This window comes from Bombus bifarius, unplaced genomic scaffold, assembly GCF_011952205.1.
Source record: "Bombus bifarius isolate JDL3187 unplaced genomic scaffold, Bbif_JDL3187 scf7180000008163, whole genome shotgun sequence".
NCBI classification, from domain to species: Eukaryota; Metazoa; Arthropoda; class Insecta; order Hymenoptera; family Apidae; genus Bombus; species Bombus bifarius.
The window spans coordinates 899,359-1,894,525 of NW_022884485.1; the positions used below are offsets into that span (position 1 = coordinate 899,359).

At 40.0% G+C, this 995,167-nt stretch overlaps 26 protein-coding genes and 2 long non-coding RNA genes across 92 annotated transcripts; 13 read left to right on the forward strand and 15 right to left on the reverse strand.

Moving 5' to 3' along the window:
* Window positions 1-4,189: 4,189 nt before the first annotated feature.
* Window positions 4,190-6,085, reverse strand: LOC117208876. The gene is made up of 2 exons (XR_004487786.1): window positions 5,743-6,085; window positions 4,190-4,443 (listed from the first exon to the last, which is right to left on the reverse strand). It is a non-coding gene; the product is annotated as an uncharacterized LOC117208876 (long non-coding RNA).
* Window positions 6,086-6,200: 115 nt separating this feature from the next.
* LOC117208882 lies at window positions 6,201-117,310 on the forward strand. Its single transcript, XM_033450382.1, has 12 exons — window positions 6,201-6,265; window positions 6,968-7,086; window positions 110,770-110,918; window positions 111,081-111,139; window positions 111,576-111,717; window positions 112,004-112,168; window positions 112,338-112,478; window positions 115,695-115,844; window positions 116,434-116,492; window positions 116,572-116,713; window positions 116,840-117,004; window positions 117,071-117,310. Exons 2-12 carry the CDS (start codon window positions 7,062-7,064, stop codon window positions 117,212-117,214), a joined length of 1,341 nt encoding a protein of 446 aa, XP_033306273.1. The 5' UTR covers window positions 6,201-6,265; window positions 6,968-7,061; the 3' UTR covers window positions 117,215-117,310.
* LOC117208868 (acid sphingomyelinase-like phosphodiesterase 3a) lies at window positions 33,941-83,757 on the reverse strand. Of its 4 annotated transcripts, none has more exons than XM_033450329.1 (10): window positions 83,080-83,678; window positions 59,772-59,845; window positions 57,992-58,060; window positions 56,863-57,019; window positions 52,552-52,757; window positions 51,324-51,520; window positions 38,778-38,958; window positions 37,055-37,164; window positions 36,283-36,458; window positions 33,941-35,265 (listed from the first exon to the last, which is right to left on the reverse strand). In XM_033450329.1, exons 2-10 carry the CDS (start codon window positions 59,827-59,829, stop codon window positions 35,013-35,015), a joined length of 1,407 nt encoding a protein of 468 aa, XP_033306220.1. In that variant the 5' UTR covers window positions 59,830-59,845; window positions 83,080-83,678; the 3' UTR covers window positions 33,941-35,012. The 4 variants fall into 4 exon arrangements, with proteins under 4 accessions (XP_033306220.1, XP_033306221.1, XP_033306219.1 ...); XM_033450328.1 differs by having other exon boundaries at window positions 35,013-35,265; window positions 83,620-83,757; XM_033450327.1 differs by having other exon boundaries at window positions 35,013-35,265; window positions 83,537-83,658.
* LOC117208872 (glutathione S-transferase 1-1-like) lies at window positions 99,360-103,416 on the forward strand. 6 transcript variants are annotated; one of them, XM_033450339.1, is made up of 7 exons: window positions 99,360-100,064; window positions 100,864-101,028; window positions 101,101-101,301; window positions 101,713-101,771; window positions 101,828-101,969; window positions 102,043-102,210; window positions 103,121-103,416. In XM_033450339.1, the coding sequence occupies exons 3-7, from the start codon at window positions 101,161-101,163 to the stop codon at window positions 103,274-103,276; spliced, it is 666 nt and encodes a 221-aa protein (XP_033306230.1). In that variant the 5' UTR covers window positions 99,360-100,064; window positions 100,864-101,028; window positions 101,101-101,160; the 3' UTR covers window positions 103,277-103,416. The 6 variants fall into 6 exon arrangements, with proteins under 6 accessions (XP_033306230.1, XP_033306232.1, XP_033306234.1 ...); XM_033450341.1 differs by having other exon boundaries at window positions 100,864-101,009; XM_033450343.1 differs by having other exon boundaries at window positions 99,360-99,942.
* A 79-nt stretch (window positions 117,311-117,389) lies between the features above and the next one.
* On the reverse strand, window positions 117,390-118,936 carry LOC117208871 (pyridoxal phosphate homeostasis protein). Of its 2 annotated transcripts, none has more exons than XM_033450336.1 (4): window positions 118,771-118,936; window positions 118,269-118,629; window positions 117,750-117,991; window positions 117,390-117,669 (listed from the first exon to the last, which is right to left on the reverse strand). In XM_033450336.1, the coding sequence occupies exons 1-4, from the start codon at window positions 118,840-118,842 to the stop codon at window positions 117,568-117,570; spliced, it is 777 nt and encodes a 258-aa protein (XP_033306227.1). In that variant the 5' UTR covers window positions 118,843-118,936; the 3' UTR covers window positions 117,390-117,567. The 2 variants fall into 2 exon arrangements, with proteins under 2 accessions (XP_033306227.1, XP_033306228.1); XM_033450337.1 differs by having other exon boundaries at window positions 117,390-117,673; window positions 118,771-118,932.
* A 691-nt stretch (window positions 118,937-119,627) lies between these two features.
* Window positions 119,628-120,936, forward strand: LOC117208873 (NADH-ubiquinone oxidoreductase subunit 8). The gene is made up of 4 exons (XM_033450345.1): window positions 119,628-119,738; window positions 119,903-120,146; window positions 120,224-120,416; window positions 120,703-120,936. The coding sequence occupies exons 1-4, from the start codon at window positions 119,711-119,713 to the stop codon at window positions 120,832-120,834; spliced, it is 597 nt and encodes a 198-aa protein (XP_033306236.1). The 5' UTR covers window positions 119,628-119,710; the 3' UTR covers window positions 120,835-120,936.
* A 2,722-nt stretch (window positions 120,937-123,658) lies between these two features.
* On the reverse strand, window positions 123,659-128,212 carry LOC117208869 (vacuole membrane protein 1-like). 2 transcript variants are annotated; one of them, XM_033450332.1, is made up of 6 exons: window positions 127,955-128,131; window positions 126,463-126,680; window positions 125,185-125,529; window positions 124,563-125,072; window positions 124,048-124,317; window positions 123,659-123,983 (listed from the first exon to the last, which is right to left on the reverse strand). In XM_033450332.1, exons 2-6 carry the CDS (start codon window positions 126,463-126,465, stop codon window positions 123,852-123,854), a joined length of 1,260 nt encoding a protein of 419 aa, XP_033306223.1. In that variant the 5' UTR covers window positions 126,466-126,680; window positions 127,955-128,131; the 3' UTR covers window positions 123,659-123,851. The 2 variants fall into 2 exon arrangements, with proteins under 2 accessions (XP_033306223.1, XP_033306224.1); XM_033450333.1 differs by lacking the exon at window positions 126,463-126,680 and having other exon boundaries at window positions 127,955-128,212.
* Window positions 128,184-131,078, forward strand: LOC117208870 (very-long-chain (3R)-3-hydroxyacyl-CoA dehydratase). Of its 2 annotated transcripts, none has more exons than XM_033450334.1 (6): window positions 128,184-128,269; window positions 128,973-129,073; window positions 129,141-129,257; window positions 129,953-130,187; window positions 130,276-130,380; window positions 130,467-131,078. In XM_033450334.1, exons 2-6 carry the CDS (start codon window positions 128,990-128,992, stop codon window positions 131,030-131,032), a joined length of 1,107 nt encoding a protein of 368 aa, XP_033306225.1. In that variant the 5' UTR covers window positions 128,184-128,269; window positions 128,973-128,989; the 3' UTR covers window positions 131,033-131,078. The 2 variants fall into 2 exon arrangements, with proteins under 2 accessions (XP_033306225.1, XP_033306226.1); XM_033450335.1 differs by having other exon boundaries at window positions 128,973-129,052.
* On the forward strand, window positions 130,077-133,305 carry LOC117208874 (putative peptidyl-tRNA hydrolase PTRHD1). Of its 6 annotated transcripts, none has more exons than XM_033450352.1 (3): window positions 130,077-130,187; window positions 132,698-132,884; window positions 133,048-133,305. In XM_033450352.1, the coding sequence occupies exons 2-3, from the start codon at window positions 132,699-132,701 to the stop codon at window positions 133,219-133,221; spliced, it is 360 nt and encodes a 119-aa protein (XP_033306243.1). In that variant the 5' UTR covers window positions 130,077-130,187; window position 132,698; the 3' UTR covers window positions 133,222-133,305. The 6 variants fall into 6 exon arrangements, with proteins under 6 accessions (XP_033306243.1, XP_033306242.1, XP_033306238.1 ...); XM_033450351.1 differs by lacking the exon at window positions 130,077-130,187 and adding an exon at window positions 131,541-131,708; XM_033450347.1 differs by lacking the exon at window positions 130,077-130,187 and adding an exon at window positions 131,761-131,832.
* Window positions 133,306-133,491: 186 nt separating this feature from the next.
* Window positions 133,492-254,526, reverse strand: LOC117208866 (collagen alpha chain CG42342). Of its 19 annotated transcripts, none has more exons than XM_033450302.1 (26): window positions 253,124-254,525; window positions 168,712-168,791; window positions 167,649-167,684; window positions 166,679-166,714; window positions 163,787-163,858; window positions 161,730-161,804; window positions 160,653-160,706; window positions 156,989-157,168; window positions 154,705-154,810; window positions 150,937-151,025; window positions 146,731-146,857; window positions 146,097-146,185; window positions 145,551-145,640; window positions 145,418-145,462; window positions 145,035-145,061; window positions 144,876-144,911; window positions 144,637-144,741; window positions 144,264-144,308; window positions 143,292-143,354; window positions 139,114-139,140; window positions 138,874-138,927; window positions 138,561-138,587; window positions 137,575-137,610; window positions 136,402-136,536; window positions 135,688-135,956; window positions 133,492-134,874 (listed from the first exon to the last, which is right to left on the reverse strand). In XM_033450302.1, the coding sequence occupies exons 1-25, from the start codon at window positions 253,482-253,484 to the stop codon at window positions 135,831-135,833; spliced, it is 2,121 nt and encodes a 706-aa protein (XP_033306193.1). In that variant the 5' UTR covers window positions 253,485-254,525; the 3' UTR covers window positions 133,492-134,874; window positions 135,688-135,830. The 19 variants fall into 19 exon arrangements, with proteins under 19 accessions (XP_033306193.1, XP_033306192.1, XP_033306191.1 ...); XM_033450301.1 differs by having other exon boundaries at window positions 135,688-135,953; window positions 161,730-161,816; XM_033450300.1 differs by having other exon boundaries at window positions 161,730-161,816.
* Window positions 254,527-258,619: 4,093 nt separating this feature from the next.
* Window positions 258,620-260,890, reverse strand: LOC117208893. Its single transcript, XM_033450398.1, has 2 exons — window positions 260,323-260,890; window positions 258,620-259,212 (listed from the first exon to the last, which is right to left on the reverse strand). The coding sequence occupies exons 1-2, from the start codon at window positions 260,565-260,567 to the stop codon at window positions 259,056-259,058; spliced, it is 402 nt and encodes a 133-aa protein (XP_033306289.1). The 5' UTR covers window positions 260,568-260,890; the 3' UTR covers window positions 258,620-259,055.
* A 13,944-nt stretch (window positions 260,891-274,834) lies between these two features.
* LOC117208883 lies at window positions 274,835-276,716 on the reverse strand. The gene is made up of 3 exons (XM_033450383.1): window positions 276,678-276,716; window positions 275,918-276,228; window positions 274,835-275,372 (listed from the first exon to the last, which is right to left on the reverse strand). The coding sequence occupies exons 1-3, from the start codon at window positions 276,714-276,716 to the stop codon at window positions 274,880-274,882; spliced, it is 843 nt and encodes a 280-aa protein (XP_033306274.1). The 3' UTR covers window positions 274,835-274,879.
* A 1,036-nt stretch (window positions 276,717-277,752) lies between these two features.
* On the forward strand, window positions 277,753-281,374 carry LOC117208891 (DNA replication licensing factor Mcm6). Its single transcript, XM_033450396.1, has 11 exons — window positions 277,753-277,932; window positions 278,015-278,158; window positions 278,244-278,508; window positions 278,583-278,785; window positions 278,885-279,086; window positions 279,204-279,734; window positions 279,817-280,122; window positions 280,195-280,528; window positions 280,631-280,744; window positions 280,809-280,948; window positions 281,035-281,374. The coding sequence occupies exons 1-11, from the start codon at window positions 277,841-277,843 to the stop codon at window positions 281,128-281,130; spliced, it is 2,427 nt and encodes an 808-aa protein (XP_033306287.1). The 5' UTR covers window positions 277,753-277,840; the 3' UTR covers window positions 281,131-281,374.
* Window positions 281,375-281,842: 468 nt separating this feature from the next.
* On the forward strand, window positions 281,843-288,048 carry LOC117208892 (urea transporter 1-like). Its single transcript, XM_033450397.1, has 10 exons — window positions 281,843-282,035; window positions 282,260-282,382; window positions 282,611-282,730; window positions 283,131-283,282; window positions 283,755-283,902; window positions 285,578-285,661; window positions 285,911-286,058; window positions 286,192-286,373; window positions 286,568-286,729; window positions 287,389-288,048. Exons 1-10 carry the CDS (start codon window positions 281,997-281,999, stop codon window positions 287,455-287,457), a joined length of 1,227 nt encoding a protein of 408 aa, XP_033306288.1. The 5' UTR covers window positions 281,843-281,996; the 3' UTR covers window positions 287,458-288,048.
* A 5,877-nt stretch (window positions 288,049-293,925) lies between these two features.
* Window positions 293,926-308,834, forward strand: LOC117208859 (lateral signaling target protein 2 homolog). Its single transcript, XM_033450288.1, has 4 exons — window positions 293,926-295,162; window positions 296,698-296,959; window positions 299,714-300,021; window positions 308,666-308,834. Exons 1-4 carry the CDS (start codon window positions 294,781-294,783, stop codon window positions 308,740-308,742), a joined length of 1,029 nt encoding a protein of 342 aa, XP_033306179.1. The 5' UTR covers window positions 293,926-294,780; the 3' UTR covers window positions 308,743-308,834.
* A 6,950-nt stretch (window positions 308,835-315,784) lies between these two features.
* LOC117208858 (facilitated trehalose transporter Tret1-like) lies at window positions 315,785-320,167 on the reverse strand. Its single transcript, XM_033450287.1, has 3 exons — window positions 320,085-320,167; window positions 319,768-319,843; window positions 315,785-319,236 (listed from the first exon to the last, which is right to left on the reverse strand). The coding sequence occupies exons 2-3, from the start codon at window positions 319,817-319,819 to the stop codon at window positions 317,858-317,860; spliced, it is 1,431 nt and encodes a 476-aa protein (XP_033306178.1). The 5' UTR covers window positions 319,820-319,843; window positions 320,085-320,167; the 3' UTR covers window positions 315,785-317,857.
* LOC117208865 lies at window positions 319,134-321,410 on the forward strand. Its single transcript, XR_004487784.1, has 3 exons — window positions 319,134-319,268; window positions 320,087-320,349; window positions 320,664-321,410. It is a non-coding gene; the product is annotated as an uncharacterized LOC117208865 (long non-coding RNA).
* Window positions 321,411-322,474: 1,064 nt separating this feature from the next.
* On the forward strand, window positions 322,475-325,055 carry LOC117208863 (tetraspanin-13). 2 transcript variants are annotated; one of them, XR_004487783.1, is made up of 8 exons: window positions 322,476-322,607; window positions 322,698-322,823; window positions 323,261-323,428; window positions 323,557-323,655; window positions 323,725-323,847; window positions 323,918-324,046; window positions 324,211-324,338; window positions 324,530-325,055. XR_004487783.1 is itself a non-coding variant. In XM_033450294.1 (7 exons), exons 2-7 carry the CDS (start codon window positions 322,764-322,766, stop codon window positions 324,599-324,601), a joined length of 651 nt encoding a protein of 216 aa, XP_033306185.1. In that variant the 5' UTR covers window positions 322,475-322,607; window positions 322,698-322,763; the 3' UTR covers window positions 324,602-325,055. The 2 variants fall into 2 exon arrangements, 1 of the variants encoding a protein (XP_033306185.1); XM_033450294.1 differs by lacking the exon at window positions 324,211-324,338 and having other exon boundaries at window positions 322,475-322,607.
* Window positions 325,056-327,010: 1,955 nt separating this feature from the next.
* Window positions 327,011-329,769, forward strand: LOC117208862 (cyclin-dependent kinase 2-like). The gene is made up of 5 exons (XM_033450293.1): window positions 327,011-327,362; window positions 328,542-328,737; window positions 328,810-329,082; window positions 329,229-329,432; window positions 329,511-329,769. The coding sequence occupies exons 1-5, from the start codon at window positions 327,247-327,249 to the stop codon at window positions 329,619-329,621; spliced, it is 900 nt and encodes a 299-aa protein (XP_033306184.1). The 5' UTR covers window positions 327,011-327,246; the 3' UTR covers window positions 329,622-329,769.
* A 151-nt stretch (window positions 329,770-329,920) lies between these two features.
* Window positions 329,921-332,140, reverse strand: LOC117208860 (proteoglycan 4-like). The gene is made up of 2 exons (XM_033450289.1): window positions 331,545-332,140; window positions 329,921-331,343 (listed from the first exon to the last, which is right to left on the reverse strand). Exon 2 carries the CDS (start codon window positions 331,335-331,337, stop codon window positions 330,345-330,347), a length of 993 nt encoding a protein of 330 aa, XP_033306180.1. The 5' UTR covers window positions 331,338-331,343; window positions 331,545-332,140; the 3' UTR covers window positions 329,921-330,344.
* An 80-nt stretch (window positions 332,141-332,220) lies between these two features.
* LOC117208855 (microtubule-associated protein tau) lies at window positions 332,221-364,594 on the reverse strand. Of its 5 annotated transcripts, none has more exons than XM_033450282.1 (10): window positions 351,953-352,112; window positions 344,471-344,620; window positions 340,159-342,616; window positions 339,872-339,918; window positions 339,679-339,784; window positions 339,258-339,466; window positions 338,898-339,083; window positions 337,811-337,855; window positions 337,056-337,217; window positions 332,221-336,090 (listed from the first exon to the last, which is right to left on the reverse strand). In XM_033450282.1, exons 2-10 carry the CDS (start codon window positions 344,531-344,533, stop codon window positions 336,010-336,012), a joined length of 3,357 nt encoding a protein of 1,118 aa, XP_033306173.1. In that variant the 5' UTR covers window positions 344,534-344,620; window positions 351,953-352,112; the 3' UTR covers window positions 332,221-336,009. The 5 variants fall into 5 exon arrangements, 4 of the variants coding, with proteins under 4 accessions (XP_033306173.1, XP_033306170.1, XP_033306171.1 ...); XM_033450279.1 differs by having other exon boundaries at window positions 339,610-339,784; window positions 351,953-352,110; XM_033450280.1 differs by lacking the exons at window positions 344,471-344,620; window positions 351,953-352,112 and adding an exon at window positions 364,264-364,594 and having other exon boundaries at window positions 339,610-339,784.
* Window positions 364,595-365,175: 581 nt separating this feature from the next.
* Window positions 365,176-369,442, reverse strand: LOC117208864 (myosin light chain alkali). 4 transcript variants are annotated; one of them, XM_033450296.1, is made up of 6 exons: window positions 369,214-369,442; window positions 368,845-368,872; window positions 367,564-367,872; window positions 367,241-367,327; window positions 366,789-366,856; window positions 365,183-365,836 (listed from the first exon to the last, which is right to left on the reverse strand). In XM_033450296.1, the coding sequence occupies exons 1-5, from the start codon at window positions 369,214-369,216 to the stop codon at window positions 366,825-366,827; spliced, it is 459 nt and encodes a 152-aa protein (XP_033306187.1). In that variant the 5' UTR covers window positions 369,217-369,442; the 3' UTR covers window positions 365,183-365,836; window positions 366,789-366,824. The 4 variants fall into 4 exon arrangements, with proteins under 4 accessions (XP_033306189.1, XP_033306188.1, XP_033306187.1 ...); XM_033450298.1 differs by lacking the exons at window positions 368,845-368,872; window positions 369,214-369,442 and adding an exon at window positions 368,150-368,286 and having other exon boundaries at window positions 365,176-365,836; XM_033450295.1 differs by lacking the exon at window positions 366,789-366,856.
* On the reverse strand, window positions 369,214-371,911 carry LOC117208861. Its single transcript, XM_033450290.1, has 3 exons — window positions 371,154-371,911; window positions 370,731-370,942; window positions 369,214-370,625 (listed from the first exon to the last, which is right to left on the reverse strand). Exons 1-3 carry the CDS (start codon window positions 371,239-371,241, stop codon window positions 369,942-369,944), a joined length of 984 nt encoding a protein of 327 aa, XP_033306181.1. The 5' UTR covers window positions 371,242-371,911; the 3' UTR covers window positions 369,214-369,941.
* Window positions 371,906-375,004, forward strand: LOC117208856. The gene has a single exon (XM_033450284.1). The coding sequence runs from the start codon at window positions 371,947-371,949 to the stop codon at window positions 374,812-374,814; it is 2,868 nt and encodes a 955-aa protein (XP_033306175.1). The 5' UTR covers window positions 371,906-371,946; the 3' UTR covers window positions 374,815-375,004.
* A 324-nt stretch (window positions 375,005-375,328) lies between these two features.
* On the forward strand, window positions 375,329-399,525 carry LOC117208854 (protein unc-80 homolog). 3 transcript variants are annotated; one of them, XM_033450278.1, is made up of 51 exons: window positions 375,329-375,649; window positions 375,745-375,829; window positions 375,948-376,050; window positions 376,393-376,441; window positions 377,637-377,663; window positions 378,402-378,422; window positions 378,577-378,722; window positions 378,815-378,962; window positions 379,031-379,262; window positions 379,412-379,497; window positions 379,560-379,643; window positions 379,716-379,766; window positions 379,909-380,039; window positions 380,119-380,373; window positions 380,439-380,614; window positions 380,684-380,847; window positions 380,918-381,060; window positions 383,552-383,681; window positions 383,823-384,014; window positions 384,109-384,250; window positions 384,350-384,724; window positions 385,001-385,448; window positions 385,538-385,661; window positions 385,724-385,916; window positions 386,008-386,149; window positions 386,313-386,422; window positions 386,497-386,687; window positions 386,816-387,031; window positions 387,115-387,250; window positions 387,333-387,602; window positions 387,676-387,930; window positions 388,018-388,507; window positions 388,581-389,199; window positions 389,290-389,470; window positions 389,572-389,750; window positions 389,854-390,102; window positions 390,163-390,436; window positions 390,519-390,826; window positions 390,934-391,359; window positions 391,425-391,643; window positions 391,723-391,868; window positions 391,940-392,267; window positions 392,487-392,807; window positions 393,049-393,283; window positions 393,346-393,555; window positions 393,640-393,990; window positions 394,061-394,276; window positions 394,396-394,479; window positions 396,439-396,561; window positions 398,002-398,150; window positions 398,372-399,525. In XM_033450278.1, exons 3-51 carry the CDS (start codon window positions 375,965-375,967, stop codon window positions 398,960-398,962), a joined length of 10,422 nt encoding a protein of 3,473 aa, XP_033306169.1. In that variant the 5' UTR covers window positions 375,329-375,649; window positions 375,745-375,829; window positions 375,948-375,964; the 3' UTR covers window positions 398,963-399,525. The 3 variants fall into 3 exon arrangements, with proteins under 3 accessions (XP_033306169.1, XP_033306167.1, XP_033306168.1); XM_033450276.1 differs by lacking the exons at window positions 375,329-375,649; window positions 375,745-375,829 and adding an exon at window positions 382,310-382,339 and having other exon boundaries at window positions 375,965-376,050; window positions 398,372-398,962; XM_033450277.1 differs by lacking the exons at window positions 375,329-375,649; window positions 375,745-375,829 and adding an exon at window positions 382,310-382,339 and having other exon boundaries at window positions 375,965-376,050; window positions 384,350-384,703; window positions 398,372-398,962.
* A 180-nt stretch (window positions 399,526-399,705) lies between these two features.
* Window positions 399,706-402,379, reverse strand: LOC117208857 (carboxypeptidase Q-like). 2 transcript variants are annotated; one of them, XM_033450285.1, is made up of 7 exons: window positions 402,131-402,379; window positions 401,359-401,744; window positions 401,127-401,277; window positions 400,795-401,044; window positions 400,486-400,726; window positions 400,175-400,357; window positions 399,706-400,073 (listed from the first exon to the last, which is right to left on the reverse strand). In XM_033450285.1, exons 1-7 carry the CDS (start codon window positions 402,362-402,364, stop codon window positions 399,821-399,823), a joined length of 1,698 nt encoding a protein of 565 aa, XP_033306176.1. In that variant the 5' UTR covers window positions 402,365-402,379; the 3' UTR covers window positions 399,706-399,820. The 2 variants fall into 2 exon arrangements, with proteins under 2 accessions (XP_033306176.1, XP_033306177.1); XM_033450286.1 differs by having other exon boundaries at window positions 399,714-400,073; window positions 402,126-402,208.
* A 17,471-nt stretch (window positions 402,380-419,850) lies between these two features.
* Window positions 419,851-955,847, reverse strand: LOC117208878 (CUGBP Elav-like family member 4). 20 transcript variants are annotated; one of them, XM_033450372.1, is made up of 15 exons: window positions 954,437-955,847; window positions 905,423-905,505; window positions 799,095-799,240; window positions 485,341-485,389; window positions 479,479-479,550; window positions 476,039-476,164; window positions 447,663-447,742; window positions 436,016-436,159; window positions 435,485-435,617; window positions 433,462-433,629; window positions 432,681-432,782; window positions 429,042-429,119; window positions 424,008-424,166; window positions 422,058-422,242; window positions 419,851-421,806 (listed from the first exon to the last, which is right to left on the reverse strand). In XM_033450372.1, exons 6-14 carry the CDS (start codon window positions 476,142-476,144, stop codon window positions 422,115-422,117), a joined length of 1,098 nt encoding a protein of 365 aa, XP_033306263.1. In that variant the 5' UTR covers window positions 476,145-476,164; window positions 479,479-479,550; window positions 485,341-485,389; window positions 799,095-799,240; window positions 905,423-905,505; window positions 954,437-955,847; the 3' UTR covers window positions 419,851-421,806; window positions 422,058-422,114. The 20 variants fall into 20 exon arrangements, with proteins under 20 accessions (XP_033306263.1, XP_033306257.1, XP_033306259.1 ...); XM_033450366.1 differs by lacking the exon at window positions 479,479-479,550; XM_033450368.1 differs by lacking the exons at window positions 479,479-479,550; window positions 799,095-799,240.
* Window positions 808,260-810,929, reverse strand: LOC117208879 (protein yellow-like). Its single transcript, XM_033450378.1, has 3 exons — window positions 810,438-810,929; window positions 809,148-809,554; window positions 808,260-808,904 (listed from the first exon to the last, which is right to left on the reverse strand). Exons 1-3 carry the CDS (start codon window positions 810,783-810,785, stop codon window positions 808,421-808,423), a joined length of 1,239 nt encoding a protein of 412 aa, XP_033306269.1. The 5' UTR covers window positions 810,786-810,929; the 3' UTR covers window positions 808,260-808,420.
* Window positions 955,848-995,167: the final 39,320 nt, after the last annotated feature.

Genomic DNA, 995,167 nt, shown 5'->3' on the forward strand with positions numbered 1-995,167 from the left:
GCCACTTTGTTCCGTAGACGACCGATTCGGCCTGGATCGAAGTAATTAAGCGAAACAATTCAAAATCGCGACGCGATCCTGCATTGACGAAGATGATATATTTCACGGAGTGGCACAAACTGAAACAGGCGAGCGCGTAAAACCACGAGTGATATGGAAATACGAGCTACGCGAAGGGAAGGTTAAAAATGTGTACGTACCAAAAATTAGAAATTAGAATGTACAGACGTCATTGTGTTATTTACATGACAGACATAAACATTAGCACAATGACAGCGATGCTATTGGTGGCGATGGTTGAGAACGAAGAATTGAATGAAACTAAACAATACGGGTACAAATAAAAACTTCCGTTTTTGAAATAACTCTATGTAACTGGTGAGACGACGTGCTAAAACGAATGTACTTTTAATATGCTCGAACAAAAATGACATGGATAAAGAGATAGAATTAATTAAAAAATATATGTCACGAGCTTTCCTTAACATTACCATATAAAATACAATTTCGGACATGGAAACGGTACCATCAAAAGTATTTCAGATACCTTCTGAATAAAATATGTCAATTTATTTCCATTGCACATTACATTCATATATAATTTTACGGATTTAATTATTTAAATATAGTCTGCATATGTTGCACGAAATGGAGCTAAAATTACTTTAATATCACATTCGACGTTTTGAAATATTTATGATTTAACTTGAAATATTTATATCCGTTAGTCCATCGAGATTATTGAATTTCAATGTACGTAGAAATTTAATTAACACTTCTTTCATTATCGTTCGCTCTACGCTAAGCAACAATATTTTTATTATTCATTCATTAGTGAATGGTGCAAAATAGTAAAGCAAACTGAAGACTATAGTAATCTGTTTTAATATAATATTAGATATTATAATATCATTTGTTACCTCATTCTTTGAGTAATTGTTGATCAACAACAGCAAATACACGTTTTAAAATGTTTTTAACTATTTTCACATATCTATCAAAAAATTCATCTATTCTATCTATTTGTCTATCGAGAAATAGTTAGTGAGAGCATAAAATTAATAACCAAGGCAAATAACTAAAACAAGGGTATAGAGGTGAAACAGGGATAATAACAGAGATAACTTGAACGGTGCTGTATATGATATTCTATAAGCGCTATTCACCCGTCTTCTCTTTAATCAGGATGTCAAACATCGATAAGTATGATTCACGCACGAATGTTCAAGAATAGTGCTCCGTGTTTCAAATAGTTGCTCGAAAGCTATTGAATCAGGTAAAGTGGATTGGAATTGTCTCTATGGTTTTTTTTATAGATTCATTATCCGTTGGAACTCAACCCTCCTCTTTCAGGTATTCACATCATTGAATCTTACTCCTCATTTAATGGGATACTTCTATTACCCTATCCCACTTGTTATCCACCTTATTTCAATCGCCAGATTCCTATAAATTCGCTTTGGATCTTTAGATAGCTATTGATTTTTCTTTTATGTATTCACTATTAGCAATTATCTCACTATGTTTAATTATGTTTAACGTGGCGTTACAATATCATTTTTATCCAAGTAAAATAACACTTTTTGCGAAAGTTTTCTATTTCGATAAATCTCATTTTCAGATATAGCCGTTCTTAAAATATATTCAGGAACGTCATTCAAAACCTTGAAAAACTTACACTCTTGACTTACTCTACATAAATTCCATCATATTTTCACAGAATTTCACTTTTTATCAACCAATGTGATGATTAGCCGTTTGTTAATTTCGAGCTCCAAACAGCGGCGGATTTGTTCTCTTACGCGGATTTAGTCGTTCTATTTATTCTACAGACCTGAGCCGAGATTAGAACACGATAATCCTTCGTTTGGATTATTTCTGAGAATTGGCACTGTGACAGAGTCAATATTACAACTCCTTATTAATCGATATTAACGAGGCATAACTACATTTAGTTATAAGAGATAATTTATTACATAGGATAATGGAAATCATTCAACAAAATCAGATTTGTAGTTGAATAATATATCTCGATAAAGTAGAGAAATAAATCAGTATTAATTGTATATCAAAAAGGAATAAAATGCAAACGGATCATTGTGTCGCATTTTCATTAGAAATATTTTATGTAACTACTTTTTAGACATCTTTCTTAAAGTGGCTCTATTCATTAAAAATACATTATGTATAATGATTCCAAATATAATAGGATAGTAAATAAACACGTAGGTTAAAAAGAATACTTGTGTTGAGTTATTAGCTGAAGGCTGCTTTTTGTTTAAATAGCGAAATCAATTTACAGATCACTTTGGTTTTGACGTAACAAAGTTCCTTCAACGTCGGTTCAGTCACTGTATGTTCGCATAGTTTCACAGGTAAAGCGGTCGATACCGGAACATTTCCTGGTCTGATATCAGTATGTCTGGACGCTGACCAACAATTGGTATATGCACTTCCGAATTCAATTGGACATAGGTATGAGAATGTAAGATGCCTGCGGGGTCAAGAAATTATCCCGTTTACTTGAAGATCTACAGGCAGAGGACCAAACGCAAATGACGAGACGTCAAATGTAGTTGAAATAAGATCAATTATTATCTATTTTTAATCGTTGAACAAAAAGAACTTTTAAGAATAAGGTATATTTGAATCAATTTCACATTAGTTTTCTATACATACTAGTTTTCTTAATTATCTCTTTTCTAATAATAAATCAAATATATTCTGAATATTATATCTGAAAATACCACACGTACAATTTTAATCATAAAACTTTATTAAAGTAAAATTACGATAAATGCTAGTACATCCATGAAAGCAAAATTTATTAAAATATAAGGCAAAAAAATATAAAGAGAGGAAAGAAAGTAACGGTTATTGAGAAAGTTACACTAAAACTTAATTTCGTCGTCGACCTAATTTCTTCTTAAAATATTTTCCCGCTATGTTGTCAGACCATCTACACGCTTGATGAACTAAAGTTACCAATACACCTTTTTGTTTTCTTCTCTTCGTCATTTCGTGGTTTCTTTTTATAGAATTATCGAGAACTTCAGAAAGTTAAAACAACTTTTCATGCTCTTTCAATAAGTAGAGTATGAGTATTATATTAAATTTAATATCAAGTTTCCTTATGAATTCCTAATAGAAATAGAGTTTTTAACAAGTACATACTATACATCTACCTTGAATTATTTTTCAATGCCTCGAAGAATCTTCGGCGGATCTAAAGTTGTTGGTATACTCAAAATTTTTATATTACTTTCGATAGCTGTAAATAGTTGCAATAATAAATCATATTTCATACGACAACAAAACAGAAAACAACTGCACCTAATTAATTTAACATGTAGCGCACCGATAACATCGTCACATCGTGTCGCTTCATCTCGCATAATCGGTCTTACAACTCGATAGATTTGTTCAGAACTGCGATCTCTCAGTACAGCGAACTACTTGTATAACACAGTTATCATGTATAATAATATATAGTTATCACTAAATGGATAAGTGGGTATTGATACATCAGCGTTACCTCGTTAGATGTAGGATTTCTAACAGAAAAATGTGTATTTTTAATAATATTAAAATCGATACCTTATTTTGTAATTAAGTAATCTAATTTATAGTAATTAAGTAATAATTCTTTTAAACATTTAATAACCTCATTAATAATAATCAAATCGCTTTATGCATCGTCATCAATCATCACAGGTAATGTTTTAGTCGTCATAAGTTTTTTTTTCTCTGAAGTAATATTAGTTCCTTTGTATCCATACAATTGTATCAACCTCTCCATCATATTTGTTATCTCATATCACTACGAGTAATTATAGTTGTAATTAAAATTACGAAGTACGCCTTCGTCATAAGAAAAGAAGATCAGAACATCTAGCTAAAAACGTAACTCGAAACACTTGCACGCAAGGACAAGTGCGAGCTTACCGTCGAAGCACGCGAGCTTTACTTCTCTAATAAAACACGACAAATTAAAACCATAGCCTGTACAAGACTTTCCTATGTAATATATTGTAACAGCACAACGCATTTCTTATATAAAATTTAAACAAATAAAAAACTTTCGAATCGAGAATTCATTAATCACTGTATTACTATGTATATTCAGGTTTACATATTAGGTGCAACCAATTCTTTTTTTCTCCCCATTTCCTTTTCACCAGTATTCGCATTTTCAACGAGAGAGTGACGCGCTGTCGAAACGGAAGCTAGAAATGTTGGCAGGCTTGAAGTTTCGTTGGGTACAGACAGCAGCACTGCCGTTGTCTGGGCAATGCAAATTCGAGGTATACCAACCTGCGCGTGAAAGAGAACGAGCGACGTAATGCCCTCGAGGCGGTGCTGGTCCCCGTGCTTCTATTTATCTTTCGAGCTTGGAACGATAGGCGCGACATGCCGCTGGATTATGAGCCATTCGGTGGTTATCTGAAAATTTAAAGAGTACCTGAATGAAGTCATGCCATAGTACATGCTTTCTTTATGAGGGAACTTTTCATTATGACGGGGAGTGGATGAGGTTAGGAAGGAAAGAAAAAGAAGCACCGGACCCACGTTCATTGTATTCATTAAATAAAGTCCCGCTTGTCTACGTCTTTTGATCGGAAATCGAGCGGAACGAGAGAAAATGTACGGCGAGAAACCAGCATGGAATACTGTCGATAACTGCGAGAAAACTTTCATTGCTATATAGAGGAAATAATGAATTGGAGAAATGAATTGAAGAAATAAATTTTGAGGGAAGTACATGACATTTGTATTCTGTGACTGTTAACTACTAGAATCGTAGATGATCGAATTGCTCGTCTTTTTTATATCAGAATGTTTTATATTTTGTTTGTTGTATTTTATTAAAATATAAAGATAAGAACGAAAGTTACAATACGAATCGAGTTGATTAATATGATACAATATGATCTTTTGAACATGGTATTCTATGTTCGTTACGCATAATTACTATTTTAACACTCTATTCTTATTCAAAAAGATATTCCAACGTTAAAATTATTGAAATTCTGCTATTCTGCTTATTGCTCAAAATAAATAAAGCGTAACGAACCAATTTTGATAAACGTTAACATTATATAGCATTCTAAAATACGTAGGGGTTGGCTTTTTGTTTAAATAGTAGAATGTATCGCAAATAAAATAAAATTTACTATTACCTAAACATTACACCCAAATAAATGTGGAAATTCGTACATATGTACATATTGCATATTTTGCGAAAATTCTCATTTACACGATGTAATATAATATCGCGGATAAAAGCATCGAGAAGAGCAGTAGAAAAAAAGGCAGTTAATTTTTTAAAAAATTAACAAATACATGAAAAAAGTGTAAAGTATCTCATAAAAATTCTGTTGGCAAAATGTCTAAGTGATGATAAATATTAGCATATAATATTTAGATTATTTTGATAACTTGATAACTTTGATAAGGCGTACATTTGAATATAGAGTAATTCTAGACAAAATGTGGCCTAATTCTCATATTTGTAGAAAGTTAAACACGATTATTTATAATTTCTTGTTACCGACTATCCTAAATCTTCATTTAACAAAACACATACTTGATTATTTTATAGGTTATATTAAAAAAGAATGCTATATGATGTTTACATTAATATTACTTATATATTAAATGAAAATTAAATGCTATAAAGTTCCAATATGATTTCTACCTATTAATTATGTTTATTTAACCTAATTAAATTACGACACTTACCTATATCAAATTTCTATGCTTAGATATTCACGTTTCAACTGCATAAATTTCGTCAGACTAAATTATACATATTACCTCATGTGTGTTTACTTTCAACGTTCATCTCACGTTTCAGTCCGACCTATCGTTTCTTTATTAGGTATAGAATATGCTTCCTACTGACAACATATATATCCTTGAGCACAGTTTATTTACTCTTGGCTTGCCGGTGAGCCCCCCCACTTCTTGCAAATCGAAGTTCGTTGGTAAATCGCGGCGCGGGGTGTCATTCTAGTGTGGATAATCGAAGCGATTAGATGTGTGTCCGTGTATCTTTACGATTAGTGCCGATCTTTCTACTACGTAGTATGTACTTTCATAATCACTCTTTCACCCCATAAATACACTAGTGTTAACTTCGTTTAATTAACGTACGTTTTCTTTGCACGTACTTCGAGGTATTACAGGAACGCCATGAAACTCAAACGGACGCCATAATTGATGATGAATCCGATACCTTTTATGGATATTTGGATTATGGATGGTAATATTTAATTTATTTTAAAATAATAGAAAGCATAGTTGAATAAGATATTGAAATACTTTTTACATTTTGCTACATACGTATGTCGCGAATTTCCAGTAATAATGCTGTTAGTCACTTTTTTCAATAATCACAGACACGTTCTGCGCATTGCATTTTTTTGGTATTGCGCAGCTGTGTTTAACCGACGAAGAAAGCACGCCATATTTTATTATTTCGAAGTACATGTCTCTCTGTACATCTCTAATGACGAGACATTCAGAGCAAAATTTTTACAAATCAATTATATTACGGAATATTCATAGGCATTTCGCGATATTAAGAAATATTTTACTGTCCATAATAATATTTAAGTATATTAATTAAATAAAAAGATATTTAACTTGGTTTAGATGTCATTAAAGTCATTTCTAAGTTTTTATTTTTTATATCAGAATTCCAATTTTTATAGTAACTAGTCTTTATGAGAATTTCAGTTCTTCTTATTGTCAAGTTCGAAGAGTTTTAATTCTCATCGTCCTAAATTTTTTAAACAATCAACAGTATGATGTTAAGAACAAATTATAATATTTAACATGTTCTGTTAAAGTCTTTACTCCTCTTTCTTCGTTTAATCGACGTCAATCTTTTGTTATTTCACACATTTTAAAGAATTAATAATGTCTTTATGGACAAATCGTAATATTCTATACTTTGTTACAGATTTCTTCCAGTCTTCGTCTCTTGCAATGGGATTCGGTGATTCCTATTTACTGACGGTCTTCATAATGACTTCTCCTGAACCACAACAACATCGATGATAACGTTCTTGGCGTTTAATGGTGAGTCGCATGCATTTTTGTTCTTTTGGTCACTCAATCATGTCTCGTAGGATGGAAGGTCCGAATCGACACGGGTGGCTGGCTGTATTACATAGAATTTTTGGCGAGCATAGTGCACGTCTCGTTGTGATTGATCCCGAGTTCAATTTTATCCGTCCAAGGATATCAAATTTCACGTGCAAGAAAACACCTCGCGACAGGCAAATCTCGCTACTTCTTTGTTCTCAAAGAATATGTTTTGATGAAGGGATTGCCTGAGAATATTTCTATTAAATATTTCATTTGAAATCAATTATTATTCGTTCAATTTCATATTATTTTCATTGGATTTTATCCTCTTTTTCAGTAAGTACATTTATTCTTGACTTTCTTTACTTAAGTATTTTTTATTCAAGAGTTTGTTTTAGTCATTAATTTATAAAACTATTATAGCAAAGTAAAAAATAGAATCACCAAAAGAGAAGTGAAATGAGGAAATGGTACATCTAGGAATGACCCGTTATAACATAGATATGTTAAACATCTTTTAGGATTTTCGGGTTTAAGGCTTATCATGCTCATTACGAGGATTTCATTCAAGTAGTCATATTGTTCGCGTGCTCGGCAATTTGTCATAAAAGCGAGCAACTACAAATGGTTTTCTATTCTCTGGATCATTCACAGTTTGAGATGTCAATCTTGTTACTACTTTGTTACTATGCTCATTTTTAGTATTAGTAGTAGTAATAGTAATACGTAGTTCTTGGTCGATGTATGCGTTGAAACATCTAATTCTAGTATGCAAATTGCAAGAGTAACTAATCACGTTTACCGTGTTTGAAATTAGTGTTGCGAAAAAATGTCATGGGACATACTTCATGCATTATTTATTTACAAAATAACCTTATTAAAATTAAAGACCTTATTTAATCTTAAATCGAGTATCTTGTGTAGTAATTCTTTTATTATCAAATTATACATCAAATCGCCCTGTATCTTAGCCGTTTCGTTTTATCGATAAAATACAAAAGAATGTACTTGAATATCAAACGTGATATAACGATGTAGTAAGAGGAGCGAACAAGTCGAGACAGAGGGAGTCAGGGTGTTACATCATTGTAAGGTAACAAGACTTTTAAGAGCTGCTCGAGCACAGTTTCGAGTGCAATTTAAATCTCAAGGCTGGAGAAAAATTATTCTCTACATGCTTGAGCCAGTGTGTCGAAGAAGATTCAAGAGATTTGTCATTCTACGCGAAAATAGAGCATTCGTAGCCAAAGTAGTACGAGGTGTCGCGATCGAGTTGATGTAACAGTTTCCTACGCGGAACGCATGAAAACTTCTGTGAGATTTCTTATGCTGGAAATGCGCGTTGTCCGAACTAAAAGGGATGATCTTCGACCTTTTCCCTCGCTTCCATTTTCTTTCTCTCTTTCGTTTTCTGTCTGTTCTTTAGAGAGGTCCACGATAAATGAGATTACGACTTGTCGTTTCACGGGCGTTATCGGAACGCGGAAAACGATGCTTCCGTACAAGGAGTACTAGGAATAGAGGACGTCGTCGAAGCTTAATCCAAACTCGATTTCCAACGAGTGGAGAATCGGTCGGCGATCGATCGTGGAGAACAAGCCCCCATAACAGTCTAGGGGACCATCGCATCGTTTAAATCGCAAACGGGGCTACGATAATTGAAAATCGAGCGGCGGTCGTTCCGTTTTCTAGCCTCAGCGACCAACCTCCAGTATTCGTTTTCCTTCGAAAAAACTTGGAGGAACAGAAAGTTTTCGATCGAAACTGAAGGTTGTCGCGCGCAATGCGTCCAAGCAACGTGCGACTCAGGCGCGGTTTGTCGCCGCACGGTCGAGCTATTTGCAGCTAGGGACGTTGCGTTTTTGTTTGTTCGAAAGCTCGTTCTCCGGTCGATCGTTTGGATTGGCCGCGTTCGACGACCGCATAAATTCGTAGATTCGAGCGCGCTGCTTCACGTGGACCAGCGATTTACAAGACATATGGTCGGTTGTTAGCTTCCTAACGAGGGTTTAAGCTCCAGCTGAGCGATGCCACTCGTTAACGCCGCCTGCTACGGCTGTACACTTACTTTCTAGATCCCTATGCAACGGCCGCGCCATCATTTTTGTCCGCGTCCTCTGGCATTGATCGCCATCAATGAAATTACCCTCTTGTTTCGTTTTTGTCTTCGACTAAATGTGCCGCTCCGGTACGCTGGCATTATCTCGAAAGCGCTTCGAAATTCACGAAGAACCGTAACTACTCTATCCTTAGAGTACCGGTACGCTGCCGCGCGTGAAAAGCTCGTTGGTACGCTTAACGGAGAGGAGAATGAAGGTTCGTGGCTCGAGAGACAAAGTGCCTCGAGCTGATCGCTCTGTAGACGTATCGTGGTTTGCAAGATCAGGACGCTGTAGTAATGGACAAAAATCTACAGACCTTCTTGCTGACGAGATTGTTACGGAGTGAAAATGGCGGTCCGTGGTTGCGCAGCTTTGCTCACTGGTAAATGCTAACAGAAAGGAAGTTTTTAGAAACACTTTGTGCCATGGCTCGCGGTTTGATGGTTAGAAGCAAATTGCGAGAAGGATTGAGAGCCTCGGCTTTGCGGACCTACTCTTTCCACATTATTTTTTTAACCAATGCATTCGAGTCAATTGCTAGAAATATTGATAGCGTTTGAAACTATGAGTTAATATCGTTAATATGTTGGATAGTATCGTAGCACGTATATACGTTCGACACATTTGAACAAGAACATTTTATTGGCGATCTAGTCTAACGGAATCCGTGTGAAATCGATAAGTTTATAAACAGGTTGGAGAAATTTAACTGTGTAAAAAGGCAACTGTGTAAAAACATGAAATTCTCAGGATTTTAGAAGCTTACAGTTTTAAAACATTCCTCTTATATAAGAGAGTTGCATTTACATTGCATGCTTTAAATGAAAATTCCATGTCAACAAGAGAATGTATGATACTTTTCATTATAAATAATACGTGCTTAAAAAGGAGCGAAATATAGGACAACGAAATAAATATTTTTAGAACGTACAAAAGCGTTACTGTTTACTTTTAGTTCTCCGACGAAAATCAATTAAACTCATTTATATATTAATTTTCAGGTTATGCAAACAATAATGTTCTAAATTATTTATATACCATATGGAATACCTCGGTTCTTATCCTCCTTAAAGTTCAATAATAATACTAGAAAAGCAATAAAATATTGACGACTAATTTTATCTTATTTAGGGAAATTTATTGTCTAAAAATGACATTCGTCTAAATTTCAAGCTCCATTAGACAAATAGTTTTGGTGAACGAATCGTTTCACTAAACGTAAAAGCTCCACAAAGAGTGTTGAGGCCAAACGTGTATTTCGAAATATAAACTTTCCCCTGACAACTTTAATTTAAATTCAGGAATTTATCGTTATATCATTTACGTTCAAAATGCAATGAAACGCAATTTGTGATTTTTATTTAAAATAAATCAAATAGAGTAAGAAACTTGTTCATATAAATAACAGGCATCAGTGCGAATTAAGTTGGATATGTAGGAATTAAATAGAACAAAAAGTTCGAAAAATTTAAAATTATCACTTCTTCCGAGTAATTGAAACCATTAAAAAATACCTGCGATATTTTTAACTTTAACATGCCAGAAATACGTAATTTTCTTTGCCATAGTATCTTCTTTGGTCATACTCTAGAATTAATATAAAAAAAAAAATTGAGATAGTTCTCACGGAAGAAATGTTAAAAAGCAGAAATAATTTTTGCTTTTCAAGTTTCGTCATTCGTCAGCCATTCGTTAGGGAAAAGGGGGAATAATTAAAGAGCGAAGTTTTCATTACTGAATCTTAGGCACAGCAGCATAGATGTTTCAGCCCGTTTGCAAAACAGAATTTTCCCAGCGTCGTGTCGGGATTACGGTGGACTAAGATTTTTCAAACATGTAACGCGAGAAAACTTTACGTTGTCTCACGCGTTTTATTTCCATTCGCGCCGCGTTACGCAGCTTTTGTGAACGTTCCGTTTCGGGCTTGGTCAAAAGTTTCCCCGGCGTTCCCTTTTCGAATAATTCTGTATCTAGCGGGCAGATTTCCCGACAGTGAGGTCCTTTCGAGCAACGACGGTCGATGTCGGTCATAAAAAAGAACGGTTGCCTTTAATGCCACTACGTTCCCTAACGAGACAACTAAACGCGTACACGCTTATGTGCGATTCGCAAAAAGAATGATGGAAAAAAAGAATTGCGCTTCATGGCCCGCTAAAGTTCTACGCGAACTTTCGAACTTTCTTTTTGGATTAATCCTGGGGCTCGCCGCTTTTTATTACAAGCGACTACTTGTTTAAATTTACCTTTAGCTCTAACGCCGCGGAAATTTCGTTAATTATGAAGATCGCTTGTCAAAAGGCTGCTCGTATCCCTGATTTCATTATTATGAGCGAGCTGAGCTATCTTGAGAAGGTGGAACAGGAACGAAGTTAAAACGAATAGTGTAATTTTATTTCAATGGATCTCTCTGTTTGTGAAACAGACAAGTTGAATTTGCACTGCTTATAGAAATTGTTTAAACCCCAGTAGAAATTATATCGTAACGCATATAACTTACGCTGTAATGTACTTTTCTAAATGTAAAACATGCAAAGTATATTTGTCGACGACGACACGATACTTTTAAGCGTTACCCTTCTTTATCATGTCACAAATACTAAATATGTACAAATATACTAAACTTTATGATTCTGACTTAATATCGAAGCCAATTACTAAAGTGATTATACCTACTTAATAAGATCAAGATTTTTATCTTAATCAGTTCTTCTTCAATTATGAAAAACACAACATACGACGTCGTATAACAATAGCATATATTTATAATAGAAAAACATTTGTCAGATATTCTGCTCGAATTATTAGAACGTGTTATTATTAAGGTATTTATGTAATGGAATACGCTCTATCGTATATACGATAGTTACCGATACATAACGAATTGCTGATAGTACAGTAAAGATATGACATATCGATGTTTTTTCTATTAGCACCCAATTAATTGTATCAGATCATTTATATAACTGAAAAAATTAGGGGACTGTTCGAATCACACAAACCTGAAGCAACTTCCTCGATGTAAAACCCAAACTCTAATTAAATGATCGATGTATCCGACAGGTCAAACAGTTAAGTAGCATAAAAAATGATACAGCGTCACGATGCTTCTCATTGTGGCTCTTTCGACCCATTCCATTCCGTGATGTTATCTTCTTAAAGCGTCTGGAAACGCGAGATTTAATCAACCAGTCGACGCGTCTTGATAAGAATAATGGAAATAATTAATTAGAGAGCAGTAAAGGGAGTGCAAGGATTTCAGGCGCGCTTGTTATCGAGATCGTTTAAAAAAACGCGCCTTTTACTGCGTTTCATCGTTTCATGCCGACGAATTATATACGCGTGTACATAAAAGAGCTTGCCATGCGACCATTCCTTACTTTTTATCCAGATTAACGCCGACGCAAAAGGTGCCAGTCAGATTCGCGGTTTCAATTAAGCAAATGAGAATGCAGTGAATTACTGTAGTTTTTCATCGGCTGTCAACCGTTCGAACCAGCCGATTCGATTCAACCAGCCTGATTGCTCGAGAATTAACGTTTGCTTAAATCTCGCAATTGGTCGCAGTCTCTTCGTATTTCTTCGTCGCTCTTCCTCTCTTCCGACTTCATTCCCTTGAGTCGAAGTCGATCAAGAAACATTGGATTCGAATTGTGATCGAACTCACGTCTAAAGCATTGTCTGAAATAGTTCTTGATATGGTATCGACATCGGTATGCGATAAAGATTGATCGCCAGATATCGGCGACGAGTAGACCGACTATTTCCACAGTGCTGACATAAATCGGCAGCGACGACGTGAGAAGAACGCGTCTAGATCCGACGTAAATCCGAGGTGCTTTATCGTTATTCACGTATTGTACTGAAATGAGCACGGAAACATCTCAGAGGACTGAAACAGGAACTTTCTTCCTTGCTTTATGGATTTATTAAGTAGCTATTAAGTATTCGTTGGTTGGCCGTTCACCCGAATTCGGTAAAATTTGACGAAAACATGATCGAAGGTTGCCTCAAACCTACCGATGAACCATAATGTAATTAAAAGTTCTTCTGGCCTAGCCTTAAACTATTCTTATATTCTATATAAATAATCACAACATAATCTCGGTAAATCAGTAAATATAAACCCTTAAATCTCTTACATTTGTGTATATATATTTGTAAGTATATGATAGAGGAACTAAATAATAATATAGCCGTATATTTTGGGTATGCTTGATTAAAGTTGCAAGATTTATTCCAAAATTGAAAGATGAATCCAACTACTCCAATCTAGAAACGTTTTGGAAGTAGCGGAGAATTGCGTTAAAAATAAATACACTATACGTTCGTCGAATGGCTGTTCAAAATAAAGTGTAACATGATTCAAGTCTGTCGTAATTGACTGCAGCTGCAGTTTGAAACGAAACAACGAACAATTTCATTTACATCTGCTCTCCTTCAATTTCGCCGGTCCACTTTTCATCGACAGATTGTTCGCATTCTGTCAATTTACTTTTAGCGTATGGTATTCGGTCTAATGATCCGCCGCGATAATAGCTTTGCCGCGTATTTCCAATTGTTTCGCTAAGATGAAATGGTGTGGCGTGGGGCAGAGGCGAGAGAAAAGGCAAGAAGACGAATGCGAACATATGCGAACCAACGAAAGAGGGAGAGAAATAGAGGATAGGACAAACGACAGAGGAAGAAATGGTAAAAAGTGAGGGACGAGAAAGGGTTTCGCGACTACTGCGAATCGACAACGGAGAAACGACGTGGTACGGTTGCCTATCAGCCGCGCGATGCTCGCCATCAACGCGACACTGATTTATCATGCCTTGACGTACGACGTAGACGGATCGAGGACGTCGCAGGATAAAACGAATCGTCGCAATTGGCGGTGGCAGGCCGTGAGTTGTCGCTCTACAGCGTCACTTGTTTTCGCCGCCCGTTATTTCGCCCGAGGGACAAATAAAACTTGGTTAATAAATAAATGCATAAATATAGCGGCTGGTTAACAATTTGCTTCGTTGCTATTCGCCGCCATCTAGTCGGTCTCGTTTCTTGCATTCCGAATGAGCGACATCAGCTTTAGGGTTGGGTTTTAGGAAAGAAAAAATAAAAAGATAGGAAGACGCACTTGAGATAAAACATTGCGTCTCTGTGAAGATCTTTGCGAAATCAACGATTAGTTGTTTAACAAAATCGAACGTTCTTAGAGTATGATTTTGTAATGTTCTATTTCGAAGAAAAATGTTTAAGCCAGAACAATGCCAAAGATATATGCAGGAATTATCGATATAGATAACCATTTTTAAGTAACAATTACCCGTTATGCAATTTTATTTCATTTTCACGTCGAATCGGTTATACGATTAAATTCGTACTCTGAATGCTTCTATTTGACGCCTGATGAATAATTAATAAAACCACTGACTATTTTTTTATTCGTTTCCTGCGGCTTTCTTCTTCTATTGCGCTTTTTACTAAACTCTTCTTTAAGATAGAAGGTGGTTATGAATTTTGTAACTGATGGACGGAAGTTTATAATTAATTTAAAGATTCTTGTGGTCTCCCGAAGATTATAATAAGAAATTTATTTGATCCGTGATGTAAATATTCATTCGGCTTACCTCATGAGCGATATCTTATCGTTCTTATTATTTTGCTTATTACTACTCTTATTCCAAGCTTTATTAACTTAACTCGACGTATTCGTTAGGAATTCTTCGATCAGGAATTTTTCACGAAAGTATTATTCACGTTTTAAGATTCTCTGTATTACGTAGAAAAGATTTTATACCCAGCCTAAAAGCTTAATCGGGTTACAACTCAAGAATCCCAACTAAAATTAGTTGAAATTTTGCATCTACTTTTGAAGCTTATACTAAGGAATAAAGAACCATTTTTTAAAATTGTGTTCTGAAAGAGCGGTTATCTTCGCCGAAAAGTGAAAATCTTCTCATAAAATTGATATTTTTCTACGTTATATGCAAGTATCTCTTGATATCTTCGTTAATTCGCAATAATCGTTTCTCGAGGCTAATCTCGAAGGAAAATTTATTTGTGCAATTATATTTGTTCAGTTGTATATAACCTTCCTCGTTGATATATTCTTTCGTCTTTGAATTTAGCAAAGAGGTTATTTGTCATAAGCCAATCCTTATTTTATAATTCCCGATATAGAACGATCCGTTCCTTCTGCAATCGTTACACCGATTGACGGCTAACGTTTAAAGCTTGCCAGGATTTCCATGTTTGAACAGGATAAGTAACCCGGTAACTAGCAGCCAACGCCAGAACGAGAAGAAAACAGATGGTGCTGTGTTGAAATAGCTTTCATTACCTGTGCAGAGTTTGGATTCGTAGCACGTTTAGTTACGAACGTTCGTTCGTATTTTCTGCGCAGTAGCGATCTTTAATTTGCCTCACGATCATTCAGATTTTTGTTTTCATAATGGCAACCGTTTCGTACGTACAATTTTCAAGATATTAGTTAACATGCCGAATCACATCGAATTGGAATAATTTCTGAATAATTGAAAGAAACGCGAGAATTAAAATGTGTGGTATTTATTTAACAAATGTTCAATTTTTTCATTGCACAAGAGAATCTTTGTTAATTAACTTTCTAAACTTTAAGTTTACGATATATTTGCTTATAAATTGACGTCTGAATTTTTTAAACAATTTTCAACCGCAATTTGCAAAACGAATCCAACGAAACCTTCCTTTCTCACACGAACAAATGGCAGGAACAAATTGCAATCATACATCTTAAAATCTCGCGTCACGAATCACGGGTGATAAAACGAATCGGCGAGATCATCGCTGCAAGCGTTCGTAGCCACGGCGCGTCCAGAACAAACCGGGCGGAACAGACGAACGAGCCTTTTTACTTTATAACTCGCCCCTCCTGTAACGGTCCACATTAAAAGCGAAATATTACGACAACCGAAATCCTTTTGCTACCGGTATGGCTATTTCCTCGCAGCCACTTATTTCATATCTTAATCTAAATGGTCATTGAGAAATAGAAAGTCACGAAAGCAACCTTATACTGATACTAATATATTGATGAATATTGGTTTCATGCGAATTGGTTTATTAGCGTGTTGAATTAGGCGAATTTTATATATTTCGTCCTGGAGCATCAATATATTAAAATATACTAAACCGTAACGTTTAATTCTTGCAAAATATCATGTTCCATTTGTGCACTTTTTCTCTCACAGCGTTATCTAACAATGGGCGAACCACAATTCGTAAATTCAAAAAATTATGAAACTGGAAATATGTGCAGAATGTATAGGTGTATATTACGCAATTATTTTTTGCTACTCAAATACACCCGAAGCGGATGAATTTTGTGTTATAACTCGGAAACTGTAAGAGATAGAAAAAAAGTTTTCAGACAAAAGTTAGTTCTTTTAATTAGGAATATATCGTTTGGTAAAGAATTTTTTAAAGTCAATCTTATCGCGAGTTATAAGGCAAAATCGGAAAATAGCCGAATTTTCGCTCTTCGAGTGAATTCAGGCAGCGAAAGAATATTATGTACCATATACGTATTCCCAAAGTTCCATAATGTTATTTTTAATTTGCGGCCTGGAAATCTTCCCTTGTAAATCATTCATATCATTGGAAACTTTTTAGTTCGTGAAATTTGTTTTATTTTAATAATTCTGAAAAATCTAGATTTGGTTTCTTTATATCGTTTGAGTGGCTAGTAAAATTTCAACAAAACAACTTTGCGTTAAATCTACAGCATGTAAATTAAGAATATCGAAGAATTTATTTGTTTCCAAAAATTTCATTTATTTACTTGTGCATGTTATAATGCATTTTAATACCTGAATCTCTTTTACGACGTAAAGTATTTAGTTCAAGCATATCAAGTTGCTCATACGATGTGCGGCGACATACGGATTAAACACTCAAAGGGTTAAAAGCTTGCTTTAACGTGAAACCGATATTTTGTCACGTACTTCCACCAAATATTCGTGTAAATTTATATGTGTATATATATATATATGAACAAATGTATTTTTTCGCATAAATGAATTATGTTCATGTAAATGATAATGTTCCGTGCTACCATTTTAACGGAAAAATACAGATCGAAGGACAATGCGTGTTTATGTTTAATTTTCATATCAGCTAGCCAATTTTCACAGTGTTTTTACGAGCTTTCCAGTTAAAATTGATTCACTGTAAAAATAATGAATGTATAAGTAGAGCGTGGCTTCGGTTTACCATTTAAAAAGCCGTGGTCAATAAAATTAAATTAGTTCCATTTTTCTAACATCGCTAGATTGCATAAACATTAAAAAATTAAAATACCTCGTACTTTAAAGTAAATACTTTATATTTTGTGTTATTGCAGACCGTACGCAGGTAGTAAATTAATAGTAAAAAAAGATAATGAAATTGGCAGGCATGTTCTCCTCAACTGTACAAGTACAACTCTAACAAGCTTGCAGCATTATCGTCGATACACTTAGCGCGCAAACCTGTAAACGATCACTTTAAATTCAATTTGCGTAGATGAGAAGTGAATTGACAATATTGATTTATCGATTAATATCGGTTGCTAATGTTACAAAGATTAATCGAAGGTGCATTAAATTGACCGAGGTTGATCGAAGTTCTCTTTTATCGCACGAGATTGATCAGTCTTTTCATGTCCAATTTACGTCCACGGTCTATGCAGACCAACCAAAATTACAATCAATCGCGCGATTGTTTATACAACTTAACTTACAAATCGACAACTAGAAACTTTTTTTCATTTGGACTCGTATAAGTTGAATTGATTGCTTCGAATCTCGTTTGAGTTATTACAGTAGAAACTATTTGCATACGTAACTAGAACCATCTCAGGATATGCCAATCTCTTCAAATTGCAGTAGAATAGGAACTAAGAAACGATTCTCATTCCACTGAAGATTTACGCGCACAGCATGTATGGCATACATATAGTAGATGTCGGATAATATTCATCGGGGCTGATTTATCATGGCTGTCGACGTAAATCGATCGCGGAGAGACGCCAGCTGACAACGACGATGGCAAAACGGATCGTCGAAATTGTGAAAGTCGGAGGCGAAGTCTGAACCACCGGCGTGTTGTCGCATCTTCCCGGAAAGAAATAAGGGTTGACGTACGTGCCAGGCTGGATTCGCAAACAGTTGTCCCGTTCCCGCCTCGTCTTCCGGAACACGTGGGTTTCGCGAGGGAAAGGAAAGGAGAATTCGTGGGCGAAGGAATAGGATAGAGGAAAAGGCACTTTGTTTTTCTCGCGGCTCGTTCTGCCGAGTGTCAGAGAATTCCGCGTAACGTTTGTCATGGAAACAGACGTAAAATGTATGCGACTGTTGTTCCCTGAGCGACCCCCTAGCCAGTTCCTCGAGGAAGTTCTTTAGTCATTTCCCCTCGAGGGTCGAAGAAGTCTCGGGGGCGGTCGCGTTCTCGAGGTAAACGGCGTCGTAATGCGGCCCAGTCCCCTCCCTCGTGTCTCACTGCTAAAATATTAACTCCATTACCGAATGACGCCGCGCCGTTCCTCCTTCGACCGAAATCGCTCGCCATTTCTCGCGAGGCAAAAACGATCTACGGTCCAAGTTGCACGTTTCAAGAGGGTTGAGCAGGTCGAGAGGGTCGAGAGACACTTCTGCGTTTGGAGGTTCGCGCCGCCGAACGCGTTGCGGCTACCTTCCGCTTTCCACGATCTTTTCTTGTTGTCTGTTCTCGAACGCTCTCCACTCTTCCAGGCTCTTTTTCTCGCTCTTCTTTTTCTTCACGGCGAGCAGACTCTCGCGTCGATACGTTTGTCGACGTGTCGACCGGATTCATGAGACCACCTTCCACCCTGCTCGGCGACTTTTCATTGTGAAAGCGAAATGCTGTCGCACCGCCGAGGCTTTATCTCCAAAAGAAAGAGCTGGTCGATACAAAGGGGAGCACTTTACCGATTAGCGACACTCTTGCGCTATCGTTGATGTTCGAGATACTCGGGGAAGGAGATTCTTGAGAAGCCGGGATTTTCGGAATTTTCAGTTCGCCTCTGTACGACCGATCGAATCGCATTTGGACAATTGAAAGCGCGCTACCGACTCGAGTGGATTTTAATCGGTCGTGACTCAGATTCGGGACGTAGCTGAAAGTGCGTCGTTTCTGGGTCAACGAGCTACCTGTCGCGAGACTCGGCCTCCAATGAAGTCAGGCGAAATGGTAACTTTGATAATCCGAACTAATTAAAGCGGGCAAACGTTTGAACAGTCGAAACGCCGCACAAGAGCTCAACGACTAATTGAAATCGTCAGGGACGTTTGTAAAATTCTTGCTGCATTCGGAGGCAAGATTCGGGCGGCTCGACATTTTTCCATCGCTCGCAACGTTACTTTCTGGACCAGTGCGTCGTACCTTGTGTTAATTAAAGCTAAAAGTACGTTTGGATCGTTCGTGCGCGAGCCTGTATTAACGATTATTTAATTAAGAAATTGAATTGTTGAAACGATGCCCAAGTCCTTTTTTTTCAAAAGCAGTTTTTATATGCTCCGTTCATGTATCCGTTTATGTACGAAAAATTCTATCGCCAAGAGCAAACTTACAATTTATTTTGCGCGTATAATCGAAAAGAGAAGGACCGTTTAACATTAATTATATTAATTGCGCCTACATATATAAATTATAATTCATTGTACTTATGTAATGGTCGTAATTAATTATGTTTAATGGAAATTGTATAGCAATACCAAGCACTCACTACGCAAGGAAAAATACCACTAATTTTATATTGTCTGACTTTCACCGCCACAATAGCCAAACGATAATTGATGACGTAGTGAAAACAAAGGCTATTCAGTAGAAATAGTCGACGAATGCGAGCTACGGCTATAGCACCAGTTATAGCGGCTGAAGTTGACGATCGCCTGTACCATGAATCAACTATACCTAGTACCAAAAGAATCAAAGAATTCGCTTAAATTTCAATATTTTAATACTCGAATAATGCGAAGTATCTGTACCCATTTCGCAATGAATAACATCCGCATGACGATGCATAAATGGAATACGAATAAAACGCAAGATGCAGGTTTTAAGCCATTGTATAAATTGAATATTCAGCAAAAATATTACTGTACTCTTCATGGATGTTCTTGATGCTCGATCCAATTAGTAGGTACATCCTAATCTCTTCTCCATTAGTACATTAACCGAGATATAGGAATCCTTTCAGCATCGAAGTATGATAAGTTTTAGAAGGTACTCAAAGCGGATTATCTGGATAATTCGAGAACGCCTATGATACGATATAATGTGATGGTCCTAGTTTATCGGATATTCGATGAAGAATCGTGCTTGCGAAATTAAAGAAGGCATTTTTAACGGTCACATAACGCGCATAACAGTAACGATAAATTTTAATTATCTGATAGTTTATTGCCACATTGTCTTTGCGTAATGGCGTAAAATAGCATAGAAGAGCCGTACACGCCAAGACAAATAATGCTCCCGATATCGGTTAATAATTCGAACAGCCGAATAAAAAGAAAATATCTGTGCATAAAGACCGATCCCCCTAATAAACGAGAGTTTATATATTTCCTGCGTTTATGCTCCATTATTTATCGGTAATAATTCGAATCAGACCATCGATTTTACTCTCCCATCATTATTCACGAAACGAACGAAATGGCCCATTCATATATCCAATCCCTCTTTCGTCTATGCGCATTGTTCCTATTCTTTCTATGTGATTTTTCATCCCAGAAGTAGAACTAATTCAACTAAATTAACGAGACTAATTGTTTACTCTAACTACGCAACTGGATGAAAATATTCGTTTACCATCTTCTTTTTCGTCGAATTAAAGACAGCTGAGGGTACCGATGTTTCTTAGCGTATCAAGGATTACTTTTTCTATTATTTTTAAAGTTTCGTATATCTGATGAAATTTCAATTTTATGGAATAACCTGCACATTCGGTATTTTCAGTGAAACATTGAAAGGTAGATTGTTTTACTAACGGTATATTTTGTCACTGTTGTTGGTGATTTTATTTTTTCTATATTTTCTTAACTGGATATCATGGAGTTGACGTTTTCACAAATAAATAAATTTCTACAAACAAGTAAATATCGAGCATTGTTTGTCTCTGCGTATATTAATACAAGATTGCTACAAGATTCCATAAAAATATATAATTTCGTACTAACTGAATTTAAATTCAATTTTCTGTATCCAAAATTTAAATCATCAAAATAGATAATATTTTAAATATTTCACAAATAAATATCGCGCGAGTTATGTTTTATGATTGAATAAAAATGATGTATCTGATCTATTGCATAAAACTGTATGCTATTTCGTAGGGGAAGATATTTAAAAATACGGTACGTTACTCTATAGCATTCGTTGTTAAACGTGGATTACAAACTTTGGAAACTTTGTTCCTCGTTACTGGACTTTCTCATTCTTGCTGGTAACGTTCGCTTTTAAAGATATTGCTTTTTCACCCGCAATAGTGATTGAAGTATAATAAACTGGCAAGATAGCAAGCGCCGTGTCCCTAATAAGTATGCAATCCCTAGATCCTAGTCTCTAGCAAAGTTTTGTTTATCAAAGTTGTGAGGTGCATATAGTAGACTAGGTGGAAACTATACTGCCGGAAATCTGTTCAACAACAAACATTTCGTATGTCCTTTTAATAAACTTTATAACAGGCACCCGAGAGCATAATGTTTGTTTGTTGAGCATACTCGTTTAATTCGTTGATATTTATTTCAATATTAAAAATACTACCGCTACGATCGATCATCATAGCCCGTCAAGTCCAAAGAACCTTCTTTATCTTGTCTGTTTATCGTATATTAACTTATAAGACTAAGCTTTATCGTGTCATAATATGGCACGACAGTTCCACTAAACGATCAATTCATCCTGTGTCTTTCTATCTGTAATTTCGTAATTAAATTACATTTCTTCGAAAATAATCAACGTGACCACGTATTCTTAAAGGACAGTGTATCATTTGCCCCCATGTCTATCGTTGAAAACGACTACGCAAAATGTAAAAGATCAATATCAACAACGCAATTGTCGTTAACACGAAGCTATTACGAAGTTGTGCCGGTTAGCGGAACGTAATTCACGCGTCACCGCGTCCAGCTAGGTTCTTCAATAATTTCGTGGGCCTTCACGCATTCGGTCGGTCGGCGAGGTCGACGCGAAACCCGTCGCTTAATATTTATCGCTGCTAACGCAATTACGTCGCGTTCCATTTAGCATCGAGCCAATCTAATTTCCACTCGAAATAGTTCATTACAGCCTGTCGCATTGAGCACTTTAAACCCTTGATCTGTCTCTAGGTGAATCGGTGCGTCAGGAATAAGGGAGCGGCTTTGTCAACGTAATAACTAATGTAATCAAACCGTAGCGATTCTGCGCAAAGATTATATCGGTAATCGTAGTTGGATCAAACCAGCCAACGCGAGATCAACGGCATTTTGTCCCAATGAAATAATAAAACGATCTCTATCTGCAGATTACGTTGAGGATTTCGGGATTTCAGGCTGTTTACTCCAATACGATTTACGATAAAGTATGATCTATTGATATTGGTATGCTAGTTTATAACGAGCGAATGGATCTTTTTAATCTGTTTGCGTATAAGTATCAATGGCCAAAAATCGATAAATTCTGTTACTTTTATTTACAGATCACGTTAAAAATCGTGATTCGAGCGAGAACTAAGTGATTTCTGATGCAAAGCCAAAGTAAAATTTTAGTAATCACAATTTAGTATAAGAATATCTGACTAAATAATAATACGCAGTAGCAAATATACGAAATAGATTTAACGTGGAAGATATTGTCAGAAAAATCGGCTATTTGCAAACTTAAAAATTATATTAAAAATCATATTATCGCATTTTTCGTCTCAATGCAATACTATTTTCGCATTTTATCATCCGGCGAAATAGAAATTCTGAACATCGCTAAAACGACAATATAACGGTTTTCTGAATGGAGAATGCTTTCATATCGATGATTAAAGGCTGCCAATTAAAACACGTCAATTAAAACAGAAACTATAACGTTGGCAGACAAAGCTAGATCGCATCCTGCATATATCTTTTGTAATGGGAGGGTAAATTTACGGAGATCGTGTTTTTTCTAATATCACCTTGCTCAATCAACGCGTCGTTATTTGTTTTGAACAATTATTCAGGGAAAACTTGTTTTGCAAATTTCTTTTATCTCTTGGTTATTACAAAATACATTTAGGATACGATGAGAATACGCAAAGAAATTGATTTAAAAGGGATATGGTTACATGGTGACAAATATCTTGATTGGATAATGGAGCCTACCGTTGAAAAGTTGAAAAAAGTATAGAAAAACCTTTTATCGAACGAAACTGAAAAAGTTAGCGAACAAGACAGGAGAATAAAAGAGAACGGGACAAGTGGTAACTGTGATAAAATTGATCTAATGGAGTGGCTCTACATCAGCGGAAACAATAATACAGACGACCATGCTGTGCGCATTTTACACGAAATGAAACAGCAAACGAATAGTAGTTCGATGGTTTATGCCACTAGAAGAATTTAGGTCTACCTCGTTACTTACTAACATTGAAAAATTTAGGTAATTCAGCAGCTGAAGAGACATAGAAGCCATAAAAACTGTAGACAAACTTTCAATTTTCTTGGTTACTATTGAGAAAAATGAACTTCTATAATGCTACTTCAATGTACTTGTTGTGTTATTGGTCCATTGTTCGGTCCATAAGATGGAATTTGTCGATTATTTGACCATTACGCCTCTTCCTCCATCGCACGATACTAAATATTATAATTCCCGTTGATAGATTTGAAAACTCCTCAGGCATCGGCATATGTGGTTGAATTAAAAAAATTAATAGATACAATTTCAAAGGTGTTGTCAAAATAATGGACAAAAGTGCCTATTCTTTAAAACGACAGTATTTAATATTTCAAGAACAAATTCAATTTCAACTGGGCAAATGAAACCATTATAACTTGAGCTAAACCATAATAAAATATCGGGAAACAGAGGAAAACGGAAGGTGGCGCGCAAAAAAAAGGAGAGAATACCATTAATAAACAACGAATCGAGGAAAACCCATAACGGGAGAAATCGTTCCGGTGGCTCGCGTGCAACTGCTGATAAAGGAGTTTCGCAGGAGAACGAAGCGCGAAGGAAGGCCGCGAATTAATCGCTGGATCGTGTGTCGACTTCCAGCGGAGGATATTCGTTCCGCGGGCAACAAGGTAAACCAGAGAACCGGCTAAAATATCCGGTGCAATATTTAGATTACAAGCCTGATCCGGCAGGGAACTTTTCATTCGACTGACATAACGCATTAACCAGAGCGAATCAACGCTGAAAATTAGTCTCTGTCTACTTGACGAAAGACCACGAGTTTCTGTTTCATTTTAAAGTTCGTGCGATTGCCTTTTGATTTGTTGCAAGTTCGCTGATTAACGTTTATCGTTAATCCATATAACATAAATTTTCGGCGTGAAAAGCTACATTCTCACGATTTTTATTCGCTGTTTATGCTCTAATAGGGGAGAGGCGCTGTGAAATCTTAATGTAAAATCTGACACTATCGATGAGTTTATAATATATATTTATCGAATGCTAGTTCCATTAATTTTCTACTAATGGACCTATGTTTTAAATACCTATACTGATATCGTTAGAAATGGACGTTATAGAAAATTTTTCTTTTCATAGAATCTCTGTTCTTCGTATAATAATAGTATCTTTTAATAGAAAGAACCATCTGCTATTACCAGATATCCTGTTCGAATGAAAGAATATTCGAATAGTGCAACGTTATAATATTAAAGTATATATGTATTTGGATAATGGATAACGAATTTTGATGCCGGATGCTTTATTTTATTTCCATCCAAGGAAATCAGCTGGTGGCACCTTCGTCACGAGTAAAATAAGAAACGATGCCGTGACAGGTTCAACTGACGAAGCAACGACCTTCTTTCGTTGGACAAGCCGCCGTCTGGGCCGCCTCCACGGACTAATTTAAAACGCGGCAGGAAAATGGTTTTCTTACTACCGTGGCGGCTCATTCGAGCACGACCGTGTTTCAATTAGAAGAATAGTTCTGGCAAACGCTGTATCCCGTGATCGTAACTGACATGGCTGTTATTAAATGGTAAGGTGAATTTGTATTCGCTGATTTTTGCATTTTACCGTGATGTGACAAGGTAACGTGATAGTTAAGATGGTAATGTAAGGTGGTATGATCATGTAAACTAAATTTTTACTGGAAGAAACAAATTTTATGCTAAATGTTCCTTTCTTATTTATTTATAACGTCGAACAAACATTGGGAAAATGCTTGTGGTAGCAAGGACGTTGAAAAAAATAATACGAATAGCGGAAAAGATTAATTTGCAGAGTAATATTAACTATTTGGTGGAATGTGACAGGAATAGTAAGGTTTGATCGCAAACACATCGCTTTGAAGAGTTAAGCATCCCGAGCAGGTTAGCCGACTTCGACATGCACAAACGCCCTTCTATACAGCTCTATGCGTACGTACATACATACATATGTACATACGTATATACGTACACGCATGTTTGCACGGGTATGTAATACACGTGTCACCGTGGTACGTCATACGTGCTACTTTATCAAACGGGTATACAGGCGGTCGATAGACCGTACGAGCGTTAACGCGATAACCCGATAACCCGATGCTCTCCTTCGCTCTAGGATCAAGTGGTGTCCCAAGATCAGCCGACATTTCGTTCTGATTAGACAGCAAGGGTATTTGTGCAAATTTACGTTATTATAAATGCGACTAAACGAATAGAACCTACGCGGAGATTTGTTTCGTCCACTAAATATTTATAGACTTCCGATATTTATGTAATGGAAAAATACACGCACGATCTTTGGAACGTGACAACGAATGAAAATTTCAAGTAACTAAAAAAAAAGCTGGATGCTGGATTTTTCCCGGGTTTTACCCAAATGCTCGATAGCTGGGTATTATAAAACGCATCTGTCGCCTGAATTTGCTGACCTTCTGGCCTTTAAAATGGCCTTCGTCTTAACACTGATTAAGCATTTTTTACTTCCCTCGGTGAATACTTGAGCTACCAGGCCCTATGTCTTTTTTATCGTAGCCTGTATAAAGAAATGGAATATGTACAGTGGTTAAAAAAATCCCTATTTCCCAATGAAGCATTTTTATAACAAAATCTATACGTTTCATATTCATATTATTAAATTTTTGCAATTATTTGAAAGTATAATGCTAGGTGACACGAAATGTAGTTGACTACCACTGACTGATTAGTATATAAATCCTATAATAAATACAATGATGTACAAGCAGCTACCGTAGGTCGAAGAAGAAGACGAAATGGGTAAACGACACGATACTCTATTTTTCTATTATATAATTGTTACCATTCTTTCGTCTAGCATATTTATGAAGGCAACGTATGACATCCGAGTTATAAGTACTGCATGCAATTTGTGTACATATATCACCTATACTAATCTACAGAACAGTGTAAGTCTCTACACATAAAGATTTATACCTTCTACACCTGTACTTTTCGCATGATCTATGCTAAACTGTGTAAATAATTATACGACCGGCATATTGTATTACTAGCGCCGTCTATTTTCTTCCTCGAAGAATCATGATATGGAGAGATCGAACGTGAGAAACTCGTGTGATTTGAATTTTCGATTTTATACGATATTCTTCATTGAGTTCGTTAATTGAACGAACGACTAGAATGGATTATTAGCGAATTCGTCGATATTATTGTCTTCGTTGACACCCAAGTATTAGAATTTCCCTGATAATTAATTTATCTAATTGCAAACTTTCTTTATAGAGAAAGAGAAAGTGCAAGAAATATACATAATTCTTAGTAAATGTTGTCGAGAAATTTCGCATGCATGCATAGCGAATTCGACGAAAATTTGTTCCATAATGTCGGTTTATTCATCGCTCTGTTCATTACCGTCTTTTCATACTTTCTACGAGTTAGTTGGCGCAAAAAAGTTTAATTTTACCAGCAAGACCCTTGTTTTCACAGCTGGAATGAATGTGAAACGGAATCGCAGTGATCTTGTATTAGCAGAGAAAATATTAAATTCGTAACAAGTTTGGCGAAATAAAAATTCCAGAATAACTGCTGTATGAGAAATCTCGTCAAGATATAAAGAATTAACAAATATTTCTGTACATTCTTTTCTTATGATAATACAATTTTCTAACATGCGTTGATTTTTAAGCAAGACGAACATAGGATTGTTAGAATGAATCTTACGTCTTCTTTTAAATATACAAAACAATCCAAATATAGAAATTTGCATTTCGTGGTATTTTAATTAAGCTTTTGTTCAACATTGCTATTTTAAACACACGTAGAACGGGACTAATTGATGCAGTTAGTTAATGTTAATTAAAAGTAATTCGTGTTTAGAAAACAGAATGATATATGCTTTCAAGTATTTCAACATTGGCCATCATTTATTTGTAACATACATGGATCTGTCGCGGGTTAATTAGATTTGTTCGGATGTTGTAGGTTAATTTGATAACGTTTAATTTCGCTGACCGCGCTTCGCGAATGTCTATTTTTATTTTGCAATACAAAACAGTTTTACTTCAGTACTCTCGACAATGTGCAAAATTACTTTGAGTTTATCGCACATTGCAGGAAATCTATTTCATATTAAATTATACTCTTGTTTTACTGCAAATTGGACTCATTGCTTTTATTACATCCTTCGTTCGTAAAATATACGTTTCATCGCTATTTTTAGGAAAATATACAAATAACTTTTATTCTTCTCTACTACGTATGTACATAGTATGGTCATATTTTTCATCGCGACACTATCTTGCAGCGAATTCAGTCAAAACAATAGAGAAACTAATATTAATCAGAAATTATTGCATGTATTTTAAACTGCGCGTACATAATAACATTTTTAATCGAGGTATGCAGAAGTTCCAGTTCTTTCAGATATCTGCCTTGCCACGTGTGTTAGCATTGTGCCGAGCGGCGGCACTTTTAATATCGACAAGTCGCCGACGAAGGGATATAGGAGGCACACGCTTTCCGTGACAAAGAAATGGCAGCCTGTAAAAAGTTCGTCCAACAAAGCGCGAAATGACATCAAGTATCTGTGTTCCACGTCGCTTTGACCATCCTACGTTGCTAGTGTATGCTTCAATGACGCGTGTCGAGCGTATAGTCGGCTGAGCTTTACATTGCCGTTAGCCTCTGTAACATACATTCCCGTATGCGCGTGCGTACATATCACAACGTGAAAGCCATTTGTCTGTACATCTATCAAATGTGCGTGTACACCCTCGAGTTTACGTATGTTACCTGTTTCAAGATCTGGTTAGGTTTGTGTCATCTATGAGTAACATAAAACCTATACCGATGCAAATATTGTTTAGATTATCTAAGAAAAGGTCTTTGATATTCCAGATATATAAGAAAATGGATTTACGTATTATCGATCGAAAATATGCTTGTACGATAGTTAGCTTGAGTCGTAAAAAGATCGAAATGTTCGTAACACAAATCGTGAAATAGCGTTATACTTTAAAAGTGTCTTGATGAATTTCTTACAGATGAGATACTAACGAACAACATCTTTTTGTTCGGTTACCCGAAACGTCTAAAAAATTCCGGTATTCGTTAAAAGAACGTATATTTTTACTTTATAATGCTTTCTTTATTTCGATCGTAAGAGGAATTATCGAAATAAATCACATTGCTAAGCTGAAAGGCGAAACATTCTTGTAGAATACGACTCAGTTAAAGGTATCCGAAGGAGATATAGAATTTCTAGATTCTTCAAAATAAATATATATTCCTTTCTATGAATTCATATAACTCGCGTACTACATATATCACAATATGGAAACAACTTGTCAGTATAGTTGAAAATGCGTACAGACTCGCTCGTGAGCACATACGGATGGCCAACTTTAGAATACAATTGCGTTCGCATGGCTAAAGCGGATTTGTATAAGCTCTCCAATATTTTACCATGTACATACCACGTTGGTTGGCGTTAGACAGGAAAAGTCATTGGGTGTTCCAGTTGACACGTTAAAACGCGTCTACGTGTTATACAGTATAGTGCATAAATTAAATATTTCCAAATATTTCAAACTTCTGAATAAGGACGCAAAGGAAATTACACGAACTAAATAAGTATAATAGGTAATGAGTTGTAGAAAGAAATACAGCGAGATATAGCAAGAAATATGCCCTTTTATCGCAACTGTAGTGCCGTAATAGTAGGAATGAAATATAATAATAATAACGTGATTGAGATATAACGGAAAAATATGATATGCACATTATCGATCTTCCAACGAAACGTCGTTTCGTCGGATTCTAAATACATTTCATTTTCGCAGTATCAAATTTTTATCGTCGTACGAAATTTAATACCGTATACTTGATCCTAATTAATTCGTACGTAATACTAGTACGCTTAACGTAAATGCTATAAATGGTGTACAAGTATTTTTTGTAGTCGCTGCACCTTTCCCCGTTTCTCCTTCATTTTGCAACGCCTATTTATACAGGCTAAGGCTGACGACAACCTTGCAACCCTTATCCAGCGTATTCGTATTATGCAGGCACCTACTCGCGAATTGAACACGACAGCATTTTCCTTCGCAGTGATGGCGTAAAAAACGAGGTTCACGCCGGACGTATTTGCAACGTAATTGTCAGAATGTGCTCCAGAGTCGTGCTTTTGTGCGTTGGATTGATCGATGACGCCAATGACTTTCCTGGTTGCTCGCGTTTCGCGCTGCATTATGTCGCACTAAGTTATGAGGAACGCGTGGCGTCGTACAGCTCGGGCCTTTGGTGTGTGACGGGGCTTCATCGTCAGATGCGCACGTACATTGGTGCATGCACGTTCTCGTTTACGCGGATATTGTCACGCACTCGTGCGGGAACACGTATTCAATTGTCGGGGCAACATTGTTCTGTATACACGGTGTGTAATGAAAAACATTCGTGTAAAACGCACGCTGTCGTCGCCAATAACTTGAACGTAGCCCTCGTTATTTCGCAACACAATGTTTGATAAGAAAGAAAGCACAGAAAAAGTGGAAAAAAAGAGGGAAAAGAAGGGGCCGGTTCTTTCTTCCATTGTAGACTATTAGGGAGACGATCGCGTGACAAACGCGAGACACTTTATATCGAACGGAATACCGCCTATTATCGTTGATCCTCGTTTGAATTGCAAGGAGCACCGGTGAAAAGTCGAATGCGAACGGACGTCTAAAGAGAGTTCGCGTTCATGCGAACCCAGAATTAGGCCACTGTTTAAAACCTCCGTTTGCAAGGAAATCATGCCTTCTTATTTCGTGCTCGTTCAGTAAACGAGAGAATTTCATTACTTTTGGGAGTTGACGTTTGCGATGTTACCTGAACGAGAATGCGTAATTATAATGTATATATTATCTAAAAATTCAAGATGTTAGAAATAATCGTCTCGCTGATTGGTATCCCATTCGTACGTACCTTGATTACTAATGTTTATGCATAATACGTATACGAAACGAACTGCACGTAACGGCAAACGTTCGCAGGGTAAAAAATTATTCTCATTGCAAGCACCAGCGATTTATACCCGTATATCGTATAAACGAACTCCATTTACTCGAACATGTCGTTCATGCGACGTATCCTCGCTTTCCTATCGTTTCGGTCAATTTCGTGCGAGTCACGAGAGTTCGCGAAGGTCGATAGCGATTCGTAAATTTTCATGTCGCGCAATAACAAACGGAGCATCGAAAAATATTAAAATGACGACGACAGAGTGAAATCACGGAAAAGAGTTTACGTCGATAGGAATTTTATTGCCGTGCCATACAGGCCTCGTATCAGTGTCTCGAGAGAAGTTCTATAAGCTCGAGTCGCGCGTTCATGAAATCACTTTGCGACAGGCGTAGAAGCAACGACTGCCACAATATCGTTTGTTATAATGCACGTGGAATATAGGAAACGCAGTGAAAAACGAGTTTGTGTTGAATAGATAACGAAAATCTCGTCGATTCGCTCATCGTTTGGCAGTTTGCTCGCATTTATTACTGATCATTCATCTCTGCTACTTCAAGCTCCGACATCTTACGTTACAATATGTAAAATATATTGCGTCTATTTTCATTGTTAGTTATTCCTTAGTATATAAAATTTAATTTAAACAAAATAATGGTTTATTAGTTTCTTCTGGTGCACTGAATGAAGAACATTCATCCGTTGCAGTACCACTGGCACTAGTTTTACAATCTGTTCCATACCAATCGATACCGTGAGACTATCGTGAAGTTACACGTGATTATATTGCCTACCTCGATACTACCTATAATTAGAAACGATTCTGTTCATTTAGTACGCACTTTTTAAATACATATCTTCATTTGGTACATACTTCCTTCCCATAACACGCCATTGTGTCCAAGCTTTTTACGTTACAGTAACGTCAATAAAGTGGGGGAAAGTGCATAAGCTGCAGAACTTAGCCCGAACAACGTTGGACTAACTACTATCTCGCTCCATTTCCTCTTCTTTCATTCCACATTTACTGTACCCTATTGTTTACCTTAAAGACAAAAGCTGGAAAGCTGTTTAAAACGTGTCTGAAAGTAGACAAAACATGCAGTAGACTCCATAAAAAAAAAAAGAAAAAAAAGGGAAAGGATGTCGTTCGCAACTAGCAACGACCGACCACCTGATTCTGGATAGGCTGTAGCGAACAAAAACCTTAATTTAAGACCCCTTTTACTCATCCACTCCGCCGCTTGTTAGACGGTCGGAGAATATTAATTTACCTGGTGGGTACAGGACCGTTCTAAACGAGTCGCCGCGAAGCAACAGTCCGAGAATCTTCGTCCTTGCCGGTTTGATACGGTTTCGCGACAGGAAACCCTGGGTCTCGTTACGTCACGTCGGTGCAATTCTCGACATTTTCCTCTGAATGTCCGTTTCGTGTTAATGAACGACTTATCTTCATATTTGCTGTCACCACGTGCACGAACCGGAGCTCGTTTACGGAAGTTGGCTAGCTACTCACCAACTATAGTAACTGCGGAATTAATTGAGATCTCGCTATCCTATCTTGTTATCCCGGTAAATTGTGAATTTCTACTAACCCCGCGCATTGGTGTAGCTTATTTAAGAACGTGCCTCGAAGCATGCGGAAATAAAGGTAAAGAAAACGAAGAAACGACAAAGAAAATTATGCGTTCGCCTGGAACACTGTGAACAGGAAGCAAACGCACATTCAGTCACAGAATAAAAAGATGATAAAGAAACTAGTAACTATTAATTGCATGAATCTGCTCGTTCGTGCTGGTCCTGGATTTTCATTAAATTACATTGTCCAACGTTGTTTCCCTTTTGATCGCATGTCGAGATTGCACGCTCGCGCTCACAGTTCACCAGGCTGATACCATTATTGTTTATTACCACTCGTAACGCTGTATTCGAAAACTCTGTCGACGGCGAAACGACCACTAGTGGAAATTAACTGGCCTTGAATATGCAAAGATCGTAAATTCGTCCTCCTTGAAACTCCTTGAAAAATCGTTCCGGGTTCATTGATAAGGGTGATATAGCGGTGTTTTGTCTCTAAATTTCTAACTGATCTAAATTATTCTGGAAATAGCGTTTTTCAACTTGTTTCGCTAATGGTTTCTTGTAACGTAGCAAATTATCGTGTTATTCTTTTCCTTTCCTTGGTGGATATGTTAGTTGGCTGCAATTTTCATAACTTTATCGATGTATGGACAGCTAATTAGACCGAACGTTTATTTTAATATTCAGCAAAACTGGCAAGATCGATATTTCAGTTTGCTTGGTAGAATGCGTTGTGGCAGTAATATTTCCTCTTGAACAACCTATTCTTCGATACACGCAATTTCTAGAAAACGTAAATATTGAAAATAAAGATAAATATGTGATGGATATTACGAAGCAACGAGAAACTACGAATAAATGTAAAAGCTGTAGAAGATGTAGAAAATATTGACGATGTGGAACTTAAAATTTTTATGATACTAAAACAAATGATTTTAGGAATGTAATTAATTCTGCGCCGAATGAAATAGATACGAAGAAAAATGGCTTTCCTGAAAAATATCATGACGTTTAATGATTCGTAAAACGCAATACGGCAGAGATAAGAAAGTTCGTTAATAAGAAAGTCAGAAAACAAGGATCGATACTTCCAGATTGGTCCTTCGTTTTTTCCGGGCTATCAGATCGCATTACATTCTCGTAGAAAATGAACAATAGCAAATCATCTGAAGATGGCAGCAGCTCGAAGATGGAGTCAGCTAGTCGTTATTTTTATCGTTATTTATAGTACAATAATAACTGGATCTGACTTTTAGGATATTTTTCCTGTCCATTGTGGTTGAAAAAACTGTATCGAAATGTAGCCAACATCCGAATAAAAATAAAAGTTACAACAAATGGAATTGCTACGGTTTTGTTATATGCAGATATATATAGTACATCACTAGAGTACATGTAGCATATTTCACGTAGTAATCTTCTGATTGTTTCGCGTAAAAAAGTATTTATTCCTTTAAAGTCATTCCAGTCTAACGATAAGAACGTCGGATCATCGTCGTAACGGGAAAGGATTAACGGGATCATGTTTGGATTAAAATAACTCATAACTAGTAGTTACAAATCCATGACTCGTTTATTAAGAAATACTGTATTGTTCCGACAATCGCGAAATGGTGGTACGATACGATAATGGTTCTCGGAGTTAAGAACGTTTCGACGCAGTCGTCCCGGGGTCACCGACGTCCCTCCCGCTGACGGTGGATTCGAGTCGTGCGACATCACCGAATAACGAACGGTTTCACGAGATCGATCGTGTGTTTCATGCATCGCGTAAATTCGTCGTTCTCCGTTACGTGGATCGTTCTTTGTGTTCCGCGGCTGATTTTAGGCGCGCGCCGCGCCCTAATAAATACGATTCTCTCGTGTTAAAACAACGCACACAAACGTTTAAGAGAAGCAAGTACAACATCAAGGTTTCATCGATTTCTTTCATTTGCTTTCGTTTGAACCATGTTTATATTTCAGGGTTACCCTGTCGATCATCTCCCTCTCTCGTCTCGCGGTTACATCAGGTCGAGCCACTCGCCACTACCGAGCAAATGCCAATCATGCCATGAAATTTCGTAGACCGAGTAATTAAACGATCGCTCAAACTGCGAAGAAGCAGTCGTTGGAGGCGATCATCATCCCGTCGTTCGGCATACATAGAAAATACTGTGTTTGGATGGGAACGCTCGCTTCGAGCCTACGAACGAATCCCCGCGGAACGCGCGACGTGATATCGCTGTGGCGTTGAGAAGTCCCATTTTCCCGTGACGTCCAAACCCCTTCGCGTGATACGACAGAGAGAAGACGTGGACAAAGAGACAGACATCGAGGCAGACACAGAGACAAAGTGAATCACTCGCTGCGGTACATACCGACGCTCCCTTCCCTTCTCTATCCGGCTGCTCCCTTCGTGAGCAAACATCGCGACAACGGAACGAGACATCGTCAACTGCGGTGGCAGTGTGAGATTGGCTCGAAGATTTTCTGCCGCTTAAACAAGATCCGAGTTCGACCGGTCGCGCGCGATGATCGCCGACGCAAATGTCATCGGCGCATCAGGAAGAGCAGGGAGCTGAGCTTTTGGTCGCTTTTGTAACGCAGTCGTCTTTCGCCAGGCCGTTGGGATTCCAACCTACCGATTCCTCAGTAGCTGCGCACAAACCAACAGGACGAGCAGGTGCAGCGAGAGGTAGAGTCGCGGCGTGGATGGACCGGTGGAAGCGAGTGCGTACGCATACGAGGAGTAGCATTGCCTGTAGTTTTCTGGGTTCAGCCGGGTGACCGTGCAGTAATGATGGAGAGCGCAAGCTCCGTTCAGCGGTCCTCCGCAGCCCCAAATCTGCTCCACTTCCCGCGGCAACGAGACCGTGTTGGCCGCGTAGTATCTATGGGAATATAAGCGGCCGCGTGCGCGGAAAGATAATCAGCCGTGGAGCTGGCTAGGCTCTGCGAGACGCAAGCCACCGTATCGGGACAGTCATTAGCATCGTAATGACGCGATTGCGTTGAAAAGGGTAGACAGTTATCAGCGTCAAGCGGCTCGAGGAATTATCGTGCCGGATAATTGCTCGAGAAATATGGAAATTATTAATGCAGCAACGGGTTCGGCGCGTATACGTCGCGACTAGCTCGTGCAATCGCCGCATCGGATCGCGTAAATGTTTCCGCGCAGTGTCGAGCACATTGCCACATTGATCCCCGGGTACAGGTGCTGCGTGGTCGCGCAACTTTGTCACGAACAACCTACGTCAGTCATCCGTTAACAGCACCTCCCCGGTGGGAGAGTTTTCAAGGTCTTTCGCGCGATATCGCCCATTTCACGCGATTACGATAGCAGGGATGAGCACGAGACGCCTTGAAAGCGAAATTAAAGCGAATTTAAATTACGAAGTTTCTCGTGAAATTGAATGTTGTTGCAAACTTTCAAAGAATCTAGCGAGCTTCGTTAAACTGCGAATTGCATCGTTTTAAATGTGAAAATCGTTGCTTTCGATCGTACTCGATGTTCTATTTCAATGATAGGTGATATATAAAATACTTGGAATATAAAACTAAAAGTAGGCAAAAAAAAGAACAATATAAACGTGTCTACTATTTTTGAATCGCGCCAACGTTGCTCTATTTTTTTACAAGGTATAGTTCAAACTCAAAGTGCAGAGTTTAATTACGAATCGCGTACCATGCAGCAGCAGAGGAACGCGAAAAAACCGAGAAATGCCAAAGTGGAAATACATCAAAGTAACGTTCCACATTTTCGTACGAAATACTCGAGCCCGAAGGAATAAACGGAACGAAAGGGAGGTTGTAATCCGGATGATCAATGATCCCTGTCCACGATACGATCGCGGTCACGTATTCTGCTAGACAGATGGAAAAATTTGTCGGTCGAACCGTTTACGTACCTGACGAAAGCATAATCATTGAATTGCGTGAATCGGTCAGCCAGGTCGTGAAGAGTGATCGCTGTAATTTCCTGAAGTTCATAGTACTCGAGCAGAGAGTACTCGGCCAACCAGTTTGCCGTCCCGGCTGAATTCGCGTCCGGCAGATTAAGATAGTACTGCGTATAATCCAGCACCTGAATACGACGGAACAGAAGAGAAGATGGGTCGACGAATCCTATACAGGCTGTTAGAAAAGAAAAAGGCAAAAGACAAAAAGATACTTAAAGGCCTTATGGTACTTACTCACTCAGGAAAGTAAGACAACGTCCAAGCGTATTTTTATCGTTTATATAATCGAAGTACGTGCAATAGAAGTAGAAAAGTTTTCTCTGATAGCATTTTTCGTTTCGCGTTGGCGAGGGTTCGGTCGATCAGCATCGACTAAAATTTTCTTCCTATAAACGGTGTTCTACCTTATGTTGATTTACGATCCATAAACGTGAGCTTTGTATAGAAATGGAAGAAAGACGATATTGAACATTTACAAATACGACGATTTGTACCGATCTTCAAGCGTTAATAAGAGTTGTTTTTACAAGGAAAGGATTGGCTTTATAGTCTCTGTTGATCAGACATCTTTCACTTTACTCACCATAAGCTCTTTAAGTATCGGCCCCTTTTTCCAAACATCTTGTACGCTCTACATTTCTTTCGATCGAAAAATCGCGTAAATAGAAATCGTTCGGTCAGAGACTACGAACGTCACGTAACACAGAACATTTTTACCTACCTGACCAGTGGCAGTTTCGAATTTGTACAATCTTAAACCTGGATTATTCGGCCCTCCAGGCGTGCTCGGCGATATACTGGGTGCCATCATTATCCATGACACCGGCAGACCTAGCGGCACAAACGTCGTCAGGGTAAAATCAATTATTCTTTGAATTCTTTCCGCGTGTCGCAATGTGTATACATATTTGTGGCCGAACGAGTAGGACGTTAACGTAAGTGAACGTAAAAGAGATAGGAACGTTTTTAAAAGCGCGCCAAACTCGCTGGCGTGACCGATAAAGCGGACTGTAAAACGGCTGAAAAGTATCCTGGCTATCGAACGACACACGCGGGGAATTTATTGATTATCGTTCGCGGCCTCGGTCGTTTCGATGAAGGAACGCTCTGAAAAATATGAGTAGAACGTGACCGAATGGACCTATACAGCGTCGTAAAATTGAACCACCCTGCGTTTACAGTCACTTCACCGACAAAAATGCACAGGCGTTTATTCGATCGTGAAAATTATTTTCGAAAATCTAAGATATTTTAAATTCGTCAGGAAAAACGTTGATATTACTGTTATTATTTATAATCATACACGTTTATACGTTTCGTGGATATTGCAGAAATCGGTAAACTACGGTGAGAATAATATAAATCAAGCAAAAGATACAACGCGATAATCAACGTAATCGTAAATTAATCACGAAAATGTAAACAAATTAATACGCTTCAAATGTTGATATGCTTCGACAACGCGTCAAAAAAGTTTTAAGTTATTTCCAGAAATCGAAGCAAAAATTCCGAGATATCGAAATCAGTAGTACAATACGAATGTAAAAGAACTTTTGCGTACAATTATATATATATATATAAATAGTGGGAAGATTAACAAAGAACGTTTTGCTTTAACGTATATACGATCGTTAATCTCAGGATAACAAAATAAATTGCTCGTTTAAGCTTTCGTTGGATTACGGGCGATCGACATCTACATTATCAGTATATCAGGCAAACTACATAGGAATAATTACCTGCTCGAAGCTTAATGCATTTTATAGATTTTACTGTCAAGCCGCATCCGTGACGGAGTTTGTAATAAAGCACCGACGGCACGCGTTTTTCATCATTCCTTTATGGTTGAACTGGGACGCGTTCAAACTTAGCCAATACGTGTTGGATCGTTAGGAAAGTCAAACCGCTATTGAATCGCCAACAAAGACGCGCTTCAGCCCGCAAACGACAAAAGCGAAATACGATAAAGCCAAAGTCAGCGTGACAAAAGGGAACGAAAGGATCAAAATCACGAATACAGCATCAACGGTATTCACGAGCGTAGCGTTTTGCGAACGGCGTAGCGAAACAATCGCGATAAAGACGCGGTAAAAGAACGAACGTCGATTTTACTTCCATTTCGATGCATTGAACGTTAAATGTTTTCACGCGCGAAGAAAAAAAGGAAGAAAATCCGAGTTGTTAAGTTCGAAGCACGAAGAAGAAAGATAGGCCGGATCAGAAATGTAGCGTGAAGCAAATGTAAGATACGGCGCTGCGCGCACGAAACTGAAAAAGAAAGAGGAACAGCCACTTGGTGAACCGCGTATCGTAAAAGGTTGAACAGGGTTTTGAGTGCGATACGATGCCTGCGCATCGATCCGACCACCTCGGTTGATTCACCGCGTTCAACCGCCACGCTTGTTGGTATTGCCAACAAGAAGGGACAAGACGTATACACGTACCGGTATCGCTATAGACCACGCGAAAAGTGTCCGAGTGCCAGTGACCGAAGAACTGACCGCGAATGATGTCCGAGTACAACCGGATCAGCTGGAGATATTTGGTATTGTGACGTTCGCTCAACATCGCCGCACCGCTCTCACGATCGTCCACCCCTGGTGGTGTGTGACCTACGATGTATACCTAGAAACATTATACAAAATATCGGTTTAATTCGGTTGTTCGAACGAATCTGATCTTTCGTTTGTCGATCGATCATTCTCATCGATGTTACCCGTGTTGTGTCCTTTCGTATTGTTAGACAAATTCCAAAATTTGAGGAAACTACAAAAGAATCATTGTCGACGCGCGTCATTTGAATTTTATGCCAAAGCTGTTTTAAAAACACCAAACTTTTTAGTAATTAACGAAAGAAAAAACTTCTTCTTGGGTGAAACTAAAGTTACGGAGACGTAAAACGTTCGACGACCACAGCAGGATTAACGCTATAAGACGAGATTTTTGACGGAATACGAAAAATGTGTCGCGTTAGAGCTGTACCCCGTCAAAATTAATAGAATAGAAGGCGATCTCGCCGTCGCCCGCGGTTAGAGGGCTGAACGTAATGTACAGACTTAATTCGCAAGTTTTCCCTGTGGGGATTGTCACGTGACTGCATCTCGATTAAGTAGGCGCGTTGAGCAGCAAGAAGTGTTTCGTGGAATCACTCTCGCAGTAACTGCTCGTAATGAGCAACTCTCTCGTTAGCGTTAGTAAACTGAATTCCGTAAGCATTATCCACGTGGCGTGGAATCAACGCAAGATACGAATCGTTGGCGTGAGTTACCGTGAAATACCTAATCGAGCACGTTCGCCAAGTTAAACGCAGTCTACGCTGATACTGTACCGCAGCTTCTATGTTTAAAGCTTATAAACTGGCTGCTTCCGCTCGATTCCACGCAATGTGAGCGAAATAAAGTATAATAGCGAGAGGGTAAGTAGATGGAAAGTATACTGCGTGTAATACTTTCAAGTTTCATATTACTTGTTATTAACGTCAAGGAGACATTTGTACATAAATTTGTATATTAGGAGAAAAAGTATCTTTTGTCTTACAACTTTCTTCCTCGTACATTATTTTGAATTGATATTCATTGCATTCTAGTATTTTCGTCAGAACCAAAACGGATCATTTTCGTGAATATATCGTTGTATTTCCCTACTTGAGTATTGATACAATTCAAATAAGAGCTATCTGCGGAGAATCGAATCGACCAGTCATAAATGTACCACTTTTAAATTCGGCTGCCTCGGCTTTTCGCCTTAATTGGTATGTAAAATGCGATGCAAATGAACGATGCGACATCGTTGCGATTTCGCTTCGGTAACGCCGTGCGATTCGGCAGGTTTATATTTCTAATAACGCGATGCATACAATCATGCGAGAATGGGATCGCACGCTTTATTTTTTACAAATTTTTTACTTGTTTTTTATGAGAACTTGCCAATGAAAACCTTCGTTGTTAGTTAAATTACGTCGACGATGCCAGAATATCCTTTTATGGCACAAATGTATCGTGAATTTTCGATAATTCATTGAATTTCGATAATTCGACCAATTATAAATGAACTGACGCGGAACATTCCGCTGTTTCTCTTGCAGCGCCTAGCTAATTTTCTTGCGCTAGGACAAATTCACGCGCTAATTCATACGCGGTGTAAAATTTCCATGTCAAGGAACGAAGCCAGAAGCGATAATCTCACGAAGCAAGAATGCGAGAAACGAAGGGCCGGAAAATAGAGAGCGAAAGACGGAAGAAGTAGTCGGACGACGCGTAAAAACCAAACGAAAAGAACCCGTAGGACAAACAAAGGCGACGAGAGATCGGGTTAGAGCAACGACAAGAACTGGTAAAATTGTAACGGTGAAACCGACGGTATGAGTTAAGGAATAAAAACCGTCTGTGCGAAATGATGAAAATAACGACGGTTAAGAGGTGAAGGTGAAGAGGCAACAAAGGAGAGAGAACGTTCTCGTGCAAAAAAATGACGTCACTGGCCAACGGATGATACGTAGCAGAGAAAAAGCGGCAAGGAATCAAAGAATACAAGAAAAGGGAAAGGTACGCAGAGACCGTGAAAAATAGAAGAAAACGTTCGCTAGCGGAAGAACAGAAGCCAGTGTCACTCGGAAGAAAGAAAAGAGAGAAGGTAGGATGGCGCAGCGTCGTCGGGTGGATAAAGAAAAGCTCGTTAAGCTGATAAGAGAAAAAAAGCGGGGGAAAAAGTCCTTTTCCATTCGCACGGAGATTCCTTCTGAACGAATTGCACCGCTGGGAAAAAGTAGATTTCTTTAAACGGTGAATACCGTCGATCGGGCACCGGGGAACGAAACTTTGCCCGCCGAAAGAGATAAGTGTTACGCGGTTCGGTAGGCACGAACGACCCACTCTTCCCAGACATTACGAGCCCGTATATTCTGCTTCCTTCGTATCGCGAAACACCTCTCTGCTTGTCGATTGATTACTTCTCGTATAGTCTCGTTACGCGCTGCACACGCCCTCGATATTGCATAAATCCTGAGAAACCTACGGCTGTCTTCCCAGTTAGCCAACCATCCACCGTTCTGAATTTTCGCGGAGACTGCCAGTTTGTCGCGTCAGTGACTCGTGATTTCCGGCATATCTCTCCGCTTTCCCGCCGCGCTCCGATATTTAATATTCGCCGTTTCAATTTCCAGAATATTTCTCCTGGCCCGAGAGAGAATCTTCACGTGCTTTATTGTGCCAAGCTATGCAAATTATTAGTCTCGATACAGTATCGTTAGAAATTTCGACGTTATTTGTTCCGCACTAAATATTTTCTTCAATTTCTGTTTAAATGCTTCTTCGTTGCTTTCACCTAGATCGAACAAGCATTTCGATTATCTGTAATATACTGCAACACGAGATTGAGATTCTAGGCATAGCGGAAAATTCATATCGAGATATTAACAATATCAAATTCGTGTTCATGAATTTTGGATACTTGATCAAATTGGCGGCGCATGTACGTAGCGAAGTTCTTACACGGTCGAAACTTTCTCGGTTTATACTACCGGTATAATTAAGCAAAAGCGGTTATATAAACATAACTCATTTAAAGCTTTATTCGAAAGTTATGATAAAAATAAGAAATACAGAGAGAACGGTACTTTTGCCTCGAATATCGCCTCTGATTTTACGCCATTGGACTTTTATGTGCGTGTAACTTCAAAAAAGAAAGACACATCGAACAGATATTATTGCGTGCGATACGTGTAATACGAACTGATACAAAGAATTTACTGGTTCACCGAGATGAAACGAAATTATTATATTGTATATGTTGTATATATATGTTTCGTTGTACAAACTACAAACTGCAGAATCTTTCATATTTTTTAATAAAGCATATACGTTTCTGCGCTTTGTTCGATAAGTAAGCTACATATAAACAGCGACTATTGCGTTTCTTGCAAACACCAAGAACATACTTATAAAGCGAGGAACGCGTACAGTTTCATAAAAAAATTCCATGCAACTCGTAAGTAACACGGAGAAATTTGAACGCGAGCGAAATGCGAAGCGAATACGTCTAAACATCCATCGCGGGTCACAATACGTCGTTTCTTGCCTTTCGATCAATCCGTAGGGAAGAAACCGTGTAGCGACTACATCGGTACACGGTACTCGTACAGCTTCTCTTTGAAAAAGGACTGTCGTCTCTGTTCGAATACATTCGTGCACGGCCCCGTTCGTACACGTCAGATTGATGGGTACACGGCTTGTATATTAAAAGAAGCCCGAAAAAAATCTGATTTGCAACGTGAAATTGAACTATTTCGCGCGCGATACAGAGAATCGGTACACGTGTATATTACGTGTGGCTTCTCTGACATTCAACAGAGGCAAAAGGGAGCTGGCCTGTCGCTTCGCGCGAATTCGTGTATCGACAAAATCGCTCGTTTTTTTTCCATTTCTTGTTTTTTCGTTTCTCGTTCACGATGTATCGGGAAATTAATCCGTTGCGAATGTCGGCTGTTCTTATTCCCGGACGTGTCACACGGAAGCAGTGCGGCACGGCAGGCAATGAATTTCACTTCAGAAAAGAACTGCACGGTTCCGGGAGAACTTAACGCCAACTTCCGAGTCTTATCGTTGGCTGACAGAGTTTCCAAACTTCTTGGTGAATTTCGAATAGGCGGCGAAACTTTCTGTTCTTTCGTACAATTGATGAACGCGTTCTTTTGTTCCAAAATCGTCTTATACTTTGGACACTTTATTTACAAAACTGGATCGATCGTACACCGAAGTTTAGGAGCAATTTAAGAAATAAATTTTTACCGATGTTCCCAAGTTGGTCGTAGCTGTGAGCTACTTTTTGTATTTATATACGACGCTTGTAACGCTTTCGTATCATACGAAATATCGTTAGAAAAACGTGTAAAAAAAACTGAACTCGCAGCAAGATGGATCTTGATGGCGTAATGATCAATGCCAGTGACAGAAGAAAAGCGAGGCTGAGTGCCTACCTTTGTATGGTTTGCGCACGTAGAGTTCGCGTCACAATCCAAATGGGACGTAGTATGCTTTCAAAGAATCTGCATATGATGGTAAGCAAGATTTTACGTAGTCGTGTTTCGTATACGTTCGTTGCATTCGCTTGCACACGAACGACACGCTTGGAGACGAAAGAGTGCTCGACATTTTACAAATACGCATGGTGTTCAAGTGTTACACTTTCAGGAAGAAGCTGTTCTATCTTTGCCAGACTGCATTTCTGTTACGGGTTATCACGTAGACCAGCTTCGTGCGATACTCGAATTTCTCTGCTCAGCTTTCATTCTAGCTTAGTGATTATGACGCAACATTTGTTCCATTTATCCGAAAATAATTTATCCACGAAGAAAACTCAGTATTTTCTTGTTAGAAGTAAATATAGAGCGTCTACAGATGACTATCGTTTTGAATAATTGCTAAAGTATCGCCAACGGTATGAAAAAGATGTAAATGCGTTTTGTCTTTCTGTTTTATTCATAGAGCACGACAATGTGATAAAATATTCTCCTGTCGAATGCAAAGACTTATTTTCTTTTATTTATACCTGTTCGAAGAAAATCGTTTTTCACGTTGAGCTAAAATATTTTTTAACGGATAGCAACAAACAGAATAAATCCTATATACAAAACATATTTTTTTTTTTTTTTGTATATAGAAAATACGAAAACGGTAGCTCTCGTGTTATAACAACAATTTAACGGTCCGTCGCCTCTAGAGGAACGAAAAACAATCTTATCCAATTTTGTTTTGTCCATTGCAATTCGATATGTCCATCGAGTGTGCACCAACGAACGTATACAAAAAGTATTGGTACTCCGAGGTTGAATTTAATTTCTCGCGGCTAGCAATAAACGTAGCCGCGCTATCTGGCAGAAAAACAGGCTCACATATAAATTTTTTCCCTAGTGTGCCGGTGAATCTCGGTCGAACGTTGATTTCCAGCTGAAAAGTGCATCGTCGATAGGCACAAAAATCACCGTGCTATTCACGGTTCGGTCGTCGATAAATCGGATAGGGTAACAATGGTGTCGTTGATTGGTCAGTTTCATCCGCTGACGTGTCTAAACGGCTCGTAATTTGTAATCGTATTATCGGTCATCGATCGATCTTCGACATGAGCTTGCGACGATCGTTCTTGCCAATCTGCCGTACGAACGTTTCATATGATCCCCTTACGAACGTTCTGCACAGGATAAAGAGAGAGAGAGAGAGAGAGAGAGAAAGAACAAAGACAGGCAGCTATAGAATAGGGGAACGAGCGTTGAAAAGGAGATGGAGGAAGGATTATATCTGGCTAGGGCAAATCAGATTTCTATCTTCCGTTCAGCCGACTACACACGGTCCAGCAGGATTTTTCAGAAAACTGCACGTAGAATCTCTGGAGATATCGCGCTTGAGTGATACTTTACAAGGGGTTGAGGAAGATTTACGACGGCCACGGCATTGGCTACGTATCCTAAATTAGTAAACCAACACGTAGCTGATTTTAGTTTTAAATTATTATTGCTAACCCAGGATCGTTTATTTTCCGCGGTTTCCTCATACGCTAACGAGATCGATAAAGCATTAAGTGGTTCCAGCCTGATAACTCGTTTGCGCTTGATATCGGCTTGCAGACTTGTTCGAGCTTTTATCGAAGTTCTATCGTAGTTAGTCCGTTTCACTGGAAATATCAGTAACGCATTTTTGCACCCTTAAATTCTCTATAAATGAAAAATTCAATCGTGTTCTTATTAGTACGTTGCGTTTTCCCGTCTGTCTAAAATTCCATGCTTTAATTATTTTGCATCTTTCGTGACTACGGTAGGATCGCGGTAGGAACATTTTTTATAAAAATCTATAGAATATCCTCTGTACTTGAACGTGATCGAGAGATCAATAGGATCGGCACGCAACAATTTAGGTATACGAGTATATAGATCCTGGTTCCGTGTATGGAATTCAAAGTCCTACCATAATTTATCACCGCTGGTAACATTCAGCCAGCTTGAAGGATTCTCCTCGTTCTAAACGGCCGGAGGCTCGTAATCGATAACCGATATCTGGAGGCAGCGCGTCATCCGACACCGATATCGCGGCAATTGTAGCGCGTATCCGGCGAGATCGTAATGCAAAGAGCCCACCGGCCGAATGGTAATTGGCCGTGGAATAAATTCGCGGTCGATCTCATTCCGGCCACCAAACTCATAAAGTTCTCTTCCTCGTCGTTCTCCTAGCCGAAAGGGAACATAGGGGTGGGGCAACGCTGGAATTCTTTTCATCGCGGCCGATATGAAATAGACGTTTGTTCCGGATAAAGATCGAACTCGCAGCAGGGGCCGATGGAAACTCGTTTATTGGGCCGAAGAGTAAATTTTCGGGGAAAGAGTTCGGGTTTGATCGACGAGACACATTGCCCGGCCATCTTTCTCCTGCGGAATTCGCTCCACCCTATCGCAGATTCCCATGAAACGATGAAATCATGTGCTTTTGTTCGAAGTATGTTTCTTCGAACGTTAATCGAGAGAAAAATGGAAGAGCAGCTTTTGCTGGTGCAATTCTTTAAAAACGGTATTATACTGGCATCAGATTGAATTTTCATTAATTAGATCGATAAGCGATATTTTCGTATTTCTTTGGTTTCCGAGCATAAAAATAGTATGTACAGATTTTGGGCAAAATCAAAATGTGCTTTATTGTCAACCTGCAATTTATGCTTGATCTTAAATATACGAGGTATCGGGTGTCACGATACTTTCTTATTTTTCCTCGCGTTTGACAGTTTTCGGTTAAAGCGCATACACTTTATATTTAGTAGTATCCCATTTGCCTGTTAAAATATACATCTGGAAATAAATGAATTTTATGCGAAACAAATTTTCCTGCTTTTGGATTTAATAATCCAATACTTGTCTTTGTAATATTTTCTGACCGAATGTCTTTTAGGAATAACTGCATCGAACGAAAAGGGTAGGGAAACGCAAAAAGATAAAATCAATGAAGAATCGGCGATTTATGATGGTTGGTCAGAATTAGAGTTCTATATTAGTGAGATCCATAGTTGAAAATAAAGAATTAAGAGTAAGAGCCATCTTGGAGCTAAATTATATCTTTATTATCAAATATAGTAACTAGTGTCTCATTCGAGGTTCACGTACTAAACGGCCTATATTTAACCCAGGCTTCCTACAATACGAGGGAGATTTTGCTGCTTGGTATATGGACAATATTTTTACCTATCGTACGACAGTCAATAAGAAAGGAAATTTATATCTTCATATCTGATACTTTTAGAGGAAACAATTTGTAATGTGCACTGTAAGTCTTCCAGTTTTGGTGTGTGTGTGTGTGAAAGTCGTTTCTAAAGACGCGAAACACCGCGAATTGCGGCTATAACCGACTTTTTGCTAAAGATAAATCGATTCGTGATATTTCTGCGCCGCTAGTACGATTACGAGGGTCTTAAACCTGATTCGTTTACAAAGTTCGACGCCAACTTAAGCAGTTGCGGCCTGTTGGTCTGTGCCACTTTTTTATACCATTTTCCCGTAACTTGTAAGCGTAGATATTAAATATCGATCTACCTTCCGCCTGTAGTATATAGCATGTTTAAAGAAGCACAACATCATTGGAAGATAAAGTTCGACGAGTACAATAACTTGGTGGAAGTAATAGTATTTTACAAAATTACTAATAAATTGCAAGCGCAAGATGTAAAATCTCGAGCGTATTAGATAAATTTGGAACAGTTCTTTTTCTTTTTATTATGACTGTAATACTCGCCTCGGTCTTGTGCAAGAAGTATTTTAAAATATGAAAGAATATTAACTTAACGCATCAAAAGAAGCAATTGGGAACAAAGGATATTGCGAAACATGAATTGGAAAATATTACGTAAAAGCTGGTTACTGAAAAGCTTTAAAAATTGTTTCTCTGAAATATTGGACGCGAATCTTAAATTTGCAATATTCGATATCGACGGAATAAAACTACATGTAAAAGAATTTAACAATATTTAATAAACTTCAAAATAGACGATCGTTATATCGATAGAAAAAAGTTCGTAACTTTTATACCTTAATTTCCGCATCTCTGTTCCTTTAGTAAAGAAAGAGTCTGTTTGGTCTGTAAATACAAACAACTTTATTCATCGTGCTTATCCTCATCCGCTTGTTTATCGTGATTGAACTTATTGATTGGTATTATTTATACGTATGTATATAGAAGAGTCAACGCGTTGATCGCATTACGAAAGAAATACAATTCGTAATCCTAGAACAATATTTTCAAAACATAAACTTATCGACGTACGTACACGAGACCTAACGCGTAATAACGAAATAAAAATAAACATACTACCGTTTAATTATACTCGACAACGTACATATTTCAAAATGAACAATACTGTTAGATAGCTGTCTAAAAATACGTAACTAGCGCCGTAACTAAAGGCATTAATCGTAAAAGTTTGTGACAACTATATCTTGGATTTTTGCGTGAAATAAACAAACTAATATATACAATATTAATAGGAAAAAAACATTCAAACGTATTTTCCGATACGAACGTAAAAGGTCGATAAATCGATATCAACCGTTTCGTTACTTTTTAAATTTAATTACTTCATTACTACCACCGTTCTACTATTATACATCTGCCACTTAACTCTTCCAATTACCATGTAAGAAGTACATTTTTGCAACTATGTAAAAAAGGTTTTATTCGAAAAGAATTGTCACGTCTACTCGTATCGATAGGATAGCGCTAAATCGGTTTAAAACAGCTGAAACATTGTACACGGGAAATGCTATCGCTTGATACCAATTACATGTAATATTAATGTATCTCGTATCGTTAAATTTCACATATTATATCACCTACTATTTACCAAGTTATATGTTTGTACTTTTCGTTCTCTCGCTCTCTCTTTCTCTCTCTATGGCTGTGAATTATTATCATCGTAATTCCCTAAAAAGATAACCATTCTATAAAATTCATCTGTAAGCGCGGTTTATACCGTTGTCTTCGAAAATTTCATACCGTGCATGCAGACGGTATCCCGCGATGGAATGATCATCGAGCTGTCGAACAATATCGAATATTAATATTTCCTGCGAAACTTCATATCCCCACACGGAGAAGGCGGATTCAACGGTCGCTTTCAGGCTATAAAGCTTTGGGTCGGAAGTTCTGTTATTGACTGATAGCCTGTCATCCCGATAACTGCGTCCCGTGTAAATAATTTATCGCGACGGGAACCAAAATGGAGGAAACGAAGCGGCATCAGCATTGATACTGCGCGGCGCCGCACGATTTTCATCCTCGGGAATTGACGTTTCGTCAATAAACTTCCTTTACCGCCACTTGGACGAACCTTCCCTGATTCTCTTCTTCCATTTCTCTCTCTTTTTCTCTCTCGCTATCTGTTCATCCGTCTGCCTTCCTCTCGTCTGCTCGTCGATTTAAACTATGCAGGGTTTGTTTTACGAGCGTGCACAATCCATCGTACATATGTCTCGCTTGATCCTTTAATTATCGAACTTGTCGTGCCACGAAACAAGTATCGTTCTATTATACAAGATAAATATACGCAATGGCTCACGCAAGTATTCGAAGAAACTTGCTACATTGTATTACGCGAAACATTTTGAAATCTCATTAGCGCCGTAGCGAAATTGATTTTTACGAAAATGTAATCGCGACGATACGGAATCTGAATTCACGACAAATTTCCTCCGGCATTAAACGTGTCATTTCCCCGGTATGTTAAATGTGTCGACTCTTTTGCCAAATACTCCTTCGGATTAGTTAATTAATTGAATCGTTAAGGAAGTTTCTTCAACGATTCGTCGAAGGATTCTCATAGATAATAATTATACAGACCTTCTTTACATCTTACAAAGTTGGACTCACTTGTACTTGGTACTACACATCGAACTGAATCTCTCGCTGTAATACTGTAACGTTCGTCGCAAGCAGCTTGTTTCTGAACAAAGACTATTGTATTCCTGCCATAAAAGCACATTTCCCTTCGAGTGCCATTCTTCGAAAAGAAATTTCTTCGCACTCGAGCAAATCTTCTTAAGGGCAACTTCCTTCTGGATCAATGTTGATTATGAAATTTCCTTGCCTTCTTCCTTCGTACCATTTCATATCGTTCTTTGAGAGAAGCTATTACGTCTAGATGACAACGGTAAACTTTTAATTGCATTTTCTTCGAAGCAGTCATTTCGATGAGAGCTGTGGAAAACTGCACTTGAAAAATATTGACTGCTTAATGATGAATCGTATAATGAATTACAATTGCTATTGCTCCGACGTTTACTCTCAGAACGATCAAATAGCAGGCCCTGCAGGAGAAAAGCGGGTCGTTAAAACGGGAAAACCGAACAAACAAAGGAGCTGGCCGAGCAATTCTCCGGACGATGTTATTCTCACTTTCTTGTTCATGCTCCTTCTTTGTTTGATCAGGGATCTCGCTCGTAACGGTGCCGTGAATGCATTACGTCGAATTGATAGAGAGCATGAACATTCGTATAAATGTTCTGCGTGGAAAGGGTAACGCGGTTGTTCGACGTACTATGTACAAATTATTCGAAATATGCGCATTATACGAAACTTTTTGAAATTTCGTTATCATTATAACGGGACACGGTGATTATGAATCACGGTGATTATAGCAGTAAAATGTAAAACGGATCTGGAAACGTATATCAAAGTTACAAGAGACTTGTTGCGAATATACATTTCGTGAAAAATTAATATACAACGTGAATAATAATCGAAAACGTATAATTAGCGTAACCGATGGTCTCGTTAGATACTATGGCTTATTAATACAAAGAATAGTCGACTGTTTCAAATTTTACGAATATAATCACTATGATTCGTAATCATCGTGTCCCATTGTATGATAAATGTAATGGCAAAAAAAATTGTATCACGAGGTATCGTCACTTTCTGCAGACGCTTTTATACGGTGATATTTCTTGGAACAAATTTTTTACAATTTAAATATAAATGCTGAAGAAATGATAAAGAAGTTCGTGAAATGTAAGTACGTAAAGTGGCAGATACGTTTCAAAGAAGTACAAATATATATAGAGAGTATGTCAAGAAAGTCATAAAGAAATATCATCTCTTCGCAACCGCAATAAAGATGATAATCTTCACATATTCGTGCTTCAAAGAACTCACGGTAGTGAGACTTCATGAAAGTCTCTCAAGTATCCAATATGTTTTTCCTTTTTCGAAAGAATAAAGATACGACAGAGAAAAATAGGGTTTTAATTTTCTAAAAGAATTAGTCGATCGAATCTGTGTTTGTCGACAAAATTTATACAACTTGTTGAAAAGCGAGAGGAACAGCCTGGAGGAAATGTCGACGAAGGATGGGATTTGATACGCAATCTCTCGTCCGGCTATATAACCTTGCCATAGCGGGGATAAACAAAAGTTTGCGAAGCTGCTGACTTTAATAACGTTACGTATCTTAAAACTCAGTGGAATATTGTTCCGACGCAAAAATAATAAGAACTTCAGGATACTGGAAACGATATCGCGATAACGACATGTTATGAGTTCAGTTTAATAATATCATCGGTGAATCGTACGAAAACCTCGAATAAGAGTCGATAGTGCATTGCGATCAAAGTCGAAGTAGCAGCAAAGTATGGTTGCAAATATCTCGTCGAAAAGCGACGTGGTGTTAGATATCTGAAACTTATGCGTAGAGTGCAGATTCGCTTGCGTTTATGGGAAATTTGGAGATGTAAAAACAGACAAAATGTAGAAATTTTTACGATACGCGATAGATAAAACAATTTCCTATCTAAATTTCATTGTTTTTAATTATATTCATAAAAATATGAGAATTCGCACAGATATCCGCGCTCTACCTGTGGAACAGCGTAACTTAAAAACCGCTTTCTTCGAAACGTGCTGCTAAATGCGCGCAAGACCTTCGCCTACTGCCGGTTTCCATTCAATTATAGAAGAAATGTGTCTTACCGTTTCCTTCTTCCTCCGCGCGGTCTCGAGAGTCATCTGGAACCAGGACCATTGATCGAAAGGATCCTGCGTGTTGTCGATCGTACTACTTCCGGAGCGATGTAGCATACGATTGTCAGCCGTGTTCAACCACAAATTCGTATTGAGGAAAATGATTCGATACTTTTCCGAGCGCTGCTCTATCGTGTAATATCCGGCTGTAACAAGTGTACGAAATAGTCGGATGCGTTTAAGCTGCCAGTTTATGCGGAGTACGCTCGCTTTTTTTTTTCTTTTTCGCGATCTTCTTTCGCAATTCGCTCGGACGGCGGATGTTATTGGACTTTTATTGAAACGGCACGACGGCAACAGGAAGCGGTAGGTAGAAGGGAGAATTGTTCGGGGAAGAAATTTTTGTTTGCTCGAGCGCTGCGCTTGAATTTTATTCGTTCGTGTGTTCGTAAAGATTGAAGTGGGTATACGTTCGTGGAAATGGCGGCTGATTGAAGCCAACGCGGGATGCTCGTATTGTATTGGGTGAGAAGTATCGAAGTGGTATTGATTTTTTCGCATAAATAATGGATCTGAAAAGGGTTGTACGGGCTATTAAAGCGACTACTCTGTAAAGGAGGTTGTTGGTGGGATAAAAATCTGTTATATCGTTAGGTGGAAGTTGTTGTTAATCGTATGTCGTTTGAATTAGGTTTTGTTCAATTCCGAATGGTAAAGAAGGAAAGGAGGAGCAAAAGGCTTATGAGTATAGCGTGTGTTGACATTCTTTGAATAGAGAAGCTGAAAAAATAAATAAACGAAAGTGAATAAAAATTGAATAAATTTGAAAGATGCTGTGCGAAGCATAAATTAAGACAAAGCGTCGTATATGAAATAGTCCTGTCCATAAAACAGAAATAAGAGAGAAACGAAGCTTTGTAACTGTATAATCGATTTAAAGTACACTCGTATCAATATTTTTTCTCTTTTGCCACGACTTGGATTCGGAATAGAAAACAGCAAATAATGGAAAAAGAAAACAGTCGTCTTTTATCGATATTACTAAAACAATTTCTCTATATGAAACATAGGTATTCTCGAGAGATTCGGACTCAAGAGTACGTCCGCTTGCTTTAATCCGATTTCCGAGCCGTTCGCCATTGCAAAACGCTTTCACATAGAGAAATATCTTCCAGTATAACGATAGAAGCCAAAGAGAAGAGTCAAGGCAGGGAAAAAGGAAAACACTTGTTCGTACCAGTTTTAAAGGTATCCAGAGCTTCCTGCGGCAACCAATGCTGCCAGATCTCGGCGAGTTGTGAGAAGTTCACCCCGATGTCGTCGTGTCCGAGCGCCGGAAACACAAACTGTTCCTTAAACGTGCGAGACAACAGATCGGTCAAATTCCGCAAACACTGCAGACGAAGCTCGGCGCTCATGCCAGTAGTGCGCGTCAGCGCGTCACTGCAACAAGTAGTTACAGGCTCGTTAGTGTAAGTACGTTAGAGTACGTAACATATGGCTGACCAGCGTCTGTCAGAATTATTACGATTTCCCTGGCAAATACGAAGAAACGTTGCTTCGCGTAATGCGAATAAATTCAAGCGGGATGCTGTAGTTCAGCATCTCAACGGTTTCAGCTTCAAGTCGATACAAGAAGAACGAGACTGACTGAGAATGACTGTTTTTTATTATAGTATGTAAGTCATAGACTACTAAAAGGCATATTGGCCATTTTGCATACAGATTTTTACAATCAGGAAAGTATACCTGTTCTCAATCGATTCGTATCTGTCTTTTGATCTAAATTGTTAACCTTTTACTGGGGAATATTTTCTTGCGTATGTAGGAATAACTATATTCACATGACGAAATATTTCGTCATACCCGGTTAGGGGATTAAGGGGAACTTTTATCGTTATTGCTACTAATGAATAAATTAATTCTATCATAAAATTAGCACATGACAGATGTTTTCAAAAGAGACGGTATCGGTATTACGTATGTACAGCATAGTTCGAAACAGAAAATAGAATGTTCGTCGAAGCGTTAAAAATTAGACGCGATAAACCCAGGAAAGTATGTAGCTTAAGAAACGATGGACGTTAAGTATACACACGTATGGCTTCCACTTAGTACTTGGCACACGCTTGGTAACACGTTTTAGCTCTGATTTATCGAAAGGCCTTAAAAGAATTATTACAGACAGATCCCCATAGAAAATGAAGTCTTTCTCTTTAATAACGTGTCTCGCAAAGATTTCACTTAATTCTGACTTTGCATTGAAATATCGTATCATAAGAACTCGTTAAATAAGAAATTACAGTTATCATTTTACATTTCTCCCTTCCTTTCCTTTCCCTTCCTTTCTTCCCGGTGGTGGAGAGAAAAATATCTTGATGTCAAAGCGTCAAGGTTTCCAAATGAATGAAAATTTTCAACCTGTTCGTATCTAGACGTGCAAAGAAACTTTTATAAAACCGTATGCATTTTTAAATGGCGAATTTAATTAAGAACTTGGAAAATCGAATGATACAAGTCGAGAAGTATGAACAGAGGATTCGTATCTAGACAAGTACGTAGTTAAAAATGGTTTGTATATACTACGTACACGTGTTGTTGGAACTTAATGAGAAAGCTGCGGAACTTCGTACCACCCTTTACCAGAACGCCATTACAAAAATTGCTGCAATTAGATTCTCTTAGAGACTGGATTTTTTCCCTGGGAGCGAAGATTTTCTTCATTAATTTTTATTTGATTCCAGAATATTACATTGTCTGGACCCGCTGCTGCTGTTAGGAGTTGTATCTTCCGGCTGTGCATGTGCGCGATCTTTATAATTTCAGAGTAATATAATTCCTATATGTAGGAACCAATTTAAATCGAAGGAATGCCGCTATAAGAGCTACATTTTACACGGAAAACCTTGATTTCAACATTTGCGTTATTTATCAGCATTCTTTGAGAAAATTTAATTAATCGTCAAAATCTTTTCAATCTCTTGCGTAATCCTGTATATTTCATTTTTGTTTCGCGGGCGAACGTACGACAGATGCAAACTGTAATCCAATATATCGAGCAATTTTAGATTCGTAATAATGTGGTCGGAGGTAGTTTAAGATGAAGCATTAAAGTACATTGAAAGACTGAAAACAGAACGCTATAAACGGAGGAACGGGAATAGAGAAATTGTAGATTTCGCGTGTGACTCTGACTCTTGCTGAGTAATCTGGGTTGTTCGTGAGAGTGTGTGATATCAACTTTGTATTGTGAATTGATGGTGAAATACGATATCAGTCACGTAAAGTCGGAACAACCAAAACCTCGAAATCGAGTTGCAGCGCAAACTTACATGAGTTAGCATTTGGATTTCTTGTTCGATAACTCGTTGTATCGTTACATAAATATTTTTGACGCGTTAAATATTCTTTTTCGTCGATAATGTAGAAGTTTCTTTGATAAAAGAGCTGAGATAATAATTGCTACGTCGACGTAATTAGCATAATTTTGTTTTTCGATAAAATGTTATGTCTGAAAAGGTGACTGCTAAAAGAAAAACATTTTTTCTCGTACTACTAATTATTTCAAATTAATATACGTAGAATTTTTAATTTATAAATGCATAGAAAAAAAATCCGCCCCCCCCCCCCCCGAGAAAAACGGAAACAAAACTTAAGAGAGATAAAGCAATGTTCTTCAGCATCGACAATTCAGAAATTGGGAAATCGTAGAATCAACATCGGAGAAGTTGTTTTCATTCTAAATCGTTTTTAGAAGAGTTTACAACCGGTTTATAAACTCTTTTTCCGTAAAAAAGAAAGTTAAATGAATGTGAGAGTGAGTAACTATCCTAACGAATAAAATGTGTTTTCTCCGTATTTACTTCTCTATCTTCCCTATTGTGAGAGAAACAAACTTTCTTAGTTACCTGATAATTGGTTAGAAGTATAACGCATACATGTATACACATGGAACTGCTGAACTTTCGTGCATGTTATGCATGCTGGATAATGTGGTTGCACAGTACTATGCGTATAAGTTTGTTTTACAATAGGATTACAGCTCAAACACTATATGTGCATATATATCTGTACCTGCGTAGAAATACTTAAGAATTAATGGAATTGTTACGTTTTTACAAACTGTGTAACATCTGCTCAAAGCAAATAAAATAATATTCCAGGAATTGTATTATTTCAAATCGTATTATAGATACACACGATTTAAAATTTCAATGGAAGAAAATTAAAGCGTAACCGTCAAGAGAGAAACCGTGAGAAAGTGTAATTAAACACAACTCCCGCTTCTATAATTTCTTTCCGATAATAAGCTAAAGAAATTACAAGTGCAATTGGCTGGGATAATAAACTTATATCGATACTAATGAATGTTCATTAGATTTCGCAAATCAGAAGGGAATTATCAATTTGTTCGATAATTTATTCATAAGTGCATTAACATTCGCGATTCGGTTGTATGTAAATAAATCGATCAAACTCTATTAAACTAGCGATTGTACGGTTTAATTTATACGGAGCACGCAGCCACTGTGTTGCGTCCAACAAACACAAATCTTTATAGTCCACTACATTCTTGTTCCTCCAGTTTGCGAATTATCAATTATCAGATTAGTTTACGAAACTGCGTGTTAAAGGCTAATCAGTTTTCGTTGATTCATCGGCCAATTTACTAATAGCCATCAGAACATTCGTGCGATACCGATTCGTCATCCAATCGAATGCTCGTTAATTTCATCCTCGATTTCTATTTCCGTCCGTTGTTGACACGTTGAATATTCGTCGTTTATTATTTTCGTAGTTACCCAGTAATTAGAATTTCACGTCACATTATCTGGGCATTCGTTTTTATTAATTTCTTACTCCATGAAAATCGAATTGTCGCGTTAAGCTTGTTGCTCCGATGATAGCGATACGCCGATCAATCGGTTGAGCATTCCGCCAATCCTACATCATATCGCTAATAATAAGAATACTAAAGTGAGCAGCGTTAGCGTAGTATTTTTTATTGTCAACCCAACTCTATATAACTTTTGACTTGAACCGCGAACGAAGTTGTAGAATGAAAGTTCTGACAGTGTCGAGATTCGCGCTGCATAAGCTAATTTTTCAACAAGTCAGACACCGAATTTAATCTGTCCATCGAGAAACGCGATATTTCGAACCACAAACTGAGCAATTTTAAGTCGGTTATCAGCACTTCGGAAGCTTTTCATTTCAAAAAAATACTATATAATTTCGTTACTCCTTTGCTCGTTCGTTTAGTTGTTTGTACGAGCAACGTCGAAAGTTCTTCGACGATAAGAGATATGCGTGTAATAGCTGTAAAAGATATTAGCACATACCCTTGCAATATCGACATATATTCTATACCATATATCGATATATCCTTATTAAACCTTTGTAGTCATACGATAAGTATCTGTTATTGAGCGATACAAAATTGAATGTACTTGTACCTATTTAATTAGTATGTAAATGCAATAGATGTAAATACGATGGCATGTCAATACTATTCATAGTCATTCGTAGTACAAATTTGTAAACTTACCCCGTCCAAAGAACGAACTTGATTCCTTCGCCGCGATTGGATGTCATTGCCATCGCTGCTGATTCTACCAGGGCCCAGGGCGAATCGCAGCCGTAGTCACCGAATTCTCCGGGGGTTTTCCGACCGCTGTTCACACCGTTCTTCGTGTTCCAGCACGCTGAAAGCAGGGACCTGGCTAAGCTGAAGAGGAAACAAGAAGACAAAAAAAAAAAAAAAAAAAAGACAAAGAAAAACAGAAATGAGGAAACGAACACGTGGGAACATAGTGCTCGTATTAAGGGAGCAGCGCAGCGGACGCTCGTGTATTGCCACGCTAACGTCCAAATGACACGGAGTCGGCCCCAGCTCGTGCTTGGTATGGGACGCAATTTCAGGTAGCGTTATTTCATGCAAACCTCGTGCCAACCAAACACGCCAGGTACTTTAAAACGATCGGTAAATAGCGACGGGAACAGGAGGAAAATATAGGCACGGGTAGCAAGGGGTGAAAGCTGAATATATTCTGTTCCTGAAATGTTTGACTAAACTTTAGGGGCGTACTGTGCAAAGGTTACATCGCCGAAGGGAAAAATTTTATCGAATATTTTGCGACAGAGCTTGGGGAAAAAAGATTTCGTTTCTTCGGATTTGATTAACAGTCGGTGCCGTGATATTTAGTCTTTTCAATGCCAATTATAATGGAACGACTGCTCTTTTACGAAATTTTATGCGAAAGATATAAATAATATCGAATCGATTGCCAAAGCGAATGAGATTGAAAACGAAGGGCAAGATTTCGAAGCCAAAACATAGGTTAATATGAAACATAAAGTTTCTTTATTATATTTTCGTGTTATATACATCTACTTGTTTCATATACACGTATTACAGTAGCGTAATCGAAAAAAAAACGTATTATAATTTCGTGTATGAACTGTTATCTCTGTTTACTATTTTATCGATCCAGGCGATCATGATGTTTGTCAAGTTTTGTCGGTAGGTGTATGTATATTTGTATATTATGTCGATTGTGTGTATCTTTGCATCTTTGAATTTCGCACAGATGCATAAAAAATCGCTGTCTCGCGACAACGATAAGGAGAAGGCAAAGACATATAACATACGTACAAAATAAAACGAAGTTACTTACCGTTTGCCGCGTTTGCTTGGGTGGAGTACCTCGGATCATAGTGGATGTCAGTGATGTGCCAGAAATACCCTAGAAGCAGAGAGAACGAGGTCGTCGCGCCTTCTGCGTTTCAGCTTCTATTTGCATCTCGTTCCGTTGCATTTTCATTCATCGTTTCTCCCCTACCGTTTCCGCGAATCAACGTAACGTCACGACGAGACAAGGATGCAAAACTGCGAGGTTGATGCCTTCGAAAACGCGAAGCACGGTTTCGAACGAATTCGATCGTCATCGGTAAACGGATTCGTATTTTCCAGCGCGACGAATCAAATCGAGACGAATCGAATCGCCGAACATAAGACGGATTGTTTTAAATTAGTCGCGCAATCCGTTTTCTCACGAAGTGCGGCTAGTTTGCAAAGTAATTAGACTCGACGATCGATTCAACGGGTAGATTGAATTTATCAAACCAACACACGCAATCTCGATGGCTGTTGTTGTTGAATCTCGAGCGTTTTAAATTAGGATGAATTAATATTTTGACCAGAATCGTTTAATTAGGATCGATCAAGAATTTTAAAGCACCGAAACGTAACAATATCGTGCAAAACTTTCCTGTCGGATAGGTCTTTCGCTGTGCGTTTCAAAAACGATATCTACACAATTTTTAAGTAATATTGCACATAAGAGTAAACAGGACAGGATGGCGTAACAAATAAATTGCATACAGGATTGTTAAACTACCGTGCTGAAAAATTTCTAGTCAGTTCAGTTTGCGAAAGAAATCCGTACCTTCATTCTATCTATATTCCGATCTAAATCTATCTTCTGTATTCCATCTTCTGTTTTAAATCTATATATTCCGTACTATTCCAGTTCTAACGTGATTATTAACAAGACTTCGGAGCTATATTTTTACGATCGATAATAAAATATTTATTTTTGCATTTCAGTTTCAATAATATCTTTATCTATTCACTATGCGCTGTACTACTATGTTTGTAGCCGCACAATTGCATAAAAATATGTACATAAACAGAGTGCAGAAATTTAACACCATTTAATTCTGTCCTGAAAGATGTTTTTCAACCGTTTAAAAGAAAAATGAGTATAAACCGTTCTGCGTAGGCCATTAAAACGCTTCTAATACGAAGTAATAACGCGGCGTTATATCCAGGTGTTAAAGTTGCTGTTAATTATTTCAAATCATATTTATAGGTTTAATAGCAAGTACAAAATGACTATACATTGTAAAGAAATAAATTCCATTTCAAATGTAATTTTTCATTTGAATGATCCAACGAAAATTTTTGTTTCACGAGTAAAATACTGCCAATGAGAAACTTTGGAAATTGAAATACTTTGCAAGTAATCATACTTATATCGGCATTCAAAGTAACCTTAGTTGAAACAGAATACCTTAGGGAAGATAAAGGAAAGGAAATTTCACGTGAATTGGGTCAAGGAATTTTCGTGAACTCGATAACTTTGTTATAACATTTTCGTTAGTGGTCGTACGTTACGTCAGCTTGTTAACTTCGTCCATAATTAACCGTAACAAGGGGGAGGACGTTAATGTACGACTGTCGAATAAATTCTGTCTCGATCGCGCTCAAAGAACGCCGACCCATATTCGACGTGGAAAGTTTCACTCGTTTTAATAATTCAGCCAGTCGGCAACATGGTTGTATGCAACGAGAAATAACGCGTACAATTCAAACGCGCGTTACGTAGAATTGAGGTTGGATCTCCGCGGTACGGTAGCAAACACAGTCGTCTATATACGTATGCATACATTTACCTATTTTTCCTTGCACCGCGCATAGCCACGAGAGCAGCATCAGATAGTCACGAATCATCTTTCCAGCTTTTGATCTGTAATCAAGTAAATCAGTCGCTTAAAAAGTTGGTCAAAGTCGATTCAGCGCCAAATCTACCATTAGCCCATACCAGAGCCCTGGGGAACGATTCGCGACATCGGTAATCTCATTGTCATCGAAATTTACTAGTTCAAAATTAACATAATTTTATGGGTAAGTTGGAATAAAACCCTGGCGGCCTTATGAAATTTCATGAATCCGGCAACTCGGATCCGTTCGGTGCTAGGAACAACGGCTGGCCTCGATTTTAATCTGAAATTTAATTTCGACGGTCGTTGACAACGATGTGTCTTGTAAAAGAGCCGTGGAGTAAACGTGCATCATAAAACACTTTACAAGCCTCTTTCGACTGCAGCGAGAGATCTCGGAAAAACGTCGACAAACCAATAACCGCTGCTCGTGGATCGTTTGACGACATAACAAAGAGCTGACGCAATACTTGAAGCGCATAAATACGCAACGTTTGGGACGACGGCACGCGTCGATGGAAGCGAACGTTGCGAACGAGCTTTAGACTCGTTAGCGCTAGATTTGCTTGGTAGAGAAAATGCTTCTTCCTTTTCTAAAGTAACACAAGATTATTTCCCGAAACACTACGAACGTTCGTGAATTTTTCTGCAATTTGATATGAAATTTCTATATTAAAAGCTATTTTTATGTTTTTCTAAGAATATTTCTATTGAGCTGATTTTCAGAGGTTGCAGGGTATTATCCGTATAGAAGTATAGTTGTTCCGTCAGAGAACTACCAAACCATTTTCTACTTGTATAATTCTAATACTGAACCAACGATTCGAACTAATTTTTATGCTACCAATACCTTCGTATACGTGTATGTAAAAATATCGATAAGCAGTTCGCCAAACACGTAAATCACAAATCTTAAATCAAATAGTAAAATAACGTTCCAAAAAGACTTTTCATAATTAATACCACATTTAAAAGGTATGAAGGCACTCTTTGATCGAACGATCTTCTATCGCTTTTAGTTTCAAGACCCTTACATAAAATATAAGACAAAAATCGAACTCAATTAAACTCGGTATCCGCCTTTCCCACGGCAGTAAAGTAGTTCAATTAGATATATTCTTGATACAAAGCATTATCGCGGAGTTAGGTTAATTATTCAAAGAATACTTGATGCGAAAGGTAAGTCTTTCGAGTTCATAACTCGATGCTCGTCAATATTTAACGTCTTGATGAATACTTCAACCGACGGAAAAGTTAAACGCTCGCTCGTACCTTCTTTTACTCGCTGCTAGAAACCATGAGTATGGTTTCTGGCGGTGCAAACACAACAAAATCGACGAGCTTTCGTGACAGCGCGCGGTACCGCTTTTCTATTTCAAATTTTCACTCTCGATGGATTCCAACGTTAAAGTCGAGATAATCGACTACGATCATCTACGTTTACCTAACCTGGCTCGCTACAATTTCTAGCTGGTAAACTCGATTAATACATTTTCAACAGTAACCCCACACCCCGGAACTTTTTCTTAAATCATTAAAAAACAAATTATTACATTATCGACGTACGTCTAGGTCTTAACGAACGTAGACACAAGTATAGACAAAATCTGTATTTTTAAGGAATACGTTTGATAAATATAAGTTACGATCTCGCTTTGGCTCTTTTATAACTATGAACTCATATACCTGCAGGGCTTTTTATATTCAGATGAGACGCTCGTCACGAGGTAAGGGTCGATATGTAGATGTAGGTCATCTTATTCGATAATACGAAGAAATTACAGAAAAATGATCTCGGTGACATGTGGTTAATAAATGAATATGGATACAAAGATAAATCGTTATTTTTGCGAACTAAACTTAGATTCGTAGATACTTGTTTCTTTGACATTTCCTCATAGCAAATTATTACGCTGTTTACTCGTTTTTTTTTTTTTGTTCTACTTTTCCCCCTATGATGTCGTTTATATGTCACAAAATATATACGATATTTCTTTCAAGAAATTAAGTCATTTTTGTTTTTATGAAAAATATCACACATATAAAATGTTGGGATAGATATGCTATTACGCCGACTATAAAATCATTGTTTCTTCTTTCATCTTTTTTCTCTATACCTACTGTTTAGCAGAAAACGCTGGTTAGTGACATATTTTGCATAAATAATAAACGTTGTGTCACCTGAACTAAAAATTATAATCAATGATGGAAAAAGTATTTCGCTCGCCTGCAGCCTAAGTAGGTTGATTAACTTTACTCATGAAATTAACTCATTAGCTCCTGTCACGAGGTGTTCCATAAATTTCTAGATGCTCTTGTTTGCACGTTCTGATAAGCGTTCCCGACGTTATATAATTTTGAACATTAAAACACTTCTTTTAATCTATAATTTTTCTGCTCATACTATGAACCACCCTATTAATAATACATTATGGATTATTCATAATGATCAAACAGATGACATTTGCGTTTTGCACGCTTTAAGTAATATCGAAAGTATTGAAATTTTGCGAAAAATGTTAGATTCATAATTCGTTCAGAAACATACCTCGTAAATTATAATTAACCATTAATATCGATATCGCGTTATCAATTCATAGCCGACTTACACTTTACATTTAAAGAAATATTAATAATCTCAAACGAGTAAAGTGAGGAAAAAGTCGCAGTTATAAGAACTTTGGACCTATTATAGCCGCTAATAATGGAGCACCATTAATAATAATTATTGCTAGGAATTTGTAACTGTATCGCGCGTCTAAAGAACGAGGCAATATCACCGAAGCTTCTTTCAAAAATATGGTTACACGTCACATACTGCTTTAATTCGGACAGATTATAAAATGGTAGTTCGATACTGGGGGGGGGGTCTTTCGACCCTTTAGAAACGAGTCACGAACCGTTCGAAAATTTGTAGCGAATAACGTGAAACGATCGCCAGAATACTCTCGTCGCGTACCGCGTCGTAATGCTGCTTCATTTGCGAAGTCATTCAGAAACGGTGATCCCTTAATTGTTTCGAACGTCGTATTTACACGTGTTCTCTTTGCGAAACTCGAAAGTAAACTCGACGATCACGCGTATTCCTCGAATCGAATTGCTTAGCAGGTTTAATTGCCTCAAACAGTCCGCAAACTTCCACAACGCGTAAAGTACTTACGTACGGATTTAATCCCGGTCCCAACGCCGTACAATAGGGGTCGCGTATCGACGTATTTCGAATCACAATTTCTTCGACGTTCGACCGTACTTTTTACAGATTGTGTCGGTGCTATTGACGCAGCGAATCTTGGAAAGTAGAAACGACGAAACGGATTTAATTACGCCCTGGGGAGCGTCATTATCCTATGGTTTCGTGACTATCTGTACTCTTGTAGCCAAACGTTAAGCAATGATTCGATATCAGGCACGCATCACGAGCAATTAATACTCGGTTCGTTCGTTCATGCTTATTCGTTGGAACCTTTTTAATGAAATTGCTGAAATTTTCCCGGTGAAGGTAATACGAATCATGGCCACGTTCGGATATATTTCAATTACGCGACACACGAGTTGTAACAGCTGTTAAACTTTTCTCTGTGTTTCTCTGGGTCTTAATTTTAATTTTTCACTTTATTTATTTTTCATCGAATTTGTTATTTTCACGGACAGTCAGAGTGCGTACATTGGTGCACACACGGCCGAATAGCCGTTAAATGTGAAATATTGTACGTTGAGTAATTTATTTAAGCGTTGAACGCCACGTCCTCCGTTTATTGGGTGACGTTTTTTCATCTAAATAGGCAGGTCGTTACGAATAATTCGCTAAAGTTTCCGTATTAATTCAATAGTAGCAAGAGTATTTAACGGTAATAACGCGTAAAAGCGTAGGTATACCAACGGTTACGAACAATATAATATGCAGAGTGTCCCACGCAAGTAGGACGAGCTCTATAGCTCTGAAATGATAGACGATGGAAGAAATTTTCACAGCGGGTAGTACATGGTACGTAACGTGTAAGTGGTTTATAAACCGTCTATTAAAATATTCGATACAGTTAAGTATTAAAAAGTTAACGTAAGGGGTGTATCGACCAGGATCATACGTGGCGCCGGAATACTTTCGTTAAAAAGAAATTATCGGTCGAAAATGCGGGCATTAGTGCGAGCGCATTAACGTTAAATACGCACTTTTGCTGAAATTTTATGACATCCCGAACACGAGACCGAAATTCGAGCAATCGTGTACCTAGATGACGCATGATCTGCGATAGACGGTTGCACGAACCTGCCCACCTTAACGAGGTAATCGAGCAGAAATGAAAAATTGCGACCCGGTCAAGTGGATGTGCAGGCGGTAGCCAGCGTTTTTTGTTTAATCTCGTCCGTGGTATGATTTGATGGCCGCCGACCTCGTCGAAATGGATTTTAATACGATCAAGAATAAAAGGAAACGCGTATGATGAAAAAATTTCAATTCAGAGGTGGATTTTCATTGACACTTGATTACCGAAAATGAGATGTGCCTGTTGATACAGCTAAAAATTATTCTATTTTTTAAATTTATTTCACGTTCTTTTTCCTTCGTTCTCGTGCATTTAATTTTACAAAATCGGGGTTAAAATATCTTAATTTAAATTAAATGCAGATACTTGATATTTCCGATATTTTTTTAATTAGTAATTAATAACATTCGATTAATATTTTTAATTAATCGTTTTTAAGCATAAGTACCTTACTACGATCTCCTAAAATATAAAATGGTGCATCTGCTGGTGTACAACAAGTATATAGCTCAATTTAAAAAATAGGGGTAAAGTTAACATCTTTAAAGCGTCTCCACTTCTAGAGCAGTCACATGCACCACTCGAAACCATTTTAATTCTGCCTAATGAAATTTTCGTTTATCTTCTACCGTTTGAACGCTACGGCTTGACCCACTTACCCGAGACACCTGTATATATCATAAATATCAAGAAACGTATAACAAATTTTAAGGGTATAACTCTAATGATATATATTTGAATATCTTTTACGAGCGTAAGGAGAGATTAAATATTTCGAACAGCGTCGAATATTTAGTAATCTTGTCTTATACTTCTCGTTGAACGACTGGAAGGATGGTTATAAATAATTTTGAAGATCGATCATCCGGATGATACGAACGTTGTAACTTCCAAGATTTACGTAACTCGCGCAATAACCGTTCTCGCGTGTTTTTATAAATTTTCCCTGGCGAAAGGAAAATGCTAAGTTATAACGATAAAGACTAATCGACGACGGCACAAGTAGGGATTAAGTCTTAATATACAGTGTCGGGCAAGATTAAACAGAAAATTAAAGCTGCGCAAGTTGCAAAGGGTGATACGAAGCGTGTTTTTTCATTTTGTCTCTAGAGCGTAAAGGCTTGTATCGTCTAAATCTCGATTACGAAGTAAAGCAATGAAAGCGTGCGGCAGTTACTTACATCTTCATGCACTGGCATAAAGGGTTGAAAGCATCGTAAACAGCTTGTGTTGTAACAATATTTTTCTATCGCTTTTACAATTTCGCAAAATGTTGCTCGGTATAGTAAAATTTTCTACCGTAACTCGAGCTTTTTCAACCTAAATCGTATCGACGATGCAATATGACTTATGGTACATGACTACATATATTTAGCGTAGTAAGGAGTAAATCTCCATGTAACTTTTAGACGGTGCATAATTTAAAACATTCAAGCTATTCGCGTTAATAAGAACCCCGGAAGTATGGAGATTTATTTTCCTTAAAAATTCTAAGTTACATCTTTCAATTAAACTTCTTCTGTTAATTAAAAATTTCATTTAGGATTTTTAACTTAATTAAGAGTTTCCTTTGGAATTTATAAGATGAGTATTCATTTTCCTTTTAGAACCGGTATAAAGTTTTCTCCTATATAAAACTGTAATTTTTTTTGTGTCACAAACAAGTAGGCTATATCGTTTAATCTTACGCGACGATTGAAAAATCGGCAGATTGTAACAGAAGGGCAGAAGAGAGTGGTTGGAGCGGATATGATAGATCGAGATACAGTTTTTAGCAACCAGGTAATTGATATAACTTGTCAAAGCAATTTCCGTGAATTGTGCGACAACAATTTCTATCGTCGGTAAAAACTGGTGTAATTCGTGTCGCGTCGAATCGATTGCGTTATAATTATATAGACGGTGTATACTGGTAAACGTACGTCTGACGTTGAACTGCGAATCGAGGAGTCATTAGCGAGTCATCTTATGGAAAATAATCGTCCTTCTTATCGCTCAGTTAACCGGAATGAAATGTCTACCGAACGACCTCGTATCACGGGTGAAGGGGTAATTATTGATGCTTTTCTCGCCGATGTCGCGATGATATATAACATGTATATATACTACACAGAAAATAGAGTTGGTGCAAGCCTGCAGCTGACAAAGCGTCGTTCTTGTTATTCACAATTAAGGGAAATGAATCAGGTACAGTCAGCCGCGAAAGTCTACGTGTACATCATCTACCGAATTTTGTGCATCTGACTCAGCACGTTAAGGTTTCTAATAATAAGAAAGACGTTATAAAGCATTGGGAATTTGAGCAAAACGTGAGAAACAAATTTGGATGTAGAGACAAATTTGAGCAAAGCCCAATAAATTACCCTTAATCTCCTGTTAACCTCTTACAAGTTGACCTTCTTTCTTAGTTCTTGTAATCCTCTTACCAAATTAGCAAGTCAATCACCTTGCTTCCTCGGTCAATCTTTCACCATCAAACTGTTGTAAATCATTCCGCAACAGGCACTAATTATCTGCTTATAAGTCGAACTTTGAATTCGACAGTTCTTTCGGTGCAATCGGCGAATACGAAATATTACAATTTCGCTTTGGACGTCAATCCGAATGCCTGAATGTCGTAATTGCCGATGGGTTAATAACGTATTTCCGGTAATACACGATTTCTCCTTGATCAAGAACGCGCGTCGAGAACGATTATTTATCGGAATGTCGGCCATCGTCGCTGCAGAGAACGAAGCTCTCTCTCTCTCTCTCTCTCTCTGTCTCTCTCTATCATCTATCTATTTACCTATCTATCTATCTATCTATCTATCTCTATCTCTATCTCTATCTCTCCCTTTCCCTATCTTTCCCATTCTCTCCTCTGTCTCTGTCTGGTAATCCTTTGGTCGTGGGCACCGTGAATCGGCAGAGGATCACCGGTATTCGTGTAAACGGAAAAGCAGAGAAATTCCCGCTGGCCCGCAGCCGTGGCCCGAAATCGAGCTTTTAAACCGATACTTTTATCCAGCGATAGTGGCGTAGAACGAATCTCGAATCTCGCTGGTAATCGCGGTGATGCGGTTTCAATGCGGGGCGAATCGGGCGAAGGGAGAGGAACAACGCCGACCGTCATTTGCGCCCGTTTCACGAAATTTCGGCCGACCCTATACTCCGGCGGCTGGAGTCGTCGGTAAATTTGTTCGATGTTGTTTGCGTTCCGTTCGCCAAGAGAGAGGGATTGTTGAAAGTGCGGTAGGTTAAAAGCGTTGTTTGATATTTAGGACTTTGTTGGCCTCGGACGAAACCGCACGGTAAATATGCCACGCGAAAGGGAAGGCATAGAAAACACGGGGCGAATATTCGAAAGAATTGCAAAATGATACGAACGTAAAATACAAAATATTTCTTGTCAACTGTTGATCGACGTAAATTGCGAAAAACACGTGCGAGCACTACGTATACGTGTGTATATATAGTGGATATAGAAAGTATCGGCAAGTACTTTCATCAGATTTCAAATTTCATTTTCATAAATGATGCGAAATTTACGGAGCCATACGAAAGTACCGCTAAATAATACTTAAACTCTCGATTTCGGTATAAAATCCAAATTGTCCTGTAAATATCAATCGTACGATTCTCCACAAATTATGTAATCGTAACTTTATACGTGATTCGATAGAAAGCTGTTCGATAATTGCGCGCTCGACAAACGGCTACACTAAACACAATCGCATTTTCCACTCGCATGTCCACTCGATCGAGCCACCTTGTCACCACTCGAAAAACGTGCCACTTCCGTTACTCGTTCGAGCCGATTTGAAAAAGCAATTCAAGCAGCCGATCTCGCGCCCGTGTCCACATTCAACGATAGATCGCGTGTTTTATCTGTCGCACAGTTGCTCAACTGAGATGACAAAAGAGCAGGGTGTATAGAAACGGGGGCGGAGATAAACGCGTCAAAAATTTCTTGCTCGTTTATGCGGAGATCGCGTGTCGTCGTATTGCGCGGCTTAAACGCAGCCTGTCACGTGAGAGTCTCTCGAAAGCACTCGGTAGCACGCTTTAAATCTGGCAAAAATCGAGGGTGAGTCGGTTTTCTCGCCTCTGCAGCCGCCCTCTAAACAACGACTATCGTCGGCTCACGTGACAATTTCTTAACTCGCCGCCGCGTACGCCAAGTTTTACTACCGGTCTCAGCCTGGCTGTCTCCCTTTTGCGCTTTACGACCGCCACTTTGCGCGCCCGCCCTCCCTCGCCATCCTAAAACTCTCTATCCTTCTCTCTTTCTCGGTTCGCCAACCCCTCGATCCAGCGTCTTTTATGCGCCATTGGCTTACGTGCCTCCCAAGTTTATCGGTAATTGACCTTTGCACCCTGCTCGAGAAACCGCATCGGCACGCGGTTCATTTGCAACCGCTCACCGTGATACGCTGAAAACGTGGAAATTTTACCGATACTGGCAAGAAGATGAGCACGGATAAATCGTGATTTATACAGGACGATCGATCGGTCGAAAGAACGATCGTAGTACGTTTTAGTCAAAGTTAAGTGGACGGTAAAGTACGGTTTACGGTCCTTGTCGATCGTGCGAATACACATAGATGGAAGAAAACGTAATAGCGAACTTAAACAACGAAACGCGTCAAATATGTTTTACGTTATCGTTATCCGATATCTCTATTCGATTATTCGTGCTAGGTATGTTAAGCTGCCTTTTTATACCGTCGACTCTGATTCATCATTATCATAGTCTATCACATTCCGCTTATAAAACAATTTATCCGCGTGAAATCCACTCGACACGAATCAAAAATATCAGATTAATTCCTCCCGAGTTCCAAGCGAACCCACCTCGAGGTAATCTCTGAAATCTTTCTTTATCAAAATTTTATCAATTTCCATCGCGACTGTTCGCGATTCTATTTAACCGCGAAGAAGCATTGCCGCGGGCAATGAGATCTTTCCATTCGTGCGAGCTTTCGTTTTCTCCCTTAAAACCCGGTTGCTTCATCCTTTGGTTCGTTTTTCAGGCGCAACCATCTGTATTTTCTGGCGAGGAATTCTTACGCTAGCCGCGTGGTTCTTATCGACGTTATGACTTTCATGCTCGTTAAGTTGGCCCGTCGCCAATCAGAGACACACGTATAGAACGCGCCGGTGGGCTTTGTGCGGGTAAACGGAAGTCGTCAGAAACTTCCAGTTGGCACTGAGCAGCCGAATATCGTGCATGCAATTACTCGCCGCGCAAACGACAACAGGCAACTTCGCGCGTACAAGTTGTTGTCGTCGTGGTAGTTTCACGGTACGTTGCCTTCGAAAACATTCGGCGACGGAATCGAAAATCATGGCGAGAGCGTAAAGTACGAAGGGAGACGTTATAGAACTGAAGTTAAAAATTACTGGCTCGTATACCAATGTAATATTGGTTGTAACGAAGACACAAATAGAATAAAACTTTTATTATACGACTGCGTTTTATGATTTTGCATCTTTCTTGTTCCGTCACACCTACCGCTGCCAGTGGTGCATTAATATCAAGAACAAAAAATCGATTACGTGGCAGTTACACCAGGTTTGTGAATTCTTACGTGCATAATACAACAAGGTCATAAAGTCGTTTAATATTTAATTCGTAATTTAATTCGACGTAATCTTCGATAAAATGGCCGTGAACTAACATCTTATAATAGTAAATCTGAAAATAGTATTGCAATAAAAACTATGTAATATTTAACTAGAATATATCTTTATTTCTACAGAAGAATATATTTACTTGTAAAATAACTTTACTTTATCAATGTATTCGTTAATCGGATTAATAAGAAAATAATGTAGAGAGATAATGTTTGTTATAGGTACCTACTACAGGCATTCTGTTTTTTTTTCTTCTTTTTTTTTTTTGCTGTTCCTTTCTACGTTCAATTAAGCAAAATATACGACTCGTATCAATTGCGTGACTTAACTTAATACAGAATGGGTAGCAGTTCGTGACAGGAATAAAAGAAAGGTGATTTCACAATGGCAAATCGGAAGTGCGGAACAAAGCTATTTCATGCAAGATTTTATTCTTGAGACAAATTCCCTTTTATAATTGTGACTCGTTCATTTCTGTTGATAAACACTGGCGAAACTGAAACTAAAAATAGTGTAATTTCTCTTTGTACACCCTGCTCGTTGTAAATGCACGCTGGAGATCGAAAATATCAAATTGTAGCGTTATTATTAAAAGGAGTAATCACGTGTAAGTCGATCGTGTTTATCGTTTGCTTCTAATCGTTCATTGTAATTCAAACTCTTGATTCTTCTGCCAATATTGTTACAACTACGCTGTGCATGTCGATTCTACTAGTTAAATGTTTGTTTTATAATAAATTTGAGAAATGCAGAGGCTTTGCAAGAATTAGAGAGAGAGAGAAGTTACGAAAATTTGAAACGTTTATATGAAGTTAATGAAAAGTAAAGCGTTGTGCTAACAACGTACACTGCACCAGGTTGATCTATAGTATGTGGTGTAACTGTTAACGTATCTACAAGAGACTGTCAAGCTACAACGTAGTAAATTAAAATTAAGCGTTCAGGAACATGAACTTAGATTCAAACTTGTTACATAATTTTGTATAAACATACCGAAACAAAGTAGCTGCGATTTGTTTTAAACGAAGAAATAGCAATTATTTAACTGCGAGAAAAACACTGATTAAGAAACGAGATAAAGGACAAAAATCGGTGTTACCATCGTCCGCTATTGCAACTTTCAACAACTTCGTTTTATCGAGATAGTGTTACCGATTAATCAAAGACATCGTGAAATTATTCGTACGAATACGTTCTGACGACAAAGCTACCTAAACAAATGACGCGGTTCTCGTCGGAGATGTTCAACTTGAAAATGATACTAACACGACGCGCGAATAAGTCACGACAGGTCGTGCAATTGTCTCATAGGGTCGTGGTAGATCTGAGAAAAATGGAAGAAGAAAAAGAAAAGGAGAAGGATAATAGAGGAGATGCGCTCGATTCGAAAGAATCATGATTAGAACACGGATTTGGTGCACCATTTTACAGCGAAATACCAGCAAACGAGTTGGAAGGAGGAGCTGCAAGCAGGCCGAAGAATTTCCTGCGCCGCATTCTAACACGCCAGAATCTCTATCTATACTGCTTCCTTTTAATGTTACTCGACCGCTAACGCGCGGCTAAAAGTGTGCAATCGAGGCCATAGTTCAAACGGAAACGAATCTCGTTCGATTCCTAACACCTGTATTCTTTTTCGCCCCCTTACATTCCACGTTTCTTTCTTTTCCCTCCTGTTCCTTCTCTTTGTTCTTCGGTCTTTTCTTTCGATCTAGCCGTTTCGTTTTTGAAAATTTCCGCAGCGGGTAATCGTATTCAGCGATTTCCTCGATGTATTCAACGGATGAAATCTTCGAGCAGGACATTGTCGCGAATTGCAGAGCGATCCGATTGAATCGAATTCCGGAATGGTAGAAGTTCCACAACACGATTTCTTCCGACGCGATGCCCGCAACGCAAGATGCAAGAATATAGTTAATTTTTTTTAGGAATTTGCCATTTGTCAGATATCGACCCACGATCGAACTGTATCGAAAGTAATAACAGTTACCCGGGTTTTGTATGGAAATGGGTTAAGTACCAGACATATAGAAAAAAACGTTCGTTGCTTATTACACGAATCCTGTAATAATTTGTGTTAGTAAAGGAATTTGTCAAGATGAACCGATGAGAGGTGAAATTATAAATTATAAAAGTAGGAATTTGGCAACAGGAGTTTATAATAAACCATTGAGCTTTTACAGCCCATTAAAGTCATTAGCAAAACAAATTATCACATACACATAAAACAATTGATCTACAGCTACTTTGTTCGTACTTAAAATTATATTCTTCGATCGTGCAAAAATAGATAGACGACCTTATAGTCCTTTAATTTTTGAAATCTCGACATCTATAAATATTCCCAAGCTATTTTCGAGAATGACGATGCAGTGCCAATGCTCGAACTGCGACCACTGGTAATCATATTCCGAGAAGAGATAAAACGTTGCAACACAACGTATATCAAAATCGATATGCACGATGTATCAAAATTTTATGAAAATCGATAATGCCTAAGTATTGGTAATTCCATCCAGCAACGCAACACCTCCTATCATAAATCAGCTCCTTGACCACTCGACGACTTATCGATATGTCATCCTCGTTTTAAAAACCTGTCAACCGATCACAGTTTCCCTTTCCAGTATCTTCGAAAACAGATTTATACTTTTCCAGTATCCTACCAATCGCTACTTCGTATACTCGTAATTTGTTCGCTCGTTTTCTCGTCGTGTATCGTGGAAATTTTCATAAACCAAGAGTTCGTACATTTTCCACCGTATCGCAGAAACGTTACGTAACTACGATTATATCGATACGGTAATTACAACGATACACCGGGCCAAGCTCTTCCACGATTTCGAGTCAAAGATTTTTTGCTTCTTATAATGATCCTGCAAATACGAGTAAAAAAGCACGAATTTGTGGTATGTAAATATCGATCGGTTAACGACACTGCGATAACCAAGAGACGAAAAAGAAGCGCAGGAGCGTAAGCGACGGAATCGTCATGGCAGATCGTTATCACGTATAGACCATGAATTAGAAAAAAAACGCATTAGCATTGCTGGTATCGTGTCAAAGCATTAAAGAGGCTAACTGCCGTCTCGTGGAATATCAGGGAAATATCGCCTGCTTGGAAAATTTATTTCACAGTCATTTCGCGTCATTTTACTAGCTTTATTACCGCTCAAGCAATACTGTAACAAGAATTTCATGATACGAACGAAATATCCATGTGATATTTTTCAAAATCAAAACGTTTCGGTCGAAGGCGTATTACTTTTACGATTAGGGGGGAAACTTAATTAGTCTTTTAAAGCCTGTCTTCCGCTGAATAGCAATTGACGTGTCACACTCTTAGCACTGACCAATGCACGAACGCACATAGTACCTTTGAAGAATCTTTGAAAGACCTTTCAAGGATCTCACAGAGCGTAGTCGACGGTTTTAAGAGACGCGCCTGAAAATTCATGACCTTTCAGGATTAAACAGTGCACTTCGCCGTTTATTAAAATTTCTACGAAGATACACGTGCAAAAACAGGCAGGCAAAGCACAAGTATAAAAGACCAAAGTAACTAAGGTAGAGAAATTGTGGAATAATTTTCCAAAATTAAATTGAAATATATATAAAATCGTGTGTTATTAAAGTTCAGAAGCTTTCAGAATATTTTGATGAAAAACTTTAAATTTAGAATTCCTGCGTTTCGAGCATTACACTTTGTATTAATTTTACCTCGAACATTTATTATCAGCTAGGCGCCATAGCAAAAAGTAGGAATGATACGATAAGGGATAGGAATGATAAAATAAAATTTTTGAATAAAAGAAAAGGTTAATAATAGTCGCTAAGGATTCAGAGAAGTATGGAACAGGATTTCTCTCCGTCGTAATATATTTAAATCAACGAATGAACGTTCGAAACGAATGAAATAGGAAGAAACTAGTTTGAAAGGTCGAAGGTGAAAGAATCTAAAAGAGAATAATACTGAAATTTTTATTTAAAGTAAAAGAACGAAACAATTCTTCCTCGAAACTTTTTAATATAAGTTCGTGAGACTATCCTAAAGGACATGTGTATCGATAACCTTTTTTTATTGTCATGCAATATAAAAGTATATTGTATCAAGTAAGTCCTGTAATAAAGTAAGAATAAATTCTCCGAGTCTAAATTTGATCATTTAGACTAACTTTTGGAATATTCATTTCGCATAGAATATTTTATACAGAGAATAGATTTCTGGTGTCTGGCGAGTGTTTTAAATAATATACTCGTTTACGACACACGAACATACGAACGTTTAGCCGCAATTTGTTTACTTCATCGTTTTTACTAAAATACGTGGTAAACGATTCGTTTCAATTCGATGAATAATTTTCTACGTCCTTAAGAATAGCTTTCGTTTCGACGTTATTAAAATGGTATGGTAACTGCTTGATTTCATTGCATGCATTATTGATTCAACGATTTGTCGTAGATAAATCTGCTCGCTGCAAAAAATTAGCTTACGTATTTTTAATGATAACGTGTATCTAATCAAAATCGCACTTGCCTTCTATTACATTATGTAGAACAACAATCCCATATATTATTCGCATATCTATGCACGTCGACGTGAAGAAGAAAGTTGTTTATTAACGTGGAAAGATACATGTTTAAAATAATTTTAAAAATGCTTGCAACCCTGAATATGCTTTATTTCGATAACAAGTACAGTTGAATTTGACAACCATAAATTATATAAATAATTTCTCATTTGATATTATAATACCGACATACCGTAATTTTTTTTGCAACAGAACATCTTTCTTTAGTCAATTTGTTCATTGAATTCGAAAACATTTATCGAAGCACTTTCTTCGCTGGAAATTTACGAATTTATACAACTGACGATCGAACGTTACGGATAAAACCAAGAAACCAACTGGCACACGAAATCTCTTCTCCTTGTCCAAAAGCGAAGACACAAGAGCGAAAACGCGTTTCAGCAAATACTAGTGCAAGGCAACTAACAATCGCTGGCAAGTCAAATAAGCGATCGAGTTCAGCAAATATTGCACGCCGTAATATTTGAACAGCGTGACGCATAGGTGCGTCCCATCCAAGATAACGCGATCAGCGTTAACGGAAGCTCGTCAAAGTGCACGAGCATACACGTTAGACGAAGCAGCGTTTAATCCGAACCGATTCATAATTGATAAGCTGTTTAGAATTTCTTCGTAAGCAGTAATTTCACGTAGCCGACCTTTGTTGGTTTATGGCAGGCAGAGATATCATGGCCCCTGATGGTGTGCTTCATTGCAGCGGTTATCGGTTGCACGCCAAGTTTATACGCGCGGATTGCAGGCGCGTCATCGGTGACAATCTATCATAATGTCATCGCATTGCAAGACAAAGCCGCTCGCATCTCTGCCGACACTTTAAAATACAACAGCCGAAAGTCAGAAACGTATATACGTTGACACCTTTCTATTAAATGAATATAGAACACAAAAGAGTATGTTTTATGAAACTGAAAAAAAAAAAATCGAGTGAAATAGAATGTCGAATGCAGTTGGACGTAGGATCACAAAGGGTTAATGGTTGTAAAGATTTATCTCTGGTTGGTGTGAATTGGTATAACTCATGTTGTTCCCTATAACGTGAAAGGTGCCTCTCTTGGTGCATGAAAATCGACTGTATTTTGAAAAAATAGAAAAAAAATTGTATTTTTTCAAAAAATAAAAAATACACGGTGAATGATTTGAAAAACTATTTCATGGAAAAAAATCCGTTGAGACGGCTGAAGATAGATTGCTATTAAATCTGTTGGAAGTAAATTGCTATTAACGTTCTAAAGCACGAATCTCTTCTATTAAACTGACACATATACATACTTATGCATGAATATTCCATATACACGTACATAAATGATATCAAGGTCCAATGATACTAACAGCATAGCCAAGGTATGTAAAAGGTAATGCAGGTTTAGGTAATACATATACATGTTAATGCGATATTCGTAACAAGTGTATCACCTAGTAAATCGTCCTAGCGTTGATTCACGAGAATCAAAGTTCGACGTCACTCTTTCCATCTCCGTAGCATTTAGTTACTTTCGAGCGTTATCGTTACACGAACGATTATACATGTATTTCTTCTATCTTGCGTTATTTTGATAAAAATCTTTACTGAAAAGTAGCTTCCTCTATTCAGCAATGGTGCGATTAAACAAACGATGCACAGCTTTCTACTAATATTCGTTGATTCAAGATATCTGTGATTAATACGAGATGTATTTTACCAGGCGGAAAGTTTTGATCGTTCAACAAGCGTTAATTTCTGATTCGTGCACGTACTAACTTGGCCGTTTCGCACTTGCGTTTCTTTTTACCAGTGAATTTATTCCTCGAACGTGGCCTGCTTTAGCGACAGATGTATACTGGAGACTTACGTGACCGTCTACGGCTTCTACGTTGATTGTGCGCGCCAGCTCGATAATTAATGGTTACTTTTAAGACGTTCTAAAACGCGTCAAAAAGCCGCCGAGATATTCCCTATGATTTACGATGTGCAAAATGTAGCCGCTGCTAGGAGTTCGTTCCGTGACGTGCGTGTCTTCGACTCTCATTTGCATGCGTCTATGTATTCACACGTATGTACGTATATGCCAAGATCACCTGGCTACGCGAAGCTCGAGGTATTTCGTGAAACGCTGCGAAAGCTCACATTTGTAGAGTGGAAGAGGAAGCATCGAAGAAAATGGCTAAGACAGAAGACGTTGAAATTGAGAGATCGTTGATTCTTCTATCGGAAGAATAGTGGTAAAAGCGGAAATAGTGGTTCTGAAGAAAAGCGTGGTTGTAAAGCCTGTTCTAGCAGTTTCGAATGCGAGAAACGTAAAGTTCATAGATCTAAACGCGAAATAAATACGGTTTATAAATTATTTCATGTAATTACAGGAACGAAAATTATCGTATCCGTGGACCATTTCGAAGACGATGTAATTAATGTTATTCTGCAAAATCGAAAGAATGATACTAGTTAAATAGTTACTTTTTGAGCAACTGTCTTAATAGACCTTCGTACACTGTGTAAAATTACGTTAGAACTACCTGCCATGAAAATGTATGACCATATTTTACAACTATCCACGGACACGTAGAAATGCAGAGAACATAATTTACACAATTTCATCTTGACATTTCCCTCTATTTGTAACTGTTTCAAAGGTCTCGCTCGTGGGAAAATGTATCGCTTCGACAAATAACGAACTATGGCTTTGTTTCGTGATGTCATTGGAAAGAAATTCTCGATTCGACAGTTTATAATCGAAGAGCGCTTTCGACGCTGTGGAAATGTATTAGTCGAAAGACGAATAATTCACGTACGAATCGTAACGGTGATTATTCTTCTTCCCCTTGTCCTTACTTTAGAGACGTTTCAACCCCCTCTATTCAAAAGTATTCGCCCTCTCGTAATCCGGATCGCCAGATGTCTTTTCACCTTTTAGGTTAGCAGCAATAATTATTGTACCTTTATGTCTCATTAAATCTATGTCTTTTCTCTTAAATCACTCGCCTGCTTGCTCGCTCGTAATTACGCTTCCCTCTAATCATTCTTTCGGATTCCCCTTCCACCACCGCGCCTCTCTTTTCTTCTCTTCTCTTCTCTTCTCTCCTCTCCTCTTCTTTTCTCTTCTCTTCTCTTCTCGCGTTATTCAGTCTGCTCTCCGCAAACAATTGTTTTTTTCATTTATTGCATGATACGACGATCCATTATTTTGAACCCCTATCTTGAATTTGAACAATAAATTAGACGATCTACTCAACATTTACATTTGCTCATTCGTTGCATACCCAAACGTATATCTTTGTCACTTTGACTAGCTCGTTTTTAATTAACAACATCTCTCGCGGATTTATCGCTAATGCGACACGAACCTTTCGAATCACACTCCAAGTTATATAGTTCTGAGCAACGAAAGTAACCCTCACTTTTTTCCTAATGGAATGATGTTTCTTCTTCTATTGAAATTTATTGCGCACGCTGGGAGAATTCCACCGAGTACCTTTTAAAGGGAAATAAACCTGACCCTTATTGCTTTGAGCATTAGGATCCTGAACAAGATTTGAAATATACGTTACACGCGCTCTTTGATATCGAGCAAGTTTCCTGCGGCAACGCTAATTCACTTCAACTAATTTATCGCAGTTTATCGAATTAAGGATATCCAATTTATTTAGATTTTGATAAATTTCATACGTTTCTAATTACCCTTCTCGTACTAGTTGAAATACTATTAAATATTCCGTTAATTATAAAATAAAAGATCATTTTACACCTCGTAACACGTCGAGTACTTGTTTGTTACGAAATATCGTTTCGTTGTTCCCCTTTTCCCAACTTTTAAAAACTTCGTCGGCACAAATTTACGTTAAACAAGTCATATTATATTCATATTATACGCGTTCCTTTTTTTATTCTTTGTTATCAAATCAAGGTAGTTACCGTTTATCGTTCGGAAATTTATCGTAATTTGCTTTTATATTTTCTCATTTTTTGATAAAATCGTCCGATTCGCCACACGTGACAACATTTTGCTTCTATCAGGCATTTTCCAAATATACATATACCGAGCATTATCACACGATTGTTTAAATCATTTCTGCAAACTCGTTTGGCTATAAGAGTTTCTTACATCGCACCGTGAATTTTCGAAGCTTTACATTTCCAAGCGATGCGTTTCGGAACGAAATCTTCCGGCAGAGAAACCAATTCGCTGGCTCGTTCCGAGCGATTCGGGTGAAGATACATAACGTGTGTATGCGTGTGTATTCGGTATATACGTGTATATTCTGGCGGACAAGAACGTCTAATGATAAATTTCGTCGGAAATAAGATCTTCGTCGGAAAGGGCATTAGCTAAACAGTGACAATTCTCACTAGGCAGGTGGAACCAGGCAATGAGCCGAGTATTTCGGTACAAACGGTTTAATTATCTTGCTGTCTTAGGTCCCGATTTAACGCGATGAAATTATATAGTAAAGGGAATTTAACTGAACGTAATTCGCCGACGGAACGAGAATTGCACGTGACACACTGGCACGTGCACACACGTAGCCGCAATTGTGCCGGAAATCTAGCAAAACAGACTCGTTATCGATCCTCCTGATCAAAATTTGCCAGGGAGCGCTGAGTTTCCTCGTAAATATTTACGATCACTTTCCTCGGCAAACAACAAACAAATTCGCGAAGATGATCGGAACGCACTGGCTCTTACGCTTGAAAACCACCACTTTCCCAGATGGCCGAATTTAATGGATCGCTTGTCACGCGCGCTATTTTACGTTCCACTTTCTTTCTTTTTCTATTCGAGTTTAAAACAAGGTTTTCAGGCACACGTATTAGACTATGTAAATACCATCAGGAACTTACATGCCAGCGCACGTACGCAATTCAAACATGTCAGCGGTAAGTGTGAAGACCCGTTCGTCACGAACTACAAGAGAGCATCAAGAATCGGTGGAAAATTCGCTCGTGTAAATCACTTTCGCTCGTGTTACGTGCAAATTAGACTCGCCCGCGGCCGCGAAGATAAGAGCGCTAGCAAAGTAATCAGGAAAATAGTTGCCGCAAAGTTGCTTCCAAGTTATCGCGCGATTATATGGATTTTTTAAGCACTTCTGCCGCGATTACAGGACTCTGAGGTACGACCGATCGTTCATTCGCCTACTTTCCCCTTGGAAGATAGGAAAAACGCAGAAAGAAAATGGAACGATTAATGGCAAGCTTATCTTTCACGATAGACGAGATGACATAAATATCAAGATCTAACGTTGTATTGAATCAGAACGCCGAAAGAAAAAAGAGGCGAGACCGTAGCATCAAGATACAACTATAATCTTTTAAGATGAATCTTTCCATATTTAGAATTCCGTAGAGGTATGTTTCTTCGATTTTTCGACGATGCAAGTTTAAGAGCTCCTTCGTTCGCCGTCGCTTATCGACGAATTTTTAACGTTATAGACACAAAGGGGTATTATCCACGAGCTATCGGAAAATTAATCAAGGATCAAAGAACTTAGAATCTCAAACAGCAGCAACGCGGAGATAGTTGGGATATTTATCGCGATGAAAGTGACGAATAACTGAGATTTCGAAACAGCTAGCATACAATGCTTTTAGCGACGTAAGTTCCTCTTATAGGATTTGATATCTTAGAAGGAGAAAAAGCTGCTTTTACGCGACATTTATTATTCTTTGAACGATGGATCGAAACAGCTTCTACTAATAACAATAACTAACAACGTTCCAAAACTATCTTTGATTAAATTAATACGACGATTAATACGAAGATTGAAATACTCCAATATGCATTTAGCTAGGAAGCTTTACGATAGTTACTTGACGATATTCGAATATTGAACGTAAACATCAGGTTAATCAACTTGATAGATCTTTATGCACAGAAGTTGTATACTATGATATTCATAGGAGCGAATGAACGACAAGCCAGTAAATAATTAGTTTTCGAACAATCTTTTCATTTCTCCTAGGATTTACAAAAACAATTATATTTCTGCGTAAACACTTATATTCGTCCATCCTGTGCATAATTAATTTATCGTGAAACACAATTAAAACTATGTAAAAACGATATATACTTAAAAGGCGTTTAAAATGCAAAATATAAAATGCATTGGCCGTTTCATCAAGATATGCACAATTAATGCATACACCGTGAAAAAATCGTTTTGTCCCGTCCATTTTTAATATATACGATTCATACTAGCGCAAGTACACGAGCATGCAATCGTATAAGTTTTATTTCGCGGAAAACTGACAAACTTCCTCTCTTATAAATTTCATACGAAAACAGACAGTAGCGGGGCTCGAACGAATGAACGAAAGACTACACCAAAATGCTGACGCACACACATATACGTACATATGTTGCTGTATATGCATATACACAAATACATATCGTATATTCCGATAGGGTCTCGTGACTGTCTCTCTTCTTACACCATTTTGTGTCGATCCGTCGATAAAAAATTTAGATTTCACGCGATCCTGGTTGACCAACGGTAAAAAACGAAATCGTCGCATTGCATCCAATGTCGCACGACTTAAAGCGTAGTTACGGTGGATACGTATCCGAATTAGCGTCCTGACGAATTCAATACGTCGATGTAATCAAATACGTATGCAAAATATATATATGTATGTATATAGTGGCCCAAAAAGGTATTCAAACGCGTTTAGAAACTTTTCACGTATAAATTATACAAACGATTTTGAAATCTCGTCGATTATCGTAGTCGAAGTATATTGGTAAAAGTCGAAACGCATTTGAAAATATATAGAGATTCGTTGAAAGTGTACGTCTCGCAAAGATCATCAAAGTATTTGGACAGTCGATTCAGCGAGACCATTTGTTGCACTAACTGTATGTTTCGGGCTACCATTCATGCTGTATATTTTTTCTACTAAACGTACATTCCCTTTTAGCGTCTTCTAACTTGTATCTTTTGCGTATATTTTCAAACTCGTTTCAAATTTTACTACTATAATCACGGCGTTTGTATCTCATCACCATGAAAGTGAGCCACTGTAGATTTCTATAAGCGTATGCATCGCGGTTTCCGGAGTTTTCATTCGTCGGAACGGCATCCACTGGAACCACGACTTAACGTCACATGCCAAAGGCAACCATCCTCTGTCAAATATACATATAACATCGACGATGTTCAAGCGACGAGAAACGTATTACAAGGGAATTAAACTCATCGACCGACGCGTTTTCGCCAGCCAGCAAATCAGGTTTATGACGCGTAATATCGTTACGTCGAATCGTAGGATTCCGTACGCAACGTCTGCCGGATAACTCGAGTATTCGTTTTCGGTCGTTCTCCCCTTTCCTTGGCCCTCGCCATTCGCTTGCATACGGAAGGAGAAGGGATACGAAAGAGAAAAGGTGAGGCGAGCAAAACCGTAATATCCGAAGGAAAATTTGTTCGCCGAAATGAAATTATCCAGCGACGATCTTGCATTATACTCGCGGTCGTACGTGCTCGGCATAACGCGTCGAGCTGCTACGTCCCTTTAATACGTGGAATACGTATCGAACGATCGTATCGTAACTTCCGTTCTCGAATCGACGAAATACCTTGGCCAAATTGCCTGGGATTCGATTTTACCATTTTTTTTTACAGCGTACAAATTGATTCGTCCCTGTAACACGACGCGCGATGGTGAGCTTCGCTCCGATGATATGTAAGAATAATTGGTTACTCGATACAGCGTCGATCAAGTCGAAAGACAAATAGAGAACGTTGAAAGTCGAAGACAAGCGCGAGCATTAAGCTTATTTCGATCGAATGCAAATAGCACAGAACGCGATATAGAAGGGCGCATAATTAAACGATGCCGTGCTCCTCGGCCGACATGGACTTTCTCGAACACAACGTCCACCAATGAAATATGGAAGAAATGGAATTAACGAGAAAAAGTTCGACGCGACGCGATACCGGTTTAATTAAGATGATGACGTAAACATTGTGCACGCGGAGCTATATTTTAACGCATCCCGTATTCTGACTCGTTGGAAACGTTCTCGTTTCTCTTTTTTCTCTGCCTATCTCTTGGAACAACTATCGACTCGCGGCATCCTCTTCGATTAATCGCTGCCTTCTATCCGAAGAGCAGATACAGGCGTGATTTTGAAACGTATTTGAGATAGATAATGCGAAAATCGTTCCGCGAGATGAATAATTCGACTATCGTATGAAACTCATTTGCGGTTTACTTATTCCTCGATGGAACGCACAGAAGTTAAATTCTCTTCGAGCTCAGCCATGCGTTAAACATTTTCTGACCGCACGAAGAGATCCTGAGATTCTAATCGTTGGTCGTTCACCAAGAACCAGAGATTCGCAAGTTCCAACTTTGCCATTACCACGAGCGTTAGTAAAGTATTCGTTTAAGCAACGCGATTTGACGGTTTTTCCTTTTGACTTCTGCCTTTATCTCTGTTAAGAAACTAAAAAGAAGTAAAAAAAAAAAAAGTATAATAGAAAGAAGAAAATGAGCGAAGCACGTTAAAAATATTTTACACACTGATATTTTTCTCCCCCGAGACGGAGGCTTAGAGTTAATTGGCTCCGGGAGAAGCGAAATTTGAAATTGCAATATCCTGCACCGCGATACAGAAGCTGCCGGCTCATTTCCATCCGTTGTCCACAAAATCCCGCATAGAGGTTCACCGTGTATACGGCTCATCGGTCGACGGAAATACGGAACCCAAAACTCGCGTATTATATTCCGAGAGCCGCGACAAAGGCAACGACGATTTCAGAACGGTGGTGCACAAAATCGGACATAGAACAGATGCAATCAGCACTTACATGTTCGTCGGGCTGCTATGTAAAAGCGTGGCAAAAAAAAGTGTCAATCGTGGTGGGTCATATCGGGACGCACACCCATACGCGCACGTTTCTCGATCCCTCGATGCTTCTTTTACTCGGAAAAGATACGATCTGTTAGGGAAGGATATAAAGTTCGATTCAATGGAATCCTTTGAATCGTTCCGACTGATACGTTCCTCTACCGTTTGATCACGAACAACTACCGATCCACACTTCCTGGATCATTCTTTCACGTACGAATACGATAAGATTTCTTCTCCGTCTTCTTGGTTTGAAAACGCGCCACCTCGAGGCAGCCGGTTGCTTCGCGGTCACGCGACCAATTCGTCCGTTGTTACTTATTCACAGAGCTTAATATGCATTTAATAACGAAGACATCACGATGCTAGATCACAACGAAAATCGACTTAGTTAGGCGATCACCTTCGAAACCTACCGATCGACACAGCTGTTTTTAACGTGGGAGCGCGCGTTTACGGGAACGAAAAGAATGACAAGTTCCGCGAGCACGAAACGTACCGGAGGTTCGGCGAACCGTGTGCGGCCCGCACCCTCGCACGAGACGTACTCGGTTTGTCCTCGAGCAGGTAGGATGCTAACACCGACGCCGGCGCTGCCACCGCTGCCACCACCGCTGCCACCACTGCCCGCCGGGGGTCGAGGATGGCTCCGGCTTCGCGACTGCGCCCTTTCGCCTCTCTTCAACCCATTACGGTTCTCACCCGTTCGCGCGCACAGTCATAAACACACGTACACGGAAAGACCTTATCATACAGAGGCGCACGGTGTACGACGTAAGACCAACACGTTGCCACTCGCGCGCTCGTACTCGCCCTATAATAACGTTTCCTCCTTTGTATGGGTGCGTTAGTTCTTCCTCGCAACCCGCCTCGTCCATCCTGGCCTTCGTTTCATCCCCCATGGCCTCGTGCCGCGTCGCATCCCCCTTAGCCGCAACACGTAGCCGAGCCAGCTACTCGGCCTGCCTCCGTCTACACCCCGCGATACATCATCGTATCGCTTTATGTCTCGCGTAACGTTTTATTAACCAGAAATCAAGCACGCGAACCTTCTTTCGCGCTTGATCCTGCCAAACCTCCTGTTCTCCCAATTTTCCAGTTACCGGTATATCTTCTTCCTCGATGATCCCGGACCAAAGAGACAAATTGTTTGCAATCGATGTAAATCTGGCGATGTGTTTCATCCCGTCAGCTACTGCCGATGCGAACAGTTGACGTCGTAATCTTTAACTACCTCCTGCGAAGAGGAGAGGGAGACGGAATAACGATCACGGACGTTATGGTTAATCCCTTCCGTACGATCGTCCACTATAGCCGATAGCCGCCAAAAGCACGCATGCAGCCTAGCGTCTGTCATCTTTGGATGACTGTTCGTGTCCAATGCTATTTATTTGCTCCAGGCGGTTCGTTGTAAGTAGCCGGTCGACTCTTGTATAATTTCTCCCGGTCACAAGCGAAGATCTCCAACCCACAGGTTCAAAAGATTACGAAGCTTTGGCGAAAGGTAGAGTATATATAGATATATGCGTTACGTAACTTTTTTTGCTTCCCAAATTCGCTCTAAGAGGATGCTTCTGGATATCATCTGGCTAATTTCCTATCTTGCGTTATAACCGCAAGCCGTAGAAGATAGAAAGAAAGCTTTCAAAGAAAAGTTGCCTTTAAATATAAAAAAGGTTACTTTTAATTAGAACTACAATTTGGTAATGTTGCCAAAATTTACCAACGTTACGGCAAGTTGTAACACACGATCGGAAAATAGCCGAATTCTATATAATAACCGGATTTTCAAGGATCGATTTCAGTCCCCTAGAGCGAATTTGAGGAACAAAAAAATTTCCTGCTACATGGCTGAATATGCTCTGCATATCCCCAAAGTTTCATAATTTTCTGAATTTGTGGATCGGCGATCGTCTTCCTTTGTCAGTTTGAATAAGTATGGCGGTTGACGTCGAGTGACGCTACGCGGTGAACGATCGTCGTACCGAAAAGGTTAAAAAATCAAAGTGCGCCACATACTCCGACCAACGCTAGTTGTCAAACTTCGTTTCGTCGAACTGGGTCCAAACAACGAGTTTTCGAAAAATCAGTTTAACCGGCGCGAATAATTGACTTTTCAGGGACATAACACGACACGAACAATCGCGTGTCCCCGTCGCTAAAGCTGGAAGCAGGAAATGGGTGGCCGACCACGTGCTTGTCGATTCACAAGATCGCGGAAGAAACGTGATTAATTTGCGAGATAGTTATTCTATTGCTTATTAATAGCGAAACGAGATCGTCCTGGTTATTGTTGTTTGAAAATGAGAATTGGACGGAGCCCGATACAAGGAGCAGGTATTTCTCGATTGCCTTCGTCGATTGTGCTATCGTTTCCTCGTCGCGTAATTGATATCGCGAACGTGGAAGCCAAAATCTGTAGAAGTAAATCGTGAAATTGGGTTTAAATTGTTTCGAATGAATCGAGATACGGCGGTATTATAGAGAATGTCGAGGAATTATCGGGATGTTGCGAGGACGCTTGCAGAATGATTAACGTGTTTAAGAAAATAATCGAGTTTGCGTGTTTGAATATTTTTGTTATTCGATGAAATTTTCCACATTTGTATTACGTGCTATCCTTTTGTCCGCCAGTATAGAATGGCATTGCATTTCGACAAAGAAGGTTTCATTGTACATGTAGTTGCTCGAATTATTGCGCATTAATTATGCCACTTTGAGTCTCGATAGATTTTGAGAAAATGTAATTTAGATATTTAATACTTTCCGATGCCATTTTCACGACCTGAATTATCACGTTGAACGCGTTGTCACGCTGTATACCGTTAAGTGTGCATGACGCAATGCGCGTAGAAAATTGTACAAACAAGCAATCTAGGAGAATCGTTTCTCAATTGTTCTTAAAATTTTACGGAGCTTTTGCAATATTGGGCGCTTTAATAATGGAGGAGTATACATCTAAGAGGATTTGCCTGGAAACGGTATAGCCCGATGTACGGTGAACCAACAAAGAATAGAAAAAAGTTTCAACGCCTTAAGAGCTGCTTTTAAGCTGCGTATAATTTTATTAATTTACAAGCGAATCGACTAAATAATTTTCTACGTTCCTTTTTCGTTTTCAAGTTCTTCGTTTCTCTCTCTCTCCCTCTCTCCAAGTGATTAATTCAAGCATGTACATTTTGACTAGTACGAAGTGATTATTTAAATACGTGCATTTTTTACACAACGACGAACATACGAAAAAATTGATTTCTTTCTTTTTAATCATTCGCTGAAAAGAAATTCGAAGAAGATAAGAGGCGGAACAATAATCATAGTCACAATTTTTTGTAATTGGACACTTGAACGATATTTAAATACACGGCATAAAGATTCATACGGAAATTCGTACATTATCGAACGTTACTTAATCGTTGTAACAGAAATTCTATGATTTTGTTTTCTTGCAAAGAGAAATGCAAACGATAGCGCACCACGAGTAGAACCAAAAAATGAAAACTCGCGAATGAAAACTAGTACGTATTTACATACAAGCGCGAACAGCGTCGAATCGATCTAATCGCAATCGAATTTCGTCGCTGGCAGAATTTCAATAACGCCCTATGAGGTTGGCCTGAAAATACGAACCGGAGATTCCGCTTAATACGACGCGATAAAATCTCGCCCGTTACTTCGCTTGCCTAAATAACAAATTTCCTTCGGTTTATAAAATGTTTTTCTCTCGGTAACGAATTACAGTGGCTGTTAGTCTTAATGCACGGAAGTGAAAAGACACGCGCTCCGTGGCGAAGTCGCTCGCGCGAACAGCCGCGCAATCGCGCGGTTACGTTGCACCGGCAAGCGAGAGAGTGGCGTCGACTGGCTCGGAAAATAAATGTCGGGGCGTATGATCGTACGCGACTGTTAGTACTATAACTGTCTGTTAGTTATGTACCCAGGACGATTCCACGGACGAGTTTAGACGGCCGCTGGAACCGCTTTTCTAAAATATGAACATATGAGATATGAAACGGAAAGGAACGCGAAGCGTTGTTCGGAGTCCGAAGGAATTTTCCCGAGTGAGATTCGAATTCATCGAGCGAGGCGAATCTTCTCGAAACGAGAATCCACGAGGGACGAGTTTTCGCGACGCGAGATGGCGCTCTTTCAAATTGTTTTCCGTCCGAAACCGAATACGACATGTCACGGTGAACGTCGCGCGAATTCCTGACAGAGCTGCGGCGAAGGCGAGCTGAATCGATCCCTTAACGAGAGCTCCGGTTGTCCATGCAGAAATCAAAGTCACTTGGCACGGCGGGTTCAGAGGAATTTCATTTGCCAGATTCTAGCAACGCGACGAACCTTCTCGACCGACTAATTCGCGCGACGCTCTAGATACGGGCTAGAACTTTGTAACACGGACGAGCCACGTTTTACCTGCTCGCTATCGATTCTTGCCGTCGCGTCGTAACTGGCGTAACCGGTGTATCCAGCCAGGCGATACGAAAACGGATACGATCTACTTGATGAAATGCTTTCGTGCAATCCGTTCGACGATGTCAAACTCCAGACTTTCCTTCCTTTTTCAGATTTTTTCCACGTTACGTGCCACGATAATTCAAAGTTACTCGGCTTTGTAAACCGGCGTTGTGTTTATCGGCAAACGTAACCATGCATATAATATACCTAATACTTATATACTTATTTATACCTCGTATAATTATATACTAATTTACCGTTGAACTCTGATACTCTTGCATACCTCGTCCATTGACAATCTTCGTAACTTTATCAATGACTTTAGCAATTAATTTCAAAGGATGTTTCTTACATCTTCTACATTTGCACGATAAGGATCGACTTTTCTAGACAGAAATACCACCCTAAGACCAAATTGTGGCAACTAATCACGCAGGTATTATTTCAGAGATCGCTCTGCTGTCATCCGATTCTAATGAGAACGGTGAACGATAAGAACGAATCACGTTGAATCTTATTCGGATAACGATCAATGTCTTTGTCATTGACCCTCAGAAATTCGTTTCAAATCGATCAAATGCTCTTTTCACTGCCGCTCTTTAAAATCTCATTGTACAGGAATAACGAGAATCGCAAACAAGAGTTCCAGCAATGTGATTAAGAGGATCTAAAACCTTGAGTTTCCTTCTTCGACTTTTAAAAATTAGCCGAGTAATCGTAGGACGATTGTGTTGAACGTGCTTTACCGTAGCTTCGTGTAACGTATGTTGAAAACGCTAGAAATCTTAGCCAATGGCGCACAACCAGGAAAGGGAGATGGATTATAAAATTTAAGCATTCTCCTAGATCGAGGCGCCAGTATTTAAGCTGGTCAAAATCGGTCGCCGGTCCCCAGCGACAGATTTGCTCGTATGATTTACACGTGGCTGGCGCACTTGGTCGACATGTGCATATACCATATACCTTGCGAAGAGGAAGGAAGAATCGATCTCGCAGTGATATAGATAAATTAACGACGATACCGTATATCTTGACGCCGGTAATTCCCCGGACGATCGACGTAACAGCTTCTGAACCTGAGTGCACGTGTTCGTCACTCGTTATCCGGCACAGTTGCCCACGAAAATACACCAACATCGTTAAGAAGCAGAGTAAGCAGAGGGTACGCTAGTTTTGAGAATGTGTAGATGAGATTACAAGTATATTCCTGTTTAAATTAGAATATAGATACGTATAATTTTTCTCGTATAAATCAATTTCTTGGATTATTCTACGTTTAAAAATAAACCATTCATTTAGCGATATTTAAAGATGTACGTAGTCGGTGGTTTGTTTGTTATTTTGGTCTTAAATTCTTAGACATAAATAGACGATTATACCGTTCTAAATTTCTTTATCGAATAATTTATTTTCCTGATTTTAAGCTACTCGATAGGTCTATCTTGTTTCGTTCAGCCTCTGAAAACTGCTTCCTCTTATTTGGTAATGCTCTCGCGATTAACAATACCATCGTAGTAATATTATTTGTATGATTATAAAACAAGGTAATTACTAGTGTTAAACACTTTCCAATAGTAATATCAATTTACATGAGATTATGTAAAATCGTCGATTATGTAACTCGTTTATCGAGTTCATCCCGTGACGTGACTGTTCGATAGGATTAACATCTCGTGCTTACTTCTACTATATATCTTGATATATGTGCTTGTTCTTGACTATACCGGAAACTTCTGCGAAATCCCCTACAAATTGCACAGAGATAAAAGTCTGTAGCGATACTTTGCTTATCCCAAGGAATAAGTTAGAATTTAAAAATTAGGTATGACACGATAAATTCGCTCGATTATCCTTCATTTGTACTGCTTTGTTGCTCTTTTATGAAACAACAGATTAAGGAGACAAAAGCGAAACGCGCAATTTCCCTTAAGTAATAAACTCATCCACCATATTCATCAGTAGACGCAAACACCTTTTTCAAGGTATTCCTGCCAAATCACCGTGACAGTTACAAGCACGCTTGGTTGCTCTGGGAGGCTGATAACGCCGCGTTGGAATCATTAGCAGTCAACGTTTTTAGAAAAAGAAAATTTCAATAACACGGAACGACCAGGCGAGTTCAGTTCCGCGATCAACGTGCTCCTCCGTCGAAATTATTCCAGCCGCGGGCAACGTCGAAATCGCATTCAACTGTTTGTAGATCGTAACTTAATAAGCGTAAGAATATTTCCTTTCTCTTGACTTATTTCGATCTTTGCTCCTGTATGCCATTAAAAATCCGCCGATAACAAACCTGTGCAAGATAAAAATTTCGTCCGTGATTTCGTAGAGGAAAACATGAAAATGGTCCGCCATTGGAGAGGGTTAATATGCCAAAATCTTTATTTATTCCGCAGACGGTTGCCGATCGTTCGCTAAATCGGCTGCTCTATCGAAGGTCTCGTTATTTATGCGATTATTATTACGCCAGGCGAATACTGGCGGTGGTTAGGTGCCGAGAGTGATGTGTAGCCCTGCGTGTTCGACATCGGAGCCGATAGGGCGGGACTGAAAATTCCGAGGACGTGCTAGGAACGTCGTCCCTCTCGGAGCAATTGTCCAGTTCCCTGTTAGAACTTGACACACCGCTCACGTATAATCTTCCCAGGTTAGCCGATTCCTCGTCAGTGGAAATTGCGAATACACGCACAAAACGCGCGTGCAAATACTCGATCCATAGACGCATCGGCACGTATTTGCTGGGCGTTTTGTAGTACCGTTTCTCCGCATTGCGCCTCGACATCCGACATAATTGCTAGCGTCGGTGGAGAGTAGACCATTGGCTGGAATTAATACCGATTCACAGCAGTCGCATTCGTACGAACAAACGAACGAACGAACGAACAGACGTGCCGCGGCTAGGACCGATAGTTTGTCGAACCAGCGAGCTTCCCTCGCGGCGTTTAAGAGCGCCTAGCATTGAGCCGTAACCGCTTGATATAACTAGCGATCAGCGAATGCTAATAACTATGCTATAGACGACGCAGATAGGGATAATCGGAGGAGCAACTAAGATGATTACTGCTTATTGTTGTATTACGAGATAACTCCTAATGAATCGCCATTACGCGACAAACACGCAATGATCGTATCGTATGCTTAGTGTCGAATCTGTGTTCGGCTCGCTCTTGTTGAAATGGATGAATTTATGGAGCGATGTTGGCCCGGAATACGTATATAAAACGTGTTGGAAAGCGACGATCAGTTTGTTTCGTAAGAGGAAAAGAAAGGTAAAAAGAGCAACGATCCAACTGAAAACTGGTGCATTGTTCCGTCTTATTTCCTTGTGCTGTTTTTAACGAATGTCAACAATTGATTTATCGTAAGAGACGGTGATTTTTATTATTCGTAGTTTATCCTATGTATATGGATTCCCTTTAATCCCTTTAATCCCTTTAATCCTTTAGTCCGTCGTGATATAAACAATACCTTATAATACCGTAATATAATAATACAAAACCGTAACACGCCGTTAGACTCAAATAGAACAACACTCATCGGGTTGATTTTAAAGCTTACCTAGCCTTTCTTTCGAAGAAAGGAAGATTAATCCCGAACGCTTTGTTATTGTCCGTCGTAAGTTCTTTTTATCTCAAACTAATGAAATGACATCGTTAGTTTGCACTACCTCTAAAACTGCCGTTGACAATATAATATATTATTCCTTGCTTTCCTCTTATCATATATCTCAAGAGCAATCAATAGTTACGGAGGATCAATCGTAAATTAAAAAGGAGGATATGTACTTGAAAGGAACGGCAATGAAATTAAAACAGTTTATTCTTCGTTTAAAACTGCGATCGAAAGTTGCGAGGCTTAATTCGATTAAAATCAAATTCGAATAACGAATTTGAATAATTAAAACCTTTTTTATCGTCATTTTTTCAGAAGAATGCTTCTTTTTACAGGAACTCGACGATTGTATCGAACCATTTGGAAAATTGAGTCGATGGAAATTTTTTCGATATATATCGCGAGAACGGAGTGGCAAAGATTTATGGACAGCAAATGTCTAGAGGGGAAATGGGAGATGAAGCGGTTGCAAAGACTTTGAAATAGATGTATCGTTATATTTTTCCAAAGTAGTAGATCGCTCCAAAACATAATCGTTTCTTATACAAACTAAGAAGCGTTTTAAAAGCGCATCGCTTACTCGCGTATTTTCATTTAATATACTAAGAAAGTTCTGGCGTATAAAATAGTTTAATCGTTTAGTTTTCATCGCAAAGCCAAGTCTAGTTTCTAGGTTATCAGGCTGAAATAAATAAATACACGCGTGCGTACAATTGCTTGGCCTTCGCATATTATATATTCTACCGTTTTATATTCTACCGAATATAATCAAACCATCAGTGATACAATTTGAATGACAGCGGAAGAAAATGCCAAAACGTACCTATTCTCCGTACGTACCTAAACTTAAGTTTATGGTAATTTAAAAATAATAAAAATCCACGAGGCTACTTCTTCTCATAGCTCCCGCTGAAATACAAAGCATTACGTCTTCCCTGTTATTTAATTAAGAAGCATCCCGACATTAGTTCACTAACTTTACCTCAATGTCTAGATATTAATCAAGAATAGTCGTTTAAAAGTTTATCGTTTCTACCTTGCCGTAAGAAAAGTTGTTCAAACTCTTCGTTTACATTCTTTCCCTTCAATAATTTCAATTTACCTGTACAATTTGCACGTTTAATCGACGAATAAGTTGGACCGTACGATCGTAAGGTTCGAATCAATTTCACTTTCTTTATATTCGAAGAAACTCATTTCGATTAATATGTGTAACCACACGGTACGCGATATAACGTAGAAAACGTTAAGTAACGTGCGAAACTATGTAAAATATCGAAAGTGGAGTACTCGTGTAAATAATTCTTGCAGCAAATTTATAGCAAAAGATCTCGCGAGTGTAAGATCTCTTACGCTTCTCTCGTATCTCTTTAATTCTCTCTATAAAAATACGAAACTGAAGATACGTAATAAGAATCTGCAGTGTAGTCGTCAGTTACGCGTAATTGCGTTGTTCGTCGCTATTTTCCTTATCTACAAATTTATATTAGATGTTCAGCGCATGAAAGCTGTTCGTAATCGGCGAACTTCGAAACTCGCGTCGGCAATACTCTTGCATGACATAGCCGGTTCAAAGACTTTTCGGCCGCGGTCGTGGATCAAAGTAGCGCGCCAAGTGAACTTTCAAAGGCTTATGAAATTCCAGCAGTCGCTTTTATACGCGAATCGTTGCGCGGTCGCGGATGGTAACGAGCGAATCCGTAAGTTTTTTTCTTTCTAATTAACGACACGGAAAACGTGGTCGCGCGGCCTTTTCAGTCGCGAACCGTTTTCCCGTTGAAGCCGTGTGTAATCTCGCAACCGAGCGTCGAAGGAAACAAAGAAAAACCAAGAATTTTACGTTTGTAAAGGAGGAAAAAACGGGAAACCAGTCGATCGACGAATTGTACGTTGATCAATAGTCAGCGACTATTCTCTCGCGGTAATGATATCTATTCGTTTCGTAAAAAGAGTAACGAATGTTTGATCTGTCGAGGATCGAGCTATACGAGTTAACCAAAATGGAACGTTAACCTCGAATAAGGGCCTAAAGCACATTTGTAACTGTAAGTTTCGCGAGAAAGGTTGGGAAAAGTTTTTAAGTCACGTTATATTTGACAAACTGAATGCGCTTAACGAACGACTATAAAACCATACTCTACCGCTAACTCGATTTTGACTAAAATGTGTTATACGATTCCTGAATTTAAGCGCTCGAATCAAGAAATAGATACAGAATGTCGTTAAATCAATTATATAAAGTCGATGGCGATGATCTAACGAAATATTCAGACAGAGTACCGCTTCCGTTTTAATCGAAACGTATAGGATGTCGTAGCTATAGGATTTTGCATGTTACTCTGTTAATTATCCACGCAATTCGAGGATTTGATTCGCAACTGCTTTGCATTTCTTCCAGCTACCTAGTTTACATATGTCGTGATGCGGGTTTGATGAAGCGGAGGCTTAAAATTCCAGCAGGCCCGTCACACCGGATATGGAATAACAAGCGTATCTCGTAACAGCCAATTCCCTCGACAGCGGAGCTCAAGAAAGCAGACGGAAACTAACGCGTTACCTGCAAGACAGTTCGTAACTCTGTGGAACTCGTTGAAACTCGTAATATCTTTGCTACTTCTCCACTGACAACGAAGAGAACAGATTGGAGATGTATAGAAAGAGAACGGAGCTATCTTCCGCTGGCTGCTTTCGTTCCTATACATCTTCCTAGTTGACGTCATTGTCGACGTCCTGGACTCGGCATAGCCGTGCTGATGGTCGCTGTTAGTCAACGAAAGCCTTTGATCCTTTACCTCCTACCGCTTCCCTTTCGAACAGCGTACATGCGAACACCGAAATGTTGCGCCACTTTTATCTCATCGATTTTGATTTCATTAACCCGGAAACCTCTACCAATATCGCGAACATCGAGACACAGATTTCTGTTCCGAAACTTATCGATCAACGGAGCCAGAGCAGCGTGCAAATCTTATTAAGGATCGAGAGACTCTGAAGGAATTTTAGCACGCCACGAGGAAAAGCAGCTGATTCGGATTAAGTTTCGACCGATGGAAATGCGTGGAAAGAGACAGAGAAAAGAGGAACTAACATGGTTGTATAATCGGCGGCCGGCTGGTTTAAAATTTATCACTTTTGGCTGGAGGCCGTGCTCGTAAAATACATCTGGCCTTAACGGGATATCGATGAAAGCGATCGGCGTGTGTTTTCGTGAACGGCGGGCGACCACCACGTATAAACCAGCCCCTCCCCCTCCTGCGATGTGTAATAAAGTGGATCAATTAAGGCGGGCAACGATGGAAATTTAGATGTTAATTAACCCACGGTCTAGAATATGGATGGTGTTTGAATGTAGCGATGGATTAATTTCGCCGAAACGTTTACCCCCGCTTAAGCGGAAAAGCAAGAATTGTTGGCGAAGCTGTGCCACTAATTAGATGAAAAAATATCGCGCGTAACCGCTGGTTTCGTCGTAGAAAATGCATTTCGGTTCTTGTTGATAAATATAACGTGGAATTAAATGACACGGTCTCGCTTTAATATCCTTTAATTGATATTAAAAAGTCCAACAGGCTTTCGTTTCCGTTTGTTTTAGCATTGTGCCATTTACATGTAACCCAAATGAAGGTAAAATTAAACGGTTCGGTAATTGCTAGCGATATGCGTTGTAATATTTACTGGCATCTGACATCTTCGTGCACGTACAAACGGTTTGACGATGATCGTGTCAATAATTAGACAAGTTTCTACCATTAAAGCTATTTAATCGCTGCAATAATTCACGACTCAGGCAGCAATATCTATGTTTGTTCGAGCGAATATAACGCGATATAAACATTCCGTTGCCAATGTGTGAAGCAACGCGTTTGTTGTTCAGAATGCACCGTACAATTAAATTGATACTCGTACGAAGTACGTTAACGATCATCGTTAAATATTTATCTAACTTTAATCCCACTTTGTGAATTCACTTGCACGTCGTAGTAAAGAACGCGGAAATAATTTTTTTTTTTTTCAAAATACCAAAGCAATAAATTGAAAAACTAGCATGCGCAACATCATCGCTTTTTTCTGTGGCTTCTGAACGGCTCGATTATCGGCAAGCCATATTTCAGTTCGTAGGCAGTTCGCCGTTCACAATTTCCTGAAAAGTACTTTACCTTTCTTAATGGTGTGTACATACACGTACATACATACATGTATGTAATAATAATGGTGCTCGTGCGTCGTGCTACTGGAGACACGTCGAATGAAAGACGCGGCTGAATTTGTACCGCGCATCGTCTGATTTAACTCCATTTAGTCTGTCAATCATTCGGAGAAATGTATATTAGCAGGCTCTGAAGCGTGTCGTTTCAACAACGGCGACTAAACGATCTTCGATGGTATGCAGTTCCAAGCGTCATAAAAATTAAACCAGGCTTTCCATCGAAGTCGTCGAATTATTCATAACCTACCGAACAAAGCTATTTCTACAAATGAAATATTCACGGGGACTATACAGGATTCTCAGTGAAATCCAACTACCAATGGTATCTACTCAGGCTTCGGTAACGTTACGAAGTAACGCTAATACCCTTGCATACGGACAAGTCGTTGGTGAAAAAATAAATCTGCAAATATTGGGTTCGTTGGGGAAAGAAAGCAGTCGCCTGAGCCGCGGACAATCGACTATTGACAATGGTCCAGGCGATGGCGAATTTCGCGACCTACGGCACAAACGCAACGTTCCAACGTTACTAACCATCGATTGTCCGTATCCCGAGCGAGAGAAGCAACGAACAAACGTGGGAGAGACGCACAGCGAGAAATACAGAGAATGGGAAATTAACGAAGCTAGAAAAGAGGGAGACGGATCGGGTCGGCTCGACTCGGGTAATCGCAGGGCGAGCGTCAGAGTGGGAACGAGGACTGAAACGAAAGGGCTAGGCTATCTCGGCTAGATGCCGCATTTCCATGACGGCGTCGATGAGCCGAGAACGATCGCGGCTATTCCATTTTCCATTCGAGTGGATCCGCTCGCTTAATCGATAGTTACAGCGCAGACACGCCCGGCGCTAGCTGCGATAACTCGGTCAGCGTAAGCACGAGACTCGACCAGGTCAGCGAGCCAGATGCAAACTCATTTCGCGACGTTATCGACGGTCGGCCAGACGCGATAGCGGTTATCAGTACCGTTTCGTGAGATTTAACGAGACACGCGGAAAGTTCGCGCGGAACCGGAGGAATCGCGCGAGTCGTGCACCCCGAAATTATAAAAGGGTGCATGCTGTCTCTGTCTTTCTGTTATCTCGCGAGTACAACCTCCAAAACAAACGCGTGGAATTCGATTTTAAGATTAACGGTGATATGCTCGCGACGATCTTGATAATCGGTAGGATCACGTCGATCCGTGGTCAAGTACAGTAATTAAAGGATTAATCGTACCAGCGGTAGGTATCAGATCCGCGCCGTGCTCACGGCATTATCGTTCGTCCCACTTCCGCTTCGTTACACCTCCAACGGATCGAACCCCGTAGCATTTGTCAACCATATGAATAGCAACGCGTAAATAATTTACACGGTCGAACGATTGATGTATATTACAGCTGATTCGATGTGTCGTGCTCTAAGGACGGACTCGCTCAGGTGGTCGACGAGGATCAGCCAGGGGACAGATGGAATTTCTTTCGCGTGAATTTCATAAAAGCATACACGTACGAATAGTTACGACGACCATTGCGATGAAAGCATTCGGAACGTCTTCGAGTTTTCAGAAATTGGTTAAACTTTGACAATTAAATAGGACATAAATTATGCGATGATTGAACGCGGAGCAAAAATAAATCGCTTGATATTTGTTTCGCGCTGTTCCACAGAAACGGAGACATTTTTCTGTGGATGAAATAGCATAAATTGCGGAAGTTGTTTGAATTTGCGGAATTGCGAGATACGTCGATATTTTTATTGTTCGATCGAGAACGATACCGTTTAAAGATAGAGATGGCAAAATATTTAAAAGATTGGATTAAAAGGTGAGGAATTTCAGAAACAACGTCAGTTTGGAATTATTCGAGAATATTAAAGATTATCTCTCAACGCATATGTAGAGTGTAAATGGTTTGGTAGCTCTACATACAGTAGCGGTAGTGAAATTTATCGAGCTAATTTCGGCTAAATAGCCATTTCACTAACTCGCAACGCACAAAAATCAATGTTGCTACGATTAAACTCGGCCGATTAAACCCCTGTTTTCAACGTGAACTTTTAATTCCTTGGTACAGGATTAATCGCCAAACTTAAAAATCATTTTATCTAATTCAAGAAAAATAATATTTTGCATAAAAATACGTATTACGTTCGTCGATAATTTTTGTAAATCAGATGCTTGATATTTCTGTTATACTCTATTTGCACGTTTTGCTTGCGGAAGATGTAAAAAATATACGACACAGAATAAAGAATTGCTGGATGGAACAACGTATTAAGCCAATGGCTACGATTAGCGATCGGTTGACTGTAACAAACGAACGCGAATAGTTTTCAAATAGCAACGAAATAACGAGACGAGTAGATTGGTAACGAGAAATGAACTGAAAACGATCGAGCTTGGTACGTTCGATCGTATAACCGGTTAACTTACTAAAGTTATTGTAATCATCTATATATTTGATACCTGTCAACATATATTCGCATATTTTCGCAACGATGCTTTCTCGCATCTGCCATTTATAAATTTCGTTCGTGCATTGTACATTGAACACTGAACACAACGAATAATCAAACCGTGCACGTAGCATTTTAAAATTCGATAACTGTAAAGCAAAATAAAGGTCGTGAATTTTGATTATCGAATTGAAAATTAATAGCGGTAAATATTGGAATTTCTTACCAACGAATAACATAATGGGATCTGGTATAATAGGATACAAGATATCGTTCCGAATTATAATTACGATAAATGAATCAGAGTGTAAACGAAATTCTTCGCGTATCCTCGCGTTAGAAATTCTTATCCTTATAATAGGAATATGATGCCTCCGTGGTGGAAATGTTCGATTTTTAAGGGTTAGAACGACTGTATACTTAAAAATTCGAAAATATTCGTCCTCGTACGAATTCTATGAAAATTCATCGTAGTACATGTAAAATCCGCTGCTCGTTCTAATTTACAGCTCAATTAAGTTCGATCTGTTAAAAAGAAACCGAAAAATTGATTATCAATTAACATAATGGATGCAAATTGATCGTTGTTTCCACTGGTAGAAAATATCGTGAGTTTCGCTAACGTGAATGGACGTGGTCTTTATTTACGGTTGAGCATCGGTTGATAATCGTTTAAATGGCGATTAAACGAAAACTCGTCGCCGGGGTTGTACGCGAATAAATTGAACGAGGGCGCGGCCGCACGCGGACGCATTCATTCGCGACCAAATTACATGCTCGTTCGCCGAATAATCGATGTTTCTAGTTGTCCATGACATCGTTAAAACGACACGTTTTGCTGATGCTCCGACGGAGAAATAATTGGCGCGCGAGAACAGTCCACGTTCAGCCGTATGAATTTATGAACAACCTAGCGGAGCGTTACAATGGCGCGCGGTTATTCTTACGCGCAGTCGCGATGTATTTTCGCAGCCAATTAAAATTATATCGCAGTAACAAGTCACATGTAACTGTCCGGTAAAATGAGATCGCACCCCGGCCTCCCAGGTGACGACGATAATGAAGGAAAATTTATTGAGATGAACGAGCGCGAACGTTCGCGGGAACACCGCGACAATCCCGCGTACGGCGTGCTTCCAGCTTGATAACCAGTATCCTTTTAACAGTTATCTATCGCGAAGTTTCTCGAACACGACGGAGCCACGATGATATCAAGCCTTAATTCTTCTTCCTTCTTCTTCGTTCGCCTTTTCCTCCTCCCGCGAAATACGATTATCGACGGCCAAAAAGAAATTTATCTACGACAATGGATTATTACTGGCGGTTTTCAGCCAGTGTACCGTACAAATTTTGGAAACGTGGAATATTTGACGACTTAGTTAGAGGCACCGATCGCTTTTCCTTTAAATCGTCAAATGGAAACAAAAATAATCGTCCGATGCGAATACCCTGTATCGAAAGACTAGACGACTACAAATTACAAAAAACGATCAGAAACCTATATATTCGTTCGTGTCCTGTCGCAAAACTATCCATAAGTCCGCGAAATTCGTTCGACGAACACGCGCCACTGAAACAAATGGTGTGTCTACGCCTGCTAATTAAAGCCATTGAAAAGGGCATCGTTGCTATAAATAATATCCAGTCGAAAGCTCTATATATAAAACGATAGAACGATTCGCTGCAAACATTTGCCTACGATTTGTTACGCTGCAACCCGTTCATCGTAAAACATCGTGGCTGTTTTGGATTTCAATCGTAACCGCCTGCAGCCTGCAACGAAACGTTGTTCGTGGATTAATACGATTTTCCCTGTCGTGGCCGTCAACATTGGTCGACAACGTGCACCAGTAACCATAGTCGTACCTGCACCTGTATCCGTACCTACCCGGTGCTCGTATCCATATCCGTGCCAGCACCCATACCAGCTTTCACAATCGCCTCCGCATCCGCCAACCTATCACGAAGCGACGCGATTACTTTTCAGTTTCAATCGCGACCACCCGAGGCTTGTTTTCATATCGATCGCTACCGATGCAGCCTTCGAACGCGTCCAGCAATATCGTCGTTACACTTTGACGCTTATGTTTGGCGTTACGACATCACTATGGTAACTTGATGTACCGTTCGACGTTATGTGTTTGCTTTTGCTTCGTTGGACGTATTCGAGTTCTATTCGCGAAACCTACGGATTTCCTGCGGTGTAGCCGGTTAATCGGCGAGAAACCTGCGGTACGTTATTTCGCAGTCAGTTACTCGAATGATCGATTAGGAAATCGTTAACATATGCACGCGTACGCGTATGTGAAACAGTGTAGGTTCTAAGGTGGTTCGTCACTCGAAAATTGTTAAAAACGTGTCGTCCAAATGAAAGGAAATAAGAACAAAGGAAAGTATTCTGTCACTTTGCGATTAATGCCGATTAACGTTGCGTTTAGCAATATCGTACGATGTGAATTAGTACGAAGGGAAAAAGTAAATTCCTTACGTCGAGCTTCTCTTATTTCAGAGTGATCTTCCTTGCGCTATTTTGAATACGCTATTTTGAAATAAAATATCGTATCGTTTGATCGATGCTTGACGTATAATATTTTACTCTGTGTATTGTTTTTCTTAATTTTATCACACGAAGGATTCGAAAATACCTCATAAATCGAAGATAATGTACAAAAAGTTGTCTGAAAATGTAATCTAAATTCTCGAAATTCTCGAGTCATGAGACACGTACTTTCACAAACTCAACCCGATTCGCATTTCAGATTCTCGCACATCTCCATCTACCTGATATCTTACATCAGTTATCAGAAGAAACGTGTAGAAAGAATATTTAAAGAATATTTAACTTACAAATAACTATAACGATATATTTTGTCGAATCTTTCACCAAATAAATTTAGTAATTTAATATATTACGCACGCGAACATAGTAATTAATAATTTCGCATCGTATTTCCAGTAAATTCGTAACGATAAAATAATAAGAAATAATAACAGTTCGTCTATCGTTTTAAAACGCCATTTGTCCTGCCAGTCTCTCGTTTACATGATCGAGTTATACTCTGAGCGACCGTACTCTTCGAGAAAGATTTCCATAAAAATCCGCACGATCTGGTCAATACCCTTCCAATCCATAGGATCTGAGATACGGTAATCATGTGAATTTGTATGCGAGCCGAGGTACATGTGGATGCAAAATGTAAAGATTCGAAAGATTCTTTATGTTGGATCTACTGTATAAAAATCTCGTTTGCGCGCAATGACATTTCAGAAGCAAAAGAAAGAAGAGAAAACCACGTTGACACGAAAAAGGTAAAGGAAGATCGAAAAGATGCCAATTGATTTATACGGCCTTGTGTATAGTCCGCCATGTCGGTCAGTTCTACTACTGGCAAAAGCGATTGGAGTCCACTTGAACCTGAAAACGGTTTCCCCCATGGACGGAGAACATATGAAGCCTGATTTCCTAAAGGTCCGTTTGATTTTGTAATCATATAACGGTAGAATATTTTTGGGAAAGATTTCTCGCGAAATATATTAAAAATTGATGATTTACTATAACAAAAACGTAAATAATAGTTATATTCGAAGCGCTGCATCTATTTAGAACAAATAGAACAAATTGAAAATGTCTTACGGTTTCTGTCATAAAATTAAAGGAAAAACGTATGTAGTATTAATAATATGCGTAACTAAATCATGATTGACACCTAAATACTAATAATAGTAAGCTGATTTTATTTAATCGAAGAGTCGTCTATATAATGTTATGTACTTCGATAGGATTTGCATTCCCATCTTATCGATGAAACAAAGACGTTCGTTTTAATAATGCATGGCTTTCTTATTCGCCGTGTATTTACACAATTATTACGCTTTTTAGCTAAATCCTCAGCACGTGATACCGACGATAGACGATAACGGATTCATTCTGTGCGAAAGGTATGCAACGATTATTTATCATCCGCGTGAATTCGTTCGTAATGTCGTGCTTACAGTCGGCCAATTATGGGATATTTGGCGAGCAAGTACGCCAAAAATGACTCTTTATACCCAAAAGATCCGAAAAAGAGAGGCATGGTGGACCAAATGCTATACTTTGACGCCGGCTCGCTTCACGAGAACATGATTAAATGCTACGTACGTATACTCTCTAATATTTTTATTGCCGTAATTATTCGTATCATATATATATTACATCGTAAAATATTAGTATCCAGTAGCGTTACATGGAGCACACTCCCTGAACGAGGAAGACGTACAAGCCGTAGAAAAATCATGCGAATTGTTGAACACGTATCTGGAGAATAGAGAGTTCGTTGCCGGTGATACTCTTACCATCGCTGATTTTGCCATCCATACGACTATTTGCATTTTGTTGGTAAGTGTGTAGGCATCCGAAAAAGCATCACGTAATCGAATAATCGATTTACGTAATGAAAAATAGAATTAGATATATAGCGTGTATATCGATAGTGGGGAAATGAAAACAAAAATGAAATTTGATATTTAAGTAACTGGCGAAAGAAAACCACGACCCCTTACCGATTGCTTTCTGGAGCAATAGCGAATTTCTACGTTGTAGAAAATGTACAAGTAACAAGTAAAGCAAAGAAAAAAAATGTCTCGACAAAAGAGACTCGCAGGGTTGAAAGTGACTCTTTGACATCAAACGGTTCGTTTCACGTTAATTGACGTTGAAGTTAGGATAAAAAGCAGCAAAAAAAGAAACATAATGCACTCTGTCACACGAGCTTTGATCGTTTAACAATACATCGAACTTTATCTTGATTCCCATTAAGCCGCTATAACAGAAAGTAGGTTATTCCGAGATTACGCTAAATTACAAATCTCATTGTAATTTATAACTTAGCGACAATTATAGGTAACGAAATATGTATAAATAACTTGAAAAGAATAGTTTTACTATTTACATTTTAATATTCAACGAAAACGTATGCTTCTTTGTGTAATGTAACTTTCAATTCCGTTAAATGATATTACGTGCCAATAATGTTTTCATTCGACAGAGTAGCGATTCTGTTTCAGTTAATAAATTCCGTCCGTTTTCATTTTCTTGCTCCGTCTAACTAGTCTGTAAAAAATATCGTAACTATCATTTTACGGAACGTTATTCTCGCTCGCTTTTAAACGTCTGCTCATAGAAATGGAAGTAGAAACGCGTTATATCGTAAACGTAGCTGGAACCGTACTAACAGTATACGGTCGATATTATAAAAAGGTTGAAAGATGAAATATCATCAACAGGGTGTAATATATTTTGTTGACAGTGCTTCGACTTCGATATTGGTCGATACGACAATGTGGCTGCCTGGTACAATCGTTGCAAGCAACTCCTGGATAAATTCGGTTTCGAGGATGTGCACGCCCCTGGGACAAAAATGTTTACCGAATTGTATCAGGCGAATTTAGGAAAATCTAGTTAACTCCGTGGTTGTAGAATACAATGATAGAACCGTGAACTCGATGCTCGTATACCGATGATCGAGATTAGACATGAAACCTATTCCATCGTTTCGTAAATCATCGTTTCGTTTAACGAGAACCTTGTCTCGTTAAGAATAATTTTCACCAAAAAAAGGTATTAAAATCATCGATTATTTATTATAGCTTAAATTGAAAGACAAATATAATTAAGTAACGAGTATATCGATAAAATACAACGGTTATTTTCCAATCCTCCCTTTCTTCTTATAACTTATAATAAGCTATTAGAACTATAAACAAATTTGTTTGCGCCACACCAATTATTTTATATCTATCAATTACTATAAATACGTACAATAACGATAATTAAGATATATTACCGATAAATCAAACGCTACAATTTCATGATATCTATATCGTACAACGTAGCGAACGTTTCACCTGGTTGCCTTATATCATCTTTAACGCGCAACATCCATCAGTTATCGATTATCTCGTAACATATTATTCGCGTGCTTGTCATAACCTTTCCGAAATTTATTTATCTACTTGTCTGCAGCCTGATTTCAACGAACTATACTCTATCAGATTCTATGATTAGCACGTGGAGTTGGAACTACGATTCGTCTTCGACAATCCGGAAATCCACGTGGAATCGAGACTCGTCTTCTGCAATTAGATAAACATTTCTACTGACGTTTGTGGTATCGATCTTTCGATGACAACACGATATTCGCGCGTCGTTTATAAAGACACTCCTCGCGACGACTGACTCGGTTAGATAGTTTGTAATTATAGCGATGTGCTGTTGAAAAGTACATAGTTAAATTTGCCTTGCGTGTTCTGGTACTTCTCCCAATACCTTTATATCTATTCCGATTATTTGTCGCAAATCAACCGACTGAAGTTTCCAGCACGGCAGCTAGAGAGTTTCGGTTCATTTCAACGGCTTTCGTTTCGTAGTAGAATCCGTTTATCGATCACGTCCAAATATTGTTTTCGGTGAAACACACGGTTCGATTAGGTAGACACTCGACGCGAAATTTAATCGACTCGTAGTGAAGGATCACTCGTCCTATGAAACGTACATCTACGCTACTGATTGCAACCGAACTGAATTCGCGAGTAAAGTTTACCGAATAAGCTGAATATTCATTTTAGAGAAACTTAGAAATTCTTTTCCTTTGAAATCACTCGTACAAATACGTATATCAAATATATAAACAACAAATTAAACGTATACACCAGTGATACGATAAGAGAAAATCACCCGTACAACAAGCCTATTTTCATTTACTGTTGAGTAATGTCGAATAATTGCAATGACTTTGTGTTTTTTATCCAATATTTACATACATCAACCTTGAAGCTCGCGAATGATTTGTTGATTGATGGTTTAGTCACCAGCGCTTAGAAGTAACGCTAACAGTGAGAATGCACTTCTTTCCTCTTCTTTCTTTTCGGGAAATATTGACCGATGGATAATATGTTCAAATATTTTCCAGAATTTCCGTGACATAATGTAGTAATTTTTGCAGAATTAAGCGAATAGAGGGAACGTGGATAAATCAATCGGAAAAGATAAAAACCAAATTATCCGAATCCCTTGAAAATCAAAGAGAGGTTCTATCGTCGTCTATTTTTTCATCTCTCTTTTTTTCCCCATCCACTGATTGTTTCGTCCTCGTTCGACTTCCGTACGCGATGTTTTTCACAGAGGCATGCGTTCGCCGGTCGTGCGTGAGACTACGTGCCAAGAATTACGCAACACGGACAATAATTTTGCTGGACGATACAACCATGATGCGGCAGAAACTGCGGAATCCCGGACCGAGTATGCCGGCTGAAAAACCCGTTGCGCTTCCGTTCCCGGAATTCCTGTTCGACGGTCCACGGCATTCTCCTGTTCCTGAATTTAATTAACTCACGGTCCATTTCGCGAATGCGGCCGCGCGGATCGCCCTCGAGGAATCATTGAAGGGAAGATAATGTTTTTACCGGCGAAATTGAGAACGCCTCGGAAGAAACTCGCGCCGCGCGCCGCACAGAAAATGAACCGCCTCCCAACGCAGTTCTGCTCTCTTCAGATACGGCTTTCTCCGCGCTTTTTGATCCGCCGTTATTGTTATTTCAGATTTTTAATTCGATCGATAGATCGATTGGCAAAGTTTCTCGCAACGGGCGGACATTTCTTTCTCGTATGTTTTTCGTCGATGGTTTAGGACGCTACACAAGGATCGTATAAGTATAATATATCGTATGGCGTATACATTAGCATAGAGATACTGCACGGCGAATTAAAAATTATAGAAAAATAATCGAATGTTTATATAACGTATAAATATACACAATTTTCTTCGAAAGGAAGCTTTATTCTGCAAAATTTTATTCTTTTCGATTCGTTTTATTTACGACGAATAACAATTTGCTCGATATTTCGTTCATACGGTGTTATTTAATGCGAAAATATTGCCGCACCTAACATAGTCGTGTTATATAGGAAAAGTTTGCAAAGTATTTTAATAACGATTCATTCTTGCTTTCGAAAGGGAAGCAAATATTTAAGAAATTACAAATGCATAGTTGCTCAACTTAATTTCACTCTATTAAGTGAAAAATCGAATTTTCATTATTTCCTTGACAACGTTAAAGCCTGCCTTCGTATTTAATTTAATCATACTGTTACGTAACAAGCGAATAATGAAATAATAACTGTGAAAGAATTAACGTTAATTGACAAAGAAAACTTTCGTTTATTAAATAGCATAGTTTATTAAATGACAATACCTAAAATAAAATTAATTTTCAATTCTAAAAGGATGTTCGATGTTGTAATACCGTGAATCATCAGATAATAGTCGATTCATCCTCCCAATAATTAAACCAGATAGTGCAATATACTTAAATTCGTGGTAGTTTTTACTGGTTCGATGAAAAAAAAAATACCAAAACCGCTAAATAATTTCAATGTCAAATACCATATACCGGCATCACTCACTTTTTCAAAAGCGGAACAGATTTCATTCTGGAAACCTATTAACCGAGGACCGTACTACAATGGAAAAGCAGTGACGCTACGATACAATTGAACGTCGTAATTACAAATTTCTATTAAATATTTTCAACAACACGGAATATTCAGAAGCAAATTGAAACATTTTTATGCATCTCGTATGAAACAGGAAAGCGTTTGATCAAATATATTTATACAAGCAAATTAACTTGCGGAAATTGTAGATAGTAAAATCACTTTTGCTGTATAAATAAAGCAAAGTCAACGATCGCGATAAATTATTTTTACTTCTAAATATCTGAAAGTATCCGCGTTTTTTAATTGCTTTCAATATTGTTTCAACGTGAAAAATCACTAACAACGTTGTACAGTCGGCCGTTTATATGCGAATTGTTAACTAAAAATTTGATAATTCAATCGGTCAATTTCGGTCGATCGTTCAATATCGAATACAGCATATTCAATTTATCGTGGTGATATTGTTTGAAACAGGCTTGAAATTGCACGCGAAGCTTACGAATCTTTCGGAGGAAATTTTCCGTACGGCTCGATCTACGTGGATGAATTCAATTCTGCCGCGCTATTCGTAATTAATCCGCGTCTTCCAAAAGAGCGTTCCGCATTCCCGGTATGGCCGTAACCACAAATGATTAGAGCTACATTTCCGGTGGCGTGGACGTGCGCGGCGACGTTAAATCGAAGGATTTGCGGTCTTCTTGGATCTCGGTATTTCCACGATGCATGCATCGCGAGAATCAGGTAGGTAACGAAGGAAAAGTGGGTCAACCAGTTTACAAGCTCGTGATCGATTCTCCTAGCCCGTGACCACGCTCTGCCATTGTATTGTGTATCGAACTATTTTCTCAAAAACGAAGCAATCAATTTGTCGCATTGAGAATGTGCTCCAATCGTCTGCGAGCTTCGCGGAACCCATTACGTACTGAAACGAATGAAATATTTATTTACACGCGCAAGATATTTAATGACACTTAAATATTAAATATTATATATAAAATATATTAGAGGATTCGTTAGAGCGAATTCATTGTCAGCAACGACAAAATGTACATAGCGTTAATTTTATGTAACACGACTGTAATTTCCTGTCTATTTTTAAACAAACCATTTGCAAGTCTACGATTATATTCTTGTTTGTTACATTAAATATCGTTGTCAATGACATGACACGAGCTAACTAATCTATATTTAATCGTAATAATTACCCTGCAAAACCTGATAACATGTACCTACGTAACACCTATATGTATCAACTCTATCGTTAGAAAAACACTTCTAACGTTTGAGAATATTATAGAACAAAGTATTTTTCTGTATAGAATGCTACGGCATAATAATACAGGATTTTAGATTCCTCGTTATAAAGGCTTGTAAAATGAAATTCATTAACGGTATATTATGTTGTATTTATATAATATATTTCTATTTATATCTCTATATTTACGTATATTTTGTAGTATCGAATTCAAATACTTGAAAATGTTATGTATTAAAAATTTGTCTTTTTCTCTGAACATCTATTAGGTTGTCCTAAAAGTTGCTTTCGTTTTAGAAGAAAATAATAGATGCACAACATTTTTTGTTTTAATGAAAACGAAACGTGCCCTACGATAGCCAGAAGACGGTCGACGACATTTGATAGATTAGGTTTCACGTTTGTGTCGACGTAACCAGATAAAGCAGCCAGATAAAGCAGATTTGCAGATAGCGAAAGACATTTTTGGGACAACCTAATATAATCGGTTTACTTTAGGTTTAGTTATTTCTTTATTTTTGAAACCTTCGAGTTTGCATTCAAGGCTGAACAGAAGTACTTTCACCTCGAGCGACCAGTTTAATTTATTTGAAATACATTTGAAATACTCCTGAGGAATATTTCTCATTATGTTTCGCAAAATAAAGTCGAACAGCATGATAGAATTTTAAAAAGCTAAGTTTATTACGGAAGAAGGATTTGATTCGTAAAATAATCCTTTACGTTACATGGGATTGCATCGTTGCATTAGGCAGAGAAATACTAGATTATTTCAAAGTCATCCGGTGTATGAATAAGAGCAAATGAAACAATAGTTACATCACCAAGTAAAATGACATTACATTTTATATCCCTGTTTATCCTTAAAATGAAACCGAAAATGTATTCTGTAAGCAAATGTAACAATTCGTGCAATATCAAAAAACTTTTAATAATAAATCAATATCACATTAATCATAAAAGTTTATGGATAAAAGTTACATATTTTTCTTGATAATTTAATTCTTGATAATTAATTCTTGGCAACACATTCTATTCAATATGCTAGTTTCAGGATTATTATTATTTTGTCACGATGAGATGAGAATATTTTTATCTATTTTATAATCGCCCAACTTCTTCAAACGCTTTCTAAATAAATTTTCTCAAATACTTCGAACAGCTTCTAACAGTGTATCGTTTATTTCGGTCTGTCCGGTACATACTAAATTCTAACGAAATCTAACGATCTGAAAGTGCGACAAATATCGAAGAGGAAAAGCAAAGGAGGTGATACCTCCATACTCGTAACAAGTTGAAACCGGTTGAGCCTGCGCAGCGCTCTCTTATTCGCTACTTGAAAAGGAGGACATATGGTAGATACGCTGGCATTTATAAAGAGACTGGAGAGCTAACTCCTTTAGATAGCTCGCAGTTATCTGGTAGTATACCATTGGAAAACTCGTATTTGAATTTACTTTACTCGTCTTCGTTTATCTGCCACATATCATCCTTGTTTTCGTCGTCCGAAGATCCGACTATAACCGGTACGAAGTTTCATGGACAGTGCTTTCAGTTTTTGATTTAACGTTGATCTTAATTGTCAATTGTGTTTTTGCCGAATAAAGTAGAATCCCATTGTTGTACAGCTATTGCTTGAGAGTGAAGTTCGATATGTCATTTTGCTACACGATTATCGATTTGGTGCATGGTGGAGATAACCAGACAAGGAGTGTTTACTTCAAGTGTGCCTGTAGTCCTTTAAAACTGTGAACGAATAATACAGAGAAAATATTTAATCTTGTAACGATAAAAAGTTGATCCATAACGCAACTTGTTTGGCGCAACAGGCATGCCATATATGCTTGGCTGTTTTTAAGTTAATAGATCCAATGTTTTTAAACGTAACGTATTAATAAGTTAAACCAATGTATTACATTACATTTTTCACGCTATATTAATATATTTCTGTACACTAATTTATATATATTATATATATAGCAAACGTAACTTTGTAGTTATATAAAGGTATAGATTTTTTAGAAAATACTGGCACATTTGAATAAACATCGATATAAAAATTACTTGCGACTGTATCGAATAAATATAAAGTGATATAGTTACTAGGCTTTTTTATATTAACTAGTGTATAGCAGTAAGGAGTTCATTGAAGACGCGATGAACCGGCTATTGCATGATGGAAAGTTATTTAGTATTTCCGCTGACCTAAATAACTATCATGCGTAACTCTGAGATAGAAAGAAACTTCGTGGGACGGTACAGAGGCAAAGGAATTATTAATCTCAGTGGCCTCCACCATTTTCGGCCAATACGGTGTTTAACTTTGAGATTGTATCGAGTTGTGCGAAAAACAACTAATCGGCATTCCTTCGGGGAACTTCCTTCTATCTCCGCACTGTACTCTTTTCCCCTCTTAATCGTTACGATCTCAATACTGAGTCATGCCATTGTTACGTGCACAAATACGTGGATACACGTATACACGTAACTTTCCATCTATGTACGATATACAGCATGTCCAATTTATCTCGAACCGCTGAAATATCTCGAAAAAAACACGATGATACAAAAAAATATTTCAGAAAAAAATTGCACAGCGTTGAGGGGGACATACTATGCTCTTGTGTATTTAATCTTGCGATAACCTTGAGAGTGGCATTACAATTTTATTACGTATTCTTGTAGCTGACGTTTGTAGCAAACGTTTTCAAAATACCATAAACCCGTATCGTTCGCGCGATCCGTTATCGAGATACGAACTTTAAAATCCGATGTGTCGCCGGCATTAGCGTTATCCGATGTGCACCATAGAGAGATGTCAAGGTTATCGTAAGGTCAAGTACACGAGAGTGTACTATATCCTCCACGATATCGAGCAGTATTTTTCTGAAACGTTTTTTCGTATGATTCGTGTTCACTGTATATTATATCTATATTCAATGTATCTATAAATCGTATCGTTAAAACTTTTCTTCTGTCGCACGTCTGTTGAATAGTCGAAACGATCACATATTTCCTTATTTAAATTAACGCATAATCATTTCGCAATAAGTAAATAAATTTATTTCTAGTTTTAATATTATAGTATAATTTTATAATTGTTTAAGTAATAACCAGTCTAAATTTTATTTCTATTTTTAATTCTACACGTCAGTCCGAATCGAAGTCAGCGAGTTTCTTAAATGACGCATTACATACCGTTACAGAAATCAAAATGCCAATTGATTTTTATCAACTTCCTGGAAGCGCTCCGTGCCGTGCCGCTGCATTGGCGGCTGCCGCGCTTGGTATCGAAATGAATTTTAAGGAAGTTGCTTTAATGAACGGAGATAACTTAAAACCAGAATATTTGAAGGTACGTGTAATTGATATAAGCTAAACATAACTCTATTACACTTGTATCGAATTCTATTAAAGCAAGAAATTAATATCTTGTATCGAATACTCGAATATTTTATTACATTTATATTTACTTTTAATATTTTTGGTAATATATTTGATGTCTCCTTATGTACAGATGAACCCACAGCACACGATACCTACAATCGATGATAATGGTTTCTACTTGTGGGAAAGGTGAAATTGATTGATACATTATATTATGAATACTTCTTTAATTTCAAAGAATCTCGTTCTTTTTTCTCAATACGATGATCTACCGTTTGTATGCTATTATATAAGTATACCTGCACCTAAATACCCATACGATTACAGTGCGTATGATCAGGCGAAAATTATTCAGATAACAGACTGGCAGGAATTTAATAAATTGATCATTAACTAACATTTCGTTCCAAGAAATAGAATCCTATTATCGCTCTAACGCTATTTTGTAATTCTGTTGCGATTGCGTCTTTCCTTTCGGTAGATTTGCACTTTCTGTCTTACAAGTCTGTGTTACAGTTTTCATGTATAGAGTATTCCAGTAATCTAATACGAGCGAGCAATTAGAATAATTAACAAGATCAGGAATAAAAACGTATAGACGTTATGTACATTCTTTTTCTTTCAGTCGGGCTATTATGACATACCTGGTGAATCAATATGGTAAGAATGACTCCTTATATCCAAAGGATCCGAAGAAACGCGCGGTCGTTGACCAAAGGTTGTATTTCGACGCCTGCACTCTGTATAAATCTTTCGCAGACTATTACGTAAGTTTAAAGCCATTTAGTGACTTTTTATGGCGCATTGAAAGGAATTTCTATGTTACATGATGTTGCTAGATTTTTTTAAATAAAAAACTAACTTAATAGATTCTCACATATTTCATTATGCGTGGTATTCGTAAATAATTTCTTTTATTCTTATAAAAGTAGACAATTTAGGTGATATATACATGATTTTCTCGTCGAATCGTTTAAAACCGCTATTTAATCTTTTATTTTAGAACGTGTATGAAGCGAATAATTAATTAGCGATCTTAACATTTTTCATTAGTATCCTATAATCTTCGCCAAAGCCCCTAAAGATCAAGCGAAATACGAAGCTATTGGCACAGCCATGTCTTTCCTTAATACATTCCTCGAAGGACAAGACTACGTGGCAGGAGAGAACATGACTCTTGCTGACCTGTCCATTGTGGCCACCGTGTCCACGATAGAGGTAATTTCCTTGAAAATATTATCTTATCAAAATATATGTTATGTTACATTGATAATAATATGACAGTAACGCCACTATCAAGAGACTTAGAAAAAAAGTCATAAAAAAGAGTTTTAGAGAACTCTTTTATATAAAGTCACATTTATTCGTTACATCATTTTAACAACAGGCCATGGACTACAATCTCAGCAAATACAAAAATGTGACCAAATGGTATGCAAAGATCAAGTCGGAAGCTCCAAAATACGAGGAGTACAACAACGCAGGCGTAAAGGCATTCAAGGATTTGGTGCATAACATGACGAAAAAGTGAAAAGCGAAACGCAATAACAATATTCGAAACCATGATTTCTTTTATGTGAATTCTATATGAATAAATTTTTTATCGTTCCCTTTTACAGAGAGGAATTCTGCTTACGTATAATTAAAGAGTCTAAATGATACATATATAATTGCCTTATATGTACTGTTATTGTTTTATATTTTGCAAAGGTTCTATTTATTATTATTAATACCGTCAAAAAATGTCTCGACATTATCAATTACGTCAACTCCAACTTCGCTCAATTTTCAGAAGCGCTTCACACGAGATCATCGTCCACCCAACTAATTTAATTGTCAGATCGGTAATTAACGTAAACGTAAATAAGAATGTTGGGCCGAAGTCACGCAGCCTTTCGTTACGACTGAAATTTTTCTTAGAACTCGTTCATTTTCTCGACACCATTCGAAAACAATTTGTACGTGGCGTTACTCGTTCATCGTCGAAAGCAATCAACCAATGACACCAGCATGGCATCATCAGCAGTCAACGTGTTACAAATGGAAACTTTACCAGTGAATAAGCACCAGCCAATATTCGATTGTTTTAACGAATATTATTTCACACATGAATATTTTCCTTCAGCGTATTTACAAGCGAGAAATCGAATTCGTTAATGCTCGTTCACACTCGTTCATGCTCGCAATACTGGCCACGTTTGTTCGTTCATGTTCGTTCATGCTTGTCCGCGTTGTTCGTCAAGTGTAGATCCGGCTCAGAATGCTCGTAAATGCTATTGCGGAGTCGTTATAGCAGCACATCGACGCGTATACACTATCGAACCTATTTTTCTCCTGAAATTCTAAAAATTGGCAAACATTAAGTTCCAAAAATATTAATACATTGCATATTCATATCGCCATATGTGTATACTGAATTTTACATAGTTTCATGTTAGTTTTCGTACGAATTGAGGTAACCAACAACATCGTTACGTATCTAATTCTGTTTAATTTGATTGTCTCCTACGGTGACGTTGTTTTAATATAGAAACGAACGAAAGAAATAATTCTACATGAAGAATGAAATAAAAAATATATCGCAAATTTTGAGAACTAAAAACACGTTGTAATAGTCGTCAGCTTGACGTTCACATACGGTGAAAAAGAACTGTTTCGAACCCATTTAAGGTAAAATTACCATTACCACGCACGATACAGTAAATAGTGGAATCAGCATCAAATACGTATTAATGAACCCTGTAATTATAGTAGCCACTTGCTGTTCGCAGTGCGACCAATTTACTTCAGCAATGACCATCCTTTTGATTCGATGTTCATTTGCTAATTATCCTCGACCTCGGTTTCACGTACGTTTTAATTACACTGCAATGATCGGTAAAACACTTTCATCGATAGTTGCTTTTCTTTTTGCTATAACCAAACGGGAAAGATCTTTTCGTTTCCACGAGGAAACTTTGAGTCCTATCGTAAAACATCCCCTAATGAATAAAATAAAAATATCATTAAACAAGAATAAATACTTTTAATAGTTTTAGAAGGAAATGATATTTACATAAAAGTGTGATCATTTGTGATTGCTTCTAAGTTAAAACAATTTATTTAAATATGTATTACGCGGTCGTTGAATCCGCATTAATTTTAACTGAACCAGGGATTTTTATACAAATTTATATTTTTACGAACACAAGTAAAGAAATAGAACTTAAATAGAGACTCGTTTTGCTTATTAAAGATTATAACGAGTACTTTACTTTGCGTATTTCCGATATTTTATATAATTTTACGTATTAAACATATTCTATACACTTCTGTCTCTTTAACGAATACTTTTAGTGTGTAGATACTTTCTACAGCCATTACATACATGTACATACATATATTATTATATGTATATGTACATCGAATGAGTCAGCGCACAAGCTCTACTCACAATCAATTCACCTGTACGAATAAGATAAAGCATATTCATACCTTTCCTACCGTTCACAAGGAACGATCGCACTAATATTTCTCGAGACAGTGATAATAATTATTAAAAAGGAATTTGATACCACACGCCAGTTGTAAAATTATTACTATTACGAAAAGGTAGCAGTTATTTCTTTGCATGTTCGTGATCGTGTTCACTGCTTCGTATACCGATTATAAAGGGCACCAAGATTTATTGATAAATTAAAATTTGTTTATTTGTTAGATTTATTTCTAAATTAAGAAACTCTCGACAAGTAAGAAGTATGATTTTGAATTTATCGTATACATATGCCCAATTCTCGTTGTTAGACAGTTCAATGAGTCGCCTTCTTTACGTTGTTTGTACGTACGCTTGAACTGTTTCGCGTGTATCGATTGCTTGTTAATGGCGCACGCACGTAGCAGTACTTTACTACACATGTAGTTCCAGATCACGTATATATAGGTTCGTCGTATGAAAAATAGTTCTCTATCGATTACATCGATTGAAAACAAAACTGTGGCAATACGCTTCAATCGGCCAAGAGATGAAACCCTTACTTGCCGCGCGCTTCCGCGCGTGTTGCGCTTTGGAAACGGTTCCCATCGAATTTCAGTTCGGCAATCTCGCCATCGCTCGTTCCATTCGTCGTAAGAGCAAACGAATTCTTTCCTCTTTCCAATTTTTTATCGCTCTTTTCTGTTTTGTTTCTCTTTTATACCTTTTTTCGATGCAAATTCTCGATCTTTATTGGACTTCAACTAAAACCGAATATTCATGGTGCAAACATTGGAAAATCTCACAATAACTCTTGGCATTGTTCAACAATGACGAAAAGAATGTGCCATAGGACGTATTAAATGCGAAGTAAGGTACACAGGATAGTTCTGTAACTTTCGTATGTGTGTATATTGATTTAGTTAGCGATATTGATTCTATCGAAAATCGTTGTGAACGAAACCGGCGCCGCTGAAAAAAGGGGGCGTGTAATGGAATATTTCAATACTTTTCACTGACGGTCTCGAAAGTTTTAAAGTTGCAACGAAATATTTTTTCGATAACGTTGAAACGATACTTCGCTAGCATGTGATACGCGGCAAATGTTTAATTGCATTGAGCGGCAATTCGCAAGCTACACGTGTGTTTAAAATGTTCAACCAGTTAATTATTGTTAATGATTTCTATCTATCCTTTGCGAGGAATTATATTATACTTTCAGTCATACTGCGTGCTACCATCGTGAATTTTAATTACATTGTAACTGATGTTGAAATATATTCTTTTAGTTAACAAGCAATCATGTCAGTGGATCTGTATTACACGCCAATGAGTTCACCCTGCAGAGCGGTTCTCTTGACTGCCGAGGCCATTGGTATTACTTTAAATTTAATAGAAATCAATTTATTTGAAGGCGAACATCTAAAGCCAGAATTTGAACAGGTCAGCGTGCTTAAATATGTCTTGTGTTATCTATTCTTTACGAAGTTTACTATATTGCATATTATTGTAACATTTCGTCTCTTCTAGTTCACCCTCGGAAATGTACTGTTCATAATTTAGATAAATTTTCATATTTTCGGAGCAAATAACATATCTATATTGGTATATTTCCATGAAGTTAATCCATAACATAAAGAAATACGTTTTATACATTCAATTGGCAATCGATTGTGATAGCATGTCGAATGTGGTCAACATAAAACCGCAAAAGGTTAAAAATCTTAAATAAATATCAAGAGTCATTTACGTAATAATGTCAATTGAAATATTATTATTATCAATACACTATATTACACGGACCTATCAAATTAATAATGTACGGTCAACGAAACATTATACGCTTCCTCGATTATACAGCATTCGCAACAGTTAACTGAAAGTAATTAATTAGAGGACTACGTTTATTCTGTTTTATTTCGTTCTTCGATATTTCGCTATTCGTTTTATTCGATACCTACACAGTATGTGTTAAAATGAAATTTTACAGTAATGCGTAAAATAACATATGGCGATTATATTCCTATTATAGCTGAATCCACAGAAAACTGTCCCGTTTCTTGTAGACGGCGATTACAAACTATCTGAAAGGTTTGTAATTAATTAATACGCAATGTGTATCATTTTCGTTTCTTATCATCCTTTAATCTCTTTCAATAAACGATTGCAGTCGAGCCATCATGTCATATTTAGTTGATCAATATGGTAAAAACATTCGTCTAAATCCGCAAACACCGGCTGGTCGAGCATTGGTCAATCATCGATTACATTTTGATATTGGTACCTTGTATAGGGGCATGAAAAATTATTATGTAAGTTATTCAAAATTAAACCACTTTTATATCTTTCTTGTGTTTTCTTCCTTTTTGAAATAGGAGAAGTAAGGTGAGAATATAAAATAAATGATTATATCCTGAAACCGAACGAACTTGTTACAGTATCCAGTTGTGTTTAGAGGGGCAAATTACAATCCAGAATATTACAAGGTACTCGAAGGCGCGTTTGATGTCCTCGATAAATTTCTAAATGGGCAAGATTACGTCGCTGGACGCAATTTGACCATCGCCGATCTCGCATTGGCAGCCACTGTATCAACATCGGAGGTATACATACATCATGAGAAAAAGGGAACGTTAATTGGAGATTTAAATGATGGTTACTGATCGTAGGTTTTCGGTTTCGAGGTGGAGAAATACGTGAATGTTGCTAAATGGATGGAGAGAATAAAATCATCCGCGCCAGGTTATCGTAAAGCCAATGGTGAAGGATTAGAAATAATGAAAAAATTGGCCGATAATGCAAAAAAAGAGTAATCTATGCCACTATTGATATATTGGCATGTTATTTGTTAAATTTAGTAAAATTGTAGAAAGTAGAAAGTAATAAAGTAAGCCTTCCTTAGAAATACATTGAGACTTTATGATCACTCTGTATTTATCCATTTAAGGAGAGAAATAATCATTTAAGGACTTTACGATATCGTCCAACTCTTTATACATATTTTATCTATCTATCGATACATATATGAGAAGTATTTTATCTAACTTTATTACTTGAAATTATTAAAATTTTTCCAAAATGTTTCCTACAACAGTAGTATATTACTGTAGAGACCGACCAACCTACACATCATAAATTATATTTATAACGATATTATACAATATATTTATACAAATATTATACAAAAAATATGTATTTCATTAGGTATCCTTTTTCGCTCTTTCCCCAAATATAGCAGTACCAACTCTAATATTAGTACTTCCCAACTCTACCTGCATAAAGATAATATCATATTTTAATACGTGTCTGACATTTTTAAGAAAGTATAACAATTTCTAATAAAATTACCGCATGTTCATAATCATTTGACATTCCCATTGATAACTCTATCTTATTTAAGTCAATACCCAATTCTTTTGAAACTTTTTCTCTACATTCTTTCAGACACAAAAAATCAGGATTTGGTCCTTTAGCGAGATCATGTCCAAACGTGCCTATTGTCATAAGACCTACAAATTCTAAACTTGTACAGTTATCAATAATATGCTGAACAAGAGTACAAACATCTGTGATTTCGCAACCACTCTTTTCTGAAAATGTAAATTTATAATATATTTAACTTACTAAATTATAAAATCAGAATAATCCTAATAACTAGAAGCCAAGACATAGTTTACATTTATTTGAACTTTCTTATTTGAAGATGAAACAAAAATTTTGCATGAATTTCATATTTTTAAGGTCGTATAAATATTATGTTAGGAAGATTGAATATAATAAAACATGCAATATTTTTGTTCATAATATTTTCATATAGAAATATACACAATAATCGTAACCAATTACTAGAATTACAATATGTAATACCTTGTTCGTTGCTAGTATTCACCTGTACCATTACTTTTAATTTCAAATTTTCATGTACTCTAATTTTAGACCAAGACGTATTTAATGCTGATGCAAGTTTTTCATTATCTATTGTTTCAATAATATACAAATTTGGAGTAGTTAATAATTTGTTTATTTTATTACGTTGAAGATGGCCAATAAAATGCCAACGTATATCTGTACATGTTTCTAAAATACTTGAGTGATTTCCTTTTTCAACTAATTCATTGACATAATTTTCTCCAAAATGTCTTTGACCAGCTTTATACGCATCCACAATTAATTCAACTGATTTCAATTTACTCACAGCTACTAAACGTGGCTCAAAATACTTGTATTCCTGTGAAAAGGAGGTTAAATATACAAATTATTACTATTAAAACATGTCTCTAGTGTTTTATGTTTATATTTTTATTTAATCTATTTACATAATTCCAAAATAATTATCATTATATAAATTTATATAATATTTATAACATACGGGTAGCCTTCTAGCAGAAGCAGCAATAATTTTATCTTGCACTACTTTTAAATTCGTTACCAATTCGGCCATTTTGACTACTTTTTAATCTTTTTTTTATAACATTTTTTATCACTACGAATAAATTAAGATGATATTATACTATTATATAATACTTAAATAATACTTTATCTATGGTTTTTAATACATATAATAAATATGTATTACACATTTTATTTAAAAGAACTGTTCCGACTAAGATAAAACAAATTTGTTATTAAATTACTGTGTGTAGCATTATAAGAAACCATAATCAGTGTTATAATCCATATTCAACGTTACAGGTTAAACTGCAGCGGTAATTATATGTTATGACAGCAAGAAAATTTAAAAAACAATTAATAAAAGTAATATAACGATATGACTTTTCCCTTTGTTTCTATTTATATTCTAAAATGGAACACAATATATTTGACAATTAAGGCAAACCTATAAATTCTACATAAATTTATCAATAAATGAAATGTATTGTTCACTTCTTCCTCTAAGGAACAATAGAAATATTTTAATTAATTGTTTTTAATACTGAAAATTAATAGACCAGATTTTAGTGAACGTTATTACGTAACCTAGATGCCGCTGATATGTGGGAAAAGTTTGTATATTAGATTTATATAAGCTGATGTAAATAGGTATAGTTATACCCATTGTCTATTATAAAGTTACTTATTATATTTATACGACCGTGCACTAACTATAGTATATACATACATATGTGTATATGTATACTATAGTTTTATACGAATACATGAAGTTCAATTTTCAATGCGAAGAAAATTATTCTTAGTTCGCGCATAGCTAGAACCAGATTGTATCTGTATAGTATATATCATATATATATATATAGTATATCGTGAGAAGAGTGATTGCACGAAGTGAAAGCAATTATTGAAATTTCAACATGACATTCTTGAAAACTATACAACCAGGTAAATTTAACAAAACTATTTTCTGTTTCCTAATACGATTTAATTGATTAAAGAATCAATTAAATCGTTTCTATTAAATGTAATATACAAATATCATATAACCTATAAAATTATTATTTTGTCTTAATTACACATTTGATTTTATGAAAGTATGCTTTTTACAGGTTTAAAATTATTTCAAACTTCCACGAAAATCTTAAATGTACCTGTACGAACTAAATATTATTTTATTTCCCCGGAGAAGTCAAAGTTTGTTGATAATGTAACAAACAGATCAATGTTTCTAGAAATCATGCGTGGTATTGGAATTACACTTTCTAACTTCTTTAGTGAACCTGCAACAATAAACTATCCTTTTGAAAAGGGTCCCTTAAGTCCAAGATTCAGAGGTGAACATGCATTAAGAAGGTATTGGTATAAAGCTTTTTATATCAAGAGTACATAAAATTTGTACTGAAGAAAATGTAATAAATTTATTCTAATAGATATCCTTCAGGTGAAGAAAGATGTATTGCATGCAAATTATGTGAAGCAATTTGTCCAGCACAAGCAATCACTATTGAAGCAGAGGAAAGAGCAGATGGATCCCGCCGTACAACAAGATATGACATAGACATGACAAAATGTATATATTGTGGATTCTGTCAAGAAGCTTGTCCAGTGGATGCAATCGTGGAGGTAACGATTAATACATAAGTATATATATTAGTGCTTGTTTAAATTCAAATAGAGCTATTTTGTCTAAATTCAAATAATCCAGCCTTACCATTACTTAGTGTAATTTAAATTTCAGTATCAATTTAATATAATCCAAATCTAATGCAAAGAGAATAAATAGACATAGTAAGAGTAATATATTAATTTCTAAGTGTCAATATCTATCATAAAATGTAAACAATTCTATGTAGATATACGGTAATACCTATTACATAAGATTTATATTTACCATATGAATTATTTTTAGGGTCCAAACTTTGAATTTTCAACAGAAACACATGAAGAGTTATTGTACAACAAAGAAAAGTTGCTGAGTAACGGAGACAGGTGGGAATCAGAAATTGCTAGTAATATTTATGCGGATCATTTGTATCGCTAAATAAATTGTAAAATTTAATGAAATATAGTAATAATTAGTAGTAATAATAGAAGATGTCTATTATGTGTGAGCTATTTTATCAATAAAATGCTCGCTATATATGTATATATATATATCGGATATATATATATCGGAGAAGCAGGGGGGATAGGGTTGTCGGTGTTTGAGGAGTCTTCATTGAAGGTAGCCATCGTTGCGGTGTAACGAAGATACGATTTATTGACACAGGTATGAATAACACAGGTTTGACAATCTATCACGGCGGTGAGACGTTCGCGACACTAGTGACAGTGATCTCAGGTTCAATAACGAATCCGCGGTTAACGGGATGACAGATAGGCGTTCTCGCTGAATCTAAGTCTGACTCGTAAACGATAATTGCTGAGCGTGAAGACGTTACTCTTTAGTCGACGGGAGCGCGTCAAAGAATGCGCGTCCCGTCCCGATGATTCCACAGAGGAAAAACTATGCTGGGGTGTGTCTAAGGACACGAGATCATCGGATTCGTCGAGGAAAGCCTTCGTTTAGGAAGTAAGGGAAATTGACGTTGCTGCTAATTGGTCAATCTCCATATCGGTGGTTAGAAAAAGATGCTAGCCGCCCTCGAGGGAAAGTTGCTAGTGGGAGACGCCGTTCGTTAAAAAATATGTCTCCCCTATCTTCCCATAGCTGGGACAAAGACTGTTTGTCTGTTTGAAGGACTTTAGTTAACTAAACCTTAAGATTTATTACGGGCCCTCGGGCTAGCCGAACATGTACTGCGGAGACGCATCGACATCTGGCAATCATCTTACTCGAAGAATAGGGTCTGCGTGTGGCGAGCCACGGGACAGAAACCGTTGGAATGTTTACTGTCGCGTGTCGCCACGAATATTTCTTTTAAGGAGAGCTATAGAATTATTCCATATGTTTGTTGGGCAAAGCGTTCATCCCTTGACCGCGGCTACGTTGGGCGACAGACTGTCGCCTCGAGCCAAAGCTCACCGTCACTAATCTCGAACAATTACAATCGGATTGAATAACTACAATAGTTTAGTTACAGTTATAGTAGACTTTAGATTGCAATGTTGCGGGGCTATCCGAAGGTTCCGGTGTCCTTTCATCTCCGACATATATATATCTTACATATTGTTAATTTTATTGCAAAAGAAGTAGTAATAATGAGACACTACTGATGCTACTTTTCCTTAGCATATACTTACCATATAAATGAATTTAATATCTGCGTTTTTTCCTTTCTATATATTGGTCACGTTACTTCATTTAAATCAATAAGAAATGAAATATTTATGTAAATAAATCACGTTATAAAATCACATGAATATCAATTATATTTGATGTTAATGAACAATGACTTAAAATATTATAATTTTCCATGTCTTCATATAAATTTTACACATTAAGTATCTCATTACTAATGAAAATTTTGCATATTATTACCTGTTCTTTTTATTAGTTTCTATACGTTTATTATTTACAAACATGTTTTAATCATTTTTAATATGTTTTTGTATTTATAATATTCTGTTTCCCCCTAAAAAATATCTTGAATAATCTTCCTACAGTAGTAATATAAATTACAAACTGTTATTCATATACATATATATATTCAGAATAAAAATGTATAACTCTACACTCATTATTTATAAAGGTATGGTTCTCATAACATTAAATTTTTAGTTTATCACATGAATGAAAAAATACCAACTAGTTAAAAATACAATTTGTACTTATCTCTCCGAAAATATCACAAAATATTTTGAAATCATTCAGTTTTATTTAAGTTTTATTAAAATATAATAAAAATATATTAATGAAATATGTAGGATATGAAAATAAATTATTTTATCAATACTTTCCAAATAGAAAAAATTCAATGTAAATAAAAAATTTTCTTCGACAGCAATTTTAACTCTTTTAAGACTAAAAACATTGTATCTTTCATTTATATTTTTCTTATTCTCAAAATATTTTTAAATTACAAGTAATATTACATTCATTCCATAAATATAAATGCATTACAATGAAAAGTGAAAATGTCATAAAAAATGAGTGACAATATATAGTTAAAATATAAATCAATATCGGATCTATCGAAAAAACTGAGTAATTTCTATGAAATCACGAAAAATCACTACTATTTATTCACAAACCACCGATGGATATGAACTTTTTAGATCTGTTCTGCAATCATATGTATTATTAACTATATGTATATATTTCTGACTTTATGGTTGGAAAGCTAATCATAAGATTAGCTTTTTGTAACTTTAGTATAAAAAACCAATAATTGAAAGCTCTTTTTTTGGTACTTAAACATAATTTATACCACTTATCTACTCAATTATGATAGATAGTACTGAAAGATGCTAATAAGAGAATGTATTTGTCAACTAAGAATATTTAAAATAATTATATTTAAATGTTTATAGGAAGAATGCATATCTCAAACAGTTTTATACTACATTGGAACTGATTAGAATCCTAAATCATTTACATTATTGAGTATAATATTATTAACATCATAAATCCTAGGAAGAGTTCTGATATTATAAATTATGACTGTAATAGTGAAAGTAAAATGCTCATAATATGTATCATACGTAATATGCCCATAATTTATACTACATAATGTATGAAAATCCCCCCTAAGATATACATATGTGTATGTATATTGTTAAATACATACACACATACATGTGTAATATAGATATATGTGTGTGTATGTCAAAAATGTTTTGTAATATATATACATATATACATATATATTACGAAACATTTTTGACGTTTAGAAGCATCCTAGAAAATTAGAATTAAAAAAATTAAATTTATATACTTCATCCTTCACGATTTATTCATATTGCAAAAGAGAAATTGTGCACTTAAAAATTCGGCCACAATATTATTATTATTATTTTTAGTACCTTAATTATACTGCACTTTAATAGCAACTTTATCTGTACGTAGTTTTTTAATTGATTTTATGTTTACATTGTATATCCTATATTCAATAACTTTTAATCAGTACATTCTTTAGTTCGTTTACGATGATAATTCCTTGCTAACGCATGAATAATTGTTACTAAAAAGTAACATATCATCAACATTACAAATTTATCAAATAACCATGAAATTGTTGTTGCTCCATCCTGAAAACAAAATAAATATTTAGAAATGTGTAAATACATTGCTCACAATAAATTAAGATCATACCATCGACGTTTTATCATGCAATTTTTCTTTCTGTTGAATAAGATACTTTTTCAATGGCTCTTGAAATTTCGAACCAATAAATGGTACAATTGCCAGCAGTTTTATGAATTTATCTAAAAGTTCTTCATTGAAAGCTATAATTACTGCAAGTTGTTGAATATGCATTTTTATAATCGCCTTTCCTATAAGTGTAGCTCCAAAAAATGTCCAAAATGGAATTAAGTAATGACCACATGTCAAGCCAGCAAGATCAAACAATGGATTGGGGATCTAAAAAAGATTTTTGTGTAAAAAATATATTGTAAATGTTTAATTTAATTTTAATAAAATTCGAAGATTATATAAAAATATTTTCTAAAAATATATAAAAATAAAACTTTTCCAATATAATAATAATAATAATAATAATAATAATAATATTATTATTATAATTATAATATAATTTTCTAATATAATAATAATATTTCTATATAAATAAAATTAATCTTTAATATTTAGAAAATAATTTAACTTACTGAAGCACAGGCAAGAATTCCCCAGAATCCAGCTTTTTGCACAAAATGTTTCATAATTAGCTTTAGTCGAATTAATAATGAAACATTTTCTCCATTTTCTAAAGCTTCTAAAGCTTCTAATTCTTTTAAATCTTCTTGATCAAATTCTTCATTTCTATTATTTTGTCTGCTAGTTCGAGCTGCCCTAGCCATAAAATATGGTGGTAGTTCACCAAGTGCAGTACCAGCACCCCAAAGCATAGCTTCTATGCGTACTTTTCTCATGATATTTAATATTCCTGCTGTCCACATTGGATCAATTGTTGTTGGACATATTATTTGATCAGGATATGGTGGTTCAGGAAAATTGAGAGCGCCACATTCATATGCAGCCATTGTGACAGCTGCTATATGTGGTCCTAGATACAGTACAAAAGTGTGTAAACCTGTACCAAGACCTACACTGGAAAGGACACCTAAACCTATCCAATATAACCACCAAATTATTTTTGTCTCCCATGCTTTCAATATCTGAAAATGTACAAATATTTGATGACTTTAAATATTAAGAAAAACAAAGATGAAAGACTAATATGCAAAATTTTTGTATAATAATTTACTATACTTTAATCATAGAACTTACCTGTTGATGTGGACCAGAAATTCTACTCAATATCAGAAATAATGTAATTATTGATACTATGCTCCATACTGTCTTTTTGTAATGCAATGCCTTTCTCCCTAAGCTAAATATATTATTAAAAAGTTCTCGGAAAAAATAATTCAATGTGGTAATTGGATGCTGCCACAAAGTTAAATGTTCAGAATCTAAATATAATTCATTGTCCAAATTATTTAAATCTCCTGAAAATGGTGCAGATGATTTTTTCTCTTCTACATTTTGTTGAGCACCATTAACAGGTGCCGAATCCTTCACACGTCGAATGGCAGTGGTATTTTCCAACATGATACTTCCTAACTGATTATTCTGCAAAGATAATAAAACAGATCATAAATAAATTTATGATTATTTAATAAATAAAGCATTACAAAATATGTAATATATTAGAAATGAATAAAATATTATAGTCATGTCACACATATTGTCATATATGTTACACAATTTAAAGCAGCAAAAAATTAAAAAATATCACAAATTTGTTATTACTGTGTTCAACAATTTATTCCCAATACTTCGTTTTAAAAATATGAATGGAATATTATAAAATTAAATTAATGGCATTGATTACTGTAATATAATAATTTTAATAATATATGCTAAAATATTATATTACTTCATACTGATACTGATATTGAATATTAATAAAATCATTAAAAACTCATTGAAGCAATATTAATGTTATAGTTAAGTATACAAAATGATCAGTAATAAAATATTTAGCCACCATGAGTTTCACATGCAATATAAAAAAGGAATATATTATATATGAAGATTTTTTAAAATTACAAATAGGAAAATACTTATGTAATGCAAAAATGTAATGTTAAATTATTAAGACATTAAAAAATGATATAAAAAAATGATAATTCCAAACACTTCATATTAACAAGATTAAATTAGTTTGCAGCCATGTACAAAGTGTTTAATATAAAATCTTTACTTTATTGATAAAGACATTATACGTAATATCTTTATCATATTATAAAATTGAACACTACTTTCATGCTGTTTCATTTCTGGTAGGTTAGTGTTAAATTATTTACTCTTACTATTATTGTAGTTTCATTAAGTTATTTATTCTCATTAATTTTTCAAAATATTTATGACACATAATGTTAATGTAACTAGTATTAGATTAATGAATTTATGAATCAATAATTACACGTAACTAAATATGTTTTAATATTTGTATAATAATAAACAGCATACAATTATTTGTAGAATGGATACATTCTATACCATATTTGCGCTGTTCCCTGAAATGTGCAGATGGTGTTTTAACGAGCCATTAAATGATTTCTGCTAATTCGTAAAACTGGCTTCACTGTAGTAGAATTCATTGAGTTTCTGCTACCCGTATGAAAATAGTGTCTTCAAAATTCTGTATAATACTGGTAACAGCTACATTCGAAATAGTGCTCATCTTTGAATCTATTTTCCATCATGTCATCATCAAGCTGCATTAGTTGTATTATTAACTAATTACTGTTATAATCATAAAGGAATAAAAATATTCTAATAATTATTTTCTATTAATACTGATTACCAATAAGAAACATTAATTTCCAAATAATACAAATAAAACAATGACAAATATAATTTATTGAATTAAGATATGAATTACTTTTACAATCTGTATCATATTATATAATAAAAACTTTAAAAAGAAATTTTACATAAGAGATTAACAAAATTATATAATTTTAACAGATAAAACTATAAGTGGACAATTAAACAATCTGATTTTGTTTTCTTTCAAAAAATTGAACATTATTTAACAGTATTTATTGAAACATTTTAAATATAAATACAGATATAACTTTATGTACATTGATTTGCATATACATAAAACTATTAAATACACAAAATTATTGTTTAAATTATTATAAAAATTGTTTGGAAGTAAAGTTTTTGGTGAACAATTTAAGTACAAACGGTTGTTTCTAATATATTTAATTTTTATATAATCTGCATGGTAATACAGGTACAAATATTCACTATAATTCATTGTTGATTTTAATTTCTTTAAATGTGTGCCATAAATCAGAAATATACTGCAATATACAAAATAACATATACAAATATTCCATTAAAGTTAAATTTAAAATAAATAGATATATATGTATAAATTTACTTACTGTGCTGACAAATACTTTAAAACTCACATGATTTAAAACAGAAATATTATTACATATTTTCTAATAATTTACTTTTAATTGTAATTAAAAAACACTGTGATTTTCAATAACTATATAAAATAAAATAGTTATTAATCTATCCTGAACATTAAAGATGGTTTTATGAATTTCTCACTATTATTTATATTTCAAATATTTAATTTCACTAATCTAACATATGTATTCGCGAGTTAATTTAACCTGCAATTTTTTATCTTATACATTTTGTACACGATTAGTATTACATGTATAAGATTCTAATTACTAATTGGGATTAATTATTGATGTTTTATCTAAATAACACTTAAAACTGCATATTATGTTGTCTGAAATTGCGAAAATTTATGCTACTATACAGAAATCGCACGTGAAACTAAGCCACGAAAACATAATTTGAATGCTGGAAATTTATTTCATATTTTAATGTTTCTCAAAGAAATACGTACAGAATATTTTATCAAAATGTGTTTTCAAAATACAATATTTCTTTTTATGAAATATCGAACATGATATAATATAATACAATCTGATAACATAAAATGTAATTGAATTACCTTTTAACCTTAAAATACGAATATGGCTAAGTGCTGGATCAATCGAAAATGTTTTTTTTCAAATCATTATGAAACACACATTTGAGTAAAAAATAAAGTGCCTGGTGATATCTGAAGTGATCGATAATTAGCATATGCACTTAAAAAAAACAATGTTTTTATTCAACTTAATTAATTAAACTGTCAACTCGACAGTAACACATTTATATTTATATACATATATATGAACCCACAACACTTCCTATATGTATATTGTATAAGTGCAAGTACGCGCAAGTCTCCATGTATAAAAGTGCCTAATCATTAGTCTTTTAGGTAATACAATTCCTCTATATAATCATCGCCTTATATTGAATACCTCGCATATCTTACACTGACATAATTCTAAATTATTACTTGCTAACACAATAAACATTGACCAATCAGCGTTTTTGTAAATAAGTATTGACACTTTAATTATACTTCACATGAATGATTTTAAAATACAAGACATGTCTCTTGCCTTTTCCTTCTTCATATTTTATTTTAATGAAATAAACAACATGATATATAAATATGAAATTTCTAATAGCTATAAAAATAAACTAGAGTTATAAGCACGTGGTTCAAGATCTAATATTTTTAAATTTAGTGATTTTTATCAGATTCATGTTTTGTAACTTTATTTAATTATTAAATTACGTAGCATATTCAACAGTAGATATGTTGGTATCATATTATGAACTTAATTGTTAATGGCTGATATGTGCAGTTCTTACATTTTCGTGTAATCAAAGTCAAATGATAAATCAGACATTATTAACTGTAATGTTGACAGTGGCGTTCGTTGGAGTACGAAATTTTGTGTTTACATCGAATAACTGATAAATTTTTATTTACAATGTTAAAATACAATATATATAATAATGAAAATTATTTAAAAAATAAAACGATACATCTTTTACTAACTTAGAACGAAATATGTACTTTCAATATCGATCTGTTATAACAATAAGCCGGATAAAATTAACATTTATAGAAATATAAAATGAAAAAATGGCAGATATTTTAACTCCATTTGTATATTGGGCTCAAACAGAGCAACAAATTACATTAAAGGTAGACTTGACTGATACTTGGGTATGTAATTTCTAATATATAAATTTTATTGTTTATCAGCTTATATATATCAAATTATATTTTGTAGCATGTTAAAGTTCACATGAATGAGAACAAATTAAGGGTTACTGTTTATGGACAAGGCGCGAGAGGTCTTAATGAATATGGATTTAGCTTGGATTTACATTCATCTATTAATGTTGAGGTAACTTATATTGTTCAAATAAATTTTATAATTATGATTTATTACATAGACACATATTTGTGTTTTTAATGGATAAATGTGAGTAAGCTTGCAATTTATATTCACATTTTTTTTATAATCTTAAATGATAAGTAAGATACATTGTCATTTATAGGTAAATTATTTTTAGCATGCTTCAATAAGTTTTACTAAATTTCTTAAGCTAAGATTTTTTACGCATTATAACTCAATAACAAAATAAATAATATGAAATGTATAGTTGTTAGAAAAGATCCCTGTTTTTTTGTAACAATTGTAGCAATAATATTTTACTTTATCTTATGGAGTAACTTGGGGTTAGGATGGCAAGGCTAAAAGTGACAGAGCTATCTATAATGATTTCCAACTACTTATAATAGAATAATGATAATGTATAATATTTTACACGGATCAGTATGCTATGAAGTTCGGAATCCATGTAAAATCCATACATCACGACAGTGTGAATCCAATATTATATTTTATTTCACTCGTCATGTATAATAATGCATTGTCTTTTAATATGTAATATAAAAATAATATGGAAATATTTATAATACCATTTGCTTTATGGCATATCATCATTTCTAAAATTTGTATATCTTTAATTTTTAGTAAGAAGATAACATGTTCTATATTACAAGTACAAATAATAAAAGTAAAATTGTTTATTATAGGAAAGTAATTACAAAGTAACAGCTCGACAAGTTGATTTTACATTGGGTAAAAAGTGTCCTGCTTGGTGGCCAAGATTAACTAGTCAACCACAAAAGCCATCATGGCTGAAAATCGATTTTGATAAATGGACAAGCGAAGATTTAGATGATAACGAAGATGAAAGACGAGATGTATGCAGTGATTATCCCGACATGTACGATAAACTTCATGAAGAAGAGTTTGGTTATAGAAAAGGTATACTTTATTAAAAAATGTTTTAATATACATAATAATTGAAATACATTTCAATATTAATAATATTTTACAATTATTCATTGCGCAGAAGATTTCAAAAAAGTGTATCTAATTATCTATAACCTTTGTCAATTTGTTGGTTTTATCTATATTCTAACTGTAATGGGAATTACGTATTCGCGAGATGGACCAGGTTAGTAACTGTATGATATATTTAAAATTAGTTAAATATAATAATACCTAAATTGATTTTTTTAATTAGTAAATTTCTAATTGTAGCATCTATGAAAGAAACTTATGTAGCTGTTGGGAATGCAATGAAATTTATACAACTTATACAATTTTTAGAAGTTATGCATTCATTATTTGGTTACACTAAGAGTAGTACATTTGTAACATTTGTACAAGTGGGAGGCAGAGCATTTATTTTATTTATTATGATCGAGGCTGAACCACGTATGCAAACGAAACCAGTTGTCTTTTATCTTTTCCTTGTATGGAGTATAGTAGAAGTATTTAGGTATCCTTATTATCTCACGCAATTACTTAAAATCGAGATTTCATTTTTAACATGGCTAAGATATACAATATGGATGCCTTTATATCCATTAGGCTTCCTTTGTGAAGGGATTATAATATTAAGAAATATCCCATATTTTGAAGAGACGCAGAAGTTTACTGTTTCTTTACCAAATTCTTGGAATTTTGCATTTCATTTTCCATCGTTTTTAAAGATATATTTACTCATATTCTGTTTACCCTTTATGTACATGCTGATGTCTCGCATGAACCAAATACGTTATAAAAAGTTAGGCAAATCTAGGTTGAAAAAAAAGTATGCGTGATGTAAAACAAGATAAGATAAAGAAATTAAAGTATTAGAAAATTTCATCAATGGTTTAATTATTACAAGTACAATTTATCCCTAGAAGTAGAATGAAATGATTAAACAAAAGAAAAAAAGCTATCTTTACTGTAAATATATTTATTTTAAACATACGATATATAACCATGTTGAAGAGATTTTACATGCAATATTTAGAAAATACATTAAAGAGAACATTTTAGTCTCTTTGTATTTATAAATACAAAGCTAATATGAGTAGATCTTATGTATAAGTATGATTTTGTAATTATAAATAAATCAAGTATTACTAAACAAATTTTATTTTTATTTATATCTATTTTAATATCTTCATCTCCTTGTAATGTTTCAGATTTATAACAAATATTTTGTATAGTTTCATATTATTTGTCATATTACGTTTTATTTTTATGTGATTGTTTCAAATATATTGCTAGTTATATTTTAACGCCTGTAATATATGAAATATTAGTTAGAAGTGTGATAGTGAGCAATTTGATCAGTATCTTCGATTTTTTCGAACTTTAATATGTTATAAAATGTTATTTAAGTAAGCAGAATATCACAAGAGATGTGTCGCAAAACTAAATCTAAATCTAACCTCAATCCAGGAAAAACACTAGAAAATTTGCGATTCTCCTGCTAGAGTTAAACCGGTAATGTTGTCGATTAAAGGTGTCTTTAATTTTAGTGATCTTAAAATGTCATAAAACTCAACATTTTGAACAACTTTTATCTGTACATATAACCTGCGCTCGACCTTACCTTTTAATATATGGGATTAGTAGCAATATTAATTCGGCCGCCAGCATTTCGTTGCTTAATCAAAGTAATGCACAAAACTTTCTGACAGAAATTTTTATTAAGTTTTCAAAATAGTACATGATGAATCTTTTCGTAATTATGAATAATCATTATTTTAAATATTATATAAATTCTTCTTTTTAAGTAGAAACTCTTTTCTTTAATCATGTTATTGTCATGTATAAAATAATGAGTATAACCAGCTATAAGTAATATCAAATTGGTGAGAATGTCCAACTATGTAATTAACATGACCATGATATAATTAAATGTTTATTTTTTAAATGTTTACTTTACAACTTAAAAAGTAGAGATGATAGAGTTTTTTTAAACCTTTACTTACAGATAGATTGCAGCAATTTCTAACGAATCAATGACAACAAAAATTTGTCAAATATACAAAAGTTATTATATTCTATATAAATGAATTATGTTTTGAATGTCGTAACATATTATACACAGTATTTACGTATGATTAATTTGTCTTTAATAACAACAATTTATATAAATAATACATCTGATTTAAACTACAATGCCAAAAGAATATTACAATGATATTTGTGTTTTACTTTTGAATATTACAATACTAAACAGACATAATGTCAATAGATAAATACTTCAAAAGTACTTCCTATTGTTTTCTTATTTATATGAATTATATATATTTTTGGCACTTACTATGTAAGGATTGTAAATGACATTAAATTTAATATATAGAAAATTAAGAGTTTTATCAACGAATGTTTAAAGTTTAATAATTTAGCTTGATCAGCCTTACAATAGCCCTTGCATATTCTATAATTTAAAATTAAATTAAATTAAACGTCTTTTGCATTACTAGGATGAGCGTGCTAGTTCAATATGTGGTGGTACGAGGAGATCTTCTGGAGACAATGAAGTGGCCCATCGGCGCAGTTATAGCTCAAGCATGCCATGCGTGTACTGCTGTTACTCATCTTTTTTATAATGACAATTACACACAAGCCTACCTTGCCAATTTAGATGCTATGCACAAAGTTGTCTTGGAAGTAAGTATATCCAGGAACTATATATATCATAGGTATTAAACGTCAATTCGAATGTATTATTGTGCATAACTATTGTGTATACAGTTTTTAAAACAGCGAAGGAGTATGGTGACATTTATAGTATACTCGTACATGGATATATTTATATGTATATAAATGTTAGATTCCAGATGAGACCAGTTTAAACAATTTATGTTTAACATTGACAAATGAGAACATTGATCATAAGATCTGGATTGAACAGCCTGATAATATTCCAACGTGTTTGGCAACAAAACCTTACCCAAAGGATAAAGTAAAATCATATTTCAAGAAATATAAGTTACTTAAATTGTAAAAGGATACAATTTTCATTATACAGCTACATTATCCTCTTTTATATTGTACATCAATTGTAATAAAACTAAATAGTAATATAAAATAAAATAGTATTAAATATAGTACTATATATTTTAAGGAATAGTCAGTATCAAGTTTTAGTACCTCAAACATTGTCATTTGCAATGCTATAAAACGAATTGAACTCTGCTTAGGAATATGTCAAGAAAAATCTAGTAATATGTTTCATATTGTATTAAAAAGATAACAAGTCGATCTTATGCCCTTGTGAATCTCTTTTTGCTTTATTTTTTTATATATATAACAATAAATAGGAATTATTTCCAATTCGGGATTTACTATACGCCAATATGAAAACGATAGATATATACTTATTCTTTATTTAACAATACCTGACAGTATTGACAATGTGTACACGTTACTCCTTTGCTTTACAGTTGATATTATTACTAATCTAGATGAAAATTATGTCGAGATATGCATTATTAACTGATATTTGTATAAAAATCTTCCCTTGCGATCGCGCAGAAATGTGCACTTTTTTTATTAGACGTACCGAAGGCAATAAAATGGCATAGGTACGCATATATGTATTGTGCACATAAATGACACATACTGGGAAAAGAAATTTTCAACCGTTCCTCGTTAAAATAATCATATGGCATTAGTTTTTCGATAAAAATAAAATTCCAAGTTTCGTAGTTGAACTTATTATACAAATTTTGATTAAGCGAGAAAACTAGATCTGGCGAGAATAATATAATTTAAATTAAAAAAAATCTTAGAAACATAGTAATGTATAATAAAGGTAATAATTAATAGCAGCTATATAAATACATAATATTATAATTATGCTTAAATGCATTTGGTTGCATTTTAGCAAGCAAATAAATAAACAGAAAAATAACATTGACTGAAATTTACGTGAATATACGTTCAATTCATCTTCAGCTAAAGAAGGTAGAGCAAAATGATTAATGTTTTCAACTTTTTACATCTTGTGCTTCCACGAGATATGTCCACATAAAAAACACGCAGAGAGAAAAATTATTTCTTCGCATAGAGTGCAACGTATTTTAGCAAAGAAAACACGTTGACAATAATGTTAATAGACCAATAAAATTGTTTATTGTTTTAGAACTTTGCTATCGCTATATTACGTTGTGCAAACGATATTTGGATAATTCGGTCATTAATTTTACTCTCCTTAGAAATAAAGTAATTTATAAATTACTGATGTTTACGTTTACATTATAAACAAATTGTCGATAAAATTATGATGTCGTTCTAACCGCATTTTCGGTAGTAAGCTCTAAATATTTATGTACACGCACTATTTGCGGACGCTAAACACTGTAAGTACACTTATTTACAACACCCGATGGCAAGAAGATTATTTCGGCATACATGTATTTTATATGCCAAAAAAGAAAAAAAAATATATATATGTAAAAAAATATATATATTTCTTTTTCTTAAATACATAGCTCGATTTTCTTCGCGTTAAACTGGATGAATTGTATTTTTACGATGGAGTATACACAGAGGTCTTTGAAAATATGTACTATCTTCTTTTAAAATACTTGTATCACTGCCCCTCTTCTTTTTCGGCTTCCTCTTCTAGCCAATCATGAAGAATATTCCTTCTTCTCTGAAAAAACGAGGCGAAAGGGAATCTGTTGTAAATATTTGTAGAAATATTTTGTAAAGCTTAAAGCAAATACGATAGATTTGTATACATTCAAAGATGAAGAAGATGATCGCTTTGAAATATACAAAGTAGGTACGATGCTTATACGTACAGGTCTCTATCTATTCGAAACGAATCGATTTTTCATTGTTTATGCATTTCATTAATCATCAATTACGATTACAAATTACGTTATCGTGCCGATAAGCAAAGCAAACGAGAATGTAAGCGGATAATTTTACAAAGAAGCAGTCTGGAACGTTGCTTTTGACGTTAATCTACATATTTTGCGTTCTTCGTTCTAATTAGAAAAAAGAAAAAAGAAAAAAGAAAAAAAATGCAGCTACAAGCAAGTCTTTGAACGTGTTAAAGTGTTATTAATTTCTTGATCGTCACCTTGAAGCTTCAAGTACAAAGAAGTGGCAAGAAAGTCGAATTGGAAATTAATTTTTACGACTGTAAATATATCTTCTATCTCTTAGTACTTTTTTGATATATTATATACGTATCATTTGTTACTCTATCTTTCTTGGACAGGAAAGCAAAATAACCGTAAGCATTGACATGAAACTTTAAGCAAGACTATTGCCACGGACTTCTACTTAATCAACATACAGGTAATATGTAAGTAAGTAATACAATAAAAGTACGAAAATGTAAGGAGGAGCAGAGTTACAAGACTTCTTTCTAAATCATTTTTGTTATTTAGGAGCGTGGTGTTTTGCTGATTATGCATGCATACAACGTTAGTATAACTACGGGACTTGCAATTACCAGGACCACGTTAGTTTGGGAGAGCAAGGTGAGACGAGTGATGAGGGCGATGGCGGTGGTGGTTTTGGTGGTTGTAGTGGTGATGGTAGTGGTAGTAGTTGTGGTAGTTGTTGGTAGTGATTAGGGCAGCGCACAACGAGCAATTATTGCTCGGCTAGATTTGCGTTCGGATCCGTATACTCCTCGTAGTCCTCTTCTGGTTCTTCGTAATCCGTCTCTGAAGTTTCAGGACCTTCGACAGCTGGTATCGAGGTGCTAGTGATGTCCTGCTAAGCATATACGAGAATCCAAGCGTTCGTTCTACCTACTTCTAATTCTTTACAATTCCCTTTCTGACCATTCGTTTCCATTTCACTCGTTACAGCTTTCTTCTTTTCGCATTATTCTTCTCGATACAAAGATTTTTTTAAAGAATAGGAACGACCTTATCGACTAAATCGCTACATACGTATATAGGAAATTTAATTAATATTATGTTTATAAGAATACATTTGTATATATAAAAAATATTCTGCCACGGTGAAGTATGCCAATTTATTATTAATTAATATCTTTTAAAGACGAAACGTCTCGAGTATTGTGGGAATATCTGATCAATTATAAAGACAAAGGGGGAGAGAAAACGTGAGAAAGAACGTAACAGGAAGTCGTCTATTTCGGACTTGTTCAAGCCGACAAAAGTTAATTGAAATGAATAGGGAAAATGTGAGATACCTGGGGTGGTCTCCAACCGCATCCTGCTAACGGAAGTCCGTCGGCTCCTAATGGACATGGAGCATCTAGCCCGGGTACACCCTGATCTCCTTTGTTGCCTTTGTCGCCTTTCCTACCGCGTTTCCCTGGCGGTCCCTGTATTCATACGTAAAAATGTTTCAACGTCTAAATGGCGAACAGGTAGATATTTTCGCGAACGTGCAAAAAAGGCCAGGCACACAAAAAGAATCTCTTTATGCATAGTAAAATATTCGATTGATTGTGCAGAATACGCAATTGAGCATTAACGTCCATGAAAAAGGCATCGAGAATATTCTCTATCTTAAACTCGAGACCGCGTACTTTCGATCGTTTCGACTGTTCTTTTCGTTGGAATGTACTAATTTTTCGTTTCAACATCATACCCTTAATTGCAACTAGATTTCTAAAAAAAAAAAAAATTTATTGACTATCAGCGAGTTTATATACGCGCTTTCACTATACGCTGGTGGCAGCATATGCACGTAGTATATGTACATGTATGTACGTACGTATCACTGAAGAAAAGAACGTGACATTACGTTTTCATACGAACATTTATCTCGCGAATTCGATGATCTTTTTTCAAGGGTTGCGACATGTTACAGGACATGTAGAAAAGTACAATACGAAGATACCAGAGTGCAGAAATACAAATATGTGTTTCTGTTACATGCGTTATGCATAAACACTGTACTGTGTTAAACCATCCCTAAATTCGGTATTCGAATTTCATATAATTTCTAATTAGAGATTAATTATTCTTTATGCTAAATACATTTCAGATAAAACAAGTCAGTGAATGTTAAATTGGTGCACTTCTTTGGCATAACTTCCGAATGACGACACATTTGGATTTAGTAATATTAAATATCATAATACTACTAATGATAATTAATTAGTCTTAGTAATGAAATGGTAGTACACGTTTATGACAATGATATTGCTGATAACGATGATAATGACAATACAGTAAATATGAATGAAATATTAATAATGAATTTCCGAATAAAAAATTTTTAGATCTGGAACGAGGAATTATTCGTCCGTCAGACATTGTATCGTTAAACGTTTATGAGCTTTGTTCGCTCGCCAAACTACGAATTTCCTTGCCCATTTATTTAAAACTGATAGTCGAATTTCATCAATACTCACAGATTCGCCTTTAGCACCTTTCTCTCCCTTCGGTCCCTGGAATTGGTACGTCAAAGAATTTATTCGTTAAGTGACGGTCGTGCCTCTCTTCGTTTCTTTTCTACATGCACGATACGTATTGTGGAAAAGAACTTTTTCAATATTATACATTTCTATGCGAAACTTGCTTTCAAAGGCATAACATGTGTCTACGATCACAAATGCGTGAACTAGTGAAAGAAGCAAGCGATATAAGCTACAATATTAGCCCGTTTTATTTTTCGGTTAGTTTATGCTCTCGGTTTGTACACTCTTTGAGAATCTAATTATCAAAATAGAGAGGATTGTGCGCTTCTCCCTCTCTTCGAGATTCAATTTTACAACCAGTTACTTTCGAGTGGATTCTCGATATTCTTTAATCGTAGGTATTTCTAGGAATTCTAACATTTCTGACGATCTTACGCATAATTTTCTTTTTCTTTCATTCTAGATCTGAAAAATAAATTGATAATTATAGTTGTAATAAACTTGATAGTTTAACATTAGCAACGATGCTTCAACAAGGCTGGAACTGTCGAAAGATATACTATTTCAAAAAATATACTATTTGGCTCTTCGACAAACAATTTTCCGACTCTTAACTCGACGTTTTATATCCATTATTTTCTGACATTCTGCTTCTCTAAATTGCTTTAACCGACAGGAACCAAAAGAAACGATTTGCGATCTTAAAGCGAAATATTTGAGAGTAAATAAGCAAGTACTATATAAAATAGAAGGAATATTTGCAATAATGAAGAAATCGTGCAAACTATCGTCGGTGTAAAGAGGGAGAAAGGCGCAAAACTTAATCTCAGCCCCCTCCTTTTTCGTGCAAAAGAAGTAAAGAGACGAATTTTGGGGCAGTCCCCGGGGTAGATCAGGCAGATGTATCGTCGTTACCCCGGGCTGGTTAGACTGTGTCGCAGTCACACCGAGGGGCGAGCGATAATCGAATGCCACTGTACCTCCGCGCCAGGAATTCCATCGGTACCCTGGGGATAAACAGAATGTGTCGTTGGTGTCTCGACGACGGTGTAATCGAGTTTCAGCAGGATGAAATATCGTTCGGTACGGTTAAATGGTTAGATCGACACAGTATGATTCGTATTGAATATCGAATGGTTTCTCCAAGCGAAAGCAATTTTTGAAATTGTTAAAAAATTAGTAGAAATACTATTTGAAATTCTAAAATTCTAAGATTTCTAAGGAAGTAGTTTTATTTCGACGAGTCGAGGTTGGTCATTGGTTTAAATTAGAATAAAATAGAACGATACTTACAGGTAGGCCAGGATCCCCTCTTTCTCCCTTTGTGCCTGGTTCTCCTTGTGCACCCTGTAAGTACGAAGAACCATAACGGATACTATGATCTGTACGGACACGTTGAAACAATACCGTTAAGTTTGCAACTGGCTTAATCTATGCCTGAATGATGAAATCGTAGTGCGAGCGTAGTGATCGAGGATCCAAAAATCATAAATATAATGTATGGTTAAACGGGTCTCCCCGAGGATTGCTCACCTTCATGCCGTCTAATCCTGGTGGCCCCTGAAAGGCAGAGGAAACCTTGTCAAATTCATCGAAGTCACCTGATAATTGATATCGAATATGCCGATTCAAATGTAATTTATTATTAAGAAATTTTATTAAGACGCCCTTTGCCCCGTCATTCGCAGCAATATTGCACCTTGCCAAACTCTCCGGAAATGTTTGAATTTTAATCCTAAGTAGAGTATATTTGTGTATGTATGTTGATATCCTTATCGGTTAGTTTTTAACAAAGTTATCAGAAAGAATATTTTTTTGTCTCGATCTTCTGCAAATAATTGGTAGCTGATTTTTTTCTTCTTAAAGCTTAATGTTTGAAATAATCTTAATACGTTCAAAACATTTTTGCCTATTTCAGTAAAGTAATATCACTGTATTATTTATTTACATTATTTTATTGTTTCCCTCGATGTGAGATAAGATATTCTACGAAATGTGACGCGCATAAACACTTCCTAATAAACGTATCGATACGACGTACAACAGATGGAACATGATCTGGAATTAGTTTTAATAAATATGTTTATCCTAAAAAATTGTTCAACCGATATTTAACGATAAAGAGCAAAAATTTGGTTATTCGAGAGCGAGGCAAGAGTACAATCGATGGGCGTGTTAGGCAAAGGAAAAGATAAAGAAGGAGCTCAATTGAATTCAAGAAAAACAGAAAAATAAAAAACCAGCGGTATTCACATTGATATGCCAATTATGTCTTAAAACACCTTCGCTATGACGTATTACGAGATGGCATAACGATCCAACAATTACGTTACCGTCGTGGTTGCAGCAAATTAACACGTGTTAATTTTTCTCTTACGAGATCATGATCTTTTTTCTTTTCTTTTCATCAAAAAAAAAAAAAAAAAAAAAAAAATTGTACATATATACTCGCGATCAGAAGAAAGAAGGGAAAAAGAAACAAAAGAAGTGTAAAAAGTGACAAAAGTAGTTTGTACAATGATCGTCGGATCGCAGCCAGAGCAAAATGCAAAGCGGTAATTTCACTACAAGGTGTGAGAAGCGTTAAATTTCGAAAGGGCATCGTATAGAAGCAAAGGACACAGGCACATGCACATTCTGTTTATTAATTGGGACAATGTAAAACAAAATTGTTAGAGTCAAGTATTCTTATACGCAAATACGCCGTCGTATTCTTCTTCTATAATTTTCTTTTGTTAATTACCAAGGCGCGCCGCTTTACAATACACACATACGCACGCACGAAATGTTATGTGCTTTCCCCCGCATACCTTTATACTCGTTATGTCATGCATATGTAGATATATGTGTACGCACACTTGTACACGTGTACATATACACATGTATGTACATACGCATGCATACACATGTCGTATACACACACACATACTTCTCGATCAGTTACTTTTTCTCTGAAATTGTGTGCATATGCACGTGTATGGATCGTTCACTATAATGGGCGCACATTCACACATGTATCATTATATCATATGCTTAATTCGCGCATTAGCGTTACCGTTAAAGTGCTTTCACGATACGAGAGCTTCATATTTTTACTCATTCCGTTTATCTTATTAAAAATCTACTCGCATTAATCTCTATATATTTCGATTAGGATATGCACAGCAAAAACGGTAGCTAGTACACGCTTTCTAATTCGAGGCCAGCAAAATATTCTTTACCACATTGATAAATCCCATTTCTACAATATCGATATTATTCTACATTGTACAACTTTCTGGTATCTTTTTATTCAATTGTATCAACGTTATAGGTAACTAGGATCACAAATAAGGATGCTCGTTTACACGTATTTTCAAATCGTTAAGTACATCGTAAGTCATTGTAAGTATCTTTCTCACTCTGTACTATTTCGTTTCTTAGGCCTTTATCATTTGTGTCTACCAATCTATATTTTGCATGTCTTTAAGTCATAAAGTTCTTTCGTGTTGCTCGAATTTATTAGCATTCGCAATTGTTTTGCATTTGTCTAAGACGTCAATTAACTCCCCGTATATTGTAGGTAATGGTAATTAATAAAAATTTACGTCGGGTTATTTGTAAGTAAACATACCATGCACTATATTGTTAAAAATTTGGCAAAATTAGGATTATTAATGACGGAACACGTATAGATGTTAAAAATATTCGATGTAACAACGCGTTATAAAAAAATAAAGCTAGAAAAATTAGTGTAAATTTAGTACATTTAAAAAATGGCACTTTTAAAAAATAATTTGGAGCGGTAGAAGTTGTAGGAAAAAATCTAGATTTATGCAATGTAACAAATTTACCATAATACGTATTTCTGATATATTAAAAATAACAAACATGTTAAAAAATATACACTTCGTGATTATACATGTAACACCGATTCCAGTGGAATATAAATTATACTATGTTTTTGATTATCGAAATATAAAATTTATGTCTCTTATTCCCCAGATGATACAACTATGTATTTCGATCGCATCGAGATAAGTATGGAAGTACAACGAAATAGAACGGTCGTAATAAATAGTTCTCTTATTATCACGTATAAAAAATATAATATGCTTTCGTTAAGTACAAATTAATACCTTAATAATTAAGAAAAGAAACGAAAAATAGGATAGAAAAAATCGTAGAAGGCCGACTATGAACGTATTTCACAACGAATAAATAGAACTACCGAATGAAGAAATAATGAAAACAATGAAATAATGTTACGGAAGTACAAAGAAGAAATAGAAAAAATATACCCGAGCGAAATGTACCTAAATTTAATCGAACTATCGATAAGCGTTCAACAAATTTTCGTAGTGTTCTTCGATAGCTTGTAGAGTGTAATGTTTTATACACAGTAATCTATTATCTTAATCTATAGTTTAATTTAAAAATATTTTAAGGCAAAATTTGCTTAGCTTTCGTACCGTGTTACCACGTTATAACGCTAAAGCTTCGTTATTTCGAACTTAACATTTTTCCTTCGGTGTATGCGCACACACGTCATACACAAACATACACACACGTGCGCGCGCGCACGCACACACATACGCACACATAAATGGTTGTAGAGATAAACATATAGAGTATGTTAAAAAGGACGGATGGTAGTGCGATCATCCGCTAAGTATTACGTTGGATAAATAAAAACGTATAGCACCGACGTAATGCGTATCTGTACTTCGATATCGAGAAAAAGAAAAAAAAGTAAAAGGAAAGCATCGAATAATTTACTCGTACACATCGAATATCTATGGAAGACGCTTTGTTTCTCCCGAAACTTCACTCTTGTCACACATCGACACGAAAAATCCATAAATCGAAATTATCAATTATCCTCTATCAAGTAAATTATCTTTTTTTTTTTCATATTTTACGTCCGCTACACTTTGCACACGTGAATGTACCCACTATGTAATACAAGTACAGTCACCTTATTTATTACCACCGCACACGTAAGACACGATTCGTTACGTTCTTTGTTTTGCTCGAATAACGATCAATTGTAGTAAAATCCTTTCTCCTTTACCCATTTGATACGGGTTACTATGTTTGAGAGCATGATATATCACAACGGTGCCCGCAACCTTTTTGCAACGGACGGTCCTTTAAGCTCCCTACCATTATTCATCGTTGAGGGATATCGTTAGTAGTAGATTCTGATCGATAACAAGCCGATGAAGCTACTAAAATCCACCGAGCCAATACTCGGAGACATTCTTTTGTTTTTAATAACGACTCGAAAGCGATTTACTAACATTTATCCTCGCGATTACACTTTATCCAATAAATGCTAACGATATGACTTGTAACATTGAAAACTTCCGACAACTTGTTAATCCGAGAAGAGATCCTTTCGAGGTATATATGTACTCGTATCGCCTATGGTTATCTCGTTGTCCCTCGAGTCGCTTTCTATCATTTTTCTTTTCTTTTCTTTTCTTTTATATGTATCTTGAACGACGACGATGATCGAACCGTGATCGTTCGTTTTATGTAGAGGAAACGACACGGAAGGCAACATACTCGAGAGGCAATCAAAGGATCTCGCTGAGGACGCGAAGAAGTACGACATCTTGCCGAATGAGCGACAATCGATTACACTGGTCGTTAGTGAATGCCTAGTAATGATTCAGCAGCGAGGCCAAATAACGATGACGTTAGGAGCGAGAGGTCCGCGTTCTTACCATGGCACCAGGTTTCCCGGCATCCCCGGGTTTTCCGGATTCTCCTCTCAGTCCCATGGGGCCCTGTAAAAAGACAAACACTTCGATCAGTGATTCGATTACAATACGATCGTCGAAGCATATACAATGACGATGAATTTGTCAATGGATCGTGTATATATGCTGCTTCGCTTCCCTCTTTTTTTTCTTCCTATATATGGCGCACATTTTTCCCCGTTTCGTTTTCTCGTATCTGTACTTTTATTCTAGTAATAAGTAGTTATTGCATTATCCTTGTAAATCGAGTATGGGTTGCTCGGAAGTTTCGTAGCGTTTTTCATAGTCGATACATTTTGTTGCGTGTATTTGTTACGAACATCTGTGATTCTATCTTCTACGAGGTAATTTCTAGCGTTTTACTGTTAAATACAGCAATTGAGAACAACGGTATCGGACAAGAGATCGTTTCTCAACGAGAAAACGTTAGGCTTCGTGTATCGAGGAAGAGCAAGCAATATGTTCAAATGTACAGTACAGCTCCATCCTTTTCATTCGACAGACGCAACATCGTTTTATTTGCTCCGATCTTTACGAATCTTTACGAAACTTTGCGAAACTGTAACGCTAAAAAATTGAATGGACTTATCGTTAAGAAACTATTTAAAAAAAATTAATCGCCGCAAAAGATAGAAAGTTCTTTTTGAGAAGCTAGCTAATAAATGATAAAAAATCACCGAAAGAAACGATGCGTCGTTTAATAAAATGCTAATTCCATACGTTTTATATTTCGTTACGCACTTTCCAAACAACCCAGTATCAAGATCTATTTTTCTTTCAAGCTAATACCTTTTCTTAATACCTTAAGATTAAGAAAATTTTTAATTCGTCGATGGATTTCCGCCTTATGCGTTCGATCGGCTCTATTTCTGGTATTTTATCGCGTTTTATAACCTACCTAACCTACGAACCTAATCTTGAGAGGAAAATACGTACGGGTAGTCCCATTGGACCAGGATCTCCTTTGGCACCCTTCTCTCCCTGTAATGTAAAAAAGAACGACCCGGTGAAAATAGGTCTATTGTACGTCGTAACGATTCGTTTCTCGCCCTCGTTCATATTATAAGTTAAATACATCGATATCTCAATTATTTTATGAAAAGAACAAACACAGAATCAAACAGTGCCGTGTAGCATTTTCTAAAGGCTTTCGTCGTTTCGATCGTGTACGTAATAAAATTTGACACTGATCGTGATTTTAACGAACATCGTAAAAATACGTATCATAGGCACTTTAACTTTCTTGTTTCACGAAATTATCTTAATGGAATGATTCTTTGTTGTTTTTTAGTATACAATGATTACTGACAGGATCGCCCTTTGCACCATCGTGTCCTCGGTCGCCTTTTATGCCAGGTGGACCTTGAAGCCCAGGAGTACCAGCTGGACCAGGTGGACCCGGCGGTCCCATTATCTGCAAACACAATTAATTATCTAATTTCACGAACGTAGTTCAAAGTCTAAGGTAAAGTATTAAACACGGCAATATGTTTCCAGCGCGACAAGACGTTGAATAGAATGAAAATTTCAAATAGTACATTTACTCACCACTTCGCCGGCATTCACTTCGAAAGTACCGTCTCCCTGTAATAAAGCGAACGGGTATAACGTAAATATTCTTTTACGATGCTTCATCGATAATTTCGAATAGCGATGGTATCGGATAACAAGCATACTACGAACGAATATGAACGAAAATGGACGTACCTGCCTTCGCCTGAGTTTCTTGTATTTCTGTCAATGGAAGCCCCATGTCGTGTCATGAAAAGAAATAGATTTTATCATGAAATTGCTGAATACCTGCCGTTAAAATACCGTATACTATGCTCCGGCCTTTGATTTCAAAGCAATTGACACGGCGAGTACGATATACTTGTCATAGACGTCGAAATCAAAGATCCAGAATTACTCGCAGTGAAAATTGATGGATATTCAACAGCCCTCACGTTCGACGAACGCTATTCTATGAAAAGAATCAATTATATCTCATCTTCGCTATTGAACGAAAATATAATGCGAAGAGATTTGATACGAGAGGGTTTTGATCGTCCATCTGTTGCGTGCAAAATATTATCGAAAGATTCACTCACCGATTCACCTTTCTCTCCTTTTTCACCTTTCAACCCTGGATAACCCTGTTTAAAGAGGACACGCGTTATACGTTTATTCACTGGAATTCGTACTCGATAATTTAACAAATGACACGTTGAATGATTTACATACCGGTGGACCAGGCAAACCTGGTGGTCCCATAAGTCCTGGAGGTCCGATGTCTCCGTAGTCACCTTTCTCACCTTTCGGTCCAGAAATACCCTGTACAAATATTTAATACTGACGACGAATGTACGTAACGTTCGTATAAATTTGATCCCTCCAAGACCCAGTAATCTGTCTAGTGTAAATTTATGAAGAGAGAAAGAGAGAGAGAGAGAGAATTTATTATTCACGATATTCGTAATAAAGATAGCTTTCAATTTTGAAAGAGACTTTATAGAAAAACCTACGTAAATTAATAGAATGTAAAAATCGTTCCTTTCGTGTGCGTGTACGAAAGTTATATGTTAGTAAGTGCCATATACGATGAAAATCCTATCGGTAGTGAATATGTTTATCGTCGCTATAAAATTTGTATAAATCTGCGAAGAAACTGTGAAGAAATTGTGCGAGATCAATTTTGTTAGATCAATTAGAGAACTTTATTGTTGCACTACGAAGTGGCATGATAAATTAATTTTTTTGACTACAGCTTTACTTGTACGATTTACTTACTGGCAATCCTGGAGGACCCTGAATACCAGTTTCCCCATCCGTTCCGTTGAGTCCAGGTAGACCAGGTAGTCCTTGTTCTCCCTTTGGTCCTGAAATTACGAGTTTTTACTAGTACAAATAAATAACGATTATTATTTATGTCGACTCAGTTCGTTTACATAATCGGTTCCTATAGACCAACTGGTTCGTCGATTAGCATCAGCATTTTATTTTATTTCACTCACACATATACACACGTAATATTCTCACTCATTTATATTACGCGAACGAATGAACAAGCAAGTTATTTTCAAAATTTGAGAACTCTTTTCAGGATAAGATAGATAGCATTGACAAAAGAATATGTAAAGATTTTTGATCGCATCGGGATGATAAAGTCTTTGCTTAAGGTGGAAAGAGAAACTGATATGGTTTCTAAGAGCGTAGAATAGACAGCCCACATCCACGCATAGACAGTTTACGATATAGTCTATGATAGTCTATGATATACAGGATACGAATAGAAGATCCATTAGATTGGAAGAAATGCCAAAGAAAACGCTTTGTCGCTGGTAGCAGTCAGGAGAAAAGATATCGTTTATTTTCATCCGTCTTTTTCTTGAATTTCGCAGAGGAATGGCTCTTGGAAATCTACCTGGTGAGCCCGTGTCTCCCTTGGTGCCTTTTTCGCCTCGGTAACCCCGTTCTCCGGGTTCACCCTTTGGACCCGGTAGACCGGGTGGGCCTCTCATCAATGCCACACCGCTTTCACCCTTGAAACCCTATAATGTAACACTGTAAGGTCAGGTCCAACCAGGTCCTCCATCTTTATCTAATCTTTGTTTGAAAATTCCTTTTTTTTTTTACGGCGAAGCGTTAATCGGTTCCATTTTCAGGTGAGGATGGGGTGTCGGGAGAGGAATATTGGTTTTATCGGAAATTATCTATGATCTTTGTGATCGATCTTGGCACGGATCTCGTAGTCTCTGTCATATTAAGCAGATAATTTGGAAATCTATGCCAGAAGAATTTAGAAACCGCTGACGATTGTGCCAAAGTCGCTCGAGTAGGATTTTCTATTACGATTAACACACGAAATCTAGACACACTAACGTTTAATCGAAAACACAAAAATGTTCTACGGGTATCGCATGCAATCGACTACGATGGGAACGCTTGTTAGTGGGATCAAATTTAGTAGAAACTGGAAGCTATTAGAATTTATTTTCTTCCTCGTTTCCTCTCAGCAGCGTGTACGAAATATTGCTCCGTAATCTTTTATCGTATTTGCTTTCGAAACATTTTGAAAAGATTCTGATATACCTATCAATATACAGCATTCTACGGCATTTTATTAAGTCACATGTTTGAAACTTTTTTCGATAGAAAATAAGAATCCAGAGGGAAGATATTTAAGGGAGTGAAATTTTGTCAACGATCCAGTTTGTTTACAGGGGGGAGAGTGGTATATTAAGTGGATTTAATAAAATAAGACGTCGATCGTACAACGGCTGATAGAAAATAGGGAAGTTACGAATGAACGAGAAGATCAATACATTGACTAACAAAAATATGTATCTATATATAAAAGACATCGGTAGTACATGTGAATTAGCTGCGTATGACACGATGTAGTTTTAATGACGTATCGATAGTAAAGCTATATAGTAGTTTTTTAGGGGCTGTTTGATACTTACGCGACAATCGCAGGCTTGCATCGATCACCGGTCGATAAAGTTGCGAGAGCCTCAAAGCCGGGGGTAGTAGTATTAGTTATTAGTGATTTGAACCGACACACAGGGAAGAAGTAGTGTGGTGTTACTTGCTACATTAAACACAAATTAGTTACACAAGCTACGTACACTACGCCAAAGACTACTGACTAAAGATTAAAGCGATTAGTCTCTCTTCTTTCTTTCTCACTCATTCACTCTCTCTCTCTCTCTCTCTCTCTCTTCCTCTCTAACTCACCCTTCCTTTTTTCCTTACCCTTGCCCAATCTCTCATTCTTTCGCTCTGACTAAAATTTCGCAACTGTTATTAGTACATAGATGGACGTTTGTTAGCTAAACAAGTTGACTTTGCAACGTAGGAACTAAATAGAGGCATTATATAGAGCGCTGCAAACTTACTAGAGACCGTTCTTCTTTTTCTCTTGCAAGCTAACGCAAATAAAATCCTCGACAAGTGATATCACTGTCGTATGAAGAAGTTCGGTGCTTAAGGAAATTCAAAGTAAGACGGTCCAGCTCGAAACAAAAGTGGCTCGATTCTCTTTACGATTCTCGAGTAGTATCCATTCGTTCCAGACCACCAATAAAGTTACGATTTAGCAGAAATTTGGAAATTTTCTTTCTGGAAAGCTCGACGATATCTATCTTTTCTGTATACTTTCGCGAGTCTCTTGAAGCGCCTTGTTTGTATCCACGATCGTATACAGTATGACCTGTTTGCGTTATCAGTTCCTAGTGTTTCTCTTGGAAATGGCAAATTTGCGAGAAAAATAGAAACAACAATGTTTATTATTAGTAATAGATTTTCAAATTTCTCCTAGTTTTTTTCATGGCGTGTGGATGTTTTAAAACCGATAGCTATACGATTTTATCGTATTGTATGAAATTGAATATTGAGACGAGTTAAACAACCTGTAACATGTAATACCATATTCGATATCACTGAAATATGAAAATGAAAGAGTTTTCTGCAGCTTTTATTGAATTTGACAATAGAATCTCCAATGATATCCGATAAATGTAGCGTTATAAAATTTTCCAAGTATTTGCTTAATTTTTATATTTCAATGATACGGTTATAGAACTCGTCTCGATAGTCGCTTTCTCTCATATAACGTAACAAAAATTATATCCCTCGCTTTAAATAACATATCGAAGCCGTGGTATTGCATATACGAAAAATAGGAAATCTCTGTTTCTTTCTATATTTCCCACAAATTTGTCACGTATGAGAAAAACAGTGGTAACTAATAGCGCGAACACCCTGTATGCTAGAAATCCCGATTGCATCTCGTTTGTTAGGATATTCGCAGTATAAACGACGGAGTACACAGTGATTTTATTGGCGTTGCACTCGACCGCGAACTGGCTGACTTAATTAACGATTCAAAACGAACGAGGATTCGTGTCGCGAAACAACGACGAACATTGCTTTCTACAATTCTCTTTGTTTGCTCGATCGTTGTTCGAGAACCGATCACTTTGATAAATATACGAGCATACTTACGGTTTAAACCTTAAAATAAGAATACGTTAAAACACAGGGATGAAGTCGAGTAAAATCTTTTTTAAGCCGTGGTTAGAGATTATTTAGTGCGCAGGTGTGTAATTTCGTCGCATCCATCAGAAGAGAACTTAGTTTTCGTCCTTACTGCGAGGAAGACACCCTTAACAACCGCGCGTCTCTTCTGCGACATAAATGTAGCGGCTCCAAAAGTCGAAATAACGTATCGAGCAATGTCTCGACGTATCATGTCCCGCGTACGTGTTATTTGCTGCCACCAACGTTTCTCTTTTCTCTCGGCAACTGGACAGTCACCAGTTTTCTCGCGATATCTGTTTTAGTTACGTATCAACTTTATAACGACGACATCAGGACTACATGAGAGAAGGTCCTTTTTGCATTAAGGCAAGACATAATGATTTAAATTTAAGTTATACATACTTATTTTTTTTCAGAATATTTTCCCTGAAGAAGATACCTTTTTCTTTGTAAAAAAAAAAAAAAAACTCTAGAACGATCCACTTTACTTTCAAAGTAGAATGTTTACTATTTCAAAAAAGAAGATAAGATATTTTAGCCATCGAAAGAAAATACTTTCATCTTTTTATCTAACTAAATAAGGTCTTTTATTTTCGTAACATTCACAAGGGATTCCATGACCGTTGAAAGGTTTGCAAAGCATTCTTTTGTTCGCCTAATCTTTCAGAATTTTTCTACTCTCGCATTTGTCAAATCTGCCTTAGGTACAAGAAGAACGTTATCCATCCATCATCGTCGGGACGACAATGCAATTTAACGGCTACTTGTTTCAGTTTATTAAATGAAAAGAGGCAGGTGATCGTATTGTGCCATACGTGTTGCATGCTCGCATGCGTGCGTGATAAGATCATGCATGTGCTTTCTCGTGATTTCCATGCAGGTGTCTTAAAAGCGTGAATAACCGTCACGTCATTCCAAGGGTGGCATAACGACGTTTCAAATCTTGATCTCGAGCTTTACATCAATTTCAATTTCAATTCCGGAATTTAGACGTTAAAAGACACTCGACGAAAAAAGTTCTTCCCTTGGACGGTAGATTTTCTTAAATAAAGAAATAAAACACGAGCCGAGTATTTTGATAAAACTGTTAGGCGAGAGAACCAACGATTTCTCAGAAATGAAAGGGGAGAAGTTGAAACAAAAATCGACAAGTCTATCATAATGGATATTGAGAAATAGAAAATTCTAAAATTCATTCGATTCTTGTTGAACGATGACGGTTAAGCTGTATATCGACTACCAGAACGTTCAGTGTCTCGTTCCAAGATATTAACGAAACGTTCACCCAGAAATGTCATGCATCTGCTTGCCCGTAAGAAGCTATAATATGCTTTAGTCGTGCATTACATATTATAGAAGAATTTCTAATTTAAAAAGAATCTCTGGGAGAGGTAGTTGAATATGGATGTTGAAGATGGAATAACGGGATCGTGGACGTACGAGCTATACATCAGGAGGATGTTCTTTCGTTCCAGAGTTTCGATGGAAAAGTTGGTCGATTCGATGATCGGTTATTAAGGAGGGAATGGTTTGTACGGTCGATTTGGTCGGTGGTCGTTCGCTGGAGGACCTCGCTGAAGCTTACCCTCTTCCCTTGCTTTCCCCGGGCACCCTTCTCTCCCGGCAGACCGGGTGGTCCCGTCGGACCCAGCTCCCCCTTCTCGCCCTGGGGCCCTGTGTGCGTGTACATCACGTGCATAAAATAAAACATGACATTCGTTCGTTCGCACACGCACTCTCGTTTTCGCGCAAAAATCATGCATAGTCGCGGCACTCTTTTTCTCCCGAAAACGACCCTTCCACGGGGATTCTTTACGTATTTCTCTAGACTAAACGTTTAACCTGAATGTCCATATTCGATAAATTTAAGTGACAGATAGCGATAAATTTAACCTTTACGCCGCGATATTTGATTATATTATCGATTCGCTGGAAGAGGAGTGACATATGTCAAAAATCGCATTTATTTCGCGCGATGAGAGCGTTCCCTTTAAACCCGATACTTTGAAAAATATTTGGAAAAATCGAGTGCATAGTATGCATCGTAAAGGTTAATTTCAATCTATAGTATGTGCGTGTAAACTTAATGACATATATGTAGAGACGCTTAGAGCGATTGATATCGTCGTGTGCGAAGTAAATAAGTAGATAAGTATGTTGTATGTGATTGATTTACGTACCGTTAAAACCTCCGTATACAAGAGTGAGTAGAGGATATCGTTATATATTTTAATAAAGAAACGTGTTATATGATATGTGAATAAAAATGGTTTATTACTTATACCTAATACTAGTAATTGCTCCTTCGCGAAAGTATTTCTTAAAGTAGGATCATAGAGAGAGAAAAATGTTCTATAATGCATTCACTGACGTTGCAAAATTATTTGAAAAATTACAGAAAATTGCATGAGAGAAAATTTCGTGTTAAAGAAGGAAGAACAAAAATGAGTGGTTTTGCAATTTCTACTACAGCGTTCTAAAAATTAAAAGGTGTACCGTGATCCTGTGCTTGCTATATGTAAAGATTTGAATTTCATTGCCAAATATAAATAGTTGGTTATTGCATTATTATCATTACTTTTATCACTGCGTTAATTTAACACGTTTCATCCCGGGAATAAAATTTAGATACGATGAAAAAGTTACGTTAGAACATTTCATTCGAAAAAGATCACTTGCGCTATATTAAGACCATACACATCGATATTTTGACCTTTTCTTGCACGTATTTTACAATTAAACAGTATTTTCTTTAAATTTTCCTTAAAAAGCAAGTTAGAAGTTAAAAAACCCGGAACGCTACGCTTGGAACCTTAAATACATTTCGTTTCTAATTAACTGACATTACTCGCGCGTTCAAAGAAAGAATCTTCGCGAAACGACATATTAAATTTCAACGTTTAAACCGAATTTTCCTAAAGTACGCATTTTTTTACATTTTACAATTCATATTTTATAGCTTTTCTTTCGTGGGTATTTTACGATTCACGTTTTATAGCTTTTCCTTTGTAGATATCGACCGCTACAAATTGGGCGCACTTCCAACTGAAAAGTGTTTGTCTGAATTGCGATTTTCCTCTGATAATAATAAAGCCGATAATCGACATTTAGAAAAGAAGACGAAAATATTTCAATAGTTTGAACCCCCGTCGCAGAAAATATAGAATATAAAATATTAAAAATATCGTTTGTGTAAGAATAATGACGTGCGAAATTAAATTCCACTTGGACATTTCAAAGTAACCTAAATTAATAAAAATCAATAATTTATATGTATACCTATGTAAGAATAAAAATGTATCCTATTTCCATCGAATATCGTAGCGTACACGAATAACGATGAATTCGTTAGCTGGCAAGCAAGTTAACGACATTAAGGAAATTTTTTAATCGAACTTTCTCAATCAAAGAATTATATGTAATAAATATTTTAAAGTGGATACCGAGAATATGATATCGATACTAGCGCGTCCTGTTGCGATATTGAATTAGTGATAAGTCCGAGACGTGATCAATTTACTGACTTGCGTCCACAGCAGTTCCTTTACCCACGTAAACGAAGATTAAAAGTTATATTAAATCGATCGATGAAAGATAAAATTATCTGCTTCCGTTTTATAAAAAATAATTCGTAATTTCCTAAACAATTATTCGTCTTATGCCAAAATAAAATCTCTACTCTGTATTCATCGTTATTGTCTACAACGACTTAAATCCGTTAATCCTATTACTAATGGATACGTATATCACGAATGAAGATTTGGTCGCTGATATCCCAATGTACACGTGGACTTGGATAACAGTTACATCTCTAATGCCATTAACTGTACTACATTCCGATCGATTGAGATCCAATGGAAGCACACCTTAATGCGAATCAATTCGAGTGCAAGAAGATAGAACCTTACGGTGGTTAAATCAACGAAATCTGTTCACATGCGGTTGATATATATGTAATCATTCGTATGAAACGTGTTTCTTCGTTCGCTTACTAATGTTTCTTTTATCGCTTGTCTAGCGCCAATCGATGTAACGTTACAGTAAAACGTGCTAAAACGCTGATATAATCAAAGCTGGCGCTAGGCAATGTAGTAATTCCTAAGCCGAATTATCTTTCGATGTCTCCTGTTCCCTGGTAATTTTGTTTTTATCGTACATTAAATACCGAATTAAATTTACATCGAATGTTTACTCTTTTTACGAATATTAATATTTTCTTGATTCTTCTTTTTCATTTTCTAATACGTTTACTACCCAATCGACGATGATAATTGTTTAATAGCTAATATGTATTGCAAGTTTAATAGAATTAGGTGAATACTAGGAGCACAGAGATAGACTAGCTTCTAGTTGCTATAGAATTGTTTGTGAATGGAATAATGCGTATCATGTTTTCACTGTGAATACTGGGATATTCATTTCGCGATGTATTAGGTTATCCCGTAAAATATTACATATCACAGATTACTATTAAAACGAGAAAAATAATGGAAATATCATAAATAAAACGAAAATCTACTATGTGGTTTGAAAAAGTTAGAAAATATCAGTAATATTTTTTGGAACATCCTAACAAAGGTACCTTGGTAGCACATGAACATAATGCAACTAAATACGAACATGTTTTTTTCTCTTATGTATATACAGGGTGTCTGTTTCAATTAACGTATATTAATACATATCATTGAAAATATGACTAGTATTAAGAAAATCTTCATACAAAACTGCTCTGTTTCAAAAGAGATATCTTTTTAGTAAACACCAATTTCTTTTCTAATAAAAATGCCAGCGGATTTCATCGTTTTGTTTTCTTAATAATACCATATATGGTATTAATGGTTCATGGACATTAAGGGGTAATTCCTACAATGCTATTCAGCTACTTCAGCTGTTCTATTCTCAACCGCGTACATTCCTCCGACTATTTTAAACGAGACATATATTTTAGTAGAGGATATAAACATGGTGAATAATATTCATACAAGTACGAGTGCTATAGCTAATCTTTTTTTCTAATCTTCGCGATGATTAAAATTGAAAGTAAAGGTAATCATTTTCTCGAAAACGTGTTTTCACACCTGATGATTGTAACCCAGAGGGTAGGGTTGGGATCTAACATGTAGAGCGTGCGTCTGTGCGAAACATTTTCACCATTCTATCTCCGTTTACCACTGAAATCGATCTTGCGTTTCATGAAATTTTGTACACACCCTCTATATATATGATGTGGATGTAAGAACCTTAGACAACATAACTCAAATCGCTTTATGTGGTCGTAACACGTTGCTTTAATATATTATGCGCGCGGCTATCAGTCTTGAGAGAATTTAAATTATACCGCGTATATACTTACCAGGTGGTCCTGGTGGACCGGGGGGTCCTTCGAATACTCCAGTTGGAAACGGTTCCCCGTTTAAGGATGTTGTTACAACTCGATCCCCTCTCTCGCCCTTGTCACCCTGCGAAGAATAATGTTTCTTCAATTAATGGACGTCGTAGAATAAGATTAAGGAGTATGACAGGGCATTGATATTTATCATTCGCATCATCCTTTCAGTTTCGAAACTACTTGCTATGATTTTTAGAAGAGAGATACAGAATAGATTTAGATACGGTAGTACTTTACACAAAGATACCTTTAAGACCTTTAATAAGAATGAGAGTATGTAATACGTTAGATACAGAAGTAGCTTAATTTTAATATTTTAGAGGAAATTGAGATGGATACTGTGTTAAATCAATAACGTTAACTACATAACTGTGACATATTTGAGACAAGCTTAAAGCTTTATATGCATTCCAATTGCGTTGTTACAAAGGTTAAAAGAAATTGCTTAAGCACACCAATGAAACTAATTATTTATCGTGTTATTTATTATTTATTGTACTTTTACAAAAAGGTGATTTATAATTGGATGCTGCGTGCGATGTAAAACTGCAATATTTTAAATATTATTTCTTAGCACCATAATGGAAAGGACGCATATAGAAAACCAATTTTAATTAATTTCGCACACGTTTGAAAAATAAAAAAGGAATTAATTTCGTACGGTACACGATCCTGATTTTGTTTCCAATAAATTACCATTGACAGGAGTTAGATGTATTTGGCTAATTATGTTGCTTGTTGCTTCATTCGTGGCGTCGTTTGATGATATTATGGCATACATGTATATATTAGACAGTATAACAGCACTTTAAAGACACACGGAGTACGTGCTAATTAGTTTAAATGTAACATTATACTGCAGCAACCTTCACTGTTATCCTTTGCAAGTTCAACTTTATAAATTTTGCAAGTAGGTACACATTTTCTCAAAATTTGCTTAACTTTTAATGAATATTGTACGCGACTATTGTACATCAAACAATAAGTTTTCTTTATAGAAGCAGCTTAACGAGTACTTTAACGAGCGGATACAAAGAATGTTAATATTTCATGTGCACGCGATGCTTTAATACTTTGATATTTTACGACGTAAAATTTGCAATTCACTAGTTTTCCCTTTGGGTCTATACACTAATTACCGATGTAAGCTTATAACGATACGGATACCTCTCTCGCGTGGACACAAATACCTATTATCAGACAAATTAAGTGCTAAAATACCTATATACAAATATATGTGCTATGTGTATATATTTGATGACGAATTGGCGACGTAATTTCCGCTCTCGTAAGATCTGCCGAATAAAACTGAAGTTTCCAGAAGAGGTTCGAGTAAAGGGATTTTAAGATGCTCCCAACCGTCTGCCATTGTAAAATGAAACTTCTACGATTGCAGCCAATTAGGTCAATAAGAACAATCAAAGGAAAGCGTCCTAGCTAAAGATAGTACGAGAGACTATAGGGGGTCAGTGCATCTGTCTCTTTTCCTTCTATTTATTTGCTCTTCTCTCTGTCTGCATTGGAAGCTTCGCTTTTGCTCCATATAGCTATATGATGCTCATAGTCGAAGACTTTAGTAAGCTTAAAAAGTTTCAGAAAACGTAATTTTCAAATATTTAATTTGTTCTATTCTTCGTGATCGCGGGTCCACGTATAATACTACCGATTGACGTAGCAATACTCGAAAAATCGTTCGCTATGACGATAATTGGAACACAGCTAGGACAACGAACAGTCTTTGCGGCAACGATGCAGCTATTCGTGGTGCAATACGCAGAATTGCGAACGCGACATATTTTGTGTACACCATAGTGAAAATTTAAATTTGTTTTCACCCTATAATACACACGCGTGTTGTCACATCGGTGCACACGTCAGGCCTATCATTCTGTTCGCCTCGGTTTATTCGTCATTTTATCAGTTTTCATATGAAAAATAATTATCAAGATCGAGATATGCGCTTCCTACAAAGTTAGAAAAGTACACTAGGCATATTAGATGCAATTAACGAAACATAATATTTTATGACACAAAATATAATAGCATAGGTCTCTCAGACGTGACGTGTGTTTCGTAGAGTTAAAAAGGTATCGAATCAATTTACACGACTACCGATAACCCTGCGTTACCAGAACGATACCGAGTTTCCTAGCTTGAGCAACGTTTTTCGTTCTGAGATATCTAAGTGAATGCATATAGAAGTGATCGAATCCTGGGAGAATAACCCGAGTGTCGGTATCTGTGTTACCTTAGGACCTGGAAGTCCCGGCGTACCAGGCGGACCAATTGGTCCAGTCGATCCTGATGCTCCTTTTTCACCCGGTGGCCCAACGTCACCCGGAGATCCTTGCCTGCCTTCGTGCCCAGGAAGACCTTCGGCTCCCGGAGGACCGGGTGGCCCCGGTGGTCCAGGTTCGCCTGGCTCTCCCTGTTACGTTCCAAGAGTGTTACGTCGTTACCGCTTTCTTCCGGCGAGAGCCCTCGACAAGAGTGTCTCTCGGTACTCGTCGGCTTGTGCCACAGACGGAGAAGGAACAGGAAAGGAACATCGGAGAAAAATGTCTGGTGGTGAATATACAAAGAGGCAGACAGTAGAAGAAAAAGAAAGAGAGAGAGAGAGAGAGGAGAAGACGGCAGATAGAGAAAAAAGACAAACGGGAGGAACAGGATCGTGGACAGAGAGACAGAGAGACAGAGAGACAGAGAGAAAGAGAGAGAGAGAAAGAGAAAGCGCGTGGAGAAAACTGTGCGTGTATTATATCGTATACCTTTAATTTATATTTTCGAATTTATGCTCGGAAGTTACAAGATATAAAATACCCTTGAGATACGAAGGTAATTATCGGCAACCCCCGTGGCTTGTAATATCGGGTCAATAAAGATATTTCGGCGTACGTATAATGGTACAGAGTCAATATAACGGAGGATTGTATTTGTAAGGAAGATTCGCTTTGAAGTATCGAAGTGGAGGTTCAACTTGTAAGATCAAAAATTGCTAACTATACGATATACGCATACTTGGATATGGTATTTTAATGTCCATTTTATGTGCAGTATTAAAATCATGACTAAGTAATGTACGTAAGTAATAAAAGATCGTACGACAAAGAGTTCAGCATTAACTTACGATATAGTGAGAATCTCGACAGCGAACTATTATTGAATCTTCAATTAGTGCAAAGAAAAAGAGCATTAGGTACTATTTTGATACGAATGCTATGATGTACATAGAAAATGATATATTTAAATGGTTGCTTAATAAGAAAAAAAGATGTCGAAATGGGTGACGTTTAAGCTTCTTAGAGCACACTTTGCAAGCGAGAAATACCTTTATGACGTAAGGAGCAGTATCTTCCTCAAAGATAAACTCATCAAAACTTATTGAAACTTTCACTCCGCGCGACATATTTGCAGATAAATGCTGTTCAAAGTAAAGCTTATACCAATGATTCGATAAGATGGCAGAAGAAGAATTCTTTTACTTTAAACCCGTTTAATTTATCCCTTCCTCTGTTTGAAGATTTTTCTAAAGCTGGCCGTATTGAAAAAATGGCATATATATTTATATATCATTCGTAAAATTCAATTACGTTCCACGCATAGTTTTAGGTTCCGAGAGCATCATGCATAAGTCAGGTAATATCAAACGAAAACAGATGCAAGTAAACTTATGTACTAAAATTCGGTGAAAGTTTCTAAAGAATATCTTTGTTTCCATTTGGTATTGATACATCGAATGTAGCATAAGCACTAAACGGTCTTTAAATTCGTATCGTAAACGATATACAGAAATACGAGAAAGCTAATATAATCTATTTTAATAATTCTAACTATGTGCATAAGTAGTGTACATCTTCTTTGAATTAGTATATAATATACGTATATATACAAAATATTAAAGATTCGTCTTAGATCGTAATTGATTCTACCATAAGATGAATCTTATAATTTTAACTTATTATCGTCATACGTTTTAATCGCAAACTAAATTCCAATTGCAACTGTTCATAAATTAAATTACTTTACGCGTAAGTCCGGCCGCTTACTTTTGAACGTTGGTGTACCTACGTACACACATGTATTGTATACACACGCATTCATACATATACCTATGCAGACGATTTGATACATTCATCTAATGAAATATATGGCGTACACGTTGTACTACATTCTTAAAAACTTACGGTCGTAATAAAATTCATAAAACAGGAAAAAAAAGAACATGCAATACACGCACGTGCGCGCACTTTCGTTCGTACAAGTGCGTTGTTGAATTTGCGTGACATATTGGAGGTAAAATGACATGCAGAGAGAACAGGACCGTGTTTTCTTCTTTACAATTCGATTCAATTCTTCGTTACAATTTCCTATTTCTATACATGTATATAGGCTACGTTTATGGTAGTACAACCACTCATGGAGAATCGAGTGAGTCTACGTGCAAAAATGGATCGAAAATACGCAATAAAATCTTTTAGCGAAAAATTTCATTTTCTGAAAAATTAAATTTATAAATTACTCAGGTATGCACGTGTGCACCTGATATGTACATATGTACATTAAAAGAAGAGATTTAAGCAGGCATGCGTACCGGAAAGATGTTCGAACTCGATCAATTTCCCGATTCTTTTTCCATTCGATTTCATTTTTACATATGTAGAAACAAAATATTCTTGGTTGTATCACTCATTTCAAGGCACCCTACACGACTCATATGTATCAAGATGGTTGGAAATTTTTGTGCACATTTTATTTGGTTTACCCTTGAAAATCGTTTTAATTGCATTTCTATAATCGTTCTTATTTTATCACTATATTTGTGTTAAAAATGCAGCGTCGTATTAACGTTTGACTCTGTTAACCCTCTCACGATTACGAATTATTGCGCTTCCATTGCTATCGTAGTTCGCTTCTGTTACTTCTAATTTTTAGCTTCATGCTTGAAACAAATTTTCCAATTAAAAAGTGATCCAGCTAATCGGTTAACTCCGCTTGTAACAATATTGAATTTTGAAATGTTCAAAAAATGTTTAATATGTTAACGTTAATGCATTAAAATTTGTCTACCGTATTATTCGTTTATGAATTGGAACTGTTCTCAGCGGCAAAACGCAAAATATCCCAATATCAAAAAGTAAGAACCACTCACTTATGTAATACAAGCAGTTCAACATTTATTTCGCTACTTCATTAACAATAATCTTAAAATGCGCACGCATCTGTTATGTAACTGGTAACATAAAAGGATAATTTCAAGTAATCGTAATATAATATTCGATGAAAGTTTGCAATGAAAAACAACAGATCTATTGTACTTTTGTTATTACTTACTCTCGTCGCAATCCAGCTAGCGAATGATTCTAAATTAAATTCTTAGCAAATGTATACGATAAAAGTATTTCCTACACGGCCCTGAGGAAGAAGGTATAAAAGAATGAAACTTGGTATGTAAGTTTTAAAATAAGAAGGTGCAAAGTAAATTGTATGTCTTTGTAAGACGAACGATCATAAAGGAAAATTTTAATACGTTTCATCCGCCTTTAAAGGTACTGCTCTCAAAACTTCCTTTACGTACGTTATTGTTCGATTCACCAGGCAAACGAGGTTCCTATGTAAAAATAAAGTATTCGAAGCAAAGTTGCTTTCTTGCGTTGTTCGTTTCGATGCTTCTTGAATTTTATATTTAAGCAAAATCTTCTCTACCTTTTTCTCTATGTCGAATGTACAGAGCGCAACAGATCGTATTCGTTCTTCCGCGAGAACGATATATTTGTTAATTGAGCACATTGGCAAGCTGAAGAAATGTATGGAGAATTTGTTGCGTGAAAAATACGAAATCGAATGCCTGGAGAATCGATGACAAGAAAAGGACAAGGAAGGGGGAGGGGCTCCCAAAGAGCAGGCGCACTTACTTTCAGTTGTATGATGGTCTGCGCTGAGATATTATGCCCTTGCTCCTGAAGTCCCTAGAAGTAGGTCAACACTACGGGTAAAAACCAAATCGCTACCAGACGAAAACATAGGGGTAACGGGGGTGAGTAGGAAAACCTAAAATGGATTTTTTGGGATATCTCGTTTTCTCATTGCTCTTCCGTATCCAAGACATGCCCAGAGATATACCTAAATACTGTAACTTAAAGTAAATACCATTACCAACCAAAAACCAAATACGACAAAATGCGAGGATCGCTCTTTCAAGTGGAAGAATAAGCGCTTCGATATAAAGCGATGAAATGTATCGAGAAACGAAATACGATTTCGCGACGCACCAAATGGAAAAAGTTGTTTGTTGTATTTCGCGACCTAAATATAAAAGTATATATTTTCCGATATTAAAATTCTGCAAACTTTGCGTATGCCAATAATTCCGTGACACATCGTATATTGCTCAAGCATTTTCTACTTTGCTCGGTGAGAGCTATAAATCGCTAAAATCTCAGGCTCTTTTCTTCATCAACCAGCGTCAAGTAACATACAGCAATCTCCGAGTAACAGCAAAACCCCATTCTTACGTTCGAAACAACTTCTCCCTTGGTGGTATGTATATCTGTACGCTGTACTACCGAAGTAGTAATTCAAGAAAAAGAAACAAACGGAAGAAGAAACAGACGCGAAACGAGGCGCTTTTCTTCCACGTAAAAGTGTCGTCGTCGCACTTTAAACCAACGAGTGAACGCTACACCGAAAGCACCGCACGAGGCAACGACTAGAAATAGGATTGCGTCTAGGAGCGAGGACAGAAAATTCGACGGAGATAGATTTCAAACGTGGCGACGAAGTACAAGGTCTGGTAAGAAGGTAGGTTCGTGGACACGGTGAGATGGGTCGAGGACGATGGAGCGAACATGGAGGAGAACGGTAGATGGAACAGTGAGAAAGAGGCAGAGAAGAAGAAACAGAAGAGGTTACAAGAAGCGGGAGTAGCGACGACGAGAAGAGATTTCTGAACCGCAACACGAGCCGTGTTGCCTTCCGAAGAGGCCGGTTACCTTCAGAGCGACGATTTCCGCATAGCCAAGCGTCCCGCCGCGGAGCGTCGTCACCGACCTCTTTAACCCTAATCCCTGTGCATTGACCCGTAGGCGGAAAGATGGTTTATATTGTTAATCTGTATCATCGAAGATCGATACGTTGACGAGAAAAAAAAAAAAAAAGAAAGAAAGTGTACGTCACAGCTCGCGCCACGGAGCCATCGAGAGTCCTCTTTAACGATCTTCCGAATCGGGACGTTAACGACTTTCTAACGAGTATTTCTTTTAGTCATCGATATCGATTCATTTTTTAACAGATCGTTCACTATAACTGCATTATATTTTTTCTTGTCTTTCGCTGCACTACACGCGGGTATGGTTCGATAATCCGACATTTTTGGTAATCCGCTATTGACGAAGTCCCGAGTCTGTCGGATTAACGAAACTCTCCTGTACGTGGTTATGTAATTTAAAAGTTACGAGGCGTTAGAGAAAGAGAGAGAGAGAGAGAGTAAACGACTGCTGGATTTTAGTTTTAATAGATCATGGGAGAAAAATAATCGCTTTGTATGCAAATAGTAATTTTGTGGGTAAATACATATGTAGGTTTTAACTTTCCTGTAATCAATTTCAGCTCTCTGTACTCGCGTCCTCGATTAAGATCCTTGATTCGCACTTTTCATTGTTTATCGAATATCGAAATAAAAAATCCAATAAAGAGCATCGAAACACATTGCGTGGACTCTTGATCGCAACGTGGCAAATTATCAGCGAGAATCGATACGAGTCGTATTCGGCACTTTGAATCGAGAACGTAGGCTTCGGGTCTTTGATCCTCTCGTTCCTTAATCGTACAATTATAGAATTACAAATCAATCTTATTTGCAAACGATTCTTACATATTTCCAAATCTAATCATTTATTTGTACTTGTCACATGATAGACAGAGAAATTACAGACATATTATATCTGTGGTAGTTAAATAATTTGGGAATGAAAGGGTTAGATATATAAACGTATGCCTGTATATTATGCCAGTACCGGCTGCTAAACATTACCAAATGCCAATTATAGTTAAGAACGAAGCCGTTGTTCTCGATCGTCGAGCTAACGAGAAACATCGAGATTCACTGTCCACAAGTTTATGTAACATTTCTGGCGGAAATTACCTTGATGTACGAGTACGTGTAAAACGTTGTTCCAATCGAAAAATATGCTTTCAAAAACATTATTTTTGCGAGGTCATTCTACTTGAAATTTAATTAACAATTAAAGAAAGTACACGTAAGGAACGTCGTAAAACAGTCCGCTAATACAGAAACAAGATTCGATGGATTTAATTGTATCGTTCGCGATAAGAAACGTATGCCGTAATTTTTATGTTGTCTTGATTTTTTCTCGAGTTCGACTCTGCAGAATACCGGAACGAAATAAGAAACGCGAACTTCTATTATCCGGCCATTTTGCTAATTAAATACTGTGCCTTTCGCTCATTCGTTATGGATGAGACTTCGTTATTCCCGACGTAATACAAACTCACATTAATCAGAAATAGCGAAAGCAGGAACAGTGAGAATTGAGAATCTTGTTTCGTCCTAGTGGAGAATGAACATTCCCTATTTCTCGCTATTTAATATGGACATTCGTAAAAAGAACATCGGACACAACACAACAACAAATATCTCTTTATAAAAGCAACGCAATCTGTGTCGTATGTAATCAACGATACTACAAGTCACCAACAGAAATAAACGAATATTTTCCGATTGAAACATGTCTCTTTTAGTATGCATATCACGAGGTGTGTAAATAAATTGTGCAGTCTCTGTCGAGAAAAATACATCGTTTACCCTTCGAATCGTTTCGATCCAAGCTCCGCGTATTCCTCTCATTTTCTTGCGTTAGAACTGTTACCGGTAGAAAATTTTCACGAGATTGGTTTCTAAAGAACGGGAAACGGGTAAGGAAGATCGAAAAAGAAACGATGTACTTTCGCGTTACACGTACGTCGTTTACTAGCTGCGTAATGCGCTCTCGTGCTGTTTCTCTAGACTCTAGATAACGTAGCTAGATACCTTTACTGCGGAAAAGACGTCAAAGCCCGGACTTCCCAGTTCGCCTTTCTGTCCTTTTTCTCCGGGTCGTCCCTGAAAACGAAACATACCACGTTGTATTTGATGGAAAAATAACGTTGTGCCATAGCGAGACTGGAAACAAAACCATCGTCCGTTTCCACGAGTTTCGAAAACGTTTGTTTCGAATTTAGCCAACTGACTTTTATATCGTACCACCGTGAACACTCGAACGCTGTTTCTTCGCGAAACCACCAGCATTCGTTCGTGGTTGATTTCGTTGTTAGGCGAATTATTTATTCTCAAAATAACGTATAATAGCGTAAAAAATATCCAATCGGGTAAATTCTACAGGTTTCTTTATTCGTCGTAACGAATCATCGTTTGAAATTCAGCTCACAAATGTATTTGGCTGCGGACTTTTACACGTCATTCTGCGTTGTTTTTTCACTTAAATACGTTTAATTGTTTCACTGATAGCGAAATTGCATATAATTGCTTTTATGCCAGTTATTTTTTTAGGAAGAAAATGCGGCGTAATATTTTAATGGCTTTGACATTTTTTAAGCTCTGGTTTACGATATATTTGCATATAAATCGTAAATTTAACGTATGAAGCTTGTCGCGTGAAACGGGTTAATTAAGAGTTCCCATTTAATTGGCCTTTTGTGCAAAAAAATGTTACTTTCACACCGTGAAATTTGAATTGTGGAGATCCGTACTTCAATTAGAAGAGCGTATTCACGTAATTCATAATAGCGTGATCTACTTTCCTTCGAGTTTCTTAAGCTCCATGTTATTATTTATTAACATAAACGAACGCGTAAAACTAATTAAAGTACTCAAATAATATTTATCACGTTTGAGGAAGTTTGTCGATTAAAAGGTAAATCAGGCTAAAGAAAGAATAAAAGCACCAGCACCGAGTATCACGACTAAAAGTTTTTTAGCGGTATCCACTGCCGTAGTGGTCGCGGAGGTAACTTCTAATAATATTAACCCACTATTTTATGGTTTCTTCAAACAATTGCTTCGTATTCTAGATTTGAGGAAATCGATCGACTCCGACTGTCTAAAGAAACAGACCGCGTGGCGAACTAAAATGACGTATATCCAAAGCCCACTTTAAGAAGTTTAAGTTTAAGAAACCGATATCGATGAAACTCGAAGTAACATTTCGCTTCTTGGCAACAACTGCAATTTAAGAGATATCACTGTCAGGTATTCCGAATAAAATTTCGGATAATCGTTGATTCACTGCGATGCATTAAGAATGCTTTCGGATGGAACGCGACCGGGCAGCATCGTACGTAAGAGACCAGTTCTCGCGTGTAAGCCGATCGAAATTCTTTCAACCAGACCACCATCGACAGAACAAATATCGCGTGATATTTGCAATGCACTCATACCCTCGTATCTTCCATCCTCGTTTTCCTCTTTTCCTATCTATGCGTGCCTGTACATCCGTTCGTATTACCCGCCTACCAATTCACGTTTCACTCGTTTCGTTTGCTCTACGACAAAATGCACGTATAACACGTGTTTCGTACTGTTTTTGGAACGAGATGTTTCAAGTATTTACGATTACATGCCACGTATACGTCACGTTTCGAGAAACAACGATACTCTAACGATATTCTTACTATTAACTATTAACCCAAAAGTCTGTCTTTGATTCGATGAAATTTCTATTGGTTTTTTCATCGAACGAACATAGCAGAAAGTTTACTAGCAAATACATTTCAATTCAGAATTTAAAATCTACATTTTTTAATAACAAAAAAAAAACCGGTTTCCTTTCCCTATCAATTACGAAAATATCTTTGGCAGTATTTTAATTTAGAACTTCAGTTATTGGAATTCGTTTTACACGCGTATACGAATTAACGTATTCGCGAATAATCTTTCAACGCAGTACATTTTTCTCCTGTTTACGTTCCACGTATCAAACCGATTATTTGTTTTTCCGAAATTCCAGTGCGACCAGTTTAGTACACGTTTCAACATATTTGTAATTGCGAGCAACGTCGTTCCTCCTTTTTCTCGAATGCAAATTCGTTCCGTAACTGAATTTTAATATTATCAATCAACTCCGATATTCCAACAATTCTGCCCGAATGCATCATTTATTTCCTCCTGTCGTTGTTCTTAAAAATACACTTCCTGAAATAACGTCCGTGTAAACGATTTGGATTAGAAGATGCACGTTACACCTTGTAGGTACAACGCTCTCGTATCAAGTTGCCATTCGCGTTAGAATTCGAGTCGGGAATAATTTATTCGTCCGTACACATATTTGTATTGAATCAGCCAACAATAAACAGCGCGATTTAATCTGCAATTATATCTGCAACGTGTACAATTAACACAGAGTGCGTTACTCCTACTACCAATTATTGGCTATTAACGTCTCTTAGTTTAACCACCGATAATTCTACTATCTTCTTTTTCCATGTATAATCTATTATCTCGCTAACTGTAAATTCACCTACTCGAAGATATGCTAGGTACATAATTATCACGTTATCGAACTGTAATTTTCTCCATAGCGAAGAAAAAACGTATTTACAGAGTCTATGTTCTTATATAGGATCCAATTAAGGAAAATACAAATATCGTATCTGCAATTCATTAACACTTATCGTATTATCCGATTTGAACAAAATAATGTTTGATTGATATTTAAACGCATAAGGATGAATTAATATTTGTACAGTAACGTCGAACACTTTTGCATATCGTACGTATTATTTTATATATTTTTGCATGTACTCGTGTATATATATACACTCTGTATCCTACTGCTCTTAAGTTATGTTAATTAGGTCAAACCCAATAAAAAAATCATCTACTGCAAAAGCTACACTAAAATAAGTAGGTTATTCGTGCACTTACCGGCTCACCTTTTGGTCCATCTAACCCAATAGGTCCCTGAAAGAACACGCTAGTAAGTTTGAATAGTCGATCGAACGGCGAAGAAAGATGAAAAATCAAAAGGCTGCTGGCACCTTTCGAAAAATAAAATCATTCCTTGCGATATAATGTACGTATGCGAGCATACGACAGATAGAAGGAACATCGAGTGTTGTAGAACATCGAAATGCTTTCAGATACGACGTTTATTTTACGACACCTAGGATTCCATATATCTATTAAAATTATATTATACCAGCACATTTCGATGTGCTTCTATAGGGATAGTGGACGTAATTTCAATTCACAAATACAATAATTTTGTAATTCTCATTTAGAAGATACAGGAAACCACGCGTTTTATGGTTCCTTTATCATCGTATTCGTATCCACGTCGACGATACACGTCGTCACTTTTCACATAACAAACTGACATTCCAAAAATCGCGTACCTCTGTAATTTTTTTTTTTTTTTTTTTTTTGGTTTACTTCAAACAAACTGCTATTTTTTCACACAGAACTTTTACTTCAGTCGACGTTACGGCGAAACGTCATATCTGAAAGCAAATGTCAAACTTCAATTTCACGATCAGTATATGTATGGGCGTAAAAAATTGAGACTGTGGAGAAAAGTGTAAAAAAGGGTATTGCTCAAAAATTTAGGAAAAAAGCGCAAATTTAACGAACAAAAGATCACAGAGACGAGAGAGTGAGAGAGAGAAAGAGAGAGAGAGAGAGAGAGAGAGAGAGAGAGATAAACAAAAAGGCTACATGAAACACATTAATTCAAAATATGATTTAGTTGGTGTTACGTGCATACGTGAAAGACGGTAAATGGAGTATACAAAAGGCGACACGAAAGAGAGAGAAAGAGCGAAAGAGAAAAAGAAAAAAAAAGAAAGCAGACAGACAAAGTGATAGAAGAATGGAAAGAAAATAAAAAATAATATACCGGAAAACCGTTCTTGCCCGGCGTCCCGGCCACACCCTGTAAGAAGGGGTATAAAAAATTAAAAACTCGTTTACAGGGGACAAGGGTTAAGTGCTCTCGCGTTCATGCAAAAAGCAATTTATTCCGCTGACCAATCGTGTCCGCGGTTATCGTGATGTACATAATGTTAAGGGCCATACTACACCGATAATTATTCCAACCAATTAGATATTCTCATGGCGGCCAACTACCACACGAGTATGTACTTTGGTTATCAAAACTTCGGCCGATCGCGGGTCAACTTCGGTGACACGCTTGCTATACCGGTCTTTCGTGCAACGATCAATAACTTCATCCACACGATGAAACATAACACTTCGAGTGAATTTCGTTTAAACTGATTTTTCTCCATTACTCCAACGATCCTCGACGTTATCCGCTAATAAATAGTTCCAGCAATTTAAAAAAAAACAGAAACAACCTTCTTGCTTTCCAAACCAATATATCTTCTCACTCGTGGACTAATCGTTCTTTTTTTGGATCTTTAATCTTCGGCTAATCTTTTTTCCCTATCGATACAACGACCACTCTCTTAACGAGTAGTAAAATATTGGCGAAATATATCTCTGTCACGTGCTGCATATTTATTCAAAGTGCAAAAAATTGGAAATAAAAATTCCGTCGCAGCGAGAATATTTTTCTAAACGATTGCCCGCTGACAAAAATAACCGCCAAATATTTGACGATCTTGACGAAAAGCGACATTCATTGTCCAACTTTTTTAACTTTATGGCGTTCAAAACCTTAATATAATTAAACGTCGAGTGTCGCGTTCCTTTGTAACAGGAATGAAGGATGCGTACGTTCGTCGAAAAATACTTTCGTACATACAGTGTGTGCCAGCAGTTATGAATTCGAGGAGACTACGAATATGTATCGTTAGCAAACTACGTCATGCTTTTCCGCTGCACTCTAAAAACACGCACACTCCACGTGCGATCACGACGGGTGCGCTACGGGAAAATAAGGACAAAAAAAAAAAGGGGGGGGGGATTGAAGCGAACGGAGGAACGGATCTACTCACCTGCGGGCCTGGTTCCCCGGGGTCACCTTTTTTCCCTTTTTTCCCCCTTTTTCCAGGAGGACCTGGCTCACCGGGAGGACCTATAACAGGAACAAACAATAAATCGATACCTCGCGACGCACTTGAACGAAAAAGCAGCAGGGCGAGGACAGGAGGGTAGAAATGAGTTTTCGGCGCTGCGAGCGAAACGTGGTCCCGTGAAAGACCCGACAACGACGGCGACCACGTTAACGACGGCCACGCAAAGACCCAAAGGGGGATAAAAAGGCAGGCCGTCTCTCTTCCCGATCGAACTCGAAACGAAGTTACTTGCCCGCTCCACGTCCCGCGTTAAGGATATTTTCGAAAATTCTCGTCAACGTGTCGTACACGGTTATGCAACACGCAATCAATCGATCCTCGGGGCTACGTGCGCAATTTCGACGAACGTTTTAGGTTTCTGTCGCTGCGTCTGTCGGGTAATAAGGTTTTCCGTAACCGCATTCCCGTGTAAAGCGTTCCATAATGCGCGATAGATACAGTGTCGCTGAGAAATTGTATCTACCGGATTTCCATCGTTTTTCCATTATGGTACGGAAATCGTTTTCTTTTCGTTACTTCCCTCGCCGTTTACCTCGCTACTTTGTTACTTCAATAAATAGTTCTTTTATTTTACAATACGAAAAACTTTAAGCACTGATTACGGATAAAACTACGACGAGTTAAAATAGCGAAAATCCAACATTCTTCGCAATTATCGATGCGATTGAATCTCAAAACGGTGAAACGGGAAAAGGGCGAGAGACGTGGTCGATCGGGAATTCAACTTTTATTTATCTTCTCTATTAGGAGAACGTCGTACGCGTTATCCTAATTTCCGACAGGAAGCAGGGAACGTTCTCTCGTGGAATAATCGAATCCACGTATATTCTCGGACTGCTTCCACTAGTTCGGACATTTGCTCAAAGTCGGAACGTTTTGCTCTTCTTTCGTTCGTCGATTTGCACGTGATGGGCGATGATATTCCGAACACGACCACCAAGAAAACGAAACGGAACGAACGCAACGGGGTTGGGCACGAGAACAAAAACAAAAGGGGGAGAATAGGGTGGAGGTTGGAATGAACGATATTAGTCGGGCGTGAACTAACTTTTCGTGAAGTTTTTTACAATCCAGGACACGAATATAAATCTCCACGCCAGCTGACGAGAACCAGAGATGAAATAAGAAACGTGCTAACAAGGAAAGTTCGAGGGTCGATATCGGCAGATATTGAGGAAACTTGAAAATAATTCCCCGGCGAGGTCGAGATCTACGAAAAAAGACTCGCCAAACATTTTCTGCTAGCAACACAGTTTTATCGCGCTCTGTAAATATAGCGTATAAATAGATTTTAAGGAAAAAGCACAGTAACGACGTTGATCCGAGTCATATGTCGAGTTGTGATTCGTAGGAAGCCGATAAATTTTGCAAAGAACCGCTGGTTTTTTTGAAACAGTAGTTATCATATCACGACATTTTAGAGATTTTTATATTATCGAACGAAAGAATTGTTTTTATTAGTTTTCGATGATCGTGGTATTGAAATGGTAAATTATGTAAGTGGCAAAGAATAAAGTGCGGCTTTTGTAGTGTGAAAGAACGTAAATTCTAGCTATCATTTATTCTCCCTCTAAATCTGTAGAGGTTGCGACCGTCGAGAGTCAATAGCATTCGAATGATAAATGCCGCAAATAAAAAAATTAAGAGAAACGCGATTTGCAGTTCTATCGGAAATCTTCGTTTCTGACACATACGCCGTTTACCATTTCAACCCTTTAATTAATATCTACGCGTCGCGTTGGTACGAAATCACTCTCTAATCCCAGTTAAGCTGGCTAAAAAACAGCCGTGTATCATAGCTGCTACGTTCGCTCGGATTTATTTCTCACCAGCAGCTGTTCGTGCTTTTATCATCGTTATTCCCGACAAGTACAACCTTTAAGTATTTCCTTCTTTCCCCTCTCTCTCTCTCTCTGAAAAAAAAAGAAGAAAAAAAGAGACAAGAACAAGAAAAAGGAAGAAGTAAAAAGAGAAAAGAAAATAAAGGCAAAAGAAGAAGTTAAAAAGGGAGATGATATGTCGGCGCGCGGAACACATCCACCTATCATAGGATTATCATCAACGCAGAGAGGGCAATGAAGACATCTGTTTCATACTCTCTGCTATTACGAACATGGTAGAGCAACGGGAGAAATAAGAAGACCGCGAAAGCGCAAGACGACAGGGATTTTAAGCTAGGGAATAGCAGAGGGTGGAACAAGGACAAAAAGATGGAGTAAGTAGCTTGTGACGCAGATGACACAACTAAGAGAGTCAAGGCAATCCGATCGCTGTACTCGAAGAGAAATGAACTAAGCCAAACTAATTGAAAGAGGTTAAAAAAGAAGAATATAAAAGGTCCAATCGTATATCAACTATTTTTCTTCCTTTTCTCTATATATGCCGTTCGCGATGGTTGCTCTCATTCCCTTTCTCAAACGTTCCTTTACCTATGTATCTCGGCTCTGGCTAGTTCTTGATGTAGCCAGAAGTTTTCTTCTCCTTAGAGTTCTCGTCAAACCACAAATGACGAGCAGAAGCACAAAGTGTACTCTCCGTGAATTCCGGCAAGTAACGAGGAAAGTTGTAGGAAAAAGGGGAACAGTCAAGGGGAACAGCCTTGATCGTTCTTCTCCTCTATGTACATATATGTCGGAGATGAAAAGAACACCGGAGCCTTTGGAATTTTGGATAACCCCGCAACATTGTAACCTAGAGTCTACTATAGCTGTAATCAAACAATTGTAGTTATTCAACCCGATTGTAATTATTCGAGAATTGTGATAGTGAGCTTGGGCTCGAGGCGACAGTCAGTCGCCGAACGTAGCCGCGGTCACGGGATGAACGTTTTGCCTAACAAGGTATGGAGTAATTCTATAGCTCTCCTTAAAAGAAATATTCGTGGCGACACGCGACAGTAAACATTCCAACGGTTTCTGTCCCGTGGCTCGCCACACGCAGACCCTATTCTTCGAGTAAGATGATTGCCAGATGTCGATGCGTCTCCGCAGTACATGTTCGGCTAGCCCGAGGGCCCGTAATAAATCTTAAGGTTTAGTTAACTAAAGTCCTTCAAACAGACAAACAGTCTTTGTCCCAGCTACGGGAAGATAGGGGAGACATATTTTTTAACGAACGGCGTCTCCCACTAGCAACTTTCCCTCGAGGGCGGCTAACATCCTTTTCTAACCACCGATATAGAGATTGACCAATTAGCAGCAACACCAATTTCCCTTACTTTCTGAACGAAGGCTTTTCTCGACGAATCCGATGATCTCGTGTCCTTAGACACACCCCATTATAGTTTTCCTCTGTGGCATCATCGAGAGAGGAAAGGCATTCTCGCTCGCGATCTCATCGATCAAGGAGTAACGCCTTCGCGATCAGTGATTATTTTCAGACTTAGACTTTGTGTGAACGTTCTGTCGTCATCCCGTTGGCCGCGGATTCGTTATTGAGCCCGAGAACATCGTCACTAGCGTCGCGAGTGCCGAACCGCTGTGATCAACTGTTAAGACTGTAATAATTCTATCATTGCAATAAACTACGCCTGTGTGTACTGTATCAATGGCTAATCCTCGAGAAGATTCATTTGACGCCCGCAACCCCATTCCCAGTGAAGATCCGACATATATGTATGTATGTATATTAGTAGTATTCCGAGTTTCTCCGTTCGCCGTGTGCTCGCTTTTGTGCGACTACTATTTCCGGTTTAAAGATCGTGCTTTACGAAGAAGACGGATCGGTCTCCGCGGTGCAAGTGGGACGAGTAGTATGTCCGGAGCGGTAGTCCGAGTCTACGGGGGATACTAGAAGGAAAAACATAGGTGGGTTAAGTGAGTCGGAGGAGGACGAAAAGGAGGAAGAAACCTTGTAGTCTAGACGCGACGAAAATACTCGTCCCGCTTGGAGGTGTGCAATAAAACTGCGCTTTGCACCTCCGTTTTGCTCGGCTGGGACGGTTGTTCCCGTAGGAACGTTTCTCGCGGTAGGGGAACTCGGCCGACCCCTCGGTGAAAGTCTTTCGCGCGAATAAGAACGAGATTAACGCGACGCTTTGGCAACGTTCCGAGGGCAAGGGACTAAGGCGAGCAGGCAGTCGCTCCACCAACTTAACGACACTTCGTTTTCGTTTACAGAATAGCTTCAGGCGACCGGAAAATGAGCGACCGATACAAAGAACCTTTTACGGCCAGATATCCGACCATGCTTTTGGGAAACGAACGGTCTGGCATATTGATCGTTACTCACTTACCACGAAATTAGCCTTATTTCCTTATTACTCGTCTCGCGGGCTCGCCAATCTCTTCTACGACTGGCTACCGCCTTTACGTTTCAGACTCAAGTTTCGCGTGTAACCAAAGCGTCTTCTCTAATATGTCTGATATTTCCGATACGAAATTCAACTAGTAACGGTTATCTTATTTGTTGTTTACTAACTAGATGAAATCTACTATTAAGTATCGTATCTTAAGTCGTACGAACACCTCGAGAAACAGCATCCTCTCGCTTTCCCTCTCGTATTTGTTTTCGCATTAAGTGGTTTTTCACATTTCAGAGAACAACGGTATTTTTAAATGTAAAGCTTGCAGTTCAATTTTCAAAATACAAAAAGGTAATCCACAACACGGATGATCCGATTTCGGCGAATTGAGATTCTGCTACAGTGCATTCTATAACTCTAACGAGTATTCGATGCGAAATTGAATAGAAATGTTTATTTCATAAAGTAACGTTGTTCGAGTTTCTAAAGCGTTATAGCTCGTTCTATGCACGATTATAATTAAAAGAACGTGGTTTATGAAATAATTTCCTCGTTAGCGATATTATATTCTATGGCTTAATTTAATGCAGTACTTTCACTTGTACGTCGCGATAGATTTTTTTTACTTTTTCGTTTTTTAGCTCTCAAGTGGCATCTTGGCGCTTTGAAAATTTGTAAAATTTGTACAACAACCAAAGGTGTTCCGTTGAAAAGAAAAAAAATGACAAATGTTTGTAAATTTATTTATAGAGTATACGCGAGTATAAACATTCGTCTCTGTGGTTAAATTTACGACTTTGACGAGAGTTTATCGCAGAATTGTGTTTTTGCACTAAAATAGTGTAATATTCGTTTTACCATGGAGAAAGAAAAGTTGGAAAAATCTATAGAGCAAACAGAATCGTATTTCACGTTTGCTTCAAAATTGTCCCGGAAGTGCAACTGCCGTTTTTCATTGGACGAATCGATAGTCTAGCATTTTTGTTTAATATATCGTCAGTCGAATATTCGTTGTCTAATTGCAGTTTTACGCGTCCGCGTTCATTGAAATTTGATAAATATCGTACTTTATTAAACTACCTGCGAAATATACGAGAGTTTTATATATTACCTTTTATTCACTTCCAATATGTTTAATTAAAATTATACTACTCGTCAAATTGCAAAACTGTAATTCATTCCTGAAATTCTTGTAATTGATCATTTTAACGGTGATAATACATCCTCAATGAACGTGCAATATTTATCGGATACTCATTGAATACTTACAATATAACTAAGTGATTAATGGCTAAATCGATTGGATATTCATAAAATGGCTAAATGATTAACGATTAACCCGATTAATATTTGAGAGAGAGAGAGAGAGAGAGGGAGAGAGAGAGAGGAGAGAATATTTGAGAATATTTAAAAATATATAGAAAGTGTTTTGTGCGTACTGTTATTTATTTTGTGGACACCGTATGAATTTCCAAGCGTTTATAAATACGTATAATGATAGTACACAACGTGTATTAATATTTGGAAGCAAACAGGTTTTTCTATTAATGTTTAACTTCACAGTAGAAATTTTTCATTGCAACGAAATTTTATTTAACGCTCGAGTAAACCAACTCCTGTCGATCGAATCAACTTATTTGAACGTGAATTTCTATTACATAAACTTCGATTACATACAATATGAACTATCTGTCTCTCGACGAACGACAAGAAAAATACAGTTCTACCAAACCTACAATTTTCTTCGACGAAAGATTTTATCGCCCCTTACCATCTTGTCACCAATTTGTCTCGTTCGATGATTCCAAACTATCAACGAATCTCTTGTCCAGCACTCGTATATATACCTTGCCTTACATGAATGAAAACAGGACGAAATTGAGAATCACTGAAGCCGATAGTCCGAGAGGCAAACGGAGTGCACGAAAGCAAACGGAGGGGTGGCAGAAGGTAAGACGGGGCAAAGGAAAGCGGAGCAGAAGGCAAGGTAGAAGCTGAGGACCTCACATGTTGCGGCCGCGGGCCAGTACGGTTATACCAGGCCCAGCTCCGATTCCCGCCCCGGTAGTTTCCCATGATTGAGATACGTAATCGGTATTCCCTGACGTATCTTCCATGCTCACCGTTCTCAACGGTGTTTCACGCTCCCGCACAGAGACGATGCTCCTTTCTTTCCCTTCCTGTCACTGTCTCTCTCTCTCTCTCTCTCTCTCCCTTCTTTTCAATTCCCGTTCGTTCGTGCACGCACGCTTGCTGCCAGTCCCTTTCTCTAAATCACGCTTGCGTTCTGACACGAATATGCCTACGAAGGAAGGGAACCACCGGTTATGGAAGGACGTAAGCGATTCGCAAGCCTTTTCGAGATCGTGTCGATACCTTTCAATTTCGAACTTGCCGAGCGTTCTTTAAATAATTAGTCGGGCGGATTTAATGCATATTTTTATTTGGTAGGCATGTTCGTGACGGTGCATGACGCTGGAGTTAAGTTAGTGAACTGTTAGAATTAACCGCGAGATGGATTCGAATGTCAGTGTGCTGAAGCTGTATTTGATAAATGAGAGGCGAGTCTAAGTATATATCGTTGTAAACACATGTACGAGTTGAGCTTGATGAAGTTACGTTAAATTAATCATTGATCCGTTAACGCGTGAAATAAAAATCGTAGGTATAGCGCGGTAACTTTTGTCTGACAAAGGGTAAAATTTTGAATTTCGTTCGACGATCGAACAATTAGGTTCTGATCGTTTCTTTTTTTTATAAATGTCCTAATACACGTAAGGATGTCTATTGTCGGATAAAGTACCAACTGTGTGGAAATACACATTGCCTTGAAATTCACTGTAATTCTGATCGTTTCTCGAATTTCATTACGAAGAAGAAGGTAGCAACTTCCCGTAAGATCCAATAAAATCGGTAATACTTAAATCCTCCTCTTCCTTTTGACCCAATAAAGCGCAATCGACTTCGATCCTTCTTTAACCCTTTCAGCTCCAAGTTCTTTTTAGTCCAGGACCGAAACCACTCTGAATCGAGTACTTACACGCTTTCCCACTTCCGATACGTATTATATCGATCGTGTATCAAATTCTTACGCTCGGACGTCTCTGGAAATGTTAAAAATTCAAATCGTTTGGAAAGTTTCATCGTAGCGCGACGGCTGTATTTAGGAATCTCAAAGGCCAAACGCTTTGGAGCATTTCGATGTCGGTGTCACGAGATATTTGAAACACGGGATGATTCTATTTCATCGTGTACATAAGTGTGTAAGAAAGCATGGAATGCCTATTCGTTATGCGCCGCTTCCGAACTAACAACTTTCCAGGCCTCGCGGGAGAAAGTTTGATTAGGAATTTCAGAGATACAGAGACCTGACGTGCATCAGCATGATTATATTCGTATTCTCATTGTATAGTTATCAACGTAATTATACTTGGAAATTTTCGCATAGAGCTTCTTTAATATCGAGAGTTTGACCTACCGGTAAGAGCCAGTGTATTTAAGAGATACTTGTTAAAACACCTATTAAAAGTATCAAGTCGCATAAATGTATGCGTGCGTAACAGTGATCGAGAGCTTCTCCGAATTTTACAAGTCTAAATTTGAAGGATATAGGAAACTTTTACTCGCAAAAGTACACAGAGCATGAAACTAAAGCCACGAAACTTTTGTCCGCGCCTAATACTTTGATACCCGAGTCGATCTACGCGTATATCGAATCCCAGTTCAACTTGATTCCTTCTTTTTTCCAAGCTACTTGTACACCTTTACATAACGCGCGACAAGAAAGTTGCAGATAGGCGCGCCATCGCGTACTCGGTATCACCTGCTGCTACCGCTTCTCTGGCACGGACGTCCGCCGTATAATATGTCCATTAAGCGGTTTATCGAAGGAAGATATAAGAACACTTGGGGAACAGGCACTCGGTTTCTGACATTCTACGGGACGAGTTTTAATACGCGTGCGTGTGTGGTCCGCGATTCGATTTCCAGCAGGGCCGTGGTGGCGGGTCGGCTTTATCGAGGCGGGACGAATCGCAGTAGCGTAGGCAATTCACTCGAGCGACGCACCGCGTCGCGGTAAGAGGGAATTAACGAACTCCCGGAGGACCAGCCTGTATGTGACGATAATATCGCCGACCGGTACGTGGCCGAATGTATCATTCTGATAACGACCAACTCGCAATTACAGACAAATAATGCGCGTTCTCTGTTCTATCCTGGCTATCGTATAATTGCCAATACCGCCGTCACGAAGTTGCATCGCGTTTCGTTCGTTTCAGACCTCGCTAGATAAACGCAACGCGAGCATTCGTTGCCTCGTTCGACTATTTCATTGTTTATTAGAATATTCTGATATCTTTGGATAGGATCGATAATTTGCCGAACCAATTCCATCTACGTTTTTGATAACGCGCCATACAGGGTTCTTGAATCGTTGGTAGGAATTTCGTGGCGTATAGTTTCCACACAGGAAGCAACGAAATAAAACTGTTCGAGGATTATGAAAGTGCAAGTCGAAAAGTTTTATTACCCGTGGAATCAATACTGCAGAATGCTAAACAACTCGAATACCTACGCGCGCGCCTTTCGTCTGGCTCTAAAGCCTGCATAATCTGCACTTTGTAGCCACACGAGTGAATGCAGCTATGAATAACCCCTTCGAACAGACAACCGCAAAGAATCGTCCAGTTGATCTTTGGAAGAAACGCTCGTCCGATCGATTCAGAGATACGCGGTCTTCCCGCTCTTTTCTTTTCTCTGTCTTTATCGTGATATGATATGATACGATGATATAATGTACGCTACTGTGTACCGTAATACGTTAAGAATTTCTTTCGTATTCTCTAATTTATCGTATCGTCTGATCTTAGTCGACCTCGTTTGGATCTCGTCACTTCCATTTAAAAATCTTAAGCCAGGATAGTGGTTGTCAGACTATATTTCAGAATCACTCTGTAAAGTTTCAAGGCAAAATCCAGGATAAGTTGCGCAGACTGGTGGTACGCGGTATCTTCGATTAATTCACGTAGAACGAACATTATAAGCCGTAACTTATAATCCGTGGGACAGAATCCAGGGCCTTCTGGTCCGATTCTAAGCCTGAGCTTGATTCGCTCAGCGGGAGGTCTCTAGGAGTATAGCGGGACCGCACGCGGCGAAGGGAAACGAGGCACAATAAGCAGCCACGCAGCTACGATCTCTTTTCTTTCCCTCTTCCTTGTCCCGTTCCTCTTCCTTCCACTGTCTTCCTCGTATTTGCTTTGTCTCCCTCTTCGATATGTCGTGCAGCCGTAACTCAAAACTCTGTACTGGCTACGTAGAAATGGTAATTGCATGCGCAGAAAATTATCTCTCGGCTCTTCCGAGATTACCTGATCGAACGATTCTAGGAATTTAGTAGAAAATTCACGATATTATAAAACAGGAGAATAAGTTTTGAGAGAACTGGTTTTCTCAGAAAATTTGCTATTTAAATTGTTATAACGTTAAATGGCAATTCATCGGTTGGCTGGAAAATTTATTCCATTACACCTTTTATCATATCTTACTTTGCATTCTGAATTTCTAATTCGCGTAATTTTGTTTTTTTTTGCAACGTTCATCGATCAAAGACTCGTCGGACATTGTTTAATTCTGCTAAACGGGTTTCAACCGTGATTCCGTGTGGCAGAGTCAAGGAGTTAATAATTTGTAGGAAAGAGAATAATACGTATATTGGAAATTGCTCGATTGAAATTGAAAGTTCTGTACGCGCGTTTAATCCGCTTAGAGGCAATCGATCGCGCAGACTTAATTAATTTTAGAAATACTGTTCGTACTTTACCGCTTGAATTTGCCTGAAATTCCTCTCGAGAACAAATTTGTATATATAATTAATCCCCGTACAACAGGGGTACTCGCTCCTACAACACGGATTCGCTCTAACACCGTTCGAGAATCGAGAAGCGTTCTTAGATGTGCATACTCGATTTTCTGAAATTTTTCATTCGCGTTTAGTTCGTAGAATGTTTGTGCCTTTGTACTCTTTGTACTCGAAAGCTTCTTCGCTGTAGGGAAGTAGCAACTCGAAGGGTCTTTTATATTTTTTACAACATGAATTAACGAAGCTCCAAGGATGAGGTAGATTTTATCTTGTTTAACGGTGTTTAGCGATGACGAAGAAAACAATTACGTAATATTAATATACAGTGATGAATCGTTAATTATTTTAATAAACATATTTCTCTTAGTTGTGAAAAGAGATATAGTATAGGGACTTTTCTTAACTGTGGCAGCGCAATTTTTTCTACTAATTCTTCGTTTCGTATGAGACGGCGTTTTGTCGGGACATGACTATCGTGTTGTACGGCGGATATACCCGTATATTATTCTCAAAGTTGCGAGAAACAAAATTTTGAAGTTTTTTAGAACTGAATGTAATATAAGTAGCTGCGTATCGCGTTGCCCAAAGTATTCTCCAGATATAAGAAGTCTGTGAACGGTTGTTCAAATATTCCGGCGACTTTATTCGTTCTTCTTTCGTCTTCTTGTTTACCGGAGACCAAGAGAATGCAAGAGAATCACGTAGGCGCCCTGAGGTTCGCCCACGTGTTTCACGAGATTCTGCGGGCCATTGCAATCTTTTCTTTTCTCTTTATTTTTACGAGATTTACACTCGCGACAAACGACGATGGGCTCGTTGTCACACGGATTCTGCGTTACTCGGATGTTGGATTACACGTGCGTTTACGTTCAGTCGCGATTAAGTTACATCGCGGCAGAAATGTTCCAACTCGAGCAAGCAAATTCGACGACAAGGGATGAATGTTGCGTCTCGATAAGTCGATTATACGGTATACACGGTACGCAACGAACGAGTATGTACCTCGTATAAAAGCTATTTGAAAGCGGTCTAACTTAACGTAAAAGTTTCGTAAAAATTTATTTAGACTTTTGAACAAAGGAACTTCCAGTGGTGGAAATAGTTTTACCGTAGTGAGAACAAAATTGATGTTTCATCTTTTACAAGTTATCGCAACACGTAGAAAATCCCAGTTAGATTAAATTAAGCCGATCCTGAAATATCGTGAATTTCGAAGATACAGAAGATCTCGAAAATCCCGAATATTCTTATGTCGCGAGATATTTTTGGGCCCTCGATTCTAACCCACGAGCAAAGAAAAAAATTTTAAACTCGCCATTTTTGGATTCTCGTACACCCTTGATACTTGTATGTATGTACTCATGCATTATGCATTACACGTGACAGAGATTTTTCATATAAATTGTGATTCTCGGTTCTTTTACTATGCCAATAAAATAAAACAAAGCATATAAAATACAGGGCGGACAAGCCTTTAATCTCCGTCTCGTTTTTGGAATTCGAAACGAATTTAGTATGTAGATGTATCGGATTCAATCCATTTTTTGCAAATTTATCGTTTATTCTCTATACCCAAGATTTATGTCGTCGACCTGTCGGTATTTTGGTATAACTTCAATACTACTCTATACAACGTATTCTGCGAAGCTTCAAATCATTTCAAGCCACGCCAGGTTTTCATCGCGAGATCTTCGATAACGTATTGAGAAACCGAAGTCTCCTTAATCGCGAGAAAGATTATGAAGTGGACGAAGCTTTTCACAGGACTTAATCAAATTTGTTACGTCCCGCCCATCTATTTTAACTTCGTTCAACTCTCTCTCTCTCTATATATATAAGAGAAAAGAAAAAAAAACAGAATCTACACGTCAATTAAAAGTTTCAGATCAAAGTACAACAAACGAACCGATTTTATAACATAGAATTTATAGAACGCCGATGTAACAACTAACAACCACAAAACATTAATTACAAGTACAAAATACGCGTTTGCTATCGCGATTGATCAAGAACGGTGCAAACTGGAAAACACGGTTTCGTTTAGTTGGGTAAAAAAATCCAGAATATTTGTCATTTAGAAGCTTCAGGCATAGAGTATAACGAGCGAAATGATAAATTTAGGTATTACTGGGTGTCGAGGGTTGAAAAATATTAGCGAAAGGAAGAAATGGAACGCGCCGGTTCCGAGAACGGCTGGCATTGTTCGGCGTTCCGGCATGTTCACGCTCTTAATCCTTTGGATTTCTTCTGAACGACATTGAACCCAATTAGACGCATCCATCCGAGCACGCGCGCACCATGTGGAAACTAGGCATCGAGTCGTTCCGTTTAACCGGAACACGATGCTTTCGTTCTTCGAACCGGGGGCAGGGGGGTTGTTTGTGACGACCTGCAGATAAAAGAGCTCACGGTTATAGCGATAATACCGAGAGCGAGAGAAACCAGCCAGTTCGTAGGTGGGAGGTATGAATGATACGGGGTGTGAAGTTACACGTCGACGAGGAGGGACGAGCTCGCGAGGAATGGTCGAGGGAACGTCGTACGGCGAGAGGAAGAGGCATAGAGAGAACGGGAAGGAGAGATAAGGAGAGGGAAAAGGAGAGCGAGAAGCGAACAGATAGGAGAAAGGTGGAGAGACTATTTATGCGTCTGAGTCGAGTTTGGTCTCGGGTTCTCGACTTGCGAGGAGGATGGACGAGTGGATAGGTAGATACGTTTATTAAGCAAAAGGAAACAAAAAAAGAAGAAGAAGAAAAGAAAAGAGAAGAAAAGGGAACACGCATAATGGTAGATTGTAAAAGATGGTGGAGGAGAGAAAAGAGAAGGTAGAGGCAACGCAAGGAACAGACAAAGTAAAGAATCGAAGGGTAGCTGGTAATGGTGAGAGTTATTCGTGCAAATTATTATTCGTTTCGTTAGACGGATAATATTTCCATCGTTATTCCTGAATTCTTCTTTATTTACGGTTATTAAATTTCTCTGGTTCATTGTACCGTCATTGTTTGCGCTTTATGCCTGGTCGTTTAGACGGTTAACAATCGAGCCTGTTACTTACGGTAGTAAGTTATCGCGTATTTCTCCTGCAGTTGTTATTTCATCGCTCAACAAGTAGGAAATTGTATCGTATAATAACGGTGTCGTATTATAATGTTCTGTGAATCGTCGGACATTAATAAAGTGGCCATTGAAAATGTTCCGTCGATACTCGTTCACTTTCTACAGAGAATAATAACGCGCATAACGAGATTTTGGTCGATTCTGATTTATATCTGAAACGTGGCAAGGAAAACGATGGAAAATTGAATTCGGGAGTAGATATCGAAATCCGAAGCTTTTGTCTTCCAGTTTTCTTTAAACTCCATTTATTTATTCTTCCACCTGATTTCGATATTTTATAATAATTCTTTTCTTCCAAATGTGAAAAATAAATCGCTTTTCTCAGATCGTTTCCATTTATACATACGTAGGATTCGACGTTTTCGAAGTTTCATCCACGATAGAGCGGACTCCCTGTACGTATATTACGCAAAGACTAACAGCGATGCTATAACACGTACAAATGCGTTCCACGGACGAAACGCGTTATAGCTTTCTAAAATATAGGCTCTAGCTCCCTACGAAACGGCTAACATAGATTTCCCGCCTCTACGAAAGTTGGATAAAGTTGACAGTTTCTGGTCGTTCCCATTCTCTGACAGTTCTCTTCTTCCTTTTAACACGTGCGTGAAAGGTGAATTGACGAAGAACCGGTTAATGGACAGGATCCTATGGTGTCTATACTTGGCTGCGTGGCTGTTGAGAAATCACAGGAGAACGACACCGTACATCCGCACCTTCGCCATAGTTACTACCTCGCTGAGTCTGTTTGTTCGCATCTAACTGTGATATTAAAGAGGAAGTTTCCTCGCGTCGTCGATACCCAGTTACCACGAAAAGAAAGAATATCTCATAAAATGGTTTAACTGGTTAAAACAATTAGTCAAAAAATATAGAGCATCCATCGTTCTCTGATACCTCTGCTTTACTTTTCACTCTTTTGCATTATATTAGATGTAACTGCTTTCAAGGTACGATATCTGAGAGAAAAACCCTTCGAACTTCTATCCTTGTCGTAATTGCAGAAACTCGCAGGTTTTCACTTTATGATTTCCTGTGTCAAGTAAGAATAGAGCAGCAAAGTCCACTGAAATCTATTTACCTAAAACGACATATTTAAACACAGCGTGCACGACAAAATCGTCGAATCGGTTTGCCTTTGGCCACGGTTCGCACGTGGAAGTTTTAATCGTGAAAATTGGCGTTCGCGTTAAATAGAAATCGGCGCAGAAACGAGGAATGACGTGGGAATAGCAAATCAGTGGTCAAAACGTTTTCCTTTGAGCAGTTGCCTGAATCGCTATGCCGCTATGCCTATTCATCATACCGTAAGTGACCTGTGGATTTGCTATGCGGGATATTGCCGGAAACCGGACCCAAGGGTTGCAACTCGGTTAAAGCGACTGACTGCACGTCTAGTGTCACGCTGTCGGTTATGACACGTTGTTAGGAAAATTTCTGTCAACAGTCTGTATTACTCTAGCTCTGGGCAACTGGAACATGCTGCTTCGTGGCAAAGCTTATTGCTACGTATTTCTCAAACGATGGACGTTAAATAATTTATTACGTCAATCGAGTTTATTACACGACAGTTGTTCCATAATTAAGAATTAACAAAATTCTTTATGGATTTCTATTGAATGAATTTATCGCCTGTTCGCAATGTAATTATCCAAGTATCGCATCGAATGGAAAGAAAATATTCTGTTTCGGTGAAATTAATAGTAGAACGATGGATGACCGAAGTATAGAACTTGTATCAAAGAAAATAAAATGAAAGATATATTAATTATGTAATAAAATGAATTAAAAAATTTCTAAATATTAAAAATTAGTCACTTTTAATATTTCAGTAGGCACTGCGTTAATTATCTGGTCTTTAAGCTATAAAGAGACACGACAGAGCAAGACAACGCTGGTGGAGGACGAGAAGCAAGCGGAGGCGTCAAAATACCCAGAGAATTTAAATACAAAACGCTGTGACACCCTGAACAGTCATAATGCTGTGTGCGGCCGTCCCCTCGATGACGTTCGTTCGTCTCGCATGGTAAAACTGTCAAAGTTGCATGGTTAGCCGGGGAATCGAAGAAGGAGAGGGAGCGGGTTGTGCGTAGCGTAGGATAGGGTGAGTAGGGTAGAATGAACGCGTTAAAAATATGTTAACAGAAAATTCACACGGTATTCCTGGCCAGGCGCCATCAGGCCGATACGTATCCATTTTGTTCTATCCCGGTGACGTTCTCTCGAAAACAGTCCAATACGAAAAGCAAGGTTCGTTCAGTGAGTCACGATACTTCGTCTACGAACGCACCGTACGGCGGAAAAATCGAGCAACTGGTAAAATATCGCGGGGAAACATTCATTATAGGAATGCGATTGAAAAAGCGAGAAAAAGCAGAATCGAATAATTTCAGTCTGAGTAATTTGATCGGAACTATTTTTCAGCTCTTTTCCGTTGTTGTTATTTCGAGCTACGCACGTTTAGATAAATGGAAATGTTTAAATGTTGCCTGCGTGTCTCGAATATTTCATTGCTCTATGTTATGTTTTATTATTTGATTCGAAATGTTTTATATCATCGTCGGCGATAGTAATTAATTCCGATTGAGAAATTTTTGAATAGATCCGTTTAGCAGGTTTACGCGATTACGGTCGTGTTATTTATATTTTGAGAATTTCTGTTATACCGTATAAATATCTAATAAAATAGGAGACTGATATTCGTTTCTGTAATACCATCTCGTAAGACAGATTGTACGTAATAAATTACTAGTATCGTATGATTAAATTATGCAGAGATAGATATAATTGGTTTCAAGGACAACAAAGATAAATGATCGAAATAACTGTAGAATTCCTGTTGAAGTGATCGTAAAGTTTCGGATCTACTCAACTAGTGTTCGAATCTATCCGAAACTCGTTTCTTTCTCAGGTCTAGCAAAGAGTTTGGATCTATCTCGTACACGTTCGATTCTACTTGAAAGTATCTCTCTTTTTTTTTCGAAATATTCATAGATAGTTTAGAATTTAGTGGGTCGTTGTTCGTATGTACTTGCGAGATGTTCGTGCCCATCGCTAGTAAAGACATAACCATAAAGGCCAAGGAAGTTTGAACACTTGGATGCAGACATCTTTATAACACCCAAGTGTCGAGCAGCCGTAAGAGCTATAAGAAATTTTCACGTACAACCATGAGGAAACCGACAGTCGAGTTCTCCTGTCAGCTGAACTTGTCAATCCACTTCCTCCTCCGTTTACTACCATCTCCGCGCCTGCAAGCACGCTCCAAACCGAACATTTTGTACATCGTTGGCGTATAAAATTCTCGAATTCACAGATCGAACCAGAACTACCATTCGAGTAATATCGGATAACAGAATCAAATAAACCTTCCGATCTTATTCCCAAGGAAATTTTCGATACTTTTCTGTATGTATATCGCGTCATTTAGTTATCCAAAAAGTCGATGGCTGAGACAATTTAATTTAAAACAACTGTCGAAAATGTTTTGCGATTTTTAAACGACTGCGACAAGATATTATGGTGCAACAACCTGATACGAAATTACTTTAGTCTTATATATTTAAACGAACCGAAACCTATTGGAATAATCTGTTTTTTACCTAATTTCTAAACAAAATTAAATCACGATATTACAGAAGAAAAAAAAAAGAGAACAGAGTGACATTCGTAGGAGCGAAATATCGACAGAAAAAAAAACAGTAAGAGAAATGACAAAAAAGAACAACGTGTCCTCACACGTAGCCTTTGTACGCGCGTGCCATTTCGATGTGCTAACCGCTAGCCTTGTTCGTCAGCTTGATTGCCTCCGTTTGCTCGGTCGGTTAAAACGAAGTTTTAAAGACGAGCTGAATAATGCAGGAAGGGAAGCGAAGCAAAAGAGGGAACGAGACCGAGGTATCCGCAGCTGCTACGCTGGATGAACCACTCTATACCGATATTACGCGAATGGATTGATATGTAAACATTTGCGAATGCTATTACACGCGATTAGACACTACGAAATGAGGGGCGAACGCTTTCTTTTGTGCAAACGTACGCGCCCCGGCTGAATCGAGCGCGCCACACGCGCTCTCCTATTTAAATGTCGGAAAACGAGGTGCGTCATTGTACATCGTATACAGTACTGGATAAAACTATACCAGTTTTAGCTCGGTACGAATCTTTGTGCTCGATTTAATCGACAATTCGGTAACTGAGAAAATTGCACCACATTTGCAGAAATATTCGTCATTCAATAGAAAAGATAAAAAATGGTTTCTTCGACGTATGTTAACCTGAAATTGTAATTTTGCCCCGTACTTTACATTCATTGAAATCTGGATGCCTCCATTTCTACTGTCTGAAAGGAATTCGGTTGAAAAGATCACTCGAATGCGCTGCTAATTCATGCGATTTTTTTTAAAACGTTATCGGTATATTCTTTCTGTTTCGGATGCAAGCAGAATATCGTACAAGGGACTGAAATACTACGTGATTTATAGAACGAACGATGCAATCGAAGCTACAAAAGTGTAAATAATAATTTCTTTTAACTCGGTATTTCCAATCTTAATTCCTGTCCTCACAAAACAGAATTGGCGTTACCTTCCCAGATTTTTCCCTCATTTTCACGTTTATATCGCGATCCATTTTCCACACCTTTTACACCTCTCTCTCTCTCTCTCTCTCTCTTTCTCTTATGTCATAAACAAAAAAACAGAAAAAAGGGGTCGAAGGAAAAGACGAGGAGAAAGGAATAACAGAACTTTCTCGGCTATCCGATAGAAACAAACGGCCTTCACGGATGAATGTTTCTCATCCATTGGCATTGGTCAACGGGACGGTCGAAAACACCGTGTTAACCGACTCGTATTTATCATGTCGACAATTCACCGGTTATGTATTTCCACGAAATTAGTACGGTCGTCCGTTTCCGAAATTCCGCGAGTGCTTCCACAGAAGTTCGCGCTCGCAATTAGACAAGCGCCGGGCGAAACGCCACCCTCGAACACGACCCACCCCTCCATCTCCCCTTCTCCCCACCACCCCGAGTTATGCTGATTGCTGCTTGCCACGGGGCAAGTTACAGGTTTCGAAATAATTTTGTGGAAACGATAAAATGTCTGCGGAGAAGCAAACGTGGGAATCAGCGTCGCTTTGTGAGCTTCGGTTGAATTTCGGAGCTTGCTAGTCGTGTGCAATTTTATTGCGTTACAAGACCACAGGACGGGATTGCGCCGCGTTCAGCCACGCCGTGGTCTACGTACGTAGGTGCACAGGGTGTCACCAACGCCGATGGTAAATGCAATTGTACCGCCATACGTTCTACACACACACACACACACACACACACACTTGCCGACACATCGAGCATCGTTTTTATAATCCATCCGTAGATACGAACGTTTGTGCAGCGATTCACGATATTTCATAACGAGTAAACAAACGTCAATCTCTTCCGGTTCTGTTGAAAGTTTCACTGGTATATGTACCGGCAGAATCTTGCTTATCGAACTTTCGAATTCCGTTCGTCTATAATCGAACGTAATTGTTCGCTTGAAATTTCCATGCTCTTATTATTATTATATTACGTTTATTTCTTTTACACGGACGTTCCGCGGGTGAATAACGATCAAATTCATTTCGACGTCTCGTTTAAAGCTATTAATATCGTAATCGCATTTCGATCATTAACTCGGTGATTTCCACCTCTCGTTGAATTTATTATTTCGTCATTAGCGTGTTGTAATTTGACAAATGTAAATAAAATTGTATTATCGATATTAACTTCCGTTTTTCTTGCTTTGTAAATCCTTTGTGAGTTTCTAGTAAATTCTGTGAACCGTCACGAATTTTAGGAATACACGCGTCGAGTTTCAAAGGTATAAAGATTTTTTTATTCGGTTTCGGAGAATAACAAGTTAATTTTTTTCGATAAAGATTTTTAGTCGCGATATCCATGCGATATCCATACGATATACCGCGCGACATGAATTAAAACAAAAAGTTCTTGTTTTTTTTAACTGCACGACAGGATTCGCAAAACAACTGTTACGAAAATTTGACAAACTTTCCATGACGCGTATATGCAACCTTGTGAAAAAGTATCAAATCGCATCGCTTTTTCTTTTAGACAAATTTTACGTTGAATATACGCTGCAACGTGCAGCAACACAGGGCATATGTAAAGTTCAATTTATTAATTCATTAATAACGGTATAGGTTTTTCGAGATATTTATAATCAAGCAAATGTGTTGATATTTTTGAACGAGGCTGTGTGCAGAGACGCATGTGTAGATGCAGCAACCTAACTCTGAATTAGAATATCGTGCGATAATTTAGCGAACCATAGAATTTCCAAAATGCTAACGGCTGACAGAATATCAGCCACGTGATTTTCGACGGGCACTCGCGAAACCTAATTAAGCTGTCGTGAATGGCCACCATCGATCTCGCTCGAAAATCCAATTACATCTGCATCTCCTCTGGTGCAGTACAGTCGTCTCAATGAGTAGGCAAAATCTCTGAATTGCTCATCGACCTGCATTAATCGGTAAATTAATTGTACGTCGATTACGATGAAATTCTTTCGGTGCAGACACAAGCTTTATCGAAGTTGATCCTCGAATCTAATCTCGTTATTGTTGCATTTATTTGCATCCTTTAATTGGGAAAATACCAACATAAAAATAAATAAAATGAAATAAAAGGAATAAGAGACGCCGTTCGATCATGTAAAAGCGAAGCGACGTATTTTTAATTTAAAAGAACCACTAGCGAACTTTGCTGTTTTACTTTAATTTTATACTTTCGGTATTCTTAGTTTTTGTATAGCTTCTATGCTTTCTTTCATGCCACGAACATGTGATATTTTTTGTTATTTTTTGTTATTTTTTAAAATAGCAGGAACGAGAAGGGTCGAACTTGAAAATCAAACGAAAGAAAATAAGAGAAGAGGGAGGCAGCTAGGTATGTATATTTAGAATATCGAGTATTTTTCGATACGAAGATATCTTAAGCGTGTTCCAGAAATAAGACTCGATTAGTTATTAAAAAAAAAAAAAAGAAAGAAAAAAATAGAAATAGACTTTCAGCGTTTTGAAGTAAAACTTTAGGATAAAATTGAGACGAGAAATCACTATCGATAATGATTCTTACATATTTTCTTCGGTATTAAGAAGTTTGTCGACGATGAAAAAGGACAGCGATTGCTGTGTGCAAGGTGGACAATGATTTTATCGAAAATAAATGATTTGATTTATTGCTTGACCGTTCTCTTTCATCGACACGTGTAGCTTTTCACGGTTCACCGTCGTTCAACGTACACCAATATGTCAACGAAACGATTCGAAAAACGAGAATTCTAACAAGAATACGATTAATATTCCAGGTTGAACAAACTGCACTGAAAATTACGCGATGAAATGGCTCGAGTATGATAAAACGAACGATGTAAGTGACGAGGAAATTATTTGAAGGATTAAAGGGATTTCTAATGAAAGGACCAATTAAGAGGATGATGTAAATATGTGCCATATTCATATACGCGAACACATTTATAGCGGTAGAGGTGATACTCGAATGGTACGAACAGTAACAAGAAAACTAATTTAATTTCGTTCCTGTGACACTAGCGAATTTTTTTTTTACGAAACCGTGGAATTTTTTTATGGAATTTCCTCTGTCCATTTATACACGTTTGGCGCTTTAAACGAATTTAGAGCGAAATAAATCGGTACTCGTCGACATAAAGCAAATTTCGAACGCCGGAAAACGATTTATTTAGCCGGAATTACTTAGAACGAAATAGTTGTGACGATCGAAGATTTATAATTTATATGTTATCATGATTTCGTACGATATTCATGCACGTAATTTCGGTATGATCTATATCGTGATACGTTTTGGGGCTCTTGTATATCGATATTTGCTTGCGTGAAATCAAATTTTCGCTACATATGCTCAACGCAACGAGCTGTAAACTGGCGTTTGAACGGAACTATGACCGCGATTTTATGATTGATAAGCGTATCGACGTTTATCGGTGTTACCTAACGTATCTTTTGAGAGACAGCTGCTAGAAAATATACCGTTTAAGCTGTTGAAAATGTAATACAGTATACCGCTTAGTATCCGTAATTTACCTTGGAATATTCAATACCGTTACAGTATAGATAGAATCTTCGCATTGATATTAGAAGAATAGGATATTTCGAGCGGTTTATTTAGATTTCTAGGTCGTCAATCTCTTGGACGTAATAATTTCTTTATCTTAAATGTCGGAGAATAATAACGATCATCGTATCGCTTTATCTTTTGATATTAAGCAAAGTGAATTCGATTAAATCAAAATCGAGCTCTCGAGCTTGTTTGCGCAAGCGGTAAATTTTCGCCAACAATATATTCATTCGAGGAGCAAAAATTTATATCTGCAATGCCGATAAATTTCTGATAAATTTCCATGGAAAATGTCGCGAAATTCGGTTTAATTCCAAATATGTACGCTGATTTTCTACAAGACTGGAAACGTTCGAATAAGCTTGACATTAAACGTGCATAAATTACATCATTGGTAATGCACTCGAACGTATTCGTCAAGCCTATGATTCACGTTCCAGAGCTAACGGAGTCATCCTTTCGTTAAGCGCCACGTGAAACGATCCAACGATATACATTTTCTATCCTTTTCTTCTGGTCCTCGGATTATAGGATTACATCCTCCTTTTCACAGCAACGATTCACGATTGAAAGAAGTATAACAGAATCGGACGCGTGGTTTCGCATTATGTATACAGGGTGGTCCGTCTCATATACGCACATCGAATATATAACGTGAGTTACGTATTGCACGAACAACTGATACGATGATAAAAGTTGCGTTCCTTTTTGGAGTAACCTATGTATACGGTAACTGTACACAAGATGTCTTAAAAATATCACAAGTATCGTACAAACGTAGATTCTATCCTCGGTGCTTACATAATTACGTCATCTTAAAACATTTGAAAGATCGTCTCACATCGGACCTGAAATTGTCCTCTACCGGCAATAAAATTTTAATCTGTTACCGCTACGCGAGTATACCAGTAGAAAATCCAAATTTATACCACGTATTCTATTCGATATCACTTTCGAAATGATTCCTCGAGGTTTTTCACGCCCGTTCTAGACGCTTCGCGTAACAATTTTCTATCGTAACGTGCAATTTAGAAATAATTCAGGATGCGCACATTGGCGCGGAACATCCTGTACAGCAGAGAAGGGATTTCAGCGCATCCAGAGGTCCTTTTCAAAGCGCATAAGTAATGCAGGTATGCGGCATACACCGGCTCGCGCCTACGTCGAACGCGCGCGCGATCATGCTGAGCCAGCCAGCCCGATTATTCGCTCAAGTTTATGAACGCGTGAGCATAATAGAGCAATTATCCCTGATAGGATATGCAGGTAGCAACGGACGACTCGTTCTGTCCTGGCTGCGTGCATGGAAACGCGTAGTCCATTCGAAACGTTTATTTTACAGCCAAGCTTAATTTAATGGTAGGAGATATATACGGGTTTCTTGTCGCGATATTATATTCCTGGCGTCCCACGTTCGACGAGAATTCGCCCTTCTCGTCTGCATCCAAACTCGATTCACGTCCAACGCATCGTCATCGACTACATTGCCATCAGTGTCACCGACTATGGAGGAAAATGGTCGGAAGAGCAGTTGTGGTTTCAACCTTCCACGGCTTCGAGAGCGTCTCGAGAATATCATTGACTCGATCAATTTTATATATCGCTGTTTGGTGTAGGTTGCGAGTGATTTGCGCGCTTTTTGAACGTGACAAATTACCGAAAAATCTTGAATTTTTCAAAACTTGAATAAGCAAGTCGATTACATTTCATTAATCTCTCTTCGTGGCACGATTTTTCGGTAAATAAAATTCTTAAATGACGATTTTCGAAGGCTCGTCGACGCGTTAAATATCCAGAGATAACTCGAGGCGCAAGTAATTAAAATCAGTAGAACGAGACGCTACGTATCAGTAGTTACAGACAGTAAAAGTCAAACATACCTCTATACTTCACGAGCACGTTTGTTCAATCGAAGCACGTAAGGGCCAACTCGATCGACAAAAATTCAGGATAGGACAACATTTAATGGATGGTATTGGTTTGTCAAAACTCAAGAGAAACGATATTTTCTATGCATCGATACAATATGTATTCGATCTGCGATGTACCGAGGCTTTTCTATCCTCTCTTTTTACTACATATTTCGCATCTCTTTACTCCGTATATCCTATCCGCTTTAAGAATTTTTGACTCTTTCGTCGAGCGTGGTTTTCACGTTCTTTTACTTGTACGTTACAGAATTTCATCCTTCTTCGGAGCGGATCCGGAGGTTACCATTAACTAGACCCTGTACCGGATACAGCAAGCATCGAGCATTTCCCGGAAATCCTTTCACACGCCTGACGAAAGGACCGGTTGAAATTTTCTATAGCCCGCTTGAGCGCTTTACATTCATCGTCAACAGAATTTTTGCAGCACCTCGTTCGCAAAAGTGGCCATCGTTAATGGCGAACTAGGCAAAATCAATACGCTCGTTTTAAACCGACCATCGTAATCTACCTTTTTACGGTAATCGATCGTAATCGCGGATTCGAGTTAAGACAAGCGTACGATGATAATTTCGTAATTATTTTTATAAAAATATTTCCTCTCGAATTTAATACGATACCGTGGTAGAGAGAAACGCGGTTAATTTCTACTCTCTTCGTTATACAAATTACGTAATCTTTATCAATCGCGTTATAGCCGCCGCAACCTGGTTCAAGCATTGGGAAAAATTTCGTCCAAAACGTCGTCCTACATCCAGAATGGCCCACATAATGAGAAAATAGTGAGGCCGTTTTATACGCGAGGGCTGATCGAAAATGTGGAATATAACGTTTTGTAACTTGACGCTTTTGTTTTCGAGAAAATTGAGTTTGAAACTAGTTAGAGGAAACGGGGGCCACGTAATTAAGTTTCGATTGTGCGCAGTTCCTTTGAAGACGATTTATTACTTCTGAAGGAAGCGAATAAAAATGGAAACGGCAATAAATCCGCGACGTATTGCAAAGTTTTACAGGTAAAAACGCCCTTTAATAACAGCACTGTAGTCAGTTCGGTGAAACAGCTCGCATTCGTTTCTATTGTTACTACTCTGACACCGTGACACGATGCTCCATAAATTCTCCGTTCAGTGCAGTATTCCAGGCACCATACACAGGCGCGCACACTTCCACTATCATATACGTTATCGTTTAGTTTTATATTACAATTTTCGCATGCAAGAAGCTTCAACGTTGCTCCTTTCTCCGCTACGGTCTCATCATTCAGCAGCAGCAGCTCTTCCTTTTGTTCCGCTTTATCAGCTCTGTCTTTCTTCACTGCAGTCGTTTCCAAAAAACGTGTGCGTTGCTCGTTATTTGGGTCTATTCTTCTTATGTATGCGAAACTCTATATATAGTGGGTCTATTCTTTATAAGGAAATAAGTTGAAAGAGTAACGAGTGGAACAAAACCTTATAGAAAGATGTTTTCGGGGAGAAACGCGAAGTAACTAATACCTTCCTACTAACGGAAGTAAAATACAGTTTTTGATATTTTTGTATTATATCTTCTCTTGCGTTCATACGCGTAAATAAGAATTTCGAAAGCTTGAAAATTCGTAACAAAGTTCTTCGGATAAATACGAACGTCGGTACATCGTTTCATCGTATTTTACTTGCTCTTCTAGAAAGAATGCACTCGCGCCGCTTTTCTATACAGCCGAATTTCTTTTTCTCAGAATTAAACAAAACTGGAAATTTCGGTGGGTTAAGGAATTCATCCGTAAAGAATTCATCCGTGGTCTAACGTTTCTACGATGCAGAAAGGATAATGGAAACTTGGGGAGTAAAGTTGAAAATATCGAACGACGAAGACAGACGGAGAATTTCGTGGCTGTACGGCGTCGTTTTATTGTCCCGATTCTCCGGAGCAATATTTCGCAGAGCAATCTGCTGCGAAACAGATTTCGTCGCGTAAGGAGTTAAATAATGTCTTTCGAGTAGACGCCATCATTTATTCGGAAAACCAAGGGACCGGGAGCATCTCGAAAGCTCGAGTTTGCAAAGAACCAACGATTCGTTCATCCTCCTTTTCTCCGTCTTTCCACCCTTCTCTCTAGTTCGCGTCATTTTACTAGGCCGTCGCCTTTGATCTGCTTAAGTATGTCCGTTTATGTACTTAGCTTATTTCTTTGCCCATCTACAGCATGTACACAACGATGCGCCAAGGAGTTCGTCGAAGCTCGACTTGACTTTTTACTTGGCTACGCTCATTAACGTATTCGCGTGCATTATGTAAATTCATCGTGCCTCGTTGTCCTAGAAATTACACGTTGCAACTGAAAGGTAAGGATTACCTGATTTAAGCCAAGATTATGGTACAATGCTGTGTAAACCGGCAATTATGCAAGTAATACTTTCCACTCGACGAAGTAGCATCAACGTTACAGTGGTATATATGGTCCAAGTACGCGTGTCATGGATAGCACACGACATAAGACAAACAGTCTGAAATAGCATTTTAATTCGACAAGATGTGAAACGTTTACAAGCGATAGACAAACATAATGCGAAACGACGGTGATAACTTTTTCACGTTTTATTCTAGCGTTATGCTATTCCAAGTACCTGCGAATAAGAAACACAAAGGCATAGAAAACATTTTTTGGCTGAAACAAACCGGTACACCTTCAGGCGGAATATTCTGAATGTTTAAAATTGATAAAGACATAACACGCGCGCGAGACGAACAAAACGTGGCGACGCGTCGACAGGTAGAAATTCCGCGCGTCTTGCCAGAGTAGAATCGTTGTTACACTGTTCTAGGAAAACGACAGCATATTATACGAATAGCGGAACGGTTGCTGCATTTCCGTGCGCGACAGCTGCTACATATTCGCGAACGTTTCTCGGTTCTCGTAACGTTTGCCGGCAATACTAACGATGAGTTTTGTCTGGGTACGGAGAAACGCAGAATTCGGGACAGTTATCACGACGACGTTGATAGATCGCGCGTATGCTATTTTGACGTGCAGCGCACACTGTCACCCTGGAATGTTATTCTCCGTTTTATGATTTCATAGAACATTGAAAAGCAAATAGAACGTGCTCTGAATTTCCCTCGGACCGTACCATATTTGATATCGATATTTCCAGGCAATAGCGACAGTCGTTATCAAGGCGTTTCACGGCAGAAGTTCGTTGACAACCGTTTTAAATTTCGAATTATACGTTCCATTAGCGCGATATTCAAGTTACAAAGAGCTTTTTTAAACGACGAGGAGCACGTTTCTGGATTAGAATTGTAGGAAAGTATCGTGGAAACCGTAGTTCATGTACGAGTTTACACGCTTTCCGCAAGACACGCAAGAGCAAGGCAAAGATGATACTTTGAAAATAATCTCGTTAGATGTCGAAGAGACCGAAGATCGAAGAGATCGACGTCGTTCAAAATATCAGCTCATTTCCCAACATAGAAATGTATCTAGTAAATAACTGTTCAACGTCAAATCTACTATAAAAAGCAACGTAAAAGATCGTAAAGTTGGGTAGTAAAACTCGGCAAACAGTAACCCTTAAACTTTCTAAAGTACATTAAACCGTGTAGAAGCTATAAAAAAATACCTGTACGTCATTTTTTACCCTTTGGTATTCGACACGTTAAATTTATTATTATATGCAGGTACTCGAACTTGATCTCAAGAAATTAATTTTTAAATGTAAAATTTGACCGGCAAAATATTGTGTTTATCGTGTTCGTTGTAAAGAGAAGTTGTAAATTTAAACAGAGAGAAGGAGAAAGGAAGAAAACGTAGGACGAGAAACAAGTGGAGTTTGAAATTTTAATATTTTCATGTATACAAGAAATGAGAATAACGCAGGATATGCGCATAGCATCGTTCCTCTGTCTTTCGGAAAATGTTACGTCGCTTCTCTTCGCGCTTTTCCGCGACGTATTTCCCGTGGTACAGCGTCACGTGATTCTTATCATATTTTCCTCTTTCATGGTGCAGGAAAAACCATCAAACGGAGGCATATAAATAACCATTCCTTCGCCGGCGGCAGCCTTTTAGCGCAAGCTCGTCTTTTCTTCCCTTTAACTTTCCTTTTTCCCCGATGTTGGCGCGGCTAAAACCGTATCGCTATCTAGAGAAACAGATTCCACGTCGAAAAACGTTCAGCTGAAGCAAGCAGTCTCGGTGCAACCTATACCGAGAATATGGAACAAATTTATTCGATGGTACGTTAGAGCCGCGTTGTCGAAATTCCAAGCTGGATTCAGAACAAATATACGATCGTAAATTCTGAATAAGAAATGACAGATTGAGTAGGACAAATTTTAATCGTTTGATTAATAGAGAAGATATAATATATACACGTTGCTAATGACGTTAGTGGCCGTCGTAATTCAACTGCGATTAAGGTTATACTTTCTAACGAAATTCACAAATCGCAAATAGAAATTTTGCATTTGCAGTTAGCGGATTATGCACGATTAAATTATCGTTACGCGACTCAACGTATACAAAATTTGCATACTATATTTGCATAGGATTGACAGATTTTTCGCTTAGCTTATCATGGCGGGTGCATCACGAGGTTTAGATGAAAATTTCAAATGTCAAACAAATTGTATTTGAAACATAGTGCCGATAGGACAGGGTTTAAACGGCTGTCACGGGCACCTGTATTGGATGGGACTTAATTCACCCATCCAAAGTAAACTTCGCGGATTCAATTCACTTAGGTAAGGAAAACAAGTTGGACTCGACTCACTTAGCGGAGAGATAAATGGACGGTCTTGGAACTCAATCTATCGACGTCTATTTGAACGGTAACGCACGTAAATCTTTGCCTGACAGATTGACGGCGATGACGAGGCCATTTCTGATTCGTATGAATATTTCATTTTTACGTCTCTCGCGTTGTATCTGTGTAATTATTTTACCGTGTATATGTACACGGTACTAAAGAAAAAGCATCTAGAAGCATAGAGTCTCGTAATATCTACCAGGAAGAATAAAAAATGTGTAATCAACATCGACTTAAAAATCATTACTTTAGACGAGAGAATTCTCTAAAATTTCTACCAAGAATATAATTTTTTATCTCGTCAGGAATAAAGGAGGTAGAACACTTAATGAGCTTAATTTGCTTGTTCGTACTAAATAACGTAGTTAAGTTATAACAGCGAGTGTGCGAAGAAAGACGGAAATATTCGAAAAATATACATACGGTAGTCCGTAATTTACACACGAGAATAAAACGATCGGAAGAAAGACATACCAGATACCTCTTGTTATTTAGCTGCAAACAAAATTGGAAATCCATAAATCTGTTTTACCCGCGAACGAATCTATCTGTTTTTATTTTCATTTAACACCTATACAGTTAGAACGCCGATCCTTTTTTATTTTCTGCTAAATACACAGTTACGTAAAACGAAATATGCAAATATTACAAGTAAACCCGAATGTTTTTCGAACGTTCTCTCTTTTATTATGCGAAAATTCCACTATAAAACGCTTTTGTTCTCTTAGTAGTTCAAATAACGCGTTCTACCGCACTCGCGGACACCACTATCGAGCTTAAACTTTGTTCCATCGATCATTTCGCGCGTGATTCGTTTTATAAAATATTCTGCTATCCCGAAGCGCCTCCAATCTATAACTCGTCCCATTTGCGTGGGACAGCCTGTATTCGCCATGTCCCACGTTGTCGAACCATACGGCTCGGTCAAGAGCATCTTTATCCAGATACTATGCGAGCGGAACATTCCAATAGCCTGCGTCTGCTTCAATGGCGGTCGAGTCATGGCACGATTCAATGAAAAAAAGAAAGAAAGAAAGAAAAACGATGGTGATCATTACTCCTACCGTGTGTGCAATCGCATGAATCCGGTGGATGTTTGAAAAGGAAGAACGCGATGGAACGGAGAGGGTACCGGTTCGCGTGTTGCCTGGAGAACCGTACGAAGGTGACTTTTGCTCCTCTCTATCGCTGTCACGGGCGACAGATCGCAGTGGTCGCGGAATCGCGAACAGTAAATCGCAAAGCCAGCCGGGAACGTGTATTTTAGAGTTTACGATCGTTGGACAGCCGAACGGTGCTTCCCCACGGCGCCGAGAGTGTCAGAGTCAGGCCAATAAAACGGGCCGAACGGAGCACGTAGGTGTGTATAACGGATGGCCGTTGGGCGCGAGCAGATTTGTTTGACACCGTGCTGCGGCAGCACCTAATAAAAGATGCTAATATATCCCGTCGTGTCGCCAAACGAGAATCGAACGAGGACCTAGCCTCGCCAGGGCGGAAGCCGATCGGATGGTTGGTTAGGCCGTTCTTTGGTAGCCGCTACGATTTAAAGAACGATGGGAGACGACGATATATCGACGGAATTAAAGCGTTGACCGTTCGTTACGGACAAGAACATTTTTCCATCTGTAGACTCAATGCCAGTGATACGGGATTCGGGCATGGTTCGGTTACAACATCGACGGTATACTGTAGAAAGCAAATCGCGTGAAAATTATAGCATTTCGTTCGCCGTTTCGACTAAAGTCAACCTGAAATGAGAGCCCCGTTGATCTTTGAAGAAAAATCGACAACCAATCCACCGATCGTAAGATTCGTTCGTCTCGAAAATTGTCGATCCTGAATTCTTAAGCGGAGAATCGAGCGATCAGAAAAGGAATTGTTGGCAAGTTTCAGTTGTGAAACTACCGCCAGCTGATTGGCGCTATGAATTATGAATTAGCCATTTATTTGCTAATCGAATCGAAGCGAGCATTGCGCGAAGTAACAAAAGGAACTTACAAAGTCGCGAGAAAGTCTATGTTGTACGCTACCGTTCGATCGTTCTGGTCGAATAAATCGTTCCAGGGCTAATTAAATCGCACGCTATAACTGTGTTACACGTTTAATGGTAACGGAGTATATTGCTGTGCTGCGAATTACCGGGACTAAAGGCATTGGAAAATTGGACCGACAAAGCCAAATTGCAAGGCTAATATGGAGTTCCACCGAAAAAATGCACGTATAAACGTTTCATTGACGCTTGGGAATTGACGGTTATAGTTTAACTGATAATTCGATATCGTTCAATTTCCTACCCAACGAGAGAGACTATATTTATTCGCAAATTACGTAGAATATCGTCTAGGCAAAGAAAGAAAGCGAAAAAAGGAAATTAATTGTTTAAATCGCTGAAAAATTATCGAACGGTGCCTTGAAAAGAATTTCTACCGCGAAAAATAGCACAAAGCACGCGTTATTTCAAATTAATTAATATTTCCCGTGCTAATTACTAATTACGGAATTAATTCTTCCACAGCGTAGCCTGAGAGAGATTCGACAAAAGCGTGAAATACGCTGCTGCACCGTATTTTTTTTCTTCCACCGTATCATACGTAACGTAATTACTAAAATTTACTTCGCACGAACAGTTGAAATTACATGTATCTTAAATGTAAAATGTTTGAATATTACAAAATTAATATTCTTTAGCTTTTACCTCCTGTATCGCGCTTTCAAAGAGTCAACGATACGTTTCAAGAATAACGACAGTTTTCGCGATTAAGCTAAGAACGTACAGACAACGTTTCCTATCCCAGACTATATGACTATTAACATCTCGATTTTAAGCGCAATTACCAATCGATGGAAGAAACATTGCGCAGAAAATATTCGATAAAAAAACCAAGTCCGTAAAGATAGTTTGCCTGATTTTCCTTACATTTAGGCGCGATCTTCCCGAACGAGTCGATTTAAACGAATATAAATGGAAGAAGAAGCGGGTTTCGTTCCGCGCCGTGTGCCAAAACCGATGTAGCTCGGCGTGGCGCGGTGTAGTGGCGCGAACGAAAGGGTGGACGAGCTGGAAAGGATATTGCACGCCTTTATTCGGTGTATGATGTATGCATCTAGATAGGCGCGAGGGGATTAGGCGAGTGCGACACTGTACGAACACACTGTTAGCCCGGTAGATAGGGGTTGGGAGAGAGTGCGGGTCCATGGCTCATGGACGACCAGGATTATCTTGATTCCACGTTACGAGCTCGCGCGCATACCCTGAATCACGCGGTCCCCGTCTGCCAACCCTACGAACGTCGCGTTACATTGAAATCCCGCAAAGTCACTTAACGTCGAACGTCGCGGTTTAAAGTCGAGAACGTCGCCGGAAACTGGCCAATAAATTCTGACGATAAGCGCCGCCGGGAGCGACCCTATCGCCGAGTATATGCAAAGGAAACCTCTGTCGCGTACCATCGAGTTTCTAACTCGCGGCCAGTCTCCCCGGTGGGACCCGATAGCTCTGTTCCGCTCTATTCGCTTCTTTTCTCTTTCTCTTCTCTTCGTACGTGCCTCCTGTTCTCCAGCACGCTACTGCGTCTCGGTACCGGGCATCAAGAAATTTCTTGAGACACGCGTTGGATTCGAATGCGAATTAACGGCTGGGAATTACACGATTTGCTCGTTGCATCTTTCTCGAAATTACCGTTCAGCGAGCATGTGCCGTGGAATACTCGGGAGCGAGTGTATAGATAGCGAAAATTTGAATCGCTTTAAACGTGACACCCATGCTTAATTTCGTGAAAGATAAGCCTTGTATCTCGAATCTTTCAAATTCGACGAGTCTCCAAAGTCTCGAAGGTAAAAGTCGTTGAAAACTTTCGTTTCGAATCGCCTGGAAATTAAGATCCAAACGCCCATGACTTTGTATAATATTCGTTAGGCGACTAGGCCTCGTGTATTGTCTCCGATCAGCTTGTATCGTCGTAATTGCGTTTTAAATTTTAAATCAGCGTGCCTGGAAACAATATCGCGTATAATGCTAGATAATCCGAAGATGAAGAGTTAAATCGCTGTTGTCACGATCTCGTCTTATAAACAATTGCGACACAATCGCGATACGTGCTTTGGATCGTCATCTTGTTTGAATAACAAATCATTTCTCCGCGGCCTATTTTCAAAATCTCTTTTTTCTGTAGTTTTCATAGCTTCCTAAAGCGCATTCGTTCCCGATTACTTTAAATTTTTGAATTGATTAAGATAAATTTCGGTATTATATTACACTCTGCAATTATTTTTTAATTAAATGTACATATTGCTAGAAATATCGCTAAGAAGAAGCGAAGGAAAACCTTTGAAATATGCAGAGTATTTCGAGACGAATGTAAAGTAGCTCGGAGAGATTTTGTAGAAGATCGATCTAAATAAAAAATGCTGTATGAACGCAACTATCCTATACTCTCTTAGTAAGCGCCGTGCTTGGCGAGATATAATAGTTTAGATTTTCCGTAGTTACGGTAAAACCATAACTTTGATATTAACACGATCATTTATCGATAATAATTTCTTTGGCCGTATGCAAAGAATGGAAAGGCAACGTACACAAGTTAAACAAGTATTATATCTTGATTGCTTCGCAATCTCAACTATTAACGGCAATTAACGCAAGCATTATTGCAGCGGTTTAGAAAGCGTGCAATTAGTAGCCGTGAAAACGTTTAATTAAAGTTGCACTGTCATTTGTACCGAGCAACGTGAATATTAATGATAATACGGAGTTAAACGAGAACAAATCTCAATTCTTCCGGCGCGTGATCTTTGTTCCCAGTTACCGTATTCTTTCGACGAACCTTTTCTTTGTTCTAAATTACTTAAAAATCCGATTTTACTTTCTAACAGTTTTCGTAACGATCTTATAATTTAATGTTATTTGTTCGATGGAATACGAGCTTTGTCGTAAGTTTCAAATTTATATCGCCGCGTATTTTACGACTAAATCGCTGTACCGAAACTTCTCTAGCGGAAATGCAAAAATATCAGCATTTATAGCAGCTAGATTAATTAATTTCGCCCATGGAAACTTCTTAGGTTCTCTATACTATCTAATCGAGGAACGTACGATCGATCAATTAACAAAGTTTTAATCGAAATTCTCTCGCATAGGTGAGTTAAGAATACACACGCATTTGTATTGGCTGATCGACGCCAACTTCTGTGCCATTGTTTTACGATACAAACGAGACTGATTGCAAGCTGGCCGTAATAGACGTACGTGCATAAAATTACCAACACCGTGCAGTTTCACCGTGACTGGCGTATAAAAGACAGCTATAGGCTAAATGCAAAGAACTGTAAATTACGAACACGTGCTCGCGCGAGGAACACCGATAGAATGTATACGTGAAAAATCATTGACCGTTGATTTAAACCACCGTATCGTATAGCGCGAATTTCGCCTTTCTCCTCGTCTCGTTTCTTATCATTTCAACTTTATGACTTTACTCGCCCCGCTATTAATTCTCATCCACGTATGGATAATAATTCACAATTTCTCAGTTTACCAATTTCACTCTGAGCGCCTAACGAGTTATAAACATTATTCAATCGTGACTCTGAGCTCTCACTTTCCGGGGGTTCGACGCTTCGGTTCGACGCTTTGAGGAGAACGTTCAAGGAATATTCACGATCGCGCCACTTTCGGATAGATTACTTTATTTCAGGCTAATTTCTATCCTATATATTACGTCATAAATTTCATTGAAATTAAAACGGCGTACCCCAAGTAACTCGGGTTACTTACGAGTCAGCTGTGTAACTAACGATATTAATCGTTCAAAACGAACACTGAAACTTGTTGTTTAACGGTATTTTAGCTATTTAGAAGCAAGTTTCCTTCTTTCGGTCGAATAAAATGATAATTTACGATCTAAAGAAAAGAAGTTGAAATAATATTACCACTGAGGGATAAACGCAACCCGTGTGAAAGAACTTAAATAATAGCAACAATAACAATGACAGCTGATTCCTAGAATCGCCAAAGGGAAAATTATTTAATATCCTTTTCCACGGTTTCAATTATTAATTTCTCTTCAAACTATTTTCATCAGCCATTCTCTCTGAACCGTTCAACTTGAGAAATTTTCAGTTTATCAAAGTGAAATTGCCCTGGGCATATCGGTTTCTCATGGTGCCGAATTAATTCAGTCGGAATTATGATTGCGATCCCCGACAGTTCGTCGCGACACCAGACCCGTTTGCTTAATTAGATAAATAAATTTCAATTGTGCCTCACGCTCGATGCTCTTTCGAACGTTTCGTTTCCCTTCGCCAACCTTTTGCTACACCAACGTTACATATACATACGTATGTTCGATTTAAACTGGATATGGTTTGAAATTTTGTATAAAATTTCATCGGAAATTACATTTAAATTCTATTTCAACGGTATAAAATAGCCGAAGTTCCTAGAGGAAAAAGCACTGAGAAAATTTGTGACAATTCTTCTATAAATTTGACGTTTATCACCTCGTTGCACTCTGTTTCCGTCTTGCTACTTCTGCGGAACTCGCAGTTCTCTCCACACAACCATTACTCACACTAGGGATTCTTGTGCACATACTTGCGCAAGACCATACAGTCAATAGCGATATTTTATGCTATTTTTGACATTGGAAGTATTAAAGAGATACAAATGTAATTTATACTTAGAATAATTTACCAACGAATAGCTTACGAATAGCTTGCCATCTAAATTTAATACATATCTTTTTAGTACGTATTATCTATTTATAATGTATACGTATACATTTCGAAATGGGTTTTCCTTTTACCTGCGAACGTAATATAATAACAGTACACTGCGTAGAAAATAATACTTTTTATCGTTTGAGAAATATCGATACCGTGCAGAAACGATACGTAGAAAAATATCTTAACGACGTGACAGCGAATTACAAAATTTTAAATGCTACGAACCGATGATACTGTGAAGTATACATATACTGTGTTTGAATTTATAACACGCTAGTTAGCTTCTTTAAGAAGCCTAGTGAATAATCGGATACCTAATATAAACAGTTGGAAAGAGTTAGCCTAAGTCAATATGCAGAAGCAATGGAGGAGAAACGGCCTTGGCCGGTCGATACATTTGACCTGTGCTTTTGTAGCATTCGAGTCTTACTCGATAGCGAAAGATAACTAATTTACAAGCATTCCGACAACGCTAGATTGACGGCGATTTGGATAAAAGAGTTCGGTTTTGGCGGTTGGTATAATAAAGTTGAAAGTTGTAACGAAGTTCTTTAAAGTCGAGAAAGTCTTTGACTTTATTGGAAGTTCAGAGAGAATTCTCAAAGTCTAGCAAGAGAAATTCCTTCTAGAGAGATGAGTAAAAAAGTTTTTCTTTAAAGACTAGCAAGAAAATTCTTCCTTTTTTTTAATCATCCCGCCTCTACGCTTTTTGTTACCTTGTGAAGTTTGAAATTTTCTCGACGTCTATTGTCATGCATTGTCCAATCAAAAGACTTTGCAAATTTTAGTAGCGTCATGAAAATTCTGTTCGGTCATCTGCGTTCTTCAACGCGCACGTGTCAGTCTATGGGACTTAAAAGACCCATTAGTCTTCTAAACGTCCATGGGTGCTCGCGTGCACGTTCAGATTTTAACGCGAGGAACAAGATCACGATACGCGAATTGCTAACGAGCACGAAACATCGAGAGCTTAGAAATATTAATAAACTAATTTATCGAATAAAATGGTATCGGATACCGGTATTCAGTAGCGGAAAACGAAAGAAAAGTTCATGCCACGATTGATTGTTATTTTCAATATCTATACGCATATATCGACTTCTCCTTGCGTAGATATCGGATAGACGCGTTTACTGTGAAATTTCGTCCTCGAAAGTTTTAATTATTCCAGAGACATATCGGAGTCTAGTTGAGCGAGTTACCTCGCCGATATCGTAGCTTCGCGAGTGGCACGTGCTACCCTGACAAAGTTTCACGCGGTAGTTTGCGTTTGCCCGAGTAGATACAATATCGCAGGGTAAATGCACAATTTTATCGGCATCGGAGAAGGTTATTCGGCGAACCAAGATTCCTCGGTTATCTCTTTCCATTCGAGGAATTCTCTTCCAAGGTTTCTTATGAGAAACCATTAGTTAGTCGTTGAGAGCAATTACGCGAATCATTTCGCTGTACTCGAATCGATTCACGATTATACATAGTCGAGCTAGAACCGTCTGTTCCGTATTTTAAAACAGAGTGATTCTATTATACTGAAGTACTGAAAAGTCTGCCAGTAGACCGTTATCGTTTTGTTTAGTGGAACTAATTTTCAGAGACAAGATATGCTTGGAATTTAACGCGTTAACCAGCACGGGATAGCGATCATCGCAAAACAAGTTGATAATGTAAATATCGAAGATAAAAAGCTCCAGTTACCGCTGTAGGTTGTTGTTGGTACGTTATATCCCAGTATCTCGATTCTCTCTGTTTCTTACCTAAACAAACAAAAGAGAATAGACGATATAGTAAGCAATTTCTCGAAAATAACGAAATCTACATGCTAAGCGAACGTTTGTACCAAGTAAGACTGACGGTTCTTAATCAGGACATTTTCCATTCAACTTTTTGTTTTATCTCGCGTAGTTAAAAATTCAAGACGAAGAATAATCTTTGCGTAGGATATTGGGAGACAGCGACAAAGATACTAGAGATATGGAAAAATGTTAAAGGCTAATAATCGAGAGTAGAGCGTCGTCCCTTCCAGCGAACGGATATGCATAATTCTTCGGTTAAATCTCGACGATAGGACTTACACTTCCCGCGCTTATTCGTGGCAGGTGGTTGTGAATAATTGCGGAGAAGTAGATACACGGATATACGTTCAATATGTACATTCATCTGGTATTGTCGAGAGCTGTCGCATAGACAGTTCGTAGTTGAGAATCTTTGGCCCGTAGCCAATCGTATTCTTGGGAACTCCGCGTGCTTCTGAATAATATATGATCGATAGAAAGCCAGGTAACACCGCGAATCGAATGGTAGTATTTATACGAGTGAAAAACATGTCGAACTAATATAAAATTCGTTCTTTGCACAACTGGTAATTCGTCCGTTATTTCAGTATAATAGCCGTATACTGTAACCATGCCATTCATTCTTTTCCACTTTGTATGCATGCTTTGTAAGTATATAAGTAGAAGGAGACAAGCATTATCGTCGCGTGAAACACCGGGACAAAGGGAATATGTTTTGCACGTAGTTATACCTTTAAGGTCTGTACACTTGTAATAACATTTGTACGTATGGCTTTAAGTTGGCAAAGAAAGCTATTCAGAAGCGTTCTTTATAGTTTATCTGCTTAAAAGACTATAATATATGTATCTCTCGAGAAAAGCGTGTACTACTTCTTTGGGCACGTATCTCTGCGAAAATATAATTTAAAATACTTAAAGCTTTTAAAGTCAGTTGAATTATCCATCCGTTTCGCCGAAGAATATAATTGCTGCGACGTTTACTGGCATTTTCATGAATCATCTTCTTCCATAATCGGACTAATATCATTAGCGAAATTTAGTAACAAATCCGATAAACAAAAGTAAGACTTTATAAGCCACTTTTACAAAGTACAGGCTGCGACTTTTTAAATTATCAGAGCACATTCGTATTCTACAATTCTACAATTCTATTCGTATTCGCAACTTGAACTTTTCGCCACGCCACATTTTATATTCGTAATGTTTTGCCACAGGTGTTTGTCGAATAACCCCACGTTTCGCGTTTAAGTTGTAACGCCGACAATACGTGGTCGCGGTCACGGTTGCTGCGAAACGATCCAAAAACGTTCGTTCGTATGCACCGTTCGCGACCAATGACGCACAAAAGCGAATATCACAGTTCAGAGATACGCGTTCCTGATTTCCCTGCCTGATTTTCTCTCCATCTATCTTCTATCGCTACTTCGTTTTATTTTAATCCTCCTCGAGGATTTTTCTCCATCACGTTTCTAAGTAAGCTTGAAAAATTGTGGTAACTGCAGTCGAACGATAGTGTGGGTAGCCGCGGTTCGTGGCTTTCATACAAGATGGTTCCATAAAAATACACATTTGAACGAATCTTAATTCTCTTCATTGGCTTCGTCCAATTTTGATAAGTGTTTCCTCCTCGTTTTTATTTTACTTTGATGAAACTTAAATAAAATTGTCATACAACGAGAAAGGAATGAAAAGCGAGGAGCCTCGGTGAAAGAATACATTAAAAATGTACGATTACTAGATATGGCCACTTCACTCGGTTCGGTTCGTCTATGAATATTTTGAAAAAAAAGCCTCGTACTTTCGAGTGGATTGGAATCTAAGCAAGACAGATTCAAACCTCCGTGTGTTCCGCAGAAGAGAGAAGGGAAATCGGTACTTTCGAGTAGAAGCTGGTCGAGTACGTTTGAAACTTTACGAGTACTTTGACAGATATTCTCCATTTATTTAAATAATTTTCTTCCGTTCGTGTTTCTTTGGCTGCACATTCCTCTACTCGCTTTTATCTCACCATTTTCCTCTTTTTTTTTTTGTTATGCAGATTTACTGTCTTTCGGTTACGCTTTACACGAGCAAATAGAAAGCGGTCCCGAGTTACTTGGAATTTCTTAACATAGCGAGAGATCGGATTTTCCAGCAACAAACTTTGATTTAAAGAAATTCTCTGGTGTCTGACGTATTCCATAGGAAGCACAGCGTCTGGAGCGAAGAAATTTGCGGTCGGTCGTCGACACGGGGTAAAACCAGCCATTTGCATGCGCCCCTTGTACTCCACAGTTTATAACTCTCCGAGAGGGTTAACGACGAACATGACGATAGCATTAAGCCTTCGAAAACCGAGCAACGATTTTTGCCTCGTAAAGAAACGCCTGCGAATTGTAAATCTTCGTGCCTGATATTTTGCGTAATTAACGTTTCGGGCGAATTTAATATTTTTCCGCCCACGATGGATGCAAGAACTATCCGCGAATTAATCTCCGGGATATCTACAGAGTGGTTGGTAACTGGTGGTACAAGCGGAAAGGGGGTGATTCTACGCGAAAGAAGAAGTCGAAAATGTAGAATAAAAATTTGTTGTTTAATTTTTCCATCGAGACAACGATCTACAGTGAGATTCGTTAGAACGTACCGCACGCGTATCGAACGAAAATTCAAAGTCGATTTTCTCGAAAACAAAGCCTCGAACGAACAATTTTTATTCTACATTTCCGACTTCTTTTTTCGCGTAGAATCACCCCCTTTCCGCTTGTACCACCAGTTACCAACCACCCTGTATATGATATAGTTATCGATCGACCAGGTCTAAATACGGTGGCGAGCAAAGAAAGCTTAAATAATCATAATTTTACAAAACATAATTGTATTTAACCAGAACAGCGAATAAGTAGAATATATCCACGCTCCAGAATATCTAACTACAACATGGTGAAGAGTACCGGTTACAAGTGTCGCTAATATGTGAAGTTACATAAACAAATTACTTATTTTATTCGCTACTGCATATCAAATTGAATATTGCTCGTCTCGTACGAACATTTCCACCACATTTCGAAACATTTCGAATTTCTTAACGCACGTGATACCGCGAGCATGAAGGTGTTTCGACATTCGTCTCAACATGTTGATATGTAGAATGGGTATGAATATCTAGCGGAGTAAGGATTAAAGCTATCGTTTCAAAGAGCACTAAACATAAAGAACGTTGGTTGCACAGTGCAATTAAAGAGAATTCCCGTACCCATTTTGCACTCGTACCTTGATGTAACGACGACTAGTCGGCTTAAGTTAATTTTCCGTGAATCGTTACGCGGAGCTTAGCTTTAAATACCGACAGTCGCAAGTGGAGAAAAAAGAAAAAAAGGAAAATAAACAACTTTAAAATTCTGATTTATGCTTGTCGCTGCGTAAATACAAGTATAAAAGGAGAGAAGGTTTTGATGGTATTTGAGCAATACGTTTCACTTATTTTGTAATGCTTTAATCCCCTGGTTGGCTCAAACGTACCTTTCTACGGATATTCCGTATACGCTTATGTATTTTTTTTTTTTTACTATCGTTTAAACCATTTCGCTTTAGCCTTGGAGCTAATGAATCGAAAGAGCCTGAAAGGACGCGGAAAATATTCTTTGCGTTAGCTATGAGCGACCCCCTCCTTTCCTCTTATTTAATTTTACATTTATCATTTCGTTTACTCCATGAGAAATTTAAGCCACGTCCTCGGATATCCTACAATGGTTTCGGAGAAGATAGCTTGTAACGCTTCGTTCGACCAAAGCTATAGAATCACATATAGAAACGATGAACGACAATCGAATAACACGAAAGAAAGATTCAGCTACCTCCGACAGCGTGGCCACTTTCTTCGGGAGAATGGAACTTCCATGAAACACAGTGATAAAATACGGCCATTATCCTATACAATCTGCCGTAAAAGCAGCTATAATCGTGACACCATGTTTCAAATTATTTATTCTTGGTTCACGCGTTGCCGAATCATATTTTTTCGAAAGCGGATAAGAAGAGGTCGTAGATAGTGATTTACGATGACATTTATTCCTTTAAGGTAGATAGAGTAAGCGAGAGTAGAGAAAAAGGAAAAGCAGGAGAAGAAAGGAGAGAGAGGGGCGTATGTCGAGCGAGGCGCAAAGTCAAGAACACTCGAGCGTTCCAGGATTCGCGCCATTCCTCGTGGAAGCTGGTGCACTGATCGAGCGAAAGTAATTCCGGCGTGGTTTGCACGGTGCACCGCAGGCACAGCATTGCACGGCAAATGGAGTAGGCAATTCATTAGGACGGGTCGCGTTCTTAGAATTCTGACTTGGTCGCTCGTTATCCTGCCGTTCGCCGTGATAAAGACGTCACAGACGTCTTAAGCCACAATACGATTCGTCTCCCTTTCGCGTTTCCGGTTCGATTCAGGCCAATGGAAATGACTTTCGACCGACCGCCTATCTTTACCTCTTCTTTACCTTTTCTTTCTAACGCGTCCGAATAATAATGATTCCCAGTCGGAAGAACTTTCATCTACCATCGGCAAAAACATTCGCTGCCTGGTTATAATTGCCTGGATCATCAAAATGCGGTATCTTTTTGATTGACTCGAAACATGGAAGAATTTTAACCCTTACACAGATTAATATTGGTAGAAATAATACAAGCCATAACAATTCTCAGTTAATTTTACATTTAAATTGATTAGGGCAAGGTTTAATCGGAGCGACTTTTTTTTAGGAGAGAATTTCCATAGTCCTAAAAATTCTGAATTCAACCTTCGAGGAGTGTTCTGACCATATAACGGTAAAAAATGATCGAAGAAAGTTCTATCGAGATCCTCTATAAACTTGCAAAGTCAGAAAACGATAGGAAAAATCGAGCCTTTCGAGTTATGGAAGTTTCCCTGTTAGTAAAATATCGGTAAATTCGGTCGCAAACGAAAAAATTTGAGAAACGTTTAATCCAATTGAAAGCTTGGCCATGTTTGAGACGCTCTCAAACATGAAACAGTTCGTATTTAACGAGCGAGAACTAGAAACCGACATAACACGCGTATCATCTTGTTTTCCTTTATTTTTCTCGGAGTTACTTTGCATTTTAACGAGGGAAAGATTTCAGTGGCGAACGCCTCGCCACAGGTGAGACACGAAACAAGACGACGAAACGTAATTTTGCGAGAAACTGAGAGGAATTCCAACTCCTCCGTTTGCTTTTCCTTTTTCCGCGCAAATATAAACAGGGTTTTAGCAGTTTTTTTCGATTCAACCGTTTCCCTGGCAGCTCGGTCGCTTTCCCTGCGCTCGTTGAAATACCGCAAAATGTTCAAAGATACCGAACAATAGAATGCAATTTCTACATCCATCGTTTTATTATGTTATCCGTATTTTCTTCCTTTTTATATACAGGGTGGTGGTTGGTAACTGGTGGTACAAGCGGGAAGGGGGTGATTCTACGCGAAAAAAGAAGTCGAAAATATAGAATAAAAATTTTAAAAAAATTTTTTTATTTTTAAAAATTTTTTTTTATTTTTTTAAATTTTTTTAAAAATCTACAGTGAGATCCGTTATAACGAGACGCGATAAAGTGCAGGCGCACCGAGCGAAAATTCAAAGTCGATTTTCTCGAAAACAAAGCCTCGAACGGAAAACTTTTATTCTATATTTTCGACTTCTTTTTTCGCGTAGAATCACCCCCTTCTCGCTTGTACCACCAGTTACCAACCACCCTGTATATATAGAAAAGTGTAACATCAGTTGTTCGGGATTTTAGATTTTAAGGGTATGCAAACGCTAATCGACGGAACAAAAATAAAAAATTAATGCTTTGTACATACAGAAAGTAAGGCATAAGCTGTGAATAATAATGGAAACTTTTGTCAGATCCTCCACGATCTTTCTACAACTCTCATTGTACTTCATATCGGATCGCATATCGGTAATCGCTGTCTCGTTCTTTGTCCTCAATTAAGATGGAAATTACGCAGTTTAATTAATCCGATAATCGATAGTCGTGTTTGACGCGTGCACAAAAGAGCACTATGTGCGTATGGAGTTAAATACATAATCACGTGCGATAACGTATATACGACGTACACGATATACACGATACATAGGAAATTACATAGGAAGCGCTTTTGCGTGTCAATTTTTCCGCCAAGGTCTTTCCGGGATGGAAATCCGTACGTTAGCACGCTTCGATCGATTCCTGCGATCGAGGAATTTAATAGGGGAAACAATTTTGAATGTAAAACGTAACGATTTTACGGATATACGTAAAAGAAAACAAGCAAAGAAGCTTGTTAGTAATTTCAGTAAAAGTGTTCGATAAAATCCTTTGGCATTTCGATATAGCGAAACTATAGTTTTAATCACGAGACGATAAGATACGATCTGGAGTAGCGAAGTGGAAATACAAACATTATAATACAGCGACAACCAGTTAATGCAGTGTTAAAATCAACATAATGGGTTTGGGAATCGAGTGTCCGGCCTGTGTCGAAAGGTACGCATTATCCTACACAATTTACCTTGCAATTCATTGGAAGTAAAATCATTCACAAGCTTGTTTCTCGTGGATCGTTGGACGAGGAAACACGATAATCGGTCGTTGGGCGCCTACGTGGGATCATCGATAATACTTCGACACACGAAGGAAGGGAAGAGCTTGGTTTCTCGGTTCGTTGACTTCCGCCTTGTACTTTCTTTCTCCTCTTTCCTTTTTCTTCTTCCTTTCCGTTCCTTTTCCTTTTTTCTTTCTTCTCTTTCTTTCTTTTCTCTTTTTTTTTTTATTTTATCTTGCTGATACGAGAGCCGTTTAAAAGGTCTCTGAAAACGTTGTTCGTGGTATCGGCAGACGTTCGAGGTTTGCTTTTGTTTGCGAGAAAATATCGTATCAAGGCGTACAGCTACGTAATGGTAACTGAAAGCGCGTGGGAGACGCGATGTTTGACCCGCTACGATCCTGTATCACGTTCCGATAAAAAGAACACGCGTTATCGGCAGGTACGTCGGCATAACTAACGTACCTTCCACCAGCGAAACTTGGTAAACTCCGACGTGTCGAGTGAGTCTGGAATTCGATATTCGGCAAGGACGCTCGTACGATTCCTGTTTATTATACGACGGTTATTCGACGCTTACGCAGCCTTCGGTATTATGTACATCCTTTGTTCCACGGTGGTTGAGTTCGCGTAACGCAGCTGCGTGATATAAATTGTGTTCCGCAATTTTAATCGAACAAAGCCGGTCTTGTAAGAAAATGTGTTGTTACGATATACAGGATATTAAAAGTTTCAGCGGTGGAAATTCGGAAACATCGAATTGTTCGGAACGTTCACGGCTTTTTTCATAGTCTATGTAACTCTGTTACGTATCTGAACAACAACCTTTCTACCCGTCGAACAAGAGGAACGTCTGGTATTAAACCGCAGTCTACGGTGGTCGCGGCAGTTGATTCCGAACTCGAGTCTCGCACTTCTGGGAATTACCTCTTTGCGGTTCGACAATATTCCAGGATAGTTTCGTCGGACGATAGTCAGATATGTATTTGGATGGTACGGGGCAGGCCGGTCGCGAAGGATCAGCGAAGGGAGGAACAAGGCAAGTACTCTCGAAAGCCACGACTACTACCTTTTCGGACCGTCTACGAGCCTTTGCCACCCTGTCTCGCATCGCGAGGTGTCACTCTCGCGCGGACAGACGGATGACGAAGCGGCACGCTGACACGACAGCCACCGCAACGACGTAGCATTTCGAGGTACTTTCTGCACGAGAAATTTCACAAACGAAACCAATTTCCCGTGGTCGGTGCTTTTCATTCTCCCTCCGATATACGGTAGACGCGACGGTTCTCGATATTCGGTATTCTCCGGCCACCCCTCAACCCTGATTCCCGGCATTCATGACAGGCGTATTACCACGACGATCCTCCCACGAACTTACTGGAAACCGACGTTCATAGAATCGGCATTCAAGCAGGCAAATGAAGCTAAGGAAAGAAGATCCGATTTGCTCAAAGAGCTGATTGCCGCGGTAAGCCTTGATTTTCACTGATTCGCGGTTTGCTTCGCCGAAGCTTTCCTTCAACGACGAAGGTGATTTCGCGTAAATCATCGATATCGTAAAAAATTCGACGGGGAGGCAGGTTTTACGACGGGAAATTTAAGCTCAACGAGGGGAAGGTTAAGATGGGCGTTTCTCCACGTGGCAGGACGATATCGAATGTCATCGAGTTTCCAGCGCTTGTAATATGGATGGCTTTTAAACGTAACACTGGGCTACTGTACAGGATGTTCCATAGAAAGTTTTGTTTGGCTACGTAGACGAGTCTATCAGGTAGCTGTCGTAGAACAGCAAACCAAAGTTGAAATTTCTAAAGACTTAGTAAACCTATCATCCTAATAAATTAGGTACATGGAACTACCTTCGACCTTCTACCAACCGTGACATCATACCTGAGGCGGAAGGCCCGAGGTGAAGTCTACGAGACTTTTCAAGTTACAGGTGATTTACGCATAAATATAGAATAATAACTAATAATAAATAAATAATAATAATAGTAATAAACGTAACAAAGTAGCAGGCTCGCTGGTCAATTTCATCGTCAAAAGTTATTACGGACAATATCTTACGACGCTACTTGCTGGCTGATCTGCTGATTGATTTTTTAACAATACAAAGCTGCGATATCATTCTTTACAGATTTTTCACTTTACGTTTCAAGGGCTAAAGAGGTGTTATGTTGCGAAAGAATTTTAGTGATTACGCAGTTTAGAGAATTCTTTCAATATCTCTAACAAACTCCATCGCACACGTGTCAGCGAGTTATCGTTTCGAACAAGCTTTGTAAGTCTATTTGCATGAACGCGTGTATCGTAGTACCGTCATAAAGTAGACAAAATACTACGAATAAAGTGGTTATAAACAGGATAGGAAAGAATAAGAAAGACAGGATCAGAAAAGAATCAGCGGAGTTTCCGAGATCTCACCTCGGCGGTAGAGGGTTAACTTATTTACAACGCCGTTTTGTCCTTCCTCGCAGCCGGCAAAAATCCCTAGAGCTTGCGAAAGGATTGAGAATAGAAGAAAGCTGTTATATAAAAACATTTACCAAAGTTGCAACAGTTTTTTAGTCATTAGTTGACAATTTATAGTTCCTAATGCTTAGTTTTTTGAGGTAGAATAAGCAAGGTAGTGCAATAGAATAGAGCGGAAAAAAGGGGAGGTAGACACATAAGAAGAGAATTAGACGTAAGAGATGTAAAACCGAAAGTTCGTCCAAAGCCGAAAGGCACGGACTAAACAATAATAAATAAATAAATAAATATAAAAAATTGACAAACATGCTTTTCTTTCGGGGAAAAATAGCCTTTTGAAAAAAATCCTGTACCAAGAAAAATCTATCACCGTGATTGTATCGGGGATCTCGAGGAATTCCGCGAAAAGTAGGAAAAGACCTCTGATCCGGAGAGTTCGAAGGGGTATTCACCCTGCTTCCCAATCGTATTTAAGCATCGGCTAAAACGATCCTGTGACTTCGATCAGTGGTTGAAAATAGCGGGGAAGGTAGATGGTACGTCCCGATTCCACGTGACAGGTAGGACAGCCGGAGATTTTGAACGTGGGAGAGAATCGTTTTTATCGAAATTCAGAAACGTACACGCGGTTCGACGGTGCGGTTTAAAAGCGTTGGTCGGTAATAGGTATACATCGAGGGGCTCAAGACGGAGGTCGGCGCGAATCGATATATCGACACGGGCCATTTTTCCCTCCTCTATAAATAGCCGAACGATGGACACTAGGTTCCTAGATTACGTATACATATAGTCGAGACTCGTATATGCCCGGATGGAATAGATTAGAACGTAACCAACTGGTGCCTGATTTACGATTTACGATCGCAACCACCGCTTCCCACGCGTCGGCTTCGATACATCGCTATTTAAACTTTATTCACGTACATGCGCGTCGATGCTCACGCGTCGTCTAGCATCGCGTAATCCGCGAACAATCGAAGGGCGCATTACATCGCATCGGCTTGATTCGTACATTGCCTGCCTGTCCTGCAAAGATTCCCGTGCTGCGACGCGGTGCGGTGATTCGATTCCCTTCCTGCGGCGCGCTTATCGCCACAAGGATACGCGTTCAATACCGTTTTCACCAGGCATTCGTCATTGTTACACCGCTCGTGTTTGCGCATTGAAAGCGTGTCGAGACGCGTACTACCGATCATAAGTATCCGCACGCTTTGATCCATTTGTAGTTAACGGTATTCGAATTTGATCAAAGTGTACAAATTAATGGCGAATCGGGCTGTGGCTGCGGTACACGCGTGTTTTGATCAGTCGTCGAATTCTTGACTGGCGGAACGTTCGAATATCGACATGCTTTCGTAAGAATCTACAGTAGCTACGAAGATATTGTGGTACATATGCTCATTTTTCAATGAAGCATTTTTTATCACGTTCTATATATATATATATATAACATCGGTAGATGCTGCTTCTAGACGTGTTTATCGAATCGACAGCCTATAAATTTAAATTCCCTATTAAAAGGCACGGTATTACGGTAGGATTGCGTTTATGCGATCCAAATGTTAGCGTCTGGTTGAATAAGCTTCTACCGGTTGAATCTACTTGTTTGCCATACGATAACCACACGACACCCCAAACTTTTATCAAGTCCAACTCAAGTACTTATTTCGTAGAATCTCGGAGAAACACGAGGCTTCTTAAAATCATTTCCTAGAATTTTTAATTAACTAATATCGTGCGATGCGCAGTCTTTGAAAAAGTGGCGGCTTGTTTAAAGTGTAAATGACATTTTGTAACGGCTAAGTACGTGGAGGCAACCTTTGAACGCAATACCTTGCAAAAGCCGCAGGTACACGCGTGTAAACTGTGTAGAAAAGAAGGGGCATTCGCAATAACGTTACTGCGCCGAGCTTAAAGGGTTCTCCTTTTCACACGCAAACGAGTTAACCATTACGTCGCAAGGCATTTCCTAGTCGTCTGACAATATTTCCGTGTATTTCTCTGATACACGTATATAACGTACTCCGCAAGGGAGGCTTTCAAACCTATATATACTCTCGACTACGTGTATCAGGAGAACTTGTCCTTTTCTTCCCTGAAACTGTACGTAGATTATGTTAAACACGTTGAACGTTAAGAGGTAATTTTTCTTCGAACTTTATTGAAAATCCGTATATCATCCAAATACCTAAGATCGAGATCGATGTTTACTTGGAAATACAAAGAGGAAATACGAAACGAGAAAGTCTTTGTAAACGACTTTCCATGCTTTACGGGGTTTTCGTTTAAAGATCGTATCGGTTTTATCTTCCGTGCACAGAGAATTACGGAGAAAAAAAGAAACAACGATAAATATATGTTTATCGATATTGCGAACATAATTTATTCATATACCGGTCCTTTATCTTTTCGAGTTGTTGGATTTATTTTAAATACATACACATAATCGTTATGTCGTATGTACGTGCCTTTGTCAGAACTGAAATTTAATTAAAATTGCAGAACTGCCCGGTATTAATTTTTAAATTCGTGTTTAATGGAGTTTCCGCTTAAAGAACGAATCAGTTATCAGGTTAAATTAATTTGTCCCCGATATTAAATTATATAACATGAGATAGTAGGTATTATAATACACGTAGGTATTACGATAAAAATGAATAAAATAAAAATAAATAAAATGAAATGAAAATAGAACATATGTATATATTACTAGACTTTAGGGCACCAGTAAACGTATTATACGAATATTGTAAACTTTGTCCAAAATTACGATAAAAATGAAATAAAATAGAATAAAAATAAATAAAATGAAATAAAAATAGAACATATGTATATATTACTAGACTCTAGGGTGCCAGTAAACGTATTATACGAATATTGTAAACTTTGTCCAAAATATCATCAAAATTTTATCAACACACGCTTTACGCTAAACCAGACAACGTGCAGTTACATTGTGTATTACTTCGACTCGATACGTGTGTTATACACGCTACATTGCTACATAATGTAATGTAAACGGCGTTACTGGATCATTAACGACGCGACGTTGGCCGAGAGATTGCCTCAATTGGATCGTCCGTAATTCGCGTTCAAAATAGCTTTACTCCTGCCGGATTTACGCGTCGTCATGTAGATGTGATTTTATCCAAAAAGGAAGAACACGGATAGGTAGCTCTACGCATCCTTGCGTATGTCGAATGGGACGGAACGACAGAAAGCGGAAGGCAATTTTTGTCTCGCAAAAATTGGCAGAAAGCTTGACTTTGATTTCAAGGATAATTAATTTTTCAAATTCCACGAAATTGTTTGCACAGATACGGAAACTTTTTACGAATATATTACGTGTATTGACTATGTACGAAAAGACTTAGTATTCTAGTTATTCTAGTATTCTAGTAGACTAGTATTCTAGTTAGTATTCTAAGAAATTTCGAAATGTTTTCTTTAAACCACGTTACATCTTTTTACACAGTACCACCTGCTTCTCGTTTATACCGTGAATTACGCTTTGCCTTGCGTACTCGCGATGCCAGCAGATTAAGAGGTTTATATTTGATTATTTATTTAATCTGCTTATCGGGAGATCAGAAACGTTCCAGACATAATCCTATTGGATGCGATCCTTGTTTCCAACAAACACTTAGAAAGATGAATAAAGGCATCGTTTAGCGTCGTGCAAACACGATATTTAAACGAAACTGCCCTGTAATCGATAAAATCACCACGCCTATTCTTTAACCCGTTACTTTTCCTCTTTCACCTCGCCATGATCCTTGAATCCAATCGCGTTCTACTTTGAAAAAATTTCTTGGTTTTGAAAAAGAGCGTAAAGACACGACCCAATTGCACACCTTTCCTCTCTATATCAATTTTACACCCTGAACTTTTTATTTTCTCGTGAACTCTTGATCTTTTTAAAGAAACGAGAACAAACTTCCGTGACAAGATTTAACTTTGTCCTTCTTTATATAGAAAAGCGGCCGTAACTGTTAATTTAGCTAAAAATTTCGTTCGAAAGAGGAATTAACAGGGGAATTAGCGTAGCGTAATTCCGAGCGAATCGATCATCGGATGCTTCTACGTATACATAATATATTATGTATATGTACGAGTATATATACACGTATAGATATGCGTCGTTGAGGACAACCTACTTGAAGACCCAAACTCATTTCAGGAATAACGTTCGCATTATTCAGGCTTGATAGGAACGATAGGCTACGTTCGTCCGTAATAGGTATCCCGAGTAATCCTGTGTCTCCTGAGAGGGGTACCTACTGTGACCTAGGGAAATTGAGGTTACCCAGTGGACCGTATCGAGGCGAATCAACCCGAGAATCCAGTACGTTGCATTGTAGCTATAATACTTCGCTTTAAGGGCGAATGGATATCGCACGATGTCGAACGAAACGTATCGAACCGATCCGTGGAGACCCAAAGAAAAAAAAGAAGAAAACATTTCAATAAAATTTGTCTAGGTCAAGAAAGTAACGAAATTATTTCTAAAACGACCGGAGGTTGAAGCTTCCGGTTTAATGCTAGAAGGAACAACAAGGTCGAAATGATCTTTTAAAGGTATGTCCCATATTTTATAGCTTTGATCGGAATCTTTTTTCCAAAGAACCCGTACACCTTTCTCCATCGACGTTCTCAACATTTTTCCGTATTTAAGATAACAGTAGATACGTTTCATGCGTTATTTTTAATATACGGAAAATATCGTTTTAGCGTAATCCAAGCGGAAATTCTGGCAGTATTAAATAAATAATATATAGATATATATTTCATATATATAACTATATAAGATATAAGAATATTACGGAGAAGGGACGCAGTGCACATATCGAATGTAGAACTCGCGATTTATTCAGAATGTTACGCGGTATTAAGTAAAATGCTATTCAGCGTATTATGGAAACGGAAAATGCGTCTGTGAGAAAAAAGCTAGCGACATAAAATACTAACGGACCTGCTTTAATTTTACCGCTTTTTAGTAAAATGTTTGACACGAAATTGCGGAAAATCACGAATTTAACCATCGAAGTATTCTCTCTCGTTTTCGGAACGATCTAATAATGTTTTTCGAAAATTCTGCTCTTCGTTAAATTCAAATTTAAACGATTCGAGCCAGACAGGCAAATTATACATGTGACATGGCATCAAAAAGTGAAATTGCAGTAAATTAATAGTCACTGGTAACGATGCTTTCGCATTTGTTTTGGATTTAATAGCTATTAGCATGTCGTGCATATTTACTGAACATGGGATTATGAACAGATATTAAACGCGATAGTTGAATGTTGGTTCGGTTTACGAAAATGCGTACTGCCTAGGTATTTTCGTATAAAATAATATGCATGTAACGTTGGTATCGATGCGATCTATATATTGACTTTAACCCGATAACTGGATCGTCTCTCGATCAGAAATTCCTTTTGGGCAGAGAAATAAAGATCAATAAAGACGGATCGATTCGTTTCGCTCTTTGCGACATTTATGGAATTTTCATTCTATTTCAGCTTCAGTTCTATTTTTAAAACAAAAGTAACGACATGTTTGAAAAGCCGGGGATCATTGTGCAAAGAAATTATTAAATCTAAAATAATAGCATCTCGTGTAGCTCGTTCTTCGTAATTAACGAATTAATTGCCAAGCTAGAGACTCCCTTTCCCTATCAGATTTTGATATCGCATATCTTCGTCTGTATCGCTTTTAATTATTCCTCGTTTTCCCTTTCAAAGAGGATGAAGATATCCTAGAGCAGAAAAACCTTAAATTAAACTCGACAAGCGAAATGTTAAAACCGTCCTAATTCCGTTAGGACAAGTAGATATCATTTACTTTGAAACCGAAAACAGTTATGATCTTCGTAGAAAACGTCGATTCGTAAAGTATCGGATAGAAATAACAAATACGAGTACTAAATATATATAGATATATGTATAAATCGTGGTATCCGTCTACGCTTCGTAGATGTATTTTTCATCGATATCTCTTTGCTTTGAATATGGCAGAATATGACGGAATAAAATACAGTCGCTTTGAAATTTTATAACGCTGGTATCGACACATCTTTATTCGACAGTCGAGTTAAACGCTAGAGAATAAGAATATTATTTCGAAAAAAAAGTGGAAGTTTACGTAGTATTTCGATTTTTCATATATCGTAGATTTTCACAAACGAATCTCAGGTAGGTATGTAGAGCCAGTGAAAATAACAACAGGGATTCGTACAAACATACATATATCTACGCATTTGTTATCGTTTCGTTTTTAAAATACAAAGATACGACGTTGTTTACGATTGACAAATTGTATGGAAAATCAAATCGAAACGAACGATCGTAACTTGTCAAAGCGGAAAAAGCGTTCTCGTGCAACTTTTATGCAATTGGGCGATCCGTTCGATAAATATTCGAAGAGAAAATCGTTATGTTGCTCGTAGATGCAGGTTAAACCCGTTTTTAACATTACGATAGACATTTTCGATTCTTTTCGCCGAATTATATCGTAAATACGATCTAGCGTCAATTGTTCCTATACAAATTGAAACAAGTGAAACGACGCGTACGTACGTTCGTACGTGTAAGAAACACGTATACGTATAATATAGGAACTTGGACAAGACGGTAGTGAGAAGCATAACCAGCTTGGTCGTAATAAATTCCAGCGAAACATATCGAGTTGGTATAATTCCCTGGCCGATGTCACAGCGATAAGACGACATTGCGAGGGCAACTAACTCGTCGAGACAGAGGCGAGCGAAGGAATCGCGACAACATCGAAAGAGGATTCTTCGGTGTGCATGGTCCTCGACCTGTCTCTCCCACCTACCCGAAGGAAAACCAGAATCTGTCGGCTGTAACGTCGCGAACAAGAGGAAGAAGAATGGAAGACCGTGGGCAAGAGGAAGATCGTAAAAACGAAAAGGCAGCTGAATGCAAGTCGGACGACTGAAAATCGTGAACGAATCACGCTGGTGGCGAAGGGATTCTTTCCAGCGCCTTGCCAGAAAACGTTGATTCTCCGCCGAATTCCGTTTCTCGTCTCGAGGATCCTCGAAATCGTCGCCGAGCCGCACGACTGCACAACAACCAACGACGAGGAATATTCTGCCAGCTGGAAACACACTGTAAACCGTATCTTTTTTCATCCACGTAGTTCCCTTCTTTCTTCCTCTTTGTATTTCGCGCTTTCCATCCAACCCAACCTTTGCTTCGTATCCGTCGAACTCTTCGAATTGATTAAACGCAAATTGAATTTCCATGCTTAATCCAGTTTCGCTCTTTTCATCGTCTGGTCGTTACGCCGGACCGTATAAAGCTTGTATAAAAATATTATAAAGTCAAATTTCTGACCATTAAACAGCGAATGGTATCGAATCGGCGGAGTTGAAAAAGTTCCAGAAAGCCAGGTAGCCAGTTGATAAATTTTGCATAAATTTTATGCATAATACGGTTGTATCAAATCGGAGCCACAGTTGTAATACATAGGCAAGAAGCGAGTCTATCTTTTATTCATTCGATGCCAACGCAATTTCTCAATTATATTTAAATGTAACCACGTACGAGAGCGATGTATCGATAAATCGTTAAAGTTCCTTTAAAAAACGAAGATTCTGCCAACGATCGACACTTTACCTGCTACTTCTCTGTGATTTAATTTTACACGTCGAAACGTACGGTTCGACGAACGAGAGAGGACGAAAACGCGAAACATAACGGTGTAGCTATCCACGGAAGCAGAGAATCGTCCGTCCTTACGCGCGTGTATATATAACGGAAGATACACTAAATAGAGTTAACGTTATAAAATAATGGAATATCGTGACGAAGCTGGCCGATTTTTGAGAAACGATAACCGATGGGTTTTGGCAACGACGGTCGATCATCTTCCTTCTCGACGAAGGTACGTGCGAAACGGAGATTTAGGTTAGCCCTTTTAGCAGTAGGGTGCGACCACGCCGCGACGAAATTATACGGTGCAGCCCGATCCTTCGCGTAATACCACGTTATTATGTCGGGATTATTATTATAGACTGGCTATTAGCCGCTTAATCCGATCGAACGCTTTGTAACGCATTCTAGGCCGCGTCCGCGGTTAATGCTACGATCCTCCTGTGTGTATGCAATACTGGCGGCACCACGGCTCACCACGCGTATCGCTATTTATTCGATCGATGTTGCCCGCTCCTCCATCATACGAAACGCAACATAATCGCGCACACGTGTCTCTAATTTGGCATTCGTTTCGGAAGTTTGAAATCAAATTGTTCGCGCTGCGAGATGAAACGCAACGACTCCGATGAATTATCTTCGCGATGAGCGTGCAAATCGTGGAATTAACACTGATTTATACACCGCTGGCCAAAAGTATCCGGGTGCTCGATTGATTTGTAGTAACGCCGCGTAAGCGTTGCCAGTCCCAGTAAATTACCGTTCATAAGTACTCGCGCGATGCTCGATTCCCGAAGCTGCCAACATTAACGACGAATTAGTCGTTAGAACTGGCACTTATTGCTTTTTTATGGAATCAGCAGATTATACATTGGAATTAGTTACTAAGGAACGAACGTATATATTCGCTTTTTAAACAACAAACGTCAGAAATTTTGTCTCTCGGTTTAGTCAAACCTTTATAATTTGACTGCTAATTGAAAAATTAAAAAATCCGAATGCGAAATGCTTGCCAAGTAGCGAAATAGTTTTATAAGTTTTACCTTTGTCTAAGTAAAAAACCGTCTCGTTACGATCTCGCGTTTGGATAATATAGACCGACCTTTATTCACGTGGAAACGAACAAGATTTCCAGGCATGAAAACGCTTGTAGCGCTTTCCCGGCAAAAGCCACGTACAAAACCACGAAAAATATGTAAATAGGGTAGGGTGTTGCGTTTAATCTAAATATATTTGAAACGGGGAACGCGAACAGATACGCTAGAAAGTTTCTGCAAGGAAGAAATACATTGTTCCTATGGAATACTTAACGACACCTACGCTTCTTTGCGCATCTCGAAGAAGATGATGCTTGAAGAACATTCCCCAAGACGACGTTTATCGCCGTTTATTTATCGCTCGATACTGCTTACCAGTCGCGTTCACCCACCATCTTATTATTTAAGCGTGCATACTTACGCCTACATCTTTAGCGTTCGCGGTTTCTTTTTCGATGGCGGAAAGTGCAGCCACGAGAACGTGAGCGTTTCCTTCGTTCTCCCACGGAGGTTATTCATTTTTCTTCCATCATGTAAATCAACTATCCGCGATCGTATTCCATATTAGTTGTCGATAATTTTTCTTACGACGAGAGCTAGTCGTTGGAAGCAAATACAAAGTATAGAATTCTAAAAATTTATAAAATAAGTTCGATGTTTCGACGCTTCAATTGCGTTATACCGCAATTCTCCTGTTTGATCGTACAACCACATTAAAATCAGCAAGTCAACAAAAATGTACGTACCTTTGTTCTATGAAACTTTGGATCGTCCTTAACCATTTTAAAGACACGGTTCCAGTTTCATGGTGCTGTCTATGGAATTTCAAGGCTTAAATTACGATTTCCATCAATCTGTAGCCTATATATATATAGCCGTATGGACCAAGATGTAGGTAACCGTAGAAAATTGATCGTTTGTTTGACGATGTATCGTGTTTCTTCTAATCCGGCTAAGGGAACGCGCTTTGTAGCGACTTCATCGAAAATGTCGTTACCTTGTCCTTAATCGTTGAAAGAAATGCGTTCGGAATACTTGGTGAGGCAGTCGGAGGATTGGAACTACGATGATTATAGTCGTATACCTGACGAGAGATCTTCCAGCCTAAAGCGCTCCAAGATAGAGAGATTACCGGAGAGTGGGTAGGGATTATTCTGGGAAGAACTGCTTCTAAAAGCTGTTACAAATTACTGGGTCAAGAAGCGTGGAATCAAAAGGGCGCATTAACAATCAGACGCGGTAAAATAAAACCTCGAAAACTACAGCGAGATAATCGGTACGAGTTTCGACTTTCACGAGCATACGAATGTCATAAATTAACGTTCTTATAACGAATCTCGATTGATGGCATAAATCGGAATATAAAAGTTGGAATATTTCGGTCAACAGAGGTTGAAATATCGATAAAGCCTTGAAAAACGAGAGATCTTCTCTTTAATAAGAATTGTCCTTGTTCTCGACAATTTTATGCTAAATTTGTTTTATCGAGTTAATGATGCGTTATAAGCGATCGTCGATATTCGTAGAAACATCAAAGACGAAGAGAACATTGTAAAAGGAAAAATACGAGTATTTGATCTATCGATGTAAAAAGGAAACAGCGATATTCTAAAAGGCCAATTTCGATGCTATGGACGATCTTCCAGAGGAATTTGCCGTCTGAAACGAAATATTCTGAGGTTTTATGCGGGCAGAAATTGACAAAATTTCCAGATTACTTGGTAATCCGAGCTGTAAGAATCGATAACAGCTAAAAATGATCGACAATCGTATCGACCTATAACTTAAAACGATATCGATCGAGGATTACACGTTCCGGAAGTTAAAAATTTAAAAAGACATTACGCCTGCTTGATATAACGTGGAAGTAAAACGAAATTAAGCGATAAAAGATCTATTTGGTTTGGTTCACGATCAAGGTATACGAACGAGTGGCAACTACGAAGGACATTGCCTTTCGCTGGCGTCATTTCCACGAAATTGCTTCGTTCCACGAGCAACAGAGAGCTATTCGGTTCTATTCGCCTGTTTTCAACGTCTCGTTAAAACTGCCGCGGCAATCTACGCCGACAGAGTCTCGTTTTAATCGGCAGAGTCCGTTTCATAGGTTCATAAAGCAGAGAAAAGTTAAACGTGGCTGGTGCAAGAAGTTGGTTCTGCTCGTAGAGGAGAAGCGATCGAATCGATTGGACGCGGTACAGAACACGTTGTCTGTGCACCAACGAGATATATCTCGATCGAAATGAATTCCTTCCGCAGCGTGGCATGGCTGACTCGCCGGTAGTCTCGTCGAGGCGAAAAATCACTTAGCCGAAGATCTTATCGCCTCGGCACTCGGCGCTCATCGATGAAACGCCGTTCGGAGTTCGTCTGGCACGGATTCGCTTCTTTTCCGAACGATAAGAATCCGATTTCCACCAGCCGTACCTAGAAAAGACACGATGCCTTCCTTCCTGCGGGAGAAAACCCTTATCGAATCCTCGATAAAATGCCGCAAGCTTCCTCCTTCTCAGCTCGTCCAACTTGAATCGGGTCGCGTCTCTGAGAAACATTCCTCGAATTTTCCCTCTTTCGATTACGCTCAACTAGCGAACGAACCCTCTTTGAATTGGAATTTTTCCACAGAATCGCTCCAAGTCTTAACACTTGCTCCATTTTTCTTCTCTTCTTCTTTTAATAGCTCTAACTGTTCGGGTTAACGTGCATTTTCTTCTTTCCTCTTATCGTTCTAACCCTTTTCACCACAATTTTGTTGTACAATTTTTCCGCGATATCTGTTTTACGATAATGTTGCGCAGCGAACACCATCTTTTTGCCAATGTAAATATTATAAACACGAACATCTCTAAAACAGTAGTCGATCTACAGCAAACTGGTTATTTGCCGCGATCGTTGGGGAACAAACGCTTTTTAGCGCTAGTGCGTACATCGTCAAAGTTAAACGAGATAATAGGTTGTTCTGTTTCTACGGAAATACCTTGTACAATAACACCCTCTTTCATTTTCATTTTTTCCTGTCTTCTATTCGCTTAATCAGAATTAATGTTAAATGATTTCAATTTCACCGTACGACCCACGCATAAAGCAGAAATCTAACGAGACTGTAACGAGTCTCGTTATGCTTTGAAACACTGGCCGCGCGAGCATCTGTGTATTGTTGGGTTAAATTTGAAGCGATAAAGTACTAAATATTCGTTAATGTTACATATACAGCTCTATTCATCATGCACGAAACGCAGCCGTAAATAAAGTCGACGATTACGCTAAATTATAGTCTCTTGCTCGCAAGTTTCCGTACGTAACGGGTTAAAACGAGAACGTTATTCCCTGGATTGTTTTACTATTTTTCGCCGGTCACGGTACAAGTTTTACGCTCTTTTCTCTGCGAAAGCTTCGAAATTCCTTCACAAGCGGAATTTCTAAAGTTGGAAACTGGCGCCGATAGGCATGTCTACTCTTCGAACGAGAACGTTACATTTAAAAATGTCACCTACTTACGTTTCTTTATTCGTCGAATTTCTAATATTTTTTTTCTATTTCCTCCGTTCCATAGAGAACATTTTGTTCCGCGAATTCAAGAAATTGGAGCTTCGAGTTATTTCGCTATTGTAAAACGAAGTTACGTGGCTGTAGGTCGTAAGGTTGTTTTATAAAATTTAAAGAAAATTTGTCTCGTTAATTTAATTTAACGTTGTCCTCGTTTCGAAACGAGACTCTCGTACAGAAACACCATAATATCGTGCAAAGGATAAAAATGTGTGCCGTGTTTGGTAGCTGGATGGCAGCCACGAGACGAAGGTGTCTCAGTTCGCTCCTCCTTTCCATTCACGAGGCTGTGTGTTTGTCGAGTAGTAGTTTGCCTCGTGCACAGGTAAACTGACGAGAGTCAGGAAGGAGGCGGATGCTGCCATCTTGGCTCGTTAGATACGGACGCATACCTACCCGTTTCAAGATGACACGGGTGGGGCCCTGACCAAACCAAGCCTCAAAATTAGGCGCCAGTGTTGTACACGGGCGCACCCTTGCTCTCCGAGGGTCTTCGTATTACCACGTTGCGGTCTACCGTATGGAAACTCGATACTCGTATATAATAAATGGGCAAGCCATTTCGAAAAGGATGTATATAATTCGGTGACGCGTCCTTAAAATACTTCAAAGCAATTTAATCGCGCAATTTCTAGCCGTTCCCTTTTGTATGTTAACTTTCTCACAAAAACTATCCACGCATTTGCGGTATATCATCGTCGCTCCACCATGAAATATTCGAGTTCTGCAAAATTGATCGTTAACTCCGCTTTGCTCTATGCTGCGTTGCATTTATGAATGCATTGTCTCTAGACGAATAGACCCTAAACAATCTTGTTTGTACAATTATTCGTTAAAATATAATCGGTTTGACAAACGATGGCTCGAAATGCAATGTAATATTTCAATATTTGTGGCGATTGGTAAAACCTAAAATGTTCGAACGAAATTATGGTAAATTCCGCTTCGGAAATTCGATAGAATTAAGTGTGGTCAATTTAAAACTCATTCGTAGACTCAGCGTTATTTGTTAAAGTGAAAAATTGAATTTATCCCACCGATAGAATCTCTTACATCGCGCGAAATACTAAAAAATTGTTCCTTCTTTTCTATTTTCCTTTTATTATTATTATTATTACTTTTTTTCGAAGAACTTTAACTCTATGCGTACGTAGTAAATTTGAATAATGACATCGTGAGATTTAATATATGAAATGTACAGCGCCATTCGGCTTAACCGAGCCCCTTTCGTATTGTACTGCAAAGGGGTTAAACACACGTTTAAAATGTAAAAGTGCGACATTAGAGAGGAGAATTAGAAATGAACGATACCGCATGCATAAAAAATGATGTTTAACGTTGATATAAATTTTCTTCGTAGTTCTCCAAGCTTATTGTCTTTCCTACCTACAACGTTAATCTTTCGTTAAGGATGATTTGAATTCTCCATTTATAACCCTCGTGAATGTAAAGTGGCGATAGAGCGAGTAAAAGAAGGCAAAACGAATAAACGAAAGAGGAAACGGTCAGTTTTTCACGATCATCGAGATTATAATTATTAATAGTTTAGTAAAATCGAAAAACGACGAAAGCCAGCGGCCAAGTTTGTTCCACGCTTTTCCTTCGATCGTTAGACGTCCTCCGAAAGGAAACCGCACCCAATCGTGAGAGAAAGTCCAAAACGCCTACACGCTGGTGACTAAATTATCGATCGTGTTAAAGTTTTTTACTTCATCGAGATTGATCGTCCTCGTTTAGAATCGCCCGATGAAAATATCAAAATAAAATTGTATATAATGGAAAATATACGATAGGAATGTGTATCGTGTATGACTAAAGACAGAACGAATGATGTCCGATATTCTATTCTTCGCATCCGTCTTATAGCTCTCTGAAAATCTCTACCATTTCCTTGTTTTCTAACCACTGTTCGATAGACGGCGATTTTACGGCGTATCGTTCGAAATTGTTCGATGCAGGAATATTTTCTACACTCGCGGTATATGCTCGTAAAGGCTTGTAAAATTTACGCGAAAAGCCTTTACTAAACAAACGCAGCTACCGAACGTAGTTTCCTGCGCTTATCTCACTGTTTCGTGCATCACTGTTTCATCGAATGCCTGGGTAGAAATCGATGCTCGAGAACGGCTAGAACAAACCGATATAAAGGAAACGTATCGACGGAACAGCGATATTCGGATTGTAATTTAAAAGCGAGCACATACGGACGATGATCGCATGCCGTTCCATCGACATTTTCCCGCAGTCTAGGAGATTTGAACGCCCAGTTTTTCGTGTCTTCCATGGCGTTCGCTCGGGCGAACGTTAGCGCGGACGAGCGCGTAGAGAAGAACCGGTCTCGGGCGACGGCGAGCATGTCGCGCTCGTTTGGTGCTCGTTGGGTTGCTCGTAACGTCGAGGAATGCGAAATGTAATTATAGAAGTCTTGCGCCGGAGGGGTCAATCCCCAATTGAACTCCAATTCACAACGAGCTCACCGGCTGTGCGTCGTGTAAAAGACGCCAATTCGACGATACCCAGCTCGACGACGTCCGTCCGTTCGCCAAACTGAATTTGGTCAAGTTTAACACCGTCGAGAACGTTCTTACTCTCCTTTGGATCCTCCCCGTGAACGCCGTTTGCGAACTACCCGTTCGTTATGTACCTATGCAGCTCCTGTAAATATGTACAAGATGCTACCAGCTGTAAAACGACGGCCAACTTGTCGGCAGACTCCATCTAGGCAACATCGTAATAGCCGAAAATCGACGCTTTGAACGTTAAACATCTTTGACCCGACTAACGCGAGTTTAGTGAAGTTTAACGTTGAAATGGAGTTCTTCGTAGCTTCCAGACAAGACGTACTTTCGGATATATGTACATATATAGATGCACATGTATATATATACTTGACATAGGTGTGTGTATGTGTGTAGTATATCAAGGTGATTGCAAAAGTCTATGTTATATCGGATCTGCGGTAGTGCTCGAATAGAAGCCAAGTTTCCACGGAATGCGAAGTCAATTTATCCTTTGTGTGTCGTCCTGCTACTGGCGATCTACTGTCCCTTTTAAGGTTATACGTCGTTTCTGCTGGATAAATTCCACTTGGACATGTAGGAATAAAGAAACCTATCTTTCCGCCACGATCTACGATATCGCTTATAGTTATTACAAAACGTCGATACGCGTTGATCGAATAATTTACATTTAAAATATAACTTACACGTGTATTTATTGTTTTAATAAAGAATCTTTTTTCGCAATGCGACACCTGCTCGGACATGACACGCGAATTAGAAAGACTTCGTAATAATTCGTATAATCTGCATGTTTTATAGTATAGAAATAGACTTTATACAAAAGCTGGTCGGTAACATAGGTACGTGTACAGCACGCATAATGAAAATCCGATCAGCACTGAATACGTTAACTCGATAGTTTGCGTCTCCTTATTAAATCATTATCAGATTTCGATATCACAACGATATTCACAGCTACGTCGATGCGAATGTGTACGTATGCATCTTTTACAGTGGGTTTATCTGTATGCAATTGACTAATAATCACGCTATTAGCTTAATCATGGCTAGACAGGAAGTCTCATTATCAATCGCATCTTCTTGTTAATATTGATCGAGTAACTTCTTCTCCTCCCTTGATATACGGTTCGGCGTGTAATTTATGATTCGAACGGCAAGAATGCGATGCTGTACGATCAAATAAATAAAAAATAAATGATACAGTTTTTCTGTTCGAAGCTGCGTTTTCGATTCGACCGCAAAATATAACGATTACCAACTAAAAAATGAGTGGAAATGCAAAACAAAATCCAAGCGAAAACGGTCGTTAAACAAATTCGCGATAGCCGTTTGTATTTTTATTTTCGGTTCGTACGTAATATTTTACGCAATAAACGAATCGTCGCGAGTGTTTCGCAGGCAGACATCTCGAGTGACAGACTGTACGTAGTCTAACTGAACTTACGTAGTTGGTCTATATATAGGGGCGTTTGAAATGGAAGTAGAATTTCTGGAAAGCGACAAGTTGCGCCACATCTTCCGTCTCTCCCATCACTTTGAAACGACATAACTTAAATTAAGATTTAACAGGGTGAATAGCAACCCTCGAGATGCGCTTCAACGCTTCTTAGCGAACGTTTACTTAAACGAAGAAGAGTTTGCATTGGTTTATGCGTGAAACATAAGTTTAATGGACAGAACGAATTTTGGGACGTTAACGTTTTCTAGCAAAGTAATCTTTCGCTGGTTTTAAAACACTTTTCCCGAACACACATTTTTTAATCGCTTGCTTCGAGCATATAATACGAAGAAATAATTTAAAAGCTCCGAATATTAATAATGAATTTTCCGAGTAATTGGATCTAGATATTTTGCGAAGCTTGTTACACAGGCTTTCACGAACTTTCATAATTTCGTCTACGAAAGAGGTTAATAGTTTTTTTTATCGACTTAACGATTTGTATCTTTTGTGCCTCGTTCGACAGAGTACCAGTAACAAGAGAGAAATATTTATTTATCGGGATATTCCATAACCTTCCAACGGCAGACGAGCTTCACGCGTGGACGATAAGATTTTACAGGCGAAGCATCGTAAAAGCAACATTAGGAAAAATACTGCTGTGTATTTCGGTGTATGATTGGAAGACAAATAATTTATAACAATAGTCGTAAACCAGACGCGAACTAAATCGACGATGACGCGACGAGAAATCGTGTCTTTGCCTCTGAAGGATTAAAAGTAATTTTTCGAACGATAATTCTCGAATTGATATTCCACTAATTGTAAATAACTGCGGTAGCTCGCGTCGCTACATAAAAGATTCGAAAATATAATTCCTTGTGGTCAGATGATTTAAAGGCTGTATCCTCAGATCCTTAGCCGAATGCACTGATTAAATGGCGACGATGCAATTTATCCTGCTTGTCACCCTCTTCTAGATGCAAGCTGGGCAGTAGAACGCTGCTTATGAGGTATTGGCTAAAGCTGTAGGTACTCGTGATAGTTTCGTTCGAGCGCAACAATCTTTAGAGCAACTACTATAGACGTCGAGTAAGAGAGTATGGCAAGATAAAATTGATCCTCGAATTATATCTCGGGTAAAGGCGATTAAAGGCGATTAAAGGCGATTAAAGGCGATTTAAGAAAGGAGATCTACTAAATTCTTTCTTATATATTGTATATATTTTATTGTTTACTAGGTATTTCACTATTGTTATAATAAATTTATCGAGCGTTATAAGTCTCGAAGTATTCAACTTGTTTATGCGATACTTTATATATTTAATCACTATACGGCGACATATTCGCTACAATTTGTCCATTCACCGCTAATCCATATATGCATCTGTTCGAGTTATATTATCAAATATTTTTTAGAATCTTCGAATACGCCATCGGAACGATTTCGTATATCAACGATAGGTATCACTCGCTGAAATGAAAGTGAAAAAGTATTTGATTCAACGTTCGGTCTTTCACTTCGCGGAAACCATTTTCAGATTGAAGAGATTAGACAAATCTTCGTAAAGACGATACACGTGTTTTAATCAAACAAAGAGAAAGATGGGAACTTTGTTTTTTCTTGAGAAAATATCATCTTGATCGCATATTTTTCATCGTTTCTGGGCCATGAAAGAGGAAAACGAATGGTGAAAGAAGAAGCGGTGAGGTTCGGTGTCTCCGAAGCTTGTCTTCGATCTTCTCCGGCTTTGTTAGGGCCCATTATCCTTCTATCGGCGACAGATGTGCCATAATTCGAAGGACAGCGTCAGCTCGTTGATTAAATATGACAAGGTATGTGTATTCAGAAAGCGGGATAACCCGCGTCTCGTCGGACGGATTTAATCACCATATTAAATTCAATTTCCAAAAGCCTGCCACGGTTAATCCGTTTATACGGTTTCGCGTGGAGCATCTGTGTCTAGCGAAGATGCACGTGTGTCTCGAAGAGAAGTATCGTGCGCGATGTACAGACAAGGTGAACCTGGTGGATGGAAGAAACGTTGGAGTCTTACGGACGATCGATAGTCAACCTGGATCTTGGCACGATAGAGTCGAGGTGGATGGTTCCGAAATAAAGTGTCGGCAATATAAGCTATCCTGGGTGGAGGCGGGCTTAAGCCTGGGAGCTTAGCTTGCGAATGATCTTCCGCGTATACCTTATCTCGCATCGATATACGTGCACGCACACCTACGCATTCCTTTCATATGCCTATGAGAGTCGGAAATTTCTCCTCAACCACTTTTCTTGATAGAGTTTGCCGTTAGGCGAGATTCGTCAAGTGGTCAGAAGCAACTGCTATATCTTAGAATTTAGATACCGTCCGGACGCCGATATTCGGATATCGTAGTTGGCGAAAACAATATAACGTAATCGTAAAATATCCTGTTAGTAAATGGACGTGGATGTTACGTACCAATTTCATATATATTTCTATAACTCGAACTAGAATTATATGCAACAAAAGACCAAATTTACCTCGTCTATTAAATATTAGCGGTAGCGAGTGCCATGCTTTGAATATTTAACAATTTTTTGCATATTTCTCAACACAAATTTTCTACAAATGCATCAATATCCGATATCCACTTCCTGACAATCTTTTTTATTTAAGAGCTGCCTGTGTCTTGTTTTTCTTAACGCGATTCGAACATCCGTCGATGGTTGAAATGGTCCTTCGTTTTATAAGACACGCACGATGCAAATACAGCAACGGTATAGCAACGATCAAGAGCAATTAACACACTCTGTCTTCCTCGCTTCCTACACGTTTAGTCAGGAAACTTAACGACAAATCAGCAATGTCGCAAATGGCGAAGTTTGAAATTCGACCAAGGAAACCTCTAATTGGGGATGAAGGATCTTGATTATCCCGAACGAACTGACGATAACTAGGTAAAATCACGCACTAGAAGCGAACGAGGGAAACGAGAAAATTGCTTTCCTATAAATTCGACGAGAAAATGCGCGATCGAGAAAAATCAGGTTTCACGGGGAATATAAATCCGTTTTATCTTGTTTCAACATCTTTCATACGGCTTATCTATGAGCGAAAGTAGGGAAAGCACGGAGAATGGATAATAGAACGATGTTTGTGGTTGCTTTTTTAAAATTAGGGAAATAAGAAGGGATATCGTACGTCGAACTAACGGAGAAGACTGTGAAAAAGTCTCACCACGACCATACGATATCTGCAAGTGCGATAAAAGAACTATAAAATTATTCCCGGAATTTTCCTTCGTAGCGATCTCACCGAGTCGGTGTCTATTATAATATAACGAATTCATAGTATATGCGATATAAATGTCCAGGTTTTTTGTACTTTCTCCCGTCGTTATCTCGCACAAAGTATAAATATTGACCCTGCTTCTTTAATTTGAATCAAAACACACGTACAACAATTCGTTATTATTATCGCCTTTACGCGACAGCTAACTAATAATTTATTTTATACGTTCGTAACGTATGATTCTTGCCTTTTTGTACATCAAAATATAATAACGTGTATTGTATACATATCTACAGGCTATTACGTAAAATATAAAGGGAACGAAATGTTCATTTTGTGATTACATCGCTCTTTCGCCAAACCATACATTGAGAAACCAACGACAAAATTCTATCAGAATTCTACAGAATTTATATGTAGTTCGCGATTCGTGCATACGCGAGAAAAATAACAGACACCTATGGTGATCAAGCGAATAACAGAACTCGTATACATTCTAGACACCATATATTTCGTATCTCTACGAAAAGTAGTAATCTCGGTGGTTTTGTATGTTCGACGAGAGAGGGTAGCGATGAGAATCCGCTGGTGGCACATAAGTATTGGTAACGTTTCCTCTTCCTCTTTTCAACTAACTCCGATTTCATTCCTTCCTTCCTTCCTTCCTTCCTTCCTTCCTTCCTTCCCTCCCTCCTACCTTACTTCTTTCCTATCTCGCGACGCATTTATTTCCCTCGTAACGTGCCTCGACACTTGGACAGATCGTTGTTAGTAAAACTATAGGTGAATACGTTTCGTTCTCGTTTCACGAAAAAATACGTTTCGTTCGTTTGATCGTGTTCGCTTGCCAGACGTCTGATCTGACGCTCAGGAATGGCAATATAGCACGTTGTTACGTCGACCTTCGTGATTCTCACGGAATTCACTTAAATTAAATCCTACAGTCTACAGCGTGGAAATGCGGTACGCGTCGAGTGGAAAGTGCGAGATTAAAACACGCTATAGTACAACGAAAAACGTAGTTACCCAAGTTTACAACGCACAGAGAAAAATACCTTGCAAACAACGGTCAATTTCGGTGGGTAAATTTAATAAATTAAAATACTCGATGCTAACCTTGTTCGAAGTACTTCATATTTATACTTACGTATCTACCTTTTTGCGGAGGCCCGTGATATTATTCTGGAAAATTACTATCGAAAATCTGTGACGATCTAATGCATAGATATACAGTTTTTAAGGAAACTTTCCTCCGACTCTTTGAGTCAATTTTCAACCAACGTTTACTCGTTGACGTGCTCTCTTCTCATCAAATATCGATAACATCATTCACGATGCTTCATTCGATCGAACATCGCGTTAATTACGCTTGTCTACTTTAAACTTCGAATGCTTCGTATATTTTACACGTGTGAAAAGAACCTGACAACCGCATGCTACGCGACTTTGTTCGAACGAGTACACCATAGAGACTCGATGGCCATCGTTTTGTCGTCGATTTATCATCAAGGTGGCGTTTTGCATCCGACAAAGCCGTATCTGGCGTATTAATTGGAAAATTGCTTGCAGTTCGCGCGTTCACCCTTCTGACCCTTTGAATCTTCACGAATCGAGCGTTGTATCGATGTTCAACGAGAAGAAAAAATTCATTAATGTTTACTCTGTGAATTACACCGCCCTGGGGAGAGGATCCTCGAGAGGTTTGTTTCAGTTGCGACTGAATAACGAGTGTCGCAACTTCACTTCGCCCGATTCACCCTTTTGCCGGTGTTTCCATCGAGAAACAGCGAGTTTCCTCCCTCTGCTACGTAATGTATGGAACGTCAGGTCCGTCGTTACGTCGCGAGAGGTCATTAGCAAAGTTAAGTGAGGAAAAGTTTGCGACGTCTTCGTGTTGGGGTATCGTGATGCGGCCACCTATTGCGTTCCAAAGGATTCATGGCCCGTGTAAACCAACTTTCCGTGACACGTGATATAACTTGAAAAATCGGAAACAGGGGATTTTGAGGAATCACGGTGATTGCCTCGACGCGCTACAAACTAGGTGTTTGCAGGCTTTCACGATGTTTGCGACATAAGCGACATAACGGGGATTCACGAAGTAAAAGTTGCGAGTGGTGATTTACGAAGTAAAATTTTAGAGTATAGGAAACCGAAGCAATGGGATGCGTTTAAGACGCAATAACGTTATTTATATGGATAAAAGCTTGTTCTTTGGCGAAGTGTTTCTATTATTACGCGAAGCTTCTTCCCTGCCAGTTACGACTCTTCTCGTCAAAAGCACTTTCATTCGTCGCTCTTCGTGACACAATGTCGATTCGAAAAGCTGATGAAATGGAAGATTACAGACTTCTTGACGCGTAACAACACAGGTAACCACGTAGAAGCAACTCGTTGCGCGAGCTTCGAGCGTGTAACTTTTTGCTCTTTGCCTCTCTTTTTATTTCTAACGCGTTCGATCGTGATACGTGGATGGCACGTGGAAGAGGATCTGATAGCAGTTATCTTACAGGCACGATACACGCAGCAATTCATGCGCGTGCACATGTACTCGTCAACGAGAAAGCGAGAAGGTATGCATTGGCATGACGACGAAGCACGAATCACGGCGCAGCAGCGATGTGGGAGCGGTGGCGAGTCCACCGATGGTAACACGACCGAGCTTTGACGAAACGAACGTGGATAAGTAATATATCATGTATACGTCGATCGGATTAACGGCAGATCTATGCGCCAAGAACAGGTTAACGAGCTGCAGAGAGCTCGGCGAAAGTTGAGATTATCAGGCTGATTCGGGGAACAATGACGCGATGGAAAATAATGGTTGCTTCGTAATTAATTATTTTTAATCCCTTGCTCGACTAAATAAAACGGTATCTATCTTTCGTGAATTATTACGTCGTTTCGCAAGTTCCGTCGCCTACGATCTAAAGCCCGGACCACGAGCATTTACGACGATTCGTGAATTTTATAAAGGAACTGAAACGTAGAAATAACTACTAACCAAAGGCGAATAGAAAATCGATGCAATGGTAAGAGAATAAACGTGCAAAAACGCTGGGAAATGAGAGCAACGGGAGAAAGAAGCACGTGTAAGGATACAACGAGCGGAACGTGCGAAAAAGTAAATTACGAAAGGGAATGGCTGGGAAAAAGAAGAGAAAATTAAGCAGGTGTGAGACAAAGAGCGCGAATGAAAAACCAAAAAGGAAAAAAACGACGGAACAAAAACAGAGCAGGACAAAGATAATTCGAAGGAAGAAAAAGACGCAGGGTATTAGAAGGAGAGGGTGGAAAAAGAAGCAGGGACGAGAAGCGATCAGCAGATACGAGACAAGCGACAAGGCGGCACCTCAATGTCGACGACGATTGCCGGTGAATGACGAGCATCATTAGTTCGTCGACGTTGTCAATGGATTCATTGCTGCCCATTACGACGTCAAATCCTCTTGTACGATAATCTAGCGATAATGAGAGCTCGTTAAAGACGAACGGAATAACGGGGCGTGTACCGGTGTCGCCGGGGGATCGATGCCTCGTACACGTGGCACACTCTGCCTTTTCTATTTCTCTTCCCTTCTAATTTTCTTTTTTCTCCATCTCCGTCCCTCGCCCTGCGCCACCATCTCGTCACTCGTTTAGACCATTTATACCAGCCGTTTTCTCTATTTTCGTTTCTTCTTTTACGACGATCTTTAATTCGCCTCCCACGATACAGGCTGAGTCGCAGCGATCTGCAAGAAATCGTCGAAGGCGGAAAACCTTTGTGTTTTTCTTTGTCATCGTTGGCAGCCGCACCGTTTCGCGATTATTAATCGGCGAGGTTCTGGCCGGAAACGCACACCTATATTTCTACATAAGTAAGCGACGATATCGAATATTTGTTCGTTGTTTTGAAAACCTAAACTCTGTTCGTTTCGCGTTTTCGCAGTTTAACTCGCGCGTTGATATCGAATTAACACGGATGGGTGAGAAGTTAATATCACGAGAAGATAGTTGAATTTGTAAATTTTTCCATCGAAAATAACAAATGAAATTTCCATATATGAACAGAGATAATTCGCTCTGTTCGGAGATAATAAATAAACGAAGCATTTCACATTTATCGCAAAGCGTCGAATTGACACAAGGGACTGATGAGGGTTAAAGCGGTTTCCGTGCAGTCGCTGCCCTATTTTGCGACTCGAGTACGCTTCGATGATACGTCGGTGTAAATTTTAATTTAAATTATTTTAACGAAACGTTTTCTTGCCATTGCACGTATTCCTACGTTCGAATTTTTAACGAACACGTACGATAGACATATGGAAATACGTAGATTAACGAGCGGAAGTACAAGCGTTAGGAGACGGAAAGTCGCGATAAAAACGTAACGGCAAATGAAAATTGAAAACAATTTTGTCCCGATATAATCGTGGTGCTTTGCTCTGCTCTTGCACGTATACTCGGCAAATTCTCTTCTAAAGATTCGCGATAATTGGATGCCGCTTTAAGCGTAAATGGAAGTACATAAAGGGTGGTCGCCAGCGAATGCGAGTACGTGGAAAATGAGGTTTACTTGTGTGCTCATGTAGATACGAATCGACAGGCTGTTGGAAAGGCTGCTAGAAAGGCTGTACGATGCCTTTCGACCTCTTCTGGTTCACACGTCGTTACTTCACTCCCTTTATTCACAATTTATTCTCGCGTGTAATCGAAGGTAGAGTTTTTTTTCCTTCTTTCTTCCATTCTTTCTTTTTCCCTTTCTCGTTTATTCGATTTCGTTGTTAGCTAAACGTATTAAATCGAGAGACAACGGTTAATGGTTTGCCGGAGATGAGGGAATGCTTAAACAGTAAAGTCCTTTGTCTTTATTCCCGTAGAAAGGAAATGAGCGACGAGCTCGAGCGTTTAAAAACACGCTCAGACATCGTCATCGATTCGAAGATAACAGAGAACCAAGAGTTTTAATGGTCCCAACGGCTCACCCTACTTTATGGTTTACGCAACTTTCGTGTCACCTTCTTTCTTTCTTCTCTCTTTCGTATGTACATTTTTCCTTTTCCCTTTCCCGCGACCTTTATCCCTCGCGACTTACTAATTTATTTTTTTACCAGCCTTCCGAACCGACGAAAAAACGGCTGACTAATACGGTCGATGTAATTTCAGAAAGCATCGTTGACGGATATAATTGGTAACATATGTTTAATTGGAGACGCTAACGATGTTTGACACGAGGAATGTTCTCTTTTACCGAAGGGATATATCGTTGGTTATTTTACCACGAATTTTTTGTACTACGTTGAATAGCGCGTTCGGTATAAATTAAATTTTCAAGCTTCGAATTTCCACTGATTGAAAATGTCGATATTATAAATTCGATTGCTTAATGCCCAAATTTCAACGTTTGACGATATTTGACGTTATTCCTTCGGGACAGCTGAAACGAATAGCAAACGATAATACAAAAATTTAATTATCCGATCCAACGTACGTTCCAGAGAGAACGACTTTATCTCGACAAACGCGATAAAGATGGAAATTCACAAGTACACAGTATGTATCTGCTTTGACAAAAGGTACTACTAGTCGTCTACTATCGGCCAGCTCACGCAGAATTCTGTACAACTGGCCTTTTTACGAGCTTATTCGCAACATCGCGAAGCACGACGAATAGTGTGTACTCGTTTGTGGAAACGGCCTTCGTTCATCGATTTTGCTCGACAAACGGTGGCAACAAAGAAATTCGATTGTCTAGATCGATGGTCCGATGTAAAAACAAAAAATCTCCATTGCGCACACGCACGGTTCGTTCGTAGAACGTGGTTTATAGTCGAACGACTTCGAACGAAAGCATAGCAAGTATAGTTTTCGCCGAAGCTACGAGAAGGTTGGCGCCACTCGAATCTCGGAGAACATTCAGTCCCGCAACGAACCAAGGTATCTACGGTTTCGTAAAGTGAATTACCCCCGTTAGTTGGTACTGGGTTAGAGATAGTTTTGTCGCTTGGACTATCGAGCGTTCGAGATTAAACGCGTTTCGCTGCAATTAATCACGTTAAGCTCATCTCCTGTTGGCGTGAAAATGCATTTTCCACACGGGATCTGTCCACGGTCTTCACTGGCTGTTTTTCACTGCAGATTGACGAATCGTCGGGAAACTTGTTCGAATAATAAATATATCACGTTCACGGATCGTATTCCCCTATTGTTTACGATACATTGAATTCTTCGGATATAAATCATCGACGGGGAATGGGATCGATATATAAATCTTGCAAATATGCATTTCACAGCTCGGTAATATTCAGTGGACTCGTATATTTTCCAATATTTCATCGTTTGCAAGCGGTATATCTATGTTCGTATAATATCGTCCCTTTGACGCGAATATGTTAGAAAGGGAACCGACGCTGAGGATGTTTCTTCATATCTAAGATATCGATTGCCTCTACAAATAGCTCTTCCTATAGATCCTTCTTTTGTTATCTTGCTGATGTAATCGAATCGAATAGACGAACATTTATATCTATCTGAAACGTTAAATCGAGAATCTATTTCATTATGGATAGACTCGACTGCTTTGCATCGTGTGAAAAGTAGGTTATTAGCTATTGAAATCGCTGGGTCGCGGCTATTAAAAATACCTGTTTTTACCTCAAAATTGATACTTTCTTCAAAAATTTCACTCTAAATTATAGGCACTCTGGAGTTTAAATTAACCCTCTGTTTAATGGTCGCTTAATTCGTTTTTATTCTCGACACATCGATCATGAAACTTTTCGATGATAATCGTTAACAATGCGAAACGAATCAGTGTTGTAGCGACTCTCATTTTTACAGGCTGCTCCAATGATCGCTGCTAACTCTTCCTTCGCAAAGGATTCTTTGCGTTACTATTTGCACGATCGTGGCGAACAGCATTCGTCTCTTTGCTTTTTCTTTTTCTATCGCGTCTGTAGAATCGCTTTCCAATTAACGTTTGTGTTATAGGAAAAGTAACGTTAAACGGGGCAAACTTTCCCTTTCACGAAGTTAATTTGTCTTTCATTTACGCAAATGTCGATAAACGTAGAAAATGCATAGTGTACGCGCGAGGAGAGAAATTCTACGCGCAATGCGGTTCACGTAGGCAAAGAATGTTCATTCGTGCATCGAGTGACGATTATGAGTTCAGGTTATTTGTTATTTGCATAATATCATCGATCTACTCGTGGGAGTAACACGCTACGTACTACGAAGTAGATCTAATTCTACTTTAAAATAGAGTGCATTGAATATAGATGTACACCCTCGTACATCGTTTAATAATTGAGTTCTTAAGCGATAGTACGGTCTCCCGTTCTTTCTAAATTTCATATATTTTATATAACATCGCGTCTTCGCTATCGCGGTGATTTACTACCACAAGATAATCAGTATTGCTGCTACTGCTCAGAATTTACAACCGTGTAATTTACCTTTTCTACGTTATGTACGGTCAGGTAACAATTCCGAAAGACTTATACGTATTCGTGATAATCTTTTCGTTTCGTACACAGCTTTTCCATTGTTCCAGCGTAAAAAGGCATATATGTATATAAGAAATACATACTTTTTCATAAACAAGTGTCGGATATTTATCCGCAAGTAACAAAGACATTCGAGTATCTACAAGGAAATATCTTTGTACGCGAGAAATCGAGATTACGTTAAAAGAATAGACGCGCGACTAGAAAAGAGCAGCCACGTACTCATAATAAAGATAAACGCGACAATTTTATCGAAAAGTATCACGAGAATTAACGAGAAAGCTCATCGAGCCGGTAATAATATCACTTTGTTTGACGATATTCGTATTCGGTAATCAGCGCCGACTGTAGAGTGAAACCGGCAAACGAGTTTCCTTTGGCTACTAGAACCGATGTTATATAAATGCGTCTACGTATACGCGTGTACGTGGGCAATTCAAGCATTCCGACATGGCTACATCTCTCCGTTCCTTCGCGTCAAGGCATTTTACTCGGCGACTGGAGTAGAATCGTGTTCCGCGAACAATGACCGCAGTCAGATGAGTCGGTAAACGATCGAAGGTGAAATATCATGAAACAAGTTTCACCCGCTATACGCTTATTTTCGCAAAAAATCACCCGAAATGTGTATATATTGTTTTATACGATTATATGCGACCGTAACGTATAGTGTACCTAGTCTGTTCAAATACATTAAGTGGCAAGCGATGAAATACTGTCGTATAACGCGCGTTATACGAAATATTACAAAACACTGTTTGCATCGTAATGCAACGAGGTTGTCGTGGCTATAATTGTCGGTCAAATTTCGTACAAATACGATCCAAACGGAACGAAAAGATGGTTCCTTTCGTTGAAAGTATGTTCCCTCGACATTAATACAACGGCAGGGGTGGTCGACTAATAAAGGAATAGACGTGTTTTGAGATACGCTACTCTTCTAGGAAATAGACGATATGCGCGTGGATATTTTTGTCCGAGAGGAGTTATTCCGTTATCGCTACGTGTCTGAACGCATAACATAAACCGAGCATCGCGCGTTACTTCATTTGACTATAAGATTTTCTCTGTTCGTTAGATACATCATCGGCGGAGGTTTCGTACTTTCTCTGCTTTTCGTCGAGATCATTTCGAGAATACCGCAAACGAAATTATTAGCTTGGTCCATCCATCAACTTCCAGGGATATACAAACGTTCGTTCGCGGTTCTCCAGTCTCGTGGCACATATTTATATCCACGGACAGAAATACCATCTTGGAATGCACATGCTAAACAGAAGATCACGCACACACTTCGACACACTTCTTGACGTTCTGTCGAGGCAATAACAGGGTTTCACGGCAAGCGAGTAACAGTCAAGTCGAATGGCAATTGATCGCGTGTAACCATAGAAACGATCTCTCGTTATTGAAGATCGACGACGTGGACGGATTTGAACGGTCCATTACACGTCAGAGCTTGTCAGTATGTAGCAGCGTGAGATGCATCGCCGTGCATCGTCGCTATCTGCCGTGGAGAAACTGTTATGCCTTGAGGATCGCATCGCGGCCAGACACACCGACTAGATACGTCTTGCCTAGACTCTACTGGCTAAAGGCTACGGAAACGCGGTCAACGGGAAATATTTCTCCTTTTTATGACAAAGGTTATCCGTATTAAGGTTCATTTGTATTATCAGTTCGGAAGTGGAACGGTAACGGAACGGTTCCGTTCGGCAAAGACGTTTATTCGACCGTTCAGGAGACGCATCGATCGAGTTCGCAACTTGCAAAGCGTCGATGTTACTTACGTAGTTGTATACTTATACAACGTATAACGAATTTCGTTTCTTTTCGATACCGCGGGATCGTGAAATTCACGAGACTCGGCGTATTCAGGCATTTCGAGAAACGTCGATTCAACGATTTCACATCGTCCTGAAAGAGAGCGAGCGAACGGGAGTAGGAAAGGGTGCCACGGTATGTATGTTTTTACGGAACACCGAGCGTACACAGCGACTTTCGATTCGCACGTACTTAGATCGGAAATTATTCCCACCAAACGTGTAAAGCTATATTTCCGTTCCGAAAGGAAACCCCGACGCATAAATCAGATCTCGTTCCCATTCGTCTCTTTGTAATCAGCGCACGCGTGTAACCAACTCGTTATATTCGTAACCAATAATCTATTCGTTATTCACGAGAATGATAATATATTAAAGTTTTATCGGAATCGGAAATTGTTTCCGAACGTTGTAATTAAAATCGTAGATATTCAGTTTGTTAACAGCCGTTAAAAGGCGAGTTGCTCGTTCGAACGTCTCGGTCAACGTTATTTAATAACGCGTAATATCTTTCGCATTAACGAGTGCGGTTGGATAAAGTTTAAGAATTTCAGAATCATTATCGGAATGTTAACCCTTCCGTCTTCGATTACGTTGCTGGCACGTTGTGTATTTCCCATGCGAAAATGTGGCAGCACGTGCCATAGACACGTTAGTCGATGCCAAGAAATTTTATTTATTCATTTTATACAAATATTTCGATTTGGGGATTCTGGAAAAATTTACATCTTACGACGCGTGGCGATGAATTGTCGGTATCTCGATCAACGTTGACGATAAATGTTATTTTATTCGTAATGGAATTACAATAATGAGATTAAAGGATGCCATTAAGTCGCACCGATACACGCTTTTTTTTATTTATTAACACGGTTCTATTCCATATCTCGGAAGAATACGGTCTTCTTAGCTATTTATTGATAAAAAAGGAAATTCATTTGCCTAATGAGTTGATCTCAGAAATAATTAATAGAATCTTATCTCTACGAAAGTTTACGAGTAATAAAATCGTAATAGCGATATAATTTATGCCAAGCGATTCAAAAGTGTTGGAATCAAAGCGATAGGTATATGAATGAAGACTATTACAATTAGTCTTATCTAGGATATTATTATTCTATTGTACGCAGTACAATAATCAGTAGCAGATATTATTCGAACTTTGCATTTGCCACCAATATTCATAAACATACCCGATAAATTATTGTCCAAACATACATTTCATAATGCCCTGTCGAATTCGCTTTGAAATGAGTAATAAAATGGCGATAATAGAAATATATAGCATCGTTACAATGTTATTGAAATAATCATAAATAATAATTCATAAAATCAGGCGCCTTTCGTATGAGAAATTGTTTCGCATTTGTAATAGAGAAATATCGTTATAGCGTAAATATTTCATCCTGGAATTACCAAACTTTGGATGTCCTATTTTTACAATTATCGAAAAAATGCAGTTGACAATCCCTGTTGACAAAATTGATATTAACTATTACCATACGTATCTATTTGTTCCGTCTATAAAATTTTAGTTGTAATCGTTTACGATAAATCTTGGTATACATTAAACGTTGATAACGACTGACGAAGGCTTTCGGAAATAAATAAATAAATAAACGATCGAATAACGAAATAAGCCTAAGATCGAAGGACTAAATAAGACGCGATTGTTAATTGGAACATGATTAAGCGGAACGCGGGCTATTACTCTTTCGATTAAACAGCGAAAGTTAGTCAACCATCTCGACCTGATCGAAGCGTTGATCTTGGATGTGGATTAGTTTGCACTGGTCTCAAATTCGTTATCGGGGAATCGCGAGCACTTGTCCGTCGAAACGTGATTCATTCGACAATTTCGGTACACGCGGTACACGTGCCCGTACATTACCCTGCGCGATGTATGTACCGTGCCCTCGCACACGAATCCCGATGCATTCGAATTCAATCAGACGGGAAATAGCTCCGTGGCCCTCGCCTTCGTCCTCTCCTCGTTCGATCGCGTTCGAATTTTGCCAACGATTCATCTCTAATTATGCGGTGTGCCGTGTGCTTGCTCCATATCTCTCTCTCTCTCTCTCTCTCTCTCTTTCTTTCTCTTTCCCTTTCTCTGTTCGTCGATCGAGCGCCGTATCATTCGATACACGTTCCCGATTCGAACTCTGACGGTGATCCGAATGTGCAGATCCGATATGTGTTTCGTAAAAAGTCTCCTGCTGCCCGCTCGAATCCGTAGCACCGCACCGCGCGCCGCGCTGCGCCGGTCACACCTTCATTAACATACACACCGTAATTCCGGCGATTGATCCGACAAGAAAAGAGTTGTCGGCATGCTTGTACCTTTTAATCCGTTTTGATATACCGTCGCTCGAACGTAATTAATCGTCAGTTCCGTGTATATAGCAAGAAATAGCTGACATTAAGGATAATTTAAAACGAACTATACTCTATTACCACGATGAAATAGCAAGATCAAGAGCTTTTTACACGCTACGTGACGACCAGACAATAACAAGTAGGCGAAATAAGATTCAGAAGACATAGCGATATAGATACGTGACTAGAGGGGACTAAATGTGCCACTTTTACGTCATATCTGAGAAAAGGAGAGAAACGAAACATCGTATCTTTGGATTTTATTTCGCGAATCGCGAATATTTATTGCGTTCCATCTAACCGTGCTGTCTTCTCCTTTCGCGGCAGAAGCGAACCACGTACTTCCATTAGTAATCGTGCATCAAACGAAGAAAATACCGCAGATTGGTCGACCGTCGTAAATACACACGAATAAGCCGTATCGACTAATTAAACAACGTTTAAGCGAGCGGAAGGCAGACGGATAAGCATAGAAACGTAACGACCGCTTACGATTCATGCAAATTCAACCACTTCCGAGTTAAGCATTTCCGCCACTGCCGCATCGACAGTTTGTGCCGTTTCCCTTTTTCTCACATATAGAGAGAAACGAAAAAGAAATTTTCTTCTTTCGAAATCCTTTCGCTTCGACTTAACTTTTTGTACTTTACCCTCCTCTCTTTATATCCCCTTCCGCTTTTCTCTTACACGATTTCCTGCTTTTTTTTGTTTGTATTCTCCGCTGACTTCTATTTTCGTCTTCGTTTACGTTTCCACTATTTGGCTTATTACTTCCAGCCCTTAGCTTAAAGTGCGGTCTCGCATGGTCCACCATTTCCTCAGCACTTTTACCGTCGTTTTATTTTTCTATTTCCCGCCACTTTCCGTTCACCCTCGAACGCCAGTATATATTCGTTAAAATTCGTTCAAAGGGTGCGAAGGAAAACACACTAAATGCACGTTACATCGCACAGCGGTCAACCTCAAACTAACCGAGCGCAGAGGCAGTACCAGCTACAAAGCTTCTGGTCTATTTAGCTCTTAACTCTTAACCCTTGCGAACACTTCGACCCGAAAGGGAATCGTCTCGAATAACATCCAAGTTAACCGAAGATCCCATTGATCAACCCAACTTGTCGATACGCGTCGTAATAGAATCTATTGTTCCATTATCCGGTATTCAAAACGACGAGGAACTGCGCATTCTTGCCAACTGAAAACCCAGATCTATAATGTATCCTAATCTTACGCGATGCTAGGTTGATAATTCCTATTGAAATCGTGATTGGTTTGAAACGATCGAACTTACAAAAAATTACATAATTCCTTCGAATTATGTGATTCGTGTCGGTGAATCGAAAGTCAAACTATAATAAGCTCGTTTATGAACATGGCGAGATTCGAATAGACACGATCCGAACAACATTAGTTAAGATAAAAATTGTAAATTTTATGTAAATCCGTGTTTTTCTAAATACGATTAAACTAACGGAATCTAATACCTAAGAATTCAACTTGTTCATATCTTTTGATATTTTGGATATCTTTCTCCGCGTTTAAATTTCCTCTTGTCTATGCATGTCTCTTGTCTTGAATCGCAGCTACCAATTTTATTTTAACTTCGTTAAAATTTTTAATTCGTCGTTTAAAAACGTAATACGGGAAGAAATGGGGAAATATCCGTGCAGCATAAACGACTTCAATGAGAAAAGATTTCGAGAAGTCGTGAGAAACAAGGGCAGCCATTCTTTTGTATATAAGCTGGCTGTAAGTTTCGCCGCTGGTAAGAGAGGTCCTTCAGCATAAACTTCTAGTCTAGGCAGCTGCACGGTTGACGCACGTGCAGCAAACGTAAATCGCACCTTCTTCCGAGAACTTTCGAAGTCAACGTCGTCGGTAGAAAATGCAACATTCAATTTGTTACAGCTTCTCCGCCCTGTTCTGTTCTGTCCTTTTCCCTGCTATTTCTATACGAAGCGTGAAGTTTCGCTTAAAAGTTCCGGAAGGTCCGTTCCGCAACTATATTAGAATATAAATTTTTGTGACGCATTTGTCAGAAGCGAATATATCGATACGACGAATCATTCTTTCCTTAGTTCTCTTTCATGTTGCACGGTGAATATTGTCCAACATTCTTTCAAATACGACGAAATGGTTTGAAGAATTGTAACAAAATGTTGTAATAGTTTTGACGCGCGAAGCATTCGGAAAAATCTCTTCTGTGAAAGAATTAACGGTAGATCGTAAACCTGATTCGTTCGAGGGGAACCATAATCCTGGCGTTTATCTAGGCAACTAGAAAATCCCATGAATTCCAAGGATTCATTTAAAGAACAAATTTAAAGAAGCAAACAAATGGTCTTGAATTAGGCAAGACAAGCGGGTCTTTACATCGATTTCGAAGGGAAGAGAAGGCGTTTCCTCGATAAAAACTTTACAACGGCCATCAATTTTCCAAGACAGCGAGAAACGGACTGTGCTTTTACCCTTACACAAATAGTAATTCGCCTCGCATTAAATCAAAAGCGTCTACCTAGCAGTTAAGCAACGATATTACGAGTTTCTTCTGTAATTCGACGATTTTTCCTAGTTCTTCTTAATACAATCGGAGATAGAACGTATAACGTATGATATTTAATGACTTCTAGGTTGAACGCACGTTGTTTTTTTGACTATTTATCTATACGTAACTTTTGTATCTCTTTTTTTTTACCTTTTTTTCGTCTGTAGCAAGACGAAGATAAAGGTAATGATTACTTGCGGCGAAACAACATAATAGATAATTCGTAAAATTTTTTATGACCGAAGTTTTCTTCGCGCGAAGAAACGCCCTAAAAATCATACCATTACAATCAGCGGTTCTCTGAAAATAGATTCTTGAAGAACGTCTGGCTTTCAACCTCTAACACCGAGCAGTCTCTCGAGATCTATTTAGAAAACAAAATCCTAACTCGAGACATCGAGCTTTCCCCTTCCAACCGAAAATTTGCCAATTATTATCGTACACGCGATAATAGATTTATCGATACAGTATCTGCTTTCGACCTGACCGGTTTTATTGTAGCTCGACAGGTTGGAAATCGGGGCAAGGATCGAAAATCATCCGTCAAAAGAGCAAAGAAGAGTCGAAGTTCACAGTGTAACGCCACGTAGCTTCAAAGATACTTGGTTGGCAGAATGTTATAGGAAAAGGGAGCGTATATACAAGAGGGGGGAGGGGGGAATAGATATGCCATATTCTACGAGGGAGGGAAAGATTTATGATGCTCGTGCGTCAGCTCGCACATCTCAATTTCGGGATGCCGCGAGTCAGGAGCCACGGCGCTCCCTTTGTTGCTACCAGAGACGACCATGGAGGACGAAACGATAAGAAAGAGGCTGGCACAAAGAGGAAAAAAAAAGAAGCTTGGAGATAGGGATCGGATTGGGCAAGAAGACAGGGAAAACGGTGCGTTCCTTTCGCCCGTCTTTCGGTATTGTCTGCTATTTTCAGGGGTCGAGAACCCCTTCAATTATGACCAAGTATTTTAATTAACAGGTATTAAATCCTGACTATCACGTTCAGATTTCCTCGTTCTTGATAATATTACGTTCATTTTTTTATTGTCTAATAACGCGAACACTGTTGATTAAATCTTATCTATATCCTATGCTACACGAGTCTAGTAGAAACAAAACTAATTAACTCCACTTTTCATTGGTATCTTAATTTCATAACGTAAGTTGATAATATCGATATTCAATTCTCAAAAAACGATCTACTTCCGTATGTCCTTTCGTTGCAAAAGGGTAACATAAATGACACAAATTCTGGAGTAAATCTAGAAAACAACGTTAGTAACATCTTCACTTTTCTCTGCTTTTCAATTTGCGGGATTGATAAAAGTATATAGCTTCCGAACGGTTTATAGAATTAACTATTGCGTACAATTTGCATTTACGGTAGAATTTTAGTTATTCGAACTAATAAGCATAATCGTAAGAATTTTTGAAATACGATATTTCTGAAAATTGGTAAGACCGTTACGAACCTTTCAAATTATTCGCTATATATTTTCTATTACTACGATTACGTAGGTAATTAAACGCAGAAATTAGAGGCGTTCCAACGAAACAGAGTCGATTTCTGATAGGAAGTGCCGCTCATAACCGACGTTCGTAACTTTATAATTTAGTCTGGATACCGTAATTCCGTGGCCACTGTGTCAAAGTTATATTTATCGGTGGTAAACTCCCTTTCCGAGTTCGATAGTTTCATGGCAACTCTCCATTCTCGAGTTGAATCCGTCCTAAGTAAATTCTTCCTTTACACACCTACCCCGCGGTTTCTCTCGTTTCAAATTCATTCGCCGGAAAGCAACCGTTGTCTCCATTCCCAGGAAGAAACAATGTTCCTTCCGCGCGATGTTGTCTATGTTTGCAGAATCGGCCAAAAAAAAAAAAAAAAAAAATAACGTTCATGAATATTCAAAATGTGGAGGATCGAACTGGATAGATAACAAGCGTTTGATGCTTCGCAAGATATTAAAACGGTCGCATCCAGTCTTCGTTTTCGAATATTCAACGACATATGCGATATTTTCCATACGCCGGTAAGCAAAAGCATTTAATCACCAGCTTCACTTTGATAAGGGAAATTTATTACGCTCCGACGCTATTTTTTAATTTTGACTAAATCCATAATGAAAAATTCGGAGAAAAAGAACACAGAGAAACGAAGAAAGGTAGAATTGTAAATTAATGGACGGATGAATTGCAGACACAGGGCTACATTTTATGTATCCCGATGAAGAGTCGGCAGACATTCCTAGTAACTTTTGGTTACTTCTAATTATTTCTCTATCTAATCATTTCGAATACGGCAATACAATTTTGAACGTTATTCCCATAAGCCAAATTGGCATTATTTCCAAATGCCAAAAGAAAGAAAGAAAGAAAGAAAGAATATATATATAAGTTCCGGTTGTAGAGAATTAAAAGCATGAAATCTTTGTTAGAACAAATTTCAACGTTGTCCGTTCATTTGAGAATTGGAGAAAATTATCGTCGCTTACTGATGTCACTACACATCGGCAGTTCGATGGCGGATGCAGAGAGCGTTGCTCGATCTTTGATAATGGCCATTAATCAATCGGCGAACGTGAGACGAATCGTCGTATCGCTTCGCGATCTCGTGCTCGCAGAAAGAATGCCGACTGGCGAAAACGGGGAGCGCCGTGGCGTCGTCGCATACTTCTCGAAGTGTACATTGACATTTCGTTGATGTTCGATCGACGCGACGGCATCAAACCTTTGTACGATTTATCCGAAGAAGATGTACGTATCTTGACGTACGCCTGCGAAAACGGCTACCGTGTAGTGTGAAATGCATACAACTCGTTTTATCTCTCTGCATTCCATTGACGTTGTTGTCACAATATTGATAATGTATACTAAGTGAAATTGTTGATTGATAATGTTTTCACGCGATAAAGAATAAAAAAGAGGAGAAGACTAACGCGTCTAAATAAATTCATAGTCATTTATACCTATTTTCTTCTTTTTCTTTTTCCTTTTTTTGGGGGGGAGGGGGAAAGAATAATCCTAAAATAATCCTATTTTCAAATAAATTGGGAGAAAATTCAGCAAACAACGACGATAGTTAGCTACGGACGTGATAGAAAAATCAACGAATCAGCTTTAAAACCAAAACGAATCTTCGATTTTCGATTTTGCATCGTGTAATAGCGACCAGGGTAACAGAATGCTAAACTTGGTTGTGCATTAACGCTAGAATTTCGGGAATTTCATTCTACATAATACCCCGCTGGCGGTTGTTTCGATCGTGGTACGACTTTTTTCTATTTTGTGCATGGTTTTAGCAAATATTGTTCGTTTTACGATTAATTAATTAGGCAAGGTAAGAAAATTACAATTTTCGAGAAAAAGAAACTTCAAAGGATGCTCGTTGCCGTTAACGCATACTTCTCTATAGGGTGTCGTTATTCGCAAACTGGCCAGACAATTGATACAAATGCGCGGTAGCAAGTTGATATCTTTTCTGCGGATATGCAAAGTTTAAATTGCGAAGGCGCAAATTCATTCGAACGATCCCCTCTCCATATAGAGTGCAAAGAGTGATCTCGGAAAAAAGACGCTCTGTCGAGCATTCTCCAAGATCGAAATACTCAAGAGATCGCAGATCCTTTGTCCGAGAGAGCCGAAGTTGCTCCATCCCAAGACAAAGCTGGGTCTTCTCTTTCCTTTTTTACACGCGTATATATTTCCTTCCGTGCTCTTCCCTCTTTCAACACATGCACATAGTTGACTATAGGTGCACGAATACAGACATACGTGTATATACGTATACGCGATGACAATCCAACGAGATCTCGGTACGACCGCTAGCCTGGGCTTTGTACTTACTTACGTACCACGCGTGCCTTTTTCTCGCGTCAAAGACCGGGAAAAGACGCGCGGAAGAAGATAAATGAATACCAGAAAAATGCCGCATAATCAAGGAGTTCCGTTCGGTGAAAGCAGTCAACGAAATCGCCAACCACCCTCGCTTGGAGAAGTTTGAACAACATGGAGTACAAGGGAAACAAATATTAACCCTGCGGAGATAGCAACCAATCCGATAGATGCGTGCAAAATCCTTTTGGGAATGTGTATTCTTAAATGACGCTGATGCATCGTAAAGTTTATTGACAAAGAGCATCCTGTTCAAAAAATAGCTCACGAAACAAGGAAAGAATTTCTATTATTTGGATAAAAATACATTATCGCGATGCTACGAATAATACAATTGATTGTGACGACAAGAAGTATTAACATAGTTCTATTTCATTATTGCAATGTTAAAAGAGACAAGCACATTAGAAGCACATTAACAGAAAAAGAATCGCGAATGGAACGGTCCTTGACGGAACAAGGACGAGTCGACGATTAATCGGTTAACGGAGAAAATAGTAGAAAAACGAAAGTGGATCTATCCGTGTTGTTCGAGACAATCTCAAAATATTTCTAAAAACGTCTGCAAGATATTATTATGCCTCGAACGCAACTGTATCACGTGTGACGAATGTTATGACCGTTTCCACAACAAATACATCAAGCGAGCATTCTGAATAGTTCGTGTTAAACACAACTTTTTACTGTTATCATTTTCTCGCAACGTATATATTTATCGTACTCCGTGTGTTACAAAGGTATATTTATAATTTGCTTAATTATTATAAATCGCAGCTATTTCAACTACACGGTAATGCCCCATAACTTGCAAGTTACACAACTGTATATCTATAAAACTTATTTTACCTATTTATCATTGTTTCGCTGTATTTTATTGGTATATTTTTCCGATTGCCAACTAATCTATCTATAGCAATCGTTAGTTTAGTTTCGAATTAAAATAAAACATAATTAATTTAATATCCATGTCCGAAATATCTCAGACACTGCGATTGGATAAGAAATTGTTAGACTGCGACGACCTCCGCAGGATTAAACAGAATGGAACCGCGTTCGCGGCTAAGAACACTTACCTGGTGGACAATTGCACTCGGAAACGTCTCGTTTGATCCGAAAAACGTTCGACTGGAACGCTGGCCGATGCACCTCCAACTGTTCCTGAATTTCTCTCTTGAGCCTCTGAATAAGAACGTCCGGCATTTCTTGAATTTGACAACGAGCCTCCAAATTGGCGATCCGCGATTCCAATCCTATTTCCCTGTACACGAGTAGACTGGACACAGCCAAGCTGGTAATACAGAGGGCGCACATTGCCCAATTGAGTATCGCACCCCCCGTCGTTCGACACGAATCCTTACGGAATTTCCATGGCATCGATGTCTCGAGGGAGCTCTTTCTCGGCGACGGCCAGTCGGTCGCCGTGTCGGACTCCATGTTGTACACAGGATCGACACACGTTCGCTTCTATTCGTGCACGCAGCGCGTTAAGCGCGCGTCATAACCCACCCGACGATCGTCGATACGTCCTGACACGACAATCACGGACAAACGCGATAGAACGTAGAAACCACGCGAGTCTTACAGACTGTGCGGCGTCATCGTCCATCTGGAATGCATCTCGTGCGCCCACTTGCCGTTATTGCTTACCTCTCTTTCTTAGCGATCGTTCTTTCTTCTTCTATCTTCAACGAGCACGCGTTCTCCTATACTCTACCTCTCTCTATCTTTCTCTCCCTTTCGCTATATAGCTTGAACGAACGTGTTCGTTTCGCTCTTTCACCTTTTTATCCGACCCTCTCTCCTCGGAGTAATCGACGTTCCTGTGTTTGACCACACACAGACGTTGGTAAACAACAAAACGGTCCCACCAACCAGAACCGAGTGTTCCGCTAAACCGCGCGCTCGTTTTAAATGTTCGAACAAGAAATGACAGCGTCCCCCTACCGGTCGACTCGAGTCAATCACGCTGCTATCTAACTACGCGCCAGTTTGTTCCTTCGGTAACCTTTCTATCTTGCTGTCGGAACGTCTTGTCCTTCCTGTTGCCGCTGCCACTGCAAATGGAGCATCTCCCGGCGCTGTCGCATCGCGATTTCTCCGGCTTGCGCACTTTCCACACTCTCCGTTAATTTCGGAATTAGATAAATCAGCGAGGAAACACTCGATAACCTCGATCACCGGTTTTCGCCACTCGGACCGTACCTTCTCGTGTGGCACACGCTTACGCTAGGTTCGAACTGGAAAAAGCAGCGCCAACGGTGCAACTACAACTACCGTTGAAACAACGAAGAATCCCGATTTCTACAAAACATCGAGTCAAATCTAACGACCTATCGTTCACGCGGATATCGTCGACGAAACGGAAACACTGTGCCGTGACAACGAAGTTCGATTTATTGAGCAAATGAAAAGTCCCGAAATACCGCGAATGCGAAGCTCACAGCGTGGCATTCGCAGTACGACTGGATGTGGTGGGGCGACGCTCTGCCGAGGGCCGAGGGTTCGTCGCTTCGGAGACATTCGTGCACTCTCGGCCGTCTTCGAGCCTCGACTCATCCACCGGCTGCCGGACGCGTGGAGGACGATCGCTCGACCTAACGTCCACTTCCATTCGCACTGATTCGACCCTGCTTCCCTTGCCCTTCCATTTACCCCTCCGATACGCCCCTTCACCATTCCACTGGATTTCGCCAGAGGATTTAACTTTTTGTTTTTCCTTCTATCTGTTAACCGTTCGAATCGCACGGCTATCACCGTGTGCAAAATTGTACCAACTTATTTTAAATTCAACCCTTTCGTTCCTCTATATACGAGGACCAAGTTAACGGTACACGGCCTGACAAAAAGTTGATCGAGTGTGAAAATCTCTATCTTTTCGAATTGCTATTCGAACCAACCTCGATTACCTCGATTATTTCATCGCGATTAAAACTATATGATTGCATAATTTTGCAGTACTGATTTTGGTTTGTTTTTTTGAAATTATTTACACTGGAACACACAAAATATATTTGTTTGATTCTATGAATATTCTGTAAATATTGAGATACTATATTTAGATACTTTTAATAAATTAATAATATCGTAATAATCTAAATTTCTTTGTCGTCTTATTCCTTCGAATTCGAACTGTGTTTAAAAAATACATATTTGCTTACGTAATTTACGTGTTCGAAGGGTCAATCTATTTTTGATCGAAAGATTAAACCAATTAAACCGATATCGAATCACGAATTTGAAGTAGAATGGGATTGGAACGAAACGAATCGTAACAAAGCAGTTATATTAGGAAATATCGATCGACGAATCGATCGTTTCCCTTGAAACACATCCCCTGTGTGTATACGTGACGGATACGTACAATCGACCCCTTGCTACCGTCCAATCGCTAGCACAGGAAGCGATTATAGACTACATCCTGGAACGTACGTTCGGCGTGTTCGCCCTCTGCGCGTATACTAAATCGAATGCTGTAGCAACCTGCTAATCGTATAACTAATAAGCGGACAAATCGTCGATACACGATGAGAAACCATTATGACAAGACAAATACGATTGATGTTTCATAGAACTGCCGTTCATCTGTCGAAACGCTCTTTGCAACGCGTATCGTTTCTTACTAGCAATTTAGAAACAGGAAATATCGGAAGTTAAATACCACGAGATACTCGATATCGCGTTAAATTTATTATCGTTAGTGAATAATAATAAAAACTTCAGTATCGTGAAAGTTTGAAGACACGAATGAAAGGGAATTGATTTTTGAATTCAAAAATATGCACCAGCCGTGTGCATCGTAAGTATGTCATTTCCCATTTATCCTTATATCCCAATTTTAAGAATGAGTAGTCGAAGCATTTCGAGATAAAGCATAAAATATCAAATTACGAAGAACAGGTAGAAAGCACTATATTGGGCAGTGTTCTCTTCACCGAAGTCCTAGCACGATTTCTCCAAATATGTAATACTACCTTCACTGAAATCATCTAGACATACTTACATTCCATTAACGTTATCAAGACAACATGAGTTAAACATTCGAAAAAAGAAAAAATGTAGTGCCTAAAATATACCGCAACCGATCGTCTCTGTAAAGTATACGTCGCATTCCACTCCGTTGACGTCCTGAATTTAATCGAGGCCCTTTCGACTGTACGGTTATGCTATATCTGTATAGTTTCTCGTTTTCTTGTTCAAAGACAGTACTAATCAGTGAAAACCATTCGGAACACACACAACGATGAAGATATGTCTATCTTTGGTGTCTCGCCAGTTTCTACACAGGACTTTTTAGTCCTGAATATCCGATGTTTTTCTTATCTCGCAGACTGAAGGACTAGGCTCAAGTGCATTCATTATGACTCGAAGCCATCTTTTAATGTCTACCGTGTTGATACATAAAATTCCATGTTATTTTATAAGTCCTATTTGTTGAAGTTTTTTCAAACGTCAAATTATATTAGCCGATAATTTCGAGCATCAATTTTAGCCAAATATACTCGAAATTGTTAAGCGTATATCTCTATAAGATGCACTATTATGCTACGTAATAAGAATTTCATTAGAGATACTTGCGAGAACTTTGATTTAAAAAGAAGCTGTTTGACGTGATAAAATTAAAGAGAAGCGTCTTCTTAAAAGAAAAGTCGCTCCGACATAATCGTAGACGTGTAGTAATTTTGTACATCGATCGAAGGATTCTTTATAAAAAAGAACCCGGGCACGATATAAGGGTACTTGTCCCATCTGAGACTAGTTTTGAATTGACAATGGACCACGTTGAGAGCCTCTGAGAACTGCAAACCATGGTTCGAGGGGTGAACTTCTAGCGTGCGTCGTGATTAAAAAGTCATCGCGGCCGATGCCCTCTTCACGGCACGTTGGTCATCGTTGGGGTGCGGTACGAGGCGCATTATGTCGCGTTTCCGCCAGGAAGCAGGCGCAGTCGGGACGACAGCCTGCACCTCGTTTCCGTGCACTCTGAGAGAACGTGCCTTGCGGACACTCTGGATAAGGATAAAACTACGTAACAAGAACGCGTGCGAGTAGGACGTCACGATGGAACGATAGCTGAACGGAGGACGGAGAAAAGAGGATAAAGAGAAACCAGGAGAGAAAACGTCGGAGGAGGTGGAGGCGACGGGTACCTACGGACACGTTCGCGACACTAAAGCAGACTCTCATTTCGGGGACGAATCCGAAGCTACCCCCGCAAATGTGTCTGCACGTGCGAGAGGGTGAGTGAGCCACACGGTGTAAAGGGGCGGGGGGCCAGTCAATGTGTAGTTTGTATTCCGCTCGGCAGAAAATACTCGTTCGTTACAATGTATACGTACGGACGCACTCGCCGAAACTCGTCCTTGTCGTCGTCGTCCACGTCCTCGACCTTATCTTCCTTCTACTTGTATCCATCTCTTTATATTCATAACGATACTTTCACGCGAAAAGTACCGATGCGATGCTATGTATTAATTCGCCTCTCATCTAAGATCTTGACATATATTCCGATGCTGTTGTTATTTGGATAATTGGAGATCTCGTATATTCGACGACTACATAATTGGATCGGTGTTTTCTTTTTAGAAAGTAAACGAATACGTTTTATTCTTTGTACAATATGTAACGGAGTACTTACTCCTTTAGTTTCCAGCGTAAATTTGTGAATCATTTTTTTTACGAATACTTTTACGTTATATAGACGTAATTATCGAAATGGCTTTAACAAAAATTTTAGTTTCTTTATTGTTTCGGCCTATGGAATCTTACGATAGATAGATACGATGTTTCTTAGTTAAACATTTTACAATCCGCATTGAAGTTTGTCGCAATACGACAGTATATTTTAAAAAGCGTTTCCATCTTTGACTGAAGAAATCGTAAAAGAAGAGAGGTCCCCGGGTCACACAGATAGTAAAAAAGCGTCGGTGAGGAACGAAGGAGGAAATGGAGCCCGGAACGCTTCATTTAATTTTATGACAGCCTCGAAGCTGATCGCTATATCGTCATGGACGAACACGCATTATCGGATCCACCCAACTTTATTGGTACTCGTTCAAGGTAAACGCAATATCGTATTTGATATCCCGGTTTTCAACGACTCGCTGACCTAGCAGTAGTTTCGCTAATAGTCGTAATAAAAGAGTAAGGAAATCGAATAAGTAGGAAGAAAAGACAGAAAAATGAAAGAATTATAGGCTGGAGGGAATAATTTGATTGTTTATTTTCGTGCGAACGATTTAGCGAAGCGATGCGGCTAATGTTGGGGTGACAAGACAAGTGGATACTTCCCTCTCTGTACGATCGGTCGGATGAAGAGGCAATGAGGGGTCTCGTGATCATTATTGACTAGATAAGGAGCGTGTACTCACTAACTTGGGTCCTAGTCGGACAGTCGAACAGAGAAAAGGTGAGATTTATCTAAACAGGTAGGAAGGTAAAGGTTTTTCTTTAGAACAAATTCTTTGAAATCTTCCCTTCTATAGTTAGTTGCGAGGCAAATTATCCGTTCCGATGATTAATAGCAAATTTGACATTCGAATATATAGAACGTTTGTTGAATTTTCTACATAGATGCTTAGGAATTCCTAAGCACGAATCGTAGAAATACTATACGCCTCTGGGTTATCGAAATTTTCTAATGCGAACGGAATAAGTTAAATAAATACGTAGCACAGTTCTCGAACGGCAAATCTCACGCAAAGAACTCAAACTGGTCACGTCGAAGTAGCGTTTTATTTAGGTCAAGTATCGTCTACAGGCACTAAGCAGTCTCTTTCGTAAACCTTCGTAAGATATCGTGTTTCGTCTACGATCAGGCACCATAATCGACCATAATACCATGCCATATCGAATCAAGCCATGTTCTGAAGCAATAATAATCACGTCGAGAATTTCATTCGCCATGCGCGAGCATATGTATAAATCAGTAGCGTACTTGAAAGAACGATTAAATCCAGAACCACCGTCTCGAGAATCACGTTCGTTCAATAGGAAGCAGCTTCTTGGTCATTGGCGAGCAGCGTTCAATCCTTCATTAGACACATCTCGATAGTCAGAGATTATGATTACGATCAACAAAGCCGTCATGAGTAGCATAATATCGCAGCCTCCTCGAAGAGTACAACCGCGAGAGTCCGGATATCGTTGGGACAAGGTCTTTGTACTGTAATCGCAGGAAGACGATAATCGACGTAAATACCGCAAATCGTCGACAATCGGCGAGGGTAGTTTTCTAAGCCCACACGGGATCATGGGATCTACCTAAATCGTGATTCGCAATGGCATACCACGCGAAGAATTCGCAAAATTACTGTCGCGTATTTAGTTCCAGTTCTCGGTCAATAAAACAACATCGAACTTTTCATTGTTAACCAAGTACATATATCGCGATTTTCAAAACTAACTTACTTGCAAACAGCATCTAGTGCAAAAGAAAGTCTTCTCGTACTTTCAACTTATTTTTACTCCGAGGATTATCCCATGTACATTTGTAGCATAATATACGAAATGGGACAGCTACACTCCATACATAAAACCCACTGAATCTTGTTAAACTTACAAATAGGAAAAGTAAAACACATTTTTCCAAACGTTTTCTTTTAAATGGCGTGCGTTCGCTTCCCGTCACTTTCCTGCTTAAAGCAGGATTACGTATGGTCGTTCATATCCGTCTGCGTAATATACACAATGCCGCTTTCGTTGTTTGTTATCAAGAATAAGGGATCAGTGTTTCCCGCTGACGAAAATGCTGGGGTAGAGTTAGCGCTGTTAGTCACCGGCTCGTGTTACTGTACACCATTTCTACGCAAACCGTATCGATACCTAAAATACCTTCTTCATTTCGAACAACCGCGACCATACGATCATTGCCAAAGTATACGAAGCAATTTTTTAAATTCCTCGTCGGATGGGACAATTATTTGATTCGTCGTTTATATAATTTATAAATACCGTATCTACTATCTCTTTTACGCAAAACAATTTATTCGCACTGGTAATCTGTAATTTGCGATTTGAAGAATTTCATTAATAATACCAATTCAAGGAAGAAGCGAAACGTACTTTCTCTAAAAACTAATCTATGCAAAAAACGAAAGAAATATATTATGTGTAGAAGGTAACTAGATTTTAAATGGTAAACGCAACGAAGCGTGGTGTCAATTACTTAACGACCCTGACCGTGATCACCCCCGATTCGACGCGAATACCTCGTTGATATTTAAGTGATTAGCGCGTGACTTTCTTTAGAAACTCTTTCGACCGGCATACTGACCAATACGTAGACATCGATATGCCGCCTTTCAGCATCGCCGCAATGCTATTAACTGGGAGCTGCTCTCGCAATCTCTGATGTAGCTGGTACCGCTGTTGCTGCCACGCCGAGAAGCACGATGCTTTAAGTGGGTGGTACAGACGGCTCCGTGCGAGTACTTTGTACGAGCGAGCCGGAATTGGTTTAAGCCCATTATATGTGTACGTGTACGTGCACCAAGAGACGTTAAAGAGCCCCCCGTTCATAGTTTCTATGAAGCTTTCGAACCTGATCTACTTTTCTACCTGAAAATACTTTCGGTAACAAGGACGTACAAGTGGCGAAGATTAAAGAGATTAAAAATCGAGGAACAGGGGCTAGCGTGGAGCGAATGAAATTGAGCTATGACAATACAAATGCTTAGCGTAATGTACCATTATTGCGACTTTGATATCTAAATTATTAGCGTAAATGTACGCCATAACAGCTAAAGTGATACGATCGTCACTGAATAAAGCATCATGAGATACGATGTTAATATTTGTCGCGTTGGCCATGAGTTGCAATAGCCGAATATTAAATTGATAGGCTAATTCGCAACGAATCTAGGTAGATGCATATTACAATACGATATATGTCATCTGCTATAATGTGTGTATTATCTCATGCCCATAATATCATTTCACGAAGATATTCGGAAAGAATGAAAGATATAAAACGCGTGTTCCTCGTATTTGGAATTTTAATGTCTAAAAGTCGTATAAGTAGGTGGGACGAGGAGTTCGTTGATTCGAATAGGAAAATTCGATGCATTTGGAAATCTAATCACGTGGTACCACGGTGAGCTGCACCCTCGCAATGTTCAATCTACGTTGTTCATTACCGGAGGGATTACAAATCCAAAGTGCGTGTACATGAGACTACATGAGGCACGTGTACCGGCAAGTAGGTGCGCGTTCCCAAAGTCAAGAGTGGTGGAAGCCAATGTCGCATTATCGTATGGAAGACAGTGCATAAAGTGAAGCAAGAGCGTTCGTCAACGGTGCAATATACATGGTCGAACGAACAGTGTACACGATCAATGAAACCTATGGTTACGCGTGGGATCACGTATGTTGTCCCGTCGTGCTACAACCAGAAAGCAAAGGGGGAAAGGGTGACGACGTTTACTGGTCGCATCGAATTACAAGTCCCTTAGGTAATGGTGCGTACGTTATTCAATACCCAGTACTCGGCATTCTATGTGTGCGGCAACATAAAGAATGGAATTTCTTCGCGTGATAAAGCGTTTATGCAATTATGAAATCGATGGTATACTCGGAAAGATTATCGTTGCTCGGCTCTGTTCGCTCGTCCGTGATTTCGTATTATCGAAAGGAGAAGCGTCTCCGAACCGTGGAAATCGAGACTTAATATAGTACGAAAGAAGAATTTGTATGCTAAAATCATTTGGAAGATTTGAATATTTCTATGTAGATGGTATGCAAACAGAATCGAGTACTTAAAAAACATGCGTTTGTATTAAAATGAATGGAAATGACTTTACTAACACAGATTCGTTACGTCGAAATGAATGATGGCTTTCTACAATAAACTTTATACAGAGTATTCTACAGGTTTTCACGTAAACTTTGTTATTCAAGTTTGGAATTATAAATAATGTGGAAATAAACACGAAATAAGAGTTATCCAAAAGATTTGTTGAAAGATTGTGATAAAAATATGGAACAGGAGAGAGATGGCAGTGATTTTAATCAGAATACATAATAAAATAAGTAAATAATATTTATAATATTAATATAGAAAAAAGTACAGAAAAGGAGAAATAAATTTATTACCTTTAAGATCTTATATCGATAGAGATATCCACGTACATACAGTGCTATTTAATTTTATTCGATATATCAACCTGTTGTTGTAATTTACTTTATGTACATGTAATTGGATAAATCAAAAGGAAACACACCTATTTACTTTTGATTTGACTGTATTAAACAGTAAAATATTTCATATTTTTGTTACGATTTTTTAATAATTATATGTTTATGTGACGTTTCATTTATTTTTATTAATTACTTCTACGCTTTATTTCTCCGTTTATCGTTCTATGATAGAATATCAATTTCAAAAAAGTAATATTTAAAAATGTTTATCGAAATACGATCGTGCCTGAAATATTATATATATTTCAATACTTTTATTAAATACATTCGGTGAAATATTTATCGCGGCATTAATTTTGTTTTTTTCTTCTCGTTTATACGTAATAATAGCTTGAATTTTTATTTCATTGCCTATTAAAGGAGGATGTTGCCCGAATATTTTAGCAAAATTTCCGAGATTGAAGAATGTTCGGTTTCTGACGCGTGTAAGTAAGTATGTATTTGACCCTCCTACGCGGAAGGCATAAATGTGTCGGCAGAACATTACGCCAGAAGATTGGAAGTACGGGTGGTTTCATCTTTCGCGATAAAGCATAAATCACTGAAGCTGGGCGATGCGAGTAGTACACGATCCAATTAGTTGGATAAAGGAAAAGCGAAAATAAGAACTTACGATGTGATCAGAGGAAAGAAAATTTATATTATATCAGGGAATTATAAACGATAGTAATAACTGTTTATGTAATGGTTCGCCGAGAATCCTTTATGAAATACCGTTAAATTATAATCTAAGATGCAGGCAACGCACACGGACCAGTATCACGATGTACATATTTGTTTGATACACAAATATTCGTATCATGAGTATGGTTCCATTTATAGAAGTGGTAATATCTTTTTGCGGTAATAAAATATTGACTTACCTTTAAATACACATCAAATATTAAACTTGTACGGTAATAGTAATGGCAGTAGTAGTAGCACAATATTTACACGAGAAGTTGTCGTTTTCTACAACCTCGAAATATTCCTGTTCTCGGATTTGAAACTGTTTACGTTTTGATAAAATGAATAAAATGCATATCGTTATAAAAAAAAAAGACGTATTGAAGAGCAGGTTTATAGAAAATGTTCATTTGAGATGTTCATACGCATAATCGAACGATAGAACCGAATATTACATACGATAATTAGCTCTTGCAAGATTTGTAAATTGCTTTTTAAATATATTTCGAACTTTTATCCGAGGTTACATAATGACAAAGAACAGTTTAGTTTGGCTAATGAAACCCGTGTTAAACACAAGGATATGTGTTGTAAACCGTCTAAGGGATAAAAGACAGAAAAACTAATTCATAGTGAAAAGGGTTGAAGCAGGCATCCGTGTTTCAGCAGCAGCCAGGACGGGATATACTTAACCTTGCCGCGGCGTATTCAGGAATTGAATTTCCACATGAGACTGCGATGCATCATGCGGTTGACGGTGTTTCAGGCAACCCACGCGTCAATGAGAACGTCGACGCGGCCTCGCAGACGGAAATTACCAACGAGGAAATTCTTAGTTTCGAAGCGAGAATATCAACCGTATAACGGAAGATTTTTATTCGTTTAAACGGCGGCACTATTCCGTTGGCCAAGCGAAAAAGAATTTCAGGTCGGCGAATATGTAGGAGCACCACGGTCGAATCGTTACCGTGACACGACGAAATTGTATTCCAACGTCGACCTGAATTAACTTCCCCTCAAGTCCCAGTACTTCGTTGGGATAATTGCTCGGGCTATTAAGAAGTCAGCGACAATTACGTCGATCCAGCGGTACTGCAAACCCGAGCAAGCTCTGTCCGGACGCCTAACGTTGCATTAGCATAATTAAATCGTGAGCACCGTGATTGGCCATTGTAAAACTGTTCTTCTTTTCCTTTTTCGCCGACGAACTCGTTACAGTCGATATAATTCAGTGTACAGTTAAACTGTAATCCCTATCGAGCTTGTGGCCCTGAACGCTAAATTCAAGGTTGAAAGAATGTCGAGGATATTGGAGCATCCGCAATACTACGATTTTATCAGTTGAAAGTAACGATTATGATAATTATAGACACACATGACGTCCAATAACTACCATTCGAGAGATACTCGACGATCTCGTTATCTTGTACGTTCATGATCAAAAATAGTATCAGAAAGTATTATGATATTTCAAGATTTACTCTATACAAAATGGATCGATATGAACCGCCGGCTGAAACGATCTATCATTATTTATTCATTTGATCGAATTAATAGAAAGACACGAGTTCGAATGGAAGAACATTTTTACATGTAAAATTTGAAAAAAGGAGTTCGTTTGAAATGGACAAGGCGATGCACACCCTCGACTGAAATATCTAGATCGTCAGAATGTTATTTGCAGTAACAGCAGAGGGTATTGATTAACATTTACGACAAGCAAAGACGGATTTACAAGTCTTTCGGGTTAGGTTTATTTTCAACCCACGCTACGTCGATTTCCCAATGAATAAGAGGTCACGAAACCTTTCCGCCCCGCAAAATGTATAACGGCCGCTTTAGAATCGTAGAAGCTTTCTTCTCGAAGCTCGTATAAAGTCGCGATTCCCGGCACGTATCCCTTCGGAGAGTTCGCGTCGAGCTTGTAAAGTCCTAATGACGACAGTCGACTGTCAAAAGGAAAAAAGAAGAAAAAAAGTATCGGATTCACCAGGGGAAGACTTTAGTAAAGCCGAACGAGTTTCGCATAATTCTTCAACAATGCGTCATTCGTGGGAATAAAATTTTTACCGGCAGGAAATTTCAATTCGATATCTACCCTTCCATAAAGTGCAAAATACGTAACACACAACCAAAATTGAAGTCGGAGTAAATAATAAATGCTTTTACGCTTTTAACAGCTTTCAAACTCAACTTCAAAAAAGTTACATTAATACCCCGATAATTCGTAAACTTCGATAATAAAGTTACAACAATTTTATTAATATTAAATACCTTTCGCGATAGAAACGTTCCCCCATTTCTTCATTTTTCTTTCTCTCTAGTATCGTTTCTAACGATTAAATATTGGACAAAATTTATGGCATGTTATCTGCGCGCTAACTACAAAGTTTGGGAAAACGACATTTCACATGTACCACCCTAATGTAACTTTACCTCGCAAGTATATACTGCTATATCGCTAAAGCTCTGCTTCCCATTCCATACATTTTCGCTCCAGCACTGTACTTATTACAGTTTTTAACGAACGTTAATCCAATTGTACGATATTACAACTTTCGAAAGTGTTAAAAGGTTTAAAATTTACGGGAATAGAATCAATGCTAATACTCGACGTTTTCCTTGGGAAATATTTCTAACTCTTTTATTTATTTTATCTCTTTCATACATACATACGATGTATATCTTATTATAACTGAAGGATTAAATGAATTTTCCCCCTTTACCTCTGCGTCGTAGGATCTTCTTTTAGAAGCTTTTTTTTAAATTAAAAAAAAAAGCTAACCAATTTCTTACAAACAAATTTCGCTTCCTGATTCGTTTCACGATCAAGCCGAAATTCTAAAATAGAAATTATAGAATCAAAATCATCGTATTTAATACCGAGAAAAAGATCAATAGGCTTTGTATAGAACTCTAATGAAGCAATCAAGATCATCGTTTCATTCGTTTCTTGCAATCACTTTCAATTGTGTTCTGCATTTCGGCCAGGAAGTCTTGCTTTTGTAAGTATACGTCTTCATCACGCATCCAAGATTATACATATGTATGTACGCGCGGGGAATCCCCCTCTAAAAGTGACGAACAATGCCGATGCTGCCATTAAAATGCCGGCAAAAGCAGTGGAAGACCTTTTGTGCAAAATCAAATTTTCTGCATACGATCTGTATGATTTTACAATGCACTGTTCGATAACTTTGCATTGTGAATGTACAGTTGTTTGCTTTCGAAATTACGAAATAAAGCGAATAGCACCGAATATCGACGTTCGAATAAAAATACAAACTTTTATTATATTTTTTAAATTCTCTGCAACGTTGTGCGAATCATAGACTATACATTTGACTTAATCGTAAAATTTTATGCTGTTCGATAAATTTTGTTAAGAGTTAAGAATTCCGTGCCCTGTTTAAACATGCTAATTAAAGACATTAAAAATAAAAAGGTACGAAAGCATTTATAAATTTAAATCAAATTCTTTACCCACCTCTTGATAAAACATATATCTAGTTATTTATAATTTACAACGATACAGTTTCTCTATGCTTAAATAAATGCGAAACATTATGAAATAATCTTTTCCGTGTGTACCAACGTACAGAGGAATATCGAATTTTCGTAGATGAAAGGAATTTCGAGAAGATAAACCGAAAAAACGTTGGCGGCTATGAACGGTTCGATCAAATGCCATCGATTACATAAAAAAGGATACAGGAACGAAGGGACAGATAGATATGTAGCGTGGTAAAAGAGAGAGAGAAGGAACTGTTCGGCTCCCTCTGGAGAATTCGAGCAGAAGATCTCGTTAGATGGGTTTTGCCTCGTCCCTGTCGGCCAGAGTTTCGCGAATGAAACGAAATGGCGCAAATTTTCGCGAGAGTGCACGTACTACCATAGGAGAGTCTCCGGTAAACTGGCCAGCCAAGTACCACGCACTGGATACGTCGTAGTCTGGCTTGAAAATGACAATACACGTCCCCCTTTCGGTTTAATTAAAGGCGTGTTTCGCCCGAAATGCAGCTATTCCTGCACGCTTCGACCCATACTCCCTTGGTAGGTATCCTTCTATTCGTTTCACGGCCATCCTACTACGGCACACGTCTCTATACGGCCACGCGAAACGTACGTTGCTTAATGGAGCGCCGCGTCTGCCACCCTGTAATGGCACGACACTTTGCACTTGCGCCACTGGGACGCTAAATAGCGCTATCGCCGAGGGTAGAGGTCCGCTAGCCAAATAGCTAGGTTGGTATAGTTGGTTAAAGGGAAGGACTGACCTGTCAGACGAATATCAAGTTAACTGTCTGTGTACGCCTATGTTACGGCTATTCATGCACGAATGTTATGAGTATTTCATTTTACCTTCCATCCGGCAATAACAGACTGTCGAATCCTAAATGAATCGATCGTTAGTCTCAAATTTAAGTCAATTCCAATACGAAAATTGCAAGATGATTGCCTTCTTACTTCGATTGATTACGCGACTAGGTATTGGAGGTAGAAAGATATTTTATTTGAACATTTTCACGCAAATAAAATTAAATTGTTTGTATCAGCCTAGGAGAAAAATACGTACTAATCGAAGTGGAGCAATTTTTTCCAATATGGTAGTCAGTTGATCAATTTCGACGAAACAGGCGTTGTTTAATTTCGTAGCGGAGAAAGATTGAATTAAACACCTCTGGTTAAATTAAATGTTTGAAGCGTTCCGCAGTTGAGCAATAAAAACTGTGGACCAAGCATCTGTGGATGTATTTACTCTGACGTTCGTTGTGAAAATAACGCATATAGGGAACAAATATCGTATTAGTAAATTACTATCTCGTGGAAACATAATACATCTAACGACGATAATTTATTTCTGAAATATCTTTCATTTCGATGCAAAGTTCTATCGCACGTACTACGATAAGAATCACGAAATAGGTAATTTCTGGAAATTACCTTTCTAAAATTGAATTACGAATTCTTTCAGACGATAGAGCAAAATGCGACAAATTCCAGCGACATTTTTGCATAAAGGCGCGAAAAGTAAGAGACTAGAGAAGAAAGTGAAAAGAACGAAAGAATACGGACTGTAAGGCAAGGAAGCAGCTGAAGGCCGAGAGGGAAAGAGAGAGGCACGAACCACTTGGCTTCATTCAAAGGGGGAATCACTGCCGCCGAGTCTGTGGGATACGGTGATGAGGTTATTCCGTCCTCCTTCCCTCAGGAAATGACGTCACATCTCGACGTAATAAACACAAATATAAGTGGTTCCTGTGCTGTGTTCCGACGGCAAAATAACGTAGGCCGACATGATCGAATCGCGTACGTCGGAAGAGGAAATTTGGAGAGGGTGTCGGCGCTCTTGGTGCTTCCACGAATAAATTAGCGACGACGTTTGCCTTCCAGCGTTCCAGCGCCTTCCCTACAAAGCCATAACATCGCGATCGATCGATGTCGTCTCCTCGCATTCGATTGATAAGAACATCGTGCTTACGTGTTGGCACGCAAAACGATTATATCCGAGTTTATGCACCTTTGAGTCTAGAATTCCAACGCCCTTGTCGAAATTAACTCGCGAAATTCGAATAACGATGCGACGAAGTAATTGCGTTAATAACACACGTATCGTAATTGAAATTACATCAATTTCTCGAGTGTAAGCTTCCATTCGTTGCAGCTAGGTACCCGTGAAAAACAACATGGCTCAAATTTATGGCTGTAATAAAAATTTAATCTATCAACCCAATGAGAAAACTATTAAGGATCTGAGACAGATTAAACCGAAGTAATTTGACGGTGCTCGAGGAACAAACGCGAACTAGGATTTCAAACAGAAGAAAGAATTAACGAGGGCATTTGTTTCGCGGATTTTGTGAGAACGCGATAAGTGACCAGCATACGATTGTCGACGACAATTTTCAACGCGAGCCTCGTAGAAACTCGTTTACGACGGCATGCAGCTCCTTGGACCGCGAGACATCTTAAGAATCGTAGCCCGATTTCACGCGAGAACAATGCCGGGGCCACTTTCTTCCACTCGGTCTCTCTTTCTCTATTAAGTCGGCTCCGTGAAAACGCAGACTAATTTCTCGTCTCGCCCCGCGTCACGACGTTTCTGAAGAGTCCACGGCGGAGTGGCCCGCAACCGGGAGGGTTACGAGTCAGAAGGTTGAAGAGGCATTCGTACAAAGAGCAAAGGAGTGTGCAACAATTATAAACACCGTGGCAATTACGGTGGCATGGGTGCGTGCACTTCCTTCCAGGTCTTTCTCGCTCTCTTCCCTCCATTCTCGTCTTTCTCTCGAATTGCGCCAACCGCGGAAGAAACCGGTGCCTCTTCACCGCAACCGCACCACCCCAGCTGCTTTCACTGTACCACCTTTTACTCGCTTGTAATTGAGCTAGAATCATACAACGAAGAGAAGGAACTCGGCTAGAAACGAGTGGCTACTCGAACGCGTCACGTGTGCGATCTCGAGATGCTTTTCATTCTCCATTGCCAACTGCTTCGCGATTTCCAACCGTAGAATACCGAAAGTGCCATCGTCATACGTCATATGTAAAACGGTCTCATTTCCTTATATGTGAAATTTAAGTTGACATACGAGAAACAATATAGCTTCGTGCTGTAGAAAAATACGTGTTACGTAGAGTTTAGAAAATATTACGTGATGATTTTTAATTATTTTTAACAACTTTTCGTTAATTCGCTTGCAATATTTTGTTTACTACGTAGGAACGTATACCTCATAACTATTTTATGTTTAGGAATTTTCCATACATCGTTATGGTCCGTCAAAAACCTGAAGAGTTTAACACGTCCATTCACGTTCCTGTTGTTAGTGATCCAACAAAGTATTTTGAATAACATTTTTTTTTTTGCAGATGAAACAATATCTTTTCTCTGCGCGAATGCGTTTACTGACATTTTGAAGCTGACATGGATCGCCGGATAGAGACAGATCACCGGATGCGGATAATCGTGTTCTGCGTTGATATGGAAGTTAATGGACAAGCCCGGGAAAACAAAACGCGCGACACCAAAAACAAATCGACGCTCGCTCCCCTGAGCTTCGTGAATCAAAGAGTATCGATGTTAACCAATCAAAATTTCAATGGATACTATTTTTCCCACCAAATGATATCGGCTCAGGTGCCTGTACGTTGATTGAAACTATTCATTCATGAATCGCGTCAAGTGTCTCGAATATTTGAGAACATTTCTTTTCATGACAAGAAGCGCCAAAGAAAGTACTTGGTATTTATTGTATTTTACAGTGGATTAATATCGATGTATATTTCTTCGTTATTCGTTTAAATTGTTTCTCTATATTGTTTACGAAATATAACGTGACATATCGGGGACCAAGAAATTGCGTCACATTACATTCGCAAGATTGATTATTTATTCGTATAACAATATAATAGTATTATTATATTACATAAATCATGTTGTTACGCTATTACTACCGTCGATTACTGTATCGACTACTAATGGTGTTCGTTTGCAAAGCAACACTGGTTAATTATGTCAATTAATATGAAATTCTAGTCAATAGATAATATTGTAATACATATAACGATTGTTTACGCTAAACATTGCTCGTGTGTAAACTTTCCTAAACCGAAGGAATAGATATTATTACACGATATTACATATAATATCGAACAATAAATTGATACGATTTACAAATTTATCAAAGTTTAAAGATTTGCTTGAAAGCACGCGTTAAGGTTTTAGTCAAGTCGTTCGAGTAGATACCAACATATCAACGGATTCAGTTTCAGCGATGAACAATATGACATTAAGTAGATTCGCTTTGTACAAATGCTCGTAAATCTTGAAAACGTCACGATATCGCGACTTCCGTTCAATCAGTAGTATGTTTACGAGCGTAGTCGCAGGATACTAGAATGCGCGACGCCTACGATACAGGATAATCCAGTACCTAAGACGTAAAACCTGTTTTCGAACGAATCATTTAACATTTAACTGTAGACATAGAAATCACCAGCTAGTTCAAAGCAAAGCAACTAATTGCAACGTGTGTTTCTACCATTTTCCATCTACCGATTTCCACCATCAAAACCTAGGACTATATATCTTACTGTGATACTTGGCTGGACATAATCAAATATTACAATAAATACTTCTACACTTTTTAAATTTATATCAGGATTCCAATTAATTTGTACAGATATGCATCGTAATTACTAAATCAGTCTAATTAATATTAGAGTACTCCATACACGAGCGAGAAGTAATAAATCATTTCGATAATTTCAAAAATATTCTATCTATAATTGTATACTTAATGTTTGGCAGAGAAAGCTAGATGTTTGATTCATGCCAGATTTTCATCTCTTTACTTCCTTCGGAAAATGTGATTCGTTTGAACAAATTCTGACCAATGTCCGTTTAAAATTACACGGAGAAAGTGTAGAAAATGAAAATATTGACAGAGCCTTAGTGGCAGAAAAAGGTTTGTGGATTCCGGGTCGTTCTTATTCCCAAATGGGTTTCCTTCGACGTTTGTCGGATGAAAGGATTCTGTAGTGCGTAGTAATTTTTTGTACTTATTTTACCTGCAGGAAATTTTGGAAGCAAACAGTTCTCGAATGACATAGATATTTTTCTCCAAAATATTTAAATCAAATTCAACTTATCCACAGTGGTCCTATATTTTAGAAAAAGTATCTGATCAACAAAAATTTGAAGATTCCACTCTAAATAATATTTTATGTCTTACAACTAATATTGCGATATTTTTCATTTAGCTTTCCGTGAAACTTATACCTAAAGATAATGCTTAAAAAATAAACTGCCGGAATGGAAGCCTTTGACAGTAGTAACGCAATTTTTAAAATTAGACCGAAAGGTTGTCAAAGAAAAGAAAATAAAAACAAGTAAAAAAATGTATCGATAGCGTAGCATGAAACATGAAAGAAGATAGCGTTTAATAATATCGTTCTTTGCCATCTCGCGTTCCGCTGCAAAACATCGCGTTAATGCGGTCTCCTCTTTTTCCGAGCCTCCATCTTGCGCCTTCATCTCGTTTTCTTCCTACCCCGTCACGGAGAAAAGATCTCAACGTATTTCTCATATTTTATTCCTACAAGCTCGCTGCTTTTTATTGCGGTTCGACTGAACTGCGGTTCATGTTAGACCGAGCACCCCGCAGTTTCAGCCGTGCTTGCCAACCTTTGAAGGGTCTCGAAAAAATTCCAAAGATTACCAGAACGGAAAGAAATGCAAAGAAATTCGCGCATCACGACTGAAAATAATGACGAACAAGCCATTTCGTTTGTCCTACATTCTGATGTAGTTGCTCTTGCGAATAAAAGAAAAGAGCAGGGGAAAAGAGAAAGAACGAGGGAAAATTTGGACCGTGTACGATATTTGCCAAAACGCAAAAGATTACCTGTTTTTCCCCTGTTATCCTACGCAAACGTAAATTCCGACATTTCCGCCGAGCCCGTAAATCCACGTTTTTCTTTAGCATCGGTGTAATATTTCTTTTGAAATCTCCGTACAACTCTCGCACAATACGCAATATGCGATACGAGAAAGTTCATCGAGTCTACTCGTTCTATACAAAACGCTTCCCTTTGAAATTGTAAAGGGAAAATAGCGAAGAGAAGGAATAAAAAGGTTGGAAATTCGAACAATGCGAAAATGAAATAAAAAGGACAAGATAAAGTAACAATATTATCTCGTTCGTCGCGATGCTACTGTAGAATTAACCAGACGATTCGCAAAAGTATTTAAATAGTTTTGTGATCTGTGCAAAATCTGTACTTGCGCTAAATGTCTCGTAGCTTCTACGTACATTTTTAGGTTTGTTTCAAAATTTTCCGATATAATAATAACAACGATGGCCGAATGCCACTGAAATTTCAAAATGTTTCAATACTTTCATGACCTTGTCTAATCTTCCATTCTCGAATATCACACCTGTCATAAAGAAAGCTAATTTCGCCCGAAAAATTTGTCACGTTTTTACACGAAGCAAGAGGAATAAGTAATTATTTACGTGTGACACTCTATCGATATTAAAAATGTGTATATTTCGCTCGATATTAAAAATGCGAAACGAATACGTATAAACAACTTATTTAAAAGCGCGAACTTGGAAGGATCAAAAAGGAGAACGTATTGGCTCGAACATATCGGCTAATTATAAGAGTCTCCAAGTACCTGGATGCTCTATTAGTAAAGCTATTACTGCCAACCGATCTCCTTTGGTAAAGCTCGAAGAAGCTAATGGAAACTGCCATCCTGAAAATACAATTTTCAGACAATCTGGTTTCCTAGCGGACGGACGGCAATCAAGCACCACTTAAGCCCTCGTCGTTCGTTTTATGATCCCGCAACAAGTATACCGAAGATAGGAAAATTAAACGATCTCTGAAAATGTCCGTAACTGCAATGTTTATGATGTATTTATTTATACGCACCCCGATTCAAATTCCTCAATGTGTATATACTCGCGAGAACCGTGGTCAGAATGCGATAGAGATCGATGTGCTTAGTAAAATATCTTTTTCGCGGAAAATGATCCATTAAAATATATATGATACGTAATAATTTTATAGATGTGTAAATCTCTCGTTATTAGAGTTATTATAATTTTATAATAAATCTCCGACTTGTTTACAAGTGCAAATCCTATATACGTAAAGGTACGCTTGATATTATGGAGAAATTCAAATAGGGTTTCGATTGATTGAATTTTAAATTGCGATGTTAATAGAATTTAATCGAATATTCGATTTAATAATTATTTACTTTAAAGAAACATTTCGTTCGATAAATCTTATTTAAATACGTATTCCGCTGAGCATTAATACGAGTTTTAGACATTTTAAACAGGTAAAAATTATATCAGATGTAATAAGCTGCGTTAATATTTGGAAACACACGGATTTTCTATTAAAATTTTACTTTCCAAATTATATATTTCCTCTCTTATACCATGTTTCCTCCGATCTTCTCATGTAATGATCGTCGTAAAATTTTTGTCGATCGAACGACAAGTTCTTACTCGAAGTAACATGGGGTGCACGAGACCAAAAAGGTTTATTAGCATGTACCTATCTGATGGACGTATTCCGAACAAGAGCAATAGTGGTCTAGACTGGTACATGGCTTTCATCAATGAAATCAAGTTAGTAGTATCTAGAGAGGTTTCCGGAGAGACAGGAAGGTGTAATGAGAGTAGTTTAGTGCTTAATCGGGGTTTCTCGAGCGGCTTCTCGAACTACTCCAATTAACTTCGCGCCAAGCCCGATTGCCGCTAGATTCAAGGGTAAATCCGCATGATATTGATTAAATTTAGAATGAGCTATGAAGGAAGTGCTCTAAAGTTTTCTTTAATACCGGTATCCGAAGTGTCGTTTGGATAATTAATCAGCGTGATATCAACGAAGGGCGAACTTCGCGACTTCGATTTAGTTCAACTTGGTGTCTGTGGTTTAAGCGGTATCAATGAATGAAAGCAGATTAATTCAAGTAAAATTGAATCTATGAATTGAAAATTATACCGAGTTGGGCAATGTGCGGTATTTGCGATTAAACGTGCCGTTAACGACGTGTAAACTATTAATTAACTTCACTGCCGTTTATATGTACATTACCGGACTCCGCTGCCGAGCGAAAGTTATTTCCAATGCCGAATATGAAGGTAACGAATAAATCAAAATTATTTATTAGGTAGTTCCTATTCAGATTTTCAGATAAAAGATTCTCGATAAAGAATTTTTTATTCCGATAATATTTCCATGCTTATCGACATTTTTCGTTTTTTCCGCATTCGTTCTCCATAATTCCACTATCTCTTCTTCATATTTCTTTTCCGCTTTCGAACAATTCTCGCGCGTTCCTATGTCACACAAGTACTAACAATAAAACGTCTACGAGATGATCTAAAGGTCCAACAGGTAAGAATTTTTCCTAAGCGAGAGGAAAATGTTTATCTGCATTATCTTCGAGCGTAGGTGGGCAGCTCTTCGCGTTCCAACTTATAACTACCAAAAGGTTTGTTGTTGTGTATATTGTTTACGGCCATGTGCGCGTACACGCGAGGGTTTCGTGCTCCGGACACGTATCGCCCGTATCGAGACAGGACAAGGGCTAAAACAGGATTGGGCGGTGGATGTAGCTGGCTGTTGTAACCATCGTCGTTCAGAACCCCGCTCAGGAAGTGATCGAGGGTTTTGATGGCCGTCGTTATGTCTTGCGAATTACGATGGGGATTCGTTGTCTGAGCCTTCCCACGATAGGGCAATCCTGCATGATCCGAATCGTCCGTTAAGTACTCGTCGAGTTTTTCTACAACTTGATACGACGATCGCCGTGGAACGTGCGGATGATATTCGACCTCGGCCAGCAGCCTTGTTCCGTTGCTTGACCTCGATGATTTACCTGCCCTCGTTATCGCTTTTGTTCCAGAACTTCCCTCTTCGTTCGTTGATCTTAAAATGCAAATATTCGACGCGTTATCGAGGGTCGACATAGGGCGTATCTCGATTATCACCAGTGATTTATGATAATATCAACCCCTTGCGTTCTAATATCGAGTTACACTCGTGGCGCGGCTTATGGTCCTAATTTAACAGTGACAGGTTCTATTCGTGACAGAATCCGCTTTCAACTGTAATTTTCCCTTCGATTCCTCGATTCCGTAAAAATCACGAAATACAAATTATTAATTGTACAAACGTTCGTTTGACCTCCTGCGTAGATATCCACGTGAATTTTAAATATCCGTTTCATTTCTACAGATTATCATTTTAATTATCATTTTATCTATCTTTTCCTTGTAATTACCTAGTAGAAAGCGAACAAACGAAAACTAAATGAACCACGATCGAATATTAAACAAACGAGAACGTCTCTCCGACAATTTCGATATTGCAAATAATTACGAACGAGTCTAACGAAAGGAATAGCAAGTTTATTATAACGGTAGAACACTAGATACGCTTTTAAATTGTACACTTCAAAAGTGTATTCTTACCTTTGCTTATCATTGATTGATTTCATCGTCTGATCTTTGAATGGTAACTTGAGATCGATCAATAGAGGTTTCAGGTATGAATACCCAGCCTGTATTTGTCTTTCGGTAAAACCTCTACCTGGAGCCCCGACATCTTCTAACCCATTGTCCAAAGCTTGTTTGGCGAAAACAACATGTTGAGAAAGTTTTGGAAACACAACGTTCGTACTTGGAAGATAACTAAAGGCTGGTGGCTGTAAATTTGTTACTGGTTGGATATCCCGAGATACTTCTGTTGTCAATGCACCACTGGTTGAACAGGCAAGCGTTACCTGAATTCAACAGTTTTCATTCAATTATTATCATGCCACTTTTTACGTCTCTACATTTTTCGAAATAGTACCGTCACCGTGTTCGTGTTTGAATAGCGAATTAAACCGATGAAAGTTAATGTTTGTCGCAACTTTAATGTTATCGTTTAAAAATTACATTTTGTCAGGCGCGTTTTAGAAACAAACATAAAATATAAATCTATTTAATATAAAAAGTAAATGAAATATTAGTAGGCAATTAATTCACTTATTCCGAACTTGACGTGTATATTACGTTTGTAACTGTTATCAAGTTAATTAAATATCAATTTCTAACCTATCGTTTCGGTATTGATTTTATTGTATATAAACGATCTGATCCGATGATCTTCCTCGAGACGTGAACGATATTAAAGTTACATAAAGTTTTACCAAATTGAAAGAGTATGAAAAAAAGAGTACAATTTTACCAAGTAAAAAGCAAGAATATCTGCGACACTGACTAACATTCTGGAGGGTTTTTGAAGGAACTAAAACGGCTGTACGCACTGAGAGTGCTTTTTATATCCTACAGCACCACCTGCCTTAAGAGCGAAGTCTTGTCCGTCGCAGGAAATGTATACACCGTGTAAGTACGTATCTATTTACATACTAAAAGATTTTTCGACTTTCTCCTCTTTTTTTATGTGGTGAAATCTCTAATTGCCCTTCATTACGATTCTGCACGCGATCTTTTGAATCATGCCCAGCCATTGTGTGTATATACAATATCAGACAATATTTTTTGTGAGAGATATTACATATATATGCAAAGGTGGATACATATATATCCACTACTGGTGGATACATCGACATCTGAGAAATCCTAGGTATTACAAATTTTATACCTTTACACTATATTTTTGTTGTACAGAATTCTTTTTTCTCAATAAGGTATACGTACTACGTACAGAGTATCAAAAAGTAATGAATGATATGTTCTATTCATTCTTATTGTATATGATGTAACGTTATTATATCATACCTTTAATTAAAGATATTTTTTCGGTATTACAAAGAATATTCAGTTTTTTCATTATTTATACAGTGACAACAGAACAAAATATTATTTGTCATTACAGTCATAATGCGTAAAAATAATAATAACATAACGACATTATAATAGAACGAAAAAGATGAAAGAAACCTGAAGATACTCGTTAAGCGATGTAGGAGCACAGAGTATAGGAACATTGTTTATTCTCATGGTATCATAGAGGGCGCTGTATGACGGTTCCAACTCTTCGTGTCGGTAATTTTGCTAGGGAAAATTCTAAAAATCGAAGGGAGTCATGGCAGTAATAGGTATTTTATTCGTTAACTTTGGCAATTTTGTATCTGTTCATTATCAGAAATATATAATTAAGATTAGAATAATATTCTTTATATATTAATATATTGGACATGTGAACATTGTACAAAAGAATAAAATTTATTTTCGTTTATTTTTATATTTCTTATTGCACGCAAGGGATGCCAATTTTGAAAACGCGCCTAAACTTAATTCCCGCCAAGCTGTTCTCGCGCGTTGTTTCATTACTGAACGCCGCGCCAAAATATTGTTGTGATAAGTAATTATTAATTATTTCGAAGAATGGATGTGGGAGATACGCAAAATATTCGCTCACGTGTACCTGATGAAGTTGGGATCAAATGTCAAAAGCTGTTCCAGGACTTTTTAGAAGAGTAAAATTTTTACATTTCATTTAAAGACAGTCGATACCTCAAACTTGTCTTTTAAATCATATTTTCTTATTTTATTAATTAGCTTTAAGGAACATGGAACTGTAAAATACCTTGAACCAGCCAAAGAACTTGTAAGTCCAGAACATAGTACGTTAGAAGTGACTTTTGACGATGTGGATGAATATAATCAAGTGTTGTCAACAACCATTGTTGAAGAATATTTTAGGTGAGATATTTTAGCATGTTCTTTTTGTCACGACACTAGTTTAATCGTTTGTTTTTATTTAATAAATTGTAATCTTTTGTTATAGAGTTTATCCATACCTATGCCAAGCAGTCTGTAATTATGTCAAGGATGTTGCAGATTTGAGGAAGGAAAAGGAATGTTATGTGAGTTTTGTGGAAGTTCCGATACGACAAAAATTAAGAGAACTAAATGCCTCGAAACTTGGTACATTAATACGTATATCTGGTCAAGTAATAAGAACACATCCTGTTCATCCAGAGTTGGTGCTAGGTACATTTCTTTGTATGGACTGTAATGCTGTAATAAAAAATGTAGAACAACAATTTAAGGTATAATGCAGATGACCTCATTGATATGAATATGTTTGTAATGAAATTATTGCAATTTGGGTAATTATTTACAGTTCTGCAATCCAACAATTTGTCATAATCCAGTATGTAATAATAGGAGGCGTTTCCTGCTAGACGTAGATAATTCCATATTTGTTGATTTCCAAAAAATCAGAGTACAAGAGACACAAGCAGAACTTCCTAGAGGCTGCATTCCACGCTCGCTTGAAGTTATTTTACGAGCAGAAGCTGTAGAAACTATTCAACCTGGTGACAGGTATTTTATTACATACCTATATAATATTATATTAAAATTAGTTATATAGCTTCGTTCACTTTTTCTAAGTTCTAATAAATCTTATTTGTACATTTCTAGGTACGACTTTACAGGAACTATGATAGTAGTACCGGATGTATCGGTTCTTTCACTTAGTGGTGCAAAAGCTGATCTTAAAGCAGCACGTCGAAAACCTACTGAACAAGGAGAAGGAATAACAGGATTGAAAGCTCTAGGAACACGTGAATTAACGTATAAAACAGCATTTCTAGCTTGCAGTGTTACTCCAACAAGTTTTAGGGTATAACAAATTAGTTACATATTGTGCCATGTGTACATATACATGTACATTACATATAATAATATAGTAATGCGTATATATATGTACAAATATTTTATATGATTAATATTTTTCTAGTTTGGTGGTACCGAAACAAATATGGAAGAAATTTCTCAAGAAATGATGAAAAAGCGAATGTCAGAAGCAGAATGGAATCGTATATATGAAATGAGTCGTGATAAAAATCTATATGAAAATCTTGTACAAAGTTTATTTTCCGCTATACACGGTAACGATGAAGTTAAAAAAGGAATTACTCTAATGTTGTTTGGTGGTGTGCCCAAAACAACGTTAGAGGGTACCTCGTTACGAGGAGATATAAACTGTTGTCTTGTTGGTGATCCTAGTACAGCGAAATCTCAATTTCTAAAAAGCGTTGCTGACATCACACCAAGATCGATTTACACTTCGGGAAAGGCGTCTTCCGCAGCTGGATTAACTGCTGCTGTAGTAAGAGACGAAGAGTCGCCTGATTTTGTTATTGAAGCTGGTGCTTTGATGCTTGCTGATCAAGGTATTTGTTGTATCGATGAATTTGATAAAATGGATATTAGGGACCAAGTGGCTATACACGAAGCCATGGAGCAACAAACTATTTCACTAGCTAAGGTTTGTTGATGTCGAATGATAATTGATATTAAACTTTTCTAGTATATGCATATTAGCATTAATAAAATATATATATTTTTAGGCTGGTGTAAGAGCAACTTTGAATGCCCGAACATCGATATTAGCGGCAGCAAATCCCGTTGGTGGACGGTATGATAGGAAAAAGTCATTACAACAAAATGTTCAATTAACGGCTCCAATTATGTCCAGATTTGACTTATTCTTTATTATAGTTGATGAATGCAATGAAATTGTTGATAATGCAATCGCTAAAAGAATTATTGATTTACATTGCGATAATTGGCAAGGTTTTGATACAGTATATTCGCAATCAGAGATCGCTAGATATATTAATTTTGCCAAACATTTTAAACCTATGTTAAATCAGGTATTGTTATACCGTTTTAAATATAAATTCATTATTTGAATTATTTGGATTAATTTCCTTTCTCAATTTTAGGAAGCGGCGGAATCTTTAGTTGATAGTTACACTACGCTTAGACAAAAAACTGGTGGTGGCTCCGGCAAATGGAGAGTTACCGTTAGAAAATTAGAAAGCCTTATTAGATTATCAGAAGCCATGGCTAAATTAGAATGCTCAGATGAAGTTACTATAAAACATGTTTCGGAAGCAAAACGTTTATTAAGTAAAAGTATCGTTACCGTAGAACAACCGGATATAGATTTAGAAAAAGCCGAAGATGATGGAATGGATGTCGATATGAACGATGCTCCACCTATCATGGAGGCTCTCAACGCATTGGATCACGATACGGAAGCAGAAACTCCTACACGTAAATTATATCACTTATATACACTAAAATGTCTATGTGAATGTCTATGTGTAGTAGTTAGTCTTATACATCCGTCTTTTTTTCTTTACATTATATTTATAGAACACAAGAAGAAACTAACAATGTCCTTTGAAGAGTATAAAAATTTATCTAATATGTTAGTGTTGTACATGAGAAATGAAGAAACTCGTGCTGAAAGTGAAACTGTTGCTACAGGTATATTGTGTCTGAAATTATTATTTATATAAATATTTATTTTCTAATTTTCTCTATTCTGCAGGGGACACTAAAGGTGGATTAAGGAAATCGGAACTGGTGGCATGGTATCTTGATCAAATACAGGATCAAATAGATTCAGAAGAAGAGTTGTTGGAAAGAAAAAATTTTATTGAAAAGATTATTGATAGGTTAACATATCATGTACGTAAAAAAGTAGTTATTTAAAATTATTCGAATTTTATTATTAATGATTCATTTTTTAATTTCTTTTGTTGATTGTATTTCAGGATCAAATTATAATACCTTTAACCACAAGGGATGAAAAAGACGAAGAAAATGATCCTTTGCTTGTTGTACATCCTAATTATATTATTGATGCTTAAACTTTTTTAATACAAAAGTATTGTTAAGAACTAATTATGCAACTGTTGATAAAGTAATGGTAAATAGAGGTAAACATTGGAATTTATTTCCACATGTGAATAATACAATTTATTTCACATTGTGGATGGTACAAGATTAAAGCATTTTTATGAAAATATTTTTTACTTATTTCATGCAATCAAATCAAAATGTACCTCTACTTGCCTTAATTCATTGAAAATACCAGATTTTACAATTCAAAATCGAAAACACGCACCATTATATTTTTTTAAATATTTTAAATTAAAAATAAATATTTATATTAATATACAGTGTACTTGTTCCATTGACTGTTTATTTAACTACTACTAAAATTATTACATTATTAACAGTTTAACATAAATACGTTAATAAGGTAGCGCTAACCGTGTTAATTGTTATGTAGATTGCTATGTTAATTATGTACTCCACATGCTCTTATAAAGTAACATTCGTTTGAAGTAAAGATACATGAAAGCAATGTTTAAAACGAGTAAACACGTGGAAGTAAGAAAAAAGTAACAAGGAAAGTTCAACAATATTTTGTACTTAAAAATAATTTTGAATTGATATCTTTATTTCAATGATTAATACTCACTTATTAATTAATACTAATACATATTAATTTATAATGTGGAATAAATAGTTCTTTTAGAAATTTGAAACATTCACGATCTCGTATCACACAATTTTCGTAGAAGAAATATCAAACATCGAATGACACACAGATGCACATTGCTCTTTATCATCGACATATCTCACAAATGGTGGGGGAATTTGCACAGTGTGGTTAAAAGGATATACTTTTAAAATGGAATTGTAGTGTTTTACGTGAGTCTATCATAGAATGAGCGCGAGAGAACGATTAAAAGGATCTACGCGCCATGTGAGTACTGAAAGATAAATAAAAATATATGAGTATGAGATATTTTTCGTATGTCATAAAGTGTGAATTAATCATAAAACTAGATGAAATCAGAATTAAGCACTAGGTGTATTTCAAGTATCATATTTTATCATATTTTAGTATTGGGTATATACATATGTAGCACCTAAAATAAAAATTTTTTTTGTATTAACATGACATTTCTCAATATAATTCATATATAGGACTATTCTCGGGCCGTTTTTACTGGAACATTCACCGAGTGGCAAGAATTTTTGTTAGAAAAGGAAAGCGTTTTTTGGAGCATAGTACGCTTATTTGATTATTTATTACGAGGTTTCAGTCAAGTAAGCGGCTAATATATCTTTTATAAATAATGTATAGATAACGAAAATGTTCATAGATACAAATTTATTTATTATGCTATGTTATTTTTAGTTAACATTAGTTATTTAAAATCTTAGATTTATAAATATAAGGATCGTCTACAAGATTTTCAAAACGATATGCACATACACAAATTGATATTTAAATCGATCGAAAGATACTCATATTCAGCTTATATAAATTTACAGGTTGTATTTGCAAATAATCCAATTAGTGGATTATTGATAACGATTTCTTTAGGAGTTAATGCACCAGGTACGTTACTCCTCTCAGCAATCACTGGTTCCCTAGGTCTTCTATTATCTGTGGTACGTAATTGTTACATCAAACATTTAAAAAATGATATTTTGTTAATTATTTTTTACTTCGAAAACTTAGAACTATGTACTTCCTACGTATTCATTAAATATATGCCAATATATATATATATCCTTAGTATATATTTGACGCGAATAAATAATGCCTAATTGCATTGTTGATTTACGTGACGTATGAATCGATTATTCATGCTTCTGTAATTATTATTCGTTTGATCATCCCATGGTACCGTGTTGTTTCACAAAAAGTAAACAAAATGACTGCAATGCGGAATTTTTTGCGAGGATTAATACGATCGCGTCGCGACACCATTTGCGGAGCTTTTTCGTTGATACGCTATGTGAGAAAATTCGCACATTACGTTTTGAAAAGCATATATTTCATTCGCAGCTGATACGAGATTCACAGGAAAATATCGCAAATGGGTTAACAGTGTTCAATCCATTATTAGTTGGCGCGATATCGTCTAGTTTAATACCAAATATCTATGGACCATTCGATGGTTTCAGTCTACTACTGATTATTCTGGGAACGATCTTTAGGCAAGTTTCAATAAATTGACGAATGTCTGCTTATAAGTTTACTTTTTATTATAAAACGTTTGCTGTAACGCGCAGTATTAGCATTTTAGTAATTCTTACGAATATAAGATAACTTTATGTTGAGTTTTATGATATCGTTGTAAATGTAAAGTGACGAGTGTGACGCATGAAGTATTCAAACAAAGCTCGACAGTCAATTCTTTTATGATTTTTAGAGAATCATTTATTTTTCACCTGATAATAGAGTAGAATGATATGTAAAATTTTCGATACAATTTCAAATCTTACAGATTTACTTAAATTTAATATTAAAAAAAGAAGTTCATTTAATCTTTTAAATAGATGTTACTTTACCATTACAAAAATATTCAACAGTATATTATATTACAACGTAGATTAAATTTAAACAACTGTGATAATTATAGAACGCTTTTAGCTAATTTTATTGGTAATTAACGATTAATGTTTACAGCGTTTACTTGACCCGCTCTTTCAAAAACAATAAGTTACCATTCATAGCATGGCCGTTTAATCTGGCTGAATTTGCGTTGCTCTTGGTCCTTTATGCCAAAGACAATGGACTTGATACGTCGGAGGAACTGCAACCAGTTACGAGAATGGTAATAGATTTTGTTGTGAGCATTCAATTTTCGTATTGTTGCGGAATACGATTCTTTAAATATTGCATAGACAAACACTCGGTTTTTCGGTACCAGTAGTCCAGATTTTTAGAGACTTTAAAAGTTCTGTTAATATCATCGTAATATAATCGTTAATCGTTAATATAATCGTAAACTTTTATTTATTTGCTATAAATTTGTGTTCTTATATTAAAAGTCATAAAATTATTATTTATCGTAGATGTAAGATTTATGGTACACAACACATATCGACAAAAACATATAACCAATTCAAAAATATTCTTTTTCATAGTAAATCCAAGGTTATCATGAATTCTTGAAACAGAATCATGTAATTTTTTCCCATTTTACGATCTAATTGTTTATTAGATCTCATGATATGACTTATAATGTTAAATGTGAACTTACTCTCTATTTTGTTTCGAGTGCTGAACTGGAGACGTTCTTCTATTTATGTTCTATGTAAAAAGTATGAAAACTATCTGTCGTAAAGATATCGTTTGATAACGCAGCGTGCTCGCAAGTTTATGAAGATTTATGTATTTTGATACGCACGCCTACACGTACACTGCTACGAAATTTTTGTCATTATGCCACGTAGTGCCGTATATACGTATATTACACATTCATCAGCGATATCTGAATGTAACATTAAAATCTTCTTAACATATTTACGTTCCAAAAAGCAACAAGTTAAGCTAATGAAACGATACCTCGAAATACTTCAATTTTGCCTATTAACACTTTCGAAGTTATTAATATTTGTAGAAAATATTCAATCGTTTATATGTTTCACGTTTATACGTTTATACGTGTTATGTGTTTTATTCCATGTAATACCCTTGACTACGTGATCGCATTTTTGATTAAAGTTTCATAGAATCGGTACAATCGGTTTTTATCGTTATATCACATCAACGCGAACAGTAGCGAGTAACATTTGAGTGTTACATAATCGATCGATGACAGATGAAAGCGATAATTTCAAGTTTAGTTATGCCAGCAACGTTGTCCAACTTAAGTTGCGATGCTAAAAGCCTCTTCCACTCCGCTAGTCGTCGTGTGGCACGCACACGATCAATACAAACTTCTTACCTATTGTTGTTTGTCTCTAGAGCGAGATAGGAAAAGATGAAAATCATCTCAGATTCGTCGATCGTTTTCTTTAGACGAATATCGCATTAAATTTGTATTTCTTCGTCATTTTAGTAAAATTTTAGTAAAATATATAGAGGAAGTAAAAAATTTACGTAATGTAAGATTACATGTGCATATAAGCTACATAAACTACGAGGACCAAAGACAACATCGAGTTGCAAATACAAAAGTTTGAATGATTTAGAGGGTATAATCAACTTAACGGATTACGAATGGAGAAAACTTATTTCCTAGCTTATTATTGTCACGCGTTCTTCTTTTAGATATGGAATGAAATAAATTCGTCATAGAAGGGAGTTCTATCGATTTTTTATTCAAAGATATTTTTGTCCTGAGTTTTCTTTCGGCCGTGGATATCAATGGACGAACTAGCCCAGTTTTGAGCACAGGGTTATATGTACTCGAACAAAGATATCGCGTATACGTATACGTGTTATATGTGTCGCGAGTACATACACGATCAGTTGTTTATACAGTACATTCTTATTGTTTCCAGGACAATGCAACAAGTGATGCGACGACAGGCAATATCAGTTTCATCGGAGAAAATGCGACAGGGATACACATTGACTGGGGGATGGTAAAGTTTGCTCCACTTTTCACAATTCAATCATGTGTCACATCGTTGAAAGTATTAGACATTTTCGGATACTCGAATATCTTGGGATCCTAAGCAACATCTTGCATTATTTTGTTTCGTTAAACTGTATCATGAATGTTTTAAATGCCATAATACATTATATAGTTATCGATATCATTAACTGTAAGAAAGACATTTTTTTAACGAAATTGGGTCAATTTGTTTGTGTGCATCCTGTACATTTTTCAGATGTTTCATGGCGTTGTAGTGTCAGCGTCGCAGGTGTTAGCAGTTGAAAGCGTTATTATGGGTGCTGTGGTTTATTTAGCTTGTCTACTTTGTTCTCCGATAACGGCTGGCTTTGCTTTTTTGGGTGCACTCATCGGTTCATTGGCGGGTATTATACTATTTTTGTGTATGAACCTTGAATTTATCGAGCGTGAGATCGAGTCAACGTAGCTTGCAAATGTTATTGAGACAAAGATATTAGTATTTTCTATTTTTCTGTCATAGTTTCTTGTTATTCGTAGGTTTAATGCTTGGGATACAAATCGATGAAATTTATGCCGGCTTGTGGGGTTACAACACTTTTCTGACGGGAGCTTCGTTAGGAACTTTATTTGCGTTTAGCGGACAAACAGCTGTAGCTGTGATCGTAGCGATCGTATACACCGTGATCGTGCAGTATGGCGTATTGTTCTTCTTTAGAGATGTAATTAAATTAATATTTTTATTTTTTACGAAATAGATTTCTGTCCCTGTTAATCAATATCTTAAAAAGACGATATCAATCGTAGTGAAATCTGAGTTTTAAAAGATAAAGGTTTGAGCGAATCTAACATGTTATATGTATATGTATACATAACTTAAGAATCAAAACGAAGAATTAAATAATTTTATGTACAGCTGAAATTGCCGATACTGTCGCTACCGTTCATTCTGGTGGCTTCTTTGTTTCTGCAATTAAGGAACGACTCAGAAGATAAAACTTTTCTGCAACCTCCGCCTATTTCTGCCCCACAGGAACAACGTCGGGATTATCTTGCCAACCAACAGCTTATTCAGCAAGTATGAATTTGTATTATTTTCTTCCTTTTCACTTGAAAAAATTGTATTTGCTTAATAATATTTCGATGTTTTGCAATTTACTTTCATGGGCGTTATTTTTCTGTAAAATCCATGTGCCTGCGTTTGATACAGAGTCCATAAAAAAAATTTTAATATCATAGTTACGGAATTTTTTTAGCACTTGGAACTTTTAGAAACAAAGAACACGTCCATTGTTATTTCTAATATATTTCATATACTAGAATACAATTGATTATAGTGGGAGAAAGTTTGATATGCGTTATGATGAGACTATCGTCATGGGAACTCTAGAAATCGATTTCTGCTCTAGCCGAGGTTAACCTGCTTTTATACGATTCCAAGGAGTCGCATATGGTGAATGTGGTTTCGTTATACAAAGGTTATCGGCAAAAGCACTCGGCGACACGCTCGCCTTTTACTTTATTTGAAAGCCGGAAAGAATAATCCTTGCCAGTATAAATAAAGTACCGATAAAAACAAAAGTAAATGATTTTGTAGTTCGCGTATTTATTTATTTATATATTGCACTTTCTATTTCAACTAAAATATCGGATTAGAAAGTTATACAGTTAGCAGAAAAAATAAAGTACCGTGTATTCTTTTAGGTTTTAACGTATTGTTTTTTTCTTTTCTTGTAGATAAATGACGCAGGAAATATCGGAGACGGTGCTAAAGATCGAAAAAATATATCAACACTTGACGTTTAATGATAAAATAAGCATAATGCGATATTTTTATTTGCACGGTTCATACGAAAGTTTTATAGAAATTTGAATTCAATGTCCTATATCTGCTTTCACTCGCTATTTCTTCTCTCATAAGAAATACATTGGATTGCTACAACGAATTTTTAACGAAAGCATTCAAGAATCTACAAGTCGATCAATAAAATTACTTGGCTGCTTTTTTTAGCTTACGACGTGGAGCCCGTGTCGTAAATTCGACGGAGAATTTTCATTTGTCCTGCATAACGACTACTGCGTCTGTTCTTTTATCGCGTTAACTACGTACTTTATGTATATAAGACATTCGAATTTGTGACACGATTCCTTAGAAAATATGAAAAAAATACTTTCAAGTTTTCTCTTGTATATGATGAATCGATAACAATTTTCACGAATAGAGACCAAGTGCGAAGATACGAATAGAGAAACAACGTGACGCTGCTTCATTAAACATAAATTTTGCGAATATCTTCTTTCTTTCCTTATGAATCTATCGAGGATAGACCGCAGTCAAAAGAATTTTGACTCGTCGCAATAATTTTGTAAATATTTTAATTCCAATAATAAAATATCTATAATGCTGGGTGCTACTAACTATGAACATTTATATTTTAATTATTCTTCTAATATTTCAATATGCTACGGAAAGAACAAAGAGCGTAGATATATGATATTCGACAGTGTCCTACAACTTCTACCACTCTATTTCTACATCTAACAATCCTGGCATAATCTCATCCTGTGTTTTAGTGCTTTTCATCGACGCTACTATTGTAATATACGATAGTTGTTTCATACTTTGTAATATATGTAACTACATACATATTCATGTAATTTGCAAGCAGGAATATATCGAATATTTCGTAAAGGTGAATATTTACAGAACAACGTTATTTCCTTTTAATATATTACGTTGCAAGGGGTATCTGTTTGTTCATGCAAGATTGATTTTCCAGAGAACGGAGTAACTTGGAGGATATTGGAAAAGTATGCATGATGCTGCGCATTGAGAGTTGTTGATATCTTAGCTGTATTAAAATTTGTGAAGACAACGTCAAACTTTCTCTCATTTGTCATAATTGTGTGTACGTATACTCATTTTCAGTTTAATGTATCGCATAGCATAAGATATTCTTCCTCGAAGAAAACGTTCTTTTTCTTTCTAATTTGCTCGTACATGTAGCGAAACTTACTTGTTATAATTTTAAATCTACATATATTTCGCTTTGAGCAGGCAGACATTACCTTTTAATGATATCGCCTGAAACAATAAACTTCAAGGCTTGGGACTTGTTATGACTTACTGGTAAAATAGTATCGTACAAAAAAGAATGTTCTTTGCAGGTTGCCGTAAAACTCTGTTTAACAATTTTCTTGAGAATTATCGTACATATTTTTTACTTTAAAACGTACCTTAGAAAATTGTCTTGAAACTTTTCTCCAAGTAACGTCAGAGCAAGAGAAATGGTCTTTTAATTTCAAAATGATTCTTTTTTATTTCGATTAGTCTACATTCCATCGATACGAGGCAACAGGTAGGAATCGTATGAAGTTCTCATTTAACTTGCAGAGGTCTAGAGTAGCGTTACATTTCTATCTCTCTGCAGTATTTCGATTTTGCCACTTTTTGTAAAAATTGATCTGACAGATAGACACAATTTTACATTATATAACTCTTCCTTTCACGAAGGATGAAAATTATGTCTTCCAATAACGCGCTACCAAATTTTCACGTTTTACTCGTAACATTACTTTATACATATACGTTTTTCTGTTTTTCGATAAGGGCATAATTCACAAACACGACCCTGTCCTAGATTCTATTTTGTCGTTAAATTATTTCCACGATGGTTTTCTTGATAAATGTCTATTCTTTACTCATTCCGAATTTGTGTTCTCGAAATGTCATTTTGAGACGTAGAAATACAATTTCTGGTTGAATAATACATATATTTCATGTCACATGCGCCATCGATGACCGTCGCGACGCTAGTCGCTAGATTCAAACTCTCATTAGGCAAATATTACTGTTCGATCAATTCGATATGTTACTCCGCAGTAGCGTTACAAATTAGCGTTAAAAATTTACATAGTTCTTCATAGTAATATGGATATTTGTATTTTTGTAATATGTATGTATGTACTTTTTGGTTCTTTAAATACTTTTTTAAGAAAAAACTCGATTAGCTCGTATTCTTTCGTATAATTTGTAAACTGCAAGACTGGAATTTTAAGTTTCTGCAATGCTGCGATTAAGGTAGTAATTTCTTTCTCATAGCTTCTTGCATGACTTCGTAACGCAGAAGCAACGTTATTTGTATTTTCATAAATCAAGGTAAATTGACCCTACGACCTTATTGCGCAAATGTGTCTTAGCTATTACCATGCTGCAAAGTAGATAATTCGTAAATTATGAAAGTAGAATTAAGTATCATTAAAAGTTAGAGGTATCGGGTTGTTGCTTATATTACGAAGTAGCGTTTTTACCAGACATTACGAAATTGTAAGGATATATTATCCGACCCTTTCTAATATCAAAGCTTTCTTCCCAATTGCTGAATTTCAGACAAACAGAAGACAGAATAGAAATTAGTTCTTAAATTATATCGGACAAATTGACATTCCTCGAAGATAGAATGTTTTGATATTGACTGCATTCAAATATCGAAAAATTCATTTTCACACGTTCGTTTACGCGTGCATAAAACAAATAACGCGAGATATTAAATATCTAAATATATATCGAATAGTTATATCACTAACTTCTATTAATATTCACTCGACATAACGTCGTTTCTTTTATATTCCTTTCATTATTCACAGCGTACGAGTTTCGTGATGTGGTTAGGTATAAAGTTTATATCACGGGTTACTGCGTCTGGAGAACGCTAGGATTAAGTTATAAATAACGAAGTCGAGGAAAATCTTGGGATTCTTCGGCATGGCGGCAACGATAGAGAAGATGGCTTCTCTCGTAAAGAGTAAAACCCACGATTCTACCTACATTTTTAAATTTTGATCAGGATTGAGTCGGCACTATCTAAGAAGGTATTTAATCCCTTACGTGACCAGCCTGTAACTGTTACAGGGAAAATGACAAAATAACTGGAAGAGAAAATTCCGAGGTCAAATTTCTTGCTTCCTTTATACATGTATTTTGTAAATTCCTTAATAATTTTGTAAACTGATGTACACAATAGACTTTTATCGGAATCTACGAGATTAATAAATAACCGGAATTCATACCACTATAGTTCACGTTCAGACAAGTGGATTCAATCGGCAGAAGTTCATTTAATCGGACATTAGCTAAAATTTCATTTCAATAAATGGAGTTCCATTGTGCACGCAGATATCGGTATGTCGTATCTCATCAAAAATATGTTAATGCAGTAGAGCCGTTTATCGAAACATCGATTAAGGAAACGACAGATTATCGGAACATCAATAGATACAAAATTTGAAGACGACTCTTTGTAAGAAAAATAGGGAAAGAAGAATAGAATTTATCGCATTATTGTTCAAGATTTCTTGTCTTTCTTTAAGCATACACGATTAGTTCGGACAATCAAGATTCCACCGTGTACTTTCCTAATCGAAAATATCAAACGAGTACTAGGAATTTCCAAAGGTTTTCACAATGCTCTAATAATTTTTCCAGTTCGTCCCGTTTTCGTCAAGCGTTCTAATACTCGTACGAAGACCAGTTTTAAAGGAAGAAAGATACGCACGATGCGATATCGCTACGATTACAGATACATAAGCAAAGGTGACCGCACTATGGGCAAAAAGGGAGGTCGTCGGAGCCACGGACGCCACTGCTGGCGGCGAAGGAAAGGGATGGCTGGTGGTGGAAGTGGCAAGCGTCGGTATAGGAAGGGGTAGGGCTGAACGCATCCCTGCCAGACCGGCCACCTGCCTACCAACCCTGTCTGCTCCACGACGCTTCCCAGTATTCGAGCGATCGCTAGAACTCGCGCACGCAATTCCTTCGGCCGGGGATGTGCGTAGATCGCGCCATCGCATCGACACACATCGTACTACGGAACTACGTGCGACCTAACGTAGTGGCAACGTGCTCGAGGTGACGTGCCGTGTCTCTGTAACCGTGTCCGTGTCCGTTTTCGTGCTCTTTGCCCCCGTGTTCGGTACACGCCACCCCCAAAATTTCCACCCAACTACGATACAGGACCGCGAGAAGTCACTGTCGCCGTCGTACGTCGCCTGTTCGTAACGCCACCGCTTACCCGAGCTATGGATCCGCCGGAAGTCACTGTGCTGGTATCCTACGAGTGCCCCTAAAGGACACGATCCTTGTGCAATCGCGACGGATGTCGGAGATGCTACGAATTCTCAACTTCCTCGTCAGCAGGCCTTTTAACTTCGTATCGCAGGTTTCCACTGAAATCTTTCAGCTTCGATTTCGGTTTATGCGACACGATGCGACGTTTCCCATTTCTTTTTGCTATTTAATCACGCCGTCTTATTTGGAAGAGATGCCGGATGGAAGTTTGGATGATTCGAGGGGAGACTCGAAATCGCCAAGTTCGTAGAAGGTCAAAGATATAGGTTGTATCGTACTTGAAAATTACAATTCGAGGTGCATGTTGGGTATTTCGAGGATGATTAATGACCTTGTCGAAGTAGACTCCGTATAAACGGTATTTGTGGTCGTTTACATGAGAAAGCACGTTAACGTTTACCGGCTTTAATAGGTCAAACGAGGTGCCGTGCACTCTTTGCGCTTGACTTTCGCAGGCAACGATGCTCGTTTCGATTCGCCGTCAGCGTTTCTCTTCTTAAAGATATTACCAACGATGCGGAAATTTGCAACTTTCGACGAGTCGATCGTTGCACGTTAAAGAATTGCAATCGCTCGTTGTATGAGAAGAGTCGTTAGAGGCATTGCAGAAGATACGAAGATTTTCAACTTTCATCAAGTCGATCGTTACACGATGAGGAATTTTTATCGTTCATTGTATCGGAAGACTCGTTAAGGACGTTATAGATAGTACGAAAATTTGCCACTCTCGTCAAATCGATTATAGTAAGATAAGAAATTTTGGTCGTTCGTTATACCGGAAGACTTATCAAAGATACCGAAAGCTCTGCGAAAATCCGCAATTTTCTTCGGATCTGTTATTAAACGATTTCACGGAGATCTCGATCGGATAGAAAGAAAATCACTTTATTGGAATTACGTGTTTTGCCGCGTCTCGATCGACTTAGAAAGTATTTTTTAACCTAATCAAACTTTCGATGCAAGCATCAACCAACAAGAAACTAGTAATCAAAGCTTGCAGGATAAAGGGAGAAACACGTGCTAATCGCATTAACGAACTTCGCTAATACAGAAGTGACTGTTTACACGTACCTCGACGTTCAACCCCTGATCCTATTAAGCCGAGAAATAAAATCGTTTTCTCGTGATTTTGTCGTCTCTTCGACTGCGGTTAACGAAACCAACGAACCAAGTACTATTTGTTCGAACGATGCGATACGGTGCGAATTAGACTGGTAACGAGTGAACGTGGATAATTACCGTATTATCGAATGAATTTTTATCGTAGATTTCACAGTGATAATTCAGAGTGATAGCCTCCCTCGATCTTTGCTTCTTGACATCCGCCCCCTTCTCCTCTCCCAGTTTCGACAACATACTTGACACAAACACGGGCCACCGGTGTTTCACAGCGAACGCTGCCTGACATGGCTACGTGTTTCGACCAATCTTCGTTTCGCGCTTCACAAAGGAACGAGGTCATTAGGTACGCGAGAAACCAGGAAGGGTCGAGGGAAGTTGGTCACGCGAGAATAAGCTGCCGCAGCACTTTTGTCGGGGCCTTTCTTTTATTTCGGAAGGATGTCACCACGGTCAATCCTTCGTAGTTGGATATTTCTATCGAGTCGACGCTCTCCGAACTGTACGATCGATCGAGATCGCTCGCCAATTTCTTTCAATGGGTAGCTGTTATGCGAACGATCGAGTGGAACGTTTATATTGGAGTCAACGGTTTCGAAGCCATAGGAGAATGGACGTTTTAATGCGATTGAAACGGTTGACAATCCGATCTATCGCTTCTGGTCACTCGTAAACCGATTGCAACGGTACTAATTCTGGTAAATCGTCACCTACGATGGAGGCAGAAATCGAATTCGGGGAGCGAATTCTACAGAACTGCACTCGCCAAATTGAATACGAACTCGTCAACTTGTTAAAGAGTACAATTTTTTTGATAACTGTTGTTAGATAATGTGCACCGACGGTGAATCGTCGATCGATTAAACCAAAGGTAGAAGTTGGTCGAAGTAAGAGAAAGGGAAAGCGCTTATTAAGGGATCGTCCGGCATATTTTTTATTCGTGCTTAAAAAGATCCTTAAACGGAGATCGAGTTCGAGGTAATAGATCGAGCTGCTGTTCAAATTCCTACGACGAAACGAAATACACCGCGTCAAAATACAGAGGGAAGCGTAAACTAAAAGATAAGAATAATTTCGATCCCGACGTAACGACCTTCTTTTTTAATTAAACGAGTCGCTTATCTCATTCCCACGCGATGGTTGAAATTTTAATGTACAAGATAGAAGAATACGAAAAGAAAGTTTTTCACGGTTGCTCGCTTCCAATTGGGGCAATTAGGTTTCTCGAAAACGAACGGTCACGAAAAATGAAGTTAACCCGATGAAACAAAGGTTATTCCGCCAAAAAGGAAACGAAAAATTATCTTTATATTTATGGAAGACTTACACGGACGTCATTCGTGTTAATGGGAAGCTACTCTAGCGAATGCTACTTGGGCGAAGAAAAAGAAGAAGAAGAAGAAGAAAATAAGAAGCAGAAGGAAATACGAATAAAGACCGTATTATTAATGGTCTAATGACTTCTCCGGTGAACCCCATTGATCGTGGATCATTACGGAATTACAAGGCACGAAACGTGCAAGATTCGTGTTTTCTTTCTTCCGAGAGCTATCAGATGTGACGTTAAATCGACAAGTATAATTTGCGTGGGAAATTGCGAAACGTCCTCGTTTGGTCGACGCGTTTCCTTAGATACGAAGGATGAAAGCGAAGCTGCGGAATAGAGAAAGATAATCAGCTTCATGTTGTCCCGATTTATACGAGAGCTTTCAGTGGATAGTGTCGTGGAAGAAAGAGGAAAGAAGAAGGTGGGGTCGAACTCTAGCGTGTCGGTTTTGTGACCGTTTGCTCAGCGGGCTTTGGAAAAGTCCCGCGACGGTTCCTATTACAAAGTGGTCACCATCGAGGGTGGTGAACGTAATGTGACAACTGTAGGTGAAGAGATGACGGTGACTCCGTCGACTTCCGATGTCGCTGACAAGGCAGTCTCGACGGACGATGGTGGCAGTGGAATGGAGGTGGCACGTCTCGAAGCCGTCCTCGCTGCTCTGGTGGAAACGAAGGTGGAGGCGATTAAAGCTTCCTCGGCTTTGAGCAAGCGTTCCGGTAGCGCACCGGCTAGTCCTCGTCGGCTTAGACTGACTTCAACATCGACTGCCTCCTCTTCGCTGAATCACCAACATCGAAGAAAGGGTCATCATCATCATCATCATCATCACCATCACCATCATCACCACCATCATCATCGTAAGAGGCACGATTCCGCTCCGTGCAACGACTTCATTGGAGACGCTACGGAACATCACGAACATAATGTCCATCACGGTAAGTATCGTTAATTTCGTACAATATCTTCCTATCCTTTTAAGCTTCAATATTTTTTAAAAACGTGTATGTACCTAGGTACACTAATATACATAGATAACAGTATATATAATAGTCTGGAGTATACACGATTTAAAATATTTAGTTGTGGCTGAAGCCATTTTTCGCGTTATTTTACATTCGCGTTATTCTTCTTGGTACTCTACCGGTTGGATAAGCGATTCTGTAGTAACTCCGTAGGGGATTACCTAAAAGCTGGCACCATCTTCGCAGCTTCGAAAAAATCTAAATTTTCTCCTCGTTAGATGATAGGACAAACCCTTAAAAATAAGACGAAAGAGGTCGTGTTAGCTGGATCGTAGTAATAACCAAGTTATACTATTTAAAGCAAAAGTTTTCACAGCTTTAATGTTCCGATGATAGTGTTTGACTTTCACTTCGTTCGAGTCCTCTTTATCCCTTTCGAACAACGCGATACCCATAAAGGACGCGTTTATTCGAAGGCTAAATTGTCTTTTAAGCTCTTCCCAGAGAATGCTACGTGATTTCTGAAACTTCCTGAATGCGTAACGTTTAACATACCCGAAGCGTCTGCGCGAAATATATTCTTACGGATAGCTATAATTCTTTCAAAATTTACGTTGATTTTTCAATATATGGCATACGAAAATTGAACTATATCGCAGAGAAAAAAGCTAAATTCACGAAAGTAGCATCAATTTCGATGCTGTCAAGATGGCCTAACCCCTCGACGAGAGTACCCTGTTTCTTTATGAGATTTCGGAGCATGAAAAAGTGCGAAAGCGAATGAGACGGAGGTCTAATGACCCGGGATCGACCCACACTCGACCGATCATAAATCTAAAAAGTTATTAAGGGCATCCGACGAATCAGCTTCCGATAGAAATTAAAACATTCGTAGTTTCCATCAGATTTTCATGAAATTATTATCGATCGATTAGGGGGACTCTTTCGACGAAAATGTTTTCAAACACGAATTCGTGCGAGATATATTCAGTCACGAGTATAAAGTCCAATCATTCTCGATCTTTACAAGTGAAAATCTCTACACAATGACGATGCACCTTTCTTATTAATTTTTTATTATAATAATTATTCCTGTACGATGTATCCTTATGTGTATAATTCATGATAAACATAGTAAGATCGTGTTTAGGCTTCTCGATATTTTGTATCCGAATGCATGTTCTTTGCACCTTTAATGCCTTTGTGTCTAAGATTAACGCCGTGTTATTGTAAAAATAAATCTTACTCTATGTAGAGTGCGTCGATGCAATTTATATTTTGACGTAGGGTTAGCTTACGTCAAAGAATGGTTCGTATAAGATTACGGCGTGAATCGATAAATACATACGTTACGCTGTAATGAAAGTGTTCGTTCATAAAATTTACCAGAACGTTTCGTCCGAACCCACCGTTTTAACTTTGTGAATCGTATCTTAAAAATCTGCATTTATTTTGTGTATATCAAAGTGTCAGAGATGATAAAACATGACGTATATGTATCGTTGCAGGTAAAACGAGGCGACGAGCATCGGAAAGTCCACGACGTCCGAGGAAAAAGCGCAAACACTCGAAAAGCCCGAATATTCTTCACGGCGTAGTACAGGACGTCCAAACGGGTCTTGATTCGCGTTTAGAACTTTTTGGAATGGACGGTGATCAGGATCTTGCATTGATAAACTTCGAGAGAACTCGAGAAACTCTCAGCGATTCCTGCGAATACTCGCAGTTGCACCGAAGTGCCTCCTACTTTCCCCAAAGTACAGCTCAATTGTAAGTGTAGTCAATGATATAACGTTAAACACCTAAATTTCGAATAGATTATGTTCAACCCGCTGATCAAAGAATATGAGTTAACTCGTTACACGGAATAAAAAGTAATCGATTTTGAAAATTATATCGATAGCGCGTCTACTTAACTCTGCCACGTGCTCTGGGTCATTTTACATTTTTTTTGGTTTAATCGTATCTGTCGCAAACTTCTCGCGCAGTTTCGCGTTACGGGTTCCTTATTTCTGTCTACGGGTACGAGTATCATCTCCTTGAAGATTGCAATTTCGTGCGCTGACGAAGGGACATTCGTAGGCGTGTTCGGGAAGAAAGGAACTCGATTTTCCTGTAAGTGCAATATACTGCGAAACTGGGTCATCTCGGTGCGTAGTTGCACGTCGTTGCTCTATTCGTTAGATGTTCATCCAATACGGTTTCATACTAGAATCGCTTGGCGAACAAAGCGTATTCGACCGTGTAATGAAACTCGGATTGACGGTGACATTTGTTAGGGAAAAAGATCAAGGAGAAACGTCATTGTGCCTCTATACACGCGGAGCTTTTTTTTTCATCGGTCTGTCTCGATAAGTGTTTTCAGACTGTTCGCAAGACAAGTAATACGTAAAGTTACATATTTATAGCGACGTAATATCTGAAAATATCGATTTAAAAGTCTCTGTTGCTTAAATATTTTTTTTAGCGAATATTTTTCTCAGTGAATATTTTAAGCTTCTAAAGTTTCGATTCCTGTTTTATTTAGCACCCTGTGTGTATCTTGTTCGCTTATATCTTTTGCATCCTTTCAAAGTAATTGCTCGAGGAAACTACATACGTAATATATATGTATACGTATAATACGGGGTTGGAGTATCGGAACGGTCTGACCTATCGTTGGGTCACACTACTTACAAGCAGATTTAAAACTTATACGGAAATTACGCGTTCTTACGAGTCCAAGCGATACAGGTATTCCGCGTTGTTTCTACGTGTATAGTTGGCATGAGATCGACGAGATTTCCTTTGTTCGACGTAATGATGTGGTTCCCTCAAGCTGCTGTACACTGAAGCACTTCCATCCATATTTTTATCATGATTCTTCCAATTACGACTTTGCTCTTCCAAGACTTCTTGATTTTCCTTACGATTTAATGCCTATTTTCTGTAGGCATTACTATTTACGTTGATTCGAATTAAACGAATGACAGCGAATTTTACTCGTTCGATAAACAGACAAGTGATTTGTACACATTTATTGTAATCTTAGAATACAAACGTTTCATACGTTTAACAAGTAACATGTTCACATTGGAAAAATATAAGGCTTTCTATAACACGTATGTGCGATTGCTAGACATACACATTTTTCTTTATTCAATCTCAATTTAGAAAGTAATGCTTGAAAAATGCGGCATGACCTATATTGCGAATGCGTCAGCTGGATGTTTTATCAAGCATCTTTGTCTGACACATTTCTGGATCGAGCTACTTGTACGAAAGTCGAGACATCTTTAATTATGGATTAATCCGTTAAAGTTTAAAACGATATTGCCACAAATTTTACACGTTCATCGATTTCTGAATCTCTTAACGCGGAAAAACGCTTGGTAGACTATTTAGTTCATTTCGCAAAAAGAATTAAATTCGATTAATTTAGAAAAATCATCAATTTATCTTCTATCTAATATATTCTTTAGAAATGTATAATTCTCCAAACAGTCGTAAAGTCACACAGTTTTCTTATATGTATTTTATATTATACTCTTCGTTTGTATGTTTTTATTCTGACGTGGTGTAAAAGAAAAGTTGCGAAATGCATCGTATAACGTTGATAATCGCATAATCGCGGAATAAAATGTAGCGTGGTTACAAGATTTCCTCTTTACATGTACTCCATTACATTTAACACCACTGCCTATTAAAAGAATTACGCCTTACAAGTATTTTCACATTATACCTCGTGCAAAGAGCATACACGTAAGTCATACAGAAGTATAGAAGAAAATACATACCTTACACAAATTTTACGCCATACGAAAGCATCTAAAAATATAAAAACATGGAAACAGTGTTTTAACGAAGTAAATGAGTATAGGATATTTCATCTCGTAGTAAAAAGGTTTCCTCGAATATTTTAATGTACGTTTACAAGCAAGTAGAATTTTGTACCTTCTCTCATTCTCCTAGTATGTCGTTGTAAACATGGATTCTAAAGCTAAATTGCGATATTCAGCAATTAACGAAACTTTCTCATCTGTATCTGTCAAACGCATCTGTTTCGGGAAACATTAAATATTCGTTTTTGTTTCGTGATTCCGAAATCTTCTATGTACATTAGGATATTGTTACTTGTCTTCTAAAATCGTATCGTGGACGATCAATCAAAATGGTAAACCCAGCGCGGGAGAACTATCCGACGTCATTACAGTTTCGCATCGGTAACGCAGTGTGTAATTTGATGGGTTTATATTCCTAACGATGCATACGAATGAGCGTGTAATTGTATGCAGTTCTTCGTTAGAAACGATTGGCTAAACGTTTATGGTATTTGAACGTAACGCTATGTTGGTCCTTACGATTTTACATCGAACGATTTTTTAAAGGAATTCGCTCTGTAGTAAATGAAATCTAAGCTTTCAATTACAAAGTTAAGCCTTAAATGTCATTAGATCATAAGTAGACGTACATTAAAGTATCAAACATATATCCGGAGGATGCACATAGCGAAAAGTAACAATTCGTCTTATTCTATTCTTGCAGAAAGATCCACTACGACGACGACGATTATGTGGCGTTGAACATAGCGGACGAGCTGGAAGAAGAGGAGATCTTGAGCGGTACCGAAAAGATCGAGGCACCTCGGGCGAAATATCATCGGCCCCGCAGAAAGAAGAAACGGAAACGACGTAAAGTTATCAATACGGGTCCTCAAGAAGAACTCGTTGACCCCGAAGAACTTCCACCACGCGCTCGTTGGACGATCGTTGCGACAGCCTGCCTCCTTCTTACAATGTCTTTACTCTTAGTGGGAGTTACGCTCAGAATGGCACCAATCATCGACGATATGGGTATGTCGTTAGTTTAACTATTTAAAAAATTATGCACAAGAATTTATATTCGATGAAATCATCATACAGGAGAAAATACAATTGCATCGTTGGAAATATTAAAATCGCATTATGATTAATGTAAAGTTGTTATATATCTTAGAATCAATACCGTTTAACTGGTGGATTGAAAATCATTCTGTAAAAACGATTAATAGTTACACGTTAATCTTAATCTTGCATTAAAATGCAACGTGTCATAATACGTTATACGAGAGACATTTCGACGTTTAATGTCGATTCGTAATATAATATCAGAAGGAGATTTAGAATTTAGGTATTCAGGACACGCCTCCGGAGAAGGTTCTTTGAATTAACGATAAAATATGCAAGCAATCCCAAGAGAGGTAACCTCTAGTTAGAATCATAGCGTGTTAATGTTTCATCGTATCAATAACTTTCCTTGTCTTCCCAAGCAACGGATACAACCCTATTTGTTTGCTGTCTGATTATATTCGAAGCTAGAAAGAAAATCTCATCGAAAATACAATTATTATTGTAGTATTGTTAGAATATAGGCCAAAGGAAACAATCAGGTACATACCGACGAAATATCTTTTTTCACCTCGAAGTACGTTATTATTTTTCAGTAATAATTATCGATGATAAAATATCGATAATCCAAGTACACTCCTTATTTTTCAAGCATTCGTTCCCATTGATATTTTTCTGTATACTTACGAGCAAACGCGTCAGATTCAGCAAATAGAGTAGCTTACCAAATTCTTATCGAAGAAGGATTCGACGTTCTTTTAAACGTCATTCGGAAATTGTGCGTGTTCTAGTCGCATGCTGTCAAAAAGAAAAGAAACGAAGATCGGCTGATTTTAAAGCAACTACACGATACTACAAACAACCTAGTTTGTCTTGCGAAAACGGCTGCCGCAACCTTTGACCAATTAACCAGCGGAATTGTGTAGCAGTGGATAGTACTCCTGGAACAATATTCAGCGCGAAAAAGCACTTTTACCACGAATTCGCGTACACAGGAAAATACGCGCACATACAGAAAATTACACGTACATACATCGGACAGAATGCAGTGTGAAAACTCGAGGGCGCTCCGCGCCTCTAAATTAAAGGCGCACGTCTGCGAATTCTCCAGTCAGTCGTCGGATTTCCGTGGAGGAACCACCACGAGGATTTCATTTTCGCGATTTAACGTTCAACGTTCTCGGCCTCTCGTTCCGTTCACGGTAATCACCGAAGTTTCGAAGCGCCGATACCCGCTACATCCATGTTGGAGCACCAGTTGACTAGTGTTTCCTTCCAAGTAATGCGAGTACCTTCTTTCGAACAAACAGCTTCGCTTATGTCGATGTTCTATTTTCGATCGACGAAAGTTTCCTATGGTCACGTGTAGTTTATCGAAGGTTTTACATTTGCAATAGTCAGTACGTCGGATCTGTTAAAAATGTAAAAAATTAGTCGCTTATTATAGGCACCTTGTATAGTTTGACGCGTTAAAGTGATATTTAAATTAGAATATTCATCGGCTGTGAATCGATAGAGAATTGATAAAGTCCAGAGGTACGTAATTAACGATCGAAGTTGGAGAGGCGTGGAAGCTACTACGTAAAAATTTCTTTTTGTTTGCATTTGCTTTGTTCGATGTACAGGCGTTGAGAATGTGTTTGAGATGCTCGAGTCGTTGCAAAAATCGATCATTTTTTTTTTTTAATATTATTTCGTTTCTTCTTTCGAAGATAATTTAACAAAAATTGATTTATTCGTTAGACACTAGTATATCTTTTTCATTCGTTGTTTCATCGTTAATTTGCATCTTCAGAAGCAAAGGAGATAATTGTAAGTGTTCGAAGTAAGTGTTACTCATTGGTAGTCGCTTGTACGATTATATACATTATACAGATGTATATAGACAATCGTTTAAGTTGGCATTTAGAAAAATAAGAAATGGAGAAAGGATCGATATAGAGACTTTGTCTCAACTTTTACGCTTTCATTTATTTCTTTTGTTCTTCTACGCGGATAAAGTTGACCATTTAATTCTGTAAATATAATAATCAGAAATCTCCTAAGGATAAAAGAAAAGTTGAAAGAAGACTCTGGGAAAAATATACAGAATGCTTACATATTTAGTTATTTATATGTATTTTATATGTTTAGTTATTTAAGTGTAAAACTTGAACTGCAACTTATACGTCGTTTAATATTACGATAAATTATCAGACGCGAATGATGATAGAGATAGCTTTCAAAAAATAAATTTTAAAGGAAAACATATAATTCTCATCGGGTTTAAATATTTCCTTGATTTAAAATATTTGAAAATACTTTGAATATTTTTCAATTACATAGGAAATTGCTAACCGATCTCACAGCGATAAAATCTCGAGGTATAATTTGAAAAAAGAAGAAATAGAAAGGTCTGTGCCAAGTATGATACGAAAACAACTATAAAATACGGTTTGCTTACTTTTCAGATCGATCGCGAGGCACAGGTTGCACCTGCGAAAGCATTCGCATAACGTTTCTCGCACACGATTCGACACTTTTCCGCGATATGTTTACACGATTATGCACTCTTCTAGAATCAGGTCAAGCCTGTAGATGTCTGACTTCTGCATCGTTCGATTTTGATGTACGTCATTAAAAGAGCGTATATAACTGGGATTACCATTGCCGAGCTTTCCACGGATGCCTCTGTTTTCCCCAAGTCCAATAGGATCGCGTATACCGAGCTTCTTCTTCAATTTCTCAAATGTTCGACATCACCTCCGTCGACGCATACCGCACGCCAGAAATGTATATCGTGCCATTCGTGCGGCGAATTTACTGCTTCGACGAAAGCGTACCGATGTTCCCAGTGCAATCTTAAGAATAGTCTATTCGAAGGCTGACGGCTTTATACTCTCTGTCGTTTTTCTTCTCTAACAGGCGATCAAGTATTTTTCCACGTTACCATTGCATCTAATTATCGTTATATAAATTTTTCTATAATTTTATTTTCTTCTTTTAGCTTTTCCTTTAACGAACGATCTTATTGTCCCCACTGTATTTTGTTCTTTTCATATAATATACAAGTACAAACTTTCATATAACATTGTTCATTCAGAAACGATGCATTTAACTCGTGCAATGTTCATAATTCAACTACTTATAGTTTAAATCTAGAAGATTACCAAGGGATTTAAATACGCAATCTCGCCTGATCTGCTCAAGTAAAAGGATCGTAAAAGTCAGTCTAGTCAGGGCTAACTTTGGCCGGCAGGACCTTTTGAAGGTTTACTACATGCTGACAGACTATAGGAAAAGAATAGTATCAAATCGCTACTAGAAAATGAGAAGGAAACTATTATTCTTATCAAGACTGGTATAACTGATGCGAATTAAAATTATTCGAAACTATTAAAATTATTAAAGTTCTCTGGAGACATTTCACGCGTATTGCACGATCCATTATCGATCACGCGACACGAAGAAAGAAATTTTTCAATCTTATCTTTTAAAGGAGATAGATCGTGCCTTGAAAATCGTATTCGACTTTTCTATTTGGTTGTAGAAAATATATTTAAGCGCTTCTCGGTATTAACAACGAAGTCGTTGCATTTCCGGTTGTATTTCATGCGGTTATATCACCTGTTACGCTTGTCGCTCGGTTGTCCCCGTTTCTCCAACATTGTTGACATTATTATGCGAATGTCCTTACAACAGCGAGAGCTGCTATACGCTAATATTGGTAACGAGTACACGAGTACTATCGATTATCAATATCTGACGCTCTACAATAAGAGGAATCACAGAGCAATATGCTAACTGGGAAGAGATTTCGGATTCTTCCTAGCGATGCGATCCGCGTTCCTCTCGACAGAAATTTTCCTGGCAAACATCTACGGGCGTTCCGTCTGTGATAAATGTCACCAAGTCGCCTATCAACTTCCATTCGATAGTAAGTGATATAACGCGGAATCGCCAAATTTTCAAAGTAAATTACGGTTCTACTTTTTATTGAATTCATTTTGCCCTTTAGAAACTAACTTGGTTAAATTTAACAGCTTTCAAAAGAGATTAGAGGCAGCGTTTCCACTGCGACGGTACCTTAAAGAAAGCGAAAGAAATCTGGTAATAACGTTAGTCCTATTCGTGATCGTATTTCTTTGATCGTGTAAGATATGATTTACGTAAGAGAAATTATCCGTCTTTTTTTTTTGTCAAAATTCCGAAGTTTCCATCTTTCGCTTTTGGAATCGGAGAACGACGAAAGAGAATGGGTTAGTACGTGAGAAAGTTCAAAACCGAGGGAACGAATCAATTAAAGCCAGTTTCCTCTGCTGGCCATCAATTTCCCAAGTGAAACGTGCGACTAATGTAGTAGGCTAGACAATCTACATTAAGGCAATTTAATTTTGTAATACGCCGTTATTGTTACTCGATCGATATCGTTAAATCAATTTTTAATTTATCTTAATAAAAGGACGTATATTTCTTAATTTATATTTACAACAAATAAAAACCGTATATAGATATATCGGTGCTCAAGAGGCGAGTTAATTATGGAACAGCATATTCTTAAAAATAGCGCATTAACTTTCCACCTTTCAAAGTTCTTCATTTAACACTATTTAAAATTTTTCATCTTCCTGTAAATAGCTCGGTATAAAAATTGTTGGAAAATTACGTACATGGTAATTTGCGAAATTTTAATTCCTTTTTAAAAATTCAAATACAAAATTATGAAAATTTATTAGGTAAAAAGCGGTAAATCTAAGATTCGGTGGTACATTTTTCTTTTATCAACTTTTCTTTTTGGCGAAGTAAAATACCGTTCCGCAGATATAAATAACGAGGGAAAATGTGTAACAAAAATTTGATTTCATAGCTTACGTGCCTTTTATGGGAACGAATTCGTATTTACATAGCATTTCGGTATTCGTAAGAAAATTCTACGCCAATTATGGAAATATTACTTATTAATAATTCTATACAAATTTAAATTAAGTTGTATTTAATTCAGGCAAACTATAACAAAGTAAAAAAATAAACGACAAAAAGGACAAAAATAATTTACCACGCGACCAGAAATTTGATTGTATCGTAGCGCAGTAAAATATGGTTACTGCAATCTTTCTAGATTTTCTTCCTCATCGCACGAATATTCAAATAATTCAAACTCTGACGGTAGGCGTGGATTTTCTAAATATTTGGCCGAGTATGTTTATCGACATGTCCGTGCTACCCATATACGTATGAGCGAGTTAACAGGCACAAGCACATAAACGCAACCGTATGCAACACAAGGGTTGAGGGGAGGAAAGAGACATGGAAAGCGGATAGGTGGCCTGCTAGATCCGCCGCTAAAAATACACGTCGCAATAAACTCAAGGGTGACGTCCACTATATAGATACGACGTATTTAGCTGTCCTTAGTTATACTTTCATTCTTCTTCTTTCGAGTTGCCGTTTAAAAGAAACTTTCTTTTTACGCCAAAGCTAAATCTCGTATCCGAGTCGCAAAAGTCTTCGTAAAGGTAAATCCGCAGGAATTCCTTCATAGGTTCTGTGTTATGTCGAAATCGCTTTAGATTATTTTATAAGGCGTATTATACGTTACTCGCAAGTAGAATAGCTTCCGAAGTATATACAAACAGTTAATCAACGTTTAAAGAAAAATTTTCAAACGTTTAATATATTAATATACACAAGATATATCGTTATACCTATAAGGTTTTAGTTAATCACGACAATACGCTATTCTGACATTTAACAAACGAATAATCGATTAGCTGCGTTATAAATGTCAATTAAATTCAGAACGTAATACACGAAGCTAGGCTAGGTAAATGGATAACTTCCCAAGTATTACATAGTTTGTTGACATAGCGTATCTGGACTCTGTAGTGCGTCAGTATAGGTATAGATCACGAGCAATTAATAACAGTAACTGGAATTGTTTTCTAAGTTCAAGATTTAAACGGGCAGAATATACGTGGAAAATATGACATTGTAGCATATTTTTCAACTACAGCTATTTTATACGTTTCGATATGTCGTATATCCAAAGGATGTATATATTTTTTCGATCTTATATAGGATTTCATTCGTTACAAATTGCGTATTAAAACGTGCTCTCTGATTGGATGTGCATATGTTACCGTAGTAAAAACGTAGTAGAAACTTTCAAAGGAACAATGTTAAAGCATCCCAGTGAACGACTCTAATGAAGCTCATTTAGAATTAATGGTTGGGAAAGTAGTTTGAGATGCTCCAGGTCAAACTTCGCCTCGTTTGTCCCACTGGAATGTTTACAGGTCCCAAAACTGTTCGCTGAAGATGCATAGAGTTTATTTAAACGCACCGCGTCATTGGAAAAATGTGAGTTTGAGTACAAGATTAGTATCGTATATGTATATTTTTTTACGATTTTTATTCGCAGACAAAATGCACGTGTTATCCTCTAAAATCTTTTAAATTATTTTCTTAAGGAAATTACTAGATCGTAAAATTAAAGATCATTCGATGAAATTTAAGATTTGTAATTTTCAGTAACATTGAAACGAGCAAACGTAACTCGAAGTCTATGAGAGAATGTCTCTGACAAATCTTAGTTCCACAAATTACACGAGTTTGCATTTCATCATTGAAATAGTACAATGCCATTTCCACGTTCCTTCGACAATTCTGTACTAATGGCTAAATATGTAATCGTTAAAACGGAAAATTAATTAAAATGGAAAATGATAATTAGATGCTAAATCATCCGACAATCGTATGCTAAATTCTATATCGAAATTTTGATTAATATCTCAAACATACTTGTGAATTTTCGAAAAATGTGTTAACATTTTCGATTTCACAAATCCTCGCAGCTTTTTAATAAATTTATTATACCATTACTGTAACGAAGTAGCAATGCACGAAGTAGTCGAGTAGGATAACAGTCGACAAACAAGATACAGGTAATAGAACTTTTGTTTCGTCCACTTTTTCCCGCGTATCGAGCAACACGTTGGTAGCTTAACATCCACACCTCCAGCTTCGATATCGCCTTCAGTTTTTTCTAGAAAATTTGTGAATTTTTAAGTTCGATACGTTTAAAACGCACAAGTTCAGGATTCAATATAAAAATACGATCTATAACGATACGGCGAATAATGTGATTACGAACGAAAGTATGATCTGTCGAGCAATTGCGAAATTGTTGGAATTTATTGAATAAGTAAAATTATGTGAAATTGACGTTGACAGATACAACGAATAACATCGAGAAAGCAATTGTAACAGTATGTCGACTCGATTGATGAAATCTACGCAAGAAAACGAACGAAATCGTCGATTATCCGGCTCGTCTTCCGATCGAATAATCTCCTATGCGGACGATACGTCGATCGAGATCTCTCACGAACCACCCCCAGATTACTACCAGCGAACAGATAATTGCCACATGTTATGTCCTTCGGAAGATCGTACTTCCTTTTATCCACGAAACTCCGATACAATCGGCTTCCAGCTGGACGAACATTCGGCCTTTTATTTGTCGAGCCCTGACGACGACCAGCGACCGAATGTTTCCTGCCGCTCAAAAACCGGTAACTTGAAACAGACCAGAAACAATTCTGAACTCGATCAACGTTCCAGTCGTCGTTCCAGCGTACAATCGAGTCGCTCGAGGACAAACAGCTGCAGCAGGCCAACACCGTTAGGTAGGAGACAATTGGGTCATCAGACTCTTCGATCGATGAGAAACGCACATAGTTCGTTATCGTTCGCGTCTAGTGACGTAACGTGACGATTTCGGCTTCGATTAATTTCATTGGCTGATTAATCGATAGGATTGCTTCATACCGGAAAGAATTTCGGCTAAAACCAAATTGTTTTATCATTGTCGCACGCCAATCCATTTTTCAATTTGCACGCCTATAAAAAATTGATCGGTGAACGATAAGCTGACAGAATCGGGTGTACTTTAAATACCGGATAGGCTATCTATTTCCTTTTCTTTAAATTTCACGAAATATTTCAATGAAACAAACTATATCGAGAAATTAAATTAAAAGTAGCAAACGAAAACGTAATGACACAAAAAATCCTCAGGCAATGGTAGAAGAGGTAGCTCAAGTAGAAGAACGAAACCACGAAGAGGGAGCAGCGCTCGTAGAAAGGATTCTGTCCGACCCCTAAAAACGGAAGCGAAGGATACGCAGAAAGTCCTAGAAGATGCTGAAACTTTAGAGCAGACAAGGCGCCATCGAAGAATCGCTATGATCATCCTGGGAACATTTATTTTCTTTTTGGCGGCTTCCGTTCTCGTGGTGGTGGTTACATTAACTCACAGCACATTCTTGAGTCCGGCTACGGGCTCCAAGGAACTTGCTGAGCATCGAGCTCAGACGTAAACTATCATTTTCAGATACTATCCACTAAAATAGTTTGAAAGGAATTGCACTTTTTCGAAGCTACTGCATACGTTTGATATTGCAACGATAACAAATTCATACAGATTTTCCTTTGATGCAACTATCGCGCTATCGATTAATACAATCAGCTATAACAGTATTGATTCTCTGATAATTCGCATACGAATAGGTCAATGCAAATAATGCCAATTACAAATCGGTTAACGATACACTTTCCTAATTGGTTTCAGTGCGCAGAGAGAACGAGGAACTGTTGAATTCTCTGAACAGAGTTTTCGTGACCGAAAACTCGACAATGCCTCTCTAAAGAAGACGTTCTAAGGCAAAAGAATGGCTTGTTTTGATGCGCCTTTCGAAGAAGTTTGGCAAGACGACAGAAGAAAAAGAGAGCGGAAGAAGCGGAAAAGTATCGCGAGGAAAAGCTTAACTTCCAAGTGCCAGGATCGGAGGTCGTTTCTCAAAAGCAGGCAAAGTTTTATTACGATTCCATTTTACCCGAAACATCTTAGATATAGCGGGAAACAGGTCGAATTTAATTTGTCAATGTCGACGCGGCACGAGGCCAATTTTTCGACTCGACCGATAAAATACGAATTTCCAACTATCCGTACAATCGGATAGAGTCCTATAATTTTAACCTCGTTGTTTCGAACGTACGTCCATCTCTCTTTTTCATTCAATTATATAATTTGGAGGACATTCTCGGAAAGAGTCAAGTATAGGTATAATCGCGTCGAGAATGAAAAAAGCGTATTAAAGAAAATGACGAAAATCTGAAAAAAAAATTTACTCGCGATCATCGTACATACATACGTCGCCTTTGTTAGCTCGTTATTGTTATTGGCGCGGTAAATGGATGACCGTGTGAGCCTTGTTACGATGTATGAAACTGCGCTGTACGTTCTTTCAATGCACGAAAATTTTATTCGAAATAACAAATGTAATCCGACTCGTTTTGCGGAATAGATTTCGTATACCGACAACGAAAAGAGACGTTTAAAAGACGTTCGTGAAACTCGATTTAAATTCCTTGTTGGAAAAAGAAATCAAAATATCGGCATTTCTAGCGTTGTTCTATGGATACGTGTAAATGACAGTTTGTTACAGATTTCCCTTTACGTTTATTCTTATTTCGTTTCAAGGTATTACATTAGTGAACGAAGTTAGATAATATTATTTTCTTTTTTTTAGTTGTATAACACTAGATTAAAATCTATTTCAATCGTGATTTACTAGCTTTAAGTGTTATATAGTAATTCACATGAAATTATTAATGATTAAGGAATAAAATTATGGATTTATCTATCCCTTTTTTTAAATCGTTAGTCTTTCGATCGTGCAAATTTATTTTCGCGTAGGACTGCAATGTATTTTTAGAATTTTCATTGTAAAAGTCTTCCACTTTAGAGGAAATTAACGTGACAAATAGTTGTTAAGGAGAGAAACTGCTCGGTTCCTTTTTCCCAAGGAATGTACTCATGAATGACAGATCTTTCGAATTAAATATTTATTACGAAGCATTGATCGTTAGAAAAGTAGCCAGAGTAATCGTTGTTGTCAATTGTTTGTAAAATACAAGCTGTCGGATGTTTGGAGAAAGGGCGTTCATTAAAGAATTGTATTATCTTAATATCGCTTTAAGGGGAATTTAAACGAGATTTAGTTAACAAGAATATTATGGCGATTAAAAAATTTCTCTGCTCGACAGCATTCTCGTATTCAAAACTTATTAATTTTAACGATCAGAGAATGGTCTTCTTTGCAAAACGATTAAACGAATATAATTATTTGTTCTCCTACGCACTTATATATTTTACCGTACGTATATGCACACAGAGTTAATTTCTATAAAAAAATTCTATGAAATAATCGCGACAATTTTCTTGTTAATATATGCAATTCACCCTTGGATAATAGTATTATATCGTGGTAGATGTAATTATCGCACGCATAATTGAAATCGTGCAAAATAATGCAAATATAATGTCCGAGATGACAAATTTATCGATGATTATAATGTTTGATTTTGATTGTTTGTCCATAAGACGCATATCAAGATCGGCTGCGTACCAATGAAACAATAGCTTTATCGCAACTATATTATTCGAGGAAATCTTATGCATGTCACATTTCTTATCGTCATTCGAGATTTAGTCGCAGTCAAAGGACGAATTTGATCATTGGCAAGCATCGTTTAACTACGATATAAGCCGGTAGTTTCTGAGACCTCGCCTTTTAGAAATAATAATTTAACAAGTAAAACGTAACTCTGAATTTTGCCAAAAAGATATCGTAAATCGTGAAAGGAACGTTCGACACGATGTAACGATTAATTGATTAATTGTCGAAACGATGGATTGAAACGATGTCGTACGAGAATTCGATTTAAGAGGAATTAATTGATAATTGACGTGATGCATTACTATTTTTCTCGATCGAAGCAAATCGATCTTTCACGAATTCAACTCGTGCGAAATACGACACGTGTGTGATTCCGCTCAATCCGAACAAGTCGAAATAAAAGTTACTTTTCTAGTGTATACGCAATTAATTCGCATTGTACGTATACACCATCACTATTGATTAAAAATTGAAAATAATATCAATGAAAAAAAACATATATATATATCGATACGTGTAATTTGTTACACGAAGAATAAAACGATATCGAAATAATCGTGTCGAAATATGAACGAACCGTAAAAGATAATGTTTACTAGGTTATAATTCATACGTACTTTGTAATATCGAATAATACGCGTTATTAGAGATTAACGATATATGTTATATGAATATTTAGTTTAGCATAAAATATTAGCAATCACACTGTGAAATGATATTTAAGCATAATTCGATAAATGAATTGTTTTATCCATCGATACTCGACCAATTTCTATCTTGTCAATTCTTGTCTTTTACGCCGAATTATCAATTTTGCTAATATACTATTTCTCTTATTATTCTAAAGGCAGCCGTCCTCAGGAAATGTTGCTCTTCTCAGGAGACGGAAAGGTCGAACAGGCAAGCTTATGTCGCGAGATTCTTCGAAATTAAAGATCATATTCAGAGAATCATTTGTTCATAGAATATTTCATTACGTTATTAAATTGAGAAAAAATTTTACGTAATAGCTCTGTAAGTCTTTTCTCCACTGTAAGCTTTTTGTTCCTTATGAGATCATTTTATCACTTCTTTCGATTGTCAGTAGCAGAGCCTTTCAAACTAATAGTCAATTCTTCATCATCGATTCTTTAAATGTATTTGTTAAGATCGATTCGATATTATTTTCATGGTCGTAAAGGCACTCTCTGAATATGCATCCCAGCGCATTCTATCGAAATTGTTGAATAGATAAGTTAAATTTTTAAAGTATAGCACTCTTTAAAGAAATGTTGTATAGAAAACAATGGCCGATTATCGAGGTATTATCGAAGCTTTCGAAAATGTATTTGCGTCGCACAATCCATCATCGATCCTGCTCGTCGATATTTTCCAATATCTCGTAGGGCTAGGTGATTGTATCTCGAAAAACAAGGGATTATCGACCTCGTAAGATGATTTTTTATCTTCTCTTCTTTACGTGAAAATCGAAAATTCAATCGTGACGAGTACAATTCTCGACGACCCGTTGCACTTTGTTAGACGACGAGTAAAACGTTGTTACGAACAGCGAGTGTAATCATCGGTACTTACGCTAGCTACGTGTAGAGTTACAACTGTAATCGTAGATCGTTCGTACATTCTGGCCGGCATTGTCGAGACAATTTCGCGGTCAATATGTTTAGTAGGCCATCGCTATAGATATTTATCGTGCGTATTTTCTAAAAAAAAATATAAGACCCGTTTTTCTACTTGAAATCCATCTGGATATTTTCGCTATTACGAATAAACAACAAACGTTAAGTTATTGATTTCTGACACAGAACACGGTTTAACATCAAAGAGCAAGAAGAGGATGAATGCAGTACTTCTTGGAAAAGTGATCGTCAAGGGATCTAATTACGACCAACTAATCGGAGCGAGGTGCTATAGGCAGACTAGGTCTAGCAATCTTATGGATTTTAAACATCACGAAACGTTCTCTACCGAGCGATACGTCGTGGTGTGTAAAAAATTGATTGCTACAGCCTATGCTCTGTCGTAGCGATCTTGCACGACGTGTGTCGCAATTTCACATATATACCTATAAAATATGCTAGTTGTATAGACGAATTGAACATATTACGTTGTGTATCGCACGTGTAATACTGGTCGTTGGTAGAATATTCACAATAGACTTCGTGGCGGTTCGTGTACGCTCGCCACTAGAGGAACTCGCATCAAACCAATTTTCGAAACTATGCCTTTCATACAGCAAGTATGTCCTCTTATGTAATCTCCACCATCCAGCTATTCAAAAATTTAAAGCTCGCTGAATGGCAAGTTTTATTCCGACGAGTTCGCTAGGAGACGCTAAAGTTTAGCCTAAACGCATCTTCCTAATTCTTTCTCATTCGTTCGTCCTTTTTTCTTTCTCTGTTTCTCTATTTTCTGTTGCGTCTTATATTTGGACGACAGTTTTGTGTCCATAAAAAATTCATCGGAATCTCAAAGAATTGTTGTTCGAGCGAAGAATACCGCTTGTAGCGAAAAGGAAGAAACGTGACGAGGAAAAATGTGATCACTTATGCCAGAGGTACTGTGTACAGTATAAATACAATATTATACGCAGACGCATAACGAATGATTTTCATTTCTCTAACAAACGAGTATAAAGTTTCGATTACAATGATGTTACTTGCTTTTTCTCTTTACGTTGTTTATTCTAACAATATTTCTACAATTTATCGAACGTTAGTTATAATTTCATTTCATACGTTAAATGTTTCATTCGTTATGGTTGAATATTTACAACGTCGTCTTTTACTTTAGTATTTTATAGGCAATATTTTTAATATCACCGTCAACAGACTTTTTCCAACCGAGAGAGAAAGTATTTAGCATTGCATAGCTTGTGATATGCAACGTGTACGTGTGTGTGCGTCTGTATATACGTGGGAATGGTTCGAGTATAAAAAATCCTCCTAACGTTCTCGGTTGAAGAGAAACGCAGAGACGCAGATCAAACAATTTGGCCTAACGCGAAAAGTTTCTGCCGTTAGTTTCATCTTTTGACGAGTGTGAATCTGTAATTGAGAGGAGCGATGATGTGGTCTTGACTCACGATACGTATACAGGGTGTTAAAAAAATGAAAATCTGGAACTTTAGCAGCTCGGTAAAATTGTTAAACGGCGCTTAATAACATAGAACTTAAAATCAATGCGTGCATACCCTCAAACATTCTTGACTTCTTCTATATACGTATGCCTTTTATTTATTGTTGCAACTTTTTTATCTCTTTACAGAAAATTTATTGATCTGATACCTTGAGTCGACGAAACATCGTTTATCTTTCTTGGTTTTGGCTTTAAAATTTTTTATAACACCCTGTATATTCTCAATGCGATAATCTAGACTAGCGTGTTGTCGACACGGTGACGTAGGAGCGCTAGTCGTTAGTAGCGTGCACAACATTTACATAAATTACCATTTCAGTAAGTTCAAATTTCTATCGGAAGTAATAAGCATCTCGATCTTTAGATTTCGTTTATATCAAATTAAGCGGCGAAGAGATAAAACTGAGAAACGAAAAAACATTGAAAATTAGTAAATTAATATTGCAGGTTTAAGTATCGTTAACTAAATAAAACGTATATTTCTTTAATCAATCCTGGGAAAGGATCCTCGCTCGCTCTGGTCTCTATTCAGTTCTGTATCTCGAAGAGATTCGGGGCACATTGGAAATACGTATTACGTAAAATAAATTTACAAACGTTTATAGTCCCATTAGGCTCTGAAAACAATGATATCTTATTGTTTTTGTAATAATAATAATATAATAATAATCAGTAATGTTGCACACATACAGTTAAATAATATGGTAATAATATAATATTGTAATATAGTAGTAATATACATACTGTAATGAAAGAAACGATAATTGCTAGGAAAAGGTAACTGCTAGGGAAAAAATGTTTAGTTTTATATGTCCAGATAATCCTGTTCCTACGTCGCCAAGAAGTTCACAAATGTAAAGCCAAGTACCATTATAACAGTATGTAAGATAATTGCGATGAACTTTCGAGCCAGCAGTCTAGTCTGTATGGAGATAACGTGTGTGCCAAAATGGAAAAAAAGTCATTATTGTATCGAAATAAAATTGTATAAAGCGTCACTTTTTCCTTCGACAATCAAAACGCAGTGTATGTTGTATCGCGTGCATATTTTTGTGCAATAAATAAGAACATATGCCAATTTATCGCTCAGAATGCTTTACATATGTCGTATTGAAAAAAAAAAAAAAAAAGAAGTAAAGAAAAGGAAAAGAAAGAGAGATCTCCGCATTGTGAATGTGATGCAGGAACTGTTTCTGGTATTTCTAAATTGCGAAGTGATTAATTTTTCAGGTTCCATTGGCCCCGCTGTTTCTCTTGTCTTCTTGCCTTTCTCTAAAGCTAGAAAAATGATAAAAAATAGCGTAAAATGCAGTGGTTCCTTTATCATCCGTTATAGAAATTGAAATATAAACCGTTTCCGTTCTTTCATTTCCTTAAGATAAAATTTCGACATATTTTAGGTGTGCGATTATCCGAATTTTAATCTTTAATATGATCAGTTTTTCGTTTCTTCGAAATTTTGCACTCCACGACTCGCTGTAAAACGATAAAAATGTTTATTTAGGAGGTAAGTAACCAGCATCGAGTATCACAAGATCGTATTGAAAATATAGAAATCTAATTACCGTATGTCAGCGCATTTTTCAATAAAATATTGATCGGAAAATGGGTTTCGAAGTTTTAACAATAACGAAACGAATTGTACGATCTAATACGATAAATCTGAATTTCTTCGTTGCGATCGCACGCAACAAGCGGTTATTTTATTCAAAGAGATAACACTTTATTAAACATTTCTATCCACGACAAGAAACGAGTACGTATTTAATACAACAGGCATAAGCAGAAGGATTTATCTTAGGAAATCGTAATAATAATCTCGACAATGAGACGTGTATCATATTGACGATGTTGTAAGATGTTAATGGATGAAATATTAAGATTTATGTTTCTATATTGTAATAACATTTATGTATAATGGTTATTATAATGCAAAAAATATACATACTAGTTGTCCACGTTTGCATTCTCACTATGTTTCGTTATTTCCAAAATCCAATTTGTATCTAAATACTCGTGCGGTGTTTCGATACACCGTATCATCCATATTTATGTTTAGGAACGAACGAATTTGTAAATAAAAGAATTCTCAATTTTCTTTCAATCAATAACATTTATTGTCAACGTAAATTGCAAACTTCTACATTGTAGAAATCTGTAAGAAATACATTTTAAGTTCAAGTCTTGCACCCTGCCTTAAAGGGACTTGTAGAGAGTCGTGCAATTGCGTGAACATAACATTTTAGAATAAGAGTAAAACCATTTTACAATAAGTACATTGTGCTTCATGATATTACATAAATTCACTACATATGCTATCGACAAGTGGATAAAAAATCGACGTAACAGATGATAATATCGATTCGATCATACGGTTACTTTATGATAAAACCACGTGTTTCATATGCAATGTTCGTTGTCTGCCATTAGCGACGTTAATAATAAGAAATATTTAATTATAATCGGGCCGATTATATTCTGCGCCGAAGCTATTCTTATAGTAATATGTTTCACCCTGCCTAAAAGGGATAAATAAAGTTAGTCATGCTACGGTGCTCACCTAAATCCATCTTGCATCAGGGCCATTGGTGCGCGAAATTCTTAATACTCGCGATAATATTCGCGACGCGCTTTGATAACATATTTAATCGTATTATTATTCTTGCACCCTGCCTGAAAGGGATAAAAGATGGTTCTAATCACCAAACTAATCACAAGGAACATTTCAGAATCTTTGTATTTAATCCGTGGACTACTCTGCCACTTAAAAAGAATTGTTTCTCGTATAGATGAAAATCGATTAAATTAAAGTCGTATTTTTATTAAAATTGCGTTATAGTCGTATGGATTAAACCAATAGTTCAACTAAAAGCAAGCTACTTCGCGTTTCGTTTCTATATATTTTGATAATCCACGGATTGAATAATTTCATAAGAATTTGATAATTTCGTTATTTCTAAATCTGTCATCGTAATAAATCAGTTCAGTATTTTACCATAATGTGACGTCGTTTGGCGATAAATAAATATGCGCTTCACGATTAATTAAAATCTATCAGTCTCAACGTTTAACCCTGCCTAAAAGGGAAAGAAGATGGTCATGCGAGTGTGCTCTTTTCACAATTGGGGCCCTAAGTAACGCGCACTCATAATACGACATGATTTCTGGAAATTTTTACCAACAAATTTCCAGAAATGATGTGTAACAAATATTCGCATTTGTCCTCCGTTAAAATTGCTTCGGTTACTATTAGTACCGATTAAGAATTCATCGTACGTTTCTCGCGAATAATCGAAATAATCGATCGATATTCACATAAGTGGATAAGTAACTATAATAAACGGTCGACAAATATTCGCATAAATCTGGTTTAAATCACGTTATCTCTTTTTCATTACTTATTTTCGGGATAACGTACGATTTCTGTGTAAATGTTTGACTAACAAAATGAGATATATGGAGTACTTATGTTTGTTTCTACTAGCGTAGATGATTTTTTAAATGAATTCACCAAGAACGTGCACTGTCTTCGCTGATCAACGATGAAATCTTAATCGAAAACCTTTTTAACGATCTTGTTATTTCGACCGAAGCAAAAAGATCCTTCATGTGGAATATAAGGGCCCTCGCTTAAAAAGATAAAATCTTACACCCTACATTATTGTTTAAAAAAATACAAAGAATATGTCGTTTTTCGGAAAATTTCACTTCTTGGTATTAGAAACAATAAGTTAAATTACCTCTTGGATTGAAATTTGACGAACGGCAAATTTGACATTTCTCGAGCTTAAAAAGAAATTAATTTCAGTCTAACGCCAAATATACTTAATACATGTATGTGTCATATAGATTTCAGAAAATACGAGGAAGACATACTTAAAAAAAAAAGCTGTTCAAAGATTTTCAATATTTTCACTGAAACGATGGTTCTTTGTTCGTTCCGAATATTTTTCCATACGTTTCGAAAATTCAATAATATTTCAATTTCGTAAAGTTGGTATTATTTTCACTCTTCGTTTTCCTCGGCATCGACCTCGCCCTTTCATTAACCTTTAAAGGATTATATTACGATAAATCGAATGCCAATTGATCCTATTAATCACGTGAAATTTACCCGGTTAACTTATCAATACGAATCGAAACCATCGTTTCATCATTCACCTAATTTAAGCTAGTGTATTAACGTGGATCTTTCGATTATTTTTTCCGCACTTCTGTTGCTTTTTCTTTTTACAATTTAATTCCTCCTGTATCTCTAACAACGATTTTCCTTTAGTTTCTGGGACCATAAACAGTATAAAAACAATACCAAGGAAACAGCTGACCGCGAACCAACCGAAAGAGGTGTAAACACCGCAAGAATCGGAAATGACTTGGTACATTTTTGAAACAAAGAACGCCAATAAAGATGCCCACATATTTGCTATAGATACGGCAGCTCCCTTTACGTTAGTCGGAAAAAGTTCTCCTAGCATCATGTAGGACAATGGATTCAAACCTAATGCGATAATGAGCTCGTAAAATATAACAGAGGCATGAAGAACCCAACCAAAACCGGTCATATTCGCTAACACGTAGTGTTTTAGCAGATAAAACGTTCCGGTGACTGTTAAGGACAATCCACCGAGTAAAGTAGTGACAAGAAGCAGTGGCCTTCTACCTAATCTGTCTACTAAAGCTGCCGCACCGATACCGGCTATCAACTGAAGAACGCTTAGAACGATCACCGCTATCCCAGCGGATAAATCTGTATCAGCCTCCTCGAGAATTTCTTGAGTATACGATTCTATAGCGGCTAGACCACTGAATTGCAGAACTAGCTGGAGGCCGAAACTGATTACAACAGCTCTTCTATTACCTGGGGTGTTGAACAGATCCCAAATGTTTCCTTTATCGCTGAGATCTCGCAATACGGTCTTTTGCATTTGTTCTATATCTTCTTCTAACTGATCTTCCGTCGCGTATCTCTTAAGACACTTCAAATTATACGTCGCTTTATCTTCGCGATTTCTCATCAACAAATAATAAGGAGATTCTGGCATCCAACTAAACGTCAGGAAAAAGATTATGGGGATTACAGCGCAGCTGTAAGCTAGACACTCGTACGACACGAATGGGCCGATCGCGTGAGCGTATAATTCACCAAATGTTACCATTAACTTTATCAAAGATCCCAGAGATCCTCTGATCTCCTTATCAGCGATTTCACCGATGTACATAGGACAAACGACGTAAGCCACGCCAAGCCCTATGCCGCCGATGAATCTCGAAACGTAGAGGACGTAAGGGCACCAGGCTACGATGATTAAAATCCAACTAATAGTCAATGGTATTCCTGCAAGCAGGAGGCACACTTTACGACCCAGTCGATCAACGATGAAAGCTGCGATAATATTGCCAGGTATCGAGCCGAGAAGAACGAACGAAGCGATCCACGAGGCATCGTCCGACGTTATTGGCATATAGGACTCTGAAGACTTTAATTTTGGTAGAATCGGTGATGTCCAGCCTATATGGGAACCGGAAGTTGCCATAGATAAGGTGGCTGTACCAGGGAAAAAATGAAAATAGAATAAGGTAAATAATCATAGCGGTTAATAGCTTAATCGATTAATAAATGAAAATAGAGATATATTTAACTATGGAATCTATATTCTGATCTTGTTCTGTTATCGTACCTATTTTTGTGAGTCGAAAATAGTTCTGCAATTTATGTATGCATTTGAGAAATGTTTTGTAATTAATATTTCGTCGGTTGAAAAAAGCCACGAGCAAATATTACAATATATTATTTTTTGTTTACCAACTTTATAATTAACGACGTTTGTCGTATCTCTTAAAATTAATGTTTATTAAAATTAAAAATCTAATTTATTAAATTGCATAAAATGATACGTTTACATATGCCAGCACTTCATTAATTACACTTAATGATCAACGTAATGTCACCGGTATACCATTAATATTAAAACCTTGTTGGTTAGTGTAATCATTATAACAGCAACACATGGTTATTATTAGATAAATGTTAAGATGAAAAACTGAATTTCTTCTTTTGCTAACGGTTTGTAATTACCTGTAATCGCTGCTAAATATTGCGGCCACCACTTAATGCGCGATTTGTTCATCTTTCTTATTTCTTCTTTTACGGACTGTAATATTTCACGAAGTTAGTACATATAGTTGAATTAAATATTATAAATTATAGAATTTATAAAAAAAAAAAAAAAAAATACGGTCATTCCCATTTCATCCGATAAAATAATTTTTCATCTAATGGAAATATTTTCCTAAATTATCGATAAGAAATGTCAGTCAAATTAGATTATAGGGAACGGAAAATATTCATTAAATTCTGATGAACGATTAATAAGTATTTATTGCGATATTTACAGAGATAACGATGAAACACGACGATGCCACCAGGAAGAACGACGGTTTCTTGTTCTTCGTACCTCTTTCTAAGACATTGTGGACAGAATGGGAGTTTAATCACGATGTACTACACTTTATATGTCGGTTTATCAGTTTCCCCTGTTATCACAATCGAATCTTATGCAGACCCCTCCTTGCGACTAGTGAAACCTATTGATATTTTCGAGACACGGAAATAAAAAGGAAGAAAGCTTCAGAAGAGGAAAAGAGAGAATTTGAGGAGGTATAAGCTCGAAGTATTTATAGCTTCGGTATTTATTTCTTCGCTTATTTACTTTTTTAAATCAAACGGCCTATTAGAGATTTGCTTAACTATTTATTGAAAGTTATTAGTACAGATTTTACAAAATTTATCGAAAGACTTAAATATTAAATATGTAAAGAATTTCTTTTAATATAATTATTTGAAAAAATCGCCATATACTCGCGAATATGTTAATTTTTATACAAGAGTATCGATTAATGCGACTGCTGAATATATGTATACTTCCCCTTCTTCAAAACGCAAATGAAATATCAGTATATTTTTCTCAACAGTGCTAAAATACAGGCACCGTTGAAAAGTACTAGAGTGAAATGAAATGTTAAAATACACAGTGTTCTACTTTAAGCATCGACCGTCCTGACGTTCCACTGACTTTCATTGCATTGATGAAACTACACCATCGTACACACAGCACTTTCAGAGTATGAAATTTTAATAATACCATTTCTGTGAGAAGTAGCCGTCCATTTATAGACACAAATAGTCCATTTATAGATTATAAACTTATTATGCTTACTAAATTGTGTAATTGAGAACACGATATAATGTTATATTATTAGCAATATTAGAGAAAGAAGAAACAAAGATATTAGAGAACACAGAAATCTAGAAATTACAATGTAAACTGTACTTACTGTCGAATACAAGCATCAAGATTGCAAATATAAAGATCAAACAAGACTGATAACGAATCTAGTAATTATGAAACATTCATAGTTTACATGTTCAATGTATTAAAAATAGCCGAGACATAGCAGCTATCTGTTAGACAGGATTACGTACTATCAGAGTACTTCGTTTACAAAATATTTATCGAAAAGATGGGAACAATATGAAATATACAAAAGTGAAAGGTTATAGTAAGGAAATAGAGTAAGTAAATTATATAGTTTCTTAGAATATCTAAATTCGTATTTCATTATGGTATCTCTTATTGGAGGAACAAAAAGCAGAGAAATGCCATTAAAAATTAAATTCGCACGAGTTATTTGAAGAAGCTGAGTCATTGTAAAAAAAAACGAAGGTTGCTGTGCAAAAAATAAGAACAGAATCCAAGTATTTCCTCTTTAAAAATCGCAAAGATGATTTCTAATTGTTTTGACAGACGTCGTCCAAATCTTGTCGAACAGTTTTACGAGAGTACGATTTTCATGATGAAATTCTTCATAAGATACCATATATCAGCAAAAGTAAAATACACAAAGTAAATTTTACACGATTGAAACGATCTATACGTTACTCAAGATAATATGAATCGAAACAAACTAATATTTTATAACGAATACAAATTAAGTACTTAAAAGAAATAAGTCATTTTTCGTTGTCGGTTAATACACTCTTAAAATTATTGTTACAATTTTTTATTAGTTCATTATATTGTACATATAATTTATTACATTGTGTATTAACAATACAATTGTTTTTTAAATAGTTCCAATTATATCTTATAAATATGCGATCGTACCATTTTATTCATTTCGAAATTTGAAAGCACGACAAACAAACGACAAACGTGTTTCATTGTGATGTTTAAAATTTATGATACTGAACGTTCGAGCGGTAATAACTCAAATATCTTTCAAATATTTTATAAAAGTCTTATGTATAACGAGCAAATAAACATACATATGTATGTTATCTCTGACGTTTAATTTGAATTCCGTGTGAAGAATACTTAATCTTTGCGCATGATATCGTGATACATTTATGGTGGCTATATTTTTGTGTCATGGAAACGAACTACTCTTTAGAAACATAAAGAACATTCTACGTCGAATTTCATCTTACCTTAGCAACTACAAAACGTAGTTATTCGATAAGAACAAACACATTCGTATAAATTATTAAGCATTCTAATTTAAAGCCTATCAAAGTTTTATCAATTTATATTTATTGCAAAAAATTACTTTCATTTTTTCAATATACATTTTAGAATTACATATCACTCGAGCCTTAAAATTATGAAAACGTAACTCATTCTGTCGTATTCTGTACCTTTTTATTTTGTATAAATCTACTAGTACAGATTAATATATATTATTGTGTATTTATAAAAAAATATGTGTGATGAATGTGTTTATCAGGCGCGAAGAATCTGTTTCTGAAATTTCGCGCCCGACGCTGCGACATCGAGAGATCGAACTCGTTCCAATGTATTCGAGCCGTTGCAGTGCTAGCAGTCGTAAATTGTCTGTCTTCAGCGAAAGGGTAGTGAGGTATTTTTTCATTGTACCAGTTAACTCACATGCGATTTTCTTATTAATCCATGGTATTAACAATAAAGTATTCAAATTCTTCAAATACAGTGATTCAACGACTCAACGAATCCTCACGGGTGACTACACCAAAGGGAACAAAGGCCGTATACGAAGATGTGCGGTGGTTTTACGTGCTCTAAAAATGCTTTGACGGCTTTAAACATCCTTTATATCGTAAGCAGAATTTCCGGAAACAAGTTTACGTACACCACCGAACTTTTGAACAAATACATTTTGTTTCAATCGTATTTTACTTTCAGCCACGGATATTTTATCAAATTCTATAATATGCGAGCTATGAAATAATATTTTAGTTGCTATCATTATGAGAAAATTGCCATGTATTGCTGATTAAACAAATATAGTAAAATTTTATAGAGAGCACTTCTATATGGAAAATTAGATATTTTAATATCATTATATGCACATAGCAACACCCAATCATTTTAATAATTAATGTAACTGCAAAAAATGTGATAATAATCATAATAAATGCATACACAGAATGTTAAAAATTATGAATTTACATGATATTAAATTCTGACATTTAAATGTTTTCCAACACATTTTTTAATTTTACAAATTCTGAAAAGTATATCTTGATATTTTAGGTTGTTGCATTTATTTTAATTGGTGTAGCTGTTTATGGAAGAGCTTCTGCATTAGTCACAAACCTTCCTATAATTGGAGGTATTTTAGCATGTGGTGTTATTTTGATTCTAATTTCTATACTTGGACTGATCGGTGCTGTTAAACATCACCAAGTTCTATTATTCTTTGTATCCTTTTATAGATTTACAATATGTAAGTAATATCATACTTGTTGGTATTATCATATATATTTATGTATGTAAAAAACATTTTGTACATAATATTCTTATTATAATCCTTAATAACATCCTTATAGTACATGCTTATCTTATTTCTACTGTTCTTAATCCAATTCAGTATCGCGTGTGCTTGCCTTGCTGTTAATACCAAACAACAAGAACAATTAGCAGAACAGGTAATATTAATATTTTATATATATCATTATTCTTGATAGTAGGAAAAATATTTAGTTTATTAATTTTAGGGTTGGAAGCACGCAAATGAATTAATAGATAAGGTTCAAGAAACTTTCAAATGCTGTGGTTTCAATGGCACTGAAATCGCATATATGAATAATTCAGATCCATTTATTGAATCTTGCAAAATTGTAAGTATAATTTAACACGCAACAAATAAATTTAATTTTAATAACATATAATAATGTTTTAATCGTTTAGAAATATTGTTGCCAATATCCTACAAATACTGATTGTGAATGTCCATCTTGTATGCAAAAATTACAATCTACGATTGATTATGCCTTTAAATTATGTGGCAGCATAGGATTGTTCTTCAGTTTTACAGAGGTAAGAATTTATGAATTATTTTATATACCATATGTATTTGATATGTGTTCACTTAAAAAATGCAATGTTAAGTGCTTAAAAGCATTACATTTGTTCAATTGTTTCACTCTGTTAGAGATAACAGTGATTTACTTAGTAAGCGTTAACCTGTGAACCCATTGCAGTTTGTTGGTGTTTGGTTGACCGTGCGATACAGGAATCAGAAAGATCCACGAGCTAATCCTAGCGCTTTTCTCTAGTCTAACACCATCGCCATGTCCTCTGTCACCTCATATGATCCTCCTAATAGATGGTGGGTGGTTCCATATTGTGATTTTCTATTTTATATATCAATTTTTAAGAGAATATTTTTTATCAGCCACATTTTATGTATAACATACCATCATGTCGCATTTATGTAATTCAATATATGTACTAGTCTTACTAAATTTGAAAATTAATTTGATTGGTTTGTGGTGTAAACCATGTACATTTAATTTCCAGGTGATTGCAGCTTTCTTGGCAAAACGTTACAGAAATCAACTATATCAACATTCAAAAGCTGTTTTTCCTTAATATACTTTTTTTTTCAACATACTTTATATCATTTAAATATAAATATTTTTCCAAACTAAAACTAGATTCTAATAAGTAATAGGTGAATGAGTTGTAATCAAAGTCTTGATCGCTTTGATTTGCATTTGGAAATATTAGGTTATTTAATAGCCAAGATATAATTCTTATTTCATAGTACAAATACCATCTTGCATATAATACTTGCATATAATTCTTGAGAAACTGTTGGTATTTCACTGCAGTTTATAACGCTCAACAGGGAAAAAACGAAACAGCACAAATGAAACAGTTATAGATTTTTAGAACGGATAGATAACTAATAATAGTTAAAATGTGTGCTCTAGTCATCCATTTAGAACAATCGTACTAAGCCTCAATGCGCCTTGTAGTTTAATATTTAGATACGTTTGTGCAAGCTCGTTTCCATAAAACTTTGTTTATTTATGCAGCATAATTTATAATATGATTCACTAATTCTCATCATCAAATTTTTATTTTCTGTCAACAAAGCTTTTAAAAGAAATGATTTCAGGTATGTTCTAGAAAACGTATATCCTTTTATGTTATATCTATATAATATTTTATATATACATAAATTCTTCTAATTTAGTAGAAACTTTTTCTATTTTGATTTCCAATAATATCTTTGTAATATCCATAAATATTTTTCAAAATTATATTTTTGCATTCGCAATGCAATATACATTCGCAAATTATTTAATTTGTGAAGTTTTCAAAATAAATATTTCTTTCTTAAACTAATCAGACAAATTTAGATCAAATTATTTTTTATCAAAATATGATGAAAGAATACATTCATTGTGTATTATGAAGTATTAATAGTTAATATTTCGCTAATGAATCAAACATTAATCCTACAATAAAGTATAACATGATAATTAATAGAATTAATAGAATTCTTTTAATCTTGAGATATTATCATAATACTGCCGTATGTACAATAATGGTTTCAAAATCACTTTATTACCAATCTTTAATTTATAATCTGCTTCCTCTAATTTTTATACTTACTTCTTTCATTATAAAGATGTATTAAACTGTATTCCTAAATCTTATGTATAATGTGTTTAAAAAATATTGCAATTAAAGCTTTTGAATTATTCTACCTAAAGATAAAGTATCATTATTTTAACAAATTATACTTAGAAGCTTAAAATGTTCAATGTTTACGTGAATTTATTTAATTTTATAATTAATTCAAATTTTAAATAAAAAAGCAATCATAATTATCTATTATACTTGGAATGTTAATTATACATTGCATTATACAATAAATATCTTATTAAAATAAATGCTTAGATTGTGCATATTCACATTTGATTTGCTTTGTGCAAGTAATAACATTTTTTTAATTTAAATAAGAAATGCATGAATTTTTTTAAGTAGTAAATTGAATTATTTAAAAAATTTAGGAACAATTTAGTGAAAAGAATTATGCAGTGAAGATTTAATAAAAAAATTATCCTAACATTCCAATTATTATATTCTTTTATTTTTATATAAATTAATAATTGTAATTATGAATTAATTATAATGTATACTTAACATTCGTCATATAATTTTTCTATGTGTAGAATATCATATTATAGAGTATAAATGAACATATATATCTCAAAATAAATAATATATGCAATGATATAATTCATATATGTAATTATTTCGAAAGCGAAAACGCAATTCGCATGATATGTTTTCAAATTTCGTTAGAAATCCCAAGATGATTTATAGCAAAAGCACAGATTGATAAGAGCATGAATTAAAGATATAGACACATACATATTTTACTATCTTAAGTTTTTCTATATATTAATTATGATTATTATGGTTATTTATTATATTAATTATGTTTAAAACTACAAAAACATTAATTAAATACATTTCTTTCGAAGAAAGGTATATTTACGTTAGTATTAATATGAATATGATATAAAAATAAAGTAAACGATGTAGGATATTAAGATATGTAGAAGAACATTAATTTAACACTAATTTAACATTACTTTTAAGTGTTTCGTTCGATTTAAATATTTTTTAATCGGTGGGAATATTTACAAACGTAACAAATTATATGCTGCGATTAATTTCGACGAGTTTTAATTATCACAGTTCTGGTACTGATTAGTTATTGTTATTATTCCATCTTGTAATGTTCTTTCTTTAAATAAATATATATATAACTTGCAAATAAAATTGTCTACGGTCAATGATTATTTTAGTTACATTTTATTGGAATGTTTAGTAAATATATTTAATCATAATTATGTTCTATATAATTAAGCAATTAAATGAATTAAACTGAACTAAATTGGCATATTATTACGTTCGTATACCTGTTACATTAGCGATTATTTAATAAAGCGATCAATCGTGTAATTCTATCGATTCCTTGAATCGATTGTTCTAAATTTTAATAAAAATGGCTACTTTGAAGCACGCATGTCAAGTGGGTTATTGGTGTTGATAAACAAAGAATTTTAATAAAACGGCTACTAAAAAGTTTCGTTGTTGTCTGTCGACTTTTATCGATATAAAATTTCGAAAAATATCGGAACGGTGTTAAAAAATCGGCAATTACGACGGAGTGTCAAAACAGTAGTGACAACGTCGAACGTGACGTTGAGGTTATGGACAACTTCGTCAAGATTGAAAAAATAGGGGAAGGGACCTATGGGGTGGTTTATAAAGCCAAAGATAAGTTAACTGGAAAGCTGGTGGCACTTAAAAAAATTCGTCTTGAGACGTACGTCGATTGTAATATTTATATATAAAAATCTGGAATCCTTAATTTAATGTATACCTTTGCCGGGTGTTGTATTGTTAGCATACTACATTAACCGCAAAATGGACATATAATACTTTTAATAACAATTTAAGTTACTAGAATCTGCACGATATATATTTCGAAATCTATTAAATTATTTATAGAGTCTATGTTTTTAATCTAGGCGGATACCCACTGGTATTATTTTTTCTTTGTCAGTATAGAATAACTAGTATATAACTAATAAATATTCCTATTTCATACTTGTAGCAAAATAATTTTTCAATCAATTTTTTTATTGAATAGTCAATGTATATATTACTTGTATATATGTCGAATAAATATACATCTAATATTTATAAAAGAAAACAATTATTTTAATTACTAATATTATACGGATTGGTTGTCTTGTAATAAGGAAATAGTACTGTTTTGCTTTTTCAGTGTTCTGGATATTATATACTTTAAATATATATTCGAATGATCTGGTACCTTAGGTAATAGATTATACTATATAACCCAAAAATTGTTATTGAATTGAAATCATATGTTTCTTCAGAATGAAGATATATTTTTGTAGAATTAATAGTTTGTTTATCCTGCACACATTTAAGTAATATGCACGTATCTATGGTTACAGAATTATTGTTATGCAATCATTCTTATTTAACTATATAAATAACTTCTGGAGATAGTGAAATAAAATACCATATTGGTTAAGCTTTTGCTTATATGCATTGCTAACACATCTGCTAACTTACACATTGGGGTCAGCTGAATCTGCAGGGGCCACGTTACACTAAATTTTCGTAGCACCACATTATTCAGCTTGTCCCATTGTGTCATGCTCAGCTGGTTTTTAATTTTAGACCTTTTAATTTGTTTACCATATACTTAAATGGGATTTTCTTCTGTGTATTTGTTTTCCAATGATACCTATTTTTATAGAAATTTATAATTTTATACTAATTACACAATTTACATACTGCACTTATTATTTAGATTTATTGAAACTCACTTACACATCTTTATTAATTGCTTTATGTGTAAATAAATGTATTTATTATAATTTTTTGAAGGAAAAGGATAATTCAATATTATAATCTATCATTGGTGATCAATATATGTAACTAATAATGTAACGTTAATTTACATCAGGGAAAGCGAGGGTGTCCCATCCACTGCTATTCGGGAAATATCATTATTAAGAGAACTTACACATCCAAATATTGTTCAATTATTTGATGTGGTAGATGGTGACAATCATCTTTATCTTGTTTTTGAATTTTTACAACAAGATTTAAAAAAGTTATTAGATTCTGTGAAAGGAGGATTAGATCAAGCTCTCGTCAAGGTATTGCGCAAAAAAATTACAGTTGAAAATAAATGCATGCATTGTTCAAAGACAGGTCTCTTATGTTTACAGAGTTATTTGTTTCAATTATTGAAAGCAATTTCCTTCTGCCATCTTCATTGCATTTTACATAGAGATCTAAAACCACAGAATCTGTTGATAGATCGGGAAGGCCACATAAAATTAGCAGATTTTGGATTAGCCAGAACATTTGGTGTTCCAGTTCGAACATATACTCATGAAATAGTAACCCTTTGGTATCGAGCACCAGAAATACTTTTAGGAACTAAATTGTATTCCAATGCAGTAGATGTTTGGAGTCTAGGTTGTATATTTGCAGAAATGGTAATGATAGTTCTAATAATATAATAATTCTGTATAAAAGAGAAGTGTCATTTATTTAACCGTTCCGACCGAACATCGGCACGCCGCGCCGTCGGAAGACTTAATAATGAGTTTACTTTTTCAAAACAGTTGCATTATTCTTGCAGGCAACTAGAAGAGCTTTATTCCCAGGCGATTCAGAAATAGATCAACTTTTCAGGATATTCCGTACATTAGGTACACCTGATGAGAATATTTGGCCAGGAGTATCACAGTTACGTGATTACACATCAATGTTTCCAAGGTGGGAACCTCGACCTCTAGACGAAGTTGTACCTTCCTTTGATTCTGATGCCAAAGATTTACTTTTGGTAAGACTCGCTTTGATAAGAACTAAAAATAAATATTCAATCTTCTTATGTTAGTTTTAATATTACATATTTTAACAGAAACTTTTGACTTATGACCCTAATCAGAGGATAACAGCAAAAAAAGGATTGAGCCATCCTTATTTTACTGGAGTTACATTAGTTCCACCACCACTGCCAAAGAAAACTTGATCTAGATATATTATTTCCTAAGTTACTATGTGTTTTGTAATTCTTCATACAATGTAAAACTGCCAATAATATAATTGTTAAAATTATATATTTTTGGAATCTTATATTAAGCTGTATTTTTAATTCCGATATATTGAACGCGTTTTTTTTTTAACAAAGATATATATTTTGATTTGTACATTAAAAATCATTTATACATACTTTATTATGTCTACGTTACTTTAAAAATTGTTATACCTTTAATTATTATTATTCTTCATAACAATACATATATTCTTGATAATATATAAATATTTTTTATTCGTATTATAATCTGTAAAATTTTATTTACGACATTAAGTGCTGTAAATATTACATTTCTCGATCTTCTTCAAAGGATCCACCACTTTTGTAATAAAAGATGTGACATTAAAATAGGACTGTTTTTATTAGAAAGAAGTACGTAGAATTAGAAATATGTACTTCAAGCTTTCCCTTTTACTTCATCACTTTCGCTTTCCCACTATCTTCTTACAATAATTTATATTACAACTACTTAAAAGAGTTCTGCATCAAAATAATATAAAATCATTAATCGAAAAGCGCATATTTATTGACTTAATATTTCGTTCATATCGATTGGTTTGCTAGGTTCAATGTACGCAAGCAATCATTCATAGTTCGAGGAAACTTCTTCTCCTGAAAGATCTCGATAACAAATAAATTTACTGATTTAACACTGATTTAATGTGTAACACGTTCTGTTAATTTCGGTAAACTAATTTTAGTATTAATTTCAGAAACTATAGCAGTTTCTTGTGGCGTAGGAGAGGGTGCCAATTTCGGAAGCCGTAATTCTTTTGGCGATACTTTTCTAGACGTATGAGAGGAAGATTTGTCTGGACTCTTTAATCGAAGACTGTTAGGAGGACGCGGAGAATTAGGAGATTTCATTGCTTTATCTTCTAGACCTTTCACCGAAGTACCGCTGGAAGGACGCGGGGAAATAATAGATTCCATTGCTCTGTCTTCTGGCGATTTTAAGGAAGAACTACTAGGAGGGCGCGGAGAAGTAACAGATTTCATTGCTCTGTCTTCTGTAGATTTCAACGAAGAACTACTAGGACGTGGCGAAGTAGGAGATTTCATTGCTCTGTCTTCTGCAGATTTTAACGAAGAACTACTAGGAGGGCGAGGGGAAGTAGGTGATTTCACTGCTCTGTCTTCTGAAGATTTCAACGAAGAACTACTAGGAGGACGCGGGTAATTAGGTGATTTCGCTATATTTTCTTCTGAGCTCTTCGGACGAGAGCTAGAAGGACGCGAAGAAACCGATGATTTTACTGTCTTCTCTTCGGAAATTTTTAGTTCAGAATGATTAAGAGTACGCGGGGAAATAGGCAATTTCGCTGTACTATTTCCCGGACTCTTTAACTGAGGATTATTAAGAGAATCTAAATTTATGGGAGATCTCGCCGTTCTGCTTTTTATTACGTTTTTATCTTCTGAACTTGAATTCTGTTTGTTCCCATCTTCTACCTCTATAGTTTCAAGAGGCGATGAACTTTTCCTTGGTTGTACTGTTTCAGGAGATTTAGCCAGACTATTTCTTACTGCTTTAGGAGTTACCATAGAAGATGGTGATGGTAGCTTTTGCGCCTTTGTTGGAGTACTTGGTGGTGGTTGTGGTGAATCATCTTTTGCCTGTTCAGTAGATAAATTGATCTCTTCAACCATATTATCCTGAAAACCAGATTAACGTGTAAGTTGACATATTAAAAATATTTGCACTGTAAATTGAATTTAACTATATTTAGCGTAATTATTAAGAATTTTGATAAAAGTGTCAAATTTATAATTAAAAAAGGTAACATCCGACTAAATCGCATATTCCATAAATTTGATGTAATTCATCATTGAAGTGTTACTTATGTGCAGACTGACCTTAATTTATAAATGCGGTGATTAGCAGCGATGCTTCTGTGTCCACCAAGTATTACATGTGAGGGTGAACTACACGCTGTGCTTATTGTTATCCATATAAGAAAATTCACCGAAGTAACTCATTAAATATTTAAATAGTCGAGAAATTAAAGCTAAAGAAAATCATTTCTATCTACTTAATATTTTAGTATTAGCATTTGTGTATGCCATTAACTACACCTGTGCTTTTATAAATTACGCTGCATGTGCTACAAATTATTACTGATTATTAAGAACAAAAAAATGTGATAATACAATTGTGCGCATAAACTTATTTCGGTAGGTTCTCTATTTTTCTGTTTTTATTCTATAGAAAAATTTAAAACATTAAATGGATATTCTCATACCATGTATGAAATGGACGTTGTTTTTTTTATAAAGAAATTATACGTGTAAGCAACATTTTAAGCTCCTAATGATAACAATTTTATATTGCATTCTGCGAATACTTTCTCCTTAAACGTTATTAAATTTACTTTCATTATTTTCTGTTAAAACATTTACTTAGAATATAGGTGTATATCTACAGGTGACAATATAGTTGTAATCCCATAAAGCACAAAAAATTACCCGATTCTATGTAACCAACTAATCGCAGTTTTAACCTTTTGAGGGTTTAATAAAAATGCTGGGAATATAAATTTAAAAACAAAAATATTATTATAATGGCTCTCTTGTTATGTCTGACAATATGTCGAATACTCGTTATACAATAATATTCGTATGAAGTGTGATTATTCGTAACGATTACGGCAACTTATTATTATGTATCTAATTTTTGTGAATCATCGGATAATTAATCAAGTTGAAATATGTACTAATCAGTATATGGAAGCAATAAAGTATAAATAATACTTGATATATACCTTTTTAGCATAGATTGTATGAATTTTTCAAAAGTCGTATGATTGAGAGAGAAAGAGAGAGAGAGAGAGAGAGAGAGAGAGAGAGAGACATTTCTCTGAAATTATTTGCGATATTTCAGTTATTTTGCTTTTCCCATCGACGTTTTACTTTATTATTGATTCTGATTTTTCAACTGACTGTAGATCAGTCGTAGAATCTAAGTATTTATTCTGATGTATACAACAAATAGAGATAGTTTACGTATCTACAGTAACGATTACGAATTTATCGTATTCTATCATTTAAATACAATATGAAACGTATTCGATGCAACCGCGTGAAATATTTTTTTTCTCACTCGATGCATCGAATATGATTGCTCATTGTATACCATTCTAATATCATTTGTATTTCTTGTGTTCGACTTTTCAACGGGGTTCCTCTACCGATCTACGTAGAGATGACAGCAACTTATTCCACGGGATAAGTTTCTTCAGAACCCGGCAATTCCCAATAAATCGACGCTCGACGTCGTAAACCTCATCCATTAGAGATCCATATCTTCGAACTCTGTTCTTAATATGCATCGTTTGAATTTACCGCGAGAAAGCTGCTCATAAATTCAAGCACAAATTGGGTGAGTCATAATTGCTTCACACTAAACTCTTTCTTCTTTCGCTAGAATCGAGCATACGATTTATATACACGAGATGTGAATGCCGCAGAATAGTTTTCTCTAACGGATAAATTTCCGATAGATAAAATGTAAATTCGGTAATGGAAAAATCGTACTTGATTTAACTCTTGAACATCAAGATGAGAGCAAAGTAAGTGGATTACATGGCGCGTAAAACGATTTAAGTCTTATAGCGTGCTGCTAAGCAATAAATCTATACATGTATCGATAAATAGAAAGAAAAATTATTGAAAAGTTTGATACTCATAAACTTCCTTAGCCTTAATAACGAATGTTACGGTAAAATTGATTTCCGTTTGATATTTCAAGAGTTAAAACAAATTGATTCGGTTTAATAAGCGATGGTTAATGAAAAATGCTAGAAACTATTCAAATACATTATACAGAGTGTATCACAGAAAGTGTTACGAGATAATTCCTCTAAAATTACTACGATTAACAAGAAAATTTGTTCTACGTATATTTGTTATGGAATCTTTTGGATGGCAAAGAGAGACTTTCCGTGTTAAATTACGCAAAATATAGAACGATGTTTCATCCCAAATAAAATCTACTTGGAAATACAAACACTGTACATTATTTCATTAAAAAAGAAAGTGTAGAGTCCTCTTTTTAACTCGCTAAATGAACAATTAAATAATTTAATTAACAAATCCTAGAGAAAATATTTTTTTCTTGTTTTCTTTAATAGTTTTAAAGGAAACAACTCGTAATACTTTATCCTATACACCTGATATAGATATATCATGTACAGAGTGCATACAGGAATCTCATTTTTATGATAAAAATGCATTGTCCAAATACACAAAGAATATATCAAAAACTTGACGCAGAATGTGTATATATTTATGTGTATATTCTAAACTTAGTAGTTATAATCATTCAATGAACGTCGTACACTCCGTACATGTTTTCAACAGGTGGTGATGCACAAAGAAAACAAAGTTTTTAATTACTATTATTTTCTTCTTTCGTATCATCTTATGACAACGTGCAATTAATATCACCACTTCGAATTAATCGATGTTTCTTCGGTATGTCAGTACGTAGGGATAAAATTGATAATCAGTGCATCACCGCATTTTGTCCTGGTACTTCAATTATTTTATATATAGAGCACGTATCCGTTTTCTTGAATCCGGGAGTAGGCGAGTTTACGTAAACCTTTAATATTAGATTACATTTATAGCGTTTAATTATAGTTCCTATGTGACAATATAATTACAGCGTTTTTCATTTATCTATTATTTCATCCTTACCATTTCATTCGCAATATTCTTCCTTTTTATGTTATCACCACCGATATCGAATTTTATATCTTTTTACGTAGGCTGAGATTAATTTTATCGCGAAGCTTGCCTTTATTCGAACTTTAAACATTTTTTCTATGATATTAGTTAATTTTAGCGGGTTATCAACTGCTGCATTTTCTACTTTCCTCTCGTTTTTCTTTCACTTTTTTTTTTTCTACCGCAATTTCGAAATCGAATATATCGCATAACCGTATTTATTTACGGATACTAATGTTAATCGAATTATATGTACGTTACACAGATTGATGAACGCACCATAAAAAAGCTAAAATAGAATTCAATTAATCGTATAAGTAGCTCTATATGACTTAGCATTAGGATTATGGTTAAAATTATTTATTAATCAACGTTATATTTTGCTTTTCGTTACCATAGCACATCCAAAGCCTTGTTTAGTACGACAGTTAGCTATTTACACTATAGCCGGAAAATTCGCGTTTCCTTATTCCAGTAGGTTTAACAAAAGTACACCTACTCTCGGTCTCGTCAATTACGATATCGATCAATTCGAACAATGAGTCTGACATTATGCGATCGTAAAATTGTTCTAATTGCCGTGCTAGTGTGAAACCGTGTTCCAAGTGACTACGAAAAATGAGAATTCATTCGTTTAATTAAACTTAAACGTATCGCGTTACCGCATTTCCTTTTCAGATCGGAAAAATGCCTTTAGAAACGTTCGCGTCTTAAAATGGTTCTTATCGCAATGTATAAGCATAGTATTTTGCGCTCTTATCGTCGTAGGTATCGTCGTATCCGTGCAAATCTCAAATAAGGGAAGCATCGTGTCCTTTGTTCGAGTATCTCCTTATATGTAATATGTAAGTTTACGATGAAATCGAAGTATCTGCGTATTTATAAAAATTCGAAGAATCAGGCGTGATAATTGGTAAGCTGTTTCGATGTGTTGGACAATTACGCTACGACAAGTATTACAATGATGTACGATTAATGTAATTTGTGTTCGGTCGTATGAAAAGTTTGGAAAACACATTTTTTCAATCTGAAAAAGTGTCGCAAATTATCCGAAGTGATTTCGTGGATAAATGCGTTAACAGAGTGGGGGAAATCATTTTGCCGGTGATCGTAGTGTTATACGCCAGACACGTATACACATCGTATACGTTATCGATCGTGTAAGAGCACATAGCGACGAGGAAAAATACCCCTTTGCCTTTTGCGCTAGTTTTCATCGATTAAACGCCAGAACTCCGTGCGAAAAACTCTGTCCCCGTATGGCACGTAAAAATGTCTCCCAGTCGTCGTTCACTCCAGACGATCGTGATGTTAAGCGCGATGTGAAATAGAGCCGGATCTGTCGTTAATCTTAAATCTTTTATTAATCGATTGAAAATCATATACGATACGCTTGCGAGAGCGTTACGATGAAATGAATTCGCACGACTATATGTATATGTTGCTTCTTCGTTTCTACGCGCAACGTTTCCACTTCATCGAACAACGGGTCAATACTGGCCGTTCGATTCGATGATCGAGGAGGGAGGATTACGGATGATTAATCAGACGCAAGTGACAAGGAAATCGGGTCTAGCGGTTGAGTTTTCGTGATCTAGCATTCCTGGTTGAGGTTCTCGTCCGATGTAGGCAGACCGTTCTTGCCGGCGGCGACCGTGCCAGGGGGCACAGGGCTCTGCGGGCACAACACATAGGATTAAGGTGGCCCATTAACCTCCGCGTTACAACCTTGCTAGCTCGTTCTAATCTGGGTCACGTTAAACCTTTGAAGCAGCGCACATTTTTCTCTTTGTACCAACTGTTATGTATTTACCACCGATTTATCATAAATCATTCACGAACTATACGTACGTACGTGACACGCGTAATATGTATTAAGGGTGTGGAGCAATGTCATCGTGATACGACGTATTGTAAACAGCGTAATCGTTTATGTCAATGAGTAATTTTATCACGTATATTTTTGCAAGAAATTCGCCTGTATAAAATAATATACCTACATAGACGCAATTGAAAATGTGCTTCAAAGGATTAAGCAACCATTACATCTTTTTATTATACAAGTTTTAGATATTTAAACTTTCTTCAGTTTCATCGGCTTAATTACGTTAGTTTTTTCTAACGCGTAATCTCGCAAAATTTAACAGATCGTAGTTCACAAAGGAAGAAAAACGTGTTGCTTCAAAATTATTTCGCAACGTAGTATGAAATTGTTCCATGAAGTACAAATGTCGTATATAAATAACCGGAATTTACTCATTTGTATTTGTTGTCATCGTAAAAATGTTAGAAATGTAAAGTAGAACTTGAAAGAAAGAAACTAGCGAATGTTATTTTGGTAATAATCCTTTGTCATAAAGTGTAAAATCATAAATGTTGGATAAAAAATTGCTGAGAAGCATGCAACGCGTGTTGTCAAGCTTTTTTCGTGACAAATGGTGCAAACGAACGTGACACGACAAAGAATCTCGAGAAAAAAGATGTAAGATTCCGAAATGTTATAAAACCGAGAAAGTTCCTCCCAAAATTTATCGAACTAATCTGTTTGATGATTTCAATCTTTGAATATAAAAATCATAACTGCCACATTTCGCTTGAAACAGGATAATTATTCTCGAGATTTTGTAAGATAAAACGTACCTGGGATCCACTGCCACAGAGGCTTTCAGGATTAGTTCCCGATTGTCGAAGATAATCCCTATCGTTGAAAATTTTCTTGTCACCGCCACCTGGCTTATGCTTCACGTTATCCAAGGAACCAACTTTACTCTCAGCTTTGATGTCAATTTTTTGAGTTTGGATCTGAAAGTAACATTAGAAGAACCTTGGTTATTCTTTAATGCTTATTTATCGTAGGAAACGATGAATAAATGACAATGTAGATTTTGAAATTAGAATTTTAATTATTCGTCGATAACCTAATTAATTAGATATATAAAAAACGTATAAACATATCCGTGTTTAGAAGATTTAAAGAAAAATCGAACTTATAAATTTATCTTGAATTTATGTTCCATTCTCGTTGAAGCCTCTCCGTATCGTGCTCTCTAAACTAACGATTTGATTTCTGCAACGAACATTTATACTAATCTCAAAACATGCAGAAACATGCTTTAATCCCTTTAGATTGAATTTACTTACTGCTAAAAAAAGAAAGTTTAAATTTGACAGACTTGCTTCGTATATTTCGACGATACACAAAAGCGACAAATATTAGTTAAAAACGGCGAATCATTAGTTGTCAGTCGAATCAAATTAGTTACTCCCTTTTACAATTTTGCGATTTACAGTCCAGATTATGGATGTGGGTTTCGTTTTGATATCGATGCGATGAGTAGCTACCTCTGGAGAGGATAACTAACATATCATGTCGTGAAATTATTTGATATACTTACGTCGTTATTCGAATCCTGAGGCGTCTTAGGTGGTGTTGCCGATGACTGAATACCAACAAACAATAATGACTTGTTAATAACGATGGGTGACAATACATGCGACAACAAAAGGAAAGTCGTACGCTAGAGCAGAGGTTGAAGTGTTTTTCTTTTTCTTCTTTTTTGTTTTTCTTTTTTGCTAATCAGACAGTCCCAAAGAATCCGCATTTGAAAAAGATACTTTATTGTGATATTCAAGATTTCTTTGCATCAAGATAAACGAACAAATTAACAAAGGCATAGCGCGTAAAGTACCTACGTTCAATAATTATCTCGACCAGTCGAACGCGTAATTTTGTACGACGAAGAGTAATTTACGAAACAAAAGGTATCTCTGAGCCTGTCCTCAAGAAGGAAAGAACTTATAACAAGAAATAATTTTTCTTGATGCTAGAATTCTCGCTTTCTGTAACTTTTGAAAACACTAATTTTTTTAAGTAATGTAAAATGTACAATGTAAATGCAAGTCTACATTAACATTCTCTACATGCAACGACTCAATCAGAATCGAGATAAATAATTTTCCAGTCGAAATCAATCTGCCGCTCTCGCGACATGATCCAAATGAATAGCTATGATACTGTTTTATTACGAATAGACAAATGTCGAAGTAAAATGCAAACATTTAGTTAGAAAAATGATTCGTCACTACGATAACACCAAACGCTACAAACGGGTAATGTCAAGCGAAGTACATGATAACCATTGGCTTGAAAATTTGGAAATGTACACATAAATTTTCAAATACATCCGTTTCTATAATAGCTTCCATTAATTAGTTACGAATATGAGAGAAAACACAAACGTATGTTTCTTAATAAATTATGATTATATAGTACAACATAAACTCATGGAACAACTGGAGTGGGACAATTTTAGGTATTAAACGAATGACTATGGAGACATACAGACATGTTAATCGAATTACAAACTCGCTAAAATAAGTTTTAAACGAAAATAAAAGATTCGCTGAAGAATTTACGAGTATCTGTGCTTCTAAGAGTAGTCGTCATTCCTAAGGAAATATATTTCAAACTGAAATTCTTACTTTAACGCTACCACCGCCAGGAATGTGTTTGGCATTGTCCTTGGAGCCAACTTTTGGTTTTGCTTTATCTTTGAAGTCGAGCTTCACTGTTTCTATTTTCTTGTCACCACCACCAGGTTTGTACGTTGCATTTTCCAATGAACCGACTTTCGGTTTCGCATTCCATTGAAGTTTCATCTGAGCGATCTATCAAGGAATAGTTAAACGATAATAATTTTTCAATGAAAATACAGAAAAAAGGGAGGAATATATTTTAGACTAAGGGATTATAAACCATGCCATGTGCAGATTTTTTTTATAGATAATTATTCGTAATTACGACGCTAGGAAGATTTCCAAAAAAAATGTAAAGCGATTAACCTTTTTATCGCCACCACTGGGTGTGTATTTCTCGTTCTTCGCGGCAATTTTCGGCTGCGCCTTGCTAAAGTCCAGCTTCCTATTCTCTATCTTCACCTTTCCGCCACCTGGTTTGTAACTTGCATTTTCCAACGAGCCGATCTTCGATCGTACCGTTTTTAAGTTCGGAGAGGGCGCCGATCCCACTTGAATTTTGTTCATAGGCAGTTCTATAGGATTCAACGCATATTATTAACACGCGTTCTTTGGAAAAATGGGCCAATTCGTTAGATAAAAATTAAAACAAAAATACTCGACGCAAAGCTTATCGAGCTTGTTATAAAATTTAGGCAAAAATTTCGATAATACTTACTTTTCTTCTCTTGACCGGCTGTCGACGAAGGAGTTTCTGGAGTTCGTGGTAACGATTTGACGGACTTACTTGGCGATTTTACAGGTGACCCAGCTGTCGGCCCTTTGTCAGCATCTTTCGATTTAGAGGGTGACTTTTTCGTCGGTGAATCCCCAACTCCGTTTGTGGTTGGTTCCTGCGCAACATTATTACGTTATTTTACTATCGATTCGATAATTTGTGAAACGTACAAAAGCACATGTGTTGAATGAAAATTATTTACCGTGCTGGATTGAGCCGACTCGTTGGTTACGCTGCCGTTTTCAACCTCTGTAAAAATAAATATAAACACAGTTTCTTTTTGTCGTTACATTAAGAAAAACAAAAAAGAAAAAACACATAACAGTATCGTGATATTTGTGAAGCAAAATCTCAGTAGAATGTCTCGATTTCAGCGTTTATCTACGATAAACATGGCAAAGAACGAAGCTCCGCGTTTTCAAGTCGAATTCTTTAATACCTTTATTCTCGCTATTTTCTCCCGAAATTTTCTTAAACGTAAATAAAAACCTGGTGTCGTTGAAGACTTCTTTTCTTTTCGTTTGGCTGGTGTCGGTGCGCGTTGAACTTTAGGCGATTTAACTGATTTCGGCAAACTTTTCGAGTCCGGTGTCGTTTCGTCATCAGCCTTTTTCTGCTCCGTTTTTTCCTTCTCTTCTAATTCCTCGTTCTCAATAGGTGATTTCAGCGATTTCGGGCACTTTGGAGATTTCGGTGATTTCGGCGATTTTGGAGACACAGGCGAGTGAGGACTTTGGGATGGCGAAGATTTTATCGACAGTGATCGTTGTTCTCCATTGTCGAAACCTTTCACTCCTTCTTCGGGAGACTTTAAGAGAGACAGTGCCGGTTCTGCAATCTTTTCTCCATCCTCCGATGGTACTGAAAATTCTTGTGTCTCGCTTGCTTCTTTTTCGGAAGCAGCAGGACTCACGGCAACTCTTTTCGCGTTCGTTTCCGAAGAATCTCGAAGATTATCGGACTTGGAATCTTTTAAAACGTCTTCCGTACTTGATTCTTCGGTTACATTCGTCGATTTAGCCGGGGACTTTGAAGATGGATCTCTTAATTCTTTCTCCTTCGGAGAATGACTAAGATCCGCTAATTTTTCTTCCTCGGCTGATTTTTCAGGTTTCGACACTTCAGTGGGTTCTGGCTCGTCCTTGATCCGATCTGCTTTCGTCGGTGCTCTTAAATGTGATTCTTGTTTGCTTTTAACTTCTCCCGTTTCCTTTAGCAGATCTACGTCTGATTTAGTTTCCGATGCAGACACAGTGTCGTGTTGCTCCCCAGTTTGCTCCATTTCCTTTTCATTTTGATTTATTTCTGCCGGGATAGTCGCACGTGAATTGACTTGCGACATGGGCGGTGGATTTTTCAGTTCTTGATCGCTTTGTTTCTGTTTTGTATCCGTTGGTATATCCTCATGCAATTGTTCCAGAGATTTGGACGTTTCGTCATGTTCCAGTTCCTTTTGACTTTCGCTCGCTTCTAAGGGTGTACTTGACCGGGATTTACTCGGTGATGCGGATGGTTTCAGATTTTGTTGATTCTGATCATGGCTGGTTTTTGCCGGAGATTTATCTGTCGACTTAGACAGGATTTGCATTTGTTGATTGTTATCCTCATCCGATTTCGTTGGTGCTGTCGCACGTAACTTTTCTGAAGTTGTCGACGACAGGTTTAAATCTTGCTCGTTTTGTCCTGATTTAGCTTCTTCCGACTGCTTGGGAGATTGTTCAGGTGCAAGAGATACATCGATATTATCCGATTTCTCAATTTTACTTTCTATACCTGGTTTGGTCACATTCCCCTTATTCGTGTTCTCTTTCTGCGTTTGATCTTCGACTAATTTCTTCTCCGGTTCGTCTAGTTGATTACCAACCTTATCTACTTCCTGTTTGTCTAACGATTTTGTCTGCGCTTCTTCGCCCGGTTTCGTGGACAACCTGTTATCGCTTTCCACCGTGTTGGAATCTTTAACAGGTATTTTGTCAAGGTTCACAGCAACTTCTTTAATTTGCTGACCAACTCCCTCCGCAGTCGCGTTGAATTTATTGTCCACTTTTCCATTTATCGTAGCGATTTCTGGCCTTTTCACCGACTGAACGTCACTCTTTGGTACGTTAGACTCAATTAAAACTTCTTGACCGGTAACGTTTCCGTTAGCACGTGGCGATTTTCCGTCCACTACAACATCATCGTCGTCATCGTTTTCCGCATTTTCTCGAAATTCGGTTTTCTCCTTCGGAACAGGCTTTTCAAACTGCTGCAATTTCTTCGAGTTATCGACATCTGCCATTTTGTCGACTATTATTCGCGGAAGTGATGGCTTCTTATCTTCTCTTTTGACAGCTAAATTCTGTCGAGATATGTTCAGCAATGATTCATTTCGTTGCAATGGTTTTTGTGCGATTTCTTGCGATCGTGCGAGAATGTCAGGATTCCGTCCTTGTTGAGGTGCGTTTGGGTGTTCTGGCCTTTGTTGATATGGTCCGTTCGGATGCTCTGGCCTCGATTGCTGAGGTCCGTTCGGATGCTGCGGCCTTGATAGATGAGGTCCGTTCAGATGCTCTGCTCTTGGATGTTGAGGTCGTTGTACGTTGCCTTGGAACCTTTGCGCTTGATAATTTCCAGGATGCGGCGGTCTGGGTCCCAGTTGCGAACGTTGCACGGACGACGGTGGAAAACGCGGATTTAGGACGATAGGTGGATGTTGACCTTGTTGCGGTGGCTTCTGAGGAAACGAACCTCCCGGTGATCTCGGAGATCCGTACGGTCTGACTTGGACGAACTGAGCCGGATTCGTTTGTCCGACTGGAGACCGATTATCAAAACGAATTTGCTGTAGCTGTCCACTCGGTCGTGGTTGTCCTACGGCACCATTATTTACAGGCTGCCTTGGTAATCCAGGTGGACCTTGCGGTCTCGCCCGATAGACAGATGGCAATGGCGGGTTTGATTTCACCTACGAAATAATAATTTTACTCGCGACAATTCGCGGTCGCCGCAGATCGCAAGAACAAATTTCCAAGTGACGTTTTAACGGTACTCGACAGAGATTCGTAAAATTGTTGTACAAACAGAACGACGTAATTAATAACAGTCGTGTTCTTTGCTTTGACATTGAAATATTTTAGATGTATGTAATTAACCCTTTGACTATTCTTAGCGCTTAAAAGCGCTTAATAAATCTGCGCTTGTGATACTGTAGGCACCTATAGGCGTTGCGAAAATTTAGTCGACCGTGATTCCAGCAAATCTCATTTGAACCAGATGTAAGCGAATGCTAATTCAACTACCGCTAATTACATATTCCGTTAGTTAGATATTATCTAAATATGTTTATTTCACAGTCTTTGTTTCGTATATCCTTAAGATGTAAAATTGAGATAATAAAAAGGTGAGAAAAACTACATGTAAACATGAAATGATTCATGTTCGGATTCTATGGAAACAAGTGATCTTGAATAAATGAGAATATGAATGAATCAATGATATTGGTTTAATGTACTGGAATTCAGTGTCTTAATTATTTCAACACACATTCTCAGAAATACACGCCTATCGAAAAATGTCGCCGTTCTCGATGTAAATTGCCACTGAATTCCTATCGTATGGTACGGCTGGTACGTCTCAAAGTCTCCCATAGTCAAAGGGTTAATATTTCCTAATTCCGTGATAATATCTAACGAGTGATTGTTCTTTTAGTAATTTGCAACGTCTTAACTAATAGCGACGTTCCTTTTATTCTCAGTAATTCTTACTACGAATGTTTGTACCAGACTTCGATAACGATCGATTCGAGCTGTTCAAAAACGATACCGACGAATAGTAGAAACATGCATGGAAAATCTTGATAATCGATACTGGCCCTGAGCCCATCGATCAGCCTGTAATATAAAACGGAGACGTTTTGAAGATTCGTATTTACCGTACCTGCCACCGTTCGACTTTCTCTACTCGTTATGGGATTAAGCCACGAATGATTATAGTATACCATCGACATCTATTGCAATTCACCGAGGCATTTTAGATTGGCGTGACCTACAGCAGTAGCTTCCCTTTGGAACGCCAGGCTGTTTACCCTCGTTTCTTCATGGAATTCATCAACGTTGAAAAACGTTCGGGAAGCTCGTTGAAACTGTTTGTACGAACGTGTCGTAAACACGAAACTTTCGACGCGATGCAAAGTAGACAACACTTTTATTCAATGATGGAATATCATCGCCGATAAAATGTATCTTTACTAGTTTGAAAATTGGCAGTGTAATGTCACGAGTATCGGTATAAGGTGCTCCTCCTATCTATGATTCGCTTTTCATTTCTTATGCCGTTATCAAATATTTCTACCGGATTATTAAACAAACACAGCTATTACTTGACAGTCTTTCGATGTCACAAATATCAGTTATTCGCTGTAGATATTTAATTACGATTGCAAGTCATTAATGTTTCTCTTTCGATTAAAATGAGCCGACACGTTATATAACTTTGTTTCTTACCTATGCGCTACTTTGAAATAACAGTTGATGCTCTAAAATGAGTAAAATGTAGTTTTCAATCAGATATCACGTTAATAGATACAATTAAATAATCGATATGCAACTTAAAACTCTCATTGATAATTCGAAGCTATTGAAAGAAATAGAACTTTTTAAAAATATTGAAACAAGAAGTTCTTCTAATCTTGTATAGTCAGTGTTTCTAATTGCTGGAGGAACGTTTAAAATTTTTGCGTGATTAGTAGTCTCACGAAACATAGTACATTAACGAAAGTACGTGAAAAGTGCTTGAACGTTTTTGTAAAATTGTAGCTTACCGCATTTAGTTCGCGATCCGAAGGAGATTCGGACGCGGTTCCTGCAGTTTGTTGCGAATCCATTTTTCAGTTCGTTCATACGCGATTAACGTTTAAACTCGCGTCGATTGGACGATCTTGTCACCCCTGACAAGATATTTCTCCATAAACCTGTTACGTATCAACGGGTAGTCTTCATCAAAGATTACATCAAAGAGATAATACAACTCTACGTAAGTGCTGATATTCCCAACCAAGTCTACGTTGTGTCTAATGAATCGTACTGAATGAGAAAGACGGTTGTCGTGATGCGTGAATCATCGCAATTAAATACATATGATGCTCGACGAAGCTTGTTTAATGAAACCATTACTAGCGAACTACTTTGATGGTTTTAATAATTACGTTCGGCATCTTTTCAAAATCCTGCAAGAGTAATATTCGCTTTTTCCACATTCTCGCTTGACGTTCAAACATGGAAACACAACTGTACACTTCGATCACTTTCGTTCGAAAATGTTAACGCGTAACATATAGCTTTGATGTAGCAGTGTATCAACGTTCAGTGTGTTAACATTTTGGAAGATGTCTATACATTCGACATATTCACGAGAGATGTGCCAGACAGATACAGAAGAGTATATACATTTGTACGATTCTTACGCGTATGACGACAGATTGAAAGATGAAATTGTTCAAAGTTCAAACTACTAGTTCCTGTGGATAATCCAACGACAATCAGGGATGCAATTTGCTCGATATTGTTATTTCTACCTGTTTTGATAGCTACATATGATGCGTGCAACAGTTATACCGTTCACTTAGAATTTACAACACTCTATGACCGTGCCTAAAAGTACTGCTATTTGCCAACGACAAGTAACGTGAATATAGCATTGTAGTCAGTGTCAATTTGCTTTCAGCGCATTTTATTAGTGCCTCTATAATTATTGTGGATTCGTACGTGTATGTGTGCTAGGTTAGAAATGGTCTCGATTTTCTGATCCTTTGCTTGTAACTTCTACTAATGAAAACTAATGCGATACAGTTGAATGGTACTTTCATGGAATGGAATTATTTCCGGATTTTTACCTCGCGTCATACCTACGTACAAACTCCATAAACACATACATAGAAAACTAGTATTTACTACTAATTACGAAAAAGAAAACGTTTTTAACGCCAAAAAGTAATTAACTGCTGGCAGGCGTGAAGGTTCATTAGGAAAGAACAAGAAAGGGAGGAAAAAGAAGATGGAGAAAGTTTCAGGGGTGTAGAGCCTAGAGGATGGAACGCACGCAACCATTCTAACTGTAGAACACAGGAGGATCGCATTTCTACGTATAATAGTGGCAATGGTTAACCTTGGTAAATACATTGCTGTAGGTATCACGAAACCATGGCAGCTTCGTGCGAAAGACCAATATAATTGAGGTATTCCCACAACGCATTCACGATTTGACTGATTACGACGTTAGAGTATTTTCTTTGAGAACATAGGTATGCCTCGTATATCAAAACGTCCAAGTCTTTACTAACTTTATCGCACATGCAAATCTATCATATCGAAACACATAAAGAGCAACGATCGTGTACTTATGATTTGATCAAATTTTGAAATTAAGTTGTTTTCTATCACGCAAATTTTTGCCTCGCGATTTAATGTAAATGAGCTATATTTTTACCAAGTCTTCGTCATCGATTACAACTGAATTTCTTCGTCACCAATTACAACCGAATTTCTTCGTCACCAATTACAACCGAATTTCTTCGCCAACTCAAGCCAGACGTTTTTTCTGGCTTTGATATAACGTCTGCGTTTGATTAAAATACGAGGTCAATGTATTATAGTCGTTCATATATAATTAATACGATCTGTAACCTTCTAGTAACCTTCAGACGTATTTATCAGTCGAGGCATCTACTACTTTCCTCTTTTTTACCCCTTCAATGTACTCACGAAAATATCGCCCACGATTCTCTTACACCCTTCTAGTGTACACGACCTTCCTAAGAATTTTCCGAATCTATACGGGCCAGAATTTCGTGCGAACTCGATTTCAGTGAACACGTGATTCAGCTACTATCTGATGGTCAGGAATAACTACACCTTTCGAAATCGACTCGTTTAACCCCTTCTTGTGATTTATGGGATAAGCTTTTTGACCGAGAACAGCCTTGTAGCTTGTTTGCTCATTTACTCCTTTGTTCAGTTGCTGCGCTCCCCTTTCGGTAAATTTGTTTCGAATAGAATTTATTCGAGCAGCGTTACTTAATAGTTACACGTTGCATACTATTTAAATGGAATCAGGAACCTTTCAATTTGATCAGACGCCGCTAGACGTCAAATTAATTTGACCGTTGAACCTCGTTTCCACAAGATGACCGGGGAATCATTTTGGAAGATAATTGCTGCTATATCAAAGTCTTTCGTTCTGATTTTCTAGGGAGACCGAGAAACAGGTCATATACAGCGTGTCTGTACTACTCGGCAAGTGCCCATTCCTGAAGTTATTGATCCGACCCGGCGAGCGTGTTCGAGTCTACCGTTTATATGCACACGGATGCACATCGTGTAATACGGTTAAGTTAACTTGCTAATGAGTGCACGCGTCATAAAAAAAAGCTTGCGACACTTCTGTGACGAATGTCACGCGGGCTATTACCGGATTCGAGTCATCTTACGTGAATATAGCACGGAGAATGTCTCGCCACGCCATTTTCCGATCGACATCAGGACTTAACCCTGAACTACTGTCCGTCGGGTTACCCTGATTCCTGTTAACGACTGCCACTAATGTATCTCGATATATAAATAAAATTACGGCACGTTTTTGTTAAATTCAACATTAAATTAACAGATTCGCATTTTTGGTAATCTGGCTCGATTATCATATTCCGTAAGAGAGGTGTTTTAATAATTATGAACGTGTATCTTTTTAAAAATATTTTTATTTAATACCGTTTTTTAAAATACAAATATCTCCATTTTTTTCGATATCTCCAAAGATTCCAATTTCTTCGAATTTTTTCAAATTTTTATACTATTTTTGCCATATCGTTAGGAATAATTGCTCGTAATATGTCTTTCGTAAGATTTTCTAGCGTAAAATTTTCCGGAACGTTTCTATTTAGTTTGGTAACTTTGGATCTCTGGAATACTGGAAGGTAGCTACGCGTTTCTCAGGCTTTGATCAAGGCGTGGGTGGTAACTATATCTGATGCGATGCTCGAGGAATAAGAATTTGTCACAGGTCTAGATAACTAAACCTATTAGGACAATTTGTTGGTCACGGGGAAATCCAAATTTTCGTTTCTGAAATTCCTTTTTGCAATGGTTTTCAGACTCAATAGTTGCATCACATCTAAACATTTGTAATGGTCTGAGAATAAATTCAAGGATATGGAAATTCTATTTCTTAGAAATTAAAAACTGCGTGAATCATTCGGCGAGGAAACGTCACGCATGTGACGGACTAATTTATTTAACGCTTATGACAGTTAACACGCATGCATGCTAATTTTTATTGTTTTCAATTGCAAGGATCGATACGGAGTCTAACGCAAACATCATTCTAACGAACTGCATCCAGGTCAACGAATGAATATAACACGTTAAAACTTTTAGTCGTGTTACAGCGTATAGCAACAAAGAAGATACTTAAACCCTATTACCGTTGACATGTGTGAGTATGACGAAACTAGATCCTTCAGTGGGGGCTATGTAAATTGAGCTATCAAGAAATGCATGACACAATAAACATAAACGGTTTATGAAACTTGTAATTATATTCAAACTGTTTCCAATTAACTACTTAGGCATTATAATCCTATTCGTTCGAAAAGTAGTTTAGTTTTTCAGTAAAATTTATTATTAAAATATATCGAATAAAACGTGTCACAATTGTTTATGGATGAAAAAGATACGTGTTTCGTCATCTTCTAACATCGTTTGCTTTATTCGCAGCTCTGAAACACACTGTACTACCATAATGCCAATTCTTTTAATTTTTGGTCTCTCGTTTTCGTTTTCTTCACACGTGAATTATAAAAATACATTCCACGAACGTAATCACTTCTTTCGAATAAAATTTCCTAAAACTAACGTATTAAGCTGTTTTCAAAATAACAGCAAACTTTATTTTTTTTTTTTTACGAAAATACACTACGTACAGGGTACAATACATTATAGCACATAAATAACCCTAGTGAAGCTCGAAATATAAATTTACTACTGTTCTTGGTAGTCTGAGAGAAAATGGCTCGTAATACAATACTTCACGCCTATCGTGTATTTCGTGGTTTTACGCCCTGGAAATTCTATCTATAAGGTGTAGACAAAGTGTTCTATATGCTTTTCCTTATTAATAATTGTGATACTTTATGTAGCAGCTATCAACATCGATCAGGACTCGAATTCTACGTCTCCTGTGGATCCTGCCACAACAACGTCAAAGGCCACTATCGATGATAACTTTAAACCTCTATTTTCTGCTACACGTTTCTTGCGTGCGTTTCGGATATTTACGAGTTTTGTTACGGACAAAATGAAAAGACAGATTGGGGGTAACGACTGATAACAACAGCGAGGCAGCGCATGTACAATGTATAAGTGACGTCGTTTTATCTTATAGCAGCATCTTTGAGTCACCTGCAGCGTCGATGTGCAATTGTCACGTGGGCGTAGTTATCGAGAACGCATCAACGCTTCCTGGATGCTAACCTATTTACAAGCGCAGCACCGCCAGTTCTACGCCAATAAGATTTCCTGTTGATAGAACTGAAACGTTTGTAAAAATCGCACTGGCAACGACGGTTTGCATTTTAATTAAAGAAAAAATGCGGGGAAGATATATTACTTCGTACTTCGAATCAGATCGTTTCCGGATAACACGAAGAACGTGACTATGGAGAATTATATACAGGGTGGTTGGTAACTGGTGGTACAAGCGGAGAGGGGGTGATTCTACGCGAAAAAAGAAGTAGAAAATATAGAATAAAAATTTTTTTTTTATTTTTTATTTTTTTTATTTTTTTATTTTTTTATGATCGAGATAACGATCTACAGTGAGATCCGTTATAACGTACCGCACGCGTACCGAGCGAAAATTCAAAGTCGATTTTCTCGAAAACAAAACCTCAAACGAAAAATGTTTATTCTATATTTCCTACTTCTTTTTTCGCGTAGAATCACCCCCTCTCCGCTTGTACCATCAGTTACCAATCACCCTGTATACATACTATTTTTGCAATATTCCTATACATACTTTGATCGACTGATTCTACAATGGTTTACAATGCAAAAAAGTGTATTTATACGTTTGGATAAAATTAGAAAAGAACGAGGGAATAGAGAAGAAGAATCCATGTACATAGCAACAACGCTAAAAACAGATCTGTGTTCGAATCGATTTACAAATCGAAATTAGAAACATCTTCAGGACTTAAAAAAATATTATGGCAATGAAATTGTAGATCACAATTTGATATCGAATAATATAATACAGATTACCGTTAAACATAAGTGACAAGTACTTTACTTGCAGACGTTGCTATCGCTAGAGAACGAAGAAATATGTTTTCCTCCAACAATTTTGTATCTGAACTTATGAGAAGTAAATATTTTTGGTGATATTGTAGACGTATGTATAAAATTTCGAACTTTTATTCCGAATCAATTCGAATTAAACGATAGTGTTAACTTACGCCTATCGAACAAAGGGGAATTTCACAAAGGTTCCAGCACTTAACGATTTGGGACGTCGTATTCGCGACGCTAACGTAAAATATCCTCGATTTTCGAAAGTCACTGTAGAAAATTGAGAATAAAAGAGATTTAAATGCCAACAGAATGCCTGGTATAGTCGATATAATCACCAATTGATGACCGACACTTCGAATTCCCGGATCACGTACAGATACAATTCTCCAAACGATTTCCACGACATCGTCCCACGGCTATCCAGCAAATTCTTAATGGAAACGAATCAGAAATACGCATTTTGTTCGTACTTTGAAGAACGCGCAAATTTTATACAGAAATTCTTTCATCCTTTTAATATAGCGAAGTGTTAAAATTCTATCACAAGGGAAGAATATGTCAAGTCCATTTTTATCGATTTTCTAATTTCCATGTTTCTTGGTAGCTAAAAAGAAGCATTTCGATACATACATAAAGTTTGCATCTATCTATATAATTTTATATAAGATTAAGAGAATAACTAATGCAAAGATGATTAATTTGTTTGTTCAAAAGAGGGTGAGAAAGCTAATGTAAAGGTGATTAATTTGATCGATTTGAAAAAAAATGTATACCTGATCACAAAACCATCGATGTGATATCGATTAAGATTATCAAACTTTAAAATTTCTCTGCTGCGAAAAATGGAAAATATGACTCATCGTGTTTTTCCCGTGTAGTCATCAAGTATCTCGTTATTACATTTAACATAACATTCAATACGCTATATTGCTATTCATTTTTCTATTGTCCTTTCGCTACTGCTAAACAATGAATCAAATAAAAATTATGATGCTAAGGATATTAAGAATTTTATGTACTTCAGCAATAATGTCGAGATGAAAGGAAACAAACGAGTTTAACGTACGTAATAAAATAGAATGTCACGTTGAAAGTCTTCGGATTAGATAATTGTCATAACGAACGTGGACGAAGAGTGCACTTCTAAGTGTGTAACTAGGTATTGTGCAAGTATTATATACGTCTATGGATGTTTGCTTCCAATTACTATTGCGGGTGATTGCACTAATAATTTGAATCGGTGTACTGAAACCATTTAAAAACAAATTATCGAGTTACTCGCGCTATAAATTGCATAAGCATTAGCTGAAATGTAGTCAATGATTACTATCTACAGTATCTCTAAGTATCTACTTCTACAAAATTATTCGGCAATATTTTATAGAAAAAAGAGCAGTTAAAATATACGTTCGATAATTTAATATTCCACGTCATACGATATTCTTTGAAAATGTTGAGCCGCTCGAAGCTTCGTTATGTGAGAAGCAAGACGTTATCACGTTTTATTTCATCGGACTAAGAAAAATTTGAAACGTCAGATCTTATTTACAGGACTCGCACGACGAAAAGTTGCACATTTCTTAAAAGCGAATTTTTCCTGAAACTTTGACTCGTCAAAGACGAACAGAGATAAAGGATGACGAAAAAATCAGTCGAAAATCCTTCGCCAATTAATCTACTGCGAATACAGGTCACAGATCCTAGACCCTTGCGTGAAACGACACCGAGTAAAATTGAAATCACGTCGCACGGAATGTCATTCGTGCTTAATTCTGATATCCGTGTTTAAATAATTCCGAACTGTTCCTACAAGATATCAGGAAAAGAAAAAAAGACACTGTTCTTTCTAGCACCTTCGATCTTTCTGGTAACGACGTAAAAGGGGGTCCACGATCCTTGGAATCCAAGACTCGCGAACCGAACGAAGGTGCTACTCGCGTTTGGATAACAATTTCTCTTACCTGATTTGAAAATCTATGCTGACCCACGATAGCAATTGCGAACGCGATCTCCAGGTTGTTCGTCGATCAGTGTCTCACGAGAAACTAGCTCGTTTAAAGACCTGGAAGTCCTTCCTCGGTAAGGTACGTTCGTTCGTCGTTCCACGTCCGTCCGTTTGTCCTGGCGTGCTCTGCTCCTGCGCCTCACGCCCAACCACCCGACGAGACCACCTAACCAACTCACTCGATAACCCACCCATACACATACGACTTCGTTGAGCTTTTACGAAACAATCTATCGATAAATTATGTAGCACCAGTCCTCCTTTTTTCCGCACGCAATGGCTACCAAACTTTCCCTTCCACTATGCTTTTTGTCAGCGCGTCCAATGGAACGAGTTGTTGCCTGGGAAATGCCGACGCTTTCGACGTCTCGCGGAGGAATTTCGTTTCACGAATATCGATGAACAATTGCATAAAAGATGCAACTGTTATCGACGATTAATTCGTAGCCAGACGAGGACGTGCGATAAAAAGAACGAACTCTTGCGATAATTATGTAATCGAGAATGTCGTTGCGATTGTGTGGTTGATCAGCTAAAAACCGATAAGTTTATAGAGTTTTAGCATCTTCGACAAAATCTGAAGCTTATCACGACTAACTGACAAAAGCTTTAATCCTTCTACGCGTCTTCTCTTTGTCTTATAACAATATCTTAACAGCATGGTCTCAAAAAGAAAATGAAAGATGGTTAAACACGTCTGTCGCTTTCATTCTGATTACCGTGACTTTTCCCGTTCGTTAAGAGCAAATATACATTTATCTTGCAAGCAGGAAAGGATCGAACGCTGGTTGCGCGAATAAAGCGTGGCGCACCCTTTACTACCCAGCCACTTTAATTCCACTGTTATTACGTTGGTGCGGTCGACATCCCAGTTAGTGCGATATATTTCAAATTTCCAAGTAATTCCCGGTAACATGCAAAAATTTGTCAATCTCTTCCGACATCCGCGGGAATGCTTTACACATACAAGGATAAATATTTCAAAGATTGATTGGGATAGAAAGTGTAAAACGATTGATGCTATGAATCTCGTGTATTTCGAAAAATTTCTTCTATAAAGATATAACGTTCGTTTTATTCGTAATTATAAAATATCATAAAAAATATAAAATGCGAGGAGGAATTTTTTATACCGCAAAGTCGGTAATAAAACTTATCTATGTATCCATAATTCAGTTCTGGTAACTTAATAAAATGTTATCTGCTCGTTGATAAATATCATTTATGTCACGGGAACAGTTTCCAACGTTCAGAGTTTCAATATCTTTATTGATTAATTGCTGGTTTGACTAAGTCACTCGTTGATGCTCTCGAGTTATTTCGCGCCTCATCATCAATTACATATTATCGTTAGTGGTGTACAGATTCAGCCAAACTTCTTCTTCAATGAAACGGTTGTTTCATTCATTTCAAATCCCTCGGTGTTACGCTCCAAGCGATGATATTATCGACAAATAGCAAGCAAACTAATATACGTAGTGGCGTCATGAAGGCGCCGTGTTTCATTGCAGAAACGTCATAAAAACAGAGTCAATGATATATAATTTTAAGACGTTACATACGTGACGATACTGTCTTTTTGAAGGGACTCTCTTGGGTTCATGGTTACTAAACGTTTCTAGTTGCTGGAGATTTCGCTTCACTTTTTGCTCTGGCATAAACTTTTACCTCGTCTCTTACCTGAAATAAAACAAAGAACTGTTAATTGAGTATCGATGTAAGTTGATTTTTTTAAATTATATGAGTTTTGCTATCATCGAATTTGTTTTCCTAATGTATTAAAATATATGTCACTTCATCTTTCAGCTTATACATTTTCCAAGAAATATCATGACAATTTTATTAATTATTTTAGAGTTATAATTACGCAATACATGCCAGGTAAACATTTATACCGATATATTTATATTGATATGATAAAATCAATATTTTAGGTAAAATAATTTTCAAAGAAAAATAAAAGCCGTATATTTCGCGTTGCACGAACAAAAACAGTTTATTCGTGCGACTAGTACGATACATGTATTACATATGTACGCATGTGTTAGTCTCGCGACAGGTTAAGATTTCTGTTGAATACCATTTTTGTCACAAATTGCTCGAGGCATTAAATAGTTTTAGTGTCTTCTAACTGCGTTCGACACGTACAGCTTTTACCTTCGGTGGTTTGCTGGTTTACTTTCGACCTCGCAAAATCTTATAGCATTTGTTTATGAACAAAATATATATAATTGATAGAATTTCAGATTATTTGTAAATTATATTTTGTATGTATGATCCATTTTATATATACTTCTAATAAAATTTTTATAAATGACTTAGTTTATAATTAATTTGAGCTTAATATATAACTAATTTTCTATAAGAGGTTCATAGCGATGATAAATATTTTATTGCGCACGATCTATTGTAGACCTACTTTCTATTTATTTCATATTTTATTCGTTTATTTTTATTACGAATACATGAAATTATATCATCAGTCGCTATTTGTACGGACAAAACCACGAATGGACTCGTTCATCACAAAATCGATACTAGTCGTTACAACCATCTTCCGGTAAGAATGTTCGTGTCCAAAAGTTTTGATAACTTTCTTAATTATTCAAAATCACGTACCGACGGGGATAATACCGATCGTAGATTTAATTTTCTAACACTATATGTATTTTTTAAGAATTTCCAACTTATATCTTTACGCGGGCATTTTAAAAGCAGCGTAGATTTATCATATTTCGATTCAAAATTCAGTCTTTCGTTTAATACATATTTTAATCTACGTTTAGCGTAGATTTTTTTGTACAATATAATTTGAAGCTGTGAACGTAATCGCGACAATAGATTTCATTCTGAATGTATTTCATGTATACGTAACCTTTTTCATGGGAAATTCGTCCAATTAATACACTACAAGCTTTTAATTAATATAAATTACATCGTCAAGTAAGAAAACAATAAAGGATTACTGGCTTTGATTTACGGATGAATAAGGACTGGAAAGAAATTTTATTCATAAGGTGTATTGCCCCTCGTAGTCGTGCGTCTAATCGAAGATTACTAATCCACAACGACGGAAGCCTTGCAAAGGCCCCCTTGGAATCGAGCCACGTACCAGAGTTCTCTCTTATCGTTAAGAATCGATAGTTTAGCTCATCCTCTGGCTCTCGTGTATTCCTTATTGATATTCATTACCTGGTAAGGTAAGACACCTTGCAAAAATAGTATCTTGCTGCTTAAGTTGAAACATTAAAGATCTTCAGGTATGTTGAATGAGATCTAAATAATAGTTATAATTTATTAAAAATTTTAAGGAAATCGTAAACGAAAACTACCTTTGAATATTAGTACGAGATATTTTTGTAAGCGTGTCGCATCAATTTGTACATGGGTGTCGATCTTCGTCAGTTAACGCATCGAAACCGCGGACAAATATGCGAGTACACGAAGAAACGCGCACGAGTCGTGACATTTATGTAACCTTACGGCTTTACAACTCGTCCCGGATGAACGCCTTCCCAAAATACAACCCATTGGTTCATCAAAGGAGACAATGTGCCATTAGGCTCTGGGTACCAAGATGAACGGAAGATGTCGAACGGAAATGAACATCGGAAGACGCTGATATCATGCAAAGTAATACGTCAGAATCCTAATCATCGATTAAAGTCGACTGAAATATCGTCCTTTCTAATTACTTATTTGGATCTTCTTTTTTTTATATCACGTAAAAAAATACTCTATTCCATACGTCATTAATTCTATTGACACCGTACTGAATATGTTCGTCAATGCATGACTCTTTGAAAAGTTTGACGCGTCGTAAGAATAACAAGGCTTGCGTTCAACAGATTTCTCTCTTCGCATTTTTGCCGTGCTTATCTTAATCCAGTATAACGAGTGGAAGTGAACTTTGCTTTCCTCGTTACAAAAGTATTTGCACGTGTACGGTATTGGATAAAAATGAGGAATTGCCCGATTTAGATATAGATAAGTGGTACATCGAGTTTAAAAATTCGTTTCGAGTTTCGTGTAGTTGCATGAGACAGTTTGTATACCACGTCAGTTACATTAAAGACACGATATCTATGAGGATTAGTCAGAGAAAAAAGTAAAGGTGACACTAATGCTATTCTTAGAGCGTGTATTGTAGACTGATACTTGTTTAAAGTGGTTAGATTTGACGATCTTACGTACAAACACGCCTACGCAACACGCGGATGCACACGACGCTACGCATTCTCTCTTTTTCTCTTTCCGTCTTTTATCCCCTCTTCATCATGAGAGTTATCTACATTTAGATACCCAGCGTTGGTCGATTCACGACACTTAAAAGTTATCTTTGCTAATTACGTAGGTAGCCTAAATTCCACCGATCTAATGCCTTTTGAATTGTATCTTCCACTTAAACGCCACGGTCCAATAGAGTTTGTCGAGCATCGTGTATTTAAAATGCTCAACTTGTTACTAACGCGCAAATGTAAGAACATTAGCCAATAATGTTACATAATTGGAACGTATACAAAAAACAAAAAAAAAAAAATTAAAACGCGACGAACCGAAGTAAAATAAACGAAGTAAACTTTACTTTCCTATTCGAAGAAGCTTCAGTTGCAGTCAAAATTGAAAACTGAAACAGCAAAAGATTGAAACTATTCGAAAGAACTTCATCGAGTCGTTGGAGAATTTCATTTGTTCAATCAGCGAAAGATCTTTTTTACCTATGATCTTCTTTTTACTGGATGCCAATGATGCAACCAGTTTTTGGTCATTAAACGACAGATAATTCTACGTCTGAGACAACGATTTGGTCCATTAGCCGTACGTCGTACAATTACCGGTAAGACGATATAGCATATTGGCGATCTTACTCCAACAATCAGTTACGCCTCGACATCGAGAACTATAATGATAATTGACAAGGGTGTGCCCATCAATCGTATGAAGTAACTTAAAGAGGATCGGTTATCTTATTAAGATATTAACGGTGTCGCGTAAACGATGTTACAAGTAATTAAATCGCTTTCGACACCGCGAATGGAATTATTTATAACGATTTTCCAAATGTTCGCATTTCTCCTCATTTAAGGATCGAATAAACATTTATAACAAAGTACGACTTGCTTATTTCTAATCAGAATCCGTAGTTTCCTGTCTACAATTTTTTCCATCGTCTGTTTTTTTTTCTTCTATTGTTGGTTTACGATCCTTTTAGGCTTTAGGGACATATGTAAATTTGTGCTTTTTCTCCTATTGTTCGCGTCACCAGCTGCGTCACTCGTTAGCTGGCACTTATTAATTCTTTTTGCTTTTTCGCCTTTCGCTTCCAACTAGTAGAACCGTACCTATATTTCGCGACTTGAATATTCTTACTAATGTATCACTTCGGTAAACAGAAATACTAAAACAAAGCGAGTCTATTAATACCTTTTTGAACTAATGTATTAGTTATTTATTTATTTTTATACTATACGTATCATTATTAAAATTAATAATAATGATATTGATTATTAAAACTAATTGCATTCAGATATGTATCGATGCGATCAAATAAACGTAAGTTAACTGACTTGTGAATGTTCAACCGAATTGTGGCTGGGAGCATGATGGAAAACAGACTAATTTGAGAAACGAATAAGCGACAGTAGCTAAACAAATTTGTGATATTCGTCTTGTTACAATTTAATTTATAAAAGTATTTTCTTTGTAAGTATTTCCGTATACATATACAGTTTATAAGATAAATAACAATGTTTGCAGAGATTTTTATAGAACAACGATACACGGACAATCTGTATCCAAGTACGATTATTCTTTATGAAAGTGGAGAAATCCTAAACGTTTAAAGAAAATGCTTCCATCCTAGTGGGGCTTGGATGCTGTGCGACGTCGCGTCGTTTTATTATCGATTCTCCTGTCTGGCGCTCGTACAAACCCTCTCTTCTGCTTCTCCCCCTCTTTCGCCACAACCCCTCGCCCTTTACTTTGCCTTTGTACGAGTACGCGCAGCCCCTTCCTGCTTTACGCGAGACACGGGAAGGGTACATTCGCTCGAATGTGATATAAGTTTGTTCTCGGTTGAAAGAAATATCAATAACCCACTTTCATTAACTTCTTTTATGCACTAACGCTGAAACGTTCTATTGTTTTAGTACAAATTGTAAAAAAATTATCAATGTTTAATTCTTGATAGTAAAAGACATTATTTTATTGCTTTTCCAAGAATGCAGGGAAACCTAAACTACGTCGGTCCGAACAGATAGCCGAAAATAAAATAAAAATATAAGAATGGTAGTAGTAGGAATAGATTCCCGTAAACTATGATTTTTTTAAAGCTACCAAAGAATTCGAGAAAAAAAATAGCATCTAGATAAATGGGACGTCTAGAAGCAAGGTAGATCTGCTATTTTTACATTTATATTTAGAAAACCGTACCGTTCGTTTTATTATTATCTAATTGGGATTATATTCTGCACAACAATCCGCTATAACAATAAAATACATATAAATTTTTCCGTGCTCGCGAATATGTTTCACGAGAATCTAAAATTTTCGATAATTATGACGTTAAAGGTCATCCACTTTTTAAGTATGTTATATAAAATTATGCATACGTCTGCTTCGTGTTAAGGAACTCGGACAATCATAGATTCATTCGTGAATAATCCTGGTCATTCTCGAGATGTGACATCATCGATTATCATATGCAAAGTTAGTCCACCTCACATGTCATTTTAGAACTTCAACGATGAGAATTATACGTTAATGACCATACGCGAGCAAAGGACTTAAATTCATAAATTACTCGTGATGTGGGACAGACGAAGAATAATTGGCAATTTACTTCCAATAAAATGAATTGTTTACCGCTTACAAAGAAATATCGTCTTTATTAATCCGACGCTTTCGATAAAATGCTAATCACAAAACATTTATCCAGTGAATTGTGTTACCAAAAAAAAAAAAAAAAGAAACGAAAAAAGGTAAACATACTGTATAACAGCTTTAAAATTTTAGCCGAATGTGAGTTAAATCTAGAATTCATTTCTTTATTACTTGTCAACACAAGTACTTACTGATTTACTGTATACTGTCGTATTTACTGATAACACTTATCTTTATGTAACACTTATAACAATTATGTACATAGAGAATAAAATATACTTAAAATAAATTTATCTACAAAGGAGACAGTAAACGTTGAATATAATATATAAACTTAATTTCAATACAACTGAGGAAAACTCACTCGTGTTATGTTATGGGCTGATAATTAAGCTATAATATCACTGAATCGAAAGGCGACTTTAAAACAATCGTGGCGCCTGTTCTCCTTGGCGATCGAAAGATAAACAAACCTATTTCTTCCATCACGGTCCACTCGGTGCACATCAAACGAGTATTTATTCTTAACTGGTTTATCAATATTGCGCGACAAAACCGATTGCGTTGCGTGATACGATTATAAAGCTGACGTAATCACCGGTATGTCAGAATCGAGGCGTTATTGGTATGCGGTTGTTGCACAGGACAAGTAAAAACGACATGTCAGGTGCACGGGTGTGGATACGTATGTATCTTTGAATTCGCGGCCCCCATTGGTTACGGGTTTAATCGTTTCGAGGACATGTTTACAGCTCGCAGTGTAGCCTTTAACGGAAAGCGGAACAAATCGGTGAAGGGGCGCCTGTCCGAATGCGGCTTCGACACGATGAATTGATACCAAACACGCCGTCCACACTTTCGTTTAAGGAAATCCGTGTCCACTTGCATCGTCTGGCTTATGTAGATTAAGTGCGTTGCACTTTTAGACACGAGATCGACGCGGAGATAAGTGTTACGAGATGTTCGCGCGAACGCAACGTCCTGTGACCAAAAACGCGATACGTGTTACGCTCGATTCATTGTGGCGGGTGTCATCGAACTCGGTCTTGCACAATAATTTGTCAATAATATCGGTGAATTGGCAAGTAACGAGTTAGAGTAGGAAATATACATATCTCTATCGCTTTCCCTCATTTGCCAAATTCTAAGGAAATTTTACTTTTTAGGTTGCATTACCAATTTGGTGAGAGATTGCAGAAAAAGCGCAGAATGCTAATGTTACAAACGAACCCCACCAAGTCAAACGAAATGCTGCTGTCTATTCATGTTACCATATAACGATGTTAATTGGCGTGTTGCAAACCTGATACTTGTTAATCCGATACGGGTTTTCGTCAGAAGTCGATAAGGATATACGTATGGTTCCAGAAGAAAAATATTTTGAACAGTGTCGAAAATTTGTTAAAAAATTTCTTTCGTAGCTTAAATACATAGCTGAGTTCGAATTTCAAAGAAATATCGATCATTGGTCGATTTTACGGATAAACTACCTAAGAATTTAATGAATCGAGAAAAGATGTGATCAAGGCCATAGTGCAGCGTGCTGCGAGAGACACATAGGTATCGCAAATTATTACATAATGGTGAGTTGGCGTAACCACTGTTTCTAAGAATAGATATGATTCTAATGTGGAATTTAAATTTCGCAAAATTGTCGAAACTTCTATATACATTTTTAAATTTAATTCAAACCTTTGCAACGTAATCGCGATAATCGCGTAGCGACGATGCCAATGAAACTTCACCGTGTTTCGTATACCACGCGACTCTTCGATAAATAGCGAAACGAATTATTGGGAATTATAGCGAATTTCCGGTACGCTTTAACGCTTGTTATCATCCAAGGAAAAGGTAACAAAGGGACAAATTTAATATTGCACTCAAATCATCGGAGCGTGGCTCATTAGAGTTCGCCTCGACATGCCTTTAGCTTATACGACCCTCCATAGGAAGGAAGCCCCTCCAAAGCTTTGGAAGTGGGTAGATAATCACGGATGCTGTGTAGGTGCGTCTTGAACGAGACGGGGTCGAGGGCTTCTCCCATTTTTCCTAGTATTCATCGTCGGTAGATTCAAAGAACTTTGCCGGTCAGTGAACTCTACTCTCAATGGATCGTCCATTGACTTTCAATAAATCTAAACGATAGGTCACGGAGAAATTGCTCTCGTTAATAAGTTAAACGCGGCTAATCACGTGCAAACACGATGAAATTACACGAAATTGCAGGTGGTTGCGTTTTACCAGGAGAGTTTGGTCAATATTTCGTGCGGGACACTATGTACTATACACTATATACTATACAATAAAGTAGTTAGTCCGATATTTTCATCGGCAACTTGTACAGTTTCGTAATTCGATATACCTGTGCCTATATCTCGCCGAGATCAAGGGTAACAAACAACGAGGATGCAATTGATTTTTATTGGCCCTTGTAAAGTTTTTTCTCCTTTCCTATTTTCTAAAATACTTTAAAGGTTGCAACCTATGGAAACCGAGGTTTCTGCGTCAAAAATATCGCGCGGAGTATTCGGCGAATCCAATGCTAAAACGGAATGTCTTTTTAAGAGTAACACATAAATTGTTATTAAAGACAAGCAAAAGGCTGATGTTACATTATTTTTTTTTATTATTTCTGGTTCTTTGATTAATAGACCATTAAGTTTCATCGTTTCGCGCGTGTATCTTTAAGAGGATAGGTTTGAGTCTGTATCTGCGTTGCGAAAAATCCTGCTTTTTTCCCAAGAAAGAAATTTTTTGTATAGTATTTATCGCAAACTTGATATTATTGTTTTTATATGAAATCAAAGCTGCTTGGAATGGATGAAATTTCAGTCGTTATTTAACGACTTGTTGGTCGAGATTAATAAAGTGTGAACTTTGTTGTTTGCTCGCACAGTTAGCTCTACTTAATGACTAAAGACTTAAAAGTTGTATATGCAAGAACATATTGTTGTCAGATTACTGGGATACGTGCGGGTGGTATCGTCTGATACGTCTTCTAGAGCATTTAAATCTGGAGGAAACCATTGTTGCAATATCGAAAATGCAAGAAATTGTCGATTATGCATTCCAGAGATTGATGTTTATGAGAACAATTTGCTTTAAGAATTGCAGACTTTATTCCATTTCATTACTGAAGCAAAGTTGTATTCTTCGTACATTTGTAATACATTTCTGAAGCATGTTAATTAAGAAAAAGATGACTAGGATCGATACGGATAATATTCTTGCATAAACATTCGACACTGGAGAGTACGATGCAAATCGTTCTAATAATTACGATGCACGGCAGGGCGTAAAGCGGGACATGGGTAACGAGAAGGACCTTGGCCCCCTACTCGTGTAACGATAAGCATTCGTGTAACGATAGGTACTCGCGTATTAGTCATGCGCGTAAAACCTAACAAACCATTCATTTTAGTCTGATCGTTTGTAGAGGTTTATTCGAGAAAATGTATATATCCGTATCTATTATTTGTAAGAAACTGCGCGCTAAGAGCGCAAAAAATTGTCTAAACGCTTGTTAAGAAGTTCTTTTTTTTCCTTTAGAAGTTTATGACAATAGAAGACTATGACGATAATGTTGATATATTCGTGAAAAATAATCGGGTTGTTGGAAGTATAACGGGCGTGTGAACGTTTTGTACACAGACATTGGAAATAACAGCCGGGATAACCGTAGGACTCTCTTCGTATTGCAAGTTCTCCGGAAGTGTGGCACAAATTGCGGATGCCAGTCCGACCAAAGTGTTACTCCATTTGAACACCAAGAGAGGGTCATTCGATTAAGGTTTCAAGCTGATCATCGAAGGTGAGCCCGGTTAATTCCACAATTATACACCCACGAAACATCGTTATTTCATTGACGTTCGGCAATTTCCTAATTGACACACGATATAGCCTTCCTCTGAGTGGATTTTTTCGCCCTGTTGATGGCGGTGATGCAACGATGCCTAAATTAGTAATTTGCAATAGTCACAGTCACGACAATTTCCCGAATTAACTTAGCGAGTTGAATGGCAATGTGACATTCGCGTGATGTACGTTCATTTCAAGATCCATTAAGAGAACTTCACGATGACAAACTTTTCGTTTCTCATTACCAATTTTCTATGTAGATATTAATAATGCTTCGCGATGAGCGTTCCATTGTTACTTCGAATCTAACACGAAGATTTACCTCGATACGCGACTTTAAACTCCCGTTATATGATTTTTAAAACATTTGCATTCTGAAATAATGTGCCGAAAGATTTCCCCTTGTTGCCTGTTTCCTCTTAAAGCGACTTCGCATAGACTTCGCACAGACTTTGCACAACGAACAACAATGGTAGACCACGATTATCTTGATTCGCGTAAATCGAGCACAAGATGTGGAATTAATTATGCATGGGCGCCTGACAACACGCTGCATTAAATTAATCAGCATCTAAAAGACTTCCCAGTCTTACGATTCAATATTATGTGCCGGGTTTTCTCATCGCTTTGAGTCTAATGCCCCCGGACACCGAGGCCACTGTACAGTCTTCAACAGTAAACATGTGCATGTTGGAGTGTCTCTTAATTCTGCGATTAGTATTACAGATATAGTTGGTAGATACAACGCTATGTGTAGATATAATCGAGAAAATCAACGATGCCTTTTATAGGATTTTTAATAAAACGAAACATCAAATTTTATTAAACCGAGAGAAAAGATAACCTGCCCATCCTAATCCATGCTGTTATATTAATCACAGCCAAACATTTTGTTTTAATATTACAGACTTTATCATAACAAGCGTTTATTATCTTTTAACCAATAGATATGTTATATTATCATTGCCTTTGGATTTATCTAAATCTCAGTTATTATCTTTGTTACAGAAATTCCTTAGAATCTTTTTTGCATTTGGATACGTTTCAATAATTAACCGAGTATATTTTCGGCACTTCAACACGATCGACCAATCCGGCGAATTATACCATAAACCAATAATAATCGTGTGTCATTCTATAACAAAAAGAATTCCGGGGTAAACATGTCCGCCGCAACCCGTTTCCCTTTATCGTTCAAATCCCTTGAAATAATCCATAAACGCACACCCCTAACCAATGAAAAACAAACATACCTTTTAACATAAAATAGATGAACCATATTCTTGAATGGTTTCCTTCTCGGATAAATCGAATCTTTTAACAATAGTAGCAGTAATACTAACGAATATGTGTATGATGAATCAGGTTAAAAATATTATGGAAGAGAATGTGATTTTCTGACAGTGTATATATTCAACAAGATGGCGAAACTGATGTTCCGCCAATGATCTTCATCGTGTTCCGGCGTTCGAGCTGGCTCATGAAAATAGCGTTACATAGAGAATCGCGCGCATAATGAACACCAACCTGTTCGCTGCATGACGTCGTCATTCTGTTGCAAGTTGCTGGCGGTGTCGTCGTTGTTCGAATTCACTTGTACATCCGTCATCTTCTCGGTCAACGATACTGAGGGTCGTTCTCTTTAGGGTTAGGCGAGAATTCTTGGTATTCGCAGTGGTCGACTTCCACGCACTGCTCGTCACGCCGTAATACGCGCGAAACAACGAGAGGAGATGCGCGATTCAATGAGATACGATGAAAGTTGAGGAACGCGCGACACTTGCGACGCGTTTGAACTGACTGGCTCGACCGCCGGCCTTCCGGGATCACCCGAAGGCCCCACGCCTCACCATCGGAAATCGCCGAGCGTTTACGAACCTCTTGCCGTTCGTACGATTCTCAGGTGCTCCGTGTCGCGTAGCGAACAGACAGCGAATGCGTTTCGAGTATCACCCTTCCGCCAAATAGACCGCCACCCCTCGTTTTCTCGCCACCGAAAACGATGTTTATCATTCATGGTTCGATTCAGTTAACAAATTATCGATTCAATTTTTAAATTGTTCGTCGTATGGTTAAAAGTGTATAGAAACTTGAAATTTACAGTTTCTCCGTTCCCTCAAATTTGTCTTTGTTCAAAATCAATGTTATATTTTAACTAAAAGGATAGTAGTAGAAATAAGTAGTAGACTAAAATTATCATAGATATTTTTAGATGATTATGAAAGTTATTATAAACATTTTCAAATAGGTAGGATGTAGAGCACGTGGTAGGAATTGTTGGACTAAGTTCATGAAATTTTCCGAATAAAATAAAATTATACCAGTACTAGATAGAATGACTTGCTGACTGCCAATTTGATGATTTTTCAATCATAATCAGACGATAATCCGATAATTTAATGATATCATAGATCTATAATTTATATAAAAACATAGACGTTTTGGATTTGTACAAAACATGTTTTTATGATTTTATTTACATTATAATTATATCATCCGAACGTGTGAAAATATAACGTAGATGTACAAATCGGCAAATACTTTTCAAACTTCCCTGGAAGACTGTCAACGGCGTGAAACTTTTCACACTCCTCGTTCTACGAAGGGCATAATTCATTAAATTAATACGATAAGAAGTAAAATAACACCGATCTCTTCACTCGGTTTGTTTCAGCGTTAGTATGCATATATTAAGATATTATACATCGTTCTTATTATAAATACATATACCTTATACAACGTTACATTCAACCAAATCAAACAGACGTGATTGGTATTTCATATCATCTTTCCCTTTGATGAATTTATTTTATATTAAAAGGTTTTATTTTATCCTGTTCTTTCTTTTCATTTTTTACAAAAGATCCTAATGACGATAAGAGCGATTCGAATTGTATTTCGCCGTTCTGTGCAGAATTATGAGAAGCGTGGAGCGCCTAAGCGCCAGGAGATTTTTTAACAGGGGATGAGTAAGACGATAAGTATGAAGAATGAACATGTTCCTCGTTGACGCGAAGTTCACCGAAGGATGAATACCGCATAATGGTTGCCGCGTTGCCACTTCATTCGCTGTCTTTCTCGCACAATCTACGAAGGAACGCTAGAAACAAAACAATCGATATTAACATCTTATTCTAAAGAAAATACGGATCTGGTGTACCGCTATGTCAATCAAACTTGGTGCCGAATACACATATATGAGCCATTTAAAATATACAATAAATATTAGAATAATTTCATGTGCAAACATAATTTCATGATGCCACAGAAAATGCTATATCGCATTTTGTAATTTTTGTGTCAATTTTCCAAGCTCGAAATGTCCTGTGGGCACGTAAAATTTCCCGGATATATTGCGATGATTTATATATACACTTGTGAATCTCTCGTTGTTCATTAATATTAATAGAAAGCTTCTGTAACTTAAATAACAAATGAACGCCTTCATTGATAGAAGTAGCGTAGATAATTAATAACAGAGTTAATGTTGTCGAAACGAAACGGCATGATTGAAACAGTGCTTTCTTTTGATGCAGAGAAATCCGTGACACAAATAAATATCAAACGTCTGGATCGTTCTATGTATATCTAATTTGCCTAAAATGTACATCTATCTGTGCATATCTAATGTTTTAGACACATAAGATAGTATAAAATAGTATGACAAATTACAGTACGATAGTCAAATATAGTTTGAAACCGTCTTCTTGTCGTCTTGTAATCGACGAGAACTCGAGGAAACGATTAAGGTTGAGCATCGTTTTCTGAAATCCACGCCAACGACACTACCGAGTGTCTTGAGTCACGGATCTCGTGCATGAATACATCTTAAGCTTTTGTACGTGTTGCTGTACGAGAAGCAGGTTATCGATTTCAGCATCCCTGCCACGTAGATTCGTTGCGTCCTATAAAATGTGACATGTGCGTAGTCAAATAGGAGGCAGAAAATTGTGTTAATACATAGGTGAAAAGAGGCAAAGAAGAAACGAAAGAATAAGGAGGAAAGACAGAAAACTCATGGAGATGCACGTTACGCTACAGGGTGTACTTACGAAAGGCGAAATTTGTGATATTGACGTCTGGTTTGTTTACAATAGCACCATCATCTTCTTCAAGAATGCTGCAGAACACAAAACACGTGGAAATGTTAAACGGTAGGGAAAACAAGAAACGGGGCCCGAACGATCGTTCGATTCCTCTGACTTCCTGGACATTTTGGGCAGCTATATAAAAATACTCTACAGGACTAAGCTACTGAACACTGTACAATGGGAAAATACTAAGGGGACAATCTTTTTTTTAAATTTTCTACTGTAATATCAACGTCTACTGGTAGAACGAACCGTTAAACAAACGCATATTTTATTGTTCGCTGCTGCTCTTCTTTAATCTAGCGATGCTCTATATTAATGTAACTCACTGATGCAGCTCGTATAAAACACGCTTCTTTTCAACTTCTATTTCGCGAGATGCATATATTTCATTGTGACGAATCGATACTTACGATCATAGGGGATGAAACCTTCATCATCTTCTGGGTCCATACAATCCTTCAGTACTTCCTCTACTTCCGCGTCGGTTAATTTCTCACCTAAAAGATTATACAAAATAGAATTGTGCGTTAAAAGATAAATCTGAAGTTACTCTCTTTGTGTTTGTTAAAGATGTTAAGCGGCCGGAAAAGCGGTAAAATACTTTGAAACTTCTATTCGTGTTACTAACTTCCTTGATATCGTTAAAAATATACAGATTTTAAACTATTTTTATACGCCTACGAGTAATATTTTCTCTAGTCGACGATGATGAAATATAGGATGATTATAATACCGAGCGCAAGCAGTGTGTGTGAAAGTTCAGCAGCCATCATAGTTCCATTTTCCTGTTTATCGTATAGTTTCAAACATTCGAGAAAATCTTCGTAGCATCCCTGATCCTTGTCCTTTTTGCACTGGCTGTAGATCGGCAAGAATTCGTCGAGCTTCAGCAACTTCTCGCCTTTCTTTTTCGTTCCTCCAAGCTTTTCTATGCTGGCGTTTGTAGGATTCAGGTTGAGGGCCCGAAGTACGTCACCAAGGTTGACGGCATCGAGAGTCATCGAGCCATCCGCATCGTAAATGGAAAAGGCAAATTCTGCCTCTGTTTGATAAAGAAAGGAAACAAAGAAAATCATATTACGTATCGCTCATGATCGTTCTTCCGAGTGTCCATTTTAAAATTTGTTTCGATGGATTATAGGACCTTTTGATATTTAAAGAGTGATAGGTAGGTTTACTTGACAGGCGGTAGTTATTGGAAAAAAATATTTTGCTTCGTGATTAAAAAAATGTCAATGTCGATTTTAAATTAAGAACGCAGGTATATGCTAAGTGAAATCTGGGTTAATATCAGCTGAAGCGTGGCTGTTCGTGCGTACCTGGTTCAAAAATATTGTTCTATTTTGAGACTGAGCGGCTCCCACCCAGCGACCGATTCAAGAACCTACTGGTGGAAGTAGTAGTGGGTCAGATTACCCCCGCCGAGCCATATAAGAACACGGTACTAACTATTTTTGAAATGGCGCTTCCCGTTCGGGGTGATTACACCTCCGTTTTACCGAATACTAACGATTACGTAACATTTTTCACGCGGTACATCGAGTTACCGTCTTACTACTTACATTTAGAACCGTATCGTGAATGCCAAACATAATTACGGAATAATTCAAACGAATTTTAAACGTGCCGTTTCCCTTGCAGCCATAAGTTTAACGCGCTTTAAATATAATATATATCGTGGTGAGAAATCGATTATCGCGTAACTTGTTTAACGAGGAATATCATGTTCTTCGATCTACGACAATATTTTATATTCTTGGAAATACCGCGTCATAAACACATTTTTCTTCGATCTTTAAATTACCCTTCGCAGAGAATTTCCCTCACTTTTTCCTGTGTTTCCTCACACATAAAATTACTCGCGATATTCACTAGATAGTTCACTGTTAATTTAAAATGTATCTTATAGTTGGTTGTATTTGCTATTCCTTAAAATCCTGCCTATTATTTCTATTGCACAGGTAATTTCAAACACGTACACAAAAACCAAGTATTTTCCATATGTTTTACTCACTTTCGACGTCCTTTGCACTGAGGTCTGCCTGTAATGCAAAAGAGATATCATTAAATATTCACAAGTTATCACGCAATACTATTTATTATCGTTATTATTTATAAAAATGATATCGAAATACAAAACATTTTAATGGGAAATCTATCGATATAAAATACATCGTAGCAAAGTTTCTCTTAAAGGAATTCTCAGTAACGACATAACTAAATTATTAAATAATTAAAAACATATATCCTTTAAAAGTGTCAAAAGAAACTTAGAAGAATACCAAGAAAGAGTGGAAACTAAATTAAACTAAATTAAACGATGGATTTATGGATAAAATTTTCGTCGTATATCGAAAATTGGTAGAGAAAATCAAGAGCTTACCATTGTAACGTGTCTGGTACTGCTAGATGTTAATCGAACGGAGCGTGAACCAGAAGTGGTATCGGGTGTTACCAAATTTATTTATTTTATTTCTGTAGATGGCGCAGTGATCACGCGAATTACAAGGAGAACCAGCTCGAAAAGCTCGGTTCGGACGAAGAGGGTATTGGCAACGCTGCGGTCCAAAAACAGTTCGAGAGACAACGCGGTTTAGAAGCTGTGCTTCCTTGTTACGATAAATGGTTTTCGGTGATACCGTTCGTATGTCATGGCTGCCAGATCTGCAACGCAGAGTACATGCGACAAACAAAAATACACGCTGGACGGCCTTCGATCTCGTATACCCATCGCGCCCTTGATATCGCCGATCTTCGCCTTTTACGTCAAGCAATCGTCCGATAAATCAAAGATACACGTGATTACCAAAAAAGTTACTGTATTGTATAAAATTTTTAAGATACATCTTTTCCTCCGCGGTGTTCCTAGGAACGCGTGGAATTTATTTCACGTCTCGTATAACTTCGTAAGAGCTTGGCGTACGTAGACTATACCGGACGCGTGGCCAGCTGATGGCTAAACTAGGGAGTTATTTTTATCAACTCGACGCGAACAACCAGCGCATTTCTCTCTTAAAAACTAGGTTTACAAGTGGATATTTAGATGTTGTACATCCGATCGTTCCATAACTCCGTCGAGGAAAGAATTTGAACGTCGAGCCGACGTTTGACTCATTTCTTCCGACGGCCAAAAATGGTTCGCAATAATTTCCGTGTTCTACTTAAAATACCCTTTCTCTTCCGCTCTTCCGATTGTGTTTCATTGTGAGTCATTTTCTTCGTTTTACTGGACGTTTTATCTTCCAACGAACGACCTTCCTCCTGATCAGATAGGGCCGAGGACGCAATTTCCTCGATTGTTACGTCCTCCAATGAGGCATTCTTCGTGAAAGGCGTTGATGATGCGACGAACGAAGATGTAATTTCTTCGTACGCAAAATCACATACGTTGCTCCTAACGTCGTTATCGGGTACATAATCGATGTTATTCTGATCAGAATCATCGATACTTTCGATGCTTCTTATAAACTGTTCTTCCGTTTCCTCCCAAACCTCGATCTTTTCTTTGCTAACAGTTTCCGATACATCTTCTTTCCTTTGCTCGGATTCTTCCATTTTCGTTTCAAGTTCCTCGATCATTTGGTAAAGTAAATTGATAGATACTCTAGTCGCTTCGTTCGAGTTTTCAAGTTCCTTCTCCAGACGAGTGCACGTTGGATCTGTTGTGGTTTCGATAACAGCATCGTGCACTATTTGATGCACATCACCCTGACCCTGAGTCGTGTGCATTTCCACAAAATTGGTCGGCTCTGCAGCGTGTGAAACATTTTCGATGTTGCGTACTACGTGTTTTACCTGTTTAATGAATTGAACGTTAGAAAGAACCACTTAGAGAATAATTATTTTCTTATCGCCAACCCCAGAATTATTCGCACTTTTCACAATGCTATTTCCATTTACCTGTTTTTCTAATTTGGATATGTGATAGGGCACGGAAGTAGAATCTCCGATTTGCAGATTACGTAAACCAAGCACCATCTTTTCTATTAATTCTGTGGTTTCCGGTTCGTTGCGATCTACGCTCAAACGATCTTGTATTTGCAGCATTGTTCGTGTGATCTGCGATTGATTGCCAGCAGACTCTTGTTGATGATCCAGCATTTGTAATTTTTCTGACAACATTATTGTTCAATAATTTCGATTTGTTAACATTAATTCCGCTAATAATGAAAATAATGAGCTACAAGTTAAACACGTTTATTCTAGCACGAAAAGGAAAGCAATTACCGAAACGTAATATGCAACATTTCGCATATCGTATCTATATATAGGATAAAATAAGATTTAATCAAATAATGCCTGTATAAGATGATAACTGCTTACGATCATTTGTATCAACCACGTCAAAAGCTTCCAACATTATCTTGTCGATTAAACTTCTTGCAAAGGCTTCGACCATAATTTGAGGCATTATCAACTCGACAGAGAACTGAAATCGTAGCTGTCGGAAATGATCGTCAGATTTTCTATACGCATGGCAAATATGTATGCACTTGAATTTTGCTAGGTGCGGTGTACGTTTATTTTTATTTTTAAAATTTACTCTATTTGTTTAGCAGTTTATTTGGTAAATCGATTAATAATAAGTTCAAACATGAATCAAGTACGAAATTTGTATAGGGTTACCGACACCCTAAAGTGAACTTATGAAATGTTTGCACGTGTTCCGGAAAATGTCAGAAGACGTTGAACGTTTATTTTCAGTTTGGCACCAAAAAAGCAAGGTGTTGCCCGCTTAATTTATAGAATGATCTTTTTTTTATTAAGTATTTCATTAAATTAAATGTATAAGTCAATATTAATAATCTATCAATAGACTTGATCTTTAAAATTTTAAAACCCTGTTTGTATTACGATAGAATTGCCGATGTAACCTCAACTTCGAACTGAATCGGATTAAAGTACTAAAAAATAAATAAACACTCGCTTATCAAACGTTTTAAAGGAAAATTCGTACATATTACTCGAATCTTCGTCAAATTTGCATGCAATGAATGTCATAAAATGGATTGTATTATTAACTATAACGTAAAAAGGATATACCGATTTTTTACGAGTCAAAGTAGCGATAAGAGCACAACCCGCTAGTATCGAAAAACGAACGTGTCCATAAAAGATGGATCAAAATAAGTACATAGAAGTACGAATCTTCGAACCTGTTGCGGAAACTCCAACTTTCGACGCTGCTCACAAATATTCCATAAAAACTCTGAGCACAATTCACGAATGCGATAGTTTAAAGGTTACCCATTCGTACGTTCAAAATAATAATTCGTACATGCAAAGGAACGTTCCATATTCCACGAACTTGAAGTCAAACATCAGAAGCTTTCCATCTTCCAAACAAAGGGTAGATTCGTTTAGAAACGCGGACAGACCATTCGATATCGATTTGCTCTTAAGATATTACGCGTGTAATTCCGATATGGAGAAATCGATAAACAAAGTTTTTGGCAAAATGAATGATCAGGTTTGCAAAGACATAGATCGTGTTGGCCCGTTAATCGAATTGGGTGCTATCTACAAAATTTGCAACTCGTTGGAAGAATCGTCTCCTAAAAATTCTTTATCATCCATGTCTCGATTTCGCGATATCATAGTCAAGCTACAATCTTTGATACGCCGATGTAGCAACGAAACGTTGGGAGAAATTCTGTCGAACGATCCGTCGATGAAAATCTGCGAACATTGCGGAGTGATAAGCTGCACTAAACCAGCAAATATTTCTGTCGAATCGCGAACATCACCACCTAACACCTCCTACTTTTTAAGTACGCAAATGTTTTCAGACGTAACCAGCAGTGGCGACGATGACCCGAGAACCTATCGACAAATAAGGAGAATTAATCCCAAAAAGGAACAAAGGACGAAACGCGTTGAAAAATATAGCAGTATGCAAAAGAATGAAAATCGTTCGACTTGCAAAGAGCAAGTAGATAATGGAAAAATTTATGGCTCGAGGGAGGTAAATCTAACTGTGAAACGGGAAAATAATTTCCACATAAATGCTCCTCAACGCATCGAAACTATGGTAGCTGAACGCGAACACGATAACACGATTCAAGAGACACGTTCTGTTCGTAACGCGATAAACACTAGAATATTAGAAACAAGTAAAACGGAGTTACCCGATCGCGTTAAAAATTCGCAAATGGAAAAGCCATCGGCTATCAAAAAAATCGTTAAGGCAACGACTAGAAATCAACTACAAGCGGAAGCTAACTGTAACTTCGAGGAAAAAGATAAAATTAAAAACGATCTCACTGTCGATTTTACAAATAATTCTTTGCACGGTAGATATTTCAATCCCGTAGACTATAAAGAAAAGTCCGTACCGAGAAATAAACTGGACGATTGGCAAACGTCGGACAAAGATCAGCTAAATTTCAACGAGTGTAATGAGAAGGTTTTAAGAGACATTCTGTATGAACATCCGAAATCCCGTATTGATGACTCGGTATCGCAAAATTATACATCTTTAAATAGCAGACAAAGCACAGAGAGTAAACAGAACCAACCAAACAACGTCATGAACGACATAACTTCGTCTGCTAATGAAGTGACGTACTTGGCACGAGAGTGTCCCGAATCAATAGAGGGAAGGAAGAAAGAATTGGTTTCGCAATTAGATGAGAGAACGTACGTACATTCTAGACAACCTATCAATAGACGCAGTTTCGTTCTACACAATGCACGGAATTACGATCCGTGCTTAAATTCAGAATTTTTAATACTCGACAAATTGATGGCATCGAATATGATCGAAAGAAATAGCGAGAAAAGCCCAAGAATCTCCTGCATCGATTCTCAAAAGCATTTGAAACATCCCAAACGCGTCGATCCTATTAGAAATATGAAACAATTTAGAAGTCTAACGTGTTTAATAGAAGATGATTCGTTAGAAAATTGTATTACAGCATCTCGTATGTTGGTACAGGCTAATGAAAGTAATACTACAGTTGTTAGTTCCTCGTCTGCCGAGAACATGATACGTGAATGGGTAAAAGTTCCCCAAAGTGCTAATTGTATTCAAGATGAAACGTATAAAAACTCGGATACTTCGAAACCTTCCACGATTGTGTTAAACGTAGAACCTCGTGCATTCTGGGCTAATGAAAAATCAATTTACTGTACAGAGACGTCTATCGATGGACAACGTAATCCAGAAGATTATAATGCGAAGAAAACGTACAAATCGTCGTCGAAGAATAAAACCAAACACCATCATTCGGATAAACGGACTATATCAAATATAATCAGTGGTAGTTTCAAGCTGTGGAATAGTAGAGACTCGATAAAAGATAAAATAAATACATCGAAACATATTGACATACACGGAAACGAGAAACGTCTTAGGAAGCACTTATTCGATTCCTTTAAAAGTCTTAAGTCCATAAAATCCATGAAATCCAAAGAGTTACGTGGAAGTACTAAATCTTCGGGTTCTTTTGGAAATAGTTTATTTCCTAATATCCCTCCAAGTATTACCCGGCGAATCATTTACGACGAATCATCGTTAAAAAATCTGATACACGACGATAGAAGGTACGCAAACAATACAAAGGACATATTGTTGCTTTATCGGAAAGTTCTCGAAAGTACAGAAGAGATGGATTGGCAAAGCTTTCAACGATTCGTCGAAGACTTACATCCCAACAAAAAAAATCTTTGGCGCGATATTTGCAAAGTCATTAACAGTAAAGTGAAAAGAATAACCGACGAAGACGACGGCAGTGCGGAAATATGTATAGAGATCACCTCCACTCCCTTCGAAGAGGCGAAGCACGAAAGAAGAAAGTGCAGCAACGAGATCGTGTTCGAGATGGACATAACACTCGCAGACGTCGAGAGGTGTCTCAGTAGGAGGCAGCTACTATCCACGGAGAAAGAGCAGCTTGACACCCTTAAGAGAGCCAGTGAAGTTATTAAAGTTCGAAATGATGACGTTTGTGATATTGAAGTAGCCTCTAATCAAGCTGAATAAGCAGTCTTGCATGCTTTCAATTTCGCTTCTACGTAATCCGATTACCATCTCCTTCGCAGTTCCCTCTCGCCATTTCTTTCGTACTTCATTTTTGTTCTTTTTTGCATACAATTTCCGTAACTCTACTTTTTATAAATTTCCGCCAAACTCTTGACATTGCTGAATAAAATTTGACATATAAGAAATTAAACGACTCGCGTGCTCTATTTTCTTAGCATTAGAGCCCCTAAAATTCGAAGAAACAGTAATGTTTCAAGATGCATAATGCTTGTAGCAGACTGGTACGAAGTTGGTTTTAGGTGTAGCGTACCGAATAAGCTAGATCGGTTGATCCCAAAGTGAAAGATTTGGTTGATGCAAGGTGGGCTAGGTGGGTAAATGGGTTGGTAGGGGAACCGTGTGGAAAGGGTGGGTCGCCCCTGGTAAAGTAGGGGTGGTCCAGCAAGCAGATTCCTGGGCTGATCGATGGAACGACCGGCGCATTGGATTTTCCAAGAGTAGCGCGCGCATTCTCATCCTTTCCAACAGCATTACATCCACCGTGTCTTTCAGTTACTCACGATCCTGCCGTGGTGGTGCATCCACCTTTCGGTGAGTGCATACCTGCTAACGAGAGAATGATGCAACTGTGTCACTAGGCCGTATGGCACGTGATCCTGTCCTTGCACGGTGCTGCTCTTCTTTATATCCGTGGCGACGTCCAATGATCGCGACGTATCGGGAATGCACTTCTTGAATTTTCGAGAAAACGTGCGTAGTGCGTGATCTACTTCTTCCACGAAATTGTTCTCGTTCTCGTTCGATTTCACCTCCCCCGTTGCTCTCGACCGCAAACGTAAGTAGGTATCTACGTAGCAACGTTCCACGTCCAAATGGATGAAAAATAGATCGTTGAGATATTCAGAGAGAAATTGATTTATGGGATGACAGGGTGAGCCTAAGTGTGTTTATCGTAACACAAAAAGACCGGCTGATGTCGCTAGGAAGTGAACGGAAGGATATTTGCTATTGTCAGGTGAGACACGTGGTGTTCAGATCCTATGATAGATTGATTACTCTCTATCGAATACCCGTTAGATTTCTTTTTCCTTCCTTTGCTTCTCTGTGTAACGTAAGTGTTCAAATGATTTTAGACGTTTTCACTGAAAGCATGCATAAACGTCGGTCCGTCGATGGGAATGTACAGGAACAGGCTTTGCCCATTCCAGTTCAGATGTTCCTTTGGCGACAATTGAGGTACAATATTCTTCTACGCAAATCGATCTAATTTATCGATGATGAATTTACTTTCGTTCGAAGGAAATTAATAAATCTCAATAGCGCTAACAACGATGTCCAATATTTCTTGGAAAAGATACGTAGCTAAAATGCGTTTTGACAAGTCAGAAGCTTTAACGAGCAACGCATCGTTTAAATTATTGCGTAGCACGTAAAGATTATGTAAAGACGTAGAGTATTATGCAGATCGTATATTCATATTTGTGCCAGAGTTGTTAATTTTTGTCATTCATTCGCAACGTATATTACACTATATCATATATTTAATAAATACAATATACTATAATTTGCATATTACAGGCCGTTCATACGTGCGAAACTTGGCAAGCTTCACGAAGCATCTTGCACGGTAAAAATTCATACCTTCATTTTTATACATGTCCTTTCTATAAATGAGGTTGTTGAAGAAAGCAAACGATATAAACGGGTATATATGTGCCAGCGAATGTGTGTGTGCGCGTTTGTGTGTGCGTGCGCGCGCGCGTATGTACGTGTGTGTGTATGCATGTGTGTATAAAATGAACATTACAAAAGAATTACGATGTTTACGAATTTTGTTTGCGAACTAATTTTAAAGCAAGAAATTCCAAGAAATTTTATACGATTCATACGATTACAATGTCTTAGGACGTGAGACACGATGTTTCTGACATATTCGTCCACAGATTCGAATGAAAGAACTTTCAAATTGTAGATATGCTTCTGCTCCATTACCAAAGGGGGAAACGAAACATTGTTTTATTCGAATTTTTGCTTTCGTGATTGTCCTCGATAAATTTGTTGTGCTTTTTGTTAGAGGTTTGCCTTATGTGTACGGAGAAGGTGAAAATTTAATAAATTTGAATTCTTTTTTCTTAATTCCAATGCAATTTTGCAAATACAAAGTTAATATAAAGGTTAGTATGTTTCTAAAGTCGTGCAAATCAGAGTTCAGACAGTCAGAATATACGTTCTATGAGATTACCATTACAAATTTATCCCGATAATAAATATATGAATAATAATATATTCAAACGAATGAAATCGCTTTTTATATCCGACTCGTTATACAGAAATTTTTAACTTGAGATTAATAATAAAAGGAGAATTTTTTACATGAATATTCATTATATTAATAAAACTTTTAGTTTCACTGTCTTTATCATGCATCTCTTTGCAATTTAAAATATTTATAATCAAATGCAAGAATTACAGGCGAAATAAATAAACTCGTACCAACTTGCTGCGAAATATTTTAAACGGAGAAATAATTATTAACTGTAATCTGAATAACTAATTTGCGCTATGTTGCCCAAAAGATTTTATACAAGCTTTTTTGCACTCATGGAATCCGAAGCTTTGATATTATAGATTAAATAAATAATTACAAAGAAAAAATATATAAATATGAAATTGATGTCATGGAAGAATATCGCAGGATTTCATGCTGTGCAAAATCCTTATCAACCATATCCTGTCAGCCTTTTGTTTTCCAATACCTACCCGACTACCTGCACTAACAATGTAACCTCCTCCACGCTGCCGCCTCCACGTGTCACCTGCAGTTCTGTCAACACGCGCCAGGCCATCATGTAAGTTCGCTAAGCCTGATACCTGCCTGCTCCCATGTTTGCCAACCTATTTGTGCAATTATGTACTCTCTAATTATTCTGGTTCAATTACTAAAGAGAATTCACTATTTATAAAAACTATACTATCTATTTATTCCTTTATTGCATGTCTCTTTACTATAAATACGAATGTTTGCTTTATTTGCAGTATCAAACAGCTTTTTCAATATTTAATCCAATTATCTCTGTTATACATTGTTGCGTACATTATTTTCTAGCTCAACTTCAAACTATATCTTGTATATATTGTGATATTACCTTCCTTACGCCTGCAGTTACTATCAAAACCAAGTGGACGTAGTCTCAAATTAATAAACTAATTGGTACATTGTAAGCTGATACGCTTCGTTATTTTTGCCAAGGCGTTTTGATATGAAAATTGTAATATCGATTGTCGTGAAATTTTTATATTTTCTCAATAACACGCGTTCAGTGATGAGTAGTGGGTTTGTATAGTAGAAAAGATACCTCTCTTGGGGAACTGTAAGCACTGACTTTTCTGAATGACACACGTATAATTTTGTTACTTATGCGATGCAATGACGTATAATTTTTAATTCGCATCATCTACCTTGCTTGTTGTATTCTTTTCGTCTTATTCGTTCTTCTCATTGTTTTACGACTTTTCAAACTATTTTGCAATGTGTTCAGAGGAATAAGCTATTAATCATGATCGTGTGTTTCTTAATGCATATGTAGGAGACCAAGGAAGCTTGTACGGTTGGTATAAGAAGTATTTCACTATAATACTTTCCATTGTAGATATTAAATTTTGCCTCTTCTTAAATATCGTTTTATTACGTCTTCCGTAATTTAATTACTCGATGTGCAAACCATCAAGTTTTCTAAACGACTTTTAAATGATCGTTGATAGTCTCTGGAGAAGGTGTTAGTTCAGAATCTTCACAATGATTTAACACCCTCTTTGAGCCTGATACTGGGCACTGTGCCACGATGGCGTTTGATCCAAACCGCTCTTCCCTACATTCTCCATGCCACGGCCAATCTCTTGCACAATAGGTGAGTCGCCCACCTTTATGCTTCCCTTTTCAACAATTTTATCTAGCTTTTGCAATTCCATTTTACGAGAATCGTTTTGATTAATCATAAAGGAAGGATTTTCAAACCCTTGGAGCCATGGAAACAACTCTTCTTTACATTCTGCATTGGATACTTCTCGACGCTGCCGAAGAATGTGCCGAGACAGATGCCGACCCAGGAAATCCCTTTTACTATTTATTTTCTATACCTACCATGAGCGTAAGTGATTTGCATCGAACGAAAGAAAATAATAATGTAATAGTTTCTCATATTTTTTCTTCTTACAGCTGTTCGTCTATCTTTTTGCGCCGCTGTGTAATCATCTGAAAGATATTGACTTTAAAGCAAATTTACGTTTGGAAAATGGTTTGAAAATATGGTCGGCTATGTACGAATGTCGTCATCCAGATACACCTTGCTTCACTACTCACTGTCGAATTAAACCACAGGCTTTATGGAGTCGTTCTTTCAAGTATTACAAGCAACATCAAATGTCAGATGATGTGTTTGTCGGAGGAAGTGAGTGAATCTATTTTATAGTATTTCGCATGGCACGATACATAACAATATATATTATAATATATATTACAATAATAATGTATATAATATATATATATTATTGAGTAACATAATATTCTGTAATATATATTATTGAAAATATTTCTTAGACGTGGAAAGTCCACCGAGTCAATCTGTTAGTGCGTTTTCTGATCAAAGTGCAGACAAGTCTTCGACGAAACAGTCGAACGATGATGTAAGTATAAAACATTGCTTTAGAATCACAATTATGATAATTATGATTTGTATTATTTCCAGAACATTTGGGTATCGTCGCCAAAGGACACTGTTTTTCCAGAAACAATCCCCGAGGAGAGCTCTGGTACCGAGGATGAGCACGTAGTGAGTATCTAGAATAAGCAGCTTCCTCTTAATTCCACTTTGATCGATAAAATAATAGAATGAACGTATCAGGTGATCTTCAGATTACCGTCCCTCAGCGAATCGGAAAAAGCACTAGACGGGGTAAGGATGATTTCGAATTCTATTATTTCGGCAAAATGCTAATTATTCGGACGCGCTGATATTAGTCCTCTGGCATTGAAAATTTATAGTAGTAACGATGTCAATATACACGAAATACACGACTCGTGCATTATTATTTCAGGGAGAAGCCAGTATCTTTCATGTAGCTATGGGCAGGGCAACTGGTTTCTCAAAGTTAACGATAGAACAGGTCACAGCAATTTCGACATTGGATACTTGCAGACAATACCAGGAGAGATCGACGATCGCAGGGTTAGACAATTTTTATAAATAGGTTCATTATCATTGAAGCTTCACTATGGTATGACGTAATAGAGGATTCATTTTTTAGAGATACGGAGAAAGAAAAAGAGGATCAGCCTCATAAAACGGAAAAAGAAGCGCAAGACACGTCGAAAATGAAAGGTTCTGTGGAGCAACGAGGTCCTACCGATTCAAGTGGTGTAGGGTTGACAAGTAGTTGTGCTGCTATCGATGGAGACGTTCGAGCCGCTACTTTCCTCGATGTAGCTGTGCTTAGGTGCCTTTTTGTTCCTCAATGGCAGGAAGAAGGTGTATATTGGGCTCTACAATTTTTATACTATAGGTAATTATTTACCGAAGCGCTTTGCATATTTAGAATTACATTATATAAAAAAATTGTCTATACAGATTACGTATGATGAACGAAGAAACATCGGTACAACAGATGCCACGACGCCGTAGTAATTCTTTACCAATACCTAAGATAGAAGTGTCGATTTATCAAAGTCCGGAAAGTAAAAAGAAAGATGTATCGAAGGATTTTATGGAAGTACCAGAAGTTCGAGACGTCACCTTGTTAACTGGTACATGGAAATATTTCTTAGCTTTCTTCTGAAACTTCGAACCTTGTGCTTCTGTTTCACCTATCACAGGTCACGATGGTGATACAAGTCATACAAGACGAGCCAGCGAGAAATCAAAGAAAAGAATGAAAATGGCTGACCTCAAAGCATTTGTCGAAACAAAATTGTTATCGAAATCTGAAAAAGCGCTTGAAAAAATTGGTCAAGATGATTCGAAAATACTGTTCGATCAGGTAACAAATTAAACAAAATTCTCAACCATGGACTACCTAAGACAATAATAGCAATCAATCTTATTTCCAGGACAGCCATAGAAGCCTCGACACGGGGGATGATAATTTAACAAGACCTACTTCGACAGCGTCGAAAATCTTTGAAGCGAAGGACATTGATCGTATGAAACATCCAACGAATTTAATAAAAGGAAAAAGCATGCCAAGTTTAAGGTACGCAGTACGGGTTGCAAGTAAAACTAAACATATATCGAAATATTCAGTTTTACAAAAACTTCTTCTCCTTGACTATAAGTTTTTCTACTTGTTCATTCGTACTCGCATACACCGATATTCAATTTCGTATTTTATACCATAATATTGCAGTTTCAAATTTCTTACGAATCTTCGTCTCAGCATTTTTAATTAATTTCAACTTTCTACCTAGTAATTTATACGTATGTGCGTACGTATGAACTTTTAGTTACGTTGTCAGTAATTTAAGCAATCAGATTCAACAACTATTTTATGCTACAAGGAACAAGCGTTTCTTAGATAAATAATTGTTCTCTTTGAACGTAGATTATAATCAGTGTTGGGTAGCATATCGTGTACGTATTGACTTCTAATATCAATTCTACACGAAAATGGCATCTATCTTTTAACTAGTTGCTAAAAGTTCACTGTCTAGACACATTTTACTTATCTATCATATATTTCTCGGACTCGTAGATCTACAGTAGAAGCGTCAATTTATCGATATAGATATTGATATTTTAGATAGATGCCAGATTTATTTTTTTATTTACAATAGTTTTTAGTACTTGTAGGCGAAGTAACGTATTACGCTCATTTTCATTATTTCTTGCAATTATTACTAGCACGAACATAAATCATAATAGAATTAGAACAAATTAGCAGTTTATTAATTTTATATTTATTATTATTGTCGATATAGGTATTATTGTTATATAATATTTCATCTTCCAAGCGTACTTTGAAATTTAATTTTCAGGCATCTCTTTTTCTAATTTCTAATAAGATTTTCGATTAAAATATTTCCTTAGAAAGTTGTAAATGCATCCTTTTTTAACTCGTATTTCAGCAGCTATTTCAAGCTATAGATTTCAGAAAGAAAAGTTCATTTTTTACCCAACACTGACAATTATTTTTCAGCTGTACCTAAATTCTTATAGATAATCCCAAAACTATGTTATTCTAATGAATACGCAGATTCTTCATGATGGTGGAAATCGAAAAATCATTATGCAGAAATTATCAAAAGATTCAGTTCAAAATAAGACTTTACGAAACCTCGATTTTTACCCTTATAAAGAGTTTGCCTACTTTCATTCGTAACACAGTTTTGTTCATTCTGCATAATTTGATAAGTCCTTGGTTAAAACTTATGCGTAATGTGTTTCTCTGTGTGTCTCTCTCTTCTCTCTCTCGTTCGCCTTTTCACCCCTGAACTCGTACTCAGCTGCTTGATTAACGAGCTGACCGCGGGAGGGTAAGTCATCAACGTCACTCGGAGGAAGTTCCGTACTGCAGCTCGGTTTACACGCTTCTTTTACGAGCTTCCTGCTTCCGGTAGGGCGCACAATTATCCTTTAAACACACACCACGCCCTAGCCGCCTCGGCACGTTAGCCAGAAACAACGGATACCGTAAACACGCCGTTCCTCGCGCTTATTTTTCAAACTTATCCCTCACAAGGACCAACAATTACGATATTAAGAATCGCAAATCGATCGTATGTCTTACGCCCATTTACTGGCTGCAATTTACTACGATACTTGATTGCTAGCCACGTTTAAAACATTAATGTCGGTATACATAAGTTTTAGCGTGGAAGTTTACAATATGAGTAGGTGTACAGGTCGTACATTTTAAGCGCGTTTCAATCGAATATATTCCAATTACATTAATGTGTAAAATAATCGACGCTTTGTACAACAATTCGTTCGAAATCGCCTTTATCTGTTTTATAACTTTTTTAATTGCATGACTAAAGAACAATACATCGTTCACGATCTTTTTACTCTTGAGTTTGTAGTCCTATTTTGTTTTATACGCGTAGAATTTTGCCAAAACTTTGTTCACTGATCACAGAATATTCTACATACGACGTTCACTACTGAATCTAGAATAGGTTCATCAGTGGCTTAGATTTTTTGAACTACGTTCTATTTGCTACTAGAAATTGTGCAAGTGTATACGTTTCGGACCATATAATATAGCTGAAGATTCAATTTGTGATACAACCGGCAAGAAGATATATACATATACATTTCCAACATATATCGTTAATACGATTTTCTATGAAACTAAATTTTAACCAAAAAACTTGTATTTCGTACCTTCAAATTTTTATTTCGAAGAAGTCATTCTTCTCTCCTGCTGTATCACGAGTCCCCCATTGCACATTGTACACGAAGGTACGATCTTTCCCTTGGCAAATTACTCCATATTCTTCGATCACATATATTTAAGTCACAAAAGTATTCAATTTCACAATATCAAGATCGGGAAAACGTACACAGTAAAATATGGTTAAGGAACACATCGAGCATGCAACGTGGAATGGCAAACGCACTGAAGTAGATAAGAACCTTAGAGGTCAGACCGTAGTGCTTGGCTAGGACTCACAGTGTCCGATGGCATGGAGAGAGTTGATAGAAATATCTGCTATGTCCGGTTTCTGACGAGTCGTATTTTGTAGGTACGTCGGTGATACTCGTATCGAGAGGAAACAAAGTCGATTTTATAGTCAATCGTACACCGCACCGAACCCTATCATCACTGTCACAGAACACACGCCTACTCCATCCCCAGATTACATGAAGCGACAGGTAAGAAACATTATAGCTTACGCTAAATTTGTATACTTATAGCGATCGCAAGTAAGGCTTTCTTATTACTATTATTTCATTGTTTCTGTAGTTTGTACCAAATTGCAATTATAATGGATATTATTACGGTGTCCTTTATAGGGTTCAATCGATAGTCAATTAGATGCTATCAGTATGCACGGTAGCCGTTTAGATTTTGAAAGGAAACCCAGTCTTACACGGTCGCAGACAGATTCTAATATTACTTACGCCAGCGACGAAATACCGGAAGCACCTGGCTCCTGTTGTTACATCACCAAAGAAGGCGATATCGATCTGCAAGTCGTTTTAAAAGTTGGTACTGTTTTACTACAACAGCACAGTTTTGCTTTTATCTGATGTATTTTGCAAGGATTACTTAGTAATCGCATTTTTAATTTTTTACCAGGCCGTACACTCGGTCGCCTTGAGGGATGGCAATTGTTGCACCTTACGAGTGTGTGAAAATATATTAAATTTAGTGGAGCTTTTAATAGATATGGGAGTGATGAAGCAGTGTCTTCGCGACGAAATTACGGGTAGCATAGCTGGTGAATACAAAATGTCTCGTAGTGTACATACATTGCATTTACATAAGCCTTTTTACAATCTTTTATATTATTTCATTTTTTTATCGAATACTTTGCCAGAATCTGCAACGGCAGGCGAAAAAACGGAAAGCGGAAAAAAGAAAGATTCCCCCGAGAACGAGCAAGAATACCGACAAGATCTTTCGGAGGAGTCCAAATTTTCATCTCACAATCTTTTGATGAACTGTGTGATCAGAGTACTGAAGCATTTAGGCTGTCCGCACGGCTGCTCGGACAGAATACGCGGACCGCAGACGGATTTCTGTCGATCTCAGGGACAAACGATTCTCAGCAAATTGCATCGAGCCAGTTCGAAGCAATTTTCTCGGTTCCTGAGAACAATGGTGCGGGAACAACCGATATCGGAGATTTTGGAATTCTTTCATGCATTCGTTGGATTCTGCTTGGATCCAAGTTCGTTATTATCTCCACTTAGTGAGTAAATCGAGAGGAACGAACAATGGCACGGTGCACGCTTACGATATTTCATTCCGTTGCAGAAATGCTTAATAAAATGCCGATTATAATTGGTGCGAAGCTCCAAATTAATTTTCAAACGCAATTAAAAAAGATTCGTCGCGTCCTCGATGTTGCAATATTTTTGCAATATTTTATATACGCATTGTATTGATTATTTTGTTACTCTTGATTTTCAATATTAGCAAGAATTGAACTTGATAGAAGAGACTCAGGATGTTTTGTGGTTGGTAGATCAGAAACGAGGATGCAGCAAATCACCAGAAATCGGCTCGCAAGGAGGATACGCGACGAATTTTGGTGCTAATTTTATGGGAACTACCGGAGCTGGTGGTGGTACTGGTAATTCCTCTGCGACTGCCGCTACCGGTACCGTAGCTGCAACAACTACCGGAACTGCAGCAGGATCGTACGGGCTTAGTAGTCACGGTGCTCGTGGCATAGAAAGCCACATTTTCAATTATGTTTTCAAAGCCCTAGTTACGCGATTCATAAAATCGATAAAGGAGCTGAAGTCGCAAGAAAACGTAAGTTTGTACTGCGATCTTCGGCAATTTATGTCATACGTTAAAGAAGTCCATGGAGGTGCTTTTCGCCGTGTCGCTCTAAGTGGAATCTTAGACTCTGCCGATCGACCTAACAAGCGATGTAACAGCAATGTTCAAACTACCCGTGTTATTAGGTAAAGAAAGATGCAAATATATTTTCTAAAGCACGCGGAAAGAGATGAAATGTAGAGAGTACAAAATGAAAATGCGTAAACACTTTCAGGCATATACATCAATCTGATTTGGAGGAACACGCAGATATCGGCGGGGATACCTGTTACACCGTGGACGATAGAGGTACCAGGAAATTTCTTTTCAAAAAACGGAGTACGTCTTCAACTTGTGCAGTATGTACATCGAATTACATATATTATTATATTATCACTGATTCTTCATTTTGATAATGTAGTTTACATTCATGCAGAGTCTTCTTGAAACGGAACTAAGCGAAGAGAATGCGAAGATTAGTCAAAGTCCTCTGGGAAATTTGAGGAAAAAGCATCACATACTTACTCCACGACAAAGTGAACGTAATTTAGGAATAGAATCGTTAAGTTCTGGGAAAATTCGAAAATCTACTCGCTTTCAAATCGGTGGCATAGGTAGAAATTATTAAAGTTTCCAATTTCCACTAATCATAAAGCAATAAAAACTGACCGTGTACAAAATTATTACGAGCATATAAAATTTCAGTCAATTGGTTTCGAAGGGAATATGGTAGAACTGATTCTACTGATAGCCACGAAAGTAGCGAATCTCCAACAGACGGTAATTTCGTTAGGCAATCCAGTTTTCATTATGGCCATCATCGTAGTGGATCTAGGTCGGGACGTGGGTGAGTCCGTTTCCACAAAGAACTACAAACTCGATTAGATTCGAAAATTTCTTTCTACGTACATACGTATGAAAGTTATTAAATTTTATTTTACCTCTTAGTATTAGCTTTTAACATAAAATGTTAGGGTTTCATTGTAATTACAAACATTCTATTTGCATAGCGTTGGCCTAACTTTGCAAAAAGCAAAACGTCGAATGGAAGATCAGTTGAATAAAATCGGTTTCGGAAAGAGTAAGAAAAAGGAAAGTCTAGAAGAGGTACCAGGAAGCTGTAAGTGATCGATTGTTCCGTAATTTTCTGTCGTGTTTTTAAATTTACCTAAAATACGATTGTACTGCAAATAGATTTCAGCAGAAGGAATTCTATGGAATTTGGCGAAGCTTCTAGGGAATCTGAATTCGTAGTGTTGAAAGAGAGAAGGCTGGTACCCCGTAACGCCGTCTACGATGGAATGCTAAGATTCTCATTCTTATTGGAGACATGCCAACCGGGTTCGGTTCCTGATCACTATCTTATGGCGGCAATCTTAGATCTTGTAAAAATATTTTATTTTTTACAATATTAAATCATTCTCAAACTTCAATCGTCGAAGAAATCGCTCATCTTTTATATATTCGAAGTGATTAACATTAAGGAAATCGCCATATATGTATTTTTCTGTAGCCTTATGCCCCGGTGGTCGCACGAGCTTCTTTGTTATTGGAATGTGCCCATTTTGTTCATCAATGTAACAAAGGGCAATGGCCAACCTGGATGAAAGTGAATTCTCCTCTGTTTCGTCCATCGGTTCCCATTAATAATCGAAATGCATCTACAGTGCTGTCGAAAATTCACATATTGCAACGTACTGCTGGAAAATTATTTTATCAATGGGCAGAGGTACCTGATAAGTATTGATATTCACACAGAAGAAACAAATCTTTGTGAAGAAGAATACATTCGATAATACGCGTGTTTAACAGGCTCTTGGGACAAGATTAGAAGAATTACTGCTGGAAGATAAGCAAAACGCCGATCAAATGATCGCAATCGTATCTGATGAAAATAAACAAAGAGATTTAATTATCGAAGACGAGGAGGAAGATTTCCTCGACGAAGGTAATTGTATACATAATCTTAAGATACAATTGCAAAAGAATTAACTTGGATAAGTAAGGAGAGATGTTCATCGTTGTTTCAGCTAGCATAAATGGCTATGGATCTCAATGTCCAATGGCGTTACGCCTTGCAGCCTGTATTCTACTTCTGGAAGTGACAGCGTTTCTAAGAGAAACTTATCAAACTTTGCCAAAATTTAATAAACTTCTAACAAAAGAACGACCACCACCTTGGGAAAGAATGTACAGCAGAGAGGCAAATCGACGATGGAGCATGGCACTTTCTTCGATGGGTCATTCCCAAACGTCGGCTCAAAGTCTTCAATCGATCGTAGGTGATCGTGAAGTAGCTCGTAAGTATAACAAAATCCTGTCTTATTTATGCCTCGTTCCCTTTAATTTAACTCCTCCGAATTATATTTTAAGCGGAACGCAAGATCAGTTTCGTGCTTTACGAACCTGATAACGAGTCAGAAGGTAGTAGTAAATCGACTGTTACTATCCAAGGAGAGGATTTTCAAGGTACTGAGAAAGACAAGGCCAAACGAGTGCAGCCACCTCAAAGTCGACCGTTTCTCCTTCGTCGTGGGACGGCGGAAAATGCAACTGGTTCGTTTAAAAAGCGAAGTTTGAAACTCAGACGTGGTACCAAAGAAGGCAAAGATACGGAATGCGAGGCTTGTGAGTATACTCTGAAAATATGTTCCCCAATCCCTATAAATCCGGGTGTGTTCGATAAAAATATTAATATTACCGTATCTTCGTTAGATACGGTAAAACGGGCAGATTCGATACAGTCGAAGAGAAAAGTGAGTTCACTGTCAGATAAAAGCGACACCTCCGAGCCTGGTTTCGGAGGTGAAGTCAGCGGAGAAGAATCTCCGGGAATTCCCGTCGACGAACAACTACCGGAGAGTCCCAGCGACAGCAACGAAACGGACGAGACGAATAAAAATTTCCCGTGGATGAAAGTCTTGATACAGTTCACCAATTCGTTCAACTTTTACTGCTCTCATCAGAACTTTTGTCATCCGTATTGCCACCGGCGTCAAATGCGAGCGTGTAGCAGATTGATGAAGTCCATAAGGAAAATTTATGGAGAAGAATTTGGGATCCTCAATGGTACAGGAATGTTTGACTTTGACACTGATAAAAAGGAAGCGAGTAAAAAGGAGAAACGCAGCCGGAAGGTTTCGGAACAAGCGAGTACTCAAGTGTCGCCTGTGCGTAGAAAGGATAGCGTAGGGAAAAAATACAAGTAATTCTTATGCTATTTTCTATACAGAAATATAATTAAACATAAAATCCAAGTGTTTCTATTTCTTAAATAGGATCGAGAAGAACATGGATGGATCTCAGTCGGGTAGACTGGCTCAACGAGATTCGTCGAAGGATTTGGCTGACCAAGATTCAGAGAAAGGGAAAGAATCTTCGAAAAAGCGTGCAGACCCTGATAGAGAAAATTCACCGATTCTGAAATATTTAAGAACTCAAGTGAAGGACATATTTCATGCACCGCTAGCTACTTTGGTGAAAGGTGCGGTAGTAATGACCGAGGAATTATTCGTGGACGTTCTACCCGTTGCGTGGGAACTTTTGTTAGAATCGAACCAAGAAGTCGCAGCGTCCGCCGCGTCGCTTTTCATAGTCGGGGCTGTACGAGCTCCTAACCAAGCCAGCGAATTGATGCACCATGGTCTTCAACATAGTAGCACGAGCGTACGAATAAACGCGATACTAAGGTTTCAAGTGTTATGGAAGCTACGGTATCAAGTTTGGCCACGTATGGAAGAAAACGCTCACCTCACGTTCAAGGTTCCTCCACCTGGCATAGAGTTCACGTTACCCTCGCCAAAAATCGGTATCGAGTCATTGCCCGTCGTGGATCCACCTTGGATGCCACAAGTAAAAACAAAGGTGGAGGAAGTGACTATTAACCAGGAACATCATGTAAGCCTGAAATAAGCGTTGAAATTGTAGAACACCTTAGAATTAGAATTTTCAGTAGATTAAGTAGAATTTACTACAACTATTACTTAGAGGTCCCTGGTGACGGCAACGAAAACTCGTAAGAAGCAACAAACTGAACTCATAAAAAGGGCTTTGCAGGCACAAGACGACAAGAAACGCGAAGAAAGGGAAAACTTTTTGATCACTACCATACCGATTACCGTGCAAGCAGCATACGAGCCCAGCCCTGTTGGGGATGATCATGACGAAGGTAATGCCAAGTGCTTTCTCTAACCCTCGAAACTCGGTCAATGCGATAAACGATCGCGCTGAATTCCCGTCTCTACATTTAAAAATCTCGTGTCTCTGTAGGAAATGTTGGGGACGAAGATGGTGGTGAAACTATACAAAGAAACACGTCTCATCATGGCCAATCTGCACCTTCGTTATTCCCTTCTTCCTTATGCTCTGCAATCGTACAAATAATTCATCTACTTGACGATGCCGCCGTTTCGGACGATGGAAGCGCTGTTTACGAAGTCGCATATCAAGTAAGCAGTTCACCATTCGATTAGTCGTACAAATATTTGTACATATCGTCGACAAATATTTTTAATCAAAAACTATGGGATGGTGTTTTTAATTTTACTATAGGTAATCTGGAATTGTTTGGTAGAAGATAGTGCGCTATTCTTGCGTTACGTTTTGGAACGTCTAACCAGAGAGAAGCAGGAATTGATGTTTAAAATCTTGCGACATCTTATTCGGTTTGTGCCGAAGCTCCCTCAACAGGCTGCTTTTGCTTTGTACAATTACATCATTGGATATGTTATGTTTTACGTACGTTCTCCGCACGAAGAAGGACAAAAATTGATCGGAACAGCACTTTCCATTCTATGGATGGTAAGTAAATTTAAATTAAAATTCGAATCGAGGAGCTCTGAGAACGTTTGTTCTTTACAGGTTGTGCACAGCGTCCACGGAATAATGTTCAAAGATTTGAAGCAAATATTACGGAAGGAACAATGCGATGCTTCGATCTTGTTAACCGCGAACGTCCCATCTGCAAAAAGAATCGTAGTTCACGGTCCTCAAGATCCAGACGCAGGAGGAATTCCCTCGCAGTTTCCGGTGCAGGAAGACACGCAATTTTGCCAGATACTGCAAGAATCTTTAGACTTTTTTAGTATCGAGGAATCGAAACAACGAGAGTATTTCCTTGTTGACTACAAAACACGTTTGTACTAATCACATCTTTCTATAATTCTAGCTCGCGATTTACGATTATTTTCGTCACGCGATTACGATTTGCGTTCCAGATCAAATTCGCAATCCGTCATCGTACGTTCGAGATTACTATTTCTTTAAAGGTAGATCGCAATTTTCGGAAATCGAGTTGGTTCACATGAAACCGGAGGACGCATTCAACGCTTTGCAGCGTCAAGAACTTGTTCACAAGTTCGTCGAAATTGGCAAAGTCTTGTTAACGTGGGCAATCTTGAAAAATGTCGACATGGTAGTCCAAAGAGTGGTCTTTCTTCACGAAGAACTAATGAAGCTACCTTCTTTCCCAAGAAGAGCACTGGAGGCGGATTTGGACTTGTACAAAGGCGGTGAGATCGGCAGAGTAAGTGAACTTCTATTCTACTACATTCAATGATACAGTCTGTATGTACAATGTACGTGTGTATATCGTGGGAGAATTATATGAATTATAATTATTTCTTTCGTCAGGAGCTTCTTGGTCTAGACGTGATGCACAAATTTATGTGGGTGAAGCTGATTGCCAGGATGTTCGAAGCGATGGCAGGAAATTTTGCTTATTCAGGGGATATTCATCTGTTTCTAAACGTATTAAACGGTGCATTGATTCTGCACAGCGAAGATTCCTGTATTTTGCGTTACGTCATAGCTACGTACATCAACGCCGCGCATAATTTCAAGAATATCTTTTCAACGAATGGCTATTTGCTAATTATGCCAACGTTGTTGCAATTGTATTCGACTCATCAGACGAACAAATTGGTGACAACTACCGTAGAGTACGCTGTTAAACAGTTTTATCTCATGAATCGAAAGCCGTTCATTCTTCAAATGTTTGGGAGCGTTTCCACCATACTGGACACGGATGAGACCAGCATCCATGGAGAAGCGCACAAGGTATGTCAGTTACAATCGTATAATATGGCCATTATATTTGTCTAACTTTCAACAATTGTTTAAAGGTTCCCTCGGCGTGTCTATTTAATTTATTATTGAGTCTGGAAACTCCATCGCCGGATCCTTTGCACATAGATGAATTGGTTAAAGAAGAAAAGCCTCTAAAAGCTATCGATTTTTGTTATCACGATGAGAACGAAATGGTTACCGTATTAGATTGCATATCTCTTTGCGTGATGGTAATAGCTTACGCTCCTGATTCCGTGAGGGGTCAACAAATGCTGGTGAGGCAAATTTAACTAGCTGTATTTAAAAATTATATGTTCTGTAAATATCCACGATTAACCTTCTCTAATTTAACAGACCATATTGGAAGCGATACTGCCTTGTTACGTTCAACAGATACAATCTCCGACTTACAACAAAGAAGGAAAAACCGAGAAAGAAATAATACATCAGTTGGCCATAGCTGTGAAGACCTTGGTGAATAATTCCGAAGCACTCACAAAGTAAACATCGATTTTCGATCAAAAGTTTTAGTTTTTAAGTACACGTATATCGATGCATCGAATTTTTTCAGATATTACAACGGACCGCAAAAGTCGAGCCCTGAGCACAAGGGTTCTAGTCAAAGAAATTACGGCAAGGGTCCGTATTCGCCTGGTTTTGACTTCGAAGATGAAAGTCAGTCTATCAAGTATATAGAACATTCTAGAGTGCGAATCTTCTACGATCGAGACAACGACGATGCCGAAAATTGTCATAAAAATGAGTTTCGAGGACCACGCGATATGCTATTGAACATGGTAGGAGACTTTGTAGCTCGTTGCTCGGCTCGTTTGGTAGAATTGAACAAGAAATCTCAGGATGGCAAGACGATCGAATTGTTGGACTCCAAATGCCATATAGTAAGTATTTCGTTCTCGCTTCTACGTTTTACCAATGTTCTATGCGTACACTATTTTCTCATAGAATAAAAATCCAGCCTTTTAACTAAAATCTTCGTTAATTAGTCTTTCAGCTATTTGGTAACTTATTTATTCCATCTCTGTAGAATTTTTCATGTTTGTTATTAACATAAGAACCGTATGGCAAAATGAAATTGTAATGTAATGGTTCGTTAATAGCGATTAGCGGACATTGCGCATAGCCTGTTAAAAATATCTCCATACGATGCGACTACGATGGGTTGTCTCGGCTTGAGAAGATACATGAACGATATTTTACCTTCGACCGATTGGTCCAGTGACGATATGAGGCCTGCACTGACAAATATTTTAAGAAGACTGGACAAAACGTTTAGCAAAATACATAAAAAAGCTTCGATAAGGGGAAGCACCGATTGGGCTGCAGCGAGCAATATTTTGAAAGGAGTTTACGAAACATTGGCCAAATGTCCTTACATCGCCCATTTCGCATATTTAAAGGCATTACTAACCACTTGTCAGGTATCGTAATTATTTTTATCGTACATCTTTGTAAATATATTAAAAATAAATTCTAAGTCGAATATTTATCACAACTCAAAGTGGATAATTGAAGTGTAGTTTATTTACATATTTAAGTGATTATTACTTAATGAAGTGATTTATGCCTTACGAACTTAGGTACTGAAGAATTAATAATAGTAGCGCAGCAATAATAAGGCGTTTGACGTTTTATTAATTAGAAGCTTTAATTTATCTACAGTCGTTGATCATTGGAGATACCCCGTCGGAGTATATATCAGCTTCCTCAGCCGCTTTTATGAGTAAAATACCTCCGCAACATTTTTGCTCGACGGTGCTTCGACTGATAGCACTCTACGTTATATCTCTTGGAGAAGGATACCTACACGCTATGTTTGCAACTCAGACTCGAATCGAAAACGTGCTTCTTAATTTATTAATACCGTTGTTTCTACGCGTGGGAACTGGAAGAAAAGGTAACATTTCGGCAAAACTGTCGAAAATGCTAGAGACCGGAAAAGATATTGTTATGTTTCAGACGTACCAAAGCTGAGACAGTCGGATATAAATTTTGCTTTAACCGCGGTATTAAATACTTTATGGCCACCTACCACGAAGACTGTGCCAATAACTTCACAAAATATAAAGACAACGACAGACATGAGAACGGGTAGTTTAACGTTTGTAGCGAGAGATTCAAAGACTTTAACTAAAACGTCGTTAACGTTGTATCAAATTGCCTTTCTAGGTAAGCGATCGAATAATTTTCCAGTAACTTTTATACCAAACATCTGCGATAGTTATTTTATCTATATTCTTCGCTTTCTTGTAGCCTTAAAAATAATGACGATATGCTTCGAAACGGAACTGAAAACCGAATGGCCAAAAATTTTACGCACAATGCGTTTGTTGAACAAACGAAACGAGGCTTCCACTTATCTCTGGAACTTTATAGAATTCGTAGTAACTCATCGAACCGCTTTGTACATTCAAATGCTACCGTTCATCGTTCACAAGATCGGTCAAGCACCCATTTCAGAGCACGAGAGAAATATGCAGACCACCATACGAGCAAAGATTAGCGGCGATACTAAAACGGTACCAAAGTCACGTGGTACTCTACTGGCTGATCTTATACACGAATTGAAGAACTTGAAAGAAGAAATAGAAGATCGGAAATTTGGTTGGTAGGACAAATTACGCGATACGGTCGGATCACTTTGATTCGTTGTCAATAGAAGACTGGTTTATAGACGAAATACAACCAGAACCGAAGAAGAGTGTCCCGGACATGCATACTGCGACCGAAGGGCAATCTCGCACACAGAGACTATCGTTGATCGATCTTTTAACCGGGGATCTTGGAACCAGGGGTCACATGAATCATCAGACAAATTCAAGCGGTACCATTAAAACAACGCAACCGAGTCAAGTATCGGCGCCACCAAATGGTATACAAACTGCACGTGGTACGTTTTTATCACTTGTCACATCGTAAATTCGTTCGATAGAACTTCGCAAAGAGTTTTAACAAATTTTCAGTGGCGGTGGAATTAACGTTGATATTTCCATTTTATTGATATTTCAGGATCAAGTACAAGCGGAGGTTCCTCCACCCTCCGTGAAGCTTGCGAAGGTATCGCCGAGCAGCAAGGGGAACAACTACCAACAGGTATTTCGTTTCTTCCGAAATTGTTAATATCAGTCCCGAATTTTAAATATTAACGGTGCGACTGCAAGCCTCTCATAAATGTTTCGCTGTTTTTCTAAGCGATTAAGAGACGTTTACCACAGTTGGATCGAGCCATTGTCTATAGGGCACTGCGAGGAAATTTGCAAAGCTCTTGTGACACCTTGTTCTTTTTGCTTCGTAAATAACGATGCATCGTTTCGTTTCGTTCCCTGATAGCGAGGCTTGCGACGAAGCGTCTAAATATTTTTCCCCTTTTTCGAATGCAAATTCTTTTGTTTCGAAGTCTAAATCTTATTACGTGTAACCACTGAACTCGATTTCCATCGCTCACACTTTTAATGTTCCATTTTCCATCGTTCGGGCCTCCCTGTTTGGTCTTATATTGATCATTGCGTTGCTTCCATTGCTAGCTAGGGGACGGAGGTAAGCGGATTCTAATAGTAAATTCTGCTACAGTCTATGATAAACGTCCTGCTGGTGTGTTTCCCCTATCACGCTTCTCCATATCTCGTAATTTCATCTAATCTTGCTCACTTTTTCTCCTCTTCTATATTCCTTTTGATCATATCTGTTGCTAACTATCTTTGTATTATTTCCGTGAACAGAGATTCGATCAAATTATGTGTACGATTGTAATTCGATTTGTGTACGTATGCACGTTAAAAAAGTTTATTCCTCGATGTACATTTCTGTGTACGCTAGCGGACAAAGCGTTATCGAATTTCTCGTCTTCCCTTTGAAAGCAAGGTTTGAACTTGTTTACCGTGTGAATTCATCCTTGTAACATATAACGAACAAGTAATCGTAAAATGGCACTACTTTAATCCATTAATCGGAATGAGTATATACACATACATGTATAGTACATATTTCGTTTAGCGTGTATCCCATATATTTCGTACATCTTGTTTTTCATGTACTTTATGTGACGATATGTTCTATATAACATATAAAGATCGATCGACGGAAAAGTTGAGGGTGATGTCCGAGCCTTATAGGTATAAGATTCGATCATTGCCCGCTACTATTCATACCGAGTCAGCAAACAATTTGACGAGCTTGATTTCATGAAACCTTAATCGGGGGAAGAGTATTTATTATGAAAAATAGAAAAATCTCATTTTCACGGTATGTTCCATTAGATTATTCTATTATTACTGCTATTTTCCCTTTCATGTTTCTGTACACAGCCGTAATAAATAAGTATATATGTATATATATACTTATACATATACATATAGCAGTAATTAGACAATGGTAATGTCCAACAGTTGGTATCCTATTCATTGTTGCATAGTTGTATTTCATTAAAACGTAGTTGCTTCGACTTTCTCGTTTGCTTTCCTCTCCTTACCCGATCACACGATCTATCTGTAATTCGAATCTAATTCTTTCACTACAAGCTGACACAGTCGATTTGTTTATCAAATGAAAGAATGCTAATAATTCGCGTTTGCGTGGGCGTGTACGTACGCTTGAACACTTTATACAACCTTCATGTTTCTCCATCGATACTGTATTTTTCATTTTTTTTTTTTTTTTTTTTTTTTTGCTCAATAAGAGTCTTGCTTACATAAACGTTTAAACACAATTTCTCACAGGTCTTCCATAATCGAAGCAACCTCGTCAAGAGTCAGGGAGAAAACACGACTACTTACATAGTACATTATACTGTTTCATATTTAACCGTTTCGTTTCAGATTCCCCGCTGATTAATTCTGTTATACAGATATCCTATTTTTCAAAACTCGTAATTTTCCATTAAATTGAAATAATTGAGCCGTGAAAGTAGACTATACTTTCCGTACGTTGTATAACGCACAATATTGAATATTAATGCTTTAGTAGAATTGAAATGATAACAATAAAACTGTCACCTGGTATGTCTCATTTGTCGTCTTTCCCTTCATTCTCGACGTTAAATGTGGCATGTTTCAGATAAATCCCAACCATCTTCTACTAGCGATGAACGTAACCATGTAAAGCCTCATCCTATATTAACTCATCAAAAGGCGCCAAAACTGCGCTTTCTCTCCTCCGTAGAGTTTAGGCACTCATCAGGTAAATTTCGAGCCTGTATTATAAATAAATAAGTTATAGTTACGACAGATCACGATATTACCGATTTCGTGAAAATAGCATTAGCGATTTACACGAAAATGTAAATAATAATTATAGAAATTAATATGTCTACTAAATTGATATGTGTTATACAGATAGAAACATTTATGAATCCGAATATTACGATATCTAAATTATCGGATAATGGATGTTTATAATAAAGCTGCATTACAATGTTTAACAAACGCTAAAAGAAATTCGGACATTGAGATTTTCAATAGAATTTCTATAGATCAATCTGTACATACATACATGTATGTATGTATACATATATTTGCAACGTAGAAGTATAGAGATAACAGGTCAAATCGAAGTTTAACAACTTTTTGTTCCAATTTTTTATATTTTATCGAATATGCATATTGATCTAACCGAAACGTAGAATATAGTATGATGAAGGGGTCACCATTAGAAAAGATTCAAGATAATCCATTTCATTCGTTTCATTTATCTTTGTAAATACAACAAAATCTTCCGATGATATAAATCATTAGCATGTTTAATTATTTTCTATTATATCTTATCGTATATCATACTTCGCTTCATTATCATTTGCACGGTATTTTTATCAGCTAATACAAATAATACAAAAACACGTACCCTTCTGCCATACCTATGTTAATCATATTTATCGTATTTAGCGATACTAGATACACTTTTAGTAACAAGATAAAGTAATTAAAGTAACCATTGTGAAAAGTACACTCTATACATACAATATTGTACACTCTCTATATCTCTATATTGCCCCTCTCTTTTCTTGTTTGATTCCTTTCTTTGCACATACATACAATTGCCAGATGCTCGCTCTTCTACAGTCCTTCCAAGCTTACTTGTTTCAAATTATAGCGAACAAAACGTACTACAACATAAATATGCATATACAAATCAGTTACATGACTAAGCTTCTAATTGTAAAAGTACTACAGAAAAGAAAAGAATATTACTTCCTTTATCGGATATGGTTATGAGCATGACTTTCAATAAATTCACTGAATATTTCATTCCTTTTAAAGCGCCTTTAAAACAGAATGTATAGTGTACAGTGTACATATGTAATGCGATGCTAAAACTCTATTCTTATATTATATGAATACATTATACGTATCAAAGACAAATACGCGAAATGCGATTAGGATTTAATATTATTCGTATTTCGATCTATAAATTAGATAAAAAAAGGAATAATCGCTTAATAAATATTTATTCATGGTAGAGATAGTGCGATGTTAAGACAATTACATTTCACGAAACGTAATTGTTATTTGAAAAACGCTTCGGGTTACAATTTGTAGTTATGGAAGAGCAGCATGGATAGATTGTAGAATAGAGAGTAGAATTTTATGCGCAAAGAGAATTAATCGCGTGTTATTTTAATAGGGGAAACCGTGACGAGCCAACTCAGCCCAACCAGTCCAAACGAGGACAGTTCAGGCGAATCCCGCCCAGACAAACCTCGATTACAACGCTCTATGGGTCAAAGCAAGAAGACTTTTCGATTGCGAAAGAGTCGAAGAAGTCACGTAGAAGTAATAATATGTATACAGCTGTAGAAATATCAGATATTACTGACAGTGTTAAACGATATTACGTTTAATTCGATAATCGTAACGATTCGAACGGTTTAAGAATTTTAAGCACATCTTATTTGCTTTTAGATACTTTTATTTGTACCGTTGATGATACAGTTGAGTTAATTTAAATATTTTAGGCACGATCCTCACACAATGATTTGGAATTTAATTTTCAGACAGTGCAAGCGAAATCAGAACAAAGTAATAACGTATCACAACCAACGACCCAGTCATCGATACTAACACCACCGATTCCAGTGATGGAACCGTCGAGCTTCAGCATCCCCTCCGATTCGTCGTCGATCCGTTCAAGAAGAAGTTCGTCTATCCGACAATCGGACTGCGAAAAGGGCAGTAATTTGCTGAGCGATCAGCAGCAAATGCATTCTAACCTTCACCATCACCTATACCATCACCATCATCATCACCATCACCTTCACCTTCAAACATCAGATGCTTCATGGGACGAAGATACATCCAGTACGTCCGGTTATCGTGAGTCGTACAGTATGCAATTGGTGTCACTAGAAAGCAGCAACAATAACACTCGTCCAATTCAAGCACCGCCTTTAGCATCGCCAGATTTGAACGACATGCCCTCGACTAGTAGCACTACGACTCACATTTTCGAGGGAAGCTCGCCAGATTGCTCTATCAACGGAAGCGGAGGAGAGAAAACTGCATTGTTGACAGCTAGTCAAAGAACAACCTCTCAACATTCTCTGTTGATGGTTTTCCCGAATCAAGACGAAGATACGTTGATCTAAGGCAATTAACGAATATAGTCGATGTATACCATGACGAGACTGATTAAAGCGTCAATAACCTCTAATTGCTAACGGGAAGTCTCGCAGTACATATCCATGTGCTAGTATTATTTGCCACTTGAATCGTTCTTTCAATTTCGATTTAATATACGATACCTTTCTTTTCCAATATGTTTAGGTGTTAATAGGAAGAGAGTACTATTTTCCGTATAAGAATAAGCGCGAATGGCACGTACCGTCGATTACCGTCAACAAAAAATTGCGTTAGCAATTAAAGGTTTAGTCGAACACGACAATGTAGAGAATTTTCGTAACGTAGAACGACTGAGAATTAAGAAACTGATCTAATACGGTGTTCAGAGTTTTCAATAATGTTCTCCGTTGACCGGAAAGACCAATTAAAAATACATATGTTGAGAGCCTAGCCTCGTGGTCACGGAATATGTACTTTGTAATACTTCGACGAGCGTAGCGAAATTACGACCACGTGGATGATTAGGCCTAAATATTTGTATGTCACGACTCTGTAAAAAACGAACATTTGAAATAAAAATACTTTAAGAGAATCACAATGAATTTTCTCTCCGTTCTTATTACAATCCTGAATATTATCCACCTTGATCTTAATCTCCAGACTGTGATCTGTAATTCGTCGCTTTGTCGATTCGCTAATATTATTAATTTCTCGATTATCATACAAAAGGAATCAGTATAGAGAGTCGCTAAACAAAATTATTCGTTCGATATTTTCAAAAATATTCCTTTAATGTTCCATTTTCGTAAAAATTCATATATATAGATTCTAACATTAACGTTTTCGAATAATCGACATCGATATTAATAATACGAATAATATCGTCATTTGTGACGTGGAAGATCGACGCTAAGCTCCGCAAGTACATAAGATAATGCTGCAAATAGGGCTGTTCCCTTATCAAGAGCTTCCGGATCTTCAACCAACATAGTATCCGCATTCGTATGATGGTAATAAAAGTATTGTTCGTCTTGAGTCCAAAGAGAACCTCCTGGTACTCCTGCATCTACCCAAGAAGCGATATCAGGGCCGTCGCAGGGACTACGAAGCTTCATATCTCCCATGATAGAGAACAGCCTAAAAATAAAAAATAAAAAAAAATTAGAAACGTCGAACAAATGAAAATTAAGCAATTATCCTTGCTAGCGTTCTTATTTAATTTTCTTTTGCAAACTAACTTCATGATTCTTTCTAGGATGCACACAACTTCTTCGGTTCCGGTAACTTCAAAACCTAATGGCTTGAACGTGCCCATATCCGATTCCAGCACGAACTGTAAATTCTTCTCTTCGCTTTTATGACTTTTGATATAATGATTACCTCCTATGATTCCAAGTTCTTCAGCCGTCCACATGATCATTCTATAGTCGTAATGAATTTCACGTTAAGCCAAGTTACATAAATTTAAACGTAATTTAATTGTATAATTTAAATTTCCACTAAGTACTTCTTGTTTTTTAACTAAAACGTTATTCCCCAAAATGTTCACCTTACTGTTCGTCGTGGTTTATAATTAAGGTGTTTCAATAATTTTAATGCTTGCCACGAAATAAATGCACCACCGCCATCGTCCATTGCGCCCTGACCAACGTCCCAACTGTCGATGTGACCAGATATAACTACAACTTTCTCCGGTGCCTTGGAACCTTTCAATTCAGCTATTACATTTCGTGATACTTTGTTCGGCAAATTTTTCGCCTGCATTTTTAAATTTATTTCTAAAACTGCACCTAAAAGATAAATAAATCGTTAATATCCTCGATGGTAACAGAAAAAGTCTACATGACGCCATGTCTACCTCTATCAGACATCCTTCTCAACAAGCTGGCATCTTCAACCGTGATACAAGCTACCGGAATTTTAGTCACATTCTCGCCGTACGTTTGCATACCCGTATGTGGGGAATACAAAGAATATGGTGTAACGGATCTAATTAAAGCAGCAACAGCACCATGTTTCGATGCTTCTGTTGCTCCTTCGTCTCGATACTTTACCGTTTTATCATACGAAACATATTTCTCATTAAATACAACGATCTTTCCTCGGACCTAAACCGACCGAGAAAATGGTACAAATTATTTAAACGAAATAAAGCATAATTGTTCTTTGGAAATTCTGTAATATATTCACCTCGTGCTTTCTTTCTTCAAGTTCTTTGAAACTGTTCACGACGATAGCCTTTGCGGTTATTCCTTCGGGTGGAGTCCCAACACTGTAACCTAATCCCAGAAGAGCAATATCTTTGCGTCTTGGCTTTAAAAGCGTCGCTGATTCCTTTCCTCTGGGAAATAAATAAATATTTCAGCAATGTACATTTTAATATTTAGCAGGTAAGAAAGAAACGCTCATTGACAAGTGTTACCTGACCCAATGTGGCACACTAACGGATTCACCGTGTACATTATCTAAACCAAACTCCAAAGATTTATTTAACACATAATCAATGGAACGCTCTAGCACCGCAGTACCAGTAAATCTCGGACCAAATGTGTCAACGAAGTAAGCTAATTCATCCCAAGTCGTTCCTTTGAACGATCCGTATAAAGTCTCATTTATTATAGCATGAACAAAGGGTTCGTACGAGTCTATCTCTTGTATAAGGCTCTGCGGCAGGTTACACGTATTAACGCTGTTTGTTTCATCACTCTCCAGTGCTATCGCAAATTGTAGTCGGAAGAGCCATGCGATTATTAAAAATTTGATGGATAAAAACATGTTGTTGAACAGGATAAATCCTTCTAGTTTCCTCTGAAAATATTTCGTTTCTCGGCATTAGCAATGTTAGTTTCATTCTAGATCTTAAAATTTACTTTCACAATGTTAATTAGATTAGAAAAATAATTAAATTGTTAACAAATATACTTATTCGATAAGAAATACGCTTGGTTAATGGTGTACGAAATGAATTTCTATTGAATACTTTATCAATTTACTAATTTATCTGTTGTGATAAGAGTATCTTATGCACATCGATTACCGTTCAATCATAATTTATATATCAGATAACTAATTTATTAATACGATTAGATCTACGTCTGTCTTGAATATAAAAAAGAAGGCAGAGTTTAAAAAGATGTGTTTACAATATTTTTTAAACATTAAATTATAAGAATAAAATCACGACTATACCTTACTTTTGTATTTTCTTCAAAGCAAATAAAACAAAACCAGACAGGTTTAAGTATATATGCGCATAGTTGCAATAATACAGGATCTCGTCGCAAGAATCGCCTGTCAACTAACGTCTCATCGGTTTGACTCAAATATATATAGACGTACAGAATACGAGTAGAGGGGAATCGGAAACTGGAGAAGAATGGAGGAGAAGGACTCTGCTTATCTTCAGAAGATTTATCTATAGTATACATTACGGACTATAGTTCACGGTTTATGCGATTGTGGTATACATACAGCAAAAGTATTTAGACGCTAGATCTTAGAGTCAAGAATCCATATATATCCATATATATCCGTATATAATCCATATATATATATATATTTCTAGAATAGATATATTTTTATAATCTTTATGATTATCTTACCATAAAATCGGTCTACACTGTAATTCAGTTATTAAAGATTCGATATCAAAATAGTCCTTCATATTCATCGTTACATACTATCTATTTACCGCTTGGACTTGAGTATCTATTAGAATATTAAACATAATAATGTAAAACCAGCCGCCATTCTGCCGTTTAGAGTCGCCGCGTTGTCGCACGGCGCTCTCTATATGATCACAGGCTTACTCTCCCGCATCGTCTCTTGAAATATGTCAACTTTAACGTGTGATTAGTTTTATAATATTAATTATACATACTATGCAATAATAGCACTGTATTTTACCTCATATATCTCATGCTATATACCACTTGAAGTAACAAAAGAGGATCATTTTACACCTGCAGATTATATCGACTTTGGTAGTTACGTTGATTATAGTTCTCAAAGTCTCCGTTCTAAATTGCAGAGGGCACAAGAAAACAGATTTTCTCCGAAATTGATAACTTTAATTTCTATATGTGATCATAGGCGAGATAGAGACACAAACGAGATCACAATTCTGATAGAGGCACCATTGTTTGTGGTATAGGATAAGCTTAATATTTATGCATGCATTTTCATCATTATGCTTCATTATGGCTGTATACGGTTTACCGTTTACAGATGATACTAAAAATGGTTTAAATACCCCAATTATGCAGAGAAATGCATTTTGTACATCGTTTATGTTAAATTATTCTGCTAACGTAGTATCACCACAGAGTATCGTCTGTGATATCACATAAAGTTTGTACATATTCACTGCACGAATATCACCATTGACTAAGAACAGGATAGACATGACATTAAATAGAATTTTGTGTCTCAGGTTATGAAATACCAACCTACCAAGAATCAGAGTGTTTCTTACGCCCTCTGTACGGCTATAGAATAGACGTGACGTTTCTGGCACCGGCCTAGCGACGTCTTGTTGTTTTACCGACATAACTACCAAGAACTTTTGTACCTATCGGTGCTCCGTGTTTGATACCCGAGGCACAGACGAACGTATAGCAATCGTATTATTACTCATTGTCACAAAATATCGACTCGTCGATATACAAAGTCAATGGAGAGAGTTTGTTTTTTCACCGTTTTTGTATCATTTCCAACTTTACCGACTTAGGATAGGGTACAGTAGACGGTCTCGTCGTAGTCTCCATTCGTCAAAGGGGATAAAATCTTTGTGCACTCGAAACATTTTCCAAACTTGTGGCAACTGATTTTGATTTATTCTATTCTCTAAAAAAATCGTTCATATGGTACTCATTTTAAAGCGATGGAAGAAGTAAGAGAATCTGATGGAACTTTATATTCGATACAACTCTAGATTTACAGAAAATAGGACATATTCTATAGATAATTTTATTTAGATAGATAATATGGTTAAACTGGATTTTTTGCAACGATTGGAAGCGTTCTCAAAAGCATTTGGATTTCTATGACTATTATTCTCAAAAATGTATCTTACAAAAACTTTTCCGAATATAGTTTTTTCTTATTTTTGCGGCATATATTGTATCATGCTTGAGGAATACATGCAACGATAAAATAAAAGAGACCTTCGTTTATTAATAGGAAATAATGTTTATTATACAGTGTACATATTTATTAACTTCATTTATTTTATTTCTGTTATAAATTTTATATTAATAATTATATTATGCTTTGCCGAGCGACGAATGCCTTGATCAGTGTGCGCTTAATCTATAACAATCTCCGTAAAAAGTATAGAAACTTCTGCTTTTTATTTTGTTCGTTTGTTTGTTTTCGATTCGTTCCCACCCTTAATCCCTCGTTCCAACACCGATTCTTCCCCCCAACATTGATTACCGTGAGTTTATACCACCAAAGAGTATCGCCAAAATATGTTGCGCTGAAAACGGCATAATCGTTCGGCATATACAAATAATAGTACTGTCGAAGTTAAAGTAATTGGCGGGTTATTTATTTTTCTTTTGTTCACTTTTTCCGGTTTCGCCATTTCCTGGGAAATGGCGCGCCGCCGCCCTCGCGCCGTTTGTGGCCGCGTGATCATTTTTTTTCTCAAAATTTTCTTCCCTTGAAATACTTCACCCTAGGATTAGTATCTGTTATCAATTATTTTTATAATATGCGTAATAATATAAATAATGTTGTTAATATAGCTATAATGATTACCGTTTCTTTAATGGTAAACTATCTGAATGGTACATTTTTTCTGCTAATGGCCATGTCCGTTATAGCTAATTATGTAGTCTGTATGCGAGCTTCAAATGGGATAAGGTACGTCGTACACAGAACTTTTCGGCTCGGCGTAGTTTTTTTTTTTTTTCTTGTTGTTAACGTAAGAAAAAACGAAGAGACTAAACCAAGAATAAGAAAAGAACTATTTGACAAATACAGGAACACGTTTGTGGCGCGAAAATGCGAACGTCGAGGAACCTTTCTTCGTTTATCGATTCGTGACTGTTTCATCGCGGTTATTGTTCTCTTTTTTCTCCTTAGAATAGATCTGATCGATTACATTGATCGAATCGATAGCGATAAAAATCAAATATACAGGAACGTCTTCCGCTCGATAGGGTGACACAAATATGTACTTTCGCTGTGACTTTGAAAAGTAACATCGTAAATAAGCAGCGTGGAAGCTTTGCATGCCGAGGAATAAAAGAAAAAAAGGAACTGTTATCAACGACACGCAAAACTACTTTATTATTCACGATACTCGACGAAACGTAGGTTCCCTCGAAGTACGCTAAAAAATTTTCACTCCCATTCGCTCAATCCCTTTCGCTCGGTCACGTTTTCTCTCTTTCTCTCTCTCTCTCTTTCTCTCTCTTTGCTTTCTCTCTCTCTCTCTCTCTCTCTCTCTCTCTTTATCTCGCTCTCCCTTCTTCTCATTCTCTCTTCTACTTCTCGCACACGTCACCGTGTTCTAGTCTTGATATATAAATGTACGACGTTAAATACGTGTCATCCAGATTTTATGTTGGCATGTGTGTGTGTGTGTATGTATGTGTATGTGTGTGTGTGTGTGTGTGTGCGCGTGTGTGTCTGTCAGTGAAATTTCATATTCTTTTTTATTCTCGCTTGCATGAATGTATGTATCTAGCTTCCTAACATAAGTGTTAAGTATAATTATTTTTTATTTTATATAATATATTAGTTTTTTTCTTGTTATAATAATAATAATAATAATCATCATCATCCGATAATAATCATAATCGATAACCATAATAATAGCAATAATAATATTAACCATCATCACCGTCGTGATCATAATCGCGATGATGCCGTTAATTTGTCATATCGATATACATTACATATTTATATTACACGTTGCTTATGAAAATAATAATCCAAACTGGCGTATCTTCCGTTTACGCTGTTTTCCACGTTTTTCCCATCTCCACGTTTTCTCCGCTCATCCCCTTATTTATTAACCGCTCTCCTCTCCTTTCCCCCGTCGCCCCTTGCCATTCTCGCCCTTCTCCCATTTTATCTTTCTTTTATCATAGACTTTTACAATAACAATTCTAGCGCCGGTAGAAACGGCCGAACCGCAACGAGTTTTCGAGACGGGACTCGAAAACGATCAACCAATCGCATCGCGATTCGATATAACTTTATTTTACACCGACTTTACATCCTTGCCGTGAAATTTATTAACATTCGTAACCCCACGACCTTCGCCGTTCTTCGCGTACGTTTTAAAATTTTACCGACCACCCGCTACGGCTACGAAGACAATCTAAAAGTCGTACTACTATTTACAATCGTGACAAGAGTCTGGTTCAACGTTCTTCCGCGCCTCATTTTGGTACCTCTATCACTGTGACGTTATTCGTCGTTATATCCGATGCATACGTTTCTCAAGGGAAAGGAAAATCGTTTCAACGTCGTTCGTTCTTTGCGAATCAATATCGAATTATTTTATTACGAAACAATATCTTTTTTCATTATCGTGCCGTACTTGTCTTCGAAGCCTCAGCAAGTCGTATCAACCTTCTCGTTTAATTTTTCATGTCTAAATACATATACAATATCGAAATATTTCTACAACCGCGTGTCCTATCATTGTTTCGCCTATGCATTCGTAAAATTTGTCGCGTTGATATGCTAAAACACTCCTTCCCTCTTATCATACTACCATTATAAATTATTTGTTATATACGTCGCGTCGCTTCGATTTTCTGTTTGCCACTTTTCATTTGTTCGCCTCGCAGGCTTCCCAAAGGTTATCTCCTTCCTTTTACTTCAATCACTCGTCCACTCGCTTGCATACAATGATCTGTTCTTTCGTCGTGTATGTTTCTTTTGCAGTAATACGGTAACCTCTGTTCGACACTATAAGCATAATTATTAGCGTCGGCAATAGCGACAAGAATAATAATATGACAAAAGTAAAAAGGATAACGATATTACCGATCATCAAAGATAATAATCATAATGATAATGATGATGATAATGATGATGACAATGACAATGACAATGATGAAGATAATAATATTAATAATAATGGCAATAGTAATCAATAATCAATAGCAATGATTTAACAATATTATCCGTAATAATAAATTTATGATACGACGAAATTTATAAATTGAGTTTCGTATTATATCATTAGCAAAGATTAATACTGTCGCACTTATGATAAATAGATCGCACTATGTCCTGGAAAATTGATTCGACCAATCAACCACACGTTGCTGTGTACGTTGATTGCGTATTCTTCGCTTCTTCTTTCAGCATTTCCCCTATCTTACAACGCTCTAATCTCCATCACGTTCGAATACAGAATCCACGTGAATATCCTTCAGTTTATTCGTCTTAGAAGATTTATTCTCGCATGATCGAAATCGCAAATAATCACAGTAGTTTAAAAAACCGAATTAATAATGAACTTCGTTCGTTCGATGGGTCAGATAATCTCGTCCGAAACGCACGTGTATCAACGTAATAGACGCGCTTACGAAAAAAAAAAAAAAAAAAAAAGAAAGAGAGGAATAACAGTCTACCAACCGAATGTGAAACGGTTCACGAATTATTTATTTTCGAAGAATGCGATTAATATGTAGCGGCAATTTCTAAGTAAAAATTATCGCGGGCCATCGAGGGCGAGACTCGTCGTCAAGGGGAAAAAAGAGGAGAACGTTTCATGAGACGTCCCACACGTACTGCGAACGTTTTTATTATTTCCATGCACTATATAGTTAGTACTTCGCTATGTAGGACATTACTGTGTGCACCAACATATACGCACACCCTGTGTCGTGTAATTTTGTTCTCTTTTATGTACAAATCCATTCGGGCCCGGGCAGACGTCGACGAATTTTCGGAATCGCCAAGTATCATTCTGGACCATAAGATTCACCACGCTCGTACCCGTAGGGAAAGAGAATTTATATCCTACTTCCGGCGATCCCGAAGACCTCGAGGTCCGCATAATTTGGCCGAGGAAAAAAACTTGCATTGTATATCGGTGTTTGATTATACTACGCAACGTTTTTGGGCCCCGGATGCGAAAGAACGGCCAGGGCCGCCGATTACAAAACTTTTTTTTTTTTCTTTTTTCGTATGTCACCCCGAAATCAACAATAAAACTGATTTCACTTTTTACGATCTGTATAATATGTCCCTTCTCTGAAGGCAAGAGTATATTTCATTTGCGTGCGTGCGCGCGTGTGAACGTGTAAGTGTAGTATACAAATGTATGTATATATGTGTATTCGAGTTACTTTATCGAGCTATACGCGCGTGTACGTGTACATACGCGTACCCGTTTACATAACGGTATTCTCTTGGTTACTCGTGTGCTTATGTCTTTTTTTTTTTTCTTTCTTTCTTTCTTTCTTTTGTTTTAGCATGTACTCGGTTCGCCTTCGTACCTCTCGCATCAACCCTCGATTCGTTCCCTATATTTAATATGTAAAAATATACAGGTTAGGTTATAGCCGTAAATACAGTTAAAAAATTCTACATTTTTTAGCCTCGAGCACGGGATGCAGTCAATGTCGCCTTCAAAAATGATCCAGCGGTCGGAAAACCGAACCTTAACCCGAGAACGCGAGTGAAACGTCATGCCTGACATCGCCGATCGGATATCTTGCTCGATACATCGGAATACTCTCGCAGTCGTATATCTCTCTTCGGGAGCGCGCGCCTCTCCCTTTGCGCAGTTAGAAAGTGTAGAAACCTTTTTAAAAGCGCTAAATCAACGGTATACTTTCGCTACTTTTGCCTATCGAATGAAATTAATATACGACTGCTTGATATTCGATTACTACCTGTCGTAGTTTACTACGAGTCAACTTAAAGCAAAATGTTCCACCTTGTTTTAGTTACGATGCATTTTGTAATATCGATGGCGATCGATAACGTTACCGAGGAGAATTTTCTATACTTCGATCTTGACTAGAAACTCGATACTTTTTCTTTCTCTACGCGTCACGGTTTCTAACTAACAATAAGTAGACGCAAACTCTGCAAATTCTAAATTGTACGGTCATCGAGATCTCTGCGAGCGAGTTGTATAAGTCAGTCTCAAAATTAGTTGCACACCTTCGTGGTACATAAAACTTTGTCGTATTTCTGCACAACGAACGACAGCTGCTTGATATACGGGTACCCTATATACGTCGAACGTATTTTCGTTCTTAAACCTGCCACGAGTTTTTGAGAAAGAAGCTAGTGAAAACGATCTATAATAATTAATACAAAGATCGCTGCGCGCTCTAATCACGTTCAATTTTTTGCAGCCGTTAAAAAACTATCAGGCAAACACGTAACGAAATTCCATATTTTTTTCTGGACGGTACGTTCTGGGCGTGACTATTCCTCCTTTCCTTAGGCAGTTGCTAATTCTTAACTACATTACACGTATCTCTGGCAACTGTCGTTAATTCACTTCTAAACACCAAACAAACGTCTGCAACGATATTCAAGGCGTCTCAATCCTTTGTTCGGTGTTTCCATCTTTGAAGCAACTGACATCACAAATGGAATCAATCGTGTTTCGCCAATAGAGTTTCGAATCTCGAATCCACGATTCGCAACATGCCGAACCTAGTTCAAATTTAATCCAAGCCACAAATGGAAAATCAATCGCGTTTCGCCGATTCTTCGCACCGACTTGATTTTTCTCAAAGGGATTTTGCACGATAATTAAGCCAGTCGTATTTATACAAATGATAGGAACAAAAACGTATATGTATGTGTAGTTTAATAAGCCGAGGAGCGGCGCGTCGTCTCGATGACGAAACGGCCGACATCGACGCGTGTAGTTTAATGGCAAAACATTGTGAAAATTGACAACGTACATGTACAACTTCGTGTTAAAAGAAAACGTTTTTTATCCATAAATATATGTATAACAAGGTACTATAGATTGTCCATTGTTTAAGAATCAAACGCAGAACTTGCAACTTTTCTAATCGAAATATTATGCTGAAACTTATAATGTTCTCGGAGATAACTATCTAACTTATAAAAATTTATCTAGTTTATATATATATAATATATATATATATGTACATATATATACCATGCTCGTCAAAAGAACTGTCATCACTCTCGAAACGAAAGCAACTAAAACGGAATATTGAAAAACTACGCTGCGATCCGATATCGTTTACGAAATTTTCATCGAAGAGTAACATTTTTTACCAACCTTTTTTAACCATGAAAAGCAACGATCAAAAAATTCAAGTAAAATTCTAACCTTGAACTCACTTCAGAATTTACTTCGACCGGTGATTTGAACGCGATTCGCTACCGTTTCGTGCGAAAGAGCCACTTGTTAGCCAACTGTTGCATTCTGAGCAGGCGCCGAAGGGGCACATTATAATTTGCCAGAACCGAGCCACTCCCTTATCAACCTTCTTCTTCTATACTAATTCTCAAAACATTCGAACGATCGATAAGAATTAATTGAGATTTTTCGGAGATTTCGAAGATCTGCAAGAACTCCGTTATCTTCGTTTAAAATAACGAAGGAAAGCAATTGCAATGAAACGATATAGATATTTTAAAATGATATACATACATGTATAGTTATAGATACGAAGTGCGTTAGGAAAATAACGAGACTTAACTTTCATCTTCGTAATTGGTAGAAATTTGTGCAAGTCAAACACTACCTACGAAAGAGATTTCGGTTCATTAACTCGAATAATTAGAACTGCAGATAGTGTCAACGCCTTGTTAACTGGTCAGAATTCTGTTTTGCTAATTGGCTATCGCTATCTCCAATATTTCGTGGAAATACTCCGTTCAATTACGATCTTTAGAGGCTTGATATTTCGTATGCGGTATCGAATATTGCTGTTTCACTCTTTATTTCTATTTGTTTTGCCGATTTTCGCCGATTTTCGCCGATTTCACCGATGCCTCGGACGAAAAACGTACAACGAAATGCACGGATAGAATTTTTTGCTAATTCGTTGCTCTTCAAATTGAAATTAAAGATCGAAATAATCATTTTGAGATATCTGGTAATATTTAAAAAAAAAAAAAAAACCGTAATTCGCTGCTCAAGCATAAAAAATTAATTCTCATTATTTTGTTGACTCACCTCGTACTTACTTACTGACAAAAATTCTTTCTACCTCCTAATATTGTCATTGTCGTAACATTTGATTCCTGTTAGAAGTGAAAATTGATTTGGAAGATTCATCGTTGGCACAATATTGTTTATTTCGTAGATGCTGCCCCCTAAACACCGACCAAAACGAATATAATTGAATTCGAACGTGTTAAAATCACTCGAGATTCGACTATCAAAGTTCTCGATTCGGTACAATTATATTATGCCCCAACTTTACCAGAAATAATTTTGGCCGAATCTTCGAAAATCGGAAAACTTGTTCGAACGCTATATGATCCATAGCATCTTAATTATCGATGCAAAGAACGAGAGCCGGTATGACCACAACAGGTGTCCAATACGATAAAATGTTGGAGCAAAAATAGGAGAAGCTTTTAAAATGATGACGAGACTAATATCCGGATCGTGTCGTAAAAATCGAGGCAAAGGATCGAGCAGCAAAAGTTACTCGAGGTTTCACTGTTGCCCTAAATTTGTTTTCATGCTTGTTGAGATCCATCGTAATCCAAGTAATGTCTCGGTATCTACCCGCGCGTGGCTTCTTACAAGAAGTATGCTTTTTCGGTTTACATTTAATTTTAGAGTCGACTTTCAATCATTATATACGTATGTGTATATATAATATATATATTTATATAATATATTTTTTTTTATTTCGTATATTATTTCGACCTTACGCGCTAGGAGTTAGAGTTAAAAACTTATCGTTTGGCGATTAATTATTTAAAATATGTTCTGTCTGTTAATAACTTTTAGTGTTTCGCTCTTTCTTTCCCTTTCTCTCCCACCCTTTCTCTCGATTTCTGTCACTCGACCCACCTCAACGTGTTTAATTATTTCCTAATTCAATCATATACGCGCGCGATATATAATATTTTCAAATCTCTTCCACCCACACTGCACTATTAATGCTTTCCGTGCGTTTCTTCTCCGCTTCCTTCCCTGGTATAAGTGATTATAGTGCATACTTTTATTATACTTATTTTTGTTTATAACCTTATTTGATAGCGATAACTATAGTAACTGTTTATGCATATCATTCGCTTATACGCATAGATGGCACGCTATATAAAACTATGCTATATGCAAATTTTTTTTCTTCTCAAACTTCTAATTTAAACGTTTTTCACGGGACTCGCACGTGTATACACGTGTATCTTCGTATATACGCATCTACGATGTATAGTTATGCATGCGTATAGGCGTACGCGTCTATATACCTACGCGTTTCGCTCTTGTTCGCGTCCCTCGCGACAATTCATCATGCCACTCTTTCAACCTGTTTTTCTTTCCTAGGTGGTCTAATTACATACTTTCTAACTGCAAGATTTGTAGCGACTTCCTAAGGTCGATTCGTGACGTACAGCCATTTGGGTGGCGGTAAGGTGTCTTCATCGCCCGAATTGTTCGACCACCAAAATTCACAGTATCGCGATCCCTCGATACGCTCCGTGTAGTCGACACTGTTTTAGAGTTTAGCGAGCGTCAACGAAAAGAAAATTTTCGTACGTATTTTACGACCACATCGAATTTTCTAAGCAATATGTCGTGGTGTCCGAAAATTCGTTTGGAAAATCGTTCCTGACCGATTCCGTTCGTCCATTACATCGACCATTTCATACGTTCTCTCGCGGTCCCTTTTCGCTTTTTCTTCTTTATTACTTATCACGGACTATTGTCACGAACGACCGCGAACGACACAAGTTTCTCCGCACTCATCCATGCTCTGATACTAATGGCTATATAATTGCCCGCGCGAGGAACGGAAAGAAAAGACTGATCTTCGACTGTTCTTTCTTTTCCAAATGGAACACGATCACCGACTCAACCGACGCCACGAATCGACGATTCGTAACGTGCCAAATTTCGTTCCTACAATTCGTGTACGTTCTTTTTATACGTTGTCAATTATTACTTAATAATCGTTCGCTTTTTTTTCTTTATTTACTTGTTTCTACATGTTTTAGTCACGCGATACGTTTACACGACGTGTATACATATTGTGACACGACGTTCCAATCGCGGTCGGTCTCGAACAAATACCAATACATCGAGTCCTGACTAAATGAACAAAAAAAAAAAGAAAAAAAAGAAAAAAGAAAGAAAAAAGAGAGAGAGAGACTTCGATACGTTCGAAAGAAAAGGTCACCGCATCGTTTAACAATATCGATTACGCGTGGTTCGAACGTCTACAGTGATTTATAAGAGCGACAAGCAATAACAGCGTTTAATATTAATTTTTACGTTTCCCGTAGACCGAGACGCACAACTTTCTTTAATCGAACGTTGTATGTGCTTCGAAACATTGTCAATCAGAATTTGCAGAAGAACAACAGAATTTCAGAAAAACAATCGCCCTATCGACGCGAAGGGGAGATGTTCTGGAAAGAGTTGGAAGTGTTGTTCGCATTGTCCCCGCGCTTCTCAACGATAACGAATGTACGCGAAAGTACATAATATGTACGTCGAACCATGATCGAAACAAGGGGCGATTAAACCACGAGGATTTTGCATCTTTTCAATTCCGTCTTTTCGCACGGAGGAAGAAGACTCTTTGCGTTCATTGATCTCGCAATCTTTCGAAAAGAAAAACTCAGCGACTGTTTCAAGCTCGATAAATGCGAATTCGTCGTTGAATTCCCATGTCTTCTGTGGATAATTCAACCATATTCGGAACTGTTCGCTCGTTGTCATTTACACGACAAAAAGCCTTATTCTTCTGCACGGGTTTCCTTGCGTGATTCCACGTACGTCGTTGGTCCAAGACGGGTACCATGAAATGTTTAGTCGAAACGTTTTGATAAAAACGGTAACGCAAACGGTGCTTTCGTATAGTATCACGCTAATCTAAACGTTTTATATTCGCCTAAGAAATTTCTTGCATACCGAACGGCAGAACTAGGAAACGCATTGTTTCGTCAGAAAGTGTGATTGGTCCCGGATAGTCGATCGAAATGTGGCCGGGTAAATATACAAGATACTGTGATTTATTCTGTTCTTTTTCTTTTGATTCTCGTACCTACGACTCGAACGAATATCCTACGTAATTTTGGTTGACCAACGACTACAACAATCGTGTGTCCGATCCTAAACATTAATACAGTCGCAATGAAAAGACATCGATTTGGTACGTTAGAAAAAACCGAATTTTTTTCTTCGCATTGTTCTCGCGATAACGCATAAGCGTACCTGAAGGAATTGACATCGGTCGGCTTGAACTTGTTTGAAATAACGCCGATTCTTACATTTTATTTTAATTACGTTCTTTTTTTTTTTTTTTAAATTTTTATTCTTCTTTTAATCATTAAGTAACTGCAAATCTAATGTTTTTAAGTACAATCTCAACTAATTCTCTAATTTGCTCCACTTCTTTATCTGGCGTACGCGCGCGCGCGCGCATGAAAATGTTGGAGAAAGCAATTACGTTTTCTTGTTAGTCTGGTGAAGAGAGTATAAAGGAATGGAAAGGATGTAGGAAAGGAAAGGAAAGGAAAGGAAAGGAAAGGAAAGGAAAGGAAGAACGAGCTTGTGACTCGCCTGACGCTTCGATGATTAACGTGATTTTGACGATTCGTGCATGGTTCCTCTCGTCACCCGCGTTTGATATGAAACTATGTTCGGTTGGCTTATCTTAAAATATATTTTAAAATCGATAAGAACAATCAATCTTCTTCGTAGCAGAAGCTATAACAAAATTAATTTTTCTTCATAATATTCGTACAGCTGTTACTTTAAATACTCCATAATGTAAGCTTTATCATCGTAGAATATCATCATAGAACGCGGGGTTTAAGAGTACTGGTACATAGAGTCTATTCAAAATCGTAACGACGGTGATGGCCATGAAATTCGTGTCCGGAAATCTGTAAGTCTTTAATAATCGCGCTTAAAGCCTACGATGAGACCTATCTAGTTTAATATTTATGTAGATAAAGATAATATGATTAGGTGAATGCTTAGCTCTGCTCGCCTCCCATATTATAACGTATGTTACAGTTCACGTGTGAGTGTTACGTATGTATCGAGTGTGTACGGTAACCACGCGCGAATATGTGCACAAGTTCTACACGAGTGTATTTTACGTCGTGTACGCATCAAGCGGTACTTATAGGTTCTTACGTGTGTGCGTGTGCGTGCGTGCGTGCGTGCGTGTGTGACTGTATGTGTGCGTGTGTGCATGTGCGTGTGTGTGCATGTGCGTGCGTGTGCGTGTGTGCGCGTGCGTGTATGTGAACGCGTATCGATGTGTAAACGGTGTAAACGTGTATTTATTTTGTTGCTAGTTCTTTACAAGTTATGCAAATAATTGCAAAAACATACCCTGTTTCCTAGTATCACCGACACCACGGCTACCGGATATCAGGTCGCGGCGCGCGTGACTTGAATCCAATGTAATTCCACGTAAAATTTTGGATCGATGAACGCGGTATAGCAGTGTCGAGAGGGTTGATAATTTTGGCTGTTTCGTGTGCGAGTACGGTGGTAAATGGTAGTATGCTTATATGTAGTGTTTGATCATTATTATTATTATTATTAAAGTTAGTTATATATTCGAGAGTGGAGGATATTCGTTCCCGTTTTCCATCGAATCTTCGTGCGTGTCTCCGTGGCTACCATAAAAATTCCAGGAAATTTCGTATCGACGATGATAAGTCACGGTCGGCCGTTGCGATAACGATCGTCGATAACGATTCGTCGGAATGAATAAAATCGCCGAGATACTGCGCGCCGTTTGTATCCCATATTTTTCTTCTTCCTTTCTTTTCTCCCGTTTCACGAAAGCTTTCCGTGTAATTTTTATGGTCGACAATACTATCGGACAACGACGACCACGAGTACCGATTTCGTATTTCTAAAAAATTTCAGCGGCAAAGTTTGCGACTCGAGAATTTGTTAAAGAGAATCCTTAGGTTCGGTAAAACTGAGATCGGCAGAAAATTCGATACCCGAGTACGTCGTTAGGACGCTTGAATTTTCGCGAGTACGTCGCTTCCCGAGTAGCATTCGGAACGTTAATTAGCGAGCAGCGAATTCGTCTCAGCATTACATCACGTCATTGTAAAAATAAATTCGAAGCTGATCCTCACAGATTACTATTATCATTATTTTTCTTCTTGTCCTTAGAGCTAAGAATATTTTTTTCTCTTTCTCTCCTCTCCCGTAAGTCTCATTTATTCCATAGCAAGATGCATACTACTTCGGTTGTAGCAAAAACTTTGTTGGATAAAATAGTTGTATTTGTTTTGGTTTGTTTACAATTGTCGTTACCTTCGTATTTATACATTTATATATGTATACATTTATATTTATATGAATTTATACCTATTATTAGGGTGTTTTTATTAGAGTAGGTTGAATACCTTGATATTCGCTATTAAGTATTGTTAAACATTAAAAAGCTTAGATCGTAGTGATATAATCAGTTGGTACTTGCATACAAGCTTTTACCAGTATACGTGTCTTTTCCTTCTTCTTACCCTCCCTTCCTTTTTGTATCTGTGTCCGCGCGCGTGCGCATGATTCTTTGTGTCTGTGTGCGTGTCACTATATTCGATCACTTTGGCGGTGTCTACCTTCCTTCCTCTACGTTGCATCGTACAACTACGTGTGTAACTCTCTTTCACTTAAAACGCGTTCGAGTCAACTAAATACGTTGAAATTGATAACCGAATCGATTCAATTTTGTCGCCTTACGCGATTCGATACGGCGTGATTCGCGTAGAGAGTACGAAAACGGACCAACACCAAGTCCAAAGGTACAAAACCATACGAACAACGAATGTGACGTATATAAATGGGAAACGACATCCGAGCAGTTGGCGTGGCGAAATGAAAACTGACACGATAGGTTTTCGTTACATCGAAAATTATCGAACGAAACGAACAAATGTGGGAAATTGTTGGCGCGTACGTTTATGGAACGGTCGAACAGATAAAACGGACGATAGGAGCTCGTGTCCGTGGTATACGCCTACTAATAGCGGTGGCACTAATAGCTAATGCTATTTCGAAAATGGAATGCGTTGATTTGATTTTAGCAGAGAGATGAATGGACTGGTCTGTGGAATAGGAAACTCGTAGACAAGTATCTAGCCGTAGCCCAATTCGCTCAGCTTGTCCGCTAATCGTCTTTGCCGGACGTGTACCGAGAGACGTGCACGATGCCATGAGAAATGAAACGCCGATCTATAGGATGTACCACTGTGCCGCAGACCTTCCTCACGGGCCCTGTATGCTCGCGATGCACGCATTCGCCTAATTATGTTTACGATCGTGCCGCTTACGCGATTCCATCAACGCTCGCGTACGCGTACTCAGAGGCCTACCGATCGCGCGATTGCTCTTACGGTCTGTGATTGGACCTCGGATTGGCAAACATATGGTTGCGTTAATTCCCAGTTCCTTCTCTTATATTTACCTTCGCCTTCGTGAACACATATTTCGGATTAGTTTGTTTAGCAAATTTGATTTGTGATCAGCCGGGTCTGTTACACGCGTTCCTGAGTTTCGTCTCTACGACCGATTCCCGAGTATCGCGATGCCTTTCCGCGTCGAATTGCCATCAAAACGCCGTCCAAAGAAGATCTCACTGGCAATCTCATTGTTATCATCGTCGTTAGATATCGTTTCGTCATGTTCGTTTTCCGTTGTGCATCGGTACAACGTCGCAAAGATGCTGCTCACACAACATTTTTCGTGACGTTCTTTCAGCATCGATGAATCTACGCCCGCGCTTTCGATACATCAGTCTATACATATATACATACATACATATATATGTGTGTATATATAGAAAATATATATTTATGTATATATGCCTTTAGACGAATTCAGTATTCCTAAAACTGACAAGAATATATACGTATATGCGTTTATCGCGTAGTATAAATTATGTATACGTCTTATAAAGTATTGTTGTAAGTAATTTATTTTTATTATTGTTATCATTGTTATTAGTATTATTGGTTACTGTTATTTATCAGTATTAATTGTTTTTTATATATATATATATATATGCGTATGCTAGTATAATAATATTTTATATCATCAATAACTAGCAAGCCATTCGAGCTCGTCACCGGAGGATAGTTTACAGCACACCCCTCTGTTTTAGTTTTAGTTTCGCAAGTACTTACTTTTACGCGCTACCACGTTCACGCGTGTGAACCACATACACGTATGTACCACGCCTTCGCATTAACTATGTATAGTAAATTTCGTACGTGTATGTGTGTGTATGTATAGATAAATGAAGTATAATAAGTAGTGTTCTTTTGCAATGATTCGTTTTCGTGTGCGAGTGTACGAACAGGCAACGTACTTTATGAACAGATGGAAAAGCAAGGAGAAGGGTTGCCTGCCCCTAAACTATAAGTACAGTATTTATACGTGCATATATAAATATAGAAATAAATATACGCATGCACACGTACGCGTACTTAGGTTACACAACTACGCGTGCTCGTATATTATTTTATATATTTATGTATATTTCTTTGTAGCATTTGTTATATTTATTTAAATAGCGTATAAATTTGAGATAGCTTTTAGTCGTGTCATAAATTGCGCCAGACTATAGCCGGTCCTCCCATTCCCTGTCCTTTGAAGTAATAATTTATTTCATGTTGATTTAGCTAAACTATAATAATTTACTAAGTCTCTAGTTTTTTTCTTTCAATCAATCAATATATATATATATATTTATATATTTATATATTTATATATTCATTTATTTATTCATTCATTTTATTTATATTATATTTCATATTTATAATATTTATATTTATATATTTATATACTCCTTCTTTAATAATTCATATTTATATATTTATATATAGAATAGTTGTTGGTACTTTGGTTGATTATTTCTGCTAGATCAGAGTTTTCTTCTCCGTTCCATCGCTCGCCTACGCTAGTTTTCCAGCGTGCTTTATGTATTTGATTTCGTTCTAATGACCCCCATTTTTCCTCCACTAACATCAATGCTCCGTCGCTGCTTCTTTACATGTGGCTTCCGCCCAGAATCGTATAAATCGAAGCTCGCGCGAAACTCTGTGATTCGACCGGGCATCGCTCGCTAAATGTCCAAATGTTTTATTTATCGTGCTTAAAAAAATATTCAATGTTCACATGAATATCGTCCGTTGCTAATCACATCGGTAGCCACAAATTTTGTGAACTCATACCAATGTAAGTACTTGCTGCCTGCTGTACTGTTCGATTTGCCCGGTGCAAACAATCCCTTAAAATCTCCCTAATCGTTCGTAATGAGGTATAAAACTGAATCGTGATAACAAGAAAGGCTAACGAAAACAAACAAGGAACAATACGTTCGAAAACAATGCCCAAATATCAATATATACGCGCGTATATTCGAGATATTTGTCGTATAAAATAAATTTGATACGTAAAACGCGACGTGTTTGGTCGCAAATTCTCAGGAACAACGTACTCCGATAAAATAAAGAAATTATATCCTCAGCGTGTCGTTAGCGAAATTATTCTAAAATGAAATTGCACTTGGTTTACCTGGAAACCTTTCGGAACAATAAATACTTCATTACCTAAATAGATTCGTTTAAATAGTCACTTTGGTTTAGAAAAGAAAATCTATACATCGCTTTACGCGAAAATTACGTCTTAAAATTAAGGCAAATAGTAAATAAATATTTTATGAGAAAACGCGTAAATTATTCCCGCCCGCCCCTCCCCCCCTCCCACCATTATGCCGAGTATAAAAATGACTAGACGTAGACTAGGTAAATAAAATAAAAAAGTAAAGCTCATTGCGTTCAGCTGGTTCAGACGATCTACTATTTCTTCCGCGTTTCCTCCTCTCTCTCCCCTATTATCGAATGGACAGAAACATTCTGCGCGAGATGGACTCGATCTTGTTAACGTCGTCGTCGTCGTGATCGTAGTAGTTTTCACCCTTTTGTTACTTTTGTTTTGTTTGGATAATCACAGCCTGGTTGACATTTCTCGGGCGATGCGTGACCGGTCAGTCAAACAAGAACGATTTTATGAATCGTCGAGCCATGAGAATGAACAACAACAGGATCCCGATCTTTTTTGGATCGCGAAGCGTAATGTGATCAGGTTGAACGATCCTTCGTTAAAAAAGGAACCCCGATGGATATAATTTCGGCCGGAAATTCGTTCGCACTTTTCGCTTAACGACCTAATCGTACTCTTAATAATGATGATCGTAATATAATAATGACGATGATGATAAAGGGGTAATAATAATAATAAATACTACGTTGGGTGAACGAGCGCCGTGGCGCGGACGACCGGACTTCGAAATGACTTCACTTTGACACGGCACTAACGATCCCTTTAAATTGTCTCGTATATAAAATCTACGGCGCGACGTACATACCTACGCCTTTGATAATCTTAACGTAAGAAGAACCGATAACCCGCGAATGTTGGGTCGGCACTGATTCATACATGTAGATACGTGTGTAAGTAGATGCGTGATGTGTGAGCTGTATGCGCGTGTTGTGCACGTGTGCGTGTGTCCGCGCGTGTATGTGCGTCGTTTGTATATATACCAGTGTAAATGTATGTAAATGCGTGTTCCATGTTCGGATTCGTAGTTTTCGTTTTAGAAATTTGTTCTTCTTTCTAGACGTTGCGTGAGACGAGCACCCTGTATACGTGATTGACAAATTTGCGTTAGGAGAGACCGCGAGCACTGTGCCGTCGGTCCTGCCCGAATACCACTAAACATAGTAAACGATCCTAACGACGTTGCTATATACGTGGTACGTATAATACGGTGATGACGCGTTCGCATACCGAACACACGACATCCAAACGGATTCGACGGTTTAACTGCGTTTTCAAATGAAAATTGGCAAAGTTGTTCGTAAACGAATAAGGAATTCAACCGATACACACACTGTATTTCTTGTTTTCTAGAGAATCTGAAGAGGTACTTTCTTTGGTATTGTATGGGTCGAATCGCAGTAATAGTTAACTTTTTTCAACAGTCGGTCGGCTACAATCGCCATGCCGTTTCGTCAGGAACTAAGAGTATTCTTTGGTTAGTGCTGGAAAGTCACCCGTCTTGAACGTTCACCGTGATTATCAAACTATATAGGAGATAGTGTGTCGTCGGAACGATAACCTGGTCGAGAGGCTCTAGGCTCTCGATATCTACTACTTCCCGGATGATCGGATCTTCAAAATCGTATTAGGATTAGAATGTCTTGTTGTAAGACGCGTATCGAATAATCGTTCGTATCTCGATACGAATCCTCGTTTGGCAGTAGGGATCGAGAGTGAAGAACGGAAAAATGTATAAAATAGAATAAGATGTAGGAAAATAGAAAGAACTGGATGAAAAAGATCGACGTGTTCTCCGTTCTTAGTAAAGAATTTGTCGTATCCGAGCATCCGAGAAATCGTTTGAAGCGTGAATCCTACTCGCGTTTGGTTTCTCGGACTGGGTTCAGTGCTGGACATCCAATGTTTCATTAGCATCAGCCTGCCTCTTCGTCCTCGCCGCGTGGCTGCCGGCGAAGTCAATCTACTGACTTCTAATTTTTATACTCTAATTAAATTATCTAACTAGTATACTAGATTATTATAGTGGAGAGCGTTGTAACGGTGATTCAAACTCATCACTTCTGATCGTCGAGCGTTCAATAAGCCCGTGTTCTTGTACGACATCTGTAATTAGAAAGGGTCCATACTATTTAACCATCGTCGATACATTATGAGGATCTTTTTACGGTAATCTATCAGTCTAAAATCTAACAATCTGAATATCGATAGCGATACCACTAACGATTATTTATACTTGGCACACTGAGGCAACTATATAAAAATTACTGGATTCGTCTTTTGATCAAATACGAAATAGAACTGGAAATTTCCAAGGAGGATGTATTTCATTATTCGGGAACTTTCTTCAAACTTACTCTGTGGGTTATGATGTAGGGTGCGTATCGTCCAGTTTCTCTAAGCTAGGACTTTGGTTAGTATGGCCGGCTTGCGTCCTTGGGCCTCTTTAACTGGACTTTTAAACGCTTCATCCCTATCTGGAAGCCATTCATCGCTTGAATCGCTGTCTGTGCGCTCGCTGGATTATCGAACGACACGAAACCTGAAAGAACCGAATCGTCAATTATTTTAATCGATAAAACAGAATATTTACGCGTTATTGACATTTAATAGTTTAAAAGATTAGTAACAAGTTGAACACGTCCTTTTAATAAAAAAAATCTTTCGTTAAAAAAAGACTTTATTTCGGAAAATAGGACAAAATTCTGTATCGAGGTAATACAGCTAGAAATATCGATTATATCCCAACCATAATACGAGAATCTTTCCACCGCAACGGCTGACCTGAAATTGTTCTTGAATTGAGATTAAAAGAAATTAGTTACGATATTTTTCGACTTACGATGAAAACGGGAAGTTGAATATCGACACCTGAGGGCATCTGATTATCGCAAAAGGGTACTCGCTGGCTAACCAGTGATTTAGATTAGCTGATTCGCCGCGAGGAATAAAAAGTTTTCTGCGAAGGGACCTCGGTACTATCATCAAAGTTTTATCGAGAATAAGAGAAAGGGAGAGGGAAAGAGAGAAGGTGCACGATAACGAAGCTCTTAACAACAGAAGCGCCGCTGAAAGGTCATCAGGGCCCTCCCAGTTTAAGCCAATTTTGACCATTAGCCCCGATCCAATTTTAGTTTTGCCATCATGGCGGCCTACTGCCTGACCAATCGCGGCTCTTCATCGCTCGGCGACCACCGCTTTTACTCGGAGTTCGTAAATTACTTTTACTAGGTGACTGAAGAGGCTTTAACCCTTGTTCGATGAAAAAGTATCCCTTTACCGTTTTCTTCCCCCAAAATTCTTTCTTCCGTTGAATTCCAAGAAAATAATATCGTGCGTCGTTATTTATATCGTACGATTACAGACGAATCGCGTTACACGCAAAAACGTACATATACGCGTCTATGTAGATTATAATGCTCGAAGCATTTTCATTCCTCTTTTTTCGTTACGTTGTAGAACTTCTTTCACGGAAGTTGATCACAACGTCGATATCAAAGTATGCATCGTGAATGAACGATATGTTCACTTTGGACGTGCCTTTTTCATCAATGTCTCGATAATTACACGCAGAACGACACACAACGAAACCGAGAATATAACGACCACTGTCCTTTCAACGATGAAATTCATCCGGCTGTATAGGCCATAATAATCGGCAGCGATAGGCAGAAAAATATTAATCGCGCTAGTTACGAATGAATAGACTAAGAGGAATATCAGCGAATATATCCGTCCAATTATCTGCACTCATATTTCAGCATCCTTTCAAGGTACAATTAATCAAAGCTACCACTGGTACGTTTTTCAGCGCTTTTGTTTCAATCCCTTCTGATTAACCAAAAGGACTACCACCTAGTTTCATTCGAGTCACAGTCGGACGTGTATTCATATTTAATGAAGAATTTTCGTCTCATGGACTTGTAAAATGCACATTAATTTTTTATACCTACAGAGATGGATCGAATACTTTTATACAAATATGTTGCGAACACAACGTCTTATTCGAATACCGTTCGATACGATACGAAATAAAAATGAACCTGTTGGATTTTTAAGAGATCGTTAAAAGCGCGCTTATCGCTGGTAATTACTACCAACTTATAAAAATGATTTTACGAACGTTCGCCTTCGTTGTGCGACTTTGATCCTTTGTCCAAGTGATCGGTATCGATATTGCCGAGACTTTACCAAACCGTCCTACCTTTGGAAGATATCACCATCGAACCGTCTAGCTGTTCAACGGTATTTTGTTTCTCTCTTCCGTGGGCCACTCTTCGCGTGTTTTGTGGAAATGACACACTTACCGAAGCATTTGCTCTGGTTGGTGGCCCGATCGATGAAAACCTTGGACGATATGACGTTGCCAAAGGGGATGAACATCTGCATGAGCTCACCATCTCCAAACTCCTGAGGCAGGTGGTAGATGAATAGGTTGCAGCCTTCAGGTCCTGAGATAGAGCATCCTACCATATAAATCAGAGCACATCTAAACATCTAAACTTGAAGTATAATACTCAAGTTAAAATGTTAGTTCTGGATGAGTTTCGTTCTTCGCAACATAATGATTTCGACGCGACAGGAGAGCCACCTCGCGTCAGCGAGTATGCACACATTGCTCTCTTCTCGTTCTTCCCGATTCTCGTCTGGATGCGTTTTTGATGAATGAAGATGAAGATTCGTGATCGTTTCTCGATGACAATCTGATTTCTCTCTCGTCGCACGGAAATGTGAAGGACGATTTGCACATGGTGAATATTCTTTTTCTTTTTTAATGAATCACGTGACAGGGGATGTTCGGATAGGAGCATTAAACGAAACGCGAAGAAAGTGAAATTCAACTGAAATAAAGAAGGGAGGGGAGGAAGATGAGACGGGAGATGAAGGGAATGGATTGAACGAAGGAATAGAGGTGCGTGATTGCCGACGAAGAGAGTAATGATTAGAATGTCACGATGATGTCTGTTACGGCAATGAGCTTTTTCGCGGTTCAAGTAACGTTGAGTATTTATACTTTCAAATATACAAACACACAACACTGGGATTCACAACACAATGACGAGCGAGGTGAAGGGTATTTTTTAATGAATGCAAATGGGATGTAAGGAGTGTGGTGACAGTGATGATACTGATTACGATGGTGCGACACTTTGCATGAGATTGCCAGACATGTTAATCCGTCGTCTTATTACTACGAAGTTTAATATTCGTGATACAAGTACGAAAGTGAATGAGTAAGATAGGTTACGTAAAAATTCGCTAGATAACGTGTTGTTTCTTTTCGAGAAAAAAAAAAAAAAAATCAATAACGCTTTTCACCAATGACGAAGCAACTATATAAATTTCCTCGGTAAAATTTTGTCGAGCCAATGCCTTATCTTCAGCTTTCTAGACAATTCATTCTCTCATTTTTAACCCAACTTTCACAAAAGTCCTCCGTCAATTAACGATGACGAATCATCGTACGTATTCGTGAAATTTCATTAAAGTTTAAAATGATACGCAATTCCTTCTCCAATTAGATTGTAGAGCTTTCGTCGGATAACGAAAAATTCTCTTGTTACTTTATGTCAGCCGCAAAAGATATAAAGACACCGACGATTAATACGTCCGTGGAGGAAAGTCCAACGGAAGAAGCAAAGTAAGGGTCGGAATAACGAGAGTCCAAATACGGATTTAGCTAATTTCACTGAACTTTATAACTCCGACGTCAATTAGCGGCGATTATGACCATGGAAACTTCAGCTCTTTTGGCCTGCGCTTCTCTCAGCTAACGGACGCATTTAAGTAATGAGATGGCTGCCACTCAACTTTTAGGATGCTACTCATCGCGACTCGTTCGTTCCTCGCCGAGATTCGCCCTTCTGTCACTTCTACACCTTTACGAACGAACGTTACCGTGTCGAATTACCACAAGAGAGTGCAATTGTCCGTTTCCAGTTCCGCGAACGATCACGGGTCTCGTTCATTTCATAGTTCTTAGTCAATTATAGCTCTTTCTATTGCTTTCTAAATGACTATCGGCGGTCGACTGACTTTTACAACTGCTTCAGAGATTAATTCTGTCGTGATTCTAGAGAAAGTTTCCTATGAAATTAGAGAAATAATTGTAGAATCTGTTTAAAGTATAGGGTGAAGTGGAAAATGTCGGATTAACGGAAACAACGAACCGATGGAGATACACGTGGAATCAATGTATTATTACGACGACGATGGTTAATCGGTTTCAACGATGAATGAATAGGTACGTATATCGAGCGAGGGATTAAAATTTGAAGAATGACGTAACATTGTCGTTTCCGCGTATTCGTGAAAATTGACGTACAAATAATTCGAGAGACAGAATATTTTACAAAATTTTAGCATCTCGTTTCGAATGTTCGTATTCAACTACAATTTCTAGGAGCTTTCAAAGCTTTATTGCACGTAATTACAGCAGGAAAAAGCATAATTACGAAACGGATAAAATATAAAAATATTGAGTTTTACAAATAGAAGAAGCTACCTCGAACGGATTTAAGTTTTAGGAATAATTCTCCGATGAAAATTCGTTTATCGCGATACAGGTTTAGCGAGTGTCGTACTGTTGCGCGAAGTTTAAGGAAAGTAGAGATAAACTCTATATCTACATCGTTTGAACGTGTCTCGTGGTTTACACGAAGAACGGGAAATGTTCTCTTTTTCGCGAGCACCGACTTCGTCTCGGTAATAACTCGATCGTAGTTGTCACGTGAAACCCAAATTAGAGCCGGTGTCGACGGGTTTCCGGTTCCGACGAAGGGGAGAATGGAGGAGGAATTGCGGTGGACGCCGGAATCACGAAGAACGAGCCATAAATTTAACCACGTCGTCGTGCCATGCGATCGTTGATTCTGAAATTGGTTTTCGACTCTCTAATTGGCCCACGCGCGGGACGTGCACGCGAATTTAATGAAAGCAACACCTCCCCCAAACCCGAGGGAGAGAAGTAGTATCTACGAGCAGACTAAAGCGTTAAGATGAGTATCCACTGAACCTGATATTCCACTGCTTGAACATTTTTTTCTTCGAACGGCATTCTTTCGCACATATTTTTATCCGAGTGATTCGAGCTTACAAATGTATGCAGAGTAGCCATTAATATTTTATGTATTTTCGTATTTATACAAACGTGTGCACAACTAAATGTCCAACGAAAGGGGCATATACGTTTTTTCATACAAATGTTCAGAGTGCCCGAACACCTTTACAACGATCGAAGATAAAGAATTTCATAACTCAAAATTTAAAATTCGGTATCTATTACAGAGAATTGATATACGTGATGATGGTATTTAGCTATGTATCGATCAACACCCGTAATAAGTGCACAGTCCATATACATATAACAAGATGTACGATTGATCGTCATAAGAAAGCAAAGATCATTGTTGGTTGACAGCGCAACACCGAACACAGCTAGGAATAATTACATTGAGTACAACGAAAACACACCGATGTATACCCATCTATGTATATAAAGAATGAACGTAGAGCTTTCACGAAACGCTCAGAATATCGTGGTACAACTATTGTTTACGAGAAGAGAGAGGTACGAACACCGAGAACACCTTATGAGACGTATAATACATTAAGAACATACTAAAGAAGCAAAAATGATGAACGAAGCGACACTAAGTATAAAATTGATAACGATGTCATGCAATGATGACAGAATAAACGATATCGTTCTTCTGATGTCGCCGTCACGTCTGCTTCCATTAGGATAGGTTGCCGCTCTCTTTTAATTTCAACATCCACGTCACTTGTTTCAGAAGTAAATAAATCGAAATCGGATTTAGAACGATCGTACAGCGAAATTAACTTCGATATACACGACACATTCGCCCTGATAAGTATTTTTTGCCTCGAGTATTTTGAACGATGATGTTCAAATTTCCACTTAATCTTTGCTCTCTAGTCTGTATCTAAAAGTAAAATATTATAATAAAACTGCTCTGCATAAAGTTATTTCCAAAATTTATTATTACTACATTAAATTAATATTATCGCTAAGTAACGCATTTACATAAAATACGAGCGCTTTTACGATTGATAGTAAGAACTCTTTATTCGGAACGTTATGTGGTAATTTTCATAGTAGCGAATGTGTAAAACGATAAAATGTATCTCATGATAACATGTTACGAGAATGTATCAACGAGATACTGTGCGTTCGGAAAAGCAGGCGAAAAGCGGCGCTGGAAGAGAGCAGAAAATAGGGATATCGAGGAGGCCTGGAAGCGTGGGAGGGGCAACGCTGTCGCGGTAAACTTCCCATTATCCTACAATGTAACAACGGATCGCCGGCAGGCGTAACGGCAAAGTAATTAAAACTTTCGTTTTATTTGCATTATCTCATTGTTAGGCGTCGTATATTCTAATAATGGCGAGTTGTTAATTGCAATTAGGCGCTGGCTCGGCTCACCCTACCCTCTCTTTCTTTTCTGCCGCTTATCCGCCATCTTTAATCCTCACTCGTTTTCTTCGTTCTTTTTTTTTTCTCTCATTCCTATAGATAACGTTGACGAATGATCTGCTCTTTCGTCTGTCCTTTCTTGCGACGACATCGATTTCGATTAATCTTGCGCATTCAATTCGAGTCAATTGACTTAATTAATGCGTTGCCCCTCGGTCCCTGTCGTCGAGAAAACGGAGCGAACGCCGCTAGGATTAGTCGGGCAGGCGAAAGACACGACGCAAATTCACGGACACGAGATGTTGAAAGTTCATTCTTTCGTTATCTTGTCAGTAATTAACGGACGAAACACGATGCGACCGAGGAGACCTGTCTTGTGCAGCTTCCATAGCGGAGAAACCCGACTATTCTCGCAGTATCGACGGGCCAAAATATAACGGTTCCATGAAAGTTCGCGAACGGTTGTAAGTCATCCTTCATCTTTATCGCTATGATTAAACTAAAAATGACCGCAACCATACATGGTCGAATTAAAAAGAACGCGTTCATTTTTCCGAGCTTCTTACCAAAAGAAATGTAACCGCGTTATTGGCTCCTTCCGATGCTTGCTCGTTATCTCGTTACGATCAGTCGTTACTGACAAATCACGTTCTTTTGTAAAGTATTAGAGAACTTTATTCGAGAGATTTCGCAGAGAAAGATCTCTTGGTAGAGCGAGATTTTTACGTACTTCAACAGATGTAAAAAGAAACCACCCGTAGTAATCAATGGTACACCTTGTACGACGTAACAACGAAGGATAAACTCGTGTCTGGACATTTGGGAGCTGGATCTACAATCTTAGGACTACAATCATTCGTGTTTACAGTCAACAGTTAGACGTTGATGAGTGTTTTCTACTTACCTTCCCTCTGCGTGGGTGCCACGGCGGTCATCGGCTGAGGAATAGCTTGAGGAAACTGGCCGTAGACGGCGGGATAAGCTGCGACAGTAACAAATAACAAATACATCATGATGTGTCCACATCTATACACGTAGTGCATGCTGTTCTTATCGTTCCTATTTCGTTTCCATAAAACACAGCTTCTCGTGGCCATCAGTGTTTTCGTGTAAAATAAAAGTAAAATTATGTTGCGTTGGAGACCTTTCGATTTCTCACATAGTGATTTACGTTTCCCATGCGACTGCTCGAATCCGATAAAATAAGAAAGACAAAACGATTTTATAACAACGTTAGATCATACGATGATGCGTAAAAAACGTTTATATCGAATAATTCGCATTTGTAGATTATACTTTGGAACGTCGACGTTAATCATTTTGAAGCTCCTATCTGCTTTGGCGTACGATTCGGATTAGAATGTCAAACGATAATTTTCGTTTGTTGGTATTTGAGCTTAACACGCGGCCAATTATTTTTCAAGTCGACCCAGGCCGGACAAAGATGTTGAATATTTTTGGAGATCAAAGATTAACTCGTATACCCTATGTATGCTGTGACAACGAATTATAATTCCAGGAAATACAACAGCGTAAATGTAACAAGCAGCAACATTAATAAAAGGTAAACTGCATGGTCAACGTCAATCGAGTTAATGCGAAATTGCATTGTCGTCAGCAGCGAGTCGAGAAATAATTATGGTAGAACGGTTTATAATTCGTTCGTAACAAACGTGGATGAACAATGAAAACACTGCGTTTAATTCAGCAGAAACACGGAAAACCAAAAGAGAAAACTGAACGCGATACTTTGCGAAATTATGGCCATGGTTCGTCGAATTAATGAGAAGAGTCTCGGACCGTCAGGTGAACTCGAAAGTAAACGAAAAAAAGTCACTAGACGAGCAAGTCTCTTTTCCATTAAAGCGTCTAGCCGCGTTCGTTGCGGTGTTTTCCACTACAACGATATTCGACCCTCAACGTTCTCATCGTTCCACGACTTTTAACACGATACTTTTGTATTTTGCAACGCTCCTATCCGATATTACCGACATTAACTGTCACGCGATATCGCTTCAAAGTCCCGTTACCCGTTCTGTCCGGCCTCATTATTCGCCGAGTACGCATATCGCGACTATCAAAACTATACGTGTGCGTAACTAACGGCCAGTTTAAATCAACGTTTAGAACGCAACGACGTTGAAGGAAATATCGACGGAAGGAACAGGGCCTAGCTGTACAATAATTGACTAACCAACGATTTCACTCGTAGAACCTTACTTCGAGTAAAATTCAGTCGTAGAACTTTATTCTATCGTTGTTCTACCATCGAGTTTCTTAGACGGGCAAAGAAAAATCGTAGAATATTCGAGATTACGTACGCTGTTATGAAACTTTTCGAGATACTCTCGATCAGGCACATTTATATCGCATAAATACGCGTTGAAGTTGTAGGTTGCAATGGATAAACGAGCACTTTACCGCATGATATTAGAGAAAAGCAATTATAACGGCATTAATTATACCTTGGCAAATATTTAAAACGCGCGCGATTGATATTTGTTTGTGACGGATAAACGTAGAGAGGGATGGTCAGCGGGGGCGGAGCGAAGGGGTTTGGTCGTTCGCTCTCAGATCAGAAGAGGTAAATTTTCGCTTGGAAATTAATTATTTCCGTGCAAACATTGCTTTAATATATTCCGATTGACGTTACCGGAGGTTTCGGTCCAACGATGGTCCGACGTTTGGCGTATGAAATAAATACGCCATCATACGTCGGTTACCATTCGCCCGGATAGAGGGACACACGATATTTCGGATTGCTTTTTTTCCACTCGCTGATCTCCACGGCCTGTGTACACTGGACGAAAATACACAGAAAAAGAATATCCTATTTTTGAGTCTTTGGCAAACACGGGAAACCAGCGCGGTCTCCGCGTACGGACGTTATACCTCAAATTTGATGAATTTCTGCCAATTCCGCGTGCACGTATAGAGACAGGAAAGATACATGGGTAGAAAAAGGGGGTCTCTCCCCGATGCTAATAGACGACCAAACGAAAAAGAATACGGGATGACGGACAACGTAGGGGAAACTTGTACAAAACTACGTATAGTGTACGCTGTACCTGTCTATTTCTACAACCACTAAAAACCGAGCAATTCGTCTAAATTTTGCACGTTACGAGGATAAAACGAAAAAAAGAAAGACTTTTAGAATTTTAATTGGGCATTTAGTCTTGCAAATTAAAAGAATATGGCGAACTTTCACTGTACGATTCCGCACAGATTTTCGACGCGTACATTCCTACTAAAATATTTGTTAGGACGACGAATTTTTGCGGGTTTTTCGCTGCTTTGCAGTCGATAATGACGCGCGCTCATGAAACTTGGTGCTGGTGAAACAGCAATTCGAATGCTCCGTTATTAATTTAACCATTGGGACAGAGAATTCATCAAACCCCTGTGTTAATTGCTAACGGTGAGCGGAACGAATCGAAGTATAGTTATACGTCGTGTCGACACGCTGATTAGACTGAAACGGAATCGTCCATTTTGATGTTGGTTATTGGATTATGATTCCTGCCGGTGTATCGCACTTTGATGTAACATCGTTCGGTTCTTCGACATCCTAGCCGATTACATGTCGGCGTGTTGTCTGCGTTTTAATGAACATGCACGATACATGATGCGCTTAAGAGTTAACAATATATAATGTACATGACGCCTATATAAAATAACATCGAAGATACACTGTAGCAGCACACCAGAAGCGTTATATAACGACACGATGACGCGACACGTCTATATAATATGCTTATATGTTATAATATACACGTATGATCATAATGATAACGATGAAACATTTGTGCTCTTGTACATGTGTATAGATATGTGCATGTGTATATATATATTTATATACATTTTTGTATTATATACGTATATAAATGTACACATGCGACCATAGTTACATGCAACAGCCAGAAACGCGACCAGCGGAATCGAATTTTTCAGAGTTAAGTGCTCGAGTGCTCGGATAAAAGCATATTAAAACCGAACGTTCCGATTCATTTGCTCTTGCGTCTTTAGAATCTGTTTCCCCTAATGAGACGTCCTTTGAAAACATGGAAATCGTTCACCGAATAATTAATTCGACGTAAAATATCGTCCACTTAATGTACGCTCTCGTTGAAAAAGCTGAAAGTACATCTAACAACGAACAGAATTACCGTTTTCCGAGACTTCCACGGTAGGATCGCGTTTTCCCGATTGCATCGCTGAAAGTATCGTATTCATGGAGAAACGAAAGCTTGGATCATGCATATAAGTAATAACATTTTCGAATAATATCTCGAGTTGAATAGGCAACGCGATAATTTTCATTCGATCTTTTCCTTTTCTTTTCTTTCGGTCAAAAAACTCGTTACAGAATCCGATTTGGATCGCTGTTTCGAGGCTAGCTTTGAGCTTCGTGCTGTTATCGAAAAAGCACACTATGAAATGCGTTCGCTAAAGTTCCGTGAAAACTCTTTGCAGATACGAAGGCTTGACGGAATTCTCGATAAGACGAAGGGAAAAAGTAAATGGGGAAGAAAAAACTTACCGACACCGGGGTAGGGTTGCATTCCAGGATACGCGGCGGCATGCTGGAGTGCCGCCTCCCCATTGGGCAGCCCTTGTGCTGGAATGGACAGATGGAGGGCATCTACACTTCAGTAAGCTCAGCTCTTATCGAGGACGGACCTATGTCTAGGGCCCCTGTCGCAATACGTACTGACCAATCGATATCGCACGGTATCGCGTATTCTTGGATCCCTCGTTAGCTTAATCTGATTCTACAGGTATGCGTAAGGCGAAATGGGAAATTCGGATACCGATTCTAAGATTTCAACGTTACGTTAACTTTCGTTTTGCATCGAGAAGCGCATGAAAGTGTATAGTCGTGTTATATTTACGCGAGGTGATCTTAACGCTTGCGTACGTAAGTCCTTTGTAGGAATATCGTTTCAAAATTTACCTTCCGATCAATATATTCGTATGGCTTTACTACAAATATGGAAATCAGTACCTTTAGAAGGAGCATTACTAATAATTACTATTAATCGTCGATAAAATATGTACGCGCGTGTTCAAAATTCTCGCAACTAAAGTCCGATACTTAACATTCGCGTATACGACGTTCGCTGCAGCGTCCACGTGAAATAGCGAAGAAAAAGAGAATGGGAAAGATTTTTTCCCACTCGGAGAGAAAGAATCGAGGTAATGTGGTACGTGTCTAGGGCGAGGTTACTCGGTTCTCATAGCAAAGGCAAAATAATAAAGTCCAGCGTCGATTGGCCGAGCATTGCGCAGGGGCGGCACACTGCGCCTGAGTTGATACTCACGTCCCGGATAGGTCTGCGGTATCCCGTTGGTGTAGACACCAGGATCCGAACCTGCTGGTTGACCATTCGGTGTTTGTGCAGCCATGTTGAAATTGGGCATCGTTGGCGATGGTAACGACGGTATCGCCCCGTTAACCGGCTGCCCTGTACCGGTACCTACGAGCAAACCTGATCAGTACACACCGGTTACCCTCTTGCTCTTACAACACCGACCTCAGTCACCCTCCCGACGCGCGACATCGGATCGGCAATGATCATGCTTAGCTAGTTGCCCTCTCTGTACATCCTGTCAACCGATTTACGGTATATATTTACGGTATATACTGTATAATTGGAAGGACGTCAGATCGAGTTTGCGGATGATCCGTATGCCTCGCGTCGCGTTTGAGGGTCCGTATGATCTGCAGATTGCCGGAATATTGATCCGATTTTAGAGCTAATAACGACTCACGGTAGAATACTGTTCCACGAGTTAATGATCCGGCCTCTGAGCAAATCGACTGACTGTTTTCTTAGGATGATTAGATCGGTAATCCGGACCGAAGATCGCTATCTCGGTATCTGCTTAACGTCTACCTTCGATGTAGCGCGTTTGAGCAAGTACGAAAAGTAAACGAGCATTTGGGTGTACGTATCGGTGTGTTGTTTGTAAAGGTGAGGGGTAACGACTCAAAGTTTCGTGCATATTTTAAGCTCTTCAAACGATAGGTTGTTGGCTTAGAAACGAACCATTATACCCTTTAAATAGATGCGTTTCGACCATGAATAATCGTTTTACGGTTCCGTCATTTTTAATCGATTTACCCTTGCAGCTTCGTTATCGGTATTTAATAAATTCTAAAAATTATTCCATGTTCAGATACATTAACATCTCGTGTATTAAATATTTTTTCAATTTCACGCATGTTATTCTGCGGACTCTGTTTCGTCCTGTTTCACGGACTGCGAATTAGATACGTTTTTCAAGAAAATGATTTGGAACACGCGAAGATAGGTTTAAAGGAACGGGCACGACATTTCTCGTAACGATGAGAAAACGATAAATAAGTGAAGTTTACTAATATCTAAAATCAAGCGCAGTTCAACAGTCGAGTAATTCATCGCGTATCCATAAATTCGTGCAAATCCATGGAAAATCTTTTCAACTACATCCATCGTCTTGTATAAGGTACTCTCTGCGGATGAAAAATCCATAATGACAGGTACGATGACGTCGTATTTCAGTAGAAATAAAAGCGCAGAGGCTTGGCAATCTGCAAGGCTGGTAAGCGGAGGAAAGATCAGAAGTAGGTGGAGAAGAAATAAAATATTATTTCCCTATCAAAGGGTATTACGTTTCGCTTGACGAGACTCGACGTATACCAGAGAGCGCTTGTCGAGAGCCGATTTCCGTGCTTAGTTTACCTGCCTCTGCTATTTCGTTCCCTCCTCTTGTGTACGCGTTGAACGAATGAGAGAAACCGGAAAAGAGAAGACAGCGAAAGAGGCGAAGAGGAGGGAAGGAGGGTTAGGAAAAAGGGAAGGAACGGTGCTACTTTGGCTTTTCCTCCTTCCCGTTCGCGGCGAGCTTTCGATAAAGTTTCGCGGTACTGGCAATATCTTTCGCTCGAGTCACGCTCGGTGAAAATGTTGTATTGATTTATGAGCCGGTTATAAGGCAACGGACTGTACACTCTTGCTGCCGCGAGATCTGTGGAGGAATAAACGAGGGGAGAGCGGGATAAAAGAGGGGAGATAAAGAAAGAGTTTCACGTCGGTGAAACTGGAAAATTTCGCAACAAAGTGTACATACGTGCGTGTATATTTGTGGAACTTAAGTTAAAGTTTTTCCCTCGCGTGTCCCATTTCTTTGAAATAATTTTACGGAAATCGCAAGTTTCTCTTTCTTCTCGTACTTTGAAGGATAATTCCTTATTCGAAATTAAATACTCGAGTGATACACAGAGACTGTTTAACGCGGACGTGTTTAAAATATTGATATTCGATCTGTCAAAAGAAAGAAAAAACCAAAAAAGGAACGTACCAGAAGTCGGTGGAACCACGGGATTTGGCATGCCATTTAACGCGTGCGGTAGTTGCCCAGCACCGACCAGTGCCGCCATTGGGTTGATGTACGTCCCTTGTGCTGTCGCAGCAGCCATGAGAGCTGCTTGCTGCTGTAAGTAGAACATTTATATCGAAAATGTATTCAAGAAAGAGCGTTCTGTTTGGATTACTGCAAGTTAGTTAAGAAATAAAACTTTGGTACTAAGTAATATTTAAATGGAAGTAGTTGGAATTCTGCCGATTTAATAGAAATTTACCGAATAAACGTCAAATACACAAATTTCAATATAGATCGAATATAGATGCATAGAAAAATCGAAATGTCCGAATGTACGTATATTACCGGAAATGTTTTGCAGAAAAATTAAATCAGCACGTTGGTATTAAGCATCGTCGATCGTTTTTAACAAGACAGAAACAATTATAGGTTGTAGGATTCGCGATAACGAGAACCAGCCAGACGGGGTAATATGGTAACGCGAGAACCATTAACCATAATGTGACCCACCTGAGCATAAGCGCCGTAAGCGCCGAACTGATTGAAAACGAAAGGGTTAAGGAGGCTCATGTTCCCAGCCATTTGCTGCATGCGTCTTAGTTGTCTCTCTTTCTCAGTATCTGCGAACTTTACCACTAAGCTGGATGACGCTCCCTGAAATAAATCATTTCAATATGTCGGTTATCTGTTATAATCGATATCTGACAAATGTTATGCAAAAAATGATTCTAAAAATATAAATATTCGCGGTTTAGAAATTATTTGGTCAAATCGGCAATAGGCTATAGAAGACTGATGCGAGAACGCTGCTGTACAATCTATCGTTTGAGGATTATGTTGCTCACAATGTAAATTGCCATGCTATGACAAGCAAGTCTGAAATGCAAGATCAGATACTGCTGTCGGACGTGCCGGTTCGTAATTTCCATGAGACGAAGCGACGCTGTAGCAAGGGGATTACCGTCGCCGACGTAAAGCCGCATAATTTTCTAGAACCTCGCATTTTCTTCGTGACCGCGTGCGCGTTTCTCATCCTCTATAAATTTATAACACGTAGAAAATTTGATAATAACATCGCTTCGACAACGGACGTGATTATCAAAGAAAATTACGGCCTTCTTCCCCCTATTACTTATTGGAAATTAATCGTTCTACTAGCAAACTCGTTTCCATTAAACGTGTGTACCAATTTCCTTTTAATACCTGCCGTTTAATTCGTAAAACGTGAATAAGTTTGCCCATCCAAAATAGTATTAAAATCGAGCGAAAGCAAAGGGACGCGGTATTTATAGTATCGTTTTCATATATAAATTATATATAAATTTCATATATAAATTTCACGTTATAAATTATTTTGCATGACCATTATGAAAAGGTATGCTACTGAAAATTCGAAAGAATTTTCCTTTCAGAAAATACAGCAAAGTAATATTCTATTTCTAAATTTCATTTATAGCAACAAGAGAGACTGTGTAACTACATAATAAGCCGAGGAAAACTGAATAAGCTAGGATCTATTATACTTGATCATAGTAGAAACCTCAGAGTATTCTACAGATAGTTAGCATAAGATCTTTTTCAATGGAGAAAACGCGTCTCCTTTTGAGATGTTTACGAGGATACGTAAGACGATGATGTTCTCACCACGTCTAAAATATAAATGGAAAGGCAACAGGTGGTCAGTGGCCATTGTGGCTGCGGAGAAAAGCTCAGCTTTCGAGGTTCTGGTGATATATTATATTCACGTCATCAATGCAAATGCTGGGCGTGTCTGAGTTTATATAACGACGGTAATATTGTAACCCGTTGATACGCTCGCTGAAATTTCCTCTTCTTGTCACGCGATTTTCCACGGTTTATCCATCTATTTCTTTCCTCTGCTTGGCAATCTTTGTGCTGGTTTCATTTCATCTTTCGTGGTCTTGTGTTTTCTTTCGTAATTCCTTTTCCTTTCGTTTGACAGTTATTTCAAATGTATAGTTTTACTCTTCAATTTTTAACACAGTATAAATGCATAATGCGGAAAATATTGCCTGCACGACTATTCTGATCGTCCTTTGAAATTTCCATTACATTTTCTTAATATGCTGTTATATCACAAAGAAGAAACAAAAAGAAAAAAGAAACTAGTCCAATAGAGGAAAAATATGAAAAGGCAACGTGGTAGTTAAAGCGAACCTAAAAATCATGGGTTCGAATTTCGATGCTCGGATTTCTTCCTGTTGCGAGAACGTTTTTCTTCCGTTTTACAAAATAATGTTTCGTCGTGTAAAATACACGATGAAAATTAAAACGGAGCGTTCTAAAACCCACTGTCTAGAAGTTGAAACATAAAGTTGATGATAATTTTAAACAATCATACTTTCACTCTTTATTTCGAAATGGTGAAAATACGGACGATAGTGCACGATGTATAATATCAGCTTAAAGTGGTCTACAATTATATATAACCGAAACTGTACAGAATGCTTTTAAAATGCTTCTAAAACTGTACATGACTCACGTTAAGACACGTTTATACGTTCGAACGTCACAATGACACGTGTCTTTGTGTATTAAAAATGATGCGCAATGATTCGAGTAACCCAACCACGCGCGAACTTGAAACACTGAATGGAAAAGGATGATCCAAGAATTGGTTGAATCGCTCAACCATACATTATAATCAGTGAAGATTTTCCAGAGAGTATCATCGATACTGCCAAATTGTATGAAGAGGATATTGTGTTCGCCATAAAGAACGTGTTTTCTTTTTATTATTTTTGGCGTTGAACATTTCGGGACGTTGTGAAAGGTACAATATACGTGGATTCGAAATTTGCAAAACTTTTTACGGCTTTTTTTTACCTTCTTTTAAGTCTCTTACACAGGGTCGTCAAATACCGCTGACAAAATTAGCTCGTATAAAAATTTATAGATTTGATGGAGTAATGTAGAGGTAGGCGTTGCCGAAGCAAAGTCGATTTGGTTAAAACGTTAGATTTTTCGGACGAGAAAAATTGAAATACCTTGTACAATCCGTCAGTTCCACTGTTTTCTGTTATATACATACATATGTATAATAGTAACTTTTCATTTTGCAAAGGTGTACAATGCTGCTACATATATATTAAATAGCAAAGTAACAACCAGGAGTGTACGTGGTACATACTACTTTTCAATTAGCTTTGGATAATATCGAGTGAAAAATGGATGGATCGAATACGTTAATGGTTCAGCAAGTTCGAATTCGTAGGATACATATATTAAAAGCTTTCAAACGGGGTGACATTATTCATTTGGTACTGATTTTCATTAGCATTTTACGCGAAGTACCACTTAACTCTTGGTCACACGTAGCTATGTGGAATGCAATCGGTGTTCCGCGAAGGTTACAGAAGAGAAAGAGCAGGAAAGGAAACGACTGGCTCGCAATTATTAAAAGTTTCGTTTACAGCCAAGTCGAATAGGGCCAAACGCGCGTATAACCGCGGCGTTCCAAGGAAACCAGAATCCGGCCGCAGTTTACAAGGCATAAAAGTTATGCGGGTTTCATGGCTGGATACAACTTTCCACATTACTGTAACTAATATCAAGAGTATCCGGCGAAACTCATACGTGTTATTTCTCTTCCCTTATTCGAGAAATTCTGAGACTCAAGTTAAAATATCTTTAATTTTGACCGCGTTTGGTGAGAAGCAGTAATATCGACGATCATATTATTATCGACGAACATCGTTGTTCCGACGAACGTCTCCGAAAAACGTTTTATAAATTTCTCTCCAACTATCGCTAATTACAGTCCACTCGCGCATTGTTTTTTGATCGGTTTTAACAGAAAAAAAATCATGGAACGAGATAATTTTGAAATAGCTTGTTTCGTCGGATTATGTCACGGTAACCAGTTTTTTCCTCCTAGGCAATGGCGGAAGGATGCACCGGGGCAATCTCAGCGTCGAGGTCATTGGCGATGGGAAAATTCGCAGGGCGAAAATATTCAGGGGCGTTCCTTCGTAATGCTGGGAAAAATATCGACAGGCTAGAGAACGACCGTACAGAGGAGAGCAGGAAGAGGAGTGGGGAGGATATTTTGTATTCTCTATACAGGCGAAGCCGCTCGAACAACTCGTTATGCGCCGTGAAAAGCATCGACGCGTGTTGTTGAGGAAAATAATTTGTCTCGCGTCGACAGCCTCGAAGCGTGGAAGGCCTTCTCTCTCTCTCTCTCTCTCTCTCTCTCTCTCTCTTACACACAGACACACATACACATTCTCTCTCTGTCTCTCTCTCTCTCTCTCTCTCACTCACTCTCTCTGCGTAGCGATGGCTGGCTAAGTCGCGTGGCATATATGACATTTACACAGGGCGCACGTGCACATCGATATACGTATAGAGGCTGACAGACGGGGAGAGGGGAGGGAGAGGGGGCAAGAAGGGTGCCGAGGTCGTATCAGAGCCAGTGAAGCCGAAGCCTCATTATTGGGGGATTACGGTTCATTAATTCCGATCCAACGTTCTGAACTACACGCGAAAAGAAAAAGCCACCCCAAGCGATATCACCAGGAGAACGTTTGAAGCTTCCACTCCTCGTCTCGTTATGTTTGTACACTTTACCGTGTAGGTTGTCTCTTTAAAATCCGTGATACAAAAGCACAGTCTCGTTATAGTGCCGAGTACAAAGTCTTCGTTACACGAGGCTCAGCGAGATGAACTTTATACAGTTGAAACAGTTCTCGGCTTTTGTAACGTTAGATCGTCGGAAACGAGTCGAGCATCGATGCTTCTGATTCTTTCAAATCTGCTTTCTCGCTTTGTGTTTAGCGACATTGTGAGCTTGATGAAACTGTTCCTTTATTCGCGTTACATTGCGTCACGTTTGTTACGGTATTTGTTCAATTCCAGCTAAATGCATTAAAAATTTGTAATCTAATTAGCTATTAAATAACGTCGTATAATTTACAATTACAATGCAAACGATAGCGATACACTTTTTATCGTAAAATTAAGAAACTTCGAATTACAGAACATAACGATACGCGATGCCAAAATAAGTACATATTTTAATGGACAGACAGTGTTCAAATACGCTTTAACGTCCGACGATGAGAGACGTATCGAAACGAATCTTTTAGCCAAATTCGCACGATCAGCAAATTCGATGTAAACCAAAAAATCTCTTAGTCGTTCGAGATTGGTAGAATCTTTGAAAGTAAAGGTACGGCTCAGAGAACCGCGATATTGCAGCGGACCTGGCAACGGAATGAAGCAATTACGTACTGATTGGAGGTTCTCCCGTTAGCTGCACCATCACACTTGCCAATTCGCCAGCTGGTAATTTCAATAGATACAACTAGAACCGCAAGACTGGCCGGAACGCCGATTGCCTCTTGTCCACGTGATTCTCTGTTGGAATCCGAATCGAAGGGATGGATCTAAACTATCCAATTCTCTGGTGCATTTCAAATTACAAGTTTTACGCTTTAGCCTGCCAGAGAAAAATCACCTGACTTAGCACTTTTTCCATTTCGTCTCGTTATATATCGGGATAATACGTGAAAGGATCTAAGATATATCAATGAGAAAAGTAAAAATTACCCGTCTTAACGTTCGTCTCGTACTTGTTAGATTATAGAATTTTCAAGAACGTTGCGCGATATCCTATAACGACGAATACATTTTTTGTCCGTGGAAATTAAGTAGGAAAGATCGTGAATGGATTTCGTTTCGATTATAAAATGGCAATATCAGTTTCTGCTCGAAACTCGCGGATGATGTTTCGGTAAGGAGGGTTCCCCTTAATTACGAGGGTAGCCCCGTAAATTTGGAGAGCAATCAATTCAAGGAGACGTAAATCCTATCTGCAATAATTTAATCTTTACTCGTTAAATGTACCCATAATAATTTTACTTTTCAGTCACGTTACATCCCACGTAACTTGGTGCAAATCGATCGTCTATTTTTAAGCGGAAGCTTCGAGATACCGGTTTAATTCGCTCCAATTCAAATTTAATCACGATAATAGGGATATTAAGGTACGCTCCTTAAGAACGGTTATCCTTTGGGTAGAATCGAGGGGTATCGTATCTTCGCGTTTCTTTCTTTCTTTTCCACCTTGCTTTTCTTACCCACGGGATTTGGTCTCCTGTTCTGACTCCCGATAGAAAAGACTCGCCAAACAAGTAACAGTTGTATAGGAGATAAAAGCAATGCAATTACGAGGCCGCCGAGGGAATTACTCAGGGAATGTCTTTAATTAAATGTTGGAAGCAGTTTCCGAGCCTCCGTTAATGCAGAGACAATTTCCTTCCATCCACATTTCGCTCGTTTCCTCTCGAACAGAAAGGAACATCCGTTAAGGCTCGAGGGCTACTCCCCACCATCGATGCTACACGTCCATCTACGCAACATACGCTTCTACCTTTCTCGGTTCTTAAGATCGCGCACCTAATCGCGCGTGTCGATGTTTCTACCAAAAGATCTTTCGTCGAATCAAATTCAAATTTTCTTCTTTGTCGCGATGGCAATTTGGCAATTACATTTGCCAAAGAGAAATATATTTTTCATATTTAATTATTAATTTATCGTCACCGATTATTGAGGATGCTGCGTAAAGTATAAATCGAGAATTAGAAGTAGATTCGTTAAGTGTTTATCTTCAAAATACGGTAGAACGTCATGAAACAAAAGAGCGCGAGAGAGAGTGTTACTGAGAGTGGGTGTTGTTCGTAAAAACCGCGGCGCAACTCGATTACGATAAACGTGATAATAATACATCAGTTATCCATTATCCGGGTAAATCTTTTAGATAAAAGGGTCAAAGAAAATATCTTATCCGAAACGATTACACGATAAAGCCTTTTTTTTTACTATTGAATAGATTTTTGTATATTTATTGCGATCGTTTGTGTAAAATTGAGAAAATGTCAGATTTTTCAAAGTATATACCACGTACTAAGGGTAAATTCGGTATTTCAGTGATAAGTAATTTTGACGACAGAATAGATTGAAAAGTATCGGAAATATGAAGCGTACGCGAGGAACAAGACGTTGTTTAAATTCGTTCCCGCACGCGTTTCAGTATGGAAGAATAGCGGCGGGGGTGGGGGGTGGTGGGAGTCTTTTTATTCCGAGCACTTAATTTCCGAGCGGTGGCAGCACGCCCGAGGGTTGGCGAGGAAAATAAAAACGGAGCAACGTTACGTAAAATTCCTACACTGAAAACGACTGTGTTACGTTCTGGCACGTTTTAGCCAGCACCGTAGCAAAACACTTCTCCCGTACGTTTGCTTTTATTACGAGGCATTTCAGGAGTTTGCAGAACCATGAGTGGGTGAACGGAGAGCATACCGCGGGGAGGGTTCGCGAGCGTGTCGTGAGGCGTGACAAGAAATGTCACACGCTTCAGAAGATATAACTACGCGTGAGGCCAGCGCTTGCTCGCATTCCACCGGTGACACGAACCGCGAGAGACGGACCGCGAACCTCACAGAAATATTGAGCCCCAGGAGAAATATTGCCCGCCGCGTGACGCGTGAACACCCTGTCAATTCGAGTAGAGCAAACCGCATTATACGGCTCGATGAGCTTCCAGAAAAAAAATGATCGGGGAATTTGTGCGACATGGCTAGTAATTTTTCACGGTAATAACCCTGGTTTAATGATCGATCAGTTGATATCCATGCTATGATTTCGAAATTGACCCATCCCCGATACCAACAGAGAACCCCCCAGAGAAATATTGTTCCTCCACAATATAGATGTAAATTCAGCCCTTTTTGACAGGAAAACGATTGATTTTCCAAGCATTGCTTTCAAATTGCTTCTTTTTACATCCATATTATGCAAACTTCTAAATATGTACCTCTTACATATTTGAACGATGCCTGGCTTTCTTTGGCATTTCAACGGTATGTCAAAAGTTTTTCTGTACTTTAGAAAGTTATATTCGGATATATTAGAGGAAAATTTTGCTTCAGAAATAGTTAGCTATATTGAAAGAAAAAAAGTTGAAATTCATAGTTTACCAATCCAACAGTGATCGCGTGATAGAGTTAAAAATATGATATTTTTATGCTGACCGATTGATAGAAACTTACAACGCTTTCACTGAGAAAAACGGATTGCGGAAACCGTAAAAATATTGCTCCGTAAAGTTACTGCACGAATCCGTCGTCTATTCGAGCAACGTAAATCATATTACACGGTTACTGAATCCGAAGTGAAAAATGTTTACAGAACTTCGGCCGTATAAAGTAGCAGTTTTTTTCGCTGGAAGAAAAACTGCAGTATTGACACTGCGAAATATTAACCGCAATAGTCGCGCAAAGTTACTCGACGAAGAGAAGTATTATCGCGTGATCCCCGATACAATAGACTTTACAATTCTTGATATACGAATACATCCAAGAATTTTCTATTTCTTTAAATTAATATTAAAATCTAAATAATTAAGTTACTTTTTGAGTAAAAATAATAAATTGATTGAAACGTGTTTTATTATTTTCTACTTTTACCTCATATAAAACTTATTTATCCTTTTGTGCATGTAGTTTTAAAACACATAAGCGAAAAATCGATGATATCTCCTTCATAGAAGAATAGCATAAAAGCTGTATTACCGTGATCTTCAATTTATGTACTACACGCTTTTGATAACACGATATAATCCGAATCCAAAATTATTATTATTACGAAAGATACTATAGTATCGATGTTACGAAAGCCATTGCCTTCTATCTTTGTTTACATCCAGCCCACAAAATCTCTGGCAAGAGTTTTACGTTTAAACATATAATACGAGTGAATTTTCTATACATTACGTCATCGATTCTTCACCGACGGTAGAAATATCGAACATTTCTGTCAATACGCGTTTTACTGCGCCAAGTTTTACTACGAGAGCAGCAATTTCGTTGAAGTAACGATAATAAATTTTGTATAGGATATAAAGATACGGAGCCAAAATTGTGTGGAAAGATGTACAGAATCGTGTGCGTAGATCGAGTCACATCAGACATCGTTACATGTATTTAGCTTAAAAAATTCAAGGCATTACAAGTCACGGGGTTAGTTCGAAGAACGGAATAAAGTATAAAATTAGGAGTACAAAATTATCATCTACATTTAATATTGTTTTATCTTCCAATAAAGAAAATTTAAGGCAGGATATTTCGAGGAAGGTACATATTTCTAACCGTACACAAGTAGCGTACCCGACTCATGGTTATACCGAGAATATTCTCGTTTAACAAGGACAAAGTTCGAGATTTTCCTCTCCTAAGTCTCCTGTGTCTGCCCTTGGCTCGTTCTCTTTCGATATAGAGAGTCCTTGGAATGTTCCGGCCTGAGATCTCCAATATCTGCGAGGCCCCAACGCTATTCGCGCATCCCTCGGTTTAACAGGCCTTAATCATCATAAGAACCTTCCTCCAAGGTCTGAACGTTTTCGTCCTATGACCAGTTAGCTTGTATCCTGAAGCATTCCAAGGATATACTGTATCATCGTGCCACTTAATCGCTCACTCCTTATGCGAGCGATTGTCTGTTGAACGTTTCGCTTAAATACCAAATAAGCGAGATATTTAGTTGATCGAATGTGTATAATATTTCGATGTATCGGTTTTCCACTGTTTGTTATATCTCTACGCTTGTGAAAATTCCCTTTGCTATCGCTGCTAACTACTTAGGATAAGATATAAATTTCTATCTCAATTTGACGATTGTGCGTGTCAGCGTATGAAAGAATCACATTCGCGTACGAGTAGACACGTACGTACATGAAATAGAACGGGAAACTGAGGATTACAACGTGTCACGAGAAACTATATCGAACGCAGTCGAATTGAATTATCCTTACAGCGTTAAAATATCGTTCGCTGTCTATTATGTGAAATATCCTTGTAGAACGATTCCGTTAAAATAATTATTTACCGAGAGAACGAATCGTTCATTTTATAATATCTTCTTTGATAAATTGCGTGAATATCGAATCCCAAAGTTTTCAGAGACAATATTCGTACTACGTTTCGGTTTAGGAAGCAGAGTATTAAGTAAAGTGACAATCTCTCGCAAGGATTTAGATGACAAAGATAAAAGAAAAATGTGTTCTACAACGGTTTATACGAAAAATGGATGGACGATAAAATTTTAATATAACTTCAATTTAGTAGGTTTAACGAGGGTACCGCGCCGTTCCGTCGATTATGAGCGTTTCTACGAGGCTAATAAATCTAGAATCGTCCTAATGAAACGGCAAACTGCGTGTCTCGTTCCATCCTACGTTTTGACACTCCCGAGCCACTCGATGGGACGCGATGAAATCTCGTAACGTTGGTATCAAGATTTGCATAATTCGCAGTGATAATTAAGCGATCTGCATATTACGTTCCGCGCCATGTCAGTTTCTCTTTTAAGGGCAAATAGTCCCTGGCACGATCCTAAAGTTCCCCTTCTGTACCCACAATTTCTCCTCGTGTTTCGCTATTAGATTAGAGCGTTGTAACGAGTAATATTCACGTAACAGCCTCGCATCTGTCCCCGCCGCGCCCTTCGGCTACGATGCAATTCGTGATTTCATACACGAGGCACACGCGTGACACGGAACGCGAATTTCTCGTTGATATTGGAAAATACGGCACTGTCCTTTTTTTCTTCACCCGCCGTCGGACTGATGGACGGCGAAACAATTGCCGGATACATCGGAAAATATCGGGTGTATATGGACTTTCAACGGTTCTCCTACTTCGTTGCATTCGTTTCTTTGTACGTCCATAGTAACACGAATTGCACCGTGTGTATAGTTCACAGTTACGAAGTTTCTCTACGATTTTATGTGATCGGAAATGTTCTGTTCGTGTTTCATTTACACGAGATAAAGCTGAGTCAATGAGGTGAAGAAAAATACGGAAAATAGAGGACATTTTGTTTTTTTTTTAAATTTCTATATAATATAGCATATCTAACAAATACACGGTTGATATCGCTCTCAATTTTAGCAACGAAATTTTAAAAGTGCAAACTTGGAGTGTCCGTCGACAAGTAATCCATCATACACCGGCTGTTTCCGAGGGTTTTCAGCAAAGTTTTGAGTAAAGAATCATGCGAATAAATCAATATTTTGATTAAAACGTAGCTAATAGTATACACTGTCAAAAATGATTTTTAATCGTAGGATACGAAGATACATGCCGCGTCTCTACAGTAGTACGAAACAGAATATCCAGTTCTGTCATCAGACACGTTATGCGCTTCTCATCATCCAGTAGTATCTTTCTGGTAGTCGACGTTTCATCATTAATCGTCGACCGGTTCTATCAAGCGTAATCCTAATGAACGAGTCCAACGCCAAACTTCGACACGCTAATAAATATGAGCAAATAACTGCAGTACGATAATAACGGCGATATTGGAAGAGGAATGTTGTATGGTCAAGTTCGGCAAGCGGCTTTGCGAACTTTCACCAATCAGCAGGTGGAATCCCGAACGAAACTCACTGACAATTCAATTACAACTGGGAATTCCTGGTCCGACCCTAAGCTGAGAAAGTTTGGCGGTTTGATAGAAGCCATAGGAGATTCAGCGACGGAGAAGGAGGTAGCCCATACTTCTCCAAGTGTTATGCAGATTTCAGTTTGGCCAGTCATTAGATTGGAACCACGGTATGTTTGCATGCATGACAGTCATTACGAGGGTTGTCCACCCTATACAATTTACCTGTTCCATAGAACGGTCATCCATGAATCCGTGATACGCACTCGTCGTTTCTATTACTTTCAACTCCGTTTATCGTCTTGTGCGTACTCATTTGCTTTCTACTTTCGTTTATTTATGTTTACGCAATTTTCCTAGTGTCATCGATGTTTGTCTATGTATATTTAGCGTATATAATTGTTCAATTTGACACGAACATGATAGAATCTTAGATACCTCCTTAAAGTTTATAGATACTTTTCTGTACATTATTACTTTACTGTATCCGTTGGGAATCAATTCGTACGTTGTTTAAGAAAACCACAGCAGCGATATCGCTGCTATTATTTCACATATGGTTTTTCATTAATTTGAAGAAAACTGTTTCGTTGCTGCACAATAGAACTACGTGTCCATTGATTTCATAAAAATTTCAAAGCGTTTTACACCAATTTCCGATGTGTTTAGAAAAACAATAGCTTCCACTCACCGGCATAGTTTGGCTACCGTGTAAGGTATTGATCGCCGCTAGCGCTTCTTGATGCGATGAAAGTTTTACGAATGCACAGCCTGAAATAGAAAGAGAAATTTCGTTAATATTCGATATGTGCTTGTGCGAAACAAACAATTAAATAATTAGCGTTATTGACGACAAAGATTTTCGATTATCCGAGCGATACTGATCTGTCTGTGGTTCGTTTTTACGAACGAAACTTGAAAATATACGCGCGGTACATTCGACACTGGTAAAAAGAGAAAAAAAGGACGAAAATCGTTTTATCTGGAAAGAGAATACGCGAAGGGTGGGCGAAAGAAGTTTCGTTTTCACCATTGTCACAGAGTCGAGACCATCTCTAACGATGATGGAACGATTAATCGCCCCTACTCCCTGCTACGCGTGCTTATCGTTTATAGTTAGATGGAGACGCGAAGACAAAGAACTCGAGGGTGCTTTGAAAAATTGACGCGCCAGCGGAGCGCAACGTGCACTTAATAAAAGATGTTTACCACGAACGGAGAAACGCTCCGTTATCCAGGACACCACTCCTGGTTTCGAGCAATAACGGTGCGTATCACAGTGAGCAAACGATCCTGAAAAATTACTTCTATCTACGATCGTTCGCAAAATAATCTAGAATACTTTGTCACGCCCGTGGGCAACGATTTTTAAAAAAGTAAATAGGTGGTATACTATTTAATTAGTTTACTTCTATAACCGCTATCATATCCTTTGGTCATGTTATATTATATAGCTAAAATTTTCTCTCATAAAGGAATATATTCGATATTCCCAGCTATTTCGAGTTTCAGATTTCGGCTCGTATTTGCTAATTAAAAAAATTGTATTTGCCAAAGACAAACTAGGATGATCGTTTTGATGACGAATGAAACGATTTGCACGGCTGATGATATTTTTTATCGGATATATGTATAATAAAATCCTTTGCTATTTAACCGTTTCTACCAAATTCGGTGTGTTTTACGGAATGGGAATTCGGACAAGAACGGCGAAGAATGTCCGAAATCGGAGATAAGAGCGATCCAAAGTGTAGGTAGGTGGATAAGATTTTCTCGCGACTCAACCCCTACCGTTCACCGACATCGCAAGAATTTGTCCGAGCTTGCGAGCTTGTTCTGGCCCATCCCGCTATTCCTTCTTGTGCAAGCGAAATCTCCGACGAGGCTCTCGAAGACGATGCGCTCTTGAGATTTTTCTCCACCGCTTTGAAGCAGACGGGTAGGAAGGTCGCGCGGAAATAAAAGAGTCGAATTTCTCGAAAGTCCGCGTTCCTATACGTATAAAGGCTGGCGCATATGTATTTTCTCTATTTCTTTCTTCGTGTACACACGTATACTTGTTCACGTGCGTACGTATGTCGTTAAGAACACGTATATATGTATAGCGTACTTATATACACATGTGTCTATGCGACGCATGTGTTTGTACGTGTATCTATGTTCGACGAAGCGGCTCCTTCTCGCCGGCTCGAAAACTATGTTTGCCCCCTCGAACAACGGCGAACAACAAACACTGGACAAACCGCTCGGCCCTTCGCCGACGACGACGATGTAGACTGGTTTCGTGGATCTCTCTCCCCGTTCCCATTTCGTCTCGAACCCTTCGTCGACCCCTTCGCGACCCTTTCCTAGACCCATCCGTTCCACTGTTCTCTCTTCTCTTTCCCCTCTTCGCCTGTGTGCCACCACAGCCGGGTTCGAACCAATCGATAACGCCTGCGAGACTTTCCACTCATATATTTGATTGCTCGGCAAACATGTCTAAGTTTATTCTGCGGCCCCCCATCCCTATCCCGTTCACTCCCATCGGTCGTCGTCGAAGCGCTAACGCGCGCTGCTTGCGCCAGTATACCGGCGAACGCTAGACTTTCCGATACGTTGGAAACTCTCCAAGGGGGGATGATGCGAAACCAACTTTTCTTCCTTTTACCTCTTTTTTTTTATTATCCTTACGCTCGGATAATTTGATCGTATTAGAGCAACGTGTTTGTGGTCGTGAATGAAGACGCGATAATTGAAAACCGAGATGACTCGTCGCATTTCAATTTAGACCGGAGATAATCTTTGACTGTGATTTCATCTTCGCGGTCAATTTTCACCGCTGCCTTATCGCAGTTGATTTCTCAAATTGAAAATCGAGTTTACATGATTATTTGTCTCGTCCCGGTGTTAATGCCGCTTCCCTCGACGGTAATTCTACGGTAAACGCATGCTTATTTGTTTTACCATAGAAGTAGGACCATCGTTGATGCAATGTAAAGATATAACACAGTAGTGTGACCGACAAACGGTTTTTATGCAAACTCGAATGAAAAATACCTCGAAATGTTGTAAACCTCGTGGCACGTACGTTCGAATCGCGAACAGCGAAATACACAGCAAATCAATGCTGTATATTTGTTTCTACAACAGTTGGAAGTGAACCGTGCATGGTCAACATTATCATTCATTCACGGTGTACTGAAATTTTAAATAACAATAATTACGCCTGTTCACAGAAAAAACGTGCGGTTCGAAATGTTAGAAAAGCGTAATCTCGTTTTGGTAACCTTACATAATCGTACGTACTTTATTGAATTTTTATTTTTATACCGAAGCAAAGGTATTTCGAGAATTATTCCAAAGAATGCGGCAGAATGCTGACCACAGCATTGCGTACTTTGTTCTTATTAGACAGTGGTGTTCATCGACATATAAACTTCTCGTTAAATTTAATTATTACGCTTCGTGACACGACATGGAAAGAAATTTCGTTCTCTAGTTTAATTAAGAGTTAAAAAAAGAAATAAAGTAGGTAGTTTTACAAGCAATAATGTACAAGCAATAAATATCCCCTAAAAATAGTATCATTTGGATAGGCGTTTGCACGCAGCTCCGAACACGTTCGGTTAGTATAGGGGTTGTTGGCACGCGCCTGAACGTTTTCGGGCGTTTCTGTGTCAATGGGCGGGGTTCTTATTTTGTTAATAGTTTCGGGTCACTAGCTAAATGAGAAAAATAGGCTAGTGGCCATGGGAAACGCGCAGCAGGACGCGAGTATATGGAATAGGTTACACAAGATTTAATATCAAAGCGTTCGTTTTATTTTGTTTGCCTTGATATATTTAGAGAGATTTCCTGATAACGTGAAACGGCGTAACGATAATATATGCATAGCGGAATGAAATTTCGAAAGTCCGATTAAAGCGATTATCGTTCAACGATATTGCATATCGATCGGTGAAGTGTATCGTATTTCTGACATTACTGATCCGTTTTAGTATTAGATTATGAACTACTTTTGAGTTTACGTATCTTTAGATCAATCGTTCCTCTATCTATTAAACGCTGAACATTTATCCTTCGCGTTTGTTCTTTGTTCTAGAAATATCTACTTCTGTAAATGATATGTTTAAATCATTTAATACGTAAAAACGACGAAATTAACTTTCGCATGATGGAAATCATCGCAAAGAGCACTAGTCCATTGTTCACTGTGCAAAATCCAGACACTTTTTGGTATACGAAAGAGTAGAAAAGAGCAAAACGGGGTTACGTGTAAATCGTTTGAACATATGCTTGATAACTACCGTTTGAGTTACCGGCATGACATGTAGCTTGTGTGCCGACACCGGGAACCGGGACCAAACGAATCAATTTCATTGATGAAGCTACTAAATCCGGCGCGGGTTGAGCGCGAGCACTCGTAATTGGTACAACGATCGGTTTGGTACAAAGTACATAGAGCAGGGATGCGTCGAAGCCAGAAACGAACTAAAAAAAAAAAAAGGAAAAAGAAAAAAGGAGAAGGATAAAAACAAAAAAGCAAACGCGTAAGTGTACGCTCATACGCTTATTCAAAGTACGAGAGAAATAGCGAGACAAAGAGAGCGTGCGGGACAAGCGAAAGCAGAGGTAGGATAAGGGGCGGGATTAAAAACGCTGACAAAGTTACTAAACACTCGTGTGCTCAGCCCTTTTTATATTCGCGAGATGAAACCAGGGTTCGCGGGGAGAGGACGGAAAGGGGAAGAAGAGTCAGAGAGAAAGGGTGGAAAAAGGGAAAAGGGAAAAAGGAAAAAGGACGAGCATCGAGGCTTGCAGGAGCTCTCCAAAGCCTGCGGAAAGAGAAGCACAAATGCAAATGTAAACGTCGAGGAAAGAAGATACAGAAAGTGTGGATATAGTATATGGCGGCAAACTAGGAATTCGGTATAAGAGATTTGCAGGTTTGCCACAGGGTAGGCAACGGGGATAAGAGGAGAAGGGAGAAGGGAGAAGGAAGGGGGAGGAAGGGAGAAGCAAGACATGTAAATCCAACGAGAGATAAACAAAAAAATATAAAAATGAATACTGTGACCTTTACAATGGAGAATGGACGAAGATGGACAAGGTTCGAGAAGTCGTCTCTTCAATTTTTTTATGAAACTAAAACCTCCTTTGTGTGCCGTTCTCGTGAAGCGTAACACTTTCTGGCATAAAGAGTACTTTGAAAAGGAGCTTGAAATATTGTTTGCCTGCTGTGAAAGCACTGTTCTATCGTGAAAAAGTATTCTTATACTCTGAAATGAGTTCCTGCTGGTATAAACGAATGTTCGAAATAAAATACATATGTAATACACCTTTGATCGCGATACACACTTGATTAAAAATAAATGTAAGGACGTGTCCTTTGTTAGAACAATATCGCGGAATTTTACGTATAATATTTCCACTTTAGACGCAAAGCTATCGTTTTTCTATCATAATGATACTGATAAACGCAAGATTTTCGAGTTGCACAGTTTTATAGTGCCTTTAGAATTTCCTAATCTCTGTCTATGACAAATTCGAAAGTACTGTATAACGTTGACAACGTAACTTTAATATTTTATTAACATACCTAACACTGTAATTAATGGAAAAGATATTATGAGAATGTTATTTTATCGAAGACATATCTACTTCTACATGGTAACATCGATTTTGGGTTACGTTCGATACAAGAATTTGCTGCGTATTTGCAGAGAAATAAAATAAGACACCAGTGTAGAATGCAAGAAAACGTGCAGTACAAGCCGAGAGATGGTAAGTATAACGTGGAGACACGAAATGCCATTGTAATACGGACACGGGCGAATCCCGAAGGGATGCAGAGAGAGAGAGAGAGAGAGAACGGAAAAGAAGACGGAAGAAAACAAAGAGGTAGACACGTACGAGAACGAAAGGGACGTGACAACACCCGGAAAACGGCGTTGCCACGCTGTTATTACGAGAAGATAAATTTCCTACCGGAACGTCTCTCTTTCTGCATTCCGAAAATATCGCGATGTCTCTCATTTTCGGTGGCACTCAGGCAAATCACATTCTACTTACGTAACCGCTGGACATTTCTTCCGCCGCGTCTACTTTACGTCTACTTTATGACACGTAGAATCATAAAATATAACGATATTTTAACGAAAATATCAAGACTGAAGAGGTTACGAAATCGTCTATACCATTACGAATTTTGATCTTACATCTGACAACCAAACGGTTAACGTCTCTTTAAATTCACGATATCGAATACTCGAAATTCCATTGATACCAAAACTCCGTAATTTTTGCAACGAGAGACGAAAGTAAGAAAAAAATTTTATTGGAAAAATCTGGAAGTGCTTCTTCCGCGATATTAAACATCCGAAGTGTGTCACGTCGAAAGAGAAAGATAAGGAACTGGCAAGGAAAGTATGCCGAAGCATCCCTTTACGGTCGTTTTGTAATTGACGGGAGCCTATGCCCGTTGGGAGTGGCCTTTCCAGCAGATTCATCTAGATTACAGTGCAAAACTACTCTCCGCTTGGCGTATTTACCCGGCATTAAATTACACAGACGGTCGCGCGCGTCGACGAGGGTTGAGCGTCGTTCGGCGCTTTACCGGTTTACTTTCATCACATCCAATATTGATCACGTCCAACGTATACGCTTTATTTATGCAACGCAGCGTATTGTTGTAGCGACAACTACGGAAATCGTGTCCCGGTTTGATCAGCGGCATCACATTTACTTTGGATTTTGTCGAAGCCTTCTCTTGTTATCTTTCTGGCTACCTCTGGCATTCAGCTCTGACCAAGGTTTAACGCGTTCTTCGATAGACCAATTGTGATCGTGTTGCAAAGAAGGTCGGTCTCTGCCGAGTACGTACCTAGAAATAGCGATTTAATCAAACAGCCGGTCTTTCATGAAATCCTGCTGGCAGTGCAACTATTGGAACTAGTAAATAACCGTTGGTCATTCTTTTTTTTTCACAAAGCCGTCACATGCTATTCCTATTACCATTGCGTTTCGGAATATGTAAATGACGTGCGCCCGGGAGAATTGAAATCAAAATATTCATCGCGCGTAATATCGATTTGGCCGGATTCGCTTTCTAAGAATTCGAATACGTTCCCTGGAAAAGGTATAGTAGCATTCCGCTACAGCTTCGACTACGGAAATCGGGAACCGCTTTGATCCGAGTGTCGCGTTTACTGTGAATTTCGTCGAGGCTTTTTGTCGCACCTGTTCAACCCTTTTTTCCTTTTTGCTGTAGCTGCAACAGATGTTTCTTGAATTTTTTAAGGGCGTGTAAAAGGAATACGAGTAAACGCGTACGTACGCATAAAAATCTGCAAATATTTGTTACAAATTTTTCTCGGCACGTGCGACGACTCTGTAAGGATAAACCCGAATTTTTACTTTTTGCGAAAACAAAATTTCATATTCATTCAACTATACAACTGTGTACTTCATTCTTCAAAATCGTATACGATTTTTACAATAATATCTCGATATATATTTTACGTGCGCTAAAATTTCCATGGTCTTTACGGACTCGTCAACTGTTCCATTAGATTCCTAGTTATAGAGTGAATGCACAATTTTCGAAATACCACGAGTTCGTTACGGTATGTTGCGCAATTCGCTCTCGAGTAATTCCGGTAATACTAGTAATCATCCTGTCATCGAGTTAAGCTCTGACAAGCTCTCGATGTCTTTCCGTTCGCGGTTCAGATCTAAAATGGCGGTTGTTGGAACATAGGGTAAGGTTTCCGACTTCCCATGGGGAATCTCTGTTTTTCTTGTTCGAACGCGGCAAATACAGCCCATACTTTCCCACCCTTATCTTCTTCGCGGCTATTCCGTCACAAGGCATCCTTCGTTGCTAGTTATTTTTCGTAACAATTATCATGACTTCGACGATTATATCTATATGTATATATATATAATCGAAGTCATATATATAATTTATATAATTTCATATTTTAGCAATTACTTAAATTAACGACGCGCAAACGCAGGTATTAACACATCGAATTGCTTAGTGCAATCACGAAAGAATCTACGAAAGATTAATTAATAAAACCGGGGTTCGGTTCCCAGTCGATTTACATAGTAATATCCGGCGCCTTTGCGTACAGACGGTCGATCCTAATTTGAACGAAGTTCAAAGTGAAAATTTCCCGTCGCTTCTGCACGATTGCACTGATTTTCTGTGTGAGCAAAGTAGGATCTGCACGCGCAAATGGGCGTGCAGAAATGACCAAAGAGAACAATAAGTCGGGAGCTTTAGAAAAGAGAAAGCGGCATATTGTCCTTTGGAGGTCATAAAGGAAGTCGCGGTGAAGGCACAGGGAGTCCTGGCATATCGTGGCAAGGGGGAGGATCTGGTGGAAGGAAGGAGAGGAGGGGTGGACGTTTCGAGGAGTAAAAAGAGTCGAAAGGAAAGGGGGATGCAGTGGAGCAAAGGAGAGTCTCCGGGCTAATTAAATAACTAGCAAAGTCACCTAGCAACTTGGCACCTCGACCCCGAGTCCATCCCCTTTTCCAAGTCCCGCGGTCTTTCTTACTGCTGGCTTCTACGCTTCCGTCTGTCTTTCTCTCAACCCTGCTTTCGACCCTGCTTCTGTCGGCCTCGCTTCGTGGTGCGAATGCACCCTCGTCGCCCACGACGTCACCTAGTTATTTAATTAAACTTCGCGGAAGCAGCTCGCGGCTGCTTGATACCGAAGCACGTAGCTCGTCACCTTTCATTTTCCTCGCCTCCTGCCATTTCTTATTTTCGTTCTTTCTTTGCGAATCATTTGCGGAACGTGGACGTCGTGCGTCGGCGGGAACAGCCTGCCATAATTGTTAAAACGCCGACACGACAGTTAGGAAGCTCTGGAACTTACTTTCACGAACGCTTTGTGCCCTCTTTTCCATTAGACTTTTCTCGCGAAAAGTATGCACTCCTCCATTCGCAAATTACGTAATTTTCTATTAACTCCGAGCAATTTAATAGCCATTCCCTGCTCCAGTCTTCCCATAAATCGTTCGAACTCTACTAATCAGAATGAATATCTGTAAACGCAGCTTTTTAGATTTTTCTACATCAACAGAGTAAAAAAAAAAAAAAAAAAAAAATGGACGAATGCGTGATATACAGATTAAAGTTACAATGGAATCATGCATGTTGTATTTCTGCATTTAAGAGCTTTGGGACTCTTTTGATCGTTATCCGATCGGGCTTATAGCTTCGAAACACTTTTTTTTATGGATCAGAATTGTGAGAACAGGAAGGATTTACGTAAAAATTTTGAATTATTTACGCTCAATGAATAACAAAGTCATTTCATACAATTTTGTCAAATATCTACGTTGTTGATTAAAGATAAAAATATTATTTCGTAAAAATTTAACGTGTAAAGATATAAATAAAATCAAGATCTTTTCAAGAAACATAATTAAGCGACCGTTCCCGGTTATTTAACGACCGAATTTGTAACAAATAAAAGGAAAGAAAAAAGGAAGGAAAAAAGCTGGAACGCGATTCGCTGTTTCTTCTGCGGAGAATTACCGTTTCCCTTCGACTTTCACTAATTTCGACGGAAGCGTAGCGAGGGCTGTAACTGGACGAGACGCCATGAAGGGGTCCCAAGAGAAGTCTCACCGTGAACCGTTAATTTACTGCCACAAAAGTAAACCGCGTGGGATCTTGGAAGAACTTGTTTTCGTCCCCTTTTATTCCAATCTGCTTCCCATCACGACCATATTGCTTCAACGCTGACACAAATATGAAAATACTTTCTCTCGTAATGGATGGAACAAATTTCTGCACTGACTGAAAAAATAAATTAATGGTTATTTATAGCATAAATATTTATTACATTTATCGCTGTCTACAGTTTTTAGATATAAAATTTACGATAAAACTGTAATTGTTTAATAATTTTAAAGCACGGTAGTCTTTCGAGATTCTTGAAACGCTGCATATTCGATGGGGACTGAGTATGAAGAAATAGAAGCGAAATCCGGTGAAGGATTATGATCGGTTATTGTGGCACGTTCTCCGGTTTGATGTAAATTTGTTTAGAGTAGCCCGAGGGCTATCGCGATGCGCTGTCCTGACCGGCAGGAGTTTAATTTTGAGAAACGCAAACATCCCGTAATTAAGCAGACCCGGAGAACAGGACCGACGGGTATGCCCGTGGAGACCCAGTGAAAAACCACTCATAATTGCCAACCGAATCAATATTTAAGCTCCCTTTATAGTGCTGAATGGTCAGTAAGGACTGATGGGCTCTCGTTCATTGCGCGTACGCACTATGAAAGCACTTCTACTTCAGCTGGAATCGAGAATTTCTCGATAGGAGGACTTTGTTGAAACATAATTCATCGATGAGAGAAGAGACGCAAAAACCCTTCGTAAACCATTGGCAAATATTTAGACGATATTTTACTTCTGATATTGTATTACGTTATCGTAACTAGAACCGCAAACATCATACACAAGAGAAACGGTGAAATATTTTATCGGAAGATAGGGGAATTGGCAGTTTAATAAGATTCTAATAAACTTCAAGTTTTAATCGATCGAAGTAGAAAGCATGACTCATGCCAAGAGTCGACAGGATACCTAATCTTTAATCACGTCTTCGATAGAGTTTCTTAATCCGAACGGGACGAGATCGTGGCTGAGAATATGGTGAACTAAAAAGAAGAAGCTCGACTTCAGATAGCGCGAGAACTTCGAAATCACTGCCCGACTAACTTTGTAACCCTGTAGCCAGGAGATCAAGGCTTTATTCGAGAACCAATTAAAAAATTTCATTCTCCTTTTTCCATTGTGCCAATACGTGCTCGTGTTTATTTGCAACTGAGAATCGTTTATGATTCTACGAAAATATTAAATTTACCTTTGTAAACTTTTATTCGTACAGATATTAGTTCTAGCTAGATTACACATCCTTCGGAAGTTCGAAAAATATCCGGACGCTCGTGTTTACAACGCGAGCCAATATTCGTTTCAACTACGGCCTTTGCAATGACGGCTTGTGTGAACAACTCTTTTATTATACCGCAAGGTCGGCGGAAAGAGAAAAGATTTTCCTATGTATTTTTTCAGCGAAGCACCAACTACGCCGGTATATACAATCATGCATCTTCGTCAAAGAGACTGTCTTATCAAAGAGTCGCGGTTGAAACAAACCAAACTGCTATACGCACGCAATAGTTTTCAACTCAAACGATATCGTCAACTTTATCCAATCTAATCCAACTGATGCACAGCCTCTTGTTTGTTGCGTACTTCTATTGACTCTCGATCGCCAGGGGCATCTCGACGAATCTATAAGCGACATGTACTACACGCTGCTATCGACACTTGACCCGCGGCGGTACGAGCCTATGAATCGAACATAGCAAGACTAGACGATGTCCCGTGCCTCTTTGTATACTGTTTCCTTCGGGTCGCATTCAAACGCATCGCGAAATGTCATCTGGCCGGGATTTCCTATTTCATAAATAACATTTCGGTTTTTATCTCTTCTATAACTCAACGATGGCACGCATGTGTGTATACGTGTAAATGAAAAATAGTAATAAACTGAGAGGAACGTGACACAGGGATCGAATGTTTATAGAAAGGGCGGCTTAGGGTGGGAATTTTTTGCGCAAAACGGTGCCTGGTGTATCCTATGCGTAAAAATGAGAAAAAATATACTTCGATATACTTGGACTCAAATGGTTTATTAAAAGGTCGCAACAAAAGTGCGAAATAACAACGAACTGGCTTTTCATTCGACATAACGATTAAAGAAACGTTAGTATTTATGAATGTACGAATCTGCGAATCTACGATGAAATAGAAAAATTTGACTGAGATAAAATTTGAAAATTTGCTTCGCTATTACGATACTGCGAACAACGCTTAATCTAGCCTTATAAAACGAGTCGGATTTAACCGATTCCGTGTCTAACTAAATCGATTCGAGAAATAGCGAATAGGAAGTTACGCGGGCTTAATCTAAAAGTGAACTGCAATCCGTAATAGCATCCTACGCGCTGCAACCGACCGTGCAGTTTCAGGGCGGTTTGTACCTTAGGTGTGAAACCGCCGTTGTTGTTTACGCATGTTTACGAATGCATAGTGTTTGCGAGCATTGTGTGCAAAGCCGCGTGTGCAGTGCGTGTAGCCGACGCATTGAATGGGACCTGGCGTGCGTGTCGTTAAAGGGTGGGTGGTGGCGAAGAGAGAGGAGGAGAGAATGAGAGAGGGTAGAGAAGGGGCGAGCGGGAGAGGAGGACAGAAGAGGGCGCCTGCATGTGCAGAAGAGGGTGTTAGCACACTTGGCGAGCTGCCATTTAGGGTTAGCTCCAAAGAGAGGAGGGTCGAACACCCTCGCATTTTACAGTCGCGCCCTTACAAACGGATGTGGAAAAGACGGTGGCTTTCTTTCCCTTCGACCGACTCATTCCTTCTGTAAATACATTAAAAGAGAACCACCGTCCGTCCCCTATTAAAGTCTATTTTTTAAATGTTGACATTTGTTAATCCGTTTCTCTCGACGAATGGCGCTTTCGTTTTCCTAGGTCGATAGAAAAATGATCGAATCACGAAAAATATACAACTTCGAATCTTTTTAACCGTTTTATCGCGGAATTGATTTACCAACGTCGTTCGTTGCTATTATAGACACTTAAAACGAATTAGTTGCGTAGGAAATAATGGTTTGAGCGCAAATCGACATTCAGATAACTTTCGATATTCGTTCAATCGGCTGGAAGATATCGTTGGATATTGATCGAACGTCGGACGTGCTTTTCGTTACTCGTATGATTTTAAATAAACACCTAGTTTTATATAGGATAACAAAAGATATCTACGTAAAATATTGAAATTCTTCTTATTATTTTCGAAACGAAGATTTGGTTCATTAAGGAAACCGAGTCGAAATATTTTGTGGAATAATGAAGCGGTATCCGGTACACATTTTAGGTATGATTCACGTTTTCTCGGCACCCCATTCGTGCTTACGTGGCACAGAATTCTCGCTAATACAAGTTACCCCAACGTAGCGATAGTGTGGCAAGCTGCTACGTTGAAAGCTCGTTCGCTACATCGATTTTCCTTTCGGTGATCCTTCGTCCCCATAGTGTCCTCGCCCTATAGTTTCATCAGCGGGGAACGTGCCATTGCCCCCGAAAAATGGCGTTCCTTCGTATATCGGGGTAGAGAGCGGATCGAACAGAATTGCTACAAGCTGCGAAGCCACGGTAGCGAGCCCTACAGCGACGTGCGTATTTCTTTTCTCGAAGATAAACTTTTCCCATATTGAAATTTCATAATAACAAACTACTACTTCTCCTTTATTTATCTAATTGTAACACGCCAACTATTTTCCAGACATTCTATACATAATCTCTTTTGTAATCTACGAGCATAGCGTGTTCTTTTTTTAAATTTTCATTAGAGATACAGATTATCAAAAATGAGGACCAAACGTCTAGATACTTTCAAACAGTAGCTATTTCCTTTCGCGTAATTTATTTCGCGATACGTATATGCTAATAAAGGTTATTTCGACTGGATGTTAACGACAGACTTCAAGAGCCAGTGGTCAACGTTGGTCATGCCTCGGTCCAGTATCCCGCGCGATAGGATGGTCTATGCAAAAAACGTGATCAATTCGAGGAGCGGTGAGTAGCGGTACGATTCGAATATAGAGAGGACACGAAGCTGTCGTAAAATTCTCCATCGCACGGGTTTCATCGACGGAGTGTAAATCGTGTAGCGAGACGTACGGGGAAGCACAAGCTGTAAAATCACAGGACAAAAGTGGAGGTACGAAGTAAGAGAAAGGCTGAACGCGATAATATTGGGAGGAAACGGTGCGCGAAGGAGGATAGAAATTCTCACAAGGACGGAGACGAGGTTCTCGTTAAAATTCGTCGAGGCGGTCGTCGCGTCCTGGTCGGAACGTAAAAGAAAATAAAGGAGCGCTTAGTATTAATGTCGCGATTCGTGTCCGTGTCACGTAGTGGCCCATCTCACCCGCCTTTTACCCTTCCTGGGTAGAGTGTTTCGTTTATAATGCCAAGTAACCATGATCGCGATCGGCCGAAAGCGAATAATTTCAATAAAGAATAAATCCGTTAACACGGAACTAGTAGAGTAGAGAGACGAAGCGCGAGCGTTGGTTGACAGGAGAATGCGACATTCGCCTCCTGTTTGTAAGATCGTTCGTTGTTATTCGTATATCGCCAATTAATAGGACTTATGATGTCAAGGACAAGATAATTTTCAACAAAAAAAAAAAAAAAAAAAGAAAAAACGAGAAACGAAGCGACTGGTCTTCGAATAGATATATGAACAAGCATCATGGACGACACATGTATGTACCTGTCGATTTAATATTCACGTTTGAAATCGTGAATCCCGTGTATATCAATGGTATTCCGATTTAATCTTTACTCAGAAGGTCCGTTTATTGCTTTGCATTTCGACGTTAATATCCTATACGACCTACGTTTTACCAGCCAAATATCCATTAAACGGATTACCGGTTCAAGTCCAATATTTGGATAAAATCGTCGACCCTCCAGCAGGATTAATAGACGGTAGCGTACGTATGAAATAAAATATTTGGATGTTTTAACGATATTTCGCTTTCCTCCTGTTGACATGGAGAAAAAGTGGAATATTTTATTTCGCGATATTAACTGAAATGCAAGGCAAACATTCCATTTCCTTTAGTTTTTATCGCGAACATAGCTTTTCGAAACGGACAAATACATTTTCACCGGTGAAAACTATTCACGGTCTTTTTTGCAGCTACGAACTTCGCCATTTTCGTAGCATAACCGTCTGTCTCAATTAACTTTTATAATACCCTTACTTCACAGAGCATATCTTTCGTACGATCGATCTCGATATTCCCTCGAATCGATGTTCTTTGCTATCGTTACCCACCACTTCGACCCTTTTATTCCCCCTTCGACTTTTACCCCGCGTTTACGGCGTGCGTTGTTTTATTTAAATATCTTGAACGCGTATGTCGCTCGATATTACGGTGCGGCGTGAGCGTCTATTCGCCCGACAGACAAATCAAATTCACCAACGTTACCAACGTTCCAACCTGTCTCCCCAACACGAAGTCTGCCCTTTCGACAATGTCACAGAGAAAATGCGATTTTTCCCTCGTAACATCCAGGTAGATAGGTAGGTGTACGCGTAGACAGGAGAGACAAAGAGGGCCGCGATGCCGGAGAACCGGAGTGGCAGACGCCGAATGAAAAAAGCAGAACGGCAGAAAACATCACGGCAAATCGCCGACGCGAGAAGCCGCGAATTCCCACAAGAGGTATTTCAATTTAATGTCCGTTAATCGTATTACGTTTTGACTTTCGCAAGCAGCCAGCGACGAGCGCGTGTACACGCGTGTATATGTACTTACTTACACAGAGACGCGGCAGACAGGAGAAGCACAGGTCCGAATCCTCGCGCACACGCGCACCAGATTGCCTCGTTTCGGCTTTGTCTACGCTCGAGAGTTTTCCCTTACGTTCCCCACTGGTTATCGCTTTTCGTTCTTTTTTTTTCCTGCACCTTGGAGCAGCGCGCACCGCCGCGGCGCGCCCGTAACTGGCCGCACAGAAATGTTAATACTTGTTTAGCTCCGGCTGATTTAGCAGGCAGAATTAAAAACACAATTTCCTGCGCGCCCTGGAACACGTAAAACGCACGACCGCCTAATAGAATTACCGTGCAATCACGGCCGTTGGATTTTCAGTGTGTGCCAACCGTGGCCCGGCAATTCCGTCCGCAAACCCCTCCACGCCTCATTTTCCAAGCTTTACGAGCCACCGCGACCTTTAATATCCTCTTTCCAACCTAAGATCCTGGATAAGGTCAGCTTGAGAAATATCGCGAGCATAACCCGTTAAATTCATTTCCGAAGCGGAAAAAAGCGGAAAAATAATTCGATGCTCGACGAGCATCTCCCTATGACACAAAGGGCAGGCTGCAATTGGACGTTAGTGTCAGTAGTTCGCATTAAACATTCTTACGAATTTCCTGATGTTCTCGTGAAACTTAACGATGTTGTTCTCGTTTTAGTCGTCGCTGGATCAACGTTTATTCGAAACTTACCGTTTGTCGTCAAGAACCACTGACGAAACAACGCGGAAGTAAGAAAGAGTTTTTCGGCACCGCATCAAACACGAAGCGAGGTAACTCGCGCGTGTAGCCGCTGAAATCCAGGAAGTTGGCCGCACAGGGAAATAAAGTTTAGATATAATCATTGAAACTTTTTCCGCTCCGGTTCGTCGATTCTGTTCGACTTTCGACTGGGCGTGGGCCCCTACGCATGGATGGAACGTGTGTAACAAGCGTCGACTTTGACGCTATTGCACCGAATCGAGATGAAACGATGACTAACACGCACGAAGTGCGCAAGCGAGAACGCACGTAAAAGAGAAAGAGAAAGGGAGGAAGACGAAGAGAGATGGCACGATGGACAAAGAGAAAGGCACAAGGGTACGGATGGAGAGAGACGAGGAAAAAAGAAAAAAAAATATAGTTTCAGGTAAAAATGGAGCCGGAATGGAAAGAGAGAGGAACAGAGGAGGAGAGTGCGGCATCAAGAGAGAAGCCGAGGGTGGATTTAAATCGAGGGTGAATTGCAAACCTCCAGGGCAGCAGTTTCGAGGCTGACCCGCGATTCGAGGGTGTTCGAACAATTGCTGCCCGTAGTTTTATAATTATTGTGACGCCCCTGAGGCTTATGGGATCGAGCTTCGTCCACTACACATTCACGCGCGTTACATCCTCCTATGCGTGGCGCAGTGTATGTACAAATGTTTAATAAATACTTGCTTACGTCTAAACGCACGACCCACGATGCGTGACGCATACGTTATGTCCACTCAATATGTAACGCTGGTGACGCACGCGTTGCGTCATAACATTAACAGCTGCTGTACACAAAGACACGGTTACGAGTATGAACGCAATTTAAAAAAGGAGACAAAGAATAACAAGATATCGCGTACAACTTTCGTTCTAGTGCAAACTTTCGGAACTATAATCACGATTAGCACGAACGCGACGTTGTTGCGAGGCAAAGGATGGTTAATACGAATTTAGCGTTTTAATCATTTACCGGTAAATATCGCCGGAAGAAGAACGCGAATTAAACAGTCCCAAGATTAAGCCAGGGAGTTTAAACTATAAATTCATTTTTCGTCCGCTCCTTTCCTCTCTCTGCGCGCGTCCGACATCCATCGTCCTCGGTGTGCAAAAAAAAAAAAAAGGTTCAAGTAAAAGCTAAAATCGTTTGCAGGATTTGCCAGCGGCGACTCTCTGCCGCACCTGTGTCCCTGTGTACGAGCGCTATTCTACGTGTACGCGTGCGTGTGCATCCACCGACTGCTTTCCCGTTCGAGCGGCAAACAGAGAGCTTTACAGAGGAAACGAAAATTCGACGGTTCGATGGGCGGTACCAACGCCGCAAATGTACTCGGTAGGCGGATTAACGTGCATTTACGAAACGCGTGCGCGCGCGCGCGCGAGCACCACCGTTTCTGCGGGCACGTGCACTACACACACGTGCACGCGTGCATAGAAAACGCCATACGCATATACGCGCGAGCATATAAACCCTGACGACGGCTGGTCGCTTGTCGCTCTACCTGCCATTCGCGCCCCCCCCCCTCCTCCCCGCCTCTCACCGCCCCTTCTGACTCTCTTTATCCACCAGCTCTATCCAAAACCTCTCTCTGTCGCCTCTTTCGCGGAGCAATCCAATCATCCGCGTCCTACGACTTGTACCTAGTAATTCCGTCTGTTTGATCGCATCGCCGCCCGCCGCTTTTGCCACGCTCGCTGCGCTCTATTTTCCCGCTACGTTGCGGTCCCGATTACCGGTTGCTTCTCGCCAATGCAACTTCGCCGTTTACGTTCAGACCGAACAATCGGGCAATTGCGTTTGTCCGCGAAACTTGCCTTACCGCGCGAATTACGCACCATGGACCAGGTTTCTCTGCCTGCGTAAGCCTCTCGGATTTCACAAGGCCAATGGATATTACACGGTCGTATCTCGAAAGCGATTGCATTAGTATTTCGGTGGGTGCATACGAAATGTGCTTTCTCTTCGGTTTGAATTTGACGGTCTAATAACGCGTGGCAAATTTTATCCTGTCGCAAATAATTGGTCGGTCGTGTCAAGGAAGGATATAACGAACGTTACAGAATTTCGTTTTTGATCGGATGACGTCACCTAAATTCGTTAGGGGTGAGCAACGAGTCGTCCGATAACTTCGATCGTCAAAGATCGTAAAGTGGAGCGGTGTATTTGGTCGGATGACGGATACACGAATTTTCCTTTGGCGACGAAATCTGTTACTGTAGACACGTTCTACACACGGATTGCTGGATGAAAATATACGAACGGAACTATGAATATCCATGCGACATGCGTATTGACTGTAGGTAATCGGACGCAATAATCAGTTTCGCGAACGTTCGTTTACTCTACCACGAGAAATTAAACGACAGACGTGATGGAAATGCGATCATATTATTCGATCAATCAGCTGGCTTTTTATTTTCTTCGCCACCTAGATTTCCTTTATGCTTTTAACCGTCTATTTTTCCAATGAGTTTCGTTCTGGATGGTTTTAGGTGTTATTCTTTATTTAGATGTGCGTTTTTAATTCTACGTTTAGTTTTTAACGTTTACGAAATAATTATAAAACATGATGCATCACGGACCACTGTATATTAATGCTCGCGCTATGAAAAATGAAAATGTCTCTTAATACCTCTTTATAAACTCATAAGAAGTGAATTTCGTCCAATGGCGCAAAAGCACCGTAACTTCCCATCGTTTCATTTAACGCAACGAATGTCGAAAATGAAAACTACGGAGGCTGTTTCGTACAAGCGGTTACGATCCTTTAATCGCGTGAAAAGCCAGCAGTTTTTCCATTATACGATAAACATGGGACACGTCATCGTTAAGGGAGTCGTTGTTGCAGGGTCGTGAATCCGTCATAACGAGGCATCCACGAGCAGAATAGCATGAAAACGAAGGGAAGTCTTGAGTGGTAAAACTCTTCGTAAAATTCCCTGTTACGATTATGACATTGGTTGCCGTTGTATATACGCTATCCATCAACCGTCACGTTCTACGAAAGATGCAAGATGGATTATTAAATTTCCAGTATCAGCAGCGGGTCGTGCATTATGGGTTTTCTTAGTCATCTTGTAAAAGTCTCGAAGGCAGCTCGCATAACAACGGGAGAATTCAATGCTGGCTCAAGATAGGAAATGGGGAAGAATGTGAAACGTTTAATGCCGTCATACCCTTGATCGAGTATGGCAGCGTTTGCAAAATTACATATGGAAATTTATGGCAGTACATGCCTACGAAATGTATGTATAATATAAAATAAATAAATATATATATAAAGACGGAAAGAGAACGCGTTTAAAAAGTCAACAATTAATCGCATCGCAGTTAAAGCAAACCTATCTACCCTCGATTGCATTCGAAATTTTTGCGTTCTTCGCGACAATGGCTATTTCAAAGATATCCATAGGAACGGAGTGCAATGTTGCGAAAACAGTAAAAATGAAGGAAGCAGTGATCTTATGGTATTCGTTGTGTTGGTTATCTCATTGTTAGGTTCCGATTTTTTTTTCTTTTTTTGATGAAACGACGTGTGTCACGAAAATTTAGATTACAATTACCGCGTGGTCATTGTTGCAACGCCGATGGTCACGCTGGCTGGACAAAGGGATACGACAGTAGTAATGGATTTCCAGTGCGTCGTTGAGCGGAAAGCTTGTAACATTTATGTCCTAAATGTTACGAAAATGGCGTTCCTGGTTTAATGAGATGTTAGACTATCACGCAACCACACTGCCTCGTAGTTACGTTATAAATGATATTATTACTATCGTCGGAGGAACTGGACGTTACGATTCTGTTTGCCCATATTTTTGAATATTATCCTACGCGCTTAAGCTCCTTTGGAAGTAGAACAACATGAGCTAACAAAAAAGAAACTAACGATATAGGTTGATCGGTCGAAGTAGTAATTTTGAAAAAAGTTATTGCAATACATCGAATTTAGATAGTCCGGTAGTTAATGCAACGCTATTACGATATTTCGAATAAAATTTGCACCGTAGGTACACGTACAACAAAAATATTACCACAGTACGCACACAATTGCGATATTTTTATAAAACCATTCAACAATTTCGACGTTCTTGTAGTGTGTTGCGCCTCGCAATATTTTTCCATGTTTTACTATTGCCTGATATTCCTGACGTTTTCACTATTCGACTAACAAAACACAGTTAATAAACAGTACACGGCAAGATTGCCGATTGATTTCAATCGTTCGGTTACATTCTTCGCACATACAACATAGTTTTATTTCGATTGCTGGGGAATATCGAAACGAAACTTGGGAACAATCGACAAAACTGTAATTGTATTATAACATAAGTTTGCTACGAACGAAAGATCGAATGTTTATAAAAATGGACATGCGGCGAAAGGCAGAAGACGAAGTAAAAATCGGAGAAGCGGAAGAAGTGATGCTTTAAAACGTTCTGGTTAAGCCGACCAACGTCGGTTATTCGATAACGCAGAACGAAAAGCTGAACGAGCTGGGAGGGGCACATCGAATCGGGATGGGTAATGCACGACTGTAAAGGTTTATGGGCAATATAGTGTATTTACGGTTGACGGGCAAAAGCTGCCGTGCGAAAGGGAACTAGGGTACCTATAACTTTTTCTCCGTCTCCCTTTTCATCCGTTGATCCCTCTTACGAGCGACACCGAGCGAAAATCTCGCGAATATTGACAAAACTTTTGACGCGAGGTTAGATATATTCATTCGACCAACGGACCACGTGTCCATTCAACCTCCTCCCTCGTTATTCACCGATCGTCTTCCATCCACGGTCTCGTGGGATCGTATTAACGTAAGAACATTAAAACTGGTAGCTAGTAGCAGCATCTCGCGCTGCTAGCTGCGCGAACAAAAGAATTCTGCTTTCAAACTCGGCCATGCAGAAGATCTGCAATCCTGAAACGAGAAAATTATATGTCCTTGACTAGAGACAACGTCGTCCAAACCTACTGGATACAGAGGAGAAATACTTTAAATGGAAAGGTACATTCTCGTCCAAAAGTCACCGTATGATACTTACAAGGGAGGAGTCATCTGCCTGGTAAATGAAATTTGAGAAGTAATACTTCGAAGTTATAAAACTCGATCTTTATAGAAGCTATTTTTGGGGAAAGGCATTACTTTGCTTTTTCCTTAATAACATTAAGGTTATTTACATCAATTGTGAAAGCTGCTTGCGGAGAACCTCGGCACCGTTTTTCGGTCGATGCTCGATTCTTCAAACGAGTAACACTCGATTTAGTTTTCAAGAGATCGAATACTGTAATTGGCAAACATTACGTTCTCAGAGCTGATTTCCATGTTCGATTAACTTTCTTTGTTAGCACGTTTTAAATAACTGTAAATTATAGATGATTGTATAACTAGCATCGTTTTGTACAGACAGTAAAGAATATTTTTGTCAAAAAAATGTGATTATCGATTATAATTTATTTTGTAAATATTATAGGTCAAGGAAGTACAGGTAAATCACGCTTACTATCTTGAAAACATAGTTGAAACTGGTCATAGGTCATGTATGATCGAACGATAGTAGCTGAAGGTTATAATAAATATATTATGATCATGAAATGAAGTAGCGACACACACTCTATTAACTATTTCTATCGTTAAGGAAACTAAATTGCACTTTATAAATGTATCTTCATCTTAAAAAATATTTTTTGAACTTAATAAGAAGTCGATGACATTTACACGTGTCAACTTTATCGAATGAGATATACAGGGTGACCTAGAAAAGTAAACTAATTTTTTCTTTTAGAAATAAAACTAAGCGCGACTGAAAAGAAAAGCGTCGATTTTTACGAGTTTTATGTATGAAACAGTCTACAATAGAACAATATTTCATCTTTTTACCGTGTAGTTTGTTTTTCAATAAAAAGGCGTTCAAAATTAAAATCGAACGTATACGTCACATAGTGTTTTATATTTTAAAAAAGCTGTTTAAATATAGAAATTGCACGCTTTAATGTTTTTAAAAACATTTGTTTATCGACAAAATATATGGAATATTAATATTATGTGTTTTGCATTAATTTCCGTTACAAAATGTTAATCCAATTTCATGTATACGTATAAACAACGATAAAAAATTGATCAATCGGGATTTAGATTTTTGTGTTATACGAATTCGTAATTTTCATATATTCCGCGTGCGAGATGGAGTTATTAATAGTTGAGATAACGAATTATTTAAATCGTTTTATTCTTTCACGCGGTTTTCCGCGAAGAAGAGTACGTAGAACTTTTAATGTGATATTTTTATCCACGCACGCGAAAACGTAAAAGAGTGCCAAACAAGCTTGGTATCATTTGGACCATCGTCCACCGATTTAACCCTATTCGATGTTAATAGGTTTTTGCCAACGTCGGGAGCGGTTCGATGACGTGGCTGGGATTTTTATCAGATTTCGCACGTTTCGCGTGACTCGAAACACGATGCTATTTGATAATCGTTAAATGAAAGGTTTCTGATATTAAAACAAAACGTATTGCCGTAAGAAATCCGTTGGTCACGCGAATTGCTTACGCGACATTTACTCAGCCAGTCCTCTTGAAATTCTCGCCGTTCGTTTCCATTACCTTCGAAACGGAACTCGTGTGACACACCTATGATCACGATGTTCCACTCGGTGGAAGAATAAATTTACGAAATAACATAGTGGACCGTTATTGATTTATCACGAGCGGGTACGACATCCGACATGGGAACGGTAAATCAAAAGCGTTATCGTAAAGCACCGTCTGCTGACAAATCTCATCGAAATTGCAAACAGTTCGAATCAGCTTGGATTTTAAATATCTTTTCCATTTAAAAACTTGTCGTAACTTTAGAAATGCTAATGCTGGATTACCAAGTGGAATTATACGGGCCGGTGAAGTGATTAAAAACTTGCGATTAAATCAAAGACAATTTTAATTACCGGCCGCCTCTTTTTATCCTGTTTTATATGGGATTTAATTTCTCGTAAATTTGATAACGTAATAAGCAGAAATTTATTTAATCAACGATACGAGCGACTGACAGGTTTCATTTAAGCGACGAATGAATTTGTTTGTCAGCGACGGGATACTCTTTTTTCTTCGTTTTAGTAAACAAATCGCGAAATAAATTCCATATCACCGAATAGTATTTAAACTTGGGAAGAGACTGTTATTAAATACCGCGTGTACATTTATTTCGGCTTTGAATACGATTTAATATATGTATGAACATCGCGAGGACCGAATGACGGAAATAAACTATCGGATTAAATATCTAAGTAACCGAGCGCTGCGTGTACGATGTACGAGTTATTGTTAGCGTCGGTATCTCGTAAAGACTCATCAAGGCAATTAGCCGAACGTTATTTTACTTTTGACCAGAAGAAATATTTACGAGTTGGAGGTTGGCGACGTGATTAAGAGTTAGCCAACTATCGAATGTCATTGGTTTATTCCAACTATCCAGAAAATAGTGATTTGACTTCGGAAGACTACGCGAAGCGGCAGAGACGCGAGAGAAACTGTGAAAGTATCTTTATGCAACGATATCAAAGCGTATTATAGCCAAATAGGACTTCAAAATTTTAAGTCGTCGAGAAAGATCCATAGTAGACCAATGACGAATCTATCTTTGATGGAACGATCGTATACAGAATATACGATCGAAGTAATTAACATCGTACACGGTAATCGTGACTCATAACGAACAAACGGAAGTAATATCGAGTAATGCATTATCCGATCAAACAATCGATGTGAGTGCAGGGGTAAATAGAAAACAGGGTGTATCGGTAATAGAACGTTATCAGGACAAACATGGTTTACAATTATGCGAAGTGTCCGACATAGTAGCGTGTTTACGCCAGCAAAGCCACAATTTTCCTTGTATAAGCAGTTCGGACGGTGTTCAGCTTGCACTCTCCTTTCCAACAGGGGTTGGAACTCGAGAAGGAGGGTGCTTTCGGGTGGAAGCTCTCAATATGTCCGACCTAATCCTCTCCCAGAGGACCCGGCGTCCCCTCTCACGCGCTTTACTTTGCAATACGTACAGACATTTCGAGCCCAGCTGCGCCACGGGATTTAGGAACTGAGCGATTAATAAATGCTTCGTACGACGAGAGCCAGGCACCAGGACTCTCCGACAGCCACTCGACGAGGCTGCCCGTGATTTACCGTTTGGACTCGTGTGTCTGCATTCAAGCTACCGCGTCTGGATTTCCGGCGATTTCGCGGCATCATTTTGATTTAGTGTCCTTCTCGTGGCATTTGAAATATCGCCAGGTATCTGTCTTTCGCTCTTCCGTCGCGTTATGCTTATACCAATTTGCCGAATTAAAGTTACGACTGAGAGTGCGAATGAATTTTCGTCGCTAGCTCTGTCTCTATATCAACGAGCTTCTTTTTATATCGAAACACGCTTACATCGATTGATCGACGTTACTGCGCGTTCTTGCTTATTCCCTTAATAGTCGTAGTAATCGTAATACGATGTTCTATTCGGTATAATGGCTATTATTCGGTTTGCGTTCCATCCTTTTACGTAAGTGATTTTTCAAGCCAGTACCCTATCTCACGTTCTCTTTCCGATTCGACAGCTTTCAGCCAAAAATAGAGTCATAATTTAGCTTCCAGAGACTTGTTCGAAGGTCGTGAGTTTTATACGATTCAAAAAATAAAAGAAGCGACTTTAAGACACGAGATACAATAGTTCCATCGATGGTTGCGTTAAAGGGAAAATTCCAAATTGGTTATGCGTGTTAAGACACGATACATTCAACAGACGGACGAACCCGTGCAGGTGACAGGAGAACGATTAATCATCGATAACTATCGCCCGTTTAATACTCCCTCATAAAATGCTAGATCGAGGAAATTATTGATTTGTCATATTTCCTGTCAGTAATGTCGTTAACGGGACCATTCTAATCCGTTGACGTCACATGATCAAACGCGAACGAGAGTTATTGAAAATGCTTTCCCGCCTGGCACATCATACTTGTTGAAAGGAAAAAAAGAAAAAAGAAAAAAATAAAGAAAAAACAACCGTTTTCGTTTCGATCGATGACCGGTTATAAAATAAGAAATAACATTGATCGTGAAAATTCGCGAGAAGACGCAACCAATCAACGTATCTACGTTATAGTCGATTTCGACGTTTTATCAAGAAAAATGGATTAGAAAACTCGCAACAAATCATCACGAAGATTTTCAGTAATCATTTATTTCAAGTAGGCGAAGTGGCGATAGAGAAGGATCGCGAAGCTCTGATCAAACGATATCGGAGAGAAGCATCTCCGTCAAACGGAATTATTGTTAATAAACAATGAAATAGTGGAGGCCAAAGGAGGAAGAAGGAAATATGTAATCCCGTTGTTTGCGTCTTCCGACGATGACAGCTACTTGGAAATGATATAATACCGGTGGACGGTCGAGAGGTGAGATATGAATAGCAGGTTGGTGAAGGTTGCCAACAAAACGGAAGGGGAATTGAAAATACAAGCACGCAATGTTATTACAAGTTAATACACGGAATTGTTCTGTTGCGCGAATATTCGTTTAACGTTTACGATATAGCGTGCTACAATAAGCGGATACGCGGATACAGAGGAGTTCACCTCCCCGTTTTCAAAGGTAGCTCCGTAGCATTATTGGCTTTAGCGTTGGTAGTACCTCATCGTAGAACCCTCCCGCGCTCCGGGTGTAGAGAAGCACCCTTGGACCCGCTTCAAATAGTATTTCGTTCCATTATTCATAAACATTTTATAATCTTCTTAGCGCGGTGAATTATTGCTGCTCGTACAATTGAAATAATGCGAGCTGTGGAGGTCCGCGTTAAGGGGACGGCCCGGTTGGGACCTGTGCACATCGAAAAACGAAGTCGAAAGGAATTGAAAAGAGACGAAACGAAAGGAAGAAAGAGGGATGGAGAGAAGACGGAACAAGGCGAGGAAAGGTTGGCACGGAAACGAGAAAATAGAACGAGTTCGCTCGCTGAAGTGGTGTTGAAATGTTTCGAAGCGAGGGAAAAATAATTGGACGAAGAGTCTGTCGTTACTATGGCGGCATTGGTGGAATGCGGACCGCCTGAACGATGACGAAGACAATCGTCGTGTCTTTCCATAAAGTCGTCGAACCGAATTCCCTTCTTAAACTCCTCGTTACCGAGAAGTCTTTTGCTACCTTTCGAACTACCAATCTAGGTAGTATCATCCGATAAGGGAAGTTATTTGAAAACAAAGAAAGGACTGCCAATAACTTTCGAGGAGACTGTAATTCTCGGCTGATGTTGTCTAACAAAATCTAGGAAACGGAAGGATACTTGCCGCGCTTAAGCGCTTATAATTCCTAATTTTACATTCTCTCGTAGATATTTTCTTGCTTCCCTTTCGATGACTATTTTCTTACGAATAATTATCGACGAATAAACTCCGCAGAGAAATAAAACTTTGGTCGAATGTAGTTGAAACAAAGCTCGCTTACGATTAGGATACTATACGTCATCTCTACCGGTTGTTGCGGTAGACCTAAAGCGATATACAGATGAAGTCCTAGAGGAGAGATCTTCCTGATCTCTCTATTACGTAACGGATTAGCTAGTTATGAAACTCGAGCGAACCCAAGCGACCGGTGATGAAGCGTGTTCGGAAAGTTTCCGTCAGGACGGAACCAGGACGAGGGATGTAATGGTAGAGTTGCAGGGAATAAGCGATCGGTACCTTTCGCTCTAGAAACCGTATCCAGCCCATCGAAACTTGGCTACAGACGTTTAAGGATGTTAGCAATTAAATTCATTAACGCAACTTTATTCCCAACTGTTAAATATATCAGGCGTCCGAGAAGATTCTTTTCTTATTTTAGACGCACGAAATTGTATCTTGGCGATGTTTACGCTTGGGCTTTAATCGATCAAATATCGATAAATTATCAAACAGTTGGCACGAGGGGCAGAGAGAAATGAATTTTTCCAGAATTCTCTAACGCTTAATTACTCCGATTGAAAAGAATGTATCGATCGATGTCTATCGCGCCGTTTCATTAATCCATGAAACCAATTTCGCTGTGAAGTTTTATTCACGGATCGAGTCTCCTTTTCTAACATCCTTTTATCGCGAAATAAACGTCGACATTGAAATTACTAGCAATCCTTGTAAGCGACCGGCGAAATGTTCCAGGCTACCGATCAATCCGAAGAAACGCAATGATGTTTTGCGTTCGTGTAATTTTAATTAAAGAGCTTGAAAAGCGGAAGCAACGTCGTTCCGTTTTTCGATAAAGACCCCAAAAGACTCGAAGGTAACGGTACGCAGACTACGATACTACGGGTCTAAGGAACGAAAGGTGGAGAGGGAGGCAGAGACAAAGACGGAGACAGAGAAAACTGACGAAGGCGGGGTGAGAGAGAGAGAGAGAGAGAGAGAGACGGGAGAACAGGAGATTCGGTCTTCGTAAAGCAAAGGAGCGCAGCGTGTCATGGAACGTCGCAAGGGTCTTTCCTCAAGTACCGCGCCTTTATCTCTTCTACCGAGGATCCCGTCGCATTTCAAATTTTCGGTTCCTTCCAAAGACGATCGGTGCTACGTTACGTCATCGACTGCGAATCAAAATCTTATTAACTGTTGAAAGTAAGATTTACTTTCAACCTGGAATTTAATTACACTCGCACCTGTTTGCCCGGTTGTCCGCTTAACCCTCCCCGTCCTTTACGTCTTCTTGTAACTCGTACTTACTTGGTTCCGTCGCGTCGTCTCCTGTTCCCTTTCTTACTTCTTCTTTTCTTATATCTCCTCCTCGCTATTTATATCCTGGCTTTAATCGTTTTGCTCGATTGCTTCTCCTTTGCTGTTAAACCTTCTAGAAACTCGACCGACATCCCATTTCTCATGGCCTTCATTTTTATACGAAAATATTTAAATTTCACTGGCTCGTCCAGCGGAAATTATTGCCTTTCCTGCACCATCCGAGTTTCCTCCGATTTCTCTTTCCTTTCCTTTGCAGTTCATCATTTCAGAGGCAATCTTTACCGATCCGTGAATCTCGCTCTTTCCATCTCGCAACTGGAGCAGGTATAAACATCGCAGTAGCAGCAAATCTTCAAATACCATCGTGCTCGAATCACCCTTTTTTCTCTGTCCTGCATCGATATCAAAATTGCACGAGTGAGATACCCCTTCGAGGCAATTGCTTCCTTTCGGATAACTGTTTATTCGTTGCACTGTCCCCTCGCCACGAACCTTTCGAACTTGGCTTATCTTTACCATCAATTTTATTCTTTTCTACCTATGCATCTTCTTTTCAGTGCTAGGTACGGTTGCCTGGAAATACTGCGAGATACAAGGTCTGCGGCTCATCACAGCCGTATAACGAAATTCATTTCACCGTGCGTAATGAAAAGATGAAACGATAAAATTACAAAGAAGTCTCTTGCTTTCTTTTATTCTTTGATCAAGACTCTGTCTACTTTTAAATACCGATTGTAAAAGTCTTCTCATTGGTTTACGCGCAGGCTGAGTACAAAAGCGATACGGTACAAATTTTTAAGTACGCGTTTAAATTCACAATTTAAAGAAAAAATATGTTGCAGGTTTAGGATGCGGTGTACAGAATATTTATAACATCGTCATACCGTTATCTTAGTTTCTTATTTTTCTCATTTCTAATATATCTACTATCTTTGTATCCGATAGGCTTAAAACGTTCGCTAAACAACAGAGTTATTCTCTGTTGCTCGGTTCGAGAAAAATAATTGCGAACGATCGGAGCGCGAAGAATTCAGGACAAACTTCTACTTGCCGTAATCAAATATTCGAATGTAAAATTTTCAGTAGAATTGAAAGTCGAATCAAAAACACTCGGTCTCCTCTGGGCACGGAACCGTGTGAAAACTCAAAGATAAATGATACTCTTTTTACTCACCTCTGCTACTGCCGTCGGGTCCTCGGAGGATGGTACACTCCTCTATTGTGCCAAAGGCAGTGAACAACTGTCTGACATCGTCTTCTGTTTGTTGCTTGCTGAGCATTCCCACGAACAGCTTTCTGTCTGCGGGTCGGCCGCGTGTCGAAATAGAGAGAACAGAGAAAAAATACAAAGAAATACGTTAGTGTGTGCTTTAGGATCGAGGTCGATTTCGCTTATAGCGCTTTTTAGGCATTAAAAAGAGATTTTGCGGCTAACACCGAAAACGACAAAGTTACACGGTTACACCAGCATCCACCATCCTAAGGGGAAGGAGATAAGGGTTATATAGATACACATATACATGTCTATACATATGTATATCTATATATATTTATATGTATACAGATATATACATATACGATCTGTGTTATATGAAAATTTACGCGATAGCCTGTAAACGGCCGAACATTTCGTTACATTTAGGAATGTATATGTATACACATATGCGTTCACTATACGGGTATACGTAACGGATATAAAATGACAAATATAATAAAATATTGTTCGTAATACTGACATTGGTATGTAGCACGACGTACACGTGTGAACAGAGACGAATAATGTATTTCAACGGGAATTAGAAGGTAAAAAATAACGACATTGAAGGAAATTAAAATTAATTCAACCAATTTCAATCCTACGTCCTACACCACAAGCCGAAGAAACAGATGTAGAAAAAACGGGATTCGCGTAAAAACCAGATGGGGCGTACAAGCAACTCAACTACGAGCGGAACTTCTAGGCGGTGGTTTGGTACTTTCCAAATTAACATTCGTCTTCCGAGCTCTTTAGAAAGGTATTATTCACGAATACGTTTCAGCGTAGATACACTGTTTACGCTTAGATTTGCGAGCAGTTTGTATCTCGGTAATAGCAATCTTAATCGCTATACGCAATCGTATCGCACAATTTAATAAATACCACCAACCAGTGTGTTCCGCGTGGTGCTGAGGTTAACATATCGCTTATAAAGGGTCACACGCCACTTATTTATTATTCTTTTATCAATCTGCAGCTATTTCTAACTTGTACGCAAGACCTATAATCCCGGTGATATTTGTTATTTCGTTGGAGCACATTTGGGCCTGATTATGTCTCCGTTTCTTTACTTTTTCTTTTACTGCGTAAACTAGCTGCAAAAATATGTAGGAAGTAATTGTACGATTGGTCGCTAAACTTTTGATAGCTGCATCTATTTACTCGAAAAATCTAAAAAGGACCTATGTAGAAGGAACGTTTCTTTCCAAGTTATAGCTGTCTCTAATTTGTCACGTAGACTCGACCGATTGCGAGGAAAGATTAAACTTATTGAAAATATTATTGTTGTTTTCTTTTAATCATTGTAAATTTACGCGATAACGATCGTTGAATGTACTAAAAGTTTAATACTACTAATCGATTGCTAGCAATTTTTACGTAAAATGCATGACTCACATTTATAATGCTATTACTCGCAAGAACGATAATTGCGCGCATTTAGTAGATAGAAAAGATTATAACACATTATCCGAACAATGGAGATCGAATATCACTTTGTAAAATTTATATCGCAAAAAAGGAAAATTTAATTAATTTAATCGTTTTCTTAAATAGACATGTATATGGTAATTACACTACTGACAAATGAGAAAAATATATCTTATAAAATTACCAAATACAAAGGTCCTTTTTAGTTACTAAGCTAGGGAAACAATTTGCTTTCGTATGTACGTATATTACCATTCTAAAGTTTAGCGATTCATTTGACGTAATTCTGTGCAAATACGACTTATGACCGTCTGAATTCGGTAAGTCTGGTTTTGCAAATTTTTGCAAATTTTTGAAAATTTTCATCTTTTTCTTTTTTTCTTTTTTTTTTCCTGCCTTGTCCGTCGATATAGACCAATCAATTGAACAGTCGATAGTGATATAAAAATGTTCTTTCTTAGAAATATCTGCACTGAATGTGTATCCTGTGTGTACGTGTACCCCTGTATAATAATGATAATAAGTAATCGTAGGTGTGCAAAATCGACTGGGACTACGTGACAAAAGACGTGGCAAATAGGAAATTGATGAAGATTTTTTTGGGAACACGGTAGGAGGATCGGAAGGGAGGAAGGAGGTAAAAAAGTTTTCATATAGAATCATATCTAAGTAATACAATAAGAGAAACGTAGCTGACATCATAATCAGAAAATATTTACAAAGGTGATAAAAAACACATCGACAACGAACGAGACAACACATCCAACGAGCGAGCCACTATTTTATGGTCATAGCTGTAAAGAGCGGTATAGAGTGTATATATATACGTTGTCTATATATATATACGCTTAAGGTAGTTGCCCATACGAACGGATAAGGTGAAATTGGATTTGGAATTAATTAAGGAGCCTGGATTTTACGAGGTACACGACATACTCGGCCTTCGGAATAAAAAAAGAGGTTCTCTGTATGATACGGTCGGTAGACGCTCTAAGATCGCACTAGACATCGTTCATTTTTTCAAACTAATTTTCTTTCTTCCCTTAATAAGCGGAATGACTGGCCAGATTAATTTACGGGATATTCAAGGATTCTAAGAGCATCCACGCGGATACCGCGATAACGAGGTTTGAACAGTGTGATAACGCCTGTGCGCAATAACTAGAACAAAAACACGAACGACAAGTTTACGGCTACTAAATAAAGGTTCACGCATGTGAAAGGGCACGCACATCATTTATAATACCTTATAGTGTATCACGTTGTATATCCGTGTTTTTGGATGAAATGGATTAGGAAGAACGGAACGGCAGTTCGAAACGGAGAATGGTCTTCGGCGGAAGACACGTCCATCGATCGAATTACGCGAAAATCGAATGGTAGGAATATCTTTTTTTTTTTTTTCTAAAAGATCTGCGCTATTTAAGATGCACGCGAGGAGCAGAAAATTTTATCGTAAAAACGAAAAATGGAAAAAACGATTGGCAACAAATGCGAGATACGTCCATGAATCATGACCGGTGCTTTTAAAGCCAATTTGTCAATTTTTATCGAAAGGAAAATTTGTAATTTTGAGAAAAATTCGACCAGACGGAAAATATATTTTTCCTGCGGAAATATTCGGAATTTTGATAGATATATGCCGGTTGTGCGTCGGGTTAAGAAATTGGAGAGTAGCGTAGAAGAAGAAGGGACGGGAAGTTCGTAAAGGAATGCCGGGATTTGTGGGTCAAACACTAGCGAGCAGCAAAATGAACTTTGCGGCGAGCTGTGCTGGCTGAATCAGCGGTGATGGCGTGATGAGAGAGGAAAATTCGTTTTCTTTTCTTTCTTTTTTCTCTTAGAGAAGTTCTCCTTCTGCCGATTTGCGGAGAAGAAGAATAGAGGTACTGGAAGGAAGCTAGCTATCTCCTGGAAGTCGAAGTTACCTTCAGCGGCCGCCACCGGTGCCTCCTACTTCCAGAAGATGGCACTGGTGCTCCCGTCGTCCATCATGCACTCTGCAATACAGAACAGAAACAAAGAAATGCCATTGGGCCCAAAAGTACACCATTCGTTGTCGTCGTTGCCTATATGTATCCTTGCAACACTATTCGACACGCCCTCTCTGTTGATGCTCGATCGAGTGTGTTCTCTTTAGCCTGATTGTACGATCTGGCATATTTCGTTTATCCCGATCGTTCCTATGGAAAGTCGTATCACATCCTAACGATCAGAACGATAGAAAATTTATACTATAAATATCGTCCGCAATATCAGATTAGATATTATCGCTAAATGAAAGAAACAGATGATTAATTCATTATGCTAATTTAACAGATATTACGTATTAACATTTTACGACGTTGGAAGAATGTTACGTGGTAGATTCAGCACTGAAATCATACGAGAAACGTTAAAATCTAACGCTAAAATCTTGAATATAACAATACGTTTGACGTGGATCCAAAGATTACGAATTGTTGCATGATACGAAAAGAAATACATAAGTGGTTTGAAAAGTTCTTGAAACCGTGAATTCGTTGTTTCACGTGCAAACGTTTTCATTATACGCCAAGAGGACAAATTTTCAAATAACTCACGCACGTATTATCAGTCGTATACCTTACGTATAAGCTGAAATTCCCGAAAATCAGGCTTCTGTTCGTACATTTAAGAATGCACCTTCCAATTACGGAACAATATTCGCATTAACCGGAAATTCGAAAGTCGGAAATACAGTTGGGAGGGAGAATTTCAGTCGGGCGTAACTGTTTTATCGCAAAATTTTACATTCCTTGGATAACGTGGCAGCGGATCGTGCTTTCGATTCACCGCGTTTCCCGCGTGAATGAACTTAATGACGCGTTCTCGCGAGGTTATGGAGATGCAAAATTGGCGAACCAAGTTAAAGGTCGTCGTCGCGGCTGCTAGACGCGAGCTCATTCCAGCTGCTGGCTCGACTCGCGCCTTCCAGCCAGGCTCCAGGGCACATTTAAGGATTTGTCTCGGGAAATTAGATTCTCGCCTGACTTGCAGCCTCGTTGCATCCCTGTTCTCCACGGATTCTTACCCCTTCGTCCACCCTGCCCATTCTCGCCTACCCTCCTTCACTTTCTCACACTTCCTCCCGCCATTCCTTGACAGGGAATTCTCGTTCCTTTAGCCCCGAGTACTTTTCATCGAGCGTTTGTTCCCATTGTCGTGCCAGGACACCGTGGGGACCGAGAATTGGACCTTTGTCGCTCAAGCTAAGTGTTAACGTGCCCTTCGCGTTCCCTTTTCTCGGCTAAGACCTTCAAGAAATCGAGGAAGGAATTAACCCTCGGGAAATTATCTTCTCGCCGGACTCGGAGAACAAAACGAACATACTGTTTGACACCGTGCTTCCTTTTATCGCACCAGCTCGCTAACACAATGAACTTTTCTTTCAATTTTTTTTTTCTTTTTTTTTTTCTTAATCTGCTGCTATTATCGCGTTGATTCGATTAAGCGGCGAAGAAAATGATATTGGGAAACGTGGAAAAATTGAAGGTAAATCGTGTTCTCGTCACCTCGGTGAATTTAGTAGAAAAATGGTCGAAGCATACTATATGTGTTAATTAACATTTTGTTCGATAGCGTCCTTAAAAGGACAACGTTGATTCGAGTCATGTTTAAAGATTACATGTTATATTTCATCGCGTAAAATTCCCCAAGCATTTGTGCGTATTCCTTCGTTATTTTTGTTCAGCAGGAGAAAGAACGCTCACTGACACCTTCCTTTTATGATAATATCCAACGAAGCTTACGGCGCAATTTTTATTTCTATTCGATCGGTTCTCCGATATTTCAAAACTTCTGTTTTTCTAAAGGTCCTCGAGAATTATGCATGGAACGATCTGAACAAACTTCAAAACGAGAGTTGTGCAATTTTCATTCAAGCGTTTCTAATGCTTGTATCAGTATGCTTATTTTTAATGCTAATTCCGAAACCTTTAATTACACGGCTTTCGCTTACAGTTCGTGCGTGAGATTATACGTAGCAATCCCAAGAATATGGTAGTGTCTAAAAACGCAAGATCTTGATTCTATCGAAGGTACAATAGCCAATAATAATTACATATAGTATAATCAGATATACCACAGACCAGTACGGAATTTTTAGAACCATAGTCGCGATTAACAAAGAAACTTCTGATCATGCAAAAATTCTGTAAAAAGTTAGATAGTGAGACGTTCATCCGAATTTAGGGTTACCGATTGTTAATTTGATTCGGTATAAATTTGTCCGTTCTTAACGAGCTTCCGGTTGTTAAGTACGCTACAATTATCGACCCATACGTAACTTTATCCTACGCCGTAGCTATTTACGACACATCGTTTCCCTGAACTGCGAAGAAGCACGTCGTCCTCTCATAATCCGTAAGGATTTCTTGCAACGGCTTCGGACCGAGGCGCTTGCGTCACGTCGGCTAACTCAAAGTTGCCAGCAATGAAGGCAGCTTTCGAGAGTCCCGATATCCTAGGATACGTTTATCTGCTCGAACATAGTAGGGCGAGTGATGGCGGTGGAAGCAAGGTGGATCGCCGAGGGATCGAAACTTATCTACTTGCTCAACTAGCTGCTCTAGTACACCAGCTACCCTTATCCACTCGCAGGAACTTCGGCTACCCTTGGGTTCGTGCACAACTTCCGTGCGAGATACGCATTTCTCAAATCTGTTTTCGTCGTTGTACACTTAATTCCGGCTGCTTTTGCGAGACGATCGATCATACTTAGGTTTCTTACTGTTCGAATCATCTTTACGAGCACAGTTGCTTCGTTCGTTCGCCGCTCTGCGCCAGCGAAATATAAATAAAAGTACCGAAAAAGATACCGACGTCGAAGGTTCGTTGATTAAAGTCGATTCGTTCAAGCCCCGGAGTGCGAAATAACACACTACACATCTTTGATAAGAAAATGTTTCAAAGTAGAATTCACCTACTAGGTTGTAATATATGAAATGTCCGCTTCGACGCTACTTACGCTTAGGTCGTATCAAGAAATATAACGTTCGACTGCAGGATGCTTCGTATAAAATTGAACGTCGATTTTGTCTTCTTGCCTCGCGTATCATTTCTTTGACGTAGCGTTAGAAATTCCTCATATTCGCTTCGCAGAGGTGAATGGGGTGTCTTTTCAAAGACAATCCCACGACTGCGATGACACGTAAGAATAGCACAACATACAGCGGGTCGAAGATATAGATACGCGACGACAAAAGGATACCGGCGCGGCGTCGCTAGATGACGTGGCGGGAGGATCGAAGACGGATCGTCGTCGTTGACGAAATTCAATAACACAGTGATTGAAGTCTGCGACTACGCAGATGCGTGATGTATGTTGGGGTATACCGGTTGCAGTAAGACGGTAGAAGCAGAAGCAGTGACAGCGTTAAGCTCTGGATCACTCCTCCTGCATCCGCGTCAAGCTGGGGCTTTGTGGGGCCACATCGAGGCAGGCGACCGGAGATTACAATGGCATCTACGCCAGATTAGCATATGAATTACGCCCCCCCCCCTCATCTACTACCTCCCCCTTTTCGTGCACGCCACTCTCTAACCCGCTTTCCTCCTTCTTCGGTATCTCTCCTTGAATACTACATCCTTTCGTCTACCTCTTTCTCCGTCTTCTCATATACTTTGCTCCACCCTTTCCCCTAGGTTGCTCGTGATCTCCTTCCGCCCTTTGCGCGATTTACTTCTCGTGCGCGTTTCTATTCAGACCCGTTTGAGCGAACGATTTCGAGGGCCAGCATCAACTTCACCGAATTGCTCGGTACAACGTTCTTTGGGTTCATGTTTCCGTGAATTTTGGGAACCGATATTTGGACGGCTTATTCGCAATATTCCATTATGCGTGCAAATATCTTCGCCGGATTTCGTCGCATTTCACGGCGTTTGAACGGCAACAATAGGGATATGGGTAAAAATACAGTAAAAATAGAGCTTTTTTTGCAACGTCTTACGCTATCGTTTAAATCTTATTCAACTGTTTGACATCTTTCTTTAAATATTATATTTAGAAAATGTACAAGTCGTCAGTCGTTGAATTCGTTATCCGACAAAACCAAATAATAAAATCCACGTGAGAAAGTACAAATATATAATTTAAATAGGCGAAGTTAATATTGACAGAAGATGGTATGATGTTCATGGAAATTAATCATCTAAATTGTTTCATAAGCATCAATTATTTAATTCTCATAAAAGGAGAGACACGCACACCTGCATAATATATTCGATTAAATTTTACGCTTATCCGAGTATTCATGATTATAAATAGGTACTAACGTTATGCAAACTGGAATTATAAAATTATAGAGTTGTAATGAAAACTTGCACAGAACATCCTATATGTACATATTTCGTTCAGATAAAGTCGCGACGATTATTTGTACGATCGTATTTTCATAGTAGAAGGTTCGTACGGCAAAACGATGAAACTTGTTTTCAAAATATTACCATTGCAAATCTTGAAACATCAATTCCTCGTCGTTAGCGGACCAAGTGAATATCATACTCTAAAATTTAGTTCTTAGAATTGTTTAAATTTAGTAAGAGTTTAGAATTTAGAATTTAGAAGAAATAGTAGAAACGAGAAAGTACTTTTTTGACGTGGAGAACAAAAACTAGTGTACCGTTAGAATGGCGTACATCGATATAGCGAGTAAATGGATTGGATGACTTGAAAAATATATTATAGTTAGATACATGGGGATATGTAACTTTTAACACGAAGTTACATGGCGCTACAACGGATCAAGGCGATAAACGCGGACGTATGCAGCAAGCAACGATGGTAAATTTCCTATGATTTATAAGGTCTAACTTGTGGCGTGACGGAGAAAAATTAGACGAGGACGCATAGCGAAAAAACAAACGTGCCATTAAGGAAAATGCACCAATGAATATCAGAGTCACTTGTTTCACTGTATTTGTGTTTTATCTTTATGTCTGCCGTTACAACCAGCCTGTGTAAACTCGATAAGCTGGCAATTGTTATCTTATTTTTTAATAAGTTAGGTTCGATAATCCACCATCCGTGTACCGATGAATATATGTACATAAAGTTTAGCTCGCGTGGAAACGTAAAAGATTGAAACGATCGCGAATATATGCACGTATATATCGATGCCATTTGCAATGCCTCGAAATTAATGAATAGTACGTAACTGCAGTACGATGCGCATACTATATGGAAACGAATTTTTATCAGGACATGCCTTTTTGTGTTTGCTCGATTGAAAGTTACGTATGGGTTGTTAACGTATATTACTGCATGTTATAGCGAATGCTTTTCAATTCAATAAAAGTATTTCATTGCTCGCTATTAAACCGGTTATTTTTTATTGCAGCTTTTGATCGATAACGCGGCTTTTGTTATATATTTTGAGCTACCATAAGCGAAAGAGTTGTAGCTTTCGGTAGTAACCTATACAATAACCGTCGTCCCCATCGGTAGAGCTTTAACGGCTTTCAAGAAATGTAGGAAATATCAAAGTAGAATTACGAAGCTAAGTTTCTAAAATTATCAGTCCTACGTATATATCGCGTCGTTAAAAGATAATCGTTGAAAATCTAGAAAATTTTCATTCTAGCACTGGATGCTAATAAAAATCTTGAAACATTAGTACCGTATGAAAGTATATGCTAAAAAATATCGTAAGTTAATCATTCGGCTAGGTTAAAATTTCAAATATCTCTAAAACTATCGTCTTTATACTTAAATTCGATCTTATTAGTGAAATCTGAGAGCCAGATATACTGGTTCGATTGCCTGTTCTCACCTCCGCGGTTTTCACTGTCCGCCGGCTTGACTTGAATAGGACGGTTCATCTGCAACAGAAAGAAAAATAATCGATTAGAATTATGTAACGTGTAACGAATGTGATCGGGCAATTGATTTACAGCAGAAGAGAGGATTCCTTATTTGCGCATGAATGGAGATTCGGCTATATGTATGTCTAGGTCTCGTCACGTTCGGTCTTGTTTAAACAGCATCCCTGTCGTTGACAGGTGTGATTCCGAGAAAATAAAGGTAGCGAATGGAAAATGATGACGAGGAACAAAGAGAAGGCGAAAACGTGAGAGAGAGGGAAAGAAGTGGAGTTAGAACGAGATAAAGAAATAGATGCCGGGAAAGGAGATCCTCTCTCATCCTTTCTCTCGCCGTTTTGGTTTGCGAAAGTGCGGAACTCCGACACTCGTCCTTCCGTCCTCACGAAATCTTTTGGACCACTGCGAATGGGTCGAGATCCCAGAGAACAAATAACATTGTTTATTTGTCGGACGGGTCGCGCGACCACAGAGCGCTCTAGTTCATTCCTAGGGGATGACAATGCATGATTCATGACGCGGGGGACACGGGACTGTACTCCGATTCCTTCTCCCATGCAACGACCCTAACTTTCTCTCTTTCCCTCTCTTCCTCCTCCCTCTTCTCTTTCTATTTTCGGTTGGCTGTTTTGGTCTCAGGATCCTCCTTTTTGTCACTTTGAAACCTTCCGTGGTCCTTCCAGGGCTGTGTTACCCTGAAACTGTTCACGAGAATTTTGTTTTTTCGCCTCTTTACACTTTTCTTCGGGAATGCAGACGTCAGATTTGAATTAGATTATTCGACGTTTAAACGATTAGGTGCTCGATTCTATGTACTTTCGTTGATTCTTTTAGTCCTAGTTACGAGTTGATAAAAATGTGTGTGAACTCTTTATTGAGAAACTTCGATATATGGTTCGATAAAAGAGGGATATGTATCTTTCAAAGCTAGCGGCATGAAAAGCAACATGCCATGCAACTGTGGACGATAAATTTCATCGCAAGCTCGAGAATCTGTTTCTTAACGTGGGCATAATATGACCGAGCATCGCGACCATCTGTCTTCTGACTCGATGTTTTTTTTCATTATGCACCATCTCCAGCAAGAATAGCGGGGAGAGAACCCACTGGGGTAGAAATATACGTGGCAACCCCGAAACTTTTTCCCCAAGCTGTATGCATGTCAGATACCACGAGGGGTTGCTTCGCAGGGGTCAGTGCCACGACCACGTGGATCTCGTTCAAACGCTATACCCGCCAAGCGCAACGAAGATTTCCGGGTTCAAAGTCCGTTACGTAGTACGTTGTTCCTCGGTCTTTCAATTAAATTCTATTTTATTAGCGTGTATCCTCGCATCAACCTTTCTAATATTATCGAACCATACACGTAGAGAGGAAATGTTTTCCTTTTAATTAAAGAAACTGTAGGTTAAAAATAAAAGTAGATACGACGGTAGGACCATATTCCTGCCTTATGCGTAACACTTTAAGTACTTTTAGATCGAAACAACGATTTATGGCATAATTATCTTCGAGTTACTTACTTTGTTTTACTCGGATTACCTCCCATGACGATATATCGATGTATTATGCATAAATGTACCATCTAATTCGTTCCTTCTAAGCGTAACGAAGCATTTAAGCAAGGTTTAACATACATTGGACGTCTGACAATCTGATTTTCACTAATGGGGAATAAATTGCTCCCATCGCACAAGCTCGTAACTCTGATCACCGTCGAGGGATCGATTAAATTGTAATGTAACTACATAGCATGAGATACGTCTCAAGAGAAGGTAGTCATCATTGCTTATTGTTTAATACCCCGTGGAAATTATTACACACTGTGTCCGTTTCTAGGTTGGTCGGCGGGCGAGGGCACGAAACGTGGTCTCGGCAGGTAAAGTTTAAATAAACAGGAAAATCCGTGAAAGTGAGAAAGGAAGGTACGGAAAGGAACAGAAACAGGAAGACGCGTAGTTTCACGGATAATGAGGGAGAACAATGAGTAAGGAGGCGAGGACGAAGGTCTGCAGGTCACTTTAAACACTGTCCTGTAGTCAGGAAATTAAACTTTGAGTCCAGCACTGGCTATTAGGCGTTTGTTGTTGTCTCGTTGTCAGGGGAACCCTGTGTCCGTATAGATACTAGAACTGAGATACGACGTTTTGCCCCTTTCCCGGCTCTCCAGGGAAGTTTAACGCTGTATGCATCGTGTAAATGTCACTTACGACCCAAGGGATCTGTACCAGTCAATAACGATCACCAAGCGAGACTTCTACGGTCCGTATTGTGGTATGGACGTGGCGATTAATGTAGACGAGTATTAACTAGTGCTCGTTAACGGTGGCTTCATGGCCAAATAGTCACCACACCCTCTCCCGTAGTTGATTAGCGTACAAAATGGATGTCAGTCGATAATTTCGTCGAGTTCACTGACTTTGAGGATATCGATACGGTTAGGAGCGTGATAAATCGTTCCTTGCTGTTATATTTTTAAAGGTCAGCGTCGCGATTCACCCTCACAAAGTTCGCGTAGCTTTATAATAATATATGTTTCGTCGTCGTTTTACCAATTTTATCACGGTTTTACGTAGTCAACGTTGTACACTGGGATATAATCACTGGAAACGCTGTATCTCGATAATCGATCGATTAGCGCGGAGCCATACCCTGGTGATCATGTAATAACGTTCATTCACATCGTTAACTGATTTTATTTATTCGGTTGATTATGGGCGGTAAAGCGTTAAAGAAAATGTATCTGTCACTCGAAGCGCAAAAGGTTGTTCACGGGATGCATACGGAATTACCAAGAATTCGACTAAGTTTAAAGCTTAAAAACATGGTCGTTCACGAAAAACTACGATCGCGAGGAATATTTTTAGGGCTTCGGTTTTTTCAGGAAAGATATTATAATGCGACGACGACAAACTTCTTCTTCATCGACGTGCCGTCAGTTTTCCTGGGTTCATGATACGTAGACGCAATAGAAAGTTGCGAAATACTGCGAGCAAATGGAAAGATAACGACTCATGAAATTTATATGGTACCTAAAAATACTTTCCAAGGTTGAGAATGCAGCCCCGCTAAAACAGGGGAGTAACACGGACCACACCTTTATTTAACGATTTTGTTGCGATCACGTGCCGACTCTTCGACAATTCGTGTCATCGTCGGCCATGTGCACTTAGAAAATCGATTCCCTTGAGAGGCACCACTCAAGATGGATGGTAATAAGTAAATGTGTTTGCTCAGCCCAGAGCGCGCATCACGAGCAATTAATTAAGCTCGATTATCTACGTACACTGTGGGAAGCGCGTCTTGCTTCTACCGGATAGATGCTGAGTAATAGCCATATGCTTTAGGAAATATATCGCGTAATCGTATCTATTTAATTCCATTTCGTAGAATAACGCATAAGAACGAAACGATGACCGTTTCGTAGAAGTTGTCGACGATAATAAAATTGGTATACAGTACGATCAATCGTGTACATCGTATTTTGCCTCTCTTCCAGCGTCGCGAGACAAAACTTTGATGACACGCATTAAATTAACCATATCTATATTCCTCTCTCTCTCTCTCTCTCTCTCTCTCTCTCTCTCTCTCTCTCGTTCGCCCCTCTCGATCCTTCGTCTCGAATAACCCAATTCTTTTCTCTTATGGGAAGTACGATTCCTAGAAAGCCACGCAAAATCCAGATAGAGGATAGGTGGAGGCTGATAACTGCCGAATTGAATGGTGAATGCCGCTTCGGAAATTGAATAAGCTATCGTGTCTGAGCCGAGCCGTCGAGCGAAGCCCGGTATTTGACCTGGCTGCGTGCAATCAATGTACTGATTGGAGATAAGGGCTCACTCTGTAGCCCCTGGCATCCTCTCCAGCATGATTTATATACGTACGGTCTTCGCCGGCGATGTATTCATTACTTGATTACCCTTCGGCAAGTTAATGCCGTCGTGACCGTGTAACAAGCCAGATATCAGGATACCTTACAGTCTGCTCACCCCAATTTATGATTGATGTATTCTTCTTTCCATTGTGAGCTCTCCACGTATAATTACATCCTGTAGTACTCCGATTTTGTTCATTTTTTCTTTCTTCCTTCATCGAGCTTATTTTACGTTCGATCGCTAATTCATCAGCCCTCCCTGGAGGAATAGGTACGCTTGAATTTAAAATAAGGAAAACCGAAACAAGACAAAATAGGAAGAGAACATAGTATACGTATAAATAATAATATTCTAGTATTAGTATTAGTGCTTAGTATATATTTCTTCTTTTTCCTTTATAAAATAAATAATATCCGAAGTTGAAAAAAATATCGAGGCACGAACCATAAGAAAACGAGTACGAGTCAAAGTTGGGAGTATGATCTGGAAGAGGCGGTATGATAAAACCTGTTTATCGGCACTCTTAAGTTGAGAAATCAGCGGGCGCGGCAGCAGAGGCATCGCTGGGTTCGAGTTAACTTCAATAATTTGCCGCACGCGTATCCAACCGGAAACCGTGCTCCGCGAAATCTGTACCCGCGCCTGTACCGCTAATACAGCTAATTTGTCGACTGCTCCAAAAGCAAATGCTCTTCTCTGTTCACGTCGGATGCCACAGAGGAGCGTAGCGGTTCGAATTACCTTCTAGCATATTACGTCTAAACGGATTCTAGCCGAGCTAATTGGTGAATTAATTGAAATTCCAAAACGAATCGAATCATTTAAGCTATCGAATTTCGACGAGCGCACGCTACGATTTTGTTCTCTTTTTAAAGAACCAATCGTTGCTATTTCTGCACGCGATCAATAATGGAACGTATCTATGAGAACGATCATGAAAATCATCGCCCGTGTGAAAGAGAGAGAGAGAGAGAGAGAGAGAGAGAGAGAGAGAGAGAGAGAGAAAACTCTCCTATTGTTTCAACGGTGACAGTATTGCGTACAATTGCCAAATGAATTTGCCCGTCATATCGCACGGTTAGCGAGTTATCAGCGTCACTTTTTTTTTGATGCTGACAAACAATGTGACTTCGGCCCAGTGATAACTCATATTGAAACCTGGGTTACGACGCAACGTGGTATGAATAAACACGCACCTGCGTCCAAAGCGCGTTCGAACATTGCCTGGCTGTCTACCTGTACGCTAGCTTGCTTGCGTGTTTTCATCGTGATTATAAATAGGATTCACGTTTTATTGTCAAGCGCGAAGTACGCCACGATTGAACGTAACGTTGTGTAACGAACGCTAGCTATACGCGAGCATAGCTGAGGGCGTCGGAAAATATATGGTCAAAAAAATGCACGCGTTAGCCTGATTTAACGTTACCGACGGTAACACGGTTTATCGAGGAAATTATTTTTTCATCCAGCCCATCGTTTGTGTCGTTCTTCGTTTAAAGGAATTCTAATTTTAACTTCGATCTAGTTTCTTCCTGTCCGTATATTTTCGAATCGTTCAAAGTGCAAATGTTCGCTCGCGCGATAATACTTCCAATGCACGACGCAATTTTAAAATTATAATGTGTATTTCGCCACATCGGCATTTCTGTAATTAATAAGAATGCGATAATTGCCGGATAGAATTTCTCTGTTTCATTATTACGTCAATATTAAGCGCTCTGTTTAATTATTCCTTGTTGTTCTTTTTTTATATTCGTAACGATGAAATTTATAATTGACATAAACAATATTTCATATCTGTAGCGTTGGCAGCTTCGTAATTGCAGGTGGCATTATACCTGCGCGAAAAGTCGGTCAGTGATACAAGTAAAAAATTAAAACGTCGGCTAATCGTTCGACCGTTTCCTAGATACACGAACCAACCAAACTATATGTTATCGCGTCTTCCCATCTTAGCCAAAAAGTGTGGGCACTTATGCTTTACGAAGGATAAAGTCTTTGTGTACATATTTCTTATTGTTGGTCGTGTAACGAGTAACTCCGCTATGTTCACGAGAGAATATGATACACTGTTTCGACATCGAATTTTTTACGCAACCACGCCTCTTCGGCACGAAACACCCGGTCGCCTGCCTATCCAATTTCTCACTCCTTTTTTTTATTCGCCTACCCCCACCTACTCCCGATCACTTTTTTCCCTAACACTCTACAAATATTTGAACGCCGGCTACAGCCCCGCCGAAAGAGCATTCGAGTCGAGTGAGCTTTCGCGTCCCCAGGCCAATCACCGTTCACCGATTCTAATCTAAGCCAATGCCTGGGTGCGCATTAAATGTCAAACGTTATTCGTGCCTCTGTTTCGTGATGCCGACGGCGACGACACCGATCGACGTCTACGTCGATCGCGGTATTGTTGCCGGTGTTCTGTCAGACAGACGGTCGAAAACCACCGACACGACTTTCACAAACGTTTAACGCTGCTTTTGACATGGGCCCGTTTTCATGTATGCGGTTCGCGGCTTACATTTGCGGACCTCGCGCTACCATATCATCTAATTATGCGGTGAAACGTAACTGATTCATCGATTCGTGGAACAAAGTCACGTAGATTAGCAGCTTTAAATAATGCACAACAAAATAACACGCGTGTCGTTTACGTATACGATTGTACAGGAAAATTATAGAATCGATGGTTTAGCGTGTGGTTGCGTTAAACTTTTCGCTAAAATTTTTTCGAAGGAAACTAATATACACGTTAGAAATAATTGATCGCGTTAAGAATTAACGTTGTGACGCGTGGTTCCCGAAATATTTAATAAATATCGATCTATATCGTGGTACACGTCGCATTCGAGCCCGGCACGATGGGTAAGTTGGAGAACGGGTGGTCTGGTTTTAGGATTGATGAGCCAAGCAAAGCAGCGGAGCCATGTGGCGAGCTACATTACCACGGCGTTATGCGCTGGCACATTCACGTGTGCTGCTGCATTAATTGATGTACGTCTCTGCATCAACACCGATCCGCCTTCTCGTGAGAACCCGTCATGTGTTCTGTTCAACGTTTCCGATACACAAACGCACACCATACATATAGGATGGGCAACGTCAACGCGAAGGAAGCTCCGATCGACAGGAAGACAGGTAAATGGACGCGAAGCCACCGATCGAAGGTACATCGTTTATCCGAGATAATAAATTTCGCTCGGCAACTAGGTCGCATATTACGTGAAAACGGCATATCCTCCTCTGCGCTCCGCAACATCGATAGTCTATGCAAAATCTTCCCAACGATTATTTATCGTGTTTTCTATTTATAGACCGTAATTGAATTTCGAAATTGCGTCATAGATTTCATCGAGATGTGTTCATATTCGGTGAAATATGACAGTGTTTATAAAAAATCCATATTTTCATACAAAATTGATAACACAGCGATAGATAGAAATTTCTTCGTTTCTGCAAGTTAAAACGTTGAATCTTTTTCGATATAGGTTCCCAAATGGTTGAAACACAGATTAGTAAATTATAGAAAAGTTCCGCTTCAAACGTCGACATTCGTTCGTTTATGTGTGCGTACTACCACGCGTTGCTCTCGATGCAATAGTTAAAACGTAGGGAGTACATTTTACCGTGTGAAACAGCCGAGAACGCGAAGGGGAACGAAATTACACGGAGAAACCAATACCTTGATTAAAACATCGAGAAATCGTTTGGCACATCCGGCAGGAGCACCGGAAGTTTCAAGTTAACGGAGGAAACAATTCATTTTATCGCGTTCCACTTGATAAAAGTCGAAAAAAGGAAGAGTTGAAAATCCCTTCGTAATAGGTATAGGATCGATCGAAGTTGGATTTAACCCCGTTATCTGCCGGTTGATAAAGACTCGCGGGATTCGTGAAACACGTTGAAGCGCAGACCGGAACGTAGACACGCCCGCTATCGAGCAGCTGCGTTTCTTCGCGTGCGCTCACACGTACGCGCGCCTAATGCCCTTCGACACGTATGCGTGCACACGTGTACACGTGCATTCGAGCTCAGTACGTATGCAAAAGCGGGGCGAGGAGGTACTATTGTAAACGTTCCGCGTACAGCCTGTACAACATATGGGTACATATAACGTAACGGTTGCGCATATGCCGCCAGAAATAACCGCGCGTAAACAGACGCACGAAAATCTTTTACGAGTTCGATGCGTGAGCGAACGAGCGAGCGACCGATATAAAGAGGGCCGGTGCATGAAAATTCGCGGTCGCTCGTAAACTCGCCTAGATCCATGTATTTTCGTACCCGTCTATCGGAACGTCTATATAGCCGGAATCGGCACCTCGTTTTTACAACCGTGTTACGCATTTTCTGCGTTAGCTTGGTACGTTGTGCCAACGATTTCGTGACTAGATTCTTGATGCGTTTAGGAAAACACGATATTCCAAGTATTGCACCTTCGTCGAATTATCGCCAAGGGCTAACGCGCGATCGCTTTAATCTTCAAGAACCTCAACGGACTCGTTCGTTCGTAGAAAATAATCGACCTGATTAATTCAATCCCAGATACATTGGTATAATTTGCATTAATTTGCACGAATAAGATTCTCACTCACCATTTGTAAGTCGTTCCGACGCGACGATACAACTTCCACTATATGAACCATTGGTAACAGTTTCGGCTCGCGCGTAAACAATCTCGCAAAGAAGAACGAAAACAAACTAGGCGATATCTCGAGATGAAGTACACCTGAACGCCGCGATATCACCGCAAAATTAACGAGATCTATCGAATAAAAGCGTAGTTCACTGTCGTGTGCGACGACACGCGAGTACAATGCGATGCGACGCAACGATCACGGCGCAGGACGACACGAACGTATTTAATTCGTCGCGCATCCGCGCGCCTCCGAGAATCTCCGAAGCGTCGTTTTATATTGCACGTGTTTCCGCCCGCGATTTTCCACTGCATGAAAGGAGAACCGGGTTGGCAGCCTGTCTCCGTCTGTTTTCCACCTTCTTTCTCTTTTCTTGTTTTTTCGTGCACGTTTTCGCCACGATATTCCGCGAACACGTATACGAATAAAGTGCGCGGGCTTTTCGCGCGAATGTCCGGGGAATATGTGTGTGCGTAGACGTGTGCGTAGACGTGTGCGTCTATGTACGTACGTGGTAAAGCGTCCTTTCGGGATAGAAAAAGAGGGACAGAACGCGCGACGAGAGTGCGAAGGAGACGGGAAGGACAGAGCGCTACAGATAAAACCCCGAACGCAGCTCGTCCGCGACTGATTCCCCAGGCCTACACGCACCCTCTAGTTTTCTCCCTTTCATCCCCCACTACCCACCCTCCCGGCCGCTATCCCCCTTCTTCCTTTTCTCTCCCACCCTCCTGTTCCCTTCTAGCCTCTCGCCCATCGCCCCTCTGCGACCCTGTCGGCCCTTTCTCCTTCCGATGTCCCCCTCTTTGACTCTACGCACCCTCTGAGAGAAAGCTCACGCACCCTCGTAGCAGCCGATATATGTCCTTCTCCCTCTCTCTCCCTCTCTCTCCCCCCTTCTCTCTCCCTCTCTCTCTCTTTTCTACCTCCTGCCGTCTCTTCCTCCTTCTCGTTTTCCGTCTGTCTCTCTTATTCTGCTGGAAATCCCTTGCTATCCGCTCGTCCAACCACCTCGCCACCAATCTCCCCCGCCTCTTTTCCCTTTTGCTGCTTCTACTGTTTCTGTCCTTGTAATTCACCCTCTGTCTTCCTTCCTAACTGAGCCTTTCGATTCCACCGTCCTTCTTCTTTCGATCGTCTCTGTCTATCTCGTCTTATATCGATGAAACCCCATAGTATTTGGCCAATCAAAGAAGCGCGCGGGCGCTTTCTAGGACCCCATGTTGGTGTCCCCGAAAAAGAAAGAAAACCGGGACACGGCCAGGCAAGCGAAGGCTTTCGAAGGTACTAAGGGTCGGGATTCTATCCCTGGAAAGGAGGTATACAGCTATGTATGTGTGTCTCTATACACAAACACATATACCACGTGTATACGTGTATATATATATATATATATATATATATACGTGCATGTCGTACGCGCAAAAGGGAGACTCCGACCGGAGCCGTAATAGGAAAACGTTCCTCGTGGCTTAGGTCTTCTTCGTGAGATGAGATGAAATGATATCTATTAGCACGGATCACGACGGCCTCCGATGCGAACAACTTTCTTAGCCGAAGACATTGTTTCGACTATTTTCTTCATCTTTAACAATTAAAATAACCATTTCGATTTCAGTTATCCTTCATCTGCTAGGTCTGTCGGAATGTTTCATCGGTTTTGCTATCCTTAGAACTATATCACATGTTCGTTTTCTTTGTGAACTGATGTACAATAGTTCGTATCACGTTAGCCATACTCCATCTTTTTGGTAATTTATTAACTTTCTTTGAAAGCGAGAACGTCTCGCAGAAAGCGATATGACAATCAGAATCTCTACAATAGATTGCTTCACCGCGAAAATACGGTTTAACGTACTTCGAAAGCAATAGAATTGCTTACTGCATTATTGCTTTGGAATCAATGAGTTGGTGTCAATAAAGTTTCAAACGAACAAAGTACAGTTTTTACGTTCGTTTGTTCTGCTGGCAAAGTGTTATCAACGTAACTCAACTTGGGTCGCAAGAATTTTAGAAATATTGAGATTTTGTTTGCAAAACATCGAAAAATGTAGAAGTAATCTAACGAAGGAATAGGCAATTTCAAACATTTAGATACAAATATTTCTGTCATGACGCGATATTACGTTTTTAAAGAGATTTACCTATCTTGAAAACAATGTTTCTTTTACATCATTTAATAGAATATGCACGTATAAATATGCGTGTATTCCAAATGGAACAAAAAATATCGAGGAAATAATTTCTTTCTCTCGCCGATAGGTCCCAAAAGAGAAATCGTATCGATGGCATTATGACATCAGAGACTAAGCTATCAACAGATAAGCAACGTCGCAGAAAGAAACGTTGGACGTAACTTTTCCATTCTATAGAATCAAATATTCATTTAGTGAACAAGTTGATAGATGGATATTCGTTATACGGTTTCTGCAACTTGAGTAGATAGATTTCGGGTAAACTCGTAAGGATGCTGATCGTATTGCGGCAGCACTATGAGCATTAAAATAGAATATAGAAATTTATGTTAAATCAACGCATGTTGTTTTCTAATTTATACTCCTCCGCTGCTATCACTTGTAAGAAATGAAAGAATGAGAAAGATTGGTCGATGAGGCGACGTGTTATCTCGAAGCGAAGTTATTCGTTTTACCGAAGGTCATTGAAATTTCCCTCGTTATCGGTGTGATTCCGCTGGGAGATACGTTTTCCCGTGAACTGGGAACCGTATAAGGAGATAAACTCGGATCAGAACGCAACGAAGGAAAAGGGAAATATAAAGCACGCGAATGGAGAGGAAGAACGCGAAAGGACCTGCAGTTAACCTCTCGACTCCCGCCCCCCCTCTTGCCCCGGGATTTGTTGGTCCAGAAGGACCACTCGTACGTACATTCGCAAAACTCTCTACCGACTTCTCCTCGCTACCCTTTTTCTCCGCCCTCTTGGCATCTCCCGTAGCTCGCGTTTTTAAAGGGCGCACAAAAGCCACCGGAAATTGCTCCCGGCTCTTCCGACGTTACGGACGTTCTACGCCTGTCTTTCTCTCCCACAGCTTCTTCGTTTTCCTTCGTCCTCTGCTGCTCAGCAGTCAGTCTTCCTTCTCTTCTGTTTCTCTGCCCTTCTTCCTCGTCTTTTTTCCGCCATCGACGATTTCACGAGTAGATACCTACTGAGGCGGCAAGAGCTCCGATAATGGCGGATTTGGATAGCGGCCGTGCTATGCCGCTTCTGCACCAATTCGGCCGTAGATGAAGCGTGCGGCCTATGCCACGACGAACGATCCACAGAGACGAAACTGGCTTTAACGAAGCACGATCTCGTTCAAGTATATCGCGCGAAAGATCTGTCTATCAACGTGATACATCGAATCGTATCGCGCCAACGGAACTACTTCCAATGTGATTTTCTGTTTGTCGCAGGATCGTAAACCCTAAAATTTAGCGCGATATCCTTCTCTGTTTCGCGTGCTGACAACTCGCCGATTTAATCCTACGTTTAGTGAATGTTTCGATCAATTATAATAGGGCAATCCGTAGAATTGGTAAACGATAGAGGAAAAACGTGTACGTACCTAGTATCAATTTTGAGCGTTCGCCTCGGTATAATTAACGCGTTATCGCGAGCTGAAATCTTCATCGTATTCATTTATTCACCCTTCCATTCGTTATTCGTTCTTTAATCGCGCGATGCAAAAGAACTGGAATATTATTTTTGCGTTCGGAAATTACTTCTTTCCCAGTAACAGTGCAAATTGACTTTATCAACGGAAATATCAATGAGACGCAACATCTTTGGAAACTGTTGACAAAATATTTACTTAGCGATAGGAGAGAAGATGGGAATAGGCAGAGAAAGGGACCAAAGTGAAAGTTGGTAAGGAAAACTTGAACGAACCAGGCCGCGTTGCTTTTTGATGACTTCGGGGAACTTCATCTCGAGAAGATGAGACCTAAAAAGGACTTGGAAACTTAAATGTTGATATGGAAAGTAAGAGATCTGGGGCGTTATGGATTAAGCGATCAATCCCCTTGGGGGATGACAGACAATTTGCAACCGTGAAATATGACAGAATATGTTTCATCACCTTTCCTCCATGTAATAATCTTGGTTATAGCTATCGTACGATCTCGTACAACGCCGATTAAATGAAATATAAATTTGTTTCTTTAAAAACGTTGGTTTAATTCGCTTAATTCGATAGAGAACAAAATGGAAAACGAAGCGAACGAAAATTACTGTCAACGAGTGATCAATTCTTCATCGTCCCAAAATATTGACCGATCTCTTTATTTGGGTATTAACGATGTTTCGAAGATGTATATTTAACAGTTTTGACAAGCGATCGATATACGTATAAGCCAGGAATATGCGGACAGAGAATGGAAGGTATATACATTAACTTAATTAATCAAGAGATATTTATATTTTTCGCGTGATAAAGCTGATCTTGTTGACAGACATCCGTTTATGTCGACGCAGACACAGGTTTCGTGATATTTTTTCCTGACATGCGAGGACAAACGTTCGAAATACACGACGCCTCGACTACTACTTACTTGCTCGCACTAACTGGATAGAGAATCCTGTGACGTAATCGTACACGATCGATTACGTCACTGGGTGGCAGCTCAATGCGAAGTCGATCGATCTCCCATAAATTACGGATGATCCTCCACTAACTATGAGACGTCCACTCATCCCCTATCAAGCACGGCTCGCCTGTCGAGTTGCGGGTGCAACGACTAAGCCCTCTATCTGACCCTTCCAGACCCTTTTCGTCTCACGAATCTTCATCGGGATCCACTCGGCTATGTCATACGCATTCGTCCTAATAACTGGTATTCGCGTCTAAACCATTTGTTCGGCCGGAGCCTAAAAACCCAAGCGTTGAGATTCTTTTCGATACGAGGACCGAGTACTTGCGCGAGTTTACGTTTTTTCTTCCGTTTTATTTCTTTTCGTTTTTTCCTTTTAGTTCATGGTTCGGAAAGGGATAGTTTGAGATATCTTCTCGACACGTACGATCCATCATAGCCTTGTAACTGATAGAGATATTTGCGCATAGCGTTGCTTTACGTTTTTGCAGGCAATATTTCAGAAAAATTGCAGTTTGAATCGCGGTGTCGAGTTTGAAAGTATAGCACCAACATCATGACTTTTTTTCCACCCATTTGTCACACATATACGTCTACCATAAATCCTCGGTTGGTGGTCAAATTGCGCTGAAAATTATGTTCCGTATAGGATGCGATTCCCAGGATAATTATTGAATTTTTCAAAAGCTCCGGGGAACTGAAAAATTGATACTTTCCGAAAATTGATACTTTCCGTGATAGATCGTTCCGGCGTTCGAAAAATCGCGTTCGAATACGTGTACGAACTGCCAAACTGTATCGATGTGGCGCGACAGTGTGGTAAATGCTAATACAGATATATCGATGCAAAGGAAGTAGATTTTAACGTTCTCAAGGGTGATATCGATTCCGTATAACCAGAAGTACCAGTCTCCCGAGGATACTGTAAAATCTGATCACGAACGATATTATCACGATACGTATATCCGAGGCAGATATTATTCATATACCGTGTACGCTTGTAAAGAAGCCACGGGCTATGGTGAATGTGCGCGTGGACTCGAGGCAACCCTCGTCGCTAACTCACGAGAGATCCTTTTACCGCGTTTCCCGGTACCCGAGTCCGCGATTAGCGACCCTCCGTAACTCGTTCCAGGGTACTCGTTCTACCATTCCTTCGGTCTATGACTCTTCGATGTCCTTCGTGCTACCCCGCTTTTCCCGATTCCCGTCTTCTTCGCTTTATCACACTCTTCGTTCGAATCTCTCTCCTTGCTCATTATTCCTTTAGTTGCCGTTTTTTAACGAGCACTTTATCATCTCCTTTCGTATCGACAAATCGCGAGTGCTTATTTTTTTCAACGTTTCTCGGGATACAGTGTTCATTAACTTATGCCATTCGCGTTACTTTTCGTCGAACTTGGCGACGTTTCGGAAAAGCAAATACCTACAACGGCCTACGGCCGTTTCATATTTTCTTCTTCCGTAAATAATGCAACATCGGTATACATGGATCTCCCTTTGTTTCGTCCTAATACGCATCTCATAATCTCGAGTTTCAATGAAAATAAACGGGCGAGAACGGATCTCGAATATTCTATTTCTGTTCAGAGAGAAAGCGGCTGATTAGCCATTTATTCTGAACGAATACATTAACCTGTTGAAAGACCAAGCTCGAGCATCGAGAATGCTGCGTTTTATCTCAAAAGCCAGAAGGCAGAAGTGGAAAGCATCGATTACGATTGAGCTTCAGCCGGTGACCGACCGATTGAACGTCGAAAAAGCGCACCAGGGTAGAAAGGTAGAGAACGTTTCAAAGGGGAGAAAAAAATTAACAGACGCCACATGCTTCAAGGGTGGGCTTTAGGGAAAAAGAGAAGGGGAGATCTATCGAAACCTCGATCCAGGTGTGTTAAAAGTTTGGCAGTCTGTATGAGGTGGTATAAGTTTTACGCTCACGTATTTGCAATTAATAATATTATTTGAATAATTATTCTTAAAAATATCTGCCTATAACGAGCGAAAACTTTTGTTACAGAATAGTACGATCTTTGTACGATACAAACTCGTATTGCATACAACAAAATCGTATTAAGGTGTATCCCTATTCATATTTTAAAATAAACATTTTCATAAGACAATTTAGAAACAAGATATTTTATACGTAATTGTATAATCCGCATAAAATTATACACATCGAATCGAATCACAGAGAGATCAGAGCAAAATTATTTTCTATATTACGCGATTGTACCTCTTCTATTGAAACTTATAGTGAAACTACTACGATGCGAGCAGAGCAAGGGTTTCTGGAAATTCTATTCTCCTCGGAAGAATAGTCAGACTTCCTAAATTAATTAGGCTAAGCTGTGGTCTCGTTCCTTTCGTTTCATCCCCCAGATACTAGCGAGTATTGGCTATAAATAATGGAATTACGTAACTGCGTCACCATGAGGGGAGAACAAAGAATCATTTCGTTCCGCTCCCACTTTCTACCCTACTTCGATCTCTCTGTGTCGTCATGGCGTTTTACGATCTTTTCGTTCTGATATTATTTTGAAACACAATATTACACGCTTTAAAATATAGCACTAGGCATGTTTGGAAGATTAGAAGGAGGGCTAAAGGAAAATAACGTTCTGTTCGAGAGGTTTTGGGCTATCGGTAGATTCTGCATTTCGATAATTCCGATCGTCGTTCCTATTGTCGACGTTCTCGGCGTATTGTCAACTAAAATGAGCGTGTTACTTCTTAGATGAGACTTAACAAGCTATGTAATCGGCTTCTTGTACAAAGTACGTTAAAGTACCTTAGCATTTCCAAGTTCTTGCAGATGGCAAGGAGAGCTTAAAAATCGTAGTTCCAACTTCTTTTTCTTTCTTCCTGCGGAAAGTGCTTTAACGAATATTCTTCCTTCGTTTCCAAACGACAATGGTTAATAAAGCGTAATACGATATCTTTTGTAAGTGTACAATGAATCACCAAAGTATTTTTCAACGTTTACAATTAGTCGTGTCTTGTTACAGTGCCGATGAAATACCAACAAATTTATACAATATTTTTCGTAAGTGTGTAAATACTTTCGCATGTTGTCAGTGAAATTAGAATACGCAGATTGTATTCAATCTATTATCTACACGTTTCGTAAAGTACAATCTCTAATATCGATCAATTTATCGACGTTAAACGCTATTAGCTATCCTATACTATACTCTGATTATACTATATATAGCATATATACTGATTATACTATATATACTATATATACCATATATGTTATAATCAGAGTGTTAGTCTGCGGCTTTTAAATATATCGATTAGAATCTAAGGCGAATTCGGCTCTATTAAGCACCAGGGACGTAATACGAGAAAACATATGGCTTCGTATTAAACGATACTGATACCGACTCTAATTTCGAGTAAACGCTAATCTAATTAACACAGATCACGCAAGTATTTCATCACGGCCGTTCAATCTTTTTTCCAAACGAATACAGATCCTGATTATTTTTCGTTGAAACGATTTGCAAAGATAAGATTGCGAGCCAAAATTTAAAATAGAGCAGTGTTGTAGCAGAGTGAAGTGATTCACAGTTGGTCATCAAAGAAACGTATCACAGACGTATCGTTGTTTGTTCTGTGTTATCGCGAACAATTTTTACCGTTGATAATGGGAAAGAACAGGAAGCCAAAGGTTTCGGTTCTGTGTTAATTTCGTTTTACTTAGCGATTCCGTCAGCTTGGTGAAAATTGCGAGCGTCGAAGTTTGGTCAACGTTAACGTTACATCATTGTCGTTGTAATTAAATTTTTATACTCTTTCCGATAAACCGACAAACGAGGCCAATCGATCGCGGACATCCGCATATAAAAAATGCGCCACGTTGTTTCCCCTGCTAATGATGCGTACTCACGTGTAAGCTTTATTACGTGGCATACACTCGAATAAATTGAACAAAGAATCGATAATTTTCAAATTTCTGCCTCCTCTCCTTTAATAACTGCATCCTATTTTGCAGTCCGTTAACTTGCATTGCTCACAGCTCACGATTAGTTTTCACTCGACCATGTAAACAAGATAATTATAATTTATTAACTTCCCTTCTTACAACGTAGGCTATCAAGTTGACCTGACATTATGTATACATAACACGTTATGTAAACCGTATATTCGTACATTCACTATTTTCTATTTTATCTTGGGTACATTCAAAGCGATTTCGAAGTTGACGTCTTTATTTGATTAAGGATCGTAGCACGCCTGGTTGAAAAACATAAAAAAGGAAAATGAGAGAATAGAAATAAAACGAGAGAACTCTTTATATTCAACCGTAAAAATCGTGGTGGACATTGATCGATTTTTTTACATCTCGAAAAACTCGCGCTTCTTGAAAACCGTGCATTGACATCAAAGCCCCGGCGCCGCGTGCATGCAGCTTGCACCAGTCTAGTGTTAATTTCTCGTTAACCGGGAGAGAGAGAGAGAGAGAGAGAGAGAGCGAGCGACCGAGAGAGAGAGAGAGAGAGAGAGAGAGAGCGAGCGACCGAGAGAGAGAGAGAGAGAGAGAGAGAGAGAGGTGATCAGTTGTCAGTGACAGCCGGACGCAAGGGTGGTATTGTCGAGGTCGCGTGGCACTAGGGTCGCAGAAGTGGAAGGGATAGAAACGGGAAAAGGGGGTTGCTGCTGGGTGGCTTGAACATTGGAGGCTGCAATAGGGGTGGTTTGACAAGTCCGATTGCGCAACTCGGATGAGATCTTATCGGTGCTCGTGACGAACACTCGGGTTGCGGACAGAAGGGTGGAAGAATGGCGAGCAGTTGCCGAGGTGGTTCTCGACTTGGGAACGAGCTGGTCAGCAAGCAGCGTATCGAAAGGATAACGGAAACGAAGGAACATCGAAGAGGGTGTTCGTGTAGCCGATGGCGATGCAGGTGATGGTACACCGATACCGGTGGCCGCGGCAATGGCGATGGTGCTTGTGCGCCTTGCGCTGTTCCCGCGCTGAATTATTGAGACGCCACCAGATCGATGTCACAAAAGGAAAGCGGCCGTGCGGCTTGAAATGACGGGCTTTCGCGTCACTCATACATTATGCACGAGGCCGCTTCTACGTCCTGTGAGCTACGTGTATTCGTGGGTTGATACACAAAAAAAAAAAAAAAGAAAAAAGAAAAAAGAAAGCGTCGTGTATCCCCCTTGTCTACGAGCGTTCTCCCCTGCTAGCTTTCTCTCGTGATTACGGTGGACTCTAGTCCAGGCTACCAGGTGGGAGGAAGACAAAAATGGCGGCGAGGTCAGGTGCTATGAAGGCCTTTGTCTTTTTTATACGCTTGGTGGATGGGGTGAACGAACAAGGGAACGGCAGGTTATTGTACAAATAATAATATCGCACTATCATTGTGTGACTATAGTTCACCTTGTACACTTACATCGCTATCGGTAAATAATTATTTCATCAATGATATCGTGATTATCGTTCGCGTAACTTTTTCCCAACATCGTTTATCTGATCGGTTAAGGTGTTTTTACGATCCTTGTATTCGCTTTGTTCAGTTTTAAATATCACACAATAAAATGTTTTTGGTAAGGGAAAATCAAGATATTCTTGAAGTTTATATCAGACCGTGAAGTTACCATTTAACTTCCCAGAACGTGTTTTCTTTCCCCTTCTATTCACGTATTACAAGTTGGAAAGTTTTTAATCTTATTAAAGAATCAGAATTCTGTAAATCGTTCGTTCCTGCACACGTCAACACAATGTTGGTTAAACGCGCCTATCGCAGATCGTTCGAAAAGGATCAGTCGAGTGTTTAACCGAATTGTAAGATCCATTAGGTTGGAAAATGCAAAACCTCTGCTCACCGATGCAGGCATAATACTATATTCCTCGTATTCCCGCTTGAAAGCTATTGGAGTATGAAGGAACCATTGCACGGAAAAAGGAAGAAAGAACAAAGGTGCATATGGGTTAGGTAATACTACTATATTAGGATTATGATAGATATATTCTTGACAGAAAGAGTAATGTAAGAAAAGCAATGCGTATTCACGTGTATGCAGCATACTCGCACAAGTTTTCACGTAACGTGGATTATCGAAAATATTTTACAACGATACAGAAAAGGTTAAAGATTAAGATACAGAAAAGATTAAAAAAGATTTCGTAATACACTGTAATGCATAAAGTAATAGATTTCTATTGATAGGCATTACAGTATACTGCAGCAGAATCCAAATTCCCAACCTGTGTGTCGCAATTCCCAATGGTAGCAATATGTTTTCTGGGGAATCGCCATGGTTATTTTTACAAACTGTATTTTGTTTGCAGGTTATAGAGGTTGTAACTGTCTAGGTTCTACTTTATTACGATGGATCGAAACTGTATCTATTTGTGGAGAACATAAAGCGTTCTTGGGCTTTAGTTGTCAAGGTTTGTTCTTCGTCTATCATAAAATTCAATAGATATCGAACAAACGCTTTTCTAGCAGACTCATTCGATGATTCTTAATACGTTTTTACTTTATGTCTCATTTAACCTCCTATTTTCGAATGTTGCGACACCATGAAGACATCGCTGCAAAAATATAATCAAAGTCTTCCCATGGTAAACATGGAAACGAAAGTTTTTTCCCACTAGGTTTCACATATAAAAGATACATTTTTTCAGTGGAACTTGTTCGTTCACCTTATACGTTGTATAAGAAAAAAGTTTTCAGAAACTCTTGTATGAACTCGGATTCGTTTAATTAAGTATGATTTCTTCTTGTGCTTGGAATCATATTTGATGAAACTCTCTCTCTCTCTCTCCCTGCAGAATAATAGTTCTTTAACCAGAATTAAAATGAATATTTTAGTGAAATGTTTTTGCCTTTTTAAAAAATGAAATACGTAGAAAGCACCGAATACATATATGTATCTGCGTTAAATGCATTAGTTAATACATTACACATTAACGAAACGATAGAGCTTAACGCGTAAGTTTACGTATTACGCGTTTTAATACGAATCGAAACCAGTGAGTTTGTAATAAAAACTTACCGAAATTCAATATTTTATATCTTAATGGTTTTCTCGAACGCACGATCGTTTCACTTTCACGAAAAGGCACTTGCCCGTTTGCATTTTATCAACCACTCGAATTTGAGCCTCCGTTGCTATGGTGACGACATCATTTCACAGACTAAATGGAAAATCTTACACTCACCTACTTCGTACGTAGCTGAGAGAGGCATAGTGGGATAATGGGCCCGGGAATAGGCCTGTGGAGAAGAGAATATAGGGAAACACGTAGAGCGTCGGAGGTAAAGGAAGAAGCGAGGGTTGTAGATATCGAGGGCAGCTGATATCGACTAGAGGGACACATCCACGGGGTCTGCAGCCAAAAAGAAAAAGGAGAAGCATTATCTTATGTAATATTTACCCTCTCTCCCACTCTTGGCAACGTATCTTCCTACTACGTGCAACCTCTCATGCTCTTGCGAGCCTTCTTCAGCCGCACCTTTTTCTACTTGCTATACTTGTATCTGTTGCATTGTCGTCGCCATCGCTTCCACGATCTACGACCTCGTATCGGCATCTAACAGCAGTCTGCGCATCTTTTCTTTACTCTACGATAGCTATCATTGATCGTTACGATCCGTTATAGCGAGTCGATAATGATCGTGGGTATAGTAGATTCATGGAAATTCCAAAGAATATATCCCTTTCTACGTGGCATTAGTTTCGGTTGCTTAAATATCACCTATTCCTTCGGGATAACGTAATTTCCAATCGAACTTTGTACGAAAGCTGTATCAATCGAGGGATAGATACCAGATTAGAATCGTCGTCGAAAGTAATTCTTCTTTATGAGTTTACACGCAGAGAATCTGCTGTTTACGACAATTAACATTGATATTAATATTAATGTTGCGTTGTTGTTTCGAGAATAACCTGTGGTATATAACATTTTCAGTCCGATTTATCATTCAGTAAAGAAGTGTTCGTTATTTCAAACGCCGCGTGTTTTCATTTGATATGTTTTGCATTTGTTCTACGATATTCGTAGGCACGTACATTTACTTGAATCCTTTGTTAGTAAATTTAATCTAAAATCTCTTTAATTCTCTACTTTATAAATGCTTAACAAACCTCCTGAATGCTTTTATTGGTACTTGGCACTAGAAACTTTTGAAACTGCGCACTCTGTTGGAAACTATGCAGGTATTATCGCGACGTTACAATACCTACGAGCAGCAGATTTCCGCGTTCGTACTTAACGAAGCATCTGCTCGTTTAAATGTCAACTATTACTCCGACCGATGCATTAATCGTATACACAGGTTGAAGATAAACGACCGTGGCCATAAATTTTATTCAGCCACAACCATGGCTAGCTCTAACAGGCATCAATTACGATACTGATTAATATACTGGATTATTTATCGTATTCATCCGGTCTGACTGCTAATTATAGAAGTAAGCTATGTTCGGCAGACGAAGCGAAAGTAAAAGGGTGGGGCGAGGCTGGTAAATCTAATTGCCGTTCGATACTCTAGAGCTGAGACACTTAATTCTGTTCCCTCGTGTTCTGTTTTCATAGCCGCGTCACAACCCTACCCTCGATCGTGTCCTTTTTTTTTTCGACCCTCTCCCTAGTTACTTTGCCGTTCCATCCAGCGCGTCGCGCGCGGTAATCAGGTTGGCCCTTAATGCCCGTGAAACTAAATAAAAATGCAATAGAGCGTCCCTAGGTTATCGAAATCCACTTTCCCGCGACGCAGTCAGCGAACTGCGTGCTGTGATATATCGATTCGTCCGCTTTGGACGACCGATGACCAACTGAAAAACACATTGACTAGGGAATCGGAATCGCGTAGGGATCGTGTTCAAATAGAAAGCTCGACCACAGGACGAGCTGCCTTCGAGTTGTACTTACATCGTTCGTCGACCGCGTTCTACAAAGTTCTTCGAAAAAGCTTGACCGAGACGTTAACGGTATACTGGCGAGGTCGGCGAACGGTTAAACTTTCTGTCAAAGAGAGAGGCTTTTGAACGAACTCGATTTAGAAGTGGAGTCAAAGCGTAATATCGGACCGGGAGATTTCGATGTTCGAGAGTGCAGAGGATAAGTAAAAGCGATCCAAGTCGACGCGGACTTCGGCGCCATCGCATTCTGCCATTTCCGCGGACGTATATACATAACTTCGATCGAATGGAATTTCTAAACGGTGCTTTGCTCACGCGTAATTGCACACGAAGAAGAAACGCTCGGAAACAATTACAAACTCGAGACTTTTTACTTCTCGCATTTTATTTATTTCGCTAACTGATATTAAAATTTACTCTTCCTGGTAAACTTGCTTTTACATTTTTACGTTTTCAACGAAAGAGAAATACGTCATGGTCATTCGAACGAAACAAATTCGAATCCGTAATTATTTCACTTCTACGATGAAAAGAAACGTTTAAAACGTAGAACACCTTAAGAATCGTATGCGTAGCTTATTCAAATTATCGCCAGCCATTTGTCTTCCTAATGAACAGCTAAATGCGAATATGTGGCTCGTAATTTGTAGTCGTGGCTAGGTTTGTCCCGGTATCAGGAGAGGCAGGTTTCCCGGGACGTTTATACGGTATGGTAGCCGGCAAGTACAATTTGCACGCGGTGACGGAAGATAATGGCAGCGTCCAGAGACGTATTAAAGGTGAATTGCGAAAACAACGGCTAGCAGCCAGCCCCATAACTCGTCGGTAGATGACCGACGAGCTGCGAGAGCTCCTTCGGGTGTCGTTGACCCTTGAGTGACCCAACGTGACAGCCCGTAACGACTGAAAGAGACCCTCCGAGACTTCTCTTGATGAGGGTCCAAGATGGATGCCTGGCAATATTTCTCGCGTCCTAGAATTCGCGACTTTTTCGAAACTTCGACGAACGTCTTCTTCGTGGTCGTAGGGCCGAGAATGCCAGGTAATACGGCTTACGTTCTATCGAAACTTTCGGTTATCTCATTTTTGTTATGGTGACGTAGCGCAATTCTCCTTCCACGGTGGAAGTGATTCAAACTTCGAAGTTGCTAGAAAAATGCCCCGATCATCCTTGCGTTATCGTTTTAGATTTTTTACATTTACGCGCAATTTCCAATTAACTTATTCAACTTCGATATTTAACCATCGCGTAAAATTTTCACGCTTTCATCTCGATAATTTCTATTTGCCATGTAATCGAGTATCGACAAGATAATTTACTTACAACGATTGCGTCAAAGTATCATTTTGGAAAGTTTACTCTTATTCAATTGCATTACGCTTTTCTTGTGACACATCTTTTCGTTATTCGGTTCGTCGTATCAAAGCGTGGGTACCTGCTTATGTGAGAAAAGAGTCGCGCGTATTCGACCATTAGACGCGTAAGAGGCCTGTGAATTTTTTGAGACAGTGGAACATCCGTCCTTGCATCCGCCGTCGGGTCACATCAAACAGTGAAACCCTCAAAGCGGGCTCTTTCGTGCTCTTTCTTGCTTCTTTTCTCTCATTATACCGCCTCCTTCGTTTTCTTTTTTTACGCCCTTATCAACCGTGTCTTCCCTGTCGTCTCTGTTTTTTCAGCACTGTGTTAAGTGTACATTACGACCTTCATGTACGCATTAACCGTAATTTCAAATTACACCCTTGTGTGCACTTTCTACTTGTCGCCACTCGGCGACAATTACGCGCTACGTACGAACGGAGAAAGGAGAGCGACAACGTAAAGTTTCCTTTTGCAAAGTATGTCGTGCGGCGCCTTTGTTACGCGATATTAAATACGCGCGTTTCAGCCAACATTAGAAATGAAATTTGTTACGGTTATTTTCCTACGAAATACAGGTTAGAACTCGCAACGACAATAATTTTTTATTACGCTATTCTTTGTAATTTGTTTGTTTATTGCGTTGAACTATCTCAGAGACTCCGCTGCCCTCCCATGAAAATAAGTAATTATAGTTCTGCGGTTACTTAATTTTCAATCAGGTAATAAGGCAATACTCGATGACCCGAAGGCATATCGGCGCCTCTAGCTAACATAAACGAACTTTCCTTCATTACCTCTTTGAATATTCAGGAGTTTCGCGCGTGCCTGCGGCCATTTGCTAGAACTCAATATGTTTGGCAATATGTAGATAGTTCTATAAGTATCGATGGTGCTTAAGGGATATTGCAATAAGAGGCTATATCGAAAAGTATAGGCTGTATAATGCTATACGATGGAACGGCACAGTCGTAAATTCAGGGAATCAAAGGAATCTCCGAAATACAGTCTTGGCTTGACTGACTCGTTGTCGAATTTCACGGAAATTTTATAATCGTACACAAGAAATTTTGACGAAATGTTTCGAAATGTCGGGAAATCGATATACAGGGCAATGGCACATCACGCGATCGACCCGAAACGATAAGTTTTCAGGGAGCATCGTAACTTCGATCCGACACCAACCGTTTCTCCGTTCTCGTTTGTTTAGCAATTTAACAGCTTAGTTACCATTTCTAATCCGACCGAGTCAGCGATGGCAATTCTCTTTACGAGTAAAGTCCGCTGGGAGAACGTGCATCTTCCTTCTGCGCCTAGCTCTTGAATAGCTTACGAAATGGAATACCGGTGTACAACTTAGAAAGTCATCGTGAAAGTTATTATTTCGTAACATCGAACCGTGCTCGATGGAAATGCATAAATGTAAATACGCGGACACCGTGATGAATTACGAAAATGGACGTAAAATTCAATTTGCGAACAATATGGAATTCGGCGTACGTTATGCGGATCAAAATGTTTCCATCAATTACTCGGCGAGTGGGAACGTTTAATACATCTTTAGTTTTATGTGTATGATTCGAATATATGTAGATGTAAGAATTCGATTAGCGCTCGTGAAATTTCATTGGCTGAAATGAAACTTTAATCGTCACGGTTTGTTCGAAACATCGTAACTTCGATCAAAATAACTTGCTCACGCACGATTCAATGCACTTTTGTTTGCCCTTAAAGACTTATAGAAATATATTATGTAAGAATATCAATCAAGCTTTTCGTTAATATCGAGTTGCCAGCACGAACGATAGAAGCACTATCTATATTATTACTCGACGAGGTGGACCGAATAGATAGTAGGGTCTTTCAAGAAACGAACAAGATGTACTTTCATCGAAAAGCTATTGCGCCGGAGATGCTTTTAGCGATCTAATCTTGAAAGGTACTGCGAGTTTCAATGTTCCTGCAGACGACACCACAACGTCATACAGGTGTCGCTAAAGCGGCAGACAGATAATCCAAAGTATCGACGTATCGTCCCAGGAGGACACATCGCTATCAGAAGGCAATTCATATTAAAGTCCCGTGGGATCGGTTGGGATTGGTCCGGTGAATCTGGGGCAGGCAGTTGCCACATTGAGAGTCGTAAAGTATTCGAAGAGAGAGGTGATCCCGAAGGTTTTCAACCTATACGGGAAAAGCCGAAGGCAGTTGAGGACGACAGAAGGTAGAGAAGACAGTTCTATGGGTTGGCTTATCGCTTGCGAACAGGCACGCTTTTTCCTCCGGCTCTTTTCTCGCTTTCCCTCCTTCTCCTTTTGTCGCGGCTGCTCTCACGCCTTCGATGTCATCCATTCTCTTCTGCATTATTCTTTTCTAGCCCGTTTCTCCTCTTTCTGTCTTTACGCGCGTTTTCGTCTTATCCGCGCAACGATGTGACAATACTTTGACTGTTTCGATCCTCGGTAGGTGTGCGGGTACATCAATTACTAATATAAAAGTGACAAATTCGACGTTTATTAATATCAACTATATATCGATGTTAAAAGGAATATTATCCACGAATGATCGAATACGAGTATTTTATGCTGTTTCTTCGTACTGTACGTTTTCCTAGGACAGAAAGACCCGAAGTAGAAGAGTCGATGGAAAGGGAAGTTGTTGTTTATACGTGATATATGAAGAATAATTTATTGTTTAAAAGTGGTGGAAAAATAAGAGTGGAAACGTATCAACTGGAAATTCAGAAACGAGAAGCCGAAAACGAACGAAGAGGGAGTTAAAAGGGTCACAGAATTTAGTAGGGACGTAGCGCTGCATAAGTCTTTTCTTTTCCTTTCATCTGAGAGAACAGCGTAGGCAGCAGCTATTACTCGAGGAAAGAGGGAGGGAAAGCCAAGGGGTGGAAGTTGGGAAGGAAGGACGTTTTCCAGAAAAATAACGACTCTAATAATCTCGGTAGGCAGGTCGATTTCTCCCCGCCCTCTCTTTAACTGCCCCCTTTTCCCTGCAGCAGTCGTTTTTCGGAATCGCGCCTCCCGTGAAACTGTTTTTGGGAAAAGTCTCCGTGGCTTTTCTTCCTTCTCTCACCACCGTCTTTCCTTTTCTCTCGTTCACGCCCGGGGGAGATACTCGCGCCCAGATATTTCGAGGGTTTCCCATTTCTACCCCCGGAGGCGAGGAACATGGAGCCACGCGAATAGGGATTGAAACGAGCACGATTCGCATGGGGGAGAACCTCGACCTTCTACCAACCTTCACCCGGAACTGCCGGATAACATCGATCCGAAACATTCGAGCGTGGGTTGACTGTATCAACGTGCAAGACCCGGAAGAGAGGAGAAGAGGGTCAATTATCGGGGTTCAGTACCCCAAATGTCTCCACTTTTCTTCCTCTCTTTACGTTCAGTTGTAACGCCTGCGTTCTATGATATCGAAGATGTGCCGACTTTCTGCCTTCCCATTAGGCTCATTAGATTTAAGTCTCATTTTTATTCAGATTTAAGTTTCGTCGCTTTATCGTTATCAGTTCCAGCGAACTCTGGTCGAATTTTAAAATACACGGCAGTTACGCTCTTCCAATTAGAAATAACAATATCGGTTCAAAGTATTCCATCTTATCTTATTTTACTCGCACTTTGCAAATAATTAAAAGGAATCGCGTATCGGCAAAGTCGGCATATCGCAAAAACAAATATACGCGTAATATTAACCGTTGGCTCAGTCGTGGTGACTTAATCTTCGTCAAATTTACAAACCATTCGATCTAATTATTAATCCAGCGTATTTGCGTTGCTCTGGACATAGTGCGATCTATCGAATTCCTCGATTGACAATCGGCTGCGCGTTCGCGTTTCCGATCACCTCGTCGCTCTGGGGAAACTGGCGCGATCGGTAATTATCGGTAAACGTCGTCGTAATTAAGTAACGCACAGTTCGCGACTACGAGTCGAGGTCGTTCGAACAAGACGTGCCGCGGCTTTTCCCTATACAAGTCTCCACAATTCTCTGCATTTTCTCCGATCTCAGTCTATTTTCTCGTAAAACGTACTCGCGTTTTTTCCCACTCTTCTCCGTGTTTCGTCTTTTTCGTCGTTCTCTCTGTTCGTTCGCTCATTTCCTCCCGCTATTTCGCGTAGTTGCTCTTTCTCTTTGTCTCTTTATCGTCCGTGCTCTCTCTATCCGTCTGTTCCTGTTGCTCGTAGAAATATACAGGCCTGGAGGGGTCACCGAGTAATTGGTTTCATTCCCATGGAGACAGGCCTGTCCCGAGTTCGGACTGGTTCCACAGAATCCTGGAACCTATGCCATCGGCACGGCCTGCCCTAGACGATTAAGTAACGCACTTTCCACGGATAATTATGTAGATGAAGCCGTTAGTTATGATAACTCTGCCAAGGATTACCGTGTCCCTCTCTCTTTCTCTGCCTCGAGTTATCTTCTCGAGGAGGAACAAGGGCTTGCCTCGAGATCCCGGAAAGATGTACCCTTTTGCTTGTGACACTCGTATCGCCCAATTTTACGTCACTTTAACACAGACGTCTGCTTAAATTGTTTAATTCGATCAAAGAATGTGATTGAAATGAAATTTTAGTAATGCAATTCCTGGCTAAAGAGTCGACGACGACGTACGATATCGAAGCAATTACACCGATACTCGAAAACGTCTTCTTGCATTAACATAATTTTATTAAATCGAATCAGAAATTTCATCGAGCCGATTAAATATAATTAGCGCGAACGTGGAGATACAAGATATTATATGAAATATTCAAACAACGATTAATCCTCTAGTAAACATGGAATTTAATAAACATGGAAAGTCATGTATTTGCGCAGTGGCTATCTCGCGCAAGCAGGTGCGAATGTTTATATACTTGGGTAGCGGTGACAGTGCCCATCGATATTCAAAACCGTCATTTGGGTGTAGCCGCTGTTGTCATTTGGAAACAATTATCGCGCTTTCTCGTTACGCTTAATGCGAACACAATGCCAGGGACACATCATTTTGTACCGTAGTGGTTTGGAAAACTAGATAACACGGTGCGTGATGCACGATCATAAATTCCGATTTTATTAGTAAACGTTGTATCCGCTCTACCCTCTCCGCTTCCCAGGACTTTACGTTATGTGTACCGACGCTTACGCACGCGCCCTTATATTTGCCTATGAATGCTTCGTATTAATTAAGCACCGAAATGAACTTCGTGATAACTCGCTTAATAAAATGTTTGAACGACGTTCGCGTTGATCCTCGGGTTAGAATTTTTAGGTTGAAATATCGACTTTTCCAAATATTTTTAATCAAAATACGTTCCATGTAATGCACCTATTCGACGATCAATTGATAACCGTCAGAAGCATAATTTTCTGGCCTGTGTGCTTTCCGAAATATTTACCATAGAGCGTCTTGCATTTTCTCATACGTCAACTAGAGGATATATCGTTTCGGCGTTATATGAATCACAAGATCACGTTATGGACAGGATTCGATATTTCTCAGCTCCACGAGTTTGTGTTTTCTCCTAAAGCCCAGTACGTGAGCTCGTCTTAATTGCGAGCGTGCGGCTCGTGGATTTAAGGGTGTAATATTAAGGACGAACGTGACTGCTGACCACACTTCGTCGACATCCCCTTCTGGATCTAGAAATACCGTTGCTTCCCTATGTGAGACCTTCCCTCATCGACCGCAAACACGTAGCTGACAAACGCGCGAGAATAAGCTTTTATCGTTTCTCATTTGCATTTCTTCTATCTCTTGATCTATACGAACGTTTATCATAAAGACTTCACCCTTAATGAATAAAATATACAGGTCGAACTCGGTGGTTAGACCTACCGAAACGTTTTTGTTACTCTTTTTTTTCTTTTTCGTTTTATCCGTCGTTTCATCGGCGATATAAAAATATCTTTTTAAATTATAACAAATCTACTACTTATAGTCTGTTATTGGTGAAAACACGAACATTCCTCCTTTCGTATACGCTGATACTGATTTTCTTACTGAATCCATAGTTTCCGAACCCACTGCTTAAAAGCTCGATGGTAAAACAGCTTATCTTTTTTATTTCATCGCTAAAAATAACCTCTTTCTGTTGATAAAGAGCAATCGGATTATTCCATACCTATAGATTGTGTCTTTCTATAATATATTCCGGAATAATCAAATTCATCTATTTACATGAGAGCATAAGAGCGCCTCTATTCCGCTTCTCTCGATTCTTTCCCGGGAAACCAATAAATTTTACGAGTACCCATAAAAAATGAAAACGGGAAAGCAGGGGCAACGTTGCTTATTCGATAATAAAATTTGTTTTTTCAGTTTTTTCGCCACTCGTATTCCATCCCTATTTTTCCCACTGTTTCTTGTTTTGATTCTTCATTCCTATCTACGGCACGTTCGAAGCTGTCGCAGCAGGACAAAACTAGTTTAGAATTCATACAGCTGACATGAAATCTGAACTTTATTAGGCGTTGCATGCGTGCTCACTTCGAAACAAATAGGATTCCCGATTGGTAGCCGATAGCAGCCGCGCAGTCGCGCGACCGCGTCAGTTCTCCCTAAAAGGACACGCCGCGCCGCACCGCGCCATGATGTTTCGCAATAACGACGATTGTTTGTACTAATTATTATAAGTCACGTACCTGAGTTTCGTGTTGGTGCACGCGTCGCTGCATATAATTTAATCAGTCATTCTCAAATGCGACATGATAAAGCTTGTTGATTGTACTCGCTTGGTATACCGACGATTATTCTGTAGGTTTCGTTCGAACGTTGTCTGACTGTTAACTTGGACGCTGAACGTAAACAATCGCATTTCAATTGTTCTACAAACAACTGCAATTGCTATCGCTATACAAGTAATGTATACAAATACTCGAATGGCATTTTTGGGGTGTACACTAATGTACAGGGTTGATGAAAATCCATTTATCATCTATTTTCTTTTATTACATTCGTTTTATTCTGTTATTAATTTAATCAGTATACGAATATACGATTTATCGCGACATTTTCAATCATTCGATACGTACAAATTTCCTAGCACAGTCAAGTATCGAATCACTCGATGCATATTTCTCGAAGAAAGACGAGTATTCTATTTTTGTACTTTGAATTCTGGCCGGATTTTATAGCACGCTCGATCCTTTTTACTCTAAGGAAATACGAGCCACTTTATCTTGATACGCGCTCCATTTCACTCGTGCACGCAGCCGTATCCCCGTGTTATCTTCGGATTAAGAAACAAAGCCGTGGGTCTGGAGTATGGATTTTCTTCATTACTGTGACAGCGCATGATATACGGAATGTATTTTCCTTTATGACATTCCTACCTCGCATGTACGCGATCCGTATTAACGAGGAACATGTTTAGTTTCGTACGACCACTGATTTATGCCCCATTACAACGGAACGTCGTGTTCAAGATTCGACAAGCAACTTATTTCGAATGGCAGCCAATGTGTTAATAAATGATTACATTTTGTTCCTTCGAAGACGCGGATTAACCACTGTAAAGAAACGATCAGCGATGCGGAATCAAAAAGATTCCCTGATCAAAAGCTCGCATCTTATTATTTTCGATAGGGGAGGTTTTATCGCAATTTGATTCGTTGGAAACTTTCGATACTCTGCCGCTTCCCCCGGAGAGAACGTTCGCAGATTCGGCGAAAACGTTGTCACGCGTTCTTGTCCATTGGTCGTCCGGCTATAATACAAAGTTCCGCTGGAAACGGAAAGATATTCCACTCCGGTCGTTCACTTTGCCCGAGTTTTGTTCACCGGAGGAATACCGATTTCCGGCGCGAGGAAACCACCTTCTTTTCCTGCGATTTATATAAGGTTGGCTACGAAGTTTGCTTTTCTTGAGACGCGTGGGAGCGCATCCGTAGAACTCGAACAGAAGTCACGGGGCGGAGAAAGTTTCTCTGCGCTTCCATGGGCAGCTCCATCCGAACGTGACCGATCTGGCATCTCGAGGGGACGCGCGCCGGCAGATTTCCCCGGATAATAATACTTCTCTCTTACAACAGTTCCAACAGTTGGAGAGGATAGCCGCTGGGCCGGTATCCACGGCGTTGCTCACTTGCATTCGCGTGGGTCCAACGCTGTCCGATACGCGCGCGTTCTCCGCTCGTAAATGAAAGGCGCCGCGACGACGCCGACGCCCACGGGAATACCGAGATTGGCACATTCTACCGAAGCGCGCCAGTGCTTCGTTCGCTTCACGAGCAAACTTGGAAGAACCTTCGTCACGTACGCGACACGCTTTTGAGCTCCAAGATTCTCGACAGCGCGGCGGTCGAACGCGCCCACTGTCCCGAGCTCCTACATCGCTGTCTACGTTTCGGTAAATCCAATTTTCCAAAATTGACCGTACAGATTTTCCGCCCAAGAACAAATATTTTCTCGCTCTCGGAATTTCTTACGCTCGCTCGGTTCCGTAGAATTTCGTACAATTCCCATTGAATCTTCAAAATGCAGCGTGAAACATACTAGAGTGGTCGTTCCTACCTGTTGATTTTTAATTTTATTTTAATCTTCAATGGTAATTAAAGGACTATCGCGAAGCACAGAGAGAGAGCGGCATTTCGATGAAAAATTTCGCTGAAAAGAAAAGAAGAAAAGAATGGAAGCACCGGGAGAAAAAGAAAAAGCGGTGGTTTCTTCGCGTTGTCGGGGCGTAAACTCTGAAACAGGCTGGCGAACATAGCCAGCCACCGTAATGACGACGTGATGGATGGCCAGTTCGTAGGAACCATTTGGCAGGTTAGACTCGGTCAGCGCCGTTGCCCTTCCAATATGTCGGCAACGTCACTGGCCGATTCTAACCTACCGAGTGGTTACAGTTACTCTTGAAAGGAGAGCAAGTTGGAAGAAGCGAGAGCGAACAGTCTCGTTCATCGAGGCGTGCCATGAGCGATAGCCGAGCGGAGCAAAGGCGATACTTGGTGCCACCCCCGGAATCGGCTAGCAGCTCCTCGCTGCCCACCCAATTCAATTCCTTAATACCTTATCCTCCTTCTTCTCCCTGCCAGCTCTCAACGCGGCCGTTACACCATCGGCTCTCCACCGCACACACACACACGCACAGCCAGTCACTGATTCCGCGGATATATTAGTTTCATCGATTTGCTATCAGCCTTCCTGAACGTCCGCTCGCATCATCCAGAGCGCTCTTTCGCCATCCTCTCTTCTATTCTTCCATCTCTGCGTTTTAATGGACGACAGAGAAAAAGACCGAGTAATAGAGAAAAGATTAAGACTTGCAGCTTCCCAGGCTATTAAGTTTTGGACAGACTAAGGGGAGATTGCGAGCTTAGGATTCAACAGAAACGCCACACCGTACCACCACCCAGGATTTAGAGATTCTGTCAGAGAGAGAGAGAGAGAGTAGACGTATATATCCTGCTCGGCATGGAAAGTGGTCGAAGGTTACCATTTGACGGACAGTGGAAAAAGGAGTCGAAGATGTGACGGGATGTTCTAGAACGGCTGACGGTGTCAAACGCGTAGATCGTTATTTCCGATCGCGTGATAGAGCACCTTCGTTTCATCGCGTCACCTATGCACGCGAACCATTTCGATCATGTTCTAGGATTTTGTACACTGAATAGCCAACTGTGCCAAAAATACGCTTTTCTCGTCTGAGTCCTACCTATTCGATCGCTATGCGCCTAATTGGACGGTAAATTAATTAAAATGGAACGGTATATCGTGCGATCTGCGTCGATCAAAATTATCAGTTGTACGTCCTAAAATTTGTATCCTTGATTCTTTACATTTTGAGTTACACCTTATCTACAATGTTCTATTTTACAAGCATCTACCGCTGAATTGTCTGAGTCATTATAATCAAAAATCTATTACTTGAATATCGTGGCATTCAAAAATACTGTCTTCAATTTCAAAGCAAGGAAGCTTTATATATTTATGACGAAATACGTACGCTTGTCTATCGGATTAACCTATAAACGATTCGAAGTGGCGGTAACTTTGCCCCAAGGTATCGTTACGGAACGTGGAAGAGAATTAAGCGAGGCAAGGCATCTCTGTATTGTCGCTTTAATTGTCTGAGTCGGCATTACTCGATTTTGGCATAGTTAAGTTCCATAAATGTATAAAATATGTTGAACGTAAAGGCATTCATTAAAACTTAGATGCGTACAAAGAAAACGTACGAAACGAGATAATAGACACGAATCTCTCGCACCACGACATTAATAGAAATAACGTGATTTTATTTGTATATAATCGCTGGCATCGATCGATGGTCACACTAGAAGCAAACTGAACTGGATATATTCTAATAACGTATTCTAAAAATATATGCAGGACGTTCCGCTTAATTAAAACACTTTCAACACTGTCTCTACCGCTTTAGACGTGCGCTAATGTCATTACCTTTTTTTTTTTATTACACAATGATTATAAACGACATATGATATTTTAATAGTAAGTGGGTATAAAGGGTGTAAAGGGAGTTTGAATAACAGCCAGTCTGACCAAATAAGGAATACGAGGACTGTTTTTCAAGTAGGTATAATAGGAGGTTGTGTTTTTGAATATCTCAAATTACATTATTTAATGCAACATTATGCACGCCGATAAATTTGAACACTCACGTCGAATTTAATATACCGGAATTAATTTGCAATTGGACGCAAAATCATGATTATTGCAATTACTTTAATTAACGTAAATTGATGTTAATCAATTTTGTACATAGCCCGATGAGCAACTAGTCGAACCGTCTAATGCTGTTTCAGAAATACAATTGAGAAAACGTGGAAAATCAAGGGCAGAACATGGTGCTGGTTACGTCTTAATTGTACCAGTTCTACGGACTTCGTTAATGCTGGCTACCGACAATTACTGGGGGCAAGTTAGGTAACACCTTAACGATCGCGAGGAATCTCTCTCTTTTATGTAGAATTTATATAGTTATAATAACGAGGAAACAAAGTGAAACACAAGGGCGAATCGAGCATTACGAACGTTCGGTGTAACACAATCGATAAAATTACTGTTGGAATATTCTTCGTAGAAATCGTTAAAAACGATAGATAATCATCGGTGTACGAAAGGCTGCAAGCACGATCGTTTCAGCGAATTATCCATTATCCATGTGCGTGAACAGCAGGAACCACTTCGAGTAAAATTCTTGACTAACGAACTACGATCATTCCCATTAGCGCATACCGTAATCCTAGTGCACATTACGTTCCTCTCTTTACGGTCGTATCAAAAAAAAAGAAAAAAGAAAAAATGGAGTTTCGTAGGCTAGTAGACACTGTCATAAATGCAGAACTTTATGATTACGAGCTTAACTAAATCATAGGTATACGAGCTCGACGAAGTCATCTGGTACGTCGTAGAAAACCACTTCTATTAAAGTAACTCGCACTAAAGTACGTTCGCGTTAACATTCATTCGGAATATTATAGCATGACATAAAAATGTATAAATAATTACACTTCATAAAGTATATGGCGGAATTGCCTAATAAATATAACAGCCGTAAACCAATATGCGAGGCCATTTCCTAGTTTTTGTAAGCCATTCTTTCGATCGAACGTTACATAAGGAATTTATCGTGATCTTGCTGGAAACTATTTTTTATCGAACATTTAATTCGAAACAGTTTCTCCGCTTAAAAAAATTTCTAGCTAAAAGGTAACGCATTTAAGAGACGAAGGCGAGTTTCTTTTCTAAATAACCGATATAACGATTCATAGTAATTGCTGGTAATATAAAGCGGAATATCTTTGTTAACCTATCAGATTGTTATTTGTTACGTAAAATTAAAACGGATATGTAGTTAACACTTGATTTTATACGAGTATAATAGAAAAAATATATGGTAAAGAAGCAAAATATTTTCGGGTTTATTTCGTTGATCACTTTCAGTACATTATGATGAAATGCATCGTTATTGTTTGACAGAACTAACTCGGTTGAATCCCTGGATCGAATATTGAACAAACATACTATGTCAATATTATATGAGTGATATTATCCATTAATTAACGTTTTTAAACACAACCATTAGCGTACGTAAACATTTTAACAAATGGTCTACTTCGTCTCCCGATGTTTGTTATAATCCCATTTACAGCAAAATGAGAGCTTGTAAATTATTAGGTTCATTTAGAAGGATTAATCGCAAATTTAATATCGAACCAATTTTCATCTCGTATACATTGATTCGGCAGCCTAATGGTTAAATACGAGGTGTGATTGGAATTTTGCTTGCTCGAATAAATTATAAAAGTCTAACGTCAAAATATGAAAGACAATTAAATACGTTCAACTGTAACAACTTTTAGCTAACAATTATCATACGCAATAACGTGTGACAAAGAAGAAGCGCGCGCGAGTCTAAAGAGCTTTATATGATGCGATAGCTGAACAACCGGTGCTTAAATCCATCGATAAAAGTTTCGACGTTTTCAATAGCATTTATGTTTTGAAATGCGTACAGGCGCGTAGACGGAAATTCGAGCAGCATTTGTGTGACAACATCGCGGATTATCTTCGAATTTGTCGGTGACGTAAGTTATTGCCAACGTGCCGTATGCTCGGCCTATTATTCATTTGGTTGGGCTAGGCTCGTGCGGGCGACGTTTTAACTGTTGCCGCGTTCCTACCTATGGACGATTGTATTGCGTGGCCATAAACGTTACTCCTATGGAAGAGCTCGATCGCCAACGAAATTGTGTACGCGCGTATGGAGGAAACGTGCGATGCATGCGCTCGTTGCGTAAAGCACGCCGAGAGTACGCGTGGTTCGCGGTGTCTGGTTATCACTCGGCACGGTTTGTGCCGCCGTATTAGGACTAGACGCAATAGAGCCAGTTGTTGCTGCTCCGCAATAAAACCATAGCGACTAATTGCGAATACAGTTGTGTGAAACTGCTACGAGTATTCGAATGATAATTGAGTTTCTGTCGGAAAGCATGCGTACGTTCATAAATTTTTCACTTTTTGCTCGCTGTGATTGTTGGATCGCGAATAGCCAGTATATATATAGACGGATTAGTCTAGGTGATAAAAATACATATATAGAACGAGATATTCTCGTTTTCTATCAATAAATTGCACAAATATAATTCCCACGTGAAATTAAGGAAGATTTCATATACGTATAAAAATTAGATTTAGACGTCTCGTTCGAAAGAAATATCACGAGCATTACCGAATCTCCGTCTTTCCCCTCTTTTTATTCGCAGCAATGCTTCTTACTTACAATGGCACATTGCGGTTAGACCGCGTCGAATTTTAACAGAAATTATTTAAATGTTCGCAATACGTAATTCTTGCTGCGTTTTCATTAAAAATTCGCGTGTAATTTACGAGACGAATACCGAAATTAATTACACATGCGAAAATTACAGAAGACAAGAATATTTGAATAAAAAGGACCGCAAAGAGTTTCGATTTTCATACTAATTAACTTTGTCAAACTTCACGTTGTAATTACACGTCCCTTTGTTCCGTGTTTAAAATAATTTTAAGCCGGCCTTTGTCAATGCAATATCAAAAATGTCTCTTGATTTTACATTTTGCATATTTCATTTTCGTTCGTGCCTCGCTGGATGCAGTTTTGTTTGTATTGCTAATCCGACATTAAAAGCAGATTTGAATAGCCGTATTAGCATGCACACTATATAATACTATCATACAGTGATGTGCAAAAGTTGCCGGCTGTTTTTTCTTCGGATAATTTTTTCACTTTTTCTTCCAAAACCAGAATCTCGAGAAATTTGTATTCGTATCAGGCGATGGTATGAATATATTGTATGAAACGGCACTTAAAAAAGATACAAATTATGCTATTTATTCTTCGTACGTGCTTTCTCGAAGCATTATTGAATTACCTCGTGGGGAAGATTCTGGACAGTTTCGACTCTAAGTTCGACGATGACCTATGAATGTTTGGACTCAAGTCGTATGTAATAAAAATTCCTTTAGATTTCACTTTTGGAAAAAAGTGAATAAACGATCTGGACGAAAACTTTTGCACGCCATTGTAAATGTCCGATTATGTATCTTTGGTTGGTATTCATAACGCTTCAGATATACATATACGTTCAATCGAATTTATTACAAGCATGATTAACTATGAACGAATCGTTTGATCGTTCAACTGTCGATATTATCGAAGCCATACGTAATTCTTGCAAAGCACGGTTATAGAACGTAATTGAAATCTTTCTATAATTGAAAATACAAAATAGTACGAATATAACGTAACGTAGCTTGGTGCATTTTTCCTACCATGAAATACCAACGAAGTACATGACATAATGAAAAACGTAACGAAATGTTTGAAAGTGTTTTAATACGCGAATATTAAGTCGTAACGAATAAAATACTGCGAATAAATTGGCTCGCATGTATATTGCACTCATTAATATACAATTTTAATAAATAGATATATATATATATAATAAACGCCATCTGCATTAATACACGACGTACAAATTAGCATATCATGTATTTTAATATGCGTAAAAATTCATAAAATGCGTAAAGATCGATACGATCGCTTCGAGGCATAAGAACGCGTTACAATATATAGAAAAAGTCAATTTTCATTTTAGAATAACATTTGTCTGGGTATCGCACTTTTCTAGAATTTACGTGATTTAGAAAAACGAAACGAATACAATAAATACAAATGACGAGCGGATGTTACGCAGAGCTCCTGTGTAGTAGGAACCGTAGCGAGTGATTGCCTTTTCGGAGATCTTGAAACATATTTCGCTACCGGCTAAAAAACCTGGCAATTCCATAGAATGTACTCGCAGAACAAATCACAGCGCTTGTTTTCGAGTTAAGCCCGTTGCAATTTCAAAGCCGGATACTCGTTCACCTCGGCTGTTCTCTTCCCTGTGGGCTTCGGTCGCATTCTCTTTCGGCGAGCGATACCGACGCTCTCTCACACGGGTCCCTTTTACCGTAGTTTGAACGCCCACGGCAAAATCGTGGAACACCATGGCGCTGTAACAACGACGAATTAGCTTTGTTACGGCATTACGCCGGTCCGGGTACGATTGTGCACTCCGACTGGTTCGCAAAATTCCCGAACAACACAGCACTGGCAGGTGCAGAAACTGACGAAAAGAAACCAGTTTGGTAAAGCACGAGAACAAAGAGGAGCGACAGGAAAAGGAAAAGGGAGACGGAGAAAGAAAGAAAAGCAGGAAGGACAGAGAAATTGATAAAGAGGTTGAAACAGTTACATAGAAAGAGAGAGGGAGAGAGAGAGAGACAAGAGTTTTCAACGGAGGAAAATGGCACGGGCGTAGTTGGTCGCACTGCTCCGTGGATTAAAGCGTAATTTCGTCGACGGCTTATGCGACGCGTAATTGCATTGTTACATCCCTCTTACGTACGTATAGGCACTCGACAGTCGCGACAGTCGCCGCCTTGTGAGAGACGCCGACAACAACGACGACGACGACGACGACGACGACGACGACGATGACGACGACGACGATGACGACGACGACGACGACGGCGGCGACGACGACGATACTGACTCTGCACATTGCCGTCGACGCCGTGGGTTTTAGGGTAAATTTGTGTAGTTGGATTGGATACGAAGTTGGAGCTCGTTGATGCCGCGCGTCACCGCCATTCCCTAACCTCCTCCGTAGCCCATGTCGGAGTGGAATTAATTTTAAGTTTTAATGGAATGTATCGCGGGTTCTCCTTTATGGCCACCTTGCTTCTGGCCTCGCCGAACACCGTGACCAGGGCAGGCCTGGCCAGGCCGCAGCAAGGATTCCATTATCCGAACAAACTTCGCGAATATCTTCGACGGTTCTGGCCAACCTCGGTGTACCGTTGGTGGCGTGCCGTCAAAGAGGTTAATTTGAGTTTCGACCATGGTAATCGTGCGTGAATACCACAATCAACGGTATACCTCCGCTTTAAAGGGATATGCAACCCGTCGCGCCGCCACACCGCGTTCCGTTTGATGACTACTTTGACACTTTGCCGCCAACGCGTTTCCGCGGAGTTCCCCGCTTTTCATCAAGGTTACACACAGAGCAAAGGTCAGCGATGTCGTGGGTTTAACACGTTGCCGGATTTTCATTTTCCAACGTTTTCGCGACATAGTTACCGCGACAAGACAAACGTTCGATCCAGCGCAATGACTCGTTGAATTTTTTTTTATTTTACTCGAATCGATCGATTGTAGCTACACGTTAATCTGCAAATTGGTGTTTCCGTTTCGAACGTTTCGATAGAGCTTTTACCGTTATGTTTTGCTATTACGTAATATCCGTAAATTATTTCTTAAAAAATAATTTAAAAACATTGGTTTGTTCGTTTAATTGATCATCGAATAACACGTTGCTAAGCGAAATTGATTTCTGCGTCTCAGTTCCTTTCTTTGTTCTAATATTGGATCGGCCGATAACAATCAATGTGATTATTCGCAAACGTTGTAAGTTTTTATTATGTATTCGATCTCTTTTTAATGTCGTATTCAAATGACATTCGTTGATCTCATTTATTGTTATCGACACGTAATTCTTTTTACAGTAATTAAAATATATCGAAATCTGAAAGGAATAATTTACTATATTTATTATATAAATTATATAAAGTATTTAATTAAATTATATAATTATTATATAAGTTATATAACTTTTCGTTAATGTAATCAAAGAGTAACAAAGCATTGTATGTACATACGTATGTATATACCACAGTATTGTGCCACGTAAAATTATGTTTACGTTTCCGGAAACCAATGTTGTATGGTACGTTTGTTAATCGATTACTGTAATTGCACGCTGGAAATTTATATAATTGTACCTGTTTGCCGCAAACACTCGTCGAAATTAATTTGCTGCGATGCATTAAACACTGGTGAGATCATTTCGACCGTTTTACGAATCTAGTACGAGATACATATATCGAATTAGCGACAACGTTACTTTTTTGCAGTTTTAATCGAATCTCGCGAGATGTTCAATTATTAGAACGCATTAGAAAATAACTTATTTTATATAACGTAACTTATATCTATCTGAAATTTCAGTATTTGATTTCATTTCGCACTCACGTATGGCAATATACATGTATAGTGCAAATGAAATTTCATCGATTCATCGATTAATTAATTACGTTTAAGGAAATTAAATCATGTAGATCTTTACACTTTAATCGTAGGACTACCACCTGGTCAGCCAAAGGGAAAGCCGACCAAAGGGTTTACGCCGTTAATCCCTTTACCGAAGTTAGTTACATCGAGTTTTTCTTTCCGACATTTTTATCTTGGTGGTCTTTTGATTTCTCATCTCACTCGTCGAAACTTCTCTTTTCTAATTTTTCTGAAATCGAGCTCGCTCTAATATCATACAAAAATTCATTTATTATTCGCTTTATAACTGAAGTATTAAAATTTCTACCTAGTGTTGAAATTTATTTTTACCGACTCTTACGTATACTAAATATCTTCTTTTTTGGATCAAATAGAAAATCGTTGATTGTTTATAAATTTTCTTACTTTAGTAGCAAATACGTATATTTATCTTAAATATCTTTTTATAGGTGCGTTCCGTGTACTTTGCATTTTTGAATTTTCACGAAATCACCTCTATCCTCTTTCCCTCGAGAACCGAAGGATAAACGACAAAGTATCGTAGACATTTATCGTTTGACTGTCTTTCCTTCCTAAACGTTTCCGCTCTTAGAATCCTGCTCCACTTTCCGTCGAAGTAATAAGTTCGAGATCAGTTAGAACTGGAGTAGCAATACTTTTTATTGTTACGAAGGAAACCGACGGTACGATATCCAAGGTTTGCCAACCTGTTTGAGAAGGGCTCTCGTCCTTCTTCCGTACTCTGTTATATTTCTTTCGGCGGGATTCAAGATGGTAATCTCTTTTTCCTTAACTGCATCGGCGAACACCGCGGGGTATATTTATTCGATATTTTATACGCAATCGAGTTAAAATCGAACAACGACGAGAGAGACTGCTAGGGATTGTTTCGCGTGGAAAGTTTTCCGTGGAATCATTTTGTAGATCTGGGTCTCCAAAAATGTGATTTTCATCCGATAATTAAATGACAAGATGGTACTTATACACAGGAAGAGGAACTTTTTTAAAAGAAATTTTTAAGCGATTAGATCACGATTGCTATTACGTAAGTATTAGACTACGATACGATATTTTGGAAATACATTTGTATCGTGTTTTTTTCCGGGTAGTTTCGTTCGAAGAATTTTCTCGAAAGTTTTCCTCGACTAACCTTGGGGCACTTTCCATCAGAACGTCACCCTCGATGACAAAGAAACGATTATCGATTGCGTGCAAAATGCCAGGGGTGAAGATTCAGTGGAAAAAATCGCGATACGTACGACACACGATGTGTATTTTGCTCATCGCCGTATCTTTGTATGATTGTCAGTCGTGTTAAGAAAGAAACGTTCGCTTGACGATCGCAGGATCGCAAGAGATATCGCTCTAACGTGAAATTTAACTTACTAATCGTCAAATTCAAGCAATGGGGGGGGGGGAGGTACAAAACGGAGAGAAGGTAGAGGAAATATCTCTTTCTCGAAACGCGCCGTTGCTTTTTCAAAGGGTGCACACCTTGTGTTTGAGATATTCAGTGAATGTATCGATTCATGAATAGGTATTCGCAATAGGGTCTTCAAGGAATTTAATAATCCAGCATCGGCAACTTTCTACGAAGCTCTTCTTTGCGGGCACCGATGCGTCTTGCTTCTTGTAATATCGATCGATTAATAATTCAATCGAATATGAGTAACTGTTGGCAGACTTTTAACCCGCATGCATCCTTGGTGCACGTTTCTACAAAGAAACGATGTACGCGAATCGTCCGTGATGTTACAGTACCAAGAATAATGTTTACGGTCAGCGCTAAGAGAATGTTATGTTCCTATCGAATTTGTTACAGGTAACAGACTATTATGAAGCGAAACTGCTCGTAAAAATACAAGCTTACAAATGAATCTCCCCCGGTTTATACTTATTCCGAGGAAGTTTTGATTGAGTTCAAAGTCCATGACATTCGAGACATCGTTACTTTCCAACCTTTCAGAATTTCTACGGTATAACTTCGTTCAAATTAAGACAGGCAAGAAGATTAGACCTTTTATAATAACAAAGAATTAGAATAGGATTGCCAAGAATATTTGACAAATTTTAAATTATTAACAAATCTTATAAATAAATCGTTTGTTTTAGTAATAATATATGTCGGAGATGAAAGGACACCGGAGCCTTCTCTCTGGAACTTCGGGAAAATCCGTAAAATTGCAATTAAAGTTTACAGCTGTAATTAAACAATTTGCCGTGATTCTACCCAAATATTCTCAACGCGAGAATTGATTGTAATTTTAATAAATAATAAAAAATATATATATATCGATGATTATTAGTTGTTTCTGACGGTAGATTCGAATTCTTCATTTGGATAACAAAGTAAAGCAACAATTAGCATTCGCACGAAGGAAATAATTACGTTGCTTGCCAAAAAAAAAAAAAAAAATAGGTTACAATCGAGGGACCATTCTATCTTGATCGTTACAATTAAAACGAGCTATTTAATGGCATTGACTACATTGTCTTCCGTTGATTACCTTGCCACGATTCGATTCGTGCCTGACTACTGTTCTTCAACGACACGGATAGCTGTATTTTTCCATTTATCAGGCAGACACGCAATTTGTCATTGAGGGATATACGAAGCGAAAATCTCAACGAGCTTCCAGGCGATCGTGAAACTACATCCATGCGAACCGGGATAGGGTTCCCATAGCATAGGGCAAAAGTATGGTTCACGCTGTTTACACGGCGTCTACTAAAATTCCTTTTTTATCGTCAGATAAGCTCGCGTAATATTTTTTTATGATAATGTACGCAAAGATATTTTCCTAAGACCCAGCTCCGGTTAAAGGGACGTGCCACGGTGAAAACTGAAATCCAGAAAGCTTAAGGGAAAAGAATAAATTAGGAAATGGCTTTTCGCGTCGGAGAAAACCACAAAATTCTATAAATATAATCAAAAGAATTCGAAGTACACATACGTATCGAGTTTTGTCGTAGTCGAAAAAATTCAGAATGGTAAATAACGTAGCTGCGGATGATAGCACAAAGTAGAAAGCTAGACTACCATGTATGTAATTTGTCTCAACAAAAAAAAAAAAAAAAAAGAAACGAATATTGAGCCAAGTACCTACCTACGAAACGTTCATTGAGTAAGTCATAAAACATTCACTGACAACTGCTAACGTTAGAAATATCGTCGATGGTGACATTAGTTCGTGCGATCCAATAAAGATGCTTAAATTATGGTATAAAATAGAAATAATTACACACTGTATATTCTAAAGTATACATCGGACATTACTATAGAAAGACAAGTGAAAAATCCGTCCATATGGACGCAGGACGAAAGTGGGACTGCGGGAACAATGGGACAGTGATACGCCATTTGGTTTCCTCTGGGAACCGTAATGGCTGATCGAGGATATTTAGGGTGTTCTTACAGCTGGTGCATTATTAATGTCGGTCTGACTTGGCCCTCGCGTTGAACGCGGATCTGTAGGATAGCAGCGAAGCGGCCGACCGCGGATGGTCCTTACAAGGATCCTTATTATTTATGCATGTGCACCGGAAGCCTTTTCCAGGATAAGAGGCGGCCCGGGACTCGTAGTCTCTCCGCCTATGATGCTGGAAAGCATGGTCCACGGCTCTATTCCATCCTTCGTAAGGTTCCGGAGAATTACTGTGCGCCAACGGCCGTACAATGGTTGTATCCGAGGATATCTGAAGCGTCCCCCGGCTGTGTTTTCCGGATTTTATCGGAGAAGGAACAGCTCGTGTTTTATTCTTCCCGCGTTCCCAGGTCGTGGTACGAAGCAACGCTTGATTTACTTTAATAGAGCTATTTCCGTGGGTCCAGGTGCTTCTATTTATCTTTCGCTTTCAAACGCTAAAATCCTAGCCATTAATTTCTGAATTATCGCCTCGTTTTATACGATTTTGAATATTTCAAAATAAACTAAATCGTGTTATCAATACTTCGTTTGTATTGTGCAATTTTGGCATTCCATTCCAATACGTTATAATAAAGGCTCGAAGACGCCATGTACCCAAAAACTTAACGTCAATTAACCATGTGCACGCTTTTACGATTATTTTTCTAACGTATCTAAGTTTTCCATCTGACGATGTGCTTCTCTAAGAGGCATTTACGTAGACACCTTAAAATTGTTCCATATCGCGTGTAGCGTCTTGGTATAATGAAATGTAATTTGTCTGGATCATCGAGCGACCAGGAGGAAAGAAGAGCAAGCCTTAAGGGACCACCGGAGTCTAAGGAGGGAAACCGAGTCACAATGCGGTAGTCGGAGGTTTTTAGGAGAACAAGTTGGACTGTAGCCAAGACCGGCACCCTTATCCTCTCGGATTTTCTCTCTATTTGAGAACAAACGGAACGAAACGATGCAAGTGCTCTCGCTGGCACGGTACGCCGGTGCAACCACCAGTTGCTAACGCCGAACGAGGCCGAGCAGACGCGGGAGGGTGAGAAAGAGGTTTGGATAGGTCTACATACACACACTGTAGGCCTACGTAAGTACTTAGTTTCATATCGCCTGTTGCATTCGTAAAGTGTTCCTTCGGGGTGGACCGCCTTATCCCTTCTAGAAACCTCCTGGCAACGTGAATGGGAACTTTTGATAAATTACTTTCGCGTGACAGAGTGACTCATCTTTTCATTTGTTTCTCCAATAATATATTCATCGTGCGAGTACATTACGTTGTCGGAGTTAGAAATTTTCTACCTTGCTCGTCTCTTCATTCGCCATAGCCGATAGCGTGGTACAATTATGACAGGTTTGAGTAAAGATGTCGAAATCACGTTATGCCGTGAAATTTCATTAAAGTATGTAAATAGTACAACAAATTGTCTAAATAGTAGTTACAATCATGTTTTAAATCGTTGCAGTACGCAATCAACCAAATGACAATGAAAGAGATTATCGATAGTCTTAGTAATTGAAATTCTAAAGGAATCGTTTTATGGACAAGAGAAACGCAAATAGTTTAGTTAAGATTTGGCTGAGAATCTGCGTCGCAAGACGTTCCCGGTTACGGTTTGGCTTTGAATTCGAGGCACGATAGCGTAGAACCAACAAGTGGTCCATATACCAACTGGCGATCCATGCCTACCTAGACTATGTTCTGATTCTACGTGTAGTAATTACTAATCAATAGCGCGTATCTTGTACCACAGAGAGGCAACGGCAATGAAACGTACATAAAATTGAATTAAACCTTCGTCACAACATTATTGTGGCGTACGATATCTCAAGAAGATATCGATTATATCTAAGAATGAAAATATCGATACAAATATACTATTATTCAAGGATATTCGAGCACTCGCTCATTTTAAATAGGACGAAATCTATTTACAAAATTGCGTATAAATGAATCTGTATGAATTTTATTCCTTGTTTTATTATGAATTTTTAAAGGCTAGCATAGTAACAAAATTGGAATCTGTAAATATACAACTTTGCGTTATTCGAATAATAATCTTATCCCCGACAATAAAGATAATTATTTTAATTTTTAATTTTTGACATACGCTAAAATCGTTCATTTTCAATAACTAATTACACATCACTTTGCTAGAGAAATCTCGATAGAGAGAGGGCCTTTTGAAAAATTGCAGTATTCGCGGCGCAAAGCTGGAGGGAAATTCAATGTGCTTTTAAAAGCGCAGACCGTGCATCGTACTTCAGTAAGAGCCCTTGCAATTTCTTAATGGTATGCACGTATGTGAAGGAAATAAGACGGTACATAATGTGGGAACGTCTTAGAGGTCCGCATGTACCTGAGTAACACTGAACGCTGATGGTCGGGTCGTTTCAAAGTGGCTTGAGATTAGACAGGGTATGGGCTAGGTCTCTCTTCTCATTAAGCTGAGTGTTGCGTGTTGGAAGGAGGCTCGAGGGGCACTCGCTATCCCGAAGTACAGCAGACACGCTAGCATTCACCCCTAGAGCTACAGGTTGCTATGGAAAGCTGGTAGATTACGAACCGTTTTACGTAAACATCGGGACAAATCCTCCAATTAAATATTTCTGCTCCTGCGTTAAGAAAGAGAAAACGAAAAAAGTAATCGCATGACTATTCATTAAGTACGACAGATTTTCTCGCAGAAATTGGACTGGTCGTGAAAGCGCCTCTTACACGATATCAAAAATGGTTAAGAATAGTTAAGTGCATATTTATCGGTTTATATAACAAAGAGCTTATGAAAAGCCTTTTATCACGGTGAATCGATATGTGAAAGATATATCGTGTACAACGGTAGGCCGAATGACGACAATGTCGAGACGAATGTTGGTAAATTGAATTTATTTCAAGGGACGGAAATGTCACTTGGAACCACTCTCAGGACCACCTTCAAAAAGAGTAAAGAGCTTTGGAAAGCATACGGGTACAAAGTGTACTCAGTGAACATTTCCTAAGCGCTGGTAAGTAGAAGCTGTAAAGAGGAAACAGAGTTCACTGCGTACATAACTACATGTCTTCGCTGTGTGGAGTATCTTTATACGACAAAGACAGGTTATAATAGTAGCCTCGCTGTACAAATTCCTGTCAAAGAGGTTGGTAAACACGAATACGCGAAGAAAGAAATAGAAAGTATAGTAGCGACTCGTATTCATGTAAATAGAGTGCCATGTAAAAACGCAATTTTATCAAATTTTGTTCAATTCTTTCAAAATCACACGATATAACTTCTTAACATTTTTACTCGCAAAAGTACCAAATATCAAGAGAATATGGGCCACATAGATTAGGTGGTAACGTCAGAGGTATAAAAAACCATTTCTTGGTGTTTGTTTCTTTTGTTACCTTTGGCAGTCGGTTTGAAATTTTATTCGCTACTTTCTTCTATGCCACTTTTCTCTCCATTCTTCGTGAAAGCGGCATCATTATGGTTCAATCATACCGCTTTTCTTCTATACGGCCGCGCTACTCGAAAAGTGCTTCCCGCTTTTTCCGTCCCGCTTTTATACATCCGCAGATGGATATATGAATTCAACAACGGCCCGGTAAAATTGCTTCTGTGTCTCCAGCGCGTCTACTTTATGGGATGTTAACCTGTTTCATATTGTAGTTCATCCTCGAGGTAATAAAGTATCCGCCCCTTCCGTTTCCTCTGCACCGTATTCCCCAACGCTTTTCTATCTCTTTTCGCGGTAGCTTTCGTCAAGACAGACTGCTGAATAACAACGCCGGACTTAGGAAGAACGGCAATATGATCTTGGTTATAGCTTTTACGTGAGGGATTTCCACGCGAAAAATCACTTGGACCAACTTTGAATTATGCGATGTCGACTAGTTTATTTCACACTTCCTTCCAGCTTGCATAAGAAAACGATCGCATAAGGAGAACTTAGTTCAAAAGAGATTGCGAGATGCGGACCTTCTTCGTTTTTGAACCGATTCGCCATTTATCTCGGTTCGCAGAAGAACGTCTGAATAGTGAGCGACATATTCTACTCGACGCATATATGTCTCGCTTTATCAACGACGACTGTTCTCTGCACACTTTACCACCCATTAATAAACACGCATTTCTACATTTTTCATTAATATTCTCAAATCCATATGTTTTTTCAATATCTATGAAGATTCCAGAAGAATTCAGAAGTCTTTCATTAACTTTATCGACGACTGTTCTCTGCACACTTTATTATCCGTAAATAAACACGCATTTCTACATCTCTTATCGACGTTATTAAATCTATATGTTTCTTAATATTTACGAAGATTTCAGAAGAATTCAGAAATCCTCCATTAACTTAATTTCTAGGAATTATATTATTATGCCAAATTCTTGAGAAATCTACTACCCTTAATTGTCATTCTTTCGGCAAATCGATGATACGTTATGAAAAAGTTTTGTATCAAAGTTTAGCTGTCTGATGTACATATATAAAGGTTGGCATATAAGTAAGCTTTCATGATCACGGCATGCGATGTCGCTTTTCTAGGCCAGGCCCACAGCGACGGTTTCCACGGAGTCGTTGATGGCCCCTGGTTAAACTTCCTAAACCGCTGTGGATTGAGTTAGAGTTTACTCGTCTGCCAAGCCTGCTAGCCATCTTGCTCTTGCTGCCGAGCCTGTCGGTTGGCTTGCTTGTCCGCTTGCTTGCCGACGCCGAGTTTGGGTTCAATTTGGAAATTACTCCCGCCGAAATAGTCGGAGCGGTTTCGTCATCCACGAAAATACGTCTAGCATTTACGCTTCAGGATCTCTCATGTTTAGGAATGCACGTCGAAGAATGCCGTCGGGAAACTTTACCCTGTCCACTTAGCCGAAACAACCGAAGAACTACGTTGTTAGGTTACTCAGAATCCGTGTTTGCAAATAGTCTTGGACTTTGGCGTTGCGCGTTTTTCAAATAATTTTTTTTACGTCGTTACATGATTACAGAAATATTAGAAACCCGTTTTGTTTATAAAAGCATATAATTGTTTTCTACACTTGATAATTCGCATCGTGATAGTACGAGAATAAAGATGGCTGTATAACTGCTCGCGATACTTCTTTCGCAGGTTCCGCATCATCGTCAATTTCCACGAACGTGTCATTAGACTACGGTTCAACAGGTGCAACGCGTACGGTGGGTTTCCACATACAGATAACATAATTCAGGACAGGTTGTTCTTCTGTCGACAGAGCTAAAAGCGGCAGTTGCTGGAAATCTCGGGGGATCGCTTTGTAAGTTGAGGGCCACACGATGCATAAGTGATGCGCCGCTAAAGTGCCTCCGCGGGGCGGAGTTAGTTCTGTATGCAACTGCTCCGTTCCTGCCTATTCTCTTACGTTTTGATCTTTCGACGTATATGTGCACGTATAATTCCGCAACTGCGTACTCTCGAGAACGCGAACCAACTCCGCGGTTGAAATACACTTGCCTTTTTCATATTCACGTAGGGTGCTTAAAGTGAATTGCTTTTTAAAAGTCTCTCACCCCTCCGTCCTTCGTATATTGAAATATGGACGTCCTTTAGAAACGATATTGCAAACAAGCTCGGCTTTTATTCTTGCCTCTTTCTAATTATAGCTATGCGGCTATCGTTCGCAAATGTTTATTTGAATCTTTAACTACTGCCACGGGGTTAAAAGCGCCCCTATGTTCGACATTTCTTTTGTTTTGACATTGTTGCTCGGGTGACAAATAACGATCAAAGTTAAAAAAGATGAATGTATTGTACAGAATGACGAGGTTCCCAACATCGACGCAAACACTTGTTACAAGTATATTTGTTAAAGTTTATTACACGTGCTGGTTTCGCTCCTTGCAACACCGAGAATCCAGATGTTTTTTTCACTGCGTTTTAAAACATCTCAAATATAGAGGTTCCCCTCTTTTAAATATTTTCTTCAATAGCATTGAACATGCTCTACCTTCGTTAAAATTTTATAGTAAAACTCTACGACGCTTTACAATAGCAACATTTCAAAGCATAAACCCAAATTAAACGAATCTTGGAAGTTTGTAAAGTCTAATATCTTTCGCACACAAGTGCGAAAATAATCACGCGCTGCTATATTAATACCTTACATCCAGTCACGTTTCAGTCAGCTATTCATTCCCCACTTATCCAATATTGTTTAAATTATATTTTTATTTATCTATGCTGTGTTTATGTTCACGCGTTTAAGGACAACGACACGGTAATTACTAATTGATGTCTATGAATAGGTCTGACAGATAAGGTTCAATGATTTACTCGATCGACGAGCCAATCACTTTTTCACTGAAACATTTCTGGCCGTACAGGACAGAGATTTTCCCCACCGGCTCGTAGTAGTGATTCCCTTAATCTGTCCTGTCGATGCGCTGACCCGAGCCATTAATCCAAGCATGTGTGCTATCGGTTTTGACACGACGAAAAAGTTAGTTGCACACCCGTGCTGACGTTGTAATCTCGTTATCGTCGAACTCTGCAGCTGGTGCAGGTTACTCTGATCCCAGAAGAGGATAGAACACTTAAACATTTATAGAAGCCTACGTTTCGATGTAGAAACAGTCCGCTACTTGCGCCATCGAACTTTAACCCCTGCTACGTGCACCGTCTACTCTTAAGAACCGTGTAACACAACCTACGGGCTGGCTTGAATGCGTACACGTGAAATACCGAGCGTACACAGGGAGGGAAATACCGAGACTCGTAGAGAGTCTTAATGAAGCCCATTCAAGCAACCATTATCGCAGAGACCACATAATCGTCTATGGTAGTTCTCACTTAATAATCGTACCCCATATTCTCGGGTCCCAGTAATGAGTTTTCAGCGTGCGTGCACCGTTTACGTGGCTTTCGTTTCGCGACATACACGTTCGTATTTATGTATTGAATTTTCCGACAATGGTCGCTCATCAGAACTCTTCGCGATTCATCGTACGGTCGACGTGCTTCCTAATATAAGCTTATAATCTTAATCATTAGTCATCGAGGAAGCAACTTTCCTTTTCAGAAGGAGACGTGTGAACATTTTACGTATCTACTTGGATCAGTAATTCTTCGGCAACTTGTTGCAATTTGAAATAATAGAATCTTGTTGAAACGTATGATGCGTGTTTACTTTAACGTGGACCGAATGTCTCTGGATAAGTGGTCTAAATTTATAAATATAATCTGTTAATTCCACAAGAAGATATTGCGCATTGCTCGTAATTACTAGTTTATCACTGGCTTACTGTAAGTAAAATACTATAAATACACGATTAAACACTGAACGAGTTAAACGAGTGTTGGAGTAAATCGAGAGAAGTCGTTGTTTTAAGAATGAATAGAAATAATTTTATGTTAATGTACCGCGTAAAGCAAAGGTGAGATGCGGTATAGAAACGCGTGCGTGATTTTCGGTCATAGTTTAACAATAATCGACCAACTGGAACATTACGCATGCGTAGCTATTATTTGAAACAAGTTGCCGCTACCGACGGGATGTTCATTAATTCGCAAGTCATTTCGCGACTGCTTTACGATCGCACACCGGCTTCGAACCATTCGTACAATTCGTTTGCTGGCCGCCGCTATCTACATTTGTATCGGAAAACAAATTTGTCCCGAGGATAATGGATGAAGCGATCGGCGAGTCACGGAACGTGTACCGGAAACGTGCACGAAATTCTTGCACGGCTCTGTAATTAATGAACTTGCACTACGGGCAAACAAACTGTCCCTGTCCGCCATTTTCAACCCGCAACACGAAAATACGATAATTGGATGTAAGCTATTATAAGGAAGGTGGCCAGTCCATTATCTGCCAAAGTTCAATCACAAAACTTCGGTTAAGGTGCCAAGAATTTTTAATTTCAATCGATGTATTTTATTTTCATTGAAATATTTTTTCTTATTTTGGTCCTAACCTACTTCGAGTATTTTCACACGCCAGAAAATAAACGCAAAAGTTGATTTCAAAATCATATTATACGTAGAAGAAGTTAAAAAAACACCTAACGTAAAGTTCGAGCAATAAAATATATCGAATTTATGAAAATAAAATTATTCACGTCTCTTACTTATTATGTAAATGGCAACGTCAGAGGGATATTTGAAAATTGAAATAATTCGGATTGCTATTGAAGGTCTTACTTGATATTACAGAATTTGGTTCGAGGTTGCAGTTAGGTATCCCACTTACCTGAAACAAATAGATAGAAAGCTTAATTAATATAGATAATTAGAAATATTCGCGCATAAAGATGTTTTTAGGTACAGCACTCAGCTATAGAAAAATTTACGCATCTATATTAAATACGAACTAATCGCAAGAAGATTAAATATTCAATATCGATCGAAAAATTCCTTGAATCGAATTAATGTGAAGTAGTATACATTTTGATATACAGTACTGCGCGTTTAGTTGTCGCAGTTTCTATACGCTTAACTACCATGAAGTTGCCGTGCCAACTTCTGAAACTACTCACACGGAAACAAGACACCGTGTTATCTATGATTCGTTCAAAATTGACGAAGATCCAATTACCATAGGATTCCTACGTATTAACGATCAAAAGAGGGAGTGTACACGAAGAGGGATATATTATATTCTCTTTATAATTGTAACATTACTTTAGTTAAATTACCGAGGTTCTTCAACCTTCGGAACTTGAACGGAAGCTATGTCGACGGATAATGAAGAGGCTGTACACGCTCCAGATAAACACAACTGCTTCAAACAGAATACACCGAGGAAATAGTTTATTGTTTAGTGTTCAGCGGTTAAATGTTTGTATAGTGGGTTGGATGACGATGGTGGATTGGTCGGTACTGCGGAGTGATTAGTGTCTCAAGATGAGAAACAATCAAAATAGCGTACCTAGATTATTTAAGATGAAATACGTATTACAATATTCTTCGAAAGCATATTTTTTTAGTAATATTTAGTAGTATTTATATCTAGTACTATTTAGGAATAAATATTGAAGTATTAGAAATACGGAGGTGAAGTGCAAAATAATCTTATAATATTATCTTATTCGCGATTCATCCTTCAGTCGCTAAATATAAAGTGTTTCAAGTAGTTTTTAAAGCGGAGCATCTTTTGGTAACATTTGACAGTTTGCGGTGTGCACAGCTGTTGAACTTTGAGATACTGAGAATTTTTTTAAATTTGTGCAAGTAGAAACGAGGAATTTCTTCATGAAACTTATTACAACATACGTGACTCACTCGCGACACGGAGTTTCTTACCGGAGTGGTATCCAAGAAATCAGTGTGCCACACTACTCTCGTAATATCGGAGCCCCATTAGACGCGACTCGGTTCCTGAATTGGGTTTCGAAAGACGTCACTTTACGGAGGAAGCGCGACGCTATTACAGGCACTGCTAGTTACTACGATAGTTGGAGGAAGCCTAGGATGAGGCAGTAGTCGGAGGAGACTAAGAAGGGCGAGGGGGGTTGGAACTCAGGATGAAGGGGAGGAACGAGGGTAAGGTGAAGCGTAGTTTCGAGGCATCTTGGTTCTCCCTGTCGCCTTGTGGAGGGAACCAGCGGTGAAGGTATCCCGGCATAAGGGAAAGATGACAGTGGGAGAGAGAAAGAGGACAGCACCTCATCGCTGATCTCTCTCTCTCTTTCTCTCTTTCTCTCTCACTCCCTCCCGAATTCTCTCACACTTACCCTCATGAGCGTGGTAACATCTCGATGGTGCAACTTCTCCAACGACAGAGTATCTCTCCGGCGTCGAGTATGGAACAAGTTTCGCGGCGAGAGTGCACACTCCACCTAAATTAACTCGCTTACTTTGGACTTGATTGCATATCCTTATGGCTCAGCACCCGTGTTCCCTATCGTCGATCGGCTGTCGTGTCTCTTTCTCTCTTTTAGATGACGCGGGGAACAGTAATTATTAACGAACACCGAATTTTCATTAATTTCGAATGAACTCGAACATCGCGTCGCGTTACCCTATAGTTCTGACGACATCTGCGTTTCGTTTCCACGGGAATCAAAGTTGTAACAGAATGGCGTACCTCGCGCTTTCACCTTTGTCAGTACAGCGGTATCATATTGTACGCAAAGCGACAGATACAATGGTAAACCCAAAATCCTGCGAGTTCTTCGTATAACAAGGCACAGGTAGAAATCTCAAAAGCGAGTTGTAGGCGACATTGACGATATCAAATCGCGATAATGCCCGTTGTCCCTTTATGCACGAGCATGTGGGTTGCGCGAACTCTAATCTTGGTTATGACTGCCGGTCCCTTTTAGCTCCTTACATCCCATCACCCAATCCTTCCGCAGCATTCGTACAATACGTCGTCGTCTGCCAGCGTCGGGCGTTGGTATTTGACTGTCGGTAGCTACAAATACCCTACAATAGTTCGCAGACGTTACCAGTTTGACTTTCACCTACACTGACGGCTTTTGCCACTCGCCGCCACCGTGAATATCCTACAACTTTCTATTGAAATCTCCGCTGGATAGGAATAACGGTTCCACGCTAGATAGTACCGGTGCCAAGAAGGCTGAGTCGCCAACGGAACGGTGAATTGAAATCAACTATGGCAGCCCGATTCAACCATGGCCGAGCTCAATCGACGTCCAACTTACTTCTACCTTCCACGGTAGGAGCTACCGAAAGAGTGTACGAAAAAAGAATGTACGAATTGCCATTTCTACCTTCACTCGCGATAACGTTAAGTAGGCAGCCGATGTTCGTACATATAAAGAAACTTCGAATACGCGAAAGATACAGAAAGTACATACTATTTAGGAATACATAAAATAACGGAACAGAATACCGGTATTTTTATTAAATTGGTTATTTATCGATAAGGGATCTGAAAAATCTTCGGCCGCGTTTGTTTTCTTTCGTAAAAATAATCTAACGAAATGCAGAAGATAGTAAAAAGAGTTAAATTTACTGTGCCGTGCTTCATTAGATACCTTTAACCGCATATCATATACTTGGATTATTTTTCTCATAAAGTATTCTTCAAGTATTGTACCCGGTTCGTACTCTTTGTCGTTAACAAGGAGATACTTCATCCTTCTGTTACGTGACAATTTAGATAATTTTTATTACCAGCGTAGACGAGGGACGCGTGACAATGAAATCCTAGACGGACATTTTTCTCGTCTGAAGGCTGAAGAGAAGTAATTAAGCCTCCGTGTTCGTTTCGCGCATTGTAGGTAATATGTACTGGCTGAAGTCGAGTGCTGAAAGACACCCAGTGAATCAAAGGATCAGGTCTCACGGGTACGGAACGAAAGGAAACATGATACTTCAGAAATTCGTGAGAAGATCGTATCTCCTGCGAAGAGAAAGATATCGTAGGAGAGAAAGGTAAAGAAAGGAAGGGGAGGAGGGGCTAGTTGGGTCTGGTGAACTAATCAAGGATTTCTCGCCTTAAACCGCGGAGCAGGAACTCGTTTCCTTTTAGGTGACGACGATGGGAGTACGGATGAAAGAAGAGGATAAAAAAAACGACTACTTGCTCTATCTGCTTCTTACGTAGATCCGGGTTGAGTTAGTCTAATGAAGAGCTTTATAATACGAGCTATCGGGACACACGGCTTTGCCAACCGAATACAGACGCTCGGTTTCGGTTATCCGTCTTGAAGACGTGAGAAAGAATTAGGGGAAATAAGGACAAAGAAAATATAACGTTGCCAATTTGAGAAACGAAGAACGAGTCGGTAAATGTGTAAGAATATCGATGATAAATAGCTTCGAACATCTTGCAATTTCTGTAATAATTTACGATAGAATAAATTTTAACAAATTGTATTAATTCGGCAAATTTAAATTTCAATGAAACGGCAGAATAAAATACATCGATGAAAGTGACTATATCTATAAATAAAATGATAAGATTAAATCTTTGTTGCAGTATCATCCAACAATATTTTCAGAGAAATTGCTGATTCACCATAGAACAAATCAAGGTGTCTCGTTACACTACACAGGACGACAGCGACCCACGTTCACGGTTGATCGCTACACGTCGCCCTAAGGAGGGTCTTTTGCTCGTTAGTGTCAAATCGTACAAATATCGAATATTGATCAATGATTCGATCCGACCCTGCCCTGGCAGCGTCCAAATTTCAGCTCGAATGGACAAGACATATGAAGATGTCTTTTCTTATTATAAAAAAAAATTACTTTATCGCAACTATTACCTTAATTACCTAAATATTATTTTATTACCTTATTGCAACAATTTTATCAACAAACATTAATTTTCTCATTTACGTTAAGTTACTTATTTGCGCGTCATCTAAAAGATTTCCATGCGTTAATTATTCTAATAAATGTTACCTCGAAAAGGAGTTGGTCACTCGCCCTATGTGTTAAAAGTAAGGATCGTCGATGAACGGTAAAACATTTGGTATCGCAAATTCATCACTGTAATAAAGCAGTACTGGTTATATCAGAGCGTTAAAGCTAAAAAGAATTTGAAAGGGGAAGAAGAAGCGAGGAATAAAACAGAGGATGGGAGAACGATTTAGGTTGGGGATTCGAGGGTGCCGAACGACGAACGGATGAAGCCCGCGGAACCAGAAGCCCAATGCACCCGTCGGGTAATTCTACTCACTCGAGTACCTACTGCTCTCGCGTATACAGGAACCTCGGTAGTCGGTTGGCAATGCACGGTTGCGAGAGAAAGGATGCTGCTTTGATAGCCGCGAGGGAAGTAGATTGGTAAGGCCGATGCGCCAGATAGAGTTCATTGGCTCTGCTCTAGATCACGAGGGTTTACGTTCAGGCATAAAAAAAGGGATCGGAATGCTTTGGGATTGGTTGAACGCGCGCAGGATTGTTTGTAGGGATGGAGCGTGGATCCTGCTAAAGCCAGCAATTTTACCGTGAAAATCGAGCTATTGATTTGAAAATGACAGTAAAATTTCTTTTCTTACGATTCGTTACTACATGTATGTGCACACCGTACGTATGGAAATTCGAATTCCCTGGAAATCAGATCTCGTTTGCTACCGATTCTTGTTTCTCGTTGATCGAAACCATCGTATTTGTAACTACGAATTTTTCAGAGATAAATTTTGCAAGTTACCTGAAATTTCATATATGTATATCTCGATATAAGCAACGTAATCCTAATGACCGTTCCTCAAATTACTCGTCAGATCGTATATTTTATATTATAGTTACGTCTGCGTTTTTGTCGGTCCCTCCACTGGCTCGAAATATTTTGCTGAATTTTTCGACGAGACGACATCGTGTATGCGACGCCTAGCGACGAGACAATTTTTACACGAGATGTCCGACGACGTCACACCGGTCCAAAAGAAACACGATTGTGACCACCCCCTTTTTTCATTCGTCGGCGGAAAGCGTGCGAGCGACCTGTGACACCAATTGCGAGTGTGTCGAGCGCCTTAGCGCCTCCAGCGATATCATCGCTGAATAAACATGACATTATTAAGCGGACCGCTGCCCGGCAAACACTCGTGAATTAACATACAAATTGAGCAGCGAGAGCGTTCAGCTTCGAAACGCCGAAAGGAGAAACATCATGCTCGTGTGCCCACTAGGATATTTCGATTTAGATATTACAAGTTTCATGCGCGCGTATGATGAAAATTTCTCGTTGGAGTACATCGTACAGAAAAGTTGTTTCTTGTTCCCATCGACTACGCTAATGCGTTACTACGTGGTATCTTCTTTCCCGCATATCCATGAGAATGTTTCGGAAAATAAAGAAATTTCCATGCTAATGAGGCACTTGTTAAACAAATATATTCGCAAACCCGCTACAAAGTAATTCCTAAAAGTTTCGCAATCCCACAAATATTTCAAATATATTTTTACAAACTTTTATACGAGTCGCTTTCTTTTAAAAAATTCCTCGTATGTTTAAAACTTCACGTATACGATGTATTCCCAGCACGCACCTATTAAATATTTTAAATCTTCAGGAAAGCCGGCTAGTTTTAATCAATATCGATGAAACATAGACGAGTTAGCTGTGGAACATCGAAACTACGCGTCCAAATAACAGTGTGAAACTTTATAAATTCTTGATTACTTTAACATCTAGCGCCTAACATGGACCTGGCCGCGTGACACACGCAAAAGCGAAAAGCCATTTTAGCTCCGGCTATTGGACACGGAGCGGAAGCCCGCATCCGACAGAATTATATTTCTTCATGGAAGAATAATTCATCCCTCCCCCGTGGTAGGGGCCAGCTGTACCGTTTTCAGCCCGATGCCATGCTGCGCATTGTTCCCTCGCGAATGGCTAATGAAATTAATATTTTTTTTCATCAGCCTCTATCAAAAAGTGGAACAGCGCCCGTACCGGCCATGTTATATACCGGCAGCGCGATGAAGCATGAACTTAAGCCCGTCCCTTTTCATTTTCTTTTTCTCCATAGAGAAAAAGAGAGGAAAAGAGAGAGGGAATGAGAAAAGGCGAGAAACAGAGGCAGAGAAAGAGAGAGAGAGAGAGAGAGAGAAAGAGGACATCGTTGGATCATTTCTCGAAGCGAAGTACATCGACAGGAACCTCCGTGTTGGCTGCCCTCTATCGCGCTGCATACAAATGATGAATTACGAATATCGATCGTACGAGAGAAGGGGATAAAACGAGCGACGAGCATCGAGTGTGAGTGAACCAGGGAGAGAAAGTGGGTGGGAAAGGGAGACGGACAACGGAGGGTTGAGGGAAAGAAGGAGGGGGAGAGAGGGATGGTGGCAGGAGGGATCGGGAGGTGGTTACACCGAAAGGGGAGGCAGGAAAATTATTCGCGTCACGCCAGGCGCAAAAAGCGAATTTACGAATGAGATGTGCCGGCGCAGCGACGCCGATGCGGCCGGTTGGTCCCAGCCTTGATTTCGACCAAGTTTAATTGAGTGTAGCACTCTTCCGCTGGGAAAACGACACCACGACCAGTCTCGAACTTCAACGAGAACTTTGTCGCAGAATACAGACGTTATGGAGGTTTCGTATACCGTGAGACGTCGCAAGGGAAGTTGGAGAAGCGGTGGTTCGTCGAAACCACCGTCTTTCCTTCTTTCTCTTCCTTACTCTTTTTCCTTTTTTCTTCTTCTTTTTCTTTTTTTTCTTTACGAGAGGACGTTTTTATTATTATTACGCGGAATGAACACTTTTCCCAACTTTCTGTCCTTTTCTCCTGACAGCGAATTAAGATCGATGGTGTAACGCTTCGTTTATGTAGCACGGTTACGCCTCGTGTTACGAACCAACTTTACTTCTTTGAATTTTCTTCGATACTTCTGCCGCGATGTTTTTGCCTTAAAAAAGTTTGGAGATTCAGTCATGGATGGTAATACGCGATCGTGTTACGATTACGAACTTATTTTATATTCGTACGATAACGTTTTATATTCGGCCACTTTTGAAGGTTACGGACGCATCGCTGAATTTCGAGAACGGAAAGTTACGAGAATAGGCGGAACTGAAATCGCCTCTTATGCAAACAGCAGGAAAATAATCATATCGCGTATCCAGAAACATTTCGAGTAATTTAATTCAGAAATTGTTACCGTGTTCCGATATAACGAAGGTAAAATTAAAACGAAACATTTATTTGAATAACGTAATAATACTCGCTCGCTTGTAAATACGTGACGTTTATTACGAATTATAATTATTTGCTTGAAAAACGTCGAATAAAAATTACCAGCATCGCACATATAAATATCCGCTGAGAATATTTTCGTCAAGTCGTAATATTTATAACGGACAAAGATTCAAGGGTGGTGTGGTACACGAAGATGGAGTGGAAGTAACCGCCATCAGCGCGATAATGCGTGGTGAATCCGAGAATCAGCGGACCATGGAAAACGTATGAAGTTTCCGGCATGGTCGAAGCATGGCTGGCTGGTTCCACCGGCTCGATGGATACAGGAATTTTAACACTTCGGTCGTGACAGCTGGGATATTACATAAGAGATTACGTCGATTTCTCTCGAATCCTTATTACACACGTGTACATGGTATTAAATGTGAGGATTTTAAATGTTATGGATTTTTCTTATTCGCTAAAAGTAGAAAAAGCATTACTATCGCGCAAACAGTTTGCAAAATTTTACAATTTTACATCGAATCAAGGACAATCAGCTGGCTTATAATTCAGAGATTCGTACAGTTCGTAGAAGTTTGTTACATTAAAAAACTCGCGACTGTTGGCTATACGAGAGAATTTATTCCTTTGAGAAGTTCGATATATAAACCGCTGTCAGAATCATTACATAATACCGAATTCGGAAGAAACGGAAGGTGCTTGTTCGGAAATATATCGTCAAACTAGTCGGAAGTTAAACGCATTTGTTATTCGCGTCTTGCGTTTCACGCATCAGCGATCTCGTTTCCGCAGTCTCATTGTTTACGAGTCCATTATCGGCGAGTACAGACAAACGAGCTGCGTTGTATCTAATTTCTGGGTGGCAATTGGAAGGAAACGTTTTCGTTTCGACACCCCTTGAAGAGCCCGCCGCATTCTCTCGCAGCCGTCGACGCGTTAATGAAAGTACGACTGTTAAAGCTGAAGGGCTTCGAGCTTTCCGAGCTTCTTCGTTGAGGCTCTCGTAAAGCACTCCCCATGAGACGTCAAGAGGCGAAGAGGGTACCATGGAAAGGACCGAACGAGTAAAAGGAAAGGGCCTGCGCGTCCAACGGAAAAGGACGGAGAGGAAAAGGTTTTTACGCGTGAGCACAGAAATGAAACGGGCTTCTCCTAGAATCGTTACCGTTGAATCGTTTCCGGAGGTGTCGATGTCGTCGAGTGGGTTCGCTCTTTCCTTAAACGTATCTGATTATTTTCATCGAATCTATCTGCTCCCGTTCCAACTATGCCAAACTTGGCATATAATTACGCGTTTTCTAATATCGTCGGGCGAAAATCGCTATAAAACTTTACCATAGTTGCATACACAAGTATTTAGCGTTTGGTAAATAGCAATATTATAGAAGGATTCGTAATTACACGGCAGATTGTAAATTAGTTTAGAAATAGTCCATCGCGATGCTTATTTTACTACTGGATACCTTATCATTTAACCGTTAATGTACATTGGATTCGCATATAACCATCAGACGTAATTATTCATTCTGCATTAACACGAACGCATTTTACCAAAGGTTCTACGCGAAATGCCATGCGACGCACGAAAAGCAAAATGATTTCAGCCGGAATTTTTACTGGCACGCGTTTGTGTTAGTGCAGAACGATTCAATGACACTTGGCGTAGAATCGATTTCAGCTGTCCGAAAAATTTAAGCGAACAAAGTACATAGCATTAACGTTTTGCAACGAGACAAAATGATTTTGAAACCTTTCAATGGAAACTAACAAATTTTACCTGTGACGCGCTTTAAAATTCGCGCGACACTGATACATTTTGAACATTACCAAAGACATAGTTTTTTCCGTACAAAAGACATATCTCTAGGAATATTGTATCCCCGACCCAACGATTTTTGTGTAGAGATGTCGAAACGGTTTTCAAATTCAGAATCATTCCACGAGTTCTGTGATATCATTTGACCGACCGAAATATTTGCAGCTCGCAGGAACTGATCGGAATGCAAAATACGCCTATCGGTCTGAAAAGGGTAAGATAGGTGACGAGTCGAGGTAGTCGTCGACTCGTTAAAGACAAGGTTAGGAAGTGGCGCGCGGCATGCAGATCAGCTCATCGAGCTCTTGTTGGCTCCGTTCTAGCCGGTCGGTCTGAAAAACTTGGTCGTTCCTTTCGGGCCGGAGTTAAATATTAAATGCTCGAAAAGCGGTGGTGCGAAATTGAAAGGCTTGAGCCGTGGAAAGGCTAAATGGAGAATCCTCGGGAATGAAGGGTCGAGAAAAAGGAAATCGTCGGCGGGCGATCGCCGAGAAAAAAGGAGGAAGAGGGAGAATAGAACCAAATCGAGAGATGAATCCAGAGGAAGAAAGAAAGTTGAAAATGAGAAAAGTCGACAGTGAAGTCTATACTGTTAGAAGGGACTTAATTAATCCGTCGAACCTCGTCCGAGAAGATGGTCTCTGCTACTGTAGAGAAAGGTTGCGCGTTATCTATTATATTATACTTTGAGATTTCATGCTACCGTATCGCGTAACTTTCCAGCCATGGATTGTCAAATATTTGGATAATAAATAACGGATAATTGGCTTCTCACCAAATACACGATGCAACTTAATATCGATTATTAGAAAAGCTACGAACCTTTCGAATGATTCGTCAAATACTTTGGATCAATCTCATATTTTTCGAAAGACGAATTGGAATGTTTATTGAGAACGCTTTATCGGAAGAATAAAAATGAGCATAGTCGATCGTACTCGATTGTTGTAGTTTGTAATTAGTTTTCCAATAAATTATTACAATATGTCTCTTATCGGGGAAGACGGAAAAAGAAAAATATTATTTCAATGCAGAAATGATATTGCTTTACGATTGAATCAGAAAAGTTCAAATTTGTATATGATTTTTTGGACTTTTGTCGAACGATAATACGTATTTGTAGATCTGTCGACAACGCCACATAGACAAAAAAAAAAAAAAAAAAAAGAAAGAGAAAGTCGATTAATACGGAAAATTTAATGTTCTTTAATTTTCTAATGTTTCTATATCATTGACTTTTTTCGGTAAAGTAGTTTTTTCTAGAACGCAATTTTATTTCCGGCAATAAAACGAGTTTCCGATGACAGTAGACTTCAACGAATGAAAATTGTTTTCCCTCTCTTTGCGTCTTCGTGATTTCATATCGCACATCTCCAATATTTTCTCTCAGAGAAAAAAAAAATAGAGAATGAATTTTGGCCTGATAGGAACTAGATATAATACCAGCACTGTGCCATAACGCATAACCTCGAAGCAGATTTGCAGTCGATTCGCAGCTTGTTTTATTTTAGGTCGAAACTCTTTTTCCAACTCGATATACATAAACGAAAAAATTGGATATTTAAGTTAACATTGAAGTTGGAGGCATCGTGTCGTTTCATCGTCGCTCTCCTAACAGAATTATAATTTTATTTCCCTCCTCCTTGACGAACGTTCCACTCACTTTGATTATTCGACGATCTGAAGAAGTTACTGTTTCAATGGTGACGTCGTTACGGGTGAACGACGAGTGATTAATGATCTTGGTGACGGAGGGTAAAGTCTCGCGGTGCTGTCTCGTGAGTTCTCGGGGAGACATTTCTACGTAGATTCCATGATTCTGCTCTTCCATGGGTGACTTTCGAACGAGACGAGAAGCGAGAGAAGTCCAACAGCGGCGGTAGCAGGAACTGCGGGACAGTCAGGGGTGGAAGAAGAAAAAAAGAAGCCACGCTTTAGTTCCCACTCACGAGTGAACGGAAGAGACGATCGTAGAGTACGAGGTCGAGTACAAATTGTCTTGAGGGGACAGGGTTGGGAATCAATCTACTTCTTGCCTTTCGTTCCTCCTCTTTCCTCGGTCTTTCGTCCTTGTTCCGTCCCTCTCTTCTTTCTTATTCGTCCGCCGTTTTTCTCTCTCTTTCTTTCACCCTGTCACTCGTTTTCTTTATTTCAAACTTTACCAGACGTCAGCCGGTGATCGGATGAGCTCATTGTACGGCGGGAAAAAAGTTTGGGGAATTTAGGTTTGCAGTGACGAATAGTCCTCTTGCTCGCATGGAGAAGCCGAATGGTTCCGACGCGACGGGTTCTGCTTTTAGAGCTAAATAAAAAGAGACCATCCTCGTCCTATTGACGACTATCAGCAAGCTCTGCCGAATCTTTTTCGCAACGAGAAAATTAAAGCGGCGGCATGGTTCATTAGTTTAAAGCACCACAAATTGAAACTTTTCGATCGATTTATGCGTCGCTGTTGGTGTTCCTTCGTAAACATCGAATAGTATTCACCACGTGTAAACGAATAATTCGATCACATCTAAGTACCACTGTATTCTGATATTTCACGTCCATTCTCAATTTTTGTCTACAACGTACTTGCATACACGTACTTGTACGTTGTATCATAGATCGTAAATTTAACATTTGTTACAAATTCCATTTATTTTATCACGGAAATCTGCTCATCGTATTTCAATGACGTAAAATTAGAAAAAGATCGTGGTAACAAGCGTCTTACGTCGATATAGTACCGGGCATGATATTCGAAATATCGACGTGAAATAATGGTTCCTTAACATCCATCATGCACAGCCGCTGGTTTGTGCAACAGCAGATCCTCGTCTCGCTCGCTCTTAGTTCTACGCAGTATATATGTGGCGGACGGAAGAGATCCTTCCTCCAGAAATGCCAGATGCCACCCTCAAAGCGTAACAACGGGGTAACGAAACACGAAACACGGACGCAACGTCAGTGAAAGTATAACGTATGGTCAGGTGCGACAGGCCGTACACTTATCAATCACTTAGCATCCATATTTCTCGTCTTTCAGAAGGACAAACTAAAAAGACTCGCCTCGCCGCATTTATATCGCGATCCGATCTGTCTCGTCGTAAAGCAACGTGCGAAACAATGGCGATAATGCCGTTGTCAATGCATACAAATGCACGGATTTTTGAGTGCCGATCGTGAACGAGATTTCTTCCTTCAGCACTTTCCTTCCTTTATATCCTGTATCGACTGCAAGTACGCATATAGATATACGCGTATCTTGAAGACAGGCAGCGTATACGTAGTTGGACGTCGTGCTAAAATTCTGATTGTTTTTCATATTTTCATATCTATCGTATCTTAATAAAAAGTATCGAATGTCTTCAGTTGGGAAAGCTCTGTCGATGATTCTACGATATTACAACGTTCAGTCCATTCTGTATATGCGAGTGAAAAGTGTACGCCTGTGGGTGCACGGTGACTCGCGACAACACGTATGCGGGCACATTGTGAATAAAATGCAGTCAGGAATGGGGCAGCTAGAGCGATTATAATGCAGCGGCCGTTCTCTGTTCTCGTCTCGCCAGGAACGTAAATTCTGGATACACTTTAGCGAGTCCATTATATAGATTGTGGTCGCGACCTCACAGCCAGGGACCCGCCACTAAGTTTTTCATCCCACTCCCGTTTCTTTACACCGTCAGAGTACCGTTTCCATCCTCTCTCGAATGGCGGTGTCTTACTCGTTTCTACTTCGTTTCCTTGCACTACCGTTCATCACGTCCCACGCAAAGCATATTTTACGCTCGGAGGCGACCCGATAGTAACAGCGTAATAAGAACACGGTATGGAGATGACTAGTGTCGCTGAAAGGGAAGGAATTCTTTCCTATTAGCAATGGGACCGACTTAACCGTGAGAACGGAAGTCGAGGACAAGCCAGCGCGTAAATTAGAATGCCGGGAAAGAAACGAATTCTCCCCGAGGGACAGAATTATTCCGAACAATTTATTTTTGCGTGTAATTCTCGGGTATTCGCGCGAGTCGAAGGAACGATGCAAATACACCCTTAACAATTTTAACTTCAACCAAACGATATATCTGTGTTCGTTTTCAGAAAAATATGCTTTGTCTGTTTATTCCAAGACAGCCGCAAAAACGTTGGCTGCGTATTCAAAATTACAAAGAAAGATGAAAATTGTTTCGCGTAGAATGAAAAATGGATCACGGTTGAACAGCGACTAGATCTTTCGGATGTGATAACGTAACGTTACAAGAGCGGTATCTCTTTCCCTTGAGCAACTTGCAATATCGTTCGAGTGCATACCTTTCTCGGTGCAAACATAATGCCGTGATCTCGGTTGCCATGTTCTCGGGTAACGATTCTCCTTGAGAGCACCTACCACGACGATATCGTAGCGAGAAAACGAAATAATAAGCCGTCTAATGGTGTCTGGAATTGCGGGCATTCAGGCTGCGATTGGATGCAGTTCCGACGCGGCAATTTTACCAACCAGTTTCGTCGCACAGCTCGACGAACGAACACACCTTCCGGTCGCCTTTCACTCTGCCACCTATTACAGCCCCCTAACGGGAACGACATCTTAATCGATATTCGCTAAACCTTTTTCCGTGGACCGATGCTTTCCGATTCTTTGGAGGACGTCGCCGGAATAATGTCTACAACGATGTTCGAATCGAAAAATCCGTTCGATGGTCAATAACTTTTGCTGCTATTGAAATTTCACTCTACAGTCAACCTCGTTAACACGCGTCAATTGGATGAACGAAGAACTATGAGCAAACATAAAAAGTCAGCATCGCGTAACTGCGATTCGATATACTTCCTTCAAGTGTGCATTGTATTATGTCTCCGTACGATAGGATATAGATACAGCACGAAATTAATAATTTCCTAATTTGCAATTTTAATCTGTTGTATTTAACTTGCTATAAATCAACCGAGCTCCTTCTTTTTCATCTATCTCTGTGTATATGTATTATGCGAATAAAATCCACGATATACGCGTGTATATAGTTAACAATAAGCATCGCAGTGAAAACATTATTTGTCACCGAGGTATTTGTTCAGCAAGGTACAGAGAAAATTACGCAAATAGAGCTTTCGTTATCTGCTGTTAACTCGATTTTCGTGGCTGTCGCTTCACGACCGTATCCCCTGTATCGGCGATGCCTTTAAGGAACACGACTTCAAAGACCGACGAAAGGTAGCAATATGTTTTCCACGAAATATTCCCCGCCCTTTCTGCCCGTAGAAATTCTTCGGAGCCCCTGCTGCCTGTAGGAGTTCTCTGAATCTTTAGGCAACCTAGAGAGAAATTATTCGCGCTTGGTCGAAGCTCCTTTGATAGACGTTGTAAAGCATTCACAATCTCGAGACTGCTACTTCCACAAATGCTTCGTCATAACAATATATTTTGAATGGCGAAAATCGTGATTGGCGAAGTAAAATTTTTGATTTTCGGAAAAATCGGGAGTCTCGATTTTCAAATGTTCGAAAGGGAATGAAAAAGAAAAAACAGAGGTATCGGCGAAAGGAAAAGTCCTGGATGAAATGACGTAACCCTGGACCTGTTCTTTCCTTGGCCCAAACAATGGATGCCACGCTGGCATCCACGGGATTAAATATCATAATTAATGTCGCGATGGTACGCGAAGCTGTGTGCGCAGGAGAATCGTCACCTTGGAAACACCCGCTATCGCCCATTGACCTTCGCGCCTCCTCTCGTCATTACGTTTTTTCACGGACCGACGCTCGGTTCGTTATGAGATCAAATGCGAGTAGACGGAATGTCTTCTATTGTGTACACGCTGAAGAAACTTTCATTATTAACCTCGATCACGATTCTGTGCTTTTCGTCTAGCGATCTGGCTACTCGTCGTCTCTTTTTCAAGCTCCAACATTCTTTCGTAGTCTTGTTTTCTCGTTTCCTTCGTCGGATCATGTTGATATTCTTGGAAAAATAGCTTCGTGCTGTGAAAATCTTTTATTCGACGGACAGCATTACTGCGAACGGCAACGAGTATAACTGTCGGCAATCTGACGACGCGAACTGCAAGCAGTTGTTTACTCGGAAGGAGAAATATGATTGGGATAGAACGTCTTGGTGATAAATGCACCAGGCGATATCTTCCAGTCGTTAATTATACTTACAGGTGGAAAAAGGCGATACGACGTAGCTGCGATAAAGAGGATAATGTCGAGTATCCCCTGGAAATGAACTTAAATAATTCCGCGAGTGTTGGATATCGATCGCAGACGACTTGATTTTGTTCGTTTACATCTTGTTCGTTCCTGGTACATACACCGTCTAAAATCACGCTTGCGCGTAAGCACGGAAAACGGATGAAATTAACGGCGTGCTTAGTCCAACGAATATCGATAAACTGGCTCGATCTAGCCAATATCCGGTGGCACGAAGCACCACCGAGCACCACGAACGAAATTTACTTCCTTTGATAGACGTCGGACCCGTAGTTGCGGCATAGGCATTGTCGATTGTAAACCTTCTGCTCTCTGATCGGTTCCCTGACGGTGCGTAGGTACACATTAATTAGGCTTAGGCTCGCGAGGTAGGTTTAATTACTTTCACCGGATCAGAGTCGAACCCGAATTCGGCTCGGTAGATGCAACAAGGGAGTTGTATGGAGAAAGAGGGAGACGAGGAGAAAGAGAGAGCGACAATTTCAAACAGCTGCAGTATAAAGGTGTGCAAACGCCGCGTTGTTTTGAAAGCATTTGTGACTTAATAGAGGAAAAAGCATCCGACAGCTTCAGGTATTCTTTATAGTTTCATTCGTCCTTCGAACCTGTCGTCATTTGTAAAATGGTATCGTTAAACTTCATCCATATACATATATATGATCGCAAGACGAAACAGGCAGAATCCAGGAGAGTGCTGGAAGAGGGAGTAAGAGTAATAGCATGGTTAGAGATATGAATCGCATGAGCGGCTGAGCCATTGTAAACAGGGTGTAACAGGGACTCATCTCAAATGACCTGGTCCTACTAGTTCCTAGCTAACTGATCAGGCAGGGTCTCGCAGGTGTGGAGGAAACCAGCGAAATGATCGGTGTCGGTATCGCTGGCGGTGCAGTTGCTATCGACGAAGCGGAGGTGGTACAGCACTTGGTGTTCGGACCCTTCGCGTTGGATTCGTGTGCTCTGTCTAGCAAAGCGCGAGAGAGCTCGCGCGCATTGTAATCGCGTCACGTTAGTTACCTACACTTCGACAACCACTGTAATTTGCCTACATTGATTAAATTGACAAGTGGAATGAGAAATGCGTGGTCAGAGGATTGAAAGAGGTAAGCGCAAAGGGAGAAATTGTAAAAGAGGCATTGCGAGAGAAGAGTTTGCAAGGGCGTGGGGGGGAGGGAACAAGAGGAGAGGCAGCTAGCAAGGATAAAACGAGAGAGGGAGGAGAAACGGAAGAGAGAGAGAGAGAGAGAGAGAGAGAGAGACAGAACGAGAGAGAGAAGCGGGCAGAGGGAGTAGAGGTAGGGTTTAAAGGTTCGCCCGACACTGCAGGATCCTGTATCAAATTAAAACTTGCCAATCAAACGCGATATCGGCGCAACTTGATAGTAATTTTAATTAAAATTGCAACTGACGAAGATTCGTTGAAGTGCGAATTACGGCTAAAGCGAACACCGCGTGAGAGTCTGGATCTATCGAATGACGAAGGAGCTCGTAGCAGCTAACGTTTGATTACACAATTCCTTATAGCTAACTAAAAATCGAACAGCGCGCTAATGAAGGTTGAAAAGTCTCAAAATACCGTGTACTCTTAAAAAATTAATAATTTTTACGAGCATATCTGCAAGTGTCGTTGGACGCATTGACAAGCCACGGGAACTCATTATTTTATTTCTGTAAATACGAAAAAACCACGAATTGTCGCCTAAACACCCCATTCTCTCGATGCAAACGGTAAATGGGACGATCGATTGGAAATGAATTCGATGGAACGGTCTCTGTTCGAACAAGGGAAACGTGGCGCAAATTTCTGGTGCATGTTCTCACGAAGAAAGGTGTGAGCGCTAAAACGACATTGGCTGAATAACCTGGTCTGGTGACTTCGGTACGCGATATACGCGTCAGAGACGATCGGGTCGTTCGTTCCCGCGTTTTTGGATTGCATGCGAATTTCATGCAAACGGCAAACCGCGCCGCGATATAGGACGTAGGTGAAACGTATTTTATCACGGTGTTTCGAAACCGGTTACGGGCACCGTGACGAGGAAATGGCATACACGCCGCAATTCGGTAGGTGGTGTTACTTTTATGGACGAACGTAAACCATACGCCGCATACTCGTTCGTGTTAAGAGAATAAAGAAGCGCTAGGTGCGGTTCTGATGCGGTTCCAAGTTGTGTGCACGGTGCAAGTAATACCGGTTATAAAATACTTTCGCTGACAGGACATGTTTATGGTGGAAAAACTGGTCGAGGAGGCAAGCAGACGTGAAAAAAGATGGTGGAATCCGATAAAAGGAAATGTGTATTCGACGTCGTATTTCGCAAACGACAAAATATGTCGCCACTCGCATACGTTTATTTATTCTTTCCTAAGTTTACACGCCCTTTGCGAATCGAAGGACTTTTAGGAAGTAGTTCCTAACGTTATGAAACTTCATTAATCTTTCGCTTTTCGCGTCCATCGCGTTAATTTGAGAAAATCATTTGTTCTTTTAAGATTACGAATTTTAATGAAAGGTAATAAAATAAAAGCACGTTTGAAAAAAAGATAACACCGAGGAAATGTAATTAATATAACAATCGAATTTGGAAGAAGAAGAGAGAATATATAAGATATAGCTGCACGTAGACTAGAAGCAATTTATATAGATAGAATCTTGCAGCGGCTGTAATCGGATCGGTTCCTTGAGCTACCTTTACGGGGGTCTCGTTATCACGTCGATCAATATAGAAGCAAAAGGAACTCGTGTCTAGGTGGCTGTAATTATTTCCACCTAAGGCGTCGAAGTTTAGCGCAATCATTTCTCAGGAAGGATGTTCCCCCTTAGAAATTGTTGGAGGCGAACAGCTTTACTCGCAAAACTTTTGCGAGCAGTCTTGCGTCGCGCAGCGGCATCCTCCTCTTCGTCTCTCTTCCGGGACTCCACGCTTACTATTACCTCGACACGGTTTCGCAGAGACGGTAACTAAATAGAAACTGATGCCGGAGCCGGCAAAGACCCTTATTGTCGCTCAGGAACGTACGAGAAGAACTTTCCTCGTCTTCGTGTTCTCTCGCCCGAATAAGACGATTCTTCGTGTCATTCTCACTCGTGGAACGATGCCGCGTTATTCGGGGAACATTCGGAGACGAAAAGTGAGCGCTGCACACCCGTCGAATACCAAAATACTGTCGGGCGACTGCCCTCAATCCTGTTAAATTATTTCACTTCTTACAGTGTACGTAGAATATCGAACGCGATAATCTCGAAAGCAAAATGCGCTGAAAAGTTTTTAATATATCTTATAGGCAATCGGTGTAGCTGGTACGACCGTACGTGTCCACCACAGTTCCGTATCTTGGATCGTTTGTATCCTCGCGATTCTAGTTTACGAAACTTACGATAAATTCATGAATACGATATAATAAAGGAAATAAGTTGGAATTTGCAAGATCCAATATGGAACCAAGTTCCTTCGGCATTCTCTATGCTCGATACATATTCACACCCATCCTTCATCGACGGTTCGCGTGCAGATTCCTTCCCCTTTGTACTTTCGTTCAAGGCCCTTTTTCTTTCCAGCAGCGTACAATAAATTCCTGCGGACATTGGTATGCGATCAGCGTCCTGACTTCTTTACTTCTCTATGTGAGAGCATCGGAGAATAGGGATGGCCAATAGCAGCGAATTGGTTCGAAAAAAATGCTTTGCAATAACATTTTAAAGTAGGAAGATAAGAATCGTCGAGAAGAAGTCCCACTTTTTGAAACTTTTTATGCCACTTCAAATTCGAGTGTTTTTTAAAGTAGTCCGGTTTTCCGATCATACGGCAAAATTTCGCACGATACAAAATTTCAATTTTGGTTTCAAGGAAAGGTTTCAAAACTGTAAAAACTTTTAACCTTAATCCGTTTTTGGATTCTCAATCCGATAAAAGATAAAGCTATAAATAAATCGTTGCGTGGCAAACGTCGTTGTCACGCACACGCACGCACGCACACAAATTCGAGGCATGACCGAAACACCGACGTTTGTCGTTTATTTATTTGCGGTGCAATCGGTAGAAGGTGAACCTCGGTAGAAGTATCGAAGGGAATTAGATATTTTTGGGGAAAGTCGGATTCTGTTTCGCGCAATAAACTTCTCGAGGCGATGCCCTCTAGTTTGGTCGACAGTTTCTAATTACGCGTCGCGCTAGCGGAGATACCATCCACGGGATAATTATATAATACAGCATATTCCATCATGCATGCAGCGGGTGGGCCGAGTGTGTTTGAGGTGGTGAGGCGTGCTGATGACAGACAGGGTGTGCGGGTCCGATAGCGATAGCATCCCTTGTATCGTACTGGACGATGGGCTGACTGGCTCTCCTCTTCGTCCTCGCTGCGGGAACCATCGTCGCATTACCCTCTTCCTCATCCATCATGTCGACAGCTTCGTTATGACCGCATACTGACTCTCAGCGCCTCTGGCCACCGTCGTCTCTTGGACCCTTTCGTTCAACTAAATCTATGATATCCCCTAGACGACATATTCTCTTATTGGTTATCACTCAACCGTACGATTCTCAGATATTCAATATTTTTCGTCGTGGAATTCACGGTATGCTTCTATAATAGATTCACACGGCGTGCGTGCGTGATCGACGAGAAAACGTAATTGCTGATCGATGTGCCTTGAAATCCCAACGAAATATCCGCCTGACGAATCATTCCAGGCAAATTGGACCGCGACGAGCACATTATTGTCGCGGTAATTTCGGGATCACGTGCCACGAAACGTCAGCGATACGTCGGCGTCATATCAGCGGAACGATGCGTGGCGAGCGGTTAAATCGCATTGGCTGCGCTACGCGGAACGATGATACGTTTCGGTGAAACCATCGGTCGAGGGTTTCAGGTGACACGAGTGCCCGCCGCTGATACAGTCTGGAATCTCAAGTATTTTTCTCTTTCGAGCCCTCCGCATCCACGTGGCCTACCTCGCTGCCTTCCTCTCCTCTCTTTCGTGGCTCTATCAAATTAACAAAGGGGAATATCAAATTAAATTACCCGGGGCCCTGGTTTCGACCTGCTGAAAATCTCAAGTGCGCGTCCAGGTGTCAAATATTTTCCGCGAGATCTATTTACTCTTTGTGTCACCGCGAACCAACGCGCTTCCGCGGATCCCAATATTAAAAATAATTTCATTTTCGTACGGGAATCGGGAATCGAAACGTATACGGCGAACATATATCGCGCGCACGTGCTTGCCGAAAGAATTTCAGGGATCGCGAATACTCTCAAAAGGCTTTTGTTTTCTCGACTCACGCACACGTACGTATATATTTATATACATACGTACCGCGTGTCGAGGGTCTATTGTCCTTTATTCACGAAGAAAACAAAAGGCCGATAACGACGAAAAGAGAATCGGAATGCCACATTCGCCACGAAATTAAAAACTACACTAGTTACAGGCGACCGTGGAGAGCCGACATTCTTTTTGGTTCGTTTCACGCGACACGTTCCATAAAAATGGGAGCTCCGACAGAATCACGCCCGAGAATATTGCACCAACAAAGAACGCTTCCGAGGGTATCAATTCAGTCGAATGGCTACATTGGCTCGGTGAAAAAAATTCTTTTTCCGCAGGACTTTTTTCCCTGGCCCTTTATATACTCATAAAACTGTAAATTCTTTCGTATCTCACGTTCTGCGCGTTCCATGTATTCCCGGAGCGTCGTTTCGCATCCCGTCCGTTTCTCGCTTTTTCTCTTTGTCTCGGATGCACAGCCTTCTCCTTTTTCGGCACAAACATAATGAATATTGACAAACCAGCTATCCTCCTCCCTTTCCGTTTCTCTTTCTTCTTCTTCTTCCTTTCGTCTCTTCTTCTCTTTCTTTCTTTTTCTCTCCATCCTCGCTCTCACTCTCTCACTCTCGCTCTCTCTCTCTCTCTCTCTGTCTCTATTTCTCTATTCTTTCCTCTCTTAGTGCTCGAGGCCGCGTCGTACTGGCAAGCAGAAACAAATAGGATGAGACGCAGGGGGTAGCAGCTATCTGGCATCCCTTCGCGATACAGAGCCACCATTGCCCTGGGCACAATGTTCCCTTTCTATCCTCTCCTTTCTTTCCAGTCCTCCTCTTTCTATCGTTCTCTACCCCTCACGCCTCTGCCCGCTTTTCCGTCCGTGCTTTCACTCTTTCTCCATCTTTCTCCGACTCGACGCAATCGAGTTGCTTCGAAAATATATTAGTTCGGATTCGCGGAGTGGCGGAAAGCGAAGCGATACGGTACCCACCCACTGGTTTGATGCGATTTTCACGTGGAATGGCGTCGAGGAAATTACGGTGAAAGCGCGAAAATTCGCTTTCGTTGAAATTTCGAGAATGCCGCTGCTACCACTCTACTTTTTTTCACTTCTCTTTCTCTCCGCTTCCCCGCATCCCATATCCTACATCCAAGGCACCACTAACTCATTCTCTCTCTCTCTCTCTCTCTCTAGACTTTCCTCCCAATTTCAGAACCAATTTATATATCTTTGAATACGAATCTGGTGGCTAAATTGAATGTGTATCTCCGTTACAGTTTCGTTCCTTCTTTCACTGTTATAGGTTTCGTTCGTTATTACTCTTTTGGGCAGATTTTGTACCAGTGCCAGTAGATCAAATAAATACGTTCGTAATCATATATCAAAGGTGAAATGCTTGATATCTTCTTTCGTGATATGATATTATATTTGTATCTACTATTTTATGATTTAAGGAGAGTAATAGCGGATAACATTGACCGATTATTAAGGATTAAGGATTAATTTTAATTTTATATTTCTTAATTTCTCTTCTGGAGGAAAGGTACGAACATGTTCGGAAGCCAAAACGTTCTGGTTAGTCTTAACAGTCGCTTGCCCGCGTTCCGATTTGACTCGAAAAACAGAGAGATCTTCGTCGAGGTCTATTAACTCTTTTATGCCTGCCGACAAGAAGTCCAGAAAAAGCGACGTCATTAAAGTCAAATTTAGAAACGTAAGCTCTCTTTTTACTTTCGAGGAAAGCGTAAGAACGTTTGAGCTTAAGGTTTTTGGTAGGAAAAGGGGTTGCCCCTTTCTCTCCTTTCTTCGACCAGACAGCGCACTTACTGCGAAATCGCAGAGACCTGCGCTTGATGTATCCCGTTCGTGTTACACGGGCACGACCGTGTGCGAATCGTACGTGAGATTTCCGCAGAAATACCCACGAGGAACGCACAGCTCCGTTTCTTGTAGGTGAAAGCAAAAACGACGGTGTACGTCAACTTCTTCCTTTTTACAGCTCTTCGGGGTTAGACTCATTACGAAACGTTACGTGCGCAAACCCGCGAATGTAGCCTGGCTATATACGTACGTATACGCCCCGACGTATCCACCTATACCATTCTCCAACTTAACTTTCGCCTATGTACACACTCTATTTCCGACCAGGCAGGAGTTTAAGGCCAACGACGACGCGCTGTCTTGTTGACCACGCGGACAGTTAACTTTCCGCACCCCTTCTTTACGAGGAATAGCGTGCTATTGTACGTTTTTTCCTCCTTTATTGCTGACTTACAATCACTGTGCCTTGGTCCCTCGAACAATGAAAACAGTCACGCGACTGTTGTGTGCCACTACAAGGATTAATGGAAGAAACGTGCTGAGATTCTTTTCGGAACGTTGTGTCAAGAACAAAAGGCAACTCACGAGTCACGTAGCTTAAATAGAATGGAATTGTTTCGCATTAAGTTATTTTTATGTTCGATCACTTGCGACAAATAGTGCACGAAATTAAATAAAACAAAAAAAAAGAAAAAAAACTAAATGTTTAACATGTACCGAAGGTATACTGTTCGTCCATAACGTTTGAAAAAGTATCAATTTTCGGTTTCGCTTTGGACGAGTCTTACGTCTTTCGTTTTGCCACTTTTCTACCCCTGATCGACCGTATTTAAGCATCCAGCTGAACAAGAAGGAACGAGTTACGGAGCTTTCTTCATTACGAACCGGACAGTTTCGGTCTTGCCTTTTCTTTCTGCAAGGCAGGGGTTTTGATTGAACGGAGGCAAAAGGCAACCCCGAACCAAGCAGGAAGCCCTTGTTTCATCGTTGCCTCAATTATTCTATCCCTACGTTTTTCTTTCTCCGCCTTCTCTTCCCCGAACGCCGATCTCCCCAGTGTCTCGTTGACGTCCGGTAGCACTTACATCCCTCTCACTCGAAGGAACGCTAAATTGTTCCCCGAAGTAGTTTAAATTCAATAATTTCCGTTCTGAAAATTCGACGAACAATTTCCTCCATCAAAATATTTTACACACATTAACGTGTTTTTCATTTTCAAATTCGTATATCGTTATATCGTAAAAATAATTAAATGCATCGAAATAAAAGACGAACGTTAGATGTAGGAAGCATAAAATATAGTATATTTGCATTCTATCTCTGGAAATTCATGTGAAATTGAGAATTGAAAAATAGAAGGAAAATACACGCGATATTGCTCAGCTACGAAACAGGTTTTACCTTTCAGCGTATCCCATAAAAAAGCAATAGTTTCTGGACGTTCGAGTTGCCTGATAAGAATTCACGTAGAATATCATTTCGGCGATGTTGCGCAAGCAGGGTTACACAACCGAGTCAAAACAGGAATGCGAGCGTAGAAATGATGTTGTTGCATAAGCGACTAACGGTTGAGCTTGCAACACCGGTCGGGACTTTTCTAAGGATTCGCCGAGAGAAACGCAATTAAAGTTAAACGCTGGCCCCACCTCCTCGTCTCTTTTCCTTTTGCTATTTCTGTTTCTCTTCAGACAGAAACGACAGTCTATAAGCGAGAGGTTTCCCTGGTTCCCCGTTGGGGTTGGTTGGAGGGTTAGAGCAAAAGCGAATTCTCGTTCAAAGGAGCATTAATTCACGAGCTTCTCGCTGGATGCGAGATCAAACACTTTCGTCAATTAGCTCACGGTTCTTGCATGCGCATAATTGGCCTAGCGACCAACCAACATCGAGGGATGTCGATAGGACGCTCTATACTCCGGTAAATCGTATTTTTCATCCTAATTTTTATTCCGTCTGCTTGTCTCGATGGTGGCCTATTTTTATGGCTGTAAATACGCTTCCATGACCGGAATTTCAATAAAAAAAATGTCGATAAGCTTCCCTCGCGTTCTCTATCTATCTTGAAGTTGAATCAATGATAAATCTCTTGTCTATAGAGTTAATCAATGGCGCAATACATATAAGTAGCGAATAGTATTATGGAAGGAAAGGTATGTAAAACAAAAGAAGAAACGGAATTTTTCGCGAGACTAGATATGTCATAAAAAACAGGTCGTATCATTAGGGAGAGAAATCTGTAGGAATCGTACGTTACCGATGCGAAATCGGTAACGACGACGTCGCATCGCTAGTCCGCATGCGGCCTTAAAACTGATGTCAGTCGGGAAAATTTTTAGTACAGCTCTCTTGAAGTTAGCCGTGAGTGTACAAATAAATAAAAGCTTCGAGCGACTGGAAAAACCTGGCGACCGAAAAACGCAGAGCCGAACCACCATCGTCATCTTTTTTCGCTGCGGAGAAACGGAAATCTCGGCGTTTAATTCACGTTTAATGTGTGCTGCCCGACTGGACCTATTTTTTTTTTCACGTGCTTCCCCTTCTCACGTCGGGTGGTATAATTAACCCGCCTCCGAAAACGGCCTGCAGGGACCAAGCGCATTTTCGAAGGGACTCGGTGAAAATTTCAACTCGTCTGCATTTCTCCGTCCGTGTACACTTTTTTCCTCTCTATTTCTCGTGTTTCCTTTTTTTTCTTCTTTTTACTCTCCGGACGAATGTACACGTACAGATATAAAATTAAGTATTCGAGAACAGTTAGCCGCGCAGACGCCTCTTCCCTTGTTTGCGCAAAATTTCTTTTTTCCATTCGGTACTCCCCGCTACTATTCATCGCTGATCGAGATATTCGAAACGGGCATCGCCGAAGCTTTTGTACATCGCTGTTTTATGAAATTAGCGGGACAATCATGATTATACAATTTCCGTTTGATCTATCGTGCCCATGAAATGCTGGCAAATGAAATGGAATACTTGGAAGGGAGACTTTTTACCCTTTCTTTTCTTCGTTCTTTTTTATCTATTTTTTTTTTTTTTTTTTTTTTTTAATAACGACGAAAAGCTGACGTAAGAAAGAAACGATAGATCCGTGAAGTCTGGAGCCGGAATTGTAACATTTCAGATAGGTGGCTGTTTTTAAATAAAACTTTCTTCAGGATTTACTTTAAAAGTGTTGGAACCAGGTTTCGGCAAACGCCGTGCCAGCAGCAAGGACGATGTTTCTCGATTGTTATTGTTACTCTCGCCAAGAATAAGAATCGGTGGAACTGCTGGATGACGTAGCGGAGAAGGAGTTCCGGCGAACTCGGGAATGGCGTACGGCGACGTAGCCGAAAGGAACGAATAGAGATGACGAAGTTGAAAAGGGTGGAGAAAACGGGGGAGAACGATGGTGAGATGCCATCGGTCTCGCTCTTCTTCTGTTTCTGTTTCGCGGGAGGAGCAGCGGCTATCAAATATTTGCAGCGTCTCTAACCCACAATGCCTCGCTCGATAAACCCGAAAGTTTGTTTACGGTTGCCGGTTATTCCTTCGTCGCCTTCTCCTTCAAAGCCACCCTCTATACAGATTCGTCGACAGATTCCTTCTGCACGCGCGCGCGCGCACGCACCCTACCTCTTTAACTTACAACCTACTAGAGAAATCTCTTCTTGTCCTTCGTCGAATTTACGGCAATTGAATGTGCTCGATCGGCGGAAAATTCTGCATCGACGTTTCTTTCTTTGTTCCTCCATTTTTCCTTTGCCAACGGGTCGATCGGAAATAGAAAATTCACGTAATAACGTAGAACAATGCGCTCATCCTACGAACGTAGGAACACACGACTCGTAGGCTGTGGGATTTTAATGTTCGCGCGTTGCTCGACTACTTGGAATTTAAATTCATCAACTTTTAAACAACCGAACTTTCTGGGTAATCGCGAGTTACGTAAAACTCAAAGAACATACGTTTTATGTAACGTTGGCAAAGAGTTGTGTGAAGGAAGTTACGAGAACAAACGTTGGAAACTTTTTCATTGCGACCTCGTGCTTGGTCGAGAAGGTACGCGTGAACGTAAAATTGCCACCGTCAAATTTTAATACCGATCTTACGTTCGCTGGTAGGGAGGCATTTTTTAAGTTTCGAACAGAAGTTAACTATCGGAAACTTTCGGAGATATAAAGGAATTGCACGAATGATATTAGTCGGATGAAATGTTTATAAATATTTGCATGACATTTTCGTTTCATTTTCTATTTATTAAATACGGCGGGAAAGCTTGAAAACGTTCTACAGAAGAAATCGGAAGGATCGTAAGTCGGAGAACGGATAAACGCCCATTTTGTCTAGTTAGGACGAAAGAAATCATCGTAGAAGTAAGTTTTGGTGGGTTGAACGAGCGGAAGAGCAGAGTGCGAGTGTTTCTTAGGTGATTTGCAACTTCTTTATCGCAGTTTCGCGACATTTGTGGAGGATATCGTTCGGTTAGAAAGAGTAGAGAGAAAGAGAGAAAGAGAGAGAGAGAGAGAGAGAGAGAGAGAAAGGATAAAGGGGAATCGAGGATGATTCAATGCGGCCTAGATGCTTTCTGGCGATTGTCCAAATCACTTCTGGCCCCGGCGGTCCTGTACCCAAGTTCGGGCTACGGAGCAGTATGAGCTGTTTGTACTTAAGCGAGCTAGACGACGCGCGAGACGACCGGGAAAACATTTCGCTGGGGAGGGGTGCTCTCTTCCTTGAAACAATAAACGCTCCGTCTAATCGAGCGTGGAAGATAACGAGCGAGAGAAACGGACGAGAGAAAGAGACCGTCGGAAAAGAGTTGTTTGTTAGATTGCCGGTGATCTCGTTGAATTGCGAGATCGGCCAAGTTTCTCCATCGTCTCTGCTTCCGCGCCGAAAGATTTCCTAATAGATCTTAATAATGCACTTCTGCGATCTGTTTCTCCGCGTCTTTTTGACAAAGAAATATTCAATTTTCCAGACTCGCGAAAACTTTGCCACTTTCCTTTCCAACTACACGATTGAATTGCATGTAATTAGAGCGCCATTTTGACTTCCACCTCGCTTAAACTTTTATCTTGTTATTTCGAATCGCATCGTGTAAACGATTCGAATGAAATGGAAAAGCGATAAATCGATAATCGCGATAAAGGTAAGGTATCGCGCGTTCCGTTGACGTTTATTAATGCGTCGGTGCTGTGCTCGTCAGCAAAATCTTCCAGTAGGGATTCGGCAAACGCAAGGGGAAAGCTCGACGCGAGAAGAAGAAAAACGCGAAATTACGGAATGCCTGTACACCAGCGAGTCGAATGACAAACGATTCAGGCAGAGACGTGAAATAGGCTTGCCGGTTTCAGGATCACCGGCGGCTCGCATTTACCACGCTTCGACTAACTTGGCTTCCACCTCATCAATCTTAGGCCACTTGGGTAGCACTGGCAATTACAATATCGGCTTGCTCGACGAGAGTTTGAGGTTGCGGCCGAAAGGGGTGGTTCTTGGCACGCTAACCCGAGCTAAAGCTTCTGGCTCAGCTCGGCGGTGCCCCACCTGCCTAGAGAACATGTCCCACCTGTTGCGAGCGATCAGTCACTTGAGCCGTGGATTTGTTTAAATCTTGATAACGTGGACCTCGTATCAGCTTAATTTCAATTCTCCGGAGAACCGAGCAGGAATGTCACAGCATTTTCGACAGATTAGCGGCCGCTTCGATTCAGTCGAATGGATTACAAATACGAGCGTTTGATAATTGCATTCGATTGGCACGTGCGCGATATCGCGCGTTCGGTTAAGCCATTCCTTTGTGCTAAATATATCTCGTTCGGGTATAGATAGCGCTTCGTATATACGCAGCTACCTTACCACCATTACGTCAGAGACGAAGTAACGACGACAACTTTTACGATTTAATTTCATCGACATTTCCAAATCGACTGGCGTTTAAAAAGTAACGAAACGATAGATCGTCTTAGATAAATCGAATCTTCTTAGAATCGAGGAAACGAAGTGAAAATAATTTGGAACTTGTACCGCGACACTCGAAAATCTCTTCTATTACGCAAAAACCGAACGGTTTAAAAGGATTAATTGCACGAAGCGAGATCTCGTTTCGTTCGTGTTTTACAGGGACGCTTATCCAGAGCTTCGAGGCGGAAGATGACCGTTGGAATTTATGGGGCCGTTAAAGTATCCCCTTTGGTCTCGTAAGCTTCTGCCCTACCACGTTTTTTTTTATGACTCCTACGTTAACACGTTCACTACTACATAGATTGTTTTATCGCATCATGCGAAACTATTTGCGAAATTCCGCAAATCTCTGTGCACTCCAGTTAACGAAATTGAATTACGACCTGTAACGTATAATCTTTCTCGTTATTTATTCAAATAGAAATCACTCTACGCTATACAGTTTTAACATTTTAATTTCTCTACAAGAATATCGTTTGAGCGTGCATACACGAAGCAGTACGTGAAAACTCTAAATAACTTCTAACGTTTGGTATCTTCTTAAAAATTTAAACTTTGCGGAAAACGGAAGGACTCTTCTTTTTACCCAAATTGCTATTCAGTCGTAAATATCGAAAAACATATCGAAAGGCGAGTGGCGTTCGTGAACGCGAAAGGACTACTCGATATTATATTTTCTCCCGTTTCGAATGAAATCAGGTTTCAAAATTATTTACGTCTGATATTGTGTGTGTGTGTGTGTGTGTGTGTGTGTGTGTGTGTGTGTCAGCCTCTGAAAATTGGCGAGCAGGTTCGGAAAACTCAAAAGCGAATATGATCAGCTACGTACAAGTTCCTTCATTCTGGGTACGTACAGACTAGTTTGTACCCGTAACAATCTGCTCGAGTTTAGATCAGGCAACTGTTCTCGCGTCCGGTTTATACCCTGGGTGCCAATTAGTTACTGGCATTACCAACGGTTTCCTCCTAATTAACAAAGTTTCGTTTATCAACGATGAAGAGGAGAGGAACAGATGAGAAGACTGCGAACTGTTAGGCTTCTCGAAACGACAAGATTTAACCCGGTGTAATTATTCACATCGAAATCCAATTAAGGCTTAATTAGTCGATTAACAAGGACGAATCGGTACATTTGATATTTTATAAATAATATTCCATTCGAATTTCAATTATGGAAAACGTAAAGCGTCGCAAACCGAAACTTCGCTTAATGCATCGATTACAAGCAAAATAGCGATTAAACTTTATTTCAAACTTTCAATAAGTAGGAAAAACGTAAAGCTACAACCTGTTATTCTATTTGATAGGTCGATAGGAAGAGAAGTATCATTTAGGTCTTCTTTAAACAGAGTTAAAATGTTTATCGAGTCGAGCGGCGAATATTCTTTCCTTCCAATATTTCGATTATGAAACAAAGTTCATATTAATTTTCACGGTTCCGCGCAACGTATATTTTCATTTATTCAATATTCGCAATCTGTTGGAAATTAAGGCGCGTTGCCCTCATATTACACAGTGGCAGTAATCAAATTTTAATAAAAGTATGTCTCTAATAAAAGCTTCGGGTGTAATTAAATCTAGCACGGAATGCCGCGCGATAGTTAAAGCTAGACATAGAGAGCTTTATTGAAAGTTTTGCCTTGACGATACAGATATTGCATAGTCACGTTTATTTAACGAAATACGAATAAGTTTTGTAATCTTTCGTCCAGCAATTCTTGGTAACAAAGTTATTTAACCGATAACGTATCGCGTTACTAATTGAAACGTTAATAATTGCTGTTTCACGAGACCTGGCCCAGTGTGCACGACATACGAAGTTTAATTGAATTTCGCGAAATTTCTATTAGCCTCGTTCCAGCATAAAATGCGCTGATCAATCTGCCGACGAGTCGAGGATAATTAAGTTTAGCGAAAAGTCTGCTTATGGGAAAGCCAGGGCTTCATGCGAGGCGTAAGTTTAATAGCGGCGGTTACCTGCAGCCTCGATAATCAACTGCGATGTCGAACTCTGACAAGTTTGACAAAACCTGCTCTTCTAAGAAGTAACATGATTAGTGAAGTTCCTCACACGTTTACAACTTGGTCGCTGCTATGGAAAACATCAAGAGGCAATGGATTATCCAATTCTATACGCTAGAAAATGTCACTAATTATCAATTTTGCGCTAATTAAGGAATTCGCTATATCCGCCTGTCCAAATCTTTTAATTAATTAATTAATTTAAATTTTCCTTGATTAGAAGTAAAGATGTATTTGCTTATCAGATGTCTTTTGGCCTTGAAGAAAGGGTGAAAAAGTTAGCCAACTTTTTTGACGAGTAAAATTAATAATATGCAGAATAGGAAAAGGTGACTGAGTTAAGCATTCTTCGAATTTTCAATAGTTTTAAACGATGCTGTCAGACGCACGCCGTTCTTATACTACTTACAAAGTAGTTCGTAACGTCGTTTTTTACGACGTCGTATTTTCGTGTCCTGGTGACACAACGATGCGTACTGTCACCATCGTACCGCGGTCTTTTGCCGTATAATACAAAACATATCTTCGGTTGGGAGCAAAGAGCAGAACAAGAGAAAGAGCCGAACACGATATTGCCCCTTTCCTTTATCCAGCAATAAAACAATATCACGTTTAAAAGGACAAATAAATTTATAGCCAATCTCGTCAACGTCCGTTCACGGATTCTCCTAGATCCCTTCGAGGATCCAAAGCGTCTCAAGGTTTCACATGATGTTCAATGGATCGGCGGAAAGGGAACACAACGAATTGGAAACCGCTCGACGAACACGTAGCATAAAGTCGTAAAACTCGACTTACGACGGCGTCGTAACACCAGCTCCTTCGTCTATTTTTTTCTTTTTATAATTGAAGCTATTCTTGCCGGGAATAAAAATTGAGCTTGTAATAAGAGAACCGAGAAAATTGGCCTAACAATCTCCCCGACGACTACCATCCGTTCCACCGTTCAACGACGTAAATTTTATTGAAAATATTCAGAGGCCACTTGATTAACTAGTAAAAAAGAAGAAAAAGGAATATACCGGAGACTCCCCAAACGGTCAACGATAAATACAGGCAGGCTCTGCGAGAGAAAATTGTAGGCTCATCTTAACGACACACTAAAGCGTCGTGGCTTAATTTCAGGCTTAATACGACACGGCCAGATGACGCTCCAGTATTTTGTTTTATTCGCGTTGTAAGCTCGAGTAAAAGTTTGCATGGTATTAAGGATAAAAGACACAGAGCAAAAATTGAGAAATTTCGAAATTTTCAATTCAGTATACCATATATTTACATATTATAGGATGTCCGTAATTTCGAATATTGCGTACTCGACGAAAATGCACGTATATCCAAGTATTAGACGTCGGCCCCTACCAACCATGCCATTTAATTCGGGAGAATCAGGGTCCAAATATTGCGCCTGAATGCTGAGGAAAAGAACCGAAACGACGGAGACAAAGCGTCGGAACTTGAAACACGAGATCGTGCGACTGAGTACGTAGATAGCCACGCTCGTGTTTAAAAAGAAGACACCATTCGATATATTCGTACTTGAACCCGAGATTAAGACTACGGGCGAGACTCGTGACATTCCGGTTTGGCTCAAAATTCTCGTCGCGAGTCAGACTCGGCAAAGTATGGCAAGGGGTTAAAGAAATAGCAAGTGGAACGAGATAGAAACGAAAGTCTTACATCGCGTTGACTTCAATACGAAAAAGGCTAATGCGAGAATCGATATTTGTCTCGGAAAGAAGCGGCAAACAGGAGAGGAAACGTTGACATTACGAGAAATAATTCGTTTCGTTATAATCCGTTTCTCGTGACTGGTGGTAAAATAAATCTATAACGTGTTTCATTCTCTTACCCTCGGTTTCCTCGTTCCGACCAGTCAACCACCCTCCTGTATTCGCCTTTTTCTACGGCGGATCTTAGTTGTTGGTAGCGTGTCGGTATCTCGGCCCAAGCGTTACACCATCGTTGCTCTAGTGTGGCGATATACAGCATAAAACCGCGAGAGAAATACTATCTTCATTGTCTAAATGGCTGCCGATAAAGCAGCCCGAGTTTACTGCGGACGAGATTGTATTTATCATCGACCAACACCAGCCAACAACGCACACGTTATGTACCTTACTATCCAGTTATCTAAGATATGTTTTGTCTATCTTCCAAGAAAAATGGATTATGCCTTTTGAGTGTGGCGAAATCAAGGGAAGAATCCACCGTCCTTTCTAATAACGTATCAGACAGTGAAACGTGTTATTTATACGATAACGACGCGATTCGTTCGATGAGGAAATAAACCGATCGTGTCTGATATATTACAATACCTTTTACGATTACCACGAGGTATGGTTGTATAATTTTGTTAAGCAGAAGATTAAAGTCGATTTTATAACGTTTCGAATTTAATTTATCAGAGAACATTTTGAACCGGAACGAATACACGTTACGTGAACCTTTCAACCGCGAAAGAGAATACGTGGGAGTTTAATACAATATTTAAAGGGAAAACCTTGGTAAGTGTGGCTCCATTTTCTACTCTTTCGGAGAGAAGGGTGTGGTCACGTGCCGAGGAAAATGCCGGGCACGACCTTCCACCGCCGACCTAAGAAGGATCCTATGCTTGGCTAAGCACAAGCTCCACCGAACCTTTCATTCCACGTACGAGGAATAGATCTGCAAGCTCTATTAAATCGTGATTTGTCGGGGTAACTCGATTTCTGGCCAAAAGTTCAACCGAACGATGAAACTCCTTTTTGCAAGGGTCATACTTTTCCGTTTATAACCAACGCTTGCACGTAAACTATAAAATACGAGATTGCGTTGCATTAACGCCCAATTTTTCTAAATCGAACAATTTTCATTGAAACGATTTGCTCGCATGTGTGTTTCACGTGCGTTTTATCGATTGTAAATTAATATTTCCACGGTATCGTACCTTGAAATATCATGGATGTTGTCATAGATCGAATCCAAGTATCAGGCACTAGACCAAAGAATAATTCTCCGATATTGTTCGAAATTTAAGATATTGTTTCTAATCTGCAACAGCCGGATCAATAAGATCGAATATTCATGAATTTCTAAAGATCGTTTTGTTTGTTATCAATTAATTCCCAAATCAATGATAATCGAATTCCGCGTAACGTCCACGTGTTGCATTTCTGACGTAACCATTATGTTTCCAAATAGCAGCTTGTTATGCCGCGGCATCGTCACGGTCGACTGCTTTTCATGCAAGTACAGGGTAATGTACACTCGGCGATGTATTTGTTTCTGCAAGACCGTAACGTTTCGTATAAGCGTTATATCTTGCCGTTATTACGAGTTTATATCTCAGCGGACAAAGAGACGTACGCGAAGATTTCTTACAAAAGTAAACACTCATCGTAGATAATTATCAACGTCTGGAAAAATTTTCTGCGCAAACTGTACTTTAGCCGGTGACCGGAATAACGCAACGTGAAATTAACGTCGTGTTCTCTACGGTTTTTTGACGTTTCTATCTCCGTATATATACACGCATGCGTATTATGCTCACAAATAAATGATACCATAAGATCCGCAAGCAAGAGTGTACGAGCATAATACGGTCTGTTCATCATTCTTTTAACGTATTCCACGCTCGTCGCGATGTAGAAGGCCAAGAGAGGGTGGCATAGTCGTGTCACCAAGGGTTTGGGGAAACTCAGAGGGCACGAAGTAAGAGCAATACTATCGTGACTGCCGCACGATGTTCCTACCGTAGACCTCTTCTTCACCGGCACACATATGCGGCCATACAAATACACCGAACCGCATGTCCATACACACCGCATACGTGTACACATTTCCTCAGAGTTTGGTCCGTCTCTGTTCGTGTTTACTCTTACCCTGGCCTGTTCTCATCTTCAACCGTCTACAGGTTCTCTCTATCCTTCATATCTGTCGTCCTCTCTCTCCCTTCCACCCCCTTTTTCTCCTTCCGTGCTCGTCTCTCCCGATGGAGAGACCGACCCCGACCAAAGAGACGGAGTCACGTCTCCAGACCGGAGTTGTTCTAATTAAATTACTTAAGCGTACGTGTATCCAGGGATGGTTTCGGCCCGGATGCTCCTACGTACAACCGCATGCCACCAACGTTCGAAAGGACGTCTGGGTGCTATGTAGTGTTTCATTCGGGCTTCACAAGTCAACTTACCTTCGAGATCCCTCTTACCTTTACATCGATCCCTTCTCCTCTCTCTCCTCTCTGTTTCTGCGCGTCTTTCCTTTAAAATAGGTCTTTACATCATATATCGGAAAGCCACAATTTCGTTTCATCCTCTTGATCGCAGAGCGCGTTGGATGATATTCTTCTATTTGGAAAATGTTATTCCGACAGATTTCTTCTGGAAGAAATTAAAATTCCGTCGAGAACATCCAAACAGACACCAGGGATTTACCGGTGACACGTGTCTCAAGTACGAAACCATTATATTTGATGTCAGTTTAAACGTAGAGAGGAGCGATATCCCCTTGGAATACTTATGAAACAACACGATTCTAGGATTTATTTTTAACTTCACTCTTGATTCCGTTTTCATTTTTACGCCATGCCAAATTATTTCACAACCAGCAGCATTCATACGAATCTGCATTCAACGAACCATGGCGAATCGATGTCAAATCAGTTTTAATCTGCAACGCAAAAATTGACTTTTCGTCGGCTCGTTTTTTTTTAACAAATATTCACATCTTTCCGGTAAACGATGATGGTCTTGTCCGAAAATAAAAAGGGATTCTTCCAACTGTTTACGGTCTAATGAAAATGCAACACTCTCTCAGATTGCATCTGTCGGCGTAGTTTCATAAGCACGGCCTCCACTGTTCAAGGTGAAGAGATTTTTCTCGCCAAAGAAAACGAAAAGGAAGTAACTTAATATCCGCCATCTTGGAACACGCTTACTAGCAGAGAGTGTCTCGGGCAGTCTTATCATACCGGTTGCTGCCCTTTTCTTCTTTGTCTAGAGCAACGTCGACGACATGGTGACAGGTAGAGGGTTACAGACACGGGGATTTCATGTGCTCCCTCTTGTTCCTGCACCCTCTCTTTTCCCGTAACATCGACAAAGGATTTGTCGATCTCCGTTACTGGAAAGGTGAATGAACAGTGAAACCATGAAACGGTACTATCATATTATATGAGAGACATTGTTCAGTGGTCAGTGTAGCGAGAGTTCCGGAAGGGGATGGAGAAACCGATCCCTTGCATCAGGTAATATTCTTGCTCGGTGTAAGAGAGTGTGAGAGAGAGAGAGAGAGAGAGAGAGAATATATAAGCTTATTTCTATGTTCAAACGTTGAGTTTCTCGATAGATCAAATCTATTCTATTATCGGAAATTGTACGAGTTTTACGTACTATAGTTACATTTTATTTAAAAAAAAAAAACATCGGTGACGTTCTATTTAATTTTCTGATTCGTCGGAGTAAATTAAATTAAATTGGCAATTTCGGTAATTTGTTTTTGTCGGTTGGAGGTATCAAATTTGCCTACGAGTTCATTGCAAGGGTCTGGTTATATACTGGAGACAAGAAATTTCGATCTCGCTTTACGCAATACGTGCCTCGATTTCCCTCTCGCGTAAGGAGGCTCCTCCTTGCTGGAACGTTAAACACATACTATAAACGTACAGTGTTGCTGTGATAATGGGAAAAACACTTAGAATTTGTTACGTAGGGTAACTAATGGTGGCTCGTACGAGTCACTTGCCAAAAGATTACTTGGTTTTGCGACAAGAATCGAGATTCATTGACCGATGTTGGCTCGAAAGCATTCGATTCGAAACGACGTTACGCATAAATTTCTTTTTCTCTTATTCTCGAGCTTGTGCGAAATTAATGTCGGCTATAAGAGCCATGCATCGGTAATCAATAGCGATGCGTTATTGAATTTTTCATCGCTACGTTGGATGACGTAAGAAGTAGATAATTTTCGTGAGATGTAGCCATTAACTTGGTGACTGGGAAATTGGTCCGCTCAAGATAGTAGGCAGTTGCACGAAGCGTACCGGTGTACCTCCGCCGCGAACGTGCAGCCAATTACCGGTACCCGGGCATGAAATAACTGCATTATCTCTGTGGAAGCGGCTGCTACTACCCTCCACGACCCGCCGCTGCCAAAGTACACCGACCTACGCTGCCCTCTACCTACCTCCTACCTCGTCTCGTCGTCCATTCTACTTCTAACTCGGCGTTTCCTTCGATTTCTCACTCCCTCTTCGAACTCCGTCGAAATTATGTTGCCTGAAATTTCGATAAAACGGGATTTGGTTCGAGCTGGCATTAGATTGAATTTGTCGAATTATAGTTCTCGAGGACAGAAAGAAACTTTTCGGATGGAAGATCGTTTGGCTCAGGGATTCGAGGGCGATCTATGTACGCCGCGCTGCCCGTACACGAGCACATCTTCTCCTCTCTTTAAAATCCCTTTTCTCTCTTTTTCTCTATACTTTCCCCTTAAACCTTTCCCTGTTTGCTCTCTGCTTGTCCTGACGGTCTCTTTGTTCTCCGGGTACCTCTGAACCGGATAGAGATTCCTTCCCAGAGGGATTTCCTGACATACTACCTAGGAAACTCCGTCTACTTTCCTAGCGACAGTCTTTCTAAATCGTGGTCAACCAAGTTCATGTAAAATGACGGAGGTTAAGGCAATACAGGGTTCCTGGGAATTCGCTATCGTTGAAGACGAAATTGCTTTCACGCGATTGTCAGATTTCTACGCTCTTCACCGTGGTACTTTGTAATATCGTAACATTAAAACGTTAATCTAAAAAGAATTGGAATAGTTTCCTTCGAACTTGTTGGGCCTACGGTCAACCTTAATATTTTTATAACCATTAATTGAACGTCTTAAAAAGTCAGTTATCGGATCGCGTAGAAAGACATCGATTACTTTAATGGACACGCGTAAATGTATAATTAAACCTTGAGAAAAAGAGAAGGAAAAGGAAAGAGAAGCTCTAGTAAAAGTGGAGACTACGAGAGTGCTCGACAGGAAGAAAAAGTGTTAAATTTCATTTAGAGCAACGATAATTGCTCGACATAATACCGGTCGATGTTCCGGTGAATTGCTTCACGATTATCGTTCACTCACGACAAGTTTTACACGCCATTACCTTTTCGATTGAATAACAGAGCGAGTTCGCGTGGTAAGTTCATTTAGCGTTATCATCGTGCGAAAAAAAAAAAGGAGAATACACGGATGACAGAGCATTCTCGCATTCCTCGCTCGTAAATGATGTCAAATAACTTTCGAGCGAATGAAGGAACGAATGGTCGATTCGGAGCAGAGGAAAGTAAATAAAAGGCCATTCCGATTGGGCGATCAATTACATCGAGTCTGCATTATTCATGGGGAGTTGGGGCAGGCCGCAGAAAGCTCTACTTCCTCTTCCCCTCGTCCTTGAATCAAACTAACCGAGAGTAAAAGAGAGAGAGAGAGAGAGAGAGTGAGAGTGAGAGAGAGAGAGAGCGCGCCACTAAGAGATGGAGAATGTATATTTGCATCAGCAATCACTGCGCTGCTATGGCTATCATTCCAGGGTTTCTATTTTGAATAGTTGCAGCTTTATTCCGAATAGTTTGAAAAATTCACCGATGAATAAACCATTCGATTGTTCTTCGTGCCTTTCGAATATGGGTTTCGCGCGCGAGTAAACGGAGAAAGAAAACGTCCAATGATTTTTGAATTACATAGATATTCGACGATCATCGGTTCATCTTCGTAATCGTCCCTCAGAGTTTTAATGGATACATAATAGTATAGATTCGATATTTTAGAACTTCTATGAGAATAACGTAGATAGATATACATATATCGCTAAACGCACGCAAAATTTTAAGACAAGATTAACGAACTTGTGAAATTTATTCCTTAAATGAATCATAAATTATTTTCTATTGCAAAGTATTTATAGATAATTCGAGACTCGAGATTATGGAGTATTTTAATAACTCTGTATCGAGCAGTTCAGGTGGAAAATTAATTTTCACGTAATCCCAAAGGACAAGGTTTTACCGTAAAATGCCAAAGCCTTAATTCTTTAAAACAGAACGATATATAATACGTAGTTACGTCTTCGATATTATTCATCCCAGTTATTGAGCTCGGCTGTATTCTCCTTTCTCAGCCCCGTAGTTCCTCCGGATATTGTTCGTCGTCAATATTGGAATTCCGCGTTATATCTTCGCGCCATCGTTCCACTTTATATAACATTCAAATAAGGAAATTATCGCAGTTGCCGTACCTCCTTGGTAGATGGTATTGAAAATTTATAGAACGTGAAAGGGATTACAGAAAATTATTCGAGATATGCTCAAAGATTTTCAAATAATTCATTTCATGATTTCTGCTTTAAGAAAGTGAATCCCCGGAATTTTAATGCCTCCTAATATCCCCGCTATAACAACGCTACGTATTCTTTTCATTGTTTTATTTGTTTTTTATAGAATATCACATTCTGCTCGATGAATATATCTTGCGAGATTTCCTATCTATTGATTAGTATCGCGTTGATAAAATACAACGAGAAACGAGCATCAAAAATTGCAAAATCTAAAATAACAGAGGTTCCATTGAAAGAAGAGGGCACAAAGAAAACTACGCGGGATACGGAATAACGAATATGATTTTCAAAATTTCACGTCCGCGTCGAGCCTGATGACGTTTCGATTCGATTTGTATATGTAGAAACGGTTAACGGCGAGGGATATGATTCCACGTCGACGAAAATTGTTACACCGACAGAGGAGGCAACGTGAAATTGAAGTCGAAATAACGTAGAAATCTCCATGCAGGAGTCCGTAGGGGGTGGACGACATCTTCATGCTCGGATGCTCTCTCGGTACGCTCCGACGAATCGGTAGCATTCGACTGCCGCAAAAGCGAACTCAGTCCGAGTACGTCATCCGGTAATCAAAGTGGACTCGACCTCGTCCTCCAACGTGACGGATATATAAGTATATCAAAGCAGTGGTTTGGTCACCGTTTCAACCGCTCTTCGTTTCTCCCTCCTTCTTTTCCGGCTCTTTCGCCATTCCCCTCTCTTTCACCGTGTTATTACGTTTCTCCACATCTTTGAAGGTGCCGTCGAGCAGAAATTATGAGTCTCTGTATACTATGGGTTCGCTCGACTACTTTCTGCTCGAATTAAGTACGGGCAAAGGATCGGTCGAGCGATCGAACACAAATGCAAAAGTCTGGTTGTACGTTGACGGTCCTCGAGGGTTCTCTAGTTGACCCCGACAGCTAAAAGACCGACGACGTTGAAGTTTTGACATTACATTCCTGCGGGTCCTGCGCATCGTGCTAGAAACTTACGTTCCTTTTACAGCGACCTCTCCATATCGCCGAGAATTATATTTATTACGAGAACGACGAAGATATTTCCAGCCTCGAATCAAATCGACTTACGTGTATTTCGTACGAAGTAGCAACGTATCTCGCGGGAAAAGGATCCACGAAGCGATACGATGAATTAAGGCGACATTTGAATGATACATAGCGGCTTCCATGAAATACGAAACATACATTTCTCGCTGACGATAACGGCATCTTAAAAGCATTAACTAGGATTTCGGAATTATCGCGTATACCCTGTTCACGGATATAGATGAGGGAGAAAAAAGTGCGCGACATCGTCGAACCGCTACAGATCAAACAAGTAGAAAGTATCGGTGACTAGTTAGACGCTACGTTGCATAGCACCGGATCCACTTACGAATCCTTTTACAAGACCATCGAACAACTCTTGGAAGTTGAACTTTAATCGTGGCGATAGATTCGAAAGCTGTTCGAACGGAAGGGAAATTTTCCAAGTCGAGCGCCACGACAAAACCGATTTTCTAGTTGGACGTGTTGGCGAAATTTCGGAAAATATCCGGACGCCCGGATATCGACACAAGGGTTCGTTGATGGTGTTACCGTTACCGGACGGCTATTCGCAACACTTGGAAAGGACTCGATTCGAAGCGGCGCGCTTTGCGGCTGCATCGCCAATGCGTCGAGGCGTGGCGAGGTTAGTTTAGTTGGAAACATGCCTGGGCGAGCATAGTAAACACGCGCAACTGACACTGGAGGGACGGCCTCGCGACGGAGGCGTATACCCACGTACATATAGATATACGTCTGCATATATACGTGTCCATCTTCGCTAGCGATACATACAGGCGTACGTTGCTACATAGTCCAATATCGCCCAGGTTCGTATACATATACGGTCCGTAGGAACCAGCCGAAGAGGGGTCGAATATCTCGGCCGTCGGAGATCGACGTGGACAAACAGACGTGCCGACGTCCACGGGGATACGGAAAACACGACGGCGTCGGCATAGGCGGCGCCGTGAAACGAGAAATCCGCGTATACCCTCCGGCCAGGTTTTCGATTGTCCGGTCTGCAGCCTTCGCTCGTATCACGATGGAAATCGATCTGCCGGGACGAAAGCTATCGGAGGCAGGCACAGAGCCCCCCGTCATGAAAATACGACAGGCTTTTCCTCGTCGAACCGGCGCGCGATACATTCGATACCCCTCGATCGTGCGTGCGTATACTCTTGATACGCATAGCAGTATCGAATTGGAAACGATCGCTCGCTCGTTTCTCAGTGAAAGGAGAGGTTTACGTGCACCACAGAGCGGCTTTGCAACGGATTCGTTTGACACAGGATGCATTTCCGAAGGACGAACGGATCGCCGCGATTCAATACCGCTGAAAATATGATCTTAATGCACTTAGCACTTTGTATTCGTACGGGCAAAATATCTCCTATAAAATATGAACGAAATCTATAGGTACAAACGCGCAAGGATATCGATGACGTGAATCTGTAAGCGAAGGCGTCCGTAGGTGTCTGAAAGGTGACGCGAATTATTTCAAAGGTAAATAGCCTACAGTAGCGGAACGAGAACGTTTCGTGAGAACGATTTCATCGAAATTCGAAATTCTTCTAGAAATCTATCCGATGAAAAAGAGATTTATACCTGCGATTGGATCGATTTGATTTTTTCACTCTTACGACGGACGCTTTACGATCAAGCACGCCATACGTACACGCTTGTATTAATTACATACTATTTGCATGGTATTTGAAAAGATAGCATCTAGAAAAAAGCAGGATGCACGACAAACATTGGTATATAGTAAATGACAGATGGTGGAATCATGTTATACCGTAGACTCTAGACCTAGACCGTAACTGTACGTGACACGACAGTCGATATGACAAGCGCTTTGACCCCAATCGTTGCATTTACTCCATGCCATAAATAATTTACTCGTTTCGAGACAACCGGTGCAAGCCGATCGTAAAGCGTTAATGTCTGCTTAATCCGCTAGCAGAAATCCGCATCCATTTTGTTTGCCGAGCAGATACGCGTTGGCGCATCATCGTTAGAAGGTCGTTCGAATTGGCCCGACGGCCTCGACTTTATGATCGATCGTTGTTGTCGTTATTATTACAGCACCGCGTACAACCCCCGGTACATCTATCGATGAGCGCAACGGTGCGGAGAGTCATCGTTGAACGGAACGAAGCGATAAACGACAAGCAAGAGCCGTTTATGTCGTTCCTTTCGAGCGATTTCATGCGTTACGTGTCCTACCGACACTAGGTAGATCTTACTTTTATGTCGTGCAATACGCTCACGCTTCACGACGGTACGACGTATCAGCAACGTCTCGACGTACCCTTATATGCCCCGATCTTTCCTGTTCTCTCCTGTATCATCCTCTTCTCCGTTCTTGGTGTTGCCATTCCCTCGTCCTTTCGATCTTTCCGTAGACCGTAGATGCCCACCCATGCTATTTCTGCACACGACCGTTCTACGCTGTAAACGTACGTTTATATAGGTCTCGAACTGCCGGACAGTGTGTCGCTTGATTGCGCGTGCATCCATTTTGTCGTACGTAGCCGTAAAACGTTTACGCGTTGGATCGAAGTTCACAATACATCCGCTAATTTCTTGGCGTCACGATCCTTCGTTCCTCGCCGAACAGCAACCTACTATACTATGCAAATACCGGTTCAGTTGGCTCACCGGCGGCTTGCTCGCAACGCAAAAACTCTTTCACTTAAACGAGATTTCTGCGTAAAATATTCCATAGATCTCCTTCTCTACCGATGATAGAAATCACAGATTTTCGTTAAAATCGCCGAATAACCTGCCGATTATTTATCGAGGCGATAACTTTCGAAGCTTCTTATAATTTCACAAATATACATTTCATCAAGTCGCTTCGTCCGCGACATATTTTATTCTCCGAAGCGTTTCTCGTAGTAGTTGGCCGAAAGAAGCGTGTAACAATTCGATATTTTGCAATAGTATTCGCTCGATCGTGAATTTCGCGGCTGTGTTTCGCGTTAAAGTGTCCACCGATAGATACAGCTGCAATGGTCGACCGGTACGTAATGGCAACCGATGATATCACGGTTAAACCATCGCGCGGCTAATTTTCTCTTTGTTTCCACGGAAATATCGAATTCGTACGTAATCGCGTTTTCAGCCGCTGGTCAGAGTGAACCAATTCGACCAGAACTATCCAGCAGATTTCGTGTAATAATAACTGCGAGTACCCATGAACGTTATTACGCAAGTTCTATAAGTATGATGCGTCAAAACTGTTTATTCCGAAATTCCGAGCATTACAGTGAAATAGAGAAATTCGGTTGCGTATTACACAATTTCTCATCTCGTCCTGGAAAAAGGCCAGGGGCATCGCGCGGAATGTTGGTTCCGAAACGCCCACCGAGTTCTCCGGCGTCCGTGTAACGAGTACAAGGAGGGCGTATCCTCTCTCGGAAAATATGTTTGCCGTGGGCTACTAGTTTTAATTAAATCCGCGCTTTCTGCCGTCCAGGTATGCCAGTTGTATAACCAAGACGATTAGCCGACGTTTTCAGCGTCTCGGCGTTCGCGCGACGCGTCGCGCGTTTTAAACTACCCCTGTCCGAAAGCTAGATACCTACCTATGTACATAAATTTTCATTTCCATTCGTCCTATCGTAAATGACATCGTTTAATTTCGCATCAGACGGTACGGCTGGAGTATTACAAATCGAACTGATGTACGTGATTTTATTAATTTTGGTATACCTATTTGTCGATCGAATGCTTCTTCAAACGATAAAATATTTACCAGACTTTATTAAAAACTCGAAGAATTCCATCTAAGATCGATATTAGATAGAATAATTGTGTAGTTTCTATAAAATTTTCGTAAGAAAATATCCGCGATTTCGTGTTGATAGCACGTTGCTTCTATTTAGACACGGTTCTGCTGGCAAGCAAAGTGTGTGCACCAGCGGTGGATTGTGCAACGACGGCTTCCTTATTTGGCGTGAAACTGACGCAAAAGCCCGTAGTCATCCGACATCACGGTCGAGCGGTTATGGTTTGGTCCCGTAGTGTCTTGTGGCGGGTTTACGCCACGTCGTCTGCCGGTGGAAACATATTCGCTTTGGCCATGGTTTAAGACGGGTCGAAGGTCTCTCGGGCAAAGCTTCTGAATAGAGTTACCTAACGGTGCGCAGGGGGGCAACAAGCTGCTGTACTTGGTATATGTACGTATAGGTACATATTCCCCGGTAGCCGTACGAAATCTTGGATATGTACCAATCGTTGAGATGGTCTCGTAGTGGTAAGCCTGTGTAATGTTTGCCGGATGAGCGGCTTTCATCGGCATCTGTTTACCGGACGAACGGCTCCTTCCTTGCCGATAACTCTCTCCGTCTCTCTTTCTCTCTCGTGCTTCCGTTGTCTTTTTGCATTTCTCTCTACCTTTACTTTACTTTCCTGCGCTCGCCTTCGTTCATCCGAGCTTTGTTCGGTAAACGCTACCGCGGCGCGTTTCAAAAACAGAAAAAAACGAAAAAAAAAGGAAAAATGGAACGAGAAAAGGAGAGAATACCTCCGATCGTGCTACTCGTTTCTTTTCGCGAGAGTCGAATAACTTTTCATAGCATAAACTACGTTCAACTTTCCCATTGTCGAACGTTTCATTTTTAAATTCTTAATATAAAGTTAAACACGAATTTTCCCGGCGGTTTCTTTTAACTTCGACTCTTTCTCGCAGCTGTTTAAACATCGAAACTTGCAGGAAAAATACCGTTCCAGCCGCCGAGGCTACATCCACGCATGAGAAAAATAATTTGTAAAATAAACTCCGCGGAATGCGTTGGCACGTGCGCGGACAACGAAATATTCGCGGCTCGTTCCGCCGCAATGTGTTTCGAAAAAAAATGAAACCACGGTCCGTAAAATTTCACCTTGATTCGAGCCTTGCAGCGGTTGCCACCACCCTGGTTATGTTCAAACAGGGCTCTGAAGAAATAAGGGGGGAGGGGGAGGGCGGTGATATAGAGGGGGTAGGACCGGTGCATAGTCGACGGCACGTTCGCCTTAAAAATTACCGGCGATATTTCAGACGCGGTAATACGCGGAGTTTAACTACACCCACCAAATAACAAGAGCAAGACGAATGAAGTACTTTGCCTTACATAATTCATTCTCCAGTTTCTATATACCTTGTAGAACGGCCGTATTTTCTATGCGCCGCCAGACTGCCTAATCATACGCGTTGAATGTTAAATGTCCACGTTCCTCGCACTCGCTGAGCTTTGAGGGAGCTCAAGTATTTCGTCGGTCTTTTGTACGTTACGTCCTGCAATCGTGGAATTTTACCTCCATTTCATTATCTCCCTCATCTTTGAATTTCATAGAATTTACCGACACCGGAATTTTATCATAAATCATTTTTCGCTCGCAAGCTTCGAATACAAATGCGAGGAACGTCAATTTAAAAGGCAGTTTGCCGGATCGTGATAAATGTTTGAATTTCTCTGTAATCTTCCCAGTTGAAAAAGGAGAAACGTAACGTAATATAGCGCCACAGTTTTTTTCTTCATTTCTATCTGTCGATTTAAAACATCGAAATTTATCCGAGATGAGTTGATTTTCGAAAGATTTCTTATTTACGCTTTGTGCCGCGTATTTCCATTTACACCTGCCATTAAGAGAGCGGACATTCTTTCGTGTGAAAGATAAAAGAAATTTAACGAATCGTACTTCGATCGACGATAAAGCTATAGGTTTAGATCTTATCTGTTAACGACCTACCTAATTTTCAGTATCAATCTCCACGAATTTCCAGCGTTAACGCAACAATAAACATTTTAATAATAGTATCAGACAATAAGGATTATTTTATTGTCCGTTGAAATATTAAAATGATTCGGGACAATTCGTTTGATCGCTCCTAGAGTGAAAGATCAATTCGTCGGATTAATGGAGTCCATTAAAGCCTTCTCGGTGGATTACCGTGATACAAAGTGTCCCGCCGGAAACCCGATCGAATAAAATGAATAGAACAGATTCTAATGACCCAGAAAAAGAAAAAAATCGGTCGTCTCACTCGAAGCGCTAAATCGATGAAAATAATTCGAGTGGGTACTTCTTCCGTAACGCCAAGGGCTACAGGAGGTAAGTAATGGCTTCTGTCGTGGCTGTTTAAGCGGTACAGCTTCGTGGCTGAGATTGGAGATGGCTCACCCTCCACCGGATACAAACTATTGCATCGCATCGTCCGCCTCAGGATGTCCGATCGAGTTATCGTCTGGTACCCTCCTCCGTGCCTTCTTCATCTAGGAACGCGAACGTATCCGCAGGCTACAAACCACCCCTTGTACTAGGCTATTCGCTTTCAACCTCGTCCCCTCACCTTTTCTCCGACCGCCCGCCTTCCTCTGCATCCAATACTCCAGTCCCTCTCCTAACCGAACCTTCCATCCGGTATCAGAATAATTCGCATTTATTTGTTGTGCATCGGCGACCACCGTCTCCAGTCGCTATGATGAAATGTCATCGTATGTAATAAGCCACTGCCGTATTTTTATATACACGGAATGAGATTTTTATTGCGATGCTTGGCGAAACTGCCTAGTCTTTAAGAACGAATAACGTGTCACTGAAATCCTCTTCAAATCGTTATCGATATCGATCGTGCTTTTACTCTACGGAAATGTAAATGTAAATCGACTGAGAATATGCTTCGGTTTCGACCAGAAGCCTAGCTGTTGCAAAAGTATCGTTCTACCGACAGATATATGTATTCGCTTTCTAATTCCATTGTCGGTAAAAGTATTTCGCCGATAACAATTCAACCGAAGTAAATATCACTTAGACGCAATACTCTAACGTTGTACAATACCCAACAAATTTTATATCTCCGTTACAGAGAAACAGGAAAATTGACGCTCGCGTTACTGCTGCGATCGATCAATTACGGAGAATTATTTAACGAAGTTCCTTAGAGGGTTTCGAAGCTCGAAGAGTTTCTCAGTCGTAACGACGAACAGCTCCGAAAAAATATCATTCGCTCGAGATAGCGGAGTTACACAACGCTATTAGTGTGCGTATAAAATATAATATATATGCGGGAGAGAAGTGCGCGTCTACACGCGGTTTAATAACGACGAACCAGTGAAAGTCGACGCGAATTAATGCCTGTTGAACGTATTGCCAGGCGGAACGGTTCCGACGGAATCGATCTGTAGATTAAATTTTCATTTACCGTAACGCCTGTGCCTTTGCGTGGTAATGGCGTAAATTCGCCCGCTCGGCTGCATCGCTTGGGTTCATTAAAGCGGGCCAGCTCTCGTTTAATCCCCGCGAACCTACCAAAATCATGTTCGATAAACATTACCGCAACGCAGCGATTTTCTTTGGTGACTGAGTTAAGAACTCTTGGGGGTAGCTCGACTGGTTAGAGAATTTCGCTTTACAAACAACCCCAGATCCTCGAAAATTGCTCGCCTATCGGCCGATGATTACGGCGCGTGTCGTACACCCCTATGAAAACTGGAAGCCGAATATACGTCAGGGTAGCACGAACTTGACGGTTGTTCTTCCGGGGCATTGATAATCCGCGAAATTTCAAACTTAAATTCGAATTCGATTAAAACGTATGCAAATTACATTTGATAACAGCTTCGTAAAAATTTCTAAAGAGGAACTATCCGTTGAGCCATCCGATGGGTACAGTTGTTCAAAATTCCGATCATAAAGGAGACTTTGGACAGACCATCTCGTGTATTCTAGAAATTTATTCAGATGTAATTTCTGCAGTGATCGAGAACCTTCTCATTTCCCAGTGCTTGCGCGATAAGAAACTAAGATCGATTCTTTTTTATCGTTAATTCCAAAAGAATCATTTCGTTTTTCATACCGTGGAATGACACAGTGGAAGATGGAGTCGAGGGGATGTCAGTGGGTTTAATGCTTGGTCCGACCCGCCGCGAATTACCCCGTGGAGATTTATTAAAACCGTAAAGCAGAAGAAACGGCTCTGGCCGAGCGTGATGGCGTTCTTCCCGTTGTTCTCTGTGTTGGAAACTGCCAGTGGAAGCTCGTAGAGGAATGGCCAACAAAGAAAAGAGGGCGAGTCTGTGCCTGACGTTAGTGACCATGGGGCATTTTCTTGGTCAAGCTTGTCCAGCCACGCTGGATTAGTTTCCGTTTTCTAACCCAAGACGATGCAACCAGCCAATTAAATCGCCGTTAACCTTTCTCTGCTCCGTTGTTCCAGGTCCCTGCTTGATTCCTTTATCCGTAGAAATGGACCATTGGAACGAGAGCACCATCGTACACGAAGAAAGGAATACGACCAGCCTTTGAGACTGTCGAACCAAAGATTATCTTCCCTCTCCTCCTCCTCCTCCTTCTTTTCCAGTTTCACGTACTCCATCTTCTTATCGGCAATCGATTTAATATTAACTCGTCATCGTACAAAATCACTTGCAAAACGGTATTTCCTACGATTATTGCTTTACGAAGTTTCTACTCAAAATACTTCGATTTTCCCGTAAATAGTTCGTCACTTGCGATGCCAACCGATTCTTCGAGCGCGATAAAATTCGATTCTCCAAGATCTTTGAACGTCTTTCTCGTTTATCGAGAAGCTAAAAGGCTACGTAGACGAAGAAATATCTGGCGAAATCTATAAAGAATGCGATGCACAGGCGAAAGCATCGGCGACATCTGGGAAAATCTCGAGAATCGCGAGAGGGGAGGTGAAGCATAACCAACCTAGGAGAGAACCTATCCTAGCGCGATTGCACGAGTTATATGTGGTATGTTTGGTGACGCGACAACTTTTTCGGAGACGTCGATATATTTGTCCCGGTGTGTATTTTGCCCCCCGTCCTAACTCGTTCTCTTTCCGCGCAAAAGTCAAGCAAAGTAAAGGAGTCGCTGGCTGGCAGCCAACCTCGCGATTTCTAGTCGTGAGAACGATGCGCAGCGATGGAGCGTTACAACCCATTGCACACGCCGAATCGTTTCAGTGCCTGGTATACGGAGCCAAGTCCTGGCCCACCTACCTATCCCTAATGCCGCAACGTTATTCGACGTACGAGAACGCGAAACTTGTTTCTTCTTACGATAATTATCCTTCCTCATGATCCAGGGGAAAATCGACTATACTGGCTCGGCGTTCTTCTCGGAGACTTTCTCGAAACCACGTACCCGCAACACAAATGTTTCACGTTACTTCGAGGGCATTTTGAAACACGCCAGCGATTAGATCGAGATGGCGGGGGTGAGTGAGTATATACCGAGCTGGGAAATGGAGAAGAAAGTCTCGAATTGTTGGTTGTTGATGCTGGTGAGTCAGATTCTCTTATTCCGGTAGAAAGCACAAACAAAATGTACATTTTACCTGTATCGTGTATATATCGCTCTGTCTGAGAACGAAGTATCTTTTATTAAATAAATCGTTGACGCGATTGATACACCAAAATCGATAACAGAACGAGAACAAGTATACTTGCGGTATGATATTACGTCTACATCGACTACTGTATCGTAAATTGACGTTTTTATAAATAACAACAATTTTTTTGCTTTGAAAAAAGGACATACACGTACAATGTTACGTTACACCTTCAAGTCTATAACTATTTTACATAGCGAGACCACTAGCTACGCTACGCTGTCGTTAGGGACTTAAACATAATCGCAGCTTATTTCGCAAGCCGCTGGGACTAGACCGCAAGATCTTGTAATATGAATGTGTGCTGCGTGCGTGTCCATGCGTGGATTAATTTAGCGTTCCCCAGGGTGTCCCGTATCACCAACAAGTATCGTAAATACGGTTATTTTAAATCTACATCCTGCAAAGGGTAGTAAATTGCGAAATAATTACGCTTGCCTGTACACCCCCGACTCGAAAGGGTCGGTTGTACGAGAAATAGCGAAGGGGTGCAGAGAATATTCTCCATGGTTTCGAGTATACTACACCGTCTCGTATCCCCTCGAGGCAGATACTACTTCGTTTCATAAAGGAAAAAAAAAAGAAGGTAATGGAGTCCATGTCAACCGTTAGTCGATCGAAAAGGAAGTCGTATTGCCGTCTTTCTAACGAAGATTCCGTCAAGAAACTTCTCTTCCGTGATAGCACAGGAACCTTTATAACCGCTAATCATAAGTTAAAAAGAATGATTTACGAAGTGTATTATTAACAGAAATATTTATGAGATTAATTGAAATATATCGTAGCAAAATAATATGCTTTTGTATATAAATATGATATATTTCAAGGGGGTGAATGAGGCAAATTTTAAACTTTTGTCGCAAACCTTCTGTTTGCCTTAAAATAGAGCTATCCACTGACTCGTAATATGTATTCTTTTTTCAATCTTTCATTGGAAATCGCGACCAGCGAAGATTGCACGTGTTTATGCTGGCCGATTTCTCGGTGAATTCGTCGACGATTTGTTTGTGAATACGAAATGCGGGAAAGTCTTACGGAAGAACTTTGTCACGGAGCTTTCACAAGTGAGTTCGTTCCTTTGGTTCGAGTAAAGAGGAAACGGATCGAAGAGATAGCAGGGTTGCGCAAACAGAGAAAGGGAAAAAGGGGGAGGAGAGAAAGAGAGCACACATAACTTCGCCGTGCCTTTCAATTTGCGAAGCAATATTTTCGGTGTACGCCGACTCGGTTCGGTGTTTTATAAGATCGTTACCTAGGTTGCGCTAATCTTCATCCTAGCCGCAAGCCTCTGGCAAAGTGCCTGCCAGGAAAATATTGTTCCACTGGTCTTATCTGACTTGTATCTCGACCTATCCTTTGCCAACCGAAGGAAGCTTCCCGCTTGCATTTACAGTGCCGGTTCTAACGATCAGGAATTTCATATTCTCAAAGTGAGAGATTTACCGTATTCCTTGAGAAGCAGGCTGCGGCAGAGAGAAAACAAGAGGCTGCAAGGGCCACAAAGACAGCCTGGAGTGTCCTGTTTCGCAGATATTTTCATGGTATCATACAATGCATGTTTATTATTCAACTTGTGTTCTCAAGTTGTGGGAACCGTACGCTTGCTATATTAAGTTTTTAATACTTTCCGTGTGGATTGTTTTTTATATTACGTATCAAATATACGTTTTTACTCTCTTCGTGAAGAATTTCGAAGAGTAGCTAATACGTAAATAATAAGTCGTGAATATCTAACACGTAAGGTCGCGTGGCGAAGTAAAAGGGCCTATTCTGAATTTCCCGCCCGGATTTAGCTGTTTCACTCCGACAAGGACGATACTTCTCAGTGGGTCGGCACTCGTGTACCATCTCTAGCTTCTTCAGCTGTTCTTCTTCCTTTTAGTCTTGTCGATGGGGCGAGTAGGAGGCATACAATTGCTTGGAGAATGAAAAGGATGGAGAAAAAGCGGGAGACAAAAAGAAAGTGCGAGAGAGAGAGAGAGAGAGAGAGAGAATGGAAAAACTGTAGGCGCAATGGCGCGTTTACACATGGCATTCACCCCATTAATGCGGTACTCGTCGCAGAGTACTATCCTCCCGTATCTTCTTTTTACCTCCTCCCGCTTTTCCACCCTTCTATAGAGAAAAAGCAAGAAGAGACCGCGCGTGTATAGGCTCCTCTGGAATAAACGGCGACGAACTACAAGGACCTTCGCGTTTGTTGATCCGCTTCATCCCTCCGAATCAGTTATATGACCCATGAAAGAAACCTTTGTTCCATTGGCAATTAATTGCAGCCATAATGAGTTCTCGTAAAACTCGTAAATCCCGATGGGATTAGAGACGGACTCTGTAACGTTGCAGTCCACTTACCAGGCAAGTACGATCGCTTTTGTAATTCTTTGCCAAAGATCCGCCTCCAGCGAGTATCTTTATAATTTCCAATAATCGTCGTGTGAGGAGAAACTTCTCGATACGCATCGTCCATGCCCGAGAACATGCTACGGTGCAACCGCAGCAGCACGTCGCTTCGAGTTTAATGACCGCGGATATCTCGCAAACATCACGTACCACGAAATACGCGAACGTGACCACAACGTCAAATGATCGCCGGTACACCGTTTCGTTCCTGTTGGAATTCGGCGAGCACAAGTTGAAGCACGAGTCAATGAATTCCACGAACGCGCAAAATCCAAATAAATGTCCTGCCCGGTTGCAGACATTGTTTTTCTAAATATTCGAATCGAACTCTATACCATTTTCTATTTGCGTTAATTAAAAAGAAACGTATGTACGTTGTATTATCGTACGTATGTATTATTTCTCTCGGAACAGAAATACAAATATTTATTTCTTTAGCCGAATTTGTTAACTCCGCAAAAATCACTGCGTATCACGTTCCAGCAAAAGTAGTTACGCGAAATTTTCAAAAAGAAGAGAAAGAAAAAATAGGGGGAAAAAGAGATTTCGTAGCATCACAACGCGATGTTGCGAAAATAATGAAAACCAGTGGCGTTCCAAGAGGAAAAGTTGAAAAGGAATTTGGTGTTTACGCGGTGCGTTACGTGGAACGCGTTTTCTCTCGTCGCTCCTCTTCGTGGATGCCGCTGACTGCTCGTAAATTATGCAGGATGTATCTTCGTGGAGGTGGAAGGAGAAAGCATTGTGGGTCGTCGACGAAGTGTAAGCATCTGTACAAGTAGGGAGTGCGTAGGCGGAGTCGGGACTCAAAGCTGGCAGCACGCTCGCAGCCGACTTTTTGCACGACCATTGCAACAGTTGGCCCCTTTAAGGCACTACAAGAGCCGCATGCTTCACTACGAGTTCTCCCTTTAACGCGTTTCATAAGCAATTACTCGACTCGCCGTCGTTACTCATAGTTGTTTAGGAGGTAGGGTTGTCGGCGCAGCAACAGGCCTGTTTGATACGTTAAACGCTCGTGTATTATACGAAAACGAACGCGAGCTGATCGAGCTTCCGCCGTTCGTCGAGCTACGATATTTTATCAGCGACAGATAGATTTTGATAAAATCGTTGAAACGGCGGATTCAGTTTGCCTTGCGACGCTGCAACAGTTTGCCCTTTTAAGAGGATCTAAGGGAAGATATGACCCTCGTTCGTTTGGTAACTTTCACGAGCGACTCTCTTGGCTATAGTTACCGCACGCGATCGCCAATCTTTGAGGCACTCTGGTTTAGTACCGCTGGTTGTCCGTGACAGGGCCGACGTGCAACTATCGCGTCGATAAACTTTACCCACCCCTTTCGAGGAAATGAACATCCTCGAACAGGAAGTGCGAACGTTAAATTCCAGCGAATCCTACGTGTCTTTCGACGAATAGAAACTTCTTCTATTTCTTACCACTTATTTCTTATTTTTACCGGCAATGAGCAGAAAGTCGATTCAAACCAACCGTCTTGTTCGTTGCCTGGTTTAGCAGCACTTTAGTCTGAATATTCATTAGTTGGCCCCATCTCTGCCCCTTGAGTAAATATCACTCGAAAAGTTTAACAGGGCTTTCGCGTCAACTATAAGGAGTAGTTAGTGCTTTCACGCTAGTCGAGTCTGGCATCGACTATCATTATAAATTATCGTTGCAATGTTTCCAAGACTATTATACTGGATTAAAATTCTGCTGTTGCTACGATATCGAATGGGTATACCGGGGCCATGACGGTGCAGTGTTCCGAATAAGTTCTATTAAAAAACGATGAAACGCAACACTAGGCGAAAGGTGTAAAAATCGTTTCCGTGCTAATGTCACAAACGCGACGAAACGGCCAGTGAATATCGTTAAATGTCAGTAGCATACAAACGCAGCGACAACCGATAAACAAACAATCACCCTCCGAATTGCTGGTCCTAAATTGTACTGCAAGCTGCAGCCGAATGCACGCGCTGTAATTACGTAGCCACGCACATGGCGTTCTCTTTAGTAATTATGGGGTGCAACGCAATCTCGAACAATTTTTGTGCGCTGGTTGGAAATAGATGGAGAAAGAAAATTCGAAAGGTGGGAACGCAGGGTAACACAGGATAGAACAGGGCAGAACAGAGCAGGGCGGTACGGTAACACGATTCACGTTCTTGCGACGAGATGCGTTATTTCATCTCGTCACTTTTACGTGTCCGCCGCGCTGCCTCCTCGGTTCATTTGAGATGCACTGCCGCAAAACGCGGCAGTCCAATGCGAATCCAATATCGGAAAACAATTTCTCTCTTGGAAGAATTTTAGCGCGGCTTTTCAAGCCGTCGGACCTCCAGTGGCTTTCTCTCCGAACCACTCTTTCTTCCACCCTCCACCCTTTACGCTCGCCTCCCCCCTTTTTTCCATCCTTTCCCTATTTTTCTGTATCCGGCGTGTCGTTCCATTTTCTCGATACCGCCTTTAAACCGCGCTCGTTTCTCCTCGTAAAAGAGTGCCCACGGTCTTTTGTCGTGACTTACGACTTCGCTGGTAATAACGATAAACGTTAATGTCGCTTTATCGCTCCGGCCCTGACCGCGACCCCTTCGGAATTAATTGGTGAATTAATTTTTGTATAATCTCGTGCATTAGCGTCGGGACACGTTCCGCGTTTCCTGCTTCCATCCTGTCGCGCCGTGTTTCGCCACGATTCGCGACGATACATTTTTATTAACTCTAATTATCCATATTTGCCGACGATGAAACGTTAGGAAAAATTATTCGCGACCATGTCGATGCATTTCGCGGCCGTATTATGATCAACCGCGTTCGAACAGCATGGATTTATTACACATTTATTTAGCCTTCGTGTATACGAAATAACAGATCACGCCGTGGAATCGAATTGCAAACGAAAATTTAATATACGCGGAATGTACGCGCCAAAATAAATCGGAGAATTTGGTCTCTTTTTGACATTGGAACAAAAACAGTCTGCTACGAAAGCTCTTGATCGAGTTTCTCTTTCTGTTAGCAATTCGTTCGTTGTACGTTAAGCGAAGTCTAGTCGCAGCAACATCGACACTTTGAAAACAGTGTCGAGCATATTGAGACATAATTAATTATCGCGCGAATCAAAGCAGAGTAGAAAGAATGGCGGAGGTTGACAGGGTGAAACGAAATATCTAGTTAGAACGATCGCTAAAAGTTGGTGGTGTGTTTCGCCCGAACGTAGGAAGCTGGCCATGAAGTACACTCGTTTATAACAGCCGGGAAACAAAATTAAATTGTAACTGTACCATGTATATAACGTCGCGGTGCCGCCTAGGTAAGCGCCCTGCCGACGACAACTAATTACATTTAGGTGCCTCACTTTTACCATGATGCGGAGTAATTGCCTTGGGTAGTCATAATGAAAAAGTATCGATTGTCCGGGCTCGTGTCGCTTCTTTCTTCTTTCCTCCCTCTGCCACTTAATAGCTACTTTTTTATCCTCGATACAACTCGATCTACGAATCTCAGGTGTATTAAGATCAATGGCGTTTCTGCGATCACGACCCGAATCGTGATTCAGAACTAACGCGAATAAGGCTTGCTTTATTCGGTAACGCATCTGCCGAGAGACAAGCCGATATAATATTTAAATTTGCGTTTGTTCCTATGATAAAGTGGTTGATTGAAATTTCGAAATGTATATAACGCGCGTACGTACATAGATACATCTACATACGTGTGCTCGTCTGCTGCGTTCAATATTCATTTTGGTTGATATAATTTTCAAATAATTTGAAACGCGTTGCAAGTATTATCCCTTAATCCGTTTAGTAATATATCGATATTACCGTAATATCCATGCATTCATAATGATAACATTTAAATTATCTTAACGTTATTTTTCTTTCCAATCTCATCTATCTAACAGCCGAATAATTTCCGTCGGAAATGATTTTGTACCCTGTGTGAGTAAATGGTGTTTATTACAGCGCTTGAAATAATGTTTTAACCATCGTTAGATTGCTAGATATTTGTTCGTAACGTTCCACACGGCAGACAATTATTGCAGCGTACAAGATTGTCGTATGTATTAGAGGGCAATAATTTACGAGTGACTTCATACACAGCGATAAATCGTGGAACGCAAGAAGATGAATTATAGATGACATTTAAGGGGAGTTCAACAGACTGCACTGATTTTTACGCTCGTTGGATTTGCCAGAGTGAAAGGGAAGTGCAAGGAGATCACCGGGGAGAAGAATTATGCGAAGAAAAGGGCTAGAAAGGGAAAGCGCGCACACTTTAAGTAGTCGCTGAAGCAAGAGGGTACCGGTACAGAGACAAGGTGCTAATGAAATAGTTGGTTATGTTTTAAGTACTGCTGCTTAATGTACATTTCTGCTCGTTTCGCGGCACTGAGCCGAAAGTTTTGGTTTAACTTCCGTCGACTGAGCTCCCGCCTCGGTAATCTAGAAATTGCCGTTTTCAGCAGTGATAAAAGAGACAGCAGCGAAGAAGGAAAACAAAAGGAAAACATCTTCTCTTCGTTCCGTTCGCAGATTACTCGAACAATCGCGGATAGGAAAAATCAAAAGTCGAGGAGCTTGATCTTTAATTTTCCAGCGAAGGGAACTAAAATTATCTAATATCGATTGGAACTTGCGCGATAAAGTTGCCAACGTTTCTCCTTCGCGTATTGCCATCGTTCTGGCAATTATAGGATGAGACATACTTTGCATCGATAAACCCTTAACTTGGATATAAGCTGCGGAAAAGTTGCGAAGCGTAACACAAGGGCCAACTCATGGCAGCTTAAGGGGTTAATAAGATATTTAGTTTACTAACATTTCGACGGTGTCTAGGGGCTGAACGAAGGCTGGTGGGAGCAGACCATGGTCTAAGAGACTTAGGAGCTAGCGGTCACCCCTTGAGTGCATTCTCCTGTTCCACGGTGTCTACCGACGCTTTAGGCTTTCAAGATCATTAATTTAAGGCTGCCGCTGGCACTGCACGCTTCTGAATTCTCGATGCTCTGGAAACCAAGACTTGGAAAGAAAGAACGTCCGAGGACAACGAAAAATTTTCTCCAGCTATATATCGATATTTATTTCCTGGCAATTACGTTCGATCAATAACGATTAAAATATGCACGATTTTCGCTATAGATCGTCAAAAACATTCTTTAAATCGTGAAAACGAACGAGCGTATTTTCGTTATTGTATTTTTTACACGATACCATCCCCCTGAGAGTTCCTTTATTCATTGAAAATTAATTGTTTTCGCTACGTCGTAACTCTCGTTTAATACGAATTCATCTCGTACGGACTCACGCTAGTTCGATTATCCTGCTCTTTCGTCTCCTTGATTAATTAATGTAATCGGAGGTAAGATCTTTTTTAATTTAGTTCATTAACGCTTTAGGCAAGAATTTCGTAGCGTAACGTAAAAAAGTGTACATTTTAGAATTTCTCAACGAAAGTTTCTTGCCGGGGCGCGACGTTATCCGACGCAAAGTCAAATATGATCTTTCGAATAATAAATCGTAGAAAAACATTTAATGTAATTCGAGCGGAAATGAAAAAAAAGAGACGACAAAAGGGAGGAAATCGGTGCTGATGGTTCAAAGAGGATTCGAGAAGAGCGAATATCGATCGCGTTGCGTCTCGCCAAGGAGAAGAGAGCACAGCTGGACTTTTGGGACAGTCGAGTAGGCAAGCTATTTGCGGGATAATGCGAGATTGACGAAATAAGGTGGACGAGAAGCAGTGTCGGAAGGGTGGTAACGAAAGAGGTTATGGTCGAAGTAGTGGCTGGGGAGGAATTCGCTAACGGTATAGCGAATAGTAATCCGGCAAGAAGAAAGAGAGCCACAGACTCGCGGGGAACGTTTATACCTGCTATTGCTGCGAATACATGCGACGCCGTGCACACTTGCCTGGATTCACCTTGTTGAATTTTACATGCGGCTACCGTGCAAGCTTGTTCGAGTTTCGATGCCGTTCCCTATCCTGCTTTGAAATTGTTCCGATCGGTTCGGATCGTGAAAGAAACAACCCGAACATTAAAACGCTGAAATCTACCGTATTCCTGGGATCTTTTAGCTCTCGTGGGAATACATCGTTTATAGTACGACGTATAAGAATGGAAATTCCGTTGCTTTTTTTCATTCGATGCTAAATATTTACGATTGTATCGTAATAGAAATTATTTACAACGATTACGAGTGAATTTAGAAGATTTAAAACCGATAAAAGTGAAAATAAATCTTCAAAGACTAAATCAAGACTAAAGATCACTCATAATCGTCCTTAATTTACTTGCGATTGCAATTAGTGACGCGCAGAGAATTATACGCCCCTCTTTATTAATATAATTATCGAAGAACATTAATTCCATTAATGTACACATCAGCCTAAAACGGCCTTACGCTATCGCATTTGTCACACGATCGTCAATGCAACTATTGCTATGACGAACTATACGTACTAATAGAATAAGATATCTTCGTTTCTAAGTAGCTACAGTTTGAACGTGCCGTAAACGTAAATCAATCAATCGAACGAATGGACCATTCTCTGCGTCCCACCTCTGGTAATACCACCCTTCCGACTCGAACCATTCATCGAGATATACTCCGGCATTCATGATATTCCGCACGATTGCGGGAGATTGAAGTGACTCGGAGATGGAAGAGCCACCATCCCTCCACCACTTCCTCTTACTAACACCATCTCGGCTCAGCCAACTCGCTACTTGCAAGGAAGCCGATGGCGCCGGCACGGAATTAGCATCTCCATTAGTCGTGGGGGCATAATACGAAACTACCGAAGGTACACTACCGTACAAAGGAAGTGAGACAATGGGTCTTCATAGGCATCGCAATAAGACCGGTATCTACTTATCGTTCGACTTTGTTCTGTGAACCTTTTGGCACCCTTTGTTAATTGCCGAAGGAAATTTCTTCGACGCTTGCAGTCGCTTAGATTATCTGCATTTATTTTTATTTGGGTTGCAGGCACACTTTGACAAATACGAAAATAAATAGGAAACATAATTCGTTTTAAAATGTATCGTTTGAAATGTAGCGATGCTGCGCGAAAGAATCTAGACTTTTTATTACCACCGATCCAGTAAAAGTTCAACCGTAGAACTTTAAGTATAACGACGTATCCGATTGAATTCCCATTAACAAAACGCGACGATAAACTCTCGAGGCACGATCGGTACTACTATGTCTGTGTTTTATGCCTCTCGATTTCCGGCGTGACGATTGTCACCCGTGAAATCGCCTTGATCTTTCTCTCGTTCCTTGTTCCCGAAGAGAAATGCGCCAAGACGAGAAGAAAAACAGTTTTGTAGCTTTCAGGCACGTCGAACGGAAGAGACGTTCTCACGATGTAAAATGACTTACTAACGACTGGAGTATAATCGCAACGGCAGGACGCTTCTTGAACGAGTTTTATGTCGGAGGATCAGTGCACGGCTGGCGGCATAAAGCGGTGACGGTACAGTTGCACCGGGGATCGTTTATGATCGGAATTAACGGCTGGCGCGATAACACTCTGAAGAAATCGTATCTTCGAAACTTTGTAACGCGACGATTCTACTTTGTAAGCACGCCGATCGAATTGTTCCTCCCAATTACTTTTCGGATTATGGCAGAACTATTTCGTTCGTGAAAAACAAGATCTTTTTGCTCTATTAAGCTACGGCGATATAGCAAGGTACAACAATGAGAAACTCAAAGGTATTGTTGCAAATGTCGCTTCTTCGAAATTGAAATTTTAGTCACATTAATACAGAAGAAATTTACTGTAAATCGAGTGTATTTAACGTAACGGAGATCTTTCCCTATTCTTACAAGAGAGAGAGAGAGAGAGAGAGAGAGAGAGAGAGAGAGAGAGACCTTTGGAGCATAGTCAAACACGTTAACTATGTTCCTCGCAGGCCGCATTAGGGGAGAAGTTGCTGACACAGGCCTCTTGGCAGTCTCTTGGACCGTACATTGACGCCATCGACTCGGAAACTGCATGAAAACTTGAAAATAGTTTCGCTAACGCCAGGATGAAGGCATCGGAAACCGCCGAATCGTAGAAAGAAGAAAGAGCGTCATCAAGGTCTCTCCTCGTTCTCTCCCCTGTATCCCATGCTCTCTTCGGTAGTTCGCTCGGTACCGAGCTTGGAATACCAAGCTGACTGCAAAGTTTTTAACTAAGTTTGACGGTCGTCTACGTACTGTTCCCAGCACACATACCGATTGCTTTTCTTCCCTTTCATGTTGATTCTTTTCAGCATCAGTCCTTCGTGTACTTTCTCCCATGAAACTTATCCGAATAACGAGCCGGTCCGGAGTATGATTCGAAAACGAATCGTTTGATTTGCTCGTTTACCGGGAATAACTTTTTATTGCTGTTTTATCGACGCGAGAAATAATCATTACAAACAAGGAAATCGTTTCAAAAAGTAGAGGAAATAACGAACTACCTGCTGCTTCGAAGTTTTACGGTACTTATTTATGGTTCCTAGACGTATTAATAATAATTCTCTTACTTCTCAATGAAATTATATCCGAACGAGCCTCATCGAGTAATCATAAATCACCGAATAATTATAAATCGGTCAAAATCTCCAGATAACAAAGTCGAGAACGGTAAGGAGCACTATTTCGCTCGAATCGTTGTAACGGGGTTCGTATCTTTCCCAGACACCGATGATTTCATTTTGCCTTCTTTCCGCGAAAGCTGTACTTCCTGAGCCTTATTTCTACGTTATAGAGCAAAGTAATTTCTCTTCCTGAAAGCTCAATTCTCCCGTAATGCTGCTCGATCGGCTGTCTGCGAACGTCCAGACACAATACGGGCGCGAGAGAAGGGATTCCCAGCGAAATGAAACAGGAATTTCATAATTAAGTTATCAATTGCAGCTATTCCAACGGTCAATTATCGTCAACGGCAAGCGAGCAACCTTTGGTTTTTACTTTTTTAGACAACCAACCTCTTGCTCCTTCGTTGTTGAAGCTTCCTCGGTATTGGCGAGAAGGGAATGAAAGCTAAGCTGCTCCGTTCGTAAAAAGAGAGGCTGTAAAGGTATATTCGATCGAAGCATTCTTTGAAATCGAAATAAACGGAGAGAAACGAAAATAATTAAAAGTGCTGAAATAATTTCCAAATTTTTATCGAGCACAGCGATATTTCTTAACGCCATGCAACAGCAAATCTGTTTATCAGATACAATATTCGTATGTATGATACAGATTCAGACGTGGAATATTAAAATAGATCTTCCGTAACATAAAACCAATCAGAAATAAAGTATCACAAGAATGTAACAAGATGAGTATCGAACAATTAGACGATTGAATTAATCGACGAAACACTTAATATGCGTAATTGATACAAAGATAACTTCTTTATACGTGAATTTCGTCTGAACGTTCCCTCGCGAACTAAATATGCAATGGAACTATAGATTTAAAAGAATATAAATTATTAGCCTGTAGGTACATACAATAAATTAACAAGTAATTCTTGGACCGTAAAATATGGACTGCGATCATTAAAATCGATTCATCCTGTCATCCTTTTTTCCCTCTGTCCGTCGCGTTCATCGTTTAATAACAATTTAACGTTATTTTAGATGCAAATAAAATCGTGCTTCTTATTATTCTGAATATTCAAATAATATAGTGTCCTGATAACAAAACATAAATTATTACTCAGGTATCGGTTCATTTAATTCGGATAAAATTTTCCGCGTGCAAAAATTTCCTTCAATCGGTATTTAATAAGAATCGATAATAACGAGAAGTAAATCATTGTACGTCGATCAAACCTGTAACATACAGGTTTTCGCTCTATTCTATTGTAATTTGTTACTATTAACGCAATGTACTACGATAATCGAAAATTGTATTTCAGAAAGATAAAGGGAGATCTTGAACTTTCCTACAAGCTGGCTGAAAATAAAACGGATGGCGAGGATTTTTTGACGATTTTGATCAAGGCGGGCTAGGACAAAACAAGGAGAAGGTCAATGCAGAGAGAGGGCTGCCGAGATCAATTTGCACACCGTTGCGCGTGACAGTACTGCCAGCGAGCCAATTCACGCGGGTATAGTAATTAAACTGCGGTTTAGCGTGACCGGAGCACCTGCAGTTACCAAATTGCAAGTTATGCCGCGTGTCACTCAACGCCGCTCGGCGTCTGGCGTTCCATATGGGTTGCAGGTTATGTTTAAAATGTGTCGAGTTTGGAAAATGTAGCTAACTTAAATTATGTTACGCGTCAGCTCACCGACGATTTTCAAGGAAAAAGCAGGAGTTCGCTGTTGTGTATTAACGAATCCGATAATTAAAACTTGTTGAAAATTAACGATACGTTGAAACGTTGGTTCTTTACGAAACTGCTTCTTTGTTTTTCGATCGCACAAAACAAGAAACGTAATTACACTTCAATAAGACGGTGGAACAAGAGAAAGTTACTAAGCTAGGTTAAAGGCTGAGCAACGTTTGCGAATAACTGAACATTTATGAAGCTTTGTTGGAAAATAATGCAAGAATCGAAGAATAAAGGAAACGGAGAGGCGAATATAAAACTACAGAAGATGCACGGAATAATCGGATGACAGTAGCAATCACGAGCCGTAACATTATCGTTACATATGAAACAGCGATTATCTTGCATATAACGTAGGATTATTAGTTACCTCCATCATATTGTCACGTCATTAGTATTGCGAATCTCTTCATTGACTATAAATAGTACATCGCGCTAAATTAATCGCATCGATCGACTTCTAATTCGTTGATTATAAAATGCTTTGAAGATATACACGTTTAATCTTCTTCTCCTACTTTTCAGAAAATTCTATCAGATGTTTCGTATGTTTCGGTTGACGACAAAGGTTGTTCTTTCGTTTGCTTGGCGGCACCTTACGTGTCACGCTGGGCTGCAAGGATTTGCGGTTACCACGACAATTGATTTACACGCAGACACGGCTTCAACATGGTCGAGCACGCGTGTATGCGTGCATGAGACCAGGTTTGCGTAGACCAAGGTCGCGGCAACGTATCCCCGCTCGTTCACCCCGGAATCGGCCCCTTCTCCGATCGTATAGAATCCGTAATTGTTGTTCCACCCCGTTGCTTTAGCCGAAGATTACAATGCGATCTTTCAGGGAATTGGAATTCCCCGGACTCCCTCCTGCGATCGGTATCGCCGCTGCTTCCACCAATGAGAAATGAATCGAACTGTCGTTGACGCGTTCGAATCCGATTGCACGCCGCGCCGCATAGAACAAAGAAAATAAATAATACACGCGAATAACGCGAAAATTTGCAAACGCGATCCCGTGTTTCTGATATCCCATCGATATATCTCACCGAACGAATATTATCCAAATTGTTTCATGTTCGAGTTTAATTTAACAAAAAAAAAATTTTATATAGCAAGATCCTAATACGTATTTATATGTATATTCGTAATTTGGTAAAGCCGTAGGCAAAAATGAAATGTCTTTTATTCATACACGGTTTCATATTGTCCAGTAACAAAAGGTAAGTACAAGAGAATAAAGAGACCTAAAGATTTTAATTAAAGAATGTAAAAGAGCGCGATACATACGGCTGAGCGTGAGTATAGCGCGAGTATAGCGCGAGTATAGCGTGAGTATAGCGTGTGTATGGTTGTGTGTATACGATACAATTGAAAAACATATCCGGTAGTGGAGGTTTACCATTAAAAGTTGGGTAGGTACGAAACAAGACGAGTCATTAACGAGTACACGTGTAAACACTGCCATTACTGTTAAACAGGTATTGATAAAAGAGTTACACGAGAGTATCAAGTAGCTAAATAAATATCAAAGCGAGTAGAACGAGAGAAGCGCCGATAGCATTACCGTCATCATACTTTACCATCTTCATAGCCTGGCTATTTCTAGGTGCAATCGATTAATCGAACGAGACTTAAGTATGGGCCTGGCCACACCTGGTGCTCGTCCATCACTGGCAACGCAACGTACTTTTATATACGTACACAGGCCGGCCTTGCGAGTAGAAAACTTTCCCTCTTTCAACGGCGCTGCGTTCGTTAATAATCGATTATGAAAGATGACGGTTTCCCCGTATCGACTCGGTACTGCCGCTGGAACTTATTGTTTTAAAGAAACTTTAAATTTATCGCAAAGTTCTCGCCGCGGCGCGGGTGCGGCCGCGTTGGAATTAATCCCTCATTCATCATCTAGGATGCAAAGCGTAAGGCGTGCAAGACCCTCGAGCAAAGGAATATCGGGAGAGGCGGCAAGCCAAGGAGAGTACAAGAGCAACCTGCACGTAAAACCATCGAAAGAGGGGACGGTGCTGCTGCTATCCAGCCGCTAAGCCATGATTAGTTGTTGCGGCTACGAAAGGGTAATTCGAAATAGAAAATTTATGTCCTCTTACGTTTCATGTTCATACTTTTATAAACAGAATGCGCGAAAACGCGAGTTAACGTCTTTCGATAACAGAGGTTATCGTGCTATGGCAAATTAATTTTGTATCGCACGATCGTCTGAACGGTTTACGTAGCCTGCTTACTCTGCCTACAATGATTATAGCTTTCTTTTTTCCTTTGTTATACGCACGCGTCATGAAATTTTTATAGATCTTTTTACCATAGACGAGGATTTTGTAAAGCGATGTAACGGAGCAAAGGGTCCTTGGTCGAATGCCGGTTTACTTGGTAAAGCAGCCGTTAGCGAACACACGTTTTGCTCGCTCAAGAAGTAAATCAGAGTAAGTGGGTGAGAAGGACCTCGAACAAGGGATAGGTATCGGGGGGGTTATCGTCACTATATCACCGACGGGTCGTTCGTGAGATACCTAAGCTACTCTCGCACGAAACTTTATTGCAGGGTGAGCCAATTATAGGTTCGTGGCCAGCCAGCACAATGTATCGAGTACTTTCGAGCAAGTGGATTCGCCGATATACTCGACTTGAGAACGTATCGAGCCGCTTAAACCATTTAGCCAGTGATAGAAAGGAATCGCAAAGATCTTTGAAGCTTATATTTTTCAATGACGCGATAATTTTATATATATCAAATTTTATATCGAGTCATTGTTTACAAAATAACGACCGTACAATACAAAATTAGCGTAGATATCGTCGTGTCTTGTACACGATTCTCGCGCGTCTCCGTAAAATATTTTAACGAATGGCAAGAATCCACCTGCTAAGCCGGCGATATTCATGAAAAATAATGTTGCCCACAGGGGTCCGTTTTCTGTCTCCTTCTGGACCAAGTTCATTTCGCGAGCTGTCTACTTTCGGAAATTCATCTCCGGACAAGTTGGAACTACCCTAAAGCTCGCCAAGCCCCCTGGCAGCTTCGAGAAAACTCGACCCGAATTCACCCCTAGGCTCGACAAGCGCCACAAGAAACAGCAATAAACGTCAGGGTGCCGTGGTAATTAAAACTAAAGATCCACGCCGGAAAAACAACAGTTACCCAGAGTGGCGACGAAGCATCACAGAAAGAATAACGAAAGCAGAGGAAATGGGAATGAGTAGACGATTCCGAGGTTGGGAAAATTGACCGCCAATCTTGCCGAGTGAAATTAGAAAGCGCGCTGGGAAGATTGAAATGGACGGTATCGTTTGCGGAATCATAATTCTCGGCAATTTTTCGCAAGATTACGATAAACGAGGAAATAACGAATCCTCGTAAAATACAATTAGACTAATTTCCATATCTTTCTCTTCTCTCTCTCTCTCTCTCTCTCTCCCTCTCTCTGCATCTCTTTTAAAATACCAGCATGAAAATTGTAAACGCGTTGTAATAAAATACGATTAAAGAACTATTTTTTTGCGAGACAAAGAAAATCTTCCTTCTCTACTGTTTCTAAATTATAAATCTGTTAAAATCTCATTTCTATCCGAGAGATAGTCTTACACCAACGCGCGTTAACGCAATTTTATTGGCTCTTTGACCAAGATCAAAGGAAGTTATTAAAGATTTGCAAGCATTCGTTCGATCGCAATATGTCGCTCGAAAGTAGTCAAATTAGAAAGTCCGTTTTCCTTTCTTTGCTTGGTAGTCTGATAAAAGACTGTTAAATTTCCTTGGTGCTGGCCGGCCGTCTTTGCAGATTTTAATGGGTTTCTGGTTTCGACAAACTCGTATCCGCTTTCTTAGTGCAAAGTGACGCGAACAGAGGTAAAGGCTAGGAGGCAGGTACGGAGGAAGAAGGGTGGAGAGAAAAAGGCACGTTAACGACACGAAAGATCCGTGGATCCCTTTGCATTTATATGGAGTAACCTTACGGGGCTGAACAGTCGACTTAGGTTTGCTCCGGCTAAAAGGAAACTTAAGAAACATAAAGTAACTTTACCTTTCCATCCTCTCTTTTCTACCGTGCTTTTTCTTTCTGCCATTCCCCTTAACAGCGGCGTCTTGGGCTTTGCTTTCACTTAGCCATTTGCACAAAGCTTTCCGGATTGCATTATAACCGGTGGAACTGTTTAGCAGAGGAAAATCTCCGAAGACTGCGATTGTTGTCCTATGATTTTTGTTTAACAGTTATACGCGCAAAGTATTCTTTGCAATTTCTATGCAACCTACGGTTATTTATGGCATAAATCAAGAAAACAGAAATCACCAGCAAAATATGTGCTTTTTATAAGCCAGCAGTTCCAAACTTTGAACTGCTTTGTACACGCGGGAAGCCTGAAACATAGACCATTCGATAACAAACGTTAAGCAATCCTAAAGGGAAATACCCTCTAGCGTTTAGCCGAAGAAAGAAAAACTACCGTCCAAAGTGTAGCAAAAGTAGAAAGAAGAATAAAGGGGGAAGCAAGCGTAGAGGGAAAAGACCGAAGCAGATCGAGAGACGCGAAAACGGAACGAAGGATACGAAATCGAGGCTTGCGAAGGAACATGTGATTCGCCATTGCTAATCTACATGTCGAGTTGAGAACGTGACGCCATTGAATATTTAAGACGACCGAAGCAACAGCAACCTGCGCCGCTGTAAATGTTACTGCCGCCACTGTCGCTGATGTTGTTGCTGCTAGCGATACAGCTTCGCCCTCTCTTTCCGTGCTCCCCGCTCTTCCAGTTGCTCTTCCTGTTACCTGCTACTACCTAGCTCCGTTCTTCGAGTTTGTAGTTCGTAAGAGACAAACCTCGAGACTTCCTGGTTTTCATATGCAAATGTAAGAAGCCGTTTGCAACGAGCCGCTTGCTAACTCTGCAGAAACGCGATCGTGAGCTAACTCGCGCAAGCGTTACACCTACACAGCCTCTTTTCTCCTTCTACTCGTTGATACCGAGGTACCCATCGCCATCGGATAGCTATAGAGCGTTCGGCTTAAAAACGGGGATCGCGAGCAGAGAGCTTTACCGACTAGACCATATTCGATACGGAAAACCGCTATCTTTCTATTTAAACACCTATCGAAAATAATTTCCGTTTTGCTATGAAACCAATTGTCCAATTTGTTTCAAAACCAATTTTTATTTCACGAAATCAATAATATCGAGTAAACGTAACGAGCGTTTACTCTCCTAAACTTTGGTTTAATATCGTCGAAACGCTCCAATACCTACGTTCATCGTTTATTCATCGATATTTTTTGTTGCAAATATCTATAAACGTCTTTTACGGTATTTTTCATGTTTATTTTCTCAAACGCTATGAACAATTTTTTATACAGGCAATATTTTCACTATGCGCGATAAATCCAACCTGTCTCTATAAATAAAAGCTAGTGGTATCAAGTTCGGACATCATGATGACACGAGTACGTAATTCTTCACTCATAATGGCAGCCAATAAATAACCTTTTCACTAATTTTTAAGCTACTGAAATAAATATCTCGAAACGTTCACTTCTTTCAGTCCGTATATTATTTCCATTTCTATCATTATATCGTTATAATATACCAATATGTGTCGGTAGATATATAAAACCATTCTTGGAGAAAACTAGGTCGCGTAACGTTACAACGTACTCGGTCGTATCGGGTACTCTATACCGCGGTAAGTTTAAAATCGAATATCTTTCCTAAGATATTAATAGTTTGTAGTAGTTTTTATAGTAACCCCTTGACGGTTGATCGATCCCGGCAATTTCCAACGTAAACGGATTAAATTTAGGCATAACCCAAAGGGCGACGAAGCCTGGTTTACCTTAAGAATGTCGGAAAATAACGGAACGATCGCTAAAATGCGCACGCTATCAGCAATGTCGTAACAAATTAATGGCGGTGAACACTGGATGGTAATAGGGATGGGAAGATAACAACGGGTTGGTTGTTGTTTGCGGCATGGAGCAAAACAGAAAAGCAGGGAAAATCGATCGTAACTTTGACGACTTTGCAGTCAATTTGAACGCCGATGAAATACCTATTTCCTGGACGGAAAAAGGGCGGCGAGCTCGATGAAGGGGACTGGTAGCACTGGAGTGTTGTTTTCCGTCGATAAATTCGACGATGGAATCGAATGAGGGAGTCGTCTGAGACTGAAGAACTCGACGTGGCGCGGCGGTTGCTATCGTAGCACGAACACGATCGTAAAAGCGCTTACGCGACGTTACGCTCGAATTGAGTAGAGCGTATAGATACAGAAGAAGCAGGAAACGAGGAAGAAGTACGACGACGACCTAAACTTTCTCGCGGGTTCCGCGCTGCGCTTTCTAACAGTTAGTTCACCCTCACATTTTCATAATCGTCCGTCGCGTATGCGGGCATCGAAAACTTCCTCGGGATAACATTCCTGTAATCACTCCTTCGGAAAAAAATTTATTTATTCATTCGTGCAATCAGCGTTAGTTTGGCGAAATTGAAATACCGCTGGTTGAACATGGCGTAGGAATTTTTTATCAAGGGTGGAATGTCGAGATAACTTCTTCGGGTACGAATAAATTTTTCGTGCGAGAAGCTGTTCCGTTAAAAAGAAGGATAAGTCCTTGGAACTTAATAAGCGTGAAATGGTATTTCGCGAATGTACTGTTAAACAAAAAAGAGGTTTCGCTTAATAACTTAAAACGCATTTCTCCTCCGTGTTACATTCCTTCGAAACGTAATACTTACGATAAACCGTTGTAAAAATCGAACACCGTATACGCGCACTAAATACACACGCGCAATTATCTAGTGCCTTGTGCCAAAATAATAAATACGTGGATCAAACGTTTTGGTATTGTGTTTATGTTGATGCGATATACAACCCTCTGTCCGATAGAAGCCCGGAATTATACGCGAGCAAAAGCCCTCGACATTGTAAAGCTTTATGGAAATCTCGGCTGATTCTGCATATGTATGAACCTGAATTTTTCAGGTCACGTGAAGAGTATCGTTTGAATTCACGAACTATCGAATAATATTTTGTAGACGGTTAGGGTCAGCTACGAAGTCCAAGAGTTTCATCTTTTGAAAGAAACTTCGGCTGCTTCGACCGAGATGAATTCTAACCATTGTTTGTAATTTCGGAATGTTATTATCTTAAAGCTTATGTAGAGTTAATTAAGCGATAATATTAGAGTTAATATAAGATCGTCATCCTTACTCAAGTATACACTCTAATCAAAATGTATTGGATTCGCTGGCAAACATCAGGTTTCTTTATTTCGACAGTATCTCGAAGACAGTGTGCAAGTGCGGAAGAGCGTGCATACTTAAAGGCAAGAAAATGGTAGGACGAGATGCAAAGCAAGCAGGAGCAGAACGTAGAATCTCCCTAATTTATGTACAATCTTTTTGAAGTAAAATTCGCTGAAGGGCGAGATGCTACGGAGAAGCCGCTCATGAAGCACGGAAACTTATTAAATATTTCTAGCCTATTTCATTGCATCGTGCTTTCCGCTGGACTGACATTCTTCAAGAGGCCGTTAACTGAATATAAGCGAGGAATCTTGTACAACGCAGACAGAGAGAAAAATCTCGTTGTTTTTTCTTAAGCATGTAATATTCAGGTTATTTACGTTCTGAACGAGACGTTTCAGATTCTAAAACTTCATTATTATAGAAGGTGTTATAGGAAATACGGTCTTGCGAGCACAGGGTGCTTTCTCAGTCCCGCTTCCCAATGGTAATAAATTAATGTCAAGTGCAAGTGTACAATTTTATGCGTATAACTTCCTGAATTCCACATAAAATGAAACGAGCATGAGAATAGCCTGTGAGCCTGCTGGTAATGCGCCGAATTACGAATCAAGTCGAAGGTTTATACTCTGAAAGGATTTTTTAGAATCATTCCTGCAAACGCTTATTACTATACTTCCCTTATTTCCGAAAGTAGAAAAAACGAAATCAGGAATATTTTATTCTATACAAAGAATACGACAACGAATTTTTCGACATTTCTTCGATTAAAATTTCTCGATATCAGGCGCGGAATTTGTTCATTTTCCTTGTTTCGCTGAATCAACCTGAGCAGCAGAAATTTCGAGTTTTGTATAACCGATTGGCGACAGATGAAAACGAATTATTTCAAGTGCTGATAGAACATCTGACGATAAAAAATGTTCGATCATTTATATTTTTTAGTTACGAGCTGTACATAGGTTTATATATGAATTTTTATCCAACCTTTCAAAGATAGTCCCTGCATAAATAGTCGAGAGAGAATGGAAACGGATACGCGAGATAAGCAGTTAGATAGACACACGAGTAAAAGATGAGAAAGATAGGAACAGGAATGGGAATAACGAGGATCGAGATGGTTTGAAAATTCTACATTGAACAATGCGCCAGACGTGCGGGCGGCACGTAACACGTCAGGTCCATTGCCCCGCGATTTACATGCGATATGTTCCGATATATTTCGTCGTCTCAAACGCACAAAGGAATCGGTTCGGAATTTGTTTCAGAGTAAAGGAATACTACACACAGTTCGGTTAAAGTGCCTAAGATACGATTTTTCTACTTATCGTAACACCAATCTTCATTACCTTGTAGACACACGTGTTCCAGTAAATTTAAATGTCATACTTTTATTGTGTTTTTATAGGATCACCCAAATTGAGGCGAGTTGTCAGGAGATACGGACGGGATAATCAGACGCGCACAGTAATACAAGTCGACCATATACCAGTCGTTACATCGTCGTAGGTACATGGATATATTCTACCGCGTCAGTGGCGCTGTGTTACGGAGACCGCAATGGAGCGTGTCTATGAATTTTATATAATATTTCTATATATTTCTATAAATCAACGTTGTACTTTTTCGATAAGAATAATATCCTTTTACTTCTTTTTTAAGCGCAGTCCGTTCCTTTCGGAATCATCCAAACTCTGAGCTTCGGTTTCTATTTTTCGAATAACTTTAAAGATCGATACGATCACGCGAAATTTCAGAAAGCACTTTTTTCAGATACCAAGATACTGGACTCTCTCTCTCTCTCTCTCTCTCTCTCTCTCTCTCTCTGAGTTATCATCCAATATTTGAGTGCGGAGCTTTTCAATCAGGACCGAAGTTTACACAACAGCCTGCAGCTGCACTCGATTTGATTCAATGGTGCAGCCGAAGCCATGTAGACGGAAACAAAGACAAACAGCTCCCTAACTATCTTTGGATCTTCCACCTTTTTCCTTCGATGGCAGATCACGAGTTCGCAGTCCATGCTCCCCTACCCGCATCAGATTTCTTAACCTTTTATCCGCTCGGTTTTCAGAATGAAGATTTTACTAATAGAATCTCTGTCTATTGAAACAGGTAGTTCCAGGAAGTTCTCTACGCTTCTCGGAAGGAATTAGAAACCGTGTTATCGGGACGAAGATAATCGAGATAGACGAAGAAAGTCAGTTAAAAATAAAAACTAATCGTGTGATAAATTCAAATGGGAAGTACAGTGTGTACGATCTATCCATTGTGATAAAAGTGACGATCATTTCCCGAAAACGTGACGGGTGATGAAAAGGACACAGATTTCTAGATATCGGGGTTCTTTATCGTCGTTTCTGGGAAATCGATCCACACCTTCGTTGTCGATGTGTTACGTACATGGAAACTTGGATACTTGTTCTGGGATATTCTGCGAGCATGTTGGAGAATGGCGGCGTCAAAATATATGGCGGCACGTGACAGCGTGACAAAAAAATAAGGGGCAAATATGATAGTTGTGTGTAGCTTGCTATTTCCGAAAGAAGGGAAGAGGGATGCTTCGTGTCCCTGTACGTCAGCCGAAAAGAGGGCCGAGAGGGGTGAAGAGCAAAGGCAAGGGAATAACGGGTGACAACAAGGGGATGTCGTTCCTGCTTGTGATGTATCCGTTGCTATCCTGTGCGAAATAAGGTCGTTTAGATGTCCGTATGCGTAAGTCGGTGTCGTAAGTGCACCGAGTTACATATGTATTCACACCTGTATGCATCGTGAACGAGAGCCAACGAAAATACAGGCTGCGGATCGCAATGAACCGGATATATCCGGGCGACAATTTATTTGCCTCAGTCAATCGACCTTCCCCTATAACGGAAAAGGGAAATTTTGTGTAAATTGTGAGTATTTTCAAGGGACACAGGCAGCTTGCGTTAATCCCAACAGCGCATGACAAAGAGAAGCTGACTTCAGCATGAAAATTTAATTTCTTTGGTGAAACGAATATTCGTGGGTAAATTAAATTTCCAAATTTATTTTCACAGACTCTCCACGTTGTAGACGTTAAACATTCCGTTTATTTATGTCATTTACGTGCAAGGTAACTTAATTATATTAAATTACTTGTAAACTGTTATACGAGAAAAGCAATCCGACATTGAACGTTAATCTAAAAAGGAATAACTGTTTCTCGACAGAAGATTTTCTCTGCTGTTAATAAATAAAATGGAAGTTAACCGAGTCAACTAGAGCTTGTCTGTTCTAGAAATTTTAATCGAATGTGAAAAGTTTACGAATTTTAGGGCAGAATTTTAAAATCGTGCTACATATACGCAATTTATCAAACTCAGAATTCGTGTAAACTTCACAACGATATTCCAGGAATAAAAAATATTGAACTCCCATGACACATTTGCTGCGACTGACAAAACATTCGAGCGTTCTTGACTGGACTCGTTCTTGGGACTCACGGCACCAGGGACGTTGAATTTTATTTCAGCTTCGTAAATTATGTTTCAGTAATATCAGCGTACCCGTTGACGTCAAGCTTGCATTATTATCAATCACGGTGACAGGGTAGGAGAGGCAGGACCGTGCGCACACGGTGGCCGCTCTTCCATCGTACGCTCGTCGGCCCGTGAATAAGTAATCAGAGTCTGATGAAAAGTGTCGTCGCCACGGGAATTTATGGCCATCGGACCGATCCGAAAGTGTCAACTTCTCACTATCGCACACTACGAACAGGTGTCAAGGAGTAACCGTACACGAAATTCTTCTTCCACGTATTATCGTCCAAACGTTCCAATACGAAGATTCGAATATTTTCAAAATCTGAATATCTCTCGCAAGACGAATAGGTCTTTACGAAGCGTACTACTTTCATGCGAAAACAATTAAAGACGATCGTGAATTAAGCTCGAACGAGAAACGTTTAACTAATTAGAGGTCTACGTATTCCGAGAAATAACTCGCAGTTCTTGGTCAAATAACGCGCACAAGAGACAGAATGAGGATTTTAAGGATTAAGATGCGAAAAAAACGGAGACAAAGGAATACGATAAAATCCTTTCTGCCGCGAAACGCGTTACATTCTAATATTAAAGACCTTTCCGCGCTCAAGAAAGAAAGAATCCCTTGCTTTCTTTTATACAAGAATTATGACTTTTCCTTCAAAGAACTCTTTTTCCCTACACACAGAGCAAAGAATCTGAAGCAATTATGCGAATTCCTGTCTCTAATCCCGACCTCTCGCATTCGAATTTCCTTTGTACCGGCGAAAACACCGAAGTATATTTCCCTCCTCTCGTCCGCTTACATTTCCCGAGCTTCTATTTCCTACCGGAGAAATTAAGAAGCACCATTACGGTTCGCGCAGCATCGTTGAAACAGGCATCTATCGCCGCCTTGTGGCGTTATGGGAACGCATATAGCAGACGCGTGGACGCCGTGGATCCCTCGCTAAAAAGTACAAAGGTTGACATAGAAACACTCTTAGCCGTGAGGGTTTCAAAGAGAATAAGAGCGGGCGAACCAAGGAGGAGAAACGCAGGAAGAAAAAAGAGGAGAGAACGAAAGAAGGATCTGGCTGAGTAAGAGAGACGAAGAGAAGGAGAAAAAAAGACAACGATACGAAACGAGGCAAGTTGGAAAGAGAGCGTCTGAGATAAAGGGGGCTCTTTTAATAACGGTCTCGACCGGTGTTACCGGGCCTCGCGAAGCTAGTGCTTTCTTAAGGCGGCCGGTAAAGTGCCCTTGGTACAGTGCTCCCGGCAATATCTTCCGATTACGGTTAAGTAAAAACCTAGCCTTAACTTTCCACCTAACCAAGGCATCCGCTCCTCCAGTACGCTGCTGCCTAGCCCTCGCTAAATCCGATAAGACGACTGCCAGGCATGCTACCTTCAAAATTGCAATCAGTCGGCTAGCTAAACGAACTCGCTATCCCCTCGCGGAAAATTTTCTATTAGGAAAAAAAAATTGCGAATCTGAATTTACTACCGTAAGTAGCGCAGTGCTTAGAAACGTTACCACGATAAACTGGAAAATTCTTCGTAAATTGCTCCACCAGTTTCGATATTTTGTCACTCTTGCTTTAAGATTTAGACCGTGCACGAAGTTTCTTTGATATTTTATCGCGTCATAACGAAATGCATCCGAGATCAGACAGCTGAGTATTTTACGTAGTTCTACGTAAGCGATCAGTTCCTGTAAAGGAAAAAAAGGGCAATAGTTTGCTTAATACGGTGCCTCGAAATGCTAGAAAATCAAGCAAAAGAAAAGAAAAGAAAAGAAAAGAAAATCAAATTTTCTATTACTAAGCGGAAATATCGAAACAAAACGCGTAAATCGGGATATCCGACGATTTATTGTAATTGAATAAAATGCACTCGGTAATAAATAATCTATGCCGGTGGACGGCGTTGCTTTCAGTTTGCAAGTGAAGGAGGTTCTTTACTCGGTATCTATTTCTCTTCGTTCCTCCTGCTGTACCCTTCCACTGTATCTCTCTTGGAAGTTGCAGAGCATGGAAGAAAGGAGGACGAGGATGGGGGCGAAGGAGAAGCGGGCGGTAGATCTTAATGGCGCTTATTACTCTCGTCGGGGGGCCTTCTGATATATTTCCTCTATTTTTCGCCCGTGGGGAAATCAGGCGCGTAATAGTGTATAATTAGTTATATAGTCCCTCTGTAACTTAGCCGTACATTATGCACGATCAAAGTGACAGAGTGCTGCGGTGCCTGCAAGTGAATACAGCCATAGCTCATCAGTCGCTACGTAGAAAATTAGGACGATAAGGCCAGTGCAGCTTCGTCGCGCGATATCGTATTGATCCAAATCTCGAAGCCGTTCGATGCTTCCCATGTCATCTATCTTCCGTAATGTAGAGTGATCGTTTAACATAATTGAATTTTGAAGGTACATCCCATAATCGCTAATACGTCCCGATGTATTTGTTTCAAATGCATTGATTCTCAGTAGCTGGATGACAATAATGTCATTCGGGAAGCTACCGTTATATCTCTCGTACCGTGTCACATGTTAAAACCGCGTTAACACAGCGATGAACGAACGATCCGAATGACGAATGAGAGATAAACCATGTAATCCACCGAGTTTTTTTAAATGATCCGACAGAGTGTTTACGTCTCGCGACTGTTTCGCTGCATTAACGGGTTGCATATTCGAAATACATCGAGTATACATAGAGCACAGATGTACAGTTTACAAATTTCAACAAATCCGTGTTCCTCGTTTCTCCATTTATAATTCGTGGTATTCTGATACAGTGCGAACGTTTTAAGCGACACTTACCGGGTAAAAAATTTGACGCATTTGATGGTTCAACGGGTTGTCGCGAAGGGAACAATAAGCGAATAGAATGCTATGAAATAATTGCGAGTGGACGATGAAAGTCGTTCGAGGCAGGGGATCAGACACGTAATACCGTCATTCTCTGTTATCTGGCGTGCGAAAGGGAATAGTGGACGATCGTGCAGAGACGAGTGAACAGAGCCGGAGGACGGGACATCTTATCGAGAGGGTGACCAAGAGGGAGAAACGTGTGGACTGAAGGGGTTTGAAGTTAGCGGGTGGAGTAGTGGGTGGATTTGCGGCAACTGGAAACCCGGTACCCAAGGGAGCTTCTCAATTGCCTCGTCCCGCAATTATACGTTTGAGCGGAGCCACTATCTCCGTTAATGTGCTGGACTTCGAGCTCAGATCCGAGCCGGGACCAACTAGCGTAGTAAGAGCGTTGGTACCAGTACCGTCACTGACACCAAGACCTTCACCCTCGCGAAATATTATTCGCTGCACTCTGACCCACCAACCAAATGTGTATTTAGCTATATACAACCCTTTTGATCCTGTCCTATCTCGATTACCGCTGGGTTCTCGCCACGATTTTCAAGCCGTATCGAGAATCTGCCTACACACTAATGCGCACGGTTCACTTTGTTGCTACGTAATATGTTAGCTGAACGTATTACACGATAAATCGTCGGGTTAGTTAATAAATGAAATTTCTGTGTTGTTTCGCTGTGCATTCGCGATACAAACATCTATCCATAGACATATAGGATTGTCCATTTATCAGATTCCTTAACTTCCGTATGATTATAGGAAGGTATATAAGAGGAAGTGCACCGTATTCTTATTGTCAAGGGAAATAAGCCTGCGAGAGTTATAAGCATTTTCTTATGCTAATTAACATTCTACTATTGTGATTTAATGAAAAAACAAAGGAAGATAAAGAAGAAACGGAAACAACATTCTACGGACATCTATGTAGACAGGTCGGAAAAGCTGGAGGAAAAACAAAGAAAATTAAGAGAACTAGGTAAACAGTAAACAAAAACGTATAAAGATAACGGTAAAAACGGAGTTTGCAGATTAAACGTTAATTAGAACGGTCAACAGATTAAATTCATTTTCATTCCGTAACGAAGGTTGTTAAAAATGTAATAAGAAGGAGAACGCGAGAGAAAAATAATGCAAATATTTCGTGGAGTCTGCACTGGCGAAAACCGCCGATATCAGGGATGCTCGGAATCCGTACGTACGCTCTTCTGCCGGATTGAGATAACATAATGACAGCATTTACGGCGAGAACTATCTACTTGTGGTACGTCGGAGTTGGCAAGAGTTAAGTACCATTTAGCTCCAATGTGCAACTTGCCTTGCATAACTAATTTACTTCGAAAGACGGGCTCATTAATGAAAATGGAAAATTCAACGCGAACGAACCAGAATCCCCTTAAATCAATTAAGAGTATCTCGATGCGTTCGTTACAAATCGATCGTGTCGTATCCTAATTGCGTGTCGCACGGAATCGTAGGCGTCTCGGCGTACAGACTTCACGAGAAATTTTTTTAACGAATCACGTAGAATATCCACTTTCTTCGGGAGAGAAAAAGATTTTTAAAATTCTAATCATGCGAATACAGTCCAAAAATGAACAGCGTATCGCGAACGACTCTTTTAAATATTTCGAAAAACTGATATCTCGTGCACGGAACACTCTTTCGATCGGATCAATCCCTTGATCCGATTTTCTTCCCCTTTCGGGCTATGCAAAGATAGAGAGGTTGGACGGTGAATGCAGCGATGGTGGGAAGTCTATATATATAGATATATCAGCGTGGTGGATGGACACACTTCGGTTTGACGCTTCGAACGACCTCCGAAAGCTTTCATCGGAGAACACACGCCCTCGCTACGGTAAATGCAAACATTTCTGTGGCTCGAGTGCGCGGACTGAACGCCGATTCTGAGTGGGTAGTCGTCAACTGCTAGATGGATCCATTGTGCTCCCGGCTAGAGTTGGAACATTGAACGGTCAAACGATCTTCCTGTTCACGCGAGTACAAGGATGCTGATGTCGGGAGAGTGATCGAGATGAACGAACGTTGAAAGGAAAGAATGAATTCTGCGTGGCTCCTGAACGTGGCCCGGCTCGACGCGGATTGACCAGCTTCGTTTGTTTACACGAAAATACCGGATTCTGATAGGTGTTTATTCAACGGAAATGTTCTTCGGCAAATGTTCTGGGCCCGAATCGAACCGATACACCATGGCAACGAATTTATCGATTCGCAGTTCTCTCATCTGTCCTTGCGCCCACTTGTTTCACGGATCATTTAGAATAAATTGTTTTTGTAAAAGCAGCTTAGCGATAACTGACTGAGACCATGACACTCCTTTCGTGACGTCAATTTCCAGACGAAATCTGTTAATTTCCCGATTTCATAGAGACCCTACGTACCGGAGTACTACGCATTCGAAGATACATCATTTAGAACGATACTCGATCCAACTAAATCCAGAAGAAAAAATTTCCACTCTTGGATTCTTAATTTTTGTTGTTGAAACATATTTCCAGTATCCTCGCGTCTCACTGCTTTTACAATTTCTCTGTATTTTTATTACAGAAATTATACAATTCCGTAGTACTCGAGTGGTACTCGAGCTACGTGTATATGTAAAAAAGCTTACAAGAGATTTTACGGTTAGATATTATTTTAAGCAGAACAAAGACCGATTTTAGTCGTCTTTTGGAATACTCGTATTTAAAAGAGAAAGAAAATATTTGCGCTTGGCGATGGTGGTAGGCAAGCGGCATTCTCATGGAAATTTACTGGCTGTTGAGAATTCAAACATTCATGAGTTCCTCTGTTTATCACTGACCTCGATTCACCTTTTGAACGACCAATGGTTTATTGTACGCAATGTTTCAAAATGAGTGATAAAAATATTACCCCTAGAAAATTTTAACGTCCCGTAAAGGCACTGGAAGTGCCGATGCCTTATACATCGCTCTTTTATCTTAGTTTAGTTACGAAATCTGCATGTATACGTATGAAAAGATGAAAAAATTGCAAAGGAAATAATTTCACGTTACGAGTATATATATATATACTAGTTTGTACATAATTGTAAAAATTCATAAATAGCGTGCTTTCACACAATATGCGATCGGCAAACACCTACAGAAAAAGACGGAAGATTTTAAATGAAAATCTAACAATTCGAGTTTACATATTATTTGCAACGAACTAAACTCAGTGGAATAAGATAATACGTAAAATTGATCTTCTGAAAACTTACCCGCTTAGGAAGAAATTAAACGCAGCTGAACACTTTCAAAGAGAAACAGAATGAACTCACCTGAAAATAGAAGAAGGCTATTAGTATATAAAGTTTCATCAGTCCGTATAAATTCGTAGTTACTTGCAATCACATGCAATAGCATCGACGCGATACTAGGACGTTCTAACATCAGATGATGACCTTTTCTCTTCCCTCCATTTCTACTCTATCAACACACTGCCTTACAGAGTTCGTTCCGTGGTTATGCGTGCGAAAGTCCGTGAGTTTAATGTCATTTCGTTCCTCATTTGTGATTCATGAAATTCGCCCGAACTTTCCTGTTCCCCTCCAGTCTCCTGAAGGCGAACCACTGTGATCTCATTTCAGCTGTCCCCCGGGTTCGTCCCGAATCCTGAATCCACTGGATAACCACGTAACGAAATCGATCTCTGAAAAGACCTGTCCATAATTCCAGACTGTTGCGTCTGGATGATCGAGCCTTTCTCAGACTTCTCAAAAAGATGTAGTCCGTGACTTTGAAAGCTGTGCTTGTTGATTGCGTCTCGTTTAGAACTTTCGTCGTGTTTAGTTCGTATATGCTACGAGTTAATAACTTTATTCGATATATAGTCGAATAATGCAATGAAACACTGTCACAACTGTACCTCTAAATTGGGAAGATTCGTGAAAAAGTTTATTATAATTTAACGTTTTAGACCACATCAACCATCGATGCTGTGAAACGTATAAAGATCCACGAGTAGACAAGAGCCATAAACGTAGTACGTTTGATGTTACGAAACATTTTTATTGAAAGTGTCGCTTGTAAAGAAGCATTCCTCTAACTCGTTATAATTCGTTTTGTTCGGATTTTAACATTCAACGAAGCGAGCTCGTTGTAACTCGCTTCGTTTTCGTTCCATTTTTATCTTTCATCGAATCTTCAACTTTAGGATAAATGTTACGCATAGAAGCGCAAAATTGGAATCAAGGGAAGAAATCGATGGCTGGATAACGATATCGATGACGTGCGTTTGATAGTTTTCGAAAGGAAATGCAGTAGCTACGAAAGAGAAATAAAGAGAAGAGAGGACCGTACGAGAAAAATACGTAACGGAAAAATAGGGAACGTAGGATCGAAAGAAGGAGGAAAGCAAGAAGGGTGGAAGGGAAGGTGGCGAATCCCCCAAAGAGGCGTCTTTGTAGAAAGGAAGCCAATTCGCCCGGAAGCATCTTCTTTAAAAGTTTGTATCGGGACAAGAAGGAACGAAAGATTTTCGCGAACAGAAGTGATAGACGCCACGGTGGTAAATTGTCCGTGAGGGGTTCGAGGGTAACGAAGAAGAGTCGGGAATTCAGTAATTTATCCGGAAACGGTCAGAGTAGGAGAAAGAAGAAAAAATGAAGAATTGAATCAGACCTTAATGAAAAGCCATTCACAGATCTGTTCCGCATTTTCACGAAGGCCGACTTGTGCTTGACAAAATTTACTTATCGACTGAGCAGAGAACAAGTTTCTGTTACGTTTCTCTAGCACTCTTTTTCAGATACAACTGTTTCGTCTGTATCGGGTACCCTAGACTTTTCGATAAATTCGACGTATGAACGTGTTTATTGTATCAAGTCAATCCACAAAGTGAGTCCGATTTAGTTTTCCATTGCATTTTACATTGTATTTTACATGTTGCTTGTTTACTATGAGTTTATTACAGGTAAACTAATCTATGACTATTCACCGTATTTCCCGGCAGGATTTATTAGTCTTTTAAAAATCTGCGAAGCAAATGTTCAAAAAATAAAGCTATGTTCGCGCTATGTACGTGCAAGCCGTGCATCGTCTGTATTTTGCTTGCATTAATTTATGCACGCTAAATCAACGGAAGAGAAGAGGTAATCAAGAATTCCGACCACACGAGATGTGCTCCGCTGTGCATTTACAAATTCTGTATTTTTATAGTGTCTGCCGATATTCAACGGGATTCGCCAACTTCCCTGGTCGAAATAAAAATTCTGCATCAAGTAAATTCGAAAATGCGGCAATTATATTCCAACAATTTTACATGTATTCATTTAAATTAGATTTCTATAATTCGGTAAACAAAGTACCATTATTCAAAGCCTAATATTCCACTAATATTCTTTTGAATTTTTTTTGCCCCGTAATACAGAGCCTTACAATGCAAAGAATTTAGTCGAACGAAACATTAGATTTCTAAGAGGGGACGAATTTTTACTATCCAAGCTTTCCTATCGGAATTTCAATCGATTGATGTTTCGTGATAAATAGATGAAGTTATTAACGAGCTAATAAAGGTTAATAGAATAATTGTTAAACCGATTTCTAACGGGCAGGGGGGAATATTATGTTTAACACGTTGATTCCATCAACGTTAATAATTAACTACTGGATAAACATGGAAGTTGCGGGGAAAATGGTTTCGCGAGCGCATTAACGCCGCCAAGTTGAAAAAGGCAAAATCGTTATTTTCGTTTACTTTCTGGAAAGTCATAATCAGCAGCCAGCAGACCGTCGTTGACAGGTGGTAATAAAGTGTACGGTTACTGTGAAAGGCGTCGCGAGCCCGTAGGCCGAGCGGTAACGAGAGAAACTGCGTTCATTTAGCAGTGTTTGTTCTTGCTCGTCCTTCCCCGGGGACTACGCGGTTGGGGGAGCACATCGATGTTGTGACTTAATTATACGCCATTCAGAGGCGTGTCTCTTGCACAAACCGCGCCGCTCGTCCACCACCAAGCTATCCTGCGAAGTGACCGTACTCCAAGGGCTATGCTTACTACATCCCACGGACCTACACGCATATAAGATATGTAATTAAATCTGTATGCATCTACACGCTAACATCGTGTTTCATAACTCGTCGCCTGAAAAGCTACCGAACATCTCGACAAAGTATGTTGAGTAACAAGCGTGTAATCATTGACAGATTGTATAATCGAGGCCCGTGATTGGATCGAGCCTTCTGAATCGACGTGAAATTGCCTAACGAGCTTCCGCAAGGTTACAAAAGCTTTCTGAACGTTTTTGTACGTTTTTATTAATTGGATCTCTAGATTCTTCGTATCAAATAATACAATAAACAGTTATTTGACTTACCGATTGAAATTAAATTAAAAAATTGCGATCAAAGAGCGAGAGAAACGATTTATAAGTTTACATATGTAAAATATTTCTACCGTAACATTAGTTACTTGATAATATCGTTAAATTAATGATTAATATAGTTGATGTACAACTGTATCGTAAGAGTATATCGATGAATTATTCAGAAGCTGCTTTCATGATATGTGTTTGTTGTGACCTAAGCACACATTGCAATCGGGGGAAGATAAGGGCAGGACAATGAGCAGCAATTTGAAGGCATCCTTAACGATAAGTATCTCGTTACGTGGGAGTTATGACGAATTTGGATACGACAAGATATTCCTTAGGGAACGGCTGCTGTTATCGTATCTAATAACGATAATAATAATCAGGCAACAAGTTTCGACCATGGGTAAAATAACGAGCTAAGATTTACGATATATAAGTACATAGAATGTACATAGGATATTATAAAAATGTAAGAATAAAAAATATAAACATGAAAAAATAAACGTAAGAAAATACGATTTAGCCCATACATAAACTTGATAGACGATCAACCGATCGATTACAGTATTTACGTATCGTACGACGTGGAACGTTTGTCGAATCGTTTTTCTCACCACTTGTGAATTAAAAAATATTAATTACGATGTTATCGATTATTAACTATGTTTATTACTTATTTTTATATCGGAAGCGGTAATCTTAATCGAATATAGGCATATAATTTGATAGGTTGCTACTGTAAAATGCATATGTATATACATATAAATAGTTATTAATATTATAACATAATCTGGTGTTTGCTAAATGACCGATTAAGTTGTATTTTACAGTTGATGAATTAAATATCAAGCAGAAAAGTTTAATAATTATCATTAGTAATTATTTATTATTACCGTAGAAAATATTAAAATTCAACATTTTGCGTATTACATTAATGCGATATTAATTGCAATACATAATTATATCTATACTTTTTTAGCAACCTGAATACATAATTCGTTCGTAATTCTCAATGATGATTTACCTGGAACTGACCAGTTTTCGTATAACTCGTTTTTCATACCTCGATCTTAAAATCGTTACAATCTAAAAGATCTATCGCCGATTAGTTAGTTAATCTCTTCGTTGGATGTAAATTCTCTTTAAGGTTCTGCATATATTTTACTTGTTCTTCCATTTCGGAAAACAAGAGGCGAAGATATTTAAGAAGGGAGAACAGATCCGTATAGCGAACAATTCTCAGCTATGCAAAAAAGATCTGTATTATCATCCGAATCGTAAAAGCGGAACCTTTGAGCTTCTTGCATCGTCTGTTCGCTTGAAAAGTACCCCCTTTCTTTCGCACCGATGCAAATAAAGTATAGCGCAAGACATACTCTCTTTGCGTAACGTAAAATACCGAATAACAAGCTTTGCCAGACAGCCGTTGTAATGCATTAAGCCTTTCTCCGCGATCGACGGGAACGCTTTCATTCGAATAAGTTAAATCGCGTCTTCTCGGCTCGTAATAAAGTTGGGTACAATTACATCGCAAGTCCTTAAATTCGGAATACTGTATTCGAGGAGGAAGCCGAGTCTCGTCGAGAAACATTACCTACAAGAAGTCCATCTGTCTCCTTGAATTGCATTTAAATTACATTGAACTGTAAGGTTACGTCACCTTCTATGTAGAACAGAATTCTTATGTAGATCAAAATATTCATGAGTCGTATTTCCTACCATACGAGTGGAAGCTCTATTGCGATGAAATACGGTAAGAGGGAAATTCTCAGAAAGAATGAAACATGCATTCCAGCAATTAAGCTAACGAAGATATTCTATTGTATAGACGTAGTAACCGTAGGCCGACCATCTCACAAGATATCCAACCAGCAAAACGGCCAAGCAGAACGCGATTATCGTTGACCATTCCAAAACGAGCCGCGTCTTGTTATCGCCGTCGCGCTACAGGAAATTGCAAATCGCGAGAGTGAACAATACAGTGAAAGCAAAGTTTCGAGCGGATATATCATTTTAAGAGGCAGAAATCGGTTTTTATTGAAATGATTTCACCGGTAATGCAGCAACGATACCAAAGCAATGGTAGCAATAGAAATAAGTGGTAAATTTTGAGGCGCCAGAAAAGGGGTTGCATTTCGATCGAGTCAACCGTAACTGAATTATACGCCATTGTATGGAAAATTAACGCGAAACCCTTACGACGGTGTTTTCAGGACTATGATGAGAAATTTTCCAAACTAAATGCTTACTATTTGCGTCACCAATACTATAATTTGTTGCTATGTCCGAGAATTATCGAATAGCGTTCGCGATCTTCAAGGATACGAACGATTTTAACTGTTCGAAGGGACGTAACAATCCAATAAACGGCGAAACTTCGTTTTATTCCCGATTAAAACTTGAATAACATTTTGTTCTACGCGTCCGTAGTAGCGCTTTCTCCATTCTCTGCTTCGCACTGATTCTAATAATCAAAGTTGGTCAACCTTGGCCCGACTCATCTTTGGCTTCCTGCCTTGCTTGTAAGAACTCATCCGTTTGCGCGTCGTACTTGCGCTGGACGAACTGATAACCAAACGCTCGAAAGTAGTTTAACGAAACAACTGTCTGATTTCCGAAACCGAACTTTTCGACATTTTCAGTGTCAACGCGTGCGCGCTGAAACTCGACGAATGTAAATTTATTCGACTCTGAACGGCTAATCTATCGTTTTGCATAGAGAATCTTTCTGCACGTGATTGGACCAGAGTGGCGATTGATTTCAAAGCCCTCCATATGTCATCAAAATTCTGGCAACGCCGGAATTGCTTCGACTTTACGAAGGTTACATAGAAGATATCGGCTTTCACGAGCAACGTGACGGATCTTTCGTTCGTCTATCCGAAGAAGGCGAAAGAAAATCTTGCGAGCCAACGGTACGGCGGAATATTCGACGTAACACGTTCAGAATAGTGTTGGAGGGTGACGTGGTAAAGCGGTCTGCCAATAACGCGAGAGAGACCTTTGTGTGGGCCAAGGCGTCGAAGCATCGCATAGCTTTCTCCTGATGCCCCTTGCTTCGCCGCCCCTCCCTCCCTCTCCCAGCAACCTCGCCAAGGGATGCTTGCTGCCTCTCACTCGACTGCTTTCTACTATACCGAGAACTCGAAAGGGCATCAAAGAAAAACCTGAACGCCTATGTTCTGCTCGCGCCGCCATTTGATTTGCACTAAATCGCGAGGGTTTCCAAACGATAATGTCTACCAACAGCTGCGCGGCAAACCGTTTCGCGAGGGGTGGCACAAATTGGTTTGATCCGCTTGATTCTGGCTAACAGTTTCTCTTAACCAGAAGGTCGACCGATCAAATTTTCCATGAAATCGATTCAAGCCCGAAAGTAGATATACTTTGAAGTATATAAAGTTACCGAAATTCGTCGTGATTCGAAATCGAATCGAGATGATCGCGAACGAGTTCTTTGGAAAAGTTGAAGATGGAAATCGGCAAGGGTAGATCTTTTGTCTAGGGGTCACTGTTTAATTCGTAAATTTCGATAAAAAGAGAAGAAAGGAGGAACGGCAGAGGAAAAAGCGAAAATCGCGGTCTCCCCCTTTTTTTCATTTCCAACCAATTACCACAGGACCGCCAGATTAAAAACTAAAAGTTTGTTTGCGCGTGCGTTAGTGCAGCAAATAATTGGAAGAGTTTTTTAGCCTGTCTCTCCACCTCCGTGCGATTTTCTCCCACCTTCCGGAGTTTCTCGCTTTACGTCGAAATGGCACGAGGAGAAAGAGGCTCTTAAGCCGGCGCTCAGCTTTTTAAAACAATGTAATTGTTAATTTGGAGGCGGAATACAATTCCGGACGCAAAGTTGCCCGTTCGCTCAAAGGGAGAAAGGGGGAAGAAGGGTGCGACCAAAGACAAGACAAGTCCTAGGGGGAGCGACGATGGTAAAGCTGATGAAGAGACGGGAGCCCTGTGCAAAGGCGACAAAGACATTGCTATTATTTCGAGAACGATAGTCAATTTAAGTTAACAGTGCGAGAGCTTGGGAGACGGCCCTCTTACGTACCTAAGTAATCTCATTCCGAATTAATGCGCAGTGCGAGTGCTGCTAACGCGACAGTCGTCTCCGTTAGATTCATCTGCATGCTTCTTTGTGTACCAAAATTGCAGTTCCGTCTAACAATGACGAGAGAAGTGCCGCTTCTTCGAGGGCATGCAATTCGCATCGCGCTTTATTCACTTTCGAACCAGACAAATCATCTTTTACGGACCTGCCCTTTATTTTCTTAGTTTCATGGTTTTCCGTAAGCAACAAACAACGCCGCAATTTCACTCAAGAAGTCTCTTCTGCCATCGATCCGAAATTTCTCAAAGAAACGGAGACCTTCCAATTGACGCAAATGATTTAATCCCGCGGCCAAACGCGTCCGCAAAGGGCAAAGAGAAGTTGTCGTTTTTTAGTTTCCCGAATGCGAACGTTCCGATAATACCACAAGGAAATGCTTTACGGGGCATTAATACCCGGAACCGCGATGTTGCTCGTTTGAAAGATCCCTCGGTTATCGAAAAAGCCGCGTTACATTAAGTTATTGAACGGCAAAGGGCAGTCGGGGAAAAAGAAGCGATGAAATAATAAGCAGATAGAAAATGAGAGAACGCAAACGACCGTACGTTCGCCGGAATGGAAACTCGAGCAGCAGCAGCAGCAGCAGCAGCAGCAGCAGCGAGAGGCTGCAAACAGTTCCATGCGTGGCTCCTCCTGGGGAAAGGCTCCGAGCTACGACTCATTCCCGTGGTTCGTAAAGAGGCTAAGGGAACTCGGCAGGCCGCGGAGACGAGAAAACGGCAAGAATGTATAAAATGAAGACCACCACTCTGAAATGATAAAACTGAGGATATTTCTGGCTTACTCCGGTATAAAGAAAGATCTTCGTGAGAGAGAACGTGGCCACTTGGATGGCGGCAAGCTTAGATTCGGGTCTTTTTCGTACATGGATGACGATACCGCCGAAATACGGTCAGTTTTAAGAACCATTGCATCTTCGAGACTTCTTGGATCATCGTGACTTTCTCTGCTTTGTCGTTATACCGAATCTCCCTTCAAACCAGAAGCGTCGTCAACGAGTCTCTTTGCAAACTAGGAAAATCGGACGAATTCTTATTTTTCTTATCGCAAGCTGCTCGTTCTAATAAAGTTGCATGCACCCGGTTCGCTTCTATGAATACGTAAAACTCTGCAGAGTTATTCCCAATAAAAATGTCTTCCTCAAGGGCTATACCTTTTAGGATCTCATTCCTCACCCCAGAACTCGACTTTGGTGCAGACGCGTCTTACGTTCATAGATAATATTCGGGAATCTAAACGGAGAAAGATGAAATAAAGTGCTTGGAAAGCTTCGACGATATCTACGCGCAACGGAGTATGGTTTATGATTCCTTTTCGCGAATAGATAATTAGCTCGCACAACGTTAAAATCGTTCGAAGCGAGTCCACGTAGGCCAGTCATCGATATCGCTGAGAAAAAGAATTTCCGTGTTCATTGAAATTTTAGCAAATTACCAGCCGCGAATGCGTTAAGTCGCCTCTTTTAAACGAATTTCGTTCATACGTTATAACGCACACAATACAAAGCCTTTCTTCAACTTAACTGGAACAACCATAGTAATTACAGCATCACGACAGACAATTATTATGACCGTAGTCCCTTATCGTGTTCATCGAACCGTATAACTTTCTGTTCGCACGGTGATATTCCGTGATCAAATACTGCCTTCCATTAACGTTATTACGCGGATATTTATCTGTCCAGCTTTCACGATTCACCAGGAATTCGGTTTAAAAATCGCGAAATACAGAGATACGTGTTGATTCGACAATTCCCGTTCATTCAGAGTAAAGTTTAGGAAACGTATGCGCGAAAACGAAAAGCAAACAGGAAGCTTAAAAAAACAGTGACAGTCGGGTGTAACGGAAGTTTTTCACCAGGCGTGGTTCAAGTGGGTAAAGAGAAGAGACGGTTGGTTTCTCTCCGCGCTCCAACGCGACAGCTCAACATCCGCAGTAATATTACACAGGTTGGATGGATCTCCTTTACGAGTATTGCGGTCTCACCGTGGGTGTCGCTGAAAGAGGCTCATCCTGCCACGTTTTTCGCTCGTTTATGCGAGAGTTTGCTTTTTTTCAATCCAACAATCGTATTTATCGATAGGCGGCCATAGCGAACGCTCCTGTCCCGTTACTTTTCCCTTTTTGCACTTGGTTTTTATTTGCTTCCTGGTACAGAGATGGTAAAGCGTGAAAAACCCTGCTTAAATCTTCGGGCATAGATCCCTCTTACGATGTACTCTTTTTCGACGAGACGTAAACGTTGCCGCCAAGGTTTATTACAAGTCCTTCGGATTTCAGACGTCTTCTAATTCGTGCAATCGAATGTTAAAAGCGATGAAAGCGCGTGAAATATCATCGTTCGTAGTGAACGTGACGCCGAGTTTACGTGAAAAACAAGAAAGGACGGAGAAAGACATAGGTGGAAAAAGAAAATAGGCTTACATCGAGGCTGAAAAAGAGAAGAAGAGGGAGCGAAAGGGAAAGACGAGGTTCATTCCCCACAGTCCAATTTTAAGGGGGCTCTAAAACGCCCGTTTATAACCCCCAGCGGCGTTTGAGGGTGGTGCGGCAACCAACGCTAGAAATGTGCAAGTCAAACAGCTTGACTCAGCGGTTTATCTGCCGGCATACACTCGCGAACGCTATACTAGAGCGCGAATGCCTCCCGCACGTTTATGACTGCACGTTTCGCCAATGGATCACGCTTATTTCACTTTACCGTGGTTGGACTTATCCCTTGTAATTCGTCAATAGCGATACCGACTCGTGTGGCTGGCGAAAGATAAACTTTCAGGGTAATAGGCTGAATCGTGAAGATAACCGCGATTCGTGCGATACTAAACAACGCGTGATGTCTTGTCACGTAGCCTGATAACGCTCGTCAGTGGATCACGAAATACATAAACCGGTCTAGCGATAAGTTCTCATGAAGATCGTTACTTACGAAAAGCCTCGGATCCATTGATATTTACAAATAACGAGTAATTCTTTGGAAATCACGTACGGATTCTTACTGTTAAAAGGACATGTCTATTTTCGAATGTTCGAAATATTTTCAGTAAAGCTTAAGTTTCAAAATTCAACGATTGAAAAAATTATCGAATCGAGTAAGGAAATATTAGTCATGTACTGTTTCCGTGTGAACGGTTTTTCATTTAGGGGGAATAAGAAGCAAACGAGGTACTAAGGCATAACGACCACCATGATAAGAGAATAGAGCGAGTGCGATCCCTTTTGGTTGGCGGAATCAGCCGGGACAAAACTATAGGTTCTAGGTTGTGCGCATTCAGCGTTACAAAACGGGCCTCTTTTAGGGCCACTTTATCGCGCATGTTGCCTACTCTTCTCTTCTTAAATAGAACAGAGCACTTTAAAGGCACCCACTTTGAAAACTCCTATGCGAAGCAGCTCCTTGCGAACGCGCTACATACACCGCAGCGGTCTAATCTGACTTGGGGCGTAAGATCGTAAATCCTCCCACGCCAATCGCGATTGGGGAGAAGCTCGGCGGAACACAGGTGCGAGTATTGCCTCAATGAATCTTTCGTGATAGGATTTTCGTGCAAAACGAAGTAATCTCAGTCTAAGAATAAAATCTTCCGCCGCTGGCGAATGCTTTTTTTCTAATCTCGCCTCCCTGCTCAATTCCTTCGCCACAGCCACAGCGAGGAAAGAGGAGATTCTGTTCTAGCGTAATTAATACAGCATAATATACAGGGTGATTCATAAATATACGTCAACACTTCAATGCGTCAACCCCTTTTTTCAGTAAAAACTCGCATGTGCGAACATTCCGATATAAAGGCAGCAGTAACAACGAAGAACATATATATGTACCTAACACGTAAAATTTTCTTGGCTAAAGATCATACCGCCATATCAGACACGAACTCATCACAACTGTATCTATCAAGGGACGAACAGAGGGTAGTAAGAACGTATAAGTTTAGCGGATTTAATAACTCGGAGTTTAATTAACTACTGAAAGTCTAGTGATCGATTTCCCCCGAGTTCTTTCTTCCAACGTTTCCTCGGCTCGCGCCTTTTCGCATTTCTCTTCCCGAGAGCTACCTCGCTTCCCTGACGTCGACTGGGGATTCATAATCCTCGGAGACTTAAAATCTCCCTCCTTCGTTTCCCGGGCTGCCACTTCGGAACAGCGAAATTCCTTCGGTACCGAGTCATTGGGGAGGAGGTAAGAAGGACCACTGGCTAGCCGTTCCTTCTAACCGTCAAAATTGTTGAAAACGTCGAATATCTACTGGATCGTTCGATGTCGAAAGGAGGGACTCTGTTCGTTCGCTTGCCTGCGTCCATGCCACGATATGAAATGGAGGATAGAGAGGGACGACGCGATGGTGTGCAAAATTCTTATGGAAACTTCATAGGCGAAACTTTTTGATAGTTGCCGCAGCCTCGCATGAGCTGGTTGCTCGCGCGGAATCTCTGCCTCGAGAAATGCTATCTTAAAGAGACAGAGAAAGAAAGAAAGGAAGAAAGAAACGGAAGAAGCAAGAAGGATTTCCACGCGAGCAAAAAACGCGAAGCATAACCGAACGAATCGAAGTTTTCGGTAACTCGTAGGATGTAGCAAGGGTGAGTGGTGCGTCGATTTTCTCCCACAACTTTATGGACTCGTTACTTCCGCCGTGCAAAAACGACTCTTAACGAGATCGCTTGTTGAACGCACGTCTCTAATGCCTCTCTCTGCCTACAGCATCATATTTCACCTTCAGCGAATAACTCCACCGAGATTCCTCGAAACCCATTTAGAACTTGCACGGATATTTTCAATTTCGTTGAAAAACGAGTAGCTCGTCCCGCGACATCGAAGCCATTATTATTATTTATTTCAAGCAACGACTGCAAAACGTCGCCGACATATTACGAGTTAAAAAAAGAACGACCACGTTGCGAAATTCTTGTCAAATCGTGAATGCATTATGAAACTTAAAAGGGACGCCCTTAAGATTCGTAAACCCTCGGGATTAAAAAGGATCGAAACCGCCGTTTATCGCAATTTTATTTTACCAAGATCCCGGTATTCTAAAAGTCTGTTAGGTCTACAAAAACTGTTTCGACGGTGAAATATGAGGCTATAAATTTCTTTATCGTTCTTATCAACGAACCACTGTTATGAAACTATTTATCGCAATTTGCGAGCATAATTCCGTAGGAAGAAAGAGTTTGAAAGAAGTTTCAGAGATTCTAAGCCGGTACGAGAAGGAGTTTCCTAAGGGAGACGTTTTAATTACCGACGGTCCATTTGTTCGTAGTATATATTCAACGATACACCTGGTCCTAGCACTTGCGCCTTTGGTGCTGGTGTACGACCTTACGCCATTTGTCTTTCGAGTTTATATATAAAGCCGATCGCACCCAACCTACCCTTCTACGACTCGACTGCTTCCGTTTACGAACTCAAAGGCCAGCTTGGTTCGCCCCAAATCGGAAACTACGGGCGACAGAGATTGACTGGACTTCAATAAAGCTTCTTCCGAAGTACCGGAGAAGATGGCTACAGAGAGTGATGAGGCTGGTACCGTTAAACTGGTACCGTTAAACTGGTTCGTGGCCTGATCCTTTATAATGGCGCACTCAATTCAGTCACCTCGATAAAACGTAACAACTTTGATCTCGATACAAAACTTTCTTCCTAATGTTGTGCAATTAGCTAGGTCCTTAACTTCCACCGAACGGAGCATTTTTATCCCTAAAATAGAAATATTTGCATACTTTCAACTACTGCTTTTAAACAATGCCTGGCAGACTATGAGTTACGGTATTTAGTGCTTTTACGCTTTACTTTAAAATCATTTATCCTTGTTCGAAGAATTATACTAAATTTTCTGTTCGAAATTCCAAGACCGTATTTTAATAACCACGAGTATCTTGTATTAAAAATTACGTAAGAACGATGCGACTCATTACATAGCGCTGACAAAGTCAGCTACCATTTAACAAAGAACGACATTTGTACAAATTAATAGACCCCAATGGGGAGGTTCATGAAAAGAGAGGCACTACTATATGTCTTCTCTCGTATTGTCGACGCTACGAGGGATTCAGGACGACTGCCCACAATAATCAAGACTAACAGCTTCGGCTGATCCTTCAACCTTCTTCGTCAGCATCCTCGCGTAGCCGGCGTACCTCTCTTATCACGCTATATCTCAATTTATACCACAATAATGTCACTTTAGCACGACGTGTATGTGCACCATCTACCTCTTCGCTTGTTCCTCTGCATCTTTCCCTCGATATCGTTTCCACGTATCGCGCGGAAAGAAAAGTCCGGAAAGCTCGACGAATTCGTGCTCGTATCGCATATCGAAATACTTGAATCGTATTATGCTAGCCGCAAAATGCTGTATTTTGTCGAACACAACACCCAAGGGAGTGATGCGATTCGTTCGAGCAACTACAACCACGGGGAATCTTGTTCAGAGGAAAATAAAGTACTTTCAACTATTAACTAGGCAAATATAAACAAGATGTATTTAGCTATTTCACTCGTTCTACGAATCACTTTCAAATGCGATAAAGGCCATCGAAAATTTTACAACAGTGCGAAAATTTGAACGTAACTTTGTTATTTTCAGCGTATCAGTTATTCTGTATGGTGAAAGTGGAGATCAGAGAAGTCTCGATTTAAAGTACCCTACTTCGTGCACGACGTTATAAACGGAAGACTTTATGCACCAAGTCCTCGAGTAAGTACTATTAAATTAAACGGTAGTTAGGAACTTCTTACATAAAACCCTGTAACTGCTCACCTCAATTAATAGACACGCGTTTGGAATCGTCTTGTTAAACCCTTTTGTGCTGGTATCTTTGGTTCTTAATATTACAGAATCGACGCGCTCTTTACGAGTTATTCGCTTTTATTGGATGCAAATTTCAAAACATAAGATAAAGTAATCTGAAACGGAGTTTCAGGGGAATGCAAATAGATTTGTAAACGTAGTTTCACGTTTCTAGCGATATTCTACTGTACTCTTGTAAATGAAATATCACTGCGATGAACAGGAAAGACCAACAACTGGTATAGCAGATCGTAGAACACGGTTTGTTCCCAATCTCTCGCAAGTAGTTATTTAAAAAAAAAAAATTGATTCGCGTTAAACTCGAAGGACATTTTGATCGAAGCAGTCGATGATAGTCAGTCTCGTTGATTAAAAAAGCTGCGTATTTTCGCGCCTATTCACGAATCACCGTTTCGCTAATGGGATTGGAAACAGTGAGTGACGCCGAGCTGGGTGTGAGATCGGTTCAGTCGTTCGCCTGCTCTCACGGTTCCGCCTCGACCGCTCGCTGGCGTACATTTTCAATTTTGTGCCCGGGTTTTAATACCTCGGACGGGCTTTTCAAAACCGGCCTTTTGTTGCTGCAAGTGACGAGAACTTATTTTAGTAAAAAAAAAAAAAAAAAAAAAAGAGTGGCAGCTTCGGAAATAACTGAAAGACCATCAAACAAGATTTCAATGGCAGGAAACCAGTCTCGAGCCCCGGGGAATATCGACAATATTATATATAGATGAAAAATCATCGTAGAGAAAGGAAAGTTGCTCGGGTATTTTCTCCGTGAATAAATTACACCGTTCGATAGTCTGTGCAAGGAAAACGTTCTTGTCTTTTAGATGGAACGTACACTTTTTTCGCGGAATTCCCAGCTTTAGCTTAGCGATAAACGTCGGAACCATGTCAAGAACGATTCTGCAAAGTTTGTCCGATATGGACTTAGGAATGTCCGGTGTTTCGCAAGCTTTACGATCGTCCATGCGTGAACCCCAAGTTAACTACGACGTTTATATTCTTGACACGCAATAGTTGTAGACTTGTGCGTGAGCGTATACGTGTGTTTGTGGATAGCCCTTTACCAGTGGGTATTAAGGTGTTCGGATTAGGCCGCCCTACGGAGAGAAACTTGCTCCGCGAGATTAACCTATTCCGGAGCTTTATAGAAACTCTACACAACCTGGATTACCGCAGCCACTGAAATCTCACTTGCCAGTACATCGCAGCCCGCCACGGATACGTAGAATCCCAAACAGATGTTTCCGTTTACGCCCTTCTTCGGCGACGCTATCAGATTCCAGTCTACTTTATTGAACACCGTGTTCGAAAGATCAAGCCTCGAAAGTTGTCGTCACGTTCGTCAAGCGAATAATTTAATTGTCGCTTCGAAACTCTGGATGATCGATTAGGATTTCGGTAAAGTGGAAGATACGGCAGAAAGGTGTTTTTCTTCGGTACAGAGAATAAAAGATACGGGTTGACACATGTCGATATCGTCAACATGGTCATCCATCAATGCAAAAGTTTCAGAATGGTTTTGATCAAAAGAAACAAATTACTCGCGTTTTCGATAAATTCACACTTGTCGCGAAGTGCGTTCCATGTATATGAAAGCATTCATTGGATTTCAGAAATTCCGTCGAATTTCTAAAGTTCAATACCGAATAGATCAACGCGAAACGCTCGCGTAATGATATTGTTTTTCGCGTATTATTCGTAAGACCAAAGCGGAAAACCGAGCGTTTGTTACTTGCGGTTGAACGTAACATTTGTGAAACATGTAATTTTGACCGAACGCGCGACCAACTATGCTGTATATTAATGTACAATGAAAAGAGGTCACGTGCGCAGCGTATATTCCTCTATCGTACGTTCCGTACGTTCTAAATAGGGTCGATGGTACGCTATTTGCAAACTCGCATCCTAAAACAAATAGATATGTTATACAACGACAGTGGATCGTACTCCGTGTTGTTTGACACGATGTCTCCACAAACAACAAGAATGTTTCTTTGTTTGGAAACGAACGTTAACAAACCTTGCGTTGAACCTCGAACCGAATATAATAAGAACATCGAAAAGAAATTATTATTTTGATACTAATGTAAGAACAGATTTTCAAGTTACAGATACCAAAATTGCGTAAAATAATTTTAAAACGTACTGGCGAAAACGACAAAAATATATATTTCCTATACAATTGATATCGAACGTACTTTTGCTTTAAAACCGAACTCGATATTTAATTTTTCATTTTTCGTGAATCAAACACCGTCAATTAACACCACATTTACGAATTTTAACGTCAGCTATATTACATTTACGTGTTTTTTGTTACCACGCATTGCGTCGACCTACACACGAACCGTCAGCTACTGCGAAACACTTTTAACGCAAACATGATTTATCGAGTTGATTCCATTCTCGAATGCGAAACGTTAATATCGAAACATTAGACGATTTTAATCACTATACCGATTCGATGTTTTCGAACGTTATAAAAGTATTTTGAAAGGACTTTGGGAAATATCGCACGATCAACTTGCCTAGAAGACATTGTCTACGCTTTTCCAAAGCATTTCACCTGATCGTCGAGATCCAAGAGCTCAACCTCGCAACAACTTCGATCCGATGTAAGTTTCTAGTAGAGACGGACCAATTTCAAGAACTTCTGAGAAACGGCGCAGGATAAATAAAGAGAAGAATACGACTGGTTGTCAAAAGGAAGAGACAGTTCAAGAATATAAAAATGGAATATCTAGCCATTTGCCCGCCGACTTATTTCGATATTCGACGACAAGTGGTAGCCGAAAGAGTCTGGAGGCGTTCGAAGAAGGAAGAAACTCGCATCGTTGGGCGCTTCTCAATGACTAACCATATCGTTAATGAAAGTTATTCGAGTTGGTCGGCTGAATAGAAACTGAATAGAATAAAAACTATTACTACTCTGTACTATTTAAAGGAACGAATTGTAAATCTCCACGTCGCCGTATCGTGTGAATAACGTGACTCTAACGCGTTATCTGGATTACAAATTGATACCAGGGAAGTGAATTAATTTCTGGATAAAATAAAAACAGAAGAAAGGCAAGAAGAGACGGAAAGAGTACTGAAAACTTTACTATTAATCATATACTAATTATACGGTATCCGCGAACGAGATCTGATGAGATCACGATGTTCTTATCGTAGGTATAATTGTAGCCCAGTGCTATTTTCTTTGAGGCGGCATTTAAAAACTGTACGAGCAATTAGATAGAGAAACTATACACGCACCTTCGATATAAAATTGTTGAGAACGAACAGTCGAGTGGTATTAATGTCTGACAGCAGCTGTCGAACGGTAAAATCGAAACTCTGATTACGGACCGTAGTAACGTGAATTTCTGTCCGTTTATCGAACCATGTATAACTGTGCCGCCGCGATATCGTTTCGAAATCGGTGAAAAATGTCACGAATTTTTTGAAACGATTGCATCGTAAAAATTTACGTGGCGCTATAAGCATCTTACAAAAAAGGAAATACACGATACGTCTTTCGTTACATTTCAATTTTTGTAAGCAATAGGTATAGACATGCAACAAAGTATCCCATTTATTTGTAAATTTAACATGGGATGTCGTTTGTACTTATACGTTGAAGAAATTACGAACGATTACTCTGTCGAGACCGAGAACATCTTCGTCAAATTCTTTCTCTGCTATAGTTTCCGAAAACTAACATTTTTATTGTAAAAACGACTAGTTTAAAGACAACCGCGGGTACACACGAACTCAGGATAGAAGGTCGGTTTAGGAACGATAATTGGCACGAAGGCGAACGTTCCGTCCCTTTTCGTCGCGCCTCCGACAGAATTTCGTAGACCAGGGACGAAATTTGATTTGCAAATTCAGTTAAATCCCCTTCGCCTCCTCGATTCCTAGTCATCCCTTCTTTCCCGGCGGCAACCGCACAGGATATACGCACGCTCCGTGATGCTGTCCTGCAGGACGCCCTCCGGGCCCCGTGGGAGAGAAGGCCGAGAAAAGACGCGTCGCATGAATTTTAATTTCACTTCGCCTCGTCGCCGAGCGCGATGCACTTGGGACAACGTAACGAGCAGCTAAAGTTTTTTGAGGAAAAATTAAAAGTTTCGCCCACGTTCATCGCCCCTCACACCCTTCCGTCCTACGTTTCTTTACCCGCCATTCCCTTCGGCTGACGAGCTACACTCATAGGCCAGAAACGTACTTCGTCGACCAACACCGCACCGTAATGTCTCGTAAAGTAATTAAGTTGGTAAGTTAACGGGACCAACCAACTTCTTTAAGAATCTTGATTTGTTTTTCATGGATTCGAGTATTCCTTTTTCGAGCATTCGAACATCTTTGATAGGTCACCGCTAACACCACGGAACATAGATTGAATTATCGCTATATAACTTTAATGTTGTCGTAAACTTTCAATAATTTTAATAGGTTAGTAGAATAACACAAACTGGATTTTTTCTGGTACCGTGTACCATTTTAGGAAGATGAGTAAGAATGAGCCTCTTTATAAATACATAAATAAATGGATATGAAGATGGTTCGGCAAATGAACAAATAAAAAAAAACAATAAGAAAACAGGGAAGAAGATATATGAGACGAGGAATAAAAAAGAGAAGAGAACACACGATGTAAAAGAGTTTTGATGTCGAGCCGGCGCAATCTGCTGGTATCTAACAGGGGCGGAAGTATGGACGTGCGCGCGCAAGAAAGGAGACGAACAGATTTGCAAGCCAGATTGAAATTTTGAAATTTAAATCTTGCCGAGACTTAAGTTTAAAAAGTTCACTGCTTCGCGAAGGGACAAATGCATGTATTCCAATACGAACAAGGTCTTGCTAATTGTCGAACAATTTTATCGGCAACAGAGAAATTCCACGATCAAACGATCTTTTGTATTCTCTAGAATATTGTTTAATGGCTATCGTTACGATATTAACTTTCCCATAGCACGCTGGCAACCCGTACTATACTACACGATCGTATTCATAAAGAAATTATAGAGCGTGCAGCGTGCAACTGGTACTACCACTCCGATAACACCGTAAATAAGAATGTTGACGAAAATTAGTTCAGATAAATGTTATATGGTTTGAAATAGAGGAAAGGATAATGCAATCCCTTTCGAATCGCGTAACATTTGCTTGCAACAATTTAGCTAACATCGTTCGCGAAATTATCAAAATGGTTTCATTCTACATATTATCAAAACAAATCTGCGAAAATATATACGTATACTCTGATTCATTCTTCGAATGCCCTTGGTCAAAATTAAACGCACAATGTTTTAGATTAGAAATGGATTAACGTTCGATGGAAACAAAAGATTAAACTAACGGAGAATAACAATTTCGTGACAATTATGTAAAAAACCGATCCCGTCGTTCTATCAGTTCGCAAATGTCATATTTATTCGCGATAAATGAGACCACTTTTGCCGACGATCTTCCGTCAACCTCGTTCTCAATATTAACAAACCGTACCGTTTTCTCTTTATTCGCCCTTCTCGAACTCTTACGTCTTTCACAGTGTATTCGTTTGCCGGCGAAGTAACTCGTTACTTCACTTTGTTCTTTGAATTGGATAGTTTTCCATTAGCAATCATAACAACGTCCTTTGGCCCATGCCTCGAAACTGATGGAGACGACGAAGAGGGTGCCAACCAAGCAGTTAGGGTGAGTTTGTTTATTCAAGCTTCCGCGTTACCCTCTTCACGCTACTGACGGAGGTTAGCCTTGTTTTCCACCCACGTAGTTCGTGTTAATTTCCATTTTTATTACAAAGTGAATTGCACCCCCTCTCTCTAGTTCTGCACTCGACCCTCTTGTCTCTACGTTCGCTATGACCTCTCATTACCGATGCAATCATAATAACTAATATGTATTTCGTATCACGTAACTTACGTACATCAATCGTGACTGGTTCCAAAATAGTTAACTTACCTGAAACAGAAAAGAATACGACATCATTAGCTCGCTGTGGAAAAGAATGTGACAGTCGTACTAGGAATCGAGAGTACAGATCATAACATCGCATCATCATTAACACCGCAAGAAGTAAAACTGTACTCCAAACTATTTTACGCGTTAACTCTCATTACATAACACTAATGTTCAGTTGGAAGAGCTAACAATAGAATGATACGTATTTTAGAACACCGAGATACACTCTACTAACCACAAGAATGGAAATATTTAAATAAAAGGAATTATTATCTAATTTATAAGGTCACGGTGAAGCATCGAATGTCTTTCTCGCGATTATCTTTAGCAAAATTTTAAAGCTGTATGGAAAGTTTTTACATTAAAAGACGAGTTTACTTCGAGTTAATGACATTAAAATTTAAATCTCGAAATTTTAATAACCAGTGTTCTGATCAAACGAAAACCGTGACATAGCACTCGAGAATTTGAGACAAGCGATAATTGTTTGTTACACATTTCTTTCCCTACCGCTTGTACGAGCAAGCAGGTGTGGAGAAGATATGCCACGAACGTATCCCGATCGTTGAAACACTTATACGACTTGACGACCAATAAAATTTTCAAGATTTCCATCCCCTTCGGTCGACGAATGGAAGAAGGCAGGTCGTATAAAAAGGAACTAAGAAATATCAATAGGCACTATCGAGCTTCATACTACTCAGGAACTGCTGTGGCCATTCGGGACAATCGAGCATGAGGAACGATATTAGCAATAAAGGCGTAAATAAGTTCCAAGTACCTTCCCTTGTGACGTTTATGTTGGCTAGGGTATTGATTTAAATTCGCCTATAAAAAATAATAATTCAGAAAGCTCTTTAATAATGAACATTGAATTTAAAGGTGGCAATAAATAATAAAATTCTAGACTGAAAGTGCAAGTTATCGACATCAAACTTTATACACGCGGAAGGAGAATGTTAGCATATAGAATATACCTTATTTTATTTATTATAACTTATCTAATAAATTTTAATCTGTGAAAACTTCGTATGTATAAATCTAGTGAATGTTACTTTCAACGTATATTCAAACATTTTCTAAATAATATCAGTGTATAGAAGATAGAAAAGATTATGTGGGAATCATTAAAAATTGAGATGAAGCTCGCTTGATTTAGTTAGACGTACAAATGCGGTATTCGTATTGGACATATTGAGTAGCAACCAGTTTGAGTATCGAGACTTCCCTAGTACTCAACGGTTATAGAGGGAGAACCATAACGGAGTATAATTCAGTACGGTTCTGGTATGTATAGTGTCTACTCCATTCTCCGACAATGCAACGTACAAGCCCCCTGTATCCTACTGCAACGCCCTGCCGTAATGCATTATACCTGAGTAGGACAGCATTTATATACCCTACTATATGCGCGAAGGTACATAACGTACCTGACCTCGGTCTGTTCGTGTAGCTAAGTTGTATGCGCGACAGGATCTCGAATCGTATTAAGGGACGCCATCACCGATGCTACATACTTTAAAGAAAAAACAATTGCACGAATTTCAATCAATTTACGGGACGCAAGAAGTATATTAGTACGCTTATATATGCACAGTCGACTATATAACAGACAGACTTCGAAGTATCTTAAATCATGGTAAAAGATTTGGAAGTTCTATTCTACGATGGAACAAAAGTAATTTAGCTATACGAACAAGTCGATTTGATCCTAAACGAAATACAGTTTGCGTGCCGCGCTATGATTTACAAGCGATTAACTAGCAAACAAAGTGTCACTATTCTGGATGTTCCTGGTGTAATTTGTGCAACGACATTGTCTGCCTAGATGATATCTCAGATTACGTCCAAGAGAAGGGAATAGGGATGGTGGGAGTTTCTGGTGGCAACCGCTCCTGCACGTTCCCGTATTCTACGTTCCGTTCTTCCGCCCCTAGGAAATAGGGGAGTGAGATTCATTTATCTTGCTAGGGATCGCGTTGCACCGCGACAAATGCAACATCACCGAGAGAACGCACCGCTGAATAAACTTTCGAAGGAATGCTGGTCTGCCAAATAAACGCCCGCGGCTTGTTCCGGTAAAAACATTTTTCTGCTATCGATGAAAACCCGTCGACGACAGTAAACCACAAAAATGAGAAAATCGGAAATGTCACGAGAGGGAAAAATGTAGAAACGTCAGTCACCGTATTTCAAAGAATAAATATAAATTGCGTTATTAACAAAACGAAAGGAACGAAAAGGGAGGACGAAAAGTCAAAAGTCCTTCTTACGTCGCCATTCCGAAATGACAGGCACCACGAAACAGAAGCTGTATCCGTGTATGCGCAAGGTTTTGCGAGAATTCTAAAGCAGCTTCGTACTGCGTGAAAGCTAACGAAAACCTTTCTGAACATGCTTACGATGCACCCCTACATACATAAATACATATTCATCGCGCTATTCTGTCCTTTTCGACGTAAATCTTTGCTTTCATCCGCGTCAATCGGGGCTACGAGATGGAAATTGCGAAACGCCGGTGCACGCGGTGTGCCAGTCGATAGGTATTTCCACATCGAGGAAAAATACGTTACAAATCCAACTTTAACCTCTTTGAGATTCCGGTCACGTAGCCTCGTCCAAAGATATATATCGTATATCGCCTGCCGCGTCGGTCCTTCTTCACATACCCCACTTTCGAACCTCATTCCAGCCACTTCAGCCCACCTTTCCAGCTAATGTCACACGCGTACTGAAAAGTTATACCCACGGCACAAGCACAGCCCGAATAGCTTTCGCAAATTCGTCGAGTTCGATATCATTCTAATGCATACACGTTTAAACGTGGTTCGACAAACAGTAGAGGTATTTCAATATTTATCGAATGAAGAATTAGATGAAATTGACAGTTCTTGCGCTTTATAGTGCAGTGCATGTCTAGCCAGTGACGATCTATTCTACTTATCGTTGAAAGTAACATCCAAAGCAGAACGAATCAAATTTCGATTTACGAATTACTCCACGGTGATTATAAAGTAAATATGTATAACCATTTTTGTAATTCAATTTTCGTACAAATGATTTTAGTAAAATTGCCCATTGAATCCTTAGTGAATTACGAATACGAGTTGAATTTAATCGTTCTCTTGACAAAATTTACCAGTATTATATAACATTCCTCATATATTATACGTGGTAAAATGAATAATAATATTTACGTGAAAGAAGAAGATGGTGAACGCATTTGAAAATGGAACAGGTGTGCACCGTTGTTTGAGAATAGTCCGGTCTCAAGGAGCAACAAATATCCTATGCACATATTTAGCGACTGTATATTATTTCAAAACAACGAGCTCTTGGATCGTACAGCGGATTGTTGTTTCACTCGTACTTACAAATACCGCATCTACTAAATTCTGTTTTCACTGTATCAATTTTTAGCGCTTCGTGTACGTACGATGAAATTTTTCCTCGCGAAATTATCATATTTTGATGTTATGAATGCGCATAATCAGATTTAATTTAATCAGTTAGATAATCGATTAAAAAAAGTTGCTTTAATTTGCATCGAACCTTCTGTTTCCTTTTACGAGAATATGGAAATCTTGACGAATGCTGTACTGTAGTTATATCTCTATTTTATAATGGTTTAACACTTTCTGTTATTACCGAACTTCACTATATGCTATATGCGTAGTTACATTTACTCGTTATTATATATTCTTTTCAATGATCACTTCCCACTGACTTATCACTTCACTTTTGTATCGTAAAAAAAGGATAATTATGTAGATAAAAATTATTGCTAATTATAGCCGTATAGGCACGATTCCCAATGTTACATAAATTGAAACGTGTTTTACAATAAAATTAAACTACAGAATTAAGTTAGAAAAAATGCTTAGTATTTTAGCAGATTGCGTAATGAAACAGAGACTAGCCGCGTTACCAGAAGCGAGCGATTCAAATTGACGACAATGGGATACAGAAACGAAAAATGCCACATATAGTTTTTTCTTAATTAATTTTTAAATGCTCGACTCGATCCATCATTCGTATTACACGAGAAGGGCATTTAGATACTTGAAAGGAGCAACAGACGAATATCTCATAAAACCAATAGCCGTTCGAAGAAGCATAGCACTCTGAAATATTGGTCGTTCTAAGTAAATTCATAAAAACTCCGGCATGATAATTGGTTACATCCGAAACCCATTCCACACAATTGCACACCACATAGACAATTTCGCAGGAATATCAGAGTATCCTTAAGCTCCCGATTACCGGCTTTGGAGTTTTGTTCTCAGAGGAGGCAACAGGTTACCAGCACGCGCCGCTCGCCGACGACTCGTCGAGTCGACCACGGGGACGATCGCGTGTGCGTGTCTGCGCTCTCGTTTCTCTCGCGTGTTCCTCTCTCACTCATTCTCTCTCTCTCTCTTTCTCTCTCTCCACTCTCTCTCCCTTTTCCTCTCCCTCTTTCTCCTATTTTCGCTGCATTTCTCTCCCTCTCTTTCTCGCTTTCTCTCGTTCACCTATTCGCCTCGCTTTCCTTATTCGGCCCGCGAGTCTCTTTCCACCTTTCCTATTCTCCTAAATATATTCACGATCCAACGAAAGTATATACGTGGGTATTAATGATAGATGTGTGTACAAATCTAACCTATGATCCATATGCGTGGCTGACCAACGAATGTCCTACGTCGCTGCACGGCACATGTGCCACAAGGACGTCGCAAGCAACCACGAGGACGATCACCGCACAAGTCTGACAACCTGCGTCCTCGCTCTCTCAATCTCTCTCTGCTGCGCGTCACTGGTGTGTGTGTCTGTGTGCCTGTGTCAAATGCGGTGCGTACACGCACGTGTCACCCTCTCTCCACGATCTTTCTGCTTCTACTTTCTTCTCCTCTTGAACAACATACGATTGAACATAGGTGACTCTTTTCTCACCCTCAATATTACTTTATTTCGTTCTGTTTCGTTTATGTTTCCGTTTCCTTCTTTTTTTTTTTTTTTTTGGTATCTACGTTTTCGCTCTTCGGGTCGTTTAATTAGTTTATTTTCACTCTCGTACGAGAGACACGGTCACAAGAAACAACAAGCGGAAACTCGTCGAATGCAAAAACCGTGCACGGAAACACGACAGATACGTACGAGAGATTCTGACTGTGAATGCGCAACACGGATAGGGGACGGCAGAGGGGCTCTATTTCACAGGCTTTTTAACACGATTTCGAAAAGACACGCAGCGCGCGGCGTGGCGTGGCGTAGCGACGAGTCGGATGGCTGACTGGCGGAGAGCCGACGACTCTCGTTCGGTCTCGGTTCTCGGTCGTGGCCGTGGGGATCGCTGCTGGCTGGTAACACGCGCGGGAGGGTGCCCGCCGGAAGGCTAAAGGGGGCAAGGAGGTGGAAGCCGAGGGAGTTGGTCGTTCGAAATCGGTGGTAGGGTAGCGGCAACGGTGGTGGCGAACGTCGGTTCTGCACGACCATCGGAGGGAGAATGGTGAGAGCCAAAAGACCGAGCGAGAGGGAGGCTAAGAAAGAGACGACGACATTTCTGGAGGGAGAAGAAGACAGGCCGGTAAAAGTAGAAAGTTGAACCGAGACGCGTGGAACGAGAGGGAACAGGAAAGGGCAGGAAAGAAGAGGTGAGCAACGAGACCACGAAGAAAAGAGATGGGCGATCGTTGCGCGTGGTCGTAACAGAGGGCGCTCTCTTTCTGTTTTAACGCTCGTTGTTGGAAGCAAGGCGCACGAGAAGAGAGCGAGCGAGAAAGAGAGTGGGCGAGCGAGGGTGGAAGGGCGGGAGGGAGAGCGAAAGAGAACGAGAAGGAGTTAAAACGATCGAGAGAAAGTGAGAAGGAGAGAAGTAACGGGGAATGAAAGAGGGGGAAGGCACACGGGGTTGCCTACCCTCCGTGTAGCGAAGTAGCAACAGGCGGCCGCGATTCTCTCTCTTCTAACGTAGGACCGATGAGCGTCGCGCGCCACGTTTCTCGTCGGTAGCAGCCGCCGTTGCCGTCGACGCTATGACGTCACGGCATCGTGACGTAGGCGTGGTCACGGATGCGCACTAACACCTCGCCTGTCACCGTTGTCATAGTGACTGCTTCGCCGATGCCCGCGTTTCGCCGCTGCTGCCGGTACCGTCCCCGGCACACCATCCCTCGCGACCTGCTGCGTCGCTGCGCACTCCTCTCTCAGACCATCCAGTAACCCCCTACACCGGTTCAACCCTCTCTACTAACACTCTCCTCTCCTCTCCTCGCCTCTCCCTCCTCAGACTCTCTCTCTCTCTCTCTCTCTCTCTCTTTCTCTCTCCCTTTCTCTCTCGTGCTCACCTCGATTCGTCCTGCTTTGCCACACACACTTTCTCTCTTTGTCTTCGTTGCTCGTCGAGCGGAATACGCCGCTACCTTTCGATGAACGTCGACGGTGCGACGCGCACAGCTTGAAATCCATGGTGGAAAGAAGAGAAAAAGCGTGGCCGGTGTAAGCGAAACGGAGAGGATCCGTTGTCTACAGGGAGAGAAGAACGCGCGCGTATACGTAGGTACATACGTGTATGTACTGGCATACGCGCGTTGTCACGGTAACCGTAGCTCAAAACAAGCCTGCGCATTTTTCAATTCGAATGCACTCGCTGGGAAGCAATGAGGTTATAATGAAGTCCCTGCATACCCGTCCGCTGCTATACCTCACGCGCGCATTGCCTTCGTGTTTCGTAACGCTGCCGCGCGTTGTCTATCAGTCCTATATCTACGAGTATGCCAATGTACGGGGAGGGATAGTATGCCGTACGAGGAAGCCACGCTTTTCCTTTGTCGATACTTTTCGGTCGACGTACAGAATTTCTATAAGTCGTCCAAGAATGCAACAAACGCGCGCCTCCTGCCTCGTATTAAATCGAGCGCATGCGGTCCCCTTTCGGCGATACGAAAGACTTCCGAGTCACGGAATTTCTGTTAATTTTCATCGCGTTTCTTCGTATTGTTCTAGATTATTAGTTGCAATCGTTAAAATATGTCGACAGAGTTCATACGGCGTACTATATTTCAATCTTTGAAAGTGATTAATAGATTAAATATAACGTTGTTGCAAAAGTGTAATCTACATGCGTAGATTAAACATAATTATATGATTTTTTTGTCGAGATCTTGCGATGGATAAATTTTGTTTAAATTAATACGTCGTACATTTTTAGTTGGCTAGGCGTATAGCTGTGTTTTCGTTGCGAGAAGAATTCGTTAAAATACGAAAACGAGAAAGTTAATTGTAGTAGAAATAACCAGTCCCCGAAAGGTTTATACCTCGCGATTCCGAGTTCCATGGCAATACAACTAGTATTGCTGGCGATTATTATGCATTAGAAACGTACGTCATGGCTCACGCACCGTGAGCATCGACACGATCAAGTTCCGCCTAAAGCGTCTGTCCTGTGGCTCGATTCAAACTCAACCATTAGTCGCGAGGTAGCTGTTATATGTATCTGGGCCTAATGAGATTTCCATGTAGTGTGAATGAATTGCTCCGGATGCGTTCCTGCACAGATATCCCTATACATAAAGAGACACGTATACGTATATACGGCATGATCGTTTCTGCATGCTTACCGCGATGCCTTTGTGCTTCATTAGCGTGATTACTTTTAAATTACCTACGAAGAGTTAATAACAGTACGGCTACTTGGGAAGTTACAGCAGGTACTTTAAAATTACAACCATGTCAGTTTACGAAGTTGATAAACTCGGAAGATGACAAGTTTTCGAAGCGACTAAAGGTTACGATTTTTAGTTGGATCATCGACGTTAAGGATTGGCAACATCGGGCAAAGTTAAACGTTACGTCGCGATGAAGTTTGCATTGTAACGAAAAAAATTAATTTTGTCAACGGCAAAATACGTCGTTAGAAGCGTCAACGTTGTGTATAACTTTATGACAAGCTTTTACTGCGAAAATTACGTCTAGAAAAGAAAAGGGAAAATATAAAAAGAAAAAATCTTGAAACAGAATTTCCGGAAGCGTTTATAGTTTTTAGTTTAAAACGATTCTCGCGATTTATTAAATGGAAGAGATCGAGGAAGGTTCGATTTGTAGTAGAAAGTAATTGTTGCAAGTTGGGTTTCTTCGCGAATTCGCTTGGTCGGAGTTTCCATTCGCTCGGATACAAATGGATTCTTAATTATCCTTAATTCGCACCAAATCGAGCCTGCAAGCGTGACGAGCAGCGCGACGCGGCCTGGTGTCATTAACGAAATAATGGGAATTAATTTTGATTAGTGCTTCGTTTCGGCAAATCAATCGCGCTCTCGGGAAAGCGATTCAATTCCGCTATTATGGATTTCGATGAACAGACTACGCGCATCCAATTATTTGATTCTGAAGTGTGACCTTTCTGACAATATTTGCACACGCGTATAAAATCATCGTTTCCATATACAAACCGACATTTGCGAAGATTTTTTACAACTTTGATTTCCTTCAAACGCGTTAAAAATCTATTCCACAGCTTCCAATAGTTTTTTAAACGATTTCTCAAATTTATGTATTTTCTGTTTCACATTTCTTTCCCTTTCTGTCCAGATTTCTTTCCTTCTCTAGTCTTTGATACATGCTCGAGTTTATGGACTAATTATAATAATACAAGGTAGTAAATCACATTCTCGTACCCTGGCAAATGAAATTACAAGAGGCCAATAATCTGTTACATGATAATAGGATTAGCAAAACAGAACAAAGAAATTCATCGAAATAAAAGTTTAACAATGGCAAGGCTCCCAAGGAATCGTTCCCTCAGAGGCTACCTAATTAAATTTCGATTGTAAACCTTGTTAGAGCCGATTTACGAGCGTAGTTCCATGCAAGGACAAATAAAAGCGAGCAAGATCAAGAAAACGAGATGTTTGATCAATTTATATAAGGAAGAAAGCAAGAGGTACGTAACTCGAAGACGGATGTGAATTTGAAAACGTGCTTAAACGAAACGTTAAGTCGTTGTTTTTTCAACGTGCACTCCTCGGACGCTTCGGATGAGGTAATTATACAATAACGACGGTCGACGCAGTCGGTTCGTATATCCGTAATATAAGAGAGAAATAGGTTCGCCGTGTACGAGGGGGTTCGTGCTTCGCAAAGCGATTCTATAAAGCAGAAAAAGCGGGAAAATACACGATTCTACGTACATGAAATTGAGTTTAAAAATGTTTGATGTTGATTGTAGGTAATTCAATCAGAGCGTAGCGAGTAATGAGACGGAAGCGGGGCTAAAACCCAGCTCGCTCGGGCAAATGCTCGTCGACCACCCACCGTTACCCCTCGTCCCGACCTACCGTCGTTTCTTTCTCTCTCCTTCTGCCGCTCTGCCGATTCCCTCCGCTCGTTGCGTGTCTTCATCCCCCTCGATTCCCGACTTTCTGCTAGCAAATTCGCTCGTACCGTGAATATGAATTAAGTTGATACGATTTGGACAATCTAGTAGACGGGTGCAGGAGAAGGTAACCAAGAGCCATTATATCGAAGCAAATCGTCCGGTGGTGATTTTCCCTAAAGTGGATCAGTGTGCATCGCGTCGGAAAGAAACGGGTATACCGTGTATTCCGTTTGCCAGTGTACCTCGCGCGGTGATTTTAATAATGGTCGGAAAGCATGTTACCGAAATCATTTTTCCACTAAATAAATCCAGCCAGTCGCTCAAGGGTAGAACCTCGTAATTAAAATAAACGACGTGAAAGACTGCTAGGCGGAGTTTTACTGTCTCCTAATGAAAAGCCTCGTCAAGCATCCAATGTAGTTTTGCTACAAGTACGGAATAATTTTCAACCGTTTCCGTGGAATGGACGCGGGCCGGAAAAAATGTACCATGGAACGCTATTCACAGATTTCATCGCGCGACTAGCCATTGTTTTCTGCGGTCGAAACTCCAAAGCGCCGCGTCGGTAACGTTAGACCAACGGAATCGCAATCTCGACCACTATGCGCGATGGAGACAGAGGAAGAAGCTGGAAACACAGACGGAGACGGTATAGCTGAAACGCGTAGCCTGGTCGCTGGTCGCGTAACATTGTTTCGTATGAACATATTGTTTACGAGTTCATACATGCAAAACAATAAAGGGATTCCGATATGCTGGTACGTTCTCCTCTCTCGTTCGAAACGAACCTATTCACTGGAACTTCGCTGCTACACCGACCGTAAGTTTCTAAAGTTTGCGCGATGTAAACCGTCGGAATCGGATACGCTCGTCGAAAGGTGACCGGTAACTCGCGAAGATCGATTCGATATTCGTCACTTTGATTGCCATCCGTTGAATTTTACAGGCTCCAAGCCATCGCATTACGAGTATTTTACGCAGCCATGTATTTTTATCAAGCGTAGTTTTCACGAAGAAATTCATGTACTTGAGAATAAGATACAACGGCGGTTGAAGCAAAGATTTATGCACAATCTCGAATTTCGTGCCGCGTTACAAACTTCGGATCGTACGATTACAAATTTGAGCAACTTGGAATAATAAATATCATCTTGAGAGTAATATCGCGTATACGGCATAACGGAAGTAGCGCGTTCAACACTGGCAGAGATACAGGGCCATCATCGAAAGTTAATGAACCTTTCGGTCCTGGAAGGACGTCGAATGGACGTTCCGAAAAATGGCGCGTTCCATCCTTGGTGACTGACAGCCCTCCAATCACGGGGATGATAGTCGACTCACAGGACTCGTTTACTCGCTCCAATGGATATTCTCGCATTTTTACTTTCCAGGAATTTCAATTTTTCCCAATCGTATATATACGAGGCATTTTCTGAAATCGAATGGACGTCGAGTCTCATCCAGCTCGCGGCTCGACGAATACCGATATCGCCGAGATTTTTATCCTTCTATCTATAGCGATCTACGACATCGCTCTTTCACCAGCGTTTACGATCGGTTCAACCTGCTTTACGAGCGTTCGACTTCTTACCTCTTTCAGTCTCCTTAACGACTGTCCGTTCCATGTCGACCTATCTCTATTCCCCTCTTTGTCCTGTTTCAATTCTTCGCTCCTCCTACCTTCGTTTCGTTTTATTCCTTACTGAAAAAGACAACGCGATGAAGAGACGTATCGCTTTCTTTTATTGGTAATACGATTGACTCGAATTTCAATTCTTAAGTGAATACTACCGCAGTTAAATTTCGGACGAAGAGTCACATAAACTGACATAATTATTTTATTCTGTATATCTATTTCTATCTCGCTTTACGTCCACGCGAATCCGTACCTTTTTAGTATTATCGGGTATGATTCTACTTTTATATTTCATATATTTTATTCTCTATAATATCAATCATTAAAATCGATCATGTCGACCGTTCATTTTTATATCACGAGTAACATGGCTATCTATAATATTTGTTGGCGAACGTTCTGTTCCGATGCCCGAAGATCTTCACGCAGATGCAAAGGTTGTAAAATATTATGGTTCGCCCATGGTCATAAATGTAATCGATCGTAGCCGGTCGTACAACCGCTATCGGATCGCAAATCAAAGAATTTCCATGAGCCTACAATCATAGCTGGTGCGAAAATATAACCTTTGCTTTCGTTGTAGCTACATATACCACTGTCTTATGATCGTTTTCTTTTTACGGCTGACCATATAATTACCATTTAGTGTCTACAAGAACAATATCGGCAACGATACGATGCAATTCTTGGGTTTTATCGTCGGTTGACGCGCGATTTAAAAAGTCACGTAGTCTGTGCAACGTTTGACCTAACTCGCAAAACCTGATTTCTTCGCAGCCCTTAGGGCCGCTCACGAGGACCGTTTCTTGGTAATCTTATACACTACTTTTGGTAATAGATAGCAAAAGAAATAACGTCGGATCAAGGAAGACAAAAGTTTTTCTTTAGGCAATTACAGTTGCTCCGAATCATACTTCTCGTAAAATCCAAAGGACTCGAAACGAAAAGATACAAGGGGAAGAAAAAAAGCGGCTCGGTTGTTATTCCCGTACAACTGAACTTAATTCCGTAACTCGATCGGCCGCACCGGATAAAACGTATCCACTATTCTATCCGGTAAACCGCATTACCTTCGTGAACGACTGCGGTTCCTCGTCAAGGCTGAATTACTAGAGAGACGTAAGAGAAAGTGGTGGGTTGAGAGTGAAAGAAAAGATGGTGAAGGTAAAATAGGCGGAAGGACGAGAAAAGGCGAAAACGGGACAAAAGTCGAATGGAACGAAGACTAAATAGAACGAGCCGAGAAGGTACGGACATGGAAGAAATGCGAATACCATACGGAACGAAACGAAACGGGGAGAAAGAGGTTACCTTGAGACAGAGCTGGCGGGCAAAGAATGGTGGGCAGTACGGAAAATGAAATCCTTTTAAGCCAACCGGCAGCCCCTTTCCAACGTAAAGGAAGGTTCGTCTCATCTACGGTAGGTACGACATCGGCATCGGATTAGCGTAAAATCGAAGGGCGCTGACTTGGTCGCTCGTAAATTGGCTACAAAGTTTGGAGAGAAGGCAGAGACGGCAGTGCCGCCGTTCGCTGTACCAGTGGCGGCGAAGGTGGTAGTAGTAGTGGTGGAAGTGGCGGTGTTGGCGAAGCACAAAGGGAATCGATTCCCGGTGAATCGCGATCCACGTTTCGGCTAGCTCTCTTGCTCCTATACGCCATTTTGTCTTCCCGAATCTGTGACCATCAGCATGCAAAGTGGATAAAGTTTCTAGACTACACTTTCCGTCGCCCTTTCTTTACTCGCTTCTCGCTTCCGATTCCTATACCTGGCCGCGCGCCACCATCACACCGCCACCACTGCCGACTCCAGCAGCCGCTATCACCACTGGCGTCCTTATTCGTTCGTCTCGTTTCGGTTCGTTCCTATTCCAGATTGTTTCTCCGCACCTCGAATCTTCGTGCTCCTACTCGCTCCTACTCGCTCCTACTCGCTCCTCCGATGGTTCTTTCGTTCCTGTCTTTTCACATTTTTCGTTCTATTCCGTCGCGCTTGGACGATCTCGTCTGCGCAACAGCTCACCGAGACTGACACCGGTTTTACAATACCGGTGTATCGATGCGCTACAACACCGATTTCAAACGTATACGAAAACCATTCGAATTCAAGCACGAAAGAGTAGCATACGAAATTCCTTACGCACCGAAATAAAGCCGCTGGAATACGAATATAATAAGCGCAGCGGATTCAATTCGAAGATATACTTTCGAAACTTGCTCGACTCGCTTCGATTACATCTATATCGATCTACCACGTTGAACTTTAACAAAAGCGTATTTGCAACTGCAAGATTGATATCTTTTTTTTTTTTTGCTTTTATATTTGTTTTATTCGTTTTTCTTTTTCCCTTGTAATTACATTCCGCAACTTCGATCGAGATACTCTTATTCTAGCCCAAACTAGAAGAATATAAAATCACGGTATCCGTATGATAATTTGAATGGCTTTGTACATTCTATAAAATATAATGTAATTTTTGACATGAAATGTTTTCAATAAATTCCCTTAATATACCGATAGTTCCGCATTTAATGCATAAACTCGAATAAATTGCTAGATTGATTTAATTTGCGAAGTTTACTAAACGCAACTTTGTATTTGCTGATGTATCATTACCTTCAGGTTATCGTTATGATAAAATATCGAATGCAGCTGTATATCATATAAATATAATACTATCGTTTGAATAATATTTCAAACGGTGTTCAGAATAACGTTTCATCGATTGTTCCGATTGCTTGGTTAATGTTCACGTATTATAAAATCCGTCGACCATAGCGATTTCAATGTGTCATTATCTTCACAAAATATCGCATGTAATAACATATCTTATTGAGTGTAATTACTAGTTGAGCGAAGTCGATTATACGTAATAATTCTTTCCGCGTAAACAAACCTTTAGATTCATTTCCGCCTGATCACCTGTTGAAACGAATCTTTTATCACTGCTAATTATCACTTTATCGCCATATACGTGTATATGATTCTATCGTGTTGTATGCAATTTGATATCGGTTATCGTGACACTAATATATACGCCCAGATAGATGCGAGTTAAAGTTCAGATATACATATGTAGCGTTGCAGGAACGCAAGTGCATGTTCGTGCGAAGACAAACAGTTGTACGTGCCCTGTCATATTATCAGTTATATACGAACCACATGGAACGATCTGAACGTTATGCTTTAACAACGAATATATTAAGAGAAACGATTATAGCTGATAACTATTGCGTTACGACATAATTAACTGGACAACGAGAATTAATATTCGGAACAACACCCAAACGAGATACTTAACGATTTTGCACGTTTAATTATATTCAACTTATCAAAGTTATCTTAAAGATGTTGTCGATACATCGAGTTATCCACGAAATCTCGATATCGTCGATATTATAGGGAACAACATCCCTAATGTGAATATACAAACGTTTAGATCAACGATAAATTAAATCGAATATTATCATAACGTATAGTTGGGTGTATAGTTATACTCGTCCAATTAAATGCCTACGATACAAAAATAAATACTTTCGTATCGATTGTTCGTCGTAATATTTAAAAAAAGGATGATTAAATTCGTGATACGGAATGGAATACAAACAATGGGGCACGTCGTGCAAAATTGTACTTTTAATTAAAAACAGGCAGGGAATAGTTTTTCTCGTTATGAAAATTTCACAGCTTCCATCCATCCAGTCCTCTATCCCGTTCGAAATTCCTCACTTTGAGGAACAACGAATTAATTTATCACGCTGAAACTCCAACGTCAATTAATATTTCCGGAGTTTATTATAAATTTACAAGGCTCGCGCGGGCTCTTGTCATTCGTAGTCTCGGCGACGATCGTTTAAAACGCATCATAGATACGGTTACCGGGGAAAAACAGCGTTCCTATTGGCGTTACATCTAGCGCGTATCTCCCTATCGGAAGTGACATACGCGTCGGGATTCGAATTCCACGATTTTGCAGAAGAGACGTGGCCCTTGCTGTTCGTGCTACGCGTCAAGTATTATCGTATCACCTGTCGGTACCTCGATGACGCACCGATGGCAATTCAGTTGGTACAGCCTGCGTATGCTTGTTAGGATGATGCAGACTTCGTAGAAGGGTCGTGCAACGTACAAATACAAGCGCAAACATGGACGTGCATTCGCACACACCGAGCCGGAGCATCGGTATTCGCGCGTAATAATACCATAATAGGGTCAATATATTAAGTCTGTTTCTCGACTGTTCGCAAGCAAACAAGCCACGCACAGCCTACGTACAAGCTTATAAGATGCAAAGACACGCCAATATTATTTACGTCGAGGGAACATAGCACAGCACTACGGCATACACAATGTTGCCGCAATATCGATTCTATAGATATTACTCTTGCACGCATCGTATTTGTTTTTAATATCTACCTGATACAAATTACAAGAGGACTTCATTCGTACTGTTACGATTATGGTCGACTATTCAAGGATAGCATTTATCGCGAGAAGGAAAGAATATATTAGAAGCGAGAAAAAACATCCATAATGGTTGGTTATTTATAGGGAAGGAAAGCGTCGCCTTGACCTTTAATTCCCCTAGTGAACGGAATTTTGTTTGTCAATCAATAAGCTATATTTTAGTATCGGAATTATCTCGTTAGACGTAGTATCGCAGATTTTGAACGCGCTATAAAAAGGAAAGTGACTAAGAGGGAACGATTTAACCGTATTACAAAACAGCTTACTCCCATTCGTCGAGTAATCTTTCATCTTGTATCTAGCTAACGAGTGGCGGGAGAAAGTGAAGAAAGAAACAGTAAGAAGAGAAATTGAAGTCGGCGAGATGCAGGCACAAGCTCTGGCCCAGTATATTACGGTATCCGGAGCCCGATCGTGCCTCGAGACACGTTATTCAATTACGGACTAAGAGGTGCAGAGCGGATGGAGGGTAACTCGGAAGAGCCATTTTCTCTTCAGTGCCCACTGGAGCTCAAGCTGGCTTCTATCAGAACAGAATCATAGAAAGACAAAACCCTACCAGAATTTCACTCCGGTGCTCCTTCGGAAGAAGGAGCCGGTGTACCGATTTGAAGGACAGTCGAAACAGGCCAGGGAACCCGACCAGCTGGACAAGATTAGGCAATCGAGATGAGGGTTCGATATATTGAATTATGGAGTATGTGGCACTGATTGAGACCAGCTTCCAGACGTGGATTACAACCTGTCGTTAAGAAGATTCTCCTGCCTTGACTCTCAATGACAGTTATTTCTTTCCCGAAAGGTTAAAGATCTTGAGCATCCTGTTAATTTCCAACAAAGGTTTCCAGATGCCTTCTACGTAGAATCCCTATATCTCGTTCAGGTTTCGCGACATAGTACGTTCCCAGTTTAATCGTAGCGTAGACGTTAATTTACACTTTTGAGGATGATTCGTTAAAACAGCATAGGAGCACCGGTTGCGGAAATAAGGAGATCAGACGGTACTTCGGCAAGTTGTATAGGTAGGCCTATACGACTGGTACGATTGATGTTAATAAATTTGAAGCGTAGAGAGGAAATTAAACAATCGGCGTGTTTCGACACGTGCATACGTACGTGGTATTGGTATAAACTCCGTGTTTAAACAGAAGAGACTGGTTCGAATATGGCGCGATATTGTCTCGATTCCCCTAACGAAATAAACGTATGTATAATAATGTACATATGTAAATGGAACAGAGATATTTCCGATGTGGCGTCGATTAAACGTAGTAATAGAGCGTGGCTTGCAATTTCCTTTTTTTAATTCCGATGCAAACCCATAGCCGCCAAAATTTTACCCGTACTCCACCATTCGTCCGTTAATTGCCTTACCGCGGTATGGTTCAAAGTGAATACTTCCAATAAAGTGCAGCCGATTTTAGCGTGCATCGTTTAAAAAAATGTATTCTCCGAAGTATCGATACGCGACGTAATTTAAAGCTACCCCTAGTTCCGACGTACGATTTTAAACCGGAAGTAAGATCGAAGGTACATCGGCTTACAGCGCTCATTAGCCATTTCGTTTGGAGAATTTTACCAATTAACGTAACGATATCTGTGTATTTTACGTGAAACGTTATGCTTCGCAGAGCCAAGTATTTACGAAAATATTACTCGACGGTTCCCTCGTTGAGTGACGTTGCAATTAAACGCGAGTGAATTGTTTTTTTCATGAAACAAAGGTAAATATTATTTATCGACGAACAGGTAATTAATCTGACAAAGGTTCGACAAATAACGTTAGCACACGAAAAACATTTGCACGTTCTAAAGCAAACAGTATGGTGAAACGTCGCAACTTCGACACGACCGAAATGGTTTTTGTGTCCTGACTAATAACACCAGACGTAATGTCATTATATTTTTCAACTCTGGTACATGCCACCGTACCGTTTAACAATTCATGTCACAAAAAATAAACGAGTTACATTCGTTTAATTATCCTCGTATCATATTACAATATTCACATACTTTTCACTATTATCTTTTCTTTTTTCTCTTTACAAACTTATCAATAATAACTCCTGTCACCAAAAACCTCGATGTTAATCGACAAAACGAAATTTTACAGCACTCATAAAAATATGCAGTCTCCTTTATATAATTTTAAGGCGGTCATCCTACGAAGACTAAAGCTGTGTAACTGGTTGAGGGAGACCTTTGTCTTCGTTGGCCAAATGTTTTCCGCAAGACGTAACGAGGGAAGCGACTTCTTCGTAGTAGAAAGTGGCAAGTTTTAAAATCACCTTCCAATCGGATAAACGTAGAATTACTCTGATTTGCGCTGTGATTCCCCGCCGACACGGTCCTGCTCTTTCCCAACCCACAGGCCAAAGTCTGAGTAGCTAAGATGACAAAGTTTCCGCTACGGTAACGCTCCTGTCTAGAAACTGTTCCGTTATTTCTCTTTGCCAACTTATTTGCAATCGAGATATAATGTCCCATTAATTTTAGATATATTACCGTCTACATCCGTTTACGAATTCTCTCCGATCGAATATGCGTTTTTAAGCGATGTTAATTAAGAATAAGCAATGCATATCGAAAGATATTAACAACAGGGTATAACGCTTTTGCTACGTATAACGGAGTTTCAAGATAATCGAGTATATTTCTAACTTAATTCGTAGTTGTTTCCGTTACTTATACCAAACGGTTTTAAAATTGAAAATAAAAGCTAGATATGCATAAATAAATTGTAACCCTTGACTTCAGGAGTGACTCGGATATTGCCAATTTCTCGTGAATTTAATAGCAATACGTTAAGTAGGTCGTGCGCGATATACGTTGTTGCAGCTTGATATTGTTAGGTAAACGTTTTCAATTGTTACGCAAACTTGCATGGATAATCGCAAACTGCGTGAGCAGCGACGTATAACTTAAACAGTTTGGAGTACTGTGCCAAATACAACAGGAAACTAGAGATTTCATTGCAACCTTAGATCGCTTTGTAAATATCCTTACGCGCCCCTTCTCTCAAGTGATTTATAAGATGAAAATATTTTCTCGATGCAAAGAAAGTACTTCGTCGATTTCAAATTCATTTGAAGAGACTACTTACGTGCTCTCTTATAATTGAACGAATGAAATTCGGAATCAAAAGTAGCCGATATTAATATTAAATCATACACGGACATGAAAGGCCAGTGGAAGATATTTCTCGACATCATATTTTTCGCTTTGCCCAAAAATCGAGAAAAGAGGAGGAAATCGAGCGTGATGTCGCATGGGCGTAGGCGCGAAATTATCCCGTCATTGCATAAATGCATAGGCTAGGTGAGGAAGAAGTGGGACGTGGGTCGAGCACTTTGTCGTGTCCCCTAAAATATGGAGGCTCCATCGCGTTATCCTGGTCCTTCATGGATAAGAAAAGGAAGACTTCTTACATATTGCGTCGGCACTGCATAAATGCATGTTATTCATGCAGCGCATTCGCAGAGCTTATTTTTCTTTCTTTTTATCTTCTGCGGTTTCCGTTCCCCCCTCCCTCCCTCCCTCCCTCTCCTTCCTCTCCTCCCTCTCGTTGACCCGTTTGTTTTCTTCTTATTATATCGCCGTTCTCGTTTTCCATTTTTAAATATACTTGTATATACGTGTTCGCGCAATTATCAGCATATAATTTGTTAATTCAAAAGCATCGTATTTGTTTGCAAAGAGACACGAATACCATGTCCCTTCTCTTGAAATAGCGTGGACAAACCACGGTCTGCACTTAAGCGATTGCTCGCACCCATTGTGGCTTTTTCCAACGAAACGAAGATTCACCGCCCCGTGGCGTAGAGCGCGCCATGAGTACGGAGCGTGAATCCATTTTACTTCCGAGGCGGACTCCACATAATAGCCGTTAAGAAAAACATTACTGGTATATATCACAATTTGTTTCTGTCAGTTGCACGTGGAAAACTATGAATACGACGACCTTATTTATTGGCATTAAACTGTACGTCCGTTTGAGAAATGGGAGTTAATTAAAACTGAAATTCAAGTTTGCTCTCGGAGAAGTTATAGAACTCTTCTAGAAACGATGATATTAGATCAGTTAAAAGTTTTACCATTTAATTAGGTAGAATTTCATTTGCTCACAACAAATGAGAATTTCCGCAATCAATGCGAAAGTCCTTCGGGTATTCTCTCGTACACGTTGTTACGTAAAGTAATTGTATTTTCAAAATTCTCCAAGTATTCTGAAGTTTCTCACTATGTATTAAGTTCTCTGGAAAGTGCATATGGGAAACCCTAGGCGATGCAACGATTCCCTCGTTTAAAGAATAAATTATGTTATAAACCGTGCTGGCTGTGTTTAGCAAAATTCAGCGAAGAGTTTTCGACGCGCTAACACGTCGAAACACCTTGTTCAAGTAAAGTAAATTGAAATTATGTAAAATCAATGTACGCACGAAATAGTTCATTTTCCCTGGCTGATAACAAAATACGTTTGCAGATGGGCCTAACACAGTGGTGTACGTACACGCGTGAAAAGGGTGGGAATACTTCCCAAACGGAGATCAAATTAGACATTGGTATAGGCGCGTTATTGCGGGCTCGAATTTGGCAAACGAGATATCGAGGATTGGTTGTTCGAAGGGGAAGAGTTAGGATAGTCCCGTGATCCTTAGAGCGAACACGAAGGGGTTGAATCCGATCGAGGGGAGGTCACACGCGACGAGATGGTGCTCTGCTCCGGAAAATGACCTGTCACTCGCGACACGTCCCTTCTTCACCCCCTTCATGTTCCGCTGTGGAACTCTCGGTTTTCTCCTTTACCTTCTATCGGGTCCTTTTCTTTTTTTTTTTTTCATTTTTCTACTCAGATCTCGTCCTCTCTATCTCTCGTCTTTTTATTCAAACCCTCGTGTCATCTAAGAATCAACCGACATTCATTCGTTGCATCGCAGTCAGAATTTAAGAATTAGACGACACCTAGAATTAGATTCCTCTCTTTCTTATACGAGCATCGGTAATTGTTCTTTTACATCGTTTTAGTTTAAAATTCTACAATAATCGTAATACTTGATGCGGATTTCTCTTTATTGGCGAGTTACTCTTCTTACGGTAATTTTGCGAGAAAAATGTACCTAGACATAGTTAATACATATTTCACATTACAGAACAGAGTTACAAACCCTCTGTTGTAATGTCAAATTTACACGGAATACAGAAACGATTGTACTATTTGCTCGACGGTATGGTTTCAACAAGCAACAGAATTTCGGTACAATTTTGTTTGATAGCGGTAAAAATTCCTCCGAAATGTAGGACATGAACTCGTCGCTTTATTCCAACATATCGATACGGTAACGTATTCAAACATTAAAAGCTGTTCAGGTTTAAAGTTGTTGGATTTAACAAAGCCGAATTTCCAGAATATATATTCCAGTAATATTATACGCGCAAGTATATGTGCCATAAAATTGTCAGGAAATATGTTAGGAAATGATTTTCAGAGTATTGTTGCAAAACATTATAGAACGCAACGTGGAATTTCTAATACAGCCGCGTCGGAGATGATCTTAAGTAAAAAAGTGAAGAATAGAAATAAGGTATATTTAATAATTATTCGCTAGATGGTTCGATATGGGAAAAGCAAATTTTAAGAATCGGTTAAAATCGCGTTTATTGGATCTGTATCATTTAAAGTCGGTGCACATAAATTGAAAAGTTGGATACATTATAAAAGTAAGTTTAGAGAGGGATTATGAAAATCAGTTTAATTGCGGTAGAAAAGAGAACTGAAGATCAATTGTGCTCCATTAATATGCAGCAAAGACGAAAAGTAATAATAAATGGTCTTGTTGTTGATCGCCCTGAAGGTAAACGAAATGAAAGCTTATATTATTCTAATTAAGGTCCTTCGAGATAAGAAGCTGTCGTCAGTGAAATGGAAGGATAAAGAAAAAGTAGTAACCCTCGATGCAATTTACAATTAATTTCCAACCTTTCCTTCCGTAATATCATCGGTGTCATTCGTCAAAGAATTTAACGAAATTTCAAAGGAGCGTTACATTGCTAGTACGATTTTATCGCATTCTACACATAGAATAATAAGATAGTCATCGTCTCTCAAATTGCTCAGCTGTAGAATTTCGCGTATCTCGCTACATGTATGTTACCCATCGCGGAACGGTTCTCGGAGAATTGGATTGACAAAATTGGAAAGCTTTAATGTATTTTGCTTACATCGATTAATTTCAGATTATGTCAAAAAAAGGAATAACGATACGAAGGATACGCTTCACAGGGTCGATGATCCTCGACCCATCCAGAAATTGAAATATGCTGTAGCTGTCAACTTTCGTCCGAATAATAAACTTTTTTCGTCCAGGAGAAATTTAAATTGCTCGCTATCGAAGACGCTGTTCTTTATTCAACACCGTCGCCAATCGACGCCCTAACATCATGGAATAGGAGACAAATCGAAATGAACGAAGAAAAGAGCCGTCTTCGAAGCCCCATCGTGAATATCGGAGTAGACAGAGAGTGTTAAAGTATGGATATTTCTAAGAAATCCAACAGAATGCAGAAACTTATTAAACAAAGATATCTCTTTCATTTTCTACGAACTCGGAAAACTTGCGAATTATACAAAACATTTATCTTTATCGATCATACTTAAGTAAAATGCATTTTTATACGATCTTTTGGATTACATTCCAGAATTCTCGGTTTGCTTAAAATTATATACATATAGTTATCTCTATTAATAGATTAATGGATTGACAAACGAATGCCCATACTATATGGTTGTTGGCTAAATCTTTCTTTAATACATTGACGAACACACAAGAGAATATTTGCTTCGTTTCTACCTATAAACGTAGATGTCGCGAAGCGCTCTTCTTCTTGCCATTAGACTTCGCCAAAGTTCCGAGACAAACGTTCTATCCTTTGTTTAAAGTTTCATTTTCACCTGGCTTTTCGTCACCAAATTGCTGCTACCAACGTACACATATTTCACTACAAACAAAGCGAATTTTAACGCAATGCTTAGAAAATGTTTCTACTGTATTTCGCTCTGCATGCACAATATCTTAACCGATGATGTATATTATAACTTTTATCTCTCAGTTTGTTCCCCCTTCGCGACGAAATTAAGACGGATAGAACGTTAAAGAAAAACGAGTAATTTACCATAGAATATATTATATGTATGTCCAGTTGCCAGTTCAATTATGTTTTACAAAGTTCGATAATGAATATGTTGGTTACCGAGAATTTCTAAAACACAAACATTGTCGCAACCGTGTTTCGAACGAATCGAGGAGGGATCATTCGCGTAAGAAGGCTTCGACATACTTCGGAAGATGTAAAATGCCGACAGTGCCGTACTTACAGATCTCGTGCCCGAATGGTATGTCAGAGCAGATCAATACATTCTTGTACGCCTCACCGAATTCGCACGACAAGAGTTGCTGGCTGCTGGGTTCGTACTGTCTGTGACAGCTTCGAATATAGACGGAGACCCAATAAATCCTTAACGGTAATACGAGTAGTCTTGCGCTTCCAAATTCGATTACACGAACAGAACGATTTTACCTTTCATATGGTTTGCTCTAGATATGCACACCCTTTCACGATAATATATCTATCGGTCTCCTGACATTCGTTGTACAAATGTTCTCATCGATCGATATCTTAACGTTGTCGAGTTCAGACTGCGCCGTTAATTCCTTACTCTCGAATATCTAGTACTTAGACACTATCGGGTGACCGAAATAGTAGTCCAAATTAATCGTAAATATTTAAAGAGAATTTAGGCATCTTTGCGATAAAGCCGCGGAATACACGATCGTCTCTTCTGAACGTCGAATTCACTCATAATCGTAATCATAATTGCAACATTCAGACTATACACCGCAACTGTCGGTTGTTGTTTCCTAAAAATTGGCATGCGTCCGGTTCTAAAATTTCGCAGAAGCGAACAAAATCTGATACGATGTAAACAAACTGTCAGAGGCAGTTTCGCAGACAAAGAAACGTGAATTATAGGGTACGTGGTGGTGAATGCAAACACTAGACGGGAACAAAAAGAAAATCTGCAAACGACGTACTTGAAGGTTCTCTTCTACTTTGGTAGCCAGCAGGCATTATCGTGCAGCCGTAATTTATATTGGCATACTCACGCTCCCCAGTTCGAGGGGTAGTTGTAAGAACTTGGTATCTAATGTGTATCGCCGCTGGTGGTGCTTGCCGCAAGCTCCTATAACCCGAGTTTTCCCCCCTGTCCGCCCTCGTGGCCCATTCCAAAACTCTCCTTTACCCTTCTTCCTCGCTGCTTTATCGTTACATTCACCCAAAATCTATAGGTTGGTCTGGATACAACGCAACTAATCCTAATTGTTCAGAAACTTTTCAGATACCTCTCTACGTAAGTTCCGAAGTTAAGTACCGTGAGGGTTTCCCAACTGGGCCGAGTCATTCGAGCGTCGCCAATTGCATCCAGTACAGGCAGTCCATTATTAACCCTTTGCAAATAAACGCAGTCGAATAGGCGGCGTCTTACTTTGGCGATTCTACGTTCGATCAGAATTATTACCTTAAATCCGAATGTCTCGCCATTGTCCCATTGCCTTCTATACCTATCGTTCAATTTCGACGTATAATAAATGTCGAAAAAGATAACAGCGATGAAATTACGTTCTGCCGTTATAATGGCGTTTTCCGATGCTGTAAGCAAAAGCGAAACGCCACTTATTTAGCAGCATTTATCCACAAAATTAAAGCTGTTAACCTTTGACGGCGTGCGAGAAACCATTTTGCATTTTCCATTAGAGGCACTCAATTTGAGACACATAATAAATCTTGATGGTCAGTTTATCGAATTCGCGGCACCAAACAATACCGCTAACTTTGCTCTACGACAAATTTTTACATCGTTATTTCCTAACTAATGGCTAATTCGCTGGAAATATTACCCAAGACGTACGCGATTAGATAGCGTCAAGCACCAAGCGTCAAAAACGAGTTTGTTGATATCACAAGCTTTAGACGAATCGATGAAGAGAGATCTTCGTCCAGATACATCTTTTCGATGTAATTGCGTTAATACGATCAGAAAATCGACAAATGGTCGACTGCTAAAGTAAAGAGCGCTATTTCCCACAAGGAAATCGAGAGAGAGAAAAAAAAAGGAAAAATGTCGAGGAATACGCGACGGGTGGAATAGAGAGAGGAGGAATGTCGGGGGAGGCTTAAGTCGAAATGGGAAGGACCGCAGCACAGATCGCAACGTGCAATAATGCCTTTACTCGGAATGCCGACGGCACGTGTAAGCCCGGCTGAACGATGTAATCCTGCCTGTAAACCTCGGGTGGACCGAAGCGAAAAAAGAGAAAAGGATGCGAGATTAAAAGCGACAGACCAGCGAAGACAGAGAGGAGGACACGGTCAGCCAACGACGAGAAAGAGTCGAAACGAGCGAATGACGGGGTCACGGGATGAACGGGGGAAAGAAATCGACGTAAGCGCAGTAAAATCTATCGAATCAGTTTAACGAGTGTACGAGGGCTATAAATCAGTTGGCGTCGTTGTTTTTTCGTGGATCCGATGGGCGAGGGCAAACCGTGGCGAAGGACAAGGGAAAGAGGAGGAAGCCGGACGGGTCGCGGAGGCAGAAGTGTCGCAACGCAACACAATAAAAGCCGTTGCCAATGGTAGACGGGAGGGCAGATGCATTTTACGAGGCACACTGCACCGATGTCCCGTCTCACCCTTCTCGCCTTTCTCTAACCCGCCTACGCTGTCCACCTATCTCACACTTTCCTTTACGCTCTCTCGCCACCATTTCTCCGTTTTCCTTCACCGTCTCGTGTTCGATATTTCGAGATGCAGTTGACCGCGCGCTCGCCACTGGACACGTCCGGTGAATTGATTTCGGTTATTTCCCGATCATGTAACTTGTCGAGGCCTTTACATGGACAATTGATTATTATTGCTATTCCGATAGCCGACGATCTGGATAACGGTCAGCTTCGATGAGCACTCCCTGCGGGGAAACCATCCGAACCTTTCTGCAGGAAAACCGACTTCCGCTTCGCCTATCTCCCTATGGGATTCCTAGTTCTGATCCGGACTCGACCGTGCGTAGGCGGACGTCATTATTGCCCTAAGCTTCGCGTAATCTTCCGCGGACAGCGGCTTCGAAAATACGTACCTCCAGTTGCCCGATATAACATCCTATTAGAATACTATTACACGTGTAAAGGTATTACCGAACAATCTCAGGACTCACGATGAAATCCTAAAAATGTGTAATAGATCGAAGTAACACAGCGCGCAGCAAGTACGGTACGATATCGGAAAGTTCGAAAGAAATATTTTATTCGTATACGTTGTTACTTTACCCTACGAGTAAAGTAAAACACATGGAATAAATATCGAGTAACGAAATACGTATATCGCCTTCTTTACGGTTTGAATCGTTTTGCGTAATTTAGCACCGCAACAATCAAAGGCTGAAAATTTTCATGTCGAACGATCGTAGCCAGAATTGCAATATAGGTACACCGCGATCTTGTCCTTCGCGTGCATTTTTTCCGAATTTCGTCCGCGTTACGCATCAATGTGAAACCGTTCGAGACAGGGAATTCAATTAACAAAACAGCGATTGCGAGACAAGCTGCTTGCGGGACCGACATCGCGCTCGTATTTCACCGAAGCTCTGCTTTCCATTGGTGAAAAAAAAAAAAAAAGAAGAACGGCTCGGGGACAGAGAGAGAATCAGAGGGGTGGCGCGAGAAAGAACAACGGAAAATGTTTCCGCCAAACAGCACGAATTTATGGATGAACAATTCTATCTCGTTTCAGTGGAGCCCTCGTGCTCTCGTTCCTTCAGTGCACACAACTCTGTGTATGCTGTGTACGCCCAGCCTCCTATATCCTTTCGCGCATCTGCGCCAACAAGACCGTGCAAAGGTCGCGTGACCCGTGTGTACACCAAACGGTAGACACTATGAATTATCGCTGCACCCTAAATATCGTACTGGCCGGCAGCGCCGACCGTTCTCCGCCTTTTTTTCACCCCATTTCTTCCTCGACCTACACCGCTTTTCGAATCCCCAACTGGAAAAACATTGGTCGACTTCGCGATTTCTGATAGCGGTTATATATCCGTCCGCTTTGAATCACCGGTCCGTTGAACTACCGTGCATCTGACAGAAGGAATAAAAAGGAATCCAACCGTCGAATTTGAATTTCGTCGTTCGTTCCTATAAGCTCTCCGTTGTGGCGTTAAAAGATACGTTCACGTAGATTGCGTGAAACGCTATGAGATTTTTGGGCTTTAAGAATGATTTCTTTTAATTTTTTCAACGCGGTTAGCACGCCGTGTGCAACGCGCAATGACGGCTACATATGGAATGGGCGAGAAAGTCTGAATGAGCAAATTACGAAAACTATTTTCTGTATATTTTTCTTGCCGCGACACGGCGCAGCTTTCAAACTGCGATTTCACGGCTAAAACGTAGCTACAAATGATTGCGGTGTACCAACACAGAGAGGTTCTGACGTTTTCATTATTCGATTTACAACCCTTTCTGGAAATTCAGCGCGGGGCCATGACATAAAACTAACTTTGCCGAGAGGCGAGAGAACACGTGGAGCAACCGTAGCTGCCAGGAAAAATCAATTTCGAGAAAACTCGACGGTTCGTATAAAACCGGCTGACCATCGGGCGTCCCCGTTTCCCACTCCCGAGAATATTTCGTACAAAATTTTGTTTCGTTACTCACTAGTGCGTTCGTGACAACGAACAGGGCATGCAAATTCCTCGATGAGATTGATCGGACACGAAAATCGTTCGATGCGCATATCATTTGCAACATCGTTTCACGAGATTCGTCTCTTTCCGCGCGGTGTCGCCTGTTTACAAGGAAAGAAATCAGCGCGTTCCGTTCGAGACTGTGGTCTCCCATAAGCCGAAACTTGGACATTACGTCGAGTAAAAGTGAGCCTCGTAAGCCACACCTGCGTCTGGCACAAGGAGGTAACGCGTGTATAAAAGAAGGTAATACACATGTAAACGGTTGTGCCTGCTAGAGTTTGAAATTCAATGGCGTAAGTTGAAAACTAACGTAAATGACATGAATGTTTGCCGGTGCTCGAAGGCATTTTTAAATATAAATGGCAAATTACATCTTCAAGGCATTATTATTAAAAAAAATAGATCTATGGGTAGGTGAAATGCATTTCGCTTCAAAACTATATCGTACAAACATGTATATCGAGTAAATACTTTGAATTCTTTTAACAGTAAACGTTCAAACGCGCGGATGGCGTAAACATTTTTGTCGTAAAACATTTCTATATTAAAGCACTTTATTTACACTAGTTACCGGTCAACATTCAACAAGTGGAACTAATTGAAATTTCTCAATTGCTCTCATCACTGACATGCTAAGACGAAAGTTTTGTTTACTCGCTAGCAAATTTTCAACAGTTTGCCATCAATTCGGAAGCTTGTGGTAACGTAACAGTAGGCGAGACAGATCGTTACGCAGGCGCGCACAATTTCGGTAGAATTGCTACTGTTTGGGTGCCTTTGAACCCGTTAATTTCGAACGTTCGTGCGGCGAAATCGTGACGGATGTCAGACCGATCGGCTGCGGAGGGTCGTACCATGGGCGAAAGCACCGGGGCTCGGGTAAATGCACGATTTACGCATTCGACTGGACACGAGTTCCGTCATTGGCTTTATTGCTAGTAAAGTCTATATTGCCGAATGACTTTCGAGTAGAGGGCACCTGGGGCGCGTCTGGAAAAGCAGTTAAAACTCGCGTGGAGCACGTGAATGCGTTTCTGACTAAAAGGGAGCTTCCTTCAGCGAAGGAAAACAAGCGTTCAGCTACTTTAACGACGGTGAAATTACCTTACATCGATGCAATTTCTGCTTGTTTACAAAAACGCTTTTCCATCTGCAATCGCGTTAAATGAATTCAGTATGCGAATGCATCTAATTGAGAAAGGTAAATAACGAATGAAGCAATTTATACATAGCAGCTACGTTTAACCGGGAGATTTTTTTCCTTTCATTAACTTCCTAAAGCTTTAAAAGTACGTGTAGCAATGCGTTGGAATGTATCCGAAGCTGCTTTAATGTCGGAAACATTTAGTGAATATGTGGTTATCGTAATTTTCTTCGTACATAGTACTTTCGAATAGACGGAACCAACTCTGCTGTAATAGAGTATAAGCGTCGAAACCCCTATTCCTTTTAGCCTGTACTCTGTACATACCGCGATATGTTACGCGCCACTCCTTAGCCATAAATTCAAACCCTCAAGACCTATAAACGGTTTATTTGTTCGTGGTCCCTTTAACCACTTTCAAAGGTTGTCTTACGTACGTGGCCCTGAACGTCATGGTTCAATATTTTCTCAACAGGGTTATAACATTCGCATTGTCGATCGTTACTAGGTGGCCGGTACCGTGCGCTATCGCGATTCTAAATGCAATATCGGAGTCCATAAAATTGGCGTAAAGCTGTTTGGCCGTCTGTTCGATCTGTCGTCGATCGGTGCTGCTAGTTTGCTTCTGTTTGAAGGGTGGAACGCGGGAGGGCCGAACCAGACTCAGATCGAATCAAGGGAAATGGGTGGGAGTGCACGAACAAGAGGGTTTTCAAACCGTCGACAGGGGGCGGATTGACCCAAACACCTCCACGGGCACGGCTTTATAGGTTGTAAAGTTGTAAACTACCGCCCAAGAGTGTTCTATGAGAATTTCTGGTTACCCTGATCATTAGAACGGAAACGGTCTAACGTCGTTAAAGCTCTAGAATCTCCGGTTGCATGATGACACGGTAATATCGTTGTCTTCTTTTAATAACCTTTCCTTTTTATTACCCTAGCAATCTACCGAACCACCTTCGGCATGGTTTAAAGGCGACAGAGTAATATAATGGTTACAATGCTGTAAGCACGGACATTTTCGCGTTGTCATACGAAATTTAAAGAGACGCGGAGATTTCAAGCGGAGTCTGAACATTAAAACGTCTTCATTTTCGTAGAAGGCTAAATTACGACGAACAAACGCGCCATAGTAAAGTACTAGGAATCGAAATTGTCGATGATCATAATCGAAGGATAAAATGTTCATTTTATTATCGGCTCTATTGTCAGTCACTGCAATATGACGTGCTTAATCGAAGCGACCATAACCTATAATATATCCGAAGAGGAGTGACGATATGATATTGAAAAAAAAAAAGAAATAAATGGCTGAAACTCGATTAGTTCGATTTCGCTAACAGGCACCATGTATTTGGAAATTCGTTGCCATGTCGTTGCACGGTTTCGGTGTATTTCATTTTAAGGAACTGTTTACCAACTAAACGTAACGGTAACGGTATTCCGAAACTGGACGAAACGTGGAGTCAGAAACAAAGAGGAAAAAACGAACGGAGAAAAACTAGCGAGAGGAATGAAATGGAGCGAGAGAAAGAGAGGAAAGGGAAGAAAGGAAGCGAGAAAGAAAGAAAGAAAGAAAGAAAGAAAGAAAGGTCTGAGAAGAGGCATCGATAAATCAATAGAATATGGTAATGCTGCAATTTCAATAATTTAAATATGTATGAAGGAAAATGGAACAATCTGGAAGGTAGGGATCTGGCGGAGTGTGGTACACTGAATCGCGCCTAATGAGACGCCTCGGGTCTCACGGGAGAGACTGTTCTTCTCTTTTTCGTTCGCGGTGGATCTCCTTTCCCTTTCTTTATTTCCAGCAACTACTGTACGCGTATCGGAAGAAGATGGCACGTCGCGGAGCCCACGGAGAGGCAACTGTGATAAATAAAATAAATTCCATACCGAATACACAGCTCGCGACGAAATGTCGTGGAAACCGCGCCGCGTAGCGCCTCGTTACATCGCGCTTCTGTCTGCGTAACCGACGACGACTTCGCATTTTGACGGGCTGCGTGGATACACGAGAAGACGTTGTCTCTCTGCGGGATGTCTGCCACGAATTGGTTTTCCCCGCACTGTGCTTGCAGCGGAAAGAAGAAGAGGGGCGGAAGGTAAAAAGAATGGAGCAACGTGTATTCGATGTGGTACGATTATGGCCAAGAAAAGTAAGGGCGTAGTCGCTTGGTGAAACTTCAATTCGAATTCACAAAAACGTTTCGCGGCGGAACGAAACCTATGTTGAAACGGGACCTGTATCTCTTTTCTATTCCCTGCTCTTTCGTCTCCCACCCTCTCTCTCTCTCTCTCTCTCTCTCTGTTTTTCTCACTCCTTGTTCTTCTCTTCTACCGAGCGACCGGAACGAAAATCTCCGTCCGAGAAGTCTTTTCAGGAAAACGATAACGCAATTGCGTCTAACGCACTTTAACCGTATAACGTGCCAAATCTTTAGCTTTCCTCGAGAGACAAAAATACGTTTCGCTATGCGCATCGTTTGAAGAACGAATATCCGAAATATTTTCATCTTCGTATATTTTATCAAACATTAAACTTCTTTCGCCTTTTTTCGTAAGACAAAATTTACCAAAGAGGAGATGCATTCCGATAGACGTGTATTCCGATCATATTTTATCGTGCTCGTGGTAATTCTAGTTTCCATTGCTCTGATACGCTTGTATACGCGTTGCTTCTTTAAGTTAACATCTTTCACGCATACAGGCATTACTATGTTAATAAGCCGTTAAACCCATTTACACAACCTCGTTCTTGCGATCACGAACATCATAGACTTACAATGCGCATCAATCAACGACGTACAATTAATATTATCGATAGCTGGTGATCTCTCGAATTGTACAAATTATCGATCATTATCGATAAATTTAACATTAACAGCGTTCACACGTTATAATTGGCCGCCAGAAATGGTCGGTTTTGATTTCCGGGATTGTAGAGAATGGGTGTACAACCAGGCTGCGGTTCTCCATCCGCGCACTTCTTCCCCTTCTCCGCAGTTCAAGCCAGAAGCGAATACAGGCGCGCGTATCATACACGGTATTAACAGGAGTTGTGTTGGTAGAAAACACGAGAGTATTGAATTTTATGAAAATTAAAACCGTGTTCCACGGCACACCGCTGGAATGAGATTTCCCTTACAAAAGTATAACCAGATTTTGAGGGAGGACAGTTACAAATGCGATCGACGAAATGTAATTAAAAAATAATAGCAGTAAATCCGGCAGACCGAGGCGTTCCATTACAAAACATCGATTGCGCACGAATAAACGAGCGAACGAGCGTGTACGTCTGCGCTACTATCGCCCGTGGGACGAGCGTATACGTTCTTTGGCTTCTCCATTATCGATACGCTGGTAAATCGCCTGCTTGATAATATCTCGGTCGAATCAACGTTAAAGGGAAGAAAAGCTTTTTTGTTTGCCCTCGTCGAATAAAAGTGACCACTCCCATAAAGGCTACATTCGGAAAATTGTTTACTCCGAACGTACAGTGATCGTCGCGTCGCGTTATCCTCCTCTTCCGCTTCGTCTCTTTCGTCTATACTCTATGTAATATCCCTTTTGCCGGTACAAAACATATACGAACAGTTACGTTTACGACACATAGACGCCTTCTTTCCAATCTACGGTTGTACCGTGTACGATCAAGAACTCTCGCGAATTGACATTTTCTCAGGGCTGAGTAGATCTAATCGTGCTAAGTAGAAAGTAAGGAGAATCAGTGTCATTGGTACAAGCATACGTGACATAAGAGATAGAAAGAGAAATAGATAGATAGAAAGGAGAGGAAGGTAGAAAAGGGCAAAGAAAAACAGAGCATACGTATGTACATTGATGTGTGTGCGTGCATGATCAGCCAACATAGTATCACGGTACACTCTCGGTACACTCGAGGTCCAGTTGTGCACGTGCTTTGTCCCTTCATGCAATTATTTACAGGTCACGTATTTAAAAGGACGCCTAGAGAGTGTGTCGTTGTTGCGCCAAGGGGGAACATGTACGAGATACGTTTCCGTCCCTTCCTCCTGCGAGTTTCCCTCGCGGCTACAGCTTTGCCTTTAATTGCGAACGTGATTGGTCGCAGCCGTGCGTTTCATCCCTCTGCTCGGTTCTGCCCGAGATGAGGACGTCTCGAGACGCCTCCGGCTGATTTCACGTGAGATTGCTCGATATGCCTAACGTTAATTCGCAGTTCAATAATTGTTCCTTTGTCGCTTCTCCGTTTAGCGGATATAAAGTAAATCCCGATGAAAAGTTCCACAAATACCGCACCAATGGTAGCTCACGATCATTTTCAGGCAAGCTTATCCACCGTATTGTATACCTATCTAATACGTTATCAAACACGATAACGTTGATTCTTTTTTTTTTTTACTACTTATGTCACTCGTACAATCGCGTTTTATTAAAAATCGTAGGTAATAAATATATACGCTTACGTACCCATCGTTAGTTTAGATCTAGAACAGGATACAAATACGATTGACGGAACGAAATATCATTTTCTATTAGTAGATTAAAAAGCAATGAAAGAATCGACGGTACGAGGAATATTTCAAGTCTATCCGTAGAGACCAGACCGACAATCGTTACAAAAGGATACGATTCGCTGGTCGTAAAATGGGATCCGGCTTAAATTAGCATTCCCGGCGAGATTCTTCCGCGTTCTTCGAGCCCGCCGACGAACGCGTCATTCTTTTCGCCTATCTGAAACTAATTTGAGGAGGGGGGTTAAGTAATTTAAACGTAGCGTGGAGCAATTAGAAAGGCGCCTCGGTGTTCCGGAGTAGTCGGGGGTGATTTAGGGATACGATCTCGGGCGAAGAATAAGAGAGAGGGTTAACTATAGCGTGTATACGCGGATAAGACGAACAAGACTGGTACAAGGAAAGGAGGGAGAGGAGGATGCGCGATGGAAGCCTGCAGAAAGCAAAAGTGTAAGAGAGAAAGAGACAGAGACGGGGGTAGATGTTTGAAGGCGGGAAGGAGAGAAGTGAGATACCAGGCAGGTAACTTCTGGTAAGTTGGCCCACACCTACCAAGTAAAACGGAGGAACAGAGGGTGGAGGGTCTGAAATATACGCGCGAGGATGCGAAATTTATGTGTAGCCACACCTGGTTAGTGCTTACATGCGAAATAGTCTCATAAATTTCCATACGCGAACCGCCGGGGCTTAAATTCTACCGGTGCCGAAAGCCGGAATATTGGTTAACATTTCTGCGTTATATTCGGCTTTTGTGAGTGTTGCCCGGCCATCGTGGTCGATGACAGATGAAATGGTAAATGCCTACAAATTTTTCCATAAATCCGTAACCAAATACCACGTATCTATCTATACGCTTTTTCAGGATTAGAAATGATCTCGTGTTCGATACATGTACGTACATGCTACATATGTATCTACATTATATATAAAATATATGTATATCGATTGAAAATACGTGTCCGTTCGATCATCCAGGTATTTGTCGTTTAATCGTACAAATCAACGTAATTCCATCTATGTCGGACCGCATACGTATTTTGTCAGGGATTCGCACGAACTCAAGGAACTGAATGACATAGCTTTTCGTCTACCCCATTCGCTCCCCCCGCCCCCTCGCTCTTTTACTTTAAACGTTTAGCAGCAGGTGCACTTAATTACGTAACATTCTGCATATTTAATTTTTTCTTCTATCTTTCGCATACGTGCATTCGCGTATCCGGTTAAACGTGATCTGACCTTACTCCAAATGAGTTTCGCGTGAGTTGTACAGATTGAAGATAGAATTTTCGCATGTACCGCACACCGATATAAATCAAAAAGTTTCACGTTTAATTTTAGACGGTGAAATGTAAAATACACGCGAGTGATTTTCGAAAATCGCGTCGTATCTCCGAATTGCGGAAGAGGATTTTAGAAATTTATTAAGAACGATTCTACGAGTTACGCCGAGTTATTTGAAAATTTTTATTTTCAAACCATTTGACGTTCTTATAATTCAGTGCGCGCAAATAGAGGTTCAAGAGTCGCACACTGTAACAGAAAAGGAAAGAAAGAAGGAAGGAAAAAACGATATTGACGGAAACAGACGGGAGCAACAAAACCTGCTGTGAGGTCTGGCTCCGACACGGGGATTTGTCGATCGCTGTCACGGCACGAGAACCATGGAACAGTACGGCGAAGAGAGGGTCGGAGAGGACGAAATGATTGTGCGGTCAGCACCAGCAATCAATGCCTCTGCGTACGGCACGCATGGAATTCGATAACACTGACCGTTTTCCACGGTCTCTTACGTACCAAGGTACCCTACTTTGAATCGTGCGTCGGAAAATTTACGTATATATATAGGTATGGATAAAATTGGAAACGAGTGTTTAAACGATTTACAGCAAAATCGTACGAGCAACTGTTTTTCCTGCTATTACTTGTTTACTCTCACCCGTTGGCGTATAAGATTCGAATCCTACACGGCGATGACTGAAAATGCGAAAAATGAAAGAAAATGTCTTATCTCGTCTTTCAAACGAAGATAAACAAAACGGACGGCGAGGATATCGTTATACTAGGTATAGGATCGAATGTAGCTACTGCACGTGCAAACAGTATACGTTACAGTTGAACGAAATTTCGAGAGGAATATTTTCCTTTTTGTTCCCTTTTTTCCTCGTAATAAAATGTACATATGGTAGACGATAACACAATTTCATCAAATCGATTGGTATCGAACAAAATGAAAAGCATACGGAGAACAAATAACGGACGCTTCAGAAATCGAAATAAAACGGACAGCGAGGATATTTTTTGGTGGAAATCTTTATCGTTCGAATACTCGGACTCGGTGCAATGAAGATAACCGATAAACGGTACTTTATCTCAGCGATAAATCAAACCCCGGGACAAGGAACAAGTCGAATCAGTCCAGGCGAAACGATGAAAATGCACGAAGCGTCCGGTTGGGAAAATAAATCAGGCCGAAAATCTCGGAGACATCTGGAAAAACATCCGCGTATCATCGCTAATCGAATAGCACGCGGAAGATCGCACGATATCAAACAGATCCCCCTTTTATTTCCCCGTGGACAAAACGCCGACTTTCGAACTGGAATATCGTGGTAAAACTCTGTCTCTCATTCGTTGGTGGGACACGTCCATTCCTTGTCATCCGTTTCTACGGCGAGTAGCAAAATTGCGTTACTGTTGAGAGCAGCCACCACATCCTAACTATAGAGAGAGAGAGAGAGAGAGAAAGAGAGAGAGGGAGAGAGAGAAAGACAGACAGAGAGAGAGAGAGACAGAGACAAACAGAGAGAGGAAGAGAGAGGGGGAGAGCGGGAGAGAGGTAGGTAGGTAGAGAGAGAGAGAGAGAGAAGTGTAGAACGAGCAGGAACGGCAGAGAGCGGTAAGGGACAGCCCCGAGCACGGTCGGCGTCCAGGGCGGAGGGATCCGCTTTATTGGAGAGTGTTGCTATCGACAGCCTCGCGCCGTTGGGTTGTTAGGGTAGGTAGGTAGGTATACTCTGCCGCGGTTCGCTGCATTTTCTCTGTTATCGTTGTAGGGGGTCTGAGCGAAGCCGCGCGGACAATGGCGGATCCCCGTGGCGGATGGCGAGAGAAAGTAAAAATTAACGAGAATTCAAGCTCGGCCGGAGCCATTGAAAAATTGCCCGGCATTCCCGGCCACCTATACGTATGCGGCTGTTTGGCAGTGCAAGTGTATGTGCCCGGGTTTGAGACTTGCCGGCAGCCGTATATTTTTTTTTTTTTTTTTCAACGGTTTCTGTACTTCCCTCCAGAATTCCTTCATCCACTGTTATCCACGGTTCGTTCCGTTTTCCAGTATTCTTCATGCTCGAGCCTTTCGTCCTACCCGCTTCTGTGAGAGCGACAGGTCGCACACCTCGCACACCGCACCTTGCTCGCCACCCCAGCCCTTTTCCTGCTTCCTCGATGACGTTGCTTCCAGTATGCCACCAGTGGACCCATTATATCCTCTGTCCCGCTCTTCCCATCTAGACGTTCCATTGTACTGTATGTTTGCTATTACTAAACACTGTGCCCAACTATTAATATTCCCGTATAATGCAAGATTAATATCGGCTTAAAAATATTTTATTAATGCGTGATTTTTTATTACATTTCGTTCTGATATCGAGCATTAAAAGCATTACAAGAATCGAATTAATGGTTACTTTGAAATACGCGAGAAGAATATTTTTGTCACTACGAACATATTTCGAGTACGATACGCCAGATTGGTAAGAACGAAGGAAGAAAATGAGAAGGCACTTTGGTCATTCGCGTAACTTGATTAATGAACATTCAACTGGAAAGAGCAAGAATAAAAACAAGCGTGTATCATTCGTCATTGATGTAAACGGTGCGCCGCGTAACGTATTTTCCTCGGGAGGAATTCTGTCGAGTAAGATAATGGAATAGAACTGGAGCAGATTACGCGAGGAAAGAATTGCATTAGAATGATCGATGAACTTTGTTACTTCGAACTGAAACTAAACAGTGAAATACTGCTCCCCATTAATTACATTTAATGCGGTAAGGGAAAATATGTTGCGAAGTTTCCCTTAATCTTTTATGTGTTTATACGTAATTACAGCGACATAAAATTTTGTTGCCTGTTTTTACAATCTTACGAACGCGTGAAAAACGTCTCGTAGCTGCTAAATAGTTGAAAAATGGAGACTCGAAGGACGTTCATGGAAAATTTAATCGATTCGCCGCACGGAAACGCGCACCCCAACGTAGGCTCCAAGTGGTTGGCCAAAATTAACGCAAACGTTGCCACGAATTGTAACGTCTAACAGAATCTCTCTTAACCCGCTTCCCCATTTAACCATTCCTCGTTGGCCGTAACGCGTATCCTTACAAGCGAGTAAACTTTCGACGATCGATCGAGCAACTGAAGGTTGACTGCAGAGGATGCGAAAGGGAAGAGAACTCCGTGGCGGATGTATTCGCGTGGCTACAGTATACTGGTTGATCTTGCATAGAATATCCTCTCTCGTTTACTCTTCTTATTATGGTGGTGGATCGATCGTGTCGGCACGAATATATTCAGGCCTGGTAAGATGGCTCGGGTACGAGGAAGGTGGGCCACGCAGCGAGAAGGGCAGGAGATGCCAAGCAATGGGGCAAAGACGGTGGAAGTGGGGGATGGGTATGGTTTGTAGCTGGAACGGTAAGCCTGTCCGTAGGACTAGCGGCACGTCCTCCCCAGGGAATCCGGCGTATCTGCTTCACGGCACGGGCAAACACGTCGGGATGAAGGAAGTCTGGCTTCCATTTCGCAAGACGCGCCACACCGAAGCGGAGTAAATATTGATACAGATCGAACATCTAATCGCTCTGGCCCGGCCGTTTACCGACATGCCGCTCACACATGGATCTTCCGTATACGTGTATAGTCGCGTGGTTGTGCTCCACTGCAACTCTGAATACTTTTATACATAGTTGAGAGGAGCCATGATTGACGTAGCAGAAAACGGCAGGTACATAGCCTGGCGACGCAACAATTTGTTCGTCGTATATTGCCGTTTCGTTGATCTACCAAGATACGCAACTGCGACGGTATAATAGGTCCTTGAGGAGGAAGTATCATCAACGAGTGGAAACAACTGCGAGGGAATAGCTCTACTAATTGTCGAATTATTTCCCCACACGTAAGGTGGAATGATCTCGAGAGCTTGGATTAAAGTATCGGTTTCTTCTCTTTCGTGTTCTTTCTATGGCTTTTTAATCACTATCGCGAACTAAAATCGTGTTCATTTTCCGTATCATCCAGTGTATCGGCGTTCCACGAAATTCTATCAGTGAGAAAAGGTACGATCGATTTAAAGTTGCCAGGCCCGTTACAACAAGTTCGCCGGTCGTAGGATATTCCTCCTTCAGCAGCTTCTGTCTCCCTTTTGTCTGTGAATCTCATAATGCACGCATGATTGGGCAACTTTGTCAGCGAGATACCATGCGGCAGGCCGGTGGCCGTGCGCTTCTATGAACGCGCATTGCCCGAAATGCTTCACTTCAGGGACTCGAGGGAAATCATGTATGAAGTTCCTCTGTTCCTACTCCCGTTCCGTCGATCCCTTTCCATCTGCATCCCTCTCCGCCTCTGTCGATTTCCTTACGGGAAATCCCGTTTTGCGATGTACAATTCGGCAGGCCGACGAAAAGGCAAAAAAGAAAGACGAAGAACGAGCCGGACTGACAAACAATCTAGTGAAAACGAACCGCGGAAGTCAGCCGCCACGGATTTCCTGCCCTATTTTTTTCTTTTTCGTCGTTACTTTTCCTTCTCTCACGTTTCTTCTGTTTTTTTCTCTTTTCGTTTTTTATCTTCCTTTTACAGACCATCGGATTAATTACCGTCAAAGTGTCGCTGTGATAACAAAGTTTCAAGAATAACTTCGTTTCTGTTAAATTTGCAACAATGCGGACGCGATAAAATTTCTAAACGAGAATTATTCTTGAAACCTTATTCTCACACGCCGTAGACGAGCCACAAAAGAAACACATAAGCCACATAAACTGAGAAATGCAGAAAAAGTATTCATTATCAGTGAAACTACAAGACGTACGTTTTGTTGTACATACTACACGTTACGTCCATTAGTAAAAACGTTAATGGATGTGCTCTTTGGCTGGAATCACCGTGACTAAGTCCATTTAATCCTTACTTTCTCTTTTCACTTTTGTAAACATAAAATGAACATGTTACAATACTTATAACCGATTCTTCTATTTTTTGCCGGTTATCCATCAACGTAATGCAGAAAACAGAACGAGAAAACCTACGTTATTAAACCAAATAAAAGAAATATTAGCATATTAATGACACGATATTATACTGAAATATAATATTAGATCTGCGAGAGTAACGCAGCGTTGCAGTATCTTTAATTTAATAACATACGTTTCGCGTACTACTTTACTCTTTAAAAGGCAGCGCTTAAAATAACGTGTTTAGCGTTCGAGCAATGCAAGAAATATTTCCAGTAGCGTATTATCTTTCGTGAAAAGGGAGCTCCAATTTCTAATTGTAAATGATCTAACTTGCACGGAAAGAAGCAAATGTCAAGCGAGGCTGAGAAAGCTGTATGTGTATTGTCGCGAAGGTATTTGTTGCTGGTCGACCGTAATTTTGGATTCCAACGACGCGAACGTAAGTATGTGTTTGTCAGGAATGATCGGGGTCAAATCCGGTGTCCATCTTTCATTGTTATCGCTAATGGAGGAACTTCTGCTGCCGCCGAACCACTCACTCTCGGCTCTGTCCTTACGTACGAAGGAAAGGAAGGCGAAAGAAAGCCCGAAAGGCGCGGCAGGGGGAGCAAAGGAGGCAGAAGAAAGGATCGATGCATCGACTGGATACGCGACTTTCCGGCGAGTTTGAATTGAAAAAGGACGCGGACCCTGGCGGCAACTCTTATCTGGCCCACATTTTAAAGCTTGAAACTTCCAGGAACCATCGTTTCACCCGTGTGGGTAATGGTGGCGTGTGACGCGAATCTTCCGGCGGGTCTCTCCTTCTTCCCGTTCTATGCACGTTGTTTCTATCTCTTTCCTCGCGTGCAACACCGAAATTGTCTATCGTCCTGTAAACGTCTGCCCGTTCGAACTTTCCAATGGTTAATGGATCTTCTTCCAAAGCTTTAGCGCAACTGTTTTCCTTTCTTCTTTACCGAGTACGCAACATCGTCATTCAGTTTGCGAAGGACTCACGCAAATACCGTGTACTGCATCAAGTACTAATTTGAAGCATTGCGTTTGCAACTTGTATCTGTCACACTTTTGTACGCATAAAAGGGTTTCTCTGGATTCTCTCCTATTTACCAAATGCACTAGCCAGCATCTGTACCAACCGACAGGCCCGTCGGTCCCCAACTTCCATTGTGTTCATACTGGTATCGGAAAGTCGACACTTTACTGACTGGAAACCCGTCAGGAGTATTATGCCAATTAGCGTAATTAGTCTGGTACTCGCATTTGATTTTAAGCCTCTCGACCCTTCGGGTACATATAATGGGCGTGGGTAGGAGGATCGCTTTTCGCGTCGACGATATTCATCGTCATCCACAATCGTTCTCAAGCAATTCATCCGTAGAAAGGATACAAGAGCCGCTTAAATCTGGTTTATCCGATAAATCTTGCAACGAGTTTCAGTCACGGGTTTCAACGTAGTTCACGGTTAAAGGCTCCATGATCCGCTTGTGTGCTTTCGAATTAGCCAAACGATCTGCCAAAGCATCAGTCGAAGCAGTTTAGATGGCTGTATAAACCGTGTTTGATACAAAGGTGAAAGATTCTCAGACCTTCGTGGGAATCACGATCAGAAATTAGAAACGACAATTCCTCCCCTCTCCTTCCGTCGAATTTGGCTTTGGAGTTTAATTAAAAATGTACGAGATGACAAACAAATATTTGAGTTACTAAGGAAGAAATATTAGAAATAAACGTTATGATAGAAATAGTGTGTCAAGTCCAAAAGAGACAGCGCAATCAGTCTCGCTAAAATGAATAAAAGACAGTTTCAATAATATAGGACTGGTCGAAAACATCTTCAATATTAATATTATTCTTCGGTAAAGATATAAAATATATTATAGCCTGTAATAATAACGTAAAGTAATAATGCAAAAATAGGTTTCTCTTCTTGAATGAGAACTATTCGTAGACTAGAACGATATATTAAAACGATGTGTGAACGAAAGAGACACGTAATTATACAAAAATATTTAATTACCTATAAGTAAAAGATATGCTTCGATTTCAAAATTATAAAAAGTTGGAACATTTTAACATATTCCTTTTGCGTCTTTTATACGTGTAAGATATGTCTGTCAAAGGATACTTTAATATTCGAAATGTCGAAACAATTATGAATTTTTGAATAAAATGATATATGGTACGATAGTATTTCAGTGCTGCTTTTTACAATTCATAAACTTTTCATAATATCCTGGTAATATTTTTATTAAAGATATATTACCTATTGTCATACCTAAATCTGTTAGAATTCTGACGATAATCGAAAAAATGTGAGTAACGTATCGTAGGAGATTCGTATGGAAAAAAGAGATGCATTCACGTTGCGCATCAGGGTTAATGCACGAAACCAGAACTCTTAAGGATCGAGGGAAGAAGAAGGATATGGCAGCAGAAGAGGACGGATTCCAGCGGTTGAAGTAGCTGGGCAATATCGAGCGTCTTGAGATGAATCTTCGACGTCCCTCGAGAACGTCCATGCGGATTAACTATACTGTACTGTATAGCTCTCTGCACGTTTTCGAGGGTAGGGGGTGGCTGACTCGTGAACATAGATAGGGTACTCAAGATGCTGGGCCACGTCGAGCCTCTTCATATACCTTCCATAATCAACTGCATACCGCAGTGTTACCATCGTCAGTGGTGCCATGCTTGCCAATAGCATATGAATGCCGTCTATAAGATACCGCGTGCCTCAATTTTCCTCGGTATTTGTTCCACCAGTTCGACAATTAATCGCCGTTCCAACGCGCCCTTGAAAATCGAACAACGTAAAAAGCCTCTTCGCGAATTTCGTTAACCGATGTTTACTGATATCCGATTATTAGTCACTACGTCGACGAAGGTAAATAGCGAGGATTGGTATATTGATTAATTTGGGTTACATTCAACAAGTAGAAATTGATATTTGGAGAGAGCAAATAATTATGAAGATACATACATGATACGATATTTGCACTACGTTCTGAATTCGAAGCCTATAAATTCATTGCTTAAAGAGAAGTAGAACATCTATTTATATTCGTACGTATCCTGAATTTTAGGAATTCCAATAACAACTTATTTCTTGTAATTTAAAACTTGACGTTTGAAATTGTTGGGAGATTCCTTACAAATTATTCCCCATTTTCAACGATTAATGATCAAATATGGCAATGAATTAATAGCTACGTTTAATAATGACATTATATTTTTATATTCATATAACAGAAGAAATAATTACTATAATATACCTGTAGCAGCATATTCCTTAACGAATTTTGTACTTTTCAGAGTATCGTTAAACCGCTGGTTTTCGAAGGCGACGAAGAAGAGGAGAGAACGTCGAAGCAAGAGAAGGGAAAGCGAGCACGGTGCTGAAGCCTGAAAATCAATTACCAATCACGCCTTTGGGTAAAGCCCCAACGCCTCGTGTTCGTCCAACGGAATATAATGGGAGTTACGATGTCGTGCTCTGAGACGTAAGTGAGTACAGTTCGTCGTAATATCGATTTCGAAATTCCAAATGTTTTATTTCTTCGTAATTGGTAGTAGATATTTTTGGTCGCCGCAATTCAAAATTAGTCAGTGTGAAACTGCTTTTTGTCTTACGAATAATAAAACGAAGAAAATATTTGCACAGTGTATATTTATGTGCATAATTGCAATTTTGGATTAATTACAGATATCGCCATCATCGATCACCTGTCGGCTATGCTTTCAATTACCCGAAAAGTCTGATAAAACAGGTGTCAAAAGAACATTTCGTCTGCTGTGTTCGTCGACTTTCAAATTCTTTCAAACTTCAGAAATGTTAAAGAATTTTCATATCGCTCGATTTCGGGAATTTATTCATGCGCGAAAGCGCGTTCGTATCTAAAAAATAATAGTTTAATAACGATTTTACGTCTCTGGATAACCTAAATTTACGAGTTGGCGCGTATCGCACGGGAATGTCTCGTAGGAAGCATATTAGGTGCAGAATGTCTCATTTGGTTACGAGTATATTTTTTGTTAGCGTCATTCTTATAGCGGGCGAAGATTAACCAAGCGCAACGCGATCCGCAACAAAAACTCGACACCGGTTGGCCGTGAAATGAAAAGGAAACATTCTAAAGCTTTTTACAATTCAATGCGATCCAGAGAACAAGAGTAAGCGTTGAATGGGGTCGTTACGTCACGGAAGCACAATTTTAACTTTACCTACGAAGAAAAAGGGAGTGGCGCATTCCTCTTTTCTCTGCCATTTTCATCGAGATCTTCGTTACGCGATACAACAGTGCCAAGTGGAAAGGGTCAGAAAGGGAAACATCTCGACAAAATTTTCTCCACGTGAGCCGGCATTAATGCTCTACGCGCACCACGGTGACGGTTCCAAAGAGCAATCGTTATATTCTGTGTTCATAGAAAGACTTGCAGCTTGCTAACCCCTCCTCACGATGGGTGGTAAAGGTAGACAGAAAGGAAGGAAGAGTGAACCAGCGAGACTATGATAATAAAAACTGAGTGCGAGAAGAGTGGGAGAAAGTAAAAGACGAGTTAAGGAAAGACGAAGCGAGAAAGCATATGCCAGAAATGAAAAGAGAGCGGACTAGCCCATGATGATACGTTATATCGTATTTCATTTGCTAAAGTTGGATATTTTGTTCGTTTGAACGAGGATAGACATGTTGAAAATCCGAGGAGATAAGCACCTAGCTGTTATTTTTCTTTGGTGTACTATTCTATTTCCGACTCGTTGCTAATCGGGAAATACTTGTTGCATGAAAGAAAGCTCGATGGATAGTTACGGTACTGGAATTATAACAAATATTAATTTGGTTTAGGGAAAAATTTCAAACGATGATAGACTGGCAGTGAAAATGAACACGAGTGAAAATAAATATCCATTTTATACACTAACAAAATTAACGATGTCGCGTGTCAAACAAGATCAGATATATACGCGTTTGCGGCCATATAATACACAATACACATTTGTATTTTTATGATACGATGCAAACATCCTGACGAGGTATAACTTATCGTCGTGTATCTAACGTTGATTATTTGGTGCCAGGTTTAGCGATAATACTGGTCGACCGAATGAACTTATTATACAAGCCGTTGTATACAGCTGTATATCTAGAAAATGGTTTAATTTCCATATTTGACTAAAAGAGTTTTACAACGAGATGAAAATTATTATTCAGTTTAGAGACTTCAATGGAGGTTCTAGCTGTAAATGTTACCATACAGCTTAGAAAACTTGTTATATTTCAATGGGCTACCATAAACACAATTAATTCTGTTGATTATCAAATTCTCATAGCAGAGGCGAGACTGGTAACTTGGTGGATAACAAAGTTGATGCAAATGTACGATTATGGCGATTAAAGGGTTAGCCCCGATGGGATAATCGTCAAGGAGAGAGGCCACGGGAGTCTAATGAGCTCGGACGGGGTGATCGTATAAGATCCTGATGGACGCTGAAGAAGCTCGGCCTCGAAGGAACCCCATAGCAGCCAGCGAGGATAGGACGGGGTAGATACAGGCCCGAGAAATGATTATAAATGAAGCCATCCTCGTAGCCGGGGCTGAGACCGCGGCAAAGCGGAAGGAGAGGCACTCGTCTGCCAGGACGACAAAGTAAGAAGAATTGAAGACGATGTCAAAAATAAGAGAAGCGTATTTACAACGGTGTGAAATTGGACTGCTAGCCTGTGAGAGAAATGAGGGTCTCCGACTGTGCCGAGAAAATGATATTGTATGTTACGGACTGTATCGCGAAGGCGACAGCGTTGCTGTAGCTCGAATTTTTACAGCCCGCAAGACACGCTACTGCCATTCGATATTTATAATCCGCTAGAACATTCTCCGTCTGCGGAATACAGGTGCAGCATGCTCGTAAAAAGACAGTTAAATAATAGAGAAGAAGAAACGAATTTTACGTTGGATTTACTTAGCGACGTTGCTCACAATGCGCGGCTTCCAAACGATACATCACGGGGGATTCGTAGACGGTCGATTCGTTCCCGGTAATGCTGGCAATTTGTTAAACAGTGCATTATTCAAAGTATTAAATACAGTATAGTTCTTGAGAAAATAATCTGACTTGTTATTCGAATTGAATGATTATCCAATCGATTGTAATATCAGATAATTTATCGAGTAATATCGTCTCTTATTTCAAAATGCTATACAGAGTAAGAAATTTAACAAAAAGGTGTATCTTTCATTTTTTATGGAATACATTGATATTTTCTATGAAAATATAGGTCACTCTGTATATCAAGAGTAGGCCATACGCGTGACTCGATTTACAGAACATAAACCTGGTCGCGTATTGCATCCATCATTCGCTTGTAACTGGAAAGTGGAGTTGCGTTTGAAAGCGATTTGCTTAGCGATTATGAAACGACTCTGGCCTGCCACTCGTTCGTGTACCAGCGTACGATTGTGAATATCTACGTGCACTGCGGCGTCAGCGGCAGCCACAACAACGCAAATGCAAATTTATTGTTATTCGATTACTGAATTCGGACCCGCGTACTCCGCACGGACGTTAATACTATTATAATGTCAACCGCTAGTTTCTGTGGGCGCGATATCGAGGGAATGGTTCAATTTCTGCGTAACCATGTCCTTAAGCTGCAGTCAAATTCAGGAGACAGCGATATATTTTGGAACAGTCGAATTTCTGCTTAAGACTGTTTCGTAGGCACGTAGGTTTAATCGTTATATGGTGTCAATTGAATTTTGCATTCTCGAAAAGTGATATTAGGTCAGTATTTTGTATACGAACTCGAGAATCAATAAAAATAATTGGCTCATAATTGTAGGTGGAATGATCTATATACTGCTTAACTGATCTATAGAACTATTCTACTTTAATGTAGATCGCGTAACTAATTTTCCATATTATTAACAAGGAGTGTGACACAAATATAAACCGTGCCATAATACAAACGCAACGGTCCATTTAAAATTACGAGGATAGCGGCTCTAATACCTTGGAAGAATAATAACACGGAGATGTTCGTGACGTAAGAAGAAATTGCTCGTCTAATCCCGTGATTTTACAGCAATATTCGAAAAAAGGTAGATGTATAGTAGAGCAGTGAGAAAAAAGCAGCAGTTGACATAGCCAGTAGTTTAGTTACATCCCTATCCGCGCTCCCAAACATTTCATCCTCCAGAGCTTTTACTCGTAAAGTACAGATTTGATAAGAAAAGCGGCTTATGGTACTTCTAATTTTCCCGCCGGCTCGGCAAATATTATGCATACACCGTAAATCTATGTCTCCGCGAGAGGATGATGTATCGTCGACCTCGACCTCTGCTGAAACTTATAGCCGATAGCAGCAAAACGTAACGCGCCTAGAGAAGAAGGAAGGAGAAACGAAGAGCAGGGTCGCGTCCTCTGAACGTTGTGCTTCCACGAGAAACATCGATGCAAGGGCAACGCTATCGCACGTCGCCTATGTACATATGTAGTTAAATTTTTCCACTTGGATTTAACTCGCACGATGATACTACAACATCGAACTATCGAATCGATCCTGTACACTCGAGCTCTAGTTTTCGAACGTTTCACGACGATTCGAAGACTAAAACGACATTCACCCTTATCGATTAGAAGAAAGAATCGTAAGTTGCCGCGTCTCATACTATATACAAGATAGAAAATTGTAACGTCTTACATTTTTTAAATATTAAACTACCTTATATATAATAATTGAACAAGCGAGCTTGTCCCGTCTCAACGTCTATTAATAACGCGAATGCCGTTATAATAACGTATAATGTGCAACATTATGCGTGCCTACAAACAAGGGGAACTCGAAGTTTCTCGTGTAACACGAAATATATACGTAGATTTACGTGAATAAATAAACTCTTTGACGTTTTACGGGGTAAAACAAAAATTAATTTTTTTGCAACTATGAACGCGCGTGAAAGATCTCTCGATTTTTAAATGCTTAACCGTCTGAGTTAAATATTACTTTATGTTAAAATTTTACGTTAAGATGAAACGTTCTTAGATAACTAATGAAATTTCTCAACGAATCGTATTATAAAAATGGAAGATTCCCTAAATATCTGTCAGATATTACATTCGTATACGTATCCCTCACAATCAGACCGCGTCTTAGAGAAGTCTTCAGAAAGTTAGTTGCGGCGGCGCTGTGTTCAGCGTTGCTGGCGGATATGGGAAGGAAGTTATGAAGTGCGAGCATCCGTAGCGCGGCGTAGCACTGCTTTATAAACGACTTTTCGTGCGAAGTTTACCGGCATTCATCACCGACGACTCGACCTAACCCCCGCATCCCTCCGCCCGTTTCCCGCTGCGCAACCCTTTATCCTTCCATGACACGAACTCGGCAAACGTAGGCCAAAATGCTCCAGGGATAAAAACATGGGACTAGAAACAATGAAAACTGACCTGGTGTGGCGTCACGACGTCCCCTTGATCGATAAATAAAGTTTTCGCGGTAATGTTTTCTTAGAAATGAATTGTTTTCGATTCATAAACTGTGCAAAAATAAGAGACTTCCACGATAAGTTCCTTCCCGATTATTCCGGTCGTTTTTACGCGGTCGATCTAATCGTGAAAATAATCGTGCCTGTCTGCAACTGATTTCAGGATATTTAGAGAAACGAACACGGAGAAATTCCTCTAGATCCTGATTTGAAAAAATATTTTTTGACGGATATTTTCAGGAAATGTGCAAAAGTTTGAGTGCGTTTACAGTAAACGTCACAGCGAGTTAAAAGTTTGTTTTTATTTGTTCGCATATAGCCGGCCAGGAAGCGAAGTCACGATAATAAATGTTGTCACGGCTATCCGGAAAGCACTCACGCGGCCTGTCTTGCATTTAATGTGGTGCAAACGTAACATGGCTTTCACTCAGGCGGTTAACGAAATTTTTCGTTCTCATGTTCGTGAGGCAAAGTAGTGCATTTAGTTCACTGAAGAAAGGCTAAATGTAACTTTTCGTCTTTAATTTTATAATTTAAAATATTATATTTGAGAGATTAAAAAAAGAATTCCCTTTTTTTAACTATATTGAATTTTATAGCCTTCGGCATCGATCAATTGTTCTCAATTTTCTAAAAAATTTCCCAAACTGTCCTTCCATTTTTACGTCAAGGTTTATTTCTCTAAAAAGTAAAGAACTTTTTTTTAAAGAAACGAGAGTACGATTGAGTCGAGAAAACTTCAAAGAGCATAGTTATATCATATTCTCAAACTTGTTGACTTTTGCATGTTCATCTAAATGAGTTTACTGAAAATAATTTAAATTAGTACTTTAATCAAACAAGATATGATATTACCAGCGTGAAATAGTTCATTTGTAAGAAGAATCGTGCAGCCGAAAGAAAGGCCCTTTTCCCTATGAAAACAGAAACGTTATAAATATAAAATCAAATCTGTTTCAGACAATTTTAATGTCTACTTATCGTTCTGTCTATTTGTCATTTCCCCATTTAAATAAGTTGCCAGTTTTCCCTTGAAATAGAAAATCTCTATTTACCGAGGAGGGATCGATTTGCAGACCTCTGTCCATCAAATATCTTTTCTTCTATTTACTCTGCGTTACGAGTTTAGGTTTTCGAAATACTTTATAATCAAAAGTAAAGTGGGAGGAATCAGCGCACACACGTGCCGTTGATTCAATATTACAGCGGGCATTAGAGTCGTAGCCAAACAAAACCAAACCAGAGTTATTCGTTTACCAAGCGTGCCCTTATTAAATCCCACGTTGAAACTGCGTCGGTTACGTTGTTTAAACCGTCTCGTCAGTCGCATTCACGAAATTCAGAGGTGGAAGTATGGTACGATTGTAGAGTGCACGATGAAAATAATGCGACAGTAGTGGATTCAAAGGCTGCTTATAGAGGGGCGGTTCGGTTCGCGGTATATCGCGACGCGGCGTGTGTAGAAAGGGTATAGAAGGGGTGGTGAGGGCAGAGGGAGAGAGAATCGCTAGTTGCAGAGAGCGGTTTGGAAGCACGTTCCAAATCTCGGCTAATTCGGTCTAATTTGTTCGCAGTTAGATTGGAGCGCCAAGAATTATTCAGGGGCTGAAATTGTTGGCGGTTAAGCGAGCCTCGCAAAATCGTCGGGCAACGGTGTAGGTAGAGAGCTGCTGCCGCCGCTGCTGCTGCTGCTGCTGCTGCTGCTACTACTAGTACAGCAGGAAGGTCGAGGGTGAAGCGATGAGTATTGGGAAGCGGGAAAGAGGAGGGAAAGGAGGCATCGTCCAACCAAACTCGATTCAAAATTGACCGTATTATTATATGTCCTGACCAGGCGCGGAGGGTTAGACCGCAACGCGTGCTACCTCTCGTTTTCCGCCGTGTTCCCTTCACCGCCTCCCCCACTTCTGTTACGAGCTGGAGATGGAGCAGGAGGAGAGGTTTCGGGAAACGCGGTCGGCCGACCTCCGCGGAAACTATGGCGAATTGTAGCAGAAAGCTGCCGCGTCGAATTATTTCCGACCGCAGGCCACGACCATTTATAATTTAATTACCATGGCAATTCCCGGAGCGACGTAGCTCTTCGGTATCTGTATACATACATACCAAGCAATCGTACATATTCCCGTGTAATGCTTCAGGTACATCATACGCGTAGTTTCAGATCCGTAGTTACCGATCGACAGAATTTCCAGGAATCCTTTGATCCTAGGCGCAACTCCGTTCCAATTAATTTACCATCGCAAAAGCTTTATTTTAGAGTTAATCAAACGGGGAAATAAATTTTATTTAATCCACCTGTTCAATACCATTTGCTTTCTTATTCGTCGAATAAGAGTCTTTTATATTCGTTCGTATTTTAGTGATACTTTATGAAATCTATCTTATAATATGTTCCCCGCGTTATTATGCAAAACAATTTTCTTCCGAAATTCCGCGAAGATAAAACACTAAGTAGATCACAGACAACCTAATAATTATAGACATGTAAACTTTGATCGTTGCGGAAACTTGCATTTCTCCAAGGATCTACAACCACGAAAGTATGTCTTACCAATAGAGATGGAAAATTGGATGTATATATATGTTTCTATACATTTATATATATATAGAAACTTCTACATGCACAGGATGTACATGCACGGATAGATGCGAATGTGAATGGGTATCAGAAATAAAGAGGAAAAAATAAATGGAAGGAGAAGAAACGCAAACGACGATAGGTATCCTCCGCGGAACTTTGAATATAAACCTAGAATCAGGGGGCGTCTCGTGTCGATTTATTCACGTGTTTGTTCGCGGTGGGCAAAGTTTTGCGGTTTGTCAGCGCTTTTAGATTAAGGGTAAAGAAAGCGGCAAAGGGGCGAAGGAAATGTGGCAGAAGACGAAGGAGAGAGGGCATCGAAACCTCATAAAATCCTTAAAAATGTCTTTGTTTGATATGTTCGTGTTCCATCCTTCTGAAGCAGTAAAAGCTACTTTAGTCCGATAACGTTCGTCCAATTGAAAGACATAGCTGATCATCTAGATCGATCGCATATAAAAATTCTACCCTCTAGTGTTTCTATTCTCGCTCCTATTTGATACGTCTATAGATCTAACGAAAAATATTGCGAATGAATTTCAACCAGAGGTATAGTACCGCGTATTCCGAGTATTATAATTTTTCACTTATCGATGTTATCTTAATATTGAATTCAATCTAATTACCTGGAATGTCTGAGAGATTACGCCATGGTCAGTTCAATAAAGGAAGTCGTCGATCTGTGTTTGGAATAAAGAACAACGTGGAATATACGAACTCGTGTTTTTTTGTTTTTTTTTTTTTTCGAAAGAGATCAGTATTCTCGTCCGCTGTTGAGTAGCCGACTGTAGGAATAAGTTGAGAAACGATCAAGAAAGCAAAAGGGGGAAATCTGCTAAGTTTTAAACTTCGCGATTCGGCTCGAGCCACCTGGCAATTACATTGCCAACGAGGATTGCTGGCTAGACCGTTCGATTCTTAGTTAACTGATGGGAAATTCGTATGCAACGTTGCATCGCTTGGAGAAGGAACTTGTTAAGTAACCACTATTATGTTTTTCTAGGGTTAGTGACTTCGCAACCTTTTCTCGACCTTGGCTCACGTTCTCATCTGTTTATCGTCACGTTTCCAAATTTCGTTGCTGTTAGAACGTTTATTGGCATTCCTACCATCCATTTCTCTTTTACACCCATCATATAACTCTACGGCGTAAGCGATGAATTGTGAAGAACGGAATAACATGGAAGCACGTTTCAATTCGAATTCAGGATAGCCAACGACGTCGCAGTTTCACGGTGCAATATCGTGGAATTCTTGACAGTCGCCACTGAAACTGATGGTCGTAATCCGCGTAAATAACGCGGAACACGTGAAAACGAAAACAAGCTGTTTATCGTGAAATCTTCTTAATAGACCAGATGTTCTTAATACTTTTAAAATGATGTAATTTTACAATTTTAACATCGATCGATTAACCGGTGCGTTGCGCGAACGTCTTTGTTCCGAAACCTCCTGTCTACTACATTTTCACAGTAGAAAATTTACGATGAGAGATGGTGGAAAAATATTTCATTAACCTCTTGATAACCTTCGAAGTAACCTTAATACTTCCTTCGGCGTAACTTCCTATGCCATAAACTCTATCCGCTTTGTACTTTAAATTGCGAGGTTCCTTTGAAACACTTTCATTCCTATTCTTTTTGCATTATAATTACGACAGAATTGTATAAAAAATTGTTAGAATTTCGCATTAAAGCAGCATTGAATTTTGCAAATGATGAACAATTAAGGATAATAATGGATAGTATGTCATAAAGGTATAATCTAAAATAATTAATGCAACGTTTTAATGAGAAGCACGGGTTTCTTTTGTGGAAGTATAATTACAAGCGGAGTCAGCGTAGATGGAGAAAAAATAGCATAAACAAATAGAATCTATATTTTGACGAAAGTTCTAAAGTTAAGAATACGCTCTACACAAGTTATTCCAGGTTTTCCCATTAAAGGATATTCTTTTAGTAAAAGTAAGGAAAAAATGTCACATAAGCAAAGACTCGTGTAAAAGCTTCGTTAAGAACTTCTAACAAAAGTATGAAATAATTAATCTCAACGATGAACAGATATACGATAGATAAAGTTAAATCGCAAGTGCATTTACATGCATTTGTACGATATAAAAGATGCTGGTTACGTAATGACGGATTTAAGAGAACCATATCCACTAACATCGAACAAAGTGGTGGGCAATCGAGTACGCCTGCCATACCAGCCTAACGTAACCGGAAAGCCAATGTTTTCGTTTGATGCCAGTGCAAGAAGTAAATTTCACGGAACTTTCCGGTTTCACAGTGGTGGAAGAATTTTACAGCCCTCTTACATTCTCCCTACCTTTACGTTTCTTTCTCCTCCATACTCCTTTTCCTTGTACACCATCTCTCTCTCTCGTTCTTCCTTTAGCTTTTAGAACAAATACTTAATCCGGATAGCAGGCATTTGCTTAAGTAAGTACCAGCCATTCAAAGCAGCCTCGTTTTACGTCCAACGCTGCACGCACTCTTTTCGATCTTCCAATTTCTTTCTCTACCATTTCCTTTTTTAACCTTCCAAATAACCTTTTTTCGCGCGGTGCTCCATCCAAATTTTGTATAATACCCCACTACCATAAAAATTAAACCCTTGATTCGATAAGGATCGATTTTGCATGCAGATAAAAGATTATTCTGGACATTTATATCGCGTAGTATGGTTTGCGAAGGGAATGCACGAAAACACGAACGAAAGCAATAGCTTGATATTAAAATTTCTATGAAATGAATCGACGTGTACACATACAATATCATTTATTTTATTTTAACTTATACAAATGTAAAATTCGATAGGGTTTTCACATTTTGCAATATATGCATATCATGAATACACAGGGCTCGTTCGAAGCACAGGTATGTATTTACGTTTCTTGGTCCGTTTAATAAAGATAAATATTCGAGTTTACGCGCAAAGCTGAATTTCTCAAAATAATGTATGGTTAATGGCTTTTGCTCTGTATCGTCATTCATAGGAATACGTTCCGCGATATTTAAGATCTTTCACAAAGTTGAAGAGCGCACAAATGAATAACACGGGCCAATTGCCATAGCACGATAGGTTGGTACGATTTGAAAGCCGCTTATGTGCGCTCTTCAACATTAGCGTAGAATGCCGTGGATTGCCATTAAGTATAATCCTGCGTTTATTCGCGGTGGAAGCCCTGTGCAATATTTTGCTTCGAAACGAACAGGGTTGTGAAATGCTTCAGGTTCGAATATATATGTATACATACATAATCTCCCTTAAAATTCATTATAATTAATTCGTTAATAGCAAGAAACTGCTTAAATCGCCTACGTAAAATAAAAATTTTAATAGGAGCCCTTAGTAAAGTGTAAGTGCCCGTCGAAACGTAGACTGAGCCGTTCATTCACGATGTAATCTTCCAAGCACATTAAATTATTCGCTTTTAATATTTATCGATGTACAGTTAGTAACCGGGATGTTAAAGCTAACTAATCCGATGATTATTTAAATTAAACAATACCTAGTCTTTTGCACATGTACAGTGAAACAAGCACACACTTGTCAATTTATAATAATAATAATAATAATAATAATAATAATACCATATATGGAAAATTTGCATGCAATTGGCAGACGGACAGATTGCCACGATTCAGATATCGTAATACGTATTTCGAGATTTTAATTATTACGTCAAGACAAAACAAATGAAGATACGGTACAGAAATTAAGCATGCAGAATGCGAACAGAGGGGCAATTACCTGTTAGATGCCAAGTAATAGCAGAAACCAGTTGCCAGACAATTAACGAGGCGCGTTAGTTCCAAGTACTCCGTTTTACACCCTTAGAAATGAAAAATTGTGGCTCACGGGGTTTCGATTTTCGGAAGACTACAGAAGACCTGGAAATGGAGCATCTCATTTAGCAAGCTGTCCAAACTATCATTTCGTCGCTAAGCTCAGGCTTCAAGTGCGACCATTGTTTGGGAATGGCGCTCGGGAATGAGCGACGAAGTGAAGATAGACTCAGACACGGGAGCCGCGTCATTACTAAGGTTGTTGATGCCGGCAGTTCATTTCCACCTTCGAATCTCCAACGAACACTCTCTCCGCCCCTTTCCCTTCCTGTCTGTCCTCCTTCCTAGTTGCCGGCAAGGGCTTGAGAACGGAAGTTGGATCTGAGACTTGGAGACAAAGCGAGAAGCAAGCATCCGGGATAATCCTGCAGGAGAATGTGACGTAGGTTCCTTCCTGTCACCTCCTACTCATAAAAGTAATTGGGATTTTCAAAAGAACACAGTTGGCCAAGAAATAGAACAGCACGATGTGCCAAGCGGTTTAACACGTACAATTTCCATCTCGAAAATATGTCTCGCGTCATTACAATTATGCGTATCGTTTTGATACGTATTTTCTGTAAACAGAAATCGTAACAGTTCGTAAACATGGAATCAGTTTAAGAATCGTTGTTCTAATGGAAAAATTGATACAGATTATCTCGGAATTGGGCCGTACACTCTGAAATAATTGTCATGTACGTATAAAATTTCCGACCAGGACACTTAACGTGCATTTAACGTTCAACTGGGTATGAAAAAGAAATATGTTCCGCCGAAAGACGGAAATTAAACTTGAAATATAACAGAATATACCCATAGCTGTACGAAATGAAATATCATATCCTGAATTCTAAAATCATACGTTGTAAAATGTATATCGAATAGAATGCAGGTATACATAGGTAGGGGCGAATACAGGTGTTCGCTACGTAGAAAATCCTCTTTACAGATGGTATGATGGTGTCTGGAACCGACAAAGCGCGAATCGTCTTTGAGAGCTCAAAAACTTGAGTCAAACTTATAAATGTACTCTCTACCTTTCCCTTCCATTCAAGAGGTATTGCATTATCCCGGGCACGTAAACATGGCATTGAAAACTTTTCTCTTATTCTTCGGCAGCAAATGCCGTAATTTGCGCCCGAACTCTTTCTAGCGATATAAAGTCTCAGAAACTGTCCAGCCCGGCAATAGTTCATCCGTATCATTACAGGTATGCAGAAACTTGTAAAAAATTCTTGTTCGACAAAACGATTGCCAAAATGTCATAGTTTCGATAGCAATGCCGCAGACCTTAGGCAAAAATAATTGAAATACCTAGCGTTCAGAGGAATTTGGTTGCCGCGTAAAACGAGATAACGATTAATCGTATAGACTGGTTGATGTTCCGTGCGTGCAACAGCACATATATTCATTACATTTTACCGATATTATGCGTCATACTATTGATCGATACACACACTGAATGCTATGCCCCTATCTCTTTACGGTGCTCCGCAAACTAGAGGGCAACACACAGAACCTATCAAGCGAGCTGTGGACGAGATCGAAATCGGTGTTCCCGCGCAACGCAAAAGCCCCGACTACAAATAGGAGATAGTCTTCGAACCGGTAGGTAGACCAAGCTCTCCCGAGGGCTTTTTGCTTTGTGTTTCAGTAGTAGGAAGGTCTCGTTTAACGACGCCCGCCGAACGGAGCCGGTCGAACGAAACCGTAATTAACCGCAGTGAATAAGCTTCCGAATTTAATTAAGGATATTGAATGGTAGCTGGGTAATAACAGGCAGCCCGACTATATTGGCTGCGGTGTCACAAAGCTAGGCAGGGTACGGTACGGCGTATCATGCTCAAAGCTCGTCCAACCGGCGCTTTGATGTGGTCGCGGCCAGTGCGAAAGCGCGAAGCACAAGCAGACTCTGTACGAAAGGCGAGGGAGGAACCGATCTACTAGTAGGACCACGTAGGGCTTATTCGCGGACTTCCTATCCAACTTACCGAAGAAGTGCCAACTTTATGTTTCCTGTACACGGTTCGAGCTAACCCACACCCGGACGTTCGTCCACCAGCATACACCGTCTTCCTTCTTGTCATCCACCTCCCGAACCTCTCGGAAACTAACTCCAGCCATGGTGAACTCCACCGAAGGCTTTCAGTAACCTTCCACGGAGACGAAGAGCGTCGATGTTTCCTACCGTGTTTGTTATCATTGAATGTTCGCTACTCGAATAGCCAAGACGATTCGGCAATATTATAGAACACGATAGTCGATTACGAAACTGATACTTTCTTATCTTTATCCAATCATGTTTTTAACCTTTTCAGGAAAGATTTCTTCGTTGGTTGTAATACCCGATATTAGTCAATCACAAAATGGCAAATTTGAATTGGTACCACTGATCGATGATTTCATTTACGACCTCGCTATACCTTGACCCATAATACACCGTAAAAATAAGTCCTAACGCGACAATGTTACGTCGTCACGTTCCTTGCGCAATATCTCGCAAGCACGTTCATATTTCTCAGTGTTGTGAAATATCTGCGATGTCTCCGTAATACGATTTGCATAATATCATTGACCTCCACCTTACCCCACACGCTGACTCAACCCTATTCATTCGTTCTGGCGTAATGCCTCTTCACATGTTACGTATTATGTGTCCGCACGACGTCATTATAATACTTCAATGGTATAATCCTCTATTGTGAAAGTCTGCGCCCAAACTCGCTGCATTTCCACCAGCCGTACATATCCTATCTAACATTATTCACGTTTGATGCATTTGACCCGACAGTCGTCGCAGACAGCCGCTTCCGTAAACGAGAAAGGATTTGACGGCTTATCACGCAAATTGACTCGTTTCGAATCAAGTAAAAGGATAAACGAATATGTCGTAAATTACGATCACTCTTGGACTCTCGTAGTTTCTGCAATAGTAAGTACAGCGATTTTATTAAATCGCATTTTATCAAAAATAAATAATACTAATAAAATAATGCCAGACCTAAAAATGAAGTGGCGCAGAGCTCTTACTGCTTTTCAAGTGCCTATCTCGATGTATAATGAATTTATCCTGATATAAGATCAAACGATTACGCTAATCGTCTAAGGCATGCTGCTATGTATAATCGACACGCAAGTATGCAATAAACTTGCACTTGTTACAGGCTGGAAAAAGTTTCTTTGTAAAAGCTTCTTTGATGATTTAAAGATCTTAAGGTCGACCTTATTTCTTTAAATAAATCCCATACCTTTTTATTTTTAATACATTATGCTTGTTCCAACGCCCTGAGAAAATTTTTATGAACGGTCACTCAATGTAATAAAAATTACTTAAATTTTTATATCATTGCAATTTTAAATATACCATTTTGCTATTTTGCTGCTTCTTAAACGACTTGGACAATATGTTTCTTTCAAAGAAAATAGAATTACTTTCTTACTAGTTTGCCTTCTTTGATAAAATTCGCCATTGAATATTGCCTCTTAGGGCAACAACAAAATATCTTTTAACCTTTTCCTTTTTCTTCTTTTCTTGGGACACGGTCGAAATTTGTCGGAAATTTTAAATATAATTTGTTTGACTGGAAAAAAAATTCCCGTTCACGATTCGTCAAAGCAGTTTTGCCTCCTGCTCGTGTGAGTTTCGAGGAGCAAGGAAAGCTTGCCTTCGAAGACGTATAAGAACAATATCCGAGAGAAGCGGATTCATCAATGCTAGAGATCTGGATTTAAGATTCCCCTTGCATCGCATATGAACGAACTAAGGCAAAAGTAAGTAAGGGAAAGGGCTGAAGTAAAGGATGGAACGAAGATCGAGGGATGCACTTCACAATCCCCACAGACTGACGCTGCCCGTAAAGGGTATAAATGGCACGTATAAGACGTCGTCTTCCTCTTCGGCGTCGAGGACGCCCGAAACGTGGGAGGTGGAAAGGTGGGCCGACGCGCAGCTGAAAATTAATTTATTGGAATCGTAATAGAAAATGCTGGCTTCGTGAGAAGACTAGCGAAAAATGGGTGGAACGAGGCGGAGGAAGCTGAAAGAACTCGTAATTACAGAAATGTGTTTTCTCCCTCAAAGCTTCCTCTTATTTACGGATTTGCATATATCCACCCACGTTGACGAAAAAGAGTTCTACGTAAAAAATTGTTCATTCGTAAATGCTTTCCATATATCTTATACGTTAGCTAGTTTATGTTTTATATGTCTTATATATTCAGAATCGATATAAGATACAAAGTTTCTTGTCCTTCTAGGCTAGCAACGAAAATATTATATATTCCTGATTACTTTCTTCCGATATATTTTAATACTTTTATAATATTTTTAATTTCTCTCTTACGATAGTAGTACTTCAAGCACATCAATGGCAGAGAGTAATCCTATGTCAGTAAATTAAGACGTTCCCATATGCGATAGAATGGATAGAACAAAAGTCTCAAACAGAGAGAACGCTAAGAAAGTGCTGGAACTGGCGCAATTCTGCTGCTTTGACATGAGATGTATTATAATGTGCAAAGATTTAGAGAAGAATACGATTCCAAAGATCTCTGTTTATTGTTTAGGAAACTACTTCTTCTGCTCGACGAGCTTTGGAACAACGAATTTCTATCAGACAGAATATATTTCCACGTACAAGTATATTTCAATATAATTCATCTTCCAATTTGTATCGGTTATAAAAAATCAAATTTTTCAAACGCCGATCAGGTAGGGTCTGGCAATTAATTTCTAGAGACGATAAATTCGGCGGAGAAAGGGTTAACATGACAGTGAAAAGATAGCACAACCCGGTCGCTAATTTGCGCTCTAACTCGTTCGTTCTCCACGAAGGGGAAAACAGCTAGAAATTTTCTGATTAAAACGTTATTTATTACGTCGAATTCTTAATTTCGCCGAGGGTATAGCCGTAATTAAAGAGCAGCACGGTCTCGTCAACGAAAAGCGACGGATGATGGAAATAAGCGTTGGACTGAAATTAGTTTGAAAATGTAAAAGTCGCCTTTATACGGCGAGGACAGCATATGCAGTATAATTAAACGATCTTATACACCATACTAACTGTAGTAATATTTCCTTACACTCGTAGCGTACACAAGCACGCCTAGATTCCTGCGTTTTAATATAGCAACAACATTTAACTGGCGCTTTACAGCGCTTCGAGGCAAGACTTTACCACCCCCCCCCCCCCCGCCCACCCTCCGTGTACAGTGCGAGGCTAGCGACGAGGGGAAGTTCGCGTAAACAACTTCTTCGCAAACTTCTCTCCTTGCAGGCACCTTCGGCTAGAATTTCGAATTTCTAGCTCACCCCTCTGGGTCGAGCACCGACGTTAGCGTCAACTTCTTCCGTTGTGTCCATTTCTTCTTCTTCCGCGTACAATTACGGCTAGAACATGATCCTAAATAAGTTTTGATGTCTCGCCGGAGACGCGACATCGCCGCCTTATTGTGGAAAACTTTACTGTTGTGCGACCGATACGAAGACGTACGTGTATTTCAAGGTATTAGGTGACAGGCTGACCGTTTATCAAGAGATTGAAAATTATAAGGTTGGGAAAGCCGATATCGAACAATAGTTGAGGAAATAGGAAAACGGGCTAAAAAAAAAAGTTACGTGACTGTTCGGTATTCCCGTTAACGAGAGTAAAAAGTTATTTCGAATTTGAAACCAAACCTGTTACGTCCGAGGCTTCGTATAGCTATACGAAAAATGTTTTAATAAATTTGTTTCGAAGGTACGAGTGATACTTTTTTTGTTTCTACTTTTTTCATTTTTTTTTTTTTTTTGTTGAAATGTAACGATACTATTTCCAGTAATAGTACTCTGAATAATATGAAAGTTATTATTTTACAAAGAGGTATTTCGTATTTCCGATGTTTTTGTAGGCAGACACTCGAAACCTCTTCACTTTCGACACGTATCTGTATCTCGTATTACGGCACTCGCGATTTCGAGCACGCCGATAGAGGGTCGAACGATGTACAGGTATTTTATGTGTTTGTTGATTTAATTGCAATTAACCGGCTCTTTATCATTCGGCAATATCGGAAACGGGAGATGTATCGGTTGGGGTGTAAAACGCGAAAAAGGGAGAGAGTATCAGAAGCGAATGAACCAGAGTAGAGAGTGTTATTTGTTTGCACGGATCTGTCTACCAGTGTTAATTAAATAGGATTTATATTCCTACGTATCGTTCGCTATATCGAAACACACGGCTGCCCGTTAAATTAAAAATCGACGGTATAATGGTGTTACGTGTGAGCGTGCTCGAGCGGAAGGCGGCGATTTTCAGATCATGCAACACATCTACCAAAATATACAATTTATTTTTTATTTTCTCTGTCTGTCGGTGGATCCAGCGATGAATCCGATCTATCCGGTTAAAAATTTGACGATTAATGCATCATTTAAAAAGTATTCGGATTTTTGAAATATTCAAAATGTACATATACTCCGCTAGAGTTCTCGCGGTACTTTATATAATCGCACTCTAGCTGATGTCTAATGAGAAAGAGAAAGAAAAAGCAAGAATAGGTCCGTTCGATACACAGTGATGGAATACTTCTCGCTTGGTTCAAAATAAATTCGAACTATTGCAAACAAAATATATCGCGCGGTCAGTCACGGATTACTTCGACGTGCGAATATTATTTAAATATTCCTCGATTTTATACCTCTCTTTGTTCTAAACGCGCAAAACGCATTCGGTAACACGTCAGCTCACGATCATTCGGTACAATTGCTCGTTGATGGCGGAAAAGCGTAGAAAATAATGTTTTTTCGACGACGGAAACTTTTAATAAAATAATGCGCTAATGGAAAAATACCAAATAAAAATTAATGTCAGGTCGTGCCGTTCCAATTTATTTGAACGAATCCATTCGGCACAAAAGTACTTATCAGTACTCGCGGACAACCAATTAAATTTGTTCGACGAAGCGGACGCGAAAAATGGAAATGATGGCGTTCCGTCGAACACGAAGAAACGAATTGCCGATAAACGCCGATTGTCGTCGCTCGTACAAAGCCTCCTTCCTTCCTCTTTTTTCTCTCGATCCTCGTCGAACGAGTCACTTGTGCACGCGCTTCGGCTCAAAGGCGCGAATAATTTACACACCCCTTCGTGTCGTGGCAACGCTCCCAAGACGTTTCAACCCCCTTCGCCTCTTCCTCCTCCCGCGTCAATCACACGCGTCGTAATCGCGAATCGCGAACAAACGGAAGCCAATTTTCCGTGCAACACAACAATACGGTTTGTTAAAGATAATTTCACGGTATATCAGAGATTAACCTTGTTACCTGTCAGAAAAAAAAAGTCGCAGATCGATCGAACGAGGAAATAAAGATTTAAATCGAAAGGGGATTGACAGAGCATTCCGTGATCTTTATTGGTCGCGGATATAGGAAGCTTTTATCAATTAAGAGATGGCGAGTATTCCGCGGTTCCGCGTGCGTGGAATGAAAAAAAATGTGAAAGAAGAACGAATATGAGATGGTACGGGTCATATCGGCGAATCGCGTGGACGAAATGATCGCGTACCAGCGACTCCATTTAGTCGAATGGTTTTGTGGTTGGGCATTGGTCGTTTTTCGAGAGAAACGAAAGTACTCGAATCGCGCGCGCGTGCGAGTACGCGGTCGTTGACGCAAATACGTACAGACGTCCACGCGTCGTGCAACCTCGCTTTGATATTCCGTGTTTGTGCAATTACGCGCGACCCGTTTCCAAGCGAACGTTGATCGAATTAAGGTGCATTATGATAATCTGATTCGATACTGCGATGCCCCCTTCCCCGTGAACGCATTTCGCATTAATCATAGCTACCGTTTTACGTCGCCATTTCAGCAACTGGTTTACGATGACGGACTTATTTTTCCTTTTTTTTAATTCGTTCGATTACTCGAACTTTTCTCGCCAATTGCACATATTCTATTTACGCGCAAACATAAACTTGTTACAGCGTCGTTAAAACACGGTTACGATTGTTGAAATACTTTTGTTTCCTGTGCAAAGCAGAAAGGGAGGTCGAGCAACCGCTTATCTCGGTGTTTCAATTTCGCGTAGAATCATAGCGCGGAGACGATGGGAAACTCAGTCGGCGTTCTAAAAGAAACCACGAACAACACGCGTCGGTGCATTCCTATCGAAACACTTTTCGCTGCAAAATGGACAAATTTCCATTCACGACAGTGTGGCACGAAGCATCTACATAATATTATGCGTACGGTGAGACAAAGTAGTACGCAAAAGTAGTTTCTTCTGCGCTAGAGCTTCGAGGGAGCGAGGGAAGAGTGGACGAGACGCGGTGAAAGTTCGGCCGGATATCGTTGTAGTCGGTTCTTATACGCTCCAGGCTTGCTAATCTAAATTAAATGAGGGGATGCTAATGATCCGTTACCCCAGAAGGATACGCCGCTTCGGTACCACCCTTTAATCGATTCAGTGCGACGAGAGCGACGTAGAAAAAAAAGTCACCGCCTCTGCTTACGAATCGCTGCTGGCTCTATGTAATCGTGTAGAACATTTCGCCTCGACTTCTTCTTTCTCTTCTCTCTTTCTTTCCTTATTTCTTTATGCTCTTCTCTACTCGAATATCGGAATCGGGGGCATGGATAACGGCTTTTCAATAATTCGCTCTGTCGAGATGGCTGAAGAACTGTAGCCCGTGCAATAAGCTATAGGCCACGGCGGTTTGTCCGTATCATTTGTGTTTATCGCAGTATCGATTCGTTGATTTCTCACGTGGAGAAGTGCCAGTCGTAAATCCGAGAGAAAGCTTCGAATAAATAAATATGCGAGTCTTGTCCAAAGGAAAATAAGCGAGAAATACTCGCGAGCTATAATCGTTGTTATTTTCATTATACGGTAAACTCTCGCTTATCCTGTTACTCTTTCTTTAAGCTGTACACATTTCAGTAAGGCATACCGAAAAAAATATTCATCTGCTGTTAATATTACTTATAATTCGTAAGTTGCAAGAAGTACTGTCGTTTTGCATCCAAATATTCTTTCACGCGTCCATAAACGGTAGGAATTCTACATCGCATACTTGGATGTCTCAGAAAGAAATATATTTCTATTCTAATATAGCGAATTGCTATTTCTTTATCGTATGTATTGTACAACTTACTCTCAAGGCATACCGATGAACTCGGAATTTTATACGAAATCAAATCGCATCAGTTTCCTTTTTGGAGTGTCGTCTTGAAGAGAGTCGGCGCCAGGGGATGTATGCATATCGTTGCACAGTCTACCGATACTGGTCACTGCATTTCATCCGTGAACATTCGTGTCGCAACGGGGTCGGAGGAACAGGTCGACCGCTTTGTTGCTTTTTCGAATCAACCTATCGTCTCGTCTGAACGAAAGCGTGCGACTGTGCGCCATCGTTGTAGTAGACTCGTACTACTCGCGATCACTGCGCGGTAACGGTTCGCATGATATCCGATTATGCACTCCGTATCGCGCTACATTCTATACATTGAAAATGCTCCGGTATAATAATAATACGGATAATCGGACGGAATCTTGTATCTAGAAAGTTCTAAGCTGAATAATAAGTTCTGAATTTTGCGATAGGAAGTTAAAATTATTTATAACGTAGTGAAGTAGGAAAAGTTCCAAACTGAAACGTAAAACTCTAGAACAATGTAAGATCTTTAACTGTTTACTAAATCTAAAGATAAAGTTCACAGCCTTATTCGTTGTTGCAACAACGTACAGAATAATGATCATTAAAAGAAAGTGTGCTATTGTACGGTACACACCAAAGTCGCCAATAGTCTTCAGGGAGCAGAAATCCGTGTTAGTCAATTGATACTTAAAACGTATCGGCTGTTTGCTCCTTAAAAATCTAATAACGTGGCACTTGGTAGTGTTTAATTGCAAACAGTTAGCTGAGCACCGACTTTCAGGTTCACGTAAATCGAATTGCAGTTCATCGACGTCGAAGATACACGCGATAGTTCCAAAGAACTATAAGTCATCCGTATACAACAAGAATCTATTATAAGTAAAAGCATTATCTGTGTCATTTATAACGAGAATGAATAGTAAAGGCTCTAGATGAAAAATTTCTGTTAAACTCTAGAACTAACACGAAAGCACGAAGATAGCCAACCTCGTACCTTTACACAACACGTACGCCCAGTAAACGACCAGTAACGTGGCTCTCGATCCATTTGAATCGAGTGCCCGAAAAATCTAAGACTACCCTGAAGGAGCTTGATAAGCAACAGAGCATGATCCAGTCTATCAAATAACTTTTAAAACTCTGTACAAACGACAGCAACTTGTTCATTGTTGTCAAGTGTTACAGATAAAAAATTAAAGAAAACTACGAGATTAATGGCAGTGGATCGTACAGAGATAAAGACGTGCTGCTGATAGACGGATAAATGAGGCGAGACGAGACTACTTAATTTCTTGTTGATGATGAATATACGAATTATAACCATTACGTTAATTAAAAATGTAGTTGTATAATTATGTATACATAAATACATTATATCATTATATATATATTTCTCATTCACGAGAGACAAAATATCGATTTTTAGATAACTTGCATTTAGGAGAATGAACTATTATTCGTAAACGAAGATCAGTTTCTTTAGAGGCGTATCAATTCCAACATTATGATAGACATAGATAGTTTCGCATGGTGGATCGTGTTTACACGAGAATTGATGTCCTAGTACGCAAGGGAGGGAAAAAATCACGCCGTGGTGACAGATGTGAATGGGTACGCGTGACTTTCCATAAGCACGAGAAAACTGCGTTGCAACGAAAAAAAAAAAAAAAAAAAACGAAGAAAAAATAAAAAAAAAGAGGGAAAGATCCATGCGTGTCAAATCGCAAATATGCATATGCAACATCACGCTTGATTACTGATCGCGTCTCTTCAACGTTTTATCGTTTAACCGGTATCACGAATCCGTGGCTCTATTTGTACCAGAAAAGTGCTGTTTTACGAGCTATACTACGAACGAAGTTCGATACATCGAAGTGGTACGCCACGTGCGCATCCACGAAGCCGTTTAAGCCCAGTGGCTGTAACGCACCGATAACAGTGTGCACGCGTGTGCACGCCAGGAAAAAAAGAGAAATTCCGTCGGGCAGCCCTGTCAATTTTAATTGGCTTCACCGAGGCGTGCTAGGCCCTATTCATCGGATCAGTGATATGCAAATGCAATTTAATGACGCGATATCCTGTACGTAGCGATATCGACCGGGTCGACTTTAATGATACCGATGCTTCATATGTATAATAAATTCAATACGTAGAAAGTTTGTACACACGGAATATTATACAGAATTACAAACGGGATATATATATATATATATATATATATATATATATATATCGAATCGGACGAGCACGTTAAACACGGTATGTGTAGAATCGCGTGAATGTCACAAAGAACAAAATTAAACGGAAGGACGTATAGATCTGTATGTATCTCGTTTACTGTAAGACTTCGAATCAAATGAACGTGCCATACTACTTAGACTAAATATAACATTTCTTTGATGTTGTACTCTTGTAATTTGTCTGATACAAAATAATTGGATATTGCTCTAGTGTTGACGGCCCACTGAGACTACAATTATTGGACCAGTCAGTACCGAGTGCAAAAATAGATAAGATGAATGATACAGTAACAGGAATATAAATATTACACAACAAATGAATTCGCGAATGATGAAAATGAGATGCAAATGCATAATTCGCGTTTTTCCATTAATTTTAGAACCAGCTTAACATCTCTACGGTATTAATGGGTCTGAGGAAACGACTTCGAAACACAAAATTATTTCAATAAATTTTGTTTCAGAAAACAAGTACATATTCTATTATACTCGTGCTTCATACGTGCACATGTTACCTGTTCTAATTTACTTACCCAGAAACGTCAGATTTTCCTACATTAACATGTCCATCGACAGACACGAGAAAACATATTCGATACCACAAGCATTTCGATTGCGTGACATCGATTCCATAGAATAGTGACGGGCGAAAGAGGAATTTACAGTGAGTCCGCGGAATGCATGAGAAGCCTGTACTACCGAGAGCCATTCAAAGGAGAAGGAAGTTCTCATTGTAGAATCCGTAGTAATAAATGTCTAATGTCATTCCTGTGCCACCTCGGTCGACCGTCACTTCCCTCTCTCTTTCTATTCCACTGTCGTTCCTCTTCAGCCTTCTCGTTTCCTCTTCATCCAACTTCCGGTTTGTCTATCCCTCTTCCTCTAATTATCCCTTATCTATATCTCGGTCCATTTGGTTCGCAACGACGTTATCTCGCCTGCTCGGACTGAGCAGAGACGCCTCCTAATCTTATTACTCAAAGTGTCGGCCAGGGAATGAAGGAGGTTGCAACACCAGTTTCCCTTCGTACTGTGTACTTCTCTCCCTCTCCCTCTCTCTCTCTTTCTCTCTATCTCTTTCCTTCTCGTTAGTTTCAACTCTCTTTCTATCATTCTCTCTATCATTCCACCACGATGTTCTTCTCCGTTGTAGCGGGCAGCTTCTGTCTCTTCCCGTTCCTCGCACGTTCGCAGCCCTTCCTATCTTCCTTGTCCCGTTCGAAGGCGGCAAGCACTGACATTGAGGGATTAAACCATTGCCAATCCGACTCTAATTACGAGTAACGGATTAGTACGTGTGCACCAGGAAAGTGCCGGGCAAACGAGGAAACTTTCGTGGACGACTACGTACGGAGAGGATATTGCAAATGTTTGTTCCGTGCTCGGTGTATCAATAAGAGAGTTTACAAGGATCTACCGAAACTCCGACCGAAAGATAAGATTGCTGATTTCGTATGCGACGTTTGACGTTTTGTCGAACGTTATGCTAAACGTTTCTCAATATCCAAAGGAAATTGGGAGAAAAACGAGCCAGATGATCGTAGCGCGCAAAACCTTTATAGAAGCCGATTCACTCTGGTTTCACGCAAGTTATCGGAAACCAGTGATTTTTTATAATTAAGGGATATAATTCAGAAGCTTCGAACACTTCACGAAGTACTCAGGAATGCTTGAAAAAATAAAAAAAGTCATATTTTTAAGTAGATTTAGATAGGTAAATACTTTGAGGAATACAAACGGCAGTTTCAAGTGCAATCGACCCTTGAGTAATTGTAAATAGAGTCGAACCTTTCATAAGTATCTTGAACGATATAACTGAAAATCGAGAGATGCTGCGTTTGCATTTTGTATATCGTATGAAAATTCACGCGATGTAACCTTGGATATCGTCTAGATTGTTTGATGCGTGGAACGAAGTATTGGATTCGAAAGATCAGAGGCAAATTGCTGCCGGTGATTGCAGTCGTTTAAGAACAAAACGGAACGGTTAGTGTGCCATTGCGCGGATATATCTATCGGTCGTGCCCCTTCTCAATACCGCGAGCTTTCGCGTAGTGGCGACTACAGCGCGGTACAGGACGAAAACATTTTTGACTAATGGTCCGTGAACGAAACTGTTTGCCACCATTGCCGTAACCCATGCCAGTACCGTGCAATTTCAAAGAGCCCAGCGTCATTCGAATCCTCCTGCGTCCTGTTCTAAATTCCTCGCTGACCCGTCCACCACCGAAATCGTTCTATCGTATCGAGAATAAGAATCTTCGAACGACCGATCTCGAAGTCGTTCGACCCTCAAAAATCTAAAGTTTCGAGTAGATCGGCATCGAAGGGCCTTCGTGCAGTACCGTCGACAGTGTTGGAAACACTTTCTTACATCCTCTCTTGAGGAATAAGGGTGGGGCTAAAAGACGCCATGAAACTTTACGAGCGAACTACGTGGCTAAACGAAATACTACAGATACGAGATTTAACTTTACGTTCGCCAAACGCATTTTCTCCGTTAGGTTATGAAGTAGAATTGTAGCGTATAGACGCGCGGAAGGTGGTTCTCCAACTTTATAAAACGCGCGTTAAGAAAATATCGCTAAATTCGCCGTATCACGAATCAATACGTCTGACAAAGGATCTTTGGAAAGGCGATGCGGGCGTGCGTTGACTTTTCGCGCGATCTGCATCCTGACCAAAAATGAAAGTGCCATAAAATCACTTCAACATGAATATTATGGGTCGAAGTAAGATCGTTTTGTACGATGTACAGTTGTCGTAACGACTCGCACTGAACATTTCAAGCAAGAGTTTATCGTACAGCTTTACCGACCGACGGTCAGTGTTAACCTCGAGGATTGTTTCTCCTTGGATGCAAAAGTTGTTGCGACGTTACATCGCGCTTCCCGATAACGCGTCACGTGCTCCTCGCTCTACCGATGGTTTTATGATAAACGACGAACAATTAAACGACGAGCAATATATCAATTCTATGATACAAGAACACACAATCGACATGAAAAATTGATTGCATTCGTTCGTTAGAAACTTTTAGAAAGGAAGGTACAGGAATATGATAATCATATCATTTAAAAAGTTCACTGAAAACTATGAAATTAAAAATATTTACTATATCATTTTAAATATTGAAATGTACGAATTACTTATCTGTCACGTAATAGACAGAAAAATTACAAATGTTTGTAGCGTTAAATAATTTGAGAACGAAAGAATTAATTCACAACTTCTCCACTAATATGTAGGTTTTGATCAATCATATGATTCAATTAGTAAAACTTGCCATCTCGAATTTGACATATTATTCATCATTTTCATAACCTCGTACGTCCGTTGTAGAAGCTAATATGATCGATGCTTTCTAAAATTAGCAAGTTACGGGAAAAATAATTATTCACCCAAAAGTGACAAACAGTTGTTAAAAAATGGAGTGAAAGTCTCGCAAATATCTTGCAAATATGTTCCACGTAGAATTTTGATAATATGCTGTCAATGTAGATGGAAGGGGCTGAAAGGTCGTCTGGCAGTCTGTGAATGACGGGTCATTTCCACCTTGGAACGTCAGCTGCTTCCTGAAAGTCCATCGGGTTCTCATCATCTGAGGCGAACCTGCTATATCACGTCTACGTAACCTCAACCCTCTGAGATCCGTCGAGGGGCGATTTCACGATTTGTTTTAATCGGTTTCAAGCTTCTAAACGGCAAGATTTCGAAAAATATGATTCCCTGACTATAACCGATTAATTTTTATATACTAAATATGTAAGAAGCAAGTTCAAAATTGTTATTTCTTTCTTTCTAAATCTGTTGTTCTCAAATCTTTCCGTACATCTTTTTCGTGTGAAAGTAAAATTCTGAATAAAAATGATTAAACTACTAAAGCATACAGTCACGGGAAACGGCTTTTTCTCAATGCGTTCAATGTCGGACGTGACTAAACCGAGAGCGTTTCTTATCAAATGCAATCAAGCGAAATTTTTATAGCTTCGTACTTTAGAAGGTACGTTGAAAGACACGTTATCGATTTTATCCGGTGGATATATTTCGGCAGGTATTCAACACCTATCTTCCGTTAATCCCATATACGCGTATCTGCTTGTTTTTCTTTTTTTTTTTTTTTCGTTACGTGGCTCATTCCATGAATATCATTGAGAACATCTACAGTCCCCGATGAGTTATCCCTTCGTAATTACAATTTGTCCCTATTTTATACGTAGGAGTCACTTCGAACTTGATTACCCTACTAACAAGCCTTGCGAGCACCCGATAACTTATGTAAGTTACTGCAATGTAACTACAGTTGCTTCAAAGAACCAGTTTTTACTTAATGATACCCTGTCCTACTTTCGTGAGTTTTTCTATTCTAGTTAGAGGCACATCCTATCTCATTTTCTCACTTTCTCGACGCATCAAAAGTTTGCCGAGGGCAGGATAAAATAACGAGCGAAGGGATTAGATGTTTGCCTTTTTCTTGAGCTACCATTCGCGAATCGATCCACGCTTTAACAAACTGAAAGTCTATCCTCGCGCGCTACTAGTGGTGGCACCCTCAGGATGGTTTCACAGCCGGCATCCGTGTAATGGTAGTTCCCGCCAAACTGCTTCTACGGCTAATATTTACATTTATTAACTCTCTCGTCGTAAATGAAATTTTCAGATAACTTTTAGGATATAGCCCGGGGGTTATAAGGCTATCCGGCTGGCCGCTTACGGTCGTCTCGACGTGCTCGCCACTGAGTTTGCGCACACCCTCGTTTTCTCCGCCTCTCTTTCATCGTGTCTCTTTCCGACTGTTCTTGTTGCACTGTCACGAGCAGATTAGCCAATAACTATTACCAACCAAACTCCCTATAGACTAAAGCACCGCTGCAGTTTGCGATTCAGAGTAACGACGTTTCTTTTTCTTCTCACCCTACTTTCCTTCTTTCCTAACCACCTCCCGACACCTATTTCCATTACAAGAGTTTCGAAGATTCGATTCGTCGCATTATTTCGTAATATTCTAACACATTCGCCTACAACAACTTTTAATCCAGCATGCCAGAATATAACGTCAAAGCAAATATAAATGAAGAGGCCGCGTAATTAATATCGTGTATGACAACACAAAACTTCGGCAAAGGCACTGACTTTCTCAGCGAAGCAAAGGAAAATATGTATCGCAAATATACTGGAGAAGTCGGATAAAAAGGGGGTAAACATCTTGATTGGTTTAACGAACTCGTTAACGAAGAAAACATTTCTGCGTTCGTTCGCATCCTGATACTTTTGATTACCCGACGAGATGAATACTTTTTATTTTCTGAGAGCGGATGGCCTGCGGGTCATCGAGCCGGATAATGAAACGTGCAAATGGAAATGAAGCAGTGCTGTGTCAGATAATATTATGACTGGCCACAAGAAAGGGCGAACGCTCAGTCAACCAGCCGCGCAGACTTTCTGTGACGCTTTTGCCATTGACGTCAAAACGTTCCACACTCCGCGCTCTTCCAGTATAAATTTTCAATGCGAATCTTGTTAGCATCAAAGCATTTTAGCACTTTATAAAAGTACGGAACATTTTTTCACCGTGAAAAATCGAAAATGTATCGTTCTTTTCGTTTTCTATCTGAACGCAACGAAAAATTTGTGAAAACGTTAAACCCACTGATGCATCGTCAGGTTCTATTATGTTATCCGCGATGAACAGTGACGTTCAACTTATACTATTTTGTCAATTTTAATAAACGAGGATGCAACAAATCTTTTTTCGCGCGCGTGTATGGTTGTGCCTATAAGGTGTAGCAGAAAGAGTAACCTTATAAAAACAAATTGTCGACATCGATAATTGCACAAGATTTTTATGCGGGTTTTAATATTCTTTCTCTCGATACGCAATACGTAACGTTTACACAAATATTACGTATACGCAACGAAAAAATCCATTTCAGATAGATTGAAAAACAGCTGATGCAAAGTATATATTTAAACAAGTATTTCGGCAATCTATTCACTGTACGGAATATTCGATAAATGTTAGACTTCGTTTTTGACGGATTTGATTTTAAACATTCGTTAAAGGGTAAACGAATCTATTTGTCTACATTTTGTAGAATGGAATTTGGACGCGTGTTATTGGTTATTTATCGAATTTCGGAAGAATATCGTATTATAAGAATATAATAATTCAGAATATCGAATTGGCAGTGCACGATCAAGTAAGATATTCGTACTTTAAGCACTTTACATAATTTATTTACAAATCGTTGAAAAGACTGTGTATCTGTATGGAGAAATTTATTTTATTGGGATTTGCTTGGTAACAGAAAATAAACATAATTGTTGCAAACAAATGTTTATAAATTATATAGAATTTTATACACCGGTATGTAAATTTTTGCGTTTCCTACACAACATTGACGGAGTAACAATACCATGAAATGGATCATTGAGTACTCATGGTTAATCAAAAGGCCAATATCCAATGTACGTCCCTGTAGAAATCTATACTTACGTAACCTGACGATAGGCATCACGTGTAATCTGTTTGCCGTATCACGTGGCGCTCGTATTTCAAACCAACGTAATATTGATTTTGTCTTTGATACAAACACTCCAGTTCGGACCTATAATGTCGCCCGTCCATTAAACATAATGTCGTCACATTTTTGGAAATTCTACTAATTCTTACTACTAATTCTTACTTATACATATCAATATAATGAAAGAAAAACTATTCCTTAGGTTACGTCAATCTGTTACAATATCTTGTTACTTCCTTTATTACCCAGCACAAACATCTATAACATGTTCAAATCTTTCTAGCAAAAATTATATATTAGCTCGTAACGAAATAAAATATAAAGAAATCAATAAAGTATATAACACCGGAAGAGCAATGCTCACACCCACAAAGTTGGTTGTCAAAGGATAGCATTACAGATACATAGAATAGCTTTAAGCGAGTTTACCTAACGCTCGCGCTACGAAGACACTTTTGCAAGATGGTTTCTTGTCATGTATAAGAGAAATAATAATCTAGAATGAGTTTAAATAACTATCAAAAAGAAACAAAATATCATCCGTACCAAAGAAAACAACATAAGCGCGACGATGAACCTACATAAAAAAAAGACGAGAAGGATTTATTAATATAACAAGATATTTTTCCGTCTACATCTTTTCAGTACATCCTGCACTGTTGTGATTGTGTTTTCGTTATTGGTAAGAATGTTATTGGTAAGCGATCACACGTTGCTCAAGAATGGCGTATAACGGCATTTCAATAGATCGAACTCTTGTCTCGCAAAAGTCGGTCGAAGAAGGAAACAGGCAGATTTTCAAGGATATGCCTCCGATTCGATCGGAGTACGATGCGACTAGAAACGAACTCTTCTGTGAAACTAGTTTCGACTTTCGACAGCCGTATAACTCGGGCGCGTTTCGAAATCTGGTAGATAAGTAAAAGGGGTTGAACCGTCTATATAACCGAACTTTAATAAACTACAGCTATACGTGGGGTGTATCTTGAGAAAGTACTCGATTGCTTTCTTTCTTTTCATAGTTTTATCTCGCTGCTTGTTCTCTTGAAGGAAATCAACAGAGCGTAGATAAAAGAGAAAATGGTAATGTGTAATCCTATCGGTAAATCGAAACTGCGGCATAAAAATAATATTTTATCTGATATATACTACGACTTAATTATATATAATTTGAGTACAACTTCGATTGGGAAAATTCATTTTTAAAAATAAAGGTAAATGTCCTAGTTAAAATCTATTTTTTTATTTTCGTTCCTCAGATACGAGAAAACAATGAGCGATCGTTAGATTAAGACAGTATTTAAATTAATTAAGTTGGTTTATGAAAAATGGAATAAAATAAAACGGTGTTCCGTATTACGTACCTTCTCTAGAAATCTGTTCAACTTGCTTCCGTTCGGGGGCCATATCTGACCGAATGGCATTATTCGACAAACAGTAATTCATTACATTCTATGACTCTGTGAGATGTGAATGCATTCTACCCTTGAGAACTTGTAGGAAAGCTACCCCTACAGTCTTTGGCGCAGTTCCTTCCCCTCTTCGCTGAAAGCATCAACGTTACCCTGCGTATACCAGAAGTTTCGCCAGAACTTTGCCGACGAACTTCAAGTGCTCCGCTGACGGTGGCGCATTGCAATCATGACCCGCTTCTAGACAAATTGCCGCGATGCATCCAGAAACACGGGCTTTCACCGAGTGCCGGCAAAACAAGTAGTATCGGCGTCCTTAAAGCACGAACTGTAAATCGGTCTGCCGTGTCGCTGTGCTGTTCGCTCAGACTTCCGATCGCCTATCTTTTCTTCGTTAATTCTCTGCTTAATTACATCGGTATCGACTGTGCTACGATCGCGAACCACTTTTCCCGGTGCACCAATTTAATTTCAACGGATCACTTATTTATTGTAGGAACCATTAATGATTGTGGTTAAGCATTAATTTGCTACTGCTACAACAAAGACAGTTTCATTGAAAATGAAACAGCGAAACATCGATTATCTGGAAACCGATTTCCCAGATTTCAGGCTCATTAGACGTTCGATTGTCCGGGTGTTAATCCATCGACGATCGATTCGAATATGTCATCGACTATTCTTATCGCAAGTTACTCGTCCTTGTTTATTTCGTTTAATTTAGATGAAACATTAGCCTGTTGAAGTTTTATTCGATCGACTTCCTCTGTTTCTAAAAGTTCTGTTCACGAATAGTCGTTAACCGGTGTGTGTTATTACCGATTTATCGATTATCGACCTGCGCTGTAGCCGTGCTTATCCGAATAACCGACGTTTTACTGTAATTATTGGATTAATACTTAATGGGAACGCATATTCGCCAATATTTTACTCGATTGCGTGAATATTACGAGCCTAGAAGGCGAACGAGTCCTGTTATTATTTAAGATCGAAATTCGTTTTTCTCTGAAGTTGGCGTTTTACTTTGAAAACGGCGAAACGAAGTATACGCATAGTGCCGAAATTAGTTTCCTTCTCGTGTTAAGGTCAATTTACGCTATACAGCACGGACCGGCGCGTAACTACAACGTCAGGTATCGGTCGGTGACGGATGTCGTTGTGAACGTTCTTATTTAAAATATATGTTCTAACGTTTGGTCGTACCGGTGCCGATACGTAACGTTGCACGTATCGTGTAAATCGACCTTTAGGCAGCACAACACTTTGGCTATTAAGCAATGCAGATCATCGTCTAATGAAACTACAGTCACGATGCAAAGAGAAGGTGCGTAACAAAGAAAAACAGATTCTTCGGAGTTATAGCGATCGGACAAGACCAGACACTGACAAAGGACGGAATGGGAAGGAAAAAACGAAAAAGGGATGTTTCTGAGATAGGTATTCAACGTCTTGCAAGTAATTGGATCGCACAGCATTCGTCTTATCTGATGAGAATTTATTATTCGAATCAAATGTTTTGAGAAAGCTTCTTGTTCGTCGGTGTGCGGCGGATTCTTCAGCGATTGCCAATCCTTTCTTTTGAAATCCCCCTCTGTTTCACGTCAAGTGCCTGTGGTTTTAATGAGCGGCGACCAGAACGTTCACGAAAATGGAATAGCGATGTTTAAAGCCAAAGGCGAGCTCCCTCGCTAAATATTCTCTTCAACGTGGATTCAATCGAGCCAAAGAGTTCTATGTTCCAAATTTTGTGACGCGACGCGAAGATCAATATGAAATAATCAATTTAACGAAACTTCCTGCCCTTTCTAAGAAGATTATATAACGTAATTACATACTAGCTTCAAAGACACGACACTGCGGACCAACGATACTCAAGCCATCTAACGACTTCATATTTTTCTACGATATCTTCGAAATACTCCTTGGTATTTTCAATATCGGAGTCATTAGGACTTTTTCCTTCGAACGATACAAACGACAAACCAGCGAAATTGATTTTTCCCTTTTACGCACAGTCACGTTGGAGCCAGGGAAGTGTACCTGTATTTCGTCAAAATAAACTTAAATTCATGGTTGATGGTAACTCAATAATGAAACCATTACGCAACTGCGCACGATGCACGATCATAAACGAAAAGCGAAGAGCACAAAGAGAGAAAGGAGAACGGGCGAAAGAGGTGGGGAAATGAGAGCAAAAGGACGAAAGGGGGCGAAGGAGGAGGGGAAGCTGGTGAAGAGAAAGAGAAAGAGACAGACAGAGGGACTACGCGAGAGACGTAAAGCCAGAGAGAGAGGAAAAGGGTGAGAGGTGGGACGAACTAGGGAAATGCGTTATCGTCTGCAGCCAGCTGACAAATCGAAGGTAATAGGGCCGAGCGGAATTCTGCGTAGCAGAGCGACCAAGAGCACTGCATCTAGTAGGTACGTGGCTACATACGTACATATGTACCAGGATCGCGTACGTGATGTGCGCATGTCGGAATATGTACTCGCACTACTATGACTACGTGTGTATATCGCGCAGAAGCGCGGCGTATGCGTATACGTACACGTAAGCCTTGCGCCAGCGTGGCTCGCTATTCCTAGCCAATACTACTGAAACATGCTTGCATTCATAGAGTGCGCCGTGGACCAGCGGGAACATTTAACGCTCATTGTCTTCGGTTGACGGACTTCGGAAGCATCTGCTCTTTGGTAAGCTCGCGTTTCTATGAGTTTCGAATAGCGCGTCAAGGGGTTTCAATTTCTAGAAAGTTCGACACCAGTGAATCGCTTCTCTATCGAAAATTCGGTATGTTTCAGTTTCTGTTGGCATTGATTTGTACTTCGAGCAATAGCAGTCGTCTGTACACGGTATTTCATTTTTCTGATTTTCCCAGATGTATTAGCGTCGTTCGTCGTTGAAAAGTTTTATATTCGTTATTTTTTCTGTTTTATGCGTATAAGATCGAGTATAGTGAACGTTTTGGTGGATATATTTATTTGCATATACATACACGTGGAAAGAATAAGCCTCCAAACGTTTGTTAATCGAATATTCGTTCGCAGAGGTTTAAAGTAATCGATCACCGTAATCCTGACACACAAGAAGATGAATTTTCAATTCTTAAGTAGATTTAAGTCCGCGTTCTCTTTAGAATGTAAACTGAAATTTATACGAAAATTATCTATCTCGCCGTCTCGAAACGAACCTATTAACAATATATTCGTGTACTTGCGCATTTTTATATTACATTGCAATTTCTATCCTTACAAAGAATTTGCACGTATCTTTAATACGTCGCAAGATCTTGTGTAACACAAATTACGTAAGTTAGATCAAAGCAATGTTTGATTTCGTACTCGCTGAAGGAAAATAACGAAAAGACCGAGTGCAGAAGATAACGATAATGAAGATTCCTGGTGATACGAATGCATACGTGAGCCGGTGGTTGAAGCAATTGGCTAGTTTAACCTCTGCTCAACGGCAACTGGGAAATGTAAGATACACGGCGCGACTGGTTCCACCTCTGGCCGCAATCCCGACAGGGTATTGCAGCATAGAGTAGCGAATAACTGTAGTTCGTACAAGCGCGACGACGCGGCATCGTGCCAGGAGCTGGTACTCTGGCACGACCCACGACCCCCGCATTTTCCAACCCAGGTTCTGGCATAGGCCGCGGCACTAGGCCGACGCAAGCCATCGCCAATGAGTGCATGTCTGGGGCGGAGCATGGTCGACACCGAGCAGACGCGATTTCGACCTGCTTTATACCTTCCACTATGCACCCCGTTCCAAAAAGAAAACCTTTCAGAAATTAATTATTACTTGCCACTTTTACCTTCTTTTCTAACACTTTCTCCCGTATAGACGTTTTGTTTGCACAGGCCGTGTATACCTGTTGTTCCTCGGAGATGCAACGAAATTTTATTCGCAATTGACAACATCCAAAAAGGTAACATTTATTTGCAACAAATTTTATTTCGTAAGAACGTACGAAATGAAATTGGATAGTGCGGTAACTTGATTCGACGCACCGTTCCGAGCAATTTTCCTCTATCGTCCTCATCCATGTTTTTTCAATGACACGCGTCTTTACGATGCAGACACGTATCGAAATATTCTTTAACGTATCAGCCATTTGTCCATACGCTACCAATACTCCTTCCTTTCGTTCAATTCACTTCAATCACCGAACCAGATCCCGCTGCTTCCTTCTCCTGTTTCAATCTTATCGTTTAGGGAAGAAACCACCACCGAGCGTGAAAGTGCATTCGTTCTGGTGTCGTCATCGGCGTCGGCAGGCACAGACGTGACCTACTTGCGCTATTGACCTGTTGGTGATGCTGGTGGGCGAAGTGTTGAAAGGGGGAGACGTGGATAAGAGGGAGAAGTCCGTCCAGGTGAAGGAAATGGTGGAGGATACCAGGTCGGGAGGACGAGCGGCGAAGCGAGGGGACAGGGGCTGAATGCACTTGACGCATCAGAACACGGAGAGAACGAGCGACTGCCGCATGCGGTCCCAGCGCGCGCAGCCTACTACTACTTATCCTATCCATTCACTACACACCTATATATACCTATACATATATATACATACATATATATAGGTATTCCTATTATATATGTATTGTGTACACGTACATTTGTCTGTGTATATATTGCATTTTCCAGAGTTCCTGTCTCTAGAAACATGTGGGATCTTTCTTCCTGAAGGACTGACCAAACTGCCATTGAATACCATCGTCGTTATTTTTATTATAATTTCTCTTTCGAGTATCGATCAATGAAGATCACGCAAATTCTAATTGATAAGAATTTATCAGTAGAATACGAATGAAACATTATCTTTTAATTTTAATTATCGATTATGTCGTCCAAGTACTTTCCTTACTATCAAAAATCCTGCGTTCCAATCCAAACTGCGTTCTAACATTTTCTGGATCGGTAACGTTATTTCCCCGTTATAAAGGTAAACGCTTGTATTATAATTTTCATTTCGTTTAACGTTGTAATTTTTTTGTCATACTTTTAAATCATTCGTTACTCGATAGAATGTTCTCAAAATCTTCCATTTTAATGGCAGGGGAACGATTTATCGTATTTTGGAGAACTCGGATAAGGTTAAAAACGTTATTAGAAAGGTATTTTTCGATCAAGTTTATGACGAGTGTCGCGATGAAGAAGATTCATGAATTTCTACTGCTGCATATCGAAATTGGCTCGTACCCGTAACATATCAACTAATTTTCGATGACGAATACATGGATGGATATCTTGAGCGAAGAATTTCTGACACGATCAAATCAGAGGAACGTTTTGAAGCTGTACCTGGAAATTGCTCGATGGCAAGGAGGGGACTGAAATATTCGCAAAGCTTCAAATTGATTCGACCGATCGATTCGCGCCATTTAAATTTACAATGTTTAATAAGCCGCACGGATTGCCGACCAATAAAGATCCCGGTAGCTCCGTCTTTCCAGTGGTAACCGGAAGAAGAAATGCTTCGGAAAAATTTCACCTTCCATCAGTATCCAGAATGTGCCAGGACGCATCAGCTGCGTGGGATTTCGATGGTGAGTCACTTCTTTAACGTCGAACAAATGTGTCGGGACGTGCGACGAGAGGCAAAAAACGAGAGCGAGAGAAAGGGGGAAAGTGTCAGAAAGAGAAGAGCAAAGGGGTAAAAGAGACAGAGAGTTGATCTGGAGATCTGGTGGTGGTGGTGGTAGTGGTGGAAGGGTAGTCACATTGGATGGAAAAACTCGGTGCCGGATCGTCAAGGCAGAAAGAGGAGAGGCGGATGGTGGAGACCGAGTCGAAGTTCTGGAGGGAGCAAGAACGAGGAGAAGGAAGAGGAGTGCAAGACTTCTCAATGGAGTGAGGGATAAAAAGCAAATACGTTTCACTCACTCGCGTTTTCCGTTAGCAAATTCAATCTCGTCGGGAGTCCCTTTAACATTGTGCCTGTAATAGGGAGGATGAAGAGGGACTAAAGGGGAGGTTGAGGTGTGAGGAGTGAACCGTAGGGGGCGAAGGTGGAAAGAGGATGAGGGCAGGGGGCAGGTGTCGCCCGTATAACGACTTTATCACACCCTCCGATTCTCCCCCTTTATCCTCAACCTTTTTCACCTTCCTAACCTAGCACCACACAGCTCACACCTCAGCGGCGACTATTATCGACTTTGACTGAACCCTGAGTCGGTTCACCTTTAAGCTAGCCGACTGAAGCCACCCGGGGTTTGTTTGAGCGGATAATGCAATATCCATCCTTTAGCGAGAGGAGCCAATAAAAGTGGTGGCCCATCCGTTCGGAAGTTGAAGGTTTTTTTAACCTCCTCGACGATCCACGATTCTATGCGGATCTCTCGATTGACACTGGCTCGTGATATTTTGCTAATTTTTTATCAGATCCACAAACTTCGGAATATATATTTTGATGAAGTTTTGGGTCAACGCTGCTGCTGCTGCTGCTGCTGCTGCACCGGGCTATCGCCTTTGCTCAACTTTAATAAGACGTACATCGAGTTTAGAGTAAATCGAAAAAACGAAAATATTTGTCGTATCTATAGAAGGTCGTGTTTGCTGTGACAACAGAGTAGGATTTCTCTTCGATAGGAATAAAATTTCGCTCCGAACCGGAGAGCAAGAAAAATTGGCAAAGTCAATAAAGTCAATTAATAAAAACTAACTTGCCGAGGAGCGGCAAAAGGGGCTAAAGGTGCGTTAGGAGAGGCAGGCTTCGATCGGTAGAACAGAGATGGGCTTTCGGCTCGTTAAAACTTGCCTTATTAACATTTTTCATGCGCGGATGCCTCGCGGAATGTTGAGAACTTTATCCAACTAGATAAAGAACGATTATATCGAGTTTCTTACGAAAACCAAACTTCGAATACGTGGTCAATTTGACAAGTGATCAAATCGCGTTACAAAGCTGGCCAAAGATTTCGTCGTTTCTACGTTTAGATGAAAATATTTAAACGTTTTTTTAAATATCGCACGCGTATAATTACGCTGCCGTTGAGTAATCGGAGAAATTACAAGGCATAAGTAATTACATCTTTTCGCAATTTCAGTAAATAGATAAAAAATCTGAAAATCAAGTGCTAATTCAGACACGCTACAAGTTCTTAGTTGTAGCGAATATTGAACAATTTATTATACTGTAAGTACGTAGTATTCGATGTTATACGTCTAGCGCTAAAATATCATTGGGAACGACCTGGTGGGTTGAAAATTCTCGGGTTATTATCCGATACCCGGCGGAAAGCACGTTTGGCAAGAGAATTTCGCGAGAACTGAGTGGCATTTTCGTTCAAGCATTAACACCGGTGTTTAGTGGACAAGCGCGACCTGGCTCCAGCATGTTAAACAAGTACGTCCATTAATCAGGACCGAGTCACAAGTAACTTGACCCACGCGGCGCGATGCCATAGGGTGGATTTCCAACAACGAAGGTTGGAACCGTCTCTCTGCCTCTGTCTTTCCCTACCCTTCTTTGCGTCGCCTCCTCACGGGTCCATTTGTTATGCCCAGGTGACACTCAATTATGTCGCGCGCAAAAGGGTTGCAAGAAAGACGCTGGCTAACTAGTGCGGAAACTTTCCTAACAACGTAGTCCTTTGCTCACTTTGTATCGTAACTCTTCGCGAAAAGATACATCGAAGAGGAACCATGGTTCAACGTACTTCAATGAAATCCTCCACGGAATACGTAACGAAGTTCATGCGAAATGGATCGAGTCGTACATTTCTTTGTTAGCGTTTAGAAAATTGAGTTTGTGATTGATCGAGAACCGACTTACGGAGCAAACAGGTTGTTTGAAATAATTCAGATAAGGTTTGCAAAATTTCTTAATTTCGAATACCGGCTACTGACATTCGCATCGTGTGCAATTTCAACTCTTTAATATCGAATTAAGTTTACGAGACATCGTTATCGAGTTGGTATAAATATTTAAGAATTGCACACGGACGATTATTTTATCAAATATCGCGTTCGATTAATAGATAATTCCATGTATAATTAAAAAGAATGAACAGCGACGAGTTACGAACGAGGCCCCCGTCATCAGGTAGCACGATTCTGTACATCGTACATCGTACACGTGTATCCACGATGATATTCCATTCATTTGAAAATCGTTGTTATCGAATTCATAAAAGGCAATAATTCGATTGAGAAAAAATCAGGGAATTAGTGTTGGTATGTGATCTGTCCCCGTTTAATCTGCCTTTATTATCGACAGAGTTATTCGCGCTATTTACGTGGACGAGAGGGAGCATGGGGCGATCGATAGCGCGGCAGCTCGGACGTCAGCTCGAAAAATACGCGAAAAATAGCTGGCAAATAAAAAAGCCGACCCGGAAAAGCGAACTGTCTGCTAACTGCAATGCCTGGAGCGACGCCGATCGCGAGGCCCAGCCAGTGTGAAAGCGCTAGAAGCGCGCGGATTTTTACACCTCACACGAAACGCACACGCCTGATATTAAATTCCAACTCGGCATATTCGATACGCATAAAGCAACGTAGCGGAATATAATTTTCGAGTTGCTTCCAATTAATACACGAAATGAAAGTAGCTCAAAAGGGAAAGAATATGCCGGTGTCCGAAATGATTGGGGAGGAACGGTGAAAGCCGACGAAGAGAGAAGGGTCGAACGAGTGAAAAAGGGAAAGAGAGGAGAAGAGAGAGATGGCTAGAGGTAGGGAGAGGCGGAGAGAAACGTGGGAAGTACGAGATGGATCGCGAACAGGGGGTGGATGAGTGGGCTGCCGGGCGACTATTTGCTCGCTCGCATTTAATATCGAAATCGGCCAATCATACGCGAATGTAACGAAATACTAAAATTATTTGGTAGAACGACCAGTCGATGAGAGGCGGAATAGGAGGGAAACGCGTACGGCGAAAAGGGGATGAGCTTTTTTACAGGATATGCTGCTATTTATTCGCGATCATTACGTCCGTTCGCAACCGATCGCGTTATGCGTCGGGAATTTCGTGTAATTAAAGACCTTATTAGTTACCCGAGCTATGGATCGCTGCTTAGTTTCATTACGACGGTGTACTCCGTGTTCAAAAAGCTATCGAACGAGCGAACGAACCAATGGCATATTTTGTTCTTTCGTCATCAGTCTCGTACGATTAAACCGCCTCCTTCCGGTGCTAATTTTAAAATCGATGCCTACCGCGAAGCAACGATTCCGAAGCTCGTTTTTAATAAGTACGAAATACGAGTAGGCAATACAATATCGTTGAAACGTTACCCGCATTGTATCGTTGCCGCGCGTATTTTATTCGAACGAAACGTTAAATATTAGCGGATATTTTCCGTCGTATTCGAAATAAATTCCGAGTTTTCACGAACGTCCAAATAACAGGAACTAGCAGAAACGGTTTGCAAGATACGTATCGAAAATTGTTTTCAAGCCTTTTAGTGTATATCGCGATATCGCGGTGCGATATACGAAAGGCAGGGACGCGAGCTGCCCGTTGCGTCTGCGTCATGAAAATGCCTGAACGCGAGGTATACCTGAAGCTGAACGTTTCAGAGAGGCCGCGTTACATGGAAAATAGCCCGCTAACAGTTTGATGAGAGCCACGGGGTACGTGGAGCAAACGGGGTGGGCACTGCGCAGGATGGATGTAATTAAAGTGGTGACACGCTAGCCGTGGGGTATGTCTACCCCAATCCAAATCCTGCGCAACCCCCGGATCCCTGTCCCTCAAGATAATTCGGACACCGTGTAATCGATACGTTCTCGAGGCTGACGTACAGACAATTTCAAAAGGGATGATTCCCGGACTTCATCCAGCTAGTCGTCTAGCTGTCGTCCTTCCGTCATTATAAACCGACTTTCTTATCTATTTTTCTTCCGTCGCTTGGAAAAGAACCAAAGTAACATACACTGGTATAATAAAACGTAAAAAAATTATATCCGCTGAGATTGAAATACTGGGAACATGATACATCACGGTAATGAACGAAGCTTTATAAAGGTTGAATGTCGTTTGAAATTTTATGTCACCATTTGAAAGACACGCAATTAGAAGAATATACAAAACGTTCCGTTTGTTTAATTATTTTAGTTTCGTCTTCTTTTTTCATTTTTTCCTTTCCAGCGGATTCCAGGAAAAATTCGGTTGATGTAACTATACTGCCGTGTTTAATTGTTACGTAAAACTGGACAACCGAAACTAACTGGACTTTCATCTTTACGAAAAATTAAAAAGATCTCAGAGCTTTACCGGAGCCGGAAGTATGTTAAAAAGGTAAAATGAAATACGAGATTCAGAAATATCTACTCTTCCATAAAATTTGTTCGATTTCGTTCTCCCTTCGATAGAGACTTCCAATTTTGAGACGTTGTACGAGCTCTGATGAAACTAAACAATGATAAGCAAGAAATATCGCGATACGTACATTCTACGCAAGTTTGACAACTTGTATTCAGCAAATTCATATTTATATTTATATACGAGGATCTAGGTTCATAGTTGTGTAATAACAGAGTCCGAAACACAACGGAGTTTGTAACGTAATGACAGTTTGTAACACAATGACAGTTTCAGATTACGGCATTATAAGTTTCGTGACAGCCAGAATCTCGAAGTTTGAGGTTTTAGGTTGTTTTACTAGGAAACCAGAGCTAACGGTGACCCTTATCCCATGCATAGTTTCACCGTGCAAGATTCGCACAATGCTACCTTGTCCGCGCTAACTTAAATTGTGTATTTCAAGATAAAAAAGCGTACAAGATACTACTACTTACGTTTCGTGAGAAAGAATAAATGAAATCGAACTTTTGAAATAATCACTTTTATCTGATACGGTACGAAAATCATTTTCTCAAAAAAAAAAAAAAAAAAAAAAAAAAAAAGAGAAGAGAAGCGAAGAGAAAGGAAGAAAGAAAGAAAGAAAGAAAGAAAGAGAAGAAAAAAAGAAACGATGAAAAAGCAACTACAGAAACAGCTACAGAGACATCGATCTCAAATAATAAAAATTGTTTGCAAAAGATATACGCTCTAAGCAGTACAGTTGTATTAGTAAAAATATTAAAGCCAAACATTTTTTAAGAGGAAAGTTTTAGGTATCTAGCGCGAGAATAGAAACAGAGCTTATCGGACAATCGTGTCGCATGAAACAAGAAATCCACGGCCGACGTCCGTTTCGCTACGATGATTTGCATAGGGCAGTATATAAGCGGATCAACGAAATCAATTAATTACTGGCGTACAGCACGCGTCGAACCGCGAGGATTACGTCGTGATTACTGTAGGACCATCTGTTGAAACGCTTTAATGCCTTTCATGCAAATTTCCCACGTTGTTGTGTTCGTAGCGAAGATTACGTTCATCAGGAAGATTATGCAAAGTACACAATAATTATATAATCCCTCCTTTTACTGGCATACGATACCTCACGGTGCCGTCATCGTCGATGAAATAAATTCGTTATTGAGATTGCATTGAAGAGCATCCAACCAGCGGTAAGGCGGTTTCATCGATATGCGCCGCTTATATTTCGCTAAAGAGATCGATCTAGGACTCGAAAAAATAACCTTGCCGAACTGCAGAACCGTTCGCTTTGATTTATACTAATTAATTTGGTAGACGATTTAACGATCACGGTATATATATATATATCTTAGGATTGTACTCTCGAATAGGGGATTCCTTCGAAGCCCACCACGTCTCGGATTAATTGCCTTAATCTTCCAACCTTCAGCTCCAACTTTGTAATTTCCTTATTTCTCCTTTTTTCTCGCCTAACTAACCGGCGTAAAAAGATACCGGAGGTTTGTTAAGCTACTGTTAAATTAAGATTACTTTGGATACGAATAGCTAACTGGAAATATGGAGCAATATAATAAATCCCGGCTAATCAGCTTAATATTTCTGTAGTATAGAGGCTCTATAAATATAAAACTAAAATACTGCTATTTAAAAGCACAAAAATGTATATAGAACAAAAGGGAAGCATACTCTTATCGAAGAAAGAACTTACCATCGAAAATATCCATTAGTCCGTTTAAAAAGCATGCTCTAGTAGTAGTAGTAGAATTAGTGTAACATACTCAGCTGAAAAGGGGAAAGATAAGAGTTAATTGAAGGGGTAAGCGTGAACTGAACATGGTATTCGCAAGCCATCACCAGAGAAATTCAATTTTCGTTTCCGTAAGACCTCCTTAAAATTATTGCACGTGAACGACTACCGATGAGAGAAGAGAAGAAATCGAGAGGAAGAAAGAACCTTCGCCGTGAAAGGAAACGGGCAGTCGAGTAAAGTGGCGGAAGTAAAAGTGAGATGTTAATCACGGCTCGACAGTTCATTAACGTTTTGATTAGCGCGTGTAGCCGTTCAGCAGTCCTCCGAGTCTTTCGAGCGCTATTTGAAGACGATCAAAGTTCCATGATTTGCTATGTCACTTTGTAGCCCTTCGAGTTGTCTTAATGAAGGCCAACGTTAAATTTTAATCGAGTAATTGTACTGCGGCAAACTCGGTAGCTTGGTAAATTAGTCGCAACAAATTCACATCATTATACGCTTTCTCGTTGCCGCCGCTCGTTCGTTTGGAAATCAACGATAATAACTTTCCAGTTTTACCGTATATCGAACATGCTGAACCTTCGTTACATTTTGACAAATGAGAAACAGGATGACTTATAAATGAAAAATTTGTTAAACGTTATTAAACATTATTAAACATTTTACGAAACTAGTCAAGAACATTTCCATAAAATTTCTGGCGAAAACATTAGTTTTGAGATCAAGAGATGCGCGTTTTGAGAACATATTCCGTAATTTTAATTGTACCGTTTCGGTTTATACGTGTTTGATAATAAGTATCCTTTATTTTACTACTGTTTAATGTCTTGAATATGATCTTTACCTGTCGCTTTTAGTATTATATATTAGCGCATTTGACGCTAGGTGGTAATTTTAATCAGAATAGTCGAAATTTCATAGTTTACTGCAATAGCAATTCGTGTGACACTTGCTGGATTGACAAGCGCCAGACCCGAAGGGCAGATTAATTATAATTCTACGTTGATAATAAGGTAAAGCGGCTTACGAGTACATACAGAGTTTGACAGGATCAGACACACGTGCAAGGTCCTGTAATCGTCTTAGGATGTTCAAGGATGAGACGAATAGCCGATGATAATAAATATCTAGGATGTTTCAAACTTGTGCATTGTAGTACAACCTGACAACTTCTCTTCGGTTAACTTCTATTAAACAAGAATTATTCAATAAAGGAACAGTTCAATGCTTAAATTCTATAATTTAAGAAAGAGAGGTCAATGTAATTCCACTGTGTAACGATAATAATTAAGTTAAAAATATAAAAAGCGATCGGCAATCTAATGTTTACATATTGAAAGGTGTAGGTATTTTGGCGTAAATAGTTAACAAAAAAAACTTTTATTAACCATTGTATGCTATTCGTATATAGGAGAAGACTTCGTTCTTATCTGGTATTTTCGACTCTTGAAATTTCCACGAGAACGGGTCTTAATTTTTTTCACAAAGCTTATTCTCGGTACGTTAAATTCTTATGTTTGCTGAAAAGTGCATTCACTAATTGTAGTGGACATCATTACGCATTGTTTCCTTTACATTAAGGTCAGCCAAGGCAAATTATCTTTGAAACTGCAGTTTTTGTCACTCTCTAATTAACGACATCGTGCACGGTGTGAAACGCGTCTGTGGGCGTTAAGCTCCTTTATCCCTTGTAAGGTTGGGCGATGCAAGAATTAAAGGGAAGTGTAGCAAAATGGCGAAAATGTAGAAGACGAGGAGTTTGTGAACTAGTTAAGTGGCGGACCGAGTAAGAAGGAACGAAAGGAAAAGAAAGAAAAAAAATAATGATCAGTTTATGAAGCTCGATCGACTATTCTGCGTAAATACGATCATTTACGCCACACGCGTAAATTATTAAAAATATTAACATATATCGAAAGGAAACGTTTGCGTTTATTTTATTGTATTGTTCGAAAGAAAATAATGTGCAAATCACAAAATCTGAATGTAAACAGGAATATTCGACGTTACCGTTATTAAGGAGAATAATTTTTCTGACAAAATTACTGATATTCTATCATATACATATGTGTACACATGTACGTATTACATTTTCAATTTAATTGTATAAAAGTGTAGTTAACGCAATAACGATAACAAACGTTACAGTGGAAATAAGAATACGAATAATCTTAAATGATCTTAACAAGTCTTGAATAATCGTCAATTAACGACGCTTAGTTAATAGCTTATAAAAGTTTAAACGAAATAAAAATTTGCTAATAGTATTTAAGCTACACGAGCCTAGCAATTTTAACAGTGTAATTTCAACTTTTAACGTAATGAAAGATTCGAGTAACCGTACAACTGAATTTTCCGTATTACTTTGGGAAAAAAAGAAATCGATCTTATTCGTTGCACGGTACTGATAGTACCGATCTACAGCCATTAAAGAAGTTTAAGCTATTCAAGCGAATGACGATGAAATTGCACGGGTGCAATCCACTCTGTCGTTCAGGCACCGTTTAATGGTTAATGGAGTTCCAAATCAAATTATTGGTAATGAGTAAAGTTGCTGAGGGCAACATAGAGAGCGCACGCCACTGAAGTGAATACCGCCTATAAATTATACAGAGTGCGGAGCACTTGCAACGTGTCTTTTGGGAAAATTAGCCGCAAGTATGCCATCCCAGGAACTTTCGCGCGTCTCTTGATATCTCATTAGGAAAATTGTACTCGCGAATATCAACGAGATACGTCTAAACGTGGGAAATGCTCGATTATGTACCGATTAATCGCTCGATCATCCGGAAATTCGGAATTTTACTCGATATTGAACGTTTGCCAGCGGTAGAAACAAATCGAGACGAGGATACGATTTATTTTCAGGAAAATACATCCTCGACGGTCTTGTCGCGAATCTGTCTCCTCCACGGAACGTTAAATCGTTGTTACGTTGTTTCATCGGAAGATTTCCGTTACGTTGCTTTCCAACACGATATACAGCATGGTAGATTCGCGACCTGGAATTGGCAATTAACGCTGTCACCGGTGTATAATCGTATCTCGAGAAACGCGTAATTTATCGACTCAAACTCCTAATTGGCTGCGGTATACGTCATGTCGTTAGAGGGCTGCGCACAACTAATTCCTGCAGTCTAACTTCGACATGATGTACCAGCTACGTACCGAACTAGGCACTGTACGAGCACGTGGTGTACACAGAGCTCGACAGACTCCACCTTCTCCTCCACCTCCGACGTCGTTCGGCATATAAACATCTGTTGCAACTGCTAACTTCCTGTATTGTTACTTCCGGACCACTGAGCTTCCTCATTAAAAGCGTAGTTAATTACTGTTTAAGAGAAAAACATTGGTGTCGTCGTGTATTCCTGAGTACGATAATAAACTGTTTACCGTTTTCGCAATATTAAACCGAGCTGCTCTAAAACTATTTTTGAATTGTTAATGAGATGCGGTTTTATGTTGCTTTCCAGCGGCTACGGTTTATAATATACTTTGCATTTCGTTCGAACGTGACATAAGTTTATACCGTTTTATATGTATATACATTAAGTAGGTTGCATTAAGTACCGGTATTCGACCAAGTCACATAAACTTTCATAGCCACATATGCCATCTTTTTAAAGCTACCATGAGACTACTTAAATTTCAAATACGTATTAGAAAACCTCTTGAATGGCATATATTTCAGTGTATGTGAATTTATATGTGTCACGTATATGTGTACTTCTACTATTCCCAACAATGAATTCTTGTCTTCGAGCAAATTGCGATTCTTGTCAATGTTACCGGCAAGTATCTAACTATCATCGAGAAATCATTGGAAAATTCGAATAGCTACCTCGAAGCGTGATTTATCAAGCATTAGGTTAATCTAACGAATCGTTAAAGTTCGATCCATCGGGAACACGTCGAACGTACTCGTGTCAACACACGTGACACAAGACCCTACGCTTCCAGCCGCCCTTCCGACCGCTACCACGGACGATCGCTTCATGTCTCTTTCATGAGGCGGTGCTGTAATAGGTTCGACGTGAGGCAGAAGTGAAAAGGAGCGGCGCGTTTACATCACCGTTGTTTATCTGCCTTCCAGCGTACGCTGGAAGAAACGATGGTCGTCGTGGAGGCAGAATAAAGTTCTACGGTTGTTCCTTCCGGGTGAGTACTCCGCGTCGTTAGAAAGGCGTCCAACTGTCTGAAAGTAGAAAGAAAGGAAGAACCGAACGAGGTGGAGGAATCGTGAGAAAGAGGCCGAGAATAGGGGCTATGCTGGATAAAAAGGAAACGAACAGCGAAGGAAGAGAAGGAAGCTCGGATAGGATAGGGAGGAACGAAGAAAGCGAACAGAAGAGAAAAAGGAGAGTAAGAAGCTGAAGGCATGCTGTGTTCATATATGAGGCTGGGAAGACGATGCCTGCGATTCTTCAACCCCGTTTTGATCAGCTCGGAGGAGTAACAAGGATGAGAGATGAAAGCACGTTGACGAGAAAGAAAGAGAAAGAGAAAGAGAGACAGACAGACAGACAGAGACAGAGCGAGAGGTGAGGTAAGGTGAGCTGAGGTGAGGCTATGGAGCGAATCGCCATGGCAACGGCTTCACCACGGATTCCATTTACCTATCGCTATGGAAACGTAGGGTGGCGCTCAAAGCTGCACAGAGAGAGAAAGGGAGGGATGGGGAGAGAGGGAAAGAGAAAGAGAGAGAGAGAGGAACTGAGAGGAAATAAGAGAGAAGGAGATGGTGACAAAGAGAAACGACGGAGATGAAGAAAAAACAGAGATGGAGTTACAGACTAGAAGGTAGAGAAAGAACGAAAAAGAGAAACAATGGGAGGAAAAGAAGAATATAGAATGGAAAAAGTAGGTAGCTCATGAAGGAAGGAGAATAAGAAACAGTGGTTGGAGAAGAATTGAGGATGTACGATCGAGAGAGAGAGAGAGAGGGGTAGTTGTCAGATATGATAACACACCTACGGATATATCGATCATCTATCTGGCCGATGTTGTACGCATCTTTGCGCGTCGTGAACACATTCTGTAACGTGTATCGTTAAAGATCGATGATAATTATCCGTCACTTTCTATCCTCCTTAAGTATTTCAATAAAATTCGATGATCTCCCACAAATCATCTACATCGTTATAGTAAAAAGTAAATAATTAAGGTAATGACGTATTAAATTATCTCTGACTTTATTATATGTATGTGCCTATATTAAACATAATTCTCTCTCTGTTTATAAACTTTCATAAATTCTTTTAGCGATATTTAGCCTGATATTTGAATGTAACACAAGGTGAAATTCTTTCAACGGATTGTTGTATGAAAAACGATTTTACGTACATGTCATGTGTTATTAAACAAACTTTAAAACTTTTAAAGATTGTACACAACTTCGAATGAAATAAAGAGATACGTGAACATGTTTTAGTCTCCGAAGAGTTTAAGATCAATATTCCATGAACTGTGCGAACGCTTTATCGAATACTAAATACTATGTACTGAATACAAAATTTTGTAGCAGTATATAGCTTATAATATTTCCTTTACGTAGTTCAGCAGATCTTAAAGAAATGGATCATGAAGTGCTGCGATCGACTCTCAACTATTCGATTAAAAAGAAAGAAAGGTATAATAAACAAAGGAAGTAGACGATAATATTGGAATAAACAAATAAAGAGGAAAAAGAGTAATTATTGCTAATTTAACCGTAAATTACGGACAGTTCAATCTTTAATTCGTAATTCGATTTGACAGAAATAAAATGGAAATCAATTAAACAGTAGAATGCACATAACCGTCGCTAATTTTAAGCCTCCCCTAAGCGGCAACTCGTGACAGTTGTCTCGGGGTAACGGCATCCCTGTCATCCAGAGCAAACGCTACCCCTACAACGTGACTTTGCATTAATTGTTACAAAATTATGTAAGGCTTCAGTTTGTTAACGAAAATTACTTATACCGTGTTTTGTGTATTTTGGTAATTAATCGCTGAACGTTCCTTGTAAGTCTGTGCATGCAGTAATAATATCACGAAGGGTGAATTTCGAACGGGTATACAATTTGTTTATGAATTTGTTAAATTGTACTTCATCCGTAGCCTGTGTAACAACTTCGAGTTTACCGATCGTTTAATCTAATTAGTAATTCCGCAGTAATCTTGTTACGAAACTCTTCGTGAAGTTGCCATCGATGCGACTGAATATAGTTTGCGAACGACCAGACAGACGTCATCTACCAGATATTCACAGGACTAGCGCCGAAACTGTCAATAATAGTGTTAGGTCCGTTAAGACAATCGAGCAAACGATTGCTACTTGACATTTATCATCGATTTATTATATCAGCATAGGGGAGCCAGTCTAGGGCATGCAGGAATGAATGCATGAAGGAATGCAAGTAGAAACCCGACTTTATGAGTATACATCTACGTAGATATATGCATACACAGAATTTAAAAATGAAAATTAGACGTCTTTAAAATATATAATATTCACGGAAAGAAACAAGGACTGCTGTATCGATAAAAGCCTAAAATCAATCTTTTCGAAGAAAATGTATTACTATATTATAATTAAAGCAATCAATCAGGGACTATAAGAAATAAACTTCTCTCACATTTTTATTATCAATTCGAATAACTATGCGCAAAGCAATTTTTATTACGCTACCTGTACGCAGAGTTACAGGATACGACAGTGTCTGTAATATTGATTTCAAAATGTGTCTGACAGTAGATAATCCATTCTCCTGCGCGTTCTATCTCTCCTTCCATTTTCCTTGTCCTGTATTTTATTTTTCCTGTGTATTCTAGTTATACAAGTCAGATACATCTTGCTGTGACGTTTAATATATGCACTCTTTTGAAATTTTGTTTAAAAAGGAAAAAATTGGATTAATACAAATTTTGAAAATATATCAAAGCTTCGTCCAACGCTTTCGAGATATATTCATCTACTGCATTATGAAAAGTAAAAATTTCTTGTCTACACGATGCAAAAGTTTTCCATGTAAAAACTGTACTAATATTAGAAAAAAATGTAATGTATATATGTCGAAGATGTTAGTTTTTTTTTTTAATAATTACACTGTATTTCCTATCTGCTTATTTAGCTCAACAAATTTCAGCAAAGCATAGACGTCTGTACGTCGTGATAAGGTTTTGTATATATTATCTCTTATTCGAGAAAACGTGACTTTCAGTGAACACGTGGAATTACTCAAGGAGCCTTCCCTCCTCCTGCATAGACCATTTATTTTAAAGTTCAAACGGAATGGTGGAATAGCTAGCATTTAAAGATAATCTTACACGGACGTTTGTCAAAGTATAAACGTACAAATGAAGAAAAATCACCTTCCATTAACTCCACTCTATCTATCTGAATGTAAAAACATCATATTATATTAGACCATAACCAAAGTAAAATTTTTAAATTCTCGATATCTCGGCAACAAATTGAATCTAGAATAACGGTTATACAAAAGTAAGCGTAGTGTGATGTAGATTTCACTTTTTACTAGTCTCTATTCGATATCGATATTTCGACGTTACAGCATCATTCGTGGCGACGATACACATGCTTTAATATCATAGTTGATAAGAAGAACGGAGCTTTTATCGAACAAGATCGATCACGCTAGCCTACCAATTACACGATCCTCGTAACCTCTTCCATCCGACAATACTTCATCCCCTTTTACTTTTGGAATACGAATGGACCAGTTCCACGTGGGAAGGTAAGCGGATTGAGATGGAATTGAAGTTGGTCCCGGTGAATGCTTTGAAGGTCCTGCAGAGGGAGTCGTGCCTACGAATTATATTACATCACGTTACCGCACTCGTGGACCTTTCAACCCTTTAATTGCTACCACTGAATTCATCGTTAACAGGTATGTATGCGTCGCCTCTTCAAAGTAAACCAACCGATCATCGTCGGTGAAACGATTTCGAACGCGTCGATTAATCATCGTGGTTCAAATGGAAGAAGAGCCGTTAAAAACGAAGTGTTAGCAGATTCGTCCAGGGAAAAGTGGTTTTTTAATTAAGAACCTTGACGATTTTTTATCTCGTATATACGGTAAAAGTATTGAATTAATCTTTTCCTTTTTTTTTTTTTGTTCTTTAATAAAAGTTACGTTTGAAGATTTATCCGACAGTCAAATTAATCTAATACGGTTTCTTCGTAAATTCGCTGGACAAGTTTCAATAAAACTTTGACAAAATTTTGATAACACAATTTGCACTCGGTTCTTCGTTCCGATATATTCTCTTCCGATTATTCTGAAGTCGCCACAATAACTGCAAAACTTAGTAACCATTCTGCTGAATTCAACGGGTTACGCTATAGTCAACCAAGCATACGTGTACCTGTTACGTATCTTAATACGATTGCGGAATTTTAACCGAGCACGTGTGTAATAATTGAAGTAGCCGCTCTAATTAGTCACACGTAGTAATCTAATACAGTTTGCAAGATCTAAGCGATATTTTCGAAATTGTTTGACTATTCTGAATAATTGTAATTACAATGTAAATTTATCGCTCCTTAAGGATGTAATTATAAAAGTAACAAAAGTAAAAGTTTCGCATAATTTATCCAACGTTGTGTAATAGAGAGAAAAAAGAGAAAGAATGTAGAGAACGCACCAGAGATGGGAAAGAGCAAGAACATGATAGAACTCGTGTCCTTTGAAACACATTTGAACACATAAGCGCGTTTAAGCTGTTGGACTTTCTGTCTTGTCTCCTTCCCTTTTCAACATTTCTGACTAACCCTTCGATGGACACTGGCGATGGCGAGAAGGGTGGTCCTGGACGTAATTAATTGCGATTTCACTCTTTCCTGCACTTAATGCCGTCGTCGGTCTGCGGTTGTCCTCCCACTCTACTTGCGTCCGGCTAAATCGCAATTACTCAGAGATGCGGCACCGGTCTGTTGGAAAAGGCGCACTCCAGAAGGAGAAAAGGACAAGAGCGATGTGGTGAGAGTAGGTTATTTGTCCTTTTCAAGTTTCTGCTACCAAGAATCTCTCCGGGTTCTGGCAATCGATACTTTTTTCGGTATTCCTTACAATCATCGCTTGATTCGCTTATCCGACACGAAATCGTGAAGCGAATAAAATTTTCTAATTTTACCAAAACGTATAGGTACTTACACAATTAGAAAAACCTGCATTTTATTAACGACAGTTTAGAAAGAAAACTCGTAAACACGATGTATACTTCAAGGACAACCGCGAAGAGAAGTATCGCTTATGTGGCAAAATAGTTCGCGTTACTGTTTATACTATGTTTCGATTTCATTCCAAAACAAGAAGACCAAGAAAATAAATTACTCCACGCGGCACTTTACTTTCGCGGCAGTTACATCTTCGACACGGCAAATTAATCACTCCGTTAGCATCTTCTAGTCGCGCGAATTGCTACACACAGGAAAGAATTTCACTCATTAGATGGCCATGCAATTAAAAAGACTGCGCGTTCAGCCAAAACAGATAACGAAGAAGAAGTAGGAGCAAAAGTTCAACAACCCTTCTCCTCTTTAATTCTCCTAGTCGGTTCCGTTGGGTGCACCGTTCCACGTTCGTCTACCTCATCCCCTGTTGGCCATTCGATTTGCATTCTCTGCCGTAAAGCAGGGAGAAGGAACGCGAAGAGGCATGAGGTAAAAGGATGAAGAAGATGAAGTTCTAAGAGGAACGCGTCTTTTTATAATTGCAAAACGTTCGTTGACCAAGCAAAGGGAAGACATTTTGAATCATGAAACTGGTAAGATAGAAGAAAGATCGCGATTTTTTACTTTCACGATTTTCAAGCTATTTTTGATCGACATTCGATATTCAGCATTGCTTTATTTGTTTACAATTTAATTAACCATAATAGTACCGTACATGGAAATTAATTACTGAAACGGTATGTGTAGCGGTTATTTTTAATTTTCGTTAATTAATTACAATATAAGAGAAAGGAAGGAAAGATTTTACAGTCGAAATCATTTTGCTCGTATGGTTATAGTATTTTGCTCAACGTGAATTGCAAGACTTCGAAATTTTAATAAGTCATGAATTTCATATTTTATTATGTACGAGTTAAAGGGCATTTGAAAGTTGCTTATTATGTTAATGTTATTGCAGTTGCTCGCGATAAATCAACCACCGCGCTATCTGATCTAAAATCGACAAACTGTTCAGCTAGTCATAGCGAACGAGTTCATTTACACCTTGTTGAAAACGTGAGAAAGTGATTCATTCGACTGAGGGTAACATCCTTCACGTGACCGGAAATATTGGTCACTGTTAACCGGGGCACATTTGGGGCGAGCTGCAGTTTCAGCTCCGATAGGCGGCAGCATCGCTGACATTAGCTGTAGAAGCCTCCGAGCTTGCAGCTTGTGGCGCCACCCTGCTGAAAAGCTCGGAAACCGTTATCAGCCAGTGTTTATCAGTCTCGGGATCTTGTAATTGAATTCGTGTAGAACATACCACGTACAGTGTACAGTGCTTGCACATATATTACGCAACTGATATATGTTTATTACGCAACATGTATATCCTGCCTTAAATTGCTTTACTTTTTCCTCTATATCCCTACAAAATAATTAAAACAGTACGATCGTTATATGTGTGATATCTTCAAAAAGTTGTCTTACTCGAGTTTCTCCTCTAAAATTGATAAAATAGACGTTTATTACGCTCAAAATAAGAAATAATTACAACGTTGAAAAACAGTTACCAATGATCAACTACGATATTGCGTTATCGATTCTTAAGTTCATTGATTTTGAACCGTTGACATTACGTTTAACCGCGAATTAGTATGGAATAACGAGATAGCAGGAATACAGACGTTTAAAGTCACCCTTCGATGTGATAAATCTGGTGTTTCAACATTTTACGAGCGGACTAGTTCCAAAGGTCAACGTCTTTGTCGACATACGATGACGTCGAGCAGGATATCCGGTGCTTGGTTCAAGGTCACTTCCGGACGTCCAATCGAGCACCCCTTCTTACTCCATTACCAGACGCCGCGCACAGAGGGCAGCACTTGCTTCTCACCCCCTGCCGATCGATCGTCAGATTACGTTTCACCGGTTTCCCTCGTCACGATAGTCTGATTCCGAATCATTTAAAACGTTTTACAACCAGTCGCGCGATCGCTGTTTGAAAACCTGTCATCGTAACTGCGTAAACTTTACGACCGGTGCCGCATGAAAGCAGCGAATAATGTGAAACCAGTAGCGCAGTTCCTAATCCTAGATAGACGATCCGTGTAACTCGTGTTGTACAGGATATACGTATATACACAACCAGCCAACTTTGTGGATAAATATGGGCTATTAAACGTAGAATATTACACAGCTGTCTGTAACTGTAACGCGCCGCTGTAACGTCGTGATATTTGCATGCGCGTGCCGCCTCTTAAATGAATATCTCTACAGTTGTATTCATTACCGGCACAAAGCGATACGAATCTCAAATATCACAACTCATCTTATCGTAGAACTGTGTTTTTAATTAACTTTGCACGAATAGGTTTTCGATCTCTTTTTGTATATATTATCGATTCTTGGTGCAACAAGAAATGGGTAGTTTTTTTTCCTTTTCATCCATTCCGACTCTCATCGCTAAATCTTTTTTGCAAATAACAAACTTCTTCACTTTCCTATATTTAATATCAATATCAAGCGCGTTTACTTTATAATTATAAATATCAATTATTTCAAAACAAATGTAATATCACAACAGAAAGAAATAATTCCAGATATTTAGGTACTTCAGGGATAAGTAATACGAGAAATACCGTAAAGATTGCTTTTAAAATCTAATAATGTATTCTCCGTGTTTAAACTAATACAATCGAAAAATTTTATATTGCTAATATAACGCGTTCCCAGCCGTATCATAATAATATTTATTCCACGAAAAATGTACTTCTTATATTCTCTAAAACTATAAACGACAGCGATTGCACGACCATGTGAAATGGAAGCTAATCTTATCGAGGTGGCTATTTAATACTTTTAAACTACCGTTGTCACAGTTTGACGCGAATCACTTCCGAGTATTTCCTTTATAAACATTATCGTATGAGCGAAACGAATTTACCATGTACGTATAATCGTACGTATAGCGAGTGATGCGAAACTAACGCGAATTTAGACAGGGACGCACTTACTATATTTAGATGCGATATGAAATCTAAACTGAGAAAATAAACTGATGGTTAAAGCAACCTTTGAGAGGAAGCAGACTATTAAAGTTTATATACTTCATTATCTTTGTCATCGTTATCTTCTATACGGGCATAAATTGGCAAACATCGTTCCCACAGGTTGCTAAGCTTGCTCGTAGACGCACGTCTATACAGCTTAAACCTTCGATCCCAGAGCATTACTCGTCATATGAGACATCCATTAAATTCAGTCGTAAAACATCGATCACACACTCTCGATAACGTCTTTCGGTTCACGTTTCACGTTCGTTTTCTCTGATTTTTCCTCTCTGTTCTTGCTTTTTTTCTCGTTAATGCTCTTTTCCGTTATACTCACGGTAACGACAGACACGCCGACGCCTAAGGGCCGTTCACGTTTACGAGCGTAGAAGGAGACTGAGATATCGACGGAGAAAATGAGTCGGAAAAGTGCGACGGGAGTACCCCTGGCGATCGTCATTGCTTGACCCTTCTCTCGCCATTTTTCCCTTTTCTCTTTCCTTTTTTATTTCTTTCCACATCTCCGATGTTCTCTTTTCTATCACACCTACACGAGGCGCATGTACAGGGGAATGGTTGTCGCAGAACTGCAGTGACACCATCCTCCAGTGGAAAGCTGCTGGGGGGGAACTGGCGTTGAACCCCTGATAAGTGCTCGATTCCATTCTCATCCTCTCGGGAACAGTTACACGGATTACATTCACTATGGTCCGATAATTTTCGTTGAAAAGCGAACGGCCGTACCCGTACCCGTTGCCGCACACTATTTCTATACCGCGACAAGACCGTGCGCGCCGCTCTACACCGCTTCAACTCGATTTCCTAGGAAATGAACCATAGAGGCGTACGTTTCTGTAATTACGTGACGGGATTCGTAATCTCGCCGAGCATGTAACGCAATTTTGACAAGAGCTCCGTTCATAGAGTAACTTCCAACGTAATGGATTAAAAAAGAAAGATACGTAAACTTCGATTTATGGTTTGTAGGCTATATCATAATGGATTATTTTTATCTAGATCCTAATTGTACTTGTAATTTTTAAACACATTCTATATCGTACACGGCGATTGTATACGATGAGTTATCGTCGAGACACTAAAACATTCTTCGATAAAAACAACATAACTTATACGGTATAGGAACTCTATTCCGCAACCTAAGTGTTTCATCTGCATATAAATAGCAAAGCATTTCTTGTAGAGCGGAAGTAGCTCTATCGTGATCGATCGTTCTCAGACATTTTTCCGTTCACAAATAGCCGGGAAATTAATGGGGGACCAGTCACGACCACGTTGATACAGCCAAATAGATCGTGATAGAGTTGGAATGTTTCTCGCAGTTAGACCACGAGAAATCGAATTTTCTTATAGCAGGAAAGTCCCCAGGGAGCGGATGTTGGTGTACGGTTGTCCTCTTGCCGCCGTTTTAGGAAACATAGTTACACGCGTTTTCCAACCCGTCACCGGATATATCTCTAAGTCATTTCGCGCCTCTGTTCCGCGCATATCCATTTTTTAGTCGGATTCGCGACACCCGTGGGGTCCCAGCTGCACTCCATTCCGAGGAACAATCTCTGCATATTTGAAATCTATCCGCGATTCTATGTGTTACACATAGGACATCCAAACAACCACGTGTATTCCTTCGCGCAACAATGAAAGAGATACGTATGCAGAGATTGGGTGAAACGCTGCAGGAAATCCCGCATTGATGTTTTATGGATATTTATAAGTTCTCGAGAACGCCCAAGGGACGCGCTGGCATCCGCTTCTCTTAAAGTGACGGGCGGGAGAAAGCCAGAAAATCGACTATTTCTACCGTTTTGACTGGTGAAATTTTCAAGAGGCCATCATTGATTTTACCCCCCTCGTGCCTCGAGCGCCACCCTTATTCCACTCTCCGCACCTCGCTCGCCCTTCTCGAGCCGTTCCCCGCATCGATCACCACAGTACTGTCCACGCAAAATAACGATTAGCTCGAGAGCACGAAGCTCTATCGGACACGGCCGGCATATGCCGCCCGTATTCTTCGAATCGTCAGCCTGGAGGAAAAATCGAACTTGTTGTTGTTCCTACTTTTATATCTATACACACGTTTCCCCAAATCTTGTTACTTCCATCGAATTCTACCAATCTACGTTTTAATCATTTCTATCCTTCGTTATCGTAGCAATATTTCAGCAGTTAGTCTATTAAGTTCTAGCCCAATTAACTAACCCAACTAACTAGTAAACTATTCCGGAGATACTCGAAGGAAATTCAATGTTGACTTTGAGTAAAACTTCGAGATTTCAAAGACACGAATGTAAATGCGGAGGACGTACGCTTTATTTACCAGGTATTTTCATAGTAACTCTCCTTTGTCTCTGTGGCGTGATTCGAGTGGTCGATTGCAATCTACTACCTATCTACCCCGATAGAAACCGAAGTCAAATACGAAGACGATCTTCATGAACGTTTCAGACGCATTGATCGATTTTTAAAAAATCAACAAAGTCTCAAATTAATTCGATCACTCGTCAGACAGAAGATTTGTCGACTCACGATTCCATGAGCTTCGTGCATGATTCGGAATACACACGGACTGAATACACTCGCGTCATCGATGTTAATGGAAGGGGATGGACGACAGGGGATGAAACCGAAGAGGGTAGCCGTGTTAAATATTTAAAATCGTGAGTTACGTTACCGCGCATATAGGTGTCACATTATCGATAAAGACATCGAGTCCCAGGTGCACTGTACGTGTTTACGAGTCTCGGAACGGCGTAACTTCGGCAGCCGGTAACTTTGAAGGTTATGTTTTGCTGACTACAACGAATGCACCAGGTGCGCAGTGCCCTTCTCGCGATCCTTTGCTCGAAAGATTTTTTAAGTCGTTCGTTCTCAAATAATACCCTAGAGCTATCTCTTTCGGTTCAAGTAACCGACTCGATATGCCGACCTCTGTACAAACTAATGTATTTTCGATTTTCTAATAAAGTATCAAACGATCAATTTGTTGATCAAATACGCGATATTAAACTTTAGAAAAATTCACTGATTAATTGATTAATTGACAGAGTTCGCATCGAAATAAAAAATAAAATAAAAGTGAGATAAAAATCATTTTAACGTACATTCCAAAGCTTCACGCGCGCTACCACTTGACATTTTCCACGTTACGTAAGACGTTCGAACGACCGTGTTCTTGGAACAATTTAGCAACAGTGTCGCTGATATTGGCGATCGAATCATGTAAGTCGACCCTTACTGTTTTCAGAGTGTTCACTTTCCTCGTTGGCCTTGGTCGGCAGTCAGCTTAGAAACTGTATGGCGGGATCTCGGACCATAAGGGGTAGGTTCGATGTAAGGGGATAAGGTGGACAGTGTCCTCGTGGGGATTGGAACGGCCGAAGCGACCTGCCACTTGGCACGTGCGTGAAGCAGTTACTTTAATTCTTTATAAGCGAGACACCGTTATCGAGTTAGGTCAACCCAAAAAGGAGAAAAAAGATGTTTGACTTACGGCGCGATACAGGAAAAACGGATAAGCTTCCCGCACCGAAGACTATATCTTCGTTCATCCAGATGACAACGACAATACCAGCATTGATAAAACTCTCGTAAATATGGTTCTTACAACTTTCATATTTCTTTTACGACACAATGAGCGTATACTCTACGTTAATATCGAAGAAAGTACGACACAGCGGCGCGATCGTTAAATCAAGTCCTGTCGTTGAACGAAAATTTCATTGACCGAAATTAAACGGTTTCGAAAACCGTTAAAACCATTTGATTGAAATTTGTTTACGGACGAGGGAAACTTTTTCAGCGGAAAAAGAACAATCAATTAACTATACAGTTCGGTATCAGAAATAGGATCGTGTAGAAATTTATGAACGAATTATCCTGACAGGCGACGAGAGAATCTGACCACCGGATTGGTTACTCGTTCAACTTCTCACTTTATATCTGACAACTTGGCTCTTGAATAACGATCTCGTCCAATTTTGGTGCCTTGGCTCGCGAAATGGCGCAACCGCGAATAGATAATATCGGAGGTGGACATATGCAAATGGGCTCGTTGTATCATTCGACCGTAATGCCATATACGTAGATAAAGTTATGCCGAACGTGACGTCAATTATACAGAAATCTGGAGTGATTTAGGTGGATGAAAGTTTTTACGAAGCTGCTACCTTCTGATAGTTTCGTATCGTACATGGGCACCAGCCGAGTCTGCGTCCGTTTAATTACCAATGCCTATGTAATGATGTCGAACGCCGTAACGGGGATAATTTTATTCGGAACAATGTATATATATTTTCTACGTTTGCATAATTTCTCGTTATTTTAACGTGATACGACGCTTAAGATGATTTTGGAACGTGACGTATAAAACACCTTTCTTTCACAAGCGATATTTTATCGATCGATATTTTACGTTGGAATAGCCAAGTTATAAACGCGAGTTGCATAAAAATAGAATTTGTGTATGTGTATAACGAGTCGGAGCGTAGGGTCGTAAACCATCTTCACTCGGATGGAAACAACGCGTATCAAACGAACGCACGACACGATGCAAGTAATCGTTTTAGCTGGTCCCCACGGAACGAAGAACAGAGTCGTAGAAGTAGCTGCGGCAGTCAAGGGACGAGTGATTTATCCAAAGTCGCGTTTAGCAACAACCACCTTAGATTAACCGAATTACCGGATCTCGGAGGCGGACGAACGGCGGCCAAAGAGTAGGAACGTCGGTATCCGGCATCCCCGACAACGATGGCGAGATCCTGGTACAAGGTAGGTTTGTCATTGTACCCTCCAGTGTTTAATTAGAGGGAATATCGACCGGCATGGAAAGGGTTGGGGCTTCGATCGGTCGGTCGGTCGGTCGGTCGGTCGATGGGTGGGTAGGGGTGGGTGGTTGTGGGTGTGGATCGAGGATAGGGGAGGAGGAGGTTAGAGGTTGGAGGGCACGTCTCTAGATAGGCCCCTCACCTGCAATTATCCAATCGCGTCACGGTAATGGATTACCGATTGGAGAGAAGCGGAGGAGGATCTAGTTCCCCGTTCGATTCGGTCGTCGGGCAGAGCAGAGCGGAGCGGAGCGAAGCGAAGCAGTCGGGTATAGCGGAGAGGCAACCACCGTCTCGCCATCCACCGCGCTCCAGGGGCAATTTACCTCGCCAATCTATGCCACGTAATTGGGAATTTTATAATATTTTTGGAAGCGAGCCAGTCTCGCTCGGCAAGAGCTAGGCACACTAGGAAAGAACGAGAGGGACACGCCGACCGAGGGAAGAACAGTGGAGAAGGATGGCCACGGGTTATACCGAGAAACGGAGGGCCAACAGCCTCTAGGGAAGATAGATATCCTCTTTTTGAGGGCCGCACCGCGCCAGATGAAAAATGCACACGGCTAAAATTCACCACCGCAAAAAGGGTGCGAGTGATTTGGAAGCATACCAAATTGTAATCGTCGGAAATCGACGATTAATTTATCACGGAAGTACTCCCCCCCCCCCTGCTGCTCCTACGGCATCCTCAACTCCCCTTCAACGTCCACTCCGACTCTGCTTCTTTCTTACTCGTCTTCCCATTATTTTCCTCTTACTATTCCATCATAATACTGATCGTACGAAGATGAATAACGAGGAATGACTTTACCTTTGTTTGCCGACAACAGGTCGACGTTGGGGTAATTCGTGGTATAATCGTGCGCACACGTGCCACGCGATCGAAGATGAAGGATACGAATATTTGAAGGATACGCGTGCTTTTACTTTTCGCGCCCGTGATACAACGATCAATATCAAACGCAACCGGACTGAAGATCAAAGCGGTATTTCCATTGAGGAAATCGAAGCTTGGATTAGAACGAGTTAACGAAGGAGATAGGTACGCGAATAGATTGATGCGCTTACAGCATATTGAAATCGTAAATAGCCCGCGAGCCGTCGTCGAAACGGCGTGCTGTGGGAACGCAGGGAAACAAAAGTGCTTTCTGATCGCGGCACTCGCTAAAAGCATCTATGGACTTTGAAAGTACGATAATAACGTTGGGTTATATACCAGGTTAGTGCAGCTGGTAGGAGTGTGGTGTGGTATCGTTCTGGTACGGCCGCCGGCAGCAACGGTACGTCGCACGTGAAACAGGCACGGCTCGAGCCACTTTATATTCAAAGCGCAGGCGGACGTCTCTGAAAATGCAATCGCAAAATACAATACCGTGCATTACCTATACCCTAGTGCGCCCCAGAAAGAGATATCGTAAAAGATGATGTTATACATTATGCGGCGCGAGGCTTCCAACTCCCTCCCCGCTCTGTCCCTACTAAAACCCGCATCCCTTTGCCGCTTCACCGGTTGCTGCAACGTCCGTACCACCGTCGACCGATACGTTAATAAAATTCGATAGTTGAAAGGGGCGCGCTATGGATATACGTACTCCACCCACGATATTGGAGTATCCCCAAGGAAAATCCTATTCCACTTTTTCCTCTCCCCCCCCCGGTCACGCCCTCAGGATACAGGCGAAGATATGTGAAAAATCGTTCCCGAAGTCTCCGGGCTTTTATTATTTATCGGCCGTACCGTTTGTTCGCGTTGGGACCGGAAACAAAATTCCTTGACCATTTCCGTCGAACCTGGGCTTGCACGGGTATGGTATTCCTCGGTTCGAACCTCGTACCAAAGCTTTTACTTGTTTTCAGTCGGAACGAACGTTCCAACTCCAAAGGGTAATATCTTCGTCTCTTTGTAATTAGTTTACCAAATGAAAATTTATATCGTGTTTCATTTCCCCTCTGACTTCTTTCGACTTTATTTTATTCGTAAAAACTCAAGACCGTTGGACTTTTCTCTTTCTCGTGTGTTCTACTTGGCCGTGTAGTTCCGCCAAGTCTGAAAATTAAGCTTTTTCGTCATTTGCGAGAGTTGGTCGGAACAACACTGATAAAGACAAGAACTTAAGTGATTAAGCTGTACGAAAGGAAAGCCTCAGCGGTTTGGTGGTTTGCATTAACGGTCTTGACTGTAGGAAAGTGGGACGTATTTCACGGGGAATTGCTGTCTACATCGACCATTGAGTAAGAAATAAAGCTACAGCAATGGGCATTATACCCATGCTTTCGGTTCAATTACAAGCTGGTAGTCAAGTTGTTAACATTTCCACGCGTTTCATTAAATCACCTTTTCACACCGCAAAATATATTCCTCATCGTTGTATTTTCATCGGCGCGTTATAGATCGTATTTTTTTTTCGGCCGAACTGATGCGTATAAATTCTCCAAATACTTCATAGTACTTCCATACGTGTACAAGCAGCCCGAAGCTTGCGTATGAATAAAATATGTATGCTAGAAATTTGCAATTTTTCGTTCGATCGAAACTATTTGAATATTAAAGTCGCCTCGTGGATTCGTTTACGATACGCGAGCCTAAGTTTTAAAGTAAATGATACGAAGCGAAAAACAAAAGTAGTAAGTAAAAGTAAAGTAGTAAGTAGTAGCAGAGTATCGACAATACGTACAGGAAAAAAAAGAAAAGAATAGGGAAAGGAAAACGATAACACGATCTCGATTTTCATGGAGATTTCATAACGTAACACACGGTTGAGCGTGGTGAGAATTGTACACGCGCGTATCCGTATACGCTATCTCATGCAAAGGAACTCGAACGAAAGCTTTCTTCTCGGTGACGCCGACGGGGCAATACCTAGTTCCCCGCTAACCCGAGTTCTTTTCAATCCGGCAAGAGGAAGAGTTCAAAGGGAGGAATATAAGGCTGAGGTGTAGGAGGGGAACCGCTTCACGACCGTTCGTTATCAGGATGTGAGAATCGCACGGGTGGGCATGGATAAGCCGGTTGCACAATGAGGTAGAATGTAGATCGTCGAAGTCGGGGGTGGAGGATACGAGCAAAGAGGACTACGAAGAGAGGTGAAGTCGGACATAGGAAAGGAGAGAAAGGGAGAAGGAGAGAAGCGGAAGAAGGTAGAGATGGAGAGGCTCGAGCGCAGAAACGACGGTAGGAAGGGCCAACGGCGAAGTGCAGTTAGGGGGCGATCAGGATACAGAGAGGTCTGCGGCACCCGCGGCTACTCTTCTCTGTCTGGGCTTCATCCGGGAAGCTTTGCATGGAAATGCCGCCGCTGAATAACCCACCGCCGCTAACTTCAGCACAATGGTCGTCACATTATGTTGCGTCAGAAAGCACCAACGCCGGAGAAGCGAGCTTCACCAACGCGGCCCCCTACACATCTCCGCGTCTCGTTCTCCGTCACTTTCTCGCGTTCTGTCTCTATAATTCCATGCCTTTCCTCCTCTCGTATCGTTCCTTCCTTCTCCGCGTTGTAGCTCACTATCTGCCTACGCCACAGAGCTTCAACGGCATCCTCCGCGCGTTTCTCCTGAACGCGTGTGAAAAGGAGTCGTTCGAGAGAAGCTGGGACCAGTTAGAATACGTTACGCTATCGTCATCTATTGTAAGTAAGTAATACGCAAGAAGGAGACCGTGAAGAATTCACGCTGCGTTCCTGCGTATCTTGATCGAACGAGGCAACGCGCGTCTCATTTACACGCTTATTATCAGTCGTACGTAGAACTGAAACGGCAAATGCTTGATAGGTTCTTGCTTGGAACTTCTTTCCAGCCGTATAGAATTCTTTTTTCGGTATTATAATCTTAGCTCAACACGCATCGATACATTTTTAGCGAAGTGCCTTGATATCTCGAAACTTTCCATTTTACGTAATATATCGTATTTATATCGAATAGGTACGAAAGTTCCCGAATTTATAGATGTCGATCAAACTGTCGAATAAAGTGACGATTCCATTCCATTTCAAAGAACAACGTGTTTTAAATTCGGAAAATCGTTTCATTGTATCTCCGATGAAAAATATTTGCAAGCGATTGGTCGTGGTTCGTTTGTACAGTGATATTCTTGACACCGGGAAAAACGAATTAGTACTAATTCCGCGAGAGACCCTCCGGGTGTGTCACGTAGTACCAAAAGGGAGGGAATCGTCTAGGAATAACAGCGATTACTCACAGGGAACGTGCGACTTGATACAAGAGCCATTCCTCTGGCAGCTCCTCCTCCGATAGTTCGTCTTAACCGCCGCGGGCGCATGGGGCTCGGAGAGTTAATTGCAGAGCTTTGTCTGAGTCGCGGTGATACATGCAAGGGTACCTTCTCTCTTGCCGTGAAGGGTGTCGTCGAGGGTCGATAACGTCGTCTCGAGATGAAACTGTCGTGCCTGCTGACGCGCGTTTAAATGGGTCAACTTGATACGATTCGGTTTAGTATTTCCTTTCGAAATTTCAACACGCGACAAGTCGCGACAACGGGTGTAAGGAGTGTCGCCCGGACCACAAACTCTCTCCAAGTTCAGGTAAAAGTCGTTTGAGAAGAATGATCAACTGCGACGCTGGAAAAATTATGGCGGATGTTCGATCGTAAATGTTCCTACGCGTCAAGTTATATTTATATGTGAAACAATTTAGATGGAAATGCACTATGCGCGTCGTCTATCGTTCACGGTTACGAATTGTGAGCGTACCTCGAAACAAAAAACGGAAAGTTAACGATACAACACTGACGTTGACAAAGTAGCAATATCTAGTAGTGGCGTGTGTGCAGATTGATAGGATAACCTTCCTGCGAGATATAGAGTGCCATAAATACGACACCGAGTTGAAACTTTGCATCTCGAAACATGCAAAGCGATGCAAAAAGCTCGCAACAAAGAACACGGGTGTAGCCGTCCATCCCTATCGTGGACGAGTCGTACCGGTTTGAAAAGAACACCAAGCAAAACGTAGGTAATGGTGGCCGCCTTTCGCAATAGGGGGTCGGATTCATTCGTGACTTTAGCAAGTTAATCAGTACTCTTTTGCAAGAGTTACAGCTCTACTACTAGTTGGAGCCTGGATCTTAGCGGGCTCGTACAATGGGACATAACTTTGCATAGGACACGTACACGTAACAAGTAACAACTAAAGCACTCCGTGGAGTCGCTGTATAACTTGTCTCTCTTTCTCTCTCTCTCTCTCTCTCTCTCTCTCTCTCTCCCGAACTCTCTCGAACTCTCTCCCGAACTCTCTGGACCAGAATGCGGAGAAAGGAGAGGAGAAGGAAAAGCCAAGAGAGAAGAGAACTAAGGTCGAGGAGTGCTCTCCGAGCGTGCATATGTATCCATTATGCAAATTTCGCACCCATTATAATAAGCGAAGCCCTTGGCATACCTTAGAGACTACCGCCTAGAACTGCCAACATTACCGCAACACGGCGACATGGTCCAAGAGGACAAATTCAATTAGGACTCGGACGATAAGTTTGCAGCTGAGTCAACCGGCTGAATCGTTTCGACTGGTGCCACGGTGTCGTAACTTGGGATCGACTTACGAGGGTTCCGGAGAGACGAGCGTTGCATGAGAATGACTCCTGGTTCGGCTGAAATTTGCGTTCCTTCGTACTTATTGCCACTTTAAGTTTCTTAAACGTGCTGAATTATCCATCGAAGTTAAGCGTTTATTTCCAACTCGAGAACAGACTGGATTTTAGAATACGTTTGAATACGTCGTTCGATCGACCAAGAATCCGTTATCGCAGTCCCTAATAGGGAAAGTTTATCGTGTAATTTTCATGATGCATCAATTACCTGCAAATTTATGGGGAAAAATTACGATTAAATTACCGGTGACCACAAGGTTGAGTTCGTGCTGCCGCGTTACGACCACTAGACGTTTACTAAGCCCTTCGTGTCTAAGATTAATCGTGTCTGGATGGTGTCCACCTTAGATCCGTGTCGTTCATTTATCCCTTCCGAATGTATAGTTCCATCCCTCTTAAGTACCCTTTCTTACGAAGATTCTCATTACTTAAGGCACCGCATTACCATATTGATTTCCCGTGGGAACAATTTCCGAAAGTTCCTCGTATCCATCCTCTTTCTTCATTAGGGGATAATACGGTTGCTAGCTTCTTCGAATAATTTGAATTCGTTCGACTCTAATTCCAGCGCAACAATTATTAACCAATCGTTATACCGATTATACCAATCGCACGGTTATCCAATATTTTTCTTCGCCGTATCACAGATCTGGCACGGCGGCAAACTCCAAGGAATTTCAATAAATCCGTACAACGGTTTTGCATCAACGCGTTATGGATTTGTACAGCGAAAGGCATTATCGCCTACTATCTTCTCGTACGTTCGTAGCTTTCTTTCTTTGTGTACCGCTATTTCGACCGAACAGGTTAAAGAACTTGACAATCAGAGAACAAGGGGACGAATCGAATGGTGAGGGTCACTGTGTGGGAGGGAGACCAGCAGCTATATAGCGACAAATACTTTGTTCTGGCCGGCTTCCTACCCGCCTACTTCCAATAAAAAGAAACAAAAACCTATTGTTGGCCATTCTGTGGGTGGTGGACTGGCTGGGTGATCCATCAGGGCTCGAATAGGAAAGGCTTGGGGGTAACAGGGAATGGAACACACCGAAGCCTGCCTGCCTGACTGGATGGGGTTAGGGGTGGGGGTGAGTAATTAACCAGGCTTGCCTACCCTCTGCTTCTACTGGTCTGTCTGTTTGCACTGGAACCTTATGTACCACGGAATAACGGTTGAATCCTGCTTGCATGGACAATCTATCTAGCTGACCGCTTAAACACGAATATTACTTGTATCTTTTTCTTAATGTCAATACCTGTAACGATTGGTGGTAATGCTCGAATTTCTCTAATTCTATGTACTCGGATGTGGTCGTTTTAATATCCAATTGCTTTACCCTGCTCGTTATTTTGACATTCTTGCTCTCAAGTATGTATCGTCAAGTTAGCTTTCCATTCCTTTCTTTGCAATTCCCGTTCTTTTCTTCGCAGAAGTAAGAATATAGTCTATATTGTATATTCAAGGAAATCAGTATTTCTTAACAAGACGTATTTTACGTTTGAAACAAACCGATATTCTATCCGAATACTATCTTTGTTGAAAATGACAACGTGAGTTCGCGCTCGCCGTCTATATGCAGATGCGATAGTTACGATAAATAGTAACTAGAAGATAGTTCTAGATATAATCGATAGGTTTAATCGATAGGTTTAAGATACTTTTTTTCTTTTTTTTAGCCAGTCCATGCAAGAAAGTGCGGTAAAGGTCGTTCAGCTCAGAACGGTGTGACAGATTTATCCGAAGAATAAACTAATAGCTATTGCGCGTCCTACCTTTAAATAAACAAATACCGACGATCTTTATGCTGTAAATATGAATACGCGTCATTCAGAAATAGATAGAACGGTTGATCCGTAATATCGAGTGAAACTATAGTAAACGCAAATTCGATCCTTCATCACGAATACTAATGTCAAATTGCTACCACGGAGAGCCGTTAATCATAGCTAGAGGTGGAACTCTGCTCGTTGCTGGTGCGAAGTTATCTGCAGCATGTTGGCCATTAAATTCAATTTACATATAAATCCAAATTATTCTATCGCAGTGTTACTCCTGTAATCGTAATTATGTAATATAATTATACACTGCTACGATACATAACAAATACAAACAGATCATGTCGAAGCAATTATGTACAATAATTATATCTACCACTTTGTCCTTTCATTACACACATTTTCTTATATTCCACGAGTTCTAGCATATCTTTACTTGGCAATGATTTGCAAAGTCTTTGAATTTGTCATTTGTCGAATTTCTTTTTATGCAGTCACATCAGACACATGTTACAGGAAAATTTTGAACCGCGAAGAGAGCCATTAACTTCCAATCGATATCGTTTATCGCGATGAACGTAGAAAGCGAATGAAATTAATGGTAGAAACATGTTACATATATCGTAAAAGAAGAAAAGAGGTGGACCAAGAAACAAAAAGCACTTTAGTCTGTCTCGCGAGGTATGAAGGTTGCGGAGGCGTGAAGTAGACCGGATTTGTAGAGGCACGGACTAGAAAACGGCGAAGATGGCAGCAACGGCGTCTGCTGGCAATAGCGAATGTTTCGAGGGTGAAGGCAGTGATGATGGATTGTCCTTTGCGTGTAAATATTTCACACTACACTCATCACAATTTTCACTTCCGTTCGGCTCGGCACCGAAATAACTTCGCGTCGAGTCTTGAAATTCGGCCACTCCTTTTTCTCTTCTTTTATTTCATTTCTCTACTCGTGGCATAGACTTAAATCGAGATAAGATGCGAATTTAATCGTCCACATTGTGTTACGACATCACGTTCGTGTACTGTCGACGTATATTCCGCAACTTCTTACACAGGCTACTATTTAGATTTTCGGACCTCTCAAATTTCTCTGGCCGAAGTTGGGTTTTTAATAGATCTGTGATCTTGCTTTGAATCGCATAATAAATCTCATCCACGTGTTTATCGTTATTATCGTTATTATCGTTATGTCGAATAAAATGAACTATCGATGACGATGAAATCTCATGAAAACAACAAATCATAGTTGAATCAACGAAAGTACACTCATGTAGTAATACATCTCTCATACGGTCAAATGACATGGTCGAAACCATAAATTCTACGGAGTATCGAGCCTCTAGATCGTGAATCCTCTCGCGATGTGGCTGTGATCCAAACAGTTTTCGTCTTATCCACAGTTGGACCTTCTTCCTTCTTCCCCTTCCTCCTTTAATCCCTGTCTCCTTCTTTAATCCATCAATGGCACGATGAAAGGCACACGGAGATACGAAGAAATCTAATACCAAAATGGATTTAGTCGTTATAGGATACGGCCACTGGAAAAATAAGTACGGCGAATGGGCGGGATCTAGCTAAATCCATCATCTCGACTGCCGCCGCTGCCATTTCCTTGACAGCGCATCGAAATGCAGTTTAAAACGTAACGCAGCCGCATCGTCGGAACGTGAGCGATAACGAACGGACTGTAAGAAGACCGGAAGCATCGGCGAATGCACGTAATTATACACAGCAGACTGGAAATTACGTGCTCCGCAGTATTTTCCATTGCACGACCGGAAAATCGTCTGACACTCCTTTTTACGCTACACGCTAAATTCTCAGATATCTATACCGTTGAATATTACATTTTTTAACTAAAATAATTTGAAAGAGTAATAATACGTAAATAGAGCTTAATTGTAGATTAATTATAGCCGTTAGAAGAGCAGAAATTATATAAATTGTTCGAACCGATTGAAAAATCAAACAGATAATTAGCCTAGATCTGATATCATTGTCTTTCGCGATGCAGTGTTACCGCTGTTTTTACGATCGTCTCATAGAATGAGAAGGTATTTCGCGGCTGTTTCACGTGTACGCGGCATCTTATCGAGTAACAATGAGGTTTGGCCTGCGCCTGACAGCTGACAAGAAAAGGAAGGAAGGAATACAGTCGAAGAAAATGCGTTCGTGACGAGAGAAAGAAGAATTCTCGAAAGTAGAGATTGCGAGCGAACTAGAGTGAAACAGGGACCCTTTGATACACCATTGCAAAGCCGTCTTTCGCGGACGTGCAGACATCCTATTTACATTTATACCCACCTTCCGGTCTCGATGGGGCCTGAGGATGTCGTGGAACTCAGGGTGGAACAGGGATGAGAGTGTATCTATAGGAGCGAATCGAGCGGAGAACGCTGGATATATCCAGACACTGAAATTTTCGCTTCGATGCTTTCAACAATAACGCATCGTACATCTTCCACGGAGGGACGAGCAATATTTCAAGCGACTGCGGGTTACGTGTATAGGGTTACGTACATGCGCCTCTATAAGGACTGCCAGGGTGCCATAGACGCGCAAATGCCAAGAGAAAGCCAGTCCTGTGTTTGTATCTAACGCGATTGCTCGCGTGCGTGCAAATGCGACACCGATGCTTCGAATTTTTGTGAAACTTGTCACGTGCTTGTTTTATCAACGATCTATACAAGCTAAATATGCAGGCTAATGTTGAAATGTGATTCGTTTTAAGCGAACTACTGTGTATATGAAGTTGTTCAAACAACGCGAGTTTGAACAACGCGGATATTTTTCTCGGTCAATATTGTAGGAGCTTTCGCGGAAAGGTATATACTATGTACGTAGTCCGTGCAGTAAACCGAGACTTTGCAACAAACTAGGCGGCTAACGAATTAAGTCTGTAAAAGAAAAACGCGAATCGTCGTTGCTAAAAGCCGATCAGGCAATTATACTCATATTATTGTCATTGTCGTGAGATCAGTCGTGCGTGGTTATTACATACATATATGTACATGTATATTTAAGTTTTTAGAGAGTCGAAAATTATACGCGGGTTTTCGGTTATGCGGACTATTTGTATCTCTAATCCACGTGTTGTTCGAGGATCAACTGTACTTCAATGGTTAATAGTATATGTTTGGTAGCAAATTAAGAAAATAATGTATCATGTACCTTCCGAAATGCTCGCAACATTACGCTGTTATAATTAGAAGGCAGTAAGGGTGTTACGCTCGCATTAAGTAGATACAGTTACTTGCGTAAAAATGGTGCAGTATCTCGTAAAACGTGGCGGCTTTCGAATGCCTTTGTAAGTAGATACGCTTTTAATTCTATGACAGCTCACGGTTCTTTGTAACGTTGCCGAGCATAAAATGTAAATTCACGGCCTAGTAAGCTCTCGATCTCAACCATGAAGTTTTTACATTGAAATAATTAGCAGGGTTAAATCTTAATCGCTACAAAGGAGAATACGATAAAGAATATTTACGTCAAAGTTGCGTTTAAATATCACCGTTATGTATTACAAAAGATTGGTACGTTGTTGAATATCGGACGTCGATATCCTATACGTCGTGATATTTATATCAATTTTAATTATACTTTTCGTAACTAGAGGTTAATTTTCTCCAAATCAAATTACATATAAAACAAAGCCAATTATCGAACACCGCAATTAAAGTATATCATATACCGAAATTTCAACATTCACTATCAGTTGCTGTAATTAAATTAAATTAAATTTTCTACCGCTCCTAGGTAGGAGCTACTACACAATATATATGCGACGTATGCGCATACTTATACAATATGTCTATTTATATTATACGCGACTGAGCATGTTGAAAGTATGTCCATTAATTAAGGGTAGTGCATAGTAGAATAAAATGGTGTTCGTTTGAGTTACAATTTAGCCTAATTTCGAATAAATATAACAACTCCCTCCTTACAAGTCAGCGACTTTTAATCGAAACGTCTTCGAGCGTAAATACGAAACGATTTTAGTGCACAAATTCGAGGGACAAGGAATGACTGAGGAAGGAAGGATAGAAGGGATTATTGGAGATTACTTCTGAACTTCGTCCGATTGTCAATACTCGTCCTCGTTTTACGGTGACGCCGCGATAACCCTTAATAAATGTCTCTCGGCCGAAAAACCTGCGGGGCCAAAGAAACACGAACGGAGGGATCAGCGAAGAGATATATTGCCCCGCGTAAATCCTCAATAAACCGTTACTGAGCCTGGCAATAAAACGAAACGGCGCCGTCACGCCGTTGCAATTATCGTTGCTTCAGTGTCATGGAACGCCACTCGATAGTGGTTGAACTTAACACTATTCCACTTGTACGTAACGCGAATTCATCGTTATGAACCTAATAAAGTTTTTACCTTCGTAGGTGATAAGCGTTACGACATTTCGTAGTTAATGCTAAATACTCGCATCAGCATGAATTTTCACGTACAAGATACAGGCTAAAACGCTTCGCACGTATCGATTGTTAATCATTTCTGTTTCCAGAGCACACCGTGGCGACTAATTTTGAGGAACTAAGTTACGTTCCAAAATCCGCGGGAATTGAATCTATGTAACTTAATCTATGTAACTTATTGAAATAACCTGGAGCTGTTACAAATGTTTACATCGTAATAAAAATAATAAATCGTTTTTCATTCTTATTTCTTATTTTAACGAAATATATATACTTTATTATAATGTATTATGTAGCTTACTTATTAATGTACATGTAATAATATCGACATAACTATACGAAACAAAGAACGATATCCAGATGGAATTAGAAGCTATTTTATAAGAACGAGGTAGAAATATTTTTGTCGAATTATCGAAATCCCTTTACCGAGTGATACAAACGTGCGTGCCTCGAAGCAACAAGGGTGAGCATTATCACAAGCACGGAGAACAGCGGAACCGGTAAATTTATATTGCCGGCAAATGCAAAAAGGTTTTATTAGCTTTTTACGCGCGGATAGGTTATGTCTTGCGCCACCTCTCGTCGTTAATCTTTGGAGTTTCGTGAGGATAGCGAGTAGACAAGCAGGGGCGAGCCTGCAGTGTACGTCGGCACGCGACGAGTCCGCCTATCTAGCCCATGTTTCAGTCACTGGGTTCCTTTCTTTTTCTCGTCTCGAGTGGAAAAAGAAGAAAGCCTACGATAAAGCTTCTAAATAATTGCGGCTGACCTTTCGGCCACATTTCTCTAATATTTCAAGTCCCCGCTGCCAAATTACGGACTGCGGTTTGCCGACCGTCCGATCCAAAGAAAAACCGTATATCGTGACAGCCAAAAGTTCCCTCGCGTTTCGACCTTGCTCTCTTCCTCTCCCTACGTAACTTTATTATGGTATTTCAACGTATCGTGACACCCCCCTGCGAACAGAATGGTCAGATAAACGATAAATGATAATACTGTCACGATTTTTAAGCCCCGATTTTCGTCCTGTTGTCGAAATGAACGTGGCAAAGTTACATTTTAGTCGTACTCCCAAACGTAGATACGTGTTGTACATTTACACTAAAACGAATATAGGAAAATCTAGAAGACACTACACGATAAAACGAATTTTCCACAGAGAAAATTTGGCGAATTTAAAGGATATTCTGTGAAAAATAAATATTTGGCGGTAAATGTTACGTCGAGTCGAGCTAAAAGCGTCCAAGATAATCCAATGTTCAATTTGAAAGAAAAGTCATTTGGAAGTTACACATGCATATTTAACAGTTTAACGCCGGCGAGGTCGAGCCTGCTGTGGCGCGCCGGTTCATCCGACAGGGAAAGAAGACGGAAAGGCGCGATTGCCGTCGATGCACAGGTTAAGTGCTTTTAGCGACAAAAAAGTAAGACAGCCGGTGGCGTAAAAGCCACGATGTTATCGGCAAAGGTTGAGCAACGTGAGGGTAGAAAGGTGAAGCATGAATATTCAACTAGCCGCAACCGTTAAACACTTCCGTTACTCTTGACGCTTCTCGATGAATCGAACGGTACTGCTATTGCGCCTTCTTCGACCTTATGGCCGCTATTCCAAGACAACCGATAATTATCAAAACGTTCAAATGTCACAGCGCAGTGACATCGCAAATGAAACGTAGAATATCGTCCGCAGAGCCGACACGTCGCGTGATATGTCAATTTGTTGTAATTTTAGAAACTATTCGAATACTTTCAGAACAATTTTAGAACACGAGTGGATAAAAAATGAATTGTCAGAAAGGTATCCATAACTGTATCCATAATGGCGAATGTCTCTAACTATACATAAAATAATAATTCATGATGCAGTAGCGAACGTTTTGTTAACGATCGTAGCCGTAGAATTCAGGACTACGCACAGTTTTATAATATGCCAATCGTTATCGAGGAACGGGAAGAAACTGTGAATTCTATATTGATTCTTGAAAACTGGCAGTTTCTCTGATAATACATGAAACTGAAAATGCATACTCGGATATTACTCTGAAAAATAACGAGTGAAACTAGTGTAACTTTAATCGTTCTCAATAATGACTTAAAATTGTTGGATCGACGCGCTAATCGAACAATATAAAACAGATGTCGATGTTCGTGAATTGGAGAATGATAGAAATATCTTGCCGAATGAAAAGGTAAAACGTGGCGAATATGTACACCCATCGTATCTCATGATGGCGTAATAGTTGGCGAACGCAGAGCATACTCGCAACGCGCGTCAATGAAGTAGAATCGCGACAGGGACGATGCGAAATATCTATAAAATCCTAAATCCGTATGATGGATACCGTCCGGGGGTTCGGGAAACGATTGGTAATCGGTGGGCGCGTAGGCGCGCGCTGCAGGTACAGCGGCAGCATCTGCGCATACATCAGGCTCGATTTGACACGGCTCGCGAATCGAAGTGCCAGATTTTCAAGGGGAATTTGTAAATTTCCCGTGTTCTGGCCGCCTGTACGTCGCGCCGTCAGCGTGGCCTCGCATAAACACGTTACGTCATCCACACTGTTCACAGCCGGCGTGCCCGTTTGTTCCCATTAACGATTGAAGTTGGCCCGATCGCGACAGATGGGTGCGACGTGACCGTACACCACAGCCACATTCCACGAAATCCATGAAATATTTAACCGCATTATTGATTCCCTCCGTGGTCCACGAGAGTGCTCCTCGTCGTAAATTCATTAGCCGTGAAGTTCGCTGTTCGACCCGCACGCGAGCGCCCAAGCCACGCGTTTCCCGACAATTATCGAATTCTGCGATATATCCTTTCGGTTTCTCTACGGTCTATGAGTGTCGTTACAAGTAACGGCACGTATACTGGGCCCGGTGAACCCGGTAATGTTTGTAGAAACCTCCGGTAATTGCCACCGCATTAAAGTTATCGATTTATCGTTACGATTCGGTTTCTGACAGATTTATTAATTAGACTGCCGTTCTAGCTTCCATCGTACTCGTTTACTGGTACTATTTCCAGTATTTCTAGTCCATGCCTCTCGCGTGTCGTTGCTTTTCGTAAGTATTCGGATGCGCCGGAAAACATCACATAGCAATATTCGTCGAACAAACAATTTGTAACAAATTGCCATAAACCTTTCCAGTTCGATACTGGTATATTTTTAAAGTTTTAAAGATTAGGTACCTTTGTCATTTTTGAGCCATCCATCGTAGAAAACGTTCTTGTCAAAAATATTTGGTCCTCGTTAGTACGTTGATTCCGTGTTTAATAAAAAAAACGTACGTAGAGCGCGCGATACGAATAAATGAAATGCTTTTTGGTTGTGACGTGTGACTTTTTAATTAGGTCAAGCCAGAACAATTTGTCGCTGAAAATCGCATTATAAAAAGAAACGGTCATGAGGGACGGTGATTCAAAGGAAGACGGAAAGAAGAATGAGCAGCGAGAAAGAGGGCAACAGGGGTGGACTCGTAAATGTAGGTAGCTGCGAGAGAGTGTCTTGTTCGCAGGGCACATAAAATATCAGTCGGAAGATTACTATCGTCCCTTGATCCCCCACTGGTTCCTCCACATCCGCGCCTTCTGCCGCGCTAGTTTTTACCGGGAATATATGCACCAACCGTCGCTTTGTTACTTCTCTCCCTTTTTTGCTTGGCTTCCTTTCGTCCAGCGACTGCGTCCACCAAACGACCCTTCTTCTACCTACAACTAGCCCCTCGAGCCATTTCTACGACCTACCGCCATCCGGTTATATCGTTCTACTATTCCTGGACACAAGCAGTGCCTGCAAGTTGCATTAGTAACAGCGAATTATCAATGAATGCTGTCGCGCGCGCATTTGCACCGCAGCTTTATTTCTATGATTCGTGTTCGACCGTGAATACATTGCGATACCAGTGAATCGAAATCGTGCTCGTATAACACGTTTCCAATGCGAACGTAATTAGTCCAACGTTATATTATGTAACACATCGAACAATTGCTTTCCTCGTTTCGGTTTCAATTAGGATTTCGTTCAATTGTTTCGTTTAATAGGTAGGGACATTTCAGTTTGCCAAATATTAACCGAATTTGGTATTACATTTTTATCAAAATGTTTATTTCGATTTAAATGTAATATTTTTTCATCTGAATTTATCAAATCAAAAGCACGTTACAGACTGTGTAGGTAACAACAACTATCACGTAGAATCAGCTGTCACCAGACATACCAGTGTCGTAATCAGTGCGTCACGCCACTAGGCGTTGTCCATGCCCATTACTTTTTAGTAAAATAAAAATTCCGTTAGCTCGTAACACGACACTTTCAGCCACGTACATAAATTACTTTGAAACATTAGTTACCAAAGTTCTACGTACATTGTAACGTACGTCACGCGCGAGAGGGTTAATAATGCAAAGCAAGTTGGTCTTATGCTCGCTTCGCTTCACTTGTAAACCACTGACATGTAATTCTCCGTGCTCCCTGCTCTACATCTTTACCACGGTACTTTATGATTCTTTTTTACATCACAAGAAAACTGCCTGAAAGTGCAAGAGTTCAAAGGACGCGTAATTTATTACGTAGCTGTTAGTACGCCCCTTATCGTTGAATCTATTAATGCGGAACAAATGTAACGCGGCGAATACATCCATACAACTTTACCTTTCGACTAACTAGATACGTTGGCCCTAGGTCAAACTTTATAAAGTCTCGCTCAAATACTCTGCGACAAATATTAAAGTACTCGATAGCGGTAGGTGGTGGTCGTCAGAGAAATTGGAAAACGCAGTTGAACTCGCAAGAAATGTCAGACATTTAAAAGAGAAAACGGAGGAGAGACAATAGACTGTTTTGTTTGCGGCAACACGGTCTCGACTATTTGTATCCTGTCTGGGTTAAATATCGATTAATTCGCTGGGTCGTTTCCCTTGCCCATCCTCGTTCTAGTTGTCATACGATAGACGTTTCATAATTTAGTTGCTCTGCTTGATACGACGTGCGAAGAGTTGTCATTTGGAGATAGACAGGTTGAAGGAAGACCTCCAGCCTAATGATAGTAAACGCTGTAAATAACTTAGTCAATTATATAATTGCAATGATCTACTTTATTTCGAAAATTCCCTATTGCGAACTCAAATACTTGAACGTATCGCTGAAGATCATTCGACGAGTATTATTCATTTATATACGATGCCAATGATGTTACACGAGCCAAAAACTTGACTATAATTAAAAAATAGCATCGAAAATTTTGTCGTAAAAAAAGGTCGGAGTGGTTAACGAGAAAGTGGGCGAATTGCTTGTGCCAGAGAGATTCAACCGCGAAAAGTGGTTATTACTTTGGTCACGAAGATAGAATGGCCAGCAAAGTAGAAACGGCGTGACACTGCGACGACATCGTTGCAAGGGTAAGGGGACTCGATTTTCTTGATCGAGTTTCGAGATTGGTGCATGTATCCCGCAATAGACCTCTTCAATCAACGTACCATCTATTCCAATGATCCGCTTTGACTCCTGTCGACTCGGCATTATGCTACCTACGAACTGGACTCTTCTTCCGGCCGACCAAACATTGCCTTTTATTACTTTCATTACTTTTTGCCGTGACTCGCTTCAAGTGCTCGCACGTCCATTTTTTAATCCGCCGTGAATCGAGCAGCGCTGTACTCGCTAGAGACTATATTAAGCTCGTAATTCTTGCAAAGTGAAAGGCTAGGAGAGCCACTGCAGTACCTTGTAAGCTGCCTTCCTGGCAAAAGAGTAAATTTCCTCTTTTCCTCGGCTAAGTATGTAGTTTGCAACGATTAGACTCCTGCCACCAGACCAATATACGTCAATTACCTTTACAGCTGTGTTAACGTCGACACGTCATTTCAATCGGTTTATTTTCTCGTAAGAGATTTCAGAAACGTAATCACAGAATTTATTCGTCTTATTCGCCCTTGATTTATTATCGTTATTTTCGTATATTATATGTATGTATATATATATATATTAGTAGTTCGCGCAGTTTGCAGTCTATTCTTTATCTTCTTCTTCGGAAGGTTAGACTTAATTACGCCCCTTTATACTTTACATCGAAACGCGATAGCAAGAAAATCCTCGGATTCCTCGTTTTGTTGGAACAGTGGAAGAAACGAAGTCTCAACCTTCCGAAACTGTCGCATTTCACGTTAGCTCGATAGGACAGGCGAATGGCATAGTCAGGCAACCAGCAAACCACCTTTATTTCACGTCAACGTGAACGCAGTAAAGTAAACCGTTATTGGCTGGTAGGAATCGTAGCGTTAACGTGCTACGATACTTTAACGTACGGTCAGCCAGTCGGTGTTTCAGTTGGCATCGTAGTAACGGCGTTCGACGACAGTACAAATCGAAGCGAAGTAAGCTCGAATGCCGTGTGTAGGTGATACCGAAGCGAGAACGAGGCGCGAGGCATTCCAATAAGTGGATTGACTCCGGCATGCTCTACAGCCACCCTTTTCTTCCGATAACGCCCTGGAACCAGCGACGGGTCCAACCAGGGATCAACGGGGAAAAAAGCGAAAATCCCAATGGTGGAGTTGCACCGATTTTATACTTCTACGAATCGTATTTACAGTTTATCAGGTTGGGAACGTTTCGTAAAAAATTCAGGCGACGTCTTTCTTCGAATTTCCTGCACAGAAATCGCGCTCCATTCGACTTTATACACTTATTTCCTCGCTGATCGTCACGTTTCGCTCGTTCCCTTCTTAACTCTGCGTTCACCTCTTCGATTTTATCGAAAAAGTTGAGCGTACTGTGTAAGGTTTCACGTTTTCTGAAGGTTTAGCCGAATGACCGTCTATATACGAACGAAGCTCTTTTCATTCTATTCTCTGTAAGTCTTTCTGATACCTCAAATTAATAAATATTACGAGTATCCATAAATAAAAGTATATCGAACGGAAATATTTATTTTCAACGATCGCAAATATCACGTACGAAAGTTCATTTGTAGAAAAACGTTGTTTCCAGAAAAATTCTATCGATTATCTTATTCCAGAAATTGTACGCGACATCGCACCGTTACTCGACCCTCTGCTTACACGGTAAAGCGTGGTTGATAGACTAGGCCTCTATATTCTACGATGTTCCAACCTTTCGCGGAGGGTTTCAGCGCATCGCTCAGGCTTACGCCTCGCAACGACCTTATTAGACATCCCTGATTTGTGCCCTCCGGTAAATGCTCGGCATTTCCTAGTAGGTCGAGAATTTGCTCGTGGATCGGCGATGTGTTCTCTCACGGTGCGCTCCAAAGAAATCCGCACGTAAGATTCGTGCGGCCCGACTAATCTTACGTATTCACGTTCGAGACACGAAATTAGGTTTTGCATGCCAAACTGTCTGGCCCTCGTACTTCCTACACGTGTTATGCAAATCCGAAGATTATACGAAATAACAGAACACCGCCTCGACACGTTCACGACAACCTCAAGAAACACCTTTTCACGCCCTTGTATCGGATGTTCTACCTACAGAGGAAAAAAAGAGAAAGAAGGTAAGTAAAAAACGATGGGAGTTTCGTTCGAAATCGAGACGAATACGCGTAACGAATTCAATCGATGGCATACACCGAGCTAGGTAGAATTTTAAAATTGAATCGAGCCCGGTATCGTATTTTTTGTACGAACGAACACGAAGGTTGCAGGAAAAATTTATACGGCTGCGTTATCAATGAATTACCACCGGGTTCGGGAAAAATACAAAACTGGAATTGGACACCGCGCAGAAGAAGAGAAAAGGAAGTAAAGGCCATTGTTATTGTTAATTCGTTCTTTCTCGTTCGGCAACCAGATACCATTACGAAAATATGATTTCACGGTTTCGGAGAAGAGCGAGCGACCGAGAACGTTAGAATCGTGTTTTTCGCATCTCGATCGAATGAAACGTTCGCATTATCGGTTGGTCTCGGTGACAAGGTACACTTGATTATTTTGGATGGTGGAGGCGCTCGCGTGCCACCCTCTCGTAGGTTTGCACGGTTCGTTCAGATGCGAGAGGACACGCGTCGCGCTCGCGTGCCTCTGATCGACTAGGTTGCTTGTTTGAACGCAGCGAGATACATACGTACGCGCGTTACGTGGACGCGCGTATATTTCACCGCGCGGAAGAAAGAGACGCGACGAGAGCGGGACAGGGAAATGGTAGAGCAAGTTAGGAGGATGCATTAGGGAAATGTTTGTACGTGCAAATTCGGGTTGTCCCCCGGTGCACGGTTTTTGATACCGAGCGATCGTTCACGCATTCCGCCGCTGCATCCTGCTGGGCCTGGCTGACTGCTGCTCGGCAGTTGCAGTTGCGGTTGACGGCTCCACAATGCAGCCAAATGCGGCACACGTTGCAATCTCCACTGCGGTACCGCGAATTTTAGTATCCGCTCAGTCGGCTGAATGTGCGTGCGACTTGACGAAAGAAAGAGAATCGCTCGATCTCTCGAAGATTGATCGAGGTCTGTGCCTTTCTCCAATATATACGTGTTGAGGGAAAACTGCGTCAAACCGAAACCTGTCTGCCCTTCTCTCTGTTTTGCTCTACAGGAATTGATTCTATGTTCGCGTGTAGAAAGTACTATGCGGTTCTACGATCTACACCTACAACGCTAAATTAAACCGTAACCGTAACTGACTCCACCGAAACAGATACGCGTATACCAAACGTTTATCCCATTCTATCCTATTTCATAGTACAGTAGAATTTTTCTTTTCCGATATTTTTCAAAAAAAATTTTTTCTCTGTATTTCTAATCTATCGCAGTTTGAATATATTAATTAAATTCTTGTATTATTTGCAACTCGAGAATAAACATATATAAGTTAACATCATATTTTTAAAGCTATTATTTTATTTTATATAGCAAGTGCTGTGTTAATCGTTAGAAATAAAATTTTCGATCGCGCGATCTGTATATAACCCCAGAGAAATCAGGAAACGATGTTCGAAAATAAAACGAGCACGACTTTTTGTATTAAACCTGGCCTGAGGTTTATTAGAGTGACGTTAACTTATGGACGACAGGCGCGCACGATGCAACGCTCGACGTTTCATTAACGTTTTCAGGTCTCCGCTTCTAATCAATCGCACCAATGCACTCCTCTTTCCTCTTGCAACTCAACGAAACGTACATGCGGCAACGTGTAATGCGGTTTCGAACTGCGCCTGTGGTTTCGGGTGTTGAACAACAAATCCGATGGGACTTGGAGAGTATTTCGAGTTTGGCTGCCACTCCTCTGCCTTCCGAGTTTGCCGAGAGTTTTATAATTAAATGTTGGTTGCTGGCATTCTTTCATCGGTCGAATTTATCGCTAAGCGATATCCGCGACACTTTGTCGTTCAACCGAGTGAGTCAACAACGCTTCGTTTCTTCGCTACATTTAAAACAGGTGAAAACAAGATCCGACGTAAACTAGGTGAGAATCAATTTACGATCATTCGCTATACTATTATGGATCGTACTTTATCTAATCGCCACCAAGAGAGAACAAACGCGTGATATTCCATATGGATAAAGAAGAAGACTTCGAGCGCATGAAATATCGAACGCTTAACTCGTTGGATAATGTAGTCGGCTTCATTTTCCGGATAAGTTCGGCTAATCTTACAAAGAAATTTTCGATCGGCCGGTTTCTCTCGTCTCAGCCGGAGGAGTTGCCACCGCCGTATCGAAGACAAAGGCGGTCTCGTAAAAAAAGGAAGGAATTCCATTAACGACGTATTTCTTTTCTCATTGTTCCGCTTCTCGATTGCTTCGGACTCTCCGAGGTTTTAATTAAAAGTTTCTCATTACTCCCGTTGTTTGGAGGCAAACCCGTCGCCGGGCTTTACGTTTCAGACAGTAACGAGCCCTGTTTACGATACTGTCTAACGGCTAAAGTAGTTTCTCCTAGAAACGTAGCATGGAACAAAAATCCATGCGCAGTCGGGACATTAACATCGGCGGCGTTCTAATAATTGCGCGTCACTTGCCCTACTTTTGTTCCCGTTCTCTCATCGTCGTAGAAGAAACACACGATATACCAAGTGGATTAAACAGCGTATAAAAACGTTGCTCCGAATCCAGCGTTGAAACGAAAATATAGAATGAACGATGTCTACATTCGACTCCTAAATACAGAGTCAAAGTAATCGTTCCTTCCATTTTCTTCCTTTATCATTTCCACTCGAAACTCTTGGCATTCTTTCTTTATTTTCATTTTCTTTCAATCTTTTTTTCTTCTTTCAATTTCTTCTTTCTTTTATCTGGTATGCTCGTACTCGTTGACATATTCGATTTGTACGCGTACAAGGCGAGTTATCGTTGCTTTTTCGCCGACTCGAATAGGAATGATATTGCATTGCAGGGAAACCAGCGTAGATTGGGTTCATTAGCGGGTGGACATCAATTTTTCCAGTAATCAGTAATAAAGCCAGGATTTAAACGAACTGCCGGTACGAATGGTGGGACTTGAGGGGAGAACGGCCGTCGACCGGTCTGTTAAATGAAACAAAGCCGTTACAACGAATGGGTATTCATCCGCGGTACGATTGGACGAGGTGAAGGGGTTGGGAGAGAGAGTGCTTCGCCGAATGGAACAGAGAGAGCAGAAAAAGTTGGAGCGAGGAGGAGAAACCGGGAGACGGTGCAGAACGGTTGGTAAATTAAAATTGTTTCTCCATTTGAAATAGAAACATTCCGACACCGAGGTGGTTACCCGAGCCAGAGACGACGATTCCTTTCCCGTTATCGTTCCGAACCCAACACACTATGCATCCGTACCTCGTGAATGTAGACAGGTTCCTTCAACACTCCGCTTGTGTCTACTAACATATTTAAAGTAGATACCGGCACAGCGAAACGAATAAATTACCTTTCGAAAAACCAAATTCACTTGTCCTAAAAACCAAGAGGAAATGGATTTTAATTTTTGAACAAAAAGGTCGGAAGAAATTTCCGTGTTGATTGAATTTTTATAAGAGTTTTATCGTTGAAACGCGCTCTCCGATCTCGTTTCCGAAGAGAGCGAAAAAATATCAAGTTTTCGCATACTTACGAGCAAATGCCGTATTCGTAACGCGCGTCGTTGAAAAAAGAGCATTCGAAATTTCGGCTGTGTAACATTAAAACAATTAATCGTCGTAATTGTACCGTTTCGTGGAACAAGAAAATTACGTATACAATTAGCGAAGTTAGCACGAAACTGGTGCGAATGCGTTGTTATTCAAACAGGGTAGTACCACGAACGTATCAAAGAACGCAACGGTGGAAAACGTTTAACGACTTGTGGAAACGGAAACGTTAATCGAAACGGAACTTTTGAAATATTAGCGCGATCTCGTGGAAATTTTTATCTTTTATCTTTTTTGCCGTTTTGTCTTTCTCAACTTTCGTTACTACGAATCATAAAATTGGCAGACGAACTCAAGGAATTTAACTAACGTTTCGTTACTCGACGCGAGACTATGTAATCGCGCACGTTTTTCCGACAAAAATCCCACATGATCGGCGACGACGACTTCGCGCCGTCCGTTTCAGAATTAAAAACTACCACGTCCATTGAAGTATAGTGTAATTGCGAAATCCTGCTGCTCTTCGTATTCCACGCGATGCGTAACCGCGGATTTCAAGGTAACATTTTCCCCTGAAACAAAGTCGGCGTGCACGAAAAGTTTCGTCGTCTGTGCCTGAGAGATAGAAAAAAAGCTTTTCCTGCGGCAATGGTAACCTAGCGAATCGAATGGAGAGGCGAGATCAGCGTAAAATAAGTTAGCAGAGCCGTCCGGATCCCAAACCTGCCTACCCTTTCTCTTACTTTTCCCCGCTAGCACGTAGGCTTCTCTCCCTCATAGACCTCTCTTTCTCCCTCGTACGACCCTAGCGGAAAGCTTCAGGAACGCTCACTGGAAGCCAGATCGCCTACGGTTTTTGCAGAAACGACCTCGGTATTTCTGCCCGAGTGAAATTAACGATCACAGAACACCACCGTGTTGTACCTTCGGCCACATTCGGATAAAGCAAAGGAGTTTATGGCTTACATGCACACATTCGCCTAGGTAATACGCGTCCTTTCTTTGTCTCTTTTCTCTGTTTCTATCATTTTCTTTTTCTTTCGGTTCGCCAACCATATTTTTCCAGAATGTCTAGGCATTCTCGATCGCGTTCGATATAAATCAACGTGTACACGGAAAAATTTCCTTTGCTTTGCAAACAGTCGTATTACGCGCAGGAAATACGTTTTACATCTCTAATTTCAAATTCCACGAGTGATTTCAACGCAATTTGGGAGCCAATTCCCATGTTATTTATTAAAAGTCGCGTTGAAAATGGTTATGATAAAACAAACGACGTGTCAACGCATGGAATCCTAATAAACACGCTTAAGCGAGACGATATTGCAACCAAAGTACACGTTCTTTATTAGATATGTTAAAGTAAACACGTCGTCACTGATGCAAAATTACTACAAATATAGGGTCCCGTGCAGTGTACGAACGTGGTCATTAAGATAAAGTGCTTCCGTGTAATTTGATTGCAAGCACCGCCCGAAATTGGCATGAAGCCACCTCGCGACATCTGCTTCGTTCTTTGCCTTTCTTCGGCTAAAGAATATTGAAAATAACTACCTTTTAGTTTTTATCCGATGCCGTGTAATAGCACGTCCGCCAAATAACTTACCTGAAACAGAAAAATGTTTGCGATTAATAGCTCGCAACGTAAATGTAGAATTGTCCTTGTAAACAAATATTACAATACCAACTAAATTTAACATGCAAGTTTAATCTTTAACAACGAAATCAAGATGTAAAACAAGCTATAAATTTTGAACGAGCCGATTTGCCATTTGTCCGTGTAATGCTTGATCTTAGTTACTAGATATTCGAATATTTCGTCACGTTTATCCCTTACTGGCTATAAAAGGTAACTTATACGTTAAATACACGGTATTTACAACTAGAATTTATTGCGACGCGATTTACACGATTTAATCTCGTTATGGCAGGTTGGCTCTGCCTGGGACAGTTAGGCCCGCTGCCTCGTTGTTCGCGTTATCACGGACGATTTTATAGAAAAAATCTGAGCGCCAGTACCGAAGCACTCTCCGGATCGCTCGCCTTTCCGACTAGTCAGCTAGAGCGAACTTTAAGGGAGGTTTAACAAAATCGACCCGCGAGCTCGGTTTGTATAACAGCTTGGCGAAACTGTGGAAAAGAGCTACTTTCTGTTCGATTTTGAAGATCTTGGAATATGTTGTAAAATTCAACATTTTCAACGACTTCTTCCTGTAGCCATAATTTCAAAGATATTCGCAGAAAATTATTGATATCGCTACAGTGACTTCTGGCTAGAATTATGTATCTGTGGCAGCATATGGGTCGATATTGGTTGCCGATCGTCAACCGCTTATCTCTTGTTCATAAGCGAAAGTCGGGCGAGCTTAAAGGCCCTATCGTGCACAATTGCATATGCGAGGCTGCAAGAAATATCTGTCATAACGTATAACTCGATTAAAAGTGAATATCATCGATATATTGGACTTGAGTCTCGATTAAATATTTCAATCCGGTCACCACGGGGCGGGAGGCAACGCTTGCGTAGAATTAATTATAGGAAATTAATTATAGAAATAGTAGGAGAATGAATAATTGAAATATGAATATGAAAGGTGAAGAACGTTGTAAACATAAAGTTCGCAAACGCAAGCCGCCAAGAAATCGTCTCGTAATTCGTGCTACGATGGCTAGACACGTTTTCTCGATTAAGATCCTTAGATCGGCGACCGCCGGTCTTCCAACACGACCACCACCTGTCCGGCTCTTCGATCGATGACCGATTAGCAATTTTTCCGACTGGCACGCGACGTTTCGCTTGGCACGACATTCTTTGGCAATTAAGAAAGTTTTTCAGGCCATTAATTAAGGATAACCATTAATTAATATATATCGGGGTATGAGGACGCGTTCTATATTCGAAAAGAAATCAGAGCATAGTAACGATAACTACGTTGAAAAAGAATCGAATGATCCCTGGACGCACTTTGTCGTCATTAGCAGAACGCCGGTGATACGCGCCACCGCACGTGTCCGATCGATCTTTCTATCTCTTTCCTCTTTTATCTGTCGGAGTAGCGGGACGAGGGGTATCCACGTAGAAAAATTGCATGTAACGAATCGTGGCGCCTGTATGATCGCGTTTCCGATCACGTTTCCGCGGTATTGAATCATCCAATTAGTGTCGTCGCGGGAGCGAGAAATACACGGATGACACCAGATGGTCCCTACGTGAGAACGGGATTGTCAATATGTCTTCGACGACGGAAATTTTCATGCGTGCACCGAGAAATGTGTATGGAAGAACCAACGATAGATATCTTTCTGCTTAAATTCAATTTTTTTGATACGGTCCGCCTTCTTACTTAGATGCACAAGTGATCGATAAAAACGCGACTACAGAAACCTTTACGTTCACTGAACCGTATCATTTTACCGTTCTGATTATTAGCGATGCTTTTATGTAGTATTTCGCAATTCATTTAAAACCCATTTAACGAACGATGAGATTGAAGTCGATGTTTTCATATCTAATAGAAATCTAGCAAGTATCGAATTTACCATCTATCATTATTCTTTTTCGTTGTAGTTGTGCTTGATATATAAATAAATCACATCTATAATTGTATTATACTAAATAAAATGATACGTTAAAACTTGCTCGTATACGTAAAATGCCCATAAGCACGTGATCGATCATATTTAGTGATACCGGTATAATGGTACACCACGGAACCAGGCGAATTGCAAGATAAATTTTCAATCTTCGGTGACTCATAAATACCACATATCTATCAGTCATTTCCGGATTGCGGAGGAAACGCACTATCCTTTTCGTCTGCAGGCAAGTCATGCGACGAAATGCCACAAACCTGTATCCGTGCTAAATCACGTTGAAGTGCCGGCCAAAATTATGTTGAGTTTTATGTAACACGCGTAGAAAGAAAGATAAAAAGAAAGAGAAGAAAAACAAGGAGACCTTTCCCCTTACTATTCTATTGGAAAAATATTATGATGGTACTTTCAGCCAAAAATTCTGCAATGCGGTGCTCTACACGAAAAGGATATCCTACGATGATCGCCGAGGAATTCCATGGTCGATTGAAAATTTTCTAGAGAACAGCCATTTGCCAACAAAGAATATCTTCCATGCATCTTGGGTCCGTGGTTCAACGATAGGCCTCTAATAAATAAGCCGCGTAATAAATCGACGAGCAAAAGGGGCACTGCTAGGTCAAAAAGGGGGTTAGTTCCCTGTCGTATAAAATATTCGCCAATTCATTTCGGCTAGCACACATAATTAAAGCACCATGTGTGCAGGAGGTCTGCTATAAATCTCCGGGATCAGCAATAACGTCGGAGACTTGGCCGTTGCCGTCGGTGGCGCGGATGATGGTGATGGTGGTAGTGGTGGTGGCAGCGATGGAGGTGGCTCGGGGTGCCTACAATTCGTCGGTTGGTCCAGTGAAGAACGGTCTGGCATCAAGTCGCGAGAAATTATGTGAATGTTCTCGCCCTATACCAAGACGGGGACGGAGACCGAGGGTTGTCCTCGCAGCAGAGCCAGGAACTAGGAACCTATAGCCAAGGCTGAGATGTCTAGACCTGGCTGGGCTCTACACTTTGCACGCCGTAGGTATTCGAACCGATTTGCGAGGATTCGCTCGACAAAAAGTCACCAGAGGAGAACGTAGGATTTACATTGGTAATGCGTATGTCCCGAAAGACAGACTAGTGCAAATAACTTATAGAACGGCTAAAATGCTGATAACAGACAAGTAGTTCTACGGTGTATCCTTGTTTTCATTTACATTTTTTAATTATCCTGTCAAATGCGTTTTTATATTCACTTACCAACCATTTATTTAGCCACAAAGTTCGTAAAGTTGGATCGACTACTACTCAGTAATGTCTTAGTGTGCAATCATTTTTTAGAATTGAATCTCTTAAAATTTATTTAACGTATACGTACACGTACATATACGTTCGCGAACGTTCGATGCATAGGTGCACGATCCAATCTCACCGAGATTGTTGCACGCCAGATGACCAGAGGTCGGACAGAGAGGACGTTCCCGATTGGTGTCTTAGAGCCATGATTATACAGCAACATCGCGCTCGTTTATCATTCCGGCTATGCTCCGTAGCAGGCAACGCGATCTGTCTCTTCGTGGTAAGATAGCCAAACCCTTATGCGAGGGGGTTGGCCGAAGCGTAGCCGCATCTGGACTGCCTCCAAGAGACCAAGACACCCCGGAATCTCCTGGCTCGGTCCAGATCCTCCTCGACTTCATAAATTCCACACGGTCCCCATCTTAAGCCAGAACCACGTAACTGTTTCTAACCAATTATTATAAATAAAATGTGGGCAGCTGTAATGACAAACGGCAGAAGCGAAGTTATCTCATGTTATACATACCACGCTTCTCGCGAGTGGGCTCTGAGCCATCTTCCCTAGCGAACCGTACCGCTCGGAGAATTACACAGATCTTCTACTTCGCTATCTCTCTCCATAACGGGACCAAATTTTCAATGCGAAATCTATGAGATCGAACGTTAAACTTTACAGATCGTAGAAAATATGAGATGTCAATTCACGATTGAAATTAATTTTGGTGAGATTGTAAAAGATTTAATCACTTTCACCAATAAATAATGAATTTTATTACTGTTATTGTTATTGTTGTTGTCATTGTCATTGTCATTGTCATTGTCATTGTCATTGTCATTGTCATTGTCATTGTTATTGTTATTGTTATTGTTATTGTTATTGTTATTAATTCTATTTAAAAATCGATCATGTGTCCTTGCACTAAATGTTATTAATAGTCCAAAATCACGAAATATGTATAACAAACAAACAATTAAATCTTTAATACCTATATAAAAATTTATATTTTTAAGATTTATCAGGTTCAATTAAATTCTAATATTTAATTTAATAATTAATTTATTTAGTCATAAAAGCAAAATTGTAGAAAGGGATTATAAAAATGAATGAATACTGTACAGTTAAAATATGTTTAAAAAATTAATCAAAATGAAATATCGTTTTTGAAAGTATCGAATACGGAACTATAGAAAATGAATTGCGCTTAAAAGTAAAGCGATCTTGTGATAAAAATTACACATGGCAGTCGTGTAGACATTATGGGAAAGGCGCGAAACTGTTGGCAAGCGATAAACAATAAATAAGTCTGTACAGCTCTGTATCGCGATTAAAGCCACATTACGCTTGTCAAGACGTTCACGCTTGTTTACAACCGAAAAGCAGATGTCTCGTTCTGGCAAAGTTTGCTGGCACTCGACGCCGATATAAGTATACCTTTATCGGTCGTTAAACGAACTGAGACTTACGTACTTTGAGTTTCGCACGAAGAAAATCAGTTAAGATGTCGGTAATAATAATGGAACGGAGATTAATAAACTGATATCACTCATAGTCCGAAAGATTTTTCACTATGCTGTTATACGCCCAACAAGTTACTCGAATGTTGTCTCTATCCTTGGTACAAAAATTGGTATAAAAAACATTTATATAAGTGATTTTTAAAAAGATTGCATACATAAAATAATATTTTACAAAAGATATCCAAACCTTTTACGCTTCTCCCTTTGTTTCATAAATAGTATCTACTACGTAATCGGTCTTCTCAAGTTAGCAGAAATTTACAGCAGAAATAGGTCAGTTTTTTCACGATTAATTACTAAAAACGAAACAAAAAAGGAGACCTATAATAACAAAGTCGATGATTAATGTTAATTGAATATACCCCTAACATATATAATATAATATTTTGTATATGAAATAAGTTTCTCGATGATATCTGACAATATGACAATGTATAAATGCGTTCGGTATAACACATTCAGTCCGGTTAAAATTTCATCGAATCTTATTACATATAATGCTATAAGACGATACATTCGAGTTAATGCATATGCATTTCTTAGGTCGTATCGACGACGACGTAAATAAGATTCTCGAGTTTGTTAAAAGCTTCGCGACTGTCATACTCGTACCGAAAGAATGACGACTAAGCGAAATGTAGAAAGCGGCGAAAAGAAAACATTTGAATAACCAGTAGAAGACATTCCGTAACAGTTTATCGTCCGTTTCTTTCCACATGCAAACATATATACGCACGCACGCAAGCCTTAATAGACGCGCGTACATAAAGACGTTAAATCCCTTTGAAGCGAATACACCCCTCTCTTGGTAACTCCGAGCCCGGCAGCCTGCTAAGAGTCCCCTCGACATACCGTGTACTCATCGTACTCACGCATACAAACGTCTTACCCCATGGCACGCCATCCGGTTTACAGCAATTTCCTCTATGAAGTTTCGTAAGGATAGGAATAGCTTCGTCGAGTATGAGCCTGAAATGTTTGCGCAACAAATCAGAAGTCGCCGGGCTGTCCTGCGCCAGGTCGCCTAGACTGCCGTGTAAACTGAGAGCAAACTTAACTCTCTCTAAGATTTGCCTCGTCGATCTACGAACCCAAATCCGTTCCTGTTCCCATTCCCCTTCCTCCTATATACCTTTCGCATCGCGACGGTCCCACGGCAAGGAAATTGAATTTTCTTAATATTGCATCGCGACCAGAGGCGCGACCAGAATTTATGTCGAAGATAGCCCCAGCGCGTGTGATATATCAAATTTTCCTGACAACCTAGTAAACCATCCATGATACAGCTTAGAAATAGAAGGTCGTGTTACTTCGCGAAGAATATTGCGCATTATATAGTTCGATAATACGGCCAAGTTATGTACTTTCAACCGAGTTTCACGACGCAATGTCTCATACACGTATGTACGTCTGTCGGAAATAATACTTGAAGTTCCTTCCGAGACAAAGTACAAATGAAATCTTTTTCTTTTTTTTAACTCTCGTTCTACTTCCGCCCACAAATGTCCGATAGTGTTACTATCCGAACTTTGAGGCGGAGTATACAGCCCATCTGGTACCAAATGCCCTTAACGCCATACACATGCGATCATATGTATAAACTGCGATATCATCGAGCAAGGTCGAGAGTAAGTGGAGTGAAAATATCGTGGAAGGAACGCGTCGATACAACGAAGGAGAACAGGAGAACACGATGAGAAGCGTGGAAGATTGTCGCACGATGCAGGTGCAGACCTGGTGGCAACTTGTACGAACTTATTACCGCCCACCTGATGAGAGTCGGCAGTTGCAACCCTCAGTTCCGTGCACACACGCAGTGGTAAGCTCGGGCTCACGTAGAATGTAACTTTGTGACGTTACACCACAAACACGCCAGAGGGTGCGAGCCTCGTTACAAGCATTATACCTAACCGCTCCGTCTCGTTACGACAAGATGTGCTTCTGGTTTTCGCTGCACGCGTGCACACGGTCTGCGGGTTAATTCGTGCGAGCAAGTTTCGAGGGCGAGCTGTATACGGGGCCAAAACGCCGCCAGGGGAGGGACTAGGCTGAATTGCGTTAGTGCAGCACACCAAGGTAAATCCAATCGATCTTCCTCACGCGAGAGGCATTAACGAATTCTGTTATTCGACGAGCTTAATTCACCTCGCTATCGCCGATCCTTATATATGTAATTAATATACACACAGAAGCACGCGTGTCCGCCTTTTTGCGAAATTGAGAAAACAATGCCCGCGTAATTCTTAGTTAAGATATAGAAAACGTCAAGAAATACTTTATAGAAACAACATACAAATAAATCGATTCATTATTACGGCATTGGCGAACAAGAGGAAGTTGCAATAACATCTCGTTTATGGTACGTAGCTGTACAACTACCAAACACATAGGGTAACGAATAGAATTTGAAACAGTGTACCCATCAAACTGTTGGCGCGTTGCACGTAATCCCTTCCATAATATTTAAAACTTGTTACGAGGTTTCAGTGGATCTCTGTTTACGCCGGATTATAACTGAGAGCAAGTTTAGATTGTGGCTTCATACGCCACTGGAATTATCCCATTATATTCAACTCTAAACGCGAATCGCGTGAACAGCGTTTTCATAAAATTTATCTCATATTTCTGCTCGGTCACTAAAATTCATTTTCACGATTTTTTAACCAATTAACGGTCTTTACGTTTACGGCGTTGCTCGACAAGTAAAATAAATACTAAGATTAAATTTAATTTTGTAACAAGCAACAATATTCCAACAAACGCGATATTCAATATTTTCGGATCAATTAAACAGGAAAGGAAGCGCATTTGTTTTACGGCAATTCCGCGTGAAATATCACTCGCAAATTACTGTTAATTATCAATTGTTAACTTCCAGTTAAACAAATCTCTTGAGAGCGCCCGTTTTTCTCGTGGTTATCTTGCACAGCCGTTTCACTTGTAAGGTATTAAATTCGAATGTATAATTATTACACAAAAATTCTCGAGTCCATCAGATATTTCCACGGAACGCGCGATGTATCAAGGAGAAATTGTTTGAAACTCGAAGAACGCAGTTTCCGGTATTTTTCTGAACGCTAGTATACCATATTTGTAATTGTAAGGCTTCCTCAAACAGTCTGTGTGCACTTGGTATTTATCCTGGATTCCTCGTTGCAAAACTGATATAAAGCACGTAAATATCCGTTACGTAAGCCGTATACTATCCGTACATAGTAGTCCTTCCTATTGTTCGAGACGTCGCGTCGCGCACGTCTGTGTACTTCCCGAGCACCAAGTATGCGGCGCCTCCCCATTATGCACTGGCGTCTCCTGGTAAGCAGCAAGACGAATAAAGAACACAAATATTCGTGGAAAATGCACATCTTTCCCCACCGAGATAGAGCTCGAGCCGGCACCGCGTTCTTCTATCTCCGGTCTCTGCCACTACTACCACTATCGCAAACCCTTGTTCTCTCCCACTCGTGCACCCTGCCACCCTTCACAGCTACTCCCGCCCTGGGTTCCGACACCGGGGCATCGGTATTTTCCGCACCCCCGTCCGAGAGCGGTATCTACTTTCGGGGCGAAAATAATTAAAATGGAAGGTAGGTTGAGCGTTTCCGCGACGTAGCGCAAAATATCGACGAGATTACATTGCGCCGGCTGTAATGCGGATGCAAATGCGATGGTAAAATATTCCGAGTGCGCAAATTAAAATGACACTGAAATATATACGCGTATACGGGTTCGGTGGCTCTGTTCCGTTCGCCAGTATAAATTGTTTACGTTGCACCCAGTTTGCGATATTATATCAAAAGCGAGAGGGTATACGCGTGTATGCTCGATGCATGCGCGATGATGCACACGTTGCAACGCATACACGGCTCTCTGTTCACTTTGTGCCTGGTTGTCCGTGGATCGTTCTCGTTTCCCTGCGATGTCTACTCTCGATCGGATCGTTGCTCGGTGATGTGCGCCTAGTGCTCGGTACGATAGCAGCGAGCGAGGCGCCGGAGGCTACAGAAAATTCGTTGAAAATTCTCGATATTTATTCATATAATTTGCATGTAATTATTCATGAACGATATATGTATGTTGCGCGTTGCTCGCTTGATCCGAGGCGCAATCAAAGTGCAAATAAATGTCAGTGAATTCCTTTCAAGAGGTAAGTATACACACACACATATATATATATATATATTTGCGATAAGATTATTACTCGTCTAATTGTTTAAAAAAATAGCTTTTGATTGAGCGTTTTTGCTCGTTACGATAGCAAATTGTGGTTGAGGAGAGTTTCGTCGGTGGAGCACGACATTCCGCATCGATGGAAAAAGTTTGTAAACGCTGGGAAACATATAACAGAAAACAAAAGTGCTTTCCATGCGCCGATTCTATTATGCGGTTCACGGTGCGTTAAGTGCCCATGCGGTGTATCTCAAATTGCTTTATGGTTCATCCGTTAAAACCAACGAATAAAGCGTTGAAATAATAGACGCGAAACCACGGCGAATGCAGGAATAAAACACGTGTTCATACTTTTGGAATAAAAGTCGACTGGCACGGCGCCGCGGCCGAACAGCGAAAACGATCCATGACACGATGGTATAATAAATGCGATATCATTGCGCGCATCTGCGTAATAAAGTAAGTCGGACCACAGCACACCGAGGGTCCAGGTTAATTTTCATCATGCTCCACCAGCACACTACGAGAAAGTAATTTAACGAGTGACGATATTCTATCCGGTGCTCCGCCAGCTTTTCCCTCTCCTTCATCCTTTTTTCTTCCTCAACCTTCTGCCTTCTCTCTGCTCTGCTCGCGTGCGCGCGCGTGTGTGTGTATGCGTGTGAGTGCAGAGCGTTCTGGAAAATGCAGAAGGAAAAATGAAAGCGAAAGAGAATCCCCTATAACTATATAACGTCGAAAAGGGGAACGCAATAATTTCACGAATTGATCGTCACAAAATCGTAGTTCGCGGGAAAGGGACGATTGGAAGTATAATTTGGAACCACCGTCTCGCGATTAATATCCAGCAGGGTGAGGAACGTTCTGCGCGCTCAGGACATTTTTCATTAAAGCCGGTCTCCGTTGAATTCGTTTAACTTGGAGCGTTTCTTTAGATATAGATACACTTAATCCCTCGGATTTTCCTGCTGCTGGATTTTATATCTCTCCGGCTCTTGTAATTCTGATAATTCGACGACTGCCAATGTGGCTTGGCGTTTCGTGCTTTTTATCAAATCTTATATTAAACTTTTATTTAAAGTTGCTTTTACCATTATTTGCTTTGCGAGCGTCGGAGTGGCGGAATTTCACAGTATGATCGATTTGGTCGTAACGAAGTTTTCATTTCTCGTATTATCGAAAATACTGGCGAATATATCTAATGAAATGCGAAAACAGGTTTCAACGAAAGGCAACCGTTCACGCGAGTAATGAAATTATAGATGTTCTTCTTTAATTCAGTTGTAATTCGGTGAAACATCTTCCTATTCGCAGCTTGTCATCGTAAGTCATCCCCCGGCGTTGGGTGACCGATGCAATCTTGTTTCCCCAGACGATGGTACATGGTGTGCACATCCATTTATACGGTTGGTACTTGGCACCAGTCATGGTTGATGAGCCTTCGGTGATGAAGGGAAACGGTCATTAGTCATCGTTATATGTCATCTTGCTTCGCCGCACATATCTGGAAGTACGTCGAGGATGCTCTTGGCTGAGCTCGTTTCGGTCAACACCTTGTACAAAGACGTGCTTCACGCTTATGAATAACTGACGACATTTTTCCCCTTGAATCTACGTCGAAAGAAAGGATTAGCCCCCGAGTACGAGTTGGATTCTCGCGCGGATCTCAATGATCAACAACGAAGTACGAGCTCGCGAGACTGTGGTTCTCTGCAAACTGAAAACATAGATACACATACTCGACAGACGGGGCTATTACCAGTTTACAAACTCCGTAAAAGCAACACGTTTGAATTCGTACTAGCGATATATCGGCAAGCGTAGCGCAGGTTTCGCGCTACTCTCGTGCTAGATTTATTGCCATTCTGACGAAGAACGGCAAGGAATTCAAGGTAATCAAACTTTTTTTTACGCAAATTTTACATTCCATATTCTTGTTTGTTCGTTAACTTGTTGAATAGCGCGCACTTGCCTTTAATGCACCTTTGTGTTTTGCATACATTGTGCATTGACTATTTCGGTACGGTAAACCTGTGTAAGCAAATTTTTCCCAACATTATATCGCTGCTGTTGCCTGTCTATTGCATTTGTTACGAAGAATTGTTCGGCTTCGAGTTATACCTACTACCAAACTTTTATTTTTTGTTTAAAATTGTTTTCTATCGTTGGTATTGTATTCTTCGTCGCAAACTATACAATTCATACATGTACAAAAAGTTACGAAATAAAAATACAGTCAATTAATTATACAACTGCAATGATAATAAAAGGTTTCGTACGTTCCTTTAATTATATTCGTATCGTTCGCCAACAGCCGAAGGTAATAATATCAGTTTATTATACGAATCAATACGACGAAGACCTAGGTTAACTAACTATGTTTGGTTAAAGATAAACATATTCAAGTCGTCTCTTATTTGTACAGTTATATATATACTATGTGTATACAGTATCGATCCCTTAGCATAGAGTTCGTAACATGGCAAGAGGTACCACAGACCTCGCTAAAATCCTTTAATTAAATGCGAGCAGTCTTTAATCGACCATTCCTAAGCGATCTAGCATTACAAGTTTTGACACTTGACCTAGTTATATGCCAACTGAATTCTGTTAGTTACGTCAACAATGCAACGATATCAAATTATTCGTATTGTACACAGATACGAAATTTTTATAGTCGAGGTTTGCATAATATTTAAGAGATAAGTGGAAACGGAATTGCGAAAAAGGTTAGGTGCAAAAAGCTGTTTAAACAACTTTCAGCCAGGAAGAGTACGCTTCCTCGGAAAACTTTGCAAATAGAACTTTTTAAAATAGTTCGCGAGCATTCTTCATCGAATATATTTAACAAAAAGATAAGTTTCATTCAGAAAGTTTACCGTTCGATGTCGCGTCGTTAGGCGATGTTTCAGGATCAATTCGACATCGATCTCGAGAAGAAGATCGGCGAAAGATCAAAGAAAATGCATGGGAGAACTTTTCAGGTCTAAGTCATCCAACACGTACTGCGACTGGCGAGGAGATTTTAGCGACACGTGATCGTAGTTATCGTTAATTCCTCAAGGTGCTATTAGAGAAAGCAAAGGATAGAGAGCATTAGGCGACTCGACGGGCTTTCGATGTAGCACATGGCGTAACTATTCACCATCCCAACCTTCGTCTTTTCACATTTGAAGGGACGACGAGTACGACGACATCAGCCGGATCTCGTTGACGACGGTAACGACAGCAACGTGACTTCGGCAGTCACGGGAGGAAAAGAGAGTCTACGTTCTTTCAACGGTTTTCACACCATCGGTTTAAGCTTGTATTCGTGGAACCTTTTAAATGTTCAAAGAACTGTTGGATTCAGCTTGGTATAATCTAGAAAGAAACGTTCAAAGCAATGCAACCTTTGCAAGTTTTTTAACATCTACGAACAGCTATATAACCGAGATAAATAGTAGAAAAGTTAATTGAAGAGTATTTTCATCGAACGATTTCCGTGGCCCAATATAGATTATATAATTATTATTTTCGCAGTCCGACCTTTCTAAACCACTCAACTTCGTATCATCTTTGACGCTTCAGACTTTGTTATCGTTGCAAACAACGTGTACATACGTTACATTTCCGAATTGTATAACCGCTAAAATTGAAAAAACAAAGCCGTTCTGACATTCGAACAGATCCAGCAAAACGAGAACCGTACTTCTGTAGTCCTCTCCAAACAACCGGGAAGCTGCAGACAACCAGCGATGGAAATCTAAGCAGCGTGGCGAAAGACAGAGAGAGAGAGAGAGAGAGAGAGAGAGAGAAAGAGAAAGAGGAAGAGAGAGAGAGAGAGAGGGAGAGAGAAGGTAGGAGAAGAGAACGTGGCGTGGCGCGGAGCGGTGCACTGCGATGGGACGACGTAGATATCGTTTCGGTGAAATTGGGGTGAAAAGCGGCGGAGATGCGCGCGCGAAAGCGAAAGAAAAATATTCGGGGAACTAGCAGGACAAGTAGAGAGACAGGGTGGCAGGATATCAAGGTATCGATCCGGAGGGTAGAAACGCTGTGCACGACGACGAGCGTCTCTCGAAGCGCTCGTGTCTCTTCACGCTCGGTCGCGCTTTTCGTTAACGCCGAGCTAAGAGCCGGGGCTCGTGTAACGGGATCCTCGCGGAAAGCGCCTTGGGGTTTTATGGTACCCCTTCAGCTGGGATCAGAAGAGGCCAGAGAGGAGCAGCAAAGGAAGAAGGAGGTGCCCGAGATGGGGGTGGTTAACGTTGGAGGGTAGGACAGTGAACCTGGTATCGATCGGCTCGCGGCAAGTTCAGGGTCGCACTGTCGCAACGACTATCTTCTCTCTCTGGCCTGCCGTCACATTCCCGACGAACCCCATCCTCTTTGCTTCGGACCACCGTTCGACTCGCGGAACCGGCCATCCACCTCTAATAATTGCGCGATTTTACAGGCGATGGATAGATGGTGCGAGGAACCTGCAACGCACAGCTGTTTGCATACATCCCCGACTTCACCGGCATTCCACTACCACGCCAGTTACTAGATCGCCTAATGTAAGTACTAATACATATAGTAATAATTTAATTATAATAATATTATATAAAGTATAACGTAATTATAATAATACTTGAGTTGATGTTTCTTACGCGTTCGCAAGGACAGCATGCGACACAATTTGTACGACACCGTTTAATTTAAAAAAATTCAATTCAAGTCACATTATTATCGAGAGATAAACGGAGCAAATTGTATTTGGAAACTGGAAATTATTCATGATATACTGCATATAGATTTTATAAAACTTTTAATATTCGAGTTATGATCGTAATCGTTATTAGTTGTGTTACTTAATGTCGATTTAAAAGCAGAAGAAAAAGTCGAAATCGTTTCTGGAACAACTTTAATAATATGAATTACAAGAATGATCTAACATTAATCTGGTAATCATGTTAGGTATGGAGAAGTCACGATTTATAGGACCATACGGATCATACGGTATTAATGGTTGCGTATATATGCATGGCATGTGACATACAAATTCATTAATGATCCGACCAATCAAACCTCGCCGAGTGAATCACGATCAATCAGGAGAAGAGGAATACGTACTCGCAGATAAATCGCACATCGCTTTCGAAAATTGCAAACAATTTTTTTTTTAATCGTTATTCGACCAAATTTAAATGTTAAGAGAAGAAAATCGCAAATAAAATTCCAACACAAACGAAAAGAAGAAATGCAAGGGTTGCGATAGCCGTTGATAAAAGTTGAGAAAGTTGGGCATATATGGGTTAAAGGATATCCTCGTTCTCTTACCTGTGAAATAGAATTGAATCGAGCGTCACGCTCACGGAAGATCGTTTAAAAGGAATTACAATCGGGGGAGAGCACGGGATAGAAGATGGTGGCGAATGAAAACGGTAGGGTGAGAAAGCGATATTTCGTCGATTCCTATTCGGTGGTCGTAGATAAACTTGGCCGATCTTCCGAATGTGTGCGTGGACTCACCGATTCGTTGAGCATACTCTTTCGTGGCTCAGCTACGGTTCGACGTAGTGAATTGAAATTAACATAAAATCGAAATGCCGGGAAACTTTGCGCATAAAGAGTCAACTGCCCAAGTTCGTTGAATGGCTGCGAACGGGCAACTCCGTTTCGGTATGAAAGGAAGGCTCCTCCTTCCCTCTTCGTTTTGTGTTCCTTCTCCAGTACTCTCATGGAACCTCGAACGTCGTCGTTTCCTTCCAAGCCACCACGCTGCGTTGTCGTCGTACGCGCGGAGAGAGACTAGTATAGAAAAGGCTTTGGAATAATTAGACGAGCGGTCCGTTTCCGGCGGTGCGATAACTGCGATAACGCCGGCCGTAGACCAATAATTCCTCTGGGCTCTCGCGCGGTCGGCACACGGCTATACTGTTGCACGCCCGTTTGCTCTGTGTATCTCGAAAATATAAGGCACGATAACGTGCCGGCCCGATAATAGACGACTCGAATACGGGGAGGATAGCTTTATCACGGAGCTTTTTCTTTGTGTGCAACACGAACTCAGCGCGTGGAAATGGAAAGTTTATCGCGGGGTCTCGCCAACTCGAAATAAAGTGCTAAGCACGCCAGCCAAGTTTTCAAACGTCGATTCCGCCCGAATAGTCGCGATACGAAGTTTCTCTTTTTCATTATGTCCCTTGACGAATTGTCGTTACCGAATAATTTCGTTAATACCGCTGACATCTTGATCGGAGGGCGAATTTCCAACAATTTCTCCTGTCTGAAGAGATTTCGTATGTACGCATATGGCCTGTCAATGGATAAGAGCACAAGATTCTGAAAACTCGCAGTACTCGCTGGAGCGAAAGAATAATTTTTCGATAGCGAACATAAAATCAACTTCTTCGAAGTAAAATATCACTTCGTTGTTGTCAATTAGTTGTGACGTCGCTGAATTTTATATAATATAAATATCGCTAAAGATTAATAGTAAAACTTCCGATGCTTCATGGAATTAATTTTCAAACGGAAATCGTTGTCCATCCAATATACAGAATCGAGCGAAGCCGATGATAAAGGTTCAAAACCAATTTCTCATATTTTTTACGGGCAAAATATCAAGACACGTTTGCGACATATTTCGAAAATATAAAAACCTCGGTATGTGACGGTTAAGAAGCACGCTTCGTTCGTACGCTGAAGATCACGTAGCACGATAATGGCTTCCTTTCCGTCCCTTATCGTACCGGCGACATTCAAAATCCCGGGACCATTACCGCGAGGCGAATAGTACCCTTTTCAGGTAAGCAGGTAGATACATACATCCCCTTGGAAATTTCCTTTTTACTTCAGTCGCGACAGATTATACCGTCGCCCTTTCTGATTTTCGACTTCGCCCTACTATCTCCGATCCTTTCTGGATGCGTCTCACTTTTATCTTGCGTTTCAATTTTTCTTTCTTTGCATCATTCTTTTCCTTCGCTTTGCTTCGTCTCCTTTGTCAGAAACAAATTATACATTTAAAAGTAATGTAAATATATAATAATAAAATAAAATATATCATAAAAAAAGTAAAATATATAGTAACAAAAATAGTGTTCAGATTGAAATTTCAAAAATCTATATAGAGGAAAAATTTCTCCTCGGTACTGACTCGAACGAAGACTACCTTTCTCCATGTATGACCAACTATTTCTTTCTACTGTGATTCTCTCTCTTTCTCTCATTTTCTGTAAAATATGCTTCGTTCTAAGTATTTTCTAAACTTTTTCTTAAGACTGGTAAGGATGTAAGTAAAGGGTTTGTTATTTGCCTATATCAGCTGATAGTAAATGAAATATCGATATTTGATTTTAGATGAAGCAAAATTAATTTTCTGGTTAAGTCATAGCGTTCGTCGTTCAAGAGAGGTTTTCGTCGAGGATGAACGCAGGACTCTTCGTGTTGGCGTAACTTTCGGAAATACGAACTCGCAATCAATGGCTATAGCTTGAGAAGAGATTGAGGAAGGTCGAACCTGTAATAGGGATTTATTGTTCGTGAAATACGTTCAACGTCAAAGATGATAATGAATTTCTCCATAGAGGCAATAAATGTTCCGTGATTCAAAGAATCATTTAACTTACATGCCCTACAGAAAAGGAATCGACGAAGGTGGCCCGATTTCAACCCCAATCGGTAACTTATTTCAAAATCTGTTCAATGAAGATTAGAATGTTACAAATATACGTATATATGTATGTTGCCAGAAGTAGAGATAAATAGGTATATTTTACGTTTGGATGATTATATACGACACTGTCACCTTCGAAACTTGATCGACTAGGCCTTGGTTAGGATGTGTGCAGCGTTAGAAAGAACGGTAGTATGATTTGCACAGCATTGTGCGTCATCAGCAACAGTTCGCCAACGAGCGTAAAGACGACAGAGGTTCATTAATCCGTTGCGTCGCGGATCGTTCGTCACGACATTGAAACAAAGAGTAGGGGTTTATCGAGAACGACGTCTAATAAACCAGCGGCGGTTTCTTGTCGCAGGGCAGGGCTCATTCGGCTCAACGCTAACATCCTGTCATCAGTCTTCATTACCGAACAATGGCCTGGTTCTGCGGTTAACAGCTTATCCGTGCAGGGAACAACGCAGCTCACTAGCAAGTATGATGTGTCTCTTGAAACGGAACTCGTCCGCGGTTAAGGGAACAATGGAAATAGACGATTAGGTGATATCGGATAATAGCTGAAGAGGTGGCGAACGCATCAGTGATTCAGACGAACGGGGAGGTGAATGATAACGCTGCGTCATCTTCCACCCTGGGACCGTAAATCGCCGAGGATCTTAAAATAAAAGGAAACCTCCTGCTCCTTTGCCGTTCTTTGCGCTAATGTAATTACCAGGAAATCTCAGTTGCACTGGAAGGTGTAAAAGATAGCTTTTTATCGTGGGTTCGTTCAAAGAAAGGTTTAGCTCGTAATTCTCTAATTGAATAACGAACTAATTTCAAGACCAAATTCCGGGCATTCGGAAGTTTACATTATGGCGCCAATAGTTCGAGCTTGATCGTGAAAGCTCCATTAGCTTGTTTAAACGTTCAATATCAATTTTGTACATTCGGCACTTTCTCTCTCTCTCTCTCTCTCTCTCTCTCTCTCGCGTGGCCTGCTATTTTAACCCCTTCCTCCTTTGCCTTTCCTCTCCGTTACCCTAGGATCTCTTTCTCTTACGTTTGTCGTATTAATTAACGGAAGACGAAACACAGGTTAAGCATTTCATTCGGATAGGATAATATAAACAAGTCAAAGTATCGTGTTATTCAGCAGACTGACAGCATCGGCCCATTACCTCTCGCAGTAAGAACAACTAGAACCCTCTTATTCCTCTCCCTTTGGCAACTAATCTTCTAAAACATACGAACTAGGGCTGCTGCGCAACGTTATGTTCTCTCGGGCTATTGGCTTATCCGACTTGTGATTCGCAACACGCGAGACATAGTCCTCTACCTTCTCTTATAGATACACCCGCCATCGCAACTTACTCCTTTGTTCCTTTGTCGTAATTAAACTCTAAATTACATTTTCTGGAATCTGCCAATCACGTTGACATCTCTTTACGCGTATGTATCCCACATAAACGATAGTTTAGGCGTAACATTGAATTCACATTTTTATCAGTCCTCGCAAGCGCTATCGTGTTACGAAGGTGGCACGTTTTTATGTTGGCGATTTCAAGCACGCAAAATGATGTTCTGGCAATCAATCTCCGTAATATATCCTTACTCGTTAAACTGTAATTAACCCCTTGAATTACAATTTCACGATCACAGTTTGAAATCTATCTTGAACCCTTGTGATTGATGCATTTCCTTTTCGGGACTCCTCGAATTGTTAATTGCAAATGTTGCTCAACGGCCCGATGTAAAAGTTAACGTTTTATTCCATTATGGGCTTTGCCCTGACCTCCTTTTGCGTTAAAACCTTTTAGCCACCGTGCTTCTAGTTATCGCATCTTTGATAAAAAATCAGGGGATGCATAAATTTACGATTAGCTCGTTGTATTATCAGGATGAAATAACTCTTATTACAGAAGCAATTTTGCTTTCCTCCGTCTTTCGCTCAGGCCAATTATCCGATATATAGGCAGATTCGCAAAATATTAAGTTCGATCTGTTACGTTTGAGACATCGTTGAAATAGAAGTATATGTACGCAATTAAAAGTTAAAGCATGTAACGAAACGCAGGTACATGGTATTTATTTTATTAATTTGGAATATATGAAAACTATCCATCGAATTAGATTTTAATTTAACTGCCAAAGTAGAACGCATAAAATATTAGCTTGGTTTTCAGACGATACTCGTAAAACTGTAATTAAAAACATTCGAAACGAATGTGGGAAGTCGTATTTCTTCCTATCGACTGCGTGCTTACTGTCCGTTCTACGAGATCGAAGCTTCTCTTTACATCCATCGTTGGTATCACCTTATCAGAATGGAGTCGTAAGCCTGCAATTTCGTGAGTACACCGTAGCATTCTAAAAGCGGACTAACCGTGCTATGAATAATGCAGTCCCGTACGTCTTGCTCTTCCCGTTGATAATTATGTTTTACACCGTTATACCGTGTTTCGTTAACCCAGCTACCCCCTTTGCATCCGCTTCGATGCCACCGCTGCATATTCATTGCTTATAAGCCCAAATATATGTATATTCGAGTTGAAAGACGAGACCGGATAAAGAAAATGGCAGAATTAGGAAATTCGGTGATACGGCGAATTTGGCTAGTGAACTGCTCGAAAGTATCAATTAGATGTTAAACTTGGTGCATGGTCGATAAATGTACACAATTTTCAATGTGGAAACCAAGTTACGGGTTATTAACAAAGTCAGCAAATGTACTTTCTTGGTGAAATGCCTCGTCAAACACCAGGAACCAGCGCACTCGGTTAAACTTTCCAACGTTGACTCGGCTAAGTTCTGCTTTCCTGACGTTCGTGTAGACGGCCTCGAGTATTTTAACCATCTCCGGCGTTACCGCGCTCTTTCTCCAACTTCTAACCAAACTTTAATAGCAATCCAATATAGCGGGTTTAGCAGGGAAAGCGAAAAATATTACGGACCCTGGCTGCTATCGAACGATAGAAAATTACCGTTCTCTCCTCGCCTCGGATAAATCGAGCTTAGCATCAAGGTTTGCAAAGTCTCTAATCGCGGGTTAATTGCCGACGTGGATGAACGTTTTCCAGGTTGGCTTCGGTGGTGGCGTGTGAAAACAATATATCGCTGGGTAACCGCGACACCACCTACGTACGAATCAAGCAAACAGGCTCACGTATGCTATCTGCGAAATCACGTGAACTTTCAAGTCCCGAGCATTTCCATGTAGGCACACATGATACCGAAGTATAAGGGGTAGCGCGGGAGTAATTACAGCTCGCGCGCTGTAACTCCCTATCTACGAGATCGAAATTGCCATTGGACGGCGTATCTTGCGCTGCTTCTTTACGGGCCCAGTTACTCGGTGTACGTTGTTTGCATGTAAACGACGTCTTTACACGTAGCAAAGGTTAGCCTACCGCTTTGTGTCGTCTGTTTCGTTCGCGACAAACTACAACTAGATTCTTTATTTCAGGCAGGTATGTAAATTAACGTGTATTAAGAGATTTTGGATCAGTCTCATTCGAGAAAGCTCGGCTTACGTCGCGCTTACCTGTATTATTTAATAATTCCACTAGAAAAATTTTTATTATCTAAAACCGTGTGATGAGTTTAACTATCTCTTTAGCTCTTTTTGTCTTACTCCTTGCGTATTTCACTCGTGTTTTATTAAAATGTGTGTGAAACTACATCGCGTATTCGTGTATTGTATTTTTCTGTGATATCGGCGCGCGCGAGAAAATAATATTTCCAGATAACAACTAAACGTCACGAGATAATCATAAAAATAGAAATAAGGTTAATGGTACACAATATAAAATACAGGATACCGAATAATTTATAAAAATTCCGTTAAAAAATCCACATCTCCCTTTTATCGAAACGTATCGATACGAATATCAATGGGTGGAAATAACGAAGAATTTTGCGATGTTTGACAAGATCTGCCATCTGTTCCGAAATATTCTTCTTTCCGCCGGCTTACGTAAGGCATACAATATTCTCCTTTCTCACGAGACAGAAAATTTTACAGGCTTCGGTCTACGTATACATACACTACGAGTTGGTGCAGTAGACGCTTGGAGAAGATAGACTCGGTTGCATGGCGCATGGCGTCATGAGCGTAACGATATACGTGCTTCGGAGGTCGAGACTGGTTAGGGATTGGCGCCGTATCGCTGATCTGGGCTCGTCTAGGCGTAATGCCACCCCTGGCAGGCCAGTCACGTCCCCTGCTACTGCTATTCCCTGCACCCTCATCCCCGTAGCCCCTTGCGGACCATAGTAAAGTTATGCTCGGGTCCAAGCGGTCAGTCCGAGCGTGGATCCCACTCGATGCAGAAACGTACTATGGGATCTCTTAGTCTCAATTTACTATTTATTTGCCTATGTGCGTCTAGAAGGACCTACGAGCGAACGTAGACGCACCTGAAACTCTATGTTTAACAAAGAAGCTCGCTTAGCAGTGGAATGAGAACGCGTGTTAAACGTTTGCGATCCAATGGAAAATTTATATATTACTTAACAATACGGGATACACAGTATTTTTTCAAATTGTTCCAAGAATTTTAATCTTTATTACTCTGAAAATAATTGTACGAAATAATGTAAATTACCAGGGATCTAATAATCATAAGCTGCTGTAGAGTGTTTCCGCGGGTAAGCGATAGAACGCTTTACGAATGTCAGAAATGTCGGAAACTGTTGTTCAAACTTTACGGTGATTAAAATCACCTCCCAATCGGTATAATTCAGTGTCGTAAATGTCGAGGGGCTTCTTTAGGAAATTGAAAGAAAAGCTAGCTTGGCCGGTCCTTTTACGAGGCGTCAAACGTTTCACCTCGTTAAAAGCTAGTAGCTCGTGCCGGCACTGGCATTAAGTAATGCGATACGGTCCGTCGGCGACGAAGACGAAGGAGGCGAAGAAGAAAAAGAAGCAACCGGAGCAGAAGCGGCTGAGAAAAGAAACCGGGCTGGTGGAACTTTCCGTAATTAATACGTTAAACTTTTGCACAACTACACCGGAACTCACGTACCACCGTTGCCTGCTGAATGTCAATGATCAAAATCGCTTTTTGATATAATTCCCAAGCCGTGGCCCGAAAACGTGAGCTGAAGATCGTTCCTGGTTGAATGCAAAAGATCCCGCCACGCTCGTTTCGTTGATGCGAATACATCAATTTCTTCTATTATGTTGTAACCGTGAATTTCAGGTTGAAACCTCTTAAGCGAGGGAAATGTAATTCTTTCGGCGATTAGCGATAGCTCATTATCCACGTAATTAGTAGTTTGTGTAATGAATTTAAGTGTTTCCACTTTGGGATTAGCATACTAACTAACTCGGCTCATTCCCTCAAACTCCACTTCTAATTCGAGTTCACCCATTCTACCTCTTTCTCTCTTCCTTGAATACGAACTGAATCGCAGGTGGTAAACTGTCTGAATCGCGCTGGATGTAAAGTAGATGTTCGCATTTACTTCACCGATGTAACCGTACTACGTTAATCTCCTGTCCATGCTTCCTCGTCCATGTATCCTTTGATATGTGAAAAGTATTAAACGATGATAAGGAAAAAAGCATTTTAACACGATGGATTTGCAATGAAACGAAGGATACAAAAACTGACTGACTACTCGTAGATACCGAAAATTTACTATAATCAAAAACAACACTTATGTAATTCCTTATCGTTTTCTCGAACGATACACTCGTGTCCAATTTATCCAGTAGTAGATGTTTATCGATTCACTACAAACACGATTACGTTAATCTCGATACACCGTACGGAGTTAATAGATCTCGCGTACGGAATGGGCTGCAACGTGGTATTGCTAAAGCTATTATTTAGTCGGTAGTTCGGTCCGAAAACCGAGATAAAGTACAGACTCGATCGCGAAGTAATTTCCTTCGTGGGGAAAGTGGAAAATCGGAACGGTCACGGATGCTCGAACCGACTGTACACACAATGTCTTGGCTATATTCCGATATATTGGTCATATCGATGTTTGTAAGGGAAGAAGACACTCCGTAGATGGGTGGTGGGTGATAGGTGCAAACAAGAAACGAGAATCCCTTTAGCCGATTCCTCTCTCGTCGTGTATACGTCGTGCCGGAGAGCAGACCAGCCTATACCAGAGCAGCCTAGAACCAAGAGTAGAAATCCACGTGCAGAGTGAGTGAGAGAGCGAGCGAGAGAGCGAGCGAGAGAGAGAGAGAGAGAGAGAGCAGAGAGCTAGACACTGTGCCGGATGAAACATACACAGTAGCTAGTCGATGTGATTGGCCACGTGCCAGAGGCCCCTAACGACGCTTTCGAAAGGAGGAGAATCCTACTTCGTCCTCTCCAACGACGAGCCTCCAAAGATACCCCGGGACCAGTGGCGGTGACGCAATGTTGCCGCAATCACATTTTGACACGCCTCTAGCCAACAACCTACACCTCTCGGTAGGCACCTTCGATGTTTTGCACCGGTATTGGATTCGACCGGTATCGATCAAATCGAAACGACAGCAGGTTAGTTTTCTCTGAGCGTCACTTATTGACATTTAAGCTCACGGCTGATCTAAATAAAGTATCTAAATAAATCTAAATAAATAATAGGAATACCAGTTCTTATATCTCTTATATCATTGACTCATTTAACGTTAAAACGTTACATATCGAAAAATACGCAACATGTTAAGTATTTCCTATTGTTGTTGTAATTAATCTTTACAACAAATAACATTATAGTACGTTACAATATTAATCGGTGATAATAAGCACGATGGTGATTAATAATTGTTACAAAACATTCGGCAAGATATTTTCAACACCTAACAGGCAGTCATCTTTAAATGCTAAGACTAGTGAAACAGCGGGGTGGAGTAAAGTGCCGTGAAATAAAGGAGTATCTGCAAGGTGATTCGGTAGGCGCGGCGCGAGTTTTAGTGGTTGTGGATGGAGAGTGGTTGTATCTAATTTAAATTCTCGACATAAAAAGCTTGCACAACGCGAGGAGTGGTTTGGATAGCGTGGATCGCGGCCAAGCCACGTGCGGCTACGAGATTCATTCCGCTTTACATGGCCAGTCCGTACCCATCCACCTCTTTGCGTCCTCCGAAATTCCCTCTTCAACGTCCTGCTCGCACCCTCTCCCTCTTTCTCTCTCTCTTTTTCTCTCGCATGTAAACGCTGTCTCTTCTATCTAGACCTCATCTCTACGCAACCTATTTCACATCTCTGGCTCAAACCTAACCCCAACCTAACACGAGTCATCCCTTCTAGAAGGAGTTGTCCACCGAAGAAAAAATTACAGATACAGATAGTCTTATCAGGCTTTTTATTTCGCCGAATATAGTATTTATTTTCTAGCGAGTGTTTCAATTATGCCTTACTTGATAACGTTCCCATAGGCGAAATAACGTATTCCATTTTTCCGCGCATACTACTCAACCTAAAAGAGTATAGGACTCGCAGTTGTAACGATATTCAATGCCGACATGGTAAATCGAACCGCACAAAGTAAAACAAAAGCGTTGTGTTAAGAACAAGCCTACCCTCTTAACCTTTAATCGTCGAGAATTATGTAGCATTATTACGTGAAGTAGATTGTTACTTCAAAGGCAAGAGCGACGGTACGCTTCTGACCCTTGGTTGTCGAAAGATTGAAGCAAGTTCAACCATCTCCATACTGGTAGAGATAAAACTAGAAATTTACTTCCTTCTGGTAATAGGGTAATCTGCTCCTAAGGCTATTCAAGATTCAGCGAAAAGAGCGTGTTCGCATGACATCGGTCTAAACTTTTTCGATCATGTTCTTTCCCTTCTCTAGGACATCGGTCGTTGATAGAACTCGTACCACCCTTTCTTTCTCCGTTACTCTTCAAAGCGACGAAGAAAGCCACTGCCTTTCCTTCTTATAACGTTCCTCCTCCAAAAGAAGAATACGTAATAATCAACATTTTTGTCGTTCGTTTGAAAAGTAAATTTAATTCACACACGAGTATACGTTACCATTTGAACGGGAATAAAGAACTGCGAAGGAAGCGTTCAATTAAATTCACAAAATAATATTATCCCATTGAATCGCCTGCAATTATTCAGAGTAGAAGGACGTTTCAAGCGCAGGAAATTTTGTCGATTACCGTTGGCAAAAGTGTCTGCTGCCCCATCTGGTATAATTACCGAACGAACGTTTTCTACTCTTTTTCCGGCGATGATATCGAAAAATAAGCAGAGACAAAAAACGCAGGCGCCCATTAATAACGATAGAGTTTTATCGTTTATTCAGCCGAGTAATTTGCAAAGGAGCTATCATAATTATGAACGAAGAGCAGGCTTGGCGACATAATTTAGCATCGATCTAACTGCAAGTACTACTTCAGATATCCCTAAGTTGGAGAAGTGGAAGAGAGACAAAGATTGCAAAATTATAGTGCAGCGATGATGAAATCGGTAAAGGAACTTTCGAGGTACAAAACTGGAGAATTCCGTTGAAGACCAGCTGCCATAACCACGTGCTTGGTGATTCCCGATAGACACGCCAGTAACAAAGAGAATTAATTATTTTCTTGAATCGAACACCGTTGCCTGCGGTAAATTCCGCTACTTAATTTTCCAGAATATTCTGTATTCAAAGAAATGCTTCTTAATTAAACGGGATGTTCTAGCGCGCATGCGAGATAAAAGCGAATAATTATTCTTATCGTTACTATAACGAAAGGGAAATATAATAACAACTACGTAAGAAATACAAAAAACCGAAAAATAATCTGTAATCCTAAAAAGGGGACTCGGCAGTCTAACTGGAAGAGGTTATTGTCAAATAAAATTGTTTCGGATCGAATACAGAGTATTTATCAAAGCGTCGACTCTTCTACATGCAGTAACCATTACGTGTCAGTGAACTATCACGAATGATCGTATATATGCTTCGGACAGCGATCGTTCAAAATCGGTTTTCGAGTGACGAAAATGATGCATACGTATTCACGATGCTAGTACTCTTGACCGCTTACGTATCCAGCATCTATCGATTCCCGGGCGAATCGCATTTCCGGTGATTCACGATGCACGCACAACCCTATCCGACGCATTTATACCGGCAGTAAAACCGAATGATGTGTGTCAAATATTAATACCATAGTAGTGGCACGAATCACCACGGGTATGGATTCTGGTCCCTGGGTGCCGAGCCACGCCAGATTTCCGATCAGACAATGCTTATCGATTATTCTGCACGTCACATGACACCTTTCCGCCAGGAATACTTCTCTTCTCTTCTCTTCTCTTTTCCTTTCGTCAGTCGCCTCACGCATCCATTAATAGTTAGACAGCTCGGAAGCACGATTGCTGTGATATATGATCTGAACACCTAAAAGCTATTTCCTACCAATACAGAAACGTTCAAAAATTCTAGAAAACTTTATTCCATCAAAGACACTTATGCCATTTATAATTTTCGAAGATGAACCAGCCAATTTTTTTTTTTTTTTTTTGCTATTCATCGACAAACTCTATGAACGATGAAGAAGGATTGTACCTGTTAAACGTGGGATTACAAGGATCGGTTACAAATTCGTCGGTGGTAAACGATAGCGTTGGCGTGGAGATCCGCGCGGGCTTTAGAAATTCCCAGGGTGGCTGCTGGTAGCAGCGGGGTTACCTCGATAAATCACACGGTGCGCTCGACAAAAGGGGCCCGACGAAAGGGCCGTCGCCATAAACGTATAAAGTAATTACGCGTTGCATCCGCGATATGCCGGCGTCGGCAAGCCATTCACCGGGATCCGCCTATGTCCTGCCTATATGGCGATCAAAGCTGGTTCCTGTAGCATGAAATAGCAGGTTAGGTAAGCTATGCGCGATTTTCGCCGCATCGAAACCGAAGCTTTCGTCGCGCGCCACCGTGACGAGGATTATATTTCGGGGCCGCACATTATCGGGACACGTACTCGATAGAGCACCTGTGTGAGAGACGGCTGGCTCACTGTGCACTGCCAGGTAGAACCATGGATTTCATCGAGTTAAACCCTCTTTCGCCCCGAGTCCCCTTTCCAGCCCTTGCAATTCCATTCATATTCATGCGAGACCGATTCAAACGCGTATTACGTCTGTCAGAAGCGATGGTTCGCGATCGTTCGAGGAGAAGCAGCTTTTGAAATGGAAAAAGACGCGCTCGTTCGTTTCCTCTCGGTCAAAAGGTGCCAGCTAACTTTCCCACGATACATAACTCGCACGCTTTTAAACTTGAAAATTCTTTCGCTCGATCAGTTACCTTCCTCTTTTGAGAGAATGTTATCAGGTATATCTCGTTCAACAGATATTGTCCAAAAGTCGTAAATTAGTCGTCGACAGCTATTGACGTTGCGCGCTCGGAGTCGTACGTATTTTATAGAAACACCATCAGAATGCAAGACTCATTCACGGCTCGATACATCAAATTTTTTTATAAACGCATTGTGCGAATACAAAGGAAGAAACAATTCTATATCAACAATGCGGCTTGACAACGAGCTTTCATACGAGCTTTGAAACGCTTCGAACATAATTCGAAGCTTCCATTTTTTAAGGACTCGATAAATTTTGAACGTTCAGCTTTTAAAGTTTTAATAAGTATGCGGAGGATGGTTGGTTCAGTTGATGTTTAAATGACTAGATTACTTGTTTCTAAAACCGTCAAATATATTTTAAAATATTACAAATATAATTCAGTCGACCGTAGATTGCTCGATGACTGGTCGTTAAAAGAATGTTCGATAAGAACGCTCGATACTAACTGATTCGCTAAAGACTGCGTATTCATCGCTAATAAAATTGTTCAAGACTGAAACTGACAGAACTGGTCGTCTTACGATCGCGTTCGTTTATTTATACTGGTCAGGGGAGTACCGGAAAGTTTAAATTCGACATTGACGATTGCACGTAGCAGCGATATTGTTTTGCGCGGAGTTTGTTTACTATTACATTATGTATATCCTAACGATGTTGATACTCCGAGGCAAAACAACAACACGATTCGAATTATCCTCTAGCTCGTGTGCCGCTACAGGTATCTAAAGTCAAAATTATCAAAGTCGAGGTTTTCTGGAGTAAATAGTTTGCAACGTTCAAGAAAAGTTTAGATATTTCGTTTAGGAAGACAGTTTTTATTTTCGTTCTACTTGAGAACAATTTAAGAAGTATGAAAAAGTTCGAGGAAAAAGTAAAGACACTTTGTTCTATTTGCACGTGTTCTTAATGTGACAGGCGTAGTATATCGAAGTCGTCGTAACTGCGTTCCCAATCTTCTTTCTATCTGTGCGTTTAACGCGTTTTACAGCCATAAATCCAGTTTTTGTAATAAAGTTGAACACTAATTGTGAGTAATATTGACTAAATTATTATGAAAGAACGTGAGAATGATTACGAGTAACACTTGCCTGACTGGATCGAGCGCCAACATTATTTCCAACACTAGTTACCGTTTCATCGTAATAAATTGCGACAGTCCGACGTTTATCTGATTAAGTTCTTTATATTTTTTGCTAATTAGGTTCCTCCTTAATATAATGCAAAGGTATTGCGTGTGTTCCTAATGCACTCATTTTACAGACATAAATCGCACTATACGATCGATGGACGTAATTTCATTGATCTTTGTTACAGCCTTATCAGGCGTTTTCCCGATTTAATTATCATACGTATAAGCACTAAAACGTGGGAATGCAGCCCCAATACAATACAAATGAACATAAAGATTGATGAACTAGACCAACAATGGGAACTGATAGATAAGATTAGGTAGGTCAGCAGAAATGCTGTTTCCATCACAGCCCGTTAAATCGAGCGTAGAAATAAGAATACCTACATGCTCGACAGGAATCCAAATGGGGCCTGGTTGCTCGCAAAACGATGTATTATGTATACGGAATAAATGGAATAGAGAGCAGCTCGAGCTTGGGTCCTTCGGAACCAATAGGGCGAGCTAACGGTCCTGCCATCGAACATATTGCCATGGTCACGTGTATGCGTCCCCTCTGCCCCCATATCCTGCCATCCCAGAGTAAGTTTTCGGACAGAAGAAGTACCGATGTGGATAAATTCTCCGAGCTTCCGAAACTTCCACGCAACGGTGAAAGTACAGATATAAGCACAAGTAGAAAGTCCACGCACAATGCTTAACGCGAGATACCGATCTATAAGAATCATATTTCCTAAAATTTATCCTGGAATTGCTTCTTATTCCATTTCCTATTCAAAGTCGCACTTCGCTCGAGCGCCTCGCTATAGCTGAAGTTTTGCTTTGTGCGAACTGTTGCAAATATATCTTGGCCGTACTAAATGTATATTTCCTAACATGCGATACAAACAAGTATTTTCAATTACAAACACGACGTTACAACTCGACGTCGTAACCTTACCCCGCGAGTCTCACCGAACATTTATATAATCCGTGAAAGAAGTTGTTAGAACAAAGCATATATCACAACCTGTTAAACTCAGTGTTATACTAATTCAACCGCCTCTATTATCCTAACCGAAATACAACTGCCGTTGACGCGCCTTCTCCGCGATCGCGTCTCTCCGCGAACGATCGAACAGATATATTATTGCATTATAAACACGGTGAATTTATAAAGTAACGGTCTTATTAGTAATCGACGAATAAAATTTCCAATATGCTAACGAAGTATGGTAAAATGGAAATCTCCCGGAAGTTTATCGAATAATTCAAGAACAGTAAACTTTATGGTTACTCCCAATAGTTTCATTTTTCTTATACCATAGTGTAATATATACCATATTATACCATAGTGTGTATATAATATTCTCTTACAGAGTACCGACAACTATCATCAAGCCATTACTATTTACTTCACTTCGCAATTCAGCTTTCATCCTATGCAATTATGCGCACAGGAAGCTTAAATACAGCTGTCCTTATAATTTTATTTGATGAGTACTAAAGGTTAATTCGATTCAACGCAACATAGGACAACAATTGAAATAAAGTTATGACAGATCAAAAGGTATTAAACGAAACGTTAATATTGAAAGCGTAACGACAATTATGCGATTTCATAAATACTGTATTTCTGTGAAAGATACTCGCGCAAGTAATATTTGGAAGAAGGAGAAGTAGGGTAGTAAGTTGTTATCAAGCGCATCTCGAACTTTAGGTGACTGGTGTGAGTTCATGCTCATCGCGGATATCGATTGTAAAATGTTCAGCCTCGTGCTTCTCTCTGATTCATTCGATTCAGTGATCATTCCGTCTATCACCTCCGTAATAGAAAGAAATGGAGAACGTGTAGGCGCAGTCAGAAGGAAAAGGGACTAGAAAGAAAGGGAAAAAGTTATCACGGAGGTCACGAAATTTCTGCAGCTTCGCGTTCGTTCCTATTTCTTTGTTTTCGTTCCTTTTTCACCTCCGAAAAGTTTTCTACTGTAGATACCTCAAGACTCTCGCACAGAATCCTTCGTAAAAGTCACCTTGCTCTTCTATTGTTCAACCATTCGCGAACTTCTCTCTTTCTCTCTGTTCCTCTTTCTCTTTCACGATCTTTCCCTTCGTTTCCATACCATCCTCTTGAATCTTGGTGTACACTTTCGTTTCTCCAGTTACTTTTACTTGGTCCCTTTCTTTGGCTGTTTGCATTGCAGCAGCGCAGCGGTAGCAACGGCGGTGGTAGTAACAGTAGCAGTAGCAGTTGGCGGCGGCTGCGCGTTTCCGAACTTTCAAACTCTAACGAAATCTTGGGCAAGGTGAATATTTTATGCGTAAATCAAATCCCGGCAAATATACGCGAGAGAGCGAGGATCCGTGGCATGCAGCAGCTAAATTGAATAGAAGCGCTACTTGAGTACAACCGTGTGTTTCGCCATTCGACCTTCTCATTTCCTCCTCTCTTTTCTTTCTCCACGTATTTCTTCTGTGACGCCATCATTTTCTCTCCCTTTTCTTTCCGTTTCTCCAACGTTCTTCATATCTCCTTTCGTTCTTTCGCATGCTATTCTCGTTACTCGTTGAACATATCTCACGAATACTTTTACTGGTTATTGAATTTTTGATCCGCAACAAGGACACTTTATTATCAAGGTTATTTGAATCAGGAAATTCGAAGTCGAGAAACTAGTATTTCCATCGACTTAGAGTGCCACGATGAATCGTTTGAAGTTACTTCAAGATTTTTAGACCGATATCGAAGAAATCGTCACGGTATCATAATTAAATTTCTTTCAGCTTCCCTGTCGACCTATATATTCAAAGTCAAGTATTTCATACTTAATTAACACTTTCGATCAAAATACATTCTTAAATTATAAGAATTTGTTAGGTAGAATAAAAATTGTTTAAATAGCATAAAGACATATGAAACCGCAGGCGTGTATTATTAACCGGTAATCTTTTCTACTGTATTAATTCAAGGACGGAATATACCACCATCAATTACTAATTGTTGGTCGAAGTAACAGGCTGGGCGGCTTAATGGTTGAATATTTCGCACCATGAATCTTAGTCAGCGGGTGTTCGTGATTACGTTGTTATTTATTTGTTTGCGACTGGTTACTCTCTACAGGCCGTTTAGGGATCATACATCCAGAGAAACACGACAGGGAGAAAAAGAAAATTATTTTTCCCTGTCGCTTGGGAAAAATGCCAACGTCCTCTCACCTAGATACCACTCTGACCCAAAAAGGCACGCATTAAATTAATAAATTATACCGGTTCCTCTCCGTTGGCTCTAGTCCGAATTGCTTGGACTTTCGTGATCCTGACATTTACTACTCGCCGATGTCACGTACGCTTCGCCCGGAACGAAAGTTCCTTGTAGATTCGAAAGATAATTTGAACATTTTATTATATAAAAGACCGTACCACGGTAAATTCTCGATCGTCCATTTATTCGAGCGGAAACCATATTCTCGATTCTTTTACCGCGAACAAATTCCGCAAACTGATTATGAAAAATAATATCCAGAAGCGAAGACAGGATCACCGTTTTTTACGTGTACGATTCTTTTAATTCGAGCGTAAGAATCTCGACCGTTCGAACCTCTTTTATCAATCGCTGGCTGGCGAATGAAGTATCCGTCTCGAAGCAACCGTATAAACATAGGCACGATAATAACGAGAATGGCGTAGAACAACGTTCCATTTTTCAGGAAGTTCGGCAGGGCCGTTTCCGAGACTGCATATTTGGCAATGCCATTAAAACGAGCAGCCTATTCGTAATCACGTCGGTGCGCGTACTCGTTCACAGGAACTGAAAATGCCGAATGAAAATTAGATACACGGAAAACCGGGCGAAGCTGTATAAACCGCGGCCGCGTTAAAATATCACAATGGCGCGGCAGGTGCATTTACTAGGTTTCACCAGGGCTTTGACGACAGTCGCCAGATAGCTCTTTCATCCGGTAATTAGCCGGAGAGCCCGAGGAGTTATCACCTGGTGCGATCATGCTCGTGTACAGTACGCGTGCCCTGTCTATTCGAGCACTCTATTCCGAGTGCTACATACTACCGGCAGCGGTTACCCGACCATCCTGCTTCTCCCTGTTTAATTAATTAACACTGTACCAAATAATAATTATCGAAATGAAAGATGGTATCGGTCGGCTTATTTATTGGTACGCGCCGATATCCTAGTTACATACGATGCGATACGATAGGTACGAACGGAGAAGCTCTGTAGCTCGTGCCCACTACAAACGCTTATCCGGTACCGTCGATAACCCTATCTAAACGCGACTACCCTAAGTGATTAGTAAATTAATTCACCAACCGATTTAAGCGTATTTAAGCGTTTTAAGATCGTGCGTCCTCTCCGTCCTCCTACTCGAGTTTCGTGCTAGGTATTTTTACGCTTATGGAGAACTTCCCTCGAGACTCGAGACATTCATAGATTTTTATCCACGTTTCCACGATCCTCCTTTCGTTCCAACTTCGTCTCCCTTGATGCCTTTTCCCTCGGTCTTGTTGCTTCACGTGATCGTTGTATTATTCAGATTCTTTCTCGCCAACGGAACCCCGACGTTTTCTCGCAAGACGTTTACGCGAAAGCGAGATCAAGCGTTACCCCGTTGGTGAATTTACTTTGCTACAACCGGAATATCGAGCGATCTTGAATTTTGTTATGTCGTTAATTCGACTTTGCCTTCGCTAAATTACAAATAGTCGTAGAATTGTAAAAGATTGAAAATTAATCTTCGATCGACGGGGTAAAGTTATCCGAATCTATCGTTGTTAGACTTAATTTCCAAAAACCGTGATTCAGGGAATTTTCTGCCACGCAAAATATAGATGGACAACACATAACGTTCGAGCGTAATCGAGTTTCCTCGATATCGAAGCGAAGGCAAGGGGATCACAACGATATGTGGCGTGCAACGATCTGCTTGGTGCCAGGACTCCCGATAATTATGTGCCAATTAAATTTAACGACTATCCATTATTCTGGTTTGCGAACACGCGTACAAGCTCCCTACTTTTGTTATCTTCCTCTTTCTACCGATTCGACACCCCTTACAGCATTTACCGTCCCTCTTCTCCATTCCCATTGCTACACCGGGATCGAGGCGTGCACGCTGGCAACAACTAGCCAGGTCGAAATCCAATTACCTTTTAATATTGTCCGAATGTGCTTGAAATCGAATTGCCTTTTGCAAAACTCCACACGGTCTGGCTGAAAAACTGCCGAGGATTCCTGCCAGCAAATAAATGTTCCTTCGGTCTATACTTTCTTTCTCACATACATCGTAGTCAGAACGGTCTTGAGCAGCATGACGTCCTCTTTTTCTCTCTACCGTTTCCACATCCCGACGCAATTCAATAGAATAAAATGTCACTCGTCGTTTCAAATGGAATTGGAACGCAGATCCAGACTATGGTCTTACACGATTAGACTTAAATGCACGTAAGTGATATAGGGCAGGACGCATATGTCGGATATGGTTTCCATTAAAGAATTCCACATAGTATTTATACCGATATAAATATTATAATCGTTCTTACCATTTTCATTGCCAATACGAATATAATTTCGGAATAACTTTTGGTTTCGTTATTTCGCTATTGATTATCGATTTCGATTATTCCAATTTCTTTGCCTCGATTATCGGTCGTGCGTACAATTATTTTTGCATCGGCATAACGTACAAATATGTAAATTTTAATAATACGAAATACCGCAAAAAGTTCTTTCAATTAAAAGTACTTCTTTATTATCTACTCGTGTAATTGTTTTACCCATAGCATAGTAAACGGCAGCATTTTTCGTTTTTCCGGTCGGTTCTTATTAAGAATTCAAGCACTTCGACCACAGATTCCCTCTTTACCGGATCGTAAACAGCGATCGTTTTCCAAACCCATTAAAACCGTGATAACAAGCTATCGCACCCTCTGAAACTTAATTAGCGAGGTCGATTAAAAAAATTCTAGTATCAATATTTATCGCGTAAATAACCAGGAATAAATTGCGCCCGTTCACGCATGTACATACATCGAGTCATTGATTTCACTCGATAATTAACGTCGCTTCGAATAGTAAGAATATTTCTCACCGTTTCGCAATTAAAAGATATTTCCGTTGCATTACGTGTCCCCTAAAAGTTATCGAAACAAATTCGAGTCTGATTAGATGGGATGCAAACTAATGGTACACCTATGAAACGAGTAAAAGATGAACCATTCTCTAATCAAATGTCGGCCGTTTTCTAGTAACGCACATCTACTCCTGGTCTAGAAATGGTATTCCGTAAGGGAGACCTTTATGCGCGCTGCATAAAAATTATTCGGTTTCGTATCCATTCTTCAAAAATATTTAAATTCCACAACGAAGCGAAACGTGCCTTTCCGTCCGTTGCTATCAATTTTCTACAGATTCGTATGCGGCAGTTTTCACAAATTCCTAACGTTATACAATAAACGCTGGCTCATTGAATGAAGCAAATCTTTTCCTCAGCTAGACGATACGACTTGGAATAAGAAGAAAATTGTACAAAAATATATTTAATATATAATAATATATTTGATCGATAACGAACTTCTTCACAAGGGAGGAAGATCGCGTTGAAAACGCTTTACATACTTCAAACGCATTACAAAGTCATTTAACATCAAGTGCCGCTAAATTGCAACTTGCAATTTGCAATTTTCGGCAAGAATTCGTATTTCAACGCGACATCGATCCTAGATATACAGCTGTTAGTGAACATCGACATATAATATATTTCATCATTTTTCTTAATTAATCAGTGATATTCATCATGCGACACTTGCTTACTTCTCTTTTCTGTCATACGTAAAAACAGCATGCTGTCTGGAATAAGAACAGACTATCGAATAAAAACCTTACCGTCAGTTTGATATATACGTTAATAGTGTTGCGGATCTTTCCGTCGTCCAATAAGATTGCTCGTGGCAGGAGACAAGCTTGACATTGTAACTTCTAACATCAAGTTTGGGATTCGAGTTGTCGGAGGAAGGGAGTGCAGGTTGTCAGGGTTGCGGGTACAAGGAAGGAGCCGATAGGGTGAGCACCAACACAGAGTGACCACTAAACACCTAACAACCAACAATAGCAGCCAACATCGAACACCGATAAACCAACGAAACTAAACCAACCACAAGTCACATTGTAACGGAACTCAGCGAATATGTACGTATACATATGTGTATATGTGTATGTATATGTGCGCGCACGCACGCACACGCACACACACACGCACACACACACATATATATATATATAGAATATAGAATGTATACATAATGTTGATGGATGTGTAAATACGTACGTGTGCGCGAAGAGTGCCACTGCCTCCACGTGTAAACTTATCTCGCAAATCATATCGCGAAACGGGAAATGATAAATCGTTTGTCAAATATTAAAAAAGAAAAAAAGAAAGAAACCAACGAGGATAACATATGCACTATGACCAAAAGTGATTCTTTTAAAAAAATAGTTGGACTGTAAAATTGTTCGATGAACAGATTTAATTAAAGTGCAATTCGCATGAAAACTGAAATTCAACGACACAGTTTAATTAAGGGGAATGAATATACCGCAACGAAAATTTGCTTTTGTACCAGATATGTAGGTAGGTGCCAGGTAATGGAAGAATACGGTAATTATGACCGAGCTACGAAACCTTCTCGGAGAAATAAAAAAAGCCGCGCAACAACGTTTTACCGAGCTTGATATTTAATTTAGCGTTCGAGCTCGATGTTCGCAGCGCACTTTCTTCGCCACACGTGCGTTCATCAACAGTGATGGATACTATTATCTTTTGCGGGCTCATGACACGAGTTTCTGATTAAAACATTGAGGAACACTAACTGTGAGGCAACGATAACGTAAAAGTGAAACACGTTAAAACTTAATAAGGATGACATATTTTCAGAGACACCGAGTAGGGGTATGGTGACGTACCACATCGAGTACATTGAGAACGTGGTTCACGCGGACGACTCTAGTAGTGGTAGTTGTTGTTACATTGTGTGTTGTGGTCGTGGCAAGAAGAAGAAGAGATGGAGGAGGTGTGCGGCGCCCCCGGCCAGCCGGTCGCCCGTCACACCCTGAAACAGAATAATATTGTCACTTCCGTGCGGAATTACACCATCCCTATCGACTATCTTGTCGAAACCATTATCTAAAGTCATTATAAATATAAATATACGTGTCATTATATCTCGAATCTTTTAACGCAATACAAATGATTAAAAACGGTTATAGTCTTTTTTCTCGTTTTTCTTGGTTTCAGTACTTCAGTTCGGCAATGAAAAGTTTTCGTTAATTAATCACGAGTACTTCGCATGACGCGTAATGACGGTTGTTGTTAGCAATTTACCGACGTTGCGCCGGGAAGCATACGTTTCATAAAAACTTGAGACGAACGTTCTCGAATTGCATAAAAGTCTTCGACAGTAGCTCGACGAAACAGAATGAAATGAACCATAGTCTTTCAACGATGACTTTATTTCATGGTTTATTCCATTTCTGGCGTGATCATCGATCTGGCTGGCTTGAAAATGACGTTTTCACCGATGAGAGCTGTGGAACATTACACTTTTATAGCCGTAAATTCAAAATGATCGGCGAAACAATTTCTCGTGTTCCTTTTTTTCTTCTTTTTCTTTTTTTTTTTTTCAATCACACCATTAATCACGTAGAACACGAGATAATTATCAAACGAAACTGATAATTGATAATAGCCGATACGCAATCGTAATAGCCATCGAACGATCGAAACATTATTATGTAACAATATCGACGTTTAGTTAAGTTGGAACGTTCGATTTCCGAGTGTTCATCGGATCCTTGAAATACAGCAAGTCGATTTCACCGGTGACTCGATACTTGTGCCGCCTGGTTTGCTCGCAGAAAGTATTGGCGCGAAGTCGCGCTCAACGGAAGGACGAAGTCGAAAAAAGGGGTAAAGCTTTATATCGAGGAAAAGGGGATTTCGGATTTGCTGGACCGTGTCTACCCATTGCATCGTTTACGTTCAATACAAACGCACGGACGAATGAACGGACTAGAGAGAAAGACAGATAGAGGGGTAGCAAAGGGTGGTGGTCGGCTACGGACGGGGGATGAAAAGCAAGAGAACGATGACGGTGGAAAGAGGCAGAGTAGTAGAGGGGGAGAGGCTGAGAAACGGGAGCAGCGACCGGGATTTTAACGTCGAGCACACTCGTTTCGAGTCGATAGGTCCACTTCGGCTGGCTTGGGAAGCAGTCGACATGGTCCAGCAACTTCCTCTCCCACCTCAAACCCAACTCCCCCACCCTCTCGTTGCTCTTATACCCTTCGGTCCGAGACATCATCTCCGTATCCGGAAACAGGGCAGCACCGTTGCAAGTTTTCATAGATGCAACTCTCTCTCTCTCTCTCTATCCTCTCTGTCTCTTTCTTCCTCTCACGATTAATAAAAACTGCCGATCTAACTGGTTTTAAAAGAGACTCTTCAAGACGAAGGGATCCGGACATGGGAAAGAAACGGCTGGACACTCGACGTGTCGCGATTAAGGTAATTACAAGATTTCCATTAGACGCAAGGCATCGAATTGAATTTTTAATGAAAAAATGTTCGTGTTTACGACGAGTGGCGATTGTGGTAGGTATCATGGACTGGTGAAAAACGTGCGACGTGGAAAAGTATTATTCCGTTAAATAAGCAACTAGAGAAATGGCAAGAAAGAAACGAGGCATGTGACGTAAAAGAGTAACTCGTGGGAATTTCGCCATATGCCCTGCCACGGTAAGTGGAAAACGCGAAGTTTGCTTAACCCTAAAAGCCTTCAGTTTACGAGAAGCTATACAATTCCCTAAACTTTCATCAAAAGTAACCATACGACAAATAGCAGAGAAAACGGTTCAAGGAATCTATTTATATAAAAGGGAATAATTGTTAAACACGCAAACAACGACGATAAAATATATAAAATGTTTCAGTGATATCGGTACACACCGAAAAAAAGGAAAAAAAGACGTATCGGAAATAGTTCAATGGAACGATGAAATTCGTAGACGGAATACATTTTTTCATTTCAATGATACCGGTCGGTATTTTAATAAAGATCGAATTACTAACGGATCAACAATTTACCTGCCATGGGAAATGAATATTATCGATGTAAAAAAATGAGAAACACATTGAAAATGGTATTACAAGCAGTTCGAGCGAATAATTAAATATGCTGCTCGAATACTTTTGGGTGAAACAAATCACTGAAATTCCAATGGAGAATAAAATGCATTTAGTATTGGAAGGTTGAAATGGAAATGGATCGTCCCGATGGACGAAACGCTTTTTATTCTGGCGTGCACAGGCAGACGCGGCGAAATTTTATTTAATGGTTCTCATATGTTGAACGGGTTCCTTTTTGAAACAATGGTTCTGATGTAATCGAGGAAAATCCTCACGCTCACGCCAGGTTTCCAGTATTATTAAAATCATTATTTCTGTCTCTTGGTATTCGCACGGAAATAAATAGGATGCATGCTGCGAGTATGGTAGAGGGAGGGGCTCGTATTACTTGAGAGAGAGAGAGAGAGAGAGAGAGAGAGAGAGAGAGAGAAAGACAGACAGACAGAGAGAGAAGGAGAGAGAAAGAGAGAGAGAAACGAGGAAAATGGACTTACGTATACACCAGCCAACTCTGCGAATGCGTAGAAACGAATAAGCGGAAATATTATGTTCAAAGCGAGAGAAGGGACAAACTGGTGAACGAAGATTGAAAGATCATGGAACCAGGTGAGAAAAAGACAAACGTTACGACGTTACGAACTGTACGCAACCTGAAACCGTTCACTCGAGAAGTTCGTAACTGTTGCGTTTTTCTACGGTTACTTGTTCCTCGTTCTACATATATCGTACTTCAAATTTAACGCGACGCTATCGTCGCAAAGGAAATGGTCACCTGAAGGTCTGTCTTCCAGAAGGGAATGATATTTTTCGGAAGTTTCGTGAAAGCGAATGAAATATACAGTGCGTTAGGAACTTTATACGCGCTCGTAGCAGAAAGATTCTTCCTTTCAAAGCCGATACGAAGATGATTCTCAGCCGAATAAATCATAAAAAAGATCGGTCTCTCAACCGACGAAATGGTATTTAACTCAATAACAAATAATTGGCGTGATTGTTCTATTATAAAATCAAATTTATATGGGTTCTCGTTGTAAAGATCTTAATAATTTGCCATAATTCGTAAGTATCCCTAAACGTAGTATATCAATAAATATAACTAATGACAGTTTTGAAATATCAAACACGCCATTTAGAAAGGCCGATTCGATCGAATGACCGTGTGCCACTTTAAACACTGCTATACCGTTTTGACCGGATTAAAATTTCGAGATTAGTATTATAAATTTATGGAAAGATGACATAAATAATTCACGATATACGGTATAACTGAGTTAATTAAGCGCTATTTCTCTACAACATTAATATTCATAGATTTGGCGAATACCAGTAACAAAGATTTCAGAGACAAATTCGTCAAATTGAACCGCATAATCAATTGGCAATGACTGTCGGCTATTAAACATATTCAATGAAGTAGCGATTGACAAGGGACGTATTCTGTGATCGACAGGAATTGAGCGACGCGGCGCATTTCACCAACCGTGAGGTTCAGCAAAATTAATCACACCACATCGTTTCCACGATTGATGGCCGCAGCACCCAACTCAAAAACCAAAGGCGTGTGAATATTCAGGGACCACGGCCTGATTTCTATTTTGTTGGCGTACCGATCGGTGTTGTTCGAAATAAATAACGCGGAATACATCATCCCTAGTATACGTGTCATACTAGCCGTTTGCCCTCCTCACAAATAGAACCCCGGGGAATTACGCCACCAAGATCTGCGAGATGGGTTGGGCTGACGCGGTAATACTGGTTATCATCGCGCTGATTGCACCCATACCTACCCCACGCCGCCATTGCTGCTGCATCCAACGACTATCTTCCACTGGAACCTGCATCTGACCTGATATATTTCCATCCGAGCTATTCATTACGTCTATCCACCACCAATCGTTCCTTTCGCGATATATCGATATACGAAAATTGCCAAACACCCCACCGTAGCTTAAGGATTCACCTCAGCCCAGTTTTATTACAAATCTTTTCCTAATCCTGTTTGTACATTCAGATATTAATTCGGATTCTTTGTTGTAAGCTTCGTCGATATCCGGAAAGAAACGGTGAATTTGCTGACTGAATGATTTATCGAAAGTAGTGCTGTATCGTTTAAATTGATCGACAAGCGATAAAGTAGCTCGAACGTAAGAATTTAACTTGTAAAGTTTATATATTTTCACGGAAAGTAAACGATAACGTGGAAAATGTACCTTCGATAAATTCTTGTTTTGTTACGTGTTACGATAATAAGAATTTTACTCCTTTTAAGAACTTAAAAAATCGTAGATACTCGTTATACAAGTTAAACTATACAAAAACTTTCGTTACAGTCTGCAACGACGTTTATGAAGCACGAGATACGAATAGTTCGTACCGATGTTGCAACGAATAGCCAGGAACCTGTTACATTATCGTAATAAGTCGTACGTAGTAATAGGAGATGTTATGTAAAGTGCATGTACGTTATTTGTTAAACATTTCAATTAACGTGTTTTCTTTCAAGTAACTACAACACACATTACATATTCCACGAACTTACTGTTTAAACGAAACAAGGAAGCCGATGCTCCCAAAATCATATGTCAAAATAAACTCAAGTAAATCTCACTCGATCTACGCAAACAAACGTTAAAACGTCAATGGGCATTATGTAACGACAGTGCGTAAATGAACAAGTTGTCTATATGCACGCCCGCGTTAACGCGCCAACGTTTCAAGATAGATATACATGTACTTACGATTACCAAACCGTGATATCATCGGTACTGTACGTGTGTGTGGCGGGGAACGTTGTGGAAAAAAGGTGGAAAGGAAACGGCAACAAAAAGTTGCGGCTGCACCGTTATTTGCGCTCGTAAACATGACTCGGCGCGCTTGCACGCCGGTGCGCTCGCAGCAAAGGTAACGAATGGGAGAAGTCGAAACGACCACACCTTCCTCCGAAATGCGCTCTCAAACCTCGTTCGTACTCCCTGTCAGCTTTTCTCTCTCTCTCTCTCTCTCACTCACTCGCTCTCGCTCTCCCTCTCCTTCTCTCAAAAGAGAGAGTACGCTTATATACCTACGTACGTGTTTACGCTGTGAACGCGCCTCGCCAAGCGGAACTAACGATAACGAACGGTTACGAATGTAAGGGACCAGTTTGCAAAGCAAACGACATTTCAACCGAACGCTGCATACTACTCGTGGAAGAAAAGAGAAAAACAGATGAAACGAGGTGGTAAGGGTGAAACAGATGGATAGGAAGGTAGATAGGCAAACAACGCGAAGCACTGGCATATAAGCCGAGAGCGTGCCCAGTGCCCAGAGATGTCTCTATGTCGCGCTCAAGGAACGGTTAGCATTGTCTCTCGCGATTTACGTATATTTTCACTTTGCAGCGATAAATCGGGAAATTGCAAAGGTTTAAGGTGAATCTGTTTCGTATACGTTAAACGTTTACTCGAACTGTTGCTTTTTATGAACTCGAAGTCACGAGTATTTTAAACATCTTTTCATTTACCGAACTAAATTGCTAAACTATTAGGTCTTATTAGCGCACAATTTTATATAAATATCTATTTCGAACTTTCACTCGATATATTTAAACGTAAGCAAGAAACATTGATAACCTCGTTTAATATATTTTATATGGTCAAGGTACTCTTATTATAGCGTATATTTCCTCTTTTGTGATCGCCGTTGAATAAGAGAACTAAACATTCTTACTTGGTATAATTACGTAATACGACGACTTTCCCTAACACGGTATGTTACGTCGAACATTCCGGTCAGTAGACTTTATCGGTTTTACTTTCTAGTCCATTGCCTCCATAATACTATCTTCGCGTATCTACTACACCAAGCATGATGTGGCAAGGCCGTAAAATCAGTTAATAGTCGAAGTAATCATGCTTCGGATGCTGAGGCAAAGGAACTGGCATAATAATTGGGGTACATAAGGACTGAAAATCCCTGGAAAAATTGACCGAAAAAAATATTTAATACAGAAATAACTAACTGTATATATCATATGATATATTTTTTCTTAAAAATTGTAATTAAAAATGTAATTTTTATAGTTCTATACGGACTTAAACCTTAAGAGGATCGATAATTTAATTTACGATCTCGTTACATCGTTGCTCGTATGAAAACTATAAAGAGGACTGGAGGGTAAATGAAGATGTAACGATACGATTCAACGACGTTGAAATTGTTTGCAATCGGGTAGCAACTGCGACGATAGTCGGAGGAGCAAACTTCGGTTTGAGTTAATGACGAAATAGTGAGCAGGATGTAGCAGTTGGTTTATGGGGATCTTGCGGTGACCTGGTTCTGAGTGGTCAGTGGTGCCTGGGCTAGCCGTATCGTCCACTTGGATCGTAACTAGCGACGGTAACAACGGCAATACGGCAACAGCAGTGCAGAAGCAATGTTCGCGTCCTCGTAGCCGTTAGCGCCGACGCAACGTCCAGCCTAGTAGACAGTATTTGGTGGTCCAGGTTCCGAGCAACGGGCGCATCTGCATCGAACGGAGACAGGATAGTAAATTACACGTTGACTAGAGCTGACAACCGCAATGCGTGCCACACACTGGCATGCATGGGCTTCTGCACGGGATGCCGTGTGTTTATGCGAACGGTGAGTCCAGCACTGTCAAGCCGTCTAGGCCGCTCGGTGAATTATAGATGAGCTCCCTTAATAAAGACACCAGAGATGCCCGAAATTCTCCCGACGTTCCGTCGCCGCAGAAACCCAACGTTCCTTCGAATTACAAGCGGATACCACGCGAGTTCGTTCGTTCGTATGTTCGTTCGCTCAACGGCTGCGTGAAAGAACGCGAGTGCCCGTGCTTCGTGCCTGTGCTCGGGCGTGAATGGCCCCACCGCTTCTCAGCTTGACTTTTCTTCGGTGCGATATGTGTGGCTTGTTCGTTCGAAACGCAAGAAGCAGCGGAGAATTCAGAGAAAAACAAAGTAATTTACCGTGGCCGACGGAAAAGCTGTGACTATGAAATACGCGGTTAATTTCGCGATTAAAGTTTAAAATTTCATTCCCGACGTGCGATACGTTTAGCGCCTGGCTATGCACCTCTTGCGTGTTCTTTTTCATTTAATTTGAAAACATTCCTTTGCAAGAAAGTGGACCATACCTCGGTGAATTCTCTAATTGCTTGCGATGAAATTTTTATGCAACAACATGCGATCGTTTACCGGTTAGCACTTCCCCGGCATTACGTGCGAATAAATTCTTTTCGCGCTTTTCGCGATCGTTTCTTCGTTTCTCTTTTCCGAGAAATAAACGGTACACGAGTTCACCGTATTGGTCGTAAAGAGATTCTAAAGCGTGGCATCCTTTTCTTTCCTAGAAACTCGATTCCAGACTGTCTAGCGACCGGTAGTCGTGGTCACACTAACAGTGATTGGAGTGTACGCGTGAGTATCAGTGCCAAACACTGGTAGTTATGTATATTAGGGGTAGTAAAACTGATGTAAATTTATTTCGAAATTCCGCGGTACTCTCGTAAACTTGTTTTAAAACTACCCTCGTAAAACGATTTGAGTCCTTTTCTCCGTGCACCGTAGACGCGTTCGCGGCCAGACTTTACCGTCAAACGCCTATCGCCTCTTAAGTAATTCCACGTCTTACCCTTAAGATAACGAGTTTGATCGTGAAAACGTGCTCTTGCATGGATCGTTCGATGCCAACGTTATACCTCTCTTTTTAGCTCGAGTCTCGATATTTTATAATACCTCGATATCGCGATGAACTTATCGAGCCACGATATAGATTTCCTCTACTTTATGAAAATACGTAAAAGGGACGTTACGAAGAGATCGGGAGGCGTATTGTGTTTTTACGAAGGTTGTCGTAAGTCAGGCGTTTTGCAGCGTCATTTATTAACGAAATCGAGGAAAGATAAAAAAGGAGTTTCGCAAACGTTTTCGACGCGAACGTTCTTTCTGGAACGGCCTCGGGGTCGAGCTAGATCGGTTATCAACGGCAAAGCGAGCGAAGGTGCAGGTTTTCCAGCATACGTGTCGGAGTAGGCCGATGCCGGGGTCGGAAAGGGAGGAATCGAAGGGGAACGAAAATTTAAGGGCAGCCATATATTATCGCGACGAAGGGGTTGTCTGAGGTTAACTGCCAGAGCTTCGCAAGGGGTGTGGGATCGGGTAGTGTTGAGGGGAGCTAGAGAGGCGAAGCTGTGCCATGAATATGCCGCCATTAGTCACACGCCGAACTGCGCCGTAGAAAGAGAAGTAGGTGACACGAATTTCCCGGCATTGCGCGCCCTATTGGTATCCCAAGGGTGCCGCGGCAGTAACGCGAACAATTCCTCGTGAATGCGCATTTATCTCAACCAATCTCCTCCTCCCTCCGCCTTTTGCGCCTCCGTCTCCTGCTTCGGGCTTGTGATACCCAAAAGGCTGATAAAACTTCCTGAATTCGCCGCGCCGCCGAGAAAAAGGCATCGTATCGATTTTCTTGTCCAGAAAAACTTGCGGCCGTATCACTCACCGCACACCTCTCTGTCTCCGTCGCGTTGCGCTCGTGCCGCGACCAGCTGACTATACTATCGAAACATTCAGCTTTCTAGTGACGCTCTGTCATGGACAGGCCTCGTTACATCTCAAAAGGCAGCGATGAAACGGTTAACTAAATTGCTACACACTAACTGTCATTCGCAGAATCCCTCTCCTACACTCGTCGCTTACTCTCTCTCTTCGAGCTAGTTGAATAATTCCCGGTGTCTAGACATTCCTGATCTTTGACGAAAAAAAAGTGATCATTATCGAAAAGTTAACAAAAGCAGCTGTCTCGGTTATGCAAAACAATCGACAGTTGTCAGATTCTGAAAGTATATTTTATATAAAAAATTGGTCGATAATTGTATAAGAGAATATATAAATATATCACTGTCACATAATGTATACACGTGAGAGAAATAAATTGTCTTGTTCGAATAAAAATTTTACTTATATGTTCCCTATTTGTGATTAAATTACATTACAGATGAGAAGTACACTTTATCGCTCGTATGATTTTGCGATCATACGAAAGGATACGTAGGTAGGATCTGGTGAATTGAATTTGATTGGGATAATGCAATTTATTCGATTCATATCCGGTGCCAGAAGTTGGTATCCGGAAATCTGTGTTTTATGCCAGAAGGCTCGCAATTCGTCCCTCTGATAATATCATCGACTTTCCCTCTGATTATACGGAAATTCGTTTCAGTAGGTTTCAGGGTCATGTTTATCGTCTTTTGTAACCTGTTTGTGTTGAACCACAACTCTTCTTCGCCCCGTCTGTTTCTAATTACTTTAATGCCACTCACGTACTGCAGCGTCTCCTCATCTTGAGCAATTACCACGACGTTTTCCGGTGTAAATGGTTTCTCAATGTTCCAGCAAGCGACTGCCGTTAATTGGACTAATTGGAAAAATATTACGCCTCTTCGCGACGTTGCTTGAACACCCGCTTGGCTTGCTCGCTTATAGTTCGATTCGAACACTATCGGTTCGCTGTATTTACTTTCCTTTAAAGAGTAGGTATTCGTAAACTTTTGTCGATAGCTGGCCAACGAATTGAAGTAAAGATACCTGGAAATTGTATAACGTGTGACGAATTTCTGTTGAATATAAAACAAGCATCGGACATAATTTTTGACAATTTTTCATCGACTTCCATTTATCTGTATATTCCTACTTTCCTCGTTCTTCGATCAACTCACGTTGAGTTAAGGAATAGAATATATTGCATAGTGTTTTAATAGGATTCATTTTCCGAGATTACTTTAAATGTTTGTAAAACTTGTTCTAGAACACGAATAATAAAATCGATACCTTTTGTCGAAAAATCCAATTGGCGACAATGACATTCCGAGAGTACCATCCGTTAAATCGAACGATTCTCCAGCGATCGTAATGTTCATGGCATCGTCATCCGGGCCAAAAGCATTGCCACGCGTGTTGTTTACTCGCCATGAATAATCGTGATATAAGTCATAAATCAGTAGGCCATTTTGATCCACATCCGCCACGTACAGATAAGTATCGAAACATGTTTTTCCGACATCGACGATTGGCGTAACTAATGCTGCCTTCCCGTACAGCACTTGATCACCCGGAACCACGTATTTATGGACCAACTGATCGTTCGCAAGATCGAAGATCAATATTTTCGAAGGACAAACAGCATTTCCTCCGATGCGTCCAGTATCCACAACCCACAAACGATTGCATTCGTCTATCTGTACAGTGATTTCGTTGCTACCTTTAATATAATCTTCCACGACTTTTAACGCGTCGAGTTGCGATTAACTCTAATGGTAAGCATATCTTAAAATCGTATTAATAAAATTATAAAATAAAAAAGAAGTAATTCCCGTAGTCGAATATTCCAACGTGTAAATTTCCTACGCGTTTACTATTTTCACGTCTACATTAACATAATGATATACCTACATACTTTCATTTAATATTTATGCGTGTGTACGATCTTTCGATCTCTTTTACGATCTTTTTTGATTTGAAAGATTACGTAGGAAAAGACACATCTCCGTTATACACGTGAAATAAACGTTTTATTGCATTTATCATCCGATTATGAAATATTTATAGAAGAATGTTAAACGTCGTGTATAACTTTTAATCGTAGAATATTTTAAACGCGTTCATTTATAGGTAATTCGTGCAAATTCTTCTATTATCCTCGCGAATTGCCAAATTTTTAACGCTCTACCAAACTTGTAATCAGTAATATCGTCAAAAGAAAATTCTACCTCGTATCACTTAGTGGAGTTACAATGCCATACAAAAATTTCTATGCATCTATTTTGTGATTTTCCATATAATTGTTAAACGTAGACGTTACTAAATTTAGCTGCTTAGAAATCTTTATATGCCACCCCATATCTCTACGAAATTTAAATAAAGGTATTAATAAATTTATCGTAACAAGAGCTGTTTGAATTATTTTAGCATACACAATAACTCAACGGACAATCTTGAGAGAAGTAAAGGCTTCTACCAAGAGTTGTTCATTCGAAGAATTTTCGTCTGAATTTATTAAAATGCCATTTCACTGGTAAACCTGAAAACCTTTGCAGCAATTACACTTATCGTGATATTTACCGCCAACCTATACACAGATATTATGCTGTCACAACTGTATGGCGTGTGCCAGGTCCAATCGGGATACGGGATCAGTAAAGGACCACCGAAACCAGAGGCAGTCGTTACCAACGACAAGCTAATCGGTACACCATCCAACCACTGAGGACTTGTTACGAACACACGACCATATCTATCGATGTCCACATCCTGGGTAAACGCGTTACCCAGCGTCTGATTTCTTCCCGTCAAATGAACATTCGGCCAGGTCCAATCCAAATATTTCCATTGAAAAGCAACTTCTAGTCCTTCGCCTGTTGCACGATACAAGAACCCAAGAATCAAGATAAAACTGAACGATCGAACCATCGCGAATTACACAAGAAACTGAAGCCTTCGTCGTGACATATGAACAACATATGCTCCACTCGGAAACTCGTAGACTAGAATGTTCGTCGTTTCGATCGGTTTCGCGATCCAAAGTACACTGCCTCACAGAGCAGCGCAGACATATTCTTGACAGTGGCATTACTACCATCGAAACCAGTTACTTTCCCTGTTCATACGGCTTGATGGCGTGGTTAACCTTGAACTGAATATTACGAGACTGTTTAACGCGGCTTACGATATCAACTATCTGGATATATTACTAGATAATAGAAAGTGAATAAGGGGTATTACATATGCAGTCTTATTAGTAGGCGCAAGGTCGTTGCTCTCTGCATAGGTACTTGCTATACTACAAAATCAAGAAGTCGATCTTGCGGTTAAGAGATTTTTAATACTAACAAATATAACAAGCATAACGTTAAATCATACGTTCAAGACGCTATGTTGGTTCAGCCGATCGAAAGTTGCTTAACACTAAACCTACCAGTGCTGCTCAAATTGACCGCTTTCAAACTTCTACACAAATTTAACCATATTTAAACGTTACCATATCGCTTCATAATCTCTGACTTTTCCTAAAACACGCATACAACATATTTTTCGGTATTTACTTTTAGTTTGCTTTTTCCTTTTTTAAGAAGAAATTGTATTCTGCCTTGCCTATCGCGGGCGGTCAATTTGACCGGCCGATAAAATATTTTAGTTACTCTTAAAATAAATGCAATCGGTATAAAGAAATGGCTATCTCAAGGTCAGATGACAAACAAAATCAGTAATAACAAATAATAACAACTGTTACGCTCGTAACTCTCGTATCTCTCGGTCAAGATGGCCACCAGCTGTCAAGACATATCAATTCAGGCCTATAATAATCCTAACCGCCATAAAATTTAGCATTTTTTACAGTCAATTGTTACAAACATTTTGAAAGTCGGGAAGTTTCTTAAGGTTGTCGCTCATTGCGATAAAACACGGAAAAACCGGGTTTATCCTTACTCCACACTCGAGTAACCGTTGGTGGAGAACGGCCAGTACTCATCGATATTTTCTTATAAATATCGTCGTCACAGACCATATTCTTACTTGCTATCGTCTAAATTACAGCTCTCGACTTCTCGACCAGAATACATCTCAGTTTGTTAGTCAATCAGTCGACGTTTAACCTTGTTAACTCGGACAGAAAGCATCTCAGAGCGTTTTGCGTAAAGTTGTTATAAAAGTAAAAGTAAAGCGTATCAAATCCGACAATAAATTTGCACATCGATAAGCTGATCTTTGGAAATCCACGTTTTTGCTAAATCGATTTAATTACCGTGAAAATAGTGATTCTACGATGCACTTTACTTTCGTGGCTTTTCTGTATTTCCCGATGAATACAAACACGAGCTATCAGAACCGTCGACAGTGTGCGCGTCGGAACGTCAATAACGAATGCTCACCGAATGTGGTCATGAACGCATTAGCTACTGCGTGATTCGAAACTGGATCAGCTATTTGGAAGCGGTACACGCTCACCTGAAATAGAGCTTCAACTATTTTCATGTAAATTTGCGAGCGTGGCGAAGGTTATTAAAAACGTTCGTGTTCGAATACATCTTGGCGTTCGGCAAATCGATTGCGAACCCACAAACTACAGGATTAAGAAAAGTTCCTTCGTTTCTTTAACACTGCTCTAGGTTGTAATTTCTTAATCAGCAGCTCAACCTACAAAAGCAACGTCAACGAATGTAAATACACCGCAGGTATACTTGAAATCGGGGGATTAAAATCACACGTATATTTAACTAAGCATATGGATACTCGAAACGAAATAATACGAAAAATAATAATAAACGGTGAAAGTAAAAAACGAGAATCGCCTTTATCTAATTTTAAGACGCGAACATATATTTTAACTCTCGTTGAATTAACCCATTTAAAACGAATGTAAAAAGGGTATTTCGCAAAACTTTTTTAGATCGTATATCTAAATATCACTGCGTCGATCAGTGTCGCGAGCGGATCGCTTAATTTGTATTTGCACAGTGTTATTTTCACCAAATTACTGGGTACGCTGCGAACTATTTTTATATCGCAGATAATATGTATTATTATCATCGATCCGAGCATTGCGTTTTACTTGCAACAAACCTTTAATATAGATATCCATGAAGTACTACATAAAAAAAGAAAAACGACAATGTAAGATCGGTCGATCTTGCGTTTCGCGGATAATGAAAACCTTGGCACGTCAGAACTGTTTTCCAACTGTTACGTACGTAAGTACGAATCACGCAATACGCTCATAATCTCCACGCTTTTCATGGCAGACAGCACCTAATTTTTTCCACCAACCCTTCTCGATTTCGACTCTGAATCGCTTTACACCCTTCGCCACATCTGGCCAGCACAACTGTGTTTGCTAAGGAGAAGTGGAAATCATAAATCATCCGGCTAGTCACGATTAAGCAGAACCAGAAGACAAATGGGTGGTTAATTTCAATTCTAATGCAAAGTGTACAACGAGTATCAGTTATATTCGTACCATAAAGATACATTTCCAGAAGGAATTCTTGTTTTAGATTAATCTATAAATAAACCTGTTTCAATCATTCAAATGGACATGACTTTATACTCGAGATCTTCACTTCTGAATCATAATTTATACTTCATGTTCAAGTGGTATTATAAGCACAATCGTCGATGTAATTTTCTAGTAATTGTTCTCGCGATATAGAAAAATTGCACTTAATTTATTGCACTATAATAATAATTACGAAATATAAGAGTAGCATATACTGATATTAACAATGTAGTATTAAGAATTCAGGAAGTATTACTCAATTTCGCAGTTAACGAGACATGAATGATGCATTAAACATTGCAGAGTACGCACTTCCTTGTTAAAAGTGAAACGGCCTGCTCTCTACGAAGTTAACGAGAAATAAGAAACGCTGAATGAGGACAAATACATAGGTATACGCACACAGGGTAATGAGTACACTGCAAGCTACTTATGCAAATTAGTTCGTCCAAAACAACTCTTCAATACCGAACGAGAACTTAATAAGGAAACAATAATCTTTCGTAAATATTACGATCGTAAAGATCGAGCTAGTGATAGAATCCTTTATCCGATGTTGTAGAAAAATTTTATGATAGGAAATGCGCGTAGAGATGAATATTGCGATAAATATCGTGGAATCGTTGAACGTCAATAAAGGTTTAATGTGTACGAAGAATTCATAGAAGTATAGTCGCTCTCAGAATTTCATAAGAGTAGGAATAGCGTAGTTTTCTCTTTCGCTCTCTCTTTCTATTCACTTCCACTGATTTAAATATCCAATAAAGATTCTTTGCCGTTACGTTGCACAAATTGTGGTAAAAATTTTTCATCCAGCGAGATGTAGAAAAAATATAATTGATTCCTGATGTACATTCATCAGAAATATAAATTGCATTTGAGTTTGGTACACGTGTCCTTTGATATAATATATCTTTTTATGAGAATAAATAAGATTCGAATGTTTTCCGTTGTGAATTTGAATTACGCAATAAGTTACCAACTTTTACCGATTTTTGCGTCGCATGTCCTGTCGAAACTGTCTAATTATCGAAGAACCTGTCTAGAACTTGTCTAGAAATGTCATTCTATCAAAGACCTATTTCAAAATTATGGTACTCGAGTATCATATTATCGTTGTCTAAATCATTCTATTCAAAGTGTTAATTAAAGCAGATAATTTCATACCATATATCACATTTCAGCGAAATTTCTTCAACCAAAAGAACTTTTGTAAATTTAAGCGTTTTACACACAAAAGAACATTTTACATAATGGGTTTTGTGGCAGGTAAGATGGTGAACTTCATTTTCTTCGAAGTTCTTGTACAAAGTTCTTGCCGAAGCAAAAACTACAGGTAAAAATAAAACTTTTTAAAGAGAATGCATCTGTATGTATTAGGTTTTATAGATATTTGAACTACTACCTACTACGTCCTTTTGATATATTTCTATGTATAGTAGTAGTAGTTAACTAAGTAACTTTGGATCACTATAACATCGTACGTAAAATAAATTCACAATTTTGTGACATATAAATTTCATCGGCACGGGCATCGAGTCGTTGTATCCTCAAAGACGTATGCCAGTCACATTTCTCGCACAGGATTAATCGAAAAAGAAAAGGAAAAGAAAGGTGGAACAATTTACGGCGATACCGTTCGTTATTCCCGACGGTTCGAACTTCCGAACTGCCATTCTAGCAGAAGCTCTCGCATCGTACGATTTTATATCGACAGCGGAAGGGAGAAAGACCCGCAAGATGCGTCTCTCTCCGGTTGAAACAGTTCTTCTTCTTCTTCTTCTTAAACTGAGTTTGGTAAACCCTCGTACAAGTTGAAGTTCTGACCGTGCGGGTGGCGTCGAAGGGGCGTAAAGGCGAAGGCGTCGTAAAAGTTGGACGAAGTCAATTTTGCAGTTGAAGTTGGTAATGCGATTTGTGCCGGAATAAATAGTTCGAGTGGGGAGCACACAGGGCACCCTTTCCTTTTGCTACACCTCGTTTCTCTCCGGTGTCTGACCCGTGGACCAATCCACTCGAGTTTGGTGTCACGGGCACGTCTGTTGGACCTACTGAACGTGACAGTCTTACCCGAACAAATTTTACGTAGCTAGGACGAAGCAACGAGTGGCAACGTAACAAAATAAGAGACTCATTACTCTCGGAAAATCGTCGAGATAGTTGTACTTTTCACTCCGTCGTCGCTACAAAATCTGCCTCGATCGAAAGCAACGCGTCTTCCTTCGTTTCGTGGATTTTCTCTTTCCAACTACGATTAATTACAAACGACTAATCGATTATAAACGACTGTGAAAGCGCATAAATTGATCTTTCTACAAGGATTAGCCTATTTGCGAACCGATGCTTAAAATCTTCGAACGACGAGTTAAATAACGACGTTCCTCCGATTTTCCACGGTAAGGGTAAGCGGCAAATTACTAGAGGCTTTGACATAATCCGCGAAAATGCAATAATAAGCCACGTTTGCGGTGAAAAACGATCGTTCGCTCTTTCCTCCCCTTAACCAGTGATTCTCTTTTTCCTCCGCTCTTACCACCCACCAACCAGTCTTCCTTTCCACTCTTCCGCCACCAAGCGAAAGTTTGCTGCGTTGTAATCCTACAAATGAAAACTTACGCTAATTAAACCGTTAATAGCGGACCGCGCATGTAGGTAACGACCACGGTGGTTACTTAATCCTGAGAAAATGAAACGTTCGGAGTCTGCGTGCGTGTAAACAGCGACTGGCACGACGCTCTCTCTCTCTCTCTCTTTCACCGATCTCCGGCCACACGCCCACGTTCACGACCATTCGTACGATCGGCAGCATAATGGACGAACGCATTCTATTAATGAATTAATTTTTTTCTCTTTCGATTCTATCCGTATTTCATCCCCTTCCCTTGGCGTTCGCTCTTTAAAACCAGCGTTTCGTTAAATTGCCTCCTTTCTCCCTCTTTCTCGTTCCTTCCTGACCACCCTTCTATCCCTCTCTTTCCATTCACCCCGAGCAATTACCGGCGGTTTAAATAGCCAGGCGGAATAATGCGAAGCAAAGAGTCGTTTGTTTTCGTAGCAGGTTTCGCAATTCGAAAGAGGAAAAAGGGGAAGCGATTTTCGTACCGCCTTGCTACAGTTTCACTGCATCAAACGATATCGCGAAACACGTTGAAAAATAGCGGCGCGACCAGAAAGGGGAGGAAATTTGAATAACACAATTCGCCGAGTTAAGTTTCGAAAGGCGCGTTAGAACGGCACACCTGGAGGCTGCAGCGACGGAACTGTTGCCGCTGTTGCTGCTCATCGGTGAAACATGCTCGCTCCCGATTCCACACCACCCAAGCGCCGCAACGAGACGCGGTAATTTTGTCAAGTAATAACTTCCAACTAGTTTTCATTGGAAAACTTTTTATCCCATTCCAAAATGTCGTTATACCGAATAGTGGCTCGCATTCGTTCTGTTTTCTACTATTCGAGGCGTTGCACCTTCCATGGCCAAAGAAACAAATAAATGGCGATCGTACACCGTTTACTACGAGATTTCCATATTCTCGATTAATAGATACGTAGGTGTATTTACTAGTTCGATTCTAACGCTTTCGATCCTACCAACATTACCCATATACGTTAAGCGAAATCCACCAGGTCACATAAGAAACGATCCTAGCCGGTAAACGTTTACACCTGGAGGCGTATAAAATGCATGGAAATCTATATCCATCGATAACCACTGTGAAAGACATTTATCGTTGACATATATTATTGAGGATAGATTCGTCGGCGTGGGACGTTTGTTTTCCGAGAATACCTTAAAAGAAAGAACAGAGTCTAATTAAGTTATACGAGGCCATTGAAAGTACGCAAGAAACCACTTTAAACGCAAGATCAAAGAACAGCTTACAAAGAAACTGACTTTCGTCGATTAATCGTTCGACGAAAGAAGAGTTTAATCGGTCTATTATCGATTGCCCGGCTTGAAAATTACGGTAACAGTATTATATCGAGGGGAAACGTTCTTGCAAAGTTGAATCTTGATCGGTTGCGCGCTGTTGAATTTCCAAACGAATTCCGTGGTTTCCAGACCGATGCATTTCCACTCGGTCGTGGCTTCGGTAAACTCGCGAGAATAAATAGAGGTGAAGTTGTTAGGACAATCGAGGCAAGGTATTAGAGCCAACCGTTTAACCTTCCCCGTCGAGGGGTGCCGCCAGTGGATGGCACTAACACGGCACTTTAATTATCGAAAGTGCTTGGTCGTATGGACGACCGGTCGCGTCTTTTTCCGAGGAAAACCGAGAACCAACGGCGCGTTGTGTTGCCTGCAATTTTTCTTCCAGCTGCGAAACATTGCTACGTCACTTGGCTCATGTTAGTCAAGTAGGATTACCGTAGCGTCACCTGAATCTTGTAATGTTTTGTTGCGTACGAAGAACTGCATCTCGTTGTCGAGATAGAATCTTTGCCATAGCTAACCTCTTGGAACCGTTTCTACGACCCCTTTGCACGGTATCACAGAAGAGCGACGTTTCGCTAACAAGAACTTTGAAAGGATCTCCCGAGTAAGATCGACGGTGATTTATCACTGTAACCATGGTCCTGCGCATTTTTCCTATGCCGTCCACGTATCTCTACCTTTCCGTACCACCTTCTTACACGTTCTGTGTACACCGACCGATCCAATTGACTATTGTTACGCGACCAATCTCTGGGACACATCCCGGTTGAATAGGTCCCTTGAATATGAAAATGATATTATTTATAGGTTGACAAGGTGACAACAATAAGAATAGAGAGAACATTAATCACAGGTTTGCACACAGTTTATGTCCATTGAACAGCTCACGTCCAACTCTGTCGAATTGAATTACGCTCGCACCGCGCGGCTGGCATCTATCAAACGCAGACGTGCTTTGATCAGCGTAGTCAATCGTGTCTGTACAGGGCTCGTAAACCCGATTGCCGGTAAGATGTCCCGATCGCACAACCGAATACCGATTCCGTTTGATTACGTCTGATTCGAGGCTGCAAAGCCTCCGGGTAAAACCTCAACGCAGAACCACACGATTCGAAATATCATTTGGCAGAATAACGACATTGATATTTAACGTAGGAACGTTGCGAAGCGTTCGCTCGCGTCATCGATTTTTATTACTTCCATGTCGAGTATATTTCACGAACTAAATTTTGAACGATGTTCGCGCGATCTTCGTAACTAAGAGATTCCAAGAAAGAAAGGGATAGAAATATCTCTGTATTTTGCGAGTCGAAAGATTGGCGTCGAAATCAACACACGGTAACGATCATCGAGACTTTTCTCCAAACGCGACCAACGCTTTTAGATTTATTCGGTAAATACGACAAAGTTTATTCTCACGCTTCATTCGGTGTAACTCGAACGTTGATTTACGGCGTTTGTGCGGCACGTAAAACCGGACACAATGCGCACCACGCTCAGAAGGCTCGGTAAAACGGGTTCGTTTCAATCGTCCTTAATCGAGTAAGTTCGCATATAGTTGTTTGTTCTCCACCCGCCGCCATGGCTATTCCACGTGTGACCCACTGGAGCACAATGGCTACTGCTCTTTCCCCCGGTCGCTCGACTGTCAGCAGCCAGTGCCTGTGTAAATACGATACGGCACTCGCTTTTCGTGCTTTCAAGCACAGTTTAAAAACTAGGAAAGGTCAAAAAAAAAAAAAAAAAAAAAAAAAGAAAGAAAAACAGAGATAAAGTGGTCCGGAGAGAGAAGAACGCGCGTATAGGTGAAAAGGCTGCGCGTACGCGAAGGATGGAACTTGGTTGAAATTGCTCCGCTTGGTTTTCAATTTACAGTTCGTACGACGGTATTTACTTCGCTCGTTTCCGAGAAGGAACCACTCGCATAAAAATAATATTTTACGGCGGCGGAAGCGTCGCTGGTTTATTTCACGTTACCAAGCAAAAACAAACTTTATTTTTAATCTACGCGGAAGTTGGCTTCGGAACGAGAAGAATACAAGTAGTCCTCGTTGACTTCTTCAACGACGTTACGAACGATATTTTAGCAAATTAAATATTAAAATTTGAAAATAGGCCGTTGCTTCCTGCCCTCGCCTCCGCCTGCGACTGCAAACCGATTTGTAGATTCTAAAGCATCGGGCGAGCGTAAACGTCTCGCATGAACGTCTCGTTAGCGTAATCATCGATTTAATGTTCGTTATACGAGTGACGATCGATAATGGATTTCGGGTACGGAGCGAAGAGAGGAGAGAGAAGAGAGGAAGAAACGGGAGGTGGTTTAAGTTATAGACGAAGGCTCGAATCGACACGACGAAGAAAAACGGGGTAGCTTGATTGCTAGGCGGATCGCAGTCGGTGATTTGAGGCAATCTACCAGGTTCTTGTTACTCTGGACGACGAGTAATAACCGTAATGGGAGCTGGTCTTCGAAGGTAACTATCCTTCTTTCGAATCTCTCCTTCGATCTTATTGTCAAATCGGCCGAAGAGCCTTGCCACTTAAATCAGTCTACCACGCGCGTGATTTGTAGAAAGATTCTGCGGAGACAGGTCGTTTTTAGCAAATGAGTCGTAAATTTGCTTCGAGATCGTTACCGGTAATAGCCTCGCCGGTAGAAAAGGAAAACATCGCGTCGAATCGACGGATACGATTAGCTGCAGCCTCGACTAATCGCATTCGTTCTTATCTTTCTCTCAAACACATTTCCGTTCGTGCCTTCTTTATCGTTAACCATTTCTAGAATTAGCGTTTTTACCATCGAACAAACGAGCTTGACAATCTTCGAAGTAAACTTTGTGTGTTTATTCAAACGAGTCTGAGAACTACGTATTCGAGATTATAGCTCGCTCTGGATATTCGACCTCGGTCGACTCTGGTATAGTTATCGAAAGGAGGCGCGCTGTGAGAAGAAAAATTGAATAAAAATCTGGAGATATCGTTAGCTGGTGAATTTGTCGATCCAAAGGTGAGAATTTTGACCAGATAAAGCCATATGTTTAGGATTCGGCATAAATGTATTTTCACGGATGAGAACCATTTAAAAATGGCTTCTATCGTATTATCGTATGAATAATTCATGCGAAAAAAGTGTTCGTTCGGTTTCGTCCATCCGTATTCGACGCATCAAAATATTCGCGAGAAATATTTATTTACTATACAATTTAGCAAACGTCACCGACGCGTTTACATTTATCAGCATCCCGTGAAATGTTTTCCACCGATGTTGAAAACAGCTTCGTTTCGTCAATCTCTTTCGTTATTTCCGTTGGTTTCGTGTCATCGAGAGTAGCGAAAAAATCAACGAGAGAGGGCAGGGCGCAGGAGAAGGAGGGGAATCCATTTTATTGGGAATCATCGCGCGACCATCGTATTATTTATTCGTATTTCCATTGAAACTTTCCTGCCAGCGCGACGAATCAACCTGAATAAATAATATGCTGTTATTGTGCCGACATACCGCAGTCTGTCAACTATGTCAGTATTGCTGGGAAAGTTTCGACATGGCCCTGCAGGGTTTCCGGCACCGCATAGCTGCCTCGAAACTATTTCCAATATAATTCCCCGTCGACGGTAGCTACGAAAGTAGCGACCTTTACGTTTCTAGTGCCGTTATTTTCATAACGGCGAATGACGTCGTCCGCACAAAGACCATCGAGAATTCCAAGACTATTCACATTGTTAAGAAGATCTTGCCAGACGTTTCAAGTCTTACCCGTAAAGTGGAAACAGACGAGAGGGTTTCCTCGTCTCTGACAGACCTCTTCTCCGTAGAAAATTCCTTTTCATTAAATTCCCAGCTGGTGAGAAAATACGCGAAATATCGGGGACGGGAAATAAAAATAAAAAAAGAGAAAATATACTGCGTTTTAAAGCAAACAACACATTGTTTGGTTAAAATAAATATGCGTATTTTTTCCAACGAAATAAACGAACGTTCCTGCTAAAGCTCGCGTATACATGTACCCGTCGTTACATGTACTGTACGATACGGTTTTCGTATGCGCGTATATTTTGTAACGTTACGCTTAAGCTCTTTCGACGGAAAAAACTTACAGCGTGATCTGTAACGCGACGTTCTGTCCAACGTAAACGTCAGAATTGTCGGTAAAATTTTGTTTCGAGCATTTTTTTCGCGAATCTCTTGCAATGGATCGAAGCAGGAAAACGAACAATTCAAAATTCACAGGGAACGAACGAGCTTCGGTGAGTACCGGTGCACGGTCTGCCAAAAAAGCGATGTCAGTGAGGTTTGTCGGCTGACAAATGGCCGGTCGCCCCGGGCGAAGCTTCGTCGTTTAAACTCGAAGTCATTGTGTCGGAGCCATTAACCGTTAGGACGATCGAAAAAAGGTATGCGGGCAGGAAGTGCACCAGGCGGAAGAACGAAAGACCGAAAAAGGGAAGAGAAGAAATATCTGGCAGCTAATAAACAACGGCCCTCTATTCATGGATTTCATCACGTCGTATGATCGTACGACGGTACGAAGTGAGAAAAAGAGAGAGAAACGAAAGGGAAACGGTTGGAGAGAGAGAGAGAGAGAGAGCGAGAGAGAGAGAGAGAGAGAGAAAAGAAGCAACGAGAACGAGGGAAGGGGATTGAACCGTAGCGTAGACCAAGTTTAAACAGCGCAATCAATCTTCCCTTAATGAACTCTTAATTATTTCGAGGACACGGCAGAGCGGGAAAGGAAACTGCCCGTATAATGGAGGCGCAAAGTGCGCGCAACCCGAGCTATACGCAGCTGCGGTGAACCGGTTGTCGGTGTAGGAAAAGAGCCCGCGGTCTGGGGGTGCTGCTATTAGATAAATATAGGGAGGAACAGCGCCACGAGGAAGGCAGCGAAAATGAAAATAAAGGGCCACTCTGCAACTTCTCGCTCTCGTGTGTGTAGCATCCCGCTGAGAGAGAACAGAGGCTACGTTCTCGACGCGAGACTCTGCATTCCCTCGACGATTGCGTGGCCGAGGACTGCCGGGGGATAGATGGAAAGAGAAAAAGAAAAAACCACGAATCGAAACGAACGGCACGACAGAGTGTCCCCGCGTCCTCCCGTTATCCCCTCGCGCCTCCCCCCCCCCCTCTACTCCATCGAGGATAATCTTATCTACTTCGTTTGCTTTAATCGTCTCCCGAAAATAAGTTATTACTCGGAGCGCGAAGAAAAATATTTATTGGCTCGATAAGGACAACTTTGGTATTGGAAGCGCTTCGTTGAAATATCGAGACGCATATTTCTTTCGACGAACAGCAGATATTTCGTCGCGATACGCGATTAATTTACATCGTACGTTCTCGCGATAGGTTGGAATTAAAGAAAGAAGCAGATAGTGATTTCGTCGGGTTTCGCCCTCGCCCGATAGCGATATCGCGTAATTCTCCCGTGGGAAAATTCGTTCCGTTCAGTCGCCAGTGGGAAGAAGAAAAATTAAAAAACATTGCTGGTCGGGTCACGAACGGCTTATAATATACACCGTGGAAATTACGCGAGCCGTGCGACGACATAACTTCGAAAATTACGCGAGTAGAGTACTAAAAGTTTGCGCGATCTAACTACTACGAAGTCAGTCCACGGTGTGGCCCTTATTCACCGCCCTCGTGGGACTTGGCCACGACCACTGTTATTACGGGGAGGGTTGGTCCCGGCTTGCCGAACGTGCCGGCGAAAAAGTCCTCTTTAATACGACGAAATTCACTGTGACACATCCAGGCTACACCGTGAGCCGTTTAATAATGAATTTCATCCAATATGCATCCCTCTTTGTCAAGGCAGACCACGGGGAGCTTTTAATTCTTTTCGATATGAGGTAAACATATGAAACTTTGAGCAAGATATCAGAAAACTTTACCAATCTCAATTTGTTTCGCCGTTATCGTCTTCGTTCCACCGTGTTCTATCGCGTGCTAAAACAGAACGACTCGACGCGAATTTTTCTTTTACGAAATTTTCTTTTGTACCACTATACGTAGTTATCCTCTAACGATATGCAAAGGAAATCTTTGTCGAATGTCTACGGTAGAATATCCGCTTAAACTACGCTATCGATGACAAACTTGTTAAAAGTCGATATTCAAATTCAATAGCAAATACGCGAGGAACGTTTGTCAGTGACTTTGGAGTGAGTTTGTCAGTCGCTCGTTCAATGAAACTAATTGTAACAGCTACGAGCACTACAAGTGTAACATACGATACGATTTGCTTAACTTTTCCATGTGCCCTCATAGAACGTTGATAAAACACAATCGATATGAACTTGCTCGAAAGAAGTCAACGCGTAATTATTCGTACGCGTTTGTTCCTTGATTACGAAATGTCTCGGTAAACATTGAATTTACCATGGAAAAGTTACGCAAGGTACGCTGCGGTGTGTGGCAAGTGAGAAAGACGAGACAACGAAATAGCATATTGATAAGCTGGAGCTCGTGAACTGCGCTCGCATGTCAATAAATCTGCTTCAACGCTTTGGCCGCCGATATTGACGTTTCCGGGAAAGGCTAAACCGCAGGTCGATGTATTACTACGCGATTAGAGAGTACACTACATACATACGTACATACATACATATATATATACATACGTCTTTCATGCCCGAAAGCGGAACGAATAAAAGTGCATGTTGCATGTTTGGCTAACTAGAGGTTTAGCCAAAATAACAGCTCGTAATAAAATGCTGATGTAACGACATGTCAGTGTGTTATTTGTACGGAAAATTAACAATCGTGATGAAGAATATATCAGTATAGTATGGTTAAATCCAGCTATTTATTAGACAAACAAGGCTTGTCACTTACTAAAGCACTTGCAAGAAGACGAGGAATACTCGGTGCTACGGATGGAAGAACACTTGTTGATAGAGGAAAAATTCCAAGTACAGGTTTCAGGTTCCGCTTAAAATTAAACAATCTACCAATGAAACTGCAATTGAAATTTTGAAAATTTCGATTAAAATGTAATCTGTAATTAATATTAAAGAAGCTATATAAGCAATGTTTGGAGATTAAAACGAGGAAAAGAAACATTGTGCGTCTCACTAGGTGCAGAATATATAATTTAGATAAGATAATACTTTCGTTGCCGATATTGTTACATAATATGATATATTGGATATATAAGCAGAATATGAAAGTCTTCGACGATCAATCTAGGATTTCTTCCAGACAAATCGAATCATTCACCCTAAAGAATGATTCTTTTCCGTTAACGAGGACACCGGAGTTCGACGAGGAAGACGATGTCGAGTTGGCGAAAACAGGGTTCCATAGATCAGAGAAGAGATTCGAGCGACAATGCAAAGAAACCAAAAAAATTGACGATCGTTTTCGTTCCATGATGCTGACCCAAATTTCGCCACAGAGTTTCCGCATGGTTGACGTAGCAAACGTTCTCGGTTACCCTTCCTCATCTCTTCCTGTCGTTTCTCTCGCTCCCTGTTCGCGATCTCCTGCTGATATGGATGCCGATAAAATTGAACATCCCCGCAGACTCTAATTTCCAATCGTACTAGCGTGATTATGATAACGCCCTTTATGACTTGCTGGAGTGAAACTTAGTTGCCTTCGTAATAGGAAATTCGCGACAGTCGAACAAATTAGAATCCCAGAAGTTTCAAACTAAACAACGTAATTAGTATTATGAATTGGTATTATTTTAGCGAATAATTTAACATCGTACAATCGAGAAATGTAAAAAGACCAAATACGTAGCAAAGAACCATGTGCGATATTATGAGACGTTTTCACCAAAAATAAATACGTCAGGAAGATTAAAGATCTGCGGAAAATTTCCATTCGTTTTGCGTGTATTTGAATTTTGCTTCGCGATCAAAAATATCCTTTACGAACGAAATTTTTGTTGAACGGCAGAGAAAAAAGGCAAAAGCCGTCCGGCTGGTAGACGTACGCGCTTAAGTGGTCGGAAATATTTCGCTTACATGGAAACAGCGGGCTCGCGTTGAACAATGTGCTTTTAGCCTGCTCGAATAAAATGTTACGTCAGCCATCGAACGTTCATCGGAAACCCGGCCTCGTTGGCTGACGGATACCGAGGCTGGTCTACTGGCCGATAACGAAATTATCTTAATCCGGGCCGATCGATTGACAGTTAGTCGATTGCGCAGCATTGCTAGATGGCTCTGAGTTGTACGGACTGACGGCAGCAGCGTGTCCATTGTGCGGTACACACGAAACTGATGTGTATTTTGATGGTCTGAAGTGCACGATAATGCTCCCATTGAAAGACCCGCGATCAAATCTCCTACCAAATCTTAACAACTAATATAGCTTGTGTTCCACAGATAGATAGCGTATAGAACGTGTTTCGGTTGAGATGCTTGTAGGAAAATTAAATAAATTTTAAGTAGTGTCACGTCTCGCGCGTGACAAGTGGTAAGACAAATCGGCTTGTCAGAACCAAATTAACCGGTCGCTCTAACTGTCTAATATTTTATTCGATCAATGATACGACAGTAGATTAAATCTACTCTATGATACGAAAGTAGATAAAATGTGAAATATTTTGTAAGAATCGGTCGTTCGTATATATATATTTTTTGTATATGAATATTTTCCTCGATCTTTTATTGACAAATGTTCTAAAAATACCTATCTGTTTCTTGCAATTTCAATGATAATTTAATTGCTTTTTAATTATTTTAATCGATACGTCCTTCTGTACGCTAACAACATATGAGAAAACATGCTAACGTAATAAGATACAAGGTAACGAGGTAACAAGGTTTAATAATACATCGTAATCAGTCTTGATTTCTTATTCGCAAGTTCTTACGTTCGAATATTTAAATGTTCTTTAAATCATTAATTAATACTGTCATGGTAATTTTAAAGCTAGCTTTAAATAAGGCTAAGCAAAATCCTAATTCCCGATCTGAAATACGTACCTTCTTGAAACAAATTCGCTCGTTATAAACATTACTCGTTGACCTGCATCAAAGTACGGCTTGTCTTCCGCTTCCTACTTTTTATCGGTCTTTAGATTAAAGAAAAAAATTGAACTGTGCCTCACGATTAATTTTGTTATGTTGTTCTTGTCTGTCTCGTTTTCTTCTAAACGCATCCTTTTACTTCAAATTGGAGAAAATAAATCATAAAATATTTCGCGTTTATGGCTCTCAGAAGATTAATAATCAATTATAATAATAACCAATTTTAATGTCTCTCTCTCTCTCTCTCTCTCTCTCTCTATGAGGATGAAAGTTCCACAAATAATAAAAAAAATCGTGAAAAAAGAGAAAGGAAGAGCAAAGATATAAGCGTCGTACAAAGAACGAAGGTTGTCAAGTGTGGCGAGCCATATTTGGAGTCGCGTCCAATTTAAAAGAATCCTTGGGCGCGGTAGTTGCCTAAGTAATGACAGTTCTAGATCTTGCAACAATGGACGCCCGTTGCTACAGGGATTTATTAACGTAATCTGCTTAGCTTCAGTGACACCGAATTAGCTCAGTCCGTTTCTTCGTAGCCTAGTTCTCACGTCGAAGATAAAACAAAAGCCGACCTTACTTTGCATCTTCGTGTCTATCGTGGGTTTTCCTTTTGTTATAGTATCGTATTTTGATATTACGACACTTTTGAAGGAAAGATTATTGTTAAATACAAAACGCGTGAGATCATAGTCAAATTCGATCAAATTTCATTATAAATGCATAAAATATATAAAATAAATTTATAATCAAATACAATCATGCCGGAGTAACCGTCGAACTTCTCGGGTGATTAATGTTCCTCCTTCGTTTTTTATTCTCTCCTTGCTCTCATCCCGGTGGGAACTAATTTCGTAGACATGATTGAAATTTGAAAAAATGCGACGTATTTATCTCGTTTAAACACGGTCCTCGCGTTCTACGTCACGTCGTTTAACATCTGATATTCCGTTGAAGAGTTGTTAGACTTCGAGAGAGAATCATAAAGGGCGCGTGAAAGAGTAAAAGAGGAAGAGAACGAGCGTAAACGAGAGAACGGAGGGCAGACAGGAAAGAGGACAGAACGAGACGAAGAGAGAGAGAGAGAGAGAGAGAGAGAAAGAGAAAAGAAGGAGAAAGAAAACTGCTAAAATCGATATTTAAGACTGTTCGCTTCCCAGTGAAAATTTAATAACCAACCTCGAAGTATGTGCCCGGTGAAGACGTGCTCTCACTACATACACGTGTGAGAATGTTCGGTCACACGACGATGGTTATCGTACGATATTAAATCCCGGTCTGAAATAATTAAAACCTGTCGAGAAAGAAAGAATACTGTGTTCGATGGTTGAAAAGCAGGACAGAGAATCACATCGAAGCTCATCTTGTAGTAACGGGGCCTGTCAACCTTACGTTGACAATAATTGCGATCCTTGCCGGTCATGCTATGTACCTGTTATGTATGTAACGAACGGTGCAGGATTTAAGGATCAATCGTACAACAAGCCAATGCTCGTGTTAACACAGTTAATAATAGAACTAACATCTCAGAAGATGGCGGTGAGGTGGTAATTTCAATGTTAAACATCTCATAAGCGATTAATCGTTTGTTCTCAAAACCGTATATCGTTAGGTTCAGTTCCTGAAAGTTTGCGATCGTATAAAGCTTCGTAAGAAAGTTAGAGATACATCGCACGCGAAATATAAAGTATTTGTTAATTTATCGCAATGAAAATTTTAATAACGTGGAATCAACAGAATATAACGTGCAACGTCTAACTTCCCAATTGGATACTTCTCTGCATAGATATTTACATTTAAATTATGCACGATATTATCGCGTGTACGTGAAACACACCTACGTATATTCACGTTACGCACGCAAGGTTAAACGTTAACGAAAGGTAAAGCTAGAGCGAATGTGGAGGCGTGGGATAGAAGATTAACAAGCGAATTGGTAAATGAGACACGCGTAGGAAGCAGTTATAAATACGAACTAATTGAATTCTCGTTTTCTCCGAAATTTAAGGCGAGAATACTACTGTGGCCGCTATCGGTGGCGGCAACTTGAGCGATGCTGCAGCTCGCGAAAATAGGCGCCCTCTTGGCTTGGCGTTGAATTATTATTCCGCTTTGTACGTACATCCGCGAATATTAATATCCCGACTCTTGACTTAATTGCGGAGAATGGATTTTAGACGTAGTCCGCATGGTTACAGGCAATCCCTACTTACTCCGCACCCTATATACCCATATACGGAACCACCACTATTTCAGAACGCGTAGCGTGAGCAGGAGGCTAGATGGTATCCACTTTCCCGATGGGTTGAGGCGGTGACGCGATATTCTTTTGTCTACTGAGAGTTTTGGCGACAATGCCATTTATCTGTATGATGAGACTCACCATTCATCGTTTTTCCATCATCATCCAAAAGTTACAATTAGCCGAAGCGTGTCGATAAAAGAACAGAGGTTTGGTAAAAGAAGAGATTGTTACGTTAGTGGACGAATCTCTGATTCCACCACATACCGGTATCCATTCGCATATGAAACGCAGTGTTTATACGATGCAAATGATTTCTTTAGACTTGAAATGAAAATGAATGAAAATCTTTAGACTTATCGTTATAAGAAAAAAAGGATTTAATAACGATTAAGTAGTATTGACGGAATAACAAATTCGCACAAACGATATGCACTATCGTTTCTCCCTTTTTTGTTGTTCGTTTAAACGTTTGGTGACAAGTGATAAATACATCGGTTTTTAGGTCATTATATTATTATACTCGATGTAATTTGGTACGATTATAACCTAGTTTTGTTTCGCTTCAAAGCGTCGGAAGATAAGCTATTCACACGAAAGCAATAAATACGACTATTAAAAAGATAAAAAAATATTTATGCCGGCGGGAATATTTCGACAAAACAGAAAGCGTCGCCGCAAAGTAACCATTAGCAAAGATCTATCAAGCCTGATAGGACATTTGAGGCGACAAAGAACCTTGAAAGAAATCTTGAGAGAACACTCGAGTGTCATTGCAAGTAGTGGGGAGGGCACTCGGTTCTTTCGCTCCGGCACTCTTTAGCGCTACAAGACCAAGAAAGCGAAAGTATAAGGGTGTAGAAACCGCCAGTCGGAAAGAAAGGAAGAAGGACCGGAGAAAGAATGAAAAGAAGGGGACTGGTAAAATGGAGCACCTAATGAACTTGAGGAAAAAGTTAAACATCAACGCTGGAAAACCGTTAATGAATGCCTTGAATAAAAAAGATCGATATTATCGTTAGCTTTCTTCTGAATATTGCCCCTCTGCATCTGAACGAGGACACAAAGTGTTTCTTATCGTATAACAGACTCCTCGAACGTGCTGAATATTTCATTATTCCGCAATTTTTTCCTTTGCAAGAAATCATAAAGCAAACACGCTTCAAAGCAAACAGCGTCCGACTCCTCCTTAATTGTCCTCTTTTCGATATGTCCCCCCCCCCCCCTCGTTCCCTCATCCCTCTAACGAAAATACGCTGAAACGGAAACGTTAATTATTCAAGCGTTCTTCAATTATCGAGGATCAAACGGTTATAGCAACGAATAAGAAGCGGTTCGATACGATAAATACAATTCGAACGTGGGTATCGTTTTTTGACAAAGATGCGGATGGCTGCCCGTCATGGTTATGAGTTGGCAATTTGGTTGTAACTATGATGGTTACAGGAAATCCGACGAGAGGAAATTAGCGCGCGCGAAGAAAATCCTGGGTAATTTGGCCGCCGGCAAAACGGACCGTGACCCGCGGCAGCTTTATTGCGAATTTATGCAATGTTTAGCCGCATGACCAATTAGAGATGGGCCAACCACTGTGGCCTTCGTAAGCTGTGCAACGAGCAAGCCGTGCCGCTGGAAAAATTATGCTTATGCATAACCGCCGTGGCGGCTTTATGGTAATATCGTGGTCCGTGTTGAAATCTTCTATGCGCATATATAGGCACAGCACCCCTCCAAAATCCCAGTCAGACAATCACCCGCGTTATTCGAATATATTACCGAAGAATCTCTTTATTTGCCGGCGGACGTTATCGCGCACGTTCTTCTGTTCGATAAAAACGTCTGGCTATCTGTTGAACTTGACATACCTGGTTTCGTACCGCAGGATTCCAGTTGACTTTACATTCCATTACGAGCGATAAGCCGATAAGGCCTCGTTGTATAGTATACGTTGCATTTTGTCTATGAATTCGTCATTCGTCATTTTCATTCGTCATTCACTTTCGATGCAAATACTGCTATCGATTAGGAAAATTTATCACCGATACAGAAGACGTAGAAACGAAGGGACTGTATCGCATTGAAATGCGGAAATCCATGAAACCTAGGAAGATAGTGGTGAAAATGTCACTGTCACTCGGCGAGAATGCAGCGGAAGGAATGAAAGTCGCGTATGAAAATGGGTGGTTTAACCTCCTTTAGAAAAAACTAAAGAATATGCTCTTAATTACACTAAAACAACCCAGTCCCTGAATACACCCTTGCAGTTTGTCAGCTACTCTCTTCTCCAAGTCAAGGCATTAATCATTCTGCAAAATAAATGTTTCGAGTTCTTATATATACAATATAATCTTTGTCGCTGTTATTAAAATTACTTTTTGAATGATAGATGACGCGTTTGGCAATAATTCAGTTAGAAATTAGTTACCCGTCATGTCATCTCCATTACTTTCGAATACAAAGCGTGATCGTAATTTTAGATTAGTTCTAGATTACGTCGGACCTCCATGAAGGGATATTAATCAGTAAAAGTTTCTTTCGTACGATAAGAACACAGACAAATTACCTTCGATAACGATCTTCGGATGCACCTCAACCCTTTCTCGGATGTTTCCATTATTCTCGCCATGTTAAGGTTACTGTATGAAGAACAGATTCTAACAGACGAGTAAAACTTTATAAATAATATTGGTTACGAACGCTAGTACATAGGACAAAATGACGTATAATTAGTAATTTAATGCTTCCGTTATATTCTTACGAAATATCATTTACGAAATATGATACGAAATATATTATGAAAAATATTACGAAAAATATTTTTCACGCGTTGAACTAACACTCATACATAGCCTTAGCCAATTATATCTTAATATAATAAATGACAAAGCAAACTAAGTTTTCTAGGCGACGAAAACAGGAGCTTTAATGGAAATAGAAAGAAATCTCAAATTGAATGTTACCGCAAGAAAAGTAGTGACGTAGAATGTAGACGGAGTGGATCAGAGAAACGCGGAGAAAGAATACGACGTAGGTGAATAGCCGACGGTGGACAAACGATATAAGGATTCCACACTGAAAGATGCTCTAATAAAATGGACGTGAGACGACTACGTCGGCGGTGGCCACTTGACGACCTAGCCAGCCTCCCTTTTACTTCTGACGCTTCTCTTTCATTCGCCTGACGCTTTCTTCGTCGTTTGCTATTCGCAGCGAGACTCGTCTAGCGAATCTTCATTCTAAACGCGTATTTCAGTTTACGTTTACCCCATCGAGCGTCACCACTTCCTGATTGTTGTCATTTACATCAACTTTCATTATCGTTTAAAAGAGCATCGCGTTTTAAGCGTAGAAAACATTGACCAAACTTAATTGTAAAATTTAAAAAAATAGAATTTATTTAACCGTATGAATGAGAAAAGAGAATAAGAAATTATACGAAGTGGTGAAATGTTTGCGAATCGTTTGGATATGAATAACTAATTAAGAATGGCTAATATATGAAGTTTTATACGCGTATAAAAAAATTTAGAAGAAATGAAGACCAAAAGGATAAGTTTTACGATAGATTACAGTTACTAATGAGACTTTTACGACTACGTTATAATTTGGAATTTGCATACGATTGTAATCTTGATAACTCTTAAAAATAAACGTTTGTTTAATTAAAAAGTCTCTAATTAACAATGAAAATCGATTTTTTATACAAGACATAATCACGACGAAAAAATATCAGACGAAGATAACGATATCGTCGTAGTAAAGGTGGACAAAATTGATTCACTGCGAACTTAGCAAGGGGACATTAGCGGTATTCCCGTAAACGTCTTATGCACCGAAATCTTTCCTTTGCCGCGACCAAGCTACGGGTAAAGGGAGAAAGAAAGAGAGAAGGCAGGATTTCCTCTGTGCGAAAGGCTCTATCCGGTATCGCGAACAATGGCGCACGGACACGGGCGGAACCTCGAGGTTTTTTCCTTCGAATGCACGTTTTAATAATACGCGGGGGCGAAACGTCGCCGACGACGCATACGAATTACGCGAACTGTAGAATGCGTCATTATGGTGCACAATGCAATGTCCATCAAGTCCACCCATTCCACCGTTGGAATATTCTCCTACACCCCTTTGCACGACCGCGCCGAGAGGGTAGAAATGCGAGAAAGGAGAAGCTAGAGGGACAGAAAGAGAGAGAAGGAACGTCGTATTACCATCGCCCAGGCCGCAGACCTCGACCATAGTCGATCTTGCGGAACATTTTAATGACAGCAGCTTACCGCGCGCATTTACCGTACCCGTAGTCGCTCGTCTTGGTTAGCAGAGCGTACGTGCGTTCGATGAAACAACTCTTGAACAACTGAGCATCACGGTATGCCCCCTTCTGCCTCTTTTCACCCCTCTTTTGATCTCTCACACTATCGTCATTTACGTTCTCGTCTCCATTCGTCTACAGTCTACCAGCTCGCTTTCCATCTCTTCTCCCCTTTCGCTCCTTTCCTTTTTCCTTTTCGTCCCAAACTGCTTTTCGTGTACGCGTTCGCGTTCGCGTTCGCGTTCGTCGTGCTTCATTTCTATTTCCTGTTCGCGTTTACGCGCCGCGGTGGCTTTCCACGGAAAACGAATACCGCACAGCGACCATTCGCTCCCTCCATTTTTCCTTATTCTCGCTTGTTGCTTATGCCATGGTAGATGGAACGTGAAGATGCCAACGTTTGGAAAAAGTTTTTCAACGCAACAGCATTCCGTTTCGCGTTCTATTTGTCATTTAAAATACGCCTACCCGGTAAAAAACTCGTAACATTTTTCGAGGATGAACGTTCTTAATTTTTCACCGTGAAGATCGTGACTCGAGGTCGCGCGGTTCAAATAGGTCAAGTTCTTCGTATTAAGTGAAAAGGAAATTCTTGTAAATTTAGCGCGGTGTTCTACGTTATTTGGCGATTTATCGTATCGCCATATGCTGTACGTAACACGCGACGATATCGTTGACGAAAAATTTACTCAGGGTGTCGGTCTTCCGTAATCGGGGACCATTTCATTCGGGGATTCTCGCGTGTCTTGTCTGTTCCCATGTACCAGCTTCCAGTGTACTCAACAGTCGCAAGGGAATATTTGCAGAGTCGTGGATTTCTTCGAGAGTCGAACAAAGTGGTCCTAATGGCGCAAAAACAAACTCCATCTCGCAAAAGTTGCGGCATAGTCAACGAAGCACCCAGCTAGCTACTAACCAGAGAAGGATAAGGACGAAGAAGAAGGGAGACGACTACGACTACGACTACGACGACGACGACGACAACGACGACGACGACGACAGGCATTTGTCACCGTGCCCCCCCATGCGAGCAACGCCTTCCGTTTATGCAAACGTACAGTCCCGCTGATGTTTACCTCTTTGCAAACCTAATTTCGGTTCCCCTTGGAGAAGGAGCTGCTGAAACTTCTTTACTACGAGACACTATTCGCCGTAAAGGAGAAGCTGTTTTCTCTTTCTAACTTCCTCTCTTCCGCTAACTTTTGCGAATAGTAGCAATTTTTTACGATGCCATTGGGAAGCGAAGGGAACTGCAGCATCACAGTCTTTCTAATAAAAGAATTTTCAGGAACACTACGAAAGAAGATGTGTTCGGTAAATTTGTCCATCTTGTACAAAACGAATTTCAGCAGATTAACCCGAAATCAGCATTTATTCGTTCGATTCGAAAGGAAGATATTAGAAAGTACTTTATCCTTGGCTAAATCCTGTTGCGATCGATACGATTTGTTATTTAAAAGATTTTAGGATACAAGCAACGTGCTAATCGTTTCCCCTTTTTTAATGAACGTAAAATTAGACCAAATAAAGCTCTCGGCGAGGTTATCAAGAATAATTGCTGGTAAGAGGATAAGATTTCTACCCTCGCAGTGATCGAGCGTGCCAAATCTGATTTTCAGAATTCTCCGAGATCGTAATTAATCGCCGAGTCGTACGTCTAGCGATCTAGCGACTGGCGAACACGCTCGCTTTTTCTTATTCTCTCCATTGGTTGGTCTATCTGCCTTCAAGTAGCGCATTATTTATTACGAGGCAAAGGATTGTCGGGTTGGCAAAAGAGAGAAACGAGAGGTACGTAGAGCGGGGTATATAAATTATGCATTTCTACGACAGCTTTATCGCTTAGTTCTTTCTCGTCCTCTCATTGCATTGTCGTGTTGTCACAAGCAAAGCTCTTCCTTCCCGCTCTTCTTTATAATCCATAAATCCAACAAAGTCGAGTCTGAGGAGAGAGCCGCGGTCGCGCACCACATTGCGTATTTCTGAGTTACTACGTTCACGGCCGTACTTTCCTTCCCCAGTTCGTCCTTTGTCCGATGCCGATCCATCGTCTTTTGTCCGAAAGACCTATCTCAGGGTCTGTCCACTTTTGCTTTACCTGACGACGCTGTCATCTCTACATGACCAGACACGGAACACCCCGTCGTTGCTTTCATTCCTCCTATCACAAACGACGCGATCCTTGCGAGCAATACAATCGCGTGGCCACGATTGATCGTAAAAGCCAACGTATTCCGAGCGACGTTAAACGTCCGTCTAATGTTCCCGAAAACCCGACCGGCGAAATTGCTCGTTGATGGGGTTAAAACGATGGAGTTAAAAAATTTTTCTGCTCACCGACTTATTATCTTCATTATCGATCCATCGTGACTATTAGGTAAGTTTAATACTTTCAAGTCCTTCGCGAAACTTCTGTGTACCAACGTATACACATTTATCCATCTGCCCGAAATCGGACAAAGATCTCCAAAGCAAATGTCGCCATTATGTCATTGCAACAAGCACACAGAGGGTGTAAGAACGACAAACAAAGATAACATTAAAACATTAAAAGAAAAAACATTAAACCCTGACGACGGAATCATAACACATTATGAGAAAAGCTCATTGTGAGTCAGTCTGGATGCGACGAAGTTGTAGTTTTAATGGTATCATGAAAATGGCCACGTTATGCTCCCGTATGTTGTTTCATGACAAAGAAATGTCATGGGACAGCATCGTACTGTACTTCAACCGTCACCTACAGCAGTTTCGCCCCGGTGAGCTTTTTCCATTTACATATCTAACGATGAATCGTCAAAGGTGAACAACGTTGTATTCGCGCAAATTACCCCGCTGGGACGTAACGTATATTAATGAAATTATAAGATAAACCGTCAGTCGATATTAAACCGATTATCAAACTTCACTGCACGACCGCGTCTGTTAACAGTTAATGACAATTCTGTGATTACACTTATTAATATTCGATCGAGTTTACCGGTGGTACAGTTCTAAATAAGCGACGCATCTGTTTGTTGGTATCAAGGTACATTTAGCTTGGTATTGATAGGATTTTAATAAACGCGGTGGAGATTTCATGACCGCAGTAGCCAGCATCATTGTAAATTTCCTCGTGGACATTTCGATGCTTTTGTGTGCTTTATCAATCTGCTGGTTTGTAAGCTTTGGGTATCGTGAGAGTCATTGGACTACGAGGGAGAACAAATATCGTAAATTAGGCTATCGGTGCTTCGCACATGCTGCGAGAATTTGTGACAGTTTTATTATGGAAGTTTCATCAGGAAGCCTTATTTTTTCTACACAACACCAACTACATACATATACTTATGTTTAGCCCTGTTTAATATCTAACATTTAATATACATATCTAATACTATATTCTATGTACTTATATACATTGATTAATGGATTAACCGTTTTGAAAATTCTGCATGACTTCTAAAAAGATAAAACTTGATATTACGTTGTACAGATTCAAGTATCAGCAACACGCGTGACAAGCACAATCTCAGATCAACTGCACGCTGAAACTATTTTAAGCGTTCACGTAAACCTTCTATCACACTCCATTAACGACGTAATAGTCGTGGCATTAATCTAATGCGTTCGACTCGTACGATTAAAAACCATGACTGTTGAAAATGTTATATTTCATATACACGTCTTTGACGCTATAATCAAATGAAAATGAAAATGCGAACTTTAAGATCGTTATACCGTAATAGCATTTTTCCTTATGCTCATCAGGCTCGTTAAAGGAATCGATCAGTCTGCAACGATCAATCAAGATCACGTAGTCCGGCACGTCAGCAAATCTTTTCGGCGTTGTGTAACGGAGCGAAAGGACCTCCCCGTTCTGACGACGAAGAAGGCTTGATTAATGAGACAGTTGTCGGGGGACAAGGGACAACGCGGCAACTGCCGGGATAAATAGACGACGATAAAAATGGAGTAGTAATTAATTTCGGACAGCAGCAGTGAAGGGAAAATCGTCACCCTGGTTGATGATACCATCGTGCTCGAGGACGCTCGAGACCTTATGAAGGAAAGCTTAACGCTGAGCTTGCGCCACGAGGTGAACGATGTGACGTGCAAAAAAAGCAGGTCGAGCAATTGCGAAAATTAAATGTTTTTCAAACCCATGTAAAAAGGAAGACGGCCGATGAACTCTTAATAATATTTTTCGTTTTCCAGTGTACTACATAGTACTACATAGTACGGCGTACAAAAAGAAATAAAGAAAAGAGAAGGTAACGTACAACCCGTATAAAAAACTTGCAACAAACGTATAGCAATTTAACCTAGAATAGAATAATATCTTTCCACTGTTCCGCCGTTTTATGAGAAATATATCTCCGTCGAACGCGTGGCTTTTTACCTTTATTTACTGTTTTCGAATATTTATACGAAGGATGTAAATTTATTATTGTGCAGTGCACGTAATCCATCAGATTGAATAAAACACGTACCAAATACACGTGGTGGTCGCGCACACAAATTGCTCTGGCTTATAACGGTTTGCAAACGCGTCGTCGTTCACTCGGATTTTACCGCAATACTTGACCCACGAAAGATGACGAAGAAAGTCACTTTCGAGGATTCGACACTGGAAACAGGTACAAAGGAAATCTACAAAATCTACAAAAATATGCAAAATTGTATTCGTATATAACAAGGATTAAAGGAGGAGGGTAACCGTGAGGTATCGAAGCGAGAGAGAAAAGGAGGATGCAAGAAAGATATCTGGTGCCATCGATAGATAACTTCACCCTATCCATTCTCTATCCAACTTTCGCATTTCTCTTAAAACTTCTACGGCTGCAACCGTAGGAAGCGCAATGGAGAAGGCCAGGAAAGAGGGCGAGCCAAAACTTTCTTCCCGCCATACCTCACCGATTGACAGGCAACACATCACATAGACACGGAACCGGCGTGCCGCGATTCTGTTCGTCTATCTCGTACTATTTCAAGGACAACATGAGACCTCGCGTTAATGGAATATGCTCGATCCCATTGTCTACGCGTTTCCCATGATGAAATGCAGCATTCGCATCTACGTCCTACCTAGTTTTATCCCGCCCCACGACCTATGTTTCAATTCCTCTTGCCTTTTTACCTTTCTATATTCGTCCAGTGGAGCTTTCCAATCGTCGCGATAGATAATTCATTAAAGCTGCAGAGAAGATCCCATGGCAACGTTCATTCATGTATGCGGATGTTCCCCGATCAAAATTCAAACCGATCTCCCAGGAGAAATCGCTATTATCGTCGCAACTCTTGAGTCACGTTTCACGTTTAATGAGAGAGGAAAGAGATCGTAGATTTTTTACTAATAAAAATACAAACTGGTATTAGTATTATAACGCATGAAAATTTCCACGTTATTCGTTCTATGCATTATGATTTTGTTAAAGCTTTTCCCTTTTCTAAAGCGAAAGAAAGTATTTGAAAAATAATTTCGTAGTACGCAAACACTATCGGGGATCGAAGACGTATGCTCGAAAGTTCGTATGCACCAATTATCAAGCCAGAGTTTCTTTACCTGCGCAGAAGTAACTATACCGAAGAAAAGTGTTCATGCGCCGGACGCGTATACACCACTTGGTGCTCCACCCCCTTTCAGTTCTGTCATCCGCCGGAATTCTCCACCCTTTCCTACGAAACCGTTTCACACGGTTACACCGCATCCTCGCGGCCCTCCAAAGACACATTAATATTCACAGTGCGATACGGCCGGTTTTTCGGCGCGCTGTTACGAGGAAAGAGATATGACCGCCCGCGGGAATTATTGTATTCCCGTAGCTGAAGTGGTGTGAGCACGAACCCCACGAGTATTTCCCGAGAAAAAGGAGTCAAGGAAAATGCGGGGCATGCTCGAGAAACCGTATATACGAGAGTGTTTCTCAAACTCCCGCGCCGATAAATATCGATCGACAAAAGTTTATGCGAAATTGAAAAATGTCAACAATGTATTCTATCGAACATATACGTTCTATTAACTTGTTTTTGTTCTACTTTTCGAAAAATTACTCCCATTATCTTTATAATACTTTACTCTTATTTTGAAATGCTATTTCAATAAAAAAAAATTATCCGCGTATGTTTGAAACCATCCACGACCGATTTACAAATTCAAGTTGCTTTTCTCGTAAGGCAACGTTATTGTTGTTTAATATCAACCGCAAGGACAATTGCATATTGTTGAAAAATCTTGCCGTTAACGATAAAAAGTCAGTCGGTTGACAGTAGACGGTTTGAAGGTTGAAAAAAGTTCAAGCACGAGCATGAGAAGTGGAAGATGGAAGTTGTGCGAAATGCGCACCGCCATCTCATCGTCTAGATACTGTGAGGGATACCTCGGTAAACCGTAAGTCGGTACGACCAAAGAGGGTGGTCGCCGTCGAGGTAGATGGGAAAGGGGTGGATGTACCCAGACTCCGGTTCGTCTATTAAGCCGGCCCGAGCGAACTCTGCATGCCGATGAGCTTAATACACTTTACTTTGTCATAGCTGTACGCAGCCACCTTTGCGAACGATAGCCTGCTGGGCCACTCTGTCATGTGAGATCCTTTGTCTACTTTTGGATACCGCCTGTTCAAAATGTACATTTTCTAAAGAGCTACTCTGTCGATTGAAATGTTGTGTAGATTTTTTTTTCGACTACACGGCATTTACTCGTTTCAATTGACCGTGATTGGTAAGATAATACACGAGATGCACGCTTTTAAAAATAATATCTAAGTACGTAAAGCGATGATTCACAGAATATTTGCTGAAACGATAGATCGAACTGTACCTGTAGCGATTCAAGTTAGCTATCCAATACACAGGAAAAGACAGTGCTTACCTGAAACAGAAAAGCAAAAACACACCGGTTAATTCAATCAGGTAAATGTTAAAAGTGTATACGTTGTATTATTATATTATATTATATTATATCATACGTAGAGTGCGTTAGAGTGTTATATATAAAGTGCGTTATATACCTGTTATACTATACTGCAGTATCTCGTGAGAGACTGAAGCTAACAAAAAACTGTTTGCGGACTTTGCAGTCCGCATACCAAAAGGTGTCACTATCTTCCCCACTTTAAACAAATCCTTTAAACAAATCCTTTATTCTTTATTCCTTGACAGTGCAATGTTGGATCGCTCGCCATCAACTTTCTACCAACTTATCAGCTTTTATCGACGTTTCTATCAACTTATCCTTCGTCAAACTGTTTCACTCTATACTGCTTCCTCTAAACTCTAAACAGTCGTGTCATCGATACCTCATAGCTCGACTTCCAGTTGCCGGTTATTGGCTTTCCAAACATTCACTCAAACACCCTGCCGAAATTCTTACTGAGCGCTCGTACCAGTCATAAATTATCGTAAAGCTAAATAGCGACAGACTATCTTTTATTGTGTATATCGACACAAAGGTGAATTGCCGTTAACATATATGTACCATAATTTCCCTGGTTTTTACATTGATTAGAGGAGCAATGTTAAGCAAGGCTTTCCACTCGAGTTCCGCGTTTGCCACGATGCTACGAACTGTGCCGTCTATCCGCTATTTCGTACAGTGGATGGGTAAATTTAGTTCTGGACCACGTCACCGTGTAATATTGGCAAACTTTTAATCAGGACTCCGAACGCAAGGAGGAACCTTTATTTTCTTCAATGACGCCGGCATAATGTCGAAGATCAGGCAAAACAAAATGGAAATCAAGGCGGGCCATGGGGAAATAGAAGGCGATTGAGTGCGCTACAGAATGGAATATCGTGCCGAGAACCGGGATAAAACGAGTACAATAAGGAGGAGAGAGGGAGAGAGAGAGAGAGAGAGAGAGAGAGAAAGAGCGAGAGGGCAGAGAATTCCGCCGAGTTTTAGAAGCAATAACTTTGAACCTTTTCAACTTCTTCTTACGTTTTATATGTATTAGCTTACAAATTGCCAAAAACGCCAAACTATTTTCTCAAGTGTCCAATTTATTTGCGTATCACTGTGAAAATTGATAAAAGTTATAAGACGAGGTGTAACGACCTATAAGAGATTAAACTACAAAATTATTAAAAAATCGTGTTAAACCGAGGTTAAATCTATATCAACTTTCTACTTATATGATTTCATTTTTTTATAGTTAATTAGTCGAAGATTGTCGTACATAATACCTTGCGTAGCGTGTAACAGAGCTCAGCAAAACTGTAGTTCGATATAATCCAGACTGACAGACATTGTCTGTAGACAGTCAACGTAGTCTATACGCGGACCAGAATTGGCCATTACTCGAATAACATTCCGAATAAATTATTCTTCGAATAAAAACTATGACTAAATGAAGTTACTCGAGAATAACGAATAACTTTTTATTCGAATATGCTTGGAATACTATACGTAGAGAGCAGAGAGTTGTAGATATGCGTGGAAATCATCGTCAGAGTGTTTAAAGACAAAGACCAACGAGATAAGAGACAAAGTGAAATCAGCTGGTCGCCGCTCGGAAACTGTATCACGCGAAGAGGCAGAACGTCGCATCGGACGATTCTGATGTCGGGCAGCCATTTTGGCTTCGAGTACCGGACTGACGGCGTCGACAGCTCGTCGCCCGCCTTTGTCCCTTATTTATAATTAATCCTGAAATTGAATCACGAATAACGAATAAAGATACAGACTGAACTGGTATTTTGCCTTGCGTTATCTACGGATTGTCCACAGACAACATATGCGGGCAATTGTCTTAAGCATGCATCTCGTATTCATTACCTTGAAACATGACGTAATTAATCGATTCGAAGAGGGAAGTGGTAAAACAGCGTCAATTAGGTACATGCAAATGTTTTATGGTAGGTGTGGCTTGCTTCTGTGAAATTTACAACGGCAGTCCGATTAACTGCTATGAACGCGAAATAAGAGTAAGCTATTCGTGCGCCTCGTGCTCGACTTGATTCATTTCTCTGGTTAATTTATATTTAGTACTGACGTAAAAAAAATTTATAGAACGAGCTTAAAGACTACTTTTCATTTTATACGTATTCATAACACTAACGATGGGTCAGGTTTTAGTACCTTTTTAGAGAAGGAAATAATACTTTAACGTCATATTTAGAAAAGATGACTTTTCTTAAAAGCTCGTTTATCGAGTTCTTCTTTCGTGAATAATCTTGAAGTTTCAACTTTTACTTGCGTTAAGAGAGCTCTTGTCAGTCCTTTCATAGTAATATTTGTCTTTCTACCGAACTGTTTTATTGCTTTAGATATAACTCTTAACTTTTCAACTCAACTACCTAACCGCACATAAATAAAAATAATAAATAAATTTTATGAATATTTTAACAATTGTATTTATATTTGCCTTGAATTGTCTTGTGTTTCTATACAACGGTATTGGAACGATAACATGGTCATTGACACACTCACATTGTTCTTGCATCTTTTAATTATACAGGAGAAGCGCGGCATATGGTATTCTCGTGCGTGTGGTAGACCGCCACGTATGGTATCGTATTAGCTCACCAAGACGCATTTTGCGGGTACGCTGCTGGCTTTATAACGATTATACTTATTACCCTCGCGTTATGTTGCCGTGCTATCTACGTACACGTAACGCACGCGACACGCAAAGTCAATGCACACCGTACAGTGCACAGCGCGGCGTCTCGATGAGCTATCTCCTCAGCCTCTACGATCGTAACTACTTGCTGCATGACTCAATTCCAAGTGGGAATATTTGCGACACGGTAATTATTATATTGCAGACACTGCGCCATGTGGAAAAATCATGTGGTATCGTAATGTGAATGTATACTATAATGACGTGAATCGTTTCCTCCGATAATAATGATCGATGGATATCTACCGTGTGATTTAAACGAACTAGGGAAATAAAGAAAAGCGAAGAACATTTTAGATCAACCATTATTCATAGAAATGTCTACTATTTCGTAGGAAATATAAGTTCGATCGCTATAAAAGAATATCTTACGATAAAATGCTTGTGAAATACATATCAATTGTAGTTTAGCATAATGATGGATATATAATTAATTATCGCGTATATTAATCGAGGATATGATTTTTCATTCTTCATTGTCTTATTTTTCTATTTATTAAAAAGTTTAAACGAAGAAAATACTGCTCGTACTGATTATATTATTTAACGTTATAATATTCGGTAAAACTTTGACGTTTTATTTACGGCTAACGTCGTGTCCACGAGTTTTCGTCTTAAATTCCAGGATACGCTTACCACCAACTGGTTCTTTCTAAAAACCGTCTCAAATTACTTTGTTCTCCGTTTCTTTTGTACATCACGAGTAGCCTGCTTGAAAGCTCGTAGGTTTACCACAAGAACTGGTATTATCGCAGTAAATTTCGTGGTATATAAAGGTGCAGGCTGCACTCCTTGCCCTGGGGATATTGGAAACATCGTAGGACTGAGTGTATTTCACGTAACATAAAACTAGCGCGCGTATCATGCACAGTACTTAAGAGCACTCGGATAAGTGCGTTCAAAAATGCATGCCACCCTTTCGTTTCTGCGCAGATCCGAGGAGGCAAGTGGGGTAGAAGCGCGCGGTAGCAGCAGACAGTCTCCGCGATCATTTACGTAGGAGAAACCATAAACCTTGAATTTAAGTCATATCCTTCTCTGAAATGACCCGGATGAACCGGTATGCGATGCCGGTACGTGCTCCACGATTTACACGGGCATTACCATTGCAAAGGTAACGCCATAAATTAGAAATACTGTAACCGTGCATTCGTATGCAAGCAGAGATATGAATCAGTAAGATCTTTAATCGCGGTTGGTGCTACTGCAAACTGGACGTCTCCCTAAATCCTACCGGAATTACGGATCTTTTTTACAAAAACGCTGATTCAGCATACGTTCCGTCTGTTGCATTCTCTTGCAATGACCTTTTTGTTGCACTTCAGTTTTTCGCGCGGTCGTTGCTGTTAGATAACAGCTGCACGTAATTTATCTAAAAATCTTTTTTGTTCTCCGTATATCCCCAAATGAATACCCGGTAAAACCTGGTGTCATCCGTGACCGATTACATATTCCGCGATACCAGTACGTTCGTCCATATATCGTTTGTTGAACATTTTTTCGAATCTAAAACGCGATAATGGAATGGAAATAAAATCGTAAAAACGAGTCGAACAAATAAAATGTTAAACAATGCTTCGTGTTACGCAGTACGGTTACTGCGTGCGTATACTTACTGCGTTCGATTTAAAAGCGCAATGTTACTACTCAATTCAGAAATTAATCATAAATACGTTTATTATAATTTTTTAATTGAAAGCTTCGTTTTTCTTTTCCAAGCGAACGTATCGAACGATATCGCTTACCAGTTAACAGAATACGTATCGTGATAGTAAAGAATGAATATCGGGAAAAAAGAAATACATATGTACATAGCAGTACCTATGTATTAAGGCGTAAATCTATATTTCTATTTCGGTTTCCTATTAAATATAAATTATATTGTTAAATTTATTTAATAACTGTTACTACGTTGGAAATAAAATTATAAATAAATAAAATATTGCTAAGCTTGTATCAAACAGCGTGATGACATTTATGAATATTTATCTGGGTGTTTGTTGGCATTGATATGCCGTAGACGCCTGTAATATGCAATTAAAACAGCGGCAGCTAGCGTACAGGCGAGCGGTAGAGAAGAGTGTTATCCAGCACAGCGTGTATCAGTGAATGGTGACGAATACAACGAGGGTAGAAGCCCCGTTAACAAAAAGCTATGTAACAGGTTTTCGTGAAAATTGAGTAATACCACCCACTAATGTGAATTTATGAGTCTTTTAATACACTGCCGCTTGCACCATTCAAAATGGCTTAAATTCTTTGCCACGCATGCTCTCCGGTATCCTCTCTAATACCAGAAATGAAACTTCTGTTCTCGCATGGAAGTCAAAAAACGAAAGAATCGTTGAATTTCGTAATACTGATTTCAAGTACGAATGAAAAATACGATTTCAAAACGATCTGACAAAAGCTTAAGGATAATTTCAGCTACTCCTACGGTACTCTCAAAGTCGTTTGAAGAAAAATGAAAAAAAAAAAAAAACAATTTATGCGGGAAATGAACCATTATCGAATCGATACGTCAGATCGATAATTCCCTCTATTACCAAACAGGAAAGAGAACGGTCGTGCAAATACAGATAGCCGGTTTCGTTTTATGTATCTCATCGAACTGATTATAATTATCTTATTGTGCAACGCAACGACACTTTCATTTTAGCTCTCTCTCTCTCTCTCTCTCTCTCTCTCTCTCTCTGCGTCGTACAGGAGTTTCGGAATTTAACAAAGTAAATTAGTAGTTTATGTTTGTAGCATTCGATCTTCCGAAATTATGGTGTAACACCAACATGCCGGTGTAAATCGAACGCGTCAGTAATAGTGCAAAACATTGTCTCTTACGTATGTGATACATGTAAGTAGGTACGTATTCACCGCTTGTGACACGCAGGAGCAATTTTTCGATAGAAAATTTGGGATGTGAAGGAACGGAAATATCTCGACCATGTCGGGCATTTATTAAACTTCTATCCTCATACATCATACTTTGTGAATATTCATCGGTTTTCTTTGCCACAACACATTTGCGTCAGATTTTTTACCGCATGAGTCATATCATATGCGATGACTGTACATTGTACACGTCTGACACGTGATAGGTATATATGTACTACTTTCTTTCCTCTTTACATACGATTTCCGCAATGCAATCGATATTTTTGCAAACGAACTTTACAATAAATTCAGTTTTTACTTCTACGTGCCCCGTATTTATTTTACTCTTTTTTGTAACTAAATCTTTTGAAAGTAAATTTGAAAATTAATACATTTATTTATTACCTTATTAATTTAATAATACATTATTCTTTGTATGTTCTGTGTAGACACTTTCCAAGCGTCATATTAGATTTACAAATAAAATTATAATACCATATATACATATAACGAGCATGACGGTATAATGTTTAAAATATTTTATTCTAATTTTAGACTAATATTTAATATTAACGTAAAAGGATAATATTTCGCATACAACCCACGAACGTTTCTGAATAATGAATTCTTGCTATAAATTATACTGCATTACGCAATGTATTAATATAATAAAAGATAATCACTGCGACGGTTGCTCTATTTCGTTATTAAATATTTCATTAACAAAACATAATGCGGACAGTAACATTAGAATCCCAAATTACGAACAATTTTACTTGTGTTTGCAAAATGTTATTAAATGTCTCAACTAGACGATACTTTTGGATCTTTTCTTGCATGAAAAAATCAAATAAATCGAAAAAGTTCAGAAGCCCACTAAGTCGTATGTAATCTTTTGGAACACGAGAATTTACGGTCTTCGATAGCTCTGGATAGCTTGTTTACGCCAATGCACGAACGTATCGGTGGATAATAGGAATCGAGGAGTGCATAACACGCCGTAACGATAAGACGTACTGGGGTACTTTTAGTTATAGACAAGGCTCGTACAAAGCGTTAGGCGTCAGCGTGCTTATCGTCGAGCCAGGGGTTGCACTGTGGGGATTAGAGCTGTGCACGCAATGCGTCGAGAATGCGAACGTCCCTATGGACGAGTGAACTAACAAACACGCAGACTACTGTGCACGCACTCCGATCGACCAGCGTGTCATAATATAGTGTACCATCGGACAGATAGAGCACGTTACCACCTTCACCCTGTATCCATTCGTAACGAGCTTTCCCTCAAGCTTGCTACCTTGCTCCAACGTTTTCTCGCTATTCAAAGAACCAGGTATTTTTCAACTTGCGTGCGTTTCGAATATCGTATTCGTTATGCGCTTTCTTATACGTTCAACGCGCGCCTAACGAGATCGCGTATTGTAAAACGAGTAATAAAAATTACGCGCTAATATATCATCTGCGAGTTATAGCCGGAACGTTAATAAGTTTTGCGTTAGTAAACAAAATGCTGGTTTAAAACGTACGGAAAGGATACGCGAGAGCGTGTAATACAAAACTCGTTAGAACGCTATAGGTTACGGCTTGTACGTTATTAATGATCCATGCAAATGTTCGATAACCAGCATCTAGGAAAGATCGCGACGTTTCGTTGCTAAAGCACGTTACGACGACCGAGTAGCGAGTTCCATTTCTTGTTTTATAACTTCGTTAATTTCCCAGAATAAACATGGAATTACAGATGAGAGAGGAAAAAAAAGAACCGACGAGAGATGAAGAGTGCGTGCGATTGAAAAACTACTACCTAGAGGAGGTAACGCACTGTATTCTGGCTGCTTTGATCTTGTGACAGAGAGAATAATTCAGCGTTTCGCGGAGCGGCGTATTTTTCTTCGCTAACTGCTATTTCGTGTTTTATTCAGTTCTTTTTGCCCTATTTTATCCCGGCTCCCCCTACGTACAGACTGTCGGACCGGGTGCATTACCGTAGACGGTATCCGGTTTTGCCGGAACTACGAGTTCCGCGGAAACCTGCCGAATAAATAATCCTGAGGAACAGCCGTGGTTAGGGGAAGAAACATGAAACGTCGTTGTGATATATAATGAAATACAAACCCATCACTGAACACGGTGGCATCGCGGAAAGCTAGATTTGCAGAAAGAGTTGAACATTCGCATATTCTAGACCGCCTACGGCATAATTTCCTATACAACTAGAACGCAAATAAACCGCAAATTAGATTTCACAATTATAATTTAATATTTCAAGCATTTCTTTTCTAATTCACGCAACAAGTACTTGAGTAGCGCTGCGAGTTCTGCAAACATTATATACGTATAACGCAAAACGTAATTCAATACGAGACGTAACTATCAAGCATCCGTTTATATTTAAATCGAACGCTCGAATCATCGGGCTTTGATCCTCTTGGGCTATAACGCCTTTAGAGAACATTACTTGAATTTTTCATTTGATAATATAATTAATCGAAGAGCCTCGGCCCACACCGTTCAGGTCTATGTTAAAGCTCCATTAAAGAGAAAGAGCTGTTCGTTGACCCGCATAGCTTTCTATCTTTTGCTTTTAATTATTTCGTCTCCGCCCCTACGAGGTAAAGAATGCTAAGCAGTTTCATTATTCGCCGGCTGATTCCAGCTAAACCGCCGCCAGTTTTTCGCTGGGATTCATTATCCGGGGTGGACGGAATGTAAATGAATCGAGGCAGTCGCCTACCACAAAGGATTATACATCAACATTATATGTATATTGTACGTTATATGCTATACATTACAATTCAATCCGATTTATTTCTTCAATTTTCTATTCGACGCGTCCGATTTTCTTACGTTTACCGCGTACCCATGGATAATTATAGACAAACATTAAGCGAAATTGTGCCTAACCGATGTAAACGTGCTCCATCGTGTTCCGATAACGTTATTAGCAATAGCGTATCACGATACAGTTCGCAATTCTGCAATTTGCCAAATTACTATTATTAGCCATTCCAATACATTCGACACGCCCGCTTTTACGATGTCCATCCATTATGCAAACAAGTTTGATTTACTTAACTCGTTATCGAAGAATTAATATGATTAACTATAATCCAGTTGCAAACATTTCGCCGACGAGGCGAGAACTTCCATTATCGGCCCATTTTTAAATCGCATGTCGCTAATGAAATTAACATCGATACATAATAATTCGATGATACGAGAGTTTTAAACTATTGCCAGATTACGGGAAATTATACGCGTGACTGAAATTTTTACTCGTTGCTCGATATCGCTTCGGCGATACCATCCCGTATCGACATCCCGGTTAAGCTCAACGGCAAAGAAATCTCCAAATCGTTGCTTCTATTATCACGTCCGATCCGAATAACGACGTAAGAATTTTGGATCACGTGGTTTTCCGACGAGCTTCGTTTCTGTTTGCATAGCTTTGTTCGAAAAGCTTCAGGCTATTTTACTCCTTACGAATATAAAGTTAACCAACCTGCATCTAGATAACGCCAATACCAGATTTTCCAAAATTAAAGTTAACCTTATAAGTCTCGATTCGAATGGTCCTTCTTCGACGACAAGCTATTACGTTAAAATAAATTGTATCTATCGACGTTTATTGTGCAAAAAGTTAATATATGTAAAATAAATACAACGTCAACACTTTTAGAATAATTCATACGAAGCGAGTACGAGGACCCGATGTTTTGTACAATGTCAGGTAAAGCACAGTATCTCTCCCTTTAATCGAGAAATCATCGGGGTCACGAGATACACGTACGGAGAATCCGAGACAAATCTCGTTCTGATTCACCCTCTTATCGGCCACGAAAATTTCGCTTGAAGGAGCATCGCGCGCGTGAGAGGGTTTTCCCGGTAAGAAACGTGCTCAAACCGGTAGAAACCCTCTTTGGTCGGAATGTTTTTCGTTCGATTTGCAGCGAGGATGTTTAACGTTGCATCTCGGGTGATTTCTCAGCCGTTTGGCTGGAAGTTGGAGAGCAGGAACTCGGCCGCCTCGTAGCTTCAGGCGGCAGCAATTTTATTAGGTTCTCTCCAATTGACTCTATATTAAATTTGGAGGATTCCCGCGGGAGTAACCGGCGTCTTAACCACTACCAGCGACATCATAGACGTCTGCCCTAGTACGTATTCGTTCCCTTGTATTCTAGGTTGCGGTGGTCATATCCTTTGAAATTCTCTCGGGGCGTACACGTGTTGAGTAGCACGCTACTTGGCGCGCACTCACCGTCAGCCGCGTCTTTGCACGTTCTACAACTTGTACATACGATTACGTTTTCGAAACGCACACTAACGCCTCATTTCAGAGTCACGTTAGGTCGTTCGCCTAAGAGAACCGGCTATTAACCTTGCCAGATGGTGTACCGCTCCCAACGGGACACAACCGAATAGAGTGGAATCGTATTTGTAACGAGTAACCTCTTAAACTTACGTTACAAATAAATGTCTAGGGATGTTGGTTAAAGCCCCCCCTTTCAGAGAGATCTATCTGAATTATCGAAGGTTCAGTGAGCATTATGTGCGTGTGTTCGTGAAATATTTATGTAATAAATTTCGAAATGTCAAATATAGTTTTTATCTCTCCGAATAATCATGAAATAACGACAGCAACCTCTCTCTATGTATGAGAAAGTTACGAAAAGCACGATAATTGAAATGACATGAACGCGTGTCTAATGACTAGACGCGTTAATGGTTCGCAACTTGATCACGAATATCCGCATCGTTACTGGTAGTCACAACCGATACGATAGAAAAATATCGATCATCGTTCGAATGAGAGAAACGCGTTTCAAAGTACATACGAACGTACACCCTGTACTCGTTGAGTCGAAAGGAAACGGTTTGTAGTGTCAATAAAGCAAGTATCGGTCATGTTCCTTACATGCGGATCAATGACCGAAGCCTTTGGGTATTCGAAAGACTCTCAGAAGGTACTCTTCCCCTCTCTTCTCACTCTCTCTCTCTCTCTCTCTTCCACTTTCTCTTCTTTCTGTCTCTAGAGGTCGAATCAGCAAAGCCCTCACGTCGTAATCTCCGATATCCAATTGATTTTCCAGCTGGTATGCTCTTACATCGCTGCAGTCGTGGCATCCTACTATTCAATTAAAAGTTTCTCTCTCCCTCCCGTTCTCTACCCTTTTCCGCTGCCCTTTACTCACGTCCTCTCACACTCGCGCTCTCTTCTCGTCTCGTCGAGAGGCAACAATCGTGGTGAGAGGGAGTTGCTCTCTCGGTGGATGTCAAGTACCACAAAAGGGCCGCTCGAGTAAATCTTCTCGCTATATTTTTCTTTTCTCTGCCTTTTTTTGACAATGAAAACGAAGGAGCGATGGATATCGACCGAGTAACCTTTACAGCAAAAGCCCTTCATCAACGCACCGACCGAATTTTCACCAGCTCGGCGAACGTTCGTTTCCACTTGGGATTAGTCCGACTGAAACTTGCCGATCTCCGAATTCTTAAGGCGCAATCTCTCTCTCTTTTTTTTTTTCTTTGTTTTATCTTTTCTCGCTGCTTGCAATTCGGACTTTACAATTACGACCTCTCGAGTTAATGATAAGAAACAATACAACAAACGTTTCGAATCTCTCGGCGATTCTGAATTTCTCTGAGAAAAAAGAAATTTTGACCGAAATTGGAGTAAATATTTGAATCCGCGATGATGAAAATAAAACTGAATTCTCCGCAGTGATGACGAGTCGCCAACGTGTTGAGAGTTGTGGTTAATGCGTAGAAACGAGTAGGAAGTCATGGTCCAGGACCATTTCCGGTGACAGCGGTTGGCACGAGCTTTGGGACCGCCACGCCGCCTGTCGCGTTCGCTCGCAAGTGCTCGCAGGAGAACAAGGAAACGAAATGATCGCGGTTTACGCTGGTTCTTTTCGGTTGTGGTGGCTGACTCGCAGCTAGTGGGTGGGGAGGACTATTAGAATGTATTATGCATGCGAAATGGCGCGGTTTCCTCCAAATCACTGGTGCCGCGCCGCTCCCGGATGAAGGAGTTTTGCGGTGACGACGTGGAAGTCTGCCAACCTTCGGTAGGTGGTCTTTTAGCGGCCTGCGTTCTGTTCCAATGGCAGCAAAAATATCGAAGAAATTATATCGTCCGAAAGCCCGGTAACTATTTAAATAATCACGAGTTTGGTCGACGCGTGTAGATATATACGTTCAATGCGTATTTAACCGTAGCTGATTTTCATCCTGTCGCACATTGACAGTGGACAAAGGAAAACGAGTTTATATCAAAGCGAAAAGATTGTCTGCTCCGAAAAAAGATTTAATGGTAAAGTTAAGGGAGTTTAGAGAGATCAAAGTAATTTTTCCTCTTAACGTTTTACATAGCGAGATAATTTTCACCAAGTTAACAATGCTCGAAGAGTAAGAGTTTCTTCTTAAAAAGCGTACTTTCTCTGATTATTTATAAACGTTGAAGAATCGCCGTGATAGTGCAGTAGTGATCAAGTGTAGATGTAGAATATGGCATAGGGGAAAACTTACAATATTAAATTGATCAGACATAATTCCAAAAGATGCGATGGACGTTATCGTCAATAAGTGTCGTCTTGTATGAAATCGAACGTTGAATACATCGAATAACAATTTGTTAATCAAATTGTGTAACATTTGAATGAATTTTATTTCCTATCTCGCTCCTGACAAATCATAAAACTAAAACGAACGCGTTATGCTTTAAACAATAAGCAATTTTCCTAAGCTTCGCACATACAATTGTTGCAGGAAGGGCATTAATTTAAGCTGTAAAAAACGGAACACAGCAGGCAATTACGGTGCAATTGTAGTAATTAAAGAGCCAAATGACAAACAGGCAGAAAAGAATGTAAACGAGATAACACGTACGAAACGCGTTTCGCAGAACAAGCTTTTGCCGACGAGATTGCCAGGTTAATTTGTTTTTCCTGCTCATTATTATTGTAAACACAGCCTTACAAAAGACGGTATCTTGTTTTACGTGCTTGTATCTGTTTTGCAAGTCCGCGGAGAAAGCGCGGTGCTTCGTTTTATACGGTGTGTATAACTTAAAAGTGATCATAAACAGGATTCTCTTGGGAAATGACTTCTCTGGCCGCCTCCTACGAGTATTTTTTTACGAGCATAACCCGCGCAGACGTGTACGAAACAACGAGTTATTCGTCGTAAGAAAAAGAGTCTTATAAAAGGTCTGGAAGATGAAATTACCGAGTGTGTACACGTTCCTTGTTCGCGAGGAGTTATCGAGTTGCAGACTGGTTTTCCTGTTTCGTCGCACGTCGCTATTATCATGACGATTTTTCGTCGGTATTCGGTAGGTTAGAGAATCGATTTAAGATTCAGCACGAATCGTAGCTCGATTCGTGTCCTTTAAAGGAAAGTCGGCTTCCATTCGCAGCGAGTCTCCCCTGCTGCCGTTCGTGTCGTCGGTCCCTGACAAATACGAACAATTCTGAACGTCGCCAGGCCAACTGCGCGATAATACGACAATCTATTTCACGGCTTAACGTATTGTAGATTGTAGGAAAACCGGGGATTTCGGGCGTACACCTACGCGTGCGTTGCATCAGAATTTCAAAATGGTCGAGTAAAATTATTCGAACGTGGTAAGCGGTTAGGGATCGTTCTTCTATAGTACATCGTGCGCCAATTAATCCACGAGTTTCATAATACCCGTGGAAAATGAACGTGCAATTTTCCGTGTAAATTTACTTTGAGAGCCGTCGGTATAATAAATAGAAGACGTCGATCGGTGCGGCGGAATTACCTGATAATGCGGATCCTTGATTATTCCCCTGTCCGATATACCGTCTACCGTGAACCGTGTACATAACGAAGGGAAATAATTCGTTCCAGCGGCAATTTCGAAAGTTGTCGGCATGATCGTATCCCCGTATCGCAGGCAAAAAGGATTCCGCTTCTCGTGCACGTATGGGGTGTATCGACGGCGATTCGTTTCGCTTTAAGCCTGCTCGCTCGATCCCCTCGGGGCTGAAAATGATCCCCGATAACTGCAAGCAGCCCGATACGTGGTGGATAAGTCCGTGAAGTCGTTCCAGTTTGGCTTTAAAGTCGTGCACCAATGTTAAAAATACAGTGAAAACGGCATAACGAATCGCTTAGTTGCCTACGACGAGAATCGGAAGCTTCGTACTCGTGAAAATATTTATGACAATCGACGCAAGAGACCAATCGGCGATTCGGAGAAAGATACCTCGATCTTTGTTTGCTTAAACTTTGTTCAAAGAGACACGGAAAAATCGTTTCCTTTTATATTATCACTGTAATAGGATATAGAGAACGGTCAGTGATTTTGTACACTCTTAAACAACATTTATTTCTTTGCACTTTGCTAGAAGATTCTTGAGAATTTCTCGTCCCATGTCAAAGTATTACCAGTGATAACTCGATGCGAAATTGCTTCAAGTTTGTGACCCATACTTGGTCGTTCAATAACAGTTTCCAAAAAGTTTCACGAATTTTCCTTCCTACGTGTTTAATTGAAAGTTTCTGGAAGTTTCAGTCTCATAATTAAAATCGCAGAAAGACGGAAGATTCCGTGGATCAAAGCCTTCGAAGATCTCGAAGAAAGAGGGTCGGTAATATCTGACGGTGAGCTTTATATCCTATGCGCGGCGGTCGGACATAGAGCACGAACCACCTTTTAATTATTATCATCCTAACTCCGGAACCCTCGTAAAATATTCGTTTCAATTTTCAGGCGACGACGTTGCCGTAGCCGCAGTCACTATCACTAGCGTCCCGTTGGGTTGACCGAGGTCAACAAGGTATAACGCGCTAACGTTACGAGGTTGGCAGCCGGGTTGCGCGGGAACGAGCATCACCGACAACGACTTTATGAGTTGTTAAGTGAGGTTGCACAGTCCGCAAAACGAATAAGCAGGTCATCGATAAAACCGAAACGAGGCGTTGAAATTCCGCAGTCCCGCTCACGCAGATAAATTGGCGACGTGTTCACCGAGCATTTCACCCTACGCGTTCTATCCCGACGTTCTAGTTATCCCAGGTGTGAACTTATTGATACCGGAAATATTATATCTTTTGCGACATTTCGAACGAAAGCCGATGATGGAAGGAAATTTAATTTTTAAAGTCACCACTCGTACAACAGAGATCGGGGACCGGTGATGCACTCTTCTATAATTAGCGACGCGATCTTTCTTCTTTTATCATACAGAGTTCTCGGTTTCTCTTTACCATCGAAATCGTTACTTTCGTTCGAAGCAAATTTAATTTATTTAAATATCGTACATAGATATCGCGACACGACACCACCCATTAAGAGAGAAGACATTTTTAATCGCTCTCGTTCGTCATTAAATACACGGTAACTACTACTTTGAGATAGAACTATATTTTCATACATAAACATGAGCGTTATTTTTTATTTTGTTGGTATAACTACGGTAAAAGTATTCTACATAATCTACAAATCAAATGCGGGATTTTTTAGTGCAGTTAGTCCAGAAAAGATCGTGCAATCTCCAGCGCTTCGATTTTCACCGGATGATAGGAAAATAATAGGATTGGCTTATCGTTTCGACAGCCACGTATACATATCCCGGGCGAGCACTTTATGCAGATCTAGCCGGCATCACGCGAACCTCGTGAATTTGGCATTGAGGTTCGTCGAGGAGGCAGGCGAACAAGCAGGTAACCACGAGTTCAGAGGGAAGAATGGGTAACCGGTAATTGTAGGTTGGCAAAGATTCAATGTAGGTAAATACGCCGATCCAACCGCCGCAAGGGCTAGGCGACACCGGTGTGCATGTAGACACGAGGCCATGTGCTACCGGTCTTCCTCCATCTTCCAAGTAGCCTCCCTTGCCGTCTCCACCTTCGCCTCCTTCTCCGCCAATGTCTTACACCGTTGGTGGATCCCGGCTGTTCCTCCGCCATCTTCGCCTACCCCGGCACATCTTACACCATCTCTGACACGAGCAACTGTTACGCTACCATCGCCGACGCCGCCACTCTTCGCTTTGCCTCTTTGGTAAGGGGCCAAGAAATCCCAATCTGGCCGGCAGGTTATTCTCTAACCCGCACCAGATGGACCTAACACGGCCTCCTCCTCTCCTCCGCTGCAATTCGTGGAGCAGTGGCTGCTGTTTCTTCTTCGCCGTCTTGCTGCCACTTGATATTTCCTTCGAGACTAACACAGTCTTATCGACACTGAGCCACGAACGAAGCTCGATTCGGAGAGTGATGTCCGCCTACCTTTCTTACGGCAACGTCATTCTAAAATTTCTTGACGCTGTCGCGATCGAAGATGAGAGAACGGCTGAATCAACGCACGGAGAAATAAATATTTTCAAGAATGACGCGTTGATGGACGGATAGAAAAATTTCAGCATCCGTGGGTTATAGTTTGACGAGTCAAGGATACAAGTTTCGCTTGCAATTACGTAATATCGACGCACCACGGAAAATCTCTACGCGTTTGGAAGGCCTTGCCTTCCTAGTTTTAATATCGCTTTCACCGATACCTCCTTCGTAATGGAAACTGATGCGTGAACATTCTTCATCGACTTTTTCTCGTTTCGAAGAATTCTCTGGGTTCTCGGTTCTCTCCCTTCGTTTTTCCAGAAGAACGAATAGTGGCATTAAATAAATCAATTGCAAAGGTTGAAGCGCAATCTTGGTCGGACACGTGGATAGCAGAGTTGCAGGCTTGTAGAGAAGGGGGTCAACGCTATCGTATGCAATTTATAAGCCCTTCTCGCATCTCGTAACACCACTACCACTACCAACATCACTACCACGATGAAACGGCACTGCCGTCACGATCGCTACCCCGGGGGATGGAAGCAGTTGCGGCCATGCCCGCCACCCCATTTCGCGGTCCAGTGACGCCCAGGAATTCACCAATTGGATTTTCCCTGCTTGCTCGCTACCTCCTCGAAGCCAGGATGTGTACCGTTAGATGGTGTGAAAGGCACCTTACACCGCCAATCGCAAGCTTCGAAAATCCCATCGGCATCAGCAACTTTGCATTTTCCCGCGTTCGCGGAGCATCGCTGGCTGAATTTCACCAAAATTACCGAAACTTCGTTTTAACAGGGCCGATGTCTGTCCGATATGGGCATCGTTCCCGTGCACTTACATCCACCTTCCGCTCGATCGAATTACGATTGGCGTAAGCTTGTCGAATGATATAATCGTCGCCACTGGGATATTTGTTTGAAAAATTGACGGGCTAAGATTCGCCAAAATCGTTTCGATTTTGATTTTGATTTTGATTTCGATTATCGTGAATCTACGATTATCAAATTATCATCTTACGTTAATTCACACGGATAAACATATCGCTTGTTTGGCTAATATGTATTTAGAACAAGCATCTAGTACAATACAGGCACCAAATAAGCGGAAAGGAAAAGCATAAATGAAAAAAAAAACATAATAGCGGGTGCTTTTTACGTAGCGTAACTCTTTTTAATAGCTACCTAATAAAACTAGAAATATTTCTCAAAGAAAGTAGAACGCGGTAATAGAACATAAACGAATGATTTACGATGATATACATTTGTGTCGATATATATCGGTCTCATGAATGGAAACTCGAATGATTCTAGAGCACGTATTAACTGGAACACACACTCGGGCCAACGATGTCACGTGAAGCAAGAATAGCGTGATTATCGTGATACCTTTTATGTGCCGTAAAGACGAAATGACCGTCGTCTGCGGCGAAAAACGATCGCATAGACACATATGCCTTCCGATCAAACTTTTTAGTAGATATCGTCAAAATGAAATTTTTTGTTATTATCCCGAAACAGGACGGAAAGGAGGAGCAGAGCGAGCATTTAACCCGTTGATGGGATACAGAAAGCAAGGCCCTGCTCGTTGATAGACGCAACCGGGAATAACCCCCCCCCCCCCTCCTCCTCGGGCTTTATTTCCTTTCCCTTCCTTTTTCAGTTGTGCTCGGCTGGACATACATACGCGAACATTTGCTATCAACGCTCGGAGTTGAAACGGTTTAGTGGTATACAATATGGCATGGCATTGCTGGAAATGGCAGGCTAATGGAACGGTCGTGGATACAGGGAAAATAAAGGCTGTCTTATCGATGTTGCATCGTCGGGGGTTAATTGGAAGTTATTGCTTGCCATATATTACGCACATCAGACGCAAACCGCTTCGTGTTTGCTTTGCGGTGTGTCACTAGTGTTGCCGTGCCGTAATGATTGTCAATTACAGTGATGTAATACCACTTGCCGGGCGTGGAAAACGATCAATTGGGATTAAAATAGCCCCCGATATTGCTCGGAAAAGGAGAAATATTAATATTTGTACGCATGCTCACAGTAACCTATCCGTCTACCACCGCCACCGCCGCCGCAGTTTGCATACAAATTATTAAATAACCACCGAAATATTGGACGTTCAATATTTCCACGACATATTATTTTTCAGTCCGGTCTGCGATAATATCGTAAAACGATACCTCGCTGCATCCAATCGAATATGAGGTTACACCTGGTTTCGAGTTTACAAAATTTTATTATTCCGCGCGTACAAATATCCCCATAATCTTTTACGGTTACACTCACTGGAACATACATAACTACCGGTGACATACATAACACTCATATATAATTACTGGTGGACGGGCAACAAAAACAGGAAGAATACATCTTTGGTATTTCGCTGTTAAAGAAAGATAAGCGGAATAAACTCGTACGAGACCGTAAGGGACATTTTATACGGAGAGCGTACGATGATCTCGGATATGCTTCGTAAAAAATAAATAAAATCCTGGAAATAGAATAGTGTAGCAAAATATTGCCAGGTTCGTTACGTCACTGCGTCACGTTCATGAACTGCTTCGATTTCGAGTCACATTCAATGATATGTGTACACACGTGCTACCAAGGTTTACAAAGCCAGGCAAGGGGTAAACTAAACGAGGCTCCATGTCTACGTTAGCTTCCTCGTATCTGCCACTCTGTCTCAAGTTCCCGTTACCGGAAGTAAAGGGTATTTCCTCTATGGCAAATATTAAATTTACGCTGCAAGCAGGATACACGATACGAGATAAATTACGATATCATCCTGCCAATTAATTCTGACGAGCACATATACAATCATAGTTCTATTTAGTTCAAATTTTCCTCAAATTGCATCACAAACGTCGTATTATTAGTAAACGACATACATATTCTTCTAGAGTATTTCACGTTCAACTTTTTTACCAATTTTATTCGTTATATATCTACAGTCGCCATAAGCAAATGCTTATCATCGATAGAATTATTAATGAGATAAAAAAACGTTTCGGAAAACAGAATAACAATTTTATGATCTGATTGATCTGATCCGATGACACATAAAATTTTACGAAATAGGTAGAACGCCAATGTCCACATAGTCAAAGAGTTCATATCGTTAAAAACGTTTATTCGTTACACAATATCTCGTATCAAATTCCGCACTTTAAGTCAGTTAAGCTGCTTGCCGCCCTATTCACTATCCTGAAATATTTTGCTTTCCAAATCTATTACAACTAACGAAGGATTACAAACAAAACTTTGAAAAAAGAAAAACAGATAATTTAATATGAAAGATCACTTTCGCAAGTTTTGTGTTTTTCGTGTCTCCCGTGCGACTTTTCCGTAATCTACTTCAAAGTGTGAAATTTGTTATAACTTGCCGTAATGGAACGTTTAACTGAAATTCACTGTAGTACTTTTTTTTTGGACAGCCACGCGATGAACATGGAAATGTAAGATACACGTAGAATCGGTAGGATAAATGGGATCGTTCGCATGATCGCTGGCGTATACTTCGTTCCACTCTCTTGCGTTTTATAACTCGGGAGTCGAAATTCTGGCCGTCAAACCTGTCTTTCAAAATGAAAAAAATGGGAAACGCTGGCCACACGTCGAAATAACTTTTTTCCTGTTTGGTAGTTGCAGCATACGGATGCCGATTTTGGGTTAAAAAAAAATACCTATGCGGTTCCGAACCATTTGAATTCTGCATCAAATCCAACTCTCGATCGTGGATACCATACATACTGGCCTTGTAACTAGGTTTGTTCAGTTGCATACAGTCGGCAGTACGTGTGTGCATACGGATTCGATGCATCGCACGCTCTAGAATTATCGAGAGTACTCAGCAGCTTGGGCGAATTACAACCTGATGCAGATACTTGTACCGATTCCTCCCCGTGTGTCGGTTACCCCGCGCAACCTACCTGATACACAGAGATGATCAGGAAAATCAAATGCATCTATCTATCTATCATAACAATCACGGCTATGCATCGATTTTGGCCGTCGTGCGCGAAACAAGGGCACGAGGCTTTGCAACTTCAAGGACAACGGAAAGCGATAAAATATCCTACGCCTTCGGTGCGATTAGAAAACTTCGACAGGGATTACGTATAATTTGATACCTACCGTAAATACACCGCTTGATCCTATGCATCGCAAAGAAGCAAGCAAAATCTACGAGTTCCAATTACGTTGGCTGTTTATAATATTATATGTCACAGGTGCATACAAATACTTGTTATATTTCATAGTTCCTCTTAACAGGGAAACACGACCATATCGGATGACCGATTGGACGCCGAGAGTAGCGTGCTGATAGCCATTGTTTGCCACTGTCATAAATTATTAGCGATAAGCCAGCAGAGAAGCCAGAGAATAGGAAACGCCGTGGACAAAGAATGGAGGTAAGAGCTTTAAATAATGCGTTCCCTTTATAGGAACCATGGACCAGTAAGGCTGAGTATATTATACCGGTACAACCGGGAGCTACATTATCCAGTTCAGAGCTAAAGGCTACTTTCTCAGTAGTCTGGCTGCACGTTAGGGTATTGCTGGCTTTTTGGTAAGGGTAGAAAACGGGGAGGGAATACCAAAACGGATGGCGTACTGGCAGGAAGGGCCGCAAGGGCGAGAGGAGAGGGCGTGTCGGAGTGGAGGCTTCTTCCGCCTTTCAAAATATGAGACCGCACTTTACAGATATCTACAACCAGGGAAACATTTTTTGGCCAACCATCGCGAAACTATTAAGCACAGTTGTACACGTTTGCGAAGATAACGCGTCAGCCTATATATAATATATCTTACTGCTTAATCCATACTCAGTTACGCTATGTAATATTTATTATCTCAAAGATGACGAATCGCCAAGAGATTCATAAATTCAGCTTACATCTATGTACAAAAGTTCTATTGAAATCGTCATCTTATAAATCTTTTTCGTAACACGTTGAAAATTTACCTGGAAGAAGAGCGCGACTTACATAGCCCGTAGGTATAATAGCATATCATAGAGAAATTCCATTATAATACTTAGCGAATAAGTTTAAATACTTTTCAAAGTGTTATTAAAAAACAAAATTTTACATCATCCGCATTAATAACAAGGTATTAGCGCAACGGTACAACAGCGTTATACAACCCCGGAATATAACACGATTATTTACTTTTTCAATTAATTCCTCTTAAATACCCGACTAATCTGTGACAACATTTTCGAAGAGAATCTCGTTGATTACACGTTGCAGCAGATTTAATTTAATTAATTTAATTGTAATTTAATTGGATTCGAATATTGGAAACTTAATGCGAAAGGACCATACTCGTGGAAATAATAAGCTGCAATTAAACTGTATTCAGAGCGGAATGTTCGAGTTACAGTTACAAAATTTGTACCAAATAATGGCTCACATTTTTCACGCGCAAGCCGAGAGATGAAATGAACAATAAGAGAAAAAAAGGAAGTAGTCGTAACTCGGCCTAGTTCCTGTACCTGATCGATTTACATCTGCACGTGACAGTAGAAATGGTGCGCAAAAGTCAGCCGTAGTATCGGGGAAACAACGCTGAGTAATGGAAGGAACGAGAAACGAATTCCATGGCCAGTATCAAGTTTCACGAAGGGGGATATTTCGTCCTTCGACAGGATCGAAATGGATTACGACGTTCGAAGTTTCGAGAGTGATCGATTCGTGCGCCTATGAGCACAACCGGTCGAGTCAAAAAGCAGAAATTGATATCGGTAATCCATTCGGCGCGCGGCGATGCAATTGGCATTCATGATTCGATTCATTTACTGGCTTTGCAGAAAATTCATTCGAAAAACTGCCGAATAAACGGAATTGTATTCGCCGATCGAATTAAAAGGTTTCACCTTAGTTTTTTACTTCTGGCTTATTTTCTCACGAAGAATTATCCCCTCTTGAATTAGGTTGGGGTCAGGTATTTAGGTTAAATTTTTCTTGTGTTCCGACACAATTTCAGGGGCACTTTATGTATACGCTATAATACAGGCAACCCGACGAAACGTGTTATCGAAATATTTGTGAAAAGATTTGCAAGCATACAAAATAAATAACATACTTAAAATCCTCCTTAATATTCGTGCTCTATTTATTTAAGGCTCTTATCCAAAGGGATGAGCTCGGCACAGCACAGCGGGACTGGTCTGGTATTTATAGTATTTGGATTATGGAATAATCCTTCGCGGAGACGATAGAAATGGAGGGAACGGAGTGTACCGGTGTTTACCAATATCCTTCGCGTCTTCCTTTTCCATGTTTCACTTCGCTTTTCGTCTCTCTTTCTCTCAATTCCCTCTCAGCGGTCCCGCTCGAGAACTTCAATCTTTTCTCCCATTTGGATTACCCATGCATCGAGAGCTCTCCGCTGCAATTCTATCTTTTAACGTGAAATTCGCCTAGTTTGTTCGCAACCTCGATAATTTTCGCGCAGGGTTGCTCGAGAGATTCGAAGATACCGCTCCGATATTGTATCGAAGCTCTATTTTAATTTCTTCCGTCCCGAGTATAAGTTTTGCAAACAATTTTACAGTTTTACATCAACAGTTTTACGGAGATTATTGGTTTTATACCAGTTCTACGGTGATTTCACGCTATTCTGATGTAAGGAATATCCTGAAAAACGAGGTAAACGAGGATTCGTATAGGTGCGCTTTAAAGGGCTACTACGGTCGTGATAGAACACTAGCTCTTTTAAATCTTTCGTTTTACGATTCGTCCGAGTCGAAAGCGACCAAAGGATAGCCATGGTAGTAAAGAAGTTGAAATATCTAGTTAAAAGAGGAAAAATGAAACTGAGGCTTTTACAGTTGGATATAAATGATCTTCGACCACACGAGGCCAAGTTTGCTCAAGTAAGATATCATACGTTACAAAGTAAGAAGTTAATCGAGCAATGTTGAAACAATTTACTTTACTCGAAATATGAATACAAAACACAAATAATTGATCGACGGGGAGTTGGGAAACATTTTTGTCTTTGCGAGAAGAAGCGTACGATCGCTGTGCAATTCCATGCGAAACTACCATTACGATTGGACAGATGGTAAATAAGACAGCGATACGACGAGAAGCTTCTTTCTGTAAAACGGTAGCCATGCCTGGAGGCTATATCGCGTCTTGCAAGTTCGATAGGAAAGAAGTGCTCCAGTGACGTCCCGGTATTAAATAAATACAGAGTGCAAGCTTAGTCCCAAACGATAGAAGAGACGATGCTCGATATTCCCGAGGCGAGCTGATATATACGATATAAACGCGTAGTAGTTCACAGGCAAAGAAGAAATCGCATCGTTTCGTTCCCTGGAGCATCGAAACAATTGCAAGAAACTTTCCATGAAAATGAATCTCTACATCCTCCCACAATGGCGCTTCTCAAATCGTATTAAAAATTCATTTCCTTTGGGCAAGAAAGTACAATTGCGAGTATAATTATAAGAAAACAAGTCTACCCTTGGACGGGGGGGGGGAGGGTGGCCTGGCCACTCACACAGCCTGACGGGAACTTTCGAAGCTATTCCACCGGCTTAAACTTTTACTCTCTAATTAGAAATTAATAAAGATTAATAGCTTTATCGCCAGACTATCAAATCCCGCAAAGGGGATCGCGATGGTGTTTCAGACAGACGAACGTGGCAGACGCTATTTACCTGATAAAGGGACAAGATCGAAACTTACCCGGAAGAATTACGATCGACACCCGATAGACTTTTCAATTTCGTTTTCGAACCTTTCCTTTTCCGGCTGTTTCGCGGATGACGGTTCGTTCGGACGCCTTGGCTGGGGTGCATATCGCGTTCTCGAAATAAGCGGCACGAAGGGAGTCGGAAGAAGGAACAACGAGACTAAACGAGAGAAGGTCGAAGGGAAAGAGAGAAAGAAAGAAATCAATGAGCGGAAACGTGAGACGGTGGCGAAGGGCCGAAGGAAGAGCGAGTCTGACGGTGCTGTAGTTTCTCTATTTCCTTCATTAACTCTGGTTCAACAGCGGCGTAACTTTTAATTGGAAGTAGTGGGGGCGTTGAGGCTCATTTCCCGGCGGACTTCCCCATACTGGAATTCAAGCTAGTCCCAAGCATCTTGGGAGAGGTCAGTTCATTCGTTGCAATATTCCCAGACTTTGCTTCCACGGTCTCCTGACGTGATCCGCTATAACGAGTGCCTAAGGTATCCCGGAATTACGAACATTTGTGCTACTTTCGTCGTTTACATAAGCAATCCTCTGCAACTCTCGTATTTTTCGGTACGACCATTCCGATCTTGATTAGAAGTCTGCGAACTATTCGAGAAGAACGCGCGCGAATCATTCGTGCGATGCTTTATTCGAAAGTTTGCTTCGTATCTCGCGAACGCGAACGTTTAACGACGAAGCTCGATCGAGTTGTCTTTGCACGCAGTGGCAATGCTTTTTTGCGATTTCGCGCGATATCGCTGATTTGCGCTGACGATTCTGTAAAATCGTCAAGAAACACAGAACGATTATGGTGACAAAAATGTCTCAGGCAATAGCGTGGAAAGCGTTAAGCACATTCGGCACGAAACAAAACGACATAGGAAGAGATTTAAATAAAACCCACGGGCGGCATCATCTTCCAAAATGCGAAATAATAGAAGTGGCAGCTGTCGCTGAAACCATGCGTTCTCTGTTATTTCTTTTCTTGGCGCGGAAGCGCACGTGTCGCTCGTAAGAGAATAAAACCGATAAAAATCGAAGTAAACAGATATGCGTATGGGCGACGAGCTGCAGCATGGCGCAACGATGACGGCCCCTCGATAGAGAAGCATATCGACAGCGCCACTAACCTGGTCTGAATTTACGATGATCCTTCACGCCTGCTGTGCCACGATACTATCGGTTTCTCATTACATCCATCGGTACGCTGTTATTTCGGCAGTTTACGAAGGATCTTGCGCCTCTCCGCGCACCGTACCAAGATTCTCCCGAGGAATTCGCTATAACTGGCCGATAATCGACCTCGTAATGGCATAGTCTACTTTCGATTGGAAACCCCATTGTACAAACGATCCACCTTCTATTTCTATATATCCGGCTACGTATTCCGAGCACTTTTCTCGAAACGAGGTCGAGAATGTATTTGAACAGCGGTAATCCTCGGTGGAACGATTACATTTCATACGGGATAAATCCTTATTGAAAATTCTCCGATTCTAACGTAGATAGCGTTAGACGCGAAAAGTACCTACCTTGGCTGCGGAGCGAGCATTGCCTTTAATTAAGGAAACCAAATCTTTAAGGATATCGTAGAAAAATAATTCGTTCTTGACCGATAGATCGTTCGACATAATGCGTGAAAAATCCAGTCCGCGCGTGACATTTCTGTTCACCGAACGATCCTTTTATTCCCATATAAATACGTAACGCAGAAAATTAACGTCCGTCAACTCGACGTACAAAGATGGTTTTTCCCAAAAATATGTCGCATTTTGGAAGGCAATGTTTCCACGTCGGTAGCTCCGTGTTCCGTCGCACAGATTTGGGCAGACTGCACGATAACAGGCCTGTTCTTCCCTCGAAGAATAAACATCTACGTTTGAATTCGCCTTCGAGGCACGGCTGCCGTCCCGCTGCATGAAAATGTCGCGCGCGCCCCGTTTTACCTGTGTACAACGACGAAGGGAAAAAACAGCGCAGGTAAAGCACAAAATTTTGGAGAAGAGCTATGGAACCGGTGCGGCAAAACACCGCGTTGATCCCCCCCGTTTCGGTGACATACCGGGTTAGCTGACAGGGGTAAGCGGATGGTTGGTGGGAAGGGTTAGACAAAAAACAGCGTCTGCAGAGATCCGCGAGGCGGCTGTTTAATTCGACCGGGACTTTCCGCAGCGAAAAAAGCGCACAGCCAACCAGAGCCACCACCCAACCCATCGTTCCAGACTCTCACTCCTCCTCATGCATTATGAATAATGGAATTTAAATATACGCAACGAAGCCTCCGGGCAGCTTCGGTTGCGGGTAAAGGCTGGTCAAAAGCACGGGTGTCATGTTCGCATTGTTAATTGGCTACCGTTCTCGTTGCAGCAGCGGCCTGAGCGACAACCGTGAACGAGAGAGACGAGTATCGAGAAATACGGTATTCTTGTCTCTGTTTATTACGTACGCTGCAAATCGGGCAGAGGCATTGTGCACGTTGGAAGGAGAAGAGCTGGGGGCTTGTCGTGGATGAGCGCGAGACAATCTGCAGAGGACGGAAAAACGAAGATAGGTAGCATTTCCAGTCGGTAAATTAATTAGAAATAGTATAATAGCTGGGAGTGGCCGGCAGGTAGGTGCACCATCGAGGTTCGCGCTCGGTTTTCGTGGTGCGCCACGAGGCTCTCGTGTGCTCTCACAGTTCGCACAGTCATGCCGGAAACTATAACCGTATAGTATGTGCCATCGTTCTACGAGTTAACCTGGATGTCCGTTTGTAACCTTCCCCGAGGTATTAACTAGCATGCGAACGAACTTTAGATACAGTAGAATATACAGTTATGTATCGCGTACGAGTTACCGGGTATCGAGTTTCAAAATATCCTCGAAGAAGATGGACGAAACCGATAAGAATCGTCGTAGTGGTCCGCTAATTAAGGAGCTCGATCACGATGATCGAACGAGCCGATTAAGCCTACGTTTACGAGTCTCTTTCTATAGGTTTTGGTAATTACAAATAATCGAAGGTAAGCATTGCGATTACATCTCAGAAGCATGATACGCTATCATTCAGACTATATCCTAAATAATATGAAACTGGAGTTTCGTAATAGTTTTTAACGGTACAGAGCCGAGCGTTAAACTCCGGATAGGAAAAATCGAAGATCGAACTGGAGGCGACGATGACGCGGCAAATGGAAACCACGTACGTCTATATCAACTTCTATCTCGTATATGAACCGAGTATTCCGATGTAAAACGAACGAATATATTACGTTCGAGTATAAATGTAAGGATACCTTGCCAGTCAAAAATTAGAATCGCGAGGCAAAAGCGATGTCGTTGAGAAGAACCGAAAGCAGTCGGTTTCTCAAAAATGTATGAAATGTATCGACGTAAAAATGCATTTCCCATCGATTGTACCGTAGGAAGCATTCAATGTCGCCCCTCCAAGATTAGATTCATGTTCTCCCATCGCCGGAAAGGGTATTCAAAAACTGACAACACGTAGTAGGAATCGAACGATATGGTCGCCTCGCAAAGGCTCGTCTTTCTTGACAAAGGTTCACGAGGGAGCAACTTTACGACGGCAGCGAACATAATAAAGTTTGATGACTCCTAAATGCGATGGTATACGTATATGTCGGACGTAAACTTATTTTTCAATTTCGTTGCCTCGTCCCTCGCGTTCTTGATTCGTAGCCGTTCTCTTCCTCCCCACTTCAGGCTATTTTGCACCGCGTACCAAAGACGAGCTGCCATTTTCGAGCCAGATCGATTTTCTCCTGCCAAACGGATATAAAAAAAGCTACCGTTCGATATCATGAAACTAAACAGAGCGAGAAAATTCTGTAACATTCTTATGGTATAAGTGACGATAATAAATTTATAAAGCCAACACATGTAATGGAATATAGAATGATTGAACGTTCGGTTGTTGCGATTACGTAAAGAGTTCTACTGTCTCTCAGACATTTATTTTCAACTACAGCTGGGTGGAATATTACCGAGAATCCTGTTCTTCGCAAGCTGTAAAACGAGATAAATAACGATATGTTTTTTTCTTTTTTTTTTTGCTTCTGAAGTGGTTCGTGTAAACTAATATCGCAGTCTGTGGACTAGTATTCGTCGTGTATCGTAGATATCGATGCATTGTCCGCTCCTCCGATTCGTGGTATGCTTTTCAATTCGCGTTTCTGTCCTGTAGCGAAAGACGTAATCACGAAACGGTGCATATATGTAACCGTTCGGAGGTGGAAATACCAATAACCTGGAAAAGCCTCGGATCCACGGACACAGATAACTCCATTATAAGGAAACTCGATAAAATCCCGCTAATATAATCACGCTCCATATGGTTGATTAACCCCAGGGTAGCTGGCAACCCTCTAAGGATCGCCATCTACTTGCGGGAGGTAAAAGAAGATGGGAAGGTTTCGAGATCGACTGAAGAGTAACGTATAAACATGGCCCCTGCTCTTCCTAACTGCGTACGAAAAAGGGAAAGGAGGCATCGAAATCCGTGAATGAGAAAGAGGAAAATAGGCGGGGACAGGTATAGGATGGAACGAGGAAGAAAGAGAAAGAAAATGGGAAAGAGGGAAAAGGGGAAAAGAGAAAAAGAGAAAAAGAAGTGCCTGCTCGAAACTCGTATTCGAAGGGAGCAAAGAGGTAGGCTCTGGATTATTCGAAGCACGACGACGATCTTGAAACCAGTGGACTGTCTGTATCGTAAAACTAGACTACGTGTATATCGATCGCGTCCTTGGATTACGTCTCGGTACTTCGATTCACGATTATTATTTTCCTCGGCGAATCCATGGAATCTGTTACTTGTAGCATTCGTCTCGCTGTCGCATTCTTTTACTTTCGTAGCTGATGATAGTTCACCGTCGAGAATCGTTTTACGGAAAAGAAATCATAAAGGAATATGGCAAATGCGACGCTCCAAGCAACAAACTACCGCAAAGAACAACCATCGTAACCGCCACTGCAATGCGAGTACTTGGATAAACGTTATTTTTTTTCACGATATAGCAGGCGACGCTGGGAAAATTTGGAGAAGTTGAAACAGTTGAATACGCGTAGACTACATCTGACTTCGCTAACGTGTTCGTGAACTGACCACCGCGTGCACGATTGCGGTTCCACCGCGGTGTTAATGGCAACGAGCGTAAAGCATACCATCTCTTGCACGCTCGACCATGCTCGTTTACAGAGCCCCACTATTTATGTTGATAACTTCCAAATGGAGTCAGATACACGATTCTGAGTGGCCGTGGTTCGGCGTTGGTCCAGTGGTTTGGTAGCGCTTGCAAAGTATAGGGGATCTTTTTGGTCTTGCAACCGTAGCCGAGGGTGAAGTGCGAGCAACGAGCAGCGAGGCTGCGATGGGACGAGGAGAGACGAACCGAGTCGAGAACAAGATTCAAGCGGAAAGTTTTGCGAGTTAATGGTGCGAAGGTAATGCCGCGGTCGCAACAGCAACAGTCGCCCCCTCTTCTTCTCTCCTTTTTGCTGCCTATCTTCCTCTTCTACGCCGCACACCCTTCTTATTGTTTCGCTCTTTCCTTGACAGCCCCTCTTTTCTTCTTTATCTCGATACGTCTTTCTTCCTTAGCATTTTCAACTCGTGGAAGGAAAAAAAAGGTGAGCGTTACGCCGGTGTCTTCTCTTCCTAGATCCTTTTTCCTTCTTCAGTCTCCTTCTACGCTTCTTTCTCTCAACTCTGTCTTTTTCGCTCGCACGATACGACGTGGCATATCCGTTCTTTCTTTCCTTCTTACGCTTCCTATCATGAACAGTCGCTACAACTGCATCGAATGTAGATTCTCGCTGAACTTGGTCCTTCTCCTTTCGCTGTATTTGCTCACCTCTCTCTCTCTCTCTCTCTCCCTCTCTCTCTCTTTTCGCTTTCTCGACTCCCTCTTTCATGGAGTTGCGTTCATATCTGTATCTGTGTGTCCATTAGGCGACATCTGCTCTCAGCTTTTTCATAACGAGCGGGTCCTTCGCTGAAAGAGACTTTCCCGAGCACATCGGATATCTCAAATATGTACTACGTTACTTCTATGTGTGCGTGCACACGCATATGCATTAGATGTGTATGTATACATATATATATATATAATATATACCTATACACCCTCTCGTGTTTCCTATCTTTCGACTCCAGTCACGATCGAATCCAGGGATGAAACGATAACGAGGAGGAACGGCTTTAAAGACCTCGTGCCGCTCGAATTCTTTCGGTTAACTGATTTCGTAAAGGCGATCTTTACATCGTAATCGCGGTCAGAGGCAAACAGGAATTCCTACCGAGATTAGAAAAGGAAAACCGCCGCCATCTACCACGAGCTTTTTCGAGGCTTTGATCTTTTACGTAGTTAACGGGTTGGTTAAAATCCAACATGACGTAACGGTTTTAACAAGATCGAATAAACAAAACAGTTCGGAGCCTAATACATGCCTACCATATAGAACGCATCGCGGGATTTTAATTCCGCGTGATACGTATCTTGGAAAAACGTTCTCGGTTCTCGGAATGAAGCACGCTAATCAAGAAATTCATGAATAACAGCTCACTCTACATCTGTTCCTCTCATTTGTTCTCTTGCTCAGACCATCCTACCCCTCTTACAAAAACGTGGCTTCTATTTAATTACCCAGACCTTTAGAAGGCCGTGGAGCTCCTATAATTCGAGTAGCAGCCCCGCTACTCTGCACCAGCCTCCGCCGTTGCACATCCACTTCATATAAAAGGCGAGCGCAGCCAGGTTGTGGAGCGGCGCGACGGGTGCGGAGAATCCTAAGGATGAATCTTCTCGAATTATGACATTCCTTTTAGCCTCCTCCGTCTCCTCCGTCTCCTCCGTCTCCTCCGCCTCCTTCGCCTCCATCCGACAGTCTGCCCTGTTTCCAGACGACGTGCGTAATCTATTCGACGTTAGTTGCTTGATTGCCCCGTAAAATACAACGATCGAGAGGACGAACGGGCAGCGAATGCAAGTACGACGCCGACGACGTCGTATCACACGATGCGATACCGGCGAAGCCCGTGTCTCCAAGTACGACCAACCGACTTTACGCCAATCGCAATGCAAACGCATTACCATCGCCTCGGGCTAAACGACAACGGAGCTCGTGCCATTAACAGAATCTAGGGCCCGATCCGGCTCATTGAATTCCGTTCAATCGCGATTATGATAATGCGTGAACGATCGCTTTAGCCACGGACGTCGGATGATAGCTGTTGTTCCCATTGAACACGTTAGGAGAAACGCATGATGACAATTCAAGGGATATCGAGTTGGACAAAGACGATGCCAAGGCAGGGAATAGCAAACGATGCAAAATATTCTCTTCGTTTCTCCGCGTATTTTCTTTCTCTGTATATTTTACATTAGCCAAGGACTTTTGTCGTCGATTATTTCGACGATTGCGCGATATATATTTTATCCAATAATCGATTTATCAAAGACGTTCGCTTGTTTCCATCCTGTTACCACATTAATCGTGATAATTTAGCTGAGAATATTTAACGATCGCAACAATCAGTTGCGTGTATAAGTAAAAATCTTCGTTACTTCGTGAATCAATTGGTGGACAAATTGGTAAGAAACGGAATGGACAAATGTAAGAGGAACGGGTTAGATGGAGACACGTTATCGCTCGTTAGAAAGAGCGCTGATTATTTTCGTTTCGTGCGTTCGTTGTCTGGTTTACTTCTTCCCTTATGTTCCGAGATAATGGACACTATTACCTTAACGAGGCCCCAGTCTCTTAGTCGGTAATTGCCTCGAGATATCCAAGAGGGCCGGTATATGTATGTATGTACATTGGTGCCTGGTGTTGCACGGAGAATCCAGACGGTGTTATTGCCGCTGAGGCTACTTGCCCGTTTCGTGGTGGTTATTGTTATGGGCCTGCGGCATTAAGATGTAGACCGCACTCTCATACGAGACCTATCCTGTACACAGTGTATATACTTACGTGGGAGAATTTCATTACGCCGGTTCATAACCGGCAAGCTTCACGACGGCGATAAATCGAGATTGTATCCCTCCTTGTTAAATTTGCCCGCGCTTCTGCGTTCCCATCTTTGAGAAGATGAGACAACTTAATCCACGTGATTGAACAGCGTCACGCTGTACGAGCTCATCGCTGTTCGATAACAGCTCGCCGTGATCTCGAAATTCTTCGATGAGTCGAGGAAATATTATTCATACCGGTAACGTAGTGGTTATCGAATAAAGTAAATTCTCAACGAGTAATAACGCGGAATAGGATCTTTCTTGCCATGGCGTTAGCTTCCGTCAACGTCGAACGTACGTACATACCGGAAATACACTACGCGTAAAACACGCGAAGAACAAAAGAGTACTACTGGAGACAGAGGAGGAAAGAACCGTCGAATCTGGTATCTGGATTAGGATAGTACGTAATCCATAAGACGATGGGTGGTAGGACCGAAGGATCCGCTGGCAGATCCCATCGCAGGAACTCTGCGGGTACTTGGGCCAACCAAATACGACAAGAGCAGCAGCCTAACCTGGTAGAGCCACCGAGATGGTTTACGGCTCGTCGCAAGTTGGTGAAATTTAAGAGCGCATTTAAAACTGGTTTGGCGCGATGCCCTGCGCCTCCTGGAGCTGCTACTGCCGGCAAGAGATACCGCCGAGCTCCGACAGGAGTTTATCGCTCCAACATTCTTGGAAAGCTTTGGATGGATTTCCCTCCTCAAATCACTGCGCCTCTAGCGAGCTGTGCTGCCCTCCCTCTCACCCTCGGTTATCCATGTTCTTTTCCCAACAAGGAGGATCAAGAAGAGAACTCTTCCTACCAAGTTGTCGCAAAGATGCCCGGTCAAGATTTCCGAAGGAACGTGGCGGTGTTATAGAAACCGACCGCTTCCCTCTTTCGAAATTCAAAGCTTCCATGACCGCCTTGGAGGAGATTCAGTATGTGTGTGTGAGAGGAGGGGGGGGGGTCAGTAACGGATCGGTACGCTTTGAACTCTGCCAACTAAACGCTACTTCCTTTCACGTCAAGCATTCCCTTTCGACCCTTAACATTCACCGGCTAATGCGATACTGAAATATCGAAGCTTCTACGCCTATTACCTATATATGTGGACACCCTGTTGTCGACGTAACAGAGATAGGCAGCAGAGAAATCCTAAAAAGGAGGAACATACTTGGAAGGTAAAGGAATTTATTCGACGATCGATGCTTGACCTCTAACGTTATAGAAACGGGAACGTAATCTCACTGGCCGAGGTTATTAAGATTATTACCCAACTCTTGATAAGGGATAATCGCAACGATGTCACACGAGAGCGCAACAACGTCGTATGTTGATTACGCTCGGGTCTGTTAGAAATGGATTTTATGAAAGCAATCTAGTCCGGCGGCGATCGTTGTAAAAAAAAAAAAAAAAAAGAAGACGATAGAAAGAGGCAAAGGAGATGAGCTCGCTACCCCTGGCCGATCCACTTCGAATGATAATCACCTCTAGGAGACTCAATTTCGCCCTCCTCCGTCCTCAGCCCTTGCACCGGGGTACCTTGAAGGTTCAACGCCGCAGAAGGGTGCATCCTTCACTCCCTTCATCACCTCCACCGCCATCATCGACTCATCCTACACCTCTACCTCCCCGCCCTCTTCATCCTCTCCATCCTCGCTCACCTCGTAGACTATCCCGAGCGATCTCCACCCCCAGCCATCCACGCTCACCCCTAACTGATTGGAGTACCAATCAATGCGGCATTCAGGCGGCCGAGCTGAAACTTTAGGAAATTAACTATTCACTCCCTGGAAATGGTTATTTGGAGGCCCGGAAAGGCAGTTGCGACTATGCTGCATCCACCAGAAGGAAAAGGCCACGGCCAGTAGGCGACGAAAGATAAGACAGTTTAATTTTCAATTACGCCCACGGAATAGTCGGCAGTTGATTGAATGCCACGCTCTGTCCTACAATTTCAACTTCCTGCCGATTGATATTTCTCCTCGACGGGCGAGGAGATCCTCGATTTCAAGATTTTGCTTCCTTTCGTCACGGCATCGAAAAAGGTTATTCTCGGTAAAATCCCGTTTTCCACCGATTACAAAGAAATTACGTCGTTTCGTCGATTTAACGAGCGCGTTCCAATTCCATCGTTTAATCGTATCCTCCCAAAGCAGTCGGGTTAGGAGAGAAACGATTCGAATAGTTATTCTTGCAACCCCTGTCGGCGATGGTATCAGGATAATCTACAAAGTCGGCCAGGGTATTTACAGTTACTTGAGTTACTTCAGTACAACGCGCCGCCAAGGCAGCGGTGCATAGCGGATTTATGCGATGTTTACACTTGCGCAAGGCTGCTAATACGGCTTTCCGACAACAGCCTCGTACCACGTCACGACCGCTTCACTGCGTCTCGCTGTTTGAAAGTGAAACTTCTGTTTGTACGTTAGTTCCGGCTAATCCCGTGTATTACGCCAGCGGTCCTACCGCCGGCAGAAGCATGTGCGAGTAAAAGGATTTTATCGAACGATGCCTCCTGCCTAAGAAACCCAGGGTTTTCATGCGGAGAAAAACACACGGAGATCCAATTAAGCCGTCGCAGAGAGCAATTACACTGGAATCTGTGTCACTCGTCATTAAGGATCGTTGCGAGAATTTCACGCCGCGATAAACTTTCCCGTCCATTAATTCGTTTTCTCCTTTTGCCATCTATTTATAATCGTATACCGTCATTTCGTTTCCTTTCCATCGGTCGCGTCGCTCCGCTCCATAGTTGCAAATTCGTTAAACGACAAATTAATAATTTAAATACACGAATGATACGCGTGGATTTTCTCTAGGAGGTCGAACGAAAGCAGAGCGCGTCACCCTCTAGATCGCTAATTCGAAATCGGTAGCGCGCAAAATATGCGCCGGCGTGTCAAGGATCGTGGCAAAAATGAGATTGGGCCGCGTTCGATGAACTATTTACCGTGACGGGAGCGATCGTCAACGGTTCTGTTGTCGGGAGGGGAAACGGATGGACGGAATCGAGCGCGGAATGGAGCGCGCGCGACGTGCCGTTGCTGGCTGTGGCTCGGTCCGATGTAGCGTGCGAGTGCCAGCCACGGTAACTCATTCGCCGATAAATTTCGGCAGCCGAAGCATCGATCACAATGTTCTATTTTGCTCATTGGTGTTTTTGTCGGCGGCATTCGATTCAATTCGAGGATGCGGTGAGTCGATATATCTCCCGAGGTGTCATGCGCCGCCCGTAATGGATGGCTGCTGTACCCTTACCCTTACCCCGAAAGGAGAGGCTGTGCCAAGAACCTACCCACACCAAGCACGCCTCCGTTTCCGATCCTGATCCTTGCTCTGTCTCTCTTTTCGTCCTTCTCCGCTTTCTTCCATCCCCGCCTCACTGTCTCGCTCTATTCCGTACTATCGTATTTGTCTGCGTCCGTATGCTAACACGAGGCTGTCTCCTCGCGATAATCTTACGATTCGATACATGATCGCGTAACTTTTTATTACGACGATCGTGGTTCTTTGGAGGAAAGCTTGGAACGGATAACGTTCGGAATTCTTAGTTGAGTAGGAAACGCTTTTGCCCTTGATCCCAAGATAATGGAGATGTTATCGTGGCAAAAGCGTCGGCTTAAAGCTGTGAAAGAGGAACGCACGGCCTTTGTTTGCAGCCCGTTATACAGGAACGAATGCCGTGCTTTACAAACCATTTTAAAGCGACGCGACGGGTGCAAATATTCCTTGGCGGTAGTTACCACGGCAGATCGTACGTTTCCTAATATTAGAAAGGTAATTAATAACGGATTCCGTTCTTATACGAATGCGACGAACGTGAGACTTGTTAAAGACGTTCCAAACTACGGCAAGTATTTGTTACGAGAACGAAAATTCTAACGTTTCTGTATAAATTTCACGAGTCTGTGACTGCGTATTTATGGACTTTTAGTATATTTTTTATGCGTAACGCCTACTAGTTCGAGGTTTAGTCTGTAAAACAAGTAACCGACTGCACAAAATTTGGAAGACATCACTTGCTAATACGTATTTATACGTATATGTTACATAGAGAGAATTGGTAAAAATGAAATTTTCTATCAACGCATTCGCTATCGCGATTCAAACAATATTAAAGAACGATTTAAAAGATTTAACAGTGCGGAAGTAATGACGTACGTACGCGAATAGGTCTTTATATTTTCAATTTTTAACGACATCGAATATCGAAGTGACGTAAATTGAAAAAATGCTAATGCACACGGAAACGAAGAAAAGCGTTTAAAAATACAAACGCGCGATTCAACGAATCGAAAAATCATCCGCCGAGAGTCTATAAAACGTAGAAGGATTTCCGAACTGGAAACGAGCAAACATGAAAGCACGCGGAAGAAAACGCACGCGCGATTGGTCCGACGAGGATATTCATAACGTGTGAACGCCCACGAGCGTTCAAGCGTGCGTCGAATGCCAAAACGTGCGAAAAGAACGGAAGCCAAGAAAGCCTGAAAGCGTTCAGGTGATTCCGGAGTAGCGGAAATACGCGAGGTTGAACGTAAGTAGCCAAGTTTGCCATTCGTGGTTCCTCCGCGACTTCGTAACGACCGAGCGACTCACAAAAGAAACGAATCGTGTAACTTTTACGACTTTTAACGAGATCGTAAGTTTATGCTTAAACGAATATCAATTTCACAGACAAAACTTCCTAAAGCGTAAATGCTCTACTCTAACGCCCCGAGTGTTGTTCTCCTTTTCCAAATTTACGAACGGTTAGGTTAATCGTAATTTACGTAGTTTCGAGAGCAGAATGAAAACTCTGTTCGTTACCGTATGAGAGCAATATCTTGATTAGGATATGCAAATTTTATCGATATTATAAATAAACGATACCGACGCTTAATCCGAAATATTGCATTTATTAATAATAATCAACGCCCTAAAATTTAATCAGCAGTTCGTTTGTTCGTATTTGAGACTAAATAGCATAAACTTAAATTAAGTGGATAGTATTTAACGACGAATAACTAAATTTATTCGTTTATCGTCGAATACGCTCGACGAATGTTTTCGTATTCGTTAGAAGAATATCGTTCGATGGTAAATATCGTATAGCAGCAATAACGATTAATCGTAAATGGTAATTTCAAGATTATAATATTTAACGAATATCGATGTTTCCGTCCGGTAAGAAAACTGTCTGTCGAGAGGTAATGTTCCGCGTACAATTTCCTTGAGAGTACAGCAAGCTTGGAACGTGACGCGCCTCGTCCAATAAGATGCTAGGAAAATTCAGTGTGTTCCAAGCGAGAGCGAGTGAAATACGCTTTCTAATTTCGACAAAATCGTCATAGAGAGACTTGCCCGGCATACCTACGGATTTAGGGAACGCCAGGCGAATGACACTTCCCCTTGGCGCTCGGCAGCCCTAATACCGAGTTCAAGCCTCTTACCCTCCTCTTCAAGTAAGGATCGATAGTCTGGCATCATTGGGCTCCGCTCCCGGCTGATGCGGGGAAGTCGAAGGTGGAGGCGGACGTACAAATGGAGCGAGGTAGGAAGAAGCGGTGTGGCGGATGCAACGGGGAGAAGGTGAATGGCAATGGAGAGGGACAGGAACTTTCACATAGGGAGTACTGCCGGTTCTGGCCAAGGATTAGCATGAATGGCCATCGTCTGCGCCGGGCGAGATAGCAACACGGCCTCTCGCCTATTATTGTTCGGAGAAATTAATCGCATCCATCGCAGATTACTCTGCGATTGCTTTTCCGGTGGTCCTTTCCGGAAAATCCACCTCGTCTTCCTTCCATCCGCCTTTACCACTCGTCCATCGTCGGAAAGGTAACAATGGTCATTGGTGGATTTCATGCACGTATGGACATTTTAATGTTTGCATCAAAGGCAAACGTTTCAATCGTTATTTGCGCGAAAATGATAGATCACGGGGAACGTGTTAAGCAAAAATGGAACTCCTAGTTGTCCAACGAAGAATATTCCAAGCGAAAGCCAGCTCTAAATGGCGAGTCAGAGATTTCCTCCAATTGGAAGGAAGCAACTTCTTTTTCGAGATAATCCGGATCAATGATTTTGCGAACGAGAAAGGACGTGTCTGTTTTTCCGCGAGCAATTAAACATAACACCTTTTGGAAACGAATCTAACACTGAGTATCCGCGCGTGTACTCGTAAGTGTGCATTGTACGGTGAAATTGCTTCCCCATAACGTATTTTCTAGTCATAATTCTCCTCTGATAACATCTCTGCGTTTCAAGATAAATAAAGTAATTAGCAAATTTAATGGAACTATTCGTCAAAGTAGTATCGGACAACCATTTACAAGCACTTCGATGCGTCTGTAACACGCGATGATAAATTATAATTACAAAATAATCTATTTAAAAGCAATTCGATTTTCTGTATTTACAATCTGTTTTAGGATGCGAAGTCTATATCGTTAAAAGATTACCGATTGCACCAATAAAACTACAAATTTATTCTATGCCTCCCCCCCCCCCCGAAACCCCTCTTATCGTTTCAGTCTCATCCTTTGTTTGGTGATTTGAATTTCAAACAACCAAGTGTACAACCATAGCGGGTGCTATATGTTCCTCCGTTCTAAAGCTTTGGAGGTTGTTTGTCTCGTATCAAGTTGGACTTGGCATAATTAGGATAACAGCGGGGAATACCACCTTCTCGCCCTCGAAGAAGTCCATCCAGTCTCTGACGCTCAAGATGCTATGGTGGAGAACAGAAGCAACGGTGGTAATTCTCTAGCGAATGCGGTCATTATGGAGATTTTATCAAGGCACGTTGCCAGCAAGCTTAAGCTTCACCTTAACTCGCCAATTGCGCCGCGTCGTTTCCCTAGCTTCTATGCTTTACGCATTGTCGTCATGTCCTCGCTCCGCACATGTTCCATACAAGAAGATGATAACGAAAGAGGAGCGAGTGATTTAGATGCGTACCTAGACCGGCGAGAACTAGCTCGGCGAATGGCCATCGGGAAGAGAAGAAAGACGTGGATTAAGAAGGGTCGAACCGTGAAATAATGATATATTAACGGCGCGTTTTCCGCGGATAATAGAATTAGGAGTCATAAATCTAAGAATCCGTGCAACCATAAACCGACGAGGTGGCCAGTGTGCTATGAGTTAGCGGTGAAAGCACGGAGAATAAAATTCCACGACTTATGCAAGTGTATGCGAATCACGCGCATACGTGTAGATAATGCGACTTTAATGCACCATGTATTATTCAACGATTCTTACTCAGCGTGTTGGATCCGCCTGGTCGTAGATCGTACACGTAATTACGCGTACAATCGTTTATTGCAAATCGTCCGATGGATCCACCGACCGACCGACCGACGGCCAAGTTACTGCGCGTTCGCGTCTTTGCCAACTCTTTGATACCGAATCGCTCTTCTTCTCAGCGTCGACAGTCCTCGAGGAATGATCGTCTAGTCTGTCTGTGGACAGTGACAAATTGAGTGTACCCCTTGCCGAAGAACCGTGTTTTGCGCTTTGTTTACCGTTTCTCGCGTTATGCAAAAAAATCGAAAGAATTTTTGCCGACTGCGTACTCCTGCGATCGCTTGCTATCTCTAGTCTGCTCGCAAGAGCTTTATTCGTTTGTCATCGAATTCACCGGAAGAAAAATCGTTACTGACGAACAATGAGCGAACAGAGCAGGATGCTTCGGTGCAAAAAAAGCGATTACATTACGCACGTTTACGACCACGGTTGAAAGTTATTGCAGGAACAGCGAGACGATAGAATTCCTTCCGAGCATTCGGTGGAGATAGCGCGATACTTTAGATGCCCGAGAGAAACTCGATGAAACGTTCGAGAAAATTTGTCAAAGAATGCGATTTCGAACAAATGTATTCGGGTTAAACGAGAATATGAATATTCATTTACTCGTAGTTAGTACTCTTTAGCGAGAAAACTATAACACCGCGGAAATGTCAGTTGTTCTTATCGTCGAGAAAATCAAGAGTCGGCACGGGTCTGGACGTTTTAGCCGATTGGAATTAAAAATTATCGCACGTAAGACAAGCGGAGAGACTTGTGCATATTCGTGAAATTAGCGCGAACAACGGCATACTACGTCCAACGTAATATGCATATAGATGCATGCGTGACAGCTCGCAACGTGACGGCCGAGCACGGGTCGTTAGCCGTACGGTTGTTTCGTTGGCGAGTCACGCCTAATCACCGATGAATACAACAATCGCGGCGTGATGAACGATCAGCAAGCAAGCTAGCCTTTATTAACGTCCGGGGGTCATGTAATTAGATTAGAGCACACCCACCGCGCGACCATCATTTTCCATGGTGATTTTGCGCGGTGCAAAATCGGACTCCGGAGCGGACCCGCTGGACTGCACCCTTTGATGTTATTCCCATCGGATGACGCAACGTTCTTCCGGTGAATGAAAATCATTTTGGCCTACCGTCATGAGGCACGGGATTTAATTTACGCTGACAGGGTTCGCGCTTTAGACCTCGCCAAACAGATACGCCGCGAATTACTTGCACCGCGACAATTATTCCCCCCTGCCCCTTTTCCCGACCTATTCTCGACGACGGAAAAAATATTATTAGAAAAGAGACGAACGCGTTCACGTCCGAAGTAACGCGTGTGTGTACGCGTACGTCTGTCGCACGGACTAGACGATTTTCTGCATTAAATTTCATAGCTACGTACGAATCAGCGAGTAGATAGCGTTCGCGTAAATCCGTTGGCAAATCCAGCCGGTTGTCAGTTGTGCGCGATGTAACCAAATGACGGGGAATTTCTCTAATCGATGAAAACTATTTTGGCGCCCTACCACGGGGCGGAATTTAATTCTTGCACGTGCATTCGTTGATGCGTACGTGCGTGAGTTCACAGGCGCATGAACGAGGGAACGTATGCGTGCGTGCGTGCTCGAGATGCACGACATCGATGCGATGAAGAGACGACGCCACTCGTGGATCGATATCCAGCCACGTGGCTATTATGCAGATGTAATTTCGCCGGCAAACACACTACCGGGCCCGGTTCCCATCCGATTGACAGGAAATGCCATTCTTTTTCCTTTCGCGTTCGCGTTTGTCTTTTGTATCAAAATAATTTTTTGTTCTTTCCGCTCACCCTTCCTACCCGTTTCGTTCGTCGCTCCGTCTATCGATAAACAATTAATCTCTGTTGTCATAAAATCTCATAACGTCCAAACAAAGAGTCATTTTTTGTCGACGCTACAGCCACTTCGAAATCGATGATTCCATCCGACGTTGATTCGTTTTACAGAAACTTTCGATCGACACCGCGTAACGTACGTATTCGGTTCGCGGAGATAGCGGAATAACGTTTCAAAAATCATTTCCGATGCGAGATCGGTGACGTTAGGGATACGATTCAATTTGCTCGATCAATTAATTGGCGAGTTTCACAAAGTCGCTTTAAAGTCGGGAAAAACTTCTTAAATGATAGATACGGTCTCGCTAAGGCTGAGCGTATAATTACCGAAGAGGAAGACATAAGACTTGGGTGATTATGGGTAATTGCCGGCAGTCTGACCATAATTAGAATGCTCTATCGTGCATGACATCGATCAAGCTGCCTCCGGAGTCAGGTTAGTCCGAGTAGCTATCAATAACTATCAATTCGGCTCGACGTACCGAGGTTGAATCTCTCGGATCGTAACTCGAGCGATTCGTAAACGAGCCAAGGAAAAGGAGACATCCATCATTTTCGAGAACCTGTCTAACCTTCCGTCGTTTGAAGCACTTGCCCAGGGTCAGAACGTCTAAAGAGACGATAAAGAAATGTAGCTCGTGTCAGCATCGTCAGTCCTTCGCCTTTCATTGCCCTTTGAAAGATCTTGGAAACTCCATTAACCTAGCGGCGATGAGATAGAGCGGAAAACTCTACTTTCAGCGGTATAGTAAGTTAAACGCATATAGCGCGATTCTTATCGTACTCGATATCTATCATCGATTTCGCAAATAAAATACCAATTGAAAATATGCAAACGCACGCATACGTTTAAAGAGCGTATAAACAATTTTAATCGCTTTATTCTGGTTCGTACCGGTGACACGGGCGATCCAGTCAAAATATAGACCAAAATGCCCATCGTGTCCCCCGCTTTCTACGACTTACGTTGCAACTTTCATGGGAGATTTCATGGTCAGTAGAACGTTCTACGAAAGCATCTACTCGTAGATTTTATTGCTACCTTCAGAATCGAAACTACGTTTACGATCGTGGAATGAGAGTCAGCTTTCTCTGGCACCTTCGCTTCCTCGGTTCTGCTTGTACAGAATCTCAGATACATCTAAATAGAGCACTTTGTTCGAAGATTCGATAGAAAAATAGTGTATGAGAACGAACGTAACGGACGCGATAAGTCGGATAGTCCGAGATTTTTTCCGAAACACCGCGCCTCTCTTTCTGCGAATCAGAATCGTTGATAAGAGAAAAATGCGAAAAGTGCGAGAGATGGAAAGAGATGGGAAAAGAGAGAGAGAGAGAGAAAGAGAAAGAGAGAGAGAAAGCTCGTTTAGAGAATCGCGCATCAATATAGGAACGCGACTGTATGCTCGTTACGCAATGCTGTATTACATTTCCAGCTAATGGAAATGGTCGATGGGAATGAGATAGAAATGCGGAGAGGATGGAGCATTCCTGATGTTTCGGGACTTCGAAACACGATCGTTCGGCCAGTTATCCCTGATAATCGGTCGAATTTCATCCGCCGCCACCACAAATGTATTAATTCGTAATTCCGTTGCAGATCGATCCGTTCCTGACAGAATAGCTTCGAAAGCATCGAATGATAAACATAATTCCGTACATCATTTTTAGGATTAATTCAGAATTCGAATGGATTAGCCGAAAAGAAGCTTTAAATACATTTCAAGTTGGTTTTAATCTACTTTCTTCAAGCTTATCGTTCGATTACAAAGTATCGCGACTCGATACAAGATATACAAAATATCGTATAATTTGCTCGCGCAATACCTTTAATTTACGTGCGATTATTCCTTTCCAATTTTTGAAACCTAGGTTTGATAGCATCCTTCCGATCCATTAGTTGAACACGCGAAACGTTTTCCATATAGCGATATACTGTGTAGCGATATATTCGCAAATAAAGATATCGTATGTAATATATCGTGGCGAAAAGTTAATAGAAAATTGACTTCGTCAAGAATGTCAAAAGTCGAAGGAAAGCTTTTTTACGATGGCAGAGGATTGGAGTATATTGTGACTGTAAAAAGAGAAAAGGGGGAAATATCGAAAGCAAAGTTTTGTAGAAAGAGGCGGTTCAATGAGTCGAATGTGATAGCGATTTACAATTTCCCTCGTCTACGTAATTATCAGTCAAGACGATCTTTATGGCCGGATCGTAAAACTGAAAATGGCCCCGAAAGCTCACCTCGAATTAATATGAGGTATCTACCGCGACCGCCGCCGCCCGTAGGAAGTCTCGAAATTACGACGAGGAAGGTGGAAGGAGCGGCGAGAAGGTGAGTGGAGAAAGAAGGGTGACCGGGTCTTTTACAGCGTACGTACACTGCAAGCAGCCACCCTGCCTGTCCTAGGTCCCGCGTGTCCTTTGTTCCCAACGTATGATAATTATCGTAGCGACCATAACGACGTTTAACGACATTTAACAACTAACCCGCTGTAACTACATCGTTGACGTGTAACGAAACGCGTTTTCTCTCGTATCTCGTGACCGACGATGGAATCGCGGCACGCCTGCCGAACGAGTTACGGCCGAACTTACGCGTATCTCGAAATTTAATCGGCTTTTATTAACGTTTATACGGATGAAAAGAAGGATCGAGGCTCTGTTCGAACTAGAAATCTTCCGCTTGTTACAAGCTTCGTGTATCCATTGAATATCAATAGCGATTTTTTTACAATACATCTTTTTACGCTTATTTCTTTCTGTCCGTAACAACAATTTGTACGGGTTAAAGTAGTAAAATAACGGCAACGGTCGTGACATCATGAACAGAGAGCGCGATATGAAAAATGTATAGAAGCGAAGACGAGGCTGCTGCTAGGCGCGGACGAAACGAGAAGATACCGTACCAGAAGCTGGTCTCAATACCTCATGACCTTATATCCACTCTGTAAACCAGAAACGAGCTAAGCGCCATATGGTTTCAGTGCGCGCGTTCAATCGCACCTACCATTCACTTATCTACATGCGGGGATATTTTTGGTCCTCTTCAACGATACGAGTCGATTCGAGACCGGTTAGCATCGGCGATCTGAGAATAAAACATCGACTCGCGTACTAGCGAGAAATCAAAGCAGAGATAAAGTTTCACGAATCTATGAGAATAAAACGATCTGACCTTTCGCTATTCCGAAAACAAGACATCCGCCGGTACTATTATAAACTACCGAATAGAGAAGTACAACACGTTAGGACAGAGGGCAGCATTAGTGGAAATTACCACTTGGCAACTTTGGAAACTTGGGAGAAACTATTCGGAAGTTAACGCAACCGGTTCCAGAAGGCGGAAATGGCTAACATCCTTATTGAGTTACAGTTATCCGGCAGTAGAGTAGCAGGGTAACAAAAGTACTCGGAAAGTTTTCCTTGAGATTAACGCTTTTCCGGGATAGCACGGTAATCTAGTATGCGCTGGAGCAACGAGTGGACAACTACTTGGAAAAATGAAGAAAAATGTTCGCGAGCCACAACTTGGATTAACACACTATTCTCGAATTATCTAGCTCCGCTTGCTAGAAGAAAACGAATACTCCTGAAATTTAGCCGTTCTCGTTTCAACGGGCGGAAAAGAGAAACCTCGATGGTTTCGATTCCGATAACAATACGATATCCTTGAGTCTATTCCGCAAAGAAAAGAAGTAACGAAGTACTCTGAAAACGCGAACTTGGATGCCTAACCTATTCGATGATCTTGCTATAGCAATTTCATCGACTATACATACATGCCGGCTTGGATCTAACAATGAAACGTACGCGCGGTGAACGTGTTAAAGAGAAGTTGGCGCGCGTGCTCGTGTCACGAGTTTCGTATTCGTTTCTATTAGTATTCAACGTCGGATGAAACGAATGCAACAAAATTGTTCGCTAAAAAAGTAATTTCCGCTTTTTCTCGCGTGAATGCAAAAGAACTTTGATTTAATATTTGCGTGATCTGCTGGCCACGCGAATTATTAGCGCCCATACCGGAACGCGATTCGGAAACAATAGTAGAAAGAACACGATATTCTACTCTTAATTTCGAAGGATAGCTGGTCGATCGCGAATATTAAATTATCCTTGCTTTAACAGCAGTCGCGTAGAAGTCCGGCGTACAAAGGGTCTTTCAGGAAATGCTGAAGTTGTTCCGTGTACGCGTAGGCACATCGATCGAAAGATGGAACTTCAATAGCGGAGAAAGTATCGTCGCGAAAGAAGAAAAAGTAAAAGGATGACAGACTGGGAGGAGGACGAGGAGGAAAAGGGTGAGTGCTTGCAAGCAGTGTGGCCAGAGGTTTCAGCTTTGACGTCGGGGCGTCGCGACAGTGTTTGCGTAGCACTTTCATTAGCCTGCCTCAAATTACTATAGTTCAAACACGGTGCACCACCGTCACTTGTCGGCGAGCAGAGGCGATTTCGTTTTGTTAAGGCAAATATCGACGCAAAAACAGAACACGAGAAAAACGGCGAATAACACGCGAACGAGAGAGGGCGAAGATGAAGGAGAGGGGACAAATGTGTAAGAGATGGGTTGTTCTTCTCGGAGTTTCGTATCTACGACAGGATAGCGGATGAAGAATGAGCCACAAGGGACGACATAGCGTAGAGAAAGAAAGACGAAGGAGGACTGGTCCGAATGGACAGTTGGATGGACGGTGTGCTATTATTGCTTCTGCGAAGATTGGTAGCCTGTGAGACGCGCGCCGTGGAAATATTACGTTTCGTGGTACGGTACAAAAACGACAAAAATTCGTTGAAAGAAGAAATCAGGGCGGCGAAGAAAAATGGTGGGTACAACGTTGATTCTGAAAACCGTGGGATCCTCTCCCGTCCGTGTTCTCCAGGAGCATAAAATTTTCTAGGTTGACGACAGAATCAAAAATATGAAATATCCGAACTTGTATACCGAGGCCCCTGGATCGAGAGCGCGTTCGAAGATCGATATCTGATCGGAGCTGTCGCTAGAATAGAACCGCGAACACAAACTTCACAAATGGCCTCAGGTGCGACCAGAAATCATCCAACATTCGTAACCAAACGCGCGACATTGATCTTCCCACCGTGGATACATAGGGGGATATCGAACATTTCGAGGACAGTTTGCACGGGACGAACATGTGTACAACAAATCCTTTGGGATTATAGGCCGCATGGCTGAGGACGATGTTGAAATATGTCCGTGGGCAACAGATATCGCGAACCTTTGAATTACGACGGATTCGTAATCGAACGTTCGCAGTTAATGGCCGACTTGATATAATACGTCGTATCTATCGTAAACTACAAATATACTTTCCGAACACATAAATGCCATAACGTTCGACATGCCAACGATAGAATGTAAGTTGTGTAAAGTGCAGGAAGAAACTGCCTGCTATAGATATCGATACATTACGTTTCGCGTAATATAGAGGGTGGAGCACTTAACTTTATCACCCAATACACATCTTCCTCGTTTTTGTTGACGCGATGATATATTTGTGGAAAAAATCGTTCGAGCCAACCAGGCAAATATTATGATTTACGAAGCACGCTTATCGCGATAAACATTCTTCAACTATCCATCGACTTTCTTATATTATAATATGATATAGTATAGTATAGAAATATTTTACGCTACTAAAATTAGATCGGGATATCAAATTTTATATCCACAACGTAATACACGCTTGCTATTAAGTTATATCGGTTCTAAAATTACAATATTAAATTAGCTTCGAATGGCATATTTATACGGACCGATTTAAGAACCAATTTTTACCGATTCTAATAGAGAGAAGCGACTTACGTAGCTTATCGCTCGGAGTATCGATATTCTAGATCGAAGAAACTTAAAAATTCTATTAACATATTCGTTTAAGAAATTTTTCCCTCTTTAGCTGCGTCGTTACATTTGTATTAGACGTACCCACTCGCATTTGAAAATGCTAAAACGATCCTCCTTTATCAATATTTAAACAACGTGTCTAAGACGACGTTTGATCTACGAACGATCCAGTTAAAAGATTTGTAGCGGCACAGGGGTCAAAGGACGACGCGACCTCTTCGCATAAACCTCTACGGATTACGCTTTCCATCTACTAGCAATACGTTTCATTATTTTTGACTACGTTTTACAATAGGGTCCAAGTAACCCTCTAGAACCATGTTTCAAGCTCAAATCGAAAACTTTCGCAGTCATAGAAACGTTCGCGGAAACAAATTAGGGACAGCGACGTTTAATCGTTGATCGACGATATTTGAAAATACACCGGTCGGAAATTCTAACGTGAATGTACGAGAAAATCATTAATCGCGGCCTGAAAAGTAATGTTGGTCGAATAAGCTCGACGCGATAACGTTTCGGGAAAAAATACAGTTGGCACAGATCCAGTCGTGTTTACTGTTGAAATTTGTCTTTGTGAGCTGGCTAGAAACGCGTGCACACGGCACACGCGATGTAACACGTACAATACCGAAACCGTGGGTCGCCTGAATTAAATATGCCTTCGTCACAGACCCACCTTTGCGGCTTTGCTGGTATAAATGCAATCTGGTGCCGTGAATACGGTAAATACAGAATAGGCGTAGGCTCGTGTGTACACAGATTTCATCGCGGTATAAAAAAAGAAAAACGAAAAAAAAAACGCATTTTATTTATCCCGGTACATAAAGACTCGTCATATTTCATGACATGTAGCATCGAATGCTTGCGCTGAATGTCGTCGTGCTTCGAATATCGAACTTTTCGTTAGTCTAGCTCGTTAAAAGCTGCTCGTCCGTTAATATCGAAATGCAAAAGAGATATTACGGACGATCGTTATGTATACGCAATTTTTCCGTCATTTTGTAGCCACGCTCTTAAAAATGGTTCTTTCTTTACACGACATTTTACGGAACTTTGTAATATTCGTTGTACATACGTTTATTCGTTTTAACTCGATCGAGAGGAGTAAAAAGGAGTAAAAAGCAATGTAAACTTTTTGCGTAACGTTAAGGTTACAGAGACGAGATATGGAAAAATATACGAGAAAATGAAGGTGACCGGTAATTTCTTGGGGAGGGACAAATTGACAAAATAGGAGCAAGCAGTGGCGAAAACTTCGTAACCTAAAATGATAACTGCTTTCTGCGCGAAGTAACGCGTCGACAAGCCCGACGACGAGCGACGAGAAGTGCGAGGTCCTGCAATATTCACATGGCCCCTCGCTAGCTCTTCGCTCGCCTCTGTGTCGACCCTCGCGAAGAGGGTCTCCCTCCTCATCCTGCTGGAACACTTCATTTATCAGGTTCCGACATCTCGTCGGGTTGCCTGGATTTAATTACCCGAAACAAGTCGCCGAAGGGGATGACTCTCTGGCTTCTCTGGCAAACTAAACCAGAAAAGACAGCGAGGACGAAATGAAAGTACCAGGACGAATCGATCGTCGAGAGAGACAGGCCGGATATCGTAGACGAAACGTTGAAAGTGCTATAAATTACCGACTCGACGATCCTTTTTGGCGGCTCGCGATATTCGAACGCCAACCGTTCGAATACCAAGAAAGTTCGAAAGTTCGTCGTACGTATAATAGATTCCCTTATCGCGAGTATAACCAAGGGAAAATAATTATTATGAAGCGTACCATGATTAAGTCAATTAAGCAATCATACCGCCGTTGATATTACATCTTCCTCCGTCTATATCCCAGTACCTTCTCCACAAAGGCGAGTAATTATACAGGAACGAAAACTTTGTCGAGAGTTGAAGAAGGATGCCGGGGGTAGGTCGATTTCGGTGTACGCGAGGACAGTTTCACGCTGTGTCGTTGTAATTCGACGCGCGTGGCGCGGCAAAACCGAGCACGATTTGTCACTTTACGTCGTCGGAGATAACGGTTATTTACGGCGTTCGCGTGATTGAACTGTATTTCATAATCGCACTCCACTAAACCTCCATAGCGTAAAACGAAAGTACAAGGAGAAATAAAATAAAAAGGGAAAAAAAAACGAAAAAAAAGAAGGAGAGAAAAAGAAAAAAACGAACGTTTACAGTGGCACCAACCGGGCAATACAAGAACAAGATTAATCGTTTCTACTTTAAAGTAGTATTCTACGTGAAAGAAATTCCGTTTTTTCCCATTAGCGCTTCGTAAACTTTTCCACAGCAGCTCGATGGAGCTAGTTGGTTGGTAGGTAGCGAGGCCACGCCGGTACGCTAATGGTAAAATCTATGTCGTACATGACGCGATGGTCGTTGTTGTCGCACGGAAAAGCAACGGGCAGCGAGCCGCTAATGGCGTTGAACAAAAAGCTAGCCATAAACCTACGGTGGAGTGTAGCATCGTGCAGGGGCTGCGAGAAGGGTGTCACCGGTAGTTGATATCGCCTACTTCCGGCACGACTTCGCACACGGCAATTCCTCCCAGCCTAAAAGGTCCAATGCTCGTTTCCTTTGTGTACGAATTCCCAGCCACTATCACCGCTTCGCTAAATAAACGCTGCATCATTAATCCACCGGCTGAACTTCCTCGCCACTGCCCGCGAATTTGTACGACAATGGGGCTAAATTTCATGATTCCATAAATCACCCAGACTCGCGTGCTTCCAATGGTAATTACAATGACCGTGATTTTCAATCGGCTACAGGTCCGAATTTAAATAACACGGAAGCTCATTGTCAAATCGAACTAACAGTTTAACGCGCGAAACTTGGAGATTTTATTTTGTTCGGCATTATTGTGGAAATCCCTGCTCAGCGTTCGATGTAATTTTAATCGACTCGATTGTTAAAATAGAGTTGACCCGCGTCGGCAACGCGATATTTCGCGCGTGTCGTTGCGCAGTGTAGAAAATTATGATCGTTTCCCTTTAACCGAATGTTCTGATAATCTATTTTACCGTGTCGAAACAAACGAGCAAAACGAACAAAAACATACAAAATAATCCCGTTCGATGATAAACTTTTCGGTATAGAATCGCCGAAATTAAACTATATATCGATTAAGTAATAACGGAATATCGTTGCGAAAATAATCGTGTGACATTTCGGGTAAATTAGGTAATAACGGTAAATTAGTAAAAAGTATAATTGGTCAGAGCAGGCTAAAGATTATTCAACATCGACGATCCATCGATTGTACATCAAATGTTCCGACACTTTACTTTCTCATAGGTGATTTAAAGTTGCGCGTAGTAGGTGCTTCGTGGCTCGCCATATTTCGCAAAACGAACGGACGTTGCAACGTTGCGAAACAATTTGTCGTGTTATTCGTAACGTTTCGAATAATCTTCGGTGTTTCTTCCCATTTGTAAGAGACAGGAAATTGAACAGAACGTGAGAGCTGGGTAGAATTGTCGTTGCGCTTGATTCGTTTTTAACTCGCGATAAACCTCTGCGTCTTTTCGTGGCCGTAGAGACGTTAAACAAACCGGTGGAAACGAAATTTGAACAACGTGGCGTGGAGCGGCGTAGAGCGAAGCGGTGCTGCGGGCCGAATCCGGGGTCTGGATGCCGGGGGGCGGGCAGTCGACCAAAAGTGTCTTTGATTTCCGGAGCGACCAGCGAGGGAGAGTTGCCGGTACACGAGAATGGCGCTTCATTGTTGCCCGCGCAAGTACGCAATTAATTTCTGTCTGCGTTCGCCGCGGGGGAATGCAAATACGCGGGGAGATTTTGCCGGAGTAATTCGGAAGTGGCGTGGTATACCGCGCGCATTATGCCGCTTTCCTCCTCTCTTCCTCTTCTCTATTCTCTCGTCGCGAACCTCTGTAGGCAGTCCGCGCGCAGGCTTTTCCTGGCCTGTTTACGCGACCGACAACGTTTCGTGTATTTCAGCACCGTCTATACACAGTTATATCGTAGATGCGCACGAAACACCGTCAAACCCAGCCCCGTCACCGACGATCTCCCGAGGACTCGAAAATCTCCATTCCTTTTGTCGCTTTCGAACTTTCGATGAATAAATTGCACCGTAATTGCCATTTTCCTTCTTTCTTTGCCTCGGTTGGACTTTTCTCTTAAACGGTAAACGTTTCAAGACGATTCCGCTTCATATATCTTTTATTGTCAGTTATTATTGTCAAATTCCATTATAAACCGTGGCTAATCGGTTCAACTAACACGCGTAAATTTCAATAACGGGAAATTTACTGTTCCAAAATGTCCGCGCTTCTCACCTTATCCGAGAACGAGAGTATAGAAGAACGAACAACGGTGGGGCCTTTCTTTCCGCGACTTCACTCATTTCCGGGGTGATCCGCGTCACAAAGGCAACACGTTCCCGCTTAGTTTACCATTGACGAACAGTTGGAATTTAAAGTCAACTCCGACGATGCCCGTAACGGTTGCATCAATGGGCGTCGAGTTGGCACCGACGACGACGCGGTTTCACTCAATTGAAATTCATGGGGGAACGAATTTGTGGTTACGCGTCGTGAGAGGTAAGGAACAATTGTCGAAATACACGCGACCCAGTTTCCATTTACGTTTGTAACGGATAGGTGCCGCTTCAAGAACCCTTTTACAGTCCATGTTGATGTGTCGCGGCGCGCTATACCGGTACCGTAGTCATAGATACGCGAACAGTTCTGAAGCGTTACATCCGCAAATTGTATTGCTAATGCAACCAACATCTTCCTTTGGTTGCGACAGCCTTGCCTTTTAACCGTATGTCGCATCGATTTTACTACCGTGTGCGTTGTCGCGTGCCACTTCTGCGAACGAATGTTATTTTATGGCCCGGTTTGCCGCATGTTTAAGCGGAATGAATCTGCAATCAAAGTAACTTCCATGCAGATGCAAGTTGGTAAACGGCACAATAATCGGCGCAACGTGTGCGCGTGCTGCTTCGATTAACGCTTTCGTCCGAGTAAAATTTACAATGGTGCGTATTATCATTTCTAGTATAATTACGCCGTGTTCCTATATGAATGTAAATAATATGGTTGGGCCACCTCTGTTCACGGATGCAATTGGACACGCTGCGAAATTCATTATGATTTATTAAGTGAAAACCGCAAGGTAATTTAACGATATATGTAACTCCATGCACGTTGCTCGTACGAATTTGTCTGTACTTATCAATCGATTGCGAATTCTTTTTATACTGCATCGGAGATGAATTGTATTGTCTGTATATATGTATATACACACAAATTGGTACCTTTAGTTAATTTATATAAACGAGGTACAGTTATAAACGCGATAGCTTCTAGAAATAGATTCCAATATCGATCACGGAGCGAAGGAATAAGGCAATGTGTAGGCGTGTTTTACATTCGATTGGACAAAGTTACGTTAAACGTTGGATAACGTCAAAAAGATACGGAAGAAGCGTAAACAAAAATATCGAGGATGAAGATCGCCGATTAAACGTGGCCACCGGCTGAAGAGCATTAATCGTACACGAAACGGAGAAAATAATTTAATTTGAAAGTAAAAACGCGATCCGCTTTGCAAGTCTGATGGTGGCCCATTGTTTCCGAGCGCCACTAAGAATATCCTTCTCTCGCTCCTCTCTCGAATGTGTCCGCTTTTCTTCTCTTTCTCCTCGCCCTCCGTCGCCGTCTACCGTAGCCTCCTCTCCTTTGTATAATCAAAACTCTCGAACAAATTTTCATATTGTTTGCGATTCAATTGGACAGGCAATTTCCGAGTCGTCTTTGAAAATATCTTCTCTCCTCCGTCGTCGATCCCGCTTCAACTTGTCCGCTCTTCGCCACTTTCCCCGTTTTCACCTAAGTGCACCGCAAAGTATACGTACTTAGTCAATGAAAACAAGTCCATGCTCCTCCGCTATTTATCTTCTCGATCGATATCGGTTCGTTATCTTAAATCCAACTTTTCCCGTTCGTGCTTTTACAGCGCACTTCGGATGACTTCCCTAAAACTATCGTTTCACCTTTCTTGCCATCGAATCAAGCAGCCGATCTTTTTGTGTTTTCCGATCGTTTGACGATAACATCCGCGTTCGCGGAATCGTTTTCGATGAATAATATAATCGAACGATTTAACCGAAATCGATATTTAACCACGTTAAACGTGTGTACTATCAATCTTTAATCGTACAACCGTTGCACCAAATTTAACAGTGTATTTGCACGTACAACGATCGTGTGTCATTCCATTAATATTGCCACTACCAATTTCCATAAACGAGAAAAGAATCCTTAATGAATGTTGTCATTTATCTGTCCAAATTATCGAACAAAAAAATGTCGTTAAAGCGACGCGTGGAACGTTTACGGCCTCATTATGGTTCTATAAGAAGAATGGAAGTGGTATGAGACAGTGACGGATCAGACACGGAACTTATAAGAAGAAAAAAATACAAATTTATTATGGTTTCGCTGGAGCGACGTTGCAATAGTTACATTGTGTTTCTCATATAAACAATTTTCATCGAGACCCGAAAAAATAACCTATACCGTCCCCAGCTGCCAAACACTGAGAAAGAAAATTATACTAATATCCTGCAATTTAAATCTGTACAACCAACTGACTGGTCGTATTTATATATTTGTGTGCGTTCAGATCGTAGATAGCAAGTGTAGTGATATGAAATCGCTGCAGCCAGGATGTAGCATAGCCCAGTTGGTGCGAAGCCAACAACGACGACGCGAACGAAACAAGCGAAATATTTATAAAAACCGCACGTTGTACTTCCACGCAGTTGTTTTATTACTATAATTCATCTCTCGCGGTGCACGTCGCATATCTCTTTGTCCGCGCTTTTCTTCCAACTAACATTTATACATTTTTAATCCACGCTGGACTTTGCCGAATTAAAGCGAAAGATAGGTAAAAGGAATATCTCGTGTAATTTTAATTTTAACGCGTTTAAAATACCCGATAATTACGCGTCGAACGATCGCTATCACGTTCGAAAAATTCATCTTCGTTATTTTCACCTGCTTGACAAGTTCCGATAAATCTTCGCTTCAGGATGGCTGGGATGTCAAAGGGAATTCGTCTAATCCGTGGAAGTTGGGAATATTATGTCGGAGGTTAACCCGAAACAGGGTAAAGGGCATTATAAATAACGAAAGGATCTGGAAAAGCAGGTCGCATTTCTCCCATTTTCTGGACGTTCCTATGCCAGTGGTGGCAGCCTGGACACGTCCCTCTCTGACGGAAGGCAGAAGGAGAACCAGATTAGAACCCGACAATCAAGCCAATTATACACTCCGGTGACGCTGACCCAGCTCCTCTTCCAGCTTCTCTGTGTCCACTGTCTCTTTGTTCCCTCTTCTCCTCCCTTTCTTCGTTGAAACCTACAAGGTTCCGGTTCCTGCTACGGCAACCGGTACTGCGGTCCTACTCTGGAAACTCATCAGACCTGCCGTAATCCCGATAGCGAACGAGACCCGAACGAATTGCTAGCGAAATTAAGCAGCTCGTACGAGACACGTCGAATATATGAGAAAGTATATTGTTCCCAAGAGGAGATATCGAGACAGCGTCACCGAAACCGTATCCTTTCCTTCGTCTTCGGTTATATGAAACCAAATCTACAACGTATGCAACACGAAACCATAATTTAACGATATTGTATCCCCTCGAGTAAAAGAGCGTCAAGTTAATACGAGTGACGTCGTTTAAACACAGTACAGATACCTCTACGTGGAAAATGTTCGACTCTCGTAACGTTGAAAATCGCAAATCGATTTTTGCTTCAATTTTAACGTAATTACAATTTTACGAAGAGATCGGTCGCTCTCTAATCGGTCGTAAACGCGTTAAAAAACGAATTCGGACAAAGTTGGACGAACGTTTTACGAGTACGGTTGGCGAACTAATGTCGCTAGTTTCACTGGATCATTAACAAGGAGAAATCGTAGATAATTATTAGTTGGAATTACAAGGAAGTAATGCTGGAAACGAGGTTTATGTACGAAGATGAGTTTACTTTTGCAGGTGCTGACCATGCACGAAACTCTTTAAACGTGGCCATAGGCGAGAGCGGCAGTTTAACGCGCTCTGTCATTTGACCTGCATGTAGGAAAAAGTGGATGAGGAGAACGAAAGGAAAAGTGAAGAACTTGAACGGTAACCTCCTCAGAGACGTTTCTCCCCAGACCGGAACAAGACGAGGAAAGATCGGTGAGGGTCCATGTCTAGAGAATCTACACTGAGCGGCAGATTGCAGCCCAGGCCTTTGGAGGATCATCAAATTAGCGGAAGAGTCTTTGAGGGCACCTCGTAGAGGTGGCCAACTTGGCTGGCTCGTCATACTCTCTCTGTTGGAATTATGCCTCCCCTTCTTACCTCTTTCGCGACCTTTCCGCGAATAGAGTTGCAAACTTCTGCCTTCTCCCTTCCAGGCCAAAAGAGACAGAAAAGAGGCACATCGTACCCTCTCGTTTTTCTTTCCTGGCTCCTTTCTTTGTTTCTGTCTTCCTTCCTTCCTTCCTTTCTTTCTTTCTTTCTTTCTTTCTTTCCCTCTTTCTTCCTAATGCTGCCTCTTTTACTACTTTTACAGCTACGACGCTAATGCCAACTGAATGCAACTGAAGAAAATTTTCTCCGGAGCTTCAGTACCCAAAACGACTGAACCGACCTACGCTTTCCGCACCGTCTAGATATAAATGAGGGAACTTTCAAAAGCTGCCGAGAAAAGACGTTAGAACGAAACAGTTTCAGTGGTCGAGTGTCTCTATGTGACTACGTTTATGTATCGTTGGAATAATTTTTGAAGTTGGAACGTTCCTTAGCTGTCTCATGTTTAATTCTTTCGTTCTTAAGCTACTTTTCAACCCATGTACCGTCAACCGGCTATTGTACCGCTAGACTCGATCAGCCTTTCAAACTTACCAATGCGACGTAACGCGATGACCCTGGTCTTGCTGATACCGTTGGAATATTCGCGAGTTTAACGTATTTCCAAATTGTTTTGTTTTTATACAATCTCGCGCCGGATGTTTGACGCGTTTAAGCGTACAAAGATTTATAATAATCTTGAAAATAAAATGCCGGTACGATGGAACCAGTAGAAAATTTGGACATACGTGGCAAAGTTAGCTGCCGCGATACGGATATTTTTAACCCAAGGTGGATACGCTCGCGAGCGCGCGCGAAAACGCGCGTCTGTCTACACGCTCGCTAAATGCACATGCATACATGGATACACATAGAAAACGCGTGAATGTTTTATCGCAAGTTAGCCCTTTGCTACCCTCATGCAATTTACTCCGAAACCCGTATGTCTGGCCTGCAGCACAGAAACTAGGGCAGAAACACAAAGCCTGCCCACTGCCTGAGCGAGATACCAGTAACAATACCTAAACGCACAAGGGAAGGACGCCTTTTTCGTCCTTTCCAACCTCTCGTTTATAGGAACGGGTTTGGTTGGCCTATCGCTGATAAAATTGTAAAGCCCCGGAACTGAATATTTTTCCACTACTTGATGCATCTAACCTTGTGGCAATCGTCCGCTTTGTATTGACGTTATGCAAAATCCTTTTAGACCCATATTCAGATTAGATACGTATATATGAAAAAACTTTACCAATCACGTGTCTTTTTATTAATTCATTAACGCCGTTCAGCAAGTTATCTTTCTGGAAAAATATGTTTTACTTGCATCGGTCGGCCGCTGTATACATTTCATTTTAAATCATCGTCCTGCGCGATGTAGCAACAAAAAGATTCACCAGGACTGCAACGTGGCCGATAGCTATACAGAGAATCTAGATCTTGCGTTAGAAATTCATAGTTACGCGTGGTTCGCTTGCCTTGCTACTCGATTCGATCGATATGACGTCACACATCTTCGTGGTAATTTTAACCGTCCGACCGAACGAGGACCGAGAACATCGAAGTCGGATCTCCTTCGAAAAGTTAAGGGAAACGCGATGTTAGCCGGCCTGTCTCACTCGCCTAAATATTTAGATTGGTCACGTGCTGGCAAAGAGATGGCGAGATGATTTAAGCAAATGCGCGATTCGACGAGGGACGAATACACGATCGGAAAATTTAGCGACCACGGAAAGCAATAAAAATTGCTTTTCGTTGAAAAATCCAACCGACATTTCTTCTAATACGTTTATCGTTCAGAGGACGGTTAAACAACAAGATCAACCCATTACGGATTAACGTTGCACCCGACTCCACCTATTTCGTAATCATTGAAAATGCACTCTATAAAGTGTATACAGCGTTTTAGCAGGAATTATTATTGTTTATTTATTGCACACCTTGATCCGCGCGGAATATCATAAATATTAGATACTAATCTTATGCCAGCATGGAATATATGAACGAATAATGCATTGTATTATATTTTTTACTCTACCACTACTAGTATTAGTATATTCGTTACAGTTACTATTAAATTACTGAAAAGTTGTCGACAGCGCTGAAAATACACTAGTCGTTTCCGAGAATGAGTATCGTTGATAAGTTTTCGGTAGTTTAATACAATGAAATTCACTGTTTAATACTTTCAAGATTTACGACTTTGTATATACCTCTTAAAACGAATTTCTCATGTTTTTAAATCGTTGGATTTAGAAATGATACCGAGGGATTAATGTTATTGCTTCTCCAACAGTAAAGCCTTTACCTTTTTTCTTACGTTTTTCCTTTATACTTCTTACCGAGTTAGCTATGGCATTTATTCAACAATGTATTTTATTATCCAGTACCGCTGAGGAACCGAGTTCCCGACACTTGGTGAAGAAAATAGGTTTTAGTTCAAGAACGAGGGGCGCGTCCTTGTTTGTTCTACCATCGGTAAAGAGTTTCGCGCAATTCCTATTTTCCGCATCTTGATGTTTTCCATGGTTACACCGAGGCAAATAAAGTTTTCTCAATTTCCACAACCGGTGCCAGCGTGTGACTGCAAGTACGTCACCTACTTCGGGATCGAGGAAAGTCGATACCAGAGAACGGTTCGAGAAATCTTGCTCGAATATCGTCGCGATTCATTGCCGAAACGAGCTTCGTCCGATCAAACTTCTAAAAGTGGGATATTATTTCCTTGCCGTACGAACGCATTCAATTTCCGTTTCATATTCGTTCGTTTTTGTCCCCCCTCGAATGCAAAAAACTAGTCGCGGATGTGTTAGTTTAATTTTTATGCTCGTGTTTATAACCTCCAGTAGATTTCCTGGCAAACGGAAAACGTCCATAAATGGTCAAGCTTACGAAACATTTCGATGAAAAAGATAAAATTTTTTATTTCGCATAGTTCGTAGTTACGTAAAGTTGGATAAGACATATTTTTGTAATGAAACTTACAAATATCAAGAACGTTCTCTCTCAAAATCTTCTCAAAATCTCTATTCGCGGTACGAATTAAAAAACGACGGAACAGAAAATTTCTGAACGAAATGCGCACCCTTCGCGAATCAGTTCCATTGTCATCGAAGATAAAGGTACTTTGACATCGCCATTATCAAACGGTTAAAGTACGAATGGTTGGAATCGAAGTCCGTTTCCCCGAGGGGGCTGGTCCATTTCGAGTTAAAGCGCAGCACGATCGCGCGCCCGTCAGAGCGTCGAGTCATCCCGCAGAATCAAAGCTCTGCACAAATTGGCGTGCCTGATCAGGTTAGTAGGAAGACCGACCACCCCCTTTATCGACGCGTGGAATTTTCAATTTTCCAGAATAATCGGCCGAGTGCGTTTCGCCGTTGGCTCTCTCTCTCTCCGCATACACACGACGCGAGAAAACGCAGTTGCTTTGAAACCACGAGCGTGCCGTGAAAAGTATAAAGGTCGCGGGCAGGTGGATTCTCGAATCGCTAGCGCCAGAGTACGCGGATGAGTCGATAAGTGCCGGTTCCCTCCATGATTTGCATGACAATCGGATAGTCATCCGTCCAGTATTGTCATCTATGATCGTCGCGAAGTGGATATGCCCGGTGCATTCTCAAAGGAAAAGGCCTTCGTTTCCTACCATACCCACAAGCGTGTGTGCTTCATCCGAGCTTTTATCATGTACCCCGGCTCTGTCTCTCTATTTCTCTTGCCGTTCCCTTCGTGCACACATTCTGTACGGCATCCCGTCATGCTCTCGACCTGGCAAGTTGAGAGCCCTAATTAAATTCAGTCTGGGTACTCTTACCGAGCGCGGTCCATCGTTCATTAAGCGTCGGATCAAAGTGATATTCCCGTAAAGTAGTTCCACTTTGTGGCGAGGGTTCACCCTGCCTATACCTATCATCCCTTACCTTTCCCTTTACCTCATCCCAGCCAATCTCGCGGAGACAGCACCCCGACAGTCCATCGGCGTTTACTCTAGAGGCATAGGTGAATCTTTAACGTAACCATCGTACGAATGATTAATTACTCGATACACCGACCGTGGTCACCTTGCTGCTAGTTAACTATGTTTTCGGTTATTTTCATCGTATTCGAAAGATTATGGAAATATCGCGTTCCCCTGTTTCTTCGACGGGACATATTCCCGTTATCGCAAATATATCAGGAAATATTCTTAGCGCGGACGGATGCTACGAGTTTTAGGTATATACGTATTAGTCGCGAGAAGACAAACTGACAGCGATAAATAGCGTGAGAAACTACTAAATATATTAATAGACAGGTATTTAGCGCAGTTGGCAATATATTTCCTCGATAGTTTCACATTATCACGAGAATGCCCTTCGCGTCCTCGTAGGATTAATGGCCTCCGAATGAGCCATAGAAGGCAACGACGTGCAGCTGTTACGCAGCGGCACGGTGAGTAATTAGCGACCATAGCAATTCCCTGATCGTTAATAACGACGCATTACATATAATATAATAAAATTAGAAGCGTGGCATCCACGATTAAGGACAGCGATGCAACTTGCGCGCGCAATAAGACCGCTTTAGCGCCTCGAGAAGAAAAAAACAAACGAAGAGTAATGCTCCGTACCATCATGAATTCGTCGTAGAGGTAGGAAATCTCCGGGTAGGTTATAAAATCGACCATGATGTTGTAGCACGAACGTGTCAACGAATTATCACTGCTGTCGAATGTCGAACTATAAAGCACTATAACACTGGAACGACAGAGCGACGCTGCTTATGAAACATAAACGGACTATGGATGAAATAGCTGGTGAAACGAAAACGTGGCTTTGGTAATCAAAGTTCTCTGCCAGCATTCGTCGAAACTAGGAGACAGGATGTATCTCGAATGCCGGCGTGTTACTTGGAACTGCTACTGCGCAGAATCACTACACAGCACCGCTTCACTTACAATACTTCACAAACACTTGGCGCGATTCAATTTCTCCGGATATAGATAAAATCGAGTGCCTGTAATCGCGCGTAGACTCGCACCTTTCGTCACATCGATATATTTACTCTTCGTTAACTAACCGGTCTTTGAACATTTTTATACCAACACCCAAAAAGGCACGCAGCACCAATGCCTCTGTGATTCACACGGCACTAAACGTTTACCGGTGTTTACGCGTAGCGATGTTTACGCGAGCGCGCCGCGATCGTTTTCGGACTTTCTCAACCGCGCACGAATACTTAAGGATCACTGTTGTTAATTTCACGACGGCCGCGTGCCACGTATTTTACCAGGGCCGATATGTACCAACTCCGGCGAAAGCAGAGGAAAGAATGGGAACATAGAAAGGCACGGAAGGGCGCATATAACTACGACTGGCTTATTGTCAGGGCCGTATCGTGGAAGTAGAAACGAAAGGTCCACGAGACACCCGCAAGGATAGAAATGGGCAGCTTTATGCGCAGACGAGAGATAAAAGAGGGACCAGAGTAGACAGATATATACACGTATATATAGGTATATAGAGGGAAACGAGGACTCGCAAGCCCACGCTTGCGAACGAAAGCACAAGGGAGAGTAAGCTCGGTCACTGAGGCGTCGCCACTCGGCTTGCTTCCTCCGGAGTGACTCCCTCCTTTACTTCTAGTCCCCTACCATTTCCATTCCATCCCTCCTTAACCTCCTCCACCTTCTTCTTGTTCTTCCACGTCATCTCTGTCTTCGCGTCTTTACCTCGCGAAAACGACCTTCTTCGCGAGGCATAACCACGGAACTTTCTCCTAATTGTTTGATAGCCACCGTTCCGCTACGCCCCTCCATAATCGTTAATATAATAATCATATAATTTAACGAACGCCATAGATGTAGCTCTCCGATGTAATTGGTGACTGAAATTTTTAGAAACATCGTGCCTTCTTGCTCAAGCGCCAGAAAATCGTCTGTCGACAGTCGAAAGATATCGCCAGGCAATCTAGGTACATACATGCGTTTCTCTGCGGATTTTCCGCCAACAACGTATGCGGACTGACTGCGAACACGTGTCTACGGGCAATTGTCTGTCAATCTGGACTAAGCTTAATTCCATTACTCTCTTGCACGTAACAAATTACTATCGAGCGGAGACGGTCGAAGATTAACTGCGTCGAATTAAAGATTACACGCACGTTCGAACGATAGCCGACGTTTTCTGTGCGACTCCAGGGCTACACGGTGCTTAATGAATTACGAATAACGGACAGTCAGAAGCATCGAAATCGCAGAAATTTCGTTGGAGTCGAGGGCGGCGCAGGTGCACGCGTAAGTTACAAAAACTTCGTTAGGGAGGAATGCAAACAATGCCCGATCCGAGCTGTTCGGCTCTTTTCTCTGCGTTTTTTTTTTTTTTTGCTCCTTTCCCGCTACGCTCCAGGCTTTGCACGCGTAAGTATCGTTTCCCTCGTGAAAATTCGCGCCAATTCAAAGCGCCCCGTCGTCCCCTTCGCTCGACGGGCGTCATTGACAACTAGTCGGAGTTCAACGTTTCTTTCCTGCGAGTTAGCGAACCCTGTAGCATACCGCCGCCAATTACACCCTCGTAAATCGGACCGCCAATTTGTCAGTCGTTCGCAATCCGTCCTTCTGAATTTCTGATCGCACCTTAGTGCGTCGTTCTAACCTATATTCGCTACTTAATTCCGCTCGTAATTTCGGCGCGATGAAGAAGGGCTTCCGACCGCAAAAATATCGATGATTAGCGAATAGCCTGGAAAAAGGATCGTAACTTTTCCACTTCTATGTCTCTGTTTTAATATCTATTACGTACGATTTCCATACGATTCTCTGAATAAAAATAAAAAGATATTCCTTCTTATCACATCCTATGTCATACGTATCCCTGTTTATAAACTTTTATGTAACTTTTTTGAAAAATCTAGCAATAAGGATATTAATTAATTTCATTAAATATATACCACTAAAACTTCTATGTAAAGCATTAAAACGTAAAAACTAGGAGCATCGTTCTCGTCCGTACGAGACTACTTGTTTCGATTCAACGATATTATTCCTCGACGCTATATTCGAAAAAATTAAATAAAGAACGTTATATTTCCGATCGAATTCACCACTGAGAATCTTTCTGTCGCCGGCAAAATACCACCGAACAGCGGTAACATCTGGCGATCTGTTAATGTAGAGGTCGACTAGACCAACACTGCAGCCAAGGCGGGGGCTGAGTTGACGAGCAAAGCAAATAAACAGGAATTAAATCTGGAAGGCTTTATCGTAGGAAAATGCTCCGAGATTTCTCGTGGAAAAAATATATATCGCGTACAATATAAAATAATATAATATGTAACGTAAAAAGTGAAACGGTGAGTCACCGTTGGCGATGAATTGTCGGACACGTGAAAAGCCCATTAAACCTTACGAAGAACCCATCGAAACAACGATGAGAGCGATTCGGAATAAAGATTAGCTGTAGTAGCTTAATTACACGATTGTATATCTGCGAAGAATATTTCTAGACAAGAAACAAGGTATGACTACAGCTAAATTCAGGACCGTTCAGGCTCGTTCACGAGAAGATAAATAAAGGTCATTGTAATTGAACGTTTTGAAATAAAAAAATTTAAGTTAAATCTAGAGTGAAAAATGACTCAAACGATACAGATTCGATGATTCATAGATTCGATGGAAAATACTATTCATTATATTTATGACTAACAATAAGGATCGGTAAACAGTACTTTTTATATTCATAGATATGTCGTTCAATGTAAAGAAAATCTATATTAGATTTAAGATCGTGTAGATGTAATACTATTTTAACTCGTCAAATATGTCGTTGTTTTTAGTAAGTCTATTTCACATACATACATATAAGATACAGTTCCATCGACTATACGAAACACGCACATACACGTACATCTTTTCTCTCATTTATAACGCAAATTAAAGCGGAAATTGCGCGTAAAGAACGAAACGCACAACATTGCCATTACATCAATAACGACGTGTGTCCTCGTTTTATATGCCCCGAGGTAGATCGATGTAATATGAAAATTGGGTGCAATCCGAATAATAAATAATAATTTTCCATTTAGCAAATGAAAAGAACAATTTGAAGCGTGTCGCGTGGAAAATCAGCGCGTCTCTTATTCCAGCCAACATGGAATTTGGATCTACGATTCCGTATTTTCATCTCTAATTTCCAGCAAAATTTAATCTGGTTCTGGTGACACACGACGGAAACTTTCGGAAAGATGAGCCCAGATTGTAAGTCATACATGAAGCAAGTTTGTGTAAAACAAACGCGGCCGTTAGGATTAAGTTTGCCAGGAACAATGATTTTCGACGTAGTCAAATAGCTGGAACAATTCGTCAAACAAGTCTGCCGCTATAAGTCGTGCACGCTACAACAGAATCCGTGAGAAGTATCGCGATAACGGCCGGAAGTGGGATACCAAATACTTTCTTTCGGGGTTTCGTGCGAGCGTGAACAAGCGCGTGCGCACGTGCAACGATCGCTTCCGTAGTAAGCATAGGCTAAGTATAGCCGGTTAGCCACGGGCATTGTTATTGCTTGCACAGCGGGAGCGTTCGCTCGCGATCCCTGTTTATGAAGGGTCCGCGCTGCTTGCCCGAGTTATGGTCTCAGGTGCGTCCGAATATTACAACTTGGATCGGTCAATCAACAAATGACCAACGTCCTAAATATAGGTCGGACGTTTATTCAAAACGCGTATATAGAATTGTAAGAAATTCCGAACTCGATTAATCCTTCCGTTTATAGGGTACGAACGTTTATGTCCATTGAACAAAACATCCTCGTAAATCGGTAAACGTAAACAGGTATCGTCAGCCATTGCTGGAAGAACATCTAAAACAACCTATTACCTTTACGTATACCTTATTTATAACAACAAACATCGTTATACCTGTTAAAAAGCTAAAAGGTTTAATCACCTTGCGTTAGATTTAATCAACGACGTTAATCCCTTGTATTTTCGAACAGCTCGAGTTTCACGAATAAACTACAGCGAAGTATCTTCCCCCGACGGAACAGCATAAAAATGTCAAAAATTTCGAAACGGTCCACGTCGATGGACACTCACCGGAACGCTCGAAGCAATTGAAGAGAATTTTTTTTCGTGTTTGGTCAGCCCTGTGAGCGTGTGCTCGGACGTATGCCCGTAGCGACGCAAAAATGCGTCCGTATATACCCGTATATGCGTCTGCTGCCTCTTCATAAAGTCATAACTCAGCCAAGCCCCCGGCACATCTCTCGGCATAACATTTAAAACGATTTCCGCTGGCAGCAGTGCCAAGACCGGAGCTGCGTTGTTTCGGGGATAGATTAACGAAACATAACGCCAGTACTCGCTACGGACTTCCAAGGGGTAGCTTGGATAATGGGAAGGGGCGTGTTGGCACTGCTCTGGCAGTTAAGCAGTGTTCAGTGCCGGTACTCGTAGTCTTCAGCCCCTACGGTTACGATCGATGGAAATTTTTAAGAGAGCTATAGTCCATTTGCTTCGAAAATATGCAACAAGGTAGATGATTTCATTCGAGGTTAGGTTTGTCAGTGAGATTTGCCAGTGAGATTTGTCACGCGTAAACCGCCCAGTGATATCGATTAAAAGCCACATATGCCGATGAAGTAAGACTTTAATTAGCAGTTGCGAGGATTAAACGGTACGAAATTCATATAAAACTGGAATAAGAATCCGATGCTTGGTGACATTTCGATAAACCACAGAGACAATCGTTCCCCTCTTGTGGGTTATTTATACTGTTGATCGTTTTCAAGTTGTAGAAGGTTTCTTCGCGCCGAAAGAACGAGTCAACGGATTGATTCGATAGAATTCTCGTGCGATCGCTGTTTCTCTCGGATCGCTGCTTGCGGGGAAGTCCCGACGTTCAAAGTAACGCGTACGTACGTATATACACGTTGGCACATAATATCGTTATGAAACGCAGCATGAAACGCAGACGCGACTAGTTACGCGTTTCCTGGGACTAACCGTGAAAAGAGGAACGCAAAATTCTCATATTTGTCGGGGATACGAATGCGTATAGCCAGCCCTGGCATTTGTAGAAGGCGCACGGAAAGTCTGATGATACATCGTGGACTCTGCGAGTTGCGCCCTCTGGTCCCCCGCTCTCCTTTCGACTCTTACCATCGGCCCTCCATTCCCTTCCTAACTACCCTTTCGGCGTTAAGAGATTAACTTGTCACGCCGGGCCATTTTAATATTCCGGATCGCGGGGTGAATCGCTGGAATTTGCCTGGAAAACGGCATACGGCTCCGCCAGCGATAAGTATCTGTTAACGTCACTGCAGCTTTGCCCGCTCCCTTTTTTTCTGCGTGAAACTGTACCGAATAAAAATTACGGCAGTTCATTTTCGCGCGCGTTCGATGGCTATTCGATGAAGCGTCGCAAGAAACCGAGACAGACAATTTTTTATTTTCCAAGTTCACCGTTGATTCGAACGGTCAAAACGGCCTTTAGTTTACAAACGAATTTCACGATCAATTTTTACCGAGCAACTTCCATACATATGTTCGCGAGTATGCGAGTATTTCGAGAAACGCGGACACTCGTAAGGAAACATTTAGATAAGGCAATCACGGGTTGACGTAACCCACGTACCATACAGTAAGTCGGTTCACCGGTACGCGAGAAAACCGAAAGGAGGTAAATTGTGTTCTAAATGTGTAAATACTTACCCCTGGTAAAGTCCGCTTCTCATGCAGAGCGTTCTGGGCACTGATTGCGCTGTCACGACTATAGTAGGTGAGAAATGCACAGCCTGAAACAGAGTAGAAAACAGCAACAGTTAATCAAAACTGGGACAAGATTTTACCAGATTGCTGGGAAATAAATGGTCGATAATTATTCGCATTCTTAAATCGTTATAATTCGTATACACTTTATTTCTCATCACTTTTTAAATTAAAAGCATCAACCGCAATTTACGCAATGATGCGCTAGTCGATCGTTTCTTTCCCACCTTACTATTCATAGTAATTTTCGTTCAATTCGTTAATTTCTCTTCAAAGGCCGAGAATCGAAACAAAATGTAAGCGTGCACGGGAAACGTTCGTGTGAATTCCAGTAAGAAACGCAGATGGAAAAATATCGTAACGTTAATCGCAATCGCGGCGAACAAGAATTACGTATTTACAAGTTCTGTGGGAAATGAAATCTATATGGCAGGTTTATCTGGAAGGTGATAAAGTGCACCCTTGGCGTCAACCTTTCGCATGCGTTCACCATCCGCCCAACATTTACGTGACGCGAGTCAATGCGTCACAGTAATTAGATATAAGCGATTGAAACTTTTCGCTGCATAATTACTGGCGCGGCCACATTAAGAAAACTTCTGCGTTATAATTTTTTCAACGCGTCGTAGGCAACGTGCGACAAGGAAAGGGGTGGCAAGGCGTCACAGAAACGTTCGCCGGAAATGTCCGTACATCACGCAGTTGCGGAGTCGACTGAATTCTTCGAACTTTTTGGTTCGTCGTACAGGAATGAACGTGACGTTTCCATGGGGAAACTTGTTGGATAACCCTCCCGAAGATCGTTTCCTGCTAAATTCGCGAACAACGTTTCACACACGACGGTTGTCGAATCTTGACGACGATCTATCAAGAATCAAAACGCATTATCGATCGATAATCGTGATATTATATTAGTTAGGTCGACTGTTATATTATGCTGACGTATCTCTCATCTGTCTTTTCGTTATGCTATCAACATTGTTACAGAACATTGTTGAGAACAAGTTGTTGTCTCACAATTGTGATATAAATAATAGCGTTATAAAGGCATGATAAGTAACTTTAAGATATATATGACACAGTATAACGGGATTTTCCGATCGGATGAGGTTAACGAATCGATTAGAAAAAAATTCGAATTCGTCGAAAAGGACAACGCGTTTTAATCGAATCGTTTATTCGCGCACCGTCTTGGAAATCTCCTGGAGCAGCGGAAGTATCATCGGCATTCTCGCCGTCGTAAAATTAATTTTCCAAAACGACTCGAACCAGTTTAAGAACCGACGCCGGTATAGCGGGTTAAAACGATGGTAATTAACCCTAGAATTGGACGGTGGCTGAACCAGACCATTATCGGCTATCGCACTGTCGAGCAAACCTCCTAGAACCGCCTTCCTATCGGTCTGAGGATTTATTCAAAGGGCCTGTTCGCCCTATCTGATCGCCATTTGACTATCTCAACACACCGAGATGGATGTAAGCAAGCACGCGCGCTGCGAGACTCGTGGACAGAACTCGGTCTAAGATCACTTACTATTTACGACACGACATTATCGTGACTGCCCGATAGCCTTGATCTGTCTATAATCACGACTGCCACGGATACGGAATCCATTAACTATTCGTTTTACAGATAATCAGGATAGTTTCGCATACATAGAAACATGCATCCCTTCGTCGTTGGATTCCGACTGGATTTCTCCGAAACTTCTCCACCGTTCTTTTCATTTTACGCTTCGATGGACTTTGCGATTAATTTTGTGAAAGGAACAATAAATCAATTCTGGAACATATTGTCGAAGTAGACATTTATGTGCGGTCCCTCACAGTACGTCTACCAAAAAGACATCAACGCCTTCGCCACACTCCGTGGTCAGATCCTTACTTATTTCCAAGCAAAACTGCACATATATGAAAATTTCATGCATCACGTGTAAACGATCTTACGTGTCATAAACACGAGATTCGTACAAACCAGGAGCTATATAGGCAAAACATGAAAACTGCTAAAAAATAAAGTGCACTCATGAATAGCAACATCTGTAGATTTTACAACTTTATCGTGACGCTCTTGTTTCCTAACAATCAAAATTTCATACTTTTGGGCAAGAACTAAAAATGATTTCGTTCGCACTCATGTCACAAGAAACAATAAAACGTAATAGAGAAATTAATTATTCCTTCGTTCCTGGTCTATTCTTTAAATGAAATATTGAATATTGAATAAACAGATGGCAATTAAATATGCAAAAATCTACCCGCAGCACCGATTTCGATGATTTTTTAACACGTTGCGAATCTCAACATTTTGAACAACTTTTGCCTATACGCAAAACCGTCGGCCGACCGTAACTTCCAGGATATCTGCGAAAGAACTGTCCGCAGTGTCGGTATCTTTTATAGGTTTGGATTAGATGTTGTCATTTTGTTCTCGTGGAACGGCCAACAACCAACCAACGCTAACGCATACGTCGTCGCGGATGCACAATTATAGGCAGAATTCACTACTGTGATACCGGACACGTGCAGTGGACAGTCGCAGCGAATATATAACTGCGACGGAAACTAAGGCCGTCCGACAGTTATGTGCGTAGGTAAAAGCTGTTCAAAACGTTGAATTTTATAACATATCGAAAAATCACAGGAATCGCCATTCGAAATAAATTTCTAAATAATTATCTAAAAAGATTATGCAAGATTATATCTCGAAAGGGTAAATATCACATTTATATCGGTATGTGAATGTTTCAACGATTTAGCTGTACCGATACTGTTGTAATAACTCAAGGTAAATTATAGCTATTCAGATATTAAATTAAAGTACCGTGACTCTATTTCACGTTCACTCAAGTAACATTCTCTGCAGATCGGTATTGCAAGTTATGCTTTCAACGGTATACCTTCGTGTCATAAAATCTCTTCTACCGACAGATTTATCAGCGTTGTTTCGTAACAAACAAACAAGCCTGCTGGCAGTTTGTGCACGATTGCTCGTCACATCGTTCGAGCATGCAAAATTCAAATCGGTCGTCGGTGTTGTCGTTTCACCGAGCCGTGCCGCGAAGCTCGAGACGTTTTAATCTCACGGAGACTCGGAGGATGCAATTTCGTCGCGATAGCAGGTGGAGTCGCTGCGGCAACAGTTTCTTAGCGGGGAATTACGTCGTCGCGTCGCGTCGCTTTGGAAACGAGAGCAACAGAGAGAGGCATACACAGAGCGGGAAAGAGAAGGCGGGAAATACCGTGGAAGTAAGGAAAAATGACGCAATAAGAAAGACGAAGGTGTACAGTTGCCACGGTGCTGTAATTTTTCATGTAACGCGACACGTTGTACGCGCATCGAGATCCCCCTTAGTTATCCGAAGGTGTTGCGAAACGGTGGTATTCGCGCGTAGGGCGTCTAACCTAGCCCGCATAAAAGCTCCGGCGAAGGGTGGAACGGAAAAGGGGAAACGCGTTAAAGAAGAACGAAACTGGTCGTCGTGTTGGCGATGAATCCGAAAGTTTGCAAGGGGTCGTCGCCGGCGGTGGTCACGCCAAGTATTCGCTGTCAGATATACGCTAGCCCGACTTCACCATCCCTTACCCCTGCTGCCCCGTATCGTCCTGGCAAATGGGAATAGACCGAAATATTTATAAACATCGCCGGTGCTTATCTTAATTGCATTGGGACAGGTTGCATGACACTCTTATTCTCCGCGGCTAATATCCACCGGGAATAGAAAAGTTCGTGAGCCATACGCCCTGCGGGGCTTCAAGGCGAATTAGCTTCCGTGGCGTATCAAGAACAAGAGCGACCTTTCTTCCTACCTCTCGCGCGCGCTTTCCTGAGCTTCCGCCCCGTCTTCCGTCCGAATTAAATCTATAGATAACGCCTACAGCCATACACGAATTGCCAGACTGCGAGACAGAAGCTAAATCTACTTTTCCGAAATTTGCATTTACTGGATATTTGCTTTCTCTCGCGAGGTACATCATTTCGCGGCCAGTTTCATCCAAATGGTAATTAGATTCGATGCTGATGTTCGCCAGCTAATTTCCAATTTCCAATCCGTGACAACAAAGAGAAAAAAATCGGCCCCGTTTCGATGACACACTTTATATTCGCTTAATTTTCATATCACAGTGTATTCGTCTATTTGGCACTACTTTTTTGGCTTCCTTCAAATACATTTGGATTCGAAAGCCCGGTATGCAAGTGCCAACTTCCATCCTTGCCAACGTTGTTCCTACGAGCATACCGAAGAATCAGGTTGAAACGCAAACTGTATTGCTTAGTTCTTCCAAGTTCCGTTACGAATACATCGGATCATTGCAAAAACAATAGACAATACATACTCGTTGTTCGAAACGATCATTAAATAGCCATTCGAGATGTCGATACGTTCCTTTCATTAAGGTTTAAACAATTAGTTCAATTAGATTTAAACGAGAGATTCGTTCCCTCTCGACAGACGCATTTCACAGATTCGTCTTTATTTTTGCGCTCGATTCTATTTTATTTATATTCGTGAGTGGAGAAACGAAGCGTAGAACGTTGCGTGCTGCTTGAATTTCGTGCACGATTCTTTTTTTTATTCACGCACGTTCAAACGTCCCCAAGAAATTCATCGAGGAAATTACTCGATTGGTTCGGAGCGCAATTGCTTTCTGAATTTCTGTAGCCTCTGGGCAATGCTTATCGCTGGAAAAGATCGTCCTATCGATCACAATGATCCCCAGTTTCGATATTCGCGACGAAAAAAAGTCGAGAAATCGTCGTGCTAATATCAGTTCATTTAGTCTCCGTTCTTCTTATCTCGTCGCGCTACTATTTCGAAAATTTATAATATTCCCCTCGAATTATTTAAGCGTCCAGACAGGAAGAAGAATGCTAGGTATAGCACAACGAGACGTTTAAACGAAGAGAATAAGACAAGAGAAAACGAGAACTAGAACGAGAATATGAAAGGCACGTGTTATCTTCCAAGATGTCACAAAAGTCAGGTATTCTGCAACGCACGGGCAAGATATATTCGTTAGAGGCTATTCAAGAATAATGTCGCGTTTTTATCGTCTCTGCACCGTGGGCCGAGAGTAAAATTATCGCAAGAATACACGATATATGACCATCGACGAAACAATCGCGATCACCCTCCAACTACTTCATTTTCTTCTCGCTCTTAAAAAGAAACGCTCTCGAAGAAAGAAATTAAGGGTATCGCGCTAGCACGCGTTTGCAATTGCGACAAGGTTTACGATTAGTTTGACAATAACGCAGTTTCGAGCAATCGCAGGTCATCGACGTTTGAAGATCGAAGGAAAACTAGAAACAACGTCACGAGACAGCTTTATCGAGAGAACGAAGTTCTAAGACTTGAAACAGTTAGAACGGAAATGATTAACGAATTTTCAAAAATATTCGAATTATTTAATATTCTAATTAAATTCGAGATATTATTGGAAAAAACAACATCTATTATCATCACGTCCATTTACACTGTAATTACCCGCCATTAACTAATCGTAAGAATCGAATAATTTAACGCGTCCGACTGATGAATCGTTATCGAAAATACAGACACTACCTATGTTGCAACATTGTAAATTCAGCGATTCAATTATTCCGTTGATTCTCTGTATAGCATGACAGGTTATTGCGTGCTAGTGGCAAAAAGCAATGTCCTATATTACGCAGTCGGTATACCTCGGCTATCCCCGATGGTACTTAATTCTCGCTATGCGAATCTAATTAATTCAATTGGGATTAATTATCCTCTACTACGAACGGACTCGCACCGATGTTCCTCATGGCCTCAACGTGGCAGACCAATTTGTAGAACGGCTGCCTGACGGTCGCGAGGTACGTATTTCGCTGGTATTACGCTGATTCGCAATCGTTCACAGACGAGTCGATTAAAACGACGCGGAACATGCCTGTGCAAAACGAGTTATTGTTGTTCCGGTCGCGCCGGTGTCATGGAGATCCGCCCAGATATCATATGTTAACACACCTATATGCATACGCGGTTCGTTCGCATAGGTGAACGATTTGACGCGAACATTAAACTCCGAACGACCGATCGTTCGCGTCTAGACGCCTCTAACGCTCTTAAATATTTAATCGTAAAACTGTCGTAAAGCTGGTGTGAATTAGCGACGCCACGTCGTCTCCGTGCCAATCGAATAAAGAACCGACTGGCAACTTCGGCCCCAAGTAAATTCATCTTTACGATAATTGGAGCTGGTATCGGTACTCGGGAAACGGTGAAACAATGTAAACATCGCAGGATAATCGAGCGCGTGTTTCGCGTAACGCGAATGCTCTCGAGACAGAGTTAGCGAGCTTGAAAGCCACGAGACCACGAAGATCATCCAGCTACGCAGCTTTCGTCTATAAACTTACCGATGTGTATCGATCACGAACGAAAGGCTAAACAGGCACATACGATACGGATGGACAAATAGACAAAAAGAGGAACGATAGGAAGAGACGTGTGGAATATGGACGAAAGTTGATGGCGTCTGACGACCGTCCGACGTCGACAAGGGTGAGGCGAGGTGGTTAAAGGGGATTCAAGAGTAGAAGAGCGTTTTATTTGCGAGGCAATGCGACGGCTAATACACCAGTCACTGGACAGCGTCCAAGTCATAAAATGGATTTTATGACGCCGATCGATACAACGAGATCTCTCTTTCCCTCTCTTCGACGTCGTTGTCCTATCTCCGTTCCTCTCTCCCTTTCAATGGACAACTGCCGACGCCTATGTCTGCTGCCTATACCCCTCGAGAGACCACCACTCCTCCAGTCTACTTCGTTCCGGCAAACTCAGGGTAAACCGAAGACGGAATATAATTCGTTTGTGCGTCGCATGTATTCATTAATGAAAAAGTTTTCCATTCCTTTCTTACCACCTTTTTCCTTTCGCTCCTTTATTCGTCTCCTACAAACCACTCGTATTTCTCCCATTCCCAGACGTTTACACGTCTCTGTCTACATAGATGTTGGTCTACCGACGCTCCCCGCATCTCAAACTCGTAAAAGTTGAAAGACACGCGTTACGATATACCGTTATAAAGGATGCCTCTGACGTATCAGCGATCCACGAGTCGTACTTCTAAGTTTCGTATTAGCGATACTACGTTTAGCACTTGATACGCGTATTAACGTATCTTTGGACTTTGATGCTAAACTACTTACGCGTATTTGTACAATTACATATTGTATTACATATTGGCGACGACCACGTGTTAAAGGCCGTCGCGTTGGCGTCATTTAACTTGGCGCTACCAAGACTATTATACTATATTAATTGTTATTAATTTGACTAATTAATTACTATTATTATTAATTATCTCTATAATTATCAGGACAATATTCTCAGACAATTTATGGCAGGCACTTTGGCCGCGAAATCTGGCCAATGAGCAAACGTGATCGCTTAGAATGAGAAAGAAACGACAAGCGATACAGCGTCGCCTTCAAAAATAGGATTACCGCTTGTAGAAGAGGTGAACAAGAAGACAGGGATACCTTCGGCAATAGCATGGTATCAACCCAGAACTTTGAAAATAAATGCATGCCTGAATGAAATTCGGCCGTGCAGTGCTTTGCACTCTGAGATAAACATTTCTAAGATGCACTTCCCATCCTTGGGAACGATCAATTTTCCGAGAACGCTTTTTCCATTAACTCCATTTAACAAATGAAATTTCCGAATTGAGGAAACAATTGTAACGTTCAGATACGATATTGTTTATTTAACTCGTTTATTTGACTCTCCCAATTATCTTAACAAGATTCGAACGGGTTGCTGGCAGAGGCGAATATCGCAAAGAGGACGAAGAAGAGAAAGTTTCTGAGCCAACGGCTAGAGGAAGGGCGATTCCCGCGAACCGAAACGGTGTTGAGCGAGCGGTAGGCAGCCAGGGAATTAGAATTTTACGGTTTCCCTAATGAATTGAAACGAAATGAGGCTACGATAGACCTATTCGCCGCACCTACACATTAGACCCTGCAGCGTCTTAGCACTGCCACGCCACTGCGTCGTGCGCCGCCACGGCGTCTCGACGGCTCGTTTCGCGGGATTCGCGCAGACAAGGAATTTGCATCTCGGCTGAAAATTGAAATGCCTCGCTACAATGGACAGGGAAGAGTGTCCTGCGGAATGGTCTTTATAATAGAACGCAGGTAATATAGCCGAGTCGGAACGAGAAACGTTCTCAGGCGATAGCGTCCGGCACACCTATACATATATATACACACATGCAAGCTGACATGCCGCACAAACTCGCCTCACTATCTGGGAAAAAAACGCTCGGATGCGGATATACAGGTTGAAGCGACAATTATTTCTATAAAAGGAATTGTATACCGTTTTGTTAGGTAACAATGAAAGGTAGATTTTGTTGGATAACTTTTTCTCCTACGCTTCTTTGATCACCAGTAATCATATTTAAACTTGGGCAATTCTCGCTACCATCGTAACGGCTGAATGTGGAAATTACTGTAAATGCTCGATGACGACAGAAACGATGTAACGTCGCTATTCTAGAAAATTGCGATGATACAATGTAGAATTCAACCATATTTCCTTTAGGCACTTTCGAAGCATCCTATGTAATACGAATAAACGCGGCATTCGATTATTTAGAACTTTATAATCCTTGGATCTCATACGAGTACGATATGAGAAAGCTGGAACGTTAGATCAGCTCCTTATATCATTAGCTCGTTGCCTCTGGCTTGGATAATTACCGTACCACCCTGTATAACCATAACCCAACGTAGCAGCATCCAACGAGCAGCGTTTACTCTCGACGTTGACATCTTCTCCGCGCAGATTTGCGCGATCTTTCGTTCGCATAGATGCATCCAGCGTAGATACGTTTACGAAAAGAGGAGCGATATACTTGCAAAACTATGTGTTAGCGTGGACGCGTTCGTGAACGTGTTTCAGCCGCGCATCGACAGTACCGTCGTTGTTGCGCAGAGGAAATTGAAATATGCAAATAACCGCAACCCCGACGCCACCTAGCTAGCAGCTCCGCAAAAGGTTGATGTTTCATCCTCAAAGTATCGGCATTTATCGTCAATGTCGAATATCGCGCGCCTTGTTTCAGTGAGATTGCTGCTTTTTGAATATCGATGTCTGGAAGATTCTGCGTACGTATCGCGTATTCACCCGTGTATCACGAGTAAATCGACCGTTTATCGGTAACGGGATTTTTAGAGGAGAATTTATACAAGAGTAGTATCGTAAATGAAATTGTACGGCTTTTAACGGACAGTATAGTATAGTAGATATATACTATAAACGACAAAATTGCACGCACCGTTCTCTTATATCTTGTACTACGAAGTCAAACAACGTCAATTTTTTCCACAAGATGTCATATATTGTCCTATCCTATTTTTCCCATCGAAATCGTCATTTGTTCACCGCGTGATATAAAATGTCACCGCCTTACATACGCTTTGAATGTTACCTTGAATAATGCAACCGCGAGAAAGAGTCGATGCAATCCTTTTCTCGAATGGTGTCAAAAAGGATTAAGGTTCTCGCGGGGAAGAAGAAAAAGAAGAAGAAGGGGAAGAAGCTTCGTCTCTTCCGCGGTCACGAAATCCCGGTCCATAAGGCCGTCGAGAGCGCATAAGTAAAGTGGTCGCATGGTACGGAACGATGAACCCACTTCGTGGTATTCTGCCCCATCGACCTTTGCAACGCGGCCAACTGCTCGGGAAGCTAGAAGCGAAACGTAAGGCAGTAGCTAAGAGTTTAAAGACGGCCAATGACGCACACTGTACTATGAAACTGGCTGTAGCGTCTGAAGTTATTCGTGCATATCGATGAAGCTTTCCACTAAGAAAGAAAAGTGAAATCGGTTCGATAAGAATAAAGAAGGCGAAGGTAAAGAACGTGTATCTCGAATATCGAGAGAAGAAACATAGAGAAAGTTGTTTCTTCTATTAATGACGAAATGCCACTAGACGTTTTATTAGCTTAAATAAAATAAAAAATCATTTTCATAAAAGAGCCAAATTGTTCTCTCCCACTGCTGATACGGAACGAAATAAATTTAAGCGCCTATTCGCGATATCGGGTAATCTACAATTAATATAAAGCTAAGAAAGAAGATAATACGGAATTGCTTCTTAGAAAGTTTCTCGATTAATTCGACGCACGTTGAATGCCGTTTCTCTTGATAAATCAAGACCAAGGGAATAATTGGAACGAACCAAGTTATTTGTGTCAACATCCGGCATACGTAATAAATCTTATTTGTAATATCCGGCTTACATCCCTTAATACAATAACAAATCCATTTTCATAAATAATTAGATAAGATTTTGTTCGTTTCTTTTCTTCTTATCGCACCCGCTCCGTTCTCTTCCATGCGGTTACTCTTCGAAAAGCACGATGCTAAAGTCAAGTGCATTATTGAAAGATAACGTTCAGCGTGCTATGCAAGATCTATCGAGCCCCCACGATTTAACTTAATTACATACATACATATATATAATTAATATGTAATAACTAATAAAATTAATGTATATGTATATTTAAAGTCTAGTGCAGGATTTTTAATGTCACCGGAAGGAGAAACATAAAAATAGCCGAGTCATGCAGTTATTAACATTCCGTAAGGACCAAACTGACGAGGTCTTTTCCTCTTTCTCGTTTTCTCACTCTCTTTTTTTCTCCGTCATCCTTTATTCTTTTTCCTTATGCAGATCCTTTCAACTTTTGTTAGTTCCCTTTCTCTCTCTCTCTCTATCTCTTGTTGTCTTTTCTTTTGGCTGTTTTTCATCGCCTTTTCTTACGTCGACCAAATTAAATATCGTGCCTGGGAAATCCTGAAGGAGGCTTCCTCGGATATTCGGAAGCATCCTGGACGCATGGTCGCGTTCAATTTCAGTGGTAGCCGTACCGCGGCATGAGAAGAGAGAAGGAAGGATAGAGAAAACAAGATCGACCAACGGAAGCGTTAAGCAAGAAGGAAGTTCGATCGGACGGTACGGATTCGAGCGTAACATCGACCGAAGGATAAAGCGTCGAACAGGTGCCGCGCATCTTTTTCGAGCGGTACGCGAGATCGTAGTTTTCTTTTCGCGGTTCCGAAACTTTTCAATCCAGGTCTCAAATTGCATTTATTAATTTTAATAGCCCTACCGATGCACAGCGTCCCGTTATACAATATTACGCAAGAAAGCATGTATCCTTAAAGCTAGATACCTGGCTTATATAATATATTCAACCCTTCCCTACATACGAGCTCTGCCTATGTACAGACATAAATATGTATTTAGCCCGGATTAAATTATTTGCAGGAAGATGAAACGGGTCCGACCCGCATAGCTTCATTTCCCCAGACATCTTGGTTGCGCCTACCGCGTGTCGATGGAAATGCGCCTTACAGGCAACTGCAACCCATTCGTCTCCACCGGTAGAGTTTAGATCGGCTGCCAAGTTAATTCTCTCACGGGGTACCTACTTAATTTATCTAAATTGCCATGTCAATCAATTCTAAATGAATAACACGCGAGATTTTGCAAGGCATTTAACGCAAGAAAATTAATGTCAACTGGCATATTCGAGAAACGTTGGTATCACCAAACTGTTTCCAACTGTTTTCCGTAGTCGATCGAAATTAGACGCGAGAGCTATTTTGTATCGAACGATGGAATCGTACTAAACAGTAAAAAGTAAAATTCCTTGCAAACATTACTAAATGTGCGCTCGGCGTCTAGATAAGATTATTATCGTAACTTTCCAAAATGTATCGTTACGCGTGTTACAAGCAAAGAATTCTCTCCTTCCGATTTGTCTTCTGTCTCGTTATTTGGAAAATGTAAATGTTAGGAATGACGCGTGGACCGTGGATTGCAGCTTAACGATCGTCTTGTGGAGTGAATTTGTGGAGTGAATTTTTGTATAACGAGGGGTCAAGGATTGCGTTGCGATAATGGCGAACGTGAAACAAACGGTCGAAAGCGCAATAAGGTCTGCTGTCATTTATTCGTTGTTATACTGAACCGGTTGATGGCTTAATATTTCACGGCGGCAAACTGTGGTACCAGCGTGAATTCTGCCGCTTTAATGACTACCGCAGCATTTAATTGTGACATTTAATAATTCACGATGGTCAGAACTAGCGTGCACTGTGTATATCGTGACGCTCTGCTGTAGGTTCGAAAGCCCAAAGGTTTGCTTCCAAAGGGACCGTTACAATGCTTCATACTACAGTGACCATCCTTGTTCATTTCCATCCTTTGTCCTGCCATCTCTTCGTCTCCCTTCCGCCGCTCAATTTCTCCTTGTTGCACGTAACCCCTGGTCTTTCTGTTCTTAACTAGGGTCACGTTAATTCATTCTCAACATAACCCGCACAGACTACCGTGTAGCCTATCCTTCTTCGCCCATGAGGTATCTCGTTTCCAGAAGGATGCGTACGAATTTGGCACACGTTTCTCCGATTTGCATCTGTATGAATAGGCGCGGATTACGGGATTGGAATAAATTTGGCCGGCTAAGTGAGCTCTGCAATTTATACCGGCTCACGAACGACGCTCGTGTACATAGTATACTCGGGCTCCGCTACGTTCGCAAAATCGCCACTTTCGCTTTATTTTCAATAATCGAATATTCTCAAAAATGTGAAAACCATTATACATCTACGATCTATCTTTAATTATATCTTCTAAGCATGGATCGGAACAGCGAAGATCAAACTTTCGAATTATCGTCTCGAATACAAATTGTTCTTGAAAAATCGAAAAAAAAATAAGTCGACCGACCATCTCGAGACGATTTCCGCTCGACCTATCACACACGCTGGCCCCTATAGGGTTCAACGTGAATCGCTTATGAGAGGACATCGTTTCGGGTTTTGGATACGTCCCGGCGCAACTACAATCCACCGTGGCTGAACGAGAACTTATTACGATCTGTCATTTTGTCCCTTCGCCGCTCGTAACAAGCATCTTTTACGACATCGCGTAAAAGGAGAAGAACGATGGCGCGGCGCCATAGACGTTGATTGTCGTGGGACGCGTTCTTTCCACTTTCCACTTTCCACTTTCCACTTTCCCACTTTCCCACTTTCCACTTTCCACTTTCCACTTTCTCTTTCCTTTTCTCTCTCGTTTTCCAGTCGGTCTACCTGTCCACGTCGTATTTTCCTTCCACGTCGCTTCTTTTACCACGCGTTCCATGATCTCACTTTCCGCAGACTGGTAGTATCTGGAGAAAGGAATGGCGGTGTACTCCCCAGACGAAGGAAAACTGTCGTCGTGAAACGGCCTCGCGCCATGCTACAGCGGCAGAAAGACGTTGTTAGGGCTATTGCTCTCTGTCCGAATGAAGAACCGCTCATATTTACAAGCGACGCCAGCAAATGGTCGGTGAGAAAGCGAACAAGAAGGGAAAAAAGAAAGCAGGGATGGAAGGAACAGACCCGTCAAATCGCCCCGCGGGACGAGCCAACGATTCGCTTCTCTCTATCCGTTCCTTGATCTAAGCCATTTTTATTCTCACCCTCACCGGTCCAGAGACTGTGTGCTTTTCCCTCGCAATTCACTCGCGTCTTCTCGTCGATCGTTTCTCGTTCGTCATACCATTTGCAGCTGTGAAGAAAACGTTTCGACGAAATGGAAACGGGGATCGCCGATACAATGCCGCGCGGGTAGACAACGAGATCAGCTTGGCAAATTGTTTGCGTTTCGTGAGACGTTGTAGAAGCGATATTTTACGTTATCCTTTGATTCTGTGTTTTCTTTCGTCATTCGTCGACGCGATAATGTGAAAGACGCGTTCGATATTTTACCATTTTGCGTGGAAACGCGCAATCGACCTTCTATATTATACGTATATAGAAACAAACGTACAGGCATTTATATCGATTTAATTTATCGGTATGTCTGGCGCTTTTATAAATTCCTTTTTCTAGAAATCTTGTATCAGTGGTACACATTTCGCGAGCAACGATAAAGCGCCGGTTCACGAATACAAGCCATTCGGGATAGAGGAAATTTCATACTTTTTGAATCGAATTCCATAATACTAACATCTCGATGGTTCAAACTCCTCTTGTATGTACATTACACATTATACACGGACGAGTATTTTACTCGTGTGTGGTCTATTCGAGGACTACAGAGCGAATTCGTTGAAAGAAAAGTTTGGCGAACAGTGGTCCGACAGAACTCGCGTCGAGGTGCAAGTAGTTAGAAAGTGTTAGGAGTAGAGTGTGAAAACTGGAGAAACCGTGCTCTGAGCAAACACTTTTGAAAAGCCAGTGCAAACGGAACACCACGAACCATTGAAAAACAGTGTTCACAAAATTGAAATGTAACTGCCCCTACGAGTTGTCGAGCAACACAGAACGTTCGGTACATCTTAATACGAGCAGGAGGAAGGTAATTACCAAAGAACAAGTGCAATAAGTATAATCTATGTATGTATTTACTACTGGTTGGATGTGTCGATATTTGAAGAAAGGTCAATATAATTGTTAGAATTATGCTTAGTGCTCAACTAGTCGAACGTGAATGCAATTGAAGGTAATACCTCTTGGTCTGTTTATCGACAAGGGAAAGAATAAGTAAAGAAAAACGTAGTAGCCGCACCGTAAGCAAACGGTGAACAATTATTCCGACTCTTACACTTACTCTCTTTATATCCACCTTAAGGTAGAATTGTGCTATAATATCGTTTTCCACTATTGGGATCTCTTATTTGATTCATCGAAAGCGACCTGCACTTTGGCCAAGTTGAATGCTGAGTGAGAGAGAGAGAGAGAGAGAATACTCTCGTATTTCTTGGCAATTCGAACGAATAACTTTTCTTTGATCTTAAATACATTTCAAACTTACCCAATTTATTAGAGATTAGAGACGCGTGCTTTAATCAGATATCGACAACGAACACGATCGTTTCTATTTCGACCTATAAAAATGGCAATTTTACATCGCACGACTCAATATTAACTTAATAACTCGGACAGTAAGAAATATTTCTGAACATTATTAAGAAAATGACTACGACCTATCCGTAAATTTGCTAGCCATAAATCCGTGTAAAATGCAACGGATGGACAGTGTGATCGTTGCGAAATAATGGGGCTACTCACACCATGTGGCATTTTGTCCTTTCTCTTCGCTTCTCGCCAAACTCACTGTTCCACCAGACTCGAAGCGTGTTCACGCGGATATTTTTATGGATCCATCGATGTATGAACACATGCAATCGCTCGCGTTTATTGTTTTTGTCGGCCCGTTCCCGACGTCCGTCGAATTTGCATATTTTGTACCGTGCCGACTGTCCGATCTATTGTGTCCAACCGACTGCCGAATTGCTTCACATCGAGCATAAGCTCGCACTTTTGCATGACAATGAAAACACCATTGATGTCGAGCATGTTCGACTCGTAACGCGGTTAAAAGTTTGCAGACAGATTACAAGAAGTGCATTTTGTTAACCTATTATACTTTACACAACGAAGCGTAACCAATCGTAATAATTACAATTCATAACACGAGTTACATTGTCCGTGGAAACAAAAACACAAAGGAAAATTAATTTTAGTGATCGATTTTATAACGCAATCGATCAAAGCTAGAATATATTTAATAGCGGAGATTCAAAGCAAACTGAGTTTACAATTTTGTCGACTCTCGCGCTTGCTCGAAATAGCGAAGAATCGTAAAATTTATGAACGAGACACGCACAAATGTTTTCGATTAAAATAAGACTATGATTTTTATTAACGCCACTGCAGGCAGGTCAAAAGCGCGTGAATTATCCGTCGCGCTTCGCTTTCGCCATTACGATGATGCATAGTTAGACGCATAAAAAATGTGAACGAGAGCCATGTCGGGTAGGCGATATCGTGAAAAATGAGACTTTCGGGATTGCAACATGTACGAACGAACAAATAGTTCGATGGATCAAGTTTTAATGACCGGAACAACCAAGCGGCGACGCCGCTATCGAGCCATTGACAAACCACTGCGGGCTTCTACTGCTAAAATGAATCACGCTGTTATTTGCGAACGCATAACATTAAACCGCCGATATACGTGCTGGCAATATTGTTACCATGATAACAATAAGTTTAGGAGCAGAAAATACGACCGACGTCTCCCCGATCTACGTTCAAATGTAAAAGTACATTTTGGAAAAGCATCCCTGCGGACTGTCACGTCCTCGAAAATCTACGCTCCGCCTGCCTTTGAAATATTATCCCAAATGATGGTACGTTTACAATGATTTAAATCGATTTCGCGATAAAATATCAAATGTTTTGTAGCGATGAAACACGAGCCGTACAATTTAAAACCAGTCGCTACGAGACGGTTTATTCGTTTTCCGTTATTTACATGCTACAACTGAAAACATCGCGAATAAAAATCGAAGACATTGATCGTTTTATTATTTTTATTGTAAATTCTTGATACGGGATCCGAGAAGTCGATTCGACTAGTGAGTTCCACTTTCGGTAAAGTCACATCCAGTGGTACGAGTCGAGGAATACGATTACTCGCGCACTTTTATAACGTGGCCCTTTGTTTCTTCCTCCTGCCCCCTCCCCTGTGTAAGAAATAATCTTTGCTTTACACAACAAATGCAACTTTTATCCTAAATTAACGAATCTCGATTATCCGTGAAACGTTAACGAAGCTTTCGCTTTACCTACCTATTACGCGATACTAGTTATCGCGTAACTTATTGTCACGAATGTTATTATCCCGCCGTTCGTGTATAGCGTGTATACAGAATTGTGTACACGTAGGAAGAAATAAGAAAGAAGGCATTACAGGTGAGAAATCCGACTATTGCAGAGTCTGAAGCCCGAATAGAGACACATGTCCGTTAATGGCTGGCAGAGTCACCGGCTGGCGATCATTGCCAAGTGAAGCTACGGGCCGCCTCTATCTGCTCGCGGCTACGTGCACAGCTTTCGGAAAGCTTGACTTCGAGCACGGCGTCTGTCCGCAGGTACATTCACGTAAACATGTACACGTTGTCCTGTCTCCGCCACGCGCGGTCACATTGTACATACATCTACCGTATACATACTCCCCTTCGTGTACGGTTCGCACGCGAGAAAACGTTTTGAATTTCTTTACGTACGACAACTCTCTCGACGAAAGCAAACGAGCACGTAATCCAAAATCGTCGACTTCATCGTGGAAGGAATCGGATTCAACTTAAAGTGAAATTTCGATAACTCATGCGTTCCATTCGACGTCGAAACGGCTCGTTATTCTCTACGTGACAGTGGAGCAGATTCCGATGAGCCAGGCTAACGACTTTTGAATAACTCTGTCTGGAGTAAGTTGCCGGAACGCTCACGTTCGTGAACGTGGGCATTAAATCGCATTCTGTTATCGAAATTGCTTTCGAAAATCCTTACCCTTGTTGCAAATAGTGGAAAATTGTCGGCGAGAAACGCGTAAGTACACAGAAGAATATAACGCAATCATTTTGTACAAACGGATACCGTGAATAAATATTTTACACGTTATGTGTTTAATATGTTCTAGAAATTGAATATAATAATGTAACGCGACGTAGATCCTTTTATCCATAAATTCACTGTAGTATGTAATGCCGCGTAAATATCATAGCATACGAAGGGACTATTATATCTTGTATCTTGTCGAAAATAAGAGCCAGCATAGGCGGTCTAGCAATAAATAAAGTAAAACTATCTGGTTAAGAGAGAAACAAAATAATGGAAAAACAAGAGAGTTAGCGAATCGAAAAAGCAAAAGGCGGAATGGACGTCAAGTAACCAGGGATCCGCTGCAGCAGAACGTAACTCCAAGACAAATGTCCGTTGATAAATCGTACGGGGGTATTGGATCGTGATCGAAGTCGAGGGTCTTTAGTATCGTGGCGAAAGAGAAACGTATCTTATCGCTTATAGCAAAGTTTTTCGGTGCGAAAAGAAAGAAGGAAAGAAGTAAGTAGCCGGGTGGGCAAGGCGATCTCCTCGATGTTTGATTTCTACGAGGGTCGCGGAAATCCCGGGCGGCAGATTCATTGGCACCGTTTCAATTCTGGGCAGCGGATCAAACGTCGACGTGCGGTCGTCTGGTGGTTATAACGGCACGAGCGGGCACAGGCGTGTGGCAAAGACGACGAGCTTTGTGCCGTCGACGCCGACACCGTCGCCAGCCTCGTCGTTCGCAGGAGCGATCATCAAGAGTCGCACGACGTCTAGCTGGCGTCGACAAAGGAGGACCGAGGCCGCCGTCAACGACGCGACTTGGCAACTCGTCAAGAAGCTTGTAACCCTAACTGTGCCATTGTGCAAGAGCCGCTCGGTGAAAACTCCTTTCTGGCCGGGCCTGCTGTTTCCAGGCTTCTTTGTTTCCCCCGAGGGGTGAACGCCAGAGGCGCGTGCCACGCTACCACTTGTCGTGAACCTTCTTCCCGCGACATTGCCCGCCTGATAGTAGCCTTTCGACGGTCGACTGTCACCTACCGATTCGAGACTGGCAACTCTCAAACAGAGCCCAAACGCGTTCTTATTCTACGACTTAACGCGCTTAATTGCTTATATGGCTTCGATAGCAACGATTACTAGTCGCTCGTTACCGATTTCGTTACCCCACGTATCACGGGATAGGATTCGAAGTATTTGCAAAGAAGAAGGGTCAGCGAGCGAGTCTTTAAATCGGTATTCCTAAGGTCTCTCGAAGATCTTCCATGGATTCCGTGTATTTCTAGTTCGCGAATAACACCAACCGCTTAATACGGCTAGGACAAAGCCCAGTAATAATTCCGACGTTTTTTATAAATACCATTTTATCGCATCGAGTCCAAGTTTACAAAGCGCTTTACAGTTGGGATCTTAAAATTTGTATCTGTACGCAAAACGTATGCTTTAGAGCCGAGGGTAGGCGGAAAATAAGATGAAGAATTCAACGCCGTTTACGACTATAGATGACGTGATAGATAAGGAAAGAGAAGAAATTGTCAGTGGGATTTCTCAGAGTTAGAAACTATGAAAATGAAGGAGGATGGAATGGTCGATTTTGCGGTGGCAATTGACTGGCCCGTATACGCGAAACTACGGCAGGATGGTAGCTGTACACATCTAGAACAACAAGTTCTTTCGAACAGATGGTGCGCATCGGCACTCCCATAAACAAGCCGACGCCGCAGTCTATAGTCAACAACTCCGTTTCCTTCTTTTTCCCTCTTTCAGTTTCTTTCTACTCGATTCCGTTCGTCCGTCTTCCCTTTCCTCTGGCCGATTATTCCGTCTCGCTTTCTCCTTGCACGCTTCCGTTCGTTGTTCCACCACGTCCAAGGAAAGCCAATAAACCATCGAATTCCTCGGGTATATTGCGGGACTCCGCTACTGCCTCGAACCAGCAACAAGTCCCGTGCTCTTATATTCCGCGGGTCGTCTTTCCGTCGAACAAACGTTCGTACTTTTGCAAATTACTGGCCCGCAGTTACGCGCACGTTCTCCAGTTGCGAGAACCGGGATAAACGGAAACATCGATGGAAAAGAAGAAAGCGAAGCTTGTACACACCACGGGGGCGTACGTCGCGCGCCACTGAGTTTCGCGGTATACTTCCCTTCGTGTTTATAGCGCGGACGGACAAATGGGGAGGGGAGGGGGGGGGGGGTGGACAAGTTATATAGGGAAAGTTCGAAGGAATCGATAAGATTATTTTATTACTGTACAGTCGGTGAAAAGTTTCGCCGCTTTAGAAACACTATTGTGACGCATTGCTAGACGATGAACTCTTCCCAAGACTTTTTTTCCACCGAATAAATTTCTTTCATACCTGGTCGATTCACCGGCGGCTAACGATCAAAACGACCGAGAAACGAGAATGTTTCCTTTATTTTACGACAACAGGAATTTTAACGGAAGCTTGAACCAGTAGAACGGAATTATTCAAAATGGATTTCCCAAGGAGGATTTAACAGGATAGCGAGCCATTAAATCATGGCCCTATTAATCTTCAAGAGAGCGGGAAACGTAATCGAGCGTCATGCATTCGAACGAAAGTCTCGAGGTAGCTGAATACCTATCTTTGATATTAAAGTAATAAGATCTTTATAGTCGAACGATTTCCCCATCGATTCCTTTAGTTTACAGTCACTTTTCAACGTTAAAAAATCCCGTATTACTCACAAATGAATTTCTTCTACATCGTAAAGATTCGCCATAAAGAAACGCGCTACTTTCGTGCTACTCCAAGTATTAACGAAAGAAGACACTTTCGAGAGTAACGGCTACGTAGCAGCCTATTAAAAACAATAACATTGCCCTGATGCATGAAGCAAGAAGAGCGTTCGAAGCGTGACGAGTACTTTGCCAGGTTATAAAACTTATGTATAATATCTAGCTGTCCGATCTTATTCTTCCTCTCGTTCGTCTCCCAGTAATAAGTGGCGAAGCGTTATACGGTTGGAGGACCGTTTTAATAGCGCCGACGAGCCGTGTTCTATCGCGTGGAGATATATTGAATTTTTGCCCATTAGAACCCCCCACCTTCACTCCCAAGAACCACCACTACGCTTCTAAAGTAAATACGTTTAATGACTGTGTCTCGTTAGGGCATCGCGCGTGCTCTATCTTCGGTTAATACCGTCTCTTCCAACACATTCGTGAAACTGAACGCGATCTTCCGTTTCGTTCCGCGGAACGTTCTCGCGGGAATCTACTTACGCAACGTCGATATAAATATATTTTGATAACGTTAGCCTAATGTCACAATTCCGACTCGAAAGACGTAACGGTTCGTTCGAGTAATTCAACGATTCTGCTCTGTTCGACGGCTGAGACGATGCTCGGAGAATTACGCAATTTTTAACGCGTTTTATGAAATTGAAGTGTCTGATAGCATTCGAGTATTATAGGATCGTTTCATAATTTATAAAGCCTGAATTTATTCGGTAGTATTTTGGGCGTATTATCGATATCAGAACGTTCGTTAAGTTTCTACGATTATGAATTTCCAGATAACGATTGTGTAAATACAATTTTATCACGGGTCAAACGACTGCTTCACAATGGAATATTAAATCGTAATTGCTAAGACGACGCCACGTATTAACACATCTAGCAAATTTCAAGACATTGATTCTCTATAAATGTTCGGGATAGTTTATAGCGCTACATCTGACAATCTGCTATCTGGTTTCCGGTCGAATGGGTGCTTAACCACGACCTGTCTGTTACAGCACTAATGTAACGTCACTGAATGCGGATTACATCCCGTACACTATCGTCCATTAGGTTTAATGCGAAAGGCCGGTAGCTAAGTGAAACTGGAAGTTTACAATTAGAAGCTAATTATGCCCGTTTAAGACGTTGATTACTCGCGGCTAAATACTGCACAAATTCTCGGTTGTTATCATACTTGGTTCAGTCAACCGTATCGAAAGTTCAACCTGTATGGATCAACTTATGCAAATACATGCTCTTTAAATATTTCGATCTATCGAGTTCGATCTATCTTTCTAATTTGTTTGTAACAATAGATTTACGTAGGCAATCGTCGTCGCACCATAGTTATTTTCATTTATTCGTAAAGTCTCGGAGAATTTGAACGCTGCTCGTAAGAAAACTTATTTCCACGAGCGATATGACTCGCGACACTTGCGCAGCCTAACAGAATCTCGGAGACGCAAACTAGAGCCAAAAAAGGAATATAAATCGTCGATTCGGTAATTCTAAGGATTTTATAGCATAAATCTAACTTTTGCGGGCGAGGGTCGACCAACAGAGCCCACAAGATTCAAGGACTTTTGCCAGAGTAACTCTAATCCCCCGATAGTTCCCCCCTCGTTGAGTTACGTGGAGTTCTTCCACGAGAGACCGTGTCTCCTCCTACGTAGCGGTCGACGATGCTCGAAAGCAGTAGCCTCGTACCTCTCTACCTACGCAAAACTATGCTTAAAATCTGAAACGTGTTTCTCTAGAAAATAAATCCCGAGGAAGCATCGATACCCGTGCATCGTCGTCGTCGAATTCAATGAAATTTAATCTGCTCGATAGCACGTTCGCCTTTTATTCCAATTAATGTTACAATGTTAACAGCGTTGCCTTGACCGATTCGTTCTGGTTTGGTAAAGCTAGCGAGTTAAAGGAGAGCGAATGGCGATAGCACAGAGGAATACTATTACACTTCGATTGTTTCAATGTATTCGCAGATCCTTACAAGAAAATTTAATAAGACACCGGTATACGTATAGCGTTCTTTCTTCGTAGAAAGCTATTGACTACATTGGAACGAGCCTTGCTAGTGGATAGAGGAACGTGGAACTATCCTTGATTCATCGGTGAATGGAAGTAACGTTGTCATAGGAGGGGAGAGAGAGTCGGTTATTGATATCGGCAGGAAGCATGGCTGCTCGCGACGACAAAGTAAGAAGAAGGAGCAGCAGCCAAAGGGGAGCCAAGAGTTACGTGTAGGTAAGTGTTAATCTTGGTGGGTTAACGCAAGTGGCACCCGTTGCCAAGTCTGCGGATTATCGCGCATCTTGTAATTGCCAACCAATCCCACGGGTGGAACCGGTTGGGAGTGGCTAGAACTGTTTGGCATCAAGCCTGATTGTGCTACCGCGCTCTCCTACGTACCCGTTTGCCATTCGGCGGGCTGCCGACGTTATTTCCTCGGTGGCCTCTTCCTCCTTACTCTTACCAAACTCTCCGCACATTCGACCATCCTATTCTGAGATCGTCTAAATCCTATTCGACGTCTCGACCTAACCTTCGTTCGTTTGTCAACAACGACGGAGACTATTGGTCTCCACGGAAATCACGAATGTCCAGTATCTAATGTACCATTGGTCAGCAGTCTGCAGACAGCTATAGCTTTTCTCCTTTTTCTTTTTTCAATTTATCATCGATACGTATCTTTTCCAAGTTTCCGGGAAATCTTGAATATTATACGACGTCTCTCGTGCTTCGGGTATAATAACGCGCCGCCATACGCGGTACAAACCTCTAGGAAGAGAATTATGTTTCGACCGGAACGTTATAACGACGAGTCTGTGTGCCCGAGCATAGGTTGAATATAACGCGAAGAGATCGCCGCACGTCACAAGGGGTCTTTTATATAATCTAAACAAATATAATACACGTCGATTTTACGCTGACGTGAGAAACGTAAGCGGATTTCAATTATGTTTAATGTAAAGTTCCGTCGAATGGTTCGCGACTCCCTTTTATCCAGAGCACATCTCAGAGGAAATTAAAATTTATCAGTTCCATTGGTACACTGCAGGCTTCCGAGAATATCGGTTGACGAGATCGTAAACAAGTCGTAAGATTATATCGAACGGTAATATGTAATTGAAAAAAAAAAAAAAAAAAGAAAAAAACGGTGATAGACGGAAGCTCGAGCAGGTTGGTATTGGCGGAAACAAATCGAATGGTAACAGCAAGAGAACAAAGAGGCGCACGTCCCTGTTAGGCTGTTACGGCCGAATTAGGACTGCCTGCTGAACTTAACGAGTTGTTTGTGCAATGAGTGGAACGCGATGGGCCACGTGGTGGCGCACCGGCACGAGTAGGAAATGTCTAAATTAAACGACAAATACGCCGAGACACGGGGATTTACACGAGGCGCAAAACACGCACCCTCCATTTTCTCTGGCTTGTGTACCTAACCATGTGGCCGATCGTCCTACTATCGTAGTCCTTGTACATCGAATTAGAGTACTGCATTACCATAAGTCCATCATTTATGCAAGTGTGCAGCCGTTGCCGCATACATCGTAGTAACATCCTGAAATATTAAAGTAGTTCGACCAATGACGCGCTTGACCATTACGACGGCCCCCAAACTGCCGCCCTACTCGTCCAACTTATAATTACCTACTGGCTGAAATTGGCGCGGAGGAAACTTACTCCAATTGCCATGTCCTCCTTTCGTGTCGAAATAACGCGGCTTCGCACGAATAGTTCCGATCAGGATGCAACCGGTGCCGTCAGGCTTATTTTAACGAGGTATCGCAGAAGCAAATCGTCGCCAAGGTAATCGAAAAGGTTACCAAGAAAGAAACGACGATTCCTTCCTGCGCATCCTCTCCTAATCCTCTTCTAGTAAATCAGCGAATAAGCGAAAAACACTCGGGAGAAGCGCGAATTTCCGGAATCACTCGTACGTCGCGTCGTTGGAAAATCCGCGATATCTCGCTCCTGTTGTATCTCGTTCTCTATATTTTTCTTATTTTGCCGGTGGTGGCCTTTTTAAAGGGAATACTCAAATGGATGGAGGAAAAGAAGAGAATAGCAGCGCAGGACTTTAGCTTGGTCGTTGGTAGGCGAGCAGTCTGGATCGGTATAACGCGGTGGTGCACCAAAGAGGGGTAGTAGCGAGTAGTGTGAGGGGTGTCACGTGTGTTTTATAGTTTCGCCTGGCCGGGGGTGGCGAGGTGTTGACGGACGGGACGTGGTACAACGACCCAACGTTGCTCACTTCTCTTTCTCTCTCTTTTGGCCATCCCTCTTTTCTCACCCTCTCATTCGTTCGCTCGTTTGTCGTCTCTTTTCCTCCCGTGTCTGTCTCGCGTATACTCTCCGTTCGGCTACCAACTGCCAAAGCTACCCTCGGACGAAACCCAAACAGTGTTGCCAAACGTCTGCGACGCATAGCCCCGACCCCATTTGCATTTCGTTTGTTCTCGAACGCGAAATATTTTGCGTACCGTGTTTTATCAAGAGTATGCGAGGGAGAAAAGCCCCAAGGCCTCTTTCCGTGTTTAGAGACGATCTCTCGTTTCAGTTGTGGAAAGCGTTGCTTTAAGCTTTCGTATATCCAATCGCTTGATATACCCTTAAACTTATATCTTAATACGTTCGTGGTACTATATCGTTCGATGTATCTTTGCGCTTTCGGCGATTTAACGAAGAATTTTCCCATTTTATTAACGAGTTATCACGATACAATCGATTACGGTGAAAACTACCCATTGCTTTTAATTCTCAGTTATCGTTCACGCTTGCAACGACTCTTAATTCTTAATATATAAATAGGCTTCTTTTACCACATCGATCCAAGCATTCCATTTAAATAATTTAGTACTTTATTTTATAATAAGATTTTCGTATTGGTCGAAGGAATAAGATCGATAAACCGTTCACGAAACAGAGGTCTGCATTTTTCGCACGTGCTAGGAAAATCGATGGAGCTATATTTTCAAATTAGAACAGAGTCTGTAAAAGAGAAACGAGAGATCGAGAGCTTTTACGTATAAGTTCGTTCGAATCCCGGATAAACTGAGGAGCTTTACCTTAGCCCTTTTGATTCTACCAGCAGAATTCAGTTTTTTAACTTACTTACTTAAAAAATGATCCCTAAATTTCCTTTTGAAACGATCGGTCATGGAAATCGCGGACGCACCCTTGGCGATAGACCCCGTTGTTCGGGAAGAAAACGAAAGGCGATACACATCTTGAAATCTCGTAATTGTCAGGGCTGGATCTGAAAGTGCAGATGCGGCGTGTGTAACGCCTGCTGTGTGGAATCGCGTCTACGAAGTTGCGAACCAAGGGTTTCGCAACAACCGAATCGCGCGACTGTGGCAGCCGTACTCTGATGTAGTGCGGCGAAACTTTGCGGACAAACAAATCCGCACCGGAAATCCGACGAACGGCCGATATACAGGAACCGACTCGCCGAATAACATTCGTTGCGAGTGACGCGGTCGTACAGCACGGGTAAAAAGGCAAATTGGGTAAACAATTAAGACAAACGGCGGCGCGAAGGTATCGAAACAAACAGACTCCCAGCCGGCGCTGCCGTTTCACGGTACGACAAATATGTCGCGCCGATTTTCTCATCCTTTCTTTCTCTCGTTTTTTACTCTTTTGTCGTCTAAAACTTGTTAACTCGCTCGGGCCGCTGTTTCACGATTCGCAAAAATATCCTTGATAAATGTATTGGCCGTAAAAGCTCAGGGATAGACGGTGTTTTGATAACTTTTGCCCCGTTTGTTGTCGCACGGTTGTACTTGGTTCTTCTGAAACGAGTTATATCGAAGTTAACGTCCGTATGTTTTTATCCGACGTAGCGTTTCGCGCAAATGACAAACGGACTTGCAATTTAATAAGCGGACTTCTCGAGAAAGCTTTTCCGTAATTAGTTGCAATAGTCGAGCCAAGTTACGAGAGGTCGAGGAAATTTTTTAAAAATTATTGCCCAAGTAGATTACGGTTGGGTCCAGCCGACTCTTCGTAAGCAAGATTGGTTCACAACGGACGGAACGAAGCTCGATGCACGAAGTACGAAGCCCGAACCTCGAAGCTCGGCACAGAGGCTCGAATTGTGGCGCAGTCTCATATTTTAAGTCTGGTAGAACAATATTAAAAGTACGGCAGCTGCGCTGTTGGCGCGGGAGTAGGGGTAGAATTGGAGTGATATCACACAGTCCTCCGCTGGGACAGCTCCATCCTCGCAGTCTGCAAAGCTACTTCTGCTTCTTTTCTTCTTCTTCTTACCTTTCCCCTCTCACAGAATCTGCCGCCTTACACGCTTTAAGTCAGTTTCCTATTCGACGACACGGTTATGAAATACAGCGTGCACCTCACGAAAAATCCACCGATCATCAACCTTCCAGTCCGTCGTCTAACGCGACTTTATTGCGCCGATATATCCTCGTATATTCGTAATTTACAAAGAGATCCGTTATCAATACCGAGTTACGCGCAACTATCACACTGGCTTACTTAAGTAGGCGTTTTATCGTTTAACACGTGCGATTTTGAGAATTAAATTGGGAAATCGATGCGGCATTATTCGAACGTAAAAGAAGTCGTTAATCGAAGATGTGTTTCAAGATCGCCCCACGGCCAAGTAGGAGAGTTTGTGCGAAGAAAGCGATCTCTAATATGATAAAATCGCTTCCGTGGAGTAGATTTAACACGCGTCATTTTTTGACGTTCGACGTAAGATAAAGAACGGAATAATGCTTGAATAAACGCGTAAAAAGGCATCCCGTGTATCGCGGTACTCGAGACTATCGGAAACCACGTAATGAAATTCTCTATTGTACTAACAAAAAAGGTCAGCTTCACCTGGCAACGAGAAAATTTCTCTCAACGCAAGGAATGAGTGAAGGGGAAGGTGGAGGGCCCTCGATCGGTGAAACTACTCGAGGTTCCTTCAGCGTGGAAACTTTCGACTCCGTTGGGAAGCGAACGAAGATGCAACGAAGCTCTTCTCATACACTCATCCCCGTCCATCGTCGGCCACCCCTGCCTCCTTCTTCCCTTTTCCGCCCTTCCTCCTCCTCCTATCTCTCTTCTCACTCTCCCTCTCTCTCTCTCTCTCTCTCTCTCTCTCTCTCTCTCTTGCTCGCTCGTACTGTCTTGCGATGTAGTGGAAAGTATTTATCGTGACTCTCCTACCCGCGCCAACTCTTCGTCCTTTTTTCGTAAAGAACGTTCTGTATAGGAGGAGGAGGTGGGACCTTATCGGGTAGTTCTTCCCAACTGCGGAAAGCCTCGGTCTGGCTCCGAGAGAGGAGATTTGATAAAGGCCGAACGGAACGAACCAGGGAAAACAACTGGAGTGCATTTGTCTAGATCGCGGAGAAGCGGACTACTCTTTTTAAGGAGTTTCTTCTATCTTGCTATCTTTGCCGCGAGCTGGATCTCACCGAGCAACAGATCCATAGCGAACTATCTACCTGCAACGGGTTCGATTCTTTCATACCCTGCGTTTTCAAATCGTATCTCGATCCAAGTCTACGCGTCATCGAAATCATCGTCTACGTATTTGCTTTCGACGTAATCTAATCATCGATATAATTATTTCATCTTCCAAACAATTAGAAATAGTTCCCGGGAAATTGTCGTTTCACGAATAAACGTGTCCATAATTTGTCGTATAAAATCGTTTTTCGTTATCGTATGTAACGTAACTATGCCAACTATGCAGCGTGTATTCTCACACACGCGTGATTGCAATATTCTTGGCGATGCAACCTTCGGATGATGCTTGAACGCGCTTAGTAGCTCGGAAAGAGATCGACACAAATCTGAAGCGACTTGCCCCTTTGTACCGGCTCAGTCACTTTGGTACGTGGTATTGATTCTGTTAAGTAGAAAGCATTCAGAGAGGGCGAGAATGGGATGAGGGTGCGAAAGTGCACGCCATTGGTGGCGGTAAACGATGCGGTTTCTTTCAGAGCCCGACTTGTGGAAAAGCGGCTGAATGAGTAACGCGCAACGGTTCGAGGCGTGCATAAGTCGATAAAAACTACATCAATTAAAGGAGCCGGTTGGTTTACGCGCAACCTTCACCGTTGAAAGACGAAAGAGAACTAAAAGGGGTGGTGCGTGTTTTGGCCGTAGCCAGGAAGCTTAGCAGTCACCCTCTTGTAACCCCTCCTCGCTTGAATTCTCCGACGCAGCATACCGTGCACCGCTCCAACGAGCTGCCACAATTTTTCCAAGTGCCGACATTGTTTCGTATATTTTTCACGCCGTACGATAGAAATGTAAAAAATAACCTTTTGACAAGAAAAATTGGAAATATATCTACGTACCTTCCATTTTTACCGTAACTAATCGTAAGTTGCGCGCACCGATGATATCGTGAAAAGAGTACCAGATTCTATATATTACTTTTAATACCGGCTTACGCTAAATAACCTGATCATAACCTGTATCATAATTTCTAATGCGAAACGCTTGGTAAATAGCGTTCGGAGTAATATTAACGTCTATGACGTTAGATTATAATGTTGTTGAAACCGTTCTTGAATTCTCAATATCGTTATCTGTGTTACATAGCACGTTGCTCTGCAATTTTGCAAGCGCAACGCAACACGCATATTGTTTATTATGCTGACGCTGCATTTCTATTCGGTCTCCCCACTTTGCATGCGAGCCAATAAAACTGAAAACAATCGACGCGTAACTTTACCAGAAGATAGAGAGTTACGTTTTGCGTGACACGTTATATTTCTAAACACTTTTCACTGTAACTATAATAAAGCGCGATAATCACGGCTGGTTCGGTGTTTCCTCTGCATTTGACAAATAAAGAAGAAACGAATTCTTTTTTCCAAAATTGTATTCGCCGAGAAGTATTTTATAGCGAAAAATATGAATCCATGGGAACAGTGTCCGTTCATCATACACATGTACGGATTTGGATGGCTTGCGTGCACACGTATGCGAGCGTTCGTTTATAAATCACTGTAAAAGGTGAACGGAGTCTACTTGCCGGGTAAAAAATTAATCGCGACGAAAGGAATATATCAAACATGGGTAAGCCCGACGGAGTGATTAATTAGCACCGGAAGCAGACGATTAAAATTCAGATACAGTACGCCTGCGCTACAGCAGACATCAAGGGAGTTGCTCAGAAATCGCGCAGATCCATCTGGCTGGATTTTATTCCGTTGCCGTCAGTGCCAGTAAATCAAGTCACGTGTCATTTACCCGAATACGTAATGTATCGCATAAATATACGAGCTACGCACACCGTCACGCATGGACGGACATGTGGAGGGCGCAGAATTTTTTTCTATCTCTCTCCGATGTTTCTCTACCCTGTTCCCTCTTTCCTCTCCCCTTTCCGATGGCTCCGTCACCCCCTGTCCAGCCTGGAAACCGCAATCCCTCATCTTTCCCTACATTTACTCGATCCGTAACGGGTGAAACGTAAACTCGTTGGTTCGCACCCCCGCACGGCATCGCTCGGTATCGTGCGTGCGCACGCGTCTATATGCACTTTTTCCTCATCTCTGGTCTCTCGTTCGCGCGACATCGACCGAGATAACAACGTTTCTCCTGGCCTCCGCGGAAAAATTCCACTCAACTCTGTGTTCCTGTTCCACAACGGATGGCATTAACGATAACGTCATTACTGTTAAATCCAGTGTGCAACGCGGCCGAAACTATTTTCAACTTCGAGATTACGTTTTATCGATGTATACGGTATAAAACATGCGTTCGTTTTTCCCCACTACCCAAAGGAACGTAACGTTTAGATAAATTTTATACACATGCAATTTAGAAACGTTACGATATATTTCCATCCTTAAATTTTCTTACAGCAAATGTTACGCGACTACTAAAATTAATCGAGAAGCAGAAATGACAAGAGGAAGCAACAGTTACACGCTCGCATCGTATTAAGAAGACGACGTGACGCTCAGTTAGATATAGTCGAATGCTTCGCAGTTAAAAGTTACAAAATCTCTGGAAAGCGGAAGGAAAAATGAGATACGATGGAGCAGCTGAGCGTAAAATAGTCCTCGACTCCGTCTGCTCGAATACCACTTACTCGCTATATATACATACCGGTCGCGTTTTCACATATTAACTTCTTTCATATCCGGGCAAGCGGTTTTGCTCTTTTCTACGTCGAAAGAATACCCCTGTTCTTCGTTCGCAGTTTTTATAAAAAAAATGTGAAAACTTGCAATTTTTTCACTCCGCCAAACAAATAGAAATGATCGATCTCCGCCTTAAAACTAACGGTTACGATTAGATGGATATGAAACGGCAAATGGTACGATGCTTGGAATCTGCGTACTTTCTCGCAATCGGAGAAGCGATACAACCACGAGATCTCTGATACGACAAAACGGCAAAAGCGACGAAAAAAATAAAGGTCTTACGAAGAAGAAGAGGGAGAGGGAGAGGGAGAAGAAGTAAAAGGAGAAGAAAAGCGAGAGCCCGGTAATCCAACTCCGTGCCAAGCGCCGCGGGGATAGATTCGAAAATGAGTGGATCCCTGGAACTCGATGCGGCTTCCAACTATCCCATGATGGAAGATTTGCCGCGCGTCTGGTGTCGGTGTGCCGGCGATGGTGGTGATCTGTTCGTAGCTGCAGAAACTCGAAGGTTTCGCAAAGAGAACCGAAAAAAGGAAGGCCGCCGTGAAAGAAGGGGCCGAAGGAACGAGGGTTTTCTCGAAAGCGCGAGGAGGCAAGAACAGGGGCAACAACGGAAATAGAAGCGTAGGAGGCTACCGCCGTCCCGCCTCGTCTTGATCAATACAGCCACGGCCTACTACTACTATAGGTAACGTTTCGCTGCCTGCTTGCTTGCTGCCTTGCTTGCTTGTACTTGCTTTCCTCCCTCATCCCCCGTAACTCGCTGCTATAGATCTGTCTCTTATTCGAACCAACACGCCTCGTCCTATCCCGTGGCTGTTCTATCTCGTTCCGTCTTCTGCTACCGCTCTTCCAACAGAGAGAGAGAGAGAGAGAGAGAGAGAGAGAGAAAGAGAGAGTAGATAGGTATACGCGGCAGCAACCTACCCCACGGGACATGGACGACCGAAAGAACACCTCTTTCCATTCTCGCTACAGCCTGGTTTTCTTATTAAAGAAGAAAGTACCAGATATTTTATCCTAAAAACTCCTGGTATTTGCACTTTCCACGCTAACATTTTCGCATTTCATTCGACTACCGGAATATCTCGTGTCGACATTGCGTTCCCAAATTTCGATTTTTAGCGATTAAACCGGCTACTGATCTACGAGAAAAAACTACGTTCAAAGATATTTCACTACTGAATATTATCCTATATGTACGTCGTACAGGCTGATTCTCTCGCATGAGAGTGTGAAAGGAGAAGCCACCGCGCGTTGTTTCGTCCGCCCAATCACTATATCTGTGAATCAGAAATCAGAATATAAGACAGATTTCAAACCAGTCACACACACACACACACACACACACACACCTTGATGTCGAAACAACGTCTGACCAGCGAGTTCTCCTTTTGATTTTTCTAGCGAGAGCACCATTCCATGTACAATCAAAGTTACATACGTATATGAAGCAGTTTGATTAACAGATCAGAGAACGAATAAGAGATCCGTGAAAGCGAGAAGCCAGATACTTTTGTGGCCGAATAAACAGTGACATCGTTTAGTAAGAGACGAATATGTATAATGCTTTCTCATTTTAGTATTAGCGACTCTGACGTCTTATATCTATACACTGTTCAGCAGGTTCCATCAATCATTACACAGTCGTCCATCTCTTCATCCACAGCAACCTTTCGAGAATAGCAATTTCTAATTTTCTAAAGATACCACATATCTTTCTCCAGTTTTACTTTTCTGTCTCCGATTTCCTTGACGTATTCACTTGGACCAGCAATAATCCCCAAGGAGCCGTTACTACCGTGTCGAAATTTAGTCTTTGTTACAACTAGAGGATACGTTTCGTACCTGCGAGTGACATTCGGTTTGGGGACGATTAGTTTTCATTTTTTCTATCGGTTGTTCCAATCAATTAGCAGCGATCACCGCTATCTCTACTTCTTTACCGAAAATTGTAATTGACGAATCCGCTTGTCCCATGTTCTAGGCACACCCATCTCGAGTTTTCACCTTTCCCGCATCATCGATACTTCACTTATACTCAGTTCTCCGTGTAAGACACCATGCCGCTTAAACTCAACATTTATTCGCACATTCAGTCTTCGAAGGTGTTCTTCGTGAAATATATAGTTATATTTAGACTATAAAATCCTGTGTCAGATTCTATCCAAATATCCTCATCGTCGTAATCGAAGTAGGGAATCGGCTGATTCGTATCGTGCCGATACTAATCGAGACGACAATTTACAATTGACGAGTCACATCGCAGACGCGTCTTCTCGCGAACACGGTCGAACATTATCGTAACAAATACGTGTAACGCGTAAGAATGTGCGTGTGTAAAAATTGCCAGTGAAAACGATTAATTATGAAATCGTTAGAAGCTGGATCGGTTCGGTACGGTAAATATCGACCCGAGAATCTGGAACCGGTGGTGTAAAATTAATTTCACGAGTCAAGTGCGAATCTAGACACGAGCCGCCGATTTCGTTTACCCGGCCTTTTGACGCAGCTTTCAGAATACGAGAAGATGCGCACCGTTCATCCGTATAAGCTAAGTTTCTGGTGGCTGCGCCTTTGGCGAGGAAGGTATTCGCCGGTGGATGGGCTCATAAGAGATTCAAGAGCGGCTCGTCGTGAACGATAGAGTTCTCTCGAAAGGAGGCGGAGGCAAATAATTGGGACTGGCGTTGCGGCGAAAGAGTGGAGGCAAAGGAGAACGGGAGAATCGCCGGCGTGGTTCGCGTGCCACGGCTGTTAGACGGCCGTGATGGTCGCACGCCGCAAAAATTAACAGTTAAACAATGGAATCCTGTTATATAGCCGTTACTCGCAAACCGAGGTAGAAATAATTAGGGAAGCGAGTTACCGTGTATAACCGGCTCAACTTACTTCGCTCGTTCCCTCGTTCGCCACCTTCGTGCCCCTTTCCTCCCTCTATCATTCCCACGATTCCACAAGCAACGCCACCCAGTCCATCCGTAACCAACCCCTTCATCCTAGCCTGTTACAGCAACGGAGCGGACATGAAAGGAGCGGTCGTGCTTTTCCAGACACCCCATACCCCTTCGTCGTCCATATCCCCACTACTCTTCACACTACGTTCCTCACACGTGAGCTTCCGCCACTGTTACGCGCAGCTAGCTGACTCTTTATGGTCTTTTAATTAAAGCCACTTTGCGAAACGAGGATAGGAAAGGTTAGGAATGCCGCTTAGAAAGTTCTTTAATTTGCTCGATAAATCAGAGGACGGTTTTCCACCGCACAACCTCGCAAACCGATCTCAGTTTCCTCGAATAATTTCATCTTTTATGGTTTGCCGGCCCCTTTACTTGCCTCTGTCTTTCCCTCCCTGTTCCTTTTCTCGTTTATTTCTCCAAAATTCTCTAAAACCAAATTTGGTTATTTCGCACGATCTATGTCGATTTTCACTTCTCTCTCTCTCTCTCTCTCTTTCTCTCTGGTACGTTCCTATTCGCACGAGTACTTTCAAAAAAGAAGTTTACCGAGACGACGATCTAATATATACGTAAAAGCCGTTAAATATTTTACACGACTGACGTGCGAGCTTCAGCTTTTTCTCTTATCCGGTCGAGTTAATCTCGATTAATGTTCATAAATTACCGTTCCACAACTACAACTCCGGTACGATCGCTTTCGAAAGAACCCAAGTTTCACTCGATAAAGGTTTTGATTAAAGTGCTTGCGTGTAAGGAAGTTCCATACGGAGTATCCATATGTTTCCAACTTAATCTAACTCGAGCCCCGAAAGCTCCAACTTTTTGCGCGATATTTGATCGCGGCCGTTGTTCTCTTTCAGTGGAGCCTCGCTGGGCCATAAATTTTTCGCGTCTACTCGTAAGCCGTGGCTGACCGCAAAATAATATGCGGCGAGCTCGGCCCTCATGTTTGGCTGATCGGCGGCTGATTACACGTGTTCCACGCCAATGGTAGGAGGGCATGATAAAGCTGGCGGACGGCTGGGGCAGAAGGCCAGACACAGCCTCAATCACCGCAACCTGCTGGTCAGCCTAATCCGCCATGGTGGCCACCCATTCAAAATCAATAGATAATTTTAGCCCTCTACACCGGGACGTGTATGCATGGTGACGTACGTATGTAGTAAAGGGAGGCTCGATAATCCTCAGCCTTCGCTCGCCAGTCTCTCCTATAAATCTGAAGCCAGGGGTTAACTCCAAAGTCTTCGGGTACAATGGATCCGCGATATGGCATCGTGAATATCAGCCAGAGACGTCTCTTTTAGCAAGCTTGTTCGAACGTTACCTCGGTTACAGAAAATGAAATTTCATTTATTAGCGCTGGCACAATCAACGTCCGTGAACCACGTCTAACGATAATTGAAATTTAACTCGTAAAAGCGCTTTCCTCGAACGTTATTCGTTTACACGGATAAAGAAGTAAGGAGACGATGGATAGGATCAGAAAGGGTAAATATCAATTAGACGGTAGGAGGCTTGGAGCAAGTGTATCCCCGGCGCAAAGACGAGGTAAGGGCTAGGCAGGGACCAAAAGGTTATCGGACACCCTGTACACTGTACACGGGCGGCGTTATACGACGCGACGCTGTAGCCGCGTGTGGGTAGAAACCGCACTACGTGTTTTGCTCACATCACCGAGGCATTAAGGCGCGTTTTGCCCTTCCGTACCGGGAACTAAGTTCGTCTGTCCCCTCTATCTCCTCTTTGCGTCCTGCCGTCGCGGCGGCGGTGTTCGCCCCTACACGGTGGCATGAATATTCAGAATCTGCGCCTCGTTCAATATGAATGCCGTTGATCTTGGCGAGCCGCTTCTCGTTCCGTTTGCGTTAACGCACACCCATGAAGAGGCGGACGGTCGCGTTGTTTGCTCCCGGATAAATAGCATTCAGAACGAAGGATACCGTTGTCGTCGTTGTCGTCGTTGTCGTCGTTGTCGTCGTTGTCGTCGTCCTCGACGTCTCTGTAACGGTAAACCAACGAAGCTCCTTCTGATTGCGAGAGAGAACGCCTCCTCTAGAACGACAGGAACAACGGGCTAACCCATATAATGCGAGCATCGGATGGCGGGCGGCTTTTTTTCCTATCGGCGTGCGAGAATCTTAAAGAATTTCACTGAAATATTCAGAGTCCGTCTTTTTTCCCGTGCCCTTTCGACGAGGTTCGTTCTCCGTGGTAAGCATAAAGCATGCGGTTCACGTGTAAGAGATTCGAAAGAACCGCGTATAGCGTGCACTACGTGACGAATAAGAGAAGAAAAGGAACTTGGTTGTCTGAAGCTTCATTACGGAGTATGTTAGCTCGACGAAGAAAAAAATGAAGCGCGAGAGAGGCAAATTAACGAGGTTTCCGCGATAAAACAGCCAGAGTTAGCGATCGCGTGTCAGTCTCGTTCTTTCGAATTCGCTCGAAATATACATATATGGCAGGTGTGTATACACATATAAATGCATACAAATGCGTGTACACGTTCCACGCGAAGAGAAACGTATATTCCAATAGCAATTCAATAGCGTCGGAGAATCGTGTTCGACCGATTACCCGAGTTTTACAATGAGATCGACGATGTGTCACCATTTATCGATCGTAAGAACCGATCTCACCGACCGTGCCCGTTTCAACGTTGAAACGATTCGCCGTAAGCATTCGAATACACACTCCGGTGAACGTGATCGAGATTCTTCAGTTTCTCGTTACTAGAGTAAATCGTGCAGGTGTACGAGGCATAGAACGCTGAAACAAGCTGCACAGAGCGAGCGTGGCAAAGCCAAGAGCACCGCGCCGGCTGACGTGGATGCTCGAGCTTTCGTCGAAAAGCGGAAGCAAAGAGACAGGACGCGGGCAAGATTCAACGCAAAAGAGAAAAAGATAGAAAAGCGGAAGAGGAGGAAGAGGGCCGACCGATCGGCCAGTCGACGAGTGTGGTAGAGCGAGGCAGAGAAACGCAGAGAAACGCGGGTATAGATAAGAGAGCAAGCAACCAGGGGACGACAGGGGACGACAGGGGACGACAGGGGACAACAGGGGACGGCAGGGGACATTGGGAGGGCGGGGGTGGCAAGCAGCGTGCTTTGAGAGTGGACCCCCGCGCTGAAAGTTCAATCAAGCTAAACAACATTTCTGTCCGGTCGCTCGCCAAAAAGCGGACTGCCGCGCACGGCCGGCCGACTGCGGCAGGCCAGGGCTGGCTGGCCAGCCAACCTTTCCCGACATCGGTCTGGCCTCAAACCAACTTCAAACGCGTATGAAATCGCGCTATCGTGTTGGCGAGTAGGGCGTGGCCGTATCCGTGGGACCGTGCAGGATCTGTGGTTTTCCAGGTAGCGATCAGGATGGAAAATCTGTTGCTACACAGGGTTCCGATCATCGGTTTAGGTTTGAGTAAGAATATTCCACCGAATAGAAATCACGGAATCGAACAACGCACCGATTAAATTTTACTTATTCCTTTAAAATATTCGTTTCTTCGACTTTTAGCTTTTAGCTTTTTGCAAACCTAACTTCCTCGACTTATTTCGTTATAAAAACCGTCGAATCGAGAAACGACGAACAAAAACCGAAACCGTTCTCATACGACTTTCCTTTAAAACTCGATTTTCACGATAGTAAAATCCAGTAGCAGAATTACCTCTTGTTACATTATGACGTTCGTTTCTCATCGTGTCAATTTTCCGTTCCATTCGTGAAAATTTCACACAGGATATAGTATTCGATTAATTAAATGAAACGCGCAAATACACGTTGTCAAAGTACAAAGAACTTGCGAGAAATTTGCGAAAATTTCCTTTTACTACCATCATCCTACGAAATTGCAAGTACGAAAGTGTACATGTTTTATTTTGCGTGTCACCTAGAAAACGATGTAGATAATAATACCATTTTCATCGAATAATTCACAATTCAAGCGAAAATGTAAGTGCAACCTAGATAGAAACAACCGAAACTCCAATATGCAACCGCTGAATATTTCTGAACTTTCCCATATTTTCCGACTCCGACAATGAGTTATTTATTCGACCATATTCTATTCGTAACTTTCCTCGAGGAAAAATATGGAACAGTTACTTCACATTTTTGCACTTTATCCTTTACGAATGTGAAAACCGAACGAAACTATAGGTACGGAAACTGAGAAAGAAATACACCGCCGCTGTCCATGTATGTATTTCACGAACGTTATAGTATCAACTTTAAATTGGGCATAGAATCTATAAATACAATATAAAAATCGACACCAGGCACATTTGTTTCGTACAAATATGCGTTTATCAAATATCAAAAATAAAGAAAATGTTAAAAAGCGATCTCATCGATTAGATTTATCGATCATTCTAATCGGCAATACAAGGTATTTCTGAAACTAACGATAATTGAAATTTCAGTTTTCGGAGCAGAAACGATGCTCTACACCTCGACTAATTAACACGCGCGTTAGAGTTTACCGATCCCGGTGATTCACGTCGACTTGTCGTTAAGCAGGCACGAACGATGCGCAGGGATTACGGATTTTGACGAGCAACCGTTGTTCTGGTAAGACGAGACACTTTGATATACGAGTAGACCTTGCCCTAGCCCTATACAGTATCGTTCAGAGCGAAATCAAGGGAGAGCGATAGCTGGACGGGCAACAGATTAATCGGAACCACGGCTGATTATGCCGGTGACGTAAGCAAGGGAAAAAGAGGAGGTAGGCTTATGTGTAAGAGGGGTCGTCGCCCGGATTTAGTTCTATGCGTCCTTCGTATTCGTCCCACCTTCGATCCTTTATTTTTAAGCCGTCCTAGCTTTCTTTCCTCGGTTCGAGCACGCGCTCGCGCGCGCCTGAAAATGCAAATCCTTTTGTTATACTCGAAGGCTGAAAAGAGACTTAATCTGGCAAACCTGATCGAACCAACTAAATTACAAAAAAGTGTGGGTAGAATCACGGGGAATATAACGTCGGTATAGTCCTCGCCCGAGTACCGCGCACATTTTGCGCTATTAACTACGAAATATCGTACGATCTTAATAACATTTACGGTGAACACGTAATCTCGAACGAAACCAAAATGAGAGCCAACTAACTGGAGCGAGTCGCCCTGGCAAAATCTATTTACTCGGTGAGCTGCGGTATCTTTGCGATCGTGAGAAGTAAGTGAATTCTATTATAAATACCGTGCTGTTAATTTGCGCCACGTTACATCGCGAGTATACCGCCATTTCGAATAACGAAGTCAGAGACATGCGTGTCTAGGAATATCTTCTTACCGCATTAAAACGTGCCACACGAATGTCGTGTCTCGCCGAGAAACAAATAGGCGGTCTGATATCGTTTATTTGAGAACGGCGTAGCGGCTGGAAAAGTTTGAAAGTGGAATTGAAAGTAAAGCGGTGTGGCACGTAAACCGTGTTTGCCACTTGCAGCCGTTTACCGTTGGATTCGTGAGGGGCGCTTTTTTTCTTTTCTTCCTCCTCTTTTTTCTTTTTGTTTATTTTTTCTTTTCTTTTTTGTTTCCTCCAATAACATTTCCGCCGAATCAACGGACCGCCCGCGCTTTTTTCTCCTGCCCCATCGCAGGGATCATTCGGCAGAAACCAATCTATATTGGATAACTCTATAGTTATCGTACGAACGGCATTATTACACGCTCCCTCTATTAACATAAATACAATTCCGTAGCGACGAAAAGAAGTAGCAGCGAGGAAAAACGAACGAACGAGTTTCGTTTTTTTCTTTCTCCTCGCAAACCTATCCTTCTCTCATAATTCTCCTCTCCCTTCTTGCTTTATCTTGAACCAAAGTGGTCTGGTCCGACTTGTTCTCTCTCACGCGCGATTCTTCCCTCTATCCTCGTCCAAAGCTTTATTTTATTTCCTCCATTGTTTCCACTGCTCGTGGGCACACCACCCTCACGTAGTCCTCCTCATTTTCCACTCACACGGGCCCAGGCTTACCAACACGTACGTCTAAAACTTCTACAAACACCCGCACGATGCCGTATACACGTACGACCACATCGAGATCCCTTTTCTCAGTTAGCTCCTGGTCCCTGAAACGTTCGCATTATTTTGCTTCGTGGTCCCTTTGTTTCGGTTCAGCCTATTGAACTGCGGGTGAGATAATACGCCCTACAGACCTGTGCGCACGACACGTTGCTTCGAAACAAACCCGCATTCTCACTTTCCAATAATCCGCACTTTTATCTCAACATCTTACCTTCTATACCGCGCCAAATTCCGTACTCTCTTCGAGCGATCGCGTTCGATTCAATTGACACGTACTTTACGCTTGATATGAAATAATCGCGATAAAGCTTGCTTGCTTTCGCGCGATTTATTCGCCTCCTATCGTAGCTCGAATAAATCGAAATCGAATTAGCAGGCTACAGGAGCTTCTTCGAAACTGCTTTGACCGAATACCTTATCAAAAATATATCGTCAAATTTATCACCTGGCAGACTTTTTTCTATCAATTGAACGATGTCCGCGATAGAGGCAAGTGAATTCGTCAGATACTATTTTTACGGCTTTAGCGTTGCGTTCAAATCAAATATTATCCTTTTAGAACGGAGAAATGCGCGATAATTCCGCTATCTAAATATAAAGTTAATAATATCCAACCAAATAATAACCAAAAATATTAAATAACTTGTTTTGAAATGTTTATCAAGAAATTGATTAGCGGACCATAAAATTTCCCTCAAATTATCGTAACATTCTTTAAATTTAATATTTGCCAAGGCTAATAATATTACACGTTTGTTTGGTAAAATCAATACTCGGTCCTGGGCATGGTCTGCCCTCCGATTAATTTTGCGATAGACGACTGATTTCGTTCGTCGACAACCGATTGCGCGCACAATGATTGAATATCAAGATGTAATTTGCACGAACGATTTCCAAGTCGAAGTATCGCTGGTGTTAGGAAACCGCAAACTTATGTATTTCAGAGTAAATTCCGAACTGGGGGGGGGGGGACATTTGGGATAATATTATGCCGTGCTGACATCTTTGGTGCTAGCCAGGCTATCCATTGGGTAGCCCGACACGAAGCTGCGAAGCAAACCATGCCTTCCTTTACCCTTCTCTCTGTAGAACCGGTGCACAAGCAACGTCGATAGCGAGAGCCCGAGATCCTGCGGTCAGGTCACCCTTTACAGGAAAGGCCAAAGGAGTTGCTTGCTTCCGCTAGAAAGAACGGGAGACCTAGAGACGAGAGGAAAGGAAAGGGATACAGAGATGGAGAGAGAGCCTAACCTTTCCATAGAAGACTAGGGAAACCGACTGACCGAACACCACGCCTTAGCAAGCTCCTGTACCCGTGTTACGGGGCTTTCAAATTACGGCAAAATTTCGTCCAAGAAGCCACGATCTGAATTAACGAGACGAGCTAGGATGAACGCACCTGGGCCTCCTACATTTCCCTAAACGGTCTACAGAATGCAGTATCCCTGTCTACCTTTACCACCTTGTAAAATACAAGAAACCATTATCGATACGACGAGTATAAAGTCACCCCGAAACATAATCTATCGAGAAAAAATATCGTTTGGTTCAAAAACGTTCGATTCGCGATACAATGGCGTGTCCAAATTGATTTAGAAAGCCGCAATTATGGTATCTATATTTATTCATCTAGCAATTATCTATAACCATAAAGCAAAGCATGTTTCGTTGCGTTAAAAATAGGAATAAGCGGAATATCCTATTGCCCTAGAATGCCTGGAGAAATGGAACACATTTGTCGTATAAAGGTTGCAACGGAAGCTTAAAGTACTAAAAAACAAATTCTGTCGTAGTTTCTAATCGCTTCGCAGGAAATGGTTAATGCGGTATACTTTTGCAGAGAAACATACGACATTAGGAAGGAGAATTCAGACATGTTTAACTCGGATATCGACGTAATAGGAACGTAAACGAAAGAAAAGATAGGGTTGTTGGTTGTTATAAAGAAAATCGTCGCGTAAATTGTCCGACGAGATAAAAACCGGCATGCATGAGAAAGCGGTCTCGCGTATTTCTAACCTCATTTTGAGACGTTGGTTGAATTTATCGTCGCAACATAAATACCGGCCGTACTTCGCATACCACGCGTAAGAGGTTCGTATATGCGCGAAGACATATCGGGGCGTAGCCATTTAAAGATGAAAGATCTTCCGGCAACGTAACGCGTGTGATATATCGTCCGGTGCATGGCGGTCTTAACGTTATTAAATTTTCGGCCTTGCTAGCTACGCCAGCCGTCTTACATTTGAAATTCATCAAACGATTATCGGCCAAGCGTAGAATTATTCACCGATGGATACACCGGTTCATACGATGGCGAGTATTTATCACCGAACCGTACAAAAGTAAACAGAAGCGTTTCGCTTAAAAATTCATCGGTTTCTCGGCTCTTTGGCCGGTATTATTTACGCGGCGGATGTGAAATTCAAGGAAACTGCCGATGGATCGCGTATTTTCCACGTAGAAGTTAGTGGGAACAGCGAAAGTTCTCGGAGGAACGCGCATGTTCGTTGTATAATATTCGAAACAGAAAACATAGGGATTAACGGTACGCGACTATAGCAAGGGTGGGTGACGCAGCGAGTACGATTAGCCTGAATTCGTCAGCATGCTCCAGCGCGCTCAGACTCGCATAAAAAATGTACGGAACGATATAATTTTCGTTTAATTAAAACTGTAATAACAGTTTTGACTACATTCCGCCGGGCTGACATTAAAATATGCAAGGCGCCAGCGTCACCAACGCCGCCGCTGCTATGACGAGAGGACAGTCAGACTCAGGCAGACGGGATGAAAAGTCAGTCGATGAAAAGGTGGGTGAAAGGGCGCGGTAGAAAAGAGCCACGAATCCCGCCTTAATACTTCCGACCCTTTGTCTGTCTCTCTTTCCCCCTGCTCCTGCCCCCTTCCCATTGCTATATATACTGTGTACAATATTTTAATTACAGTCACGGATGCAGAAACCCTTTCATCGATTAGTACGGCTGCCAGTTCCTTTTTCGTGTTTTAAAGAAAAGCTTCCTCCTGAAACATTCTCGATTGGTTAGAATCGTAAAAACATTACGAACCGTGGGGAACTACCTTGCTGAATCATCAGTGGCGACTGCTAATTTCGACCGGCTGTTTGCCATCTTCTAATTATCTACTTGAAAAGTAGAGGGGAAAGTTCGATTATCGTAGATTCTTTTAATTAAACAGCGTGCCATAGAGCATTTACAGAACGAGGAGCAAGGCTGAAAGAGAAGTTTGAACAGGCTCGTATTCGAAAGCTGCGGCTGTATAGAGCCACGAAGGTGAGAAAGGCGACGAGAATGGAAAATAAACGTAGCTATGATGCCCCGAGTTTGAAACAATTAACATAACAAAGCGAAGGGAGCCGACAAGGGATGGTCGGAAAGGCGGGATGCGCTGCAGCCAAGAGTAGACGAGAGGACGCGAGCGCGTTTCTCTTGAGATTTTGGCACTGTTTCCACCAGCGCGGTCGTGGTCGTAGCTTATTCCAAGTTGCGGTATTTGAAAACATTTCCCAGACCAACGTTAACGAATCTGACGTGGCGAACAGCTGAAGGACTGTACGGTGTGAAACTTTCCCCTATTACCAACTACTTTTTTTTTATATAGAAATTCTACCTCGAGTAAATATTATCGTACGTTTACGCGTTTGATTTCGTCTTTCATTTTAGGGAAAATCGTCACAATTGAGTACTCGCTGCAATATTCCATCGCAAATATTTTCCTACTTTAGATTATGCGATAGGGGAAAAGAAAAAATTTAACAGAAATTTGAAATAAAACCCGCTGCTCGAGATATTTGGAAATTCTTGCGTTTACGCGAATATCGTACCATCCCGTGATAAGTCGCAGATCGAGAATCTTTGTTCTTTCGTTTGCGTATCGAGCAAGAAGCGGCGCGATCTATTTGTCTCGTTGTATATGCACGGCGTCGGATCAAGCGAGAGAACATTTTCCACGTTGTGCGTTTCAAAGTACGACGATTCAAAGTATCTTCAATGTCTCAATTTTCCAGCGTCGTCGACGTAGCATGGCTTATTTGATTAAGGTGCATCGAAGACACTAGACAATAATCGTATAAATTGCTTTTGATGTGAGAGAGCGTGAACCCTCGCAGTTTCATCTGCGTGGTTGAATGTTTCACGCCCTTCTTTCCCTCTCTTTGCATTTCCATCGACTCCTCTAGCCCTTCTCGACATATCTCCGTGATATGCAATATCGTCACGCGAAAAACAAAATACAGTAGCTGGCACGGAAGTCGCTATCGAAGGGATAAATACGATAAGAAACAATATGCGGGGAAAAGTCGGAAAGAAGGTATTCAAAATCGCTCGCTCGTACGCGAAAATGTAGTTCACGTGTAGATATCGTGCAACTTCCTTCCAAACTCTCTTCGAACGATTCAAACATTCGAAGAATTGTAATTTTATAGACCGTTATTAAAACGTAGCGACGTAAAATTTGTTTAACAGGAAAATACGCGTAATTACTGCTCGCAATCGCGCTGAATAAACTATTCGTGTCCGAATTTTCAGGGAACTGTCACGCAATTAAATTTACTATTTTGATAACGTTGGATAATCTAGTTGCTTTAAAATTAAGGTTACCAGTGAAATAATGGTTCAGCTGAAGTCTGACATAAATTAAACGGTGTACGTGACTGTGATAAAAATGTAGCTTTTCTCGTCGGTGCTAGAGCGTACCGAAATCTTTGGGACAAACGAAGATAGTACTACTTTTAGATTTATAAAATGATTTGCAAACGTTTGACCAGAAAATGTCCATACGAACAACGTTTGAACACAAAATATCGTACTAGAAACGTAAATAAATAAGGTGAAAATATTTATGTAACAAAAAATGATTAGACGCTAATATCACGTGGTACGACTCTGTATGTCCCTGCTCAATTCCAATGTTATTACCGTGAGCGTTTGAAGACATGTTTACAATACGCAAATAAAGCTATTTATGTAAAAGGTACGGAGTGGAGGAAAATAATAGGGGCGCAACGTGTTTGAACGACACGTCACGTCTGACTATACACAGACTATATCTACTTGTCGTAGTTACGCACCCAGCTAAGTGGAACGAGGCGTTACGTTCAGACGTCGCTGTTCCGGTAACACAATTCAGAGGGGAGTTCTCTCCGAGGACTTTCACCGTATTAACCCAATATCAGCCATACGCTTTAGAATCAGGTTAACAATCTCCTAGTTACAGACTTCTCCTTCCGTCGATCCAACAAATTTGATTATTCTACTATTTATTTGTCGACTAGGTACAGTAATTAAACAACGATATCTCGGAATAGATGGTGATATAGATCACTCTCGTTCATCGACCATCAAATTTCCAGGTCGTGAAAAGAAGCGGCTTTTTCAACGTTATCGTACGTAACGCAACGAAGAACGACTTCTGCTTTAGATGCTTCAGCGAAAAGGAAGACAATTCTTTTTCTCCGTAAAAGGCGATCAAATTGCCGTTTCCCGGCCGATTCCTTCGATCGTAGTGATTCATAAACGTTCCTGCGGTATCTGTTTACGTCTATTAGCATTTCGTCGTGCGGAGAATCGCGAAGAAAATGCTACGTCTTCCATCTGTTGATGGTATTGCGGTTCGAGTAACGCTCCAACGATCGCCCAGGCAACCAGTCACCGGCTGCTAGGAAGTATAAAATGTCAATACGCTTACCGGTGCCTTATTGTTGAGCTTGATCTATGTTTATAGATGTTGCAGTATAGGTCGCCATTACGTTGCATATACCGCTACGATACGAAGAGAGCGGCGAGTATCTTTTTCTGTAATATCCTGGCCATAATGGTACAAAGGCGACAGTAGTTTCTAACTTTCGCGCTGAAATATACGCACGCTCGTGCCACTCGCGCCAACAAGCACACCGTAAATTTGCGTAGATTCGCGTAGACTTGCAAAAGGCGTTGAGATAAGACGGGTACAAAGGCTATTTCTGTTTTAATTTCAAACGCCGATCTTCGTAAAATTATCTCCTTCGTTTCCCGTACGCGCAAAATTTCAACGATTATTATGAGAAAATATTAACGTAAAAATCATTTTCTTGAAAATATTTAAAAGCACAAAATCAATTTAGAAATAAAGTTTAAAACTTCTATTCAAGAATTTCATTTAGTAGTTATTTGGCAATATTACAACAAAAGAATTACGAGTTTCACCATTGACAAGTCGAACTATACAACATAGAATAAACGTAGAATAAAAATTGGAAGATCGAACATGAAAAAATGCATGAAAGCAGCAATGTAGACAAGTTAGAGCACGAGACGTTATGTTGTTTGAATCGCGTAGAATGTAAATAATCCGTACTCATTCTCGAGGTCATGGATAGGTACTCGAAGGCGCCTAGCAAGTTGTTTGCACAGGTCTAGATGACAAAACGTGTAACTCCTTTCGTATACTCTCTGTCATTGTCTCTGTCTGTCTGTCTCTCTCTCTCTCTCTCTCTCTCTAAGTTTCTCTACCACATACGCAGTACGTAAGTAAATACGTGTGGTTGTTTCACCTTACGCGACACACACAAGCGCGTAAAGGACGTAAACGTGTGTAACCCGCGTCTGGCTGAGGGCGATATCGTTTACGATAATGCATGTGCCTAGTGCAGATCTCTCGGTCGAACGATCGTCCCCTTCAGCCTGCTTCCCCTATCGTCGACTCGTTACCTTCGACTTAACACGTTCACACACGATATGATACTTCGACAGACGCCATTTCGCTCCAACGACGATCTTCTCCGGTCGATTTCGAAAAATTGAACTGGAACGGCAGAAATTTACCAGTGCCTCTTTCCTATCTCCGAACGTGTACCTCATGCTGTTAGAGTATTTTCTCATTTCGGGTTATTTTCCGGGTACGCGCTCGATGCTATCCGGCACGTAGGAGAAAATTGCCGGGCGCAGAAAAAAGGAATTGTAGCGTACTGTTGGTTCGTTTTGTACGGTATATCGGAACCAGGTTCGACGAGGCGAAGGGGTTGAGGCGCCGGAGACTCGCCGAGGGAATGAAACCTGATTTAGAACTGCGGTCCAGAAATCTCCCGGGGGACCATCCGAGTTGACCACTGCGCACTCGCTTCGCTTTCCAGTGTCCCTGCGAGTGCGATCCTCACCCTGCTACTACCACCGAATCTTCGCCGACTCCTCCGTGTCCCACGTCCAACATCTTCGTGTCCCTGGACGCCAACAAGTGCGACTCTTTACCAACATCGCGTTCGAAATGTGTCCGGAATACTAAGGAACCCCTTCAGGCGTTACACCGGAATTTATTAAGATAAAAATAGACAAACGCAGCACCGCACAAATTCTGTTATCAAGCCAGTTAGCAATGAGATACTTTTCTCTCTCTCTCTCGCGCGCGCGCACACACACACACAGTACGGTGGTTTTGTTTCATCAAACACTTCTACCATAGTACCCCTTTTACCTACGTACAGTAGAATACGATTTTCACAGATACTTCTCGCGGAACGTACACCTTTCTCGTTTGCTAGAAGAAATTGAAAGAAAATTTCTGTCGCTGTTGTAAAAGTTTCAGCTGGTGGAATCTTTACTTCGCAAGTTCCTTTCTACATCCGATGCAGATAACAAATATTGTTTCGACCAGTATAATATCGAATCTCTGTGGTCCTATGTGGAGCGTATCCCTGTGAAACCCAAAGGAAAGGGAAGGGGACCGGATAGGGGAAAAGTTTTAGGCAGGAGCCAAGGAAAAGAAAGAAATAAAGAGAGAGGTAGGAAGACGCTCCTGGCACAGCCTGGCGTGTAGGTTACTACGTGCTTGCTAGTCGGGGCATCCCGTGACCGTGGTCTGGCTTAAAGATTCGGGTCAGGCTGTAACCTGCCTCGATTGCAAATACAAGGGAGAAACACTCTTGGAAGCGCTGCCAAAACCAAAACTCAAGTGGCATCGGCTATAGACCCACTGCGCGACCGCAAACACGCAAAAATTTAATCGCCTTCCTCTACGACTCATTCGATTCCTCGGTGATCGACTCTGGCACCGCTTCCTCTGGAAGAATCTGTTGTAACCACGGATAAACGGTACTTACGCGTCGCGAATCATCTTCTGGAAAGAAGGGAATATCTTGTGTATCGCTACGATGAAAAATATACTGTCCGATATGCATAGAAATTAGTATATATTTTAGATAAAGAATTTTATCGTACAACGTAGAGCTTCCTTAATTAAATAATTTTATATAGATAAAATACTTTTATCTTTCAGCAATCGTTAATTATATTAGCCACAACTTTTAATATCATAGTTGTTCACAACCATGCAACATTGCATAAAGTTTTCTATCGTTAAAGTAACGCTTCGTATAAACGGCTCGATATAGATTACGCAGATTCCGATTTGGACAGACCAATAAAGCTTATCAACTTATCATTCGCGTACCTGAAGAGTTCCTTTTTATAAAACATAGTAAAGATTCCATTAAGATCAGACTGTTCCCTTTGGCATATAAATTCTGGCATGCTACTAGAGTCGTAGGCTACAAGTGTTCGAACGACGTCTAAATTTTTAAAGATTCCGTCACTGTACGATCGCGCAATAGCCTAGAATACGACACGACAGGCATCGTGTACTAAGGATATCCATTCAATATGCAACATTCCCAAGTTTCAGAAGATGAGTTTCGCGAAGAGAAAAGAGCAAGTAAGGGTACGCGCGACGTCACGGAAAAATAGCACGCCCTTTGTCACCGGATATGAATCCTATTGAGCATACTTGGGATATGCTTGGGAGATCCAGTAGTGGCACAAGAATGCACCCTCGCTCGATGCGACGAAAGCTCGTTGCTTAGGCACTGAAGAATGGCTCGGCATACCATAAGAAGCTCTTTGCTATCTTTTTGGAAGCTGCGCATTCTCGTCTTATTGCGAGTGCGAAAAATGTGACGTTCGGACTGACGAATGCCGAAGACATTCTAGCTAACCAACGACGAATTATTTCTATTTTACGTTTCGTATCCTTTTCTATTTACTACCACCTGTTTATTTATAATTTATAACAACTCCCACAAACAGCATCCTTAGCGATAGAAACTGGTGAGATAAGAGAGCGATTGTAGGGAAACAACGATTGATATTTAGCGATGCAAGTATTAATATATTAGAGGAAAGATATAAAACATAAAGAGAGAGAGAGAGAGAGAGAGAGTATACTTGCCACCGTGCATCGCAATGTTTTTTCCTCAGAATCGGTTGATCGCTTGATACCTGCTCGACAAACTAGTTGCGAGACTAAAAATAGCAACTTTTAGACGACGCGGATTTCTATGCCAGTTCGTCGCATAAATTGTTCGTTCGAATTCGACGCTACGGATATTATAACTTTCGAACGGCAAGTTAAAAGAAAAGTTCCCAATAATCGTTGATCTAAATTTTATCGCAAAGTGCAAACTTTCCCAGAATCCTCGAAAAGTGAAACTTTCGTAAATATTTGTACGCTTTCCACAGGTCGTACTCGACAGAAAATATCAACGTCTATCGTAAGAAAATACACTCGTCGTGGCATACTTGCTGGCACGGTTCTCGCGGAACATCGAAATAGAGTCGGAAAGAGGAGTATTCGACGAAAAGGTCTGTTTCGTGAAAGAACGTTGATTTACCTGGTTGGTAAAGGTAGAGGTCCGCGGCGCGCGGCCACACGATCGCCGAGCGCTCCACGCTGCCTGCTTAATTCCGCGTGTTTGCGGATCCGAAAAATCCTACGAAGAATCTCGTAAACAACGACGCGGTACTAGTGTCTCGTTATAGCACTGATGATCGTCGTTTAAGCAATTCACGAGCCTTCTTCGTCCTTTTCGACGGTATCTGCAGCACAACGACGATGCACCGTCATCCCTCTCCTTCTATTCGCGACATGAAAGTAACACACACACACGCGTTTCAATTCCTCGACAGCAGAATGGAAATATCGTTCGACGAGGAAAATCTCGCTTTTCTTTCCTCTTGGTTTCGTTCTTTTCACTCGGCCGGGCACTCACCGGATCACGTTCGATGTTACAACGTCGCTATAGAACATCAATAAAAATTCAACAGGCACACAGGTAGCCGGCAACTTTCAAACTGATCACGAGCAGCTCTTTTCAACGTGAGGAACATCCGTGAGTATCGCTAAAGCGCCACTATCAGGGTGTCGCCGGTAGTAGTTCGACGACCACGTGAGCTAGGAACGATCGGATTCGGATCCACGTGTCGTCGACCTCGCGTAGACGATCAGCCCGACTAAACGAAATCTGTCGAACCTCGAAATCGTTTGGCCGATCTCGAAAGGAGTTGGAACGTCGTTGATACTCCCGTCCTCCGACTTGGATCGTGAAACACTCGGATCATAGGACGACACTTTAAAACCGGAAGGACAACTAGTAAAATTAGATCTTTATACGACGCGTTAAAAAGACAATCTGAAATTGTAAGCCGCGTAGTCAGTAGTCGCGACACCTGAGCACGTGTATCATCAAATATCAATAATAACAACAATAACAACCACAACAGCACTATATCACGATGGAAGGGAAGATGGTCCCCCCGGAATCGTTCCTCCTCCGCTAGCTCCGCAGCAGACGCTCCTCGTGCTAGGTGTCAGCCCCTTCGGAGATGCTGGTACCGGCGGTGAGAGCGTCAACCGCGTGGCTACCGACCGTGATTGTTGACGGCGTCGTCGTACTCATCAAGAAAGGGATTCGTTACCTTGTCGATCGAAACAACGAAAAGACACCAGCCAGCCTGGTTCGTCAGCCGCGGAAAGAAAACTCGATCCTCTTTTGTTTTCGCTTCAAATCGACGCACTCGATCTACCACCGCGACCAGAGTTCGCGTGTTTGACACGCGTGTGATCGACAAAGTCTGTATCGCGGCGAGAAACAACCTGAACGAGAAGGCAGGGAAGGGGTTTGTGACAAACGACACTATGCTCGTCCAGCTGATCGGTACGACGTGAGAGAACTCGTTCGCTCAGCAACGATGCTGGTGCTGCCTTCTTTGCCAAAACGTGGAGATGGTGTACACTGCGGTCGCTCTCCGCACACTGAGGATAGCTGACGTCATGAGCCTACCACGCGGAGGTGGTCTCGCGAGCGAGCGTTTCGCGCCGGCGCCTGCGGCGCTGCAATCCCTATAGATACACCACCGCTCCAGCGGTATACCTCTCTCTATGCCGCGCCGGTGTACCGCCGGTCGCATATATGTATCACTGGTCTACGTCGACGATTCGACTCCACTCCACTCGTTTCTACCTACGACCAGAGACCGAGTAACGGTTTAACCGTCAACGGAGGAGCTAACACCTAATGGAGTTTTACGTTACGCAACGTTGGACACGGTCAAACAGGTCAAACGATTGCACCGGACCAACCTTACCAACGAACAGAACCAGCAAACCCATTTCACGCGAATATTATGCGAATAGTAATTGGTTGATACGGCTGATACGATAATCCCCATACCGATTTTTATTTTCCTTCCTATCCAAACGTATCTCTTCGTTTCGCGAACACGAATCGCACCAAGTTGTGTTTGAAAGTAACGGATTTGGTTTACGAGCAACTTCTTATCAACTTAACGAAACGATCGTGCGCAAACGTGTATTCCAAACTTCTCACCTTGCTAAATAACAAAAGCAAGTATTTTTTAACACGAGTCAACGAGACGTCCAACGCTATTTTAAGATGGGATGGTGATAAATTAAACGAGTTTTCAAACGATACCTGTGACTACTGATTTTATATACAAGAAAAAATTCAACCAGCAGTATCATGCACGTAGAAAAGGTTTCCGTTTCACCGATAACGATAGATCAACGTCATAAATGATTTCAACGTAAAGCCTGTATAACAATTCTTTTATTCTTAACCACACGGTCCCTCTCTAAAATGTACATGACGTTTGTAGAATTAAAATGAAAAGCGAGGTAAACTCTACTAAAGAACTCTTGATCACGCTCCATAAATCATCGTTAAAACAACATTCTGTCAACGTTTCATCGCTCTTTATGAACTCGTGCATTTTTCCAATGGAATATTTCCAACGAAAGCTATATTCCGTACGTTTATTGCTTTTTGATCGAAATAACAAATCGAAAGAGGAAGAACGAACGATTTGCAATTAGTATCAATTATGCTTTTCCTGATGCTTCCACATCGTCTTGCTCTTAACTACATATCCTTTTGCGCGTGTTCACAAAAATCGAATGCTGGATAAAGATCGTACGAGTATCCCTCTGGCGGTGATACCCATGATCCTTAAGGTGATTTCTCACAGACGGAAAACCGCGAGCAAGGGATTTCAAAGAGAAAGCTCGCAAGTTCCTTCGGACCGTCGTTACGGGTAGAAAGTTTCGACGGAAGTTGTGGCCTAACTCTGTTAACTCCACAGAAGACGACAGAGAAATCGACAAATCCAAGACGAAGGATCGGCGAGAAGATATCGAGAGTTTTCGTGGATTTTTAAATGTAGATATTAGCACGAATGAAAATCTTCTAGATTTCGGACGAGTATCGATGGATTTCTCTTTTATTAACAACGACAGACGATAAAAAAAAAATGGTATGATTTAAACGAAAGACAGCAAGCGTAGTTAGCTGGAAAAGTTCGTATCATTTTGTCACAAATGGATCGAATAATAAATATTAACGGGTAATCGCGTTTCTGCCTGTTTGGACAGTTTCATGGATTTCGAAATTTAGATATTAAGATAAATAAGAACTCTATTGATTTCAAGCGGGAACGCGGTTGTGTATTGATAGTTTTCTTATTGAAACCGATAACACAAGGGAAATGTTACTTTATCGAAGATATCATCGATATACCGTTCTCAGAACGAAATAGTCGAATTACTCGTGGAAGATAGCAATTGATGCTACGAGTTTCCTACTCCTTGTACGTAGAGTAGCTGGTTTAAGTGCATGTCAGTTAGTATGTAGGTTGATGCAGTAGGAATAGAACAGTCAAGGAGAGCAAACGAGAGCGAGAACCAAAAGAGACAAATAGGGGGGTACAGAAAGAGTGGAACAGAAGAGAAGGGAAAGGAAGGGAAGGGAAGGGTAGGGAAAGGAAAGGAAAGGAAAGGAAAGGGAAGGAAAGGAAAGGAAAGGAAAGGAAAGGAAAGGAAAGGAAAGGAAAGGGAAGGGAAGAAAGAAAGAAAGAAAGAAAGAAAGAGAACGGCCGCCCGTCAATCTCTTTCTGATCCCATCTCGCTTGTTCTTTCTCGTTTGCTCTTGGTCGTTGGTGGTGTTGGGTGGGCTGATGGTAGGAGGTGGATGGAAATCAATAGCCCTGAATAATGAACCCCAAGGCAGCACCCTCACTCCGCTCTCTCCACGGTCTGGAGCAGTCTCTCATGCATCCTCTCATTCCAAACTGAGAGAGAAAGCAATTCTCTCTCCGTCTCGTACTTTCCACCGTTTTCTCTTTCCGTCTCTCTTCTCCTTCCTTCGATCTCCTTCGCTTCTCTGCGCCACCCGGGGCCTACCGATCCCTTCTCCTTCTCGACACCCGAAAGGAGGTGTTTGTGTCCTCTCCTAGTCCCCAACTTTGCTACGAGACCCCCTCGAACCCAATTCGGATAACCGACGGAAGAGGAGGAGAAGCAGGAGGACACGGAAAATGATTACCCTCCTCCTCTTTCTCCTTCACCTCCTCCTCCTCTTTCTCCACGACGGATCGATGGTCGTCGAGCACCTTAGTTCGTGATTCTCTTGGATTCGGATCAATACCTACTTTAGCATTGCAATAAAATGGTCGGACAGCGCGTTATGATAGCCCACTCTCTTATCGAGTATCCGTCGAAGAAGCAATTTCGCGGCCACTAAAGTTATTTGCGATTTCACTCGAACGTAAAACGTGTACATCACGTCGATCTAGAGAAAAAAGACGAGTGTAATGCTCGAAAGGTGGGGCAAATTATAATTACTCATAGACGTATCATCTAATCCGAACGTTGAAGGAGATAAATCGGAAACGATGTGTTAGAAAAGACCGGTAAAACAAGCGGTTGCTCGATGGTGCGCAAACGGAAGTGCGATTCTGAGAAACTGGAGCCTGATGTTTTCATCTGACGGAGTTTCGATACGATGACTAGAATAAATAGACCCGTCAATTTACATAGTCGTTAACGGGCATGGCTGGCAAGCCCTTATCGGCTCCGGTGGCTTCTGAACCTCCTGACCTAGCCAACGCGTTCTACGTTATTCCTATACTCCTCCTTCCCTACACCTCGGTAACTTCAAGGCCCTTCTCCTATATACACCACCCTGGATCCTTATCCGAAGGAGACGCTTATTAAAGATCGATCGGGGACACTGCAGCAATTCTTGGATACTTTAACCAATTGAAAGTAACTGGATAGCTGCAAACGTTGGCCTGAATGCAAACCCTTGTAATTTACCAGCGCCCATATTGCTCCTACAGCTTGTAGCTTCAACGATGCATCTCTAACGACGACTAAGAGCTACAGTTTAACGACATTTACAATTTAGATACAGTTGGAGTGTCGCCGAGTATTCTCCCTTTATTCGAGTCGAACGATTCGATTATTAAAAGTATTCGATATTCCGTTTGCGATTTATTATCGAATTCTAGACGAGGCATTCCATTGAACGCGTGTGCGCCGAATATAAGAATAAACCAACCAAATGTTTATTTTACAAACCCCTCCCCCTACTGCCCCCGTGTCAGCCTCTCTCTCTCTCTCTCTCTCTTTCTCTGTCTGTCTGTCTGTCTGTTTGTATCGCTTTACCCTCTTTGATTCAGAGTTCCGATGCTGCGCAAAATTATATTCGCTCGTCACTTCGAGATAATAAGTTGGTATATCAACTAAAATGTTTTCCTTAGCAATCAAGCGGATCGCGATGCCGGCCGTCTTCTATCCTTCGAGTCAAAAGAGCCCAGAGCGGATCGTCGGAACAACCCCTCGTAAGGGCACGCTAGTAACGATTATGCAAATTTCATTTGGCCCAGTCCAATTCTTCACACACGAAAGATTAGGACATTAGACCAGCCAGAAAAGAAGTAAGGGAGCCTGCTCTAAACTAAAGAGTGAATATATAAAGAAGGAGAAGACGAACGAGGAAGCAGAAGAGGAGCTTTACCATGAGATTCCGAATACCGACATGCTTCCGTCGCGTCGTCTCGATTATCTTCCCGCTTTCAACTATGCATCGCCTTCGTACGTAAACCTAAAACGATGGAGCTCTTAAATTTTCTACAAAACTCTGCCTCGTTACCGTACATCGCTCAGCGTTTCTAATAACAGCAACAATCGCTAATAACCGACATTTTCACTTGAACCTACGTGTTATATCGTCGTACATTGCGTACAATTGAACATCAGTAGTATAAAACGTTTCGTGTCTTCCTAAAGACAGTCGTTTCGTTCTAATGCATCACGTAATGCGTAACTACGCGTTGCTCGTTTCACAACGTTCCACGCAAGTTGTTACAATCAATTCCATCTACTAGTACCGCGTTAAAATTGAGTGGAAACGCGTTACATCTTCGGTGCGAATGAGATTATTTAAAAAAGTACGTAATAATTAGTTAATTTCTCGAATAGAGGAATCGCGTAACATAGAAGATAGGATAGATATTCGACAAAAAAGACCATGTATTCTGTGCAGAAGCTTCTGCTAAAGAATTTCACGGCTCTTGTTCTCCTACGAATGTATCTGAGCGGCACGACGCCGCGACGGGCCGATGTGGCTTTGCGGAGAACTTCGCATCCGCTGGAACAACGAGAGAAAATGCATCGTAGGTTATGCTTCCCATCTCAAGGTCCTACCTCCTGCTGCCTTCACGATGGGAATTCCCATTCTTCGTGCTCGCCGGCTCGGAATTTTCCGGTAACCAAGCATCGACGTTGCTCGAAACTTCTTCCTTATGCCTTCCATTGTCGTGTAATTTTAGTTTCATATCGGAGCGATAGCCACATGAATCGAGTGGGCTCTCTTTCGACACGACCACGGACCAGAAACAAGCGAGAAAGAGAAAGTGCATCGTTTCAGAAGAATAAGGTGGTGCAACCCGAGGTCCTTTACTTCCCCGAACAACGCGACTCTTCTTGCCCTCGATCGAGACAAAGCCGTAGGTATTACCTTATTTCCCCAGTGCCTTGCTCCATTCTATTGTACAAATCCTTCTTAGGAGGGTGTTCACACTCACACACTCGCTGTCTAGAATCTGCCAAAGTATTGCCAGCCGCTTCTTTCTCGCCAACTGCTGCTTCTGCCTATTTATGTCGAAACAATACGCGTACTCGTTATTTTAATGGATCCTTCTCCACGACGGAAGCTACCCTCGATAGTAGATTACTTCTGTTCGACGCTGTTTACCATTCGTTTAAGGTAAACGTTTAAGGTTGCTACGGGATGGCAGGGAAAGCAGGGGGAGGCCGCCGAAGGATGCGATCGGCGACGATTAAGTCGCACGTAAAGATGTCGGTAAGCGGTATTATTTGCAGGACAACGGAGTACCGTTATAAAGAGGATTTCGTTTTCCGGATTAAAAACAACAATTCCTGCATCGTCAATTCGAACACCAAATTGTTCCGAATCCTAGCAATTTTCAATGGGCTAAAGGGCGATGCGTTCTGACTGGATCGATTCGCGAGGGTAGGAGAGACGGAGAGAAGAGTCGATGTAGAGAGGCCCTGTGGCAAAAAAAGTGGGATAACATACGCCCGTGCATGCAGACGAAGAGACGGACGAACGAGCGTACGGACGAACGAACGGAATGAGCGGACAGACAGCCCTCGTGAACCTCGTGTCGAGAGAGAAGAGAGAGATTGCGGGAAGGCTGGTAGCGGGGTTGGTTGCCATTGTAATGGCGTGTGCCATGGTCCCCATGTGCCAACCACCCCAACAGCTGAGCCCTTTGCTACACTGCTGTTAAATACGCTGAAACGAGCAAACCGCTCGCGAGAGTTAAACTCGTAGTTATCGTTCGCATCGATATACATGCATATATACATGCATATATATATACATATATATATATATATATATATATATATACGCGAATCGATGGACGCGTCCTCTTTAAATCCACTCTACTGCACAAACGCTTGCAATTGAAAGGAAATGATTTCATTTGGTTCTATTCTGCGGCCACCGCCGATATCAAGATTTATATTTTAATACATTTAATTGAACGACAAAATGATATACGTTTGTCGCTTAAATTATGCCGACGGCCGAGGCACGATTCCACCGTTCGTTGCATCTCGATACCGTTTGATTGTGAATTGTAGCATCGAATTGTATTGTGTTTCGAACGCTGCCGCCTCCGCCCCCACTCCCTCTCTCCACAGTTGCGATCGGTTCATGCAAATTCAATCGCACACACGCGTATAACTGTGCGTCTATGTACGCGCGGCAAACGGTCGTTAAGACCGTTAATTATCTTCTTTTCTCGATTCGAAAAGTTACGGCTTTATGCGCTCGTTAATATGTTATGACGTCACTGACAACGAGATTGGGAATCGAGATTACAGAATCGAAAAAGGAACGAGGGACGAAGGAATTGTTCCCGAATATCGACGGTGGAAGTTACCAAAGTATCGTAACTACCCGATAATTAAGTAAGAACGCCGAAGTGGCAGCCAATGGAGCGGCCAGTAAAATAAAGGGGATGTAAAGCGAGTTTCCGTGAACAGAGTCGAGGTGGTAGTTTTCTGTTTACGCTGAATTGTAACTCAATCTGTAGGGCAAAACAAATTGGTCGAACGCCGGCAACCGGAAGGAGGACAGCCGTGGCGACCGTCGGAGCAGAGAATGGTGACCGAGAAGGGTGGAAAGGAAAGCGGTGGACTACCATGATCCGGCCAGTCAATGCTACTAGCCAAGAGCGAGAGAGAGAGAGAGAGAGAGAGAGAGAGAGAGGGCGAGAAAGGGAGGGGAGAGGGGGGGGTCAAAGAGGTGGATGTATTAGCATTCACAGCAACCTTCTGCTACCTTGCCGGAAGTACGAAAGAGAAAGAAAAAGGGTAAGGACGGTAAGAAGATAATACCGTGAAGAAGGACGGACGTCATACCGGGGACAAGGACCGGAGAAAGGGAGGAAAAGTTTCGTTCGAAACCGTGACAAGGGATGGGCAGCGAACGGTTAAAAAGGAGGGGTGCGGAGACGAAGCCACGCAGTTCGAGGAATCAAAATATAATTACACGAAGACAGACCATAACACAGAGACAGAATCACGGAGAAATAGACGGGTCTCATTAAAATTGGAGAGCTGTTTCGAAACTACAAGACTGCCGTGTCGGTTGCAGCCTTGTCGCCGTTGAGTACTACCTTTCCCTAACTCGAGCTCTTGCCACGCTCTCCTCTCGCTGTGTATCCTATACTCGTCTCCTCCTCCCCTTTGTCTCACTCTCTCTCTCTCTCTCTCACACACAAACACGCGCGCGCGCGAGCACACACACATTTTTTCTTCGTATACGTTTTGAACGAAAAACTTCACAGAGGTTACAGGCAACGTATTGAAAAACCGGGCTGGATGTAAAATAAAGGGAACGCGGCGGCGTTGAATGAAGCTTCGCGGCTTTCAAATGTGCATTTTAATGAACCCGTCGACATCGTCGGACCAGCGACGTTATCAAGTGACAACAACTCCTCCGTAAGTAGTAGCGGAGCCAATAGTCTTTTTCGATGTCTCCTCGACAGATCGCGTGATACCGTCATTTCGGCCTCCTCGCACAGACGTAACGCGCGCGCATGTGCCCGTTATTTGACTTGGCGAATGTCAATGCAAACGAATACATTTCGTTCGTTGTTAGCAAAATGACCCCCGATTGTTTCGGTGGACGTGCGTCAAAACCATGCCACCCTTGTTTGCTGGAAAGCTTCAAATTACAGGTACCGTCGCGGTACGGTTGCCGAAAATCGCTTCATAATAGCTTTGTACCCGTTTCGCGCGTGAACGAAACCTTTCTTCAGCGAACGCGAACAAACGCCACCTCGCTAATGAAAATATTTTTAAGAGCGTAACGACCTACAAATATCTTTATGTTTGCGTGAACGTTAATTACGAGACGCGTAATCTGATTTAAATGCAGATAATTACGGTAATTCAAATAGATAGCAAGCCGAGAATAATCGAACGAAGAAACGAACGTAGAATGACGAATAAAGGGAAAGAGTTAAGGCATCTACCAAGACTATTTGATATCGGACGTTTCAAATTTAATGCGCGTAACAGCGACAAACGTGTAGGTATAATCTCGTCGTAAGTACATGTGTGTATATATATATACATGTATATATATACACACACATACCCATACGTACACCGTATACACGCCCATTGTAGGTGTGCGTGCGTGTGCACTTTTACAGGTTTTAGAGATACAATTATGGAGCGATAAAATATTGCCGATTCGCGGAGAACGCGCGAAGCGTAGCAAAGTTGGAAGCGAGAATAATTCGAAAGATTAACGAGCTATTTCCCGGCAAAAACTCGAACGGCCATTCGTCAACCATAAATTTTGCATGCCTACAAAAATAAAAATGTGCTAGCCCCAACGTCGCACTGGTCTTCTGTGTAGCTTATCGGCCGGATATTTATTGTAAAATACCTGCATCCCCTCTTCCTCCGACTACGGTCAGGCGAGCGGATTACGGCCATTTTTCCTACAAATTAAATAAACGGAAGTCGCTGAAGGATACTGCCAACGATACCAGATTTCCAAGAATTATTTATCAAAATCAACCATCCATGATCCATTGCTTGAATATTTTACGATCGCCTACGGCGTGACTGTTATCGATCAAAAGTCAAGCTGTCTTCCCTATCCCCCCTTTCCCCTCGGCCGTCGAAAAAAACTAGTTTTATAACGACGAAACGATATTATCAAAGCCAAAATTCCGAATAAAATCGTTGGAACCCGAGGCTTCGAGTCTAATGCACAATTCATGAAGACAATCCGCGTGCAGCCCTCCCAACATTGTCTCATTTTTCTGGATGCCTTTATGAAATCCCAACAGAGGCGAGGCGAGGCAACGCACGTCACCAAAACCACTTCCTCCGAGCTTTCGTTCTTTTCGCATCCCTCTTTCGTTTATATCGTATCGCATAACCGACCCCATAGTAATTCGAGCAGGCTACGATCGAATGGAAGCACTAGATAGATACCTTTCGCCAGAAGAGGAAAGACTGCGCGATCAGCGACGTCAGTGTTAAAATCTCCGTTTCCGGGCAAGTTCCCGCTACGGAAACGACACGAATCGCTCATGAACGTTGTCCCATTGTATCAGGTTTGCCGGCGTCTGGTGTACCGCGATGTTCGAGGGAGGAAGAGATTGCCCACCCTCGGGTGAGAAGGAGAGGTTACCAAGGGTGGGTAGGGAGGCTTACGGCCGGCCAACAAAGGCCGTCGATCGTTGACGTCGGCTCATCCTCTCGGAGATCGACGTGAATGCCCGCGAAATTTATTGTTTCACCGGCTTAGCCCACTCTTCTATGCCCCTTGCCTCGCTTTTCTTTCCTCCTTTTCCTCGCTCTTTCAACCCTCAAACGTCCTCCTTCTCGCTCTTCGTGTCTCTGTTGCCGGTCGGCGTTGTCGCCATACATCGCATCGTCGGACAAAAGAATAAATCCTGATTAATCTCTCAGTCGCGTTTCGAAAGCCACCACGCCGATGATACCACCATGTATAATGCGTTGTCCGGTTATACAATGCGAAGGGTGCTCGTTCCGATACACATCGTGCATCTACGTTTTTTCCTACCGCTGTTCCTGCTCCCCATTATCGAGAACCAGCGAAAGCTATCGGGATTATCACCACTTTATATTTAGAACTTTTCGTTGGTTTTACCAAACCATTGCATTACAGTTTTTCGATTCTGTCGTTTCGTCCAATTTATAAATATATCTCGGATACGAAATATAAAACAAGTTCTATCCAATTCTCTGAATTTTTCCATTCTAACACTGTCACAGGTTCGCGAGTCGAACAGCTTTTAGCCGAAAATATAATTTTAAAAAACACCCGTTTCTTCTCACTTACCCTTGTGCATGCCAGTGTACTTATCCTTGAGTACAGTGAACTCGTAAATTTTGCCAAATTCCTCGAACATGGGTCGCAACGCGTCCTCTTCGAGGTGACGCGGTATCTGCCCCACAAAGAGTTTGATGGCGCCGTCTCCGTTGCTGAACGATGGCGAGGACGAGACTGGTATCAACATTTCTGTTTCCCGCGATACACTTGCGTTCAAATTGCGTGGCAAAACTCGACAGCCGATGTCGACGACCTTGGACCCCGCTTCGCGTATAGGTCGGTCGCGATCGATCGTCCACGTGTATTCGGTCAAAAGGGTTTCGCGATTACTTATCGCGACGCGCATAAACCACGTCCGCGAGCAAAGTCAGTGAGCAGTTGACACGTGAAGGAGGGGACGGACAGCGTCACGAAGGTGCTCGTTAACTGCCGTCACTGAGGGTAACCGACCGGTCGACGAGCATCTAGGGATGAGGCGACGAGAGCGTGAAACAGGCGTTATTTGCCGAAAGCAGAGTCTCGACGAATAGGCAGCAGAGGTCTAGCAGGACGAGTAAGAGGAGAACGAGAAGGAGTTGGAGGAGCGAGAGGTCCGGTTTTAATCAGGAACTCGATAAAAAATACACGATAGCGTAATCTTCGTTGGAACGGAAAACAGAGTGACGTGGGAGGAGTAGCAGGTCCGAAGAGAAAGAAGGAGTAAGATAGGAAAAGACTGTGGCGAGGGTGGAAAGCGGCTAATGCAGCTTGTGCACGGAAAAGCGAATACTTAACGAGAAAGAGGGTAAAATAAAGGAAGTGGAAGAGGGAGTCGACGATGCCGCTCGCACGCAACGATTAATGGCTTTCGAAACGCATTAAGAGAGGCCTTTGGAAAAATATCTCCTATCCGAGTAAATTAAGTGCGTGTTGTCGCGCGTGACGCGACGTTGTGCCGTTGATAAACGTGGATTTAATGTCCGTTCGACTAATCGCGAGATAACGATATCCGTGCGCATCCGCTAGAGCGTCGATTATTATCAATTACACGTTTACAATATTGCCCGTTACAGAAATACTTGCCAATACGGTGCTTATCGATTCGCGTAGGTTCGATCGATAAACGCATCGAACAATGTGACCGCGTCCACAAACACCAGTTGCTTGCAAGCAATCCGCAAGCAATCTGAATAGAGAACGTCCAATACGATGCGAAAAATCCGGCAGATTTACTAATAATAACCGTTTTATGTCAATGTTTCAAGCAGAGCGAAATATCATTTATACGCCGACCGAGAGATATTACGTTTACATACATAAGGGGTATACAGCGCGTAACACAGATAACCAGCAGCGACACTTAAAGGACGACCACGATACTGCACTTTCACCAGACAAATCTCACTCTACAGTCGACATAAACACGATTGCTGATTCATCGATTACTTGTTAATCGTATTTATACTCCATACTGAATATCCTCGATATTTATTCTTTTGATACGTTACATCGGAATCGTGGTCTTCTCTCTTACAAATTTTTATGACGTGATTGCTGCAACGATCGATAGGTCTTTTTGTACGATTCAAAACTATCCAGCGACGTAAGTATCCTTTGCCACGGGTAACCACGGTACTTCTAAGAGAACGATAAGTACGTTGTCGTGCAGATTATTTCGCCCGTAAATACAAATATCTTAAGCTAAACGATCACAAACACAGCACGTTCACGATCACAAGAGAACAGAACTACGACACAGCGCACGAGACACTAAACAACACTGGTGGTTGAACGACCCTCAGTTTGATCCACACCACGCGCCCTGACGCCATCGTCCACCGGGAAATTACACGCACCCTTCCCCTCCTACGAGCCACCCCTACGACGTCATTCCGTCTCAATATACGAAGGGTGCAGTTCCCCTATCGAGTCTTTGCCGGGCACGAGGGCGTCTTTGCGCCCTCTTATTAGCCCGTCCAACTTCCCAGCAGCCTCTGTACCGACTGTTTCCATGCGTTGTCTTCGACCTCTACTGCTCCGTTTAACCGAATTCGCGTAAAAATTCGGTTCGACGAAAGAACGTCACAGTCTGCGTTGTTCCCGTGTTTCATACAGCTGCCCTAAACTTCTGCTCGAGATAGTTCAACTTTGTAACTTAGATGAGTCTTCCTACATAAATATATGTTTAATTCTACTTAACGTCGATACTCGAAATAAACTTTAACAAACAACGCGTTAAACGACATACTGAATTAAGAAACGGTGGAAATCGTTGAAAATAGTCAATTTACGCATCCATATCGCACAAGTAGAAAGATACAAATAAACAAAATAGAAATATTCACTTTCACGAAAGGAATAGACCAGAAACTAGAAAAATCAGCAACATAATGATTAATGTGTTTCGTTGCAAACACAAGTTTTGTGAGCACTGTCGGCGAGGGTATCTGTTCTAACGGGTAGCCACTCTCTACGGGGTTAGTGAGCTGAGTCATCGCCTCGTGCGATACTCGATCGCGTCACACTACTCTCGCAGCTCCTGCGATACACGCACACACAATTAAATAGTCGCGTATGCGCACACACTCATCTGTAAGAAATCCTGCATTTCCAAATTCTACAATTTTTCGCACGACTGTTATGCACGTAGTCGCGTGACCGAAAGTCACGCTTGAAAAGTTTCTCGCTATATTTTAACGCGAAATCTCGTTCCTTTACCTATTGTGATATCCGTTTAAATCAATTTTCTAGATGAATTATTGAACATAGCTTTTTAACCGTGTTAAACGCGATTAAAGGACAAAGGATATTGGGAAATAACGGGCGTTTTAAAATTATCCACTCGTTTGAAACGCTAGGTATCAAATAAAAGTATAGTTGCGTTAGATACGCGATATTTCTACCGTTTATAGGTATTCGCTCGCTCCGTTAACGCACTTGTTACAGATCGTTTTATCATCCGTCCTGTAAATTCGATATAACGGCACTGGCGTTTTAAACAACGATAAGCTGTTTTTATTTAGTTCCGCGAGGCTTATAATCAGCAAATTTAATTGCAACATGTGCTCTGGTCCTCGCGTTTATCGACCCATTCTCTATGGAAAGACGCGGACTGTGATGTTAATGTGGGTTAAGGATAGAAAGAAACACACTAGTAGTACTCTGGAAAAGCGCACCCGGCATAAGAGAGCCGCATAAATATTACGTTTGCACGTTCCTACAAACCTGACAACTACTCTTTGTTTCGAAACTGAAGAGACCTCGATTCTTCGTTCTACAAAACGCAAAGCATCGCCTTGTTTATAGATTAGCCGCGGTACGGAAACTTAGCTGGCTAACAGTTTGTTAGGTTAATATTTGCTAAGTTAGAAAATAAAAAAGAAAAAGGTGAGAATAGTGTTCGCGGTAGAGGTCGGTGCGCGGGAGATGAACTCGACGACGTCGACGTGATTTATGGCTAGAGGAAATTGCCCGAAAGTATACGAATTTTTCGTGGAACGACGAAACTACAAAACGTGATCCATGAAAAGCAGAGTATCGACCAAGGATAACGTTAGAAGGATAGCAAGAAATATAAACGAGCTTCCCAAATATGAGATAGAAACGAGTTTCCATTCCTCCCTACACACGGGTTCAGAGTACGGTTACTCGTTTTTTTCTTTCTTTTTTCTTTTTTTTTTACAAACGCTGGGGAAAGAAATCAAGACTAAGAAAATAGTTTCGGAATGTAGAGTTTCGATATGGTCGCACGGCAATCGAGACATTTTTCAAAGAAAACTACTCCCTCGGCAGAATTAATCACGCTTTTTTTTCTCTCTATCGCAAATTCATCGCACGTCGGCGGCCGTTCCCGTAGCGTTAACTCGTCGACGAGAAATATTCCCGCGGTTTATAAAGAATGTAAACTGTACATGCAACCTTCCACTGTCAACGATCGTTTTCGCTATTGCGTCGCAAATGCGTGCCAAAGCTAGAAAGAATAGAAAATAGAAAATTTACGTTGGCATAGCGTATAAACCTGCTCCTTCCTCGTTGTCACTATCATACGGCATACGTGTATCGTAGCAGACCGATCTTGAAAAACCATCTTGTATCCCGTACGTCGCATCCCTTGCCGTTTACCCAGGAAACACGTAAAAAATATAACCCACCGGTATCTGACGCGCATGTCCTAAAAACTCTACCAGCAATAATTCACGCACGGAGGATGCTCTTACCTAGGTACGGTCTGGGTGTACATGTATGGCGGTATGTATCGCAAGTATCGGCCAGTTTCTTCCTGCGAGTAAACGGCTGTGTACAGGCGGCCCGAGTAACAGACTCGTGTCCACGTATACAAGAATGTATGCGCAAGTATGATATAACTCACGGTAAAGTTTCAGGCCACTTGTGCCGCGTAAATTATTAAGCATGTGTTGCCCGAGTTGCCTCCGCACTCTCCAACTAGAGAGGAAAGGAACAGAGCGGTTCCGCTGGATGTAGCAAGAGGACGAAAGGTCAGAGAATCACAGAGAGAGGTCGAGAAAGAGGAAGAAGGTAACTGGCGGTTTCTGGTTCGACTTCCTCGTCGGTCTCTTCATAAGATGGAGCACCATTGTAATGCCGAGTAATGCAATGCAATGCGATCTAAGTGAACTTTGGCTGGGTCGAGCGCATGCATATTAGCCTCATCGCCAAGTAGCACTGCCACAACCGCCTCTTGCGTGTCTTCCCACCCACCCTTTCTTCGCTCCTCTATTCTGACCACTTGCTCTCCTTCGCGCGTGCCTCCACCTTCTCGTTCGCGAAACTATATCCTCTTGGTCCTTCCTATATACCAGCTACCATCCCGATTCTCATCTAAGGCCGACTTTAATGCGCGGGGGTGCCATGGGATTTGCCGGATTAGCACCGAGAATTAGCAAGCAGATGCGGCAAGATGCTACCCATCTCCGACATCCCGAAAATTATTTGTCGCTTCGTCGCTTCGTCGCTTCGCTTGCTCACACGCATATGTTCGCTGTTATTAGAAACAGTTTAAACCTCCGCTCGCGATGTTATATTCCTATGCTAATGTAATATAACGTTGGATAACTCTTGATAACCAGCAACTGGAAATTTCAGATTTTACACGAATAGAAAATTATTTATTTATGTTATTTCTTCCGCAATCACATGCGACATTCGTCGGCATTTATCACCGGGTTTTCCTGAAAAATTTATCGCTGATCATAAAAACAAGATGCAGCGTTAACGATAGATTATCGTGGAAGGAGATAATGGACAGCGCAGCAAAAAAGCCTGCCGGATTTTTAATGTCAACGGGAAAGGCCTGGTAAATGCGATTCAACGTTTTATTATGTAACCTAAGGTACATGGAATACAGTCTGTTTCCATGGAATTTTGGAATGATATCGCCAAGGCTTTCACTCGCCATACATATTTTTGTAATCGATGTCTCAAGTTTTTCATCATCGGCCGTACCGTTCGAGCTTTCTCAGGTGGTTTTTAATGCGAACACTAAATTTCGATTGAATTTCAGTTCGTTAACTTCAGGGTGAGAAACATTAAAGATTCTAAACAGCTCTCGGTATAATTCGAATTGATTCGAATAACGCGGTCACGTTTGATCTCGTTTCCGAAAGTGAAACATATAAAAATTCCATCCTTCTTTTCTCGTTGATGAATATAATTCCTTAAATGTGACGTTTTTTTATTTAAACCAGTGTCACGAACCAGCGTATCATTTCGCTGATGGATATTGTAACAAGAAATTAGTAGGTACATATGTAGTTGTCCAAGCAGTATAAGATAGAGTCGTCCTAGATTTAAGCTCGCAATAAGATTTTTTGCTACTTAGCGTGATTTGCTTTTTCTCCCAGTGCACTCGCTTTCTCTTAACACTGTAGCAAATTGGTTTGTTGATGTGTCGACGGGATTGTACGGCTGTATTACGCGAAAGGCGGCGCGGCGGCGTGGCGATGCGCACGAGAGCCTGAAATTAGAGCCAATCAATTACTCGACGAGCTCCTTACGACGTAGTTTCGACATGTGTACGCACACTATTTCTTAAAGGAAACCGGAAATCATCGTGTGCCATAGAGCAATGAGCATTTTCAACGACTCGACGTCCGTGGGAACGAAGATATATATCGACGAAACACGCATTGCGAGAAATCGCACCTCGAACGCCGGAATAGAAAGCACGCCGAGAAAAGTGAATTAGAACATTCGCCGAGTCATAAATCGGTTAACTCTGTCCTCTTAGCGGAATTACTGTCGGTAAATCAACGAGCGAAGAAAAAACTGAAAAAAGGCAGAAGCGCGTGTCCTCGCTTCTGTGACGAAGGTGCTACTCGTCTTAACGAAAGGGCTGCGCAAAACAATACCGTAAAAGCACTCCCTAGAATTGTAACTTGAACAAACGAATGCACGTTCGACGCTCCGATTCTATTGATCCCAATCTATTTCGAACTGTACCTCAGAAATTATTTCCTCTATTTCCTCCATGTAACTAAAAGCTAATAAGAAAATAATAATTTATGCTTGTTTAATACCTACTTATGTATATTTTCACCATTTCAATTCCTCGATTCTAAAACTGAAGAAGCCTCGTATATTGTATTTTGAAATGGATAGATCGGCAAACTTTTTAATTTTACTTCCGCTGTGGTTAGTAGTTTCGTTTGCTGTACGCAAAAGGTGAATCGATATTAGTGCTCGCCAATCCTCGATATTTGTATTATATGTATGTATATAGACCTCTCTGTTGCGAGTCGCACTAATTTATCATCGGTCATCTCACCAACGTATACACTTGAGTATTTGAAAATCGTTTGAACTAACCACTACGAATTCGTGCGGTATTCGCAAGCTTTGATAACCGTATGCCCACAATGTAGCGGTTACGTTAACAGCGTTCCTGTTCGCCTCACCCAAACAACAAATATTTATGTTTTCTTGATGACGTACCGATCGCGCATGAACGACTAACGATCAATTAACTTTACTTCGTCGAGGAAAAAGCAAACTATATGTTGCACTTGTTCAGGGTCAAAGCGGGCTCGACTTACTCGAAAATTTAAGGTTACAAATTCAGCACGAAGAAATTCTATTATTATGACGAAAAATTGTAGAACAAGTGCGAAACAATCCATTATTTGGCATTGCTATTAAGAAGAAACGTACAACATGCGGTACAAGTTGTACTTTAAGTTGATCTCTGTCCTTGTCTCTTTGTATTCTCGAATATTTACGTATATATTACGTAGTTGTACATTTACACGCATATACTGGTTCACGTGCAATTTAATCGATACAGTCTATAATTCAATCGTGGATTAAATTACAATTGCCTATTAACGATAGTACATACGTGTAAAACTACCGTAGATCTGTGCATATCGATAATTGCAAATGAAAATATATCTATAATTTCTGATTATCGTATCGATAATAAACTATTGTCAGACCTCAACGACGTAGAAGTGTTCGTATATACATATGTAATTACATAATTTCTGAAGTAACGAACAGCACGTATGCAGTCCTTCGTTTGTATGCCCAGAAAATAGCCCAGTAATTGTATTTTCTTTCCTAAGAGGTTTAAAAAGATTTTTCTTGCGCGACACTTAAAGTTTTTGGTGTATTCAGTGGCGATAAACAATGCGCTGGACTTACAAAAACTTACACAGAATACGTGTCGTACAAAACATAGGTAACACAGAAGGAATATAAAAATGGAAGGAAGACATACCAAATATCTACAAACACAAACATTTATATTACATGTCCGTCTGTGAACTATATATATATACGTATATGTAGTGTAAGTGTATATATATTCAATATGTAGCAAAGAGACTTGATATCGAAGGCTAGTAAATAATAAAAGATGCCTTCCCATCGAAAAGATTGCTGGTTTATGTTTGTTTAGATATTTCTTATTCTTCTCGTTGAGTACTATCGACTCTTCCAGTATCAGGCCCATCTTTTTAACATTTTGTACGTAGAACCTATACAAAAAAACTTTCAACGAAAGGTATCGAAACTTCTTTTCTTTTAAGAATACGTAAATGAGGAATCGATGGGGACGAATAATCGTGAAAATATTCGATACCGAAAATTATGTAAAGTTAAGCATCTATTTGCTTATTACTGGACTTTGAAAAATAAATATTTTCTTTTAATTACAACGAGATAGTTCTTATAGATCAAATATAGAGAAACTCTGTAGCGAGCGAGTGAAATGTAATTTCCTGCCGTGGTTATCGATAAAAAGGCATGGCTGCCGCGAGCGATCGTAAAGCTTCATCCTACAGACAATGACGAAATTTTCGTAAGGTATCGCTGTTTATTGTACCCATCTGAACGTTAATCGAGCAACCTGATTTACGAAAAGCCGATATTTTCAGACAGTTAATTAAACCTATCGATCCGTCGTGAAATTTCGTTACATAAGATAACCAAATAAGCCAAACTTTCTCTGTATAAACAGCGAATATTTTGTCTGCGTTTGATCTTCGATGGAATTCGATGGAATGGATAAAATATGATAAAAACTGAATGAAAACAATCACGGTATAGGAATGGTACGATCAGCACTAATCGAAAGGCGCACTGAAATATTCGAGAGTCGTATCGCGAAGGAATACTCTTGAAATAGCATGTGCCTACCCTCGCTAAGCAGTCACCTTCATATTCGATTCACCCTACTCTAGTACGTGGCGCTTAACCAACCTTCCCTTCTGTCTATCTACCCATATACTTGGCTACATATCTATGCAACTTACTCCACTTTCCGTATTTCCAAAACTCTGAATCATTTATCCGTGCTCAGCCGTGCATGCTTAGCTACCCTATGCTTCCGTCTGGCACCGACCCTCGGGGATGCGAAGAGATGCAACAACTATACGTTGGTGCGCATCGTGCACATTCGTCTTCCTACGGTGCACGCTGCCCCGAGACTTTAAACGACCGCACAGAAAGGTTGGCCTGCGTTTAGAATTATCATTAGGCGTCGTTAGTCGAGCATCCTGTTATTTCGTCACGGATGGTTGTATCGGTTCCTCCTCGTTAATTCCGCTCGAGGTTAATACTTAGACGATCCAGGACAAAATATATTTTATGATATAAGCATAGAGTTTGCATGAAAATGACAAAGATCGTGGCTTCCGAGGATATTCCTTTGCGTAATGGTCGTATTCTGCATAACAATCGTTGCCGGTATATCGAAGTTATTACCGTAATGGAAATTGTAAGACGTGGTAATTTAGAAAAGCTTGGGAACGTTTCTTTTCGCAGATTATTAATTCGCGTGTGTTTAAATAAAAATGCACACAAAGTTGCCAAGACGAAAGACAAAAAACCGAAAGATCAATATTGTGGAAGTACTTTAGGACATTTCGTTAGCAGTCTAAATTAAGAAAGCGCAGAAGGGAGAGTCCGTAATGAAAGTTGGTGTTACGAGGGGAAAATAAAGAGCGCGCCGCAAATAAAAAGGCGAAGAGAGAAAGGAAAAAATGCGGACGATGCTTTCGTTGTGAAATAAGTCTCGCCGGTGGAGAGACGATACCTGGCGTCATTCTGACATTCTCGTATGAAGGGCTGCACCCCTGTGTCTACAATACAGAAGAGGACCCTATTGTGACCTAAAAGTCAGTATCTCGGAGACCTCTCTCAGCCGGCATCCGTCAGAGCGTATTGCAACCCCCCTTTGCGCTACTTGGTTTCTGCGCCCCTGTCTCCGCTACATCCCGCTTGGAACCGCCTCCATTCGTCCCGACCTCCGCAAGACAGCCATTGTGTTCCCTATTAATTACATTGCTTTACCACCCTAACCTCATGCCAGGACCTGTGCACACCCGGTTAGGCTACGGTCTAAATACTGTGGACCGTGAGGTACAGTCTCATCAGAGGACGTACGAAAGCGTTCACAGATTGTCACAGCGTAGGAAATTGGCTAATTCGTCACAACGAGTTTTCTTCATTAACCGGTTTGCCGCGGTTTAGTTCCTCATTCGCGTGACTTTGTCAGGCCGTGTAAAACACGGTAAAATACTTCCGAAAGTTTCTCCCACGAAACAGACGCGTCCGGAATATTTTTTGGGACGGCCGTGATCGACCGACCGGTCGACTTTAACGCGCCAAGCTTTTGTGTCAACTGATACTCATTCACGACACGATGGAAATTCTCTACATCCACGATGGTACAACTGTACCAGGTGAAACTAGTCGTAGAACGCGTTAGCCTCTTTCCTCGTCCGACAACGCTAACGAAAAGCTCGCTGTTGCAGGCGACTATGGAAGAACGGTAGTAGCACAGAAAGGATGACACTGGGACGAACCGTTCTCCAGACGGGACGTTGCTCCTGATTCTCCCGTGTTTATCCAGCTCCCTAATTTATTCAATGTGTACATTCACTTCGCATTGCCGCTCTGTAAGCCCTCGTGAACGCAGTTAGGATTTAATAGCGCATGTTTTACCGACAAACTCGTCCGTGTACGACGCAAGTTAGATGCTACATTCGTGACTGACGAAAACTGGATTAAAGCCAAAAGATGCGAAATCTAGCCGATTCTCGTAAACCAAAACGGAAAGACTATAGAGGAAGAAGAACGTAGGAAACATTACGGGAAATAAGCAAGGAAATCATGGTATAGAAAAGAAAATTAGCAACATCGAGCGCGCTGTGTGTGATCGAATATTACTATTTTTAGATATAGCGGTGTTGCGAATTATCGACTAGGTGGCGATCAGTCAGGTTGCAACTGGTCGGTTTGTGTTTAGTTGGTTTATTCGCACTGTTTAGTATACACGAAAGGCTCTGAACTGTAGGTAAGGAATTAAACTTAGACGAGCGCGCGATCCTGTAAGTGTACGTTTTGTGCGTACATGGTCGAGGATGCGTAACGTAACGTCCTGTTCTAGTTTCGCGCTCTCATCGAGTGTTGATGTTTAGGACACGAGGGTCGCTTTAGTCCGCGTTGTAAATTTTACAATTCGCGAGGTGAGAATTTTCAACTTCTCAAAAAGAGCAGATGTGTCGTCCGTGTGGAAAGCGAAGACCACTCAAAATCCCGAACAAGTGGGATACGGCATACTTGATACTTAAACGTACAGATAGAAAGGTATAGATGTACGTAGTGAACGACACTGCCGTCGTATCTCGGAGATATTTCGAAATCGATACGCGAATTATCTGATTTACTGATTTACGATCTGCAATACAGTGCGGTAGAAGCTTTACGGAAGACACGTGCATATAAAAGATGGAAAAGGAACCGCGAGGAAAAACGAACCTTCGGAGGAAAATAGAATGAACGAGCACACCTATACATATATACCTATACATATAGATACGAAAGAGTCGGAGAAAACGATGGAGTCGACGATGCTCTACGCTCTACGCTCTACGCCAAGGCAACCAGCCACATGTTGCTCTCTTTTAAGCGCCATCCTTAATATCGACAAACGGATACGGCTGCCGATCTACCGGCAGCAACGTGCATGCACGTATGTCGCGAATTCGATACTTCGCATCCAGTCGATGCTGCTGAACGCAAAACATTGTTACAGTGTCTACTTTGAATTCAGATAACGTATCTCGCGCCTTCGATATCTCTCATTCGCTCTAACCTTCGTTCATCGTCTCGTTCTCCTTCTCGATCTCTCTGGCCTATCTCCCTTTTGTACTTTTGTACCCCTTCCCATCTCTGTCACCTGCTTTTCACGCGTGTTGTCTCCCGCCAGCTTTCTTCTTCTGTCTTTCGCTCGCTCGTATACTCGTCGTTCAACGTACATATAACGAATGGAGACAACATGTCAGATACGAATGCGTTTTCAACGGCAATTGTGTCTAATTATATACTCGTCTTAATATTGAAATTCGATATCGCGTTTCGCGTTTTTAATAGTACGCATTACGTATGGATATCAAGTTGGACAAAAGTTGCTGCTACATCACGTAAAATATAATATCTAACAGATATATCGATTCGGATATTGTCTAAAAGGATCAGACAGTTCGGATTTTGCTGTTTCATGCATATGGTGATATGTGCATATAATTTTGAATTTCACAGCCGCTGTGATCTCTGATAGCGGAATACGTTTGATTGGATTGACCCGAAAATTGCGAAGATCACGGGCCGTCTATTCCAATCAACGACATTAAGTGCAAACGATTATGTTGCGACGGAAGGCAGTTCTGAGCACAGGACATTATCCAAGGTAGAGTGATATCGGTTTTAATGCGACGCAGGCATTAGCATTAATTTGAGTTACCGTTTATTTATAATGGGTTAATGTTAATTTACGAAGTAGCCGGCATCGTGTGGGCCTGTGCTCCGACCGACAACCCACACCCCGCCCATCCGCGACTAAAAGCATTGTTTCGAGCCGTGGTTTTGTGCTCAATTTGCATTTCCCTGCTAATACATTACGGTTTATAGCCGCGCGGCAGTCGCTTTCGCGGTAAACTGCATAAAATACGAGGACTCGCTTCACGTGCCGCGGTATTAGGGCGGTACCCTAACCGCGAACGTGTTGCTTGCGGGAAAAACGCAGATTTTCCCCTTTTACATTTCGCCAGGACTAAGAGCGACGCGTAACACGAGCATCGCCGCCACGGATATTTTTCCCGCTGCCGAAACTGCGCACCGATTTCTCTTCCTGTTTCTTATCTTTGCGGTCACACGATACGCACATTTCGATTACTTTATACACTGTATCGTAAATTTGTCGGATAAATAAAATCTTAAATCGACGAATCAATTTATACCTTGAGACACGCGAATCGAAGGTTATCTCTTATCAGTTATCCAAAAATAATTAGTAATTAAAGTAAACGTTGTAACTGGTTTGTTCAGCGATGTAATATTTCCTTGTTAAACTTGTAGCTTTTAGTCGGTGTATATTACTTTTTCTAATAACGATCGAATAACAAATTATGTTTAGTCTGAGATACGAATGGAATTTGACGAATTATCGATAAGAAATTATCGAGAATGTGCGTACTATCGCAAAAAAAAATATAGCGCCGTCAGAGCGATGTTTTATGCGCGATCGTGTTTGATAAAATCGACTTCAGAAAGGAAGTGACCCCAGCCACATTTATCTCCACTTGAGAAAAGAATGAACGCTTGTCCTACGGGTGAGCACTCTGCTCCACGATGCCTCCTACGGACCTCTTGAACTCATCGCACATCAATATTTCCTCGTTCGAGTGGCGAACAACGACCGATCCGTTTGTCCGACAACAGACTCGCTAAAGGAACATTTGTAATCTGGTTCGCGATTATTTTAAAGACAATCGAAATCTTGCGAACGTCGTTGCTTAACGTCGAAACTTATCGTTTCGCTGTATCTTGAATTTCGCCAACTTTGCAAACGTCATCTCCTCTCGTAAGTAAAATTCGCGAATCGAGCGAAGAGAGTCGTTACAGAGATGTGAAATTCGATCAGAAATATCATCCAGTAAGATACTAAGGATGTAACGAGAGATTGATTTGCCGAAACTTGTAATTTCGCATCGATTGTATTAGTCGACGCACCGATTCATCACCTAGATGTAACGCCATCTTGGAGCCAATATCCTTGCGTATAAATCACGCGTCAGCCATTGCAGAGACAAAGACGAATATCAGGTCGATCGGCAGATGTGTCCCTGAATTATTCGATATTCTCCGAGAATTTACTTGGCGTCTCTTGAAACGTAGTGAATACCGGTAAAGTATGAACCACTTTGTTTTAAAACTCGCAATCCTTAGAACGTAACGATGACGAGATTAGAGAGTAAGCAATGTTACATCGCTCGACTTTATCCCATGATATATGTAGCGATGGAATTTCTGCAAGCTGGTAGACATCTTCGGTCGTTGAAAATTTCTCGTTATTATTTCGTGTCAGCAGCTACAGACACTTTAGACGCGTTCTCCGAACTGACTTTAAAACAAGGAATTTCAGCTGCGCTTCGGCGAAATAAGTTGGTGGATGAAGCTTGGGCGATTAACAAGACGGTCGATAAAAAGAAGGGAAAAAAAGCGAACGAACTGGAAAGTTTCTTCTCGGGTCGTCGTAGAAACGTGTCGCCAGTTAGTCGACGACGCAACACCTAGACTCGGTCGATCGATGAGGGGAACGATTTTTGGAGCGGAAAAATATCTTTGAAGAGAAAAGTATTATATCTCGCGGCTCGTCCGCCGTTTCCGAGACCTCTCACCAATTTCAGCTCCATTTTCTCAAGTTGCTGCTTCTCTTTTCGGCCAAGCCGTGCCCGTCAACCAACCCAGGAGCCATTATCGGCCAGTGTCAATATCTTGTTACCGGCATATAACGTCGCGACGCGACGCGCGACGGCAGCCGTCTCCTCTGTTTACTCTCCTATGGCCGGCCCATTCTACTGGTTGCTCCGCAGTCCCCCTTCCCACGGTTTCCGTCCATTATCAACGTCCTGGTAACGACCACAAGGTATCTTCTAACCCCCGTCCCGTCCAAACGTACGAAAAATTTTCCAACGAACTTTGCATCGGCGAATTTAACAGCAATGTAAACTTTCAAACTAAAACGAGCACGTGCGATCGTTTTAATCGCCGATTTTATAAATGGTATACGTTAACTCGATAATTTATAATCGAATAATAACGATATTGTGCGCGGATTGAAAATAATACGCGCGGTTAGAAGGAGGTTGGCAAACGACGGAATTTGTGTAAAAAGGTATTGCAAATTTCGCTCCGGTATACACCTTGCTATTTGATTCGCGCGATATCTACGGGAATGCGACTAAAATTTTATCCAGAACACGGACTAATATCGTTTTTTAAGCCATGACTCGTCTGGAATAAACGGAGCCATTTCTCCTGGCGTCTGGTCCCGCGGCGAGAGCGTGAGTGCCTTATTCCTTATCTCTGCCCGAATAACGGAATCAGAAGGAAAGAAACATAGGAAACTATTGCGTGAGATGCGATGCGTATATAGTCGATCGATAGCCGTGGAAACGCCTGCAGGATCTGTCACGCACAAAAATATTACGTCATATATCTGAGGCTAGACGGGCTCCAGGGTTGTTTACGACTTACGGGATCGTTTCCAGAAGACTTTTGCGATATACGTAACCACCGAGGGTGACGGGTGCAACGGGTGACGTACAAGTACGAAAGACCGAATCTCCAAAGTCCTCGACCGTCCATTTATTTCCTTCGCGAATCTCGGACGGTCGTTTTCACTTTATTACGCGAGTATCGTGTGCCGTCGGCGGCAATGCCCGATAGGCGGGGGCCTATAAATTTTTATGACAGTAATCAGAAGCGGTGTCATACGACCGCTTGATATCACACACGTGTATAATATGGGTACGATAAGGTTGCAGATACATTCGTGACTGACTTTGCTATCTGTGACTCGGGTAGTTTGTCGAAAGCGATACAAGATCGTCGCCAGAGTTCACGGAAATTTGATCTACTTTCTATATCGTAGAGGCTAACATTGACTTTATCGAAAAAACCAAGTTGTATCTGTTTTAAAAACAACATTTTTTGCCCTATATAAATAGTCGCAAAACACACAAAGGATACGATCGTTGCTCGCGTATGCAACACGATAAAACGTATACGTAATGAGATTATGTTCTATCAAAAAGGAGCAGATGTTTGAATATTTTTTGAGCGGTAGATGATACACACGATGCACGTATACATACGACGCGATAGAGACAGTTCAGGGAAATACATATACGCATAAACTGAATCCTCTTTACGCCTTTGCAAACTGACCGTGCACGCCGGTTTTACGCTCCTTTCTCTGCTCGTATTTTTCAATTGCCCTGCTAACGAAACAGTCCCGACGATAGCGGCGGTTTCAATAGCGTCACACAACAACCCGCACCGTGCATACCCATCTAGTGTACCATACCCTCGTTCCACTATACTTGTGTTTGATTAAACCCTTCGACTGTCGACCGAGATACACCGCTATATACACGTACAATGACGTATAAAGCTTTCGTTCAATTACCCCAACCTCGACCGTTCGAACCTGATTGAACCATTCGATACCTTGGTTCCGTTAATCGTACAACGCGGCTAATTAGACAACGTTCTCTCTACTTCGATCGCGATCTATACATATATATATATATATATATATATATATATATATATACCTCTGCGGCGTTGTTTCATCGACTTCGACGAAAGAGCATCGCGATAATTTTCAATAAACGCGTTGCATGGATCGCTTCCCGACCGATTGCGATCTCCGCGATGCTAATGCGCTGCGGTTTAACTCGACTTTCTCAATTGTACAGATGTTCCGCGAACTACATATGCACGCTGGTGGGTTTAAATTCATCTTGAACGTCGAGCCGACCTGTTTCACCCGGTTAACCAGTTAACGGGTTAGATAGTTGCAGGTTGGATGGGCAGATCGAATGAAAAAGTTGTGCTCGCGCGAGCTAGCGGGCCGACGCGACGGCGTCGATTAATTAAAATAGCGTGAATACGATTTAGCGGCATAGCTGCGGCAACCGTGGGTAGATTTTCCACGGCATGGCACCACCGACTGACTCGCCTCCCATTCGTTCCTCTCCGTCGACACGACCCTCTTCCCCGTCGCCTGTATATCCCGCTGGTACAGCCAGCGTCCCTTTACAGCCAGCTCTGTTCCCGACCCTCTATCATGCATCCCCTTCTCTCCCACCCTCACGACCCAGACTCGCGAGGCCATTCGGCGTGGTTTACGCGTCCGGCATTCAGATGACCGCATTCGCACGAGCCGAGGAATGTCCAACAATATCCGCATGGCTACGGTCACCGACGACGAGGCTGCAGCGTGGAATTCGCTCGCTCATTTCGTTTTTTCCTCTTCTCCGTCATGCGCCGGATCCGGCAACATGTTATTGCGTTCATACACCCCCTCCTTTCGCGTCACCGATCGTACGTTTCCAGTGTATACCAGCTACATTTTCACCGGATAGCCACGTAAACCGGTTTCGCTACCGCTTTCGGTAATCACTCCCCCCTCCTCCCCCCTCCACCTCCCAGATCCTATCGATGAACTCGATCAAACTGTTTAGACTCGTAGCAAGTCTAGACTCGAGCCAAAAAATCCCAATTGTCAATTCTCAAATTTAGTCAGAAATTGATTTCTTCTTTACCATAGCAGCAATTCGCCTGCATCGAGTTTCGTGAATTCGTGATAACGGTGTTAATGCGTCTGATGACTAAAATAATACAACGACCAACGAAGCTAGTAATTTATTTGCAGTTTTCGTAAACTTCCGAGTGTTGGTAAATCGATAAGAAGCGAAAGAAACGAGGGGATCAATCGCTATGGTTATTTGTCGGATTTCCCATACAAGCAAGTTGCTTTTTCCTTTGTTTGATAAAGATATAGTATTTAAATTAAGGTAACGTACAACAACACGGAACGATAGCAACGCTTCCGGTGAAGCTGTTGTGCGAGAAAGAGGCACGGAACGCGGGCGATAGATCGCTTAGAATTCGAAAGTTACGCGAACGAATTGCGTGGATCTCGTCAATCTGTGATTCTACTGGCGGATATCGCAGCCCGTCGGCCCTGTTTAATCCTTTTTCCGAATCTGTGGAGTTAAAAGCCGCACCATGGAATACGTCGAATAGGGCGAGTGTGGAATTCGAAAGATAAGCAGGAGCATAACTTCCCGACGGACGACGTAACTCAGCCGACCGCCAAGCACGGATCGTTATACGTCCCCCGTTGCTCGTAACGCAACTATCTCGAAACTTGTTTTTCTCCCTTATTTTAATAGGTCCCGCCGCTTCTTCTTCCTTTTATCTCGCATTCGACGCGCTCCCCGGCGGCTAATTCGCCAACGAAGAAACTTCGGGGTCAGTAATTGATGCAAATGAAGTTGCTAGCCGCGTCCGATTATCGGTTTAAATTCTTTGTAAAATTTAGCGGCGGCAATTGCATCTGCTAACCGATGTGCAATTTACAGCATACTCGATTTCTGCATAATTCATGAGGCGTTAAAAGTGCAGGTAAATCGACAATAGACACGGGACAGCGCCTGACGAGTTTCCTTGCGGGGGACACGGTTGCGCGCTGCCACGCCATGGCCACCGGGAAAACGGGAAAATTCGTGTCTCCGCTTTAAAATTAATATCGCGGAATACATTGCAATTAAATGTTGGCGTAAATAACGCTCTGACGCACAAATTCAATTAAATGCAATGTAAATGTTCCGCCTACGGTATCCAATGCAGTACTGCTTGCTGTATATATTACCGAGTTGTTGAACGTTTGACCATAGTACGCGGTTGTTTCGATTTTAGGTACGTTGCAGGTGCGCCTTCATTATTTTCATTATTTTCATTATTACGAACACGCGTGCTAACCGCACCTTAAAAATTTACTGGCCGTACGATATTCGCTACAATATTCGGTAGAATATTCAAATTGTAAATCAAGCCCCGTGGCAAAATCGAATATTAATTCGAACCGATTCAATTACCGAAGGGAAATAAATGTTCCTAACTTTACGGTAGCTTTTGTTTCCGGGCACAAAAGAAATGCTTCGAACGTTAATTACAAAGAGTTTTTCATCTTCAGATCGATTCTGTATTATCCAGTTTCGTATTGCGGTTCCTTCGTTCAAGCGTATCGGGATGATTGCAGCTACTTCGATATTAATTAATGGAACCATTGTGTACGGAAACGGAGCAGGATCGCTGGGGCTTGTTTACCGTCATATTCCGATACGCTATCCGCAAAATATTCAATCGGGAAATCCTTTTCTTTCACCCGATATTTAAATACCATGCGATCGTATCGTAGGCGAATGTGTACGATCTCGGGTAAGAAACGTTTTTCGTTCCGTGTTCACTTTACACGTTGCTACTACCGTACTAGGTGATACGGATGACGCCTTCGGTATCTACAGAACAGTGCTCGGTACTTCGGGGGCTGTTTGTGGAGTGACGTAATCTGCTCTGAATCCTGACTTGTAACACCCTACGAGTCACCCTTTGCTCCCTCTATCTATCCGCATTCCAGCCCAACTTCAATGGCAGGCATATCACTTCGCAACTGCGGCAAGATAAACCTCCAACCCTTGACCCCGCGACTCCACTACCATCCACAGTTTACATTCGACTTCGCGCCGTTTCATTCCAGTTTATAAAACTAGCTCTCGTACGTCGATTCTCGATAACACGAGTCTCGCACGAGTTGCTATCGTTCTTAACGCTAACTGCATACATACACGTATGACACATACGTACAGCGTATTAGCACGAAACGTTCGGACGATTCTGCCGCAATCCAATACGTTCGCAATCCACCGGATACGCTAGCAATCATTTGTTTCTATCATTTGTCCCGACGATTCGTCCACCTACCATTATATACTCACTATAGGAAAGATATTTGTATATCCGTTCGCATATACGCTGTAATAGATTTAAACCGACACAACCTGATCGATCGGATTCGAGAGCATCCTCGCGAGACCGATAATACGGTTAATTCGATTCGGTATTAACGATTCGTTTCCCAGTATCCGTTGCAGTCTATTCGATGCAACTCGAAAGTCTAGCTGACCGATATATCTGAGGACCGAGGGAAACCTCGAAATACATACATATATGTATGAAAATATATTCTGGCAATCCCTCAGGGGATAATCTGGCTTAGGGACGAGAGAGTAGGATACCTGTGTGAGTGGTAGACCCTCGGCTAGCGAGGCAAGGGGTAGAAAAGGTATTACTGGCCGCGACCAGCCACCTCGGTTGTGGTGCCAGCAAGCCGCTGAACTCTGCCTAATGATTATTTGTCGCCGTGGTAAGTGCTACGCTTAAAACAACATTACCAGACCGCAAGACTCGGCAGACCGCTATCTTCCTCTAGCTTAAACGGTCTTATTTCACCCGTCTCTCTCCCACTAAAGTTCCACCAGTAACGCCGCTGCATGGCGTCAAGTCTAATACCCCGCTCCCGGTATAGTTTAAAACGATCCGAATCGTCTTACCTAAATTGCACAATCATGTCGTCCTCTGTTATTTAGCAATAGGATTTTACGCCCAGCCACTTACGATTAGGTGCCTTCGTCGTCGAATTCGGCGGCTCTCGAGAAAATTCGTCGTATCGTTGTTTTCAAATCTCGCGTCCGTTTCGCGTTATTAAACTGGACGCGTTTTCAACCAACTTATAGATCGGTAACATAAATCCGGAAAGTAGGACGAAGTGTATCTCTTGCCTCGCTGACTTAACGGCAGTGACCACGCCATAATCCCTTAATATTCCGGGGTTCGATACATTATGGGGTAGCTATTAACTCTGCGTTAACTCGGCGCAAACGGGATACCCGGTTTGCCGGTTGGCTGGATTATACAGGAGAAAAATGACCTTATTGGTTCGAGCTAGAACCAAGCCTGGGGTCTGTTACACCCTGCTATAGCAGCAGCAGCTGCATAACGCTGGGGCTCGGTTGGGCGAGTTGCAATAATACGATTCTCTCTTCCTCTCTCTTCCTATCTCCCTATCGTCGTATACCTTCTCTCTTTCTCTGTTAATGCTCCCAGCCGTAAACACCGAATAGAACCGAACGGAGTACGGTAAAGGTGGCTAACGTGTGGGTGTATACGCGATTACTACTTCCATGAAACTCTGTTATTGTATAATGCCGTGCACATGAATGCACCATGTCCACACACCGATTACGCTATGAACTTGTTTCCCGCGCTCAAAAATTCCGTCATTTACACTAGCTAAATGTCAACTCTGATTTATCGCGTATTCGTCGTCCGTATCACTGACGCCCATTATGTAGAAAATCCAATCCTCGTTTTATCGTCTTTGTTTTATTTAGTATCGTACTATGTTTCACCTTTCATTCTGCTCCCGCTAGAAGCTAGTGCATTGACCTTGAAACTATCAATATCGTAATAATGCACGCAATAACGCCTTTGTGTTTTCTTGATATTTCGCTTTTTTTTCTCTTATTTGGCAGTTTTACGATTTATTATCGAATTGGGAAGCGAGTACACTTGGCTGGCGTTAACAACCGGTATCGCTATATTCGAACATAGTATTAGAAAAAAGCGTGAGATCTCCAATTATCAACGGTGGCGTTCGTTAAGTGACTGCACGCAAGCTACTATCAGTCACTTAATTAATTTAACAGACCAGCTTGTTTTATTTCGCAACGACGATCGCGACCATACATACGTAGAGCATCCAATAATCCGATCCTACATTTCTACACGAGCCCGTTGTTACAAGTCTGACCCAGCCGCTGTTGTTTGTTACAAAACACAATTCGCGTACCTATTGCAACCGCTATTTCGCCTATTAAATAAAGTACGAGCGACGTCAGTTGGTGTTCATTAACGGCTGTGCTAACGATTCGATTGCAGTCCAATTGCTTATTTAGTTCTGACGCACATATACAAGATCGATGTAAAAAGCTACGCGATGAACACGAAAGCTCAGTCCTGGATAAAAGAATCGAAAGGTTCGATGTAACTATTTCAAAGATTCGAAAGGTTATCGTTTAGAATTCAAGATGGAAATACAGGTAATCATTAGGCGAAAAGAAAAAGCTATGTTATACGACAGCTGTTAATCGCCGAGTGGTGTCAAAAAAAGATGAACGTTATTTGTAAACAACGCGGAGCGCAAAACAAGAAATACGACATTCTTTCTCAGCCTTGTACAAACTTTGTTTGTACGATGTTTGAACCTCTCTACGAAATATCGACACGGATAAATAGTAGCGTACGAATAAATTTTCCCAAGACAACGGCACACAAGCGATCGAGCCTGTCTTTCCTGTATTCTTCTTGCTTGAAAAATTATTGGATTTTACGCCGCATCGCATAGCGATTCGTCGAAACCACCGCGCCTCGCAGCCCAACTCCTCGACGATTCACAAATAAAGTCGTGCCTGGCCGACAAATGAAACCGTATAGATTTTCGTTATTGAGAGGCCTGCATCACCCAGTTGCACTGCAGCCCTGCTCGGGCAGCGGAGTTCTCGTTCAGTACCATTGCTGAGTGCACTCGGCTCTCACCCCACGCAATCTGCAATAACAACCCTCGCTCTGTACAACCTAGGGCTCTCTCTCTCTCTCTCTCTCTCTCTCGCTCATTCTCTTGCCTCCTCTCTTTTGGCCTGCCCTCCGTCTACCCGCTTCTTCCCCACCGCGTACTCCGATCCTTCACTTTCCATAAAGGTACTGTTCACTCGGTTGTTTGTGTGTGTATGCCCGTGTGTGGGTGTATTTGAGCGTGTATGTGCTAAACGCTATGCCAAACCCTCGGTGCACCAACTTCCCACCCTCTTTCTATTCTCCTCCAACTACCTGCAACTACGTCACCCCCAACACGGCCAATACCTATCGTCTGTAGTCTGTAGCGTGTATGTACTTTTCACCAGGTTTCCTAAAACAGCCACGTGATTTACAGTTGAGTACGGAGGATGCGCACTCGTTAGCCCTCTTTTCCGAAACGCGGCTCTGTGTGCTATCGGATCAAAGGAACGGTTTGATAATGCAACGCCAAACGCCTTCGTTAAGGTTAACGATGTTTCCCGCGTAAGCGAACTTTCGCGCAAATTATTTTCATTTCATTACCTTTACAATTTGGAGACCGATAACGAATTATTTTTTATCTCATCGGAAAGATTCGTAAAGATAAAATTGTTCGGATCCGCGCGATCTTATCGTGAAATTAATACATGCGTACATGCCGTTTAATCTGTACGTTAAACGTGTCTGCGCACGACAGTCTCGAACTACTTATCCACGTTCTTCGAAGACGAATGACACGCGTCAAATGAAATGTAAGTGGACACGTCGACAAACGATAACGGGTATCGATCATTTTCTCTTGGCTTTCTAAAAGAGTAAGCATTGTAGGAAACACCGGCGTCCCATTCTCGTTTCGCAATCAATCGAGAAGAAAAAAAGGTAGAGAGCGGAATGGATACAGCTACGAATTGCTGAGCTGGTGATGTGGCGGGAGACGGTTTGCCTTTCCGGTTCAGGGGATTTCGTTCGGAGTGCTTGGGTCATTTCCAAAGCAAACCAAAACTGGGCGACTGAATGGGCATCGAATCGCGACCGCAGCTCCGAACCGCCGCAAACGCGAGCGTAACACAAACTCAACGAGAACGAGTGCTCCCTGCACCTCGTACGGTGGGAAGGGGCGGGAGGGGGAGGGGGGAGCGGAGAGGTCCTTTTAGCAGTTCCGTGGTCAGGGCCATTTGACAGCTCGTACATAATGAATGGTTCACCGTACATTCCAATAACGAGGAGACTGTCGATCGAACGGCCATGGATGCACGATATTCGATGAAAATAAACGAAACGCGCGAATTCTTCTACCTTTACATAGAGATATTAGAGACAAACGAAACGCAAGTGACGCGAGCGTCGGTTCGAATCTTTGTTTAGAACGGCTGTGCTTTTGATATACGGTTAAATTATAACGAACCACGTACAAATAATAGAGAGCAAACAGATTATCCCGTGGCATTGTTCCGAACATTTTTCATGTCACAACTGTCATAACTTTTATGGTCAGCCGCAAATGCTAATAGAGAAATCGTGTCGGACGATATAACGTTTCGCGTGATAGCTTCTCTGGTAGAACTCAAAGCTGAATGTCATTCCACAGGTTATAACTAATAATGACGGTATCTCTGCTCCTTTTGCAAACCTAGCCCTGTTATAGCGATAACGGGTATAGCATTAATGGTTTGCAGAGTTGTGCAATCGCGCATGTTATTTCCCGGTACCCGCCACTTTATTGTCGCTATCGGATTAACCGTTTTAATTTAATCACCCGAGTGCTGATCGGCCGATAGCAAACACGGAAAAACAATTTCCCAGTAACCGGGGAACTATCTCGGGGGCACTTGTCGCATGGTGATCGCTCGATCGAAAATCGTATTTCGAACGCTCGTCTCGATCTCTGCGCCTGTCTAGTTCTTCCGACCGTCGTAAATACTTCGAATCATAACAACAAATAATTTGTTCACGCGTGTATATTAATAACTAACGTGCAAGGCGATTATCCCGTTGTCGGCATGATGTAATGTACATACGTACTATGTATGTTTCATTCTACTCTTTTGAGAAAAAATAAAAAAATCTCACGAAATTCGTCTTCCGACACGAACCATAATCCACCTACTTACCATCTCTGTTCCTGATCTTTGCGAACTCTAGAAATTCCTTTTCTCCGCTGGTACACTTCTATAACAGAGAATCGGTGGACCTTCGCACCTACAGCTACGAATAACATTCTAAATCCTCTATGCAAATTGATAATTTCATACGACCTAGCCACTACGAGTGGATAAGATATGAAAATCGAAACCTATTGTTCGCGAGACCGTGTAACAGCGGAAAACTATTAACGCGTGAATGTAATTGTAACATCGTAGTGACAAAATTACACGGAGTATTACGCGCAGCAATCAGCCATACACGACGCACAATAGAAGGATATGCGGGTACCGATCGCCACAGTGGTGGGGGCACACAGATCACTGTACATTGTCATGCAAGCAATGCGACGTGTTATGTATTGTTATGTTATTGGCGCATAATTGATGTCGCATTAGCGTCGTGCGCACACCCCTGTAATGAACCGCGACGCATATCGCTCGTGATCCTGTATACAGCATGCGTTTAACTTGTACGTATCTTGCTCGTCGTAAGAAACAGTACCTTTCCCCACCGCGAAGGAAATCAAATGTTTCGTACTCCTTTGAACCTGTCCAACTACGTTCACCTATTTGTCGCGACATATATGCACCTATATGGACACTTTTGCCCCGAAGTACGAGAATCCTCGAAAACCTAATTAACTTACCGTTCTTAAATCTTTTATATTCGTATATCGGCATTTCAGTTTGTAAATCGTTTTTTGCTCTCTAGCGGAAGATTAAAGTTACACCGACAAAAAGTATAAGAATAGATTTGAATTACTTTATAATTAGATTATTACAATAATCGCTTTGAACGATTTTGTAACGCAAAGTAAAACATTCCGATATCCTACGTTGCGATATTCCAAATTTTATAGCCTCGCATTAGATCAGACTATTAAGGATACATAGAAGTTATAAATTTTACTTAGGGTGGAGTTAAACGTTAAACGCGTTATAATTTTCTCAAAAAGTAAGCTCAAAGTAAAACATACTATACATAAATATCCTTTCAGGGTGATTAGGAAAAAATGTATACGTACTATATTAGGAAAATGCCACGTTAATACCTGTATGTATTATAGCAACCCCCTGGATGGCTGTAAACTGTTCTCTGGAGAACTGACACGATTATTTTTCGAAAGAAAGAAAGAAAATGACTCTTAATACTTATTTTTACACATATTATGCTAAAGGCGTTATACAGAATGTAAAGATTGTTCGACGATTAACATGCATATCAGATACACGGTGATTCACCGAAAATTTATCTGGATACGCATATAATTTTTGTAAAAAAGAAAAAGGATACAACGATCAATGTCGAATCGGCAATTATATACGACGGAGTACTCGTTAGTTGGATCCTTTACCGTGCCCCGTCCCACCTGCGCTTACATCCACATCACGCGCAACGCAAATCGGAATTTTTTCGTAAATTAGTAAAATAATGATTTCGAACACCGTTATACCGTCCGTGAAACGAATCACTACCCCTCCCGGTATTACATCCACGATATATTCGTATCGGTACTCAGAAATCCACGGCACTTTCAGGTTTACGACAAACTCGTCGCAATCGTTTGTCATGTGTGCGTCAAGGTCCACTGTGAGCAACCCTTTTTTTACACGTACCAACATATGTTCTGTCATGGGAAATAGAGATGGGCGACGGAGGAAGCGGGAAAATAACGGTCAGCCAGAAGTTGGTCCAATTAAAATAATGCCACAAAATAAATGCGTACGATTCACTCGACAGACACTGCTCGACGTTTCAGGAGGAACTGCTAATGAACCGAATACGAATTCGCACATATCTGCGAGTCCATTCGAGCCGGGTTCTGTCTCGTATGTATTCCAAATATCGGTTGAAACTTGAACAAATCTAGAAGGTTGCGGTATTTTCATGTACGAGAGGGATACTATTTGGACTAGCGCGAACTGCATTTATACGTATAAAATTAACCAATTACTTTCTTTCGTTCTGATGCTCCTTAACTTTAAGTTATGGTACGAAGTGACAAAGAAGTAGAAGTAGAAGAAGAAGGGGAAGGAGGGAGGGGAAAAAGAGAATAATTAAAAATTGAACAGGCTCGAGTCAAGATCTCTAAAGGATGAACAGAGTCGCTTCGTGTAATCGGTAAATATTTTAATAATGAATCGATAATATTTCGTACGTGGCGCGAAACAGGTCTCGATGGACTCGAAGGATAATAGAGGTCAGCTTAGAAGTCTGTACCACGGTCGACAAATCAGGTAGTTTAATGCAGGCGAAAATGCAGGTTGGACCATCGGGAGGGAGTTAGAGGTTTACAGGTCTCGAGGGTGAGTTTATCGCCGAGTTAAGTAATACGAATGTGTCTGTGCCTGCGACTGTTGGTGGGTGCCTAGGCCAGAGTTATCTATAGAGGACAGCTTTAACGTACTACAATCCTCACATCCATTCATTTGAATAAATATTCATTTCCCTACTGCACTTTTCTCCAGCTCTTCATATCCAACTGCAACAGTTTGAAGCGTTTAAGTTAAGATCTCGTAGCGGATGGAATTGGTACAATTTCCTCGTTTGCTCCCGGACAACTGACTCAAATATATTTTTTCGGGCCGTTCTCAGTTTTCAGCGGGGACTGATTCCAATTCCATGGATCCTCCGTCCTCTATCGTCTTTACAACTGCTCTAAAATACGCGCAGTTAACGATTCCGTAAGGGTCTTAAGGGAAACTTTCTGTTCTCGACGCGGCGTTGTTAAACTCTTTACGACGCCCATTCGTCGCTACAATGGCGCTGCTGGGTACTATATAGGCCGTTCGAATGAACGAACAGTCCCGAGGTCTCAGGAAGGGCCATTTATCTACAGCTGTCGACCGTTACTCAAGAGAATTTCACAAACTTTGCGAAGATACGTGATTATGTTAATGATTCTTTCAAATTCGAACGCATCCTGGACCCCGTCTGAATAAGCTGTGAAAAAGGTCAAAGTCAAGATGGACGTACTATGAACTTTGGACAGGTTTTACACGTTAAGTAAATTATAGATTATCAAAAACCGTTCTCCTATATACCAAATAAACGAAATTTGTATTTCGTTGGGAATGAATTTTTTTTGAGTAAGGGCTCCTGTGGTAGTGCGCAAATTCATATTTCAGAAACTTGGAAACAAAGACCAGTTTTCCAATCGAGTTTTATTATGCGAGGTATGCCGTAATGTTCGGCAATTTTTAGCATGCAGCCCCATTATCTTACAGAAATTGCCAGATTTTTACGGTTGAAAACATTCAAGCGATTTATACCTATTCGATTGAAGCATTCGATACATTCGGCATCGTAATATATCCGTGGGACGTTTTATCCGCGAAACACGTCATAGATGCAACGTTGGATAAAAACGAACTCGAAAACGTTAAAACTGAAACCATTCTATGAAACAATGGTTCGTGTGATTGCTAGGATGCAGTTAAGGATAATAGCTTGAATGAATCGGACGAGCCTTAACTCTGGTGCAAGGGGTTTGGAACAAATTTGGGGCTGCGAATGCACGAGAGAAAGTTCGTTCGTGAACATAGGCACCGGAGCAGCGGTAGAATACGTGGTGGGAGAGACGAAGAGATTACCAGGGATCATTAATAACGCGGAGCACCATTATTCCGGCAACTTTTATCTGCTTGGACGAGTTCTAATGAATATAATGACGTACTCTTTTCTATCCCGATCGACTTAGTTACGTGGATATCCGAGAGGTGCTCGCGTCGTTGACATTTCTGTAACGCCTAGTCTTATAAATCACAGATGCATCATCGGTCTGAAACTGTGTCGTTACATATCGATACGGTTTTCGTATCGTATCGATCTTTGTAGAAAAGTTTGTTCAAAATACGCGTTGAAAAATCATACGAATAAATTAAATTTGTACGGTTACGTTCCTTTGGAATCTATTAATTATTTTGGAAAATTTTCCATAAATATTCAAGAGTACGACAACAAACCAAACAAGAAGAGTGTAAAACTGGCAGGTTTTTTATTACCCGAGTTCCTGCGAATTATAGGAAAACTAACAAAATTGCTCGACAAATAATAGATCTATGCATTACAGGGTCATTACAATCGGATCAATGAGCGTCAGTTGTGCGCTAGAATCATTTGGAACAAGCTATTGGGTTTATTCGGTGCTAGTCATTACCACGATATGATAATCGAACGATACATCTACCTTGCACCGATAGGTTCTTCTAATTGCAACGGATATTAACGGATATTGATCGCCTACCGAAATGACTGCCATGTCTGTACATCGCAATTAGTGAAATTGATGAAAAACCTGGATTAAACCTACGTAACCACAAAAATCCGTCAATTCCAATTTAAAGTGTAACACGGAATTTTAACGTGATTAAAATTTTTCGCAACCCTTGCCGCGACAACAATTGTATTCTAGTCAGTGTCTAATTCATTGTCGCGTTACACAGTTGTTCTGGCAGCCGTTCAGCGCTCTCTTTTCTTCTAAACAATACTTAAACTTTGTCGCGAGTATTAAAGATCTTTTAATAAAATGTGCCTATATATACACACTATCGTACATAAATATTTGACTTTTTGGTGCAATCCGATCAAAAGATCGATACTTTTACTGTATTTTTAACGTTACGATAAAAGAATTTTTCTCCACTGTCATTTTTTTATTTCTTATTACAACTGCGATCAAATAAGCTGCTAAATCGAAACTGAAACAAGGAGTACACCTGCGTCGATCGAGTTCCACGTTTATCTTTAATAAATAGCTGACACCTCGTAAAATCTACATAAACTTTTACAATGTGGTTAGAAACACAAACTCCGATCGTTCTAAGATCTCAACATTGAACAGATAAACTCGTTTAACTTTGGTGTTTCCGTACGAGCAATGTTCATCCATCTTCCAATTATTACATTTTTATTTATAGATACTAATTAATATCGACCGTTGTTTTATCGTATAGAGCTTCGTTGGAAGAATACTTTTTAAATAATTTGCAAGTACCGAAATGCACGGCAGTGCAAATACATACAAGTAAATTGAGAACGTGAATACGAAACACGGTATCGAAATGAAAGTAATAATAAATTTGAATTGCAGAAAACTATGGTGGATATCCAGATTAAGATCGTAGGTAATCTAAATGGTAGAAATGGAACTTTGTAAGTGGGTGGAAAGGGGCA

Excerpts from the sequence above, each read along its gene's own strand:
- LOC117208882 (XM_033450382.1), top strand. The coding sequence starts at position 7,062 with ATGATAACGTTCTTGGCGTTTAATG. Across the intron at positions 112,479-115,694 it reads TGCATAACATGACGAAAAAG|CAAGCAATCATGTCAGTGGA; the intron begins TGAAAAGCGAAA and ends TCTTTTAGTTAA. Across the intron at positions 116,493-116,571 it reads GATTACAAACTATCTGAAAG|TCGAGCCATCATGTCATATT; the intron begins GTTTGTAATTAA and ends AAACGATTGCAG.
- LOC117208868 (XM_033450329.1), bottom strand. The coding sequence starts at position 59,829 with ATGATTCGTGACTATCTGATGCTGCTCTCGTGGCTATGCGCGGTGCAA. Across the intron at positions 51,521-52,551 it reads TCTGGATACCTTTAAAACTG|CCGGATATTACACGATAGAG; the intron begins GTACGAACAAGT and ends CACTTGTTACAG. Across the intron at positions 38,959-51,323 it reads CGCGGAGGAAGAAGGAAACG|GTATACATCGTAGGTCACAC; the intron begins GTAAGACACATT and ends TAATGTTTCTAG.
- LOC117208872 (XM_033450339.1), top strand. The coding sequence starts at position 101,161 with ATGCCAATTGATTTATACGGCCTTGTGTATAGTCCGCCATGTCGGTCA. Across the intron at positions 101,302-101,712 it reads TGAAGCCTGATTTCCTAAAG|CTAAATCCTCAGCACGTGAT; the intron begins GTCCGTTTGATT and ends TACGCTTTTTAG. Across the intron at positions 101,970-102,042 it reads AGAACATGATTAAATGCTAC|TATCCAGTAGCGTTACATGG; the intron begins GTACGTATACTC and ends GTAAAATATTAG.
- LOC117208871 (XM_033450336.1), bottom strand. The coding sequence starts at position 118,842 with ATGGCCGAATTGGTAACGAATTTAAAAGTAGTGCAAGATAAAATTATT. Across the intron at positions 118,630-118,770 it reads CTTCTGCTAGAAGGCTACCC|GAATACAAGTATTTTGAGCC; the intron begins GTATGTTATAAA and ends TCCTTTTCACAG. Across the intron at positions 117,992-118,268 it reads GAATACTAGCAACGAACAAG|AAAAGAGTGGTTGCGAAATC; the intron begins GTATTACATATT and ends TTACATTTTCAG.
- LOC117208873 (XM_033450345.1), top strand. The coding sequence starts at position 119,711 with ATGACATTCTTGAAAACTATACAACCAG. Across the intron at positions 120,147-120,223 it reads GGTGAACATGCATTAAGAAG|ATATCCTTCAGGTGAAGAAA; the intron begins GTATTGGTATAA and ends TTATTCTAATAG. Across the intron at positions 120,417-120,702 it reads CAGTGGATGCAATCGTGGAG|GGTCCAAACTTTGAATTTTC; the intron begins GTAACGATTAAT and ends AATTATTTTTAG.
- LOC117208869 (XM_033450332.1), bottom strand. Across the intron at positions 125,073-125,184 it reads TTTCTGGTCCACATCAACAG|ATATTGAAAGCATGGGAGAC; the intron begins GTAAGTTCTATG and ends GTACATTTTCAG. Across the intron at positions 123,984-124,047 it reads TGCATGATAAAACGTCGATG|GATGGAGCAACAACAATTTC; the intron begins GTATGATCTTAA and ends TTTTGTTTTCAG.
- LOC117208870 (XM_033450334.1), top strand. The coding sequence starts at position 128,990 with ATGGCAGATATTTTAACTCCATTTGTATATTGGGCTCAAACAGAGCAA. Across the intron at positions 130,188-130,275 it reads AGAGTTTGGTTATAGAAAAG|AAGATTTCAAAAAAGTGTAT; the intron begins GTATACTTTATT and ends TTCATTGCGCAG. Across the intron at positions 130,381-130,466 it reads GTATTCGCGAGATGGACCAG|CATCTATGAAAGAAACTTAT; the intron begins GTTAGTAACTGT and ends TTCTAATTGTAG.
- LOC117208874 (XM_033450346.1), top strand. Across the intron at positions 132,885-133,047 it reads TGCACAAAGTTGTCTTGGAA|ATTCCAGATGAGACCAGTTT; the intron begins GTAAGTATATCC and ends TATAAATGTTAG.
- LOC117208866 (XM_033450300.1), bottom strand. The coding sequence starts at position 253,484 with ATGGAGTCCGACACGGCGACCGACTGGCCGTCGCCGAGAAAGAGCTCC. Across the intron at positions 146,186-146,730 it reads GGGAGACACGGGCTCACCAG|GACCAAAGGGAGAACAAGGA; the intron begins GTAGATTTCCAA and ends TCGTAATTTCAG. Across the intron at positions 145,062-145,417 it reads AAGGAGAGAAAGGTGAATCG|AAATACAAGAAACTCAGGCG; the intron begins GTGAGTGAATCT and ends TTCCATTGACAG.
- LOC117208893 (XM_033450398.1), bottom strand. The coding sequence starts at position 260,567 with ATGAACGGGGGGCTCTTTAACGTCTCTTGGTGCACGTACACGTACACA. Across the intron at positions 259,213-260,322 it reads ATATCGATGTCTACGTATTG|TACAAAGACCTTGTCCCAAC; the intron begins GTCAGTATGCCG and ends CTGCGATTACAG.
- LOC117208883 (XM_033450383.1), bottom strand. The coding sequence starts at position 276,716 with ATGTTAGTCAGTGTCGCAGATATTCTTGCTTTTTACTTG. Across the intron at positions 276,229-276,677 it reads ATATTCTTGCTTTTTACTTG|GTAACGCTTGCCTGTTCAAC; the intron begins GTAAAATTGTAC and ends TGTTGAATTCAG. Across the intron at positions 275,373-275,917 it reads TCAATCAATGATAAGCAAAG|ATCAACGAACGAAGAGGGAA; the intron begins GTAAGAATACAC and ends TTGCATTTTAAG.
- LOC117208891 (XM_033450396.1), top strand. The coding sequence starts at position 277,841 with ATGGATGTGGGAGATACGCAAAATATTCGCTCACGTGTACCTGATGAA. Across the intron at positions 278,509-278,582 it reads ATGTAGAACAACAATTTAAG|TTCTGCAATCCAACAATTTG; the intron begins GTATAATGCAGA and ends AATTATTTACAG. Across the intron at positions 279,735-279,816 it reads AAACTATTTCACTAGCTAAG|GCTGGTGTAAGAGCAACTTT; the intron begins GTTTGTTGATGT and ends ATATATTTTTAG.
- LOC117208892 (XM_033450397.1), top strand. The coding sequence starts at position 281,997 with ATGAGCGCGAGAGAACGATTAAAAGGATCTACGCGCCAT. Across the intron at positions 282,036-282,259 it reads TAAAAGGATCTACGCGCCAT|GACTATTCTCGGGCCGTTTT; the intron begins GTGAGTACTGAA and ends ATTCATATATAG. Across the intron at positions 283,903-285,577 it reads TGCAACCAGTTACGAGAATG|GACAATGCAACAAGTGATGC; the intron begins GTAATAGATTTT and ends TATTGTTTCCAG.
- LOC117208859 (XM_033450288.1), top strand. The coding sequence starts at position 294,781 with ATGACGGTGACTCCGTCGACTTCCGATGTCGCTGACAAGGCAGTCTCG. Across the intron at positions 295,163-296,697 it reads CGAACATAATGTCCATCACG|GTAAAACGAGGCGACGAGCA; the intron begins GTAAGTATCGTT and ends GTATCGTTGCAG. Across the intron at positions 300,022-308,665 it reads ACCAATCATCGACGATATGG|TGCGCAGAGAGAACGAGGAA; the intron begins GTATGTCGTTAG and ends AATTGGTTTCAG.
- LOC117208858 (XM_033450287.1), bottom strand. The coding sequence starts at position 319,819 with ATGAACAAATCGCGCATTAAGTGGTGGCCGCAATATTTAGCAGCGATT. Across the intron at positions 319,237-319,767 it reads ATATTTAGCAGCGATTACAG|CCACCTTATCTATGGCAACT; the intron begins GTAATTACAAAC and ends TCCCTGGTACAG.
- LOC117208863 (XM_033450294.1), top strand. The coding sequence starts at position 322,764 with ATGTGCGGTGGTTTTACGTGCTCTAAAAATGCTTTGACGGCTTTAAAC. Across the intron at positions 323,656-323,724 it reads AAGAACAATTAGCAGAACAG|GGTTGGAAGCACGCAAATGA; the intron begins GTAATATTAATA and ends TATTAATTTTAG. Across the intron at positions 324,047-324,529 it reads TGTTCTTCAGTTTTACAGAG|GTGATTGCAGCTTTCTTGGC; the intron begins GTAAGAATTTAT and ends TTTAATTTCCAG.
- LOC117208862 (XM_033450293.1), top strand. The coding sequence starts at position 327,247 with ATGGACAACTTCGTCAAGATTGAAAAAATAGGGGAAGGGACCTATGGG. Across the intron at positions 329,083-329,228 it reads GTTGTATATTTGCAGAAATG|GCAACTAGAAGAGCTTTATT; the intron begins GTAATGATAGTT and ends TTATTCTTGCAG. Across the intron at positions 329,433-329,510 it reads ATGCCAAAGATTTACTTTTG|AAACTTTTGACTTATGACCC; the intron begins GTAAGACTCGCT and ends ATATTTTAACAG.
- LOC117208860 (XM_033450289.1), bottom strand. The coding sequence starts at position 331,337 with ATGGTTGAAGAGATCAATTTATCTACTGAACAGGCAAAAGATGATTCA.
- LOC117208855 (XM_033450279.1), bottom strand. The coding sequence starts at position 344,533 with ATGGATTCGCAACAAACTGCAGGAACCGCGTCCGAATCTCCTTCGGAT. Across the intron at positions 339,919-340,158 it reads GAAGTCTTCAACGACACCAG|AGGTTGAAAACGGCAGCGTA; the intron begins GTTTTTATTTAC and ends TTATTTTTACAG. Across the intron at positions 339,467-339,609 it reads AGCCGGTCAAGAGAAGAAAA|AACTGCCTATGAACAAAATT; the intron begins GTAAGTATTATC and ends TGAATCCTATAG.
- LOC117208864 (XM_033450295.1), bottom strand. Across the intron at positions 367,873-368,844 it reads CAGTGCAAAGGACGTCGAAA|AGGCAGAATTTGCCTTTTCC; the intron begins GTGAGTAAAACA and ends TTTATCAAACAG. Across the intron at positions 365,837-367,240 it reads AGGTTTCATCCCCTATGATC|CGTTCCTTCGTAGATTGTGC; the intron begins GTAAGTATCGAT and ends TTTTGTTTCTAG.
- LOC117208861 (XM_033450290.1), bottom strand. The coding sequence starts at position 371,241 with ATGCCTCAAATTATGGTCGAAGCCTTTGCAAGAAGTTTAATCGACAAG. Across the intron at positions 370,943-371,153 it reads CGTGGTTGATACAAATGATC|AAAAATTACAAATGCTGGAT; the intron begins GTAAGCAGTTAT and ends TAATGTTGTCAG. Across the intron at positions 370,626-370,730 it reads TATCCAAATTAGAAAAACAG|GTAAAACACGTAGTACGCAA; the intron begins GTAAATGGAAAT and ends TTCATTAAACAG.
- LOC117208856 (XM_033450284.1), top strand. The coding sequence starts at position 371,947 with ATGGATCAAAATAAGTACATAGAAGTACGAATCTTCGAACCTGTTGCG.
- LOC117208854 (XM_033450276.1), top strand. The coding sequence starts at position 375,965 with ATGCATAAACGTCGGTCCGTCGATGGGAATGTACAGGAACAGGCTTTG. Across the intron at positions 387,032-387,114 it reads TATTTTATCAATGGGCAGAG|GCTCTTGGGACAAGATTAGA; the intron begins GTACCTGATAAG and ends CGTGTTTAACAG. Across the intron at positions 387,931-388,017 it reads AGATACGGAATGCGAGGCTT|ATACGGTAAAACGGGCAGAT; the intron begins GTGAGTATACTC and ends TATCTTCGTTAG.
- LOC117208857 (XM_033450285.1), bottom strand. The coding sequence starts at position 402,364 with ATGTATACTATAGATAAATCTTCTGAAGATAAGCAGAGTCCTTCTCCT. Across the intron at positions 401,745-402,130 it reads GCTTTGAAGAAAATACAAAA|AGGAAACTAGAAGGATTTAT; the intron begins GTAAGGTATAGT and ends AAATATTTTCAG. Across the intron at positions 401,045-401,126 it reads TTGAAGAAAGAAAGCACGAG|GTCCGAGGAAAGATCGTTGT; the intron begins GTGAATATATTA and ends CGGTCGGTTTAG.
- LOC117208878 (XM_033450356.1), bottom strand. The coding sequence starts at position 492,350 with ATGGTGTGCGTTTGTGTATCGGAAACGTTGAACAGAACACATGACGGG. Across the intron at positions 485,390-492,212 it reads TGCCAGCGCATAACGCCGTG|ATGAACCGTCCTATTCAAGT; the intron begins GTAATGTAGCTC and ends TTTCTGTTGCAG. Across the intron at positions 424,167-429,041 it reads GGCACCCACGCAGAGGGAAG|GATGCTCTATCTCAGGACCT; the intron begins GTAAGTAGAAAA and ends TTTATATGGTAG.
- LOC117208879 (XM_033450378.1), bottom strand. The coding sequence starts at position 810,785 with ATGGTTCGATCGTTCAGTTTTATCTTGATTCTTGGGTTCTTGTATCGT. Across the intron at positions 809,555-810,437 it reads TATCTGTGTATAGGTTGGCG|ATAGACGAATGCAATCGTTT; the intron begins GTAAATATCACG and ends ATCACTGTACAG. Across the intron at positions 808,905-809,147 it reads ATTGGATTTTTCGACAAAAG|GTATCTTTACTTCAATTCGT; the intron begins GTATCGATTTTA and ends TACAATTTCCAG.